Below are 1,153,433 nucleotides of genomic sequence, written 5' to 3' on the forward strand. Positions count from 1 at the left end.
TTCCACCTCGTTACCACTTCTTGCTTCAGATGATGGCAGGGCAGGTTCAGGCGTTTTTGGTGGTGCTCCAGTCTTCTGTACGTGGTGCCTGTATGCCGAAAGTGTCCCGCAATTCTTCTGGCCACCGACAGCATCTCTTGCACGCCCCTCTCGTTTTTTAAAAAATTCTGCACCACCAAATTCAAGGTATGTGCAAAACATGGGACGTGCTGGAATTTGCCCATATTTAATGCACACACAATATTGCTGGCGTTGTCCGATGCCACAAATCCACAGGAGAGTCCAATTGGGGTAAGCCATTCCGCAATGATCTTCCTCAGTTGCCGTAAGAGGTTTTTAGCTGTGTGCGTATTCTGGAAACCGGTGATACAAAGCGTAGCCTGCCTAGGAAAGAGTTGGCGTTTGCGAGATGCTGCTACTGGTGCCGCCGCTGCTGTTCTTGCGGCGGGAGTCCATACATCTACCCAGTGGGCTGTCACAGTCATATAGTCCTGACCCTGCCCTGCTCCACTTGTCCACATGTCCGTGGTTAAGTGGACATTGGGTACAACTGCATTTTTTAGGACACTGGTGTCAAAGTCAGAAAAATATCTCTATGCACACTGCCATATTTGCACCTCATTCAGGTCCGCGCTGCGCATGCGTGCGCTCTCCCGTGAGTGCGCATACCCGCTGTTGCGTGCACCCGCTGGTGCTCGGTATGCGCATTTACGGTAAAGTTTGTGTAGTCGTAGCGTGCGACTCAATCGTTACATATTTTCACTAATAAGGTATTTTATAGATCATGGTCCCTTTGATAGATTCTGAAAGTTTGGTTAACATAGCATGTTCCTGAACGGAGAGATTCCTCTTTGTATTGTACGAAGGGTCTAACAGGGGTCATACTGTAGTGTTTGGTACCCATCGGAAGAGTATTTAAATAGCAATATTCCGGTGTTGGTTTGGAGCGGATTAATCGCTCGTGCGAATAGTTATGGACATAAGAAGTTTATGTCCATTTACTATTATTTGTTCTTACTTAGTCATGCGGCGGGAAACCCAGTATCCCACCCACCTGAACAGTTGGAAACAGTCACAGCCCACCTGTATGAATCAACCTATGACCTTTTGTTATAATGCGAAGCCGAATTCCTGTGTCCAATGGACAATGAGATTGTAGGGACCATTGAATTGTATTGTGTATGGGGCATAAATAGGCGAGCCGACCATATCCAACTTCACTCTCATCAACGGTTCTCATTGCTGATAATCGGGAGCTGGATATCGAGGCGCATGCGATCGTTCCCCTTGTGCGTAAGTTTTCTCCGTAATCATATTGTCTTACTGTGAGCCATCTCTCTCTCTCTCTCCCTACTCTTTCTCTCGTATATTCCTTTAATTGTATTGTATTGTATTTCCTGTGTAGTTATCTGGTTAGTTAGTCTATGTTATATTGTAGTGTATCATTTGTACTGTGATTCCTTTTGCAAGTATACTAGTTATAATACATATAATAGGTTTTGGACCCTAAGCCCAGGTATCTGTGTATTCTTTATAGGGTTAAGTATTCTCTGAGCGTCGGTGACGCTCAAGCAGCTTTGTAGTTAATCAGGTTACACCAGGTTGCACTTACACTCTGTCTCTACACTAAGGTATATTGTGTATCTCATTGTTAAAGGTATAGATATAAAGGTTTTAACGTTGTAAGCGTCTGCACCGCTGGTGATCTCCTCGTGGTCCCGAGCGTACGCTACGCTATAGCGAATCATTACGTTAGTCGGCAGCCAATAGCGTGCCTGCCTGTGATCACTGGGCCGTAAGCGAACGTGACGCTTGAGCGTCTCGACTACGGTTGAGCGATCGCTACACAACTTGCGTACCCTTACGGTACTTCTTACGTAGATAGCGTACAGTGTTCTTAGACCTCTTAAAGTGTTTTATATACGATAAATATTTAGCTTTATCAATTGGCGGCTCGCCCGTCCTTCACATATCTGCACTAGGTAGATCAGCAGACATTATCCCTCAGCAAAGGGCGGGAGGTTGTATCCCTCGTAGTGCTGACAGGATAAGCGTCTGCTTCGCTTAGGTAAAGAGTGCTGAAGGAATCCGGGAACCGGAGGTAAGAACAAAACGCTAGTGTCTTTTAAAACTGTTTATTTTTCTGTCTTGCGTACACACGCACGCACACATATATATATCTGCATTTCTTTTTCATTTGTGTATTTTCGTATATCACTCTCCTGTCTGCCAGTTTTATAGTTGATAAAAGTGCTAAAAGAGAGTTGCCGTTATTTCATAGTTTAAGAATAGATAACATAGTTAAAGGATAGACAAACACACAGTTTTGCCTGGGAGATAAGGCGAAGTCAGTGTGTTGTGTGGTAGATGATCAAGGATCATCTACATTGATAAAAGTATAAATTGTGTTACGGTGGATCTTTGCTTTGCGTATACGTGTCTCTAACAAAGACTTGCGTACGCAATCCAAAGGCCGACGCACGCAGCGTACGTTACGCAACGGAGCGTCCGGTTACGCCCACGTAGCTCAAGTCACGATAAGTTGATTTTTAATGCAAAGCGATAAATAACGCAAAGCGATAAATAACGCGAGGCGAGAAATAACGCAAGTCTATTTTTGGGTGTCCGAAATTTAATTAACAGATCCTGCTCCTAATTGATAACACACCTGATCTAAAGAAAAATTTCTGCGCAGAAATAGAAACAAAAGTGTACATGTGATGAGTGAGTGTTTTTACAATTTTTAAAGGCTGAACCACAAGAAAAGTCGAGTACTCGTGAGGTACATGCGTGTAAGTGACGTGCACGGTGGCTAGGGAGGCATCCCTGGTTAAATATACAATTTTGAGCATTAGAGTATAGCAGACCAGGAGGTCATACTGTAACAAGACCAGGAGGTCATAGCAGACCAGGAGGTCCAGGTACAGCCGACAAGGAAGTCCGCTATACAGTTCACAGGCACAACACCGAAAAGGGTTGGTGCAACACCCATATAGGCCATATAAGCTCTGGCTGAAGGAATTCGCAGCCGTAATTTTCGATTCCATTGGTCTTTCCGTACATAAGCTTAGTTGTTTGTGTACTGAACGATTGGACCGCACGTAATTGTGTACATTAGTTAGTAATCTGACCTAATACCATTAGAGTAAAGGGGTCACAAACGCTATTTGTACACTCTAACGTGATTTGTGTAATTTTTTTATTTTAAGGGAAGTTTGCTGCTCACTCAGGAACTATCCAGCAACCAATAGTTACTGGAAAGAGTAAGTGTTCTTCGGATAACCCTCGCAGGTTCCAGTAAATAAAGGTTCAGGTCGCAGGGGCCCTAGGTCGAGTACGCCAGCACCATATCGGTGTGATCAGGTCGTATTGGTCGGCGTGGGCGAGTGAGTGGGGTACTCGGTAAACCGCCACCGTCAGCCTATTGTGGACATTTGGTTTTGCGTAAGGGTTGGCTAAATAAAGCAACACTTTCGAACTATGGGGGCCACTTGTTCAGGTAGGGGGCGATCAACCTCGGTTCGGGTTGATTCAGTGGTCCGACCAATTGGGTCGGCCAGGTATATAATGTGTGAGAAATATGGAAGTCACACAGAAACTTTATGTGATGAATGGGAGAGAATGACTGTACATGACGGGGAGAAATTCCCAAGAGTAGGTAGCTTCAGCTCAGAAGTGTTACAAAATTTAAGGAGGAGGATATGTCTCATAAAATCAACAAAGAGACGAATCCAGCATTATGATTATTTACAGTTGTGGCAACAGGAAGGTGAGATACAGAGAGGTTTGGCTCAGGCGGCGGGATCTGGCTCTAACAGAAAACTGATTGCCACGGCCCCACCGCCACCATACATATCAGGAGAGAAGTTGATTGCGGAGAAAGACGCACTAAGGTGTAACACAAAATCACTTAGTAACTGTGTAAATGTTAATGATAATGTTAACCCATTAACCCATGCAAGTATTAACCCGTGCAAGTTGTACCCTGTTTTGAACTTTCCTCAGGAGTGTGATCAAGAGGACGAATCGGCAACGATTTCAGCGCTCTCTCTAGCAGCCACCATAGCAGAGACCACAGTAGGCACAGCTCCACCCACGAGATTAGTAAAGGCCCCTAGCGGAGGGATAGGTGAGGTCGTATCAACTGGTAAGTACGGCACCATGCATTATGCTGAGACTATTTCACCACAGCCTGTAGAATCTACACAGAATGAGGTTGTTAGAATTACACCTGTTAGAGTAATAGCAGTGCCAAATGGGAAAACAGACACATCAGGAGCCACTCCCATTAGGAACATTGCCATGTACACCCCATTTTCCCGAATGGAATTAAGGACCATAGTGTCTGAATTTCCTGACCCTAGAAAAGACTTAGTTGCCAGTCAAAAATACATCAGAGACTTAGGTAACACTGTAGAGCCCAACAATAAAGACTGGCAGATATTGCTGAGAGCATGTTTACCCTCAAATGTCGACGCAACTCAATTTTTAGCTGATTGCGGACTAGATCATGATGTACCTCTTACAGATGTGTACAACCAAGATAATGTGAAAAGAATAAACTTGCAGTTAAAAGAGTATTTCCCAGCAGTAGCTAAATGGAATAAGATATTCTCCATTAAACAGAAGGAGTCAGAGACAGCTGCAGAGTATTTTCACAGAGCATTATTAGAAATGGCAAAATACACAGGCATAGAGGACATTAAAACAGACACAAACCATCGGGAAGTAGCAGTATCGGTACTGATGGATGGTTTAAAAGAGTCATTGAAGACTAGGGTACAGACCACACAACCATGTTGGCGAGGTCTGTCTGTGGCTACTTTGAGAGAGGCTGCTATTGATCACGATAGAAACATCACCAGACACAGGGAACAACAAGGTGATAAATTAATGTCAGTAAGTATACAGGCTCTGACCACAAGGCAGCCTTTGTTTGTATCACCAAATCCTGTGGGTAAGTCAAGTATGGTTACTTGTTATTCTTGTCACAAACAGGGACACATGGCACGAGATTGTAGAGTAAAGAATCCACGAAACTCATACCAACCCCCTAGACAACGACACGACACACGACATTGGGATCGGGGTCCACAGAAACGGAGTTATGAGCCACATACAGGGGAAACAAAAAGATATCCCCCGAACAGAGACTGGCATGCCTCTGGTAGTTCCCAGCTAACTCCCTCACAAGTAGTTGCTGCCAGCGGGATTCAGGAAGGTCACCATACCCAATAGGGGTGTGGCCATACCTGTAATCTGCAGCCAGTAAAATTAATTGCCAACCTTGGAAGTGAACCCGAGATCGCAATTAATGTAGCTGGTAAAACTTTAAACTTTCTTGTAGACACAGGGGCGGCCAAGTCAGTGATAAATTCGACAGTGGGCATGAGAACCACTGGTAGGACAATTCCAGCCATGGGAGTAACAGGAGTAGTCCAGCACTACCCTGTTAGTAAACCAGCCGAGATTACAATAGGGCCTTTGCATACCAAGCATTCCTTTTTGCTGGCTGCATCGGCACCAACCAATCTCCTGGGAAGAGACTTACTGTGTAAAATGGGGTGCGTCATTTATTGTACTCCTGAAGGTGTATTCTTGGACATACCTGAGAAACACGCTCAGGAAGTGCGAGACATGTTAGACTCCCCATCAAAATTAATGTCACATACCATTATGACAAATAGGAATCCATCCCAAATAGAAGAGATGACATCTCAGATACCAGAGTCACTTTGGACAAAAGACGGACAAGACACTGGATTAATGGCAAACGTAGCTCCAGTAGTTGTACAAGTAAAAGATGGTAGGATAGCTCCAAAAATCCCACAGTACCCTCTGAAGCCAGAGGTGGAGTTAGGAGTTTACCCAGTAATAGAGCGCTTGCTACAACAGGGCATTCTGGTAAGAACGTCCAGCACTGCCAATAGTCCCATCTTCCCTGTTAAAAAGAGTGGGGGGAGGGGTTACAGACTAGTGCAGGATCTAAGGGGGATTAACAAAATAGTTGAGAGTCAGTTCCCCGTAGTGCCAAATCCAGCTGTCATCCTAATGCAAATCCCTCCCACTGCCAAATTTTTCACTGTTATTGACCTCTGCTCCGCTTTCTTTTCGGTACCTCTGCACCCTGACAGCCAATATTTGTTTGCATTTACATACAGAGGAGTCCAATACACGTGGACTCGATTACCCCAAGGTTTCATAGATAGTCCAAGTATATTTTCTCAGGCTTTGCATGATTGTTTACAGTCTTTCCAACCAGACAGTGGATCAGTATTGATACAGTATGTGGACGATTTACTGCTGTGTTCAGATTCACTGGAAGCATCTCTGAAGGATACGAAACAGCTCCTGTTTCATCTTTCAGACACCGGACACAAGGTGTCCAAAGACAAGTTACAATTATGCCAAACTAAGGTAAAATATTTGGGACACTGTCTAACACAAGGACTGAGACACCTGACCGCTGATAGAATCCAAGCAATTAGAGACATGACTCTGCCACAAACCCAGCAACAGATCAGAACGTTTTTAGGAATGTGTGGGTATTGCCGTAATTGGATCCCAGGGTTTTCCATTTTGGCGTTACCTTTGCAGGAAATGGTCTCCTCAAACAAACCTGATAGGATTTCGCATACAGACGAGTCCGAAACAGCATTTGAGAGACTTAAACAGTGCCTAACACAGGCACCAGCACTAGGTATGCCAGACTATGGAAAACCCTTTGAACTATACGGAACAGAAAGTGCTGGTTGCGCGGCAGGTGTACTAACCCAAAAACACGGTGATGCCAGTAGGCCAGTTGCATACTACAGCGCTCAGCTAGACACGGTAGCGCGATCCCTCCCCACATGCTTGCGAAGCGTTGCTGCGATAGCATTGCTAGTGACAAAAAGCGAAGATGTCGTGCTAGGCCACAACCTCACAATCCATACGCCACATGCAGTATCAGCCTTATTGAATTCTGCCCAAACCAGACACGTCTCATCAGCGAGGTTTACAAGATGGGAATTGGCACTAATGGCCCCCGTAAACATCACCATAAGGAGATGCAGTGCATTAAATCCTGCAACGTATCTCCCAGGTGTGCCTGGTCAGGCACAAAGGGTGGAAGGTGAGAGTGATGGGGAAGGAGGATTTAATACAAAGGAAGATACACATGATTGTATGGAATATTTGACCCAAAATTTTACCGCAAGGCCTGACATCAGTGACAACCCACTGGAAGATGCAGAACTCACGTTCTACACGGACGGTAGTTGTCATAGACAGTCAGACTCGGGAGACTTGTGTACTGGATACGCAGTCGTAGATGACCAAGACACCATAGAAGCGGAACCGCTAGGCCCACCTCACTCAGCCCAGGTTGCTGAACTGGTCGCCCTAACCAGAGCATGTGAATTGGCTAAGGGTAAGTCAGCCAATATCTACACCGATTCTAGATACGCATTCGGGGTAGTCCATGATTTCGGAGCCCTATGGCGCCTCAGAAATTTCATGACGGCAGCTGGTACACCGGTAGCGCATGCAACTCACATAAAAAGGCTTCTAACAGCGATACAGGAACCCGACAGAGTGGCTGTTATCAAATGTAAAGCACACACATATAGCCAAGACCCGGTATCACTTGGTAACAGCCGAGCAGACGAAGCTGCTAAGTTAGCAGCTGCTACCCCCATACAGACAGACACCACACAATTGATGGTATTTAATACCATTAACACACAGAAGTTGTGTGAAATGCAAAATTTGTGTTCCACACAGGAAAAGGCAGTCTGGAAGGCAAAGGGATATGGCCAGGAGTCCTCAGGACTCTGGACGGATGGACATGGTAAACCAGTGGCCCCCAGAGCATATCTTCCATGTCTGGCTGAAGCAGCTCACGGGCTGACTCATCTAGGCAAGGAAGGGATGTGCAAATTGGTGAGAGCATATTGGTGCGCCCCAGGATTCTCCTCTCATGCGAGTAAAAGAGCAATGTCATGCCTTACTTGTTTGAGAAAGAATGTTGGAAAGGCAATACCTACAGAACCATCCCATATCCCACCTGCCGGCGGCCCTTTCCAGGTAATACAAATTGACTTTATACAATTACCCCCTTGTCGGAATTTGAAATATGTACTTGTTTGTATAGATGTTTTCTCAAATTGGGTCGAAGCATTTCCTGCGGCTACAAATACCGCTATGTTTACTGCTAAGAAAATTGTGCAGGAATTTGTATGTAGATATGGTATCCCTAGAATAATCTAAAGTGATAGGGGTACCCATTTTACAGGTGATGTCTTTCAAGGAATGTGTAAGTTGATGGGAATTGATAGCAAGCTGCACACTCCGTACCGTCCACAGGCGAGTGCGAAGGTCGAAAGAGTGAACAGCACTATTAAAAATAAATTGAGTAAAGTGATGGCAGAGACAGGATTGACATGGCCAGAAGCTTTACCCATTGTATTGTACAGTATCAGAACCACTCCCAGGTCCCCCCTTAATCTGTCTCCCTTTGAAATCTTGTTTGGTCGACAACCGCATGTCATGATTAACCCTCAGGATGATTTGAAATGTAACAATGAAGTAACTATAAAGTACTTGATTAACATGAGTAAACAGTTAAGGAATCAAAATGATAATCTGAAGTTGGTGATTCCTGATCTACCTGATAGTAATTGTCATGACATTGAACCTGGGGATTATGTAATGATACGGAATTTTCTACGCTCAGGTTGCCTTATTGACAGATGGGAAGGACCATACCAGGTCTTATTGACTAGCACTACAGCATTGAAGGTTGCTGAGAGAGAGACTTGGGTCCATTCATCCCACTGCAAGAAGGTTGCTGATCCAGAGAAGTCCCGTGATAAGGAACAGACGGTAGAGGTTGTATCACTGGAGTGTCTGTTCCAGGAGGACTGAGGCGGCACCTGAGCCTTGAAGACCGAGAGCTGTTGTCGACTCCCCACTCCCTTTTATTGTTTTCCTCCACTTCCCATCCCCTCTCCCTCAAATTTCTTTTTCCTCCTTCTCATTCTTCTCCGTTTCCTCCTATAAGATGGACTTGCCCCAAGAGACTGTGATCCGGATTTTCCTGTTGACCATGATGTTGACCAGAGCAGTCTGTTCCGGCGAGAGTACCATGGAGGTCGATAGAGGTTCTGGAATGGGTTCTGATGATAAAGATGGAGGCGTAGTTTTCCAAGATCAACCTAACCAACAAGCAAAGGCGAGTATCAGAAAACGATCCGATAGCATTGACCATAGAAGGAATTGTGACGGATTGTTAGCTGAGGAAAACTGTATCTGTAGGCTCTGTAACAATGTCATTGAAGATGGGTGCATTAAGAAATGCCAATCCAGTTTTAATATCCATATGGACCGGCATCCATTGAGTGACTATCACTCCTTAGTGGGTAATGTGTTAAACAAAACAGATTGTTGGGTATGCTCTCAAGTACCTCAAGGTCATAGCAAATCAGGGCTAGTACCATTTCCTTTAACGATAGGGGAGGTACTTGAGTTAAATGGTGGGAGACCGGTGGACAGGAGGTTTAATATCTCCAGCCCTCCTAGTTTGAAGCTCCACCAATACCATGTGGATAGGTCCCTATTATGTTTCAACATCTCCAATCCCAGAAAGCCGGGAAATTGGGAAGTGTCATGGAGTAACCACACCATGACCTTTTCGCATAGAGCAGATAGAATGCCTACAGATACAGAGCTTGTACGCCACATAGCTAGTAGAGGAAAATCTTTCCGGTATAGGTACACCTTAGGAAATAGGATTACGAGAGTTGGAGAAGTATCACCAGGATACTGTGCACATATCGTACAACCTGATACGTGTATTAAGCAGATGGAAGAATTAGGGTTAGGAGATTTCACCTGGAAGGTGTGTAATATGGTTATGTCCTTCTCCGTCCCATATGTTCTCCCCGATGATGCATATTTCATATGCGGGAGAAAGGCGTACAAGTGGCTTGCCCCAAACTCTGAAGGATTGTGTTACATTGGAAAAGTATTGCCTGAAGTAATGACTGTAACACATGATAAAATGAAAGACATACATCGTGGTGCCCAAGCTCCTTATACTCACACCCACTACGAGCACGTTGTTAAAAGGCACCTGATAGAGAAGACAGAGCATCCGGCCTCTGATCTGATAAGTGAATCCACCGGGATTCAATTCTTAATCGCGTTAGATTTCACCCGCACCGCTAGAGGAGTGCTAAATTATAAATACATATCGGCGCTCGCAAATTTGTTAGATAATATCACTGAAATGTATGATGACACGTTTAGATATACTGGAAGGGAACTTCAAGCTTATAAAACAGAACTGGTGCAGCATAGAATGGTTCTTAATTACCTCACAGCAGTGACAGGCGGATATTGTGTTACATTGGCAACACAGTACGGCGTGAAGTGTTGCACGTATATCACAAATAGCACCGAGGATCCGGTCGAGGTCATAGACCAAAAGATGGACGATATTCTCCAATTGAAGTGGGAATTTCGCCGAAAACACAATCTCACTCTTGCTGCTGTAGGTAATGAGCTGACTGGTTGGGTGTCATGGTTGAACCCGCGAAATTGGTTCTCCGGTTTGGGAGACTGGGCTCAAGGAGTCATAATGGATGTTGGGAAGTTTCTCCTATGTATCTTAGGTGTTGTCATATCAATTGGCTTGATATTTAGATGCGGGCAGGCTTTAATGAAGTGCAAACATCGTACCAGGGTAATGAGTTTGAGGAGTGAGGAAACTGTAATTAACCTGGATTTGATTTATGACCCAATGATAGAAATAATGATGTAATGAAAATGCGATTATACGGTCCGTTTCTTTCACCTGTTTTTCTGGTTTTTCTCCAAGATAAAAAGACCCACTTGGACGAGGAAGTTGACGAGACGCTATACAGACAACGGATAGACCAAAGAAGAAGTTTTGACCACTTGAGATACGGACATTTGATGAACTTTGCCATGGATCCCCAGTTTCCCTAGAATTCTTAAACTTACGCTAGCCCAACATTTTTTGTAAATCTAATGGCATTGACAAAGCTTTTTGCTCACACCTAGTGGGCAACACAGCGCAAAGAAGACGACTTTCAACTGATACCGAACAAAACTTCAACCGACAGATGTACATTAACCTGACATAGAATACTACTGCATTTTCCTTAAGTGTTCTTTATCTTCATCTCTACAACCCTCAGGTAATGACACACATAGTCGATAGGGAATACAGGTACAAATATCAGCAACCACATACCTCCCCTAATCATGTATCATCAACTAAAATGTGCTTCCCCATTTTGTTACAACCACAGCCGAAAAGAGCTCGGTAGAGTTTGACAGCCCATCCACAGACCCGTACCACGGGATAAGAAGGAATTCAAATGTATACTTCGCAATACCTCGAAGCTTAACTTACAACACGTACGGCACGATGATACATGACCCCCCAAACACGGATTCATACACACATGCTTCTGCTATCTCACTAGGTCATACCCTCTTCACACCTACTCCTCTCTCCTCCCTTACCCAACCATGGAAATGAATTAACCCCTAACATATATTTTTCTCCTTTTGAAATGTTTTCAGGAAGTGGCAGTTATTATTGACTGCCAAAGGGTGGACTGTCAAAGTCAGAAAAATATCTCTATGCACACTGCCATATTTGCACCTCATTCAGGTCCGCGCTGCGCATGCGTGCGCTCTCCCGTGAGTGCGCATACCCGCTGTTGCGTGCACCCGCTGGTGCTCGGTATGCGCATTTACGGTAAAGTTTGTGTAGTCGTAGCGTGCGACTCAATCGTTACATATTTTCACTAATAAGGTATTTTATAGATCATGGTCCCTTTGATAGATTCTGAAAGTTTGGTTAACATAGCATGTTCCTGAACGGAGAGATTCCTCTTTGTATTGTACGAAGGGTCTAACAGGGGTCATACTGTAGTGTTTGGTACCCATCGGAAGAGTATTTAAATAGCAATATTCCGGTGTTGGTTTGGAGCGGATTAATCGCTCGTGCGAATAGTTATGGACATAAGAAGTTTATGTCCATTTACTATTATTTGTTCTTACTTAGTCATGCGGCGGGAAACCCAGTATCCCACCCACCTGAACAGTTGGAAACAGTCACAGCCCACCTGCATGAATCAACCTATGACCTTTTGTTATAATGCGAAGCCGAATTCCTGTGTCCAATGGACAATGAGATTGTAGGGACCATTGAATTGTATTGTGTATGGGGCATAAATAGGCGAGCCGACCATATCCAACTTCACTCTCATCAACGGTTCTCATTGCTGATAATCGGGAGCTGGATATCGAGGCGCATGCGATCGTTCCCCTTGTGCGTAAGTTTTCTCCGTAATCATATTGTCTTACTGTGAGCCATCTCTCTCTCTCTCTCCCTACTCTTTCTCTCGTATATTCCTTTAATTGTATTGTATTGTATTTCCTGTGTAGTTATCTGGTTAGTTAGTCTATGTTATATTGTAGTGTATCATTTGTACTGTGATTCCTTTTGCAAGTATACTAGTTATAATACATATAATAGGTTTTGGACCCTAAGCCCAGGTATCTGTGTATTCTTTATAGGGTTAAGTATTCTCTGAGCGTCGGTGACGCTCAAGCAGCTTTGTAGTTAATCAGGTTACACCAGGTTGCACTTACACTCTGTCTCTACACTAAGGTATATTGTGTATCTCATTGTTAAAGGTATAGATATAAAGGTTTTAACGTTGTAAGCGTCTGCACCGCTGGTGATCTCCTCGTGGTCCCGAGCGTACGCTACGCTATAGCGAATCATTACGTTAGTCGGCAGCCAATAGCGTGCCTGCCTGTGATCACTGGGCCGTAAGCGAACGTGACGCTTGAGCGTCTCGACTACGGTTGAGCGATCGCTACACAACTTGCGTACCCTTACGGTACTTCTTACGTAGATAGCGTACAGTGTTCTTAGACCTCTTAAAGTGTTTTATATACGATAAATATTTAGCTTTATCAATTGGCGGCTCGCCCGTCCTTCACATATCTGCACTAGGTAGATCAGCAGACATTATCCCTCAGCAAAGGGCGGGAGGTTGTATCCCTCGTAGTGCTGACAGGATAAGCGTCTGCTTCGCTTAGGTAAAGAGTGCTGAAGGAATCCGGGAACCGGAGGTAAGAACAAAACGCTAGTGTCTTTTAAAACTGTTTATTTTTCTGTCTTGCGTACACACGCACGCACACATATATATATCTGCATTTCTTTTTCATTTGTGTATTTTCGTATATCACTCTCCTGTCTGCCAGTTTTATAGTTGATAAAAGTGCTAAAAGAGAGTTGCCGTTATTTCATAGTTTAAGAATAGATAACATAGTTAAAGGATAGACAAACACACAGTTTTGCCTGGGAGATAAGGCGAAGTCAGTGTGTTGTGTGGTAGATGATCAAGGATCATCTACATTGATAAAAGTATAAATTGTGTTACGGTGGATCTTTGCTTTGCGTATACGTGTCTCTAACAAAGACTTGCGTACGCAATCCAAAGGCCGACGCACGCAGCGTACGTTACGCAACGGAGCGTCCGGTTACGCCCACGTAGCTCAAGTCACGATAAGTTGATTTTTAATGCAAAGCGATAAATAACGCAAAGCGATAAATAACGCGAGGCGAGAAATAACGCAAGTCTATTTTTGGGTGTCCGAAATTTAATTAACAGATCCTGCTCCTAATTGATAACACACCTGATCTAAAGAAAAATTTCTGCGCAGAAATAGAAACAAAAGTGTACATGTGATGAGTGAGTGTTTTTACAATTTTTAAAGGCTGAACCACAAGAAAAGTCGAGTACTCGTGAGGTACATGCGTGTAAGTGACGTGCACGGTGGCTAGGGAGGCATCCCTGGTTAAATATACAATTTTGAGCATTAGAGTATAGCAGACCAGGAGGTCATACTGTAACAAGACCAGGAGGTCATAGCAGACCAGGAGGTCCAGGTACAGCCGACAAGGAAGTCCGCTATACAGTTCACAGGCACAACACCGAAAAGGGTTGGTGCAACACCCATATAGGCCATATAAGCTCTGGCTGAAGGAATTCGCAGCCGTAATTTTCGATTCCATTGGTCTTTCCGTACATAAGCTTAGTTGTTTGTGTACTGAACGATTGGACCGCACGTAATTGTGTACATTAGTTAGTAATCTGACCTAATACCATTAGAGTAAAGGGGTCACAAACGCTATTTGTACACTCTAACGTGATTTGTGTAATTTTTTTATTTTAAGGGAAGTTTGCTGCTCACTCAGGAACTATCCAGCAACCAATAGTTACTGGAAAGAGTAAGTGTTCTTCGGATAACCCTCGCAGGTTCCAGTAAATAAAGGTTCAGGTCGCAGGGGCCCTAGGTCGAGTACGCCAGCACCATATCGGTGTGATCAGGTCGTATTGGTCGGCGTGGGCGAGTGAGTGGGGTACTCGGTAAACCGCCACCGTCAGCCTATTGTGGACATTTGGTTTTGCGTAAGGGTTGGCTAAATAAAGCAACACTTTCGAACTATGGGGGCCACTTGTTCAGGTAGGGGGCGATCAACCTCGGTTCGGGTTGATTCAGTGGTCCGACCAATTGGGTCGGCCAGGTATATAATGTGTGAGAAATATGGAAGTCACACAGAAACTTTATGTGATGAATGGGAGAGAATGACTGTACATGACGGGGAGAAATTCCCAAGAGTAGGTAGCTTCAGCTCAGAAGTGTTACAAAATTTAAGGAGGAGGATATGTCTCATAAAATCAACAAAGAGACGAATCCAGCATTATGATTATTTACAGTTGTGGCAACAGGAAGGTGAGATACAGAGAGGTTTGGCTCAGGCGGCGGGATCTGGCTCTAACAGAAAACTGATTGCCACGGCCCCACCGCCACCATACATATCAGGAGAGAAGTTGATTGCGGAGAAAGACGCACTAAGGTGTAACACAAAATCACTTAGTAACTGTGTAAATGTTAATGATAATGTTAACCCATTAACCCATGCAAGTATTAACCCGTGCAAGTTGTACCCTGTTTTGAACTTTCCTCAGGAGTGTGATCAAGAGGACGAATCGGCAACGATTTCAGCGCTCTCTCTAGCAGCCACCATAGCAGAGACCACAGTAGGCACAGCTCCACCCACGAGATTAGTAAAGGCCCCTAGCGGAGGGATAGGTGAGGTCGTATCAACTGGTAAGTACGGCACCATGCATTATGCTGAGACTATTTCACCACAGCCTGTAGAATCTACACAGAATGAGGTTGTTAGAATTACACCTGTTAGAGTAATAGCAGTGCCAAATGGGAAAACAGACACATCAGGAGCCACTCCCATTAGGAACATTGCCATGTACACCCCATTTTCCCGAATGGAATTAAGGACCATAGTGTCTGAATTTCCTGACCCTAGAAAAGACTTAGTTGCCAGTCAAAAATACATCAGAGACTTAGGTAACACTGTAGAGCCCAACAATAAAGACTGGCAGATATTGCTGAGAGCATGTTTACCCTCAAATGTCGACGCAACTCAATTTTTAGCTGATTGCGGACTAGATCATGATGTACCTCTTACAGATGTGTACAACCAAGATAATGTGAAAAGAATAAACTTGCAGTTAAAAGAGTATTTCCCAGCAGTAGCTAAATGGAATAAGATATTCTCCATTAAACAGAAGGAGTCAGAGACAGCTGCAGAGTATTTTCACAGAGCATTATTAGAAATGGCAAAATACACAGGCATAGAGGACATTAAAACAGACACAAACCATCGGGAAGTAGCAGTATCGGTACTGATGGATGGTTTAAAAGAGTCATTGAAGACTAGGGTACAGACCACACAACCATGTTGGCGAGGTCTGTCTGTGGCTACTTTGAGAGAGGCTGCTATTGATCACGATAGAAACATCACCAGACACAGGGAACAACAAGGTGATAAATTAATGTCAGTAAGTATACAGGCTCTGACCACAAGGCAGCCTTTGTTTGTATCACCAAATCCTGTGGGTAAGTCAAGTATGGTTACTTGTTATTCTTGTCACAAACAGGGACACATGGCACGAGATTGTAGAGTAAAGAATCCACGAAACTCATACCAACCCCCTAGACAACGACACGACACACGACATTGGGATCGGGGTCCACAGAAACGGAGTTATGAGCCACATACAGGGGAAACAAAAAGATATCCCCCGAACAGAGACTGGCATGCCTCTGGTAGTTCCCAGCTAACTCCCTCACAAGTAGTTGCTGCCAGCGGGATTCAGGAAGGTCACCATACCCAATAGGGGTGTGGCCATACCTGTAATCTGCAGCCAGTAAAATTAATTGCCAACCTTGGAAGTGAACCCGAGATCGCAATTAATGTAGCTGGTAAAACTTTAAACTTTCTTGTAGACACAGGGGCGGCCAAGTCAGTGATAAATTCGACAGTGGGCATGAGAACCACTGGTAGGACAATTCCAGCCATGGGAGTAACAGGAGTAGTCCAGCACTACCCTGTTAGTAAACCAGCCGAGATTACAATAGGGCCTTTGCATACCAAGCATTCCTTTTTGCTGGCTGCATCGGCACCAACCAATCTCCTGGGAAGAGACTTACTGTGTAAAATGGGGTGCGTCATTTATTGTACTCCTGAAGGTGTATTCTTGGACATACCTGAGAAACACGCTCAGGAAGTGCGAGACATGTTAGACTCCCCATCAAAATTAATGTCACATACCATTATGACAAATAGGAATCCATCCCAAATAGAAGAGATGACATCTCAGATACCAGAGTCACTTTGGACAAAAGACGGACAAGACACTGGATTAATGGCAAACGTAGCTCCAGTAGTTGTACAAGTAAAAGATGGTAGGATAGCTCCAAAAATCCCACAGTACCCTCTGAAGCCAGAGGTGGAGTTAGGAGTTTACCCAGTAATAGAGCGCTTGCTACAACAGGGCATTCTGGTAAGAACGTCCAGCACTGCCAATAGTCCCATCTTCCCTGTTAAAAAGAGTGGGGGGAGGGGTTACAGACTAGTGCAGGATCTAAGGGGGATTAACAAAATAGTTGAGAGTCAGTTCCCCGTAGTGCCAAATCCAGCTGTCATCCTAATGCAAATCCCTCCCACTGCCAAATTTTTCACTGTTATTGACCTCTGCTCCGCTTTCTTTTCGGTACCTCTGCACCCTGACAGCCAATATTTGTTTGCATTTACATACAGAGGAGTCCAATACACGTGGACTCGATTACCCCAAGGTTTCATAGATAGTCCAAGTATATTTTCTCAGGCTTTGCATGATTGTTTACAGTCTTTCCAACCAGACAGTGGATCAGTATTGATACAGTATGTGGACGATTTACTGCTGTGTTCAGATTCACTGGAAGCATCTCTGAAGGATACGAAACAGCTCCTGTTTCATCTTTCAGACACCGGACACAAGGTGTCCAAAGACAAGTTACAATTATGCCAAACTAAGGTAAAATATTTGGGACACTGTCTAACACAAGGACTGAGACACCTGACCGCTGATAGAATCCAAGAAATTAGAGACATGACTCTGCCACAAACCCAGCAACAGATCAGAACGTTTTTAGGAATGTGTGGGTATTGCCGTAATTGGATCCCAGGGTTTTCCATTTTGGCGTTACCTTTGCAGGAAATGGTCTCCTCAAACAAACCTGATAGGATTTCGCATACAGACGAGTCCGAAACAGCATTTGAGAGACTTAAACAGTGCCTAACACAGGCACCAGCACTAGGTATGCCAGACTATGGAAAACCCTTTGAACTATACGGAACAGAAAGTGCTGGTTGCGCGGCAGGTGTACTAACCCAAAAACACGGTGATGCCAGTAGGCCAGTTGCATACTACAGCGCTCAGCTAGACACGGTAGCGCGATCCCTCCCCACATGCTTGCGAAGCGTTGCTGCGATAGCATTGCTAGTGACAAAAAGCGAAGATGTCGTGCTAGGCCACAACCTCACAATCCATACGCCACATGCAGTATCAGCCTTATTGAATTCTGCCCAAACCAGACACGTCTCATCAGCGAGGTTTACAAGATGGGAATTGGCACTAATGGCCCCCGTAAACATCACCATAAGGAGATGCAGTGCATTAAATCCTGCAACGTATCTCCCAGGTGTGCCTGGTCAGGCACAAAGGGTGGAAGGTGAGAGTGATGGGGAAGGAGGATTTAATACAAAGGAAGATACACATGATTGTATGGAATATTTGACCCAAAATTTTACCGCAAGGCCTGACATCAGTGACAACCCACTGGAAGATGCAGAACTCACGTTCTACACGGACGGTAGTTGTCATAGACAGTCAGACTCGGGAGACTTGTGTACTGGATACGCAGTCGTAGATGACCAAGACACCATAGAAGCGGAACCGCTAGGCCCACCTCACTCAGCCCAGGTTGCTGAACTGGTCGCCCTAACCAGAGCATGTGAATTGGCTAAGGGTAAGTCAGCCAATATCTACACCGATTCTAGATACGCATTCGGGGTAGTCCATGATTTCGGAGCCCTATGGCGCCTCAGAAATTTCATGACGGCAGCTGGTACACCGGTAGCGCATGCAACTCACATAAAAAGGCTTCTAACAGCGATACAGGAACCCGACAGAGTGGCTGTTATCAAATGTAAAGCACACACATATAGCCAAGACCCGGTATCACTTGGTAACAGCCGAGCAGACGAAGCTGCTAAGTTAGCAGCTGCTACCCCCATACAGACAGACACCACACAATTGATGGTATTTAATACCATTAACACACAGAAGTTGTGTGAAATGCAAAATTTGTGTTCCACACAGGAAAAGGCAGTCTGGAAGGCAAAGGGATATGGCCAGGAGTCCTCAGGACTCTGGACGGATGGACATGGTAAACCAGTGGCCCCCAGAGCATATCTTCCATGTCTGGCTGAAGCAGCTCACGGGCTGACTCATCTAGGCAAGGAAGGGATGTGCAAATTGGTGAGAGCATATTGGTGCGCCCCAGGATTCTCCTCTCATGCGAGTAAAAGAGCAATGTCATGCCTTACTTGTTTGAGAAAGAATGTTGGAAAGGCAATACCTACAGAACCATCCCATATCCCACCTGCCGGCGGCCCTTTCCAGGTAATACAAATTGACTTTATACAATTACCCCCTTGTCGGAATTTGAAATATGTACTTGTTTGTATAGATGTTTTCTCAAATTGGGTCGAAGCATTTCCTGCGGCTACAAATACCGCTATGTTTACTGCTAAGAAAATTGTGCAGGAATTTGTATGTAGATATGGTATCCCTAGAATAATCTAAAGTGATAGGGGTACCCATTTTACAGGTGATGTCTTTCAAGGAATGTGTAAGTTGATGGGAATTGATAGCAAGCTGCACACTCCGTACCGTCCACAGGCGAGTGCGAAGGTCGAAAGAGTGAACAGCACTATTAAAAATAAATTGAGTAAAGTGATGGCAGAGACAGGATTGACATGGCCAGAAGCTTTACCCATTGTATTGTACAGTATCAGAACCACTCCCAGGTCCCCCCTTAATCTGTCTCCCTTTGAAATCTTGTTTGGTCGACAACCGCATGTCATGATTAACCCTCAGGATGATTTGAAATGTAACAATGAAGTAACTATAAAGTACTTGATTAACATGAGTAAACAGTTAAGGAATCAAAATGATAATCTGAAGTTGGTGATTCCTGATCTACCTGATAGTAATTGTCATGACATTGAACCTGGGGATTATGTAATGATACGGAATTTTCTACGCTCAGGTTGCCTTATTGACAGATGGGAAGGACCATACCAGGTCTTATTGACTAGCACTACAGCATTGAAGGTTGCTGAGAGAGAGACTTGGGTCCATTCATCCCACTGCAAGAAGGTTGCTGATCCAGAGAAGTCCCGTGATAAGGAACAGACGGTAGAGGTTGTATCACTGGAGTGTCTGTTCCAGGAGGACTGAGGCGGCACCTGAGCCTTGAAGACCGAGAGCTGTTGTCGACTCCCCACTCCCTTTTATTGTTTTCCTCCACTTCCCATCCCCTCTCCCTCAAATTTCTTTTTCCTCCTTCTCATTCTTCTCCGTTTCCTCCTATAAGATGGACTTGCCCCAAGAGACTGTGATCCGGATTTTCCTGTTGACCATGATGTTGACCAGAGCAGTCTGTTCCGGCGAGAGTACCATGGAGGTCGATAGAGGTTCTGGAATGGGTTCTGATGATAAAGATGGAGGCGTAGTTTTCCAAGATCAACCTAACCAACAAGCAAAGGCGAGTATCAGAAAACGATCCGATAGCATTGACCATAGAAGGAATTGTGACGGATTGTTAGCTGAGGAAAACTGTATCTGTAGGCTCTGTAACAATGTCATTGAAGATGGGTGCATTAAGAAATGCCAATCCAGTTTTAATATCCATATGGACCGGCATCCATTGAGTGACTATCACTCCTTAGTGGGTAATGTGTTAAACAAAACAGATTGTTGGGTATGCTCTCAAGTACCTCAAGGTCATAGCAAATCAGGGCTAGTACCATTTCCTTTAACGATAGGGGAGGTACTTGAGTTAAATGGTGGGAGACCGGTGGACAGGAGGTTTAATATCTCCAGCCCTCCTAGTTTGAAGCTCCACCAATACCATGTGGATAGGTCCCTATTATGTTTCAACATCTCCAATCCCAGAAAGCCGGGAAATTGGGAAGTGTCATGGAGTAACCACACCATGACCTTTTCGCATAGAGCAGATAGAATGCCTACAGATACAGAGCTTGTACGCCACATAGCTAGTAGAGGAAAATCTTTCCGGTATAGGTACACCTTAGGAAATAGGATTACGAGAGTTGGAGAAGTATCACCAGGATACTGTGCACATATCGTACAACCTGATACGTGTATTAAGCAGATGGAAGAATTAGGGTTAGGAGATTTCACCTGGAAGGTGTGTAATATGGTTATGTCCTTCTCCGTCCCATATGTTCTCCCCGATGATGCATATTTCATATGCGGGAGAAAGGCGTACAAGTGGCTTGCCCCAAACTCTGAAGGATTGTGTTATATTGGAAAAGTATTGCCTGAAGTAATGACTGTAACACATGATAAAATGAAAGACATACATCGTGGTGCCCAAGCTCCTTATACTCACACCCACTACGAGCACGTTGTTAAAAGGCACCTGATAGAGAAGACAGAGCATCCGGCCTCTGATCTGATAAGTGAATCCACCGGGATTCAGTTCTTAATCGCGTTAGATTTCACCCGCACCGCTAGAGGAGTGCTAAATTATAAATACATATCGGCGCTCGCAAATTTGTTAGATAATATCACTGAAATGTATGATGACACGTTTAGATATACTGGAAGGGAACTTCAAGCTTATAAAACAGAACTGGTGCAGCATAGAATGGTTCTTAATTACCTCACAGCAGTGACAGGCGGATATTGTGTTACATTGGCAACACAGTACGGCGTGAAGTGTTGCACGTATATCACAAATAGCACCGAGGATCCGGTCGAGGTCATAGACCAAAAGATGGACGATATTCTCCAATTGAAGTGGGAATTTCGCCGAAAACACAATCTCACTCTTGCTGCTGTAGGTAATGAGCTGACTGGTTGGGTGTCATGGTTGAACCCGCGAAATTGGTTCTCCGGTTTGGGAGACTGGGCTCAAGGAGTCATAATGGATGTTGGGAAGTTTCTCCTATGTATCTTAGGTGTTGTCATATCAATTGGCTTGATATTTAGATGCGGGCAGGCTTTAATGAAGTGCAAACATCGTACCAGGGTAATGAGTTTGAGGAGTGAGGAAACTGTAATTAACCTGGATTTGATTTATGACCCAATGATAGAAATAATGATGTAATGAAAATGCGATTATACGGTCCGTTTCTTTCACCTGTTTTTCTGGTTTTTCTCCAAGATAAAAAGACCCACTTGGACGAGGAAGTTGACGAGACGCTATACAGACAACGGATAGACCAAAGAAGAAGTTTTGACCACTTGAGATACGGACATTTGATGAACTTTGCCATGGATCCCCAGTTTCCCTAGAATTCTTAAACTTACGCTAGCCCAACATTTTTTGTAAATCTAATGGCATTGACAAAGCTTTTTGCTCACACCTAGTGGGCAACACAGCGCAAAGAAGACGACTTTCAACTGATACCGAACAAAACTTCAACCGACAGATGTACATTAACCTGACATAGAATACTACTGCATTTTCCTTAAGTGTTCTTTATCTTCATCTCTACAACCCTCAGGTAATGACACACATAGTCGATAGGGAATACAGGTACAAATATCAGCAACCACATACCTCCCCTAATCATGTATCATCAACTAAAATGTGCTTCCCCATTTTGTTACAACCACAGCCGAAAAGAGCTCGGTAGAGTTTGACAGCCCATCCACAGACCCGTACCACGGGATAAGAAGGAATTCAAATGTATACTTCGCAATACCTCGAAGCTTAACTTACAACACGTACGGCACGATGATACATGACCCCCCAAACACGGATTCATACACACATGCTTCTGCTATCTCACTAGGTCATACCCTCTTCACACCTACTCCTCTCTCCTCCCTTACCCAACCATGGAAATGAATTAACCCCTAACATATATTTTTCTCCTTTTGAAATGTTTTCAGGAAGTGGCAGTTATTATTGACTGCCAAAGGGTGGACTGTCAAAGTCAGAAAAATATCTCTATGCACACTGCCATATTTGCACCTCATTCAGGTCCGCGCTGCGCATGCGTGCGCTCTCCCGTGAGTGCGCATACCCGCTGTTGCGTGCACCCGCTGGTGCTCGGTATGCGCATTTACGGTAAAGTTTGTGTAGTCGTAGCGTGCGACTCAATCGTTACATATTTTCACTAATAAGGTATTTTATAGATCATGGTCCCTTTGATAGATTCTGAAAGTTTGGTTAACATAGCATGTTCCTGAACGGAGAGATTCCTCTTTGTATTGTACGAAGGGTCTAACAGGGGTCATACTGTAGTGTTTGGTACCCATCGCAAGAGTATTTAAATAGCAATATTCCGGTGTTGGTTTGGAGCGGATTAATCGCTCGTGCGAATAGTTATGGACATAAGAAGTTTATGTCCATTTACTATTATTTGTTCTTACTTAGTCATGCGGCGGGAAACCCAGTATCCCACCCACCTGAACAGTTGGAAACAGTCACAGCCCACCTGTATGAATCAACCTATGACCTTTTGTTATAATGCGAAGCCGAATTCCTGTGTCCAATGGACAATGAGATTGTAGGGACCATTGAATTGTATTGTGTATGGGGCATAAATAGGCGAGCCGACCATATCCAACTTCACTCTCATCAACGGTTCTCATTGCTGATAATCGGGAGCTGGATATCGAGGCGCATGCGATCGTTCCCCTTGTGCGTAAGTTTTCTCCGTAATCATATTGTCTTACTGTGAGCCATCTCTCTCTCTCTCTCCCTACTCTTTCTCTCGTATATTCCTTTAATTGTATTGTATTGTATTTCCTGTGTAGTTATCTGGTTAGTTAGTCTATGTTATATTGTAGTGTATCATTTGTACTGTGATTCCTTTTGCAAGTATACTAGTTATAATACATATAATAGGTTTTGGACCCTAAGCCCAGGTATCTGTGTATTCTTTATAGGGTTAAGTATTCTCTGAGCGTCGGTGACGCTCAAGCAGCTTTGTAGTTAATCAGGTTACACCAGGTTGCACTTACACTCTGTCTCTACACTAAGGTATACTGTGTATCTCATTGTTAAAGGTATAGATATAAAGGTTTTAACGTTGTAAGCGTCTGCACCGCTGGTGATCTCCTCGTGGTCCCGAGCGTACGCTACGCTATAGCGAATCATTACGTTAGTCGGCAGCCAATAGCGTGCCTGCCTGTGATCACTGGGCCGTAAGCGAACGTGACGCTTGAGCGTCTCGACTACGGTTGAGCGATCGCTACACAACTTGCGTACCCTTACGGTACTTCTTACGTAGATAGCGTACAGTGTTCTTAGACCTCTTAAAGTGTTTTATATACGATAAATATTTAGCTTTATCACTGGTGAGTCTTTTTCTGACGTCCGTGTACATTCTCGGTATCGCCTGCCTAGAGAAGTGGAACCTAGATGGTATTTGGTAACGGGGGCACACTACCTCAAGAAATTGTCTAGTTCCCTGTGAACTAACGGCGGATACCGGACGCACGTCTAACACCAACATAGTTGTCAAGGCCTCAGTTATCCGCTTTGCAACAGGATGACTGCTGTGATATTTCATCTTCCTCGCAAAGGACTGTTGGACAGTCAATTGCTTACTGGAAGTAGTACAAGTGGTCTTCCAACTTCCCCTCTGGGATGACCATCGACTCCCAGCAGCAACAACAGCAGCGCCAGCAGCAGTAGGCGTTACACGCAAGGATGCATCGGAGGAATCCCAGGCAGGAGAGGACTCGTCAGTATTGCCAGTGACATGGCCTGCAGGACTATTGGCATTCCTGGGGAAGGAGGAAATTGACACTGAGGGAGTTGGTGGGGTGGTTTGCGTGAGCTTGGTTACAAGAGGAAGGGATTTACTGGTCAGTGGACTGCTTCCGCTGTCGCCCAAAGTTTTTGAACTTGTCACTGACTTATTATGAATGCGCTGCAGGTGACGTATAAGGTAGGATGTTCCGAGGTGGTTAACGTCCTTACCCCTACTTATTACAGCTTGACAAAGGCAACACACGGCTTGACAAATGTTGTCCGCATTTCTGTTGAAATACTTCCACACCGAAGAGCTGATTTTTTTGGTATTTTGACCAGGCATGTCAATGGCCATATTCCTCCCACGGACAACAGGTGTCTCCCCGGGTGCCTGACTTAAACAAACCACCTCACCATCAGAATCCTCCTTGTCAATTTCCTCCCCAGCGCCAGCAACACCCATATCCTCCTCGTCCTGGTGTACTTCAACACTGACATCTTCAATCTGACTATCAGGAACTGGACTGCGGGTGCTCCTTCCAGCACTTGCAGGGGGCGTGCAAATGGTGGAAGGCGCATGCTCTTCACGTCCAGTGTTGGGAAGGTCAGGCATCGCAACCGACACAATTGGACTCTCCTTGTGGATTTGGGATTTCGAAGAACGCACAGTTCTTTGCTGTGCTTTTGCCAGCTTGAGTCTTTTCATTTTTCTAGCGAGAGGCTGAGTGCTTCCATCCTCATGTGAAGCTGAACCACTAGCCATGAACATAGGCCAGGGCCTCAGCCGTTCCTTGCCACTCCGTGTGGTAAATGGCATATTGGCAAGTTTACGCTTCTCCTCCGACGATTTTATTTTAGATTTTTGAGTCCTTTTTTTACTGATATTTGGTGTTTTGGATTTTACATGCTCTGTACTATGACATTGGGCATCGGCCTTGGCAGACGACGTTGCTGGCATTTCATCGTCTCGGCCATGACTAGTGGCAGCAGCTTCAGCACGAGGTGGAAGTGGATCTTGATCTTTCCCTATTTTTGGAACCTCAACATTTTTGTTCTCCATATTTTAATAGGCACAACTAAAAGGCACCTCAGGTAAACAATGGAGATGGATGGATACTAGTATACTTATGGATGACGAGCGACTGCCGACACAGAGGTAGCTACAGCTGTGGACTACCGTACTGTGTCTGCTGCTAATATAGACTGGATGATAATGAGATAAAATTAAAATATATATATATATATCACACTAGTACTGCAGCCGGACAGGTATATATTATGTAATGACGGACCTGCTGGACACTGTCTGTCAGCACTGCAGACTCCTAAAGTAAGCTACTAGTATCAAGACGATAGAAAAAAAAAACCACGGGTAGGTGGTATACAATTATGGATGGACCAGCGACTGCCGACACAGAGGTAGCTACAGCCGTGGACTACCGTACTGTGTCTGCTGCTAATATAGACTGGATGATAATGAGATAAAATTAATATATATATATATATATCACACTAGTACTGCAGCTGGACAGGTATATATTATGTAATGACGGACCTGCTGGACACTGTCTGTCAGCACTGCAGACTCCTAAAGTAAGCTACTAGTATCAAGAAGATAGAAAAAAAAACCACGGGTAGGTGGTATACAATTATGGATGGACCAGCGACTGCCGACACAGAGGTAGCTACAGCCGTGGGCTACCGTACTGTGTCTGCTGCTAATATAGACTGGATGATAATGAGATAAAATTAAAATATATATATATATATCACACTAGTACTGCAGCCGGACAGGTATATATTATGTAATGACGGACCTGCTGGACACTGTCTGTCAGCACTGCAGACTCCTAAAGTAAGCTACTAGTATCAAGAAGATAGAAAAAAAAAATAAACCACGGGTAGGTGGTATACAATTATGGATGGACCAGCGACTGCCGACACAGAGGTAGCTACAGCCGTGGACTACCGTACTGTGTCTGCTACTAATATAGACTGGATGATAATGAGATAAAATTAAAATATATATATATATCACACTAGTACTGCAGCCGGACAGGTATATATTATGTAATGACGGACCTGCTGGACACTGTCTGAAGAATGCGTTTATAAAAACACCACACGAAGAGTGTTTAACTTTTTCAGGCAGACAATCACAATATACTGGTGGTCAGCAGACAATCACAATACTGGTGGTCAGTGGTCACTGGTCAGTCACACTGGCAGTGGCACTCTGGCAGCAAAAGTGTGCACTGTACTTAAATGTACTCCTGCTATAACTGCTCCCCAGTCTCCCCCACAATTAAGCTGTGTGAGCAGTGAGCACTGAGCACTCAGCAGTCAGATAATGATATACAGTATATGATGCAGCACACTGGGCTGAGCACAGATATGGTATGTGTGACTGTGTCACACTGTGTATCGTTTTTTTTCAGGCAGAGAACGGATTAATTAAACTGGTGGCACTGGTCACTGGTCACACTATCAGCAGCAAGTAGTACTCCTCCTATATGCTCCCCAAAATTTGTGTCTCTCTCTAGTACTAGTCACTCTAAACGGAGAGGACGCCAGCCACGTCCTCTCCCTATCAATCTCAATGCACGTGTGAAAATGGCGGCGACGCGCGGCTCCTTATATAGAATCCGAGTCTCGCGATAGAATCCGAGCCTCGCGAGAATCCGACAGCGGGATGATGACGTTCGGGCGCGCTCGGGTTAACCAAGCAAGGCGGGAAGATCCGAGTCGCTCGGACCCGTGTAAAAAAACCTGAAGTTCGGGCGGGTTCGGATTCCGAGGAACCGAACCCGCTCATCTCTAGCAGAAAGCAGGGGACCTGTGCACAACTGAAGCAGGCTGGTTATGGCTTCTAAATAACAGTTACCAGCATCTCTCAATTGCAGATAAGCACATTCATATTGGCTATTAAACTGCTGGGCGGAGCTTGCATGAAAGAACTATAGATACCAGCATAACTCAATTGCAGATAAGCACATTCACATTTACTATTAAACTGCTGGGCGGAGCTTGCATGAAAGAACTATAAATACCAGCATAACTCAATTACAGATAAGCACATTCACATTTACTATTAAACTGCTGGGCGGAGCTTGCATGAAAGAACTATAGATACCAGCATAACTCAATTGCAAATAAGCACATTCACATTGACTATTAAACTGCTGGGCGGAGCTTGCATGAAAGAACTATAGATACCAGCATAACTCAATTGCAAATAAGCACATTCACATTGACTATTAAACTGCTGGGCGGAGCTTGCATGAAAGAACTATAAATACCAGCATAACTCAATTGCAGATAAGCACATTCACATTTACTATTAAACTGCTGGGCGAAGCTTGCATGAAAGAACTATAAATACCAGCATAACTCAATTGCAGATAAGCACATTCACATTGACTATTAAACTGCTGGGCGGAGCTTGCATGAAAGAACTATAAATACCAGCATAACTCAATTGCAGATAAGCACATTCATATTGACTATTAAACTGATGGGTGGAGCTTGCATGAAAGAACTATAGATCTGCCCCTCTCACTAAAACAGGGGGTGCCTACCCTCTGTTTGCACCTAAGCAGGGGCACAGCTACTGTGGGGTGCCCTTCCCCATACTTTACTTAGTTTGTGTGGCACGGAAGTCATGAGGGACGCTCACCCCCTCCACTATACTACACCTGCAGGCACTATGAAGGAGGTCCTACCCCCCATTAAACAATATGTTCCCCAATGCAGAGTTCATGCAGCGGAAGGGAATAAATAACAGGACCCAGGGGATCTTAGGGGTGTCTACCCCCCTTTACAAATACTATGTCCCCTCTTTGCAGAGCTTTTGCAGCGGAGGGCACAACAGGGGCAGAGTATGGCAGCGGAAGGGCGATCAGGGTCTCACCACCTGCTGCGGCGCTTCTGCCACCTCCGATCGGCTCCCGAATCTTCTTCACTACTTCTGCCGGCGATGTCCTCTTCTGCTCCGGTCCCCGCCGTCCTCTCACTGGTCTCCAGCCGCAGGTCGCTCTTCTCCTGTGCAGCAGGCTCTGGTCCGCGCCGTCATCTCCCAGCCACCAGGGGTCCTCGCCACGTCCTTCCTCCGGGGTCGTCCTTCGCGGTGCCTGCGCGTCCTTCACCACCGGGTCCAGCATCTTCTCTGCAGCAGCCTGGGAATTCCTCCTGGGGATCTTCTTCCACCCGCTCCTCTTCGGTAGCGATCCGCGCCGGGCATCTCCAGTCGTCCCCGCGATCCTCTTCACCGGCAGGCTGCGGCGTGGACGGCTCATCCTCACCAGGGGTCCTCACTTCCGACCAGGTCTCCAGCTCTGCTCCTCGGTTCACTGCGGTCACCGGATCTTTCCCTTCGCTTCTCACAGCGCAGACGGACACACGACCCGACAGGCGGCTCCACTCTCCAGGCTGGTCATAGCTCCTGGTCCTGGCGGCGGCTCGGCTGGGCAGCAGTCAGGCTTCAGCGGGGGACTCCGCACTTCAGGCTCCCGGCAGTTACATGCTGACAACTCCTCCAGGTAATCTTCCCATTCCAGGGCCCTCCTCCTGTGCTGTGAGGCTTCTTTTAAGGGTCCTGGTGCTCCTCCACCTCCCCTCTCCTCTATGATGACTGGCTCCCGGGGCCCCAGCAACAGACCACCCCCTGGTCACTCTGCCCTACAACCCAGGGGACCCAATAAGCTGGGGACATGTTTCCCGGACTTTTTATGTTGCTGGGTAAGAGGTGACAGGACCAGAGAATTGGCGGCAAAATCCCTGTCCAAATCTGACAGGGTCACATAAAGTTCAGACCTGTCATACTATAGGGCTGCTGAGGGACAGTATGGAGACTTTTAATATATATAAAAAAAACAGGAGGTCCCTATTTAAAAAAAAAAAAAACTTCAGGGTATTACATTCCTTCAGGGTATTACACTAGCCTACATGCCAACCAGAGGCGTCGGAACGGGGGAAGGGGGGGGGGGGGTAGCAAGGGGGCAGCATGCCTCCCCCAAACATGTCAGAGGCGCAGGCGCTGGGGAGAGGGAGCGCCATACTTGCCTACTTTTGAAAAAGCATTTCAGGGAGATTGTGAAGGTAACACCTATCAGCGCGGACGTGTACTGCTACATCTGAGAGGCCTGTCATAAACATGACTTACATCCAAATGTAAATGAGCCCCACAGTTAGTAATACCCCTTTTACACCACCTGAAATATCCCGGGATTTTGCACGGGAGCGCGCAAAATCCCGGGACTGCATGCGGTGTAAAAGGGTCCTTCTCCTAAACCCCCGGGTCCACTTTCCCGGGAATCCAACACGCCACATACGCAGGGTTGGACACGGGTAAGACCCGGGAAGGAGGCGGTGTAAATGGCTAAGCCAGGTCAGCCGACCCAGCACCCATTTACAGCATGGCAAACATCCCGTACCGCAGTGTCCGGTAGGCAGTCGGGAGGCTGGGGGTCACGGCGCACGCTGTCTATGCAGACAGCGTGCGCCGTGCTGGTTGCCATGCTGCGGCTAGAGACATGGCACATGCTATCTATGCAGACAGCAGCGCCATGTCTGGTGCCTGGAAGCGCCGGAGGCTGGAGGCAGCACAGCAGCTTCCAGATTGCTGTGCTTGCCCCCGGCGAGACGCTCCGGAGTCCCGATCTGCAGTGTGGGCCGGCGCTTGGAGATGACATCATCTCTAAGCGCCGGCCCACAAGACACTGCACCCGGGTGCAGTGTAAACGGTGCCGATCCGGGAATATCCCAGATCGGCACTGCAGTGTAAATGGGGGGAGTCCCGGGTCTGACCCGGCTTGGAAACGTTTTCCAAATCCTGGGTCAGACCCGGGATTTTGGTGTAAAAGGGGTATAAGATCTACTTGTTGAAGAAAAGACACTGATATTTTTCAGGATTTGTTTGTGTATTGTGTTTTACAAGAGGCTCCATATGCTGTAAGTGGCCACAAGAAAGCTTATTTAAAATGCATGAAGCCATAGAGATCATTGTTCCTCATAACCAATGCAGGGAAATGGCACTGATGATCCCATTTGAATGTATGTATCGCTGATTTACTTATTTTTCTCCAAAAATGTAACATCTACATAATGGGGATAAGTTAAAATCAGGGAGATTGATGGACTATTCAGGGAGTCAGGGAGATTGCTACTATTTCAGGGAGTCTCCTGCAGAATGAGGGAGGGTAGGCAAGTGGGATCAGTACGAAATCCCGCCGGACGGGATCCTGGCGGTGGGAATACCGACACCAGGATCCCGACTGGCACAATCCCGACAGGGGGGCGAGCGAAAAGCAGCTACGCTCGGTACACTATTGATTAAAAGATGGTTGGTTGAATGCGATGGCACTGCATGGTCATTTTGTGCAATAGCGGAGACAGCACCCAACACAAATCTATAGGGCTCTTGATTGGGAGTCACTATAAGGCCAAATGTGATGATGAGAGTGCGCAGGACAGAAGTCAAGAGTAAACCAGACCGCTGGTGAGACACAGCTCACATCAGATCACATATAGCGTCATTCAGACATCTGTCCCAAGAACAATCCAGTAAGAATGATCCTCTTAATACCTGATATGTCTGTCTCTGAAAGTAACGCTCTCATCACTATCGCTACAGAAACCTTTTGCTTGGAGTCACATTCCGTTACGCCATGTTTTTTACTGCAGACATTCAGGGGGAGATAAAGCAAAGATTGGAGAGAGACAAAGTAGACAGAGATAAAGTGAAGAAAGATAAAGTACCATCCAATCAGGTCCTATCTGTGCTGTTACAGGCTGTTTGAAAAATGACAGTTAGGAGCTGATTGGCTGGTACTTTATCCCTCTCCGTTTTTGTTATAAATCTCCCCCTCTGTCCATGAGAATTACATGAAACCTTCAATAAAACACATCTCGTGTGTCTGCCTTTCCCTCACTATTGCAACCAATAAAACATGGGGAAATTATTAGATCTCACTCCTGTAAGGGATGATATAAAGTGACTGGTCAGAATGGTGCCTACAGCTGTGAAGACTACTGTATATAGGGGGTCATTCCGAGTTGTTCGCTCGGTAAAAATCTTCGCATCGCAGCGATTTTCCGCTTAATGCGCATGCGCAATGTCCGCACTGCGACTGCGCCAAGTAAATTTGCTATGCAGTTAGGATTTTTACTCACGGCTTTTTCATCGTTCTGGCGATCGTAATGTGATTGACAGGAAATGGGTGTTACTGGGCGGAAACAGGCCGTTTTATGGGCGTGTGGGAAAAAACGCTACCGTTTCCGGAAAAAACGCAGGAGTGGCCGGAGAAACGGGGGAGTGTCTGGGCGAACGCTGGGTGTGTTTGTGACGTCAAACCAGGAACGACAAGCACTGAACTGATCGCAGATGCCGAGTAAGTCTGAAGCTACTCAGAAACTGCTACGAGGTGTGTAATCGCAATATTGCGAATACATCGTTCGCAATTTTAAGATGCTAAGATTCACTCCCAGTAGGCGGCGGCTTAGCGTGTGCAAATCTGCTAAAATCCGCTTGCGAGCGAACAACTCGGAATGACCCCCACAGCTAATACTGTATATTGTGCATGCTGTGGTAAAATGTTTTCTGCTGAGGTACTGTATACTCCTTCTGTACTATAAGAACCAGATAATTGGAAAATAACTGTTTATTTCTTAGCTATCTTTTATCAATCAGGGCCGATGCTGAATTCAACTGAGGGAACTTGAGTAAACGGGGATATTTAGGCACATGCAAAGCTGTACATGTCCCTGTGCTCGGAACGCAACCATCTCTAGGAATGGCTTAAACCCCATTATTATCAGAATGTATTTGCAGCAGCCCAATCCTTGGTGCCAGAGATACATCTGAAAACAGGCAATATCATGCGCATGATCAACTCTGCATAGGGGGAAATTTACTAAGCTCCCGATTTTGACCGAGATGCCGTTTTTTCATCAAAGTGTCATCTCGGTAATTTACTAAACACTAATCACGGCAGAGATGAGGGCATTCGTAATTTTTTGCAAGTCCAAGTAAAAAATTACGAATGAATACACCATCGGTCAAAACGCGGCTGTTTAAGTATGAATCTCGGTCATTTACTAAGAAGTGCAAAGCAAAAAACAAACAAACACTGCCGTGAAAAATTACAACTCGTAAAAAAGTGCTAAAAAAAAACAGACCTTTTTTTTTTATTCGTGATTGGATAGGCATGCACGGATCCATGAGATCCGTGCATGTATATCAGTGGGAAGGGGTGGGAAAGTGCTTATTTTTTCAAAAAAAATTGCGTGGGGTCCCCCCTCCTAAGCATAACCAGCCTCGGGCTCTTTGAGCCGATCCTGGTTGCAGAAATATGGGGGGAAAAATGACAGGGGTTCCCCCATATTTAAGCAACCAGCATCGGGCTCTGCGCCTGGTCCTGGTCCCAAAAATACGGGGGACAAAAAGAGTAGGGGTCCCCCGTATTTTTAAAACCAGCACCGGGCTCCACTAGCTGGACAGATAATGCCACAGCCGGGGGTCACTTTTATATAGTGCCCTGCGGCCGTGGCATCGAAATCCAACTAGTCACTCCTGGCCGGGGTACCCTGGGGGAGTGGGGACCCCTTCAATCAAGGGGTCCCCCCCCCCCAGCCACCCAAGGGCCAGGGGTGAAGCCCGAGGCTGTCCCCCCCCATCCAATGGGCTGCGGATGGGGAGGCTGATAGCCTTTGTTGTAAAAGAAAAGATATTGTTTTTAGTAGCAGTACTACAAGGCCCAGCAAGCCTCCCCCGCATGCTGGTACTTGGAGAACCACAAGTACCAGCATGCGGCGGAAAAACGGGCCCGCTGGTACCTGTAGTACTACTACTAAAAAAATACCCAAAAAAAGACAAGACACACACACCGTGAAAGTATAATTTTATTACATACATACACACATACATACATACTTACCTTAAGTTCCCACGCAGGTCGGTCCTCTTCTCCAGTAGAATCCAAGGGGTACCTGTTGAAGAAATTATACTCACGAGATCCAGGGGTCCAGGCTCCTCGGGAAATCCAGGGGTAATCCACGTACTTGAAAAAAAAAAAAAAAACGGTGTCCCGACCACGAACTGAAAGGGGACCCATGTTTGCACATGGGTCACCTTTCCACGAATGCCAGAAACCCACTTTGACTTCTGTCTAAGTGGGTTTCTTCAGCCAATCAGGGAGCGCCACGTTGTAGCACTCTCCTGATCAGCTGTGTGGTCCTGTCCTCACTGACAGGCAGCACACGGCAGTGTTACAATGTAGCGCCTATGCGCTACATTGTAACCAATGATGGGAACTTTCTGCCCTGCGGTTGACCTAAAGTGACGTCACCGCTGAGCAGAAAGTTCCCATCATTGGTTACAATGTAGCGCATAGGCGCTACATTGTAACACTGCCGTGTGCTGCCTGTCAGTGAGGACAGGACCACACAGCTGATCAGGAGAGTGCTACAACGTGGCGCTCCCTGATTGGCTGAAGAAACCCACTTAGACAGAAGTCAAAGTGGGTTTCTGGCATTCGTGGAAAGGTGACCCATGTGCAAACATGGGTCCCCTTTCAGTTCGTGGTCGGGACACCGTTTTTTTTTTTTTTTTTCAAGTACGTGGATTACCCCTGGATTTCCCGAGGAGCCTGGACCCCTGGATCTCGTGAGTATAATTTCTTCAACAGGTACCCCTTGGATTCTACTGGAGAAGAGGACCGACCTGCGTGGGAACTTAAGGTAAGTATGTATGTATGTGTGTATGTATGTAATAAAATTATACTTTCACGGTGTGTGTGTCTTGTCTTTTTTTGGGTATTTTTTTAGTAGTAGTACTACAGGTACCAGCGGGCCCGTTTTTCCGCCGCATGCTGGTACTTGTGGTTCTCCAAGTACCAGCATGCGGGGGAGGCTTGCTGGGACTTGTAGTACTGCTACTAAAAACAATATCTTTTCTTTTACAACAAAGGCTATCAGCCCCCCCATCCGCAGCCCATTGGATGGGGGGGGACAGCCTCGGGCTTCACCCCTGGCCCTTGGGTGGCTGGGGGGGGGGGACCCCTTGATTGAAGGGGTCCCCACTCCCCCAGGGTACCCCGGCCAGGGGTGACTAGTTGGATTTTTGATGCCACGGCCGCAGGGCACTATATAAAAGTGACCCCCGGCTGTGGCATTATCTGTCCAGCTAGTGGAGCCCGGTGCTGGTTTTAAAAATACGGGGGACCCCTACTCTTTTTGTCCCCCGTATTTTTGGGACCAGGACCAGGCGCAGAGCCCGATGCTGGTTGCTTAAATATGGGGGAACCCCTGTCATTTTTTTCCCCATATTTTTGCAACCAGGATCGGCTCAAAGAGCCCGAGGCTGGTTATGCTTAGGAGGGGGGACCCCACGCATTTTTTTTAATTATTTTACAGTGTTTAATTAAAAATAAAAAATAAAATAAACCCCAGCACGGATCACACAGATCCGGCCGAGATTGATTGTAAAAAAAGTCGGCAGTGTTTTGCTAATCACTGCCGTAAAAATAGAAAAAAAAGCACGAATGACATCGACATCGGAACAAAAGAAAAACCCGAATACGACAGCTTAGTAAATTAGTCGTAATCAATTCAAAAAGTTGCAGTTTTACACTTTCGATGTCATTCGTGATTGAACTTTGACCTGAAACGGGAAAATACGAATCTTAGTAAATTTACCCCATAGTCTGCAATTTCAAAGAAGGTTACACCCTGTTAAACCCCCCCCCACACACACACACTCCCTCCCCCAGCCACATGGGCTGATGCGACTACTGTAAGTTGTGTATGACACAGCATCACCCTTAGTTGCATATGTTCGGCACTGGAACCTGCACAGTGCAAATGCACAAAGTAACAACTCAGATCAGCCCTATTGTGTTGTTTTTGGAACTGTTTAATGACAATGGTATGTTACTCTTTGTCCAGTCATTGAGCTTTGCGATTTATATCCATGTACCTGATAGCCTATGATCATTTTACACATTTGGGAGCTGTGGCAAAACTTTTGACAGGGTACTCGGAGGCATGGTCTCCAGGTGCCATCCCCCACATACGCAGCCACGCATCGGAACTAAGGTTGACCCACATTGCAACTAAGGTTGACCCCTTCAGGCGATCGGACACCATTTTTTTAATCAGAGCAGCTGTGTGTGACGCCATGCAGCCGCCTTGAAAATGGTCCCGGCTTGCCCTGCCAAACGTTGCATCGTCACCCCGTGAGCGCCCGCCGCTGTCAATCACAATGCAGTCGCATCCATCGGGGATGCAACCACAATGTGTGTGCCCATGCACGTGCGATGCGGCTGCTGCACGGGTGCAGTTTGCCGATTTCCCCAAACTGCGCTTTGACTCGCATCATTGGGCAGGACTGAAAAAGGCCCAGTGTCCGGAGAGAGACAGTGTCAGAGAGAGATAGAGAAAGTGTCAGGGAGAGAGAGAGTGGGGGGGGGACAGTATCAGGGAGACAGTGGGAGAGAGTGTCAGGGAGGGAGAGAGAGAGAGGGAGGACGGTATAATGGAGAGAGAGAGATGGGGCAGCAGTATCAGGGAGAGAGAGTATCAGAGAGAAAGATAGAGACAGTCAGGGAGAGAGAGGAATAGAGCGACAGTGTCAGGGAGAGAGAGAGGGACAGTATCAGGGAGACAGTGGGAGAGAGTGTCAGGGAGAGAGAGAGAGGGAGGACGGTATCATGGAGAGAGAGATGGGGCAGCAGTATCAGGGAGAGAGAGTATCAGAGAGAAAGATAGAGACAGTCAGGGAGAGAGAGGAATAGAGCGACAGTGTCAGGGAGAGAGAGAGGGACAGTATCAGGGATAGAGACCATCTCAGAGAGAGAGTGAGAGTGTGTCAGGGAGAGAGAGAGAGAGAGATAGTGGGCCCGATTCAGACCTGATCGCTGTTATGCGAATTCGCACAGCGGGAGATTATCGAATGACTGCGCATGCATATGCACTGCAATGCACAGGCGCAACACCAAACAGCGACAGAATGGTGTGAAAATTTTGATCACTAGGCATGCGCACGGTGATTGACAGGAAGCTGGCATTTGTGGGTGGTAACTGGCTGTTTTCTGGGAGTGTCTGGAAAAACGCAGACGTTCACAAGCGTTTTCAGGGAGTGTGTATGACATCAGCTCCGGCCCTGATCAGCTTGATTCTAGCGCACTGGAGGAGTAAGTCCTGGGCTACACACAGACTGCACAGACTGGTAAAGACATTTGATGATGAGTGAGTTGCAAATGGAGTTGCAGATGTCCACTGCGGGTGAAGTTTTCTCATGGCGTACACATGCAATCGCACACTTGCAAAGAGCAGTGACTATCTGATCGCAGACCTCTGCAAATTTGCAGCATATCGATCAGGTCTGAATCGGGACCAGTGTCAGAGAGAGAGAGAGGGACAGTGTCAGGGAGAGAGAGGGACAGTGTCAGGGAGAGAGAGGGACAGTGTCAGAGAGAGAGTGAGTCAGGGAGAAAGAAAGAAAGAAAGAAAGAAAGAAAGAAAGAAAGAAAGAAAGAAAGAAAGAAAGAAAGAAAGAAAGAAAGAAAGAAAGAAAGAAAGAAAGAAAGAAAGAAAGAAAGAAAGAAAGAAAGAAAGAGGAGAGGAGCAAGGGAGAGACTATCAGAGCGAGAGAGGGGGAAAGAGGGAGGTAGAGTGGGGGAACAAGCAGGAGATACATTACCTGTCCCTCCTGAACACAGCAGAGGTCTCTGATGGGGGCGGGCACTTCACAGAATTAGGCCCCACCCCCTAAATATCCATGAATCGACTCTTACCCCGGGTAGAGACGCACATGCGCTGCACTTCCCGGTATCCAAACCCAAACACCACACAACAGACTCCACTAGCAGAGGCCGGCATAGGGCACAGGAATCCTAGCTAGTGGATCTGCTGCCATATCTCCTATCTGCCTGCGACAGAGCTGGAAGAACGGGTGCACAGTCACTGTGTGTGAGAGACTCCTGTCACTCTGAGGCTGCGCCCACACCGCCTGCAGCTTGCTGTCCTATTCAGACAAGACGGCTCACATCCCTGCCGGTTACTAAACAATGTATCTATGGGGCCCCTCTGATCCTTGGGGCCCGGTACAAGTGTCCCCTTAGACCCCCCCTGTCGTCAGCCCTGCCTCTGGGGCAGCTTCCTCTATACGGTATCTCCTCTACTGTACAATCTGTTGTAACCAGGGATGCACACATTGCTCTCTCCTGAGCCAACAGGCTCACAGTGGAAACCAATTCTCTTTCAGTTTATCAACGTAGTGCACAATACATTATAGAGCTAAACATAGATTTAAAAAAAATATAACCTTGCAATAGGTTTATTTTCATACAGTTACCTGATCGTACAGTATTCCGTACACAGGATGAGTTTTAGGGTTTGTAAACTCTTCTTTCCCCATTTAATTATATAGCTCTCTCTAGATGCAGTTCATATTTGCCAGCAGCTGAAAAGCAGTGAGTCTGTTTAATTATTCATGGACCAAAATTGGATAAATAGTGAAAACAGGAATTATTAACTATGCTATGCCTCCTTTTAATTACGCTGCTCTCTAAGCTATTTCTTTAAGGAATAACTGAAAAGTGCGTGTTTGCGAGTAGAGTATCACCTTACTAAGGGGGTCATTCCGAGTTGTTCGCTCGCTAGCAGATTTTAGCAGCATTGCACAGAATTGCGAATGAAAGATTAGCAGAATTGCGAATAGAAAATTATTAGCAGTTTCTGAGTAGCTCCAGACTTACTCCTACACTGCGATCAGCTCAGCCCAATTCGTTCCTGGTTTGACGTCACATACACGCTCTGCGTTCGGCCAGCCACTCCCCCGTTTCTCCAGACACTCCCGCGTTTTATCCTGGCATGCCTGCGTTTTTCCGCACACTCCCTGAAAACGGCCAGTTTCCGCCCAGAAACACCCACTTCTTGTCAATCATACTCCGATCACTTCAACAATGAAAATTCTTCGTTCGGACGTGAGTACATCTACTAAGTTTTGTGTACCATGCGCATGCGCATTTTCGCCTTAATCGCTCCGTTGCGAAAATCGGCAACGAGCGAACAACTCGGAATGACCCCTTAAATTAGGTTACAGAGGACACTGGAATTCCCTGATCCCAAAAAGAGTGTACAGTTTATATGGTATACTGTAGAATTTCCCACACTACAGTCCAGATTTTAAGTATATCCACGTTTCAGTCCAGATGGTTAAATCAAATTGACTGAGATACTCGGCAGCCGGTGAAACAGCTCCAACCGATGCTGAGGCATGTCCTTAAAACCTGGACTGTAATAGTAAGGTTTGAGAACCTCTTTTATAATGTTAAATTATATGGGTAATTATGAAGATAAGTGCACATGGGGATCACTCAGTGAAATAGGTTTACTGTAGTCCTATTTACGGGACTACCCATTATTTCTGGTTGACCCTACTGATCCACACTGTCTGCAATTTTCTTCCTATTGTTTTTACTTTAATTCCTTACGTCATTCTGGATGGGATTTTATTATTTGTTTATTTTCTATATGATTACCTGGGCTATTCATCAACTGAAGAATTGATGGGGTTGGGGTGACGGGGAAATTGCGGGGCACCAGTGGCACAGCAACTACTAACTTTGACTATAACTAACTTATCTGTTAATTGCATATAATCATAGGCAAATCCAGGGGGAGGACACTCAGGCCCGTGCCCCCCCCCCCCCCACCCCTGTCGTTCCTGACTTCTTCTTTTTTTCAAAAGGAGAACAGCAGCAGCATTACTGCTATTTCCGTCAGTCAGATTTGATAAAACAGCCAACAGGCACTAGGACCCGCCGCGGCTCTAACAGCAAGTCCGTGTGGTAACCAATGGGGAGGCTGGAGCTGCAGCTCCAGCCTCTTCCCTGCTCACACCGCAACCTACCTCCCCCACTGCCAGCCGGCCAGAGTCCAGCCTAGGCGCGGGTTCAAATGCCAGCATCGATTAAGACTGTTACTTATGATGGCGCAGAAGGTTTCATTAGCCCTCACTGCACCGCTCAGTTTCCCAGCACTTCCTCCTCCACTTCCTTTACCACCATGCTAGGTGCAGTCAAACTCAGCCTCAGCTTTGAGAAGGCGGCCTTCTGTGATTGTGACAGGGCTGTACTGCAGATGTCTTATGCTGCTTGTTGGAGATCCAGCTGCTGCTTCTGCTAATCAAAGATGGGCAGTTTGTGTCCTGCAGTCTGAGTCTCAGTGCAGTGCCCAAAACAAGGTATGCTGCACCTGCCACCACCAACTAAAAACTATAATAATTATATTGTGCTGGGGTGCCTTCCAGGCTCCCATAACTAATGGAACAGGTGACCAGCATTTCAAGGCCCAATCAGCCTTTTCATCAGGGTGAAACATTGGCAATAAACCGATATGCGTTCCTACTAGAGATGAGCGGGTTCGGTTCTCAGAGAACCGAACCCTACCGGACTTCACGCTCCAAGCCCGGATCCGAGTCAGGCTCGGGTTTTCCCGCCAGACTCGGAACCCAGAACGAGGCAAAACATCATCATCCCGCTATCGGATTCTCGCAGGGTTTGGATTCCATATAAGGACCCGCTCGTCGCCGCCATTTTCAGTCCGACATTGGAGAGTGTAGAGAGAGGACGTGTCTCCATTCTCTCAGTGTCCTCAGTGTCTGCGTCTTGTGCTGCATCTGTCCAGTCACAGTGATTGTGTCCTCTGCTGCCATATGTCCAGTGCTGCTGTATAGGGTGGTGTGTTGTAGTGATGAGCGGGTTCGGTTCCTCGGAATCCGAACCCCCCCCGAACTTCAGCCTTTTTACACGGATCCGAGGCAGACTCGGATCTTCCCGCCTTGCTCGGCTAACCCGAGCGCGCCCGAACGTCATCATCCCGCTGTCGGATTCTCGCGAGGCTCGTATTCTATCGCGAGACTCGGATTCTATATAAGGAGCCGCTCGTCGCCGCCATTTTCACACGTGCATCGAGATTCATAGGGAGAGGACGTGGCTGGCGTCCTCTCCATTTAGATTAGAAGAGAGAGAGTGAGAGTGAGACACTTGATTTACTGGAGCTTAGGAGTACTCAGAGAGTGCAGAGTTTACTAGTGACTGACCAGTGACCACCAGTGCAGTTTTATTATTATATTATTATTTAATATAATCCGTTCTCTGCCTGAAAAAAAACGATACACAGTGACACAGTAACAGTATACCATATCTGTGCTCAGCCTCAGTGTGCTGCATCATCTATGTATATCTGACTGTGCTGAGTGCTCAGTGCTCACACAGCTTAATTGTGGGGGAGACTGGGGAGCAGTAGCAGGAGTACATATTATTTAACAGTGCACACTTTTGCTGCCAGAGTGCCACTGCCAGTGTGACTGACCAGTGACCACTGTCTGACCACCAGTATATTGTGATTGTCTGCCTGAAAAAGTTAAACACTCGTCGTGTGGTGTTTTTATTCTATAAACGCATTCTGCTGACAGTGTCCAGCAGGTCCGTCATTAATTATATAATATATACCTGTCCGGCTGCAGTAGTGATATATATATATTTTTTATATCATTATCATCCAGTCTATATTAACAGCAGACGCAGTACAGTAGTCCACGGCTGTAGCTACCTCTGTGTCGGCAGTCGCTCGTCCATCCATAATTGTATACCACCTACCTGTGGTGTTTTTTTTTTTTCTATCTTCTTGATACTACTAGTAGCTTACTTTAGGAGTCTGCAGTGCTGCTGACAGTGTCCAGCAGGTCCGTCATTATATAATATATACCTGTCCGGCTGCAGTAGTGATATATATATATTTTTTATATCATTATCATCCAGTCTATATTAGCAGCAGACGCAGTACGGTAGTCCACGGCTGTAGCTACCTCTATGTCGGCAGTCGCTCGTCCATCCATAATTGTATACCACCTACCTGTGGTGTTTTTTTTTTTTTTCTATCTTCTTGATACTACTAGTAGCTTACTTTAGGAGTCTGCAGTGCTGCTGACAGTGTCCAGCAGGTCCGTCATTATATAATATATACCTGTCCGGCTGCAGTAGTGATATATATATATATTTTTTATATCATTATCATCCAGTCTATATTAGCAGCAGACGCAGTATGGTAGTCCACGGCTGTAGCTACCTCTGTGTCGGCAGTCGCTCGTCCATCCATAATTGTATACCACCTACCTGTGGTGTTTTTTTTTTTTTTCTATCTTCTTGATACTACTAGTAGCTTACTTTAGGAGTCTGCAGTGCTGCTGACAGTGTCCAGCAGGTCCGTCATTATATAATATATACCTGTCCGGCTGCAGTAGTGATATATATATATATTTTTTATATCATTATCATCCAGTCTATATTAGCAGCAGACGCAGTACGGTAGTCCACGGCTGTAGCTACCTCTGTGTCGGCAGTCGCTCGTCCATCCATAAGTATACTAGTATCCATCCATCTCCATTGTTTACCTGAGGTGCCTTTTAGTTGTGCCTATTAAAATATGGAGAACAAAAATGTTGAGGTTCCAAAAATAGGGAAAGATCAAGATCGACTTCCACCTCGTGCTGAAGCTGCTGCCACTAGTCATGGCCGAGATGATGAAATGCCAGCAACATCGTCTGCCAAGGCCGATGCCCAATGTCATAGTACAGAGCATGTAAAATCCAAAACACCAAATATCAGTAAAAAAAGGACTCAAAAATCTAAAATAAAATTGTCAGAGGAGAAGCGTAAACTTGCCAATATGCCATTTACCACACGGAGTGGCAAGGAACGGCTGAGGCCCTGGCCTATGTTCATGGCTAGTGGTTCAGCTTCACATGAGGATGGAAGCACTCAGCCTCTCGCTAGAAAAATGAAAAGACTCAAGCTGGCAAAAGCACAGCAAAGAACTGTGCGTTCTTCGAAATTACAAATCCACAAGGAGAGTCCAATTGTGTCGTTTGCGATGCCTGACCTTCCCAACACTGGACGTGAAGAGCATGCGCCTTCCACCATTTGCACGCCCCCTGCAAGTGCTGGAAGGAGCACCCGCAGTCCAGTTCCTGATAGTCAGATTGAAGATGTCAGTGTTGAAGTACACCAGGATGAGGAGGATATGGGTGTTGCTGGCGCTGGGGAGGAAATTGACCAGGAGGATTCTGATGGTGAGGTGGTTTGTTTAAGTCAGGCACCCGGGGAGACACCTGTTGTCCGTGGGAGGAATAGGGCCATTGACATGCCTGGTGAAAATACCAAAAAAATCAGCTCTTCGGTGTGGAAGTATTTCAACAGAAATGCGGACAACATTTGTCAAGCCGTGTGTTGCCTTTGTCAAGCTGTAATAAGTAGGGGTAAGGACGTTAACCACCTCGGAACATCCTCCCTTATACGTCACCTGCAGCGCATTCATCATAAGTCAGTGGCAAGTTCAAAAACTTTGGGCGACAGCGGAAGCAGTCCACTGACCAGTAAATCCCTTCCTCTTGTAACCAAGCTCACGCAAACCACTCCACCAACTCCCTCAGTGTCAATTTCCTCCTTCCCCAGGAATGCCAATAGTCCTGCAGGCCATGTCACTGGCAATTATGACGAGTCCTCTCCTGCCTGGGATTCCTCCGATGCATCCTTGCGTGTAACGCCTACTGCTGCTGGCGCTGCTGTTGTTGCTGCTGGGAGTCGATGGTCATCCCAGAGGGGAAGTCGTACTCGTAAGACCACTTTTACTACTTCCACCAAGCAATTGACTGTCCAACAGTCCTTTGCGAGGAAGATGAAATATCACAGCAGTCATCCTGCTGCAAAGCGGATAACTGAGGCCTTGGCATCCTGGGCGGTGAGAAACGTGGTTCCGGTATCCATCATTACTGCAGAGGCAACTAGAGACTTGTTGGAGGTACTGTGTCCCTGGTACCAAATACCATCTAGGTTCCATTTCTCTAGGCAGGCGATACCGAAAATGTACACAGACCTCAGAAAAAGACTCACCAGTGTCCTAAAAAATGCAGTTGTACCCAATGTCCACTTAACCACGGACATGTGGACAAGTGGAGCAGGGCAGGCTCAGGACTATATGACTGTGACAGCCCACTGGGTAGATGTATGGACTCCCGCCGCAAGAACAGCAGCGGCGGCACCAGTAGCAGCATCTCGCAAACGCCAACTCTTTCCTAGGCAGGCTACGCTTTGTATCACCGCTTTCCAGAATACGCACACAGCTAAAAACCTCTTACGGCAACTGAGGAAGATCATCGCAGAATGGCTTACCCCAATTGGACTCTCCTGTGGATTTGTGGCATCGGACAACGCCAGCAATATTGTGTGTGCATTAAATATGGGCAAATTCCAGCACGTCCCATGTTTTGCACATACCTTGAATTTGGTGGTGCAGAATTATTTAAAAAACGAGAGGGGCGTGCAAGAGATGCTGTCGGTGGCCAGAAGAATTGCGGGACACTTTCGGCGTACAGGCACCACGTACAGAAGACTGGAGCACCACCAAAAACGCCTGAACCTGCCCTGCCATCATCTGAAGCAAGAAGTGGTAACGAGGTGGAATTCAACCCTCTATATGCTTCAGAGGTTGGAGGAGCAGCAAAAGGCCATTCAAGCCTATACAACTGAGCACGATATAGGAGGTGGAATGCACCTGTCTCAAGCGCAGTGGAGAATGATTTCAACATTGTGCAAGGTTCTGCAACCTTTTGAACTTGCCACACGTGAAGTCAGTTCAGACACTGCCAGCCTGAGTCAGGTCATTCCCCTCATCAGGCTTTTGCAGAAGAAGCTGGAGACATTGAAGGAGGAGCTAACACAGAGCGATTCCGCTAGGCATGTGGGACTTGTGGATGGAGCCCTTAATTCGCTTAACAAGGATTCACGGGTGGTCAATCTGTTGAAATCAGAGCACTACATTTTGGCCACCGTGCTCGATCCTGGATTTAAAACCTACCTTGGATCTCTCTTTCCGGCAGACACAAGTCTGCTGGGGTTCAAAGAACTGCTGGTGACAAAATTGTCAAGTCAAGCGGAACGCGACCTGTCAACATCTCCTCCTTCACATTCTCCCGCAACTGTGGGTGCGAGGAAAAGGCTCAGAATTCCGAGCCCACCCGCTGGCGGTGATGCAGGGCAGTCTGGAGCGACTGCTGATGCTGACATCTGGTCCGGACTGAAGGACCTGACAACGATTACGGACATGTCGTCTACTGTCACTGCATATGATTCTCTCCCCATTGAAAGAATGGTGGAGGATTATATGAGTGACCGCATCCAAGTAGGCACGTCAGACAGTCCGTACTTATACTGGCAGGAAAAAGAGGCAATTTGGAGGCCCTTGCACAAACTGGCTTTATTCTACCTAAGTTGCCCTCCCACAAGTGTCTACTCCGAAAGAGTGTTTAGTGCCGCCGCTCACCTTGTCAGCAATCGGCGTACGAGGTTACATCCAGAAAATGTGGAGAAGATGATGTTCATTAAAATGAATTATAATCAATTCCTCCGTGGAGACATTGACCAGCAGCAATTGCCTCCACAAAGTACACAGGGAGCTGAGATGGTGGTTTCCAGTGGGGACGAATTGATAATCTGTGAGGAGGGGGATGTACACGGTGATATATCGGAGGATGATGATGAGGTGGACATCTTGCCTCTGTAGAGCCAGTTTGTGCAAGGAGAGATTGATTGCTTCTTTTTTGGTGGGGGTCCAAACCAACCCGTCATTTCAGTCACAGTCGTGTGGCAGACCCTGTCACTGAAATGATGGGTTGGTTAAAGTGTGCATGTCCTGTTTATACAACATAAGGGTGGGTGGGAGGGCCCAAGGACAATTCCATCTTGCACCTCTTTTTTCTTTCATTTTTCTTTGCGTCATGTGCTGTTTGGGGGGTGTTTTTTGGAAGGGCCATCCTGCGTGACACTGCAGTGCCACTCCTAGATGGGCCAGGTGTTTGTGTCGGCCACTAGGGTCGCTTAGCTTACTCACACAGCTACCTCATTGTGCCTCTTTTTTTCTTTGCGTCATGTGCTGTTTGGGGAGTGTTTTTTGGAAGGGCCATCCTGCGTGACACTGCAGTGCCACTCCTAGATGGGCCAGGTGTTTGTGTCGGCCACTAGGGTCGCTTATCTTACTCACACAGCTACCTCATTGCGCCTCTTTTTTTCTTTGCGTCATGTGCTGTTTGGGGAGTGTTTTTTGGAAGGGCCATCCTGCGTGACACTGCAGTGCCACTCCTAGATGGGCCAGGTGTTTGTGTCGGCCACTTGGGTCGCTTAGCTTAGCCATCCAGCGACCTCGGTGCAAATTTTAGGACTAAAAATAATATTGTGAGGTGTGAGGTGTTCAGAATAGACTGAAAATTAGTGGAAATTATGGTTATTGAGGTTAATAATACTTTGGGATCAAAATGAACCCCAAATTCTATGATTTAAGCTGTTTTTTAGGGTTTTTTGAAAAAAACACCCGAATCCAAAACACACCCGAATCCGACAAAAAAAATTCGGTGAGGTTTTGCCAAAACGCGTTCGAACCCAAAACACGGCCGCGGAACCGAACACAAAACCAAAACACAAAACCCGAAAAATTTCCGGTGCTCATCACTAGTGTGTTGTGCTGCATCAGTCCAGTCACAGTGGTGGTGTCCTCTGCTGCCATATGTCCAGTGCTGCTGTATAATAAGTCCCTTACAGTGTTGCTGTGCTGTCCTGCATCAGACCAGTGGTAGTGTCCTGTGCATCAGTCAGTCCAGTGACCAGTCACAGTGATGGCGTCCTCTGCTGCCATATGTCCAGTGCTGCTGTATAATAAGTCCCTTACAGTGTTGCTGTGCTGTCCTGCATCAGACCAGTGGTAGTGTCCTGTGCATCAGTCAGTCCAGTGACCAGTCACAGTGGTGGTGTCATCTGCTGCCATATGTCCAGTGCTGCTGTATAAATCCAGTCCATTGCAGTGGTGCTGTGTTGTCCTGCATCAGTACAGTGGTGGTGTCCCTGTGCTGCCGTATATGTCCAGTGGTACTGCCGTATATGTCCAGCGGTACTGCCGTATATGTCCAGCGGTACTGCCGTATAAATCCAGTGATTCTGCCGTATAATTCCAGTGATTCTGCCGTGTAATTCCAGTAATCCTGCCGTATAATTCCAGTGATCCTGCCGTATAATTCCAGTAATCCTGCCGTATAATTCCAGTGATCCTGCCGTATAATTACAGTGATCCTGCCGTGTAATTACAGTGATCCTGCTGTATAATTACAGTAATCCTGCCGTATAATTCTAGTAATCCTGCCGTACAATTCCATATAAATCCATATAATTCTGTATAAATCCAGTCCAGTGGTGCTGCCATATAACTTCAGTGGTTCCGTCCTGTGCTGTATATTATTTACTCTAAATAAAGGGGTTATTAATTTTTAATCCAAATAATTTTTACAAGGTTTGCCCTGTGAGGTGTAGGGGTACGCTCTCCTGTGCCGCATATTGTGTTATATAACTCCAGAAAAATAATGGAGAACAAAAATTTGGAGGATAAAATAGGGAAAGATCAAGAACCACTTCCTCCTAGTGCTGAAGCTGCTGCCACTTATCATGACATAGACGATGAAATGCCATCAACGTCGTCTGTCAAGGCTGATGCCCAATGTGATAGTAGAGGGCATGTAAAATCCCAAAAGCCAAAGTTCAGTAAAGAGACCCAAAAAAAGAAATTTAAATGGTCAGAGGAGAAACGTAAACTTGCCAATATGCCATTTACGACACGGAGTGGTAAGGAGCGGCTAAGGCCCTGGCCTATGTTCATGACTAGTGGTTCAGCTTCACATGATGATGGAAGCCCTCATCCTACTACTAGAAAAATGAAAAGAGTTAAGCTGGAAAAAGCACAGAAAAGAACTGTGCGTTCTGAGATGGTATCACAAATCCCCAAGGAGAGTCCACGTGTGTCGGCAGTTGCGATGCCTGAAGAGGTGGCTCCTTCCACCATTTGCACGCCCCCTGCAAGTGCTGGAAGGAGCACCCACAGTCCAGTTTCTAATATTCAAATTGAAGATGTCACTGTTGAAGTACACCAGGATGAGGATATGGGTGTTGCTGGCACTGAGGAGGAAGTTGACGAAGAGGATACTGATGGTGATGTGGTTTGTTTACATGAGGCACCGGGGTAGACACCTGTTGTCTGTGGGATGAAGAAGCCCATTGTGATGCCTGGGCAAAATACCAAAAAAGCCACCTCTTCGGTGTGGAATTATTTCTCTACAAATCCGGACAACAGGTGTCAAGCCGTGTGTTGCCTCTGTCAATCTGTAATAAGTAAAGGTAAGGATGTTAACCACCTAGGAACACCCTCCCTTATATGTCACCTGCAGCACATTTATCAGAAATCAGTGTCAAGTTGTGAAACTTTGGGTAAGAGCGTAAGCAGTCCACTGACACATAAATCCCTTCTTCCTCTTGTACCCAAGCTCCTGCAAGCCACACCACCAACTCCCTCAACGTCAACTTCCTCCTCAGTCAGGAACATCAGTAGTCCTGCAGGCCATGTCACTGGCAAGACTGAGGAGTTCTCTCCGAACTGGGATTCCTCCGGAGGATCCTTGAGTGGTACGCCTGCTGTTGCTGCCGCTGCTGCTGTTGTTGCTGCTGGGAGTCGATCGTCATCCCAGAGGGGAAGTCGGAAGACCACTTGTACTACTTCCAGTAAGCAATTGACTGTCCAACAGTCCTTTGTGAGGAAGATGAAATATGACAGCAGTCATCCTTTTGCAAAGCGGATAACTGAGACTTTGACAGCTATTTTTGGGTTAGACGTGCGTCCGGTATCCGCCATTAGTTCAGTGAGACTTAGAGAATTGTTTGAGGTACTGTGTCCCCGGTATTAAATCCCATCTAGGTTCCACTTCTCTAGGCAGGCTATACCAAGAATGTACAGAGAAGTCAGAAAAAGTGTCCTCAGTGTCCTACAAAATGCAGTTGTACCCATTGTCCACTTAACCACAGAAATGTGGACAAGTGGAACAGGGCAGACTAAGGACTATATGACAGCCCACTGGGTAGATGTATGGCCTCCCGCAGCAACAACAGCAGCGGCACCAGTAGCAGCATCTCGCAAACGCCAACTTGTTCCTAGGCAGGCTACGCTATGTATCACCGCTTTCCGTAAGAGGCACACCGCTGACAACCTCTTACGGAAACTGAGGGACATCATTGCACAATGGCTTACCCCAATTAGACTCTCCTGGGGATTTGTGATATCGGACAACGCCACCAATATTGTGCGTGCATTACATCTGGGCAAATTCCAGCACGTCCCATGTTTTGCACATACGATTAATTTGGTGGTGCCGAATTTTTTAAAAAATGACGGGCGTGCAGGAGATGCTGTCGGTGGCCCGAAAAATTGCGGGCCACTTTCAGTATTCAGCCACCGCGTGCCATAGACTGGAGCGCCATCAAACACGCATGAACCTGCTCCGCCATCAACTGAAGCAAGCAGTGGTAACAAAGTAGAATTCAACACTTTATATGCTTCAGAGGATGGAGGAGCATAAAAAGGCCATTCAAGCCTATACATCCACCTACGATATAGGCAAAGGAGGGGGGCTACACATGACTCAAGCGCAGTGGAGAATGATTTCCGTCTTGTGCAAGGTTCTCCAACCCTTCGAACTTGCCACACATGAAGTCAGTTCAGACACTGCCAGCTTGAGTCAGGTCATTCCCCTCATCAGGCTTTTGCAGTAGCAGTTAGACAAATTTAAGGAGGAGCTAAGACGGAGCGATTCCGCAAAGTATGTGGGACTTGTGGATGGAGCTCTTCATTCGCTTTGCCAGGATTCAAGGGTGGTCAATCTGTTGAAATCAGAGCACTACATTTTGGCCACCGTGCTCGATCCTAGGTTTAAAGCCTACGTTGTATCTCTCTTTCTGGCAGACAAAAGTCTGCAGAGGTTCAAAGACCTGCTGGTGAGAAAATTGTCAACTCAAGCGGAATGTGACCCGTCAACAGCTCCTCCTTCACTTTCTCCCGCAACTGGGGCTGCGAGTTAAAGGATAAGATTTCCGAGCCCACCTGCTGGTGGTGATGCAGGGAAGTCAGGAGCGAGTGCTGACATCTGGTCTGAACTGAAGGACCTGCCAACGATTACTGACATGTCTAGTGTCACTGCATATGATTCTGTCACCATTGAAAGAATGGTGGAGGATTATATGAGTGACAGCATCCAAGTAGGCATTTCAGACAGTCCGTACGTATACCGGCAGGAAAAAGAGGCAATTTGGAGGCCCTTGCACAAACTGGCTTTATTTTACCTGTTTCCCCCCCTCCAGTGTGTACTCCGAAAGAGTGTTTAGTGCAGCCGCTTACCTTGTCAGCGATCGGCATAGGAGGTTACTTCCACAAAACGTGGAGAAGATGATGTTCATCAAAATGAATTATAAATTCCTCCGGGAAGACCTTTACCAGCAATTGCCTCCAGAAAGTACACAGGGACCTGTGATTGTGGATTCCAGTGTGGACAAATTAATACTGTGTGAGGAGGGGGATGTACACAGTGAAAGGGGTGAGGAATCGGAGGATGAGGATGAGGTCGGCATCTTGCCTCTGTAGAGCCAGTTTGTGCAAGGAGAGATTGATTGCTTCTGTTTTGGTGGGGGCCCAAACAAACCAGTCATTTCAGTCACAGTCGTGTGGCAGACCCTGTTGCTGAAATGATTGGTTTGTTAAAGTGTGCATGTCCTGTTTATACAACATATGGGTGGGTGGGAGGGACCAAGGACAATTCCATCTTGCACCTTTTTTTCTTCTTTACATCATGTGCTGTTTGAGACTAGTTTTTTAAAGTGCCATCCTGTCTGACACTGCCGTACATCTCCAGGGGTATAAGTCCAGTCCAGTGGTGCTGTCTTGTGCTGCATCAGTCCAGTGGTGGTGTCTTGTGCTGCCATAAGTCCAGTGGTGGTGTCCTGTGCTGTATATTATTTACTCCAAATAAAAGGGTTATATACATTACTTATATTATTATCCAAATAATTTTTACAGGGTTTTCCCTGTGTGGTGTAGGGGTACGCTCGCCTGTGCTGCATATTATTTAATAGCTTCAAATAAAAGGGTTATTATTATCCAAATTAATTTTACAGGCTTTGCCGTGTGTGTATTTGGTTTAGGAGTATGCTATCCTGTGCCATCAATATTGTGCGTGTATTACATCTGGGAAATTCCAGCACGTCCCATGTTGTTTGTGCCGCACACTTGTGTTGCTTAGCTTAGTAATACAGCTGCCTCATTGCACCTCTTTTTCTTCTTTGCATGATGTGCTGTTTGGGGCCTAATTTTATAAAGTGCCATCCTGTCTGACACGGCAGTGCCACTCCTAGATGGGCCAGATGTTTGTGCCGCACACTTGTGTTGCTTAGCTTAGCCATACAGCTACCTCATTGCACCTCTTTTACTTCTTTGCATGATGTGCTGTTTGGGGCCTATTTTTTAAATCTGTCATCCTGTCAGCCACTGCAGTGCCACCCCTAGATGAACCAGGTGTTTGTGCCACACACTTGTGTCACTTAGCTCAGTCATACAGCCACCTTGGTGCAACTTTTAGGCCTAAAAACAATATTGTGAGGTGTGAGGTGTTCAGAATAGACTGGAAATGAGTGGAAATTAATGTTATTGAGGTTAATAATACCGTAGGATCAAAATTACCCCCAAATTCTGTCATTTTAGCTGTTTTTATGTTTGTTTGTTTTTTAAATCATCCAGATCCAAAACCAAAACCAAAACATGACAGAGTGATTTTGGCAAAACCAAGCCAAAATCAAAACACGAGCGGGGAATTAGAACCAAAACCAAAACACAAAACACGAAAAGTGCCCGCCGCACAAGAGCCAATCATGTGATACCACACCACTTATCTGGGAGCACGCGTTCCTTAGGTGCATGTAAATATAATTATTACCGTTCCCCTATCATGGTGCCCCCCTTTCATTTTCTTCTGGATACGCCCCTGCATATAATATATATGTATTGTACCTTACCACTGTGACATTGTATAATTTTGCAATCTTATGATGAATCATATTTTATGATATTGTATGTTGAATAATCTGAGTTCTGAAAACTTTATTAATGATGTATGGGAATTTGACTCTCTATGCTTCAATAAAAAAAATGTTGTTTTTTTTCAAAATAAAACTAAACAGTTCTTTGTTTTTGTTATTATGAAGTCCACAGGTGATCACACAGAAAATAAATAAACTAGTAATAAAATCTCATCCAGAATGACATAAGGGTTTAAAGTTAAAAAACCCAGCAGTATAATCCCAATGGGTAAACTCGGGCTTTTATCATTTAAATTCAGCTTAAGGGGGTCAGTCCGAGTTGATCGCTCGCTGACATTTTTCGCTGTACAGCGATCAGCTCAAAACTTGGCAAAACTGCACATGTGATTGTGTATACATCGCAATGCGCAGGTGCATCGTACAGGTACAAAGCGGATCAGTGCTGAACGATGGATTTAATGAAGAATCCATCTGCACAGCTGATCGCAAGGTGACTGACAGAAAGAAGGCGTTTATGGGTGTCAACTGATCGTTTTCTGGGCGTGTTTGGAAAAACGCAGGCGTGTCCAAGCGTTTGCAGGGCGGGTGTCTGACGTCAATTCTAGGACCAAATAGACTGAAGTGATCGCAAGGACTGAGTAAGTCCAGACCTACTCAGAAACTGCACAAACTGTTTTTGCAGAGCTCGGCTGCACAGGCGTTCGCACACTTGTAAAGCGAAAATACACACCCCCGTGGGCGGCGACTATGCGTTTTCACGGCTGCTAAAAGTAGCTAGCGAGCGATCAACTCGGAATGAGGGCCCAAATGTCAAGAAAACAACTCTGAAATGTGTTATTTGTTTGCTTTTATTTTTCTAAAGAAATTCTTATATTCTGAGTAGATAAAAGTACAATCTAAAAAATATATATTTTATTTAAGAGCAAGTTAGTGATTAAAGCTGTGTATAATGCAGCAATGAAAGAGCTAGTGGTCTTGATGCAGTGCAGGCTTGATGGATAGAAGATCATTGTGACATCAACAAAATATCAAAAGGACATCATTATACTTCAAAGAGAAGGTACCGCTGTGAGAAACACAACGGGATGCAGAATACACTGGCGGAATATCGCATTCTGTCCGCAAGCAGCATGAATAGGTTTTCCAAATAAATCTCATCAGCGGACAAATTCCATATAATCAAAGTTTAAAGCATAGTGGATGCTCTTTATTACATTGGTCATACTTCTCAACCTCCTACTGTACAGCTTTTAAGAATTGCTCTTAGGAATGATAATGCTTAGACTTAGATAAGCACATCGGTAATAATGCAGACATCCATATGCCTTTACTGTCATTGGGCAAAGAAGGAAAATTACCTGATGCGTCAATGTACAAATATAACATTAAAAAGAGACAACGGGCCTGAGTCACAGCTGCCTGCAATTCGCCTGCTTACGGATCTTGTGATTTCTAGCAACTTGCTCGTGAGGCGGAGCCTGCATACAGAATTTGAGGCGGAGCCTGCATACAGAATTTGAGGCGGAGCCTGCATACAGAATTTGAGGCGGAGCCTGCATACAGAATTTGAGACGGAGCCTGCATACAGAATTTGAGGTGGAGCCCGCAGACAGAATTTAAGGCGGAGCCTGCATACAGAATTTGATACGGAACCTGCATACAGAATTTGAGACGGAGCCTGCATACAGAATTTGTCAATCCAGGTCAGACTGACCAGTGGCATAATTAGACATATTTCTCTTCTCCCCCCCCCCCACCATTGCCAATAGAAAAGTGAAGAATTTGCGTGCCCCAAAAAGAGGTGTGGTCTCACTAAAAGGGGAGTGGCTTTGCTGCAAAGGGCATTGTATTGTAGGAAAAGACTACCTTATACCCCTGTTTTGCAACCAGCAAGCCCATATATTGGCTACCACAGAAAAAAAATAATCCTGATTCATGCCCCTTACATGATTTGTCATTTTTCCTCCTTATAGTAATGGCCCTTACACATTATGCCACATACACTAATGGCCCTTAAACATTATGCCACATACCGTAATGCCCTTTACACAATATGCCACACACTGTAATGCCTGTGGCACATTATGCCACAGACAGCAATGCCCGTTATACATTATGCCACACACCGTAATACCTATGATACATTATGCCACACACCACAATGCCCCTGAGACATTATACTACATACCACAATGCCTGTGATACAGTATATCACACACCGTAATGCCTGTGACACATTATGCCACACACCGTAATGCACATTATACATTACGCCACACACCATAATACCGTGATACATTTATGCCACACACCACAATGCCCCTGAGACATTATACTACATACCACAATGCCTGTGATACAGTATATCACACACCGTAATGCCTGTGACACATTATGCCACACACCGTAATGGCCATTATACATTACGCCACACCGTAATACCGTGATACATTATGCAACACACCACAATGCCCCTGAGCCATTATACTACATGCCCCGCAATGCCCATGATACAGTATACCACACACTGTAATGCCTGTGACACATTATGCTACACACCGCAATGCCCATTATACATTATGCCACACACCACAATTTCCATGATACATTATGCCACACACCGCAATGCCCATTACATATTATGCCTTTTAAATTATCTGCTCATTGCCAGAGGTTTCATGTTCTTGGTTCCATGCTCATTGCCAGGGGTATCATGGACTGAGTGTCATGCTCATTGCCAGGGGTTTATTGTGCTTGTTGTCATGCTCGTTGCCAGGGGGTAATACTTGTTGCCAGGGGTTACATGCGCTTGGTGTCATACCAAGGGGTTTTTATGCTCTGTCAGATGCTAGAGGTCAAGTGCGACCTTTAGCATCTGTCTCCTTCATGGCGGCAGCCATTTTGGCAGGGACATTTAGCAGATTGACATGCAGACGGCTAGTCCACGTGTAAATCTGCACTGAATCAGTGGCGGCGCTTCTGCAGCCCTGCGCCTCCAAGCATCCACAGTGGCTGTGGGGGCTGTAATTACGCCACTGACACTGGCCCACAGGGATCCAGGAGAAGCCCCAGTGAACCCCACCAACCCCTCTAGGGTTCTGGTTACAGACTGAGCACTTGAAGTATACATGCTGTTATTAATCTCATACATTATCATGCATGCACTAGCAGTATTTACTATATATACTTTTTAAGGGGCCTAGACCATGCACTCTCTAATTGTTAGCCAAGATCCTATGATGGCTGGACTCATCCCTAAGCATGAGCCCCTAACACTGCATTCCCCGGTGGGCCCTTTATGTCCCAGTCCAAAACTGGGTCTGTCTGACTTCAGGATGATAAAGCAAATGTGTGCTGCTGATAGCTTTCATCAGTCGATGGATGGAAATAGTGCAGTCACATAAACGTGGATTAATCTGAATACAGATATACATCCGCATTTATTTCCATGTGCAACTCTAAATCCAGAGTACAGTGCAGCATCACATTACTCTTGGGTACTCAGTTTCAGGAGAGACTTTGATCAGTCCTGTATTCATGGGAGAAATGCAATAAACCACACGATTTAATATAAATGTAAAAGAACCCAAGCACTAATCTGTGATTGCCAAAATACCACACACATGCTAAAATGCATTAACAGGTAACATATAATGCCATCAAATAAAGCTTCTCTCTAATGGCTCAGAATAAATTAAATTAGCTCAAATAAATACATATGGGAGGGGGGTGCACACCATACTTCTAAACATAATAAGAGGTGCTTTCATGCTGAGACTTGTAGTGCCACACAGAAAAAAAGAGTAAATGCAGGTGCACACTCTAAGCACTAAGAACACTAGCAATCAGAACAATTATAATAAACTCTGAAATTTAACATGGAGTAAAATTGTGGTACTTAGCATAATTTCAGCCAAAAATATGGCCTATCTATCACGACCAGAAGTAGAGAAAGAGCAATTTAAGTGTTAAAAAGTGTTAAATGAATAAGACAAAGCAGCTATGTGCTAGAAGTCTTACCTGGGCATGGTAGCTGGGCCCATATTTTTGGCCAATATTATGCCAAGAACCTCAAGTTTACTCCATGTACAATGAAAGAGTTTATTATAATTGTTCTGATTATTAGTGTTCCTAGGGGGCTATTCAGGTCGCATCACTAAGCTATGCGACTGCAATAACCCCGGTCCCGGTGGCAATCCTTCCCATCCTGCACGTGCGCGACTAGCCAATGCGATCAGATCGCATTGGCTGTGAATGCCTCTGCCTGACTGACAGGCGGACACGTTTACGGGGCAGTGTGAGAAAAACGGGGGTGGGTCGGCTGCGTTTTTTTCGGTGCAGCCGCACGGATGAGAAAAATTGTGGCTGCCTGCCTGCATATGTAGCCTAGTTGCGGCTGCAGGGGGTTGTCCACAGTTGCTGCGACTGCAATTAAATTGTGGCCGCAGCCGTTGCGCAGGCCATTCTGAATGCTGGGTGGCCTTGCCCTGTGATGGGCGGCCCCCAGCATGCAAATCTGCTTTTAGCATAATATGCAATATACTAATAACCCCATTAGTGCTTAAAGTGTGCACTTTCATTTTCTGTTTTTCTTTCTAAAATAAATGCATAAATGTTCATTTGGCTACATAGTTGATGACATAAAGGAAATAGTGCTTGTAGACACTCAACGATAACTTAAAACATTCACATAGAAACAGACAGCATCAATACGCAAATCTTACTTCTATAATACACACCAAGGGCAATATTTACTAATATTCGTGTTTGAGTCGGTTTGTGTAGTGTTTAAACTCGTTTTGTATCGGGTGCATTTTCATGCAACTTTTTGAATCCATGGGGGTAATTCCAAGTTGATCGCAGCAGGAAATTTTTTAGCAATTGGGCAAAACCATGTGCACTGCAGGGGGGGCAGATATAACATTTGCAGAGAGAGTTAGATTTGGGTGGGGTGAGTTCAATCTGCAATCTAATTTGCAGTGTAAAAATAAAGCAGCCAGTATTGACCCTGCACAGAAATAAAATAACCCACCCAAATCTAACTCTTTCTGCAAATGTTATATCTGCCTCACCTGCAGTGCACATGGTTTTGCCCAATTGCTAACTTTCTTGCTGCTGCGATCAACTCAGAATTACCCCCCATATACGCAAGTTACTAAGCAGTCGACTTTATGGTTGTCGTGTTTTCCGATGTCGATGCCAGTCGTTTTTTTTGGCACATTTACAGCTGTCATTGTCGTTTGCGTACGTGTTTTTGTTGTATTTGCTGTTTTTTTTCCTAAGTTAAACGCGGCAGGGTTTTTTTTTTTCCGCGGCCGCATTTTCACTTTCAGTTTCGATTTTCATCCCCGTTCGTGATTGGTTGTGTTTCAGATGGTAGGAGTGTCTGTGCGCAACCATATAAATACACGCCAAACCGTCCGCACCTCGTGGGTTTAGTTAGTGGTGAGGAGGAGGGAGGTTGTGCTGTGGAGGTAGGTGAATTTGTGGTTTGGTGAGGAGTGTTGGTAGCGATTTCTGAGTGTGGTATTGTGTTTGAAAGTCGTCTTGTCATTCTTGGTGTCTTGTATTTTGTGGTTTTGTCTCATTTTTAGTCCAAGTTATTTTTCTTTATAGTCCCTTGTCAGTGTGTGTGTGTGTGTGTGTGTGTGTGTGTGTGTGTGTGTGTGTGTGTGTGTGTGTGTTGTGTAGTGGTAGTGGAGGAGTGTGTTGTTGTTTTTTTTCTGTGTTAACTGTTTAGACACACAATTATGTGTGACTCAGAGGTCGGAGAGGTGGAGGGTGTGAGTGAGGGGGAGGAGGTCAGTCAGGTGGAGGAGGTGAGTGTTAGTGAGGTTAGTGAGGTGGAGGAGGTGGGTGAGGTTGCTGCAGCAGCCTCAAGTGATAGTGACAGTCAGAGTGCTCCGCAGCCACGCACCACTATTAAGACTGGGCGGAATGTAATGTTTAGTTTTGCTGAAAATGTGGCATTGGTGCGTCAGCTGATGAAGTATCAGAGGCAGCTATTTGGCCCTGAGTCCGCCAAGGTGCCAACACGGAGGAAGACGGTGTTGTGGGCGAAAGTTGTTGCTGCTGTCAATAGTGAGGGGGTGGTCAAGCGGACGGAGGACACGTGCCGCAAACGGTACAATGACATAAAGCGACGTGTCAAGTCCAAAATGGCCAAGGAGGCCAAGTCGGCCCGGAAAACCGGTGGTGGGCAGCCCTATATTGCAAGATATCTGGAGTATGAGGAGCCCATGCGGAGTGTAATATCTCCTGAAGTTGTCTCTGCAACCCATGTCCGGGATTCAGATCGGCCCAGGAAGAATGGTGAGCATGTGTATTTGCATTTACATTCTATGTTTTGTTTTTTGTTTTTTTATTTTAAAATGTGTGTCATGTGACGTTGCATATTACTGCCATCTTCAAGTGTGTGTCAGCCAATACATTGTTTTGGTTAATGTTTTATACAAAAGCCAATGTAACATCTTACTTTATTGTATGTCATGTGTTTTTCAGACAGATATTTTGCATGTGTAGTTTGGACTTGGTGTGTCTCTGAATTGTCCTGCAATAATGTTTTCCTTTTGGGCGTTTTTTAAGTAAAAATTGTGACTATGTTTTATATTTAAGTGATCCATGTGCAATGTTTAAAAAACAGTGGTTGTCATGTTAGAGGCTGGAGTAGTGGAAAGTGCTTTGGAAACCACTTACATGTGTAATGTCATTATTAGATAATGTTTAATTTTTTTTTCAAAATAACACTATTTGTTTGATAATTTTTTGCTTGTATTTGTACCGTGACACCACACTGCAGTGTTATTTTTTTTAAATTGCTACATTTTGTTTTGGCTCATATAGTGGTAATGTGTCTTTGGAGTGCCACATCACAGAGCAATTTATATATTGCATCTGTAATTTTTTTCCTTTCAATACAAAATGAAGATGTGTGTGTTTTTTTGTTTAACTTGTGGCCTATGTCAGTGTCCTGTACATGTTTTCCTGTGTTGATTTTGCCATAGTGCATATGTCTATTGGACAATGTTTATTGTTTTATGTTTTTTTTTCTGTCCTTATGTTTTTATATAAAACAAACCAAGCATTTCTAAAAGAAAAAATGTTTATAAGCATAATGGGTGGATGTATACACAATAGCATGAAATTTTTTTTACATTTTATTTTATACAGTGTTAGAAAAAAGCAGTACTACTCGTCGCGCAGTAACTCCTATCACATCTGATGATGATGATGCTGCGGAAGCAGGTAAAGTGTCCATTGTAGTATAGGGTATGCTTGTAACATGCTTGAACATGCTTGAATGCTTGAATTGCCATAACAAAATTGCACTTTCATTAAAAGGTCCATCAAAAGAAGTATGGAGCAGCAGAAGTGGCACTTCTGTAAGACATCACCACAAAAAACCTGTGGCCGACAAGAAAGCAAGGTCGTATGTGTCGGCCCAAACACAGCAGGCTACCCCGCCACGAAGATTATCGTCCGTATGTTCTGTCCCCCCACTCCAAATTTTGGACACACCTCCAAGACATCATCCACACTCCCCTCATCTTGATTGTGAGTATCAAACTTAAATAAATGTGAAAAATTTCAGAACGTAATCAAAATATTTCATAACTGCATTAAGTCAAAACACATCAAAAACTTAAATACTTACCGCAGTAAGTAAAAGCTGAAATGGAATCCAAGCTAAATGGCCTTATCCACATCCAGTAAAGATATGTAAGTCCACTTGACCCATACAGTATGACATTGTGTGTAAGATGCTGCAACAAAAAAGCATGTTTTTTTTATTGCAAAAAGTAAGGTTGTTTTTCCAAATTTCACATGTGTGTTTGAGGTAACATTGCAAAAGACATATAAAAACATTACTATGTTTTAATAAAGCTAAATATTTATCGTATATAATACCCTTTATGAGGTCTAAGAACACTGTACGCTATTTATGTATGAAGTACCGTAAGGGTACGCTAGTTGCGTAACAATCGCTTTGCCGTGATCGAGACGCTCAAGTGTCACGTTCACTCACGACCAAGAGATCACAGGCAGGCACGTTATTGGCTGTTAACTAAAGTAATGATTCGCTATAGCGTAGCTAACGCTCGGGGCCACGAGGAGATCACTAGCGGAGCTGACGCTCACTATATTAAATCTTTGTATCTAAACCATAAACAGTGTATTGTGCAGTAAAACCTTAGTGTAATGTTAGAGAGTAAATGCAACACAGTATAACCTTATTACCTTAAAAGCTGTTTGAGCGTCACCGACGCTCTGAGAATACTTAATACTATAAGAAACACACAGATACCGTGCTCAGGGTCCAACGCCTAAAATATATATTATGAATGCTATACTTGCAAAAGAGTTAAACACAATACAAGTCATACACTACAATATAACATAGACCACCTAACCAGATAACTACACAGGAAATACAATACAATACAATTTAAGGGAAAATGAGAGAGAAAGAGAAGGAGAGAGAGAGAGAGAAATTGAGAGAGATTGGCCCACAATAACAAGAAGATCAATATAGTTGCGGAGAAACACTTACGCACAAGGGGAAACGATCGCATGCGCCTCGATATCCAGCTCCCGATTATCAGCAATGAGAACCGTTGAAGAGAGTGAACTGGATATGGTCGGCCTGCCTATTTATGCCCCACACACAATACAATTCAATGGTCCCTACAATCTCATTGTTCATTGGACATAGGAATTCGGCTTCGCATTATAACAAAAGGTCATAGGTTGATTCATACAGGTGGGCTGTGACTATTTCCAACTGTTCAGGTGGGAGGGAAACTGGGTTTCCCGCCGCATGGGTAATAAAGTGCAAATAAAGTAAATGTTCATAAACTTCTTATGTCCATAACTATTCGCACGAGCAATTGATCTGCTTCAAACCAACACCGGAATATTTCTAATTAAATATTCTTCCGATGGATACTAAACACCACTGTATTACTCCTGTCTGACCCTTCGTATCAAACAAAGAGGGATTTCTCTGTTCATGAACATTCTATATTAACCAAACTTTCAGAATCTATCAAAGGGACCATGATCTACAAAATACATTATTAGTGAAAATATGTAATGATTGAGTCGCACGCTACGATCGCATAAACTCTACCGTAAATACGCATACCATGCGCCTGCGGGTGCCCGCGACTGTGAGTATGCGCACGTACGGGAGAGCGTACGCATGCGCAGCATGGACCAGTATGAGGTGCAAATATGGCAGTGTGTGTAGAGATATTTTTCTGACTTTGACAGTCCACCCTTTGGCAGTCAATAATAACTGCCACCTTCTAAAACATTTCAAAAGGAGAAAAATATATGTCAGGGGTTAATTCATTTCCATGGTTGGGTAAGGGAGGAGTGAGGAGTAGGTGGGAAGAGTGTATGACCTAGTGAGATAGCAGAAGCATGTATGTATGAGTCCATGTTTGGGGGGTCATGTATCATCGTGCCGTACGTGTTGTAAATCAAGCTTCGAGGTATTGCGAAGTATACATTTGAATTCCTTCTTATCCCGTGGTACGGGTCTGTGGATGGGCTGTCAAACTTTACCGAGCTCTTTTCGGTTTTGGTTGTAACAAAATGGGGAAGCACATTTTAGTTGATGATACATGAATGGGGGAGATATGTGATTGCTGATATCTGTGCCTGTATTCCCTATCGACTATGTGTGTCATTACCTGTGGGTTGTAGAAATGAAGAAAAGACATAATTACGGTAAATGCGGTGGTATTCTATGTCAGGTAAATGTACAGTCGTCGATTGAGGTTTTGTTCGGTATCAGTTGAAAGTCGTCTTCTTTGCGCTGTTTTGCCCATTAGGTGCGAGCAAAAAGCTTTGTCAATGCCAATAGATTTACAAAAATGTTGGGCTAGCGTGAGTTTAAGAATTCTAGGGAAACTGGGGATCCATGGCAAAGTTCATCAAATGTCCGTATCTAAAAGTGGTCAAAACTTCTTCTTTGGTCAATCCGTTGTCTGTATAGTGTCTTGTCAACTTCCTCGTCCAAGGGGGTCTTTTTATCTTGGAGAAAAACAGAAAAACAGGTGAAAGAAACGGACCGTAGAAATCGCATTTTCATCACATCATTGTTTCTACATTTGGGTCATAAATCAAGTCCAGGTTAATTACAGTTTCCTCACTCCTTAAACTCATTACCCTAGTACGATGATTGCACTTCATTAAAGCCTGACCGCATCTAAATATCAATCCAATCGATATGACAACACCTAAGATACATAGGAGAAACTTCCCAACATCCATTATGACTCCTTGAGCCCAGTCTCCTAAACCAGAAAACCAATTTCGCGGGTTCAACCATGACACCCAACCAGTCAGCTCATTACCTACAGCAGCAAGAGTGAGATTGTGTCTCCTGCGAAATTCCCACTTCAATTGGAGAATATCGTCCATCTTTTGGTCTATGACCTCGACCGGATCCTCGGTGCTATTTGTAATATATGTGCAACATTTCACGCCGTATTGTGTTGCCAGTGTGACACAATATCCGCCTGTCACTGCTGTGAGGTAATTGAGAACCATTCTATGCTGTACCAGTTCTGTTTTGTAAGCTTGAAGTTCCCTTCCAGTATACCTAAAAGTGTCATCATACATTTCAGTGATATTATCTAACAAATTTGCGAGCGCCGATATGTATTTATAATTCAGCACTCCTCTAGCGGTGCGGGTGAAATCTAACGCGATTAAGAATTGAATCCCGGTGGATTCACTTATCAGATCAGAGGCCGGATGCTCTGTCTTCTCTATCAGGTGCCTTTTAACAACGTGCTCGTAATGGGTGTGAGTATAAGGAGCTTGGGCACCACGGTGTATGTCTTTCATTTTGTCATGTGATACAGTCATTACTTCAGGCAGTACTTTTCCAATATAACACAATCCTTCAGAGTTTGGGGCAAGCCACTTGTACGCCTTTCTCCCGCATATGAAATATGCATCATCGGGGAGAACATATGGGACGGAGTAGGACATAACCATATTACACACCTTCCATGTGAAATCTCCTAACCCTAATTCTTCCATCTGCTTAGTACACGTATCAGGTTGTACGATATGTGCACAGTATCCTGGTGAATCCTGGTGATACCTCTCCAACTTTAGTAATCCTATTTCCTAAGGTATACCTATACCGGAAAGATTTTCCTCTACTGGCTATGTGGCGTACAAGCTCTGTATCTGTAGGCATTCTATCTGCTCTATGCGAAAAGGTCATGGTGTGGTTACTCCATGACACTTCCCAATTTCCCGGTTTTCGGGGATTGGAGATGTTGAAACATAATAGGGACCTATCCACATGGTATTGGTGGAGCTTCAAACTAGGAGGGCTGGAGATATTAAACCTCCGGTCCACCGGTCTCCCACCATTTAACTCAAGTACCTCCTCTATCGTTAAAGGAAATGGTACTAGCCCTGATTTGCTATGACCCTGAGGTACTTGAGAGCATACCCAACAATCTGTTTTGTTTAACACATTACCCACTAAGGAGTGATAGTCACTCAATGGATGCCGGTCCATATGGATATTAAAACTGGATTGGCATTTCTTAATGCACCCATCCTCAATGACATTGTTACAGAGCCTACAGATACAGTTTTCTTCAGCTAACAATCCTTCACAATTCCTTCTATGGTCAATGCTATCGGATCGTTTTCTGATACTCGCCTTTGCTTGTTGATTATGTTGTTCTCGGAAAACTACGCCTCCATCTTTATCATCAGAACCCATTCCAGAACCTCTCTCGACCTCCATGGTACTCTCGCCGGAACAGACTGCTCTGGTCAACATCATGGTCAACAGGAAAATCCGGATCACAGTCTCTTGGGGCAAGTCCATCTTAGGAGGAGACGAAGAAGAATGAAAAGGGGGGAAAAATAATTTGAGGGAGAGGGGATGGGAAGTGGAGAAAAACAATAAAAGGGAATGGGGAGTTGACAACAGCTCTTGGTCTTGAGATTTTCACGGCTCAGGTGCCGCCTCAGTCCTCCTGGAACAGACACTCCAGTGATACAACCTCTACCGTCTGTTCCTTATCACGGGACTTCTCTGGATCAGCAACCTTCTTGCAGTGGGATGAATGAACCCAAGTCTCTCTCTCAGCAACCTTCAGTGCTGTAGTGCTAGTCAATAAGACCTGGTATGGTCCTTCCCATCTGTCAATAAGGCAACCTGAGCGTAGAAAATTCTGTATCATTACATAATCCCCAGGTTCAATGTCATGACAATTACTATCTGGTAAATCAGGAATCACTAACTTCAGATTATCATTTTGATTCCTCAACTGTTTACTCATGTTAATCAAGTACTTTACAGTCACTTCATTGTTACATTTCAAATCATCCTGAGGGTTAATCATGACATGCGGTTGTCGACCAAACAAGATTTCAAAAGGGGACAGATTAAGAGGGGACCTGGGAGTGGTTCTGATGCTGTACAGTACAATGGGTAAAGCTTCTGGCCATGTCAATCCTGTCTCTGCCATCACTTTACTCAGTTTATTTTTAATAGTGCTGTTCACTCTTTCGACCTTCGCACTCGCCTGTGGACGGTACGGAGTGTGCAGCTTGCTATCAATTCCCATCAATTTACACATTCCTTGAAAGACATCACCTGTAAAATGGGTACCCCTATCACTTTCGATAATTCTAGGGATACCATATCTACATACAAATTCCTGCACAATTTTCTTAGCAGTAAACATAGCGGTATTTGTGGCCGCTGGAAATGCTTCGACCCAATTTGAGAAAACATCTATACAAACAAGTACATATTTCAAATTTCGACAAGGGGGTAATTGAATGAAGTCAATCTGTATTACCTGGAAAGGGCCGCCGGCAGGTGGGATATGGGATGGTTCTGTAGGTATTGCCTTTCCAATATTCTTTCTCAGACAGGTAAGGCACGACATGGCTCTTTTACTCGCATGAGAGGAGAATCCTGGGGCGCACCAATATGCTCTTACCAACTTGCACATCCCTTCCCTGCCTAGATGAGTCAGCCCGTGAGCTGCCTCAGCCAAACATGGAAGGTATGTTCTGGGGGCCACTGGTTTACCTTGTCCATCCGTCCAGAGTCCTGAGGACTCCTGGCCATATCCCTTTGCCTTCCAGACTGCCTTTTCCTGTGTGGAACACAAATTTTGCATCTCACACAACTTCTGTGTGTTGATGGTATTAAATACCATCAGTTGTGTGGTGTCTGTCTGTCTGGGGGTAGCAGCTGCTAACTTAGCTGCTTCGTCTGCTCGGCTGTTACCAAGCGATACTGGGTCTTGGCTATATGTATGTGCTTTACATTTGATAACAGCCACTCTGTCGGGTTCCTGTATCGCTGTTAGAAGCCTTTTTATGTGAGCTGCATGCGCTACCGGTGTACCAGCTGCCGTCATGAAATTTCTGAGGCGCCATAGGGCTCCGAAATCATGGACTACCCCGAATGCGTATCTTGAATCGGTGTAGATATTGGCTGATTTGCCCTTAGCCAATTCACATGCTCTGGTTAGGGCGACCAGTTCAGCAACCTGGGCTGAGTGAGGTGGGCCTAGCGGTTCCGCTTCTATGGTGCCTTGGTCATCTACGACTGCGTATCCAGTACACAAGTCTCCCGAGTCTGACTGTCTATGACAACTACCGTCCGTGTAGAATGTAAGTTCTGCATCTTCCAGTGGGTTGTCACTGATGTCAGGCCTTGCGGTAAAATTTTGGGTCAAATATTCTATACAATCATGAGTGTCTTCCTTTGTATTAAATCCTCCTTCCCCAGTACTCTCATCCTCCACCCTTTGGGTCTGTCCAGACACACTTGGGAGATATGTTGCAGGATTTAATGCACTGCATCTCCTTATGGTGATGTTTACGGGGGCCATTAGTGCCAATTCCCATCTTGTAAACCGCGCTGATGAGACGTGCCTGGTTTGGGCAGAATTTAACAAGGCTGACACTGCATGCGGTGTATGAATTGTGAGGTTGTGACCTAGCACGACGTCTTCGCTTTTCGTTACTAGCAATGCTATCGCAGCAACGCTTCGCAAGCATGTGGGGAGGGATCGCGCTACCGTATCTAGCTGAGCGCTGTAATATGCTACTGGCCTGCTGGCATCACCGTGCTTTTGGGTTAGTACGCCTGCCGCGCAACCAGCACTTTCTGTTCCGTATAGTTCAAAGGGTTTCCCATAGTCCGGCATACCTAATGCTGGTGCCTGCGTTAGGCACTGTTTAAGTCTCTCAAATGCTGCCTCAGACTCGTCTGTATGCGAAATCCGATCAGGTTTGTTTGAGGAGACCATTTCCTGCAAAGGTAACGCTAACATGGAAAACCCTGGGATCCAATTACGGCAATACCCACACATTCCTAAATATGTTCTGATCTGTTGCTGGGTTTGTGGCAGAGTCATGTCTCTAATTGCTTGAATTCTATCAGCGGTCAGGTGTCTCAGTCCTTGTGTTAAACAGTGTCCCAAATATTTTACCTTAGTTTGGCATAATTGCAACTTGTCTTTGGAAACCTTGTGTCCTGTGTCTGAAAGATGAAACAGGAGCTGTTTCGTATCCTTCAGGGATGCCTCCAATGAATCAGAACACAGTAGTAGATCATCCACGTACTGTATTAATACTGATCCACTCACTGGTTGGAAAGACTGTAAGCAATCATGCAAAGCCTGAGAAAATATACTTGGGCTATCTATGAATCCTTGTGGTAATCGAGTCCATGTGTATTGGACTCCTCTGTATGTAAATGCGAACAAATATTGACTGTCAGGGTGCAGAGGTACCGAAAAGAAAGCGGAGCAGAGGTCAATAACAGTGAAAAATTTCGCAGTGGGAGGGATTTGCATTAGGATGACAGCTGGATTTGGCACTACGGGGAACTGACTCTCAACTATTTTGTTAATCCCCCTTAGATCCTGCACTAGCCGGTAACCCCTCCCCCCACTCTTTTTCACAGGGAAGATGGGACTATTAGCAGTGCTGGACGTTCTTACCAGAATGCCCTGTTGTAGCAAGCGCTCTATTACTGGGTAAACTCCTAACTCCACCTCTGGCTTCAGAGGGTACTGTGGGATTTTTGGAGCTATCCTACCATCTTTTACTTGTACAACTACCGGAGCTACGTTTGCCATTAATCCAGTGTCCTGTCCATCTTTAGTCCAAAGTGACTCTGGTATCTGAGATGTCATTTCTTCTACTTGGGAGGGAGTCCTATTTGTCATAGTGGTATGTGACATTAATTTTGACGGGGAGTCTAACATGTCTCGTACTTCCTGAGCGTGATTCTCAGGTATGTCCAAGAATACACCTTCAGGAGTACAATAAATGACGCACCCCATTTTACACAGTAAGTCTCTTCCCAGGAGATTGGTCGGTGCCGATGCAGCCAGCAAAAAGGAATGCTTGGTATGTAAAGGCCCTATTGTAATCTCTGCTGGTTTGCTAACAGGGTAATGCTGGACTACTCCTGTTACTCCCACGGCTGGAATTGTCCTACCAGTGGTCCTCATGCCCACTGTCGAATTTATCACTGATTTGGCCGCCCCTGTGTCTACAAGAAAGTTTAATGATTTACCAGCTACATTGATTGCAATTTCTGGTTCACTTCCAAGACTTGCAATCAATTTTACTGGCTGCAGATTACAGGTATGGCCACACCCCTATTGGGTATGGTGACCTCCCTGAATCCCGCTGGCAGCAACTACTTGTGAGGGAGTTAGCTGGGAACTACCAGAGGTTTGCCAATCTCTGTTTGGGGGGTATCTTTTTGTTTCCCCTGCATGTGGCTCATAACTCCGTTTCTGCGGACCTTGCTCCCAATGTCGTGTGTCGTGTCGTTGTCTAGGGGGTTGGTATGAGTTTCGTACATTCTTTACTCTACAATCTCGTGCCATGTGTCCCTGTTTATGACAAGAATAACAAGTAACCACACTTGACTTACCCACAGGGTTTGGTGATACAAACAAAGGCTGCCTTGTGGTCAGGGCCTGTATACTTACGGCCATTAACTTATCACTTTGTTGTTCCCTGTGTCTGGTGATGTTCCTATCGTGATCAATAGCAGCCTCTCTCAAAGTAGCCACAGACAGACCTCGCCAACATGGTTGTGTGGTCTGTACCCTAGTCTTCAATGACTCTTTTAAACCATCCATCAGTACCGATACTGCTACTTCTCGATGGTTTATGTTTGTTTTGATGTCCTCTATGCCTGTGTATTTTGCCATTTCTGATAATGCTCTGTGAAAATACTCTGCAGCTGTCTCTGACTCCTTCTGTTTAATGGAGAATATCTTGTTCCATCTGACTACCGCTGGGAAATATTCTTTTAACTGTAAGTTTATTCTTTTTACATTGTCTTTGTTGTACACATCTGTAAGAGGTACATCCTGATCTAATCCGCAATCAGCTAAAAATTGAGTTGCGTCAACATTGGAGGGTAAACATGCTCTCAGCAATATCTGCCAGTCTTTATTGTTGGGCTCTACAGTGTTACCTAAGTCTCTGATGTATTTTTGACTGGCAACTAAATCTTTTCTAGGGTCAGGGAATTCAGACACGATGGTCCTTAATTCCATTCTGGAAAATGGGCTATACATGGCAATGTTCCTCACAGGGGTGACCCCTGTTGTGTCAGTTTTCCCATTTGGAACAGCTATTACCCTAACAGGATTAACTCTAACAACATCACTCTGTATGGGTTCTACAGCCTGTATGGGTTCTTCAGCATAGTGTATGGTGCCGTACTTACCTGTAGACACGACCTCACCTATCCCTCCGCTAGGGGCCTTTGTTACTAATCTCGTGGGTGGAGCTGTGCCTACTGTGGTCTCTGCTATGGTGGCTGCTAGAGAGAGCGCTGAAATTGTTGCCGATTCGTCTTCTTGATCACACTCCTGAGGAAAGTTCAAAACAGGGTACAACTTGCACGGGTTAATACTTGTATTGGTTAATTGGTTAACATTATCTTTAACATTTACACAGTTGCTAAGTGTTTGTGTGTTACACCTTAGTGCGTCATTCTCCGCAACCAATTTCTCTCCTGATATGTATGGTGGCGGTGGGGCCGTGGCTATCAGTTTTCTGATTGAGCCAGATCCCGCCGCCTGAGCCAATCCTCTCTGTATGTCACCTTCCTGCTGCCACAACTGCAAATAATCGTAATGTTTGATTCGTCTCTTTGTTGATTTAATGAGACATATCCTTCTCCTTAAATTCGTTAACACCTCTGTGCTGAAGCTACCTACTCTTGGGAATTTCTCCCCGTCATGTACTGTCATTCTCTCCCATTCCATTCATCACATAAAGCTTCTGTGTGACTTCCGTATTTCTCACACATTACATACCTTGCCGACCCAATTGGTCGGTTCACTGAATCAACCCGAACCGAGGTTGATCGCCCCCTACCTGAACAAGTGGCCCCCATAGTTCGAAGGTGTTGCTTTATTTAACCAACCCTTACGCAAACCAAATGTCCAAAATAGGCTGGCGGTGGCGGTTTACCGAGTACCCCACTCACTCGCCCACGCCGACCAATACGACCTGATCACACCGATATGGTGCTGGCGTACTCGACCTAGGGCCCCTGCGACCTGAACCTCTATTTACTGGAACCTGTGAGGGTGCTCCGAAGAACACTTACTCTTTCCAGTAACTATTGGTTGCTGGATAGTTCCTGAGTGAGCAGCGAACTTCCCTTAAAATAAAAAAAAGTTACACAAATCACGTTAGAATGTACAAATAGCGTTTATGACCTTCGTACACAAATAGTACCGGTCAGGTTTACTAATGCACACAATTACGTGCGGTACAATCGTTTAGTACACAAGCAACTAATCTTATGTACTGAGCGACCAGTGGAATCGAAAATTTCGGCTGCGAATTCCTTCAGCCAGAGCTTATATGGCCTATATGGGTGTTGCACCAACCCTTTCTTGGTGTTGTGCCTGTGGACTGTATAGCGGACTTCTTTGTCTGCTGTACCTGAACCTGTTGGTCTGCTATGACCTCCTGGTCTGTTACAGTATGACCTCCTGGTCTGCTACACTCTAATGCTCAAATTGTATATTTAACCAGGGATGCCTCCCTAGCCACCATGTACGTCACTTACACGCATGTACCTCACGAGTACTCGACTTTTCTTGTGGTTCAACCTGTAAAATTGTATACAACACACTCACTCACCACATGTACACTTTTGTTTCTATTTCTATTTCTGCGCAGAAATTTCTCTTTAGACCAGATGTGTTACAAATTAGGAGAAGGATCTATTAATTTAAATTTGGAATTAAAAAAAAAAATTTGTGCGATTTATCGCCTGGCGTTATTTACCGCGTGGCGCTACTTATCGCGTTGAGAGGAGAGAAAAAAAACTTGTGATTTGAGTTACGTGGGCGTACCCGTACGCTCCGTTGCATAATATACGCTGCGTGCGTCGGCCCTTGGATTGCGTACGCAAGTCTCAGTCTTTTGTTAGAGACACGTGTACGCAAAGCAAAGATCCACCGTAACACAATTTATACGTTTATCAACTATAGAACTGGCAAACAGGAGAGTGACATACGAAAATACACCAATGAAAAGGAAATGCAGATATATGTGTGTGCGTGCGTGTGTACGCAAGACAAAAAAATAAACAGTTTTAAAAAGACACTATTGTTTTGTTCTTACCTCCGGTTCCCGGATTCCTTCAGCACCCTTTACTAAGAGAAGCAGACGCTTATCCAAACAGCACTACGAGGAATATGATCTCCCGCCCTTTGCTGCTGGATAATGTCTGCTGAAATTACCTAGTGCAGATATGTGAAGGACAGGACGAGCCGCCAATTGATAAAGCTAAATATTTATCGTATATAATACCCTTTATGAGGTCTAAGAACACTGTACGCTATTTATGTATGAAGTACCGTAAGGGTACGCTAGTTGCGTAACAATCGCTTTGCCGTGATCGAGACGCTCAAGTGTCACGTTCACTCACGGCCAAGAGATCACAGGCAGGCACGTTATTGGCTGTTAACTAAAGTAATGATTCGCTATAGCGTAGCTAACGCTCGGGGCCACGAGGAGATCACTAGCGGAGCTGACGCTCACTATATTAAACCTTTGTATCTAAACCATAAACAGTGTATTGTGCAGTAAAACCTTAGTGTAATGTTAGAGAGTAAATGCAACACAGTATAACCTTATTACCTTAAAAGCTGTTTGAGCGTCACCGACGCTCTGAGAATACTTAATACTATAAGAAACACACAGATACCGTGCTCAGGGTCCAACGCCTAAAATATATATTATGAATGCTATACTTGCAAAAGAGTTAAACACAATACAAGTCATACACTACAATATAACATAGACCACCTAACCAGATAACTACACAGGAAATACAATACAATACAATTTAAGGGAAAATGAGAGAGAAAGAGATGGAGAGAGAGAGAGAGAAATTGAGAGAGATTGGCCCACAATAACAAGAAGATCAATATAGTTGCGGAGAAACACTTACGCACAAGGGGAAACGATCGCATGCGCCTCGATATCCAGCTCCCGATTATCAGCAATGAGAACCCGTTGAAGAGAGTGAACTGGATATGGTCGGCCTGCCTATTTATGCCCCACACACAATACAATTCAATGGTCCCTACAATCTCATTGTTCATTGGACATAGGAATTCGGCTTCGCATTATAACAAAAGGTCATAGGTTGATTCATACAGGTGGGCTGTGACTATTTCCAACTGTTCAGGTGGGAGGGAAACTGGGTTTCCCGCCGCATGGGTAATAAAGTGCAAATAAAGTAAATGTTCATAAACTTCTTATGTCCATAACTATTCGCACGAGCGATTGATCTGCTTCAAACCAACACCGGAATATTTCTAATTAAATATTCTTCCGATGGATACTAAACACCACTGTATTACTCCTGTCTGACCCTTCATATCAAACAAAGAGGGATTTCTCTGTTCATGAACATTCTATATTAACCAAACTTTCAGAATCTATCAAAGGGACCATGATCTACAAAATACATTATTAGTGAAAATATGTAATGATTGAGTCGCACGCTACGATCGCATAAACTCTACCGTAAATACGCATACCATGCGCCTGCGGGTGCCCGCGACTGTGAGTATGCGCACGTACGGGAGAGCGTACGCATGCGCAGCATGGACCAGTATGAGGTGCAAATATGGCAGTGTGTGTAGAGATATTTTTCTGACTTTGACAGTTTGCTTGATCAAAGTTATAAGGTAACACATTATGTATTACAATGTGTTTTTATAGTGGAGTATGTGTGAGCTACAATAAAACTAAAGTGTTTGCTTTCACAATTAAGTAACCAGACACATTTGCCACAAACAGGCATATGTATGTATTTAAGCTATGAGTGATGATGTTGCTAGGCAGAATAGTTGAAAGCAACAGTGAATGACATGTGTTCCATGTGTAGTGATTTGTTTACATTTCTCAAACATATGGATAGCTAATGGAGATTTGTTTAACATTTCAGCTTCTAGTCCTGGGAACAGCATCCCTCCGCAACAACAGCAACACAGTGACATGGAGGAGACAAGCATCTTAGAAATGCAGCCATTAAGGCAAGGAATGAGCCCCCCAGCACCTGTGAGTACACCACCACAGCAAAGCACACCACCACCACAACACAGCCCAACAACACCAGGAACACAAGGCCCTGATCAGGTGTTTTGGTCCATTTGGGCTAGACAGCAGGCCACTAATGAAGATTGCCTGCGTAGGCAGACACAAATGTTTGCAAGCCTACCATCTCACCTCAGAAGAATATCAAGAAATCTGAGTAGACAAAATGAACAAACAACCCGAATAGGCAATACCATGGAACTCATGCGTACAGACACAGGTCATGGGCAACTTACAGCGCATAATGGAAGAACAGCACAGACTAATGGAAGAACAGCACAGACTAATATAAGAACAGCACAGACAACAGCAAAGTTATATGAATATTTTTCAAAACAATCAAAAGATTAATGAAAGTTTATTCAGAATAGTAGACAACCAAAATGCTGCTACACGTGAACTCAATGCCACCCTCACTAACCTGAATGAAACACTCAGATGCATGCACCAACAGCAAACAAGCAGCAGTTCTGGTACGACTACTCCAAATATCACGCCAGTCTCATCACCACCAAGACACTCCACCAGAGCACGCCAACATGACAGTGCTAAAGGCAAAGGGGAGGACAAGCAGCCACCAAAAAAAACGTTAAAAAAAATACAAGTTAGACATTTGTGATAAGTAACTCAAAATAGTTAGTAAGTGTATGTTTGGCAAAAAATATATAACACTTAGCTCCTTGACAATTTTTACAACATCATTAATTATAAGTGGTACAAACAACAACATAACATTTGTACGCACATTTATTCTTTACCATTTTTTTTTGGTATTGGAGGAGGGAAATGTTGATGGAGCCGCACATACATGTTAGCAGGAAGTAAACTGACCACTTGATTTTTTTCTAATCATTACTCTTTCTAGATTCCAATCATTCTCTTTTCCTGCAGACAATCCAAATAACAATGTTATTGATACATATTTTTTTTTTTTTGTAAAACATTTTTTATTAAAACATTGCTTCATGTTACAAAGTTGGTTGCATCGACAATAACAGACACATACAAATAGTGTCACAACATGATGAAATGAGAACATTAAATAACCGTTAGTAAATCTCATATATTTTACGCCATCTCACAGACATCATATAGAGGAAAATGCAAAACAAAAGAATATACTAAAGACCTGCTAGTCTAACCGTAGCAGAGATATGAGGAGGCCGGGGCCCCGCGGCACCCCCAACCCCTAGTCTGCCAGTACTATGGGAGGATCTCCAATTGCCATTCGTATTTCAAACCATTCAGTATTTTTTAGTGAAGTTTGAATTCTAATTCGGAAATCTACCGCAAAGGGTAGCCACATAACTTTCCCAGGATTCAAAAAATTGTCCCACCAGCTTATCTTTTTGCAAAGATGTTTCTATCCAGTGCATTTGAAATACATGATGCAGTTTCCCTTTGAATAAAGATAGAGTAGGAGGATCCTTATGTATCCAGGATTGTAGGATTGCCTTACGTGCAGCTGCACTGATTGCCAGCAGCAACCGTCTACCCCCCTTCGTTATCCTCTGCCTAGCCAGGATTATTCCAAAAATTGCCCACTCTGCTGTAAAGGGGATAAAATTTACCAGATGTTCCATAGCATATTGGCGTACCTGAAGCCAAAAGCGGCGAAGAAGTGGGCATGACCAGAAACAATGGTATAGGTCCGCTTGAGGAGCATGACATTTCAGACATTTGTCCGAATCTGTCATACCTGCCTTATATTGTTTATATGGGCAAAAGTAAGCTCTGTGAACTATATTATAGAACATCTCCTGGTATTGCGCTGAGGGTAGAAGTTTGCAGGAATGTAGCAAACTTTTCAATAATATATCACATGTCAGCTCAGGAAAGTCTGATAGCTATTTTCGTATTCCTGCGTCTGATTGAGAGTGGTCTAGCTGAGTGCTTAAATGTTTGTAATGCAGTGAAAGAGCTTTCTTTGTGGCTGGTGGTGTACGTAATAAGGTATCTAATGCGTTATTCAAGTCTCCCCTCGACAATGTTCCAAGTACTGAATAGGAATAATGTTGCAACTGGAGAAAGGCCAATGGATACCCGCGTAGGAATGGGAATTTTTCCTGCGATTGAGTAAATGTGAGAGGTTTCCCTAATTCTGTATCAACAATTTGTCTTATATCCTGCAGACCCTCACTTTGGAACATCGTAAAGGGGAACCCCGCCTCCCCATGCTGGAAGTCAGGATTACCCAGAAACCACAGAAACAAGGATTTGTGTCCCCCCAAGTTTCCGGATCGTCGCAAGGAATGCCAAAGGCGATAGACCGACCACAGAAGGGGGTTATCTTTCAGGTCCTGGTCACAGTCTGCCTCTACACAGTGGAGGAAGTTTGTCAAATTTTTAGATTTTATGAATTGTGCCTCAAGGTGTGTATTAGCATATGTGTCTGTATCATTTAACCAGTCTCTCAGGAATCTCAATAAAGATGCGTGATTATAAAGTAAAATGTTTGGGAAGTTAATTCCGCCATTAGCTTTTGGTTGTTGTAGTTTATGCATGGCAATACGGGGCCTCTTGCCTTTCCATATAAACTGTCGAAACAGTTTAGTTATGTGGGCCTGATCCGATCTACTGAGTAACACCGGGAGGGATTGTAAAACATATAATAACCTTGGAAACGTACACATTTTTATCAAAGCAGCCCTCCCTAAATACGAGAGCATTAAGTGGTTCCATCCTTCCAGCTCTTTCATTATGAGGGTTATTGCTTCTTTTACATTCAGCCTATATAAATCTGAGGGATATTTCGGGAGTTTAATGCCCAGATATGTTATGTGAGTTTTAGTCCAGTTTATGGGGATCTGTCTCCCCCACCCCGGGCGTTTTACCCCGTGCTTTAAATATAGCCCTATAGATTTTGAAAGATTAATTTGGAAACCCGAAATCTGTCCAAATTTGTCCAATAAAGCTAATATATCCTGCAAGGAATCCTTGGGGTTCCCAATATAAACGAATACGTCATCAGCGAATGCCGACAGTTTTATCTCTCGTTCCCCAATTGGGATACCCTGATAAATCCTCGAGTCCTGTAGTACTCGAAAGAGGGGGTCTATGGATAAGTTAAAGAGAAGGGGCGACAGGGGGCAGCCCTGTCTTGTACCCCTTTGCATAGAAATCCGAGGACCCCGTTTGCCGTTAATCAGCAAAGAGGTCGTCGGAGCAGTGTAGAGATATTTAATAATATCTATAAAACTCTCATTAAACCCTCTGAAGTGTAGTACACTAAACAGGTGATGCCATGACACGGTGTCAAAGGCCTTATGTGTGTCCAGACTTAAGAGCATGTGTTCCGAATTAAGGGTATTTCTGGGCGCCACTGTTGCCGCTATTGCTGTGCGAATGGCCTTGACCGATTGGCGGCCACGTACAAAACCATACTGATGGTCCGTCAGTAAGTCAGGGAGAATTAGCTGCAATCTGTTCGCAATAATTTGCGTAAAAATTGTAAAATCAGAGTTCAAGAGGGAAATGGGCCTATATGAATCCGCCAACAGTGGATCCTTGTCTGGTTTGAGGATAAGAGTAGTGTACGCCTGAGAGAACGTCGGATATGTGGGATGTTCCCGATAGATTTTGTTATAGAGTTCCAATAAAGTCGGTATAAGTTCTTGTTGCAGTAGTTTATAATAAGTCCCAGTAAACCCATCAGGTCCCGGTGACTTATTGGGCTGCAATGATGTTATGACCACTCTAATTTCTTCTTCCCGAATGTCCCCATCTAATGTTTCTTGTTGTTCTGAGCTAAGTGTGGGCAGATTAGCCAGAGATAGAAAATCCCTCTGCAGCTCCTCCTGCGTGGAGATAGGACTATAGAGTTCAGTGTAAAAGTCACTAAGATGTACTAAAATATCGGCAGTTTTAGTGTGGGTTACATTCCGGGCGTTATCCCTCAGGGCCACAATAAAGGAACGCTTCCTCCGAGCTTTGGACATGGTGGCCAACAACTTCCCCGTTCTATTACCCCATTTGTAGTAGTGAAATGTAGTAAAATCTAAACGTTGGTGTGCCTGGGCTGTTAAAAAGGCATCCAGTAATTTCCTATCACGCATATATATCTCTAGAAGGTCCTCAGAAGGGTTAGTTTTGTAAGCATTAAAACTACGGGACATGGCTGCATGTAATACATGATACTGTTTGGAGCTGTCTTTCCTTTTTTTCGCTACGTAACCAATTATGTGACCACGCATCACTGCCTTTGACGTCTCCCAGAACAACACCGAGTTATCCCAATGCTCTATGTTATCGTCCACAAAATTATTCCAAGAGTGCAGTAAAAATTTTCTGAAATCATCCGTAGTGGACAGGTAATCCGGGAAACGCCAAAGGCAGTCCACACCCGCACGAAAGCCAGTATATATCTCCAATCGCACCGGTGCATGGTCCGAGACAATTATGTCATCTAAAGCAGCATTTTTGGTCTGATCCAGAAAGTGGTCCGCCAACAAAATGTAGTCTATCCTTGACAATGAACCATGTACCCTGGAAAGGTGGCTATAAGACCTGTCAGTCTGGTGTAAGAGGCACCACGGGTCGCTCAAGTGTAAAATATCCTTCATTTCCTGTAAATATTTCCAGCATGGGGAGGACGGTCTCTCAACGTGAGAAGATTTATCTAATGCAGGATCGTTCACTGTATTGAAATCCCCACCCACCACCAGGGTGTAGTTAACCCTGCTAGCCAAGACCTGAGTGAGCCAGCGTAAAAACTCTCCAGTTGCCACATTAGGTGCGTATAGGTTTACTAGCGTAAATTTGTTACCCTCAATCAGTGTATCTAGTATTAAATAGCGACCCTCAGGATCCGCTATAGAATGCATGATTTCATATCTGAGTTGTCTGTGGAATATAATCGCCACCCCTCTAGACTTGGAAGAGTGAGAGGCTTGCACACATTCCGCTATCCAGGGGGCACGCAGCATAGGCTCATCACCCAATCTCCAATGAGTTTCCTGTAAAAAGGCTATAGAGGGGCATTTCCTACGCAGGTGGGTGAAAATCTTTTTCCTTTTAATTGGGGTGTTCAGTCCTCCCACGTTCCAGTATAGTATGGAGCAATGGGAGTTATCCCTAACAGTAGGGACGCCAGAGGTATTATCCGCCATCAGTAAAGAAAATGGTAGGGGAATAGCTACGACCCAACCTCCCTCTCACAAACATAAGGAAAAACCTCCTCATACCCAGGAGGGTAATCGGGTGGGCCCTAATACAAGGAGACACGGGCCCCAGCCCCCGCCTCACATCTCTGAGTCCCTGACATATCAACAAGGCAGGCCAGTACAGTTCGGTAATGAAATTGAAGCAATACATTAACTTTTTTTTTATAAACATATGAATCTGGGTCAACCAACAGACCCAAAATAAATAACTGAGGATCCCCAACTCCGTCGGAGGGGATGCTCCGTCCTGTCAAAACCATAACACAAGTAACAAGAACCACATCAATGCTTTGTAAAATTGACAAAGCAACATCAAGTTAGAGTAAAAAAATAAATAAAAACAAATTAGAAGATATAAACATTCAAGGCCATATATTTTGACTTAGCTATATAATAAGACTCAATAACAGGGGCTCAGGATTGATTCGGATACCTCCCAGAGGACCCTTTAGGGAATATAGCAGAACCCGAGCTGGTGGCAATGATAAGGGCACCATTCCCCGAGTAGGAGACCACAGGTCACCCAGACCCCTCAATTAGTAACATTCCCACATGTTGGGGAAAATCCATGAAATTAGTCATCAGTACTAACGTTAGAGCGAGCCGGTGAAGGAGGGCCATTTCGCAGGAAATGTGCTTTCGCCTATTGAGGGTCAGTGAATAGCTGAGTACGGCCATTCTCAACAACCCTCAATTTGGCCGGGTAGAGCAGTGCAAATTTTATTTTTTTGTTTACCAAGAACTTACAGACCTCCGAGAAGGCCTTGCGTTTTTGAGAGACCATGACAGAGAAGTCCTGGAACACTAAGATTTTTTGGCCCTCCACCCTCAGCTCGGGGGCAGCGCGATACGCATGTAATAATTTCTCTTTATCTCTATAGTCGAGAAATTTGTCGATAGTTGGTCTGGGCTGTGCACCCCTGTCCCTGCGTTGCGCACCTAATCTGTGTGCCCTTTCCACCGGCAGCGGAAGATCTGTATCTGGAAACCCCAGCGCCACCGGAATAAGAGTGCTTACGTAAGCCTGCAACTATGTATCTGAAACCGACTCTGGTATGCCTATAAAGCGCAAATTACATCTTCTATTTCTATTTTCTAAGTCATCAAGTTTCTCCATCATAACATGAATAGTTTGAGACTTAGTGGCAAGTTCCTGTTGTAAAACATGTATGGAGTCTTCGGCGTCACTGGTTCTCTGTTCCAGAGTGTCAAGTCTAGCTGTGTTTGCGTCTATCTTAGCCAAAGAAGTATCCAGCCTAGCATGCAAGTCCTCAAATTTCTTATCAATAAGGGGCATTAACATATTAATAACCTCTTTAGCGTTCTCAGCTGGCGATGGATAGGCAATATTGCGAGGATATGACTGGGAAGCAGAGTCCTCCCCTCTGAATAATGGAGAGGGAGGGGTAGGCGGATGGGATGCAGACCCCTTTTGGGCAGTCTGACGCTTATAGGTTGATTTCGCATTAGAGGCAGGCATGTCTGTTGAAGAATTCTGATGTCTTTCTAATAATTTGTCCATAACACTATGGGCCAAAATAAAGAAAAACCTCAGGGCAGGCACACCTGCACGGTCAGGCAGAGGAGCCCAGAAAACGTGTTATAGTCTTACTAAAGTGTGCAGATTAGACCTTGTAGTTTTACTCTAACATCTACATGTCACATAAAATAACGAATTGACAGTGATCGGTACCTTTCAGAATAGCCAAGCAGAAAAAGGGCCGAGCGCCGGTCTCCAGAACACAGTAAAGATAACGGGCTACTCAACACATCAGCTAATGCAGCACATTAAAAAAAATAATAATAATAATAATAATAATAATAATCATTTGAGTTTTGAACACAAACAATACTACTGGTAAGTATGAGGAAATAAATGAAAAGTGGGAAGAAAAATACACAATTTAATCACAAGGTGGCAGCGCGATTAGCAATAAAGGAATCTCTTGATTCCTGAGGAGAGACAGATGAATAATCCAATGCAGACACTCCCAGCTTGACAGTATGATATTGCGGTTTGTAAGGAAATAAACAGTTAGGACGTCTCCCCCCCTATCCCTGATGGGATGGTATGGGTGAGCTATTATATATCGTAACACAATCAAGTAAGGTATTAGAAGTGTCCAACTTGTAAAAAGGTGATACTGAAACTACAGCATCTCACCACTAAATGGCACCACAAGTATAATAAATATGGTACTTGTCTTCCCGATAGGCGTACCCTATACCAAAAAGTATAATTAGCATGTAGTAATGTTAGGTAAATGTCCAAACAATCCTCTCCAATTTAGATCGAGGCAGAAATGCAGAAACACAGGATTACGGAGATAATGTTTCCATAAACTTCACAAAGGAGAGAGTGTTCAACAGCTCATCAACAGAGCAGACAATATGCAGTCTCCTTCAGAATACTGGGTACTTCTCCGCAGTCCCAAAAGTACATAATCATATGCGTATTAGCGGGTTGAGTCGGTGTAGGGGGCCGTCTATTGAACAACCCTATGCAAGTCACCCGGCAGTCCCTTGTAAATATTAGAATAGGAGGTGAGAATCCCCAAATGTGGAGATATCACCACTGTACCGGAGTTAGAGGGAGAGCAGCAGGAAGGGGACACCAGGGGGGATCAAGGAATGGGTAGGAGAGAGAGGTTTGGGGGGCACGAGAGACACACAGGGTGGGAACGGATCAAAGTATAGGGACAATTTAAGGACGTCAGAGAGTGTTAGTGGAAGAGAGAGAGGGGTCCACGAACAATATTAGTACCTGGGAGAGGACAAGACCGGGTGCACAGACTGGAAGCTGTAAGTCCTGGTGATAAGGGTTAAATAAAGCCAGCACCACTGTCTCTGTGCGAGAAGTCCAGGCACCCCACCTCCGCCGAGAACCAGGAACAGCTCCTCCGACACCCGCCAAACTGCAGCTCACCGTCGGGAGGCAATGCTAGCCAGCACCCTCAGGACAGGCAATCGCGGAGGTCCCCCAGGTCGGAGCGGCTCGCAGCAGCCGAGGAGTAAGTGGGGCAGAGTTGGGTAGGCAAGCGGCTGTGTCCCCGCCAAGCGCGTCCCGTAGAGCGTCCTCCACCGTCAGTAAGCGGCATCCGGCTTTCGAGCTCCGTGGCCAGATAGGGCCGCACCCGCAGCGTCAAGGCAGGTCCTATCACCTGGGGCAGATCAGCAGGTCGTCTCGGTGTGGTGCCGTCTCTCCCGCAGCGCCCCCCCCTCTGTTAGACGGGGCGAGACAACAGTTGGAGACTGTCAGCAGTTCCTGAAGTCTTCTGGCTGTGTGCGTCCCGCTCCAGGCTCAGCACTAGTTTCGCGCCATAATGGCGTTCATACAGGCCGTCTCCTCCGACGGCCGGACTCCGGGGCTATTAGTGGTCCTCTCTAGTAATCTTGCTGTCTCCGTGCTCAGCAATACTGGGGCCACAAAGACATGTAACCCCAATGTGGAAATTGCAGGTGAAAGGAGAGGATTACTAAGGAAACATTCCAGCTCAGGGGAGCCGTGTTAAAAAGCAGCCATGCTCGCTGGCTCCGCCCCCGGAAGTCCATTGATATTTTACCTTTCTTCTCTATACAACATTACAAGAAGAACACAATTGAGTTGCATAAAAAGCTTTTAATATGTTGGCTTTGAATTTTTTTAAAAACATTGACAAAATGAATGTCAGTATTGTTGGGACATGTTTGTGTGTGTTAAAAATTAGTAAGAATGCTATTACACATGATGCTGAAACAAACAAATATGTACTTTTTAAACAAACATCAAAGAATGTGTATAATAATGTATATATGTGGCAAACTGTGTCAGCATCAAACATTAGGAAATAAATTATTCCTGATTACAGTAAGTTTGTGTGTCTTAAATATGATGGTGCATCACACATAGGGACACATGTATTCCTCAAGGCTAACATATTATATGTTGAGGAGTGTTTTTTGGGAACACAGGTTCTCAAACTCGGCCCTCAGGAACCCACACAGTGCATGTTTTGCAGGTCTCCTCACAGAATCACAAGTGACATAACTAGCTCCACCTGTGAACCTTTTAACATATGTCTGTGAGTAATTCATACACCTGTGCTTCTACTGGGTTACGTGAAAAACATGCACTGTGTGTGGTCCTGAGGGCCGAGTTTGTGAAATACTAAATGGATTATGTGGGCTTGTAAGAAATTAGCACTCATGTATTGGGGTTATACCGCACTGGAGAGTATTTAGCATATATAGTATAGATAGTATCTTAACCAAGATGCGATAAATGAAAAAAGAAAACCAATGTTTTCTAATAATCTTAAGATTGGTGGTGCACCCTGAGTCAGCAAAAAAGCATACCACAAATAAGGAGAGAAAGGAAGACTCTTTTGTGGGCGCACTCTTGTATATGTATGTATGGCCGTCTCAAAGAAACGAGAATGTTTAAAAGATATGGGCCCTCATTCCGAGTTGATCGGTCGCAAGGCGAATTTAGCAGAGTTACACACGCTAAGCCGCCGCCTACTGGGAGTGAATCTTAGCTTCTTAAAATTGCGACCGATGTATTCGCAATATTGCGATTACTAACTACTTAGCAGTTTCTGAGTAGCTCCAGACTTACTCTGCCTGTGCGATCAGTTCAGTGCTTGTCGTTCCTGGTTGACGTCACAAACACACCCAGCGTTCGCCCAGGCACTCCCACCGTTTCCCCGGCCACTCCTGCGTTTTTTCCGGAAACGGTAGCGTTTTCAGCCACACGCCCCTGAAACGCCGTGTTTCCGCCCAGTAACACCCATTTCCTGTCAATCACATTACGATCGCCGGAGCGAAGAAAAAGCTGTGAGTAAAATTACTTTCTTCATAGTAAAGTTACTTGGCGCAGTCGCAGTGCGAACATTGCGCATGCGTACTAAGCGGATTTTCACTGCGATGCGATGAAAAATACCGAGCGAACAACTCGGAATGAGGGCCATAGTTTTTATTTGCAACAACAATAAAATAGTAGTAGGATATTTTGTCAATCGAAAGAAAGAAAAAATGGGGGAAAGGGTGGGGGAACATAGAACAGATGTTAACAGTATAAATACTGAATGATAGTTCTAGGCTGCCTGGGTTTAAAAATGCCGATTATTATCAATTGTAGGCTTGAAAATGCTATATATTCAAATATAAGCCTGAAAAGCACGCTATATGTCATACATAGGTATGCATGTTAAATACTGCCTAATTAAGGTAGATAATGTATCTCTTGTGAGAAAGACTTGAGAAAGGAATAAGTGACAATAGAGAAGGCTGAATGAGCAAGATGAATCTGCTGTCAGTGTTAGACGCTGAGCATATCCGTCCAAATGCTTCTACTGAACTGAGTATTCCTCAAGAGTCACCCACTTGAGTACTAACCCAGCCCAACACTGCTTAGCTTAGTTAAGCCCAACACTGCTTAGTTGGGCTGGGTTAGTACTCAAGTGGGTGACTCTTGAGGAATACTCAGTTCAGTAGAAGCATTTGGACGGATATGCTCAGCGTCTAACACTGACAGCAGATTCATCTTGCTCATTCAGCCTTCTCTATTGTCACTTATTCCTTTCTCAAGTCTTTCTCACAAGAGATACATTATCTACCTTAATTAGGCAGTATTTAACATGCATACCTATGTATGACATATAGCGTGCTTTTCAGGCTTATATTTGAATATATAGCATTTTCAAGCCTACAATTGATAATAATCGGCATTTTTAAACCCAGGCAGCCTAGAACTATCATTCAGTATTTATACTGTTAACATCTGTTCTATGTTCCCCCACCCTTTCCCCCATTTTTTCTTTCTTTCGATTGACAAAATATCCTACTACTATTTTATTGTTGTTGCAAATAAAAACTATATCTTTTAAACATTCTCGTTTCTTTGAGACGGCCATACATACATATACAAGAGTGCGCCCACAAAAGAGTCTTCCTTTCTCTCCTTATTTGTGGTAAGAAATTAGCACTGCAAGTTTACGATCACTTATCCAAACTTAATGCATGCCGCTCATAATCTGTTATTTTGAGTTTAAAAATACACACAATACACATGCGACATTTGTTTTTCATAAAGCGAGGGTATGTTTGTATGTGTCAAGGAGACAGACACATTTTGAGTAATGGTTTTGGCAATAAAAATGGCAAAACATCTATTTATGATTACACAACAAATGAAATAAGCAAACCAAACTTACCTTAGAAATAGCGAGTGATGATCTCTTGCCTAACCTGCCTCCCTACATCTGTACTCCAAGTATCACCAGATGTCTCTAATTCCTCTGTTTGCTGGCTGCTTTCTTCCTCCTCCTCCTCAACATGTGGCAGATGTTGTTGCAAACACATTTTATGAAGAAAGCAGCAGCAGAACACAATTTGAGTCACCTTGGAGGGACTATACAACAAAAGGCCACCAGACTTATCCAGACACCGAAACCTAGATTTCAGCACACCAAAACATCTTTCTATCACATTCCACGTGGACTTATGTGCATGATTGTAATTGTGTTCAGCAGGGGTATCAGGTTGGGACAATGGAGTTAGAAGCCAAGAGAAACAGCCATATCCTCCATCACCTAAAAGACAGATATAGTAACGTGATTCATGTTAAGATACAGCAACACATAAGTAACACACTGTGGGGCAGATGTACTAACCTGTAGAAGGCATAAGGAAGTGAAAAACCAGTGATATGTGCAAGGTAATAAAGGCAGCAGACAATCTGTTCCTAAATGTTCATTTACATATTGGGGCTGATTGGCTGGTGCCTTTATCACCTTGCACAGATCACTGGTTTCTCACTTCCTTATGCCTTCTACAGGTTAATACATCTGCACCTGTATTTGGACAAAGTATACGCAGGCCTACACATATCAAATTACATACCCAGCAGCCATCCATCTGGCATATGTCCGTCCTCAAACTTATCAAAGAGGGATGACTGACTGAGGATGAAGGAGTCATGGCAGCCCCCAGGGTAACCAGCAACAACACTCATTATTTTGAGATTTGCATCACAAACCACCTGCACATTTGTGGAGTGTTCGAAATGGCGATTCATATATATGTGCTGCCTGCCCCAGGTGGTCTCAGCTGAATGTGTGTGCAATCTATGGCTCCAAGCACATTGGGCATGCCAGCCAGCTCATAGAAATCTACCCTGACGGCATGCCACTGAGACTCCTGGGTAGGGAAGCAGATTGAGGCCTCGATGTGGGGCTGCAAAACAGCCAACACCTGTGTGTATATTTTAAAGAACAATAAACATGAGATTTTAGGACAGAACTGGCCACCGAGAAATTAAAACAAACACAAAACAGAAGAGGTAGTTAGGTATACATCACCTGTGTTAAGATTCTGGAAAATGAGGGCTGTGAGATTCCTATGACATCCCCAGACAAAGCCTGAAAGCTGCCAGTAGCCAGAAAGTGCAACACAGCCAGGAGTTTGTGCAGGCCTGAGACAGAGCGAGAACTTGCTGTCTCAGGGTCTAGGCCCAGTTTGACAAGGTCATACAGACGGAAAATGTTGTTACGATTTAGACGGAACATCTGTATGACCTTATCATCGAACAATGCGTTCAAGTTTAAACGCCCCCTAAAAAAACGAGGCCTGCTCAGCCTCCGCGGAACCTGTACAACCTGCTGACCATGTTCAGTTTCTTGGCCCTGGGTACTTACAGGCTGATGACTGAGTCTGAGGAATCCCACAGCACACAAAAGATCACTGGCCCACAGTCCTGCTGCCATTTCTGAGTGTAGGTGTATTGAAATGGGCCTAACATCCTTTTATAGGCATCCTAATTCAGGTGTGATTGATTTTTGAGTTGCAACACATGTAAACACGATTGAAAAAAGCAGGTCTATTTTTTTGCCGCTTTTTTTACCAATTCGCAAAAAAATACGACCGCAATTGAACACTCAGAAACTAACACCAAAATACGAATGAATAGTGAATTCCCGTATTGTATGAAATAACAGCCGCATTTGACTGATGGTCTATTCATTCGTATTTCGGAACTTTGCAAATCAAACCATTACGAATAGTCCAAACACTGCCGAGATTGGTGCTTAGTGAATTCCCGGATTGGGACTTAGAAAAAAAACACAAAACGGACAAACTCGAATTCTTAGTAAATATTGGCCCAAGTCTTTCACACGAATGGTCATATATATTTCTAGATCGTGTTTTAATTCTGCTCAGCTGGGTTAATACTGTAGATCGCCTTTTCCATCTGATCACAGCCATGCCCTGTGTCACTATATTAGCTTTGCAGTACATTCACAACTCATAATTGTTCCAATGTCAGAGTCATTTTTTAATCAGCCGTCCATATACTAAAATGGCAATCTTCTGCACTCAGACATGAATGAGTAATTGGAGCTAAGTTGTTTATTCCTGCATCTCTTAAGTGGATTTATTTTCCTTTACAAAGGACCAGAAAAGAATGATGAAAGCAAAAACACACAGATTTTTCTTACAATTTTATTATTTGTTTGGTCGCCAGTTGCATCTTCTCCAAGATCTTCAACACCTCACTGGAGACGTGCAAGGTTCCCTCCTGCTTTAAATGTTCAACAATCATTCCTGTTCCAAAGAGCGCAGCTTCAAAAGACCTAAACGACTACAGACCGATTGCACTAACATCTGTGGCGATGAAAGTGTTTGAACGGCTGGTGCTGAACCACCTGAGAGAAGCGACTAACACCCACTTAGACCGCTTGTAGTTCGCATACTGAGCGAACAGGTTTGTCGAGGATGCAGTTAACTTGAGGCTGCACTACATCCTACAGCACCTAGAACGATCTGGCTCTTATGCAAGGGTCCTATTTGTCGACTTCAGTTCGGCATTCAACACAATCGTCCCCAGTATCCTACAAGACAAACTGCTCTCCTTAGGGGTCCCAGAATCAACATGCTTCTGGATCGTCGACTTCCTGACTGCAAGGAAACAGGTGGTGAAAGCCGGGTCATTCACGTCTAGTGGGCGCACGATCAGCACGGGGGCCCCTCAAGGATGTTTCATCTCCCCCCTGCTCTTGTCTCTATATACCAACGATTGCACCTTGGCCGAACAATCAGTAAAAATTATAAAATTCATAGATGACAACACCATCATTGGCTTAATCAAGGATGAAGACGAATCTGCATATAGACACGAAGTGGAACGGCTAACGCAGTGGTGCAGCAGAAACAACCTTGACCTAAATCCCCTAAAAACAGTTGAGATGGTGTTGGACTTCAGAAGGAAATCCAATGCCATGCAACCACTCGTAATAGCTGACAGCGTGGTTTCGTGGGTCGAGTTCTTCAAATTCCCAGGGTCAAAAATTTCCCGAGACCTCAAATTCAAATGGGGACCCAACATAAGCACTGTCGTAAAAAAGGCCCAGCAGGGGATGTTTTTTCTGAGGCAACTCGGGAAATTCAACATCCCGCAGAAGCTGCTGCTCATCTTCTACACAGCGATCGTAGAATCGGTTCTGTGTTCCTCGATCACAGTCTGGTATGGAGCTGCCAATGAGAGCGACAGACGGAGGCTGCAAAGGGTGGTGAGGACAGATGAAAAGATTGTTGGGACTGACTTCCCTCCCGTCCAGGAATTATACCAGTCAAGGTTCAGGAAGCGAGTGGAGAAAATCGTGGCAGATATGCAGCACCCAGGTCACAAACTTTTTGAACTGCTTCCATCAGGCAGATGCTACAGGTCCATTCCCGCGAAGTCGACCCGATCCATTAAAAGCTTCTTCCCACTAGCTATCCACCAGATGAACAATATATAGAGAAGAGACAATAGCCCTCATTCCGAGTTGATCGCTAGCTGCCGTTGTTCGCTGCGTAGCAATCAGTTAAAAAAACAGCAAAACTGCGCATGCGTATGCACCACAATGCGCACGCAGGGCATACGGGTACAAAGAGCATCGTGGTTGTGCACAGGTTCTAGCTACGCTTTCAGTCGCACTGGCGGATGCAAGGAGATTGACAAGAAGTGGGAGTTTCTGGGTGGCAACTGACCGTTTTCTGGGAGTGTTTGGAAAAACGCAGGCGTGGCCAGGCATTTGCTGGGTGGGTATCTGATGTCATTACCGTGTCATTTGTCGCAGCAATCATCGCACAGAATAAGTAACTACAGGGCTGGTCTTGTTTTGCACAAAATGTGTTTGCAGCCGCTCTGCTGCACAGGCGTTCGAACTCCTGCTATGCTAAAATACACTCCCCCGTGGGCGGCAACTATGCGTTTGCACGGCTGCTAAAAGTAGCTAGTGAGCGATCAACTCGGAATGAGGGCCAATGGGCAAGCAGCATGAAGTGGTGGGTTGGGATGAGAGCTGGAAAGCTTTAATAAGAAGTGGGGTTTGAGAGCCCATTTGAAATTTTGTACAGAGGTGGATAGTCTGAGAGGGAGAGTTCCTGTTGTAGGGAAGAGCATGGGCAAAATCTTGGAGGTAGTGATCAGTTGGAAAGAGAGGCGGTGTTCATTTGTGGAGTGATGTGAACAGTGTCACGGTCTCCAGCCACGACTTAAACCCCGTACCCCATCCTTTACCTTCCCGGCCGCTTCGCTGTTTCAGCCGCTGCTTGCGGCTCTCCAGAAGTCACAGGATGGCGTCTTCCGCAGTACCTCCTGCATCTGAGTCGCCACCTCTGTGTCCGAGACGATCCTCTGTGTCTGGAACGGCCGCAGCCTTCAGACGGGAACCTCTTGCAGTTACAGACACCATCTTCTTCCTGCTTCTTCTATGCTGATTCTGGACACTTCCTCTCCAGCAGTGATCACCTGACTCAAGCCTCCAATCACTGACCTCCTCAGGGCATAAAGCCCACAGGACTTTGTTGTTCAAATTGCCAGAACTTTGAATCATTCCTCTGGACTAGTACTCTTAGTGCATGTGCTCCTGCCTGCTCCTGGTTCTCCAGCTCAGTGCATTACACCGGTTCCACCTGGTTCTGCTGCTCCAGTTTCAGCCCGGATTATTACTGTGGTTCCACACGGTTCTGCTCCTGCCGGTTCCAGTCTGGTTCCCATCCAGTTTTCAGTCCAGTTCCCATCCGGTTCCAGTCCGGTTCCCATCTGGTTACAGCCCGGTCGCCATCCGGTTCCAGTCTAGTCACCTGCCAGTTACATAAAGGCGATACTAAATAATTAAAACAAAACAGAGCATATAAATAATTATATATACATCACATGAAATCTCGACGAGCTGGTATCAATATGAATTTCTTTCACTTCCAATGTGTATAATGAATTTTTTTCTTTTCAGTTCAGATAAATCTCCAACGTGAAGTACATAGGAAACAAGAATGGGAAAGGGGCACACAATGTGTAGTAATGTTTGTTATAAAATGATATAGATGACTCCAGTGACTTCTCCAACGGGAAAGAGAACCCTGTGTAGTGGAAATCTTGATAGCTGAGAAAGAGATAGTTCCTCACCACCTTTTCATTCAAGGATAAACGTACCAAAACTCACTTAAAAAAGTGTAACAGCATACATATCAAGGTATCTTTTATCAATTCATGAATAAAGGACAATGAAGTTAAAACGAAATTTGTTCAATTGAACGTACCACACTCACTTTCTTGGAGTGTGGGTATCCTCATGTAGCGGTTTCTTTAAAATGGATATGACTGAAGCCGTCTTTTTCCAAAAAAGCTTGTTTATTGTCACAGTATTTAAAAATTACATAAAAATTTCTCCTTATATATTACCATCACAAGGTATATATACAAAAGGTGGGTCAGATGAAATGAGACTGACATAGGCGAATTCCGGACTTCCACCCAGGTAACACCCTTGTACTATACCTTCAAGATTTGGATGGTAACAGGAGGACGCAATAAAAACACGAATAGATCACTGTCTAGGAGCACCCATTATTGTATGTGGTTTGAGATTGGGCAAATCACAAGAGGAGTGAGATTGGGCTGACACTTTAAACCGCGCCAGAATACACACACCATATTAGTATTCAGTGTACCTGCCAGTTACAGTCCGGCCACCATCCGGTTCCAGTACGGTCACCATCCGGTTCCACTCCGGCCACCTGTCGGTTCCAGTCCGATCACCAACCGGTTCCAGTCCGGTCATCATTCGGCTCCAGTCCGGTCTTCTCATCTCAACATTACTCCTATGAGGAGAAACTACCTGCGACCTCCCTGTTTCCTCCCGACAAACATCAAACCTACACCAGTTTCTGAAGCCTCATTGGATACAGCATAAAGTTCAGCTAGGTCCGTGACAAACAGGACAGGTGGAAGTGTGAAGTGAGATGAAGTCAGGATTGTAATTAGGAGAGGATTGGGTGAGGGCTTTGTGAGTGTGATGAGTTTGAATTGGGTTCTGAAGAGAAAGTGGAGCCGGTGTAGGGATGTAGGAGAGAGGAGGCAGATGTAGTACATTTGGAGAGGAATATGAGCTGGGTAGCAGCATTGAGGACAGATTGGAGTGGAAAGAAGTGGGAGACAGGGATGCCAGATTAGAGGAGGTTACAGAAATCCAGAGATGACCAATGAGTGGATGAGGATCTAAGTTGTCTCCAGGGTCAGAAAAGGTTCTGATCCTGGAGATTTTTCTGAAATGTAAATGGCAGGAATGCAAAGGTACTGGATGTGAAGTTTGAAGAAGAGTGAGAAGTCAAGGATAATTCCAAGACTAGAGAAGATGGTGGTGCTGTCAACAGATAATTAAATTGAGGCAGATGAAGTGATTAAGGAGGGTGGGAAGATTATCAGCTCAGTCTTAGACATGGAAAGTTGAAGAAAGTGCTGGGAAATTCAGGAGGAAATAGCAGAGAGACAGTTGGAGATATGAGTGAGGTGAGAGGGGGAAGGACAGGGGAGGAGAGTTAGATCTGAGTGTTATAAGCATAGAGATTATATTGGAGGCAAAAGGAGCTTATCATCTTCCCTAAAGACGATGTATAAATGAAGAATAGAACAGGTCCAGAGACAAAACCTTGGGATACTCCTGCTGATAGCAGAAGAGGGGGGGTGTAGAGTCATGAGAGGAGACAGAGAAAAAACAGTCAGAGAGGTAAGACAGCCAGGAGAGGAGACTATCACATAGACTGAGGAAGGGAAAGATTTGCAGGTGGAGAGGTTGGCCCATGGTGTCAAAAGCTGCAGAGAGGTCATGAAGAATTAACAGAGATTAGTGAACCCTGGATTTGGTTGCAAGAAAAGGTAATTTCTTTATTTAGTGAGGGCAGTTTCTGTGAAGAAAGCCTGACTGAAATTGATCAAGCGGGGAGTGGGAAAAAGGAAAGGTAGTGTGGTGGTTGTAATCAATCCACTCAAGGAAGTTGGAGGCAAGGAGGAGAGAGATTCAGTTGTAGTTAGCGTGTCAGGATAAAAAGGTGTTTTTTTATGCATGGGAGAGACAAGAGCATGCTTGAATGCAAAGAGGACGGTGCCTGCAGAGAGGAAGAGATTGAAGAGATGATCAAGATTGGAAATGGCAACAAGAAAGAGAGCATAGAGAAGTCCTTAAGGGATAGGGTCAAGCGTGATGACTGGTTAGGGCTATGACTTTATCACCAGAAACTGTGGTGAAGGAGGTCAAAGTTGAAAAATGGATGAAGAAGATGGGGAGAGATAGGCTGTGAAAGAAGGAGGTAGGTTGAATTGGGTCTGGTGGGATGTGATGTCCTGATGTATAGGTTCTATTTTTTAGATGTGAAGTGGGTGGCATGATCAGGGGCAGAGAGTGAGGAGGGGAGAAGAGAGGAGGTGGTAGAGGAAGGAGCTGAATGTGGCAAAGAGATGACAGGTCTTGGAGGGTTGGGAGGAGATGAGGATCTTAAAAATAAGACTGTTTAGAAAGATAAAGGGCAGTACTGTAGATTGAGAGCATACATTTGAAATGGAGGAAGTCTGTATTGGAGCATCATTTCCTCCACTTTTGCTCAGCAGATCATGAACTCCTTTTGCAGGTATCTGGTGCATTTGGAATACCAAGGTTGAGGCCTGGATTTGAAAGGTGAGTAATGACCGCTGGAGCAGAAGTAAGGGAGACATTGCATTGAGACACAGCTTGATAAGGGCATGAGGGAGAGACAATTGGGAGAAAAGTGAGTTGAGTAGGGAGGACAAGGACATAGTGCCATTAGCCTCATGCTTGGCGATGTAAGCTTTTGGGGGGGGTAGGGATTCGAGTTGGAGAAGGAGTAAGGGATAAGTTAAAAGAAGATGCTGGTCAGACACAGGCAGTGGGGTATTGGTAAAGTCTGATATATCACAATGGTGAGTGAAGATCAGGTCAAGTAAGTGTCCACTCACATGGGAGGGTGAGGAGGTCCATTAAGAAAGGCCAAATGATGATGTGAGGGTAAGGAGTTTAAAAGGCAGTGTGGACAGTGATATGGTACTGAAGTCCACTAAGATGAGTCAGGGAAGCTCTGAAGAAAAACAGTTCAAACTTAGACTACAAGTTGGTCAAGATTGCTACTCAAAGCCACTCATGATAAAACATCTGATTGCTTAAGAATGTTGTCCCCTGAACTGACCGTTCACATCCAGACCCCTGTTGAGTAGAGACTATGCAGGGATCTTCTAACAGGCCCAACAGCTATGAGGTACAATTGGTGATTTGTATGAGCGCTACAGGCTCCATCTCTTAGGAGTGTGTAAGCCAACTTAGCCAAGACCTATACATCACATGATACTGACTAAGGACATGGACAATGTGTTCCCTGTAGAAGCACCTATTGGGGTGCAGGATAGTCCCATGCCCTTGCCCAATATTGAATCTATTCAGACACAGGTCACTCTTTTTTTTTTTGTGAGTAGGGTACGCTTTATTCTTCAGGAAATAGATAAATTTGTCACAGTGTTACTTATTCACAAAGACAATATTACACAATGTTCTTTTATTATTATTTTTTTACATGATATATGGACACTTGAAATGAGTGAAAAGAACAATATAAGAAGTACACAGGAAACGAAGATCGACATCGGAGGAACGTATTTATTTATTCTTTTCACATTTTTTACTTTTTGTTCACTTATGATATATATATTTTAAGTGTACAGCGCCCATGATTGTGCCATTTCCTCATACCACATTTTGCACAGTTCTTGTCTGGGGTACGGTGACAGTGACACCTATTTCTGAGGAAGAGGCACGCCACATAGGCTGCTTTGGCGCACATTTCTAGGAATCTACAAAACATTTTTTAACAGCATTAGTCCTTTTGTCACCAAGGTTTGGATAATTGCCAGACCTAATCCAAATTTCTAGGACTATGTTACTTAACTTCCCATTTTTTTCAGTTTATGTTTGTTCTTTGTTGCACTGTCCTTGCATCCAATACTTTTCACACTCTGATACACCCACACACCTGTTTATACTTAAAAATAGGATTTTTGTACTTACCGATAAATCCCTTTCTGATTCCATAGGGGGTACTGGAGCATATACAATGGGGTATAGATGGGTGGATCAGTGGAGCCTGGCCCTTTAATTATTTTCAGGAAGTGTAGCTGGCTCCTCCCCCTCTATACTCCTCTAAGCCCCAATTTACATTAACCGAGCCGGGAGGAGACGGAGGACAGAGACAACAGAGAAAGAGAGAATGAAAGGAGGAACCAACTAAGCAAAATGCTCGAAGACTGAGCAAGAAAAACTGCAACAACCAAGATGCTGCAGACAACCGATAAGCAGCTGCAAGGACCAGGAAATTCAGCCGTAAGGAAGAGCAACGGTAGGGCGTCTAGTGTCCCCTATGAAATCGGAGAAAGGGATTTATTGGTAAGTACCAAAATACTATTTTTTTCCATCATCTACTAGGGGACACTGGAGCATATATACAATGGGGACGTCCCAACGTTAACCGCCCAGGTGGGAAGGCGCTGAGAAATAGCAGAACCCTACGGTCCAAGTGTACAATGGTTGCAAAGGTTTGAAACAGTAGTCACCAAGGAAACCACATGCAAAAAACCTGTAGCAACAAACAGGGAAGTTTCCAATACCCCCAAGAACAAGGCGAGTTGAACCAGAGACCTGCCGTAATCAAGAAGAAAGCAATTTTCTCTGTGATTTTTTGGTCCACGGTTACTTATTGGTCTGTTCTACAAATGGCCAGGATGGTTCATCCTGGGCAACTGTAGAACAGACCAATAAGCGACCGTGGACCAAAAAGTCACAGAGAAAAATTGAGAAGCAGAAACACCCCACCTGGCAGCCCACCAGAGAATACCCAGAACAGGTAGCGACAGAGCAAAGGAAAGCCGACTAGCAAATACACTGACAGAAAAAAGCTATATGGAGCTGTCTAAAAGGGGACCACTTAGGCGCAGACCAGCTTCAGTTGGGGAAATGATAATCACAATAAGATTATTTATGCATGAAACAATACGAGATACGCAAAGACGGCTAACCACATCCAGATACTTCCTGGAAGTACGGCAACATCATGTCAAGGTGTGGAGTGGACAGAGCAAATACTGCTTCCTCCTCCGTGTTCTAAATATCCATTTAGGAAATGGCAACCGGAGAGGGTCGTTTCAGATAGTAAACTGAGAAGTACAGACACCACATCTGATCTTAGCCAGATCTTAGCCACAGGAGCAAGAAACAATGGGCAGTTACCAACTGCATTAGTAAACCTAGTCAAAGACCAGCATATTACTCTCTCCTGGACTGATCTAAATCAAAAGGAAAAGGAGCCACTAGGAGAACATCGAGCATCAGGAACATGGCTCCAACAGGTTTCCTGGAACAAAACATTCCTGCTGTCAAGATAACAGTCACAGGCTGACCTCAAGAAGATACCGCAGGATCTAGTACCAAACTCAGTAAGCCAACCCAGAGCTTGAAGGAGTACTTCAATGGTTTGAGGATATACTGGAAAATCCAGGACTACCAGACCCCGAGGTAAGTCTGCTGCATAGGAGAAACTGTTGTATAAAGGGGATGAACCGCTGTTTTAGTGCGCTCGCTCACAGTAGAAAGAACATGAAGTTTTCACTCTGACCTAAAACCCAGCAGTTGAAGAGGTAATGGAAAAATTTCCTGACTGAGTGACTGTGACATACTGTACAAGTGTGGACTGAGTGGAAAAAAACCTTCTCGAATACTAGCAAAAAGACTAGAAAGAAAAACAAGTGAGAACCTAGGACTAGACGTAGAATCCCTCCCAGGTGATCAGAACCTCCTTATAGGAGAAAATAAGGGGATAGCAAGGAGGAAGGTGATTACAGCCCTCATTCATAACCAGGAAACCCTGTCTTGTGCACCTGTCGTATGAGTGAGGCAAGAGTCAAGGACGAATATAGTAAGACCAACCTCCCACAATGACACGTAGCAAAAGAACATGCCAAGAGCAGCTTGCAGAATTGTAGAACCCACGACCTGCAGATCAAACTCACTGTTGCATAGTAGTCAGACTCATTGGGAACACAAAAGCGCCCTGTCTTTGTTATTGTTTGTCCTGTGATCTACACCTGGTGCGTTATTTCTCAATCTAGTGCAGAATCGTAGTAAACCAATTACTCTTCATCATATTGGAGAATAGAGGAAAACAAGGGAACTGACCACCTGATGTCACGGTTACCATAATCGGCTTCTATAGTGAGTCTGGAGATAATGGCCAGACCACGTATAGAATTCTGCATACAAAAACACCAACAAACCCATAACTATATGTAAACGGCGATGGCCACTATATGAGTCACCAGTATAGTATTGTCCACTTCCCTTAAATAGAATCAGAGACCCTGTGGTAGAGAAACTGCATACAAAATTAAGGAAATCCTTACCTGCAAATGACCAAAAAGCCATGGACACTTTGAAGAGGAACTGACCTGTGGTGAACGCGTCAGACCGTAGAGTCTAAAGTCTTGGCGTAGTTGATCGAGACCCTACTGTGTATGTCCTGATCAGTGGTCTAAAACTATCATAGTAGAAAAGGGCATCCTGTGTAGACAAAACTGACAAAAAATGTTGGTCCACAAAAGTGACAACAAAAAGAGGTATGGTTTTAGAATAGACCACCTTCTATGTTTCCCAGAATAACAACAGCCCACATACAGTAGTTAGAATAATGTCACCTACGCACATGAGAGGAGAAGATAACTCTCCCAGGCTAGACACAACTTGAACAGAGAGCAGACCCCAGGATACAGACCTGTAACTAGAATTACCACCTGTGTATGGTGATTTTGAAATTATATCTAGATACAAAAGACCAGTGTGGCATACAGCCAATGCTAATGGCCTCTCCCTATGGAAGTGCGTTCATAAGGCTATGATTACATGTCGCTATGATATTTATGTAAATGGACCCATATAACAGTGTAGTAAGATAGTGATAGTAAAGAGTGACAGCGACTGAGGGATGTGCAATTTGCAGAGTACAACAGAATAGTAGGATACATAGAACCACACATATAGCCCCAGTAAGTGTGAAAGTGAACATTTGTATTATCTTATGTCACACAATACCTGTGGTGAAGTGTTGCCATACCACACCTCGGATATTATCAGTGACAGAGGATATTGGAGTGGGATGATCACTTATATTCCTCACAGCCCATAGTGTCTCTGAGGATATTCACCAAGATACTGAAGATCCCTGACATACAGTAGGCGATGGCCGGGTCCGGACTCAAGTACTGTAGAAAGTCATAATCATATTTGTAAGTCTGGCCACTCAGTCTGGAGGGTGCGGAGGTAGAGTTAGTATAGCTATAGTGAACAGTAACAGTGTATACACCACTATGGGTAAGAGAATGGACTCCTAGAAGGGAAGAATATCCCTTGTCTGACTGCGGCTACGAATGAACAGTAATACAGATGTTATAATGTTGTACAGTAGGCATAGGTACACACGACGTGAGAAGGTGGATACCCAGATTTCCGACAAAGGTATCACGAGCAGTGTAAGTTTTACTATAATCCTGAACATACCCACCTGTCTAAGGATAATACAGAGTAAGTGACTGCACTGTTGTACAGTCCGCTGGCCATAGTGCCTATAATAGGGTACCTATACAGACAAACAGAGCAAGGTTAACTCCGCTGAGCAGTGGCTTACAGTATTCTGTGAACCTGTTTGTTTATTATAGCCAACACCTTTTGTCTATAAGTGCCTGACTGAAATAGAGTCAAACTTCTGTTAGGAGGCTAGGAGCTAGTATCTTTTACAGTGTGGGAGGAAACCGGAGTACCTCCATTCAAGATCGGGGAGAATATATCAACTCCACATAGTTAGGGCCATGGTGGGAATCGACCATCAGTGCTGTGAGGCAGTAATGCTAACCATTAAACCATCCGTACTGCCCTTTAATGTAGTAGGAGGCTCAGGCCTACAGAATCCAACGTATTCAACGTAGACAATTGTAGGTATTTGAAACAATATAGGCTTAGTATATTTTGTGCTCATTCAGGTTGGATCGCAAATCACAGAATTCATTTACTGCGGTATTTGCAAACGCCTCTGCCCGATTGACAGGCAGAGGCGTTTGCGGGGCATCAACGCTCCGTTTCCAAGGCGGAGATGGAGCTTTGCGGGGGCGGTGGCTTCCGAATGGGGGCGTGGCGGCAGCGTTATTGGTGCGGCTGCGTGACATCACACGCAGCCGCTCCGATCAAAGAGATGGCGGCGGGCCTCCTGCACAGGCAGGCTTCGCTAATTTCTGTGACCGCGCACTAATTGCAGCGCAATCGCAATTAGTGCAGGTTGCAGATGGGGAGGCGGCAGTTAGCATGCTGGGCGGCCTTGCCCTGCGATTGGCGGCCCCCAACATGCGAGGCACAGGATTGCAATCCTTACTGAATAGGGTCCATAATACACATGCAGCAGGTTTCCAACAGTAGTAAACCTGCATCATTTTGTTAGCAACCGGGTGGGATGAATCGGTTGCTACTTCGTATTACTGCTCAAACAATTACGGCCGAAACAATATATGCAACCAGTAACTTATCTCCCACTTAGCATGCAAGAGGGGGGAGAGGGTCAGTGTCGGACTGGGGCATGAAGGGCCCACCGGGGGAATGCTGGTGTAGGGGCCTATGCTTAAAGGTGTAGCCAGGTTCCAGTGGGGGCATGGCCAGCCACCACAGAGGTTTGGCTAACCATTACATGTTCTGTGACCCTTGGTAAATATATAATAAACCAAATTATTGTGAAGTATAATGCCTCTCCTTTGCACCCCACATCCAAGCTCTGGCACAATCCTGTCGTTTCCAGCTACGCAACATTGCTCGTATCAGGCCATATCTCTCCCAGAGTGCAACTAAACTCATCATCCACTCACTGGTCATCTCACGACTTGATTACTGCAATGTCCTCCTCACTGGCCTCGCTTGCTCCCATCTTGCTCCCCTCCAATCTGTCCTGAACTCCGCAGCTAGGCTTATCTTCCTCTCCCGCCGCACCACATCTGCCACTCCCCTTCAACAAAATCTACACTGGCTCCCATTCCCCTACAGAATCCTCTTCAAACTCCTCACCCTCACATACAAGGCCATCTCTAATTTCACTGCTCCCTACATCTCCAACCTCCTTTCCCTTCATACTCCCTCCCGCCCCCTACGGTCGACTGATGACCGTCGCCTCTCCACCGCCCTGGTCACTGCTTCCCATGCACGAGTTCAGGATTTTGCACGTGCTGCACCCCTTCAGTGGAACGCACTCCCCCGCTCCATTAGACTCTCCCCAACCTTGCAAAGCTTCAAACGGGCTCTAAAAACCCACCTATTCATCAAAGCGTACCCTTCTAATGCATAACCCAGAGCTGAAGCCGCGCCTCCACCCCCTGCCTCATGCCGTGAACATCTCAGCTTTGCTTGCATACTGCCATCAGGCTACCTCCCGCTTGCCTGCACCTCTTGTCATCTGTCTGTCGCCCCTCCCCAATAGATTGTTAGCTCATCAGAGCAGGGCCCTCTTTCCTCTTGTTATCTAAGCCCTCGTCTCAACACATTTCACTCACAGCTCTCCCCTACTAAACGACCATTTTTATCCTGCTAGTAAAGGCTCATCTCCATCTATGACCACCAGCCTCTAGTAGTACGATGATCACTCCCTCAATACTTACATCTTAGCTGTACTATGTCTTGAGAATGTGTGGTGCTCTGTTACCTGTACTCTATCTGTCTGTTATTTATTTACTGTAATGCAATGTTTTGTCCCCTGTACTGTCCTTTGTACGGCGCTGCGAAACACATGTGGCGCCTTATAAATAAAATGTAATAATAATAATAATAATAACATATGTATAATGCATAAATCCAGTGCACTAGGATTGGCTGGAACTTGATCCCTAGAGGAGGAGGAGGGCCCACAGGCAGTAGGGCCCACCAGTGGTTTCCCCTGTTCCCCTGTGGTCCAGTCCGACCCTGGAGGGGGAGGAGGGCAGGCCCGGCGCTACCCGCTCAGCGAAGGGATGCAGTGCAGGGAGGCGCTAGGACGGAGAGGCGCTTTCCCTGCTCTGCATCCCTTCCCTGCTGCGCTGTCCTGTCCCCCCTGCTGCTGCTGTGTCTGTCACTGTATGACAGTCACTGGCAGCAGCGCCTGCAGCATTAAAAGCCTCCTCCCTCCCCTCCCCTCACCTGTGTGACAGCGGCTGTGTACAGGACGGAAAGGGGCGGAGCTTCACGGGACGGAAGGGGCAGGGCTAAACAGGACAGAAGGGGCGGAGCTACATGGACCAGGCTGCTGTACAGAGGCAGACTGGCTTAGGTAAGTGGAGGAGTGAGAGAGAAGTGTGTGTTTGTATATATGGTGGGTGGGTATGTGTGTGTGTGTGTGTGTGTGTGTGTGTGTGTATGTGTGTATATGGTGTGTGTGTGTGTGTGTGTGTGTGTGTGTGTGTGTGTGTGTGTGTGGTGGGTGTGTATTAGTGATGAGCACCGGAAATTTTTCGGGTTTTGTGTTTTGGTTTTGGGTTCGGTTCCGCGGCCGTGTTTTGGGTTCGAACGCGTTTTGGCAAAACCTCACCGAATTTTTTTTGTCGGATTCGGGTGTGTTTTGGATTCGGGTGTTTTTTTAAAAAAAACCTAAAAAACAGCTTAAATCATAGAATTTGGGGGTCATTTTGATCCCAAAGTATTATTAACCTCAATAATCATAATTTCCACTCATTTTCAGTCTATTCTGAACACCTCACAATATTATTTTTAGTCCTAAAATTTGCACCGAGGTCGCTGGATGACTAAGCTCAGCGACCCAAGTGGCCGACACAAACACCTGGCCCATCTAGGAGTGGCACTGCAGTGTCACGCAGGATGGCCCTTCAAAAAACTACTCCCCAAACAGCACATGACGCAAAGAAAAATGAAAGAAAAAAGAGGTGCAAGATGGAATTGTCCTTGGGCCCTCCCACCCACCCTTATGTTGTATAAACAGGACATGCACACTTTAACCAACCCATCATTTCAGTGACAGGGTCTGCCACACGACTGTGACTGAAATGACGGGTTGGTTTGGACCCCCACCAAAAAAGAAGCAATTAATCTCTCCTTGCACAAACTGGCTCTACAGAGGCAAGATGTCCACCTCATCATCATCCTCCGATATATCACCGTGTACATCCCCCTCCTCACAGATTATCAATTCGTCCCCACTGGAATCCACCATCTCAGCTCCCTGTGTACTTTGTGGAGGCAATTGCTGCTGGTCAATGTCTCCACGGAGGAATTGATTATAATTCATTTTAATGAACATCATCTTCTCCACATTTTCTGGATGTAACCTCGTACGCCGATTGCTGACAAGGTGAGCGGCGGCACTAAACACTCTTTCGGAGTACACACTTGTGGGAGGGCAACTTAGGTAGAATAAAGCCAGTTTGTGCAAGGGCCTCCAAATTGCCTCTTTTGCTGCCAGTATAAGTACGGACTGTCTGACGTGCCTACTTGGATGCGGTCACTCATATAATCCTCCACCATTCTTTCAATGGGGAGAGAATCATATGCAGTGACAGTAGACGACATGTCCGTAATCGTTGTCAGGTCCTTCAGTCCGGACCAGATGTCAGCATCAGCAGTCGCTCCAGACTGCCCTGCATCACCGCCAGCGGGTAGGCTCGGAATTCTGAGCCTTTTCCTCGCACCCCTAGTTGCGGGAGAATGTGAAGGAGGAGATGTTGACAGGTCGCGTTCTGCTTGACTTGACAATTTTGTCACCAGCAGTTCTTTGAACCCCAGCAGACTTGTGTCTGCCGGAAAGAGAGATCCAAGGTAGGTTTTAAATCTAGGATCGAGCACGGTGGACAAAATGTAGTGCTCTGATTTCAACAGATTGACCACCCGTGAATCCTTGTTAAGCGAATTAAGGGCTCCATCCACAAGTCCCACATGCCTAGCGGAATCGCTCTGTGTTAGCTCCTCCTTCAATGTCTCCAGCTTCTTCTGCAAAAGCCTGATGAGGGGAATGACCTGACTCAGGCTGGCAGTGTCTGAACTGACTTCACGTGTGGCAAGTTCAAAAGGTTGCAGAACCTTGCACAACGTTGAAATCATTCTCCACTGCGCTTGAGACAGGTGCATTCCACCTCCTATATCGTGCTCAGTTGTATAGGCTTGAATGGCCTTTTGCTGCTCCTCCAACCTCTGAAGCATATAGAGGGTTGAATTCCACCTCGTTACCACTTCTTGCTTCAGATGATGGCAGGGCAGGTTCAGGCATTTTTGGTGGTGCTCCAGTCTTCTGTACGTGGTGCCTGTACGCCGAAAGTGTCCCGCAATTCTTCTGGCCACCGACAGCATCTCTTGCACGCCCCTCTCGTTTTTTAAATAATTCTGCACCACCAAATTCAAGGTATGTGCAAAACATGGGACGTGCTGGAATTTGCCCAGATTTAATGCACACACAATATTGCTGGCGTTGTCCGATGCCACAAATCCACAGGAGAGTCCAATTGGGGTAAGCCATTCTGCGATGATCTTCCTCAGTTGCCGTAAGAGGTTTTTAGCTGTATGCGTATTCTGGAAAGCGGTGATACAAAGCGTAGCCTGCCTAGGAAAGAGTTGGCGTTTGCGAGATGCTGCTACTGGTGCCGCCGCTGCTGTTCTTGCGGCGGGAGTCCATACATCTACCCAGTGGGCTGTCACAGTCATATAGTCCTGAGCCTGCCCTGCTCCACTTGTCCACATGTCCGTGGTTAAGTGGACATTGGGTACAACTGCATTTTTTAGGACACTGGTGAGTCTTTTTCTGAGGTCTGTGTACATTTTCGGTATCGCCTGCCTAGAGAAATGGAACCTAGATGGTATTTGGTACCGGGGACACAGTACCTCCAACAAGTCTCTAGTTGGCTCTGCAGTAATGATGGATACCGGAACCACGTTTCTCACCGCCCAGGATGCCAAGGCCTCAGTTATCCGCTTTGCAGCAGGATGACTGCTGTGATATTTCATCTTCCTCGCAAAGGACTGTTGGACAGTCAATTGCTTGGTGGAAGTAGTAAAAGTGGTCTTACGAGTACGACTTCCCCTCTGGGATGACCATCGACTCCCAGCAGCAACAACAGCAGCGCCAGCAGCAGTAGGCGTTACACGCAAGGATGCATCGGAGGAATCCCAGGCAGGAGAGGACTCGTCAGAATTGCCAGTGACATGGCCTGCAGGACTATTGGCATTCCTGGGGAAGGAGGAAATTGACACTGAGGGAGTTGGTGGGGTGGTTTGCGTGAGCTTGGTTACAAGAGGAAGGGATTTACTGGTCAGTGGACTGCTTCCGCTGTCGCCCAAAGTTTTTGAACTTGTCACTGACTTATGATGAATGCGCTGTAGGTGACGTATAAGGGAGGATGTTCCGAGGTGGTTAACGTCCTTACCCCTACTTATTACAGCTTGACAAAGGCAACACACGGCTTGACAAATGTTGTCCGCATTTCTGTTGAAATACTTCCACACCGAAGAGCTGATTTTTTTGGTATTTTCACCAGGCATGTCAATGGCCCTATTCCTGCCACGGACAACAGGTGTCTCCCCGGGTGCCTGACTTAAACAAACCACCTCACCATCAGAATCCTCCTGGTCAATTTCCTCCCCAGCGCCAGCAACACCCATATCCTCCTCATCCTGGTGTACTTCAACACTGACATCTTCAATCTGACTATCAGGAACTGGACTGCGGGTGCTCCTTCCAGCACTTGCAGGGGGCGTGCAAATGATGGAAGGCGCATGCTCTTCACGTCCAGTGTTGGGAAGGTCAGGCATCGCAAACGACACAATTGGACTCTCCTTGTGGATTTGTGATTTCGAAAAACGCACAGTTCTTTGCTGTGCTTTTGCCAGCTTGAGTCTTTTCATTTTTCTAGCGAGAGGCTGAGTGCTTCCATCCTCATGTGAAGCTGAACCACTAGCCATGAACATAGGCCAGGGCCTCAGCCGTTCCTTGCCACTCCGTGTGGTAAATGGCATATTGGCAAGTTTACGCTTCTCCTCCGACAATTTTATTTTAGATATTTGAGTCCTTTTTTTACTGATATTTGGTGTTTTGGATTTTACATGCTCTGTACTATGACATTGGGCATCGGCCTTGGCAGACGACTTTGATGGCATTTCATCGTCTCGGCCATGACTAGTGGCAGCAGCTTCAGCACGAGGTGGAAGTCGATCTTGATCTTTCCCTATTTTTGGAACCTCAACATTTTTGTTCTCCATATTTTAATAGGCACAACTAAAAGGCACCTCAGGTAAACAATGGAGATGGATGGATACTAGTATACTTATGGATGGACGAGCGACTGCCGACACAGAGGTAGCTACAGCCGTGGACTACCATACTGCGTCTGCTGCTAATATAGACTGGATGATAATGATATAAAAAATATATATATATCACTACTGCAGCCGGACAGGTATATATTATATAATGACGGACCTGCTGGACACTGTCAGCACTGCAGACTCCTAAAGTAAGCTACTAGTATCAAGAAGATAGAAAAAAAAAACACCACAGGTAGGTGGTATACAATTATGGATGGACGAGCGACTGCCGACACAGAGGTAGCTACAGCCGTGGACTACCGTACTGCGTCTGCTGCTAATATAGACTGGATGATAATGATATAAAAAATATAAATATATCACTACTGCAGCCGGACAGGTATATATTATATAATGACGGACCTGCTGGACACTGTCAGCACTGCAGACTCCTAAAGTAAGCTACTAGTATCAAGAAGATAGAAAAAAAAAACACCACAGGTAGGTGGTATACAATTATGGATGGACGAGCGACTGCCGACACAGAGGTAGCTACAGCCGTGGACTACCGTACTGCGTCTGCTGCTAATATAGACTGGATGATAATGATATAAAAAATATATATATATCACTACTGCAGCCGGACAGGTATATATTATATAATGACGGACCTGCTGGACACTGTCAGCACTGCAGACTCCTAAAGTAAGCTACTAGTATCAAGAAGATAGAAAAAAAAAACACCACAGGTAGGTGGTATACAATTATGGATGGACGAGCGACTGCCGACACAGAGGTAGCTACAGCCGTGGACTACCGTACTGCGTCTGCTGCTAATATAGACTGGATGATAATGATATAAAAAATATATATAGATCACTACTGCAGCCGGACAGGTATATATTATATAATGACGGACCTGCTGGACACTGTCAGCACTGCAGACTCCTAAAGTAAGCTACTAGTATCAAGAAGATAGAAAAAAAAAACACAACAGGTAGGTGGTATACAATTATGGATGGACGAGCGACTGCCGACACAGAGGTAGCTACAGCCGTGGACTACCGTACTGCGTCTGCTGCTAATATAGACTGGATGATAATGATATAAAATATATATATATATCACTACTGCAGCCAGACAGGTATATATTATATAATGACGGACCTGCTGGACACTGTCAGCACTGCAGACTCCTAAAGTAAGCTACTAGTATCAAGAAGATAGAAAAAAAAAACCACCACAGGTAGGTATACAATTATGGACGAGCGACTGCCGACACAGAGGTAGCTACAGCCGTGGACTACCGTACTGCATCTGCTGCTAGTATAGACTGGATGATAATGATATAAAAAATATATATATATATATATATATATCACTACTGCAGGACAGGTATATATTATATAATGACGGACCTGCTGGACACTGTCAGCAGAATGCGTTTATAGAATAAAAACACCACACGACGAGTGTTTAACTTTTTCAGGCAGACAATCACAATACACTGGTGGTCACTGGTCACTGGTCAGTCACACTGGCAGTGGCACTCTGGCAGCAAAAGTGTGCACTGTTAAATATATGTACTCCTGCTATAACTGCTCCCCAGTCTCCCCCACAATTAAGCTGTGTGAGCAGTGAGCACTCAGCACAGTCAGATATACATAGATGATGCAGCACACTGAGGCTGAGCACAGATATGGTATACTGTGTCACTGTGTATCGTTTTTTTTCAGGTAGAGAACGGATTATATTAAATAATAATAAAACTGCACTGGTGGTCACTGGTCAGTCACTAGTAAACTCTGCACTCTCTGAGTACTCCTAAGCTCCAGTAAATCAAGTGTCTCACTCTCACTATCTATTTCTATTCTAAACGGAGAGGACGCCAGCCACGTCCTCTCCCTATCAATCTCAATGCACGTGTGAAAATGGCGGCGACGCGCGGCTCCTTATATAGAATCCGAGTCTCGCGATAGAATCCGAGCCTCGCGAGAATCCGACAGCGGGATGATGACGTTCGGGCGCGCTCGGGTTAGCCGAGCAAGGCGGGAAGATCCGAGTCTGCCTCGGACCCGTGTAAAAAGCGTGAAGTTCGGGGGGGTTCGGTTTCCGAGAAACCGAACCCACTCATCACTAGTGTGTATGTGTGTGCATATATGTGTGAATTGTGTGTGTGTGTGTGTGTGTGTGTGTGTGTGTGTGTGTGTGTGTGAGGTATGTCTGTGTACGTGCACTTTATGGACGCCAGTACTGGGGGGCATTACGTATAATGACGCTACTACTGGGGGGGCCATTACATGTAAGGACGCTACCACTACTGGGGGGCATTACGTATAAGGACACTACTACTACAGGGGGGGGGGGCATTTTGAGAAACGACGCTACTACTGGGGGGGCCATTACGCATAAGGACGATGCTACTACTAGGGGGGAATTACGTATAAGGACGCTTCTACTACTGGGGGTGCACTACGTATAAGGACGCTACTACTACAGGGGGGGATTACGCGTAACGACGCTACTACTACTGGGGTGCAGTGGCGTAAGTTTGTCCCAGTTGCCCGGAGGCAAGAAAAATATTGGTGCCCCCCCCCCTATATATATATATATATATATAGCAAGCCTGCAGATTCTAACTATATGAAGCTACTACAAAACAGTTGCAACTGGGCAGATCTATGTAGGGGTCCAGCCACACACTACATAGATCTGCTCAGTCACTCACAATGCTGATTATTTCTCTGACAATTAATTTGCAAGTGTCATATCCAGGATTAGAACCCACAACCTATTACACTGGAAGCATGCACCTTACTGATGGAGATATTTGCTCTTGCATAGGAAGTATGAGAATTTTTACTATATGAAGTTACTTGTAATTGTCAGAGAAATAACTTCATATAGTTAGAATTCTCATGCTTCCTTTATAGGAGCAAATAGCTTCATCAGTAAGGTGTCTGCTTCCAGTGTATCTATAATAAAGAGGGTGTGATTTGTAAGGTGCAGTGACTAGTGGGGAAGTCGGCTACGGAAGGGATACCGGCTGCTGTCAATTAACTTAATTGATTAATGTCACTGAACACACGGAACAGGAGGAGAGGTGCCCCCCTTCAAAGCAGGAGCCCGGCGGCAGTTGACTCCGTTGCCTCCCAGAGTTCTGCCTCTGCTGGGGTGGGGCATTACGTATAAGGACGACACTACTACTAGGGGGGAATTACGTATAAGGAGGCTTCTACTACTGGGGGGGGCATTACGTATAAGGACGATACTACTGGGGGGGCCATTACATATAAGGACGCTACCACTACTGGGGGGCATTACGTATAAGAACACTACTACTACAGGGGGGGGGGGCATTTTGAGAAACGATGCTACTACTGGGGGGGCCATTACGTATAAGGACGATACTACTACTAGGGGGGAATTACGTATAAGGACGCTTCTACTACTGGGGGTGCACTACGTATAAGGACGCTACCACTACACGGGGGGCATTACGCGTAATGACGCTACTACTACTGGCGTGGTGCATTACGTATAAGGACGATACTACTACTAGGGGGGAATTACGTATAAGGACGATACTACTACTAGGGGGGAATTACGTATAAGGACGCTACTACTACTGGGGGGCATTACGTATAAGGACGATACTACTACTAGGGGGGAATTACGTATAAGGACGCTACTACAACTGGGGGGCATTACGTATAAGGACGATACTACTACTAGGGGGGAATTACGTATAAGGACGCTACTACTACTGGGGGGCATTACGTATAAGGACGATACTACTACTAGGGGGGAATTACATATAAGGACGCTACTACTACTGGGGGGCATTACGTATAAGGACGCTACTACTACTGGGGGGCATTACGTATAAGGACGATACTACTACTAGGGGGGAATTACGTATAAGGACGCTACTACTACTAGGGGGGAATTACGTATAAGGACGCTACTACTACTGGGGGGCATTACGTATAAGGAGGCTTCTACTGGGGGTGCATTATGTATAAGGACGCTACTACTACTGGGGGGCATTACGTATAAGGACGATACTACTACTAGGGGGGAATTACGTATAAGGACGCTACTACTACTAGGGGGGGAATTACGTATAAGGAGGCTTCTACTGGGGGTGCATTATGTATAAGGACGCTACTACTACAGGGGGGGCATTACGCGTAACAACGCTACTACAACTGGGGTGGGGCATTACTTATAAGGACGATACTACTACTAGGGGGGAATTACGTATAAGGACGCTTCTACTGGGGGTGCATTATGTATAAGGACGCTACTACTACAGGGGGGGCTTTACGCGTAACAACGCTACTACAACTGGGGTGGGGCATTACGTATAAGGACGATACTACTACTAGGGGGGAATTACGTATAAGGACGATACTACTACTAGGGGGGAATTACGTATAAGGATGCTACTACTACTGGGGGGCATTATGTATAAGGACGATACTACTACTAGGGGGGAATTACGTATAAGGACGCTACTACTACTGGGGGGCATTACGTATAAGGACGATACTACTACTAGGGGGGAATTACGTATAAGGACGATACTACTACTAGGGGGGAATTACGTATAAGGATGCTACTACTACTGGGGGGCATTACGTATAAGGACGCTACTACTACAGGGGGGGCATTACGCGTAACAACGCTACTACAACTGGGGTGGGGCATTACGTATAAGGACGATACTACTACTAGGGGGGAATTACGTATAAGGACGATACTACTACTAGGGGGGAATTACGTATAAGGATGCTACTACTACTGGGGGGCATTACGTATAAGGACGCTACTACTACAGGGGGGGCATTACGCGTAACAACGCTACTACTACTGGGGGGGCATTACGTATAAGGACGATACTACTACTAGGGGGGAATTACGTATAAGGACGATACTACTACTAGGGGGGAATTACGTATAAGGACGCTTCTACTACTGGGGATGCACTACATATAAGGACACTACTACTACTGGGTGGGGCATTACGTATATGGACGATACTACTACTGGGGGGGAATTACGCATAAGGACGCTTCTACTACTGGGGGTGCACTACGTATAAGGACGCATCTACTACTGGGGGTGCACTACATATAAGGATGCTACTACTACTGGGGGGCATTATGTATAAGGATGCTACTACTACTGGGGGGGCATTACGTATAAGGACGCATCTACTACTGGGGGTGCACTACATATAAGGATGCTACTACTACTGGGGGGCATTATGTATAAGGACGCTACTACTACTGGGGGGCATTATGTATAAGGAGGCTACTAATACGGGTGGGGCATTACGTATAAGATGAATAAGATTGTGCTACATTGTGGCGTAATTTTAAATGGGGGTACTATTGTGTGGCCATGCCCCTTACTTGTGAGACCACACCCCTTTTCCCGGCGCGTGCCAAAGGAATATGGGAGGGCGCAAATTTATAGTTTGCATGGGGGCGCCGAACACCCTAGCACCGGCCCTGGTGGAGGGCTACATGCAGAGCAAGCAAATCGCAGCACAAGCTGCAGATGCACCCTTTATGAGTGAGCGGTGAAAGGGGGTGGTAGAAATTAGTGATGAGCGGGTTCGGTTTCTCGGAAACCGAACCCCCCCGAACTTCACGCTTTTTACACGGGTCCGAGGCAGACTCGGATCTTCCCGCCTTGCTCGGTTAACCCGAGCGCGCCCGAACGTCATCATCCCGCTGTCGGATTCTCACGAGGCTCGGATTCTATCGCGAGACTCGGATTCTATATAAGGAGCCGCGCGTCGCCGCCATTTTCACACGTGCATTGAGATTGATAGGGAGAGGACGTGGCTGGCGTCCTCTCCGTTTAGAATAGAAATAGATAGTGAGAGTGAGACACATGATTTACTGGAGCTCAGGAGTACTCAGAGAGTGCAGAGTTTACTAGTGACTGACCAGTGACCACCAGTGCAGTTTTATTATTATTTAATATAATCCGTTCTCTGCCTGAAAAAAAACGATACACAGTGACACAGTATACCATATCTGTGCTCAGCCTCAGTGTGCTGCATCATCTATGTATATCTGACTGTGCTGAGTGCTCACTGCTCACACAGCTTAATTGTGGGGGAGACTGGGGAGCAGTTATAGCAGGAGTACATATATTTAACAGTGCACACTTTTGCTGCCAGAGTGCCACTGCCAGTGTGACTGACCAGTGACCAGTGACCACCAGTATATTGTGATTGTCTGCCTGAAAAAGTTAAACACTCGTCGTGTGGTGTTTTTATTCTATAAACGCATTCTGCTGACAGTGTCCAGCAGGTCCGTCATTATATAATATATACCTGTCCTGCAGTAGTGATATATATATATTTTTTATATCATTATCATCCAGTCTATACTAGCAGCAGACGCAGTACGGTAGTCCACGGCTGTAGCTACCTCTGTGTCGGCAGTCGCTCGTCCATAATTGTATACCTACCTGTGGTGGTTTTTTTTTTTTCTATCTTCTTCATACTAGTAGTTAACTTTAGGAGTCTGCAGTGCTGACAGTGTCCAGCAGGTCCGTCATTATATAATATATACCTGTCCGGCTGCAGTAGTGATATATATATATTTTTTATATCATTATTATCCAGTCTATATTAGCAGCAGACGCAGTACGGTAGTCCACGGCTGTAGCTACCTCTGTGTCGGCAGTCGCTCGTCCATCCATAATTGTATACCACCTACCTGTTGTGTTTTTTTTTCTTTCTATCTTCTTGATACTAGTAGCTTACTTTAGGAGTCTGCAGTGCTGACAGTGTCCAGCAGGTCCGTCATTATATAATATATACCTGTCCGGCTGCAGTAGTGATATATATATATTTTTTATATCATTATCATCCAGTCTATATTAGCAGCAGACGCAGTACGGTAGTCCACGGCTGTAGCTACCTCTGTGTCGGCAGTCGCTCGTCCATCCATAAGTATACTAGTATCCATCTCCATTGTTTACCTGAGGTGCCTTTTAGTTGTGCCTATTAAAATATGGAGAACAAAAATGTTGAGGTTCCAAAAATAGTGAAAGATCAAGATCGACTTCCACCTCGTGCTGAAGCTGCTGCCACTAGTCATGGCCGAGACGATGAAATGCCAGCAACGTCGTCTGCCAAGGCCGATGCCCAATGTCATAGTACAGAGCATGTAAAATCCAAAACACCAAATATCAGTAAAAAAAGGACTCAAAAATCTAAAATAAAATTGTCGGAGGAGAAGCGTAAACTTGCCAATATGCCATTTACCACACGGAGTGGCAAGGAACGGCTGAGGCCCTGGCCTATGTTCATGGCTAGTGGTTCAGCTTCACATGAGGATAGAAGCACTCAGCCTCTCGCTAGAAAAATGAAAAGACTCAAGCTGGCAAAAGCACAGCAAAGAACTGTGCGTTCTTCGAAATCACAAATCCACAAGGAGAGTCCAATTGTGTCGTTTGCGATGCCTGACCTTCCCAACACTGGACGTGAAGAGCATGCGCCTTCCACCATTTGCACGCCCCCTGCAAGTGCTGGAAGGAGCACCCGCAGTCCAGTTCCTGATAGTCAGATTGAAGATGTCAGTGTTGAAGTACACCAGGATGAGGAGGATATGGGTGTTGCTGGCGCTGGGGAGGAAATTGACCAGGAGGATTCTGATGGTGAGGTGGTTTGTTTAAGTCAGGCACCCGGGGAGACACCTGTTGTCCGTGGCAGGAATAGGGCCATTGACATGCCTGGTGAAAATACCAAAAAAATCAGCTCTTCGGTGTGGAAGTATTTCAACAGAAATGCGGACAACATTTGTCAAGCCGTGTGTTGCCTTTGTCAAGCTGTAATAAGTAGGGGTAAGGACGTTAACCACCTCGGAACATCCTCCCTTATACGTCACCTGCAGCGCATTCATCATAAGTCAGTGACAAGTTCAAAAACTTTGGGCGACAGCGGAAGCAGTCCACTGACCAGTAAATCCCTTCCTCTTGTAACCAAGCTCACGCAAACCACCCCACCAACTCCCTCAGTGTCAATTTCCTCCTTCCCCAGGAATGCCAATAGTCCTGCAGGCCATGTCACTGGCAATTCTGACGAGTCCTCTCCTGCCTGGGATTCCTCCGATGCATCCTTGCGTGTAACGCCTACTGCTGCTGGCGCTGCTGTTGTTGCTGCTGGGAGTCGATGGTCATCCCAGAGGGGAAGTCGTACTCGTAAGACCACTTTTACTACTTCCACCAAGCAATTGACTGTCCAACAGTCCTTTGCGAGGAAGATGAAATATCACAGCAGTCATCCTGCTGCAAAGCGGATAACTGAGGCCTTGGCATCCTGGGCGGTGAGAAACGTGGTTCCGGTATCCATCATTACTGCAGAGCCAACTAGAGACTTGTTGGAGGTACTGTGTCCCCGGTACCAAATACCATCTAGGTTCCATTTCTCTAGGCAGGCGATACCGAAAATGTACACAGACCTCAGAAAAAGACTCACCAGTGTCCTAAAAAATGCAGTTGTACCCAATGTCCACTTAACCACGGACATGTGGACAAGTGGAGCAGGGCAGGCTCAGGACTATATGACTGTGACAGCCCACTGGGTAGATGTATGGACTCCCGCCGCAAGAACAGCAGCGGCGGCACCAGTAGCAGCATCTCGCAAACGCCAACTCTTTCCTAGGCAGGCTACGCTTTGTATCACCGCTTTCCAGAATACGCACACAGCTAAAAACCTCTTACGGCAACTGAGGAAGATCATCGCAGAATGGCTTACCCCAATTGGACTCTCCTGTGGATTTGTGGCATCGGACAACGCCAGCAATATTGTGTGTGCATTAAATCTGGGCAAATTCCAGCACGTCCCATGTTTTGCACATACCTTGAATTTGGTGGTGCAGAATTATTTAAAAAACGAGAGGGGCGTGCAAGAGATGCTGTCGGTGGCCAGAAGAATTGCGGGACACTTTCGGCGTACAGGCACCACGTACAGAAGACTGGAGCACCACCAAAAATGCCTGAACCTGCCCTGCCATCATCTGAAGCAAGAAGTGGTAACGAGGTGGAATTCAACCCTCTATATGCTTCAGAGGTTGGAGGAGCAGCAAAAGGCCATTCAAGCCTATACAACTGAGCACGATATAGGAGGTGGAATGCACCTGTCTCAAGCGCAGTGGAGAATGATTTCAACGTTGTGCAAGGTTCTGCAACCTTTTGAACTTGCCACATGTGAAGTCAGTTCAGACACTGCCAGCCTGAGTCAGGTCATTCCCCTCATCATAGCAAAAGAAGGGGTGAAAGTGTCCCGTGCGCAAAAGCTGCTAGTAATGTTTTAAACTCCTGTGAGGTTTTCCTCCAACCCCTCACCAAAAAGTGCACAAATATACGTATAAAATGGAGAGTAACTTAACCAGCGCTTGTGACATTCAGGGTCTGACGTATTTCTTATCTATTCGTCCTCATGGTAAAATCATGTAAATGAAAATAGATGTATATCAGGGCCGGTTCAAGGGCGCAGAGCGCCCCGGGCTGGAAAGGGGCGTGGCCTAATACAGGGGGCGTGGTGAGTCACGCCCCCTGTACATTGAAAGCGCCGCTTGAATGCTGAGCGGTGCGCGATGACGTCATCGCGCACCGCACAGCAAAAGGTCCTCTCCACGAAGAGAAACTAGACGCTATGCGTCTAGTTCCCTTCGTGGAGAGGACCTTTGCTGTGCGGTGCGCGATGACGTCATCGCGCACCGCTCAGCAGTTACTCTCCACGAAGGGAAACTAGACGCATAGCGTCTAGTTCCCTTCACAGGAGGCGCCGAGGACGGGGACGGCAGCGGAGGCGGACGGGGGACACAGCGGGCAGCAGTGGCGGATCTTGCCACGGTGCGGCGCCCTCCGGATGGCGCCAGCGCCCTCCGGAAGGCGGCGCCCCGGGCAAAAGTCCTGCTTGCCCGTGGCAAGAACCGCCACTGATGTATATAGCATAACACCCTTTTAATTGACATACATGATAATAAACAGGTAAAAACAACTAAAACAATTGTAGAGAATAGCACAAATCCTGGAGTGTTAATAGGTGCAGTGGGTAATTACCAGATGTTGTAGAACTGCGGTTAAACAGTTCTAAATAGGCATAGAGATTTAACTGCAGGGATTCCGGATTTCCCCCAGTATTCGGTTTCGTGATGTTAAAACCGTGTCTCCACTCCACTGCAAACCCGTATAACGCCTCCCTGGATCTCACCAACGCGTTTCCACCCCGGGCTGGGGTCTTTTTCAAGGTGCAAATAGTGCAATGTCACTCTACTTCTAACTCCAGATATTTAACAGAACCATCCACCAATCATTGTCCAGCAGGTCCAGCTGGACCCTATACATTAATCATCTACAGTTCCGTGGTCCTCTGCTGGACCTGTACGTCACTTCCGCCGCTGTCCTGGTAACCCGTCTGTTCGTATAACTCCTGCGTCTGACCGCGTCCCTGTTGCCGTAGAAACCCGTACTTCCGGTCCGGAAGTATGTCCCAAAGCGGTGTACGTCACCCCGCTCTCATGCGTCGGCCAAACCTCCTGGTTGCCATAGTGATAAAAGTCTTTAGTCTATCAGTATATATCCATGCCGGGCTCGAATATATCTATGGGATTAAGACATCATTTTACAATGCACGTAATTCTAGTGTATATTAGTGTTATCCAGTGCAGTGCCTTATTTGGACATATACATTCCGATTACCCTTATACAGAAATAAATATATAAAAAAATAAATATGAAAAAATGAATATAAAAAAAGGGATTTAAAAGATGTTGATATATAGAAAGTATGTAAAAAGACCAGAGGTATAGGGCCTATAATTAAAACTATAAAAACCACTTAACCTCAAAATCCTGATTTAGGCCCCCCGGCTTCAACGTGCCTAAATTGTAAATGGCTTTCATTTCAGCCTTGGCTAGCTGGGACGCAATATCTTTTCGTCTCCAGTGCCCTTTGACATGTTTGAGACCGCAGAATTGTTTTATACCAGAGATATTACTCTGGTGTTGTACTCTGAAGTGTTCAGATAAAGCATGGGTCGTGAGCCCATTTCTGATATTTCTCAAATGCTCGCTAACACGGATTTTAAGGGGTCTCGAGGTGCGGCCAATGTACCATAGACCGCATATACATTCGATGGCATAAACAACGTTGGAAGTGTTGCAGGTTACAAAATCATCTATTTTGCATTCATGGCCATTAATAGATAATTCTGTCAATTTACTACTCGTGTTTGGTACCCCACGACATCCCAAACATAACCCGCACCGAAAGAAACCCTTCGATTTAATTGTACACATTGCCTTCTTTGGGGGCTGGGCACTTCTTACAAGGCTGGTTTTTAGATTGGGCGCCTTTTTGAAAATACATTTTGGTTTGGGCGGGATCTCTCCTCCAATGATAGGATCCTTTCTTAATATCTCCCAATGTTTTTTTAATGATCTTTCAACATTTCTATATTGACTTGTAAAAGATGTGACGAATGCCCAGTCATAATTCGTTCCTCCTTTCACCTTCTCTTTCGTTGTGAGTAATTGATCCCTTTCTATAAGAGCTACCTTACTCTTCACATTGTCAATCTTCTCCTTCGAGTATCCTGATGCTGTAAATCTAGCTGCCATAACTTCTGCTTGTGTTTCATACGTCTGTATCTCTGTACAGTTACGTTTTAACCGTCGGAACTGGCCTTCTGGGATTGAACCCAGCCAGTCCGGATGGTGGCAGCTCGTGGCTCCTATGTACATACCAGAGTCTGTAGGTTTCCTAAAATTCATGGTTTGTACTTTACCATTCTCTATGAATACAGTAATATCTAGGAAATTAATCCTAGTCTCATTTTTCTCAAATGTGAAGGAAATGTTCAGGCTATTGGCATTCAAATATGTACAGAACTGATCTAAAAGTTCCTCTCCCCCTCTCCAAATAAAAAAGACATCGTCTATATATCTTTTCCAGGTCACCAGGTTCGCCCCAAAGGGACAGTGGGTCCAGATATTATCCTCCTCCCACTGCCCCATAAACAAGTTGGCATAACTTGGGGCGAACCTGGTGCCCATCGCCGTCCCGATGTTTTGCAGATAGAATACATTGTTAAAAGAGAAATAATTATTCTCTAAAATAAATAAAACACCCTTCTGAATAAAATCCTGTAGTCCTTTATCCAGTTCGCTTTTTCCTAAGGCTATTGTCAAGGCTTCCATGCCTGCATGGTGTTCTATAATGGTATAGAGGGACCTCACGTCAGTCGTTACTAACATGAGCCCCTCTTCCCACTGTATTCCTGCAATCACATTTAAAAAGTCTTTAGTATCTTTCAAATGTGCTCTGTTTTTAAAAACCAAGGGCTGTAGATAAAAATCGATAAACTCTGAAAGATTGGAGGTAATGGAGCCTATTCCCGATACAATGGGGCGGCCCGGAGGTTTCACCGGGTCTTTATGAACCTTGGGTAAAATATATAGGACTGGAATAATAGGTTCCTCTATACATAAAAATTTTTGCTCTCTTTCTGTGAGGATACCTTTTGTGGTGGAATCCTCCACCATTTTAAACAATGCTTTCTTTATATTGTTTGTAGGGTCCGACCTCAGTTTCTTATATGTTTGGCCCTCTTCAAGTTGTCTTAAGACTTCTCTTTCGTAATCATCCCTTGTCATTATGACTACACCTCCCCCCTTGTCTGCCGGTTTTATGACGAGATCATCGTTATCCCTCAAAGTCTTTAATGCTTCCCGTTCTTTGAATGTGAGGTTTGGTTTAGAAACCTTCGTTGCCATTTCTTGTATATCGTCAGACACAAGTTTTAAAAAAGTTTCAATAAAATTCCCCCGTACAAAAGTGGGGTTAAAAATTGATTTGGGTTTAAAAGGGGTGTCAAGGGTAGCTGAATTTCCAGCATTTTCATCTCCCTTCATGATAAAAAATTTCTTAATACTAATCTTTCTTATAAATTTGTGCAAATCTACAAAAGTGGTGAATTTGTTAAGGGGAAGTGCTGGTGCATACTTAAGACCCTTCTCCAAGAGGGAAATTTCTTCTTTAGCCAAAATATGGTTGCTTAAATTGAAGATCTTCATTTCTGACTGCCCTGATACTTTAGGCTGAGTGGCCGGCTTGGATGGATTTCTCTTTACCTTTCTCTTCCTCTGTCTACCCTTCCCCTGTCTCTTTCCACCCCGGGTTCCTCTCTTACTCATCTTATGTACCCTCGTCTCCTCCCCCTGCCTAAAAAAGAGGGGGATTGAGTGCATTCCTCCAACGGTCTAAATCTGTTATCTCTCCATCCTTTATTAGGAGAGTGGTCTCTTTCCCATCTTCTATCGTCATACCGTGTATTTCCATGCCTATTCCTAATCGTCTGATCGGTTCTGAATCTGGTTGTTCTCTGGTCCCTAAGGCGCCATTCCCTCTCATCCTCCCTATATTCCCTGGGTCCTGGACTACTTCTAGATTGTGGTGGTCTTGATCTATTCTTAATGTATCTCTGGGCATTGGGTCTATACGGTCTTGTTCCTTGATACATTCTTTTTCCGTTATCAGGATAGGTCAGAATCCTTCTGTTCTTATTTTGTACTGGAGACTTCTCGGGAGAATGAGTACATGTCTCTATTTCCCTACGGTCTAATTCATCCTCTTCAGAATCTTTCTGTTTGCTTGAGGATTCCCATTTTCTATCCCTATTGAACTTCCTCACTTTCTTATCTATCAGGAGTTTCTCATTTTTCTTTAAACTATTTTCTATCCTTTTCTCCAAATCCTGATATTCTTTAAGTTCTTTGAAAGGGTTAACCAGGGTACGATAATTTTCTATATCCTCTTCTAGTTTACTGAGTTCTTGTTTTCTATCATTAATGATCAGATTCATCAAGGATATGGAACACGTTTTCAGTATCCTATTCCATTCTAATGTGAACCCATCGTTTGCTGACGCAAAAGTGGCTTCTTTCTGTATTTGTAACCCTCTCGGGATGATCTGGTGGGAGAGGTACCTCTCAAGGGTTACCACCTCCCACCAAATTCTGTTTTCTCTGAGGAGGACTGTCTCTAGTTTTTTCATCAGTCCTTCCAGATTTTCATCTAGCAGGACTATAGAGTTCCCTTCCTCCCTAAAGACATAGTCAAACATGGATTTTCGATTCTCCCTTATGCTAAACATATTATGCAGCACAGATCACTCCCAACAGAAGAAAGGTACAATATAGCAAAAGAAGGGGTGAAAGTGTCCCGTGCGCAAAAGCTGCTAGTAATGTTTTAAACTCCTGTGAGGTTTTCCTCCAACCCCTCACCAAAAAGTGCACAAATATACGTATAAAATGGAGAGTAACTTAACCAGCGCTTGTGTATAGACGTTCAGGGTCTGACGTATTTCTTATCTATTCGTCCTCATGGTAAAATCATGTAAATGAAAATAGATGTATATAGCATAACACCCTTTTAATTGACATACATGATAATAAACAGGTAAAAACAACTAAAACAATTGTAGAGAATAGCACAAATCCTGGAGTGTTAATAGGTGCAGTGGGTAATTACCAGATGTTGTAGAACTGCGGTTAAACAGTTCTAAATAGGCATAGAGATTTAACTGCAGGGATTCCGGATTTCCCTCAGTATTCGGTTTCGTGATGTTAAAACCGTGTCTCCACTCCACTGCAAACCCGTATAACGCCTCCTTGGATCTCACCAACGCGTTTCCACCCCGGGCTGGGGTCTTTTTCAAGGTGCAAATAGTGCAATGTCACTCTACTTCTAACTCCAGATATTTAACAGAACCATCCACCAATCATTGTCCAGCAGGTCCAGCTGGACCCTATACATTAATCATCTACAGTTCCGTGGTCCTCTGCTGGACCTGTACGTCACTTCCGCCGCTGTCCTGGTAACCCGTCTGTTCGTATAACTCCTGCGTCTGACCGCGTCCCTGTTGCCGTAGAAACCCGTACTTCCGGTCCGGAAGTATGTCCCAAAGCGGTGTACGTCACCCCGCTCTCATGCGTCGGCCAAACCTCCTGGTTGCCATAGTGATAAAAGTCTTTAGTCTATCAGTATATATACATGCCGGGCTCGAATATATCTATGGGATTAAGACATCATTTTACAATGCAAGTAATTCTAGTGTATATTAGTGTTATCCAGTGCAGTGCCTTATTTGGACATATACACTGCAGTGCCACTCCTAGATGGGCCAGGTGTTTGTGTCGGCCACTTGGGTCGCTTATCTTAGTCACACAGCTACCTCATTGCGCCTCTTTTTTTCTTTGCGTCATGTGCTGTTTGGGTGGTGTTTTTTGGAAGGGCCATCCTGCGTGACACTGCAGTGCCACTCCTAGATGGGCCAGGTGTTTGTGTCGGCCACTTGGGTCGCTTATCTTAGTCACACAGCTACCTCATTGCGCCTCTTTTTTTCTTTGCGTCATGTGCTGTTTGGGGGGTGTTTTTTGGAAGGGCCATCCTGCGTGACACTGCAGTGCCACTCCTAGATGGGCCAGGTGTTTGTGTCGGCCACTTGGGTCGCTTATCTTAGTCACACAGCTACCTCATTGCGCCTCTTTTTTTCTTTGCGTCATGTGCTGTTTGGGGGGTGTTTTTTGGAAGGGCCATCCTGCGTGACACTGCAGTGCCACTCCTAGATGGGCCAGGTGTTTGTGTCGGCCACTTGGGTCGCTTATCTTAGTCACACAGCTACCTCATTGCGCCTCTTTTTTTCTTTGCGTCATGTGCTGTTTGGGGGGTGTTTTTTGGAAGGGCCATCCTGCGTGACACTGCAGTGCCACTCCTAGATGGGCCAGGTGTTTGTGTCGGCCACTTGGGTCGCTTATCTTAGTCACACAGCTACCTCATTGCGCCTCTTTTTTTCTTTGCGTCATGTGCTGTTTGGGGGGTGTTTTTTTGGAAGGGCCATCCTGCGTGACACTGCAGTGCCACTCCTAGATGGGCCAGGTGTTTGTGTCGGCCACTTGGGTCGCTTATCTTAGTCACACAGCTACCTCATTGCGCCTCTTTTTTTTTTTTCTTCTTTGCGTCATGTGCTGTTTGGGGAGTAGTTTTTTGAAGGGCCATCCTGCGTGACACTGCAGTGCCACTCCTAGATGGGCCAGGTGTTTGTGTCGGCCACTTGGGTCGCTAAGCTTAGTCATCCAGCGACCTCGGTGCAAATTTTAGGACTAAAAATAATATTGTGAGGTGTGAGGTGTTCAGAATAGACTGAAAATGAGTGGAAATTATGCTTATTGAGGTTAATAATACTTTGGGATCAAAATGACCCCCAAATTCTATGATTTAAGCTGTTTTTTTAGGGTTTTTTGAAAAAAACACCCGAATCCAAAACACACCCGAATCCGACAAAAAAAATTCGGTGAGGTTTTGCCAAAACGCGTTCGAACCCAAAACACGGCCGCGGAACCGAACCCAAAACCAAAACACAAAACCCGAAAAATTTCCGGTGCACATCACTAGTACAAATCTCCTCTGGGCTGACAGCTTGAGAACAGGAGTTCACCCTTTGCAACCAGAAGGAAGTCTAAAACAAACACATAAACTGAGATAGTACATATTACTTCAGGAATAATAATAAAGTCCTGTAAACTACACTGATTTGTAATTCCACAGGCAATCATAAAGGTCCTATAAATTACAATATATTTTGGAATGTGTAACTTAGTGAAGGTCAGTGAGCATACAGTTCTAGGCATGCCAGAGAGCCGGCCCTGCCTGCATGTGCCAGGTGCTTGTACAACTATACAAAATTTGCCTAATCTGTTAAAATAATATTTTGGCTCAACAGCATGCCTGTGATATCACCTCTGACCTTCCAGAAAAGACGCTGCTGTCAAACAGGAGGAAATTTTTGCAGGTAATGTAATTTTTATACCAAGGCTTTCATTATGGCTGACTGTCTCCAGTGTTACAGCCATCTGTGCTGCTATATCATTTAGTTAACCCATTTTCTGATGAGATTTGAATGTTCTATTGAATTAAAATAATGTTCATGATATAAAAATCCCGCTGTCATCATCATCATCGTATGTCTGTCCCAGATCAGTGATGGTAAGTACACTGCCTAAGTTTAGAAATGTACCATTGTAAAAAGTTCTTATCTTAGGGCCAGATTCATTGATTGCATTTCCCCGATGGTCGGGTCCTGCGCAAGTGCAGAACGGGTCCTGCGATCTGAGCGCAGGAATGCGAACGCCTCTGCCTGATTGACTGGCAGACGCGTTCGGAGGGAGGGAAAGGGGCGCCCAGCGTTCGGGAAAACTGGGGCACGTTGCTCAGGCTTTCTCAGATTGCTGTCGCAGGTGAACATCTGTAGATGTTCATCTCATCTGCGATCGCATCCCAAATACAGGGAGAAGGTGATAAGCACCGCTTCCTGCATTAGCATTGCTACGGATCGCAATCTAGTACACACATAGTTTACATAGTACACAGCAGTTGCTATTGCTAACCATCACAAATGTACAGCACAGTTGTTTATCTTTTTCAAATGGCCTCTGGAAGATACCGCAGCGCTGATGGAAGATACCGCAGTGTGTTGTGGTGAGTTTGGCACATTGAATTGTCATCATGGTCCCAGCAGTCCATCCCCCCTTCCTCCCCCATGAATCACTGCATTGGGGCCACAATGGCATCAGTCGTTGCAGACCATGGATGTGATTCCGAGTTGTTCGCTCGCTAGCTGCTTTTAGCAGCATTGCTGACGCTAGGCCGCCGCCCTCTGGGAGTGTATCTTAGCTTAGCAGAAGTGCGAACGAAAGATTAGCAGAATTGCGAATAGAAATTTCTTAGCAATTTCTGAGTAGCTCCAGACTTACTCAGCCATTGCGACCAGCTCAGTCCTTTTAGTTCCTGGTTTGACGTCACAAACACGCCCAGCGTTTGCCCAACCACTCCCCCGTTTCTCCAGCCACTCCTGCGTTTTGCAACTCGAACGCCTGCGTTTTTCCGCACACTCCCATAAAACGGCCAGTTTCCGCCCAGAAACACCCACTTCCTGTCAATCACCCTACGATCAGCACAGCGATGAAAAAGCTTTGTTATGCCGTGAGTAAAATACCTAACTTTTGTGTAAAATAACTAAGCGCATGCGCTCTGCGAAACTTGCGCATGCGCAGTAAGCGACTAATCGCAGTATAGCGAAAAACGTCAACGAGCAAACAACACGGAATGACCCCCCATGTTAGCATGCTTTATTAGCAACTAGACAAGGTCAGTAAAAAGAGCTTTAAGCATTTCTACGTAGATTTAAAATATTGCAGCTCTAAAGAGATCTACAGGCCTAGGGCATAGGTGCCAGCTCAGGACTACTTCCTTTGACCGTGCACTATAATGAATGGGTACCCTGTATCAGATATGCGTCCACTTACCTTTTTCTAATTTAAGCATAAATGCACTATGTATAACAAGGAACTCTATACCACAGCGTCCAGGCATGCCCTCTGTTATACAGTACTTAGAACTCACACATAATGCAGGGGAAGGGGGTCCCATTGCAGTGGCAAATGCAGGATTTAGCGAGGGGGGTTTCCGTGGGTGTGTATGTATATGAGCATGCATGTGTAATATATATATATATATATATATATATATATATATATATACACACACACATACATATATATATGTATGTATATATATATACACACACACACACACACACACACCACATTCAAATATACAAACACAAACAAACACACACATATACACAAGTACACATCCATACATACATACATACTGTACGGGTGGTATTCATGTGACCGGCGGTCGGGAGACCGACAGTCACATGACCTCCTCCACCATCCCGACCCCTCACTATCCCGATGGTCGGCATGCTGACCAACAGGGACTATTTCCACTCGTGGGTGTCCACCGAGCCCACAGCGTGGCAAGCGCAGCGAGCCCGCAAGGGGCTTGCTGCACTCGCCCCTCCCCGTCGGGATCCCGGCGTCGGAATGCTGCCGGGATCCCGGCGTCGGTAAGCTGATCGGCGGTCTCCTGACCGCCGGTCAGCCATACTACACCCTACTGTACATACACCAGTGCACAAACACACAGGCATACTGTACATACAAACATACAAATACACACATAAACACTGGCTGCAAACTTACATGATCCATCAGGGCCTGGGAGCAGAAGGACGGCAGAGTGAAGACGGAGCGGAGGGAGCTGCTGTTGCTGAGCATGCGCAGCCAGCAGCTCCCCCGGCACATTCTGTAAGCAGAGAGCTGCACAGCTCTCTCCTGCTGCTGCAGCTCCGCGATCGCGATCACGGTAGCGGCTTTTGCTGAGACGGAGACAAAGCTGTCTCCGTCTCAAAATAGAAATCTCGGCTGATCAGGGGGGGTTTCCAGGTAATCGGAAACCCCCCCTGCGTGCGCCACTGCGTTGCCAGGAAACACCCCTTTCCCACAGCCTTGCCAGTGGCCACTACATGCAGTATAAAGGGTGGAATGGAGCTGCTGCACATGCCCAGTGGCAACTGATATCCCTACCAAGGGCCTAATTCAAATCTGATCGCAGAAGCAATTTTGTTAGCAAATGGGCAAAACCATGGCCCTCATTCCGAGTTGTTCGCTCGCAAGCTGCTTTTAGCAGCTTTGCACACGCTAAGCCGCCGCCTACTGGGAGTGAATCTTAGCTTATCAAAATTGCAAACGAAAGATTAGCAAAATTGCGAATAGACACTTCTTAGCAGTTTCTGAGTAGCTCCACACTTACTCGGCATCTGCGATCAGTTCAGTCAGTTTCGTTCGTGGTTTGACGTCACAAACACACCCAGCGTTCGCCCAGACACTCCTCCATTTCTCCAGCCACTCCCGCGTTTTTCCCAGAAACGGTAGAGTTTTTTCGCACACACCCATAAAACGGCCAGTTTCCGCCCAGAAACACCCACTTCCTATCAATCACATTACGATCACCAGAACGAAGAAAAAACCTTGTAATGCCGTGAGTAAAATACCTAACTGCATAGCAAATTTACTTGGCGCAGTCGCAGTGCGAACATTGCGCATGCGCATTAGCGACTAATCGCTCCGTTGCGAAAAAAAAATAACGAGCGAACAACTCGGAATGACCCCCCATGTGCACTGCATGGAGGGCAGATATAACATGTGCAGAGAGAGTTAGATTTGGGTGGGTTATTTTGTTTCTGTGCAGGGTGAATATTGGCTGCTTTATTTTTACACTGCAATTTAGATTTCAGTTTGCACACTCCGCCCAAATCTAACTCTCTCTGCACATGTTACATCTGCCCCCCCTGCAGTGCACATGGTTTTGCCCATTAGCTAGCAAATTTGCTGCTGCGATCAACTCTGAATTAGGCCCCAAGTCAGCTGCTGTGTGTGTGGGTCCGTGGATCTGAGGGCTCAATCACCGCAGAAGAGAGAGAATCTGGTAAGTGGCTTACCGTGATCATTGATCCTGCATATGTCTGATGTACTGTATTACATAAACTGCACTTTGTTTGGGGCAGACTATAGATTGTTATGGGATGCAGTCAGAAATTTCGACAGCAGAATCTCGACGGTGAGTACTGGGGTTATGGTTAGGCTGCAGGTGTGAGGGAGGTTAGGGTTAGGCTGCAGCAGAGCCGGATTAAGGGGGGGTCCCGGGGATACGTACCCCGGGCACCCCTTTCCAAAAGGGTCCCCTGTCATACCACAGATCGGATCTCTCTACCGATCCGATCTGTGGTGCTGCGCTCTCGTCCGCACTGCAGCCGTACAGACAGGACAGCTGAGCGACGGCTCAGCTGTCCAATAATGTATGACTGAAGTAGTCTGCCCCAATGGCTGAGCGGCAGGCTGCTTCACTCATACATGATTGGAGAGCTGAGCCGTCGCTCAGCTGTCTGTGCGGTTGCCGGGGACAGGAGCGCAGTGTGATCGTGCGGTGGCTGGTATGTGACACACACACACACACACACACAACCCCCCCCCCTTCCCTTCATGAATAGGGGCCCCTCTGTCTTAAGTGCCCCGGGCCCCCCATGCTCTTAATCCGGCTCTGAGCTGCAGGGGACAGTGGACAGTTAGGGTTAGGCTGCGGAAAGGGGTTAGGATTATGGATAGGGTTAAAATACTACGATCCATTGGGATTTTGACTGTGGTGATGCCTCTGTCAGCATCCTGACCACCGGGATTAGAACTGCCAGGATTTCATATCTCACCCCTTGTTACATGCTAATTATGCATCCTTCATGGGCTAGCAACAATCGCTTTAAAATAAAATATTTGGTAAACTTCATCCAGATATACTGCATTTGTCCCTGTCTCACTTCTCGTCACTTTCACTGTACTTCCGAGAGCAGCGTCTGATGACAAGATTGGAGGATTAGACTGAGAAAAGAACCAATATAGGCCCTCATTCCGAGTTGATCGCTCGCCAGCTACTTTTAGCAGCCGTGCAAACGCATAGTCTCCGCCCACGGGGGAGTGTATTTTCGCTTTGCAAGAGTGCGAACGTCTTTGCAGCCGAGCTTTGCAAAAACATTTTGTGCAGTTTCATAGTAGGTCTGGACTTACTCAGTCCTTGCGATCACGTCAGTGTTTTTGTTCCTGGAATTGACGTCAGACACCCGCCCTGCAAACGCCTGTGTTTTGCCAAACACTCCCAGAAAACGGTCAGTTGACACCCACAAACGCCTTCTTCCTGTTAGTCTCCTTGCGACCGGCTGTGCGAACGGAATCGTCGTAGGAGCCATCGCTGGGTAACAAACCACTGTGTACTCATACGACGCGCCTGCGCATTGCGGTGCATACGCATATGTAGATTAGCTCTGTTCTGCCATGATCGCTGCGCTGCGAAAATCCGTAGCGAGCGATAAACTCAGAATGACCCCCATATTGCCTCTGCATGGCCTCCCTTAAGCAATGAGTAAGGGAGACCTGCTAGACTAAGAAAAGCAAGCAGCCGAATGGCGTAGATAAGAGGATAGGGACCAAATTTAAAAATAAATACATTACAAAATCAAGAAGTACTTAAGGATAGAAAATTGTGCAGTAACGAGCACAAGGTATGAGCAGCTGGAGGAGACATTTGGTGGCAGACAAGAGAAACTGACAGCATAATATAAGAAAGGCAAAAGGCATATAGGACTGGTACATCAGTTGCAGATATGAAGTGGGCAGCAGATTAGATGTCACACTCTGGACTTTTAAAACCACTTTCTTACCTATGCAGTGTCTGTCCTGGCTGGCGCAGAGGTCGTGCACGCTATGTCTACACATCGCTCCCAGAGGTCCGCTGGCGCTGATCCCGCATGAAGTCTCCGGCAGCGGCCACCATCTCTGTGAATAGCACTTCATAGCGCTGTTTTGTCATTGTTTCAGTGTTTATTCTCCATTATAAACGAAATACCAAGGTAATTCGTCCGGCGCTGTCAAGAAAAATTGCTAAACCTTTAAGCTGCTGTATAAAGGGATAGTTAGTCCCTGGTGGAACAAAATAAGGATAAGGGTGTGTAAACAGCGCTAGAAAACTGGATATGGAAAGTTTTCCATATCCAGTTTTCTAGCGCCGTTTATTCTCCATTATGCTTACTTCCTGGTGTTTGGGCCTAGTCATAGTTACCTCCAAGTCTGGACTCCAAGTCGCGGACTAACCCTATTTTGCCTATCGGGGAGAGGGTGGGGATGCATAGGAAACCTTCACCCTGAGCACCACAAGGTCTAGAACTGGCCCTGACTCTAAGGTATAAAGGGAACTTCCTGGGATTACCAAATTGTTCAGTACAACACAACAGTCTCTGCTCAGGAAGTAACAGCTCTGTGCTGAGCACCTTCATTCCAGTGACTTTGTTATGATCCAGTTACAGTCTCATAACTTGCAAGGGCTCTGCATTGCTCTGATCCAGTTCAGGTCTGGTAAATTCTAAATTACTTTGCATCAGTGCCGTTTCTTGCGGCGGGCTAGCCGTGTCGTCGCACGGGGCGCCCGCCGCGACAATTTGAGATGGTCCAGGTGCTCCCCCTCCTCCCTATCATTACTACGCCGCTCGGGGGCAGAGTTTTGCGAAATGACGCCTTTGGGTTGTGACGTCACAACGCAACACGTAATTTCTCCAAACTCCGCCCCCGAGTGGAGTACTAATGACAGGAAGGAAGGGGAGCAGGGACCTATGGGCGGCCCTTTTTACGGGCGCTGTACACACAACTGACAATGAGCACTACATATCCTTGGCATTACACACCACTGGCAACTAGCACACACTCCTGGCAACTAGCACACACTCCTGGCATTACACAACCCCCAGCAACTAGCATTACACAACCCTGAGCCCTGACAATGAGCATTACCCCTGGCAATGAGCATTACACACCCCTGGAAACAATCATGACACCAGTCCCAGAGCATGAAACCCGTGGCATCAAGCATGGATCTCAGAGCATGAAATCCCTGGCAATGAGCATGGCAACGAGCATGACACCCAGTGCGAGAAACCCTTGGCAATGAGCAGGTAATTTTAAAGTAATTAGAAGCTTTACTGTAGGGCATAATGTATCACGGGCATTGCGGTGTGTGGCATAATATGGTGCAGGGGGCATAATATGGTGCATGGGGCATAACTGTGTGGGGCTTAATATGGTGGAATTTATTTTTTTCCCCTGTAGTGGCCGAGGTCTGTTGGTGCAGGGTCAAAAACAGGTGTAAGGTAGTCTTTTCAGAAAAACACTTCACTTTAAAAGTGAATAATAGCTCTGATTTTAACAATGTTGCATATAAAATACACTTCTATAGATAGCTGATCAAGATAGATCAAATAGATCCCAAACTTTCTGGATCAGACGTTGGAAGGAAAACCTTAAAAATTTCTAATTCTCGTTTGTGTTCCAGCATCCTGGGATGCGTATGGCATCCGGCTGAAGTCTAGTACAGTCGGAACACACAGCCCTTGATGTAGGCGCACTGCGCTCCTCCTGAATTCGGCCAGGAAAGACAGGACATAGATGTACGACGCCCATGTGATCTCCGTAGAATGCCGTCTATACTAGACTTCCGCCTGTGTTTTTCCATGCCCCTAGAGAGGGCGGACTACCATCTGAGGGTTTATAAACCAGCTTCTCAGGTTAGCAAACACACCTTGACAAGACATTACGTCGAAACGCGTTGGTTTTAAGAGGAGGGACACTCTACTATTCAGGGACCTGGTTCTGGGAGTGAGGCAGTCCGGACTCACACCACACTCAAGGTTCTGTGTTTGATTTACATCTTCTCTTTTTCAGTTGTAGTCTCCCTTTCTCATTTGTTTTAAACTTGGATTTTATGGATTTTTACTGAATAAATTAATTGTTATATCACTCCTGATAAGCCCTCCTTCATGCTTTTTTCTCACCTGATTCAACACATGATAAATAAAAAATAAGAATTTACTTACCGATAATTCTATTTCTCGTAGTCCGTAGTGGATGCTGGGAACTCCGTCAGGACCATGGGGGATTAGCGGCTCCGCAGGAGACAGGGCACAAAAGTAAAAGCTTTAGGATCAGGTGGTGTGCACTGGCTCCTCCCCCCATGACCCTCCTCCAAGCCTCAGTTAGGATACTGTGCCCGGACGAGCGTACACAATAAGGAAGGATTTTGAATCCCGGGTAAGACTCATACCAGCCACACCAATCACACTGTACAACCTGTGATCTGAACCCAGTTAACAGCATGATAACAGTGGAGCCTCTGAAAAGATGGCTCACAACAATAATAACCCGATTTTTGTAACAATAACTATGTACAAGTATTGCAGACAATCCGCACTTGGGATGGGCGCCCAGCATCCACTACGGACTACGAGAAATAGAATTATCGGTAAGTAAATTCTTATTTTCTCTGACGTCCTAAGTGGATGCTGGGAACTCCGTCAGGACCATGGGGATTATACCAAAGCTCCCAAACGGGCGGGAGAGTGCGGATGACTCTGCAGCACCGAGTGAGAGAACTCCAGGTCCTCCTCAGCCAGGGTGTGCCCCTGACCAAGTAGCAGCTCGGCAAAGTTGTAAAGCCGAGACCCCTCGGGCAGCCGCCCAAGATGAGCCCACCTTCCTTGTGGAATGGGCATTTACATATTTTGGCTGTGGCAGGCCTGCCACAGAATGTGCAAGCTGAATTGTACTACACATCCAACTAGCAATCGTCTGCTTAGAAGCAAGAGCACCCAGTTTGTTGGGTGCATACAGGATAACAGCAAGTCAGTTTTCCTGACTCCAGCCGTCCTGGAAACCTATATTTTCAGGGCCCTGACAACATCTAGCAACTTGTAGTCCTCCAAGTCCCTAGTAGCCGCAGGTACCACAATAAGCTGGTTCAGGTGAAACGCTGACACCACCTTATGGAGAAACTGGGGACGAGTCCGCAGCTCTGCCCTGTCCTAATGGACAATCAGATATGGGCTTTTGTGAGACAAAGCCGCCAATTCTGACACTCGCCTGGCCGAGGCCAGGGCCAACATCATGGTCACTTTCCATGTGAAATATTTCAAATCCACAGATTTGAGCGGTTTAAACCAATGTGATTTGAGGAATCCCAGAACTACGTTGAGATCCCACAGTGCCACTGGAGGCACAAAAGGGGGTTGTATATGCAGTACTCCCTTGACAAACTTCTGGACTTCAGGAACTGAAGCCAATTCTTTCTGGAAGAAAATCGACAGGGCCGAAATTTGAACCTTAATGGACCCCAATTTGAGGCCCATAGACACTCCTGTTTGCAGGAAATGCAGGAATCGACCGAGTTGAAATTTCTTCGTGGGGCCTTCCTGGCCTCACACCACGCAACATATTTTTGCCACATGTGGTGATAATGTTGTGCGGTCACCTCCTTCCTGGCTTTGACCAGGGTAGGAATGACCTCTTCCGGAATGCCTTTTTCCCTTAGGATCCGGCGTTCAACCGCCATGCCGTCAAACGCAGCCGCGGTAAGTCTTGGAACAGACATGGTACTTGCTGAAGCAAGTCCCTTCTTAGCGGCAGAGGCCATGAGTCCTCTGTGAGCATCTCTTGAAGTTCCGGGTACCAAGTCCTTCTTGGCCAATCCGGAGCCACGAGTATAGTTCTTACTCCTCTACGTCTTATAATTCTCAGTACCTTAGGTATGAGAAGCAGAGGAGGGAACACATACACCGACTGGTACACCCACGGTGTTACCAGAACGTCCACAGCTATTGCCTGAGGGTCTCTTGACCTGGCGCAATACCTGTCCAGTTTTTTGTTCAGGCGGGACGCCATCATGTCCACCTTTGGTCTTTCCCAACGGTTCACAATCATGTGGAAGACTTCCCGATGAAGTCCCCACTCTCCCGGGTGGAGGTCGTGCTGAGGAAGTCTGCTTCCCAGTTGTCCACTCCCGGAATGAACACTGCTGACAGTGCTAACACATGATTTTCCGCCCAGCGAAGAATCCTTGCAGTTTCTGCCATTGCCCTCCTGCTTCTTGTGCCGCCCAGTCTGTTTACGTGGGCGACTGCCGTGATGTTGTCCCACTGGATCAATACCGGCTGACCTTGAAGCAGAGGTCTTGCTAAGCTTAGAGCATTGTAAATTGCTCTTAGCTCCAGTATATTTATGTGGAGAGAAGTCTCCAGACTTGATCACACTCCCTGGAAATTTTTTCCTTGTGTGACTGCTCCCCAGCCGTTCAGGCTGGCATCCGTGGTCACCAGGACCCAGTCCTGAATGCCGAATCTGTGGCCCTTTAGTAGATGAGCACTCTGCAGCCACCACAGAAGAGACACCCTTGTCCTTGGAGACAGGGTTATCCGCTGATGCATCTGAAGATGCGATCCGGACCATTTTTCCAGCAGATCCCACTGAAAAGTTCTTGCGTGAAATCTGCCGAATGGAATCGCTTCGTAAGAAGCCACCATTTTTCCCAGGACCCTTGTGCAATGATGCACTGACACTTTTCCTGGTTTTAGGAGGTTCCTGACTAGCTCGGATAACTCCCTGGCTTTCTCCTCCGGGAGAAACACCTTTTTCTGGACTGTGTCCAGAATCATCCCTAGGAACAGCAGACGTGTCGTCGGAGACAGCTGCGATTTTGGAATATTTAGAATCCACCCGTGCTGTCGTAGAACTACTTGAGATAGTGCTACTCCGACCTCCAACTGTTCTCTGGACCTTGCCCTTATCAGGAGATCGTCCAAGTAAGGGATAATTAAGACGCCTTTTCTTTGAAGAAGAATCATCATTTCGGCCATTACCTTGGTAAAGACCCGGGGTGCCGTGGACAATCCAAACGGCAGCGTCTGAAACTGATAGTGACAGTTTTGTACCACGAACCTGAGGTACCCTTGGTGAGAAGGGCAAATTGGGACATGGAGGTAAGCATCCTTGATGTCCAGGGACACCATACAGTCCCCTTCTTCCTGGTTCGCTATCACTGCTCTGAGTGACTCCATCTTGATTTGAACCTTTGTATGTAAGTGTTCAAATATTTCAGATTTAGAATAGGTCTCACCGAGCCGTCTGGCTTCAGTACCACAATATAGTGTGGAATAATACCCCTTTCCTTGTTGTAGGAGGGGTACTTTGATTATCACCTGCTGGGAATACAGCTTGTGAATTGTTTCCAATACTGCCTCCCTGTCGGAGGGAGACGTTGGTAAAGCAGACTTCAGGAACCTGCGAGGGGGAGACGTCTCGAACTTCCAATCTGTACCCCTGGGATACTACTTGTAGGATCCAGGGGTCCACTTGCGAGTGAGCCCACTGCGCGCTGAAACTCTTGAGACGACCCCCCACCGCAGCTGAGTCCGCTTGTACGGCCCCAGCGTCATGCTGAGGACTTGGCAAAAGCGGTGGAGGGCTTCTGTTCCTGGGAATGGGCTGCCTGCTGCAGTCTTCTTCCCTTTCCTCTATCCCTGGGCAGATATGACTGGCCTTTTGCCTGCTTGCCCTTATGGGGACGAAAGGACTGAGGCTGAAAAGACGGTGTCTTTTTCTGCTGAGATGTGACTTGGGGTAAAAAAGGTGGATTTTCCAGCTGTTGCCGTGGTCACCAGGTCCGATGGACCGACCCCAAATAACTCCTCCCCTTTATACGGCAATACTTCCATGTGCCGTTTGGAATCTGCATCACCTGACCACTGTCGTGTCCATAAACATCTTCTGGCAGATATGGACATCGCACTTACTCTTGATGCCAGAGTGCAAATATCCCTCTGTGCATCTCGCATATATAGAAATGCATCCTTTAAATGCTCTATAGTCAATAAAATACTGTCCCTGTCAAGGGTATCAATATTTTCAGTCAGGGAATCCGACCAAGCCACCCCAGCGCTGCACATCCAGGCTGAGGCGATCGCTGGTCGCAGTATAACACCAGTATGTGTGTATATACTTTTTAGGATATTTTCCAGCCTCCTATCAGCTGGCTCCTTGAGGGCGGCCGTATCTGGAGACGGTAACGCCACTTGTTTTGATAAGCGTGTGAGCGCCTTATCCACCCTAAGGGGTGTTTCCCAACTCGCCCTAACTTCTGGCGGGAAAGGGTATAACGCCAATAATTTTCTATCGGGGAAAACCCACGCATCATCACACACTTCATTTAATTTATCTGATTCAGGAAAAACTACAGGTAGTTTTTTCACACCCCACATAATACCCTCTTTTGTGGTACTTGTAGTATCAGAAATATGTAACACCTCCTTCATTGCCCTTAACATGTAACGTGTGGCCCAAATGGAAAATACGTTTGTTTCTTCACCGTCGACACTGGAGTCAGTGTCCGTGTCTGTGTCTGTGTCGACCGACTGAGGTAAATGGGCGTTTTAAAGCCCCTGACGGTGTTTGAGACGCCTGGACAGGTACTAATTGGTTTGCCGGCCGTCTCATGTCGTCAACCGACCTGCAGCGTGTTGACATTATCACGTTATTCCCTAAATAAGCCATCCATTCCGGTGTCGACTCCCTAGAGAGTGACATCACCATTACAGGCAATTGCTCCGCCTCCTCACCAACATCGTCCTCATACATGTCGACACACACGTACCGACACACAGCACACACACAGGGAATGCTCTGATAGAGGACAGGACCCCACTAGCCCTTTGGGGAGACAGAGGGAGAGTTTGCCAGCACACACCAAAACGCTATAATTATACAGGGACAACCTTTATATAAGTGTTTTTCCCTTATAGCATCTTAATATATATAATCATATCGCCAAATAAGTGCCCCCCCTCTCTGTTTTAACCCTGTTTCTGTAGTGCAGTGCAGGGGAGAGCCTGGGAGCCTTCCCACCAGCATTTCTGTGAGGGAAAATGGCGCTGTGTGCTGAGGAGAATAGGCTCCGCCCCCTTTTTGGCGTTTTTCTGAGACCTGGCAGGGGTTAAATACATCCATATAGCCCCAGGGGCTATATGTGATGTATCTTTTAGCCAGTATAGGTATTTCATTGCTGCCCAGGGCGCCCCCCCCAGCGCCCTGCACCCTCAGTGACCGCTGGTGTGAAGTGTGCTGACAACAATGGCGCACAGCTGCAGTGCTGTGCGCTACCTCATGAAGACTGAAAAGTCTTCTGCCGCCGGTTTCTGGACCTCTTCACTCTTCGGCATCTGCAAGGGGGTCGGCGGCGCGGCTCTGGGACCGGACTCCATGGCTGGGCCTGTGTTCGATCCCTCTGGAGCTAATGGTGTCCAGTAGCCTAAGAAGCCAATCCATCCTGCACGCAGGTGAGTTCACTTCTTCTCCCCTAAGTCCCTCGTAGCAGTGAGCCTGTTGCCAGCAGGACTCACTGAAAATAAAAAACCTAACAAAACTTTTACTCTAAAGCAGCTCTTTAGGAGAGCCACCTAGATTGCACCCTTCTCGGCCGGGCACAAAAATCTAACTGAGGCTTGGAGGAGGGTCATGGGGGGAGGAGCCAGTGCACACCACCTGATCCTAAAGCTTTTACTTTTGTGCCCTGTCTCCTGCGGAGCCGCTAATCCCCCATGGTCCTGACGGAGTTCCCAGCATCCACTTAGGACGTCAGAGAAATATGGATTACTGAACACGGCACTAAAAGGAGAAGGAACCTTAAAGAAACCTTTATGAGCACATCTACATTCACCTAAACGTGAGTTGGGGTACGCTTTACCATTTGAAATCATTTTATCATAGAGCTCAGTTATCCCACAAAGATACCTTTATACGAGGACTATGCTCATATCTACGTGAGTACGGTAGGCTAGCCACTACCCCTTAGAGAATGGTTATCACTTTTTCCCCTGTTTAGCCATCTGCTTTATAGCTCCTAAAATACTACACCATTGGTCCTTCTTCTTTTTGCCTTTTATGAGGAACATCCATATACAGTAGGGACAACCCACATCGATGACCAGTGGACAACCCACATGAAAACTGGATTGGAAAAGATACCTTCATAAGCATTTCCAACACGTTTCTCACGTGAGTACGGTGTGTACCTTTGGATAATCAACCATCAACTTCAGAATCCACTTCATGGTGTGACCATTTGTACGAATAGTGATTGATGAATAGGATATCTTTGAAGCTAAATTTTGAGAACTGTGAAACTTTGATCTTCCAAGTTTATTTTTGTGGATTCCATCACTTCATGAGATCGTACTATTGAATGACTTATGAACATTACCCCATCACTTTATACTTCTAATGTAATTTGTTTTTTTTGGGTAGCGCAGAGAAAGGTTGTATTTTCCTTTTCCCCCCGATAACGCACTGGAGATAGAATGACATCTCCCTATACACACCGATTGCAGCTACCTCATTAGCGCAGCAGTTTCTCCTGTCCCATTTTCTCTTCCACTTGATCAACCCGGCTCACTGTGCGGTGTAAACGGGAAGCCGGAGTTGATGCGATCTGTTTCCTGTTCACTCTGTGTGGACAGGCAGCACTTGGAGATCATGTGATCTCTAAGCGCCACAGTTGATGTCAACAACCCGGCAATATGCCAGGTTGGAAACAATGGCGTAGAGGGGCCTGAGGCGGGTCGCAGCCGGTAAGTTGGGTGCGGCCCGCCTCAGGCGGTATAAAAGGGGTATAAGACACAGGAGACTTTAGTCATGATTAAGATGTCTTAAGCTTTTGACTAACTAGTTATATATTGAAGAATGTATTTTGAATTTTATATATCTCTAGAATAGCAATGTCTCACTAAACCGATTAATGGTGGGCGTAATTTTCCCCTAAAGACGCAGGGGTGGAGACATGAAAATAACTTATTTTAGTGTCCCTGTAGACCAACTATGCATCTTCATAATATTGGTTGAATATTGTAGCGTCAGTAAGGAACTAGATGGGCGTAATCCTGTTGCCGGCTAAGGTAGAATGATTAGATCCATACTGTATATATAATCAAAACACAGAACAAATGAAAAGACAACAGCAAGTTAAGAATATAAGAGACACATAGCCTGATTCACAGCCGCATGCAATGCAGATGTTCACATGGTTTAGTTAAGCGTCTTTTTTGCGTTGCAAGAGTTTGAAAAGAGGATCATCATAGGCTGCTCGATCGGAGTGTGAGAATCATTGCGGATGTTAGGAAGGTTCCTAAATCCACTGTGTCTTGTCATTAATGCGTGAAAGAACGGTCATTGCAGGACTGCACCTCGCCCTGGAAGACCCCCAAAACTGCAACCCAAGGACTAGAGAGTGCTAACCAGGAAGCTGCAAAAGAACAGGGGTCATCCCATGCATACCACTGCACACGAGTTCCAAATGGCCACTAATGTTCCGGTTTCTACAAGATCACGCTGTAGGGAGCCCATGCACTTGAATATTATGGGTGAACAGCTGCTCATTAACCTCTACTCACAAAGAAGAATGCAGCCCAACGCTTACGATGGTGTAAAGAGCGCAAAAACTGGACAATGGAACAAAGGTGGTGAGTGTTATGGAGTGACGAATCAGTGTTTACACTTTTTAGATCAGATGGATATGTTTGAGTTTGGCAATTACCAGGAGAACGTCTGATGCCAGAGTGCACAGTTCCTACAAAAAAGCATGGAGGTGATGCAGTTATGCTGTGGGGCTGTTTCAGTTGGTTTTGTATGGGTCCACTAATTGCAATGAATGGTCACATTATCTTAGAAGTATAGAGATGTTCTTGATAACTCTGTGTTTCCTACATTGTGGCAGTTTAATGGAAACAATGAATGCTTTTGTCAGGACGACAACGCCACCTGTCATGTTTCCAGGGTGACATTGGACGGGTACACAGAAAATTTGGTAACTCGGACAGACTGGCCAACTCGGAGTCCAGATCTTAATCCCAATGAGTACCTCTGGGATAAACTGGAGCAACGGGTGCGTTCTAGGCCGACTCAACCTTCTTCAGTGTCACAGACTGTACTTAAGGGGGAATGGCAAAACTTGCCGTCTGCTGTTGTCCAGGAACTTGCGCACAGTTTGCCATGAAGGGTGTCTGCAGTAATCACTGCATGTGTTGGACCTACAAAGTACTAATGTCAATAAAATCTCATTGATCAATTTGCTGTCAGTGTCCAATCACTTGTGTCTACATAGTGTATAACAGAACAAAAATAGGATTTTAATTACCTACCGGTAAATCCTTTTCTCGTAGTCCGTAGAGGATACAGGGAATCCATTTAGTACCATGGGGTATAGATGGGTCCACTAGGAGCCTTGGGCACTTTAAGAATTTGATAGTGTGTGCTGGCTCCTCCCTCTATGCCCCTCCTACCAGACTCAGTCTAGGAATTGTGCCCGAGGAGACGGACATACTTTCAGAGAAGGATAGATAAGGAAAGTGGTGAGCTTACGAACCAGCATAGAGAACAATAGGAAAGCCATGCTAACCAAACTTGAAACATGAACAGCAACAGCTGAACAAACCAGAATACTTAACCAAGTAACAGTGCAGGAAGCACGAAGCACCGGGCGGGCGCCCAGTATCCTCTACGGACTACGAGAAAAGGATTTACCGGTAGGTAATTAAAATCCTATTTTCTCTTACGTCCTAGAGGATACTGGGAATCCATTTAGTACCATGGGGAAGTACCAAAGCTCCCAAACCAGGTGGGAGAGTGCTGAGGTTCCTGCAGAACCAATTGATCAAACTGAAGGTCCTCAGAGGCCAAAGTATCGAACTTGTAAAACTTTGCAAACGTGTTCCAACCTGACCAAGTAGTTGCTCGGCAGAGCTTTAAAGCCGAGACCCTCCATCCCTGCCCCAGGCAGCCGCCCAAGAAGAACCCACTGACCTAGTAGAGTGGGATTGTACAGATTTTGGAACCGTCAATCCTGCCGTCGAATAAACATGCTGGTTAGTGAGCCTGATCCAGCGTGCAATTGACTGCTTTGATTTTATTGGGATCATAGAGAACAAACAGCAAGTCAGATTTTCTGTGACAAGCTGTTCTCTTTACATACACCTTCAAAGCCCTCACAACAGCCAAAGACTTTGAAGTAACAGAGGTGACCGTCACAGCTGGAACCACAATAGGTTGGTTGATGTGAGAAGTGGACACCACTTTAGGAAGAAATTGCTGATGAGTTCTGAGTTCAGCTCTGTCCTCATGGAAAATGAAGTAGGGACTCTTGTGAGACAACGCCCCTAGCTTTACACACGTCTCGCTGAGGCCAAGGCCAACAGTGTGACAGTCTTCCACGTCAGGTACTTTACGTCAACCTCCTGTAACGGTTCAAACCAGTCCGATTGTAGGAACTGCAGTACCAAATTGAGATCCCAAGGTGCCGTGGGAGGCACAAAAAGAGTCTGGATGTGCAAAACCCCTTTCAAGAACATCTGGACCTCAGGAAGAGAAGCCAATTGTTTCTGAAATAAAATAGACAAAGCCAAAATCTAGACTTTAATGGAGCCTAGGCGTAGGACCACATCCACTCCCGACTGCAGAAAAATCAGGAGACGTCCCAGATGAAATTCCACCGCGGAATATTATCTGCTTTCACACCAAGAGACATACTTCTTCCATATACGGTGGTAATGTTCAGACGTTACCCCTTTCCTGGCTTGGATCATAGAACTTGTCAGGAATCCCTCTCCTGGCTAGAATCAGCCGTTTAACCTCCATACCGTTAAACGTAGCCACGGTAAGTCTTGATAGACGAACAGGCCCTGTTGCAGAAGATCCTTGCGAAGAGGCAAAGGCCACGAATCTTCGAGAAGCATCTCCAGAAGGTCCGCATACCAGGCCCTTCTTGGCCAGTCAAGAGCATTAAGTATTGCTTGAACCTTTTCCCTTCTTATTCTTTTTAGAATTATTGGAATCAGAGGAAGTGGAGGAAACACGTACTGTACACCATATGGTAGACCCATGGGCCCTCATTCCGAGTTGTTCGCTTACTAGCTGCTTTTAGCAGCATTGCAAACGCTAGGCCGCCACCCTCTGGGAGTGTATCTTAACATAGCAGATTAGCAAACGAAAGGTTAGCAGAATTGCTACTAAATAATTCCTTGCAGTTTCTGAGTAGCTCCAGACCTACTCCTAGTTTGCGATCACCTCAGTCCGTTTAGTTCCTGCTTTGACGTCACAAACACGCCCTGCGTTCGGCCAGCCACTCCCCCGTTTCTCCAGACACTCCTGCGTTTTTACCTGGCACGCCTGCGTTTTTAGCACACTCCCGGAAAACGCTGTTACCACCCAGAAACGCCCCTTTCCTGTCAATCACTCACTGATCAGCAGTGCGACTGAAAAGCGCCGCACGAACAACAGCAAAACTGCTAAGTTTTTAGTAAAATAACTAAGCGCATGCGCGCTGCGTACCATGCGCATACGCATTTAGCAGCAAATTGCAGCATAGCGAAAATCGGCGAGCGAACAACTCGGAATGACCACCATGGAGTTGTCAGAGCATCTACCGCCACTGCCTGTGTGTCTCTCGACCTGGAACAATACCATTTGAGCTTCTTGTTGAGACAAGATGCCATCATGTCGATTTGTGGATAACCCCACCGACATGTCAAGCACCTGAACACTTCCAGGTGAAGGCTCCATTCCCACGGATGCAGGTCGTGTCTGCTGAGGAATTCTGTTTCCCAGTTGTCTACTCCTGGAATGAAAACCGACGACAACGCCACGGCGTGTTTTTCAACCCAGAGGAGAATTCTTGACACCTCTGACATTGCTGCTCTGCTTTTCGTTCCGCCCTGTCGGTTTATGTACATTACCACCGTTACATGGGCCCTCATTCCGAGTAGTTCGCTCGCTAGCTGCTTTTAGCAGCATTGCAAACGCTAGGCCGCCGCCCTCTGGGAATGTATTTTATCTTAGCAGAATAGCGAACGAAAGATTAGCAGAACTGCTACTAGATAATTCCCTGCAGTTTTTGAGTAGCTTCAGACTTACTCCTAGACTGCGATCACCTCAGTCCGTTTAGTTCCTGGTTTGACGTCACAAACACGCCCTGCGTTCGGCCAGCCACTCCCCCATTTCTCCAGCCACTCCTGCGTTTTTACCTGGCACGCCTGCGTTTTTTAGCACACTCCCTGAAAACGGACAGTTTCCGCCCAGGAAACACCCACTTCCTGTCAATCACTGTATGATCACTCGAGCGATGAAAAAACGTCGCTCGAGCTTGTGTAAATCTACAAAGTTTTTTGTGAAAGTACTTAGCGCATGCGCGCTGCGTACCATGCGCATGTGCATTTTTGCCGTTTTTTCACTTAATCGCTGCACTGCGAAAATCGGCAGTGAGCGAACAACTCGGAATGACCCCCATTGTCCGAATGGACTTGAATGGCCTGATTCCGAAGTAGAGATGAGGCCTGCAGAAGGGCGTTGTAGATTGCCCTGAGTTCCAAGATGTTTATTGGAAGGACGACTTCCCGACTTGACCATCTTCCTTGAAACTGCACCCCCTGGGTGACTGCTCCCCAACCTCTGAGGCTTGCGTCTGTGGTTAGCAGAATCCAATTCTGAATCCCGAATCTCTGACCCTTGACGAGATGAGAAGTCTGAAGCCACCACAGAAGGGAAATTCTGGCTTTTGGCGACAGACAGATCCTCTGGTGTATGTGAAGATGCGATCCGGACCATTTGTCCAACAGATCCAGCTGGAAGGGCCTCACATGAAATCTTCCGTACTGAAGCGCCTCGTAAGAGGCCACCATTTTCCCCATAAGGCGAATGCACAGATGCACCGAGATCCGGGTTGGCTTCAGTACAGCCCGAACCATCGATTGGATTTCCATAGCCTTCTCCAAGGGAAGGAACACTCTTTGAGACTCCGTGTCCAGTATCATTCCCAGGAAGAAAAGCCTCTGCATTGGTTCCAGGTGAGATTCTGGTAAATTCATAATCCACCCGTAATCCAAGAGTAGTCTGGTTGAGAGGCCAATGCTGTCCAACAACCACTCTCTGGACAGCACCTTTATCAGAAGATCATCCAGGTACGGAATTATGTTCACTCCCTGTTTGCGGAGTAGAAAGTGTGCAGAGAGAGTTAGATTTGGGTGGGGTGTGTTCAAACTGAAATCTAAATTGCAGTGTAAAAAAAAAGCAGCCAGTATTTACTCTGCACAGAAACAAAATAACCCACCCAAATCTAACTCTCTCTGCAAATTTTATATATGCCACACCTGCAGTGCACATGGGGGGTCATTCCGAGTTGTTCGCTCGTTGCCGATTTTCGCTATACTGCGATTAGTTGCTTACTGCGCATGCGCATGGTACGCAGAGCGCATGTACTTAGTTATTTTACTAAAAACTTAGCTGTTTTGCTGTAGCGTCTGCGGCGCTTTTCAGTCGCACTGGTGTTCGGTAAATGATTGACAGGAAAGGGGCATTTCTGGGCGGCAACTCAGCGTTTTCCCGGCGTTGGCTAAAAAATGCAGGCGTGTCAGGGAAAAACGCGGGAGTGTCTGGAGAAACGGGGGAGTGGCTGGCTGAACGCAGGGCGTGTTTGTGACGTCAAACCAGGAACGAAACGGGCTGAGGTGATCGTAGTGTAGGAGTAAGTCTCGAGCTACTCAGAAACTGCTAAGAATTATTTATTCGCAATTCTGCTAATCTTTCGTTCGCAATTCTGCTATGCTAAGATACACTCCCAGAGGGCGGCGGCCTAGCGTGTGCAATGCTGCTAAAATCAGCAAATGAGCGAACAACTCGGAATGAGGGCCATGGTTTTGCCCAACTGTTAACAAATTTGCTGCTGCGATCAACTCTGAATTACCCCCCCTATCCCTTGTTTTGCAGATGAGGTGGAACTGGTACAATGACCTGAGTCTGTACCAGTTTTTGAATGGCGCCCTGTAAGGTTATACTTCCTGTGAAACTGGTAAGCTGATTTGAAGAATCTGTGAAGTGGGAGCTCCTGAAACTCCAGTCTGTAGCCCTGAGAAATAAGATCTATGACCCAGGGATCCTGGCATGATGTTGTCCAGATGTGACTGAAAAATCTTAGTCAAGCTCCCACCTGCCAGTCTTCCAAGCATTGCGGTCCACCGTCATGCTGAAGGCTTTGAGGAAGCAGAGCCTGAGCTCTGTTCCTGTGAACCGACAGTTACTGGTTTTCGTGGTTTACCTCTAGCTCCTCTGGTGGCTGTAGAAGAACCTCTGGGTTTGCCCTTAAACTTGGCAGTCCGAAAGGACTGTAGATTAGGTCCTGAGTAGGCCTTCCTGGCTGGGTGAGCTGCAGAAGGAAGATACGTGGACTTACCCGCAGTAGTTTTAGAGATCCATTTGTCTAGTTCATCTCCAAATAAGGCCTCTCCTGTGAAGGGTAGGCCTTCCACGCCTTTCCTGGAGTCCGCGTCAGCAGTCCACTGGCGTAGCCATAAGCCTCTGCGTGCTGACACTGCCATAGCAGTGGTGCATGCATTAAGCAAGCCTATTTCTTTTATGGCTTCCACCATAAAATTTGCAGAGTCGTGTATATGTTGCAGGAGTGCAATAATATCCCAGAGACAAAGTACCAAACCCCTCAATAAGGTTACCCAACCATTTTGCGATGGCCTTAGTAATCCATCCATATGCTATAGTGGGTCTCTGGGCCACCCCAGCAGCTGTATACAAAGATTTGAGTGTAGTCTCAATTCTACGATCAGCCGTGTCTTTTAGGGAGGCTGCACCCAGGACAGGCAATACAGTTTTCCGTGACAGCCTGGACATTGATGCATCCACTATCAGTGGACTTTCAAATTTTTTTCCTATCCTCAGGAGGAAAGGGAAAACATGATATCAACCTTTTAGGTATTTGGAATTTCCTATCAGGATTAACCCACGGTTCCTCAAACAGGGTATTTAGTTCCTTTGACTCAGGAAAAGTTGCTAATGATTTCTTTTTTATATTAAAATAATATTCCTCAGTCTCCTCTGTTACCTTATCAGGGATATGCAGAACTTCTCTGATAGCTTCTATGAGAGCCTCTATTCCCTGTGACAGAGTAGCCTCCCCCACCTCTGCATCCACTTCCCCCTCCTCCATGTGTCCTCATCATCAGAGTCAGACTGCAGAATATTGGCCAAAGGATGTTTTTGCGGACAAATGGAAGGGAAATGAGACGCTGGTTTGGGTACTGAGTCTCTGTTCATAAACTCAGTCATTGATCGTCTTAAGTATTGTGTCTCTTTCTCATTGCGGGACAATTTAGTAGAAATATTGCAAATCATTCCCCTAATGGAATCCAGCCAAGCTGGCTCTGCCCTGCTAGCCTGGGAGGGTGCACTGCACTGAGTATACTGCTGTGAACCCTCTGGAGAAGAGGAACACTGTGCCTTACATGAAACACACTCTTTGTCTGACATAATGTGACAGTGACCGCACACACACACACACACACACACACACACACGAACAGGTTAAATGCACAATTAACCCACAAAGAGCCCTTCAAGAGAGACACAGAGATAGCTTGGAGCCAGCACACAGCGCCCTTAATGCTAATGCCAAGCTTAGCCAGGTCACAGACTAAGTACCCAGAATGAAGACTTAGTACACTATTAAGCGCTATGACCCCCAGGTACCGCTGAGGTAATCTGTAGTCACTCCGGAGGAGCTGCGCGTCCCTGTTAGTCAGCGTCTGTGTCCACTGCAGAGGGAAAATGGCGCTGGTGAGCTGCTTGATCCGCTTATAGTGAAGCCCAGTCCCTTCAATGGCGCGCGGTCTTTCCGCTTTTTTATACTGGCTGATGTAATTTTAGTGCCTAAAATGGAGTCACCCCCCTTTTAAGTCTGTAATGCCAGTCTGGGTACTGTGTACACATGTAGTGTACTTAGACTCAGTTCGCTCCCTCAGAAGCAGTGTGTCTGCACTGTGTACTGAGTCTGGATATTCTCCTCCCCCCCCCCCCCCCGTAGAAGCCGTGCGTCTCCGTACCCTCATGCCGCCATTAGTACTCCCCACTCTTCTATCTTCTGGCTCTGTTAAGGGTAGCGGTGTGCTACGGGAATGTACGCATGCCGTGGTGCGAATAGGTCCCTCAGGAGCTAGTGTCCTGTCAGCGGGGAACGGGACCATTAACCCTTCAAGAGGTTGGGGCCCCCCCTTCCCTCCCTAAGTCCCATGAAGCAGGCAGGCTGGTGCTATCCAGCACTGCCTGAAAATAACAAACATACAAAATGAATGCAGAAAACTCTTCAGGAGCTTCCAGAGACGTGACCGGCTCCTCCGGGCACATTTTCTAAACTGAGTCTGGTAGGAGGGGCATAGAGGGAGGACCCAGCGCACACTATCAAATTCTTAAAGTGCCCAAGGCTCCTAGTGGATCCATCTATACCCCATGGTACTAAATGGATTTCCAGTATCCTCTAGGACGTAAGAGAAATATATATAACAGTTTCATATTATACACCAGGGAGAATTGGTAGCATTATCATTGAGAATAAATGCTTGTGGACAAGTCTTTTGATTGGCGCTCATACCTTCAGCCAAAAAGGAGTCTGGATACAATAGTACCCAGATCTGATTGGCAATGTAATAGTATTGCGCCTCGCACAATAGTTACTTTCTGAATGCGTACACTGTATTTATATTTTATACATGTACATTTTTAATGAGATTTTTCATATTTACATATTAATTTTATATACAAAGACAGTGCCGGAATGCCACAGCTTATAAATAGAATACACTGCATAAATACTAATAAATAAATCATTTTGGTTTATGTTACTGCCATCTCCTTCAATCACATTAGGAAAAAACGGCGTTGGACTTCTTGGAATTGAGAAAGTTTCGCTTCTTGCTGGGCAGCCTTAGAGGGGTGGGAGAGACACTGGGGGCTCGGAAGATGAAGAGTTTCTCTGGAGCATCTGGAAGGTGTAAGGACTCTGTACTTCCAAACTGTTCGGAGCGAATGCTGGTCTGGAGGAGCTTGGAGAGACTGTCCGAGTGTGAAAACGAGACACGCTTCACAGGCCGCAGTCTCTTCTTCTTCAGGATGCTGAAAGCCAAGACAACAAAAGACCTCAATTAAGTGGACTTCATAAAGATTAGATACTAGCAAATAACAGGAACATGGAGAATGCCTGAAATCCAGTCCACCCTCTTTGTTGTCTCACTTCACTAATGCAGAGGTTCTCAAACGTGGCCCTCAAGGCTCCCCATCGGTCCAGGTTTTAAGTATATCCATGGCTCAGCATGGATGGTTAAATCAAATTGACTGAGGTGCTAATTTAGGGGTCAATTTACTAAGCCTTGGATGGAGATAATGTGCACGGAGATAAAGAATCAGCCAATCACCTCCTAACTGCCATGTCAACCTCCTAACTGCCATGTCACAGCCTGGGTTTGAAAAATGACAGGAGCCGATTGGCTGGTACTTTATCTCTGCCCAAGGCTTACTAAATAGACCCCACAGTATCATATCAAGAAGGGTTGAACAATATTAATATTAACAAGATCCAAAGTAATGCACACAATGGTCCATCTACTTTCAACAGCGACACAGTAACTACTTAAACCAGAGGTCCTCAAACTCGGTCCTCGGGGGCCCACACAGTGCATGTTTTGCAGGTCTCCTCACAGAATCGCAAGTGAAATAATTAGCTCCACCTGTGGACCTTTTAAAATGTGTCAGTGAGTAATTAATACACCTGTGCACCTGCTGGGTTACCTGCAAAACATGCACTGTGTGGGCCCCCGAGGACCGAGTTTGAGGACCTCTGACTTAAACAATCAAGAACTCATTTATCCAGTTTAGATTTATTATTTTGAATAGTGATATTTTAATGAGGTTAGGTTGGGAGAGTGCTTCTTTAAGTGAAATACATAATTGCGCTATTAAGTGAACTGAGTGATCAAGATAACATGGAGTAAGACGTTTTTGAAATAAATATAAACGTGCTCCTGATTGTTTATATGGTTAATTTTACATCCTTTATTATAATGTCACAATAGCTATACTGTAAATCAATATAATGATGATGAAGGATCCTCATTTCAACTCTGCCTGTAATTGTTAGGGCTATATATAATATAATGTATATTAATATATACACATACATATATGCATGCATAGATATTTGCATGCAGTGTCTCTGCATCCCCATACTATATACTACTGTAATATACGCTCATATTATAAATATCCTAACCCACAAACCTCAACAGCTCAATGTATCGTCTGAACAAAAAAATACAATTGCAACTTGTTCATTTACACAGAATGAACATTGCATAGCAAAGCACGTTATGTGCAGACTCTTACCAGGTTCTCAAGAGGATTTACTGTAATAAGAAGGTGCTCATAGAATTTTAATGTGATTCGAAGCGGCCCAGGAGGCCGAGATAAGGCAAAATCGCTGCACGGGCCAATTATAGACGAGAGGTACAGAGATTGCAAACCGTGTCATTACGTATTCCTGGAATCCTCTGAAGATAGAACCTTGAGGTACTTACACGTACTACAGTATGTTACAAGCATATCATAGATGTGTCAGCAAACCATGTATTCTAATGGCAAACTAAAGATCCTAAACTAACAAATCTGTTATGCTGCACAAGGGATCTACGGTACTGCAACCATTCTAGAATTCTCCCCACAATATTTTACTTGACCATGGACAAAAGCAAACACTTAGGGCAGGATGCAATGAAGTCCCAGTGTGGAGGCCGTGCGGGATGCGGCCGAACTTGGACTTTTTTTTAAAGGGACAGTCATATACAAGGCATGGCGTTTTTTTAAAGGGGCAAGGCATGGATTAGACTTGTACAGGGTTGCCCCTTTAAAAAAAACATCCGAGTTTGGCCGGCATCCTGCACAGCTGTCGAACTCGGACTTCATTAAATCCCGTCATTCGTTTTCGGCCGACAAATTACCCATTTCCAGCCAAAAACACACATGATATGAGTTCACGAACCCATGTATTTTTGGGGCCGCAATCAAGAAAACCGGTCATTTATTATGGGGGGAAAAATGGGCTAATTGGATAGCCCCTGGGGGAACAATTAGCCAAGTTAATTTACTGCAGCTAATAGAATACTGCCCTTAGAGCAGGGGTGGGGGACCCTTGGTCTTCCAGCTGTTGTTGAACTACACATACCAGCATGCCCTGCTATTTGGCCTTGCTACAACTATTGCCAGGCATGCTGGAATGTGTAGTTCAACACCAGCTGGAGGGCCGAAGGTTCCCCACCCCTGCCTTAGAGGCATATTTATCACAAACTATATTTTTAATGCAGATGTGGTAACTATTTTTCACTTAAATTTGCAAAGGGAAAATGATAAGGGCTTGGCCTGACAAAGAGGTGGAAGGAGTTTGCTAGTGTAACGCTATCACACAGCTTCCTGATTCGAGGTTCCCGGCTGCCAATGCGCATCTAGGGGGTGACAGTAATGGAGTTAGATGTGTACTCTCTGTAAAAGACATAAAAGGAGCGTTGTCCAGGTTACGTAGAAGTTTATATCCAAATGTATTAAAATATACTTATCCTATTGCAATAAAACATTAAAAACGTGTTACAATGGACACTAATGTATTAAAAGCACACAGTCTCATATACTGTAGGTTTCTGAGGAAACAGCAGTCTGTGCCAGGCTGAGAAACGCGTTAGAACATGGCCCCTGGATGACATCTGCAGAAGCAATACTCTCTCACCAGCTGGACTTCCAATTACCATCACAGCTGAACCCACATACGAGTCTACAGACAGCCTTGAATAGCGGATAACACCAGCAGCTGCTCCTGCCCAGTGACCACCGGACAGAGCCATTAGATGGCAGTCAGAACCGGAGTGCTCTCCTCCATCTTCAAAGGAGTGGAGGAGAGCATTCCAGTTCTAATTGCCACCTCACGGCTCTGTCCGGTGGTCACCGGGCAGGAGCAGCTGCTGGTGTTATTACGGCGGCCGTCAATATTACGTATCAGTTGATTTTAAGCGTTTTGCTAATTTGTATCTTTGTATCTGAGAGCGTGTGGTTTTAATACATTAGTGTCATTTGCAACAAGATTTGATTGTTATATTGCAATAGGATAAATATATTTTAATAAATTTGGATACAAACGTCTACGTAATCTGTACAGCGCTCCTTTTATATTTATTTCTGTATATATTTTTGAGGGTCAACTCCTCATATCTGTGGAGCAGCAGTCCTAACAATAGGTTTATATTTATATTCATTATTGTTTAAGGATTGAGACACACACACATTTGTTTTCCATTAAGCACATTCTGTAAACATCTGCAAATTAGTAGTCCCATAGGCTGTTATAGGGTAAAGCCATTGGAGATGGTGTTACCTATCGGGCCAGCTTGGTAAATCTGATTGGGGCGGCGACTGCTGTCAGAAATGGAGGGACTGCAGCAGATATTGGAGATATGTGCTGTGGGCTCTCCATAGTACATTTGGGGGATCTTTAATATTTGCGGATCTCGTGCGATCTCTAGCACCACATATGCTCCATAGCCGAGCAGAGACAACTACAAGCAAATACAGTTCATTCATTGAAGTTCTCTTGTGAGGGACTGATGTGTGATCATCATCTGAGAGCAGAGAACAGCAGGGAAACTGATTGGCTGATTAGTGGGAGGAGTAATGCTACAGGTCTACGGCTATTGGGGTGGAGGAAGACTACAATGGGGGGAATGCCATAGGTGGGGGGGGGGGGGTTAAAGTGGGAAAAGGTGATGCTCCAGTGCATCAAGACTACAATGGGGAGAGTGCTATAAGCAGAGAAAATTCCTACAGGGAGATCTATGGCTAAAAGATAGGAAAATGCTAAATGGACAGTGGATGATTCTATATGGGTCTGTTCTCCACGTCCCTTGAGTGTTTTTTTTTTAATAGATATTAGCCTAATTCATGAAAAAAAAATGTAATAAAAAAGTGGTTAAACATGATGCGTTTCTACTGGAGAAATGCGTCACATTTAAATAAGAAGTGACTGAGACCCTGCAGTATATTATATAATGGACTCCAGGTCTGTGATCCATTTGAGTGGGCAGAATTTGTCCTGAGAGTAGCATACAGTGGTACGAACAGGATTCATGTATTTGAACTTTATGCGCAGTTATCACAAATACCCTGCTAAACGCTCATGGTCTTTATTAATCTGGGCGGCACTTACAAATGAACACGTTTATTAAAGGCTTATCTAAAATGTTACTATGATCTGAATAAATCTCAAATATATTTATAGGGAATTTAACACTGAAGAATATCAATCACCGTTAACTGAAACTGTATAACAAGTTAAGGAGGACATTTACTAAGCAGTGATAAGAGCGGAGAAGTGAGCCAGTGGAGAAGTTGCCCATGACAACCAATCAGCACTGAAGTAACATCTATAATTTGCATACTATAAAATTACACAGAGCTGCTGATTGGTTGATGGGGCAACTTCTCCACTGGCTCACTTCTCCGCTCTTATCACTTCTTAGTACATGTCCCCCTTAGATACACATCATATTCATTTCAATGTCAGTTCACAAGTACGAAATGTCAGTGCGATAGTCTTTCATCTGACTAATTGCAATAGTAACATTAATATCTTCATTTATTCATCTATCTCTGGATCAAGACTGAGACTGTGTAATTTTGAAGGGAACAATTGACACATTGATAAACTACGAATGTACTAATTGCCAGACGGGGCCGCAGGGTATCTTTCTTTTCAGGTGGATTGTAGTTTAATATTGATACTTACTGGGGGTTTTTATGTTGTGAATTTTTGTCATTTATTTTTAAAAGCAAAGTGGTACTATTACATTTATTTGATTTAATGTTACAATATCATAGAAATTGTCATTAGCACGCCTTACTGTTTGTACATTTTGTCTATTGCTTGGGACTTGCTGTTCCCCAATATAAGCAGATCGGACATCTTCTCATTATAGTCAAACTCTAAATCTCTCATTGGTAGATTCATTATTAAAAATTAAGTGTTGTTCAGAGAGTGTCAGCCATAGTAGCATTGACTTAAACAAGGCAGGAAGACTGCAGAATGCAGTAATGTGGAATTCAGTCACTGGGGCACAGATAACAGCTAGAACTACGATTTCCTTCACAGCTAATATTGCTCAGGATTTTCCCAACCTATCAAGATTGTTTGGTTCTTTAGGCTACTCTAGGATACGTAGACTTGCAGGTAGCCTTCAAATTTGATAGAAGGAGAAAGGAACCTGGCTTGTCCGAAGAAGATCAAGTCCTTAAGGTAAAACAAAGCTGACGTTCTCTGACTTTGCTTATATCGTGGTGAAACAGCCGTATTGTCAAGGACTCTCCCAAGAAACTGGATGAATTGGAAAGACCTGACTGTTACTACCATCTGTGGTACAGAGCCTTGTTCTGCCTTCATAGATTGTGGCTCTGCCGACTGCTGTTAGGATATGTGATCTTGATGGGATGCATTCAATTTGCCGATTGTCGGGATCCCGGTGGTCAGGATACAGACGCCATAAAGCCGACAATGCCAACAGCCGGAATCCTGGCGCACAGGAACTATTCCCACTCAAGGGTGTCCACGATACCCATAGAGTGAGAATAGAACCTGTGGCGAAGTCCTCCGCAAGGGGACACTTAGCGCTCACCCCGCTGCTGGCATTCTGGCGGGCGGGATGCTGCTGTCAGGACCTAGAACCAATAAACAGCCATTACACTCACTGCTGAAATCTATAACCATCAATCAGTCCATATACTGTAGTATACGCAGTAATGCAATCTACAGCGATTCACCGGCCCATATACTCACTGCTGCAATCTATAACCAGTCATCAGCAATTATACTGACTTCTGTAATCTAGAACCATCTGTCAGCCTATACACTCACTAACGGGATCTAGAACCATCAGTCAGTCTGTATAATCACTACTGGAATCTATAACCATCTGTCAGCCCATATATTCATAGCTGTAATCTAGAACCATCAGTCAGCCCATATACTCAGTACTGGAACCTAGCATCCTTCAGTCAACACACTTATTATTAGTAGTGATGTGCACCGGAAATTTTTCGGGTTTTGTGTTTTGGTTTTGGATTCGGTTCCGCGGCCGTGTTTTGAATTCGGACGCGTTTTGGCAAAACCTCCCTGAAAATTTTTTGTCGGATTCGGGTGTGTTTTGGATTCGGGTGTTTTTTTACAAAAAACCCTCAAAAACAGCTTAAATCATAGAATTTGGGGGTCATTTTGATCCCATAGTATTATTAACCTCAATAACCATAATTTACACTCATTTCCAGTCTATTCTGAACACCTCACACTATTATTTTTAGTCCTAAAATTTGCACCGAGGTCGCTGGATGACTTAGTTAAGCGACCCAAGTGGCCGACACAAACACCTGGCCCATCTAGGAGTGGCACGGCAGTGTCAGGCAGGATGGCAGATTAAAAAAATTGTCCCCAAACAGCACATGATGCAAAGAAAAAAAGAGGCGCAATGAGGTAGCTGTGTGACTAAGCTAAGCGACCCAAGTGGCCGACACAAACACCTGGCCTATCTAGGAGGGGCACTGCAGTGTCAGACGGGATGGCACTTCAAAAAAATAGTCCCCAAACACCACATGATGCAAAGAAAAAAAGAGGCGCAATGAGGTAGCTGTGTGACTAAGCTAAGCGACCCAAGTGGCCAACACAAACACCTGGCCCATCTAGGAGTGGCACTGCAGTGTCAGACAGGATGGCACTTCAAAAATTAGTCCCCAAACAGCACATGATGCAAAGAAAAATGAAAGAAAAAAGAGGTGCAAGATGGAATTGTCCTTGGGCCCTCCCACCCACCCTTATGTTGTATAAACAGGACATGCACACTTTAACAAACCCATCATTTCAGCGAAAGGGGCAAGGCATGGATTAGACTTGTACAGGGTTGCCCCTTTAAAAAAACATCCGAGTTTGGCCGGCATCCTGCACGGCTGTCGAACTCGGACTTCATTAAATCCCGTCATTCGTTTTCGGCCGACAAATTACCAATTTTCAGCCAAAAACACACATGATATAAGTTCACGGACCCATGTATTTTTGGGGCCGCAATCAAGAAAACCGGTCATTTATTATGGGGGGAAAAATGGGCTAATTGGATAGCCCCTGGGGGAACAATTAGCCAAGTTAAATTACTGCAGCTAATAGAATACTGCCCTTAGAGCAGGGGTGGGGGACCTTTGGTCTTCCAGCTGTTGTTGAACTACACATACCAGCATGCCCTGCTACAGTTTTCTATTTGGCCTTGCTACAACTGTTGCCAGGCATGCTGGAATGTGTAGTTCAACACCAGCTGGAGGGCCGAAGGTTCCCCACCCCTGCCTTAGAGGCATATTTATCACAAACTATATTTTTAATGCAGATGTGGTAACTATTTTTCACTTAAATTTGCAAAGGGAAAATGATAAGGGCTTGGCCTGACAAAGAGGTGGAAGGAGTTTGCTAGTGTAACGCTATCACACAGCTTCCTGATTCGAGGTTCCCGGCTGCCAATGCGCATCTAGGGGGTGACAGTAATGGAGTTAGATGTGTACTCTCTGTAAAAGACATAAAAGGAGCGTTGTCCAGGTTACGTAGAAGTTTATATCCAAATTTATTAAAATATACTTATCCTATTGCAATAAAACATTCAAAACGTGTTGCAAAGGACACTAATGTATTAAAACCACAGTCTCATATAGATTTCTGAGGAAACAGCAGTCTGTGCCAGGCTGAGAAACGCGTTAGAACATGGCCCCTGGATGACATCTGCAGAAGCAATACTCTCTCACCAGCTGGACTTCCAATTACAATCACAGCTGAACCCACATACGAGTCTACAGACAGCCTTGAATAGCGGATAACACCAGCAGCTGCTCCTGCCCAGTGACCACCGGACAGAGCTATTAGATGGCAGTCAGAACCGGAGTGCTCTCCTCCATCTTCAAAGGAGTGGAGGAGAGCATTCCAGTTCTAACTGCCACCTCACGGCTCTGTCCGGTGGTCACCGGGCAGGAGCAGCTGCTGATGTTATTACGGCGGCCGTCAATATTACGTATCAGTTGATTTTAAGCTTTTTGCTTATTTGTATCTTTGTATCTGAGACTGTGTGGTTTTAATACATTAGTGTAATTTGCAACAAGATTTGATTGTTATATTGCAATAGGATAAATATATTTTAATACATTTGGATACAAACGTCTACGTAATCTGTACAGCGCTCCTTTTATATTTATTTCTGTATATATTTTTTAGGGTCAACTCCTCATATCTGTGAAGCAGCAGTCCTAACAATAGGTTTATATTTATATTCATTATTGTTTAAGGATTGAGACACACACACATTTGTTTTCCATTAAGCACACTGTGTAAACATCTGCAAATTAGTAGTCCCATAGGCTGTTATAGGGTAAAGCCATTGGAGATGGTGTTACCTATCGGGCCAGCTTGGTAAATCTGATTGGGGCGGCGACTGCTGTCAGAAATGGAGGGACTGCAGCAGATATTGGAGATATGTGCTGTGGTCTCTCCATAGTACATTTGGGGGATCTTTAATATTTGCGGATCTCATGCGATCTCTAGCACCACATATGCTCCATAGCCGAGCAGAGACAACTACAAGCAAACACAGTTCATTCATTGAAGTTCGCTTGTGAGGGACTGATGTGTGATCATCATCTGAGAGCAGAGAACAGCAGGGAAACTGATTGGCTGATTAGGGGGAGGAGTAATGCTACAGGTCTTTGGCTATTGGGGTGGAGGAAGACTACAATGGGGGGAATGCCATAGGTGTGGGGGGGGGGGGGGGGGGGTTAAAGTGGGAAAAGGTAATGCTCCAGTGCATCAAGACTACAATGGGGAGAGTGCTATAAGCAGAGAAAATTCCTACAGGGAGATCTATGGCTAAAAGATAGGAAAATGCTAAATGGACAGTGGATGATTCTATATGGGTCTGTTCTCCACGTCCATTGAGTGTTTTTTTTTTAATAGATATTAGCCTAATTCATGAAAAAAATTTTTAATAAAAATAAGATTTTACTTACCGATAAATCTATTTCTCGTAGTCCGTAGTGGATGCTGGGACTCCGTCAGGACCAAGGGGATTAGCGGCTCCGCAGGAGACAGGGCACAAAAATAAAAGCTTTAGGACTAGGTGGTGTGCACTGGCTCCTCCCCCTATGACCCTCCTCCAAGCCTCAGTTAGGATACTGTGCCCGGACGAGCGTACACAATAAGGAAGGATTTTGAATCCCGGGTAAGACTCATACCAGCCACACCAATCACACCGTACAACTTGTGATCTGAACCCAGTTAACAGTATGACAAACGTAGGAGCCTCTGAACAGACGGCTCACAACAATAACAACCCGATTTTTTTTTTTTTTTGTAACAATAACTATGTACAAGTATTGCAGACAATCCGCACTTGGGATGGGCGCCCAGCATCCACTACGGACTACGAGAAATAGATTTATCGGTAAGTAAAATCTTATTTTCTCTGACGTCCTAGTGGATGCTGGGACTCCGTCAGGACCAAGGGGATTATACCAAAGCTCCCAAACGGGCGGGAGAGTGCGGATGACTCTGCAGCACCGAATGAGAGAACTCCAGGTCCTCTTTAGCCAGGGTATCAAATTTGTAGAATTTTACAAACGTGTTCTCCCCCGACCACGTAGCTGCTCGGCAGAGTTGTAATGCCGAGACCCCTCGGGCAGCCGCCCAAGATGAGCCCACCTTCCTTGTGGAATGGGCCTTGATAGATTTAGGCTGTGGCAGGCCTGCCACAGAATGTGCAAGTTGAATTGTGCTACAAATCCAACGAGCAATCGTCTGCTTAGAAGCAGGAGCACCCAGCTTGTTGGGTGCATACAGTATAAACAGCGAGTCAGATTTTCTGACTCCAGCCGTCCTTGAAATATATATTTTCAATGCCCTGACAACGTCCAGCAACTTGGAATCCTCCAAATCGCTAGTAGCCGCAGGCACCACAATAGGCTGGTTCAGGTGAAACGCTGAAACCACCTTAGGCAGAAACTGAGGACGCGTCCGCAGTTCTGCCCTGTCCGAATGGAAAATCAGATATGGGCTTTTATACGATAAAGCCGCCAATTCTGACACTCTCCTGGCTGAAGCCAGGGCCAGTAGCATGGTTACTTTCCATGTAAGATATTTCAAATCCACCGATTTGAGTGGCTCAAACCAATGGGATTTGAGAAAATCCAAAACTACATTAAGATCCCACGGAGCCACTGGGGGCACAACCGGGGGCTGTATATGTAGTACTCCTTTTACAAAAGTCTGGACTTCAGGAACTGAAGCCAATTCTTTCTGGAAGAAAATCGACAGGGCCGAAATTTGAACCTTAATGGACCCTAATTTGAGGCCCATAGACAATCCTGTTTGCAGGAAATGTAGGAATCGACCCAGTTGAAATTCCTCCGTCGGGGCCTTCCTGGCCTCACACCACTCAACATATTTTCTCCAAATGCGGTGATAATGTTGTGCAGTCACCTCCTTCCTGGCTTTTACCAGGGTAGGGATGACCTCTTCCGGAATGCCTTTTTCCCTTAGAATTCGGCGTTCAACCGCCATGCCGTCAAACGCAGCCGCGGTAAGTCTTGGAATAGACACGGTCCCTGCTGAAGCAGGTCCCGTCTTAGAGGTAGAGGCCACGGATCTTCCGTGAGCATCTCCTGAAGTTCCGGGTACCAAGTTCTTCTTGGCCAATCCGGAGCCACGAGTATCGTTCTTACTCCCCTTTGCCGTATAATTCTCAGTACTTTTGGTATGAGAGGCAGAGGAGGAAACACATACACTGACTGGAACACCCACGGTGTTACCAGAGCGTCCACAGCTATTGCCTGAGGGTCTCTTGACCTGGCGCAATACCTGTCCAGTTTTTTGTTGAGGCGGGACGCCATCATATCCACCTTTGGTTTTTCCCAACGGTTCACAATCATGTGGAAGACTTCTGGATGAAGTCCCCACTCTCCCGGGTGTAGATCGTGTCTGCTGAGGAAGTCCGCTTCCCAGTTGTCCACTCCCGGAATAAACACTGCTGACAGTGCTATCACATGATATTCCGCCCAGCGAAGAATCCTTGCAGCTTCTGCCATTGCCCTCCTGCTTCTTGTGCCGCCCTGTCTGTTTACGTGGGCGACTGCCGTGATGTTGTCCGACTGGATCAACACCGGCTGACCCTGAAGCAGGGGTTTTGCCAGGCTTAGAGCATTGTAAATCGCTCTTAGCTCCAGTATATTTATGTGAAGAGACATCTCCAGGCTTGACCACACTCCCTGGAAGTTTCTTCCCTGTGTGACCGCTCCCCAGCCTCTCAGACTGGCATCCGTGGTCACCAGGACCCAGTCCTGTATGCCGAATCTGCGGCCCTCTAACAGATGAGCACTCTGCAACCACCACAGAAGAGACACCCTTGTCCGTGGAGACAAAGTTATCCGCTGATGCATCTGCAGATGCGATCCGGACCATTTGTCCAGCAGATCCCACTGAAAAGTTCGTGCGTGGAATCTGCCGAATGGAATCGCTTCGTAAGAAGCCACCATTTTTCCCAGGACTCTTGTGCATTGATGCACAGACACTTTTCCTGGTTTTAGGAGGTTCCTGACAAGTTCGGATAACTCCCTGGCTTTCTCCTCCGGAAGAAACACCTTTTTCTGAACCGTGTCCAGAATCATTCCCAGGAACAGCAGACGTGTCGTCGGGGTCAATTGAGATTTTGGAAAATTCAGAATCCACCCGTGCTGTTGCAGCACTACTTGGGTTAGTGCTACTACGTCCCCCAGCTGTTCTCTGGACCTTGCCCTTATCAGGAGATCGTCCAAGTAAGGGATAATTAATACGCCTTTTCTTCGCAGAAGAAACATCATTTCGGCCATTACCTTGGTAAAGACCCGAGGTGCCGTGGACAATCCAAACGGCAGCGTCTGAAACTGATAATGACAGTTTTGCACCATGAACCTGAGGTACCCTTGATGTGAAGGGCAAATTGGGACATGCAGGTAAGCATCCTTGATGTCCAGGGACACCATAAAGTCCCCTTCTTCCAGATTCGCTATCACTGCTCTGAGTGACTCCATCTTGAACTTGAATTTTTGTATGTACAGGTTCAAAGATTTCAGATTTAGAATAGGTCTTACCGAGCCGTCCGGCTTCGGTACCACAAATAGTGTGGAATAATACCCCTTTCCCTGTTGTAGGAGGGGTACCTTGACTATCACCTGCTGAGAATACAGCTTGTGAATGGCTTCCAATACCGTCGCCCTGTCTGAGGGAGACGTTGGCAGAGCAGACTTTAGGAACCGGCGAGGGGGAGACTTCTCGAATTCCAACCTGTAACCCTGAGATACTACCTGCAGGATCCAGGGGTCCACCTGTGAGTGAGCCCACTGTGCGCTGAAATTCTTGAGTCGACCCCCCACCGCCCCTGAGTCCGCTTGTAAAGCCCCAACGTCATGCTGAGGGCTTTGCAGAAGCCGGGGAGGGCTTCTGCTCCTGGGAGGGAGCTGCTTGGTGCACTCTCTTACCCTTTCCTTTGCCTCGGGGCAGATATGACTGTCCTTTTGCCCGCTTGTTCTTATAGGAACGAAAGGACTGCGGCTGAAAAGACGGTGTCTTTTTCTGTTGGGAGGGGACCTGAGGTAAAAAGGTGGATTTCCCGGCTGTTGCCGTGGCCACCAAATCCGATAGACCGACCCCAAATAATTCCTCCCCTTTATACGGCAATACTTCCATATGCCGTTTGGAATCCGCATCACCTGACCACTGTCGCGTCCATAAACTTCTTCTGGCAGATATGGACATCGCACTTACTCTCGATGCCAGAGTGCAAATATCCCTCTGAGCATCTCGCATATAAAGAAAAGCATCCTTTAATTGCTCTATATTCAATAAAATACTGTCCCTATCCAGGGTATCAATATTTTCAGTCAGGGAATCCGACCAAACCACCCCAGCACTGCACATCCATGCAGAGGCGATGGCTGGTCGCAGTATAACACCAGTATGAGTGTATATACTTTTCAGGGTAGTTTCCAGCCTCCTATCAGCTGAATCCTTGAGGGCGGCCGTTTCAGGAGACGGTAACGCCACTTGTTTTGATAAGCGTGTGAGTGCCTTATCCACCCTAGGGGGTGTTTCCCAGCGCGCCCTAACCTCTGGCGGGAAAGGATATAATGCCAATAACTTCTTTGAAATTAGCAGTTTTCTATCGGGGTTAACCCACGCTTCATCACACACTTCATTCAATTCCTCTGATTCAGGAAAAACTACAGGTAGTTTTTTCAGACCCCACATAATACCCCTTTTTGTGGTACTTGCAGTATCAGAGATATGCAAAGCCTCCTTCATTGCCGTGATCATATAACGTGTGGCCCTACTGGAAAATACGTTTGTTTCTTCACCGTCGACACTAGATTCGGTGTCCGTGTCTGGGTCTGTGTCGACCGACTGAGGTAAAGGGCGTTTTACAGCCCCTGACGGTGTCTGAGACGCCTGGACAGGTACTAACTGGTTTGCCGGCCGTCTCATGTCGTCAACTGATTTTTGTAACGTGCTGACATTATCACGTAATTCCATAAACAAAGCCATCCATTCCGGTGTCGACTCCCTAGGGGGTGACATCACCATTACCGGCAATTGCTCCGCCTCCACACCAACATCGTCCTCATACATGTCGACACACACGTACCGACACACAGCAGACACACAGGGAATGCTCTTATCGAAGACAGGACCCCACTAGCCCTTTGGGGAGACAGAGGGAGAGTTTGCCAGCACACACCCAAGCGCTATAAATATATAGGAACAACCCTACAGAAGTGTTGTTTCCTTTATAGCAGCTTAATATATCAATATCGCCAAAAAAATGCCCCCCCTCTCTGTTTTTTTTTTACCCTGTTTCTGTAGTGCAGTGCAGGGGAGAGTCCTGGGAGCCTTCCTCGCAGCGGAGCTGTGCAGGAAAATGGCGCTGTGTGCTGAGGAGATAGGCCCCGCCCCCTATTTCGGCGGGCTCTTCTCCCGGTGTTTGTGAGACCTGGCAGGGGTTAAATACATCCATATAGCCCCAGGGGCTATATGTGATGTATTTTTAGCCAGAACAAGGTATTATCATTGCTGCCCAGGGCGCCCCCCCCCAGCGCCCTGCACCCTCAGTGACAGCTGGTGTGAAGTGTGCTGACAACAATGGCGCACAGCTGCAGTGCTGTGCGCTACCTCATGAAGACTGAAAAGTCTTCTGCCGCCGGTTTCTGGACTTCTTCACTTTTCGGCATCTGCAAGGGGGTCGGCGGCGCGGCTCCAGGACCGGACTCCATGGCTGGGCCTGTGTTCGATCCCTCTGGAGCTAATGGTGTCCAGTAGCCTAAGAAGCCAATCCATCCTGCACGCAGGTGAGTTCACTTCTTCTCCCCTAAGTCCCTCGTTGCAGTGAGCCTGTTGCCAGCAGGACTCACTGAAAATAAAAAAACCTAATAACTTTTTCTAAGCAGCTCTTTAGGAGAGCCACCTAGATTGCACCCTGCTCGGACGGGCACAAAAACCTAACTGAGGCTTGGAGGAGGGTCATAGGGGGAGGAGCCAGTGCACACCACCTAGTCCTAAAGCTTTTATTTTTGTGCCCTGTCTCCTGCGGAGCCGCTAATCCCCTTGGTCCTGACGGAGTCCCAGCATCCACTAGGACGTCAGAGAAAAAGTGGTTAAACATGATGCGTTTCTACTGGAGAAATGCGTCACGTTTAAATAAGAAGTGACTGAGACCCTGCAGTATATTATATAATGGACTCCAGGGCTGTGAGCCATTTGAGTGGGCAGAATTTGTACTGAGAGTAGTATACAGTGGTACGAACAGGATTCATGTATTTGAACTTTATGCGCAGTTATCACAAATACCCTGCTAAACGCTCATGGTCTTTATTAATCTGGGCGGCACTTACAAATGAACACGTTTATTAAAGGCTTATTTAAAATGTTATTATGATCTGAATAAATCTCAAATATATTTATAGGGAATTTAACACTGAAGAATATCAATCACCGTTAACTGAAACTGTATAACAAGTTAAGAAGGACATTTACTAAGCAGTGATAAGAGCGGAGAAGTGAGCCAGTGGAGAAGTTGCCCATGACAACCAATCAGCACTGAAGTAACATCTATAATTTGCATACTATAAAATTACACAGAGCTGCAGATTGGTTGATGGGGCAACTTCTCCACTGGCTCACTTCTCCACTCTTATCACTTCTTAGTACATGTCCCCCTTAGATACACATCATATTCATTTCAATGTCAGTTCACAAGTATGAAATGTCAGTGCGATAGTCTTTCATCTGACTAATTGCAATAGTATCATTAATATCTTCATTTATTCATCTATCTCTGGATCAAGACTGAGACTGTGTCATTTTGAAGAGAACAATTGACACATTGATAAACTACGAATGTACTAATTGCCAGACGGGGCCGCAGGGTATCTTTCTTTTCAGGTGGATTGTAGTTTAATATTGATACTTACTGGGGGGTTTTATGTTGTGAATTTTTGTCATTTATTTTTAAAAGCAAAGTGGTACTATTACATTTATTTGATTTAATGTTACAATATCATAGGAATTGTCATTAGCACGCCTTACTTTTGTACTTTTTGTCTATTGCTTGGGACTTGCTGTTCCCCAATATAAGCAGATCGGACATCTTCTCATTATAGTCAAACTCTAAATCTCTCATTGGTAGATTCATTATTAAAAATTAAGTGTTGTTCAGAGAGTGTCAGCCATAGTAGCATTGACTTAAACAAGGCAGGAAGACTGCAGAATGCAGTAATGTGGAATTCAGTCACTGGGGCACAGATAACAGCTAGAACTACGATTTCCTTCACAGCTAATATTGCTCAGGATTTTCCCAACCTATCAAGATTGTTTGGTTCTTTAGGCTACTCTAGGATATGTAGACTTGCAGGTAGCCTTCAAATTTGATAGAAGGAGAAAGGAACCTGGTTTGTCCGAAGAAGATCAAGTCCTTAAGGTAAAACAAAGCTGACGTTCTCTGACTTTGCTTATATCGTGGTGAAACAGCCGTATTGTCAAGGACTCTCCCAAGAAACTGGATGAATTGGAAAGACCTGACTGTTACTACCATCTGTGGTACAGAGCCTTGTTCTGCCTTCATAGATTGTGGCTCTGCCGACTGCTGTTAGGATATGTGATCTTGATGGGATGCATTCAATTTGTCGATTGTCGGGATCCCGGTGGTCAGGATACAGACGCCATAAAGCCGACAATGCCAACAGCCGGAATCCTGGCGCACAGGGACTATTCCCACTCATGGGTGTCCACGACACCCATAGAGTGAGAACAGAACCTGTGGCGAAGTCCTCCGCAAGGGGACACTTAGCGCTCACCCCGCTGCTGGCATTCTGGCAGGCGGGATGCTGCTGTCAGGACCTAGAACCAATAAACAGCCATTACACTCACTGCTGAAATCTATAACCATCAATCAGTCCATATACTGTAGTATACGCAGTAATGCAATCTACAGCGATTCACCGGCCCATATACTCACTGCTGCAATCTATAACCAGTCATCAGCAATTATACTGACTTCTGTAATCTAGAACCATCTGTCAGCCTATACACTCACTAACGGGATCTAGAACCATCAGTCAGTCTGTATAATCACTACTGGAATCTATAACCATCTGTCAGCCCATATATTCATAGCTGTAATCTAGAACCATCAGTCAGCCCATATACTCAGTACTGGAACCTAGCATCCTTCAGTCAACACACTTATTATTAGTAGTGATGTGCACCGGAAATTTTTCGGGTTTTGTGCTTTGGTTTTGGATTCGGTTCCGCGGCCGTGTTTTGAATTCGGACGCGTTTTGGCAAAACCACCAGAAAATTTTTTGTCGGATTCGGGTGTGTTCTGGATTCGGGTGTTTTTTTACAAAAAACCCTCAAAAACAGCTTAAATCATAGAATTTGGGGGTCATTTTGATCCCATAGTATTATTAACCTCAATAACCATAATTTACACTCATTTCCAGTCTATTCTGAACACCTCACACCTTGCACCGAGGTCGCTGGATGACTAAGCTAAGCGACCCAAGTGGCCGACACAAACACCTGGCCCATCTAGGAGTGGCACAGCAGTGTCAGACAGGATGGCAGATTAAAAAAATTGTCCCCAAACAGCACATGATGCAAAGAAAAAAAGAGGCGCAATGAGGTAGCTGTGTGACTAAGCTAAGCGACCCAAGTGGCCGACACAAACACCTGGCCCATCTAGGAGTGGCACTGCAGTGTCAGACAGGATGGCACTTCAAAAAAATAGTCCCCAAACAGCACATGATGCAAAGAAAAAAAGAGGCGCAATGAGGTAGCTGTGTGACTAAGCTAAGCGACCGACACAAACACCTGGCCCATCTAGGAGTGGCACTGCAGTGTCAGACAGGATGGCACTTCAAAAAAATAGTCCCCAAACAGCACATGATGCAAAGAGAAAAAGAGGCGCAATGAGGTAGCTGTGTGACTAAGCTAAGCGACCCAAGTGGCCGACACAAACACCTGGCCCATCTAGGAGTGGCACTGCAGTGTCAGACAGGATGGCACTTCAAAAAAATAGTCCCAAAACAGCACATGATGCAAAGAAAAAAAGAGGCGCAATGAGGTAGCTGTGTGACTAAGCTAAGCGACCCAAGTGGCCGACACAAACACCTGGCCCATCTAGGAGTGGCACTGCAGTGTCAGACAGGATGGCACTTCAAAAGAATTGTCCCCAAACAGCACATGATGCAAAGAAAAAAAGAGGCGCAATAAGGTAGCTGTGTGACTAAGCTAAGCGACCCAAGTGGCCGACACAAACACCTGGCCCATCTAGGATTGGCACTGCAGTGTCAGACAGGATGGCACTTCAAAAAATAGTCCCCAAACAGCACATGATGCAAAGAAAAAAAGAGGCGCAATGAGGTAGCTGTGTGACTAAGCTAAGCGACCCAAGTGGCAGACACAAACACCTGGCCCATCTAGGAGTGGCACTGCAGTGTCAGACAGGATGGCACTTAAAAAAATAGTCCCCAAACAGCACATGATGCAAAGAAAAATGAAAGAAAAAAGAGGTGCAAGATGGAATTGTCCTTGGGCCCTCCCACCCACCCTTATGTTGTATAAACAGGACATGCACACTTTAACAAACCCATCATTTCAGCGGCAGGGTCTGCCACACAACTGTGACTGAAATGACTGGTTGGTTTGGGCCCCCACCAAAAAAGAAGCAATCAATCTCTACTTGCACAAACTGGCTCTACAGAGGCAAGATGTCCACCTCCTCCTCATCGTCCGATTCCTCACCCCTTTCATTGTGTACATCCCCCTCCTCACAGATTATTAATTCGTCCCCACTGGAATCCACCATCTCAGGTCCCTGTGTACTTTCTTGAGGCAATTGCTGGTGAATGTCTCCACGGAGGAATTGATTATAATTCATTTTGATGAACATCATCTTCTCCACATTTTGTGGAAGTAACCTCGTACGCCGATTGCTGACAAGGTGAGCGGCTGCACTAAACACTCTTTCGGAGTACACACCGGAGGGGGGGGCAGCTTAGATAAAATAAAGCCAGTTTGTGCAAGGGCCTCCAAATTGCCTCTTTTTCCTGCCAGTATACGTACGGACTGTCTAACGTGCCTACTTGGATGCCGTCACTCATATAATCCTCCACCATTCTTTCAATGGTGACAGAATCATATGCAGTGACAGTAGACGACATGTCAGTAATCGTTGGCAGGTCCTTCAGTCCGGACCAGATGTCAGCACTCGCTCCAGACTGCCCTGCATCACCGCCAGCGGGTGGGCTCGGAATTCTTAGCCTTTTCCTCGCAGCCCCAGTTGCGGGAGAATGTGAAGGAGGAGCTGTTATCGGGTCATGTTCCGCTTGACTTGACAATTTTCTCACCAGCAGGTCTTTGAACCTCTGCAGACTTGTGTCTGCCGGAAAGAGAGATACAACGTAGGTTTTAAATCTAGGATCGAGCACGGTGGCCAAAATGTAGAGCTCTGATTTCAACAGATTGACCACCCATGAATCCTGGTTAAGCGAATTAAGGGCTCCATCCACAAGTCCCACATGCCTAGCGGAATCGCTCTGTTTTAGCTCCTCCTTCAATCTCTCCAGCTTCTTCTGCAAAAGCCTGATGAGGGGAATAACCTGACTCAGGCTGGCAGTGTCTGAACTGACTTCACGTGTGGCAAGTTCAAAGGGTTGCAGAACCTTGCACAACGTTGAAATCATTCTCCACTGCGCTTGAGTCAGGTGCATTCCCCCTCCTTTGCCTATATAGCTGTGTAGCTGTATAGGCTTGAATGGCCTTTTGCTGCTCCTCCATCCTCTGAAGCATATAGAGGGTTGAATTCCACCTCGTTACCACCTCTTGCTTCAGATGATGGCAGGGCAGGTTCAGGAGTGTTTGCTGGTGCTCCAGTCTTCGGCACGCGGTGGCTGAATGCCGAAAGTGGCCCGCAATTCTTCGGGCCACCGACAGCAACTCTTGCACGCCCCTGTCGTTTTTTAAATAATTCTGCACCACCAAATTCAATGTATGTGCAAAACATGGGACGTGCTGGAATTTGCCCACATGTAATGCACGCACAGTATTGGTGGCGTTGTCCGATGTCACAAATCCCCAGGAGAGTCCAATTGGGGTAAGCCATTCTGCGATGATGTTCCTCAGTTTCCGTAAGAGGTTGTCAGCTGTGTGCCTCTTATGGAAAGCGGTGATACAAAGCGTAGCCTGCCTAGGAACGAGTTGGCGTTTGCGAGATGCTGCTACTGGTGCCGCCGCTGCTGTTCTTGCTGCGGGAGGCAATACATCTACCCAGTGGGCTGTCACAGTCATATAGTCCTGAGTCTGCCCTGGTCCACATGTCCGTGGTTAAGTGGACATTGGGTACAACTGCATTTTTTAGGACACTGTGACTCTTTTTCTGACGTCTGTGTACATTTTCGGTATCGCCTGCCTAGAGAAATGGAACCTAGATGGTATTTGGTACCGGGGACACAGTACCTCAATCAATTCTCTAGTTCCCTGTGAATTAACGGTGGATACCGGAAACACGTTTCTCACCACCCAGGCTGCCAAGGCCTGAGTTATCCACTTTGCAGCAGGATGACTGCTGTGATATTTCATCTTCCTCGCAAAGGACTGTTGGACAGTCAATTGCTTTTGGAAGTAGTACAAGTGGTCTTCCGACCTCTGGGATGACGATCGACTCCCAGCAGCAACAACAGCAGCGCCAGCAGCAGTAGGCATTACACTCAAGGATGCATCGGAGGAATCCCAGGCAGGAGAGGACTCGTCAGACTTGACAGTGACATGGCCTGCAGGACTATTGGCTTTCCTGTCTAAGGAGGAAATTGACACTGAGGGAGTTGGTGGTGTGGTTTGCAGGAGCTTGGTTACAAGAGGAAGGGATTTAGTTGGCAGTGGACTGCTTCCGCTGTCACCCAAAGTTTTTGAACTTGTCAATGACTTCTGATGAATGCGCTCCAGGTGACGTATATGGGAGGATGTTCCTAGGTGGTTAACGTCCTTACCCCTACTTATTACAGCTTGACAAAGGCAACACACGGCTTGACACCAGTTGTCCGCATTTCTGTTGAAATAATTCCACACCGAAGAGGTGATTTTTTTTGTATTTTGACCAGGCATGTCAATGGCCATATTTGTCCCACGGACAACAGGTGTCTCCTCGGGTGCCTGACTTAAACAAACCACCTCACCATCAGAATCCTCCTTGTCAATTTCCTCCCCAGCGCCAGCAACACCCATATCCTCATCCTGGTGTACTTCAACAGTGACATCTTCAATTTGACTATCAGGAACTGGACTGCGGGTGCTCCTTCCAGCACTTGCAGGGGACGTGCAAATGGTGGAAGGCGCCACCTCTTCCCGTCCAGTGTTGGGAAGGTCAGGCATCGCAACCGACACAATTGGACTCTCCTTGGGGATTTGTGATTTAGAAGAACGCACAGTTCTTTGCTGTGCTTTTGCCATCTTAACTCTTTTAAGTTTTCTAGCAGGAGGATGAGTGCTTCCATCCTCATGTGAAGCTGAACCACTAGCCATGAACATAGGCCAGGCCCTCAGCCTTACCTTGCCACTCCGTGTCGTAAATGGCACATTGGCAAGTTTACGCTTCTCCTCAGACGATTTTGATTTAGATTTTTGGGTCATTTTACTGAGCTTTATTTTTTGGATTTTACATGCTCTCCACTATGACATTGGGCATCGGCCTTGGCAGACGATGTTGATGGCATTTTTCATCGTCTCGGCCATGACTAGTGGCAGCAGCTTCAGCACGAGGTGGAAGTGGATCTTGATCTTTCCCTATTTTACCCTCCACATTTTTGTTCTCCATTTTTTAATGTGTGGAATTATATGCCAGTAATATATCAATAGCAATGGCCTACTGTAGAGGTAGGTAGAGCAGTGGCCTACTGTACCGTACTACTATATATTACATACTGGTGGTCAGCAAAATTATGCACTGTCCTCCTACTATATATATATACTGTGCAAAACTTAAATGCACCACAGGTATGGATGGGATAGTATACTTGACGACACAGAGGTAGGTAGAGCAGTGGCCTACTGTACCGTACTGCTATATATTATATACTGGTGGTCAGCAAAATTATGCACTGTCCTCCTACTATATATATACTGTGCAAAACTTAAATGCACCACAGGTATGGATGGGATAGTATACTTGACGACACATAGGTAGGTAGAGCAGTGGCCTACTGTACCGTACTGCTATATATTATATACTGGTGGTCAGCAAAATTATGCACTGTCCTCCTACTATATATATACTGTGCAAAACTTAAATGCACCACAGGTATGGATGGGATAGTATACTTGACGACACAGAGGTAGGTAGAGCAGTGGCCTACTGTACCGTACTGCTATATATTATATACTGGTGGTCAGCAAAATTCTGCACTGTCCTCCTACTATATACTACAATGCAGCACAGATATTGAGCGTTTTTCAGGCAGAGAACGTATAATACTAGTGGTCACTGGTCAGAAAAACTCTGCACTGTCCTCCTACTATATAATACTGCTGGTCCCCAGTCCCCACAATAAAGCAATTAGCACACTAAGCACAGATATTTGCAGCACACTGAGCACAGATATGGAGCGTTTTTCAGGCAGAGAACGTAGATATTTGCAGCACACCGAGCACAGATATTTGCAGCACACTGAGCACAGATATTTGCAGCACACTGAGCACAGATATTTGCAGCACACTGAACATAGAAACTGAGAGGACGCCAGCCACGTCCTCTCACGATCATCTCCAATGCACGAGTGAAAAATGGCGGCGATGCGCGGCTACTTATATAGAATATGAATCTCGCGAGAATCCGACCGTGGGATGATGACGTTCAGGCGCGCTCGGGTTAACCGAGCAAGGTGGGAGGATCTGAGTCTGCTCGGACCCGTGCAAAAAAGGGTGAAGTTCGGGGGGGTTCGGATCCCGAGGAACCGAACCCGCTCATCACTAATTATTAGAATCCAGAACCTTCATTCACCTTAAACACCAAAATGAACTAATCTCTGACAGAATAAACTAATTACAGCAAAATGTATGCATATATTTTAGAGCTAAACTTCAGCCAATAAAAACAAAAAGAAATATACAGTACAAAGAGACAAAACATATTACAAACAATATATTTGTGACAATGGGGGTAATTCTGAGTTGATCGCAGCAGGAATTTTGTTAGCAGTTGGGCAAAACCATGTGCACTGCAGGGGGGGCAGATATAACATTTGCAGAGAGAGTTAGATTTGGGTGGGTTATTTTGTTTCTGTGCAGGGTAAATACTGGCTGCTTTATTTTTACACTGCAATTTAGATTGCAGATTGAACACACCCCACCCAAATCTAACTCTCTCTGCACATGTTATATCTGCCTCCCCTGCAGTGTACATGGTTTGCCCAACTGCTAACAAAATTCCTGCTGCGATCAACTCAGAATTACCCCCAATGTTGTACAGCTGCTACACCTGTTATAGGTTCCACATACAGTATGGAAACGTTTCAGGAAATTGCAAATAGATGCTCAAATATGCTAATGCAGCCGGAAGGGTCTGTCAGAAAAAGCAATTTGCAGATTTGAGCGCAGCGTCTTAAGATGCAGCCTTGGATTCCCATCACGACCAGCAGCCATATGAGTAGATCTTAGCTTACTGAGAATCACCTGTTTTGTAGAATGGTCCCAGTCAATGCCCCCATTCCCACACAAACCCCTAAGCATGTCTATCATGGAGGGGGGACTGCAAGTGGTCTCACAGGAGGAGACTGAAGTATGCACTGATCTCTAACAAACAGATATGTACATAACCATCACGTTTAGGTACATCTCTGATCAAGCCCCGGGTACATATTACAATTATACTGAAACAATGATATGGTGGTAATGGATGTTTAGTATACCCCAGCCCCCCTCCTTTCCTTGTAAACTTGTCTGTCTGTATTAGACATGGCCCCATATTAGTGGTTCCCTGTGAAGTCCCCATGGGCCACGTCACACAGCAATCTCAGAGACCTAGTGCACAAATCTGAGCTCCAACTAACTGTGCAGATACACAAAGCCACAGTATATTAGCCAGCGCCTATGGATGCCAGGGAAGCGTCATATGACCTTCAGGTAATCTCCGATACATAATGGAATACATACACCCCATGAAATTATCTGTCTCCACACATTAGGTCTGTTATATTTCATGCCGCACAGAGCAAAAATCGATCCAGGAATTGCCTGCGCTCTGATCCATAATCCATAAGAAACGCCATTTCAAATGTAACCTTTAAAGTATCTATGTACTTAGAAGCTGGGTGTCTTTTAACTCTGTCAATAGGTGTTAACTGTTTAATGGTCTGACCATGTATAAAGAGCAAAGCCGTAAAATGAAAATGCCACTAACAAATAAATGATGGTTATTTTTTAATGGCCTAATAAACATATAGAATAGCTAGAACGACTCTATATAATTCTGTAGTAAACCCAGTGTGACATCAATTACAAGTGATATAATAAATGGCAATGTCTGCCCCTGTATGTCTATGAGCCTGTGTTGCTGTGCTATTACTAGGACAGAGCTACAGTATGTATGTGTAACTGGATTGGTCTCAGCACAAGAGTACACCTGCTCCTGGTAATGTGTGCCAAGTGTGTCTGTTACTATACTACACCTGCTCCTGGTAATGTGTGCCAAGTGTGTCTGTTACTATACTACACCTGCTCCTGGTAATGTGTGCCAAGTGTGTCTGTTACTATACTACACCTGCTCCTGGTAATGTGTGCCAAGTGTGTCTGTTACTATACTACACCTGCTCCTGGTAATGTGTGCCGAGTGTGTCTGTTACTATACTACACCTGCTCCTGGTAATGTGTGCCGAGTGTGTCTGTTACTATACTACGCCTGCTCCTGGTAATGTGTGCCAAGTGTGTCTGTTACTATACTACGCCTGCTCCTGGTAATGTGTGCCAAGTGTGTCTGTTACTATACTACACCTGCTCCTGGTAATGTGTGCCAAGTGTGTCTGTTACTATACTACACCTGCTCCTGGTAATGTGTGCCAAGTGTGTCTGTTACTATACTACACCTGCTCCTGGTAATGTGTGCCAAGTGTGTCTGTTACTATACTACACCTGCTCCTGGTAATGTGTGCCAAGTGTGTCTGTTACTATACTACACCTGCTCCTGGTAATGTGTGCCAAGTGTGTCTGTTACTATACTACACCTGCTCCTGGTAATGTGTGCCAAGTGTGTCTGTTACTATACTACACCTGCTCCTGGTAATGTGTGCCAAGTGTGTCTGTTACTATACTACACCTGCTCCTGGTAATGTGTGCCAAGTGTGTCTGTTACTATACTACACCTGCTCCTGGTAATGTGTGCCAAGTGTGTCTGTTACTATACTACACCTGCTCCTGGTAATGTGTGCCAAGTGTGTCTGTTACTATACTACACCTGCTCCTGGTAATGTGTGCCAAGTGTGTCTGTTACTATACTACGCCTGCTCCTGGTAATGTGTGCCAAGTGTGTCTGTTACTATACTACGCCTGCTCCTGGTAATTTGTGCCAAGTGTGTCTGTTACTATACTACACCTGCTCCTGGTAATGTGTGCCAAGTGTGTCTGTTACTATACTACACCTGCTCCTGGTAATGTGTGCCAAGTGTGTCTGTTACTATACTACACCTGCTCCTGGTAATGTGTGCCAAGTGTGTCTGTTACTATACTACACCTGCTCCTGGTAATGTGTGCCAAGTGTGTCTGTTACTATACTACACCTGCTCCTGGTAATGTGTGCCAAGTGTGTCTGTTACTATACTACACCTGCTCCTGGTAATGTGTGCCAAGTGTGTCTGTTACTATACTACACCTGCTCCTGGTAATGTGTGCCGAGTGTGTCTGTTACTATACTACACCTGCTCCTGGTAATGTGTGCCAAGTGTGTCTGTTACTATACTACACCTGCTCCTGGTAATGTGTGCCAAGTGTGTCTGTTACTATACTACACCTGGCAGTGCTGTAACCCCTCCTTAGCTACTATATTTCCTAGTGGTCTCACTAGAAGATGGTTACTAGGTATTTTGTGCCTCCACCCAAGCTATTCACGTAGGCTTGCCTGGGTAAGCCTCCCCTATCTAATAATGTACAATAGTTATAAGTACATATGTATCCTAAATGTATAAAGGGCACATTTGTTTTCACAATATAATATGGTACCTGTGCTTTGTCTTCTCGCCTCCAGGGTCTCCGGATTGAACACAAAGTTACAATTTACATCGGGTAAGTATAAACATGTATATTTATTTACCCCATAACACTGAAAGTGTGACTGTATACATTAATTATAATTCTGATACTCTAATATAGAATTATCCCATACTACTATTTCCCCTGTCAGGAACCTATACAATATGTTTGCATGCATATACAAAAATTTTTACCTTAAGGCTAGTATGAGAGTGACCCGGGTACTCTTAAAAATAGTAGTGCACTACAACATACTCATGACACTTATCACATAAAGCATTTATATTAAATATGTAACACAAAGTCTTTAGCCAGAATAACATTCCCCTCTCCTTTTTAGTGAAGTGATGATCTCACTGATGAATGTTACTGTAGCAAATGTTGCAATTGTTGTTAAATCTGTTGCTATATGTTTCCCTGGGTATCGGTGTCCTTTCTGAAGTTGTAACAGAGATCAGCTGTCAATTACTATCCAAGCAAACACTTTGGGGAATAATTATGACTCATTGTATACTGAACATCCTCAGTTAGTTTAGAAGTTCAGAGCCCTGTATGCGGTGTGGCTTGAACAACTGCCAGCGGTAGTAGTTCTTGTCAGTACTGTCCTTTCTGTGTATGCAGCCGGATTAACTGCACTACCACTTTAAATCCATGCTGTTGCATTAACTCATCCCTAACTCTCCTCCTCATACCAGCTCACAGTCCTGCGGGATGACTTCAATAAGATATATATCTATTTCACATTTCTCTTAAAATGCTGCAAGTTAAAGCATGAACTGAAATACCATGCTATAATAGTATTGGCTATTCACTTACTATCTAATTCCACATAGTTTATGTGAATATGCACCTGTGTTCTCTTGACATCGTTTCGCTTATAGTTCTATATGTAACCTGGTGATAACGATGCCTATCGCTGGTATTCTTGTGCTTAGGTGAGGTGTGCAAAAGGGTGTAATATACAGGGGTTTGTTCACTCACATTTTAGTTGTCCTGATGAGTTACTGAGCGCTCCCCCGACTCCTCCTTCACTTCTATGACAGAGAGTCAAGTGGGCGGAGATCCCCCTCGTCATTAAACCGACCTTTTCAATTCGCTGTCTTAGCAACCAGAGTGGCTTCTCTGGTTGCCATGGGCCGTCACTTCCCCTCTCGGCAGTCCTCCTCTTCCTCAGTCAGCCACTGCTAGACCGCTATACCTGCCGCCTGGGGCTGGCTGTCGCCGCTGTCATCCGCCTCACACCTTCTCCGCGGTGAATAGCGCCGGACCTCTTCCGCTCGTCGGCCACCGACCTCGCGGCTTCCCCTCTCCGTGGGCGTGCACAGCCACTCCAGCGCAATGGTGAGTAACGTAGTAGTACTCACTATGCCACCCAACAGCGTCTCTCCGTCTGCCCTGCTCCGGTCACATCACCTGGACTCCGCTGTCAGCAGTGAACATACCGCTCTGTCACTTGCCCAGGAGATCCAGGTGTGTACACTCACAGGGGGAACCGCAGTCTGCCGTCTGTCAGCGGGGAGCTCTATTTATCGTCCCCAGACCCTCGGCTCGTGCCTCCTGCTTCCCGCCGGAGTCGCGCGATCCCCCTGCTGCCGCCAATCAACTCCCATCTTTCCATTAGCCTCGCGGTCAGCCCTGCTCTCTGCTCGCGGACCCGCCGTTCCCGCCCGGCAGGTTGTTACTCCTGCAGCACGCGATCACAGCGAGAGACCCTTTTTAGCCGCCTTTACTGCCCTGCAGACTATTGCCAGCCACAATGTCTCGAGCCCACATTGAAGTACATATACTAATATATATTAAAGTATACCTGTCAGCTGACTACATACACAATATATGGCCCAACTACATCAATTAATCATCAATACTATTTACATATATAGACAAATATATCTAGTTCATATATATATATTTATATCACTTATACTTATAATACACTGTATTATAACACAATAGACTGATATATATACCTCAGACCTATTGTATTTTAATTAATAATTGATAGCTATATTAATTGACTGCTAAACAAACAATAAGAACTAACATTCGTGTTACAGTGCTAACATGTTATCTTGTTTACTGCAAGTCTATTGTGGGGTATATAATTGGTGGCAGTGTTTATATACATTCATGCACTGCACAGAATAGTAATATGGGTACAGTGCTATACATGGCAGCGTAGATAAAAATGACTTAGATACAACTGCCTGACATAGTCTATAATATAGTGGGCAACATCGTCAGCTTGTTATATCCAGCAATGTGCAGAATATATCAGCCTGTACCCCAACACTACATTCCAGACTGTGTCCTCACACTGTACACCAGCCTGTGCCATCACACTGTACACCAGCCTGTGCCCTCACACCGTATACCAGCTTGTGCCCTCACACCGTATAAAAGCGTGCCCTCACACCGTATACCAGTCTGTACCCTCACACTGCTCTTCAGACTGTGCCCTCATACTGTATACCAGCCTGTGTCCTCACACCGTATATCAGCCTGTACCCTCACACTGTATACCAGCCTGTGTACTCACACCGTATACGAGCCTGTACTCTCACACTGTATACCAGCCTGTGCCCTCACACTGCTCTCCAGCCTGTGCCCTCATACTGTATACCAGCCTGTACCCTCACACCGTATAAAAGCCTTTGCCATCACACTGTATACCAGCCTGTGTCCTCACACCGTATACCAGCCTGTACCCTCACACTGCTCTCCAGCCTGTGCCCTCACACTGCTCTCTAGCCTGTGCCCTTACTCCGTATACCAGCCTGTGCCCTTACACCGTATACCAGCCTGTGCTCTCACACTGTATACCAGCCTGTGCCCTCACACTGCTCTCTAGCCTGTGCCCTCATACCGTATTCCAGCCTGTGCCCTCACACTGTATACCAGCCTGTACCCTCACACCGTATACCAGCCTGTACCCTCACACCGTATACCAGCCTGTGCCCTCACACCGTATAAAAGCCTGTGCCCTCACACCGCATACCAGCCTGTGTCCTCACACCGTATACCAGCTTGTACCCTCACACTGTATACCAGCTTGTACCTGCACACTGTATACCAGCCTGTGTCATCACACTGCTCTCCAGCCTGTGCCCTCACACTGTATTCCATCCTGTGCCAAGTGTGTCTGTTACTATACTACACCTGGCAGTGCTAACATGTTATCTTGTTTACTGCAAGTCTATTGTGGGGTATATAATTGGTGGCAGTGTTTATATACATTCATGCACTGCACAGAATAGTAATATGGGTACAGTGCTATACATGGCAGCGTAGATAACAATGACTTAGATACAACTGCCTGACATAGTCTATAATATAGTGGGCAACATCGTCAGCTTGTTATATCCAGCAATGTGCAGAATATATCAGCCTGTACCCCAACACTACATTCCAGACTGTGCCCTCACACTGTACACCAGCCTGTGCCATCACACTGTACACCAGCCTGTGCCCTCACACCGTATACCAGCTTGTGCCCTCACACCGTATAAAAGCGTGCCCTCACACCGTATACCAGTCTGTACCCTCACACTGCTCCCTCATACTGTATACCAGCCTGTGTCCTCACACCGTATATCAGCCTGTACCCTCACACTGTATACCAGCCTGTGTACTCACACCGTATACGAGCCTGTACTCTCACACTGTATACCAGCCTGTGCCCTCACACTGCTCTCCAGCCTGTGCCCTCATACTGTATACCAGCCTGTACCCTCACACCGTATAAAAGCCTTTGCCATCACACCGTATACCAGCCTGTGTCCTCACACCGTATACCAGCCTGTACCCTCACACTGCTCTCCAGCCTGTGCCCTGACACTGCTCTCTAGCCTGTGCCCTTACTCCGTATACCAGCCTGTGCCCTTACACCATATACCAGCCTGTGCTCTCACACTGTATACCAGCCTGTGCCCTCACACTGCTCTCTAGCCTGTGCCCTCATACCGTATTCCAGCCTGTGCCCTCACACTGTATACCAGCCTGTACCCTCACACCGTATACCAGCCTGTACCCTCACACCGTATACCAGCCTGTGCCCTCACACCGTATAAAAGCCTGTGCCCTCACACCGCATACCAGCCTGTGTCCTCACACCGTATACCAGCTTGTACCCTCACACTGTATACCAGCTTGTACCTGCACACTGTATACCAGCCTGTGTCATCACACTGCTCTCCAGCCTGTGCCCTCACACTGTATTCCATCCTGTGCCCTTACACTGCATTCCAACCTGTGCCCTTACACTGTATTCCAGCCTGTGCCCTCAAACTGTATACCAGCCTGTGCCGCCATATATATTAATTGTTGTAATTATAATAATAATAATACACTGTATACCAGCCTGTGTTTTCACACTATATACTGTACCACCAGCTCAAACTCTTTATACCCAATATGCCACAGTATATGCCAACAGCTACTGCAGCCACACTCTATGCTTACCTACCCTTCGTCCAGTTGTTCTTCTAAGAACAATTAGAATCAGTCCATGGCATTAAGGCATCTTGGAAACAACAAGGCTTGGGGGCAAGGCTTAACCCTTCTTCCTAGGCTCATTTACAGCTATCATCCACATAAGGATGAAACTGAAGCACCACAACATTGATTTGCAGCTCAGCACAGGTTACTATTCTCAGTCATAGTCCACGTGAATGGTTGTAAAAAAAAATTGAAAATCCCCAAAAACTTGTCTACCATAATTTTGTCAACCATTGCCATGTCGACCTTTTGAACTTGTCTAACTTGTGCCTATCGACCTTTTGACCCTGTCAACCATATGGTGTCGCCCTACTGTCTATCTAGACAGTGTCTATACATAGTCTGGAACCCGTAATGTATAATGCTGGGGGTTCCTAATGCTGAGAACCTAATCTTACATTTTTAGCAGCTATGTTTTTGTTACTGTATGAAAAAGATGGATGAGGAGGAAGCTGGGGACTACAGTAGGGGAACATTGCTTTGATCAGCAGGTGACATTCTTCAGCTGGTTGTTAGTTTTGATGTGTATAACATGATTTAAAAGCAGATCTGCAAACTAACATGATCTAGTGCATGCCACACTGCTTATTGGGAAACTGCCTGTTAAATGTAAAAAGTGCCACCAGCGAGCCATACATAACTTGCCAGGGTCCTGGGAATAGGAGTTTGCAACGGGTCAATAAGGGCCTCCTGTGTCATAACTCCACCCCCTTTAGCCGGCTTATATTGGCCAGTGAGGTGGGTGCAAGCAGTTCGGTGCCAGAGAAGAAGAAGAGCCAGAGCAAGGCCCTGAAGAAAGAAGACGACGGACTCAACAAAGAAGACGATTTTGAAATTGCTATCAACGCAGTCATTAATTACAACTGCAGACGGCATTACACTGGAAGAATATGGTGAATCCTAGAATTTCCTCCAAATAGTTTGGGGGATAGCAAAATACTCTGTAGTCCCCTCCTAAACAAAATGCCCCCCGCTCCAACCAGACTTGAAATCATTATTAAATAATGTCATCCTAGTTACTAGTACATCAAATCTGGACTCAAATCTGCGCACTTCCTCGTGAAAACAGGTGCAGCATTCCTGCAGCTTATTTTTCTTTATAAACAGATAAAATGGTTGTTTTGAGCTAATGTTATGCTGTAAGAAGTGAACAGACACCAGTGCACTATTTTATGTTTTTTTCTTCAAATACATCACGGCAGGATCTGACATAAACTCTGCGTGGGACATGTTACTACCACTAAGGCTGGGTTTCAGTTTGTGAAAGAAAGAATGTGATGTAAGTTCATTATATTCCAATATTCCCCATACAAAGGGGGTTGCGGTAATTGAGCAACAACTGATCAATTCAGATACTATGTCAACGAGATTGCATAAATTCATTGTGGATTCTATATCGTTTATTTTGTCCCATAATTATTTTCTCTTTAATAATATATATTATTTACAGACACTTGGGACGGCCATGGGGACGAGGTTCGCGCCTAGTTTTGCCAACATATATATGGGCGCGTTTGAAAACGCGCATATATGGGGGCGGGACTTGGGCGCGGACCTCGTCTTTTATGGCCGTTATATAGATGATTTATTTTTCATTTTTGATGGGGATTACTCACAGTTTACTCGCTTCACTTCTTAACAATGATTTTCATTTTCAGTTCACGGGCACAGTAAATAATGAGTTTGTTTCTTTTCTCTATATTGCTATCTCCATCTTGGATGACACCATTGTAACTAAGACATTTAGGAAGGAAGTAGATAACTATAACTTCCTTCACTTTGGAAGTATGCATTCTAAACCATGGATGGAGAACATTCCACTAGGACAATTGCGTCGGTTACGGCGCAATTGCAGTAATCAGGATGACTTTAATATGCAAGCACTTGAACTTACTAGTGCTCTTAGGGCTAGAGGTTATCCCTCAGATTTGATTAATTCTGCATTGGAAAAGGCCAGTAAACTTGATCGTGGACAGCTTCTTCAGTACAGGGTTGAGAATGCATCCTTCAAAGAAGATTTACCATATTTCTTTTCTAAGTTTAATAGTGCCTCTGGGAAGATCAAAAAGGTTCTGATCAACAACTTTCCTATATTGTTGACGGATAAGATCCTTAAATCAGAAATTGGCCAGTCTCCTTCAATTATTTTCAAAGAATCTGAGAATTTGACACAACATCTTGCTCCTAGCTTATTTGTTGACAAGAGAACTGTGGGCAATGTGAACCAGAACCCATCAGTCTCTTGGCTTACAACTAAACCAAACGGTTGTTATAGATGTGGTCTGGGGAATTGTATTACATGTTCTCATATCCAGAACAATCTACATGTTTTTGCATCTTCTACGGGAGAGGAACATATAATTAAATCATTCATCAATTGTAATAGTGATTATATTATTTACATGTTAGTGTGTCCTTGTGGTCTCCACTATATAGGGAGAACCACACGTAAGCTCAGAGTTTGCTTTTTAGAACATAGGCGCAACATCATAAAGGGCTTCTTGAATCATGGAGTCTCAAAACATTTTTCTCACTGTCATAATAGAGATCCTAAGGATCTAAAATTAATAGGCATTGAGACAATTAGCTTCACCCAAAGAGGTGGAGACAGATTTAGCAGACTCTGTCGCAGGGAAAACTTCTGTATACACCGGTTGAGGACCCTCATCCCTGAGGGCCTCAATGAGTGTATCGAGATTGATCACTGACACAGTCTGATTAATAGTAGATTACTCTTCCTTCTTCCTTTTTTCATTTACCATCATTTATGTTGTCTTTTCCTTTCACTCCTCTTAAGAACTATAGGGGACACTTGGTTTTCCAATTGGGTCTGTTCCTATGTAGTCTTTCTTAACAATATGGAGAAGAATAACATATTGAGTGATAGTTTAAGTAGAATTTGAATTTAGCCACATGTTTATGATAGAGCAAAAGTGGGGTGGTTTGAATAATCCCTCACGGCTCTATTCTTAGTCCTTAACCTTTAACCTGCAAATTTATAACTATCCTAGAAATCTCATTGAGGGCTTTTTTTTAACATAGGCGCTGCTGGGATCGTTACTTCTATGCTTAATATGTCTATTTATTTAATTTATTCATTTTTATATCTAATTTTTTTCTTTCTTTTCCTTTTTTAAAATGTGTGCAGCGATATCGCATGTATACTGTGGATTGATGACTGAAGTTGGTCGTAGTATTGGAATTTATCCAATCCACTTTCTCTTACTCCACTATTAACCCCTTGTTCGGGACTATTTAGTTTTACTAGTAAGCTCCGCCATTGTTTTATATAGTGTTTTATATAGTGGTTTATAAAGTGTTTTATGTGTGGACAGAAAGTCTCTTGGTCAGCTAATTTGCTTAGCCATTATATTAAGAAACAACCAAGGGTGTCATGGTTAATAATTTTTTAACAATTGGTGCATTATCAATCTCATTAATTAAACATGTGAGTGTTCTATTGTGAGCTCCTTAAATAGAGCACATATGGCTACAGGAGTCATCTTTGAAAAAGTCACGGGTTGCGTGACGAAATGCGTCAGGACTCCTCCCCTTTCTCACTAATTGACCGCACAATTTGGGACACATATACTATTGCCTTACTCCATCCCATACAGCAGTGGGCGATACGAGACAGGACACGGCCGGTGTATGAGCTCCGTGCGGCTGCCTAAACTGTTCATATCAGCCTCTCTCCCTCTAACTACCAACGGACGGCGCATGTCCAGGGAGTATAGGAGGAGATTTACGTGCAGCTGGGTCCTTGCGGCGGCTTCCATTCAATCAGCCACACACCTGCTCTTTCCCCACATTCTGCAGCGGGCGGTGCACGCCCAGGGAAATCGAGCTAACCATCAGCAGCGGGATCCCTGTCAGCACGGACATATAAGCCACGAACCCTCTAGCTTCACAATATATTGGGCACAATTTGGACTCACCCGAGGACGCTCGGGTCTACCAGCCCTATTGGAGAGGTAACATAATATCCTATTGCTGCCTATATACCGGCTTTTTGAACTTTGAGGTGATTCCCATAATGGGCTGATATATATTTTAGAGCCTACATCTGCTATCAGCAATTAATATATACTAAGTAACTGTGTTATACTCAACAGGAAAACACCTTTCTACAGCAGTTTTTGTAACAGTGTTTCATAAACATTGTAACAGTTTGTTACATTTGGACTATCAGCTATTCAGTTAGCTTCATGGTTCTCATTGTTTACTGAAACATTATACATACAATTTATGTGCGTTCCAGATTTCTACATACAGTATGTGGTCTATCAGTGAGGATAAGGATAAAATACTGTATTTTATACATGAGCTTGCTCTAAACAAAGTGTTTTTTATTTATTATTATTTCTGATAAATAAATGTTTATTCTTAAATTTCCATTTGACTCCTTGGTTGTAAAAGAATTCAGGGCATTATAATGTCATAATGAGATGAGCGCCTTTATTATTATTATTTCTTTCTTTCTCTCGGTTCATCTAGCTTATCTAGGAGTATCACACAACTCCTTATAGAGGCGCATGTACATTTGACATTATTAATCCCTGGTTTAGGTTATTAGATCTGTTCACTGAGTAACTGTTAGACACAGGCGCAGCAATTTTTTCGGTTGTACTTCAGTTTGTGAAGCCATTTTTGGGGGCAGATTGCAGGTTACATGCCTGAATAATGGCATTTCAAAGATTTCAAATTCAACTGTACCCAGTAGAAAGAGCCAAGACAAGAATAAGTATGAGAGAGTATATGGAATTAAGTAACCAGAGATAAAGACATGACGTTGTTAAGAGGCTTGGTAGGTCCTGGGTGAGTAATTTGAATTGGATTCTGGGGGAAATGGAGAATCCGTGTCGGGAGGTGCAGAGTTTTGCTGCAGATAGAGTGGTGAAAGAGGACGTTCGATATTGAAAGTGGCAAAAGTTTCTAGGAGGGTGAGGAGCAGTCACCTTCAGGCTTTGCTATAAGCAGACCCGTGATCACTTTTATGAGGACAGTCTCAGTGGAGAAGTCTGAAAGACACAGGCTAGTGGCAGATCAGCAGCTGCTATGTTCTAGACAGCGATACATAATAATAAAGGAGACTGAGGGGGTAATTCAGACCAAACTGCGCATGCGTATACACCGCAATGCACAGGTGCGACAGACAGCTGCAAAGGGGATCGCTGGTCAGCGACGGGTTTGTGCGAAGGATCCATTCGCACGGGCGTTCGCAAGGAGATTGAGGGCATTTGTAGGTGGCAACTGACCGTTTTCTGGGAGTGTTTGGAAAAACGCAGGCGTTTCCATGCGTTTGCAGGGCGGGTGTCTGACTTCAAAGCTGGTCCTGAACAGCCTGATGTGATCGCAGCGGCTGAGTAAGTCCTGGGCTGCGCAGAGACTGCACAAAATCAGTTTGTGCAGCTCTGCTACACATGCGACCGCACACTTGCACAGCAAAAATACACTCCCCCTGTAGGCGGCGACTATCCGATCGCAGGGCTGCAAAAATCGCTACCTATCGATCAGCTCTGAATTACCCCCTCAGAACACTACATCACACATACCATTCTCATTCCCTTTATTTACAAGGATTTTAAAAAACAGTTTTTAACTTTAATTATGGGTGCGGATTATTAGATCTATACTAAAAAGGTCTACAGTCAATAGGTCTACTACTAATGGTAGACAAGCATTAAGTCGACAGGGTCAAAAGCTTGACAGGGTCAAAAGGTTGACATAGAAGAGGCAGACAGTAGGAAAGGTTGATAGGGTCAAAAGGTCGACATGTAAATGGTCGACACAAAAAAGGTCGACAATTCTTTTTTTTTGGGGGGGGGTTGTCACTTTTCTGCCACAAACAAGCCCCATTAGCGTACCACGTCCCATCGCATGGCTTGCCATGCTTCGGGCAAGGTGCCTCGCTCCGCTACCGCTGCACAGGTTACTATTCCCAATCGTAGTCCACGTGGATGGTAAAGTATGAAGATGAAAAAAAATAAGATTTTAAACCTACTGGTAAATCTTTTTCTCCTAGTCCGTAGAGGATGCTGGGGACTCCGTAAGGACCATGGGGTATAGACGGGCTCCACAGGAGCCATGGGCACTCTAAAGACTTTAGGATAGAATGGGTGTGCACTGGCTCCTCCCTCTATGCCCCTCCTCCAGACCTCAGTTAGAGAAACTGTGCCCAGAGGAGACGGACAGTACGAGGAAAGGATTTTTGTTAATCTAAGGGCAAGATTCATACCAGCCCACACCATCCACACCGTATAACCTGGAATATACGCAACCAGTTAACAGTATGATTAAAACAGTATCAGCCAACGACTGATCTTAACTGTAACATAACCCTTATGTAAGCAACAACTAAATACAAGTCATACAGAAATATGTCCGCACTGGGACGGGCACCCAGCATCCTCTACGGACTAGGAGAAAAAGATTTACCGGTAGGTTTAAAATCTTATTTTCTCTTACGTCCTAGAGGATGCTGGGGACTCCGTAAGGACCATGGGGATTATACCAAAGCTCCAGACCGGGCGGGAGAGTGCGGATGACTCTGCAGCACCGATTGAGCAAACATGAGGTCCTCATCAGCCAGGGTATCAAACTTATAGAATTTTGCAAAAGTGTTTGAATCCGACCAAGTAGCCGCTCGGCAAAGCTGTAAAGCCGAGACGCCTCGGGCAGCCGCCCAAGAAGAGCACACCTTCCTAGTGGAATGGGCCTTTACCGAATCTGGTAACGGCAATCCAGCCGTAGAATGAGCCTGCTGAATCGTGTTACAGATCCAGCGAGCAATAGTCTGCTTAGAAGCAGGAGCGCCAACCTTGTTGGCTGCATACAGGACAAACAGTGCCTCTGTTTTCCTAATCCGAGCCTTCCTGGCTACGTAAATTTTTAAGGCCCTGACTACATCAAGGGACTTGGAATCCTCCAAGTCTCCCGTAGCCACAGGCACCACAATAGGTTGGTTCGTATGAAACGATGAAACTACCTTAGGCAAAAATTGAGGACGAGTCCTCAACTCTGCTCTATCCACATGGAAAATGAGGTAGGGGCTCTTATGAGACAAAGCCGCCAATTCGGACACCAGCCTTGCAGATGCCAAGGCCAACAACATGACCACCTTCCAAGTGAGAAATTTTAATTCAACTGTTTGAAGAGGCTCAAACCAGTGAGATTATAGGAACTGTAATACCACGTTAAGGTTCCATGGTGCCACGGGGGGCACAAAAGGAGGCTGGATGTGTAGCACTCCCTTTACAAAAGTCTGGACTTCTGGGAGAGAAGTCAATTCCTTCTGAAAGAATATAGATAGGGCCGAAATCTGTACCTTAATGGAGCCTAACTTTAGGCCCATATCCACTCCTGTCTGTAGAAAGTGGAGAAAACGCCCAGGTGGAAATCTTCCGTAGGAGCATTCTTGGCTTCACACCAGGATACATACTTCCTTCAGATATGGTGATAATGTTTCGCCGTCACCTCCTTCCTAGCCTTTATCAGAGTAGGGATGACTTCCTCCGGAATACCTTTTCCAGCTAGGATTTGGTATTCAACCACCATGCCGTCAAACGTAACCGCGGTAAGTCTTGGAATACGCACGGCCCCTACTGCAACAGGTCCTCCCTGAGAGGAAGAGGCCATGGATCTTCTGTGAGCATCTCCTGAAGATCTGAATACTAGGCCCTTCGAGGCCAATCTGGAACAATGAGTATTGTCTGCACTCTTTTTCGTCTTATGATTCTCAATATTTTTGAGATGAGAGGAAGAGGGAACACATAGACCGACTGAAACACCCACGGTGTCACCAGGGCGTCTACCGCTACTGCCTGAGGGTCCCTTGACCTGGCACAATACCTTCGAAGCTTCTTGTTGAGGCATGACGCCATCATGTCTATTTGAGGAAGTCCCCAAAGACTTGTTATCTCTGCAAAAACTTCTTGATGAAGTCCCCACTCTCCTGGATGGAGATCGTGTCTGCTGAGGAAGTCTGCTTCCCAGTTGTCCACTCCCGGAATGAAGACTGCTGACAGAGCGCTTACGTGATTTTCCGCCCAGCGTAGAATCCTGGTGGCTTCCACCATTGCCACTCTGCTCCTTGTCCCGCCTTGACGGTTTACATGAGCCACGGCTGTGACGTTGTCTGACTGATTCAGAACCTGTAGGTCGCGAAGAAGAGTCTCCGCTTGTCGTAGGCCGTTGTATATGGCCCTTAATTCCAGTATGTTGATGTGTAGACAAGCCTCCTGGCTTGACCATAGTCCCTGAAAATTTCTTCCTTGTGTGACTGCTCCCCATCCTCGGAGGCTCGCGTCCGTGGTAACCAGAACCCAGTCTTGAATGCCGAACCTGCGACCCTCTAGAAGGTGAGCACTCTGCAGCCACCACAGGAGAGACACCCTGGCCCTGGGAGACATGCTTTTTTTCTGATGAATTTGAAGATGGGACCCGGACCACTTGTCCAGAAGGTCCCACTGAAATGTCCTCGCATGAAACCTGCCGAAGGGGATGGCCTCGTAGGTCACCACCATTTTTCCCAGTACTCGAGTGCATTGATGGACTGACACTCTTTTCAGTTTTAACAGGTCTCTGACCATGTTCTGGAGTTCCTGGGCTTTTTCCATCGGGAGAAAAACCCTCTTTTGTTCCGTGTCCAGAATCATGCCTAAGAAAGATAGCCGAGTCGTTGGAACCAACTGTGACTTTGGTAGATTTAGAATCCAGCCATGCTGCTGCAGCACTCTCAGGGAGAGCGACACGCTTTTCTGCAACTGTTCCTTTGATCTCACTTTTATCAGGAGATCGTCCAAGTACGGGATAATTGTGATTTCTTGCCTGCGCAGTAGCACCATCATTTCCGCCATTACCTTGGTGAAAATCCTCGGGGCCGTGGAAAGCCCAAACGGCAACGTCTGAAACTGGTAATGACAGTCCTGTACAGCGAATCTCAGGTATGCCTGATGAGGAGGATATATGGGGACATGAAGGTATGCATCCTTTATGTCTAGTGACACTATAAAATCCCCCCCCCCCCCCCCGCCTCCAGGCTGGAGATAACTGCCCTGAGCGATTCCATCTTGAACTTGAACTTTTTCAAGTACAGGTTTAGGGATTTTAAATTTAGAATGGGTCTGACCGAGCCATCCGGTTTCGGGACCACAAATAGGGTTGAATAGTAGGAAAACTAGGATACTGCTATCAGCGCCTACAAAGAGTGAATTATTATAAATAAAATAAAAGGAACTCTTGAGAGACTGCGCTGCCGTGCACAATTTGTGAACGTGAAAGTGGGAATGGAAAGTTGACAAACGGCTGCGCTGTGTCTCAAGAGAAAAATAAAAAGATGAGAGCCGTTATAAGCAAACTAATTTATTAACCATAAAGGAGGTTAAAAGACACCTGGTTATGAACAAACATACATAAAGCTATAAAAACACCTTAATGGTCTCTTGTAAACGAAGTCTTACTTTTCAGTATAAAGAACAGTCTTTGAAAAAAGATCCGTGGTCACTGAATGCTGGTGATGGGGGTAGTGGTTAGTATGTGATTATAACCGCCCCTAAGATTCCAATTGATCAATTTCACCGGGTTCAATCATGAATGCTTGTCGTTACCTCTCTGTGTGGGCTGGTGTTTAAACCGGGCGTCCCCGGTCTAAGTCCTGCAATGCCCACGGGCGCTCAGCAGCGGGAGGAAAGAAAGGACCAAGCCGCCAGTGTCGATGTCTGGTCGGGAGCGGTGTAAGACACTACCGCAGTCGATGGAAAGGAACCCGTCAGAAGGAAATCAGATGGATCAGTGCTTGTGGATACGGAGAGAGACCTCAACAGGTGTATTGCAGGTGGAGTCCTAACGCGTTTCGTCACGTTCCACGTGACTTTATCAAAGGCATATTCCTACCTCTGGTGTAACCGGTATATAAAGCGACTACACAGGTGTCTATAATCAGTATATAATTAGAAACAATATAATATAGTTAATAGTAAAAACGGCTCTACATCAGTAAAAAAACATAAAATTAACAGGATAAAAGTGGCTGACCATGGCAGAAATAATTAAACATGGGATAAGTACTATATAACATCAGATTAAATATATCATGTAAAAAACATAATCAATGAATACAAATGAAAATTATGTCTATAATCAGAATTATATAAATAAATAAAAAAAGGAGGATATACAAAAATTCATAAGCACAGGGATGATTTCATTATATTATTAGTACCCTAAAGATACCTATAATTTATATCAAACAAATATTGAAGGTTTAAGAAAGTATATAAGAAGTCATAAAATTACTCATGTCCATTGCGGGATTTGAGCACTGGAACCGTATCATTGTCAGTCCGTGGCTCTACCATGTACGCCACTGGACGGACTGAGTGAAGGGAGTGTAATAAATAATGATATATATATATAGCAGCATTAAGGGTATTAGGACAAGGTTATTAAATCAAAATACGTATAAAACTGTATAAATAAAAAAGACAATTCAAAGAGTATGTACCTATTACGAACTAGCAGATAATTGTTATTTAAGGTGTTATTAGAGAGATGTATCATACTAGAAACATAAACTATGTTGGTAAATGTAGTACATTGTTCGATACTGTGTTACTTTTACCCATCACACTATCATGCATCATATTTGTAGTCAGGGTAAGAACTTATTAAAGACACGGTGTATGCTCCGATTGCAGTATCACTATGGAGCTCTGTATTATACTACATCTATTTTGTCATCAAATGGGTCACCTGACTTTATTAAATAAAGGTGCCTTTAGTATCGAGGCACTAAATATGTAGTATTATATAGATATCCTGTTCAATGATTCTAGGATTATAATGACAGATATATAGTTTAGTAATATAATGTATTAGAGTCCGGTTATTTAGAAAATAACAAAAATCAGTAAAAAAGTATGTAAAATATGGATGGATATGAAACAAAGAAAAAATAAGGAAGATAGAAAAAATAAAAAATAATAAATAAATGAACATTATTCGCTGATCATCAGCCTTAATATTAATGCACACATAGTTCAAATGTAAGATGGACAAATACCCCTGTTAATTTAAACAAATTATCATGTCTCTAAATGTATTGCTAGTGTGAGAGAAACACAGTAGTACAAGGACAGAATGAGACTATCTAGATGTGAGATCATTATTTAACAAATTCAGTTGGTTTCTCGCTTATTATCCGTACAGGGTAAATGAATGACATAATGGGGTGTGAGGATCGGCAAAGGGATATCAATCAAATAACAGTTGACAATGTTAAGAGGTCAGCTAACACATGTTTAACAAAGATCAAATTCTATGGATTCATTTAGCCCTTCTGGTGTGAATGTTCTAAGTTTGTGAATCCAATAGTTCTCTCTCAAGCATAATTTTCTATGTCTATCCCCTCCGCGTACTGTCGGCATAACGGTTTTAATGCCGATAAGTTGAATTTCATCTGGATTTTTGTGATGTTTTTCAGAAAAGTGTCTGGAAACACTATGAAAAAGAAAACCTTTTTGTATGTTGCGTCTATGTTCTAAAAATCTAATTCTGAGTTTACGTGTGGTTCTACCCACGTAAATCAGGTTGCAACTGCAGACTAACAGGTAGATCACAAATGAACTATTGCAATTTATAAACGAACGGATCTCAAAATGTATAGAATTAGATGAACAGAAGCTCTTAGAGTTGTTCTGAATATAAGAGCAAGTAATACATTTGCTGGCCCCACACTTGAAACAGCCAGAGGTTTTTGAGAGCCATTGTGGGGTCCTATCAGACCTTAAGGTTACATCAGTGATCCTCCTATCTATAAAGAGACTGGGAGCAAGATGTTGCTGTAGAGTATTTGATTTCTTAAAAATCACAGATGGAGAATCAGTTAATTCAGTCCTGAGTATGTGATCTGTAAGTAAAATAGGGTAATTTCTACGGATGATGTTTCTGACCTTTGAAGCAGAACTATTGTACTGGGATAAGAAATAGGGTTGGTCTGGTTCATAATTATGACAGTGTGTTTTGTGCATTAAGAGTTCCTTTCCTAATATGTCGACCTTATCACGAGCTGATTTAATTAGAGTCCTAGGGTAGCCTCTGTTCTGAAAGGCAAGAGATAATTCATCAGCCTGTAATTGGTAGTCTGACATGTCACTGCAATTGCGTTTAATACGTCTGAATTGTCCGAAAGGAATATTATTTAACCAGGGTTTGTGATGAGAACTATTGTAATGAATGAAGTTTAAGGTATATACCTCTTTCTGAAATGTCTTGGTAGAAATTCTACCATCGATTATGTTTAATGAAATATCAAGAAAGTCAATGGAGAATTTGTGTGAAGTACTAGTGAAACATAAATTAAAACTGTTATTGTTCAACTGGGTAGTGATGTCAGATGTAAGGGAAATATCGCCATCAAAGATAAAAAACATGTCATCTATGTAACGGCAATAGTAGACGAGGTCCGCGCCAAAGTCGCGCCCCCACACATGGAGGTCCTCAAAGGCCCCCATGTACAGGTTGGCGAAACTCGGCGCGAACCTCGTCCCCATGGCCGTCCCAAGTATCTGTAAATAAATTTTTTTTATTAAAAATGAAATAATTATGTGATAATATAAATGAAATTGAGTCAAGTATAAATTGTTGTAATTCAGGTTCTATAGTTTTAGAGTTAGACAGAAAGTCCGCTATAGTAGATATCCCTTTTTGATGTGGGATGTTGGAATAAAGTGATTGTACATCACAGGTCATGAAAAAGAAGGAACTTTTCCAGTTAATATCTGAGATGGCGGTTAGAAAAGCTGTGGTGTCTTTTATGTGTGAACGTAAAGAAGATGCAAGTGGCTGCAAGAAAAAATCAACAAAATGTGAAAGATTAGAGGTGAGGGACCCAACACCAGAAATAATGGGACGACCAGGGGGTGCCGTGAGGGACTTGTGTATTTTTGGAAGATGGTAGTAGGTGGGAGTGACAGGATGAGAGGGAATTAGGTACCTGGATTCATCCTTTGTTATAATGTCTTTATCCAAAGCCTCATTGACTAAGACTGTCAATAATCTTTGGTATTCTTGAGAGGGATTGGTGAGTAGTTTAGCATAGGTGTTACTGTCATTCAGTTGTCTGAATGCTTCTGTCAGATAGTCATCAGTGTTTTGGATTACAATACCCCCCCCCCCCCTTGTCTGCTGGCTTAATGACAAGGGAGGGGTCATGTGCTAATTTCTGTAATGCCAACCTTTCTTGGACGGTAAGATTGTGTTTGTATTTGAATTTCTTTTTCCCTCTCTGACACAAGGTGTTGAATTAATCAAGTGTCTTCTTATAAAAGATATCAATGGGGGGACTCCTATGGTGTAGGGGAAAAAATTTAGATTTGTTCTTGAATTTAAAGGAACGTTCTTCCTTACCAGTAGAGTTATATAACAGAACAGTAGAGTCTGAGGTGTGATTTTCTGATAATAAAGACTCAAGTATGTTTAAACTGGATTGATCCTGTTTGTCTAAAATGATGGGAAAGCCATCCATTTTTTGTTGTGCTAGTTTCTTTGTGGCAAAGTACCTTTTCCTAGCTAAAGTTCGTATGTAGGTGTTTAATTCAACAAATAAATTAAAAAAGGCAGGTGGTTTGGATGGAGCAAATTTGAGACCCTTCACCAGAAGTTGTGTCTCAAATTGGTCAATTTGTTTGGAAGAAAGATTATAAATGTTTGTTTGACTCATGATCTTAGATCTCTCTTTTATTCTTTGTATCCTACGACCTCCTCTGCATCCTCTGAATTTTCTTCTCTCGCTCTTTTTGGGGAGTCTATTCTGAGGGATTCGTATCTGTTGGGCATGTGATATGGAGGTCTGGGTTTTTGGATCCTTTGTTCCTTTTCTAAAAAATGAATAGAATTGTGTGCACTGGTAGCTGATGTTGTGGTTGAACTTGAATAATGACTCTGTGTGGGAACCTTAGGTCTCACTGTTGGGTCTGTCGATAGATTTCTCTGGGGTGAAAAGTGTCTATTTTCATAATTGTTTCTATAGGTAGTATTATAATTACGATATGGTTGAAACTTGTGCTCTGAATTAACAATCTGATTGGGAGGATTAAGGTTTTTATAGACCCTCCGATTGGAAGTGCTCCTTCCTCTATAGTTGGAATCTGATCGCTTATTAAAGCTACGTACTCTGTTTTGATTGTAATCGTCTGTGTCCCTTTTGAATTTTTTGTTCTTACCCTCTATAACTTCTTTCTCATACTGTTCCAATTTATGATTTAGTTTAAGATCATTGTGTTTGAATTGCGGATGATCAGAAAAAGTACTCAGGCTTTTCCTGGTTTCTTCAATTTCACGAGATAATTTAATTGTTTTATCCTTACGGTAATTAACAAGGAGATCCATCAGTGAATACGAGCAATCATCCAACAAAGAATCCCATTTAGCTTTCAATGAGGGATCATCAACAAAAGACAAGGTCTTGAAGATTCTGAGACCTCTTGGTATTTTTCTATTTTTAATATATTTCTGTAAAGTGACCATGTCCCACCAATGGCGGGTTTCAGTTTTCATAAGATCTTCCAATTTATAAAATAGGGTATTAAATTCCCTTTCATGGTCATTTTGAGCTGGTAATAAAACATTGGTCTCAGAATCTTCAATGAAATTGGTCTCATAATGTAGTCGTCTCTTAGCACATTCAGATAAACAAGTTAGATCTGCCATGGTACAGCTTAATTCTAAACAATAAAATAAAGTAGATGTTGTTAAGGCAGCTAGCAGATTTAAACACAAAATACAAAACAAAGGAAAACTAGGATACTGCTATCAGCGCCTACAAAGAGTGAATTATTATAAATAAAATAAAAGGAACTCTTGAGAGACTGCGCTGCCGTGCACAATTTGTGAACGTGAAAGTGGGAATGGAAAGTTGACAAACGGCTGCGCTGTGTCTCAAGAGAAAAATAAAAAGATGAGAGCCGTTATAAGCAAACTAATTTATTAACCATAAAGGAGGTTAAAAGACACCTGGTTATGAACAAACATACATAAAGCTATAAAAACACCTTAATGGTCTCTTGTAAACGAAGTCTTACTTTTCAGTATAAAGAACAGTCTTTGAAAAAAGATCCGTGGTCACTGAATGCTGGTGATGGGGGTAGTGGTTAGTATATGATTATAACCGCCCCTAAGATTCCAATTGATCAATTTCACCGGGTTCAATCATGAATGCTTGTCGTTACCTCTCAGGGTTGAATAGTACCCTTTTCCCTGTTGTTTTAGGGGAACCTTGATAATCACTTGCTGTTGACACAGCTTTTGAATTGCAGCTAAAACTATATCCCTCTCTGGGGGAGAAGCTGCTAAAGCCGATTTGAAGAATTGGCGAGGAGGCACATCTTCGAATTCCAGCTTGTAGCCTTGGGATACAATTTCCATCGCCCAAGGATCCACGTCCGACTGAACCCAGACGTGGCTGAAGAGTCGAAGACGTGCCCCCACCGGCGCGGACTCCCTCAGTGGAGCCCCAGCATCATGCGGTGGATTTAGTAGAAGCCGGGGAGGACTTCTGTTCCTGGGAACTAGCCGTAGCAGGCATTCTTTTCCCTCTACCCTTACCTCTGGCGAGGAAGGAAGAGCCCCGACCTCTTCTGGACTTATGCGACCGAAAGGACTGCATCTGGTACTGTGGTGTTTTCTTTTGCTGTGGGGGAACATAAGGCAAAAAAGTAGATTTACCCGCGGTAGCTGTGGAAACCAGGTCCGCGAGACCTTCCCCAAATAAAACATCACCCTTGTAAGCCAAAACTTCCATATGCCTCTTTGAGTCGGCATCACCCGTCCATTGGCGGGTCCACAGTGCTCGCCTAGCAGAAATCGCCATGGCGTTGGTCCTTGAACCTAGCAGCCCAACGTCTCTCTGAGCATCTCTCATATATAAGACTGCGTCCTTAATGTGACCTAAGGTCAATAAAATGGTATCTCTATCTAGGGTATCAATGTCAGCTGACAAGGTATCTGTCCAAGCTGCTACCGCACTACAAACCCAAGCCGATGCTATTGCCGGTCTGAGCAAAGCACCCGTATGTATTTTGATTGATTTTAAGGTAGTTTCCGGTCTGCGATCGGCAGGATCCTTGAGGGCTGCCGTCTCTGGAGACGGTAGCGCCACCTTCTTGTACAAGCGCGTTAAAGCCTTGTCCACCGTGGGCGTGGATTCCCAACGTACCCTGTCCTGTGCAGGGAAAGGGTACGCCATAAGAATCCTCTTGGGAATCTGCAGCTTTTTGTCTGGAGTTTCCCAAGCTTTTTCAAATAACGCGTTCAGCTCATGAGCTGGGGGAAAGGTTACCTCAGGTTTCTTTTCCTTAAACATGCATACCCTCATGTCAGGGACAGAGGGGTCATCTGTGATATGCAAAACATCTTTTATTGCAATAATCATATAATGAATACTTTTGGCCACCCTTGGGTGTAACCTCGCATCATCGTAGTCGACACTGGAGTCAGAATCCGTGTCGGTATCAGTGTCTGCTACCTGGGACAAGGGACGTTTTTGAGACCCTGAAGGGCCCTGTGACACAGTCAAAGCCATTGATTGACTCCCTGTTTTATCCCTGGACTCAGCTTTGTCCAATCTCTTATGTAATAAAGCCACATTTGCATTTAAAACATTCCACATATCCAACCAATCAGGTGTCGGCGTTGCCGACGGAGACACCACAATCATCTGCTCTACCTCCTCCTTAGATAAGCCTTCCGCTTCAGACATGCCGACAGACACGTACCGACACCCCAACACACTCAGGGATATATCTATATGGAGACAGTCCCCCAATAAGGCCCTTTGGAGAGACAGAGAGAGAGTATGGCAGTACACACCCAGCGCCACTGTACACTGGAATAAAATCCCAGTTAGTACTCAGCGCTTTTATATATATATATCAATACACTCACTGCGCCAATAAATTGTGCCCCCCCCCCCTCTTTTTTGCCTTGTGTAACCTTGTTCAGCAGGGGAGAGTCCGGGGAGCCAGCTTCTCTGCAGTGTGCTGTGGAGAAAATGGCGCTGGTTAGTGCTGGAAGGATCAAGCCCCGCCCCCTCACCGGCGGGCTTCCGTTCCGCTCAAATTATTTATACTGGCGGGGGTTTTGTAATATACTGCCTCCGCAGTACCTATTATCCGTGCCAGTGTCCCTAGAGGTTTTTATTGCTGCCCAGGGCGCCCCCCCCCTGCGCCCTGCACCCTTACAGTGACCGCTGTGTGTGTCTGTGTGGGAGCAATGGCGCGCAGCGTTACCTCAGTGAAGATCTGAAGTCTTCTGCCGCCTTTGAAGTCTTCTTTTCTTCTTAACAGTCACCCGGCTTCTATCTTCCGGCTCTGTGAGGAGGACGGCGGCGCGGCTCCGGGACGAACGGCGAGGGTGAGACCCTCTGGAGCTGATGGTGTCCAGTAGCCTAAGAAGCAGAGCCTATCATTTAAGTAGGTCTGCTTCTCTTCCCTCAGTCCCACGATGCAGGGAGCCTGTTGCCAGCAGTGCTCCTTGAAAATAAAAAACCTAACAAAAGTCTTTTTTACAGAGAAACTCAGGAGAGCGCCCCTGCAGTGCACCCAGTCTCCTCTGGGCACAGGATCTAACTGAGGTCTGGAGGAGGGGCATAGAGGGAGGAGCCAGTGCACACCCATTCTATCCTAAAGTCTTTAGAGTGCCCATGTCTCCTGCGGAGCCCGTCTACTCCTTACGGAGTCCCCAGCATCCTCTAGGACGTAAGAGAAAAATACTTGGGTCTACCATATGTGTGTCGACCAATGTCATGTCGACCTTTTGAACCTGTCTTGCTTTTACATGTCGACTTTATGACCCTGTCGACATAATGCACGTCTATCATTAGTGGTAGACCTATTGATTGTAGATCTTTTTAGTGTAGATCTTTAATTACAACACTCATGGGAAACAGCATTGCTGAGCTACTGTTCCGATGCAGTCTGCTAGGTGTCTGACGCCATTCTATTGCACTATGGGGGTCATTCCGAGTTGATCGTAGCTGTTCTAAATTTAGGAGTTTTCTGGCCGCAGCGGCTCCGTGTGTCGTCACGCAGCCGCTGCGGCCCACCCCCATGCGGTCAGACCACGCCTGCGTTGGCCGGACCACGCCCCCAAAACGGCGGCCAAACGCCGCCGTGCCGCCCCCTCCCACCCAGCGACCGCTTCTGCCTGTCAATCAGGCAGAGGCGATCATTAGGGAACGATGGCCTTCGTCCGTCCTGCATGCGCCGGTGCACTGCGGCACCGATGCATGCGCAGTTCCGACCCGATCGCTGCGCTGCGAACTGCAGCGAGCAATCGGGTCGGAATGACCCCCTATGTACATTACTCTATTCACTGATAAGAATGGAACACAACATATTTGTATAACATTTAAATGTGGATATTGCATGACTATTATGTAACTTTAAGATAAACCAGGGATATGTGGACATAGTGTGTGCAGGTTAATGTTACTGTACACAATTAGTTAGTAAATTGTGCTGCATTTTGTGTATGTTCAGCATTTACATGTGATGTTACCCCCTCTATATGAGGCTGGCGTCTGCGGAGACCCACTTAGTCCCAAGCTAGATATCTTCAGTGACAGTAGCAGCATGCTAATAAACCAGACAGTACCACCCCGCTATCTCAGTGCTCACCTTCTCTTCTTCCTGGCAGAAAATGTACCCTTCTCATCCTCTGTATTTACCAAACCTTCCCTGATTTGCTTCTCAAGGACCACCCACAGCTCCTGTTGTTTCCTGCTGTGGAAAACAGAAAGACATTGTTAATGCTGATGCTGCACCACCCTGATGAGCACAGTTACTCACACTCGCCGAGCACCCAAGCACCTTATGTGGTCCACTCTGAGCAGAGTGAAGTGCACACTGGGTGCCTGATTTTGAGTCACGCGCAGGCCGGAATGTGACCGCATTCGGAATGCCGGTGAGTATTAAATGGAATGATAATGTGATTATCCACTCAGAGCTCTGCAATTCCTCCACTCCAAGTAATCCTGTCTACTAACACTGCCTTCATCATTAGTATCGATACATCTGCCTTATTCTGTGTGCAAGAGATTCATCTGAAATGGGTATGCCCCTTCTGTGTGCAATAGGGTGTACGTCCCGCCCTTGAGACTCACACTAGTTGCCGCCCAGCTGACACCCTGAAATGCCCATTACACGTAAAGATGTGTCCTCTTACATATTTGCTCACTGTGCTACAAATCGTGTTACACATAACGCGTAGGGTGGCCAATCCCGGGCCATTATTTCAATCCCAGAAATTATGACTAAAAAATGATCAATACGATTGGTTCCTTTGCATTGTCCGCCGCTGCTGCCCCGCCCTGCCCAGACCCATAGAATTTACCCTCCTCTGACCAGGTGGGACGGTGAGTCCACCTGCTGCAGAGTTGCGGGTCGGTGCAGGCGCTGAGGGCCGAGTGGTAGGCGGCTGGCTGTGCAGTGTGACCTCTGACTTCATGTCACGCTGTGCAGTGCACACAGCCGGGGGCAGGGGGAACCGGGCAGCATCTGAGCCTTCTGAGGATGCTCAACGCTGCCCGGCATTAAAAAAACAAAGGGGCTTCCTAATCCCGAAATCCCCAGAATTGGAAGACCCAATCCCGAGATTGAATCCCGGCCAATTTTTGGCCCAAATCCCGGGATCTCATCGATCCCGATCCCAGGATTGGTCACCCTAATAACGCATGAGTGCCGTGTGACTTGGTAGCACAGAGCGTCTTTTTTTTGCATTTTTCTCTGTGAACATGTATTTTAGATACACAACCGGAGAATCAAATGGTAGGTGGGCGCTAGTAATCGGCTATAAGACACCAAAAATACCAATACTGTTCTATGACCGCAGCTTCCCAAATTGAGGTGCTGATCCTCAACCAAAAAAATCATAATAATAATGAAAAACCACTCAGAGAAGCGCTGTCGTTAAACAGTATTAATAAAATTTATTATTAAAAATATTTAATATGTGTATATGTCACAATACAATACATAAACCAAGTATCCTGTGATAGCAAATGGCAACAAAATGTAAAATACATTGTAAAAACTCCCTTAGAAATGTAACCTCTTATATTCCGGATAAAGGTACAGCATTTGTGCTTATCAGATGCTCCTTATAATAAGCTCCATGCATGGGCTAATTGATCTCAAGGGCTTATTTGAATATTCCTTTAAATTTAAGAGTCTATCCACAATGAAAATGGTACACTTGAGTTGTCTAACGCTTGATGAAAAGCTTAAATGCTCACACTCTTATCCACCAATGAAGAAAGGCTCTTTATGGGCAGCTTATATGGACTTGATACCATGTATAACACAGTGACTTTTAAGCTGGAACCGCTATTTGAACAGTCTCGTGCAAAGCTTACCCTGGCCTTAGAAGTGGAGGAATTGAATGACGATGTGAGGAAACCCCACAAAATATACCACCACCCCCCTCTACTGGTCCTCTTATTCCAGCTAAGCCATGGGCTCATATTTCTATGGTCTGTTTGTTCATAATCTTCCACCCTTCAACAAATATATCAGATCATTGAAATTATTTGTATGCTCACTTCTGTCATTTAACTGTGTTACTGTTTAGCAAAAGGGGTGGTTAAACCTGCCTCCAGCTAATAAAGTGTACTGATAGAAATCATTCAGCACTATCTCCAGAGCCACAGGTTGTCTGAAACTCATTGTGTGTACATCTGCTGAAACATATGCCGAAGGTCAGTGATCATTCATCACACAGCACTCATCATCATTCCCGTCATCAGATGACAAGAAATGAAGACCTTAGTTGGTAGAAGAGCAAAATGCTGGCAATGATAAATCCACAAAGACAGGATGAAAGTTACACTGTGACTTATAGTCTACCTATTTATTTTGCCACGAAAATCCTAAAAGGTAAGTAATACACAGAGCAGTCCCATATGTAACCTCATCAGTTATAGGGGTAATTTAAACTTAAAATCCAGAGGAAAGAACAGGCGAGCAATTATCGTTTCTCGTTAGGAATTTTAAGTAGTGTTGACATTTTGTTATCAGGCCAAAGGATGGATATACCCCCTGAAACAATACAGTGAAATTGGATTTTCCTTGCAGGAGCTGACATGTGCTTACCTCTTCTTCCAGCTGTCAGCTCCATCCTCATTGCTGTCACTCTCTGTGACGCTGTCTGAATATTTATGACCCACTGAATATAGAAGAGACGATATTTCACTCTCCGGGCTTGCAGGAAGCAGCAGGCTGAGGATTCGGTGCAGCATCCCCTCTGGTACCAGGGATCGCTTTGTCAGATAAGCTGCCAATCGGATATCCTGGGGAAAATGAATGGCATGGAGTCAAGCAGTCACTGACTGGCAGAATTAACCATCACTATGGCAGCGAGTCAGCACCGAATGCCAAACAAATACTAACGACATGATTGCAAATTTGTTCATTGATCACTTTATTTCATCAATTTAGATTGTATGTACCATACATTTTCAATGTCCTATGCCTTACTATACAGGGCACTGATCTGTTACCAACACTGCAAATATGATAATATTTTTGTCTCAGTTTAGTTGATTTGTAGCCAAACTTCTGAATTATTGTATTCTTAAAAGAACCTCGCACTATGCCAATGAGCTGAAAGAGGATATTTAATTTACCTGATTCCAGATGCAACGGAGTGATTTCTGACCACTGCACATGCATTACAGCCGCATTTCACATGGCGGACACAGTGAGGATTTAATCACAAAGCTAGTGACAGGTAGTGACCTTTTTGGGGAAGGTAACGGGAAGTGGCTACAGAACGATAACATGTTGCCATCGTGTTCTGCTTGTGTTCTAGACAGCCACTGCGAATCTGTCCGCAGTTGGACTGGCCCCGTCTTAGTTGGGATGGACATTCTGAAACACTATAGATCCCGATGTTGCGTCTTTTGTACGTACGGTAAGTGGCAGATCTGAGACACTGGCGGTGGACGTTTCTGCACACAACACAGCGGCTGAGTCATTAGATTGTTTTCGTACGTCCGCTACATCCGCAAATGAAGTTGCGAAAGCAACTGGATGAACCTCAAATCAGGTCCAATGTTTTTGAGGTGTAAGAAGGGGCGGTGGTACTGATCAACTTTTAGGTGAGGGGTAGGAATTTTATTTGGACTATGGGGATTGATGCGAAAGATGTGCAGCATTGGGGAAGTAAAGTCAGTCTTGCCGTGATATTTCAGAAAGACTGAAGTGTTCAGAAAGACAGGAATGTCAGAGCAGATGCTGGACAGGAGATCAATGAACTTCTTGGTTGCATCGTGGAGAGGAAAAAATAAGATTTTAAACCTACCGGTAAATCTTTTTCTCCTAGTCCGTAGAGGATGCTGGGGACTCCGTAAGGACCATGGGGGTATAGACGGGCTCCGCAGGAGACATGGGCACTATAAAGAACTTTAAGTATGGGAGTGCACTGGCTCCTCCCTCTATGCCCCTCCTCCAGACCTCAGTTAGAGAAACTGTGCCCAGAGGAGATGGACAATATGAGGAAAGGATTTTGTTAATCTAAGGGCAAGATTCATACCAGCCCACACCAACCACACCGTATAACCTGTAATATACGCAACCAGTTAACAGTATGAACAAAAAACAGTATCAGTCAAAGACCGATCCCAACTGTAACATAACCCTTCCAGATTTAGTCCGAACTGGGACAGGCGGCCAGCATTCTCTACGGACTAGGAGAAAAAGATTTACTGGTAGGCTTAAAATCTTATTTTTTCTTACGTCCTAGAAGATGCTGGGGACTCCGTAAGGACCATGGGGTTTATACCAAAGCTCCAAACCGGGCGGGAGAGTGCGGATGACTCTGCAGCACCGATTGAGCAAACGCGAGGTCCTCATCAGCCAGGGTATCAAACTTGTAGAATTTAGCAAAACTGTTTAAACCCGACCAAGTAGCTGCTCAGCAAAGCTGTAATGCCGAGACGCCTCGGGCAGCCGCCCAAGAAGAGCCCACCTTCCTAGTGGAATGGGCCTTTACCGAATTTGGGAACGGCAATCCAGCCGTAGAATGAGCCTGCTGAATCATGGTACAGATCCAGCGAGCAATAGTCTGCTTAGAAGCAGGAGCGCCAACCTTGTTGGCTGCATACAGGACAAACAGCGCCTCTGTTTTCCTAACCCTAGCCGTCCTGGCTACATACATTTTTAAGGCCCTGACTACATCCTGGGACTTGGAGTCCTCCAAGTCACCCGTAGCCACAGGCACCACAATAGGTTGGTTCATATGAAATGAAGAAACCACCTTAGGCAAAAATTGAGGACGAGTCCTCAACTCTGCTCTATCCACATGGAAAATCAAATAGGGACTCTTGTGAGACAAGGCCGCCAATTCGGACACCCGCCTTGCAGATGCCAAGGCCAATAGCATGACCACCTTCCAAGTGAGAAATTTTAATTCCACCGTTTGAAGAGGTTCAAACCAGTGAGATTTTAGGAACCTTAACACCACGTTAAGGTCCCAAGGTGCCACAGGGGGCACAAAAGGAGGCTGGATGCGCAGCACTCCCTTCACAAAAGTCTTGACTTCTGAAAGAATATAGATAGGGCCGAAATCGGTACCTTAATGGAGCCTAACTTCAGCCCCATATCCACTCCTGTCTGTAAAAAGTGGAGAAAACGGCCCAGGTGGAAATCTTCTGTAGGAGCATTCTTGGCTTCACACCAAGATACATACTTCCTCCAGATACGGTGATAATGTTTCGCCGTCACCTCCTTCCTAGCCTTTATCAGAGTAGGGATGACTTCCTCCGGAATACCTTTCCCAGCTAGAATTCGGTGTTCAACCGCCATGCCGTCAAACGTAGCCGCGGTAAGTCTTGGAATACGCAGGGCCCCTGCTGCAACAGGTCCTCCCTGAGAGGAAGAGGCCACGGATCTTCTGTGATCATTTCCTGAAGATCTGAATACCAGGCCCTTCAAGGCCAATCTGGAACAACGAGTATTGTCTGTACTCTTTTTCGTCTTATGATTCTCAATATTTTTGAGATGAGAGGAAGAGGAGGGAACACATAGACCGACTGAAACACCCATGGTGTCACTAGGGCGTCTACCGCTACCGCCTGAGGGTCCCTTGACCTGGCACAATACCTCCAAAGCTTTTTTGTTAAGGCGTGACGCCATCATGTCTATTTGAGGAAGTCCCCAATGACTTGTTATCTCTGCAAAGACTTCTTGATGAAGTCCCCACTCTCCTGGATGGAGATCGTGTCTGCTGAGGAAGTCTGCTTCCCAGTTGTCCACTCCCGGTATGAAGACCGCTGACAGAACGCTTACGTGATTTTCCGCCCAGCGAAGAATCCTGGTGGCTTCCGCCATTGCCACTCTGCTCCTTGTCCCGCCTTGGCGGTTTACATGAGCCACGGCTGTGACGTTGTCTGATTGAATCAGCACCGGTAGGTCGTGAAGAAGATTCTCTGCTTGTCATAGGCCGTTGTATATGGCCCTCAATTCCAGCACTTTGATGTGTAGACAAGCCTCCTGGCTTGACCATAGTCCCTGAAAATTTCTTCCTTGTATGACTGCTCCCCATCCTCGGAGGCTCGCTTCCGTGGTTAACAGAACCCAGTCCTGAATGCCAACCTGCGACCCTTTAGAAGGTGAGCACTCTGCAGCCACCACAGGAGAGACACCCTGGCCCTGGGGGACAGGCTTATCTTCCGATGTATTTGTAGATGGGACCCTGACCACTTGCCCAGAAGGTCCCACTGAAATGTCCTTGCATGGAACCTGCCGAAGGGGATGGCCTCGTAGGCTGCCACCATTTTCCCCAGAACTCGAGTGCATTGATGAACAGACACTCTTTTTGGTTTTAGCAGGTCTCTAACCATGTTCTGGAGGTCCTGTGCTTTTTCCTTTGGGAGAAAAACCCTTTTCTGTTCCGTGTCCAGAATCATGCCTAGGAATGATAGTAGAGTCGTTGGAACCAATTGTGACTTTGGCAGATTGAGAATCCAACCGTGCTGTTGTAGCACTCTCAGGGAGAGCGACACGCTCTTCAGCAATTGATCTCTCGATCTCGCTTTTATCAGGAGATCGTCCAAGTACGGGATAATTGTGACTCCCTGACTGCGCAGGAGCACCATCATCTCCGCCATCACCTTGGTGAAAATCCTCGGTGCCGTGGAAAGCCCAAACGGCAACGTCTGAAACTGGTAATGACAGTCCTGTACAGCGAATCTCAGGTACTCCTGATGAGGAGGATATATGGGGACATGAAGGTAGGCATCCTTCACGTCCAGTGATACCATAAAATCCCCCCCTTTCAGACTGGATATCACAGCCCGGAGCGATTCCATCTTGAATTTTAACTTTTTCAAGTACAGGTTTAGGGATTTTAGATTAAAAATGGGTCTGACCGAACCATCCGGCTTCGGGACCACGAACAGGGTTGAATAGTACCCTTTCCCCTGTTGGACCAGGGGAACCTTGACAATCACTTGCTGTTGACACAGCTTTTGAATTGCAGCCAATACTACTTCCCTTTCTGGGGGAGAAGCTGGCAAGGACGACTTGAAAAATCGGCGAGGGGGCACCTCTTCGAATTCCAATTTCCATCGCCCAAGGATCCACGTCTGAAAGAACCCAGACCTGGCTGAAGAGTCGAAGACGTGCCCCCACCGGCGCGGACTCCCTCAGTGGAGCCCCATTAGCAGAATCCGGGGTGGACTTCTGCTCCTGGGAACTAGCCGAAGCAGGCGTTCTCTTTCCTCTACCCTTACCTCTGGCGAGGAAGGAGGAGCCCCGACCTCTTCTGGACTTATGTGACCGAAAGGACTGCATCTGATATTGTGGAGTTTTCTTTTGCTGTGGGGGAACAAAAGGCAAAAAAGTAGATTTACCCGCGGTAGCTGTGGAAACCAGGTCCGCGAGACCATCCCCAAATAAAACTTCACCCTTGTAAGGTAAAACCTCCATATGCTTCTTTGAGTCGGCATCACCCGTCCATTGGCGGGTCCACAGGGCTCGTCTAGCAGAAATCGCCATGGCGTTTGCTCTCGAACCTAGCAGCCCAACGTCTCTCTGAGCGTCTCTCATATATAAGACTGCGTCTTTAATGTGACCTAAGATCAATAAAATGGTATCCCTGTCTAGGGTATCAATGTCAGTTGACAAGGTATCTGTCCAAGCCGCAACTGCGCTACATACCCATGCCGATGCAATTGCCGGTCTGAGTAAAGCACCCGTATGCGTATAGATAGATTTTAAAGTAGTTTCCTGTCTGCGATCAGCAGGATCCTTGAGGGCTGCCGTGTCTGGAGACGGCAGCGCCACCTTCTTGGACAGACGCGTTAAAGCCTTGTCCACCCTGGGCGAAGATTCCCACCGTACCCTGTCCTGTGCAGGGAAAGGGTACGCCATAAGAATCCTCTTGGGAATCTGCAGCTTTTTGTCTGGAGTTTCCCAAGCTTTTTCAAATAATTCGTTCAGCTCGTGAGATGGTGGAAAGGTAACCTCAGGTCTCTTTTCCTTATACATGCGCACCCTCGTGTCAGGAACAGAGGGGACATCAGTGATCTGCAAAACATCTTTTATTGCAATAATCATATAATGAATACTTTTGGCCACCCTTGGGTGTAACCTCGCCTCATCGTAGTCGACACTGGAGTCAGAATCCGTGTCGGTATCAGTGTCTGCTATTTGGGATAGGGGACGTTTTTGAGACCCAGAAGGGCCCGGTGACCCAGTCGAAGCCGTGGATTGATTCCCTGCTTTTTCCCTGGACTCTGCTTTGTCCAATCTCTTATGTAATAAGGACACATTTGCATTTAAAACATTCCACGTGTGCATCCAATCATGAGTCGGCGTTGCCGACGGAGACACCACAATCATCTGCTCCACCTCCTCCTTAGATGAGCCTTCCGCTTCACACATGCCGACACACGCGTACCGACACCCCCACACACACAGGGATATATCTATAAGGGGTTAGTTCCCCAACAAGGCACTTTGGAGAGACAGAGAGAGAGTATGCCAGCACACACCCAGCGCCAACTGACACTGGAAACAAATTCCCAGATATAGCGCTTTTATATATAAAAACCGTGTAATACACTCACTGCGCCTTACAAGTGCCCCCCCTCTTTTTCTGCCCTCTGACACCGTGTTCAGCAGGGGAGAGTCCGGGGAGCCAGCTTCTCTGCAGTGCTCTGTGGAGAAAATGGCGATGGTTAGTGCTGAGGGACCAAGCTCCGCCCCCTCCAGCGGCGGGCTTCGGTCCCGCTCTATTTTATAAAAACTGGCGGGGGATTTATATACGAACTGACTCCGCAGCCTATATCAATATAAATGCCAGACTAGAGGTTTATATTGCTGCCCAGGACGCCCCCCTGCGCCCTGCACCCAACAGTGCCTGCCAGTGTGTGTAGTGTGTGGGAGCAATGGCGCGCAGCGATACCGCTGCACGCTTACCTCAGGGAAGATCTGAAGTCTTCTGTCGCCTTGAAGTCTTCTTTTCTTCTTATACTCACCCGGCTTCTATCTTCCGGCTCTGCGAGGAGGACGGCGGCGCGGCTCTGGGACGAACAGCGGGGGGAGACCTGCGTTCTGACTCCCTCTGGAGCTAATGGTGTTCAGTAGCCTAAGAAGCAGAGCCTATCACTTAAGTAGGTCTGCTTCTCTCTCCTCAGTTTCACGACGCAGGGAGCCTGTTGCCAGCAGTGCTCCCTGAAAATAAAAAACCTAACAAAATTCTTTTTCAGAGAAACTCAGGAGAGGTCCCCTGTAGTGCACCCAATCTCCTCTGGGCACAGGATCCAACTGAGGTCTGGAGGAGGGGCATAGAGGGAGGAGCCAGTGCACACCCATACTTAAAGTTCTTTATAGTGTCCATGTCTCCTGCGGAGCCCGTCTATACCCCCATGGTCCTTACGGAGTCCCCAGCATCCTCTAGGACGTAAGAGAAAGGTATATTCTAGCCATGTTTTGATGTTGACAAGACTGTTTACACCAAATCCGCAAAGCTCAGGACAGTGTGCTGCTGATGGTGGTGTGGGAGATTGAAAAGCACGAAGAGAGTAGATAGGTCAGGTAGGAGATGTAAGTTTGGACTGCATTAGAGTAGCGGTGGTAACAGAAGAAGAGTGAGTGAATTCATTCATCCAGTGAAGTGCACAATAAGAAAAGCAGAAAGTTAAAAGAACCTTGGTTTCCAACTAATACTGGAAATTTCTATTGTGCAGTTATGTAAAATGTCTTTGTCATGGCATAAAGATGTCCCTTCCTATCCACAGAACCATGGGTTACCATTCTGTGGGACTTTCCAATACAGATCAGCTGTGTAGGGCGTACCTGATTGTGTAGTCTTAGGGCTGTGTCCATTTGGGCTTTCTCCTCTTGGTCTTCCACCAGCGCATACTCCATTTGTTCCCTCTGCATTCTAAAGCAAGCATAATTAAATTAAGATGATCCTAAAATATACCGGCCACTATTGGCCCATCAGTATAGTCCAATGTTTGATATTTCTAAAAAGATTATTGTGACTGTTTTTCAGTAGAAATAAATGGGTTAATTAAAAAAATAAGAATTTACTCACCGGTAATTCTATTTCTCGTAGTCCGTAGTGGATGCTGGGGACTCCGTAAGGACCATGGGGAATAGACGGCTCCGCAGGAGACTGGGCACATCTAAAGAAAGATTTAGGACTATCTGGTGTGCACTGGCTCCTCCCCCTATGACCCTCCTCCAAGCCTCAGTTAGGAACTGTGCCCGGAAGAGCTGACACAATAAGGAAGGATTTTTGAATCCCGGGTAAGACTCATACCAGCCACACCAATCACACCATATAACACGTGATAGGAACCCCGGTTAACAGTATGATAACAAATGGAGCCTCTGAAGAGATGGCTCACAACAAAACCCGATTTTTGTAACACTAACTATGTACAGGTATTGCAGACAATCCGCACTTGGGATGGGCGCCCAGCATCCACTACGGACTACGAGAAATAGAATTACCGGTGAGTAAATTCTTATTTTCTCTGACGTCCTAGTGGATGCTGGGGACTCCGTAAGGACCATGGGGATTATACCAAAGCTCCCAAACGGGCGGGAGAGTGCGGATGACTCTGCAGCACCGAATGAGAGAATTCCAGGTCCTCCTCAGCCAGGGTATCAAATTTGTAGAATTTTGCAAACGTGTTTGCCCCCGACCAAGTAGCTGCTCGGCAAAGTTGTAAAGCCGAGACCCCTCGGGCAGCCGCCCAAGATGAGCCCACCTTCCGTGTGGAATGAGCTTTTACAGATTTAGGCTGCGGTAAGCCTACCGCAGAATGCGCCAGCTGAATAGTGCTACAAATCCAGCGCGCAATAGACTGCTTAGAAGCAGGAGCACCCAGCTTGGTGGGTGCATACAGGATAAACAGCGAGTCAGTCTTTCTGACTCCAGCCGTCCTGGAAATATAAATTTTTAGGGCCCTGACTACGTCCAGCAACTTGGAATCCTCCAAGTCCCTAGTAGCCGCAGGCACCACAATAGGTTGGTTCAAGTGAAAAGCTGAGACCACCTTTGGGAGAAACTGAGGACGAGTCCTCAATTCCGCCCTATCCATATGGAAAATCAGATAAGGGCTTTTACAAGACAAAGCCGCCAATTCTGAAACCCGCCTGGCCGACGCCAAGGCCAACAGCATGACCACTTTCCACGTGAGATATTTTAAATCCACAGTCTTAAGTGGTTCGAACCAATGTGATTTCAGGAATGCCAAAACCACATTGAGATCCCAAGGTGCCACTGGGGGCACCAAACGAGGCTGAATATGCAGTACTCCTTTGACAAAAGTCTGAACTTCGGGCAGTGAAGCCAGTTCTTTTTGGAAGAAAATCGACAGAGCCGAAATCTGGACCTTTATGGACCCCAATTTGAGGCCCAACGTCACCCCTGCTTGCAGGAAGTGCAGGAATCGACCCAGTTGAAATTCCTCCGTCGGGGCCTTCATGGCCTCACACCAAGCAACATATTTTCGCCAAATGCGGTGATAATGTCTTGCGGTGACATCCTTCCTGGCTTTGATCAGGGTAGGGATGACTTCCTCCGGAATACCCTTTTCCTTCAGGATCCGGTGTTCAACCGCCATGCCGTCAAACGCAGCCGGGGTAAGTCTTGGAACAGACAGGGTCCCTGCTGCAGCAGGTCTTGTCTGAGCGGCAGAGGCCAAGGGTCCTCTGTAAGCATCTCTTGAAGTTCCGGGTACCAAGCTCTTCTTGGCCAATCCGGAACCACGAGTATGGTTTTCACTCCACGCCTTCTTATTATTCTCAGTACCTTGGGTATGAGAGGTAGAGGAGGAAACACATAAACCGACTGGTACACCCATGGTGTCACTAGAGCGTCCACCGCTATCGCCTGAGGGTCTCTTGACCGGGCGCAATATCTTTTCAACTTCTTGTTGAGGCGGGACGCCATCATGTCTACCTGTGGCTTTTCCCACCGGTTGACCAGCATTTGGAAGACTTCTGGATAAAGTCCCCATTCTCCCGGGTGGAGGTCGTGCCTGCTGAGGAAGTCTGCTTCCCAGTTGTCCACTCCCGGAATGAACACTGCCGTCAGTGCTAACACATGATTCTCTGCCCATCTGAGAATCCTTGTGGCTTCTGCCATCGCCATCCTGCTTCTCGTGCCGCCCTGTCTGTTTACATGGGCGACCGCCGTGATGTTGTCTGACTGGATCAGTACCGGCTGGTTTTGAAGCAGGGGTCTTGCCTGGCTTAGGGCATTGTAAATGGCCCTTAGCTCCAGGATATTTATGTGAAGAGAAATCTCCTGATTTGACCACAGTCCTTGGAAATTTCTTCCCTTTGTGACTGCCCCCCCAGCCCCGAAGGCTGGCATCCGTGGTCACCAGGACCCAGTCCTGTATTCCGAATCTGCGGCCCTCTAGTAGATGAGCCCTCTGCAGCCACCACAGCAGCGACACCCTGGTTCTGGCCGATAGGGTTATCCGCTGTTGCATCTGGAGATGGGACCCGGACCATTTGTCCAACAGGTCCCACTGGAACGTCCTTGCGTGGAACCTTCCGAATGGAATTGCTTCGTACGAAGCTACCATTTTTCCCAGGACTCGTGTGCATTGATGTACCGACACTTTTCCTGGTTTTAGGATGTCTCTGACCAGAGATGACAATTCCTCGGCTTTTTCCAGTGGAAGAAACACTCTTTTCTGGTCTGTGTCCAGAATCATTCCCAGGAACAGAAGACGTGTCGTCGGGACCAGCTGTGACTTTGGAATATTGAGAATCCAGCCGTGCTGTTGTAGCACTTCCTGAGAAAGTGCCACCCCCACTATCAACTGTTCTTTGGACCTCGCCTTTATCAGGAGATCGTCCAAGTACGGGATAATTAAAACTCCCTTCTTGCGAAGGAGTATCATCATTTCGGCCATTACCTTGGTAAAGACCCTCGGTGCCGTGGATAACCCAAACGGCAGCGTCTGGAACTGATAGTGACAGTCCTGTACCACAAATCTGAGGTACTCCTGGTGCGGAGGGTAAATGGGGACATGCAGGTACGCATCCTTGATGTCCAGGGATACCATGTAATCCCCATCCTCCAGGCTCGCAATAACCGCCCTGAGCGATTCCATCTTGAACTTGAACCTTTTGATATAAGTGTTCAAGGCTTTTAAATTTAAGATGGGTCTCAACGAACCGTCCGGTTTCGGTACCACAAACATTGTGGAGTAGTAACCCTTTCCTTGCTGAAGGAGGGGTACCTTGACGATCACTTTCTGTGAATACAGTTTTTGAATAGCCACCAACACTGCCTCCCTGGCAGAGGGAGTTGCCGGCAAGGCAGATTTTAGGAAACGGCGGGGGGGGAGACGTCTCGAATTCCAGCCTGTACCCCTGAGAAACTACTTGAAGGACCCAGGGATCCACTTGTGAGAGAGCCCACTGTGTGCTGAAAAACCTGAGACGTGCCCCCACCGTTCCCGATTCCGCCTGAGCAGCCCCAGCGTCATGCTGTGGACTTACCGGACGCAGGGGAGGACTTCTGCTCCTGGGAACTAGCTGTGTGCTGCAGCTTTTTCCCCCTTCCTCTGCCCCTCGGCAGAAAGGATGAGCCTCTAGCCCGCTTATTTTTCTGGGGCCGAAAGGACTGCACCTGATAATACGGTGCTTTCTTTTGCTGTGGGGTAGCCTGTGGCAAAAAAGTCGATTTCCCAGCAGTAGCTGTGGAAACGAGGTCTGAAAGACCTTCCCCAAAAAGTTCCACCCCTTTATAGGGTAAAACTTCCATGTGCCGCTTGGAGTCGGCATCACCTGACCATTGCCTAGTCCATAACCCCCGTCTGGCGGCAATGGACATAGCGCTTATTTTTGATGCCAGCCGGCAAATAGCCCTCTGTGCATCACGCATGTATAAGACCGCGTCTTTTATATGGTCAATCGTTAGCAAAATATTGTCCCTATCCATGGTATCAATGTTTTCCGACAGGGAGTCTGACCACGCAGCAGCAGCACTGCACATCCAAGCTGATGCAATAGCGGGTCTCAATATAATGCCAGTGTGTGTGTATATAGCTTTTAGGGTACTTTCCAGCTTTCTATCAGCAGGTTCTTTTAGGGCGGCCGTATCCGGAGACGGTAGTGCCACCTTCTTTGATAAGCGTGTCAGCGTTTTATCTACCCTAGGGGGTGTTTCCCAGCGTGACCTATCCTCTGGCGGGAAAGGGTACGCAGCCATTAACCGTTTAGAAATGATCAATTTCTTATCTGGGGAAGTCCATGCTTCCTCACACACCTCGTTTAATTCGTCTGATGCAGGAAAAAGTACTGGTAGTTTTTTCTCACCAAACATAATACCCTTTTTTGTGGTACCTGGGGTATCATCAGAAAATAAGAATTTACTTACCGATAATTCTATTTCTCGTAGTCCGTAGTGGATGCTGGGGACTCCGTAAGGACCATGGGGAATAGCGGCTCCGCAGGAGACTGGGCACAAAAGAAAAGCTTTAGAAGTACCTGGTGTGCACTGGCTCCTCCCCCTATGACCCTCCTCCAAGCCTCAGTTAGGATACTGTGCCCGGACGAGCGTACACAATAAGGAAGGATTTTGAATCCCGGGTAAGACTCATACCAGCCACACCAATCACACCATATAACTTGTGATCTAAACCCAGTTAACAGCATGATAACAGAGGAGCCTCTAGAAAAGATGGCTCACTACAGCAATAACCCGATTTTTTGGTAACAATAACTATGTACCCGTATTGCAGACAATCCGCACTTGGGATGGGCGCCCAGCATCCACTACGGACTACGAGAAATAGAATTATCGGTAAGTAAATTCTTATTTTCTCTAACGTCCTAAGTGGATGCTGGGGACTCCGTAAGGACCATGGGGATTATACCAAAGCTCCCAAACGGGCGGGAGAGTGCGGATGACTCTGCAGCACCAAATGAGAGAACTCCAGGTCCTCCTCAGCCAGGGTATCAAATTTGTAGAATTTTACAAACGTATTTGCTCCTGACCAAGTAGCTGCTCGGCAAAGTTGTAAAGCCGAGACCCCTCGGGCAGCCGCCCAAGATGAGCCCACCTTCCTTGTGGAATGGGCTTTTACAGATTTTGGCTGTGGCAGGCCTGCCACAGAATGTGCAAGCTGAATTGTACTACAAATCCAACGAGCAATAGTCTGCTTAGAAGCAGGAGCACCCAGCTTGTTGGGTGCATACAGAATAAACAACGAGTCAGATTTTCTGACTCCAGCCGTCCTGGAAACCTATATTTCCAGGGCTCTGACAACGTCTAGCAACTTGGAGTCCTCCAAGTCCCTAGTAGCCGCAGGCACCACAATAGGTTTATTCAGGTGAAACGCTGAAAACCACCTTAGGGAGAAACTGAGGACAAGTCCTCAATTCCGCCCTGTCCGAATGGAAAATCAGATGAGGGCTTTTACAGGATAAAGCCGCCAATTCTGACACGCACCTGGCCCAGGCCAGGGCCAACAGCATGACCACTTTCCATGTGAGATATTTTAACTCCACATATTTAAGTGGTTCAAACCAATGTGACTTTTGGAACCCAAAAACTACATTTAGATCCCAAGGTGCCACTGGAGGCACAAAAGGAGGCTGTATATACAGTACCCCTTTCACAAACGTCTGAACTTCAGGGACTGAAGCTAGTTCTTTTTGGAAGAAAATTGACAGGGCCGAAATTTGAACCTTAATGGACCCCCATTTCAGGCCCATAGACACTCCTGTTTGCAGGAAATGTAGGAATCGACCTAGTTGAAAAATTCCTCCGTCGGGGCCTTACTGGCCTCGCACCACGCAACATATTTTTGCCAATGCGGTGATAATGTTTTGCGGTTATATCTTTCCTGGCTTTGATCAGGATAGGAATGACTTCATCCGGAATGCCTTTCTCCTTCAGGATCCGGCGTTCAACCGCCATGCCGTCAAACGCAGCCGCGGTAAGTCTTGGAACAGACAGGGTCCTTGCTGGAGCAGGTCCCTTCTTAGAGGTAGAGGCCACGGATCCTCCGTGAGCATCTCTTGAAGTTCCGGTTACCAAGTCCTTCTTGGCCAATCCGGAGCCACGAATATAGTGCTTACTCCTCTCCATCTTATAATTCTCAGTACCTTGGGTATGAGAGGCAGAGGAGGGAACACATACACTGACTGGTACACCCACTGTGTTACCAGAGCGTCCACAGCTATTGCCTGAGGGTCCCTTGACCTGGCGCAATACTTGTCGAGTTTTATAAACATGTGGAAGACTTCTGGGTGAAGTCCCCACTCTCCCGGGTGGAGGTCGTGTCTGCTGAGGAAGTCTGCTTCCCAGTTGTCCACTCCCGGAATGAATACTGCTGACAGTGCTATCACATGATTTTCCGCCCAGCGAAGAATCCTTGCAGCTTCTGCCATTGCCCCCCTGCTTCTTGTGTCACCCTGTCTGTTTACGTGGGTGACTGCCGTGATGTTGTCCGAATGGATCAACTCCGGGTGACCTTGAAGCAGAGGTCTTGCTGAGCTTAGAGCATTGTAAATGGCCCTTAGCTTCAGGATATTTATGTGAAGTGATGTCTCCAGGCTTGACCATAAGCTCTGGAAATTCCTTACCTGTGTGACTGCTCCCCAGCCTCGCAGGCTGGCATCCGTGGTCACCAGGACCCAGTCCTGAATGTGCGGCCCTCTAGAAGATGAGCACTCTGCAACCACCACAGGAGAGACACCCTTGTGCTTGGTGACAGGGTTATCCGCTGATGCATCTGAAGATGCGACCCGGACCATTTGTCCAGCAGGTCCCACTGGAAAGTTCTCGCGTGGAATCTGCCGAATGGGATTGCTTCGTAGGAAGCCACCATTTTTCCCAGAACCATTTCATTGATGTACTGAGACTTGGCTCGGTTATAGGAGGTTCCCGACTAGCTCGGATAACTCCCTGACTTTCTCCTCCGGGAGAAACACCTTTTTCTGGACTGTGTCCAGGATCATCCCTAGGAACAGAAGACGAGTCGTCGGAATCAGCTGCGATTTTGGAATATTGAGAATCCAATCGTGCTGCCGCAACACTACCTGAGATAGTGCTACACCGACCTCCAACTGTTCCCTGGATCTTACCCTTATCAGGGAATCGTCCAAGTAAGGGATAACTAAAATTCCCTTCCTTCGAAGGAGTATCATCATTTCGGCCATTACCTTGGTAAAGACCCGGGGTGCCGTGGACCATCCATACGGCAGCGTCTGAAACTGATAGTGACAGTTCTGTACCATAAACCTGAGGTACCCTTGGTGAGAAGGGTAAATTGGGACATGAAGGTAAGCATCCTTGATGTCCCGAGACATCATGTAGTCCCCTTCTTCCAGGTTCGCAATCACTGCTCTGAGTGACTCAATCTTGAATTTGAACCTCCGTATGTAAGTGTTCAAGATTTTAGATTTAGAATCGGTCTCACCGAGCCGTCCGGCTTCGGTACCACAACAGTGTGGAATAATACCCCGTTCCCTGTTGCAGGAGGGGTACCTTGATTATCACCTGCTGGGAATACAGCTTGTGAATGGCTTCCAAAACTGCCTCCCTGTCAGAAGGAGACATCGGTAAAGCCGACTGTAGGAAACGGCGAGGGGGAGACGTCTCGAATTCCAATTTGTACCCCTGAGATATCACCTGAAGGATCCAGGGGTCTACTTGCGAGTGAGCCCACTGCGCGCTGAAATTCATTGAGACGGGCCCCCACCGTGCCTGATTCTGCTTGTAAAGCCCCAGCGTCATACTGAGGGCTTGGCAGAGGCGGGAGAGGGCTCTGTTCCTGGGAACTGGCTGATTTCTGCAGCCTTTTTCCTCTCCCTCTGTCACGGGGCAGAAATGAGGAACCTTTTGCCCGCTTGCCCACGAAAAGACTGCGCCTGATAATACGGCGTCTTCTTATGTTGAGAGGCGACCTGGGGTACAAACGTGGATTTCCCAGCTGTTGCCGTGGCCACCAGGTCTGAAAGACCGACCCCAAATAACTCCTCCCCTTAATAAGGCAATATTTCCAAATGTCGTTTGGAATCCGCATCACCTGACCACTGTCGTGTCCATAACCCTTTACTGGCAGAAATGGACAACGCACTTAGACTTGATGCCAGTCGGCAAATATTCCGCTGTGCATCACGCATATATAGAAATGCATCTTTTAAATGCTCTATAGGCAATAATATACTGTCCCTATCTAGGGTATCAATATTTTCAGTCAGGGAATCCGACCACGCCAACCCAGCACTGCACATCCAGGCTGAGGCGATTGCTGGTCGCAGTATAACACCAGTATGTGTGTAAATACATTTTAGGATACCCTCCTGCTTTCTATCAGCAGGATCCTTAAGGGCGGCCATCTCAGGAGAGGGTAGAGCCCTTGTTCTTACAAGCGTGTGAGCGCTTTATCCACCCTAGGAGGTGTTTCCCAACGCATCCTAACCTCTGGCGGGAAAGGATATAATGCCAATAACATTTTAGAAATTATCAGTTGTTATCGGGGGAAACCCACGCATCATCACACACCTCATTTAATTTCTCAGATTCAGGAAAACTACAGGTAGTTTTTCCTCACCGAACATAATACCCCTTTTTGGTGGTACTCGTATTATCAGAAATGTGTAAAACATTTTTCATTGCCTCAATCATGTAACGTGTGGCCCTACTGGAAGTCACATTTGTCTCTTCACCGTCGACACTGGAGTCAGTATCCGTGTCGGCGTCTATATCTGCCATCTGAGGTAACGGGCGCTTTAGAGCCCCTGACGGCCTATGAGACGTCTGGACAGGCACAAGCTGAGTAGCCGGCTGTCTCATGTCAACCACTGTCTTTTATACAGAGCTGACACTGTCACGTAATTCCTTCCAACAGTTCATCCACTCAGGTGTCGACCCCCTAGGGGGTGACATCACTATTACAGGCAATCTGCTCCGTCTCCACATCATTTTTCTCCTCATACATGTCGACACAAACGTACCGACACACAGCACACACACAGGGAATGCTCTGATAGAGGACAGGACCCCACTAGCCCTTTGGGGAGACAGAGGGAGAGTTTGCCAGCACACACCAGAGCGCTATATATATACAGGGATAACCTTATATAAGTGTTTTTCCCCTTATAGCTGCTGTATTTTTAATACTGCGCGTAATTAGTGCCCCCCTCTCTTTTTTAACCCTTTCTGTAGTGTAGTGACTGCAGGGGAGAGCCAGGGAGCTTCCCTCCAACGGAGCTGTGAGGGAAAATGGCGCCAGTGTGCTGAGGAGATAGGCTCCGCCCCCTTCTCGGCGGCCTTATCTCCCGTTTTTCTGTGTATCCTGGCAGGGGTTAAATTCATCCATATAGCCCAGGAGCTATATGTGATGCATTTTTTTGCCATCCAAGGTGTTTTTATTGCGTCTCAGGGCGCCCCCCCCCCAGCGCCCTGCACCCTCAGTGACCGGAGTGTGAAGTGTGCTGAGAGCAATGGCGCACAGCTGCAGTGCTGTGCGCTACCTTGTTGAAGACAGGACGTCTTCTGTCGCCGATTTTCCGGACCTCTTCTGTCTTCTGGCTCTGTAAGGGGGCCGGCGGCGCGGCTCTGGGACCTATCCATGTCTGGGCCTGTGATCGGTCCCTCTGGAGCTAATGTCCAGTAGCCTAAGAAGCCCAATCCACTCTGCACGCAGGTGAGTTCGCTTCTTCTCCCCTTAGTCCCTCGATGCAGTGAGCCTGTTGCCAGCAGGTCTCACTGAACATAAAAAACCTAAAACTAAACTTTTCACTAAGCAGCTCAGGAGAGCCACCTAGTGTGCACCCTTCTCGTTCGGGCACAAAAATCTAACTGAGGCTTGGAGGAGGGTCATAGGGGGAGGAGCCAGTGCACACCAGGTAGTTCTAAAGCTTTTCTTTTGTGCCCAGTCTCCTGCGGAGCCGCTATTCCCCATGGTCCTTACGGAGTCCCCAGCATCCACTTAGGACGTTAGAGAAATGTGTAATACATTTTTCATAGCCTCAATCATATAACGGGTGGATTTATTGGAGGGTACACTCGTCTCATCATCTTCGACACTGGAGTCGGTATCCGTGTTGACATCTGTATCTGTCATCTGAGGTAGCGGGCGTTTTATAGCCCCTGATGACATTTGAGACGCTTGGACAGGCACAAGCTGAGTAGCCGGCTGTCCTATGTCGTCAAACCTTTTATGTAAGGAGCTGACACTGTCACGTAATTCCTTCCATAAGTCCATCCACACTGGTGTCGACCCCGCAGGGGGTGACATCACATTCACAGGCATTTGCTCCGCCTCCACATCATTATCCTCATCATACATGTCGACACAGCAGTACCGACACACAGCAGACACACAGGGAATGCTCTTACAGAGGACAGGACCCCACAAAGCCCTTTGGGGAGACAGAGGGAGAGTATGCAGGCACACACCAGGGCGCTATATAACACAGGGATATCACTATACAGAGTGTTTTCCCCTATAGCTGCCTATAATATATATAAACTGCGCCTTAAATTGTGCCCCCCCTCTCTTTTTTACCCTTTCTGTAGTGCAGGACTGCAGGGGAGAGCCAGGGAGCTTCCTTCCAGCGAAGCTGTGAGGGAATAATGGCGCCAGTGTGCTGAGGGAGTTGGCTCCGCCCCTTTTTCGGCGGGCTTTCTCCCGCTATTTTATCGTTTCTGGCAGGGGTTAATATACACCTATATAGCCTCTGGGGCTATATATGGTGTTAGTTTTGCCAGCCAAGGTGTTATTATTGCTGCTCAGGGCGCCCCCCCCCCAGCGCCCTGCACCCATCAATGACCGCAGTGTGTGGTGTGCATGAGGAGCAATGGCGCACAGCTGCAGTGCTGTGCGCTACCTTGGAGAAGACAGAAGTCTTCAGCCGCCGATTTTCCGGACCACCTTCTTGTTTCTGGCTCTGTAAGGGGGACGGCGGCGCGGCTCCGGGAACGGACGACGAGGTCGGGTCCTGTGTTCGATCCCTCTGGAGCTAATGGTGTCCAGTGGCCTAAGAAGCCCAAGCTACCACCACTTAGGTAGGTTCGCTTCTTCTCCCCTTAGTCCCTCGTTGCAGTGAGCCTGTTGCCAGCAGGTCTCACTGAAAATAAAAAACCTAAACTATACTTTCTTCTAGGAGCTCAGGAGAGCCCCTAGTGTGCATCCAGCTCAGCCGGGCACAGAAATCTAACTGAGGCTTGGAGGAGGGTCATAGGGGGAGGAGCCAGTGCACACCAGATAGTCCAAAATCTTTCTTTAGATGTGCCCAGTCTCCTGCGGAGCCGTCTATTCCCCATGGTCCTTACGGAGTCCCCAGCATCCACTAGGACGTCAGAGAAAAACGGATCAAGTATGATCAATTATTGAGTCTTGCTTTTAGTAATCGCAGCCATGAGTGCAGCTGAGTTATTAAACGTATTAATTGGCAGCATTTCATCCATTATCATTTCTATCCTCAAGAGCATAAGTGAAACATATGACTATAGTTCATAGCGCAGGTTCTCAAAGCTGTCCCAAGTCTTCACCAATGGTTTGTGCTTGTGGACCAGCTGATATTGGCCCAGGCGGAAACATCTGAATGTCCCGACAATCTATTATCCACTGGTGTTTCTGTGACGAGAGCCACAAAGAATGGATTATAGGTCTGAGAAACCTTACTTTCATTTATGCCTAGAAAAAGGAATTCGCTAACATGTGTCATATTCACCCTATATATGCTGCACATAGCAACCAATCAAACTCTAGCTATCAGTTATCTAATACATTCTATCAAAGGACAGCTAGAATCTGATTGGTTGCTATGGGCAAAACATCCACTTGTCCTCATTAGAAAATTTGATAAATCCCTTATTTGAAAAATGACAGTTATGAGCTAACTGATCGGTACTTTATCCCTGTCCACTTTATCTCTCCCCAAGGTTTAGTAGATAGACTACTTTGTGTGTTACTAAAATGTAATGCATCTCTCAGTAAAAGGCAAAACATATATATATATATATATATATATATATATATATATACATACATGTGCACAAATAAGGATGCACTCACCAGACTTCTCCAGGGTGAAATTGATAGATTTTAATCCAGACAGCACATACTCACAAACAGAAGGTCAACGTTTCGGCTCACAGCAGAGCCCTTGTCAAGACCAGATTACCAGGTTGCTATCTCCCTAGGGAGATGGCAACCGGGTAATCTGGTCTTGACAAAGGCTCTGCTGTGAGCCGAAACGTTGACCTTCTGTTTGTGAGTATGTGCTGTCTGGATTAAAATCTATCAATTTCACCCTGGAGAAGTCTGGTGAGTGCATCCTTATTTGTGCACATGTATCGTGGAACTTTGTTCTGATAGGACCTGTTCCTGGATTTTGCACCCCAGCAACTGTGATTATTAACGGCATGTGAGTGCGGCTCTTCTACAATGGATATATATATGTATATATATATATATATATATATATATATATATTAATCAATTTACTATTTTCTTTCATTTTCCCTTAGATCTTTTAAAATATGTGAGCATATGTAAATGATTAACATTCACATTTCTATGTAATCACTGCACTGACTGCAATATGGCTTCTGTTTACCTGTCTCTGTAATGACTTATTATGGATTTCCGCCTGTTCAGGGTCTTGCGTAGAGTCGCTGAGACAGGCAAACTCTCCTCTTCACCAGAAACATCCACAGTGACATGAAGTTTATCCTCCTCCTTAATGCTATTGATGGTTGTCTCTTTAAGTATCCAGTTTTCCAATTTTCTATCCATCTCTCTTATTTCCTGTTTGTGAAAAGAGGGGGGGAAAAAAACCAATGTTTTCAAAAACATGTTCTATGTGAAGTAGAACAATGAAATCTCTGCAATTTACAATAACTATATATAAATTATATTCTGTGTGTGTATATATATATATATATATATATATATACACACACACACACACACACACAAACACACACTATTTTAGTGGTTCTCAAACTCGGCCCTAGGTATCCTGGTCAGTTCATGTTCTCCAGGTCACCTAGCAGGTACACAGGTGTAGTCATTACTCACTGACACATTTTAAAAGATCCACAGATAGTGCTAATTCTCTTCTGATTCTGTAAGGAGATCTGGAAAACATGAACTGTTTAGGGTCCTGAGAGCCTACTGTATGCATTTTTTGATATTGTACAGTGTCACATCTACTGGGTAAAAATTCTACTCATAGGGCCTGATTCTGATCTGGTCTGTATTGCACAGCTGCAAGGAAGCAGCTGTGCAATAACGTATAGCCAGTGGCGGCTCAAGTGGCGGGACGGCAGCACAGTCCAAAATTCAAATAGAGGGGCAACAGCAACTGCCACCCCAAACGCTGGCAAACACCGGGACTCGCTGGCAGTTGGTATGGCTCCCCTATTTGGTTTTTGAACTGCGCTGCAGCCTCACCTTTACAGCTGCCACCGCGTGTAACTAAACATTCAAAAGCTATAGGAGGAATCTGTATGATTATTCACTATTTTAATAATGCCGGAGATGATATCAATGAAGTATTTTATTGAAATACTCATTTTGTTCTAAAAATAATTACACATAAATAATAATGTTTTATAGTTTTCTTATTCAGAGTAGGAATAGGAAACCCTGTACAATTAAGCCAGAAGTCTTTTTAACTAAGCAAAAAAAATAGACAGACAATATTGTACCTTAATGACAAAAATAAAACAAAATAGGACTTAAATTGGCCACAGCTCCTCTTCAGCACGATGATAAACTGACTTTTCAGTTGGGAAATGCATTGGTTTAATGGTTTCTGAATCCTTTCACCGAAGAAAAAACGGTTCAGACATATTTTGGTTTGTGAATCTCATTCAAGCTCAGAAATTGGAGAAAGTTGGTGAAAGAGAAAGTAAATGCACACAGCGTATTAGCGGGAATGAGAGAGAGAGAGAGGTGTAAGATGGAAAATCAGTTATGAGGAGAATGAGCTCTCAGTTTTCATTTCTAGGGCAATACACGGCAGATTGACAATGGAATTGAGATGGGAGGCTGACACGGTACAATCTCGGTGACAGACAGAACACAACAGAGGGAGACGGGGCCTGACACGAGCAGATGCGGGAGCCTACAATGCAGACACAAGAAAGGTTCTAGTATAATGCCAATCGCTTTTTATATAATGTGAGGAGACACAAATCTATGGCTCATCGATGCAACAAGCGAGCAAGTTAAACTTTCCATTTCTTTCTGATATTTGGGCATCTGCGGGTTTTGAATGACTGATTTCCAAAAAAATCTGTGTTGAGCTGTAGCTGGTCTATGAAGTCGGACTCATTTACATCCAGAAAAGCCAGACCTACTGTTCCTCTGAAGCAGACTCCCCGCGTTGCTTCCTTTTGCATGCCAAGAATACTAAGTAGTTTTAGGCCTCATTAATCCTGTTACAGTATATTAAGCTTGGGCAACCTGTGGCTCGCCAGGTGCTGCCAAACTACAGTCCCAGCATGCCCTATAAGCCTGGCAGTTCCACACGCTGCCTAATCCTGCTCTCCATAAATCAAGAACATGAATTAACCTACAGCTATCTGTGATGAGGAATTGTGCTTAGTGAGCTTTCAGATTCTTACGGACATATTTCTAGTACAAATTCAAAAATGAAAACATTGCTATAGTACAGGTACGACCTTCGTCGCTAAAGTCCTAAGAAAATAAGGTACAAATCTTACATGCAATAAGGATATCAATGACACATTAGTATGAATTCAGGGCTTAAAGAAGATCCAACTCTATCACTACATCGTTTTTAAATACTAGGGGGGAGATGTATCAAAGCTTGCACAGAGATAAAGTGAAGAAGATAAAGAACCACACAATCTGCTCCTGTCATGTTACAGGCTGTGCTTGAAAAATGACAGTTAGGAGCTGATTGGTTGGTACATTGCAGGGACGTGCAGTCAGGGGAGGCAGTGCCTCCCCTGTCATTAATGATTAAAATAATACAAAGAAGATACTTATGACACAGATTCTGTGTCGTAAGTATCTCCTTTATATTAATCTAATCATTATTACTCTGTAAATGGGGTTGGAAGGCACCGATCGTGATGCCTCCCGTTGTCAATGGGAAAGGCGGGGCCAAGCCATGGGCAGTAAAAGCCCATTGAAAATACATGGAAAGCAGCACCATTAGAAGTGCCGCTTTCATACAGGGACGTGCTTTCAACCATGAAAGCACTCCCCTGTCAGTGAGGCCACAGTGATTGGCATCAGTGTCATCACTGTGTGGTCGCATCGGAGGTGCGGGCGGCGGTGGGACGCGGCGGTGGTGACAGTATTAGCGGCATTCTGCAGAGTTTGGCGGCAGAGCGGTACCAGTTTAAAAAATGGCGCCTCAGCGTCATTTTAGAAAATTCAAGATGGCCACCACGAGCCAATCACGACTTGCTGCGTCATCGCGCCGCCCCCTCCGGCTGACTTATATAAGTCAGCGCGAGGCAGCGGCGTCAGTCTGACAGCGGAGGAGGAGCAGTGAAGAGCAGCTGAAGAAAGAAGACGCCGGAAGCCCTGGGGAGGCGGCGGCCATGCAAAAGAGCTTAGCTGCCAGTGCCACCCCAGCCACTGACCTCACCGCGCGTCACTGGTACATTGGAGTCTATTCATGAAGAAGTGAAAACAGTGGAGAAATGGACCAGTGATTGATAGAAGTTGGTCATGGCAACCAATCGGCATTTGCTTTACTTTTTAAAGAATGTACTGTACTTAGTAAAGGTTTCTTTCAAAGATGATTGTGTTGCTATAGTCAATGTCTCCACTTGTCCTTTTCGCCACTGTTTTCACTGCTTCATGAATAGACCCCATTATCTCTCTCCACTTTATCGTTCTCCAAGCTTTGATACATCTCCCCTTGTAGAACACTTATCATGAAATTGTCCTTAATAAAACACCCCTGCCATCTTACTGAAAGCTTGTTAGAATCAGGTCAGTACACATGTGGGCCTCATGATTATCTAAGTTGTATATAATCTCCTCCGACAGACAAATATATAGGCAAATTGCGGCATTGAGAATCTAACATTTTTTATCGTAAACTAGCTATAGGAAATAAATACTGTACATAAAAAAAGTCAGCCATATTCCACCATTCAGGCTGCCAATCCCAACCCATCTCCTGCTCTTACCTGGTTTAGTGTCTGCAGGAGCTGTTCATACTCTGAGGTGATGGAAGACTTGCTCTTCTCCTCCTTCAGTAACAGAGACTGCAGCTGCAGAAGTGCTGAGTGGCTTTCCAGGGCCCGCAGTTTATTATTAACAACCTGGAACTGTAAAGAAGCAATATATTCTCCCAATGTATACTCTCTGGCCTTCAGCTGATGTACTCGTTGCAGAAGCAGCTCTCCTCGGGCCTATCAGATATGTAATAGATATAATAATAGATTTGTACTTCAAACAATATTTTGATATTTAAGGTCACTGTTACTTTATGAAATAATTTACAGTATATAATTATTCTAATATAACCCCATCAATTTCTAACTCCACCTCATGCTACCTGCAGCCTGTCTGGATAGACCCTAGTTGAACAGAACGGACACCTGCAGAGAAGGTAACACAAAATGAAGTGGGACAGATATCCATGCCATTTTTACCCACTAAAATTAAATTACTCCTTTTGTTGAAAGGGGATGCGGTCAGAATGGCGTCGCACTGGATGCCAGCGGTCAGGTGACCGATGCAGGAATCCCGACACCAGAACCCTGACTGACGGCATCCCAAAGGTAAGTATTGGGGTGAGGGTAAGTGACCAGGTGGGAGAGGGTTTAGGGTAACGCACTGGAGGGGATGGGGTTAGCCGCAGCTGCTACCCCCTGAGTCCTTAGCCCTAGCCATCACCCCCTGGTATTATCCGTAGCCATCACCCCCTGTGTTCTTAGCCCTAGCCGCCATCCCCTGGGATTAGCCGTAGCCATCACCCCCTGTGTCCTTAGCCCTAGACGCCACCCCAGGTGGGTTAGGGTAGGGGGCAGGGAAGGTGTACATTAATTACCCCGTCCCCTGTTGGAATTATAAAAAGTCGGGATGCCGCGGTCAGTCATGTGACCACCAGCATCCTGACTGCCGGGATAGCGCATAACACCCGTTAAAAGTATACACGTCCTTTATTATTAAAAATTTGTACACATTATGAACTAGTTCTTATTAGACTGTTTCTGATTATTTCATAATTTCACAAAGGACCTTAAATCATTAACTGCACAGACAATGCCTGGCTCAGCGCTCTTTTGTTTAGAATATAAAACACGTGCAGTAAATAAAACATTATTTCAGCTATACATCTGGGAAATGCCTATTCTAGCCTAAACTGAATTAAGTGCATCCTCTTTACTCTGTCTTCTCTCATTACTGCCAACCTTGCGTACCACACAATACATTTCCTTAACAAATGTACACTAATATGTAAAAACTTAATTATATGGCTATAGAACACCAATTTGCATTGTAATGAATACACAGCAAAAATTTGGCTAGCTCAAAATGCACAGTTATCCTTGCATTGAAACAGATCAACATACTGTAGCCTTGTAAATGGATTTTCCCAAATTAACAGAGAACAGAATTAAGAACTGAAGGCATCAAGTTACTTACTGAACTGCAGGATACCAAACAGCGCAGGCAGATCTAAACATATATTATTTACAGACAGAACAACAAGATAAAAACATGAGTACCTCTACTTATTGAGGATATGGCCAGTAAAAGCCACTCTCCCGAGAATATTCAATAATTTGAGAAAATGAAAGAAATGATACCAAGCAAAGATTAGAAAATGAAAGTAGCAAAACGCGTGGGTCCTATTGGTTCTGCGTTCCCTCAGCACCTGTCTGTAACATTTACAAGATATTGGCTTCTACTTCTGAAGACGGACATTGGGCAGAAAATTAAGTTATGAGCTGCTGCGTTCACTTTGTGGGATCCTGTCAATCAAGCCTACTCATGTGTGTAGCCATAGACCAATCTGTGTTGCTAAAAGTAAAATGCGTTAAAATTTCAAATGTCACCTAATGATTATCAGTGGCAATGAGATAAAGGAGAGGGACATGTACTAAGTACTGGGCTTGCCAATGGGCACATCGATGGTGTGGACATGCCCCCTTCCTGGGCACGAACATCTATGAATGGTGGCCAGGATTCATAATGTGGCATGGACATACCACCACTAGCCATGGCCGTTCCCTCCTTCATACCAGAGCCCGATATTTCTCATGGCTGCCCTCAGGATTATAAGTTTATAAGTGACACACAAGATATCTCAATTGAAAGATCATAACTGAGATCATTAATCCGAGTTGTGCTTAGGTAACCATACGTGATTAACCTGTAACCTTATAGATTGGTATGGTGCATATACCATTGATGTGTTATAAGTCACAGCAAGCAGATATCACTGCTAATCAGTGTGACATTACAGTACAGTGCTCTGTCAGTCTCATCTACAGCAAGAAAAACCTAAAAAACAAAAGTGCCCCAAAAAATATGAACATCAGTAATGTTAATATGGTTCTCAGACCGCCAGTAAATGGGCCTGACCTACACAGTTAGGAAATAGATCACTGCCAGAGTAATGCATCAAGAACATCAAAATAAATATTTTCCAGATAAGGGATCTGATGTAATGCCGTCTGAGTAGGCCGGAGGTGGGGGTTGCCAAAACCATGCCTTGTAAATGATTGGCGCTTTAAAAAAACGCAGAGATTGGCCGGCAACCCGCACCTCCAGCAATCTCGGACTTCAATACATCGGTCTAAGATGTTTTAGACAAAAAAAAATATTTAAGATTGCTATTTGAAATTAGACAATCATTCGGATGCAGACACAATGCTGATATTAACGCAGTGGAACGATTGCTGACCGACTGACCTTGCATCCCTGTCACACTGCGCACGCGACTAGGTACTTTTCGAGCACGCTCACAGTGAGGAATTCATTGCAAAAGATTGATAGGGTCTTTGTGGGAGGTTACAGAGAGTAGCAGCAAAAACGCGGCACGAGTCGCGGATGTTTGAGGGGCGAGTCTCTGCCTACATCTGCAATCTTATACATAAACAATATGGCACCAGCGTCTCAGTTCCCGCAGCCACCCTGCGTGACCATAGAGTCAGTCAGAGGGTCAATTATTGAAGGATCTGCGAGCACTGCTGCGTGTGTGTGTACTCAGTTGCGGATATTAACAATGCTGCCAGTGGGCATCTTAGGGCCTAATTCAGATCTGATCGCAGCAGCAAATCTGCTAGCTAACGGGCTAAACCATGTGCACTGCAGGTGGGGCAGATATAACATGTGCAGAGAGAGTTAGATTTGGGTGGGTTACATTGTTCCTGTGCAGGGTAAATACTGGCTGCTTTATTTTTACATTTAGATTTCAGTTTGAACACCCCACCCAAATCTAACTCTCTCTGCACATGTTACATCTGCCTCCTCTCTGTAGTGCACATGGTTTTGCCCATCTGCCAACTGCAGTTGCGATTGCATTAGCAGCCACATCTCAATGCCTACAAAACCCCTCATTGTTTCAAGCCCCTGCACCAAACACACACACACACACACACACACACACACACACACACACACACACACACACACACACACACACACACACACACGGTTTGTATCTCTTGGAGCAAGGCTTATTTTCATAAAAACTAGAAAGTGCTAATCAAAAGCAATCATTCATGTAACTGGATAGGTCTTCAATGTCTGATCTGCTCTCTTCTCATTTTTGTTACCTGCTTAATCTTGTCATCTGTAATTTGTGCTTCATAAATCAGTACTTTTTCCTCTACAGATTTCTTCAGGATCTCTGCAGCGCTATCCTGAGGATGTTTCATCGTCTTTGAACTCGACTGGGGGGAAAAAAGCAATTTCACAAGAGATTATTCCACAGGAAGAAAACAGGTTATGTAAATACAACATATTTCTGCTTGATTGGAGAAAGCATCTGGGCTGAAATTACATCCAGGTGCTTTTTTATTTTTTCAGCAGTTGTAGAAAATCACAGGAAGAGTAATCCAAGTAACAGAATCTATTGTAACACTTCTCTTTAAAGGAGAACACCAACCAACATTTAGGGGGAAATGTACTAAGCAGTGACAAAAGTGAATAAGTGGCATAAGTGGCCCATGGCAACCAATCAACTGCTCTGTATACTTTTATAGTATGTAAATTAGTCAATGGTGATTGGTTGCCACGGGTTACTTATTCACTGGCTCACTTCTCAACTTTTATCACTGCTTAGTACATCTCCCCCTAAGTGCTGGTTTTAGATGAAATGGGGCCTGGGCAGACAAGTTGGGTTGCCATGCAGTTACTGGAAAAATTGCAGCTCAGCACCATTTCACACACACAATCCAATATCTTGTCGCACAACACAGTCTAGATGCAAGGTATAATTCAAGAAGAAGCCTAATGAGAAGACCTGCTTAGCAACTGGAACCACTGCCGACTGAAGATTTTATAAGTTCTGCTCTAGTTTGTGGGACAACTTCCGGAGCAGGTTCTCGGAAACAAGTGCAATACTAAGAACCAGTTAACAAATGCATGGCTCAGCCAGATGGCTTCTTTACTCATCACATACACTCTACGAATCCTCTAATGCAGGGATTGAGAACCTTCGCACCTCCAGCTGTTGTTGAACTACACATACCAGCATGCCTTGCTACAGTTTTGCTATTTGGCAATGCTAAAACTGTTGCAGGGCATGCTGGGATGTGTAGTTCCACAGCTGAAGGGCCAAAGGTTCCCCATCCCTGGCTACTTACAGCAGGATGACCGCTATGTTATGTATGCACACGTCCTCCCAAGCTGATTCCATGGGCCGGATTCAAATCTTAACGCGCCCCCCATCTCCCGTCTAAAGTTACTGGAGGTAGAGGGTTGATATTCAAATGTCCCCCGTTACTGCCACTGTTGCACCCAGTACATTGGGGTTTAGGCGCGCAAAGCACGCAAACTGAAATGAACTTGTCGTGCTCGTCGGCAGTAACATTAGTATATCGCCGACGGGCGCGATCACGGCCAGGAGGGGAGGAATAACATTTGAATCTGGCCCTATGAACACAACAGTGAGTTCAGTGCACTCCAATAGCCGCAACAGTTACCAGGTGTCCATACAATAAGGCACCTTTGGGATGTCGCAGAATGGCAGATTCGCAGAATGAATGTGCAGCAGGCAAACCTTTGGGATGTCGCAGAATGGTAGATTCGCAGAATGAATGTGCAGCAGGCAAACCTGCAGCAACTGTGTGATGTTATCATGTCACCATGGGCCAGTTTGTCTATGAAGTGTTTCCAGCACCTTGCTGAATTCATGCAACTGAGGAGTCAGGCTGCTCTGGGGGCAAAGTTCTCTCTTACACAACACTTGAAATGGAATGCAGTCACTTTCTTCAAATATGTAAAGGGTCAATACAAGGAGTTAGCAAGGGATTTGTTTAATAATAGAATTCTGTATAGGACACGTGAGCACTCACTGAGGCTAGAGGAGAGAAAATTCCGTACACAACGTAGGAAAGGGTTCTTCACAGTAAGGGCAATAAGGATTTGGAACTCCCTGCCGGAGAAGATAATAATGGCAGACTCTGTAAATGCATTTAAAAATGGATTGGACAGTTTTCTAGCTGAAAAAAGTATCCAAGGCTATAGCATTTAATATATTGGCATTATGTATATGGGAGTGATACGAAATATAGTTGTCAGTAGGTACAAAAACCATTATTTCGGCTGGTGCTTTATAATATGAACAGCTTAATACAAATACAGGTTAAACCCGATGGGCATTTTGCCTCTTTTCAACCTCACTAACTATGTTACTATGTTACTTTCTCTACATGTAGAATGTCAACAGCATAATGTCGGCAAGTCCTGAATGTCAACATGTACTGATCAATATTCAACATGCTGACATTCACAGTGTCAACATTGTCAGAAAGTCAACACTATCAATGTCAGCAGCCAGAATAACAACATAGCATGTTACAGTTAGGGTAGGGCTTCATTTAGGGATAAGGTTAGGCTTACAGTTAGATTGAACGGAAAATCCCATTGTGAACATGCCGACTGGTAACATTGTGGATGTCGACAAAATTCACCACACCCTTAGAAAGGTGTATCTAATAAAAGGGCCACTGAGTGTGTATGTATGTATGTATGTATGTATGTATGTATGTATGCATGCAGGGGCGTAGCAAGGGTGGCTCCAGTGGAGTGCGAGCTCCAGGCACCGGAAAAGTTAGAGGGCGGGCCGCGGACCACTGTACAAGCAGCCGGAGGAGCAGAGGGGACGCACACTGACTCGGACTCTGAGACTAGCTAGGGAACAGGGCAGAGCAGGAGATACTGAAAGCTGGAACATGCTGGAGCTCCGCCCCTCCTCTTTGAATGGTTCACGGTGTGCTTGTAGCTATGCAGCAGGGTTACTTCTGTCCTGCAGTACCACTCTCTGCCTCCGCTGCTGCAGCACCTCATAGCCCCAGTCGCTGCTGCAGCATCTCACTCTGCCTCTCAGGAAGCTGCAGTACCTCTCTCTGTACCTCAAACAATTCTGGGATTATTAGGTCTGGGACGGCAGTTCTAGGGTATTATTTTCATTAAGGCATTGGGGGAATATCAAGTGTGGGGGGGGGGGAGTTTTGGTGCATTATTTTCATTGAGCGTTTGGGTAAGGGTTCAGGTCTTTGGGGGGAGGTGGGGGTCACGTTTGGGGCATTATTTTCATTAAGGCATTGGGAGAGTAGCAGATCTGGGGGGGGCAGTTTGGGGGCATTATTTTCATTGAGAGACTGGGGGTCTATCAGGTCTGTGGGAGGTCACATTTGGGACATTTTGTATTAAAGGATTGGGGTGTTATGAGGTCAGGTCAGTCGGGGCATACATAGTGTTTTTAATTTATTTGGTTGAAACAAGTAAATAGTTAAATACAGCTATTTCCATAGCGGCTCTACTGTGGTGTAACGTGTATAAGGGGCACCACCATGTCATACCGTTTATAAGGAGCTCTACTGTGGCGTAACGTGTATAAGGGGCTCCACGATGTCATAACGTTTATAAGGAGCTCTACTGTGGCGTAACGTGTATAAGTGGATCTACTGTGGCGTAACGTGTATAAGTGGCTCTACTGTGGCGTAACGTGTATAAGTGACTCTACTGTGGGGTAATGTGTATAAGTGACTCTACTGTGGGGTAACGTATATAAGCAGCTCTAGTTCTGCGGTGTAACATGTATAAAGGGTACTACTATGCAGTGTAATGTGAACTGGTACTAGTCTGTGGCCACGCCCCTTCCCCACAAAGCCATTTTAGTTGTGCACCTTCGGCGCGTACTGTCTATATTTTAAACATGGGGGGCACCCAAAGGAAACTTCAGCCCTGAGCTCCACATGGTCTAGAACCGGCCCTGTCACCAATTTAGGATTTTTTTTTATATTTTTTCTTTTTCAAATGTAACATGCCACCAGATGTTGGTCAGGGCCCCAATTCAGTACAGGGGGGGGCAAAACATACCCTTGCTCCGGGCACCATGGCACCTAGCTAATCCTCTGATTTAAGTATTTAGGATCATTTCCTAATAATGAATAGTCTTTTATACAACAAATAATCATACAATGCAGTTCCTTAATTAATATGTAGTAGCTATGCCAAAGCCCTAGTGACTCCAACAGATAATAAACAGTAATGGATAAAGGGGTCAGGCTCCCAAGCACCGGTAATGTCAGTGCAGCTTAGCGGAACACACAGTAATATGCCGGCAGGTGATATTGATTAGACATTTCAGAATCAGATGCTGAACAATCCGAGAAAAAAAATAAGCAGATCTGAAGTCCAATTAGCACAACAGAAAGAAATGAAATGTCAGTGATTATAATACGGATACAGAGGATTAAATAGCAGACGCTGTCACACATTGCTATGTAATCACATTCTTCTCGCTTCTCCAATATCTCAATAAAAGCGTGAGTGCCGTGGCCTAAGGAACACGGATAAAGGGCAGGAAGTCTGTTTGTCATAGATGGGGAATAAGAAATCTAGAGGCTACAATATTCGGCTACCAATCTAGCAGCTGTAATGTAATTCACTTACAAACCAGAAAACCCAATTACAACAGAATATCTTGTGAGATGTGTTAATGAAAGCTGCATATTTCCATCTGATTAAGAATAGAACATTTTGCATGCAAGAAAGACGGCATCGGATGCACAACATTCATTATTCAATAGACATTCTAGAAACAGGTAAGTCTGTACTTAGATACTGAAACAGTGCTCTAACCTTAGAGGTCTATTTACTAAGCCTGGGATGGAGATAAAGTGGACGGAGATAAAGTACCAGCCAATCAGCTCCTACCTGCCATGTTACAGGCTGGGTTTGAAAAATGACAGTTAGGAGCTGGTTGGTACTTTATCTACGGCCAATTTATCTTCATACAAGGTTTAGGGGTCTATTTACTAAGTTTTGGATGGAGATAAAGTGGACGGAGACATAGCACCAGCCAACCAGCTCCTGTCATTTTTGAAACCCAGCATGTGACATGACAGTTAGGGGCTGATTGGATGGTACTTTATCTCCGTCCACTTTATCTCCATCCAAGGCTTAGTAAATAGACCCCTATACCTCTGAGTGGCAGTTGATACCAGTTTATCTCCTTGCTGGAACATACTGGAGGCTGATCCTGAGTTGGACATACCTGTGTCTGCTACTATTGAATGTCACCCGACTGTGACTTTATTCAAATGCCACTACAAAGCCCTGACCTGGGGTACATTCGCTTGTCCAAATGAGCATGGACTGAGATGTTATAGATGAACCTGCCACTGGATGCTTGGTGTAATGGAGTACAAACAATCTGACAAGACGGCATACAAAATATAACATGCTGAATACATCTGAGGGAACATGGCTGGAGACCACAAATGACACAATGTGAAATATCAATGCACTAATGAAGAGATGACCGTGTCACCGACTCACCTTCTTCTCAACTTCCGATATGTTTTGGTCTATTTTCTGCAGCTCTGCTTTTTCCCAGTCACTTAAGTATTTCTGGAGCAGCATTCTGCCTTGTATTTTGGGGAGAGCCAACGGAATGTCCATCTGGGAAAAGCTAGAGTAGAACTCCTGCTTTATCTTATGTACGTCATCTTCAGACACACAAAGCGGTAAGAGGAGAATCTTCCTGTTAGAAGACAACGTCACAAGCATGAAACATTAGGAGGAGTCTGACGCAAGGGTCTGGCTCATAGATAACATGGAAAGATGCCCATGACTAGGTCATATCACAGGTTAATAAATAAATTTACATCCCCGTGATAGTATTTTACTAGGTCATAGTGGTGGCTATAGTGTAGTTCTATGGCCTATACATGCCACCTGCTCTTCAAAGCCTCCACATTATTTAGGCTGCAAAACATAGTTATGACTTGCTTTTATCACATTTTGTCCCAACTCTGGAGGTAAGTGGATTGATGTTACATACTGTATTTATACTGTATTTTGACTGTATAATAAATGTGTTTCTTTTCCTTTGTGTATTATTGCGGAATATTAATGTTGAACATGTAATCACAACAATTTAATCCCAGAAGAGATTGCTTTCCACCACCCGAGAACCTCTCCTAAGACTATGGATATGCAAATAAACTAATTGGGGGTTATTCAATTGTTTTTCACTGTGGCCACCACTAGATGGGGCCCAAGACAGCAATTCAAATGTTGCTCCGTTTGAGCACATTTAGCTGCAAAGCAGGACACACATACACATTTCAGCTCGAAGCCCCTGGAGGAGGCGAGCTGTAATGTGCAAAAAAGTGACGCATTTGAACACCCATATGGCCCTTTTTGTGCCGCTCCCATTAGATTAGTTGGGTTTGGCCGTTTAAAGCCGGTCTATTTGGGCATGTTAAAAACAACTGTACATCACCCCCCCCCCCCCCCCCTTTATCTCTCGCCACTTTAGATGGGAGATCGGACAGGAAAAAACAATTCACTTGCCCCCATTGTCTGCAATTTTACAGAGACATGTATGCTTTCCTTATGTAGAAGTAACTCCTCCCCCTCCTTGTGATTGTAGGTGGAGTGATTCATGCTCCCAGTGTGAAAGATGGACAGAGGCGGAGTGATACACAAAGCTGTGGTGATTCCTGTCAGTGAGAACAGATGGGGACATCTCAGCCAGGGCCCCAGGAAAGAGTTGCTGGGGTGCAATGGCACCCTGTATTGTTGAAGAAAGGGGGAGTCAGCCCCAATTATGTTGCAAGTGGAAAATACTACACAAACCAGGGGCCCACATCCGAAGAGGGAAGAGTTTCCCATGGAAGGGGGGCATGAGTCCAGTTATGGAGGGTAGTATGACTAATGAGGGGGAAAGTCCCCACATACAGAAGCCCCCGGCAGCCAGTACAGGGCAGGGGTTCACTGCAGAGGCAGCGTGGCTAAACTAAACAGGAAGCTGGAAGCCTCACAGTGAGGGAGGGCTGAGGCGGGAAAAGAGCCAAAAAGTCTGAGGGGAAGTGCTGCAAAAGCAGAGGCGTAACTAGCACGAGGCGAGCAGGGCACGTGCCCTGGGCGCCGTGGCAGCCCCAGCAGAGGGGGACGCCACCGGCACCTGCACGGCCCGCTCGCCCCATGCGACAGAGTTTCGGCACCGCCGGCGCTACCCGCTCTCCCCCAGCTGCTGTGCCTGTCACACTGTACAGGCAGCGGCAGCTAGAAGCCTCTCCCTACTGCAGTGTCCGTATCCTATTCCTGGCTGAAAAGGGGGCGGAGCTAGATGGAACTGGGCGGGGCTGCAGCCTGTTAGAGAGAGTGTGTGTGTGTGGTTGGGGAGGGGGGGGGGGGGGGCTGAGCAGTCAGTGTGTGTGGACTGCGGAGGAGGGATGAGGACTTCGAGCGCCGACGCAGCTCCCGGAGTGCGGCCATTGAGAGAACGGCTCCTTGCACCCTCAACATGTGGGCCATCAGCAGCAGCCGACAAGCTCTCTGAGGTGCAGGTGAGCAGGCCGCAGCTCAGTTTACTGTCTGGAGATTGGGGTTGGTGCGGGACAGTGCGAGTGTGGGTGTGTTAATTTTTGCAGTTCAGTTTGTGTGGGGGAGGGGAAAGCATGAGAATGTGTGTGTAGTCTGAGTGGGTGTGTGTGGGGTTTGCGGGTGGCCAGTCTGCGTGCATGTAATCTACAGTCTGAGTGTGTGTGTGTGTGTGTGTGTGTGTGTGTGTGTGTGTGTGTGTGTGTGTGTGTGTAAGTAAGGGGGTGGGGCAGTCTGTGTGTTTGATATTGGCTTTACACCTATAGGGCGGGATGTACTAATGCTTACCACCATGGTAAGCATTAGAACTATTTACCGCAGAGGGATATGTATTAAACCACGGGCACTTAGATGCCCTTCTCATTCACCATCCAGCTGGGTGGCCAAGCCGGGTGGGTGGAAAGCCAGCAGCAGGGAGGGGCAGCATGCCGGATATCAGCAGCCGAGGGTGCGGGCTGTAAGGCACGTGCGGAGCGGTGTCTAGCCCAAAGCTGGAGATCGGCAGCATGTTGACCGGCAACAAGCAGCTTCTGCTTCCGCATTCAACATGCTGCCGATCTCCGGCTTTGGGCTATGCAGGGTTCGGGGGATGGGTGTCCTCAGCACTGTTGACTATCCAGCTGCCTCAAGTATGTACAGCCCGCACCCTCGGCTGCTGATATCCGGCATGCTGCTGCTGCTGGCTGTCCCCTGCCCGGCTCGGACACACATCTGTATGGTGAGAAGGGCAAGGACCCGCAGAAGACCCCGGCTGGCTTAAAGAACATCGGGATCCTGCAGCAGGAGAGATCCCCCTTCGGAGCGCAGCAGACCACACTGAAAAGGGTGCATCCCCGGTGCGGTGCTCTGCATCCCGGGTGGCGCAGAAGATGTGGAGTGTCGGAGGTGGCAGAAGCGTCGCAGTTTGGGGTGAAAAACCGCTGCAACCCTTCTGCTGCTAAACTCTGCAATTAGTCAATTAAGGGGGTAGGCTCCCCTCACCATAGTGCCCCGCAGGATTAGTTAATTAAGGGGGTAGGCTCCCCTCACTACAGTGCCCCACAGGCCTTGTTAATTAAGGGGGTGAATTTTGGCTCATACTATGTGCTATAGAGTGAATTTCGGCTCATACCGTGTGCTATAATGTGAATTTCGGCTCATACTGTGTGCTATAATGTGAATTTCGGCTCATACCATTAGGGTAATTCCAAGTTGATCGCAGCAGGAATTTTGTTAGCAGTTGGGCAAAACCACGTGCACTGCAGGGGAGGCAGATTTAACATGTGCACAGAGAATTAGATTTGGGTGTGGTGTGTTCAAACTGAAATCTAAATTGCAGTGTAAAAATAAAGCAGCCAGTATTTACCCTGCACAGAAACAAAATAACCCACCCAAATCTAACTGTCTCCGCAAATGTTATATCTGCCCCCCCCCCCCGCAGTGCACATGGTTTTGCCGAATTGCTGAAAAAAATCCTGCTGCGATCAACTTGGAATTACCCCCCATGTGCTATAATGTGAATTTCGGCTCATACTGTGTTCTATAATGTGAATTTCGGCTCATACCGTGTGCTATAATGAGAATTTCAACTCATACCGTGTGCTATAATGTGAATTTCGGCTCATACCATGTGCTATAATATGAAAGGGGCACCAGTACTAGATAGTATAAGGGGTCCTACTACACTTAAGGACACGCCCCTTTTGAGTGACCATGCCCCTTTTCCAGAGCGCGTGCGCCTTCGGCGTGCGCATAATTGCCACCTTCACTTTTTCATTCCCCCTTCAAAAATTCCACTTCTACCACTGCACCTACATCTATACATACACACCCTGACATCTTTATATACAGTGACACCGGTGGCGTGCGCACATACTTTCCTTTTGTAGTTTTTTTTTTTTTGTGGGAGGGGGCGCCATTATTGATCTTGCACTGGGCTCCAAAAACCCTAGTTACGCCTTTGTGCAGAGGTATGAGGCTGAGAGAGAACTGTGATAAAAAATAGATGCAGAGCAAATATAAAGAGATGCAGATCTATGATGCAGAGTTGTTATAAATAAAGCAATGCAGAGCTGTGTTAAAGAGATGTACAGCAGCTATAGAGCGGTGCAGAGCTGTGATAAAGAGACGCAGAGCTGTGATAATGAGATGCACTGCAGATATAGGGGGACGTTTACTAAGCAGTGATAAGAGCGGAGAAGTGAGCAAGTGGAAATGTTGCCCCATCAACCAATCAGAAGCTCTGTATAATTTTATATTATGCAAATTATAGATGTTACTTCAGTGCTGATTGGTTGCCATGGGCACTTCTCCACTGGCTGACTTCTCCGCTCTTATCACTGCTTAGTAAATGTCCCACTTAGAGAGGTGCAGAGCTGTGATAAAGAAACGCAGAGCTGTGATATAGATATAGGAAAGAGAAGCTGAGCTTTAATAAATAAAATTGTCAGCCCTATATAAAATCCTATGAGCAGAGCTGCAGAATAAGTAGCAGAGTAAGGGCCCCCAAACATCTGACCCCCTATTCCCCAGCCTGACCGGAACCACCAATCGGAAGCCATTGATAATCAGCGATCTGTCGGGGAATCAATAAAATTCTTCATTTTAAAAATCCAAGATTTGCCAATCCTATTTTTGGTCGAGATCAAGGAATCGAGATTTTTAAACATGTTTAATGTTCCCGAGGAATCAGAGAATTGCGGCGAGATGTCTGAGATGAATGTGGTCCATAACACTTGTGGAGCCTAGTAACTGTAGAGTATGCCTAGTGCCTGTAAATCAGTGAGGTCTGATAAAAGATAGGGAATATATTTGGAATAACAGCACTACCAAGGAGATGGATATATTTTCATCATAATTGCCATAGTACTGTAGAAGGAGATGTAGATTTTTCTCCTTAATCATTTTGCAACCAAGTAATGTGCTGGAGGGGTCGAGGAGTAAGAAAACAGTCTGGAGTAGAGATGATCTGTCGACCGGTTTATTGTATTGCACAGCCACCACGTAACTTCACCTGTGTCCACACAAGGAAACACTTGGCTGTAATTAATTGCCCACGTCCATAAGATAGCCAGGGTAGAGGAATGCATCAGCCTGTTTACTCATGCACCTCATAACAACTACACAGAGACAGGGGCTGCATACACAATAGCTCATTGAGTGCTTATGTGTACCCACTAGTATAGTAGGGATCACAGCATAGCTGCAAACACTTCTGTACAGCATTTCCATGCCTTTGCCTACATTTCTTATGCCAATTATTTATCACATCAAGTGCAGTGACTTGTAATAGCCTGTGATGGTCACTGTTGCTATTTCGTGCAGTCTTCACAACAGTACTGATTTAGGTAGGACTGTTCCGATCAGAGAGCCCTGCCCCACCTTCCTGACTGGAACTGTTATGGCTTGGCCGTTTGGGGAGGTAATTCCTATTCACAGTTGCACTGCACAGTTTGCATGACATTCAAAGGGAATGTAAGGAAATGGCCAGCAGTCAAGTTTCGCCTGAAATGGTGGTCACGCCCCCATGACATATGACCACTCACTTATCGTGTATGGAAAGTATGTGCATGCAAATGAAGGCTATAAAAATCACTAGGGATCAGTGAATATTGTTTCAGATCACAATAGGGCCGTCTCTGCTGCAAAGGTTCACACGAAATTCAAAAACAGTACTAGTGTATCTTTACAGTGCTATGTGTCAACGGTGTTTAACCCTCAGACAGGCGCAGCTGGTCTGACAGGCACCACAAAGCTGTTCTCGCTCTGACCCTCCTAGTACCTTCCTATCTCTAGGTGCTGTTCGAACCCCCCCCCCCCCCCCCCCCCCCAGTCAGTTTTCCCACCACCTGCGTGGAGTGCAGTAGTGACCCTCCTGGGCTCTCATGCACACTGCGCCCAAACTCCTCCGACTTTTGAAGGTTCGTTTTTCCTTTTATTTTCATCTATTAATTTTTTATTTTACTCATTTTAGGAATGAAAGTTACAATAGTTGTGGATATTTTGTGGAAATATTTAGGTTTGTCCGGGGTGGCCTCTCAGGCCCACTGCGCCCAAACTTATACTCATGTTCGTATTTCTCTTTTTTGCTTCAGATTTTCTGCTGAAATGGCCCGTAAACCTATGATTTTTCTCTTTGTACATCCTAATGAAGGTCACTGATCACTTTAAGAGCGTTAGAATTGAGTTAATTAGGTGGTAATCACTGCGCCTGAACCCGGGAGTCCCTTAGGTGCGCCTGATGGAGGGTTAAAATAAACTTTTTTAAACATTCTTCTTCCTAAATATAGCTGTTGTTTGCATACTAAAAATAAACTACAGAAATAAGCTATAAATTGTGTGACCTTTTTATAGATAGATCGATAAATAAATAAATAGATAGATAAGGTAGATAGATACTGTAGATAGATAGGTCTAGGTCTACTTGCCGGGTGCCCTCCGCAAATAGCAGCAGGGAAGTTGGGGCATGTAGCAGTAAACGGCGGCACTCCGTCCTCAATAACAAACTCGGTACACAGGAAATGTGTTATATCAAAGTTTCAGCTCTTTAATGAGTTTTTTTTCAAGATAAACAAAACATGCTGATGTTTATCTTAAAAAAAAGCTCATTAAAGAGCTTTCAACTTTTATATAACACATTTCCTGTGTTCTGAGCTTGTTATTACCGGGTTGCCGCAGTTTGCTTTGTTGCCAATATTATTATATATATATATATATATATATATATATATGTACACATACACACACACACAATTATCTGTTCCTGAAGCACACAGTGCATACAGTCTATGTATAATCCATGAGGAAGACAGTCTTGCATATATACGTACATAAACAGCAGCTGCTCCCAGTGTCTCAGATTCTTTTGCTCTTTAAGGTTCAGTTTGAATTCGTCATCGAGCTTCCGCACGGTGATTTCCAGAGATGCTCTCGACTCGCCCACCTTGTCACTTTCCTCCTTCTCCAGCTGCTGAGCCAAGAGTGCCGTCTCTCTTTTGTGCTCATCCAGCACTTGTTGCAGATGTAGTCTGGGCACGTTGAGTTTTATCATTTCTTGTATAATTACAGCACTTTGGATGTGTCGGAGATCTTCAATTGCCTTCTCGGTCAGGCTGTATTTAATCTCCTTTAATTCATCTGTGGCATCATTATCATGCTTCTCGTACAGCTCCTCAAGCTCCCGGCAATGATTAGCAAACAGTTTTCTCCAGTGCTCCAAATAGGGCTGCACTTCCTTACCGTTCTTACCGACTTCCTGCGTGCTGCTCAGCTCTTTCTTCTGTTCTTTTAGCTAAATGATAAAGAGCAGAGTAACTAAACATAGCACAGCAGTATGACGTGACCACACACAAACCAGTACGTCTAGTTAAAGAGACATTAAGACAAAAGTAGACCTAAATAAAGGAACCACAAACTTACACAGTAAAGCTGGGTACTCAGTATACAATATAGTAGCCAATCGTACATACGATTTCCCGGCGGATGGGATGCAGTCTGTCATGATCCCACAGTGGGATCCCGTCCGCCAGAATGCCAGCAGCGGGGCAAGTGCTAGAAAGACCCTCGTAGCCTCACTGCCCTCACCACACTATGGGCACGGTGGCTCGCTGCGCTGCCACAGGTTATATTCTCCATGCGTGTAGTAGGGTATGCTGGCGCCCGGGCTCCCGGCGACCAGGATACCGGCGCCGGAATCTCGACCGCCGGCATACCGACAGCTGGACGAGCGCAAATGAGTCCCTTGCGGGCTCGCTGCGCTCGCCATGCTGCAGGCACGGTGGTGCGCGACGCTATCTATTCTCCTTACAGGGGGGTCGTGGACCCCCAAGAGGGAGAAAAAGTGTCGGTATGCTGGCTGTCGGAATTCCGGCACCGGTATACTGTGCGCCGGAATCCCGACAGACGGCAAACTGAAGACCACCCATTCTCCCTCTATGGGTATCGTGGACATCCACAAAGGGAGAATAGCCTGTTGCACCGGTATTCATGCGCCGGCATTTCACCACCTGTTGGGATTCCGATGTCGGTATTGTGACTGGCGGTATTTTAACCGCTTCCCGTATAGCGTGTACCGTGAATTCATCTTTTAAAATTGTCTGGTTGTATCCTGCCATCCGATGTGCGGCATGTCAGATTTCTGGGGATTTTTGATGGGGAAGGGACCACTATGAGTGATAAATATTCTCTGTACAGCACTGCGTAAATTAGTGCTGCCATATAAAAAAAAAAACAATCATAATATTAATCATAATAATAATTACCACCTTTATATTTTCCAACATTTTAAATGGCTATAAATGTAAATATCGGTACTGCGGGGAGTACCAGTAGAAGTTGCCCCAGGGTCTGATGGGAGCTGGTAACATAGCTCACACCCAATGCAGGGGAAGCTTGCTATAAAATAGTCATCTCAGCAGAGTTTTGAACAAAGTTTGGCATGAGAGTTAAGTTACTATGGGCCTGATTCAGAGATTTACGGAAATTCATTATGTACAGAAATCTCCAATGTTTCTTGATCTGCCCATGTGTGGAATCTGCGCTGCGTGTGTGCAGAGCTGGGATGCAATGTCACTCACACTGGCCCTAATGCTGAAGCATGGCAGCATTGGGGGGCGGGGGTGGGCAGCGTTCCAGAAAACTACAATGGTTGGACTCATTGTCTGGGTGTGTCGGAGCCAGTGGCTGCATCCTCGGCTTGCCCCGGCAGTGTGATTTCACCAGACATCCTGAGTAACATCAGGGTTACTCAGATGTCCGATGGTCACACAGTTGATCCGATGCTGGATCTTCAGGCAGTGGGTCAGCGAAGCTGGCAGCGCTTTCGTAAAATATTGCACAGCTGCTGCACTATGTACAGTAGAAACACCCAGATGATCAATAAACATGTGGATAGCATTCAAGGTGGATACTGCTATAAACTTAGTAGCCAAAAAGGCATTTCTGGGAGTACGTAGGGTAGCCTAATCGAATATTTGGGGATATTTTGGAAGGCAAGGAGCACGGTTGGCAGATATGAAATAATATTCTCTACAACCTTACTGACTATAACGTGCTGGCGTTATTATCCTTCGTTTATAATTCGGCATCCCGTGCGGCGGCATATCATGTTAGCATACCGCTTGTCGGGATCCCGGCTATAACAATACCAACGCCAGGATCCCGACGGGGGCACCATACCGCTGCTGGTATATTGGCAAGGTAAGTGACTCCCCCTCTATGGGTGTCCACGACACCCATAGAGGGAGAAAAGAACCTGTGGCGAGCCCGCAAGTGGCTTTGTTGTGCTCAGCATTCTACCGCTCGGGATGCCAATGTCGATATACTGACATTCAGCATCCCGTGCGGCGGGATATCATACCAAACCCGTTTATATAACACCCGCAGGTAATGCAGTATATTCTTCTAAGGGCCCTTTGCATCTGACTGCATATTGATTGACTGAGCTAATTATCAGATTTGGATGCTGCCAGAATAAGATTACCAGGTCAGGCAGCTGTGTGACATTACTGTGTTGTAATGTGGGAGATGTTTTGGGATGGAGCAGTTATTTGTGGGTGGTAAATGTTTGAGGGATTGGCGTCAACCTGGGGGTCTTGTTCTATAGGGCACAATAATCCGCAGTCACTCTCCAACTCTTCTGATAAATCCATTTCCCTGTCACATTTGTATTTATCCTGGAGTAACCTCTCCCTACACTAACAGAATGAAGAACAGACAAATAAAAGACAATTATAGGATCCCTTACAATGACTAGACAGGCCAGGAAAACAATCTGATATCAGTAACAGACTATCACAGCAGCGGTTCTACAATGGGTGCCAAAAACATTACATACAATTAATCAGATAGATTTCATCTTAGAACTTCAAAAATATAATGGCTAATTTTGATTTCTCCAAAGAGAGAGATTAGGATGGAAACACTAAACTAAATTAATAAGTGAATTTTTAGACGTACAGGAAAAAAAAAAAAATAGGCATCCCCGAGCGTTCTCTCTTCCAACACAAATGAGTCACTGTGTGCATACAGTTATTCATTAACAGTGCCAAACTGTTAAAATGCAAATTAGTGTTATTTCTCCCCAGAATGAGTTCCCCAGAGCTGCTAACAGTAGCAACACATTTCATGCAAATTACTAACCACAATGTGTCCTCAGAGGACAAGAGAATGTTATAACGGAGAAACGGCGTTATAGAACTGACAATTTTACAGATGCGCAGGATAAGCCCTAAGTCCAAGGCAGCAGAGAACAGGTTATGAGTATTTAAATGCGCAACTCTCTTCTATACTCTCATAGCCAAACAATTAGGTTTTCTAACGACGCTACCAAAAGCATACCATCAGTAGGAATTATTTTCTGGTTGATTCCCGTTTAAAAGGCATACTGTATACTGTCACCCTCTCGCCTAGTATCCTGAGGCTCTTTCCATTGGAGGAGAGAGAAAGAATCCAGTCCCAAGAGGGAAGCTTCAGCCAACCATAGTGAGAAAGGAGCGACCCCGAGCCTTGCAACGAAAGGGAAGCCCAAAGACCCTCGCCCCCTAAGGGGCCTTTTGGCTCTGGGGTTCGGGGATACAAAGGGTCCCTCCTAGCTTTGGCAAAGGGTGACCTGAAGATTCCCTTTTCCCCTCAATGGGGCCTTTTGGCTCCTGAGGGGATGAGGAGTAACCTGGGCCAAAGTCCCATGCCCCCAGCACGATTTTGCACTGCACTGGGTGCCCGAAGTACACAGCTCAGGCTTTAAGAGAAAATAACTGTACAATGTGGCACTAATTACACCCCACATGACGCATGCAGGGATACAGACGCTGGCAGTCTGTTCTTTAATCACTAGGACAGAGCGGTTTAGGAACCAGGTGGCTTAGGCTGCAGCGATCTTGAAAACGAAACAACTTTTAAAGTGAAGAATTCAAATTAAATAATTGCATCAAAAAGCACAAGTGAGAATAACACTACAAACAAAAGGCATAATTACTATAGTAGTATGGGGGTCCCGTAACGTTTGATACCTACCTACCACTATGGGCCCCACAAATGTCTACGCATTCCCCCGTCTATAAGGACAATAGAAATGGTTTCCAAATAGTTCAACAAAGACAGAAGAGGAGTCAGAAGTACAGATGTGTTTTTTCTTATCAATATAACTCTCACTTTAGGTCTGATACAGACTTGTGCGAAAAGCCGTCTTGTGGGTCAGGGAGATCTCTCGCTGCAGGTACTGTATACAGTTAATCCGGAAAGTATTCACAGCGCTTCACTTTTTCCACATTTTGCTATGTTACAACCTTATTCCAAAATGGAATACATTTATTTTTTCCCTCCAAATTCTACACACAATACCCCATAATGACAACGTGAAAAAAGATTTTTTGCAATTTTTGCAAATTTATTAAAAATAAAAAACTAAGAAATCACATGTACATAAGTATTCACAGCCTTTGCCATAAAGCTCAAAATTGAGCTCAGGTGCATCCTGTTTCCACTGATCATCCTTGAGATGTTCCTACAGCTTAATTGGAGTCCACCTGTGGTAAATTTAGTTGATTGGACATGATTTGGAAAGGCACACACCTGTCTATATAAGGTCCCACACTTGACAGTGCATGTCTGAGCACAAACCAAGCATGAACTCAAAAAAATTGTCTGTAGACCTCCGAGACAGGATTGTCTCGAGGCACAAATCTGGGGAAGGGTACAGAAAAATATCTGCTGCTTTGAAGGTCCCAATGAGCACAGTGGCCTCCATCATCCGTAAATGGAAGAAGTTCGGAACCACCAGGACTCTTCCTAGAGCTGGCCAGCCATCGTACCTGAGCGATCAGGGGAGAAGGGCCCTAGTCAGGGAGGTGACCAAGAACCTGGTGGACACTCTGTCAGAGCTACAGCATTCCTCTGTGGAGAGAGGAGAACCTTCCAGAAGGACAACCATCTCTTCAGCAATCCACCAATCAGGCATGTATGGTAGAGTGGCCAGACAGAAGACACTCCTTAGTGATAAGCACATGGCTGTCTGGAGTTTGCCAAAATGCACCTGAAGGACACTCAGACCATGAGAAACCAAATTCTCTGGTCTGGTGAGACAAAGATTGAACTCTTTGGCGTGAATGCCAGGCGTCATGTTTGGAGGAAACCAGGCACCGCTCATCACCAGACCAATACCATCCCTACAGTGAAGCATGGTGGTGGAAGCATCATGCTGTGGGGATGTTTTTCAGCGGCAGGAACTGGGAGACTAGTCAGGATAGAAGGAAATATGAATGCAGCAATGTACAGAGACATCCTGGATGAAAACCTGCTCCAGAGCGCTCTTGACCTCAGACTGGGGTGACGGTTCATCTTTCAGCAGAACAACGACCCTAAACACACAGCTAAGATATCAAAGGTGTGGCTTCAGGACAACTCTGTGAATGCCCTTGAGTGGCCCAGCCAGAGCCCCGCCTTAAATCCGATTGAACATCTCTGGAGACATCTGAAAATGGCTGTGCACTGATGCTTCCCATCCAACCTGATGGAGCGTGAGAGGTGCTGCAAAGAGGAATGGGCAAAACTGCCCAAAGATAGGTGTGCCACGCTTGTGGCATCATATTCAAAAAGACTTGAGGCTGTACTTGCTGCAAAAGGTGCACCAACAAAGTATTGAGCAATGGCTGTGAATACTTATGTACATGTGATTTCTTAGGTTTTTTTACAATGAATACACCCCTGGAGGGAGAATAAATAGCGTGGCGTGCGAGGGGCTCTTTTGCGCTCGCCCCGCTGCCGGCGCCGGGATCCCAACAGCCGGCATAACGTAGTAGACTCGTTGCCCATAGCAACCAATCAGATTCTATCTATCATCGTCTGGAAGCAGCTAGATAAATGTTAAGTAGAATCTGAATGGTTGCAATGAGCAACATCACCAGTTCTAAAACACTCTCACCTTAGTAAATTAACCCATAAGGGTGTCGTAGACACCCATGAGTGGGAATAGCACGTTAGCCAGGATTCTAGCTGTCGGCATTGTCATCAGTTGGGATCCCGGCGTTGGTATCCTGACCGCCGGGATCCCGAGTGACGGTAACTCAACTGCATACCGTGATAAATAAGCGCAAAAAGAACAAGATAGTTCAAGCCCCAAGGAAAAAAACAGAAGTTTAGTTGACCGCAAATAGAGAATTTCTTGACATTGGCAATCTTCTTGTTTTAGGATATTTTCTGTTTAATGAGCTGTTCCACCACTGGTGACACTCAAAGGACATATAAAGAGACTCATTCATTTGATAGGAAAGAAGTCTTGTCTACACCGATCAGATTCCCAATACCCATACTGTGTCCATTGAATTGTATAGTTACCAGATTAATGATTATAATGTGCTCCTCATCCATTTAAAAGATTCTCTCGAATTACCAATATTTATTTATTTAATTATTACCAGTTATTTATATAGCACACACATATTCCGCAGTGCTTTACAGAGAGTATTTGCCCATTCACATCAGTCCCTACCCCAGTGGAGCTTACAATCTATATTCTCTACCACATGTACACACACATTCACGGTAGAGTTAATTTTTCTATTGTGGTCATGGGTTCAATTCCCATCATGTCCCTAACTGTGTGGAGTTTCTCCCCGTACTTGCGTCGGTTTCCTCCGGGTACTCCGGTTTCCTCCAACAATCCAAAATTATACTGGTCGGTTAATTGGATCCCAACAAAATTAACCCTAGTGTGAATATGTGTGCTTGTACATGTGGTAGGGAAAATAGATTGTAAGCTCCTCTGGAGCAGGGACTGCGGAGAGAGATCCTGCAGGCAGCCGGTTAGGGTCAGGGCCAAGGGTAACGGGGTATGGCCAGGGGGAGGGGCAGCAGTATGACAGACTGGTGGAGGTGGGGGGTTACAGAGACAAATGGGTGGAAGAAGAGTGCTGTCAGAGCAATATGACAGATGGAGGGGTGCTGTTAGAGCAGTATCACAGGCCTGTGGGTAGGGATCACCAGCTACAAAACAGTGTTCTCCCCAGGCTGCATTTTTCTGGTGGTCAGACAAGCAAAAATACCCTGCTGCCTGGCACCGGCACCCACCCCTCCTGGCACAGTGACTCTCCCGTGACAGTGACACGTCCCGTCATGACATGACTTTACTTTTGGACATGTCATGTGTTTCTTACTGGGGGGCATTCTGTGTAGCAGGCAGGTGGAAGCAGTATAGGGATAGTCATGCACACAAGTGAGCGCAGTATCTGGGAGCTGCTAAAAAAAAAATATTTGCATCCACAGAGCAACTGGGCAGTATCTGGAAGCTCTTAAACATTATATATATATATATATATATTTATATATATTTTTATATATATATATATATATATATATATATATATATATACTGTGTCTTGAAGCCCGGCACTCCCTCCGCTGATTGTGTGCCCCGGTGCCCTCAGAGTCGATACTGAATAGATTGAACAAAAGGCTGCGGCACTCAGGGTCTTGAATTCAAAAAGAGCTTGTATTGAAATACAGTTACATAGCGCACCCGCGCCCCACCAACGTTTCGGGGAATTTAACCCCTTTGTCAAGGTGTAGGTGAAAAAAGAAGAAAAGAGAGAGAACAACCTTACTCACCTATAAGTAGACAGAAGCCCGCCACACACCGTGCAGAGCAGCTCCCGCGCCTCCGTCGCCGCCGTCGAGTGGTGCAGGAAGATGACGTGCAGTGACGCCCTCGGCGCGTCACTGTTGTTCCGTTGCTCGGCAACCTGCGGTGCTGCCGGCCCGTTGCCTAGCAACACACTCACCACGCCGTCAGCGCAGAGGCTCAGGAGCTGTAAGAAAAAGAAACACATACACTGACCACCACGAAGCATGTGCAGCTGCATGAGATACAGGAATGAAAACATAATTAACCTGGGTGCTGATAAGCCCATATTACTGGGGGGAGAGAGAAGAAGGAAAGAGCCGACAACATATTAAAGGGGACCCAATCCACCATATTGGTCAGGGAACATAGATCACCCAGGGGTGGAGAGAGCCTAGGTATTCCCAAGACCAATCAGACTGGGGGGCCTGCATCAGAACTGCACCCGTGTTTAGAGCCAAAAGATGGCTCAATCGAGATGACAATATCGCGTGTTGTACTAATAATAAACTGATGAACATTACAATATATTATCTTGGCCTAGGGCGTGCAGTAAGGACAGCACACCCCTGTGCAGGCTAGCCTCATCACTTGATGGACTGGCTGCCCCAGTAGGCCATGAGTCGCAATTCCCTCGCCAGAGGGGTACGGCCTTCAGATGTCAGACCTCCCCACCCAGGGGACTGGGAGATCTTCTTCCCGTTCAGCCAAAGATGCTCCAGGCAATCCTCTCGTTAAGTCCTACTGGGGAGATGGTGTTAAGTTTGAAGATCCACGTTGCCTGCTTACGCAATAGCAGGCCGTCTCGGTCCCCTCCCCGTAAGGTCTTGGGAACGTGGTCAATAATGATGTGTTTAAGATCCTTTAGAGAGTGCTTTGCTTCTTGAAAATGCCGAGCTACTGGCTGGTCAGATGGCGTACCAAGGAGTGCTGCCTTGATGGCAGACCGGTGCAGCGCCATACGTTCCCGTAGAGTCCTGATTGTCTTCCCTATATAACTCAGGCCACAAGGGCAGGTGATGAGATAGATGATGTAGGTAGATGTACAGGACAGGACATGGTGAATGGAGATCTTCCTTCCAGTTGATGGTAAGACGAAAAATGGCCCCGTGATCATATGGCTACACGTAGTGCAGCCCAGGCACCTATAGCAACCCGGCTTCTTTGTCAAAAAGGACCCACCCCCTTGGGTACCAGTAGCTTTGGACAAGCCTGTGATGTCTGCATGGACCACCCAGTCCCTGATGTTACGTCCCCGCCTGAAGCACATCATTGGGGTAGTGTGTTTAAAAGGAAGACTGGAATCCGTGGAGATAATTGGCCATAAAGCTCTGTTGGCCCTAGTCAAGATAGGGCTAGAGGTGTCGAACGTGGTTGTCCAGGTGATTCTGTTGTCAGAAGATCTGGCTGGGGGGCGTAATAGCTTGTCCCTGGGTAACAATAATACCTCTCCTTTAATTCGATCGAGTAGTGTCTTTTCGTAGCCCCTGTCCATAAATTTGGAAACCATAGCGTCCAATTCCTGCTCCAGCGTCTCAGGTCGGCTATTATTACGCGCAAATGATGAGGGTAGCGCGTATTAATAGCCGACCTGAGACGCTGGAGCAGGAATTGGACGCTATGGTTTCCAAATTTATGGACAGGGGCTACGAAAAGACACTACTCGATCGAATTAAAGGAGAGGTATTATTGTTACCCAGGGACAAGCTATTACGCCCCCCAGCCAGATCTTCTGACAACAGAATCACCTGGACAACCACGTTCGACACCTCTAGCCCTATCTTGACTAGGGCCAACAGAGCTTTATGGCCAATTATCTCCACGGATTCCAGTCTTCCTTTTAAACACACTACCCCAATGATGTGCTTCAGGCGGGGACGTAACATCAGGGACTGGGTGGTCCATGCAGACATCACAGGCTTGTCCAAAGCTACTGGTACCCAAGGGGGTGGGTCCTTTTTGACAAAGAAGCCGGGTTGCTATAGGTGCCTGGGCTGCACTACGTGTAGCCATATGATCACGGGGCCATTTTTCGTCTTACCATCAACTGGAAGGAAGATCTCCATTCACCATGTCCTGTCCTGTACATCTACCTACATCATCTATCTCATCACCTGCCCTTGTGGCCTGAGTTATATAGGGAAGACAATCAGGACTCTACGGGAACGTATGGCGCTGCACCGGTCTGCCATCAAGGCAGCACTCCTTGGTACGCCATCTGACCAGCCAGTAGCTCGGCATTTTCAAGAAGCAAAGCACTCTCTAAAGGATCTTAAACACATCATTATTGACCACGTTCCCAAGACCTTACGGGGAGGGGACCGAGACGGCCTGCTATTGCGTAAGCAGGCAACGTGGATCTTCAAACTTAACACCATCTCCCCAGCAGGACTTAACGAGAGGATTGCCTGGAGCATCTTTGGCTGAACGGGAAGAAGATCTCCCAGTCCCCTGGGTTGGGAGGTCTGACATCTGAAGGCCGTACCCCTCTGGCGAGGGAATTGCGACTCATGGCCTACTGGGGCAGCCAGTCCATCAAGTGATGAGGCTAGCCTGCACAGGGGTGTGCTGTCCTTACTGCACGCCCTTGGCCAAGATAATATATTGTAATGTTCATCAGTTTATTATTAGTACAACACACGATATTGTCATCTCGATTGAGCCATCTTTTGGCTCTAAACACGGGTGCAGTTCTGATGCAGGCCCCCCAGTCTGATTGGTCTTGGGAATACCTAGGCTCTCTCCACCCCTGGGTGATCTATGTTCCCTGACCAATATGGTGGATTGGGTCCCCTTTAATATGTTGTCGGCTCTTTCCTTCTTCTCTCTCCCCCCAGTAATATGGGCTTATCAGCACCCAGGTTAATTATGTTTTCATTCCTGTATCTCATGCAGCTGCACATGCTTCATGGTGGTCAGTGTGTTTGTTTCTTTTTCTTACAGCTCCTGAGCCTCTGCGCTGACGGCGTGGTGAGTGTGTTGCTAGGCAACGGGCCGGCAGCACCGCAGGTTGCCGAGCAACGGAACAACAGTGACGCGCCGAGGGCGTCACTGCACGTCATCTTCCTGCACCACTCGACGGCGGCGACGGAGGCGCTGGAGCTGCTCTGCACGGTGTGTGGCGGGCTTCTGTCTACTTATAGGTGTGTAAGGTTGTTCTCTCTCTTTTCTTCTTTTTTCACCTACACCTTGACAAAGGGGTTAAATTTCCCGAAACGTTGGTGGGGCGCGGGTGCGCTATATAACTGTATTTCAGTACAAGCTCTTTTTGAATTCAAGACCCTGAGTGCCGCAGCCTTTTGTTCAATCTATATATATATATATATATCTCCTTAGCCCCCTCCTTTTCCCCTTGCATTGTCCCAACTGATGACCGCCCCCCCCCCCCCCTTCCCCCGTAATATGTCACTGAACCACAAAATAGGACGGTAAGAGTACATACAATATTGTGCGCGGTGACCAAAACGTTTTACAGACAAAGTCATTCAAGACAAGTAAAATTTAAAAAGCCAAGACGGGATGTAGTTATGTTACCTGCGGTCGGGATACTGCCAGTCATTACACCGACCCGGCATCCCGACCAAAACACATCTCGACAGTCGGCATACCGACTAACAGGGACTATTCCCACTCGTGGGTGTCCACGACACCCACAGAGTGGGAATAGAACCTGTGGCGAGCCCACAAGGGGCTTCGCTCCGCTCGCCTTCCCCACCGGCAAACTGACGGCCAGGATCCCAACCGTCGGTAATGCATTACTATCCCGCCAAGGCAATACAGAAATTATCGTGTAAGAATAAAATACAATGAATATAAAGAAAGAAAGAAAACTTAGGGGAGGATAAAAACAAAAAAAGGAAAGGGTGGTGGGGGGGTAATCAGGGAAGATCTCCTACAGCCCAAAAACAGTAGTAACCATATTTCACATAAGACTTGAATGGGAGGGCCTGATAAAAAAGAACCTGGTCTCACGCCAAAACGTAGACCAAAAGATGCTTTAATAAATGTACCCTTTAGTCAGGATGCGGTCAGGATCCCAGCAGTCAGAATACCGACAGTGGGACCCCGAAGGTAAGTACAGGGGTTAGGGAATAGGGTTAAAATATTTACCAAAATCAGTCGGAATTTTGACCGTCAGGATGCTGCTGTCGGCATTCTGACTGACTGAATCCTAACTGCCGGGATTTTGTATCCAACCCTTTAGTCTACAACTAAGGAAATGGTGGTCCAGGCTGTGAACTAGCATGAAATGAACTCAAATCACAAAATGAGATGTTCAGTCGCTATCAGATTCTTGTAACCTTAAATTATCGAATCGCATTCTGTCTTATTACTAACTCCAGTTGATATTATTTCATCATCGCTTAACATTTAAATATTAAAAAGGAGTGATCCGATTAAAGAGAACAAAACCGTAAAATTGTTGTACTAAGTCAAAATAATAAAGGACGGTAAATGTAGAATTACCCTCTGTGCAATGTGACGGCTCCGCTTGGACGTAAGCTTCTGGTGCAATTTCCGCTTTTCCTGCTTCAATACGTTTTCTAACTTCTGTTTCACTTTTAAAACTTCTGTCTGGGATCTTTCCAAAAGCGACTCTGCCTGGCTGTCCGTTATGTGTCCTGCCCTGAAAAATACATTCATTTACATTCAATCACACAACCCACTATATGGAATATACTATTAATAATATATATTCAATCACACAACCCACTATATGGAATATACTATTAATAATATACATTCATTTAAATTCAATCACACAACCCACTATATGGAATATACTATTAATAATATACATTCAATCACACAACCCACTATATGGAATATACTATTAATAATATATATTCATTTACATTCAATCACACAACCCACTATATGGAATATACTATTAATAATATACATTCATTTACATTCAATCACACAACCCACTATATGGAATAAACTATTAATAATATATATTCATTTACATTCAATCGCACAACCCACTATATGGAATATACTATTAATAATATATATTCATTTACATTCAATCACACAACCCACTATATGGAATATACTATTAATAATATACTTTCATTTACATTCAATCACACAACCCACTATATGGAATAAACTATTAATAATATACTTTCATTTACATTCAATCACACAACCCACTATATGGAATATACCATTAATAATATACATTCAATCACACAAACCACTATACGGAGTACACTATTAATAATATACATTCATTTACATTCAATCACACAACCCACTATACGGAATATACTATTAATAATATACATTCATTTACGTTCAATCACACAACCCACTATATGGAATAAACTATTAATAATACATTTTTCCAAGTAAAACAAATACAAAGGTTTATAATAACCTATTGTTTATGGTATCTGGGTGATAGGTCTATAGTGTCTAGGTCCACACCATGTGGTCGACAGGTACAAAAGATCGACTTACATTAAGGTTGCGGTAGCGGAGCGAGACACCTTGCCCGAAGCGAGGAGAGTAAGCCAGCAAAGGGTCTATGCTTCTACTGATGGTAATCACATAGGATAAAAACATACAAACTAACCCCCCCCTTCCCCACAAAAAAAAAAATTATCACCCATTTCTGTGGAGACTACTGCTATGTCGACATTTTGAACCTGTCGACCGTACCCACTATGGGGTCGGCCTAATGACTGTCCACCTAGACACTGATAAAGCTGATTATTTGCCTTAGAACACAAGCTATTTACTAATATCGTGAAGCCGTAATGGCCGCTGTCCCTCGTGCACGTGCTACGCTCTTCGTACGCTATTTGCGTACAAAGACCCCGCACGTGGTACGCAAGTTACGTACACACGCTGCGCTGTGAGTACGGGATACACACAGCGAGCGTACACACAGATAATAACCTTTTAAACCTTACACAGAGTATGCTTATACTGTAATTCTTAGTGTTGAGATACTGCAATGATATAACACTGTTTAACCTTGGTCTGTAAGCTAGCTGTTTGAGCGATTGAGATGCTCAGCAACCCTTAATAACAAATGGTGAAACACACTACTTGGTAAGGTTCCAACACCTTTACTAAACGATGTAGGTAAGTAAAAGGAAAAAGATACAGTAACAGCTTATACACTACAGGCTAACATTAATAACTAAAAGAATAACTAAACAGAAATATACACAACAGCGAACGATCGCAAACACAAATACATAGACTAAGAATGAATGGCTTACATTAAACGGGTAACAAAAGTGGCCACAGAGAAACATACCATACGGGGAACACTCGCTAGCGCAACCGGATCCAGTCCTCCAATTATCAGAGATAAATGTTGATGAGAGAGAGTACTGGCCGGTCTGGGGACAGTGACCCTTATATACACAATATACAGTGCACTACAAGGGGTCCTATAATCTCATTGTTCATTGGACACAGGAATGTCTCCTCGCATCATAACAAAAGGTCATAGGTTAGTTTGAACAGGTGGGCTGTGACTATATCAAACTGCTCAGGTGGGAGGGAATCTCAGAATTCCCGCCGCATGGATAATGAACCGCAAATATAGTAAATGTCCAGAAACTACTAATAGACATAACTATATGCAGGAGCGGTTAATCTTTACCTAACCAGCACCGGATTGTTTCTAATAAAATGTTCTTTAGTTAGGTACCAAACACAACTGCTCAAACCCTGTCTGACCCTTCGTACCATGCAAAGAGGAATTCCTCTGTCCAGGGACCAGTTACATTAAACAAACTTACAGTTATTATTAAGGGGAACATTACCTATATAACATACTATTTGGTTTTATTATTTAACGATTGAGTCGCCCGCTAGACGCACACAAACTCTACCGTAAATGCACATACCATGCGCTCGAGCGCATGGCCGAGGAGGCGCCGTCACGCAACTGCGAATATGCGCACGCACGGGAGAGAATGTGTACGTGCAGCGGGCAAGCGCATTAGGTGAATATATGGCAACGTGTAGCATGATATTTTTCCGACTTTGACAGTCCACCCTTTGGCAGTCATCAATAACTGCCACTTCCTAAAACAGTTCAAAAAAGAAAAATATATGTCATCATGTAAATACCATTTTATGATTGGGTAAAGGGAGGAGAGGAGAAGGTGGGAAAAGTATGACCTTGTGAAATAGTAGAAGCATGTGTGTATGAATTCATGTCTGAGGGGTCATGTATCATCGTGCCGTACGTGTTTTACATCAAGCTTCGAGGTATTGCGAAGTATACATTTGAATCCTTCTTATCCCGTATCAAGGGTCTGTGGATGGGCTGTCAAACTCTACCGAGCTCTTTTCGGCTTTTGGTTGCAACAAATGGGGAGCACATTTAGTTGATGATACATGAAGGGGGGGAAACATGTGAATGCTGATATATGTGTCTATATTCCCTGTGGAATATGTGTGTCATTACCTGGAGGTTGTAGAGATGAAGATAAGAAACAATCGTTATAAATGCAGTCGTAAACTATGTGAGTTTAACAGTCGCCGATTGAGGTCTTGTCTGATGTCTTGTCTTGATGTACATGTTGTCTGATGTCTCTCGGTGCTTTTGCTATAAATAGCGAGCAAAAGTTGTTCCATTGTCCATAAAATTACAGTCTCTAAAGTATTGGGCTATCGTAAAAGTTAAAGTCACTAGGGATATTGGGGGCTTGTAGCATAGTTCATCGATGGTCTGTATAAAAGAGGTTGTCAAATTCTTCTTCCAAGCGGGTGTCTTTGTACCTTGGAGGAAAACAAAGGAGAAACGGGTGAAAGAAACGGACCGTGGAATCACATTTTCATCACAACATTGTCTCTATCGTTGGGTCATAAATCAAATTAGTTGTTGTTATTACAGTGTCCTCGCTCCTCAGACTCATCACTCTGGTACTACCTTTACACTTCGTTAAAGTCCGAACGCATCTAAATATCAGTCCGACCAATATGACGACTCCCAGAATACACAAAAGAAATTTCCCTACATCCATAATAATACCTTGGGCCCATTCTCCTAAGCCCGAGAACCAATTTCGTGGGTTCAACCATGACACCCAACTGGTCAGCTCATTACCCACAGCAGCGAGTGTGAGATTGTGTTTCCTTCTAAACTCCCACTTCAATTGCAAAATGTCATCCATCTTTTGGTCTATGACCTCGGCCGGGTCCTCAGTGCTGTTTGTAATATACGTGCAGCACTTTACACCATATTGAGTCGCTAGGGTAACACAATACCCGCCTGTCACTGCTGTGAGATAATTGAGAATCATCCTATGCTGAACCAGCTCTGTTTTGTAGGCTTGTAACTCTTTCCCAGTGTACCTGAACGTGTCGTCATACATTTCGGTGATATTGTCTAACAAGTTCGCTAGCGCAGATATATATTTATAATTTATCACTCCTCTGGCGGTAGGAGTGATATCTAACGCGAGTAGGAATTGAGTCCCGGTGGATTCATGGATCAGATCAGAGGCCGAGTGCTCTGTCCTCTCTATCAGGTGCCTTTTAACGATGTGCTCGTAATGAGTGTGAGTATAAGGAGCTTGGGCACCGCGGTGAATATCTTTCATTTTGTTATGGGTTACAGTCATTACTTCAGGCAGTACTTTTCCAATGTAACACAATCCCTCTGAGTTTGGGGCAAGCCACTTATACGCCTTTCTCCCGCATATGAAATATGCATCATCGGGGAGAACATATGGGACGGAGTATGACATAACCATGTTACAAATTTTCCATGTGAAATCTCCTAACCCTAATTCTCCCATCTGTTTAGTACACGTATCTGTTTGTACGATATGTGCACAGTATCCTGGTGATACTTCTCCAACTCGCATGGTCCTACTTCCTAGAGTGTACCTATACCGGAAAAATCTTCCATGGTCGGCTATCTGGCGTATAAGTTCTGTGTCTATGGGCATTCTGTCGGCTCTGTATGAAAAGGTCATGGTTTGATTACTCCATGACACTTCCCAATTTCCCGGCTTTCGGGGATTGGAAATGTTAAAGCATACTAAAGACCTATCCACATGATATTGGTGGAGCTTCAAACTAGGAGGACTAGAGATATTAAACCTCTTGTCCACCGGCCTCCCACCGCTTAACTCAAGTACCTCTCCTACAGTTAAAGGGAATGGTACTAGTCCTGATTTGCTATGACCTTGAGGTACTTGAGAGCATACCCAACAGTCTGTCTGATTTAACACTTTACCCACTAAGGAGTGATAGTCACTCAATGGATGCCGGTCCATGTGGACATTAAAACTGGACTGACATTTCTTGATGCACCCATCCTCAACTATATTGTCACAATGCCTACAGATGCAGTTCTCTTCAGCTAACAATCCTTCACAATTCCTTCTATTGTCAATGCTACCAGATCGTTTTCTGATACTCGCCTTTACTCGGAGATTATGTTGTTCTTGGAAATTTACGCCTCCATCCTGGTCAGCAGAACCCATTCCAGATCCTTTCTCGACCTCCATGGTACTCTCACCGAAACAGACTGCTCTGGTCAACATCATGGTCAACAGGAAAATCCGGATCACAGTCTCTTGGGGCAAGTCCATCTTATAGGAGGAAAAGGAGAAAAATAAGAAGGGGGGGAGGAGAATAGGAGGGAGATGGGAACTGGAGAAAATAACAAAAAGGGAAAAAGAAATCCAGCTCGACAAACGCCTCTGGTCTTATTATTCTCAGCGCTCAGGTGTCGTCTCAATCCTCCCTGAACAGACACTCTAGTGATACAACCTCTACCGTCTGTTCTTTATCACGGGACCTCTCTGGGTCAGCAACCTTTTTACAATGAGACGAATGGACCCAAGTCTCCCTCTCGGCAACCTTCAATGCAGTTGTGCTGGTCAATAAGACTTGATATGGTCCTTCCCATCTGTCAATAAGGCAACCTGAGCGTGGAAAATTCCGTATCATTACATAATCCCCAGGTTCAATGTCATGACAATTATTGTCTGGCAAATCAGGAATCACCAACTTTAGATTATCATTCTGATTCCTCAATTGCTTACTCATCTTAACCAAGTACTTTACGGTTACTTCATTGTTACATTTCAAATCATCCTGGGGGTTAATCATAACATGGGGTTGTCGACCAAACAGAATTTCAAAAGGAGACAGATTAAGAGGGGACCTGGGAGTGGTTCTGATGCTGTATAATACGATTGGCAAAGCTTCAGGCCATAACAGTCCTGTTTCAGTCATTACCTTGCTCAATTTATTTTTAATAGTGCTGTTTACTCTTTCCACCTTCGCACTCGCCTGGGGGCGGTACGGAGTGTGCAGCTTACTATTAATTCCCATCAACTTACACATTGTTTGAAAGACTTCACCTGTAAAATGGGTACCCCTATCGCTTTCAATTATTCTAGGGATACCGTACCTACACACAAATTCCTGCGCAATTTTCTTTGCAGTAAACACAGCGGTATTTGTGGCCGCGGGAAATGCTTCAACCCAATTTGAGAACACGTCAATACAGACCAATACATACTTTAAATTTCTACAAGGTGGCAATTGTATGAAATCAATTTGTATTACCTGAAAAGGGCCATCTGTCGGAGGGATATGGGATGGCTCTGTTGGTATTGCCTTTCTGATATTCTTCCTCAAGCAGGTGAGACATGTCATCGCTCTTTTACCCGCATGGGAAGAAAATCCTGGGGCGCACCAATAAGCTCTTACCAACTTACACATTCCTTCTTTGCCTAGATGAGTCAGCCCATGTGCCGCTTCCGCTAGACTTGGAAGGTATGCTCTGGGTGCCCCTGGCTTACCCTGTCCATCTGTCCAGAGTCCTGAGGACTCCTGGCCATATCCTTTTGACCTCCAAACTGCCTTTTCCTGTGGGGAACACAAGTTTTGCATTTCACACAATTTCTGTGTGTTTACAGTATTAAATACCATCAGTTGTGTGGTGTCTGTCTGTATGGCGGTACTTGCTGCTGATTTAGCAGCTTCGTCTGCTCGGCTGTTACCAAGTGATACCGGGTCTTGGCTATATGTGTGAGCTTTACACTTGATAACAGACACTCTGTCGGGTTCCTGTATCGCTGTTAGAAGTCTTTTGATGTGGGCTGCATGCGCTACGGATGTGCCAGCTGCCGTCATGAAATTTCTGAGGCGCCATAGGGCCCCGAAATCATAGACTACTCCGAAGGCGTACCTAGAATCCGTGTAAATATTGGCTGACTTGCCCTTAGCCAATTAGCATGCTCTGGTTAGGGCAACCAGTTCAGCAACTTGTGCTGAGTGTGGTGGGCCTAGCGGTTCTGCTTCTATGGTACTTTGGTCATCTACGACTGCATATCCAGTACACAATTCTCCCGAGTCCGTCTGTCTGTGACAACTACCGTCAGTGTAGAAAGTAAAATCTACATCTTCCAGTGGGTTGTCACTGATGTCAGGCCTTGCCGTGAAATTTTGGGTCAAATATTCCATACAATCATGCGTGTCATCCCCTGTATTAAATCCTCCTTCACCATCACTCTCATCCTCCACCCTTTGTGCCTGTCCAGGCACACCTGGGAGATACGTTGCATGATTTAATGCGCTGCATCTCCTTATGGTGATGTTTACGGGGGCCATCAATGCCAATTCCCATCTTGTAAACCGCGCTGATGAGACGTGTCTGGTTTGGGTCGAATTCAGTAAGGCTGACACTGCATGTGGTGTATGAATTGTGAGGTTGTGTCCTAGCACTACATCTTCGCTTTTTGTGACTAGCAATGCTATTGCTGCAACACTTTGCAAGCATGTGGGGAGGGATCGCGCTACCATATCTAGCTGAGCGCTATAGTAGGCTACCGGCCTGCTGGCATCACCATGCTTCTGGGTTAAGACACCTGCCGCGCACCCAGCACTCTCTGTTCCGTACAGCTCAAAGGGTTTCCCATATTCTGGCATACCTAATGCTGGTGCCTGCGTTAGGCACTGTTTAAGTCTCTCAAATGCCATCTCAGATTCGTCTGTGTGCGAAATCCGATCAGGTTTGTTTGATGAGACCATCTCCTGCAAAGGTAGGGCCAGTATGGAAAAACCTGGGATCCAGTTACGGCAATACCCACACATTCCTAAAAACTTTCTAATCTGTTGCTGGGTTTGTGGCAGGGTCATGTCACGAATTGCTTGAATTCTATCAGCGGTGAGGTGTCTCAGTCCTTGTGTCAGACAGTGTCCCAAATACTTCACACGGGTCTGGCATAATTGTAACTTGTCCTTGGAAACCTTGTGTCCTGTGTCTGAAAGATGAAACAGGAGTTGTTTCATATCTCTCAGGGACGCTTCCAGTGAATCTGAACACAGCAGTAAATCATCCACATACTGTATCAATATTGATCCACTCTCTGGTTGGAAAGACTGTAAACAATCATGCAGGGTCTGTGAGAAGATACTTGGACTATCTATGAAACCTTGTGGTAAGCGAGTCCAGGTGTACTGAACTCCTCTGTATGTAAATGCGAATAAGTATTGACTGTCAGGGTGCAGAGGTACCGAGAAGAAAGCGGAGCAGAGGTCAATCACAGTGAAAAACTTGGCAGTGGGAGGGATTTGCATAAGGATAACAGCTGGATTGGCACTACAGGGAATTGACTCTCAACTATTTTGTTGATCCCCCTTAGATCCTGCACTAATCTGTAACCCCTCCCCCCACTCTTTTTAACAGGGAAGATGGGACTATTGGCAGTGCTGGACGTCCTTACCAGAATGCCCTGTTGTAGCAAGCGCTCTATTACAGGGTAAACTCCTAACTCCACCTCTGGCTTCAGAGGGTATTGTGGGATTTTTGGAGTTATCCTACCATCTTTTACTTGCACAACTACTGGGGCTACGTTTGCCATTAATCCAGTGTCTTGTCCGTCCTTGGTCCAAAGTGACTCCGGTATCTGGGAAGTCATTTCTTCTACCTTGGACGGACACCTATTTACAATAACAGAGTGTGACATTAATCTTGTTGGGGAGTCTAGCATATCCTGCGCTTCCTGAGCGTGGTTTTCGGGTATGTCCAAGAACACACCTTCAGGAGTACAGTATATGACGCATCCCATTTTGCACAGTAAATCTCTCCCTAGGAGATTAGTCGGAGCCGATGCAGCCAGCAGAAAAGAATGCTTGGGGTGCAAAGGCCCTATCGTAATCTCTGCTGGTTTGCTCAAAGGGTATTGTCGCACTACTCCTGTTACTCCCATGGCTGGAATTGTTTTACCAGTGGTTCTCATGCCCACGGTCGAATTTATCACTGACTTGGCCGCCCCCGTATCTACAAGGAAATTTAGAGATTTACCAGCTACATCAATTGTAACCTCGGGTTCACTTCCAAGGCTCGCAATTAATTTCACTGGCTGCAGATTACAGGTATGGCCCCGCCCCTATGGTGCGTGGTGACCTCCCTGCATCGCACTGGCAGCTATTACCTGTGAAGGGGGTAAATGGGAACTATCAGAGACTTGCCAGTCTCTTCTTGGGGGATACCTTCTTGTTTCCCCTGCGTGTGGCTCATAACTCCGTCTCTGCGGTCCTTGATCCCAATCTCGTATGTCATGTCGTTGTCTAGGGTTTTTATATGTATTGTGTGGGTTACTGGTGCAGTTACGTGCAAAATGACCTTCCCTGTTACAATTGTAACATTTTACCATATGCGGCTTACCACCAGGGGTCTGAGATTTAGACTGAGGCGGCCTTGTTGTAAGGGCTTGGATACTTATCGCCATCAGTTTATCACCCTGTGACTCCCTGCGTCTTGTGATGTTCCTGTCGTGCCCAACAGCAGTCTCTCTTAAGGCGGCCACCGACATACCTCTCCAGTTAGGTTGAGTGGTTTGTACCCTATTCCTTAATACCTCCTTTAAACCGTCCATCAAGACAGACACCGCTACCTCTCTATGGTGTATATTTGCCTCAATGTCCACGATCCCAGTATATTTAGCCATTTCCGCCTGTGCCCGGTGGAAATAGTCAGAGGCTGTTTCTCCTTCCGTTTGTTTGATGGAGAAAATTTTGTTCCATTTTACCACAGCTGGGAAGTATACTCCCAGCTGCAGATTGATCCTGGTTACATTATCTTGATTATACTCATCCGTAAGGGGTACCTCTTCATCTAATTTACAGTCAGCTATACATTTCACAGGGTCAATACTAGAGGGCAGGCATGCCCTCAGTAGTGTCCGCCAATCTTTGTTGTTAGGTTCCGTGGAGTTACCCAGGTCCTTAATGAACCTCTGACATGCGGCTAAATCTTTTCTGGGATCAGGAAATTCAGACAAAATTGTTCTTAATTCTGCTCGGGACCAGGGACAGTGCATTGCAATATTCCTGATGGGTGTGACCCCATTTGTGTCGGTCTTCCCATTGGGGACCGCTATCACTCTAACAGGATTAAGATTAATTACTTCACTCTGGGTTGATTCTACAGTGTGTGGTGCAACAGTTTCAGCATATTGTACAGTGCCGTACTTACCTCTAGATACAACCTCACCTGTCCCTGAACTATGGGCCTTTGATACCACTCTTACTGGTTGGGCGGTGCCCACTGAAGTATCGTTTATGGTGGCCGCTAGAGAGAGAGCTGAAATCGTAGTAGGCTCATCTTCCTGGTCGTATTCCTGGGGGAAGTTTAAAATGGGATACGACTTGCATGGGTTAGCGTTAGTATCAACATTTGCATTAACTTCCATTTTATTTTTATCACTACTACACTGGTTAAGTGCACCCTTATCGTACACCCGCATGTCATTCTCTGCAGCCACTTTTTCCCCTACTATATACGGTGGTGGTGCCGTTGCTATCAGACTCCTACCAGGATTTGAATTTGCTTTCTGAGCTAATTCCTGTTGTATTTCACTTTCCTGTTGCCATACCTGTAAACAATCATAATGTCTAATCCTCTGCTTTGCAGATTTTATTAGACCTATCCTTTTTCTTAGATTCTGCAATACCTCAGGGTTCAAACTGCCTACCCGGGGAAACTGCTCCCCATCATCCTCTGTCATTCGTTCCCATTCTTGGCAAAATACCTGTGTGTGTGATACGTATTTTTCACACATTATATACCGTGCTGACCCTTTGGGCCAACAAATACCAACGTGAACCCTTGTTGGACGTCCCTTCTTTGAACAACTGGCCCCCATCGTTTGCAGATATTGCTGTCTCAGCGAATTCTTACAAACAAACCAAGTTGCCCGCGGTAAGGCGATGGTGAAAGTTCAACTAGTGCCTTCACTCACTTTACGCCCCAATTGGCCAATACGAGTTCCAGCAATGTGCCCACCACTGGACGTACCCAATTCGCGGGATCTTTTTGTAACCTCTATTTACTGGGGCGTGTGGGAGTATGCTACCCTCCCCAGTAAGTATTGGTTGTTGGAGATTTCCTGAGTGAACAGCGAAACTCCCTTAAAATAACAAAAACCTACACAAATCACGTTAGAATGTACAAATAGCGTTTATGATCCCACAGTAAATTTTAATGGGTATCAAGGTAACAAACTAATGCACACAATTACGTGCGGTCCAGTCGCACTGCGCATAAGTAACTTAATATTTATACGCTGTATGACCAATGGAATCGGTTGTTTAGGCTGCGAAACCTTCAGCCGGAGCTCAACTTGTCTATATGGGTACTACGCAAAACCCCCCGGGCTGCGCTTAAACCTTCGCAGTCCTTTTGTCTGTGGATACTACTTGCTCCTTTTACCTTGTATAATGTTAACGCAGGCAAGCCAGTCCCACGCCACCAAGTGTCCACTCACCTGATGTGGTCTCCGACGGGATCCCGATTTCTGGGTTCACAAAATAATACCTTTATTTCCACACTCACTCCTATTCACTCATATGCACACTGATTTTTCTGTACAGAAATTCCTTTCATACAGGCAGTAGTCCAATCCCTGGGTTTTGCAATAGAAAAAGGTTCTCTTTTAACTAAGCTTTTTGGAAACTGAACAAACCTGTGCTATTATCAGGTGGCTATACTATACCGCCCCCACTAAAACAATGTTATCGTGTGATTTGAGTCTCGGTGGGCGTATCCGTACGCTCCGTTGCGTAAACACGCCACGTGCGTATGCCTTTGTGTTGCGTACGTAATCTCGCACGTTGCCCGAGACACGTATGCACAAAGTCCAGATATGCCCACAGCAACGCAACTAACACGCTTCTATAAATGTAAACGATGTTCAACTGTAATCGCTTACCGTACACCACACAGTATTTGCTATGCTGTGTGCGTGTCCTTTACAATTATTCCCTTAAAAATTATCCTTTATAATCTCAACTAAATAGCACCAGATTTCCTCAGCACGTCTCTAATAATCGATTCTAATGGCAACAAGAGAGTGAGCCGCAACACTGCAGGTGTGTGCGTGCGTGCGTGTGTGCGTACGCAAAACAGAAATAAACAGTTATAAAAGATAATAGCGCATTGTTCTTACCTTCCGGTTTCGGATTCCACCCCAGCACTCCTACAGCGTAGCGTAACAGACGCTTATCTAGTCAGCACCACTGTATCCATCACCACCAACACGGATACGAAAGGATACTGCTTTTTCGCCCTTTGCTGACAGATAAAGTCTGTGTTCACCAGTGTGGATATGTGGAGGACGGACGAGGCCCCAATTGATAAAGCTGATTATTTACCTTAGAACACAAGCTATTTACTAATATCGTGAAGCCGTAATGGCCGCTGTCCCTCGTGCACGTGCTACGCTCTTCGTACGCTATTTGCGTACAAAGACCCCGCACGTGGTACGCAAGTTACGTACACACGCTGCGCTGTGAGTACGGGATACACACAGCGAGCGTACACACAGATAATAACCTTTTAAACCTTACACAGAGTATGCTTATACTGTAATTCTTAGTGTTGAGATACTGCAATGATATAACACTGTTTAACCTTGGTCTGTAAGCTAGCTGTTTGAGCGATTGAGATGCTCAGCAACCCTTAATAACAAATGGTGAAACATACTCCTTGCTAAGGTTCCAACACCTTTACTAAACGATGTAGGTAAGTAAAAGGAAAAAGATACAGTAACAGCTTATACACTACAGGCTAACATTAATAACTAAAAGAATAACTAAACAGAAATATACACAACAGCGAACGATCGCAAACACAAATACATAGACTAAGAATGAATGACTTACATTAAACGGGTAACAAAAGTGGCCACAGAGAAACATACCATACGGGGAACACTCGCTAGCGCAACCGGATCCAGTCCTCCAATTATCAGAGATAAATGTTGATGAGAGAGAGTACTGGCCGGTCTGGGGACAGTGACCCTTATATACACAATATACAGTGCACTACAAGGGGTCCTATAATCTCATTGTTCATTGGACACAGGAATGTCTCCTCGCATCATAACAAAAGGTCATAGGTTAGTTTGAACAGGTGGGCTGTGACTATATCAAACTGCTCAGGTGGGAGGGAATCTCAGAATTCCCGCCGCATGGATAATGAACCGCAAATATAGTAAATGTCCAGAAACTACTAATAGACATAACTATACGCAGGAGCGATTAATCTTTACCTAACCAGCACCGGATTGTTTCTAATAAAATGTTCTTTAGTTAGGTACCAAACACAACTGCTCAAACCCTGTCTGACCCTTCGTACCATGCAAAGAGGAATTCCTCTGTCCAGGGACCAGTTACATTAAACAAACTTACAGTTATTATTAAGGGGAACATTACCTATAAAACATACTATTTGGTTTTATTATTTAACGATTGAGTCGCCCGCTAGACGCACACAAACTCTACCGTAAATGCACATACCATGCGCTCGAGCGCATGGCGGAGGAGGCGCCGTCACGCAACTGCGAATATGCGCACGCACGGGAGAGAATGTGTACGTGCAGCGGGCAAGCGCATGAGGTGAATATATGGCAACGTGTAGCATGATATTTTTCCGACTTTGACAACACTGTAGATCTCCTATTCCACACGCTTGTTTATGGCTATGTCTGTCACACAGGAGGGGAAGCATTTTGCAGGTCTTTAACTCTTGAGGACCCTCTTCAGACTTTTGGGGGAGATTCATCAAACATTGTAAATATGTACGGGTGGCTAAACATCCCTGGGGTGTGACAATGAAGTCCCCATCTCATCTACATATACGCATTTTAAGATCAACAAAATCATAACGAAAATGTCCAGAAAACACTGACAAAAGACAGGTAGGAACGATTTACTAGATCTTCCAATGTTTGATTTTTAATTTAACACTGCTTTTGTTCCCAAGGATTAGTTCTGTATTCAGCAGACCAAGATTAAATTGTTTATTTTCGGTTTGAGGACAAGTTAATTCCCACAGCTGTGCTTTTTGTGACAGACTGAATATAGCATTTTAAACGGTTCAGTTCCCGCAAAGTCACGTGAACTAAACAATTCCGTGGGGTGTGCATAGATAAGACAGATAATGTTCTTTATGCAGACTGTCAGGCCGAAAAATGTATGTCACCTTGCATCCAGTGAAATAAATGAGGGAGAGTTTAATGTAGCTACTGAAACTATGTCTATAAACAGAACATCATTTTTGACTGTGACAAAAGTGTAGCAAAGTCATTTTGTTTTCTTATTACAATATGCCCATACAAATAATATTCAGAAACATTGTTTTACACGTTTGAGTCACAGTATTATGACCACCAGTTAATAGCCAGATAACCGTCGTGTGCAGCACGGACAGCAGCTAGACGGGCTGAACTGTCATTTTAAACACGTCTGGTAGCCCCCAGGTTCATGTTGATGGTGAGCTGCTCCACCGTAGTGTGTCGGTCGGCCCTAACGCGCCATCGTAGTCGATGTTCACCTCTCACATCAGTGGCACGTGGTGCTACGCAGTTTCCACGTCGGTTATTCACAATAGTGCCATTTGCCCAGTCACGATACACCGTCATCACAGCAGCACGCGAACAGTTCACAAACTGCGCTTGTCACGATCCGGGTATCTGGACGCCATTACTTGCCTTTCAGATGTCTCTTGAGGCTGGCTCAGCGTTCCAGGGCCGGATTTCATCTGTGATACTGATGTCCACATTCTGCTTCCCTCTCCTGTCACCCTGAGACACTGTCACAGCGGCGCCATGTTTACTTCCTGAATGGCGTCTCCCGTCCTCCGCGGCCTCCGCCGCCGTTCCTGTGTTTCAGTATACAGGATATCAGAGTGGCGCCTCATGTCAGCCGCGGCCTCCGCTGTCGTCCACGTGGTTCTAGTGTGCAGTCATCAGTCTGGCGTCTCCTGTCTGCTGTGGCTGGCGCCGCCATTGCTGCTAAGTTTCCACATGGATTACCAAACCAACTTTCCCTCCAAGTGACTACATGGGCGCAGCCATGTTGGATTCTGTCACCTGCTCAATTTCCACCAATCCGTTGCTCCACTGAAATCTGCATAATTGCCTAGCCAATCCCTTCCTTGCTGCAGGTATAAGTATTCTGTGCCTGAGCAAGGAAGGCGTCAGTGCTTTGGTTGTCAAACCTAGTTCCAGTCTGTCTCTCTCCTGTGGTTATTTTCCAGGTTCCAGTTCCTGTCTCCAAGCTTCCACTAAAGAGACCCGCTCCAGTCTACCACCTGCGGTGCAGCCTGACTCTCCAGTCCTCTGGGACTCATCTGTTTCCAGCTACAGATTCACCTGCTTCCAGCATTTAGCTTCCAGCAGAGATCAGCTCTTCTTAAAGTGCCGGTATCATTTCTGTAGATTTCCATTTACCACCGGTACTAATATTTCACCGTTCTCAAGCTTCATTTATCATTTGTATTTCATCGCTCTCAAGCTTCATTTATTATTTGGCTGGTTCCATCCAGTATCCACTCCGTGTCTACATCTGTCTGGTTCCAACCAGTACCCACAGCAGCCACTTTATCTACAGCAGCCCAGCTTCCCATGGAACATCAGCTGGTATGATCCTGGGCTATCTCCATTACTACAGCCGGGCCTGGTAAGGACTTTCCATCTAGAGGTCAATAAGAACTGTACCCATACTACCAGAGCCCTGTGTTCATTGCCATCCAATACTACCCAGGAACTGTGTTATGTTACTGCTGATTTTACGTTTCTCTTTTATTACTGCCGTGTTGCATGGAGTTTGTCAAATAAACATCATTGACTTTTATCTTGGTTGTCGTGGTCACGCCTTCGGGCAATCTCTCTACGTGTAACTAACATGTCCAGGGGTCTGATACAACCTCCCAGGTTTCTCTACACCTCAGCCCCTACAACTGAGGCTGCCTCCCGTCAGCGCAGGCCCTCAGTTGTGACAGTAAGCACTGACCATATGAATCCAGCCGGAGAACAGGATCAAGCGGCCAGGCCGATGCAAGAACTGGCAGCCAGACTCGAACATCAGGAGGCTGCACAGGGCCACATCATCCGCTGTCTCCAGGATCTCTCTACTCGGCTGGATGGGATTCAGACAACCCTCCGTGGATCAGGCGCGTCCGGTGCGTCACCCACAGTGACTCCAGCTGTAACCCCACCCACCTTACCCATTTCTGCTCCACGTCTTCATCTTCCAACTCCAGCAAAATTTGACGGATCTCCAAGATTCTGCAGGGGATTTCTCAACCAGTGTGAGATCCATTTTGAGCTACAACCTGGCAATTTCCCCAGTGATCGTACTAAAATTGCCTACATTATTTCTCTTCTCAGTGGCTCAGCCCTTGACTGGGCATCACCGTTATGGGAGAAGTCTGATACCCTGCTGTCCTCCTATACTGATTTTGTAACAACATTCAGGCGTATCTTCGACGAACCAGGCCGGGTAACTTCAGCTTCATCTGAGATTCTCAGTTTACGCCAGGGATCGCGTACTGTAGGACAGTATCTTATACAGTTCAAGATCCTGGCATCCGAACTGGCATGGAACGATGAGGCCCTGTATGCTGCATTCTGGCATGGCTTATCAGAGCGCATCAAGGATGAGTTAGCTACCAGAGACTTGCCCTCTAAGTTAGATGAGCTAATCTCACTATGCACGAAAGTTGATCTACGGTTCAGAGAAAGAGCAACTGAGCGTGGAAGATCATCTGCTCCAAAATCTTCTGCTCCTCCTCCTCGTCAACCGTCTCCATCCAAAGATGAGCCCATGCAAATTGGTCGTTCCCGTCTATCTCCAGCTGAGCGCCGAAGACGTCTTTCTGAGTCTCTCTGTCTTTACTGTGCAGCTCCGTCTCACACCATCAATGCCTGTCCCAAACTTCAAATCCTAGCTCGACAGGGAGAGGGCCGGCTAGGAGTAATGATCTCCTCTCCATCTCCTCATGATTGTAACCTCCCAGTCTCGCTTCAAATTGCTCAACGTTACAGGAACGTCATTGCCCTCCTAGATTCTGGAGCAGCTGGGAATTTCATGACTGAAGCATATGTTAAACGGTGGTCCCTACCCACCAAGAGACTTCCCTCGTCCATTTCCTTGACTGCCGTGGATGGCAGTAAGATTTTTGACGCAGTTATTTCTCTAAGGACTCTACCAGTTCGTCTGAGAGTGGGAGTTCTTCATTCAGAATTTATTTCTTTTCTAGTGATTCCAAGAGCCACACATCCAGTGGTTTTGGGCCTTCCATGGCTCCGTCTCCACAATCCATCGATTGACTGGACGACTACGCAAATACTGGCATGGGGTCCCTCCTGTGCTGAGACATGTTTGTTTAAAGTACTTCCTGTTTGTTCTTCCTCCTCCAGGTCGTCTGATGTTCCACCTCCTCCATATCAAGACTACACGGATGTGTTCAGTAAAGCTTCCGCTGATGTCCTTCCTCCTCATAGGGAATGGGACTGTCCAATTGATCTCATCACAGGGAAGGTTCCACCTCGAGGCCGAACTTATCCATTGTCCTTACCAGAGACGCATTCCATGGAGGAGTACATCAAAGAGAATCTGGCGAAGGGTTTTATTCGACATTCCTCTTCTCCAGCTGGCGCAGGCTTCTTTTTCGTAAAGAAGAAAGACGGTGGCCTGCGGCCGTGCATCGACTACAGAGGTTTGAATGACATTACCATCAAAAACCGATATCCTTTACCCCTGATTACAGAGCTCTTCGATAGAGTTAGCGGAGCAACCATCTTTACAAAGTTGGATTTGAGGGGTGCCTACAATCTCATCCGGATCCGTGAGGGTGACGAGTGGAAGACCGCCTTTAACACCCGTGATGGACATTATGAGTACATCGTCATGCCCTTCGGATTGAGCAACGCTCCAGCTGTCTTCCAGCATTTCGTGAATGAGATCTTCAGAGACATCTTATACCGCCATGTCGTGGCTTATCTAGATGATATCCTTATCTTTGCCAATAATCTAGAGGAACATCGTTTCTGGGTAAAGGAGGTTCTGTCCCGTCTCCGTGTCAATCATCTCTATTGCAAATTAGAGAAATGTGTCTTTGAAGTCAAATCCATTCCGTTTCTAGGTTACATTGTGTCCGGTTCCGGACTAGAGATGGATCCTGAGAAACTACAAGCAATCCAGAATTGGCCGATACCCTTAACCCTCAAAGGGGTCCAGAGGTTCTTAGGGTTCGCCAATTACTACAGAAAGTTTATACGAGACTTTTCCACCATTGTGGCGCCTATCACTGCGATGACTGAGAAGGGTGCTAACCCGTCCAAGTGGTCTGAAGAAGCTACGCAAGCTTTTCATCTATTAAAACAACGGTTCATCTCTGCACCAGTTCTGAAACAGCCCGACATCGACTCTCCTTTCATCTTAGAGGTGGATGCCTCCTCCGTTGGAGTAGGAGCGGTGTTATCCCAGAGGGCTAAAGATGGCAATCTACATCCTTGCAGTTTCTTCTCCCGGAAGTTCTCCCCAGCTGAGCGCAACTATGCCATTGGCGACCAGGAGTTGCTAGCCATCAAGCTCGCTCTAGAGGAGTGGAGATATCTGTTGGAGGGAGCTTCTCATTCAATCACTATACTTACCGACCACAAGAATCTTTTATATCTGAAAAGCGCACAATGTCTTAACCCTCGTCAGGCTAGATGGGCACTTTTCTTTTCCAGGTTTGATTTTAAACTCCAGTTCTGTCCGGGCTCTCAGAATCGCAAGGCCGATGCCCTTTCCCGCTCATGGGAGCAAGAAAATGAGTCAGAGTCTTCAGACAAGCATCCTATTATTAATCCATTGGCATTCTCCACGGTAGGGATGGACTCTACGCCCCCACCAGGGAAAAGTTTTGTGAAGCCGGTGTTAAGGAAGAAGCTCATGCATTGGGCTCATGTTTCCCGTTTTGCCGGACATACAGGCATTCAAAAGACTCTTGAGTTTATCTCTAGGTCCTATTGGTGGCCAACTCTGAAGAAGGACGTCATGGAGTTTATTGCATCTTGCCCAAAGTGTGCCCAACACAAAGTATCCCGCCAGTCTCCTGCGGGGCAACTGGTTCCATTATCTGTTCCCCGTCGACCGTGGACCCATTTGTCGATGGACTTTGTTACAGACCTGCCTATGTGCAACAAGTTCAATACCATCTGGGTGGTAGTTGACCGGTTCACCAAGATGGCACATTTCATTCCTCTCACCGGTCTTCCGTCAGCTTCCAAGTTGGCTCAAGTGTTCATACAAGAGATCTTCCGACTCCACGGTCTTCCTGAAGAGATCATCTCAGATCGAGGAGTACAATTCGTAGCCAAATTCTGGCGAAGTTTGTGTCAAGTTCTCCAAGTCAAACTAAAGTTTTCCACAGCTTACCATCCTCAGACCAATGGTCAAACTGAGAGGGTGAATCAGGACTTGGAGGCCTTCCTCCGCATCTATGTGTCTTCCTCTCAAGATTATTGGGTTCAACTACTTCCCTGGGCCGAGTTCTGTCATAACAACCAATATCATTCCTCATCTTCTTCAACACCATTCTTCACTAACTATGGATTCCACCCTAAAGTTCCAGAATTTCAACCGCTTCCAGCAACTTCTGTTCCAGCAGTGGATATCACCTTGCGACAGTTTGCAAACAACTGGAAGAATGTACGAGCGGCTCTGCTCAAAGCATCGTTCAGGTACAAGAAGTTTGCTGATAAGAAGCGTAGAGCAGTTCCTGCTCTCAAGGTGGGTGTTCGTGTGTGGTTGTCCACGAAGAATTTGAGGTTAAGAGTTCCCAGCATGAAGTTTGCACCTCGTTACATCGGTCCTTTCAAAATTGAACAAGTCATCAATCCTGTTGCTTACAGACTCCAGTTACCTCCCTCCTGTTGAAACCGCTGATCCTGAATCGGTTTCATTCTACACTTCCTCCGGCTCCGAAAGTCCAAACTCAACGGGGAGTTGAGTATGAAGTTGCCAAGATTCTGGACTCACGTCACCGTTACGGTCAATTACAGTATCTTATTGACTGGAAGGGCTATGGTCCTGAGGAACGCTCTTGGACCAATACTTCAGATGTCCATGCTCCTGCCTTGGTCCGGAATTTCCACTCCAAGTTTCCTCAGAAGCCGAAGAAGTGTCCTGGGGCCACTCCTAAAGGGGGGGGGTGCTGTCACGATCCGGGTATCTGGACGCCATTACTTGCCTTTCAGATGTCTCTTGAGGCTGGCTCAGCGTTCCAGGGCCGGATTTAATCTGTGATACTGATGTCCACATTCTGCTTCCCTCTCCTGTCACCCTGAGACGCTGTCACAGCGGCGCCATGTTTACTTCCTGAATGGCGTCTCCCGTCCTCCACCGCCGTTCCTGTGTTTCAGTATACAGGATATCAGAGTGGTGCCTCATGTCAGCAGCGTCTTCCGCTGTCGTCTATGTGGTTCTAGTGTGCAGTCATCAGTCTGGCGTCTCCTGTCTGCTGTGGCCGGCGCCGCCATTGCTGCTAAGTTTCCACATGGATTACCAAACCAACTTTCCCTCCAAGTGACTACATGGGCGCAGCCATGTTGGATTCTGTCACCTGCTCAATTTCCACCAATCCGTTGCTCCACTGAAATCTGCATAATTGCCTAGCCAATCCCTTCCTTGCTGCAGGTATAAGTATTCTGTGCCTGAGCAAAGAAGGCGTCAGCGCTTTGGTTGTCAAACCTAGTTCCAGTCTGTCTCTCTCCTGTGGTTGTTTTCCAGGTTCCAGTTCCTGTCTCCAAGCTTCCACTAAAGAGACCCGCTCCAGTCTACCACCTGCGGTGCAGCCTGACTCTCCAGTCCTCTGGGACTCATCTGTTTCCAGCTACAGATTCACCTGCTTCCAGCATTTAGCTTCCAGCAGAGATCAGCTCTTCTTAAAGTGCCGGTACCATTTCTGCAGATTTCCATTTACCACCGGTACTAATATTTCACCGTTCTCAAGCTTCATTTATCATTTGTATTTCATCGCTCTCAAGCTTCATTTATTATTTGGCTGGTTCCATCCAGTATCCACTCCGTGTCTACATCTGTCTGGTTCCAACCAGTACCCACAGCAGCCACTTTATCTACAGCAGCCCAGCTTCCCATGGAACATCAGCTGGTATGATCCTGGGCTATCTCCATTACTACAGTCGGGCCTGGTAATGACTTTCCATCTAGAGGTCAATAAGAACTGTACCCATACTACCAGAGCCCTGTGGCCATTGCCATCCTGTAGTACCCAGGAACTGTGTTATATTACTGCTGATTTTACGTTTCTCTTTTATTACTGCTGTGTTGCATGGAGTTTGTCAAATAAACATCATTGACTTTTATCTTGGTTGTCGTGGTCACGCCTTCGGGCAATCTCTCTACGTGTAACTTACATGTCCAGGGGTCTGATACAACCTCCCAGGTTTCACTACACCTCAGCCCCTACAACTGAGGCTGCCTCCCGTCAGCTCAGGCCCTCAGTTGTGACAGCGCTGTTTCAATAATACTGCCACCCTTGGCCCGAAAGCCGATAATCATCCCTTTTTGCAACCCGGATAAATTACCCCTTTTACCCATAACAGCAATGAGTGATATGTGTGCAGATGGCATATTGCACACCATATATACCTACCAAGCCAGCGCACGACACGTGACGTACTTCATAGGCTACAGGCTGCCGATGTAGGAGGTGGTCATAATAAAGTGATCGACAGTGTACATGTCAGTTATTACTAGATACTGATATTTTTTAAAGGTAAAGTGGTGCCATTACAAATGTGTCCACATACACTTCGGCTCAAATTAGGGTTATTTGGAGTGCAATGGACTTTGCGATGAAGTCACAAGCGTTACGCCAGACTCTTTTTCAGAAAATATGCATCTTGTTGGGTGATTTAGAACTGATTGCTGCTGTGCGTTTTCACACAGGGGGCGATCAGGTAGTAACTGTGCATGCGTATGCACCGCAATGCGCACGCGCATCGTACAACAACAAAGGGCATCGCCGCTCAGCGACGGGATGGTGCAAAAAATCCGTTCGCACGGGCGTTCGCAAGGTGATTGACAGGAAGAAGCCGTTTGTGAGTGGTAACTGACTGTTTATTGGGAGTGTCCGGAAAAATGCAGGCGTATCCAAGCGTTTTCAGGGAGGGTGTCTGACGTCAGCTCCAGCCCTGATCAGCCTGATCTCATCGCACTGTAGGAGTAAGTCATGGGCTGCATAGAGACTGCACACAGTGGATTTTAGCAGCTCGGCGTACACATAGGATCGCACACTTGCATGGCGAATTTACACTTCCCTGGAGGCGGCGACTGTCTGAACGCAGGACAGCAAAGTTTGCAGCCCAGTGATCAGGTCTGAATGACCCCCTTAGTCTCATTGCTAATGGGACTAAATTGCAATGCAAGAGTACAGCGACTACCAGTGCCGGCATTTTAAGTACTTATATGTGCGGCAAAGTCACTAATCTGGGTACAAAAGGGAAAAGACAGAGGAGGAGATTCATGAAAGTTTGGAAAGAGATAAAGAGGAGAGAGATCAAGTACAAACCAATCAGCTCCTGTCAGTTTACAGGCTGTGTTTGAAAAATGACAATGAAGAAGCTGATTGGTTGGTACATAAGGGACCTCTCATTTTGTCACAACTTTGTCTCCAGATACAGGGGAGAAAGAAGTCAGAGCTGGTAAGATAGATGGGGAGCGGTGGACAGGGAAAGGAGGGTGTGGGTCTGGTGGGATGTGATGTCCTAACATATGGAGTCAATTCTGGATGTGAAGTAGATGGCAAAGTCATGGGCAGAGAACAAATATAGAACGCTTCACGAATGTGCGAGTCATTCTTGGTTGTGGCCATGCTAAAAATTCATTCATAATGAATGTTGGCCAAGCGGCTGGGCCCCATAACACAAATACTAGAATAGAGGCAATGTGAGGACGACAGCAGTGAGCATGTCTACAGGTTTATCCTTGTGGCACTGGCACACTCCCTGCTACATGGTGAGACATAGAACTGTGCTTGCTTGCTGGCCTCTGAACTGATATAGATATTAATGAGATTGGTAATACCCTGGCATGTTATTTTATGTATTGCATTGTGCAGTGCTTAAAGAGATTACTGTACTGCACTTGTTGCTTTTTGTGCAATAAAATTTCTGCTGTACATTTCTCTACTCCTTACTCGTGTGATCGCTGAACCTAGGATCCAGGCCCAGGTAGCGAACTACTGTTCTAACACAGATCATACTGGGTGCCCTCCCCTTGACTAGTGATTTACACTGTGATATATGCTTCTTGCTACTTTGAATACAGTGATGTTACCTTTCTGTCCTGTTAATAAGATTCGCTATTTGTGTTGCTGCAGAATTCAAAAGACATCTAGCTCGACTGTCACCTAGTTGGATGTTGTATAACAAGTTCTTCTGAGCTGCAAGTCTTTTATTCATGTGATATTTTTTTGTAGCTTGCAAAAAATCCAGAAGGTCTTCTGCCTCCACCTGTAACAACACACAGGAATGGAGTAATTAGAAAGAGAGGACGCGTGCTTCATCTTCAGCATACAGCCCTCTTATGTAAGTCTGCATAACCCTTTCTATTGTTTCTTCACCATTGCCACTCAGTATACTGTAGAACATTTGTTCATTAAATAAAAACAAAAAAAAATAATTACAGCACTGAACGAACTGTAAAAAATGGTCAATTAAAATCAATGTATCTGTATCAAATTATAAAGCCGAGATAGAATACATTCATTTTCTGTGTGCAGTCTATGATTTGACTGAGGACGATAGTAAGGAGTCTTCAAATTAGCAGAGAGATTTTAAAACCAATGTAAAGAGGGGTTACTTTAGCCATTAATAGCTTTCAAGTGATCCGGTCACCAAATTCAACATTTGATATATATTTTCCTACATGCATTACGTCATAACCAGTGACGGCTCCAGAGGTGGGGATGCAGCGCAGTCGAAATTTCAAATAGGGGAGCCACACCAACTGCCACCGTCATTCCAAACTGACTCACTGGCAGTTGGTGTAACTCCCCTATTTGAAATTTGGACTGCGCTGCAAACCCCACCTCTGGAACTGCCACAGGGACTCATAACCATTCCTCTTACCTGGACTTTCAAATAGTCTTCAATTACATCCTTTTGCACTTCTGGTTTATTTTTCACTGAATGGGTCACTTGGTCAAAGAAGATCTTATGAAGTTCAGTTCTGTGAGTGATAGTCAGCTCTCTGTAGCCCCTGGCAAACTGCTCCTCTTGTTTATACAAAAGTATTCTCTTCATCTCAGTTTGTTCGAGGCCATGGAACTTGTCAAGGAGAGATCTGTATTCTGTGAAAGACTAAGAGAGATGAGACATGAGGAGAAGTTCCTTGCACCATTGATTCCTCCGCACGTTGTCCATTCCCACAACACTTGTACCAAAAAGGGACTTGGCTGCATGACATGGACTCACACTGGCCGCAGCATTCAAGCATAATATTTGACGGCAGATAAGAACCATATGGCCCATCCAGTCTGCCCTTTAGGGTTAGTTTAGTGGATGGATTAGGTTATTTGGGATACAGACACAGCCTTGGTTTATTGGGTTTTGTTTACGGTATTAGGGTTAGTTTAGGGGATTTGGTTAGGGTATTAGGCATAGGATTTTAGGGTTGGTTTAACGGTTTGGGTTAAGATATTCGGTATAAGGGTTATGGCTAGGGAGAGGTTTGGGGTTAGGGTTAGGGGAGGTAGAGTTGTTAGAGTATTAGGGATAGGGTATTAGGATTAAGGTTTAGGTCAGGGGGTAAGGATGCTCTATATCACAGATTTACCAGGATTATATCGGATTCAGGGTATTTGCCTGCAGGGTGCAGGGAATAGATCCCAAATAATCATAAAGAAGCAGTTTCGTTAACACCAAACATTTTATGCCTACTATAGTCTACTTCTTAAATAACTACCCAAAAAACCCTTTACGCCCACGTAGATGCTTAAACAGGCAGCGGCCGTGGAAGCCATTGAGCAGCATCTGCCTTCTGCCTGTAAGCCAACAGATGCTTAGCTCTCGACTCGAGAGACCCGTATTCTCATCAGCGATTCTACAGCTCATTCCATGAGAGGTATTTCCAAGATCAGTGACTAAATTTAGATTTAATTAGGGGATTGGCCAAAGGCTCAGATGCAGGCGTATGGGGAACTGAAATCAAATCCCCATGATTGATGAACAGAATGTCCAAAACAGGATGTAATAAGTGTTTGCCCATAAAGGAAATATACTAAAACAAATGTTTTCTATAAAAAAAGAAGGAAAACTAGAACCACAACTGTACATCTTACAAGGAAACCCTATATATAATAAAGACATTTTCATTGTTTCTTATTTACACGTATATACATTCATATGGTTAGCCATATTAGCATAGAGACAGAATAGGGTGTATTTGTTTGTGGGTCAGAGTTGGGTGTATGTGTGTGCATGCCAACTTCTAACTAGGGAATTTCGGCAGGTACAGGGCAGGAGGCTGATGTAATATGATGGACATTTAGGCTGTACAAGCTAATGTTCTCAGCCGCACTCCATATTGTCAGTATGCGGTTCAAACATTTTGCATTAGTAACTAACTAGACTAGATTGCAACAGTATTAGTGTGTTTGCCCATGGCCCACACAGGTCCTGGATTTCTGCCAGCAGGTTCTGATGGTCCACTAGTGATTATTGACCAATGCAAGTAAAAGGGCTATCCGTGTACGTGGCGTCTTCACATGATGCAGGCTGAATCCAAACCCAAACAATGTCACCACCTGGACACACTTGTAATGCGGTTTCCTATACGGATCAATGATCACTATCCCTATCAAATAGAACTACACAATACAGCACAAGCAGAACACTTGGCCAAATTCTATACACACACACACCTATATTTATTCAGACTTTTTTATGGTCTAATGATGCATTCAATAATATAAAAATATAGTTAATTATTATTCTATAAAGTCTTCTCAAAAACCCAATACGCAATTTTATTGACCATTTTTATCTTTTACGTTTTTTTTTTAACTTTGCGGTCTGATTACAAAGATGCATTTAACAAAGGTCACAAGGCAGTATGTTCATATGCTCCTGCCTAGGATGCCATCATATGGATGGGAATAGAACGATTAGTGGTAATTCACAGCAGGACCATTCCTTGAAAATCAGTAAAAATGCCCCATATGTGACACTGTAAAAAAACAAAAAACTGTAGCTGTATTTTTTGAGTTTCAACATAGGTTGGCAAGTAAAATCACAACTTATTCTCATGGATTTTCATAAAAAAAACAAAACCCATAGGCCTTTAATTTGGAGTTGAGGGGAATTATCAAGTAGAGGTTTCCTTTATAAAACGGTGGTGACCTTGGCTTGTCCTGTACGTGACAACTAACTTTTGTGATATTGACCCAGATTTATCAAGCTTTGGAGAGTGTTAAATAGGACGGTGATAAAGTACCAACCAATCAGCTCCTAACTGTCATTTTTCATACACAGCCTGTAACATGGAAGTTAAGAGCTGATTGGCTGGTACATTATCACCGTGCTGTTTATCACTCTCCAAAGCTTGATAAATTGGGGCCTTTGTGGGAAATATAATGTACATTTTTCTCTACCTAAAAAACAAGTCTAGCTAGGCACTTTGATATTACATCCATATTTGTTAAAAAAAACTTCCTTGTGTTCAGTTTTAATGAAAATTGATATGTTAAAACTTTTACACATTTTCTGTATGTGACGGTGGAATGGCCCGGAAGCAAAACATCAGGATCTTGAGGGAGGCAGTGACCTGGCCACTTCTGTAAATTATGGTCATCCAAACGGCACCGGTCCCAGTCGGAGGCACCTGCCTCCACAGTGAGCGGAAGTTCATCACCTCCCAGCCTCCCAAATCAAGATGAAAGTCATAAGTACATGATGGTGGGACAGTATTCCAAAAGCACAATGCTGGGGTGGTTTGGACAAAGCTGCAGATGGGTGGACCGAATCATGATATGAGGAAGGGAATGGAGGCTTACAGGAAGCTATGGACTGAGAGTCACATAGTGGAAGGAGCAGGGTCCTCCTGAATACAGAGCAGCGGTGCGAGTCTCCGGAGATGATTACACTACTTGCTATAAGGCCTGATTCATAGTTGTACACAAACCAGATGATTGTGAAGATGACCCTGCATCTTCAGACTCAGCGCTCGGATCTGCGATGCCGGAAGGAGGCATCTTCTTTCTTCAGACACCTCCTGCCTCATGATCATATTAGTTGTATGGTACTGCACAGCCGCTTCCCTGCAGCTGTGCAATACTGTACAACTCTGAGTCAGGCCTACGAGTTAACTAAAACATCTAATAGAAAAGTGTTTTTTAATTATCATATGCATATGTAAATCCCTGCTGCAGAAAACAAGCCTGACTTACAAATAACTGGTATTTCTTTCAGTAACACAGAATCCTGTGAATTAAAATTACAATCTTATCCTCACCTTGAAAACAATAACAGCAAGAAAATAGGAAGCTTAAAAGATTAGACATTCATGGTATGTGTCATATTTAATAACACAGTAGCTTACAAAATCTATTAGTATATCCATTATTCTGCCAGCCCGTGTCTCGGTATATGTCTTCTCTATTAACAAAACTGATTTGTGCATAAAGTGTTACCAGGCCATTCTCTTGCAGCATTTTCTGGTGTTTACAGCGACCTTTCAAAGTTGAGAAGCCTCCAGGGTCTGCTAGACATTTACTCTTCTTGTAATATGACAATAAAGAATGATTCATTGCCGAGGTTTTAGATTAGTGTTGCAAGAAGGTTCTACAGTATGTTATAAAAATATACGCTCAACGTTTGTTCAGCTGTGAATAGGATCCCAACGATCTGCCTGAGCCAATGGAGAAGTTGCCCATGGCAACCAATCAGTGCTGAGGTAACATTTACAAAGTGCATTCTATAAAATTGTAAGTACAGTAGCAGCTGATTGGTTGCCATGGGCAACTTCTCCACTGGCTCACTTCTCCATACTTATCACTGCTTCATGAGTAGACCCCCAAGAGAGGCCGTTCCCCATGAATGTATTGGGGGACCCCAAATACAGACTCTGGGACCAATCAGGTGAAAAAAAAACAATATTGTGAGGACTTTGAAGCACACAATTCATGAAACCAATGCATTTTGAGTTTACGTGAAACATGGCTGATGTTTGGCATTTGACCTAGTTGAAGTACCTTTTCCTCAGCATGCTTCATGATCCCCTCCGCCTCTTCGCTAGCCTCTTTCTGCCTGCGCAACTGAATGTCCATTTGTTTTCTGGTGTCCAGGTTACATTCTGCCGTCAGAGCCACCATTTTCCTCTGATGTTCTTCTCGTATTCTCTTCTCAAGGTGGCTCCAGTGCCCGCTCAGGGCAGCGTACATCTTCCTCTCCTCCAGAGGTGAGAGGCTCCCGGTGCTGGCCATCTGCCTCAGCAGTATCCCAGTGACATCTTTGCAGACTTGAATTCGACACACTTCCAAATATGCATCTGCCTGGGTTATACTGCTGATCTCTGAGCTGGTGAGACACAGAGGTAGCAGTTATGAAACATTTTACCTTACATGTCACAATATTAAAAGATAAAATGATAACATTTTACATCAATCTGTTATCAAATGCTCCATCTGTTTTTCTAAGTAATTCATATTATCAGCACATTTTAATTTCTATGTCTTATCACTTATTTGCCTCACAGCAGCGGGGTCCTGGGGTCAATATTATCTGTGCTATGTTTTATGTTTTCTCATGTTTGCTGGGTTTCCTGCAACAATCCCTGATCCTCAAAACATACTGGAATTTGAATTGGCTTGTGACAAAAAATAGCTTTAATGTGCATGTGGTACGGATGGCATGGTATCGGGATCCAGGCGCTTGGTATGCCGGCAGTCATAATACCGACAGAGGAATCCTGACGCTCAGGATCCCAACATGTACTAGGTGAGTATACTGTCTGTAATCCCAAACCCCTTAACCCTGTCTTTTTCTGCAGCCTGACCCTACCCCCCCCGCACTGCAGCCCAACCCTAACCACCCATTTCTGCAGCCTAAACCTAACCCTCCCCCGCAGCCTAATCCTAATCAGGGGTGCCTAACCCTAAGTGCCCCTCCCCACAACCTGAGCCTAACCCTACCAGGTGGTGCCTAACCCTAAGCACCTGGCCTCACAGCCTAAACCTAACCCTCCCTCCCCCCGCAGCCTAACCCTAATCAGGGGTGCCTAACCCTAAGTGCCCCTCCCCACAGCCTGAGTCTAACCCTACCAGGTGGTGCCTAACCCTAAGCACCTGGCCTCGCAGCTTAAACCTAACCCTCCTTCCCACGCAGCCAAACCCTAACCCTCCCCTCAGGTGCCTAACTCTAAGTCCCCCTCCGTGCAGGCTATCCCTAAATACACCCCCACCCCCCACCCCTCGGCCCAGCAAATCCTCATTTGGGATTCCGGTGTCTGTATTTCGCCTGCAGAGATCCCAACCACCAGGATCCTGACCCTTGTCTAATGGTAAGAAAATGACAGGAATGAATAAAATAAAATCTTGCAAGTGACTACAAAATGTTCTACAATATAGCTAAAAAAATGCAAGATTCTGAAGACAGATGATAAAATACGTGTATTACCCACCTTGTTTTACTGCTAAAATATTAATACATAATTACTCACTACCTACATAATTTACATTCCAAACACCAATATGTATTAGAAAGTATGCTATTACACATGAGTAAATATATAAAAATGGCCACCATGTCCCCACCTTATTGTATAATCTGTTTGTAAAAGTTCCAGAAACAAGCCGTGCCCTAACCCTTTCTTTTTTTTCTGCACCTCCTTCCCAATACATCCTTTATTTTACACATATATATACACAGCAACCAGTTTACAGCATGTGCGCATAAACATCTGTAATAGAGATGGCCATTGTGTATTGATTGTTAACCACCGATGGTAGATGGTTTTGCCATCGGAGAACAATAGTTCTCCGCCATCGATGGCACACATCCCCTTGATTGTTTTTTTTTTTTTTTATTATTTCTCCTTGACTCCGGAACAGGGACCCTTATGCGACCCGCAAAGCTTTGCTCCTACCTCTGATTGACTTACTGCCCGGTGAGTAATAGAACAGGGATGTTACATCAATGTTAGCCCACCGATGACCATACCTAATCTGTAATATGTGGCTGACATAAATCAGACTCGTATGCTACTGGTAATGACCATAATCCATCTTCAGTTCTGCATACGGGTTGATGTGCTGCTTTTGTATGTGTTTTTTTAAATTGTAAATCCCACTTTGCAGCCACATCTACATCAACGTCAGTGAATCAGCGGTCGCTATTCTCATTAAGATGGAGCTTTGCCATCCTACTGCAACTAACTATGAGGTAGACTCTATAGATATCGGAGGTCGTTGTGGGAAGCACATCCAGCAGGCTCCCCATGGTCTTTTTACACCTAGTAGAAAACTGCTGTCATCAATCAAAACTAGTTGCAGAATAGTATTTATGTCTTATCGTACTTTTTCTCTTTATTAATAGATAACCTTCAGAAAACCGGACCTCTTTGTGCTGTGAGACAGATTGCCATCTCCAGCACAACATATCAATCTTGTCATCTGACACAGAACATATTAACACACAACATGATAAACAGACGGGAGAGTCAGCAGCAGCAGCAAAACACTGTTGTGAACACTGAGGTAAGAAAGGTCACTTTGATGAAGTTAGCTGATGTGCCCATCACCACTGTAATGCATGGAGCTGGTCCCTGCAGGAATAGCATCTAGCAGCATCATAATGTATTATTCTTTACTATAAGGACACTTCTTCTTTACTATAAGGACACTTCTTCTTCAGTATAAGGACACTTCTTCACTGTAAAGATACTGTTAAGGTGTGCTACTATTACGCAAAGGGGGTCATTCCGAGTTGATCGCTCGCTAGCTAGTTTTAGCAGCTGTGCAAACGCTATGCCGCTGCCCACTTGGGGAGTATATTTTAGCTTAGCAAAAGTGCGAACGCTTGTGCAGCCGAGCTCTGCAAAGACAGTTTGTGCAGTTTCAGAGTAGCTCTGAACCTACTCAGAGCTTGCGATGACTTCAGCCTATTCGTGTCCGGCTTTAACGTCATACACCCGCCCAGCGAACACCCAGCCACGCCTGGCTTTTTTCAGACACGCCTGTGTTTTTGCAAACATTCCGTGAAAACGGTCAGTTGACACCCAGAAACGCCCCCTTCCTGTCAATCTTCTTGCGGCCGCCAGTGCGAAGGAAAACTTTGCTAGAACCTGAGCACAACCACATACAGCTTTGTACCCGTACGTTGCGTGTGCGCATTGCGAGCCATACGCATGCGCAGATATGCCGTTTTTTCACCTGATCGCTGCGCTGCGAAAATCGCCAGCGAGCGATCAACTCGGAATGACCCCCAAAGTGCTAAGTTAAATTGTGTACCACATGCTAATAATTAAAATCAATAATTTCTATGAGCAAAACTGAGAGCATGATACATAAGCACTTTAATCACTCTAGTGTCTTTTAAAATGACAACAGAAGCATTTTGGATAAGTGACAAATGTCCTAAGCGCTTATTAAATACAATGTCTAAACAAACTTTAATTGAAACAAATAAAATTGATGAAACTTTGGCACACAGAGCATTGTAAGCTCTCAGTATCTGCTGCGAGACCAGTACGACTTGACAGGTGTACTGCCCCAGTCAAACATCGCACCTGCCACTGTGTGTGTGTATATATATATATATATATATATATATATATGTGTATGTATGTATGTATGTATGTATGTATGTATGTATGTATGTATGTATGTATATATATATATATATATATATATATATATATATAGAGAGAGAAATTCCAAGGTCCGGCATTCCCCGCATAATGGAAAACTTGAGCCGGTGCCCTCACAAATGGGAAGTATACAACGAGCGCAGGTGCGGCACTCAGGCAAATTCAGCAGCAGAAATGACAGGCGGAGACTGTGTTAATCAATCAACGTTTCAATATCTGAAAATATTGTCATCAGGATTACAACATGAACTAAACATATACCTTTATAGTGCCCACCAAACAAGAAAGTAGCGGTTCCCGGGCTGGGACTGATCACCCGCCCCGTCGCCGCACACACACTGACGTCACCCGTGAGGTGCATTCTACTACGTGCACCGCTTTGTATCTTTATTAGCAATAGTGTGCTATTGTTGTTTTTTATGAATATATAATCTGTCATTATTAGATTTGAAAGTGTTTACTTTGTTCACCATATTGCATTCTATTACAGCCTGTTTCCGTTTTCGGGTTGCCATGGTAGCGGTGCACGTAGTAGAATGCGCTTCCCGGGTGACGTCAGTGTGTGTGCGGCGACGGGGCGGGTGATCAGTCCCAGCCCGGGAACCGCTACTTTCCTGTTTGGTGGGCACTATAAAGGTATGTGTTTTAGTTCATGTTGTAATCCTGATGACAATATTTTCAGATATTGAAACGTTGATTAATTAACACAGTCTCCGCCTGTCAGTTCTGCTGCTGAATTTGCCTGAGTGCCGCACCTGCGCTTGTTGTATATATATATATATATATATATATATATATATATATATATATATAGTCCAAGTCAGTTGGCACTCAAATAAATGGATAATGGCTCCAGGTGCACTTCCAATCGTAACATACAAATTTCCAAATAAAGGCACTCAGAAGACTTCACAAATAAATCAGCAACAGCTTGTATTGCCAAAAATCGTCAAACGTTTTCGGGGTCTCTGCTCCTTCCTCAGGACAACACCAACCTAAAGCATAAAACACATATCCCACTTATATACCCCACGGGTAATCACACTCACCTGGGCCCGCTACAAACAGCGCGCTCTCTACCCACGTTGCAGCGCTCTGTCCTACTTCCGGTGGACAGAGTCGATCACCATGGGAACCGCTATGCGTTCCACACGGCTCCACTTCCGCGTTCCACCCGGACGAACCCTCACTACCGCACACACAGGGGAGACCCGATGTCAGCTGCGCACAGGGAGAGCGATTTCACCCTAACCACATCTAACATAGTGTGCAATATTACGGGCCTCATGCTATACCCGACCGTAGTCAGATTTACAGACAGCACAGAGGGGTAACCCTGGAAGCGACCCCAGGTTGCATTCAATACAGCCCCACACGTGTGCTCCCTTAAAAAACATGACTGACACTCAGGCAGAATGAGTATCCCAATAATCAACCTAAATCATAAATCACAAAACATATATAACATCTAATGTACATAAACTAAATAATCACATTGGAAGAGAAAAAAGCATACAATAATACACAGCAAAGAAGAACTACAGTTTATAACATATTCCAGTTAAATTTTCTCATTGAGACCATTGGGAGAAATGGTCCCTAATCTCATAATCCATCTTGACTCCTTAATAAGTAACATTTTGGCTCTATCCCCACCCCTAATAGGTGGAGGGTCATGATCGATCATAAAATGTCTAAGTGATGACAGTGGATGATTACACTCTTTAAAATGCTTTGCCACATGTTGATTAATATTACGACCTAATGAAGTCAAATGTATGGTAGATCTCTGTGCTGCCATACTTTCACTAAATTTACGTGTGGTCCGACCTACATAGTATAACCCACAAGGACAGACCACAACGTAAACCACAAAAGAAGAACTACATGACAACACAAACCGTATGTCATAGGTCCTGTCAACATGAGGGTGTCGAAAGGATTTACAAGTGATCATGTGACTACATGTGGTGCACTGAGTACACTTATAGCAACCAGGTGCCTTAAAATAAACATTACTAGGATTAGGCATATTTCTACCTGTAATGTCTGTCTTCACCAACCTGTCACATAAATTGCGCCCCCTACTAAAAGCAGTAACTGGTTTCACATCTCTAAAGCACTGTAAATCAGGGTCAGATTTCACTATAGGCCATAAAGCCCTAGTCGCTCTTTTGCGACTAGGGCTTTATGGCCTATAGTGAAATCTGACTATATAAATCATACATTTCTAATACTGCAGCTTTCCTTTCTTGCTGTTTATATATGAATGCTTCCCAGACATTAGTAAAATTTTTTACAGCTAAAGTTAAGTTTTTTGGTTTGGCCGTAAAATCAACAGTAGAATAAAAGTATGATTGCATTGTAATGAATTATGTAGTGCCCAGTGCATTCAGAAAAGAAACTGTGCCTCAAAGTCCCTCCGTTCACCCAGAGGCAGCCTGTACAGTAAGTGCAGCTGTCAAGTCAAGATAAAGACTCAAATTGGAAGCAGCTCGTTATAAGGTTGCATATAGTGAGTGTGACCAAGCTATGCATGCGCATGACAGGAATTTATGCATTTTTGCATATGTCTAGCCAATTCTAAGTCGGACAGATCTTGGCCACATATGTGTGTGTGAAATGCCCATTTCTGGGTGGCAACTTGGCATCAAAGCTGCAGACACATGCAAGAGATACTGATTTTGTGGGAGTATCAATAATAACGAGATCAATATTTTTTGTATTTACCTCACACAAACAATCTATCCAAATATTGGAGGTCATCAGCACATTTGTATAAGGGTTGGGAACCCTGTGAATGTATACCAGTAGATCTAGTTATGCAGTACTGTTAAGAATAATCTATTTTCCGTAGCACATATACTCTATTGCATGTGTGTTTGCAAATCCCAATGAAATGTTGACTTTAACGGCAAACAATAAAATTACATGATTTTCAAAATGCAACAATAAAACTTCTGGTTGCCATTTACATACTATGGGGGACATTTACTAAGCAGTGATAAAAGTGGAGAAGTGAGCCAGTGGAGAAGTTGCACATGTCATCCAATCAGCTACTCTGTAAATTTTCAAAGTATGCAAATTATAAATGTTATGTCAATGCTGATTGGTTGCCATGGGCAACTTCTCCACTGGCTCATTCTCTACTTTTATCACTGCTTAGTACATGTCCCCATATACCCCTAATGATTTCACTCATCCAATGAGGTCAGACCTCTCCCTACCCCCTGGACACCTGGAGCTGTCAGTAATCCATAAGAGTGACAGAAGCGCTTAGGGAAAATGTGAGGGAATTATAGGTTAGAGACAAGAACTATGGTTATAAGGTTGAATATCACTTTTCTGAAGCCAGTAATTCTGCAGCATAAAAACCATTATATTTTCATCTCTAAAAGCTGCAAATGAGAAAAAGCATCACTGTTAAAAGTGCCTTTTAAAATAAACATAATGTTTCCAGTAATCTGAAGTAGCATCTGTTGGCAGAATCTTTTACGCGCTTCAAATAACATCAAGCACACATGCTTCTGTACTGCTCTGCGGGAAAAAAAAGTTGCAGAACTCAAGCCGTGATTACTAAAGATCCTCAAATGTATTCCTATTATGCTTCAGCACAACAGTAAGATGCATTTCCTCTCTGAAGACAATAAACAGATGCAGACATTTCGGTGCTGTTTTAGTACTTGTCGCCATGGGTCTAGCAAAGTCCAGACTATATGCAAATCAGGGATCCTGCGAGGATTAGCGAAGTACAGGAAGCCGCAGGTTCCGATCTCACATCTCTGAATATTCATTTACTGACAGCAGTGTTTATTTGATGAAATGACGTTTCACTATTGATAAAAGCATCAACAAAAAGCTGTCTCCTGAGGGCTAATTATATTTGTGAAATCTGTATTCTTTGTTGCTGATTGCAGATGCGAGTCAAAAAGCAGTAATAATACAACAAACACTCACTCATCCAACGCTTGAAGCATGTTCTCTGGCTCTTCCAGGGCCAGGATGTCAATCAAACGATTAATCGCAGCAGAGTCTTCGGTGACTGCATCGGTGGGTTTGGCTTGTGGTTTATGTTTTTGCTCATCAATTCGATGTGATTGTCCCTGGGGATGCAGGATACAGTAATATATTAATGCTGTCCATGTATGCAGCTGGTGGGTTTATATTTAGAAACAAAGCAGTTATGTGTTTTGTCACCGTAACAAATCAAAAATAAGAATTTACTTACCGATAATTCTATTTCTCATAGTCCGTAGTGGATGCTGGGACTCCGTAAGGACCATGGGGAATAGCGGCTCCGCAGGAGACTGGGCACAAAAGTAAAAGCTTGAACTAGCTGGTGTGCACTGGCTCCTCCCCCTATGACCATCCTCCAAGCCTCAGTTAGGATACTGTGCCCGGACGAGCGTACATAATAAGGAAGGATATTGAATCCCGGGTAAGACTCATACCAGCCACACCAATCACACCGTACAACCTGTGATCTGAACCCAGTTAACAGTATGATAAACGAAGGAGCCTCTGAAAAGATGGCTCACAACAATAATAACCCGAATTTTGTAACAATAACTATATACAAGTATTGCAGACAATCCGCACTTGGGATGGGCGCCCAGCATCCACTACGGACTATGAGAAATAGAATTATCGGTAAGTAAATTCTTATTTTCTCTAACGTCCTAAGTGGATGCTGGGACTCCGTAAGGACCATGGGGATAATACCAAAGCTCCCAAACGGGCGGGAGAGTGCGGATGACTCTGCAGCACCGAATGAGAGAACTCCAGGTCCTCCTCAGCCAGGGTATCAAATTTGTAGAATTTAGCAAACGTGTTTGCCCCTGACCAAGTAGCTGCTCGGCAAAGTTGTAAAGCCGAGACCCCTCGGGCAGCCGCCCAAGATGAGCCCACCTTCCTTGTGGAATGGGCTTTTACAGATTTTGGCTGTGGCAGGCCTGCCACAGAATGCGCAAGCTGAATTGTACTACAAATCCAACGAGCAATCGTCTGCTTAGAAGCAGGAGCACCCAGCTTGTTGGGTGCATACAGGATAAACAGCGAGTCAGATTTCCTGACTCCAGCCGTCCTGGAAATATATATTTTGAGGGCCCTGACTACGTCCAGTAACTTGGAGTCCTCCAAATCCCTAGTAGCCGCAGGCACCACAATAGGCTGGTTCACGTGAAACGCTGAAACCACCTTTGGGAGAAATTGAGGACGAGTCCTCAATTCTGCCCTATCCGTGTGAAAAATCAGGTAAGGGCTTTTATAAGATAAAGCCGCCAATTCTGAGACACGCCTGGCTGAAGCCAGGGCTAACAGCATTACCACCTTCCATGTGAGATATTTTAATTCCACAGTGGTGAGTGGTTCAAACCAATGTGATTTTAGGAACCCCAAGACCACATTGAGATCCCAAGGTGCCACCGGGGGCACAAAAGGAGGCTGTATATGCAGTACCCCTTTGACAAACGTCTGGACTTCAGGCACTGAAGCCAGTTCTTTTTGGAAGAAAATCGACAGGGCCGAAATTTGAACCTTAATGGACCCTAATTTTAGGCCCATAGACAGTCCTGTTTGCAGGAAATGTAGGAAGCGACCCAGTTGAAATTCCTCTGTAGGGGCCTCTTTGGCCTCACACCACGCAACATATTTTCGCCAAATGCGGTGATAATGTTTTGCGGTTACATCCTTCCTGGCCTTTATCAGGATAGGGATGACTTCTTCTGGAATGCCTTTTTCCTTCAGGATCCGGCGTTCAACCGCCATGCCGTCAAACGCAGCCGCGGTAAGTCTTGGAACAGACAAGGTCCCTGCTGGAGCAGGTCCTTTCTTAGAGGTAGAGGCCACGGGTCCTCCGTGAGCATCTCTTGAAGTTCCGGGTACCAAGTCCTTCTTGGCCAATCCGGAACCACGAGTATAGTTCTTACTCCTCTCCTTTTTATGATTCTCAGTACTTTTGGTATGAGAGGCAGAGGAGGGAACACATACACTGACTGGTACACCCATGGTGTTACCAGAGCGTCCACCGCTATTGCCTGAGGGTCCCTTGACCTGGCGCAATATCTTTCTAGTTTTTTGTTGAGACGGGACGCCATCATGTCCACCTTTGGTTTTTCCCAACGGTTTACCATCTCTTGGAAGACTTCTGGATGAAGTCCCCACTCCCCCGGGTGAAGGTCGTGTCTGCTGAGGAAGTCCGCTTCCCAGTTGTCCACTCCCGGAATGAACACTGCTGACAGTGCTATCACATGATTCTCCGCCCAGCGAAGAATCCTTGCAGCTTCTGCCATCGCCCTCCTGCTTCTCGTGCCGCCCTGTCTGTTTACGTGGGCGACTGACGTGATGTTGTCCGATTGGATCAATACCGCCTGACCCTGAAGCAGGGGTTTGCTTGACTTAGGGCATTGTAAATGGCCCTTAGTTCCAGAATGTTTATATGAAGAGATGTTTCCATGCTTGACCACAAGCCCTGGAAATTTTGTCCCTGTGTGACTGCTCCCCAGCCTATCAGGCTGGCATCTGTGGTCACCAGGATCCAATCCTGAATGCCGAATCTGCGGCCCTCTAGTAGATGAGCACTCTGCAGCCACCACAGAAGAGACACCCTTGTCCTTGGCGACAGGGTTATCCGCTGATGCATCTGAAGATGCGATCCGGACCATTTGTCCAGAAGATCCCACTGAAACGTTCTTGCATGGAATCTTCCAAATGGAATCGCTTCGTAAGAAGCCACCATTTTTCCCAGGACCCTCGTGCACTGATGCACTGACACCTGGCCTGGTTTTAGGAGATTCCTGACTAGCTCGGATAACTCCCTGGCCTTCTCCTCTGGGAGAAACACCTTTTTCTGGACTGTGTCCAGAATCATTCCTAGGAACAGGAGACGTGTCGTTGGAATCAGCTGCGATTTTGGAATATTTAGGATCCACCCGTGCTGACGTAACACTAACTGAGATAGTGCTACTCCGACTTCTAACTGTTCCCTGGACCTTGCCCTTATCAGGAGATCGTCCAAGTAAGGGATAATTAAAACGCCTTTTCTTCGAAGAAGAATCATCATTTCGGCCATTACCTTGGTAAAGACCCGAGGTGCCGTGGACAACCCAAACGGCAGCGTCTGAAACTGATAATGACAGTTTTGTACTACAAACCTGAGGTACCCTTGGTGAGAAGGGTAGATTGGGACGTGGAGATAAGCATCTTTGATGTCCAGAGACACCATATAGTCCCCTTCTTCCAGGTTTGCTATCACTGCTCTGAGTGACTCCATCTTGAATTTGAACCTCTTTATGTAAGTGTTCAAGGATTTTAGATTTAAAATTGGTCTCACCGAGCCGTCCGGCTTCGGTACCACAAACAGCGTGGAATAATACCCCTTTCCCTGTTGTAGGAGAGGTACCTTGATTATCACCTGCTGGGAATACAGCTTGTGAATGGCTTCCAAAACTGCCTCCCTGTCGGAGGGAGACTTTGGTAGAGCAGACTTCAGGAACCGGCGAGGGGGAGACGTCTCGAATTCCAGTTTGTACCCCTGTGATACTACCTGCAGAATCCAGGGGTCCACTTGCGAGTGAGCCCACTGCGCGTTGAAATTTTTGAGACGGGCCCCCACCGTGTCCGAGTCCGCTTGTAAAGCCCCAGCGTCATGCTGAAGACTTGGCAGAAGCAGAGGAGGGCTTCTGCTCCTGGGAAGAGGCTGCCTGGTGCAGTCTTTTTCCTCTTCCTCTGCCCCGGGGCAGAAATGAGTGGCCTTTTGCCCGCCTGTACTTATGGGAACGAAAGGACTGAGTTTGAAAAGACGGTGTCTTTTTCTGCTGAGAGGTGACCTGGGGTAAAAAGGTGGACTTTCCGGCCGTTGCCGTGGCCACCAGGTCCGATAGACCGGCCCCAAATAACTCCTCTCCTTTAAACGGCAATACTTCCATATGTCGTTTGGAATCCGCATCCCCTGACCACTGTCGCGTCCATAACGCTCTTCTGGCAGAAATGGACATAGCACTCACTCTTGATGCCAGGGTGCAAATATCCCTCTGTGCATCACGCATATATAGTAATGCATCCTTCAAATGCTCTATAGTTAGTAATATACTGTCCCTATCCAGGGTATCAATATTTTCAGTCAGGGAATCCGACCACGCCACTACAGCACTGCACATCCAGGCTGATGCGATTGCTGGTCGCAGTATAACACCAGTATGTGTGTATATACCCTTCAGGATATTTTCCAGCCTTCTATCCGCTGGTTCTTTGAGGGCGGCCGTATCAGGAGACGGTAACGCTACTTGTTTAGATAAACGTGTGAGCGCTTTATCTACTTTAGGGGGTGTTTCCCAACGCGCCCTAACCTCTGGCGGGAAAGGGTATAGTGCCAATAATTTATTAGAAATTAGCACTTTTTTATCGGGGGAAAACCACGCTTTATCACACACCTCATTTAATTCATCTGACTCAGGAAAAGCTACTGGTAGTTTTTTCACTCCCCACATAATACCCTTCTTTGTGGTACTTGTAGTGTCAGAAATGTTCAATGCCTCCTTCATTGCCGTGATCATGTAACGTGTGGCCCTACTGGACATTACGTTTGTCTCCTCACCGTCGACACTGGACTCAGTATGTCTGGGTCTGTGTCGACCCACTGAGGTAACGGGCGTTTTATCGCCCCTGACGGTGTCTGAGACGCCTGGACAGGCACTAATTGATTTGTCGGCTGTCTCATGTCGTCAACAGTTTTTTGTAAAGTGCTGACATTGTCACGTAGTTCTTTAAATACAACCATCCAGTCAGGTGTCGACTCCCTAGGGGGTGACATCACTAATACAGGCAATTGCTCTGCTTCCACATCATTTTCCTCCTCATACATGTCGACACAATCGTACCGACACCCAGCACACACACAGGGAATGCTCTGATAGAGGACAGGACCCCACTAGCCCTTTGGGGAGACAGAGGGAGAGTTTGCCAGCACACACCAGAGCGCTATATATTTATATAGGGATAACCTTATATAAGTGTTACTCCCTTTTATAGCTGCTGTTTATAATTTAGCTGCCAATAGTGCCCCCCCTCTCTCGTTTTTACCCTGATTCTGTAGGGACTGCAGGGGAGAGTCAGGGAGCCGTCCTTCCAGCGGAACTGTGAGGGAAAATGGCGCTTGTGTGCTGAGGAGATAGGCTCCGCCCCTTCACGACGGCCTTATCTCCCGCTTTTTTCTGGAAAACTGGCAGGGGTTAAATACATCCATATAGTCCAGGAGCTATATGTGATGTATTTCTTTTGCCATCCTAAGGTATTTCTGTTTTTATTGCGTCTCAGGGCGCTCCCCCCCAGCGCCCTGCACCCTCAGTGACCGGAGTGTGAAGTGTGCTGAGAGCAATGGCGCACAGCTGCAGTGCTGTGCGCTACCTTAGTTGAAGACAGGAACGTCTTCTGCCGCCGATTTCACCGGACCTCTTCGTTCTTCTGGCTCTGTAAGGGGGCCGGCGGCGCGGCTCCGGAACCCATCCAGGCTGAACCTGTGATCGTCCCTCTGGAGCTAATGTCCAGTAGCCTAAGAAACCCAATCCACTCTGCACGCAGGTGAGTTTGTTTCTTCTCCCCTTAGTCCCACGATGCAGTGAGCCTGTTGCCAGCAGGACTCACTGAAAATAAAAAACCTAAAATAAACTTTTACTCTAAGCAGCTCAGGAGAGCCACCTAGCATGCACCCTTCTCGTTCGGGCACAAAAATCTAACTGGGGCTTGGAGGAGGGTCATAGGGGGAGGAGCCAGTGCACACCAGCTAGTTCAAGCTTTTACTTTTGTGCCCAGTCTCCTGCGGAGCCGCTATTCCCCATGGTCCTTACGGAGTCCCAGCATCCACTTAGGACGTTAGAGAAATAGCCATTATTGGATCAGTCTCAAATCAGCTAGATGTAAAGGCAACCCAGCAGCACGGACACAGCGCAGTACGGGTTGGGTATGTTATGCCGGCTGCCAGGATCCCACCGGTCAGCATACAGACACCGGGATCGGATGTAGTATGGTTTGCCGGCGGTCGGGGTCCCGGCGACCAGCATACCGGCGCTGGAGTCCCGACCACCGGCATACCGACAGCTGGGCGAGCGCAAATAAGCCCCTTGCGGGCACGGTGATGCGCTACGCGCGTCACGCTATCTATTCTCCCTCCAGAGGGGTCGTGGACCCCCAAGAGGGAGAAAAGATGTTGGTATGCCGGCGGTTGGGATTCCGGCGCCGGTATGGTGGTCGTCGGGAGGCCTGCCGCCGGCAACATGAAGACCACCCCCGGGATCCTAGCAGCAGAATGCCAGCAGGGGGGCAAGCGCAACAAAGCCCCTTGTGGGCTCGCTGAGCTCACTACACAGCGGGCTTGGTGGCTCGCTGCGATGGCCACAGGTTCTATTCCAACACTATGGGTGTTGTGGACACCCATGAGTTGGTAAAGACCCTGTGGGCCGGCATTTTGAGCATTCAGGATCCCGGCGTCGGCATGCTGAGAGCCCCGGTCCTGAACACCAGTAACATAACCACATCTCTGCAGTACATACTATATAATAAACGGTTAAGGCTGCTCCTCATCTCTATGGAGGGAATTCAAGTGTTTTGTGCGCCGGTGGCCACTAGATGGCTCCCAAAGGAGCAATTCAAGTGTTACACTGTTTGGGCATGCACAGTCGTCTGTGCTGACATTACGGTTATGTTGTTCCGACATGCTGGTAACTAGTATTATACAGTATGTTGCCTCTGAGCAGTAAGTGATGGGTGGAGCAGCCACAGGCTTGTGTATGAGAGATGTCATGTCTGTGGTTCAGGCTGGTTAGTTATTGGATATTGTTCTGATGGCATAATTCATGTTTGTACACAAATGCCATTGCAATTCTCTAGGCTATGGAAGTGCTGATGTTAGCAAGTTAAAATACCACCCAGGAATGCAGGAATGAAAATAGACACCCCCCAGACTCAACGCAAACTCAGTCACAATTGCGTACACATTTGTGGACTATACGCGGTTACGGAGAACATAGGGTTGGCCTATGGCTATGCAGACTAGCCACAGCAGTAGCGCCATGTATCTGCATGTATGATCACGCAGCCATCAGAAGATACACGCCCCCAAAATGGCCGTGCACGACCCAATTTTCCCAACCACTCCCCTTAAACTTCCCGTTAACACCTCCAAAAGGCCATTTCCTGTCAATCGTTCTGCGACAAAGATCTCAGTGCGGGAGGCACAGTGGCTCCTTCGCATATGTGCCAATAATTGTTCCATTGCATGAACATCGGTCATTGTATACAAACATGAATTAGACCCTGAGATTTATTTGTCAAGGGATAAGGGGTAGCCGTTTCCCAAAAAGGAACAGCGTCACCTCCATTTTGGGGAAGTGCAGAGGCCAGGATCTCCATTGGAAGACAGAGATTTCCTGGCTTCTTGGTAGAGGCCGCAGCGGCCAGCTTGCGTGACCCCATGGTTGGCACATTCGGGCGATGATGTCGAAGGTGATCTGACGCTTTGTCCTGGGATACAGCATTGGATCATAAATGCATTGCAGGAGATGTCTGCTTATATCAGACGTGTCCTGCTGCTTTACCATATCTGTGCATTGCTGCTGATTCCAAGTAAGCAGCATCAATGCACAATCAAACCACGTTTGAATTAAGGGGTACATTTACTAATCAGTGATAAGAGCGGAGAAGTGTGCCAGTGGAGAAATTTCCCAATCAACCAATCAGCAGCTCTGTATCATTTTATAGTATGCAAATTATAGATGTTACTTCAGTGCTGATTGGTTGCCATGGGCAACTTCTCCACTGGCTCACTTCTCTGCTCTTATCACTGCTTAGTAAATGTACCCCTAAGCCCCAGGAGTGTAACACTACATCGCTGGGCATGGCGAAACAACTTATAATCCTGCTACCTCCACTCTGCTCGCCTGAAGATCAGTTTGGTGGGACAACAGACATAGCATGGTGCGCAACGTCTGCAAACCACCACTCATATCCAATCCTTTAGCCTCTACATTTACTGCAATGGCATTCGTTTCACAAAAAGGGGCAGAAACTAGTGTAAATTACTTAGTAAATGTGCTGTGTAGCATTCAAGCACTATTTACATAAATAATAAGAATCTAGTCTGAGGCAATGGAAGTGGGGTAAAAATAAAGAAAATGAGTTTAGTGATGGAATTTGGAACATCAGCCATGCAGAGTTTAAAAAGCAGCACATAGAGGGTCATTCAGATGCTAGATTTTTTTGCTGCGCTGTGATCAGGTCAGAACTGCGCTTGCATCGCAATGCGCAGGCGCGTCGTACAGGTGCAAAGCGGATCGTTGCTGTGCGATGGGTAAACGAAGAATCCATTTGCACAGCCAAACGCAAGGAGATTGACAGGATGAGGGTGTTTGTGGGTGTCAGTTTTCTGGGAGTGGTTGGAGAAACACAGGCGTGTCCAAGCGTTTGCAGGGCGGGTGTCCGACGTCAATTCCAGTACCGGACAGGCTGAAGTGATCGCAGCGGCTGAGTAAGTTCTGGGCAACTTAGAAACTGCACAAAACTTTTTTGTAGTGCTCGGCTGCACATGCGATCGCACGCTTGCAAAGCAAAAATACACTCCCCTATAGGCAGCGACTATCTGATCGCAGCACTGCAAAAAATAGCTAGCGAGCGATCAGGTCTGAATGAGGCCCATAGAGTATAAACATACGTTAGTCAGGCAAATAATACCCCAGACAACATCACGTATAAAAATGCTGGACTCTCCTGGTTGTCTATAATCAAAAAGTAGCGATTGTTATGATGAATTTGGCAAGAGATTCGGTGACCAAGACAGATTACTTGGTAATGGGGGTAATTCAGAGTTCATCGCAACAGCAAATTTGTTAGCAGTTGGGCAAAACCATGGGGGTAATTCCAAGTTGATCGCAGCAGGAATTTTGTTAGCAGTTGGGCAAAACCATGTGCACTGCAGGGGAGGCAGATATAACATGTGCAGAGAGAGAGAGATTTGGGTGTGGTGTGTTCAATCTGCAATCTAATTTGCAGTGTAAAAATAAAGCAGCCAGTATTTACCCTGCACAGAAACAAAATAACCCACCCAAATCTAACTCTTTCTGCACATGTTATATCTGCTCCCCTGCAGTGCACATGGTTTTGCCCAACTGCTAACAAAATTCCTGCTGCGATCAACTTGGAATTACCCCCCATGTGCAGTGCAGGGGGCGGCAAATCTAACGTGCAGAGAGAGTTAGATTTGGGTGGGGGGTGTTCAAACTGAAATCTAAATTGCAATGTAAAAATAAAGCAGCCGGTATTTACCCTGCACAGAAACAATATAACCCGCCCAAATCTAACTCTCTCTGCAAATGTTATATCTGCCCCCCTGCAGTGCACATGGGCCCTCATTCTGAGTTGATCGCTCGCTGCCGTTTTTCGCAGCATAGCGATCAGGCTAAAAACCGGATGTTCTGCGCATGCGTATGGGCCGCAGGGCGCACGCGCCAAGTACTTTCACACAAAACTAAGCAGGCAAGCAACGCTTTTCAGACGCTCTGCTGATCGGTGTGTGATTGACAGGAAGTGGGTGTTTCTGGGCGGAAACAGACCGTTTTCCAGGAGTGTGCTAAAAAACGCAGGCGTGTCAGGCTAAACCGCAGGAGTGGCTGGGGAAACGCAGGGTGTGTTTGTGACGTCAAATCAGGAACCAAACAGTCTGCAGTGATCGCAATCTAGGAGTAGGTCTGGAGCTACTCAGAAACTGCAGGAAAAGATTTCAGAGCAATTCTGCTAAACTAAGATACACTCCCAGAGGGCGGCGGCCTAGCGTTTGCAATCCTGCTAAAAGCAGCTAGCGAGTGATCAACTCGGAATGAGGGCCATGGTTTTGCCCATTAGCTAACAAATTTTGCTGCTGCGATCAACTCTGAATTACCCCCAATATTTCTTGATTAATGATGTCAGCATGGGACTCTAATGACAAAAACATTGTTAGCCTGGGGCAACAGTGAACACGTCAAGCATCGGATATCTACGTCAAAGCCTAGCACAATACATGCAATCATCTGACTGCAAATTCCAACTTGTAACGAGATCACAATTTAATAAAATAATATTAATAATAATAATAATAATAATAAAAAAGCAGTCCAGTGGGAGCTCCATGCAGCAGTGATTCATACAAATGACACAGAAAATGTGCACCGCTCAGTACTATTAATGTGAAAAAAAGGAATCCTAAAATGTGGAAATGTGCGCCTTCTGTACTCCGAGTGTAAGAGATTTGTCCCACTTCACGGTGTTCCTTATAGAAGCATTGGGAATTCACTTGTGTGGTTACTTATATTCATCTGTGTTTTGTGTTCTGTATTCTTCCTGCTATAGCACCATTGTGGTGCACCATTTTCTGTTTAATTTGTATGTTTATTGGGAGATTGGTAAAAAATAAGATTTTACTCACCGGTAAATCTATTTCTCGTAGTCCGTAGTGGATGCTGGGAACTCCGTAAGGACCATGGGGAATAGCGGCTCCGCAGGAGACTGGGCACAACTAAAAGAAAGCTTTTAGACTACCTGGTGTGCACTGGCTCCTCCCACTATGACCCTCCTCCAAGCCTCAGTTAGGATACTGTGCCCGGAAGAGCTGACACAATAAGGAAGGATTTTGAATCCCGGGTAAGACTCATACCAGCCACACCAATCACACCGTATAACTTGTGATACTATACCCAGTTAACAGTATGAAATATAACTGAGCCTCTCAACAGATGGCTCAACAAAAACCCTTAGTTAGGCAATAACTACATACAAGTATTGCAGACAATCCGCACTTGGGATGGGCGCCCAGCATCCACTACGGACTACGAGAAATAGATTTACTGGTGAGTAAAATGTTATTTTCTCTGACGTCCTAGTGGATGCTGGGAACTCCGTAAGGACCATGGGGATTATACCAAAGCTCCCAAACGGGCGGGAGAGTGCGGATGACTCTGCAGCACCGAATGAGAGAACTCAAGGTCCTCCTCAGCCAGGGTATCAAATTTGTAGAATTTTGCAAACGTGTTTGCCCCTGACCAAGTTGCAGCTCGGCAAAGTTGTAAAGCCGAGACCCCTCGGGCAGCCGCCCAAGATGAGCCCACTTTCCTCGTGGAATGGGCTTTTACTGATTTAGGATGCGGCAATCCAGCCGCAGAATGCTCCAGCTGAATTGTGCTACAAATTCAGCGAGCAATAGTCTGCTTAGAAGCAGGAGCACCTATTTTGTTGGGTGCCTACAGGATAAAAAGCGAGTCAGTTTTCCTGACTCCAGCCGTCCTGGAAATATAAATTTTTAAGGCCCTGACTACGTCCAGTAACTTGGAATCTTCCAAGTCCCTAGTAGCCGCAGGCACTACAATAGGTTGGTTCAAGTGAAAAGCTGATACCACCTTAGGGAGAAACTGGGGACGAGTCCTCAATTCTGCCCTATCCATATGGAAAATCAGATAAGGGCTTTTACATGACAAAGCCGCCAATTCTGACACACGCCTGGCCGAAGCCAAGGCCAATAACATGACCACTTTCCACGTGAGATATTTCAAATCCACAGTTTTAAGTGGCTCAAACCAATGTGATTTTAGGAAACTCAACACCACGTTGAGATCCCAAGGTGCCACAGGAGGCACAAAAGGGGGCTGAATATGTAGCACTCCCTTTACAAATGTCTGAACTCCAGGCAGTGAAGCCAGTTCTTTCTGGAAGAAAATCGACAGAGCCGAAATCTGGACCTTAATGGAACCCAAGTTTAGGCCCATAGTAACTCCTGACTGTAGGAAGTGCAGAAAACGATCCAGCTGAAATTCCTCCATTGGGGCCTTCATGGCCTCACACCACGCAACATATTTTCGCCAAATACGGTGATAATGGTTTGCGGTTACTACTTTCCAGGCTTTTATCAGCGTAGGAATGACTTCCTCCGGAATGCCCTTTTCCTTTAGGATCCGGAATTCAACCGCCATGCCGTCAAACGCAGCCGCGGTAAGTCTTAGAACAGACAGGGCCCCTGCTGTAGCAGATCCTGTCTGAGCGGTAGAGGCCATGGGTCCTCAGATATCATTTCTTGAAGTTCTGGGTACCAAGCTCTTCTTGGCCCATCCTGAACCACGAGTATCGTTCTTACTCCTCGTTTTCTTATTATTCTCAGTACCTTTGGTATGAGAGGCGGAGGAGGGAATACATAAACCGAATGGTACACCCACGGTGTCACTAGAGCGTCCACAGCTATTGCCTGAGGGTCCCTTGACCTGGCGCAATATCTAGTTTTTTGTTTAGGCGGGACGCCATCATGTCCACCTGTGGCCTTTCCCAACGGTTTACCAACAGTTGGAAGACTTCTGGATGAAGTCCCCACTCTCCCGGGTGTAGGTCGTGTCTGCTGAGGAAGTCTGCTTCCCAGTTGTCCACTCCCGGAATGAACACTGCTGACAGTGCTAACACGTGATTTTCCGCCCATCAGAGAATCCTTGTGGCTTCTGCCATCGCCATCCTGCTTCTTGTGCCGCCCTGTCGGTTTACATGGGCGACCGCCGTGATGTTGTCTGATCGGATCAGTACCGGCTGGTTTTGAAGCAGAGGCCTTGCCAGACTTAGGGCATTGTAAATGGCCCTCAGTTCCAGAACATTTATGTGTAGGGACGACTCCTGACTTGACCAAAGTCCTTGGAAATTTCTTCCCTGTGTGACTGCCCCCCAGCCTCGAAGGCTGGCATCCGTGGTTACCAGGACCCAGTCCTGTATGCCGAATCTGCGGCCCTCTTGAAGATGAGCACTCTGCAGCCACCACAGTAGAGATACCCTGGTCCTTGGAGACAGGGTTATCAGCCGATGCATCTGAAGATGCGATCCCGACCACTTGTCCAAGAGGTCCCACTGAAAGGTTCTTGCATGGAACCTGCCGAATGGAATTCTGCTTCGTAAGAAGCTATCATTTTTCCCAGGACTCGTGTGCAGTGATGCACCGATACCTGTTTTGGTTTCAGGAGGTCTCTGACTAGAGATGACAGCTCCTTGGCTTTCTCCTGCGGGAGAAATACTTTTTTCTGTTCTGTGTCCAGAACCATCCCCAGGAACAGTAGGCGTGTGGTAGGAACCAGCTGTGACTTTGGAATGTATAGAATCCATCCGTGCTGTTGTAGCACTTCCCGAGATAGTGCTACTCCGACCAACAACTGCTCCTTGGACCTCGCCTTTATAAGGAGATCGTCCAAGTACGGGATAATTAAAACTCCCTTTTTTCGAAGGAGTATCATCATTTCTGCCATTACCTTGGTAAAGACCCTCGGTGCCGTGGACAGTCCAAACGCAAGTGTTTGGAATTGGTAATGGCAATCCTGTACCACAAATCTGAGGTACTCCTGGTGAGGATGGTAAATGGGGACATGTAGGTAAGCATCCTTGATGTCCAGGGATACCATGTAATCCCCCTCGTCCAGGCTTGCAATAACCGCCCTGAGCGATTCCATCTTGAACTTGAATTTTTTTATGTATGTGTTCAAGGATTTCAAATTTAACATGGGTCTCACCGAACCGTCCGGTTTCGGTACCACAAACAGTGTGGAATAGTAACCCCGTCCTTGTTGAAGTAGGGGCACCTTGACTATCATCTGCTGGGAATACAGCTTGTGATTTGCCTCTAGCACAGCCTCCCTGCCTGAGGGAGTTGTCGGCAAGGCAGATTTGAGGAAACGGTGGGGGGGAGACGCCTCGAATTCCAGCTTGTACCCCTGAGATACTACTTGAAGGATCCAGGGATCCACCTGTGAGCGAGCCCACTGATCGCTGAAATTTTTGAGGCGGCCCCCCACCGTAACTGGCTACGCCTGTGGAGCCCCCGCGTCATGCGGTGGACTCAGAGGAAACGGGGGAAGAATTTTGATTCTGGAACTGGCTGACTGGTGCAGCTTTTTCCCTCTTCCCTCGTCTCTGTGCAGAAAGGAAACGCCTTTGACCCGCTTGCTTTTCTGAAGCCGAAAGGACTGTACCTGATAATACAGTGCTTTCTTAGGCTGTGAGGAAACCTGAGGTAAAAAATTTTCTTCCCAGCTGTTGCTGTGGATACGAGGTCCCAGAGACCATCCCCAAACAATTCCTCACCCTTATAAGGCTCTATGTGCCTTTTAAAGTCAGCATCATCTGTCCAGTGTCGGGTCTCTAATACCCTCCTGACAGAATGGACATTGCATTAATTCTGGATGCCAGCCGGCAAAATATCCCTCTGTGCATCCCTCATATATAAGACGACGTCTTTAATATGCTCTTATGTTCGCAAAATAGTATCCCTGTTTGACAGGGTCACAGACCACGCTGCAGCAGCACTATCTGCAGGTCTCAGTCTAGTACCTGAGTGTGTAAATACAGACTTCAGGATAGCCTCCTGCTTTTTATCAGCAGGTACCTTCAAAGTGGCCGTATCCTAAGACGGCAGTGCCACCTTTTTTGACAAACGTGTGAGCGCCTTATCCACCTTAGGGGATATATCCCAGCGTAACTTATCCTCTGGTGGGAAAGGGTACGCCATCAGTAACTTTTTAGAAATTACCAGTTTCTTATCGGGGGAACCCACGCTTTTTCACACTTCATTCACTCATTTGATGGGGGAACAAAACACTGCCTGCTTTTTCTCCCCACACATAAAACCCATTTTTAGTGGTACTTGGGTTAATGTCAGAAATGTGTAACACATTTTTTATTGCCGGGATCATGTAACGGATGTTCCTAGTGGATTGTGTATATGTCTCAACCTCGTCGACACTGGAGTCAGACTCCGTGTCGACATCTGTGTCTGCCATCTGAGGGAGCGGGCGTTTTTGAGCCCCTGATGGCCTTTGAGACGCCTGGGCAGGCGCGGCTGAGAAGCCGGCAGTCCCACAGCTGTTACGTCATCCAGCCTTTTATGTAAGGAGTTGACACTGTCGGTTTATACCTTCCACCTATCCATCCACTCTGGTGTCGGCCCACAGGGGGCGACATCACATTTATCGGCATCTGCTCTGCCACCACATAAGCCTCCTCATCAAACGTGTCGACACAGCCGTACCGACACACCGCACACACACAGGGAATGCTCTGACTGAGGACAGGACCCCACACAGCCCTTTGGGGAGACAGAGAGAGAGTATGCCAGCACACACTAGAGCGCTATATAATTTAGGGATTAACACTATATTGAGTGAATTTTTCCCAATAGCTGCTTGTATATACAATATTGCGCCTAAATTTAGTGCCCCCCCTCTCTTTTTAACCCTTTGAGCCTGCAAACTACAGGGGAGAGCCTGGGGAGCTGTCTTCCAGCTGCACTGTGAAGAGAAAATGGCGCCAGTGTGCTGAGGGAGATAGCTCCGCCCCTTTTTCGTGGACTTTTCTCCTGCTTTTTTATGGATTCTGGCAGGGGTATTTATCACATATATAGCCTCTGGGGCTATATATTGTGATATATTTGCCAGCCAAGGTGTTTTTATTGCTGCTCAGGGCGCCCCCCCCCCCAGCGCCCTGCACCCTCAGTGACCGGAGTGTGAAGTGTGTATGAGGAGCAATGGCGCACAGCTGCAGTGCTGTGCGCTACCTTGGTGAAGACTGATGTCTTCTGCCGCCGATTTTCCGGACCTCTTCTTGCTTCTGGCTCTGTAAGGGGGACGGCGGCGCGGCTCCGGGAACGAACACCAAGGCCAGTTCCATGCGGTCGATCCCTCTGGAGCTAATGGTGTCCAGTAGCCTAAGAAGCCCAAGCTAGCTGCAAGCAGGTAGGTTCGCTTCTTCTCCCCTTAGTCCTCGATGCAGTGAGCCTGTTGCCAGCAGGTCTCACTGTAAAATAAAAAACCTAAAATAAACTTTCTTTCTAGGAGCTCAGGAGAGCCCCTAGTGTGCATCCAGCTCGGCCGGGCACAGACATCCAACTGAGGCTTGGAGGAGGGTCATAGTGGGAGGAGCCAGTGCACACCAGGTAGTCTAAAAGCTTTCTTTTAGTTGTGCCCAGTCTCCTGCGGAGCCGCTATTCCCCATGGTCCTTACGGAGTTCCCAGCATCCACTAGGACGTCATCCACAGGCTGCCACCCCAGGTGTTTTTGTGGGATGCGGTTATGTGACCGCCAGTCACTATACAGACGCCGGAATCCCGCCCAGTGGAAAGCCCGACAGGCGGCATGCCGACTGAAGGGGACTATTTCTACTTGTGGTTAACTACAGAGCAGTGAAGAAAGATGATCAGCCTTCACTAGGTTCTCGAATATGGACATGTGCAAATGTGGTGCCAACCTAAAGAGCTCTACAGCACTGAGTGTTCTCTCCAACAATAAAAGATCCCATAATGCATTTTTCCTGGCATGGCTTGGGTGCAAGGTCAAAGCTAATCAATACTTCACGGTTCTTGCGGATCATCTTCGCACAATGCTGCAGCATTTCTGTCCTGACGGGAAGGTGGATTTACAGGATGACAAGTCCCCATCCATGGAGCTCTTAGGGTTGTCCAAAGTTTGACATTACTGTTTTAATCGGACTCATATGTACAATGGTGCTACCTTCTAACTATAACACATGAATTCTTCCTTAACAGACAATGACATACACTTTATATGTATTTCCTTCTCATTTCAACTAGATATGATCAAAGCCAATCGATCATGTGTATTCATGAATGATTTACATGTCTGCAGTATTCTAAAATGAATTCACTCCCGTAGAGAGGAAAATAGTTCAATAGTGAAATGTCAAAAGCAGTGAGAATGAATATGAAATCCTTTTCGGAGAGCGGCCGAATGAATGACAGCTTTCATACTGTATAACTTCTCTTGACCCCTCCAAAACCAGTGATAGCTACAGCTCACGAGTAGGATTCCTAGACAACTATAAAAGTGTGGGCTTATGAATTCTTAATAAATCAATGTATATTAAAAATCATGTACCATCTCCTGGGGTTCTGCAAGTATTCTGTCCCAGCAAAGCAGGAAAGTGATATTGCAACACAAAATGAGAATTTTCCTGGGATAAATGCACTGTTTGCTTTTGTATCACAATAGGAGCCTTCAGCACCTCGGTCAGTGCCACTGACATATGTAATACCCCTTTTTTTTTCCAAAATACTTTATTGGACAACTGTATAACAATTACATACATTAGTATATGGTATAAGGACACAGTGGCACCCCGGTCAGCAATCTGCCAATATAAACAGTGTGGTACAGAAAGGAAAAGAAAACGAAAGGATAAATCATGCAAACAGGGTCATGGAGTATCCTGTGAGACTCCTTTTAAAAGGGTGGATGTCCCTGATCTAGCACTTCAAGATTATACCATGTAGTGTGCATCACTGCTTGTCGCAAGGGGATCTTAACAGGGCCATCTAGCATCTGGACGTAGGGGAGCCATATATCAAAGAATCTCTTTATTTTGTTTTCTTTGTCAAGTATCATTTCCAACCACTCCATGTGAAATAAATATGATAGTCGTGGTAAGAATAGAGCTAGGGATAGGGAGTCTGTAGCTATCCATTGCGATAGTATTGTTTTCTTACCAGCTGCTGCTATTTTGGTTAGTAATAGGCGTTGGCCATTCGACATCTTAGAAGCAGAAGGTGTCGGGTGTATGTCCCAGATGACCCACTCCGGGGAAATGTCTAAAGTGAGGTGTCCGGGGAAATGTCTAAAGTGAGGTGTAGTCTGTCTTTAATAAAGGTTTGTATTATGTCCCAAAATTTACGTACCTCTAGGCATCTCCACAAACAGTGGTATATGTCAGCTTCTACCATGCCGCATTTAAAACATTTAGAATCAGATGCCGCCCCCATTTGAAGCCTTAGTTTTGGCGTGATGTAGGATCGATGTAAGATTTGATAATTCATTTCAGCATAAGACGCTGAAATTAGAGTTTTATTGATCTTGTTAAACGCAATAAGCATAGTGGAGATAGTAATGGATGGGAAGTCTGGTCTCCACTTTACTAATCCCGTCTGGGTGGTTTCCCAATCAATGGGTTTTTTAATAAATGTGTAAAGTAATGCCGTGGAGGGGTGTATCCTAGGCATTGATTGTAAAGTGATGTCTAAGGCATTGGTCCTGTCTTCTGTGGACATTGCGGCTATGGATTTGTTGATATAACTACGAATTTGGAAATATATAAATAATGGGACCTTGAAATGTGGTAAACTTTCGCAGAGATTTGAATATGTGCAGGTCTGATGGGTGTCTTTACATATCAGCTGGTAGAGCAACCTGGTACCTTGGTCCGACAGGGCGGTCAAGGTGGTGCGTGCAGCAGTTCCCCGAAGGTCTGGGTTATGGGCCAAAGGAAGAAAAGGCGTGATATAGCTGGAGATACCCATTCTAGAGCGTGTCTGCCTCCAAGCCGCGCACGTCGAGGTCAATAGTATGTTGTTTTGGACCAGTTGGGGAAAGGTCGATGGGCGCATATGCAGTAAGCTAACCAAAGAAAGCTCAGGAGAGAAGGCCTGTTCCAGGCCAGTATTAGCGAAAGTTTCGGTCTCATGTATCCAATCGACAGCATAGCGGTAGTTCGCAGCCAGCATATAGCTTCTAATACAAGGTAGGTTGACACCCCCCAATTTCTGTGATTGGCTCAGTTTAAATAGTGAGATCCTAGGTTTTTTATGTGCCCATATGAATTCACTAAAAGCCTTATTTATAGTCTTTATATCTGTGTCTGATATCAATAAAGGTAGCATTTGGATGGGATACAGCAATCTCGGGAAGGAGATCGTAATACCCCTTTTTACACCAAAATCCCGGGTCTGACCCAGGATTTGGAACACGGTTCCAAGCCGGGTCAGACTCGGGACTCCCCCATTTTACACCGCAGATATCCCGGATCGGCACCGTTTACACTGCACCCGGGTGCAGTGTCTTGTGAATCGGTGCTTAGAGATGACGTCATCTCCAAGCGCCGGGAAACTTTGCAGATCGGTACTGCAGAGCATCACGCTGGGGACAAGCCCAACAATCTGGAAGCTGCTGTGCTGCCCCCAGCCTCCGGCACTTCCAGGCACCCGACACGACGCTGCTGTCTGCATAGACAGCATGTGCCATGTCCCCAGCCGCTGCATGGCAACCAGCATGGCACCGCTGTCTGCATAGACAGCGTGCACTGTGATCCCCAGCCTCCTGACCGCCCGCCTGACACTGCGGTTTGGGAGGTCTGCTATGCTGTAAATGGGTGCCAGGTCGGATGACCCAGCTTACCCATTTACACCGCCACCTACCCCAGGTCTTACCCGTGTGTATAACCATGCTTGCAAGCCGGTTTGGATTCCCGGAAAAATGGACCTGGGGTTTTGGAGAAGGACCCTTTTACACCGCCTGCAGTCCTGGGATTTTGCACGCTCCCGTGCAAAATTCTGGGATATTTCAGGCGGTGTAAAAGGGGTATAAATTACACAATTTAGCCATAGAGCAGGGTGTAAAAATTAGTGAAAGACTTATCAATAACCTCAGTTGGGATGCAGTCAATATACTGGCTGTCGGGATCATGGCGTTCAGGAGACTGACGCCGGAATCCAGACAGCCAGTGAAATACCGACACACGGAATTACCACTCGGTTGGTGGGTCCATGCCACCAACCGAGTGGGAACAGAACCTGTGTCGATGCGTGGCGAGCGCAGCGAGGGAACTCGCTGCCGGGATGCCGCTGTTGTTATAGTGACGGCTGTCATCCCATCTGCCAGCATATCATATGTATTCCCCACAGTTATGCTGATGATACCATATTGCTAGTGGAAAATAAAGAATATTTGAAACAGCTACTAATTAAGATCAACAAATGTAGTCTGAAAATGAGCTTGCATCTTAATGTGAGGAATACCGAGATTATAACAACTGGAAACCTTAGTCATTTTCACCTAAGTGGAGAAGAAACTGAAACAGTAGATAGTTTTGGCCTACTGGGATCACTAATCAACACTACAACGGCAAGCAGATCAGAAATCCGAAGATGACTAGCACTTAGGAAAACAGCCATGAGGGATACTGATCAGATATTCAAGTGCAAAGATGTGTTTTTGCATACAAAGACATGACTCTTTCAAGCTATAACATTGCATGGGTGTGAAAGCTGGACAGTCAAGAAGCAAGATGAGAAGATTATTGATAGTTTTGGTCCTGGAGACAAATATTACGTATATCATGGACTGCCCGAGGAACTAATAAACCGGTATTAAACAAGATAAAACTTAAGCTCTTCCTAGAAGCTCAAATGACAGGACTGCACCTTTCCTCGGTTGGATACATCATTCGAAGAGTAGGATCCATAGAGAAAGACATTATGCTTGGAAAAGTTGAAGGCCAACGTAGGGGGAAGACCAGCAGCGAGATGGCTTCATACTATCATAACAACTATGGATACCACACTGTCAACACTGAACTGCTTGACGAAATTTATTCAGGGCAGCTATCCATAGAATCGCCATAAGTCGGCATCGGTTTGACGCATATAACAACGACTTAGGTATTTGGTGATCTATGATATCAGGTTCAACTAATCCGTTGCAAATACGGACACTGATTTATTCATGGTGTACTCTTCAGTGTGGGAAAGAGAGCACCTTGCTTTTGATTTTCCTCCATTGATGATGTTTACAGTTAGGTAAATATATATTGGGATACGATTTTCATAATTGTCTCTGTAAACCAACTCGGATTTCAGGTTAAACACTGGAGATGCAATATACTGTAAGTACAGATTTTCAGCTTTAGTTAAAGGGGTTGAAAAATATATCATATGAAACATTTAGGAATTGTAGCCATTTTTCTACACAGTCCTATTTTCAGGGGCTCGAATGTAATTGGACAAATTAACATAATCTTAAACGAAAGTTAATTGTTAATACTTTGCAGAGGATCCTTTGCAGGCAATGACTGCCTGAAGTCTGGAACCCATGGACATAGCCAAATATTGGTTTCCTCCTTAGTTATGATTTGCCAGGTCTTAAATGACTTTGCCATTGCAGAATATTCCACTCTTTGCCTTAAAAACATCCTGGGCTGCTTTCACGGTATGTTTTGGGTCAAACAGTATATCTCTGTACACTTTGTACACTTAAGAATGGCTCCTTCTGTCACATCATCAATAAATATACTAGTGAACCAGTGCCACTGGAAGCCATGCATGCCCATGCATTCACACTGCCACAGTGTTTTTCATAAGATGTGTCATGCTTTGGATCATGAGCCATTCCAAGCAGTCTCCATATGTTTTTTATACCCATCATTCTGGTACCGGTTGATCTTAATTTCATCTGTCCAAAGAATACAGTTCCAGAACTTGGCTGGCTTTTTTAGATTATTTTTGTCAAAGTCTAATTTCTATTCTTGAGCCTTATGAATGGTTTGCACATTGTGGTGAACCTTCTGTATTTGCTCTCGTGAACTTTTCTCTTTATGGTAGGCTCCAGAGACCGGATTACCCTCCAGTTCGGATGTGAATATCCTCAAATTAAAGCGGACAGTCTGCACTTTAAACCCATATATTCATTGTATAACTGTAAACAGCTAAAATACCAAAAATTGTGTAAGTGTCCAAATAATAGGATTTTAGTACCTACCGGTAAATCCTTTTCTCTTAGTCCGTAGAGGATGCTGGGGACTCCAAAAGAACCATGGGGTATAGACGGATCTGCAGGAGCTTGGGCACACTATAAAGACTTAAACTGGGTGTGAACTGGCTCCTCCCTCTATGCCCCTCCTCCAGACCTCAGTTAGAAAACTGTGCCCAGGAGAGATGGACATTTCGAGGAAAGAATTTATTGTGATAAACACGGTGAGTGTCCCACCAGCTCATACCTCAAACACACCGTAGAACGTGGTATTCAGTAGAATACCAGCCAACGGCATGAACAAAACACAGCCACATGCTGAGAGAATATGGAACACAAACCGTGTGTCCACATAAGCAAAAATAAGACCCCGTATGCCATGGCATGAACAACGGTAGCAACCGCCTGACAGAGATACACATCACCAGGGTGTAACCAAAAGCAATAACTGCAGACACCGTACGCACTGGGATGGGCGCCCAGCATCCTCTACGGACTAAGAGAAAAAGATTTACCGGTAGGTACTAAAATCCTATTTTCTCATACGTCCTAGAGGATGCTGGGGACTCCAAAAGGACCATGGGGTTTATACCAAAGCTCCAAAACGGGCGGGAGAGTGCGGACTACTCTGCAGCACCGAATGAGCAAACAAAAGGTCCCCAAAAATCAGGGTATCAAACTTGTAGAGCATAGCAAAAGCATTTGATCCCGACCAATAATCCGCTCGGCAAAGTTGAACCGCCGAGACTCCTCGGGCATCCGCCCAAGAAAAGCCCATCCTCCCAAAGAATGGACCTCCACCGACTTCGGTGACGGCAATCCAGCCGTATAACGAACATGCCAAACCGCATCACAGATTCAGCGTGTAACAGACTGCATAACGCAGTCTCCCAAACCATGTTGGGAACATACCAGACAAACAGAGCCGCTGTTTCTCCAAACTGAGCCAAATTGGCGACCTACATACTCAAACCCCTGGCCAGAGCGAGGGAATTTGAATCAGCTAATGCCTAAGTAACCACCGGCATCAAAATAGCCGGTTTCTGCGAAACCCAGAAACCACTCTTGGTAGACCTACCAACCGAGTACTCAATTCCTCTCTATCCACCTGAAAGATCAAACAAGGCTCTTGTGAGACAAAACCACCACTTCCGACACCCGCCTTGCGGACGTCAAAGCCTATAGCATGACCACTTTCCAAGAGAGAAATTTTGTAAAGAAACTTATTAGGCTTGCATCCACACCGGCTTGTAAAGTATGGATAAGCACGACCTAGCTGAAAGTCTTCCATAGGATCCTTCCTGGATACACACCGAGACACATAGTTATGCCAACTACGGTGGTAACGCTTTGCCGTTAGTTCTTTCCTAGCCTGAAGAATTGAGGAAACGACTTCACTGGGAACACCCGTTCGGCTTAGGATATAGCATTTAACCGCCCCGCCGTCAGGCGCAGTCGCGGGAAGACTTGATACACGCCCTGATCTTGTTGTAACAGTTCCTCACGTAGAGGAAGAGGGCAGAAATCTTCTATGAGTAAACCATGAAAAAATTGGATAGCCAACCCTCCTTGGCTAGCCCGGATCCAAGAGGATCACCGGAACTAAAAACACCCACGGTGTCACGAGGGTGTCCACTGCTATAGCTTGAGTGTCCCTTGACCTGGAACAATATCCCTGAGGCCTCTCGTTGAGGCGAGACGTCCACCTGACCAATTGCGACATTCTTTAAAAACTTGTCACGTCTGTGAAAACTTCTTGACGCTGACTGAATTTCTCCCGGATGGAGAACGCGCCAGCAGAGGAAATCTATTTTTCAGTCGTTCACCCCCGGAACGAAGACCGCTAATATAGCGATTACCAGACTTTCCACCCAACTGCAAAACTGTGCATCTACTGCCATTGCCGCTTTTCTCCTTGTTCCGCCATAGCGGCTTACTTACGCCACTGCCAAGTCGTCTGGCTGAACGAACACGGGCAGACCACGAAGAATACGTTCGTCGGAAGTAACCCTTAATTCAAGAAAGGCTATTGCAGACAAGCTATCCAACTTGACCTCATCCCCTGGAAATACGTCCCTTACAAGGACTGCTCCCCAGCCTCAGAGATCTGTATGCACGGACACCAGGATCTACACCTGGAACCCGAACCTTCATCCCTCTAGAAGAAGAGAACCGAGCAGACACCACAGGAGCGACGTCCTGGCCGTAAGGATTATATTCTGGTGCATGTGCAGGTGAGACCTGGACCACAATCCCAACTGGTCTCTTGAAAGCCACTCTGGCATTAGACCTGCTCACCAAAAAAAAAACCTCTCAGGCCGCACCCAACTGTTTTAGTAACGGAACACAGTGATGAAGTGTCACAGCAAAGTGCACACTGGAGTGCACACCGGAGTGGGGACCAGCCCGATAGACTCAGCGACAAGTGGTGGATGTGTAGGAAACAGAAAACGACATCCACTTCTGCGAACCTAACAAGGCTGCAGAACTCTTACCTTTTCACCTACCACTGTCTGCACAGAAAAGGAAAAAAGAACGGCATCGAACCGGATAAAACGACTGCATCCCACAAAAGAATGCATCACCAACCGCTGTGAAGGAGGCTAACTCACGAAGTTAGACTTACCAGTGGTATCCACCGAAGTTGACTGAACAGAGGCCTCACCAAACAGCTGAATACCTCCCCCCAGTATCTCTCGGAGATCCTGCTGTCACGTGGCAGCCTGCTGCAATGTTAAAAGGTAGAATCAACATAGGCAAGCTTACCCACTCTGGGTAGGGTAATTCTATCGGATGTCTACCCGAATACAACACTCCCTCAAGTGCATACAGTGCAAATAAGGTCAAAGTATAGAAATAAAATATCACTTAGCTTCCTGTGTATGATACTTTTCGATCAGGCTCTGCGTCGACCAGGAGTTGACTGTCATAATGTTCCCTCCACGTCGGGAAGAGAATAATATTCGGACTCCTTGAGAGGATCGAAACCCAACTCGCCACGGCCAATCTAGAGCTTAATCAACAGAGCGACCAGCACATGATAAGAATACCATTACTTCAGCATTCCTGGATATACATCATATAATACACAATAGAACACATATACCCTAACCCTGCATATATAAACCTATATCTACATATATATATACATATAGATATAACCTATACGCAAGTGGATTGTCCAGACCTGTCAGGTCCCTAGAGACAGTAATGTGTTGTGAATGTGTACGACCATGTACTGACATGCCCCCGAAGTGGATCTACCAGGAACGTTATGGTCGACAGAAACTAAGTAAATGTCGACAGCCAGGAACAGTAATCGGGTAAAAAATAATAATAATCTTGGAACCCCGAGGGGTCTGAGGGAAGCATACAAATACAATTTCGATAACACTCCCACCACATATACCTAGAAATATATATATACAGGTACAAGGCAATAACAGCCTGTTAATGTTTTTACCCAGGAGGTTACCGTTGATGCCGACAGGGCATCCACCACAACTGTGTCTCCCCTAGCGTGTATACTGTTTTAAGCACACAAACACCAACTTGCTAATACTTAATTTTCCGAATCAAGTACCGCCATGCGCCGGCGAAGCCGACAGTTATCCCCACAGCAGCTTGTGACAAAGCCCTCACACCTGTCGACTAACCGATAGTGGGTAAACAAACCGGGAAACAGTGAATTTATGTATTACAACAAGGATTATGTGTCCATTATCAATCATAATGCTATATGACACCCATATAGCATTAAAAACACTGTGCCCCCCCTCCTTCTTACTACACAGCAGGTCCTGGTGGGGATCTGAGGAAAATGGCGCGGACTCCTCTGTGAGGGCTAAGCTCCGCCCCTTCCCGGCGCGCTTAAGCCCGCTCAAATATAAAATAAGATTTTACTTACCGATAAATCTATTTCTCGTAGTCCGTAGTGGATGCTGGGACTCCGTAAGGACCATGGGGAATAGCGGCTCCGCAGGAGACAGGGCACAAGAATAAAAGCTTTAGGATCAGGTGGTGTGCACTGGCTCCTCCCCCTATGACCCTCCTCCAAGCCTCAGTTAGGATACTGTGCCCGGACGAGCGTACATAATAAGGAAGGATATTGAATCCCGGGTAAGACTCATACCAGCCACACCAATCACACCGTACAACTTGTGATCTGAACCCAGTTAACAGTATGATAAAACGAAAAGGAGCCTCTGAAAAGATGGCTCACAACAATAATAACCCGAATTTTTGTAACAATAACTATATACAAGTATTGCAGACAATCCGCACTTGGGATGGGCGCCCAGCATCCACTACGGACTACGAGAAATAGATTTATCGGTAAGTAAAATCTTATTTTCTCTGACGTCCTAGTGGATGCTGGGACTCCGTAAGGACCATGGGGATTATACCAAAGCTCCCAAACGGGCGGGAGAGTGCGGATGACTCTGCAGCACCGAATGAGAGAACTCCAGGTCCTCCTCAGCCAGGGTATCAAATTTGTAGAATTTCGCAAACGTGTTTGCCCCTGACCAAGTAGCTGCTCGGCAAAGTTGTAAAGCCGAGACCCCTCGGGCAGCCGCCCAAGATGAGCCCACTTTCCTTGTGGAATGGGCTTTTACCGATTTTGGCTGTGGCAGGCCTGCCACAGAATGTGCAAGCTGAATTGTACTACAAATCCAACGAGCAATCGTCTGCTTAGAAGCAGGAGCACCCAGCTTGTTGGGTGCATACAGGATAAACAGCGAGTCAGATTTTCTGACTCCAGCCGTCCTGGAAACATATATTTTCAGGGCCCTGACAACGTCAAGCAACTTGGAGTCCTCCAAGTCCCTAGTAGCCGCAGGTACCACAATAGGTTGGTTCATGTGAAATGCAGAAACCACCTTAGGTAGAAATTGAGGACGAGTCCTCAATTCTGCCCTGTCAGAATGAAAAATTAAGTAAGGACTTTTATATGATAAAGCCGCCAATTCTGACACACGCCTGGCTGAAGCCAGGGCTAACAGCATCGTCACCTTCCATGTGAGATATTTGAAGTCCACAGTGGTGAGTGGTTCAAACCAATGTGACTTTAGAAAACTCAACACAACATTGAGATCCCAAGGTGCCACTGGAGGCACAAAAGGAGGCTGTATATGCAGTACCCCTTTTACAAATGTCTGAACTTCAGGCATTGAAGCCAGTTCTTTCTGGAAGAAAATCGACAGGGCCGAAATTTGAACCTTAATGGACCCTAATTTTAGGCCCATAGATAGTCCTGTTTGCAGGAAATGGAGGAAACGACCCAGTTGAAATTCCTCTGTAGGGGCCTTCTTGGCCTCACACCACGCAACATATTTTCGCCAAATGCGGTGATAATGTTTTGCAGTTACGTCCTTCCTGGCCTTGACCAGGGTAGGGATGACTTCATCTGGAATGCCTTTTTCCCTCAGGATCCGGCGTTCAACCGCCATGCCGTCAAACGCAGCCACGGTAAGTCTTGGAACAGACAAGGCCCCTGCTGGAGCAGGTCCTTGCTCAGAGGTAGAGGCCACGGATCGTCCGTGAGCATCTCTTGAAGTTCCGGGTACCAAGTCCTTCTTGGCCAATCCGGAACCACGAGTATAGTTCTTACTCCTCTCCTTCTTATGATTCTCAGTACCCTTGGTATGAGAGGCAGAGGAGGGAACACATACACTGACTGGTACACCCACGGCGTTACCAGGGCGTCCACCGCTATTGCCTGAGGGTCCCTTGACCTGGCGCAATATCTGTCTAGTTTTTTGTTTAGACGGGACGCCATCATGTCCACCTTTGGTTCTTCCCAACGGTTTACTATCAGGTGGAAGACTTCTGGGTGAAGTCCCCACTCTCCCGGGTGGAGGTCGTGTCTGCTGAGGAAGTCTGCTTCCCAGTTGTCCACTCCCGGAATGAACACTGCTGACAGTGCTATCACATGATTTTCCGCCCAGCGAAGAATCCTTGCAGCTTCTGCCATTGCCCTCCTGCTTCTTGTGCCGCCCTGTCTGTTTACGTGGGCGACTGACGTGATGTTGTCCGATTGGATCAATACCGCCTGACCCTGAAGCAGGGGTTTCGCTTGACTTAGGGCATTGTAAATGGCCCTTAGTTCCAGAATGTTTATATGAAGAGATGCTTCCATGCTTGACCACAAGCCCTGGAAATTTCTTCCCTGTGTGACTGCTCCCCAGCCTCTCAGGCTTGCATCCGTGGTCACCAGGATCCAATCCTGAATGCCAAATCTGCGGCCCTCTAGTAGATGAGCACTCTGCAGCCACCACAGAAGAGACACCCTTGTCCTTGGCGACAGGGTTATCCGCTGATGCATCTGAAGATGCGATCCGGACCATTTGTCCAGTAGATCCCACTGAAAAGTTCTTGCATGGAATCTTCCGAATGGAATCGCTTCGTAAGAAGCCACCATTTTTCCCAGGACCCTCGTGCACTGATGCACTGACACCTGGCCTGGTTTTAGGAGGTTCCTGACTAGCTCGGATAACTCCCTGGCCTTCTCCTCCGGGAGAAACACCTTTTTCTGGACTGTGTCCAGAATCATTCCTAGGAACAGTAGACGTGTCGTTGGAATCAGCTGCGATTTTGGAATATTTAGGATCCACCCGTGCTGACGTAACACTACCTGAGATAGTGCTACTCCGACTTCTAACTGTTCCCTGGACCTTGCCCTTATCAGGAGATCGTCCAAGTAAGGGATAATTAAGATGCCTTTTCTTCGAAGAAGAATCATCATTTCGGCCATTACCTTGGTAAAGACCCGAGGTGCCGTGGACAACCCAAACGGCAGCGTCTGAAACTGATAATGACAGTCTTGTACTACAAACCTGAGGTACCCTTGGTGAGACGGGTAGATTGGGACGTGGAGATAAGCATCCTTGATGTCCAGAGACACCATATAGTCCCCTTCTTCCAGGTTTGCTATCACCGCTCTGAGTGATTCCATCTTGAATTTGAACCTCTTTATGTAAGTGTTCAAGGATTTCAGATTTAAAATTGGTCTCACCGAGCCGTCCGGCTTCGGTACCACAAACAGCGTGGAATAATACCCCTTTCCCTGTTGTAGGAGGGGTACCTTGATTATCACCTGCTGGGAATACAGCTTGTGAATGGCTTCCAAAACTGCCTCCCTGTCGGAGGGAGACTTTGGTAGAGCAGACTTCAGGAACCGGCGAGGGGGAAACGCCTCGAATTCCAGTTTGTACCCCTGCGATACTACCTGTAGAATCCAGGGGTCCACTTGCGAGTGAGCCCACTGCGCGTTGAAATTCTTGAGACGGGCCCCCACCATGTCTGAGTCTGCTTGTAAAGCCCCAGCGTCATGCTGAAGACTTGGCAGAAGCAGGGGAGGGCTTCTGCTCCTGGGAAGCGGCTGCATGGTGCAGTCTTTTTCCCCTTCCTCTGCCCCGGGGCAGGAAGGAATGGCCTTTAGCTCGCTTGTACTTATGGGAACGAAAGGACTGAGTTTGAAAAGACGGTGTCTTTTTCTGCTGATGTGAAGTGACCTGGGGTAAAAAGGTGGATTTTCCAGCCGTTGCCGTGGCCACCAGGTCCGATAGACCAGCCCCAAATAACTCCTCCCCTTTATACGGCAATACTTCCATATGTCGTTTGGAATCCGCATCGCCTGACCACTGTCGCGTCCATAACGCTCTTCTGGCAGAAATGGACATAGCACTTACTCTTGATGCCAGGGTGCAAATATCCCTCTGTGCATCACGCATATATAGTAATGCATCCTTCAAATGCTCTATAGTTAACAGTATATTGTCCCTATCCAGGGTATCAATATTTTCAGTCAGGGAATCCGACCACGCGACTCCAGCACTGCACATCCAGGCTGAAGCAATTGCTGGTCGCAGTATAACACCAGTATGTGTGTATATACTTTTAAGAATATTTTCCAGCCTTCTATCTGCTGGTTCTTTGAGGGTGGCCGTATCAGGAGACGGTAACGCTACTTGTTTAGATAAACGTGTGAGCGCCTTATCTACCCTAGGGGGTGTTTCCCAACGCGTCCTAACCTCTGACGGGAAAGGATATAGTGCCAATAATTTTTTAGAAATTAGCAGTTTTTTGTCGGGGGAAACCCACGCTTTTTCACACACCTCATTTAACTCATCTGACTCAGGGAAAACTATTGGTAGTTTTTTCACACCCCACATAATACCCTTCTTTGTGGTACTTGTAGTGTCAGAAATGTTCAATGCCTCCTTCATTGCCGTGATCATGTAACGTGTGGCCCTACTGGACATTACGTTTGTCTCCTCACCGTCGACACTAGACTCAGTATCTGTGTCTGGGTCTGTGTCGACCCACTGAGGTAACGGGCGTTTTAGGGCCCCTGACGGTGTCTGAGACGCCTGGACAGGCACTAATTGATTTGCCGGCTGTCTCATGTCATCAACCGTTCTTTGCAAAGTGCTGACATTATCACTTAATTCTTTAAATACGATCATCCAGTCAGGTGTCGACTCCCTAGGGGGTGACATCACTAACCCAGGCAATTGCTCCGCCTCCACATCATTTTCCTCCTCATACATGTCGACACACACGTACCGACACACAGCACACACACCGGGAATGCTCTGATAGAGGACAGGACCCCACAAGCCCTTTGGAGAGACAGAGGGAGAGTCTGCCAGCACACACCAAGCGCTATATATATATACAGGAATAACCTTATATAAGTGTTATTCCCTTATAGCTGCTGTTTATATAATTTTTAGCTGCCAATAGTGCCCCCCCTTCTCTTTTTTTACCCTGATTCTGGAGCCGTCCTTCCAGCGGAGCTGTGAGGGAAAATGGCGCTTGTGTGCTGAGGAGATAGGCTCCGCCCCTTCACGACGTCCTTATCTCCCGCTCTTTTCTGTAAAAATGGCAGGGGTTAAAATACATCCATATAGCCCAAGAGCTATATGTGATGTATTCTTTTGCCAACCTAAGGTATCATCTGTTATATTGCGTCTCAGGGCGCTCCCCCCCAGCGCCCTGCACCCTCAGTGACCGGAGTGTGAAGTGTGCTGAGAGCAATGGCGCACAGCTGCGGTGCTGTGCGCTACCTTAGTCTGAAGACAGGATCGTCTTCTGCCGCCGATTTCACCGGACCTCTTCGCTCTTCTGGCTCTGTAAGGGGGCCGGCGGCGCGGCTCCGGGACCCATCCAGGCTGAACCTGTGATCGTCCCTCTGGAGCTAATGTCCAGTAGCCTAAGAAACCCAATCCACTCTGCACGCAGGTGAGTCCGTTTCTTCTCCCCTTAGTCCCACGATGCAGTGAGCCTGTTGCCAGCAGGACTCACTGAAAATAAAAAACCTAAAATACACTTTTATTCTAAGCAGCTCAGGAGAGCCACCTAGCCTGCACCCTTCTCGTTCGGGCACAAAAATCTAACTGAGGCTTGGAGGAGGGTCATAGGGGGAGGAGCCAGTGCACACCACCTGATCCTAAAGCTTTTATTCTTGTGCCCTGTCTCCTGCGGAGCCGCTATTCCCCATGGTCCTTACGGAGTCCCAGCATCCACTAGGACGTCAGAGAAATATATATAACCCTATATTGAGCCGGGGGACCCTATATACAGGGAGTTTTACATCTGAGAGGGGCAACATAACACCCAAACACTATGCCCCCGCCCCTTTGTTTGTGCTTTACAAACTTCTTGGCGGGGACAGCAGGGGAAATGGCGCTGACTCTATGTGTGAGGCTAAGCCCCGCCCCTCTCGGCGCGCTATAGCCCCCCTGTATTCTAAAAAACAAGCAGGTCGAGCACCATATATTGTGTAAAAACACTATACCCACACAGACCCAATGCTGCTCAGCCCCCCCCCCCCCCCCGCGTGCCCTGCACCCCAGGCAACCGACGGCATGCAGGAGCCCTGGCGCGCCGCGCACCCGCAGCTCTAATGGCGGGTTATCGTATGCGGCGCCCGGGACCCCCAAAACACCTATGCTGTCCAGGGCGCCCCCCCCCCGGCGCCCTGCACCCATGGAGGCCGACGGGGGAGAATGGCGCGTAGTGCACTATAACACGCCGGCGGGGGTCTGTATACGGAACCCCGGCAGCGCAAGCAGTCAGCTGAAAAACGAACTAACTCGCTGCCCAGGGTGCTCCCCCCCCCCGCCCTGCACCCGTATAAGCGGCGGCGGGGAAACAAAGCCGCGTAGCGCTAAACCATGCTGGCGGGGGATGAACCACGGTGCCTCAGCACCGAAATGCTTTTATATGCCAGATCACATTAAGAAGACTAGTAACTTGCTGCCAGGGCGCTCCCCCCCCAGCGCCCTGCACCCTGTGAGTGCGTTGGTGTGTGGGAGCATGGAGCGCAGCGCTACCGCTGTGCTGTACCTCCGTTACTGAAGTCTTCTGCCGTCTGAAGTCTTCTTTTCTTCCAATACTCACCCGGCTTCTTTCTTCTGGCTTCTGTGAGGGGGGTGACGGCGTGGCTCCGGGAACAAGCAGCTAGGCGCACCAAGTGATCGAACCCTCTGGAGCTAATGGTGTCCAGTAGCCGAGAAGCAGAGCCTTTAAACTAAGAAGAAGTAGGTCTGCTTCTCTCTCCTCACTCCCACGATGCAGGGAGCCTGTAGCCAGCAGGTCTGCCTGAAAATAAAAAACCTAACATAAAGTCTTTCAGAGAAACTCAGCAGAGCTCCCCTAGTGTGTGACCCATCACTCCAGGGCACAAAGTCTAACTGAGGTCTGGAGGAGGGGCATAGAGGGAGGAGCCAGTTCACACCCAGTTTAAGTCTTTATAGTGTGCCCAAGCTCCTGCGGATCCGTCTATACCACACGGTCCTTTTGGAGTCCCCAGCATCCTCTAGGACGTATGAGAAATATATGGACCTAACTGTATGTTAGTCACAAGATCAGAACACAATCAGGCGTATGATCTTGAACTCAAGGTAGGGCCAGAAGTACCTATGGCCTGTTGTGCCAATCCGGCTGCCTGAGCCTGGCCGAGTCGCACCTGTATGTCATTCTCCGTGAACCACTGTTTGCATATCCGTGCGGGTGGGCTTCATTAGGTCGACATGCATTAGGTCGACATACATTGGCCACCTCCTGTCTATCTGTTCGGCCATCATGCTGACATGAGACATGCTGTATGTCCACATCAGGGACAATTCTTGGCCCAGTCTATCCCTGATATTCTGAAACATCACAAGTGTAGTTTTCCACCCAGCATCAATTGCACAACGTCAAAAACGGACAGACTAAAAGGTCATGGCGCATACAGGCTGTACGGGCCATAGGTGGCGGCACAACGTCCTATTAAGTTACTGTATATGGACATTATCACTATCTGTGACACAAGTACTACATGTAATCTAGTCATAAAGTGGTAAATAAGAAGCTCTGGCTATGACTATACTAATGATCATCATATTGTTATGGGATTAGCCTGGTACAGAACCATCAGATAGCGGAAAAACGCGTCAAAGAATATAATAGTTTGACTGCAACTCTGATACAGCTTTACTATTGGAAATGACTGTACATAGAACCTGCCGGAAATGCAGACTTGGCATTCAGCACTGCTCAGACAGACACAACATCTGGATAAAGATTCTCTGGTGAGACTAATAATTACTGGGACTCTCAGTGGCTGTCATCACTTGGTCCCATAAAACTGTCTGCACCATTTCCACTACTTCATGGCTGCGAGAGCTGCTTATTGTATCCATTCACTGTTAATATTACACAGATTGGTTAAACAAATAAAAGTTTTATAACTATAAGATCACTGGATACAATTATATATGCATTTTATTTTATAGAATGGATTCAATATATTGTGAAACTGGTTACCAGTTTCTGTTTTATTATTACACAGACAGAGCTATCCTAGTGTTCTTTTCTTCTTGCAATTATTTATCAAACCCGGCAGCTATTATAAAATCAGTCAGTGAGTATATAAAATGATTCTCTAGTGTTCATATGTGTCTACCTGACAACAGCAGGTTTATAGTATACAGTAGAACAGGGGTGGGGAACCTTTGGCCCTCCAGCTGTTGTTGAACTACGCATACCAGCATGCCTTGCTACAGTTTTGCTATTTGGCCACGCTAAAACTGTTGCAGGGTCATGCTGGGATATGTAGTTAAACAACAGCTGGAGGGCCGAAGGTTCCCCATCCCTGCAGTAGAATCAAGGCGTGTAATATCAGATACCAGATCAGCTGTAGTTTATTCAATGCTTCTTTATAGTTTAGGTGGGATGTAGTTACGTGACCGTTGGTCACGATACCGGCACCTACATCCCGCCCACCCACAATCCCGACAGTCGGCATGCCGACTAACAGGGACTATTTCCACTTCTGGGTGTCCACGACACCCACAGCGTGGGACCAGAACCTGTGGTGAGCAAGGGGTTCTGGCGTCAGTATGGTAACCAGCAGTCTCCAGACCGCCGGTCACGCAATACACCACCCCTGTGGTAAGCAAGGGGTGCTGGCGTCGGTATGGTAACCAGCAGTCTCCAGACCGCCGGTCACGCAATACACCACCCCCGTCATTTCCTAGTGTAACACATGCACATGGAAAGACTTATAAACTTGCTTCCTATGCGTTTTCTGTGCACATCATACACAATACTTCAGCTGGGATCCACACCGGATCCCCTTCCAGGTACCCAACTAATTCAGAGGTCACTAGTCATAACAGCGTGCAGAAATGTCACTACGCTTTCTACGAGTCATATACCAACCCGAGGAATCCAACAAAATACATACAATTATGTGAATTCTCATGGTAACAATACAAAGCAGATAGCGGAGGGAGAATGGGAATGGTAGGAATTTAAGACTATTCCAATTGGTGATGGAGATAGAAAATCATTGCAGATGCATAATGTTATCTAAAAAAAAAAAAAATGTGCAAAAATACTATAAAATGGTCGAACAAAATATACTCTAATCTGCATTTACATATGCTGATTTATTTGCTCTGAAATAGTTGGGCCGGATGTAATCAAGTCTGAGTTGGCTGGAGGTGCAGGTTCCTGCTCGAACTCTGATGTTTTTTTATCATGCCTTGTAAATGATTGGCGCTTTAAAAAAACGTTGAGTTCGGCCGGGAACCCGCACCTCCGGCCTACTTGGGCTTCAATACATCCGGCCTGTTGTTTTTCTTAGGGGGAGACATATCAAACTGTCTCAAAAGAACCAGTGGAGTTGTGGTCCATAGCATCCAATCAGATTCTAGCTATCACTTTATAGAATGTACTAAACAAATCTGATTGGCTGGTATGGGCAATATCACTAAGTTTGATAAATGTAACAGTGAGAAATGAGCCATTACTTACTGATAATCTACTTTTGAACCACTTGGAGTAGTAGAGAAGAAGAAAAACTGCGCACGTCAACAAAAACGAGACAACGAAGGCGATAATGAATCCAGCAAAATGTAGAGCATGGTCAGGCAGCACCTGGTGGGATAAAGGACAACATGTGAAGCGTCACATTAGAGTCTCCATGGAGCATTAGCAGTATCACTGGTGACCACACATATAATACAAGTATACATTGGAGGGGTCTGCGATCTTATGCTGAATTGTGTCTGACAGGAATAATCTGCCCATCACCTCAGGGAATTCGGTATTCATCCTCTGCTCACAGTATCCATAGTGATGCAAAAAGCATAGTGTATTGTGAGTTCCTAGACCCAGGTTAAATGAGGAATAACCAGGCAAAGTGTCCTTTCACGATGGAGTATGGATACAGCCAGGGGCGGATTGGGAACAAAAAGTGGCCCTGGAAAAAAATGTGTACTAGTGGCCCCACATGGGCAGCACCAGAGGTGTAAGGTCTAGCCATGGGGCAGTGCAGCAGCACCCTCCCCCCGAGACTTTCCAGATAGTGGGCATGTCCAGCATCAAGGGGGAAGTTAAAAAGAAATAAAATTAAATATTATGAGCACATTATATGATACACCTTCAGAATTTAGAAAACTATATCATTCTTTAGAAAGATATTTTCTTGCTTATTACACCAACCGTATCCCAATCACTATTCACTCAATCCTATATGTCAGCCAAGCAGGCAGACAGAGCATACACTAGATCAATCACAGGCTAAGTGGAAAAGTAATTTTCATATATGCAAATTATTTTGCATCTTATTCATTATGTCTAGAAAAAGGACCACATGTCCTCAAACAAAACAGGCCCCATAGGTGCGTCGGCCCACCGGAGATCTTCCCTGTGAACCCTATGGCCAATTCACCTCTGGATACAGCGCTGTGACTGGTGCTGTTAGAGGGGGAAATGTATAAAATCTTGGAGAGAGAAAGTAAAGTAGAGATAAAGGTCTATTTACTAAGCTTTAGATGGAGATAAAGTGCACGGAGATAAAGTCCCAACCAATCAGCGTTCGCTGGGTGGGCCGGTGGTATTGGGCCGGCGTTTTGGGGGCGCGGTCCAGGCAACACAGGCTTGCGACACGGAGAGTGACAGGTAGCTCCCTGCCAGCGTGCCTAAGCTACTCCTCAGGTACAAAAGCATCACCGCCGTGCAACGCTTTTGTACCTGTGCGGGTGGGGGAAGAGCCAGACATGCGGGGCGGACTAGCCCTGTGCTGGGCGTCCCCCGCATGTCAGGGTGGCTGATCGTAGCATGCAAAATTTTGCATGGCTACGATCAGGTCATAATTAGGCCCCTGTTCAGAATGGGTTTTGCGAGATCGCCTTCAGCATGATTGGGGGAAGCGGAGCGGGGGGTGTCACCCAGTACAGTTTTGATCTCGCAAATGCAAACAGGAGGTGTCTATCTCCTAGACGCCTCCTGCTGCATGTTAATTTTTTTTAATACGTAGAATTGCACAGCCACTTCCTTGCGGCCCAAAGTACCAACCAATCAGTTCCTAACTATCATTTTACAGGCTGTGTTTGAAGTTAGGAGTTAATTGGTTGGTACTTTATCTCTTTCCAAACTTTGATACATCTCCCCTGAATGATATTGGATACATTGGCCACAATGCTTTTTCAAATTGTATTTTTTTGTTGTTCATCAGCATAATGTAGAGAAAGAGGCGGATGTACAGCTGGATGTATTTTCTCCCACCTGTATGCAATAAGAATAGCAGATAAGTGCAAAGAATCAGCCAAGCACTTCCCAAGTGTCCAGCTATACAACACTAGTAATAGCTCCAGGTATGTCAGGGGTAACAAGTGTCTATACGGGATGCGGCCATGTGACTGGCTCACGGGATCCCGGCGGTCAACATGCTGACTCTGGGATCCCAAGCGTTTAAAATGCAGGCAGACAAAATGACGACCCACAGGGCCTATTCCCACCAGCATTCTGTTGCGGTGTCGATATGCTGACCGCCGGTCTCCCAACCACAACCCGTCTTCAGGGGGTCATTCCGAGGTGATCGTATCTGTGCTAAATTTAGCACAGCTACGATCATGTTCCCTGACATGCGGGGGCTAGTCCGCCCCGCATGTCAGTGCCTGCCCCCCCCCCCCCGCAGAAGTGCAAAGGCATCGCACAGTGGCGATGCCTTTGCACTTCAAGAGTAGCTCCCGACCAGCACAGCTTTAGCGTGCTGGCCGGGAGCTACTCATCGCTCCCAGGCCCGCAGCGGCTGCGTGTGACGTCACGCAGCCGCTGCGGCCCGCCCCCCGTTCGGTCTGGCCACGCCTGCGTTGGCCGGACCGCTCCCACGAAACGGCAGCCAAACGCCGCCGTTCCGCCCCCCTCCCGCCCAGCGATCGCCTCTGCCTGTCAATCAGGCAGAGGCGATCGCATCCTTGCTACGGCCTTCAGCCGTCTGGCATGCGCTGGCGCATGCGCAGTAGAGACCCGTTCGCTTGGCTGCGATAAACAGCAGCGAGCGAACGGGTCAGAATGACCCCCCATACTCCCTATGAAACTGTCAGCAGTAAATGCAAAAGTGTCAGTCAGTAATGGATACACCTGTGCACCAGGTGGGTGGTCTGGAAATGCAAACTGTTAGTGGTACTGAGGACCGAGCTTTTGATAAACTCTGATCTACTGTCTAAAGTTGGAAAATCGCATTGCTATTATGCATATCTTAGGTTACAAAAGAACAAGAGAGAAACATCCTCAAAGAACAAATTGACCTTTAAGAAGGCAGGAGATGAACTGGCGATGTGGATGCTAAAGAGCTGTGCGGAGGGGTTTGTGTGACCTACAGTAAGGAGCTCAGATGTTAGGAGGGATTTAACAGCCCAACATGACTGTAAAGCTAGCCAACTTTCGGATGATTTCCTCTGCGGAATAGGCTGCTTTTGCTCTGTGTACACAATACAGTGCAGCGTTACCACCAGACAGCAACATAAAGACTACAAATGATGTCTCTGTAAACATCAGCTCTGGGAAGAACTTCAAAACCAAGCACCTTGTGAGGAGTACTGCAGAGCGCAGCGCGACGGAGCGCGCACACCGCGTGTGGCTGATCTGAATAAATCTACCATAAATGTTTCATGGCAAATATAAAAATCTGGACTTGTCTGGCATCTCCCACACCTGGGTGCTGCATAATTGATACAACCGCATGAATAAATCCTCATACAATAACTCTCTAACCAGGAAAGAATCACCTGTTTTTATAATCATCTGTAACATGACAACATGTAAATAAATACTGAAGGGTAATGTCCAGGCCTCTATAGGTGACATTAACAGCTATTGTGTGGGATGTATCGAGAGAGAAATAAACCAATCAGCGTCTGTCATTTCATAGACTGTGCTAGATAAATGACAGGTACAGTAAAATTGTTCAACTTCTCCATTTATTTCTCTCCAAGGCTTGACACATCTCCCACATTGTGTGTACGGGGAGGGGGGATGCTGATGTAGAGATGAAGCGATGCCTGGGGGCAGAGCATATCTTGCAAGTCGTCACTCTGCAAAGTCTAAACCGGAGGCACGGCAATGTGCAGCCCTTTCCAAAGATTAAATGGCTATGCATGCAGTCCTTAAAAGAGTGCATGTCACTGGTACCAATAAACGTTGACATCTTTCATGCTAGACAAATAAAAACATGATATTCCAATTCTAACACATCAGTGGTAGCCAATTACACATAATGTGACTTCCTCTCCTGGCCGACACGTTGGGACCGCATGGGACAGCCAATCAGGTTACAATCTGGTTCTGTGCTACAGAACAGAGGGGACCAGAAGCTGGGGCGCTGGAGAACGGATCCGGTGCACCTGTCACAGGAGGAGAGGGGTTCCAGGCCTAGTGTCAGCACGAAGCCCAGTGAGTAGCAGAAGCTCAGGGGGTGGTAGTAATCACTGGATCAGGGGATAATAGCACTTTGCTGAGGCCCAGGACTTGCTCCTACTGTGGGGCCCTTGATGGATGTGGCAGGGGAGGCCTCTGTATCCCTGCCCAGCCACTGTATGCAGTTTCCTGGGTGTATAGACCCATCAGCCAGGGAAGGGAGCAGGGGGTTTCCCCAGAGAATGGCAGCCCCACAGTCACCTGTTTAGCATGCATGGCTCTGGTGGTAATCTGAAGCGGGTGGTATTTGCTCCTCAGAGAGTCCCCACTGGCCCATTCTTACTTGTATTGGCCCTCCTGGGAATACCCACTGGCCCATCAGATAGTGCACATCCAAATAAAATATGCTGCGCATGCCTATGGGAACCTGGTAACTATGGTATCATAGCTCACCAACTTTGGGTATCAAGAATATAGCTGGATCAGGGCAACCTCTGTCCATCTCTCCCCACTCCAGAGGTGGGGCTGCAGCACAGTCCACAATTCAAATAGGGGAGTCGCATCAACTGCCAGTGAGTCACTGCTGGAGATGTATGGCAGTGTTTGGGGTGGCAGTGGGCGTGGCTCTCCTATTTGAATTTTGGACTGTACTGCAGCCCTGCCTCTGGAACCGCCACTGACTCCAAACCCTACACATCAGAAAACACAAACAACCTTATATTTGAGAACATCACATTCACCTGTACCTTATATTCATCTGAAAACAGAACAAAGATATTGACAATGTCAACTTCAATTATAAAAAACACAGAGACCATGGAGCACATTACAGAACAGGGCCATGTGGATACAAATAACAATCAGTTGGCTGTTAATTTACATCATGGCATTATATAAAAAAAAAAAAAAAAAATCTGCAGGCCATGGAGATGACAATGGAGGGGGAATTCTCTATACCAGGTTATTTATATTTTATGTGTGTGTGTGTGTGTGTGTGTGTGTGTGTGTGTGTGTGTGTGTGTGTGTATATATATATATATATATATATGCAGTGATAGATCGGCACTCACATTACTGTCCCATGAAAATGGTCTGGTGCCCTCCTTAAGTCAAAAGGACTCCAACATTACCCACACGAAGGCGGCACTCACAAGGCTTTCAATAGACGAATAATGAGACGAACAGCGTCAATAGCTCAACGTTTCAGTCTTAATGGACTTTTTTCAAGAACAGAAAAAAGTCCATTAAGACTGAAACGTTGAACTATTGACGCTGTTCGTCTCATTATTCATCTATTGGAAGCCTTGTGAGTGACGCCTTCTTGTGGGTTATATATATATATATTAAAACCCACAATACTTAAGGTGCAATATTTCCTAATTATAAAGTAAGTCAGACAATTATATAACTGGGCTTACCTGGGAGACTTCCACTGCGGTGATGGAAAATGGGACCACAACATTAAATGTTGCTGCAGACACCTAAAGCGATAAACATACAGGTTTCAGTAATACATTCCATAATGTGTAACCTCGCTGAAATATAGTCCGTGGACCAATATTAGTTTTCTGGCCTGATAAGAGTTTTACTTTTTCAATCCTTTTTTTGCACCAAGTTTAGAAAGACAGTGCTGGTACCTCCACTGTACCGTCAGCTGCAATGGACGGAGGATGCGTTTCACTGCGTCGAGCTTCCCAATCAGCAGTCACACTCAGACACACCTCCCCTTTATAGCAGCTGAGCGTTTCTACTAAAGTAAGGATGGCTATTCCTAAGTGATACCTATAGAGTTCACGTCTCAGTATCATTAAATCAAGAATAATCCAAGAGCAGCACTCATCCCAAAGAGATAACTTGTTTTCCACAAAGGTGACCTGTGGACCTGATTAACGGAGATTTGCATGATAGGCCGACAGTGATTAGCAGACACCATGTGGTCGACATTAACAAAAGGTCAACATGACAATGATCGACACAGAGACAGGTTGACATGAGTTTTTGGGATTTTTTTTCATACCTTGCCATCCACGTGGACGCCAATTGGGAATGGCAACCTTGCCAGAAGCCTGTTGAGCAAAGCGAGGCATGTGGTACACCTATTGGGGTTCCACGTGCTAATCGGGTGAAAATGACACCACAATTATCTTTAAAAACCATATCGACCTTTTCATGTGTCGACCTTTTGCAAGTTGACCTTTTGGGGTCGACCTAACAACTGGCGACCTTGTGTACCACACCCGGATTAACGCATCCATACATAAAATCTACCTTAATATCATACAAATGACTTACTGCAGAAATCTTTCATCAACCAAAATGCAGAAGTCATATTCGTCTGGCTGGCTATCTGTTTAAAGATAAAATCAGCGCTCGCTCTACAGAGAAATAATTTCCATGACAAAATATAATTTGCTCTATAAAGACACCAATATCAAGGTCAAATAAGAAGTATTTGTATGGAATATTTGATAATACCCGATGGAGCGCTGTCTGCTAAATCCTGTAGTGTTTGTATGAGCTTTACTTTCAATGTGTGGATTGAGTAAAACGTACCTCTGTAGAATTTTGAAAGGTTAACACAGCGGGAAGTGAAAACTTCAGTCCGTTCTGGGCATTCATTGTGTTTATCGACGCAGCATATGATACTATAAAGGAGTCTCCAGCTGCAACAGAAACAGAGGATCAGAAGCCACTCAAAAGACAGATCTCATAGGCGATATCTGAAACCACAGGAGACAGCTTATTAATTAAATACTTGCAAAAACTCACTTCTTTCTCACACCTAATATTAAAATCACAGTCAGATTTAAATTACCAGTGGAAATTACTTTAAACTAAGGGATTAAAGATATTATACCGCCAAAAATGACAAGCAGCCAAGTTTTCTACACATATTATCAAATAAATCTATGTTCGTCACAACTTCTGCCAGTGTCGTTATTATTGTACTTGATAGCTTGTATGGCTTTTCTTAAATAAGGAAATCCCACGTTTTCTCTCTTTCTTTCTTTATCTTTCTTTCTTAATACGGTATATCAGTCAACAAACAGCAAGCCGCTATTGCAGGATCCCAGGGCAGTGACCTTTTGGTATTTCCCGGTGTTGGAATAGGCCCTTTTGATGACTTACAATGCCAGTTAACCCCTAGTAAATGCCCCATTAAAGGTAGCTTAGAGTGAGCTTGAACTGATACTGCATGTACTGTTTATGTGATGGTCATTCGCATTTGTGAATGTACTCTACTGCAAAGACTTAGGGTAGTGCATGACACATTGTTACTTCGTTTTTAGTTGGGCATCTCCTTTTTGGCAGTGCCCCGTTTTTTGCATTCAGGAAGGTGCTGAGGCTGGGGTTCCTTCCTGAACTGGGCCTGTTCCATCCTGCCAGAACATAGCGCTTCCGTTAACAGTCTGTTCCTGGTCGCAATCACTGGGCCCATTATGGTTTGTTGTAGTCATCAGGACCAAGACTGTAGGTTCAAGACAGCAGGATGACGATGACCACTGCAAAGAATGCCAGTTACACTTCCTCCTGGCCTGTTACAATGCCTGTGTGGATGGTGTTGTCCTTCCTCCCCAATTTTTCACTTAGAAAATTAGCTTATCCAATTGATGGTTCGTTTGTACCATTTTTGAAGACTGCATGCAGGCTTAGATTGCACTGCAAGGTGTGGCTGAGGCCAGTGGAAGACTGGGTTACTGTAGAGAAAATCTTAGAAATTCCTGAAGACCTTTGTGAGAACCTACCTGACACAGTGCTGAAGAAGAGATTCAAGAAGAGTAGTGCAAAGACAAAGAGCGACAAAATCATTATTTTGAGTGATGAAGTCACTCGACTGTTGCAAAGAGTCATGCAGCACAGTAGAAAGGGAAGTGAAAGAGTTGTCCATCTGCATGATCCAGATGGCCCTCAGTGATGGAGATACCAAAGGCCGAGACATTTATCTATGACTGTCTGCAAGAGGAAGAGGATGTGTTGTGCCCTGTGGGATTCTGAATCACAGGTGATCCTCCAGTCTGACCCCAGTAACGATATCTCAATGGGCAGGAGGCTGGAGGTGGTGTTATAGTTGGAGGACTCTTTCCTTAGAACACAATAGTCCCCTTAACGCCAAATGAGTACTGTTTAAATGCCACAACCTACCTCAGTCTTGTTTTTGACAATGAACATTCCATTATGGCCACAGTCTACTCATATTCTAATGGCTACTTCCAGCAAGATATGGCACAAAGCACCGGTCATCTGAAGGTGGTTCCATGAGTTTAGTGTTCTCCAATGGCCTCCACAGTCAACAAAAAGCACCTCTGGTATGTGCTGTAACAGGAGTTTTGCAGAAAGAAGATGCAAATCTGCATCAACTGCTAACATCTCACCATGGCCAGTGATCTCTAAGGAATGTTTCCAGCAGCTTGTTGTATACAGGATATTCGAGAGGTAAATGGCCGATGAGTGTGTGTAATATTTATATACATATATAACTTAACCATTCCACATAGCATCTTCAAAAGGGCACCCATATTCACAACAGGACCATGCTTGGCCATGGCCTCTCTCAATGTCTTGGTGGCCCTCTCATTACCTTATGCTCAGTGTATACTCTACACGGGGCCAGATTAAGGACATATGATCTGGGTCTAAAAATGATGAAGAGCCTATTGTGAGAAGGGGAAGAGCTGTGACCATTTATGTGTAGGTGTGGCCAGTGCTGTATGGGTGTGGCCAGTGTCATGCGGGCATGTACACCCCTACGCTATCAGCCCCAATGTCTCTCTAAACAGATATAAAAATTGCAGATTTTTTTTTAAGGAAATAGAAATACAATTTTAATCAATGATTTATGTTCCAACCATGTGGACAACTGGTCATCATCATGCTGTCATGATTGGGCCTATATTTAAGTGCAGGCCTGGCGCAGTAGTCCCATCCGCCCCATTGTTTATCTGGCCTTACTTCTACAGTTCTCCTGCCTCTGTACTATGGGGCCGATTCAGAGATGGATTCTATTGTCGCTGCTGCTACGTCCTTGTACGCAGCGGCTGTGTGGCAATAAGCAAATGCCGCAGGAGGCGTACTGTGTAAGCAGGCGCATCCTGACGGCTTCTCTGATCAGATGCTGCATCCAAAAACGCAGCACTGAATTAACTGCGAGAACATCAGACATCTCAGTGACCCTCAGGTTTCTCAGGATGTCCGGGAAAATCATGCTGCTGGTGCCGTTGAGCCAATGGCTTCAGCACACCCAGAAAATGGGGCTGACATGCCGCGACATTTGAGGCACTGCGAGTGACATCACAGATTAAAACATCGATGTTTACATTGAAACAGTCACCTGTGAATGAGCTCCTATGTAAATAGCGGACGTTTGTTCATTATGTAAAGTACTTTGTATTGTGTACTCCCATGTGTAGCGCTGTGGACCTTTTGTGTCACCTTATAATGAAAAGATATATACTGTATATTCCCGACACACTACATTTACGTTGCCATAACATGTGCAGTCTGTTCTGACACCCAGTATACGTTTATCGCACGAATGGCAATCACGTTATGAATACATCGAGAACAAAGTACGGTGATTATGTTGGTCTCCCGCATACACTTTGCCTTTCTATAAATTGCTGCCTTTTTACATCATTGATATAGATGCAAGTATTCATGGAAAGCTTCTGTTAGGCCTGCTATGACTATGTATGAATGAAATCATTCACTTTGTACAAGGCTGCTCCCCAGGCGGAGCGTCAGCGGCTGTCGCACACAGCACTGACGTCTGGCAGCTTTATTCTAAACATCAAACACAAATGACGCTTCACCTGTTAGAGATTCTTTCCTGAAGCTCTGCATGCCAGTTCCCGAGGTGCTGCTGTTGTAACTGACTTCTCCAATGATGAGGCCGGTAATGTTGTCAGAGATAGTAACATTAGACAACTTTATTGCTGAGGCGGAGTTGTTTGCAACCAGTTGGACGGAGGTGGTTTGCTGCCCTCCCTGGTCATTTAACTGAAACACAAATTAAATTATTCTTGAATATATTGTGAAGCTGTTTCAGAAAGTTTAATCATAGAGTGAATTCTACAATTTAAACATATAGCACAGTGGAAGCATCTAATATGGGGGCTGAATTATTAATCATTACCTATGGACTAGTGACATCCAGGGCAGTAGAGAGCCTGGCTCGGCCCAGGTACATTTCAAGGGGTGTGGCGGCTGCGGACTAATCACAGGAGGCAAGGTCATGCACCCTTAGAAAAAAATACTGAAAAAAAAATTGTATTTTAAGAATCTCCATGGCCACACTGCAGCTCAGCACACAGCAGTGTTTGCTGGGCTGAGGAAAAGAGCTGCTGCTGCCAGGTACCCCTCTGGACCCTCACTGGGCCCCTCCGTCAGACCTGGGCTCAGGTAATTTGCACCCTCTCCCCCCTCTCTCTGCACCACTGGTGACATTACTAAGGAATGAGGCACCATGGAACTAAAATACAATGCGAAAGCATCTCCGGCTACCCAACTGTTTGACGGGATGGGAATGGACGGCCAGTGGTGCTGGGAGGAGGGGGGAGTGGCTACAAATTACACGGGCCGGGGCTGCTGAAGGGGCGCGGGAAGGTGGTGTGAGTCTGCTAAATTCCCCTCTCCCCCCCAATATATCTGTGCTGTGGCCAGCCATCAGCGGCGCTATCTTCCCAGTGATATCTTCAGGAAGATGGCGCCACTCATAGAAAGCAAAGACTCAGGCTGACCCTAACTCTCTCTGCACATGTTACATCTTCCCCACAGGCAGTGCAGCATGGTTTTGCCCAGTTGCTAACTTTTTTGGTTTGCTAACCAACCTGAATAAGGCCCAAAATCTTCACCTTAATATGCCAGGTAGGTCATATACTGGATAATACAATAACATTTTGGCACATACCAATTTATCAGCCCTCCGATACATAGACAAAGATAGATTCAATCAGCTAATTCATGGGGACAAAATCATGTGTGACATTAAGCCTGACAACCGCATGTTTGAGTGAGAAGAATAGAATAGTGATACTGAAATTGTTATACATAACTGTTCTGTTCTAATAAAACATGTGCAGTACAGCATATACCGTACTGTAATACTACCACGGTGGGATTAAACATTTTATTGGATTTGTTTTAGCAATCTAAACAGTGGTTGAAATAGGCTGGTATATGGCGGTATACCATACAGCCACGTCTCCTACTGCCCTCATTGTAATACTATCAAAGTAAATTAATTAGCATTTTCCATTAGGCCACTTCTAGACTGCCTCATTAATCACTGGCTCTAAGTATACACACATTCAAGTCTACTACTTACGGCGAGTCTAAATGTAAAGGGAATTTGTGTGGGTGTGTCTTGCATTGTGCAAATGTAACAAATCACATCGCATTCTCCAAAGCAATTTGAGAAAAGAAGACTTTGCAGCTGGAATTCTGCATCAGTTCAACACGTTGTAAAGCTAATTGGCACAATACATGTTTGAGCAGCCAGCGATGGATTCATTACTAAAGGGAAAGGAAGACGGGTTCCATTTGATACTGCACCAGAAACAGAATAATAAGCCACTAATGTTTGATATAACATCACCTCTAGATGCAGATACAAATGGTCACTTGCATAGCAAAGCCTTAAATCAACTAAACGTACTCAGCTGCCTAAAGAACAACAAACAAAACTGTCACATTATCAGTGAAATGTAATAAGTGTAACACGGTTACAGACGGTGTATAGGTAACAAGTGACGCGGAGGCAGAATCTGGGAGATGAGCTGATGAGAATGCATCATGAAATCTATATGATGCAAAACATACAGAGGGTTTTCATGTTAACTCTTTAATCTTCAGCACTTTTTGTAACCATTTACTGTAAAAGCATTTAGGCAACCTGTGTTATTTGCGTTGCTGCTGTGCTATCAAGTTAAACTAAAACACACTGAAATGTTCCAAAACACGTGGCCATTTGGAAAGCCAGATGTAGAGGGAACCGTACAAAAAAAAAGGTACAGTAACCCATAGCAACCAAAGAAATGTTTCTCTAACGTCCTAGTGGATGCTGGGGACTCCGTAAGGACCATGGCGATAGACTGGCTCCGCAGGAGACATGGGCACTTTAAGAAAGAATTTAGGTTCTGGTGTACACTGGCTCCTCCCTCTATGCCCCTTCTCCAGACCCCAGCCAGTCCGATACTGTGCCCAGACGAGCTGGGTGCTATTCAGTGAGCTCTCCTGAGTTCGCTGAGAGAAAGTATTTTGTTAGGTTTTTTATTTTCAGGGAGCTCTGCTGGCAACAGACTCCCTGCATCGTGGGACAGAGGGGAGAGAAGCAGCCCTACTCTCTGAAGCTAGGTCCTGCTTCTTAGGCTACTGGACACCATTAGCTCCAGAGGGATCGTACACAGGATCTCACCCTCGTCGTCCGATCCCAGAGCGGCGCCGCCGTCCCCCTCGCAGAGCCGGAAGACAGAAGCCGGGTGAGTATGAGAAGCCAGAAGACTTCAAATCGGCGGCAGAAGACTCCGTTCTTCACTAAGGTAACGCACAGCACTGCAGCTGTGCGCCATTGCTCCCACACACTTCACATACTCCGGTCACTGTAAGGGTGCAGGGCGCAGGGGGGGGGGGGCGCCCTGGGCAGCATTTGGAACCTCTTTTTGGCAAAAGTAAACATATATACAGTTGGGCACTGTATATATGTATGAGCCCCCGCCAAGAAAATGCATATTTAAGCGGGACAGAAGCCCGCCGTCGAGGGGGCGGGGCTTCTTCCTCAGCACTCACCAGCGCCATTTTTTCTCCACAGCTCCGCTGAGAGGAAGCTCCCCAGGCTCTCCCCTGCAGATTCACGGTAGAAGAGGGTAAAAAGAGAAGGGGGGGGGGGCACATAAATTAGGCGCAAAAACACAATATAAACAGCAGCTACTGGGTTAACATTAAGTTACTGTGTTATTCCTGGGTTATAGCGCTGGGGTGTGTGCTGGCATACTCTCTCTCTGTCTCTCCAAAGGGCCTTGTGGGGGAACGGTCTTCAAATAGGGCATTCCCTGTGTGTGTGGTGTGTCGGTACGCTTGTGTCGACATGTCTGATGAGGAAGGCTATGTGGAAGCGGGAGCAAATTAATGTGGTGTCTCCGCCGACGGCGCCGACACCTGATTGGATGGATATGTGGAAGGTTTTAAATGATAATGTTAATTCCTTACATAAAAGGTTAGAAAAAGCTGAAGCCTCAGGACAGTCAGGGTCCCAACCCATGCCTGATCCTATGTCGCAGAGGCCAACAGGGTCTCAGAAGCGCCCACTATCCCAAATTGTTGACACGGATACCGACATGGATTCTGACTCCAGTGTCGATTACGATGATGCAAAATTACAGCCAAAATTGGCTAAATCCATCCGTTATATGATTTCAGCAATTAAGGATGTGTTGCACATCACAGAGGAAACCCCAGTCCCTGACAAGAGGGTGCATATGTATAGGGAAAAGAAGCCACATGTAACCTTTCCCCCCTCACACGAGCTAAATGAGTTATGTGAAAAGGCTTGGGAATCTCCAGATAAAAAACTGCAGATTTCCAAAAGCATTCTTATGGCGTATCCTTTCCCGCCAACGGACAGGTTACGCTTGGAATCCTCCCCTATGGTGGACAAAGCTTTAACAAGCTTATCCAAGAAGGTAGCCCTGCCGTCACAGGATACGGCTACCCTCAAAGATGCTGCGGATAGAAAACAGGAGGGTACCCTGAAGTCCATTTATACACATTCAGGTACCTTACTGAGGCCGGCGATCGCGTCGGCCTGGGTGTGTAGTGCTGTAGCAGCGTGGACGGACACCCTGTCTAAGGAACTTGATACCTTAGACAAGGATACTATATTATTGACCCTGGGGCATATTAAAGACGCTGTCCTATATATGAGAGATGCTCAAAGAGACATTAGTCTACTGGGTTCTAGAATCAATGCTATGTCGATTTCTGCCAGAAGGGTTCTGTGGACTCGGCAATGGACAGGTGATGCCGACTCAAAAAGGCATATGGAGGTTTTACCTTACAAGGGTGAGGAATTGTTTGGGGAGGGTCTCTCGGACCTGGTCTCCACAGCTACTGCTGGAAAGTCAAATTTTTTGCCATATATTTCCTCACAGCCTAAGAAAGCACCGTATTATCAAATGCAGTCCTTTCGATCTCAGAAAAACAAGAAAGTCCGAGGTGCGTCCTTTCTTGCCAGAGGCAGGGGCAGAGGAAAGAAGCTGCACAACACAGCTAGTTCCCAAGAACAGAAGTCCTCCCCGGCCTCTACAAAATCCACCGCATGACGCTGGGGCTCCACAGGCGGAGCTAGGCCCGGTGGGGGGGCGTCTTCGAAATTTCAGCCACAAGTGGGTTCACTCCCAGTTGGATCCCTGGGCAATAGATATTGTGTCTCAGGGATACAAGCTGGAATTCGAAGGGATGCCCCCTCACCGATACCTCAAATCGGCCCTGCCAGCTTCCCCCCACGAGAGGGAAGTAGTGTTAACTGCAATTCACAAATTGTATCTTCAACAGGTGGTGGTGAAGGTTCCCATCCTTCAACAAGGAAGGGGTCATTATTCGACCATGTTTGTAGTCCCGAAACCGGACGGTTCGGTCAGACCCATATTGAATTTAAAATCCCTGAACATGTACCTGAAAAGGTTCCATTTCAAGATGGAATCGCTGAGAGCGGTCATCGCAAGCCTGGAAGGGGGGGGATTTTATGGTGTCTCTGGACATAAAGGATGCATACCTGCATGTCCCCATTTATCCACCTCATCAGGCGTACCTCAGATTTGTGGTACAGGATTGTCATTACCAATTTCAGACGTTGCCGTTTGGTCTCTCCACGGCACCGAGAATATTTACCAAGGTAATGGCGGAAATGATGGTACTCCTGCGGAAGCAAGGGGTCACAATTATCCCATACTTGGACGATCTCCTCATAAAAGCGAGATCAAGAGAGCAGTTGCTGATCAGCGTAGCACTTTCTCTGAAGGTGTTACGGCAACACGGCTGGATTCTAAATATTCCAAAGTCGCAGTTGGTTCCTACGACTCGTCTGCCTTTCCTGGGCATGATTCTAGATACAGACCAGAAAAGGGTTTATCTCCCGATAGAGAAAGCTTAGGAACTCATGACACTGGTCAGGAACCTATTACCAAAACAGGTGTCTGTGCATCACTGCACTCGAGTCCTGGGAAAGATGGTGGCATCATACGAGGCCATTCCCTTCGGCAGGTTCCATGCGAGGACCTTTCAATGGGACTTACTGGACAAGTGGTCCGGATCACATCTTCAGATGCATCGGTTAATCACCCTATCCCCCAGGGCCAGGGTGTCGCTCCTGTGGTGACTGCAGAGTGCTCACCTTCTCGAGGGCCGCAGATTCGGCATTCAGGACTGGGTCCTGGTGACCACGGATGCAAGCCTCCGAGGTTGGGGCGCAGTCACACAGGGAAGAAATTTCCAAGGTCTGTGGTCAAGTCAGGAGACTTGCCTTCACATCAACATCCTGGAACTAAGGGCCATATACAACGCCCTACGTCAAGCGGAAACCCTGCTTCGCGACCAACCGGTTCTGATTCAGTCAGACAACATCACCGCAGTGGCTCATGTAAACCGACAAGGCGGCACAAGGAGCAGGGTGGCGATGGCGGAAGCCACCAGAATTCTTCGCTGGGCGGAAATTCATGTAAGCGCACTGTCAGCAGTGTTCATCCCGGGAGTGGACAACTGGGAAGCAGACTTCCTCAGCAGACACGACCTCCACCCGGAAGAGTGGGGACTTCATCAGGAAGTCTTTGCACAGATTACAAGTCGGTGGGAACTGCCACAGGTGGACATGATGGCATCCCGCCTCAACAAAAAGCTACAGAGGTATTGCGCCAGGTCAAGAGACCCTCAGGCGGTAGCTGTGGACGCCCTGGTGACACCATGGGTGTTCCAGTCGGTCTATGTGTTTCCTCCTCTTCCTCTCATACCCAAGGTACTGAGGATAATAAGAAAAAGAGGAGTGAGAACAATCCTCATTGTTCCAGATTGGCCACGAAGGACTTGGTATCCAGATCTGCAAGAAATGCTCACAGAGGACCCGTGGCCTCTTCCTCTAAGACAGGACCTGTTGCAACAGGGGCCCTGTCTGTTCCAAGACTTACCGCGGCTGCGTTTGACGGCATGGCGGTTGAACGCCGGATCCTAGCAGAGAAAGGCATTCCGGATGAGGTCATTCCTACGCTGATAAAGGCTAGGAAGGACGTGACAGCTCAACATTATCACCGTATATGGCGAAATATGTTTCTTGGTGTGAGGCCAGAAATGCTCCTACGGAGGAATTCCAGCTGGGCCATTTCCTTCACTTCCTACAGTCCGGAGTGAATTTGGGCCTAAAATTGGGTTCCATTAAGGTCCAGATTTCGGCCCTATCCATTTTCTTTCAAAAAGAGCTGGCTTCTCTAGCTGAAGTTCAGACGTTTGTAAAGGGAGTGCTGCATATTCAGCCTCCTTTTGTGCCTCCAGTGGCACCTTGGGATCTTAACGTGGTGTTAAGTTTCCTGAAATCCCACTGGTTTGAACCACTTAAAACGGTGGAGTTGAAATATCTCACCTGGAAGGTGTCACGATCCGGGTATCTGGACGCCATTTCTTACCTATCAGATGACTCCTAAGGCTGGCTCAGCGCTCCAGGACCGGATCCCATCTGTTATCCTGATGTGCACATTCCCGCATCCTCTCCTGTCTCTCTGGACGCAGTCACAGTAACGCCTTATACATCTGGCATGGCGTCTCCCGCGGCCTCCACCGCCGTCCCTGAGCTTCTGCATTCAGAGTGGCGATTACGTCAGCCGCGGCCTCCGCTGTGTCCGCGTGGTCGGATGTGCATCTGTCAGCCTGGCGTCTCCTGTCTCCGGTGGCCGGCGCCGCCATTACTGTTTTCCAGACCACATGGATTACAATCCAAACTTTCCTCCAAGTGTCTGCATGGGCGCAGCCATCTTGGATTCTGTCAGCTGATCTTTCCTACCAATCCGTTGTCAGTATTATTAATTTGCATAATTGCCTAGCCAATGCCTTCCTTGCTGCAGGTATAAATAGGTTGTGCCTGAGCAAGGAAGGCGTCAGTGCTTTGGTTGTCAAACCTAGTTCCAGTTTGTCTCTCTCCTGTGATTGTCTTCCAGGTTCCAGCTCCTGTCTCCAGACTTCTGCTATAGAGACCCGCACCAGCATTCCATCTGCGGTGTAGCCTGACTCTCCGATCCATTCTGGACTCACCTGTTTCCAGCTACAACATCACCTGCTTCCAGCTCAGCTTCCAGCAGTGTACAGCTTCTCTTAAAGGGCCGGTGTCCTTTCTGCAGTTTACCACTCTCCACCGGTATTATTATTTCTCCGCTCTCAAATTCTACATTTCATCTATATTGCATCGCTCTCAAGCTTTATTTATTATTTAACTGGTTCCAGCCAGTATCCACTCCGTGCCAACACCTGTCTGGTTCTAACCAGTACCCACAGCAGCATTTTATCTACAGCAGTCCAGCTTTCCCTGGAACACCAGCTGGTACGACCCTGGGCTTTCCTCATTGCTACAGTTGAGCCTGGTAAGGACTTTCCAACTTGCAGATAATAAGAACTGTCTCATACCACCAGAGCTCTGTGGCCCCTGCCACCCTGTAGTACCCAGGAACTGTATTATTATTTCTCTGCTGATTTTTATGTTTCTTTTTACTGCTACTGTGATGCATGGAGTTTGTCATAAATAAATATCATTGACTTTTACTCAAGTTGTCGTGGTCACGCCTTCGGGCGGTTTCTCTTCATGTTACTTACATGTCCAGGGGTCTGATACATCCTCCCAGGTTCCGGTACATCTCAGCCCCTACAACTGAGGCTGCCTTCCGTCAGCTCAGGCCCTCAGTTGTGACAGTAAGCACTGACCAAATGAATCCAGCCGGAGACCAGGATCAAGCGGCCAGGCCGATGCAAGAACTGGCAGCCCGACTTGAACATCAGGAGGCTGCACAGGGCCACATCATCCGCTGTCTCCAGGATCTCTCTACTCGGCTGGATGGGATTCAGACAACTCTCCGTGGATCAGGCGCATCTGGGGCGTCAACCACAGTGACTCCAACTATAACCCCACCCACGTTACCCGTTTCTGCTCCACATCTTCATCTTCCAACGCCAGCAAAATTTGACGGATCTCTAAGATTCTGCAGGGGATTTCTCAACCAGTGTGAGATTCAGTTTGAGCTACAACCTGGCAATTTTCCCAGTGACCGTACAAAAATTGCCTACATCATCTCTCTTCTCAGTGGCTCAGCCCTCGACTGGGCATCACCGTTATGGGAGAGGTCCGACACCCTGCTATCTTCTTACACTGCATTCGTGTCAACATTCAGGCGCATCTTCGACGAGCCAGGCCGGGTAACTTCAGCTTCGTCTGAGATTCTCCGTTTACGCCAGGGATCACGTACTGTAGGACAATATCTTATACAGTTCCAGATTCTGGCATCTGAACTGGCATGGAACGACGAGGCCCTGTATGCTGCATTCTGGCATGGTTTATCCGAGCGTATTAAAGATGAGTTAGCTACCAGAGACTTACCCTCCAAGTTAGATGAGCTAATCTCACTTTGTACGAAAGTTGACTTACGTTTCAGAGAGAGAGCAACTGAGCGTGGAAGATCATCTGCTCCAAAATCTTCTGCTCCTCCTCCTCGCCAACTGTCACCAACTAAAGATGAACCCATGCAAATTGGCCGTTCCCGTTTAACTCCTGCTGAGCGCCGAAGACGTCTCTCTGAGTCTCTCTGTCTGTATTGTGCAGCTCCGTCTCACACTATTAATGCCTGTCCCAAACGTCCGGGAAACTCCAAATCCTAGCTCGCCAAGGAGAGGGCCGGCTAGGAGTAATGATCTCCTCTCCATCTCCTCAAGATTGTAATCTCCCAGTCTCGCTTCAAGTTGCTCAACATTATCAGAACGTCATTGCCCTCCTGGATTCCGGAGCAGCTGGGAACTTTATTACCGAAGCCTATGTTAAACGGTGGTCCCTACCCACCGAGAGACTTCCTTCCTCCTTTTCCTTAACTGCCGTGGATGGCAGTAAAATTTTTGATACAGTTATTGCTCTAAGGACTCTACCAGTTCGTCTGAGAGTGGGAGTTCTTCATTCCGAACTTATTTCACTTTTAGTGATTCCAAGAGCCACACATCCTGTGGTCCTGGGCCTTCCATGGCTCCGTCTTCATAATCCTACAATTGATTGGACGACTTCGCAAATTCTGGCATGGGGTCCCTCCTGTGCTGAGACATGTTTGTTTAAAGTGTTGCCTGTCTGTTCTTCCTCCCCCAGGTCGTCTGATGTTCCACCTCCTCCATATCAAGATTTCACGGATGTGTTCAGTAAAGCTTCTGCTGATATCCTTCCTCCTCATAGAGAATGGGACTGCCCGATTGATCTCGTTCCAGGGAAGGTTCCACCTCGAGGCCGAACTTATCCGTTGTCTCTGCCTGAGACGCATTCTATGGAGGAATACATTAAAGAGAACCTAGCAAAGGGGTTCATTCGACCTTCTTCTTCTCCAGCCGGCGCAGGCTTCTTTTTTGTAAAAAAGAAAGATGGTGGTCTGCGGCCGTGCATCGACTACAGAGGTTTGAATGACATTACCATCAAGAACCGCTATCCTTTACCCCTGATTACTGAGCTCTTTGACAGAGTTAGCGGAGCTACCATCTTTACAAAGCTGGACTTGAGAGGTGCATACAATCTCATCCGGATCCGTGAGGGTGACGAGTGGAAGACCGCATTTAACACCCGTGACGGACATTATGAGTACCTCGTCATGCCCTTCGGATTGAGCAATGCTACAGCTGTCTTCCAGCATTTCGTCAATGAGATTTTCAGAGACATTCTATACCGTCATGTCGTGGTCTATCTAGATGATATCCTCATTTTTTCCAACAATTTAGAGGAACATCGTTTTTGGGTAAAGGAGGTTCTGTCCCGTCTCTGTGTCAATCATCTCTATTGCAAATTAGAGAAATGCGTCTTTGAAGTCAAGTCCATTCCGTTTCTAGGGTACATTGTGTCCGGTTCCGGACTAGAGATGGATCCTGAGAAACTACAAGCAATCCAGAATTGGCCGGTACCCTTAACCCTCAAAGGGGTCCAGAGGTTCTTAGGGTTCGCCAATTATTACCGAAAGTTTATACGAGACTTTTCCACCATTGTGGCGCCTATTACTGCTTTCACCAAGAAGGGTGCTAACCCGTCCAAGTGGTCTGAAGAAGCCATGCAAGCTTTTCATCTTTTAAAACAGAGGTTCATCTCTGCGCCTGTCCTGAAACAGCCTGACATCGACTCTCCTTTCATCTTAGAGGTGGATGCCTCCTCCGTTGGAGTAGGAGCGGTGTTATCTCAGAGGGCTAAAGATGGCCATTTACATCCTTGCAGTTTCTTCTCACGGAAGTTCTCCCCAGCGGAGAGCAACTATGCCATTGGCGACCAGGAGTTGCTAGCCATCAAGCTCGCTCTAGAGGAGTGGAGATATCTGTTGGAGGGAGCTTCTCATTCAATCACCATCCTTACAGACCACAAGAACCTTCTATATCTGAAAGGCGCACAATGTCTCAACCCTCGTCAGGCCAGATGGGCACTTTTCTTTTCCAGGTTCGACTTTAAACTCCAGTTCTGTCCGGGCTCTCAGAATCGCAAGGCCGATGCCCTTTCCCGCTCATGGGAGCAAGAAAATGAGTCAGAGTCTTCAGACAAGCATCCTATTATAAATCCGTTGGCATTCTCCACGGTAGGGATGGACTCTACGCCCCCATCAGGGAAAAGTTTTGTGAAGCCGACACTAAGGAAGAAGCTCATGCATTGGGCCCATGCTTCCCGCTTTGCCGGACATACAGGTATCCAAAAAACCCTGGAGTTTATCTCTAGGTCCTATTGGTGGCCAACTCTGAAAAAGGACGTTTTGGAGTTTATTGCATCTTGCCCAAAGTGTGCTCAACATAAAGTATCCCGCCAGTCGCCTGCGGGGCAACTGGTTCCACTATCTATTCCCCGTCGACCATGGACCCATTTGTCGATGGATTTTATTACAGATTTGCCCATGTGCAACAAGTTTAATACCATCTGGGTGGTAGTTGACCGGTTCACCAAGATGGCACACTTCATTCCTCTTACCGGTCTTCCGTCAGCTTCCAAGTTGGCTCAAGTATTCATACAAGAGATCTTTCGACTCCACGGTCTTCCAGAAGAAATTATCTCAGATCGAGGAGTTCAATTCACAGCCAAATTCTGGCGAAGTTTATGTCAAGTCCTCCAAGTCAAGCTAAAGTTTTCCACGGCTTACCATCCTCAGACCAATGGTCAAACTGAGAGGGTGAATCAGGACTTGGAGTCCTTCCTCCGCATCTATGTGTCCTCCTCTCAAGATGACTGGGTTCAATTACTTCCCTGGGCCGAGTTCTGTCATAACAACCAGTATCATTCTTCATCTTCTTCAACACCATTCTTCACCAACTTTGGATTCCACCCTAAAGTCCCTGAGTTCCAACCGCTTCCAGCAACTTCTGTTCCCGCAGTGGATATCACCTTGCATCAGTTTGCCAATATCTGGAAGAGCGTACGATCAGCTCTGCTCAAGGCATCGTTCAGGTACAAGAAGTTTGCGGATAAGAAGCGTCGAGCAGTTCCTGCTCTCAAGGTGGGTGATCGGGTATGGTTATCCACGAAGAATTTGAGGTTAAGAGTTCCCAGTATGAAGTTTGCACCTCGCTACATCGGTCCTTTTAAAATTGATCAAGTCATCAATCCTGTTGCTTACAGACTCCAGTTGCCTCCCTTCTTAAAAATACCCAGGACATTCCATGTTTCCCTGTTGAAACCGCTAATCTTGAATCGGTTTCATTCCTCACTTCCTCCAACTCCGAAAGTCCAAACTCAACGAGGCGTTGAGTATGAAGTAGCCAAGATCCTGGACTCACGTCACCGTTACGGTCAACTTTAGTATCTTATTGACTGGAAGGGTTATGGCCCTGAGGAACGTTCATGGACCAATGCTTCTGATGTCCATGCTCCTGCCTTGGTTCGGAGATTCCATTCCAAGTTTCCTCAAAAGCCAAAGAAGTGTCCTGGGGCCACTCCTAAAGGGGGGGGTGCTGTCACGATCCGGGTATCTGGACGCCATTTCTTACCTATCAGATGCCTCCTAAGGCTGGCTCAGCGCTCCAGGACCAGATCCCATCTGTTATCCTGATGTGCACATTCCCGCATCCTCTCCTGTCTCTCTGGACGCAGTCACAGTAACGCCTTATACATCTGGCATGGCGTCTCCCGCGGCCTCCGCCGCCGTCCCTGAGCTTCTGCATTCAGAGTGGCGATTACGTCAGCCGCGGCCTCCGCTGTGTCCGCGTGGTCGGATGTGCATCTGTCAGCCTGGCGTCTCCTGTCTCCGGTGGCCGGCGCCGCCATTACTGTTTTCCAGACCACATGGATTACAATCCAAACTTCCCTCCAAGTGTCTGCATGGGCGCAGCCATCTTGGATTCTGTCAGCTGATCTTTCCTACCAATCCGTTGTCAGTATTATTAATTTGCATAATTGCCTAGCCAATGCCTTCCTTGCTGCAGGTATAAATAGGTTGTGCCTGAGCAAGGAAGGCGTCAGTGCTTTGGTTGTCAAACCTAGTTCCAGTTTGTCTCTCTCCTGTGATTGTCTTCCAGGTTCCAGCTCCTGTCTCCAGACTTCTGCTATAGAGACCCGCACCAGCATTCCATCTGCGGTGTAGCCTGACTCTCCGATCCATTCTGGACTCACCTGTTTCCAGCTACAACATCACCTGCTTCCAGCTCAGCTTCCAGCAGTGTACAGCTTCTCTTAAAGGGCCGGTGTCCTTTCTGCAGTTTACCACTCTCCACCGGTATTATTATTTCTCCGCTCTCAAATTCTACATTTCATCTATATTGCATCGCTCTCAAGCTTTATTTATTATTTAACTGGTTTCAGCCAGTATCCACTCCGTGCCAACACCTGTCTGGTTCTAACCAGTACCCACAGCAGCATTTTATCTACAGCAGTCCAGCTTTCCCTGGAACACCAGCTGGTACGACCCTGGGCTTTCCTCATTGCTACAGTTGAGCCTGGTAAGGACTTTCCAACTTGCAGATAATAAGAACTGTCTCATACCACCAGAGCTCTGTGGCCCCTGCCACCCTGTAGTACCCAGGAACTGTATTATTATTTCTCTGCTGATTTTTATGTTTCTTTTTACTGCTACTGTGATGCATGGAGTTTGTCATAAATAAATATCATTGACTTTTACTCAAGTTGTCGTGGTCACGCCTTCGGGCGGTTTCTCTTCATGTTACTTACATGTCCAGGGGTCTGATACAACCTCCCAGGTTCCGGTATATCTCAGCCCCTACAACTGAGGCTGCCTTCCGTCAGCTCAGGCCCTCAGTTGTGACAGAAGGTGGTCATGCTATTAGCCTTGGCTTCGGCTAGGCGTGTGTCAGAGTTGGCGGCTTTGTCACATAAAAGCCCCTATCTGGTTTTCCATGTGGATAGAGCAGAATTGCGAACCCGTCCACAATTTCTGCCGAAAGTGGTTTCATCTTTTCATATAAACCAACCTATTGTGGTGCCTGGGGCTACTCGTGACTTGGAGGATTCCGAATTGCTTGATGTGGTCAGGGCTTTGAAGGTTTATGTAGCCAGAACGGCCAGGGTCAGGAAAACAGAGTCGTTGTTTATCCTGTATGCATCCAACAAGCTGGGTGCTCCTGCTTCAAAGCAAACTATTGCTCGCTGGATCTCTAACACGATTCAGCAGGCTCATTCTGCGGCGGGATTGCCGCTGCCAAAATCTGTTAAGGCCCATTCCACTAGAAAGGTGGGCTCTTCTTGGGCGGCTGCCCGAGGGGTCTCGGCATTACATCTTTGCCGAGCGGCTACTTGGTCAGGTTCAAACACTTTTGCAAAGTTCTACAAGTTTGATACCCTGGCTGAGGAGGACCTTGTCTTTGCTCAATCGGTGTTGCAGAGTCATCCGCACTCTCCAGCCCGTTTGGGAGCTTTGGTATAATCCCCATGGTCCTTACGGAGTCCCCAGCATCCACTAGGACGTTAGAGAAAATAAGATTTTACTTACCGGTAAATCTATTTCTCGTAGTCCGTAGTGGATGCTGGGCGCCCGTCCCAAGTGCGGACTTCTTCTGCAATGCTTGTATATAGTTATTGCTTCAATAAGGGTTATGTTATGGTTGCATCAGGGGTTGACCTGATGTTCTGTTATTTGTCATACTGTTGACTGGTTGTTATAAACTCATGTTATACGGTGTGATTGGTGTGACTGGTATGAGTCTTGCCCTGGATTACCAAAATCCTTTCCTTGTACTGTCAGCTCTTCTGGGCACAGTTTCTCTGGCTGGGGTCTGGAGGAGGGGCATAGAGGGAGGAGCCAGTGTACACCAGAACCTAAATTCTTTCTTAAAGTGCCCATGTCTCCTGCGGAGCCCGTCTATCCCCATGGTCCTTACGGAGTCCCCAGCATCCACTACGGAATACGAGAAATAGATTTACCGGTAAGTAAAATATTATTTTTTATTTTGTAAATTGTACAACAAAAACATTGCAACTTACAATCTGATTGCTGGATAGGTTATGGTAGTTTTTGCATAGTTTGGTGTTGGGACTAATTATGAATTGAGCATATGGTATATCTCGAGAAACTGATAAAAAAAAAATAAAGCTTGATATGGACAAAAAAATATGTAAGCAGGGCGAAGACTATATAATATATTTTATATATATATATATATATATATATATATATATCTATCTATATACACACACATACACATATACATACACACACACACTAGCTGAATACCCGTGCAAGAATAATGCCAATCTTTGTCAGGCCGCACCTCTGGATTTCCCCGGATTGATGCTGACAAAATGCTAGTGCGGAGGAGAATAATCTGCCTCCGTCTCTGCCCCGACCCGCCTCTGATGCTGCCCTGCTCAGTGCTGTAAATGCTGGGACGACAGGCCAAGCTCCGCCCGCTGTATGTTACATATGTAAGGTTTGCAGACTGACTCCACTGTTAAATTCTACTTCACCTCCCGGCGCTGTGTTTCAGTCCCATTGTTTTCCGCATCATGTGATCTTTTCGTTACGTTACCTGCCCCAATAATCTGCCCATTGGTCCTTCGCAGGCCCCGTATGCAATAACGTACGGGACCTGTAACTTCCCCTCATTCAGTATCTGCACTTTTGCCCAGCTCATAACAGCTCCCATCCACAACGGCGAGCCTTTAGTGACCGCAACGCAGGAGCAGCGTGGCATCAGTTAGTTCATACCGGCGACTGCTGCGGAACACAACGGGACAGTATGGCAGCACCGGGAGGGGAGGAGGAATCTAACAGTGGAGATGAGAACAGAGCGGTAAGAGGGCTAATAGTGCAGAGAAACAGCTTGGTACATCCCGCACTTAGCGTGAAGATACATAGCCTATATGTTAACATACAAGGAACATATAAATTTTAAAAATGCGATCAGCTCAGCGACCCCGAAAACTAGGATTTGACACTAATGTCGGTCATTTTGGACATTTTATCTTTCACCCCTTCTCACCCCGCATGCTGATGGGGGCTGAACTTGGACTTACACAGCATCGGGAGTGTCACTATTCATCACGCGACCACAAAAACTATGTATTTTTACATGTCACCCACCCCTAGGGGTGCTAGTGGTGTCTTCCCCCACAGTATTTTTTCTCGGATTGTAGGTCATATGTGTACCAAGTTTGGTGTAAAATGCTCCAGGCATTCCAGAGTTATGCTAGAAAACTAATGATTTTTACATGTCACCCACTTCCCACTCCCACCACTAGGGGTGCTAGGGGTGTCTTACCCCCACGGTATTATACGTCATATGTGTACCAAGTTTAGTGTAAATTGCTCCACTCCATTTCTCTGGTGAACCAGAGATATCCGACTTCAAAGCAGTGGTCCCATCTGTGCCGAAGTGTTCTTCCCAACCTGATATCTGGGATCCTGTATGACTTAGAGGTTTTTCTGAGAGAATACTCCAAAAGCTGGTACTCTCCCCTTTCGGTGGACTTTGGCAGCTTGTCTTTACTATGCCCAGAACTAGATATACTGTATCGGAATTCCAGCAGCTGATCCCTGCTCCAGCTCCACATGCCTAATATGCAGTGTTATATTTTCGTCGGTGGATTGATCTGGCTCCTGAACTGTGATCCCCAGTACTTACTAAAAGGTGGGACTCTCTAGTTTCTTTTTATCCCATTGAAAGCTAAGAAATCTAATTACAGGAACTGGAGATATCTGCAAGCTGCCCTCCCAACGGAAAATGATGAATATTAAGCCACCTCCACTATCCACCCCTCACCTGCGGATTAAACACCCCCTACCACCCTGGAAGTCATGTACTGGGGCTCCTTCATTCAGCCCATTGCCCCCTTCTACAGTTTAGTGTTCTCCCTCCCGCCCCATCTCTCACCATCTGTGCAGTAAAGGAGTAATTATTAGAAATTACTGCTCCAGGTCCTACATGTTGAGCGGAAGATAGAACATCCCCTACCATCCCCGGAACATCAAAGCTGCCACTGATAGCACTCCGAACCCCTACCGCTGGAGGATGGGTAGGGGCCCCAGTGCACTGCTGTGCCCAGGGGCCTACACTACTGTTAAAATGGCCCTGGTGTGGTTAGGACAATGATGCTCTCTGTATTGCTCTCTCACTATTTTCCTCCTTCTCCCTTGCTATCATCGTTCACCTTCCTCAATGTCATGTGCATCCCTCTGCTGTTTATTTTTTAGACTTTATTGTGGAAAAATTGTTATTGATTCTAAAGCGTTCTGAACAAAGAATAAAGCAATGATGTACAATGTCATAAAAATAATATCAGTAAACGACAGAGATCATGAATAACATGCAAAAGCAGAAAATTAACTTTTTAAAACAGTAAAATAGACAAGAAATAAAAGTCACAATGCAGAGTAAAAAAAAAACATAGATTGATAAAAAGTATTGGTACCATGCAGACTATAAGACCCCCCAACACAGATCTAGGAGGATCATTATCTACTAGTCTCAGTGAATACCTTGAGCAGTTGTGTCTGAAATGGGAATATGGCTATATATGGGAGTATGGCTATATATGGGAGTATGGCTATATATGGGGGTATGGCTATATATGGGGGTATGGCTATATATGGGGGTATGGCTACTGTATATATGGGGGTATGGCTATATATGGGGGTATGGCTATATATGGGGTTATGGCTATATATAGTGGTATGGCTATATATGGGAGTATGGCTATATATGGGAGTATGGCTATATATGGGGGTATGGCCATATAAAACTTTCCCAGACATTGTGACTGCTGTCTTGAATACGGAGGGATGGTATATTGACAAGTCATATTTAAAATACTGTTTTCAAACGAAGGTGTAATAATACGGAGAAAGACGGGAAAGTAAATGGATGCTCAGGTGGAGAATCTGTCAACACACATAACTGTCTACACCAGCAATAGGGCCATTAGGAGGGTTGTGCAGCCGCACTGAGTGGGACAGCCTAGGGGCGGTACCAGCCGTACCTGTACTTGGCTGCATGCTGCCCCCTCCGCTGGCCCATGGCTCCCACACTGTGGGGTTCTGGGGGCCCACACCGCACCCTTAGGGTATACTTACCGCTCTGGAGTCCCGCAGCTGCCAATTCTGAGTGATTTTTGCATGCACATGAAAGTGTCCACAGGAATAAGGCGTGGGCGCCATGTTCCCGGAGACCTGTGCAGGCGCAGTAGAATCTTTATGCCAGAGTCTACTAGCTGGCAGAGAGGAAGGGGCCCACAACGGTGGCTGTGCACGGGTCCCCTCCTCTTTTATAACGCCCCTGTGTAAGAGGTTTCCCAATATGCCAACAAGAGGGGGGGAAAATAACTCAGTGTAGGCAGTCTAAGTGTATGACAGAATAGTAACATCTTAAAAATTACCTGTAAATTAAAAAGAACATATTTAGTATAACAATAAATCATAGTATGTTAAAAATATGTTCCAGAGAGTGGAAGGCAGATTATTCCATGTTGTACTTATTATCCAAAAGTATGCTACAACAATGGGAGGTTATTCCGACCCGTTCGCACGCAGCGGTTTTTCGCTGCGGTGAGAACGGGTGTGGAATGCACATGCGCGGCGGGCGCAACGTTGCCCGGCGACAGGGGTCGGCGGGTTACGTCGCAGCTACCGAACAGAGCGGTCACAGCGGCGACCGCTAAGAAGATTGACAGGAAGGAGGCGTGGCAGGGCGGATCCGGACCGTTGGAGAGCGTTTTTGGGGACTGGTGAGTAAAACGCAGGCGTGTCCAGGACAACGGAGGGCGGAGGAGTGACGTCAAAGCCGGGCCCATCATCGCTGGATCCATCGCACAGGGTAAGTAGGTATACGGTTGCTCTACTTCTGCTTGAATTTTTTTTTAGCTTAGCAGGGCTGTACAAGTGATCGCAACCCTGCTAAGCTAAATTACACTCCCCCATAGGCGTGGACTAGTTGATCCCAGCAGCAGCAGAAAAAAGTTGCTGGCTGCGATCAACTCGGAATGACCACCAATATATCCAAAAGTATACTACAAATATATATCCAAAGAAAACCCAAAAACTTGTGTCGACCATTGTCATGTTGATGATTTAAAATAGTCGACCTTAAGCGCTGTCAACCTTTTACATGTCAACCTTTTATACCTGTCGACCATAAGGGGTCAGCCTATCATCCAGAACCCACAGAATTATATATTAATGTGAAAGCCCTCACTATTTTAGGAAGCTGAAATGTAACATAGGTATTCTACAGGTGGGAAATAGGAAAACTACGTAATTAGAATTTTAATAAACCTCTCCTAACGGGATAAAAAAGGGGGTTGACATAATGAAACCATTACCGATGCGTGGCTTGCGTTGCGCGAATGATAATGCCCAAACGGACAATCTGATAAAAATTTGGATTGCACCTCCAATGTGTAGAATTTAATAAACTACAAAAATGGTCCTGTCACTTTTTACCGTATCTGCTACGAGTGCTCCTCGGGTAACGCCAAGAGCCAAGGATTAAATTTATATATATATATATATTGTGACAAGAACACTGGGATAGTGTTTGAGGGCAGGTATATTTGTCCCAGGTTCTTGTCTTACATGTTTTAGAAAATGTTAACTTCTAGGAAAAATGCTTTTTGTTTTGTCTGAACCTTTTCAGTTTGCTGTAAAAGCTGGGTAAAGGCTCTGAGAGAGAGATAAGGCGAGTTCTAGACATTGGGCCCAGTTCGGGTCTTTGGCCTCACAGAGGGCTAATCAGGGTTTCAGCTGTGTAAGAGTGTTATAGTGCTTCTAACCTGATTAGTATGGGCAGACTGCCTGGGAAGGCTGCAGGATCTGTGTGTGAGAGACACGCTTTCTGATGCAAGTAAGCTATACAGTATGTACTGAAGAACTCTGTGTTTTGTTTAGTGACAGTTAGGAATATCTTATGTTTAGTTAGTGCCGGACAGGCAAGGTATTTTTATTTTGGGGTTTGTTTTATTTTCTGTTTCAATAAAACTGGCCGGGGTCAGTTGTACCAGAAACTGGACTTGTGTTGTTCCTCAGCTGCTGCGTGCGGCCATATTCCCCAGGAAAAGGCGCCTTGCACCCCTACAGTGTTACAACTTGGTGGAGAATGCGAGCACACCGTTCTGCGCATAAGTGAAAGCAGCAGCTTTGTGAGGCCTGCAGAAAACGGTGGTTTATGCAGATACAGCCCAGTGTGAAGTTACTGAGACTCACCCCTGAGGGTTTGATATATGTCCTGGGTGAAAGCAGCTACAAAGCCGCCTGAAAAATCTGTCGACATGGAGGATCTGCTTAAAGCCTTGCTGCAAGCTACAGCGGCTCAGCAGGAGGCCAACCGACAGCAGCAGGTGGCAATGGAAGAAAATAGGAGACAACAGCAGGTGGCAATGGAGGAAAATTGGAGACTACAGCAGGAGGCCAACAGACAGCAGCAGGTGGCAATGGAGGAAAATATAAGACAGCAGCAGGTGGCAATGGAGGAAAATAAGAGACAACAGCAGGCAGTTGTTGATGAACTTTACAGGCAACAGCGTCAGGATAGAGAGGCCTTAGCAGAAGTGGTGCAGAGACTTGCAGCTCGGGTTGGAGATGTGGTCGTCAGTGCTCCAACCAGCTCTAGTTCTATACGAGCCAGTCACTTCCTGCAGAAAATGACAGAAGCTGATGATGTGGAGGCCTATCTGACCACGTTTGAAAGGACTGCCGAGCGTGAGAACTGGCCGAAAGCACAGTGGGCCAGTCTGCTGGCACCTTTCCTGTCAGGTGAGCCCCAAAAAGCTTACTTTGATTTAAGCCCTGCTGAGGCTCGGGACTATGATAAACTAAAGACTGAGATCCTGACCCGCCTGGGAGTCACGCTGTCAGTACGAGCACAACGGGTGCACCGTTGGCTGTACGCCATGGAGAAGCCTCCGCGCTCCCAGATGCACGACCTTATTCAGCTAACAAAAAAATGGCTACAGCCAGAGACATTAACTGGTCCCCAGATGGTGGAAAGAGTCGTCATGGACCGCTACTTGAGATCTTTGCCCATGGTCCTGCGCAAGTGGGTGAGCCATGGAAACCCGGGTACTGCTGACCAATTAGTGGACATGGTAGAGAGGTATTTGGCAGCAGAGGAACTACTGATGACCACCCAGCAACCCATAGATCCTCGACAGCGCCCTTCAGTAAAGACTGGTAAGACTGTTCCGTGGGAAAACGTTGCTGGGCGGTTAGGAGAACGCAAGGCTGGAGAGACTGTAAACACTGGCCCTGGAGACAGGCCAATGGGGCTAGAACGGTCTATGCTGCCCAAACGGGTTGATAATCGTGTGGTTAAATGTTTTAGGTGTGGTATGCCAGGTCATGTTATTGCCAATTGCCCAGTCACGCAAGAACCCATGCAATGTGATGCTGCCTTTGAATGTCGCAGAATGTCTTTCTTTGCTAGGTTAGCCTGTACTGTGGTACCTTCACCTGAGCTGGAAAAACAAATGTGTGATGTGTTCTTAGAGGGTAACCGGGTAGAGGCCTTGCTAGATTCAGGAAGTTTAGTTACCCTCGTGAAAGCTGGGTTAGTGAACCCCTTAAAGGTCCAGCAAATACCTATTGGGGTAACTTGCATACATGGGGATACCCAACATTATGCCACTGCTGAGGTGAATATAGAAACTTGTTGTGGGTCAGCAATGGTTAAAGTGGGACTGGTCCCTACCTTGGTGCATGAGGCCATAATAGGGAGGGATTTTCCTCATTTTTGGAAACTGTGGGAATCACGGTTATCAACAGATGTGAGAAGTAAAAAGCCAGTTGATAATACCAGTGATTTTATGGATGTACGTGGGTCTTCGGAACTTTCTGGCCCTTTGCCTTTTGCTAGTTTGGCTGGGGAAGTGACAGATGGGGAGTCCAGTGAGGACCCTCTTGCCGGGAACAGAGACATAGTAGTTAGAACTGAAAGCGTGCCTGACCTGGAGGTAAAAAAGGATCTGTTTGCGTCTGAACAGTTAAAGGATCCTACCTTAATAAAGGCTAGAGAGAATGTTAAGATTGTTAATGGGGAACCTGTGGTACCAGGTGACAGGGTTACGTATCCCCACATGGCCATCTGTAATGAGCTCTTGTACCACATTGTCAAAAGGGGTGAGGATGTGGTGGAACAGCTGGTAGTTCCCCAGCCTTATCGGAGAACGGTACTAGATTTAGCTCATAGTCACGTTACCGCAGGACATTTAGGGGCAGAAAAAACCACTGAAAGAGTTTTACAAAGGTTCTTTTGGCCAGGGGTTTATAAAGAAGTGTCTGAATATTGTTCTTCCTGTCCTGAATGCCAGTATCATGCCCCTAGACCCCATTTCAGGAGCCCACTAGTTCCCATGCCTATTATAGAGGTCCCGTTTGACAGAATAGCCATGGATCTCGTGGGGCCCTTGTTAAAGTCTGCTCGGGGCCATCAGTATATCCTGGTAATTATGGACTATGCCACTCGATATCCTGAGGCTGTCCCTTTACGCACTATCACAACCAAGGCGATAGCTAGGGAGCTGGTGCAGGTATTTAGTAGAGTGGGAATACCAAAAGAAATTTTGACTGACCAAGGTACTCCATTTATGTCAAGGATCATGAAAGAGTTGTGCAAGTTATTTAAGGTCACTCACCTCAGGACGTCCATCTACCATCCCCAAACTGACGGGTTGGTGGAAAGGTTTAATAAAACATTAAAAAGTATGTTAAAAAAGGTTGTTGAGAGAGATGGGAAAAACTGGGATTGTTTGTTGCCCTACTTGTTAATGGCCATCAGAGAAGTTCCTCAGTCCTCTACGGGGTTTTCTCCATTTGATTTGTTGTATTGTAGACACCCCAGAGGGCTGTTGGATATTGCCAAAGAGACGTGGGAAGGACAGCCCACTCCTTATAGAAGCGTTATTGAGCATGTAACACAAATGCAGGATAGGATTGCAGCCGTGGTACCTGTTGTCAGAGAGCACATGGAACAGGCCCAAAGTGCTCAACAGAGGGTCTATAACCGGAGTGCCAAGATACGGGAATTTGCTCCTGGCGATAGAGTTCTTGTTTTGGTACCCACTGTGGAAAGCAAATTCCTAGCTAAATGGCAGGGTCCATTTGAGATTAGGGAAAAAGTGAATGAGGTTAATTACAAAGTATACCAGCCGGGAAAGAGAAAACCCGAACAGATCTACCATGTTAACTTAATCAAACCCTGGAAAGATAGGTTGTCTCTGTCAGCGGAGCCTTGCCCTTCGGTGTCTTCACCCCAGTTGCTTCCCGCAGTGAAGGTGTCAGAGACATTATCAGCTGATCAGAACAATCAGGTTAAAGAATTTCTCATCCAAAATAGGGAGGTATTTTCAGAGCTGCCTGGCCGAACGACCATAATAAAACATGACATTGTCACAGAACCAGGGGTCAGGGTTCATTTAAAGCCATATAGGATTCCTGAAGCTCAGCGAGAAGCTATTTCTAAGGAAGTTAAAACCATGTTAGAACTGGGAGTCATAGAGGAGTCTAACAGTGAGTGGTCCAGTCCCATAGTGCTCATCCCGAAGCCTGACGGTAGCATACGCTTCTGTAATGACTTTCGTAAGTTAAATGAGGTGTCCAAGTTTGACGCATACCCCATGCCCCGTGTGGATGAGCTTGTAGAAAGGCTGGGAACAGCCAGGTTTCTCACCACATTGGACCTGACCAAAGGTTACTGGCAAATACCTTTATCTGATAGCGCCAAAGAAAAAACAGCCTTTTCGGTTCCGGAGGGGCTGTACCAGTATAAGATGTTACCCTTTGGGTTGCATGGGGCTCCAGCAACCTTTCAACGGGCGATGGATAAAATTTTGAGGCCCCATAGAAAATATGCAGCTGCCTATTTGGATGATGTGGTAATTCACAGTACAGACTGGGGGTCCCATTTGGTTAAAGTACAAGCAGTACTGGACTCAATCAGAGAGGCAGGGTTAACTGCTAACCCAAAGAAGTGCTGCCTCGCAATGGAGGAGGTCAAATACTTGGGCTTCACCATAGGCAGAGGTCTGATTAGGCCCCAATTGAATAAAGTTGATGCTATTCAAAACTGGCCTCGTCCAGTGAATAAAAAACAGGTAAGGGCTTTTTTGGGAATTACTGGGTACTATAGACGGTTTATTCCTAATTTTGCGACCACAGCGGTGCCGTTGTCAGACCTTACCAAAGGGAAGCAGTCAAATGTGGTGCAATGGAACCCTGATGCAGAAAAGGCGTTCCAAGCGTTAAAAGTGGCTTTGTGTTCACAACCGGTGTTGATAACACCAGATTTTTCAAAAGAATTTGTGGTACAGACAGATGCCTCAGAGGTAGGGATAGGTGCTGTGCTGTCCCAAACCTGAGATGGGGACGAACACCCTATCATTTATTTGAGTAGGAAACTCAATGAGCATGAAAAAAGGTATGCCATTGTGGAAAAGGAGGCTTTGGCCATTAAGTGGGCACTAGATACCTTGAGATATTACCTCTTGGGTAGACAATTCAGACTAGTGACAGACCATGCCCCTTTAAAATGGATGTATGTAAATAGAGGCAAGAATGCTCGTGTAACTAGATGGTTTCTAGCGTTGCAGGACTTTAAGTTTACTGTCGAACATAGACCGGGAACACAATTGGCCAACGCAGATGCATTGTCTCGCATCTTCTGTTTGGGGGCTACAAGTGTTCCGGCCCCTAGGTCGAAACAGGGGAGGGGGATATGTGACAAGAACACTGGGATAGTGTTTGAGGGCAGGTATATTTGTCCCAGGTTCTTGTCTTACATGTTTTAGAAAATGTTAACTTCTAGGAAAAATGCTTTTTGTTTTGTCTGAACCTTTTCAGTTTGCTGTAAAAGCTGGGTAAAGGCTCTGAGAGAGAGATAAGGCGAGTTCTAGACATTGGGCCCAGTTCGGGTCTTTGGCCTCACAGAGGGCTAATCAGGGTTTCAGCTGTGTAAGAGTGTTATAGTGCTTCTAACCTGATAAGTATGGGCAGACTGCCTGCGAAGGCTGCAGGATCTGTGTGTGAGAGACACGCTTTCTGATGCAAGTAAGCTATACAGTATGTACTGAAGAACTCTGTGTTTTGTTTAGTGACAGTTAGGAATATCTTATGTTTAGTTAGTGCCGGACAGGCAAGGTATTTTTATTTTGGGGTTTGTTTTATTTTCTGTTTCAATAAAACTGGCCGGGGTCAGTTGTACCAGAAACTGGACTTGTGTTGTTCCTCAGCTGCTGCGTGCGGCCATATTCCCCAGGAAAAGGCGCCTTGCACCCCTACAGTGTTACAATATATATATATATATGTGTATATATATATATATATATATATATATATATATATATATATATGGATCCCAAATAGGTCTGGCACTCTCCCAACTGGCTTGAAGTTACCCCGGTGCCCTCTGAAGAAATAATACAGAAGTCCAAAATGACACAGCGGCACTCGAGGATTTTTTCGTGCTGTAAATGAAGTTATATTTCAAAAGGAATTACAAGTAGCCAACGTTTCGGGGCTTACATGCCCCTTTGTCAAGGTGTATAACGTGAGTGTGTGGATGAGCTTACCTTATATCCCCGTGGAGTTAATCGCGGTGCAGGTGTGAGAACGGAGCAATCGTACTTCCGGTCGCGGCTGTGTGACGTCAATCGTGTAGTGCCGGTTTCTATGGTGACCGTGACGCCAGTAGCTACAGCTATCCCTGTGCAGTGAGTGAGTGAAGGGCCGCGTTGCTATGACAACCAAGACGCTTGTGCCTCGGTGTTCAGACCAGTGCCTCATTTGCCCACCGTGCTGTTAGAAAGGAAGAAAAATTATAAGTGCGCATAGTGTACTGTCTGTTTACCTGGGGACCACTGCTCTACCATGGGGCTCGATGGGTATCAGGTGCAGAGGGATAGATAAATCTGTCAGGACCTGGTGGATGCCGGGATGCTCTATATGTGTCAGCCCGTGCAATTATGATTTAATACAGACTGTAGAGAATGGCAACAAATGTCTCCTGTCTGTTGTACTGACCCAAAATACCAATCACAGAAGGGATGTGGGTTTGGATGCCTTAAATAGAAAAATGCTTCCACCAGGTGCTGTCAGCTACAAGTGTGTGGGTGAAATGACCCTAAAACGGAGCTGTCAGTTGATATCCGTAATGTGGGATGAATCCGACCCACTGGGCAGACCTGGGGTCTCGGTCTGAGTTATATGAAAATGTTCCATGAGAATTTTTCATTCAGCCCTCCTGGGCTAATAGTGCCCAGTTCGAAAATCCATTTGGATTCAACGTGCAACAGTCTCCGATCCCTGTCTCCTCCTCTGATGCTTCGGGGTACGTGATCTATGATCAGATGTCTCAAGTCATTCAGGGAGTGGCCCTTTAGGGCGAAGTGCCTTGCGACGGGTTGTTCAGATGGTTTGCCTAATAGGGCCTGCTTGATCGCGGACCTATGGAGGGCCATCCTCTCTCTGAGCGTCCTGATGGATTTGCCCACATACATTAGGTGACACGGGCATGTGAGAATATACACTATATGTGTCGTGGTGCATGTTACCACGTGTCTGATCTGATAGGACTTCTCTTTGTGCGGATGCTTGAACGAAGACCCTGTGATCATATTGTTGCAAGTGGTGCATTTAGGGCACTTATAACACCCTGGGGCCTTTAAGAATAAAGTGGAAGGTCGTTGTAGTTCTCTTTGGAACCCCGTGATGTCTGAATGCACAATGATGTCTCTAATGCTTTTGCCTCTGGTGAAGCATAACATCGGGCGTCTCTCTTTAAACGTGGGGAGTTTCGCATCAGAGGCTACTATGGGCCACAGTGCTCTGGCCGCCCTCTGAATGACTGGGCTGGCAGTGCTGAACTGATTCACGAACGGTATAACAGCCTGATTCTTGCGTTCAGTGGGTTTTAATAATGCTTCCCTCGGTATCGCCATTATCTCGGTCTTCTGTGCCTGGAGCTTTTGATAATTGTAACCCCGTTGGATGAATTTGTCAATCAGGGCATCCAGCTCACGGTCCAAAGTAGAGCGGTCACTAATGATCCTGGAGGCCCTGATCATCTGAGACCTAGGTAACCCCTCCTTCAGTGGTCTAGGATGGTGACTATTGGCCCTTAGTAGAACGTTCTTATCTGTAGGTTTTGTAAACAGGCTGGTGCTTAAAGTACCTTCATCGATTGTTATCCTAACGTCCAGGTAGTTCACCGATTCACTGCTTATATTGTACGTGTATTTGATAGTGGAGGGTCTACTGTTGGTTTCCTCTATCAGTTCTTCGAATCGCGTTCTGTCACCGGTCCAGAGTAGGAACAGGTCGTCAATATATCTGACGAATAACAGGATATTTTTCGCTACGTCCTGGTTATCAAAAAATACATTCTGTTCTTCCTGGAACATGAAGACATTAGCGAATGATGGGGAGACATTGCTCCCCATCGCACAGCCTGTTCGTTGTTGGAAAAAGGTGCCGTTAAACATGAAGTAATTCCTCTTTAGGGTGAAGGTGAGGAGTTGCATAAAGAGCTCTATGTTGAGAGTGTCCATCTTTTCTTTGATCAGAAAATTTTGCATGGCTAACAGGCCTTCCTGGTGGGGAATGCTTGTGTATAAGCTCTTTACGTCTATCACACATAACCATGTCCCTTGGGGGACCCGTCCTATATTATTGATCCGCTCCAGAAAACTGGTGGTGTCCTTAATGTAGTTATGGTGTTTGACGATCAAGGGCTGCAATATTCCATCCAAGAATGTGGAAATGGGTTGAAAGATGGACTCCCTAGCGGCTATTATGGGCCTGCCGGGTGGAGATTTGGCATTCTTGTGGATTTTGGGTACCACAAAGAAGAGGGGAACACGAGGGTGATCCTGTTTGAGAACTTCATGCAATTTATCTGTGAGTAGATTGTCGGACTTCGCCCGGTCTAACAGCTGTGCCAATTCATGTTGGTATTCGGCCGTAGGGTCGAAGGGCAATGCCTCATAAGTCTCAGGATCCGCCAGTTGTCCCTCAATTTCCTTGATGTAGTCCGAGAGGTTGAGGATGACTAGGCCACCACCCTTATCCGCTGGTCGGAAGACCACATCCCTATATGCCCCCAGTTGCTTAAGGGCTATTTGCTCCGCCTTGGACAGATTACGATGCATGACGGGGGTCGCCGCGGTGTATTTGGTGACTGAATCGTCCAAGAGTCTGGTGAATGCTTGTATGGACGGATTGGATGACGGTGGATCGAAGGTTGATTTGTGACGGGTCTGATAGAATCTGTCACAGAAAGAAACACTTGATGGATCTTGTGGATTGGACTGTTGAAAGTATTCTTGCAATCTCAATTTTCTTGAGAAGCGGTGTAGATCAATTTGCCACTGAAACTTGTTGAATGGGTTGGTGGGCACGAAGGAGAGACCCTTCTCCAGAACTCTCAGTTCTATATCCGAGAAGGATCTATTAGATAGGTTGAAGATTAGGGATTCTTTTTGGCTGCTCGCGCTTTTGATTCGCGCGCACTGCTTCCCCCTGCGGGTGGGCGTCCTCTTCTGCCTTGCTCTGCCGGGGTGCCCGCTGATGTCCCTAAAGGGACCGGTTGTGCCCGGGAGGACCCTTCGGAATCAGGGAGGACGCTTTCGCTGTCGCTGTTCGAAGTGCCGGCAGTGAATGATTTTTGTTCCCGCCGTCTCCTCCAACTCTGTCGCCCTCTGGCATTGTAGGTGGTGTTGTGTCCTCCCTCGCCGCCCATCAGCCATCTATATACTTTATTCAAGTCGTAGTCTTCTCGGACTATTTGTTGTTTGTTGCGCTTGAATTTGATTAAGTCCCTCCTATAATCCTCACATTGTTTTTGTAGCTTAGACAGCCACTCTTGGTTATTGTCGGCTTGCAGTACAGGTTTGTGTTCCGTCTCAATCTTAAGGATTTTTTCTCTGGTTAGTCTCAATTCTCGACCCGATTCCTCCACTACCAGCAAGATTAAGTCGAGGCTGCACTTGTTGAGTATGCCAACCCATTTTTTGCAGAACTCGGGGTTGTACCGCCCGATGGTGGGGACGTTCCTTACCCTGAATCCTCGTGGGATCAGTTTCTCTCGGTGATACTCCGACAAAGAAATGCCATGTAATAAATAATCGCATTCACGGCGTTTTAGTTTGAGGAGTTGATGGTAAATATCCTCAATGCCCCCTGTTCGTTCGGATGTGCCTAGTTGTTCTGTAAATCTGAGGCGCTCTGCGTCGTCGTCAGTAAAGCTGAAGGATTCTCCCAGTACGGAAGGTATCCCTCTGCATCCCGGTATGTCCTCATCTTGCCTTGAGGTGAATGTGGACTCCATCGCAGATGTGTGCTGGTCTTACAAGTGAGTGCCTGGTGCTGAGGTGTCCCCCGCTGTGTGAGTGATAGTGGAACTCCACCCGGACAAAAGGCCGCGGTATAGAAAACAAAAAAAGTGAAAAAAGTTATTTAGGGGGGGGGGGAGGTGCCTCGGCCCCGGCTGGCGGACAGTGTAACCTGTGTTCGCCAAAATAGCATATGGATCCCAAATAGGTCTGGCACTCTCCCAACTGGCTTGAAGTTACCCCGGTGCCCTCTGAAGAAATAATACAGAAGTCCAAAATGACACAGCGGCACTCGAGGATTTTTTCGTGCTGTAAATGAAGTTATATTTCAAAAGGAATTACAAGTAGCCAACGTTTCGGGGCTTACATGCCCCTGTGTCAAGGTGTATAACGTGAGTGTGTGGATGAGCTTACCTTATATCCCCGTGGAGTTAATCGCGGTGCAGGTGTGAGAACGGAGTAATCGTACTTCCGGTCGCGGCTGTGTGACGTCAATCGTGTAGTGCCGGTTTCTATGGTGACCGTGACGCCAGTAGCTACAGCTATCCCTGTGCAGTGAGTGAGTGAAGGGGCGCGTTGCTATGACAACCAAGACGCTTGTGCCTCGGTGTTCAGACCAGTGCCTCATTTGCCCACCGTGCTGTTAGAAAGGAAGAAAAATTATATGTGCGCATAGTGTACTGTCTGTTTACCTGGGGACCACTGCTCTACCATGGGGCTCGATGGGTATCAGGTGCAGAGGGATAGATAAATCTGTCAGGACCTGGTGGATGCCGGGATGCTCTATATGTGTCAGCCCGTGCAATTATGATTTAATACAGACTGTAGAGAATGGCAACAAATGTCTCCTGTCTGTTGTACTGACCCAAAATACCAATCACAGAAGGGATGTGGGTTTGGATGCCTTAAATAGAAAAATGCTTCCACCAGGTGCTGTCAGCTACAAGTGTGTGGGTGAAATGACCCTAAAACGGAGCTGTCAGTTGATATCCGTAATGTGGGATGAATCCGACCCACTGGGCAGACCTGGGAGGGCTGAATGAAAAATTCTCATGGAACATTTTCATATAACTCAGACCGAGACCCCAGGTCTGCCCAGTGGGTCGGATTCATCCCACATTACGGATATCAACTGACAGCTCCGTTTTAGGGTCATTTCACCCACACACTTGTAGCTGACAGCACCTGGTGGAAGCATTTTTCTATTTAAGGCATCCAAACCCACATCCCTTCTGTGATTGGTATTTTGGGTCAGTACAACAGACAGGAGACATTTGTTGCCATTCTCTACAGTCTGTATTAAATCATAATTGCACGGGCTGACACATATAGAGCATCCCGGCATCCACCAGGTCCTGACAGATTTATCTATCCCTCTGCACCTGATACCCATCGAGCCCCATGGTAGAGCAGTGGTCCCCAGGTAAACAGACAGTACACTATGCGCACTTATAATTTTTCTTCCTTTCTAACAGCACGGTGGGCAAATGAGGCACTGGTCTGAACACCGAGGAACAAGCGTCTTGGTTGTCATAGCAACGCGGCCCTTCACTCACTCACTGCACAGGGATAGCTGTAGCTACTGGCGTCACGGTCACCATAGAAACCGGCACTACACGATTGACGTCACACAGCCGCGACCGGAAGTACGATTGCTCCGTTCTCACACCTGCACCGCGATTAACTCCACGGGGATATAAGGTAAGCTCATCCACACACTCACGTTATACACCTTGACAAAGGGGCATGTAAGCCCCGAAACGTTGGCTACTTGTAATTCCTTTTGAAATATAACTTCATTTACAGCACGAAAAAATCCTCGAGTGCCGCTGTGTCATTTTGGACTTCTGTATTATTTCTTCAGAGGGCACCGGGGTAACTTCAAGCCAGTTGGGAGAGTGCCAGACCTATTTGGGATCCATATGCTATTTTGGCGAACACAGGTTACACTGTCCGCCAGCCGGGGCCGAGGCACCTCCCCCCCCCCCCTAAATAACTTTTTTCACTTTTTTTGTTTTCTATACCGCGGCCTTTTGTCCGGGTGGAGTTCCACTATCACTCACACAGCGGGGGACACCTCAGCACCAGGCACTCACTTGTAAGACCAGCACACATCTGCGATGGAGTCCACATTCACCTCAAGGCAAGATAAGGACATACCGGGATGCAGAGGGATACCTTCCGTACTGGGAGAATCCTTCAGCTTTACTGACGACGACGCAGAGCGCCTCAGATTTACAGAACAACTAGGCACATCCGAACGAACAGGGGGCATTGAGGATATTTACCATCAACTCCTCAAACTAAAACGCCGTGAATGCGATTATTTATTACATGGCATTTCTTTGTCGGAGTATCACCGAGAGAAACTGATCCCACGAGGATTCAGGGTAAGGAACGTCCCCACCATCGGGCGGTACAACCCCGAGTTCTGCATAAAATGGGTTGGCATACTCAACAAGTGCAGCCTCGACTTAATCTTGCTGGTAGTGGAGGAATCGGGTCGAGAATTGAGACTAACCAGAGAAAAAATCCTTAAGATTGAGACGGAACACAAACCTGTACTGCAAGCCGACAATAACCAAGAGTGGCTGTCTAAGCTACAAAAACAATGTGAGGATTATAGGAGGGACTTAATCAAATTCAAGCGCAACAAACAACAAATAGTCCGAGAAGACTACGACTTGAATAAAGTATATAGATGGCTGATGGGCGGCGAGGGAGGACACAACACCACCTACAATGCCAGAGGGCGACAGAGTTGGAGGAGACGGCGGGAACAAAAATCATTCACTGCCGGCACTTCGAACAGCGACAGCGAAAGCGTCCTCCCTGATTCCGAAGGGTCCTCCCGGGCACAACCGGTCCCTTTAGGGACATCAGCGGGCACCCCGGCAGAGCAAGGCAGAAGAGGACGCCCACCCGCAGGGGGAAGCAGTGCGCGCGAATCAAAAGCGCGAGCAGCCAAAAAGAATCCCTAATCTTCAACCTATCTAATAGATCCTTCTCGGATATAGAACTGAGAGTTCTGGAGAAGGGTCTCTCCTTCGTGCCCACCAACCCATTCAACAAGTTTCAGTGGCAAATTGATCTACACCGCTTCTCAAGAAAATTGAGATTGCAAGAATACTTTCAACAGTCCAATCCACAAGATCCATCAAGTGTTTCTTTCTGTGACAGATTCTATCAGACCCGTCACAAATCAACCTTCGATCCACCGTCATCCAATCCGTCCATACAAGCATTCACCAGACTCTTGGACGATTCAGTCACCAAATACACCGCGGCGACCCCCGTCATGCATCGTAATCTGTCCAAGGCGGAGCAAATAGCCCTTAAGCAACTGGGGGCATATAGGGATGTGGTCTTCCGACCAGCGGATAAGGGTGGTGGCCTAGTCATCCTCAACCTCTCGGACTACATCAAGGAAATTGAGGGACAACTGGCGGATCCTGAGACTTATGAGGCATTGCCCTTCGACCCTACGGCCGAATACCAACATGAATTGGCACAGCTGTTAGACCGGGCGAAGTCCGACAATCTACTCACAGATAAATTGCATGAAGTTCTCAAACAGGATCACCCTCGTGTTCCCCTCTTCTTTGTGGTACCCAAAATCCACAAGAATGCCAAATCTCCACCCGGCAGGCCCATAATAGCCGCTAGGGAGTCCATCTTTCAACCCATTTCCACATTCTTGGATGGAATATTGCAGCCCTTGATCGTCAAACACCATAACTACATTAAGGACACCACCAGTTTTCTGGAGCGGATCAATAATATAGGACGGGTCCCCCAAGGGACATGGTTATGTGTGATAGACGTAAAGAGCTTATACACAAGCATTCCCCACCAGGAAGGCCTGTTAGCCATGCAAAATTTTCTGATCAAAGAAAAGATGGACACTCTCAACATAGAGCTCTTTATGCAACTCCTCACCTTCACCCTAAAGAGGAATTACTTCATGTTTAACGGCACCTTTTTCCAACAACGAACAGGCTGTGCGATGGGGAGCAATGTCTCCCCATCATTCGCTAATGTCTTCATGTTCCAGGAAGAACAGAATGTATTTTTTGATAACCAGGACGTAGCGAAAAATATCCTGTTATTCGTCAGATATATTGACGACCTGTTCCTACTCTGGACCGGTGACAGAACGCGATTCGAACAACTGATAGAGGAAACCAACAGTAGACCCTCCACTATCAAATACACGTACAATATAAGCAGTGAATCGGTGAACTACCTGGACGTTAGGATAACAATCGATGAAGGTACTTTAAGCACCAGCCTGTTTACAAAACCTACAGATAAGAACGTTCTACTAAGGGCCAATAGTCACCATCCTAGACCACTGAAGGAGGGGTTACCTAGGTCTCAGATGATCAGGGCCTCCAGGATCATTAGTGACCGCTCTACTTTGGACCGTGAGCTGGATGCCCTGATTGACAAATTCATCCAACGGGGTTACAATTATCAAAAGCTCCAGGCACAGAAGACCGAGATAATGGCGATACCGAGGGAAGCATTATTAAAACCCACTGAACGCAAGAATCAGGCTGTTATACCGTTCGTGAATCAGTTCAGCACTGCCAGCCCAGTCATTCAGAGGGCGGCCAGAGCACTGTGGCCCATAGTAGCCTCTGATGCGAAACTCCCCACGTTTAAAGAGAGACGCCCGATGTTATGCTTCACCAGAGGCAAAAGCATTAGAGACATCATTGTGCATTCAGACATCACGGGGTTCCAAAGAGAACTACAACGACCTTCCACTTTATTCTTAAAGGCCCCAGGGTGTTATAAGTGCCCTAAATGCACCACTTGCAACAATATGATCACAGGGTCTTCGTTCAAGCATCCGCACAAAGAGAAGTCCTATCAGATCAGACACGTGGTAACATGCACCACGACACATATAGTGTATATTCTCACATGCCCGTGTCACCTAATGTATGTGGGCAAATCCATCAGGACGCTCAGAGAGAGGATGGCCCTCCATAGGTCCGCGATCAAGCAGGCCCTATTAGGCAAACCATCTGAACAACCCGTCGCAAGGCACTTCGCCCTAAAGGGCCACTCCCTGAATGACTTGAGACATCTGATCATAGATCACGTACCCCGAAGCATCAGAGGAGGAGACAGGGATCGGAGACTGTTGCACGTTGAATCCAAATGGATTTTCGAACTGGGCACTATTAGCCCAGGAGGGCTGAATGAAAAATTCTCATGGAACATTTTCATATAACTCAGACCGAGACCCCAGGTCTGCCCAGTGGGTCGGATTCATCCCACATTACGGATATCAACTGACAGCTCCGTTTTAGGGTCATTTCACCCACACACTTGTAGCTGACAGCACCTGGTGGAAGCATTTTTCTATTTAAGGCATCCAAACCCACATCCCTTCTGTGATTGGTATTTTGGGTCAGTACAACAGACAGGAGACATTTGTTGCCATTCTCTACAGTCTGTATTAAATCATAATTGCACGGGCTGACACATATAGAGCATCCCGGCATCCACCAGGTCCTGACAGATTTATCTATCCCTCTGCACCTGATACCCATCGAGCCCCATGGTAGAGCAGTGGTCCCCAGGTAAACAGACAGTACACTATGCGCACTTATAATTTTTCTTCCTTTCTAACAGCACGGTGGGCAAATGAGGCACTGGTCTGAACACCGAGGCACAAGCGTCTTGGTTGTCATAGCAACGCGGCCCTTCACTCACTCACTGCACAGGGATAGCTGTAGCTACTGGCGTCACGGTCACCATAGAAACCGGCACTACACGATTGACGTCACACAGCCGCGACCGGAAGTACGATTGCTCCGTTCTCACACCTGCACCGCGATTAACTCCACGGGGATATAAGGTAAGCTCATCCACACACTCACGTTATACACCTTGACAAAGGGGCATGTAAGCCCCGAAACGTTGGCTACTTGTAATTCCTTTTGAAATATAACTTCATTTACAGCACGAAAAAATCCTCGAGTGCCGCTGTGTCATTTTGGACTTCTATATATATATATATATATATATATATATAATACAGAGTACATCCACCAGAGTGGAAGACAGATAGCACTCTCCAGACTTGCTTAATAAATGCCAAAAAATGTATTCAAAAAATAATGATGGTTCCTTAAGTGTCCATAACAAACAGAAATTGAAAGGGCTCACCAACGTTTCGGTCCCGTGCTGGGACCTTTTTCAAGGTAATAGCAAATTAGAAAATAGTCCAATATAGTCACTGCGTCATCAGAGATGTCAACAAGGAACCAGGAGCACGGGACCGAAACGTTGGTGAGCCCTTTCAATTTCTGTTTGTTATGGACACTGAAGGCAAAGCCCTGGACCAGCCTGTGGCCCGTCATTTCAGGAAGATGGGTCACACCCTGTCTGATCTGAAGCATTTCTTAATTGATCATGTGGCGGAGTCTCCCCGTGGAGGTGATCGTATTAAAGCTCTGTGTTTACTAGAATCCAGATGGATTGTCCGGTTGGGCACTATGTCACCGGACGGGTTAAATGACAAAATTAATTGGAACAGCCTGAGATGATGTGTACCTGAAGGTTAAGTTATGCATACAGCTTTATTACTAAAAGATAGAATTAGATGCATCCGTAGATTACTCAGAGAGCTAATGGGTGAGTGGTTAATATGGTTAACTGACTGTGGTAGGAGAAGCAATAGAGTATGCTAATGTTTAGATAATCCAGGCTTATGCGCTGTCAAGCAAACGTTTTAAACTTTGTTTTTAAACACACTATGTTTATTCTGCCAGGTCTGCCCATACGCTGAACTGCTCGATGACACGGAAGCCGGGCTTACAGGACAGGAGCGCAAGCTAGTGGTTGCTTGGCAACCACGTCTTGCGTAACCCGGAAGTGAGACACCGGGAGTGAATCAGCAGGAGCGGCTGTGGATGCGGACGCCGGCAGCAGGTGAGGTTCGGTATCAGGTATATAAATGTCATTTATATGTATGTCTTGTTAGTGTTGGTGTGTCCTGACGAAGGGGCGAATGCCTCGAAACATGTTGATAATAGCACCTTAAATAAAAGCTTTGTTGGAACGAGTCCCTGGAGTGCCGTGCCTATTGTGTGGATATGCTGTGGAATATTGCACTGGACACCGGGACCAGCTGTTCAGAAGCAAGGAGTGCCGGCTGAATTGTATGCTTGTATCATTTGTGGAAGACAATGGACTTTTCCGCATCAGTTGCATGGCACCACAGCTATTAATGGATTTAGTGGACATTGATATATCCTTGATTATACTGGGATTACACTGAGGAATCATTTTTCCGTTTGCTTGTGACAGCAATTGGATTAGGTATCAACAATAAAGCAATTGTTGACCCGAGGATACAACAACCATGGAACCAACAGCAGAGGTACCTGAGACACATGACCCAATTGGATGCAGGGATTTCAAGGTCCCTCCATGTGAGACCTTCAGTTTCACTGCAGATCAGGTGCAGCAAATTCTCTTTAAAGAGCCAGTGACGACAACTGACCCAGTGCACAATCTAGAGGATCTGCATTTTCAATTATTTAAACTCAAAAGACGCGAAATAGATTATTTAATGCACGGGACATCCTTATCCGACTATGTACGTGAACGCAAAATTCCGCGGGGTTTCAGAGTGGCAAATGTGCCAACGATTGGCAGACAAAACCCTGAGTTTGTGCGTAAATGGATAGGGATCCTTAATAAATGTGCGTTAGACCTAATGGTATTGGTCATAGAAGAAGCAGGACGTGAATTACAGCTGACACGCACGAAGATCAACGCGTTTGAGAGTATACACCAGGATGTGTTGGAAGATGTGGCTAATTCGAGCTGGCTCCACAAACTGCAACAGCAATGTGATCAGTATAAGAAAAATCTAATTAAATTTAAAAAGAATAAAAAACACACAGTCGACGCGGATTATGAGGAGAACAGAGTCTACAGGTGGCTCTCCGGGGGCGCACCGTCGACACGCAACAATGCCCTAGAAAGACGCCGCAGACCATGGCAACCAGGGCGCCCACAGAATCACACTTCAACACCCCAGAATAACAGCGACAGTGAATTCGCAATTTCTGAATCAGATGATGCCTCCACCTCAGAGAGGATCCCTTTAGGCCGAGGAGGGGCCACCCAGAGGGGTGGAGAAAGACCACCCGCAGGGGCGGGCAGAACAAAAGAAATAAGAGAAGTGAGACGAAATCCCTCCCGCAAAAAGACAGCCTGATCTTTAATCTATCAAAGAGGGTTCTACAGCCAGTAGAAACTCAAGTATTACAGAAAGGCCTTGCCTTCGTGCCTACTAATATGCACGATGAATTTACATGGAGACTTGATCATCATAAATTCTCCAGAAATTTACGATTAAAGGAACATTTTCAACACCAAAAGAAGGTTCCAGAGAGTTCATCTCTTGAAACGTTTCTAACGGGCAAGACAAGATCAAAATTCGATCCAGTATCGGTCAATCCATCATTAAAAACATTTGACTGCCTACTGGATGAGTCTGTGACGAGATTCAGAATGGCACCTGGCAAAATACACAAAAATTTATCCAGAGAGGAATCCTCTGCGATAAAACAACTGAGCACATATGAGGACATAATTATCAGGCCAGCCGACAAAGGTGGGGCCATTGTGGTGCAAGACATCACTGATTATCGTCAAGAAATTGAACATCAGCTGGCTGAAGAAGGGGTGTACAGTCGTTTACCTGGGAACCCGACCAGTAAATTCCAGAAGGAATTGCGTGATTTGCTGGGAGTAGCTGTACAACAACAACATATCACTTCCAGGATCTGTAATGCACTAATAGTGGAACATCCGAAGGTCCCGGTGTTATACACCTTGCCGAAGCTACATAAAGATAGCAGGAATCCGCCTGGTCGACCGATTATATCGGCACGAGGTTCCTTATATTACCCTGTGGCACAGCTGCTGGACCATCTGCTTTAACCGCTGTTGAGCAAGAAGGAGACTTTCTTGAAAGACACCACAGAATTCCTGAAGTTGTTAGGTGGTATTTCTGAAGTACCCAAGGGAACATGGCTATGTTGCTTAGACGTTTGTAGTTTATACACATCGATCCCCCATGAGGGTGGACTACAAGCTATGAAAAATTTTTTACAACAATTTCTAGATCCAGCATTGTTTAACCATGATCTTTTTTTGAAATTGTTAGAGTTGACCCTCTACAGAAATTATTTTCTCTATGATGGTCAACACTATTTGCAGCAACGTGGGTGTGCGATGGGGTCCCCTGTGGCCCCGTCGTACGCCAACGTTTATATGTTTGAGCAAGAAGAGAAATTGTTTCTGAATAATGCAGTGATATCCGGGAGTATTAAACTATACACCCGCTATATCGATGATATTTTTGTATTATGGACCGGAAACATAGATGCATTGACTAATGTATTGAATGAGATCAATGGTGGGATATCTGCGGTAAAATTCACTATTCAGTGCAGTGAGGTTCAAGCACATTTTCTAGATGTACAGGTAAATGTCATTAAAGGTAGGATAGCGACAGAGGTGTTTCACAAAGATGTGGATAGAAACACCTTTCTGCTCGCTTCAAGCCACCACCCACCCTCACTGAAGCGGGGGTTGCCCCGCTCTCAAATGATGAGGGTGGCTAGAATCTCTAGTGATCCATCAAAAGCTGCGGCCTCCATTGATAATCTAATAGCCAAGTTTACAGCACGGGGTTATGATCCTAAAATGCTTCAGGATAATAAACACCATGTGTTAAATATTCCAAGAACCCAATTATTACAGTCACGTATCAAAACACCAGCTAAGGTTCTCCCATGGGTGAGCAGTTTTACAACAGCCAGCCCAGTAATTAACCGAGCAACTAAGGCTTTGTGGCCAATTGTAGCCTCTGACAAAGATCTGGCTTGTTTTAAAGAGGTACGCCCTTTAGCAGCGTTTAAAAGGGGTCGTAACCTGAAAGATAGGCTGATGATTACTGACATCACAGGGAGAGGGATCCCCAAAATGCCCAACGTGTATGTGAAACCGGCAGGTTGTTATGGTTGCTTTAATTGCACTACATGTAGATATATGGTGACCTGCAGATCATTCCAGCATCCACACTTACAAACAAAGTATGACATTCGTCATGTGCTCACGTGCACCTCTTCTTTTGTGGTGTACGTGATCACATGTCCTTGTGGATTATATTATGTGGGTCAGACCTCTCGTAAATTTCGGGAGCGTATGGCTCTGCATAGGTCTGCCATCCATTTATCAACTGAAGGCAAAGCCCTGGACCAGCCTGTGGCCCGTCATTTCAGGAAGATGGGTCACACCCTGTCTGATCTGAAGCATTTCTTAATTGATCATGTGGCGGAGTCTCCCCGTGGAGGTGATCGTATTAAAGCTCTGTGTTTACTAGAATCCAGATGGATTGTCCGGTTGGGCACTATGTCACCGGACGGGTTAAATGACAAAATTAATTGGAACAGCCTGAGATGATGTGTACCTGAAGGTTAAGTTATGCATACAGCTTTATTACTAAAAGATAGAATTAGATGCATCCGTAGATTACTCAGAGAGCTAATGGGTGAGTGGTTAATATGGTTAACTGACTGTGGTAGGAGAAGCAATAGAGTATGCTAATGTTTAGATAATCCAGGCTTATGCGCTGTCAAGCAAACGTTTTAAACTTTGTTTTTAAACACACTATGTTTATTCTGCCAGGTCTGCCCATACGCTGAACTGCTCGATGACACGGAAGCCGGGCTTACAGGACAGGAGCGCAAGCTAGTGGTTGCTTGGCAACCACGTCTTGCGTAACCCGGAAGTGAGACACCGGGAGTGAATCAGCAGGAGCGGCTGTGGATGCGGACGCCGGCAGCAGGTGAGGTTCGGTATCAGGTATATAAATGTCATTTATATGTATGTCTTGTTAGTGTTGGTGTGTCCTGACGAAGGGGCGAATGCCTCGAAACATGTTGATAATAGCACCTTAAATAAAAGCTTTGTTGGAACGAGTCCCTGGAGTGCCGTGCCTATTGTGTGGATATATATATATATATAGATATATATATAGATATATATATCTGTGTCCGTGTATATATCTGTAACTCAGCTGCTTGCCTTTTAATTAGGGGCCTCGCTCTCTGAAGTGCCCCGGGCCCCCCAGAGCCTTAATCCGGCTCTGGATACAACAGCTAGTATATAACATACACACACACACACACACACACACACACACACACACACACACACACACAGTACTGTGCAAATGTTTTAGGCAGGGGAGGAAAAAATGCTGCAAAGTAAGAATGCTTTCTAAAATAGAAGTGTTAATAGCTTATTTTTATTAATTAACAAAATGCAAAGTGAAGGAACAGAAGAGAAATATAAATCTAATCAATATTTGGTGTGATCACCCTTTGCCTTCAAAACAGCATCAATTCTTCTAGGTACACTTGCACACAGTTTTTGAATAAACTCAGCAGGGAGGTTGTTCCAAACACCTTAGAGAACTAATCACAGATCTTCGTGGATGTAGGCTTGCTCAAATCCTTTTGTCTCTTCATGTAATCCCAGACAGACTCGATGTTGAGATCAGGGGCGGAATATAATGAAGTCCGAGTTCAGCGGCTGTGTGGGATGCAGACAGAACTCTGATGTTTTTTTTAAAGGGGCAATCATGTCTGCCGAACTATATATCACTTTTCTTTATACCCTGTGAGACAGGTGCTTTCAGGGTTATTCTGAGCAGCAGTTAAATTGCTGACTTTTGTCACATGCCACGCTTGTTTATACAGTTACTGTTGCCGGGTTGTATTCAGTATACCGGCTGTTGGGATCCCGGCGCTCAGTATACCAGTGCCGGAATCCTGACACCTGGCATGCTGACAACTATTCTTCCTCTTGGGGGTCCATGACCCCCCTGGAGGAAGAATAGATAGCATGGCGCGCCGCTGTGCCAGCAAGGGGCTCATTTGCGCTCGCCCAGCTGCTGGCATGCCAGCGGTCGGAATCCCGGCGCCGGTATACTGGGTGCCGGGATCCCGGCCGCCAGCATAACATACTACACCCACTGTTGCCATAACAGTGTGTGAGTGCGACACACAAATTTTGCAGTTATGTCTAACAAGGCAAACGGTCGCAAACAGTCAGAAACCCTATTATTGTTTTCATGTAAAATGTGCTCTGAGGGGTTATCTGCACAGGATGTTGTACAAGATGGGCTATGCGTTAATTGTTACACACCTCCTGGTCAGTCAACAACTCCTGTACCTACGCAGGAACCTCCCTGGGCTTCCTTTACACAATTATTGTGTACTGTGATGTACAGACTTACACTGATGGTATTTGCGTTTGACATGGTAGAATTTGCTCAGTTTCACTTGGCCTTTACAAAGACTGACTCTGGCCAAGTGGAATGGCCAGCCTCATCAGATCAAAGGCAGATAATAACTCTGACTCCGGAGGTTCACCTATCATTAACTTGGTAGCTCCACAGCAATCACCTAGACAGGGGTCGACCCTTCTGGATCCCGAATTGGGTGCTTCTCACTACAGATGCCAGCCTTTACAGTTAGGAAGCTGTAACCGAGCAACACTCATTTCAAGGGAAATTGAGCCTGGCAGAGTCTCAGTTATCAATAAATATACTGGAACTGAGAGCAGTATACAAAGCATTGACACTGGAATGCAGTATTCTCCAAGGCAGGCCTGTGCAAGTTCAATCCGACAACGCCACAACAGTGGCATATATCACTCACTAAGGCGGCACTTGCAGCAAGATGGCAATGCAAGAGGCAGCCAAAATACTAAAATGGGCCTCACATCATCTCTGGCCAGATCAGCAGTGTTCATACCAGGCCTCCTCAACTCGGAAGCAAACTTCCTTAGTCGTCAAAATGTGCACGAGGGCGAATGGGCTCCCCACCCAGAAGTGTGTAGACAGATGGGGCAGGCCAGATGTGGATCTGACGGCCTCACATCACAACCACAAAGTCCCAGTATACAGATCAAGGTCACAGGATCCACAAGCGGCATTTGTGGACGCTCTAGCAGTACAATGGACCTTTCATTTACCATATGTATTTCCCCCAATATCCCTTCTACCAAGAGTAATAAGGAAATTCAATCAAGAAGGAGAAAACCTCGTTCTGATAGCCACAGCGTTGCCTAGAGGCACTGGTTCCCCAGCCTACAGAGTTTCTCAATAGGGCAACCCCTTCAACTTCCTCAGCAATGGGACTTTCTATTTCAAGGGCCATGTCTACATGCAGATTTGAAATGGCTTTCTTTGATGGCATGGCTCTTGAATCATCCATTTTAAGAGCAAAAGTATATTTAACCTCTGTAATTCAAACAATGTTTTAGGCACGCAAGCATGCTTCAGCACGGATACATTATAGAGTATAGCATACTTATTTCACATGGGGTGCTTCTAATCACTACAATGCAACAATGGGGTATATTCAATTGCTATCGAAACTGCCGGCTTGTCGGAAAGACGGCAGTTTCCAACTGATTTAGGTCAGAAGGGTTTCCGACCTATTCAATAGGGGCTGTATTTCCTGACTGGATGGAAAATACGTAGATTTTCGGAATAGCCGTGGATCCACGTGCTTTTGTTGGAAACGCTGCCAAATCCGACGCGTTTTTGCCCCGTTTCTGACAATCTTAAATTGACTTTATAAAAAGTTGGCTTGAGGAGGGGAGATGGGGGAGCGGGGCGGCGGGCTATAGGGGCAGCAGGGCACATAATAGGCAGGGACCTCTATAGATAGATGGGCGTCCCCCCAGCCAGCCTCCTCTCTCCCAGCAGCGATTGGCGTTTCCCCGGGCAGGCTCCTCTCTCCCGGTAGCGAATGACAGCAGCAGCACGGACGGGACACCGGGAACGGCCAATTTCGACAGTCGGATTTGGCCACTCATTGAATAGTGAAAGGATACGACTTGATTTAAATATACCCCTATGTTTAAAGTATAAAGAAAACTTGCTATTCTTCAAAGAGGTTGTGTCACACGACAGAGGCGGCGTTCGCCGCGCTTACCCCTGCGTGCTTGCTGGTCTGTGTTGCGGCCTTCGGTGGTCCACGGGCTCCGGCGTCTGGCTGGCGCTTGCTCCCGGCGGTTCTCCGGGACAGGGGCGCCGCCATGACACCCGGCATCACGTGGGTGGGGAGCAGGTGACGTCATCAGACTGTTCCGCCAATCCAGCGGAGGCGGGAGATTCAAAGTCAGACGCCGGGCAGAGCCTCGGTGCCTGAGTATTGTCTCTTTTCTGAAGTGGATGCCAGAGCTCCCGTACGCAGTGTGTCTCCCAGCAGCTATACTCCTTTGCACCTAGCATTCAGGGTGCCTTCCTGCAGCACAGTCTCCAGTGATCCGAGCAACTAGTGTGTTCCTCTGCAGTGCAGTTGCCAGCGCTCCCTGGATTCAGCAAGGCCTGCGGGCCGAACCAACCTTAGTGCTTCCAGCGTTCAGTGTCCTTAAACACCGCTCACCAATTCTTCAGTGTTATTTACCATCGCTCACAAGTTCTTCATTCATCAGTGTCCTTAAACACCGCTCACCAATTCTTCAGTGTTATTTACCATCGCTCACAAGTTCTTCATTCATCAGTGTCCTTAAACACCGCTCACCAATTCTTCAGTGTTATTTACCATCGCTCACAAGTTCTTCATTCATTAGTGTCTTTAAACACCGCTCACCAATTCTTCAGTGTCATTTACCATCGCTCACAAGTTCCTCATTCGTCAGTGTCTTTAAATACCGCTCACCAATTCGTCATTTACCATCGCTCACAAGTTCTTAATTCATCGGTGTCTTTAAAACATTGTTCACCAATTCTTCAGTGTCATTTACCATCGCTCACAAGTTCTTCATTCTTCAGTGTCTTTAAACATCGCTCACAAATTCTTCAGTGTCCTTCATCATTGCTCATGAATTCTTCAGTAACTTTTTGACATTGCCTACAAGTTCACGTTCTTTCATGTGCCGCTGTATTGCTCCCTTTCTTTAATGAAGTTCCTCAGCATTCTTTTACCAAACCTAACTAATAGAGTCTTGTATGAGGAAATCCTATATCCGACCATCCCTGCTCCGACCCACCTGTGGTTCCTATTCCCGACCATCGGAAGAACCCCCGAGTCCACAAAATCCCCAACCCAGGTCAGTGACAGTATACTCAGGCCCCATGGACCCGGGGGATCGGAACCCAGGGGCAAGCGCCATACAGGATCTGGTTTCCCGAGTTCAAAGTCAGGAGACGGCACAAAGCCAAGTGATGCAGTATCTCCAGGAGTTATCTTGTCGGCTGGATCAAATTCAGGCTTCTCTGGCTTCAGTAGTCCCTGCTCCAGTTCCAGTACCCGCTCCAGTAGTTATCCCTGGTAATGTTCAATCCTTGCCCGGAACCAGGTCACGCCTTCAGCTCCCCACTTCCTCTCGCTATAACGGGAATCCAAAGAATTGCCATGGTTTTCTCAACCAATGCGAGGTACATTTTGAACTTCTCTCACACAACTTCCCCACAGATCGGTCCAAGGTGGCATGCATTATTTCCTTGCTTGAAGGTTCAGCGTTGGATTGGGTGTCTCCGTTATGGGAGCGTTCTGACCCGTTGGTGTCCAGTTACACCAACTTTATCACGTCATTCCGTAGGATCTTCGATGAGCCCGGCAGAACGACCGCTGCTACTTCGGATTTGCTCCGAGTCCGACAAGGCTCCCGTTCAGTGGGACAGTATGTGATTAATTTCCAAACCATAGCTTCGGAACTGCGCTGGAATAATGATGCTCTCCGGGCCGCTTTCTGGAATGGGCTCTCTGACCGTCTAAAGGACGAACTGATCACTAGGGACTTGCCAGATTCCTTAGAAGAGTTGATCTCACTCTGTGTAAAGGTGGATCTTCGTATGCAGGAACGAGGTGGTGAACGTAGTCGGACTGAACGATCCAGAGTCCGGTCTCTCCCGACTAAGCAAACGATCACTCCAAGTCCAGACAAACCTATGCAAATTAATCGATCTCGGCTGTCCCTGGAAGAACGACAGCGCCGTTGTGAGGGTAGACTCTGTCTCAACTGTGGAGCTGCGGATCACTTTCTCAAGTTTTGTAAGTCCCGTACGGGAAACGGGCAGTCCTAGCTTGTTCCGGAGTAGTCGAGTTAGGGGTTACATCTAAACCTTCTCCGACAGTGGACTGTTTACTCTTCGTGTCCTTGTTTTCTGGGTCTTTAGCCAAACCTGTTAAGGCCCTGCTGGACTCCGGGGCTGCAGGGAATTTTATTTTTCTTTCTTGCGTTCAAAAACTGGGTTTACAGTTACAACCCGTCGAACGACCTATTACGTTGACTGCCATCAATGGTACCCAAATTTCTAATGGTCTTATTTCAAGTCGCACAGTGCCAATCAAACTGCAGGTTGGAGTTCTACATCAAGAACATCTGGAGTTCCTAGTGATTCGGAAAATGCCACACGATTTGGTTCTTGGTCTTCCTTGGCTTAAAGTACACAACCCTCACGTCGACTGGAAGTCGTCACAAATAGTATCTTGGAGTTCATTCTGTCATTCTAATTGTCTCACTCCTGTTTATCCACTCCGTGTATCTTCCAAGTCGGATGAGGAGCTCATTCCGGAGGCCTATCGGGAGTTCGCAGACGTGTTTTCGGAACAGGCGGCCAATCAGTTACCACCCCATAGACTGTCCCATTGAGCTCATCCCAGGGAAGATGCCACCCGGGGGCGCATTTATCCTTTGTCATTGCCCGAGACCCAAGCCATGTCGGACTATATCAAGTCTAATCTGCAGAAAGGATTCATTCGCCCCTCTACTTCCCCGGCGGGAGCAGGCTTCTTCTTTGTGAAGAAGAAGGACGGAGGGTTGAGGCCATGCATTGACTACCGCGGCTTAAATGAGATCACCATTAAGAACAAATATCCTTTGCCGCTCATCACGGAACTATTTGATAGGGTTCGCGGAGCCCATGTCTTCACGAAGCTCGACTTAAGGGGAGCTTATAATTTGATTCGTATTCGACAGGGGGACGAATGGAAGACGGCCTTCAATACCAGGGACGGGCATTACGAATATCTGGTAATGCCGTTTGGACTCAGTAATGCCCCTGCCGTCTTCCAAGGTTTTGTGAATGAAATCTTCCGAGATATGTTATACCTAAGTGTAGTGGTATACTTGGATGACATTCTGATATTTTCTAAGAATCTCACGGAACATAGAATTCAGGTCAAGGAGGTACTTCTTCGTCTATGAAGGAATCATCTCTACGGTAAGATCTCCAAATGTACCTTTGAGGTTCCTTCAATTCCATTTCTTGGTTACGTCATCTCAGGTACGGAGCTTCGCATGGATCCGGAAAAACTCACTGCTATTCGGGACTGGACTCAGCCTCTTTCTTTGAAAGCGGTACAAAGGTTTCTGGGTTTTGCGAATTACTACCGGAAATTCATAAAGGGATTCTCTACCATTGTGGCACCTATTACTGCTCTAACCAAAAAGGGGTCTGACCCAAGTCACTGGTCTTCTGAAGCTGTAGCAGCGTTCGCTCAGTTGAAAGCAGCCTTTATGTCCGCTCCGGTACTCCAGCAACCGAATTTTTCAAAACCATTCTTCTTGGAGGTCGATGCTTCCTCGGTCGGCATCGGTGCCATGCTCTCACAGTACTCCTCTGACGGGAAGTTGCATCCATGTGGTTTCCATTCTCGCAAGCTCTCTCCTGCTGAACGAAACTACACCATCGGAGATCAGGAACTCTTGGCAATAAAATCTGCCCTGGAAGAATGGAGATATCTATTGGAAGGTGCTAAACACCTAATTACGATTTATACCGATCACAAGAACTTGCTGTATCTCAAGACAGCCCAGTGCTTGAATCCCCGTCAAGCTAGATGAGCGCTCTTCTTCACTCGATTCTCATTTGTCATTAAGTACCGGTCCGGGATGCTTAACACCAAAGCTGATGCTTTATCTCGATCCTTGACGGCTTCAGATGAGGAGAACCCCATTGGAAAGGCTTTGATTCTCAGTCCAGTTTCTATTTCAGCAGCTCCCACCGCTCTGGGTCCTCCTCCTGGGTGTCAAAGTCGAAAAATATTGTAATGCATACATCATGTACAAACCACCCACACATGCCCGCTGCGCGTGCACTTGTTCCGCCGTGCGTGCACATATCCACAATTTGCGTATGATCGCTCCCGCGATCCTGCGCGTGGTATGGGTATTTACGGCTGAGTTTGTGAGCGCATAGAGGGTTATCAGAACATTACATATTTAACCCAAATAGTGCACATTGTACACATAGCCCCCCTGCACCACATCAGCAAGTATCAACAGTTTAAATGATTTCAGGACTAAGGGATTCACCTTTGCATGATAGGAAGGGACAGACAAAGGTTATAGGGTGATGTCTAGTATCCAGCTGTAGGGTATTTTAAGGGTAACATTCCGGTGTTAGTTAGAGGAAGATCGCAGGTTCCTGCGTATAGTTATGTGCAGAAGTAGAATATAGATATAAACTGTATTTACTGTCTATTATGTATGCGGCGGGAATCCAGAGGAGACCACCCACAAGAGCAGTTGGGAAAGACATCGCCCACCTTTTCAAATCAACCTATGACCTCTCCTGTAATGTAAAGATGCATCTCTGTGTCCAATAGACAAAGGGATTACAGTAACCATTGTATTGTTTATGGAAGTAGTGTATAAAAAGCCTGTTGCTGCCTGGCCGGTCAGAAGACTCTGAACGCTATCTACCTGATGAACGGAGGACTGGTCCAGGTTGCGCAAGCGAATATTCTCACGTATGTACATTGACTGTAGCCATTATTCTGTTGTAGATTTATCTTGTTAGCCTTGTAGTGTATAACTTGTATTGTTATCCCCTTTCAAATAATCCACTGTGGCGTTAGAACCCAGCGGTTAACTACAAATCGGTGTTGTGTCCTCTTTTCCCTGCTAGGGTTTTAAGCGTATTACATTACCTAACTGTATAAGGTTTAAGTGTATTGATAAGGTGTGTATGCACTGCGGGTACTTTATACCGTCAGAGTTGCGTAAGGTTTAAGGTGTAACATCATTACAGTGCTTTGCGGCACAAGGTTTAGAGTGTAAGAATAACATTGCATTACATTACGAATAAGGTTTAAAGTTTATCAGAAGTGTGTGTGAGCGCTGTGTGTACTTTGTACCCCCAGCGCGGCGTTTGTACGCTAAGTACGTACACGGTACGGGACTCTGTACGCAAATAGCATGCGAAGTGCGTAGCGTGTGTATTAAGTCTAGCGGCCACAGCGGCTCCACGGTAAAAGTGTATTTAGAGGTATAGCTTTATGATTTAAGATAATATCGACATTATCATGGGAGAATGTCTGTGCCAGCTAAATTCCGACCAAGGTTGTTGCAGTGGGCTCATATTTCCAAGTTTTCCGGTCATCCTGGAGTTCAAAAGATGTGAGAGTTTCTACGAAGATCTTACTGGTGGGACACTATGAAGAAGGATATTCAAAGTTATGTCAACTCATGTCCTCAGTGTGCTCAGCACAAAATTCTTCGTTTGCCTCCTGCGGGGTCGTTGCATCCACTGTCCATTCCTAAGAGGCCTTGGACCCATATCTCTATGGATTTTGTCACTGAATTGCCCCTCTCCAAGGGTCACAATACCGTCTGGGTAATTATTGACCGTTTCTCTAAGATGGCAGATTTTGTACCTTTGACCGGGTTACCATCAGCTCCCAAGTTGGCTTTGTTATTTATCCGGGAACATTTCCGCCAGCACGGGTTACCTCAGGAAATCGTCTCTGATCGGGGGGTACAGTTCACTGCAAGATTCTGGAGAGCCCTCTGTACAGTCTTACAAATAAAACTCAAGTTTTCATCCACTTACCATCCACAAACCAATGGGCAAACTGAACGCGTCAATCAAGATTTAGATACTTTTCTCCGTGTTTACCTCTCTCCCTCGCAAGATGATTGGGTGGAACTGTTGCCATGGGCCGAGTTTGCCCATAATCATCTGTACCACTCTTCGACCCCATTTTTCATTAATTATGGTTTTCATCCCCAAGTTCCAGAATTACCCATTTGTCCTCCGGAGGATGTTCCTGCTGCAGCCTCTACTCTCCGGCACTTCAGTAAAATTTGTAGTCGAGGTCCATGCTAACCTCAAGAGAGTCTCCAGCCGTTATAAGTTCTTTGCGGATAGGAAGCGACGAGCAGCTCCCCAATATAAGGTTGGTGACAGGGAATGGCTCTCTACCCGCAATCTTCAGTTAAGGGTGCCCACTATGAAGTTCGCTGCAAGGTTTATTGGTCCTTATCCCGTGTTACAAGTCCTGAACCCGGTTGTCTGTAAATTGGGATTGCCTTCCCACCTCCGGATACCAAATTCCTTCCATGTGTCTCTCCTTCGCCCCCTTATTTTAAACCGGTTCCATTCAAAATCCCCGAGGCCAACCTCTGCAGAGACTGAAGCTGGAACGGACTTTGAAATCAAAGCTATTCTTGAATCTCGTTATCTTCACAAGAATCTACAGTATTTGGTGGAGTGGAAAGGTTTTGGCCCCGAGGAGAGGAGCTGGGTCAAGGCTACGGAAGTTATGGCTCCCCGACTGGTGCGGATCTTCCATTCCAGACATCCAACAAAACCTGGGAAGTGTCCGGGGGCCACTCCTGGAGGAGGGGGTACTGTCACACGCCAGAGGCGGCGTTCGCCGCGCTTACCCCTGCGTGCTTGCTGGTCTGTGTTGCGGCCTCCGCCTTCGGTGGTCCACGGGCTCCGGTGTCTGGCTGGCACGGCTCCCGGCGGTTCTCCGGGGCAGGGGCGCCGCCATGACACCCGGCATCACGTGGGTGGGGAGCAGGTGACGTCATCAGACTGTTCCGCCAATCCAGCGGAGGCGGGAGATTCAAAGTCAGACGCCGGGCAGAGCCTCGGTGCCTGAGTATCGTCTCTTTTCTGAAGTGGATGCCAGAGCTCCCGTACGCAGTGTGTCTCCCAGCAGCTATACTCCTTTGCACCTAGCATTCAGGGTGCCTTCCTGCAGCACAGTCTCCAGTGATCCGAGCAACTAGTGTGTTCCTCTGCAGTGCAGTTGCCAGCGCTCCCTGGATTCAGCAAGGCATGCGGGCCGAACCAACCTTAGTGCTTCCAGCGTTCAGTGTCCTTAAACACCGCTCACCAATTCTTCAGTGTTATTTACCATCGCTCACAAGTTCTTCATTCATCAGTGTCCTTAAACACCGCTCACCAATTCTTCAGTGTTATTTACCATCGCTCACAAGTTTTTCATTCATCAGTGTCCTTAAACACCGCTCACCAATTCTTCAGTGTTATTTACCATCGCTCACAAGTTTTTCATTCATCAGTGTCCTTAAACACCGCTCACCAATTCTTCAGTGTTATTTACCATCGCTCACAAGTTCTTCATTCATCAGTGTCCTTAAACACCGCTCACCAATTCTTCAGTGTTATTTACCATCGCTCACAAGTTCTTCATTCATCAGTGTCCTTAAACACCGCTCACCAATTCTTCAGTGTTATTTACCATCGCTCACAAGTTCTTCATTCATCAGTGTCCTTAAACACCGCTCACCAATTCTTCAGTGTTATTTACCATCGCTCACAAGTTCTTCATTCTTCAGTGTCTTTAAACACTGCTCACCAATTCTTCAGTGTCATTTACCATCGCTCACAAGTTCCTCATTCGTCAGTGTCTTTAAATACCGCTCACCAATTCTTCAATGTCATTTACCATCGCTCACAAGTTCTTCATTCATCGGTGTCTTTAAAACATCGTTCACCAATTCTTCAGTGTCATTTACCATCGCTCACAAGTTCTTCATTCTTCAGTGTCTTTAAACATCGCTCACAAATTCTTCAGTGTCCTTCATCATTGCTCATGAATTCTTCAGTAACTTTTTGACATTGCCTACAAGTTCACGTTCTTTCATGTGCCGCTGTATTGCTCCCTTTCTTTAATAAAGTTCCTCAGCATTCTTTTACCAAACCTAACTAATAGAGTCTTGTATGAGGAAATCCTATATCCGACCATCCCTGCTCCGACCCACCTGTGGTTCCTATTCCCGACCATCGGAAGAACCCCCGAGTCCACAACATCCCCAACCCAGGTCAGTGACAGGTTGAATATAGGATTATGCCTTGCTTCTGTTAAAGTACATATTTTTGCTTAATCAATATAATTTCAGCAAAAATTTGTTACACTACCAGATAAACATAACTTTTTTTCAAGGTGTCATACATGTACAACCTCCATATGTATCCCCGGTAGCTACATGGGATCTCTCTGTAATATTGGATGCACTTCAAGAGACCCCTTTTGAACCTTTATAATCAGTGGACTTCAAATAGTTAACGGTTAAGGCATTATTTTTGTTAGCTATTGCCTCTGCCAGGAGGGTGTCGGACTTTGGATTTCTCTCCTGCCGTCCACCTTTCCAGATTTTTCATCATGACTGGGCAGGTCTACGGACTAGGCCTGGTTACCTTCCTGAAGTGGTCTCCAGGTACCACTTAAATCAAGAAATTGTAGCCCCGGCTTTTATTTCACAATATCTTTCAACAAAAGAATGGCCCTTGGATGTAGTACCTGCCTTACGTATCCACGTAGACCGAACCAGTTCTATCAGAAGATCTCTATTCATACTTTATAGATTTCACAAGCATGGCTGGCCAGCTATCAAACAGACGCAGGCCAGATGAATTAGAATGGTTTTTGCACAAGCATACAATCAAGTTGATTTGCCTTTCCCAATGTCAGTTTCTGCCCATGCTTCTGGATCTGTAGGACCCTCATAAGCAGTACACCATCTCCTGAGCAAATATGTAAGGCTACTATGTGGTCTTGCATTCACACGTTTCTAACATTCTACTCATTTGATAGCTTTGCATACCAGGATGCTTCCTTTAGACACAGGATTCTGTTATCCTCTCAGGCGCGTCCCCTCCCTTAAAAATACTGCTTTAGGACATCCCCGATGTTCTCCCTGTGGAGCCCTATGAAACCTGAAGAAGAAAACAAGAGTTATGGTTGATTTGCCTTTGTTAACTCTCTTTCTTCGAGGTTCATAGGGTCCACAGGGCGCACACCCTGATGCACATGGCCTCTCTAGGTTTTTGTGGCATTAGTCACTATTTCCTTTCCCCTGTCTGCGAGAATGAGTTCTTATGTGTACAATATCTTTCTTCTCTCCTATCCGCTTTCTGCTTTGGGCTTGTTAGCAAAACTGACCTGCCTGAGCATGGAGGCGGGGTTATATGGGAGAGGAGTCGAGCATTCTGGCTAGCCTGAAAGCTTAACTGTTGGTGGACCCTCTGAACCTCGAAGAAAGAGCGTCAACAAAGGTAAGTCTACCATAACGCTCATTATTTTGAAGGCAAAGGGTGGTCACACCAAATACTGATTAGATTTACATTTCTCTTCTGTTCACTTCTATTATTGAAAGCATTCTTTCTTTGCAGCATTTTTTCCACACCTGCATAAAACTTTTGCACAATATTGTATATGGCAGTGGTTCTCAAATAGTGTGCCATGGCAACCTGGGATGTCTTGGGGTACTTGCAAGGGGTGGCCTGGGTTTGTGGTCCAGGACAAATTCAAATTATTTATGGTCAATCAATGTAATAGACAAAACCAGTGCTTGTGGCTGTCAATCATAAAATATGGACAAACACAAGTGAATCCTGTCCCTCACCATATACCTGAGCCAAAGGATAACATATACACACAATTTACTTAATTTATTTATTTTTTCTCTGAATTTCTCAATAAGAAGCTTTTGGCGTAGGGGTGCCGCGAGAAGAATTCTGATACTCTAGGATGCCGTGACTCAAATAAATTTGGGAACCACAGGTACAGACGGAGCCACGCTCATCTTGGCTTCTCTACTGCGCCTAGGTGCACCATGGTTTATTAGCATAAACCTTTCATCTATTGTCCTCAGCTGCAATACAATACAGAGAGAACAATACAGCAGGGGATTAAGTCATTACAGCATGGGGATTAAGTCCGACTGCCTTGTTTTAATTAATCCTATTAAAGGCAAAATGAGCAGGGCTCCATCTGTATATGGTTTTTTTTTTTGTTCTATATTGGGGAACAATGATGTAGTCAGTATAGGTAAGACTAAAAATGAGCAGAACATGCTGGGAAATGTGGATGACCAACAGATGCCGAGCCACCTAAACTACTAATAATCTTAAATGAAATCTTTACCGCAAAAAATAAATCTAAAATGTATTACGCATTTATATATCTATATATAACCTTCCATCAATTTTAACATGGTCAGCGCCATGCCCTCTGGCAGAGAGAGGGGATTAGACACAACTGAATCACAGCACACAATTTAAACATAAACCCTCACTAAATATATAAAGCCTATAACTAACTAATTCTGCCTACGAATTAAAATCTGTATTGTGCTATTCTCCGAGTCAATCTGGGGAAACAATCCGGCTTAACAGATTTGAGAAAGCTTTGCAATATTACAGTAAATCCCGCTTCTTATGGGTGTCACAGGACTGGGAGTAAAGTGGTGGTTCTGCAAAGCAAGTTCATTGTATATTCATAGATTGTCTGTACATAGGTTTGAAAATAAGTGTCTTATGCCACAAGCTTCTATTTAAAATCCGCAGAAGCAGCCTTTGTTATCAAGAATAATTTATGGCATACACAAGTGCTTGCTGACTTAAAATGTAGATTTGTTAAAGAGCAAGTAAAGTCACTATTTCACATACAGTATATCAATGCATGTGTATTACCAACCATAGAAAAACAGATGTAATAAGCGTAAAGTCTCTACATAACTAAATAGGTCAACCACGGTTGCTTTCACCCTCTGCAGCAGGTGGCTTTATTAGGGGAAGGAACTTTGACAAAGCAGTGTGTAATGGTGAATTTATACACAGGGGGGGTAATTCCAAGTTGATCGCAGCAGGATTTTTGATAGCAATTGGGCAAAACCATGTGCACTGCAGGGGAGGCAGATATAACATGTGCAGAGAGAGTAAGATTTGGGTGGGTTATTTTGTTTCTGTGCAAGGTAAATACTGGCTGCTTTATTTGTACACTGCAAATTAGATTGCAGATTGAACACACCCCACCCAAATCTAACTCTCTCTGCACATGTTATATCTGCCTCCCCTGCAGTGCACATGGTTTTGCCCAATTGCTAACAAAAATCCTGCTGCGATCAACTTGGAATTACCCCCAGGGTCTTTTATGACCCAGCAGCTTAAATGTCTGCAGTCTCATTTATTTATTTGGGGGGGGGTTACATGTACCAAGTGGTGCTAGTAGAAATATTTTCTTAGTGGTAATGAGTGCCGAGAAATGGGTGTGGTCATGTGCTGTGAGGGGGCGTGGCCACATGCTGCTAGTGGGACTGGCTACATGACTAGCAGCGTGGCCACACAACAGACCCTTTTTTTTTGGGGGGGGGGGGATCTGGACTCTGAAGGCAAGGCTACAAATATATAGTAATGGCTCCAGTATAATAGAAATATATAGTGATATTTCCAGTATAATAGTAATATATAGTGATACCTCCAGTATAATAGAAATATACAGTAATGCCCCTAATTTAATAACAATATATAGTAATGCCTCCATTATAACAGGAAAATACAGCCACTGTCACACTCCCAGTAACCCTGACAAAGTGGGAGGAGCCGTCATGTTGCCTAGCACCATGGTCTTGTTGCTTTGAGGCACATTATAATTGTGGTAATCGCAAAATGTGTGGCAGGTGGTACTGCGTACCCGCTGCCAAATTATTAAGGGTACTCCGTACCCGAGCGTACCCGCATACTTGCACCGCTGCCTGTACCCAGACACTGATATTGAAATGGTGAGGTGATTTTTTTATTTTAATAGGGCTGCACTGGAAAAAAAAAGCCGTAGTGGTTGACGATCGTCAACCCAATGCAATTATCACGGGTTTAATTCAAAACATGCCTTAAAATGAGGTGGCAATAGTTGTTCTATAACCAATGTAACTATCATATGCACTGGGGGAGGAATTCACATGGGAGTGAAACAATAGCCCACCCATGAAGGAGAACCGGGCTTCCAGCTCTCCTTCATTTCATTCTGATGGATATTGATCCGGTTGGGTGATACAGCTGATCTTGCGATGGGTGGTATGACCCATGCCATTTCTGGAAGAAAGTGGGCTCAAGTAATGTGTAACTACCACAACAGGTGGGCAACACTTACCTGCCTAATTATAGCCAGTGGCTACAAAACATAAAAGGGAGGGTGGGAAGATCAATTGCAACCAGGCTGATCTGCTGCAGAAATGAGAATATAAAACCTCAACCCTGACCCCTCCCAACTGCACTACTATTGGCTTACCCTTTTCCCATAATCACCCTGACCATAACGGGATACGGTCATTAGGTCAACAGTCATTCGGTCGACAACTATTGGTCGACATGCTTAGGGCGACATGGTCACTAGGTTGACATGGTCATTAGGTTGTCATGAACAAGGTCGACATGTAAAAAGGTGACCTTTGGGTAAATGTATGAAGCAGTGAAAAGTGTGGAGAAGTGAGCCAGTGGAGAAGTTGCCCATGGCAACCAATCAGCTGCTCCGTACAATTGTATAGTATGCAAATTATAAATGTTACTTCAATGCTGATTGGTTTCCATGGGCAACTTCTCCACTGGCTCACTTCTCCACTCTTATCACTGCTTCATACATTTACCCCCTTATCCTTAAATAATTGAGCTGCACTGGTTTTATAGACATCCTGGGTGCAGACTATATCCCACAATTCTTTAACTTACCACCCAAATCATATCTCTTTTAGGGGGAGATGTACCAAATCTTGGAGAGAGATAAAGCACCAACCAATCAGCTCCTGTAATTTTTTCACACACGGCCTGTAAAATGGCAGTTAGAAGTGGACTGGTGTGTACTTTATCTATCTTCACTTTATCTCTCTCCAAGGTTTTAAACATCTCCTCCTGTGTCTGTTCTGGGTATTGTCCTTACCTCTCTGCAAGGGTGGGGTACATTTAAGGTGCATACACACTGAGCGCTTTTTACCCCTGCCCAGCAATGTCAGCGGGGGTGAACTGCTTTCCGTAGCGGGACACTATGGAAAGCCGTTCACCCCGCCGTTCATCTGCTGGTGATACAAGCAGATGAACGGCTGCCGCCAGCGATTAAGCGGGAGCGCGCATCAGCGCTCATCTCTGGGGCATACACACTGGGCGGCTTTGAGCTGAAAGCAGCTCAACACACCAAAGGTGACCTGCTGTCAGCTCAAAATCGCCCAGTGTGTATGAGCCTTAAGAGAGTATCTCAGGTGAGAAGATAACCAAGAACCAGGTATTTCCCAGCTGTACTCAATGCACCCATTACACCCACACCACGCCAGGGTGTCACCTCATACAGCAAGCATAAGACACTGAAAGGAGACTTAAATACTTACAGTTGCACATTTGTGGAATGTTACGCCACTGGAAGAAGATGGGACATCTCGGGGCTGTGAAAAGCAAAACATGGAAGAAAAATGACTACCTCTTTTACATAGAATAGGAAAAAGTGTCCCACTGTAGAATGATGCAGCATGGGATTTATCTATTTATTCACAGTTACTTATATAGCCCCTGCATATTCCTCAGCACTTATATAGTCAATCACACCACTCCTGCCCCAGTAGAGAATACAATCTATATTCCCTATCAGATGGATACACACAATCTAGGGTAAAGTAAGTAACCTACCAGTATGTTTTTGGAATGTGGGAGAAAACCGGAGCACCTAGAAGAAAACCCACTATGAGAACATACAAACTCTACACAGATTGTACATGGCCTAAGTGCTGTGAGGCAGTAATGCTAACTACTACGCTAGCCATGCTCATAAAAGTCTGTGGACTGATGCAGAATTTAACTGTCTCTCATTTGCAGATGGTGGTAAAACTTGGAAAGAGATGAGGAAAGAAGACAATCAATGTCTGAACAGTGCTGTGTAATATGTTAGCGCTATCTAAATGGAGGAAGATAATAAAGAGCAGAGACAAGATTTTGATGTTCTCAGTCGTGAGTAAAAAAAAAATTAGCTGTGCGGGGCTATTAAATACCAATCAACTTCTCAAATATAGACACTAGAACTAGTCTGGGTTTCACAATGTAAATATTCAAGGTTTTACAGCAGCTCTGTTCAACTACCCATGAAAGAAAGCAGTAGAAAATTAGTTATTGATTTTCACGGACGAGAACACAAATGATTTGCTTTGACAAGCGCACACATTATTTTAACCATGGATAAAAGGAAAAAAATGACTGCAGGTCTCTCTCAACCTGTTTTTCAAAGAGAAGCGGAGCAACTCTGTGGCAGAAAATGGAAGAAGGGTCGTCTATAGGCCTGCCTGTATACAATGATAATCAGACAGAAGAGACATACATTATCAGCTGGGACAGAAATAGACAACTGCGACAGTGTAGCTCACAGCACTTGGATTGTACACGTGTCGGGTACTTGTTTTTCCAGAGTGCCACTCTACGCACTTCATCAATTGTCGGTGTCGCAGTCTCATTACACTTCAGAGGTCATTTCTGAGTTTAAGTCAACTGAAGCATCTAGAACTAAACAATTCTCAAGAGCAGCCGCTACAAGGCTTTTCATGAATCCGCAACAAAGCCTCCAGTACCAACACTGCTATGCGGAGAGCAGTGACTGGAGATGAAGTTGGCTTCCTGTCCGTGGCCATTCAGCATGAATGCTCCCAAACCGCCGCAGGCAACTTCAATTCAGGGAAGGATAAGGCTCATCAGAAACGGAGTGAGCATTTGCCTACCCATTGGTGGTCATTCCGAGTTGATCGCTAGCTGCTTTCGTTCGCAGCGCACCGATCAGGCAAAAAACGGCACTTCTGCGCACGCGTGACGTACTATCACAACAGCCACAAGGTCTAGCGACGCTTTTCGGTCGCACTGCTGGCCGCAGAGTGATTGACAGGAAGTGGGTGTTTCTGGGAGGTAACTGACCGTTTTCGGGGAGTGTGTGGAAAAACGCAGGCGTGTCAGATACAAACGCAGGCGTGGCTGGCCGAACGCAGGGCGTGTTCGTGACGTCAAAATAGGAACTAAATAGTCTGTAGTGATCGCAAGCTAGGAGTAAGTCTGGAGCTACTCTGAAGCTGCACAAAATTATTTTGTAGCCGCTCTGCGATCCTTTCGTTCGCACTTCTGCTAAGCTAAGATACACTCCCAGAGGGCGGCAGCTTAGCGTTTGCACGGCTGCTAAAAGCAGCTAGCAAGCGAACAACTCGGAATGAGGGCCATTGTGCGTACAAGTTCATTTGCAGACACCATATTTTGAACTACAAGCAACAAAGCACAATTACAAGGTTTTAAGAATAAGAGTTTACATGTGAATAGGCCAGGTGCAGAGAGGGCTGCAACAATGCAAAGTGAATGTAGACATAACGGATAAGTGTGAAGGGGGAGGATATATACGACGTCAGCATCAACAATTTTAGTCATAAAAATTAGTAATGGGGCTGATTTATCAATGAGATTTATCATCCAAAACGAGTTTTAAAACTTGTTGCGTTTGATGAATGGTACTTCAGCCAATCAGCTCCATGCTGTCATTTATCAAACACATGACAGGAGCTGATTGGCTGGAGCACCATTCATCATATGCAACGAGTTTAAAAACTCATTGTGTATGATGAAGCTTATCAATAAATCAGCCCCACTGTCATCATTAGCTCCTATTTTTGTCACAACCGCTACTGCGAATGTATGCTGCCGGTTTCTGCAGTCATCTGCCTCAGGTTACACAGGATTGGCCGATGTTTTCACGATGCCAGGAAATCTGTGTCGGAAGATGCAGACCCTAGCTTCGGCTCATATACACTCACCGTTGCGGCTCCCACCTCACCCCCAAATGATCGCAGCATGCCTGGGGACACTGTGCTCGATCCCGCACACAGATCTGCACAGCGCAGCATCAACATATACACAGATCTCCCTACAGACCTAAATCAGAGTCCATGCCTTAAATACAGGCACAAGGAACTTCTCCCAAGGAAAAGCAGTCATTACGTCTGCATTTACAATGTCCACAATCATAATATTGACACTAAAATGTTGTTGAACTGTCAACATGGAACATGCCGACATACTCAGAATGCCGAAAGGTTTAGGCTGTAGGACGCGAGTGTTAAGGGCCCCATACACTAGAACGATATGTCTAGAGGCTGAAGTCAGGGCGATTTCCCTTGAACTCTCCCGGGAGCTTCCCGAGAGTGGTTCCAGACGATTCTAACCGATTTGGTAAATTTTGCATGCGATATATCGTACGCGATGCCAGCCATACCTGCGGGAACCGACATATCACGAGTGCAGCACTAGCGATCTGGAGGATCCGATGCTTACGGGGGCCGCACTTCGGATCGGATACACAGCGAAAATGCCAGATTTCACCCAATATATCGGCCCAAATTGGGCTGAAATTGGGCATAATCGCTCTAGTGCATGGGGCTCTTAAGGCTGCATAAAGGGAGGGTATGGGTTAGGTACTAAAGAAACAGCAAGGGTTAAGGGTGAGCAATACTACCACCAGAACCACCTCAGCAACAGCTGGAAGTCACCAGCAGCTTCACATGACAAATGTCAGCAATATATACCAAACCCCTACCAATAGACACAACTGATAACAGGACAAGCTTAAGTTGCTTGCTTCACTTACATGTGCATACCCTTACATACTACCGACGTGTATGGCCACCAGTCACCCCTCAATGCAGTAGGGTCCACAAGTTCAAGTTACTTTCAAATCAAAACATGGCGGAATGTTCTACGTTTCAGAAATAAGGTAAAACGCATTTTTATGCAGAACTTGGATTCCTACTCAACTCTATATAGCAGTTCCTTACTGCCCAAATGGGTGCTGCCTTCCATACTGGTCAAATGTACTGTAGTATGGTAGAAATATGGCAAATCGGATCCCCCTCAGGGCAAGAATGTCGTCAAAACTCTGAAAATGGCATGGTCTGCAATCGGGACGCATTTGCACCTTTCGTACAAAGCCACGGATCTTCTGTGAGCATTTCCTGAAGATCTGAATACCAGGCCCTTCGAGGCCAATCTGGAACAATGAGTATTGTCTGCACTCTTTTTCGTCTTATGATTCTCAATATTTTTGAGATGAGCGGAAGAGGAGGGAACACATAGACCGGCTGAAACACCCATGGTGTCACCAGGGTGTCCACCGCTACTGCCTGAGGGTCCCTTGACCTGGCACAATACCTCCGAAGCTTCTTGTTGAGGCGAGACGCCCTCATGTCTATTTGAGGAAGTCCCCAATGACTTGTTATCTCTGCAAAAACTTCTTGATGAAGTCCCCACTCTCCTGGATGGAGATCGTGTCTGCTTAGGAAGTCTGCTTCCCAGTTGTCCACTCCCGGAATGAAGACAGCTGACAGAGCGCTTAAGTGATTTTCCGCCCAGCGAAGAATCCTGGTGGCTTCCGCCATTGCCACTCTGCTCCTTGTCCCGCCTTGGCGGTTTACATGAGCCACGGCTGTGACGTTGTCTGATTGAATCAGAACCGGTAGGTCGCGAAGAAGATTCTCCGCTTGTCGTAGGCCGTTGTATATGGCCCTCAACTCCAGTACGTTGATGTGTAGACAAGCCTCCTGGCTTGACCAGAGTCCCTGAAAATGTCTTCCTTGTGTGACTGCTCCCCATCCTCAGAGGCTCGCATCCGTGGTCATCAGAACCCAGTCTTGAATACCGAACCTGCGACCCTCGAGAAGGTGAGCACTCTGCAGCCACCACAGGAGAGAGACCCTGGCCCTGGGGGACAAGCTTATTTTCTGATGCATTTGTAGATGGGACCCCGACCACTTGTCCAGAAGGTCCCACTGAAATGTCCTCGCATGGAACCTGCCGAAGGGGATGGCCTCGTAGGCCGCCACCATTTTTCCCAGTACTCGAGTGCATTGATGGACTGACACTCTTTTTGGTTTTAGCAGGTCCCTGACCATGTTCTGGAGTTCCTGGGCTTTTTCCACTGGGAGAAAAACCCTCTTCTGTTCCGTGTCCAGAATCATGCCTAAGAAAGATAGCCGAGTCGTTGGAATCAACTGTGACTTTGGTAGATTTAGAATCCAGCCGTGCTGCTGCAGCACTCTCAAGGAGAGCGACACGCTTTTCAGCAATTGATCGCTCGATCTCGCTTTTATCAGGAGATCGTCCAAGTACGGGATAATTGTGACTCCCTGCCTGCGCAGGAGCACCATCATCTCCGCCATTACCTTGGTGAAAATCGGGGCCGTGGAAAGCCCAAACGGCAACGTCTGAAACTGGTAATGACAGTCCTGTACAGCGAATCTCAGGTACGCCTGATGAGGAGGATATATGGGGACATGAAGGTATGTATCCTTTATGTCTAGTGACACCATAAAATCCCCCCCTTCCAGGCTGGAGATAACTGCCCGGAGCGATTCCATCTTGAATTTGAACTTTTTTAAGTACAGGTTTAGGGATTTTAGATTCAGAATGGGTCTGACCGAGCCATCCGGTTTCGGGACCACAAACAGGGTTGAATAGTACCCTTTCACCTGTTGGACCAGGGGAACCTTGATAATCACTTGCTGTTGATACAACTTATGAACTGCAGCTAAACTATTTCCCTCTCTGGGGGAGAAGCTGGCAAAGCCGACTTGAAAAATCGGCGAGGAGGCACCTCTTCGAATTCCAGTTTGTAGCCTTGGGATATAATTTCCATCGCCCAAGGATCCACGTCTGACAGAACCCAGACCTGGCTGAAGAGTCGAAGACGTGCCCCCACCGGCGCGGACTCCCTCAGTGGAGCCCCAGCGTCATGCGGTGGATTTAGTAGAAGCCAGGGAGGACTTCTGCTCCTGGGAACTAGCCGTAGCAGGCATTCTTTTCCCTCTACCCTTACCTCTGGCGAGGAAGGAAGAGCCCCGACCTCTTCTGGACTTATGCGACCGAAAGGATTGCATCTGATATTGTGGTGTTTTCTTTTGCTGTGGGGGAACATAAGGCAAAAAAATAAGATTTTACTTACCGGTAAATCTATTTCTCGTAGTCCGTAGTGGATGCTGGGGACTCCGTAAGGACCATGGGGAATAGACTGGCTCCGCAGGAGACAGGGCACTTTAAGAAAGAATCTGGATACTGGTGTGCTCTGGCTCCTCCCTCTATGTCCCTCCTCCAGACCTCAGTTAGAGAAACTGTGCCCGGAAGAGCTGACAGTACAAGGAAAGGATTTTAGAATCCAGGGTAAGACTCATACCAGTCACACCAATCACACCGTATAACTTGTGATAAACTTAGCCAGTTAACAGTATAAACAACAACGGAGCATCAGATCAACCCTGATGCAACCACAACATAACCCTTATTTAAGCAATAACTATATACAAGTATTGCAGAAGAAGTCCGCAATTGGGACGGGCGCCCAGCATCCACTACGGACTACGGACTTCCTTGTGGAGTGGGCTTTTACTGATTTTGGAAGCGGCAATCCAGCCGCAGAATGAGCCTGCTGAATCGTGTTACAGATCCAGCGAGCAATAGTTTGCTTTGAAGCAGGAGCACCCAGCTTGTTGGATGCATACAGGATAAACAGCGACTCAGTTTTCCTGACTCTAGCCGTTCTGGCTACATAAACCTTCAAAGCCCTGACCACATCTAGTAACTCGGAATCCTCCAAGTCACGAGTAGCCACAGGCACCACAATAGGTTGGTTCATATGAAAAGATGACACCACTTTTGGCAGAAATTGTGGACGGGTCCGCAATTCTGCCCTGTCCATATGGAAAACCAGATAGGGGCTTTTATGTGACAAAGCCGCTAATTCTGACACACGCCTAGCTGTAGCCAAGGCTAATAGCATGACCACCTTCCACGTGAGGAATTTTAACTCCACGGTTTTGAGTGGCTCAAACCAGTGAGACTTCAGGAAACTCAACACCACGTTAAGATCCCAAGGTGCCACTGGAGGCACAAAAGGGGGCTGAATATGCAGCACTCCCTTTACAAACGTCTGAACTTCAGGTAGAGAAGCCAGTTCTTTTTTAAAGAAAATGGATAGGGCCGAAATCTGGACTTTAATGGAACCCAATTTCAGGCCCAAGGTCACTCCCGACTGTAGGAAGTGAAGGAAACGGCCCAGCTGGAATTCCTCCGTAGCGGCATTCCTGGCCTCACACCAAGCAACATATTTTCGCCATATACGGTGATAATGTTTAGCCGTCACGTCCTTCCTAGCCTTTATCAGCGTAGGAATAACCTCAACCGGAATGCCTTTTTTTGCTAGGATCCGGCGTTCAACCGCCATGCCGTCAAACGCCGCCACGGTAAGTCTTGGAACAGACAGGGCCCCTGTTGCAACAAGTCCTGTCTTAGAGGCAGTGGCCATGGGTCCTCTGTGAGCATTTCTTGCAGATCTGGATACCAAGTCCTTCTTGGCCAATCCAGAACAATGAGTATTGTTCTCACTCCTCTTTTTCTTATGATTCTCAGCACCTTGGTTATGAGAGGAAGAGGAGGAAATACATAAACCGGCTGGAACACCCACGGTGTCACTAGTGCGTCTACAGCTATCGCCTGAGGGTCTCTTGACCTGGCGCAATACCTCTGTAGCTTTTTGTTGAGGCGGGATGCCATCATGTCCACCTGTGGCAGTTCCCACCGACTTGCAATCTGCGTGAAGACTTCTTGATGAAGTCCCCACTCTCCCGGGTGGAGGTCGTGCCTGCTGAGGAAGTCTGCTTCCCAGTTGTCCACTCCCGGAATGAACACTGCTGACAGTGCTCTTACGTGATTCTCCGCCCAGCGAAGAATTCTGGTAGCTTCCGCCATGGCCACCCTGCTCCTTGTGCCGCCTTGGCGGTTTACATGAGCCACTGCGGTGATGTTGTCTGACTGAATCAGCACCGATTGGTCGCGAAGCAGGGTCTCCTCTGCAGCCACCACAGGAGAGACACCCTGCCCCTGGGGATAGGGTGATCAGCCGATGCATCTGTAGATGTGATCCGGACCACTTGTCCAACAGATCCCATTGAAAGGTCCTTGCATGGAACCTGCCAAAGGGAATGGCCTCGTATGATGCCACCATCTTTCCCAGGACTCGCGTGCAGTGATGCACCGACACCAGTTTTGGTTTTAATAGGTCTCTGACCAGTGTCATAAGCTCCTGAGCTTTCTCCATCGGGAGATAAACCCTCTTCTGGTCTGTGTCGAGAATCATGCCCAGGAAGGGCAGACGAGTCGTAGGAATCAACTGCGACTTTGGAATATTTAGAATCCAGCCGTGCTGTTGTCCCGAGAGCGTGCTACGCTGATCAGCAACTGCTCTCTGGACCTCGCCTTTATGAGGAGATCGTCCAAGTATGGGATAATTGTGACCCCTTGCTTTCGCAGGAGCACCATTATTTCCGCCATTACCTTGGTAAATATTCTCGGTGCCGTGGAGAGACCAAACGGCAATGTCTGGAATTGGTAATGACAATCCTGTACCACAAATCTGAGGTACGCCTGATGAGGTGGATAAATGGGGACATGAAGGTATGCATCCTTTATGTCCAGAGACACCATAAAATCCCCCCCTTCCAGGCTTGCGATGACCGCTCTGAGCGATTCCATCTTGAACTTGAACCTTTTCAGGTATATGTTCAGGGATTTTAAATTCAATATGGGTCTGACCGAACCGTCCGGTTTCGGTACCACAAACATGGTCGAATAATAACCCTTTCCTCGTTGAAGGAGGGGAACCTTGACCACCACCTGTTGAAGATACAATTTGTGAATTGCAGCTAACACTATTTCCCTCTCTAAGGGGGAAGCTGGCAGGGCCGATTTGAGGTATCGGTGAGGGGGCATCTCTTCGAATTCCAGCTTGTATCCCTGAGACACAATCTCTAGTGCCCAGGGATCCACCTGGGAGTGAACCCACTTGTGGCTGAAATTTCGGAGACGCGCTCCCACCGGGCCTAGCTCCGCCTGTGAAGCCCCAGCGTCATGTGGTGGATTTAGTGGAAGCCGGGGAGGACTTCTGTTCCTTGGAACTAGCTGTGTTGTGCAGCTTCTTTCCTCTGCCCCTGCCTCTGGCAAGAAAGGACGCACCTCGGACTTTCTTGCCTTTTTGTGATCGAAAGGACTGCATTTGGTAATACGGTGTTTTCTTAGGTTGTGAGGGAACATATGGCAAAAAATTTGACTTTCCAGCAGTAGCTGTGGAGACCAGGTCCGAGAGACCCTCCCCAAACAACTCCTCACCCTTGTAAGGTAAAACCTCCATGTGCCTTTTTGAGTCGGCATCGCCTGTCCATTGCCGAGTCCACAGGACCCTTCTGGCAGAAATCGACATTGCATTTATTCTAGAGCCCAGAAGGCTAATGTCTCTTTGAGCATCTCTCATATATAGGACAGCGTCTTTTATATGCCCCAGGGTCATTAATATAGTATCCTTGTCCAAGGTATCAAGTTCCTCAGATAAGGTATCCGTCCATGCTGCTACAGCACTACACACCCAGGTCGACGCAATTGCCGGCCTTAGTAAGGTACCTGAATGTATATAAATGGACTTCAGGGTACCCTCTTGCTTCCTATCCGCAGCATCTTTTAGGGTGGCCGTATCCTGTGACAGCAGGGCTACCCTCTTGGATAAGCGTGTGAGAGCTTTGTCCACCCTAGGGGAGGATTCCCAGCGTAACCTGTCCGCTGGCGGGAAGGGATACGCCATAAGCATCCGTTTGGAAATCTGCAGTTTTTTATCTGGAGATTCCCAAGCCTTTTCACATAACTCATTTAGCTCATGTGAAGGGGGAAAGGTCACCACCTGCCTTTTTTCCCCATACATATGAACCCTCTTGTCAGGGACTGGGATTTCCTCTGTGATGTGCAACACATCCTTTATTGCTATAATCATATAACGGATGGCTTTAGCCAATTTAGGCTGTAACTTTGCATCATCGCCATCGACACTGGAGTCAGAATCCGTGTCGATATCTGTGTCAACAATTTGGGATAGTGGGCGCTTCTGAGACCCTGACGGCCTCTGCGACATAGGATCAGGCATGGGCTGAGACCCCGACTGTCCTAAGGTTTCAGCTTTATCCAACCTTTTATGCAAGGAATTAACATTATCATTTAAAACCTTCCACATATCCATCCAATCAGGTGTCGGCACCGTCGGCGGCGACCCCACATTCATTTGCTCCCGCTCTGCTTCCACATAGCCTTCCTCGTCCAACATGTCGACACAAGCGTACCGACACACCACACACACACACACACACACACACACACACACACACACACACACACACACACAGGGGATGCTCTTTTTGAAGACAGTTCCCCCACAAGGCCTTTTGGAGAGACAGAGAGAGAGTATGCCAGCACACACCCCTGCGCTATATGTCCCAGGAATCACACAGTAACTTAGTGTTAACCCAGTAGCTGCTGTATATAATGTTTTTGCGCCTAATTTATGTGCCCCCCCTCTCTTTTTACCCTCTTCTACCGTGAATCTGCAGGGCAGAGCCTGGGGAGCTTCCTCTCAGCGGAGCTGTGGAGAGAAAATGGCGCTGGTGAGTGCTGAGGAAGAAGCCCCGCCCCCTCAGCGGCGGGCTTCTGTCCCGCGTTTCTGTGTAAAATTATGGCGGGGGCTCATGCATATATACAGTGCCCAACTGTATATATGCCCAACTTTTGCCAAGAGGTCCTAATTGCTGCCCAGGGCGCCCCCCCCCCCCCCCCCCCTGCGCCCTGCACCCTACAGTGACCGGAGTATGTGGGTTTAATGTGGGAGCAATGGCGCACAGCTGCAGTGCTGTGCGCTACCTCAGTTTGAAGACTGGAGTCTTCTGCCACCGATTTTGAAGTCTTCTTGCTTCTTTCACCCGGCTTCTGTCTTCCGGCTCTGCGAGGGGGATGGCGGAGCGGCTCCGGGATCGGACGACAAAGGGTGAGATCCTGTGTACGATCCCTCTGGAGCTAATGGTGTCCAGTAGCCTAAGAAGCAGGACCTATCTTCAGTGAGTAGGGCTGCTTCTCTCCCCTCAGTCCCACGCTGCAGAGAGTCTGTTGCCAGCAGATCTCTCTGAAAATAAAAAAACCTAACAAAATACTTTCTTATAGCAAGCTCAGGAGAGCTCACTAAATAGCACCCAGCTCGTCCGGGCACAGATTCAAACTGAGGTCTGGAGGAGGGACATAGAGGGAGGAGCCAGAGCACACCAGTATCCAAATTCTTTCTTAAAGTGCCCTGTCTCCTGCGGAGCCCGTCTATTCCCCATGGTTCTTACGGAGTCCCCAGGATCCACTAGGACGTTAGAGAAAGAAGATTTACCCGCGGTAGCCGTGGAAACCAGGTCCGCGAGACCCTCCCCAAATAAGACCTCACCCTTGTAAGGTAAAACTTCCATATTTCTCTATGAGTCGGCATCACCCGTCCATTGGCGGGTCCACAGGGCTCGCCTAGCAGAAATAGCCATGGCGTTGGCTCTTAAACCTAACAACCCAACGTCTCTCGTAGCGTCTCTCATATATAAGGCTGCGTCTTTAATGTGACCCAAGGTCAATAAAATGCTCTCCCTATCTAGGGTGTCAATGTCAGATGACAAGTTATCTGCCCATGCTGCTACTGCGCTACATACCCATGCCGACGCTACTGCCGGTCTGAGCAAGGCACCCGTATGTGTATAAATTGATTTTAAGGTAGTTTCCTGTCTGCGATCAGCAGGATCCTTGAGGGCTGCAGTGTCCGGAGATGGTAGCGCCACCTTTTTGGACAAGCGCGTTAAAGCTTTGTCCACCCTGGGCGAGGATTCCCACCATAACCTGTCCTGCGCGGGGAAAGGGTACGCCATAAGAATTCTCTTGGGAATCTGCAGTTTCCTGTCTGGAGTTTCCCAAGCCTTTTCAAATAAAGTGTTCAGCTCATGAGACGAGGGAAAGGTTACCTCAGGTTTCTTTTCCTTAAACATGCATACCCTCGTGTCAGGGACAGAGGGGTCATCTGTGATATGCAAAACATCTTTTATAGCAATAATCATATAATGAATACTTTTGGCTACCCTTGGGTGTAACCTTGCATCATCGTAATCGACACTGGAGTCAGAATCCGTGTCGGTATCAGTGTCTGCTACGTGGGACAGGGGACGTTTCTGAGACCCTGAAGGGCCCTGTGACACAGCCAAAGCCATGGATTGACTCCCTGTTTTATCCCTGGACTCTGCTTTGTCCAATCTCTTATGTAATAAAGACACATTTGCATTTAATACATTCCACATATCCAACCAATCAGGTGTCTGCGTCGCCGACGGAGACACCACAATTATCTGCTCAACCTCCTCCTTAGATGAGCCTTCCGCCTCAGACATGCCGACACACACGTACCGACACCCCCACACACTCAGGGATATATATCTATATGGAGACAGTCCCCCAATAAGGCCCTTAGGAGACACATAGAGAGAGTGTATGCTAGCACACACCCAGCGCCACTGGACCCTGGAATAAAATCCCAGTCAGTACAGCGCTTTTTATATATATATATATATATATATATATATATATTGCACTCACTGCGCCAAATAAATGTGCCCCCCCCCCCCCCTTTGTGCCTTCTGTACTTGTGTTCAGCAGGGGAGAGTCCGGGTAGCCAGCTTCTCTGCAGCGTGCTGTGGATAAAATGGCGCTGGCTAGTGCTGGAGGATCAAGCTCCGCCTCCTCAACGGCGGGCTTCGGTCCCGCTCAAATGTTTATACTGGTGGGGGTTTCTGTAATATACTGCCTCCGCAGTATATATATATCTATGCCAGTGTCCCTAGAAGTTTATGATTGCTGCCCAGGGCGCCCCCCCCCCTGCGCCCTGCACCCATACAGTGCCGTCAGTGTGTGTGAATGTGGGAGCAATGACGCGCACCGTTACCGCTGCGTGGTACCTCAGTGAAGATCAGAAGTCTTCTGCTGCCTTTGAAGTCTTCTTTCTTCTTATACTCACCCGGCTTCTATCTTCCGGCTCTGTGAGGAGGACGGCGGCGCGGCTCCGGGACGAACAACGAGGGTGAGACCTGTGTTCCGACCCTCTGGAGCTAATGGTGTCCAGTAGCCTAAGAAGCAGAGCCTATCACTTAAGTAGGTCTGCTTCTCTCCCCTCAGTCCCACGAAGCAGGGAGCCTGTTGCCAGCAGTGCTCCCTGAAAATAAAAAACCTAACAAAAGTATTTTTCAGAGAAACTCAGGAGAGCTCCCCTGTAATGCACCCAGTCTCCTCTGGGCACAGGATCTAACTGAGGTCTGGAGGAGGGGCATAGAGGGAGGAGCCAGTGCACACCCATTCTAAAGTCTTTAGAGTGCCCATGTCTCCTGCGGAGCCCGTCTATACCCCATGGTCCTTACGGAGTCCCCAGCATCCTCTAGGACGTAAGAGAAAAGAAATAACACATTACAATGATGCACAAATCCTAAATGCTTGCGGTGTAGCGTTGTAATGCTCTAATGGAGGCAAAAATGAAAGCCTGTAAATAAGTGTTAGTAAGTTCATATCTCTCACCCCACTTCTAGAAACATACATACAGTATGTCACATTTGTAGATTCTGAGGGGTCTATTCATGAAGCAGTGAAAAGTGTGGAGAAGTGAGCCAGTGGAGAAGTTGCAACCAATCAGCACTGAAGTAACATTTATAATTTGCATACTATACAATTGTACGGAGCAGCTGATTGGTTACCATGGGCAAATTCTCCACAGGCTCAATTTTCACTGCTTCATGAATAGACCCCTGAATTGGATGTTGTTTACATACTTGTCGTTTCTGTGTCACTGTCGCACGCTTGTACAGCGCCCTTTTCACCCACGAAGGCATCAGGGCATATAGCGAGTGAGTCCACGCGGTTCCGGGGGCTGCTGATGTCACAAACAAGTCTGAAGCCTCATGTGGTTGAGATGTCCGTTTAGGGCACACATCTAAAACAAATAAATACTGACATTATAATCATAAGCTAAAATACTATAATCAATTATAATAACAATTGCCACAAATAATTTCCATTAAACAACTTCCATGGTAATACCTCAATTGTGCATTATAAAGAAATGATTACACTATCAGGGGAAACATACTTGCAGCAGATTCCTGGTGAATGGATCAATATGAAGTTGGACAACAAATAGCCACAGTTATATAAACACAAACAATGTTACATAATGGCCTAGAGCACTTCTCTGGTTGTCAGGCAAAGTTCAATCATAACATACTGTACGTGTGACATATATATATTTACTTTCTGTGAATCCTTCATGTTAAACAAACACAGGATGTGAGACACGTTTCATCTGCTGCAGCAAATGCACACGGCAATGTGTAACTCCAAACAGACGCTATAGAAACAAAGTCATTATTTCATGTTTGCTGACTAAAACATTGTAACGCCTGAGATCTTCATTCATAGTTATATTTGTCCATAACAAGCCACAATTCTTCCATCTTCCAGCAAAATCTGACTTGATTAGTGGAGTCCTATTGCCATCTATGGATACTGCTACAGGCAGGGGCGGATTGGGAACAAAAAGCGGCCCTGGAAAAATTTGTACTAGTGGCCCCACATGGGCAGCACCAGAGGTGTAAGGTCTAGCCATGGGCCGTGGCAGCAGCACCCTCCCCCCAAGACTTTCCAGATAGTGGGCATGTCCAGCATCAAGGGGGAAGTAAAAAATAAATAAAAATAAATATTATGAGCACATTATATGATACACCTTCAGAATTTAGGAAACGATATCATTCTTTAGAAAGATATATTTTCTTGCTTATTACACCAACCATGGGGGTCATTCCGAGTTGTTCGCTCGCAAGCTGCTTTTAGCAGCTTTGCACACGCTAAGCCGCCGCCTACTGGGAGTGAATCTTAGCTTATCAAAATTGCGAACGAAAGATTAGCAGAATTGCGAATAGACACTTCTTAGCAGTTTCTGAGTAGCTCCAGACTTACTCGGCATCTGCGATCAGTTCAGTCAGTGTCGTTCCTGGTTTGACGTCACAAACACACCCAGCGTTCGCCCAGACACTCCTCCATTTCTCCAGCCACTCCCGCGTTTTTCCAAGAAACGGTAGCGTTTTTTCACACACACCCATAAAACGGCCAGTTTCCGCCCAGAAACACCCACTTCCTGTCAATCACACTACGATCACCAGAACGAAGAAAAAACCTTGTAATGCCGTGAGTAAAATACCTAACTGCATAGCAAATTTACTTGGCGCAGTCGCACTACGGACATTGCGCATGAGCGACTAATTGCTCCGTTGCGAGAAAAAAATAACGAGCGAACTACTCGGAATGACCCCCCATATTCCAATCACTATTCACTCAATCTTACATGTCAGCCAAGCAGGCAGACAGAGCTTACACTAGATCATCTGCAATCACAGGCTAAGTGGCAAAGTCATTTTCATATATGCAAATTATTTTGCACCTTATTCATTATGTCTATAAAAAGGACCACATGTCCTCAAACAAAACAGGCCCCGTAGGTGCGTCGGCCCACCGGGAATCTTCCCTGTAAAGCTTATGGCCAATCCGCCTCTGGCTACAGGGCAGCTCTTTGTAGTGTGAATGCATCCCAACGAGTAAGTGGGATGTAGTGGCTTTACCGGCAACCTGGATCCCGACGGTCAGGATACAGACACCAAAATCCCAACCACTTACAATTCCGGCAGCCGGAATGCCGGCAAACAGGGGCTATTTCCACTTGTGGGTGCCCACGACACTCATAGAGTGGGAATAGAACCTGTGGCGAGAGCAGCGAGTCACAGAGCTCGCTGTGTGGCCAGCACAGCTGGCCCACAAGGTGCTCCTTTGCGCTCACCCCGCTGCCGGTGTTCTGGCGGCTGGGATCCCGTGGTCTGATCGCCTTTCCATGCAGGGTATAGCATACTCCTACACGCATGTCAGTTTTCCCATACATGCATTTGGCCCTTGTATGGCTCATCTCCCACAGTGTAACCTTTGTAGAGCGCCCAACATGGCTGCCTTATCTGGTGCGCTTGTGGATGGGATGAAAAATACATGGGCCTGGTGGTTTTGTTGGAACCCTACTCTGAACTTTAGGACTCTGCAATCTCCCCATTTTGTGTTATCTCTTCTAGGGGTGGACTATTCCATCCTGGGGAATCCTACGCAGAGCGCCTAAGATGGCTGCCACACCTAATACCGTGTGAGGGTGGAATACACAACCCTTGGAGGTTATTACCCAAAGTGCCTACACCAATCATGCATTATGCTTTCTGTGTGCTCAAGGTTTTTTTTTTAGTTTTTTTTATGCCAAGCTGCCTTCGTTTTTAGTCTTACTTACATGTATAATATGTCTAATATGTCGAGCCTATCGTACAGTTGCAATGTGCAGTATGAACTCATACGTGTAATGTATGCTACGTTTTCCCCCCTTCTTATGCTATGTATAACCCCTTCTTTTTGCTGCTTGGCGGTGCACAGTACCACTAAAAATTCCTAGTGTACGTGAGTACACCTGGCCAATAAAGCTGATTCTGATTACAGCCCCAACCCGAGTAAGCTGTATAAAAGCCACTTCAGAGTGTTTGTTAACATTACCTTCCCACATCAGTTTGTTAGGAGCCCACATCGCTACTCTGTGCTAATCGGATACCCCAATAAGTGGTAAATTTACTAAAGCTTCTAAAACAGAAAACTGGTGATGTTGCCCATAGCAACCAATTAGATGCAACATTACCAATTCTCTGTTTTAGACGCTTTAGTAAATTTATCCCTAAGACTTCAAAATCCACACACTCATCTCCTGTAATGCTCTGTGCTGCTGTGATCGGCTACAGGTTATTCGACCCCCTTCCCTCTTCAAAACTCTGGGCAAGCTGATAAGCAGTAGATAATAGGTGCTTTGACCACAGTCAACCCCCATTTAATATAAGATACTTGGGGAGGTTAATTGTACAGAATTACTTATGTCCAATTACTCTGCATGCATTATATGGCATGAAAAATAATTATGATACTCTAGGGCGCAGTATTCAAAAAATTTTAGGAACCACTGGTATAGCTATCAGGTGTCTCTGATTTTCACGGTTTAGTTCTATAGGATTATCCATATGCACAGTTCAAATTCACATATTCTGTTCAACTACCTGTATTTATGCTTTACAAATTAAGATACTGAGGATATAACAGCAGCCAAGTCGTATTGTGAAACTTATTGCACAGTTGTCTATATTTTGTCCAAGGTGCAGCAAGGTCATGTGGACACAATTTGCATAATCAGATTCTGCCAACCACTGCGCAATTCTGTAAATCGTTCTCTCACACAGCCAAGGTTGGACCATACCATGCCATAAGGGACCGCCTACTTCACACATAAAGGTTTATAAGGACGACCTACTCTCCAGAAATCCAGAACTCCCTGACATTCCAGAGTCTCTCTGTGCAGACAAGTATGTTTTACTGCGGCGATCAGAGCTCTGCTAATTTATAATCTAGCTAATGCCGCCTTTAGTTCACCATAATGAGTAAATCACAATGGCAGCTGTACCGCATATTGACAATTGGTTCCAACCAATGGGATGTGTGATCTCAATACATGCCTTGTACTGAAGAATCTGGAAGAATGGAAATTAGTGTACACTGTATACAGATGTAGCCATGCTTATCTTACGGCGATGCGGAATGCTTCAACACGGCTGTAACATTGCATGCTAGGCTGCGACTAGCCTGGCACACCATGTAGCATCGCAGTAAGATGAACAATGATTACATCTGTACGAACACAGTATATTAGATTTTGCCCCATATTGTATTAAAAACTGCACTGGATCCCGGAGGCTAGAAAAATAAGATTTTACTCACCGGTAAATCTATTTCTCGTAGTCCGTAGTGGATGCTGGGGACTCCGTAAGGACCATGGGGAATAGACGGGCTCCGCAGGAGACTGGGCACTCTAAAGAAAGATTTAGTACTACCTGGTGTGCACTGGCTCCTCCCTCTATGCCCCTCCTCCAGACCTCAGTTAAGGAAACTGTGCCCGGAAGAGCTGACATTACAAGGAAAGGATTTTGGAATCCAGGGTAAGACTCATACCAGCCACACCAATCACACCGTATAACTCGTGATAAACTTACCCAGTTAACAGTATGAACAACAACCAAGCATCACTCAACTGATGCCACATAACATAACCCTTTAGTAAGCTATAACTATATACACGTATTCATAGGCGTGCGCAGCACATTTTATTAGGGGGTGCACCATTGGAGGGGCGTGTCTAGCACCATCTATTGACGGTCAACGCAATATAAAATATCCACCCTTCTACCAATCCTAATAAAGCAGATACATTGTCAGATGTTATGGTGTGCACCAAACACCCCTGATGGCACTCACTGCAATTACACTGCTCCTCCTCAGCCTGGTCTGGCTCCCCCTCTCTTTCCCCTGCAAGCTGCAGCAGCTTACTTACAAGTCAGTCACTCACTGACACTAACAGTCGCAGACTAGTACTGCTGCTGCTGGAAAAACGAGTGACGTGTCAATGCTGCTGCCGACTGCCTGCCAGGTGTCCGGTCAGTAATGCAGTCCTGACAGGGTGCAGCGCAGAGGACAGTAATCAGCCTGCTCGGTGATCGCTGCATCAGGCATGTGAGATCGGGGTGCCAGACATTAGGGGGTGCCTGTGCGCACCAGGCACCCCCCCTGCGCACACCTATGCACGTATTGCAGAAAGTCCGCACTTGGGACGGGCGCCCAGCATCCACTACGGACTACGAGAAATAGATTTACCGGTGAGTAAAATCTTATTTTCTCTAACGTCCTAGTGGATACTGGGGACTCCGTAAGGACCATGGGGATTATACCAAAGCTCCCAAACGGGCGGGAGAGTGCGGATGACTCTGCAGCACCGAATGGGCAAACTCAAAGTCCTCCTCAGCCAGGGTATCAAACTTGTAGAACTTTGCAAATGTGTTTGAACCCGACCAAGTAGCAGCTCGGCAAAGCTGTAATGCCGAGACCCCTCGGGCAGCCGCCCAAGAATAGCCCACCTTTCTTGTGGAATGGGCTTTCACTGATTTTGGATGCAGCAATCTAGCCGCAGAATGAGCCTGCTGAATCGTGCCACAGATCCAGCGAGCAATAGTTTGCTTTGAAGCAGGAGCACCCAGCTTGTTGGATGCATACAGGACAAACAGCGAGTCAGTCTTCCTGACCCCAGCCGTTCTGGTCACATAAATCTTCAAGGCCCGGACTACGTCAAGCAACTTGGAATCCTCCAAGTCGCAAGTAGCCGCAGGCACCACAATAGGTTGGTTCAAACGAAAGGATGACACCACCTTTGGCAGAAATTGCGGACGAGTCCGCAATTCTGCCCTATCCATATGGAAAACCAGATAGGGGCTTTTACATGACAAAGCCGCCAATTCTGACATACGCCTAGCCGAAGCTAAGGCCAACAGCATGACCACTTTCCACGTGAGATACTTTAGCTCCACGGTCTTAAGTGGCTCACCAGTGGGATTTCAGGAAACTCAACACCACGTTAAGATCCCAAGGTGCCACTGGTGGCACAAAAGGGGGCTGAATATGCAGCACTCCCTTAACAAACGTCTGAACCTCAGGCAGTGAAGCCAGTTCTTTTTGGAAGAAAATGGATAGGGACGAAATCTGGACCTTTATGGACCCTAATTTTAGGCCCATAGTCACTCCTGACTGTAGGAAGTGCAGGAATCGACCCAGCTGGAATTCCTCTGTAGGGGCCTTCCTGGCCTCACACCAAGCAACATATTTTCGCCATATACGGTGATAATGCTTTGCTGTCACGTCCTTCCTAGCCTTTATCAGCGTAGGAATAACTTCATCCGGAATGCCTTTTTCCGCTAGGATCCGGCGTTCAACCGCCATGCCGTTAAACGCAGCCGCAGTAAGTCTTGGAACAGACAGGGCCCTAGTTGTAACAGGTCCTGTCTGAGAGGCAGAGGCCATGGGTCCACTGTGAGCATCTCTTGCAATTCCGGGTTCCAAGTCCTTCTTGGCCAATCCGTAACAATGAGTATTGTTCTCACTCCTCTTTTTCTTACAATTCTCAGCACCTTTGGTATGAGAGGAAGAGGAGGAAACACATAGACCGACTGGAACACCCACGGTGTTACTAGTGCGTCCACAGCTATCGCCTGATGGTCCCTTGACCTGGCGCAAAACCTTTTTAGCTTTTTGTTGAGACGGGACGCCATCATGTCCACCTGTGGCAGTTCCCATCGATTTGCAATCTGCGTGAAGACTTCTTGATGAAGTCCCCACTCTCCCGGGTGGAGGTCGTGCCTGCTGAGGAAGTCTGCTTCCCAGTTGTCCACTCCCGGAATGAACATTGCTGACAGTGCTAGTACGTGATTCTCCGCCCAACGAAGAATCCTGGTGGCTTCTGCCATTGCCACCCTGCTTCTTGTGCCGCCCCGGCGGTTTACATGGGCCACTGCAGTGATGTTGTCTGACTGAATCAGCACTGGTTGGTTTCGAAGCAGAGGCTCCGCTTGACTCAGGGCGTTGTATATGGCCCTTAGTTCCAGGATATTGATGTGCAGACAAGTCTCCTGACTTGACCACAGGCCCTGGAAGTTTCTTCCTTGAGTGACTGCCCCCCACCCTCGGAGGCTTGCATCCGTGGTCACCAGGACCCAGTCCTGTATGTCGAACCTGCGGCCCTCGAGGAGGTGAGCACTTTGCAGCCACCACAGAAGAGACACCTTGGCCCTGGGGGACAGGGTGATCAGCCGATGCATCTGAAGATGCGATCCGGACCACTTGTCCAACAGATCCCACTGAAAGATCCTCGCCATGGAACCTGCCGAAGGGAATGGCTTCGTATGATGCCACCATCTTTCCCAGGACTCGCGTGCAGTGATGCACCGATACCTGTTTTGGTTTTAGGAGGCCTCTGACCAGAGTCACAAGCTCCTGAGCCTTCTCCTCCGGGAGAAACACCTTTTTCTGGTTTGTGTCCAGAATCATGCCCAGGAAGGGCAGACGCGTCGTAGGAATCAGCTGCGACTTTGGAAGAATCCAGCCGTGCTGTTGCAACACTTCCTGAGAGAGTGCTACGCTGATCAGCAACCGCTCCCTGGAACTCGCCTTTATGAGGAGATCGTCCAAGTATGGGATAATTGTAACCCCTTGCTTCCGAAGGAGCACCATCATTTCCGCCATCACCTTGGTAAATATTCTCGGTGCCGTGGACAGGCCAAACGGCAACGTCTGGAATTGGTAATGACAGTCCTGTACCACAAACCTGAGGTACTCCTGATGAGGTGGATAAATGGGGACATGCAAGTACGCATCCTTGATGTCCAGAGACACCATAAAATCCCCTTCCTCCACGCTTGCAATGACCGCCCTGAGCGATTCCATCTTGAACTTGAATTTCTTCAGATAAATATTCAGGGATTTTAAATTCAAAATGGGTCTGACCGAACCGTCCGGTTTCGGTACCACAAACATGGTGGAATAGTAACCCCCTCCCTGTTGAAGGAGAGGAACCTGCACTACCACCTGCTGGAGATATAGCTTGTGAATTGCTGCCAACACTACCTCCCTTTCCCTGGGGGAAGCTGGCAAGGCCGATTTTAGGTAACGGTGAGGGGGCGTCACCTCGAATTCCAGCTTGTATCCCTGAGACACAATGTGTATAGCCCAAGGATCCACCCGTGAGCGAACCCACTGGTGGCTGAAATTTCGGAGACGCGCCCCCACCGCTCCTGGCTCTGCCTGTGGAGCCCCAGCGTCATGCGGTGGATTTAGTGGAAGCCGGGGAGGACTTTTGTTCCTGGGAACTAGCTGCATGGTGCAGCTTTTTTCCTCTACCCCTGCCTCTGGCAAGAAATGATGCACCTCTGACTTTCTTGCTTTTCTGTGAACGAAAGGACTGCATTTGGTAATACAGTGCTTTCTTTGGCTGTGAGGGAATATATGGCAAGAAATTTGACTTCCCAGCCGTAGCCGTGGAAACTAGGTCCGAGAGACCGTCCCCAAACAATTCCTCACCCTTATAAGGCAACACCTCCATGTGTTTTTTAGAGTCGGCATCACCTGTCCATTGCCGAGTCCATAAGACCCTTCTGGCAGAAATCGACATTGCGTTTATTCTAGAGCCCAGCAGGCAAATGTCCCTCTGGGCATCCCGCATATATAGGACAGCGTCTTTGATATGTCCTAGGGTCAGTAAAATAGTCTCCCTGTCCAGGGTATCTAACTCCTCAGACAGAGTATCTGTCCATGCTGCTACAGCATACACATCCAGGCCGCAGCAATTGCTGGCCTCAAAAGAGTACCAGAATGTGTATAAACAGACTTCAGGATACCTTCCTGCTTCCTATACGCAGGATCCTTTAGGGCGGCCGTATCCTGTGACGGCAGGGCCACCTTCTTAGATAAGCGCGTCAACGCTTTGTCTACCCTAGGGGAGGATTCCCAGCGTAAACTATCCGTTGGCGGGAAAGGATACGCCATAAGTAATCTTTTGGAAATCAGTACTTTCCTATCAGGGGAATCCCACGCTTTTTCACATAACTCATTTAATTCATGTGAGGGGGGAAAAGTCACTTCTTGCTTTTTCTCCCCAAACATATAAACCCTCTTGTCAGGGACAGGGTTTTCCTCCGATATGTGCAATACATCCTTCATTGCTATAATCATGTATCGGATGGCTTTAGTCATTTTAGGCTGCAACTTTGCATCATCGTCATCGACACTGGAGTCAGAATCCGTGTCGACATCTGTGTCAACCAACTGGGATAGTGGGCGCTTTTGAGACCCTGACGGTCTCTGAGCTGTAGAATCAGACACGGGTTGAGACCCTGACTGATTATCCAACCTTTTATGCAAGGAGCTTACGTTATCATTTAACACCTTCCACATATCCATCCAATCAGGTGTCGGCGCCGTCGGCGGCGACACCACATTCACTTGCACTTGTTCTGCCTCCACGTAACCGTCCTCGTCAAACATGTCGACACAAACGTACCGACACACCGCACACACACACAGGGAATGCTCTAATTGAGGACAGGACCCCACAAGGCCTTTTGGGGAGACAGAGAGAGAGTATGCCAGCACACACCCCAGCGCTATATAACCCAGGGATTACACAGTAACTTAGTGTTTACCCAGTAGCTGCTGTTTATGATAATTTGCGCCTAAATTTATGTGCCCCCCCTCTCTTTTTACCCTTTTTCTACCTTGATACTGCAGGGGAGAGCCTGGGGAGCTTCCTCTCAGCGGAGCTGTGAAGAGAACATGGCGCTGGTTAGTGCTGAGGAAGAAGGCCCCGCCCCCTCAGTGGCGGGCTTCTGTCCCGGGTCTGTGTAGTAAAATGGCGGGGGCTCGTACATATATACAGTGCCCAGCTGTATATATGTGTCTTTTTGCCAAGTGGTATCCTAATTGCTGCCCAGGGCGCCCCCCCCTGCGCCCTACAGTGACCGGAGTGTGTGGGTAGTGTGGGCGCAATGGCACACAGCTGCAGTGCTGTGCGCTACCTCATGTGAAGACAGTAGTCTTCTGCCGCCGATTTCGATGTCTTCTTGCTTCTGCCGGCTTCTGACTTTTGGCTCTGCGAGGGGGACGGCGGCGCGGCTCCGGGAACGGACGACCAAGGTTAAGATCCTGTGTTCGAACCCTCTGGAGCTAATGGTGTCCAGTAGCCTAAGAAGCGCAACCTAGCCGCAGTTAGTAGGTTTGCTTCTCTCCCCTCAGTCCCACGTAGCAGAGAGTCTGTTGCCAGCAGAAGCTCTCTGAAAATAAAAAAACCTAACTAAAATACTTTCTTATTAGCAAGCTCAGGAGAGCCCACTAGGAGCACCCAGCTCTGGCCGGGCACAGATTCTAACTGAGGTCTGGAGGAGGGACATAGAGGGAGGAGCCAGTGCACACCAGGTAGTACTAAATCTTTCTTTAGAGTGCCCAGTCTCCTGCGGAGACCGTCTATTCCCCATGGTCCTTACAGAGTCCCCAGCATCCACTAGGACGTTAGAGAAATATACATAACACCAGTAATACAATATAAAAAAAAAACACATGGAGCCAAAGAAATTGAGCATATGTCAGTTATACTCTATTATTATCATCTCATCTTTATCTGGCCTCTCGTTCACCAGCACAGAGTCTTACAGAACCGTCAATTACTCTTAACAAAACACAGTTGAGTAATGACTACAACAAATGACGCACCATAGGAACCGGGGAAAAATGGGGTCGCTGCAGTTTAAGAAAGAAGATTAAGAAAATCCAAAAAGCCTTCAAACATTTGTTGGGTTTTTCAAAGTCAATAACTACAGCGTCTACAACACTACGTTTTATGTGTCCACTTGTGTGTTACTAATGTAGGTCAATCCCCAACAGCTCTTGGAATGAAACACACCCTGATACACAAAGCTGGTCTCCAAGATGCCAAGATGGAAAATGACTTGTTTAACCAGTATGAGTAGCAGTCAGTGACTGCTTTCCCTGCTATATGTGCGTACAACCACTCCGACAAGTCATTGAGCATAAAGTGTATTGTTCTCAGCAGTGTATGCCTGCATGCTGCAAACATTGACAAGTGTGTTTAGTAGTACATACTCTAATTCCAGCAGGAGCACGTGGATAAGATGCAGAGTAAATACACTACATTCTGCTCCAACAACCTCAATTCCTGCCGTACTCCCGCTTAACCCCTGCGTGACTGAAGGCAGTGTGCCCCAGCATGACCAGCGGCAATCCACCCCTTAATGACCAGACTCATTTTCATAGATTTGTTCAGTATGTAAAAGCGCAATGACAGCAGCAAAGCAATTCAAGCCGATGTTAAGTTGGACATAAATTGCTAAAAAAAACTTGCACGTGATGTGCACTAGCTTATTACCGTCCACAGGCAGAGCCGGCCACACCTTGAGCTACTTCCGGATCCGCATCTTCAGCATATACGCAGGCTTTTTGCCCCGATCATCAGCGCTTGTAGCAGGTGCAAAGGATACACCTCCTAACAGGTGTGTATGGGCCTGATTCTCAGTCAGAGGCATCGGTGGCCGCCTTTCCATACAGCCTGCTTACTAGCTTATGCTACTGCAAAAATTCACCGTTGTATTACAAAAATCTGTATCACCCACTAATCTTATGTCCGTAGCCGTCACCATTATTATGGGGATTTACAGCAGCCCCATGCTGGGCGTAAAAGATTCAGCTCATACGTCCCACATGCTACGATCGAGCAAGGAAGTCAGCTGACATGCCCACCATCCTCCCATGAGACAGAAGAGACATGGACACCATGCTACGATCGAGCAAGGAAGTCAGCTGACATGCCTACCATCCTCCCACGAGACAGAAGTTCCATACAATGACATGGACACCACCCCGTTACATTTCACGGCAGGTGTTGCGAGACCACAAATGGATCACTCTGTATGCACAGGTTGGAATAGTCCATGTTAGTTGGTACGCTGACTGTCGGGATTTTCATGGGGCGGGATGGAGGAGTAGGTATTACAACCGGCGGTCTCCTGACCACCGGTCACATAACTACATACTGTATGCACTAGCCATATCCGTTTGTGAGTTGATAGCTGATCTGGAGTATGCACGGAAACAGATTTCTTTCTTTTTGGCATGCGCAGTATCCGGAAATCTGGGAGTTCCTTGCGCTCTGTAACTTACAATAGGATTTTGAATACCTACCGGTAAATCCTTTTCTATGAGTCCGTAGAGGATGTTGGGCTGCTCAAAGAACCATGGGGGTATAGACAGGATCCGCAGGAGACATGGACACTTTAAGACTTTCAAAAGGGGCGTGACCTGGCTCCTCCCCCTATATCCCCCACCAGACTCAGTTTGGAACTGTGCCCGGCGAGATGGACATTTCGAGGAAAGGAATTAACAACAAAGGTGAGCACAACACCAGCTCACACCATAAGCATGCCGTACAACATGGCAGATAACTGAACACATGTCAACGGACATGAACCGGATTCAGCAAGAAGCTGAATAAAAAACAACCATAACACCAACTGTGTTTAATCAAAACTACACTGCAGAAACAGTATGCACGGGGACGGGCTCCCAACATCCTCTACGGACTCATAGAAAAGGATTTACCGGTAGGTATTCAAAATCCTATTTTCTATTTCGTCCTAGAGGATGTTGGGCTGCTCAAAGAACCATGAGGATTATACCAAAGCTCTAAAAACGGGCGGGAGAGAGCGGACACCACCCCGTTACATTTCACGGCAGGTGTTGCGAGACCACAAATAGATCACTCTGTATGCACAGGTTGGAATAGTCCATGTTAGTTGGTACGCTGACTGTCGGGATTTTCATGGGGCGGGATGGAGGAGTAGGTATTACAACCGGCGGTCTCCTGACCACCGGTCACATAACTACATACTGTATGCACTAGCCATATCCGTTTGTGAGTTGATAGCTGATCTGGAGTATGCACGGAAACAGATTTCTTTCTTTGTGGCATGCGCAGTATCCGGAAATCTGGGAGTTCCTTGCGCTCTGTAACTTACAATAGGATTTTGAATACCTACCGGTAAATCCTTTTCTATGAGTCCGTAGAGGATGTTGGGCTGCTCAAAGAACCATGGGGGTATAGACAGGATCCGCAGGAGACATGGACACTTTAAGACTTTCAAAAGGGGCGTGACCTGGCTCCTCCCTCTATATCCCCCACCAGACTCAGTTTGGAACTGTGCCCGGCGAGACGGACATTTCGAGGAAAGGAATTAACAACAAAAGGTGAGCACAACACCAGCTCACACCATAAGCATGCCGTACAACATGGCAGATAACTGAACACATGTCAACGGACATGAACCGGATTCAGCAAGAAGCTGAATAAAAAACAACCATAACACCAACTGTGTTTAATCAAAACTACACTGCAGAAACAGTATGCACGGGGACGGGCTCCCAACATCCTCTACGGACTCATAGAAAAGGATTTACCGGTAGGTATTCAAAATCCTATTTTCTATTTCGTCCTAGAGGATGTTGGGCTGCTCAAAGAACCATGAGGATTATACCAAAGCTCTAAAAACGGGCGGGAGAGAGCGGACGACTCTGCAGCACCGATAGACCAAAACTGAGGTCTTCATCGGCCAAGGTATCAAACTTGTAAAACTTAGCAAACGTGTTTGACCCCGACCAAGTAGCAGCTCGAGACACCCCGGGCAGCCGCCCAGGAGGAGCCCACCTTCCTAGTGGAATGGGAATTTACCGATTTCGGTAACGGCAAGCCTGCCGCGGAATGAGCCTGCTGAATTGTTTGACAAATCCAGCGTGCAATGGTCTGCTTGGAAGCAATCTTATTGGGAGCGTATAAAATAAACAGAGACTCTGTTTTCCGCAATGGAGCCATTCTGGCTACATAGATTTTCAAGGCTCTGACCACATCCAGAGACTTATCCACAGCCAAAGCGCCAGTAGCCACTGGCACCACAATAGGTTGTTTAATATGAAAAGAGGAAACCACCTTTGGCAGAAATTGTTGCCGAGTTCTTAACTCAGCACGATCTTCATGGAAGATCAAATAAGGGCTCTTGTGAGACAAGGCCGCCAACTCTGACACCCGCCTAGCGGATGCCAATGCCAATAAAATGACAACCTTCCAAGTGAGGAATTTCAACTCCACTTTACGTAAAGGTTCAAACCAATGTGACTGCAGGAATGATAACACCACGTTAAGGTCCCAAGGCGCCACAGGGGGCACAAAAGGAGGTTGGATTTCACAAAGGTCTGCACCTCAGGAAGTGAGGCTAGTTGTTTCTGAAAGAAAATGGACAAAGCAGAAATCTGTACTTTAATGGAGCCCAATTTAAGGCTTTCATCCACACCATTTTGTAGAAAATGGAGAAAACGCCCAAGGTCAAATTTCTCCACATGAGCTTTCTTGGACTCGCACCAGGAAATATATTTCCTCCAAATACGGTGATAGTGCTTCGACGTCACAACCTTCCTGGCCAGGATAAGAGTAGGTATAACTTCACTGGGAATACCCTTTTGGGCTAAAATCTGGCGTTCAACCGTCATGCCGTCAAACGTAGCCGCTGTAAGTCTTGATAGACGAACGGCCCCTGCTGCAGCAGGTCCTCGCGCAGAGGAAGAGGCCAGGGATCGTCGACCAGTAACGGCAGAAGATCCGGGTACCAAGTTCTCCTTGGCCAGTCCGGGACCACAAGGATCGCCGGAATGCTTGTCCTTTTTAGAAGCCTCAGCACCTTTGGGATGAGAGGAACCGTAGGAAACACATACACTGAGGGGAACACCCAGGGTGTTTTCAGTGCTTCCACCGCGTCCGCCTGAGGGTCCCTGGACCAAGAACAATACCTTGGAAGTTTCTTGTTGAGGTGAGACGCCATCATATCTATATGGGGAACCCCCCATCGCTTTGACAGCAGCGTGAAGACCTCCGGATGGAGGCTCCACTCTCCTGGATTTAGGTCGTGTCTGCTGAGGAAGTCCGCTTCCCAGTTGTCCACTCCCGGAATGAATATTGCCGACAGAGCGCTTGTATGCCTCTCCGCCCAGCGAAGAATCTTTGTGGCTTCTGCCATTGCCGCTCTGCTTCTTGTGCCGCCTTGGCGGTTTATGTAAGCTACTGCCGTGACATTGTCCGATTGAATCAGAACCGGCAGGTCTCGAAGAAGATGTTTCGCTTGTAGAAGGCCGTTGTAAATGGCCCTCAGTTCCAGAACGTTGATGTGAAGATGAGTTTCTGGACTTGACCATCTTCCCTGGAAAGTCACCCCCCGAGTGACTGCCCCCCAACCTCGGAGACTTGCATCCATGGTCACTAAGATCCAGTCCTGGATCCCGAACCGACGTCCTGCAAGGAGGTGAGAGCTGTTGAGCCACCACAGGAGGGAGATCCTGGTGTTGGGAGATAGAATTATCTTACGGTGCATATACAGGTGGGATCCGGACCACTTGTCCAACAGATCCCACTGAAACACTCTGGCATGGAACCTCCCGAATTGGAGGGCCTCGTATGCCGCCACCATCTTTCCCAGCAATTGAATGCATTGATGAATGGAAACCGTTTTCGGTTTCAATAAGAGTTTTACCAAACTCTGAATTTCCAGAGCTTTCTCCACAGGGAAAAAAACCTTCAGCTGGACCGTGTCTAGAATCATGCCCAAAAACGCCAAACGGGTTGTCGGGATCAACTGTGACTTTTGCAAGTTCAGGAGCCAGCCGTGCTGTTGCAGAACTGACATAGACAGTGCAATGTCCTGTAACAACTTGTCTTTGGACTTTGCCTTTATCAGGAGATCGTCCAAGTACGGGATAATTGTAACTCCTTGCCTGCGCAGGAGAACCATAATTTCTACCATTACTTTGGTAAAAATATTCGGAGCCGTGGACAGACCAAATGGCAACGTCTGAAACTGGTAGTGCGTATCCTGGATGGCAAACCTCAGAAATCTTTGGTGAGGAGGATAAATGGGGACATGAAGGTAAGCGTCGTTTATGTCCAAGGAGACCATGAACTCTCCTTCCTCCAGACTGGAGATCACCGCTCTGAGAGACTCCATCTTGAATTTGAATTTCTCTAGGAATAAGTTGAGAGATTTCAGGTTGAGAATAGGTCTCACCGAGCCGTCCGGCTTCGGCACCACGAACAGGCTTGAATAAAAGCCCTGCCCCTGCTGATCTAGGGGTACCGGGACCACAACCTGATTTAGACACAATTTTTGTACTGCACCGTAGACCAGTTCCCTTTCCTGCAGTGAAGCTGGCAAGGCTGATTTGAAAAACCGGCGAGGGGGCACGTCTTGAAACTCCAGTGTGTACCCCTGGGATACAATCTTCAACATCCAAGGGTCTAGACCCGAGCGAACCCAGACCTGACTGAAAAACCTGAGACGTGCCCCCACCTGAGCGGGTCCCTGTAATGGGGATCCGGCGTCATGCGGTGGGTTTAGGAGGAGCCGGGGAGGACCTCTGCTCCTGGACACCCGAGGAGGCGGGTGCCCTTTTCCCTCTACCTCTGATAGCCAGAGAGAAGTTGCCTCGGCCCCTTCTATACTTGTTGGGCCGAAAGGAATGCATTTGATAATTTGGCTGTTTCTTTTGCTGCGTAGGAACCGAGGGTAAGAAGGTAGATTTACCCGCGGTAGCTGCTGATACTAAATCAGCAAGGCCTTCACCGAAAAGTTCTCCTCCCTTGAAGGGAAGGGATTCCATGTTCCTTTTGGAATCAGCGTCAGCATTCCACTGATGAGTCCAAAGCGCACGTCTAGCCGCAATGGACAAAGCATTCGCCTTAGCACTAAGGAGGCCAGCGTCACGTACAGCCTCTTTCAAGTATGCAGCTGCATCTCTCATATAACCCAGCGTCACCTGGATGGAATCTCTATCTAGATTCTCCCAATCAGAAGATAAAGTGTCTGCCCACTTTTCAATAGCACTACTGACCTACGCGGACGCAATAAGAGGCCTGAGCAACGTCCCTGTAGTAGTGAAAATAGCCTTCAGGGTAGCCTCCTGCTTATTGTCCGCCGGCTCCTTAAGAGTCGTCGACTGAGCTGCAGGGAGGGCTACCTGTTTAGACAAACGCGCCAGGGCTTTGTCTACAGTGGGGGGATTCTCCGACGGGTCCCTATCCGACTCGGGAAAAGGGTATGCCACGTTGATTCTTTTAGGAATCTGAAACTTTTTATCAGGGTTTCTTCTAATGCTATCAAAGAGAGCGTTCAGTTCAAAACAAGCAGGAAAAGTAACCGAGCGCTTTTTCTCCTTGTAAATCAGGACCCTGGTTTCAGGTGTAATAGGGTCCTCATTAATATTCAAGATATCTTTAACAGCTACAATCATATACTGAATACTCTTAGCCAATCTTGGATCTAATCTGGAATCAGCATAATCGACATCGGCATCAGAGTCCGTGTCGGTACCTGTGTCAACTAATTGGTCAAAACTACGTTTGTGTGACCCTGCAGGGTCTTGCAACTGTAATAAAGCGTCCTCTACTGTTCTCTTCCACACCTGGGATTGAGACGCAGACTCATCAAACTTTTGATTTAATGATGTGACACTAGCATGCAAAGCATTCAAAGTATTTAACCAATCTGCAGTCGGCGGTGCCGACATGGCCACTCCCAAAACATTTGGTGTCCCCAACAAATCGTCCCCCGGAGAGGAATAATCAGCCTCCGACATGTCGACACCTGAGAGACAGCACACACCAAGCAGTGAGGGAACGCAAAGGGAAAAAGCCAGCTCACACCCCAGCGCCAAATAAGCAGGTCTGTGAACACCAAGGATGTCCCAGAGCTGTCTGCGCTTGTTTTACCTAAATAAATATGCCCCCTCTTATGTCTGTTTAGCCCCCTGGTACTTGCTGCGAAGAGGAAGGCCCAGCGACTTCAGCTTGTGGAGGAGGAAATGGCGCCAGTGAGCCGCGAGGAAGAAGCTCCGCCCCCAACATGGCGCGCTTCTTCCCGCCTTTATTATTTAATTACATACCGGCGGGGGTTAGGGGTCAGTGCCAGGGGGTGGTCTTCAGTATGCCGACTGACGGGATCCCGGCGCACAGTATACCGGCGCCGGGATCCCGACAGCCGGCATACCGACACTTATTCTCCCTCGTGGGGGTCCATAACCCCCCTGGAGGGAGAATAAAATAGTGTGGCGCGCGTAGCGCGCCACCGTGCCCGTAGCGTGGTGAGCATAGCCGCTGTGCGGTACCTCTACAATGCCGTCTTGAAAGATGAAGAGAAGTCTTCTTTCTTCTTATACTCACCTGTCTTCTGACTTCTGGCTTGAAGAGGGGGACGGCAAGCTGTGGGAGGGAGCATCCAGGAGAGCCCGGCGTTCGTCTCCCCTCAGGAGCTGAAGGCATCCTGTCAGCAGCAGCAGAGCCCTGGAACTCATCAGAAGTGGGTCTAGACTGCTCTCCCCTCTAGCCCGCGAAGCAGGGAGTCTGTAGCCAGCAGATCTCCCCAAAATAAAAAACCTAACATTAAGTCTTTCAGAGAAACTCTAGGAGCTCCTCCTAGTGCCCTGTGTCTCGTCCGGGCACATTTCTAAAACTGAGTCTGGTGGGGGATATAGAGGGAGGAGCCAGGTCACGCCCCTTTTGAAAGTCTTAAAGTGCCCATGTCTCCTGCGGATCCAGTCTATACCCCCATGGTTCTTTGAGCAGCCCAACATCCTCTAGGACGAAATAGAAATGTGACTTAGAGGCTCATTCTATGTCTCTCTCTGTAGGCCTGCATGAGACACATTTGCTTGAGCACTGCCTTAATGTCTTTGGGCTGCGATTGTATGCCCCGACCATCCCCATTATACCTCTCCAATTGTAAGGAGAAGCAAATGCCAGACATTGCATGTTTGCATTGACGCAAGCATGTGCATTCTCTTTGTTGGCATAAGTAGTGCAAATTTGCACAATTTTCTTTACACAAACTAGCATATGTTTAGCATTAAGGGGCCTCATCATCACCCGGGGAAATCCGGTCACGTTTGGATCCAAGAGGCCAACTTAGCAATATCGCCAATGCTCCCCAATTAGAGATCGCCATATATAGCAGCACTATAAAATATTTTTAGCTTGTAACTTACCACTGATAAGAGTCCGTCCCAGTGAAGACTAAAAAGTAAAGTGATGTTAGGTTATCAATTTACTGCCGATTCGGACCGGCTTGCCAAATGCAAATGCCATTGAGCATTGCATGTACAGGCATAAACTACAGCATAGAGATTACAAAATGTAAAAATGTAGCCTATAGGTCAGACCTGGGCAAAGTACGGCCCACGGGCCACATACGGCCCTTTGGCAATCCCTGTCTGGCCCGCGCAGACTCTCCGCACTATGGATGCTCGGGTCCTGCAGGACGCGCTGTGAATCACAGTCCTGTGTGTGCCTCAGCCAATACTGAAATGCTATTGGCTGAGGCGCACACAGGATGAGTGACTCACAGCGCATCCTGCAGGACACAATCATTCCCCATTGCCCGCCTCCCCTGTCAGTCACCACCAGCAAGTTCCCAAGGCGCCTCCTGATACGTCCGTTGTCCTTCCTTGCCTGACAGCGCGCCGCTCAGTCAGCATCATGCTGTGTGACAAGATCACTGTCCGGGGGCCGGCATGTACTGTATGTAACCTTGCTGACTAGAGGACCCTTCTCCTACCCCCAATATAGAGATCCTGGGCAGGTACACATTATATCCCCTGTAAAAAAAATATTATAATAATTATGTGTATGTGTGTGTGTACCCTACGTTGTGTACTGCATAGCAGTGATAATATAAAAGCTCCATTCAACGGTACTCTGGAATAATCAACAAACACCGGGTTTATACCATATCAACGTTTCAATGGTATAAGGTCCTGATGATAATGCTTATAGCAGTGAAACGTTGATATGGTATAAAACCGGTGTTTCCTGATTACTCCTGAGTGCCGCCGAATGGAGCCGATAGATAGATAGATAGATAGATAGATAGATAGATAGATAGATAGATAGATAGATAGATACCTCAGTTGGTTATATCATACAATTAAGTATAGACTCACGTACTAACAGCGGCGGTATAAACTACCGCAAGTAACATCAGCATCATTGGTTCGGCCCTCCACCACAGTTCCGATTTTTCATGTGGCCCCTTATAGAAATTAATTGCCCACCCCTGCTATAGGTTACAACAGATAACGCCATATCTAGATGGCATTAGCCACCAGGGATAAATGCAGAATATCTAAATTTTTTGGAGCTTGGTAAATTCAGAACCTGTGCAGTCCCTATAGAAATCAATTTGGACTGATGTTGCCAATGACAACAAAACAACTGGCCACAATACTTAAATAATACATCAATCCTCAGAATAGTAAAATTAATTCTTGTTCAAAAAAAAAAAAAAAAGAGAAAAATAGGATTTTAATTACCTACCGGTAAATCCTTTTCTCGTAGTCCAAAAGGAATATTGGGGTGACTTAGTACGATGGGGTATAGACTGGGTCCAAAGGAGCCGGTGCACTTTAAAAAAATTTTTAACTGGGTGTGCTGGCTTCTCCCCTCTATGCCCCTTCCCACAGGCAGTTATAGGTAAAACCGTGCCCGAGACAAAAAGGACATATATGAGACAAGGAACATAACAACAAAGACTGGTGAGATTTACACACCGGCACACCACGAACATAAAACGACCAGCAACAGCTGGCAACAACACAGCAACAGCTGAACAGGTAACCATATAAAGAGAACCTGCATGAAAGTCAGCGCACTGAGGCGGGCGCCCAATATCCCTTATGGACTACGGTGAAAAGGATTTACCGGTAGGTAATTAAAATCCTATTTTCTCTAGCATCCATAAGGGATATTGGAGAGACTTAGTATGATGGGGACGTCCCAAAGATTCCAGAATGGGCGGGAATGTGCAGAGACTTCTGCAGCACCGCCTTCCCAAACTGGGTATCCAACCTGTAGAACTTCACAAAGGTGTTCAACCCCGATCAGGTAGCAGCTTGGCATAGTCGCAAGGCTGAGACTCCACGGGCAGCCGCCCACGAAGAGCCCACCGATCTGGTATAGTGGGCCTTCAGAGACTGAGGAACAGGTAAGGCTGTCTACACATAGGCCTGTTGGATAGTAAGTCTAAGACAACGAGCAATGGACTGCTTTGAAGCAGGGCAACCCTTTTTCTGCGCATCATAAAGCACGAACAAGGAATCCGTCTTTCTGATCCGAGCTGTTCTCTTGACATAGATCTTCAAGGCTCGCACATCATCCAATGCCTCCGGAGGAGCTGAGCCGCCAGAACATGACGGAACCACAATAGGTTGATTCAAGTGGAACGTAGAGATGACTTTTGGCAGGAACTGCTGCCTAGTCCAGAGCTCCACTCTGTCCTCGTAAAAGACCAAGTAGGGACTTTTACACGATAAGGCCCCCAATTCTGAGACACACGTAGCAGAAGCCAGGGCCAATAACAGCACTGTCTTCCACGTGAGGTACTTGTCTTCTACCGTCATCAAAGGTTCCAACCAGGAGGACTGTAGAAATTCCAAGACTACATTCAAATCCCAGGGTGCCGTGAGCGGCAAAAAACCTTGCAAGAAGGTCTGAACTTCTGGCAAAGCAGTCAATTTTTTTTCTGGAAGAAAATTGAAAGAGCTGAAAACTGGACGTTGATGGAACCCAGACGTAAGCCCTTATCCACACCAGCCTGCAAGAAACAGAGGAAACGTCCCAAATGGAACTCCGCAGATGGGTACGTGCATTCCTCGCACCAAGAGACATATCTCCTCCAGATATGATGATAGTGTTTTGACGTCACAGGTTTCCTAGCCTGAACCATGGTAGCAATAACAGACTTGGAAAGGCCCTTGTGAGCAAGGATGTTCTGCTCAACCTCCATGCCGTCAAATGAAGTCGCTGTAAGTCCGGGTAGACGAATGGTCCTTGTTGAAGATCTCTTCTCAGTGGTAGAGGCCAAGGATCTTCGACGGACATCCGCGTATCATGCCCTTCGGGCCCAATCCGGGGCAAACAGAATTGCCTGGGCCCCTTGGGTCCTGATTCGCTTGAGCACCCTTGGGAGCAATGGAATTGGAGGAAACAGGCAGACCAGCCGGTAAGGCCAAGGCGACGCCAGTGAATCTACTGCCCTCGCCTGGCGGTCCCTGGTTCATGAGCAATACCAACGAAGCTTCTGGTTGAGTCGAGAAGCCATCCTGTCTATTCGTGGGCAGCACCATCGGTCGATGATCTGCTGAAACACCTGATGGTGAAGCCCCCACTCTCCCAGGTGATCGTGACGACTCAGGAAGTCCGCTTCCCAGTTGTCTACTCCCGGAATGAATATTGCGGACATTGCTCTTGCATTTCTTTCTGCCCAGAGGAGTATTTTTGACACCTCTTGCATGCAGGCCATGCTTTTTGTCCCTCCTTGTCGATTGATGAACGCCACTGCTGTGGCGTTGTCCGACTGCACTTGGATCGCGTGATCCCTGTGTAGAGGAGAGGCCTGAATCAGAGCATTGTAGATCACCCGAAGTTCCAGAATGTTGATCGGAAGGAGAACTTTGTGGGCTGACCACCTGCCCTGAAACTGAACCCCCTGGGTGACAGCTCCCCATCCTCTCAAACTCACATCCGTCGTGAGGAGGATCCAATCCTGAATCCAGAAACTGCGAACTGACAGTAGGTTGGTGTTATGATTCCAGTACTCCTGACCGGAGGAGATCTTATGACAATGGCCAGAGTACTGGAAGGGAATGCTGGTTACGGGAGCAGGAAAGACTAGTTGCCCCTGGCGCCCTAACTCTATTGTCTCACCCGTGCTATCGGAAATCCCTTGCGAGACTATGGTTTCTTGAGCCCCTGGCAGCCACGTTTGAAAGGCGGATTATGTCTGCCCAACTCTGGTGCCCCCCGGTCTTAGTGAGAGACAAAGGGAAATCCGAGGCAGGATGATGACAAGAGGACCTCTGACTACAACAGGCCAAGGGCAACAAGCTAACTAACCAAACTTGAAGTATGCGCGGAAAAACCGCCAGATAAAAGGACAACCAAAATCCACTAGTCCATTACTCCTAGCCAGCACCGCTGGATACCAGAGTGGATCTGTGGAAGCGGAATCCTCCGCAAAAGCTCCGAAACACAAATAATAAATAATAAGTAATAAAGCGGCCAAGCCGCAACACACGGCTACGCCGCGACTCGCGAACACCACTGGATGTTTAACGGTGCTCAGTCAGGACTCTAGGAACAGATGACGACTTCCGAGTGCAGGACAACTGAGGACAGGAACGACCGGATACAGCAGGACTGGAAACACTCTCAGCAAACAGATACAGCATACAGGAAGCTATTACTGGCGTCTGTGTGAGGCACTGCAAGAGCATATAAACCGAAGCCCTCCAATCAACTGCTGCCATTGCTGATTGCATGAATGCCGTGCAGCTGCCTTGCTGCACGGCCAGGAAACAGGTGCCCTTACTAATTTAAATGGACCCAGCAACGGGGAACGCGGTCCGCCAGTGGCGTCCCCGTTGCTAGGGTCCGTGCGGCTCCGTGCGCCCGGCGTCTAGCGTTGCCAGGGAGCCGGCGGCTGTACGCGCACGGCGTCCCTGGTTGCTAGGCGCCGGGCCGCACCGACGAGCGGACCCCGGTGCCTAACAGTTGGAGGACTGAAGCCATCACAGGAGGGAAATCCTGGCCTGATGTGACAGCCGTATAATCCGATGCATCTGAAGATGTGATCCAGACCGCTTGCTCAGGATATCCAATTGAAATGTTCTGGCATGGAATCTTCCATACTGGATCGCCTCGTATGAGGCTACCATCTTCCCCAACAATCTTATGCAAATGTGGAAGGATATTCGAGTAGGCCGGAGAACCATACGGACCATCTCCTGAAGTGTTCTCGCTTTGTCCTCGGGGAGAAACACTTTCTGGCCCACATTATCCAGCAACATTCCCAGGAACAGGAGTCGCTTTTAGCAGGAGATCATCCAGATAAGGGACAATATTGACCCCCTGGACCCGGAGTTGGAACATCATCTCTGCCATCACCTTCGTGAACACCCTTGGAGCTGTGGACAGGCCGAAGGGTAGTGCCTGGAACTGGTAGTGATCGTTCAACAGGGCAAACCTCAGGTAACAAAACAAACAGGAGTGGCACTGCGCTATAGATCAGGAATAGGTTAAAACTGTAAGTGCTGCTGCAGGGAGTGGGGCTACTACCAAGCTCCACTAAAATACAAACACAGAAAACACAGAATCTTTCCCCAGCGCACAATACAGTACATATAAGAAAAACTGACAACAATTGTTCCACTTCCCTCAATCTTTTATTAGATATTTGGATAAACCAAAAGCTAAAATTCCACTTCCTTCAATCTTTTATTTCATTTGAATGGTAAAAGAAATGTAATTACCTACTAAAAACGATATGATGATTATAGTGAAGTGACTGCCTATTACCGGTAAACAGAACCACCACAAATACAAACATATAACACATAAAACGGGATATAAAATGAGTGATAATTCACTATGCCCCACAGCCAACCCTCCCTCCAGTCTCCTCACAGCTTGTGAGGACTTTCAACATTCAACATTGTTCATGAAAAAGGGGGGGGGGGCTGCATGTGCATAAATGGTGTTTACCACAACACACAGACACTGTACAAGCAAGCCTGCCCTTGATTGGTATGTGAGTAGGAGACCCGGAGAATATGACCAGCACACCAAGCCTAGCAGACTCAGGGAGACTGCAGGCTGTAACTATACTGTGACTCAGTGGAACACTGATGTTTTGTCCTTATCAGGACTCTATTTACAAGTATAATAGCTGCTCTACCCCTTTCTAACACCCCTATATGTATCTGGAGTGTTGGAAGACTGCAAAATGCAAAGTGGCTGTGTGACCGTAACGGAGAGAACGCAACACATAGCCAAAAACACAGCTTCTTACTCAGGGCCGTTTCTTGGGGCAGGCGAGCAGTGCAACCGCACTGGGCGCCCGCCGCGGCACTAACTGTGGCTCCCTGCTTCCCCCTCCTATTTCTCCCTGAGTAACCCGCTCGGGGGGGGGAGTTTCACGGAAATGACGCGGTTGCGTCGTTACGTCACAACGCGACCCCGTCACTCCGCAAACCCCCCCCCCCCCCCCCCCCGAGCGGAGTACAGAGGGGGATCCAAGTTAAAAAGAGGGAAAGGCCGGCGCGAGGAGCGACTGGTGAGGCAGGCCAAAGAGCGGTAATCGCCTCTGTAAGTATTCTCTCTCTCTCTCTCTCAATGTGTAAAATGGGGACACCTATGCCGTAATGTGTGAAATGGGGACTCTTGCCTGCCGTAGTGTGGGGATTTAATGTATCAAGAGCATTGCGGTGTGTGGCATAATATGGTGCAGGGGGCATTACTGTGTGGGGCTTAATATGGTAGAATTTTTTTTTCCTGTGGTGGTCGTGATCTGTTGCAGCAGGGTCAAAAACTGGATTGTGAGGTAGTCTTTTCAGACGAGGCCATGCCCATTTAAATGAGGCCACACCCATTTAGATGAGACCACGCCCCCTTGCCGGGTGCACGCGCAAGGTTTTTTTTTTCCATCTAGGTGTGTGTGTGTGTGTGGGGGGGGGGGGCACATTTTTTTATGTCATGGGGGGGCACATTTTTAAATCTCGCACTGGGAGCCAAATTGGCTAGAAACAGCCCTGTTCTTACTCAACTTTCCACTCACATCCTTTCTTTCCCATCACAGCTGACACTGCTCCAATCTCAACATGAAAAAGGTGTGCATTTCCACAAGTCAAACAATATTTATCATTAGTATGTGGATGAACTTGCTGGTCTTCAAGCAATAATTGATTTCCGCTTCACTGGTTTTAAAAGTGAATTTCTAAAATTGTGTGCCAAGAGATGAGCATCCTAAGGTGTGAGGGAAACAGAGTAACGAGAACAGACTTGGTAATGAGGATATCCAATCAATGAAACATTTGCCACTACTGAACCTAGGCTAAATATTCAAAACCTGTTGAAGAATATGCAGCCCTAGAGATCCTAACTCATTTATTACTAACGTTTAACTGTAGGAAGTAAGATTATTTCTATCTTGGCTGGAGTGCTGGAAAATAATTTTATAATGTAGATAAAAATAAGATTTTAAACCTACCGGTAAATCTTTTTCTCCTAGTCCGTAGAGGATGCTGGGGACTCTGTAAGGACCATGGGGTATAGACGGGCTCCGCAGGAGACATGGGCACTATAAAGACCTTTAGAGTGGGTGTGCACTGGCTCCTCCCTCTATGCCCCTCCTCCAGACCTCAGTTATGCTGCTTTCACATCGCAAAACCTGCTTTTGAAACGGTTCTTTAAATGGTTCTTAAAACGGGTCTGAGCAGTTAAACCCCCTTCACATCGCATGTTGTAACCAGTATATAACCATTTCATTACCGTTTTGGTACCTTTCACACTGAACCCGTTTCACCCATACAAAACAGTGGTTGTCATTTTAAATGTTTATTTCCTGCTTCTGCCTGGTGAGATCACACATGGAGACAGCCTATCACCTTCTGGGGCTTGCAAATACCGTTTCAGACCCTTTCACACTGCACAATTAAACGGGTCTGAAACGGGTAGGACCCTGCTTTTTTACCGTTTCAAAATACGGTATTTTGTAAACGGTAAATTGAAGGTGACCCTTTCACATCGCAGCTCGAACCGTTTAGGAAGCCAGTAAAAACGGCAAATTACCGGGTACAAGCTGCGGTGTGAAAGGGGTATTAGAGAACTGTGCCCAGAGGAGACGGACCGTACGAGGAAAGGATTTTGGTAATCCAAGGGCAAGATTCATACCAGCCCACACCATCCACACCGTATAACATGGAACATACGCAACCAGTTAACAGTATGCAACAAACAGTATCAGGCAAAGACTAATTTCAACTGTAACATAACCCTTATGTAAGCAACAACTATATACAAGCCTTGCAGAAAATAGTCCGCACTGGGACGGGCGCCCAGAATCCTCTACGGACTACGAGAAAAAGATTTACCAGTAGGTTTAAAATCTTATTTTCTCTTACGTCTTAGAGGATGCTGGGGACTCAGTAAGGACCATGGGGTTTATACCAAAGCTCCAGACCGGGCGGGAGAGTGCGGATGACTCTGCAGCACCGACTGAGCAAACGCAAGGTCCTCATCAGCCAGGGAATCAAACTTATAGAGCTTTGCAAAAGTGTTTGAACCTGACCAGGCAGCTGCTCGGCAAAGCTGTAAAGCCGATACGCCTCGGGCAGCCGCCCAAGAAGAGCCCACCTTTCTAGTGGAATGGGCCTTGACCGAATTTGGTAACGGCAATCCAGCCGTAGAATGAGCCTGCTGAATCGTGTTACAGATCCAGCGAGCAATAGTCTGCTTCGAAGCAGGAGCGCCAACTTTGTTGGCTGCATACAGGACAAACAGTGCTTCTGTTTTTCTAACCCGAGCCGTCCTGGCTACATAGATTTTTAAGGCCCTGACTACATCCAGGGACTTGGAGTCCTCCAAGTCACCCGTAGCCACAGGCACCACAATAGGTTGGTTCATATGAAACGATGAAACCACCTTGGGCAAAAATTGAGGACGAGTCCTCAACTCCGCTGTATCCACATGAAAAATCAGATAGGGGCTCTTGTGAGACAAGGCCGCCAATTCGGAGACCCGCCTCGCAGATGCCAAGGCCAACAACATGACCACCTTCCAAGTGAGAAATTTTAATTCAACCGACTGAAGCGGTTCAAACCAGTGAGATTTTAGGAACCGTAATACCACATTAAGGTCCCATGGTGCCACTGGGGGCACAAAAGCAGGCTGGATGTGCATCACTTCCTTTACAAAAGTCTGGACTTCTGGGAGAGAAGCCAATTCCTTCTGAAAGAAAATAGATAGGGCCGAAATTTGTACCTTAATAGAGCCTAACTTCAGGCCCATATCCACTCCTGTCTGTAGAAAGTGGAGAAAACGTCCCAGATGGAAAACCTCCGTAGGAGCATTCTTGGCTTCACACCAAGAAACATACTTCCTCCAGATACTGTGATAATGTTTCGCCGTCACCTCCTTCCTAGCCTTTATCAGCGTAGGGATGACTTCTTCCGGAATACCTTTCCCAGCTAGGATTCGGTGTTCAACCGCCATGCCGTCAAACATAACCGCGGTAAGTCTTGGAGCACGCAGGGCCCCTGCTGTAACAGGTCCTCCCTAAGAGGAAGAGGCCACGGATCTTCTGTGAGAATTTCCTGAAGATCTGAGTACCAGGCCCTTTGAGGCCAATCTGGGACAATGAGTATTGTCTGCACTCTTTTTTGTCTTATGATTCTCAATATTTTTGAGATGAGAGGAAGAGGAGGGAACACACAGACCGACTGGAACACCCATGGTGTCACCAGGGCGTCCACCGCTACTGCCTGAGGGTCCCTTGACCTGGCACAATACCTCCGAAGTTTCTTGTTGAGGCGTGACGCCCTCATGTCTATTTGAGGAATTCCCCAAAGACTTGTTATCTCTGCAAAAACTTCTTGATGAAGTCCCCACTCTCCTGGATGGAGATCGTGTCTGCTGAGGAAGTCTGCTTCCCAGTTGTCCACTCCCGGAATGAAGACTGCTGACAGAGCGCTTACGTGATTTTCCGCCCAGCGAAGAATCCTGGTGGCTTCCGCCATTGCCACTCTGCTCCTTGTCCCGCCTTGGCGGTTTACATGAGCCATGGCTGTGACATTGTCTGATTGAATCAGAACCGGTGGGTCGCGAAGAAAATTCTCCGCTTGTCGTAGGCCGTTGTATATGGCCCTTAATTCCAGTATGTTGATGTGTAGACAAGCCTCCTGGCTTGACCATAGTCCCTGAAAATGTCTTCCTTGCGTGACTGCTCCCCATCCTCGGAGGCTCGCGTCCGTGGTCACCAGAAACCAGTCCTAAATGCCGAACCTGCGACCCTCTAGAAGGTGAGCACTCTGCAGCCACCACAGGAGAGACACCCTGGTCCTGGGGGACAGGCTTATTTTTTGATGTATTTGTAGATGGGACCCGGACCACTTGTCCAGAAGGTCCCACTGAAATGTCCTCGCATGAAACCTGCCGAATGGGATGGCCTCATAGGCTGCCACCATTTTCCCCAGAACTCGAGTGCATTGATGAACAGACACTCTTTTTGGTTTTAACAGGTCTCTGACCATGTTCTGGAGGTCCTGGGCTTTTTCCATCGGGAGAAAAACCCTCTTCTGTTCCGTGTCCAAAATCATGCCTAGGAATGATAGTCAAGTTGTTGGAATTAATTGTGACTTTGGTAGATTTAGAATCCAACCGTGCTGTTGTAGCACTCTCAGGGAGAGCGACACGCTTTTCAGCAATTGATCTCTCGATCTCGCTTTTATCAGGAGATCGTCCAAGTATGGGATAATTGTGACTCCCTGCCTGCGCAGGAGCACCATCATCTCCGCCATCACCTTGGTGAAAATCTTTGGGGCCGTGGACAGCCCAAACGGCAACGTCTGAAACTGGTAATGACAGTCCTGTACAGCGAATCTCAGGTACTCCTGATGAGGAGGATATATTAGAACATGAAGGTATGCATCCTTTATGTCTAGCGACACCATAAAACCCCCCCCTTCCAGACTGGAGATCACTGCCCGGAGCGATTCCATCTTGAATTTGAACTTTTTCAAGTACTGGTTTAGGGATTTTAGATTTAAAATCGGTCTGACCGAGCCATCCGGCTTCAGGACCACGAACAGCGTTGAATAGTACCCTTTTCCCTGTTGGACTAGGGGAACCTTGATAATCACTTGCTGTTGACACAGCTTTTGAATTGCAGCTAACACTACTGCCCTCTCTGGGGGAGAAGCTGGCAAGGCCGACTTGAAAATTCGGCGAGGGGGCACCTCTTCGAATTCCAGTTTGTAGCCTTGGGATACAATTTCCATCGCCCAAGGATCCACGTCTGATAGACCCCAGACCTGGCTGAAGAGGCGAAGACGTGCCCCCACCGGTGCGGACTCCCCCAGTGGAGCCCCAGCGTCATGAGGAGGATTTTGTAGAAGTCGGGGAGGACTTCTGTTCATGGGAACTAGCCGAAGCAGGCGTTCTTTTCCCTCTACCCTTACCTCTGGCAAGGAAGGATGAGCCCCGACCTCTTCTGGACTTATGCGACCGAAAGGACTGCATCTGATATTGTGGAGTTTTCTTTTGCTGTGGGGGAACAAAAGGCAAAAAATGTAGATTTACCCGCAGTAGCTGTGGCAACCAGGTCCGCGAGACCTTCCCCAAACAAAACTTCACCCTTGTAAGGTAAAACCTCCATATGCTTCTTTGAGTCGGCATCACCCGTCCATTGGTGGGTCCACAGGGCTCGCCTAGCAGAAATCGCCATGGCATTGGCTCTCGAACCTAGCAGCCCAACGTCTCTTTGAGCGTCTCTCATATATAAGACAGCGTCTTTAATGTGACCTAAGGTCAATAAAATGGTATCCCTATCTAGGGTATCCAACTCAGCTGACAAGGTATCTGTCCAAGCTGCAACCGCGCTACATACCCATGCCGATGCTATTGCCGGTCTGAGTAAAGCACCCGTATGCGTATAAATTGATTTTAAGGTAGTTTCCTGTCTGCGATCAGCAGGATCCTTGAGGGTCGCCGTGTCTGGAGATGGTAGCGCCACCTTCTTGGACAAGCGCGTTAAAGCCTTGTCCACCCTGGGCGAGGATTCCCACCGTACCCTGTCCTGTGCAGGGAAAGGATACGCCATAAGGATCCTCTTGGGAATCTGCAGTTTTTTGTCTGGAGTTTCCCAAGCTTTTTCAAATAACTCGTTGAGCTCGTGAGATGGGGGAAAGGTTACCTCAGGTTTCTTTTCCTTAAACATGCGCACCCTCGTGTCAGGGACAGAGGGGTCATCTGTGATATGCAAAACATCTTTTATTGCCATAATCATATACTGAATACTTTTGGCCACCCGTGGGTGTAACCTTGCATCATCGTAGTCGACACTGGAGTCAGAATCCGTGTCGGTATCAGTGTCTGCTATTTGGGATAGAGAACGTTTTTGAGACCCTGAAGGGCCTTGTGATACAGTCAAAGCCATTGATTGACTCACTGCTTTTTCCCTGGACCCCAATAAGGCCCTTTGGAGAGACAGAGGGAGAGTATGCCAGCACACACCCAGCACCAACTGACACTGGAAACAGATTCCCAGATAATATAGCGCTTTTATATATATATATATATATATATATATATATATAATTATCTGTAAAATACACTCACTGCGCCTTACAAATGCCCCCCCCCCTCTTTTCTGCCCTGTGTCACAGTGTTCAGCAGGGGAGAGTCCGGGGAGCCAGCTTCTCTGCAGTGCTCTGTGGAGAAAATGGCGCTGGTCAGTGCTGTGGACTCAAGCTCCGCCCCCTCCAGCGGCGGGCTTCGGTCCCGCTCAATTTTATAATACTGGCGGGGGATTTTTATATCTACTGCCTCCGCAGCCCGTAATACAAGTTTGACACCGCTACCAAGACTCTGAGTGCCGCCTCTTCTTTCATTGTATGCATCTTGGTGTGACCCCCCAGGGGAGGGCACCTGAGCAAGCCGGTCCTACGGGATTGCTGGAGTGCCGGAGCATTTTCTGTTTCTGTTGTTGCCTCCGCAGCCCATATATATGTATTTGCCAGTCCTAGAGGTTTATATTGCTGCCCAGGGCACCCCTCCCCCCCCCCCCCCCACCCTGCGCCCTGCACCCATCAGTGCCTGCCATGTGTGTTGTGTGTGGGAGCAATGGCGTGCAGCGTTACCGCTGCGCGCTTACCTCAGGGAAGATCTGAAGTCTTCTGCCGCCTGTGAAGTATTCTTTCTTCTTATACTCACCCGGCTTCTGTCTTCCGGCTCTGTGAGGAGGACCGCGGCGCGGCTCCGGGACGAACGGCAAGGGGAGACCTGCGTTCCGACTCCCTCTGGAGCTAATGGTGTCCAGTAGCCTAAGAAGCAGAGCCTATCAGTTAAGTAGGTCTGCTTCTCTCTCCTCAGTCCCACGATGCAGGAAGCCTGTTGCCGGCAGTGCTCCCTGAAAATAAAAAACCTAACAAAATTCTTTCTTTCAGAGAAACTCAGGAGAGCTCCCTGTAATGCACCCAGTCTCCTCTGGGCACAGAAACTAACTGAGGTCTGGAGGAGGGGCATAGAGGGAGGAGCCAGTGCACACCCATTCTAAAGTTCTTTATAGTGCCCATGTCTCCTGCGGAGCCCGTCTATACCCCATGGTCCTTACAGAGTCCCCAGCATCCTCTACGGACTAGGAGAAAAAGATTTACCGGTAGGTTTAAAATCTTATTTTTATCTACATTATAAAATTATTTTCCAGCACTCCAGCCAAGATAGAAATAATCTTACTTCCTACAGTTAAACGTTAGTAATAAATGAGTTAGGATCTCTAGGGCTGCATATTCTTCAACAGGTTTTGAATATTTAGCCTAGGTTCAGTAGTGGCAAATGTTTCATTGATTGGATATCCTCATTACCAAGTCTGTTCTCGTTACTTTGTTTCCCTCACACCTTAGGATGCTCATCTCTTGGCACACAATTTTAGAAATTCACTTTTAAAACCAGTGAAGCGGAAATCAATTATTGCTTGAAGACCAGCAAGTTCATCCACATACTAATGATAAATATTGTTTGACTTGTGGAAATGCACACCTTTTTCATGTCCCCAGCATCCTCTAGGACGTAAGAGAAAAAAGGTTTTAGATAATTTAAATGTAAAATCTTATCCTGTTCCACGTACAAGTACTAAAGAGCTATCGTATTGCAGTTTTACTCTGTATCACCGTTATGTCTATGCGCATTACTTAAAAGAGTTCTGCACTTTGGGCCTAATTCAAGGTTGATTGCAAAATAACATGTCCAGAGAGAGTTAGATTTGGGTGGGTTATTTTGTTTATGTGCAGGGTAAATACTGACTGCTTTATTTTTACACTGCAATTTAGATTTCAGTTTGAACATACCCCACCCAAATCTAAAGGTGGGTACACACTGGCCGATACATCGGCCGTTCTATTGAACAGCCGATATATCGCGGGTCCAGTGTGTACGGGCGATATGTCATTGAACTTCGTCGTTTACAGACATATCGCATCGGCCCCGCAGCACAGCCATTGGCCAATATATTGGCGCATCGCTGTGTGTGTACAGGCGACCAGCCGGACGCCCGTACACATGCTACGGCGGCCGGCGGTGATTGACAGCTGAACTGGGCGTGTGTACACGCCCGCCCAGTCCATGACGTCAGTTCCCAACGGATCGGGCAGTGTGTATGCACAGCACACTGCCCGATCCATCCATAGATAGATATATCTGCAGATCAATTGATCTGCAGATATATATATCCATCAGTCTGTACCCACCATTACTCTCTCTGCACATGTTATAGCTGTCCCACCTGCAGTGCACATGGTTTTGCCCATTAGGGGAACATTTTATTTTGTAATTAACCTTGAATTAAGCCCTTTGTTCTATATTTGTGGACGGTCTTTGTTGCTAATTGGGAACAACGCATATGTGCTGAGCAACAGGATAAATTGCTACTAAATAAGTAATTTTAATTTTATTTATTCCTCAGTTTTGGTATTTAGCAAATTTAGGATTGGTTGTTGGCAGAACCAGAGTAGCCTTCAAGTGTGTTTTTTGTGTGCGAGAGGAAACCAGAGCACCTGAAGGAAACTCACCCAAACATGGGAGAACATACAAACTCCACACATATATGGCCTTAACGTGAATTGATCGCAAGATCTCAGTGCTAAGAGACAGCCGTGCTAACCATTTCATCAACTGTGCTTCAGCTAGTTGCTTTGCAATCCAGAACATTCAACATTTCAGGAAAGTTAGCAAAAATGGGTTTGGAAGTTGAGCTAGTGCATTAGAAGTGTTAGGGGTACACTTTCTTCCATGGCACATCCCCCTTTATTAGCCAAAAACATCAGCAATGCACACACTTCTGCTATGCAGGGGGATTATTTTTAACAATGTTGAGAGCTATGGTTAACTGCAAAAGTTTCCCATTTTCCTGAAATAAACTGTATACTATTTCTCTTGATGCATATAAATATCATTGCGATCCCTTCAAACTAGCGCAATCTCTAACTGCAACCGCTGAACCAAAAAAAGAATAGAACCGCTGCATTAGACATTGACCTGAAGTATTTTTAAGATAATCAAAATACTACTTTAGAACTCTTCTTCATCACACACAATCAAGCTCCTGATATCATCAGCAAAAGTTAAAAGGTGCCATTTACTTCCTAATAACCCCCTTCCGTACAGCAAACAGCGGAGCCTAATCCTCCTTCAACACACACCATAAAGCACCTCATTCCCCGTTTCCCTAAAAACTTCCCTAGAAATAAGACAAGAGCTGTATAAGCTTAGGGCTATATAAAAGTCCTTAGTTTTTTGTAATTGGTTTAGAATGTGTCATCTGTTGCTAGGTAGATTAGTCTTGAGGAATTGTGTGGTTGGTCAAGATTGGCCTATGAGGGAACGTTAAGGAGTGGATATGGGCTATACTTACTAAAGTGCAAGTTTATAGAAGTGGAGATGTTGCCCATAGTAACCATATTCTAGCTATTATCTTCTAGAACAGGGGTGGGGAACCTCCGGCCCGCGGGCCGCATAAGGCCCGCAAGCCGTGTGTTCCGGCCCACCTGCTTGTATGTCTGCGAGACACGCTGCCCCTCAGTCCAGCGGCGGCATGTCTCAGCTGTCAGGGCAGGGAGGAGAGCGCAGCTATTTCCGGCAGCAGCGGCGGGTACGATCTCAAACCAGCCGCTGGTCCGTGAGCCAATCAGAGCTCGTGGGCCGGCATGCCAATCAGGAGCCACCGCTGCCGGTCTGCGAGCTCTGATTGGCTCACGAACCAGCGGCTGGTTTGAGGTACTACACGCCGCCACCAACACGACATAGCTGCGCTCTCCTCCCTGCCCTGACCCCTGACACACGCCGCCGCCGGACTGAGCACTAAGCGGCAGGAGAGGCACACGCTGTGCTCTCCTCCACTCCCCTGACGGTAGATGCTAGAATCAAGCAGTGGTGAGCAACACAGTGGGGGTGGGGGGGGGGGGGTATGTGTGGGGCAATGTGTATCTGGCACTGTGGGGGCATTTGTGTATCTGGCACTGTGGGGGCATTTGTGTATCTGGCACTGTGGGGGCATTTGTGTATCTGGCACTGTGGCGGCATATGTGTATCTGGCACTGCACTGGCATATGTGTATCTGGCACTGCACTAAGAGGGCATATGTGTATCATGTCCCATTTTAATTGGCTACACCCATTTTTGGGGGCGCAGTACCGCTAAGGGGCTTAACTACTGGGGGGCAGGCTAGTTTTTAAGTTGATCATTTTTGTATGGCCCCTGAAGGATTTTATAAATATCCAAATGGCCCTTGGTAGAAAAAAGGTTCCCCACCCCTGTTCTAGAAGGTGCTAGATAAAATGGGAATTTAATACCTAGCGGTAATTGCCTTTCGACATTAGAGAAATGACAAGTAGTCTGCAATCAATCTTGCTGGATGGTTTCTGTTTTTACTACCTCTTCATTTTATAAGGTGCTGTTGGGCGGAAAGTTGCTACAAACCAGCGGCCACTTAAGGTGTAAGTAGCCGTTGTGGAGCACATACCCTTTAAAGGGAGGCTGTAACTCTAAACAGAAACTGGCCAGGGCTGTCAATGAACCTTTCCAACCGTTAGATGTAATTCAACCACAAATTCTAAAACAGAGATGCCGGTCCTCCCTTTCTCTATGAAGGTCATTGCTTTAGTTGTTCTTCCCTTACTTGATTTATCTCATGTGTTGACTGAGTATTCGTTACATTGAAATATATTGTTAAGTAACATGTATCAAGCTAACAATAGTGCAATCAATGTTTAACTTTTTAACACTCTTATAAAATTCACACTTCAGGAATATATACAGTTCAATGTATTATGGTGCCCATACACTTATTAGTGATGAATATTAGGTGCTAGCCTTCGATTTCGACCGGATCTGTGAGAGAAATCGAAGGATTGTATGCACATTTAAGGTACCATGAGACGCGATGCGCGGGCACGCCGCTCGAATGTCGCGTCTCATGATAGTATGTGCTGCACATAATATTTCTCGCATCGCAGTGCGATCGCATGGGTTTTTTTAACATGTGCAAAATATCGCACTGCGATGTGCAATGGGCACCCGCCGCCACTCCCACTCAGCGGTGACGTGCCCATCATGTGGCTAACATGCTATCGCATGATCTCATCGTAATCACTTTGGCATTTCAGGTGCGATTTCATCGAACCTGAACTGCCAGTGCAATGCGCACAAGAGTATGGGCACCATTAGAAGGGGAACGCAGTTCCTTTTGGGGTCCAATCACAAGTTTACCCAAGCTTAAGCGGGTGTGGTATGGAATGTAGATCGTAAATAGGTTGACAGTGTCTAGGTCGATCACTATTGGTCGACAGGGTATCTAGGTCGACATGGTCTAGGTCGACAGGTCAAAAGGTCAACATGAGGTTTTTTATGTTTTTTTGGTGTCGTTTTCTTCGTACAGTGACTGGCAACCCCAATTAGTGCACTGTGTTCCCTCGCATGGCTCGCTTCGCTGGCCAAGCTTCGGGCAAGGTGCCTCGCTGCGCTCGGCACAGGTTACCATTCCCAATTGTAGTCCACGTGGATCGTTAAGTATGAAATGGTTCAAAAAAAGAAAAAAATTGTGAAAAACTCATGTTGACCTTTTGACCTGTCGACCTAGTTACTGTCGACCAATAGTGGTCGACCTAGATAGTGTTGACCTAGTTACTGTCGACCTAGAGACCGGATCCCGCTTAAGCATAGGGAAAGTACTCAGATAAGAGTTTCAGTGCACATAAAGCCTTAGGGGTAGATTTACTAAGCAGTGATAAAAGTGGAGAAGAGAGCCAGTGGCTCCGTATACTTTTATAGTATGCAAATTATAAATGTTACGTCAATGCGGATTGGTTGCCATGGGCAACCTCTCCACTGGCTCACTTCTCCAATTTTATCACTGCTTAGTACATCTCCCCCTTAGTGTCTATTTCCAGCAAAGTCTCTACACCTAAGGCCCAAAAATCTAGGGTTTCTATATAAGAGACTCCAATTTTGCTGATCCGCTTGTATTGCAACAGTATATTTATCATTAACAGTTTGAACAGCACGGAGAGGGTTAATATGCTTAGTGAGTGGTAGAGGGGAAGTGGCTGTTATTTATCACATAGTTCTCTGTATTTTAGGTATGGAAGGAGACCAAAAAGGGGAGTGTAGAGTTTGCCGTGCAGGAGAAGAAATAACTGTCTGCAGCGCTGCACTCTCTCACTACAGCTGGACAAGATTATCGCTGATTGTGTTGCAGGATCAAGTCCCGTATTGCTCTTACAGGCTCCTGCATCATTACTAACAGTAGGGCCACCCTCCTGAGGATGTGGTTAATGTTGATTGGCGATGGCGAGTATGCAGCCTTACTTTCCCTTTCTCTTTCCTCTCTCTTATTTTCAGGAGCTGCTGCAGTAGAGTTGGTAGAGCCGGGGTACAGATGATCGAGTTTGGGAAGCTAGCCCCTCAACAGGCTTTGTAGGTATCTCTTAACTTCACGGCCCTCACAAGGTAGGGGGGTGTACAATGGCCCTCCTTCAGATTTTTACAATGTAACCCTCTTGATAAAAGTCTTCAGTCACTATTATAGGACTCACTGAAATACAGTCTTTTTCCGGGAGACCACATTACCCAGTATTACAAGGCTGGTATGGCCTACTTTTGTGGAAGGACTTTGGAGCGCCTGTCACTGCGGACACGCTCATACTTACTATCTATTAGAAGGGGTTGTGTGCCTTGGCAGCTCAGCTTACATTTGCCACAGGGAAGGGGAGGGGGGTATCAGTCGCCTTCTTATTTAATTCCCAGTCATATTGGCTGGAGACGAGAGTTTGTAGCATCCTTCTTTGCCTTCCAAAATTAAGTAAACGCTCAGGGTCATACTTTTAATAAATAAAAAATATGACCTTTTAGCCCAGCTGACTCAACACAGTGGCCGTCTGGATGAAGTTGAACAGAGGGTCTCAACATTAGAGGACGATCTACAAGCCGCACAGTCTACTATAAAGTCCCAGACCACAGAAATTAAAGGCCTTACTGAAAAACTCGATGATTTGGAGAATCTGAGCCGTCGAAATAACCTGAGGGTGGTGGGCATACCAGAGTCGGTAAGGGGCCATGCACTGCTGGACCTTTTATCCAACTGGCTGCCTGATAAATTAGGTATGGACCTTCAGGGCTCATCGTTAGCCATTGAAAGGGCACATAGGATCGGCCCTGAACGCAGAGACTCAGCCGGACGCCCTAGACCTGTTATCCTACGGATTCTAAACTACGCGGATAAAGCCAAGCTCTTAGACCACTACCGCAAGTCAGAGAATCTTCTCTATAAAGGTGAAAGGCTGCTTATCTTCCAGGACTTCTCCACCCATGTCGCCAACAAGCGCAGAGAGTTCGCTCCGATATGCAAGCGACTGTTTGAAGACAACGTCAAGTTCTCACTATTATACCCTGCCCGTCTTCGGGTCTTTGTCAATGGGAAACCATGCTTTTTTGATGATCCGATGGCGGCAAAGGCCCATTTTGCACACCCTGACACTTGACTGTCCACCATTACTTAACGTTTGCATATCTTTATACTTGCCTTGATTAATAGGTCACACAGTGTTCGGGATATGATATAGGCATGCTATTTGCACATGCCGGAGGCTCCACCTCCCATTGTTTCATGTTTGTTAGTTTAATGTTTTTGTCTGTTTGTTTGTTTGCTCGTTCTGCCTGCTGGGATAATGTGTCTCGATCCTCCATAGGTTGGCCCCTCCTTGCTCATTGGGACGGGGGGGGGGGCACCATCTCACCTATACGATTTTGATATTCTACTTTCCATCTACGGGGGTAGGATAGCATGGCTACCCATGCTGCCTCTCAGACCTCAACCCCGGTGACAACCCCACTTTTAGATTTTAATATAGTTTCTTGGAATGTGGAGGGTCTCAACAGCCCCATTAAACGCAAGAAGGTGACTGCCCACCTCTCTCGCTTGTCCCCCCAAGTCGTGTTCCTACAAGAAACACACTGGGTGCATGATTCCCCTGTGTCACTAAAAGCCCCTTGGATTGGGGAATGTATATCTGCTCCTTACACCAATAAAACCAGAGGGGTTGCCATCCTCTTTCATAGGAATCTTCAATTCTCCATCCTTAAAAAATATATCGACCCAGAGGGCAGATTTATCCTCCTAGATGTCTCCATTGACAGTGTGATATATACCTTTTTGAATTTATATGCACCCACTGGATCTAACAATCTCTTCTTTGCAGATATCCTTCAGAGAGTTCTGTCCTGGGGCGGCCAAAATTTAATCCTAGGGGGAGATTTCAACACGGTCGTTGATCCATCCATGGACAGGTCGGGGGTGAGTACCAAAAAACCCGGATCCTCCTCTACTCTGCTTTCCTCTCTTTGCTCTCAACTTACCTTACTAGACCCTTGGCGTACACACCATCCCCTTCAACGGGATTATTCTTTTTACTCACACCCGCACTCTACTCACTCTCGCATTGACTATCTATTTCTATCTAAACACCTTTTCTTTAAAGTCACCCACACCTCAATTAAGGACATCATTATTTCAGACCACGCTCCCATCACCCTGTCCCTACATTTATCCCTGCCCCAGAACATTTCTAAATGTTGGAGATTCCCAGCATATCTCATACACTCAGAGGATTTCTTATTACATCTCAAACATTCCTGGCATAATTATACTACTGACAACTTGGATCAAGTATCTAACACTCCACTCTTTTGGGGGGCCTCTAAGGCAGTCCTTCGAGGCCATATTATTTCCTATGTTAATTCTAAGCGTAAGAAATTCAACACAAAATTGCAGGAACTTAGCGCGGCTCTCACACTCGCATATCGCACTTACAAACAATGCGACAATCCTACTCATAGAGAAACGTACCTCATGGCAAAACAAATTTATGATACCTTTCTCACCGAACAGGCCCAGATCAGCTATGACTACGGCAGGAACAGGTTCCATAGGTGGGGGAACAAGTCTGGCAGACTCTTGGCCAACTTGGTTAGGGGGCCCCGAAACAAAACATGGGTTAACTCGTTGCACAGCTCTGGAGGTGTTCTTTCTGATCCCACTGACATTTGCTCGGCTTTTATGAGGTTCTATAAATCCTTATATACTGCCGACATTGATAACATAACTGATGGTCAATTATTCCTGGTTGAGGCGCAGTTACCAACGCTGGAGGTGGAGGAAAGGGACTCGCTGGATGCTCCCATAACTGACGATGAGGTACGGGCCACCATTAAGTCCTTACCCAATGGAAAGAGCCCTGGCCCTGACGGCTTCAGTGCCGAATTTTATAAGATGCTGGATGCCGATATACTCCCTACATTAACACGATTATATAACCACATCCTAACAACAGGGGAGACTCCCCTTCGTTTTAACGAAGCCAAGCTTATAGTACTCGCAAAACCGGGTAAAGACCCTGCCCAGGTAGGGTCATATCGCCCCATTTCACTCCTCAATCAGGACTTTAAAATATTGACCAAAATCATAGCTAATAGGTTGCAAGCCTACCTACCCCGCCTTATCTCACCCGCGCAGATGGGATTTGTCAAGGGTAGACAATCCACACGAGGAGTGCGGGCGGCCCTGACTGCGATATCTCACACCCGCTTCAATCAGGCCAAAAACAACATCATTTTGAATTTGGACGCAGAGAAGGCGTTTGATAAAATTGCCTGGCCTCACCTATCCCGAGTACTCGCCCACCAGGGATTCGGCGCAGCGTTTTGCAACTTGGTACAGACCTTATACAATAACCCAGTGGCACACGTCTTAGTCAACAATGTGACATCTCCATCCTTCACGTTGGAAAGAGGCACTAGACAAGGATGCCCCTTATCTCCCCTCCTTTTTGATCTAGCATTAGAACCTCTTATACGCCATATTCTGTTACACAAGAACTATAGGGGCATCGAGGTGGGTACACAGGAATTACGGGTGGTGGCATTCGCAGATGACCTCCTCCTTTTTATGTCAGACCCTCACCGTACGATCCCACAGCTGACTGCTGTGATTGATCGTTTCTCCTCTTTTCCAGGGTTTTCCATTAATTACAGTAAGTCGGAGGCACTAGCCATATATGGACAGGCGAGACTGGGTTGGGGGACCACTTTTCCCTTTAAATGGGCGAATACACATATTACCTATCTAGGCGTTGCACTCCCTACCCACCCCTGCCACCTGTATAGGCTCAATATCACCCCAGTCCTCCATAAGATTAGAACCGAACTTGGTCTCTGGCAATCCCTCCCCCTTAACATGCTAGTGAGATGTAACCTATTTAAGATGGCCAGCTTCCCAAAACTCCTCTATGTTTTACAGATGACCCCCCTTCTATTATCCAAGTCGGATCTATCTTCTTTGAATACCTCTATCTCCAGATACATCTGGGCTGGTAAACGTCCAAGGATTAGCATGAAAAAATTGTCCCAGACGGTACCTAGAGGAGGAATCAATCTACCTGATGTTAAACAATACAATCTTGCGTGCCTCCTCCGCATTGCTATGGACTGGCTTGGAGACAATAATTACTACACGGACTCCAGCCTAGACTCTCAACTTTGCGCCCCCTTGTCCCTCAGTTATCTTCTCCATGCCAAACCCTCCAAGTTGGCGCTACATATCACCACTAATTCGTTACTACTCCCCATAATACAGGCGTGGAAAATGGCGAGGAAATCTCTCAAACTTCAACACCTATACTCACTCTCGATGCCCCTTATAGGCAACCTGGAGTTTCAGGAGGGAGAGGCTCTGCAACCCTTCATTGCCTGGCACTCTCTTGGTATCCGCAACCTGCGCAACTTGCTTAATTCCTCCCGCGTCCCGCTGTCTTTCGCAGAGGCACGAGAAAAATATGGCCTGCCTCCTCACCACGAATTTGCCTATTTCCAGGCAATACATTATCTTAAAACTGTACTTTCTAAATTGAAGGGGAACGACTTTCTTAACTCTCTAGATACATTACTCCAATCAACATGTTACTCTATATCAACCATTTATACACGTATTCGTCATGAACTTATCCCTGACACGGACCTTCCAGAGCTGTCCCAATGGTCCTCCCACATTTCAACGGTATCCCCTGACTCCCTCCTAAATCACTTTCAACTAACCCTAAAACTTATCCCTGCAAGCTCCTATCAAGAGATGGCCTATAAAATGCTCCATAGGGCATACATCTCACCTAAACGCCGATCTTTGATGGGCATCTCAGAAGACAGCAAATGCACTAAATGCTCAATGGAGGGGGCCGACCTCTTCCATTGCTTCTGGGACTGCGCTCTGGTGTCACAGTTTTGGCATGAGGTACATCATTATGGAACCACTTCCTTAGGCATATCCTTTAGTTGCACTGTTTCCTGGGCATTGTTTGGGTGTTTGACTGACCAGCCAGACGTCCCCAGATCTAACAAAAAACTACTTATGATATTATCAGCGGCTGGCAGGAAGGCAATCCTACAACAATGGATCCACAACATACCCCCTAATCTTTCGATGGTGACCTCTAGATTATTTTTTCTATTCACCATGGACTGGCTGGAGGCCTCTATCCATAAAGAGAGGCTCACCCCTGCCTTGTTCCAATGTTGGGACACATACATTTTGACACTCCCCTTACACACTAAACAAGCCATTGACAAATGCTTTCAATCTACCTCATGGTACCTCCTCCACACTTTAGCCCAACCTAACCCCTTGAATATCTGACTTGCCCTCTCTCCTTTCCTTTTTCCGGACCCCTCCTCCACTCCATTCTATATTCAATCATCTACCGGGTTGACTAGAAATATGGACCCCCGATATGGGAAGATTGCTCTGTGGATGGATCGACGGCCCGTGTCCCATAGTAGGCATTACAGGTTAGTTTATTTCCTTATGTTTTAGGTATTATATATATGTTTAGGGAATTCGAAATACTTTGTCCATATCGGCGGAGAACTGATGTTTAAACCACCCCTTTTCATCTATAATCTGCTCCGCTTGGGGAACTAAAGCATATCCTCAATTCCCTGATATCCTTAGTTATACATATGTTACCTTTCTTGGAAGGGTATAAAGGTTTTATGTGGAGAAAAGTTTGAAAATATGTTTTGATCTCTACCAAGTTTTATATGAGACTGAATAATCTATAACTTCCTGTCTTTTGTCAAGAGGCTTATATATAGTGCATATTATGTTGTACAATACTAACTATATATTCCATTCGATGTCTCGAAATGCTGTATATCTACTCTGTATGGTGTGAGATTATAATAAAAATAGTTTGAAAAAAAAAAAAAAATATGACCTTTAAACCAAAGCAGTCTGTGTTCGAGTGGTTATTTTTAGAGATAAGATAGTGGAGTAAGTTGCAAATAATTTTGGTTAATTGTAATAAAGTTATGGACACCTAATAGTGGGGTATCCAATTACCTGCAGTCAATAACCGTGGGTAATTGTATCGCCGGGGGCTAAGCAATTAGCCCAATGCAGCGCGTTCCTCCCCCCGATGCCGGCATTGATTGTGGATTAGGCTCCAGGAGCCTCAAACACCCGAAGAATATTCCATGATAACTGCCCCTTGGAGCCGCGATAATACACGGGATCGGGAGCTTATCCTGAATCCCATGTGTTATCACACGATCGTGGGTCTGTTTTGGGGCAATCAAAATGGCCTCTAAATGGATACCGAGATAATGACTAACGGTCATTTTGATCTAACGAAAATGGATCGCATCTAATTGGATACATACCTTAGGACCTTATTCGGTAAGGATTGTAAAAATGTGCGATTCGCAATCTGACCGATTAGCAAACGACTGCACATGCACATCATTCACATTGCACACGCGTGAGCAAAAATAGCAACAGAAATTGAGTATACATCGTGATCGCAATGCAGCCGCTGTTTGACTGACAGGTAGCCAGTGTTTCTGGGGGAAACCTGACGTTTTCTGGGGGTGTCTGAAATAACGCAGGCATGCCCAGGCATTTTTAAGGAGGGCCTCTGACGTCTGCGATGACCACTTCCAGCTTCTTATGTTGCAAGAATTGTGGACGACCTTGCCTGACGCAGATAGCAAAAAATCTTCGATGTTCCAGTAGTTGCATCTGGTTTTGCGATCAGACCGGATATTGCTATGCATTCGCAATTTCTGCAATGGGCGTTTTTTTCTGGGCGGCAACTATCTGATTGCAGCAACTGCTTTTTAGCAGAAATTGCAATCCTTATAGGCCCTACACACTTGGCGATATTCTGAAAGATATGAACGATCTCGTTCATAAATGAACGAGAACTCGTTCATATCTTTCAGTGTGGAGACTTAAGCGATGAACGATGCGCGTCCCCGCGCTCGTTCATCGCTGGTCTCCCGTCGGCTGTGCATGCAGGCCAATATGGACGATCTCGTCCATATTTGCCTGCACTTCAATGCAGCCGGGTGACGGGGGGAGTGAAGAAACTTCACTCCCCCCGTCACTGCCCCCCCGCCGCCGGGTTGCTCGTCGGCCGTATCGGCCGTCGGGCACCTCGGCGGCGCATCGCCGAGTGTGTAGGGCCCATTACTGAATAAAGTCCTTAGTCCACAAGCATCAATAGCCTGTAGGAACCCACCTACATCCTATAGAGAGGCCAAGGTTTGTTTATTTACTTATTTATTTAAAGTCTGTCTGACAATAATGTAAATATTTATTTTTTATTACTTTTTCTCTAATGGCATGTACACACGGTGAGATATTTTCTAACGATTTTGACTATGTAGTCAAAATCGTAAGAAAAGTTAGTGCAGATTGCAAAGTGAAAGTCACCTTGCGATCCCGATTCGATGCGCGGTCCCGCGTGGTCGGCATCGCAAGACTAGATAGACTGTGCAGGCAAGTCAATTTTGACTATCTCTATAGACAGGAGCGGTTCTCGGTGCGGGCAAGCAGTGCCTGCGCCCGGGGCGCTGCGGCCTGGAGGCGCGGCCGCAGGCACCCCGCAGGCACCGACGCCTACCCGCACCCCGCTCCCCGGTAGCAGCAGACGCTGTGGGCGTCCGCTGCAGCAGGCTACAGTGACAGACACTAGAGGTCATTATTGACCTCTAGTGTCTGTGCGGCGCTGCTATGGGAGAGACGTCATGACGTCTCTCCCATAGAGAGGAGCTGCGGGAGGCCAGATGGAGCAGCAGCAGCAGCGGTCGGGAAGCAGGAGCGGGGCAGTGGTAAGTATTGTTTTTTGATTTTTGTGTGTGTTTGTAAGCGGCTACTAAGGGGCACAGCGACAGGGGGCACTACTACTGGAGCAAAGCATCAGGGAACACAGCAACTGGGGGCAAAGCAACAGGAGGCACAACTACTGGAGGCATAGCTACAGGGGGCACAACTACTGGGGGCACAACTACTTGGGGCAAAGCAACAGGGGGCACAGCAACTGGGGGCACAGCAACAGGGGGGACAACTACTGGGGCAAATCTACTGGAGGCATAGCTACAGGGGGCACAACTACTTGGGCAAATCTACTGGGGGCACAACTACTGGGGCAAATCTACTGGGGGCATAGCTATAGGGGGCACAACTACTGGGGCAAATCTACTGGGGGCATAGCTACAGGGGGCACAACTGTGGCCACGCCCCTCCCCTATGAAGCCACACCCCTATTTTTTGCCGCATGCCTCCGGCGCGCACTAACTGTTTTGTCTATAGAAGAGATAGTCAAAATTTACATTTAGCCAAAATCGCACACAGTCAGTATCGCAAGCACATAATGAGTATGCTTGCAATACTGACTATGTGCCGACCTAGCCCCTGTCGCATAGTGAGAATCGGGCATAGCCCGAATCTCACCGTGTGTATGGGCCTTTACGCAGACCATACATCAGCAATTTTCCTCAATTCAATCCAATCCCAGGATTGGCAACCATTGATGATCTTCGATCCAGCTAGGAATTGGAAAATTCTGCATGTTTAATAGCCACAATTTGCTGATCCCAAAAGTTTTTGGTTGGGATCGGCAAACCAGCAAAACACGTTGGATTTTCCAGATTCCTCTTCCCAGGTGTCGAAGATCGGGGAACTGTGGCAATCAATCAGTGATGTATGGGCCCCCTAACAGTATAACCTACAGATCTAAATACCCCCACCCCACAAACTGTAATAATGGAAAGGGAAAAAATAAAAAATAAAAATAAAAAAATAAAAACCTTACCTGTACTGGATTCTGCTACAATTCCACCTCTCAGTTGTCTGTGACCTGGACTCTGTAAGTAGAATAAGTAATAAAAATGTATGATTTTGTTAAAAATAAAAAATAAACTTTTTTAAAGCTGACAAACAGCACTGAAAACATTTTATTTTATGGAGCCAACAAACGGTAAGAGGTTAAAAGCAGGAACTCTGCAAACTACTAATATTCACATAAAATCATTCCTACATTAGTAAATTCCGGCATTTAGGCACAATTGCTTACTTTTCACAGCTCCCACCCAGGAAAAGGGATTTGATTTGTTGGGTTGGGCCTATTTAGGTTGACCACTATTGGTCGACAAGTAGTAGGTCGACACCTGGAAAAGGTCTGCATGGTCTGCATGTCGACATGGAAAAATGACGACATGAGTGGTTGTTGTTTTCTTCATTTTTTGGGAGTTGTTGTCTTCGGAAAGTGACCGGGAACCCCAATTAGTGCACCGTGCCCTCTTGCATGGCTCGCTTCGCTTCCCAATCGTAGTCCACGTGGATCGTAAAGCATGAAAAAGTTTAAAAAAATTGTGAAAAACTCATGTCAACATTTTCATGTGTCGACCTTTACCATTTTGAACTTTTCCAGGTGTCGACCTAAGGCATGTCAACCTATTGAGTGTCGACCCAAGGACCGTATCCCCAGGAAAAGTGGGTAAGAGAATGAAAATAAGAAGTGGCATTACTTGGTGATGGTATTTGCATCATCAAATACAGAATAGACAAATGAATGGACGGACAACTGATTGGAGGTGAGCTGTTCTTTCAGTCATCGTGTAGCGATACTGAAGGACCAGTGCTTGGGGCAGTTAGAACTCCGGTGGAGAACAACTAACAAGAGAGCAGACTCTAGAAGATATAGGAGGCCCCTTTAAAATGTTGCTGTGGAGTTCACCAAATTCTAGCCACGTCTCTGCATAACCCCCTTTTTCAGTAAGGGGGAGATTTATAAAACTTTCTAAAGAGGTCAAGGTAGTTGTTGCCCATAGCAACCAATAAAATGTTAGCTATCATGTATCTAGTACTTCCACTTGTCCCCTTTAGAAGGACTGATAAATCACCAGCTTATTGTCTTAGGTGCTCCTAAAACTTGGCCCCAGGCAACCACCATTAGTGTTACTGGTATCTCAGTGATGTCACTGGTTCAGCCAATAGCATTTCTGCATACATTGTGTACAGACAGCAGCCGCACAACAGCGAGCACAATTCAGCACTGCAAACCAATACCCCATCATTACCCGTATAGCTAAGGCTGCAAATTGCTGGACTTTAATTAATCACTATCTCAAGTTCCTTTCCGGACTAATATTTCATAATTTGCTGCTGAGATTGATACCTCGGCTAGGTCAGGAATCTGAATTGCAATTACTGCAGATACAAATCTCAGCACACATAATAAAGATGGCACTGATTGCTATAAGATTATATCCAGCAAGAAACTCATACATTAGTAAATCCCAAATCAAACGTCATTTCCCTAAGGCCTGAAAACCAATTTTACAAACTATTATGTGCCCAAATTAAATATTAATTTCAAATTTTGGATACGGAATTGTTGGAGTCAGACCAGTCAGGGATTAATGCTATGGAGCAGCAAAAGAGGTCAGTGTGCTAGTCTCAGAAGGGGTGTGCTATAGAAGATCTACAGTGTCTAGGTTGACACTGACAAAAGGTCGACAGGTTTTTGTACCTGTCGACCTTTTGTCAGTGTCAACCTAGACCTTTTCCGTGTTGACACATGAAAAGGTCAACACTGAAAATGGTCGACACAACTTTTTTCTTTTCTTTTTCACCATTAGAGCACAGGGAACACCAGTTACTGTACTGCACCCCTTGCATGGCTTGCTACCGCTGCACTCAGCACAGGTTACTAGTTACCAATCGTAGTCCACATGGACGGTAAAATATGAAAAAGGTGGGGGGAAAAATGCAAAAAAAACCAACAACCAAGAAGCCACCTCGACAATTGCAATGTTGATCATTTAAACCTGTCAACCTTTTGTACCTAGGGAAACTGGCCTCGACTGCACACCCTAATTGCTAGTAATGAGAGGTGCTACCTTGCTGAGACCTGTAGTGCCACACACAAAGAGAACGAGTGCAGGTGCACTATTCAAACATTACTAATTTGAATAAATTTAGCAATATGAGGCTTTTTGCATAATGTTGCCCAAGATTACTGGCTTACCCACCACTTCACCGTAACCTCACCGTAGCCCTAGCAACAAGCAGTACCCCCTGGTTACAAGCACAATACCCAGCTCATGAAATCCCTGGCAACAAGCATTACCCCCTAGCAACGAGCATGACACCCAGTGCATGAAACCCCTGGCAACGAATATTACCACCTGGCAACAAGCTTGAAACCCAGCACATGATACCTCTGGCAACAAGCATAACACCTACCGGATGAAACCCCTGGCAATGAGCATGACACCCTGGGCATGAAAACCCCTGGCACCGTGCATGGAACTAAGAGCATGAAACCCCTGGCAATGAGCAGGTAATTTAAAAGTAATTAGAAGCCTTACTATAGGACTTAATGTGTAATGGGCAATGCGGTGTGTGGCATAATGTATCACTGACATTGCGGTGTGTGGCATAATGTGTCACAGGCATTACAGTGTGTGGCATACTATATCACGGGCATTGTGGTATGTGGTATAATGTCTCAGGCATTGCAGTGTGTGGCATAATGTATAACGGGCATTGCCGTGTGTGGCATAGGGTATAACGGGCATTGCGGTATGTGTCACAGGCATTACGGTGTGTTGTATACTATATCACGGGCATTGTGGTATGTGGTATAATGTCTCAGGGTCATTGAGGTGTGTGTCATAATGTGTCACAGGCATTGTATGTGCTATAATGTATCAGGGGCATTGCGGTGTGTAGCATAATGAATAACGGGCATTGCGATGCGTGTCATAATGTGTCACAGGCTTTACGGTGTGTGGCATGTGTCGGGGGCATTATGGTGTGTGGCATATTGTGTCATGGGCATTATTGTGTGTGGCATAATGTCTAGGCGCCATTGCAGTATGTGGCATAATGTATACTGGGCATTACTATACGGAGGAAAAATGACAAATAATGTAAGGGGCATCAATCAGGATTCTTTTTTTTCCTGTGGTGGCCAACGTCTGGGCGTGCAGGTTGCAAAACTGGGGTATAAGGTAGTCTTTTCCTGCAGTGCCACGCCCATTTATGCAAAGCCACGCTCCTTTTTTTCCGGCGGGCGTGCAGATTCACCACTTCACTAGTGCCAATTATGAAGGGGGCCCAGAGAATTTTTTGGCTTGGGGAGAAAAATTTATAGTTACGCCACTGCCAGGGCATCACACTGGTGAGGAAAGTGAAGAGTGTGAGACAGTTGGATAGATAAGATAATGTATGTGTTAGTGTTACAGAGAGGAGAAATAAATGTGTGAAAATTGTTACATATATAAAAAACAAACAATAAATGTGCTAGAGAGTGCTAAAATAAGTATTATATTGTCATGCCCTAGAGCAACCCAGCCAAAGCAATTCAGGGGGACCCACGCCTCAAAGCTCACCACACAACTGACATATGCCCAATGCTAGCAGAGTTTGACGGGACCTGGTGCGCTGAGGGGGGGGGTGTTTGGTGCAACTACAGCAAGAACACATCTGTACTTTAGATTTTAAGATGGTGATCCTTAAAATGTGTCTTTCACCACGTTTTCCAAAGTCATGTATTCATTTTCCATGGGTATGAAAGGTTTTAAAACATATATATCTAGTGCGACAATGTATGGATATGGTATTTATTTCTTTTTTTTTATTATTGTTATAAAATAGTAATAATGGGATCAGTCTTCCATCCTAGGAGTCAATGGTGGTCATTCAGAGTTGTTCGCTCGCAAGCTGCTTTTAGCAGCTTTGCACATGCTAAGCCGCCGCCTACTGGGAGTGAATCTTAGCTTATCAAAATTGCGAATGAAAGTTTTGCAATATTGCGAAAAGACTTCTCTGTGCAGTTTCTGAGTAGCTCCAGACTTACTCTGCCAGTGCGATCAGTTCAGTGCTTGTCGTTCCCGGTTTGACGTAACAAACACACCCAGCGTTCGCCCAGACACTCCTCCGTTTCTCCAGCCACTCCTGCGTTTTTCCCAGAAACGGCAGCGTTTTTTCGCACACACCCATAAAACGGCCAGTTTCCGCCCAGAAACACCCACTTCCTGTCAATCACATTACGATCACCAGAACGAAGAAAAAACCTCGTAATGCCGTGAGTAAAATACCTAATTGCATAGCAAAATTACTTGGCGCAGACGCACTGCGGACATTGCACATGCGCATTAGCGACTAATCGCTCCGTTGCGAGAAAAAAATAACGAGCGAACAACTCGGAATGACCCCCAATGTCTGAGAAATAAAGTGATTGTGGTCAGCTCAGTGCACAGCCACTGTCACTTCCTGCCTTGCACGGCCATATGTGCACTTGTGTATTTAGAATTGGTGCAGTGTGTGTGGTGCACATGGGTCCCCGGGGTCCAGGAGGCCATCACCGCACACCCTGCACCCATTTTCTTCAATATTGACCCTCCAGAGTTCCGCGTCGGCAGTAGCAGCGCTGCAGAAATCACCAGAATAATGGAGCGCCACCATTTCCCCTGGTGTTTCGCGCGTGCGTTAAAAAAAAATCCCTGGGAAAATGGCCGTTGCATCATTTTCCTAGAGACCTGCGCATGCGCAGTAGTCTCTGGGACAGCACTAGGATTGCCTAACGACCCTAGTGCCCAGAGCTACGGCGCTAGAGAGGAGGCGGGCCCAGTCGAAGCCTGCACACGGGCCTCTTCCTCTCTAGATGTGCCCCTGCATATGGGGCAAGGTACTTGGGGCAACTTAAATGCAGCGTCACAGGCATTTTGGAGTGTTTTCCGCACACAGCCGCATACCAACAGACTTGTAATTTCCTGGAGAGTAAGAATTGGCCATTGTATTTGTGGCAGTATTAATTTGCATGATACGGCGTACCGGGATACATGGCGCAGCTCTGTTATATCAGTGACAGTCCCTGGTCTCTTGTCTTTTTCCACTGATTTTTGTCTTTTTTGCACAGCTATTAATACATGAGCCCTCAGTGATGTACTATGGGTGTGGATCATCAAATCGACAGTGTCTAGGTCGACAATGTTTAGGCCGACCACTATAGGTCGACAGTCACTAGGTCGACAGGGTCTGAAGGTCGATAGGGTTTCTAGGTCGACATGTGCTAGGTTGACAGGTCAAAAGGTCAACATGAGTTTTTCATGTTTTTTGGGTGTCGTTTTCTCCGTACAGTGACCGGGAAGCCCAATTAGTTCATCGTGTCCCCTCGCATGTCTCGCTTCGCTCGGCATGCTTCGGGCAGATTACCGTTCCAATTGTAGTCCACGTGGATCGTTAAGTATGAAAAAGTTCCAAAAAAGAAGAACATTTTTTGAAAAACTCTTGTCGACCTTTTGACCTGTCGACTTAGCACATGTCGATCTAGAAACCCTGTCGACCTTCAGACCCTGTCGACATAGTGACTGTCAACCTATAGTGGTCAACCTAAACATTGTCGACCTAGACAGTGTCGATCTTCAGACCGGATCCCTTCAGTGATGTATGCATCACATTAGCAGTTCAAAAAAGACCCATGTTTTCCAAATATTGTGTACAAAAGTCACATGGTGCATCTTAGCTGCAATCTTTCATGATGCATTAAATGGGGGTATTTTAAGTGATTTGGCAATGGGTGTATGTGGATACATATGTATTATGCAGCGATTGCCAGACAATTTTTCAGTCAGAAGCCAAATAACAAAGTCTGTCCTTGGAGCACCCAAAGAAAACCGCAACACACTTAAACAAATGCAGGGAGAGCATACAAACACCACACCGATTGTGCTTTGGCCAAGAATCGAACTGTTATTCATTAAAAGTAACAACAGTTTTTGCACCCATATACCAATTTCCAAAAAGAAACATACAACATATCATTTAAAACACAGCAGCGGCTCCTACTTGCTTTGATGAGGGGGGCTGCCGGAGAGAAGGAAATAACACCAGGCCTGCAAGGTCCTGGCGCAACGGATCTGGCAGACGCTGGAACTGGCACATGTGTACAAGCAGCAGTGGGACTGCCCATGTGCAAAACGTTGGCTTCTAGGGACTGCACGAGCGGCAGCCCCTAGGAGCTGGGTTGGGTTGACGATAAGTCAGGGAGTGGATTCCTACTGGAAGTGTGCTTTCTGTTAATCACAGCCTGGACTGGCAGTGCCAGAGGGAGATAACACCTCTCCCTGTCCTGTGTGTGATTGGCAGGTAGCACATTCAGTGGGAAGTCACTGGCAGTTACAGTGTAGCCAGTGCGGTCATGGTGGCAGATTGTACTGGGGGCTACAGCCCTGCAGCCCAAAGGTAAAATCCGACACTGCTTAAACACATCCATCCCTTATGTTGCATTTAAAGAAATGCTCCTCTAAAAACGTTTCCCCACTACAGAAGCCAATTACGACGTATTATTAATAGTTACTTATATGTAGCGCCAGCATATCTCATTGCGCTGAGCGGGTGGGGTGAGGATTACTGATTACCCAGTCCAACTACTGAAAGGGACAAATGTCAATACTTGCAGCAGATGCATAGCACTTTTTTTTTTTTGGCAGGACACATGCATGCCTACGTCTACCAGATTTAGCCAAGCACCTAGTACCCAGGCCCCATTCAGCTCTCGGCCCTGTTGAAAGTACATGAGTATGGGAAGCGGTTAATATACCGCTAGTCGGGATCCCGGAGGTCACAATGCTGATGCAGGGATCCTGACTTGCGGTGAAATGCCGCGGCGCAACAGCCTATTCTCCCTCTGTGGGTGTCCACGACACCCATAGAGAGAACCTGTTGAAACATGAGTATGGGAAGCGGTTAATATACCGCTAGTCGGGATCCCGGAGGTCACAATGCTGACGCAGGGATCCTGACTTGCGGTGAAATGCCGCGGCGCAACAGCCTATTCTCCCTCTGTGGGTGTCCACGGCACCCATAGAGAGAATAGAACCTGTTGCGAGTGGGGCGAGCTCACAAGATGCTTTCTAGCGCTCGCCCCACTGCCGGCATTACGGCGGTTGGGATCCCGCTGTCGGGATCATGACGGCCGGGATCCTGCCCGCCGGCATTTCATACTGATCCTATGAGTATAAGTGCTACATATTGCAAATTGTCCAGCCAGATTACCTGTGTGGGATCCTGGAGATGCAGAACCAACAGGTATCAAGGAATAGTGGCCCTCATTCCGAGCTGATCGCTCGCTAGCAGTTTTTAGCAGCCGTGCAAACGCATTGTCGCCGCCCACAGGGGAGTGTATTTTCACTTTGCAGGAGTGCGAACGCCTGTGCAGCAGAGCGGCTGCAAACACATTTTGTGCAAAACAAAACCAGCCCTATAGTTACTTATTCTGTGCGATGATTGCTGCGATGAGTGACACAGTAATGATGACGTCAGATACCCGCCCAGCAAACGCCCGGCCACGCCTGCGTTTTTCCATACACTCCCAGAAAACGGTCAATTGCCACCCAGAAACTCCCACTTTCTGTCAATCTCCTTGCTTTCGGCTGTGCGATTGGAATCGTCGCTAGAACCAGTGCAAAACCACAAAGGACTTTGTACCCGTACGACGCACGTGCGCATTGCGGTGCATACGCAGATTAGCCTTTTTTTCACTGATCGCTACGCAGCGAACAACAGCAGCTAGCGATCAACTCGGAATGACCCCCAGTGTGCAGGGAAAGCAGTGTATAGGACATGATAGGATGGCCTGTAGCTCAGCATCACACTGTCACACTTTATGGAGGAAGCTCCTTTGTAAGTTTAGCTCTTTTTTTTTTTTTTAAAAGATGTTCATAGAAAGGTAAGGTAAATCTTCACTCACACACAGGTAATTTTGCCACCATGTTGTCATAATGTTCTGTTAATAGTATGTATTTTAATGTGTCCTGTGCTCCTGTGCTAGCAATAGAACAATAAGAATAGACAACCAAAACATTTCTTGTAGGAAAAGTAAGTATAAAGCGCTAACATCCACAACTACAAAACAAACAAGCCAGGGCTCCCAGTATTCTGCACACATCATTATAGACCTGTTGTTATCTATGTTTTCCTCTATTTATCCACACAGCACAGATGGAAATGCCAGCGATAACAAGTTACTGGCAGACACTGAGCACATTGGCTGGCACTGCATCAGTGGGCAGTGAATAGCCTCTTACCTGCATCACTATGGTAGGACCCAAGTCCCTGCCCAGGGGCACACGATGAGGGGTGGCATTGGGTGGTCCTGCATCATCCATGAGGCCTCTGCAATCCTCTCTGTATTGCCTATATGAAGAAGCTTGTATCCCATCTACATTTAATAAAGAAGGTCCGCATATCATGTAGGGGGCTCTGGTGGGGTTACTACATGTCAGATATAAAAGCATGAGGAGCAGGGTGGCACCAAATGGGTAAGCCCTGAGCCAGACTGCCATGCACACATAGGGTCCATCTTCCATCCTAGAAGGAGGCAATGTATAAGAAATAAAGTAAATGAGGTCAGCTCAGTGCCCAGCCACTGTCACTGTCCATCGTACATAGCCTGGCACGACTTTCTGTGGGGTCTTCATCAGACAGGGACAGAGCTGTATGTGCACGGAGCCCATTGCACTAGTGCACAAAGTAGCGATCACTTCCACAGGAGGAAGCAGTGGGGACAGTAAACGCAAAAAGAGGGACTGTTTAGGAATGTGTGATCCCACCTCCCAGCTGAGATTGGAGAAAGCAGCAGCACTAATCCGACCCCTCTCCCCCCACTCCTGCCCCTCTACTGTGCATTGTGGGAGTTGTAGGAACTTTTTTTGCAACAAAATAACTTCCTTGGAAACTTTTGTCAAGTAGAGAGAGAGCTGTTCCCTTCCCGTGGGGTAAACGCTGCTGCACCTATTAATAGGTCTGCAGCACATTATCATGGACGTTGTCAGCGTTATACCGAGCGTTTAGGTGGTCGGTGGTCTGCACCGGTGGTCATGGCGAGTGCTGGCTGCGTGTCGGATATCGCGCTGTCCTATACTGTGGACTCGCTCCAGGTGGTCCCCGGGTTACTGGCGACCGCGGTGGTCCTGGGTGCTGTGCTTGGGGTGACTGCAGCCGGACTTCTCTCCTGGTATGTGTTCCTACCCCTTCTCTCCAGGAAGGTAAGTCATAGATGCCTACCCTCCATCATTCTGCAGGAGACTCCCTGAAATAGTAGCAATCTCCCTCACCTCCCTGAATAGTCCCTCAATCTCCCTGAAAACAAGAGAAATCAGAGATACATTCAAATGGGAACATCAGTGCAATTTCCCTGTACTGTTTATAAGGCACAATGATCCCTATGCCTACATGCTTATTAAAGGTTTTCTTGTGGCCACTTACAGTATATGGAACCTCTTGTAAAACACAATACACAAAAAAATCCTGCAAAATATCAGCGTCTTTTCTTAAAAAAGTAGATCTTACTAACTTTGGGGCTCATTTACATTTTGATGTAAGTAATTTTCATGACACTCCTCTCAGATGTAGCAGTACACGTCCGCGCTGATAGGGGTTACTTTCACATCTCCCTGAAATGCTTTTTCAAAAGTAGGCAAGTATGAGGTAAGTGCTCTATAGCTACAAACCCTGTCCATCCATAATAGTGTATCCGAGAGTTTCCCAAATTCCACCATACAGTCCAGGTTTTAAGGATATCTATGCTTGAGTCCAGATAGTTCAATCAAACTGACTGAAGTAATTAAATCGCCTGTTCTCAAGCATGGATAGCCTTAAAACCTGGACCGTACTGGTGGAGTTTGGGAAACTGTGGTTTATCCCTTCTCTGCATACTGTTGGCATTAGATGCTGCTTATTTATTTATTCATGTGATAATTGGGTGAGATATGCTTTACTGGCGTTCAGGATGCCGGCGGTCAGAAGACTGACTGCGGCATCCAGATGGAGAGAATCCTGACAGGGGGTAGGTAAGTATACGGGTTGGGGATGGAATCCTGGTGGACGGGATCCTGGAGGTCAGTATACCGACACCGGGATCCCGGCCGTCAGAATTCCGTCAGCAGGGCGAGTTCTAGAAAGCCCCTTACGGGCTCGCCATGCTGCATGCTCGATGGCTCTATTCCCACTCTATAGGTGTTGTGGACACCCACGAGTGGGAATAGCCCTGGCGCAGCTGTCGGCATTCTCGGCAGTCGGGATCCCAGCGTCCGTATCCCGACCGCTGGGATATTAGCTACAGCCCAAGTATACTTACTCTCCCCCAATAACCCACTAACCCTAACCCTCCTTTCCTGCAGCCTAAACCTAACCCCCCTTCCCTTGCAGCCTTTGTAAGGGCTCAGAAAACTGTGGGACCTGTGATGGCTTTAGTACTGGGTAGCGTCGAGTTGCCCTTCGTGGAGAGGACCTTTCCCATAAGCCCGTGAGTCCATGTCACAAACTATTTGGAATAGTAACCTGTGGCGAGCGAAGCGGAGCGAGACTCCGAGCCCGAAGCGCGGCGAGCGTCCAATGGTACATAGATAAAACAAAATAACCTCAAACGAACGGAGAATGGATAAAACATTTAGGTGCTGTAAAGGCGAAAGTTATCTACTGCCCTCTCGTGCTGTCATTTCCTGGTCCTGATCAGGAAGGGAACATAGACACAACCTTCAGTACTGGTGGCAGGAAGGCTCAGGGTGGTGATCCCCAGTAGACTGCTATTAGTGTGTGTCTTCCTTAGGGGTAAGAATCACTTTTATTTTTGGAGTTCTTTGTTTCAAGTTAATTTGCTTATTTCCCTAGAATTCAGACATTAGATGTACCTGAACTAACGGTAAGTAGGAATCATTTCCTATAGCTGTTTTGGCTTAACTGATACAAAAGGAGGTATCACATTTCTCGTTACATTACAAATCAGTGATTTTGTGAAGATTTGCACTAAATAACCCTGAAGCTACTCAAAGATTGGAATGTTTTAGGCTCTCCGTAATTCCTTCAATACTTAATCTCGCCACTAATTGAAATCCTGTAAATAATTCTGGATGATCTTCAGATAAAGTAGGAGAACCTCAAGCCTTGGTGGCAGCTGTCCAATCTGCCTCTTTGGCCTGGTAACTTTATTCATTCAAAGATGCCGAAGCATGGAACGTAACTATTACCTGCATGAATGGTTGTATGTTTACACTACCCATTGTTGTAACATCATTATGTGGTTTTCTATGTTACATGACACTCATGCTTTGTATGAGTTAATGTTTTCTAGGGATGGACATCAGAAACTGATAGTGAGCAACCATCAATGTTCTCACAGGTTCTTTTCCTATCGAATAACGTGTTTTCAGTGATTGCCATGTATCGAATGCTGCTTTCCGATGCCCATAAAATGGCTTATTGCTTAAATTCAGCTGCGGACACTCAGAAGTGTTGTCCGCAGTTCATCATATGTGTACATGCGGGAAGCTCCAGCTACTGCTGCACATGTGCAAAGTACAACCATCAATGGTTAGATGATCGTGTAATACCAAGTAGCAATCTCATTGCATGATTTAATGTCAGAAAAGGACTTATAGCATATTGATGTATAGCATAATACCTGCTAAGGGTAGAGATGCTCTCAAAGCTGTTCTGCTATTTTGGTGTCATGCCCTTCCGATGGTGTCACCGAGAAGCAGTGACGGATGACACATGTATGCGCGCGTCATCCACTGTGTCGGGAGAGGCTGGGGGCTGCCCAACAGACCCCAGAGCGCTGGGCAAGTCCCCAGTGTGACAAGAACAGAGGGATGCGGGCACATGGCCACTCCCTCAATATGTCAACAAGCAGGGGGCGTGGTTTTGTAAACACAAGGCCATGCCACCCTTTGACACACACAAGGAGTCCACATTTCTGCAGTGGGTGACATCATCCATAGTGACGCAATTGGATAAATCTAATTTTGGCATTATTGCCATAATTTTTTATTGGCGCAAATCTCCGTCATCAGAAGGTCCATTTATGCAAAAATCTCCTGGAGGCACGGCAGCTGTTATAAGGACCCCTCCCAATGAAGAGTGAATAGTAAAGTGATGACGACTTTTTTTCTTATGGGTCTCAACGGGTTGACTACGAAATTCCTGCAGTCAGGATCCTGACAGCGGAAGTATTTTTACCCCACCACTAATACTAACTCACCCCTAGTGATAGGCAGGGGCATTCTCAGGGTGGCTTCGTGACATCACACCCATCTAAAAAATGGCAGTGACCTCCTGCATACGCAGCCTAGCTGCGGCTACAGGGGGTCGTCCACATTGGATGCGACCTCAAGTAAATTGTGGTTGCAGCCGCTGGGTTGGTCATTCAGCATGCTGGGCAGCCTTGCCCTGCAATGGGCGACCGCCAGCATGCAATAGAAAAGATTGTAGATTCTGCTTTTTAGCATTATCTCCAATCCGTACTGCATAACCACCTGTATACCAGGAACGTGCAGTCAGGGGAGGCACTGTCATTAATGATTAAAATAATGCAGAGTAGATACTTATGACATATTCTGTGTCCTAAATATATGCTTTAGGCTTTGTATTATTTTAATAATTTTTACCCTGTAAAAAAACTGTTATAAATTTATTTCGGAGGCACCACTCCCGGTGCCTCCCGCTGTCAGTGTGAATGAGCTGAAAATGGGGGCGGGGCCAAAGCTTTAGTCAGTGAAAGCCAATTAAAAAAAGCCCTGGTGTGCCGCTTTGACAGGGGTGTGCTTTCACTGAGGAAGAAGTGATTGGGCAGGGCCGGCCGTATCATTAACCCTGGACCTCGTATGAGTCTGCGTAAGGCACGGGCACCACATTTAGGAGGGCACCCCTGTGTTCCCCTATCTCCCGTATGTCTCATGGTGTCCCCGCTGCCGGCTCAGCCAGCGCACACAGACCCCTGTTTTCCCCGTTCCCCTTGTGTCTCCTGGTGTACCCGCAGCCGGCGCGCACAGGCCCCTGTGTTCCCACTTTTATCCTTCCACTGTGTGTCTCCTGGTGTCCCCACAGCCGGCCGGGTCAGGTCAGATGGTGTCTGCCAGCACTGTCAGCGTTGGATTACGGAGTTGTTTGCTACTTGTCTATGGGTCCCCAGTGTCCCCGCACCCTACCCGGATCCTCTCTTTACACTGCATCAGCGGCTGGTGTCCAGGTGAGCAGGGAGTGCCATGGAATGGAGTATCATGAATCCATGAGAGGACTTTCTGGCAGGGGGGATCAGTATAGTCACTGGGAGTACCGCGGGGTGAGAGGGATTGCTGCAACTACTTCTAGGTCTGCTTGGTAGCGTGAGAAAGGCCATCTGTGTGGAGGGAGGGGGGCATGTCTGCATCCACAGTGACCCCTGCTGAGTCTGCCCAGCTGACAGGGACCTAGTTGTAAGGCAGCTGCAGACTTCTGCTGGGTCCGCTCAGCGGGGTGAGAAGGGCTCTATGGCAGGAGGATTACTGCAGCAATGGACAGTCACACAGCTGTAAAATGGTGGGGAGACAGCGGGGAGGGATCTGAAAAGACCCCTCACCTGCACAAGCTGCTACATCAGGGACAGTGGCGGAAACTGGCAACTGCTTGGGGGTGGTAGCGGGCATCAGCACGGCGGCGGTATGGGTCATTGGCGGGACTCGGCGAACATTATGGCTACAGTGCCTCACCAGCTACTGACCACACCACGCGCTACTGCTGTATACTGTATGAAGTTCATTTATTGGCTTGTACATGTCCCCTGTACCATTAAATACATTGCCTGGTTGTTCTATCTGTCTGCAGTGCTTTGTAGTATGACCATTGTGTTCTTTAGACGGAGCTGTTTATATTTTGGATATGCTTTGATCTTGCTATAGATAGTTATATCCATAGAGCAATTTTGTGTTCTATTATCCTTAGGCAACCGTAATAAAAAAAAAAGAGAAAAAAAGCAATTATGAAAAGAAATTGGGTTCTGTGCATAATACATACAGCTATATGCTTTCTTGGATATAGAAATAATATTTTGTAATACAAATAATGAGGCGCTCATAGGTGAACCATTTTTGCATAATACCTGCAAATGAAAATAAACTGTGTAGTTTTATCTCATTACGCCTGTAGCCAGCACAACACCGGCACTGTAGCAGAGGCATCTTGCAGATGCTGGACCCTAATGGGGCCATTCAGTTCCAAGTGATGGGCAGCAGAACACATCACTTAGAATTACAGTAGCCCAACATAGCAGGTTTTCTTGTGGTGCAATAATAATGGTTATGTGTTGCCAGCAAAACACTAGCAACTCTTGACCATCATTCCAAATTGAATTGCCGCCTAAGGGGTATATTCAATAACTGTCGGAAGCTGCCGAGTTGTTGGAAAAACGGCAGCTTCCGAAAGTTTTAGGTCGGAAGGGGTTTCCAACCTATTCATTAGTGACCCGTTTATTCCGACAAGTCGGGAAACCCGACTTGTCGGAATGCACGCTGAAGCCGCCGATCAGCGTGCATTGTCGGAAGCGGGGCCAAACCCGACAGGTTTTAGCCCCGTTTCCGACAATCTCAATCCGACTTTCAAAAAGTCGGATTAAGATGAGGTAAACTGAGAGCAGGAGACGGAAGTGGGGGGAGGGACAGCGGGGAAAGCAGGAACCCAGCGGCAGCGTCCACCCGGCTCCAGCAAGCGTGGTCCTGCTTGCTATAACCGGGTGGACGCCGCCGTGAGCCTCCGCTGCTGCTTTCCCCCGTCTCCTCTCCGTCTCAACCTCCTCCGCTGCTCTCCCGCTGCTGCCCTCACAGCCGCAGACATCCCTCCCACGACAGCCGTTGACAGCTCCCTTAACCCTAACCCCCCCCCCCCCCCCCCCCCCGGCGCCGCTGACAGCTACCCCCGCCATAGATAATTCATATGGCGGAAGTTTTAAGGATAATTGACTGACTGTAATTTTAAATTAGGCTTTATTATATTTTCTGACATATATGACAGAAAAATCCATTTTGGGATAATTATTTTACTGATCTCAGCACCAGGTGATCACTGAAGATAAAGTTTGAATATCTCCGGTTGAATCTCTCGGGTCAGAGACTTTCACACTGCACAACGCCCCGAGTCCGACCCGTGTGTAACCCTTCTTTTAAACCGGGTTGAAATGCCGGGTTGCTTGATCTGGGTTATTCACTTTGGCGCTTTCACACTGCCATACCCTCCCAACTTTGCCATACCCGTAAGAGGGACTCCTGTGCGGCGTAGCTGCGTTCCGCCAGGAAAAGGGGGTGTGGCTATAGAAAAGGGGATGGCTTCAAAGAAAGAGCGTGGCTTCACGATAATGCCGAGATCACGAGCCACGCCCTCCTGTTTCCCAGTCCCTCTGCCTCCGTGAATAGAACCGGTGTGCGCATGCACACAGCGTCTATTCACCGCTACTCTACAGCAGAGCAGCGAGTGCAGGAACCTCCCAACTGCCCCCACCGCGGGACACTGCGGCCCGCGGGTGGGACAGTCCCAAAAAACTAAACTGTCCCGCGAAAATCGGGACAGTTGGAAGGTATGCACTGCACCTTGACCCGCGTCGACCTAGCAATAACCCAGGTTATTTTGGTGATGTTAAAGGGGTATTATTGTGTTCTTTCCTTCTGATCCTGGTTAGGGCATCCTGACAACAGGTTTGATGACAGAGATAATACAGAATATATTAATGCCAGGACGGGGGCACTGTGAAACCTGCAATATCGGTTATCCTGTGACGGCAGCCTGTTCGTAACCCAGTATGAAGAGCAGAGTACGGCGGGCTGAGAGGCTGCGACATGCTGTTGAAATATTAGCAAAGCTAAAGGTTTTGTAAGAATGGTCTCCCGAGGCCTCCCACTGTAATATTCATCTGCTAGAGGACAGCAGTGGCTCTGCTGTAATAGTTCTTTCACATTCCCTATCGCCTTGGCAACCATTGTTGTCATTCCTGTCAAGTACAGGTTGAACCTCTGTGGTGGTTTCGGTGCCTGTGAACGGACTGCGTTGCGTTCGCTAAATAAAGCCTGTATTTCTTCTTCTCACTCTAATTACATGGCCTGCTAATGACTTCCTTTTCAGGAACTGGGTCTCCAGACTATTGTGTCTGGATAATGGGCTTTACTAGATTATTTTTTTTTCTTTTTCTTTTCAAGGATGATATGTGAATGATTATTAACATTGTACAGTCTATAAAGATTCACCTCACAAACAAGTATGGGTAAATGAGGTTATACTCCTTGGCACTGTACAATAAATACAATGCTTGCTCTTTATGGCTATGTACTGTGCTCTGTCTATTAGCGAGACTTCGTGTTGCTCATTGAATATAAAATAGAAATTCATAAAACGACCTCCAGTATTTGTTTTACCAGGGGAACTTGGAAAGGTTCAGTGAAAGCGATGGCAGCACCTGATTGAATGGCTGTGGTACCGGGTGTGGTATGGAAGGTAGATAGTAACTAGGTCGACCACTATTGGTCGACAGTAACTAGGTCGACAGGGTCTTTATGTCGACATGGTCTAGGTCGATAGGTCGACATGAGTTTTTTGGGGGGGTTTTGGTGTCGTTTTCTTCGTAGAGTGACCGGGAACCCCAATTAGTGCACCATGTCCCTTCGCATGGCTCGCTTCACTCGCTATGCTTTAGGCAAGGTCCCTCGCTCCGCTGCTGCTTCGCCCGGCACAGATTACCGTTCCAATCGTAGTCCACGTGGATCGTTAAGTATGAAAAGGTTCAAAAAAAGAAAAACTGTGAAAAACTCATGTGGACCTAGAACATGTTGACCTAGAGACCCTGTGAACCTAGTTAATGTCAACCAATAGTGGTTGACTTAGATAAAGTCGACCTAGAGACCGGATCCCGTGGCACCTACCCAGTCACATGCTTGCTCCTATCCTGCTTGCTCCTGGTCGGATAGCGGTCATTAGGTCGACATGAGTTAGGTTGACATACATTGGTTTGACCACGTTTGGTCAACATGGTCATTAGGTCGACATGGAAAAAGGTAGTGATGAGCGGGTTCGGTTCGTCGGAATCCGAACCCCCCCGAACTTCACCCATTTTACACGGTTCCAAGGCAGATTTGAATCTTCCCGCCTTGCTCGGTTAACCCGAGCGCGCCTGAACGTCGTCATCCCGCTGTCTGATTCTCGCGAGATTCGTATTCTATAAAAGGAGCCGCGCGTCGCCGCCATTTTTCACTCGTGCATTGGAAATGATAGTGAGAGGACGTGGCTGGCGTCCTCTCAGTTTTATTCAGGTGGCTGCAAATATCTGTGCTCACTGCTTTATTGTGGGGACTGGGGACCAGCAGTATTATATAGGAGGAGTACAGTGCAGAGTTTTGCTGACCAGTGAAAACCAGTATTATACGTTCTCTGCCTGAAAAACGCTCCATATCTGTGCTCAGTGTGCTGTATATATATCTGTGCTCACACTGCTTTATTGTGGGGACTGGGGACCAGCCGTATTATATAGGAGGAGTACAGTGCAGAGTTTTGCTGACCAGTGACCACCAGTATTATACGTTCTCTGCCTGAAAAACGCTCCATATCTGTGCTCAGTGTGCTGCATATATCTGTACTCACACTGCTTTATTGTGGGGACTGGGGACCAGCAGTATTATATAGGAGGAGTACAGTGCAGAGTTTTGCTGACCAGTGACCACCAGTATTATACGTTCTCTGCCTGAAAAACGCTCCATATCTGTGCTCAGTGTGCTGCATATATATCTGTGCTCACACTGCTTTATTGTGGGGACTGGGGACCACCAGTATTATATAGGAGGAGTACAGTGCAGAGTTTTGCTGACCAGTGACCACCAGTATTATGCGTTCTCTGCCTGAAAAACGCTCCATATCTGTGCTGCATTGCAGTATATAGTAGGAGTACAGTGCATAATTTTGCTGACCACCAGTATATAATATATAGCAGTACGGTACAGTAGGCCACTGCTCTACCTACCTCTGTGTCGTCAAGTATACTATCCATCCATACCTGTGGTGCATTTCAGTTGTGCGCAGTATATATAGTAGTAGGCCATTGCTATTGATACTGGCATATAATTCCACACATTAAACAATGGAGAACACAAATGTGGAGGGTAAAATAGGGAAAGATCAAGATCCACTTCCACCTCGTGCTGAAGCTGCTGCCACTAGTCATGGCCGAGACGATGAAATGCCATCAACGTCGTCTGCCAAGGCCGATGCCCTATGTCATAGTAGAGAGCATGTAAAATCCAAAAAACAAAAGTTCAGTAAAATGACCCAAAAATCAAAATTAAAAGCGTCTGAGGAGAAGCGTAAACTTGCCAATATGCCATTTACGACACGGAGTGGAAAGGAACGGCTGAGGCCCTGGCCTATGTTCATGGCTAGTGGTTCAGCTTCACATGAGGATGGAAACACTCATCCTCTCGCTAGAAAACTGCAGTGCCACTCCTAGATGGGCCAGGTGTTTGTGTCGTCCACTTGGGTCGCTTAGCTTAGTCACACAGCTACCTCATTGCGCCTCTTTTTTCTTTGCATTATGTGCTGTTTGGGGACTATTTTTTTGAAGTGCCATCCTGTCTGACACTGCAGTGCCACTCCTAGATGGGCCAGGTGTTTGTGTCGGCCACTTGGGTCGCTTAGCTTAGTCATCCAGCAACCTCTGTGCAAATTTTAGGACTAAAAATAATATTGTGAGGTGTTCAGAATAGACTGGAAATGAGTGGAAATTATGGTTATTGAGGTTAATAATACTATGGGATCAAAATGACCCCCAAATTCTATGATTTAAGCTGTTTTTGAGGGGGTTTTTGTAAAAAAACACCCAAATCCAAAACACACCCGAATCCGACAAAACATTTTCAGGGAGGTTTTGCCAAAACGCGTCCGAATCCAAAACACGGCCGCGGAACCGAATCCAAAACCCGAAATGTCCGGTGCACATCTCTAGAAAAAGGTCAACATGAATTTTTAACTTTTTTTTTTTTTTTCTTTCCATTTTTTTTTTTACCTTTATCATACTTAACGATCCACGTGGACTACAATTGGGAACGGTAACCTGTGCCGAGCGCAGCGAGGCACTGTGCCCGAAGCATGGCGAGCAAAGCGAGGGATTATGGTGCACTAATTGGGGTTCCCCGTCACTTTTCGAAGAAAACGACACCAAAAAAAGGTTAAAAAAAAACCTCATGTCGACCTAGCACATGTCGACCTAGTGATCATGTCGACCTAATGCATGTCAAGCAAACGTGGTCGACCCAATGTATGTTGACCTAACTCATGTCGACCTAATGAACCACACCCCTCCTTGTCAGTTTGTTCATTTTATGCATAATAATTAAGATAGGCTGACCATAATATCCCTTTAAATTGGGACACTCATAAATTGCACAGGTTCTGGGGCTGAATAAAACCAGGTGACATACAGACTTGAAGTCAGCCAGTCACAGAACTTGTGTAATTCATTAGTGTCCCAGTTTAAAGGGATATTATGGTCAGTCTAAAAGATGACTGTTCCACATGTTACTACAGTTTTTCCTGTGAGCTGTCATTCACAAATACATTCATTTCCACTGTGAAAAATGATTCAGAAATGTGTTTGGTAATAATCTGTGTGGCCATATTGCTATCATACACTGTGGAGTCACATTATTATGACCACCAGCTAATAGCCAGTGTGCAGCATAGACAGCAGCTGGACGGGCTGAACTGTCATTTTAGACACGCGTCTGTTAGCCCCCAGGTTCATTTTGATGGTGAGCTGCTCCACTGTAGCACGTCTGTCGTCCCTTGCGCACCTTCGTAGACAATGTTCACCTCTCACATCAATGGCACGTGGTGCTCCAATGCTTATTCCAAATGGTGCCATTTGCCCAGCCACGATACACCTTCATCACAGCAGCACGTGAACAGTTAACAAACTGCGCTGTGTCAGAAATACTGTCACCCTTGGCCCGAAAGCCGATAATCATCCAATTTTGCAACTCGGATAAATCGCCCCTTTTACCTATGACAGCAACGAGTGATATGTGTGCAGACGACCTTTCTCACACCTTATATACCCACTGATCCAGCGCACGACACATGACGTACTTCATGGACTACGCACTACTGACGTCAAATGTGGGAGGTGGTCATAATAATGTGACTTGACCGTGTATTTATCAGACATTTTTGAGAACAGTTACTTAAAATCTATTTTGCAATCTAAAAATTTTTTTTTGTTTTTTTGTTGTCTTTGGTTAATAGTGCTGCTCTTAAATTCACTACTGTATATAGGTGTGCTGTGTGCTACTCTTAACATAGAAACAGAATTTGACGGCAGATAAGAACCACTTGGCCCATCTAGTCTGCCCCTTTTTTTTTTTTTTTTTTTTTCCTTTAGGTAATCTCAACCCTTTTTGAACCTTTAATTCTTTGTAAGGATATTCATATGCCTATCCCAAGCATGTTTAAATTGCTCTACAGTCTTAGCCTCTACCACCTCTGATGGGAGGCTATTCCACTTGTCCACTACCCTTTCTGTGAAGTAAGTTTTCCTTAAATTTCCTCTGAACCTGCCTCCCTCCAGTTTTAGTGTATGTCCTCGGGTTCTAATACTCCTCTTTCTTTGAAGAATGTTTCCCTCCTGAACTTTGTTAAAACCCTTGGTATATTTGAAAGTTTCTATCATGTCCCCCCTTTCCCTTCTCTCCTCCAAACTATACATGTTAAGATCTTTTAGCCTTTCCGGGTAAGTTTTGGGATGTAGGCCGTGCACCATTTTAGTTGCCCTTCTTTGTACACTCTCTAATGTATTTATATCCTTCTGGAGATATGGTCTCCAGAACTGGACACAGTATTCCAGATGGGGCCTTACCAATGACCTGTGCAGTGGCATTATCTCTTCTCTTTTCCTGCTCCTGATACCTATGCATCCAAGCATCTGACTTGCCTTTCTCATTGCTTTGTTGCATTGCTTTCCTGCCTTCAAATCACTTGAAAAAGTGACTCCTAAATTCCTTTCCTCTTCAGTAGTTTCCATTATAGTACCCTTGATACTATATTTAGCCTTTGGGTTTTTGAGACCCAAGTGCATGCTTTTGCATTTTTTAGCATTAAACTGTAGTTGCCATGTTCTTGACCATTTTTCAAGCCTAGCTAGGTCATCAATCATTTGTTTTACCCCTCCCGGTGTGTCTACCCTGTTGCAAATCTTTGTATCATCTGCAAAAAGGCTTACTTTCCCTTTAATACCATTTGCAATGTCACCAACAAAGATATTAAAGAGAACTAGTCCAAGTACAGATCCCTGGGGTACTCCACTGGTTTCATTTCTTTCCAAAGATTGCACTCCATTTACTACAACTGTCAGTTTCCTATCCTGCAACCAGGTTCTTATCCATTTAACTGTTTTATAATCCACCCCCACACTTTCAAGTTTATTTAGCAGTCTGCGATGTGGGACAGTGTCAAATGCCTTACTAAAGTCTAGGTATGCTACATCTACAGCTCCCCCTTGATCTATTATTTTCATCACAGAGTCAAAAAAGTCAATAAGATTTGTTTGGCATGATCTCCCACCAGTAAATCCATGCTGTTTTGGATCTTGTAAGTTGTTTGATTTAAGATATTCCACAACTCTTTCTTTAATAGTTTTTCCATTACTTTCCTTACTACTGATGTAAGGCTTGCTGGTCTGTAGTTACTTGCTGCTTCCTTATTTCCACTTTTGTACAGTGGAACTACATTTGCTCTTTTCCAGTCCTCTGGAATGGCACCTGTATTTAGTGACTGGTTAAATAATTCTGTTAATGGTGCCACCAGCACATCTTTTAGCTCTTTTAGTATCCTTGGGTGTATCCCATCTGGCCCCATTGATTTTTCCACTTTTAGTTTTGAAAGTTCTGTTAGGACCTTCTCTTCTGTAAATGTAGTTTCATCTACCTTATTTTTATGAATGTCCTTGCAGCTTAACTGTGGCCCTTTCCCTTCTCCTTCTATAGTAAATACTGAGCTAAAATAATGATTTAGGTGATCTGCTTATTGCCTTGTCTCCATCCACCAAATTCTCACTCTCTGTCTTAAGTCTTATTATACCTCCATTTGATTTTCTCCTTTCATTTATATACTTAAAAAAAAGTTTTGCCCCCTTTATCTACTGACTGAGCCATTTTCTCCTCAGCTTCTGCCTTTGCACGTCTGATCACTTTCTTAGCATCCTTCCGTCTGCCCAGATACACCTCTTTGTCATTATTATTTTGAGTCTGTTTGTATTTCCTAAAAGCCATCTTTTTTGCTTTCACACTAGTTGATACTACTTTTGTGAACCACACTGGCTTCCTTTTCTGGTTCTTTTCCTAACCCTTTTGATACAAAGGTCTGTTGCCCTTAGTACTGCCCTTTTCTGGTTTTCCCACTTCTCCTGCACTCCTTCCAAGTCCCTCCAGTCTGTCAATGAATCACTTAAACATCTCCCCATTTTTGCAAAGTCAGCATTCCTAAAATCCAACACCTTTGTTTTTGTGTGACAGGATTTGGATTCTGTCTTTATACTAAACCATACTGCTTGATGATCGCTGGATCCCAGGTGCTCACCCACATGTATGTCTGATATCCTGTCACCATTTGTGAGAATTAAATCTAATATTGAGTCTTTGCGAGTGGGCTCCCTCACCAATTGCTTGAGAGATGCTCCCTGTAAGGAATTCAGAAATTTGCCACTTGTAGCTGAACTTGCAAAAGACCCCTCCCAATTTACATCAGGTTACATGGTGTTATTCTAAGCATTGCCGTATGTCCTGAACGCTGGAACCACCGTAAATAACTTTTTGGAGAAATCCATCCAAATATTATATCAAAAATGAAAGGAAAAAAATATTTTGGTAGTAGGATATTATGCAGCGCCTGTGGTGGTGCCAGTCAGCCATGTTGTAGAGCTTACTGTTTCTGTTGTTACTCGTTGCTGTCTTTTATTCCCCATACTCCCTTTACCTCCTCTTACAGGTCTTCTCTCAGTCCTACTGAAGTCTGATAATCCTATTGCAATTAAAATATTTTGGGGTATGGCCTAGTGGCATAGTTGACTACTTACCCTGAACTCCAGGGAGAGTAGGTCACCCTCCTGCATCTTGCCCACCTCCTAGTGAACTGGCCGGCACAGGAAGGCGGGTGGGTGGGGAGGCACAAATCTTGGAGAATAACTCCATCCCATACCCTTAATTTGAAACCTGACACAAATATCCTAACCAAACCCTTTTACCCTAATAACTGCACCATAAAAGGGCAGACTAGATGGGCCAAATGGGTCTTACTATGTTTCTCTTACGTCCTAGAGGATGCTGGGGACTCCGTAAGAACCATGGGGTATAGACTGCTCCGCAGGAGACATGGGCACTGTTAAGCTTTAGAATGGGTGTGCACTGGCTCCTCCCTCTATGCCCCTCCTCCAGACCTCAGTTAGTTCCTGTGCCCAGTGGAGACTGGATGCACTGCAGGGGAGCTCTCCTGAGTTTCTCTGAAAAAGCTTTTGTTAGGTTTATTATTTTCAGGGAGCACTGCTGGCAACAGGCTCCCTGCTTCGTGGGACTGAGGGGAGAGAAGCAGACCTACTTCTTAAGAGTTCAAGGGCTCTGCTTCTTAGGCTACTGGACACCATTAGCTCCAGAGGGAGTCGGAACACAGGTCTCACCCTGGGGTTCGTCCCAGAGCCGTGCCGCCGTCCTCCTCACAGAGCAGGAAGATAGAAGCCGGGTGAGTATAAGAAGAAAGAAGACATCAAAGGCGGCAGAAGACTTCAGATCTTCACTGAGGTAACGCGCAGTGGTAACGCTGCGCGCCATTGCTCACAGCTCACACACAGGCACCACAGTAAGGGTGCAGGGCGCAGGGGGGGGGGGGGGGCGCCCTGGGCAGCATTAATATACCTCACATAACACTGGCTAAGTACATATATACACTATAAAGTATATATATTTCCGAATCCCCCGCCAGTATAAAGATTTAGAGCGGGAACGAAGCCCGCCGTCGGGGGGCGGAGCTTGTTTCCTCCAGCACTAACCAGCGCCATTTTTTCTCCTACAGAGAAGCGGCCCCAGACTCTCCCCTGCTGTTAGTTAATACAGAGGGACAAAACGAGGAGGGGCACATTTATTTGGCGCAAAATATGTGGTGTTTTACAATTGTAATAAAAATCGCTGACAGACTGGGTTTTTTTCTCTCAGTAAACAGTGGCGCTGGGTGTGTGCTGGCATACTCTCTCTCTGTCTCTCCTAAGGGCCTTATGGTGGGTCAGTCCCCATAATATTAGGTATCCCTGTGTGTGTGTGGGGATGTCAGTACGTCTGTGTCGACATGTCTGAGGTGGAAGGCTCATCTAGGGAGGAGGCAGAGCGGATGATTGTGGTGTCTCCGTCGGCGCCGCCGCCGACACCTGATTGGATGAATATGTGGAATGTTTTAAATGCTAAGGTGACTTTATCACAAAGTTTGGACAAAGCTGAGTCCAAGGATTAAAGCAGGAAACCAATCCATAGCTTTTACTGTGTCACAGAGCCCTTCGGGGGTCGCAGAAACGTCCCTTTTCACAGGTAGTAGACACCGATACCGACACGGATTCTGACTCCTGTGTCGACGGTGGTGATGCTAAGTGGCACCCAAGGGTGGCCAAGTGTATTCAATATATGATTGTAACAATTAAAGATGTTTTGCATATCACTGAGGACCTCTCTCTCTGACACAAGGGTTGGCATGTTTAAGGGAAAGACTGCTGAGGTAACTTTTCCCCCATCTCACGAGCTGATTGCCCTGTTTTGAAAAAGCTTGGGAAACGCCAGATAAGAAACTGCAGATTCTCAAGAAAATATTATGGCGTAACCTTTCCACTCCCAGGACAGGTTACGGTGGGAATCCTCACCCACGGTGGACAAGGCATTTACGCGCTTGTAGAAAAAGGGTGGCGTTACCTTCCCCTGATACGGCAGCCCTTAAGAGTCCTGCTGATCGCAGACAGGAAACTACCTTAAAATCAATTTATACATACGGGTGCCCTACTAAGGCCGGCAGTAGCGTCGGCATGGGTGGGTAGCGCAGTTGCAGCGTGGGCAGATAACTGGTCATCTGTCATTGACACCCTAGATAAAGATACCTTTTTGGTGACCTTGGGTCACATTAAAGAAGCAGCATAATATATGAGAGAAGCTGCAAGTGATATTGGGCGGTTGAGTTCAAGAGCCAATGCCATGGAGTTTTCTGTTAGACGGTCCCTGTGGACCTGCCAAGGGACAGGTATACTGTCTTAAAAAAAAAAAAAAACTTTACCTTACAAAAGTGAAGTTTTATTTGGGGAGGGCCTCGCGGATCGGGTTACACAGCGACCGCGGGTAAATCTACTCTTCTGCCTTATGTTTCCCCACAGGAAAAGAGAACACGACAATATCAGATGCAGTCCCTTCGGTCGCATAAGTTCAGAAATGGGGGCTCCTCCTTCCTCGCCAGAGGTGGAGGTAGAGGGAAAAGAACACCAGCTACGGCTATTTCCCAGGGACAAAAGTCCACCCCGTCCTCCACAAAATCCACTACATGACGCGGGGGCTCCACTGAGGGAGCCAGCGCCGGTAGGGGCACGTCTTCGACTCTTCAGACAAGTCTGGGTTCAGTCGGACTTGGATCCTTGGGTGGTAAAAATTGTATCCCAGGGATGCGAATTAGAATTCGAAGATGTGCCTCCTCACCGATTTTTCAAATCAGAGAGGGAAACAGTGACAACTGCCATACAGAAACTGTATTATCAGTAAGTGATTATCAAGGTTCTCCTTCTACAGGGGAAGGGGTTTTATTCAAGCCTTTTTTGTGGTCCCGAAACCGGATGGCTTGGTCAGGCCCATTTTGAATCTAAAATCCCTGAACCTACGTCTGAAAAGGTTCAAATTCGAGATGGAATCTCTCCGGCCAGTGATCTCCAGCCGGGAAGTGGAGGTTTTTTATGGTGGCACTAGACATGAAGGATGCATACCTTCATGTCCCCATTTATCCTCCTCATCAGGCGTACCTGAGATTCGCTGTACAGGATTGTTATTCTCACGTCCGTCAAGTTAATGGCGGACATGATGATACTCCTGCACAAGCAAGACGTCACATTTATTCCATACTTGGACAATCTCCTGGTAAAGGCGAGTTCAAGGGAAAAATTGTTACAAAGCGTATCTCTCTCCCTGAGAATACTACAACAACACGGCGGAATACTTATTCTACCAACGTCACAGTTGGTTCCAAACTCGACTGCCGTTTTCGGACATGATTCTGGTCACACAAAAACAAAAGGTCTTTCTCCCAGAGGAAAAAGCCCAAGTACTCCAGAACATGGTCAGAGACAAAATGAGTGTCAGTTCATCAATGCACTCATGTATTATGAAAGATGGTGGCAGCCTACAAGGCCATTCCACACGGACTTTTCAGTGGGACCTTCTGGACAAGTTGTCAGGGTCCCACCTGCACATGCATCGGAGCCCTGTCCCTCTCTCTTTCTTTCTCTCTTTTTCTTTCTCTCTTTCTCTCTTTCTCTCTTTCTCTCTTTCTCTCTTTCTTTCTTTCTCTCTTTCTCTCTTTCTTTCTTTCTCTCTTTCTTTCTCTCTTTCTTTCTCTCTTTCTTTCTCTCTTTCTTTCTCTCTCTGTCCTGTGGTGGCTCCAGAGTGCGCACCTTCTAGAGGGTCGCAGGTTTGGTGTTCAAAATTGGGTTCTTGTGACCACAGACGCGAGCCTCCGAGGATGGGGAGCAGTCACACAGAGAACAATGTTCAGAAAATATGGTCAGGCCAAGAGGCTTACCTACACATCAGTGTGCTGAAATTGAGGGCCATTTGCAACAGCCTCAAACTAGCGGAGAGTTTTCTTCACAACCTGCCTGTTCTGATCTAGTCAGACAACGTCACGGCAGTGACGCAGGGGAACCGCCAGGGTGGGACAAAAAGCAGAGCAGAAATGGCAGAAGCCACCAGGATTCTTCGCTGGGCAAAAAATCATGTAAGCGCTCTGTCAGAGGTATTCATTACAGAGGACACAGTCTCCATCTAGGAGAGTGGGGACTTCATCAGGAAGTCTTTACAGTGGTGACAAGTCGTTGAGGACCTACTCATATAGACAAGAGGGCATCACGCCTCAACAGGAAGATTCGGACGTATGGTCCCAGGTCGAGGGATCCTCAGGCAGCGGCGGTGGATGCCCTGGTAACACCGTGGGTGCTCAGTCGGTCTATGTGATCCCTCCACTTCCTCTCATCTCAAAAATATTGAGAATCATAAGACGAACAAGAGTGCAGACGATACTCATTGTTCCAGATTGGCCTCGAAAGGCCGGGTATGCAGATCAGGGACTGCTCTCAGAAGATCCGTGGCCCCTTCCTCACAGGGAGAACCTGCTACTTCAGGGGCCGTACGTGTTCCAAAACTTACCGCGGTTACGTTTGAGGGCATGGCGGTTGAACACAAAATCCTAGGTAAAAAAAGGGTATTCCAGAGGAGGTCATTCCTACTCTTATTAAAGTTAGAAAATATGTTACGGTGAAACACTATCACCGTATCTGGAGAAAATGTGTCTTGGTGTGAAGCCAAGAATGTTCCTACTGGGGATTTCCAACTAGGACGTTTGCTCCATTTTCTACAGACAGTAGTGGATATGGGCCTAAAGTTAGGCTCAATTATGGTACAGATTTCTGCCTTATCCATATTCTTTCAGAAGGAATTGGCTTCTCTCACAGAAGTCCAGACTTTGGTAAAAAGAGCGTTTCACATCCACCCTCTTTTTGTGCCCCAGTGGCACCATGCGACCTTAACGTGGTGTTAAGATTCCGTAATTCACACTGGTTTGAACCGCTTCAAACAGTTGAATTGAAGTTTCTCACTTGGAAAGTGGTCATGTTATTGGCCTTGACATCTGCGAGGCGGGTGTCCGAGTTGGCGGCCTTGTCTTTCAAGAGCAGAGTTGAGGTCTCATCCTCAATTTCGGCCAAAAGTGGTTTCGTCATTTCATATGAATCAACCTATTGTGGTGCCTGTGGCTACGGGATCCTTGGAGAATTCCAAGTCCCTTGAGGTAGTCAGGGCCTTAAAGATTTTATTAGCCAGAACGACTACTGTTAGGAAAACAGATGCACTGTTTGTCCTGTATACAGCCAACAAGGTTGGCACTCATGCATCTAAGCAGACTATTGCTCGCTGGATCTGTAACACGATTCAGCAGGCTCATTCTATGGCTGGTTTGCCGGTACCAAATTCAGTAAAGGCCCATTCCACTAGGAAGGTGGGCTCTTCTTGGGCGGAGGCCAGAGGCGTCTCGGCATTACAACTTTGCCGAGCAGCTACTTGGTCGGGGTCAAACACTTTTGCTAAAGTGCTACAATGATGAGGACCTCGTATTTGCTCAGTCGGTGCTGCAGAGTCATCCGCACTCTCCCGCCCGTTCTGGAGCTTTGGTATAAACCCCATGGTCCTTACGGAGTCCCCAGCATCCTCTAGGACGTAAGAGAAAATAAGATTTGAAACCTACCGGTAAATCTTTTTCTCCTAGTCCGTAGAGGATGCTGGGCGCCCGTCCCAGTGCGGAAACATTCTGCAAGACTTGTATATAGTTATTGCATACGTAAGGGTTAAGTTACAGTTGAGATCGGCCTATGGCTGATGCTGTTTTGTTCATACTGTTAACTGGTTATTGTATACCACGTTGTACGGTGTGTATGGTGTGGGCTGGTGTGTATCTCGCCCTTAGATAACAAAATCCTTTTCCTCGTACTGTCAGTCTCCTCTGAGCACAGTCCTAACTGAGGTCTGGAGGAGGGGCATAGAGGGAGGAGCCAGTGCGCACCCATTCTAAAGCTTTACAGTGCCCATGTCTCCTGCGGAGCTGTCTATACCCCATGGTCCTTACGGAGTCCCCAGCATCCTCTACGGACTAGGAGAAAAAGATTTACCGGTAGGTTTAAAATCTTATTTTTTATATTATTTATTTATTACCAGATATTTATATAGTGCACACATATTCCTCAGTACTTCACAAAGAATATTTAGTCATTCACATGAGTCCCTTTACCAGCGGAGATTACAATCTGTTTTCCCTACTACGTGTACAGTACTACGGTTAAAAAAAATTTTTTGTGGTCAGAATTCAATTAACCTACCAGTATGTTTTTTGATTGTGGAAGAAGGGATGTGGTTAATATACCGCCGGGATTCCGGCGGTCGTAATACCAACAGAGCTTGAATGCCGGCGTCAAAATATAGGAGGCCTCAAATCCCGAACGTTCTTCCGGCGTCCTGCCCATCTGGATATCATACTGAATCCTGGAAGAAAACCTTGGTGGGAATCAAACCCAAGATCTCAGTACTGTGAGGCAGTAATGCTAACCACTTACCAAACTGTGCTGAACTTGCCATTTCTTGGTAACCACACAATATGCATCTGTGCAAATGGGAAAGGAGTACCTAATGACACAAGGCACCCCTCCACAGTGACCATCTTCCCTCCAGGAGCTCTGGAAAAATGTGTCTATTTACTGCGAGATATATAATATATAATTCATGAGTGCTTACATTTACATAAGCACCTGTGAGAAATATTGTAATCCTTGTCTTATGTGAAATGTCATGTGGTGCCCTTACATTTATTTGCTACTACTGTATATCCTGATGCTATATATAGACGTATAATGTCACAGCCAGCAGCTCCTTGATATTCTGCTACTGTACCGTCTTAGCATAATTGTCTCTGGTCTGTCTTCTGTAGCTATTATACCTGATTTATAGCTGTGAAGTACATTGAGCTTGTTGTGAATACTCCTACACTGTGTGGTTTTGTAGTTGCAGGTGAAGGACTCTGGTGCAAGTTTGCAGAGCAAGTCCGATCTTAAAGCAGACGTCCATGATGCATCCTCAAAAGCCAAAAAGAAGATAAGAATAAGGGAGTCTAAACTTTTGCCACTGGATGAAGTAGGCTTTCTATTATACATACTGTAATGCTATGCATAGAAGAATTGCATTATACTGTGCTAACAAATGTAGGCGGTACAGTCACCCTTAACAGTATTATCGTGTGCTCATACCTCCCAACATGACCCTCTCCAGGAGGGACAGAATACTCTGCTCCTGGACTTCCCTCTTAATTTGATTGCCATCACCTGTGCTGAAACACCTTTCTCATCTATTAACCTGTTCAACACAGGTGGTGGCAATCATAGAGAAAGGGAAAAGTCCAGAAGCAGACCATTGTGTCCCTCCTGGAGAGGGTCATGTTGGGAGGTATGGAGGAGACACGGCTGTCTCAGTCTCAAAACAGAAAATTTGGCTCTTCAGGGGGGAGGAGGGGAGAGTGGAACACCCCACCACCACTGTCAGAAATGCAGATCCAGGTAGTATATTAACAGGCAGAAAATGGCAGATATTCAAAATTCCCAGGTGGTTATGTATACAGTACCTCCCAACATGACCCTCTCCAGGAGGGACACAATGCTCTGCTTCTAGACTTCCCTCTTAATCTATGATTGCCAGCACATGTGTTGAACAGGTTAATAGATAAGGAAGGTGTGTCAGCACAGGTGCTGGCAATCATACAGTAAGAGGGAAGTGCAGGAGCAGAGCATTGTGTCCCTCCTGGAGAGGGTCATTTTGGGAGGTATGTGTGCTCAAGGGGTGTAGGCCAGTCCCACTACTCCATATAGCCGCCAATATACCACCAGTAAGGTTTTATGTATAGATACAACAGATATAGAGGCTAAGCTTATATTGAAAAGGCCTAAGCATGAGAAATCAGTAGAAAGCCGTATCTTTGTAGTTTTTTACCATACACAATGGGGTTTAGGTGATATGATAGTTGTATATTGGTATATGTGTATAATATGTTGTAACCCATAGTAACTAGATTGTGACTGCAACCCCATAATGCCAGTTTCTTTTTAGTTGCCTTGGAGTAAGAACCTGTTTTTTAGTTGCCTTGGAGTAAGAACCAGCTTTCATTAGTTATACGTAATAGACCTCAGGGGTCCGCCGCCATTTCTGTATAGGTGGGAATTTTGTTTTAGCCACTGATCAAGTTAGACTGACAGGTGGCAATGCTCTCATGTCTGGTTATAACCCAGGGCCCAATTCAGAGCTGACCGCTGTAATGCGCAGGCGTGTGGCCAAACTGTGACAGGATGGTGCGAAAGCAAGGCGTTCACAAGGTGATGGACAGGGAGAGGATGTTTGTGGGTGGTAACTGCCCGTTTTCAGGGAGTGTCAGGAAAAACGCAGGTGTTCCCAAGTGTTTTCAGGGAGGGTGTGTGACGTCCGCTCTGGCCCCAATCAGCCTGTTTGTATCGCACTGGAGGAGTAAGTCTTGGGCGACGCACAGACTGGAAAAATCATTAGATGGTGAGTTGCAAACGGATTTGCAGCTATCTGGCGTACTTTTCGCACGGCGTACACATGCATTTGCACACTTGCACGGGGCGGGTTTTCACTCTCCCTGGGCGGTGACTATCTGATCGCAGACCTCTGCAAATTTGCAGCACAGCGAGCAGGTCTGAATTAGGCCCTTAGTTAGAACTGTTTTGTAATGTTACTATTTTAACTGTTACTGTATTTACTTTGAACTCATTTTTATGTATTCAAGCTACAGTATTCATGGTTCAGTGAGCCCTCTTCTATACAATAACTAATGCACACATAAGAGCCGTATGGCGAAATTCCCATTTTTCCCATTGGTGTCCCATCTTCTACACTAGCACCTTACATACTACATAGTGAGTATCAACAAATGACCATGGGCACTTAGTTTTACAACTTTTCAAGACATGTAGGCCCCCCATCTATAGTAACTTTATTGGACTCCGAAGGAATCCCGTTTCAGTAGCTGGAAAGGGAAGAGTCCAAAAAGTAGAATTTACTCACAAACTTGCCATGAAAACCTGTGTACAGGTAAGAATCAACCATTTAAAAAAGCAATAAATTGAGTGCTTGCCATATTTTAAGTCTAGGGACTGACCAGATAGGAAAACTTTGGTACGAGTTGTCCGGCGTCAAACGTATTATTTGTTTTTATTTGTTACCACATATTTATATAGCGCACAGCAGCACTTTCCAGAAAATATTTGGCCTTTCACATCAGTCCCTGCCCAGTGGAGCTTACAATCTATATTCCCTACCACATTTACATCTTTTTTTTGGACTGTGGGAGGAAATGGGAGTACCCAGAGGAAACTCACACAAGCACGGAGAGAATATACAAACTCCACACATAGGGCCATGGTGAGAATGTAACCCATGACCTCAGTGCTGTGAGGCAGTAATGCTAACCGTTACACCATCCGTACTACCCCAATTAATGCAATCGATTGCCCAAAGTTTACCTTGTCTCACAGAGTGTATTTTAAAGTAGTTTCATCGGTGCTCTTTAATATATTGCTAAAGGTGAGAGCAGGAACTCGATTATTGTAGTGAGGTAACATCCCCTGTGGCAGATTCAATTATCAGCGGGTTGTGTCTTGCAGGCTTTTCTCTTTGGTAAGGCGCTCAGAGCTATTCAGGGGTCAATTCATGAAGCAGTGAAAACAGTAGAGAAGTGAGCCACTGGAGAAGTTGCCCATAGCAACCAATCGGCTACTCTGTATAATTTTAAAGTATGCAAATTCTAAATGTTACGTCAATGCTGATTGGTTGCCATGGGCAACTTCTCCACTGGTTCACTTCTCCACACTTTTCACTGCTTCATGAATAGACCCCTCTGTCTGGGAAAAGAGTCCGTGTGGTATAATCTGCAGGTAATTGAATCTTCCCCTTAATAGGAATGCACAGTTTTCATGTAATAGTTTAGGTAAGCTTCAAAATACTCCTATTTTTATTACAAGTCTTACAATAAGCAGAGTACATTCCCAGGGTTAGCAGGACTATGTTCATAAGGCTTGCGTAACACCTGCTGACTTATACAACCTTGGGTTACCTATTATATAGTGATCCATCTGCCTTCCTGAAAAACCCAGTGGGACAATCCATTTCTATAAGGGTTTTATAGCAGACCACTAATTGTACATTACATAAAAGGTGTTGTAAAGTACTATAAGATAAAGCCACATAAATCTTACACTAATGGTTGGCAAGGGGGATAATCAGACGCATAATAATTAATTGAGTAACAGCTTTCGTCAGTTTAATAATGTTCCGCTCTGTTAAGCTTTATTTGTGTGAATAATTGGATAATGCTTCATGGTTTATTTATCTCCCAATCCCACTGGAACATTGAGATATTTTCTGCAATCACTAAAAATAACTGCTATTTATATTCTTTTATACTCTTTATTTGCTCTGCTGGGAAATACATTTTAATGGTATAACTGATGGTTTGAATATATTCACCAAAAGACTCTTTCCTGTACCCACCATAGACACTGTAAGCTATAGATCATGTATACTGTTCTTTTTTTCCAGGAAGGTGACCAGCTGCCAAGCAACGGAGTTGCCGCATTTGCATTAAAAGCCAAGGTTGTTTATCCAATAAATCAAAAGTTTAGGGTAAGGATTTTAGACTTGTGCTCAGCCTTTTATCATTGTAGACTGAGATAAGGGTGCTTTCTGAGATAAGGGTGTTTTCATGTGCACTATATATACTTGCCAATAGCAACTTGTTCATGGGCTTTGTTCTTACTTTTTTCTAGAGATCTATTAGATCAATAAATTATTATCTATCATAGATTTGTCACAGCACACATCATCCACGTTCTCCTAAGGGGCCCTATACACGTGAGAGATGTGTGCTGAGCTAACCGCTCAGCACACATCTCTCCCAATCTAGCGATAGCGATGTGCGGGGCTGCGCATAGCTATCGCTGAGGGGGGTACACGCGAGTGATCTATGCTGAAAATCGAAGCAATCTAGTCAGATTGCTTAGATTTTAAGCATGGATCTCTCCGTGAGTACCCCCCTTTAGACATCTGTGTACTGTTTGGTGCAATATATTCTGCTCCACCTGTGTAGCAAAAGAATACACAGAGGTGCGTTTCACCATGAATATGTAAAACTGTATATATCAGTGATGGTTGTAAATGTAAGTAAAAAAATCACCGGGCGCACTCTTATTAAACTTATCACATCTGACAATATGTAAATGCCGCTCCCCAGTAAGTATTTCTGAATACCAAATAAATAAAATATAAATAGTGCAGATGGGGAGAAAACTCACCAATGGAGTACAGAAATTATTAATCAAGCATATAAAAATATTTAAAATAATAATTTTAATACAATCATGAATTCATAAACACCTAAAACAATAAAAGTCTCCTTTGTATAGCAAATAAACGCGACCAATGTGACTAATGACGATGGTGAAAGCACTATAGATTTTTATAGTATCTGATAATAGAAGATTTTAATCTCAGCTTTAATAGTCACGGTCCATAGTGTTTCTCAAATAGGCAGTTGCATTCGCCACATAGTACTAGTGGAATATATATCATCTGTAGGTATATACCTGTCAGTCACTGGCACTGGCCTTTAGGACAGTATTATAATCTCTTTCAATCAGGGGTTGTTTATCCAAGTAGGTGATACATTATGTGAGTGATCAGCTGATTACCATCAATGCAAGATCGGTGCAGAATCTACCAAGTGAGCCAGCAGATCCCGTAAAGGATCCCCAAACTGTCCTTCAGTGTTTAAAAACAGTATGCTGGTCCCAACACTGCTGCTGTAGCACGCTCCAAAGGGCAACCCTCCGCCAGTCACCTGCATGCACTGTGCCCCTAATAACCTGACCCTGCTCCTGTACACAGATCCGCAGTTTTAGATAAGTACTTACAGTAAGCAGTCATCCAAATAATGACAGGTCGGGTAGTGCTATTTCTTACCATGTTTCTCCATCATTCTCATATGACAGTTTCATCAGATGGTGACTTTTACCAAGATTTCCTAGGCTGTATTTGGTATTCATCAGCGTATGCATACTAGGGTGTCCATTAAATTCTGAGCAATGTAAAGTTGTTTGTGCTAGCGTGATGTACGGGCAGTGTGTAGTGTACACAAACCCATACATACAGTAGCCTAATTTTGTACATTTTAATACGCACCCCAATAGGGCTGAAAACTAAAATGCATCTTGTAGAGTGAATTATGGGTGGTGTAGGAGAAATGTAGGCTGCCACTGTCAGCGTACAAATGCCATCACAGTAGCACATTGCCATTGATTCAAGGTGGACTCATTTTGCACTTCAAAAGTGTAAACATGAAATGACTCTGTCTCTAAATGGCAAATGAATGTTGAGTCACGGATCCGCTCGGAAACACAAAAGTGCGTCTATCTCAGGTGTTCACCAGGTGCACAAATGCTTATACTTCAGTCAAGAGATAGCAATTAAATGTGTAGTAACGAAATGTTCTATGAATCACAGGGACAAGAGTAAGATCTATGAAGCTACAATTGTGTGGGATCTACAGAAGTGCTGTAATCTATCTAACGAGGCAGTAATACATGGAAACAGATGGCTGCTATACAGTCACGATTCTAATGAAGGGGAGTGGTCAAACACAAACTGCCAATCAGAAGAGGCTATATAGTGCTGCTGGTGTCAGCATCACCATGTACCTTTTTTTTTTTTTCTCTGATGTCCTAGTGGATGCTGGGAATAGCGGCTCCGCAGGAGACTGGGCACAAAAGTAAAGCTTTAGGACTACCTGGTGTGCACTGGCTCCTCCCCCTATGACCCTCCTCCAAGCCTCAGTTAGATTTTTGTGCCCGGCCGAGAAGGGTGCACACTAGGGGCTCTCCTGAGCTTCTTAGTGAAAGTTTAGTTTTAGGTTTTTTATTTTCAGTGAGACCTGCTGGCAACAGGCTCACTGCATCGAGGGACTAAGGGGAGAAGAAGCGAACCTGCCTGCTTGCAGCCAGCTTGGGCTTCTTAGGCTACTGGACACCATTAGCTCCAGAGGGACCGAACACAGGCCCAGCCTCGGAGTCCGGTCCCAGAGCCGCGCCGCCGGCCCCCTTACAGAGCCAGAAGCAAGAAGAGGTCCGGAAAAATCGGCGGCAGAAGACATCAGTCTTCAACAAGGTAGCGCACAGCACTGCAGCTGTGCGCCATTGTTACTCAGGCACACTTCACACTTCGGTCACTGAGGGTGCAGGGTGCTAGGGGGGGCGCCCTGAGCAGCAATGTAAACACCTTGGCTGGCGAAAATACACCACATATAACCCCCAGGGCTATATGGATGTATTTTAACCCCTGCCAGAACTCACCAAAAAGCGGGAGAAAAGGCCGCCGAGAAGGGGGCGGAGCCTATCTCCTCAGCACACGGGCGCCATTTTCCATCACAGCTCCGCTGGAAGGACGTCTCCCTGACTCTCCCCTGCAGTCCTGCACTACAGAAAAGGGTAAAAAAGAGAGGGGGGCACTAATTTGGCGCAGTTCTAATAACAGCAGCTATAAAGGGAAAAGCACGTTTTATAGTGGTATTCCTGTCTATATATAGCGCTCTGGTGTGTGCTGGCATATTCTCCCTCTGTCTCCCCAAAGGGCTAGTGGGGTCCTGTCCTCTATCAGAGCATTCCCTGTGTGGGTGCGGTGTGTCGGTACGATTGTGTCGACATGTTTGAGGAGGAAAGTGAGATGGAGGCGGAGCAATTGCCTATTATAGAGTTGTCACCCCCTAGGGAGTCGACACCTGAGTGGCTGAGCTTATGGAAGGAATTGCGTGACAGTGTCAGTTCTTTACGAAAGACAGTTGACGACATGAGACAGCCGGCTACTCAGCTTGTGCCTGTCCAGGGGTCTCAAACGCCATCAGGGGCTTTAAAACGCCCGTTACCTCAAATGGCAGACACAGACACGGATACTGACTCCAGTGTCGATGATGAGGAGACAAACGTGACTTCCAGTAGGGCCATACGTTACATGATTGAAGCAATGAAAAATGTATTGCATATCTCTGATAATACAAGTACCACTAAAAAGGGTATTATGTTTGGTGAGAAAAAAAAACTGCCTGTAGTTTTTCCTGTATCCGAGGAATTAAATGAAGTGTGTGATGAGGCGTGGGTTTCCCCCGATAAAAAACTGATAATTCCTAAAAGGTTATTGGCGGGAAAGGGTATGATGCCAGAGGATAGGGCACGTTGAGAAACACCCCCTAGGGTGGATAAAGCGCTCACACGCTTGTCTAAACAGGTAGCACTACCCTCTCCTGATACGGCCGCCCTAAAGGAACCTGCCGATAGAAAGCAGGAGAATATCCTAAAATGTATATACACTCACACGGGTGTTATACTGCGACCAGCAATCGCCTCAGCCTGGATGTGCAGTGCGGGCGTGGCGTGGTCGGATTCCCTGACTGAAAATATTGATACCCTAGATAGGGACAGTATATTACTGACTATAGAGCATTTGAAAGATGCATTTTTATATATGCGTGATGCACAGAGGGATATTTGCCGACTGGCATCAAGAGTTAGCGCGCTGTCCATTTCTGCAAGAAGAGGTTTATGGACGCGGCAGTGGTCAGGTGATGCGGATTCTAAAAGGCACATGGAAGTATTGCCTTATAAGGGGGAGGAGTTATTTGGGGTAGGTCTATCAGACCTGGTAGCCACGGCAACTGCTGGAAAATCCACATTTTTACCCCAGGTAGCTTCTCAACCTAAGAAGACGCCGTATTATCAGGCGCAGTCCTTTCGGCCCCATAAGGGCAAGCGGGCAAAAGGCACCTCATTTCTGCCCCGTGGCAGAGGGAGAGGAAAAAGGCTGCAGCAAACAGCCAGTTCCCAGGAACAAAAGCCCTCTCCCGCCTCCGCAAAGTCCTCAGCATGACGCTGGGGCTTTACAAGCGGACTCAGGCACGGTGGGGGCCCGTCTCAAGAAGTTCAGTGCGCAGTGGGCCCACTCGCAAGTGGACCCCTGGATCCTTCAGGTGGTATCTCAGGGGTACAAATTGGAATTCAAGACGTCTCCCCCTCGCCGTTTCCTAAAGTCTGCTTTACCGACGTCTCCCTCAGACAGGGAGGCAGTATTGCAAGCCATTCACAAGCTGTATTCCCAGCAGGTGATAATCAAGGTACCCCTCCTGCAACAGGGAAAGGGGTACTATTCCACACTATTTGTGGTACCGAAGCCGGACGGCTCGGTGAGACCAATTTTAAATCTAAAATCCTTGAACACTTACATACAAAGGTTCAAATTCAAGATGGAGTCACTCAGAGCAGTGATTGCAAACCTGGAAGAGGGGGACTATATGGTCTCTCTGGACATCAAAGATGCTTACCTACATGTCCCAATTTACCCTTCTCACCAAGGGTACCTCAGGTTTGTGGTACAGAACTGTCACTATCAGTTTCAGACGCTGCCGTTTGGATTGTCCACGGCACCCCGGGTCTTTACCAAGGTAATGGCCGAAATGATGATACTCCTTCGAAAGAAGGGAGTTTTAGTTATCCCTTACTTGGACGATCTCCTGATAAGGGCAAGATCCAGGGAACAGTTGGAAGTCGGGGTAGCACTATCTCAGATAGTGCTGCGGCAGCACGGTTGGATTCTCAATATTCCAAAATCGCAGCTGATCCCGACGACACGCCTTCTATTCCTAGGGATGATCCTGGACACAGTCCAGAAAAAGGTGTTTCTCCCGGAGGAGAAAGCCAGGGAGTTATCCGAGCTAGTCAGAAATCTCCTAAAACCAGGCCAAGTCTCAGTGCATCAATGCACAAGGGTCCTGGGAAAGATGGTGGCTTCTTACGAAGCAATCCCATTCGGCAGATTCCACGCAAGAACCTTCCAGTGGGATCTGCTAGACAAATGGTCCGGGTCGCATCTTCAGATGCATCAGCGGATAATCTTGTCACCAAGGACAAGGGTGTCTCTCCTGTGGTGGTTGCAGAGTGCTCATCTTCTAGAGGGCCGCAGATTCGGCATTCAGGACTGGGTCCTGGTGACCACGGATGCCAGCCTGAGAGGCTGGGGAGCAGTCACACAGGGAAGAAATTTCCAGGGCTTGTGGTCAAGCCTGGAGACATCACTTCACATAAATATCCTGGAGCTAAGGGCCATCTACAATGCTCTAAGCCTAGCAAGACCTCTGCTTCAAGGTCAGCCGGTGCTGATCCAGTCAGACAACATCACGGCAGTCGCCCACGTAAACAGACAGGGCGGCACAAGAAGCAGGAGGGCAATGGCAGAAGCTGCAAGGATTCTTCGCTGGGCGGAAAATCATGTGATAGCACTGTCAGCAGTGTTCATTCCGGGAGTGGACAACTGGGAAGCAGACTTCCTCAGCAGACACGACCTCCACCCGGGAGAGTGGGGACTTCACCCAGAAGTCTTCCACATGATTGTGAACCGTTGAGAAAAACCAAAGGTGGACATGATGGCGTCCCGCCTCAACAAAAAACTAGACGGGTATTGCGCCAGGTCAAGGGACCCTCAGGCAATAGCTGTGGACGCTCTGGTAACACCGTGGGTGTACCAGTCAGTGTATGTGTTCCCTCCTCTGCCTCTCATACCCAAGGTACTGAGAATCATAAGAGGACCCGTGGCCTCTACCTCTAAGAAGGGATCTGCTACAGCAGGGACCCTGTCTGTTCCAAGACTTACCGCGGCTGCGTTTGACGGCATGGCGGTTGAACGCCGGATCCTGAAGGAAAAAGGCATTCCGGATGAAGTCATCCCTACCCTGATCAAAGCCAGGAAGGATGCAACCGCACAACATTATCACCGTATTTGGCGTAAATATGTTGCGTGGTGCGAGGCCAGGAAGGCCCCTACAGAGGAATTTCAACTGGGTCGTTTCCTGCATTTCCTGCAAACAGGACTGTCTATGGGCCTAAAATTAGGGTCCATTAAGGTTCAAATTTCGGCCCTGTCGATTTTCTTCCAGAAAGAACTGGCTTCAGTTCCTGAAGTTCAGACGTTTGTCAAGGGGGTACTGCATATACAGCCTCCTTTTGTGCCTCCAGTGGCACCTTGGGATCTCAATATAGTTTTGGGGTTCCTAAAATCACATTGGTTTGAACCACTCACCACTGTGGACTTAAAATATCTCACATGGAAAGTGGTAATGCTGTTGGCCCTGGCTTCAGCCAGGCGTGTCTCAGAATTGGCGGCTTTATCCTATAAAAGCCCTTACTTAATTTTTCATACGGACAGGGCAGAATTGAGGACTCGACCTCAATTTCTCCCTAAGGTGGTTTCAGCGTTTCACCTGAACCAGCCTATTGTGGTACCTGCGGCTACTAGGGACTTGGAGGACTCCAAGTTGCTGGACGTAGTCAGGGCCCTGAAAATGTTTTCAGGACGGCTGGAGTCAGGAAATCTGACTCGTTTTTTGTCCTGTATGCACCCAACAAGCTGGGTGCTCCTGCTTCTAAGCAGACTATTGCTCGTTGGATTTGTAGTACAATTCAGCTTGCACATTCTGTGGCAGGCCTGCCACAGCCAAAATCTGTAAAAGCCCATTCCACAAGGAAGGTGGGCTCATCTTGGGCGGCTGCCCGAGGGGTCTCGGCGTTACAACTTTGCCGATCAGCTACTTGGTCAGGGGCAAACACGTTTGCTAAATTCTACAAATTTGATACCCTGGCTGAGGAGGACCTGGAGTTCTCTCATTCGGTGCTGCAGAGTCATCCGCACTCTCCCGCCCGTTTGGGAGCTTTGGTATAATCCCCATGGTCCTTACGGAGTTCCCAGCATCCACTAGGACGTCAGAGAAAATAAGAATTTACTTACCGATAATTCTATTTCTCGTAGTCCGTAGTGGATGCTGGGCGCCCATCCCAAATGCGGATTGTCTGCAATACTTGTACATAGTTATTGTTACAAAAATCGGGTTATTATTGTTGTGAGCCATCTTTCCAGAGGCTCCTCTGTTATCATGCTGTTAACTGGGTTCAGATCACAGGTTGTACAGTGTGATTGGTGTGGCTGGTATGAGTCTTACCCGGGATTCAAAATCCTTCCTTGTTGTGTACGCTCGTCCGGGCACAGTATCCTAACTGAGGCTTGGAGGAGGGTCATAGGGGGAGGAGCCAGTGCACACCAGGTAGTCCTAAAGCTTTACTTTTGTGCCCAGTCTCCTGCGGAGCCGCTATTCCCATGGTCCTTACGGAGTTCCCAGCATCCACTACGGACTACGAGAAATAGAATTATCGGTAAGTAATTTCTTATTTTTTTCATCAATAGTTTTTATTGAAAACAAGTTTTCTTTTTGCAAGGGGAAGTGGTACAGAAAGAAAGAAGGAAGGGGCGGGAGGGGGGGGGGATATACAAAGAACCAAGGAAACGGGATGTAAACATGGAAATATCAAAATTGTCAGTAGTTAGATATAACAATCCAATATAGATACAATAGGAAAAATACAAAGTCATCTTGGAAAAAGATACAGATAAAGATAAACACGGGTCAAACATGAAAACATATCAATAAACAGATAATCAATAATAGACACAGGGCTAGTAAGGCACAGCCGGTGCACAGACCGGAAGTATAAGCCGAGTCAGTTAGGGGGAAGGCGAAACACCCCCTCCAGCAGTGACGTAGTCATGCCATGCTCTCCATTTCACCATTGGGGAGGAGGCCGCAGAAGAGTAAGGCATGAACTCAGTTTCCATAGTAAAATGGAATTGAATTTTGTTGGTGACTAGTGATAGAGGAGGGGGAGAAGCTTGTTTCCAACTTTGGGCCAATGCAGCCCTGGCAGCTATACAAATATGCCCCACCAGATGTCTCTGAAGAGGTGGTATCTCAGCAGGAAAAATGTGGAGCAGGGCCATGGCCGGAGAGGGGGTGAAGGACAGGTGTAAGACTGAATTAATCAAAGCAAATATCTCGCTCCAGAAATGTCGAAGGGAAGGACAGGACCAGAAAATATGGAAAATATGGCCTATTTCCCCACAGTTACGCCAGCAATATTTGGAACAAGACTGCCAGAATGAGTGTAGCCTATCCGGTGTTAAATATAGTCTATTAAGGAGTTTTATATGCTCTCCGTGTGATTCAAGCACTTGGACATTCATTAAGAAGAAATAAAAATTTGTTCGCATTGGGCTTCAGATAGGGGAAGATCCAAGTCTTGTTCCCATTTCAGCTGCGCATTAGACTTAGTAGTAGTAAGCAAGCTGATAAGCGTCCTGTACCAAAACGAGATGTCCCCTCTAGAGTCACACAGAGATACACGTGTTAAGACAACCTGGGATAACGGGTTCGGGGGAGCCACCTGTCTAGGCAAACCTTTGTACCAGTGGTGAATTTGGAAATAATGCAATAATTCTCCACTGGGGAGATTATATCGAGACTGGAGTTGAGAAAACAATAGCATAACATTACCATCCATAAGGTCCCCCAAGTCAGTCAAACCACAAACAAACCAGGTAGAGAGATTTAAATTGGGGATTCATTTAGCTATGGCTCGTAGTGAGATAGTAGAATATGGAAATTGATGTCCAGGCAGGCGAGTCACCAATTTATCCCAGATTTGTAAAGATGTTCTAGTGGCGGGGAGGAGGGAAAATAAGCGGGGTCTAGAGTTTGGGTGTATCTTAAAAAGGTCTTCTAAGGGAAGGTCCAAACTCCCAGTACGTTCAAGAGATACCCATCCCACTACAGGCGCCCCACTCAACCAGTATTTAAGCTGGGCCAGCACCCATGCCTCCTGGTAAAGGACCAGGTCGGGCATATCTAGCCCTCCCTTTCTCCGAGGGAGAATCATTTTGGACCGAGCCAATCGGGGTGGCCGTGCCTTCCAGACATAGCGTAGCATTATAGCACGACATCTATCAAGGTACGTTTTAGGGAAAAGAAAAGGTATGGTTTGGTATAAGTACATGAGTTTAGGTAAGAGAGTAATTTTGAAGGCTGCTAGGCGGCCAATCCACGAAATATCATAGGATAGCCAGGACTTAGTCAGGTCTAAAAACTATTAATGAGTGGAGGTAAGTTAACATCAAAAACAGAGGCCGTAGAAGGTGGAATTTGGATCCCTAAATACTGAATTAAAGCCGAACGCCAGTTATATGGATAGTGTGATTGAAGGGTGGACACTATGGGAGCTGGGATATTAATGGGGAGAGCATCTGTCTTTGTTGTATTAATTTTATAAAAGGAAGCTTCACTATACTGTCCCAAGATAGCATGCAAACAAGGAAGGGAGGATAGCGGGTCCGTGACAAACAGAAGGACGTCGTCCGCAAAGAGGCACAACTTGTGAGTAGTAGTGCCAATAGTCACCCCCGGGAAGCCCCCAGACATCCTAATCTTCTCAGCAAGGGGTTCTATGCTCAACGTAAATATTAAGGGTGATAGAGGGCAACCCTGTCGGGTTCCATTCGTAATAGGAAATGTATCGGAGAGGATACCGTTACTAAATTACCCGTGCAGAGGGGGAGCTATATAGAGATAAAACCGAAGAAAGAATATGGCCACTAAAACCAAACTTGTCTAGAACCGAGGACATATATTGCCAGTTCAGTCTATCAAACGCCTTCTCTGCATCTAAAGAGAGCAGGAGAAGGCCAGTGTTAGAGGGAACAATATCAATCAAGTCAAAAACCCTACGGGTATCGGCAGCACTACCACATAATGGAATATACACCCCAAGGGAGATGTAGTAGAAAAAGCTGGAGGAGAGCGCCAGGCAGATATCACTGGTCCTGGTCTAGCTCAGGGTTCAGTTTCAGCCTCAGAAGGGGACAGAGCTGCAGAGATGCACAGACTGAAGAATCCAAAATGGGCGCTGGCTGTGAATGTCTACTTCCCAGCTGGAGACAGGGGTGGATCCCAGGCACACAGGAGTAAAAGCACAAGGGCCCGCGGGTCCTCGGCCTCTGGGAGCCCCCCAGGAGCCTGCAGGGAGAGGTAGGAGCCGTCCGACGGAGCCACGTCCCGTTTTCCCGGGTCCCGGAAGTCCAGCCCCGGTAGGCTTGAAAATTTAGTCCCCGGCTTCAGGGCAGAAGGTAGGCCGCAATCTGCAGGAGCCTCCAGGAGTGCTCCCCGATTCCGCGGACCTCACAAACCGGCCAGCGCACAGCAGCAGGAGTGGGGGAGAGGGCACCAGGCTGAAAGGAGCAGAGATGGATGTGCAGGGAGGGAGAGAAGTGCCAGAAATCCTGGAGCTCTGCTGAAACACTTCCACTCACAGCAGCAACTAGGCCACTCCCCCCACCATGTACCTTTTACACCCGTCCTCCAATACGCACAAACATACGCCATCTAGAACACGTATCTAGGGATGTGTCCATGCCTTGCTGTGTCATGTGTGCTGGGATGTATAGCACATATGTGTACATACTTTACTCCACTAATGGTTGGCCACTCTCTTGCCACCTGGAAGGGGCAGAAAGACAAGGATATGCCCCCATTTAGATAAGTGTATTTTGTACCCTTGCACAGGATGGAAATATGCATATTTATGCCACAAAAATGGACTTGTAGCCAACTCTCCATAAGGCGCACTGTGCAGATGTATTAAGTCTGGAGAGTGATAAAGCAGTGATAAGTGGAAGGTGATAACGCACCAGCCAATCAGCTCCTGTCAATTTACATATTGGAGCTGATTGGCTGGTGCGTTATCACCTTACAATTATCACTGCTTTATCACTTCTCCAGGCTTAATACATTGCCCCATTGTATGTAACACACTGAAATAGGGATTTGCTGCATGTTTATGGAAGTCTTCACAGAAATGGCAATAAGACGCAGTGAGGGGATAGAAGATATATTCACGAGTCTCACGTCCAGCGTTTCTTCCCATTCATATATTGCTATCTGACTATTTGCTGTCAACAGTAACCATGGCTTTCCCTATTTGTGGTTCCAGCCTCTTGCAGATGGAGCATCAAACCCGTCATTGCACGAGAACAGCAAGCGGACACGGTTGCCTAACCAGATGTTTGAGGACTCAGCGGGGAGCAGCATGGAATCCCTGAGCCAGCCGGAGAAGGAGGATGGCAGTTCCTCCACCACCATACATTCTAATACAAGCCTGGATAGATTCTATGAGAGAACGTTTCCCCGGGTCAGCAGCTTCCCAGAGGTCCTAATATGTAATAGGTAACAAAAACAAAAATGATCGTAACATTAAGTGAAGACTTTTAAATTAAATGCTAAAAGCCCAAAATTTTGGATGTGGTCATCACTATCCACAGTAAATATGACAGTGCCTTGATCCCGACTTGTGTGTAATGCTATTTGTAGCATTTGACCCATGCGGGTGTTATAATATTAAACATGCTGCTTACTGCCATGTTTATAACACCCACACCTCTACAATACTGCATCATACACGTGTACATAAATCCTTGTTTATGACAAAAGGCACACTGTCCTAACCTCACCAGTATAATTAACTATTGATTTAAGAACGGGCGAAGCACGCCATTACGGGGGCTTCTTCCTCACTAAGCCAGCACACTAATCAACGCCATTTTCTCCTCACAAGAGAAACGCTGGTCCTCCCTTCATTACTGACATATATCAGGGTGCAAAGAAGGGGTGGTGGGGGGGGGGCGATGTATATGATGTTTGTATTATGTATAAAAGCGCTGCAGGTCTGTTTTCAATGTTAGGTTTTACAGATGGGTGTGCTTGGCGCTGGGGTGTGAGCTGGATTTTCCTTTCTGTGTCCATCTGACAGAGGTCTGGTCCCTATAAGTCCCAGTGTTTCTGGGAGTGTGTGTGGGACATGTCTGAGGCAGGGAGTTCCTCCCTGGAGGAAGCCATTTTAGGGACACAGAGTTGTAAGGTGCGATGCTACCGGTACACCAAGAACCTGCATGGGTGAAGAAATACGTGGTAGTATGCATCATATCAAAGATTAGATAAGGCTATATCTAATGCTGCATGCTGGATATGTAGAAGATGTGTTTTGTCAGCATTCTGTTCTTCCATCTGCAGGCGACCCTCTCTGGGTCACATAAAGTCCATTTACAAATGTTATGACTACTGCTACCGACACGGACTCTGAGTACTGTGTTGCCGATAGGGATTCCAGGGAAATAGATCAAATAAGACTCCCTCCCACGAGCTTAATATTTTCTTTCCCAGCAGTCGCCCCCTGTCTTAGATAGTGCACTGTCTATGGTGACAAAGAAGGTAATTCTTCCTGCACCTGACACGGCTTCACTAAAAGAGCCGGCTATCCGAAATGTAAAAACTATGTTAAAATCCATTTATGTTTTAAAGAGTGCACTGCTCAGGCCCACTATTGCTTGCGCGTGGGTGTCTCGCATTATAAATAAAAAAAATAAAAAAATGGTTAAAGAGTGTGTCATCAGAAATAGACACGATTGATAAAGATGAGATACTCCCTAAGTTAGGAAAGATCAAAGACGCTGCCGCATATATGCTAGGAGTAATGAAAGATATTGGACTTTTGAGTTCACAAGCCGATACCAGGGCAGTATCGGCTCGGGGGCGTTGGGGATTCGCCAGTGGAACGCGGATGCAGATTCCAAGAGAAATATGGAGGATCTCCTATACAAGAAAATAGATATAGAAATATACACTTGGCGCTGTCACCTACAATGTGAACAGCCGCTAGTCTCGGGACACTGATCCCAGTTATCCCAAAAGTTAAAGAAACCAAACAAAGAATGAGACAGCGCTATTCACGTTGTATAAAAAGTAACCTTTACTTTATATTTTATGCAAAGTACATATATAAATCTTACACATATAAATAGCACACTATGATACCGGCCAGTATCAATTTATCTAAAATATACAATGTATTAAGACCAATTCCACATTAAGAAAAATTATCCAATTTTATCCAGCTGAAATAACCGATATCTTGTAACTCTATAGATCTCTTAATGAGACTCTAAGATAAGATAATCTATACTCTTGATATAGCATAATATGCGTGATTAGTAAGCAGGTAAGTCTTTCAGAAGCTCCACATGCAGATGTTAATCAAGCAAATCAGATTTTGAAACAAATAGATATGTCCATTAGTTCAAGCAAACTGTTTGTTAGTGCACTATAATTGTAATTAATGATGCAGCTGTTAGTTAAAATCAGCTGTTATTTCTTTTAGTCAAGTAGATGTATAGATATAAACTTCTGTTAGGTTAAATACCGTCCATAGATCATACCAAGCTCAATATTATGATGTTGAACATTTATCGCTGTTTAAATGCAGTTAGCTGTCATGCTAAAAAGCAAATGAATATAAGAATCTAAAAACTGAAAATCCACACTTCACCACGAGTACAATGTGCTATGTACTCTATTTGATACCTCTCCTCACAGTGCTTGTGGGTGAAGCAGCCTCTCCAGCAATAGGCAATGGTGACTGGGGTCCGTGTCCCCCTCTCCGGTGTGTAGTTTAACTCCTTAGTGCAGCATATCCTGATGCCCACTTCAAACAGCCGCCGCGTGCAGCGTGATAGCGGTCACAGGGAATCCCGGCTCTCCTTAGCACAGCCTGTGCTGATCGTGGCGCTTCCGTCAGCCGCAGCAGCAGCAGCAAAACGTGTTGTGGTTTTATCCACAGAGTGTTCCAAACGCGTTTCTCCGCCTACCCTCCAGCTTCGGCGGCTTCCTCAGTGTTGAATATTTCTCCTTCCTCCTTCTGACCTTAAATACCGGAATTCCGGGTTTGCGCATGCGCAATCGCACATGCGATCCAAGCCTCATTTTTATTAGTATTGAATTCTCTAGTATTTCTTTTTCCAGGCCTCACTTTTAATTAGAATATAGCTAATGATTATGACTCCTTATATATAGATATAGTTCATATATATATGTACACATGTCTATACTAGTACTTAATAATCATTGACCTATTGACTTAATGAGGGACGCAGGTTCGGAGTTCAGGACTGGGTCCTGGTAACCACGGATACAAGTCTCCGAGGCTGAGGAGCTATCACTCAAGGAAAAGCTTCCACGGAAAATGCTAAAGTCAGGAAGCCTGCCTTCGCATGAACATGCTGGAATTGAGAGCCATTTACAAAGGTCTTCAACAAGCGGTACATCTTCTTCAAGATCATCCCGTGCAGATCCAGTTGGATAATGTAACAGCAAGGCGGAACGAAAAGCAGAGCGGAAATGGCAGAGGTGACGAAGGTCCTCCTCTGGGCAGGAAAACATGTAAGGGCTCTGTCGGTAATTTTCATTCCAGGAGTGGACAACTGGGAAGCAGACTCCTCAGCAGACACGATCTCCAGCCGAGAGAGTGGAACTTCCACCAAGAAGGCTTCGCAGAGGTGACAAGTCTTTGCGGAGTTTCTCAAATAGACATGATGACATCTCGTCTCAACGAGAAGCTTCAGAAATGTTGTTCCTGGTCAAAAGACCCTCAGACAATAGCAATAGATGCACTGGTAACCCAGTGGCTATTCCGGTCAGTGTATGTATTCCCTACACTTCCACTGTTCCCAAAAGTTCTCGAGATCATAAGAAGAACGAGGTTTCGGGAAAAATTTCATTGCTCAGACTGGTCAATGAGAGCTGGGTGCCCAGTTTAAAAAAAAAAAAAAAAAAGGATCCTGGGCCTCTTCCTCTTCGCGAGGACCTACTACAGTAGGTGCCGTGCGTATACCTGGACTTACCGCGGCTACGTTTGATGGCATGGCTGTTGAGAGCCGGTTTCTAGCCCGAAAGGGTATTCCCAAGTGAGTCATACCCACTCTTATTCAGGCCAGGAAAGGAGTAACGTCTAAACGTTACCACAGTCTCTGGTGAAAATAGGTGTCTTGGTGTGAATCCAAGAAAGCTTCAACGGAAGAGTTTCAGTTAGGGTGTTTTCTCCATTTCCTACGGGCTGGAGGGAATGCAGCATGAAATTGGACTCCATTAAGGTCCAGTTTTCAGCATTGGCAATTTTCTTTCGAAAACTATTGGCTTCCCTTCCGGGAGTTCAGTTTTACGTGAAAGGCGTGTTGCGCATCTACCTTCCATTTGTGCCTCCAGTGGCACCTTGGGTTCTTAATGTGGTGTTGCAGTTCCTTCAATCACGTGGTTGAACCTTTACAGAAGGTGAAGTTGCTGTTTCTCACTTGAAAAGCGGTCATCCTGTTGGCCTTGGCATCTGCAAGGCGGGTGTCTGAGTTAGGGGCCTTATCTCACAAGAGCCCTTATTTGAGCTGAATTGAGGACACGTCAACGTTTCTGACGAAGGTGTTGTCCTTTTTTCTGTTGGAACCGACCTATGGTGGTGCCTGTGGCTACTGACGCCTTCGCTGAGTCAAAGTCTCTGGCTATGGTTAGAGCTTTGAAAATGATGTCGCCTGGATAGCTCAGATTAGGAAAACAGAGGCTCTGTTTGTTCTGTATGTTCCCAACAACATTGGGTGTCCTGCTTCCAAGCAGACCATTACGCGCTGGATCTGTAGTGAGATTCAGCATGCTCATTCCACGGCTGGATTGCCGTTACCGAAATCGGTGAAGGCCCATTCTACTAGAAGGGTGGGCTCGTCCTGGGCAGCTGTCCGGGCGGTTCTCGGCATTGCAACTTTGCCGAGCAGCGGTTTGGTCGGGTTCAAACACTTTTGAAATGTTTTACAAGTTTGATACCCTGGCCGCTGAGGACCTCATGTTTGGTCAATCGGTGCTGCAGTCATCCCCACTCTCCCGCCCATTCTAGAGCTTTAGTATAACCCCATGGTTCTTGAAGTGACCCCAGCATCCTCTAGGACGTATGAGAAAATAGGATTTTAATACCTACCGGTAAATCCTTTTCTCTTAGTCCGTAGAGGATGCTGCGTACTGTATCTGCAGTTATTGGTTGTGGTTACACACAGGTTGTGTTACGATTTTTGTCAGCATATTGCTGCAAATTCTTCATGCCGTTGGCTTGTGTTCTGTTGAATGCCACGTTCTGCGACATGCTTGAGGTGTGAGCTGGTAAGATGCTCACCGTGGTTTAACAATAAATCCTTTCCTCGAAATGTCCGTCTCCCTGGGCACAGTTCCTTAAACTGGAGTCTGGAGGAGGGGCATAGAGGGAGGAGCCAGGTCACACCATTTGAAAGTCTTAAAGTGCCCATGTCTCCTGCGGATCCCGTCTATACCCCATGGTTCTTGAAGTGACCCCAGGATCCTCTATGGACTAATAGAAAAGGATTTACCGGTAGGTATTAAAATCCTATGTTTTTTCGTCTGTGCCCAGGGGATTGGCAATGAGGACTATCTCAGTAAATGTTCTTCCTTCCCAGTTACCCCTTTAGTCTTAACTATTGGCTCTAATCGAGGAGTAGTTTGTAGACATATGTTTCTGTTTTGCCTTAAACATTAAAGCAAAACAACGGCTAAGAGTGACAAAGATTATCTGCCACCATAGTGACCTAACCAAGAACCAGTAGAGGAGTAACCGCATCTGCCACAATTAAATAACTGACTTGCTGCAGAACTTTGCCGCTAAAATAATTTTTCTGCCAACAGCACCACATTCAGCCTGTTATGGTGTGTACACACGGTGAGATATTTTCTTACGATTTTGACTATATAGTCAAAATTGTAAGAAACGTTAGTGCAGATCGCAAGGTGAAAGTCACCTTGTGATCCCGATTGGATGCCGATGCGCAAGTCAATTTTGACTATCTCTGTAGAAGAGATAGTCAAAATTGACACTTAGCCAAAATCGGACATAGTCCGTATCGCAAGCACATAATGAGTGTACTTGCGATACTGACTATGTGCCGACCTAACCCATGTCGCATAGTGAGAATCGGGCATAGCCCGAATCTCACCGTGTGTATGGGCCTTAAGACTTACAATAAATGTCCTCTGCCTCTGAGGCAATTTGCCAAACTCTGCTTGCAGCTCAGCGCTCTCTTTGGTGTATACCCTTGTGGATTTAGGGGCAGATGTATTAAGCCTGGAGACGGCTTAAGGACGTGATTAAACCAGTGATATGTGCAAGGTGGTAACTCACCAGCCAATCGGCTCCTAACTGTTAATTTACATATTGGAACTGATTGGATGGTGCATTTATCACCTTGCACATATAAATAAAGGATAATAAATAATAATAATCACTGGTTTATCACTTCCTCGTGCCTTCTCTAGGTTAATACATCTGCCCCTCAATCCTTCAATGCAATGGCATTGGCATATGTAAACCACAAGGCGGTACCAGCAGTGCATTGGCAGTTGTGGAGACAGGATTTTTTCATTGAGTAGAGTGGTTTGCACCAGTAATGTCTGCTTTGTACATCCCAGGAGTAGGGTACTGGAAAGCAGGTTACATCATCGGACAAATCCGTTCATGCAAGGGAATATTTTCACCCAGCTAGTGTCATACTGGAGGCTGACGAGGGACGTGAATTTAATGGCTTCTCGGTTAAACCACAAAGTGCAGTGGTATGAGGCTCAGACCAGGGATACTCCTGTCAGGTCTGGTGGGCGTCTTTAACAGCAGCTTGGCGTTTTCAGCTGTCGTATTCTTCCTGCCAGTTCTTCTGATTCCCCGGTTCTCAAGAAAATCAAGCCACAAAAGACTTTCATCATCCTGGAGGTTCCGGATTAGCCATGGAGAGTTTGGCAGCGGAACCTCTGTGGTGAATTCCTACATACCAAGACCTGCTCAGCCAAGGTACTGGTCTGCTTGCAGTCTTAGGGGTACATTTACTAAGCAGTGATAAGAGCAGAGAAGGGATCCAGTGGAGAAGTTGGCCCATCAACCAATCAGCAGCTCTATATCATTTTATAGTATGCAAATTATAGATGTTACTTCAGTGCTGATTGGTTGCCATGGGCAACTTCTCCACTGGCTCACTTCTCCGCTCTTATCACTGCTTAGTAAATGTACCCCTTAGTCTGGTTGACTTTAATGGCATGGCTGTTGAAACAGTGAGTCACAAGGCTAAGGGGTTTCCTGACCAGTTCATCCAAATGACGATTAAAGCCAGATGACTGATCATAGGCTTTGGAAGATATATATCTCTTGGTGCGAAGAGAGGTAGGTTCATACTTCAGCATGTATTATACCATGTCTTTTGTCTTTTTTGCAGGGTGGACTGCACAAAGGCTTAAATTTGGCTTTGTTAAAGGTACAGATTTAATCTCGGTCAGTTTTCTTTCAGATGTTTGTAATTTATTCCAAACTTTTCTTTAGAGGGTATTACATGTTGACCCCCTTATGTTCTGCAGGTGGCGCCTTGGGCCTTAATTTGGTGTTTGCAGTATTGCAAAAACCTCCTTTTTAGCCTCTTGATGCTGTTGAATTTAAGTATTTGACATTAAAGGTGGCTTTCCTGTTTCTTCTGCAAGATGCTGTTTCATGCCGGTCTCCATATTTGATTTTTCACTTCTGAGGCCCTATGCCACCTTTTCAGCCCAAGGTTTTATCTTGCTTTAAATTAAATCAGGAAATTATTATTCCTGCCTTGTCTCCGGATTGGTGAAAATGAAGACTTTTGTTTGCTGGATGTTGTGCGAGTCTTTTCATTCTGTATCAGGTGCACAAGAGAGGTTCGCCTGTGTCCAAGGTGTCTGTAGCAGAATGGATGACAGTGGCCATATGTGAGATGTACATTTTGGAACGTGTTCCTGTTACAGATTACATTGTAGCTCATCAGACAGGATCTGGCCATCAGACAAGGTCATTGAGTGCTTCTTAGGTGGAGCAGCACCCAAATGTTATAAATGCAATATGTTTGTGGCTAAACACGCTAGCTTTGTACTCTATTATGGATATTCATACCCTCTATAGGGGTAATTTTGGCACTTCCGTGTGGTGAGCAATGCCCCCCAAATTGGATATAAGAGAAAATAGGATTTTTGGTATTCCCTGTTGTCTAGTTTCATTATTCTTTTAACACTATTAATACTGCGTGGTGTTAAGTGATGCTTTGGGACAATGTAAAAATGAGTTAAAAGCACACCCTACCTACAGAAAAATGATGAGGACCAAATGGTCTGTATTTGCGTTTATTATAATATCACACACAGGAATGGATACGTACAAGAGACACATATCGACATCTGGTACCATAAAGTAGACTTTAATACTTTGCAAGAATATGCTCTGTCACCTATGGAAACAATTTAAATAATTATAATTTTTGTAGTTGAGAAGTTCTGATTATTTCTTAGAAATATTTAAAATGCCAGCGTTTATATATGCTGCTGACGCAAGGCGCATCTTATTACTATATACGATAAAAGTGCGCTGTACATCGCAAACACTACATCCCTTAAGAGAAAACAAGCAATCGCACACAGTGGCTGAGGTCCAACGCTCAGAGATGTATATATTTGATAATAAAAGGGTATGCATACAATATAACACATGTACAGTGTATGTATGTATGTGTATATGTATGTGTATATATATATATATATATATATATATATATATATATATATATATATATATATATATATATATATATATATAGGGATACAAATCAGCCGGCACTCATTCGTGTATCCAACAGCTAGCCCCGGTGCCGTAGTGCAGTAAATACATGTAAATCCAAATGCGGAAAAAAGGCACTCCAGAGGCGTAATGAAATCAGCAAAGTTGTATTAAAGTGACGTTTCGGGGATAACCCCTTCCTCAAGACATAACCAACAAGAAAACATAGTGAACTTACCAGTATAAGTACCCCTGGACTAGCGGCATCCTCCTCCGTCTCTTCCGCCGCTTCTTCCGTCTCAGGCCGCAATCGTGATGCACTTCCGGGCTGTAGCTCTGCCTAGGTAGGCATAGCAACCCAGGCCGCTTGCGTTTCATCCCGGGAGGCTCGTGTTAGAGTCCGGACTCGAGCGCTGCGGGTGGTTGGAGGCTAGTGATACCGCATAAGTCCTTACAACATCTATAGAAAAAAACATATACATAAAATCAAATGGCAATGGAGCAACATTAATATGGTTTGAGGGCATCTCTGTCCCGACTAAAAACAAGCTGGGACAGTAATAAACTGATCATATCATAATACATTATAAGGATACAGTAATGGCATTCAAACCTCCAGATCAAAAATTAAGGATATAAGCTCGCTACATCAAACTATTCCAGTTGATTTTGTCATTAAGCCCATTGGGCCACATAGTGTTGAGTCTGAATATCCATCTAGATTCCGCCAGAAGTAAAGCTTTCTGGCGATCACCACCTCGAATAGACAGTGGAATATGGTCAATCATGAAATATTTTAACATGGATAATGAATGACCCATGGATTTAAAATGGCGGGCCACTGGCTGATCTAAATTCTTGCCAGCTAAACTTATTGCAGAACGATGTAAAGCCATTCTATCCCTAAATGGCCTTGTGGTCTGTCCAACATAATAAAGCCCGCAAGGGCAACAAATTACATACACCACAAATTCAGTTCTGCAGGTAAGGACATGCCTAATCTCAAAGGATTTCTCACAATGTGGATGGGAGAATTTTTTACAGGGCTGCATGTATTTACAGGTAGTACAGTTGAAACAACTATAGCATCCCGGAGGTTTATAATATACATTAGGTAAAACCTCCTTGTCTAGCCCCGAGATATCAGATCTAACCAGCCTGTCTCGGAGATTGCGACCCCTTTTATATGCTGCCATGGGCCTGGTTTCTCTAAAGCAGGGTAATTCTTTATCTGATTTGACAATTGGCCACAATGCTTGAGTGGCTTTGTTAATAATTGGGCTGGCAGTGGTAAATTGGCTGACCCAGGGGATACGTGTATCGAGCTCTCGTACTTTAGATTGTAACAATTGAGACCTAGGCATATCCAAAACCATAGTTTTTTGCTGACTCAAAATTTTAGGATCATACCCACGCGAGATGAATTTCAAAATAAGATCATCTAAACGCTCAGGAAGAGTAGTATGATCACTCACTATTCTGGCTATTCGCATCATCTGAGACAGGGGTAAACCCCGTTTGAGTGCTGGTGGGTGATGATGGGTCAGCCAATTTACCACTGCCAGCCCAATTATTAACAAAGCCACTCAAGCATTGTGGCCAATTGTCAAATCAGATAAAGAATTACCCTGCTTTAGAGAAACCAGGCCCATGGCAGCATATAAAAGGGGTCGCAATCTCCGAGACAGGCTGGTTAGATCTGATATCTCGGGGCTAGACAAGGAGGTTTTACCTAATGTATATTATAAACCTCCGGGATGCTATAGTTGTTTCAACTGTACTACCTGTAAATACATGCAGCCCTGTAAAAAATTCTCCCATCCACATTGTGAGAAATCCTTTGAGATTAGGCATGTCCTTACCTGCAGAACTGAATTTGTGGTGTATGTAATTTGTTGCCCTTGCGGGCTTTATTATGTTGGACAGACCACAAGGCCATTTAGGGATAGAATGGCTTTACATCGTTCTGCAATAAGTTTAGCTGGCAAGAATTTAGATCAGCCAGTGGCCCGCCATTTTAAATCCATGGGTCATTCATTATCCATGTTAAAATATTTCATGATTGACCATATTCCACTGTCTATTCGAGGTGGTGATCGCCAGAAAGCTTTACTTCTGGCGGAATCTAGATGGATATTCAGACTCAACACTATGTGGCCCAATGGGCTTAATGACAAAATCAACTGGAATAGTTTGATGTAGCGAGCTTATATCCTTAATTTTTGATCTGGAGGTTTGAATGCCATTACTGTATCCTTATAATGTATTATGATATGATCAGTTTATTACTGTCCCAGCTTGTTTTTAGTCGGGACAGAGATGCCCTCAAACCATATTAATGTTGCTCCATTGCCATTTGATTTTATGTATATGTTTTTTTCTATAGATGTTGTAAGGACTTATGCGGTATCACTAGCCTCCAACCACCCGCAGCGCTCTTGAGTCCGGACTGCAACACGAGCCTCCCGGGATGAAACGCAAGCGGCCTGGGTTGCTATGCCTACCTAGGCAGAGCTACAGCCCGGAAGTGCATCACGATTGCGGCCTGAGACGGAAGAAGCGGCGGAAGAGACGGAGGAGGATGCCGCTAGTCCAGGGGTACTTATACTGGTAAGTTCACTATGTTTTCTTGTTGGTTATGTCTTGAGGAAGGGGTTATCCCCGAAACGTCACTTTAATACAACTTTGCTGATTTCATTACGCCTCTGGAGTGCCTTTTTTCCGCATTTGGATTTATATATATATATATATATATATATATATATATATATATATATATATATATATATATATATATATATATATATTTACAGAGTACAATTACACAGGAAGCAGATGTAGTTACTTTAAGGATCAATTACAGCCTCAGCCAGCATACATTACCCTTTCCCTCAATGCACAGTCCTTTCCATCTTTGGATCTGGCTCAGCAGCTAAACAAATGCAAACAGCAAACAGCAGTTCTTGGGTGAGGGGAATCGCCTATATACTGTGTATTGGGGGAGAAGTACATGTCTGGGACTGAGTCTTCTGTTATTGGTCCAGGGGAGTTAAATCTCTCATTCATGATGTGTCATTGGTCAGTTCATGTGCAAGTAACGTCCAGCCTTGAAGATGACATCATAGGGGTTAGCCACTGGTTTCTTGCCCACATGCTTTCTTTCAGGAGATTCTTTTGTTCACTTTAGAATGTGGCTTCATATTCATACATTTAATCATAACCAATATAAAGACATCACTCCTTTCTCCAGAACCATTTCCAGTCCCACACTCGACTCCTCATGAATGTCCTGAAAAAAAATATTTGTCAACAGGAAAAAGAAGATATAACAAATCAAATCTTGCTTATAGCAAATCCATTACTACGACTGGTCTTTCTGTAATCCTTTAGTACACTCAGGTAGTGTTCAACAGTACCGCCTCTCAGTCTTCACGAAACAGACTCTCGTGTGATACTTCTGCGATCTCACTCCATTTACGAGTTCCTTCCGGACTACCGACTTTCCTGGGATGGGAATCATGGACCCAAGTCTCTCGGCTACTTTCACTGGGATCGTGCTGTCAACAAAACTTGGTACGGTCCTTCCCACCTGTCTATTAGGCAACCTGAACGTAAGAACAATCACACAGTCTCTTGGTTCACAATCAAGACAGTTAGTAGTTGGCATATCAGTAATCAACAGTTTCACGTTCTTTTGTCAAGTTCTCAAATGCTGGCTCATCTCGATAAGGTACTGTACTGTCACCTCATTGGTGTATTTCTGATCATTGTGTGGATCAATCATGACATGAGGTTGTCTTCCAAAAAACAAAAACAAAAATTTCAAAGAGGGTGATTCGTTAAGTGGGGATCTGGGAGTGGTTCCGATGCTACATAACACCAGTGGCAGTGTCTATGACCACAATAGTCCAGTTTCAAGCTATCACTTTGCTCCTTCTCCTAAGGATACCATATCTACGCACAAATTTCTCCACAATTTTCTTTACTGTAAACACAGCAGTATTTGTGGCAGCAGGAAATGCCTCTACCCAGTTTGAGAAAACATCAGTGCACACCAATACATAATTCAAATTCCTACAGGCTGTTAACTGTACGAAGTCAATTTGTATTACCTGATAAGGTCCGTCTGCAGGAGGAGTATGGGATGGTTCTGTTGGTACTACCTTACCAAATGTTCTTCCTCATGCAAGTAAGAGAGGTCATTGCTTTCCTGCTTGCCCGAGAAGAGAACCCTGGTGCACGCCAGTAAGCTCTTACCAATTTGCACATACCTTCCTTACCCTAGATGAGTCAGACCATGTGCCGCCTCAGGTAGGCTTGGGAGATACGTCGTGGGGGTCACTGGCTTACCTTGTCCATCTCTCCAGAGTCCTGAGGACTCCTGACCATACCCCTTCGCCTTCCAGACCTCTTTTTCCTGTAGGGAACACAAATTTTGCATCTCAATTTAATTGTTGTGTGTTTGCAAATGTAGAGTACCATGAGAATCACTCAAAAAAAAAAAAAAAACATCTCTAGAGGAAAAAAGAGAAAAAATAAAATAAAATCAGGTCTGCTTTCACCAACGGGCTGTCATTTATGTCTGGTCTCGTACTAAAGGTCTGATTCAGATATTCCATACCATCATGCATATCCGTGTCTATCCAAAAATCATCCTCCCACCCTTTGTGCATGACAAGGCACACTGCAGCAATACTGGTGTCATCATGCTGATGAGACATACCGGGTTCAGGCAGAACTTTGAAGGACCAGTACGGCATGTGGTGTATGAACTGTCAAATCATGTACCAGTATTATGTCCCAGGTATTTGACCCTTGTCCTACACAAATGTAGTTTATCCCTTGAGACCTTGTGTCCTGTCTGGAAGAGACGAAACAGAAACTGTTTCGTATCTGCCAGGGACGACTGAAATGAATCAGCGCACAACAACAAGTCATCACCATATTGTATCAGCACCGACCCATTCTCAGGCTGAAAGGACTGTAAACGGTCATGTAGGGCTGGGGAGACAAAACTCAGGCTGTCACTCGAAACATTGGGAGAGTCGGGTCCATGTATTGTACTCCCTTTGTGAACGCAAAGATGAAGAGGAAACTGTGAAGAAACAGAATAGAGGTCGGTGACAGATAAGTTTGTAGAGGTGGAGAGGATTTTATTAAAATGACAACTGGATTGGGCACTACAGGGAATTGATTAACTGCTTGGTCTACCCCCCTTAAAGCTTGTGCTTGCTGTGTCACTACTGGGACTACCTCAGCCATCAATCCAGTGTCCTGTCCATCCTAAATTCATAGGGAACCCGGTATCTGTGAGATAATTTCCTCTACCTGTGATGGGCATGAATCTAGAACAGTGGAATGCAACATTAGTCTTTGAGGAGTATCTAACATGCCTTGTACTTCCTGAGCGGAAGTACAATATATGTATTTCACATTTCAATTTACATAAAATCTCTGTCGAATAAGTTAGTCAGGGGCCACTGCTGCTAGAAAAAAAAAAAGAAAAGGGTTTAGCATCATAGAGGCCCAACCGTAACTTCAGCAGGTTTTGTCAAAGGGTAAGGTGAATTTAGTGTTTACCAGTTATCTTGTCCTGACGGAGAATTTTCTAGTACTGCAAAAAAAAACAACAAGCTTCTAAGTTATGCGAAGTATTCATTCAATCCTTCTCATCCCATATTAAGGGTCTGTACATGGTCCAACAAACATTTCCGAGCTTATCTAGACTAGGGCATTACTAGAAATGAATACTTCTTATGTGGTAATTAAAAAGAAATACCCGGGGGTTACCCCATCTCTGTCCGCTTTCCTACTAATGTGCGGACAGGATATTCTCCATTTATGACATTACTTTCTTGATTTTTATTTTATTTTTGTGTTTTACTATATATGTACTTGAATGGATCCATACTTACCAGTTCCACTGGTCTCAGCCACTTCCCCTGCAGGCTACAGCTCCTCTTTTATCGGTTGGTTACTACTCCTCTGAGTGCATGAGAAATGGCTGAAACCAGTCAGGTCACCTTCTCCTCCTAAATAAAACTTTGATATTCATTAGTACATATATAGGTTACATTCATATTTTTATTATTTTCTGTAGTTTGTATGCTGGCTGTAACTGCTTCTACATCCACATATGGCGGAGTACTTGTTTTCTCTTTTTTCTTATTTATTGTTGCTACAAGTTCAAACAGTTATTATATTTCCGTTCTTGTCTTATATGACTTTGGTTAAACATACCACCTGCAATACCTCAGGATCACTGTCATTCGTACCCATTCATCACAAAAAGCCTCTGTGTATGGACCATATTTCCTACTCATTATATACCCTGCGGACCCTCTTGGTCTCTTCTCCTCAGCCTGAACCCTGGCTGGCGAACGTTTCTCGGTTGCGTATTTGGCTCCCATTGTGGGCTTTTTTACAATACCAAATGGACAATTCCAAGCAAACGATGCCCAGAAAGGATCCCTACCAGACCCCTCAGCACTGGAAGTATGACGTATTAACAACAATAAATCAATACGCCACCTTTTTCAGTGGAGGTTACAGGCCTGCTCTTGTTTGGTTTCTATCCACAGAAATTTTCTTGACCGAGAAACAACTTATCGATCACCCTATCCAATGAATGTCCACCTAGGAATATTTCCTGAGAGAGTCAGCGAAAATTCCTTCTCTTTACACAAATCACATCTGCGTATGCTAACACAGCGTGTATGATGACACAGTTGCGCGAAATGAAGCAAATGGTATCACGTTGTACCGCGTATAACACACACACACACACACATGCGGTCCAATCGCACGGCTTATAGATACTTGTTATCTTTATGCCCTCCGATCATGGGAGTCGAATTCACAAGCTTCGCTCCACAGCCGGAGCGTAACATCAAATCACGCTCCTCCACACATTTTACAAAACACACACACTACGTGCCTATACACCAATACGTAAGGTCGCTAGCCTTCATGCCACCAAGCCTCTGCTTACTCAGTGTCTCCTCGACGGGGTTCCCGATTTTGTCCTTTGGTTCAATGCACCCACACTTTTTTTTCAACAACTCACACTTTTAGGTTTTCTGTACAGAAAAAAAATCACTCCCTTTGATTGGTAGCTTGTCCCAGAGGTAGTACTCTTTAAACAAATATTATAGTAATCTGCTTTTAAAATCGTATAGCTACTCGTTAATGTATAACTACCGTATATACTCGAGTATAAGCCGACTTTTTTCAGCACTTTTTTTTGTGCTGAAAAAGCCACCTCGGCTTATACTCGAGTCAGTGCCGTGTGAAGGAGGGACATGGAGCGCACAGCGCGCGGCTCTCCTGTGTCCCTCCTGCATCTCCGGCGGCAGCGGAACATCTATGAACATCTGTTGATATGCAAATTAGAGGCTCTGTAGGAACTGCATTCATTAAGTATGTGTATACGAATACATATGCTGTGTGGGGGTTCTATGAGAGTCAAGATATAGATATAGATATATATATCTATATCTATATCTTGACTCTCATAGAACCCCCACACAGCATATGTATTCGTATACACATACTTAATGAATGCAGTTCCTACAGAGCCTCTAATTTGCATATCAACAGATGTTCATAGGGGGGTTGAACAGGATCACTAACATTTCAATGTCTATCTTGTAGCAAAGGGTTAACAAATCCTGGAAAAAAACAAGAACTTTATATCTGTGTGTAATTCTCACATCAAGTAATTCATCTCACTATTAACTCTCACTAGGCCAAATTGAAACACTATTTATATTTGACTATGGCATGGGTTAGTTAAATTCATTGGTAGCTTTTAAATGGTGTTGGATTTGAACATATATATTGTTTATTTGTGACAACGGAAACAGATTGCTTTAAACACACTGAAAGTCAGCTGTTAGCTAAGTAGATAGAGATTGGCCTTCCTAAAATGGCCACTGCTCCTTCCCCTTATTCCCAGCCATGTGCATGGACAAAATGGTTGTCACACCATGTGGCCAGAAATACAAACACTAGCTCCTTTGTCACAAATAAATCCCAATTCATACAAGCACCGGAAGTTGCCCTAATAGACAATTCCCACTGCATGGTAACCACGCTTCCACACACTTTTTCAGCGCGAACAAAGCTTTGCTACTTTAGCCCTATGTTAGTAGTATGCAAATAGGCCTCAGCATGCTAACACAGCTATATCATACCTATGCACCAACTTTTAAATGCTCTTTAAATTTACTTAACAATAAACAATCCAATCTGAATCAAACACAATATGACTTATTGAAACTTCGTTTAGCAACAATAAAAATACGCTGTAGCATTTCAAATATTGTGCGGTTTTTTGTGTCACACTCACGCAACAAAGAAATATATTGTCCCTTGAATTTCATATCGGCACCTTACTGATAACACAAAAAAACAAACTGCATGCGGTTCAGCAGCATCTAGATGCGTCCATCTTTAGCTGGTAGATCACAGTGCGTCTGTACAGTGCATCATTAAGTACGTGATATCGCGGACATAGCCCCCAACTGAGAAGTTCTGATTATTTCTAATAAATATTTAAAATGCCAGCGTTAATATATGCTGCGGACGCAAGGTGCATCTTATTACCATGTACGATAAAAGTGCGCTGTACGTCGCAAACACTACATCACTTAAGAGAAAACAAGCAGTTGCACACAGTGGCTGAGGTCCAACGCTCAGAGATGTATATATTTTATATTAAAAGGGTATGCATACAATATAACACGTGTACAGTATATATATATGGTTACAGAGTACAATTACACAGGAAGAAGATGTAGTTACGTTAAGGATCAATTACAGCCACAGCCAGCATACATTACCCTTTCCCTCAATGCACAGTCCTCTCCATCTTTGGATCTGCCTCAACAGCAGCTAAACAACAGCAAACAGCAGTTCTTGGGTGAGGGGAATCACCTATATACTGTGCATTGGGGGAGAAGTACATGTCTGGGACTGAGTCTTCTGTTATTGGTCCAGGGGAGGTAAATCTCTCATTCATGATGTGTCATTGGTCAGTTCATATGCAAGCAACGTCCAGCCTTGAAGATGACATCATAGGGGTTAGACACTGGTTTCCTGCCCACATGCTTTCTTTCAGGAGATTCTTTTGTTCACTTTAGAATGTGGCTTCATATTCATACATTTAATTATAACCAATTGTTGCAATGTGCTACAATCTAACCACAGCTATCAAATTAACACACTCCTTCCCCTGATCATTTTGACACCAAGCATGACATGTTTATCTTGTTCCGTTCCAATAATACATATATATCTGATGTTAAACTCTGTTATATAAATACATTATAATGTCTGGTGCTTGACATGTTTAATGTATGTGTTGTATGAAATATGTGTTGAATATATGTTCGTGGCTTGTCTGTGTGAATACGTATGCTACCATATATCGCTGTGCATGCTGCGTGTATGCTCACGCACAGCGACCAATCTGTTTGGAGTTTGTATGTGGTATGTATGTAATATTTTTGACTTCGACATAATTTTGTATAATGTTTATAAATTTAGCAGTTTTAGCTGAAATTAACCATATTATAATGAATATGTGAATTAATCTCAAATGAAATGTATTTGTGTTCGAACACAAGACGCAAGACCAGAACCGTGTTGATAAATAATAAAAATTGCAAATAAAACAGCCATAAAACATCCGGTTTGTCCCGTAAGTAAAATACTAAATGATATTGTTCCTCAAATTTTCCCGTGTAGAGGCTAGCAAAGCTTGGGGCGAATCTGGTGCCCATGGCTGTTCCATTGTCTGCAATTATAGGTAGAATTAAACCTAATATAGCTGTGTTTAAAAAGTAAACTGAACAGAGTTAAGAATAAAGGTATAAGGTGTCTCAAAAAAAAATTTGTATTGAAAAGTTCAAATCCAGCCTGTTGTGTTATATGGGCATAGAGAGCTATGACTTTCAGGGTTACAAATCCATATCCTAGATCCAAGTTCACAATTTCACTATAAATGTATAGTGTCTCTATAATGGGGATCTCGAAGAAAGAATGTGACCATGCAAATAAAGTCCATCTGAACATAGTCTAAAATATGTTGCCATATATGCAAGCAGTGTGGCATAAAATAGATTTTAAATCTACGGTAACTTATCAGAAATAACTTTTTGATTGGGAGATGAATCAAAGTGTAACCTTAATCTTGATAGGCTGCCCCACATTTTATTGAAATAGCCTATTGGAGTGGTCACAGTAGGTGCACAGCGGATGTGAAATGGACTGTTTGGCCACACTGAGTCCTTAAACAGGATGCTGGGTTTATTAATCAGCAGTAACAGGATAAGTAGGAACACCGTGGTAATGCAATTGTGAACAGCAGAAACCAGAGATAATGTAGCAGTGGTATCAAGCGGTGGTAAATTCAGGTGTTAAGTGTCTCACCTCAGGAGCCAAGTGCTGTGGATCTGAACGGTACTGTAGCATTCTATACAGTACGAAGAAGATGGCTACACTCTGCACATGTGCAATAGCACATCAGGTCGGAGGCCACACCTCTCTGGAGACTCTAGGTCCTAGTACCCAGCATGTATGCACAGAGAGGAAACCATGTCTGGCAGCACTGCTCTCAAACGTATTTATCACACACATAGTATGTCCAGTAAACAGTTTGGACAAATTTGCTCTGTCAGTGGTTGGATATTTGCCTCCTTTCTTTGTTGCTATAATTCTGTTTTTTGTTTTTTTCTTAGTTGTGACGTTAAATTGTGCCTGTACAGCCTGTGTTTGCAAAGCTTGCCTCATTTTGACACTGAATTAAGACAAGAACAACATAATGTGAGTACAACTGACAAGTGTCTCTCATCAGATATTCAGCATATATGATGTCTTGGATTGTGATTGGTCACTTACAGGTGCTGGGGGTTTAACAGGTGACCAGAATCCTGCCCCCTGCAGACCAGGAATGAGAGAGGTTCGGTCACCATAGGGTGTAGATCCCTGCTTATAGGCGTTTAGGGGGACATTTACCAAGCAGTGATAAGAACGGAGAAGTGAGCCAGTGGAGAAGTGGTCCATGGCAACCCATCAGCTCTGAAGTGACATCTATAATTTGCATACTAGAAAATTATACAGAGCTGCTGATTAGTTGATTGGGCAACTTCTCCACTGGCTCACTTCTCCGCTCTTATCACTGCTTAATAAATGTCCCCCTTAGTTCTGTGCTTGCATTGCTAGAGTAATAAGTCAATTAGTGTTAATCTCTTTATCAGTCCTACTGTACAATGCTTATTATATATGCTATTTAGAATTTAGATACAATTTGTAAACAGTAAATCCTACATTGTCATTTTGAGTGCTCAGTATTGCTAACACTTGATCTCTGCACTCCTCTAATGCGTCTGATTGCCATTACAAATTGGTGAAATAGTTCCCCTGACTGTGAATTTTGTATCCCCACCTCATTGCTATGAATTTTCTTCTGCCTGAGAAATAGAGTCCGGTATTTGCAGAATGGTGCCTCCTGCCACCACAAACCCAGTTTGGCCTAAGGTCAGTCTTGGGATTAATCACATTTTGATCAGGCAGGCTGAAAAACAAAAATCAAATGGCTCCAAAAATGGTCATCTGTCAGCCCCAGTGCAGGAGACGCTTGTGGGATGGCTTGTTCAGTCTTACTGACGAGCAACCAGCCAGTCTGGTTCAACCATGACTTCTAGCATGTAACGATTTGCTCTGCAATACGCATACAGACAGAATCTTGGAGATAAGAGTTTAATTCATAGGAGATATGTTAGTGTATATAACGCATACGTTGTCATCAAGCTGAATGACAGATGACTATTTCACATCTGTTTTTCTCCCAAATTACTTGTAAAGCCTCTGCTGGATATCATAATATTTTTCCATTTTCACAGTAGCTTACCTTTTAAAGGAAAAATATATTTGATTTGCATAACAAGGAACACACTCCAGTCTGGCTTAGTAGAATCGCCGCGTAAAAATGTCACTATAAAGTTGTGTCTATGATCTGCAGAACAGTGCCTCCGAGTGGCCATTGATGGTAGTGTACTTACTCTCTTTTGTAAGCAGTAAGTCATCTCATATACATAGAAGGGTGGTCTTCAGTATGCCGGCGGTCGGGCTCCCGGCGCTCAGTATACCGGCGCCAGGAGCCCGACAGCCGGCATACCGACACTTATTCTCCCTTGTGGGGGTCCACGACCCCCCTGGAGGGAGAATACGCGCCACCGTGCCCGTAGCGTGGCGAGCGCAGCGAGCCCGCAAGGGGCTCATTTGCGCTCGCCACACTGTCGGTAAGCCGGCGGTCGGCCTCCCGGCGCCGGTATGCTGGTCGCCGGGAGCCCGGCCGCCGGCATATCGTAGTGAACCCACATAGAAGTGTTATAATTTTATTCAGGAGCAAGGGATTTACAAAATAAAATAAAAATGTCAGTTTTTAATTAGCTCTGGCCATGCATGCCTTCAGGCAACCTTTAAAGAAATAATGACTTTACCTTTCAGTTATGTCATTATATCATCAGAAAACATTGTTTATCTCATAGCCCTTTAATACTGCCCTAGTTTCTCCTTTGTATGCTGTTCTATCCAGAAACAACGCTGCTGTTTACATAAAGGTGTCGCCAATGAGCAGAAGCTAGAAAAAAAGTTATGTCTGTATTAAATGGGGAGGTGTATCAAACATTGGGGAGAGATGAAGTACCAACCACTCTGTTTTTAACTTGGGGGTCTATGTATTAATCCTTGGAGAGCGATAAAGTGGAGAGAGATAGAGTACTATCCAATCCGCTCCTAACTGCCAGGTTACAGGCTGTGTTAGGAGCGGGCTGGTAGTTTATATCTGTCTACTTTATCTCTCTCCAAGGCTCAGTACATAGGGGGTGATTCAGGTCTGATTGTAGATGTGCTAAATTTATCTATGATCAGTTTCTCTGGCATCCCGGGGGACGCCCAGCACAGGGCTACTCCGCCCAGCATGTCAGGCCTTGCCACCCCGCACGGGTACGAAAGCATCGCTCGGCGGCGATGCTTTTGCACCTGCCGAGTAGCTCCCTGCCTGCGCAGCTCCTGTGCACTGGCAAGGGGCTACCCACCGCGTCCTGGGTCGCATCGGCTGCGTGATGGCTGCTGTGGGCCCCTTCCCCTCCCCCCAAATGGTCTGGACACACCTGCGTTGTCCGGACCGCGCCCCACCAAGGTTGTTCTAACGCCGTTGGCATGCCCCCTTCCGTGACTGCCTCTGCCTGTCAATCAGGCAGAGGCGATCGCAGCCCTGAGATGCTTTTAGCATCTCACTGGGCCTCCTGGGGTGTGCACGCGCAGTGTACCCGCCGTGCGTGCGCACTCCCCAAACTGCTTCAGACTGTGATCACTGCTGCGATCCAGTCTGAATTAGGCCCATTAGACCCTTTTATTTTTCAAACAGCCTGTAAAGTGACAGAACCTGATTGGTTGGTACTGATCTCTCTCCAAGACTTGATGCATCTGCCCCAAAGTTTCCAGAGAGAACGTACAAGCCAAGTAAATAAAAGTTAATAAATTATTCATCCATTAATGGACAAAGAAACCCTTGAAATGCTAACATGAAGAAGTGTCTATTAAGCCATAGTCTGCATTCATTGATAAAGCAAAGTGCCATTGTTCTCATTTATCTGTCATTCTTCCAAGCACATATAATGACCTTGTTGTTTTCTAAGAACTTATGTGCAATCATCTCCGCTTTATGAGATGTCACTATTTTACTATAGCAGTTCATTTTGATCATGACTATAAATTTTACTGTGATGTTTAAAATGGGGCTAAACTATTTTTTTGCGGGCTAAAGGTCACCACACATGTATCCATTAGGTGAGGAAGAAAATTGCTCCGCTGCGACCTCTGTGCCCTGCATTACTACAACATTGATTTTTCCTCTATATAATCCTCCTGTCTAGATGTTTGCTCAGATCCTCCGCATAAACCTGACTGACCTGCTGCTGGAAAAGAAGATTGATAGAGACCTGTACACTCTCATCCTTTCTTCGCAGGAGGCAGTAAGGCTTCAATTTGCTGTTATCTTTTTTCTTCTTCACTTTTATGTTATTCTGGAGCATGTTTAGACAGAGCATGCTGGCAGTTGTAGTTCAACAAAAGCAAACATCCACTGGTTTGTGCCATAATTGTTTTTAGGTAATGTCTAAGGCAGCAGTCTGCTTCCACTAAGCAGCCATTGTTTTCGGTAGGCATGAAGGAACTTGTAGTTCTACAATGAGGCAGACAGGGCGTGCTGGGAAAAACGTTCATTGTTGGATTCCGTCAACAGGAGAAATGCGAGTAATGCAGGAAACTGGGTACATCACCGCTTACAGGTTTCTCATGCTCCGTTATTACATTATGGAGGAAATCTCTCTTCTGCAGTATTTGTGCTAGTACATATGGAGGAGATGTAGAAGAATTTTAAATAGTGGGGACGTTGCCCATATTGGCTTTAAGCTCTCATTTATCTATTGTTTTCTATAAAATGATTGGTAGAATCTGATTGGATGCTGTGGGCAACTTCTTCACCTTTCCTTCTTAGAAGGTTTGATACATATCCTTCTCAAGGGGAGATGTGTCAGAGCTTGGAGAGAGATAAAGTACCAGCCAATCAGCTCCCAACTGTCATTTTACAGGTCAGGTTTGTGCCATATACATGTGACTAGAGACTGTTACAGAACTTGCCGAACAACCCCTAAAAAGGAAAGCAAAACAACATACAGTAAAGGTTCAGTATTCAGATTTAGTAAAAGGAACAGGAGGATATGTAGAAACCAGTAAACCTAATGATCTGAAAGGTTGGGATTGAAATTCCGGCAGGTGGGATGCGGGTGGTCAGAATACCGACCGCAGAATCCCGTTATTGAGAATCCTGATGGGCGGAAGGTAAGTATACCTAGCACCCTAACCCTCCCCCTCCTGCAATCTAACCCTCCCCCTCCTGCAGTCTAAAGGGGGGTACTCACGGGAGAGATGTGTGCTGAGCGATCTTAACACAGACCGCTCAGCACACATCTCTCACCCCGCTCAGCACAGCGCGATGTGCTGAGCGAGGGGGAAAGCCGACGGGGGGCCGCTCACTTCACACAACGGTGAAGTGAGCGACCCGCTAGATTGAGCCTGCATGCAGGCTCAATCTAGCACCGGCGATAGCCCCGCGCATCGCTATCGCTGGGGGGCATACACACGGCAGATCCGTGCTTAAAATCTAAGCAATCTAGCAAGATGGCTTAGATTTTAAGCACGGATCTCTCCGTGTGTACCCCCCTTAACCCTCTACACACAGCCTAAACCTAACCCCCCCCCCCCCCCCCTTCGGTTTACCAGTCCTGCGTCCGTCACATGCTCAATCAGGATTCCAGCGCCAGACGTGTGACCCTAGTCAGTATGCTGGTATTGGCATTCTGAGTGGCATCGAGATTTCGACTGCCTGGATTCCAACCGCCAGGATTCTGACCGGATTCCTGTCTGAAGGCGAAACTCCCTTTAATGTATGGAAAGTAACATTGCTATTATTTTATATGTGTTTCAGGAGCTACAGGAACTTGAGCAGAGATACCGATCCGGAATGACAGCGAGCAAGTTATCACGTGGGCAAGGTTCAGAGTTTCAAACTATGGAGGACATTGAGAGAAGGGAGAGGGAATACTCTGACCATCTCATGCAAAATGTACGTTCCAAACTAACAAAGTAGGCATTTTATTCCATTAGGTGGCTTATTACGTGTTTTATTAAGCTTTGGAAACTTTTTTCATACAGAATATACATTGATACAACATACAATTTGAGCAATACCATATTTTGGGATTAGATAACGTGACTGATCACCACTAGGAAGTAACTGTTGTGAATAGACTGATTCAAGGTTTGAAGAAATATAACATGGGAAAGCTTATTTAGTAACCACAAAGGGTGCAGCCACTCAGAGCATTTCATCCCTCACAGACATACTGGATTGTCTGCCGTGTGCTTGACAAGGAACGCTCACTCTCACATTCCAGATATGGCAGCTGTGATATCACTCTGCAATTAATTTTCTGGCATTATGGATACAGTTGGTAAATACACTATGTATAGTGTAAAAGGGTGTAGTATGGTATGCCGGCGGTCGGGCTTCCGGCGACCAGCATACCGGCGCCGGGAGCCCGACCGCCGGCATACCGACAGTGTGGCGAGCGCAAAAGAGCCCCTTGCGGAGAATATATGGCGGGTGTCGGGATTCCGGCGCCGGTATACTGTGCGCCGGGATCCCGACATTCGGCAAACTGAAGACCACCCGTGTAAAATGCAAACTCCAGCCTAGTCTGATATAAGGATCACATTCTTCAATCAGTTTGATTGTTTGTCTCCTAATATACAGGTGAAACCCAGAAAATTAGAATATCGTTCAAAAGTTCATTTATTTCAGTAATTCAACTTAAAAGGTGAAACTAATATATTATATAGACTCATTAGATGCAAAGTGATATATTTCAAGCCTTTATTTGTTATAATTTTGATGATTGTAGTTTACAGCGTAAAATAACCCCAAATCCAAAATCTCAGAAAATTAGAATATTACATAAAATCAATGAAAAAGGATTTTAAATACAGAAATGGCAGCCCTCTGAAAAGTATAATCATGCATATGTACTTAGTACTTGGTTTGGGCCCCTTTTGCGTGAATTACTGCCTCAATTCTATCAGCCTGTGGCACTGCTGAGGTGTTATGGAAGACCAGGATGTTTCAATAGCGGCCTTCAGCTCTTCTGCATTGTTCGGTCTCGTGGTTCTCAAACTGTGTGCTATGGCACCCTGGGGTGCCGCGAGACACGAGCTAGAGTGCCTCGGGTTGGTGGTCCAGGACCATTTCAAATTATTTATGGTCAACGTAATAGGCAAAACCTATTGTTTTGGCTGTCGATCATAAAATATGTGGACAAACAGAAACAAATCATGTCCCTCACCACATCACGGAACCTAAGGAGGACATATAAACACAATTTACTTAATTTAATATTTTTTTCTAAATTTCTCAATAAGATACTTTTGGCCAAGGTGTGCCGTGACAAAAATTCTGATACTCTAGGGTGCCGTGATTCAAAACAGTTTGGGAACCCCTGCTCTAAGGGGTTCAGGTCAGGCGAGTTTGCTGGCCAATCTAGCACCGTAATCCCATGGTCATTGGGGGTCATTCCAAGTTGATCGCTCGCTAGCAGTTTTTAGCAGCCGTGCAAACACTAAGCCGCCGCCCTCTGGGAGTGTATTTTAGCTTAGCAGAAGTGCGAACGAAAGGATCAAAGAGCGGCAAAAAAAAACAAAAATGTGCAGTTTCAGAGTAGCTCCAGTCCTACTGCTAGCTTGCGATCACTTCAGACTGTTCAGTTCCGGATTTGACGTCACAAACGCCCTGCGTTCGGCCAACCACGCCTGCGTTTTTCCTGGCACGCCTGCGTTTTTTTCAACACTCCCTGAAAACGGTCAGTTGACACCCAGAAACGCCCCTTTCCTGTCAATCACTCTGCGGCTAGCATTGCGACTGAAAAGCTTCGCTAGACCTTGTGTAAAGATACTTCGGCCGTTGTTAAAGTACGTCGCAGATGCGCAGAAGTGCCGCTTTTTCACTTAATCGCTGCAAACATTTTTCACTAACGATCAACTCGGAATGACCCCCATTGAACCAGGTTTTGGTACTTTTGGGAGCGTGGGCAGGTGCCAAGTCCTGCTGGAAAATGAAGTCGGCATCTCCATAAAGCTTGTCTGCTGAAGGGAGCATGAAGTGCTCTAAAATGTCCTGGTAGACGGCTGCGTTGATTCTGGACTTAATAAAGCACGGTGGATCAACACCAGCAGATGACATGGCTCCCCAAATCAACACAGACTGTGGAAACTTCACACTGGACTTCAAGCATCTTGGATTGTGTGCCTCTCCATTCTTCCTTCATACTCTGGGATCTTGATTTCCAAATGAGATGCAAAATTTGCTCTCATCATAAAAGAGGACTTTGGACCACTGAGCAACAGACCAGTCCTTTTTTTTTTTTTCCTTGTCAGGAAAAGGCCATTAAAAAGTGTGGGGTTGCTTCACAAGGAGTGGACTGAGGCTGGAGTTAGTACATCAAGAGCCACCACACACAGACGGATCCTAGACATGGGCTTCAAATGTCATATTCCTCTTGTCAAGCCGTTCCTGAACGACAAACAACATCAGAAGCGTCTTACCGAAAAAAGAGAATCCATGGGGCATTTCTTTGTGTGTGTTGGAGCCGCTGAGCAAATCTTTTTCTGTGTTCAAATTTCTACTTTAATGTAGGGATCATTTTATACAGGACACCAGGGGAACTTTTAGTTGTAAGGCATATTGTCACTGGGTGCCTTCTGTTCCGGTGATTTCATTCTCCGCACTGCCTTATTAATGAATTAAAACAGAACTACTATATTTAATGTGCACTGGCCCGCTTGTCAGGGCTTGCTACATTGTTCAGTATTCCGTAGTGCCATATCCATCCGCTGGTATTCAGCACTATACTGTAATTTTCATTAGTGAAACAATCCCCACCCTGTGGTGAAACGGAGTATTGCATGCTGTGGATCCATTTGTGCCTTATCACGCCATACTTCGCCTACCAGGACTATTTGTATGGTGCGACTAGGCCGCCTGTATGGCGCAGCAGCAGCAACGATGAGCGTGGCTACATCTGTAAATGTGTAGTGTATTGTAGGGTTTGGACGCTTTCCCATTAAAAGTATTGGGCAAAGCCTGGTTTCCACTACCTCCAAAAATACTTATTCTAATGGCATCTGACGTGACTAAACAGGGAACCCCTCCTGAATGTATGCCCTTCATCCCTTAATATATTCGCTAAGTGTGTTCATTGGCCTAGCCTGCACTTGCCCGTTTCTTTATCAGCCAAACTCCTCCAATCAGACAATGCAAAACTGTTTGCTCACAAATCCATGCTCATACCTACCTGGTGCATCTCTGCAGAAACAGTAAATAATAACTCACTTGCGCTGTGACTCCCCTCATTTATATCATTACACTTATGGTTAATAGTGGCCATATAACTGCAGACACGCATGGGATAGTAAGTTACTGTTTGTTGCCATTTTCTTTAATAATTGTGAGCTCGAGATGACCAAATGTAGATTTATAATAGTGTTACTGTTTAATGATGTTGTTTTACCTGTAATCCTATTAATGTTTGTATTTAATTAGAATGAGGTTCATTTTATTTTTAGAGACCGGGATATTGGCGGAGCCTGAAAACACTCCTGTCTGTACTAACTCTAAAATGCTAATTGCCTTATAGTAAAAATTTTCTGGAGCAGTGGTCAGGGAACAGAGGGGTAAATTACCCCAAATGGGGTAAAAATTTAATTCCTGGGGGTAATGGACGGTCGCGCTGCCGAGATACAGCTCCGTCCAGCACCGGCTGGCCCGCGATGTGACGTGCTGACGTCACACCGCGCTCCCTCCTGCCCGCCCTGCGCTGTGCTCCTGGCCGCCCTCTGCTGTGTTCCTGGCCGCGGTGGGACGTGCTGACGTCGAACCGCGCACCCACATGCCCGCCCGTCATGCGCTGTCCTGTCCTCCCGCCCGCAGCCCGCCAACCAACACACAGAACAGTGGGAAATTCCCAGTGACATTACTGAGGTGAGGATGTGACCATATGTCTCCTAAAAGTCGTGTCCCCCGCGTCCCCCCCTTTCACCTCATCCATCTTTCTTACATCATTCATTCTGGTGTTTTGGGGAGAAAGTGGTAATTGGCCCATTGAAAATAGATAATTTTATATATATATATATATATATATATATATATATATATATATATATATATATATATATATATATATATATATATATTGTGTGTGTCATATAAACAGTGGTAACCAGTATATATGCACAATAATGTATGTTTTACTTTCAAATCAAGGGGGTAACGTCGGCATATCTAAGTATATTTTGGGGTAAAAGGAAAAGAAGTTCCCTGACCCCTGTTCTAGAGCCATTGACAATTCTGTATCTAGCAGTCCCCCTGTGTTTACAGAAACTGGGATCTATACATTTGCTTTACAGCTCAGGGTAACCTGTTCACCTTTCATCAGCTGTTTACGACTCAGGTAGTCCGCTGTCTGTGCATTATACCTACTGCCATGTCTGCTATTATGCTCTTTCCCTGCAGTTAGAATGTTTCTGGAAGCAGATAGAGAACGTCCATCAGTTACTCCATGATAGAGGGAAATGTTCTCATGATGATGTTGGAAGGATAATGATGAGCCTGATCTCAAAGATGATTGTTGTGGAAAACATCCTGTGTGATTCCCAGGAGGTGCTGGCAATGGTAATTCCTATCCACCTTTCAGCACAAAGCGTTACCCATATTAGGGACATGTGTAATGTGCTGTTCACATAGAGAGCATTAGGTATTTCATATGTACACTGAAGCACATACTGATATGTCCTCATACATCTTGCTTCAATATGCCGTGCGAGTGAGCCGCAAGGGCCCCTGCAACTCAGCGTTGGGCGTCTTTTTTTGTTTTGTTGCCAAAACGCAATGTGACTACGATGCAGAGGACACTGTGTTGATTAATTCATTTGATATGCGATATATACTGTTCGTGCCTGAGTCTGTATACGGAGCACAATGGAACTTGTGTTGGAAAAAAGCTGCGGCTGCTACATTGTAACACTTTGTATACAGAGTCAGAGACACTGGATACACACCTAAGATATAGCTGCAGACGGTGGTTTTTAATACACACTGAGCAATCACCACTGCTATCTGCAGATATATCTGTTGCTCAGGACATTGGCCAATTAATCTTTCCTCTGTACACACTGGCAGATTGTCATCATGAAATATTCCTGCAATTTACATAATAGGTGGCCTTCCCGAGAGCACACGGGTAAAGGATATAGACCTTTCGGTTTTCTCTCTCGCTGGGGTAAATTTACTAAGGTGGGAGTATTTTTAGAACTGGCAATGTTGCTCATAGCAACCAATCAGATTCAAATTAACATTTATCTAGCTGCTTATAGAAGATACTAGATAGAATCTGATTGGTTGCTATGGGCAACATCACCAGTTCTAAAAAAAACTGTCACCTTAGTTAATTTACCCCACTGTGTCTCTCTCACTCCCTCCAACTCCCACTGTCTCGCTCCCTCCATCTCCCATTGTCTTTGTCACTCCTCCGTCTCCCACTGTGTCTCACTGCTTTCTTCAGTTTCCCACTCTCTCTCCCTCTGTATGTTTAGCCTTTGCTACATAGGGAGGGGAGAGGGTGGAGTAGATCATTATTAGTAATACTGTACTGAAATTAATTGCAGCAATGGGCCGCAGACCACTTTAGCTAGCCGGCCTGGGTACCGGAACAGCTGTGTAAGATAGGCTGCATACACACTATGAGATATTGCATACGATATTGCTGATATTGTGTGATTGCATACAGAATCGCATAGTGCGTACACACAATTTATCATATGATGTGCAGTCCCGTGGGTTGCATTTGACCTGTATGCAGTCTTGATGGTGCAATATCGTGAGGTTTTTTTTTTTTGTAGTGTGTACTTACAACCATACGATTTAGGGCGTTGACATCAGCCTGGACCTTCCTCCTCCTCCTTGTGCTTTCTTCTAAACAACTCCAGCCCCATAAGATATAATTTCATCTTATCTTATTTCATTGTACATGTTCCGGATTTTTCTCAGAGAGGTCATGCATGCGGACGAGCACAGGGGCCGCTATGCATCACATCAGCAAATCTGCTGATGTGATCCAGACGGGCAAGGATCTCTACAGAACAGAGAAACCAGCTGATATTGGTGCTAGCAGAGAGTATTTCTAGTTGGGCTCTGATAACATGAGAAATATGATGGGAAGTATAATGTTGCTGCTTTCTATGCAAGTCGGGATTATTGCTTTATTTTTTTTTAACTCCATGCGAAGAGTCCAGTCATCACCTCTATACCTTCATAGGAAATGCAGGAGAAAATGATCCGCTGGGAGCACATGGCGAAGGTGGTGGATTCCCTGAAGTATCAGATACAGGAGGAAAGTGAATGCCGGCTAAATGCAATCTCCAAAACCCTGGAGCAGTTGACCGTAAAGAAGAAGATAACCGCAAGACAGAAGGAGCGGCACCTTACAGAGCTCTTCAAAGCGTTTTGGGAGGAGGTGTCTCGATATAATAAAGGTAAGCAATGTGTATTAATGGACCATGCGAAAAATTTAATGTTATTATTATAGTAATAATAATAATTGTATTTGGTAGCGCTTTTCTCCAGCAAAACTCAGAGTTGCTTTAAAGGCGTGAAAAAAAAATGTACACATTTTACAATGGCTTTTGTATCACAACAAGTAGAAAACCACACAGCAAAAAAGAAAACTGCCCAGAGAACACAATAGGCATAAAGCAGAGTTGGTGCAGTCACTTTGGTTAATAACTTCTACGGTTTGTATATTCCACCCATGAAAGGTAACAGGCGAGGCAGCCATCTTGGGTGCAGTAAGTAGGATTACCTTGGATGGAAAAGGTCACGCCTAGAGAAGATCAAACAAAATGGGTGGTTGCAGCGCCCTAATGCTCATGGTAGGGGTGTAACATAACATTTAGGCCCATATATTTTTCATCCTATCCACGAGCGTACCAGGTGAGGCGGCCATGTAGGCGCACTGCCAAGGTTATGCTGTGGGAGGTAAGCCATACACGGACCTGAGGCATATATGGGAAAACTGACCTGTGTAATATGATATGCACAGTACGAATAGATGAACGTGTAGAACATCCTGCCCATGGGGGAACCATCTGAGGTGCACTGCATAGGTTGCTGCTGGTAGGGTGTGCAGCTAGTAGAGTTTATAGTATACAGTGGGGTTACAGGGAGAAAATATAAGAGGAAAGCAAAACACAGTGGCATAAAAGGCAGAACTAATAGAGTGCTGAGGTCAATATAAAAGTAATGGAATTAGATTTCACTTGTATTCCCTGTAAAGCAGTGTGTAGTATGTAGGCTAGAGAGCTGAGATGATTGGGGCAGATGGTCCAAATTGCCCTGGCTGTCGTAGGGGCCCTGGAGGGCAGTGGAGCAGTCGTTCCCAAACTGGGTGCTGTATTTATGGTCAATGTGATAGACAAAACCAGTGCTGGTGTCTGCCAATCATAAATTATGTGGACAAACAGAAGTGCAACCAGGGCGCATATATATATATATATATATATTTCATACACACCCTATTACATAATGTCCCCAGTATAGGATCAGATACACACATGCCCCCAATAGTGCCAGATACACATATGCCCCCAATAGTGCCAAATACACATATGCCCCCAGCAGTGCAGTGCCAGATTCACATTCTATGCTTCCAGCAGTGGCAGATTCACATTCTGTGCCCCCAGCAGTGGCATATTCACATTCTGTGCCCCCAGCAGTGGCAGATTCACATTCTGTGCCCCCAGCAATGGCAGATTCACATTCTGTGCCCCCAGCAGTGGCAGATTCACATTCTATGCCCCCCAGCAGTGGCAGATTCACATTCTATGCCCCCCAGCAGTGGCAGATTCACATTCTATGCCCCCAGCAGTGGCAGATTCACATTCTGTGCCCCCAGCAGTGGCAGATTCACATTCTGTGCCCCCAGCAATGGCAGATTCACATTCTATGCCCCCAGCAGTGGCAGATTCACATTCTATGCCCCCAGCAGTGCCAGATTCACATTCTAGGCCCCCACGGTGCCAGATACACATTCTAGGCCCCCACAGTGCCAGATACACATTCTAGGCCCCCACGGTGCCAGATACACATTCTAGGCCCCCAGAAGTGCCAGATACACATTCTAGGCCCCCAGAAGTGCCAGATACACATTATATGCCCCCCAGAAGTGCCAGATACACATACTATGCCCCCAAGCAGTGCCAGATACACATACTATGCCCCCAAGCAGTGCCAGATACACATACTATGCCCCCAAGCAGTGCCAGATACACATACTATGCCCCCAAGCAGTGCCAGATACACATTCTATGCCCCCAAGCAGTGCCAGATACACATACTATGCCCCCAAGCAGTGCCAGATACACATACTATGCCCCCAAGCAGTGCCAGATACACATACTATGCCCCCAAGCAGTGCCAGATACACATACTATGCCCCCAAGCAGTGCCAGATACACATACTATGCCCCCAAGCAGTGCCAGATTCACATTCTATGCCCCCAGCAGTGCCAGATTCACATTCTATGCCCCCAGCAGTGCCAGATTCACATTCTATGCCCCCAGCAGTGCCAGATTCACATTCTATGCCCCCAGCAGTGCCAGATTCACATAATATGCCCCCCAGTGTCAGTTACATACCCCCAGTGCCAGATGCACATATACCCCCAACCCCAGCAGTTCTACTCACTGCTGTTCCCGCTGTGACTGCATCCACTGATGACAGCCCGCCTGGTCTCCAGTCTCCTGTGTCGGTCAATTCAGGTGCCGCTCTGTGAGCCAATCAGGAGCTGCCGCCGGCCCGCCAGCTGATTGACTCATGATCCGGCACAATATTTAAGTTGTGTGACGGCCCGGCTGATGGCCGCCCTTTGGAGGCCGGCGCCTAGCGCAGCCACTCCTAAGGGACGTGCCTTGAGCCGGCCCTGAGTGCAACCCTGTCCATCAACGCGTGACTGACCCTAGGGAAGACCAGTGAGCACAGTTTACTTAATGGAGGCGTTTTTGCTTAGTTTCTTAATAAATAACTTTTTCTTAGGAGTGACTTGAAAAAATGCTGATACTCTTGGAAGTCGAGATGTAAGTAAGTTTGGGAACCACTGTCATAGAGGATATCTGTGCCCAAGGCTAGTGGCAGAGCCTTTTACATAGGTCACAGATACAGTATTAAAGATGACTTTTAATAGCAATTCATTTACAGTACGAGTGTTCTTATTCAGGGGTGGATTTCAGGGTTAGGTGACCCCTAGGCACAACATTATTGCCCCTCCCCCCTCTTTTATAAATGTATTCATGCAGTCACAATTTGTGGGGATGGAGGAGATATAGAGGCTGCCTGGGAGAGGCAGATTTAGATAAGAAAGAGAAAAGCACCATAAGCTTTTTGCTTTCAAATTTACCGCCATATTTAAATGTTTTGAAGTGTGGGGACAGCCCTTGTGGTAAAAGGTTGTTCTGGCTATGAGATTCTTTATATCTTTTGCATAAGCGATGTGCCAATCAGCGTCTGTAACGTCAGACACCAGTGTTCTCCACACACTTTATCTGTCGGGCAGCCCCCGGATAAAAATCCCCTTCCATCCTGCACTATGACGTGTCCGAAAATCGCGCCACACTGACAGCGCAGCACAACTTTTGGTCGCATCACGGTGCCAAGTGGTGTCATGCCAGAGGTTGGAGATCCCTCCCCCTGTATAAAAGGAAGGACGCAGTGTCCTGCGGGAACAATCGCCTGTGAAGACAGTGGTCCTTCTCTGTCTACTCTCTGCGGTTCAGCAGCCACATGTTTGTTACTGTGGGGCATTCTGTGTAGCCAGCAATGGGGGCAGTACCTGGGCTGGCTATCAGTCAAGCCAGCAAGTGGGGGCAGTACCTGGGCTGGCTATCAGTCAAGCCAGCAAGTGGGGGCAGTATCTGGGAGTTGTTATCAAAATTATTTACATCAAAAAGCAATTGGGCTGAATCTGGGAGCTGTTTAAAAAATGATTTCCCAGCAAAAAGCAATTTGTCAGTATCTGGGCACTGCTTAAAAACGTATTTAGTTCCACAAAGCAATTGGGCAGTATGTGGACGCTGTTTAAAATATTATTTGCGGCCAAAAAGCAATTGGGCAGTATCTGGAGCTGTTAAGAATACATCTGTGTCCAGCCAGCTGTTACCCACAATGAGTAAGAATTCAATTAGAAAACAACAATCTTACGTTTCTTTAAGAAAAATGAAAGTAAGAACACAACAACAACAGAGCAAGAGATTTCCAACCAGGACACTGCAGACGAGGCCGCTCCACTTTCTGAGTCACCGTCTATTTCACATTAAAGAACGTTTCTCTAAACATCACATATTAGCATACCTCCCAACATGACCCTCTCCAGGAGGGACACAATGCTCTGCTTCTGGATTTTTCTCTTAATTTATGATTGCCGCTACCTGTGTTTAACAGGTTAGTGGATAAGAAAGATGTTTCACCACAGGTGATAGCAATCATACAGTAAGAAGGAAGGCCAGAAGCAGAGCATTCTGTCCCTCCTGGAGAGGGTCATGTTGGGAGGTATGTATTAGGAGTAAACAGTGACTGGTTTAAAACAATTCAGGGGTTGTTGGTAAAAGGTGATGGAATGATATGTCCCACATGTATGAATATGGAAAGAGACCGGTCACAAATAATGAAGTGATACCATGAGCAAAGTTAATTACACACTCATTTGTGTTCAAATATACTTCTAAAATGTGTTTACATGTTACAGCCTGCTGATGATTAAGTAACAATATTGATCTGACTGTTTCACACTTGTTGATTATAGAGAGAGAGAAAGAGAGAGGGGTTAGGGGTAGGTTTTTGGTGTGGCAGTTGCCATTTATGACAACCTTTCATATTCAAAATTTGGCTGGAATTTCTATAGTTTTGTTTGATTCCCACTTACAGTTAAATTAATCTATATTCTCTGTCGGTGTGTGTGTGTGTGTGTGTGTGTGTGTGTGTGTGTGTGTGTGTGTGTGTGTGTACAATGTGTGTGTGTGTGTGTGTGTGTGTGTGTGTACAATGTGTGTGTGTGTGTGTGTGTATTTATTTATATTTCTCAGACGGTCAAGCTCCTTATCTTGATACAAACCAACTTGTCCACTCTGAAATACAAAAATGGACAAGAGCGTCTCCTGGTACAATAATACATAAACAACACCCGTGTTTACAGTGTAGAAAAGGAGAACCCGTACCAAGTAGAAATAACTTTTACAGCCTATCTCCGTTCTTGTAATGATCCACACAGTCATCAACCATGTGAAGTTTTCAGAGGATTTTAATACAGATCCATAACATATAAAAAATATAAAAAGACATAAACAGTGTAATCCAGGTTACATTTAAAAACACAGGAACATAAGTGAATGCCCGTACATAGTAAAAGAGAAAATACAGCTTATCTGAGCAACAGAATACAGCAAAAATCACTCAACGCGTTTCGTCACAGAAGAACGTTGTCCTATCCTTCTGACTTCCTCAGGGGTACTGAATCATTGTACAGGCATTCACTTATGCTGCAGCGGCCCCCTGGAAGTGAAGTCGACATCATTTCTGAAATCGCGCCCCAGAATACCTTGCGAGCGGCATACCAGGGCGCATGCGCCGGAGCTAAAAGATCTTGGGAGATCATTGTTCCCCTCCCCAGCACAACTATGCTGATCTCAGCATGTGCAGACATCAGCTGCAGCAGGGGGGCTGATGATCAATCCCCCCTGCCCCACGCTCCACTGCTCTGTCTCTACAATAAGGCGAGGGGTGGGGCTGTACCGAGGGAGGGGATGGTCCTGTTAATGAAGGGGGGGGTGCAGTCAGGAATAGGGGGTTTATGCTGCTCCATAAAAAGAGGGGTTGTACTTAATTAGGGACCATTGACACTAGGGGTGAGGGTGGAGGTTCTGCCAGGGGATCTGTTTCCACCAGGGGGTGTGGGGAGGTGACATTACAGGGGATCTTATGCCACTAGGGGAATATTTCTGATGGGGGGAGGGGGGGAGGGGTGGTTTGAAAAACATTTCGTAGATATATATATTCTTTTAAATAAAATATTTAAATAGATCTATAAAATTTCTTCTTAAATGTTATTGCTTAAAAAAAAAATAGAATTTTAATTACCTACCGGCAAATCCTTTACTCGCAGTCCGTAGATATTCCCCCCCCCCCCCCCCCAAAAAAAAATGCTAAGAAATTATAATTTCTCTTACGTCCTAGAGGATACTCGGGTCCACATTAGTTCCATCGGGTATAGACTGGTCCACTAGGAGCCTTGAGCACTTCAAGAAATCGATAGTGTGCACTGGCTCCTCCCTCTATGCCCCTCCTACCAGACTCCGTCTAGGAACTGTGCCCGAGGGAACGGACATATCCTGAGCAACAGCTGAACCAACAACATTACTGAACAAAGTAACAGTGCAGGAAAAACAAAGTACTGGGCGGGCACCCAGTATCCTCTATGGACTACGAGAAAAGGATTTACCGGTAGGTAATTAAAATCCTATTCTCTCTTACGTCCTGGAGGATACTGGGGTCCACATTAGTACCATGGGGATGTACCAAAGCTCCCAAACCGGGTGGGAGAGTGCTGAGGTTCCTGCAGAACTGATTGACCAAACTGAAGGTCCTCCGAGGCCAAAGTATCGAACTTGTAGAACTTCGCAAACGTGTTCGAACCCGACCAAGTAGCTGCTCGGCAGAGTTGTAGAGCCGAGACACCCTGGGCAGCCGCCCAGGAAGAACCCACCGACCGAGTAGAGTGGGCATGAACAGATTTAGGAACCAGCAAACCTGCCGATGAGTAAGCATGCTGGATAGTAAGCCTAATCCAGCGAGCAAGAGACTGCTTTGAAACAGGACACCCAATTTTCTTGGGATCATAGAGAACAAACAGCGAGTCAGATTTCCTGTGAGGAGCAGTCCACTTCACATAGATCTTCAAAGCCCTCACAACATCCGAGGACTTTGAGGTAGAAGAGGTGTCAGTAAGCACCGGAACCACAATAGGTTGGTTGATATGAAATGCAGACACCACCTTAGAAAGAAATTGCTGACGAGTTCTGAGTTCAGCTCTAGCTTCATGAAAAATCAAATAGGGGCTTTTGTGAGACAACGTCCCCAGCTCCGACACACGCCTTGCAGAAGCCAAGGCCAACAGTGTGATGGTCTTCCACATAAGAAATGTTACGTCAATGTCCTGTAAAGGATCAAACCATTCCAATTGTAGGAACTGCAACGTTGAGATCCCAAGGTGCTGTAGGAGGCACAAAGGGCGGTTGGATGTGCAGAACCCCCTTCAAAAATGTCAACCTCTGGGAGAGAAGCCAATTGTTTCTGGAAGGAAATGGATAAGGCCAAAATCTTGACCTTCAAGGAGCCCAAACGTAGGCGCACATCCACACCCGCCTGTAGAAAAAGGAGAAAACATCCCAGTTGAAATTCCACTGCAGCAAATTTCCTGTTTTCACACCACGAGACATATTTTTTCCAAATACAGTGGTAATGTCTAGACGTTACCCCTTTCTTGGCTTGGATCAGGGTTGGAATAACCTTGTTCAGAATGCCTTTCCGGGCTAAAATTTGACGCTCCACTTCCATGCCGTCAAAAGTAGCCGTGGTCAGTCTTGATAAACGAATGCCCCTGTTGTAGAAGATCCTCTCGAAGAGGTAGAGGCCACGGGTCCTCTAGGAGCATCTCCAGTAGATCCGCGTACCAGGCCCTTCTTGGCCAATCTGGAGCAATGAGAATTGCTTGAACCTTTTCCCTTTTTATTCTTTAGAGAATGCTTGGGATCAGTGGAAGAGGTGGAAACACGTAAACCATTTGGTAGACCCATGGAGTCACCAAGCTTTTTTTTCTTGTTGAGACGAGAGGCCATCATGTCTATCTGTGGAATTCCCCACCGATGTGTTAAGGACTCGAACACCTGCGGGTGAAGGCCCCGCTCTCCTGGGTGGAGGTCGAAGTCCGCTTCCCAGTTGTCTAAAATTGCCGACAGCACCACCACGTGTCTTTCTGCCCAGAGGAGAATTCTTGTTACCTCTGACATTGCTGCTCTGCTCTTCTTTCCACCCTGTCGGTTTATGTACGTTACTGCCTTCACATTGTCCGACTGAACCTGAATGGCATGACTTTGAAGACAATGCGATGCAAGTAGCATGGCGTTGTATATGGCCCTTAGTTCCAGAATGTTGATTGGAAGAATGGTTTCCTGACTTGACAATTTTTTTTGGAACTGTTCCCCCTGGGTGACTGCTCCCCAACCTCTGAAGCTTACGTCTGTGGTTAGCAGAACCCAATTTTGAATCCCGAACCTTCAAACCTCGGTCAGGTGAGAAGTCTGAAGCCACCACAGAAGAGAAATCCTGGTTTTTGGTGACAGACGTATCCTCTGGTGCATGTGAAGATGCGTTCCGGACTATTTGTCCAGCAGATGCAGCTGGAAGGGCCTCGCATGAAACCTTCCATACTGCAGAGCCTCGTAAGAGGCGTCCATCTTCCCCAGAAGGCGAATGCATAGATGCACCGATATCCGGGCTGGTTTTAGGACAACGGAAAGAATACCTTCTGTTCTTCCGTATCCAGTATCATCCCCAGAAACGGAAGCCTCCGTGTTGGTTCCAGGTGAGATTTTGGTAGGTTCAGAATCCATCCGTGATCCTGAAGTAGTTGGGTTGAGAGGTCAGTGCTGTCCAACAACCTCTCCCTGGAAGGCGCTTTTATCAGCAGGTCGTATAGGTACGGTATTATGTTCACTCCCTGCTTGCGAAGGAGAAACATCATCTCTGCCATTACCTTGGTGAATACCCTCGGTGCCGTGGAGAGTCCAAATGGCTGGGGCTGAAACTGGTAGTGACAGTCCTGTAGTGCAAACCTTAAATAAGCCTGATGAGGCTGCCTTACCGGAATATGAAGGTACGCATCCTTGATGTCCAGAGACACCAAGAATTCCCCATCTTCCAGTCCTGAGATCACCGCTCTCTGAGACTCTATCTTGAACTTGAACACCCTTAAATACAGGTTCAGTGATTTGAGGTTTAAAATGGGCCTTACCGAATCGTCCTGTTTCGGTACCACAAACAGGTTGGAGTAATAACCATTGTTTTGTAGTTGAAGTGGAACTGGGACAATGACCTGAGTCTGTACCAGTTTTTTAATTGCTGTCTGTAAAGTCATACTTTCTTCAAATCAGGCTTACCAGCTTCTCTGGAAGAATCTATGAGGTGGGAGTTAATGAAACTGCAGTCTGTATCCCTGGGTGATAAGGTCTGTGACCAGAGGCGTAGCTAGGGTTTTCGGAGCCCAGGGCAAGATGGAAAATGCCCCCCCCAAAAAAAAAAACACAAAACACACCAAAAAAAGCATGCGCGCGTGTGAAAAAATGGGCGTGGCCACACACCAGAAGGGGTGTGGCCACTGAAAATGGCCCACATTGCCAGTTACATTGCCCCACAGTGCCGGATACAATGCCCCACAGTGCCAGATACAATGCCCCACAGTGCCAGATACAATGCCCCACAGTGCCAGATACATTGCCCCACAGTGCCAGATACATTGCCCCACAGTACCAGATACATTGCCCCACAGTACCAGATACATTGCCCCACAGTGCCAGTTACATGCCCCACTCAGTGCCAGTTACATGCTCCACTCAGTGCCAGTTACATGCCCCACACAGTGCCAGTTACATGCCCCACTCAGTGCCAGTTACATGCCCCACTCGGTGCCAGTTACATGCCCCATTTAGTGCCAGATACATGCCCCACTGTGCCGCCCCCCCCCCCCCCCCCCCGTCACTCACCGCTTATTGATGATATGTGAGGGGAGGAGCTTCTCATTCCCCTCACCGCTGCAGGTCTCCGGCGGCTGTCTGGCGCCGGTTTGCTAGCCAATCGGAGCTCGCGGACCGGCAGCCAAGCAGGAGCCGGTCCGCAAGCTCTGATTGGCTAACGCCGCCGGAGACCGGACACAGCCGCTAGGGCTTTCAGCGGCGGTGAGGGGAGGGAGAGACGGTGCGCTCTCCTCCCCTCACATTTCGGGTTGACGGGGGCAAGTGGGGCATGATGCCCTGGCCGGCGGCGGCGCCCCCCTCTCCTGGGCCTGCCAAGGCGCCCAGGGCACGTGCCCCACTCACCCTACCCTAGATACGCCTCTGTCTGTGACCCAGGGATCCTGGCAAGATGTTGGACAAACGTGACTGAAATAACATAACCGAGCTCCCACCTGCTGTCTTCCAGGCAGTGCGGACCACCGTCATGCTGAAGGCTTTGAGGAAGCAGACCCGGAGGTCTGTTCCTGAGAACCTGCAGCTGCTGGTTTTCTGGGTTTACCTCTATTACCTTTGAAGGCTGTAGAAGAACCTTTGGATTTGCCTTTGAATTTCACTGTCCGAAAGGACTGCAGAGTTGGATCAGAGTAGGTTTTCCTAGCTGGGGGTGCTGCGGAAGGAAGGCACATAGACTTACCTGCCATAGCCTTGGATATCCACTTATCCAGTTCATCTCCAAAAAGGGCCTCACCTGTGAATGGTAGGTTTTCCACGCCTTTCCTGGAATCCGCATCCGCAGTCCACTGGCGTAGCCACAATCCCCTGCGTGCTGACACTACCATGGCAGTGGTGCGTTCATTGAGCAAACCAATCTCCTTTATGGCCTCCACCATAAAGTTAGCAGAGTTTTGAATATGCTGCAGGAGTAAAACTATCTCCCCCCTGGGTAAAGTATCCAATTCGTCAATTAGGTTACCTGACCACTTTGCAATGGCTTAAGTGATCCATGCACAAGCAATAGTGGGTCTCTGGGCCACCCCAGCAGCAGTGTATAATGATTTGAGAGTGTTCTCAATCTTGCAGTTAGCTGTGTCCTTTAAGGATGTTGCACCAGGAACAGGTAAGACTATCTTACGTGACAACCTAGTTACCGATGCGTCCACAATCAGCGGGTTTTCCCATTTCTTTCTATCTTCCAGAAGAAAAGGAAAGGATGTAATTAATCTTTTAGGGATCTGAAATTTTTTGTCAGGGTTAGCCCAAGTTTCTTCAAACAGGGCATTTAATTCCTTTGATGCAGGAGGATTTCTTTTTTACATTAAAATAAGATTTCTCCTCTACCTCCACCGTCCTGTCAGGAATGTGCAGGACATTTCTGATAGCCTTTATCAGGGCCTGTATTCCTTGTGACAGGACCGCATCCCCCCACTCGCATCCACGTCATCCTCCTCTGGATCTGATGTATCGTCATCAGTATCATACTGCATAAGCTGGGCCAGAGTACGCTTTTGTGGGCAAATGGTGGTGGTTTGAGACGCTGGTAGGGGAACTGAATCCCTATTCATCAGGTCATCCATAGACTGTCTTAAAATCTGTGTCTCTTTCTCATTATGGGATAATTTAGTAGAAATATAATATTTCAAATATTAGATATCATCCCTTTAATGGAAGCTAACCATGGAGGTTCTGCCCCACTAGCTTGAGAATGTGCACTATCCTGAGTACAGGGTAGTGACTCTCCTGGGGAGGAAAGACACTCGGCTGTGCAGGAAACACAGTACCTGGACATGGTAACGTGAAGAGACACACACACACACCCACCCGCAGACAGAAGGTGAAAACACAGTTTAACCCACACAGAGCCTTCAGGGAGACGCAGAAATCGGAGCCAGCCACACAGCACCCCTGAAACCAAGTAAAACTTAGCTGGGTCGCCACACTAAGGGCCTAATTCTGAGTTGATCGCAGCAGCAAATTTGTTAGCAGTTGGGCAAAACCATGTGCACTGCAGGGGGGACAGATATAACATGTGCAGTGAGAGTTAGATTTGGGTGGGGTGTGTTCAAACTGAAATCTAAATTGCAGTGTAAAAATAAAGCAGCCAGTATTTACCCTGCACAGAAACGAAAAACCCAACCAAATCGAACTCTCTCTGCAAATGTTATATCTGCGCCCCCCCCCCCCCCCCCTGCAGTGCACATGGTTTTGCCCAATTGCTAACAAACTTGCTGCTGCGATCAACTCAGAATTACCCCCTAAGTCCCTTAATAGGGCTTAGTATACTACAACACTTCCCCCCCACCCCCCTTCTAAGACCCCCTGGTACCGCTGAGGAGACATGGAGTCTTTGTGGAGGAGCTGCGCTTCCCTGTAATTCCTGTCAGTGTAAGCTGCAGAGGGAAAATGGAGCTGGCGTGCTGCTGGATCCGCTCATAGTGAAGCCCCGCCCCCTTAATGGCGCTCGGCTTCCCGCTTTTTTTATACTGGCCTGAGGTAATTTTTATGCCTAACAGAGGGTTAAAAACCTTGTTAGGTATGATAGCCAGTGTGGCTATTCATTGGTGGCTCAGCGCGCCCCTCACAGCGGGACACACGTCTGTGTTTGTCCTCTGAGCCCCCTGAAGTGCAGCCTGCACTCAGAGCTGCGCTCCTACCCTTGTGCCGCCATTCCCGCCGGCGACCCGCTAACCGGGACGCCAGCGCTGTACTCACTACTCCTCTATCTTCTGGCTCTGTTAGGGGTGGCTGCGTGCTGTGGGAGGGTACGCTCGCCGTGGTGGGGCTTGCGAATGACTCCCTCAGGAGCTCGGTGTCCTGTCAGCGGAGAAAAAGGACCAATAACTCTTTAGGAATTTGGGACGTTCTCCCCCCTAAGTCCCACGAAGCAGGGAGTCTGGTGCCAATCAGACCTGCCTGAAAACAACAAACAGGAAATAAATGCAGAAAACTCTTCAGGAGCTTCCCTAAGTGTGACCGGCTCCTTCGGGCACATTTTCTAAACGGAGTCTGGTAGGAGGGGCATAGAGGGAGGAGCCAGTGCACACTATTGATTTCTTAAAGTGCCAAAGGCTCCTAGTGGACCCATCTATACCCCATGGTACTAATGTGGACCCCAGTATCCTCCAGGACGTAAGAGAAATTACAATTTCTGAGCGGTTTTGAGGGGGGGGGGGGATTGTCAGTTAAGTGGTTAAGAGAATCCTTGGTGGGTATCATTGCTGCACTGGAAGGAGAGGCCACAGAGAGACATGACATCTCAGCGGTAAGGTTTATAATATATGAGAATATCCAATTTAATAGCTTCACTTATGATGCTGTCAGATGTGCTACCTCATTTGTCTGCCTTGTCTAAGGTTTGGTAAAGGCAAGTTGTTAACAACAGATATTGAGGCAGCTGTATTAAGCCTGGAGAAGGCATAAAGAATTGATAAAGCGGCGATAAGTGCAAGGTGATAATGCAGCAGCCAATCAGCTCATTACTGTCAATTTACATATTGGAGCTGATTGGCTTGTGCGTTATCACCTTGCATTTATCACTGCTTTATCACTTCTTTATGTCTTCTTCAGGCTTAATACATCTGCCCGAGTGACCCCATCTTTAAAAGCTACAGTACTATGCATTACAGCTACAGTACTATGCATGGAATTGAAACACACACCTGCTACTCGTTTTAAAAATCTCCAACTGCATCTTGCTGGTGAGAGGTCAGACCTTCATATAAATTGTTGTTCTGCTAATGCTACTGCTGATAAGACAAATGTCTAAGGTAAATACAACAGTTTTCAGTATAGAGAGCCATCAAAATGTGAGATTCTTTTTGAGCATTATTCTAAAAGCGGAAATCCTGCGATCTTAAACCATGAAAACGCAACACTAGAATGGGCAGTTGTTTCAAGTTGTTTGAACTAGATACAACACAAATAGTGCATACATATTATTCACCGACACTGAGCTCAAAGAATCTTTTCTAAATTTAGCAAACTAGCTGCTGGTGGACTGACTATACCTGTAAGCACAGCTGAATGTGAAAGAGGATTTTCTACTCTAAAACTAATTAAAACCTGTTTAAGGGATCGCATGAAGCCAAGCACACTAATAATCTGCTGCTGATTTCACTGGGGGACCAGATCCTACAGACTTTGATTATGTAAAATCTGCAAATGAAGGCATCGCTCAGGAGAAGAAAAGAATTAAAATATAAAATGTTGAGTCTGAATCAATATAAGGTCAGGAACTCATTATTGCGAAGGGCCCCACCCGTGAAACCCAGCTGGAAAAAAATTCTGGGGAGAACACTGGACCCTGTTTGGAGGGTCAGCCAGAACGCAGCGGAGAAGAACAGTAAGAACACCTCCCTCTTCCTGCTTTTCTCCATTTCTACAGGTAAGGGGACACATAACACCATCTAGAGATGGCGTTATGTTTGTCAGAAAAGCTTTGCCGCGCTCATCTATATAAATACCGTTCCTGCCCAGCCCACATTAAGGGGTACATCTACTAAGCAGTGATAAGAGCGGAGAAGTGAGCTAGTGGAGAAATTTCCCTATCAACCAATCAGCAACTCTGTATCATTTTATAGTATGCAAATTATAGATGTTACTTCGGTGCTGATTGGTTGCCATGGGCACTTCTCCACTGGCTCACTTCTCCGCTCTTATCACTGCTTAGTAAATGTACCCCTAAAACGTATGAGGTCTGCAGGATAAGGATGCAGAGATAAAAAGGCTTCTCTGAAATTCTCAAGTAAATAAATACAGAGTAAATAAATGGCTTTCGCCAGTTTTTTTTTTTTTTTTTTTTTTTTTAGAGTTTAACAAATAGACCATGAGGAAAAAGGTGGCACACTGGTATAGAAACAAACTGCACACCAAACAAACAGACCCAGGTGTGTGTGTGTGTGTGTGTAAGTAACATTAATACACTACCACATAACATTACTACAACCCCTAAAAACACAAACTTCAATATAATAATAATAATAATTTTATTTATATAGCGCTCTTTCTCCAACAGGACTCAAGGCGCTTTACAGACATCAAAAACAATGCACATGATACAGAGGATTTGAGTAATACAACAATAGACAAGATTTTTCTTTTATGTCTGTGTTGCTTAAGTCCACAGAAAGCATAACGCAGGATTGGTGAAGGCATTTTGGGTAATAACTTCCAAGGGTTGTGTATTCCACCCTTATAGGTACCAAGTGCAGCAGCCATCTTGGGCGCTAAGCGTAGGATTACCCAGGTGGAATAGTCTACCCCTAGAAGAGATGACACAAAATGGGGGTGATTTCAGAGTCCTACAGTTCAGAGTAGGGTTCCAACAAAACCACAAGGTCCATGTATTTTTTTCATCCCATCCACAAGTGTACCATATGGGGCAGCCATGTTGGGCGCACTTTGAAGGTTACACTGTGGGAGGTGAGCCATGCAAGGGCCAAGTTCATATATGGGAAAACTGATGCTTAAGTAATAGTATGATGTACCCTGCATGTAGGGCACAATGGAAAGGTGTGCAATCAGTGGAGGTTAACATTACAGGAAAACACATGGTGGGTTGGAAGCGAGCAATGGAGAGAAAAAAAAAAAAAAAAAAACTCAATAGCAGGTAACTAGTGGCAGAAGTAGGAGTGGGATAACATTTTGATCAGATCTTAGTTCGGTTGGGTATGAGAATGAGGGGGGCATACTCAGACGCAATGGGGATGTCCCTGCTGATCCCGGTCCTGGTGCTCTTCCCCCACAGTTCCCTGTTCATCTTGATGGTTAGGCCCAGGGACAGACTTGATGTTCTCAGACAGAGAGGTTGTAAGCATGGTCTTGGTGTTCTCAAGTTTGAGGCGAGGAGAGGCCACATAAAGTTCCAGAGTTTTTTGGTTGTAATGCAGGCCTTTTGTTAATTTGTAAGTTTGTTTGACTTCTGTTTTCCTTCGGTTTAACACAGGTATAACACTGCTATTGATATTAGCTGCCACTTAATAACTAGCCACTTCATACACTAGTCACTGCAACGTCCTTATAGGCCTGACGTCCTATACTATATATACCTTCCTTATAAAAAATAAATTACCCATAATATTAATACGCTCCTACCCCTGATAATATCAACATATACCCCACCCCTCAGATAACCTTAATCCATCCACCACTCCACCTACAAGTTGCATTAACACATGCTCAACTGGAAGATAGATCCCTGGTCTGTCACACTGCGGGGCACCGGAGTAGAAGCATGGAGACCAGAGACAGCGGGGTAGAGTAGAGGAAGGGAAAAGGATAGATATAGGGTGTAGGAGAGGAGGAAAGAGATAAGTAAATGTGAAAGTGGCCTGGTCTCAGGAGGAGGCGGAGAGGATGAAATCAGTGCTGTCCAGCATCTCCCTACAACACGTCACAGTTATGAATGTGGCCCGACCCTATGAGAGGAGAGTACATTGTACATTCCCCCTGCACAGTGCAGTTACCACAGTTCTAGAACTTTGCCGTCCCCAGCAGGTAGCGCCCCTGGGCATGTGCCTAGTGAGAAATCTGTCACTGTTCGTATTTGTTATAAAAGACAATGGGGCAGATGTATTAACCTGGAGAAGGGATAAAGCAGTGATAAGTGTAAGGTGTTAACACATCAGCCAATCATTACGGAATTGAAAAATGACAGGAGCTGATTGGCTGGTGCATTATCACCTTCCACTTATCACTGCTTTATCACTTCTTTATCCCTTCTCCAGGCTTAATACATCTGCCTCAAGTTTTCCAAATGAATACTGAAGTGATTACAACAGAACTAATTGTTTATAAGTGATGACATTAAACCTTACTTTTATTTATACAGAAAATGAAGTGAGATTAGCACATGGTGATGCTTGTGTTGTACTTGGAGGGGTTTTCCTCTATCTATTCTCTGTTTAAGAGCTTATGTGATATGTTGCCAGTGTTCCCTGCAACATGTGCTATGTGTTGTATACAGATTGCAAATCGGTGGATTCAGCCCGTACAAAGGGTTACTGATTTGCTACATCAGATCTTTCTTCTCTGCATTAATGTATGACTGTGGGTTAAGGCTTTTATTTAGTGTTGGGGGGGGGGGGGGGGGGGGGGGGTTAAAATGCTTGATCCCTTTTTAAAAAAAATGTTTTATTGTTATTAAAGGCTGCAGGGCTCCAGTGGTAAATCTGAATGAGAAGGAATAATTTAATTTACCTTTTATATGATATACGTAATATGGACATTGTAAAGTTTAATTTTTTATTTTTTTATTTTGCTTAATGGATTACTAAACCTAGGCTCCAAGCCTTGTATTAAACATTTACAAGTAATGTTCAGAAATGTAACTAAATGCACAGTGGTGCTAGGTACATTATGTTATGTTAAGGTATGGAATCCTTTACCAATGCCACAGTGAACGGTGCAAGATGTTAAATTTGGCCCAGGGGCCAAGTTAAACATGCAGATTTGATATGGACATTTGCAAGTTATTTTATATATGTACATATAGTCATTATTAAAGTCACGTATGTAAAAAAACAAACAGACTTAAGATCATGGTTATAGAATGAGATTCCTCAATTTGTTTTGTGGTCTGTGATTTAAAACAAAACAAAACAGGATTTTGTAAGCAGCCCTCTGCCAAACTGCCCTACTTTTTATGCTACCGTAATACCTGCTGAGCCTCTCCCCACCTATTATCCACTTTCTGCGCAAAAGACAAAGATGCTGGTGCAGAGCTGACTGCAAGTCACCGTAATTGCTCCATTACTCCATCTCCATGCACGGAATGAAGATCCTTGTGAAAACAAAAGTGTGCAGGTGTGCACTGGACACTCTTTTCCATCTGGACCTCTCTTCTATTGTAAGCTCTCATGAGCAGGGCCCTCTTCCCTCATTTTGCGTTTCCTTCTCTCCCTTACACCATTATCAGTGGCATTGAACCTTTGAGTGCAGTGGCCACTGCTTTTGTGTATATCATGCCTGCATGTGCAGCAGTGGTTATATAGCATATGCTTTGTCTGCACTGCTTCTGTTATATACCCTTCTTGCACCATATTAATAAAGGATCATAATAGTAGCGTAAATTCCAACGATACACCTTCACTAGACTTTGCCTGCATACAAATGCTCTCTTACCACACTGTGACAGGATGCAGTACAATGCCGACTGTCTGGTTCCCGGCGGTCGGGATACCGACGCCAGAATCTCGACAGCGGACATTTTATCAGCGGTTGGAATACAGACAACCACCCATAATTCCCACTCTGTTGGTGGGTCCACGACACCAACCGAGTGGGAATAGAACCTATGGCGTGCCCAATGGGGACTCGCGGCGGTATTCCAACAGACAGGATGCTGCTGTTGGGATACCGACAGCCGGTATTACATAACGAATCGCCTGTGACAACCCTTCAAGGCATAAGGGGAGATGCAACACCAAAGACTGTTACACAATGTGGCATCTGTCATAGTTGTGTACACTCCGCTCTGGAGAATGTGCAGTCTGAGAACATGAAACAGATAAAGGGTTATTCGTGACAACAAATTCCATTTAAAGACTTTAATTAATGAAGTATATGGTTTACCAGCAGTCAGAAAATGTCAATTATTTATGCAGGAAAATAAATAACACTCCTTTTATTTACATGTAGTACTACATTAGTTTTCTCTAACGTCCTAGAGGATGCTAGGGACTCCGTAAGGACCATGGGATAGACGGGCTCCGCAGGAGACATGGGCACTTTAAGAAAGAATTTAGTCCCTGGTGTGCACTGGCTCCTCCCTCTATGCCCCTCCTCCAGACCTCAGTTTGATACTGTGCCCAGAGGAGCTGGGTGCTTTTCAGTGAGCTCTCCTGAGTTTACTGATAGAAAGTATTTTGTTAGGTTTTTTATTTTCAGGGAGCTCTGCTGGCAACAGACTCCCTGCATCGAGGGACTGAGGGGAGAGAAGCAGCCCTACTCTCTGAAGCTACGTCCTGCTTCTTAGGCTACTGGACACCATTAGCTCCAGAGGGATTGGTACGCAGGATCTCACCCTCGCCGTCCGTCCCAGAGCCGCGCAGCCGTCCCCCTCGCAGAGTCGGAAGACAGAAGCCAGGTGAGTATAAGAAGAAAAGAAGACATCACAGGCGGCAGAAGACTTCATGATCTTTACTAGAGGTAACGCACAGCACTGCAGCTGTGCGCCATTGCTCCACACACCTCACATACTCCGGTCACTGTAAGGGTGCAGGGCGCAGGGGGGGGGGCGTCCTGGGCAGCATTTGGGACCTCATATTGGCAAAAATAACACATATATACAGCTGGGCACTGTATATATGTATGAGCCCCCGCCAAAATTACTGTTTAAGCGGGACAGAAGCCCGCCGCCGAGGGGGCGGGGCTTCTCCCTCATCACTCACCAGCGCCATTTTTTCTCCACCGCACCGCTGAGAGGAAGCTCCCCGGGCTCTCCCCTGCTGATACACGGTAGAAGAGGGTTGAAAAGAGAGGGGGGGCACATAATTAGGCACAAAAACTATAACATACAGCAGCTACCTGGTTAACATTAAGTTACTGTGTTATTCCTGGGATATTATAGCGCTGGGGTGTGTGCTGGCATACTCTCTCTCTGTCTCTCCAAAGGGCCTGGTGGGGGAACTGTCTTCAGAAAGGACATTCCCTGTGTGTGTGGTGTGTCGGTACGCTTGTGTCGACATGTCTGATGAGGAAGGCTATGTGGGAGAGGAGCGGGAGCAAATGAATGTGGTGTCTCCGCCGACGGCGCCGACACGATTGGATGGATATGTGGAAGGTTTTAAATGATAATGCTAATTCCTTGCATAAAATATTTGACAAGGCTGATGCATTGGGGCAGTCAGGGTCTCAACCCATGCCTGACCCTATGTCGCAGGGACCGTCAGGGTCTCATAAGCGCCCAGTATCCCAAATTGTTGACACAGATATCGACATGGATACTAACTCCAGTGTCGATTACGATGATGCAAAGTTACAGCCAAAATTGTCTAAATCCCTTCGATATATGATTATAGCAATAAAGGATGTTTTGCACATCACAGAGGAAACCCCTGTCCCTGACACGAGGGTGTATATGTATAAGGGAAAGAAGCCTGAGGTAACTTTTCCCCCCTCACACGAACTGAATGAGTTATGTGAAAAAGCTTGGGAATCTCCAGATAAAAAACTGCAGATTTCCAAACGGATTCTTGTGGCGTATCCTTTCCCGCTAACGGATAGGTTACGATGGGAATCCTCCCCTAGGGTGGACAAAGCTTTAACACGCTTATCCAAAAAGGTAGCCCTGCCGTCCCAGGATACGGCTACCCTCAAAGATGCTGCTGATCGCAAACAGGAGGTTACCCTGAAGTCCATTTATACACATTCGGGTACCTTACTAAGACCGGCAATTGCGTCGGCCTGGGTGTGTAGTGCTGTAGCGACATGGACGGATACCTTATCTGAGGAGTTGGATACCCTAGATAAGGATACTGTATTATTGACCCTGGGGCATATAAAAGACGCTGTCCTATAAATGAGAGATGCTCAAAGAGACATTAGTCTACTGGGTTCTAGAATAAACGCTATGTCGATTTCTGCCAGAAGGGTCCTGTGGACTCGGCAATGGACAGGTGATGCCGACTCAAAAAGGCATATGGAGGTTTTACCTTACAGGGGGGAGGAATTGTTCGGGGAAGGTCTCTCGGACCTGGTCTCCACAGCTACAGCTGGAAAGTCAAATTTTTTGCCTTATGTTCCCTCACAGCCTAAAAGAGCACCGCATTATCAAATGCAGTCCTTTCGTTCACAAAGAAACAAGAAAGTCCGAGGTGCGTCCTTTCTTGCCAGAGGTAGGGGCAGAGGAAAGAAGCTGCACAACGCAGCTAGTTCCCAGGAACAGAAGTCCTCACCGGCCTCTACAAAATCCACCGCATGACGCTGGGGCTCCACTGGCGGAGCCGGGCCCTGTGGGGGCACGTCTTCGGAATTTCAGCCACATGTGGGTTCACTCCCAGGTGGATCCTTGGGCAATAGAAATTGTGGCTAAGGGTTACAAGCTGGAATTCGAAGAGGTGCCTCCTCGCCGGTATTTCAAATCGGCCCTACCATCTTCCCCCCAAGAGAGGAAAATAGTGTTAATCGCAATACAAAAATTGTATCTTCAGCAGGTGGTGGTCAAGGTTCCCCTCCTTCAACAGGGAAGGGGTTATTATTCGACCATGTTTGTAGTCCCGAAACTGGACGGTTCGGTCAGACCCATATTGAATTTAAAATCTCTGAACCTATACTTGAAAAGGTTCAAGTTCAAGATGGAATCGCTAAGAGCGGTCATCGCAAGCCTGGAAGGGGGGGATTTTATGGTGTCACTGGACATAAAGGATGCGTACCTTCATGTCCACATTTATCCACCTCATCAGGCGTACCTAAGATTTGCGGTACAGGATTGTCATTACCAATTTCAGACGTTGCCGTTTGGTCTCTCAACGGCCCCGAGGATTTTCACCAAGGTAATGGCGGAAATGATGGTGCTCCTGCGGAAGCAAGGTGTCACAATTATCCCGTACTTGGACGATCTCCTCATAAAAGCGAGATCAAGAGAGCAGTTGCTGAACAGCGTATCTCTTTCACTGAAAGTGTTACAGCAACACGGCTGGATTCTCAATATTCCAAAGTCGCAGTTGGTTTCTACGACTCGTCTGCCCTTCTTGGGCATGATTCTGGACACGGACCAGAAGGGGGTTTATCTCCCGATAGAGTAGGCCCAGGAACTCATGACTCTGGTCAAGAACCTATTGAAACCAAAACAGGTGTCAGTGCATCATTGCACTCGAGTCCTGGGAAAGATGGTGGCATCATACGAGGCCATTCCCTTCGGCAGGTTCCATGCGAGGACTTTCCAATGGGACCTACTGGACTCTCAGGTCCGGGTCACATCTTCAGATGCATCGGTTGATCACCCTGTCCCCCAGGGCCAGGGTGTCACTACTGTGGTGGCTGGAGAGTGCTCACCTTCTCGAGGGCCGCAGATTCGGCATTCAGGACTGGATCCTGGTGACCACGGACGCAAGCCTCCGAGGTTGGGGAGCAGTCACACAGGGAAGAAATTTCCAGGGTCTTTGGTCAAGTCAAGAGACTTGTCTTCACATCAACATCCTGGAGCTAAGGGCCATATACAACGCCCTACGTCAAGCGGAGACCTTACTTCGCGACCGACCAGTTCTGATCCAGTCAGACAACATCACTGCAGTGGCTCATGTAAACCGCCAAGGCGGCACAAGGAGCAGAGTGGCAATGGCGGAAGCCACCAGAATTCTTCGCTGGGCGGTAGAATCATGTAAGCATACTGTCAGCAGTGTTCATTCCGGGAGTGGACAACTGGGAAGCAGACTTCCTCAGCAGACACGACCTACACCCGGGAGAGTGGGGACTTCATCCAGAAGTCTTCGCACAGATTGTGAGTCGGTGGGAACTTCCACAGATAGACATGATGGCGTCCCGCCTCAACAAAAAGCTACAGAGGTATTGCGCCAGGTCAAGAGACCCTCAGGCAGTAGCGGTAGACGCCCTAGTGACACCGTGGGTGTTCCGGTCAGTCTATGTATTTCCTCCTCTTCCTCTCATACCAAAGGTGTTGAGGATAATAAGAAGAAAAGGAGTGAGAACAATCCTCATTGTTCCAGATTGGCCAAGATGGACCTGGTATCCAGATCTGCAGGAACTGCTCACAGAAGATCCGTGGCCTCTTCCTCTAAGACAGGACCTGTTGCAACAGGGACCCTGTCTGTTCTAAGACTTACCGCGGCTGCGTTTGACGGCATGGCGGTTGAACGCCGGATCCTAGCAGAAAAAGGCATTCCAGTTGAGGTTATCCCTATGCTGATAAAGGCTAGGAAGGAAGTAACAGCAAAACATTATCACCGTATATGGCGAAAATATGTTTCTTGGTGTGAGACCAAGAATGCTCCTACAGAAGAATTCCATCTGGGTCGTTTCCTTCACTTCCTACAAACTGGAGTGAATTTGGGCCTTAAATTAGGTTCCATTAAGGTCCAGATTTCGGCCCTATCCATTTTCTTTCAAAAAGAATTGGCTTCTCTCCCAGAAGTTCAGACTTTTGTAAAGGGAGTGCTGCATATTCAGCCTCCTTTTGTGCCTCCGGTGGCACCTTGGGATCTTAACGTGGTGTTAAGTTTCCTAAAGTCACACTGGTTTGAACCACTTAAAACGGTCGAGTTGAAATATCTCACATGGAAGGTGGTCATGTTATTAGCCTTGGCTTCGGCTAGGCGAGTGTCTGAATTAGCGGCTTTGTCACATAAAAGCCCCTATTTGGTTTTCCATATGGATAGAGCAGAATTGCGGACCCGTTCGCAATTTCTGCCAAAAGTGGTTTCATCTTTTCATATGAACCAACCTATTGTGGTGCCTGTGGCTACACGTGACTTGGAGGATTCCGAATTACTTGATGTGGTCAGGGCTTTGAAAATTTACGTAGCCAGAACGGCTAGAGTCAGGAAAACTGAAGCGCTGTTTGTCCTGTATGCATCCAACAAGATTGGTGCCCCTGCTTCAAAGCAAACTATTGCACGCTGGATTTGTAACACGATTCAGCAAGCGCATTCTACGGCTGGTTTGCCGTTACCAAAATCGGTCAAGGCCCATTCCACTAGGAAGGTGGGCTCTTCTTGGGCGGCTGCCCGGGTAGTCTCGGCACTACAGCTGTGTCGAGCTGCTACTTGGTCGGGTTCAAACACTTTTGCAAAATTCTACAAGTTTGATACCCTGGCTGAGGAGGACCTCATGTTTGCTCAATCGTTGCTGCAGAGTCATCCGCACTCTCCCGCCCGTTTGGGAGCTTTGGTATAATCCCCATGGTCCTTATGGAGTCCCCAGCATCCTCTAGGACGTTAGAGAAAATAAGATTTTACTTAACGGTAAATCTATTTCTCGTAGTCCGTAGAGGATGCTGGGCGCCCGTCCCAAGTGCGGACTTCTTCTGCAATACTTGTATATAGTTATTGCTTCAATAAGGGTTATGTTATAGTTGCATCGGTCTTGAACTGATGATATGTTGTTTTCATACTGTTAACTGGGTAGTTATCACAAGTTATACGGTGTGATTGGTGTGGCTGGTATGAATCTTGCCCTTGGATTAACAAAATCCTTTCCTCGTACTGTCCATCTCCTCTGGGCACAGTTTCTCTAACTGAGGTCTGGAGGAGGGGCATAGAGGGAGGAGCCAGTGCACACCAGGAACTAAATTCTTTTTTAAAGTGCCCATGTCTCCTGCGGAGCCCGTCTATCCCATGGTCCTTACGGAGTCCCCAGCATCCTCTACGGACTACGAGAAATAGATTTACCGATAAGTAAAATCTTATTTTTTTCCCTTTGGATCTATTCCATAATCTAGTGCAGCTCTTGCATAAAACTCAAGGATGTAGGAATGACACATATTGTATGTATGCTCCCTGCTCTGCCATGCTGGCTAAACAGGCTGAGTGCCAGACAGAGCGCTAGAGGGGCATTCAGTGCACTGACTTCAATTTAACTGGGGTCAATGTCCTTTATACATTATGCAGCTAGAAAACATGTACTGTTAACCCTTGCTAATACAGGTAGTGAATGCACATAACAATGTATTATTGATCAGTGTATAACGGACTATTGATGTCTGCGGATTGATGCAGTAAGGTTGTCTCTCTAGGAGCGCTCATACAGTATATCCAGCTTTCTTTAAGGTTTCTTATAAATCTTCTATAGCTAAATATCCTCTTTAATTACAGAGGCGACGTGCCTTGTTGTTTGTTTACAGTCTTCCACAGGCTAAGTGGAATTGCTAATTTAAACATGCGTAGCTGACTAAGCATGAAGGAGACAGCCCTTAGTCTAATATCAGCCTAGGCAGCATGGAGTCCCATATCATAACTAATTAAAGTATTTAAATTGGATAGGAATGCTGTCAGAAAAATACATAACAAACATTTCTGTGGTCCGGTGCTTGAGAAACAGCCAAATGCATTTTATATTCCGTATCTTGTGCTCCCAGCAATGGAAGAACGTATAATTAGAAAGACCCCCTGGAATGCTTGCTGCGGAACATTAAGCCCGCTGATATCTTGGCTGAAAATCATTTTCTGCTTTGCCTTCTTGTTTGATGAGATATAGTCATTTCTGCACATAAGGCGACCCTAGTGTAATAATAAGGACGTGTGTGAGTAATAAGTATTTCACATCGGATGTTTTACAACTGGGCGGATATTAAATACTTCTGCCCCCCTGGGTTTCCCTATTGTGTCTAGATTTGCTGCACTTCTATATTTCTGTGGCTCCATACTCTATAACTTCAGATGCTCGTTTAAAGAAGCATATCCCCCGGCCCCCTAGAGCAGTTGATGCTTGGGTATCACTTTTGGGATCCTTATCTTGTGCACAAGCCCCTTAAATATAGCTCTAACGACTTTTAATTGTTAATTACCTGTAGTTATGGGTTAACTGCTCGCGGACTGCCATGGCAAACCCCAAGAGCCCTGCTGCGTTTTTTTTTTTTTTTTGTCCAGCTGTGATATCTGCATTAAGTGCAGCATGCGAGCCTCGGGCACCTAACCTGGTGTTTTTATATTATCAGACCAGGTACAGCAACCACAACTGGTACCATCCCAATGGTCACAATCATGGATCCCAGATCTAGTACAGGACTTCTGCGCTTGATGGTGTCTTGCAGTAAAATAAACACTGTATGCATGGCACAAATGAGCTGACCAACTGCACCAAGTCTGCCCAATCTGGCCACTCCCACTCCTAACACTAGGGAAAATTCTGATGTCTTTTGGGTGCCTGTTACGTTCTGGTGCTGGGTGCCCGATACATTTCACACTGATAGCGCCCAAGTAGACTGGGTTTAGCTGCACAAATCGACTAATGTACTGGACGCAATGAGAAAAATGCCGTTGGGGCGCCCAAACTGGACTCCTTGCAGATTTCTGTTTGCCACCTCAGGAGTCTGCAGGCAAAAGTCACGTTGGCTCGACTGTCAGCAGGAACAATTAAATAGCTGCCGTCGGGCATGTGGCAAAAACAATTGAATTGCTCCCTCAGAATGATGAACATGGCTGTTATGATCACATAGATTTTAAACATGAGATATACTTCTGGTTTGAGGCTCACCTGCATTTACAGATAAGACCTCCACCATTCACATCAGCTATTATACATCTGGAGGAATCACCTGACACAAGTTGGGTTCAGTGAGCTAAACTGGGTTGCAGGAGAGAAAATGAACACAAAAATGAATTAAGCTTCAAGCCATAAAACATCTCAAACTCACTGTGTTCGTTTATACAACTCACCAGATGTGCTTTTTACTTAGCCTCTTTTTTTTTTTTCGCCACTTGAAGTTTTTGTTTTTTATTTGTCGCAATTGTTCCCAAGATTCCGGGCTACCAGGCGCTGACATAAGTCTATATTCCATCATCTCTTTACTTTATAGAGTAATTTTATTCCATTAACAGCGAGTCAGAAGAGCTACATCTGGTGCCAGGACTAATTTAGCTCTTTTCCAGTTGGAGGGGTTTATCTAGGTGACATAACATATGACGGCTCAACTTGGTTTGTTGACATCCCAGTGACTGCTAGACGCACGGTTTAATGCACTGCTACTTTCCCTTGGCATCACAGTATCAAGGCGTTCTTCACATCATGCGCTGTTCTCATCGGTACTGGCACATGATGTCAGCAGCTGTGACGGTATGAAGTGGACTGAAAATTAATTTCCTTACAAACAAAATGAGAAGAAAAAAAAATTCAATTTAATTTTCCCCATCGCTATTTCTAGAAAAACTAAGGTTAAAAAAAAAAAATAAGAAAAGAAGAATAAAATTATATATATATATATATATATATATATATATATATATATATATATATATATATATATATATAGAGAGAGAGAGAGATGCACACACTTATAAACACAGTTATTGAAATCCGAAATAGTATGGAACCAGCCACTCCATAGCAATGTTGTTTCTCTGCATGGTGTGAAAAGTTGTTGCCTGCAGTTTCATTGGGATTTTGTTAAGGTTCAGTGCGTTAATCCGATAGCTTTCTCCCTAGAGGTATCTCGGAATCTGTATTTCATCACATAGCTTTAGCAAAATTCTAGAACTGCTTTCCGCTGCGAACAGCAGTGCCTAGTAACAGGGGTCTTAACGGATCAGGAGATCAGGGGAATGGCTATTATGTATTTACGGCACATGTAAAAAAAATTACACTGACCGTGATTGTGGAAGTCGAATATTCTCCCCACCACAACTGTACAGGGATAATTCTTGTTTTGTCCTTTTTACAATTGAGAGAGGGCATAATATAGAGATTTAAAACTACTGGTCAGTACAGTAGAAGCTAGCAAAGTGTAATTGGATATGAAATGAAGTGAGAGTTTGGTAAAATGAAGGAATGTGCTAAAAAAAGGTAAAGGGCAACAAGGTTTTAAAATCAGCAGTTTTCACACTCGTAGGCATCACATAGCAAAGGCCGTTACCTTCTTGTATACTGACATCAAAGCCGGTCAATTTTCAAAATCTATGCAGTATACACTCCTCTCTCCCCAGGTGCTGTGACTTGCTTGTTCGGAGAGGGCTGGGTTTTGTAGCCGCTTGTATATACATTTGTGTCATTGGTAGTTCCTGGGTAACTAGTAGCTGAACCTGCTTTTCTGCAGGCTACTACCTGGATCATATACCAACCTAGCTTGTCTGCTGCCAGCCCTGACCCACTCTGTATACTGACTTGGCTTGTCTGCCACCTGCCTTGACCACAACTTGTGTCTTGAGGAAGTCAAAGCCAGATTCTAGTCTTGGCACTGTTCATCTGTGACATTTACTCTTTTAGTAGCAATGACAGTCTCATCCACTCAAACACCTTCTGGTCTTTCTTAGTTTTCTGTCCATCTCTAAAAAACTCTGGCTGCATCCTAGAGTGATCAGCTTTTACTACCTGGGGGCCTTCAGTACCAGTAAGCATGAAAAGCTTTAAGAGAAAGGCAGCTTGCTAGATATGAAGACCTCCCACTGCAATAATCAGGGTCTTCTCACCTCTCTACAAACATAATGGAGATTTTAAAGTAAAAACAGGTCAATGAAAGAATTAGGAAGCAAGAGAGGTTTGTAAAAGGTACACAGTTAAATGGGACAATAATAGAATAGGAAATAAGGAAAAGATACAACAGAAAGGAAGAGAATAAGAAGCGCATGTAAAGATAACTGAGTGAGGAAGAGGAGATTACAGGATGGAATAGAAACATGAAATGAAAGAATGGGGAGGCAGGTTAAAGAGGAATGAGCAAGCTAAAGAAAAATAGCAAAAAAGAATGTAATGGAAAAGGAAAGAATAAAGGCATTGTCCCCCATAATAATCAATAAGACACACATGATCCACAGTGATGGACAATCTGATATGGTTCATCGGTGGAACAATACTATTTATTGTATCATGAAAAAAAGCAGCATTAAAATTACCTGTGCACCCTGACATCAGCCACCCTTAATTCCAAAATGCACCCATATAATCATTAGACCTTCCACATACCACTCAGACCACACCTTTAACACAAAATGCTCCCAATAACCCGGAAATGCTCCACATGCTCTGAACACCACTCTGTTTTCCCCATATGTCACTCAAACCTCCCTCTATCCCCCACATGCACACACATTCTACTACTCTCTCAAAGTGAGTGTTTGGATGGACGACAGAATGCAGACTGGATCCTCCTGCAATGATCTCATGTGTGTTAGATAACCAATTTATGCTGTGCTGAGAATGTCACATGAGTCAGCTGCTCCAATCACATTCAGTCTTATTCTCTGCTTTTAGAACACTCCATACTTCTTTGGCCCCAGCTCTTAATAAATAATAGCTGGAGCCCCACGTGAAGTTTGAGGGGGAGAGTGCATAAAGCTATGGTTGGGTCGGACTACCTCATCCATAATGGTTCTAAACTCTGCGACCTGAAGAAGAATAAAATCTGATCGGTTGCTATGGGCAACAACTCCTTTACTGTATTTATATAGTTTTGTTTAGACCAGTTTTCATAAAAGATGTTTAATGTGATTCTGTCTAAATTTTCCCTTTTTCTTTAAAGGCTTTATATATATATATATATATATATATATATATATATATATATATATATAATTTTTATTTCCCTTTTCTCTCAAATTATTTTATTTCTGATACATTTTGTTCCATTTTTATTTTTTTATTTTTTTTAGATTGCCTTCAGGAGACCAAATCCCTGGTAAGGGAACACTTAGAGCATCGCAGGAAGCTCACAGACATCCTTCATAAAGCCCATAAAGAGGAGCATCTCCATTTCCTTGAAAGCGCTAAGGGCACCGTGGAGGCCGATCGCTTTATAAAGGTAACGCTTTGAAAGCCGTATACATGATTTGCTTGCTACTTGTATGATCAGTAAATGTAATATATCATGATTACCTACCTAGGAATACCATAAGCTACTGGAGAAACAGAGGGAGCTGTATGGGGAGCTGGACGATGAGGAAGACTGTAAATCCATTGATGCTGTTGCAGATCTCTGTAAGGTAATATCACCATATCATTCCTTATCTCTGGCTTGCGAAGTAACCTAGTCCAAGCTATATACGTCCTTAGACAACAGTATCGGCTAATTAGTCATAAAGCAAGCTGCCCTTTATTTCCAGCAGAGAGAAAATTAGTACAAGTTAAGTGATAACAACTGTAGTGTCACATTGTGTGCATGTATTACAGCTGGTGTCAGGAGGGATGATCTATTGAATGGTGACAGAATATCTTTAGCGTTTGCCCACATATGTGGTTGGCCATATTGGGGCAGATGTACTAAGCCTTGGAGAGGGATAAAGTAGCAACCAATCAGCTCCTAACTGTCATTTTTCAAACCCAGCCTGCAGAGCCGGCCCTAACCAATATGATGCCCTAGGCAAGATTTTGGCTGGTGCCCCCTAGCACCACCACTGGTTCCACCTCTGACCTTGCACCTCTTTCCCAGCACCATCACCCCTCACCCATAGCAGTCCTTGTACCCCCTATATTTTAAATAGGAACAGTTCGCACATTTGACGCACAGCCCAAATAGGGGAAGGGGCATGGCCACACAATAGTAACCCCAATTCCAATTACGCCACACAGTACTGCAACTTTATTCACATTTTATCTTGCGATAGTGTCCATAATTCATATTACATCCCACAGTAGTATCACTTTACCTTATAAACGTTACTCCTCACAGTACAGCCCCTTATTCACATTACATCACACTAAATTGCTACTTATTCACATTACACCACACCTTATTGCTCTTTATTCACATTAGACGACACAGTAGTGCCCTTTCTATATGCAACGCCACATAGTAGAGCACCTTATACACATAATGCCACACATTAGTAATGCATTTATACACAATTCCACACAGTAATGCCCCTTACACATATGAGACACATTAATGTCCTTATAAACAAAATGCACCTTACACATTGACAACCTTTATTAATGCCCTTTTACAGTTAATGTCCCTTACACATATGCCGCACATTATTAATGCCCTTATACACATAATGACACACATAGTGGCCCTTTACACATATGTTGCACATTATTAATGCATTTTTACATGACACACATAATGCTCCTTACACATATTCGGAACACTACTGCACAACCAACCCACCCGCACACAGCACTCACACTTCCACTAACACTGTGACCTCTGCCTCTGCTTGGATACAGATGTGTCCTTACAAATTTTGCATCAATGCGAACGTCGGGCATCTTTTTTTTAAAATGAAAATGCATCTTATTTGCATTGCTATGTGGCTAGGATGCACAAGCAGCTTATGCTGATTAAAATGATATGCAGCATGCCTATATACTGTGTGAGACTGTGGCTGTATCTGCATATGAAATGCTACATACAGAATATAGGCATGCCGCATATCATTTTAATCAGCAGAAGCTGATGATGCCCCTAGGCATATCAAATGCCCTAGGCAATTGCCTAGTTTGCCTATGCCTATGGCCGGCTCTGCCAGCCTGTAACATAGCAGTTAGACTCTAGTACTTTTGTCCTTTATCCCTCTTCACTTTACACTCTCTGAGACTTAGGGGGACATGTACTAAGCAGTGATAAAAGTGGAGAAGTTGCCCATGACAACCAATCGGCTGCCCTGTATAATTTTAAAGTATGCAAATTATGAATGTTACTTCTATGCTGATTGGCTGCCATGGGGAACTTCTCGACTGGCTCACTTCTCCACTTTTATCACTGTTTAGTACATGTCCCCCTTAACCCCTTCAGTGGCGGGTTTTTTACATTTGGTCACACCTCCCAGGGCAGGTTTTTATTTTTTTTTACCCTTTTTACCTGCGCGTTGCCAGGGGTTTCATGCACGATTCCATGGGTTTCATGCGCATTGCCAGAGGTTTCACGTGCTGTGTCATGGTTTTTGCCAGAGGTTTATGCTCTGGAATCCATGCTCATTGCCACGGTGAATGTTCGTTGCCCAGGAGTAGCTAGGGATGGCCATTGACCATCGATGATTCAAAATCATCAATGGTCTATGACTGATGTCGAATACTTTTTACCATTGATGGGGGAGAACCAGATGGTTTCCCGCCATCGATGGTTTAGTGCTACTGAATTAAAAAAAAATGTTTTCCTAAAAGTGTCAGGGCACGGAGCTTAGCTCCGCCCCCTGACACCCACTAAGCCGCACACCCCTGGTCCGTCCGCATGTGTACGATAATTGAGGGATGACCATTGATGGGTAAAACCATCGATGGATCCATTCCAGATGGTTTTACACTATCAAGGTTATCCATTGATGGTGACCATCGATGGATAACCCACCGATGGCCATCCCCGCCAGCACTGATATCACCTCCCCCCTTCTCCCTTGTACTCCGCTCTGGCGGAGTTTTGCGGAATGACGCGAATGCATCATGATGTCCTGATGTGATCATGTCATGACATCACAACGCGATCGCGTCATCCACCGGGCCGTCCGAGCGGAGTGTAGGGAGGGGGAGCAGTGGCATGCCTGGAAAATTTCCGGGGTTGCCAGTCTGCACAGCGCAGCTGGCCCCGGAGAGGTTAATACATCTCCACCCGTAGCGGGAGATGTACTAAGCAGTGAAAAGAGCGGAGAAGTGAGCCAGTGGAGAAGTAGCTCATGGCAACCAACCAGCATTGAAGTAACATCTATCATTTGCATACTTTAAATTATACAGAGAAGCTGCAATGGACAACTTCTCCACTGGCTTATTTCTCCACGCGTATCACTGCTTTGTACATCTCCCCCTATAGTCTATTCAGCACTTGGCTGGATTTGTTCTGCGCTACGTGGGGGCCTGTTAGTTGGACGATGACCACTCACACAAGCTGTTCATCTTCCCGTCTGGAATTTCCCAACATGGCCGATAATGATCTCTTTGTCCTTGATCAGGATATATATTGGTCATTGTGATTGTAGTTGGTGGGAAATACTGTACTTGGCTATATCGGGCTAATGAACTAATATCGGGAGTCATTTTGTGCTAAAAAATTGAGATTTGGTTGAACCTTTTTATTTTAAAATTCTACTTTTTTTATTAAATGAATAGTTTGGAAATCAGAAATAGATAAAAACATAGGGGTAAATTTACAAAGATGGGAGTTGTATTTAAGATGGGATGTTGCCAATAGCAACCAATCAGATTCTACTTCTCATTCATCTAGCACCTTCTAGAAGATAATAGCTGGAATCTGGTTGCTATGGGCAACATCCCATCTTAAATAGAACTCCCATCTTAGTAAATTTACCTCACAGTGTAGACATTGTACACAAAAGTTGGTGGTAGAAAAACCCTGAGAACTGATGCCTATACATAAATCATATAAAATAATACAAGGCCATCTATGGCTGTCTGCTATCAGTTCCATACCAACAGACAGAGCCGTTTCTAAACATTTTGGCTCCCAGTCCGAACAGTAAAAAAATGTGCCCCCCCCCCCCATAGACATTATTATAAAAAGTGTTTTTCGTGCATGCCCCACAGAGAGCGCGTGGCCTCACTAAAGTGAGTGTGGCCTCATTAAGATGAGCGTGGTCTTGCAGGAGAGAAAAAAAATTCCACCAATTTATGCCCCACAGCAGTGCCTCCTGCACCATAATAGGCCCCACATAATAATGCCCCCTGCACCATAATAAGCCACATACAGTGATGCCCCCTTACCATATTATGCCCCACACAGTAATGCCCCCTGCACCAAATATGCCCCACACAATAATGCCCCCGTACCATAATATGCCCCACACAGTAAGGCCCCCTGCACCATAATATGCCCCACACAGTAATGGGGAATAATTATCTGTACACTGCACCATACTTATGTGTACACTGTGGGGCATAATAAGTTGTCCTGGTCAGTACTGTGTGGGGAATAATAAAGTGTCAGGGGCATTACTGTGTATGATGCACAGTAATGCCCCTGACAATTTATTATGCCCTACACAGCACTGCCCAGCGTAACTTATTTTGCCCCAGTTATGCCCTGGCCTGCCCAAAATTGATACATTTTTGATCGTTGTCAAGGGGTTTCACGTTGCGGGCCGCCTCCCGTTTGGCAGCATCTCCTGGCGGTTCCCAGACAGGTGTATGCGGCTCTCTGAACTTCGGCGTCCTCGTCCCTGACAGATGCTAGAGGTCCAGTAGGACCTCTAGCATCTGTCTCCTCTATGGCAGCGGCCATTTTGTGTAGGACATTTTATCCGTATTCTATGCGGTTGGCTAGACTGCATAGAATACTGCTGACAACAGTGTCCGCGGCACCCCGTGTGATTCCACGGCGCGCCCGGCCCAAGAAACAGTCCTGCCAACAGGTTACCAGCCTCTCTGATATACTAAGGACATTTGTTCTGTATTCCCACCGTATCAAGGGAGTACAAAATCTTGTGGGGATAAGATGAAGGGTATCCAGATGACAGGTCAACCTTAATTAGGTCGACAGTCAATAGGTTGACCTTTAATGGTCGACATGCATTAGGTCACATAGACAAAATGTCGACATGGTCATTAGGTCAACATGTAAAAGGTCGACAGTGCTTATGGTTGACAGGTACAAAAGGTCAACACACAAACATGCTTGACAGCTTTTGGGGGATTTTTTTCAACTTTACCATCCACGTGGATTACGATCGGGAATAGTAACCTGTGCCGAGTGCAGTTGGGGCACCTTCCCCGAACCATGGCGAGCAAAACGGTACATTAATTGGGGTTCCCTGTACTCTTAAAAAATGGTTCTGTTGACCTTTTTGTGTTGACCATTTGTCATGTTGACCTTTTCCAGTGTCTTCATTTTCCAGCATCGACCTTTCACATGTCAACCTTTTCCTCATGTCGACATTTCACACAGCAACCTTTTCATCATGTCGACCTTTGCCTTGTCGACCAATAGTGGTCGACTTAATGACTGTCAACCCTGCGATCCATACCCAAGAGGAAGTTACAAGTGTATAAAGCTGAAAACTATCTTGGAGGAACTTACTCGGCGCAGAGGGGAGGAGAACCTCCTTGTATCAGTAAAAGCTGCAGTGACCCAGGTGGAGGGTTAATTGAAATGAAACCATCTCTTGCATCCCTGATATACTATGCTAGTAGCTGTTACGGTTATAGCATACAGTACGTTTATGCAGTTATACAAAGTATGAGTTGTGATTGTATAAAAGCCGTGGCAATCTTGGTAACACGTGTGCGTTTCATTTTTCCAAGGACTTATACACAGGAGCCTCGCAGACATTTGAGAAGTTGGTGAAAAAGCTATTTCTTCAGACCCTCCCGGAAATGACGAACTTGTCTTTAGGAGAGTGTGAAAGCCTCAAGCATGAGCTAAGGCATAATCTCTCCATTGAGCTGGATAAGGCCGAAAATGAAAGAAAGACTAAAATCAAACTCTTCCAGGAGATACTAGTGCAAGAAAAGCAGGTATGTTTTCTGAGCACAGAACAATCAAACTATTGTTTAAAATGTTCAAAGGGAGTTATTTCTGCAAATGTCTAGCGCCATCTGCTGGTGTGTTGTATATAATCTATGTCTAACTAAAAATGGTTTGTTATGGAAAATGGTCAGAGTTATTGGAGCCACTCTGGCTGTATGAGAATAGCATATACCTGATATACTGTCTGGGAACCAAATTGCAACTTTGTAGCCAGTCATGTACAGTTATTCTTAGCTCATGGTTGCATAGGGACTCAAACATTTTTGTAACCATTTTGTGTTCTATTAGAACACTACATATATTGCATCTTTACAGATGGAGAAGCCTTTATTGAAGCATATTATGGAGCCCATTTTAACGGTTTCCTTTCAAAAATTGTAGTGTTTATAGTCTAGGTAGTGATGTGACAAAGGAGGCATAGAACACTGTACTCCTACATTTCCGAGGATGGTGTATAGGAGCTGGCAACCCAATTATAATATTATCATAGTGGCAACGCGGCTGGGGTTACACAATTCCACTAACTTAAAGCCACGTGAGTCTGAATCTGTGTATCTATGGTGACCGGCCCTAGAGTGAAATTTGTACCCAGATTTATCAAGCCTTAGAGAGTGATAAATTGCATGGTGATAAAGTACCAGCCAATCAGCTCCTAACTGCCATGTTACACACTGTGTTTGAAAAATGACAGTTATGAGCTGGTTAGTGGGTACTTATCACTGCTATTTATCACTCTCCAAGGCTTGATAAATCTGGGCCTAAGTGAGAGAAATAGATTAGCTACAGTTATTGAGTTAGGTCACTAGAGAAGTGAATTCCTCCTATGTACTGTACTGTCTAATACAGGGGAGTCCAACCAGTCAGAGACAAAGAGACAAAAATGATGTATAGGTACGTCCAATAGCCAACATCATGCGCATGCCAAAGGTGCACGCGCAAAAATGGGGTTTGGCTTTGTGTCTCCTAGGCCACGTCCCTGGTATAAAATACATTAAATACATTGAAACAGCCACTTAACACATAAAATACATTGAGAAAGCCAAATTCACATAATAAACTTCAGCCCACCCTCATTTGTCATACCAGCACCTGCTTATGTGTCACTCCCGCCCCCTTCACCCCGTGCCATTACAGCAGCTCCTCATTTTGTCACTGCAGTCCTTCATGTGTCACTGTCTTCTTAATTGTAATGAGCTCTGTATGTTCTGTATGTCAGGGGGGTATTAGTGTATCCCCCAAAAGCCTCTTAAAAGAGACAATAGTCGCAGGCGTTCAATAGCAATGAATGGGAGGCGGCTGCATGCCGTGTATCGCTGGCTTTCACGGCTGCTACCTTTATAACACATGGGAGGGGATAAATGAACCACATTGGTGCATTGCGCTGCTGACGCCGGTTTGAGGGCCGCAGGTTGGCCACCGCTGGTCTGATAGGTTTAGCATATTAGAGTAAAGAATGGGTTACTTGTCATTGATGTTTGCAGTTGGTGCCATCACGAGACAGGTTGTCTTAGTAACAGGGAAAGAATAAGCGGATCACTAATGTCTCAGGTCTGCCAGCACAGTGAACCAGAGACCTTTGTTGGCACACAAGACTGACATTTCCTTTGTTAATTTGTTCATCAATTTAAATTTCTCTGGGGTGATTTGTTTCCGTTTCTATCCCTGCTAAGTGGTGGATAATATTAATTCTCAGGTAGTGTTGAGTCTCGCTGCAGTGACAGGTGTAAGTAAGCAGAAAGATCCCCTAGCAGTCCCTAATTAATGTGATTGTCAGGAGTGATGTAATTAATGCTGTCCGTTATACCGCACAATATCACCAGTCACCTGACCTATGACGGAATACGCTTTTTCTGTACAAGCAGTATTTACAGTAATAATATATTTACAGTAAGTCGGGTGCATATACTGTAGCACACATAGGGGTATATGCAATTGCGGTCGAATTCCCGAAAATGTCGAAAAACGGGACCTTTTCGACAAAAAAAAAAAAAATTCGACAATGCAATTCAGTACTTTTCGTCAAAAAAACGGACTTTCCAAATTCGACTTTTTGAAATTCGACATTTATCAAATTCGACATTTCTGCAATGGTACAAATGCGGCAATTCAACAAAAGTATATTCAATTGAAGTTTGGAAATTTCGACAACAGTGCTTTTAGACAGTAAATTCGTCGTTTTCAATCCGCCACACTTTGCTGGCGGAATCTAATAAAAAAATTTAAAAACATGTTTTTTTTTGTGTTTTTTTTATTGGTAATAGCATATCTATTTATATTAGAAGGGATTAGGTACTTGGTTTGTCTATTTTGGAGGCACAAGTATTATTTATATATTTTTAAAAAAAAAATATATATATATATATATATATATATATATATAGAAGAAGAATGGAGTGCGCAGGTATGAGTAAAATATTAAAAATTCATTTATTCAATAATAATGCTCACATACATCTTAGCTTTAGACGATCAGCACAAACAGCTGTAGATTTCCTCACGTCTAACGCTCCACAAGCCACGCCCAACGCGTTTCGTCTACGGACTTCGTCAGGGGGTGTGAGACGTCTAAGAGTCTGGTCCCGGTGTGTCGGACGAGCAGTATTTGACCGCGGTGTGTGGTGTGCCGTCCGGAGTTATTGCAAGGAGACACCCGAGGAAATCTACAGCTGTTTGTGCTGATCGTCTAAAGCTAAGATGTATGTGAGCATTATTATTGAATAAATGAATTTTTAATATTTTACTCATACCTGCGCACTCCATTCTTCTTCTATTTTTATGCATATTGGATCCGGTGGTTCCGGCCCCAAAAAAGGAGGAAGCGGCAGGATACATCTTACAGAAACTGAGAGTTTTACGGACACAGACTGCTATTGACTGATACTTTATTCAAGGTGGATGTGGATGCGCAGCTATTTCTTTGCATTATATATATATATATATATATATATATATATATTTTTTTTTTAAATGGAATGTTAAAAACCCGAAAAAAATTTGCGTGGGGTCCCCCCTCCAAAGCATAACCAGCCTCGGGCTCTTCGAGCCGGTCCTGGTTCTAAAAATCCGGGGGGAAAACTGACAGGGGATCCCCCGTATTTTTAAAACCAGCACCGGGCTCTGCGCCTGGTACTGGTGCAAAAAATACGGGGGACAAAAAGAGTAGGGGTCCCCCGTATTTTTTACACCTGCATCAGGCTCCACTAGCTGGACAGATAATGCCACAGCCGGGGGTCACTTTTACACAGCGCCCTGCGGCCGTGGCATTAAATAGCCAACTAGTCACCCCTGGCCGGGGTACCCTGGGGGAGTGGGGACCCCTTCAATCAAGGGGTCCCCCCCCAGCCACCCAAGGGCCAGGGGTGAAGCCCGAGGCTGTCCCCCCCCCATCCAAGGGCTGCGGATGGGGGGCTGATCGCTTTGAGAAAATTGAAAGAATATTGTTTTTTTCCAGTAGTACTACAAGTCCCAGCAAGCCTCCCCGCAAGCTGGTACTTGGAGAACCACAAGTACCAGCACGCGGGAGAAAAACGGGCCCGCTGGTATGGTACCTGTAGTTCTACTGGAAAAAAAAATACCCAAATAAAAACAGGACACGCACACCGTGACAGTAAAACTTTATTTACACATGGGACCCCTTTCCCCGAATGCAGAGACCTCCCCGTGACTGCTGGGGGGGGACCCCTTGATTGAAGGGGTCCCCACTCCCCCAGGGTACCCCGGCCAGGGGTGACTAGTTGGATATTTAATGCCACGGCCGCAGGGCGCTGTATAAAAGTGACCCCCGGCTGTGGCATTATCTGTCCAGCTAGTGGAGCCCGATGCTGGTGTAAAAAATACGGGGGACCCCTACTCTTTTTGTCCCCCGTATTTTTTGCACCAGCACCAGGCGCAGAGCCCGGTGCTGGTTTTAAAAATACAGGGGATCCCCTGTCAGTTTTTTCCCCGGATTTTTAGAACCAGGACCGGCTCGAAGATCCCGAGGCTGGTTATGCTTTTGATGGGGGACCCCACGCAATTTTTTTTCGGGTTTTTTCCCGTTTTTTCAAAATCTGATCAAAATCCGTCAAATCGCCCGTTTTTCGACAGCGGGACTGTCGAATCCGTTTTTTATTGAATATGTTGAATTCCGGCACCAACTTGCCGAAATTCGCCGGTCGAATTGTGTCGAATTAAAAAACGGGCGAAAAATTGCCGCGATTCGCCGGTAATTGCATATACCCCATAGGCTGTCAGTTAGGTCTTGGTGTATCTTATGTTACGTTGCTACAGGTTTCGGTACATTTACATAGCAAGTGAATAGACTGGTCTTTTTGGATCCTTAGCTCCTCCTTCACCACCCTTCCCCATTTACCACCCTATCAGCAGTGTGGATGGTTATTTTGGAAAGTATCGTTACTTTTATGACTGAATTTTCAGTAAAGAGATGTTTAAAAATTGAACAATTCCATAATGGCAAAGTAATGGTGATTGAGTCTACCAAATATTATAATGATAGTTGGCAATAACCAACAAGTTCTTTCATGAGGTAATAGGATGGTCATCAGGTTGTATTGTAAAGTAATATGATGGTTGGCTGCATTGGCTGTGTCTGACAGGCTGCCACTTGAGGTAAATGATTTGCCTTTGAAGCAAAGGCTTTCTGGCTGTTTTGAATGAATATGATCAGTAACCGTTGAGCAAATGGATGACCAGCTGTTCTCAGGGCCGTCTTAACAGCAGTGTAAGCCCCTGGGCAAAGTAATGCACTGGGGCCCCTACCCATTCTCCAGCAGTAGGGGTGGGGGGTGCTATCAGTGTCCCACTGGCGGTAGGGGGTGTTCTATCTTCTGCTCAGCATGTAGGACCTGGAGCAGTAATTTCTGCTAATTACTCCTTTACTGCACAGATGTTGGGAGATGGAGCGGAAGGGAGAACACTGAACTGTAGGAGCCATTGGGCTGAATGACGGGGCCCCGGTGCATGACTTCCAGGGTGGTATGGGGTGTTTAATACGCAGGGGAGGGGTGGATAGGGAAGTGGGCTTAATATTTGTAATTTTTTGGTGGGAGTGCAGCTTGCTTGAATGCAGATATCTCCAGTTCCTGGAAATAGATTCATTATCTTTCACTGGGATAAAAAAGCTAGTCTCCCCTTTCAGGAGATACTGGGGACTTGGATCAGAGTTCAGGAGAAAGAGCAATCCACCGACAAAAATATAAAACTGCATACCAGGCGTGTGGAGCTGGAGCAGGGACCGGCTGCTGGAAGGCTGATATCTTTGGTTCTGGGCATAGTAGAGACAAGCTGCCAGTGTCCACCGAAAGGGGAGAGTCCCAGCTTTTGGAGTATAACATCAGAAAAACGAAGTCAGATAGAACCCGAGATATCTGGCTGGGAAGAGCAATTAACAGACTCTGATGGGGATCACTGCTTTTGAAATCGGATATCTCCAGTTCCCCAGGGCCGATTTAAAAATAAAAAAAATAAGATTTTACTCACCGGTAAATCTATTTCTCGTAGTCCGTAGTGGATGCTGGGACTCCGTAAGGACCATGGGGATTAGCGGCTCCGCAGGAGACTGGGCACAACTAAAGAAAGCTTTAGGACTACCTGGTGTGCACTGGCTCCTCCCACTAAGACCCTCCTCCAGACCTCAGTTAGGATACTGTGCCCGGAAGAGCTGACACAATAAGGAAGGATTTTGAATCCCGGGTAAGACTCATACCAGCCACACCAATCACACCGTATAACTCGTGATACTATACCCAGTTAACAGTATGAAATATAACTGTGCCTCTCAACAGATGGCTCAACAATAACCCTTTAGTTAGGCAATAACTATAAACAAGTATTGCAGACAATCCGCACTTGGGATGGGCGCCCAGCATCCACTACGGACTACGAGAAATAGATTTACCGGTGAGTAAAATCTTATTTTCTCTGACGTCCTAAGTGGATGCTGGGACTCCGTAAGGACCATGGGGATTATACCAAAGCTCCCAAACGGGCGGGAGAGTGCGGATGACTCTGCAGCACCGAATGAGCAAACTCTAGGTCCTCCTCAGCCAGGGTATCAAACTTGTAGACTCTTACAAAAATGTTTTAACCCGACCAAGTAAAGACGGCAAAGTTGTAAAGCCGAGACCCCTCGGGCAGCCGCCCAAGAAGAGCCCACTTTCCTCGTGGAATGGGCTTTTACAGATTTAGGGTGCGGCAGTCCAGCCGCAGAATGTGCAAGTTGAATCGTGCTACAGATCCAGCGAGCAATTGTCTGCTTAGAAGCAGGAGTACCCAGCTTGTTGGGTGCATACAGGATAAATAGCGAGTCAGTTTTCCTGACTCCAGCTGTCCTGGAAACATATACTTTTCAGGGCCCTGACTACGTCCAGTAACTTGGAATCCTCCAAGTCCCAAGTAGCTGCAGGCACCACAATAGGTTGGTTCACATGAAAACTGATACCACCTTAGGAAGGAATTGGGAACGAGTCCTCAATTCCGCCTTATCCATATAAAATACAGATAAGGCTTTTGTATGACAAAGCCGCCAATTCTGATACACGCCTGGCCGACGCCAAGGCCCACAGAATGACCACTTTCCACGTGAGGTATTATAGCTCCACGGATTTAAGTGGCTCAACCCAATGTGACTTCAGGAAATCCAACACCACGTTGAGATCCCACGGTGCCACTGGAGGCACAAACGGGGGCTGACTATGCAGCACTCCATTAACAAAAGTCTGAACTTCAGGCAGTGAAGCCAGTTCAATTTTGGAAGAAAATCGATAGAGCCGAAATTTGGACCTTAATGGAACCCAATTTTAAGCCCATAGTCACCTCTGACTGTAGGAAGTGCAGAAATCGACCTAACTGAAATTTCTCCTTTGGGGCCTTCCTGGCCTCACAGTACGCAACATATTTCCGCCATATGCGGTGATAATGGTTTGCGTTCACTTCTTTCCTAGCTTTAAATAGCGTAGGGATTTCCTCCGGAATTCCCTTTTCCTTCATGATCCGGCGTTCAACCGCCATGCCGTCAACGCAGCCGCGGTACGTCTTGGAACAGACAGGCCCCCTGCTGCAGCAGGTCCTGTCTGAGCGGCAGAGGCCATGGGTCCTCTGAGATCAGTTCTTGGAGTTCTGGTTACCAAGCTCTTCTTGGCCAACCCGGAACAATGAGTATAGTTCTTACTCCTCTCCTTCTTATTATTCTCATTACCCTGGGTAAGAGAGGCAGAGAAGGGAACACATACACCGACTGGTACACCCACGGTGTTACCAGAGCGTCCACAGCTATCGCCTGAGGGTCCTTGACCTGGCGCAATATCTTTGTAACTTTTAGTTGAGGCGGGACGCCATCATGTCCACCTGTGGCCTTTCCCAACGGTGTACAATCATTTGGAAGACTTCTGGATGAAGTCCCCACTCTCCCGGGTGGAGGTCGTGTCTTCTGAGAAAGTCTGCTTCTCAGTTGTTCACTCCGGGAATGAACGCTGCTGACAGTGCTAACACATGATTTTCCGCCCATCGGAGAATCCTTGTGGCTTCTGCCATCGCCATCCTGCTTCTTGTGCCGCCCTGTCTGTTTACATGAGCGACCGCCGTGATGTTGTCTGACTGGATCAGCACCGGCCGGTGTTGAAGCAGGGGTCTAGCCTGACTTAGGGCATTGTAAATGGCCCTTAGTTCCAGAATATTTATGTGTAGGGAAGTCTCCTGACTTTTCCATAGCCTTGGAAGTTTCTTCCCTGTGTGACTGCCCCCCAGCCTCGAAGGCTGGCATCCGTGGTCACCAGGACCCAGTCCTGTATGCCGAATCTGCGGCCCCCTAGAAGATGAGCACTCTGCAGCCACCACAACAGCGACACCCTGGCCCTTGGAGACAGGGTTATCCGCCGATGCATCTGAAGATGCGACCCGGACCACTTGTCCAACAGATCCCACTGGAAAATCCTTGCATGGGACCTGGCGAATGGAATTTCTTCGTAAGAAGCTACCATCTTTCCCAGGGCTCGCGTGCATTGATGCACCGACACCTGTATACGTATTAGGAGGTCTCTGTCTAGAGACAACAACTCCTTGGACTTCTCCTCCGGGAGAAACCCTTTTTATCCTGTTCTGTGTCCAGAACCATACCCAGGAACAGTAGACGCGTCGTAGGAACCAGCCGCGACTTTGGAATATTCAGAATCCAGCCGTGCTGTTGTAGCACTTCCCGAGATAGTGCTACTCCGACGAACAACTGCTCCCTGGACCTCGCCTTTATAAGGAGATCGTCCAAGTACGGGATAATTATTTCGGCCATTACCTTGGTAAATACCTCGGTGCCAGGGACAGACCAACGGCAACGTCTGGAATTGGTAATGACAATCCTGTACCACAATTTTGAGGTACTCCTGGTGAAGAGGGTAAATAGGGACATGCAGGTAAGCATCCTTGATGTCCAGTGATACCATGAAATTCTCCAGGCTTGCAATAATCGCCCTGAGCGATTCCATTTTGAACTTGAACCTTCGTATATAAGTGTTCAAGGCTTTCAATTTTAGAATGGGTCTCACCGAACCGTCTGGTTTCGGTACCACAACATTTTGGAATAGTAACCCCGGCCTTGTTGAAAGAGGGGTACCTTGATTTCACCTGCTGGAAGTACATCTTGTGAATTGCCGCCAGTACTACCTTTCTCCGAGGGCAGCAGGCAAGGCTGATGTGAGGTAACGGCGAGGGGGAGTCGCCTCGAACTGCAGCCTGTATCCCTGTGATACTATTTGCAGAACCTAGGGATCCACCTGTGGGCAAGCCCACTGATCCCTGAAGTTCCCGAGACGCGCCCCTACCGCACCTGTCTCCACCTGTGGAGCCCCAGCGTCATGCGGTGGACTCAGAGGAAGCGGGGGAAGATTTTTGATCCTGGGAACTGGCTGCTGGTGCAGCTTTTTCCTTCTTCCCTTGTCTCTGTGCAGAAAGGAAGCGCCTTTGACACGCTTGCTTTTCTGAAGCCGGAAGGACTGTACCTGAAAATACGGTGCTTTCTTAGTCTGTGAGGAAACCTGAGGTTAAAAAAATTCTTCCCAGCTGTTGCTGTGGATACGAGGTCCCAGAGACCATCCCCAAACAATTCTTCACCCTTATAAGGCAGAATCTCCATGTGCCTTTTACAGGCAGCATCACCTGTCCACTGCCGGGTTCCTAATACCCTCCTGGCAGAATGGACATTGCATTAATTCTGGATGCCAGCCGGCAAATATCCCTCTGTGCATCCTTTATATATAAGACAACGTCTTTAATATGCTCTATGTTAGCAAAATATTATCCATGTCTTAGTATTAATATTATCTGACAGGGTCTCAGACCACGCTGCAGCAGCACTATTTATGCTGAAGCAATTGCAGGTCTCAGTATATAACCTGAGTGTGTATATACAGACTTCAGGATAGCCTCCTGCTTTTTATCAGCAGGCTCCTTCAAGGTGGCCGTATCCTAAGACGGCAGTGCCACCTTTTTTGACAAAGTGTGAGCGCCTTATCCACCCTAAGGGATATCTCCCAACTTGACCTATCCTCTGGCGGGAAAGGGTACGCCATCAGTAACTTTTTAGAAATTACCAGTTTCTTATCGGGGGAACCCACGCTTCTTTACACACTTCATTCATTCATCTGATGGGGGAACAAAACACTGGCTGCTTTTTCTCCCCAAAAATAAAACCCCTTTTATGTGGTACTTGGGTTCATGTCAGAAATGCGTAACACATTTTTCATTGCCGAGATCATGTAACGGATGTTCCTAGTGGATTGTGTATATGTCTCAACCTCGTCGACACTGGAGTCAGACTCCGTGTCGACATCTGTGCCTGCCATCTGAGGTAACGGGCGGTTTTTTTTGAGCCCCTGATGGCCTTTGAGACGCCTGGGCAGGCGCGGGCTGAGAAGCCGGCTATCCCACAGCTGTTACGTCATCCAGCCTTTTATGTAAGGAGTTGACATTGTCGGTTAATACCTTCCACCTATCCATCCACTCTGGTGTCTGCCCCACAGGGGGCGACATCCCATTTATCGGCCTCTGCTCCGCCTCCACGTAACCTTCCTCATCCAACATGTCGACACAGCCGTACCGACACACCGCACACACACAGGGAATGCTCTGACTGAGGACAGGACCCCACAAAGTCCTTTGGGGAGACAGAGAGAGAGAATGCCAGCACACACCAGAGCGAGCGCTATATAATGCAGGGATTAACACTATAACTGAGTGATTTTTCCCCCAATAGCTGCTTGTATACATATATTGCGCCTAAATTTAGTGCCCCCCCTCTCTTTTTAACCCTTTGAGCCTGAAAACTACAGGGGAGAGCCTGGGGAGCTGTCTTCCAGCTGCACTGTGAAGAAAAAATGGTGCCAGTGTGCTGAGGGAGAAGCCCCGCCCCTTTTTCGGCTGACTTTTCTCCCGCTTTTTTATGGATTCTGGCAGGGGTAATTTATCACATATATAGCCCTGGGACTATATATTGTGATGATTTGCCAGCCAAGGTATCTTATATTGCCCTCAGGGCGCCCCCCCCAGCGCCCTGCACCCATCAGTGACCGGAGTGTGAGGTGTACATGAGGAGCAATGGCGCACAGCTGCAGTGCTGTGCGCTACCTTGGTGAAGACCGAAGTCTTCTGCCGCCGATTTTCCGGACTCTTCATGCTTCTGGCTCTGTAAGGGGGATGGCGGCGCGGCTCCGGGAACGAACACCCAAGGTCGGGTCCTGCGGTCGATCCCTCTGGAACTAATGGTGTCCAGTAGCCTAAGAAGCCCAAACTACCACCTGTTAGGTAGGTTCGCTTCTTCTCCCCTTAGTCCCTCGCTGCAGTGAGTCTGTTGCCAGCAGGTCTCACTGTAAAATAAAAAACCTAAATATACTTTCTTTCTAGGAGCTCAGGAGAGCCCCTAGTGTGCATCCAGCTCAGCCGGGCACAAGAATCTAACTGAGGTCTGGAGGAGGGTCTTAGTGGGAGGAGCCAGTGCACACCAGGTAGTCCTAAAGCTTTCTTTAGTTGTGCCCAGTCTCCTGCGGAGCCGCTAATCCCCATGGTCCTTACGGAGTCCCAGCATCCACTTAGGACGTCAGAGAAATATAAAATCTGGTACCCCTGGAAAAAGGGGACCCTCAGCTATCAGCCTAGGGCTCTTATTTCCTTGTGCCCTTGGGCACCTGCTCATTGAACTCATACGAAAAGACAGCCCTGGCTGTTGTGTGAGGTCACTGCTCCTTATGATTAAGGATAAGAAGTTACCACTCTATGCTCCCTGTTGACCATTATCTGCATTATAGTTTGTCCACATGCATAATGTTGACGTGGTCATAATGTCAATATGATTAGCATGTCTATATTGACCATGTCGGCATTCATCATGTCGAAATCTTAACATGACTAGAATGTTGGCAAAGAATCTCAGCTTGTTGAATGAGGACTTACCTGGAACAGTGGATCTGGTGGTTCCAGCGGTGTCCTCTTTGTCTGGCGGTGATGTCATGGTGACTTCCAGCAGATAATGCAGCACTTCTGGTGGTAAGTATCACTATTCCAACCCCTCCTTCTATTGCCCAACCCTAACCCTCCCCTCCCACAGCCAAAGTCTAACCTTCCACCTCCGGTCCATGCAAAATTCAACATGTTTTAAGTTTCATCAATGTTTACTTCATAACTGCCAACATTGTGACTACATACCCCACCATGAACATGTGTCGATAATTGTTGGCAATTTCCCACAAGAACTTGATTGTGTTTCGCCTGCATAGTGTTGATTGTGTTTCGCCTGCACTGTATAGATGAGGGCTGTCACATAGATATTCTTTTGTGCTCTCTGACGCTATCTCCATCACCAGTCAATTGCCTGTGGTTCTGATAATGTAGCTGATTCACTGATGTTTCTCGTCATGACATTTACCGCTGCAGTGATCATCATCCCAATAATTGTGTGAAGAGTAGAAATTCCCTGGACGATAATAGGGTTAAGAGCTGGGAAGGAGAATGCTATGCATAATCTGGCACAGTGTGAATATACTTTTGCAGTCGTACTATTTGCAGCCACATTGTATCACACACAGATGTATTTTATTCAAGAAATAAATGATGCTTGAGCATGCAGATTAGCTGGTCAGGAACACATTATGCGGTTATATATGTCATTTAAAAAAAATACTACCATGCCATGTATAATTATAACATTCTTTGCAAAAATAGTTTTCACCTGTGTGCAGTAACACACATTGTAAGTAAAGTAAAAAAGCACACAACTGGGCAAAACCATGTTGCACTGCAGTTGGGGCAGATGTAACGTGCAGAGAGATTTAGATTTAAGTGGGTTATATTGTTTCTGTGCAGGGTAAATACTTGCTAGTTTATTTTTACACTGCAGTTTAGATTTCAGTTTGAACACACCCCACCCAAATCTAATCTCTCCAGTGGCGTGCGGTGAGGTCAGTGGCTGGTGAGGCACTGCAGCCATAATGTCCTTCGAGTATCGCCGATGACTCCTACCGCTGCAGAGTCAATGCCCGCTACTGCCGCTGCCCCTGCCAATTCTCGCAGCCTCCCTGCTAATCAAACTTGTGATGAGCTGGAGGCTAATATATTGTCAACTGTTATAAATTTATGGGAAAGAGAGAGGATGAATATGGGGAGATGGGAGAAAGGAGGAATAGGTGGGAGACGGCAGACAGGGTGAGAGGAATAGGGGAAGACAACGCAAAGGGAGAGAGGAGGAATGAGGGAGATGGCAGGCAGAGAGCGAGGAATAGGGGGAGAAGGAAGAGAGAGAATGAATAGAGAGAGGGAGACGGGGGAGAGAGAAGGAATAGGGGGAGAAGGAAGAGAGAGAATGAATAGAGGGAGACGGGAGAGAGAGAAGGAATAGGGGGAGATGGCAGAGAGAAAAGGAATAGGGGGAGTTGCAGAGAGAAAAGGAATAGGGGGAGACGGCAGAGAGAGAGGAGGAATGGGGGGGGAGACAAAGCAGAGGTAGAGAGGAGGAATGGGGGAGACGTCAGACAGCGAGAGAGGAATAGGGGAAGAAGGGAGAGAGAAGGAATAGGGGGAGAAGGGAGAGAGAAGGAATAGGGGGAGAAGGAATAGAGGGAGATGGGAGTGAGAGAGAGAGGAATAGAGGGAGACGGCAGAGAGGTGGAATAGGGGGTGACTGGAGAGATGAGCGAGAGAAGGAGGAGGAATAGGGGGAGACCACTAAATATAGCAATAAGCCAGTATGTACTGTAAATAAAAATCTGAACTAGTTAATGCAGTTACAAATGGGGGAATAGAAAATATATAGTGGAAGGTTTTTAAGAGAATTTGCACACAATTTAAAGGTGCACCTAAAAATCAGTGTCTCTTAGTGCGTATCCCACCGAACCAACATTAACAAATCGTGTTAAAAAAAAAAAAGATACATAGATTTCAAGCGCTCCAATAATTAGCAATTCCACCATTACACACCAATAGGTGAACAATATATTTTATGAAGTACCGTTTTTCAGTTTTTTCACAAGAATACAAACAGGCTCAAATAGATCGTGTTTAAATTCTTTTTCAGTAGGACCTGCAATAAATGGTGTCTCCCTTTCATATATTTGGAAGAGCTCAAATAGCTCATAAAAGGGTACACCAAGACAAAATAAGATTTTACTCACCGGTAAATCTATTTCTCGTAGTCCGTAGTGGATGCTGGGAACTCCGAAAGGACCATGGGGAATAGCGGCTCCGCAGGAGACTGGGCACAACTAAAGAAAGCTTTTAGGTCACCTGGTGTGCACTGGCTCCTCCCACTATGACCCTCCTCCAAGCCTCAGTTAGGACACTGTGCCCGGACGAGCTGACATAATAAGGAAGGATTTTGAATCCCGGGTAAGACTCTTACCAGCCACACCAATCACACCGTATAACTCGTGATACTATACCCAGTTTAACAGTATGAAAACAACTGAGCCTCTCAACAGATGGCTCAACAATAACCCTTTAGTTAACAATAACTATGTACAAGTATTGCAGACAATCCGCACTTGGGACGGGCGCCCAGCATCCACTACGGACTACGAGAAATAGATTTACCGGTGAGTAAAATCTTATTTTCTCTGACGTCCTAGTGGATGCTGGGAACTCCGAAAGGACCATGGGGATTATACCAAAGCTCCCAAACAGGCGGGAGAGTGCGGATGACTCTGCAGCACCGAATGAGAGAACTCAAGGTCCTCCTCAGCCAGGGTATCAAATTTGTAGAATTTTGCAAACGTGTTTGCCCCTGACCAAGTTGCAGCTCGGCAAAGTTGTAAAGCCGAGACCCCTCGGGCAGCTGCCCAAGATGAGCCCACCTTCCTTGTGGAATGGGCTTTTACTGATTTAGGATGCGGCAGTCCAGCCGCAGAATGCGCCAGCTGAATTGTGCTACAAATCCAGCGAGCAATAGTCTGCTTAGAAGCAGGAGCACCCAGCTTGTTGGGTGCATACAGGATAAATAGCGAGTCAGTTTTCCTGACTCCAGCCGTCCTGGAAACATAAATTTTCAAGGCCCTGACTACGTCCAGCAACTTGGAATCCTCCAAGTCCCTAGTAGCCGCAGGCACCACAATAGGTTGGTTCAAGTGAAAAGCTGATACCACCTTAGGGAGAAACTGGGGACGAGTCCTCAATTCCGCCCTATCCATATGGAAAATCAGATAAGGGCTTTTACATGACAAAGCTGCCAATTCTGACACACGCCTGGCTGAAGCCAAGGCCAATAACATGACCACTTTCCACGTGAGATATTTTAGATCCACGGTTTTAAGTGGCTCAAACCAATGTGATTTTAAGAAACTCAACACCACGTTGAGATCCCAAGGTGCCACTGGAGGCACAAACGGGGGCTGAATATGCAGCACTCCTTTCACAAACGTCTGAACTTCAGGTAGTGAAGCTAGTTCTTTCTGGAAGAAAATCGACAGAGCCGAGATCTGTACCTTAATGGAGCCTAATTTCAGGCCCATAGTCACTCCTGCTTGTAGGAAATGCAGAAATCGACCTAGTTGAAATTCCTCTGTTGGGGCCTTTTTGGCCTCACACCAAGCAACATATTTCCGCCATATGCGGTGATAATGCTTTACAGTTGCATCTTTCCTGGCTTTAATCAGCGTAGGAATGACTTCCTCCGAATGCCCTTTTCCTTCAGGATCCGGCGTTCAACCGCCATGCCGTCAAACGCAGCCGCGGTAAGTCTTGGAACAGACAGGGCCCCTGCTGCAGCAGGTCCTGTCTGAGCGGCAGAGGCCATGGGTCCTCTGAGATCATCTCTTGAAGTTCCGGGTACCACGCTCGTCTTGGCCAATCCGGAACCACGAGTATTGTTCTTACTCCTCGTTTTCTTATTATTCTCAGTACCCTTGGTATGAGAGGCAGAGGAGGGAACACATAAACTGACTGGTACACCCACGGTGTCACTAGAGCGTCCACAGCTATCGCCTGAGGGTCCCTTGACCTGGCGCAATATCTCTCTAGTTTTTTGTTTAGGCGGGACGCCATCATGTCCACCTGTGGCCGTTCCCCTTCGATTTACAATCAGCGTGAAGACTTCTGGATGAAGTCCCCACTCTCCCGGGTGGAGGTCGTGCCTGCTGAGAGTCTGCTTCCCAGTTGTCCACTCCCGGAATGAACACTGCTGACAGTGCTAGTACGTGATTTTCCGCCCATCGGAGAATCCTTGTGGCTTCTGCCATTTCCATCCTGCTTCTTGTGCCGCCCTGTCGATTTACATGGGCGACTGCCTTGATGTTGTCTGACTGGATCAGTACGGGCTGGTGTAGAAGCAGGGATTTTGCCTGACTTAGGGCATTGTAAATGGCCCTTAGTTCCAGAATATTTATGTGTAGGGAAGTCTCCTGACTCGACCATAGTCCTTGGAAGTTTCTTCCCTGTGTGACTGCCCCCCAGCCTCGAAGGCTGGCATCCGTGGTCACCAGGACCCAGTCCTGTATGCCGAATCTGCGGCCCTCTAGAAGATGAGCACTCTGCAGCCACCACAGCAGAGACACCCTGGTTCTTGGAGACAGGGTTACTAGGCGATGCATCTGAAGATGCGATCCGGACCATTGGTCCAACAGGTCCCACTGAAAGATTCTGGCATGGAACCTGCCGAAAGGAATTGCTTCGTAAGAAGCCACCATCTTTCCCAGGACCCGCGTGCAGTGATGCACCGATACCTGTTTCGGTTTCAGGAGGTCTCTGACTAGAGATGAGAGCTCCTTGGCTTTCTCCTCCGGGAGAAACACTTTTTTCTGGACTGTGTTCAGGATCATACCCAGGAACAGTAGACGTGTCATTGGAACCAGCTGTGATTTTGGAATATTCAGAATCCAACCGTGCTGGTGTAGCACCTCCTGAGATAGTGCTACCCCGACCAACAACTGCTCCCTGGACCTCGCCTTTATCAGGAGATCGTCCAAGTACGGGATAATTAAAACTCCCTTTCTTCGAAGGAGTATCATCATTTCCGCCATTACTTTGGTAAACACCCTCGGTGCCGTGGAGAGTCCAAACGGCAGCGTCTGGAATTGGTAATGGCAATCCTGTACCACAAATCTGAGGTACTCCTGGTGAGGATAGTAAATGGGGACATGCAGGTAAGCATCCTTGATGTCCAGGGATACCATGTAATCCCCCTCGTCCAGGCTTGCAATAACCGCCCTGAGCGATTCCATCTTGAACTTGAATTTTTTTATGTATGTGTTCAAGGATTTCAAATTTAAAATGGGTCTCACCGAACCGTCCGGTTTCGGTACCACAAACAGTGTGGAATAGTAACCCCGTCCTTGTTGAAGTAGGGGCACCTTGACTATCACCTGCTGGGAATACAGCTTGTGAATTGCCTCTAGCACAGCCTCCCTGCCTGAGGGAGTTGTCGGCAAGGCAGATTTTAGGAACCGGTGGGGTGGAGACGCCTCGAATTCCAGTTTGTACCCTTGAGATACTATTTGCAGGATCCAGGGATCCACCTGTGAGCGAGCCCACTGATCGCTGAAATTTTTGAGGCGGCCCCCCACCGTACCTGGCTCCGCCTGTGGAGCCCCACCGTCATGCGGCGGACTTGGAAGAAGCGGGGGAGGACTTTTGCTCCTGGGAACCTGCTGTTTGGTGCAGCCTTTTTCCCCTACCTCTACCTCTGGACAGAAAGGACCCGCCTTTTCCACGCCTGTTTTTCTGAGTCCAAAAGGACTGTACCTGATAAAACGGCGCCTTTTTAGGCTGTGAGGGAACATGGGGTAAAAATGCTGACTTCCCAGCAGTTGCTGTGGAAACTAGGTCTGAGAGACCATCCCCGAATAACTCCTCACCCTTATAAGGCAAAACTTCCATGTGCCTTTTTGAATCTGCATCCCCTGTCCACTGGCGAGTCCATAAGCCTCTCCTAGCAGAAATGGACAGTGCACTTATTTTAGATGCCAGCCGGCAGATCTCCCTCTGTGCATCTCTCATGTATAAGACTGAGTCTTTTATATGCTCTATGGTTAGCAGAATAGTGTCCCTGTCTAGGGTGTCAATATTTTCTGACAGGGAATCTGACCACGCAGCGGCAGCACTGCACATCCATGCTGACGCAATAGCTGGTCTAAGTATAATGCCTGAGTGTGTATATACAGACTTCAGGATCGCCTCCTGCTTTCTATCAGCAGGTTCCTTGAGGGCGGCCGTATCCGGAGACGGTAGTGCCACCTTTTTAGACAAACGTATGAGCGCTTTATCCACCCTAGGTGGTGTCTCCCAACGTGACCTATCCTCTGGCGGGAAAGGGAACGCCATTAGTAACTTCTTAGAGATTACCAATCTTTTATCAGGGAAAGCCCACGCTTCTTCACACACTTCATTTAATTCTTCTGATGGGGGAAAAACTACGGGTAGTTTTTTCTCCCCAAACATAATACTCTTTTTAGTGGTACCTGGGTTTATATCAGAAATTTGTAACACCTCTTTCATTGCTTTAATCATGCAACGAATGGCCTTAGTGGACATTAGACTAGACTCATCGTCGTCGACACTGGTGTCAGTATCCGTGTCGACATCCGCGTCTGCCATCTGAGGTAGCGGGCGTTTTAGAGCCCCCGATGGCCTTTGAGACGCCTGGACAGGCACGAGCTGAGAAGCCGGCTGTCCCGCATTTGGCATGTCGTCAAATTTTTTGTGTAAGGAGTCGACACGTGCACGCAATTCCTTCCATAAGTCCATCCACTCAGGTGTCTGCCCCGCAGGGGGTGACATCCCTTCTATAGGCATCTGCTCCACCTCCACATCATTATCCTCATCAAACATGTCGACACAGCCGTACCGACACACCGCACACACACAGGGAATGCTCTAACAGAGGACAGGACCCACAAAAGCCCTTTGGGGAGACAGAGTGAGAGTATGCCAGCACACACCAGAGCGCTATATAATGCAGGGACTAACTGAATTATGTCCCCTATAGCTGCTGTTATATATATATACTGCGCCTAAATTTAGTGCCCCCCCTCTCTTTTTTACCCTTTTCTGTAGTGTAGACTGCAGGGGAGAGCCAGGGAGCTTCCTTCCAGCGGAGCTGTGAGGGAGAAATGGCGCCAGTGTGCTGAAGGAGATAGCTCCGCCCCTTTTTCGCTGACTATTCTCCCGCTTTTTTATGGATTCTGGCAGGGGTAATTATCACATATATAGCCTCTGGGGCTATATATTGTGGTATTTTTTGCCAGCCAAGGTGTTTTTATTGCTGCTCAGGGCGCCCCCCCCTAGCGCCCTGCACCCTCAGTGACCGGAGTGTGAATTGTGTATGAGGAGCAATGGCGCACAGCTGCAGTGCTGTGCGCTACCTTGGTGAAGACTGATGTCTTCTGCCGCCGATTTTCCGGACCTCTTCTTACTTCTGGCTCTGTAAGGGGGACGGCGGCGCGGCTCCGGGACCGAACACCAAGGCCAGTTCCATGCGGTCGATCCCTCTGGAGCTAATGGTGTCCAGTAGCCTAAGAAGCCCAAGCTAGCTGCAAGCAGGTAGGTTCGCTTCTTCTCCCCTTAGTCCCTCGCTGCAGTGAGCCTGTTGCCAGCAGGTCTCACTGTAAAATAAAAAACCTAATTATATACTTTCTTTCTAGAAGCTCAGGAGAGCCCCTAGTGTGCATCCAACCTCGGCCGGGCACAAAATCTAACTGAGGCTTGGAGGAGGGTCATAGTGGGAGGAGCCAGTGCACACCAGGTGACCTAAAAGCTTTCTTTAGTTGTGCCCAGTCTCCTGCGGAGCCGCTATTCCCCATGGTCCTTTCGGAGTTCCCAGCATCCACTAGGACGTCAGAGAAATATGCAATAGCGCACATTGGGAATCATTCTGAGTTGATCGCACGTAGCAACATTTTCCTGCTCGTGCGATCAACTAGTCGCCGCCTATGGGGGAGTGTATTTTAGCATAGCAGGGCTGCGATCACTTGTGCAGCCCTGCTATGCTGAAAAAGTTTTGTGTAAAACAAAAGTAGCCCTACAGTTACTTACCCTGTGCAACGGATCCAGCGATGAAGGTCCTGGATTTGACGACAGATATCCGCCCTCCAAACGCCTGGACATGCCTGCGTTCGGATCTCCACGCCCGGAAAAGGTGAGTTGACGCACCGGAACGCCTTCCTCCTGTCAATCTTCTTGCGGTCGCCGCTGCGACCACTTTCATCGTACACGACGTTGCTGCCCGGCGATGGCCGTCGCCAGGCAACAACGCACCTGCACAATGTGTGCGCCGCGCATACGCAGTTCTGACCCATTTGCACTGCTGCAAAGAACCGCAGCGTGCGAACGGGTCAGAATGACCCCCATTATCTTTTAAAAAACACAGGTTTAATAATAAGAATTTACTTACCGATAATTCTATTTCTCATAGTCCGTAGTGGATGCTGGGGACTCCGAAAGGACCATGGGGAATAGCGGCTCCGCAGGAGACTGGGCACAAAGTAAAAGCTTTAGGACTAGCTGGTGTGCACTGGCTCCTCCCCCTATGACCCTCCTCCAAGCCTCAGTTAGGATACTGTGCCCGGACGAGCGTACACAATAAGGAAGGATTTTGAATCCCGGGTAAGACTCATACCAGCCACACCAATCACACCGTACAACTTGTGATCTGAACCCAGTTAACAGCATGATAACAGAAGGAGCCTCTGAAAAGATGGCTCACAACAACAATAACCCGATTTTTGTAACAATAACTAAGTACAAGTAATGCAGACAATCCGTACTTGGGATGGGCGCCCAGCATCCACTACGGACTATGAGAAATAGAATTATCGGTAAGTAAATTCTTATTTTCTCTAACGTCCTAGTGGATGCTGGGGACTCCGAAAGGACCATGGGGATTATACCAAAGCTCCCAAACGGGCGGGAGAGTGCGGATGACTCTGCAGCACCGAATGAGAGAACTCCAGGTCCTCCTCAGCCAGGGTATCAAATTTGTAGAATTTAGCAAACGTGTTTGCCCCTGACCAAGTAGCTGCTCGGCAAAGTTGTAGAGCCGAGACCCCTCGGGCAGCCGCCCAAGATGAGCCCACTTTCCGTGTGGAATGGGCTTTTACAGATTTTAGCTGTGGCAGGCCTGCCACAGAATGTGCAAGCTGAATTGTACTACAAATCCAACGAGCAATCGTCTGCTTAGAAGCAGGAGCACCCAGCTTGCTGGGTGCATACAGGATAAACAGCGAATCAGATTTTCTGACTCCAGCCGTCCTGGAAACATATATTTTCAGGGCCCTGACTACGTCCAGCAACTTGGAATCCTCCAAGTCCCTAGTAGCCGCAGGCACCACAATAGGCTGGTTTAAGTGAAATGCTGAAACCACCTTAGGAAGAAATTGAGGACGAGTCCTCAATTCTGCCCTGTCCGTATGAAAAATTAGGTAAGGGCTTTTATAGGATAAAGCCGCCAATTCTGAGACACGCCTGGCTGAAGCCAGGGCTAACAGCATTACCACTTTCCATGTGAGATATTTTAAGTCCACAGTGGTGAGTGGTTCAAACCAATGTGATTTTAGGAATCCCAAAACTACATTGAGATCCCAAGGTGCCACTGGAGGCACAAAAGGAGGCTGTATATGCAGTACTCCCTTGACAAACGTCTGAACTTCAGGAACAGAAGCCAGTTCTTTTTGGAAGAATATTGACAGGGCCGAAATTTGAACCTTAATGGACCCTAATTTGAGGCCCATAGACAGTCCTGTTTGCAAGAAATGCAGGAAACGACCCAGTTGAAATTCCTCTGTAGGGGCCTTCCTGGCCTCGCACCACGCAACATATTTACGCCAAATACGGTGATAATGTTGTATGGTTACATCCTTCCTGGCTTTGATCAGGGTAGGGATGACTTCATCCGGAATGCCTTTTTCCTTCAGGATCCGGCGTTCAACCGCCATGCCGTCAAACGCAGCCGCGGTAAGTCTTGGAACAGACATGGTCCCTGCTGGAGCAGGTCCTTTCTTAGAGGTAGAGGCCACGGGTCTTCCGTGAGCATCTCTTGAATTTCCGGGTACCAAGTCCTTCTTGGCCAATCCGGAGCCACGAGTATAGTCTTTACTCCTCTCCTTCTTATGATTCTCAGTACTTTTGGTATGAGAGGAAGAGGAGGGAACACATACACTGACTGGTACACCCACGGTGTTACCAGAGCGTCCACAGCTATTGCCTGAGGATCCCTTGACCTGGCGCAATATCTGTCCAGTTTTTTGTTGAGGCGGGACGCCATCATGTCCACCTTTTGGTTTTTCCCAACGGTTCACAATCATGTGGAAGACTTCTGGGTGAAGTCCCCACTCCCCCGGGTGAAGATCGTGTCTGCTGAGGAAGTCTGCTTCCCAGTTGTCCACTCCCGGAATGAACACTGCTGACAGTGCTATCACATGATTCTCCGCCCAGCGAAGAATCCTTGCCACTTCCATCATTGCCCTCCTGCTTCTTGTGCCGCCCTGTCTGTTTACGTGGGCGACTGCCGTGATGTTGTCCGACTGGATCAACACCGGCTGACCCTGAAGCAGAGGTCTTGCCTGACTTAGGGCATTGTAAATGGCCCTTAGTTCCAGGATATTTATGTGAAGTGACGTTTCCATGCTTGACCACAAGCCCTGGAAATTTCTTCCCTGTGTGACTGCTCCCCAGCCTCTCAGGCTGGCATCCGTGGTCACCAGGACCCAATCCTGAATGCCGAATCTGCGGCCCTCTAGGAGATGAGCACTCTGTAACCACCACAGGAGAGACACCCTTGTCCTTGGAGACAGGGTTATCCGCTGATGCATTTGAAGATGCGATCCGGACCATTTGTCCAGCAGATCCCACTGAAAAGTTCTTGCGTGGAATCTGCAGAATGGAATCGCTTCGTAAGAAGCCACCATCTTTCCCAGGACCCTTGTGCATTGATGTACTGACACTTGGCCTGGTCTTAGGAGGTTCCTGACTAGGTCGGATAACTCCTTGGCTTTCTCCTCCGGGAGAAACACCTTTTTCTGTACTGTGTCCAGAATCATCCCTAGGAACAGCAGACGTGTCGTCGGAATCAGCTGTGATTTTGGAATATTTAGAATCCATCCGTGCTGTCGTAGTACTACTTCAGATAGTGCTACTCCGACCTCTAACTGTTCTCTGGACCTTGCCCTTATCAGGAGATCGTCCAAGTAAGGGATAATTAAGACGCCTTTTCTTCGAAGAAGAATCATCATTTCGGCCATTACCTTGGTAAAGACCCGGGGTGCCGTAGACAATCCAAACGGCAGCGTCTGAAACTGATAGTGACAGTTCTGTACCACAAACCTGAGGTACCCTTGATGAGAAGGGCAAATTGGGACATGGAGGTAAGCATCCTTGATGTCCAGAGACACCATATAGTCCCCTTCTTCCAGGTTCGCTATCACTGCTCTGAGTGACTCCATCTTGAACTTGAACCTTTTTATGTAAGTGTTCAAGGATTTCAGATTTAAAATGGGTCTCACCGAGCCGTCCGGCTTCGGTACCACAAACAGCGTGGAATAATACCCCTTTCCCTGTTGTAGGAGGGGTACCTTGATTATCACCTGCTGGGAATACAGCTTGTGAATGGCTTCCAATACCGCCTCCCTGTCGGGGGGAGACGTTGGTAAAGCAGACTTCAGGAACCAGCGAGGGGGAGACGTCTCGAATTCCAATTTGTAACCCTGAGATACTACCTGCAGGATCCAGGGGTCCACTTGCGAGTGTGCCCACTGCGCGCTGAAATTCTTGAGACGGGCCCCCACCGTGCCTGAGTCCGCTTGTAAGGCCCCAGCGTCATGCTGAGGACTTGGCAGAAGCGGGGGAGGGCTTCTGTTCGTGGGAAGAGGCTGTTTGCTGCAGTCTTTTTCCCCTTCCTCTGCCCCGGGGCAGATATGAGTGGCCTTTTGCCCGCTTGCCCTTATGGGGACGAAAGGACTGAGCCTGAAAATAAGAATTTACTTACCGATAATTCTATTTCTCATAGTCCGTAGTGGATGCTGGGGACTCCGTAAGGACCATGGGGAATAGCGGCTCCGCAGGAGACTGGGCACATCTAAAGAAAGCTTTAGGACTAACTGGTGTGCACTGGCTCCTCCCCCTATGACCCTCCTCCAAGCCTCAGTTAGGATACTGTGCCCGGACGAGCGTACACAATAAGGAAGGATTTTGAATCCCGGGTAAGACTCATACCAGCCACACCAATCACACCGTATAACTTGTGATCTGAACCCAGTTAACAGTATGATAACAGAGGAGCCTCTGAAAAGATGGCTCCCAACAATAATAACCCGATTTTTGTAACAATAACTATGTACAAGTATTGCAGACAATCCGCACTTGGGATGGGCGCCCAGCATCCACTACGGACTATGAGAAATAGAATTATCGGTAAGTAAATTCTTATTTTCTCTAACGTCCTAAGTGGATGCTGGGGACTCCGTAAGGACCATGGGGATTATACCAAAGCTCCCAAACGGGCGGGAGAGTGCGGATGACTCTGCAGCACCGAATGAGAGAACTCAAGGTCCTCCTCAGCCAGGGTATCAAATTTGTAGAATTTAGCAAACGTGTTTGCCCCTGACCAAGTAGCTGCTCGGCAAAGTTGTAAAGCCGAGACCCCTCGGGCAGCCGCCCAGGATGAGCCCACTTTCCTTGTGGAACGGGCTTTTACAGATTTTAGCTGTGGCAGGCCTGCCACAGAATGTGCAAGCTGAATTGTACTACAAATCCAACGAGCAATAGTCTGCTTAGAAGCAGGAACACCCAGCTTGTTGGGTGCATACAGGATAAACAGCGAGTCAGATTTCCTGACTCCAGCCGTCCTGGAAACATATTTTCAGGGCCCTGACAACATCCAGCAACTTGGATTCCTCCAAGTCCCTAGTAGCCGCAGGCACCACAATAGGTTGGTTCAGGTGAAAACGCTGGAACCACCTTAGGGAGAAACTGAGGACGAGTCCTCAATTCCGCCCTGTCCGAATGGAAAATCAGATAAGGGCTTTTACAGGATAAAGCCGCCAATTCTGACACGCGCCTGGCCCAGGCCAGGGCCAACAGCATGACCACTTTCCATGTGAGATATTTTAACTCCACAGATTTAAGTGGTTCAAACCAATGTGACTTTTGGAACCCAAACTACATTGAGATCCCAATTTGCCACTGGAGGCACAAAAGGAGGCTGTATATGCAGTACCCCTTTTACAAACGTCTAAACTTCAGGGACTGAAGCTAGTTCTTTTTTGGAAGAAAATTGACAGGGCCGAAATCTGAACCTTAATGGACCCCAATTTCAGGCCCATAGACACTCCTGTTTGCAGGAAATGTAGGAATCGACCCAGTTGAATTTCCTCCGTCGGGCCTTACTGGCCTCGCACTACGCAACATATTTTCGCCAATTGCGGTGATAATGTTTTTGCGGTTACATCCTTCCTGGCTTTAGATCAGGATATGGATGACTTCATCCGGAATGCCTTTTTTTTTTTTTTTTCCTTCAGGATCCGGTGTTCAACCGGCATGCCGTCAAATGCAGCCGCGGTAAGTCTTGGAACAGACAGGGTCCTTGCTGGAGCAGGTCCCTTCTTAGAGGTAGAGGCCACGGATCCTCCGTGAACATCTCTTGAAGTTCCGGTTACCAAGTCCTTCTTGGCCAATCCGGAGCCAGTGCTTTCTCCTCTCCATCTTATCAATCTCAGTACCTTGGGTATGAGAGGCAGAGGAGGGAACACATACACTGACTGGTACACCCACGGTGTTACCAGAGCGTCTACAACTATTGCCTGAGGGTCTCTTGACCTGGCGCAATACCTGTCGAGTTTTTTAATCATGTGGACGACTTCTGTGTGAAGTCCCCACTCTCCCGGGTGGAGGTCGTGCTGAGGAAGTCTGCTTCCCAGTTGTCCACTCCCGGAATGAATACTGTTGACAGTGCTATCACATGATTTTCCGCCCAGCGAAGAATCCCTGCAGCTTCTGCCATTGCCCTCCTGCTTCTTGTGCCACCCTGTCTGTTTACGTGGGTGACTGCCATGATGTTGTCCGACTGGATCAACACCGGCTGACCTTGAAGCAGAGGTCTTGCTAAGCTTAGAGCATTGTAAATGGCCCTTAGCTTCAGGATATTTATGTGAAGTGATGTATCCAGGCTTGACCCTAAGCCCTGGATATTCCTTCCCTGTGTGACTGCTCCCCAGCCTCGCAGGCTGGCATCCGTGGTCACCAGGACCCAGTCCTGAGTGCCGAATCTGCTGCCCTCTAGAAGATGAGCACTCTGCAACCACCACAGGATAGATACCCTTGTCCTTGGTGACAGGGTTATCCGCTGATGCATCTGAAAATGCGACCCGGACCATTTGTCCAGTAGGTTCCACTGGAAAGTTCTTGCGTGGAATCTAACGAATGGGATTGCTTCGTAGGAAGCCACCATTTTTACCCAGAACCCTTGTGCATTGATGCACTGAGACTTGGTTCGGTTTTAGGAGGTTCCTGACTAGCTCGGATAACTCCCTGGCTTTCTCTTCCGGGAGAAACACCTTTTTTTTTTTTTTTTTTTTTTTCTGGACTGTGTCCAGGAACATCCCTAGGAAACAGAAGACAAGTCGTCGGAACCAGCTGCGATTTTGGAATATTGAGAATCCAATCGTGCTGCCGCAACACTACCTGAGATAGTGCTACACCGACTTCCAACTGTTCCCTGGATCTTACCCTTATCAGGGAATCGTCCAAGTAAGGGATAACTAAAATTCCCTTCCTTCGAAGGGATATCATTTCGGCCATTACCTTGGTAAAGACCCGGGGTGCCATGGACCATCCCTACGGCAGCGTCTGAACTGATAGTGACAGTTCTGTACCATAACCTGAGGTACCCTTGGTGAGAAGGGTAAATTTTGACATGAAGGTAAGCATCCTTGATGTCCCGAGACATTACGTAGTCCCCTTCTTCCAGGTTCGCAATCACTGCTCTGAGTGACTCAATCTTGAATTTGAACCTCTGTATGTAAGTGTTCAAAGATTTTAGATTTTAGATTTAGAAATCGGTCTCACCGAGCCGTCTGGCTTCGGTACCACAATAGTGTGGAATAATACCCCGTTCCCTGTTGCAGGAGGGGTACCTTGATTATCACCAGCTTGTGAATGGCTTCCAAAACTGCCTCCCTGTCAGAGGGAGACGTCGGTAAAGCCGGCTTTTGGAAACGGCGAGGGGGAGACGTCTCGAATTCCAATATGTACCCTTGAGAAATTACCTGAAGGATCCAGGGGTCTACTTGCGAGTGAGCCCACTGCGCACTGAAATTCATTGAGAACGGGCCCCCACCGTGCCTGAGCTTGTAAGGCCCTAGCGTCATACTGAGGGCTTTGCAGAGGCGGGAAAGGGTTTCTGTTCCTGGGAACTGGGTAATCTCTTCAGCCTTTTTCCTCTCCCTCTGTCACGAGCAGAAAAGAGGAACCTTTTGTCCGCTTGCCAACAAAGGACTGCGCCTGATAATACGGCGTCTTATTTTGAGAGGCGACCTGGGGTACAAACGTGGATTTCCCAGTTGTTGCCGTGGCCACCAGGTCTAAAAGACCGACCCCAAATGTCCCCTGTCAAAGGCAATACTTCCAAATGCCGTTTGGAATCCGCATCACCTGACCATTTTACTGGTAGAATTGATCAACGCACTTATACTTGATGCCAGTCGGCAAATATTCCGCTGTGCATCATGCATATATAGAAATGCATCTTTTAAATGCTCTATAGGCAATAATATACTATCCTTATCTAGGATATCAATATTTCCAGTCAGGGAATCCGACCATGCCAACCCAGCACTGCACCTCCAGGCTGAGGCGATTGCTGGTCGCAGTATAACACCAGTATGTGTGTGAATACATTTTTGGATACCCTCCTGCTTTCTATCAGCAGGATCCTTAAGGGCGGCCATCTCAGCCCTTGTTCTTACAAGCGTGTGAGCGCCTTATCCCCCCTAGGGGGTGTTTCCCAACGCACCCTAACCTCTGGCGGGAAAGGGTATACAGCCAATACTTTTTAAGAAATTATCAATTGTTATCGGGGGGAAACCCACGCATCATCACACACCTCATTTTATTTCTCAGATTCAGGAAAACTACAGGTAGTTTTTCCCTCACCGAACATAATACCCCTTTTTGGTGGTACTCGTATTATCAGAAATGTATAAAACATTTTCCATTGTCTCAATCATGTAACGTGTGGCCCTACTGGAAATCACGGTTGTCTCTTCACCGTCGACACAGGAGTCAGTATCCGTGTCGGCGTCTGTATCTGCCATCTGAGGTAACGGGCGCTTTAGAGCCCCTGACGGCCTATGAGACGTCTGGACAGGCACAAGCTGAGTAGCCGGCTGTCTCATGTCAACCACTGTTTTTTTATACAGAGCTGACACTGTCACGTAATTTTCAACAGTACATCCACTCAGGTGTCGACCCCCTAGGTGGTGACATCACTGTTACAGACACTCTGCTCCGTCTCCACATCATTTTTCTCCTCATACATGTCGACACAAACGTACCGACACACAGCACACACACAGGGAATGCTCTGATAGAGGACAGGACCCCACTAGCCCTTTGGGGAGACAGAGGGAGAGTATGCCAGCACACACCAGAGCGCTATATATATATATACAGGGATAACCTTATATAAGTGTTTTTCCCCTTATAGCTGCTGTATGTTTTAATACTGCGCCTAATTAGTGCCCCCCTCTCTTTTTTTAACCCTTTCTGTAGTGTAGTGACTGCAGGGAAGAGCCAGGGAGCTTCCCTCCAACTGAGCTGTGAGGGAAAATGGTGCCAGTGTGCTGAGGAGATAAGGCCGCCGAAAAGGTGGCGGAGCCTATCTCCCGTTTTTCTGTATATTCTGGCAGGGGTTAAATGCATCCATATAGCCCAGGAGCTATATGTGATGTATTTTTTGCCATGTAAGGTATTTTTATCATGTTTTATTGCGTCTCAGGGCGCCCCCCCCAGCGCCCTGCACCCTCAGTGACCGGAGTATGAAGTGTGCTGAGAGCAATGGCGCACAGCTGCAGTGCTGTGCGCTACCTTATTGAAGACAGGAACGTCTTCTGCCGCCGATTTTTCCGGACCTCTTCGCTCTTCTGGCTCTGTAAGGGGGCCGGCGGCGCGGCTCCGGGACCCATCCAGGCTGGGCCTGTGATCGTCCCTCTGGAGCTAATGTCCAGTAGCCAAGAAGCCCAATCCACTCTGCACGCAGGTGAGTTCGCTTCTTCTCCCCTTAGTCCCTCGATGCAGTGAGCCTGTTGCCAGCAGGTCTCACTGAAAATAACAAACCTAAACTAAAACTTTCACTAAGAAGCTCTGGTGTGCACCCTTCTCGTCGGGCACAGAAATCTAACTGAGGCTTGGAGGAGGGTCATAGGGGGAGGAGCCAGTGCACACCAGTTAGTCCTAAAGCTTTCTTTAGATGTGCCCAGTCTCCTGCGGAGCCGCTATTCCCCATGGTCCTTACGGAGTCCCCAGCATCCACTTAGGACGTTAGAGAAAAGACGGTATCTTTTTCTGCTGCGAGGTGACTTGGGGTAAAAAGGTGGATTTTCCAGCCGTTGCCGTGGCCACCAGGTCCGATAGACCGACCCCAAATAACTCCTCCCCTTTATACGGCAATACTTCCATATGCCGTTTGGAATCCGCATCCCCTGACCACTGTCGCGTCCATAATCCTCTTCTGGCAGAAATGGACATCGCACTTACTCTTGATGCCAGAGTGCAAATATGCCTCTGTGCATCTCGCATATATAGAAATGCATCCTTTAAATGCTCTATAGTCAATAATATATTGTCCCTGTCCAGGGTATCAATATTTTCAGTCAGGGAATCCGACCAAGCCACCCCAGCACTGCACATCCAGGCTGAGGCGATTGCTGGTCGCAGTATAATACCAGTATGTGTGTATATACTTTTAAGGATATTTTCCAGCTTCCTATCAGCTGATTTCTTGAGGGCGGCCGTATCTGGGGACGGTAACGCCACTTGTTTTGATAAGCGTGTGAGCGCCTTATCTACGCTAGGGGGTGTTTCCCAACGCGCCCTAACCTCTGGTGGGAAAGGGTATAATGCCAATAATTTTTTAGAAATTAGCAGTTTTTTATCGGGGGAAACCCACGCTTCATCACACACCTCATTTAATTCATCTGATTCAGGAAAAACTACGGGTAGTTTTTTCACACCCCACATAATACCCTTTTTTGTGGTACTTGTAGTATCAGAAATGTTCAAAACCTCCTTCATTGCCGTGATCATGTAACGTGTGGCCCTACTGGAAAATACGTTTGTTTCCTCACCGTCGACACTGGAGTCAGTGTCCGTGTCAGTGTCTGTATCGACCTGAGGTAACGGGCGTTTTATAGCCCCTGACGGTGTTTGAGACGCCTGTACAGGTATTAACTGATTTGCCGGCTGTCTCATGTCGTCAACAGTCTTTTGTAAAGTGCCGACACTATCACGTAATTCTTTCCATAAGACCATCCAGTCAGGTGTCGACTCCCTAGGGGGTGACATCACTAACACAGGCAATTGCTCCGCCTCCACACCATTTTCCTCCTCATACATGTCGACACAGCGTACCGACACACAGCACACACACAGGGAATGCTCTGATAGAGGACAGGACCCCACTAGCCCTTTGGGGAGACAGAGGGAGAGTTTGCCAGCACACACCAGAGCGCTATATATATATAGGGATAACCTTATATAAGTGTTTTTCCCTAATATAGCTGCTGTATATATTAATATGCCAATTTAGTGCCCCCCCTCTCTTGTTTTACCCTGTTTCTGTAGTGCAGGACTGCAGGGGAGTCAGGGAGCCTTCCTCCAACGGAGCTGTGAGGAAAAAATGTCGCTTGTGTGCTGAGGAGATAGGCTCCGCCCCTTTTTCGGCGGCCTTTCTCCCGCTTTTTTGTGGAAAACTGGCAGGGGTTAAATACATCCATATAGCCCAGGAGCTATATGTGATGTATTTTTAGCCATTTAAGGTATTTTCATTGCGTCCCAGGGCGCGCCCCCCCAGCGCCCTGCACCCTCAGTGACCGGAGTGTGAAGTGTGCTGAGAGCAATGGCGCACAGCTGCGGTGCTGTGCGCTACCTTATTGAAGACAGGACGTCTTCTGCCGCCGATTTTCCGGACCTCTTCACTCTTCTGGCTCTGTAAGGGGGCCGGCGGCGCGGCTCCGGGACCCATCCATGGCTGGGCCTGTGATCGTCCCTCTGGAGCTAATGTCCAGTAGCCTAAGAAGCCCAATCCACTCTGCACGCAGGTGAGTTCGCTTCTTCTCCCCTTAGTCCCTCGATGCAGTGAGCCTGTTGCCAGCAGGTCTCACTGAAAATAAAAAAAACTATTTAAACTTTTACTCTAAGCAGCTCAGGAGAGCCACCTAGATTGCACCCTTCTCGTTCGGGCACAAAATCTTAACTGAGGCTTGGAGGAGGGTCATAGGGGGAGGAGCCAGTGCACACCAGCTAGTCCTAAAGCTTTTACTTTGTGCCCAGTCTCCTGCGGAGCCGCTATTCCCCATGGTCCTTTCGGAGTCCCCAGCATCCACTAGGACGTTAGAGAAAATACATAAAAAGACCCCCCTGGTGGAGAGGGGGTATGGAGGCTAACTACAGGGGAGCACACTTTGGGGAGGGGGCTGGAGGCTAACTACAGGGGAGCACACTATGGGGAGGGGGCTGGAGGCTGGCTACAGGGGAGCACACTTTGGGGAGGGGGTATGGAGACTGGCTACAGGGGCGCACACTACGGGGAGCGGGTATGGAGGCTGGCTACAAGGGGGGGAACACACTGCGGGGAGGGGGCTGGAGGCTGGCTACAGAGGAGCATACTACGGGGAGCGGGTATGGAGGCTGGCTACAGGGGAGCACACTACCGGGAGGGGGTATGGAGGCTGGCTACAGGGGAGCACACTACGGGGAGCGGGTATGGAGGCTGGCTACAGGGGAGCACACTACGGGGAGCGGGTATGGAGGCTGGCTACAGGGGAGCACACTACGGGGAGCGGGTATGGAGGCTGGCTACAGGGGAGCACACTTTGGGGAGGAGGTATGGAGGCTGGCTACAGGGGAGAACACTACGTGGAGCGGGTATGGAAGCTGGCTACAGGGGAGAACACTACGGGGAGGGGGCTGGAGGCTGGCTACAGGGGAGCACACTACGGGGAGCGGGTATGGAGGCTGGCTACAGGGGAGCACACTACGGGGAGCGGGTATGGAGGCTAGCTACAGGGGAGCACACTACGGGGAGGGGGCTGGAGGCTGGCTACAGGGGAGCACACTATAGGGAGCGGGTATGAAGGCTGGCTACAGGGGAGCACACTACGGGGAGGGGGTATGGAGGCTGGCTACAGGGGGCTACACTGGTTACAGAAGATGGCTGCAGGCTGACTATGGGGGTGGGGACTGGCTACAGGAGTGGTAGGTGGGAGATAGAATACATACTGCAGGCTGTATAGCTTACCTGCGGGCTGTGGCTGTCAGGAGTCGGGTAGAGATGGCTACTGACTCACTGTCTCAGCACAGTGACTGGAATCATCAGGAAGTGTGAATGATTCGAGTCACTCACTGTTTAATGAGTGGAGACAGCTGCAGCAGCAGCCTCTCTCAGCCAGAGGGAGGAAACTCAGTGTATCCTTCAGTCAGTGTGTTCTGCTGAGTGTCTTTAGCTGTGATTGGCCAGAGGCTATACCAGGTGACACCCAGTGGGAGGGGGGAGGGAGCAGTCACGACTCACCAGTCAGTGAGTGCTGTGCTGCTGTGCCTGAGTTATGTCATGAATTCATGAATTCATCCCGAGTCTGCCAGTGAGGTGAGACAGTTGTACACTGTGTAGACTCAGTGACTCAGTGGATGGATCTGATTCATGCAGCATAAGCCTGCAGGAGGTGGACCCTTTGTGGTACAGGGCTCTCAGCTCAGTGCTCACTGATCCTGCTCAATGTGATTGTGGATGGCAAATTCCCTGGAGGCTAGATAGTGGATAATATAATAAATCCAAGCCCACCTAAAATCATCCAATTAGCAAAGTATGCAAAGTTAAAAAAATAAATAAAATTATTTGGTTTAGTTACAGACTGAATGATGTGTTTCATGGCTGTTAAGCTTTCTCTCCTCAGCCAGAAGTAATGTGCATATTCTGTAACTAGTGTGCAATAAGTGGTTATTAGTAATATATCAACATAACAGTGAATCTATGTTAATATATTATTAACAATCAGTGCATAAGCAGCTGCCTCCCCCAGATACACTGCACAGTCACTGCAGCTGAATAACTCCCTCCATGAGTCCAGCACTGATCTGCCAGCACTGGCAACTCACTGATTCATGTGCAGTCTCTGCAACACATTCCAATACAAATGAGTCATGACTCATGTGCCGAGACACTGACTCGAGACACTTCACTGAACTGAGTCATGTGTCTCAACTCAGTTCAGTGAATCACTTTGCCCATGACTAGAGTCGGGGATGAAGGAGGAACACGACTTATCACCTGGCCGGCCAGGAGCTGCCTAAGCCGGGTAAGCCCCATGGAAAGTTCGTGCCTGGGTGGGGGTGGAGATACACGGATGGACTGGAAGCTGCCTGTGGCTGCAATGTATCGGGGGGGGGGGGGGGATCACGGGGAGGTCGGCTGTCACTGGCCACAGGAGATTTCCAGCAGCAGCATCAAGGAAGGGGGGGGGGGGGGGGGTTAGGTTCGGCTGCTGCTGACTGTGGCATCAAGGTAGGAGGTGTGTAGAATGAGGTAGAGAGCCCAGGCCCAAAGGACTCCGCAGGAGTAGGCGGGCAGAGAATAGACAGGCATGGGGGCCTAGACATGGTCGGGCGTGGCCTAATAACGGGCCCGTGGCCACGCCCCCATGAACAATAAAACATCCTCATCATGTAGCCAGTCATGAAAACACCACCAGCAGCCGTCCAGGTAAAGAGAGCAGGGGACAGACACCATTGGCTGCCGCAGGTATCAGCTCGGGGAGTAGTCAGTGTCAGTCAGTGAGCCCTGGGAAGTGAGGTAGCCAGTCCGTCCCTGCCCACTACCCAATCACATCAGCCTTAGTGACAGGGGAGTAGTTTCATTTACGCTGAAAGCACGCCCCTGTCACAGAGGCACTTCTAGAGGTGCCGCTTACAGGGATTTTTTCAATGGGCTTTTACAGCCCGATGTTTGGCCCTGCCCCCTGTTTCCGGCCCTTCCATATTGACAGCAGGAGGCACCGAGAGTGGTGCCTCTGAACACATTTGAAACTTTTTCTCTGACGTCCTAGTGGATGCTGGGAACTCCGTAAGGACCATGGGGAATAGCGGCTCCGCAGGAGACTGGGCACAAAAGTAAAGCTTTAGGACTACCTGGTGTGCACTGGCTCCTCCCCCTATGACCCTCCTCCAAGCCTCAGTTAGATTTTTGTGCCCGGCCGAGAAGGGTGCACACTAGGGGCTCTCCTGAGCTTCTTAGTGAAAGTTTAGTTTTAGGTTTTTTATTTTCAGTGAGACCTGCTGGCAACAGGCTCACTGCATCGAGGGACTAAGGGGAGAAGAAGCGAACCTGCCTGCTTGCAGCCAGCTTGGGCTTCTTAGGCTACTGGACACCATTAGCTCCAAAGGGACCGCATACAGGCCCAGCCTCGGAGCTCGGTCCCAGAGCCGCGCCGCCGGCCCCCTTACAGAGCCAGAAGCAAGAAGAGGTCCGGAAAAATCGGCGGCAGAAGACATCAGTCTTCAACAAGGTAGCGCACAGCACTGCAGCTGTGCGCCATTGTTACTCAGGCACACTTCACACTTTGGTCACTGAGGGTGCAGGGCGCTAGGGGGGGGCGCCCTGAGCAGCAATGTAAACACCTTGGCTGGCATAAATACACCACATATAACCCCCAGGGCTATATGGATGTATTTTCTCTATCGTCCTAAGTGGATGCTGGGGTTCCTGAAAGGACCATGGGGAATAGCGGCTCCGCAGGAGACAGGGCACAAAAAAGTAAAGCTTTACTAGGTCAGGTGGTGTGCACTGGCTCCTCCCCCTATGACCCTCCTCCAGACTCCAGTTAGATTTTGTGCCCGAACGAGAAGGGTGCAATCTAGGTGGCTCTCCTAAAGAGCTGCTTAGAGAAAGTTTAGTTTAGGTTTTTTTTTCTTTACAGTGAGTCCTGCTGGCAACAGGATCACTGCAACGTGGGACTTAGGGGGAAAGTAGTAAACTCACCTGCATGCAGAGTGGATTTGCTGCTTGGCTACTGGACACCATTAGCTCCAGAGGGATCGAACACAGGCCCAGCCGTGGAGTCCGGTCCCGGAGCCGCGCCGCCGACCCCCTTGCAGATGCTGAAGCGTGAAGAGGTCCGGAAACCGGCGGCTGAAGACTCCTCAGTCTTCATAAGGTAGCGCACAGCACTGCAGCTGTGCGCCATTTTCCTCTCAGCACACTTCACTGGGCAGTCACTGAGGGTGCAGAGCGCTGGGGGGGGGCGCTCTGAGAGGCAAATATAAACCTTATACAAGGCTAAAAATACCTCACATATAGCCCATAGGGGCTATATGGAGATATTTAACCCCTGCCTGACTGGAAAAATAGCGGGAGAAGAACCCGCCGAAAAAGGGGCGGGGCCTATCTCCTCAGCACACGGCGCCATTTTCTGTCACAGCTCCGCTGGTCAGAACGGCTCCCAGGTCTCTCCCCTGCACTGCACTACAGAAACAGGGTAAAACAGAGAGGGGGGGCACATTAATGGCTATATATATATATATTAAAGCAGCTATAAGGGAGCACTTAATATAAGGATATCCCTTGTATATATAGCGCTTTGTGGTGTGTGCTGGCAGACTCTCCCTCTGTCTCCCCAAAAGGGCTAGTGGGTCCTGTCTTCATTAGAGCATTCCCTGTGAGTTTGCGGTGTGTGTCGGTACGTGGTGTCGACATGTATGAGGACGATATTGGTGTGGAGGCGGAGCAATTGCCAAATATGCAGATGTCACCCCCCAGGGGGTCGACACCAGAATGGATGCCTTTATTTGTGGAATTACGTGATGGTTTATCTTCCCTTAAACAGTCAGTTGAGGACATGAGGCGGCCGGACAATCAATTAATGCCTGTACAGGCGCCTCAAACACCGTCAGGGGCTGTAAAACGCCCTTTGCCTCAGTCGGTCGACACAGACCCAGACACGGGCACTGATTCCAGTGACGACGGTAGAAATTCAAACGTATTTTCCAGTAGGGCCACACGTTATATGATTTTGGCAATGAAGGAGACGTTACATTTAGCTGATACTACAGATACCGTAAAACAGGGTATTATGTATGGTGTGAAAAAACTACAAACAGTTTTTCCTGAATCAGAAGAATTAAATGACGTGTGTGATGAAGCGTGGGTTGCTCCTGATAAAAAGTTGATAATTTCAAAAAAGTTATTGGCATTATACCCTTTCCCGCCAGAGGTTAGGGCGCGCTGGGAAACACCCCCTAAGGTGGACAAGGCGCTCACACGCTTATCCAAACAAGTGGCGTTACCCTCTCCTGAGACGGCCGCACTTAAGGATCCATCAGATAGAAAGATGGAAGTTATTCAAAAGAATATATACACACATGCAGGTGTTATACTACGACCAGCTATAGCAACTGCCTGGATGTGCAGTGCTGGAGTAGTTTGGTCAGAATCCCTGATTGAAAATATTGATACCCTAGATAGGGACAATGTTTTACTGTCGTTAGAACAAATAAAGGATGCATTTATCTATATGCGTGATGCACAGAGGGATATTTGCACACTGGCATCTCGGATGAGTGCTATGTCCATTTCAGCCAGAAGAGCCTTATGGACACGACAGTGGACAGGCGATGCGGATTCAAAACGTCACATGGAGGTTTTGCCGTATAAAGGGGAGGAGTTATTTGGAGTTGGTCTATCAGACTTGGTGGCCACGGCTACTGCCGGGAAATCCACTTTTTTACCTCAAGTCACTCCCCAACAGAGAAAGGCACCGACCTTTCAACCGCAGCCTTTTCGCTCCTACAAAAATAAGAGAGCAAAGGGCTTGTCGTACCTGCCACGAGGCAGAGGAAGAGGGAAGAGACACCAACAGGCAGCTCCTTCCCAGGAACAGAAGCCCTCCCCGGCTCCTGCAAAAACCTCAGCATGACGCTGGGGCCTCTCAAGCGGACTCGGGGACAGTGGGGGGCCGTCTCAAAAATTACAGCGCGCAGTGGGCTCACTCGCAGGTAGACCCCTGGATCCTGCAGATAATATCTCAGGGGTACAGGTTGGAATTAGAGACGGATCCTCCTCATCGTTTCCTGAAGTCTGCCTTACCAACCGTCTCTTCCGAAAGGGAGAGGGTGTTGGAAGCCATTCACAAGCTGTACGCTCAGCAGGTGATAGTCAAAGTACCCCTATTACAACAAGGAAAGGGGTATTATTCCACTCTATTGTGGTACCGAAGCCGGATGGCTCGGTAAGGCCTATTCTAAATCTGAAGTCCTTGAACCTCTACATAAAAAAGTTCAAGTTCAAGATGGAGTCACTCAGAGCAGTGATAGCGAACCTGGAAGAAGGGGACTTTATGGTATCCTTGGACATCAAGGATGCGTATCTACACGTTCCGATTTACCCCGCACACCAGGGGTACCTCAGGTTCATTGTTCAAAACTGTCACTATCAGTTTCAGACGCTGCCGTTCGGATTGTCCACGGCGCCTCGGGTCTTTACCAAGGTAATGGCCGAGATGATGATTCTTCTTCGAAGAAAAGGCGTATTAGTTATCCCATACTTGGACGATCTCCTAATAAGGGCAAGGTCCAGAGAACAGCTGGAGACAGCTTTAGCACTATCTCAAGAGGTGCTAAGACAACACGGGTGGATTCTGAATATTCCAAAATCCCATTTAATCCCGACAACTCGTCTGCTGTTCCTAGGAATGATTCTGGACACGGTTCAGAAAAAGGTTTTCCTTCCAGAGGAAAAAGCCAAGGAGTTATCCGATCTGGTCAGGAACCTCCTAAAACCAGGAAAAGTGTCAGTACATCAATGCACAAGAGTCCTGGGAAAAATGGTGGCTTCTTACGAAGCAATTCCATTCGGCAGATTCCATGCAAGAATATTCCAAAGGGATCTGTTGGACAAATGGTCAGGGTCGCATCTGCAGATGCACCTGCGAATAACCCTGTCACCAAAGACAAGGGTGTCACTTCTGTGGTGGTTGCAGAAGGCTCACCTATTAGAAGGCCGCAGATTCGGCATTCAGGATTGGATCCTGGTGACCACGGACGCCAGCCTGAGAGGCTGGGGAGCAGTCACACAAGGAAGAAACTTCCAGGGAGTATGGACGAGTCTGGAAAAGTCTCTTCACATAAACATTCTGGAACTAAGAGCAATCTACAATGCTCTAAGCCAGGCGGAACTTCTCCTGCAAGGAAAGCCGGTGTTGATTCAGTCGGACAACATCACGGCGGTCGCCCATGTAAACAGGCAGGGCGGCACAAGAAGCAGGAGTGCAATGGCAGAAGCTGCCAAGATTCTTCGCTGGGCGGAGAATCACGTGATAGCACTGTCAGCAGTGTTCATCCCGGGCGTGGACAACTGGGAAGCAGACTTCCTCAGCAGACACGATCTTCATCCGGGAGAGTGGGGTCTACATCCAGAAGTCTTCAACATGTTAATAGACCGTTGGGAAAGACCAATTGTAGACATGATGGCGTCTCGCCTCAACAAGAAACTGGACAAATATTGCGCCAGGTCAAGAGATCCACAGGCAATAGCTGTGGACGCACTGGTAACTCCTTGGGTGTACCAGTCAGTGTATGTGTTTCCTCCTCTGCCGCTCATACCAAAGGTATTGAAGATCATACGGCAAAGAAGAGTAAGAACAATACTAGTGGTTCCGGATTGGCCGAGAAGGACTTGGTATCCGGAACTTCAAGAGATGCTCACGGACGAACCGTGGCCTCTACCTCTGAGAAGGGACCTGCTACAGCAGGGTCCCTGTCTTTTTCAAGACTTACCGCGGCTGCGTTTGACGGCATGGCGGTTGAACGCCAGATCCTAAAAGGGAAAGGCATTCCAGAAGAAGTCATTCCTACCTTGATTAAGGCACGGAAGGAAGTCACCGTGAAACATTATCACCGCATTGGCGAAAATATGTAGCGTGGTGCGAGGATCGGAGGGTTCCGACGGAGGAATTCCAACTGGGTCGTTTCCTACATTTCCTGAAATCAGGATTATCTATGGGTCTCAAATTGGGATCCATTAAGGTTCAAATTTCGGCCCTGTCAATATTCTTCCAAAAAGAATTGGCCTCTGTCCCTGAGGTCCAGACTTTTGTCAAGGGAGTACTGCATATACAGCCTCCTGTGGTGCCTCCGGTGGCACCGTGGGATCTAAATGTAGTTTTAGATTTCCTCAAATCCCATTGGTTTGAACCATTGAAAAAGGTGGATTTGAAATATCTCACATTGAAAGTGACTATGTTACTAGCCCTGGCCTCTGCCAGGAGAGTATCTGAATTGGCGGCTTTATCTTATAAAAGTCCTTATCTAATCTTCCATTCGGATAGGGCAGAACTGCGGACTCGTCCGCATTTTCTCCCAAAAGTGGTATCAGCATTTCATCTGAACCAACCTATTGTGGTGCCTGCGGCCACTAGCGACTTGGAGGACTCCAAGTTGTTGGACGTTGTCAGAGCCTTAAAAATATACATTGCAAGGACGGCTGGAGTCAGAAAATCTGACTCGCTGTTTATATTGTATGCACCCAACAAGTTGGGCGCACCTGCTTCTAAGCAGTCGATTGCTCGTTGGATTTGTAACACAATTCAACTTGCACATTCTGTGGCAGGCCTGCCACAGCCTAAAACTGTAAAAGCCCACTCCACAAGGAAGGTGGGCTCATCTTGGGCGGCTGCCCGAGGGGTCTCGGCATTACAACTCTGCCGAGCAGCTACGTGGTCGGGGGAGAACACGTTTGTAAAATTTTACAAATTTGATACCCTGGCAAAGGAGGACCTGGAGTTCTCTCATTCGGTGCTGCAGAGTCATCCGCACTCTCCCGCCCGTTTGGGAGCTTTGGTATAATCCCCATGGTCCTTTCAGGAACCCCAGCATCCACTTAGGACGATAGAGAAAATAAGAATTTACTTACCGATAATTCTATTTCTCGGAGTCCGTAGTGGATGCTGGGCGCCCATCCCAAGTGCGGATTATCTGCAATACTTGTACATAGTTATTGTTAACTAATTCGGGTTATTGTTAAGGAGCCATCTTTAAGAGGCCCTTTCTGTTGTCATACTGTTAACTGGGTTTAGATCACAAGTTGTACGGTGTGATTGGTGTGGCTGGTATGAGTCTTACCCGGGATTCAAAATGCCTCCCTTATTGTGTATGCTCGTCCGGGCACAGTACCTAACTGGAGTCTGGAGGAGGGTCATAGGGGGAGGAGCCAGTGCACACCACCTGACCTAGTAAAGCTTTACTTTTTTGTGCCCTGTCTCCTGCGGAGCCGCTATTCCCCATGGTCCTTTCAGGAACCCCAGCATCCACTACGGACTCCGAGAAATAGAATTATCGGTAAGTAAATTCTTATTTTAACCCCTGCCAGAACTCACCAAAAAGCGGGAGAAAAGGCCGCCGAGAAGGGGGCGGAGCCTATCTCCTCAGCACACGGGCGCCATTTTCCATCACAGCTCCGCTGGAAGGACGTCTCCCTGACTCTCCCCTGCAGTCCTGCACTACAGAAAAGGGTAAAAAAAGAGAGGGGGGCACTAATTTGGCGCAGTTTTAATACTAAAAGCAGCTATAAAGGGAAAAGCACATTTTATAGTGGTATTCCTGTCTATATATAGCGCTCTGGTGTGTGCTGGCATACTCTCCCTCTGTCTCCCCAAAGGACTAGTGGGGTCCTGTCCTCTATCAGAGCATTCCCTGTGTGTGTGCGGTGTGTCGGTACGATTGTGTCGACATGTTTGAGGAGGAAAATTAGATGGAGGCGGAGCAATTGCCTATTATAGAGTTGTCACCCCCTAGGGAGTCGACACCTGAGTGGATGAGCTTATGGAAGGAATTGCGTGACCGTGTCAGCTCTTTACGACAGACAGTTGACGACATGAGACAGCCGGCTACTCAGCTTGTGCCTGTCCAGGGGTCTCAAACGCCATCAGGGGCTTTAAAACGCCCGTTACCTCAAATGGCAGACACAGACACGGATACTGACTCCAGTGTCGATGATGAGGAGACAAACGTGACTTCCACTAGGGCCACACGTTACATGATTGAAGCAATGAAAAATGTATTGCATATCTCTGATAATACAAGTACCACTAAAAAGGGTATTATGTTTGGTGAGAAAAAACTGCCTGTAGTTTTTCCTGTATCCGAGGAATTAAATGAAGTGTGTGATGAGGCGTGGGTTTCCCCCGATAAAAAACTGATAATTCCTAAAAGGTTATTGGCATCGTACCCTTTCCCGCCAGAGGATAGGGCACGTTGGGAAACACCCCCTAGGGTGGATAAAGAGCTCACACGCTTGTCTAAACAGGTAGCACTACCCTCTCCTGATACGGCCGCCCTAAAGGAACCTGCCGATAGAAAGCTGGAGAATATCCTAAAATGTATATACACTCACACGGGTGTTATACTGCGACCAGCAATCGCCTCAGCCTGGATGTGCAGTGCGGGCCTGGCGTGGTCGGATTCCCTGACTGAAAATATTGATACCCTAGATAGGGACAGTATATTACTGACTATAGAGCATTTGAAGGATGCATTTCTATATATGCGTGATGCACAGAGGGATATTTGCCGACTGGCATCAAGAGTTAGCGCGCTGTCCATTTCTGCAAGAAGAGGTTTATGGACGCGGCAGTGGTCAGGTGATGCGGATTCTAAAAGGCACATGGAAGTATTGCCTTATAAGGGGGAGGAGTTATTTGGGGTAGGTCTATCAGACCTGGTAGCCACGGCAACTGCTGGAAAATCCACATTTTTACCCCAGGTAGCTTCTCAACCTAAGAAGACGCCGTATTATCAGGCGCAGTCCTTTCGGCCCCATAAGGGCAAGCGGGCAAAAGGCGCCTCATTTCTGCCCCGTGGCAGAGGGAGAGGAAAAAGGCTGCAACAAACAGCCAGTTCCCAGGAACAAAAGCCCTCTCCCGCCTCCGCAAAGTCCTCAGCATGAGGCTGGGGCTTTACAAGCGGACTCAGGCACGGTGGGGGCCCGTCTCAAGAAGTTCAGTGCGCAGTGGGCCCACTCGCAAGTGGACCCCTGGATCCTTCAGGTGGTATCTCAGGGGTACAAATTGGAATTCGAGACGTCTCCCCCTCGCCGTTTTCTAAAGTCTGCTTTACCAACGTCTCCCGCAGACAGGGAGGCAGTATTGGAAGCCATTCACAAGCTATATTCCCAGCAGGTGATAATCAAGGTACCCCTCCTACAACAGGGAAAGGGGTACTATTCCACACTATTTGTGGTACCGAAGCCGGACGGCTCGGTGAGACCAATTTTAAACCTAAAATCCTTGAACACTTACATACAAAGGTTCAAATTCAAGATGGAGTCACTCAGAGCAGTGATTGCAAACCTGGAAGAAGGGGACTATATGGTGTCTCTGGACATCAAAGATGCTTACCTACATGTCCCAATTTACCCTTCTCACCAAGGGTACCTCAGGTTTGTGGTACAGAACTGTCACTATCAGTTTCAGACGCTGCCGTTTGGATTGTCCACGGCACCCCGGGTCTTTACCAAGGTAATGGCCGAAATGATGATACTCCTTCGAAGGAAGGGAGTTTTAGTTATCCCTTACTTGGACGATCTCCTGATAAGGGCAAGATCCAGGGAACAGTTGGAAGTCGGAGTAGCACTATCTCAGATAGTGCTGCGCCAGCACGGTTGGATTCTCAATATTCCAAAATCGCAGCTGATCCCGACGACACGACTTCTATTCCTAGGGATGATCCTGGACACAGTCCAGAAAAAGGTGTTTCTCCCGGAGGAGAAAGCCAGGGAGTTATCCGAACTAGTCAGAAATCTCCTAAAACCAGGCCAAGTCTCAGTGCATCAATGCACAAGGGTCCTGGGAAAGATGGTGGCTTCTTACGAAGCAATCCCATTCGGCAGATTCCACGCAAGAACCTTCCAGTGGGATCTGCTAGACAAATGGTCCGGGTCGCATCTTCAGATGCATCAGCGGATAATCTTGTCACCAAGGACAAGGGTGTCTCTCCTGTGGTGGTTGCAGAGTGCTCATCTTCTAGAGGGCCGCAGATTCGGCATTCAGGACTGGGTCCTGGTGACCACGGATGCCAGCCTGAGAGGCTGGGGAGCAGTCACACAGGGAAGAAATTTCCAGGGCTTGTGGTCAAGCCTGGAGACATCACTTCACATAAATATCCTGGAGCTAAGGGCCATCTACAATGCTCTAAGCCTAGCAATACCTCTGCTTCAAGGTCAGCCGGTGCTGATCCAGTCAGACAACATCACGGCAGTCGCCCACGTAAACAGACAGGGCGGCACAAGAAGCAGGAGGGCAATGGCAGAAGTTGCAAGGATTCTTCGCTGGGCGGAAAATCATGTGATAGCACTGTCAGCAGTGTTCATTCCGGGAGTGGACAACTGGGAAGCAGACTTCCTCAGCAGACACGACCTCCACCCGGGAGAGTGGGGACTTCACCCAGAAGTCTTCCACATGATTGTGAACCGTTGGGAAAAACCAAAGGTGGACATGATGGCGTCCCGCCTCAACAAAAAACTAGACAGGTATTGCGCCAGGTCAAGGGACCCTCAGGCAATAGCTGTGGACGCTCTGGTAACACCGTGGGTGTACCAGTCAGTGTATGTGTTCCCTCCTCTGCCTCTCATACCCAAGGTACTGAGAATCATAAGAAGGAGAGGAGTAAGGACTATACTCGTGGCTCCGGATTGGCCAAGAAGGACTTGGTACCCGGAACTTCAAGAGATGCTCACAGAGGACCCGTGGCCTCTACCTCTAAGAAGGGACCTGCTCCAGCAGGGACCCTGTCTGTTCCAAGACTTACCGCGGCTGCGTTTGACGGCATGGCGGTTGAACGCCGGGTCCTGAAGGAAAAAAGGCATTCCGGATGAAGTCATCCCTACCCTGATCAAAGCCAGGAAGGATGTAACCGTACAGCATTATCACCGTATTTGGCGTAAATATGTTGCGTGGTGCGAGGCCAGGAAGGCCCCTACAGAGGAATTTCAACTGGGTCGTTTCCTGCATTTCCTGCAAACAGGACTGTCTATGGGCCTAAAATTAGGGTCCATTAAGGTTCAAATTTCGGCCCTGTCGATTTTCTTCCAGAAAGAACTGGCTTCAGTTCCTGAAGTTCAGACGTTTGTCAAGGGGGTACTGCATATACAGCCTCCTTTTGTGCCTCCAGTGGCACCTTGGGATCTCAATGTAGTTTTGGGGTTCCTAAAATCACATTGGTTTGAACCACTCACCACTGTGGACTTAAAATATCTCACATGGAAAGTGGTAATGCTGTTGGCCCTGGCTTCAGCCAGGCGTGTCTCAGAATTGGCGGCTTTATCCTATAAAAGCCCTTACCTAATTTTTCATACGGACAGGGCAGAATTGAGGACTCGTCCTCAATTTCTCCCTAAGGTGGTTTCAGCGTTTCACTTGAACCAGCCTATTGTGGTACCTGCGGCTACTAGGGACTTGGAGGACTCCAAGTTGCTGGACGTAGTCAGGGCCCTGAAAATATATGTTTCCAGGACGGCTGGAGTCAGAAAATCTGACTCGCTGTTTATCCTGTATGCACCCAACAAGCTGGGTGCTCCTGCTTCTAAGCAGACTATTGCTCGTTGGATTTGTAGTACAATTCAGCTTGCACATTCTGTAAAAGCCCATTCCACAAGGAAGGTGGGCTCATCTTGGGCGGCTGCCCGAGGGGTCTCGGCTTTACAACTTTGCCGAGCAGCTACTTGGTCAGGGGCAATCACGTTTGCTAATTTCTACAAATTTGATACCCTGGCTGAGGAGGACCTGGAGTTCTCTCATTCGGTGCTGCAGAGTCATCCCGCCCGTTTGGGAGCTTTGGTATAATCCCCATGGTCCTTACGGAGTTCCCAGCATCCACTAGGACGTCAGAGAAAATAAGAATTTACTTACCGATAATTCTATTTCTCGTAGTCCGTAGTGGATGCTGGGCGCCCATCCCAAGTGCGGATTGTCTGCAATACTTGTACATAGTTATTGTTACAAAAATCGGGTTATTATTGTTGTGAGCCATCTTTTCAGAGGCTCCTCTGTTATCATGCTGTTAACTGGGTTCAGATCACAGGTTGTACGGTGTGATTGGTGTGGCTGGTATGAGTCTTACCCGGGATTCAAAATCCTTCCTTATTGTGTACGCTCGTCCGGGCACAGTATCCTAACTGAGGCTTGGAGGAGGGTCATAGGGGGAGGAGCCAGTGCACACCAGGTAGTCCTAAAGCTTTACTTTTGTGCCCAGTCTCCTGCGGAGCCGCTATTCCCCATGGTCCTTACGGAGTTCCCAGCATCCACTACGGACTACGAGAAATAGAATTATCGGTAAGTAAATTCTTATTTTTTTTTTACATGATAAAAATGATTTAAATAATATGAAGGCTAAAGCAGATACTTATAACACAGAATGTGTCATAAGTATCTTCTTTGTATTATTTTAATCATAAATGACAGGGGAGGCCCTGACTGCACGTCCCTGAATCTCTCTGCACATGTTACATCTGGGATCCGGTCGATAGATCGGCACCCGCTAGTTCGACAATGCCAACATCGACCACGCAACATTGACACCACCTACATCGACAGTGATCGAACATCGACAAACCCAAGATCGACACATCAACAACATCGACAAACACTACATCGACAATGACAAAACATCGACAAGACGCATATTCGACAAACAGTACATCGACACAACACATGATCGATCACGCACAACAGAGACACAACGTAAGATCGACAACGCATCGTCGACAAACAAAAAAGTCGACAAACAAATCATCGACAGAAACAAGTTAGACCAAAAACACATTGACATATAATTGTTCGACAAAACTTATAAGGCCCATACACACTTGACGATAAAATGAACGACGTCGTTCATTTCAGCCCTCATCAACGACGTCGCTCATTATATCGTCAAGTGTGTATGCATCCGACGACCACCGATGCGCGGCCCCGCGGGAAGTTAACGACCCTCGCTTATCTGTGGAGCATGTATGCTCAATTTCCACTATGGTCGTTACCGACCAGAGACGTCGTTGAATGTGTATGGTGTGAAAGACCAACGACCAACGACCAAGCCACTGTTCACCAGCCCTGTTCCCAGCTCATTATTTTAATAAACTGTTCAGCTTGAATGCTTCAACGATGAATGGTCTATGGTCTTTGGTCTTTCATCTTTGGTCTTTCGTCTTTGGTCGTTGGTAGTGTGTATGCTCATGTCGTTTGCTCAGCTGTTCAAGGGAAGTTCAAGGGAAGTCGTTAACGACGGTCGTTAACGATGTGTGCATCGACAAGTGTGTATGGGCCTTTAGACCGACAAAACTTAGATCGAAACTTAATAGGGTCAACAGGTAATAGCTCGACCTATACAAGATCGACAAAACTTAGATCGAAAATAAATACGTCGACAGTTAATATATCTACATATATATTTTGAAGATTTAATAGGTCAACTATACAAAAAAGCTCTACACTGCTATCCCTGCTTCCATTCGTGGAACTACAGCTCCCAGCCAGCCCTTACAACTACCACCTACACAAGCTCCTCTGTCCTTCACCTGACCTGCTGCACACCCCTAGTCACTGCAGCGCACCCCTTCTTCTCACCACTATCCCCTCCATGTACTACCCGCGATCATGGGTCGCCTACACCTAGACACCTCAACACCACATCTACTTCAACACGACCCCCGCTAAGAGCGCTACCCCTGTCGCTGATTCCAACTGTGGAAGTACAGCTCCCAGCCAGCCCTTACAGCCACCACCTACACAAGCCCCTCTGTCCTTTACCTGACCTGCTGCTCACCTGCAATGCTGCCCCCCCTCCCCCCACCCGCTATCCACCCCGATACCCGTGCCAACGTAGATGACGCCCCACCCCTTCCCTAGTCACCCCGCTGGCCGTCTACATTTACACACGTAGCTACACACACCAGTGCCTTACGCGCTCTATGTTTCACCGTAGCACTACAAGTAACACAACGCCCGGGCACTGCTCCCCGCTCTAGTAGCACAGTAACCCCCTTCTTACACGCGTAGCTACACACCCCAGTGCCTTTACGCGCTCTGTTTCACCGTGGCACTACAAACTACAATTAACACAACGCCCTGGCACCACTCCCCGCTCTAGTAGCACAATAACCCCCTTCATGAATCACCCCTCCCATGTCTAACAGCACCCCCGGGCACCCTGCTGCACACCTGCAACACTGCTACCCCGCTAGCCACCACGATACCCGTGCAAACTTAGAAGCCGCCGCCATCCCCCCTAGTCACCCCGCTGGCCGTCTACATTTACATGCGTAGCTATACACCCCAGTGCCTTACGCGGTCTATGTTTCACCGTGGCACTACAAGTAACACAACACCCTGGCACTGCTCCCCGCTCTAGTGGCACAGTAACCCCCTTCTTACATGCGTAGCTACACACCCCAGTGCCAGGGCAACATGATCTTGGACGGTTGCTTGCTTTTTTGCTTTACTTGAAATCTGAGTCATGGCCATTATCTGGTGGTTATATAACACTTATTTTGCATTTTTTTCAGTGACAATCTCATTCAGCAAGTCACCAGGCAGCTTTTCTCCATGGTTTCAAAATCATTTTACATTCCAAACTTTGCATATGTTGTACACGGTCATAGTGACAGTACCCTAATCCCATAACAAACCTCACACCAGATGGCACACTGTCAGTGACAGCCTTTACTACTCTGTACTCTATAAGACAAGAAGCAAAAACTCATAGCTAAAAAAAAAATTAAAAGGAATCCCATGTGTGGAAATTGTCGTCTGGAAAAAAGGCGCTGTAATTGGATAGCCCGATAATGACCATTGGGCTAAAATCGTGATATATTAGCCCTTGTCTTTTGGCCGAAAAATTTGTGCTGCTAATAGGATAGCCCCGCTATGTTTCAATTGTGGCCCTTGCACTGACACCCACCTTTCCTGGCTGTTGTGACCTTTGCACTTTCATCACAGTTTCACAGAAAAATACCACTGAGTACAGAACCCTGTACAGCATACCTCCCAACTGTCCCGATTTTCGCTGGACAGTCCCGTTTTTATGGGGCTGTCCCACCCGCGGGCCGCAGTGTCCCGCGGTGAAGGGGGCAGTTGGGAGGCTCTGTCTCTCGCTGCCCTGCTTAGCAGAGCAGCGGTGAATAGACACTGTGCGCATGCGCACAGCGTCTATTCACTGGAGGGAGAGGGGGCATGCCAGCGGCTCACAGAGCGCTGGGCATGCCCCCTCAGTGACGAAAACGGGGGCATGGCTCGCGATCGCGGGCCCTCCTGCGAAGCCACACCCCTTTTATTAGGCCACGCCCGCGTGTGTCCCTCTTTATAGAAATAAAAAGTTGGGAGGTATGGTATAGTGACAAATTACATTACATAGTAACATAGTTAATGAGGCTGAATAGAGGCGAAAATGTCCATCGAGTTCAACCTGTATTCTGAGTTAAGTTGTGCACCTAATAATGTGCCTGCTGAAGTAATGGATTAGTACCAATTAACAACTATGATTCTTACCACTCCCAGATAGTTATTGTCAATATATTAAATGCTATAGCCTTGGATACTTTTTTCAGTTAGAAACTTGTCCAGTCCGTTTTTAAATGCATATACAGAATCCGCCATTATTACCTTCTCCGGCAGGGAGTTCCAAATCCTTATTGCCCTTACTATGAAGAACCCTTTCCTACGTTGTGTGCGGAATTTTCTCTCCTCTAGACTCAGTGAGTGCCCACGTGTCCTATACAGAGTTATTTTGATAAACAAATCCCCTGCTAACTCCTTGTAGTGACCCTTTACATATTTGAAGATATTAATAATGTCTCCTCTTAGATGCCTCTTTTCTAGTGTATGCATATTTAACCTAGTAAGCCTTTCCTCGTACTCCCAGTGCCTCTTTCCCTTTTATCAATTTAGTAGCTCGCCTTTGAACTCTTTCTAGTTCCCCTATATCTTTTTTATAATGTGGTGCCCAATGGGGTACCAATGATTTGTACAGCGGCAGGATTACATCCTCGTCCCTTGTCTCATTACTCCGTTTTATGCACGCAAGCACATTATTTGCCTTCTTTGCAGCATTTTGACATTGTGTACTGTTATTAAGTCTATTTTCTCTTACGTCCTAGAGGATGCAGGGGTCCACATTAGTACCATGGGGTATAGACGGGTCCACTAGGAGCCATGGGCACTTTAAGAGTTTGATAGTTTGGGCTGGCTCCTCCCTCTATGCCCCTCCTACCAGACTCAGTTTAGAAAATGTGCCCGGTGGAGCCGGTCACAGCCAGGGGAGCTCCTAGAGCTTTTCTAGTTTTTTTTTTTTTTTTTAAGAAGTTAGGCACAGGGAGGCTGCTGGCAACAGCCTCCCTGTTTCGTGAGACTTAGAGGGGGGAGTATTGTCCAACCCTCTGAGGTAAATGGCCACTACCTCCGCTGACAAGACACTGAGCTCCTGAGGGTGATGATCGTTAGCCCCCGAGGCGACCGCTCAGTCCCGCAGCATACCGCCAACAGAGCCAGAAGATCGAGATGGTGAGTAAAGCACCGGCGACCCGACAAGCGGGGAACCGGTGAGGATGGCGGCATCAGGGTGGTAGCACAGCGCTGAAACTGCGCTCCGGAAGGCTCAGCGGTACAGATGTGCGGCGCTGTGAGGGGCGCTCTGGGCCAGCGCAATACCCTTACACTGGTCAGATCACTTTCAGGGACTCTGTCTACTGCCAGCACACAATCCTCAGGCCAGTATAAAAAAATTAAATGTACAGGAAGACGCGCCATCTTAGGGGGCGGAGCTTCTCCTCAGAGCGGACCCAGCAGCTCACCAGCGCCATTTTCTCCCTGCAGATCATCATCACAGAGACGCTGCAACGAGTGCTGATCCTCCTCATAACTCCAGCTATCCAGTGCGGTACCAGGAGGTTGTAGAAGGGGTGGTGGAGGGAGTGTTTTATTCACAACTGTGTAGCCTATTAAGGTTGCACAGTCAGCACCAGGCACTTATTATATAACTGCCTACTGGGGCACTGTGTGGGTGCCGGCTCCATTAACTCTGTGTTTCTCTGAAGGTGCTTGGGGGAAACTGTGTCTGACATGTTTGTGTGTGTGTGTGTGTGTGTGTGTGTGTGTGTGTGTGTGTGTGTGTGTGTGTGTGTGTGTGTATGCAAATTTCTCACATTACCATATCCAGGGACTCTGTATCTTGTGCTGCAGAGTATGTATCTTCACCAGAGGAATCCATTCCATGTACTCCGGAATGTAATTTACTGTCTCAGCCTTCTGAACCAGAGCCACAGTGGTGGCTTCCATTAAGGGAATGATATCCCAGATTTCTACTAGGATAACCCATAATGAGACTGAAACACAGGTTTTGAAAAAATCTGTAGAGGTTTTGTCTGGTACTGTTCCCACTTCCTCAAAATCCCCTGGTGTATTCCCAAAGAAACGTGCGCTTGCCCAGATTATGCCAGTCGACACGGATACCGACTCTGACACGGCATACGGTGATGGGGATATGCGGGGGGGTGAGGCTTCCCTTGCAAGAGGGGTGCAGCTCATGATTGAGGCCATTAGGGATGTGTTACACATTACTGACAAACCACCTGAAATAAGAAAGCCTCCCTGACCTCCCCTGCGTCTAAAGATCTAAACGCATTATTTGAAAAATCCTGGGAAAACCCAGAGAAAAAATTCCAGATCCCAAAAAGGGTTCTCGTTGCTTTTCCTTTCCCTGAGGATGATAGAAAAAAGTGGGAAAACCCACCTATAGTTGACTCTTCTGTATCTAGACTGTCAAAAAAGGTGGTTTTACCCATCTCTGGGTCTACCCCTTTGAAAGAGCCGGCAGACTGCAAGATTGAAACTACGCTCAAATCCATATACACTGCTTCAGGTTTGGCATTGAGACCCACTATTGCCTGTATGTATTGCATGGATTTCTAAAGCTATAGTAAAGTGGTCAGGCACATTACTAGAGAAATTAGATTCTAGTGACATTGAATTGTTTTTACGTAACATATAGAATTCTGTGGGTTTCATGGTGGAGGCCATGAAGGACCTGGGTCATCTGAATGCAAGGACGTCTTCCATGGCTGTCTCAGCATGCAGGGGACTCTGGCTGCGCCAATGGTCGGCAGACGCGGAATCCAGGAGAAGTGTGGAGAACCTACCCTTCACAGGTCAGGCTCTATTTGGGGAAGCATTAAATGTGTGGATTTCCACGGCAACCACTGGTAAGTCAACCTTTCTTCCCTCAGCCACTCACACAACGAAGAAACCCTTTTCTACGTCCACAATGCAGTCCTTTCGGACTGCAAAAGCTAAAAAGTCTAAGCCTCCTAGCACTTTCTTCAGAGGTGGTCGGGCTGAATCCAAAAGACCTGCTCCCGCAGGTTCCCAGGAACTGAAGCCTGCCTCTGTTTCCTCAAAATCCTCAGCATGACGGTGGACCTCACAGCCTGGAGAACGAGCAGGTGGGAGCGAGACTCAGACGTTTCAGTCACGTCTGGGTGTCATCCAGTCTATATCCCTGGGTACAGGATATTGTGTCCCAGGGGTACAGACTGGAATTTCAAGAGCTCCCACCTCACAGATTCTTCAAATCAGGCTTACTAGCGTTGCTGACGGAAGGGGCTATACTACAGAAAGCCATTCAAAAATTGGTAAGGTCAGATGTCATTGTTCCAGTTCTACCTCATCTGGAAAACCAGGGTTACTATTCCAACCTATTTGTGGCTCCGAAACTGGATGGTTCAGTCAGGTCGATTTTGAACCTGAAGTCGTTAAACCCTTATCTGAGGGAATTCAAGTCCAAAATGGAGTCTCTGAGAGCAGTGATCTCAGGAATGGAGGAGGGAGAATTTCTAGTATCCCTAAATATCAAGGATGCATACCTCCACATTCCGATTTGGCCGCCACACCAGGCTTATCTCAGATTTGCGCCTTTGGACTGTCACTATCAATTCCAGGCACTGCCGTTCGGCCTCTCTACGGCACCGAGGGTGTTCACCAAGGTAGTGGCAGAGATGATGATTGTCCTCCGCAGGCAAGGAGTGAATATAATTCCATATCTGGACGATCTGCTGATAAAAGCATCCTCCAAGGAGAAGTTGTTGCAGAGCATTTCTCTCACGATTCGATTGCTCAAGGATCATGGATGGATCCTGAATCTTCCAAAGTCACATTTGGAGCCGACAAGGAGGATGTCTTTCCTAGGTATGATCCTCGGCACACAAGTGCAGACGGTGTTTCTACTGATGGCGAAAGCGTTGGTGATACAATCAATGGTCCGGGATGTCTTGAAGCCTGCCTCGGTATCTGTCCATCAGTGCATTCGCCTTCTGGGGAAGATGGTTGCCTCCTCCGAGGCTCTACAGTACGGAATATTTCATGCACGATCCTTCCAACTGGATCTCCTAGACAAGTGGTCGGGATCTCACCTACACATGCACCAGAGGATACATCTGTCGTCGAAAGCCAGGATCTCACTCCTATGGTCGCTACAACTGCCTCAGCTTCTAGAGGGCCGCAGGTTCGGGGTTCAGAACTGGATCCTTCTAACCACGGATGCAAGTCTCAGAGGTTGGGGCTCAGTCACCCAGGGGGAAGGTGGTCAAGTCTGGAATCCATTCTTCCAATAAACATCCTGGAGCTAAGAGCCGTGTACAAAGGTCTTCTACAAGCTGCGCACCTTCTGCAAGATCAGGCCATTCAGGTGCAGTCGGACAATATGACGACGGTGGCCTACATAAACCAACAGGGCGGAACGAAGAGCAGAGCTGCAATGTCAGAGGTGACAAGAATCTTCCTCTGGGCAGAAAAGCATGCGGTGGCGCTGTCAGCAATCTTCATTCCGGGAGTGGACAGCTGGGAAGCGGATTTCCTCAGCAGGCACGATCTCCATCCAGGGGAGTGGGGCCTCCATCCAGAGGTGTTCACAGAGGTGATAAATCTTTGGGGTGTACCTCAAATAGACATGATGGCCTCACGAAGCTTCGGAGGTACTGTTCCAGGTCGAGAGACCCACAAGCAGTGGAGCTGGACTCCCCGGTAACTCCGTGGGTGTTCAGGTCAGTGTACGTGTTCCCTCCACTTCTACTCATTCCAAGGATTCTAAAGCTCATAAAGAGGACAAGAGCTCAGGCTATCCTCATTGTTCCAGACTGGCCAAGAAGGGCTTGGTACATGGATCTTCTGGAATTACTGCTGGAAGATCCGAGGCCTCTTCCTCTTCGAGAGGACCTTCTGCAACAGGGGCCGTTCGCTTATCAAGACTTACCATGGCTACGTTTGACGGCATGGAGGTTGAACGCCAGATCTTACAGTAGCGCGGAAAGGCATTCCGAACAAGGTTATTCCTACCCTGATACAGGCTCGGAAAGGAGTAACGTCTAAACATTACCATCGGATTTGGAAAAAGTATGTGTTTTGGTGTGAATCCAAGAAGTTTCCTATGGTGGAGTTTCAACTTGGACGGTTTCTCCTCTTCCTGCAGGCAGGTGTGGATATGGGCCTGAGTTTGAGATCCTTAAAGGTCCAGATTTCGGCCTTATCCATTTTCTTCCAGAAACAAATGGCTTCGCTCCCTGAGGTTCAGACTTTCTTGAAAGGGGCTCTGCACATCCAGCCTCCCTTTGTGCCTCCTACGGCGCCCTGGGATCTTAACGTGGTGTTGCAGTTCCTGCAATCAGATTGGTTTGAGCCTTTACAGGAGGTGGAGGTCAAGTTTCTCACTTGGAAGGCGGTCACACTGTTGGCATTAGCATCTGCTCAGCGTGTGTCTGAATTGGGGGCTTTGTCCTACAAGAGCCCCTACTTAATTTTCCATGAAGATAGAGCTGAGCTCAGGACGCATCAGCAATTTCTTCCGACGATTGTATAGGCTTTTCATATCAACCAACCTATTGTGGTGCCAGTTGCTACTGACTCCTCAATTCCATCTAAGTCCTTGGATGTTGTAAGGGCTCTGAAGATCTATGTGAAGAGGACTGCTCGTCACAGAAAGTCAGACACTCTGTCCTGTATGATCCCAGAAAAGTTGGGTGTCCTGCTTCTAAGCAGACAATTTCTCGCTGGATTAGATTCACTATCCAGCATGCGTATTTTATGGCAGGATTGCCGTGTCCAAAATCTGTTAAGGCTCACTCTACTCGTAAGGTGAGTTCTTCCTGGGGGGCTGCCCGGGGTGTCTCGGCTTTACAACTTTGCAGAGCGGCTACTTGGTCAGGGTCGAACACGTTTGCTAAGTTCTACAAGTTCGATACTTTGGCCTCTGAGGACCTAAAGTTTGGTCAATCAGTTCTGCAGGAACTTCCGCGCTCTCCCTCCCTTTCTGGGAGCTTTGGTACATCCCCATGGTACTAATGTGGACCATAGCATCCTCTAGGACACAAGAGAAAATAGTATTTTAGTTACCTACCGGTAAATCCTTTTCTCGTAGTCCGTAGATGATGCTGGGCGCCCGCCCAGCGCTTCATTATCCTGCAGTGGTTACTTGGTTCAGTACTGCTTTGTTCCTGGTTAAGTACTGTGTTGTTACTTGGTTAAGTACGTTTGTTCAGCTGTTGCTGAGTATTCAAGCTGGTTAGCTTGCTTTGCCTAGTATGTGTGAGCTGGTGTGAATCTCGCCACTCTCTGTTTAAAATCCTTCTCTCTAAGTTGTCCGTCTCCTCGGGCACAGTTTCTATACTGATTCTGGTAGGAGAGGCATAGAGGGAGGAGCCAGCCCACACTATCAAACTCTTAAAATGCCCATGGCTCCTAGTGGACCCGTCCATACCCCATGGTACTAATGTGGACCCCAGCATCCTCTATGGCAGGCTTTTTCAACCAGTGTGCCGTGGCACACTAGTGTGCCGCGACCAGTTGCAAGGTGTGCCGCGGAACCAGAGCAGCTTCCTGCACCTTCAGAGTGAACTGTTGGCCCGGGCTCTTCTTAGAGGATCAGTCATGCTCTGGTCGTGACCGTTGCCTTGATGATGCGGCGGTGTGATATCATAGGTCACAGCCGCCGCGTCTCACCACCCAGCCAGCCCACCTGCCTGCATACACATCTTCCAGTACCCGCCTGCATCCACTGATTTCCTTGCCCACCCACATCAAACACCTGCCCGACCGACCGCTGCTCTGTAATCTCGGCACTCCACTATGAACAACCCCCGCCACTGAGGGACAGGGAGGAGGACAGCTGACCGGTAGGGGCTAATATTTGTTATGATATTTCTCCTATGTGGAGCATTAGGATTTATGGGGGGAACAATGTGAGTTCATGTGGGGAGCAATGTGATTGGCCTACACACAAAAAAAAAACAATGTATGTGTGGATTTTTTTTTTTACTGTGAGGGCCAATGTGTGTGTGTGGTGGGGGGGGTTCTGTGGAGAACTGATGGTGTGCCTTGGCATTTTTAAAATAGTGTTCAGTCTGCCGCAAGTAAAAAAGGTTGAAAATCACTGCTCTATGGACTACGAGAAAAGGATTTACTGGTAGGTATTAAAATCCTATTATCTATGATCACCCCCAAATCTTTTTCTGCTACTGTTACCCCTATATTTTCCCCATTTAATGTGTAGGATGCAAGTTTGTTTTTTATCCCAAAATGCATAATTTTGCATTTTTCTATATTGAAATTCATTCTCCATTTAGACGCCCAGGTTTCAAGTTTAAACAAGTCATTCTGTAGAGACTCCACATCGATTTCCGAATAAATTACCTCACACAATTTAGTATCCTCTGCAAAGATTGACACTGTGCTTTTCAGGTCAATTCCTAGATCGTTAATAAATATATTAAACAGTAGCGGGCCGAGTACGGACCCTTGTGGTATTCTGCTGACTACTGGGGCCCAGCTGGAGCACATCCCATTGACCACTACTCGTTGTACCCTGTTATCCAGCAAGTTACTTATCCATGTACAAATAGTATTTGCTAGGCCAAGTTCGCTTAGTTTGATGATCAGTCTCCTGTGAGGGTATCCGGACTCCAGGTCGACAGCACAAAGGTCGACACACCTTAGGTCGCCGCCAATTGGTCGACACACCTTATGTCGACATGGACAAAAGGTCGTCGGGAACAAGGTCGACATGGAAAAAGGTCGACATGAGTTTTTCACGATTTTTTTTCTTTTTTTGAACCTTTTCATACTTAACGATCCACGTGGACTACGATTGGAACGGTAAAGTGTGCCAAGCGGTAGCGGAGCGAAGGCACCATGCCCGAAGCATGGCGAGCGAAGCGAGCCATGCGAGGGGATGCGGTGCACTAATTGGGGTTCCCGGTCACTCTACGAAGAAAACGACACCAAAAAAACATAAAAAACTCATGTCAACCTTTTTCCCGTCGACCTTTTGTCCATGTCAACCTTTTGTCCATGTCGACCTAAGGTGTTGCTAATAATCTTAGTAGCCTGCAGATAATTGTCTATGCTATCCCTCAAAATTCCTTCCAATATTTTACACACTATAGAGGTTAAACTAACTGGTCTATAATTACCAGGATGATTTTTAGATCCATTTTTAAACAATGACACTACCTCGGCTATAGCGCCAATGCATTGGTACTATTCCTGATCTAATTGAATTATAGAAAATCATGTATAGGGGTCGTGCTAGCTGTGACCTAAGCTCCATGATAATCCTCGGATGAAAACCATCTGGGCCAGGGGATTTATTAACCTTTATCTTGCTTAGTCTCTCCAGGACTAATTCCTCACTTAAACAAGCCTCTAACCAAGAGTCATTTCCTTCACTGTCGTTATGCACTACTATCGCCGTCTGATCTTCCCTGGTGAACACACTGAAGAGAAAAAATTGTTCAGTTTTTCCGCTTTTATTTTGTCAACGTCTATCCAGGCTCCCAGTTCGTCTTTTAATGGGCCTACTTTCTCCTTTTTTAACCTTTTTACTGTTTATGTATTTATAAAACTTCTTGGGATTGGTTTTACTCTCTATAGCGATTTGCTCTTCGTTAACAATTTTAGCTGCTCTTATTATTTTTTTGCATCTTTTATTGCATTCCTTGTAATGCTGGAATGACTCCACCACTCCATTAGATTTAAATGCTTTAAAAGCGCGCCTCTTTTTAGCCATTGCTTCTTTGACCTCCTTGTTAAGCCAAATTGGTTTAAGTTTAGTACTCCTGCGTTTACTGCCCATGGGTATGAATTTGTGAATATTGCTATCAAGCACCCTTCTAAAGCATCCCACATCTCCGATGTGTCCTTACCATGAAACAAAACTTCCCATTCAATGTCGTTTAGTGCCTGTCTCAGCATATTGAAGTTAGGTTTTCTAAAGTTTAATGTTTTGGTTGATCCCTTATGGCTATGTTTCTTGAAACTGATCCAAGGTCTCCCCAGCTTTAGTGTTTGATATAATGTCCTCATTATTGGTAATACCTAGGTCCAGAATAGCAAGACATGCTCATTACAGCTCTTGTATGCAGTATTTTGAGAAGTGATGCTGTCCTGCATGACAGGGAAATAATGTTTCTCACTATTTGCAGCAACAAAAAATTAGGATTTGACTTTAATGTATTAAAATACACTCGCAGGGACTCTGAAAGGAACCTGTCCCTGCGTTGTTAAGGAGGGAAGAGATAGCATTAGATCATGAGGGCTACGTTAGTGTTTAAAAACGGGAGGGGGAGAATCATTGGACCCAGCCTTGGCATCTGCTAATCTGTGCCCTGGGACGGCTGGTTCTGCTAAACAGCAATGTACATTCAAGTCTACCTGTTTGTGCAGACGTAACATCTGGTAGGAGTCCATGATTATATCCTCTGTTGAATTTGTGTTTTTAATATATTTTTAAATAAAACAGTGTTACACTATTGCAAGTTTTCCCTTCTGTTCTGAGGGTTATGTCCATTATTACTTGGATGGAATATAACCAGGGGAAGTTGGCGTCTGGATTAATAAACGTCCTATATTCCGTATGTGCAGTTGTCTACCAGTATGTGTAGACTCAACGTTTGGGTAGAAGACCTACATTACATTTTTAGTGTCTGTGCACATTGTACACTGCTCAAAAAAATAAAGGGAACACTTAAACAACACAATGTAACCCCAAGTCAATCACACTTCTGTGAAATCAAACTGTCCACTTGGGAAGCAACACTGATTGACAATCAATTTCACATGCTGTTGTGCAAATGGAATAGACAACAGGTGGGAATTATAGGCAATTGGCAAGACACCCCCAATAAAGGAGTTGTTCTGCGGGTGGTGACCACAGACCACTTCTCAGCTCCTATGCTTTCTGGCTGATGTTTTGGTCACTTTTGAAAGCTGGCGGTGCTTTCACTCTAGTGGTAGCATGAGACGGAGTCTACAACCCACACAAGTGGCTCGGGTAGTGCAGCTCATCCAGGATGGCACATCAATGCGAGCTGTGGCAAGAAGGTTTGCCGTGTCTGTCAGCGTAGTGTCCAGAGCATGGAGGCGCTACCAGGAGACAGGCCAGTACATCAGGATATGTAGAGGAGGCCGTAGGGGGGCAACAACCCAGCAGCAGGACCGCTACCTCCGCCTTTGTGCAAGGAGGAACAGGAGGAGCACTGCCAGAGCCCTGCAAAATGACCTCCAGCAAGCCACAAATGTGCATGTGTCTACTCAAACGATCAGAAACAGACTCCATGAGGGTGGTATGAGGGCCCGACGTCCACAGGTGGGTGTTCTGCTTACAGCCCAACGTCCACAGGTGGGGGTTGTGCTTACAGCCCAACACCATGCAGGACGTTTGGGATTTGCCAGAGAACACCAAGATTGGCAAATTAGCCACTGGCGCCCTGTGCTCTTCACAGATGAAAGCAGGTTCTCACTGAGCACATGTGACAGACGTGACAGAGTCTGGAGACGCCAAGGAGAACGTTCTGCTGCCTGCAACATCCTCCAGCATGACCAGTTTGGCAGTGGATCAGTAATGGTGTGGGGTGGAATTTCTTTAGGGGGCCGCACAGCCCTCCATGTGCTCGCCAGAGGTAGCCTGACTGCCATTAGGTACCGAGATGAGATCCTCAGACCCCTTGTGAGACCATATGCTGGACCTCATGTGGCTGGAGTGTGTCAGCAGTTCCTGCAAGACGAAGGCATTGATGCTATGGACTGGCCCGCCCGTTCCCCAGACCTGAATCCAATTGAGCACATCTGGGACATCATGTCTCGCTCCATCCACCAACAGACTGTCCAGGAGTTGGCGGATGCTTTAGTTCAGGTCTGGGAGGAGATCCCTCAGGAGACTATCCGCCACCTCATCAGGAGCATGCCCAGGCGTTGTAGGGAGGTCATACAAGCACGTGGAGGCCACACACACTACTGAGCCTTATTTTGACTTGTTTTAAGGACATTACATCAAAGTTGGATCAGCCTGTAGTGTGTTTTTCCACTTTAATTTTGAGTGTGACTCCAAATCCAGACCTCCATGGGTTAATAAATTTGATTTACATTGATAATTTTTGTGTGATTTTGTTGTCCGCACATTCAACTATGTAAAGAACAAAGAATTTAATAAGAATATTTAATTCATTCAGATCTAGGATGTGTTATTTTAGTGTTCCCTTTATTTTTTTTGAGCAGTGTATATTAGGATTACACTATGTTATCTTGCTTCACTTCCATTTGAGATAGTGGAAGAAGTGGTGTTGGAACTCTTTTAATGTTTGTGGAGGAAGATCTCACCCATTTGAAAAACTTTCCAAGGGAATATCTGACCTCTTCAAGGAACGTAATAATATTGTTTGTATAGGGCTTGTACGTGCTTATTGGTGTTTCTTTTGTATTGTACAAAGTGTGGCAGCAACTATTTTTACAATCCCAAGCCCTACAAATAACTTGTGGTGCATAATTCTCTATAGAATCATGTAGTGATAATAGATAGTAAAGTTAGCTGCATGCCACCTCAGTACTGTAAGAGACTGCAACTCAGCAGGTTACACATCCTCTACTAAATGGGCACTGCACAACCCATCAGTCACTAATGATCTACATAATCCACTTCCAGGTCCACGTGTACGGCCCTGCAGGCTACCAAAGCCCCTCACATTATCCTTCACTTCAGTAATAACAGACAATCCACCCCAAAATGACTTCAGTACCCCAAATCACTGTATTCATTGATATTAATATCTGTGTAATGGAAGAATACGTCAGGCCACCCTGACCTACACCCACTGATGTGCTGAGTCACCTCCCTGCATTGTGCAGAGGAGGTCATGTGACATTAAGCAGAAACTAGGTCCAATCGGGGGATAGAGCTGAGGCCGCAGATGAACCCTCGTCGGGCCGCCTCTCGGCCATCACTGAATAAGGCATACAGACATACAGTGTTATTAGCATACTCTAAATTGTGTGTTTTATTTCTTTTGTATACAGCTGTGGGCAAAGGAACAAGTTTTGTCATCTGCGCTAGAGAAATACATATGTGAGACACAGCAGCAGATCGTCCAAGGGGTCTTAAATCGATTAAGTGGTCTCAGCGAAGAGTAAGTGCAACTTCTCCCTTGTTATATATAGCAGACTGGATTCGGAAAGGAGTTTTCAAATGTTTGAGGGCCCTGCACCTGGGGTAATGGTTAAGTTTTAATTTCTCCTTCATCTAATGGAGGACTCTGGGAACTCAGGGCTATAGATGTGTTCTCTTACATTCTTGCTGCAGTCACGCTAAACAGCCCTTTAAGTCGCGCCATGCTGTGGCAGGAATCCGTAGCAGCAAACGTCTCTTTCTGAGTTTTTTCCTGTAAAAATGCGTCATACTTGCAAAGTAATGCAATAGGACACACAAGCAGCTTCTGTTTAATATGTTATGCAGCATGCCTATATTCTATGTGTAATAGCGGCTCTATCTGCATCTGAAACGCCATGTTGCAGTGTTTTCCAGGAAATACATGAATATCATTTTGTATGCAAATACAGCCACAGTCGCACACAGAAGATAGTTATGCTGCATATAAAAATCAGCAGAAGCTGCTTGCGCGTCCTATTGCATTACTTTGTGGCTAAGCTCTATTTCCGCTGGAAAAAAAATGCTACAAAAGACACTTGGTGCTACCGAATCACATGACACTCACACATTGGCCCTCATTCCGAGTTATTCGCTCGCTAGCTGCTTTTAGCAGCATTGCACACGCTAGGCCTCCGCCCTCTGGGAGTGTATCTTAGCTTAGCAGAATAGCGAACGAAAGATTAGCAGAACTGCTACTAAATAATTTGCTGCAGTTTCTGAGTAGCTCCAGACCTACTCCTAGACTGCGATCACCTCAGTCCGTTTAGTTCCTGGTTTGACGTCACAAAAACGCCCTGCGTTCGGCCAGCCACTCCCCCGTTTCTCCAGCCACTCCTTCGTTTTTACCTGGCACGCCTGCGTTATTTAGCACACTCCCTGAAAACGGACAGTTTCCGCCCAGAAACACCCACTACCTGTCAATCACACTACGATCACTCCAGCGATGAAAAAACGTTGCTCGAGCTTGTGTAAATCTACAACGTTTTGTGTGAAAGTACTTAGCGCATGCGCGCTGCGTACCATGCGCATTTTTGCAGTTTTTTTACTAGATCGCTGCACTACGAAAATCGGCAGCGAGCGATCAACTCGGAATGACCACCATTGTGTATAGCACATCTTTGCTCTGTGCGCTACAAGTTGTAAGAGGATACATCTGTATAGCTAGTAGAGAGAGGAGCCTGGCACATTTTAAAGAAAAAACTTTCTTAAAACCAGGCTGTCCCCCCCTCTTATTAGTGTTTTTCCACATGGCTATCGTTTTTCTTTAACTTTTTTTTTTTTTTTTTTGAGTGGCTTTGTCTGCTGCAGAGGATGCACAAGGGCAAACTCTGGGAGTGCCGCGGTAGGTATGCAGCCAATGATGGTTGCAGGGGGGACCCGCCACAGCTTTTGCAGGCCAGTGTCCATCTGTGTAACACAAATAAGTGTTTTGGATGGGTGTATGGATATTATAGATTAGGGAGGGAAGCATGGCTGCCTCTATACCACGGGTATTGACTATGCAACCCTAGAAGCTGCTGTGGAACTATACATCCCAGCATGCCCTGACAGTTTTGCTATTAGGGCATGCTAAACCTGCGGCAGGGCATGCTGGGATGTGTAGTTCCAGAGCACCTGGCAGGCTGCATGTTGAATACCCCTGTTCTATGGCTCTCATAAGCAGGACACCCTCTCGTGGATCGACACTCTCCCTTCATGCAGGCCCAAGGCACAGATGCTGTAACTGTCTTACTTCTCCTCCTGCTTCTGGTGGTGGCTTTGTAAGATCTGCCAGTCCATTCTCTATTTCCATATTAATTTATCATATATACTCCTTACCACATACAGTACATAGGTGCATGGCTCACATTCTCCCCACATTTCCTTGGATATTACGTCATTCTGCTCTGCATAGGCTGGAGTATTAAGGATTTATATAATAAATGTTCCTGAAGGAAAACTTACATTTCTATCTGTGTAGTTTTTCTCTTTCAGTAGATTTGTTTTCTTGTGCAGCAGAAAATAGGTCTTTGCATGTGCACTAGTCTCGTGACATACGCTAAGCTAGCTGATCTATTACCAGGTGAAACTGTCTGCTGTGCAAGGCTGTTACAGAGCCACGGTTGACCAGCGCGCAGAGCTATCCCAGGGACATAAATCGCAGGAGAAAAAGCTTCCATGTTTCAATATACATTTATATTTGTAATATTGATTAAAGGACGCTGCTGTATCTTGAAAGCAAACCTTTTATAACCTGACACTGTCACAAAGAAGCGTTCATACATTGTCCTACTCTGTCCAGCAGAGGTCCAAGCTGTAGTAAGCACAGGACCCTGTTGCACTGAACAAAGGGGGAGTTAATTGGGTGAGAGGAGCCCATTACCATGTACTAAGAACTGGTTAATGAAAAGTTATGTTAACCTCTTCTGCAATGGTGGAAAATAATGTTAATAGTCTGTTCCTTTAATGCTGTTTTATCCAATACCACCTAATTCTTTTTTTTTCTGTCTCATTCTCTTCCCTTATGTCTATCTATCATCCGCTGTTTCAGCACTCCCTCCTGTTTCTCCTCCTCTCTTTCCACCTCTTACTCCATCTCTCTTCACTATTATCTTTTTCTCTTATAAGCACTCAGTTTTATTATATTATATGTTTATGCTATATTTCTGAAAGAATAGGTTCAGGAACACAGGCCCCGGGGGTGAGGGGATTAAAAGATATATATATATATATATATATATATATAATTTATTAGTGTGTATGTATGTATACTGTATGTGTGTTGTAGTTTATTTTTTTTCATTGACTACATGCAAACATTACATCAATGGTTGGCGTGACCACCCTTTGCATTCAAAACAGCATCAATTCTTCTAGGTACACTTGCACAAAATTTTTGAAGGAACTTGGCAAGGGGGTTGTTCCAGACATCTTGGAGAACTAACCACAGATCTTTGTGGATGTAGGCTTGCTCAAATCCTTCTGTCTCTTCATGTAATCCCAGACAGACTTGATGATGTATTTGAGATCAGGGCTCTGTGGGGACCATATCATCACTTCTAGGACTCCTTGTTCTTTACACTGAAGAAAGTTCTTAATGACATTGGCTGTATGTTTGGGGTCGTTGTCCTGCTGCAGAATACATTTGGAGCCCATCAGACGCCTCCCTGATGTTTTTGCGTGATGGATAAGTACCTGCCTGTATTTCTCAGCTTTGAAGCACAAAGAAACTGGCAACATTGAGCAGTGTGAAGAAGAGAAGGCACTAAAACTGAATTTAAAATACATTGATAAATACAGTTTTGCCCAGGACAGTGGTTCAGGATCACCGTTACTGATCATGTGTTAGTTAAAGAGAGGTTCAGGAACAACGTTCTAGCTTGTTCCTGCTGATTATAGATTAACTTCAGCATTGCATTTTTCGTTTATCTTTACTATTGTACTTTTTGGGTAGTCGTTCCTTCTTCTATACTGTTATACATTCTTGTTACTGAATAATGTTGCAATATTGTTATTGGATGTAGACTGTAGGGGGTACAGTGTGTTGACTAAAGTGCGGGTTTATAGAAGTGGAGAGGTTTCCCATAGCAACCAGTCCCATTCTTGCTATTATCTTCTAGTTGTACACATGCTATCTCTGCATTGTGTGTGACTCTCACCTCTCCCAAGTCCCACACTAGGGATGGCCAATGACCATCGATGATTTGAAATCTAAGTTAACTACGTTTACGATCGATGGGGGAGAACCAGATGGTTTCCTGTCATCGATGGGAAAGAGCTATCAAATATTTTTTATATTTTTTCTCTAAGGTGTCAGGGGGACAGCATAGCTCCGCCCCCAGAAACCTGTGAAGCCACGCCCCGATCTCTGATTGGCCCTCGTCTGTCTCAATGTTAAAGTAATGGGAACCATCGATGGGCAAAACCATCGATGGTTCCCTTACAGATGGTTTCCCACCATTGAGGTTATCCACCGACTGTACCATCGAATGGCAACCATCAATGGATAACCCACCGATGGCCATCCCTATCCCATACGGCTAGCAGCAGATTTTTTTTTTGTAAACCAACTTTATTAACAGCCAGTTAAAGTGACCAAGGCGCAGCACAATATTGTAGCCTGCTATTAGCGCTAGTAAGTGGCAGACAGAGAAAATCCCTTTAGTACAGATGTAGCCACGTTCATCGTGGTTACATCTTGCCACAATCGTGCCTTGTTAGGCGCAACCACATGCACATCTGGGTTTCATGCGTCTTAGGCGCACACGCGGCCATTCATATTAATGGGAGCGGCAAATGCCTGCGCACGGCTAGGCGCGGACCACCTAGCCACGCCAAGAGTCCTCGTTCAGCGCAGAAGTAGCCACGATTAGTGTGGCTACAGCTGTACATACTGAGAAGTGGTATGTACAGGGAGTTTCTCTGCCTTTAGCATTTTCCCCCCCTAAGTAACCTGGATCTGTCATTATATATTCTGTGCTTGCAGATCCAACAAACTAGCTCTTCAAAGACACAAGTTCTTGCTGAGATCCATCCTGCGCACACTCTCCCTGCGGAACATCGCCATGGCAACCTTAACACAGATGAGAATGTCCAGGAAGATCGTCATTGTCCAGGAGCTGAAGGAGCAGCACGCGTTAAAGACATGCAGGTGGCATTTACAGGATGAAGATCAGTGGCAATCCCAAAAGGAGATGGTAATCTTGCACCTTATGCTACGTTAACGGTTTCCATTTGCCCTTTACATTTAAATGTGCCATAGGAAAATGTCCCCAAGATATGAGTAATTTTTGCAGTACTAGGTGTGGAGAGCATCCACCTATTCGCCAGGTTGCTAGTCAGTGTCTCTTTCTCTCAACCGACCAAGGACGGCCCCTGCCACAAAGCCCAGACAGTGGGGGGGATTAAAAAAATTTTAAAAGTCAGTCGGGTGTCTGTTTCCCCCCCCCCCCTGTCTGTTAGATAGGAAAAAACAGACACCCAACTGACTTTTCAAACAATTGGATATCCCCCAGTGAATTCCCTTATTGCGGTTGCTTTCTGCCATATTTTTGAATCTTTCCAGACTTGTACCCCCCCCAGCATTCATTGGCATCTTACCGCTTACCTAAGCTACTGTGAATTGGCAAGTGAGCTACGGCAGAGGAAACAGTTAGGAGTAAGAGAGATCATGTAATGGAACTGTACTTAATTATCAGCTTTGCTAGCAGAATAAAACTAGGTAAAGCCATATAGTCACAATATTTAATACACTTATCTCTTAATATTGTATTAGGCAAAGTGCCTTAAAGGTCAGTCTTGGGCCTGCATAGTTTAGAAGTGTAATAGGCCCTACACACTTAAAGGATCAAAGTGAATGATAGGAACGTTCGTTCATATCATTCAGTGGGCCTAATTCAGACCTGGTCCGCACGCAGGCTATTTTTTGCACTGCTGCGACCAGGTAATCGCTGCCTACAGGGGAGGGGGTAATCGCTGTGCAGGGGTATGATCGGCTGTGCATTGAGCTGCACAAACAAAAGTTTCTGCACAGCCCAGGACTTAGCCGCTGCGACGATCCGGGCCGATGCTGACATCAGGAATCCTCCTCCCGAATGGCTGGGCACGCCTGCGTTTTTCCGGACACTTCCTGAAAACGGTGAGTTGCTGCCCACAAACGCCTTCTTCCTGTCTATCTTCTTGCGATCGCCGATGCGACCGCTTTCTTCGTAAGTTCTGTCGCTGCCCGGCGATCCCCGTTGCCGACGGCTGATGTGCCTGCACATTGCGGTGCATGCGCTGTTGAGACCCGTTCGCACGGCTGCGAAAAAAGGCAGCGTGCTAATGTGTCAGTGACCCTCAATGTGTAGGCATCAACGATGCGCGGACCTGCGCTCCTTCATCGTTGGGGCCGTGTCGCTTAAGCCAATCTCGTCCATATTAGCATGCACTGCTATGGAGCTGGTTGACGGGGGGAGTTAAGAAACATCACTTTCCCCGTCACTCCCCCCCCCTCCTCCCCCCCCTGCCACCGGGTTGGCCGTATCGGCCGTTGGGCACCTTAGCGGCACGTCACCGTGTGTAGGGCCCATTAGAGTCAGAAGGTTGGCATGGTACTGCAAAATCAGTTACTGTACTTGTGTGTACGAGGCCATGTACTATATCATTACATATCTCCGTGTTTAGGGATGCTCTGTATACCGCAATACTGTACCTACGTTCTTACTTACTAGGAAATGCACATCTTAGAAGAGGAGAGTAAGTTGGATGAGGAAACTTGGCAAGCACGCAGGGACTTCCAGCAGCAGCTACTTTTAGACCTGACCGAAGCGAACCACGGAATCCGGCAGCACATGGAACGGGCGATCGGACAGGTGCTGGTACACCACGCACAGCAGGAAGCTGCCAAGGCCATGATGGAAGAGAATGGTGATTTTAAGGTATCAATAGGGTCTGTTTTTTTTTCAATGGGAGCAATTATAGCAATGGAAAGTACTTCACCTGAAAGGGGAAATATATTTACTTCCCTGGAAAATGGGGTCCAGCCAAATCACCAGCCAGTGACTGTGTTTGGGATGCGGTAGTGCAGCAGCTGCTGGAACAGTGGTATTGGGGGTAATAGCCTTGCAGGTCTCAGGAGCTAAGGGGGGAGACTTCTGTCTCCCACTATATCACTCATACACAGCAACAAGATAGCGCCACGCATGCACAGTAATAGTACTGGAATCCATCTTGGTATGGGAATGAAGCATCATCCCCAGAGGAGCCATATTGCATACTGCATAATAGCGCTCTCCACTTCAAAATTACTTTCAAATGCATGGTTGCAGTCTGTATTTATTTTGAGCAATATTATTTAAACGAGTAGCGCATATATATATAATCACCGGTGGCTGGATTATTTGTGTTTTATCATTTTAAAAGACCCATTGCATATAGAGTTGTAATAGGATAATAATATTATTTTATTTTAAAAGACACAACGTTTTAGGTAAGGCATGAAATGGCTTTTACAGGGAACTCTTCAGTTTCTATCAGATATGAAAAGGTGACAGTCCCGATAGGCAGATTAATACACCACTGGTAAAGGTGAACATGAAACGCCTTGACATGTATGTAAGTATCTTATAGATGGTGCTCAGCACACCGAGAGACCTGGCACATTCTATCTCAGCCTCCAAACCTACTCTAGATGTGGGAATAAATAATTGAACACTGTCCAGATCGTGTGTTTTTGGTTTTGTTATTTGTTTTCTTTTGTTTTTTGTACTATGACAAAATGAAATAAAGTTTTGATTTCCATGGACTGAATTTAAACTGAATTTTATGCTTATCTGCTAAAATCTCCGCAAGGTGCAATGTGTGTTTTCAGGGGTCTATTCATTAAGAAGTGAAAACAGTGCAGAAACAGACCAGTGGAGAAGTTGCCCATGGCAACCAATCAGCATCTCCCTTACATTTTATAGAATGTACTTGATAAAGGCTTCCTTCGAAGCCGATTGATTGGTTGCTATGGGCAACTTCTCCACTGGACTGTTTCTCCACTCTTTTTTTCACTGCTTCATGAATAGACCCCCAAAATTACTGTAGATTGTATTTTTTTAGTCTACCTGTATTGAATAATAGGATCGCTTGGTGGAAGCTGCAGTGGAGAGCGTGTATGTGACGAGCAACACTGTTAACAAGTTAGTCCAAAGCTACAATCAAAATATAGAACAGATCCTGAAGGACTGTGAAAAGGAGAAGAGCAAACGTTTGAAGGCAATACGAGGTCATTTCTTACTGTCCTATCATATTGTTTTGATATTAATATTGCTATCATTGTATCTAGTGAGACAGGGAGTCATCAAGAGAACATCCAATAGGCGTCTTCTAAGTATTTTTGAAAACAACCACTACGGAAGTAGAGTGCAGACCCACCCATACGAATTATGGTCTCCCTGGCAAGTTTTCATCCCAAGCCCATGATTTCTTCAGAGAGGAGTTTGAAAAATGTTCTTTCTATTACGTCCTAGAGGATGCTGGGGTCCACATTAGTACCATGGGATATAGACGGGTCCACCAGGAGCCATTGGCACTTTAAGAGTTTGAGAGTGTGAGCTGGCTCCTCCCTCTATGCCCCTCCTACCAGACTCGGTTTAGAAAATGTGCCCGGAGGAGCCGGTCACAGCTATGGGAGCTCTCCTGAGCTTTCCTAAAAGAAGTTTTGTTAGAGTTTATTATTTTACAGGAAGGCTGCTGGCAACAGCCTCCCTGCAGCTTGGGACTAAGGGGGGGAGCAGTGTCCGCCCTGCGGGGTCTGAGCCACTGACTCCGCTGACTGGACACTGAGCTCCGGAGGGGTCTGATCGGTCTCCGCCACAGGGGAACCGCTCGCCCCAGCAGCATGCCGCCGACCCCTTACAGAGCTGAAGCAAGTGGTGAGTTAGTCACCGAACTCCCCCCTAGCAAGCGGGGGGCCAGTGTGAAGATGGCGGCAACAGGGGATGGAGCGCGGTATTAACCGCGCTCCTGGACGTTACCAGAGACACACTGTGCTGCGCTGTTAGGGGCACCCTGGGCCAGCTCTTAACCCTCACACTGGTCAGCAAGCCTGTCGGGATCCAGTTATCTCAGCCAGCACAACTCCTCAGGCCAGTTTAAACTTCAGATGAGCGGGAAGACAGCGCCACGAAGGGGCGGAGCTTCTCCTCAGAGCGGACCCTGCAGCGTTCCAGCACCATTTTCCTGCATGCAGTAGCTGAATGAAGATTCTGGTCCCTCCACAGCAGCTTCAGCTTACTGTATAACGGTACCAGGGGGTTGTAGAAGGGAGGGGAGGCTGATGTACTGACTGTGTGTCCTATTAAGGAGCACAAGTCAGTGCAGATGAGGGGTTTCTCCTTGTGATAAAGCGCTGTGTGTGGGTTGGCTCCAATCTCTGTCTCTCTCTTGCCATTCTTGGGGGGGAAACTCTGTCTGCCCCCACCTGTGTGTGTGTGTGTGTGTGTGTGTGTGTGTGTGTGTGTGTGTGTGTGTGTGTGTGTGTGTGTGTGTGTGTGTGGAGTGTTTGGTGGTCTCATTTAGCAATGTCCAGGGACACTGTGTCATATGCTGCAGAGGATTTATCCTCCCAGGATGATCCCATTCCATGTAATCAGGTTAGCACTGGTTTAGCACAGATTCCTGCAAGGGAACCAGAGTGATTTTCCTCTATCAAAACTTTGGATTTCTCAGAACTCTGACAGGGTTGCTAGTGATGAATCTGCAACCCAGGTATTGCAGACCTCTCTGGCTGCATGGCCCTTGTCTGGTACCTCAGGATACCCCGCTATATAACCCCACAAACCTGCGCTTGTGCAGGTAACACAAGATGACACGGATACCGATACTGACACTACAGATGGTGATGGGGATGTGTTACGGGGGTCTGCATCGCTTGCAAAGGGGGTGCAACTGTTGATAGAGGATATCAGAGATGTGTTAAATATTAATGATACCACACCTGATCAGGTTGAGGAGGCTTTTTTCACAGAGAATAAAAAAATGTCTTGCTGACCTTCCCTGCGTCAAAGGAATTAAACGCTATTTTTGAAAAAGCATGGGTAAATCCTGAAAAGAAATTTCAGATCCCAAAAAGGGTTCTGGTAGCTTTTCCTTTCCCTGATGAGGACAGGAAAAGATGGGAAAACCCTCCTATTGTTGACGCATCTGTGTCCAGACTCTCAAAAAAGGTGGTTTTGCCTGTTCCAGGTTCTACCGCCTTAAAGGAGCCAGCAGATAGAAAAATTGATAACACGCTTAAATCAGTGTACACTGCTTCTGGGGCCATATTACGTCCCACTATTGCTAATGCATGGATTGCAAAAGCAATAATGAAGTGGTCGGCTACCTTGCTTGAGGATTTGGATACAATGGATAGAGATGACGTTGCTTTATTTTTACGCAACATACATGATTTTGCGGGTTTTATGGTTGACTCCATGAAAGACCTGGGTTCCATGGCTGCCGGAATTTCTTCCATGTCTGTTTCAGCTCGTCGGGGACTTTGGCTGCGCCAGTGGTCGGCCGAAGCGGAATCCAGAAGAAGTGTGGAGTTGTTGCCCTATACAGGTCAGGCTCTCTTTGGGCTCTAGATGCATGGATTTCTACCGCCACAGCGGGTAAGTCTCCGTTTCTTCCCTCCGTAGCACCTGCTCGGAAGAAATCATTCTCCTCAGCTGCGCAGCAGTCCTTTCGGCCTAACAAGCCTAGAAAGGCCAGGACTTCCAATACCTTCTTTAGGGGAGGTCGAGTTAAGTCCAAGAAACCTGCCGCTGCAGGTTCCCAGGAACAAAAGCCTGCGTCAAGTACCCCTAAGTCCTCCGCATGATGGTGGACTGCTAACCCCGGTGGTGGGGCCAGTGGGAGCGAGACTCAGACATTTCAGTCATGTCTGGGTGTCGTCCGACCTGGATCCCTGGGTACTAGATATTGTGTCTCAGGGATACAGACTGGAATTTCAAAGTCTCCCTCCGCACCGCTTTTTCAAGTCAGGTTTACCAACTCTGTTGGAAGACAGCACAGTTCTTCAGGACGCTGTCCAAAAGCTGGTGGAGGCACAGGTCATTGTACCAGTACTACCTCACATTCTAACCAAAGGTTACTATTCGAACCTTTTCGTGGTACCGAAACCGGATGGTTCGGTCATGCCCATTCTAAACCTAAAATCATTGAACCCCTTTCTAAAGGAGTTCAAGTTCAAGATGGAGTCTCTCAGGGCAGTGATATCAGGTCTGGAAGAGGGGGAATTCCTGGTATTACTGGATATCAAGGATGCGTACCTTCACATTCCGATCTGGCTGCCGCATCAGGTTTATCTCCGTTTCGCATTGCTGGACTGTCATTATCAGTTCCAGGCCCTGCCATTCGGACTCTCCACAGCACCAAGGGTATTTACCAAGGTGATGGGGGAAATTATGATACTGCTCCGCAAACAGGGTGTGAACATCATTTCATACTTGGTCGATCTCCTGATAAAAGCGTCGTCCAAGGAGAAGCTACTGCAGTCCATTGTTCTCACAACACGACTGCTCCAGAGTCGCGGTTGGATTCTGAACCTTCCAAAGTCACATTTGGAATCAACCCAGAGGTTGTCTTTTCTGGGAATGAGCCTGGACACGGGAGTGCAGAGGGTGTTTCTTCCGCAGGAAAAGGCGTTGGTGATACAAACTATGGTCCGGGATGTCCTGAAGCCACCCCGGGTGTCTGTTTATCAATACATCCACCTATTGGGAAAGATGGTGGCCTCTTACGAGGCTCTCCAGTACGGGAGGTTCCATGCTCGGCCCTTCCAACTGGATCTCCTGGACAAGTGGTCGGGATCTCACCTCCACATGCACCGGCGAATTCGTCTGTCACCAAAGGCGAGGATTTCACTCCTCTGGTGGCTTCAGCCTCCTCACCTCCTGGAAGGCCACCGGCTCGGGATTCAGGACTGGGTCCTGCTAACAACAGATGTGAGCCTCAGGGGCTGGGGAGCAGTCACTCAAGGTGTAACCTTCCAGAGAAGGTGGTCAAGCCTGGAAGCCGACCTGCCTATCAACATTCTGGAACTAAGAGCGGTATACAATGGTCTTCTTCAGGCGGCCCCTCTTCTAAGAAATCGGGCCATTCGGGTGCAGTCGAACAACGTAACAACAGTGGCTTACATAAACCGACAGGGCGGAACGAAGAGCAGAGCGGCAATGTCAGAGGTGTCAAGAATACTCCTCTGGACAGAAAAGCACGCGTTGGTGCGGTCAGCCATCTTCATTCCGGGAGTAGACAACTGGGAAGCAGACTTCCTCAGCAGACACGATCTCCATCCAGGAGAGTGGGGACTCCATCCGGAAGTGTTCAAGGACATAACGGATCTTTGGGGCTTGCCCCAAATAGACATGATGGACTCTCATCTCAACAAGAAGCTTCAGCGTTATTGTTCCAGTTCGAGGGACCCACAGGCAGTGGCGGTGGACGCCCTGGTGTCTCCGTGGGTGTTCCAGTCAGTGTGCGTGTTTCCTCCACTCCCACTCATCCCAAGAATCCTAAAGCTCGTAAGGAGAACAAGGGTTCAAGCGATCCTCATTGCCCCGGACTGGCCAAAAAGGGCTTGGTACGCGGACCTTCTGAATCTCCTGCAAGAAGATCCGAGGCCTCTTCCTCTTCGGGAGGACCTGATAGTACAGCAAGGGCCGTTCGCCTATCAAGACTTACCGCGTCTACGTTTGACGGCATGGAAGTTGAGCACCTGATTCTGGCTCGGAAGGGCATTCCAAAGAAAGTTTATTCCTACCCTCATACAGGCTAGGAAAGGGGTAACGTCTAAACATTACCATCGTATTTGGAAGAAACATGTCTCTTGGTGTGAGTCCAAGAGCTTTCCTGTGGTGGAGTTTCAACTGGGACGTTTCCTCCTCTTCCTGCAAGCAGGAGTGGATATGGGCCTGCGGTTGGGGTCTGTGAAGGTCCAGATTTCGGCTCTATCCATTTTCTTTCAGAAACAATTGGCTGCCCTCCCTGAGGTTCAGACCTTTTTGAAGGATGTTCTGCATATCCAACCTCCCTTTGTACCGCCTACGGCACCCTGGGACCTTAACGTGGTCTTGCAGTTCCTCCAGTCGGATTGGTTTGAGCCTCTACAGGAGGTGGAGGTCAAATTTCTCACGTGGAAGGCGGTCACTTTGTTGGCTTAGCTTCTGCTAGGCGGGTGTCCAAACTGGGGGCTTTATTCTGTAAAAGCCCTTACTTGATCTTCCAGCAGTTTCTTCCAAAAATTGTGTCGGCATTTCATATCAACCAACCTATTGTGGTGCCAGTGGCTACTGACTCTATTACATCAAAGTCCTTGGATGTCGTAAGGGCTCTGAAGATTTATGTGAAGAGAACATCTCGTCACAGGAAGTCGGACTCTCTGTTTGTCCTGTATGATCCCAAGAAGATTGGGTATCCTGCTTCTAAGCAGACGATATCTCGCTGGATCAGGTTCACTATCCAGCATGCTTATTCTACGGCTGGATTGCCGTGTCCAAAATCTGTCAAGGCCCACTCTACTCGTAAGGTGGGGTCTTCCTGGGCGGCTGCCCGGGGTGTCTCGGCATTACAACTTTGCCAAGCTGCAACTTGGTCTGGGTCGAACACGTTTGCAGAGTTTTACAAGTTCTATACTTTGGCCTCTGATGATCTGAAGTTCAGTCAATCAGTTCTGCAGGAGCCTCCGCGCTCTCCCTCCCATTCTGGGAGCTTTGGTACATCCCCATGGTACTAATGTGGACCCCAGCATCCTCTAGGACGTAAGAGAAAATAGGATTTTAATTACCTACCGGTAAATCCTTTTTTCGTAGTCCGTAGAGGATGCTGGGCGCCCGCCCAGCGCTTCGTTTTCCTGCAAATGTTATTTGGTTCAGTACCACTTAGTTTTAGTTGAGTACTGCTTTGTTACTTGGTAAGTAATGTTTCAGCTGTAGCTGAGTAGTTCAAGCTAGTTGTCTTGACGTGCCTTGTATGTGTGAGCTGGTATGAATCTCACCACTATCTGTGTTAAGTCCTTCTCTCGAAGTATGTCGTCTCCTCGGGCACAGTTTCCAGACTGAGTCTGGTAGGAGGGGCATAGAGGGAGGAACCAGCCCACACTCTCAAACTCTTAAAGTGCCAGTGGCTCCTGGTGGACCCGTCTATACCCCATGGTACTAATGTGGACCCCAGCATCCTCTACGGACTACGAGAAAAGGATTTACCGATAGGTAACCAAAATCCTATTTTCTTAGTATATAGTTACTAAAATGAAATGAAATACAATTAGTTATTTGACAATTTGTTTGATAATAGCCCCCTGACATAATATTACTTTTGTGACTCCCATCCACCCCCTGTCTTTCCACTTTATAGGCACCCCTTCTAGTATGTATGTACAGTAACTATGAGTAAAGTCTTGGTAAATGTTAAATTCTTGTATATGATCGTAAAATCATGGAACACATTCCATCATCGGACATAGCTGTGTTTCCATGGGGCCAGATAATTTGTTTTCATCAGGCAATCTCAATACCTCCCAAATGTCCCAATTTAACTTTTCTGAAGTGTGCTTTTGCCCCGATCCCCAGGGCTGTGGTGAGGTGCGTCTTGCCCACGGCGATGTACTGGTGCTACAACACCCAAATGGGCATGGCATGGCCCACCGTGAGACTGTGATGCTATAATTCGCTAGGATCCTCCTTTTCATTGGCACATCACCGATTCTGCCTAGTGGCACAGTTGAGAGCAGTGGTGTTTCACCTGCCATGTACAGCTTGCAGAACAAGTGCAGGGGCAGGGACCAGACAACTAATCCTAAACCAGTAACAGACCCGTAGGTGATAAACGCTTGTGTCCAGGAAGACACAATGAATTTTATTTTCAACTTCTCTTCTGAAACTTAATGTAAAAAATATCTGGTCTTTTCAGCCAACACCGATACAGCAAAATTACAAAGTAACTACAAACTGTCCTTTCCGGTAGTCAAAGAGAAGCTCCTGGGTCCGGCATCCAGCTACGATCTCCATGACAGGTTTGTGATAGATTGCACCTACGGACAATTGACTGTGACTTCTCTGATTCTGTCCGCTCAGTGCATTTTTCATTTGGCTCATGTGTGGACCCAATGGGGGTAATTCCAAGTTGATCGCAGCAGGAAATTTTTTTAGCAGTTGGGCAAAACCATGTGCACTGCAGGGGGGGGCAGATATAACATGTGTAGAGAGAGATAGATTTGGGTGTGGTGAGTTAAATCTGCAATCTAAATTGCAGTGTAAAAGTAAAGCAGCCAGTATTTACCCTGCACAGAAACAAAATAACCCACCCAAATCTAACTCTCTCTGCAAATGTTATATCTGCCCCCCTGCAGTGCACATGGTTTTGCCCAACTGCTAAAAAATTTCCTGCTGCGATCAACTTGGAATTACCCCCAATGATAGAATAATTGGAATGTGTGTGTGTGTGTAGTCCCAAAACAAGTTTGATAATGAATCCAATCGTAATTGTTCTGCTCCCGGTCAATATCGGACATCCTCATATATTGAGACAGAGATTTTGCACCTATCAAGGAACTGGTACAAGTTTTGCTGGTTTGACCAATGGGTGCGTCCAGTGGTGGCTCCAGAGGTGAGCTTGTAGCACAGTCCAAAATTCAAATAGGGAAGCCACATCAACTGCCATGGAAGGTCCGGCTGACAATGTTTGGTAGCATTTGAGGTGGCAGTTGGTGTGACTCATCTGTTTAAATATTAGAATTTTGGACTGTGCTGCAGCCTCACCTCTGGAGCACCTACTGGTTGAACCTAAAGACCCACCAAGCAGTATCAGAGCATCTACAGATGCTCAAAGTGGGCGTCTCAGTCATTGCACACACCGCTGTATGCCAGATAAGGACTTATAGCTGCATTTGCATATAGTCTCAGTACTGGCAAAAGACACGCACGCGGTCACTACATGGTCTGACTCGGATACAGCCCCATGTGTTTCGACATTTTATATGGTCCTGTTTATATAATGTGTCTGCTATACAATTGCAGAATATCAATTTCCAACTTTTATGACTATCGTTTCTTGCCTCCTTTTCCCCATGAAATACTGCTTCTACACAGTATCAAAGTACAGTAATAGCTTTCAAATGACATATCATTTCAGACGCAGCTAGTGCATTGTTCTAGATCATAAATATGGCTCTATATATATGGTCTATTCATAACCTAAGCGAACAATGTGTATAAATTTCCAAATTATCCCATGGGTCTCCCATTGAACAGTGCTATTCTTTCTTAAACACCTTCTTCTGTGTGTTTCATCACTATAGAGAAAGAAGAAAATGTATTAACTCTGTATGGTACCTAGACAAATGTATCTGAGGGAGCAGTGTTCAGTTATAGAGAACCATTACTACTTCCAGTATCTGTTGGTGTGGGAGAAGTAGAGGTGTGCTGTCTTTCCTAAGTGCTATCAGATGTCATTTAAACCAATTTAGCTGTTGTAAGCAAAGAGGCAGGAAAAGCAAGGTGTGCACTTACATCGTCTCTATTGGTGTTTTTGTTAAGTGGTTTGAAATGTTTGTCATCTTTCTCTTTTGTGTGTTTATAGAGCAGATCTATCTGTTATATGTGTATGTACACGCACTGAGATATATGTTCATAACATTTTAGCTGCTATCATGCTTGCTAATACCGCCCAGGGGGCACCTCGTTCTCTGGATGTTCTTCTACAATAACTGTTTAGGGCTGAATATTGCCGATCAGGATGTGAGTGTGTTGCCCTTTTGTCAATTCAGATTTTGGAGCTAGATGAGCCATTTTGCTGGCTATGGTCAACAAAGAAAGGAGTTTGGCCCTCATTTAGCAAGCACTAGTCAGGGTCAGTGAAGTGGTGGTGGAGGAAGGGGCATTGTAGGGCAGGAGCTGAAATACCCCAATGAATATGCCAGTAGGGAAGGCAGTAGGAAAACACTAAAGAGCGCCACTGTTAGGAGGACAAAGGAGAGAACCTGCTGTGGATACCATGGATACTAATGTATCTACTGGGTACGTTTGTTTCTCACTTTATCGAAGATCAATTGTAATCCCTCTATCATACCATGTTTGTGCTTGGAACAAACAAGTTCTTTGGAATATGACTTCTAAACTGGCGTAAGAACATCTTCCAGACAGTTTAAAACAAAACAACCCCTTACAGAAATCCATCGATTGGCGACTGTCTCTACTACTCAGTGCTAGAAAAATAACCCATTGAGCAGGTTCTCTTATCGTTGCTCTCTTTACTTTTAGATTAATTTCCCAACAAAAGCAATTACTGGAGAAGACCCGAGTATATCAGTGGAATCGCTTGGACTCCCTGAGACAGAAGAAGTCCATCCTGCATCTCCTGGAAGGACAGCTCGAAAACAAGCTGAAGGTATTGACATTGGCGAGAGATCTACATGGCTAGTGATAGTGGAATAATAAATCTACTAGAACATAGTATTTGACAGCAGATAAGAACCATTTTGCCCATCTAGTCTGACCCTTTTTTTTTTTCTTTTACCTTTAAGTAACCTCAGCCCTATTTGATCCTTAGTTCTTTGTAAGGATATTTATATGCCTAACCCAAGCATGTTTAAATTGGTCTGCTGACTTTGCTTTAACTACTTCAGGCGGGAGGCTATTCCACTCATCCACTACCCTTTCTGTGAAGTAGTTTTTCCTAACATTTCCCCTGAACCTGCCTCCCTCCAGTTTCAGCACATGTTCTCTTGTTCTAATATGTGTCTTTCTTTGGACCTTGTTAAAGCCCTTGATATGTTAGCCTTTCCAGGTAAGTTTTGTGATGCAGGCCATGCACCATTTTAGTTGCCCTTCTTTGTACGCTCTCTAATGTATTTATATCCTTCTGAAGATATGGCCTCCAGAACTGGACACAGTATTCCAGATGAGACCGTACCAATGACCTATACAGAGGCATTATTACTTCTTTTTTTTTCCTGCTGCTGATTTCTCTCCCTATGCAACCAAGCATCTGACTAGCCTTCCTCGTTGCTTTGTTGCATTGCTTCCCAGCCTTTAAGTCACTTGAAATAGTGACACTTAGATCCCTTTCCTCCTCAGCAGTTTCCATTCTACTACCCTTGATAATATAATTAGCCCTTGGGTTTTTGAGACCCAAGTGCGTTATTTTGCATGTTTTAGCTTCACACTGTAGTTGCCACGTTCTTGACCATTGCTCAAGTCTACTTAGACCCGCAATCATTTATTTTACTCATCCCGGTGTGTCATAGAAACATAAAATTTGACGGCCGATAAGAACCACTTGGCCCATCTAGTCTGCCCCTTTTTTACTGTATTTTTACCTCAAACCTTATTTGAGCCTTATTGCTTTGTAAGGATATCCCTAAGTCTATCCCATGCATGTTTATGGGATAGACTTGGCTTCTTCCACCTCTGATGGAAGGCTATTCCACTTATCCACTGCCCTTTCTGTGAAGTAATTTTTCCTCAAATTTTCCCTGAACCTACCTCCCTCCAGTTTCAGTGCATTTCCTCGTGTTCTAATACTTCTCTTCATTGTTTCCCTCCTGGACTTTGTCGAAAACCCTTGATATATTTGAAAGTTTCTATCATGTCCCCCCTTTCCCTTCTCTGCTCCAAACTATACATACTGTAATGAGATTTATTAGTCTTTCTGGGTATGTTTTGTGATGTAGGCCATGCACCATTTTAGGTGCCCTTCTTTGTACAGTCTCTAATGTATTAATATCCTTCTGAAGATATGGCCCCCAGAATTGAACACCGTATTCTAGATGAGGCCGTACCAGTGACCTACAGTATACAGTGGCATGCATTCCTTCCTTCCTTCCACTCCTTCCTTCCATTCCTTCCTTCCTTCCTTCCTTCCATTCCTTCCTTCCTTCCTTCCTTCCTTCCTTCCATTCCATTCCATTCCATTCCTTCCTTCCTTCCTTCCTTCCTTCCTTCCTTCCTTCCTTCCTTCCTTCCTTCCTTCCTTCCTTCCTTTCATTCCTTTCATTCCTTTCATTCCTTTCATTCCTTTCATTCCTTCCTTTCATTCCTTTCATTCCTTCCTTCCTTTCATTCCTTCCTTCCTTTCATTCCTTCCTTCCTTTCATTCCTTCCTTCCTTCCTTCCATTCCTCCCCCTATGCAACCAAGCATCTGACTAGCCTACCTCATTGCTTTGTTACATTGCTTACCTGCCTTTAAGTCTCCTGAAATAGTGACTCCTAGATTCTTTTCCTCCTCAGTAGTTTCCAGTATGGTGCCATTAGTACTATATTTAGCCTTTAGATTTTTGTGACCCAAGTGCATAATTTTGCATTAACAGTATTTCCGTTACTTTCCCTACTACTGATGTAAGGCTTACTGGTCTGTAGATGCTTGCTTCCTCTTTTGTGCAGTGGTACGACATTCACTCTTTACCAGTCCTCTGAAATTGCAACTGTAGCTAGTGACTGGTTGTATAATTATGTTAATGGTGTTACCAGCATAGAAATCAGGACTAACCCCCCCAATACTCTGGTTTCCTCCCACAATCCAAAAAACTACTGATAGGTGTTGGCTCCCAACAAAAATGAACCTGTTTGTGCATGTGCATGCTGTAGGAAAGTTAGACTGTAAGTTCCACTGGGGCAGGGACTGATGTGAATAGCTAAATATTCTCTGTAAACCGCTACGGAATATGTGCGCACTATATAAATAACTGCTAAGAAATAAAGGTTTGTGCAGAAACCCTGCACCAGCTCCTGCCCCATTTCTTACACTGCTACATCTCTCTTACTATTAGGATGCAGAGCAAGACTTCATTGCCGAGCTGGCCACCATGGCTAGGATACGCCTCACCGACAATTCTCCAGTGAACAGGACCATGCAGTCTGGTCAGTAACAGTGTGTAAGGTCAGAAACCATGTCATAGTGTAGAATGTTACTAGTAATTGGCTGTCTGTGTTCCATTGCTGGTGATGTCAGATTACTCCCTATTGTGGAATATATCTTCTCATTAATCAGAAAATACACAACGCGGTGGGGAGAGGGCCGGGGATTTTGGTAAATTGCTTGTCAGGTTTTCAGGATTTCCTAATAATTTATATTTTATTTTCATTTCTACAAGAATATGTAATAAATTTTGAATTAAAGATATATCTTGTTGTTATCTAAACAAATGTTTTTGTGCACGTGCCTGTTTCGTTTCCTATAGTTTTTTTGTTCTCCTTCACTAGAACCCGGCAGTAAAGTTCTCGCTGTGAAGAAGGTAAAATGACCGTGTAAAGCCCACAGAAAGGGAAGTGATTGAAGCATTTTACACAGTCATACGAATGAACAAGGATCGGAGTACTAAGTGAATGATCCCACAAAGTGCCCCCTTTTCTCCTGCTTATATGCAGTGTGCACTAATGGTCATTGCCGAATGGACTAATTGTGGACTGTGTCTGGAGTCGGACAGGTTCCCGTCTGTCCTGTAACAGATCTAGGGCAATAAATATGGTCACATAAGAAGGTTCTGTAACTTGTACTAATGAGGACTACAACTCCCATCATGCCTTGTTTCCTGGCAGCCATGTTTGTTTTACAGATGTTTTCAGTGCTTATTGTGTGTACATATTATTTAAAAACTCCAAATATTAAGAAGAGACATTCTTATACTCAGCATCTGAGAAACTGCACTGTGCGATTGGGAATTGTTGAAAAATAGGGATACTTTCACACCTGGTTATATTACAGCAATTTATGTACAGATGGCATCTATCACACTGTATTTTATACTTATCAGATCTTTGAGTGGTTTTTGAGCTGAAGTCTATTAGCTGTACTGGGCTCAGGAGAAGCAGATAATAAATCACTGGGAATATGGCGCGGTGGCCATTCTCCAGGTGTTTTGCGCATGCAATGTAGGTAAATTGTTGGGCTAAATTTCCCTTGTAGACCTGCACATTGACAGTAGGCTCTAGCACATTGATAGTCTGCAAGCACAATAGCGCTCACATAGACAAAGCTTCCGGCTAGAGAGGACAGGGCCCAGATGGAGGCTGCTCCACCTCCTCCACTCAGTACTCCCCTGCATCTACCAGTGTGTGTAACAGTGAGTACGGCTGTACCTGCTTTATCTTCAAATAAAAATACTCCACTGATTAAGTACCTGGGCTGTATGTAGTTGTAAGGCATCTGCTGGTGTGTACAGAAACTCTGCTACATCCTCAAGCCTGTACACACACAGTTTCAACAGAAATGACTTCACGCTCCTACTTTTGTTCAAGTACACACATTTTCACTAGTGAGTACCTGGATTTGCCCACTAGATGGCAGTGTCTGCAGTGGGAGAGCATTATCTGATGGGAGGAGTTACAGAAAATGAGTTAGGCCTTCCTGAATGAGGATTAGGCACAGATGTCACTAGTGAAAAAAATAGATTTAGGGGGTATTCAATTGCGGGCATTTTTACCCATTTTTTTATAATTTTTCGCCAATGCGGCTTCATTTTTTGGGGGAGCTCGAATCAGCATGGGCAAAAAATTGCGCCAAAAACATGCGAAAGCACCCGGGAATTCACCAAAACACTTGTATCGGCGACGAATTCGCCGATACACGTGGTTTTCGACAGTGCTGGATTTTTCAACCAGTCGAAAAAACGGCACGGCATTGATCAGGTCGAATTTTAATTCGACCTAAAAATGGGAGAAAAGTGCTGTTTTTTCAACTGGTCGAAAAACGTCACTAATTGAATATCCCCTTAGTGTTGCAGGATGAGATTATATAAATGAGCTGACTGTAGAAACGCATCTTCTAATGTGGGAATGCGCACTACAAACAATGGAATAAAAGTGAAACACGTGCAACAAATACAGCACCGACAGGGGCGTAGCCAGAACTTTGTGGGCCCCATAGGAACATTTTGAAGGGGCCCCGTCCCAATGCTTCTAGAGACACTTCTCTGCAGAAGTTGTTAATTTTATGCCCTATAATAGTGCCCTACTTCATTTTCTGAACTACAGTAGAGCCTTATTTAAAGTTATGCCCCATAGAAGTGCCCTAGTTTATTTTATGAATCGCAGAAGTGCTTAAGTTCACCCTATGTCACATTTCAGAGCTGCCAGTACACATTATGACGCACAGTAACGCCAATTCACATTATGATATGTTCCCCATTCATATTGTGCCTCATTACAGTGCCCCAGTTCATATTATATAACATTAAAATGCCCTACAGTTCATTTTATACCACACTACAATGAGCAGGTCCAGAGGCATACCTAAATATATTGCAGGCCCCAAGGAAAATGGGCCCCTTCGTAGCACTCAATGGCGAAAAATGTATATAACACATGTAACTGTAACTCTCAGCTCTGGGCCCCATAGCAGCTGCACTGCCTGCACCTATGATAGCTACGCCCTTGAGCACCGATATTACTGACACAATTAATTTTAGACATTAGCACAGCAAGATAAGCTAAGTCATATACGTATTAGGAGAGGTTTGAATGAATGAAAGAGGTAGATCAACTTTTTTTGACGCTTGTACGGTTTCCACCAACCAAGAGAATCATAAGTAATCAATCAAAGTGGTTCATATAAGGATGCTCAAGTAGCAGTATAAGTGCTAGCAAAACACCTTTATCGTGGTGCCATATAATACAAAGTAAATTCTATATCGTTTATTTCCTTGCCAGGGCTGGCTGGAGTTATACATGTGTTATATTTTCTTTTAATATCTCTGTATAGTAGTCGGCAACTCTTAGAAATAGATTCTGTTCTGCTTCATAATATCCTTATTCCTGGGTTCAGCAATCTGCGTTGGGAGCTGACTGCAAAGCATCTCACATAATGTAAGTTCTAATCATTTAAATAATTATTTAAATAAGTGTTTTTCCTTATTTAAACAATGGTACATAATTTGCATACTGTGGTTACTTGTATATATAATGTGTGCCCAAAAAGCGTGGTAGATTCCTCTATTTGGGTTTGTTTTACTGGGTTACGGTCGTTAGGTCAACAACACTTAAGTCGATAGACATTAGGTCGACCACTATTGATTGACATGCATTAGGTCGATTTTGGTCACTAGGACGACCTGTGTTTTTCACTTCTTTTTTTCTTTCTTTCTTTTTTTTTACTTTTTCATAGTTTATGATCCACGTGGACTACTATTGGGAATAGTAACCTGTGCAGAGCGCAGCGGTAGCAGAGTGAGGCACCTTACCCGAAGCATGGCGAGCGAATCGAGCCATGTGAGGGGACACGGTGCACTAATTGGGGTTCCCCGTCACTTTACGAAGAAAACGACACCAAAAAAGTAGAAAAACTCATGTCGACCTTTTCCATGTCGACCTTATTGACTGTGTCGACCTATTTCAGGTGCCGACCTAGTCACTGTTGACCAATAGTTGTCTACCTAATGACTGTCGACCTAACGACCCATACCCGTTTTATTTTGTACATATTCTGTTATGGAATGAAAACACCTCCCCCTGGTACTGCCTGTCGTATGTGTGATTGACAGGTAGCACTTCCAATGGGAAGTCAACACCAGTCACAGTGAAGCCAGTGCAGTCACAGACTACAACTTACTCTCTGAGGTGGTGTATTTTACTGGGGGGATTGCAGTGCTGAAGCCCGTAAAATCCATTACAATGCATATTATAAGTTTTTATATATATATATATATATATATATATATATATATATATATATGTATTAAGGGTCTAATAAAGCCTGGATCTCTAATGCGAATAGTTTCACAAAAAATTGCGATTGTTCGTAAAATTGCTACATGGCACTCGCATCCGACTAAAAAAAATGGAGAAGCACCAGCACACGAAAGTGCAAAATAAAGGAGGTCGCTGGGGCCGCCCAAGTGTCATTGATTTGCAAAGCAAATATCAATGCATATGCAAACGCAATATACAAAGCATCAGTACCATCTATATGTGTATTTCCCTCACGTGTCTAACCCACGGTCTACCTACTTATCCCACTCAGACTACTTAAGTAGTTGTAACCGAACATTTAAGCCATCAAACGGAACAAATTAGTTTGTTTTGATGGCATAATTGCTCTATACACAAATATTTTGCTATAGATACATAGATAAACACAAAAATTTCTTTTAAAACACTTTAAACATAAAAGCTAATTTTATAACCTTTTTCAAAAATCTAAAAATGTTGAAAAGGAAGCCATGGCAGCCAGGTGTTGCTGAATCACTAATAAACATACTGTGTTGGCCATTTCTCAAATGATATTTGTGGCTATGGGGGGGTTGGAGGGGGATGGGGGGATGTGGGTTGGAGGGGATGAGTCTGTCGTGTGGCCTAGCCTGTTGCGGACGCCTGCTTAGCGCAGACGTCTTCATATACCTTTTAGTGTTTTAACATGGTTTAAAAAAACACATCAAATAAATTACTGGCTAAGGAGCGGCAATTAAGCAGATGGGGTTTGTAAAAGTTACAGTATTAGTTAACACTTGTAGCAACACTAAATGGTAATTTTATCTAAACCATTTTTCAATTCATAACCTTAATACAGTACTTGACAACACAATCTTATACAGTAAGTCCATTTCCGTGCACATACAGTATATTACAATTTCTTTTATCCTTGATTGGATATCAAGGATATCATCGATGGTTGCAGTGGAAGTAGGAGTTCTGGGACCATAGAGCACAGCCCCACAGCTACTCAGAAAAAGGATTGCTGTTGTCTGCACTCCTTGCTGACATCTGCGTGTAAATATGCAGTTGCTAATATATGTACGCCCACATGAGCACACACTTTCGCTATGGTAATTCAACCACACCCCGAAATGCTTCTTTTGTGGTGGTTTTGTTTCTGACTTTTTTTTTTTTTTTTTTGAATAGAGTATTTTTACTCAACAAGAATGAACTTATTACAGACATTTCAGATTACACTGAGAGCTTCAAAAGTTATTATACAATATAATCATGCACAGATCCGTCTCAAATAATATGTGCATATGCGTGGTGCAACAGGTGGTCACAGATCCACATAATGTCCACCCACAGATACCAGTTCTCTGAAGTCTGCAAGCAAGGTCAAAACACATACTAACATTTCTTGTTTTCTCCCCGAAACACGTCGGTAAACCCCCCCAACTATGGGGCCTAATAAAGCCTGCCCAAGAAAAAAACAAAAAAACAAAACAAAAAAAAACCATAAATAAAACAGACCAAAACAACACCAGCAAGCCTAAATTCCTACCGTTGTGCGAGATGAGGTGCATTATCCCTACAGTGTAGAATACGGGAGAGGAGCCTGGCTCGTGCCCGCGGGTCCCGAGTGGCCGGGCCGCTGTAAAAGGTATACGACAATTCGAGTTAAGTTATAAATCTTTAAATTCTAAGGGCAGGGGAGGAGTATGTAGAGTTGATCCAGAAGGACCATACCTTCTCGTGTTTAGAAAGGGCATTATTTTTCATATAAATGTACCGATCCTTCAATACTGTGTCATTCACAAGGGCTTTAAATGCAGATATCTTAGGGGAGTGTGAGGCCATCCATGTCCGCGCAATGCACACCTTGGCGAGGGCGCATATACTGCGAGCATACAAGTCCTCCCACTTAGTCCCAGAGTCAGTTCCTCCTACTCCCAGAATACAAAATCCTGTAGTCAGCATGCCTCTCAGTATCCCCGTGTGTTCCAGAATTGACCCGACCCCAGCCCAGAACGCCTGCAAGGATGGACACTCCCACACCAGGTGCCAGAATGATCCGCCACCGGTCCCACACTTAGGACAGGCGGCGGCGCCACCGGGCCCAAATCTGGCCAGCCTGTCCGGAGTCATATATGATCTATGCAACATAAAGAGTTGGATTTGTTGGAACCGTAATGATTTGGTGACTTGGCTCGAGTTCCCCAGCGCCACCTCCCAGTCCTCCACATCCATGGGGCCCACGTCACGCTCCCAGCGCTCCCGAAGGTTCGAGAGCGGGTCAGCGTGAATGGTTTTTAGAAGGTACGAGTAGGTGAAGGAGATCACCTTGACCCGACCCAATGAGCATAGAAAGGTCTTTATAGGGAAGGGGAGGAGCACCGGGGGGGGGGGATCCCCGAATTGTGATTGTAAAGCATGCCTGAGCTGTAAAAATCTATAGAAGTAAGAGTTTGGGAGACCAAACTCTTCCTTTAGTTGCTGAAAGGACTTCATTGAGCCATTGTTGTACAACTGGAATATGGAAGTTACTGAGTACGGCCCCCCCCCCCCCCCACCCCCTCCAAAGACCCCAGTTCATGGAGTGATGCGGAGTGCCAAAGGGGAGTATCCGGGTCCATACTATCATACCCAAGCATACGTATCAAAGCCATCCAGATCTTCATGGCTTGAAAAACAACAGGAGGGGACAGCCGAGAGGCGCCCCCCCCCCCCCCCCCCCCACTAGAATCTGTGTTGGAGAGAGGTCCGGGTAGTAACATTGGAGAAACGCCCAGCACAGACCGGCCCCCTCTCCTCCCCGCAACCAGCCGCGTGGGCTTTGATATAGCAATTTGATCCATCGAATAAAATTAGGGCCGAAGCCCATACATGTCATGAACCCCCACAGATATGGCCATTCAACACTGTCGAATGCCTTAGCCGCATCTAAGGAAACCACAACCGCGTCCGAGGGGAAGTCATGAGGAGCCTGCAAAATAGTGTATAGCCTGCGCAAATTAATGGACGTGGATTTCCCCGGCATAAAGCCAGATTGATCCTGGTGTATTATAGATGTAATGACCGAGTTGAGCCGGACCGCAAGGGTTTTTGCCAGGATCTTGGCATCGGTAGGGATAAGGGAGATCGGCCTATAGGACTCTACTAGTTTGGGGTCCTTACCGGGCTTTGGCAGTACTACAATTACGGCCTCGGACATTGAGGGAGGAAGTTGATTAGTGGCAAATATGTCTGTATACATCTCATGCAGCTTGGGACCAAAGAACTGTATGTATTGTTTATACAGCTCGTTGGGGATGCCATTGCTTCCCGGAGACTTGCCACTGGGAGACATACCCACCGCTGCGGTCATCTCCTCCAGAGTTAAGGGCGCTTCTAGAATATCCCTGGCCTCGGGGGAAAGCTTGGAAAGGGGTACATTGGACAGGTACAGGTCTAGGTCCTCCATGGAGCATGTCGACTGAGAGTCTTAGACCTCTTTAAAGTATGAAAAAAACATCTGCGCTATGTCGGGGGTATTATCTACTATGGAGCCATCAGGGTCAGACATCTGCACTATCGTGGACCCAGGATGGTCATAGTGCACCAAATGGGCCAATAAGCTACCTTGCCTGTCCGCCTGCATATATATATATTGGTGGCCCTGAACAAAAGGGAGCGCGCATTTCTATCTGAGAGGTGAGCTAGCCAGGCCTCCTGAGCTAGTATCCATCTTGCCTTTAGCGCAGAGGTTCCCTGAGCTAAGTAGCGGGTCTCTAGACCCCTATATTCAGACTCAAGCCGTCTCTCCGTCGCTCTGTACTCTATCTTGCGGGCAGCTATTTTGCCAATCAGCGTACCACGTAAATAAGCTTTAAATGCATCCCATATAACCGGTGTCGGGGCCGAGCCCATATTATCCGCAAAGAAACCCTACCACCTAGGCGGTAAATCCGGGCACTCTCCCAGCTGAATCAGCCAGGACGGGTGTAACTTCCAATAAGACTGTCCCCTCCGGCACTCCACATCGAGGGACAGCAGCAGGGGCGAATGGTCGGACACCCCCGTGCCTCATAATGAGCATCCGTTATACTAGGTAGGAGCATGGGCGAGACCAGGGCCAGGTCGATTCTGGAGAAGGAGCCATGCTTACCGGAGAAACATGAGTACTGCCTAAGCGTAGGGTAGCGGGCCCTCCAGACATCCACCCACTGCATGCTATCTATAAAATCCGCAAACTTAGATTGAGATATAGATTGGCCGCCCCCCGAATCCCGAGAAGACCTCCATCTATCCAGAGAGGCATCCAGCACGTTGTTAAAATCCCCTACACAAATAACAGGAGTATGTGGAGAAGCAGCAATAAATGAGGCCGCCTTCTGCAGGACATCATACGAGAATGGGGGAGGAACATAAACAGACAAAATAAAAAAATTACGGGAGTTCAGCTTGCATTCCAGAAACACAAAACTACCATATGGATCCGTGTTTACCGTAATTAATTCAAACTGTACAGTTCTCTTTATCATGACTGACACCCCCCTGGAAGAGGAGGAGTGAGAGGAATGATACGCCCAGCCTACCCAAGGCCTGCGGAGCGACAATAGTCTATTTCCCTCCAGATGAGTTTCACTCACACAGATAATATCCGGGCCATATTTCTTAATCATTTGAAATACTAAGGATCGCTTTACTTTATTATTAATGCCCCGGACATTCCATGCCAGAATCTTTAAGGCAGACATGTCATCCTTTGTACCATCTGGGACACAGCGTGCAGAGACCCTACAAGGTGAGAAGGGAGCCCCCCCCATCACCATTATCCAAGTTTCTATCTGCCCGTACACGGTACCATCCCTGGAACCATATCGCCCGCAGGCCCCGGGCCCTGAGCCAAACCCCTCTAAATAGCACAACATCACCTCGCAGTTTGATAAATGGTCATATGAAAAACAAAAAATAAAAATAAAAAGAAATAGGAAAACAACAGAGAAACAAACATCATCCCAACAGCATCCCCCCTCCCCGTATACCTCCCCGAACTGTGGCATACACATAACCCTAACAGCGCTCTAACCTTGGTGATCCGAAAGCCTACGGCAGTGCTATACGTATCGTACAAATTCAAACAAAGAACCCCCAATGCAAAACCCAATGTGTAAAAGTCACTACCCAGCAAAGTCCAGAACAACTAGTACAGAAAAAAGCTCCCCGATACTGTAGGCCCATATAGAACGGAAACTGGATGTCAGTCCGGAGCCATCTGGCGGGCACCCGGAGCATATCTGTCCAGCCAGGCCGCCGCCTCCCTCGGAGAACTGAAGAACTTAGTTTCCCCGTCCGCCACCACACGCAGCCTGGAGGGAAACAGCATCGAATAGGGAAGATTCAGGTCTCGAAGACGCCGCTTGACGGGCAGAAACTGGGCCCGATCCTTCTGGACATCCGCTGCAAAATCTGGAAATGCCGACACCCGAACACCATTTCGAAGCAGGGGGCCCTTCACGCGGTCCAGGCGCAGGACGGAGTCCCGGTCTTTGTAGTGCAGGAACTTGGCTATAAATGTTCGCGGAGGTGCACCCGGAGGCAGAGGCCGGAATGGCACTCGGTGCGCCCGCTCCACCGCAAATTGAGGCGTAAAGGATTCAGCGCCATACGCCTCTTTCAGCCAGGACTCCAGGAAATCCTCGGGATGTGCCCCCTCCTCCTTTTCAGGCAGGCCCACAAATCTCACGTTGTTTCTGCGAAGGCGTCCCTCCATATCCAGGAGTTTAGTTTGCATAGCCGAAACTTGCTGGGAGACAGCCGACACAGACCGCTGCAAGGGAACAGTGAGGTCCTCTAGGTTGGAAACCCGCATCTCTGTTTCGCCCACTCTCTCTCGGACGCGCTGGACATCCTGGCGTAACAGTGATAAATCGCACTGCACCTTCTCCATTTTGTCCGACAGGCGTTGTTCGCTGGCCGCTATGGCCTCCAAGACTTGTTGAATGGAAGGAGCAGACGGCTGCATGTCCGCACCCGTATCGGCCCCAGCCGGGGGAACGGGTCGGGTAGATGGGGAGGTTTTAGGAGAGGATTGCGTCGGCTGGGTGGGAGGCTGACGGGCGAACCTCTCCAATTTAGCCGCCGCCGCGCTTTGACCACCCCTCACCATAATATCAATGTTCAAGCAGCACTCAAAGCCCAGGTATTCAGTGTCAGGAGGTGCAGCAAAGGACAGTAATTGCAGTGTCAGCAAGGCCCCAGGCGTCTTGTAGTGAAACAGAGGGGGGATGAGGGCCAGGGGGACCCAAGAGGAGGTGTTATAATATAATATAAGCTGGGCAATAAAAGAGAAACATGGCAGCATGTCCTGGGTCACTTTATCCAGCCCTGCAGCTCCTGTAAAGTCCCAGAGCAGTGCAGTGCAGAAGGGTTTGTCAAAGTCGAAAAATATCATGCTTCACATTGCCATATACTAACCCCATGCACATGCACTCAGTCCGCCGAACGTGCACACATCCGCAAGTTGCGTAATATTGCTCCAGCGATATTGCGCATAATGTGGGTATTTACGGCGGAGTTTGTGAGCCTGTAGCTGGCGACTCGTTTATAGCATAGTTAACCCATATAGCGTGTTTTGTAGATAGTATTCCCCTTAATGATATCTGCAAGTATGTTTAGTGTAAATGGTTCGGGGACTTGGGAATTCCTCTTTGCATGATATGAAGGGTCAGGCAAAGGCTGAACGGTGGTGTCTAGTATCTAACGGAAGAGTATTTTATTAGAAACATTCCGGTGTTGGTTAGGAAGAGATGAATCGCTCCTGCGTATAGTTATGTCTATAAGAAGTTTATGGACATTTACTGTATTTGCAGTTCATTATCCATGCGGCGAATCCTGTGGATACCTCCCACCTGAGCAGTTTGAAATAGTCACAGCCCACCTGTTCAAATCCACCTATGACCTTTTGTTATAATGCAGAGAGACATTCCTGTGTCCAATGAACAATGAGATTGTAGGGCCCTTTGTAGTGTACTGTATGTTGTGTATATAAAGGCCACTGTCCCCTGACCGGCCAGTACTCTCTCTCATCAACATTTATCTGTCGGATAATTAGAGGACTGGATCCGGTTGCGCTAGCGAGTGTTCCCCCGTATGGTATGTTTCTCTGGCCACTTTGTTACCCGCGTAATGTAAGCCATTCATTCTTATTCTATGTATTTGTGTTTGCGTTCGTTCGCTATTGTGTATCTTACTGTTTAGTTATTCTGTTTAGTTATTAATGTTAGGTCGGTAGTGTATAAGCTGTAAACTGTTTTTCTTGTCCCTTTTACATACTAAAATCATCCAGTAAGGTGTTGGAACCTTAACAAGTGTTTGTGTGTTTCACCATTTATTACTAAGGGTTTCTGAGCATCTCAATCGCTCAAACAGCTGGCTTAAATACTAAGGTTAATCAGTGTTATATCATTACAGTACCTCAATGCTAAGGTTTATAGTATAAGCATACTCTGTGTTTAAGGTTTAAAAAGGATATTGTCTGTGTGTACGCTCGCTGTGTGTATTCCGTACACCCAGCGTAGCGTGTGTACGTAACTTGCGTACCACGTGCGAGGTCTTTGTACGCAAATAGCGTACAAAGTGCGTAGCACGTGCACGAGGTTTAGCGGCCATTACGGCTTCACGGTATTAGTAAATAGCTTGTGTTAAAGGATAAATATTTAGCTTTATCAATTGGGGACTCGTCCGGTCCACCTCATATCTGCAGTCAGGCGAAAACGCGCAGACTTTATTGATCAGCAAAGGGCGGAAAGGTAGTATCCCCTGTATCCGTGTTTGTGGTTGGGGATACAGTAGTGCTGATCGGATAAGCGTCTGCGTCTGCTTTGCTTGGTTTATAGGGATGCTGGTGAGATCCGAGGAAGGTAAGAACATACAGCTATTGTTTTAAATCTGTTTTTTTTTCTCTCTCCCTCTCTCTGTTTGGCGCCAATTGCGCACACAATACACGTACACACACCTGTATTTTTATTTTGTGTATTTTCGCATAGTCACTCTCTTGTTGCCATAAGGATTGATTGATAGACACGTGCTGAGGAAATTTGGTGCTATTCAGTTAATATTATAAGAAATAATATTTTAAGGGAGTAATTATAAAAAGCACGCACACAGCATAACAGATACTGTGTGATGTTCGGTAAGCGATTACAGTTGAACATCGTTTACATTTATAGAAGCGTGTTATTTGTGTTACTGTGAACGTATCTGGACTTTGTGCATACGTGTCTCGGGCAACGTGCGAGATTACGTACGCGACGCAAAGGCGTACACACGTAGCGTATATTACGCAACGTGCGTACGGATACGCCCACTAAACTCAAATCACACGGTAACATTGTTTTAGTGTGGGCGATATAGTAGCTACGCGATAATAGCACAAGTTTGTTCAGTTTCCAAAAGTTTTAGTTTAAAGAGAACCTTTTTCTATTGCAAAACCCGGGGATTGAACTGTTTGCCTGAATGAATGTAATTTCTGTACAGAAAACTCAGTGTGCATATGAGTGAATAGGAGTGAGTGTGCAAATAAAGGTATCCTTTTTGTGAACCCAGAAATCGGGATCCCGTCGGAGACCACACCAGGTGAGTGGACACTTGGTGGCGTGGGATTGGCATGCTCACGTTAACATTGTATAAGGTAAAGGAGCAATTAGTATCCGCAGAAAAGAGGACTGCGAAGGTAAGAAAGCGCAGCTCCGGGGGTTGGCGTAGTACCCATATAGGCCCGTTCTCCGGCTGAAGGTTTCGCAGCCTAAACAACCGATTCCATTGGTCGCACGGCGAATAAGTAATAAGTACTTATACTCAGTGCGACTGGACCGCACGCTACTGTGTACATTAGTTAGTTCACCTTGATACCCACTAAAATTTGCTCTGGGATCATAGACGCTATTTGTACATTTTAACGTGATTTGTGTAGGTTTTTGTTATTTTAAGGGAGTTTCGCTGTTCACTCAGGAAATCTCCAACAACTAATATTTACTGGGAAGGGTAGCATACTCCCACACGCCCCAGTAAATAGAGGTTACAAAAAGATCCCGAGATTGGGTACGACCAGTGGTGGGCACATTGCTGGAATTCGTATTGGCCAATAGGGGCGTGAGTGAGTGAAGGCACTCGTTGAACTTTCACCGTCGCCTTATCTCTGGGAACTTGGTTTGTTTTGTAAGAATTCGCTGAGACAGCAATATCTGCTAACAATGGGGGCCAGTTGCTCAAGTAAGGGACGACCAACAAGGGTTCACGTTGGTAGTTGTTGGCCCAAAGGGTCAGCACGGTATATAATGTGTGAGAAATACGGATCACACACACAGGTATTATGCAAAGAATGGGAACGAATGACAGGATGATGGAGAACAGTTCCCCAGGGTGGGCAGTTTGAATCCTGAGGTATTGCAAAATCTAAGAAAGAGGATATGTTTAATAAAATCTGCAAAACAGAGGATTAGACATTATGATTGTTTACAGTTATGGCAACAGGAGAGTAAAATACAACCGGAATTAGCTCAAAAAGCAAATTCAAATCCTGGTAGAAGTCTGATAGCAACGGCACCACCACCGTATATAGTAGGGGAAAAAGTGGCTGCAGAGAATGGCATACGGGTGTACGAAAAGAGTGCACTTAACAAATATAGTAGTGATAAGAGTAAAATGAATGTTAATGCAAATGTTGATGCTAATGCTAACCCGTGCAAGTTGTATCCCATTTTAAACTTCCCTCAGGAATGCGACCAGGAAGATGAGCCCACTACGATTTCAGCTTTGTCTCTAGCGGCCACCATACACGATACTCCAGTGGGCACGGCCCAACCAGTAAGAGCGGTATCGAAGGCCCATAGTGCAGGGACAGGTGAGGTTGTGTCTACAGGTAAGTACGGTACTGTACAATATGCTGAAACTGTTACACCACACACTGTAGAATCAACCCAGAGTGAGGTAATTGATCTTAATCCTGTTAGAGTGATAGCGGTCCCCAATGGGAAGACCGACGCAAATGGAGTCACACCCATCAGGAATATTGCAATGCATTGTCCCTGGTCCCGGGCAGAATTAAGAACAATTTTGTCTGAATTTCCCGATCCCAGAAAAGATCTAGCTGCATGTCAAAGGTTCATTAAGGACCTAGGTAACTCCGTTGAACCCAACAACAAAGATTGGCGGACACTACTGCGGGCATGTCTGCCCTCTAGTATTGACCCTGTTAAATTCATTACCGATTGTAAATTGGATGCTGAGGTAGCCCTCACTGATGAGTACAATCAGGAAAATGTTAAACAGATCAATCTGCAGTTAGGAGTATATTTCCCAGCCGTTGTAAAATGGAACAAAATTTTCTCCATTAAACAAATGGAAGGAGAAACTGCTACTGATTATTTCCACCGGGCACTGGAGGAAATGGCTAGATATACTGGGATCATGGACATTGAGGCAAATGTACATCATAGAGAGGTAGCGGTGTCCGTATTGATGGACGGTTTAAAGGAAATATTAAGAAATAGGGTACAAACCACTCCACCTAACTGGAGAGGTATGTCGGTGGCCGCCTTAAGAGAGACTGCTGTCGGGCACGACAGGAACATCACAAGACGCAGGGAGTCACAGGGTGATAAGCTGATGGCCATAAGTATCCAAGCCCTTACAACAAGGCCGCTTCAGTTTAAATCTCAGACCCCTGGTGGTAAGCCGTATATGGTAAAATGTTACAATTGTAATAGGGAAGGACATTTTGCACGTAACTGCACCAATAGAAACTCACATAATGTATATCAACCCCCTAGACCAGAGCATGACACACAGTATGGCGCACGTAGATGGGAGCAGGGACCGCAGAGGAGGAGTGATGAGCCACACGCAGGGGAAACTAGGAGGTACCCACCAAAAAGAGACTGGCAGATCTCTGAAAATTCCCAGTTACCTCCCTCACATATTGTAGCAACCAATGCGCTGGGGGAAGGTCACAATTTACAATAGGGGTGGGGCCACACCTGTAGTTTGCAGCCAGTGAAATTAATTGCGAGCCTTGGAAGTGAACCCGAGGTCACAATTGATGTAGCTGGTAGATCTCTACCTTTCCTTGTAGATACGGGGGCGGCCAAGTCAGTGTTAAATTCAATAGTGGGTATGAAGACCACTGGTAAGACAATTCCAGCCATGGGAGAACAGGAGTAGTACAATACTACCCGTTAAGCAAACCAGCAGAGATTACGATAGGGCCTTTACAGACTAAGCATTCCTTTCTGCTGGCTACATCGGCTCCGACTAATCTACTTGGTAGAGATTTACTGTGCAAGATGGGATGTGTCAAATATTGTACTCCTGAAGGTGTATTCTTAGATATACCTGAGAATCACGCTCAGGAAGTGCAGGATATGTTAGACACCCCACAAAAGTTAATGACGCATACTGCTGTTACACATAGATGTCCGTCCAAGGTAGAGGAAATGTTTTCCCAGATACCGGAATCACTTTGGACCAAGGATGGACAAGACACTGGATTGATGGCAAATGTAGCTCCTGTAGTAGTTCAAGTAAAAGATGGTAGGATAGCTCCAAAAATCCCACAGTATCCTCTGAAGCCAGAGGTGGAGTTAGGAGTTTACCCAGTAATAGAGCGTTTGCTACAACAGGGCATCCTGGTTAGAACGTCCAGTACTGCCAATAGTCCCATCTTCCCTGTTAAAAAGAGTGGGGGGAGGGGTTACAGGCTAGTGCAGGATCTAAGGGGGATCAACAAAATAGTTGAGAGCCAATTCCCCGTAGTGCCAAATCCAGCTGTCATCCTTATGCAAATCCCTCCCACTGCGAAATTTTTCACTGTAATTGACCTCTGCTCCGCTTTCTTCTCGGTACCTCTGCACCCTGACAGCCAATATTTGTTTGCATTTACATATAGAGGAGTACAGTACACCTGGACTCGTTTACCACAAGGTTTCATCGACAGCCCAAGTATTTTCTCGCAGGCTTTGCATGATTGTTTACAATCCTTTCAACCTGAGAGTGGATCAATATTAATACAGTATGTAGACGACTTACTGCTGTGTTCTGATTCACTCGAATCGTCCTTGAGAGATACGAAACAGCTTCTGTTTCATCTTTCTGATACAGGACACAAGGTTTCAAAGGACAAGTTGCAATTATGCCAGACCAAGGTAAAATATTTGGGGCATTGTTTGACACAAGGACTGAGACACCTCACCACTGATAGAGTACAGGCAATTCATGACATGACCCTGCCACAGACTCAGCAACAGATTTGCACGTTCCTAGGAATGTGTGGGTACTGTCGTAACTGGATCCCAGGATTTTCCATACTGGCCCTACCTTTGCAGGAGATGGTCTCATCAAACAAACCAGAGCGGATCTCGCACACAGATGAGTCTGAGCTGGCGTTTGAGAGACTCAAGCAGTGCCTAACGCAGGCACCAGCATTAGGTATGCCAGATTATGGGAAACCCTATGAACTGTACGGTACGGAAAATGCTGGATGTGCGGCAGGTGTCTTAACCCAGAAGCACGGTGATGCCAGCAGGCCGGTAGCCTACTACAGCGCTCAGCTAGATACGGTAGCGCGATCCCTCCCCACATGCTTGCGAAGTGTTGCAGCAATAGCATTGCTAGTGAGTAAAAGCGAAGATGTAGTGCTAGGACACAACCTCACAATCCATACACCTCATGCAGTGTCAGCCTTATTGAATTCTGCTCAAACCAAACACGTCTCATCTGCACGGTTTACAAGGTGGGAATTAGCACTAATGGCCCCTGTAAACATCACCATAAAGAGATGCAGTGCACTAAATCCGGCAACGTATCTCCCAGGTGTGCCTGGACAGGCACAAAGGGTGGGGGATGAGAATGATGGTGAAGGAGGATTTAGTACAGACACTGACTCACATGATTGTATGGAATATTTGACCCAAAATTTCACGGCAAGGCCTGACATCAGTGACAACCCACTGGAAGGTGTAGATTTTACTTTCTACACTGACGGTAGTTGTCACAGACAGACGGACTCGGGAGACTTGTGTACTGGATACGCAGTCGTAGATGACAAAGGTACCATAGAAGCGGAACCCCTGGGCCCACCTCACTCAGCATAAGTTGCTGAGCTGGTCGCCCTAACCAGAGTGTGTGAATTGGCTAAAGGTAAATCAGCCAATATCTACACAGATTCTAGGTACGCCTTTGGAGTAGTTCATGATTTCGGGGCTCTATGGCGCCTTAGAAATTTCATGACGGCAGCTGGCACACCCGTGGCACATGCAACCCACATTAAAAGACTTTTAGCAGCAATACAGGAACCTGACAGAGTGGCTGTTATCAAGTGTAAAGCCCACACATACAGCCAAGACCCAGTGTCACTTGGTAACAGCCGAGCAGACGAAGCTGCTAAATCAGCAGCCAGTACCCCCATGCAGACAGACACCACTCAACTGATGGTATTTAATACTGTAAGCACACAGAGATTGTGTGAAATGCAAAATTTGTGTTCACCACAAGAAAAGGCAGTTTGGAGGTCAAAAGGATATGGCCAGGAGTCCTCAGGACTCTGGACAGATGGACAGGGTAAGCCAGTGGCACCCAGAGCATATCTTCCAAGTCTAGCAGAAGCGGCACATGGGCTGACTCATCTAGGCAAAGAAGGAATGTGTAAGTTGGTAAGAGCTTATTGGTGCGCGCCAGGATTTTCTTCCCATGCGGGTAAAAGAGCGATGACATGTCTCACCTGCTTGAGGAAGAATATCGGAAAGACAATACCAACAGAACCATCCCATATCCCTCCTACAAATGGTCCTTTCCAGGTAATACAAATTGATTTCATACAATTACCACCTTGTAGAAATCTTAAGTATGTATTGGTTTGTATTGATGTATTTTCAAATTGGGTAGAAGCATTCCCCGCTGCCACAAATACCGCTACATTTACCGCAAAGAAAATTGTGCAGGAATTTGTGTGCAGGTATGGTATCCCTAGGATAATTGAAAGCGATAGGGGTACCCATTTTACAGGTGAAGTCTTCCAGGTAATGTGTAAATTGATGGGAATTAATAGTAAGCTGCATACTCCGTACCGCCCCCAGGCGAGTGCGAAAGTGGAAAGAGTAAACAGCACTATTAAGAACAAGTTGAGCAAAGTGATGGCTGAAACAGGATTGTTGTGGCCGGAAGCTTTGCCAATTGTATTGTACAGCATCAGAACCACTCCCAGGTCCCCTCTTAATCTGTCTCCCTTTGAGATTCTGTTTGGTCGACAACCTCATGTAATGATTGACCCCCAGGATGATTTGAAATGTAACAATGAAGTAACTGTAAAGTATCTGGTTAAGATGAGTAAGCAGTTAAAGAATCAAAATGACAACCTAAAGCTAGTGATTCCTGATCTGCCAGACAGTAATTGTCATGACATTGAACCTGGGGATTATGTAATGATTCGCAATTTTCTACGCTCAGGTTGCCTTATTGACAGATGGGAAGGACCATATCAAGTCTTATTGACCAGCACGACAGCGTTAAAAGTTGCCGAGAGAGAGACTTGGGTCCATTCGTCTCACTGTAAGAAGGTCACTGACCCAGAGAGGTCCCGTGACAAAGAACAGACGGTAGAGGAAATTGTATCGTTAGAGTCTTTTCCAGGAAGGTTGAGACGGCACCTGAGCGCTGAAAACAATAAGATCGGAGGCAGTTGTCGAGCCAGATTTCTTTTTCCCTTTTGTTATTTTTTCCAGTTCCCATCTCCCTCCTATTCTTCTTCCCCCTTCTTACTCTTCTCCTTTTCCTCCTCTAAGATGGACTTACCCCAAGAGACTGTGTTCCGGATTTTCCTGTTGACCCTGTTGTTGACCAGAGCAGTCTGTTTCGGTGAGAGTACCAGAGAGGCCAAAGAGGGATCTGGAATGGGATCTGATGATCAGGATGGAGGCGTAGAATTTCCAGAGCAACACAATCACCGAGCAAAGGCGAGTATCAGAAAACGATCTGGTAGCCATGACATTAATAGACATTGTGAAGGATTGTTAGCTGAAGAGAACTGCATCTGTAGAAATTGTAAAAATATAGTTGAGGACGATTGCATCAAGGAATGTCAGTCCAGTTTTAATATCAACATGGACCAGCATCCATTGAGTGACTATCACTCATTGGTGGGTAAAGTGTTAAATCAGACAGACTGTTGGGTATGCTCACAAGTACCTCAAGGCCATAGAAAGTCAGGACTAGTGCCATATCCTTTAACGGTAGATGAGGTACTTGAGTTAAAGGGTGGGAGACCGGTGGACAAGAGATTTAATATTTCTAGTCCTCCTAGTTTAAAGCTCCACCAATACCATGTAGATAGGTCCCTAATATGTTTTAACATTTCCAATCCCCGAAAGCCGGGAAATTGGGAAGTGTCATGAAACAACCAAACCATGACATTCTCACACAGAGCCGACAAAATGCCCCTAGACTCAGAACTTATACGCCAAATAGCCGACAGTGGAAAATATTTCCGGTATAGGTACACTCTAGGAAGTAGGATCATGCGAGTTGGAGAAGTATCACCAGGATACTGTGCACATGTCATACAGCCTGATACGTGTACTAGACAAATGAAAGAGTTAGGGATAGGACTGTTTTCATGGAAGGTTTGTAATATGGTTATGTCATTTTCCATCCCATATGTTCTCCCCGATGATGCATATTTCATATGTGGGAGGAAGGCGTATAAGTGGCTTGCCCCAAACTCAGAGGGATTGTGTTACGTTGGAAAAGTACTGCCTGAAGTAATGACCATTGCCCATAACAAAATGAAAGACATTCACCGCAGTGCCCAAGCTCCTTACACTCACACTCATTACGAACACATCGTTAAAAGACACCTTGTAGATAGGACAGAGCATGCGGCCTCTGATTTGATTCATGAATCCACCGGGATTCAATTCCTACTCGCGTTAGATATCACCCGTACCGCCAGAGGAGTTATAAATTATAGGTATATATCTGCGCTAGCGAACCTGTTAGACAATATCACCGAGATGTATGATGACATCTTCAGGTATACTGGGAGAGAGCTGCAAGCCTACAAAACAGAGCTGGTCCAGCATAGAATGGTTCTCAATTACCTCACAGCGGTAACAGGCGGGTATTGTGTCACCCTAGCAACTCAGTATGGCGTGAAATGTTGTACATATATCACTAACAGCACTGAGGACCCAACCGAGGTTATAGATCGAAAAATGGATGATATATTGCAATTAAAGTGGGAGTTTCGAAGGAGGCACAATCTTACACTCGCTGCTGTGGGTAATGAATTGACTGGCTGGATGTCATGGTTGAACCCACAAAATTGGTTTTCAGGTTTAGGAGAATGGGCTCAGAGTGTCATCATGGACGTAGGGAAATTCCTCTTGTGTATCCTGGGAGTTATCATATTGATTGGTCTGGTATTCAGATGTGTTCGGAGTCTAATGAATTGCAAGCGTAGTACCAAGGTGATGAGTCTGAGGAGTGAGGGCATTGTAACAACAACTAATTTAATTTATGACCCGTCAATCGAGACAATGTTGTGATAAAATGTGATTCCATGGTCCGTTTCTTTCACCTGTTTCTCCTTTGATTTTCTCCGAGGTACCAAGAGATCCGCCTGGAAGAAGAATTTGATGACCCCCTATACAGACCAATGATGAACTGTGTCACAGACACTTTTAGAGACTATAATTCTTTTTATGGACACTTGAAGAAGCTTTGTTTGCTGACAAACCGCAGAGCTACAGTAAAGATACGACAATCCGGACAAGACATCAGACAAGACATCAACAAGACCCCAATCGGCGACTGCATACTAAATCTCACATAACATTATATGAATGCATTTATAACGCATGTTTCTTATCTTCATCTCTACAACCTCCAGGTAATACCCCACATAGTCGACAGGTGATTTTCATATATTAGCACTCACATATTCTCCCCCTTCATGTATCATCAACTAATGTGCACCCCATTTGTTGTAACCAAAAGCCGGAAAGAGCTCGGTAAAGTTTGACAGCCCATCCACAGACCCTTGCTAGGGGATAAGAAGGATTCAATGTATACTTCGCAATACCTCGAAGCTTGATTTAGAACACGTACGGCACGATGATACATGACCCCTGAGACATGGATTTCATACACACATACTTTCGCTATCTCATTAGGTCATATCTTTCCCACCTTCTCCTCTCCTCCCTCTAGCCAATCATAAAAAGGTATTCCATGATGACATATATTTTTCTGTTTGAATTGTTTAGAAAGTGGCAGTTATTGGTGACTGCCAAAGGGTGGACTGGCAAAGTCGAAAAATATCATGCTTCACATTGCCATATACTAACCCCATGCACATGCCCGCTGCGTGTGCACTCAGTCCGCCGTACGTGCACACATCCGCAAGTTGCGTAATATCGCTCCAGCGATATTGCGCATAATGTGGGTATTTACGGCGGAGTTTGTGAGCCTGTAGCTGGCGACTCGTTTATAGCATAGTTAACCCATATAGCGTGTTTTGTAGATAGTATTCCCCTTAATGATATCTGCAAGTATGTTTAGTGTAAATGGTTCGGGGACTTGGGAATTCCTCTTTGCATGATATGAAGGGTCAGGCAAAGGCTGAACGGTGGTGTCTAGTATCTAACGGAAGAGTATTTTATTAGAAACATTCCGGTGTTGGTTAGGAAGAGATGAATCGCTCCTGCGTATAGTTATGTCTATAAGAAGTTTATGGACATTTACTGTATTTGCAGTTCATTATCCATGCGGCGGGAATCCTGTGGATACCTCCCACCTGAGCAGTTTGAAATAGTCACAGCCCACCTGTTCAAATCCACCTATGACCTTTTGTTATAATGCAGAGAGACATTCCTGTGTCCAATGAACAATGAGATTGTAGGGCCCTTTGTAGTGTACTGTATGTTGTGTATTTAAAGGCCACTGTCCCCTGACCGGCCAGTACTCTCTCTCATCAACATTTATCTGTCGGATAATTGGAGGACTGGATCCGGTTGCGCTAGCGAGTGTTCCCCCGTATGGTATGTTTCTCTGTGGCCACTTTGTTACCCGTGTAATGTAAGCCATTCATTCTTATTCTATGTATTTGTGTTTGCGTTCGTTCGCTATTGTGTATCTTACTGTTTAGTTATTCTGTTTAGTTATTAATGTTAGGTCGGTAGTGTATAAGCTGTAAACTGTTTTTCTTGTCCCTTTTACATACTAAAATCATCCAGTAAGGTGTTGGAACCTTAACAACTGTTTGTGTGTTTCACCATTTATTACTAAGGGTTTCTGAGCATCTCAATCGCTCAAACAGCTGGCTTAAATACTAAGGTTAATCAGTGTTATATCATTACAGTACCTCAATGCTAAGGTTTATAGTATAAGCATACTCTGTGTTTAAGGTTTATAAAGGATATTGTCTGTGTGTACGCTCGCTGTGTGTATTCCGTACACCCAGCGTAGCGTGTGTACGTAACTTGCGTACCACGTGCGAGGTCTTTGTACGCAAATAGCGTACAAAGTGCGTAGCACGTGCACGAGGTTTAGCGGCCATTACGGCTTCACGGTATTAGTAAATAGCTTGTGTTAAAGGATAAATATTTAGCTTTATCAGGTTAATGCAGGGAGGAACTTCCAAAATGGCCGCCGGGCCCACTGCCTCACCTCCCTCACTCAGGCCCACGGATCTCGGGCTCCAGGGGAAAGGAGCAGCCAGGTATGGGATCCAGGTGGCGTAAGGGGAAGGCGCCGCTCACCCCTCACCGCCGGCAGCGGCAATCTTCAGCGCGGCAGTGTCCCGCAAATCGAGGCCGGGGATGTGCTGGTGGCCTAGGGCCGAGAACCGGGCGGCAGCCGGCGCCGGCCGGAGACGCGGGCAGAAGTCTCACAGCAATGCCCGCCGCCTCCCCAGAGAGACTGTGATAGTTAGGAGCCGGAAAGCAGGTTTAGGGGAGCCCAAGGAGTTAGTCAGGATTAATAATCCGGGGAGCTCCTGTATCCTGCTTCCTACCCGCTTGCCGCCGTGGCCACGTCCCCTTGTTTCCGACTTTTGCTTATTGTATTTTTTTGCGTCTGCTGTAAGTTCGCTTGTGCGTGTGCAGTACGCTCTGCGTGCATGCGCACTGAGCTAACATCGGTGGCTTGCGCCATTATTTGCAATGGCAATCCATGCTGAATGAGGCACTAGGAGCTGCACATTGCAGCAGGGGTATATTCACAATAAATAATGGTGCCGCCTAATGATAACACAGCAGAGATAGCACTGGCATTTAGTGTTCCTGAACCGTTGCTTAAGCTTGGATTTCTTTCTAACCACTAGCATGAGATCAGATAAGTCTGGATGCAACACGTGCGTTATTCAGCTTCATGGTCTTAATTGTACAGTACTATGTTAAACAGTGGTGCTATATAAATAATATTATCAGGAGAATTTGGAATTGAACTATGGGGGTAATTCAGAGTTGATCGCAGCAGCAAATTTGTTAGCAGTTGTGCAAAATCATGTGCACTGCAGGGGAGGCAGATATAAAATTTGCAAAGAGAGTTAGATTTGGGTGGGTTATTTTGTTTCTGTGCAGGGTAAATACTGGCTGCTTTATTTTTATACTGCAATTTAGATTTCAGTTTGAACACACCCCACCCAAATCTAACGCTCTCTGCACATGTTACATCTGCCCCCCCACCCCCAAACCCCTGCAGTGCTCATGGTTTTGCTCAACTGCTAACAAATTTTCTGCTGCGATCAACTCTGAATTAGGCACTATTGGTGTGTATACACGATGAGATATTTTCTTAGCTTTTGGACTATATAGTCAAAATCGTAAGAAAAGTTAGTGCAGATTGCAAGGTGTAAGTCACCTTGCGATCCCGATTCAATGCCGATGCGCAGTCCCGCGCGGTCGGCATCGCACGCCTAGATATTCTGTGCAGGCAAGTCAATTTTTAATATCTATATAGAAGAGCTGCTCAAAATTGACACTTAGCCAAAATCGCACGTAGTCAGTATCGCAAGCACACTCATTATGTGCTTGCGATGTCGACCTAACCCCTGTCGCATAGTGAGAATCGGGCATAGCCCGAATCTCACTGTGTGTATGGGCCTATAGTCTGATGTTCAGCATGTTCCCATATGCAAGAGTTTATATCAGAACTTGGTTTTGGGTACTTAAATAATTGTGAGGTCTATTTGCTAAGCCCCTGGATGGAGGTAAAGTGGACAGAGATAAAGTACCAGCCAATCAGCTCCCAACTGTCATTTTTCAAACCCAGACTGTGACATGGCAGTTAGGAGCTGATTGGCTGGTACTTTTTTCTCCGTCTTCTTTATGTCCATCCAAGGCTTAGTAAATAGACCCCAATGTGCTTTAAAAAAAAGTCTATCATTTTTAATGTGTATAGATATATTTATTGTAGGTTTCAAATGAAGATGTATTTATCTGTATCTGTATCTCAATATTGGTGGAGGGTGTGAAGGGAGGGGGGGGCACATGTATGTCTAAAATGTGCACATTTCCTCTGTAAAAAAAATAAAAAATCCCGGTATGAACGCGGCTGAGCCTGCAGGCCTCTCTTTATAGTTCTGTGTTGGCTCATATTTCATTCTGAAATCAGCATCCGTTCTGCCGTTCCCTTTCACCCCTGGGCTCCTGTCTGCAGGCTCTTTGTTGTCCTTGATACTAAAAGACATCCGACAGTAATGCAGTATACATAATTTAACCAAACATTTCTGGCATACACATAAAAGTATAGTCAAAGGATCCCCTGTATTTTTTTTTTACATGTTCACTATGCAGTATACGGTACATTACATTTTAATTAAAATACTATATAAGAGTGTGTAAAATATTTCCTGTCTTGTACATTTCCATTACGATGTGGTATTGTGGTAAATGCTGATCCTCCTGAGAATGTAAAAGTATATGCACTTGCAGAGTTCTCAGCTTATTATATAATATGATGCACTTAGCTTAGCAGTGCTGGAACCCTTATCAGCCAATCTGATTGAAGTATTGATCAGTCAACTAAAGTAAGAGGGAAGTCCTGGAAAAGGGACATGTTGGGAGGAATGCTAAAAATCCCTTGGGCAAGGTGTTGAAACTAGCCCACTCTGCTGTGTCCATTGTGTTACTACTTGCAGTGATCCCAACTGTCTATTAAGGGGGCGATTTATCAAGCTTTTTAAAGAGAAGTGAAACGGTTACCAATTCCAACCAATCAGCTTCTAGCTATCATTTTGTATAATGTACTAGATAAATGATAGCTACTTGCTGATTGGTTGCTATGGGTAAAAATGCCCTGTCTCCTCTTTAGAAGGTTTGATAATTCTCCCTCTTAGAATGGATGGTCCTAACCTGACAACTGTGCTCTGCAGATCAGAATTTTGGGCAGTATGTCCAGTTCACTGCTGCCTTGTGCATGGTACAGAAGCTGAGTGTTTAGGGAAGGGGAGGGAGACTGGGGCAATACTGTTACTGGTCAGGCAGCACCACACCCACCTCCTCCACACTTGCACCATGGTCCACTCAGCGGGTATTGCAATGCACAATACCAAGCACCCCCTCCCCGCCTTCCTGGGTTCACAGTGGTTCTTCTCAGCTAACCTCTACTCACGTTCTCTCTAGCACTGCCTCTTGGGTTGTACTCACTATATGAAGCCTGGAGCCACATAAGGGGATAGGGCTTCTGAGCAAAGTTATGGGCTGCCATGATGCCCCCTCAACCCTGGGCAAGAGCACAGGTCATTCCACTCTCAATATGGCTCTCGAAAGTGATGGGCACACCCACTGTGACACATGGCCGCAAACCCTCCTTGAGTGCGCCCCTGCCGCTTTGCCTCAATTTGTCCCCAAATAAAAAAAAACTGAGAGGTATGAATACAGGCCACAGCATCCTATCTTGCTATAAAGATGGGGAAAGGCTGTGCCCTAATTAAATGCCATGGTCAGTATATACAGATACTGTACATACATACATACCTTTTTTTCTGCCACCAGTTACTCATTGTTTATCATGGCCGCTGTAAGATACCTTAGGACTTTAGGAGAGGGGTGGTTGCTGGACTCATATGTTCTTGAACCACAATTCAAAACACAGCAGTCTGTGATGTTGGGAGACCCTGCTAGTGCTCTATTTAAACCGCGGTCTGTAACTTGCTGTTGCCTTCCATTGGCACACCTAGGGGGATTTACTGATTACCTCATTAACCCCCTTGACTGACCGATTACTTTTTTCTTTGAAACGGTTGTCTGCATGCCATTGCAAGTTGTTTTTTTCCTGATGTTCTACTGATTGAGAGGCAGAGCAGGCAGGGGGGCTCGTTGGGAGATATGTGCACTTTCCGTTACATTTCCCATAATTCTCAGCATGCCATACACTGGTCTCCACTCCCAACACATACACATTCAGACACCTAACATATGGAGCTCCTGTGTAGGAAATCTGGTCATGCTAACTACATGGAGCTAGTTGTATTTAGGTCAGATTCAACCTTTGTAGGTCAGTAGATGTACAGTATGTAGTATGTGGCTGTACACCACATAGATCTGCTTAGCTGCAATGGTATAAACTGCCCATAACAACTGAATTACTGGATATGAAAGAATGCTGGGACAGATTCTGATGCCACTCAGGACCCAGGACTGTTTTATACAATTGGGCTTCCAGTGTAAACCCCCCCTCCCCCCCCCCCCCAAAAAAAAAAAAAAGACAAAAAAAAAAGTGTGCACTCCCAGCGATTGGGCATGATGGCCTTGCAGGAAAGGACTACCTTACACCCCAGCTTTTGGCCCTTCACCAACAGACCTCAGTTACCACAGGAAAGAAAAAAATTGTACCATATGAAGCCCCACACAGTAATGACCCCTGCACCATATTATGCAACACACTGCAATGCCCGTGATACATTATGCTCCACAGTACGGCTTCTAATTACTTTTAAATTATCTGCTCGTTGCCAGGGGTTTCATGCTCTAGGTTCCATGCTCGTTGGCAGGGGTTTCATGGTTGGGGTGTCATGCTCGTTACACTGCTTTTGCCTGCTCCCCTTCCTCTCGCCCATAGTACCTCTGCATGCTGGGCGGGGTTTTGCGAAATGACATCACGACACAAGAATGTAATTTGTGAAAATCCACCGACCAAGCGGAGTACTATGGGCGGGAGGAGGGGGAGCAGGTAATAGTAACCAGCATGTGTTTTGCCGGGCGCCCCGTGCAATCGTACGGCTCACCCGCCTGTAGAAACGGCACTGTCACGACCAAATGTTGGTGGATGACAAACGGAATGCTAATGTGACGTATTAATGCACATATATTGGCCCTCCCCACTTTTACCATATGTTAGCATAGCCAACATCCCTGGTATCAGTCACACCTGTCTCTCTAGGTCCACGTCACACCCACATTTGTCATATCATGGCATTTTATCTGCTCTAGTATATATGTAGTTCATTTATGAGCTCTTTGTAAAAATAAGATTTTAAACCTACCGGTAAATCTTTTTCTCCTAGTCCGTAGAGGATGCTGGGGACTCCGTAAGGACCATGGGGTATAGACGGGCTCTGCAGGAGACATGGGCACTCTAAAGACTTTAGAATGGGTGTGCACTGGCTCCTCCCTCTATGCCTCTCCTCCAGACCTCAGTTAGAGAAACTGTGCCCAGAGGAGACGGACAGTACGAGGAAAGGATTTTTGTTAATCTAAGGGCAAAATCCATACCAGCCCACACCACACTGCTATAACCTGGAATATACGCAACCAGTTAACCGTATGAACAAAACAGCATCAGCCAACGACTGATCTTAACTGTAACATAGCCCTTATGCAAGCAACAACTATATATAAGTCTTGCAGAAATATGTCCGCACTGGGACGGGCGCCCAGCATCCTCTACGGACTAGGAGAAAAAGATTTACCAGTAGGTTTAAAATCTTATTTTCTCTTACGTCCTAGAGGATGCTGGGGACTCCATAAGGACCATGGGGATTATACCAAAGCTCCAGACCGGGCGGGAGAGTGCGGATGACTCTGCAGCACCGATTGAGCAAACATGAGGTCCTCATCAGCCAGGGTATCAAACTTGTAGAATTTTGCAAAAGTGTTTGAACCTGACCAAGTAGCTGCTCGGCAAAGCTGTAAAGCCAAGACGCCTCAGGCAGCCGCCCAAGAAGGGCCCACCTTCCTAGTGGAATAGGCCTTTACCGAATTTGGTAACGGCAATCCAGCCGTAGAATGAGCCTGCTGAATCGTGTTACAGATCCAGCGAGCAATAGTCTGCTTAGAAGCAGGAGCGCCAACCCGAGCCGTCCTGGCTACGTAAATTTTTAAAGTCCTGACTACATCCAGGGACTTGGAATCCTCCAAGTCTCCCGTAGCCACCAGCACCACAATAGGTTGGTTCATATGAAACGATTAAACCACCTTAGGCAAAAATTGAGGACAAGTCCTCAACTCTGCTCTATCCACATGGAAAATCAGATAGGGGCTTTTGTGAGACAAAGCTGCCAATTCGGACACCCGCCTTGCAGATGCCAAGGCCAACAACATGACCACCTTCCAAGTGAGAAATTTTAATTCAACCGTTTGAAGAGGTTCAAACCAGTGAGATTTTAGGAACCGTAACACCACGTTAAGGTCCCATGGTGCCACTGGGGGCACAAAAGGGGGCTGGATGTGCAGCACTCCCTTTACAAAAGTCTGGACTTCTGGGAGAGATGCCAATTCCTTCTGATAGAATATTGATAGGGCCAAAAATCCTGTACCTTAATGGAGCCTAACTTCAGGCCTATATCCATTCCTAAACAAGTAGCACACACCCAGACGCGCTGTCACAGCTGCCAGTAGGGATTGTCAATCCCAAGAAGAATTGTAAAAAACGAGTAGAAAACTGGCGCTGGATGTTTCCCCAATAATAAATACTATGGATGGAATCTAATAAAATGACATAAATGTATTAATTAATTTAACTAGACATTACTATCTAAAAATAGGAATTATTCCAATAAAAACATGAAATGAAAGGCATTGATGGAGCTCAGAAATAGTTGGAAATAGCTGCTAGCAAGTGTCCACAGTGGATCCCGGACTGTAAGTGTGCAAAGTTCCCTGGGAAAAGGAATTAGAAACAGCTGGTGTTACCCTTTAGCGATGGAGACTTCCAGAGGAATGTAATTGCCAGCCGGCAAGCTGTGCTGTTTTGTGTAAGCACTGGGTCTCTCCAATCGGTGCTGTTTGGTTGAAAATCCCACAGGAAAAGTTCCAAAGTGTTTGGTTCAAAAGTCCATATCTGGATCCGTTTGAAATGCAGGACACTGGTATGAAGGCAGCATGAATCCTTAACGCGTTTCCCTAGGCTCGGTCACCTAGCTTCATCAGAAGTGGAGCTCAGTCTGAGTATGGGATCTATTTAAACCCCATTTGATGACCTGATGCCCAACAGGTGTCATACACATATCTTTCAATTATCCACAGTCTTAATAAAACCTAAAAATTTGTATAATTCATCTATTTATAATATATAAAGGAGTAAATAGGAGGCAAACCCACAAAGATATTAATAATTACATGAAAAATAATCAACCAAAACTTTCCGGATTGGAGGGGTCAAAGGCCGATATGGTCACATGACTCGCCCCCAGTCAACAGATCCATCATCTGGAATTGGATTATACCTATTTAAATCAATGGATGACATTATATTATCCCCTCCCTCCGAGTGCGGGGAATCACTAGCCCTGTAACCCGACTCAATCATACAGTTACCCGCAATCTTAAGGGCAGAGATGGATCCGTAAGGGTGACTCCATGGAGCCCTGGACGTTCCTTCCGGGTCACGTGTCAGGTGAGGGCCAATCACGCACTCACAAGCCGAGGCGCCCTGGCTGCTAGGCAACCTCGGTGCGTGTCAATGCGGTGCGTGATGACATCATTCCGCCGTCACATGACCGGGAACCCGTAGTCACCGTAGTCACATAAGAGTAATATGTTTATTCCCACTCATGGGAAAATACATAGACATGTAAGATAAATATATTATGTTGTTTACTATGGTAAATTCGAAATTAGAGTCACACTGAAACAGTAAGATAATGAAAATCATATAATAAGCAATTCTTGTCAAAGGTGTCTCTAGGACAAAAATTAATATGTTACCAGTCTTAATGGAAATTCAAACTAGGACCCTCCCACACAAGACCTTCACATGCATCCCTGGATCCCCATCAAAAAGTGCCATGATATTTCAACATATTCTCCTCATATGTCACCAGATCTAAACAGGGATAGGATAGTATTTAACTGCTAGGTAACTGTTGTATGATACATATAAACTGAATTAAAATAATAAAAAAAATTTTTGCAATATAATTCTTTTATTATTATATGCTTGTAGTAATTCATGTATCAAGCTCAGCATGCTAAAAGTCGCCTGACCTTAATTCCAACCCCAAAAGGAGGGTGGCAGCGCAGCCGAGGAGGGACTCCAGAAAGCAGGAGTTACCCGAACACTCGGATGAAATCCGGGTGACCGATCGCCTAAGACGTGCTGACAGGGATATCCACTGTCCCGTCACAGGTGAACGTGGAAGCCTCCAAGGCCACGCATGCCACACACAGGTGACACAGAGTTGTCGCCTGTACCATCCAGTTGCGTGGAAAAAGGGCAGTGTTAGACCACAGATTAAATGAAATCAGAATGAATCAGTCAAACGAACAGAAAAATGTAACTAACCCGCTTATTGGTGTCTTTATATCCCTGAGAAAAGTTTCCTATTCTGGAATGACTTCCAATATTCTGTTATTATACCACTACATTCAATTCCATTGTCTCATTAAGACCCGTGGGATGTACTGAATTGAATTGGAGCATCCAGTAAATCTCTTTCTTACATAGTAGCGTGAATCTATCCCCCCCCCCTTATGGTTGGTGCCACATGTTCCAGAGCCAAAACCGAAAAGGCACCCCGGATCCTTTTGATGTTTGAAGAAAAAATGACGGGACACACTATGTTGTAAAAAACCTTTGGTGATATTCCTTTTATGTTCCATAAACCTGGTGCGTAATTTTCTGGTGGTGCGACCCACATAATACAGATGACAACTGCACCAAAGGAGGTAGATGACATATGAGGAGTCGCAATTCATAAATGATTTAATGGAATGGACACCCGATTTATTTGGTAACTCTATTGACACTGTTTTCCTCTGTGTATGTACGCAGACTTGGCAATTGTTCTTGCCACAATGAAAGAAACCCAGTGGCTTTTTGGTCAGCCACTCAGATCCCGGTTTTCCTTTACTGTCAGTGTCTTTATTTTCTACTTTTTTCAGATGACTGGGAGCTAGGAGAGTTTTTAGAGACTTATTTTTCCTATAAATAATTTGTGGGGCATGTGGGAGTGTTTCCACCAAGATACGATCTTGTTTCAAGATTTTGAAATTTCTGTTTAGTATATTACGGATCTGGCCCGCACAACTATTGAATTTACAGACAAAAGCAGAGCTCCTATCCTTATTCTCCGAAAATTTATCTTTTTTGGGATGATAATGTAAGAGGCTATCTCTGTCGTACTCGGAGACCTCCAGCAGAGCCCTTTGTAAAATATTTTCAGGGTACCTGAAGGAGGTGATGAGGGTATCTGCCTGTTCCTTGAAAATGGTGAAGCTAGAGCAGTTTCTCCTGAGACGAATAAGTTGTCCCTTAGGGATATTTTGCTTCCACGGTTTAAAATGTGAACTGGTGAAATGTAAATAGGAATTAGTGTTGGTCTCTTTAGTAAATGTGGACGTAACTATTTTGTTATTCACTATTTCAAGGTTGACATCAAAAAAACTGATTTTAGTGGTGTGAAAAGTTGAAGTGAAAGTGAGATTGTACTCATTATCTGCTAATGATTGAACAAACTGTGTAGCAGAGTGAAAATCCCCATCCCAAATAATAAATAGATCATCAATGTATCGGCCATAGAGGACCAGATTCGCCGCCCAGTCGTCACCCCACACATGGGTTTGTTCAAACTCCCCCATGTAGAGGTTGGCATAACTGGGCGCGAATCTGGTCCCCATGGCCGTACCCATCACCTGTAAATAGAAATCACCGAGAAACAAAAAATAATTGTGTGTCAAAATAAAAGAAATGGAGGTGATGAGAAAAGATTTTTGTTCCTCACTGAGGTCATTGTCAATGTCGAGTCTCCTTTTGATCACTTCACAGCCCAAAGAATGTGGGATGTGTGTGTATAAAGCGGATACATCTAGGGTCAGAAAAGCATATGATTCTTTCCACGTGACTGAGTTAATTAGATTGAGGAAATGTGTAGTATCCTTTATATGAGACCTCAGTGAGGACACTCTAGATTGAAGGAAAGAGTCTACATAAAAAGAAAGATTGGAAGTCAAAGAATCAATACCTGAAATAATAGGTCTCTCAGGAGGTGCAGTGATGGATTTATGAATTTTAGGGAGATAATAAAAAATCGGAATGTGAGGATGTGTAGGGTAGAGAAAATGAAATATGTCTTTAGAGATGGTGCCTAGGTCAAGTGCCCTTTCAAGTAAATTTTTTAGATCAGACTGAAATTTTAGAGTCGGATCACCTTTTAATAAACAGTAATGATCCTGATTGTTTAATTGTCTCAGAGATTCCGCTATATAATCATTACGGTTGAGGATGACTAATCCCCCCCCCCTTATCTGCTTCTTTTATTACGATATTTGGATCCTCTATCAATGATTTTAGGGCTTCTTTCTCCTTCCTAGTTAAATTGGATGGTTGCTTTTTGCAATAATATTTTTGACACATATCCTTGAAATCTTCCAAGGTAATGCGGTAAAAAGTTTCGATGGGGCTGCTTTTGGCACTGATTGGAAAAAATTCTGATTTCTTCTTAAATCTATCAGTATTCTTAATGTCATAAATTTTAATTTCAGTACTGGTGGGATCTTCTTGTTCTGTATTCCCTTCCTGCCAAAGACTTTCCAGAGTATTCAAAAGAGCAGTATCTGTACTGTCCAAGACTATAGGGATAGAGGTATCCTGTAGGTCTTTCAATCGTTTATTTGCAAAATAGCGTTTACGGCAAAGTGTGCGGACGAATTTATTCAAATCCACATAGAGATCAAATAAATTCGGACCACTTGTGGGGGCGAATTTAAGTCCCTTTTCAAGGAGTGCCTTTTCTGGTTCGGTCAATTGTTTCAAAGATAGATTAAATACTTTTTTAGAATTCCCACCCCTATTTGTCTTATAATTTAATCTACTCCTAGAAGGATGTCTCGATCTCAAACGTCCTCCTCTAGTGCCTCTACGCTTGGATTTCTGCCCCTTTTGTTTCTGAAATCTGCTCTCTGTCTCTTCGGTGGTGATTCCCATCTGTTGTGTCTGAATTCCCTGTCTAAAAAATGATCCTCTCTACTCCTAATTCTTCCTCTATAGGAGGCTGTTATGGAATTCTCTGGCTGGTCAGGGTAATGTCCCACAGGGTGGGTAGATTCCTTTCTTCTAGCTCCCAGTGGTTTTGGTGACCTCTTCAGATTATCTGAGTGGCCATGGATTTCGGATCTAGTGTTATAGTCAAGTGTCCCCCGTCTAAACGCCTGTGTCTGGCGTGTATAGTCCCTTTCCCTCCCTTGATTATTTCTGGGGGTGCCAGTTTTATGGGCCTGTTTTGGATTATTCCTGTAAAATCTAATCTGGTCGTTCTTATAGTCAAAAGAATCTCTTTTGAACTTCCTATATTTATTATCCATCAAGTTCTTTTCATAATTAATGACCCTCTCGTTAATACGTCTATCTTTCTCCTTAAATTCAGGTAGAGACATATATTTATCCATGGATTTTTTTAAAGAATCAATTTCTTTCTCTATTTGTTGAACTTTAAATAATCTAAATTTTATGATAATTTTCATAAATGCCAGTGAACAATTATCCAGTGTATTGTCCCATTCCTTTTGAAATTCAGGGTAATCAGAGAGCATAGAATTCTTAAATAATCTGAGACCCCTTGGAACCATACCCTTGTCTAGATAGTTCTGTAAATTAGTACTATCTAGCCAGTTTCTCGATTCACTCTTAAGGAGATCCTCTAAAGCATAAAAATCCTTATTCATATCATGCAATTCAGACCCTGATTGGTCTACCAATGTATCACCCCAATTGGTCATGTAGGTTTGCCTCCTATCACTCCTCTCTTTAAAATTGGAGAAACAACTCATGGCTGCAGCGTCTGGGAAATGACAAAAGAAATCCAAAACAAGTAGCACACACCCAGACGCGCTGTCACAGCTGCCAGTAGGGATTGTCAATCCCAAGAAGAATTGTAAAAAACGAGTAGAAAACTGGCGCTGGATGTTTCCCCAATAATAAATACTATGGATGGAATCTAATAAAATGACATAAATTTATTAATTAATTTAACTAGACATTACTATCTAAAAATAGGAATTATTCCAATAAAAACATGAAATGAAAGGCATTGATGGAGCTCAGAAATAGTTGGAAATAGCTGCTAGCAAGTGTCCACAGTGGATCCCGGACTGTAAGTGTGCAAAGTTCCCTGGGAAAAGGAATTAGAAACAGCTGGTGTTACCCTTTAGCGATGGAGACTTCCAGAGGAATGTAATTGCCAGCCGGCAAGCTGTGCTGTTTTGTGTAAGCACTGGGTCTCTCCAATCGGTGCTGTTTGGTTGAAAATCCCACAGGAAAAGTTCCAAAGTGTTTGGTTCAAAAGTCCATATCTGGATCCGTTTGAAATGCAGGACACTGGTATGAAGGCAGCATGAATCCTTAACGCATTTCCCTAGGCTCGGTCACCTAGCTTCATCAGAAGTGGAGCTCAGTCTGAGTATGGGATCTATTTAAACCCCATTTGATGACCTGATGCCCAACAGGTGTAATACACATATCTTTCAATTATCCACAGTCTTAATAAAACCTGAAAATTAGTATAATTCATCTATTTATAATATATAAAGGAGTAAATAGGAGGCAAACCCACAAATATATTAATAATAATTACATTAAAAATAATCAACCAAAACTTTCCTCTATGCTTTAGAGGATCTCCTTAAGAGTGAATCGAGAAACTGGCTAGATAGTACTAATTTACAGAACTATCTAGACAAGGGTATGGTTCCAAGGGGTCTCAGATTATTTAAGAATTCTATTCTCTCTGATTACCCTGAATTTCAAAAGGAATGGGACAATACACTGGATAATTGTTCACTGGCATTTATGAAAATTATCATACAATTTAGATTATTTAAAGTTCAACAAATAGAGAAATAAATTGATTCTTTAAAAAAATCCATGGATAAATATATGTCTCTACCTGAATTTAAGGAGAAAGATAGACGTATTAACGAGAGGGTCATTAATTATGAAAAGAACTTGATGGATAATAAATATAGGAAGTTCAAAAGAGATTCTTTTGACTATAAGAACGACCAGATTAGATTTTACAGGAATAATCCAAAACAGGCCCATAAAACTGGCACCCCCAGAAATAATCAAGGGAGGGAAAGGGACTATACACGCCAGACACAGGCGTTTAGATGGGGGACACTTGACTATAACACTAGATCCGAAATCCATGGCCACTCAGATAATCTGAAGAGGTCACCAAAACCACTGGGAGCTAGAAGAAAGGAATCTACCCACCCTGTGGGACATTACCCTGACCAGCCAGAGAATTCCATAACAGCCTCCTATAGAGGAAGAATTAGGAGTAGAGAGGATAATTTTTTAGACAGGGAATTCAGACACAACAGATGGGAATCACCACCGAAGAGACAGAGAGCAGATTTCAGAAACAAAAGGGGCAGAAATCCAAGCGCAGAGGCACTAGAGGAGGACGTTTGAGATCGAGACATCCTTCTAGGAGTAGATTAAATTATAAGACAAATAGGGGTGGGAATTCTAAAAAAGTATTTAATCTATCTTTGAAACAATTGACCGAACCAGAAAAGGCACTCCTTGAAAAGGGACTTAAATTCGCCCCCACAAGTGGTCCGAATTTATTTGATCTCTATGTGGATTTGAATAAATTCGTCCGCACACTTTGCCGTAAACGCTATTTTGCAAATAAACGATTGAAAGACCTACAGGATACCTCTATCCCTATAGTCTTGGACAGTACAGATACTGCTCTTTTGAATACTCTGGAAAGTCTTTGGCAGGAAGGGAATACAGAACAAGAAGATCCCACCAGTACTGAAATTAAAATTTATGACATTAAGAATACTGATAGATTTAAGAAGAAATCAGAATTTTTTCCAATCAGTGCCAAAAGCAGCCCCATCGAAACTTTTTACCGCATTACCTTGGAAGATTTCAAGGATATGTGTCAAAAATATTATTGCAAAAAGCAACCATCCAATTTAACTAGGAAGGAGAAAGAAGCCCTAAAATCATTGATAGAGGATCCAAATATCGTAATAAAAGAAGCAGATAAGGGGGGGGGATTAGTCATCCTCAACCGTAATGATTATATAGCGGAATCTCTGAGACAATTAAACAATCAGGATCATTACTGTTTATTAAAAGGTGATCCGACACTAAAATTTCAGTCTGATCTAAAAAATTTACTTGAAAGGGCACTTGACCTAGGCACCATCTCTAAAGACATATTTCATTTTCTCTACCCTACACATCCTCACATTCCGATTTTTTATTATCTCCCTAAAATTCATAAATCCATCACTGCACCTCCTGGGAGACCTATTATTTCAGGTATTGATTCTTTGACTTCCAATCTTTCTTTTTATGTAGACTCTTTCCTTCAATCTAGAGTGTCCTCACTGAGGTCTCATATAAAGGATACTACACATTTCCTCAATCTAATTAACTCAGTCACGTGGAAAGAATCATATGCTTTTCTGACCCTAGATGTATCCGCTTTATACACACACATCCCACATTCTTTGGGCTGTGAAGGGATCAAAAGGAGACTCGACATTGACAATGACCTCAGTGAGGAACAAAAATCTTTTCTCATCACCTCCATTTCTTTTATTTTGACACACAATTATTTTTTGTTTCTCGGTGATTTCTATTTACAGGTGATGGGTACGGCCATGGGGACCAGATTCGCGCCCAGTTATGCCAACCTCTACATGGGGGAGTTTGAACAAACCCATGTGTGGGGTGACGACTGGGCGGCGAATCTGGTCCTCTATGGCCGATACATTGATGATCTATTTATTATTTGGGATGGGGATTTTCACTCTGCTACACAGTTTGTTCAATCATTAGCAGATAATGAGTACAATCTCACTTTCACTTCAACTTTTCACACCACTAAAATCAGTTTTTTGGATGTCAACCTTGAAATAGTGAATAACAAAATAGTTACGTCCACATTTACTAAAGAGACCAACACTAATTCCTATTTACATTTCACCAGTTCACATTTTAAACCGTGGAAGCAAAATATCCCTAAGGGACAACTTATTCGTCTCAGGAGAAACTGCTCTAGCTTCACCATTTTCAAGGAACAGGCAGATACCCTCATCACCTCCTTCAGGGAATGTGGGTACCCTGAAAATATTTTACAAAGGGCTCTGCTGGAGGTCTCCGAGTACGACAGAGATAGCCTCTTACATTATCATCCCAAAAAAGATAAATTTTCGGAGAATAAGGATAGGAGCTCTGCTTTTGTCTGTAAATTCAATAGTTGTGCGGGCCAGATCCGTAATATACTAAACAGAAATTTCAAAATCTTGAAACAAGATCGTATCTTGGTGGAAACACTCCCACATGCCCCACAAATTATTTATAGGAAAAATAAGTCTCTAAAACTCTCCTAGCTCCCAGTCATCTGAAAAAAGTAGAAAATAAAGACACTGACAGTAAAGGAAAACCGGGATCTGAGTGGCTGACCAAAAAGCCACTGGGTTTCTTTCATTGTGGCAAGAACAATTGCCAAGTCTGCGTACATACACAGAGGAAAACAGTGTCAATAGAGTTACCAAATAAATCGGGTGTCCATTCCATTAAATCATTTATGAATTGCGACTCCTCATATGTCATCTACCTCCTTTGGTGCAGTTGTCATCTGTATTATGTGGGTCGCACCACCAGAAAATTACGCACCAGGTTTATGGAACATAAAAGGAATATCACCAAAGGTTTTTTACAACATAGTGTGTCCCGTCATTTTTTCTTCAAACATCAAAAGGATCCGGGGTGCCTTTCGGTTTTGGCTCTGGAACATGTGGCCCCAACCATAATTTATATTATAGATAGATTCACGCTACTATGTAAGAAAGAGATTAACTGGATGCTCCAATTCAATTCAGTACATCCCACGGGTCTTAATGAGACAATGGAATTGAATGTAGTGGTATAATAACAGAATATTGGAAGTCATTCCAGAATAGGCAACTTTTCTCAGGGATATAAAGACACCAATAAGCGGGTTAGTTACATTTTTCTGTTCGTTTGACTGATTCATTCTGATTTCATTTAATCTGTGGTCTAACACTGCCCTTTTTCCACGCAACTGGATGGTACAGGCGACAACTCTGTGTCACCTGTGTGTGGCATGCGTGGCCTTGGAGGCTTCCACGTTCACCTGTGACGGGACAGTGGATATCCCTGTCAGCACGTCTTAGGCGATCGGTCACCCGGATTTCATCCGAGTGTTCGGGTAACTCCTGCTTTCTGGAGTCCCTCCTCGGCTGCGCTGCCACCCTCCTTTTGGGGTTGGAATTAAGGTCAGGCGACTTTTAGCATGCTGAGCTTGATTCATGAATTACTACAAGCATATAATAATAAAAGAATTATATTGAAAAAAAATTTTTTTATTATTTTAATTCAGTTTATATGTATCATACAACAGTTACCTAGCAGTTAAATACTATCCTATCCCTGTTTAGATCTGGTGACATATGAGGAGAATATGTTGAAATATCATGGCACTTTTTGATGGGGATCCAGGGATGCATGTGAAGGTCTTGTGTGGGAGGGTCCTAGTTTGAATTTCCATTAAGACTGGTAACATATTAATTTTTGTCCTAGAGACACCTTTGACAAGAATTGCTAATTATATGATTTTCATTATCTTACTGTTTCAGTGTGACTCTAATTTCGAATTTACCATAGTAAACAACATAATATATTTATCTTACATGTCTATGTATTTTCCCATGAGTGGGAATAAACATATTACTCTTATGTGACTACGGTGACTACGGGTTCCCGGTCATGTGACGGCGGAATGACGTCATCACGCACCGCATTGACACGCACCGAGGTTGCCTAGCAGCCAGGGCGCCTCGGCTTGTGAGTGCGTGATTGGCCCTCACCTGACACGTGACCCGGAAGGAACGTCCAGGGCTCCATGGAGTCACCCTTACGGATCCATCTCTGCCCTTAAGATTGCGGGTAACTGTATGATTGAGTCGGGTTACAGGGCTAGTGATTCCCCGCACTCGGAGGGAGGGGATAATATAATGTCATCCATTGATTTAAATATGTATAATCCAATTCCAGATGATGGATCTGTTGACTGGGGGCGAGTCATGTGACCATATCGGCCTTTGACCCCTCCAATCCGGAAAGTTTTGGTTGATTATTTTTCATGTAATTATTATTAATATCTTTGTGGGTTTGCCTCCTATTTACTCCTTTATATATTATAAATAGATGAATTATACTAATTTTCAGGTTTTATTAAGACTGTGGATAATTGAAAGATATGTGTATTACACCTGTTGGGCATCAGGTCATCAAATGGGGTTTAAATAGATCCCATACTCAGACTGAGCTCCACTTCTGATGAAGCTAGGTGACCGAGCCTAGGGAAACGCGTTAAGGATTCATGCTGCCTTCATACCAGTGTCCTGCATTTCAAACGGATCCAGATATGGACTTTTGAACCAAACACTTTGGTTGAAAATCCCACAGGAAAAGTTCCAAACAGCACCGATTGGAGAGACCCAGTGCTTACACAAAACAGCACAGCTTGCCGGCTGGCAATTACATTCCTCTGGAAGTCTCCATCGCTAAAGGGTAACACCAGCTGTTTCTAATTCCTTTTCCCAGGGAACTTTGCACACTTACAGTCCGGGATCCACTGTGGACACTTGCTAGCAGCTATTTCCAACTATTTCTGAGCTCCATCAATGCCTTTCATTTCATGTTTTTATTGGAATAATTCCTATTTTTAGATAGTAATGTCTAGTTAAATTAATTAATTAATAAATTTATGTCATTTTATTAGATTCCATCCATAGTATTTATTATTGGGGAAACATCCAGCGCCAGTTTTCTACTCGTTTTTTACCATATCCATTCCTGTCTGTAGAAAGTGGAGAAAACGGCCCAGGTGGAAATCTTCCGTAAGAGCATTCTTGGCTTCACACCAAGATACATACTTCCTCCAGATACGGTGATAATGTTTCGCCGTCACCTCCTTCCTAGCCCTTATCAGAGTAGGGATGACTTCCTCCGGAATACCTTTCCCAGCTAGGATTCGGTGTTCAACCGCCATGCCGTCAAATGTAACCGCGGTAAATCTTGGAACACGCAGGGCCCCTGCTGTAACAGGTCCTCCCTGAGAGGAAGAGGCCATGGATCTTCTGTGAGCATCTCCCAAAGATCTGAATACCAGGCCCTTCGAGGCCAATCTGGAACAATGAGTATTGTCTGCACTCTTTTTCGTCTTATGATTCTCAATACTTTTGAGATGAGCGGAAGAGGAGGGAACATATAGACCGACTGAAACACCCATGATGTCACCAGGGCGTCTACTGCTACTGCCTGAGGGTCCCTTGACCTGGCCCAATACCTCCGAAGCTTCTTGTTGAGGCGTGACACCATCATGTCTATTTGAGGAAGTCCCCAAAGACTTGTTATCTCTGCAAAAACTTCCTGATGAAGTCCCCACTCTCCTGGATGGAGATCGTGTCTGCTGAGGAAGACTGCTGACAGAGTGCTTACGTGATTTTCCGCCCAGCGAAGAATCCTGGTGGCTTCCGCCATTGCCACTCTGCTCCTTGTCCCGCCTTGGCGGTTTACATGAGCCACGGCTGTGACGTCTGATTGAATCAGAACCGGTAGGTCGCGAAGAAGATTCTCCGCTTGTCGTAGGCCGTTGTATATGGCCCTTAATTCCAGTATGTTGATATGTAGACAAGCCTCCTGGCTTGACCATAGGCCCTGAAAGTTTCTTCCTAGTGTGACTGCTCCCCATCCTAGGAGGCTCGCGTCCGTGGTCACCAGAACCCAGTCTTGAATGCCGAACCTGCGACCCTCTTGAAGGTGAGTACTCTGCAGCCACCACAGGAGAGACACCCTGGCCCTGGGGGGACAGGCTTATTTTCTGAAGAATTTGAAGATGGTACCCGGACCACTTGTCCAGAAGGTCCCACTGAAATGACCTCGCATGAAACCTGCCGAAGGGGATGGCCTCGTAGGTCGCCACCATTTTTCCCAGTACTCGAGTGCAGTGATGGACTGACACTCTTGTCGGTTTTAACAGGTCTCTGACCATGGGGGTAATTCCAAGTTGATCGCAGCAGGAAATTTTTTAGCAGTTGGCCAAAACTATGTGCACTGCAGGGGGGGCAGATATAACATTTGCAGAGAGAGTTAGATTTGGGTGTGGTGAGTTCAATCTGCAATCTAAATTGCAGTGTAAAAATAAAGCAGCCAGTATTTACCCTGCACAGAAACAAAATAACCCACCCAAATCTAACTCTCTCTGCAAATGTTATATCTGCCCCCCCCTGCAGTGCACATGGTTTTGGCCAACTGCTAAAAAAATTTCCTGCTGCGATCAACTTGGAATTACCCCCCATGTTCTGGAGTTCCTGGGCTTTTTCCATTGGGAGAAAACCCCTCTTTTGTTCCGTGTCCAGAATCATGCCTAAGAAAGATAGCCGAGTCGTTGGAACCAACTGTGACTTTGGTAGATTTAGAATCCAGCCATGTTGCTGCAGCACTCTCAGGGAGAGCGACACGAACTAGGGGAACCTTGACAACTACTTGTTGTTGACACAGTTTTTGAATTGCAGCTAAAACTATCTCCCTTTCTGGGGAAGAAGCTGGTAACGCCGATTTGAAAAACCGGCGAGGAGGCACGTCTTCGAATTCCAGCTTGTATCCCTGGGATACAATTTTCATTGCCCAAGGATCCACTTCTGACTGAACCCAGACGTGGCTGAAGAGTCGAAGACGTGCCCCCATCGGCGCGGACTCCCTCAGTGGAGCCCCAGCGTCATGCGGTGGATTTAGTAGAAGCTGGGGAGGACTTCTGCTCCTGGGAACTAGCCGTAGCAGGCATTCTTTTCCCTCTACCCTTACCTCTGGCGAAGAAGGAAGAGCCCCGACCTCTTCTGGACTTATGTGGCCGAAAGGACTGCATCTGATATTGAGGTGTTTTCTTTTGCTGTGGGGGAACATAAGGTAAAAAAGTAGATTTACCCGCGGTAGCTGTGGAAACCAGGTCCGCGAGACCTTCACCAAATAAAACCTCACCCTTGTAAGGCAAAACTTCCATATGCCTCTTTGAGTCGGCATCACCCGGCCATTGGCGGGTCCACAGGGCACGCCTAGCAGAAATCGCCATGGCGTTGGCTCTCGAACCTAGCAGCCCAACGTCTCTCTGAGCGTCTCTCATATATAAGACTGCGTCTTTAATGTGACCTAAGGTAAATAAAAAGGTATCCCTATCTAGGGTATCAATGTCAGCTGACAAGGTATCTGTCCAAGCTGCTACAGCACTACAAACCCAAGCCGACGCTATTGCCGGTCTGAGCAAAGCACCCGTATGTGTATAAATTGATTTTAAAGTAGTTTCCTGTCTGCGATCAGCAGGATACTTGAGGGCTGCCGTGTCTGGAGACGGTAGCGCCACCTTCTTGGACAAGCGCGTTAAAGCCTTGTCCACCCTGGGCGATGATTCCCACCGTACCCTGTCCTGTGCAGGGAAAGGATACGCCATAAGAATCCTCTTGGGAATCTGCAGTTTTTTGTCTGGAGTTTCCCAAGCTTTTTTAAATAACGCGTTCAGCTCATGAGAAGGGGGAAAGGTTACCTCAGGTTTCTTTTCCCTAAACATGCATACCCTCGTGTCAGGGACAGAGGGGTCATCTGTGATATGCAAAACGTCTTTTATTGCAATAATCATATAATGAATACTTTTAGCCACCCTTGGGTGTAACCTCGCATCATCGTAGTCGACACTGGAGTCAGAATCCGTGTCGGTATCAGTGTCTGCTACTTGGGACAGGGGACGTTTCTGAGACCCTGAAGGGCCCTGTGACACAGTCAAAGCCATGGATTGACTCCCTGTTTTATCCCTGGACTCTGCTTTGTCCAATCTCTTATGTAATAAAGCCACATTTGCATTTAAAACATTCCACATATCGAACCAATCAGGTGTCGGCGTTGTCGACGGAGACACCACAATCATCTGCTCCACCTCCTCTTTAGATGAGCCTTCCACTTCAGACATGCCGACACACACGTACTGACACCCCCACACACTCAGGGATATATCTATATGGAGACAGTCCCCCAATAAGGCCCTTTGGAGAGACGGAGAGAGAGTATGCCAGCACACACACAGCGCCACCTGACACTGGAATAAAATCCCAGCCAGTACAGCGCTTTTATATAAATTCACTGCGCCAATCAAATGTGCCCCCCCCCCCTCTTCTTTGCCCTCTGTAACCGTGTTCAGCAGGGGAGAGTCCAGGGAGCCAGCTTCTCTGCAGTCTGCTGTGGAGAAAATGGCGCTGGTTAGTGCTGGAGGATCAAGCTCTGCCCCCTCAGCGGCGGGCTTCGGTCACGTTCAAAATGTTTATACTGGCGGGGGTTTATTAATATACTGCCTCCGCAGTATCTACTCTAAATGCCAGTGTCCCTTGAGGCTTATATTGCTGCCCAGGGCACCCCCCCCCCCTGCGCCCTGCACCCTTACAGTGCCCGCTGTGTGTGTATGTGTGGAAGCAATGGCGCGCAGCGTTACCTCAGTGAAGATCTGAAGTCTTCTGCCGCCTTTGAAGTCTTCTTTTCTTCTTAATACTCACCCGGCTTCTATCTTCCGGCTCTGTGAGGAGGACGGCGGCGCGGCTCCGGGACGAACGGCGAGGGTGAGACCTGCGTTCCGTCCCTCTGGAGCTAATGGTGTCCAGTAGCCTAAGAAGCAGAGCCTATCATTTAAGTAGGTCTGCTTCTCTCCCCTCAGTCCCACAATGCAGGGAGCCTGTTGCCAGCAGTGCTCCCTGAAAATAAAAAACCTAACAAAAAGTATTTTTCAGAGAAACTCAGGAGAGCTCCCCTGCAGTGCACCCAGTCTCCTCTGGGCACAGGATCTAACTGAGGTCTAGAGGAGGGGCATAGAGGGAGGAGCCAGTGCACACCCATTCTAAAGTCTTTAGAGTGCCCATGTCTCCTGCGGAGCCCGTCTATACCCCATGGTCCTTAGGGAGTCCCCAGCATCCTCTAGGACTTAAGAGAAAGGTTGAAAGCCAGAGGACGTTTTGCCAGGTGGTAAATTACCTCTAGTCTAGCACAACCATGGTCTGCAGACTGCATGGAATAACAAGTTTCTCTTTTCCAGCACTATAGTGCGCTCTAGTGGACACTTACGGAAATATCATGCTGATTTTGCTCCTGTGTTTTGGTTTAGTTAATTGGAAAGTGACGCGAGTAGCCTAAGCAGGACCAAACTGTAAGACTCATTTAGATCTACTCTTGGTAATTATATCAGATGCATGTGCTTATTATCTGTGACAAATTTAATTTGCAAAAATATGTGATTAAAAATCTGAATTCCTTTACAGCTTTGTAATTGAGTGCAGAGTTAATAGCAGCTGACCTACAGTAGTGTAACTGTATCACTTATGATATAAAGGTGAGCGACTGCCAGTGTAAAGTTGTTCATGTCTGCAATTTATTTGTCACATTTAAATCTGTGATCATCCACCTGCTCCTTGGTTACTTAATATCAACCACAGCCAATATATAGGACTACCTTACACCCCAGCTTTTGGCCCTTCACCAACAGACCTCAGCTACCACAGGAAAGAAAAAAATTGTACCATATGAAGCCCCACACAGTAATGACCCCTGCACCATATTATGCAACACACTGCAATGCCCGTGATACATTATGCTCCACAGTACGGCTTCTAGTTACTTTTAAATTATCTGCTCGTTGCCAGGGGTTTCATGCTCTAGGATCCATGCTCGTTGGCAGGGGTTTCATGGTTGGGGTGTCATGCTCGTTACACTGCTTTTACCTGCTCCCCTTCCTCTCGCCCATAGTACCTCTGCATGCTGGGCGGGGTTTTGCGAAATGACATCACGACACAAGAATGTCATTTGTGAAAATCCACCGACCAAGCGGAGTAATATGAGCGGGAGGAGGGGGAGCAGGTAATAGTAACCAGCATGTGTTTTGCCGGGCGCCCCGTGCAATCGTACAGCTCACCCGCCTGTAGAAACGGCACTGTCACGACCAAATGTTGGTGGATGACAAACGGAATGCTAATGTGACGTATTAATGCACATATATTGGCCCACCCCACTTTTACCATATGTTAGCATAGCCAACATCCCTGGTATCAGTCACACCTGTCTCTCTAGGTCCACGTCACAGCCACATTTGTCATATCATGGCATTTTATCTGCTCTAGTATATATGTAGTTCATTTATGAGCTCTTTGTAAAAATAAGATTTTAAACCTACCGGTAAATCTTTCTCTCCTAGTCCGTAGAGGATGCTGGGGACTCCGTAAGGACCATGGGGTATAGACGGGCTCCGCAGGAGACATGGGCACTCTAAAGACTTTAGAATGGGTGTGCACTGGCTCCTCCCTCTATGCCCCTCCTCCAGACCTCAGTTAGAGGAACTGTGCCCAGAGGAGATGGACAGTACGAGGAAAGGATTTTTGTTAATCTAAGGGCAAAATCCATACCAGCCCACACCATCCACACCGTATAACCTGGAATATACGCAACCAGTTAACCGTATGAACAAAACAGCATCAGCCAACGACTGATCTTAACTGTAACATAGCCCTTATGCAAGAAACAACTATATACAAGTCTTGCAGAAATATGTCCGCACTGGGACTGGCGCCCAGCATCCTCTACGGACTAGGAGAAAAAGATTTACCAGTAGGTTTAAAATCTTATTTTCTCTTATGTCCTAGAGGATGCTGGGGACTCCGTAAGGACCATGGGGATTATACCAAAGCTCCAGACCGGGCGGGAGAGTGCGGATGACTCTGCAGCACCGATTGAGCAAACATGAGGTCCTCATCAGCCAGGGTATCAAACTTGTAGAATTTTGCAAAAGCGTTTGAACCCGACCAAGTAGCTGCTCGGCAAAGCTGTAAAGCCGAGATGCCTCAGGCAGCCGCCCAAGAAGGGCCCACCTTCCTAGTGGAATGGGCCTTTACCGAATTTGGTAACGGCAATCCAGCCGTAGAATGAGCCTGCTGAATCGTGTTACAGATCCAGCGAGCAATAGTCTGCTTAGAAGCAGGAGCGCCAACCCGAGCCGTCCTGGCTATGTAAATTTTTAAAGCCCTGACTACATCCAGGGACTTGGAATCCTCCAAGTCTCCCGTAGCCACCGGCACCACAATAGGTTGGTTCATATGAAATTATTAAACCACCTTAGGCAAAAATTGAGGACGAGTCCTCAACTCTGCTCTATCCACATGGAAAATCAGATAGGGGCTTTTGTGAGACAAAGCCGCCAATTCGGACACCCGCCTTGCAGATGCCAAGGCCAACAACATGACCACCTTCCAAGTGAGAAATTTTAATTCAACCGTTTGAAGAGGTTCAAACCAGTGAGATTTTAGGAACCGTAACACCACGTTAAGGTCCCATGGTGCCACTGGGGGCACAAAAGGGGGCTGAATGTGCAGCACTCCCTTTACAAAAGTCTGGACTTCTGGGAGAGAAGCCAATTCCTTCTGAAAGAATATAGATAGGGCCAAAATCTGTACCTTAATGGAGCCTAACTTCAGACCCATATCCATTCCTGTCTGTAGAAAGTGGAGAAAACGGCCCAGGTGGAAATCTTCCGTAGGAGCATTCTTGGCTTCACACCAAGATACATACTTCCTCCAGATATGGTGATAATGTTTCACCGTCACCTCTGATAATGTCGATATTATCTTAAACCATAAAGCTATACCTCTAGATACACTTTTACCGTGGAGCCGCTATGGCCGCTAGACTGAATACACGCGCTACGCACTTTGTACGCTATTTGCATACAGAGTCCCGTACGTGGTGCGTACTTGGCGTACACACGCCGCTCTGAGTGTACAGAGTACTCACAGCGCACGCACACACAATTGATAACCTTTAAACCTTATTCGTAATGTAATGCAATGTTATTCTTACACTCTAAACCATGTGCCGCAAAGCACTGTAATGATGTTATACTTTAAACCTTTAGTAGCGCTGGCGGTATAAAGTACCCTCAGTGCATACACCTTATCAATACTTATAAACCTTATATAGTTAAAATACACTTTAAACCCTTGCAGGGAAGTGAGGACACAACACCGATTTGTAGTTGAAACCACAGGGTTCTAAGGCCACGGTGGATTATTTCAAAAGGTAAAACAGTACAAATCATACACTACAGGCTAACAAGATATATCTAAAACAGAATAATGGCTACAGAGAATGTACATACGTGAGAATGTTCGCAAGCGCAACCCGGCCAGTCCTCCGCTTGTCAGGTAGAAAGCGTTCAGAGTCTTCTAACCGGCCAGGCAACAATGGGCTTTTTATACGCAACTTACATACACAATACAATGGTCATTGTAATCTCATTGTCCATTGGACACAGAGATGTGTCCTTACATTACAGGAGAGGTCATAGGTTGATTTGAAAATGTGGGCGATGTCTTTCTCAACTGCTCTTGTGGGTGGTATCCTCTGGATTCCCGCCGCATACATAATATACAGTAAATACAGTCAATATCTATATTCTACTTCTGCACATAACTATACGCAGGAACATGCGATCTTTCTCTAACCAATACTGGAATGTTACCCTTAAAATACCCTACAGCTGGATACTAGACATCACCTTCCAACCTTTATCTGACCCTTCCTATCATGCAAAGGCGAATCCTTTAGTCCTGGAACTGTTTAAACTGTTGATACTCGCTGATGTGGTGCAAGGGAGCTATGTGTACAAAATGCACTATTTGGGTTAAATATGTAATGTTCTAATAACCCTCTACGCGCTCACAAACTCCGCCGTAAATACCCATACCACGCACATGATTGCAGGAGCGATCCTACGCAAATTGCGGATATGTGCACGCACGGCGGACTGAGTGCACGCGCAGCGGGCATGTGCATGGGGTTAGTACAGGGTATATGCATTACAATATTTTTCGACTTTGACAGTCCACCCTTTGGCAGTCAACAATAACTGCCACTATCTAAACATTAAACAGAAAAATATACAATACATTATCCACAGATGATTGGATAGTAGGAAGAGAGGTGTAGGTGGGAAATGTATGACCTAGTGGGATAGTAAAAGCATGTATGTATGAAGTCCATGTCTGAGGGGCATGTATCATCGTGCCGTACATGTTCTAGATAAGCTTTGAGGTATTGCGAAGTATACATTAAATCCTTCTTATCCCGTATTAAGGGTCTGTAAGTGGGCCAACAAACACTACCGAGCTCTTTTCGGCTTCTTGTTCCAACAAATGGGGTGCACATTTAGTTGATGATACATGGAGGGGGAACACATGTGAATACTAATATGTGGATATCACCTGTCGACTATGTGTGTCACTACCTGGAGGTTGTAGAGATGAAGATAAGACACATATGTACAATACATTCACATAACATTTGCGTAATCATTCTTGGGTGTTGATTGAAGTCTTCTCAGGATGGGTGTATTTTTCGCTGAGGTAAAAACAAAGGAGAAACGGGTGAAAGAAACGGACCGTGGAATCACGTTTTATCACAACATTGTCTCTATTGATGGGTCATAAATTAAATCAGTTGCTGTAACAATGCCCCCGCTCCTCAAACTCATCACTTTGGTACCGTGCTTGCGCCGCGTTAAAATTCGAACACACCTAAATATCAAACCAATCATTATGACAACTCCCAGGATACAAAGGAGAAACTTTCCTACACTCACGATAAAATTTTGAGCCCATTCTCCTAAACCTGAGAACCAATTGCGTGGGTTCAACCATGAGACCCAGCCGGTCAGTTCATTACTCACAGCAGTAAGGGTAAGGTTGTGTCTCCTCCGGAACTCCCACTTCAACTGCAAGATATCGTCCATCTTTTGATCTATGACCTCGGTTGGGTCATCAGTGCTGTTTGTAATATACGTCCAGCACTTCACACCATACTGAGTTGCCAAAGTGACACAGTACCCGCCTGTCACCGCTGTGATATAATTGAGAACCATCCTGTGCTGGATCAGTTCCATTTTGTAAGCTTGCAACTCCCTCCCTGTATACCTGAAGGTGTCATCATACATCTCTGTGATATTATCTATCAGATTTGCTAGCGCATGGATGTACCTATAATTTATAATTCCTCTGGCGGTACGGGTGATGTCCAACGCGAGTAGGAATTGAATCTTGGTGGATTCGTGGATCAAATCAGAGGCTGCGTGCTCTGTCCTATCTATAAGGTGTCTCTTAACGATGTGTTTATAGTGAGTATGAGTGTAAGGAGCTTGAGCATTTCAGTGAACGTCTTTCATCTTATCATGGGTTATGGTCATAACCTCTGGCAACACTCTTCCAATGTAACACAATCCCTCTGAGTTTGGGGCAAGCCACTTATACGCCTTCCTCCCGCATATGAAATATGCATCATCGGGGAGAACATATGGGACAGAATATGACATTACCATATTGCAAACTTTCCAAGTGAAAAACCCAATCCCTAGTTCTCTCATCTGTTCAGTACACGTATCAAGCTGTATGATATGCGCACAGTACCTTGGTGATACTTCTCCAACTCGCATGGCCTTACTTCCTAGAGTATACCTATACCGAAAATACCTTCCATTGTCGGCTATTTGGCGTATAAGTTCAGAGTCTACGGGCATTTTGTCAGCTCTGTGTGAAAATGCCATGGTTTGGTTATTCCATGTCACTTCCCAATCTCCTGGCTTTCGGGAGTTGGAAATGTTGAAACATACTAAGGATCTATCCACATGATATTGGTGGAGCTTCAAACTAGGGGGCCTAGAAATATTAAATTTCTTGTCCACTGGTCTCCCACCCCGTAATTCAAGTACCTCCTCTATTGTTAAAGGATACGGCACTAGTCCTGACTTGCTCTGACATTGAGGTACTTGTGAGCACACCCAGCATTCTGTCTGGTTTAAGACCTTACCCACTAATGAGTGATAATCACTCAATGGATGACGGTCCATGTTGATATTAAGGCTGGACTGACATCTCTGGATGCGCCCGTCCTCAACTATGTTTTCACAGTTTCTACAAATACAATTTTCCTCAGCCAATAACCCTTCACAGTGTCTTCTAGTTTCCTGACTACCAGATCGTTTTCTGATACTCGCCTTTGCTCGGTGGATGTGTTGCTCTTGGAATTCTACAAATCCGTCCTTGCCATCAGAACCGATTCCAGATCCTTTCTCGACCTCTCTGGTACTCTCACCGAAACAGACTGCTCTGGTCAACAACAGGGTCAACCAGAAAACCCGGAATGCAGTCTCTTGGGGTAAGTCCATCTTGTTAAGGGGAGAGAAAAGGGAGCAAGAAGGGGTGGGGGGAAGGAGGGTAATGGGAGATGGAGAAAATAATAAAAAGGAAAAAGAAATTTGGTGCGACAACCGCCTCTGGTCTTGTAGTTCTCCGTGCTCAGGTGCCGTGACAACAGTCCTGCCTCTCAACCTTCCCGGAACAGACACTCCAGTGATACGATTTCCTCTACACTCTGCTCTTTGTCACGGGTTCTCTCTGGGTCAGCGACCTTCTTACAGTGGGACGAGTGGACCCAAGTCTCTCTTTCGGCAACCTTTAATGCTGTCGTGCTGGTTAGTAAGACTTGGTACGGTCCTTCCCACCTGTCAATGAGGCAACCTGAGCGTAGAAAATTTCGAATCATTACATAATCCCCAGGTTCAATGTCATGACAATTACGGTTTGGTAGGTCAGGAATCACCAGCTTTAGATTTCTGTTTTGATTCCTCAACTGCTTGCTCATCTTAACCAAATATTTTACAGTCACCTCATTATTGCCTTTCAAATCATCCTGGGGGTCAATCATTACATGGGGTTGTCGACCAAAAAGAATCTCAAAGGGTGATAGGTTAAGGGGGGACCTGGGAGTGGTTCTGATGCTGTACAATACAAGTGGCAAAGCTTCTGGCCATAACAATCCAGTTTCAGCCATCACTTTGCTCAACTTGTTCTTAATAGTGCTGTTTACTCTTTCCACCTTCGCACTCGCCTGTGGGCGGTACAGAGTATGCAGCTTGCTATTAATCCCCATCAGTTTGCACATAACCTGAAAGACTTCACCTGTAAAATGGGTACCCCTATCGCTTTCAATTATCCTCGGGATACCATATCTGCACACAAATTCCTGCACAATTTTCTTTGCAGTAAACGTAGCAGTATTTGTGGCAGCGGGGAACGCTTCTACCCAATTTGAAAACACATCAATACAAACTAACACATTTTAAATTTCTGCAGGGTGGCAACTGTATGAAATCAATTTGTATTACCTGAAAAGGGCCGTCTGTTGGCGGGATATGGGATGGTTCTGTTGGTATTGATTTTCCAATATTCTTCCTCAAGCAGATAAGACATGTCATTGCTCTCTTACCCGCATGAGAAGAGAATCCTGGCACACACCAGTAGGCTCTCACCAGCTTACACATACCCTCTTTGCCCAGATGAGTAGGACCGTGTGCCGCCTCAGCTAAACTTGGAAGATATGCTCTGGGGGCTACTGGCTTACCTTGTCCATCTGTCCAGAGACCTGAGGACTCCTGGCCATACCCTTTTGACCTCCAGACTGCCTTTTCCTGTGGAGAACACAAATTTTGCATTTCACTTAGTTTTTGTGTATTGACGGTGTTGAATATCATCAGTGATGTGATATCTGTTTGTATGGGGGTGCTGGCTGTTGATTTAGCAGCTTCGTCTGCCCGGCTGTTACCAAGTGACACTGGGTCTTGACTGTAAGTGTGGGCTTTGCACTTGATAACAGCCACTCTATCAGGTTCCTGTATTGCTGTTAGAAGCCTTTTTTTATATGTGATGCATGCGCTACAGGTGTGCCAGCTGCCGTCATGAAATTTCTGAGGCGCCATAGGGCCCCGAAATCATGCACTACTCCAAAGGCATACCTAGAATCTGTATATATATTGGCTGACTTACCCTTAGCCAATTCACACGCTCTGGTTAGGGCGACCAGCTCAGCAACTTGTGCTGAGTGCGGTGGGCCCAGGGGTTCAGCTTCTATGATACCTCTGTCATCTACGACTGCGTATCCAGTACACAAGTCTCCCGAGTCCGTCTGTCTGTGGCAACTACCGTCAGTGTAAAAAGTAAAATCTACGCCTTCCAGTGGGTTGTCACTAATGTCGGGTCTTGCAGTGAAAGTTTGGTTCAGATATTCCATACAATCATGTGTGTCAGTGTCTATAGTAAATCCTCCTTCACCATCATTCTCATCCTCCACCCTTTGTGCCTGTCCAGGCACACCCGGGAGATAAGTTGCAGGATTTAGTGCGCTGCATCTCTTTATGGTGATGTTTACGGGGGCCATTAGTGCTAATTCCCACCTTGTAAACCGTGCTGATGAGACATGTCTGGTTTGGGCAGAGTTCAGTAAGGCTGACATTGCATGAAGTGTATGGATCGTCTTTGCTTTTACTCACTAGCAAAGCTATCACTGCAACACTTCGCAAGCATGTGGGGAGAGACCGTGCTACAGTGTCCAACTGTGCACTGTAGTAAGCTACCGGCCTGCTGGCATCACCATGTCTCTGGGTTAGGACACCTGCCGCACACCCAGCACTTTCCGTACCATACTATTCAAAGGGTTTCCCATAATCTGGCATGCCTAATGCAGGTGCCTGTGATAGGTATTGTTTAAGTCTCTCAAATGCCAGTTCGGACTCATCTGTGTGAGAGATCCGATCTGGTTTGTTCGAGGAGACCATTTCCTGCAAAGGTAAAGCCAGTATGGAGAACCCTGGGATCCAGTTTCGGCAGTACCCACACATTCCAAGGAAAGTGCGGATCTGCTGCTGGGTTTGTGGCAGAGTCATGTCGCGAATCGCCTGTATTCTATCAGCGGTGCGGTGTCTAAGTCCTTGTGTCAAGCAATATCCCAAATATTTTACCTTGGTCTGGCACAACTGTAACTTATCCTTTGAAACCTTGTGTCCCGTATTAGAAAGGTGAAACAGAAGCTGTTTCGTGTCTTTCAAGGACGACTCTAGTGAGTCTGAACACAGCAGTAAGTCATCTACGTACTGTATTAAAACTGATCCGCTCTCAGGTTGAAAGGATTGTAAACAGTCATGCAAAGCCTGGGAGAAAATACTTGGGCTGTCAATGAAACCTTGGGGTAGACGAGTCCAGGTATACTGTACTCCCCTGTATGTAAATGCAAACAAGTATTGGCTGTCAGGGTGCAGAGGGACCGAAAAGAAAGCAGAACAGAGGTCAATGACAGTGGAAAATTTCGCAGTAGGGGAAATTTGCATGAGGATGACAGCTGGATTTGGCACTACGGGGAATTGGCTCTCAACTATCTTGTTTATCCCTCTTAGATCCTGCACTAACCTGTAACCCCTCCCCTCCACTCTTTTTCACAGGGAAGATGGGACTATTGGCAGTGCTGGACGTCCTAACTAGGATGCCCTGTTGCTGTTGTAGCAAGCGCTCTATGACTGGGTATACTCCTAATTCCACCTCTGGCTTCAGAGGATACTGTGGGATTTTTGGAGCTATCCTACCGTCTTTTACTTGCACTACTACAGGAGCTACATTTGCCATCAATCCAGTGTCTTGTCCATCTTTGGTCCAGAGGGATTCCGGTATCTGGGAGATCATTTCCTCTATCTTGGATGGACACTTGTCTATAACAGCAGAGTGTGACATTAGCCTTTGTGGGGTGTCTAACATATCCTGCACTTCCTGAATGTGATTCTCGGGTATATCTAAGAAGACACCCTCAGGAGTACAATATATGACACACCTCATCTTACACAATAAATCTCTCCCAAGTAGATTAGTCGGAGCCGATGCAGCTAGCAAAAAGGAATGCTTGGTCTGCAAAGGCCCTATCGTAATCTCTGCTGGTCTACTTAAAGGGTAGTGTTGCACTATTTCTGTTACCCCCATTGCTGAAATTGTTTTACCCGTGGTTTTCATACCTACCGTTGAATTTAACACTGACCTGGCCGCCCCTGTATCTACAAGGAAAGGTAGTGATCTACCAGCTACATCAACTGTGACCCCAGGTTCACTACCAAGGCTAGCAATCAACTTCACTGGCTGCAGACTACAGGTGTGGCCTAACCCCTATTTTATATTGTGACCCTCCTGCAGCGCACTGGCAGCTACAATATGTGAGGGGGTAGCTGAGAATTTCCAGAGGTCTGCCAGTCCCTCCTAGGTGGGTACCTCCTTGTTTCTTCTGCATGTGGCTCATAACTCCTCCTATGCGATCCCTGATCCCAATTACGTGTGTTATACTGTGGGTCATGTTCTGGTCTAGGGGGTCGATATACCTTATGTGTGCCTTTAAAATTACAGTTCCGTGCGTAATGTCCTTCCCTCTGGCAGTTATAACATTTTACTATATACGACTTACCATCAGTGGTCTGGGGTTTTGGCTGATGTGGCTTCGTTGTTAGGGCTTTTATACTTACTGTCATCAGCTTATCCCCCTGTGACTCCCTGTGCTTAATGATGCTCCGATCGTGCTCGACAGCGGACTCTCTTAATGCAGCCACCGAAATACCTCTCCAGTTAGGTTGAGTGGTTTGTACCCTTGTTCTCAACGTTTCTTTTAAGCCGTCCATTAATACTGACACAGCTACCTCCCTGTGGTGTACATTTTCCTTAAAGGCCTCGACCCCAGTGTATCTAGCCATTTCCTGCAGTGCTCGATGGAAATATTCAGAAGCAGTTTCACCTTTTTGTCTTATGGAAAAGATTTTATTCCATTTGACAACAGTAGGGAAATATACTCCTAATTGTAGATTGATCTGTCGTACATTCTCCTGAGTGTATTCATCAGTGAGAGGTACTTCTACGTCTAATTTACAATCAGCAATGAATTTCACAGGGTCAATATTGGAGGGCAAACATGCCCGTAGCACTGTCCGCCAATCTTTGTTTGTGGGTTCGGTGGCGTTACCTAATTCTCTAATAAACCTCTGACATGCGGCTAGATCCTTTCTGGGATCGGGAAATTCAGACATAATTGTCCTCAATTCTGTCCGGGACCAAGGACAATGCATAGCAATGGCCCTCATTCCGAGTTGATCGGTCGCAAGGCGAATTTAGCAGAGTTACACACGCTAAGCCTACGCCTACTGGGAGTGTATCTTAGCTTCTTAAAATTGCGACCGATGTATTCGCAATATTGCGATTACAAACTACTTAGCAGTTTCTGAGTAACTTCAACCTTACTCTGCCTGTGCGATCAGTTCAGTGCTTGTCGTTCCTGGTTTGACGTCACAAACACACCCAGCGTTCGCCCAGCCACTCCTCTGTTTCTCCAGCCACTCCTGCGTTTTTTCCGGAAACGGTAGCGTTTTCAACCACACGCCCATAAAACGCTGTGTTTCCGCCCAGTAACACCCATTTCCTGTCAATCACATTACGATCGCCGGAGCGATGAAAAAGCCGTGAGTAAAAATACTATCTTCATTGTTAAATTACTTGGCGCAGTCGCAGTGCGAATATTGCGCATGCGTACTAAGCGGATTTTCATTGCGATGCGATGAAAAATACCGACCGATCAACTCGGAATGAGGGCCAATGTTCCTGATAGGAGTGACTCCCTGAGCGTCAGTCTTCCCATTGGGGACTGCGATCACCCTGACAGGATTTAGTTCAATTACATCATTCTGAGTTGCTTCTACAATGTGAGGTGCTATTGTCTCTGCATAATGTACTGTACCGTACTTACCTGTGGACACGACCTCACCTGTCCCTCCGCTAGGGGCCTTTGCTACTGCTCTTACTGGTTGGGCCGTGCCCACTTGTGTGTCTTGTATGGTGGCTGCTAGAGAGAGTGCCGATATCGTGCTGGGCTCATCTTGGTCGCAGTCCTGAGGGAAGTTTAAGATGGGATACAACTTGCACGGGTTAGCATTAATACATTTATCAAGTTCACTCTTATCATATATTAGTATGCCATTGTCTGTAGCCACTTTCTCCCCTGTAATATACGGTGGTGGTGGTGGTGCAGTTGCTATCAGTTTCCTGCTAGGGTTGGAACCGGCTGCGTGAGCTAGTTCCCTCTGCTTATCACCCCCTTGTTGCCATAAATGTAAACAGTTTGCATGTCTGATCCTTTGTTTTCGGGATTTTAACAGACATATCCTAATCCTTAAATTCTGCAACACCTCTGGATTAAAACTGCCTACCTTAGGGAATGGTTCCCTATCTTCCGCAGTCATACGTTCCCATTCATTGCATAAAACCTCTGCGTGTGATCCATATTTCTCACACATTATGTACCTCGCCGACCCCTTGGGCCGCGGAATATCAACCTGAACCCTGGTTGATCGTCCCTTACTTGAGCAACTGGCCCCCATATTTTGCAGGTATTGCCTTCTCAGCTAATTCCTACAAAAAACAAAATACTCAATATAAGGCAACGGTGAAAGTTTAACTAGTGGTCTCACCCACTCACGCCCACGTTGGCCAATACACCTAAACACTGTCGTCAGCGCCGGTACGTACCCAACCTAGGGCCCCTGTGTAACCTCTATTTACTGGAAGTATATGGGAGTGACTTACCCTTCCCAGTAAATATTGGTCGTTGGAGATTTCCTGAGTGACCAGAGAAACTCCCTTAAAATAAAAAAAATGTTACACAAATCACGTTGCGTGTGCTGCACCTAGCGCTTATGATCCCGCGATTTTATGCAAAGCTCGTAAAAGGGTATCACGTTGAGCTAAGTATTGCACCCACGGACGCGCGGTCCAATCGCACAGCGTATAGGTAACTGTTACTTATCCGCCGTACGACCAATGGAATCGTTTTTCAGGCTGCGAAACCTCAGCCGGAGCGTATCTGAACGGGCCTATATGGGTTCTACGCCAACCACCTGGGCTGCGCTCTCTAAACAAAAACCTCGCTGACCTTTGGTCTGCGGTACTCTCAACCTTCGCTGACCTTTGGTCTGCGATATCTACTACTTTGCTCCTTTATACTTTAATCAATGTTAACGTGAGCAAGCCACTCTCACGCCACCAAGTGTCCACTCACCTGGTGTGGTCTCCTACGGGATCCCGAATTCCCTGGGTCCACAAAACCTTTATTGTTTGCACACTCACGCTCGTTCACTCATATACACTTTGGTTTTTCTGTACAGAAAATTAACTTTCATTCAGATAAAACAGCCTTAGTGCCAGAGGTAATACAGTAAAAAAAAGGTTTTTAAACTAATTATTTGGAAACTGATCAATTTGTGCTATTATCGCGTGGCTACCGTCTCGCGCCTAAACTAAAACAATGCTATTGTGTGATTTGTACTCAGCGGTCGTACTTTTACGCACGTTGCGTAAACACGCCACGTGTGTATGCCTTTACGTTGCGTACGCAGTCCCGTACTTTGTCCGAGACACGTGTACAAAGGCCGTACGTCCGCAGTACTACAAATCCCACACTTCTATAAATGTAAGCGATATTTAACTATAATCGCTCACTTAACACAACACACAGTTTCTTCTTTATAAACCTTTACAACTAGGCCAGGCTGCGTGTGCGTCTTACACTTACTTCCTTAAATATTAACTATATTTTAACTAAATAGCAACTAATTTTTCAGTACAGGTCAAAATGAATCTAATAATCGCTACTCATGGCAATAATGCGAGCAGATATGCAAAAGTACAAAATACAGGTGTATGCGTGTGTTGTGTGCGCATTTGGCGCCAAACAGAAATTTACAGACTTTAAAAATAGCTTTTGCGTTCTTACCTTACGGATCCCTGCAGCATCCCTACAAACCATGCAGGGCAGACGCTTATCTAATCAGCACTAGTGTATCCACCAACCAGGAGAAGGCTTATGTGGGATATCTTTCCGCCCTTTGCTGATAGATAAAGTCTGCTTTAACCTGCTAGGCTGTGGGTATGAGGAAAAACCAGACGATGCCCCCAATTGATAATGTCGATATTATCTTAAACCATAAAGCTATACCTCTAGATACACTTTTACCGTGGAGCCGCTATGGCTGCTAGACTGAATATACGTGCTACGCACTTTGTACGCTATTTGCATACAGAGTCCCGTACGTGGTACGTTCTTGGCGTACACACGCCGCGCTGAGTGTACAGAGTACTCACAGCGCACGCACACACAATTGATAACCTTTAAACCTTATTCGTAATGTAATGCAATGTTATTCTTACACTCTAAACCATGTGCCGTAAAGCACTGTAATGATGTTATACTTTAAACCTTAAGTAGCGCTGGCGGTATAAAGTACCCTCAGTGCATACACCTTATCAATACTTATAAACCTTATATAGTTCAAATACACTTTAAACCCTTGCAGGAAAGTGAGGACACAACACCGATTTGTAGTTGAAACCACAGGGTTCTAAGGCCACGGTGGATTATTTCAAAAGGTAAAACAGTACAAATCATACACTACAGGCTAACAAGATATATCTAAAACAGAATAATGGCTACAGAGAATGTACATACGTGAGAATGTTCGCAAGCGCAACTCGGCCGGTCCTCCGCTTGTCAGGTAGAAAGCGTTCAGAGTCTTCTGACCGGCCAGGCAACAATGGGCTTTTTATACGCAACTTACATACACAATACAATGGTCACTGTAATCTCATTGTCCATTGGACACAGAGATGTGTCCTTACATTACAGGAGAGGTCATAGGTTAATTTGAAAATGTGGGCGATGTCTTTCTCAACTGCTCTTGTGGGTGTTATCCTCTGGATTCCTGCCGCATACATAATATACAGTAAATACAGTCAATATCTATATTCTACTTCTGCACATAACTATACGCAGGAACATGCGATCTTTCTCTAACGAATACCGGAATGTTACCCTTAAAATACCCTACAGCTGGATACTAGACATCACCTTCCAACCTTTATCTGACCCTTCCTATCATGCAAAGGCGAATCCCTTAGTCCTGGAACTGTTTAAACTGTTGATACTCGCTGATGTGGTGCAAGGGAGCTATGTGTACAAAATGCACTATTTGGGTTAAATATGTAATGTTCTAATAACCCTCTACGCGCTCACAAACTCCGTCGTAAATACCCATACCACGCGCATGATCGCAGGAGCGATCCTACGCAAATTGCGGATATGTGCACGCACGGCGGACTGAGTGCACGCGCAGCGGGCATGTGCATGGGGTTAGTACAGGGTATATGCATTACAATATTTTTCGACTTTGACACCTCCTTCCTAGCCCTTATCAGAGTAGGGATGACTTCCTCCGGAATACCTTTCCCAGCTAGGATTCGGTGTTCAACCGCCATGCCGTCAAACGTAACCGCGGTAAGTCTTGGAACACGCAGGGCCCCTGCTGTAACAGGTCCTCCCTGAGAGGAAGAGGCCATGGATCTTCTGTGAGCATCTCCCGAAGATCCGAATACCAGGCCCTTCGAGGCCAATCTGGAACAATGAGTATTGTCTGCACTCTTTTTTGTCTTATGATTCTCAATACTTTTAAGATGAGAGGAAGAGGAGGGAACACATAGACCGATTGAAACACCCATGGTGTCACCAGTGCGTCTACTGCTACTGCCTGAGGGTCCCTTGACCTGGCACAATACCTCCAAAGCTTCTTGTTGAGGCGTGACGCCATCATGTCTATTTGAGGAAGTCTCCAAAGACTTGTTATCTCTGCAAAAACTTCCTGATGAAGTCCCCACTCTCCTGGATGGAGATCGTGTCTGCTGAGGAAGACTGCTGACAGAGTGCTTACGTGATTTTCCGCCCAGCGAAGAATCCTGGTGGCTTCCGCCATTGCCACTCTGCTCCTTGTCCCGCCTTGGCGGTTTACATGAGCCACGGCTGTGACGTTGTCTGATTGAATCAGAACCGGTAGGTCGCGAAGAAGATTCTCTGCTTGTCGTAGGCCGTTGTATATGGCCCTTAATTCCAGTATGTTGATATGTAGACAAGCCTCCTGGCTTGACCATAGGCCCTGAAAGTTTCTTCCTAGTGTGACTGCTCCCCATCCTCGGAGGCTCGCGTCCGTGGTCACCAGAACCCAGTCTTGAATGCCGAACCTGCAACCCTCTAGAAGGTGAGTACTCTGCAGCCACCACAGGAGAGACACCCTGGCCCTGGGGGACAGGCTTATTTTCTGATGAATTTGAAGATGGGACCCGGACCACTTGTCCAGAAGGTCCCACTGAAATGTCCTCGCATGAAACCTGCCGAAGGGGATGGCCTCGTAGGTCGCCACCATTTTTCCCAGTACTCGAGTGCATTGATGGACTGACACTCTTGTCGGTTTTAACAGGTCCCTGACCATGTTCTGGAGTTCCTGGGCTTTTTCCATTGGGAGAAAAACCCTCTTTTGTTCCGTGTCCAGAATCATGCCTAAGAAAGATAACCGAGTCGTTGGAACCAACTGTGACTTTGGTAAATTTAGAATCCAGCCATGTTGCTGCAGCACTCTCAGGGAGAGCGACACACTTTTCAGCAACTGATCTCTGGTTCTTGCTTTTATCAGGAGATCGTCCAAGTACGGGATAATTGTGAATCCCTGCCTGCGCAGAAGCACCATCATTTCCGCCATTACCTTGGTGAAAATTCTCGGGGCCATGAAAAGGTCAAACGGCAACGTCTGAAACTGGTAATGACAGCCCTGTACAGCGAATCTCAGGTACGCCTGATGAGGGGGATATATGGGGACATGAAGGTATGCATCCTTTTTGTCCAGTGACACCATAAAATCCCCCCCTTCCAGGCTGGAGATAACTGCCTGGAGCGATTCCATCTTGAATTTAAACTTTTTCAAGTACAGGTTTAGGGATTTTAGATTTAGAATGGGTCTGACCGAGCCATCCGGTTTCGGGACCACAAACAGGGTTGAATAGTACCCCTTCCCCTGTTGAACTAGGGGAACCTCGACAACTACTTGTTGTTGACACAGTTTTTGAATTGCAGCTAAAACTATCTCCCTTTCTGGGGAAGAAGCTGGTAACGCCGGTTTGAAAAACCGGCGAGGAGGCACGTCTTCGAATTTCAGCTTGTATCCCTGGGATACAATTTCCATTGCCCAAGGATCCACTTCTGACTGAACCCAGACGTGGCTGAAGAGTCGAAGACGTGCCCCCATCGGCGCGGACTCCCTCAGTGGAGCCCCAGCGTTATGCGGTGGATTTAGTAGAAGCCGGGGAGGACTTCTGCTCCTGGGAACTAGCCGTAGCAGGCATTCTTTTCCCTCTACCCTTACCTCTGGCAAGGAAGAGCCCCGACCTCTTCTGGACTTATGTGGCCGAAAGGACTGCATCTGATATTGAGGTGTTTTCTTTTGCTGTGGGGGAACATAAGGTAAAAAAGTAGATTTACCCGCGGTAGCTGTGGAAACCAGGTCCGCGAGACCTTCACCAAATAAAACCTCACCCTTGTAAGGCAAAACTTCCATATGCCTCTTTGAGTCGGCATCACCCGGCCATTGGCGGGTCCACATGGCACGCCTAGCAGAAATCGCCATGGCTTTGGCTCTCGAACCTAGCAGCCCAACGTCTCTCTGAGCGTCTCTCATATATAAGACTGCATCTTTAATGTGACCTAAGGTCAATAAAATGGTATCCCTATCTAGGGTATCAGTGTCAGCTGACAAGGTATCTGTCCAAGCTGCTACAGCGCTACAAACCCAAGCCGACGCTATTGCTGGTCTGAGCAAAGCACCCGTATGTGTATAAATTCATTTTAAAGTAGTTTCCTGTCTGCGATCAGCAGGATCCTTGAGCGCTGCCGTGTCTGGAGACGGTAGCGCCACCTTCTTGGACAAGCGCGTTAAAGCCTTGTCCACCCTGGGCGATGATTCCCACCGTACCTTGTCCTGTGCAGGGAAAGGATACGCTATAAGAATCCTCTTGGGAATCTGCAGTTTTTTGTCTGGAGTTTCCCAAGCTTTTTCAAATAACGCGTTCAGCTCATGAGATGGGGGAAAGGTTACCTCAGGTTTCTTTTCCTTAAACATGCATACCCTCGTGTCAGGGACAGAGGGGTCATCTGTGATATGCAAAACGTCTTTTATTGCAATAATCATATAATGAATACTTTTAGCCACCCTTGGGTTTAACCTCGCATCATCGTAGTCGACACTGGAGTCAGAATCCGTGTCGGTATCAGTGTCTGCTACTTGGGACAGGGGACGTTTCTGAGACCCTGAAGGGCCCTGTGACACAGTCAAAGCCATGGATTGACTCCCTGTTTTATCCCTGGACTCTGCTTTGTCCAATCTCTTATGTAATAAAGCCACATTTGCATTTAAAACATTCCACATATCCAACCAATCAGGTGTCGGCGTTGACGACGGAGACACCACAATCGTCTGCTCCACCTCCTCCTTAGATGAGCCTTCCACTTCAGACATGCCGACATACACGTACTGATACCCCCACACACTCAGGGATATATCTATATGGAGACAGTCCCCTAATAAGGCCCTTTGGAGAGACATAGAGAGAGTATGCCAGCACACACCCCAGCGCCACTTGACACTGGAATAAAATCCCAGCCAGTACAGCGCTTTTATCTTCTCCTATATAATAGCCCAGATCTGTGACTTTGTGATTCATTTGCTAACGCTGGGCGGAGTCACAGTCACAGATCTGGGATCTGGGTGGCTGGATGCAGGCCAGGAACAGTCCCCTCCCTCGGTCCGCCCATCCCTGCCCAGTCCCCTCCCAATCTCCGCCCACTCCCCCTCTCTCCGCCCTCCCTGTACACTCCCTGCACCCTGGTGACACTGCAGCCGCTGACTGCTCAGCTGCCGCACAGTCCGGAGGAGAATGCCGTGGACGACCACTGACTGCTGCCCCCGCCCCCCTCCCACCTGCGGCACCCACAGCCTTTACAACATCCGCCACCCACCCGCGGCACACGCCCCGCACCCTCCCACCCGCGGCACCCACACCTGCAGCACCCCACACCCGCGGCACTCACTCCCCCACCATGGCACACACATCTGCAGCACCCCCCGCCCCTCCCCGTCCCGCGGCACACCCGCCCCTCCCCCACCCATGACAGCCACATCTGCAGCACCCCCCCACCCCTTCCCCACCCGCGGCACTTCCGCCCCCTCCCCCACCCAGAGCAGCCTCATCTGCAGCACCCCCCACCCCTCCCCCACCCGCGGCCCTCCGGCCCCCTCCCCCACCCATAGCACCCACATCTGCAGCACCCCCCGCCCCTCCCCCACCCGCGGCACTCATGCCCCCTCACCCGCCCATAGCAGCCACATCTGCAGCACCCCCCCCCCCAGCGGCACTCCCACCCCTCTCCCACCTGCGACACTCCCACCCCCTCCCCCACCCCCACCCATAGCAGCCACATCTGCAGCACCCCCACCCCTCCCCCACACGCGGCACTCCCGCCCTTCCCCCACTAGCAGCAGATGCCCCTCCCCCACCCACGGCACTCCGGCCCCCTCCCCCACCCGTAGCACCCACACCATACCCACCTCTTCCCACCGCTACACCCCCGCACCCTCCACCCCACCTGCCCCTCCCCCACCCGCTGCACCCACAGCATCCACCACATCCCCCCCACCCGCGGCACATGCCCCTCCCCCAACCGTAGCTAACACCACCCCTCCCCCACCCGCGGCACCCCCATACCCACCTCCCCCCATACACCACCGCTCCCTCCACCCTTCCTGCCCCACCCCTCCCCCACACGCGGCAGCCATCACATTCGCCCCCCACCCGCGGTACTCCCGCCCCCTCCCCCACCCATGGCACCCACACCCGCAGCACCCCCTCCCCTGCCCGCAGCGCATCCAGACCCCACCACACCCCTGCAGCTGCACCTCCCCTGCAGCTGCACCTCCCCCACCCCCACTCCCACCTCTCCCCCGCACCCTCCACCCCACCCGCGGCACCCACAGCATTCACCACATCCGCGCCCCACCCGCGGCACACGCCCCTCCCCTGCGCGCTGCACTTCTGCCCTCTCCCCCACCCGCAGCACCTTTGCACCTCCCCCACCCCCATACCCACCTCTCCCCCCCCGCTGCACCCTCCACCCCACCCGCGGCACCTACCACATCCATCCCCCACCCACAGCACATGCCCCTCCCCCACCCGTAGCACCCACAATCCCCTCCCCCACCCGCGGCACTCCCACCACTCCCCCAGCTACACCCCCGCACCATAAAACCCGCCCGCCCCTCCCCCACCCTCGGCACCCACCGTATCCACCACATCCGCCCCCCACCCGCGACATCCGCCTCGCACCCCCTACCCCACCCGTAGCGCCCGCAGCACCCCCCACCCCTCCCACACCCATGGCACTCCCGCCCCCACCCGCAGCACCACATCTGTCCCCCGCACATACCCCTCCACCCCCAGCGGCACTCCAGCCCCCTCCCTCACCCGTATCACCCACAACCCCCTCGCCCCTCCCCCACCTGCAGTACCCCCGCACCTCCCCCACCTCTCCCCCCGCTACACCCCCGCACCCTCCCCTCCCCCAACCCACCCCCATACCCACCCACATCATCTATAGACACCTTCCCCCATTCGTGGACCTACCACACTTTCCCCACCCGCAGCACCTCCGGACCCCATCCACGGCTCCCCTGCAGCCACCCCTCCACCCGCAGCACTTCTAGAACCTATCACCCAACCTCACCCTCCCTGCAACCCCACCTCCCCAAACACCCCCCCACTACATCGCCCCTCCCCCATGCACACCACCTCCAGACCCCCTTCTTCATCCACAGGCCCCCGCACCCACCCCTCCCCCACCAACAGCATCTACACTCCCCTTCCGCACCTGCACCTCCCCCACCCACAGCACCTCTGCACCCTTTCCGCCATCCGTGTCACTGCACCCACCCCTCCACCACCTGCAACACCTCTGGACCCCCTCCCGCACCCACCTCTCCACCACACGTAGCACCTCGGACACCATCCGCAGCCGCTACAAGTGATTCCCTGATTCGGGGTGATCAGCGGCATGGATAGGCACTTCCACCTCACTGAACCCACCCTCTTTCCAAACCCCCCACACACACACTGAACTTCTGTGAGTATAGTTGCTACCAATGGACATTGGATTAATTAAAAAAAAGTAATACTGTGGCCATTATGTGTCTAAGTGACACTGCTACCTGTGGCCATTGTGTATAAGTGGCACAGCTCCCTGTGGCCACTGTGTGTATACGCGGCTCTGGTACCAGTGGCCATTGTGTGTGTATAAGTGACACTGCTACCTGTGGACATTGTGTGTATAAGCGCCACTGCTACCTGTGGCCATTGTGTGTATAAGTGGTGCTGCTACCTGTGGCCATTGTGTGTATAAGTGACACTGCTACCAGTGGCCATTGTGTGTATAAGCGGTGCTGCTGAAAGTGGCCATTGTGTGTACAAGTGGTGCTGCTACCTGTGGCCATTGTGTGTATAAGTGGCTCAGCTACCTGTGGCCACTGTGTGTATAAGTGCCTCTGTTACCTATGGGAATTGTGTGTAGAAGTGGCTCTGCTACCGGGGTCCATTATGTGTATAAGCAACACTGCTACCTGTGGTCATTGTGTGTATAAACTGCTTTGCTACCTGTGGGCACGTTGTGTATCAACGTCTCTGCTACCTGTGGGCACTGTGTGTATCAGCGGCTCTGCTACCTGTGGGCACTGTGTGTATCAGCGGCTCTGCTACCTGTGGGCACTGTGTGTATAAGCGGCTCTGCTACCTGTGGGCACTGTGTGTATAAGCGGCTCTGCTATCTGTGGGTATTGTGTGTATAAGCTGCCCTGCTACCTCTGGCCACTGTGTGGATACGTGGCTCTGATACCTGTGTCCACTGTGTGTATAAGCTGCGCTGCTACCTGTGGGCACTGTGTGCATAAGCGGCTCTGCTACCTGTGGGCACTGTGTGTATAAGCGGCTCTGCTACCTGTGGGTATTGTGTGTATAAGCTGCCCTGCTAATGTGACGTATTAATGCACATATATTGGCCCACCCCACTTTTACCATATGTTAGCATAGCCAACATCCCTGGTATCAGTCACACCTGTCTCTCTAGGTCCACGTCACACCGACATTTGTCATATCATGGCATTTTATCTGCTCTAGTATATATGTAGTTCATTTATGAGCTCTTTGTAAAAATAAGATTTTAAACCTACCGGTAAATCTTTTTCTCCTAGTCCGTAGAGGATGCTGGGGACTCCGTAAGGACCATGGGGTATAGACGGGCTCCGCAGGAGACATGGGCACTCTAAAGACTTTAGAATGGGTGTGCACTGGCTCCTCCCTCTATGCCCCTCCTCCAGACCTCAGTTAGAGAAACTGTGCCCAGAGGAGATGGACAGTACGAGGAAAGGATTTTTGTTAATCAAAGGGCAAAATCCATACCAGCCCACACCATCCACACCGTATAACCTGGAAAATACGCAACCAGTTAACCGTATGAACAAAACAGCATCAGCCAACGACTGATCTTAACTGTAACATAACCCTTATGCAAGCAACAACTATATATAAGTCTTGCAGAAATATGTCCGCACTGGGACGGGCGCCCAGCATCCTCTACGGACTAGGAGAAAAAGATTTACCAGTAGGTTTAAAATTTTCTCTTACGTCCTAGAGGATACTGGGGACTCCATAAGGACCATGGGGATTATACCAAAGCTCCAGACCGGGCGGGAGAGTGCGGATGACTCTGCAGCACCGATTGAGCAAACATGAGGTCCTCATCAGCCAGGGTATCAAACTTGTAGAATTTTGCAAAAGTGTTTGAACCCGACCAAGTAGCTGCTCGGCAAAGCTGTAAAGCCGAGACGCCTCAGGCAGCCGCCCAAGAAGGGCCCATCTTCCTAGTGGAATGGGCCTTTACCGAATTTGGTAACTGCAATCCAGCCGTAGAATGAGCTTGCTGAATCGTGTTACAGATCCAGCGAGCAATAGTCTGCTTAGAAGCAGGAGCGCCAACCTGAGCCGTCCTGGCTACGTAAATTTTTAAAGCCCTGACTACATCCAGGGACTTGGAATCCTCCAAGTCTCCCGTAGCCACCGGCACCACAATAGGTTGGTTCATATGAAACGATTAAACCACTTTAGGCAAAAATTGAGGACGAGTCCTCAACTCTGCTCTATCCACATGGAAAATCAGATAGGGGCTTTTGTGAGACAAAGCCGCCAATTCGGACACCCGCCTTGCAGATGCCAAGGCCAACAACATGACCACCTTCCAAGTGAGAAATTTTAATTCAACCGTTTGAAGAGGTTCAAACCAGTGAGATTTTAGGAACCGTAACACCAGGTTAAGGTCCCATGGTGCCACTGGGGGCACAAAAGGGGGCTGGATGTGCAGCACTCCCTTTACAAAAGTCTGGACTTCTGGGAGAGAAGCCAATTCCTTCTGAAAGAATATAGATAGGGCCAAAAATCCTGTACCTTAATGGAGCCTAACTTCAGGCCCATATCCATTCCTGTCTGTAGAAAGTGGAGAAAACGGCCCAGGTGGAAATCTTCCGTAGGAGCATTCTTGGCTTCACACCAAGATACATACTTCCTCCAGATACAGTGATAATGTTTCGCCGTCACCTCCTTCCTAGCCCTTATCAGAGTAGGGATGACTTCCTCCGGAATACCTTTCCCAGCTAGGATTCGGTGTTCAACCGCCATGCCGTCAAATGTAACCGCGGTAAATCTTGGAACACGCAGGGCCCCTGCTGTAACAGGTCCTCCCTGAGAGGAAGAGGCCATGGATCTTCTGTGAGCATCTCCCGAAGATCTGAATACCAGGCCTTCGAGGCCAATCTGGAACAATGAGTATTGTCTGCACTCTTTTTCGTCTTATGATTCTCAATACTTTTGAGATGAGAGGAAGAGGAGAGAACACATAGACCGACTGAAACACCCATGGTGTCACCAGGGCGTCTACTGCTACTGCCTGAGGGTCCCTTGACCTGGCCCAATACCTCCAAAGCTTCTTGTTGAGGCATGACGCCATCATGTCTATTTGAGGAAGTCCCCAAAGACTTGTTATCTCTGCAAAAACTTCCTGATGAAGTCCCCACTCTCCTGGATGGAGATCGTGTCTGCTGAGGAAGACTGCTGACAGAGCACTTACGTGATTTTCCGCCCAGCAAAGAATCCTGGTGGCTTCCGCCATTGCCACTCTGCTGCTTGTCCCGCCTTGGCGGTTTACATGAGCCACGGCTGTGACGTCTGATTGAATCAGAACCGGTAGGTCGCGAAGAAGATTCTCCGCTTGTCGTAGGCCGTTGTATTGGCCCTTAATTCCAGTATGTTGATATGTAGACAAGCCTCCTGGCTTGACCATAGGCCCTGAAAGTTTCTTCCTAGTGTGACTGCTCCCCATCCTCGGAGGCTCGCGTCCGTGCTCACCAGAACCCAGTCTTGAATGCCGAACCTGCGACCCTCTAGAAGGTGAGTACTCTGCAGCCACCACAGGAGAGACACCCTGGCCCTGGGGGACAGGCTTATTTTCTGATGAAAAGCCAAAAAACACCTGGCGCTGTGATTGACTACAGAAGAATGCAGCAATCCCAAAGGGTCTTTGGTTTTAACCCTTAATATAGAACTACAAAAAAACAAAAAACTACAAAAAAACAGTGTCATCTGACACTGAGGAAGCCGCCGATGCAATAGAAGGCGGGGAAACGTGTCTTTCATTACAGGAGTTGATAGCGGAGACATCAACGGGCCGGCCGGCCGCAGGCATAAGCAACCCCACTGAGGTTGGGAGGAGAAACACGCCGCAGAGAGAACCCGGAGGCTCCAGATAAGGCTCTAACCAGCCGCGAGGGGTTTATCCAAGAACACTGCACAGGCATAGTATTATACCCTGAAAAAGTGGAATGCTATAATTGCTTTATAAGAGGCTTTAATCACGTATGATCTGCCTGGCTAAACGGCAGAAGCCCGAAATGCGGATAATGCGGTTCTAAGTGTACAATTGAGTGTGGATGTCTTTTAATTGAGGAGAGAGACTTTCTGATCTGGACTGAGCTATTATATGAATACATGCTGAGATAAAATATCATTACCTAAAAGGAGAAATACTCTGCATAATTGTATGTCACCAACCAAAAAAGCACTGGACAATCTATTTTGGTTTAAATCTATTGGAAGTGATATAACCAATATTGCAAGAGGAAGATATTAATGGTTCATTTATAGCGTATAAATTCAGGATACAAAGTGCATTAGGCATATATACTGGAATCAAGAAACATATCCTCTATTATTAGACCCATTAGCAATATAATAATTGGTTTTTTATATTATAAAAAAAAATTTATGTGATGCTGGCCGGCATCTAGCATTATATGTGTTTGTATGTATTTATATATGTCTAGAGATTAATTTTATGTGATAATAAACATCCATATCAGAGTGAATTGCGCCGTCCCAGTTTTGTTTTTTTGTTATTTTCTGATGAATTTGAAGATGGGACCCGGACCACTTGTCCAGAAGGTCCCACTGAAATGTCCTCGCATGAAACCTGCCGAAGGGGATGGCCTCGTAGGTCGCCACCATTTTTCCCAGTACTCGAGTGCATTGATGGACTGACACTCTTGTCGGTTTTAACAGGTCTCTGACCATGGGGGTAATTCCAAGTTGATCGCAGCAGGAAATTTTTTAGCAGTTGGACAAAACCATGTGCACTGCAGGGGGGGGGCAGATATAACATTTGCAGAGAGAGTTAGATTTGGGTGTGGTGAGTTCAATCTGCAATCTAAATTGCAGTGTAAAAATAAAGCAGCCAGTATTTACCCTGCACATAAACAAAATAACCCACCCAAATCTAACTCTCTCTGCAAATGTTATATCTGCCCTCCCTGCAGTGCACATGGTTTTGGCCAACTGCTAAAAAATTTCCTGCTGCGATCAACTTGGAATTACCCCCCATGTTCTGGAGTTCCTGGGCTTTTTCCATTGGGAGAAAAACCCTCTTTTGTTCCGTGTCCAGAATCATGCCTAAGAAAGATAGCCGAGTCGTTGGAACCAACTGTGACTTTGGTAGATTTAGAATCCAGCCATGTTGCTGCAGCACTCTCAGGGAGAGCGACACGCCTTTAGCAACTGATCTCTCGATCTCGCTTTTATCAGGAGATCGTCCAAGTACGGGATAATTGTGACTCCCTGCCTGCGCAGGAGCACCATCATTTCCGCCATTACCTTGGTGAAAATCCTCGGGGCCGTGGAAAGGTCAAACGGCAACGTCTGAAACTGATAATGACAGTCCTGTACAGCAAATCTCAGGTACGCCTGATGAGGGGGATATATGGGGACATGAAGGTATGCATCCTTTTTGTCCAGTGACACCATAAAATCCCCCCCTTCCAGGCTGGAGATAACTGCCCGGTGCGATTCCTTCTTGAATTTGAACTTTTTCAAGTACAGGTTTAGGGATTTTAGATTTAAAATGGGTCTGACCGAGCCATCCGGTTTTGGGACCACAAACAGGGTTGAATAGTACCCCTTCCCCTGTTGAACTAGGGCAACCTCGACAACTACTTGTTGTTGACACAGTTTTTGAATTGCAGCTAAAACTATCTCCCTTTCTGGGGAAGAAGCTGGTAACGCCGATTTGAAAAACCGGCAAGGAGGCACGTCTTTGAATTCCAGCTTGTATCCCTGGGATACAATTTCCATTGCCCAAGGATCCACTTCTGACTGAACCCAGACGTGGTTGAAGAGTCGAAGACGTGCCCCCATCGGCGCGGACTCCCTCAGTGGAGCCCCAGCGTCATGCGGTGGATTTAGTAGAAGCTGGGGAGGACATCTGCTCTTGGGAACTAGCCGTAGCAGGCATTCTTTTTCCTCTACCCTTACCTCTGGCGAGGAAGGAAGAGCCCCGACCTCTTCTGGACTTATGTGGCCGAAAGGACTGCATCTGATATTGAGGTGTTTTCTTTTGCTGTGGGGGAACATAAGGTAAAAAAGTAGATTTACCCGCGGTAGCTGTGGAAACCAGGTCCACGAGACCTTCACCAAATAAAACCTCACCCTTGTAAGGCAAAACTTCCATATGCCTCTTTGAGTCGGCATCACCTGGCCATTGGCGGGTCCACAGGGCTCGCCTAGCAGAAATCGCCATGGCGTTGGCTCTCGAACCTAGCAGCCCAACGTCTCTCTGAGCGTCTCTCATATATAAGACTGCGTCTTTAATTTGACCTAAGGTCAATAAAATGGTATCCCTATCTAGGGTATCAATGTCAGCTGACAAGGTATCTGTCCAAGCTGCTACAGCGCTACAAACCCAAGCCGACGCTATTGCCGGTCTGAGCAAAGCACCCGTATGTGTATAAATTGATTTTAAAGTAGTTTCCTGTCTGCGATCAGCAGGATCCTTGAGGGCTGCCGTGTCTGGAGACGGTAGCGCCACCTTCTTGGACAAGCGCGTTAAAGCCTTGTCCACCCTGGGCGATGATTCCCACCGTACCCTGTCCTGTGCAGGGAAAGGATACGCCATAAGAATCCTCTTGGGAATTTGCAGGTTTTTGTCTGGAGTTTCCCAAGCTTTTTTAAATAACGCGTTCAGCTCATGAGATGGGGGAAAGATTACCTCAGGTTTCTTTTCCTTAAACATGCATACCCTCGTGTCAGGGACAGAGGGGTCATCTGTGATATGCAAAACGTCTTTTATTGCAATAATCATATAATGAATATGTAACCCTTCTCTCCGGGTTGTATAAGGGTATATATATATATATATATATATATATTATGCCTAATAATGTGCCTCCACCCAAATCTTTCTCCTATTCATTGCACATGAATTGGGTTCAGGGTAGACTTGGGAAAACCCTGTATTTAAATGTGTATGTATATATATATATATATATATATATATATATATATATATATAACTTGAACAGAGTAAATATCACCTCTTTAAATTATATATCCTTTTTTTTTTTCATTTCAGATTTAACTGAGTATCTCTTCTGGCTTCGGCTCGTCCCCAGGTTAAGGAAAAAGGTAAGTAATTTACTAGACACTGTCCGATATATTGTTTTTGTTTTACTTGCTTACATCGAAAATAAATTACATAAATAGATCAATCTATATTTCATAAACACTCCACCCTATAGTTAACTTAATATGGATAATACATATGGAATGACACAGTTCATAGTCATATCTCCTATACCTACACAGATAAATTATATCAATCTATATATTTAGGTATAAATATAAATAACATTACAATATAGTACAACACTTAAATGATGTCCAAATAGTTAATCGAATCCACCCCTAGGTAAGTTTTGTTGGTCCTCCGAAAACCATCCAGAAATAATTAGTTGTTAATTATATATGCATATATAACACTTTTAGGTTCCGGTTTAGAGTAAAGTATGTAATACTGGTCCGCTGTAGCAGAGCCACCGGAAATGTGGTGTCTCCTGTACTATTAACTGGCTGCAGCTGATGCTCCTCGGAATCAATTTCCTCTATCCTCTTTGTAGATGTTAAATATGTATTAACAGTAGTGACTGGGAGCTGAGCTAGGGTTAATCCACCAGAGATACATTGTTTATATTTCTGTAACATGTATCCATTAAGAACTACACTGAGAGTATAATGCCACAAATAAGCAAATTGTATTCTTTCTGTCTATACTGATACACTGCAGCATTATCATATGAATGTCTTGGCAGTGGCTATGGATAATTCCTCCAGGCTATTTCTTTATGACTGTCACTTGGCACTGTATCTCTAAAGCCAGTCACTTTAATTTGGAGGCTGTAATAAAAGGATATCCAATCTAGTTGTAGCTGTATATACTTATATCTATATCAAGTGTCACTAGCTGCTGTGAGATGGCCCTGAAGTAAAGTATATAGTGAATAAGTGCATATAGAAAAGTATTACAGACCTCTGTCGTCTTCAGTAAAAGGCTCCAGCCAATTACTAATAGAGTTATGTTTGGGCCACACCTCTGCCTCTCAGCTATTGGTGGGCAGTGTAGTCTTTAATCTGGGGCCGTTAGTAGGAAGGATATAGCGCTGATGATCGCGTGGACAGCTGCAGTATCTTTCAATGGAGTACGGCACGTGCAGTCATCCCTCTCTCTTCTCTGGATCTATACAACTGTGGGTTGGTAAGCGGCGGCTCTTACCCTAGCTTAGCTGCACGGCCCCAGCTTCTGCTTCTTTAGCTTGGGTCCCCTCTTCTCCGGCGCTGTGGTCTTCAGAGCAGGTCTCAGCTTCCTCAGCGCTGCAGTCATCACTCGCGCTGAACGCGGCTCTCTCTGCTTACTCGCTCTGTGTCTTGGCCCGCCAGGTCTCAGCTGACGGCGCCGGTCACTGCTCCCCCGGCGCTGTGGTCTTCGGATCTGGTCTCTGCTTTCTCAGCGCTGCATTCACCCGCGCTGACCTCGGCTCCCTCTGCTCACTGGCTCTGTGTCTTGGCCCGCCAGGTCTCAGCTGATGGCGCCGGTCACTGCTCTCCCGGCGCTGTGGTCGTCTGATCCGGTCTCTGCTTTCTCAGCGCTGCATTCACCCACGCTGAACTCTGCTCCCTCTGCTCACTGGCTCTCTGTGACACGGCCAGCCAGGTCTCAGCTGATGGCGCCGGTCACTGCTCCCACGGCGCTGTGGTCTTCGCTGGGGATCGTTGCCTCTTCAGTGTGCTTTCGCTCGCTAGAGAGCCACACCATCTCCACTGCGCCGCCAATGTTTACAGCACAGCTCTTAGCGGCGGGCAGGGAGAGGCAGTGGTGTCTCCCTCAGAGGCGCACACACAAGTCCCTCTCAGCGCTTCAGCTCCCCTTTTTATACAGGAGCCCCAGGGGCCACGAGAGCAGTTTCAGTCCTCGTGAGTCATTTTCTCCCGCCTACAGCACGAGCTATTTCTAACAGTTCCTCGTGCCTGGCTGATTACTGAGGCACTACTATAGTGAGGGGTATCTATAGATTGGCCATACATGCATATAACACCGCCCAGTATAAAGGTAATGATGACGGTGGTTATTCCAGTTAATGGGAATACCTATCTACACAAGGATTAAGAGGCACAATTCTCCGAAAATACCTCAATGCTGTCTCATATTTTACCTCATCAAATGTATAAACATCATATTAACATAGAGAAAACTACTATACCACATACAAATAAAGATATATTTATATAACCCATCTTCCGTTACCGCTACTTTTTGTATACATTATAAATAAAAGGCTACAAATACTTTTAGCCACCCTTGGGTGTAACCTCGCATCATCGTAGTCGACACTGGAGTCAGAATCCGTGTCGGTATCAGTGTCTGCTACTTGGGACAGGGGACGTTTCTGAGACCCTGAAGGGCCCTGTGACACAATCAAAGCCATGGATTGACTCCCTGTTTTATCACTGGACTCTGCTTTGTCCAATCTCTTATGTAATAAAGCCACATTTGCATTTAAAACATTCCACATATCCAACCAATCAGGTGCCGGCGTTGTCGACGGAGACACCACAATCATCTGCTCCACCTCCTCCTTAGATGAGCCTTCCACTTCAGACATGCCGACACACACGTACTGACACCCCCACACACTCAGGGATATATCTATATGGAGACAGTCCCCCAATAAGGCCCTTTGGAGAGACAGAGAGAGAGTATGCCAGCACACACCCAGCGCCACCTGACACTGGATTAAAATCCCAGCCAGTACAGCGCTTTTATATAAATATATATATATATACTAGGTGCTTCATCGCGCCCTACGGGCGCTCTTCACACCGTCGCAAGGGGCTACGCCCCCTTAACCCTTTCATGCCTTTCTGGGGTTCAATATTTGTATTATATAAAGTATTACCTGCATTCCTTTGTTAGTGGTTAAATATTGCACAATGAAAGGGCGTGCGATGGTGAAGGAGGCGCAGCCCCTTGCGACGGCGTGAACAGCACCTGCAGGGCACGATGTACAGAATGTAGCGGGTGCGGGGGGGGACTGCGGATGGTGTCTGTAGATGCTGCAGGTGGAGGGGGGGCAAAAGTGGGGGTGGGGCCCGGATGGGGAAGAGTCGGGAGGTGCTGCGGGTGGGGGAGGGGCAGAGGAGTGGGGGATGCAGATTGGGGAGGGGTCCGGAGGCACTGCAGGTGGGGGAGGGGCAGGGGTGCCATGGGTGGGAGAGGGGCAGGTGTGGGGATGTTGTGGATGGGTGAGGGTTCCGGAGGTGCTGTGGGATGGGAAGGGGCGGGAGTGCCGGGGTGGGGTAGGGGTCCGCAGGCGCCATGGGTAGGGGAGGGGCAGGTACGGGTGGTGCGGCGCATAGGGAAGGAGGTCCGGAGGTGCTGCTGGTGGTGGAGGGGCAGGTGCGGTGGTGCCATTGGTGGGGGAGGGGTGGGGGAGGGGGGGACCGCGGATGGAGGAGGGTGTCTACAGATGCTGCGGGTGAAGGGGGGCAGGTGTGGGGGGAGACATATAAAGGGGGTGGATGGTGGAGGGGGCCTGGAGGTGCTGTGGGTGGTGAAGGGGCGGAGGAGTGGGAGCCGCGGGTGGTGTAGGGGGTCTGGAGGCACAGCGTGTGGGGGAGGGGTGGAGTGCCGCATGTGGTGGAGGGGAAGGTGCGGAGGTGTGGTGCATTGGGGAGAGGTCTGGAGGCGCTGCGGGTACTGTACCTGCCAAAAAGGTAGTTGGAGGGTAAGCAGTAACAGGGCCAGTACAGGGGTGACAGGGTCAGAACAGGGTTGACGGGGCCAGGACAGGGGTGACAGGGTCAGAAAAGGGGTGACGGGGCCAGGACAGGGGCGACGGGGCCAGGACAGAAATGACAGGGACAGGATAGGGGTGACAGGCCAGGGTAGGGGTGGCAGGAACAGGACAGGGGTGACAGGGCCAGTATAGGGTTGACAGGGCAAGCACAGGGGTAACAGGGCCAGGATAGGGGTAACAGGGCCAGCATAAGGGTAACAGGGCCAGCATAAGGGTAACAGGGCCAGCATAAGGGTGAAAGGGCCAGGATAAGGGTGAAAGGGCCAGGATAAGGGTGAAAGGGCCAGGATAAGGGTGGCAGGGCAAGGCCAGGGACATGACAGAACACAGGGCACGGGAGAGATTGCTATTAGGGACAAAACAGTGGTGACAGACAGATGTGTCTTACCGGAGTCACTGCTGCTGGCTGCTGCTGTTCCACTCCAACCTGTTGGGATCTGCTGCTGGTGGAGACTTGGCATGGCTGACTCTCTTAGGCTGGAGTCCTGCTTCCTCTGCCCGTCAGCATCCCTCCCCCCCTCCTCAGTCACACACCGCAGACCTCGCGCAGCTGCTGGGCACTGTGGTAAGGGGAGACTGGGAGTGACTGGTTAGCCCCCAGGAGATGCTGCGGCTGGAGGGAGGAGGGGGTCGGAGCCTGCAAGCAGCTCGGACTTCTGCAGCGTTACCCACCGGCTAAAGTGTGTGGAGGAGCTGGGCGCACCTCACTGTGGGTGGCAGCGCTGCAGCTAGCGGTGGGGTTGCCGGGGCTGGAGATAACAGAGGCAGTACGGAACCTGCACAGCGGCAGGTGCCCCACAAAACTGCAGCTAAGAAGCGTGGAGTGTGCCAGAAAGTGACGCTCCTCCGCGCCAGAGAGGGGGGGGGGTCAAGCACACAGTGACGCGGTGCCCACCTGTCTGTACGGCATACCCCCTCACACACCCCCATACCTCCCAAATATCCCGATTTTCGCGGGACAGTCCCATTTTTTTGGGTCTGTCCCGCTGTCCCACCCGCGGGTCGCAGTGTCCCGTGGTAACGGGGGGGTCAGTTGGAAAGCTCCTGTACTCGCTGTTCTGCCTAGCAGAGCAGCGGTGAATAGTGGAGACAGAGGGAGAGGGGACATCAGGGGGTATGGATTAAGGGGGGGTTCCAGCAGCAGAGCCAGATTAAGGGGGGGGGGGGGGGCAGGGGGTACGTACCATTGGCCCCACAGTTTTAGGGGGCCCCCCGGCTCGAGTAGCTCTGTCCCAGCTCAGAAGCTCCCCCCCATGTCCTGCCAGCAACAACGGCAGCATTGTGCTACTGTCAGCACACGCTGCTGCGTATTGGCAGGTCTGTGGTGTTGCAGGGAGGCAGCAGTCTCCCTGCTTTCTTCTGCCTGTGCGGGTGTGTAGAGGGGAGCGACCACCCCCTCTGGATTTACCCCTAGCTGAGGGGCCAAAATTCCATGTAAAAAAACAAAAAAAAAACACGGATTTTGCGTAAGGGGGCGTGGTCTCGCGTCCCGTGATTAGGCCACGCCCCAACCCACAGCAGGCACAGCAATGAGATAGGGCCCCCCTGTCACAAGTGCCCTGGGCCCCCCAGACTCATAATCAGCCCCTGGGGGCATGCCAGCAGCTCACAGAGCACTGGGCATGCCCCCTCATTGACGAAAACGGGGGCCCTCCCGTGAAGCCACGCCCCCTTTTCGCCGAGTGTGTCCCCCTTCTTCTGCCTGAAGAAAGCTCCTGCAGAAAGCTGGGAGGTATGCACCCCTGCCTGTGCCATGCCCATACTATCTGCTTCTGCTCCTAGTCTCCTATAGATTTGGCCAGATCTGTGACTCATTTGACTAACTCCGCCCAGTGTTGTGACTCCGCCCAGCGTTAGCAAATGAATCACAAAGTCACAGATCTGGGCTATTATATAGGAGATATATATATACACTCACTGCGCCAATCAAATGTGCCCCCCCCTTCCTCTTCTTTGCCCTCTGTAACCATGTTCAGCATAGGAGAGTCCAGGGAGACAGCATCTCTGCAGTGTGCTGTGGAGAAAATGGCGCTGGTTAGTGCTGGAGGATCAAGCTCTGCCCCCTCAGCGGCGGGCTTCGGTCCCGCTCAAAATGTTTATACTGGCGGGGGTTTATTAATATACTGCCTCCGCAGTATCTACTCTAAATGCCAGTGTCCCTTGAGGCTTATATTGCTGCTCAGGGCGCCCCCCCCTGCGCCCTGCACCCTTACAGTGCCCGCTGTGTGTGTATGTGTGTGGAAGCAATGGCGCGCAGCGTTACCTCAGTGAAGATCTGAAGTCTTCTGCCGCCTTTGAAGTCTTCTTTTCTTCTTAATACTCACCCGGATTCTATCTTCCGGCTCTGTGAGGAGGACGGCGGCGCGGCTCCGTGACAAACGGCGAGGGTGAGACCTGCGTTCCGACCCTCTGGAGCTAATGGTGTCCAGTAGCCTAAGAAGCAGAGCCTATCATTTAAGTAGGTCTGCTTCTCTCCCCTCAGTCCCACGATGCAGGGAGCCTGTTGCCAGCAGTGCTCCCTGAAAATAAAAAACCTAACAAAAAGTCTTTTTCAGAGAAACTCAGGAGAGCTAACCTGCAGTGCACCCAGTCTCCTCTGGGCACAGGATCTAACTGAGGTCTGGAGGAGGGGCATAGAGGGAGGAGCCAGTGCACACCCATTCTAAAGTCTTTAGAGTGCCCATGTCTCCTGCGGAGCCCGTCTATACCCCATGGTCCTTACGGAGTCCCCAGCATCCTCTAGGACTTAAGAGAAAGGTTGAAAGCCAGAGGACGTTTTGCCAGGTGGTAAATTACCTCTAGTCTAGCACAACCATGGTCTGCAGACTGCATGGAATAACAAGTTTCTCTTTTCCAGCACTATAGTGCGCTCTAGAGGACACTTACGTAAATATCATGCTGATTTTGCTCCTGTGTTTTGGTTTAGTTAATTGGAAAGTGACGCGAGTAGCCTAAGCAGGACCAAACTGTAAGACTCATTTAGATCTACTCTTGGTAATTATATCAGATGCATGTGCTTATTATCTGTGACAAATTTAATTTGCAAAAATATGTGATTAAAAATCTGAATTCCTTTACAGCATACCTCCCAACATGACCCTCTCCAGGAGGGACACAATGCTCTGCTCCTGGACTTTCCTCTTAATGTATGATTGCCGGCACCTGTGTTGAACAGGATAATGGATAAGAAAGGTGTTTCAGCACAGGTGATGGCAGTCATAAATTAAGAGGGAAGTCCAGGAGCAGAGCATTCTGTCCCTCCTGGAGAGTGTCATGTTGGGAGGTATGCTTTACAGCTTTGTAATTAAGTGCAGAGTTAATAGCAGCTGACCTACAGTAGTGTAACTGTATCACTTATGATATAAAGGTGAGCGACTGCCAGTGTAAAGTTGTTCATGTCTGCAATTTATTTGTCACATTTAAATCTGTGATCATCCACCTGCTCCTTGGTTACTTAATATCAACCACAGCCAATATATAGGACTACCTTACACCCCAGCTTTTGGCCCTTCACCAACAGACCTCAGCTACCACAGGAAAGAAAAAAATTGTACCATATGAAGCCCCACACAGTAATGACCCCTGCACCATATTATGCAACACACTGCAATGCCCGTGATACATTATGCTCCACAGTACGGCTTCTAATTACTTTTAAATTATCTGCTCGTTCCCAGGGGTTTCATGCTCTAGGTTCCATGCTCGTTGGCAGGGGTTTCATGGTCGGGGTGTCATGCTCGTTACACTGCTTTTACCTGCTCCCCTTCCTCTCGCCCATAGTACCTCTGCATGCTGGGCGGGGTTTTGCGAAATGACATCACGACACAAGAATGTAATTTGTGAAAATCCACCGACCAAGCGGAGTAATATGAGCGGGAGGAGGGGGAGCAGGTAATAGTAGCCAGCATGTGTTTTGCCGGGCGCCCCGTGCAATCGTACAGCTCACCCGCCTGTAGAAACGGCACTGTCACGACCAAATGTTGGTGGATGACAAACGGAATGCTAATGTGACGTATTAATGCACATATATTGGCCCACCCCACTTTTACCATATGTTAGCATAGCCAACATCCCTGGTATCAGTCACACCTGTCTCTCTAGGTCCACGTCACACCCACATTTGTCATATCATGGCATTTTATCTGCTCTAGTATATATGTAGTTCATTTATGAGCTCTTTGTAAAAATAAGATTTTAAACCTACCGGTAAATCTTTTTCTCCTAGTCCGTAGAGGATGCTGGGGACTCCGTAAGGACCATAGGGTATAGATGGGCTCCGCAGGAGACATGGGCACTCTAAAGACTTTAGAATGGGTGTGCACTGGCTCCTCCCTCTATGCCCCTCCTTCAGACCTCAGTTAGAGAAACTGTGCCCAGAGGAGACGGACAGTACGAGGAAAGGATTTTTGTTAATCTAAGGGCAAAATCCATACCAGCCCACACCATCCACACCGTATAACCTGGAATATACGCAACCAGTTAACCGTATGAACAAAACAGCATCAGCCAACGACTGATCTTAACTGTAACATAACCCTTATGCAAGCAACAACTATATACAAGTCTTGCAGAAATATGTCCGCACTGGGACGGGCGCCCAGCATCCTCTACGGACTAGGAGAAAAAGATTTACCAGTAGGTTTAAAATCTTATTTTCTCTTACGTCCTAGAGGATGCTGGGGACTCCATAAGGACCATGGGGATTATACCAAAGCTCCAGACCGGGCGGGAGAGTGCGGATGACTCTGCAGCACCGATTGAGCAAACATGAGGTCCTCATCAGCCAGGGTATCAAACTTGTAGAATTTTGCAAAAGTGTTTGAACCCGACCAAGTAGCTGCTCGGCAAAGCTGTAAAGCCGAGGAGCCTCAGGCAGCCGCCCAAGAAGGGCCCACCTTCCTAGTGGAATGGGCCTTTACCGAATTTGGTAACGGCAATCCAGCCGTAGAATGAGCCTGCTGAATCGTGTTACAGATCCAGCGAGCAATAGTCTGCTTAGAAGCAGGAGCGCCAACCCGAGCCGTCCTGGCTACGTAAATTTTTAAAGCCCTGACTACATCCAGGGACTTGGAATCCTCCAAGTCTCCCGTAGCCACCGGCACCACAATAGGTTGGTTCATATGAAACGATTAAACCACTTTAGGCAAAAACTGAGGACGAGTCCTCAACTCTGCTCTATCCACATGGAAAATCAGATAGGGGCTTTTGTGAGACAAAGCTGCCAATTCGGACACCCGCCTTGCAGATGCCAAGGCCAACAACATGACCACCTTCCAAGTGAGCATTTTTAATTCAACCGTTTGAAGAGGTTCAAACCAGTGAGATTTTAGGAACCGTAACACCACGTTAAGGTCCCATGGTGCCACTGGGGGCACAAAAGGGGGCTGGATGTGCAGCACTCCCTTTACGAAAGTCTGGACTTCTGGGAGAGAAGCCAATTCCTTCTGAAAGAATATAGATATGGCCGAAATCTGTACCTTAATGGAGCCTAACTTCAGGCCTATATCCATTCCTGTCTGTAGAAAGTGGAGAAAACGGCCCAGGTGGAAATCTTCCGTAGGAGCATTCTTGGCTTCACACCAAGATACATACTTCCTCCAGATACGGTGATAATGTTTCGCCGTCACCTCCTTCCTAGCCCTTATCAGAGTAGGGATCACTTCCTCCGGAATACCTTTCCCGGCTAGGATTCGGTGTTCAACCGCCATGCCGTCAAACGTAACCGCGGTAAGTCTTGGAACACGCAGGGCCCCTGCTGTAACAGGTCCTCCCTGAGAGGAAGAGGCCATGGATCTTCTGTGAGCATCTCCCGAAGATCCGAATACCAGGCCCTTCGAGGCCAATCTGGAACAATGAGTATTGTCTGCACTCTTTTTCGTCTTATGATTCTCAATACTTTTGAGATGAGAGGAAGAGGAGGGAACACATAGAGCAACTGAAACACCCATGGTGTCACCAGGGCGTCTACTGCTACTGCCTGAGGGTCCCTTGACCTGGCACAATACCTCCGAAGCTTCTTGTTGAGGCGTGACGCCATCATGTCTATTTGAGGAAGTCCCCAAAGACTTGTTATCTTTGCAAAAACTTCCTGATGAAGTCCCCACTCTGCTGGATGGAGATCGTGTCTGCTGAGGAAGTCTGCTTCCCAGTTGTCCACTCCCGGAATGAAGACTGCTGACAGAGCGCTTACGTGATTTTCCGCCCAGCGAAGAATCCTGGTGGCTTCCGCCATTGCCACTCTGATACTTGTCCCGCCTTGGTGGTTTACATGAGCAACGGCTGTGACGTTGTCTGATTGAATCAGAACCGGTAGATCGCGAAGAAGATTCTCCGCTTGTCGTAGGCCGTTGTATTGGCCCTTAATTCCAGTATGTTGATATGTAGACAAGCCTCCTGGCTTGACCATAGGCCCTGAAAGTTTCTTCCTAGTGTGACTGCTCCCCATCCTCGGAGGCTCGCGTCCGTGGTCACCAGAACCCAGTCTTGAATGCCGAACCTGCGACCCTCTAGAAGGTGAGTACTCTGCAGCCACCACAGGAGAGACACCCTGGCCCTGGGGGACAGGCTTATTTTCTGATGAATTTGAAGATGGGACCCGGACCACTTGTCCAGAAGGTCCCACTGAAATGTCCTCGCATGAAACCTGCCGAAGGGGATGGCCTCGTAGGTCGCCACCATTTTTCCCAGTACTCGAGTGCATTGATGGACTGAAACTCTGTCGGTTTTAACAGGTCTCTGACCATGTTCTGGAGTTCCTGGGCTTTTTCCATTGGGAGAAAAACCCTCTTTTGTTCCGTGTCCAGAATCATGCCTAAGAAAGATAGCCGAGTCGTTGGAACCAACTGTGACTTTGGTAGATTTAGAATCCAGCCATGTTGCTGCAGTACTCTCAGGGAGAGCGACACGCTTTTCAGCAACTGATCTCTCGATCTCGCTTTTATCAGGAGATTGTCCAAGTACGGGATAATTATGACTCCCTGCCTTCGCAGGAGCACCATCATTTCCGCCATTACCTTGGTGAAAATCCTCGGGGCCGTGGAAAGGTCAAACGGCAACGTCTGAAACTGGTAATGACAGTCCTGTACAGCGAATCTCAGGTACGCCTGATGAGGGGGATATATGGGGACGTGAAGGTATTTTTGTCCAGTGACACCATAAAATCCACCCCTTCCAGGCTGGAGATAACTGCCCGGAGCGATTCCATCTTGAATTTGAACTTTTTCAAGTACAGGTTTAGGGATTTTAGATTTAGAATGGGTCTGACCGAGCCATCCGTTTTCGGGACCACAAACAGGGTTGAATAGTACCCCTTCCCCTGTTGAACTAGGGGAACCTCGACAACTACTTGTTGTTGACACAGTTTTTGAATTGCAGCTAAAACTATCTCCCTTTCTGGGGAAGAAGCTGGTAACGCCGGTTTGAAAAACCGGCGAGGTGGCACGTCTTCGAATTCCAGCTTGTATCCCTGGGATACAATTTCCATTGCCCAAGGATCCACTTCTGACTGAACCCAGACGTGGCTGAAGAGTCGAAGACGTGCCCCCATCAGCGCGGACTCCCTCAGTGGAGCCCCAGCGTCATGCGGTGGATTTAGTAGAAGCCGGGGAGGACTTCTGCTCCTGGGAACTAGCCGTAGCAGGCATTCTTTTCCATCTACCCTTACCTCTGGCGAGGAAGGAAGAGCCCCGACCTCTTCTGGACTTATGTGGCCGAAAGGACTGCATCTGATATTGAGGTGTTTTCTTTTGCTGTGGGGGAACATAAGGTAAAAAAGTAGATTTACCCGCGGTAGCTGTGGAAACCAGGTCCGCGAGACCTTCACCAAATAAAACCTCACCCTTGTAAGGCAAAACTTCCATATGCCTCTTTGAGTCGACATCACCTGGCCATTGGCGGGTCCACAGGGCACGCCTAGCAGAAATCGCCATGGCGTTGGCTCTCGAACATAGCAGCCCGACGTCTCTCTGAGCGTCTCTCATATATAAGACTGCGTATTTAATGTGACCTAAGGTCAATAAAATGGTATCCCTATCTAGGGTATCCATGTCAGCTGACAAGGTATCTATCCAAGCTGCTACAGCGCTACAAACCCAAGCCGACGCTATTGCCGGTCTGAGCAAAGCACCCGTATGTGTATAAATTGATTTTAAAGTAGTTTCCTGTCTGCGATCAGCAGGATCTTTGAGGGCTGCCGTGTCTGGAGACGGTAGCGCCACCTTCTTGGACAAGCGCGTTAAAGCCTTGTCCACCCTGGGCGATGATTCCCACCGTACCCTGTCCTGTGCAGGTTAGGGATACGCCATAAGAATCCTCTTGGGAATCTGCAGTTTTTTGTCTGGAGTTTCCCAAGCTTTTTTAAATAACGCGTTCAGCTCATGAGATGGGGGAAAGGTTACGTCAGGTTTCTTTTCCTTAAACATGCATACCCTCGTGTCAGGGACAGAGGGGTCATCTGTGATATGCAAAACGTCTTTTATTGCAATAATCATATAATGAATACTTTTAGCCACCCTTGGGTGTAACCTCGCATCATCGTAGTCGACACGAGTCAGAATCCGTGTCGGTATCAGTGTCTGCTACTTGGGACAGGGGACGTTTCTGAGACCCTGAAGGGCCCTGTGACACAGTCAAAGCCATGGATTGACTCCCTGTTTTATCCCTGGACTCTGCTTTGTCCAATCTCTTATGTAATAAAGCCACATTTGCATTTAAAACATTCCACATATCCAACCAATCAGGTGTCGGCGTTGTCGACGGAGACACCACAATCATCTGCTCCACCTCCTCTTTAGATGAGCCTTCCACTTCAGACATGCCGACACACACGTACTGACACCCCCACACACTCAGGGATATATCTATATGGAGACAGTCCCCCAATAAGGCCCTTTGGAGAGACAGAGAGAGAGTATGCCAGCACACACCCAGCGCCACCTGACACTGGAATAAAATCCCAGCCAGTACAGCGCTTTTCCATAAATATATATATATACACTCACTGCGCCAATCAAATGTGCCCGCCCCCCCCCCCCCCTCTTCTTTGCCCTCTGTAACCGTGTTCAGCAGGGGAGAGTCCAGGGAGCCAGCTTCTCTGCAGTCTGCTGTGGAGAAAATGGCGCTGGTTAGTGCTGGAGGATCAAGCTCTGCCCCCTCAGCGGCAGGCTTCGGTCCCGCTCAAAATGTTTATACTGGCGGGGGTTTATTAATATACTGCCTCCGCAGTATCTACTCTAAATGCCAGTGTCCCTTGAGGCTTATATTGCTGCCCAGGGCACCCCCCCCCCCCCTGCGCCCTGCACCCTTACAGTGCCCGCTGTGTGTGTATGTGTGGAAGCAATGGCGCGCAGCGTTACCTCAGTGAAGATCTGAAGTCTTCTGCCGCCTTTGAAGTCTTCTTTTCTTCTTAATACTCACCCGGCTTCTATCTTCCGGCTCTGTGAGGAGGACGGCGGCGCGGCTCCGGGACGAACGGCGAGGGTGAGACCTGCGTTCCGTCCCTCTGGAGCTAATGGTGTCCAGTAGCCTAAGAAGCAGAGCCTATCATTTAAGTAGGTCTGCTTCTCTCCCCTCAGTCCCACAATGCAGGGAGCCTGTTGCCAGCAGTGCTCCCTGAAAATAAAAAACCTAACAAAAAGTATTTTTCAGAGAAACTCAGGAGAGCTCCCCTGCAGTGCACCCAGTCTCCTCTGGGCACAGGATCTAACTGAGGTCTAGAGGAGGGGCATAGAGGGAGGAGCCAGTGCACACCCATTCTAAAGTCTTTAGAGTGCCCATGTCTCCTGCGGAGCCCGTCTATACCCCATGGTCCTTACGGAGTCCCTTGAGGCTTATATTGCTGCCCAGGGCGCCCCCCCCCCCCCCTGCGCCCTGTACCCTTACAGTGCCCGCTGTGTGTGTATGTGTGGGAGCAATGGCGCGCAGCGTTACCTCAGTGAAGATCTGAAGTCTTCTGCCGCCTTTGAAGTCTTCATTTCTTCTTAATACTCACCCGGCTTCTATCTTCCGGCTCTATGAGGAGGACGGCGGCGCGGCTCCGAGACGAACGGCGAGGGTGAGACCTGCGTTCCGTCCCTCTGGAGCTAATGGTGTCCAGTAGCCTAAGAAGCAGAGCCTATCATTTAAGTAGGTCTGCTTCTCTCCCCTCAGTCCCACGATGCAGGGAGCCTGTTGCCAGCAGTGCTCCCTGAAAATAAAAAAACTAACAAAAAAGTATTTTTCAGAGAAACTCAGGAGAGCTCCCCTGCAGTGCACCCAGTCTCCTCTGGGCACAGGATCTAACTGAGGTCTGGAGGAGGGGCATAGAGGGAGGAGCCAGTGCACACCCATTCTAAAGTCTTTAGAGTGCCCATGTCTCCTGCGGAGCCCGTCTATACCCCATGGTCCTTACGGAGTCCCCAGCATCCTCTAGGACTTAAGAGAAAGGTTGAAAGCCAGAGGACGTTTTGCCAGGTGGTAAATTACCTCTAGTCTAGCACAACCATGGTCTGCAGACTGCATGGAATAACAAGTTTCTCTTTTCCAGCACTATGGTGCGCTCTAGTGGACACTTACGGAAATATCATGCTGATTTTGCTCCTGTGTTTTGGTTTAGTTAATTGGAAAGTGACGCGAGTAGCCTAAGCAGGACCAAACTGTGAGACTCATTTAGATCTACTCTTGGTAATTATATCAGATGCATGTGCTTATTATCTGTGACAAATTTAATTTGCAAAAATATGTGATTAAAAATCTGAATTCCTTTACAGCATACCTCCCAACATGACCCTCTCCAGGAGGGACACAATGCTCTGCTCCTGGACTTTCCTCTTAATGTATGATTGCCGGCACCTGTGTTGAACAGGATAATGGATAAGAAAGGTGTTTCAGCACAGGTGATGGCAGTCATAAATTAAGAGGGAAGTCCAGGAGCAGAGCATTCTGTCCCTCCTGGAGAGTGTCATGTTGGGAGGTATGCTTTACAGCTTTGTAATTGAGTGCAGAGTTAATAGCAGCTGACCTACAGTAGTGTAACTGTATCACTTGTGATATAAAGGTGAGCGACTGCCAGTGTAAAGTTGTTCATGTCTGCAATTTATTTGTCACATTTAAATCTGTGATCATCCACCTGCTCCTTGGTTACTTAATATCAACCACAGCCAATATATAGGACTACCTTACACCCCAGCTTTTGGCCCTTCACCAACAGACCTCAGCTACCACAGGAAAGAAAAAAATTGTACCATATGAAGCCCCACACAGTAATGACCCCTGCACCATATTATGCAACACACTGCAATGCCCGTGATACATTATGCTCCACAGTACGGCTTCTAATTACTTTTAAATTATCTGCTCGTTGTCAGGAGTTTCATGCTCTAGGTTCCATGCTCGTTGGCAGGGGTTTCATGGTCGGGGTGACATGCTCATTACACTGCTTTTACCTGCTCCCCTTCCTCTCGCCCATAGTACCTCTGCATGCTGGGCGGGGTTTTGCGAAATGACATCACGACACAAGAATGTAATTTGTGAAAATCCACCGACCAAGCGGAGTAATATGAGCGGGAGGAGGGGGAGCAGGTAATAGTAGCCAGCATGTGTTTTGCCGGGCGCCCCGTGCAATCGTACAGCTCACCCGCCTGTAGAAACGCCACTGTCACGACCAAATGTTGGTGGATGACAAACGGAATGCTAATGTGACATATTAATGCACATATATTGGCCCACCCCACTTTTACCATATGTTAGCATAGCCAACATCCCTGGTATCAGTCACACCTGTCTCTCTAGGTCCACGTCACACCCACATTTGTCATATCATGGCATTTTATCTGCTCTAGTATATATGTAGTTCATTTATGAGCTCTTTGTAAAAATAAGATTTTAAACCTACCGGTAATTCTTTTTCTCCTAGTCCGTAGAGGATGCTGGGGACTCCGTAAGGACCATAGGGTATAGATGGGCTCCGCAGGAGACATGGGCACTCTAAAGACTTTAGAATGGGTGTGCACTGGCTCCTCCCTCTATGCCCCTCCTCCAGACCTCAGTTAGAGAAACTGTGCCCAGAGGAGACGGACAGTACGAGGAAAGGATTTTTGTTAATCTAAGGGCAAAATCCATACCAGCCCACACCATCCACACTGTATAACCTGGAATATACGCAACCAGTTAACCGTATGAACGAAACAGCATCAGCCAACGACTGATCCTAACTGTAACATAACCCTTATGCAAGCAACAACTATATACAAGTCTTGCAGAAATATGTCCGCACTGGGACGGGCGCCCAGCATCCTCTACGGACTAGGAGAAAAAGATTTACCAGTAGGTTTAAAATCTTATTTTCTCTTACGTCCTAGAGGATGCTGGGGACTCTGTAAGGACCATGGGGATTATACCAAAGCTCCAGACCGGGCGGGAGAGTGCGGATGACTCTGCAGCACCGATTGAGCAAACATGAGGTCCTCATAAGCCAGGGTATCAAACTTGTAGAATTTTGCAAAAGTGTTTGAACCCGACCAAGTAGCTGCTCGGCAAAGCTGTAAAGCCGAGACGCCTCAGGCAGCCGCCCAAGAAGGGCCCACCTTCCTAGTGGAACAGGCCTTTACCGAATTTGGTAACTGCAATCCAGCCGTAGAATGAGCCTGCTGAATCGTGTTACAGATCCAGCGAGTAATAGTCTGCTTAGAAGCAGGAGCGCCAACCCAAGCCGTCCTGGCTACATACATTTTTAAAGCCCTGACTACATCCAGGGACTTGGAATCCTCCAAGTCTCCCGTAGCCACCGGCACCACAATAGGTTGGTTCATATGAAACGATTAAACCACCTTAGGCAAAAATTGAGGATGAGTCCTCAACTCTGCTCTATCCACATGGAAAATCAGATAGGGCTTTTGTGAGACAAAGCCGCCAATTCGGACACCCGCCTTGCAGATGCCAAGGCCAACAACATGACCACCTTCCAAGTGAGAATTTTTAATTCAACCGTTTGAAGAGGTTCAAACCAGTGAGATTTTAGGAACCGTAACACCACGTTAAGGTCCCATGGTGCCACTGAGGGCACAAAAGGGGGCTGGATGTGCAGCACTCCCTTTACAAAAGTCTGGACTTCTGGGAGAGAAGCCAATTCCTTCTGAAAGAATATAGATAGGGCCAAAAATCCTGTACCTTAATGGAGCCTAACTTCAGGCCCATATCCATTCCTGTCTGTAGAAAGTGGAGAAAACGGCCCAGGTGGAAATCTTCCGTAGGAGCATTCTTGGCTTCACACCAAGATACATACTTCCTCCAGATACGGTGATAATGTTTCGCCGTCACCTCCTTCCTAGCTGTCAAAGTAAAAAATATTACATAAAGAGAACATACAAACTACACACATGTAAGTCGCTATACTTGCAAATATGCGCAGCGAGCACAGCAATATATGGTAACACACGCATTTACACGGACATGCCACAGAGATGGATTCGACACTTATTTCATACAGTACATAATTATAATAATATCAAGCGCCAGACATCATGATGATTTAAAATTACCTAATGAATTAATGTCATGAATGTGTATTATTTGAACGGAACCAGATAAACCTGTCATGTTTACTATTAAAACAAGCAGATTGGTGTGTAGATTAATTTGATACTTGTTGTGAAGTTGTGGGACATTGCAGCGGATAGTTATGATTATATATATAAAAGCTAAAATCACTTTGTTAGAACAATGAATGATACAGTGAACAGGGAACTCAAGCCAACCCTTTTGGCAGTTTTCAGGGCTGAACCTGATCAGCATATACAGAGAGAATAGTGACTCAATCATGAAGGAGAGAGAGAGACCGCTCCCCCAGGAACTAGTCACACAGGAAAGTAGTTCCTGTCTAGTGTGAGAGAGTTAGTTGCTTTTGGTCTGAGAGGGAGATGGAGGACTTGCTGGCAGATCAGTTCCTGTATTTATTTACAGAGAGAGGGAGACATAAGCTACATTGGAGGAAATGGTAATTGTATCACTGGCATGTAACTGAAATTGTATGTAATTGTATGTAACTATGTATTAACTGCTTACTGTATGAGTTGTAACTATGGGTATACTGTACTTTGTAATATATATTGAATCCATATCCTTTTTAATAACAAATATATATATATATATATCAATGAGCTTTGGAACTCAGATAATGTGTGGGTGTATTGTTTTCTCTTAAGGGATGCAGTGTTGTGCGATGTACAGCACACATTTATGGGATTTGGTAATAAGATGTGCAGGCATTTACAATATATATTAGAGCGGGCATTTTAAATATTTGTGAGAAATCTAAAAATGGCATTCATGTAGCCCTTATCAGAGTAGGAATGACTTCCTCTGGAATACCTTTCCCAGCTAGGATTCTATGTTCAACCGCCATGCCATCAAACGTAACCGCGGTAAGTCTTGGAACACGCAGGGCCCCTGCTGTAACAGGTCCTCCCTGAGAGGAAGAGGCCATGGATCTTCTGTGAGCATCTCCCGAAGATCCGAATACCAGGCCCTTCGAGGCCAATCTGGAACAATGAGTATTGTCTGCACTCTTTTTCGTCTTATGATTCTCAATACTTTTGAGATGAGAGGAAGAGGAGGGAACACATAGACCGACTGAAACACCCATGGTGTCACCAGGGCGTCTACTGCTACTGCCTGAGGGTCCCTTGACCTGGCACAATACCTCCGAAGCTTCTTGTTGAGGCGTGACGCCATCATGTCTATTTGAGGAAGTCCCCAAAGACTTGTTATCTCTGCAAAAACTTCCTGATGAAGTCCCCACTCTGCTGGATGGAGATCGTGTCTGCTGAGGAAGTCTGCTTCCCAGTTGTCCACTCCCGGAATGAAGACTGCTGATAGAGCGCTTATGTGATTTTTCGCCCAGCGAAGAATCCTGGTGGCTTCCGCCATTGCCACTCTGCTCCTTGTCCCGCCTTGGCGGTTTACATGAGCAACGGCTGTGACGTTGTCTGATTGAATCAGAACCGGTAGATCGCGAAGAAGATTCTCCGCTTGTCGTAGGCCATTGTATTGGCCCTTAATTCCAGTATGTTGATATGTAGACAAGCCTCCTGGCTTGACCATAGGCCCTGAAAGTTTCTTCCTAGTGTGACTGCTCCCGATTCTCGGAGGCTCGCGTCCGTGGTCACCAGAACCCAGTCTTGAATGCCGAACCTGCGACCCTCTAGAAGGTGAGTACTCTGCAGCCACCAGAGGAGAGACACCCTGGCCCTGGGGGACAGGCTTATTTTCTGATGAATTTGAAGATGGGACCCGGACCACTTGTCCAGAAGGTCCCACTGAAATGTCCTCGCATGAAACCTGCCGAAGGGGATGGCCTCGTAGGTCGCCACCATTTTTCCCAGTACTCGAGTGCATTGATGGACTGAAACTCTTGTCGGTTTTAACAGGTCTCTGACCATGTTCTGGAGTTCCTGGGCTTTTTCCATTGGGAGAAAAACCCTCTTTTGTTCCGTGTCCAGAATCATGCTTAAGAAAGATAGCCGAGTCGTTGGAACCAACTGTGACTTTGGTAGATTTAGAATCCAGCCATGTTGCTGCAGCACTCTCAGGGAGAGCGACACGCTTTTCAGCAACTGATCTCTCGATCTCGCTTTTATCAGGAGATCGTCCAAGTACGGGATAATTGTGACTCCCTACCTGCGCAGGAGCACCATCATTTCTGCCATTACCTTGGTGAAAATCCTCGGGGCCGTGGAAAGGTCAAACGGCAACGTCTGAAACTGGTAATGACAGTCCTGTACAGCGAATCTCAGGTACGCCTGATAATGGGGATATATGGGGACATGAAGGTATGCATCCTTTTTGTCCAGTGACACCATAAAATCCCCCCCTTCCAGGCTGGAGATAACTGCCCGGCCCGATTCCATCTTGAATTTGAACTTTTTCAAGTACAGGTTTAGGGATTTTAGATTTAGAATGGGTCTGACCGAGCCATCCGTTTTCGGGACCACAAACAGGGTTGAATAGTACCCCTTCCCCTGTTGAACTAGGGGAACCTCGACAACTACTTGTTGTTGACACAGTTTTTGAATTGCAGCTAAAACTATCTCCCTTTCTGGGGAAGAAGCTGGTAACGCCGATTTGAAAAACCGGCAAGGAGGCACGTCTTCGAATTCCAGCTTGTATCCCTGGGATACAATTTCCATTGCCCAAGGATCCACTTCTGACTGAACCCAGACGTGGCTGAAGAGTCGAAGACGTGCCCTCATCGGCGCGGACTCCCTCAGTGGAGCCCCAGCGTCATGCGGTGGATTTAGTAGAAGCCGGGGAGGACTTCTGCTCCTGGGAACTAGCCGTAGCAGGCATTGATTTCCCTCTACCCTTACCTCTGGCGAGGAAGGAAGAGCCCCGACCTCTTCTGGACTTATATGGCCGAAAGGACTGCATCTGATATTGAGGTGTTTTCTTTTGCTGTGGGGGAACATAAGGTAAAAAAGTAGATTTACCCGCGGTAGCTGTGGAAACCAGGTCCGCGAGACCTTCTCCAAATAAAACCTCACCCTTGTAATGCAAAACTTCCATATGCCTCTTTGAGTCGGCATCACCTGGCCATTGGCGGGTCCACAGGGCACGCCTAGCAGAAATCGCCATGGCGTTGGCTCTCGAACCTAGCAGCCCAACGTCTCTCTGAGCGTCTCTCATATATAAGACTGCGTCTTTAATGTGACCTAAGGTCAATAAAATGGTATCCCTATCTAGGGTATCAACGTCAGCTGACAAGGTATCTGTCGAAGCTGCTACAGCGCTACAAACCCAAGCCGACGCTATTGCTGGTCTGAGCAAAGCACCCGTATGTGTATAAATTGATTTTAAAGTAGTTTCCTGTCTGCGATCAGCAGGATCCTTGAGGGCTGCCGTGTCTGGAGACGGTAGCGCCACCTTCTTGGACAAGCGCGTTAAAGCCTTGTCCACCCTGGGCGATGATTCCCACCGTACCCTGTCCTGTGCAGGTTAAGGATATGTCATAAGAATCCTCTTGGGAATCTGCAGTTTTTTGTCTGGAGTTTCCCAAGCTTTTTCAAATAACACGTTCAGCTCATGAGATGGGGGAAAGGTTACCTCAGGTTTCTTTTCCTTAAACATGCATACCCTCGTGTCAGGGACAGAGGGGTTATCTGTGATATGCAAAACGTCTTTTATTGCAATAATCATATAATGAATACTTTTAGCCACCCTTGGGTGTAACCTCGCATCATCGTAGTCGACACTGGAGTCAGAATCCGTGTCGGTATCAGTGTCTGCTACTTGGCACAGGGGACGTTTCTGAGACCCTGAAGGGCCCTGTGACACAATCAAAGCCATGGATTGACTCCCTGTTTCATCCCTGGACTCTGCTTTGTCCAATCTCTTATGTAATAAAGCCACATTTGCATTTAAAACATTCCACATATCCAACCAATCAGGTGTCGGCGTTGCCGACGGAGACACCACAATCATCTGCTCCACCTCCTCCTTAGCCTTCCGCTTCAGACATGCCGACACACACGTACTGACACCCCCACACACTCAGGGATATATCTATATGGAGTCCCCCAATAAGGCCCTTTGGAGAGAGAGAGAGAGTATGCCAGCACACACCTAGCGCCACCTGACACTGGAATAAAATCCCAGCCAGTACAGCGCTTTTATATAAATATATATATATATATATATATATATATACACTCACTGCGCCAATCAAATGTGCCCCCCCCCTCTTCTTTGCCCTCTGTAACCGTGTTCAGCCGGGGAGAGTCCAGGGAGCCAGCTTATCTGCAGTGTGCTGTGGAGAAAATGGCGCTGGTTAGTGCTGGAGGATCAAGCTCTGCCCCCTCAGCGGCGAGCTTCGGTCCCTCTCAAAATTACAATACTGGCTGGGGATTAAAATATATACTGCCTCCGCAGCCTATATACTTGGTAGCCAGTCCCTAGAGGTTTCTATTGCTGCCCAGGGCGCCATCAGGCAGAAGCGATTGCTAGGCAATGACAGCCGTCGGCTGTCAGCCATGCGCAGGCACACTGCGTCACCGGCGCATGCGCACTTCTGACCTCGTCGCTGTGCTGCGATGAACGGCAGCGTGCGATCAGGTTAGAATGACCCCCTGGAACTGGAATATTTAACACTGATAGCATTGAAGAAAGACAAAGTCCATATAATAATGGTAGCCTGAGTGGAATTGGGATGGACTGGATCATACAAAGTCACTGGAATGAAAGAGCTCAGCACAGAGCTGTTACTTCCTGGATAGAGAAGTCCCAAGAAGTTACTTTTATACCTTTCAGTATGGATTAATTGGGTGTTGCAGTCAGCTGACAAAAGGAACTGTAGGATTAGACAGTGGAGAATCAGCTGCTGGAATCCAAGATGGCAGCTCCCATGTCTGGACTTGGAGCAGGGCCGGTGTAAGGTTATTTTGCACCCTAGGCAAAACTTAAGTCTACCTCCCCCCTCCTTATTCACATTACGCTACAGTAGTGCCTCTTACTGATGTTACGTCACACAGTAGTGTCCCTTATTCACGTTACATCACACAGTAGTGCCCCTTATTCACGTTACAACACAGAGCCCATTTAAATTAAACCACACAGTCCATTCACATCCTGCCACACAGTAGTACTCCTTATACACATTATGCCACACAGTTCTAGTGCCCCTTATAACACAATATGTCATACAGTAATGCCCCCTATACATTATGCCACACAGTAATGACCCTTATACATTTAGCCACACAGTAATGCCACTTACACATTATGACACACACAGTATTGCCCCTTACACATTATGACACATTGGCTCGCGGACGACTCCAGATTTAAAATGACGGTGTCGTTGTCTCTGACATGGCTGTGTGCACTGGCCAGTGCACCACCTGTAAACAGTTGGCGCAGAAAACAAAAAATGTGTGCCTGTACTGGAGCAAAAATGCTAATTATATATATATATATATATATATATATATATATATATATACACACACACAACCGTTTTATAATACAGTAAATCCATTTCATGAAAAGTTACTGCCTATTATGTTTCTTTCATTAGCTATAGTTGCAAATGCTAGTTACACCTGTGTGTGTGTTATACATATATATTGATTGTGTGTCACGTTTCCCCTTTCCTATTTCTAGATTTTTTTTTAAAACAATGATAATATATATATATATATAATTATATATATATATATATATATATACTTCCAAATGTGGTCGCACTCTCACCGAACCGATAGATCAGCGACTGGGGTGACTCCCAAGAGGTCCAGTGTAAAGTCCAGACTCCAAAATATAGAAAAACAATATAGAGGGGCACTCACCAGAAATTTGCATTTAAAACAAGCATTGAATTTTAATGCATACTCATCAGAATATTATTTCAAGCGAATAATTCAATTGTAATTCGACGTTTCGATCCCTCAGGATCATCATCAGGAAATTGCAACAGATACAGCATACACATCAGGTTACATCTGTTCATATGCACCAACACCCCTTATAAAGTATATATATATACTTTATAAGGGGTGGGGGTGATTAACAGAAAATATATAAGGGGGTCCACAAAATGATACTATATATATATAAATTATATCTATATATGCTCAAGTTCAGAATCTGGTACTCCCACTACATGTCTATGTGGATAGTGAAACTGGGAGTCCCACATTCTGATCTTGAGTATGTGTGTGTGTGTATATATATATATATATATATATATATATAATTTTTATATATAGCATAATTTTGTGAACCCCTTTATAGATTTTCTGTTAATCATCCCCACCCATTAAATACGGTGCCCTCCCCCTCCCTACCCTCCTGCATATACATTATACCCATTAACTCTTATGTAGTTTAAGATCAAGATGCATACACATATGTTTTTTGCTGACTGTGGCTGGGACTTTCATTGATGTGCGGTTCCATGGCAGCACTGCATTGCTCCTCTCTGTACACTGAGCATGCAGGGTCAGGAGGTGGAGCCGGCCAGGGTCAGGCAAAATACAAGGGAAGGAGCCTGAAGCAGGTTGGCGGCCAGCAGGTGGTGGCAAACGGCGTCGACGGAGGGAGCATGAAAGACTGGGGACAGCGATCGTCCCTCCCTGCCTACGGCTGCAGGGGGAGGAGGGAGAGGACGATGCTGCCTACCCGGACTTTAGGACACAGCAGCATCGCGCAGCTGTTCCTGCTTGTTGCCGGTGTCCGCCAGCAGAGGGGGTGCGGCAGATGCAGTTCACCCTAGCTGGGGTTGAGGGTGACTGATAGCGGTGGCTGCGGCCAGCTAGACCCGCACTGCGGCCGCCGCTAGCCAGCCTGGCACAATATGATTTTTAGGTAAAACTAATTCAGGAGGAGCGTGCCGCCCTCCAATGGCTGGCGCCCATAGGCAGCTGCCTAAAGCTGCCTAGTGGTAGCGCCGGCCCTGACGTGGAGGGAAACTGACTAGGCCCAAACACCAAGAAGTGAGCACAATGAGAAATAAACACTGAAATAATGGAAGACAGCACTGTTAAGAACTATACATAGAAGCAGCAAACGCTGCAGGAGACTTCAAGCTGAATCAGTGCCAGCGGACCTCTGGGAGCGATGTGTGGCTACAGCGCGTACGGACCTCTGCGCCAGCCAGGACAGACATCGCATAGGTAAGAAAGTACTTTTAAAAGTCCGGAGTGTGACATCATGTCTGCTGTATACGCCATGGAATAAACAGGATTATGGCAGTGCAATCTCACTATGTACCACTTGAACTAAAGGTGAGGACTAGCCCTCTACCTTGTAAATTACTGGACAATGGATGGACCCTGACCATCATTTCTGTACTGTGGGTGAGGAGTGGTCATGACCCTGTCTGACATCTGCAGGAAGAGAAGAGGGTGGGAGTAGAAGAGAGAGTCAGGGACAAGAGCAGGAGGGAGAGACATGGGAAAGACAAAGAGAGGGAAAGTGGGGAGATGAGGCTCTCGCAAATGTTTCCTTCTGCCTCACCCCTTTGCTGGAGAAACTGTGGCCTCCGAGGTAATCTTACCCATCTCTGGTGAACCTGCCCGATCGATGCTTTTTGGACTGCAGTCCATACCCTTATAAAAAAATTATTTGAAGCTTCAATACTATGCGATTCGTGGATCATTTATCTTATCGTGCCCCCGATCTCTCCCAAGTTCTCAGTGAAGCTGTTGTCCCACATTCTAGTAGCTGCCAAAAAGTATATAATGATATACAGGAGATTACAATAGTCTAGTCTGGAGATAACCAGTAAGGGTCTTCATAGCATTATGGGTCAGAAAGGGTCTGATCCTGGAAATATTTTTCAGATGAAAACGGCAGGTTTGTGAGAGGTGCTGAATGTGTGGTTTGAAGGAGAGGGAGGAGTCACGGATTACTCCAAGACAGCGCACTTTGGGGCTAGAGGAGATAGTAGTGCCATCTATAGATGAAATTGTGGGAAGTAAGGTTGTGCGGAAGATGATCAGCTCATTCTTAGACATGTTAAGTTTAAGAAAGCACTGTGACATCCAAGAAGACATAGCATAGAGACAGTTGGAGATACGAGTGAGGAGAGCAGGGGAGAGGTCAGGTGAGGAAAGGTAGATTTGAGTATCATCAGCATAGAGATAATGGGGGTCATTCCGAGTTGATCGTAGCTGTGCTAAATTTAGCACAGCTACGATCGTTAAATCAGACACGCATGTCAGTGCCGCCCCCCCCCCCCCCCCCCGCACAAATACAAAAGCATCCCACAGAGGCGATGCCTTTGTATTTGAGGAGTACCTCCCGGCCAGCGCAGCTCCTGCGGCTGGCCGGGAGTTGCTCTCGCTAGCCACAGCGGCTGCGTGGCCCCCCCAACGGTCCGGCCACGCCTGCGTTGGCCGGACCGCTCCATCTAAACGGCGGCTTAACGCCGCCATTCAGCCCCCTCCCGCCTAGCGACCGCCTCTGTCATGGAGGTCACTGCAGACGTGTGTGAGGGCAGTTTCATTGGAGTGGAGAGGACGGAAGCCAGACTGGAATGGATCAAGCAGAGAGTGTGAGAAAAGAAAGGTTATAGACAATACGCTCAAGGAGTTTGGAGGCAAAAGGGTGGAGAGAGATAGGTCGGTAGTTGGAGAGGGTGTTTGGATCGAGGGTAGGTTTTGTTAAGAACAGGAGAGATGAGTACAAGCTTGAAGGCAGAGGGGACAGTGCCTGATGAGAGGGAGAGATTTAGAAGGTGGTCAAGATATGAATAGGCAGAAGGAGAGTGGTAGCGGAGGAGGTGGGAGGGATAGGGTCAACTGGAGGGGGGGGGAGAATAGATGAGGGCCATGACTTCCTCACCAGATACATGGGAGTCAGATACATCGGAGAAAGATATATTGGATTCATCAGTAGATGACTCAGGTGTTTCAGCACATCTAGATGTTATTCCAGTATTGCCAATCAGCTATTCTTGTTTCGCATTAAATGATTTTGATATTTATCACTTCAGTATTCATAAGATTGATTATATTGATATATGTTTTGAAAAAATCTTCTGTTTTTACTGATGTTTGATTAGGAAAAAATCTCTGTCTTAAAGATGAAGAGGAATGTTCCAATATGAATATGATTTAACAGCTGGTCCGCTTTACGTAAATCTGATATTTACATAAATCTCCAATGTTTAATGCTCTGCATATGCCCAGGAGCCACGCTGCACATGTGCAGATCAGGTCCTGCAATGTCACTCGTAGTATTCCGAGAGCTACAGCAAGATTGACATACCGCTGGCATTTGGGGTGGCAATGAGGACTGTTCCAGAAATCGGGAGTGTGTCAGCCCCATTTTCCGGACGTGCTAAAGTTGTGTCCTTGGATGCAGCTTCACTGACCCCGAATGCTGCGTCTTCGGCATTGGGTGTTTTTTTTACTTAAAACGCCTCCTGCGACTTTTGCATAAAACCTGTGAAATGACCAGAACAGGGCTGTATACAGGAGATTGCCTCTCATATTGCTAAACCCTGAACTCTTCTACAGAGAAGGGGGGACAGATTGCAAAGCACATGGGTGCGATATTGTTAAATACTTATTTAAAAAAAAAACGTACTGCTACACCACTAAGAATTTAGGAGAGTGTACACTTATACAGCCAGGGTACTACATGTCTTTTATTTTCACTTGTTCTTCCTAAAAATTTTCTATTTCTTTGTCACATGCATTTTGATGTTCGGTATATTATATTGGGTGTGGTATAAAAGATCTACAGTATTGTCGACAGGCAACAGGTCGCCATCAAATGGTCGAAATGCATTAGGACGACTAGGTACAAAAGGTCAACCGGTACAAAGGGTTGACAGATGAAAGGTCAACAGTGGTTAAGGTCGATTGGGTCAAAAGGTTAACATGACAGAGATCAACACACAAATGGTCAACACAAGTTTTTTCATTTTTTGGGGTTCTTAGGAGTCTATTTACTAAGCCTTGAACAGAGATAAAAAGGATGGAGATAAAGTACCAGCCAATTAGCTCCTAACTGGCATTTTTCAAACCCAGCCTGTGACATGGCAGTTAGGAGCTGATTGGCTGGTACTTTATCTCTGTCCAAGGCTTAGTAAATCGACCCCCAAATCGTGTATGTTTGGTAATATGTGACCACCATCAGTAAATACATATACCCCCGCAGGCTCGCTTTACTTGCCATACTTCGGGCAGGTTACTATTCCCAATCGTAGTCCACATGGATAGTATATCAAGCAAATGTTTTAAAAACATGTAAAAAAACCAAAACAATAAAACGTGTGTCGACCACTGTCATTTGGACAGGAACCTATTGTTGGACATCTCTAAAATGGCTTTTAAGGGAGAAGTCATAATCATGGGAGACTTTAATTTACCTGATGTAAATTGGGAGGGGTCTTTTGCAAGTTCAGCTACAAGTGGCAAATTTCTACATTCCTTACAGGGAGCATCTCTCAAGCAATTGGTGAGGGAGCCCACTCGCAAAGACTCAATATTAGATCTAATTCTTACAAATGGTGATAGGATATCTGATATATATGTGGGTGAGCACCTGGGATCCAGTGATCATCAAGCAGTATGGTTTAGTATAAAGACAGGATCCAACTCCTCTCACACAAAAACAAAGGTGTTGGATTTTAGAAATGCAGACTTTGCAAAAATGGGGAGATGTTTAAGTGATTCATTGGCAGACTGGAGGAACTTGGAAGGAGTGCAGGAGAGGTGGAAAAAAATGAAAAGTGCATTACTAAGTGCAACAGACCTTTGTATCAAAATGGTTAGGAAAAGCACCAGGAAAAGGAAACCAGTGTGGTTCACAAAAGTAGTATCAACTAGTGTGAAAGCAAAAAAGATGGCTTTTAGGAAATACAAACAGACTCAAAATAATAACGACAAAGAGGTGTATCTGGACAGACGGAAGGATGCTATGAAAGTGATCAGACGTGCAAAGGCAGAAGCTGAGGAGAAAATGGCCCAGTCAGTAGATAAAGGGGGCAAAACTTTTTTTAAGTATATAAGTGAAAGGAGAAAATCAAATGGAGGAATAATAAGACTTAAGACAGAGAGTGGGCATTTGGTGGAGGGAGACAAGGCAATAGCAGATCACCTAAATAATTATTTTTGCTCAGTATTTACTACAGAAGAAGGGATGGGGCCACAGTTAAATTGCAAGGACATTCATAAAAATAAGGTAGATGAAAATACATTTACAGAGGAGAAGGTCCTAACAGAACTTTCAAAACTAAAAGTGGATAAATCAATGGGACCAGATGGGATACACCCAAGGATACTCAAAGAGCTAAAAGATGTGCTGGTTACACCTTTAACAGATTTATTTAACCAGTCACTAAATACAGGTGCTATTCCAGAGGACTGGAAAAGAGCAAATGTAGTTCCACTGCACAAAAGTGGAAGCAAGGAAGAAGCAAGTAACTACAGACCAGTAAGCCTTACATCAGTAGTAGGGAAAGTAATGAAAAAACTATTAAAAGAAAGAGTAGTGGAATATCTTAAATCAAACAACTTACAGGATCCAAAACAGCATGGATTTACTGGTGGGAGATCATGCCAAACAAATTTTATTGACTTTTTTGACTCTGTGATGAAAATAATAGATCAAGGGGGAGCTGTAGATGTAGCATATCTAGACTTTAGTAAGGCATTTGACACTGTCCCACATCGCAGACTGCTAAATAAACTTGAAAGCCTGGGGGTGGATTATAAATCAGTTAAATGGATAAGAACCTGGTTGCAGGATAGGAAACAGACAGTCGTAGTTAATGGAGTGCAATCTATGGAGGGAAATGTTACCAGTGGAGTACCCCAGGGATCTGTACTTGGTCCAGTTCTCTTTAATATCTTTGTTGGTGACATTGCAGATGGTATTGAAGGGAAGATATGCCTTTTTGCAGATGATACAAAGATATGCAACAGGGTAGACACACCGGGAGGGGTCAAACAAATGATTAATGACCTAGGTAGGCTTGAGAAATGGTCAAGAACGTGGCAACTACAGTTTAATGCTAAAAAATGCAAAATCATGCACTTGGGTCTCAAAAACCCAAAGGCTAAGTATAGTATCAAGGGTACTATAATGGAAACTACTGAGGAGGAAAGAGATTTAGGAGTCACTATTTCAAGTGACTTGAAGGCAGGAAAGCAATGCAACAAAGCAATGAGAAAGGCAAGTCAGATGCTTGGTTGCATAGGGAGAGGAATCAGTAGCAGGAAAAAAGAAGTGATAATGCCACTGTATAGGTCATTGGTAAGGCCTCACCTGGAATACTGTGTCCAGTTCTGGAGACCCTATCTCCAGAAGGATATAAATACTTTAGAGAGTGTACAAAGAAGGGCAACTAAAATGGTGCATGGCCTACATCACAAAACGTACCCGGAAAGGCTAAAAGATCTTAACATGTATAGTTTGGAGGAGAGAAGGGAAAGGGGAGACATGATAGAAACTTTCAAATATATAAAGGGTCTTAACAAAGTTCAGGAGGGAAACATTCTTCAAAGGAAAAGAAGTATTAGAACTCGAGGGCATACATTGAGACTGGAGGGAGGCAGGTTCAGGGGAAATTTAAGGAAAAATTACTTCACAGAAAGGGTAGTGGATAAGTGGAATAGCCTCCCATCAGAGGTGGTAGAGGCTAAGACTGTAGGGCAATTTAAACATGCTTGGGACAGGCATATAAATATCCTTACAAAGAATCAAGGTTAAAAAAGGGTTGAGATTGCCTAAAGGATAAAATAAAAAAGGGGCAGACTAGATGGGCCAAGTGGTTCTTATCTGCCATCAAATTCTATGTTTCTATGTTTCTATATTGACCTTTTAAACCTGTTGACTTTAATCACTGTCAACCTTTCATCTGTCAACCTTCTGTACCTAACGCATGTCGACCATGGTATCCCGCTATTGACGGTCTACCTAGACACCGCCCATATATCATCTGGATACTGATAACATTAGCACAAACACAAGGGTGTTTAGACTTTTTTGCCTACACTATATATTGGTTCCAAACATTTCTAGTGTCAGAACAAGTGATAAATACAGCGGGATACATATACTATCCCGGCAGACAGGATGCTGGCTGTCACTATACCGACACAGCATCACATCTGCCGGAATCCCGGCAGCAAGTCCCTGGCAGGCCTACTGCGCTCCCCAGAGGTTCTATTCCCTCTCAGTTGGTGGCGTTGATCCACCAACCAAATGGGAATACCGGGCCGTCATCAGGATTCCGGCTGTCGGTTTATGGGCAGGTGTCTGGATTCCAGAATTAGTCTCCTGAATGGCGGGATCCCGACAGCCGGTAAACTGACCGCATCCCAATACAGCAATGCTTTTTTCTGATTTCTTTGTTTCAGTCAAGTTGACTCCTATTTTTTATTACCTACAGCAGGCCTGGCCAACCTGTGGCTCTCCAGCTGTTGTGAAACTACACATCCCAGCATGCCCTGCCACAGTTTTAGCATTTCCTAGTAGCAAAACTGTGGCAGGGCATTCTGGGACTTGTAGTTTCACAACAGCTGGAGAGCAACAGGTTGGCCAGGCCTGACCTACAGTATGAAAAATGTAAGAGCGTAGATTGACAGATGCATCCCAAATAATAGGCCACAAAAAAATAAATCCATTTGCAATTTAATAATGTTCATATTATTTATTTCATACACTTTGAATTCCGAAATAGAATTACATCTAGAATGTCGTACGCAACCCTAAGTAAAAATGCAATGTGAATTACAAACCGAAAAAAGAAACTTTGTACAAAACTGTAAAAATCAGACCGCTAAACTAGACTTACAGTATCAAAAAACCCCATGCAAACAGGCTCATCTCGTTGCATGGCTCAAAGAAAGCTGTATGTGTGAATATTCTCAGGATCCCGCATGGTGAAAACAGACAAGACTGTACAATTAGCCAGATTATCATATTTTTACATGAATGATAACGTCTGCTGTGGTATAGTAACAATAAGAAGATATAAAATAAAGTAAACATAATACATTTCGTAACCTACTGCATACATAAAAGTTGTTCACATATTTTAGTTATCGGTGGCAGAGTTTATGGCATCGTGTCTAGATGATGGCTGGCATGTATTAAAACTCTAATACAGGCTACATCTTATAAATAAATAAATAATATTAATTAAAAAATAACATGCACTACCAACGTAACGTACAGCTAAATGGTGCAAAGGAACAGTTCTTTAGCTACATGACAAAGATGACGTCTCTAGTCTAAAACGGCAATGTGTGATCCATGCTTTAAGGTGACCTATGGACAAGTGTGAGGTAAGTAGATCCAAGCACGTCATCACACTACGACCACCTTTTCCTATACAAAACAAACCATTTTTTTTTCCAATCGGTAGCAAAAAAATTGTGGGCTCAATAACACGGGACACAAACTGGAATTTTATTTCCATGGTGATCGTTCTCCATACTCATCATTCAGCTTCATCAACCAAGGCTTGTTATGTTTGAGCGACCTCCGGGGGGCGCAACGATGCGATGTCCTGTGCGCCGGGGGTTGCTGTCATCTTTCTGTGCACCTGAAAGGTAGTGAAGAGATAACATTACAGAATGAATGAAGTCTGTATCTCGTTAAGCTCTATGGGCCTGATTCAGAGGTGGATGCACTGGCGATATCAGATATAGGGGTCTATTTATTAAGCCTTGGATGGAGATAAGGTGGACGGAGTTAAAGTACCAGCCAATCAGCTCCTAACTGGAGCTGATTGGCTGTCACAGGCTGGGATTGAAAAATGACAGGAGCTGGTTGGCTGGTACTTTATCTCCATCCAAGGCTTATTAAATGAACCGCATAGTGTCTTGTTGTTCCATGCATGCCTCCCCGATTGTTTACGTACAGAGTTGCAGTTGCGGTTTCAGACGCACGCATGGAGAAGTGTATAGAAAACGTAGTGTGCGTTCCTGGCTGGTGACTGGGAGGTGTCTCAGCACATGCACGGAGATGGTCCCTCATACTGGAGTGTTTTGGGCAGGTGCAAGGTTTTGAAGGTGCATCTAGAAATGCACCAATTGCTTTTAGGTAAGATGAAAGTTGGTGCCTCATTCCTTGCACATTGGGATGCATGGATGTACACAAAGGAACGGCTTTGTAGCTGCATTTACATAAAGTCATAGACATGCCGCTGATAGAGGCAGCTGTGGGCGCTTGGATGTCTACCTCTGAGTCAGGCCTTCTGTGTTACATCTAGTGGGTGCGTTTGTGGAACATGCTGAAATGGAGATTTGTGATGAGAATTTGTGAAAATGTTTCATTGGATTTATCGTCAAGACTTACATTTACTGTTTATTCTACATCAGCTTTTGTAATATTAACGTGGATGTGTCAAACATGGCCTGAGCTACTGTCCAAATATAAATCTGTAATGACTAGTCTCCTGTCCACCATCTCCAATAATGTCAGAATTGTTCTGCCTGCTTTTTGTAAGGTGAACGGCGCTGCTTTGAATATATCAGCAAGGACAAGACAAAGGGCTGGATTACCACTAACATTAGCTCGGGGTCACCACCATGGCCCCAAAGTCCACATCCTTTTTCATGTTTGATCAGGCACCAACATTCTTTTCGAACAAATTTTGAGTTCTGTTGTCTACAATACCTACATGCCACAATTCTGCAGTAAACAGCAGAGGATTTATCTCATATCAAAGTCACAATTAGAGATGAACGAAATCTCCAAATCTGTTCTGAGGAACATTCTTGTCGTTATTTGGTTGCAACATTTTGTACGTTTCCCCGGCAGAACTTGGCCTTAAATGTTCCCAGTCCTACCCCAACCACATCACACAGCACAATGAATTGGCCTTTGTCATTCCAGCTCTAGTCACAGACTAGAAATCAGTTAAACACAAGTTTAATGATCCAGTGTTGGATGGTCAAGCCTTTGTAGACCACTGCCGGTAACTGTGCCCATCTGCGAGATGGCCTGTTTGATTTGTGCAACATTTTCTTCCAGCTTTACTCATCTCTAGTCCTGATTTCAATATTTGTCTAGGCCTCCAAAACTGGAAATATACAGGCAGACCTTGACAGTCGCTCCGACCACCAAGCAAAAGAATTACCGTTCAATTGGCCGCACATCTCCATAACCCCATTATATAACCTACAGATACACAGGGAGATAGCATTTATGGGCATAATGGATAATCCAACCGGATTATTACTGACCACTCCTTTACTGCCATGGGTCCCACGGGACTGCCACAGACCCCATTAATATAGTCCACCATTGACAAGGATTTTATTTTTTACAGTTATTAATAATTAAATTAATTTATAGTTTCCATTGTAACAAGAATCACCTTTTGCAGATGTTTGATTATCATAGTGTCTGTCATGTACTCAATGCAGAGGCATGGACAAATATTGTAGGTGCTGGCTGATGGCAGCTACCTTCCTGTCCCGATATAAAATAATCCTACTGTATATTGCTTCTAACAAGGATTGTGAAAGATGAGCTGCGAGTTCCGAATCTCAATGTAATGTGAAGTCAATGCTGATCAAGAGTGGTCAAGAATTACTTTCTGATTAATCACACCCATGTGTCTTCTCTGCCATTATTTTGTAGGATTAAAGATAAAAGTATTTAAAAGAAAGCCATTTATACAGTATCACTCACATCAATGATTAGACTTAGCTCCTTAATGCTTCAAATTGGTTTATAAAAGAGAATGATTGACTAAATAAGGCTACAGCATGTTCCTTAAATACATTTGTGATTTTGTTTTCCAATATCCTTTGTTATATTGTATCTATTTGTATTTTAGCCATATTTCACTTATGTTTTAGCCATATCTGACATTTGCTATAATAGTAAAGACATCCAAACTCTTATAATACTCCTTGGCAGCCCATCAATGAGATAGATGCTTTCCTACCTGGTTCAGATGACGTTAAACCCATAAAGTAGTCAACATTGATTTCTTGGCGAGGTGTAACCAAAAAACACAAAAATGATCCAAACCATGCTGTAACTCCCAGATGTAGCATCATAGCTGACAGCCAATAATGTTTTCCCACATAGTACAGTTTACAGCTATGATTTACCTGATAAACTGAAGTTTGACTGGTGAAGGTTCCTGACGGGTGCAGGCAGGATCTTGGTGGGTGAGCATTTAGCAGAGGGGGCTGGGGTTGCATACTTTGGAATGGCTGGGATGTCATGCACTGGTCCGTCGTACATCCCACGGGACACAGGTTGCAATCCGCTCACCTGGAAATAACCATCTTATTAATATATAAAATATCAGGGGGAAGTAAATTCTGCAATGGGTAGAGTCCTGCACATTTCCATTAAAGCCTACATCCTAATAATACAGTATACAGGGAACTAATCCTATGTCATACTTCCCTTTTTACGCTAATTTCTGTTGATGGGTGAGACAGATTCAGCAGTAATTCTAGAAGGGTAAAAAAAAGTTGCTTGTTTTAAAAGACCTCTCAAAAGGTCTATATGAGCCCACATTAAGAGCACCTTGGACATGGAGTAGAAATATCTCTGATACAATGTAGACACCGCGCTAATCACTACACATGCTAGTAATTAATTCATTCCTTTAACCACAAATAGACTTTGGGTACCAACACTACAGTCTATAAGAAACACTAGAGTCCGTTTAACAATATTGGACCGCTGCTCCTCTCTTGTGAATACCCGGAATCCCTCGGGTGAAGTATCTGTCAATGAAGCATAAAGAGAGGGCGCCTCATAGTGTAAAATCGTAAATTTATTCACAAAGCACAATACAGGGCACAGCACCATATGTTAAATGCTTGTACTGCAATGCAACCACGACAAAGACAGGAACACTGCTACAGTACACCTCGGACACATGGCTCCCACTGCTGAGTCCACCAACAGAGATCCCGCAAGTCGGATCACTTTTCCCCAATGTTCCCCATTTCCATCTTCTACTATCTCCCACCATACTCAGGTGTCCCTCACTTGTCTTCCCACTCCCTACTTATAATGCTTCCTTCCTTATCTGCCAGCTCCCACCATCCTCAGATGCTCCGCACTTCTCTGCCAGCTCCCACCTCCCGTCCTGTTCCTAACCCTAAAGCTAATCTTAACCCTCAAGGAAATGCTGACTTTATGACAATGGGGGGGTAATTCTGAGTTGATCGCAGCAGCAAATTTGCTAGCAGTTGGGCAAAACCATGTGCACTGCAGGTGTGGCTGATACAACATGTGCAGAGAGAGTTAGATGTGGGTGGGTTATGTTTCTGTGCAGGGTAAATACTGGCTGCTTTATTTTTACACTGCAATTTAGATTTCAGTTTGAACACGTCCCACCCAAATCTAACTCTCTCTGCGCATGTTATATCTGCTCCCCCCCCCCACCCCCCCGGAGTGCTCATGGTTTTGCCCAACTGCTAACAAATTTGCTGTTGCAATCAACTCTGAATTACCCCCAATGTCAACATCTCCGATCTGAAGGTGTCCATATTGATGATGTTGACATTTTAATCATCAGTGTTTCTCAGTAGCAAATTCTGCACCAGGCAATGATCAATATTGCTTTTTAGGTATATAATAATCACAAATATTATGGGAGTGAAGATATGAAAACATCCTAATTACAAAACACCACATGAGGAGTGACTGTTTTTCATTGATATCATTGCCTTACAATATGACGCTTGCCCCTGACTTACTAGATAGCAACTGATGACAAAGACTGTGTAATACCTTTGTCAGGTACATAACAAGAAATGACAGTTGTTGTAAGGAAGTAAAGTACCTTCAAAAATATTGTGCAATAACTGTATACTATGTATGACTAAGCAGTCACCATTTTCCTCTTTTGCTTAAGAATAATAGTAATCAGCTACAGTGCTTACATTACATAGCTCTGACGCACAATTGTGCCGACATAACATGGTTCAGGCTGCCAGGTAATCTATCAATGGCGATGCACCAATGTGATCTTACATCAGTCTATAAGGTGATGTTGTTGACATAGTCACATACTGTATATTGAAGTTCAGGGCAAAGTACGGAACAAAGATCTTTCAGGAAGCCGACTAGGGGGAAATTCAATTAATTTCCCCCGGAAAAAAAATATTTTTCAACCAAACACACGCAGGTTCAGCGAAACTTGTGTGTTTGCCGTAGAAACAGCCTCGTTTTCGGGTAAAAATGCAGGTCTGGCAGGTATCTGCCAACTGAGCATGTGCCAGAGAAAGCAAGACTACATGTGCTGTCCCATGGCTGCGCACACAGACGGAGACTGAAAGACAGCCATATAAACCTGCTAATCAGAAACGGCCCCTTAAGTTCCCACCCACCACCTTGGTGCATGTCGTCACTGCCCTGTGTGTAACACCACCTATAAGATATACAGAATACAGTAGGAAGATGAGATATAAGAGTGTGGTAATGAATATGAAGAACAAACCTTGTTTCTCGTCTTGATACGCTGGTAAATGTATTCTGGGAATGGTTTCCGAGGTATAAACCGCCCCATTCCTTGGTTGACGTGAAGGTTGCCGTCTTCATACACAATCTTTCCTTGGCTGATTACCATCAGTGGAGCCCCGTGGCACTCCATCCCTTCAAATATGTTGTATTCCACGGCCTATCAATCACAAAGACCACATGCTGCTGATGAGTAATAGTACATACAGCCTATAGTTGTTTTGGTGTCTGCCTAAATTGGCAATACTAACACTCATACGAATTGTTCACTTTGGTGCTAGCATTGACTAAAATGTACTAACTCCACCAATGTCATAGCCACGGACGGGCCCTAAATACTCTTTAATTAAGGATATCAAACTATAATTGTCCCTCTTTAGTATTTCATTGTGCATTAATATTCCTTAGAGTCGTGGTAAATAAACTAACAAAACATATGAACTTACCGATTTGTGACTTTTGGCAGAAATTGTCTTACTCTTGTCAGGATCCCAAATAAGCACGTCAGCATCTGAGCCGACTGCAATCCGCCCTTTCCTGGGATAGAGGTTAAAAATTTTGGCAGCATTTGTACTAGTCACCGCGACAAACTGGTTCTCATCCATCTTACCAGTAGCCTGTGAGAATATTGTAGAACAAAAATGATGTCTATTAGGAAATAATGAGATAAGAACATCTGACAAGTATTTTATGTGAAATATCTGCGTCATTTTTTGCTGTAAACTACATATGTGTCCTCATACATCCAGCCTCAATACGCCATGTAGTGCGAGTGAGCCACCAGGACCCGTGCAACTCTGCTAACACCGGGTGTCTTTTTTTGCAGAAAATGCGCCTTATTCGCAACACACTGGAGACCGTGCTGATTAATTTGGTAAATGACACTTGTATATTGTGTGTGACGGAGTGTGTATACGGAGCACTATTGAACTTGTATTGGAACAAAGCTTTGGTTTCTACATTGTAGCACCTCGTGTACAGATTCAGAGACTCAGTCGCACATACATATACGAGAGTCATATATTACATTAATCAGCACAGTCTCCTTGTGCATCCTAGTCACATTACATTGCGGATACATTGCAGTTTCGTCAAATAAGACGCCGGATGCTAGAAGGTTCTCACGTGACCTGGCGCGCCAAGAGGGGCTGTTTGACCTGACTGCAGCAACGATATATGAGGACAAATCTATATGAACACATATCAAATTGTAAAGCTTAACCCTAAACACAGGAGCGGTGTAAATACCTGCATAAAAAGCTTGGAAAGATATCTCCATCTTTCTTAAACTCTACCATCTCTAGTTGAGAAAATAAGATTTTACTCACCGGTAAATCTATTTCTCGTAGTCCATAGTGGATGCTGGGAACTCCGAAAGGACCATGGGGAATAGCGGCTCCGCAGGAGACTGGGCACAACTAAAGAAAGCTTTTAGGTCACCTGGTGTGCACTGGCTCCTCCCACTATGACCCTCCTCCAAGCCTCAGTTAGGACACTGTGCCCGGACGAGCTGACATAATAAGGAAGGATTTTTAATCCTGGGTAAGACTCATACCAGCCACACCAATCACACCGTATAACTCGTGATACTATACCCAGTTTAACAGTATGAAAACAACTGAGCCTCTCAACAGATGGCTCAACAATAACCCTTTAGTTAACAATAACTATGTACAAGTATTGCAGACAATCCGCACTTGGGATGGGCGCCCAGCATCCACTACGGACTACGAGAAATAGATTTACCGGTGAGTAAAATCTTATTTTCTCTGACGTCCTAGTGGATGCTGGGAACTCCGAAAGGACCATGGGGATTATACCAAAGCTCCCAAACGGGCGGGAGAGTGCGGATGACTCTGCAGCACCGAATGAGAGAACTCAAGGTCCTCCTCAGCCAGGGTATCAAATTTGTAGAATTTTGCAAACGTGTTTGCCCCTGACCAAGTAGCAGCTCGGCAAAGTTGTAAAGCCGAGACCCCTCGGGCAGCCGCCCAAGATGAGCCCACCTTCCTTGTGGAATGGGCTTTTACTGATTTAGGATGCGGCAGTCCAGCCGCAGAATGCGCCAGCTGAATTGTGCTACAAATCCAGCGAGCAATAGTCTGCTTAGAAGCAGGAGCACCCAGTTTGTTGGGTGCATACAGGATAAATAGCGAGTCAGTTTTCCTGACTCTAGCCGTCCTGGAAACATAAATTTTCAAGGCCCTGACTACGTCCAGTAACTTGGAATCCTCCAAGTCCCTAGTAGCCGCAGGCACCACAATAGGTTGGTTCAAGTGAAAAGCTGATACCACCTTAGGGAGAAACTGGGGACGAGTCCTCAATTCCGCCCTATCCATATGGAAAATCAGATAAGGGCTTTTACATGACAAAGCTGCCAATTCTGACACACGCCTGGCTGAAGCCAAGGCCAATAACATGACCACTTTCCACGTGAGATATTTTAGATCCACGGTTTTAAGTGGCTCAAACCAATGTGATTTTAAGAAACTCAACACCACGTTGAGATCCCAAGGTGCCACTGGAGGCACAAACGGGGGCTGAATATGCAGCACTCCTTTCACAAACGTCTGAACTTCAGGTAGTGAAGCTAGTTCTTTCTGGAAGAAAATCGACAGAGCCGAGATCTGTACCTTAATGGAGCCTAATTTCAGGCCCATAGTCACTCCTGCTTGTAGGAAATGCAGAAATCGACCTAGTTGAAATTCCTCTGTTGGGGCCTTTTTGGCCTCACACCAAGCAACATATTTCCGCCATATGCGGTGATAATGCTTTGCAGTTACATCTTTCCTGGCTTTAATCAGCGTAGGAATGACTTCCTCCGGAATGCCCTTTTCCTTCAGGATCCGGCATTCAACCGCCATGCCGTCAAACGCAGCCGCGGTAAGTCTTGGAACAGACAGGGCCCCTGCTGCAGCAGGTCCTGTCTGAGCGGCAGAGGCCATGGGTCCTCTGAGATCATCTCTTGAAGTTCCGGGTACCACGCTCGTCTTGGCCAATCCGGAACCACGAGTATTGTTCTTACTCCTCGTTTTCTTATTATTCTCAGTACCCTTGGTATGAGAGGCAGAGGAGGGAACACATAAACTGACTGGTACACCCACGGTGTCACTAGAGCGTCCACAGCTATCGCCTAAGGGTCCCTTGACCTGGCGCAATATCTCTCTAGTTTTTTGATTTAGGCGGGACGCCATCATGTCCACCTGTGGCCGTTCCCATCGATTTACAATCAGCGTGAAGACTTCTGGATGAAGTCCCCACTCTCCCGGGTGGAGGTCGTGCCTGCTGAGAAAGTCTGCTTCCCAGTTGTCCACTCCCGGAATGAACACTGCTGACAGTGCTAGTACGTGATTTTCCGCCCATCGGAGAATCCTTGTGGCTTCTGCCATTGCCATCCTGCTTCTTGTGCCGCCCTGTCGATTTACATGGGCGACTGCCGTGATGTTGTCTGACTGGATCAGTACCGGCTGGTGTAGAAGCAGGGATTTTGCCTGACTTAGGGCATTGTAAATGGCCCTTAGTTCCAGAATATTTATGTGTAGGGAAGTCTCCTGACTCGACCATAGTCCTTGGAAGTTTCTTCCCTGTGTGACTGCCCCCCAGCCTCGAAGGCTGGCATCCGTGGTCACCAGGACCCAGTCCTGTATGCCGAATCTGCGGCCCTCTAGAAGATGAGCACTCTGCAGCCACCACAGCAGAGACACCCTGGTTCTTGGAGACAGGGTTATTAGGCGATGCATCTGAAGATGCGATCCGGACCATTGGTCCAACAGGTCCCACTGAAAGATTCTGGCATGGAACCTGCCGAAAGGAATTGCTTCGTAAGAAGCCACCATCTTTCCCAGGACCCGCGTGCAGTGATGCACCGATACCTGTTTTGGTTTCAGGAGGTCTCTGACTAGAGATGACAGCTCCTTGGCTTTCTCCTCCGGGAGAAACACTTTTTTCTGGACTGTATCCAGAATCATACCCAGGAACAGTAGACGTGTCGTCGGAACCAGCTGTGATTTTGGAATATTCAGAATCCAACCGTGCTGGTGTAGCACCTCCTGAGATAGTGCTACTCCCACCAACAACTGCTCCTTGGACCTCGCCTTTATTAGGAGATCGTCCAAGTACGGGATAATTAAAACTCCCTGTCTTCGAAGGAGTATCAACATTTCCGCCATTACCTTGGTAAACACCCTCGGTGCCGTGGAGAGTCCAAACGGCAGCGTCTGGAATTGGTAATGGCAATCCTGTACCACAAATCTGAGGTACTCCTGGTGAGGATAGTAAATGGGGACATGCAGGTAAGCATCCTTGATGTCCAGGGATACCATGTAATCCCCCTCCTCCAGGCTTGCAATAACCGCCCTGAGCGATTCCATCTTGAACTTGAATTTTTTTATGTATGTGTTCAAGGATTTCAAATTTAAAATGGGTCTCACCGAACCGTCCGGTTTCGGTACCACAAACAGTGTGGAATAGTAACCCCGTCCTTGTTGAAGTAGGGGCACCTTGATTATCACCTGCTGGGAATACAGCTTGTGAATTGCCGCTAGCACAGCCTCCCTGTCTGAAGGAGTAATCGGCAAGGCAGATTTTAGGAACCGGTGGGGTGGAGACGCCTCGAATTCCAGTTTGTGCCTTTGAGATACTATTTGCAGGATCCAGGGATCCACCTGTGAGCGAGCCCACTGATCGCTGAAATTTTTGAGGCGGCCCCCCACCGTACCTGGCTCCGCCTGTGGAGCCCCACCGTCATGCGGCGGACTTGGAAGAAGCGGGGAGGACTTTTGCTCCTGGGAACCTGCTGTTTGTTGCAGCCTTTTTCCCCTACCTCTGCCTCTGGACAGAAAGGACCCGCCTTTTCCACGCCTGTTTTTCTGAGTCCGAAAGGACTGTACCTGATAAAACGGCGCCTTTTTAGGTTGTGAGGGAACATGGGGTAAAAATGCTGACTTCCCAGCAGTTGCTGTGGAAACTAGGTCCGAGAGACCATCCCCAAATAACTCCTCACCCTTATAAGGCAAAACTTCCATGTGCCTTTTTGAATCTGCATCCCCTGTCCACTGGCGAGTCCATAAGCCTCTCCAAGCAGAAATGGACAATGCACTTATTTTAGATGCCAGCTGGCAGATCTCCCTCTGTGCATCTCTCATGTATAAGACTGAGTCTTTTATATGCTCTATGGTTAGCAGAATAGTGTCCCTGTCTAGGGTGTCAATATTTTCTGACAGGGAATCTGACCACGCAGCGGCAGCACTGCACATCCATGCTGACGCAATAGCTGGTCTAAGTATAATGCCTGAGTGTGTATATACAGACTTCAGGATCGCCTCCTGCTTTCTATCAGCAGGTTCCTTGAGGGCGGCCGTATCCGGAGACGGTAGTGCCACCTTTTTAGACAAACGTGTGAGCGCTTTATCCACCCTAGGGGGTGTCTCCCAACGTGACCTATCCTCTGGCGGGAAAGGGAACGCCATTAGTAACTTCTTAGAGATTACCAATCTTTTATCAGGGAAAGCCCACGCTTCTTCACACACTTCATTTAATTCTTCTGATGGGGGAAAAACTACGGGTAGTTTTTTCTCCCCAAACATAATACCCTTTTTCGTGGTACCTGGGTTTATATCAGAAATTTGTAACACCTCTTTCATTGCTTCAATCATGCAACGAATGGCCTTAGTGGACATTAGACTAGACTCATCGTCGTCGACACTGGTGTCAGTATCCGTGTTGACATCCGCGTCTGCCATCTGAGGTAGCGGGCGTTTTAGAGCCCCCGATGGCCTTTGAGACGCCTGGACAGGCACGAGCTGAGAAGCCGGCTGTCCCGCATTTGGCATGTCGTCAAATTTTTTGTGTAAGGAGTCGACACGTGCACGCAATTCCTTCCATAAGTCCATCCACTCAGGTGTCTGCCCCGCAGGGGGTGACATCCCTTCTATAGGCATCTGCTCCGCCTCCACATCATTATCCTCATCAAACATGTCGAAACAGCCGTACCGACACACCGCACACACACAGGGAATGCTCTAACAGAGGACAGGACCCACAAAAGCCCTTTGGGGAGACAGAGTGAGAGTATGCCAGCATACACCAGAGCGCTATATAATGCAGGGACTAACTGAATTATGTCCCCTATAGCTGCTGTTATATATACTGCGCCTAAATTTAGTGCCCCCCCTCTCTTTTTTACCCTTTTCTGTAGTGTAGACTGCAGGGGAGAGCCAGGGAGCTTCCCTCCAGCGGAGCTGTGAGGGAGAAATGGCGCCAGTGTGCTGAAGGAGATAGCTCCGCCCCTTTTTCGCAAACTTTTCTCCCGCTTTTTTATGGATTCTGGCAGGGGTAATTATCACATATATAGCCTCTGGGGCTATATATTGTGGTATTTTTGCCAGCCAAGGTGTTTTTATTGCTGCTCAGGGCGCCCCCCCCTAGCGCCCTGCACCCTCAGTGACCGGAGTGTGAAGTGTGTATGAGGAGCAATGGCGCACAGCTGCAGTGCTGTGCGCTACCTTGGTGAAGACTGATGTCTTCTGCCGCCGATTTTCCGGACCTCTTCTTGCTTCTGGCTCTGTAAGGGGGACGGCGGCGCGGCTCCGGGACCGAACACCAAGGCCAGTTCCATGCGGTCGATCCCTCTGGAGCTAATGGTGTCCAGTAGCCTAAGAAGCCCAAGCTAGCTGCAAGCAGGTAGGTTCGCTTCTTCTCCCCTTAGTCCCTCGCTGCAGTGAGCCTGTTGCCAGCAGGTCTCACTGTAAAATAAAAAACCTAATTATATACTTTCTTTTTAGAAGCTCAGGAGAGCCCCTAGTGTGCATCCAACCTCGGCCGGGCACAAAATCTAACTGAGGCTTGGAGGAGGGTCATAGTGGGAGGAGCCAGTGCACACCAGGTGACCTAAAAGCTTTCTTTAGTTGTGCCCAGTCTCCTGCGGAGCCGCTATTCCCCATGGTCCTTTCGGAGTTCCCAGCATCCACTAGGACGTCAGAGAAATATAATAATACAACTATGCACCACTTTACTGTACAACTGCCATTTTCAGAGGTTTGATCACATTCTCCACATGCATCAAGCTCCAGAAAGCAAAACTATCCAGAGTTTATACCGGATAGGCAACACCGTCTAATGATGGTATTGCTTCTAGGAACATATGGTCTTCTCCCACATGAATTCCAGTATTCCCCGTGTCTCAGGCATGCGCAGTAGGACTCCCGGGTAATAAACATGGAAGTCTTCAGATCGCAATGGACAGCTCTTATCAGAAAAGCTGTCCTCTTCCTAAATAATTGCAAATCTTCATGCATATAGCATCAATACCGCTGCTATGCATGCAGTAAGGGGTGGGATGTTTTGCTTTCAAAGGGGGTAATTCTGAGTTGATCGCAGCAGGAACTTTGTTAGCAGTTGGGCAAAACCATGTGCACTGCAGGGCGGGGGCAGATGTAATACGTGCAGAGAGAGTTAGATTTGGGTAGGTTATATTGTTTCTGTGCAGGGTAAATACTGGCTGCTTTATTTTTACACTACAATTTAGATTGCAGAATTGAACACACCACACCCAAATCTAACTCTCTCTGCACATGTTAGATCTGCCCCCCTGCAGTGCACATGGTTCTGCCCAACTGCTAACAAAGTTCCTGCTGCGATCAACTCGGAATTACCCCCAAAATGCGGTGCTTGATACATCCAGCCCGCAGTGTGGTTAGGCTTTGCTGACAGCTATATATTCTTTTGAGATATATTTATTACAACATAAGAATCAGTAGAATGTATAGGGAAGTTGCAAGGAACAAAACAACTTTGGTTAGACACTATGGGGGTAATTCCAAGTTGATCGCAGCAGGAAATTTTTTAGCAGTTGGGCAAAACCATGTGCACTGCAGGGGGGGCAGATATAACATTTGCAGAGACAGTTAGATTTGGGTGGGTTATTTTGTTTCTGTGCAGGGTAAATACTGGCTGCTTTATTTTTCACTGCAATTTAGATTGCAGATTAAACACACCACACCCAAATCTATCTCTCTCTGCACATGTTATATCTGCCCCCCCCCCCCCCCCCCCCTGCAGTGCACATGGTTTTGCCCAACTGCTAAAAAATTTCCTGCTGCGATCAACTTGGAATTACCCCCTATATTTGGTTATACACTAGATCAGGCATGTCCAAACTGCGGCCCTCCAGCTGTTGTGAAACTACATATCCCAGCATGCCCTGACACAGTTTTGCTGTCAGAGAATGCAAAAGTTGTGTCAGGGCATGCTGGGATGTGTAGTTTCTCAACAGCTGGAGGGCCGCAGTTTGGACATGCCTGCACTAGATGATATTATGAGCGATTTGGCCATTTCAGACGGATCTAAGCTACAAATCGTTCATAATAGTGCAGATCTTTCAGTGTCCATGAACGATAATGATCACGATGCGCGGTCCCGCTGGTCACTGGTCGGAGCTTCTGATCTTCCCTGCTGCAGGGAAGATCTGAAGCTATTGTCAACTACAGCATTCTCCTGGATGTAGCCACTCCCAGATCTTTAAAATATATCATGTCTATTGTACTATATAATTTGCCCAGGATTGCCAGGGAGCTGTCGGGGAAGTTCAAGGGAAATCGTTAACGAGAAATCATCATTTACAGGTCATCTAGTGTAAGGGCACCTTAACAGTGGTGGCTCCAGAGATGGGGCTACAGCGCAGTTTAAAAATTCAAACAGGGGAGCCACACCAACTGCCACCCCAAACACTGCCAAACATCCTTGGCTGGGCCTCGCTGGCAGTTGGTGTGGCTCCCATATTGGAATATTTGAATTGCGCTGCAGCCTCACCTCTAGAGCTGCCATTAGACACCTTCTCTATTTTGGAGTGTTCTTCCTCTACCCACAGTGCACTCAGCAGTTACAGCAACAGGAATTAGAACCTATGCCAGCTTGTAACACTTTTAAAATGAGTCATGTGGCACAAGTGGGCAGGGCTTATTCTTATCTACATACATGCAGAACCAGGCAAATGCATTACGTTTATTGTTGCCCTCCACCCCCAATTTGAAACTAATATATTGGGCTGTATTCAATAAGAGTCAGAAACTGCCGTCTTGTCGGAAAGACGGCAGTTTCAGACTGGAATAGGTCGGAAGGAGTTCCGACCTATTCAATAAGGGCACATTTTTTCAGACAAGTCGGGAAACCCGACTTGTCGTAATGCTGTCGGAAAGCAGATGGACCGGCGGAATACCCGCCGATTCACCTGCTGCTGTCAGAAACTGGGCCAAATCCGACAGGCCTTGGCCCCCTTTCCGACAAACTCAATCCGACTTGATTACAAGTCGGATTGAGGTGAGGAGACGGGGAGCGATGCGGTGGGCTACGGGGATGAGAGTAGTACCTGTAGTGCCTCCCCTGCCGTCACACACATCACTCCCGCTGCCAGCTCTGGCCGCCTCACACTGCTCTCCCGCTGGCCGCCGCACACTGCTCCCCTGCCAGCCGCCGCACACTGCTCCCCCGTCGGCCACCTCACGATGCTCCCCCCACCGGCCGCCTCACACTGCTCCCCCGCCGGCCACACACTGCTCCCCCGCCGGCCGCCTTACGGTGCTCCCCCCGCCACTGCTGTCAGCGCACCTGGCAGCCGCTGACAGCAGCGGCAGGACAGGACACAGGGAACGCCCAAATCCGACTGTCGGATTTGGCCGCTCTTTGAAGAGGGGTTGTCGGGTCCATTCTGACAACTGCATGTCAGAATGGACCCGACTCTTATTGAATATACCCCAATTGCCTTGATATATTATTTAAAATATTGTAAAATACAATATTGGTGTTATATGGGATAACGTATTCTGTACTGTTCACATTATAAGGATACTAGGAGTCTCCTTGACTTGTGGCCGCATTCCTTTATATGATGGGAGTTCTGTGGCCGTAAACACGTAATACACAGTACTGATTACTTTTGTTATATAATATGAATCTGCTGCATATATGCACCTGCACTGTTAGTCTCTTACCACAGCTCTGTCCCACACAATTGTCATTCTTTCCTCAATCCCGTTCACTCCTTCTGGAATTAGAGTGAAGTTATCTTTTCCTATGGCTTTCTGGGCTGTGCTGTATGAGCAGTGTCCACTCCCAGTCACCTGAAGGTCGCCGCTGGGAGAAACAGCACAATTAGGTCCAGTATAAGTGCACTCATTCACTCAGTGTTCTCTGCGTGCACCAGATTATTAGGGGCAGATGTACTGAGCCTTGGAGAGAGATAAAGAAAACAGAGGTAAAGGGGGAGATGTACTAAGCAGTAAAAAAGAATGGAGAAGTTTATCCACTCTTTTCACTGCTTAGTACATCTCCCCCTTTAGCCAGCGAGCCAGTGGAGAAGTTGCCCATGGCAACCAATCAGCATTGAAGTAACATTTATAATTTGCATACTATAAAATTATACAGAGCAGCTGATTGGTTGCCATAGGCAACTTCTCCACTGGCTCACTTCTCCACTCTTTTCACTGCATAGTACATCTCCTCCTTAGTACCAGCTCCTAACTGCCATATTACAGGCTTTGTTTGAAAAATGACAGGAGCTGATTGGCTGGTAGTTTATCTCCGTCCACTTTATCTCTCTCCATGGTTTATTACATAGGCCTCAAAGCCACAGTGATGCCGTTAAAATGTGAGGTGCACAAACGGAGCTCCTGGCCAAAATGATTCCTACTCTGTAAGAAAGAGACAAGAAAAGAACTATAGAAAGTTAGATAGTTACAGATAGATTATATTACATAAAATATCCCTTATTATACTTCATACATACAGCTGACATGTAATATAAACATAAACATTGGGTGCTCATATAATAATCCTCTCACAGTAACTCCCGCTACCTGCTTCGTAAGAAGAATAACACACCCTTCCAACAATCAGACTCTGCAATTCCAAAGAACGCGGAAGGTGATATTTCAAGCAGAGTAGAGAGTATAGAAGACCTGTTGAGATGTTGCGTAATGAATCAGCTGCTACAAATCATTTTGTAGTATGTACTTGATAAATGTTACCTGGAATCTGATTGGTTGCTATGGCAACTTCACCACTGGTCCATTTTCTACACTGTTTACACTGCTTGATACATCTCCCCCTATGTGAAAAGCACAGACACTAGGGGATATATTTACTAAAGTTCAGGATTGGTTACTATGGGCAACATCCCCACTTCTAAAAACCACACTGTAGTCAATAGTAAAAAGCCTGCAACTGAACTCCCACTCTCCTTGTAAAACAACAATTCAAGCCTAGCAATTAAAAAGGTGACATTTATTAAACCCAAAATAAAGTAAAAAAAATGAAAACCAATTATAGAATAAAGGCCAAAACAGCTAAACTCTCATATGTGCAGAACTGGGCATTGCTCACATGGAAGTAACCCTTTACCAGCTGTATCACACAGGTAATATCTGACAAATACAGCCACGTTGCCTGCGACTGAGGATCAGCCCCATAATATATATATATATCTATCATATATATATATATATATATATCTATATCTATATCTATATCTATATCTATATCTATATCTATCTATCTATCTATCTATCTATCTATCTATCTATCTATCTATCTATCTATCTATAAAATCATGTTTGGCGATGCATATACATTTAAATAGAATGATTTTATACTGCAGCGCGTAGCTGGTGAGTTGTGTTTAACTACAGAGGGGCTCATACTGAGCTGAACGGAATTTGCTGTAAATTGCGCTGGTTACTCCAGGAGGTGTGGCTTCACGGTAAATGCTAAATATATAGGAGCAGCAGAATTTGCAATCCTTGTGATCGCATGCTGACGCCCAGCATGCTGACTGCCGACCTCCCCACATTCACCGCAATTTCAGCATGATCGTAAAAAATGGGGTAGTCTCCTGCCGGCGCAGCGTGGCTGCACACGCAGGAATCCCGCCGCCATTTTTTGGGATCGCAGCAGCTGCGTGTGACATAACGTAGCTGCCCCGATCACGCCCACCATTTGTCCATCGCTGCTCCCACAATGCTCCGTCTCCGCCTTGGAAAACGTAGTGTTGCCACACCCTTCCCCCCCACCCGCTCTGCGAACGTCTCTACTTGATTGACAGGCAGAGGCGTTCGCATTTTCTGCGGGCGCCCGCAGTAAATGCGGGTACATGCGCCTGCATCCTTTTAGTATTTTTTGCGGTTGGATCGCTTATTGCGATCCAACCTGAATCAGACCCCAGTACACAATTCATACACAATATAGTATATGACTAGACACTGCTATTACTAATAAGGGTGCATTTACTATGTTACATGAAATTAGACCAATATTCTTAGAGAAAATGAAAGACTTAAGGGGTAGATTTATCAAAGCTTGGAGAGAGAGAAAGTGGAGAGAGAGATTATAAAGAAAATGTACCAATCAATTATCTTCTGTCATTTTTCAAACACAGCCTGTAATATGGCTATCTCTCTCCAAAGCTTAGTACATAGACCCCAAAGTTTTGATAATCCCCCCAATAAGTTCAAACCAATACACATATCCAGTGCCTTTATCTTTAAAATATGAATTGGAAATCTGCTTTATACTGCAGACCGATGGCTAATTTCACTGTAATAAAAAGCATCAGTCACACGACCATAATATTAGCATATGTGGGAGGGATTCAGACATATTCATCCAATCAGAAGCAACTGTTGGTCGTCATTATCAGCTCGTATTTGCACCACGGGTTAGGTACCCACACGTGATTCACCTCCCTATAGGTGCACATGCTTCTTTTTTGTGGTCAGCATGGGGGTGCATTTTGTGTGAGCAGGATGAACTTTGACCGTACTTACACACCCCTAACCCCTGTCCCATATCCTTTAGGCTGACCATACTATCCCTTTAAACTGGGACACTCATGTATTACACAGGTTCTGTGGCTGGCTGACTTCAAGCCTGCATTTCACCTGGTTTTACTCTGTCACAGAACCTGTGTAATTCATGAGCGTCCCAGTTTAAAGGGATAGTATGGTCAGCACAAGGGATTGTAAGTGACAACTGTATCTCCGTGGGTAGTGCTGAGGATACATACTGTAAGAATTTATGGTGCACATTCACATATGGTAATTATATGGGAATAAAAGGCACAAACTGTGTTTCCTTCACCTGTCTCTGACAATCATTTCTCAGATAAGCCTCATGTCTGCAGACTCTAACAAAATGGATTCCACAGAAAAGGCAATTGATGTGAGAATGAGATATGGGAACAGAAAGGATGGAGAATGTACACTGCAGTATTCTATCAAGCTCTTACCATGCTAGCATAGTGTTGAGGTAATCAGGTGTGGTGGGGTCCGGGCTGAGAGGTGGGGAAGTGATAAAAGCAGCAGCTTTTGCCCAATTCTTGCTCCAGTAATGAGTGCCATCTGTGCCTAAGCTAGCAGTAATAGGCTCTCCAAACACCAGCGCACCTTAAATTGATAAGAACTAATTAATAAGTTATATCACAAATCAAATGACACATATTTATGCAGTTGGCACCATAAGAGTATGGAAAACAAGACGAACTGAAATACATACAATAATATATAACTCCGGAGACCTTTCTGTGCAATGAAAACAGGTTTCGGTTTATAAACACTGTACAGTACATTTCATTTGTAAAGAGGGGACAACTGATTGCAGCTATTACAGCATGAGGCTGAATGTACCAAATCTATATACAGTGGGGCAAAAAAGTATTTGGACAGCCACCGATTGTGCAAGTTGACCCACTTAAAAAGATGAGAGAGAGGTCTGTAGTTTCCATCATAGGTACACTTCAACTGTGAGAGACAGAATCTGAAAAAAAAAACCTAGGAAATCACATTGTATGATTTTTAAACAATTTATTTGTATATTATTGTAGAAAATAAATATTTAAACACCTACCATGCAGCAAGATTTCTGGCTCTCACAGACCTGTTACTTCTTCTTTAAGAAGCTCTTCTATCCGCCACTCGTTACCTGTATTAATGGCACCTGTTTGAACTGGTTATCTGTATAAAAGACAGCTGTCCACACCCTCAAACAGTCAGACTGCTACCTCTCCACCATGGCCAAGACCAAAGAGCTGTCTAAGGACACCAGGGACAAAATTGTAGAGCTGCACAAGGCTGGGATAAGCTACTCGACAATAGGCAAGCAGCTTGGTGAGAAGAGATCAACTGTTGGCGCAATTATAAAAAAATGGAAGAAATACAAGATCACTGACAATCTCCCTCGACCTGGGGCTCCATGCAGGATCTCACCTCGTGGGGTATCAATGATCTTGAGAACGGTGAGGAATCAGCCCAGAACTACACGGGGGGACCTGGTCAATGACCTCAAGAGAGCTGGGACTACAATCACAAAGGTTACCATTAGTAACACACTACGTCGTCATGGATTGAAATCCTGCACTGCCCGAAAGGTCCCCCCTGCTTAAGCCAGCACATGTCCGGCCCGTCTAAAGTTTGCCAGTGACCATCTGGATGATCCAGAGGAGGATTGGGAGAATGTAATGTGGTCAGATGAGAGCAAAATCAAACTTTTTGGTATAAACTCCACTCGCCGTGTTTGGAGGGAGAAGAATGATGAATGGCATCCCAAGAACACAATACCCACTGTGAAGCATGGGGTGGAAACATCATGCTTTGGGGCTGCTTTTCTGCAAAGGGGACAGGACGACTGATCCATATTAAGGAGAGGATGAATGGGGCCATGTATCGTGAGATTTTGGGCAAAAACCTCCTTCCCTCAGTAAGAGCATTGAAGATGGAACGTGGCTGGGTTATCCAGCATGACAATGACCCCAAACACACCGCCTGGGCAACTAAGGAGTGGCTCCATAAGAAGCATTTCAAGGTCCTGGAGTGGCCTAGCCAGTCTCCAGACCTCAACCCAATAGAAAATCTGTGGAGGGAGTTGAAAGTCCGTGTTGCCCGGCGACAGCCCCAAAACATGACAGATCTAGAGAAGATCTGCATGGAAGAGTGGGCCAAAATACCTGCTACAGTGTGTGCAAACCTGGTCAAGAACTACAGGAAACGTTTGACCTCTGTAATTGCCAACCGAGGTTATATTACAAAGTATTGAGTTAAACTTTTTGATTGTCCAAATATTTATTTTCCGCAAGAATATACAAATAAATTGTTTAAAAATCATACAATGTGATTTCCTGGTTTGTTTGTTTTTTAGATTCTGTCTCTCACAGTTGAAGTGTACCTATGATGGAAATTACAGACCTCTCTCATCTTTTTAAGTGGGTCAACTTGCACAATCGGTGGCTGTCCAAATACTTTTTTGCCCCACTGTATATAAATGTATCCTGTATGCCTACATATAGTAGATGCCGCCATATTGTGGGCCACACTAATATCAATGACATGCATCAGTAATTTAACAAGTTTTGAATTAATTAATCAATTTATTTAAAAAAACTCTATTGTGAGTGGCCAATGGTGACATTGTAATTATTATTATTTATTACTACTTATTTATATAGTGCAGCACTTTACAGAGAGCATTTGGCCATTCACATCGGTCCCTGCCCCAGTGAAGCTTACAATCTGTAGTCCCTACCATATATACACTAGGGATACATTTTTGTCGGGAGCCAATTCACCTACCAGTATATTTTTGGAGTGTGGGAGGAAACCGGAGCACTTGGATGAAGCCCACGCAGACAAGGGGAGAATATACAACTCCACAAAGTGGTGGAAATCAAATCCAGTGAGGCAGTAATGCTAACCATTACGTCATCCGTGCTGCCCTTAGCTTTTACAGAGTCAGCTCTGGAGATAAGTTACATACATGTGCATCCATTAGCTGATTTTTATTTTTTTTGTAAGTCATTAAACAATCGTGGGGCAAATAAGGAACAGTCCAGGGATTACTTTTCCAGAAATACATATTCCTTAGGATGTAAGACAAAGAACGTAAGAAAGCTTTAGGTACTGCTTCTGCTAATGGAAACAGAGGGATCTCTGCAGATCTCTCCAAACCCTAATAATAAATACTGTAGCCCCAAATTTAGATGTTGAGTGAATCCTTCAAATCAGCCGTTTTTGGAAGAAAAATTACAAAGAATTTCATGAATAGGACCATTAATCAGAATGAGATTGCCCTAAGCTACATATATGGGTCTAATTGGGCTACGGTAAATTATAAAAAAAATACGGGATGTGATTAATATCCCAGCTGTCGGGATCCCGGCTGACGAAATACTGAAGCCAGAATCCCGACACCCATCAAAATCCCGACAACGGTATCACGACTCGGTCAAGATACCGACGCCGGAACTCAGACTGCCGGGATCCCGAACACTGTAAGTGTACCCGCATCGCTATCATTAGTGCCACAGGTGGGCTTAGGGCTAGGCGACTACAGGGGGGTAGCGTTAGGCTGCGCTAGAGGGGGTTTGGGGGGGAAGTAAGGAGGAAGTCTGCGGATAGGGGGGGTTTAGGCACCACCGGGGTGTGTGGTGGTGGTGGTGGGGGGCGGTTAGGTTTAAGCACTAAGGGGGGAGGGTTAGGGTAAGGGACAGGGAGGGCTAGGTTTGGGCACCACCGGAGGGAGGTTAGGGTTAGGCACTAAGGGGGGATGGTTAGGGTTAGGCTGCGGGAAGGGCAGGTTAGGGTTAGGTGACAGGGGTTAGATTAGTTAAAACCATCCTGTCAGGATTACATACATCGGGATGTCGCCATCTGTATTTTGACCACCGGCAACCTGTCCGGCGGTCATTCATACCAAACCCAAAAATACAATGTACAGATGTGTCCTCATATATTATTGCTGCAGTTGGGCCAAACATCCTTCTTTTGCACATCTTTTTGTTGTATTTTTCATTTGAATGTGAGTCTTAATCACGATGCAATGTGACAATACCACATCACGAGACTACACTGATTTATTTGACACTCATCACTTGTGTATCTGTGGGCGACTGAGTCTGAATCTGTATACAAAGAGCTACAACGCAGTGGCCGTAGCTTTATTCGCACGACAAGTTCTGCTGTGCTTCATATACAGATTCAGACTCAGTTGCATGCAGATATACAAGTGTTGCACATCAAATTAATCAATGCAGTATCGTTAATTAGTTTTGTTGCATTTGGTCACACCAGGCATCTCGCGCGTACTGAGGCTTGGTGTATGAGTACACATCTGTACTCTGGGACAGATGAATGTTTGGCATTGACATAAATACTGTGACATGTTGCAGAGTAATCAGAACTATAACGAATTACACACAATCCTATTTCATGATTGTCATTTTTTTGATCCTATGTGTTCCCTTTATTGAAATTACATGATTGCTTAGACACCTATTGTGATTCTATTTATTGGTAAGCATAAGTGATTCCCTGTTGTTGCATATTCTGTATTGCTGAGGAGTATAATATACTTAATCACAGATATCTGTCACGCCCCCTAGTGGAAGACAAAGGAAGTGATTCACAGTTACCATTATGACCATTTATCTGCAGCATGGAAGTGTTACAGTTAGTATGACCGGGAAACCCTGACGTACATGAACAGAACAGATTACCTCTCTTCCTGGCTTGCGCAATGATGTCAGCAGCGCTCTTGCTCATGACTTTGGTAATGTACACAGGGGAGTTGATCTGACTGGCGATGGCTATGGCTCGGAACACTGCCTCTGCTTCCAGCTGGAAGAAGAAAATAAGAATTTACTTACCGATAATTCTATTTCTCATAGTCCGTAGTGGATGCTGGGGACTCCGTAAGGACCATGGGGAATAGCGGCTCTGCAGGAGACTGGGCACATCTAAAGAAAGCTTTAGGACTAACTGGTGTGCACTGGCTCCTCCCCCTATGACCCTCCTCCAAGCCTCAGTTAGGATACTGTGCCCGGACGAGCGTACACAATAAGGAAGGATTTTGAATCCCGGGTAAGACTCATACCAGCCACACCAATCACACCGTATAACCTGTGATCTGAACCCAGTTAACAGCATGATAACAGAGGAGCCTCTGAAAGATGGCTCACAACAATAATAACCCGATTTTTGTAACAATAACTATGTACAAGTATTGCAGACAATCCGCACTTGGGATGGGCGCCCAGCATCCACTACGGACTATGAGAAATAGAATTATCGGTAAGTAAATTCTTATTTTCTCTAACGTCCTAAGTGGATGCTGGGGACTCCGTAAGGACCATGGGGATTATACCAAAGCTCCCAAACGGGCGGGAGAGTGCGGATGACTCTGCAGCACCAAATGAGAGAACTCCAGGTCCTCCTCAGCCAGGATATCAATTTTGTAGAATTTTACAAACGTATTTGCTCCTGACCAAGTAGCTGCTCGGCAAAGTTGTAAAGCCGAGACCCCTCGGGCAGCCGCCCAAGATGAGCCCACCTTCCTTGTGGAGTGGGCATTTACAGATTTTTGGCTGTGGCAGGCCTGCCACAGAATGTGCAAGCTGAATTGTACTACAAATCCAACGAGCAATAGTCTGCTTAGAAGCAGGAGCACCCAGCTTGTTGGGTGCACACAGGATAAACAGCGAGTCAGATTTCCTGACTCCAGCCGTCCTGGAAACATATATTTTCAGGGCACTGACAACGTCTAGCAACTTGGAGGCCTCCAAGTCCCTAGTAGCCGCAGGCACCACCAATAGGTTGGTTCAGGTGAGACGCTGAAACCACCTTGGGGAGAAACTGAGGACGAGTCCTCAATTCCGCCCTGTCCGAATGGAACATCAGATAAGGGCTTTTTTAGGATAAAGCCGCCAATTCTGACACGCGCCTGGCCCAGGCCAGGGCCAACAGCATGACCACTTTCCATGTGAGATATTTTAACTCCACAGATTTAAGTGGTTCAAACCAATGTGACTTTTGGAACCCAAAACTACATTGAGATCCCAAAGTGCCACTGGAGGCACAAAAGGAGGCTGTATATGCAGTACCCCTTTTACAAACGTCTGAACTTCAGGGACTGAAGCTAGTTCTTTTTGGAAGAAAATTGACAGGGCCGAAATTTGAACCTTAATGGACCCCAATTTCAGGCCCATAGACACTCCTGTTTGCAGGAAATGTAGGAATCGACCCAGTTGAATTTCCTCCGTCGGGCCTTACTGGCCTCGCACCACGCAACATATTTTCGCCAATTGCGGTGATAATGTTTTTGCGGTTACATCCTTCCTGGCTTTGATCAGGATAGGGATGACTTCATCTGGAATGCCTTTTTTCCTTCAGGATCCGGCGTTCAACCGCCATCCCGTCAAACGCAGCCGCGGTAAGTCTTGGAACAGACAGGGTCCTTGCTGGAGCAGGTCTCTTCTTAGAGGTAGAGGCCACGGATCCTCCGTGAGCATCTCTTGAAGTTCCGGTTACCAAGTCCTTCTTGGCCAATCCGGAGCCACGAATATAGTGCTTTCTCCTCTCCATCTTATCAATCTCAGTACCTTGGGTATGAGAGGCAGAGGAGGGAACACATACACTGACTGGTACACCCACGGTGTTACCAGAGCGTCTACAACTATTGCCTGAGGGTCTCTTGACCTGGCGCAATACCTGTCGAGTTTTTTAATCATGTGGACGACTTCTGGGTGAAGTCCCCACTCTCCCGGGTGGAGGACGTGCTGAGGAAGTCTGCTTCCCAGTTGTCCACTCCCGGAATGAATACTGTTGACAGTGCTATCACATGATTTTCTGCCCAGCGAAGAATCCCTGCAGCTTCTGCCATTGCCCTCCTGCTTCTTGTGCCACCCTGTCTGTTTACGTGGGTGACTGCCATGATGTTGTCCGACTGGATCAACACCGGCTGACCTTGAAGCAGAGGTCTTGCTAAGCTTAGAGCATTGTAAATGGCCCTTAGCTTCAGGATATTTATGTGAAGTGATGTATCCAGGCTTGACCCTAAGCCCTGGATATTCCTTCCCTGTGTGACTGCTCCCCAGCCTCGCAGGCTGGCATCCGTGGTCACCAGGCCCCAGTCCTGAATGCCGAATCTGCGGCCCTCTAGAAGATGAGCACTCTGCAACCACCACATGATGGATACCCTTGTCCTTGGTGACAGGGTTATCCGCTGATGCATCTGAAAATGCGACCCGGACCATTTGTCCAGTAGGTTCCACTGGAAAGTTCTTGCGTGGAATCTAACGAATGGGATTGCTTCGTAGGAAGCCACCATTTTTACCCAGAACCCTTGTGCATTGATGCACTGAGACTTGGTTCGGTTTTAGGAGGTTCCTGACTAGCTCGGATAACTCCCTGGCTTTCTCTTCCGGGAGAAACACCTTTTTTCTGGACTGTGTCCAGGAACATCCCTAGGAAACAGAAGACAAGTCGTCGGAACCAGCTGCGATTTTGGAATATTGAGAATCCAATCGTGCTGCCGCAACACTACCTGAAATAGTGCTACACCGACTTCCAACTGTTCCCTGGATCTTACCCTTATCAGGGAATCGTCCAAGTAAGGGATAACTAAAATTCCCTTCCTTCGAAGGGATATCATTTCGGCCATTACCTTGGTAAAGACCCGGGGTGCCGTGGACCATCCCTACGGCAGCGTCGGAACTGATAGTGACAGTTCTGTACCATAACCTGAGGTACCCTTGGTGAGAAGGGTAAATTTTGACATGAAGGTAAGCATCCTTGATGTCCCGAGACATCATGTAGTCCCCTTCTTCCAGGTTCGCAATCACTGCTCTGAGTGACTCAATCTTGAATTTGAACCTCTGTATGTAAGTGTTCAAAGATTTTAGATTTAGAATCGGTCTCACCAAGCCGTCTGGCTTCGGTACCACAATAGTGTGGAATAATACCCCGTTCCCTGTTGCAGGAGGGGTACCTTGATTTTCACCTGCTGGGAATACAGCTTGTGAATGGCTTCCAAAACTGCCTCCCTGTCAGAGGGAGACGTCGGTAAAGTCGACTTTTGGAAACGGCGAGGGGGAGACGTCTCGAATTTCAATATGTACCCTTGAGATATTACCTGAAGGATCCAGGGGTCTACTTGCGAGTGAGCCCACTGCGCACTGAAATTCATTGAGAACGGGCCCCCACCGTGCCTGAGCTTGTAAGGCCCTAGCGTCATACTGAGGGCTTTGCAGAGGCGGGAAAGGATTTCTGTTCCTGGGAACTGGGTAATCTCTTCAGCCTTTTTCCTCTCCCTCTGTCACGAGCAGAAAAGAGGAACCTTTTGTCCGCTTGCCAACAAAGGACTGCGCCTGATAATACGGCGTCTTATTTTGAGAGGCGACCTGGGGTACAAACGTGGATTTCCCAGTTGTTGCCGTGGCCACCAGGTCTAAAAGACCGACCCCAAATGTCCCCTTTTCAAAGGCAATACTTCCAAATGCCGTTTGGAATCCGCATCACCTGACCATTTTACTGGTAGAATTGGACAACGCACTTATACTTGATGCCAGTCGGCAAATATTCCGCTGTGCATCATGCATATATAGAAATGCATCTTTTAAATGCTCTATAGGCAATAATATACTATCCTTATCTAGGATATCAATATTTCCAGTCAGGGAATCCGACCATGCCAACCCAGCACTGCACCTCCAGGCTGAGGCGATTGCTGGTCGCAGTATAACACCAGTATGTGTGTGAATACATTTTTGGATACCCTCCTGCTTTCTATCAGCAGGATCCTTAAGGGCGGCCATCTCATGAGAGGGTAGAGCCCTTGTTCTTACAAGCGTGTGAGCGCCTTATCCCCCCTAGGGGGTGTTTCCCAACGCACCCTAACCTCTGGCGGGAAAGGGTATACAGCCAATACTTTTTAAGAAATTATCAATTGTTATCGGGGGGAAACCCACGCATCATCACACACCTCATTTTATTTCTCAGATTCAGGAAAACTACAGGTAGTTTTTCCCTCACCGAACATAATACCCCTTTTTGGTGGTACTCGTATTATCAGAAATGTATAAAACATTTTCCATTGTCTCAATCATGTAACGTGTGGCCCTACTGGAAATCACGGTTGTCTCTTCACCGTCGACACAGGAGTCAGTATCCGTGTCGGCGTCTGTATCTGCCATCTGAGGTAACGGGCGCTTTAGAGCCCCTGACGGCCTATGAGACGTCTGGACAGGCACAAGCTGAGTAGCCGGCTGTCTCATGTCAACCATTTTTTTTTTATACAGAGCTGACACTGTCACGTAATTTTCAACAGTACATCCACTCAGGTGTCGACCCCCTAGGTGGTGACATCACTGTTACAGACACTCTGCTCCGTCTCCACATCATTTTTCTCCTCATACATGTCGACACAAACGTACCGACACACAGCACACACACAGGGAATGCTCCGATAGAGGACAGGACCCCACTAGCCCTTTGGGGAGACAGAGGGAGAGTATGCCAGCACACACCAGAGCGCTATATATATATACAGGGATAACCTTATATAAGTGTTTTTCCCCTTATAGCTGCTGTATGTTTTAATACTGCGCCTAATTAGTGCCCCCCTCTCTTTTTTTAACCCTTTCTGTAGTGTAGTGACTGCAGGGAAGAGCCAGGGAGCTTCCCTCCAACTGAGCTGTGAGGGAAAATGGCGCCAGTGTGCTGAGGAGATAGGCTCCGCCCCCTTTTCGGCGGCCTTATCTCCCGTTTTTCTGTATATTCTGGCAGGGGTTAAATGCATCCATATAGCCCAGGAGCTATATGTGATGTATTTTTTGCCATGTAAGGTATTTTTATCATGTTTTATTGCGTCTCAGGGCGCCCCCCCCAGCGCCCTGCACCCTCAGTGACCGGAGTATGAAGTGTGCTGAGAGCAATGGCGCACAGCTGCAGTGCTGTGCGCTACCTTATTGAAGACAGGAACGTCTTCTGCCGCCGATTTTTCCGGACCTCTTCGCTCTTCTGGCTCTGTAAGGGGGCCGGCGGCGCGGCTCCGGGACCCATCCAAGCTGAGCCTGTGATCGTCCCTCTGGAGCTAATGTCCAGTAGCCAAGAAGCCCAATCCACTCTGCACTCAGGTGAGTTCGCTTCTTCTCCCCTTAGTCCCTCGATGCAGTGAGCCTGTTGCCAGCAAGTCTCACTGAAAATAACAAACCTAAACTAAAACTTTCACTAAGAAGCTCAGGAGAGCCCCTAGTGTGCACCCTTCTCGTCGGGCACAGAAATCTAACTGAGGCTTGGAGGAGGGTCATAGGGGGAGGAGCCAGTGCACACCAGTTAGTCCTAAAGCTTTCTTTAGATGTGCCCAGTCTCCTGCAGAGCCGCTATTCCCCATGGTCCTTACGGAGTCCCCAGCATCCACTTAGGACGTTAGAGAAAATAACAATAACTACAGTAGCTCAGGGAGGGATACTTACTGTGAGATGGCACAGAGACACAATGGAGTACACTCCCTACACTGACAGACATAAGCATACTATTGCAATTCTTTATAATTTGTAGCATTAATTTATAGGGTGCCCACAAAGTTCTGCAACACCCACAGTTTCTTCTGGCAGCTAGGAGCACGATCATGCACTGAGCATATAACAGTAGAACGGGATGGAAAGACACAGACATTACATCGTATTAGGAAAGTTGCATTACGTTACTGAGCAGCAGTAGAAACTGTACAGTATGGGTGGGGGGGATTTATTAAACCTTCTAAAGAGTGGAGAAGTGTAGGTGTTGACCATATCAACCAATCACCCTCTACCTATCATTTTATAGATGTACCTCCTAAAAGCTAGGTAGATGCTGATTGGTTACAATGGGCAACTTCTCCACTCTGATACTTTTCCCCTATGCCTAATACCATCATACCTTGCTTTCATGCTATAGCTTCACCTGCGAGTGACTCTGAGGCATCATTAGCCTTGTCAGGTAGGAGGACCCCATACGTCAGCTGTGTTTTCTGTGAGCATCATTACAGTTGCTCATAGGGTAAGTGTTCTGAGGGTGTGTCGCGAGGGTGTAGGAATGGTTGGCTCTGATGAATGTACGCTGATCTATTTTAGATGGATGTCTTGCACCAGGTACAGAACTGTGGCAAATGCACAGTGAAAGGCAAGACGGCTACTTCCACAGGAATCTGATAGGAGCAGTGTAGTTATTGCCGCGAGACTATACATTAGTCATAAAATATCTCCATCCATCCTATATTTATCTCCTCCACTAACTATATATAGCATCTATACATTCTGACAATATAAGTATTCTGCACCTATCTTGTGCTACCACATTTAATATGACTTTATCTCTCCTCATAGCAGATGATAAGTGATTGCAGCATAAATACACCAGCACAGTGCTTATACCTACCTTGGTCCAGGGGTTCGTAGTATGTCAGATTTTGCAAGTGTGTGATAAATAACTTAGGGGAACATGTACTAACCAGTGATAAAAGTGGAGAAGTGAGCCAGTGGAGAAGTTGCCCATGGCAACCAATCAGCTGCTCTGTATATGTTTGTAGTATGCAAATGATAAATGTTACGTCAATGCTGATTGGTTGCCATGGGCAACTTCTCCACTGGCTCACTTCTCCTCTTTTATCACTGCTTAGTACATGTACCCCTTAGGGCCTGATGTACAGAAACCTGATGGTTTGCACACATCTCCGATGTTTGTGGGACTGGCCATGAACAGGATGAGTCCTGTGTGATCGTTTGCAGTGTCTCCAGAGCTGTGGCCATTTGGGGGTGGGTAATGGGCGGAACTAGGCAGTGTTTCCAGAGAATGAGGGGCGTTTCTGCTCCATATTCTGGAAGTGGCGAGGCCAGTGACTGCATCATCCTACTCAGATTTACCTGCCTTGCAGCTGGCAGGAGGCTTAGGCCTACTCAGCCGATGCTGCTACTGACGGATGTGATAATGATCCAATGCTGCGTTTTTGGACATAGCAGTCGGATCTGAGACACCTTGAGAAAGGCTCCCTGTGAGCAGAAACGCGTCGGTGCTGTGGGACAGACTGCGACAGACCAAGTAAGAGTGGAAGTACCCAGGATTACCACAGCTAGAGGAGGAACAGTGCTTAGTTCCCGGGAGGTATCTGTTTACCACCTCACAAACGCTATAGGGTAACCATCACTGGGGACCCCACATATTCTGGTACGCATATTTGCCCCACTATAAGTTGGTGGAATTGTATATTAATATTTTATGTTGTCTACACTTACAATAAAACTGTACTTCACTATATATTCCCTCATTCTTGTTTTTTTGAGGGAACGAAGAGAAACTCTGTTCTGATCTAAAAGGAAGGATTTGAATATCTGACGTTTTTATACAAAATTAACACTCAAATACTTATCCCGTACTACCCCAGGGGTGCGCACATCTGCATTTTGTGAATTGTCTAACGGATCTGAGATGCTGACAGGAGGCTTCTTTTTCCTTCAGACGCCTCCTGCAGGCATTAGCATATTTTCGCGCAGCAGTTGCGTCTTTGTACATCGCCCATCACTGAATCAGGCCCACTATCGCTAGTGTAGTCTCCATCTTGCCTGGCATGGGCAGTCATTTGGCTGAAGGCTAGCACCGCTGTGTAAGGTGAGGTGACAAAGTGATCTTACACAGCTGGCAGTTTTCCTCACGTCTTACGTGTTCAATAACTTAGCAGGGCCCTGCTGAACAATGGAACAATTACTACACATAAAAGGTGGTAATATCTTATGGCAATTGGTTTAGACTTGTATTTGTTTGTTGGTAGTCCATGTAATGGTACACTGACATGTTCTTCTGAATCCTATGTGGGGGAATGACGACAAATTTAGAGCTCATTCATTACATTGCTGAAAGGGGTAACTGAATCAGTCAATGATATAAACCTGAGAGACACACAGACAACAAATCCAGGACACCTGGCAGGATATGAGCGTTACCTCTTCAGGCCGGCTCAGGGCGTGTCCTTCTGGTCCCGTGATGCCCATCTCCAAGATCCGCTTCTGTTCCTGTTCATCACAAATTCAAACGTTGTTTAGCAGGTGGAAACCAGGATATAACAGGCACACATTGCTGACTCTCTTTACTAACTAGCCTACAGCTGTCCTGCGTTCTGCCCTCTTCACATGTACAATAGAGGCACACTGTATTTCAGCAGTTATCTTCATTCAAAAAATCTCTTGCCTAATTGTAATTGTTAAACCGGGGTACTACAAAATGCTGGAATAACTTCTGGTACTTAAAATGCACCTTTTGCCTGAAAGTTCCGGTTGGTAACACGGCAATATGTCATAAAAAAGAATAAACTTTCTAAGTAACCTTGGAAACACCCAGGGTCTGATACATAGATGGTAACAGCTCCGTTGTGTGTTGCTCCCACATTGCACACACAGAAGAAAAGCATAAATTCACCGGTATGCAGAGCTGTACATATCCAGAGATGCACCCGCCACCTGTGTACTCCGGATGTGGTACAAATAGACAACAGCGGTCGACTTGGCCATAATGCCGACATTATGCATTTTGACATTGGCATGTTGACAGAACATTGTTTTTGTTAGAGACTTAAGCGTACCCGAACCCTAACCACAGCCTAACCCTAATTGCAGCCTAAACCTAAATGCAGCCTAACCATAGCCTAACCCTAATTGCAGCCTAAACCTAAATGCAGCCTAACCCTAACCGTAGTCTAACCCTAACTGCAGCCTAACCTAAACCTAACTCTAACTGCAGCCTAGCCCTAGACCTAATTGCAGCATAGCCCTTACTCTAAACCCAACCGTATCACCTTAGCCCTACCTGCAGCCTAACCCTAAACCTGTAATGTCAACATGTTCACTATCCATGTTGACATTTTGGTGCCGACATTCTGAATGTTGACATAGGGGTATATTTCATTGAAGTTGGATCCATTCCGACATTCATTTTTCGGAATGGATCCAACAAGGGCTATTCAATTCCATCTCAATTTGACTTTAAAAAAAGTCGAATTGAGATGCGGGAGCTGAGACGGGGGAGAGCCGCGGGCAGGCGGGGGAGAGCAGCGCTACAGCAGCATAGCCAGAGGATGTGTCACAGCCGCCGCTCACGGCAGCGTCCACCCGGCTCCAGCAGGTCTCGCTTGCTGGAGCTGGGTGGACACTGCCATGAGCGGCGGCTGTGACACATCCTCCAGCTACGCTGCTATAGCCACTGCTGTAGCGCGGCTCTCCCCCGTCTCCCCGCTGGTCTCCCCCCTCTCCTCCTCTCGGCTCTCTCATCTCAATCCGACTGTTTTTAAAGACAGATTGAGATGGTTGAAAAGGGGGCCAAAACCGGATCGGCAGCTATTCCACCGATCCATGTGCTTTAATAATTTTGGGTTATATTGAGTAGGTCGGAACCCCTTCCGACCTAAAAAGTCGAAAACTGCCGTCTTTTCGACAGACGGCAGCTTTCGACTTCAATTGAATATACCCCATAATGACTACACACCATGTATGCCTGGTTTGCTACTAGCACCATCCTTTATTAGGTGCAAAAGATATGCCTCCAAATACGTGTGCTTTCTATTATGTCCAAGTTTGCATAGTCCGCAGCTGCATAACGTTGCCTAGCTGAAAACGCCCCATTACAGTTACGCCTTTTCAGCTGTAAGTGTAGATGCAAAGTGGAATGCATGCAACTCTGCCTCACTCTCGTGTGCAACAGGAAAACACACACATTGTGCTCCAAAAACAGGTGTACATTCAACACTATGGGGGATATCCTATTAGACCTGATAAACCGGCACGAGCGGCGGCTTATCGGGGGTTACCTGTTGCTGCACTGGGTGCCGGCTCCTGACAGCTCCCAGTGCAACGCTGCACCTCCAGTTCCCCCCGGTCACATGACTGCTCCCCGTCATGTGACTGCTGAAGGGGACGGGGGAAGATGGAGGTCAGGGCACCGCCCCAGCTTCACCGCCGGGGGTCACAGTGCTGAGTCCCAGCCTGCTGCGGCGGAAATGGGACACTGCAGGTTGCCGCGGTTATCAGGGATATTGTTTTGCCTGCAAACAACGGGGCTGTTTCTACCGAAAACACACAGGTTTCACTGAACCTGTGTGTTTTCGGGAGATAATGGTGGTCATTGCGAGTTGATCGCAGCCAACAACTTTTAGCTGCTGCTGCAATCAACAGTCCATGCCTATGGGGGAGTGTATTTTAGCTTAGTAGGGCTGCGATCGCTTGTGCAGCCCTGCTAAGCTAAAAAAATTTCAAGCAGAAGTAGACTAGAGCTGGACATACTTACCCTGTGCGATGGATCCAGCGATGATGGGCCCGGCTTTGGCGTCACTCCTCCGCCCTCCGTTGTCCTGGACACGCCTGCGTTCTACTCACCACTCCCCGAAAACGCTCTCCAACGGTCCGGATCCGCCCATCCACGCCTCCTTCCAGTCAATCTTCTTAGCGGTCACCGCTGCAACCGATTCCGTCGATAGCCGCGACGCAACGTCGCACATGCACACTGTGCCCGCCACGCATGCGCATCTTGCACCCGTTCGCACCGCAGCGAAAAAACGCTGTGTGCGAACGGGTTGGAATGACCCCCAATGTCTTTTTTACAGGCGATCTAATAGGATAGCCAGTAAAAAAATATTGGTGAGACACACCTCTAATTGGATTCAAACTAGGTTATTTTGCCATGTAAATGATTGCCACTTTAAAAAAAAAGCAGGAAAACTCTGCCAAAATCTCTCACTTTCTGATTCTCACACCTTATTACATCCCCCCCCCCCCCCCCCCCCCCATATCAGGCACACAGTGACCTTTACTGTCTGTTTCCCTCATAATTATAGACAATGCTAAGAAAGATCGTTAGCGACAGACTGAGAAATAAGATTGTGCACTTTGAGTTTTCAACAGGACGTTTCAGGCGTAACAGGCATAATGCTGCACTGATGTCCTGCCTCCTGTTTCATTTTTGTTTTTCAAACATACTGTATAAAAAGAACACAAGTCAAATGGACCAATAATCAGCACACACAGACGGAAGTAACAAGGGTGTAACTTGTGGGCTGCGTAGTACTCACACCTCTCCTTACTTACCTGTCTGTCTGCTCCCACTCTGTGCTATTACCTGCCCATCAGCAGGGGCACCACACAGTTCCCCTCCGCACTGAGCTTAATTTAATTTAGAAGAGGTAGAACGTCTGGCGAGTGCGGCATTCTGAGACATCAATTCCCTTGTAGCATAAACAATCAAACAGCAGGGAGCACATTAAGCACATGTGGCAGCTCCTGGGGCATAGATAGGTCCCATAGCTGCTGGTACGAACGTAGATATACCCATGGGTACAATGGACGAGATGACAATGAAAATGCTCCCAGTATACGCTGTCCCAGTAGATTCTCATACAATGTATTAGGTTGGGTGATAAACAGTAAGTAAAGCGATTGACACGTAATTGTATGCTATTTATGCAATCAGTGGCAATAACAGATATATACCAGGTGCGTTTAGCGAATATTAAGAAATACAGTAAGCCCCTTACTGCTCTCATCAAGAGCTCATATGTCCCATAATGTGAGCTCAATCGTTTTATCTAAAGAAATCTATAGCTCATGGATTTTGGTTTAGACTAAATGTTACATTGTGGGAGAATACTAATTTTAGTCCAAGTCTTTATTGTTCTTAAACGGTGACATATATAATTATCTCATAAAAATATAAGAATGAATATATTTTTCCTAATCACCAAAAAGTTAAATTATATTTCTGTGTAAGAATGTAACTTAGACTGACGGAGCAAATAGGGGTGGGGACTTACCTGACCTGGCAAAGGGATATCTCAGATATAGGTGAGCCAAGGACTATTTTATTATATTTTAAATAATACCTTTACCAGCTATTCATTACAAAAGATGTCACCTAAGATCAAGAATGCATCTCCCTTGCACCTACGTCTTCCCTGTGTCTCTCCTGCCCCTGTGTATCCCATGCGTCTCCCCTGCCACTACATCTCCCATGCCCCTTCTCCGCTGCCCCTACGTCTCCCCTGCCACTACATCTCCCATGCCCCATCTCCCCTGCCCCTACGACTCCCCTTCCCCTACGTCTCCCCTGCCCCTACATCTCCCCTGCCCTTACGTGTCCCCTGCCACTACATCTCCCCTGCCCCTACGTCTCCCCTGCCCCTACGTCTCCCATGCCCCTACGTCTCCCATGCCCCTACGTCTCCCCTGCCCCATCTCCCTTGTCCCTACGTCTCCCCTGCCACTACATCTCCCATGCCCCTACATCTCCCCTGCGTCTCCCCTGCTGCTACATCTCCCCTGCCCCATCTCCCTTGCCCCTACGTCTCCCCTGCCACTACATTTCCCATGCCCCTACATCTCCCCTGCCCTGTCTCAACTGTTCCTACATCTCCCCTGCCCCTGTGTTTCCCCTGCGTCTCCCCTGCCCCATCTCCCCTGCTCCTGCATCTTCCTTGCACCTACATTTTCCGTGCCCATATGTCTCCCATGCCCCCACGTCTCGCCTGCTCCTACATCTTTCCTGCCCATACATCTCCCTGGTTCCTACGTCTCCCCTGCCACTATGTCTCCCTTGCTCTTACATCTCACCTGCCCTTACATCTACCCTGCCCCATACATATTTCCTGCTCCTACATCTCTCCTGTCCATATATTTCCCTGGCTCTTACGTCTCCCCTGCTCCTACATCTTTCCTGCTCCTACATCTATCCTGCTCCTACATCTCTCCTGCTCCTATATCTATCCTGCTCCTACAGTACATCTCCCCTGCTCCTACATCTCCCCTGCTCCTACAGTACATCTTCCCTGCTCCTACATCTCCCCTGCTTCTACAGTACATCTCCCCTGCTCCTACATCTCTCCTGCTCCTACATCTCCCCTGCTCCTACATCTCCCCTGCTCCTACATCTTTCCTGCTCCTACATCTCCCCTGCTCCTACATCTTTCCTGCTCCTACATCTCTCCTGCTCCTACATCTCTCCTGCTCCTACATCTCCCCTGCTCCTACAGTACATATCCCCTGCTCCTACATCTCCCCTGCTCCTACATCTCCCCTGCTCCTACATCTCCCCTGCTCCTACATCTCTCCTGCTCCTACATCTCTCCTGCTCCTACATCGCTCCTGCTCCTACAGTACATCTCCCCTGCTCCTACATCTCCCCTGCTCCTACAGTACATCTCCCCTGCTCCTACATCTCCCCTGCTCCTACAGTACATCTCCCCTGCGCCTACATCTTTCCTGCTCCTACATCTCTCCTGCTCCTACATCTATCCTGCTCCTACAGTACATCTCCCCTGCTCCTACAGTACATCTCCCCTGCCCTACAGTACATCTCCCCTGCTCCTACATCTCCCCTGCTCCTACAGTACATCTCCCCTGCTCCTACATTTCTCCTGCTCCTATAGTACATCTCCCCTGCTCTTACATCTCTCCTGCTCCTACATCTCCCCTGCGCCTACATCTTTCCTGATCCTACATCTTTCCTGCTCCCACATCTCTCCTGCTCCTACATCTATCCTGCTCCTACAGTACATCTCCCCTGCTCCTACATCTATCCTGCTCCTACATCTTTCCTGCCCATACATCTCCCTGGTTCCTACGTCTCCCCTGCCACTATGTCTCCCTTGCTCTTACATCTCACCTGCCCCATACATATTTCCTGCTCCTACATCTCTCCTGTCCATATATTTCCATGGCTCTTACGTCTCCCCTGCACCTACATCTCCCCTGCTCCTACATCTTTCCTGCTCCTACATCTATCCTGCTCCTACATCTCTCCTGCTCCTATATCTATCCTGCTCCTACAGTACATCTCCCCTGCTCCTACATCTCCCCTGCTCCTACAGTACATCTTCCCTGCTCCTACAGTATATCTCCCCTGCTCCTACATCTCCCCTGCTCCTACATCTCTCCTGCTCCTACATCTCCCCTGCTCCTACATCTCCCCTGCTCCTACATCTCCCCTGCTCCTACATCTCCCCTGCTCCTACATCTTTCCTGCTCCTACATCTCTCCTGCTCCTACATCTCCCCTGCTCCTACAGTACATCTCCCCTGCTCCTACATCTCCCCTGCTCCTACATCTTTCCTGCTCCTACATCTCTCCTGCTCCTACATCTCTCCTGCTCCTACATCTCCCCTGCTCCTACAGTACATATCCCCTGCTCCTACATCTCCCCTGCTCCTACATCTCCCCTGCTCCTACATCTATCCTGCTCCTACAGTACATCTCCCCTGCTCCTACAGTACATCTCCCCTGCTCCTACATCTCTCCTGCTCCTACATCTCTCCTGCTCCTACATCTCTCCTGCTCCTACATCTCCCCTGCTCCTACAGTACATATCCCCTGCTCCTACATCTCCCCTGCTCCTACATCTCCCCTGCTCCTACATCTATCCTGCTCCTACAGTACATCTCCCCTGCTCCTACAGTACATCTCCCCTGCTCCTACATCTCCCCTGCTCCTACAGTACATCTCCCCTGCGCCTACATCTTTCCTGCTCCTACATCTCTCCTGCTCCTACATCTCTCCTGCTCCTATATCTATCCTGCTCCTACAGTACATCTCCCCTGCTCCTACATCTTTCCTGCTCCTACATCTCTCCTGCTCCTACATCTATCCTGCCCCTACAGTACATCTCCCCTGCTCCTACAGTACATCTCCCCTGCCCTACAGTACATCTCCCCTGCTCCTACATCTCCCCTGCTCCTACAGTACATCTCCCCTGCTCCTACATCTCTCCTGCTCCTATAGTACATCTCCCCTGCTCTTACATCTCCCCTGCTCTTACATCTCTCCTGCTCCTACATCTCCCCTGCTCCTACATCTCCCCTGCTCCTACAGTACATCTCCCCTGCTCCTACATCTCCCCTGCGCCTACATCTTTCCTGATCCTACATCTTTCCTGATCCTACATCTTTCCTGATCCTACATCTCTCCTGCTCCTACATCTCTCCTGCTCCTACATCTCTCCTGCTCCTACATCTATCCTGCTCCTACATCTATCCTGCTCCTACAGTACATCTCCCCTGCTCCTACATCTCCCCTGCTACTACAGTATATCTCCCCTGCTCCTATATCTTCCCTGGTCCTACATTTCTCCTGCTACTACAGTACATCTCCCCTGCTCCTACATCTATCCTGCTCCTACATCTTTCCTGCCCATACATCTCCCTGGTTCCTACTGTACGTCTCCCCTGCCACTATGTCTCCCTTGCTCTTACATCTCACCTGCCCTTACATCTACCCTGCCCCATACATATTTCCTGCTCCTACATCTCTCCTGTCCATATATTTCCCTGGCTCTTACGTCTCCCCTGCACCTACATCTTTCCTGCTCCTACATCTATCCTGCTCCTACATCTCTCCTGCTCCTACATCTCTCCTGCTCCTATATCTATCCTGCTCCTACAGTACATCTCCCCTGCTCCTACATCTCCCCTGCTCCTACAGTACATCTTCCCTGCTCCTACAGTATATCTCCCCTGCTCCTACATCTCTCCTGCTCCTACATCTCCCCTGCTCCTACATCTCCCCTGCTCCTACATCTCCCCTGCTCCTACATCTTTCCTGCTCCTACATCTCTCCTGCTCCTACATCTCCCCTGCTCCTACAGTACATCTCCCCTGCTCCTACATCTCCCCTGCTCCTACATCTTTCCTGCTCCTACATCTCTCCTGCTCCTACATCTCTCCTGCTCCTACATCTCCCCTGCTCCTACAGTACATATCCCCTGCTCCTACATCTCCCCTGCTCCTACATCTCCCCTGCTCCTACATCTATCCTGCTCCTACAGTACATCTACCCTGCTCCTACAGTACATCTCCCCTGCTCCTACATCTCCCCTGCTCCTACAGTACATCTCCCCTGCGCCTACATCTTTCCTGCTCCTACATCTCTCCTGCTCCTACATCTCTCCTGCTCCTATATCTATCCTGCTCCTACAGTACATCTCCCCTGCTCCTACATCTCCCCTGCTCCTACATCTTTCCTGCTCCTACATCTCTCCTGCTCCTACATCTATCCTGCCCCTACAGTACATCTCCCCTGCTCCTACAGTACATCTCCCCTGCCCTACAGTACATCTCCCCTGCTCCTACATCTCCCCTGCTCCTACAGTACATCTCCCCTGCTCCTACATCTCTCCTGCTCCTATAGTACATCTCCCCTGCTCTTACATCTCCCCTGCTCTTACATCTCTCCTGCTCCTACATCTCCCCTGCTCCTACATCTCCCCTGCTCCTACAGTACATCTCCCCTGCTCCTACATCTCCCCTGCGCCTACATCTTTCCTGATCCTACATCTTTCCTGATCCTACATCTTTCCTGCTCCTACATCTCTCCTGCTCCTACATCTCTCCTGCTCCTACATCTATCCTGCTCCTACATCTATCCTGCTCCTACAGTACATCTCCCCTGCTCCTACATCTATCCTGCTCCTACATCTATCCTGCTCCTACATCTCCCCTGCTCCTACATCTCCCCTGCTCCTACATCTCCCCTGCTCCTACAGTACATCTCCCCTGCTCCTACATCTCCCCTGCGCCTACATCTTTCCTGATCCTACATCTTTCCTGATCCTACATCTTTCCTGATCCTACATCTTTCCTGCTCCTACATCTCTCCTGCTCCTACATCTATCCTGCTCCTACATCTATCCTGCTCCTACAGTACATCTCCCCTGCTCCTACATCTATCCTGCTCCTACATCTATCCTGCTCCTACATCTCCCCTGCTACTACAGTATATCTCCCCTGCTCCTATATCTTCCCTGGTCCTACATTTCTCCTGCTACTACACTACATCTCCCCTGCTCCTACATCTCCCCTGCTCCTACATCTCCCCTGCTCCTACATCTCTCCTGCTCCTACATCTATCCTGCTCCTACATCTATCCTGCTCCTACATCTCCCCTGCTACTACAGTATATCTCCCCTGCTCCTATATCTTCCCTGGTCCTACATTTCTCCTGCTACTACACTACATCTCCCCTGCTCCTACATCTCCCCTGCTCCTACAGTACATCTCCCCTGCTCCTACATCTATCCTGCTCCTACATCTCCCCTGCTCCTACATCTCCCCTGCTCCTACATCTCCCCTGCTCCTACAGTACATCTCCCCTGCTCCTACATCTCCCCTGCTCCTACAGTACATCTCCCCTGCTCCTACATCTCCCCTGCTCCTACAGTACAACTCCCTTGCTCCTACATTTCTCCTGCTCCTATAGTACATCTCCCCTGCTCTTACATCTCTCCTGCTCCTACATCTCCCCTGCTCCTATATCTCCCCTGCTCCTACAGTACATCTCTCCTGCTCCTACATCTCCCTGGTTCCTATGTCTCCCCTGCCCATACCTCTCCCCTGCTCTTAATTTGTGCAGGCAGAAGAGCAGCTCTAACAGGTACAGAGAAAGGAATTTGAAGACTATACTTATAATGGGACTTTACCTCAAAGCACTAGTATCTTTCTCCCAATACTTTCTATTTCATGAACCGTGCCCTGGACAGTCCCCACCAGCTGTCCAGTCCAGTGGAAAAGGTAATTTATTTTTTTGCTGTCCCAGACCCCCTGTTGAAGTGTATAATGAGTGGTACTCATTGTCCGCAATCTTAATATATATGCAATCTATAATACAGAAGACGAGTCCCACTTGGTTAATTATTAAGTCTTTAACATTTCTTTGGTTCCTTAGAACTAAAACTCATCAGCACAACCGCATTCACACTTTTGTGTTCTTCTGAAAATTGCATCAAAGTAGTCACTTACCTGAGCTATTAAGTCCCCATTTTCCGCATGCACCATAACGACAGCACCGTGGTCCTTGAGAAATGTAAAGATTTCATACATCTGAAGAGTACAAAAAGCAATATATTAGTAATACTGTACAAAGCGCCGGATTCAGAGTCGAGTGAATGTTTCTTACTGCACATGTGTGAAAATCCCTAAAAACTCCTACGGCACATGTGTGACACAGTGTACGCACAGAGGCGCTGTTGTGATGGGTGTGGCATGGCTGACCGATGGTCTCCTGACCGCCGGCACCATACCGACGCCGGGATCCCAGCGGGGAGGGGCGAGTGCAACAAGCCCCTTGCAGGCTCGATGGCGACCGTCGTGGACACCCACAAGTGGAAATAGTCCCTGTGGGTCGGCATGCCGACCGTCGGGATAGTGAGGGGGCAGGATTTTGGGGGAGGTCATGTGGCCGTCTGTCTGCTGACCGCCGGTCACATGAATACCACCCGTTGTGATTGAGGCACATGGTATCAGAAATGTTTTGGAAAAGTGATGGGTGATTGAAAGGTGACTAAACAGATGCACGGGGATGGTCCATGTTATAGGCGTGTTATGGGAGAATCATGTGCGTGTTGCTGATAGTGGCTGCATACACAGATGCTCAATCGTTCACATTGGAGGCCACACTGAGATGGAAAATCTGCATCTGCCATAAGACTGGAGCAAGTTTTGATGGTACGACCGACAGTGGTGTCTAAAGACCAGGCGGTATAACAGCGTCTACGGATGCTGAAAGTGGGCACGGCTGTACAACAGTGAAGGGCATCCATAAAGAGCTTCCATAAAGACTGACGGTGCAGTGGTAGGACAAGCATTTAGGCCAGGCATGTCCAAACTGCGGCCCTCCAGCTGTTGAGAAACTACACATCCCAGCATGCCCTGACACAGCTTTAGCATCCTCTGACAGCAAAACTGTGTCCGTGCATGCTGGGATATGTAGTTTCACAACAGCTGGAGGGCCACAGTTTGGACATGCCTGATTTAGGCCCAGATTTATCAAGCCTTGCAGAGTGATAAAGTACTAACCACCCAGCTCCTAACTGCTATGTCACAGGCTGTCTTTGAAAAATGAGAGTTAGGAGCTGATTGGTTGGTACTTTATCACGTGCTATTTATCACTCTACAAGGCTTGATAAATCTGGGCCTTAATGCTCTTATAGGAGCTATAATACAAAAATATAAAGACGGAAGTACCTGGCTATCTGACATTTGGTATAGATCTTTGTAGGCCATGTACACCTGAAATGAATTCACACCTGTTAAGAAAAAAAATACAAACACTGTTCAGGCTTGTACAATGATGATAATTCATAGTGACATTATGGGCATTATGTAATAACCATGGTACACAAAGTATTGATATGCTGTAACCAGCAACCAATTAGATAATCGTTTCAATTAGTCTGACAACACCAGACTACTGAATGCTGATGTATTATTGGTTGCTGCAGGTCAGCCTACAGTACACAGTTCGTCTTTGCAACGTTTTACTGTATAAGCTCCTGAGGCTCCAACTAAATTACGGAGTTTGAAGGATAACTTGACATAAAAAGAGGAGTCGTCTAAGGTATAAAAGACTGTCTGGGCCATTTATCTGTATTTGTCACACGGCCAATCAGTTTATCGCTGTCATTTTATAGAATGTACTTGATAAAAGCAAGCTAAAAGCTGATTGGGTACTATGGGCAACTTGCCCAGTTCTCCACTCTATAAAGATTGATAAATGTCCCCCAAAGTTTAGGTGTATGAACAGAGTTCAGAATAGTTCAGTGGTTCTCAAACTCGGTCCTCAGGACCCCACACGGTTCATGTTTTCCAGGTCACCCAGCAGCTGCACTATGTATCACCAACTGTCACATTTGAAAAATCTACAGGTGACCTGCAAAACATGAACCGTGTGGGGTCCTGAGGACCGACTTTGAGAACCTGTGGAATAGTTCATCTTTGCCTATCTATTGTGCTACAAAAAACAGACCGGCAGTAGTGTAGGAGTGGGATCATTCATCAACAGCAGAGGGACTGTAAGTAGGTTTTCTTTTACTTTTTAAATAAAAATAATAGCAATGCAATTTTTTTATTTGCTGACTCAGGTCTGTACCCCTGATGTGGCTTCTTTCAGGCCAAGGTCCAGCTTTAGGATGAAATGTGGGATTGATGGTTACTTGTCACGAGAAAGTTATCCATTGCGCCAGAATGTACAGTATCATGGTTCTACACTTAAATAGGTCAGAAAGCTCCCCCGGACATATAGATGATACCTCTCACTTTAAATGTGGGGGAACTGGTTACTACCCTCCAATCCCTATGCCCATTTCCTACATACTAAAATGGATTAATAAGATATTACAGGTTGAGTATCCCATATCCAAATATTCCAAAATACGGAATATTCTGAAATACGGACTTTTTTGAGTGAGAGTGAGATAGTGAAACCTTTGTTTTTTGATGGCTCAATGTACACAAACTTTGTTTAATACACAAAGTTATTAAAAATATTGTATTAAATGACCTTCAGGCTGTGTTTATAAGGTGTATATGAAACATAAATGAATTGTGTGAATGTAGACACACTTTGTTTAATGCACAAAGTTATAAAAAATATTGGCTAAAATGACCTTTAGGCTGTGTGTATAAGGTGTATATGTAACATCAATGCATTCTGTGCTTAGATTTAGGTCCCATCACCATGATATCTCATTATGGTATGCAATTATTCCAAAATACGGAAAAATCCCATATCCAAAATACCTCTGGTCCCAAGCATTTTGGATAAGGGAGACTCAACCTGTATACATTTTTTTGTTTGTTTTAAGGCATGTACTTTACCTGTGACACATACTATATGACAAGTGTTCACGACTAAGGATAGAAGTAGCCTAGTATTAGTGGGTCATCACTATTTCTCCAAGTTAGACCAAGGTAACAAGAAGACTCAGTAATTCTCTAGGGATAACATAACATCTCTTACATCACATAAAACAATAAAAAAAAAAATTAAGTTTCAGAGGGGAAACAAACTCATCAGTTCTGATTTGCTGGATCTTACACTGTAGAAATTCTACATTGATTTACAAAGAGGCATGGGGTGGATTTAGAGGTGAGGACGCCCCTGGGCACAACAGTAAGCCCCACCCTCCCCCCGCCTAATTTTATTATTTTCACTGATTGGTCATAAGCTCTTACTTGATTATAGCCAATTTAAAAGAATAGTAACAAAGCCACTATGACTTTATTTTTTAATTACTATGTGTACATATATTTACTAAGTAGGACAGCTTACAGGGACAGCATAGTCATTTACACTCCAATCAATATGGCATACGGTGCAGTACAGTGGAAATATTTTCCAGTTACTGGTACATTTTGGGGTGACAGTAACAACACAAGCATCCAAGTGCCGCCCCCAAACAAGTGCTGCACCTAGGCACATGCCTCACGTGCCTAATGGGAAATTTGTCACTGAAAGAGGAACCTCTGGTCAAGATTTGCTTGCTGATTGAACTTCTCATCTTATGTCCCCCATCAGAACTTTTCCTTTCAAGGTGGGCCTCTTACCTACAGCAGCTGCCTTGTAAGCTGGGTAATCACTGGAGCCATGTTGGGCATTTTTGCCATTTTGCAACGCCAAATTGCCTATATCGCTCGGTGCGTATGGGTAATATCACGCTCCCGTGGTCGCTAGCAATGGTCACTAGGTTTGCTGTTCTGCACCTCAAACCTAGTGCTAAAGCTAGCAACCTTATTTATGCTCATGATCATTCAGTCCTTCATTAAACTCGTTCTATTGTGTACGGGCAATCCCCGCTCAAGGGAATGTCGGAATGGCCGTCGCTCCAGTGCGTACCCAGCTTTACTCCATACACAGATTTATCTGGCAAATTCAGCCATGCTTATAAGTCTTTTTTTTTTTTTTTCAAAATCTGTTTAATAGATTTTCACAAATTTTCACAAGTAAAACACATAAAGAGAAGGCACGGAGTAATAACAGCTACTCTCCGCGACCATGGTTTACCGGTATTCAAGGTACAATTAAGGAAAAGTACATTCGCCACACGAAAATAAGCAGAACCTTAAAACTCTATTACTGTTTGGGAGTATAAATGGGAATCAAAACCCACAAATTGCCCCAGATACAGAGAAAAAAAAAAGATAAAAACAAGGAAGAGAAAAGAAGGACAGAGGCTAGAGAAAGAAAAAGAAGAATAGATGAGGAGGGGGAGGGGGGAGGGATATAGCGAGGAGACCTGACAGTGCCTCAGAGCATAAGCCAAATCGTTAAGTCCATGAAGGCAGCCATTGACCAACCATAAACATAAATCACAAATCAAGTAATCTGACGATATAAAAAGCAAGAGGTGGTGTTAAAAACCTGTAAAATCTTAGTCTGAGTAAGTTGGTCTAAAGTCTCAATGTAGACGCCCCATTTGTTGTAAAATCGCGTGACTCCAGCCTCCGTAGCTGGGAGAACCGCTTGCCTGTCAAAGTATATAATTTGCAATAGTAGGGCTTTAACAGCTTCTAGGAAAGGGGGGGCCTGGGAAGTCCAGTTGCATAGTATCACCTTTTTTGCCACAGTAACTATCACGGCAAGGAGGGGAAAAAGGCGTGCAGATTCCGGGCCCAAGTCCCATTCTGAAAAATCGGCACATAACATGGCAAGAGGGTCGCTACGCAAGCGAAGATGCAAAATGGAGTTAATAAAACGCATCATCTTCTCCCAGAATTTACGGATTTTAGGGCACCAAAAATTATGAAAAAATGTGGCATTAGGGCGTCTACATTTGAGGCAAGAACCAGATTCCCCAGCAACCATATACCGTCTGCGAGCTTGTGATATGTATACTCGGTGTATACATTTAAAATGGACCTCTTGCAGCCAAGAACAACACAAGTGCTTTACAGTTTTATCATAACGGAGTAGATATTGTGGATTAGAAATTGAAGGGATATCAGATTGCCATGCAGAGACAGAGCGGGACCACAACTTGTCCCTGGACAGCGATAATAATTCAGAGCAGACATACTTAGTTTTGTAGGGATGTAAGAGCAACAGAGACATCAGTTTATGTATAGGGTCCTGGTTAACAGTAGTAGGGATCTGGGCCATGCTGGTACATGCAAAGTGCGCCGCTTGCAAATACATAAAAAACTTAGAGTGGGGTGGTTGGGCCTTACATTGTAGGGCCCGGAAAGTCAGGATAACCTCTCCAGGGTCAAACACGTCCTTGATCTTAGATATGCCTTTTTCATTCCACAGTCTATAAACATCCTAGTGATATTTGGTGGACCCCTTTCTTTGAAAGTAAAGCATTCATAACCTAGAACCAGAAATAACGACACGGAGACTTGAATTTTGGCAGAAAATTGCTAGCTATTTATTTGTCCCTATCCATTAGCAAACCTGTAATAATGAAATTAATTTAATATGCCGCTCCAGCCGGCATATGGTGGCGGCCCAAAAGAACGGCTCAATTAACCTAAATTAACCTTAAATAACTAATCCTATAAATTTACTAAAACTTATCATAAACCGGTAATAGGTGACAACTCAACCCCCACAGTGACTACCCACCGCTCCTGGGTGCCCTGCCGCTGCCTTCCCGGACGGGTGGTCAAGCGGCCATAAGTCGATGGAGGTGAGTGCACCTAAACCACAACAAACTGTAAAACACTACAGTTTTCCCTACAATACAAAACTGCCGTTCTTTTCCGCCAATAAATAGCCAACGATACACCAGCCAACAACTTAACGCCAAAGCACCACGTGCCAGAATCTCTTAGTACCAGGGCGGGAGGGTGGGAAAGCAAATCCACCAAGAGAACTAAGATGGCCTCACCTTCCCTATATATATCAAACCCTCCCCCTAAAAGGCTGTACTTTCCTAACAGCTAGGTCCACCCCTCCCAAGATGTTTAACTCTTTCCTTTCCTATGCAGTCAATTCTCTCTCCTAAACATCCTAGTGATATTTGGTGGACCCCTTTCTTTGAAAGTAAAGCATTCATAACCTAGAACCAGAAATAACGACACGGAGACTTGAATTTTGGCAGAAAATTGCTAGCTATTGTCAAAGTCAGAAAAATATCTCTATGCACACTACCATATTTGCACCTCACACAGGTCCGTGCTGCGCATGCGTGCGCTCTCCCGTACGTGCGCATACTCACAGTCGCGGGCACCCGCAGGCACACGGTATGCGTATTTACGGTAGAGTTTATGTGATCGTAGCGTGCGACTGAATCGTTACATATTTTCACTATATAATGTATTTTGTAGATCATGGTCCCTTTGATAGATTCTGAAAGTTTAGTTAACATAGCATGTTCCTGAACAGAGAGATCCCTCTTTGTATTGTACGAAGGGTCTAACAGGGGTCATACAGTGGTGTTTGGTACCCATCGGAAGAGTATTTAAATAGCAATATTCCGGTGTTGGTTTGGAGCGGATTAATCGCTCGTGCGAATAGTTATGGACATAAGAAGTTTATGTCCATTTACTATTATTTGTTCTTATTTAGTCATGCGGCGGGAAACTCAGTGTCCCACCCACCTGAACAGTTGGAAGCAGTCACAGCCCACCTGTATGAATCAACCTATGACCTTGTGTTATAATGCGAAGCCGAATTCCTGTGTCCAATGAACAATGAGATTGTAGGGACCATTGAATTGCATTGTGTGTGGGGCATAAATAGGCAGGCCGACCATATCCAGTTCACTCTCTTCAACGGTTCTCATTGCTGATAATCGGGAGCTGGATATCGAGGCGCATGCGATCGTTTCCCCTTGTGCGTAAGTGTTTCTCCGCAACTATATTGATCTTCTTGTTATTGTGGGCCAATTTCTCTCTCTCTCTCTCTCCTCCTCTTTTTCTCTTATTTTCCCTTAAATAGTAATTGTATTATATTTCCTGTGTAGTTATCTGGTTAGGTAGTCTATGTTATATTGTAGTGTATGATTTGTATTTGTATTAATTCTTTTGCAAAGTATATCATTCAAAATATATACATATTAGGCGTTGGACCCTAAGCCCAGGTATCTGTGTATTTCTTATAGTGTCTAGTATTCTCAGAGCGTCGGTGACGCTCAAACAGCTTTTAAGTTAATAAGGTTACACTAGGTTGCATCTACACCCTATCTCTACACTAAGGTTTTACAGCATATAACATTGTTTATGGTTTAGATATAAAGGTTTAACATTGTGAGCGTCAGCGCCGCTGGTGATCTCCTCGTGGTCCCGAGCGTCCGCTACGCTATAGCGAATCATTACGTTAGTCAGCAGCCAATAGCGTGCCTGCCAGTGATCTCTTGGCCGTGAGCGAACGTGACGCTTGAGCGTCTCGACTACGGCTAAGCGATTGTTACGCAACGTGCGTACCCTTACGGTACTTCATACGTAGATAGCGTACAGTGTTCTTAGACCTCATAAAGGGTATTATATAAGATAAATATTTAGCTTTATCAATTGGCGGCTCGTCCTGTCCTTCACATATCTGCACTAGGTAATTTCAGCAGACATTATCCAGCAGCAAAGGGCGGGAGATCATATTCCTCGTAGTGCTGTTTGGATAAGCGTCTGCTTCTCTTAGTAAAGGGTGCTGAAGGAATCCGGGAACCGGAGGTAAGAACAACACGCTAGTCTCTTTTAAAACTGTTTATTTTTCTGTCTTGCGTACACACGCACGCACACATATATATCTGCATTTCTTTTTTTCATTTGTGTATTTTCGTATATCACTCTCCTGTTTGCCAGTTTTATAGTTGATAAACGTGCTAAGAGAGATTTGCCGCTATTTCATAGTTTAAGAGTAAAGGTAATATAGTTAAAGTATAGACAAACACAGCTGTGCCTGAGAGACAAGGCGAAGTCAGTGTGGTGCGCGGTAGATGATAAAGGATCATCTACATTGATAAACGTATAAATTGTGTTACGGTGGATCTTTGCTTTGCGTACACGTGTCTCTAACAAAGGACTGAGACTTGCGTACGCAATCCAAGGGCCGACGCACGCAGCGTATATTACGCAACGGAGCGTACGGGTACGCCCACGTAACTCAAATCACAAGTGTTAATTTTTTTCAACGCAATAAATAGCGCAACGCGGTAAATAACGCAAGGCGATAAATCGCGCAAATCTATTTTAACATTCGAAATTTAAATTAACAGATCCTTCTCCTAATTTGTAACACATCTGGTCTAAAGAGAAATTTCTGCGCAGAAATAGAAATAGAAACAAAAGTGTATATGTGGTGAGTGAGTGTTTGTTTTTACAATTTTTGAGGTTGAACCACAAGAAAAGTCGAGTTCTCGTGAGGTACATGCGTGTAAGTGACGTACATGGTGGCTAGGGAGGCATCCCTGGTTAAAACATACAATTTGAGCATTAGAGTGTAGCAGACCAGGAGGTCATACTGTAACAAACCAGGAGGTCATAGCAGACCAGCAGGTTCAGGTACAGCAGACAAGGAAGTCCGCTATACAGTCCACAGGCACAACACCAAGAAAGGGTTGGTGCAACACCCATATAGGCCATACAAGCTCTGGCTGAAGGAATTCGCAGCCGCAATTTTCGATTCCACTGGTCGCTCCGTACATAAGATTAGTTGCTTATGTGCTGAACGATTGTACCGCACGTAATTGTGTGCATTAGTAAACCTGACCGGTACTATTTGTGTACGAAGGTCATAAACGCTATTTGTACATTCTAACGTGATTTGTGTAATTTTTTTTATTTTAAGGGAGGTTCGCTGCTCACTCAGGAACTATCCAACAACCAATAGTTACTGGAAAGAGTAAGTGTTCTTCGGATCACCCTCACAGGTTCCAGTAAATAGAGGTTCAGGTCGCAGGGGCCCTGGGTCGAGTACGCCAGCACCATATCGGTGTGATCAGGTCGTATTGGTCGGCGTGGGCGAGTGAGTGGGGTACTCGGTAAACCGCCACCGTCAGCCTATTTTGAACATTTTGGTTTGCGTAAGGGTTGGTTAAATAAAGCAACACCTTCGAACTATGGGGGCCACTTGTTCAGGTAGGGGGCGATCAACCTCGGTTCGGGTTGATTCAGTGAACCGACCAGTCGGGTCGGCAAGATACGTAATGTGTGAGAAATACGGAAGTCACACAGAAGCTTTATGTGATGAATGGGAGAGAATGACAATACATGACGGGGAGAAATTCCCAAGAGTAGGTAGCTTCAGCACAGAAGTGTTAACGAATTTAAGGAGAAGGATATGTCTCATTAAATCAGCCAAGAGACGAATCAAGCATTATGATTATTTACAGTTGTGGCAACAGGAGGGTGACATACAGAGAGGATTGGCTCAGGCGGCGGGATCTGGCTCGATCAGAAAACTGATAGCCACGGCCCCACCACCACCATATATATCAGGAGAGAAATTGGTTGCGGAGAATGACGCACTAAGGTGTAACACACAAACACTTAGCAACTGTGTAAATGTTAAAGATAATGTTAACCAATTAACCAATGCAAGTATTAACCCGTGCAAGTTGTACCCTGTTTTGAACTTTCCTCAGGAGTGTGATCAAGAGGACGAATCGGCAACAATTTCAGCGCTCTCTCTAGCAGCCACCATAGCAGAGACCACTGTAGGCACAGCTCCACCCCCGAGATTAGTAACAAAGGCCCCTAGCGGAGGGATAGGTGAGGTCGTATCAACGGGTAAGTACGGCACCATACACTATGCTGAAACTATTTCACCACAGCCTGTAGAATCTACACAGAATGAGGTTGTTAGAGTTAATCCTGTTAAGGTAATAGTAGTTCCAAATGGGAAAACAGACACTTCAGGAGTCACTCCTGTTAGGAACATTGCCATGTACAGCCCATTTTCCCGAATGGAATTAAGGACCATAGTGTCTGAATTCCCTGACCCTAGAAAAGACTTAGTTGCCAGCCAAAAATACATCAGAGACCTAGGTAACACTGTAGAGCCCAACAATAAAGACTGGCAGATATTGCTGAGAGCATGTTTACCCTCCAATGTCGACGCAGCTCAATTTCTAGCTGACTGTGGATTAGATCAGGATGTACCTCTTACAGATGTGTACAACAAAGACAATGTAAAAAGAATAAGCTTACAGTTAAAAGAGTATTTCCCAGCCGTAGTTAAATGGAACAAAATATTCTCCATTAAACAGAAGGAGTCAGAAACAGCTGCAGAGTATTTTCACAGAGCATTATCAGAAATGGCAAAATACACAGGCATAGAGGACATTAAAACAAACATAAACCATCGAGAAGTAGCAGTATCGGTACTGATGGATGGTTTAAAAGAGTCATTGAAGACTAGGGTACAGACCACACAGCCATGTTGGCGAGGTCTGTCTGTGGCTACTTTGAGAGAGGCTGCTATTGATCACGATAGGAACATCACCAGACACAGGGAACAACAAGGTGATAAATTAATGGCAGTAAGTATACAGGCCCTGACCACAAGGCAGCCTTTGTTTATATCACCAAACCCTGTGGGTAAGTCAAATGTGGTTACTTGTTATTCTTGTCATAAACAGGGACACATGGCACGAGACTGTAGAGCGAAAAATTCGCAAAGATCATACCAACCCCCTAGACAACGACACGACACACGACATTGGGAGCAGGGTCCGCAGAAACGGAGTTATGAGCCACATGCAGGGGAAACAAAAAGATACCCCCCGAACAGAGACTGGCAAGCCTCTGGTAGCTCCCAATTAACTCCATCACAAGTAGTTGCTGCCAGCGGGATTCAGGGAGGTCACCATACCCAATAGGGGTGTGGCCATACCTGTAATCTGCAGCCAGTAAAATTGATTGCAAGCCTTGGAAGTGAACCAGAAATTGCAATCAATGTAGCTGGTAAATCATTAAACTTTCTTGTAGACACAGGGGCGGCCAAATCAGTGATAAATTCGACAGTGGGCATGAGAACCACTGGTAAGACAATTCCAGCCATAGGGGTAACGGGAGTAGTCCAGCACTACCCTGTTAGCAAACCAGCCGAGATTACAGTAGGGCCTTTACATACCAAGCATTCCTTTTTGCTGGCTGCATCGGCACCGACTAATCTCCTGGGAAGAGACTTACTGTGTAAAATGGGGTGCGTCATTTATTGTACTCCTGAAGGTGTATTCTTGGACATACCTGAGAATCACGCTCAGGAAGTGTGAGACATGTTAGACTCCCCGTCAAAATTAATGTCACATACCATTATGACAAATAGGACTCCCTCCCAAGTAGAAGAAATGACATCCCAGATACCAGAGTCACTTTGGACTAAAGATGGACAGGACACTGGATTAATGGCAAACGTAGCTCCGGTAGTTGTACAAGTAAAAGATGGTAGGATAGCTCCAAAAATCCCACAGTACCCTCTGAAGCCAGAGGTGGAGTTAGGAGTGTATCCCGTAATAGAGCGCTTGCTACAACAGGGCATTCTGGTAAGAACGTCCAGCACTGCCAATAGTCCCATCTTCCCCGTTAAAAAGAGTGGGGGGAGGGGTTACCGGCTAGTGCAGGATCTAAGGGGGATTAACAAAATAGTTGAGAGTCAGTTCCCCGTAGTGCCAAATCCAGCTGTCATCCTAATGCAAATCCCTCCCACTGCGAAATTTTTCACTGTTATTGACCTCTGCTCCGCTTTCTTTTCGGTACCTCTGCACCCTGACAGTCAATATTTGTTTGCATTTACATACAGAGGAGTCCAATACACATGGACTCGATTACCACAAGGATTCATAGATAGCCCAAGTATATTTTCTCAGGCTTTGCATGATTGTTTACAGTCTTTCCAACCAGTGAGTGGATCAGTATTAATACAGTACGTGGATGATCTACTACTGTGTTCTGATTCATTGGAAGCATCCCTGAAGGATACGAAACAGCTCCTGTTTCATCTTTCAGACACAGGACACAAGGTTTCCAAAGACAAGTTGCAATTATGCCAAACTAAGGTAAAATATTTGGGACACTGTTTAACACAAGGACTGAGACACCTGACCGCTGATAGAATTCAAGCAATTAGAGACATGACTCTGCCACAAACCCAGCAACAGATCAGAACATTTTTAGGAATGTGTGGGTATTGCCGTAACTGGATCCCAGGGTTTTCCATCCTAGCGTTACCCTTGCAGGAGATGGTCTCCTCAAACAAACCTGATCGGATTTCGCATACAGACGAGTCTTAGACAGCATTTGAGATACTTAAACAGTGCCTAACGCAGGCACCAGCATTGGGTATGCCGGACTATGGGAAACCCTTTGAACTATACGGAACAGAAAGTGCTGGTTGCGCGGCAGGCGTACTAACCCAAAAGCACGGTGATGCCAGCAGGCCGGTAGCATATTACAGCGCTCAGCTAGATACGGTAGCGCGATCCCTCCCCACATGCTTGCGAAGCGTTGCTGCGATAGCATTGCTAGTAACGAAAAGCGAAGACGTCGTGCTAGGTCACAACCTCACAATTCACACACCACATGCAGTGTCAGCCTTGTTAAATTCTGCACAAACCAGACACGTCTCATCAGCGCGGTTTACAAGATGGGAATTGGCACTAATGGCCCCCGTAAACATCACCATAAGGAGATGCAGTGCATTAAATCCTGCAACATATCTCCCAGGCGTGCCTGGACAGGCACAAAGGGTGGAGGATGAGAGTGGTGGGGAAGGAGAATTTAACACAAAGGAAGACACTCATGATTGTATGGAATATTTGACCCAAAATTTTACCGCAAGGCCTGACATCAGTGACAACCCACTGGAAGATGTAGAACTTACGTTCTACACGGACGGTAGTTGTCATAGACAGTCAGACTCGGGAGACTTGTGTATTGGATACGCAGTCGTAGATGACCAAGGCACCATAGAAGCGGAACCGCTAGGCCCACCTCACTCAGCCCAGGTTGCTGAACTGGTCGCCCTAACCAGAGCATGTGAATTGGCTAAGGGCAAATCAGCCAATATCTACACCGATTCTAGATACGCATTCGGGGTAGTCCATGATTTCGGAGCCCTATGGCGCCTCAGAAATTTCATGACGGCAGCTGGTACACCGGTAGCGCATGCAGCTCACATAAAAAGGCTTCTAACAGCGATACAGGAACCCGACAGAGTGGCTGTTATCAAATGTAAAGCACATACATATAGCCAAGACCCAGTATCACTTGGTAACAGCCGAGCAGACGAAGCTGCTAAATTAGAAGCTGCTACCCCCAGACAGACAGACACCACACAACTGATGGTATTTAATACCATCAACACACAGAAGTTGTGTGAGATGCAAAATTTGTGTTCCACACAGGAAAAGGCAGTCTGGAAGGCAAAGGGATATGGTCAGGAGTCCTCAGGACTCTGGACGGATGGACACGGTAAACCAGTGGCCCCCAAAGCATACCTTCCATGCTTAGCTGAGGCAGCTCACGGGCTGACTCATCTGGGCAAGGAAGGGATGTGCAAGTTGGTAAGAGCATATTGGTGTGCCCCAGGATTTTCATCTCATGCGAGTAAAAGGGCAATGTCATGTCTTACCTGTCTGAGAAAGAACATCGGAAAGGCAATACCTACAGAACCATCTCATATCCCACCTGCCGGCGGCCCTTTCCAGGTAATACAGATTGACTTTATTCAATTACCCCCTTGTCGAAATTTGAAATATGTACTTGTTTGTATAGATGTTTTCTCAAATTGGGTCGAAGCATTTCCAGCGGCCACAAATACCGCTATGTTTACTGCTAAGAAAATTGTGCAGGAATTTGTATGTAGATATGGTATCCCTAGAATTATCGAAAGTGATAGGGGTACCCATTTTACAGGTGATGTCTTTCAAGGAATGTGTAAATTGATGGGAATTGATAGCAAGCTGCACACTCCATACCGTCCACAGGCGAGTGCGAAAGTGGAAAGAGTGAACAGCACTATTAAAAATAAACTGAGTAAAGTGATGGCAGAGACAGGATTGACATGGCCAGAAGCTTTACCCATTGTACTGTACAGCATCAGAACCACTCCCAGGTCCCCTCTTAATCTGTCTCCCTTTGAAATCTTGTTTGGTCGACAACTGCATGTTATGATTAACCCTCAGGATGATTTGAAGTGTAACAATGAAGTGACTGTAAAATACTTGATTAACATGAGTAAACAGTTGAGGAATCAAAATGATAATCTGAAGTTAGTGATTCCTGATTTACCAGATAGTAATTGTCATGACATTGAACCTGGGGATTATGTAATGATACGGAATTTTCTACGCTCAGGTTGCCTTATTGACAGATGGGAAGGACCATACCAGGTCTTATTGACTAGCACTACAGCATTGAAGGTTGCTGAGAGAGAGACTTGGGTTCATTCGTCCCACTGTAAAAAGGTTGCTGATCCAGAGAGGTCCCGTGATAAGGAACAGACGGTAGAGGTTGTATCACTGGAGTGTCTGTTCCAGGAGGACTGAGGCGGCACCTGAGCATTGAAAATCACAAGACCAAAAGCAGTTGTCGATCCCCTGTTCCCTTTTATTGTTTTTCTCCAACTTCCCATCCCCTCTCCCTCAAATTATTGTTTTTCCCCTTCTCATTCTTCTCCGTTTCCTCCTACAAGATGGACTTGCCCCAAGAGACTGTGATCCGGATTTTCCTGTTGACCATGATGTTGACCAGAGCAGTCTGTTCCGGCGAGAGTACCATGGAGGTCGAGAGAGGTTCTGGAATGGGTTCTGATGACAGAGATGGAGGCGTAGTTTTCCAAGAACAACATAATCAACAAGCAAAGGCGAGTATCAGAAAACGATCTGATAGCATTGACCATAGAAGGAATTGTGAAGGATTGTTAGCTGAAGAAAACTGTATCTGTCGGCTCTGTAACAATGTCATTGAGGATGGGTGCATAAAGAAATGCCAATCCAGTTTTAATATCCATATGGACCGGCATCCATTGAGTGACTATCACTCCTTAGTGGGTAGTGTGTTAAATAAAACAGATTGTTGGGTATGCTCTCAAGTACCTCAAGGTCATAGCAAATCAGGGCTAGTACCATTTCCTTTAACGTTAGGGGAGGTACTTGAGTTGAGTGGTGGGAGACCGGTGGACAGGAGGTTTAATATCTCCAGCCCTCCTAGTTTGAAGCTCCACCAATACCATGTGGATAGGTCCCTATTATGCTTTAACATCTCCAATCCCCGAAAGCCGGGAAATTGGGAAGTGTCATGGAGTAATCAGACCATGACCTTTTCGCATAGAGCAGATAGAATGCCTACAGATACAGAGCTTATACGCCACATAGCCAGTAGAGGAAAATCTTTCCGGTATAGGTATACCTTAGGAAATAGGATTACGAGAGTTGGAGAGGTATCACCAGGATACTGTGCACATATCGTACAACCCGATACGTGTACTAAGCAGATGGAAGAATTAGGGTTAGGAGATTTCACATGGAAGGTGTGTAATATGGTTATGTCCTACTCCGTCCCATATGTTCTCCCCGATGATGCATATTTCATATGCGGGAGAAAGGCGTATAAGTGGCTTGCCCCAAACTCTGAAGGATTGTGTTATATTGGAAAAGTATTGCCTGAAGTAATGACTGTATCACATGACAAAATGAAAGACATACACCGTGTTGCCCAAACTCCTTATACTCACACCCATTACGAGCACGTAGTTAAACGGCACCTGATAGAAAGAACAGAGCATCCGGCCTCTGACATGATCCATGAATCCACCGGGATTCAGTTTCTAATCGCGTTAGATATCACTCGCACCGCTAGAGGAGTGTTGAATTATAAATACATATCTGCGCTCGCCAATTTGTTAGATAATATCACTGAAATGTATGATGACACGTTTAGGTATACTGGAAGAGAACTTCAGGCTTATAAAACAGAACTGGTACAGCATAGAATGGTTCTTAATTACCTCACAGCAGTGACAGGCGGATATTGTGTCACACTGGCAACACAATACGGCGTGAAATGTTGCACATATATTACGAATAGCACCGAGGACCCGGTCGAGGTCATAGACCAAAAGATGGACGATATTCTCCAACTGAAGTGGGAATTTCGCAGGAGACACAATCTCACTCTTGCTACTGTAGGTAATGAGCTGACTGGTTGGGTGTCATGGTTGAACCCGCGAAATTGGTTCTCTGGTTTAGGAGACTGGGCTCAAGGAGTCATAATGGATGTTGGGAAGTTTCTCCTATGTATCTTAGGTGTTATCATAACGATTGGTTTGATATTTAGATGCGGTCAGGCTTTAATGAGGTGCAATCGTCGTACTAGGGTAATGAGTTTAAGGAGTGAGGAAACTGTAATTCCAATGGACTTGATTTATGACCCAACGGTAGAAACAATGATGTGATGAAAATGCGATTTCTACGGTCCGTTTCTTTCACCTGTTTTTCCGTTTCCTCCAAGGTAAAAAGACCCACTTGGACGAGGAATTTGATGAGCCGATATACAGACAACAGAGAGATTAAAGAAGAAGTTTTGACAACCTGATACACAGATTTTTGATGAACTATGCCATGGATCCCCAGTTTCCCTAGAAATTTTAAAATTACGCTAGCCCAACACTTTTGTAAATCTATGGACATTGACAGCTTTTGCTCGCACCTTATGGGCAAAAGCACAAAGAAGACTGCATTCAACAGACACCAAACAAGACCTCAATCGACGAATGTACATTTACCTGACATAGAATACCACCGCATTTACCGTAATTATGTCTTTTCTTCATTTCTACAACCCTCAGGTAATGACACACATAGTCGATAGGGAATACAGGCACAGATATCAGCAATCACATATCACCCCCATTCATGTATCATCAACTAAAATGTGCTCCCCCATTTTGTTACAACCAAAGCCGAAAAGAGCTCGGTAAAGTTTGACAGCCCATCCACAGACCCGTACCACGGGATAAGAAGGAATTCAAATGTATACTTCGCAATACCTCGAAGCTTGATTTAAAACACGTACGGCATGATGATACATGACCCCCAAACACGGATTCATACACACATGCTTCTGCTATCTCACTAGGTCATACCCTTTTCCTACCTTCTCCTCTCCTCCCCTACCCAACCATGTAAATGTATTAACCCCTGACATATATTTTTCTCTTTTGAAATGTTTTAGAAGGTGGCAGTTATTATTGACTGCCAAAGGGTGGACTGTCAAAGTCAGAAAAATATCTCTATGCACACTACCATATTTGCACCTCACACAGGTCCGTGCTGCGCATGCGTGCGCTCTCCCGTACGTGCGCATACTCACAGTCGCGGGCACCCGCAGGCGCACGGTATGCGTATTTACGGTAGAGTTTATGTGATCGTAGCGTGCGACTCAATCGTTACATATTTTCACTATATAATGTATTTTGTAGATCATGGTCCCTTTGATAGATTCTGAAAGTTTAGTTAACATAGCATGTTCCTGAACAGAGAGATCCCTCTTTGTATTGTACGAAGGGTCTAACAGGGGTCATACAGTGGTGTTTGGTACCCATCGGAAGAGTATTTAAATAGCAATATTCCGGTGTTGGTTTGGAGCGGATTAATCGCTCGTGCGAATAGTTATGGACATAAGAAGTTTATGTCCATTTACTATTATTTGTTCTTATTTAGTCATGCGGCGGGAAACTCAGTGTCCCACCCACCTGAACAGTTGGAAGCAGTCACAGCCCACCTGTATGAATCAACCTATGACCTTGTGTTATAATGCGAAGCCGAATTCCTGTGTCCAATGAACAATGAGATTGTAGGGACCATTGAATTTCATTGTGTGTGGGGCATAAATAGGCAGGCCGACCATATCCAGTTCACTCTCTTCAACGGTTCTCATTGCTGATAATCGGGAGCTGGATATCGAGGCGCATGCGATCGTTTCCCCTTGTGCGTAAGTGTTTCTCCGCAACTATATTGATCTTCTTGTTATTGTGGGCCAATTTCTCTCTCTCTCTCTCTCTCCTCCTCTTTTTCTCTTATTTTCCCTTAAATAGCAATTGTATTATATTTCCTGTGTAGTTATCTGGTTAGGTAGTCTATGTTATATTGTAGTGTATGATTTGTATTTGTATTAATTCTTTTGCAAAGTATATCATTCAAAATATATACATATTAGGCGTTGGACCCTAAGCCCAGGTATCTGTGTATTTCTTATAGTGTCTAGTATTCTCAGAGCGTCGGTGACGCTCAAACAGCTTTTAAGTTAATAAGGTTACACTAGGTTGCATCTACACCCTATCTCTACACTAAGGTTTTACAGCATATAACATTGTTTATGGTTTAGATATAAAGGTTTAACATTGTGAGCGTCAGCGCCGCTGGTGATCTCCTCGTGGTCCCGAGCGTCCGCTACGCTATAGCGAATCATTACGTTAGTCAGCAGCCAATAGCGTGCCTGCCAGTGATCTCTTGGCCGTGAGCGAACGTGACGCTTGAGCGCCTCGACTACGGCTAAGCGATTGTTACGCAACGTGCGTACCCTTACGGTACTTCATACGTAGATAGCGTACAGTGTTCTTAGACCTCATAAAGGGTATTATATAAGATAAATATTTAGCTTTATCACTATTTATTTGCCCCTATCCATTAGCAAACCTGTAATAAAGAAATTAATTTAATATGCCGCTCCAGCCGGCATATGGTGGCGGCCCAAAAGAACGGCTCAATTAACCTAAATTAACCTTAAATAACTAATCCTATAAATTTACTAAAACTTATCATAAACCGGTAATAGGTGAGAACTCAACCCCCACAGTGACTACCCACCGCTCCTGGGTGCCCTGCCGCTGCCTTCCCGGACGGGTGGTCAAGCGGCCATAAGTCGATGGAGGTGAGTGCACCTAAACCACAACAAACTGTAAAACACTACAGTTTTCCCTACAATACAAAACTGCCGTTCTTTTCCGCCAACAGCGAAAGACTCATCCCCAAAGTCTTTCGCACCGCCACCATAAACCTACCCTAACTCCTGCAAAGCGAAACCTAGATCCTCCAGAAAAAACATCATCCCCTCATTGGATAGATGTACTCCATCATGCCGGAAAAGGTGGCTGTCTCTGAACCGAATCCTCGGGTGGCGAACCACCCTCCCTCCGTGGGACAGCACCCACTTTGCCACCGCCCCGTTCACCTTTTTCCGGGCCTCGTCAATCTGGCGCCCATCCGCCACACCCCTCCAACACAATCTTGGCACCATCATTGAAAAAACCAACACACAATTGGTCCATGTTGCGGCCACACTTGCCAGATCATGTATCATGGCCCACCGCAGATCCAAGGATGTCCTCTTCCCCAGGTCGTTGCCACCTAGATGGACAACCAAGACCCTAGGGACTCCATGCTTGCTGGCCTGACTCACTAACCTACTCCTCAGCTCACCCCACATCATTACTTGCCAGCCAAGCCATCTGACACCCTGTGCTCCAAGCAATGCCTGAGCCCCCTCCGAGGCCACAAACCTGGCCGCCCAGTAAATGTAAGAGTGGCCAACCACCCAAATGGCCAAATTGTCGTCAAACCATCCTGAAGGGGAAAAGAGGGGTAAAATTGATTACTAAGAGGCTTATTAATTGTTTACACTGAAGGATCTGCCAAAAAGAAAAAACTTTAGATCTCGCTATTGCAGCAGTCACGGCCTAGCCGAACTGCACCATGCTTCGTTGCCAATTTAAAGCGCAATTAAAGACACAAAGGGGAAAGATCAAATAAAACAAACAAAATAAAACAGGGAGGGGGGGGGGGGAGGGGGGTATAAAATGGGAAACACATGTAATAACTCAGCTGGAGGTGAAAGCGTAAAGACCTGCTGAGGGACTCTGATTAGACCAGATTAGCCGAATTGTAGATTAGAATTCAGTCCGTCAAGTCAGGCAAAAATCGCAAAATAACTCCAGACCCCCGCTGCCGACTCATGCCAGCAACGGCGAGTAGCTAATCCCTGAGTAGGATAACAAAAGGGGAAAACACCAACAGACGCACAACACCATAACTCACAGAACTGGAACAACATAATACATTGCAAATAAAACAAAGCACTAAGCGCAATCCGACCTCTCATGCAACGGGGCAAATATATCGTCTGTAACTTGACGACTTCCCTCGCCCCACCGCCTGGATTTCAGATCTGGAGAAACCCGCCGCAGCAGCCGACGTCGCCGCGCCTATTCGAAAGGAATGGGTACCGAACGCAGCGGGTGGGAGGCCCAAGCTCACTAAACAACGACTCAGCATCCAACGGAACTGGTATTTCGTCACTGGCAGCCCGTCATAATGCAATAGCCATGACCCCTCCCTAACGGGTCGCACCGCCACATATTGCATCGCCAGACCTACTGGGCAAACGCTCTCCTCTTGCGCTGGAACCATAGTGACCCAGCGACCTCTCCCCACTTGGTCCGTCTTAGAGCGCCTTAATCTGCACAGCAAGGACCTCTCACACACTACTACGTCTCCGACCAGCATGCGCGACTCTGCTCTCTTGGAACGCGCTACCAAGTCCGAAACCCTAAAGGCCCCGTGGTAAGCCAATGAGAACGCCAAACTGCACAAAAGTGTCTCAAACCTGGACGACGCGACTCGCCCCACCGCCGCGATGACGGCCGGCAACAAAGCCGCATCGATGGGCCGCCTCCTATCCGGTGGCGTCGGCGCCACTCGCGTCCACCCTTTCATTGCCTTCCGCAGAACATCGCTTTTTGTCACATCGGGGACGCCCCGCAGCTTGCAGAAAACCAGACCCCAGCCAAGTACCGGGATACCACCGCTCGGGACCTACCCGAAACATACAGCTGCCAAATAAAAGAAAGCATCAGCCGATGCCTGCTCTTACCTTGTTGCTGACGACCTTGGACAAACTCCTCCCACTCATTCCAAGCATGTCCGTAAGCCTTGAGCGTGGCTGGCGCGACTGACCGCAACGCTATACCCTCCAGTCCGGCCCGATCACCTGCCAAACCTAACCGGGACAATGAAAACCTTGCTCGTTGGCCTCAGGTGCCAACAACCAACACCTCTCCCACTGTCCTCGCGACAAAGCGTCGACAATCCCATTCTCCAAACCGGGCACATGTTGCGCGCGGAACCACAGGTTCCTACGCAAGCATGTCAAAAGCAATTGCCCTAGCACCCGCATAACCACCAACGACTTTGCCCTCTGGTTATTAATCGCATGCACCACGCCCAGATAATCGCATCTAAACAAAATGCTGCGATTAGCCAGCCGATCGCCCCAGACCTCCAACGCCACCATAATGGGAAAAACTCCAGAAGCAAAAGGTCCTTCGTGAAACCCCCGCGATGCCATTCTGCCGGCCACGAGGCCGCGCACCAAGATCCCTCCAGATGGCAACCGAATCCAGAGGCGCCCGCTGCGTCGGTGAACAGCTGCAACCTAGCGCTGTCCGCCATTGGGGCCTGCCATATACACACCCCGTTGAAGTCCTCGAGGAACGAGGCCCATATTGCCAACTCCCTCTTAATCTCTGAGGACAAACGCACGAAATGGTGCGTTCTGGCACACCCCGCAGTCGCCCTTCACAGCTTCCGGCAGTACACACCTAAAAGCGAACTCAAATGAGCCGGAAGGCGCCTGGAGCCTTCTTAGGAACCACCCCCACTGGAGAGATGACCAAGTCATCCCCCGAAGGAACACGCCGCGTTGTTAAACGCGAAACATTTTCCTTTTGTGGTGGCACGCCCCCCTGCGCAGCCTGCCGACCTACCTGACTTGGCCAATCTGCCGTCCGCGCCGAACCCCTGGGAGGATGACCCTGCGTGGTGCCCGACCGCCCCCGGCTCCCGGGGCTCCTCCGCCTGTAGTGAAGCCCAGGTGACCTTGAGCCCAACCTCAACGTCCTTGAACCCGAAGTCCATGACCTGCAAACCTTCCTGTTGTTCCCTGAATTCCTGATCGTACCTGCGCCACTCCGATCCCGAAGACGTGCGCTGCATGTCATGTACGAGATGCAGGTACCTAATTATATTCGTGTGCTCTGCCAGCCTGTCCTACAGGTAAGATGCCGCGAAGACCCAGAACCCGGCCAGGCAATTATCGAAGGTACGGAATGCCTCAGCCCCGATGCCCTTCTTTGCGCCGCCACCTTATACTCTTTCTTCGCGACCTTCGTCAATACGAACACGTCCACGAAGTCCCCCCTCCAAATCTTCTTGCGGCGGCTATCTCGCAGCCCCCGCAGTACAGCAGTATAGACGAATCGCACGACACCGGGCAAATTGCGAGCTTCTTGGCCCTACGCGCTTCCTTGCTAAGCCGCTTGCGCCTGTTCCGCTGGCCCGCTGCCCTCTTGGCGAATTTAGTTGCCCGCTTCTTTGCCCTAGTTGTGCTACTGACTTCGGACGCCTGTGACGACATTGAAGATGAAGAGGAGGAAGAGGAAGAACTACGCGAACTAGAGCTCGTGGAGGAACCCGAATACCGACTGCACCACCTTACCTGATGCCGCCGACTGCCCCGACATGGAATCTTCCGGCGCGTCCAAATCGTTGCCTTCCTCCTCGAAATCTGCCATCGCCTCATCCCCGAGCTCCCTTGAAAAAGAGGAAGAAGCGGAGGACCCCTCCAGCACTCGCGGCACATGCCGCGGCCTCCGTGCTGGGGGCATTGCGGCCGTGAGCTCCCCCGCGTCCTGCCCTGGACCCTGTTGTAATTCTGCGGCGACCGTCCCGAGCTCACGGCAGGCGCGTGCCACCCGCTGCGCCGCCATAGCCCGCAGCCCACCGGAACGAACAGCCGTTCTAGGGGAGGCAGCCGCGGCTAGCGGCCCTAACACCTTCACCGCTGTGGCCAGGGCCGAGCCAGCGCTCCGGAGGGGTCGTGACTGCCCCAAAACGCGGTCCTGGGTCCTTCGCCGGGGCCCGCGTGCGACCACGCGCTCGCCGCCCGACATGCGTGTGCCGGGCATCCGACGCACGCTGCCCTTGCGGGAAAGCGGAGGCACCGCTGTCGGAGCCCGCACTGCCCTCGCCTCCGAATTTGTCCCCTCTTCCCGTGTATCGGAACTATCCGATGCCGCAGAGGGGGGGGGGGGGACGACCGCCGCGAGCTCCTGCGGCGCGTGCAGCAGCCCCGCGGCCACTAACCCATTCCCTGTCCCCCCATCTCCCCCGCATGCCGCTAGATTCCGGCCCCGGGGGAGTGATCTGAAAAGACCGGGAACCCCACGGCGCAGCAGAGCGCGCGCGCGCACCGCTCCGCTTGCAGTGGACACGGGCTCGCGCACCTCCCGTGCGCGCACCCCGTGACCTCTTGCTGCCGCACCCCTTCTCCTTGGTATCGCACTGCCCTGCCAGTGATCATAATTGCCCTGTCTCCCCTCTCCCCCCGGCTCCCGCCGGACTCCGGCTGCCTGGGAGATAGCAGGGGAGACAGCAGGGCCGGCGGCGCTGCTGCGCACACACGTGCGCGGCTAGCGGCGCCAGAGGCGAGCGTAGGCGAGCGTGGGCGGGCGCGCGCCCCACTGCTCTCTGTCACCACAAGGCCTCTTGTCTGGGCTCCTGCATTAAGAGCCCCATTAGCTTAACCTGGTTGATCACTGCCTCTCCCCCTCCCTCCCCGCTCCACACCGTGTTCCGGCTGCGGGGGAGAGGGCTGAGGAGACAGCGCGCGTCCCACCGCTTCCGGTCCGTGCTCTCTCAGCCGAAGCGTTTGGGGATGACGCCGTGCGAGGCCCTGCGACAGGCGTCGCTCGGCTGGCCACGTCCCCCGCCCAGTGCCCTCCCCCCGCCTGGAACCACTAGCCGGCCCCGGCAAGGGGGAAGAGCTGGGCATCGAACTCAGTCTCCGGTCCCTGGATGAGCGCCCGGCGCGGCGCGCTCCCGCGGGCACCCGGCACTGGGGCTTCCCCGGCCATGCCCGGAGGCAAGGGCTGCTGCCCGCCCACCTCCGGGCGGCCTGACTCCCTCTCTGATCCTCCTCGTCGGCCGCTCCCGCCAGTCACAGCCGGCCCGGCTTCCGCCAGATCCCTCGAGGAGGACCTAGGGGACGGGACGCCGTCCCCAGGGCCAGCCAGCTCGCCCCCGGAACCAGCCCCCACCGCCAGATGAGCGGTAACGGGCTGGGGTCCCGGCGGACCGTTGTGGGCGAGTGGCAGCCAGAGCACTGATGTGTGACCTAAATGCAGGGAGCTGACAATAGAGATGGCTACTGACTCTCTGTCTCAACACAGTGACTCGAATCATCAGGAAGTGTGAATGATTCGAGTCACTCACTGTTTCATGAGTCGAGACAGCAGCAGCAGCAGCAGCTTCTCTCAGACAGAGGGAGGAAACTCTGTGTCCTGTGTCCTTCAGTCAGTGTGTTCTGCTGTCTTTAGCTGTGATTGGCCAGAGGCTATACCAGGTGACACCCAGTGGGAGGGGGGAGGGAGCAGTCACGACTCACCAGTCAGTGAGTGCTCTGCTGCTGTGCCTGAGTCATGTCATAAATCATGATTCATCCTGAGTCTGCCAGTGAGTGAGACAGTTGTACACTGTGTAGACTCAGTGACTCAGTGAATGAATCTGATTCATGCAGCAGGAGGTGGAGCCCCTGTGGTACAGGGCTCTCGGCTCAGTGCTCACTGATCCTGCCCAGTGTGATTGTGGGGGGCAAACTCCCTGGAGCCTAGATAGTGGATAATATAATAAATCCAAGCCCACCTAAAATCATCCAATTAGCAAAGAATGCAAAATAAAAAAAAAATGTTTTTATTTGGTTTAGTTACAGAATGAATGATGTGTTTCATGGCTGTTAAGCTTTCTCTCCTCAGCCAAAAGTAATGTCATATTCTATAACTAGTATGCAATAAGTGGTTATTAATAATATATCAACATAACAGTAAATCTATGTTAATATATTATTATCAGAGCATAAGCAGCTGCCTCCCCCAGATACACTGTACAATCACTGCAGCTGAATAACTCCATGAGTCCAGCACTGATCCTCCAGCACTGGCAACTCACTGATTCATGTGCAGTCTCTGCAACACATTCCACTACAGATGAGTCATGACTCATGTGCCGAGACACTGACTCGAGACACTTCACTGAACTGAGTCATGTGTCTCAGCTCAGTTCAGTGAATCACTTTGCCCATGACTAGCTGACAAAAATAAGAATTTACTTACCGATAATTCTATTTCTCGGAGTCCGTAGTGGATGCTGGGGTTCCTGAAAGGACCATGGGGAATAGCGGCTCCGCAGGAGACAGGGCACAAAAGTAAAGCTTTTCCGATCAGGTGGTGTGCACTGGCTCCTCCCCCTATGACCCTCCTCCAGACTCCAGTTAGGTACTGTGCCCGGACGAGCGTACACAATAAGGGAGGAATTTTGAATCCCGGGTAAGACTCATACCAGCCACACCAATCACACCGTACAACTTGTGATCTAAACCCAGTTAACAGTATGATAACAAAAGGAGCCTCTGAAAGACGGCTTCCTACAACAATAACCCGATTTTTGTAACAATAACTATGTACAAGTATTGCAGAATAATCCGCACTTGGGATGGGCGCCCAGCATCCACTACGGACTCCGAGAAATAGAATTATCGGTAAGTAAATTCTTATTTTCTCTATCGTCCTAGTGGATGCTGGGGTTCCTGAAAGGACCATGGGGATTTATACCAAAGCTCCCAAACGGGCGGGAGAGTGCGGATGACTCTGCAGCACCGAATGAGAGAACTCCAGGTCCTCTTTTTGCCAGGGTATCAAATTTGTAGAATTTTACAAACGTGTTCTCCCCCGACCACGTAGCTGCTCGGCAGAGTTGTAATGCCGAGACCCCTCGGGCAGCCGCCCAAGATGAGCCCACCTTCCTTGTGGAATGGGCATTTACATATTTTTTGCTGTGGCAAGCCTGCCACAGAATGTGCAAGCTGAATTGTACTACAAATCCAACGAGCAATAGTCTGCTTAGAAGCAGGAGCACCCAGCTTGTTGGGTGCATACAGGATAAACAGCAAGTCAGATTTCCTGACTCCAGCCGACCTGGAAACTATATTTTCAGGGCCCTGACAACATCCAGCAACTTGGAGTCCTCCAAGTCCCTAGTAGCCGCAGGTACCACAATAAGCTGGTTCAGGTGAAACGCTGACACCACCATAGGGAGAAACTGGGGACGAGTCCACAGCTTTGCTCTGTCCGAATGGACAATCAGATATGGCTTTGTGAGATAAAGCCGCCAATTCTGACACTCGCCTGGCCGAGGCCAGGACCAACAGCATGGTCGCTTTCCATGTGAGATATATCAAATCCACAGATTTGAGTTGTTTAAACCAATGTGATTTTAGGAATCCCAAACTACGTTGAGATCGCCCAGTGCCACTGGAGACATCAAAAGGGGGTTGTATATGCAGTACTCCCTTAACAACTTCTGGACTTCAGGAACTGAAGCCAATTTCTTTCTGGAAGAAAATCGACCGGTCGAAATTTGAACCTTAATGGACCCCAATTTGAGACCCATATACACTCCTGTTTGCAGGAAATGTAGGAATTAACCTAGTTGAAATTCTTCCGTGGAGCCTTCCTGGCCTCACACCATGGAACACATTTTCACCTAAGCAGTGATAATGTTGTGCGGTCACCTCCTTCCTGGCTCTGACCAGGGTAGGGATGACCTCTTCCGGAATGCCTTTTTCCCTTAGGATCCGGCGTTCCCCCGTCAACGCGGCTGCGGTAAGTCATGGAACAGACGTGATTCTTGCTGAATCAAGATCCTTTCTAGTATCTCTTGAAGTTCCGGGTACCAAGTTCTTCTTGGCCAAACCGGAGCCACGAGTATAGTTCTTACTCCTCTCCTTCCTATCATTCTCCATACACTGGGTATGAAAGGCAGAGGAGGGAACACATACACCGACTGGTACACCCACGGTGTTACCAGAGCGTCCCAGCTATTGCCTGAGGGTCTCTAGACCTGGCGCTTCATGTGGGACGCCATCATAACCACCTTTGGTCTTTCCCAACGGTTTACAAACATGTGGAAACTTCCAGATGAAGTTCCCACTTTTCCGGGTGGAATTCATTCATGCTGAGGAAATCTTCCTAGTTGTCCACTCCCGGAATGAACACTGCTGACAGTGTTATCACATGATTTTTCGCCCAGCGAAGAATCCTTGCTGTCATTGCCCTCCTGCTTCTTGTGCCGCCCCGTCTGTTTACGTGGGCGACTGCCATGATGATGTCCTACTGGATCAGCACCGGTTGACTTTGAAGCAGAGGTCTTCCTAGGCTCAGAGCATCGTAAATTGCCCTTAGCTCCAGTATATTCATGTGGAGAGAAATCTCCAGACTTGACCACACTTCCTTGGAAATTTCTTCCCTGTGTGACTGTTCCCCAGCCTCTCAGACTGGCATCCGTGGTCACCAGAACACAGTCCTGAATGCTGAATGTGCTGCCCTCTAGAAGATGAGCACTCTGCAGCCCCCACAGAAGAGACACCCTTGTCCTTGGAGACAGGGTTATCCGCTGATGCATCTGAAGATGCGATCCGGACCATTCGTCCCGCAAATCCCCCTGAAAAGTTTTTGCGTGAGATCTGCCGAATGGAATCGCTTCGTAAGAAGCCACCATTTTTCCCAGGACTCCTGTGCATTGATGCACTGATACTTGGCCTGGTTTTAGGAGGTTTCTGACTAGGTCGGATAACTCCCTGGCTTTCCCCTCCAGGAGAAATACCTCTTTCTGGACTATGCCCAGAATCATTCCTAGGAACAGCAGACGTATCATCGGAAAACAGCTGCGATTTTTGGAATATTTAGAATCCACTCGTGCTGTCGTAGAACTACTTTAGATAGTTCTTTTCCGACCTCCAACTGTTCTCTGGAAACTTGCCCCTTTCAGGATATCGTCCAAGTAAGGGATAATTAAGATGCCTTTCTTCTTTTAAGAATCATCTTTTCGGCCATTACCTTGGTAAAGGCCCGGGGTGCCGTGGATAATTCAACGGCAGCGTCTGAAACTGATATTGACAGTTCTGTATCACGAACCAGAGGTACCCTTGTTGAGAAGGGCAAATTTGGACATGGAGGTAATCCTTGATGTCCAGGGACACCATATAGTCCCCTTTTTTCCGGTTCTCTATCACTGCTCTGAGTGACTCCATCTTGATTTGAACCTTTTTATGTAAGTGTTCAAAGATTTCAGATTTAGACTATGTCTCACCAAGCCGTCTGGCTTCAGTACCACAATATAGTGTGGAAGACTAATACCCTTTTCCTTGTTGTAGGAGGGGTACTTTGATTATCACCTGCTGGAAATACAGCTTGTGAATTTTTTCCCAATACTGCCTCCCTGTCGGAGGGAGCCGTTGGTAAAGCAGGCTTCAGGAACCTGCGAGGAAAAAATGTCTCGACTCTCCAATCTGTACCCCTGGGATAATACTTGTACGATCTAGGGGTCAACTTGCGAGTGATCCCACTGCGCGCTGAGACTCTTGAGACTAACCCCCCACCTCACCTGAGTCTGCTTGCACGGCCCCAGCGTCACGCTGAGGACTTGGCAGACGCGGTGGAGGGCTTCTTTTCCTGGGAAGGGGCTGCCTGCTGCAGTCTACTTCCCTTTCCTCTATGTCTGGGCAGATATGACTGGCCTTTTGCCCGCTTGCCCACATGGGAAACGGAAGGATTGAGGCTGAAAAGACAGTGTCTTTTTCTGCTGAGATGTAACTTGGGGTAAAAAGGTTGGATTTCCCAGCTGTAGCCGTGGCCCCCAGGTCCGATGGACCGACCCCAAATAACTCCTTCCCTTTATACGGCAATACTTCCATGTGCCGTATGGGATCTGTATCACCTGACCAACTGTCGTGTCCATGACATCTTCTGGGAGATATGGACAACGCACTTATCTTGATGCCAGAGTGCAAATATCCCTCTGTGCATCTCGCATACATATATATAGAATGCATCCTATTAAATGCTCTATATCAATAAAATATTTTTAGTCAGGGAATTCGACCAAGCCAACCCAGCACTGCATCTCCAGGCTGATGGCGATCGCTGGTCGCAGTATAACCACCGTATGTGTGTATATACTTTTTAGGATATTTTTCCAGCTGCCTATCAGCTGGCTCCTTGAGGGCGGCCGTATCTGGAGACGGTAACGCCACTTGATAAGCGTGTGAGCGCCTTATCCACCCTAAGGGGTGTTTCCCAACGCGCCCTAACTTCTGGCGGGAAAGGGTATAACGCCAATATTTGCTATCGGGGTAAACCCACGCATCATCACACACTTCATTTTATTTTATCTGATTCAGGAAAAACTACAGGTAGTTTTTTCACTCCCACATAATACCCTTTTTTGTGGTACTTGTAGTATCAGAAATATGTAACACCTCCTTCATTGCCCTTAACGTGTGGCCCTAATGAGGAATACGTTTGTTTATTCACCGTCGACACTGGATTCAGTGTCCGTGTCTGTGTCTGTGTCGACCGACTGAGGTAAATGGGCGTTTTTTTAAAAACCCCTGACGGTGTTTCTGAGACGCCTGGACCGGTACTAATTGTTTGTCGGCCGTCTCATGTCGTCAACCGACCTTGCAGCGTGTTGACATTTTCACGTAATTCCCTAAATAAGCCATCCATTCCGGTGTCGACTCCCTAGAGAGTGACATCACCATTACAGGCAATTTCTCCGCCTCCTCCAACATCGTCCTCATACATGTCGACACACACGTACCGACACACAGCACACACACCTGGAATGCTCTGACAGAGGACAGGACCCCACTAGCCCTTTGGAGAGACAGAGGGAGAGTTTGCCAGCACACACCAAAAAACGCTATAATTACATAGGGACAACCTTATATAAGTGTTTCTCCCTAATAGCATCTTTATATATATATTTATATCGCCAATTAGTGCCCCCCTCTCTGTTTAAACCCTGTTTCTGTAGTGCAGTGCAGGGGAGAGCCTGGGAGCCTTCTCTCCAGCCTTTCTGTGAGAGAAAAAATGGCGCTGTGTGCTGAGGAGATAGGCCCCGCCCCTTTTCCGGCGGGCTCGTCTCCCGCTCTTTAGTGAAGTTTGGCAGGGGTTAAATATCTCCATATAGCCTCTGGGGGCTATATGTGAGGTATTTTTAGCCAGTATATAGGTTTACATTTGCCTCCCAGGGCGCCCCCCCCCCAGCGCCCTGCACCCTCAGTGACAGCGTGTGAAGTGTGCTGAGAGGAAAATGGCGCCCAGCTGCAGTGCTGTGCGCTACCTTTAGAAGACTGTCAGAGTCTTCAGCCGCCGATTCTGGACCTCTTCTAACTTCAGCATCTGCAAGGGGGCCGGCGGCGCGGCTCCGGTGACCATCCAGGCTGTACCTGTGATTGTCCCTCTGGAGCTGATGTCCAGTAGCCAAGAAGCCAATCCATCCTGCACGCAGGTGAGTTCACTTCTTCTCCCCTCAGTCCCTCGTTGCAGTGATCCTGTTGCCAGCAGGACTCACTGTAAAATAAAAAACCTAAGCTAAACTTTCTCTAAGCAGCTCTTTAGGAGAGCCACCTAGAATTGCACCCTTCTCAGCCGGGCACAAAAATCTAACTGGAGTCTGGAGGAGGGTCATAGGGGGAGGAGCCAGTGCACACCACCTGATCGGAAAAGCTTTACTTTTGTGCCCTGTCTCCTGCGGAGCCGCTATTCCCCATGGTCCTTTCAGGAACCCCAGCATCCACTAGGACGATAGAGAAACACTGAAATGTATAAATCCAAAAAAGAAAATGGAGAGATTCTGCAAAGCAGCACTCACCCCAAAGCAAATCCACCAAGAGAACTAAGATGGCCTCACCTTCCCTATATATATCAAACCCTCCCCCTAAAAGGCTGTACTTTCCTAACAGCTAGGTCCACCCCTCCCAAGATGTTTAACTCTTTCCTTTCCTATGCAGTCAATTCTCTCTCCAAAAGTGAGTTATTCATTCCTGGAGGGAAAGATGGATTACCACAAAAAGGGGGCGTAATGGGAAGCCGAAGAAGGTCTCGACAGTTTAGAGCAAATGGAACACCAGGCCAAATAAATATCATGGAAAAGTATGTTATGAAAAATATGGGGGGAATAGCTCCCCTAGGGCATGAAGAAGGGCCGCCGGCAAGTATGGAAAAAACATGGCCAGTTCAGAAGGGGAGTGGGTATAAGTCTCCTGTGTCAGAAGCCAATCACTAATGTATCGGAAAAATACAGCTCTAGTAAATATCCCAATATCAGGAAGGCCTGCACCACCCTCACACCTGGGGAGTTGTAATTTAGAGGCCGCAATCCGAGAACGTCCCCCACGCCACACAAATTTGGTAAATAAACGGGTACACATCGCAATATCAGATTTGGAGAGGGAGATGGGCAGCATTTGTGTAGGATAAGAGAGTTTAGGAAAAATCACACTTTTATTCAAAACTATGCGTCCAAACAGAGAAAGCGGCAGAAGCATCCAGGTGGTCAGTAAACGTGAAATCTGGGAGATAACTGGGGCAAAGTTCAATTCATATAACCTAAAAAGGGAGGAAGGGATCTGGATACCTAGATATTTAAACTGACAGGGTGATATACGGAACTGTGAATATATGTCTTGATGAGAAATGGAGGAGTCGGAAATGCCTAGGGGCATAAGTTCCGATTTCTGAACATTTATTTTGTACCCAGCAAACGAGCCAAAAATGGTTAGCAAGCGCAAGATTGCCGGGAGGGAAGTGCAGGGATCGGAGACGAACAACAACAGGTCGTCCGCAAACAGGGAAAGCTTGAGTTCAACCGCACCAATATGAATCCCCCTGAAGCTCTGCAAACCCCTCAGGGCTATGGCCAAAGGCTCCAAAGCCAATGCAAACAAGAGGGGCGACATGGGACAACCCTGTCTTGTACCACGTTGCACAGTAAAGGGAGATGAAAGAAAACCATTGCTGGATACTTGAGTTAGCGGGGAAGCATACAGAGCCTGCAGGGTGGACACAAACCGGGAGGGGAAGCTAAACTTCTCCAGGGTATGGTACAGGTGGTCCCAAGTGACCAAGTCGAACGCCTTCTCAGCATCCAATGACACAATGGCCTGAGAACAGGAGTCGGGATTGGAGGCGAACGACTGAATCACTGAGAGAACCTTGCGAATATTAATCACAGAGTGGCGACCCTATATAAAACCAGTCTGGCCTGGGGCAATAAGGGAGGGCAAAATAACTTTCAATCTTTCTGAAATGATTTTCATAAAAAGCTTATAGTCGACATCTAATAGGGAAATAGGCCTATAAGAGGCTGGATCCTCGGGGTCACGACCAGGTTTGGGCAAAACTTTAATAATAGCTGAATTAAAATAACGAGGGACAGAATTGTCCAATAAAAGAACATTATACACCGAGAGTAATGATTCAAGAAGCTTATAAAACTCGCCGGAGAAGCCGTCAGGACAAGGGGATTTAAGGGGCTTCAATTTTTTAATAGCTTGACGGAGTTCCTCAGCAGAGATCGGGGCTATAAGGGAGGCCTGTTGGTCGGGGGAAAGAGAGGGACGGGCAGTTGTCGACCAGAACTACTCCTTAAGGGAGGGGTCAATAGATGGGTGAGAATAAAGCGCTTCATAGTAAGAACCCAACAGGGCAACAATGTCCCCACCCTTCTTAAGCTGGACCCCATCTCTGTTTTTCAGGGAGGGAATAGAAGAGGGAGAATCATAAGTGCGGAGCAGATTAGATAGGAGTCTCCCTGATCAAAGATTTTTTCCTAAAATCATGTCTTGCCGCCAACTGATCTATGACCCCCTCAAAGTGACATTTAGCTTTCTGATAATTGCCTCTAGTCAGGACCGAGAGGTGAGACTTAAAAGTTTGAAAGGCTTAAGTGAGATCAGACTGAGCCTGTTGATATAATTGAGCGGTATCTTTTCTGTGTTTGGAAACATATGCGATGATAGTACCGATTTAGCTGTTTGCCAGAAGAGCTGCGGCGAGTTAATATGTGTCACATTATTGTCTGCAAAGTGACGCCACCCCGCTATCAACATATCACGGAAGGCAACAGAATTGGGCAGGCAGGACGGAAAACGCCATGGTTTGTAGGAGCCGCAGTCAACTGGAGAAGCAATTGTGACCAAAATCAGAGCATGATCTGACAGACCAATGGGTTCTATAGCTGAGTCAACCACCTTAGATAAAGCGTCAGTAGACAACAGCAAATAATCTATACGAGACAGGGTGGCGTGAGCCGCAGACAAACATGTATATTCCTTGTCCGTGGGGTGGAAAGTTCTCCAAACAAATGGAGTGAGGACGCCAATTGCGGGACCCCTAAGGAGGGGAGAGGGCGGGAGACGGTCCATGGTAAGGGAAGCTACCAAATTAAAATCACCCCCAATTAAAACAGTGGAGTTGCTGAAAGAAGCAAGTTTGGCCACAATGCATTGCATAAAATGTTTGAAGTAAGTGTTCGGGGCATAAAGGTTGCAAAGGACAAACTTAGTCTTAGCTAGGGTAACCTCAGATATCACATAGTGGCCCAAAGAGTCGCTAATAGAGGAATGGAGGGTAGGGATAAGCTGTTTCCGAACCAATGTGACCACTCCACGTTTTTTAGACGTGAAGGAGGCTACTGACAAAACAGAATACCCCATGAAATTTAATTTTAAAATTTCCGGCGGCATTAAATGTGTTTCCTTGAGCATAATTGCATCAATACCTTTCTTGCGTACATATGTGAAAAGCTTGGTCCTCTTAACAGAGAGTGAATTCTACCTACATTCCACGAACCAAAAGTTAAAGGGGCCATCCTACAACAGTGGAAAAGGAAAAAACGAAAAAGCGGGAGCGACGCTGCTCACATGGATGCTCCAGCATGACCCAGGGGTGGAGAGAGGGTGGGGTGGGGGTGGGGGTAGAGATTAGGCAGGAAACATGAAACCTGGCCAGGGGTCCTCGCAAAGAAGAAAAAGGGAGAGGTAAGGGGAGAAGAGTGAGAAGGAACCACAGAAGAAGTAGAGAAGAAGAAAAAAAAAAAGATAGGAACCAAAAGTAAAGAAGGGAGGAGAAGCCTCCCAAAAGGTCTCATAAACGAGAAACCAGACTTCCTAAACATAGAAATCACAGAAGAACAATAACAAGGAAACATATCGGAACTAATGCCCCATAGGGCCACAGCTATCAAGAAAGCAGCGTCTTCATTAATCAGATTGTAGCCTAAAGAGAGAACAAAAGTAAATGGTGAAGACGGCTTGCGGTAAATCTAAATCAGCGGACCGCCACACACCGCCAGCGAGGGCAAGGGGAGGTGGGAGGGGGGGGAGGTAAGGGTTAACATAGGCTAGGACATCTCAAGACATTACTAGAATGGCAGTAAAATCGACTCTAAGAGAACAAAAAAAAAGAAAAGAAAAAAATACATACAAATAAACAAGGCTATAATACAACATCAACATATGAAAGCCAGGGAGTGCTTCCCGGCAACATCATATAAATAGCAGGATGCATATAGCACAAAACGGCAGGGTGTCACCAAACTGGGGATCAGTCGCAGGAGAATCAGAAGGTCCCTTCGCGGAAGCCTCCTCACGTAAATACTTCGTAGCATCATCAGGAGTAGAGAAGTCCACAGTGGAATCTCCAACGAAGAGCCGCAGGCGAGCAGGAAATATAACGGCAAAGCGACGGCCAGATTTGACCAGATCCGCGCATACCGCTGAAAACGCCTTACGGGCCCTTGTGACTTCGGCCGAATAGTCCTGGAATATCAGAAGCTTATGGGAGTCCCACATCAAAGGTCGATGTTTTCTAGAGGCCTGCCAGATGATCTCACGGTGCAGGAAGTTAAGGCAGCGAAAGATGGTGACCCGCGGGCGCGAGTCCGTGTCGGCACGGGTTGGGCCGAGGCGGTGCACCCGTTCCACAACCAAATCAGAGCAGGATTCGGCCACATCAAGCAGGTCCAGCAGAGTAGTGGTTAACAATTGGGTGAGCCTTTAAGAGTCTCAGGCAGACCCACAATGTGGAGGTTATTTCTCCTAGACCTGTTTTCCAAACTGTCCACTTTATCCAGGATTTGGAGGTGCTGTTTATGCAAAACCTCATAACGCTTGTAAGAGTGAAAACGTCCTGAAAAGTCTCTCCCAAGGTAACCCCAGTAGTGTGCACTCTGTGAGTGAGCTGCAGGATATTAGCATTTGTTTCCTGCAATACTTGTCTAAAGGATGCAGCCTGCTCCTGCATAAGGGGAGCCATGTTGGACTTTATAGCCCTCACAATATCCGTGTAACTGGCCAGAGGAGGGTCAGAAGGGGCTTCAGTGACTGCAGGGGGACAAGCATCTGCAGCCAGAGGAGACGGAGGGCTGGAGGCAGTGCTGTAAGCGCAGTGGGACGCTGAGGAGGAAGCCACGGCCGTCATTTTGGATCCGCGACTCCGTCTGACTCGTTGGCGGTGCTGCTGGTTGTGGGGCATGGAGAAAGTGAGAAACCTCTCCATGCACAGCGGGAAGCATCCCCTTGGTGGCAGTGGAGGCGGGCGAGAGCGTGTGGATAAGCTGCGGTCTCAGAGGAGCCGCTCTAACATGCAGCCATCTCCGCCAGAGCCGGAACCGGAAGTCTCGCCATGCTTATAAGTCTTAAGCTATTTACATGGAACATTGATGTGGAACATGCAATTCCTGATTACACATTGTGGAGCTTGTGACTCCCTGAGCATTTATTAAATATTACCAAGAGATTCCCATTATTTGGCATAATGTAATGAAGTCCGAGTTCAGCGGCCGTGCGGGATACCGGATGGAATTGGATGATTTTTTTTTTAAAGGGGCAATCATTTACAGCGCTAAACCATGCCTTGTAAATGACGGCCCCCTTAAAAAAAATGTCCGAGTTCGGCCAGCATCCCGCACAGCCGCTGAACTCGGACTCCATTACATCCCGGCCAATGCATTTTTTAGATTAGGCATGTGATAGCTAGCACGTTTTTATGATATGTTTTTAAAGTGGATTAATCTGCATTGTTTTTATAGGAGGATTTTTTTTTTTATATCTGTGTACCTATATATTACATTTCCTTTGATAACTGACTTATACTTGGTGTTGTTACTCCTGCCCAGTTTGAGCACACTAATAAAAGTGCAGTTGCAGTCCATTTTTTTACTGTTGGATGTTTTGTTTCTTTTTGAAACTTAAACACACCCTGTAGGATACCGCAGCTTATTTTCATTTTTTATTTTGTCATTTAATTATAGATGTTCCCCTAATTATCATCTGAGTAAATGTATGCACTGTAATCATCGTCTTACATACCTTTATCTTGGATAAGGATTTCTAGTTCCTCTCGGATCCCATCGTACCAGCTGGTAATGTCCACATGGAGAGAGTAGTCACAGCAGGACTTAGTATCAGCCACCTCGTGCCATTTCTCAAATGAGGCCAAAATATTTGATCCAGAGTCAGGAACAACATGGTCAACTGAAAAACCAAGGTACAGCCACAGTCTGAAACTAGCATACACAATGAATGAATCATTTATACTACAATACGGTATATTCTATTTTATTACAGTGGTCACTGAAATTGTTATAAATGACAGTTCTCTAGTTGACATAACGGAATTTAGGTGCACCTCAAAGACAAACACCAATGGGATTATCCAATTTCCGATAACACCATTAATTAAGTGCCTTCGGGAAATACCCCTCTGTACACAGGTATTGGTAGGGTCAGAGCGGTGTCAGTGGGTTTACCAGAACTGAGCTGTACTCTTACCTGGCATGGGCCGCACAACTAATAAGTTATTCTAGCTACATGGTGATTACATTAATAACTGCACTAGTGCTAGCATTATGGGTGTTGAGTGTCTGCATTATTCTCAACAGCCAGCTAGAACATATTCATGCAGGTCCTGCTGGGAACACACATACAGTATCATGAAAGTAAAATCATCTCAGTTCTCCTTGTTAACATTGACACATGGGGCCAAATGTAATAGAGTGAGTGTTTCAGAAAGTGAGAGATGTGGTAAGGTTTTTCAGTTTATTTTAAAGTGGCAATCATTTACACTGCAAAACCAGGTTGATCTTGCTGTGTAAATGATTGCCACTTTAAAAAAAAACTGCAAAACCTTACCAAATCTCTCACTTTCTGAAACTCTCACTCTATTACATTTGGCCCTGGGACTGTCTTCCTTTTACCTAAGTATATTTGTATATTTCTTTATTTTTTCCCACTTGTATTATTTTGCTTCTCATTTTAAATGTGCATGGTCTTTGCAAAAGGATTTCCATGAAAACAATAGGCCAATACGGAATACAGGCACCCGAGAGGACCTACTGTATATATATAGCAGATTGATTTGCAGGCAGGCAAGAATGTGAACTTCCTGCAATATAAGGGCCTAATTCAGACCTGGTTGCTGCAGCGGCAGCGATCGCAGGCTGAAGCCCTGTGCCGTATGCGCACTCGCAGCAGCCGCAACTGAGCACGCACTGTGAGGTGAGAAGGCGTGTCGGCTGTGTAGAGGTGGCATTGTGGCGGCGTTGGGAGGGGGAGCGTGGTCCGGACAATGCAGACGTGTCCGGACTGTTTGCAGGGCGGCCCGCTGCGTGATGTCACAAGCAGACGCTGCAGCCAAAAACATGCTGCTAGGCTGCGTAGGCAGGGAGCTACTGTACTCGGCAGGTGCACTGCTTTTGCACCTCTGCGGGGGTGGCAGGACCCGGCATGCGGGGCGGACTTGTCCTGTGCTGGGCGTCCCCCCGCATGCCTAAGATTTTGATTGTTGCGGGTTTTTTTGAGGCTCTACTGCTCCAAGCCTACTTTTAGTTTGGAATATCCTAGTCATCCTCCCCACCTACCATCACTGATGTGCTGATTACATGCTTCCTATGGGATCGGCATGTTTAACTGCTGCACAGGATGCCAAAAGCCAGTACCCCGACATCGGCATCCCGCGCGGTAGAATTCTGGCAGGGGGGCGAGCGCAAAGAATCCCCTTGTGAGCATGCTGCGCTCGCCACGCTCCGGGCTCGGTGACGAGTGTTCTATTCTCCCTCTATGGGTGTCATGGACACCCATAGAGGGGGAATCACCTACCTCGCCGTATACCGGCGGCGGTATGGTGCCCACATCGGGATCCTGGCATCGATATTGTGACATCTAGTATCCCGAGGAGCGGTATGCTAACCGCATACCCTTCCTATAAACAGGTGCAAGTGTGCAAACATATGCGCATCCCATAAGAATTTACACTGCATGTGTGCTTTTCAGAAACTTGCAAAATGGGAACGGTTTGTACAGTGGTTAGCACTACTGCCTTACAGCACTGAAGTCTTTAGTCCAATTACCACCAAGGCCTTATATGTGTAGAGTTTGTATGTTCTCTTTGTCTTTATGTGTTTCCTTCTACAACCCAAAAAATCCTCACACTTGTAGGTTAATTGGATTCTGACGCAAAAATAAACCAAGTACAGATGTGTCCTCATACATCCAGCCTCAATACGCCATGCAGTGCGAGACTCCTGGGGTGAGTGAGCCGCCAGGTCCCATGTAACTCTGCTAACGTCGGGCGTCATTTCTTGCCAAAAATGCATCTTATTGGCAAAGCTACTAGGACATACAATGAGACTGCTGATTAATTTGATATATGACACTTGTATACTGAGCAGAACAGAACTTGCATTGGAAAATGTAGCACTTCGTGTCAAATTCAGAGACTCAGACACACACAGATATATAAGTGTCATATATCACATTAATAAGCGTTGCAAATAAGACGCTTTTTGGAAAAGAAAGAAGAAAATAATACCCGGCGCTATAAGATTCTCACACGACCTGGCGTGCCAAGGGCTTCTGTTTGGCGTGAGGACACATCTGTATGGGAATATAGGGCTTAATTCAGACCTTGACGCTGCTGCGGCAGCGTTTGCAGGCTGAAGTCCTCTGAAGTGTGCGCACGTGCAGCAGCCGCACTGGGTGTGTGCACACAGTGAGATGCGACGGCATCTCACTTGTGCGATCGCTCTGCCTGATCGCACCTCCCCCTTCCCCCCAACTCGGCATTGGGGGGACTCCGTCCGGACAACGCAGGCGGGCTGTTCGCGGCCGCTGCGTTTGCAGCTGATGTGACCCGAAACTTGGCGGGTAGCCGCCTGCCTTCACAGCTAGGCTGCGTAGACAGAGGGCTATTCAAAATATGCGAAAGCATCATGGCCGTGCAATGCTTTTGCATGTCTGCGGGGAGTGGGGGAGGGGGGGGGGATCAGGCATGCGTGTCGGACATGCCCCGTGCTAGGCGTTCCCCCGCATGTCTAAGAATTTTTGCACATCTGCGATCAGGTCTAAATTAGCAACATAGATTCTAAGCTCCACTGAGGCATAGACTGATGAAAATGATGAAATATTCATGGTGGGTGAATTTACTGTAAGCTCTGGGTTACAGTGGATCTATTAATGGTAATCTAGGTCTCTCCCGGCCCATTGTATTATACCTGGTTAGCAGTTTGAATGCTGTGTACAGAAATGTGGTAAAGAATGTTTAGTACTGGAACCATGAGCTGCCACTGAAAGTGGAATGTACGAGCCCATGTGCTACTCCGAGGAAATGTATTATACACCCCATGTCTGCAGAAAGCGCACATCTGATGTATACATAGGGGGGGGGGGGGTGATTCAGATGTAAAGTTGCTGCTTTACTGCAAAGTATAAATAATATATATTAGGCGCTAAGTTTGTACTATCAAATTTAAATAGTAATTGCAGCTCACACAAGGAGGATCTGGAAGTCCTCCTGAACAAAGGGAACTGTCCCTATACACAAATTTAAAACGTATGAGCGCACAAATATTCAAAAGTGGTTAATTAGGCTGCTGGTTTGGTAAATAAAATATATTTTTATTAAAAGAACAGCAAACTAAATAAACATTCATGGATATAAAAACATCATGCTGGAAATCGCAGAATAATTAGTATCATACTTATAATCACTGCATGAAATTCAATAGATACCCCCGCATTAGCCAATTGGACTTATAATTAATTTAAAGCATGCATGCTTAATTGGTTAGCTGGTTAGTTAGTTGGACCAGTAATCAGTCCCAGTATACAGTCCTGGTTGTTAGTAACTGTTAATCCCTCCAGGGATTTTGTTATATTGATGTTAATAATTAGTTTGGTTAGATAGACAGAAATGTCCCTGGGTATATATGTCAACACAGTCCTTTTAAGATAGTGAAACTTTCTTCTGGTGATATTTCTGTGCCAGTTTATTCCATATAATGTAATATTGAGAGATTTACATAACCACTTAGTAACCCGTCGTGGCACTCATAGGGGCACTGCTTACCCTCCACTCTGCGGCGGTATTGGTGTCCACGATTGGGTTGAGGCACTGTATAGCTGGAAAGTTTCCTATCTGGCTGAGGCGGTGACACGCTGCCTGCGTGTAGCTGGGAGCGCTTGGCCGCGTGTCGCGGCTTCCGGGTTGTGCAAAGCTTCCGGCTTACGATGCGCTCCAGCTGCGTTCCACTTGACGTCGTTAGGGTCACCTGACGCGTTTCTCCGCCTTTTTTTACTGCAAAGTACCATTTATCGGTACTTTATGCATATCAGGACCCGATCTATGCACATGCATGAACGGGTCCTGCAGCGTCGGAAGCAGTCCGGCAGCAGTTTCTCAGTGATTGACCGTCTGACGCCGTTTGCGGGCAGGGAGGGGGCAACGTCGGCTACCGTTTATTAAAACGGGGGCTTGTCGCCGCCGTTTAGGGGGAGGGAAGAGGCCTGGATCTCCGATTTTGGAGATTTCCTGGCCTCTTACAAGCATCAGCAACAGGTTGGCTTGTGCAACCCCATGATCCTATCCCTGCGTCCTAGGACGCAGCTCTGATCTCTACTGCTCAGGACGCGTCTGCTGGTAATAGATGCTTCTTGCTGCATTACCACACAGCGCTATTCCAAGGAAGCAGCAGCGATAGCTACTCCATCCACATCTGAATCAGACCCCATGGACAGTTGGCGGCAAAAAGAAAACTGGCTCATGCTTATTAGAATGTTTGCTATAATATTTCTGTAACTAGTTGATGTACTTACTGATCATGGTGGTGCCTCCTGCTATTGCTGCCTTAGTGCCTTGGTAGAAGTCATCGAGTGTGGTCATGCCTAGGTAAGGCTTCTGAAGGTACGTGTTAACATCGATCCCACCAGGAATAACCATTCGTCCATTGGCTTCAACAGTCTTCACTCCACCAGGAACTATCAAATTCTCTCCAATTTGTCTAGACACACAAAACCCAAAATTGTCATCTGTTCCATGTGGCTGTTATGTATTACAGAACATACTGTATGTTCTGCTGTGATTGCAGTTATTATGTGCTGCAGATATACTGGGGTAAATTTACTAAGATGGGAGTTCCATTTAAGATGGGATGTTGCCCATAGCAACCAATCAGATACCAGGTATTATCTTCTAGAAGGTGCTAGATAAATGAGAAGTAGAATCTGATTGGTTGATATGAGCAACATCCCATCTTAAATAGAACTCCCATCTTGGTAAATTTACCCCACTGTATAAGAAGAAAGCCATGTTGCGATTAATAGCATGAAACGCGTTTAGTACTAGCCTTTACATAGTCCACCCTTCTGCACAATCAGGAAGACATGTAAACACTTAAGGGGAGATGTTTTAAGAGAGTGACAATCAGCTTCTGGCTATCATTTATCGAGCACAGTCTATGAAATGGCAGTTACCTGATCGGTTGCTATGGGCAACTTGTCTATGTTATCTCTCTGTAAGGTTTGATATATATCCCCTATTGTAAACAAAACATCTCACAAATGGTCCTATATATTTGGAACAGTAACAATTTGTCCTGCTGTTCCACCCATGATATGTGTGTCCTGCGCTGGAACAGTTAGGAGGTATCTCCAATCCATCAATGCTCTACATACTGTACCAGTATATGCAGCAATGATAGGTTGTTTGGAGAGGAAATGAGGTGGCTAAGGAGCAACTTAGTGCTTCATAAGCGCTGGACTGCCACCCGGGCGACATGACACAGCCACACCCCCTGTCCCCAGTCCTGAATATGAAGGGGTACATTTACTAAGATGGGAGTTTTTCTTTAGAACTGGTGATGTTGCTCATAGCAACCAATCAGATTCTACTTAACATTTGTCTAGATGCTTCTAGACGATAATAGATAGAATCTGATTGATTCTAGGGGCAACATCACCAGTTCTATAAATGTTTGGAGTATCTATACATGTAATAAAACTGTAAGGGTTGTGTCCGTACTAAGCATTTTTTGTCCTGAGAAATACACTTCTAGGGACTGTTTATGAACTATGGAGACAAAAAAATAAAACATCAGAATATTTGTGTCTGTGTACGTTCCGGCATCACAAACAAACTACTGGATGAATTTGGATGGCGTTATCACTATAGCTAGGTGACCTAGAAAGAAACTGAGGTATGTATGATCTTGATGTGACATCAGGGAGAGGAGCAATAAAGGAAAACCAGACACTTTACACTCGGCGCGTGCAGTGTGCAGGCTCCTCAAGTCCAAAATGATTATATGTACATAAATATATACACAATATCTACATATAATGCACACCCCGAAAAACGCCTAGGGCTGCAGGCGTAGATCTCAGGAGCAGCTTCTAAAGCAGTGGTAGACAAAAAGGTGACCCAGGAATCCTTCATCAGCAGCCTTCAGACAGACACTTCGTCGGAGATTTATCAAAGCTTGCAGGAAGATAAACTGAAGAGAGATAAAGTACTCAACCAATCATCTCCTGTCATTTCTTTAGCACAGTCTGTAACATGGCCGTTAGGAGATAATTGGCTGGTACTTTATCTCTCTCCAAAGCTTGATACATCTCCCCCTTATTCTCTGCTTTGATATAAAGCAGTGAATTACTGTAGACTCACCAAGATCATCCAAGTTCTGCATCATGTGACCTCCTCTGGCTAATGGCGGAAGCTCACACAGCACCAGCAGAGGAGGACGGAGGGCACTGAGCTCTCCTCTCTTACACAAGAGAGTGTGGCAAGGTCTGCGGAACATGTGGGGAGGTTTGATGTCCAGTTGAGGGGCAAGTGAGGAATCAAGCTTAAGTAATAATTTAAAAACAAATGTCTTTACAAACCATAGACTAAAATACAAACCTATGGTAATATTGCAATATACATGTAGGGGCAGATTTACTAGACTTAGGGGGTCTATGTACTAAGCCTTGGAGAGAGATAAAGTAGACAGAGATAAAGTACCAGCGAATCAGCTCCTAACTACCATGTTCCCATACCTATGTGTTTTTGCAGCCACAATTGCGAAAACGGGTCATTTATCAGGGATTTTTTTTTCTGCCTAAGGCAGGTGAAAAAAAATTCTCCATAACTGCTGGCTTACGGGGCTAATTGGATAGCCCACGGGGATCAATTAGCCGCGATAATTCAGCATAACTAATTGGATATCGCCATCTGTTTGAAAAATGAGTTAGGAGCTGATTGGTTGCTACTTTATCTCTGCCACTTTATCTCTCGCCAAGGTTTAGTACACAGGAGTCTACAGGGGTGTAGTATGGTATGCTGGCAGCCGGGCTCCCGGCGACCAGCATACCGGCACCGGGAGCCCGACCGCCGGCATACCGACAGCGTGGCGAGCGCAAAAGAGCCCCTTGCGGGCTCGCTGCGCTCGCCACGCTGCGGGCACATTACGCTATTTATTCTCCCTCCAGGGGGGTCGTGGACCTCCACTAGGGAGAATATGTCGGTATACCAGGTGTCGGGATTCCGGCGCCGGTATACGGTGCGCCGGGATCCCGACATTCGGCATACTGAAGACCACCCGTCTACAGATGTGTCCTCATACATCTAGCATTAATACGCAAGATGCCTGGCATGAGTGAGCCTGCAGTTCCCGTGCAAATCTGCAAACGTTCTGCAGAAAATAATATGCGGCATGTCTATATTCTGTGTGTGACTGCGGCTGTATAGCTGTAGGTTTGTAGGTTGGAGTATGGATAGATGGTGGAGCATGGATAAATCTAGGATGGAATTTAGAGGGGTGGAGCATGGATAAATCTAGGACAGAGTATGGATAGATCTGGGGTGGAGCATGGCTAGATCTAGGACAGAGTATGGATTGATCTGGGGTGGAGCACTGATAGATCTAGGTCTAGTATTGATATATCTGATGTGGGGCATGTATAGATGAATATGTAGGTTGGAGTATGGATAGATGGTGGATCATGGATAAACCTAGGACAGAGCATGGATTGATCTGCGGTGGAGCATGTATAGATCTAGGATGGAGTATTGATATATCTGAGGTGGGGCATGTATAGATGTAGGTTGGAGTATGGATAGATGGTGGATCATGGATAAATCTAGTATGGAATATAGATATATCCGGGGTGGAGCATGGATAAATCTAGGATGGAGTATGGATAGATCTAGGACGGTGTATGGATAGATTTGGGGTGGAGCATGTATAGATCTAGGATGGAGTATGGATAGATCTGGGTTCGAGCATGGATAAATCTGGGATGGAGTATGGATAGATTTGGGGTGGAGCATGTATAGATCTAGGACAGAGTATGGATAGATCTGGGGCGTAGCATGGATAAATCTAGGATGGAGTATGGATAGATCTGGGTGGAGCAAGGATAAATCTAGGAAGGAATATGGATAGATCTGAGATGGATAGATCTGGGATGGAGTATGGATAGATCAGGGGTGGAATATGGACAGAAGTAAGGCTTAGTGGTTGTCATATACTAATATCACAGAAATGTTACATTACAATTTGAGATGCAATTACGCTGAGCACAAATGGCTTTAGTATTGACGTAAAATTAAATTTCCGCTTGTAACCTCAACCGCCACCATCTGACACAGGTCACCTACTTTATAAGGCCATCTTCAATGTAAATATCAGCGTAGAAAGACTGGTCATCGTTGATGATTCGCCCTCCTTTTACAAGAAGTCGATCACTCTGAAAACAAAGCACAGAAACATTATGAAGCAGATATGAAGACCTGATCCAGTAAGTGATGTACTGTATGTATTATACAGGTTGAGTCTCCCTTATCCAAAATGCTTGGGACCAGAGGTATTTTGGATAACGGATTTTTCCGTATTTTGGAATAATTGCATACCATAGTGAGATATCATGGTGATGGGACCTAAATCTAAGCACAGAATGCATTTATATTACATATACACCTTATACACACACAGCCTGAAGGTCATTTTAGCCAATACTTTTTATAACTTTGTACATTAAACAAAGTGTGTGTACATTCACACAATTCATTCATGTTTCATATACACCTTATAAACACAGCCTGAAGGTCATTTAATACAATATTTTTAATTGCTTTGTGTATTAAACAAAGTTTGTGTACATTGAGTTATCAAAAAACAAAGGTTTCACTATCTCACTCTCACTCAAAAAAGTCCGTATTTCGGAATATTCCGTATTTTGGAATATTTGGATACGGGATACTCGACCTGTATTATGGGGTCATTACTGTTATCCTCAAATTTACTACAATGCAAAACCTGGGCACCATGGAAGCTACATTTTAACACCAGATTACTATTCTTGCAATGAATACTCCAACTGTATCAAGATTAGCAACAACAGACACATACAGACGTGTTCCTTTACATCACCAAACAGCCCCTCATGTCACGCCAGGTCCCGTAAGACTCTGCTAGCGCCGGGCATCTTTTTACATCATGTGGCTAGGACGCAACATGAGACTGTGCTGTGTAATATGACGCTTGTACGTCTGTGCGACTGAGACAATATACAAGTGTTACATATCAAATTAATCAGCACAGTCTCCTGGTGCGACCTAGTCAGGGGTGGTTTGGGATGGAAAATCAGCCCGGGAAATTTATGGAAGCAGCCCTAATGGGTGTGCGGTCTGATGAGCGCGGATCCCTCCTCATAGGGCCTGAGTGTACACAATTGCGGCCTTCATTGCATCTTTTGCAGCAATTGTGTCTGAGACCAGGGATTGGGAACTAAAAGTGTCCTGTAACATTTTGTAGAAGTGGTGAGCCCTATGGCCAGTCTGCCCCTGGACCTAGTTACATTGTGTTGAGAATAAGACGCACAATAAAAATTCCTGACGCTAGCGGGGTTACACTAGACCTGACGGCAGACTCACACCAGGCATGTCACGCTGCGTGGCATATTGCAGCGAGATATATGAGGACATATATGTATCAGTGTTTTCCTGCCCTGACAATGCACTGTGTATAGATTACATGTAGGCATTGGTGCCACTGCAAGCATTCCCCGTGTCGCTCCCAGATGTTTCCAGTCCTTGCTCTGGCTGCTCTTGAATATATCGGAGCTGGGAACCCGGGTGTAGCTCAGTGTCTCATACAGTGCATAGGGATAATCTTTTAATATTTATATATAAATATATATAGAAAGAGAGAGAGAGAATATCAATATTTAGGGTTCGATCTTGGTCCGATTTGCAATCAATACTGGAAATTCAAAATATCCACCAGATAAATAATTGCATTGTTAGAAAAGATTTCTGCTGTGTTCTGTATACAGAGAATGTCTCGTTTGAGCATGCGCTAATTGCTAGATTTTCCCCCCTGAAAACTAGATCTTTTCCTGATGATAATTGCACAATATCAGCGTGCAAGTAACTATCCCATATTTTCCAAAACATAGATCCGGACCCTTTGTCCATCTCTACTCATACAGCATGATCGGCACAGTCGCTTCCACGTCACATGACCACCGGACATCTAAGGGGGAGATGTATCAAACCTTAGAGATAAAGTGGGGAGAGATAAAGGTCCTTATTCAGGTTTGTTAGCATCCAAAAAGCAAGCAACTGGCCAAAACCATGTTGCACTGCCTGCTTCACTTCTACATTGCAATTTAGATTTCAGTTTGAACACACCCCACCCAAATCTAAATCTCTCTGCACATGTTACATCTGCCCCCCCTGCAGTGCAACATAGTTTTGCCCAATTGCTAACTTTATTGGTTTGCTAACAAACCTGAATAACCCACAAAGTACCAACACATCAGCTTCTGTCATTTTAAAGGTTATGGAGACTATGCACTAACCTTTAGAGAGATAAAGTACCAGCCAAACAGCTCCAAACTGCCATGTTACAGGCTGTGGGGTAGATGTAGTAAGCAGTGAAAAGCGTGGAGAAGTGAGCCAGTGAAGAAGTTGCCCATGGCAACCAATCAGATGTTCTGTATAATTTTACAGTATGCAAATATAAAAGTTACTTCAATGCTGATTGGTTGCCATGGGCAACTTCTCCACTCTTCCACTCTGGCTCACTTCTCCACTCTCTTCACAGCTCAGTATATCTCCCCGTAGCTTGCAAAATGACAGTTAGGAGCTGATTGGTTGGTGCTTTATCTCTCTCCACAAGCTTTGATACATTTCCACCTGAATGAAATCAGAGGACGAGGAAGAAGTGCAGTACAATCATGTGATCGCCCTCCTGCAGTGATTCTTGGCTGACTGACTAAGCACATGCTGGTATTAATTAGTGGAAATAAATTAATAATGAATGGTCATTAGTTGTTAATTAGTAGTTTGTGGTCAAAGGATCTCTCAGTGATCAGTGGGTGGTGATGTCAGGAAATCTGAAGGGAATTTGGAGTACTGTACATGTGAGTTCTGAGGCCGTGCGGGACTATTTTTTGGCATCTATTTCTATAATAATATGCATCAATTTAGCTTATTACCGATAATAAGGGTAATGTGCACCGGACTACGGACCTGGTTCGGTAGCGGGTTCTGGGGTCTATTCATGAAGCAGTGCAAAGAGTGGAGAAGTGAGCCAGTGGAGAAGTTGCCCATGGAAACCAATAAGTGTTGAGGTAACATTTTAAAGTGCATTCTATAAAATTATACGTAACAGCTGATTGGTTGTAATGGGCAACTTCTCCACTGGCTCACTTCTCCGCTCTTTTCACTGCTTCATGAATAGACCTCTCGTACTGCTTTCTATCGCATGATGGGGGGCAACCAGCAAAGGGCAAGGCATGCAAAGTGCCGCTCAGCAATGCGATCGCTATTTAACTGAGATTGCCGAATCGCAGGTTTGTGGAAGCCCCCCTACATACTCAGGCAGGCTGCGTATGCTGGCGGACCGCCATCTTTTCAAACTAAATGGCCGCGTGTGCCCCTAAAACGGTCCGGACACGACTCACTTGTCCGGACCACTCACCCCTAATGCCATGTCACCGCCCCTCTGACGCCCGCTGCTGTCAATCCGGGATTTTCAGAGTACTGTGTCCCTTACTGAATGAGGCCCTACATATCACTGGTTTAGATCTATTTCTTCTGCAAAATGTATGTAAAGTGTCAGCATTATACTACCCCTAACATTGGGGAACAGCACAAACAGATGTGTCCACTCACATCTAGTGTCGCTGCACATTAAACAGCACTTCTAGTCATGCCATGCCGTGACCATGGCTGTAGACAGCGTTGACGGGCTGCCACTTTATCTCTCGCCAAGGTTTAGTACACAGGAGTCTACAGGGGCTCAGGTAATGGAGGCGTAGCCTAATGTAAATGGGGCATGACCACGCCTCCTTACAATTTTTTTTATTAAAAACAGTATTTATTGTGGAACGAATAAAGCCTCGCTACACTCACTGCAGCCCAGGTCGCGGTCACGGAAAAGGTAACGTGGGGGGAAGGGTGAGCGGGTAATTAGTAAACTCCCCTTAGCCCCACTGGCGTGTCTTGGTAGCGTCGACCATCTTTTTGTGCTACATTTTCCATTAAAATATGTCTTATATGTGTTTGCTGATTAAAATAATATGCGGCATGCCTATAATCTGTGTGCGACAGCGGCTGTATCTGCATACGAAATGCTATGGTACAGTATTTTTCCTAGAAAACGCTGTACAGTAGCATTTTTGGGCTGAAGGCGTATCCACCAGGTATCCAGAATGCTGTAGAATGTTCCAAGGAGACTGGCAAAGTCCAATGGAGTAACAGGAGTCCAGATAAAAGCTCAACGCATTTCCCTGGGCTATGGGACCCAGCTTCCTCAGGAGCATGTGGTAGAAGAGCCAATTCTTCTGGAGAAAATCATTATTGTGCGGGAACAGCTGCTCCACAAAGCACCACGAAGCCCTAACACTACCACTGTCTCTGATAATATTAGCAGCCCCAGGTTTCAGAGCAGAGTCACTGTGCATGCGCAACCTTAAGCCACACATGTGCACTGGTAGGGCCGGAGGAGGCGGAAGGATCCGAATGCACCCAACATACAGTAGCAATCAGGATCTCCTTCCAACAAGAAGCAGGTGGCCTCAGCAGCTACGCCATTTGGAGATGGCTTCAGTTCCCGTAGTTAAGCATCAGTCAGATTTCGGAGACTGATGCATGCTACATTGGGTCTTCACTGCAAGCAGGAGAGCGTTACTACATTTATTACTGTGTGGGTCAGTTACTTAAATATGCGAAAAACATGGGGAAACTACTGTTTCCATAAGTTTATCAGACCTAAAGTTTACGTTGATGAATAGGCCCCTTAGAGAAAGTGACATATAGTATTTGTGTCCATGTTGGCTAGTGACATTTTTCAAGGAGGGAAAAAATATATATTGTGATGCTTAGAGTTACAGAGCAAATTACAATGTAGATTATGCATCATGAAAACAAATTATAATTTATATATCACAGTAGATGCAGTATGGGAAAAATAGACATAAAGAGAAGGGTGGGAGGATACTCTCCCGAAACACCAGGAGGCTCCTGAATCGGATGGCGCTCCCGTCCACACGGAATGGTGGGCAAGTCCAGCCTCCACCTGATGATGCGGTTCAGGCCACACACCCTGCTTTTACAATTCCAGTAATCTTGGCAGTGTACAGTGGGGGCGTGGCCACGACAATGTGATCATGCAGCCACGCTCCCGCAATCTCCTTAGCCACGCCCCCACCCCGCCCCCTATATCAAGCATTTTAACTTGATTATGAGGGGAATTGGGAGCCTATGAAGCTTGTTGCAGAAGGGTTAAGGCCAACACTATATGGTGGGATCGGACAATGAGATAAGCAGAATGGTTATACCCCAAGGATGCGTTACTGCCCATCCTCTCTTCTCCCTCTGCTTCTGCTCCCTTGGAATAAGCTTGTTTGGCCTCATTTGCTATCTGTAACATGAGGTCACTCAAATCCATCCTGTCTCGTCTCTGTAACTTCCTTATTTACTGAGTGGTTCATTGCTTAATCGGCTCGGGTATAATATGCCTGTGTTCAGGATCCCAGCGGTCAGAAAACCGACTGCTGCATCCCGATGGTGAGAATTCCGACAGGGGCTAGGTAAGTATACTTACTTTCCCCCAATGCCCCCCTAACCCTCCCTTTCCGCAGCCTAAACCTAACCTTCCCACCCACCTGCAGCCTAAGCCTAACCCTCTCCGGTGGTGCATAAACCTAACCCCCTTTTCCCACAACCTAAACCTAACCATCCCTCCCCCGTAGCCTAAGCCTAACCCTCCCCGGGGGAGCCTACACTTAAACCGCAGCCTAATCTTAGCCTCCCGCCACAGCCTAAACCTAACCTCCTGCCACCCTCCCCCGAAGTGCTTACCTGTCCGTAGCACCGGCAAACCCTCGTTCGGGATCTCGGCGGGCCAGATTCTTGCGCAGCATTGTGATCCTTGTCGGGATGCATTCTGAGCAGTGTCGGGATTCCGGTGTTGGTATTTCGACTGGTGGGATCCTGAGCACCAGGATCCTTACCGGATCCCGCTTAATCCAATAAGCATTTAGGAAAATTAAATTCCATGTAATTACTGCTTTTACGAACTATAAAATGGAACGCTAATTTTTTTTTTTTATTCGTCCATCCTACCAGAGCATTTACAATTTTTTGTTATTACTTACAGACCATTTAGAAACACAATTATTTCATCCTACAGTTGATAACTAAATATGTGCAAAATGTACAGATGTTATTTTGTAAATGTTACAATACAATAAACAGATTTCTCACATCCTGCCCTCACTCACTCAGCGTTAGTAAAGAATAACGAGGCCGATGTAAAGATGGGTTTGGGTAGGGCTAGGCAAGTGCTATGATATGCCAGATGTTGGCACAACAGAGCTATCCTATACGATGCCACCTGACACCTAACATTTACCGTGTTAAACTTAGCGCCCACATGTGTGTTTTGTCAATTTTAATTACAGCTAACTTGAAATAAAACACCCAGGAAAGTGATAATGTATTTAAATATGTGCAGAGTGTCTCAAAGCCCCGAGCGCTGCTAGTTATAGTATGTAGTACACATACTTGCTTACTTTTGAAAAAGCATTTCAGGGAGATTGTGAAAGTAACACCTATCAGCGCGGACGTGTACTGAGAGGCGTGTCATGAAAATGACTTACATCCAAATGTAAATGAACCTCAAAGTTAGTAAGATCTACTTGTTGAAGAAAAGACACTGATATTTTTCAGAATTTGTTCATGTATTGTGTTTTACAAGAGGTTCCATATATTGTAAGTGGCTACAAGAAACTTTATTTAAAATGCATGTAGCCATAGGGATCATTGTGCCTCGTAACCAATGCAGGGAAATGGCACTGATATGCCCATTTAATGTACAGTGTGTACCTCTGATTTCTTCTCCCCCCAGCCCCCCATAAGAATGTAACAGCTACACAATGGGGGTAAGAGGCAATCAGGGAGATTGTTGCTCTGTTCAGGGAGTCAGGGAGATTGCTGCTATTTCAGGGAATGCGGGAGGGTAGGCGACTACATACTTGCATACTTTCTCAGAAAGGCCGGGAAGCTCCCAAAAATCGGGTGGCACTCCCAGCCCCCCCGGGGAAGTGGGCAAGCCTCCCGCATCCTGCACCCCCCACACACCCCCTTCCTCCCCGCCGCATCCCCCACTCACCACCATCCGCACTCCCGACTCACACAGGACAGGTGGGTGGGGCGATGACACGATTCGTGCTAAATCGCATCATTGTAGTCCCGCTCCCGCTTTACAATGCCGGTAATGTGAGTATTGTAAAGTGGGGGGCGGGGCTACAATGATGAAATTGTGTCACCACGCCCTCCTACTGTGTGACCTGGCTGCTCCCTCCCTGAGGGAGAAGCCAGAAAGTAGGCAACTAAGGGCAACTATGATGTAATATAACACGGCAGAGTGTAGCGTGAACCTCAATTAGAGATACTATATGTCTTGATGCATAACAATGAGAAGGATCAATATGAAATGATCTTCTAGTAGAGTTTCTAAACCACATTTACTCACAGGGACGGTAAACACCAGAATGCAGCTATCACATCTTATATCACATTACTATGTGGTGTGACTGCGGCTGTCTGAGCTGCATTGAAATCTTAACTTTTAATATTTCGGGGAAGAATTATCAAAGCTAGTACCCCTTTTCCACTAGCTCAAAAAACACGGGTAAATGCACGGGGCGCGGAAAAGGGTCCCTCTGTGGAAAAGGGTCCCTCTGCAAAAACCCGGATCAAGTGATCCGGGAATCCTACCAGGGTAGCTTACCGGGTTGAACACGAGTTCAACCCGGTAAGCTGTGCAGTGTAAACGGAAGCCGGGTCGATGCGAAACGGCTCCCGTTCACAGTGTATGGAAGGGCAGCGCTGGGAGATCATGTGAGCAGTGTCACCAACCCGGCAATATGCTGGGTTGGTGAGTGTAGTGGGAAAGGGGGCTGAGCACGGGCCGCAGCCAGGTAGCACCCGTGTCAGGCTCCCAGCTGTGACCCATGCTTCTAGGTGGAAAAGGGTTATTAGAGAGAGATAAAGTACAAACCAACCAGCTCCTAAGCAGCTGTCCCACAATACCAGCACTGACACTTCTGCTGCTTATTAGTAGTGAAAGCTTACAATGCCTACTTCCTCCCAGCAGTGTTACTGCGCACGGCAAGCGTCGGAGGAGGCAGCGAATGGGGGATCATGGAGTCTAACGCATGTTTCACTGACCTTTCCAGAGTGATGAATAAGCCTCACAGTCCCCTTAGTTACTTTTTTTCTTTCTATTTTTTATACACCAGAAGCAATCATAATTAAGGTTTAATATCATCATTCCTCCATGCAATCCCTCAGTATGTTAGCACCTGTCTGGAATATAGGAGGAAGGTGATATTCCCTAGTGCAGCAGCAGAGGAAGCAGAAGCTACAGAATAAGTCGGGGGTAGGCAACATGTGGCACTCACACTGCTGTGGAACTACACATACCAGCATGCCCCGCTACAGTCTTACTGTTAGTGCATGCTAAAACTGAGGAAGGGCATGCTGGAATGTGTAGTAACACAACCGCTGCAGTGCTGGACATTGCCTACCTCTAAAATACACAATGGGCCTTTTTCAGATGGGTGTAGTACTGGTGACCGGCGGTCTCCTGACCGCCGGTCACCTTACCGACGCCGGGATCCCGGCAGCATACCGACGCCGGGATCCCGGCGGGGAGGGGCGAGTGCAGCAAGGCCCTTGCGGGCTCGCTGCGCTCGCCACGCTGCGGGCTCGGTGGCGGGTTCTATTCCCACTCTATGGGTGTCGTGGACACCCACGAGTGGAAATAGTCCCTGTTGGTCGGCATGCCGACCATAGGGGATAGTGAGCCGTCGGGCTCGTGGAGGAGGTCATGTGACTGTCGGTCAGCTGACTGGCGGTCACATGAATACCACCCTTTCAGATGTGGTTGCAATGCTGACAAGGCAGCAATCTTTTTCAGCGACGGAACTGCAAGGCATCGCAAGTGTAGCAGCCGCCCACAAGTGAGCAGAGATGCCCACCGAAGCCATCGCAACATGCTCAGCAACTGCACCTGAGCCTCTGACACATTCTGCATTGCTAACAATGCTGGAGCCGGTCCTAACTAACATCTACCCCTAACTCCCGGAACCATAAAGATCCCTGTCTTCTATTGTAACTGTAGTGAGGATAAGGAAAGTAATGCATTAATAATTATATAGCGCACACATATTCTGCAGTGCTTTACAGAGAATATCTGTCCATTCACATAAGTCCCTGCCCCAGGGGAGCTTACAATCTATATTCCCTATCACATGTACACGCACAGACATTCACGCTAGGGTTAATTTTGTTGGGAGCCAATTAACCTACCAGTATAATTTTGGATTGTGGGAGGAAACCGGAGTACCTGGGGGAAACCCACGCAAGTACGGGGAGAATATACAAACTCCACACAGTTAGTGCCATGGTGGGAATTGAACCCATGACCTCAGTGCTGTGAGGCAGTAATGCTAACCATCTTAGTAAAGATTAGTGGTGGCACTATACACTTATACATAATGATTCTATGGGGTATATTTACTAAGGTGTGGGTTCTTTAGAAGCAGAGATGTTGCCCATAGCAACCAATCAGATTCTAGCTATTATCTTCTAGAAGCAGCTAGATGACTGTTAAGTGGAATCTGATTGGTTGCTATGGGCAACATCTCTAATTCTAAAAAAACTCCCACCTTAGTGAATATACCCCTAAGTCAGCAAGAAGATTACAGTGTTGACATATTACTAGAATTATTATTAATACAAGTCCCATGAGTTTCATAGTTTTCTGTGCATCTACTATTTGATTTGGGAGGGCACCTGGGCCAATTAAGCCTTGATGTGGAGGAGTGCCTTTCTTAGAGATGATATATCAGCCACTTGTCTTATATTGTGTAGAACCCCCATGTGCCACCAAAACAGATGTGTCCCATCAGGCATGGACTCCACAAGACCTCTGAAGGTGCCCTGTGGTATCTGGTACCAAGACGTTATTTATTTATTTATTTATTTATTATTTATTTATTACCAGTTATTTATATAGCGCACACATATTCAGCAGCGCTTTATAGACAATATTTGCCCATTCACACCAGTCCCTGCCCCAGTTGAGCTTACAATCTATATTCCCTACCACATGTACACACACATTCACAATAGGGTTAATTTTTGTTGTGAGCCAATTAACCTACCAGCATATATTTAGAGTGTGGGAGGAAACCCACGCAAGTACAGGGAGAATATACAAACTCCACACAGTTAAGTCCAGGTTCCAGTCTATAGATAGACAGTTAAAAGATAGACAGTCATTAATTAGACACCATATGGTCGGCAGTCAAAAGATAGACAGGGTCAAAAGTCAGACATGGTCACAAGTCAGACCGGGTCAAAAGTCCGAACGTCAAAAGTCAGACAGGGACATACTGTAAGTCAGACACTAAAAAAAATGTTTTGGGTTTTTTCTGTGTTTTTTACAACTTTTGCCTCATTTACTATCCATGTCACAAACTATTACCTTTTAGAAAAGTTGTGGCGAGCAAAGCAGAGCCGAGCGAGACACAGAGCCCGAAGCGTGGTGAGCATAGCGAGCCCGTGAGGGGCCGAATTTCACCAAATCTGGGTTCAAAATTTTTAAAAACACAAAAAAAAATATATATTTTTTTTTGTGTCTTACTTATGACCGTTTGACTTTTGACTGTCAACCATATGGTGTCGACCTAATGACTGTCTATCTTTTAACTGTCTAGGTCCATGGTGGGAATCAAACCCATGACCTCAGTGCTGTAAAGCAGCAATGCTAACCATTACATCATCTGTACTGCCCAGCAGATTAAGGGGTCTATTTACTAAGCCTTGGATGGAGATAATGTTGATGGAGATAAAGTACCAACCAATCAGCTTCTAACTGCCATGTTACAGGCTGGGTTTGAAAAAATAAGAATTTACTTACCGATAATTCTATTTCTCATAGTCCGTAGTGGATGCTGGGGACTCCGAAAGGACCATGGGGAATAGCGGCTCCGCAGGAGACAGGGCACAAAAGTAAAAGCTTTAGGATCAGGTGGTGTGCACTGGCTCCTCCCCCTATGACCCTCCTCCAAGTCTCAGTTAGGATACTGTGCCCGGACGAGCGTACACAATAAGGAAGGATTTTGAATCCCGGGTAAGACTCATACCAGCCACACCAATCACACCGTACAACCTGTGATCTGAACCCAGTTACCAGCATGATAACAGAGGAGCCTCTGGATAGATGGCTCACAACAACAATAACCCGATTTAGTTAACAATAACTATGTACAAGTATTGCAGACAATCCGCACTTGGGATGGGCGCCCAGCATCCACTACGGACTATGAGAAATAGAATTATCGGTAAGTAAATTCTTATTTTCTCTGACGTCCTAGTGGATGCTGGGGACTCCGAAAGGACCATGGGGATTATACCAAAGCTCCCAAACGGGCGGGAGAGTGCGGATGACTCTGCAGCACCGAATGAGAGAACTCCAGGTCCTCCTCAGCCAGGGTATCAAATTTGTAGAATTTAGCAAACGTGTTTGCCCCTGACCAAGTAGCTGCTCGGCAAAGTTGTAAAGCCGAGACCCCTCGGGCAGCCGCCCAAGATGAGCCCACTTTCCGCGTGGAATGGGCTTTTACAGATTTTGGCTGTGGCAGGCCTGCCACAGAATGTGCAAGCTGAATTGTACTACAAATCCAACGAGCAATAGTCTGCTTAGAAGCAGGATAAACAGCGAGTCAGATTTTCTGTCTCCAGCCGTCCTGGAAACATATATTTTCAGGGCCCTGACTACGTCCATCAACTTGGAATCCTCCAAGTCCCTAGTAGCCGCTGGCACCACAATAGGCTGGTTTAAGTGAAATGCTGAAACCACCTTAGGGAGAAATTGAGGACGAGTCCTCAATTCTGCCCTGTCCGTATGAAAAATTAGGTAAGGGCTTTTATAGGATAAAGCCGCCAATTCTGAGACACGCCTGGCTGAGGCCAGGGCTAACAGCATTACCACTTTCCATGTGAGATATTTTAAGTCCACAGTGGTGAGTGGTTCAAACCAATGTGATTTTAGGAACCCCAAAACTACATTGAGATCCCAAGGTGCCACTGGAGGCACAAAAGGAGGCTGTATATGCAGTACCCCCTTGACAAACGTCTGAACTTCAGGAACTGAAGCTAGTTCTTTTTGGAAGAATATTGACAGGGCCGAAATTTGAACCTTAATGGACCCTAATTTTAGGCCCATAGACAGTCCTGTTTGCAGGAAATGCAGGAAACGACCCAGTTGAAATTCCCCTGTAGGGGCCTTCCTGGCTTCACACCACGCAACATATTTACGCCAAATACGGTGATAATGTTGCACAGTTACACCCTTCCTGGCTTTGATCAGGGTAGGGATGACTTCATCCGGAATGCCTTTTTCCTTCAGGATCCGGCGTTCAACCGCCATGCCGTCAAACGCAGCCGCGGTAAGTCTTGGAACAGACATGGTCCCTGCTGGAGCAGGTCTTTTCTTAGAGGTAGAGGCCACGGGTCTTCCGTGAGCATCTCTTGAAGTTCCGGGTACCAAGTCCTTCTTGGCCAATCCGGAGCCACGAGTATAGTCCTTACTCCTCTCCTTCTTATGATTCTCAGTACCTTGGGTATGAGAGGCAGAGGAGGGAACACATACACTGACTGGTACACCCACGGTGTTACCAGAGCGTCCACAGCTATTGCCTGAGGGTCCCTTGACCTGGCGCAATATCTGTCCAGTTTTTTGTTGAGGCGGGACGCCATCATGTCCACCTTTGGTTTTTCCCAACGGTTCACAATCATGTGGAAGACTTCTGGGTGAAGTCCCCACTCCCCCGGGTGGAGATCGTGTCTGCTGAGGAAGTCTGCTTCCCAGTTGTCCACTCCCGGAATGAACACTGCTGACAGTGCTATCACATGATTTTCCGCCCAGCGAAGAATCCTTGCCACTTCCGTCATTGCCCTCCTGCTTCTTGTGCCGCCCTGTCTGTTTACGTGGGCGACTGCCGTGATGTTGTCCGACTGGATCAGCACCGGCTGACCCTGAAGCAGAGGCCTTGCCTGACTTAGGGCATTGTAAATGGCCCTTAGTTCCAGGATATTTATGTGAAGTGACGTTTCCATGCTTGACCACAAGCCCTGGAAATTTCTTCCCTGTGTGACTGCTCCCCAGCCTCTCAGGCTGGCATCCGTGGTCACCAGGACCCAGTCCTGAATGCCGAATCTGCGGCCCTCTAGAAGATGAGCACTCTGCAACCACCACAGGAGAGACACCCTTGTCCTTGGAGACAGGGTTATCCGCTGATGCATTTGAAGATGCGATCCGGACCATTTGTCCAGCAGATCCCACTGAAAAGTTCTTGCGTGGAATCTGCCGAATGGAATCGCTTCGTAAGAAGCCACCCTTTTTCCCAGGACCCTTGTGCATTGATGCACTGACACTTGGCCTGGTTTTAGGAGGTTCCTGACTAGGTCGGATAACTCCCTGGCTTTCTCCTCCGGGAGAAACACCTTTTTCTGTACTGTGTCCAGAATCATCCCTAGGAACAGCAGACGTGTCGTCGGAATCAGCTGCGATTTTGGAATATTTAGAATCCATCCGTGCTGTCGTAGTACTACTTGAGATAGTGCTACTCCGACCTCTAACTGTTCTCTGGACCTTGCCCTTATCAGGAGATCGTCCAAGTAAGGGATAATTAAGACGCCTTTTCTTCGAAGAAGAATCATCATTTCGGCCATTACCTTGGTAAAGACCCGGGGAGCCGTGGACAATCCAAACGGCAGCGTCTGAAACTGATAGTGACAGTTCTGTACCACAAACCTGAGGTACCCTTGGTGAGAAGGGTAAATTGGGACATGGAGGTAAGCATCCTTGATGTCCAGAGACACCATATAGTCCCCTTCTTCCAGGTTCGCTATCACTGCTCTGAGTGATTCCATCTTGAATTTGAACCTTTGTATGTAAGTGTTCAAGGATTTCAGATTTAAAATAGGTCTCACGAGCCGTCCGGCTTCGGTACCACAAACAGCGTGGAATAATACCCCTTTCCCTGTTGTAGGAGGGGTACCTTGATTATCACCTGCTGGGAATACAGCTTGTGAATGGCTTCCAATACCGCCTCCCTGTCGGGGGGAGACGTTGGTAAAGCAGACTTCAGGAACCGGCGAGGGGGAGACGTCTCGAATTCCAATTTGTACCCCTGAGATACTACCTGCAGGATCCAGGGGTCCACTTGCGAGTGAGCCCACTGCGCGCTGAAATTCTTGAGACGGGCCCCCACCATGCCTGAGTCCGCTTGTAAGGCCCCAGCGTCATGCTGAGGACTTGGCAGAAGCGGGGGAGGGCTTCTGTTCCTGGGAAGAGGCTGTCTGCTGCAGTCTTTTTCCCCTTCCTCTGCCCCGGGGCAGATACGAGTGGCCTTTTGCCCGCTTGCCCTTATGGGGACGAAAGGACTGAGCCTGAAAAGACGGTGTCTTTTTCTGCTGAGAGGTGACCTGGGGTAAAAAGGTGGATTTCCCAGCCGTTGCCGTGGCCACCAGGTCCGATAGACCGACCCCAAATAACTCCTCCCCTTTATACGGCAATACTTCCATATGCCGTTTGGAATCCGCATCACCTGACCACTGTCGCGTCCATAACCCTCTTCTGGCAGAAATGGACAGCGCACTTACTCTTGATGCCAGAGTGCAAATATCCCTCTGTGCATCTCTCATATATAGAAATGCATCCTTTAAATGCTCTATAGTCAATAATATATTGTCCCTGTCCAGGGTATCAATATTTTCAGTCAGGGAATCCGACCAAGCCACCCCAGCACTGCACATCCAGGCTGAGGCGATTGCTGGTCGCAGTATAATACCAGTATGTGTGTATATACTTTTTAGGATATTTTCCAGCTTCCTATCAGCTGGTTCCTTGAGGGCGGCCGTATCAGGAGACGGTAACGCCACTTGTTTTGATAAGCGTGTGAGCGCCTTATCTACCCTAGGGGGTGTTTCCCAACGCGCCCTAACCTCTGGCGGGAAAGGGTATAATGCCAATAATTTTTTAGAAATTAGCAGTTTTTTATCGGGGGAAACCCACGCTTCATCACACACCTCATTTAATTCATCTGATTCAGGAAAAACTACGGGTAGTTTTTTCACACCCCACATAATACCCTTTTTTGTGGTACTTGTAGTATCAGAAATGTTCAAAACCTCCTTCATTGCCGTGATCATGTAACGTGTGGCCCTACTGGAAAATACGTTTGTTTCCTCACCGTCGACACTGGAGTCAGTGTCCGTGTCTGGGTCTGTGTCGACCACCTGAGGTAACGGGCGCTTTAGAGCCCCTGACGGTGTTTGAGACGCCTGTACAGGTATTAACTGATTTGCCGGCTGTCTCATGTCGTCAACAGTCTTTTGTAAAGTGCTGACACTATCACGTAATTCCTTCCATAAGACCATCCAGTCAGGTGTCGACTCCCTAGGGGGTGACATCACTAATACAGGCAATTGCTCCGCCTCCATACCATTTTCCTCCTCATACATGTCGACACAACGTACCGACACACAGCACACACACAGGGAATGCTCTGATAGAGGACAGGACCCCACTAGCCCTTTGGGGAGACAGAGGGAGAGTTTGCCAGCACACACCAGAGCGCTATATATATATACAGGGATAACCTTATATAAGTGTTTTTCCCTTATATAGCTTTATCTGCCAAATTAGTGCCCCCCCTCTCTTTGTTTTACCCTGTTTCTGTAGTGCAGGACTGCAGGGGAGAGTCAGGGAGCTTCCCTCCAACGGAGCTGTGAGGAAAAATGGCGCCAGTGTGCTGAGGAGATAGGCTCCGCCCCCTTCTCGGCGGCCGTTCTCCCGCTTTTTTATGGAAAAACAGGCATGAGTTAAATGCATCCATATAGCCCAGGAGCTATATGTGATGCATTTTTTGCCCCCTAAGGTGTTTATATTGCGTCTCAGGGCGCCCCCACCCAGCGCCCTGCACCCTCAGTGACCGGAGTGTGAAGTGTGCTGAGAGCAATGGCGCACAGCTGCGGTGCTGTGCGCTACCTTATTGAAGACAGGACGTCTTCTGCCGCCGATTTTTCCGGACCTCTTCTGCTCTTCTGGCTCTGTAAGGGGGACGGCGGCGCGGCTCTGGGACCCATCCATGGCTGGGCCTGTGATCGTCCCTCTGGAGCTAATGTCCAGTAGCCTAAGAAGCCCAATCCACTCTGCACGCAGGTGAGTTCGCTTCTTCTCCCCTTAGTCCCTCGATGCAGTGAGCCTGTTGCCAGCAGGTCTCGCTGAAAATAAAAAACCTAAAACTAAACTTTTTTCTAAGCAGCTCAGGAGAGCCACCTAGACTGCACCCTTCTCGTTCGGGCACAAAAATCTAACTGAGGCTTGGAGGAGGGTCATAGGGGGAGGAGCCAGTGCACACCAGGTAGTCTTAAAGCTTTTACTTTTGTGCCCAGTCTCCTGCGGAGCCGCTATTCCCCATGGTCCTTTCGGAGTCCCCAGCATCCACTAGGACGTCAGAGAAATGACAGTTAGGAGCCGATTGGCTGTTACTTTATCTCCGTCCACTTTATCTCCATCCAACGCTTAGTAAAGAGACCTCTAAGTCCTATAAATTGCGAGGTGGGGCCACCATGGCTTGGACTTGTTTTTCCACCATATCCCTCAGATGCTTGATCGGATTGAGATCTGGGGAATTTAGAAGCCAAGTCAACACCTAGAACCCTTTGTCATGCTCCTCAAACCATTCCTGAAAAACTTTTGCAGTGTGGCAGGGCGCGTTATCCTGCTGAAAAATACACCACCATAAGGGAATACCACTGCCATGAAGGGGAGTAGTTGTCAATGTAACATCCATATGAATGTCAGGACCCAAGGTTACCCAGGAGAACATTGCCCAGATCATCACACTACCACACTGGCTTGCCTTCTTCCCATAGTGCATCCTGGTGCCATCTCTTCCCCAGGTAAATGAGACACACACACCCAGCCGTACACATGATGTAAAAGAAAACCTGATTCATCAGACCAGACCACCTTCTCCCATTGTTCCATGGTCCAGTTCTGATGCTCCACTGGCCAATGTAGGCAATGCAGTGCCGCATGGGTGCTCTGACCGGTCTGAATCTATGCAGCCTCATACGCAGCAACCTGCGATACAATGTTTGTTTTGACACCTTTGTATCATAGCCAACATTAACTTTTTCAGTAATCTGTGCTACAGCAGCTCTTCTGTGGGATTGGACCAGATAGGATATCGTTCAATGCCCATATACAGCAATGTACTTCCTTGGATCACTTTTGATAGATACTAACCACTGCATGCTGGGAACACCTCACAAGACCTGTTGTTTTGGAGATGCTCTGACACAGTCGTCTAGCCATCACAGTTTAGCCCTTGTCAGTCACTTAGAACCTTACGCTTGCCCATTTCTCCTGCTTCCAACACATTGGCTTCAAGAACTGAGTGTTCACTTGCTGCCTAATATATTCCACCCTTGACATGTGACAATATAACAAGCAATGTTTTACACCTTGCCTGTCACAGTGGTTTTAATGTTATGGCTGATCGATAGATAGATAGATAGATAGATAGATAGATAGATAGATAGATAGATAGATAGATAGATAGATAGATAGACAGACATTTATGTATATGGCACATCACTGGTCCCACAGCACCTTACAAAGTACATAAACAATATGAACAAAACAAGAAAAAAAATTAGTAACAGTACAGAACACTGCAGTCGTAGTAGACAAATAAGCAGTAGGGAGGCAGAACCCAGGTTTTAGGTGTCACTGTAGGCAGGAGATGATAAGTGAGGGAACAGAAAACACATGAAGGAAGAGGGCCCTGATTGTGAAAGCTTGCCGTATATAGTATGATATATATTTGTATATATGTTTATATACAAGGGCGTAACCAGAACTTTGTGGATCCCATAGCAATATTTTGAAGGGGACCCTGTCCCAATGCTTCTAGAGAGACGCCTGTCCACAGCAGTTGTTAATGTTATGCCCCATAACAGTGCCCTAGTACATTTTCTGAACCATAGTAGTGCCCAAGTATTATGTCACATTGTAGGGCTGCCGGGAGACATACGATATCCCGGCGGATGAGGTGCTGGCGGTCAGTATCCTGGCAGCGTCATCTCGCCGGCTGGAATACCGGCAGTGAGTCCCCTCGTGGGCTCACTGCGCTCAGCTCGCTTCAGGCCCGGTGGCAAGCTTTGCTCGCAGCAGGTTCCATTCCAACTCGGTTTGTGGCGTGGACCCACCAATGAGTGGGAAGTACGGGCGAGTGTCAGTTTATCAGTGGGTGTCGGAATTCCTGCGTCGGTCTCTGAACACCAGGATCCTGCCAGCTGGTAAACTAACTGCATCCCTGGCTGCCAGTACACTTTATGCAACACAGTGCCCCCAAGTCACATTACAGTGCATCCAGTTCATATTATGTCACGTTACAGTGCCCCCAGTTCATGTTACGTCACGTTACAGTGCCTCCAGTTCATATTATGCCATGTTACAGTACCTCCAGTCATATTATGTCACATTACAGTGCCCCCAGTTCATATTATGTCACGTTACAGTGCCTCAAGTTCATATTACGTCACGTTACAGTGCCTCCAGTTCCTAATATGTCACGTTACAGTGCCTCCAGTTCATGTTATGCCACGTTATATTACAGTACCCCAAGTTCCTATTATGTCACATTACAGTGCCTCAAGTTCATATTATATCACGTTACAGTGCCTCAAGTTCATATTACGTCACGTTACAGTGCCTCGAGTTCATATTACGTCATGTTAAAGTGACTCCAGTTCATGTTATGCCACGTTACATTACATTACCCCAAGTTCATATTATGTCACATTACAATGACCCAAGTTCACATTATGTCATACAGTGTTCTCAGTTCATATTACATCACTTTACCGTGCCCCCAGTTCATATTATGTAACATTATACTGCCCTCCAGTTAATTTTAAAACACATTACAATAAGCAGGTCCACAGACATGCCTAATATACTGCAGGTCTGAAGCAAAAGTTTGTAAAGGCCCTTATATATCATGCAATGGTGAAAAATGGATGTAACATGTAACTGTGACAGGGAATGTGGGCCCTCTCAGCTCTGGGCCCTATAGCAGCTGCACTCCCTGCACCTATGGTAGCTACGCCCTTCTATATAACTGTGACAGGGAAGATGGGCCCCTCTCAGCTCTGGGCCTCATAGCAGCTGCACTCTCTGCACCTACAGTATGGTAGCTACACCCTTGTATATAACACATGTAGCTGTGATAAGGACGGTGGGCCCTCTCAGCTCCGGGCCCTATAGCAGCTGCACTCCCTGCACCTATGGTAGCTACACCCTTGTACATAGCACATATAACTGTGACAGGGAAGGTGGCCCCTCTCAGCTCTGGGCCCTATAGCAGCTGCACTCCCTGCACCTATGGTAGCTGCGTCCTTGTATATTTAGTAACATTGAGAGGTACTTTGACAGATAACTGATCTCATTATAAAATAGACTCTAGTACTGCATCTCTTGCGGTCCCATTTTAAACTGCACTGCAAGCGTTCTAGAAACACCCCCCCCCCCAGACAAAAAAGCAAATTATATATTTTATATATGTTTTCAACCCATCTGATTTATGCACACTATGAGGAATTACAGTATGAAATGCACAAAGCACTGACATGACCCATAAATGAACAATATTAGTTCTTTCAGCTGGAAGCCATTCACAAACCTTCTCATTTCTGATGGCATGTTCTGTGTCTTATTAATACCCCTGCAGGGAGCGGAGATGCTCTGCTATGTATTCACAATGACAGGCACTGAAGGCATATAGCCTTTTATATCCAGGAGGCCACTGGCCCCACTCCCACTGATCCCCACTTCAATGTCTCTGGGTGAGGTGGTGCCAGGAATAGATCTGGGGGTGTCCTCTCTCCTATGGCGCCTGGTGTTCAGCCTCTGTCATATGAGCCAGTATTTATATAACACTACCATTAATAACAAGGCAGAGGGAGACTGAGTCCTGGATACAATGTATCAGATCTACTCCATTGTTTACTTATTTTTTATACCCAACGTTCTAAAATTCTAAACATGCATTTCCAATCTGGGGGGACCCAGGACCATGAATAATATACTTCTTCTAATAGAAATGTCCTGTAGACAGAAACAAATCACTGATCTCTCCATACACAGCCTTTGTTTACAGAGTAGTCACATTATTTCCAGCCGAGTGATCACAGCTTTGTTGTGGATGCCATTGTGCAGCCCTGCTAGGAGAAAGACAAAAGGGGGGCTGCACAGATCTGGGGGTGCTGTATAACCTGATTGCACATGGAGAAGACACAAGCATCATAGTAGACAGCACTCTCCACCCCCAGCCTATAGATCCCCCATGCTGACACATTTATTGCCCCCCAGGTACCCCAGGCATGCAGTGACCCACCGTGTGCTTGAGCACAGAGCAGAAATGTGTGCAACAAAGGACGGCGCCTGGTGCTGAAACCCACCCCAGCCCCAGCTTACCGTGATGTGGGGTATGCTCTTCTTCCCTTGGTAAGACATGATTTATCTCTTGCACCGGTGATGAAAACAGAAGTAACAAAAATATTTATATAAAAAAATAAAAATAAAATAATACATAAATCCCGGACAGGGGGAAAAAAATTTAAAATAAATAAATAGGTGATGCAAATCGTATTTATCTACTGAGAGCCTCGTCTCCGGCTGCAGCCAAGCAGGAGAGCCTCCCCTAGAGATGGCGCACAGCTCCACCTACAGGCGGCAAGGCAGCGCTGGACTTGGCTTCCTATGCTAGACTCTGCACAGGAAGCGCTCACTGACGGATCATCTCCCCCTCCCCATGATCATCACCATCATCAGACAAGCTGCTGCCAATACCAGGGCAGTATTCAGCATCATGCACAGCATCGTGTCACTGATGGAGCTGCCTTACATGCATTACAGTAATAAGTATACTGTACCTAGTGTGGAGACAGCTCAGCCTCTGCCCTGACTGGGTGACTAGTATATTAATCTGCAGTCTCATCTTCCACATTGTATGCATAGCACTAAGTGACATATAATTGACATCAGTGTACATAGATTATGCAACAGTCCATAAAATAACTTGTGTCTGTGCTGCAAATATCTGGCCACATTCTTTTAGCGTTTTTGCGTCATATAGATTTAGACGCCGCTCTATGGATTATTTTCGTCTTTCTGGCGCTGCTATGCATGCCAGTCCACTACTGATATACTGGGTACCACTAGTGATGTACTGCCCAGTGTCGGACCAGGGTATGAAGGGCCCACCGGGGGGACGCAGTGGTAAGGGCCCATGTTTAGAGGCTTAGCTAACCATTGGCAAGTGCATAATATACAGTATAGTAAATACTGCTAGTGCATGCATGATAATGTACCAGATTGATAACAGCAATGCACTGTAGGAATTACACCATAGTCCTGTGCAGTATAATGTAACACATGTATAATATATAGTTCAAGTGCACAATCTGGAACCTGATCCCTAAGGAAGGGGTGGGCCCACAAGCAGTGGGGCCCACCAGTGGTTTCCCCTGTGGGCCAGTCCGAACCTGTTACTGGCTACCACTAGTGATATATTAGGTACCACTAGTCGTATACTGGGTACCACTAGTGATGTTCTGGCTACCAATAGTGATGTATCGGGTACCACTAGTCATATACTGGGTGCCACAAATGATGTATTGGGTACCACTAGTGATGTACTGGGTACCACTAGTGATGTATTGGATACCACTAATGATGTACTGGCTGCCACTAGTGATGTATTGGGTACCACTAGTGATATACTGGGTGCCACTAGTGATGTATTGGGTACCACTAGTGATGTACTAGGTACCACTGGTGATGTACTGGGTATCACTGGTGATATACTGGGCACCACTAGTGATGTACTGGGTACCACTAGTGATGTACCGGGTGCCACTAATGATGTACCAGGTACCACAAGTGATGTACTGGCTGCCACTAGTCATGTACTGGCTGCCACTAGTGATGTACTGGTTGCCACTAGTGATGTACAGGGTAAAACTGGTGATGTACTGGGTACCACTGGTGATGCACTGGGTACCACTAGTGATGTACTGGCTACCACTGGTGATGTCCTGGGTACCACTGGTGATGTCCTGGGTACCACTGGTGATGTCCTGGGTACCACTGGTGATGTACTGGCTACCACTAGTGATGTACTGGGTACCACTGGTGATGTACTGGGTACCACTGGTGATGTACTGGCTACCACTGGTGATGTACTGGGTACCACTGGTGATGTACTGGCTACCACTGGTGATGTCCTGGGTACCACTGGTGATGTCCTGGGTACCACTGGTGATGTCCTGGGTACCACTGGTGATGTACTGGCTACCACTGGTGATGTACTGGGTACCACTGGTGATGTACTGGGTACCACTGGTGATGTACTGGCTACCACTGGTGATGTCCTGGGTACCACTGGTGATGTCCTGGGTACCACTGGTGATGTACTGGCTACCACTAGTGATGTACTGGGTACCACTGGTGATGTACTGGGTACCACTGGTGATGTACTGGCTACCACTGGTGATGTACTGGCTGCCACTAGTGATGTACTGGGTACCACTGGTGATGTACTGGGTACCACTGGTGATGTACTGGCTGCCACTAGTGATGTACTGGGTACCACTGGTGATGTACTGGCTACCACTGGTGATGTACTGGCTACCACTGGTGATGTACTGGGTACCACTAGTGTTGTACTGGGTATGAAAAAGACAGATATTTGTGAAACATTTAGCGAAAAAGGCACAAGTGCGGCATAGTTGCATGTTTCATGGCGCGCCAGACAGGGCTATATGGTGTGATTTGAGGGTAGGTGTATGAGTACATGTCTGTATACTGTACATCGGGGCTGTTATTAGGGTGTGCAAGCAGTGCCGTTGCACAAAGCCCACAGCTCTTACTCCTAGCCAGCAAGGTGCCTGGAATGGCCCCCTGAGGTCAGTATTGCTTCTGCATTGGCTCTGGCATGCACCCTGCAGTCTGTACTGCCACTCGGAGTCATTTTTCCTAGGATTTCTGTTGTTACTGCAGCACCACAGCGGGACTCTAGAGATGAGAGTATAATCGTATGTGTGCAGTGTGCGCCCCCCTGTACACAGCGCCCCATGTGCACCGCACAGCCAGCACCCATTATATACTGTATACACGATGCACACTAGTGGTGAACGTGTCCGCTTGTCATGATGTGTCCAGGTTTGAGGTGGTGCGTTAAGGGGAATGGAGCGAGTGGGTTGTCCAGCATGGCAGAAGCAGAGGTCACTCGGCCATGATCTGTGACCACCTCCCTGTGAGGAGCCCCATTCTCACCACCGCTCATTTGTCCCAGTGAGAAAAGCTGAGCGGTATGAAAGTGCTGAGGCCAGGATACTACCTATGCTGATATTGAATGTTCTCCCTGTGTTCGGGTTTTTCCCAGGCTCCCCAGTTCCCTCCCACATTTTAAAAATGTTTACGGAACTATGCAAAATGCTGTGTAATATGCTGACACAATGGGGGTAATTCCAAGTTGATCGCAGCAGGAACTTTGTTAGCAGTTGGGCAAAACCATGTGCACTGCAGGTGTGGCAGATATAACATGTGCAGAGAGAGTTAGATTTGGGTGTGGTGTGTTCAATCTGCAATCTAAAGCAGTCAGTATTTACCCTGCACAGAAACAAAATAACCCACCCGAATCTATCTCTCTCTGCACGTTATATCTGCCTCCCCTGCAGTGCACATGGTTTTGCCCAACTGCTAACAAATTTCCTGCTGCGATCAACTTGGAATTACCCCCAATATATATAAATGTGAGCGCATAAATAAATGTGTGCCGCAATCTTGGGTAGGTAAAGGAAGATGAAAAAGTACTGAATAAGGATTCAGAAAGGCCCCATAACTACCTTGGAAGCTGCCAATTGAGTAGGAAAAGAATGAGAGCACGAGAGAAGAGAGAGAGAGAGCGCAGGTAACTTTTCAACTAGACAAACCATGTTGCATTGCAAAGGTGCAAATATATTTATCGTTTTGCATGCATGTAAATCAGTGATGGGGAACCTTTGGCACTCCAGCTGTTGTTGAACTGCACATCCCAGCATGCCCTGCTAAAGTTTTAGCATGGCCAAATAGCAAAACTGTAGCAGGGCATGCTGGGATGTGTAGTTCGACAACAGCCGGAGTGCCAAAGGTTCCCCATCACTGATGTAAATACTGTACTACCGGCTACTTTTGCATGTAACCCACAAATACTGGACAGCTTTAGGGTATAACGTTACTACCTTTTTTTTTTTTGCTTTGCTCCTAATTTAGAATTAGCTCCTATATGTGATAATAATGAAACCTATATGAATAGTAAAGGACAAGAGAATGGAACACGAGTATGTCCCAGGAAGGGGAAAAAGATGAGAAGACATAAAAAAAGAAGGTGCTGGAGCAGATAAAAGGAGAATGAAATAGTTATTTTACAGCACAAGATGACTTGCCAGCGGAGACAGTGAGCATTTTAGAAGACTGGCTTTGTACTTCTTCTAATGATTCCTTTTCATGACCTGTTTGTACTTTCATTGCTGTTAGCTGCATAGTTTGTTCCTAATGACTGAATATCATAGAGACTCAAACTCTGCTCATTACTAAGAACCACATAGGAGACCGACTGATGTATTATTCGCACAGCATTATTGATGTCATTGGGAGAGATGTATCAAGCCTTGGAGAGAGATAAAGTGGAGAGATTGCACAAAGCAATCAGTTTCTACTGTAACTGTCATTTATCTGGTACAGTCTCTTAAATGACAGTTTAAATGCTGAGCGGTCACTTTGGGCAATAACTTCACTTTGGGGGAGATGTACTAAGCAGTGAAAATACTGGAGAAGTGAGCCAGTGGAGAAGTTGCCCATTGCAACCAATCAGCTGCTCTTTATAATTTTATAGTATGCAAATTATAAATGTTACTTCAATGCTTATTGGTTGCCATGGGCAACTTCTCCACTGGCTCACTTCTCCACTCTTTTCACTGCTTAGTACATCTCCCCCTTTATCTCTCTCCAAGGCTTGATACACGCCCTTATTATGTTATATTGTACATTAACATACTACAGTATTGTATAAGACAAATAAGAAATAGGGATGAGCACACCACTAATTATTTTGCTCCCACACATCAATATTCCCATATCAGTATGACAGTGTTCTCTCCTTCACTAAATATAGATGAAGCAAGTGTTCAACTAACATTTAAGAAGTCACAACTTCATTCATGAAATGCACATTGCTACCATAAAGAAACATCACACATCACGTTGTGTCCCCAAGGCACTGCATAGTGTCTAGTTAAAATGATCACTTTTCCAACATGCATTACCCTTTTTCTACCACCTGATGACACTATTGAGCAAATTGAATTGCGCATGTGTCATTAAATTTTCACATATTCATGGCCCCCATTTATCAAGCCTTGGAGAGTAATAAATAGCACAGTGATAAAGTACCAACCAATCAGCTCCTAACTTCCATGTCACAGGTTGTGTTTGAAAAATGACAGGAGCTGGTTGGCTGGTACTTTATCACCGTGCAATTTATCACTCTCCAAGACTTGATAAATCAGGGCCATAGTGCTTCATAATTTATCGATTAATTGAAATGAGAGTCAATAAAAACTGAAGAATTGCCACAATTTACTAAACAGCGTGAAACACATACAAAGCCAGATTCTGAATAAAGGTACTTTTAAAAAAAAACAAAAAAAAAAACAGAGAAATTAAAGAAACCATTCCAGCCTTCAGCGATATTGCTGCTAATGGGTATAAAGTTACATTTTTAGCACATGTCACTTGGCAGCAGAAAATCAAGTGTGCTATTATTCCATTTCATTACATTTTTTATTATTTAGCTACTCCCACTGTCTGCAGCTCTTATAGTCTTGATAAAATAACAATTTAAGGGGGTATCTAATTAGCTCAGATGGTGTTTCGGACGTTAAAAATGCCCGGCTATCCAATTATCGGCCAAAGTTGGATCAGCGATTGTGCGATAACACGGGAATGGGGGAATACATCGCGGATAATGCTTTGGGTGCCCGATAAGTGCCGGCACCGGGGGAGGAGTGCGCCGCATAGGGGCTAGTTCGATATTCCCCGATGATATAATTTCCTGTAATTGGATACCTCACTTAGTATCACAACATTTAACAATCGCACTAAATAAATAATAATAATCATTTATGCACCCCGATACTACACTGGAAAGAAGTGACGTTTTCATTTAGTAGAAAATACAGTTGACCTAAGTTAAACTTACAATGGTTCAAAGTTCACTGACACAAGAGTCGTATAATGCTGAAGAGGAACAAAAATGTGATGTTTAAAGAAACCTATAGATGTGCACACTGAGCACACTCCAGAGCCGAGTGCACACATCTACAGGCATGCTAAGTCGTACGCCACACAGCTGAAGGGGCGCGACTGAGAGATAACAGAGTATTTGCATGTTTGCAAAGTTTGGTGAGGGTGTATCGAGGGCTTGGCCTCTGAACTGTGGGTTATGCACAGCTGTGTACATGGTAGAGGTGCTGTCAGATAGAATCAGTATGAGATCCCGGCGCCTGGGATCCCAGCGGTCGAATACCGATGCCGGGATCTGGCTGCAGAAAAGTCTGACAGGGGTGATTAAGGGGTGTTCTCCCCTCTCCCCACTTCCCTAACCTTCCCTTTCCGCAGCCTGACCCTAACCTCCCCCCTTTGTGCCTAAACTAACCCCCACTCACCCCCAACGGAGGTGCCTAATCCTAACCCCCTTCACCCGCAGCCTAACCCCCCCACCCCCCCTGGGGTGCCTAACACTCCCTTCCCGCAGCCTTACACTAACCTCCCCCAACCCCTACAGTCTAACCCTACAGTTAGGCATATGAGGGGAGGGTTAGTGTTAGACACCCAGCAGAGGTTTAGGGTTAGGCTGCTTGAGGGGAGGTTAGGGTTAGGCACTAGAGGCAGGGTTAGCAGTCAGCAATACTCAACGCCAGAAGCACCACAGGATCCATTAGAAGTCATCATAACGTCACTACCAGCCCAGAAGACGTCACTGGAGCGGCCTATGATTTTGCAATTATTAATTTGACCATGGAAACTTTTGCTGCTGCCATCAATACTTCCACAGACTCGTAGCTCTATAGCTGCTCAGCCTGCATTGTTGTTGCGATTGCAATTTCTGTAATCCGTCTCACATATATTGCGATTGAAACGCGCACGACACACCCCGCATAGTAGATGTTTTACACTCCCAAAGCAAATCAGATCCAAATTCTCACAGGATTTTTAGACCAGCGTCCGACTTTTTCAGACCAACCGGAAAGCGTCTTTTGGTGTAACAGTTGCACAGTGTGGGAGAATGTCACTCATTGGCACCCAAAAGTCCCAAATTGAAGCAACACACAACTTATGTAAACCGCATTTCTCCAGGACATACAGGCAACTCCTACTGATTACAATGATATGCAGCATGCCTATGGGGGTAATTCTGAGTTGATCGCAGCAGGAACTTTTTTAGCAGTTGGGCAAAACCATGTGCACTGCAGGGGGGGCAGATATAACATGTGCAGAGAGAGTTAGATTTGGGTGTGGTGTGTTCAATGCGAAATCTAAATTGCAGTGTAAAAATAAAGCAGCCAGTATTTACCCTGCACAGAAACAAAATAACCCACCCAAATCTAACTCTCTCTGCACATGTTACATCTGTCTCCCCTGCAGTGCACATGGTTTTGCCCAACTGCTAACAAAGTTCTTGCTGCGATCAACTCAGAATTACCCCCTATATTCTGTGTGTAATTGCGGCTGTACCGGTATCGACATGGTTCAAAGGTCAAAATTGCAGACAGACCGACGTGACAAAGATCGACACAGGAATAGGTCGACATGAGTTTTGTTGAACGTTTTCACACTTTACAATCCACGTGGACTACAATTGGGAATAGTAACCACGAAGCATTGCAAACCAAATTATGTTACAGTGTTTGGCAGGTAAAACACTGTAGCATAACATTTCATATGCAGATACAGCCACAATTACACACAGAATATAGGCATGTCACATATTATTGTAAGCAGCAGGAGCTGCTTGTGCGTCCTATTGCTTACCATGGTGAAAGACGCAAATGTCCAAAAATGACATCTACAGTACACAGACTATTTTGAGAGATCAAAGTATTTTTGTTTGATTTTAAGGATACAAATAATTTTAAAAATCTGTTGTAAATGTGCTGTAATTGTATTTTTTTAATTTATTTTCAGCTTTGACAAATACAAGTCACTAAAAAAAAAAAGCCGCCTCTATTTATGAAGGAGTTTGTAGAGCTGTTTCGTGTGAGATTTTCAAACCCAGACTTCATTACATCAGCCGAGTTGTATGTTTAACATGGGGAAAACACCTTGGTCCGAATTTTTACCAGACTTTCATGTTCATAGTAGAAAACATCCGACTTTGCCTGTACTCGGACGTTATTACGTTGGCCGAGTATGCAAAATGTCCGACTTTTGCTGAAAAATCTGACATTTTACAAACTCAACTCCCATTACTTCCAGGCCAATAAGTCTCATTCAGTCAGTTTGAAATACACTGTTTCATTCTGAGATGTGATTTAGTTTTCGCAATGCACATGGGCACCTTTTTGCAAACCGCATCTTTTTTTAAAATTATCTCAAGACTGACTTGAGACTTCTCTGAGACTAGGGGCTGAGACCAGGGCTTGAATGAGCGTGGAAGTCAATGAATCTACAGTAAGAGCGTGGTATGGGCATGTATTCGCAAACTAACATGGTCACCAAAAAGTCTCAAACGCATTCTCCTGAAGGGGTCTGACCTGCGTCAGCTCTGGCCCTGGTGTAAGTGTGAAGTTGATAGTGAAGTGATGACTGCGAAAATGCTAATGATGACACTGGCAGCTTGGTCGTAAATGTGGTTGTAAATGTGAAAAGCATACCCCTTTATTCAAGACAAGTACATAAAATCAGAATTTTCGTATTTGCGTCTGCTTCACTATCTGGAAACTATTTTCTGTACTGTCTATAAAATCGCACAACCTGTCTAATCTCAGTCAGGTACAAATAGGGGAGGGGTTTCCAGCCAAAGGGAGGGAGTCCCAGCCAAGGGGAGGGAGTCACTAGCAAGGGGAGAGAGTCCCAGCCAATGAGAGGGGTTCTAGCAAAGGGCAGGGGGCCCTAGCCAAGGGGAGGGAGTCGCAGCCAAGAAGACGGAGTCGCTGCCAAAAGGAGGAAGTCGCAGCCAAGGGGAGGGAGTCACAGCCAAAGTTAGGGAGTCCCAGCAAAAGGAAGGGAGTCACAGTGAAGAGGAGGGAGTCACAGCCAAGGGGAGGAAGTCATAGCCAAGAGGTGGGAGTCACAACCAAGTGGAGTCAGTCACAACCAAGAGGAGAGAGTTGCAGCCATGGGGAAGGAGTCATTGCCAAGAGGAGGTAGTCATAGCCAAGGGGAGGGAGACGCAGCCAAGAGGAGGGAGTCACAACCAAGGGGAGTCAGTCACAACCAAGAGGAGGGATTTGCAGCCAAGGGGAAGGAGTCATAGCCAAGAGGAGGTAGTCATAGCCAAGGGGAGGGAGACGCAGCCAAGAGGAGGGAGTCACAACCAAGGGGAGTCAGTCACAACCAAGAGGAGGGATTTGCAGCCAAGGGGAAGGAGTCATAGCCAAGAGGAGGTAGTCATAGCCAAGGGGAAGGAGACACAGCCAAGAGGAGGGAGTCACAACCCAGGGGGGTCAGTCACAACCAAGAGGAGGGAGTTGCAGTCAAGGTGAGGAAGTCGCAGCTGATAGAAGGGAGTTGTAGCCAAGGGGAGGGAGATGCAGCCAAGAGGAGTCAGTCACAACCAAGAGGAGGGAGTCGCAGCCAAGAGGAGGGAGTCACAGTCAAGGGGAGGGAGTCACAGTCAAGGGGAGGGAGTTGCAGCCAAGGGGAGGGAGTCACAACCAAGGAGAGTCAGTCACAACCAAGAGGAGGGAGTCGAAGAAAAGGGGAGGGAGTCACAGCCAAGAGAAGGGAGTCACAGCTTGAATTCAACATATGCGATTTACGACGAATAGTTTACAGAAAATCTATTTTGTTTTAAATATAAAAATATAAATTGCAAATGCACTTGTGTCTGACTCTGAATAAGGCTCAATGTTCTGCCATTTCTGTCATTGAGGTACGTTTTTATGCCTGCATTGTAACTGTAATAATGCAGCAAGATAGCACCACATACTATAGCTCCAAATCTGACGATGTTTCATTCGTGCATCACTCCACTGAACTGTTCCCTATTGTCAATCAAAGAACAAGACTGGGGTGGGGAAATATAATAGGGTGTGAGAATCAGAAAGTGAGAGATTTTGGGAGATTTTTCCTGTTTTTTTAAAGTGGCAATCAATTACATGGCAAAACCAGGTTGATTCTGCCATGTAAATGATTGCCACTTTAAAAAAAAGTGGAGAAATCTCCCAAAATCTCTCACTTTCTGATTCTCAAACCCTATTACAGTCTCCCCTCTGTATAATTTTTCTTCCTATATACGCATACCTCCCAACCTCTGTCTTTCTCAAAACGGGACCTGAAAAGGGTGTGTGACCTTCAGTGGGGGGCGTGACCTCTGTCAAGTAGGCGTGGCCTCACAGCATGACCCAGTATTAATCACTCCCAGAGAAGCTGGGCAGCCCCCCGGCTCACCTCCCTGCACGGCATCTATTCACTGATCACCCACTACCTTGCAGGGCAGAGCAGCAGCGATCAAAGGTTCCACCAAATCAAAGGTTCCACACACACCCCACCAACATCACGGCGGCTCCCAGGACACTACGGCCCACGTGTGTGACAGCGGAACAGTGTCCGAATAGAGGGACTGTCCCAGTGGAATCGGGACAGTTGGGAAAATAATAGGAAAACTTACAGACGTAGAGAAGTTTGTTGGTACCTTTACAGCTTATTGAAACAATGGTGGTCATTCCGACCCGATTGCTCGCTGCAGTTTCTCGCAGCGATCGGGTCGGAACTGCACATGCGCTGGCGCATGGCAGCCGTCGTTGCCTAGCGATTGCCTCTGAGGCAGAGGCAGTCGCTGGGTGGGAGGGGCTGGACGGGCGGCGTTAAGCTGCCATTTAGGGGGCGCGGTCCAGCCAACGCAGGCGTGGCCGGACCGTTGGGGGCGGGCAGCGGCTCCGGCGTGATGTCACACGCAGCCGCTGTGGGCTGGGGAGCGACGAGTAGCTCCCGGCCAGCACGCTAAAGCTGCGCTGGTCGGGAGCTACCCTTGAAGTGCAAAGGCATCACCGCTGACATGCGGGGCGGACTAGCCCTGTGCTGGGCGTCCCCCCGCATGTTAGTGTGAATGATCGAAGCTTTGCTCGGAATGACCCCCAATGCTTTATTCCTTCTGAAAGTGATGAAATGAAAACAATTGCCTCATGTATACCTGCATAGTATAAAGACAAGAAACCGTGAAAAGAGATAAATAATTGCTTATTCTCCAAAGATATTCTAAAGTGGCCTGGACAAAATTGTTGATATCCATTAGAAAGGATAATAAATAATTGTATTTAAGCAATATTTTAAAGTACCGTAATTGCTTTTTTGAAATAGCATCACACACGTCTTCAATGTTCTAATCAGACATTCAGCCTATTTAAATGGACAGAAGTAGCTATTCTGCTGTTAGGTATCATTGTGTGCACCACACTGAACATGGAGCCTAATTCAGACCTGATCGCTAGGGTGCGTTTTTTGCATCCTTGCAATCAGGTAATCGCCGCCTACAGGGGGAGGGGGTAGTCGCTGTGCAGGGGTGTGATCGTTTGTGCAGTCTCTGCACAGCTCAGGACTTACTCTTCCACTGTGATGATCCGGCCCGGAGCTGATGTCAGGAACCCTCCCTTCAAACGCCTGGACACAGCTGCGTTTTCACGGACACTCCCTGGAAACGGTCAGTTGACTCCCACAAATGGCCTCCTCCTGTCAATCTTCTTGCGATCGCCGGTGCGATCGCTTTCGTCGTCCATCCCGTCGCAGAATGGCCCTCCCCATCGCTGGCGGGGCCTCGCGCATGCGCATTGCAGCGCCAGCACATGTGCAGGTCAGACCAGATCGCTGCTGTGCGAAAACGCACAGCAGCGATCGGGTCTGAATGACCCCCCTGGACCAGAGAAAACAAAGGAGAGTGTTGTCTGAGGAGATCATAAAGCAAATTATAGACATTTTAAAGGTAAAGGCTATAAGACCATATGCAAGAAACTTGATGTTCCTGTGACTTCAGTTGCAAATATTATTTAGAAAATGAAAGTCCATGAAACTGTAGCTATCCTTCAGGACAGGGCCGCAAGAGGAAAATACAAACCAGGGTAAACAGAAGGATATCGAGAATCATAACGAAAGAGCAGAGGAAAACTTCCAAAGAGATACACACTGATCTCCAAGGTGAAGGTATCTCAGTTACTGATCGCACCATCCAATGCTTTTTGAGCGCTAGAGGGATCTATAATAGAAAGCCCAGGAGGACTCCACTAAACCAACATAAAAACAATTTTTTTCTAAAATACATATTGACTAGCTACAAGTCTTCTGGGAGAATGTTCGTAGAACAAATGAGTCAAAACTAGAAATTTGAAACAGCGTTCGCATGCTGAAGCCGCACTGCGTATCCGCACACAGAGAGATGTGACGGCATCTCACATATGCAAATGCCTCTGCCTGACTTGACAGACAGAGGGGTTCGCGGGGCGGGAGGGGCGTTGCAGCAGCGTTTTAGGAGCACGGTCCAGACAACACAGGCGTGTCTGGACCATTTGTGGGACGGGCACGGCGACTGCGTGACATCACATGCAGCCGCTGCGACCCAAGACATGTCGGGTTGCTGTGTGCCTCAGCAGCTAGGCTGTGTAGGCAAAGGGCAGCCCTAGACATGCAAAAGCATCGCCTTCGTGTGATGCGCTCACATGTTTGCGGGGGGGCGCAGGCTTGCCCTGTGCTGGGCGTCCCCCTGCATGTCAGTGTAATGGGTTGTAGATGTGCAATTTGTAGATATACAACCCATGCTGAATTAGGCCCTATGTTCACAGAACAAGAATTTAAGCTTTCAAAGACAAGAACACCATACAGTACCTACTGTGAAACATGGCGGGTCGGCTATGTTTTGGGGTTGCTTTGGTGCATCTGGCACACAGGGCTTTGAATCTGTGAAGGGGAACATGAAATCTCAAGGCTATCAAGGCATTTTGGAGAGACACATACTGCCCGCTGTCAGAAAGCTCTGTTTTAGTCACAGGTCATGGGTCCTCCACCGGATAATGACACAAAACACATTTAAAAACACCCAAGAATGGATAAGAAGAGAACATTGGAAAGTTATGAAGTGGCCTTATATAATCCCTGATCTGAATGCTATAGAACATCTATGGAGAAGGCGGCCATCAAACCTGAGACAGCTGGAGTAAAGAAGAGTGGGCAAAACTACCTGTTGACAGCTGTAGAAGTCTCATTGAGAACTAAAGGAATCACTTGATTGCTGTGACTGCCAGGTGCGTTTTAACAAAGGAGGTGGCCCATGTGCAGACTCCGAGTGGGCCCCCCTCCACGCTGCAGTCGGATTCGGCAATGTGCCAGAATCTACTGCGTATGCGCAGGTCTCCGGAAACATGGTGCCTGCCATGTTCCGGAGACTAATTTCACTACTGTACATGCGTTGTGCCCATTTTGGCTGTGATTGTTGCTGCAACTGCAGCGCCCAATGCAGGACTCCAGAAAGGTAAGCATTAAACTATGGATGCTTATTGCACACATTATAGAAACACCAATGGTGACTGATTTTACCCACACCATTGCATTTGTTTAATTATTTAAAAATATTCTGCTGAATCAGAAATCAAATGTAAAGTCTGATTTCTACTAAATATGGAGTAAACAATGATAGATGCCAATTACTTTTGTCAATTTCAAGTTATTTCAACGAAAAATATGGGTTCTTATTTGTGGAATGGTGCAGACAAATTTGTCCACATTTATATGTGTGAAAAACATACAGTAGGAAAATTGTTAACAAAATGGGATTTGTTTTTGTGTAAACATTTCTGGTGTTCTTATGCCGGGTACACACTGCAGCGACCAGCAATCGGGACGATTTCCCTTGAGACTGATTGCCGGTACACACTACACAATTTAATGACCGCCGGAACAATATATCGTTCCATTCTTCATTAGCATACGCCGTGCAGTACGCCCAACCGGACGACGTTGCATGCAACCGTGGTAACGTGCAAATCCGTACACACTAGGCAATGTAGACGATTTGTCTTTACAAAAAGGCAAATCGTCCCGACATTGCTCCAGTGTATATCTGGCTTTACGCAATTCAGACTGTTAGGGGTCTATTTACTAAGCTCTGGATGGAGATAAAGTCCCCTTGAGATAAAGTACCAGCCAATCAGCTCCTCACTGTCATTTTTCAAACACAGCCTGTGGCATAGCAGTTAGGATCCGATTGGCTGGTACTTTATCTCCAGCGACTTTATCTCCATCAAAGGCTTAGTAAATAGACCCCTTAATCACTGGAATGTACTAGCATGCACCGTGTATACTGATGCCATCCCACGTCACATAACTGATAACACTGGTGGGTGTAATCCTGGCAATCATCATGCAATCAAGATCAATATCATAATGAAATGAATGACCAGGATCCCCAGCGGCACGTACTGGTTATAGAACAACTGTACAGCATACAGAATAGTAAATGATGTTCTTGCTCATTGATTTGTTTCCCTAGTGTAAAATAAGTACATTATTCATTCATTATTGTACATGTAATATAAAAACACTGATGGCTACAGTATATTGGGGCAGATGTATTAACCTGGAGAAGGCATAAGGAAGTGATAAACCAGTGATATGTGCAAGGTGATAACGGCACCAGCCAATCAGCTCCAATATGTAAATTAACAGTTAGGATCTGATTGGCTGGTGTGTTTATCACCTTGCACATATCACTGGTTTATCACTTCCTTATGCCTTCTCCAGGTTAATACATCTGCCCCTTAATTTATACTTGTATGCAAATTTGCGTTTTTTTTAGGCTATGGAGCTGCTATTAGGAAGTGAAGCTGCCACCCAGAAATTAAAAGAGACGCCCAGCGAAGCCATCGCAAACTAATTTGCAATTGCGCACACATTCACAGCCTACATGCAAAAACAAGGAACATCAAGGCTAAAGGTGGGCCTATGGCCAGGGCAGTCTTAAAAGCAGTGTAGGCAAAGTAATGCACTGGGGCACCTACCCATCCTCCAGTGGTAGGGGTGGGTGCTACCAGCTTTGATGACCCGCGGGCGGTAGGGGGTGGTCTATCTTCCGCTCAGCATGTAGGACCTTGGGGTAAATGTATTATAGCTGACTATAACACATTACCGATGTGAAGCAGGAAGGGGCATTGATAAGATACCTGGCAATGTCCCCCTGAGCACACAGCATATTAGCTCAGTGCTGATGCGCTGTGTCTCCCTCTCCGGCCGGCTCCACATGGCATGCGCAAGATTTTGCTACTCACGAGCGATCCCTTACACGGTACGGAGCCGTCACCCACCACAGCCAGGTACATCTCTGTCCCCGCTGTGGAAATACGGCATCAGCACATGCACATGCAGCTGTCGGAACGGTCAGCAACGCTGACAGTTCATACATTACCCCCTCATGGACAGGGGCACGTGTGCCAGCACCGCAGCTCTGTTACATGGGGAAGAAGCGGTATCAGTGCACATAACGTGTGCTGATACTGCTTCTCCCCCATAACGGAGTGTAATACATTTACCCCCTGGAGCAGTCATTTCTGATAATTGCTCCTTTACTGCACAGATGGTGGGAGATGGGGTGGGAGGGAGAACACTAAACTGTAGAAGGGTGCATTGGGCTGAGTGAAGGGGCCCCGCCCGGTACATGACTTCCAGGGTGGTAGGGGGTGTTTAATACGCAGGGGAGGGGTGGATAGTGGAGTGGGCTTAATATTCATAATTTTTCGGTGGGAGGGCAGCCTGCTTGACTTCAGATATCACCAGTTCCTGGAAATAGATTTCTTAGCTTTTCAGGAGCTACCGGGGACTTGGGGATCAGAGTTCAGGAGCCAGAGCAATCCACTGACGAAAATATAAAACTGCATACTAGGCGTATGGAGCTGGAGCACGGTCCAGCTGCTTGGAAGGCTGATATCTCTGGTTCTGGGCATAGTAGAGACAAGCTGCCAATGTCCACCAAAAGGGGAGAGTCGCAGCTTTTGGAGAATACCCTCAAAAAAACTAAGTCAGACAGAGGGCTAGATGCATCATCGCTTGGAGAGTGATAAAATGGAGAGTGAAAAACTACCAGCCAATCAGCTCCTAACTGCCATCTTTCAAACACAGCCTGTTTGTTACATGGCAGTTAGGAGCTGATTGGCTGGCACTTTTTCACTCTTCATTTTATCACTCTCCAAGCGATAATGCATCTAGCCCAGAACCTGAGCTATCTGGCTGGGAAGAGCAATTAACAGGCTTGGATAGGGACCACTGCTTTGAAGTCAGATATCTGTAGTTCCCCAGGGCCGATTTTCAAAAATCTGATACCCCTAGAAAAAGGGGACCTTCAGCTATCAGCCTATGGCCCTTATACTCCTTGGACAACTGCCCATTGAGCCCATACAGAAAATGTCCCTGCCTATGGCTACGCAGACTGAAGTCATAGCAGTACAGACGCCATATTTTAGCACATACGAGCTGACAGTAAATACACGCCCCAAAAATGACCATGACACGCCTGCATTTTTCTAACCACTCACCATAAACTCCCCGTTAACACCTCCAAACGGTCACTTCCAGTCAATCACTTTGCCATGAAATCCTCATTGTGAGCATGCGCATTACGATCGCAGTACATGCTTGGTCTGCAAATAATCGCTCCGTTGCACGAACATCGCCCATTGTGTACAAAACATGAATTAGGCCCAATATACAGTATTTATGAGTTTTTGCTTTTATTTGGGTAAACATATAATTTTGTAAAGTACAGTAGACGTACATTTCTTTACTTCTACGGTATTTTCCGGAGGTAATTCAATCCTCAGTAATGAGCAGTTGCTATGGACTACTGTGCACATTGCCTCTCTGTGGTGTACGGGGGAAAATGTGCGATGTCAGTGGCCAGAACGGTGCTGGTGTTTCTGACCGTTCTCTGGCACATCGCGCTCATTGCCATTAATGAAATTGCCCCCTATGACTGTAGTTATACTATTGAGCTCCAACATTGTACAGCTGTACCAAGGTCCAGATGCAGTACAACACTATACATCATACAGCTGACACACAGAGGGGAGATGGGACACATGTGAGGGTGTGGCTGGGAAAGATTTCAGTTTTAATGAACAATTCCTTGTCTGCTGTTATTCAGACTCCGTTCTCAGTTTTCACAATAACTCCACTTGTCCTTTTTGAAAACGTTTGATGTGCAGTACTGTGCAAAAGTTTTCGGTGTGGAAACAATGCTGCAAAGTAAGAATGCTTCAAAAATAGGAATGTTAATAGTTTGCATTTTGTTAATTGATAAAAATAAAGTTAATAAACAGAAGAGAAATCTAAATCAAATTAATATTTGGTGTGACCATCCTTTGCCTTCAAAATAGCATCAATTCTTCTAGGTACACTTGCGCACAGTTTTTGAAGGAACTTGGCAGGGAGGTTGTTCCAAACATCTTGGAGAACTAACCACAGATCTTCTGTGACTGTAGGCTTGCTCAAATCCTTCTTTTTCTTCATGTAATCCCAGCCAGACTCGATGATGATGATGATGAGATCAGGGTTCTGTAGGGGCCATATCATCACTTCCAGGACTCCTTGTTCCTCTTTACCCTGAAGATAGTTCTTGATGACATTAATAGCTGTATGTTTGGGGTCATTGTCCTGCTGCAGAATACATTCAAAGCCAATCAGACGCCTCCCTGATGTTACTGCATGATGGATAAGTACCTGCCTGTATTTCTCAGCATTGAAGTACAAAGAAACTAGCAACGTTAAGGACCATAGATGCAGAGGTCGGCCAAGGAAACTTGATAAATTCAAAACACAATATACTTACTTCCCTACAAAATCGTAAGATGTCCAGCAGTGCCATCAGCTCAGAACTGGCAGAAACCAGTGGGACCCGGATACACCCATCTACTGTTCGGAGTTGTCTGGCCAGAAGTAGTCCTCATGGAAGAATTGCATCCAAAAAGTCATAGCTTTGACTTAGAAACAAGGCCAAGCGACTCCACTATGCACAAAAACATAGGAACTGCGGTGCAGAAAAATGGCAGCAAGTGCTCTGGACTGATGAGTCAAAATGTGAAATATTTGGCTGTAACAGAAGGCAGTTTGTTCACCGAAGGGCTGGAGAGCGATACAATAATGAGTGCAGGCAATATTGAAGCATGGTGAAGATTCCTTGCAAGTTTGGGGCTGCATTTCAGTAAATAGAGTTGGGGATTTTGTCAGGATTAATGTGGTCCTCTATGCTGAGAAAAACAGGCAGGTACTTATCCATCATAATATACCATCAGAGAGGCATCTGATTAGCTCCAAATTTATCCTGCTGCAGGACAATGGCCCCAAACATACAGCCAATGTATTGTCTTCCACGTAAAGAAGAACAAGGAGTCCTGGAAGTGATGATCTCAACATCATCGAGTCTGTCTGGGGTTTCTCTTTTGTTCATTCACTTTGCATTTTGCTAATTGATGAAAATAAACTATTAACACTTCTATTTTTGAAATCATTCTTACTGTGCAGCTTTTTTTCCCACACCTGCCTAAAACCTTTGCACAGTACTGTATCTCCCCCACTGAAGATGTACTTATATTTAAAAAGAGGTTCAGCAGCAGCTGTGCTCACGTTTGCCTCCGGTGGCCTTGTGACAGTAGCAGACGGTTATTAATATTCTATATTTCTATTGAGCCAAATTATACAGAACAACAAATATTCAGCGCTAAAATGGTCACAGATGAGATGAGATGATCCGTGCAATACACATAATTTATTAAAACACTTTAAAAAAACAGGTTTAGCAACCTTTAAAAATAATATATATATATAAACTGATACGTTAAAAAACTAAAAATTAATAAGCAAGCGTCTATGGCTTAAATATTGCTCCTATGTGAATGTATGGACACAGAATAAACTGGTCGAGTCTTATGACCTGTTCCAACATTGACAGTCCCTTTAATCCTCCTTGGACTTCGACATTCAGATTATATTATTTTGGATCTTATTTATATTCAGATTAATCAGAATACTAGTGTAAAACAGAAGATAGAAAAAACATAAAGGAAAGGATTAGTCAATCAGAAGAGCAAGGTTGCCCAGATTTACAGCAACATGCAGATATCCGTCTGCTCCTCTGAAATAATTCCTTATTATGCTGTACATGGCTGAGATCTCAGGGGGTAATTCCAAGTTGATCGCAGCAGGAATTTTTTTAGCAGTTGGGCAAAACTATGTGCACTGCAGGGGAGGCAGATATAACATGTGCAGAGAGAGTTAGATTTGGGTGGGTTAATTCAGACCTGATCGCAACAGCAAACTTTTTCTCTAATGGGCAAAACCATGGGGGTCATTCCGACCCGATCGCTCGCTGCAGTTTATCGCAGTGCAGCGATCAGGTCGGAACTGCGCATGCGCCGGCGCCGCAGTGTGCCGGCGCATGCCTTCCGTCGTTGCCTAGCGAACGCCTCTGAGGCAGAGGCGGTCGCTGGGCGGGGGGGGGGGGTAATGGACGGCGGCGTTAAGCCGCCGTTTAGGGAGCGCGGTCTGGCCAATGCAGGCATGGCTGGACCGTTGGGCAGGGGCGGGCCACGGCGGCCGCTGCGACCCGGGGTAGCGAAGAGGTTCTCCCGCCCAGCCGCAGGAGCTGCGCTGGCCGGGAGTAACTCCTGAGAAGCAAAAGCATCGCCGCTGTGCGATGCTTTTGCATTTCTGTGGGGGAGGGGGGGGGGGGTCAGGCACTGACATGCGGGGCGGCCCCCCGCATGTCTGAGTGCCTGATCGTAGCTGTGCTAAATTTAGCACAGCTACGATCAATTTGGAATGTTACTGCAGGGGGGGCAGATGTCACATGTGCAGAGAGAGTTAGATTTGGGTGTGGTGTGTTCAAACTGAAACCTAAATTGCAGTGTAAAAATAAAGCAGACAGTATTTACCCTGCACAGAAACAATATAACCCACCCAAATCTAACGCTCTCTGCACATGTTATATCTTCCCCACCTGCAGTGTACATGCCCATTAGAGAAAGATTTTGCTTTTGTGATCAACCCTGAATAAGGCCCAATGACAGACTAATGGCTCTTCTTAGGCGCACTGGATGACAATGATTAAAATGATGTAAAGATATGTAAAGAATTCAAAATAAGCACTATATTACAATCAGAATGAAGCAAACAGTAAAACAGTGAAAAAAAATAGATAGAATGCAGTAAACAGTAAAAAATATATATATATATATTTTCTTTCACTTGTGGTATAATGAATTAATAGCTATTATATTGCTGCAATTTTAATAATGGCATAAAAAAACAAAATCATAACAGTATCATCCAGTCAGATTCACTGTTTTTCTTTTTGTGAATTAACACTATTCAGATATAGGACCCATACTGTAGCATTGATACTGTATATAGCCAAAGCCCGTGATGCGTACGCTTACCGCAGTCTGGAGGAGAGATCCGATTCAGTGGCTGCGAATAAGCCCTGAAAAACGCCTTAGAATTACTTGCTGAAAGCTACATTCATAATAAGTAACATAGAATGGGATGTGTTCGGTGTCGGAATCTTTAGTGTCGGGATGTCGCTGGCGGTCATGTGACCGACGGCATCCCGACCGACGGTATTACATACAGAACCCCATAGAACTACTATGCCTTAGCAGGGAAAACAATTGTATACGCAAGGTATACAACGACTGTATTCTAAATCATATTACTGACCACAAGCCAGTATAGTCTGCATGAAGAATCAGTTGATCACACGTGATCCACGTTGTTCAATACACACAGGGTCCGATTCAGATGAACGCAAGTTGTCCGTAAAAGCCCCCGCATTCTGGGGGTAATTCAGACCTGATCGCTAGGGTGCATTTTTTGCATCCCTGCGATCAGGTAGTTGCCGCCTACAGGAGGAGGGAGATTTCGCGTTGCGATCGCATGTGCAGGAGAGCTGCACAGACAGAAGTTTGTGCAGTCTCTGCACAGCCCAGGACTTTCTCAGCCGCTGCGATGATCAGGGCCGGAGCGGACATCAGAAACCCTCCTTCCAAACGCCTGGATCCTCCTGCGTTTTTCTAGACACTCCTCTAAAACAGTCAGTTGCCACCCACAAACAGCCTCTTCCTGTCAGTCACCTTGCGATCGCTTGTGCGATCGCTTTGTTTGCACTATCCCTTCGCTCCCCAGCACTGCGGACCGACATGCGCAGTTCAGACCTGATTGCCCGCTGTGTGAAAAAGCACAGCAGCGATCGGGTCTGAATTACCCCCTCTGTGCACTGACCTAGCTGCGAGAAACCGCTGTATGCAGAGATGTGCTCGGCCCTGCACCCACACAACCCAAATCTGACTGACTGCTTTCAAACCAATCATTATTATTAGTGTGCACTTGCTCCAGACCTAACCCTGGCGATAAAGACCCATCTGACAATGGGCATTCCCATACATAGAGCTGGGTTAAGGTTTGTGGGGGCACCAGGGTAACAAACTAGTGATGGCCACTAGCAATTGCCAATAAGATGTGCTGGCGATGGTATTACACAGCATCATGTGTAAATACTCCCAGCACCACAAATATGTGAACTGTGAACACACTACAGTGCCCCTAGTTCACATTATCCCACAGTGCAGTCTTCATTGGTGAAGTTACTATGTGCGTGGGCTCTTTCATGTGTGGAGGCTCCTTCATGTGTGGGGGCCCCTGAGTGACTATATATGTGCACTGCTCAAAACAATAAAGGGAACACTAAAATAACACATCCTAGATCTGAATGAATGAAATATTCTTATTAAATACTTTGTTCTTTACATAGTTGAATGTGCTGACAACAGTGGCGTAACTAGAAATTTTTCTTCCCCAAGCCAAAAAATTATTTGGCGCCCCCCCACCCCCCCCCCACCCCCACCCGCCGCATAATTGGGAGCAAGAAAGGGATAAATATGCAAAAAAAGGGGCGTGTTTTTTTTGGAATGGGCGTGGTTTCTCATAAAGGGGCGTGGTATTGCAGGAAAAGACTACCTTATACCCCAGTTTTGCAACCTGCACGCCCAGACGTTAGCCACCACAGGAAAGAAAAATAATCCTGATTCATGCCCCTTACATTATTTGTCATTTTTCCTCCTTATAGTAATGCCCAGTATACATTATGCCACATACTGCAATGGCCCTTAGACATTATTCCACACACAATAATGCACATGACACATTATGCCACACACCATAATGCCCCCGACACATTATGCCACACACCGTAATGCCTGTGACACATTATGCCACACACCGTAATGCCTGTGACACATTATGCCACACACCGTAATGCCCCCGACACATTATGACAGGAATCGCAATGCCCGTTATACGTTATGCTATACACTGCAATGCCCCTGATACATTATAGCACATACAATGCCTGTGACACATTATGACACACACCGCAATGACCTTGAGACATTATACCACAATGCCCGTGATATAGTATACCATACACCGTAATGCCTGTGACACATACCGCAATGCCCTGCCCGTTATACCCTATGCCACACACCGCAATGCCCGTTATGTATTATGCCACACTGCAATGACCCTGAGACATTATACCACATACCACAATGCCCGTGATATAGTATACCACACACCGTAATGCCTGACACATTATGACACACACCGCAATGTCCGTGATACATTATGCCACACACTGCAATGACCCTGAGACATTATACCACATATCACAATGCCCGCGATATAGTATACCATACACCGTAATGCCTGTGACACATTATGACACACACCGCAATGTCCGTGATACATTATGCCACACACCATAATGCCCATTACACATTAAGTCCTACAGTAAGGCTTCTAATTACTTTTCAATTACCTTCTCGTTGTCAGGGGTTTCATGCACTGGGTGTCATGCTCGTTGCCAGGTGTTTCATGCACTGGGTGTCATGCTCGTTGTCAGGTGTTTCATGCACTGGGTGTCATGGTCGTTGTCAGGTGTTTCATGCACTGGGTGTCATGCTCGTTGCTAGGAGGTAGTCCTGCTGTGCTCCCAGTGCCACATATGACCCCAGTGCCAGATATTCCCCCACGGTGCCAGGTACTCACATGCCCCCGGTGCCAAATATAGCCCCCCCCATGTGCCAGGTACACATATACCCCCCCCCAGTGCCACATATGCCCCCAATGCCAGACATCCCCCCCCCAGTGCCAGATATCCCCCCCAGTGCCAGACATCCCCCCCCCCCAGTGCCATATATGCCACAGTGCCAGATATCCCCCCTAGTGCCAGACATCTCCCCCCCCAGTGCCATATATGCCCCAGTGCCAGACATCCCCCCCCCAGTGCCAGATATTCCTCCCAGTGCCGCCGTCGCCGCCGCCGCTTATTGGAGGGACACGGAGGGCACAGATCGCCTCTCCTGTGTCCCTCCTGCTGCATCATCTCCGGCGGCCGCGGGTCTAATAGGGGGAAGTGCCGTCCGTGAGCCAATTAGAGCTCACGGACGGCACTTCCCCCTATTAGACCCGCGGCCGCCGGAGATGATGCAGGAGGGACACAGGAGAGGCACACGCTGTGCCGTCCGTGTCCCTCCAACAAGCGGCGGCGGGAAGGAGAAAGCAGTCTGACATGCGGGCGCTCGTCCGCATGTCAGTCTGCTGTAATCAGTGGCGCCCCCGCAGCCCCTCGCCCCCAAGCCACCGCGAGGACTGCGGGGGCAGTAGTTACGCCACTGGCAGACAACAAAATCACACAAAAATTATCAATGGAAATCAAATTTATTAACCCATGGAGGTCTGGATTTGGAGTCACCCTCAAAATGAAAGTGAAAAAACACACTACAGGCTGATCCAACTATGATGTAATGTCCTTAAAACAAGTCAAAATGAGGCTCAGTAGTGCGTCTGGCCTTCACGTGCCTGTATGACCTCCCTAAAACCCACACAAGTGGCTCAGGTAGTGCAGCTCATCCAGGATGGCACATCAATGCGAGCTGTGGCAAGAAGGTTTGCTGTGTCTGTCAGCGTAGTGTCCAGAGCATGGAGGCACTACCAGGAGACAGGCCAGTACATCAGGAGACGTGGAGGAGGCCGTAGGATGGCAACAACCCAGCAGCAGGACCGCTACCTCCGCCTTTGTGCAAGGAGGAACAAGAGGAGCACTGCCAGAGCCCTGCAAAATGACCTCCAGCAAGCCACAAATGTGCATGTGTCTACTCAAACGATCAGAAACAGACTCCATGAGGGTGGTATGAGGGACCGACGTTCACAGGTGGGGGTTGTGCTTACAGCCCAACACCGTGCAGGACGTTTGGCATTTGCCAGAGAACACCAAGATTGGCAGGTTCTCACTGAGCACATGTGACAGACGTGACAGAGTCTGGAGACGCCAAGGAGAACGTTCTGCTGCCTGCAACATCCTCCAGCATGACCGGTTTGGCAGTGGATCAGTAATGGTGTGGGGTGGCATTTCTTTGCGGGGCCGCACAGCCCTCCATGTGCTCGCCAGAGGTAGCCTGACGGCCATTAGGTACCGAGATGAGATCCTCAGATCCCTTGTGAGACCATATGCTGGTGCGGTTGGCCCTGAGTTCCTCCTAATGCAAGACAATGCTAGACCTTATGTGGCTGGAGTGTGTCAGCAGTTCCTGCAAGACGAAGGCATTGATGCTATGGACTGGCCCACCCTTTCCCCAGACCTGAATCCAATTGAGCACATCTGGGACATCATGTCTCGCTCCATCCAACGCCACGTTGCACCACAGACTGTCTAGGAGTTGGCGGATGCTTTAGTCCAGGTCTGGGAGGAGATCCCTCAGGAGACCATCCGCCACCTCATCAGGAGCATGCCCAGGCATTGTAGGGAGGTCATACAGGCACGTGGAGGCAACACACTACTGAGCCTCATTTTGACTTGTTTTCTCTGACGTCCTAAGTGGATGCTGGGACTCCGTAAGGACCATGGGGATTAGCGGCTCCGCAGGAGACTGGGCACAACTAAAGAAAGCTTTAGGACTACCTGGTGTGCACTGGCTCCTCCCACTAAGACCCTCCTCCAGACCTCAGTTAGATTCTTGTGCCCAGCTGAGCTGGATGCACACTAGGGGCTCTCCTGAGCTCCTAGAAAGAAAGTATATTTTAGGTTTTTTATTTTACAGTGAGATCTGCTGGCAACAGACTCACTGCAGCGAGGGACTAAGGGGAGAAGAAGCGAACCTACCTAACTGGTGGTAGCTTGGGCTTCTTAGGCTACTGGACACCATTAGCTCCAGAGGGATCGACCGCATGGAACCGGCCATTGATGTTCGGTCCCGGAGCCGCGCCGCCGGCCCCCTTACAGAGCCAGAAGCAAGAAGTGTTCCGGAAAATCGGCGGCAGAAGACTTCAGTCTTCACCAAGGTAGCGCACAGCACTGCAGCTGTGCGCCATTGCTCCTCATGCACACCTCACACTCCGGTCACTGATGGGTGCAGGGCGCTGGGGGGGGGGGGCGCCCTGAGCAGCAATATAAACACCTTGCCTGGCAAAATCATCACAATATATAGCCCCAGAGGCTATATATGTGATAAATACCCCTGCCAGAATCCATAAAAAAGCGGGAGAAAAGTCAGCGAAAAAGGGGCGGAGCTATCTCCCTCAGCACACTGGCGCCATTTTCTCTTCACAGTGCAGCTGGAAGACAGCTCCCCAGGCTCTCCCCTGTAGTTTTCAGGCTCAAAGGGTTAAAAAGAGAGGGGGGGGCACTAAATTTAGGTGCAATATTGTTTATACAAGCAGCTATTGGGGGAAAAATCACTCAGTTATAGTGTTAATCCCTGCATTATATAGCGCTCTGGTGTGTGCTGGCATACTCTCTCTCTGTCTCCCCAAAGTACTTTGTGGGGTCCTGTCCTCAGTCAGAGCATTCCCTGTGTGTGTGCTGTGTGTCGGTACGGCTGTGTCGACATGTGGGATGAGGAAGGTTACGTGGAGGTGGAGCAGAGGCCGATAAATGGGATGTCGCCCCCTGTGGGGCCGACACCAGAGTGGATGGATAGGTGGAAGGTATTAACCGACAATGTCAACTCCTTACATAGAAGGCTGGATGACGTAAAACAGCTGTGGGACAGCCGGCTTCTCAGCCCGCGCCTGCCCAGGCGTCTCAAAGGCCATCAGGGGCTCAAAAAAAAGCGCCCGTTACCTCAGATGGCAGACACAGATGTCGACACGGAGTCTGACTCCAGTGTCGACGAGGTTGAGACATATACACAATCCACTAGGAACATCCGTTACATGATCTCGGCAATGAAACATGTGTTACGCATTTCTGACATGAACCCAAGTACCACATAAAAGGGGTTTTATTTTTGGGGAGAAAAAGCAGCCAGTGTTTTGTTCCCCCATCAGATGAATGAATGAAGTGTGTAAAGTAGCGTGGGTTCCCCCGATAAGAAACTGGTAATTTCTAAAAAGTTACTGATGGCGTACCCTTTCCCGCCAGAGGATAGGTCACGTTGGGAGATATCCCTTAGGGTGGATAAGGCGCTCACACGTTTGTCAAAAAAGGTGGCACTGCCGTCTTAGGATACGGCCACCTTGAAGGAGCCTGCTGATAAAAAGCAGGAGGCTATCCTGAAGTCTGTATATACACACTCAGGTTATATACGGAGACCTGCAATTGCCTCAGCATAAATAGTGCTGCTGCAGCGTGGTCTGATACCCAGTCAGATAATATTAATACTCTAAGACAGGGATAATAGTTTGCTAACATAGAGCATATTAAAGACGTCATCTTAGATATAAAGGATGCACAGAGGGATATTTGCCGGCTGGCATCCAGAATTAATGCAATGTCCATTCTGCCAGGAGGGTATTAGAAACCCGGCAGTGGACAGGTGATGCTGCCTATAAAAGGCACATGGAGATTCTGCCTTATAAGGGTGAGGAATTGTTTGGGGATGGTCTCTGGGACCTCGTATCCACAGCAACAGCTGGGAAGAATTTTTTTTACCTCAGGTTTCCTCACAGCCTAAGAAAGCACTGTATTTTCAGGTACAGTCCTTTCGGCTTCAGAAAAGCAAGCGGGTCAAAGGCGCTTTATTTCTGCACAGAGACAAGGGAAGAAGGAAAAAGCTGCACCAGCAGCCAGTTCCCAGGATCAAAAATCTTCCCCCGCTTCCTCTGAGTCCACCGCATGACGTTGGGGCTCCACAGGTGGAGACAGGTGCGGTAGGGGCGCGTCTCGGGAACTTCAGGGACCAGTGGGCTTGCCCACAGGTGGATCCCTAGGTTCTGCAAATAGTATCACAGGGATACAGGCTGGAGTTCGAGGCGACTCCCCCTCGCCGTTACCTCACATCAGCCTTGCCTGCTGCCCTCGGAGAAAGGTAGTACTGGCGGCAATTCACAAGCTGTACTTCCAGCAGGTGAAATCAAGGTACCCCTCCTTCAACAAGGCCGGGGTTACTATTCCAAAATGTTGTGGTACCGAAACCAGACGGTTCGGTGAGACCCATTCTAAAATTGAAAGCCTTGAACACTTATATACGAAGCTTCAAGTTCAAAATGGAATCGCTCAGGGCGATTATTGCAAGCCTGGAGAATTTCATGGTATCACTGGACATCAAGGATGCTTACCTGCATGTCCCTATTTACCCTCTTCACCAGGAGTACCTCAAAATTGTGGTACAGGATTGTCATTACCAATTCCAGACGTTGCCGTTGGTCTGTCCCCGGCACCGAGGTATTTACCAAGGTAATGGCCGAAATAATTATCCCGTACTTGGACGATCTCCTTATAAAGGCGAGGTCCAGGGAGCAGTTGTTCGGCGGAGTAGCACTATCTCGGGAAGTGCTACAACAGCACGGCTGGATTCTGAATATTCCAAAGTCGCAGCTGGTTCCTACGACGCGTCTACTGTTCCTGGGTATGGTTCTGGACACAGAACAGGATAAAAAGGGTTTCTCCCGGAGGAGAAGTCCAAGGAGTTGTCGTCTCTAGACAGAGACCTCCTAATACGTATACAGGTGTCGGTGCATCAATGCACGCGAGCCCTGGGAAGGATGGTAGCTTCTTACGAAGAAATTCCATTCGCCAGGTCCCATGCAAGGATTTTCCAGTGGGATCTGTTGGACAAGTGGTCCGGGTCGCATCTTCAGATGCATCGGCGGATAGCCCTGTCTCCAAGGGCCAGGGTGTCGCTGTTGTGGTGGCTGCAGAGTGCTCATCTTCTAGGGGGCCGCAGATTCGGCATACAGGACTGGGTCCTGGTGACCACGGATGCCAGCCTTCGAGGCTGGGGGGCAGTCACACAGGGAAGAAACTTCCAAGGCTATGGAAAAGTCAGGAGACTTCCCTACACATAAATATTCTGTAACTAAGGGCCATTTACAATGGCCTAAGTCAGGCTAGACCCCTGCTTCAACACCGGCCGGTGCTGATCCAGTCAGACAACATCACGGCGGTCGCTCAAGTAAACCGACAGGGCGGCACAAGAAGCAGGATGGCGATGGCAGAAGCCACAAGGATTCTCCGATGGGCGGAAAATCATGTGTTAGCACTGTCAGCAGTGTTCATTCCCGGAGTGGACAACTGAGAAGCAGACTTTCTCAGAAGACACGACCTCCACCCGGGAGAGTGGGGACTTCATCCAGAAGTTTTCCAAATAATTGTACACCGTTGGGAAAGGCCACAGGTGGACATGATGGCGTCCCGCCTCAACAAAAAGCTACAAAGATATTGCGCCAGGTCAAGGGACCCTCAGGCGATAGCTGTGGCCGCTCTGGTAACACCGTGGGTGTACCAGTCGGTGTATGTGTTCCCTTCTCTGCCTCTCTTACCCAGGGTAATGAGAATAATAAGAAGGAGAGGAGTAAGAACTATACTCATTGTTCCGGGTTGGCCAAGAAGAGCTTGGTAACCAGAACTCCAAGAAATGATCTCAGAGGACCCATGGCCTCTGCCGCTCAGACAGGACCTGCTGCAGCAGGGGGCCTGTCTGTTCCAAGACGTACCGCGGCTGCGTTTGACGGCATGGCGGTTGAACGCCGGATCCTGAAGGAAAAGGGCATTCCGGAGGAAGTTATCCCTACGCTATTTAAAGCTAGGAAAGAAGTGAACGCAAACCATTATCACCGCATATGGCGGAAATATGTTGCGTGCTGTGAGGCCAGGAAGGCCCCAAAGGAGAAATTTCAGCTAGGTCGATTTCTGCACTTCCTACAGTCAGAGGTGACTATGGGCCTAAAATTGGGTTCCATGAAGGTCCAGATTTCGGCTCTATCGATTTTCTTCCAAAATAGAACTGGCTTCACTGCCTGAAGTTCGGACTTTTGTTAAGGGAGTGCTGCATAGTCAGCCCCGTTTGTGCCTCAAGTGGCACCGTGGGATCTCAACGTGGTGTTGGATTTCCTGAAGTCGCATTGGGTTGAGCCACTTAAATCCGTGGAGCTACAATACCTCACGTGGAAAGTGGTCATGCTGTGGGCCGTGGCGTCGGCCAGGCGTGTATCAGAATTGGCGGCTTTGTCATACAAAAGCCCTTATCTGTATTTTATATGGATAAGGCGGAATTGAGGACTCGTTCCCAATTCCTTCCTAAGGTGGTATCAGTTTTTCATGTGAACCAACCTATTGTGGTGCCTGCGGCAACTTGGGACTTGGAGGATTCCAAGTTACTGGATGGACGTAGTCAGGGCCCTGAAAAGTATATGTTTCCAGGACGGCTGGAGTCAGGAAAACTGACTCGCTATTTATCCTGTATGCACCCAACAAGCTGGGTGCTCCTGCTTCTAAGCAGACTATTGCTCACTGGATCTGTAGCACGATTCAACTTGCACATGCTGCGGCTGGACTGCCGCACCCTAAATCTGTAAAGGCCCATTCCACGAGGAAAGTGGGCTCTTCTTGGGCGGCTGCCCGAGGGGTCTCGGCTTTACAACTTTGCCGAGCTGTTACTTGGTCGGGTTCAAACATTTTTGCAACAGTCTACAAGTTTGATACCCTGGCTGAGGAGGACCTAGAGTTTGCTCATTCGGTGCTGCAGAGTCATCCGCACTCTCCCGCCCGTTTGGGAGCTTTGGTATAATCCCCATGGTCCTTACGGAGTCCCAGCATCCACTTTGGACGTCAGAGAAAATAAGATTTTACTCACCGGTAAATCTATTTCTCGTAGTCCGTAGTGGATGCTGGGCGTCCATCCCAAGTGCGGATTGTCTGCAATACTTGTTTATAGTTATTGCCTAACTAAAGGGTTATTGTTGAGCCATCTGTTGAGAGGCTCAGTTATGTTTCATACTGTTAACTGGGTATAGTATCACGAGTTATACGGTGTGATTGGTGTGGCTGGTATGAGTCTTACCCGGGATTCAAAATCCTTCCTATTTGTGTCAGCTCCTCCGGGCACAGTATCCTAACTGAGGTCTGGAGGAGGGTCTTAGTGGGAGGAGCCAGTGCACACCAGGTAGTCCTAAAGCTTTCTTTAGTTGTGCCCAGTCTCCTGCGGAGCCGCTAATCCCCATGGTCCTTACGGAGTCCCAGCATCCACTACGGACTACGAGAAAAAGATTTACCGGTGAGTAAAATCTTATTTTAAGGACATTACATCAAAGTTGGATCAGCCTGTAGTGTGTTTTTCCACTTTAATGTTGAGTGTGACTCCAAATCCAGACCTCCATGGGTTAATAAATTTGATTTCCATTGATAATTTTTGTGTGATTTTGTTGTCAGCACATTCAACTATGTAAAGAACAAAGTATTTAATAAGAATATTTCATTCACTCAGATCTAGGATGTGTTATTTTAGTGTTCCCTTTATTGTTTTGAGCAGTGTATATATGTATATATATATATATATATATATATATATATACACACACACACACACACACATTTCTGCACGCTAAACTTTGGCTATGTTCAAACGGGTTGAGTATGCGTGACTGGCGGTCAGGAGACCTCTGGTCACTATTCCGAGTGGAACGAAGCCCCTTGTGGGCTCGGTGGCGAACTGTGCTCACCATAGTTTATATTCCCACACTATGGGTGTCGTGGACACCCACGAATGGAAATAATCCCTGTTAGTTGGCATGCTGACTGTCGGGACTGTAGGGGGCCGGGATTCCGGTGTTGGTATTGTGACTGGCGGTCAAACACCCAATAATGCCACTTCAGCGGCAGGTGGAGGTGGGACTGAGTTGTGTGTGACTCAGCGTTTGCAGCTGTTGCATACTGTCATTACCAGGTAATGCGCAGGGCAAATACCCGCAAGGTACAGATGTGTCCTCATTCACTATTGTCACAGTCATGCCATAGAGCCCTTCTCAGTGCACCAGGTCCTGTGCAAATCAGCTTGTGACGAGCGTCTTTTTCACTCAAATGTGCGTCCTAGTCGCAAAAACTAAACAATCAGATGCGACAAAACTGCTCAATGACACTGCACTGATTAATTTGATATGTGACACTTGTATATCTGTGTGCAACTGAGTCTGAATCTGTACACGAAGTCTTATTATGCAGCGACCAAAGCTTTTTTCTGTTGTATTTCATTTGTGACTTTGTACTATACATATTTAAAACAAATTCCTGTGCAGTAAAAGTCGCAGCTCACGTTTCCGGCACAGACTGAGTGGTGTTTCGCTGCATCTGCAGTATGACTCTTATAGGCCCTACACACATGCCGATTTTCTGAAAGATATGAACGATCTCGTTCATAAATGAACGAGAACTCGTTCATATCTTTCAGTGTGGAGACTCCAGCGATGAACGATGCGCGTCCCCGCGCTCGTTCATCGCTGGTCTCCCGTCGGCTGTGCATGCAGGCCAATATGGACGATCTCGTCCATATTTGCCTGCACTTCAATGCAGCCGCGTGACGGGGGGGAGTGAAGAAACTTCACTCCCCCCGTCACTGCCCCCCCGCCGCCGGGTCGCCCGTTCTCTGTAAAGCGCTGCGGAATATGTGTGCGCTATATAAATAATTGGTAATAAATAATTCAATCTCCGCAATAGCCCGAAGTTTGTTACAATAGGCACAACACATTATTTTCACTATCAACATTATTTTATTCAAGAAACATTTCACAATTGTTACAGAAGTTTTGTTAGTCATATGAAAGCCCAATTTGTGTGAAGTTTGTATGTTCCTATTTTTTTTACGTGGATTTCCTCCGAGTTTAATCCCACACTACAAAACATGCTGGTGGTGATGCTGGTGGTGGTGGTGGTGGTGGTGGTGGTGGCTGGTGGTGGTGGTGGTGGTGGTGGTGGTGGGTGGGTGGGTGGCTGGGTGTGTCTCTTAAGGATTGGCTTCATAAATAACACTGAAACTCAAAAACATGTCTTAAACATGCAGAAACAGGTAGCGACACATGTTTTAGGGATCAAATTAGTTTGACAATTAGACTTCTGTATGGTAAGTTGAATTATATAAGTGGTTCACCATAAGTTACATCAATAGATGGTGACTGGGCTTCTGCTTCCCTAGTAGAAAGTACTTTTTTTAAATATATAAACAAACATAGAAAATTATTATTTCTACCTTAGTTATTCTAAAATGGATATTTATCAGCCACAATTCTTCCTTTTACATACTACAGTACATCTTACCACAAATGTGCAAACAAACTGAAAAGTTTATGACAAACCGACAAAATAGGAACATGAAACAATGTATAATACAGGAGAAATGTAATATATGCACAGGCGGGTGATAAATTCCCACACACTGAGCTACTGTGCAGTAGGCAAACAGCATACTAGATAAGAAGTGGATAAAACTAACCAAAAATGGATTCCTCCCAAAGCAAGCTTGGCTTCTCTGCCAAAGTCAGAAGAACCTGAAGCCCTGTCAGCTAGTCCTAAATTGACAGCCTCAAGCACATTAAAATGCAAAGTGAATGTGTTGGGACAGAAGGCAGAGGCACTGGCAGAGGAGAACTGGAGGCCTCCCACATTCAGCACCACTGCCCTTTGTTACACAAGTATTGCAGCATCCTTTACTCTCCAGGAAAGCAGTGACTGGCTCTGAGGCGCAGGAAGGACAGGGTTAATTCTCTCAACCATTGCAAATTATTATTAATTGTTAACTCTCCATCATATCAATTAGCATATAACCCTAATGCTGTAACCTTTGCTGGAATATTAAAATACCACTCAGCTCACTCATCCATCCTCCTCACCAATGGGATTAAAGGATGCCAGATTCTGCAAATGCAATGACGTCACATTTCTCTAATAATTTAACCTGGTGCAGTTATTGTTGGGGGGGGGGGGGGGGAGCAGCATGCCAGTTCATTTTCCTGCAATACATTTCCAGATGAGCCCTATGCACACATGAGACTAAAATATCATTGCTACATTATATCTCTAGGTATTACATTACAAAAGTAAAATTTACCATGCTCAACAGGGAGCTCATTACGACCTTGAAGAAAAAAAGAGGATAAAAAGGACCAATAGATTTACAATAACCAGGCATGGGCTATTAGATTGCAAGCTCTTGGGCAAGGAAAGCTCTGCATCTGCAAATACACCATCACTCATCTAGCTATCATTACAGCAATGCCACCGAGTATAAAGCATCATAACCCGGCTTTGCTCTCATCAGGAGGGCCTGCAGTACCTATAGGGTTAATCATAATATCATGTAATTAACCTGAACAAATGTAACAGCACCCCCATGGTCAATGTGTCTCCATACGGTGCTGGTCCCCCTTGCAGCCCCCACAGCTGCTGCATACCACCCCCAGCCTCTCCCTATGTACTGTACCTTGCCATTGTCCTGCCCCTGCAGTAGCTCCTTCCCACCGGAGTACTTGATCTCAATGCCGAGGGTCCTGTCGTCCCTTTCTCCGGGGGAGCTAATGACAGAGCCGGAGATCTCACTGACATCGCTGGCTGTCTCACTGAAATTATCCCCATCCAGCTCCTGCCTGCTGCTGCTCCTTGGGGTGCGGGTCCCCTTCTTGCCCACACTGTAGGCATCAAAATCAATGGTCTTGTTCTCATAAGCCCCCTCCACATTGGCAAACATGCCCCCATACTTCACCCTGGGGGTCTGGGCAGTGGTCCCTGGTCTGGCCAGGTAGACTGGGAGATCATCCTCCTTATTCCAGTTTCTCTTCCTCTCTGCTGCCATTACTGCTGCTCCCCCTTATCCTCCTCTCTCACTAGATGGATGAGCAGGTTCTGCCGCTGCTGCTGCTGATCATATAAAATGCAGCAGTGCGGTGTCTGTGCTGGAAGCCTGGAGACACAAGGACACTATTGTTACCAGCAAGAGGAAATGTGCAATCAAGGGTCCAGCTGGAAGGGATCCTGGAGGTAGATGTCTGCTTGCTCAGGGTCTGCAGCACATGGAGAGACCAGATACAGTGTAGCACTTGCTGCTGGGCTCCCTCTCTGGTTAACAGGGGCTGCGCTGGTAACTGGTGCTCTGGAGAGACAAGACCCACAGACAGCCACCCACTCAAGGCACTGCTATGGCTCTAGGGGGACACCTCTAGGAGAAAAACCTCAATGTGGCTTCTTTTTCACCTCCCACTAATGGGAGACAGAGCTGGCCCTCCTCTTCCTGACTCCCAGCTAGAGAACAGGACAGCTCCTTGGCTGACCCTGCTAGACTGGGTACAGTCACACTGACAGGCACTACATCATTATCTCATTACATAAAATAGGTTCTCACAGTGACCTGCAATGGTGCAGGTGTAGCTATATGTCTATTCAATCACCAGCACCACAGTAACTACAGTGCATGACATCAGCAACCCCTTTGCAACTTTGTACTGGTGTTTGGGAAAGGTCTGGGGTCCTGTAGTTTAAATAAACCTTGGAGACAATCCACAGAGCTAAACTTCTGCGCTGTACTATATGTGTCCAAAGATCCCTTGATTGTGCATTTATAAAGATGCACATTTCAACAGTGAGTGTTGTGCTGAGGAAGAGATTAGGGATGACTTCTGCTTCCTCTGCAGCAATCAGCTTCGGCATGTCAGGGGTTAGCTGCAGAAGGATGCGTTGTTCTCACCTGGTAGTTTATGGGTGAAGTGTTGTTTTAGTGCTGTCTCAGTCTGCAGTGTGGTGCAGTGCTGTGTTACCCAGTCACTGGTTGTCTTCTGACACCTCACATCTGCAGGCTGAACTTAGAACCAATCAGATGAGGGTAAAAGAAAACTTCTGTTTCTTCATGTAAACCCACCCCCCCCCCCCACCCCACCTCACCCCACCTCATCCAACATTTTTTAGCTGCAGGTCAAAGCCACTGGCATGTTCCTCCTGAGAATCGGTGGCGAAATTGTGTACCTCAGTGTCGGCGTATAAAAAAAGCACTTGGACATAGGATGTGTTGGTTTAGGTAATAAACTAAAGGACTAGGGGGAGACGTATCAAAGTGTGGAGAGAAATAAAGTGGAGAGAGATAAATAATCAACCAGTCAGCCTCTAACTGTTATATTTCAAACACAACCTGCAAAATGAGTTAGAAGCTGATTGGTTGGTACTTCATTTCTCTCCACTGTAATCTCTCTCCAAGGTTTGATACATCTCACCACTAGAGGAGATGGGGCATAATGGTAAATTGATAATGACCGTTCCCAGACAGTTTTTCTGTTGGACTGACAAATCTACTCAAATGATTCCTTTTAGTTCTGGAGGACGTGTTGGGTACGCTGAGCGCTATACTCTTTATTAAAGTTTGCAGCATTGCCCTGAAAATGAACGTCCTTTATTACTGCTATTCACGGCTATTTGGGTACTGGTATCGGTGCTATATATTGTTACAGTGATAAGTAACTGACCCAGCGAATGTTAGAGGCTTTCTTTCATGGTTATTGGTGGTGGTGAAGGTTTACACAGCCAGGTTCTGCCCTAGTAGTCGGCAGGGCACAGAGTCGGACTTGAGCATGAAGGGCCCACAGGGGGAATGCAATGGTGGGGACCCACTGAAGACAGCACTGAGGTTGTGGGTTCGATTCCCACCACGGCCCTAACTGTGTTGAGATTGTATATTGGGGGTCATTCCGACCCGTTCGCACGCGGCGGTTCTTCGCTGTGGTGCGAACGGGTTGGAACTGCGCATGCACGGCGGGCACAACACGCACGCGCGTCGTTGCCCGGCGACAGCCGTTGCCGGGCAGCGGCTAGAACAAAGAAGAAAGTGATCGCTGGCGCGATCGCAAGAAGGTTGACAGCGAGGAGGCATTCCGGGGCGTCTACTCAGCGTTTTCCGACCGTGGAGATCCGAACGCAGGCTTGTCCAGGCATTTGGAGGGCGGATGTCTGACGTCAATCCCGGGACCTTCGTCGCTGGATCCGTCGCACAGGGTAAGTAGGTCTGACCTTGGTCTTGTTTTTCAAGACACTTTTTAGCATTGCAAGGCTACACAAGCGATCGCAGCCCTGCTATGCTAACATACACTCCCCCATAGGCGGCGTCTAGTTGATCGCACGAGCAGCAAAAAGTTGCTACGTGCGATCAACTCGAAATGACCACCATTATCCCTGTACTTGCGTGGGATTCCATACTCAGGTTTCCTCCCACACTCCAAAAAATATAATTGGCTCCCAACAAAAATTAACCCTAGTGTGTAAAGTGTGAGTGTGTACATGGGCAGACAAGATGGGCCAAGGTTATCTGCTATCAAATTTTATGTTTCTATGAGGTGTCACCAGCCGATTGAAGGGCTGTGTCAGATTGCATTGCAATGCCTGTCATATTATATAGGGAGCAACACAGTGACCTCCATATAATGCAAAGAGAGTCACAGGGACTACCATATCATACAGAGAGCATCGCAGTGTGTCGCAGTGAGTGCCATATTATACAGAGAGTGTCGCAGTGACTGCCATATAATGCAGGGAGCATCACAGTGACCACCATATTATACAGAGAGTGTCGCAGTGATGCACATAATATTGGCAGATGTCTACAAGTTGGTAGATGTGTAGCTGATGTGAGCAAGAAGGTTAGGCCAAACCTGAGTAGGTTTAATTGAAGATAACAGGATACAGGTGATAGACGATAAACAGCAGTCAATATGATAAGGTATCAATCTCTCCTTGGCTAAGTATTGTACAACTGTACGACACTGTGACACTCCAAAAACACAGTGACAGGCTTGGGCACATGCAGACCTTTCATTGAGGCAAGTAAACAACATGTACCGGCTATCTAGACAGTTTGACCTTTAAGTTAGTGAATAATATTTACTCAGATAATAGGATTTTGAAAACCTACCGGTAAATCCTTTTCTATGAGTCCGTAGAGGATGTTGGGCCGCTCAAAGAACCATGGGGTATAGACGGGATCCGCAGGAGACATGGGCACTTTAAGACTTTCAAAGGGGCGTGACCTGGCTCCTCCCTCTATATCCCCCCACCAGACTCAGTTTGGAACTGTGCCCGGCGAGACGGACATTTCGAGGAAAGGATTTAACAACAAAGGTGAGCATAACACCAGCTCACGCCATAAGCATGCCGTACAACATGGCAGATAACTGAACACATGTCAACGGATATGAACAAAATTCAGCAAGAAGCTGAAGAAACCATAACACCAACTGTGTTTAACCAGAACTACGCTGCAGATACAGTACGCACTGGGACGGGCGCCCAACATCCTCTACGGACTCATAGAAAAGGATTTATCGGTAGGTTTTCAAAATCCTATTTTCTATTTCGTCCTAGAGGATGTTGGGCCGCTCAAAGAACCATGGGGATTATACCAAAGCTCTAAAAACGGGCGGGAGAGTGCGGATGACTCTGCAGCACCGATAGACCAAAACTAAGGTCTTCATCGGCCAAGGTATCAAACTTGTAAAACTTAGCAAACGTGTTTGACCCCGACCAAGTAGCAGCTCGGCAAAGTTGCAATGCCGAGACACCCCGGGCAGCCGCCCAGGAGGAGCCCACCTTCCTAGTGGAATGGGCATTCACCGATTTCGGTAACGGCAAGCCTGCCGTGGAATGAGCCTGCTGAATTATTTGACAAATCCAGCGGGCAATGGTCTGCTTGGAAGCAGGACACCCAATCTTATTGGGAGCGTATAAAATAAACAGAGACTCTGTTTTCCGCAATGGAGCCATTCTGGCTACATACATTTTCAAAGCTCTGACCACATCCAGAGACTTATCCTCAGCCAAAGCGCCAGTAGCCACTGGCACCACAATAGGTTGGTTAATATGAAAAGAGGAAACCACCTTTGGCAGAAAATGTTGCCGAGTTCTTAACTCAGCACGATCTTCATGGAAGATCAAATAAGGGCTCTTGTGAGACAAGGCCGCCAACTTGGACACCCGCCTTGCGGATGCCAATGCCAATAAAATGACAACTTTCCAAGTGAGGAATTTCAACTCCACTTTACGTAAAGGTTCAAACCAATGTGACTGAAGGAACGATAACACCACGTTAAGGTCCCAAGGTGCCACAGGGGGCACAAAAGGAGGTTGGATATGCAACACCCCTTTCACAAAGGTCTGCACCTCAGGAAGTGAGGCCAATTGTTTCTGAAAGAAAATGGACAAGGCAGAAATCTGCACTTTAATGGAGCCCAATTTAAGGCTCGCATCCACACCATTTTGTAGAAAATGGAGAAAACGTCCAAGGTCAAATTTCTCCACAGGAGCATTCTTGGACTCGCACCAGGAAATATATTTCCTCCAAATACGGTGATAGTGCTTCGACGTCACACCCTTCCTGGCAAGGATAAGAGTAGGTATGACTTCACTGGGAATACCCGTTTGGGCTAAAATCTGGCGTTCAACCGCCATGCCGTCAAACGTAGTCGCTGTAAGTCTTGATAGACGAACGGCCCCTGCTGCAGCAGGTCCTCGCGCAGAGGAAGAGGCCAGGGATCGTCGACCAGTAACGTCAGAAGATCCGGGTACCAAGTTCTCCTTGGCCAGTCCGGGACCACAAGGATCACCGGTATGCTTGTTCTTTTTAGAAGCCTCAGCACCTTTGGGATGATAGGAACCGGAGGGAACACATACACTGAGGGGAACACCCAGGGTGTAGTCAGTGCATCCACCGCGTCCGCCTGAGGGTCCCTGGACCAGGAACAATACCTCGGAAGTTTCTTGTTGAGGCGAGACGCCATCATGTCTATATGGGGAACCCCCCATCGATTTGTTAGCAGCGTGAAGACATCCTGATGGAGGCTCCACTCTCCTGGATTCAGGTCATGTCTGCTGAGGAAGTCTGCTTCCCAGATGTCCACTCCCGGAATGAATATTGCCGACAGAGCGCTTGTATGCCTCTCTGCCCAGCGAAGAATCTTTGTGGCTTCCGCCATTGCCGCTCTGCTTCTTGTGCCGCCTTGGCGGTTTATGTAAGCTACTGCCGTGACATTGTCCGATTGGATCAGAACCGTCAGGTTTCGAAGAAGATGTTCCGCTTGTAGAAGGCCGTTGTAAATGGCCCTCAGTTCCAGAACGTTGATGTGAAGATGAGTTTCTGGACTTGACCATCTTCCCTGGAAGGTCACCCCCAGAATGACTGCCCCCCAACCTCGGAGACTTGCATCCATGGTCACTAAGATCCAGTCCTGGATCCCGAACCGACGTCCTGCAAGGAGGTGAGAGCTGTTGAGCCACCACAGGAGGGAGATCCTGGTGTTGGGAGATAGAATTATCTTACGGTGCATATGCAGGTGGGATCCGGACCACTTGTCCAACAGATCCCACTGAAACACTCTGGCATGGAACCTCCCAAATTGGAGGGCCTCGTATGCCGCCACCATCTTTCCCAGCAATTGAATGCATTGATGAATGGAAACCGTTTTCGGTTTCAATAAGAGTTTTACCAAACTCTGAATTTCCAGAGCTTTCTCCACAGGGAGAAAAACCTTCAGCTGGACCGTGTCCAGAATCATGCCCAAAACCGCCAATCGGGTTGTCGGGGTCAACTCTGAGTTTGGCAAGTTCAGGAGCCAGCCGTGCTGTTGCAGCACTGACATGGACAGTGCAATGTCCTGTAACAACTTGTCTTTGGACTTCGCCTTTATCAGGAGATCATCCAAGTATGGGATAATTGTAACTCCCTGCCTGCGCAGGAGAACCATCATTTCTACCATAACTTTGGTAAAAATCCTCGGAGCCGTGGACAGACCAAACGGCAACGTCTGAAATTGGTAGTGCGTATCCTGGATAGCAAACCTCAGGAAACTTTGGTGAGGAGGATAAATGGGGACATGAAGGTAAGCGTCCTTTATGTCCGAGGAAACCATGAATTCTCCTTCCTCCAGACTGGAGTTCACCGCTCTGAGAGACTCCATCTTGAATTTGAATTTCTCTAGGAATAAGTTGAGAGATTTCAGGTTGAGAATAGGTCTCACCGAGCCGTCCGGCTTCGGCACCACGAACAGGCTTGAATAAAAGCCCTGCCCCTGCTGATCTAGGGGTACCGGGACCACAACCTGATTTAGACACAATTTTTGTACTGCACCGCAGATTAGTTCCCTTTCCTGCAGTAAAGCTGGCAAGGCTGATCTGAAAAACCGGCGAGGGGGCACGTCTTGAAACTCCAGTGTGTACCCCTGGGATACAATCTTCAACACCCAAGGGTCTAGACCCGAGCGAACCCAGACCTGACTGAAAAGCCTGAGACGTGCCCCCACCGGAGCGGGTCCCTGTAAGGGGGACCCGGCGTCATGCGGTGGGTTTAGCAGAAGCCGGGGAGGACTTCTGCTCCTGGACACCCGAGGAGGCGGGTGCCCTTTTTCCTCTACCTCTACCTCTGGTAGCCAGAAAGAAGTTGCCTCGGCCCCTTCTATACTTGTTGGGCCGAAAGGAATGCATTTGATAATTTGGCTGTTTCTTTTGCTGCGTAGGAACCGAGGGCAAGAAGGTAGATTTACCCGCGGTAGCCGCTGATACTAAATCAGTAAGGCCTTCACCGAAAAGTTCTCCTCCCTTAAAGGGAAGGGATTCCATATTCCTTTTGGAATCAGCGTCAGCATTCCACTGATGAGTCCAAAGCGCACACCTAGCCGCAATGGACATAGCATTCGCCTTAGCACTAAGGAGGCCAGCGTCACGTACAGCCTCTTTCAAGTATGCAGCTGCATCTCTAATATAACCCAGCGTCACCTGGATGGAATCTCTATCTAGATTCTCCCAATCAGAAGATAAAGTGTCTGCCCACTTTTCAATAGCACTACTGACCCACGCGGACGCAATAAGAGGCCTGAGCAACGTCCCTGTAGTAGTGAAAATAGCCTTCAGGGTAGCCTCCTGCTTACGGTCTGCCGGCTCCTTAAGGGCCGTCGACTGAGCTGCAGGGAGGGCTACCTGTTTAGACAAATGCTCCAGGGCTTTGTCTACAGTGGGGGGATTCTCCCACGGGTCCCTATCCGACTAGGGAAAAGGGTATGCCACGTTGATTCTTTTAGGAATCTGAGACTTTTTATCAGGGTTATTCCTAATGCTATCAAAGAGAGCGTTCAGTTCAAAACAAGGAGGAAAAGTAACCGAGCGCTTTTTCTCCTTGTAAATCAGGACCCTGGTTTCAGGTGTAATAGGGTCCTCATTAATATTCAAGATATCTTTAACAGCTACAATCATATACTGAATACTCTTAGCCAATCTTGGATCTAATCTGGAATCAGCATAATCGACATCGGCATCAGAGTCCGTGTCGGTACCTGTGTCAACTAATTGGTCAAAACTACGTTTGTGTGACCCTGCAGGGTCTTGCAACTGTAATAAAGCGTCCTCTACTGTTCTCTTCCACACCTGGGATTGAGACGCAGACTCATCAAACGTTTGATTTAATGATGTGACACTAGCATGCAAAGCATTCAAAGTAGTTAACCAATCTGCAGTCGGCGGTGCTGACAGGGCCACCCCCAAAACATTTGGTTTCCCCATCAAATTGTCCCCCGGAGAGGAATAATCAGCCTCCGACATGTCGACACCTGAGAAACAGCACACACACCAAGCAGTGAGGGAACACAAAGGGAAATAGCCAGCTCACATCCCAGCGCCAAATAAGCAGGTCTGTGAACACCAAAGATGTCCCAGAGCTGTCTGCGCTTGTTTTACATAAATAAATATGCCCCATCCTGTCTTTTTAGCCCCCTGGTACTTGCTGCGGAGAGGAAGGACCAGCGACTTCAGCTTGTGGAGGAGGAAATGGCGCCAGTGAGCAGTGAGGAAGAAGCTCCGCCCCCAACATGGCGCGCTTCTTCACGCTTTTATTAGTTAATTATATGCCGGCGGGGGTTAGCGGGCATTGCAATGTTTCCTGCATTATATGGCAGTCACTGCAATATTCTCTGTATAATATGGAGGTCACTCCAATACTCTCTCCCACACCCCTTCAATCATTTGGCCTCACCTCTACAGCTTTGCGTCACCTCCCTTCAACGGGCCACTGCCATTGCATTCACCCGGTGTTCTCTTAATGCCCCATGTCTGACACTGTGACTGTGTGATTTCATATGTTCAGGGTCATGGGCATCACAAAGCAGAAAATCACCCTGCTATGGAGCTGAGCACGGGTATAACCATGCCAGTATTGCACGTTCCCTAGAGACATGGACTACTTATACATGGATGTATCGCCAGAAATGCCTCAGGATCTTTAGATGTGAGTCATTGTGAGTCACTGAGGCTATTGGGGGTCATTCCGAGTTGATCGCTCGCTAGCAGTTTTTAGCAGCCATGCAAACGCTATGCCGCCGCCCACTGGAGAGTGTATTGTAGCTTAGCAGAAGTGCAAACGCATGTGCAGCCGCGCTCTGCAAAAACAGTTTGTGCAGTTTCTGAGTAGCTCTGAACCTACTCAGCGCTTGCGATCACTTCAGCCTATTCGTGTCCGGATTTGACGTCATACAACCGCCCAGCAAACGCCCAGTCACACCTGCGTTTTTTCAGACACGTCTGCGTTTTTGCAAACACTCCCTGAAAACGGTCAGTTAACCCCCAGAAACGCCCCCTTCCTGTCAATCTTCTTGCGGCAGTCAGTGCGACTGAAAACTTCGCTAGAACCTGTGCACAACCACAACGGGCTCTGTACCCGTACGACGCGTGTGTGCATTGCGGCCCATACGCATGCGCAGAAACGCAGATTTTTAGCCTGATTGCTGCGCTGCGAACAACGGCAGCTAGCGATCAACTCAGAATGACCCCCATTGTACAATACAAGACTCAAATGAATAACCGGCACCTGTTCTGTAGCCTGGGCTGCTTATCATTACCACCATGATAAATTACAGCCCCCCCCCACCACCAGCACATTGAGAATTTCAGGTAAGATCTGTAAATTCTGCACGACAGTGACACTGAAGGGGGCGTAGCCACACAATTTGGGGTGCATGGTCTCATCTCTGTGGTAGGACTATGACTTTGTACCCCCCTTGCCCTTAATACCCATGCTAGAGTACGGGGTCAATACATGCCCACCCAATGGTTTTCCCACACTCCAGGCAATATGCTGAGAGCCACACTGATTGGCTGAGGGTGTATTGACACCATCATTAATGCTCATTTCGGCTCCTTTTTCTAAAACTTGTAATTCCACTAAAGCAGAAGAGCCACTGGTTGCTAACTGTTTATGCTAAGGGGGAGATGTATCGAACCTAAAGAGGACAGGTGGAGAATTGCCTATAGCAACAACTTAGCTTCTAGCGATCACTTATAGAAAATACTTTATAAATGCAGCTGACTGTTTACTATTGGCAACTTTTTCACTTGTCTTCTTTAGAATGTTTGATACATCTTCTCCTAGGTCGCCTGGCCTCCTCCAGCGTTTTTTCCTCCAATGTTTTCTACAGAGCTATAGCACAGTGGTCAGGGAACAGGGGTAAATTACTCCAAATGGGGTAAAAATGAAATTCCTGGGGGTAATGGACGGTCGCGCTGCCGAGACACAGCCCCATCCAGCACCGGCCGGCTCACGATGTGACGAGCTGAGGTCACACCGCGCTCCCTCCTGCCCGCCCTGCACTGTGCTCCTGGCCGCCCTGTGCTGTGTTCCTGGCCGCAGTGTGACGTGCCGACATCACACTGCGCTCCCTCCTGCCCGCCCTGCACTGTGCTCCTGGCCGCCCTGTGCTGTGTTCCTGGCCGCAGTGTGACGTGCCGACATCACACTGCGCTCCCTCCTGCCCGCCCTGCACTGTGCTCCTGGCCGCCCTGTGCTGTGTTCCTGGCCGCAGTGTGACGTGCCGACATCACACTGCGCTCCCTCCTGCCCGCCCTGCGCTGTGCTCCTGGCCACCCTGTGCTGTGTTCCTGGCTGCGGTGTGACGCGCTGACGTCACACCGTGCTCCCTCACGCCTGCCCGTCCTGCGCTGTCCTGTCCTCCCGCCCGCGACCCGCCAACCCACACACAGAACTTGAAGTGTTCTGTGGCTGACCGCTGACGGAGTTCTGCAGGATCAGACAGTGGCCCACATAACAGTGGGAAATTCCCACTGACATTACTGAGGTGAGGATGTGACCAACTGTCTCCTAAAAGTCGTGCCCCCCCCCCCCTCCCCCCTTATATGCACAATAATGTATGATTTCCTTCCTTTCAAATCAAGGGGGTAATGTCGGCGTATCTAAATATATTTTAGGGTAAAAGGTAAAAAAGTTCCCTGACCCCTGCTCTAGCAGATCAGAAACAGAAGAGGCCAGAAGGCAGTTACAAGAAATAAAACCTACAGATTATTTTGGTTCTGGGAAGTGAATGTGTATTGTTGCATTAAAGTGGAGAGACGCGGATGTGAACTTGCTCATCATGGTATAAACGGGCAGATGTCTTATAGCATAGTGGACACTGGAAATCCTAGTTATATAACTCCCATTATTAAATGTGATATTTTAATCTGGATGTGCAGGAGCTCATGTCTGCATTGAAATCCCAGTGTTCAGCACTTAAAAAATGAAACAATGCAACCTGGCCACAAATTTACGTAATGGCTGGTTCTTTGTTTGTTTGAAAGAACACAAATACATGTATGCTTGGGTTCCCCCTTTTTTTCATTACACAACCTTTTGCTTCCTCTGTCACTGGGTAGAGTTGAGTTGCATTCTTGCAGCTTTGTGCCCCCACTCTCTCTCCAAAGGAGAGCACTCTCCCTCCCATCTCAGACAGCTTGGCTTCAATGCATGCTTGTATCTATAATGCACCCATACATTATATTTACCCCTCTGGAGTCCAGGTTTGGCACTGTACAAATCACCGGGAAAATGGTACTGCCACAATTTTCCCAAAGATTTGTGCAAGCGCTGTACAGAAATCACAGAGACCTGCAAATGCGCTGTAGACCAGGGCCGTCTTAAAAGCAGTGTAGGCCCCTGGGCAAAGCAATGCACTAGGGCCCCTACCCACCCTCAGCGGTAGGGGTGTGGGGCAGTATCAGCGGCAGGTTTGATGTCTCGCAGGCGCTAGGGGGTGCTCTATCTTCTGCTCAGCATGTAGGACCTGGAGCAATAATTTCTGCTAATTACTCCTTTACCGCACAGATGGTGGGAGATGGGGCGGGAGGGAGAACACTAAACTGTAGAAGGGGGCATTGGGCTGAATTAAGGGGCCCCAGTACATGACTTGCAGGGTGGTAGGGGGTGTTTAATATGCAGGGGAGGGGTGTATAGTGGAGTGGGCTTAATATTCATAATTTTCCGGTGGGAGGGCAGCTCGCCTGCAGATTTCTTCAGTTCCTAGAAATAGATTTCTTAGCTTTCAATTAGATTTTTAAAAAACCTAGAGAGTCCCTCCTTTCAGCCGATGCTGGGGACTTGGGGATCAGAGTTCAGGAACCAGTGCAATCCACTGACAAAAATATAAAACTGCATACCAGGTGTGTGGAGCTGGAGCAGGGACCAGCTGCTGTAAGGCTGATATCTCTGATTCTGGGCATAGTTGTGACAAACTGCCAGTGTCCACCAAAAGTCCAATCTTTTGGAGTATATCCTCAGAAAAACTCTAAGTCAGACAGAACCCAAGATATCTGGCTGGGAAGAGCAATTAATAGGCTTGGGTGGGGACCACTGCTTTGAAGTTGGATATCTCAGGTTCCCCAGGGCCGATTTAAAAAAATCTGATACCCCTATAAAAAGGGGACCCTCAACTATCAGCATAGGGTCCTTATGCTCCTGGTCCCTTGGGAAAGTGCTCATTAAGCACATACGAAAGGACGGCCCTGCTGTAGACTCTGACACAGTGCCAAGCCTACAATGCAACTGCTCCAGTGAGATAAGGGGGGGGGGGGGCGGCTTGGAGACTGCACATGGCTCCCTCATCTCTTAAGCCATCTATGTCTCTTAGCTTTATCAAGATTCAGCACTGTGTCAGCGGTCACAGATCACTACTGCACAGCCGGAGGCCGAACAAGCTGGACTCAATGCAGAACAAATTAAAATGCTGATTAAACATGGACATCATAGTTATATGGGATGCAACCATCTCAGTGAAAGACCATCTGGTTGCGGTCACATCCCATGCAACCACACCAGTTAAGTGGTTAATGTTGGGGAACTTGCTTCCTTTTTTCCTTCCTTCGTGGTTGTTTTTGGTACAATATACAATAAGGACTCTGTGCTCCTCAGACGATGCACTGCTCACCACTCTGCTTGCCTGTCTGACAGACAGACATACTGGAGAAAGGGATGAGTGCACTGCATTCTACCTGGTACATAGGTGACACAGTAGTGCATGTATCATCACATGCAAACAGCAACATGTGTGTCTGATAATGGGGGTAATTCCAAGTTGATCGCAGCAGGAATTTTTTTAGCAGTTGGGCAAAACCATGTGCACTGCAGGGGAGGCAGATATAACATGTGCAGAGAGAGTTAGATTTGGGTGTTTTATTTTGTTTCTGTGCAGGGTAAATACTGGCTGCTTTATTTTTACACTGCAAATTAGATTGCAGATTGAACACACCACACCCAAATCTAACTCTCTCTGCACATTTTATATCTGCCTCCCCTGCAGTGCACATGGTTTTGCCCAATTGCTAACAAACTTGAGGCTGCGATCAAGTCAGAATTACCCCCAATGTTCTGACCCCGGAACATATCTGGATGGAAGCGTGAAACCGTGCAGGAATGGTAATTTAAACCTCTGCACTTCCATTCAAACCCATCAGATGAAGAAAACTTTACAAATTACCTTTTATAAAAACATTGCTATAGAGAGGGAGGATTCATTTGGCAGATGATGTATTTACTGTAAACTGTTACAAAGCAAATTACATGTTTTATTCATAATGATTGTATTGGGCTTCCAGGCAGAGCTAATCTGCAGCCTACAGTAGCTGTCACTAGGAGCTGTCCCTTCAGCACCACATCAGCTGGCTTCTGCATACAGTACAGTACATAGGAGGTAATTCAGATTTTATCGCTGTTCCATGCGCACGCAGGTAGCGTTCGCAAGCGTTCGAATGGAACACGAGCGCGCAAAAGGATAGAAAAACACGCCTCCCACACACGAGCGCACAAAAACGTGAAGCAGTGCACAAAAGAGGTGTTCCCTATTTTGCTTCACAAGGTTGCTAAGCGCATCGCCTGCAACATGGAGTTTGTCGTACATGTGCGTTGCATTCGCTAGCTTGCAACTAATCGCACAATGTTTCTCTGATGTCCTAGTGGATGCTGGGTACTCCGTAAGGACCATGGGGTATAGACGGGCTCCGCAGGAGACTGGGCACTCTTAAAAGAAAGATTAGGTACTATATCTGGTGTGCACTGGCTCCTCCCTCTATGCCCCTCCTCCAGACCTCAGTTAGTATCTGTGCCCGGCCAGAGCTGGATGCACCCTAGGGGCTCTCCTGAGCTTCCTAGAAAAGAAAGTATTTGTTAGGTTTTTTATTTTCAGTGAGATCTGCTGGCAACAGACTCACTGCTACGTGGGACTGAGGGGAGAGAAGCGAACCTACCTGCTTGCAGCTAGCTTGGGCTTCTAAGGCTACTGGACACCATTAGCTCCAGAGGGATCGAACACAGGCCCAGTCCTCGGTCGTCCTGTCCCGGAGCCGCGCCGCCGTCCCCCTTGCAGAGCCAGAAGAACGAAGAGAAGTTGAAAATCGGCGGCTGAAGACTCCGGTCTTCATTAAGGTAGCGCACAGCACTGCAGCTGTGCGCCATTGCTCCCTTAGCACACCACACACTCCGGTCACTGATGGGTGCAGGGCGCTGGGGGGGGGGGCGCCCTGGGCAGCAATTAGATTACCTTACTTGGCGAAAAGCACATAATACAGTCTGATAAACTGTATATGTGCATTAACCCCCGCCATTAAAGTACATAAAAGGACAGAAGCCTGCCGCTGAGGGGGCCGGGCCTTCTTCCTCAGCACACCGGCGCCATTTTCTCTTCACAGCTCAGCTGGAAGGAAGCTCCCCAGGCTCTCCCCTGCAGTATCCTGGTACACAAAGGGTAAAAAAGACAGGGGGGCACATAAATTTAGGCGCAAAACTGTGTATATAAGCTGCTGTAGGGGAAAAATCACTCAGTATAGTGTACATCCCTGTATTATATAGCGCTGTGGTGTGTGCTGGCATACTCTCTCTCTGTCTCTCCAAAGGGCCTGGTGGGGGAACTGTCTTCAAATAGAGCATCCCCTGTGTGTGTGGTGTGTCGGTACGCGTGTGTCGACATGTCTGAGGTAACAGGCTCCTCTAAGGAGGTGATAGAGCGGATATGTGTGTGGGAGGGTGTCTCCGTCGACAACGCCGACACCCGTTTGGATAAAATTATTGCACAAAAGGTTAGGGAACAGAAGGGAAATCTACCCATGTCTGTCCCTATGTCACAGAGTCCTTCAAAGTCTCTCTATGTTCACTATCCAAAATAACAAAGTATCGACACAGAGTTTAACTCCACTGTCGACTACGATAATGCAAAGTTACAGCCAAGAGAGCTAAAAGATATTCAATATATGATTATTGGAATAAAAGATAATTTGCATATCACTGATGACTCATCTGTCCCTGACACGAGAATACACATGTTAAGGGGAAGAATGCTGAGGTAAATTTCCCTCCTCTCATGAGGAAAAAGAGCGGGAATCTCCAGACAAGAGACGGCAGCTTCCCACAAGAGAATTCTCAGGCTGTATCCTTTCCCCACTAGGGCCAGGATGTGTTGAGAATCTTCCCCTTGGGTGTCCTGTTTGCACTAGCTATTCTCAGGGATCCTGCAGATAGTGTGCACATTCTAGTATACTACCCAGACCGGCGATTGTGTCGGCATGGGTTTATAGCGCTGTGGCAGCGTGGACAGGTACCTTATCAGCAGAGATTGAGACCCTAGTATGCATATAAATATTTAAGATGCTGTCTTAAGTGATAGATATATAATTATAAAGCATGCGCAAAGGGACATGAGTATACTGGGTCCTAGAGACAAAAGCTATGTCGATTTCTGCTTGACGTGTCCTGTAGAATATACATTGGACAGATGATGCCGACTTAAGAGGCATATGGAAGGCTGAGGATTGTGTGGAGAAAGGTTCTCAGGCCTGGTCTCCACAGCTATAGCTGGTAATTCTGATATTTTGCCTTATATTCCTGCACAGCCTAGGAAAGCACGACATTATTAAATGCAGCTTTTCGAATAAAGAAACAAGAAAGTCTGAGGTGCGTCCTTTCTTGTCAGAGCCGGGGGCAGAGGAAAGAAGCTGTACAACACAGCTAGTCCCCAGGAACAGAAGTCCTCCCCGGCCTCTACAAAAATCCACCGCATGTCGCTGGGGCTCCACAGGCGGAGCTAGGCCCGGTGGGGACACGCCTTCGTAAGTTCAGCCACAAGTGGGTTCACTCCCTGTTAGATCCCTGGGCAATAGAAATTGTATCGCAGGGATACAGGCTGGACTGTGAGAAGATGCCCCCTCACTGAGGACCCAGCGGGCTTCCCCCCAAGAGAGGGAGCCAGTGTTAACTGCAATTCGTAAATTGTATCTTCAACAGGTGGTGGTCAAGGGTCCCCTCCTTCAACAAGAGGGTGTTATTATTCGACCATGTTATAATCCCGAAACCAGACGGTTCGGTTAGACCCATATTGTATTAAAATCCCTGAACATATACCTGAAAAGGTTCAGGTTCAAGATGGAATCGCTAAGAGCGGTCATTGCAAGCCTGAAATGAATCGGGACATAAGGGATGCATACCTTCGTGTCCCCATTTATCCACCTCATCAGGCGTACCTCAGAATTGCGGTACGGGATTGTCATTAGCAATTTCACCAAGGTAATGGCGGATATGATGGTGCTCCTGCGGAAGCAAGGTGTCACTATTATCACATACTTGGATGATCTCCTCATAAAAGCGAGATCAAGAGAGCAGTTGCTGGACAGCGTATCACCTTCTCTGGAAGTGAAACGGCAACACGACTGGATTCTATATATTCCGAAGTCGCAGTTGGTTCCTACAGCTCATCTGCCTCGCCTAGGCATGATCCTAGACACAGACCAGAAGAGGGTTTATCTCCCGATAGAGAGAGCTCAGGAGCTCATGACACTGGTCAGGAATCCATTGAAAACCAAAACAGGTGTCAGTGCATCACTGCACTCGAGTCCTGGGAAGGATGATGGCATCATACGAGGCCATTCCCTTCGGCTAGTTCCATGCAAGGACAATGGAACTTACTGGACAAGTGGTCCGGATCACATCTTCAGATGCATCGGTTAATCACCCTATCCCCCAGGGAAGAAAATTACACAGGGAAGAAAATTCCAAGGTTTGTGGTCAAGCCAACAGACTTGCCTTCACATCAATATCCTGGAACTAAGGGCCATATACAACGCCCTAAGTCAAGCGGAGTTCCTGCTTCGCGACCAACCGGTTCTGATCCAGTCAGACCGCAGGGGCTCATGTAAACCACCAGGGCGGCACAAGGAGCAGGGTGGCAAGGGTAGAAGCCACCAGAATTCTTCGCTGGGCGGAGAATCAAGTAAGCGCACTGTCAGCAGTGTTCATTCCGGGAGTGGACACGACCTCTACCCGGGAAAGTGGTGACTTCATCAGGAAGTCTTCACGCAGTTTTGCAAATTGATGGAAACTGCCTCAGGTGGACTACATGGCGTCCCACCTCAATAAAAAGATAAAAAAGGTTTTACGCTGGGTCAAGGGACTCTCAGGCGATAGCTGTGGTCGCACTAGTAACACCGTGGGTGTTCCAGTCGGTCTATATATTCCCTCCTCTTCCTCTCAGACCAAAGGGCTGAGAATTGTAATAAACGGAGGAGTATGAACAATATTCTTTGCTCCGGATTGGCCAAGAAGGACTCTGTACCCGGAACTGCAAGAAAAGCTCTCAGAGGACCCATGGCCTCTGCCTCTCAGTCAGGACATGTTGCAACAGGGACCCTGTCTGATCCAAGACTTACCGCGGCTGCGTTGGACGGCATGGCGGTTGAACGCCGGATCCTAGCGGAAAAGGGCATTCCGGATGCAGTTATTCCTACGCTGATAAAGGCTAGGAAAGACGTGACAGCAAGACTTTTTCACTGTATATGGCGAAAATAGGTTGCTTGGTGTGTGGCCGGGAAGGCCCTACAGAGGAATTCCAGGGGGGTCGATTCCTGCACTTCCTACAGTCAGGAGTGACTATGGGCCTAAAATTAGGACCCATAAAGGCCAAGATTTCGGTCCTATCCCTTTTTCTCTCAAAAAGAACTGGCTTCACTGCCTGAAGTTCGGACGTTGTTACAGGGGTGCTGCATATTCAGCCCCTTTTGTGCCTCCAGTGGCACCTTGGGATCTTAACGTGTGTTGGATTCCTAAAATCCCACTGGTTTGAGCCACTTAAGACCATGGAGCTAAAATATCTCACGTGGAAAGTGGTCATGCTTTCGGCCTTAGCTTGGACTAGGCGTGTGTCAGAATTGGCGGCTTTGTCATGTAAAAGCCCATATCTGATCTTCCATATGGAAAGGGCAGAATGGAGGACTCGTCCCCAATTTCTCCCTAAGGTGGTATCATTGTTTCATTTGAACCAACCTATTGTGATGCCTGCGGCTACTAGGGACTTGGAGGATTCCAAGTTGCTGGACGTAGTCCGGGCCCTGAAACTTTATGTTTCCAGGACGGCTAGAGTCAGAAAAACTGACTCGCTATTTATCCTGCATGCACCCAACAAGCTGGGTGCTCCTGCTTCAAAGCAGACTATTGCTCGCTGGATCTGTAGCACGATTCAGCTTGCACATTCTGCGGCTGGACTGCCGCATCCTAAATCAGTCAAAGCCCATTCCACGAGGAAGGTGGGCTCTTCTTGGGCGGCTGCCCGAGGGGTCTCGGCTTTACAACTTTGCCGAGCTGCTACTTGGTCGGGTTCAAACACTTTTGCAAAATTCTACAAGTTTGATACCCTGGCTGAGGAGGACCTTGAGTTTGCTCATTCAGTGCTGAAGAGTCATCCGCACTCTCCCGCCCGTTTGGGAGCTTTGGTATAATCCCCATGGAGTACCCAGCATCCACTAGGACGTCAGAGAAAATAAGAATTTACTCACCGGTAATTCTATTTCTCGTAGTCCGTAGTGGATGCTGGGAGCCCGTCCCAAGTGCGGACTCTCTGCAATACATGTATATAGTTATTGCTTAACTAAAGGGTTATTGTATGAGCCATCTGTTGAGAGAGGCTCAGTTATTGTTCATACTGTTAACTGGGTATAGTTATCACGAGTTGTACGGTGTGATTGGTGTGGCTGGTATGAGTCTTACCCTGGATTCCAAATCCTTTCCTAGTAATGTCAGCTCTTCCGGGCACAGTTTCCCTAACTGAGGTCTGGAGGAGGGGCATAGAGGGAGGAGCCAGTGCACACCAGATATAGTACCTAATCTTTCTTTTAAGAGTGCCCAGTCTCCTGCGGAGCCCGTCTATACCCCATGGTCCTTACGGAGTACCCAGCATCCACTACAGACTACGAGAAATAGAATTACCGGTGAGTAAATTCTTATTTTTTTTGTGTTTGTTTTTTTACAAATTAAACAATCACCCTAAGGAATTGTAATGTGATTGATCAATAAGGGATCAAACACTGCAAAATTAAGAGTTTGACAACCTAGTTGATCAATAACATTCTGCAATTAAGGCAACATACAAACTGCACAAAATATGTTTCTTCTCCTATTTACACAATACACTTAATACTATTTAAAAAATAAACTATATTTTCAAGTATGTCGTTTTTTAAAATAGTGATGTGGTAAACCCAAAATTAAAAAAAAAAAGGTGGAAAGACACATAAATGAGATGTAGTTTAAAAAAATAAAAAACAAATATTGAAAAAACAGAGGATAGATGATATAGTATAAAAGACATAAAAAGGAATAAGATTAAAAAGGCAACACAATAGCATAGTTTTGTACGTTTACGGTGTCTTAAATCAATAAAAAAAGAAATATTTAACAAAATATTAAGTAATAATAATAAATTCGACACATTGCCCAGCAGGGCCTGGATATTGGCCTGCATGGCCAGGAGCTCCCTCCTGATGGCCTGGTCCATGATCTCCAACCTCACGATCTGTAATAAGTGGGGAAGAATGTGAAAAATAAAAATGACAAACAACAAAACATATTATGTAAATCATCATCACTACAATCCACTAGAATGCCACGGCAAAGCGGATTATGCTCTTTACATCTGCTACTGATTAATAACATATAACAATTATCATTCACATCTAAAAACTATTTTTAGCATACATATTTGTCTACAAAAATATATCACTCCCCTTATATAGTCAAAACACCAAAATACCATCTACACTATGTATCTGTCATGTTAACGGCTCATTAGTTCACAAACACAATTTCTGGAGTTTGTTGGGCCACTACCCATTATAAGATGGTCCAGTAAAATTAGCCATTCAGACAAGCCTTATAGACGCACCTACCACACACATGACTTTCCAAATTCTTAAAATTTTATTCCAATTTTATTCCATGACATAATGGATGTGTTTGCATTGTTTTTGATGCACTATGATGGTCCTAGAATTACTTCCTACCATTGTTTTGAATTCTGAAATCCATATACTTTGATATTTTGGAAACAGGGACTTCCTACCTGTATGTCTGTTATGACCAAGTGTTTTTTTTTTAAAGAACGTTTTGCTGTAATCTGTTGCAGTACATCTTTCTTCAACCTGTGTCCCTCCAGCTGCTGTGGAACTACACATCCAAGCATGGCCTGCCTCAGTGATAGCATGCCTTAATACCCAAACTGTGGCAGGGAATGCTGGAATGTGTTTTTCCACAGCAGCTGCAGGGACACAGGTTGAAGGCATATGTTGTATATACATTTAACAAAACTTAAAAAAAAAAAAAAAAGGACAAACTACTGATATGCTTACTCTCCGCCAACGCCAGCCACTCATCCTCTTCTACATCTGGGGCCACAGCTGCCCACGCAGCCTCCTCATCAGAAGAGGGGGTGGGAGGTTGGAAGGGGGTGGGAGGTTGGATGGGGGAAGGAGGATCAGATTGGGTGGGGGATGGAGCATGAGGGTTAGAGGGAGGTTCAAAGGGGGTGGAAGCTTGAGGGGGGAAGGAGGCCCAGAGGGGGTGGAAACTTGAGGGGGGAAGGAGGTTCAGAGGGGGAGGAAGCTTGAGGGGGATGGAGGTTCAGAGGGGGAGGAAGATTGAGGGGGGAAGGAGGCTTAGAGGGGGCAGAAGATTGATTTAGGGAAGGAGGTTCAGAGGGGAGGAAGAATGAGGGGGAAAGGAGGTTCAGAGGGGGAGGAAGATTGAGGGGGGAAGGAGGTTCAGAGGGGGTGGAAGCATGAGGGGGGAGGGAGTTTGATGGGGGGATGGTTCTCGAGGGGGTGGGGTGGGGGCTTTGCTAAGGGGAGTGTTGCCTTTGCTGCCGCCTCCTTCATGCTCTGCCTAAGGAGAGAGGAACAAAGTTTTAGTTTTTTTGATACCTTAAATTAATTTTTTTTTAAATTAGCTACTCAATAATAAACAGTTAGAAATGTGATTTAGTAGGTATTTGTTCATTGTGAAATAAATAATTGTAAAGACCACATTTACAAAAATAACTTTTTTACATGTTAAAATATAGGAGGATCATATGTCATATCCACTGTTCAGTATGTGTGTGGGTTGTATGTGTACTAATTTTAAATTAGTGGATATGACATACATACAAACATACAACCCACACACATACTGTATACCTGCATACAAACAACTATGCCTACATAAATTAATTATCACTATCTACAAGAAAAACAACATACACACATGTATGGTTGCAAATATTACTATGCAATTAACTTTAAACAAACACACTCATGCAAACACAAATGATACCGTATGCATTACTGTCTATTATCTGCTGGCGCAGCTGCACCAGCAAACGTGGCTGACGGTGGCGGAGGTCTGACAACCATTGCTCCAGTTGGACAATGGTCCACCGGGTGCGGACCCTCACCCACAGCTTTCTGCGGACCTCCGTGTAGGCCACACACTTACGGCGTTAGAGATGTAACGGTCCATGCAGTGGTCCATAATTGCAGTGAGGAGCCGCAGCTCCCTCACAGTGAAGGGGGCAGCTCGCATGGTGCCATTCATCATACATGCTAATATTGATACTATCTGGCTACTGTTGATTGGTCGTCAGCTGTGATGCTCATAAATACCAATAAACTTTATTGCTATTAATGCACATTGACAGTCTGGTCCATGTTCTCAGTTGCAAACGCAACTGTAAGTGTATGCTACTGTAAGTGGAGAATTTGCTAAAAACTTACCAAACATTTCTGCTCCTCACTCAACTAAACATTGCAGGATTGTTGTGTTTGTTTGTTTATTTTGCTTAAAACAAAATAGTCCTGGATTTGGCTACAGCAGCATACCTCCTAATTGTCCCTCTCTCACACACTGCAGAGCAGCAGTGTATAGACTACTCACCTGGAGGGAGTGACACGGGGCATGCCAGCAGCTCACAGAGCGCTCTGCATGCACCCAACTGTGGTAAAAATGGGGGCATGGCCTACATTTGTTGCACTTCCCGCAAGGCCCTGCCCCTACCTGTGAGGACATGCCCCCTAATTCTGGGTATCATGAAGTGGCCAAGGTGGCCAGCACGGTGCAGGCAGTGGGCAGGCATGGGGTGACTGCGGCCTCGCCTTCATGCAGCAGTGTTGCGGGCGGCCACCCTGCTAGCCCGCATCTAAAACCGTCACTGTCTGCAGCTTGAGTTGTCACTCCCAACAAAGTTCAAAAAAATACTTAAAATATTTGTTTTTGTTCAACTTGTGTATGCTGTACCCCACTGTGTTTGTTCAAATATAAGTACTGTGATTCCATAGGCCGTGTCCCACTGTCTTCATATAATATAAGCACTATGACTACACAGGCCATATCCCACTGCGTTCACATAAACATACTGTAAGTACTGTGACTCCAAAGGCCCTTCCCCACTGCGTTCACATAATATAAGCACTGTCAGTCTGCAATGTGAGTTATAATTTGCAAAAATGTTCAAATAAAAAATGAATACTTTAAATAGTTGTTTTTTTGGTACAAGTTGTGTATGCTGTAGGTGCTGTACCCCACTGCATTCACTTAAATATAGGCACTGAGTCGATATGGATCACGATTAATCAATAAAAGAGTAGGAGCAACAACCAAGTACCAGTGCCATGGCTGCTACTAGTTATGATAGCACTACAACATCTAGTAAAGGTGGTCCAGGGGGGGCAGAAAGTTTAGGAAAGGGCATCTGAAATCAGAATCTTTCACACTGTTAAAAAAAAAGGTAGAGGTGTCACATAAAAACCCAACAAATCAGTGCCCAAAGAACAGAACACTAAGACACAAATTCCTGAGGAGAGTCTAGGGGTGTCCACGTTACCTATGTCTGAATCTGACATCTCTCAGACTATACTCATAGAGAAGCCTCCTTCCACCATTTCTGCACCATCTGCACATGTTCCCTTTTTTATTTTTGTAAGGGAGTTGCCATCAAAGTCCTTTTCCTTTTTTTTTTTTAAAGGGGGTGTGGAGGGGGCACCAACTCCAACTATGGCCCTCATTCCGAGTTGTTCGCTCGTTGCCGATTTTCTCTATATTGCGCTTAGTCGCTTACTGCGCATGTGCAATGTTCGCAGAGCGCATGCGCTTAGTTATTTTACTCAACAGTTAGGTATTTTACTCACGGCATTACGAGGATTTTTCTTCATTCTGGTGATCGGAGTGTGATTGACAGGAAGTGGGTGTTTCTGGGCGGAAACTGACCGTTTTATGGGTGTGTGTGAAAAATGCTACTGTTTCTGGGAAAAACGCGGGAGTGTCTGAAGAAACAGGGGAGTGTCTGGGCGAACGCTGGGTGTGTTTGTGATGTCAAACCAGGAACGAAACTGACTGAACTGATCGCAGTGGCAGAGTAAGTGTCGAGCTACTCAGAAACTGCTAAGAAATTTCTATTTGCAATTTTGAGAATCTTTCGTTCGCAATTCTGCTAAGCTAAGATTCACTCCCAGTAGGCGGCGGCTTAGCGTGTGCAATGCTGCTAAAAGCAGCTAGCGAGCGAACAACTCGGAATGAGGGCCTATGCTGGTAAAGGACCCTGGAACAATCTGTGCTACAGTATCTTGTGATGTATGTCAGATTAGTTTAGTTGTGAATCATCTGCAATATGTGGGTTTGCAGAAAGATTTCCTACCATAGCATGTCCTTTATTGTAACAAACTCTACTCCATCTGTATAGTTACACCACAAAATCTCCAAAACTTCTTAAATATGGTCGTGTATTTACTCTTTGTCCCAAATTTGATTATCTTCTCTTCTGTAGTGTGATACATTGCCAGTAGTGACAGCTATCACACTGAGGAGGGAGAGAGAAGATGCTCATTGTCTCTCAGCAGTTTCCTGGTGCACAGTGTGCAGCAGGAGGAGCAGCCTCAAGCACAGGATGAATGCTGTATAAATCTCCGACATGCCCAGTGGTTAAAGTGGGGGAACGAGGTGGAACTGAGTTCCACCAACTGTAATTGTAGGGGGAACTAGTTCCACCACCTCCATTTCCCTGCACAGTAATTCCAACAGAAAAACCTGCCCCATCACCTACATCAATAGATGATACATAGTAACATAGTATCTAAGGTTGAAAAAAGACAATTGTCCATCGAGTTTAACCTATCTGTAGTCTCCTATGCAGAACTGATGGGTCTAAAATTTTGACTGATGCTGATGTCTGCCGTTGCGTTCTATCCCTCTTTTTATAGTAACTATAGTGCTTGACTGTGCACCATGACCCTGGATATCCTTATCCATTAGGAATTTATCTAACCCATTCTTAAAGGTGTTGACTGAGTCCGCCATTACAACTCCCTCAGGCAGGGAATTCCAAACACGTATTGTCCTTACCGTGAAAAAGCCTTTACACCGTATTGTGCAGATTCTCCTCTCCTCTAACCTGAGCGAGTGTACACGAGTCCTCTGTGTTGATCTAACCAAAAACAGGTCTCGCGCAAGCTCTGTGTATTGTCTCCCAATACTTTCCCCACTATAGATGTAAGACTAACTGGTCTATAATTACCTGGTTCAGCTTTACTTCCCTTTTTGAATATAGGCACTACTTCCGCTATACGCCAGTCTTTGGGAACCATACCTGATATTACTGAATCCTTAAAGATCAAAAATAGCGGTTTTGCAAGTTCAGAGTGAAGCTCCATTAGAACCCTTGGGTGAATTCCATCGGGACACGGTGATTTATTAATCTTTAAATGTTTTAATCGGTCACATACTATCTCCTCACTTAAATAAGTACCTATCAGTGGAATATTCTCATTATTGAGATTGTGTGTTAGTCCCTGAATTGGGTGCGCTCTAGTAAAAACTGTTGAAAAAAACTCATTTAGTGTGTCCGCTATGTCATTATCATTTTTGCTTAAGACTCCCAACTTGTCTTTTAAAGGGCCTATACTCTCCTTCTTTAATCTCTTGCTATTAATGTATTTAAATAATTTTTTTGGGATTCGCTTTGCTTTCCTTTGCTACTAGTTTTTCAGTTTCTACTTTAGCCGCTCTTATTTCCTTTTTGCATATTTTGTTACAGTCCTTATAGTGCTGAAATGACTCTGCTTCCCCGTCAGATTTGTATTTTTTAAATGCTCGCCTTTTCTTGCCCATAAATTCCTTTATCTTTTTGTTAAGCCACATCGGTTTATGATTTTTAATCCTTTTTTTGCTGCTCGTAGGAATACATTTTAGAGTATCTTTAGCTAGCAGGGATTTTAGTACATCCCATTTCTCCGTAGTATTTTTTCCTAGAAACAAACCTTCCCATTCAATATCCCTGAAAAATACCCTCATCATTTCAAAGTTGGCTTTGCTAAAGTTTAGAGTCCTAGTCGAGCCAGTATAGGGCTGTTTATGGAAACTGATATTGAATGTGACCATATTGTGGTCGCTGTTTTCTATGGGTTCCCCTACTGTAATACCTGATACCAATTCCCCATTGTTTGTTAATACCATGTCTAAGATTCCATTGTACCTGGTAGGTTCCTCAATTAGTTGAACTAAGTAGTTATCATTTAGTGTGTTTAAAAACATATTACCCCTAGCAGTATCACATGAATCGTTTTTCCGGTTTATCTCTGGATAAAAATCTCCCATCACTGCTATGTCTCCTACTCCTGCTGCTCTTTCAATTTGCTTCAGTAACAACTCCTCATCAGATACATTAATCCCAGGCGGCCTGTAGCATACACCCAATACTAACTTTTTTATTCCTTTATCCCCGCATGCAATTTCTACCCATATCGTCTCGACAGTGTCTACTGTCCCCTCCTGAATATCTTCCCGTATATCAGGTTTTAAAAACGGCTTTACGTAAAGACACACCGCTCCACCCTTTTATTTCGTCTGTCTCTCCTAAACAGTGTATAGCCCTCTAGATTGACTGTCCAATCATGAGATTCGTCCCACCAAGTTTCAGTAATGCCTATAATATCATACTGTTTGCTTGCTGCAAGTATTTCTAGTTCGCCCTTTTTACCAGTAATGCTTCTAGCGTTTACATACATACAACTAAGATAAGTATTTTCCCTTGAGTTAGGGACATCTTTCACCTTATGTAGCAACGATGACCCGTAATCGTTATTAGTTAGTGCTTTGGTAAAACCTCTTTTAGTACCCATGTTAGTAACCTTACCGGCTGCTCTTACCCTCCCCCCAACTTCTCCCCCATTTCTTTTACTACCGCCATCCCCACTATTCTCACTGCATGACCCATAGTTTCTAGCTAAACCCTCCCCCCAGGCTCCTAGTTTAAAATCTCCTCCAACCTTCTAACCATCCTTCCCCCACAGCACCGCTGCCCCCTCCTCATTCAGGTGCAATCCATCACGACAAAAGAGATGGCGCCTGACTGAGAAGTCCGCCCAGTGTTCTAGGAACACAAACCCCTCTTTCCTGCACCAATCCCTAAGCCACACATTTACCTCCCTAATCCCCTCTGCCTCCCTGGACTAACGCGTGGCACGGGTAATATTTCGGAGAATATTACTTTAGATGTCGTTGCCTTGAGTTTCTTGCCTAAGTCCCTATAGTCTTTCTTAAGGACATCCCACCTTCCGCTAACTTTGTCATTGGTCCCAACATGCACCAAGACCGCCGGGTCTTTCCCAGCCCATCCCAACAATCTATCTACCCGGTCCACGATGTGCCGTATCCTACCACCACAATCTGACTAGGTACCTCACTATCTTTTATCCCAACTGCGCCAGAGGGACCGCTCCTCTGGATGCTAGAGGGAACAGTCTCCTCCGGCACCGTCATTTCCTCATTATCATCCTCCGATTCCTCGTCCAGTCGTGCAAATTTGTTCGGGTTTGATAGTTCGGAGATGTCGAGCCTCCCCGTCTTTTTCTTCCTTCTAACTGTGACCCAGCTAGCTACCTGATCATCCTCTTCTACCAGTGACCCCTCCCGCAACTCCTCCAATGTTCTATCTAAACTTCGCTCGAGATTGTGAATATCCCTCAGTCGCGTAACGGTTTGCTCTAGATCAGTTACCTGGGCTTCCAGGGCAACCGTTTGCACACACCTCGTGCAGATGTAATCACACTGGGCCGGTAGCTCCAGGTGTGCATACATCTTGCACGACATGCACTGAGTGAGGTTCCCAATCACAGCCCCCCCATATTGTTTGTAAGGTCTAACTCCCTGTTACTCTCAAAGAAAAAGAAGACGCAAAAAAGAAAAAGTAGAAGCAAAACAATGTGGGCAAAAACACTCACTTATACAATAATTAAGTTGTGCTTATACTTATCTATCTTTGTGCGGTCCTTGATCCTTCGCTTTTATGCAGCCATAGTCCCCGGTACCTCCAGTGGCAGCAGCTGTAATGGCAGCAGTCTCCGTCCCCTTCTGTCCTCTCCTCTGATGACTGCAGTAGCCGACTTCCTCGTCCCCTTATGCAGCTCAGTGGAGGGTTCTGATCCCACAGGCTGGTTGTGGTGAAAACAATATGCAGCAGCATCCCTGGAGGTTCCCAGTACACACACAAAAAATACACACACAGAAACAAAAACAAAACTCCAAAACAAAACAGGCACCCTGCACACCCAAAAACTCAGCCCCTTGCTCACAGACTAGTCCCCCCCCCACACACACACACACACAGTAATCTCAGCCCATCTCTCACACACACAATTATCATCCCCTCTCTCACACACTACTTTCTGCCACTCACTCACTCACTCACTCACTCACTCACTCACTCACTCAAGATTAAAGCCTTTAATACCTTTTTTTTTTTACTCCTTATTACTCCTTATTACACTCTTTTTTTTACACTGAGAGCGGCAGCAGCTCTTACACTTGCTGCGCTCCACTCTGACCCCCCTCTCTGTCTCCGATCTGACCCCCCTCTCTGTCTCCGCTCTGACCCCCCTCTGTCTCCGCTCTCACCGGCTCACCAGCTCCCAAAAACCTCCTACCCGATCTGGCACCCGATCCGGCACTCCCCTCTCGCGGCAGCTCCGCTCACTCTGCTCACACGCGCGCTCTCACACGCGCACACTCACGCATGCGCCTGACCCCCGCTCTGTCACTTCCGGTTCCGGTTCATGTCCTGCACAGTGCCTCCGCCTCCAATGCACAGCGTATATACTGGCGGCGCTAGTGTTACTGATGAGCTGCAGCCACCCCCTCCTTCCTCGGGTTCTGTTGGCTCCATGGTCCTCCTCCATCTACAGCCCACCCCTCCTGGTACTCACAAATGCTGTGTCTGTTGGACAGCATTCATCTCCTCTTCAAAGCCCAGTGGCTTCCTTTTTGCATCATGGCGTATGTGATGTCATGCTGCCACTGCTGCTGAAGTGAAGAGGAGCCATGAAGAGGAGCAAGCTCTATGCATCTTGAAGACAAGATTAGAAGGGGCTAGACGCTAGAGGGACACGAGAGGTGGAGAAACTGCTGGAGGGATACAGGGCATGAAGCTGCTGGAGGAACACAGCCAGTGAGCTGCTAGAGTGACAGAGGCAGAGATGTGTATGAGGGGCACACTGTGGGCATTATGTGTATAAGCAGCACTACTGTGGTCATTATGTGTATAAGTGGCACTAATGTGGTCATTATGTGTAAGGGGCACTACTTACTACTGTGGGAATTGTGCATAAGGGGCACTACTGTGGGTACTGTATATCAGAGGTACTACTGTGTGGTATAACATGTATAGAGGGTACCATTGTTTAGTGCAATGTTCATAAAGGGCACTATTGAGTGATGAATGAGGGCAACATGAATAAGGGGCATTACTGTGTAATGTAATGTGAATAAGATTGTGTTACTGTGTTGTGCAATTTGAATTGAGGGTACTATTATGTGACCATGTTGCTTCTTTGTGAGATCAATGTCCCTATATAATGTAAGTATGGGAAGTAGGGCACTAATTTATTGTTTGCATAGGGGTGCCGAAAACACTGCCACTGGCCCTGGCTCCGCTTAATGTGGGGGGGGGGGGGGGGGGGGTGAGTTCCACCACCTCTCCAGGACCACTTTAAGCCGTGCACATACCAACCAAGACGAGCACTGGATCCTGCATGTCCTTCCTTCCACCTATCCCCCTGCTGCTGTACAGCTCTGGAAAACTGTCACATCCTATAGTTAAAGAAGACGGCTGAGTAGGCAGAACATCAGATGTATGTAGGTTATAGGTCACATGAGGTCATCCCATATGCAGCACTAGATAGATGTGCCTGCCTTACACAGCGTAGACTGATCCTTATTTGCTATAAGAAAGGACGGTGATTGCCAGCTTCAAAATAAAACAAACAACTTAGGGAAATATAATTGGCTAAAATTACAAATGAAAAAAAAAATGGCAAAAAAAAGTCTCTTTTTCTATTCTTTAGAAATTTATTTGCCTTATATTATGATTTACAACTTGCAGACTTTATCATCTAAAAACGTTATATACTGTAGCTGTGTTTTTTTGTTAATTGTGGTGTTTTGAGGCGTTAACAATAATAATAATAATAATCATTATTATTGTTAGTATTATTACATTGTAATGCGATGTGTTATGAAAGGCCTCTGCCTACACTAATCTCCTGGGCCACACTGGCCATCTGACGCTTCTGGCAAATACCAGAAGGGCCGATGGTCTGATAGGACGGTCCAGTCTAAAAGCCTGATCTGCTTGACCACGCAGAGTTTCAGGGGCTGGCCAAGCAGCTCCGCCTCCCAGTTTAGAGACTAATCCAGGCTACAACAAGGTAATGTTGGTGTCTCATGCAAGACTTTAAAACCAGGAAGGGTACAAGAGAAAGACCAGAGCAGCAGGAGCAATGAAATGCCTGTGAATGCTATAGCCACGAGGTATGCCTCTAACAGTTAGCTGATCAGGTTAGGACTGGCCCACAGGAGTTGAGCAGGGTTGGACTGGCCCACAGGGTTCTAAGGAAAAGCCCCGGTGGGCCCCATTGCCTGAGAGCCCCACCCGTTCCTCTCATGTGCTGTACCAGACAGCGCAGTCCAATTATAATTTGTTCCACTATTAGAGGGTCAGATACAAGGACTCTAATGGCTGTCCAAGCCTCTGTGTGTGCTGTCTCTGCTTGTGGTAACTGGCCATACCCCTTAAGCACTGCATTCCCCCAGTGGGCCCTTCATGCCCCCAGTCTGGCACTGCCATTGAGAACCATTTCCATATACTATATATGCATACCCCCATCTCTCTCTACACCCTCTTGTTTCTCTCTATATAGTTGGCTGGCAATTCACTCAGTCACTGCTCGCCCTCTCCTCTGTTCTGCCATACCCGTGTTAGATCTGCCCCACCTGCTCACACTTTGGTTCCTGAATTTATCACTGATACTTGTCTCTGTGTCTATGGTACTTCTTCCCATAAAGCGAGCTGCATCTTCTGTGCTTTTTTCAACATTTCCAACATCAAACTCTAAATAGCAGCCATTGGGTGTTTTTACTCTGTCTTTCCTCCTGTCTCTTATTTTCATCCTTTGTCTTCATCCTTTGGCTTCATCTCTTCTCCTTACTCCCCCTCTTACTCTGTCTCTTCCAGCTCTGTCCTTTCCTTCAGACCCCATAGTTGTATAATTACTCTTTGCGGCAATAAGGCATATTGGGGGACATTTAATAAGCAGTGATAAGAGCGGAGAAGTAAGCCAGTGGAGAAATTGCCCCATCAACCAATCAGCAGCTCTGTATCATTTTATAGTATGCAAATTATAGATGTTACTTCAGTGCTGAGTGGGCAACTTCTCCACTGGCTGACTTCTCCGCACTTATCACTGCTTAGTAAATGTCCCCCATAGAGATGTACAGTACTAAGCAGTGAAAAGTGTGGAGAAGTGAGCCAGTGGAGTATTGACCCATGGCAATCAATCAGCATTGAAGTAACATTTATAAGTTGCATACTATAAAATTATACAGAGCAGCTGATTGGTTGCCCTTAGTAACTTCTCCACTGGCTCACTTCTCCACTCTTTTCACTGCTTAGTACTGTACATCTCCCCTCAGTGGCATAAGTTCGCCCAAGTCGCCCGGAGGCATGAAATGTTGCTGCCACCTGTACCCCTACATATAAGTTATCTCAATGAAATAGACACCAGCATACCTTTATAGCACATCTCCAGTGCTCCCTCACCTACACACATGCCTCTTTTGCTTAAGCACATGCATGCCTCTTTCGCTTAAATACACACACACACACGCCTCTTTCGCTTACACACACACACACACACACACACACACACACACACACACACACACACACAACCTCTTTCACGTACACACACACACGTCTCTTAATACACACATGCATCTTTCGCTTACTCACACACACACACACGCCTCTCACTTACACACACCTCTTTCACCTACACACTTGCCTTTTAACACAGATGCTTCTTTCACTTAAACAAACACATAAACACAGTGCTGCCAGCATTTATTAAAGTCACCCCCAGCACCAACCACTCCCTACATGCACCCCCCCCCCCCCCCCCCCCACACACACACACACACACATACACAGTGCACCTTGAGGCAGGTGTTGCCAGTGCCTACCTGTACTATCAGCCTGGACTGAGGCAGAGTTAGGGAGTGCTTTACGCGGCCAGCTCGAAGGGCCTGGGAGGGGCTGCATGCTGGAGCTCCCCCTAGCTGCAGCCAGAGACGGCTCCCTGGAGATACGAGGAGGCAGCTGCGGGGTTACCGAGACACAGCTCTGCTCATCGTCCTGAAAAAAAAAATACAGCAGCGGCGATGGATCAGAGAGCAGTGGGGGGACAGTGGAGGAGAGGTGCCTCCTTCAGGTCAGGAGCCCGGTGGCAGCAGACTCCATTGACGCCGACAGTTCCGCCCCTGTCTCCCCCTTATTACCATCCAGATGCATCAATGATCACATGCAAGGACAGGGGCTCAGAAAAATCCCATTCTGAAGATGTGTCAGGAGAGAAGTGATTGCAGCACCTCCTCTATCGGGACTCTTATGCACACTGTACTGACCACACATGTGCACTGGCCACTGGTGGGGAAGCTTTGCGTAATTTAAGTAACCCATAGACTACAGCATCTAACTGCATCTTCAGATATGGTTAGTGGTGGGGGCAGACTCTGGTATGCTATGGGGGTTGCTATCGGAAATGGATGGGCTACAGCAGATATTGGAGATCTCTTCTGAGGTCCCTCCATGGTACATTAGGGTGCTCCTCTATAAATGTCAGTATCCCACTCCAAAAAAAAGGTGTTTTCGGGTGAAATGCCGCAAATATTTAATGATAATAGGCCTCTATGGGCCTAATTCAAGGTTGATTGCAAACAACATTTTCCTCTAATGTGCAAAACCATGTGCAGTGCAGGTGTGGCAGATATAACATGTTCAGAGAGAGTTAGATTTGGGTGGGTTATTTTGTTTCTGTGCAGGGTAAATACTGGCTGCTTTATTTTTACACTGCAATTTAGATTTCAGTTTGAACACACCACATCCAAATCTAACTCTCTCTGCATATGTTACATCTGCCCCCCATGCAGTGCACATGGTTTTGCCCATTAGAGGAAAATGTTGATTTGCAATCAACCTTTAATTAGGCCCTATGGGGGTCATTCCAAGTTGGTCGCAGCTGTGCTAAATTTAGCACAGCTACGATCAGGAACACAGACCTGCGGGGGGGACGCCCAGCACAGGGCTAGCCCACCCCGCATGTCAGTCTCTGCCCCATCGCTGAAGTACAAAAGCATTGCACAGTGGCGATGCTTTTGTACTTCAGGAGTACCTCCCGGCCAGCACAGCTTTTGCGTGCTGGCCGAGCTACTCGTCATTGCCTGGCTTGCAGCGGCTGCGTGTGACGTCACGCAGCCGCTGCTGCCCGCTCCCCGCACGGTCCGGCCATGCCCGCGTTGGCCGGATCGCGCCCACAAAACGGCAGCCAAACGCCACTATGCCGCCCCCTCCCACCCAGCGACCACCTCTGCCCGTCAATCAGGCAGAGGCGATCGCTAGGCAACGACAGCCGTTCTGACCTGATCGCTGCGCTGCGATAAACTGCAGCGAGCGATCAGGTCAGAATGACCCCCTTTATCTCTATCTCCCTCTGACAATCCTTCCCTTCTTTCAATCCCCTTTATCTACTGTACTTTTCTATCCCCCCCTGTGCCTCCTTTTGTAGCAATAGTAAATAATGATTCCTTCATATTACAACACTTAAGTTTCCTTCAGCTGTCAGTAGGGGGAGCTATTTGTCTCGTGGAATCATTCCTACTAGTGTACTTTTCTCCTTGTTACCCAGTTCTCAGGTAGTAACCGAGAGTGAAGCTTTAGAAGAAGTGATATACAGAGGGAACACAGGGGGTCATTCAGACATATGTAGCAGAGCTGTACAAACAGATTATGTGCAGTCTCTGAGTAGCCCAGGACTTACTCATCCGCTGCAATCATATCAGCCTGTCCGAAGCCGGAATCGACGTCAGGAACTCTCCCTGCAAACGCATGGACACGCCTGTGTTTTTCCAACCACTCCCAGAAAATAGTCAGTTGCCACCCACAAACGCCTTCTTCCTGTCAATCTCTTTGCGATCGCCCGTGCGATCGATTTCTTTGCACCATCCCCTCGCTGCTCGGCGATCCCTGTTGCTGCAGTCTGACGCGCCTGCATACGCAGTTCAGATCTGATCGCAGGCTGTGAGAAAACGCAGCCTAGCGATCAGGTGTGAATTGGGCCCGCAGCACTCTACACTCTCCCTGTTAGTAAAGGACAAGCTTCTCACTTGTTTGCGGTAGCATTAGTATTGGCCCTTCTTTTCCTGGGTAATCATCAAAGTAACATTGAGCTGTCAATCGGCCCTCTATTAACACATCAGAAAGCTGCTGCGCCGATGTCATAGGTGGGCCGACTCACACATACATCTCAGTGTAACTGCAGGCAGTGTATACATGTAGGCCAGGCCTGGCCAACCTGTGGCTTTCCAGATGTTGTGAAACTACAAGTCCCAGCATGCCCTTCTACACTTTTGCTATTAGGAAATGCTAAAACTGTGGCAGTGCATGCTGGGATGTGTAGTTTCACAACAGCTGGAGAGCCACAGGTTGGCCAGGCCTGATGTAGGCTAACTGGTGATGTCTAACTGATATCAATGACTATTCTCTATAAAGCACAATGGAATACGTGAGCACTATATAAATTAGAGATGTGTGGGTTCGTATTTATCCGAATTACCTTGAATTACCCAGATCCCAAGATGGCATCTTATTGGGTCTCGGATGTCACGTGTTTTGGATAGCCAATATTATAAATCCGAACTCGCGTTAATTTTTACGTTAAGAACTGAGTAAATCTGAACCCGCACATCGCTAATATAAATAACTGTTAATATATAAACTGAAGCACCTATAACTAATTATCTGATTCATAGAACGTATCTCACAGCTGAGAGCTAAGCAGGGGCAAAGAAGGAAGCAGAAAGCTGCATGGGAATTATTAATAAAGCAGTCACACTCTGCAAAATAGGCCCTACGTGCTCACAAGCACCCCAGACACTGGGCCTAATTCACATCTGATCGCAGCAGCAATTTTTTTTAGCTAATGGATAATGGGGGATCATTCCGAGTTGATCGCTAGCTGCCGATGTTCACAGTGCAGTGATCAGGCTAAAAAAACGGCATTTCTGCGCATGCGTATGCCCCTCAATGCGCATGTGCGACGTACGGGTACAAAGCCCGTTGTGGTTGTGCACAGGTTCTAGCAAAGTTTTCAGTCGCACTGACGGCCGCAAGAAGATTGACAGAAAGGGGGCGTTTCTGGGTGTCAACTGACCGTTTTCAGGGAGGGTTTGCAAAAACGCAGGCATGTCTGAAAAAACGCAGGCGTGGCTGGGCGTTCGCTGGGCGGGTGTATGAGGTCAAATCCGGACATGAATAGGCTGAAGTGATCGCAAGCGCTGAGTAGGTTCAGAGCTACTCAGAAACTGCACAAACTGTTTTTGCAGAGCTCGGCTGCACATGCGTTCACACTTCTGCTAAGATAAAATACACTCCCCAGTGGGCGGCGGCAAAGCGTTTGCACGGCTGCTAAAACTAGCTAGCGAGCGATCAACTCGGAATGACCCCCAAAACCATGTGCACTGCAGGGGGGGGGCAGATATAACATGTGCAGAGAGAGTTACAGTAGATTTGGGTGGATTATATTGTTTCTGTGCAGGGTAAATACTGGCTGCTTTATTTTTACACTGCAATTTAGATTTCAGTTTGAACACACCCCACCCAAATCTAACTCTCTCTGCACATGTTATATCTGCCCCCCCCCCCCTGCAGTGCACATGGTTTTGTCCATTAGCTGACAAATTTGCTGCTGCGATCAGTTCTGAATTAGGCCCATTGTTTCTATCATGACTTACATACAGATATATTTACACATGCCCCAATGACAGAGGTTCAGAAAAAAATCCACCTTGATGCGGAAACTCTCTCTCCACTCACCAAGTACACTACTGATGTTCCAATCTGTTCACTATATTAAAATAGTCAGGGGCGGATCCAGAAGAAAATGATAGGGGGGGGGGGGGGGGCACCATGGAAGGGGCAAGTACATTTGCGTGCGGCTTCGGTGCATGTGAGGTGGCGCTTCTTATACAATGCCCACAGTTGTAGCGCTCGTTATGCAATGTCCACTGTACTGGTAGTGCCCCTTATATAGACCCCATAGTAGTGGTGCCCCTTATGCAATGCCCGTATTGCCCCCAGTAGTAATGTTGCCTGTAGTAATGCCCCCAGTCATTATGCCCCAGTGGTAATGCCCCTGCAGTTATGACCCCAGTAGTTTACCCCCCCTTTAGTTTAGCCTCCCAGTGGTGATGCCCCCAGTAGTTTAGCCACCAGTAGTAATGCCCCCCTGTAGTTTGCCCCATTGTAGTTTAGCCCCTGTAGTTATGCCCCCCTTGTAGTTTAGCCTCCAGTAGTAATGTCCCCAGTAGTTTGGCCCCTGTAGTTATCCCCCAGTAGTTTGGCCCCGGTAGTTATGCCCCCAGTAGTTTGGCCCCCCTGTAGTTTAGCCCCTAAGTAGTAATGCCCCTGTAGTTAAGCCACCAGTAGTAATGCCCCTGTAGTTACGCCGCCAGTAGTTAGCACCTTTGTAGTTGGCCCCCAGTAATAATGTCCCCCAGTAGTTAGCCCCCAGTAGATGCCACCCAGTAATAATGTCCCCCAGCAGTTTGCCCCCAGTAGATGCCCCCCAGTAATAATGTCCCCCAGTAGTTTGCCCCCAGTAGATGCCCCCAAGTAATAATGTCCCCCAGCAGTTTGCCCCAGTAGATGCCCCCCAGTAATAATGTCCTCCAGTAGTTTGCCCCCAGTAGTAATGCCCCCTAGGAGTTTGCCCCCAATAGATGACCCCCAGTAGTAATGCCCCCAGTAGATGCCCCCCAGTAATAATGCCCCCAGTAAAAATGTCCCCCAGTAGCTGCCCCCAATAGATGACCCCCCAGTAGTAATGCCCCCAGTAGATGCCCCCCAGTAATAATGCCCCCAGTAGATGGCCCCCAGTAGCTGCCCCCAATAGATGACCCCCCAGTAATAATGCCCCCTACGAGTTTACCCCAATAGATGACCCCCCAGTAGTAATGCCCCCCAGTAAAAATGTCCCCCAGTAGCTGCCCCAATAGATGACCCCTCAGTAGTGATGCCCCCAGTAGATGCCCCCCAGTTATAATGCCCCCAGTAGTAATGCCCCCCCCCCAGTAGTAATGCCCCTTGTTGATGCCCCCAGTAGTAATGTCCTCCCCGTAGTTTGCCCCCAGTAGATGCCCCCGCTGCATTAAGGAAGAAAAAAACATCATACTTACTGAGCCCCATTCCCGCTTCCAGGCCGCTGCAGTACTCCTCCTCCCTGGGTGTCCGCTCCTCAGTCAGCACTATGAGAGAGACGTCATGACTGACGTCTCTCCCATAGCGCACGGCGCACAGTGACAGCGCCGGAAGCCGGAGCTCAGTACTGAGCTCCTGCCTCCGGCTGCCGCTGTGCAGGGAGACGGGCGCCCGCTGGTAACACAATCTCAGCGGGCGCCCGTCATCTCCCTGTGCGGCGCCGGGGGGGGGGGGGACGGACAGAAGGCCACAAATGACAGGGGGGGCACGGGCCCGAGTGCCCCCCCCCCTGGATCCGCCACTGAAAATAGTACAGTATTGTCAGTCCTGCCCTAGAAATCACTCAGCAATGTAAACTTGATAATAGCTTTGCCTGTTTCCCTTATAACTAAGATTTTTTAACATGATAATTGCTATGCTTTGTATTTGAATCAAGGCCTTCATGCACACTACCTAAACAGTAGGACCTTCCCAAAGCAATAGAAGATACTGTATTAGACACCTAAGGAATCACTTGACACAAGTTACAATGAATTTCAGGGCTGTAACTTGGGGTTTGCGAGCAGTGTCGTAAACACAGAGCCCAGGGCAATGTGGGCGCCAATATTGTTGCGCACCGGCCCTTGCTCCTGGCTAGCAGGCTGCCAGTAATGCTGCAGCAGTGCTGCCTGGAGCATCCTTTGAACAGAGATAGATTAAGATCCAATCGTGGCCCCAGAGGTGGGGCTGCAGCACAGTCCAAAATTCAAATGGGGAGCCCACCAACTGCCAGTGAGTCCCAGACAGCGATGTTTGGTAGTGTTTATGGGTGGCAGTAGGTGTGGCTCCCCTATTTGATTTTAGGACTGCGCAGCCCCACCTCTGGAGCCACCAACTGTTAAGATCCCATGGGGTCACAGGCAAGAAACCAGTTTGGGTCCCCCTCCTCTAGTCTATTCATACCCTACTATTTACTACATATTTTAGTGCTATACATACAATAAACACAAGATACAAACACCAAGCTATATACATGCCGAGGATTGCAGAGGATTCTGTGTGGCATATTCAATTTCCAACCAAGCTTTCCGCGGGAGAATAGCCTCAAGCTTTAACGTCCAGAGCTATTCAATTTGAAACAATTTAATCCCGCAGTAAACCTATGGTTAACATGTGTTACCCCATAGGTTCCAGGAGGTTGCTAACAAAAACCCATGATAAATGCAGCATGCAGGCATACTGCTGACGTTAATTGAATAGCTCCGGGCACTGCAACCAGTGCGCGGTGAGCCCAGCTGCTAATTAGTTATGCCCCTGTATCTTTTATAAACTAGAGAGGAAAAAGAAGACATCGAGTGAGTTAGAAAATGCCCCTTAAACCATATGTTAAATATAAAGTCAATAAAAATGAAATCAAGTACAGAAACCAGATATGGTCTACAAATATATTGATTATAATAAAAATATCAGGCTAATGTAAAGGAAATTCATATCAGAGAAATATCAAGTGTAGCACTATTTTACATATGTAAGGAAGAATAAAAGAAAGAGTTATGGTAAAACTTACTATAGTTAACTCTTTTTCTTTGAGGTCCATGGGATCCGTTGGGTATGGCTGGTGGAGACTAGGATTGGCACAAACAGCAAAGCTTGTGAGCCTCCCAAGATGCACTGAGCTTCTCTCCCCTCATACCCCGCCCCCATGCTCAGGGACTTCAGTTTTAGATAACACACTCTCACATAGAGTAGAAGTGAACTGGTGACCGGAAAAGTAACCCATTGAAGCTAGGTGCGTCAGGGGGTGCCCTGTGGATCCCATGGACATCGAAGAAAAAGAGTTACCGAAGGGAAGTTTTACAAATAACTCTTTCTTTTCTTCTTCGGGGTCCATGGTCTCCACAGGGTTAACCTTGGGATGTCCCAAAGCAGTTGTAATAGGGAGGGAACGCTCCTAAGCTGAAAGGAGGGCATTGCGGCCAATGGTTGCATCCTGAGAGGCAAACGTATCAAAGGCATAGAACCTAAGAAACGTGTGGGCAGTAGACCACGTAGCAGCCTTGCAGAGTTCTTCAGCAAAAGCGCCATGAAGGACCCACAGAGTAGAGTGAGCAGAGACTGTACTAGGCACAGGATGATCAGCCTGCGTGTAAGCCTGTGAGATGGTCATGCAGAGTGTGTCAACGTTTGTTTAGTGGTTTTCCAGCACCACTTGTGGAAACCATAGAGGATGAATAAGAAATACATTTTCCTAACAGAACTGTAAATGCTGATTTACTTACAGGACTAAAAGCAATACTTTAATACACTCAATACACTTTAAAATCAAGCCGCTGCGGCCGCTGTATTCAATCCTTAACCTACGTACTTTTTACTCAGTTAGCGTACAAAGCCCTGTACCGTGTACGCACTTTGCGTACACACGCCGCGACGGACGTACAAAGTACATGCGGTGCATACACATACACCGACACGCCATGAGCACTATACAGCTACACGTGTGCCTGAAATACACTTATAACCTTAGCAGGAAAAGAGACACGACACCAATTGTAATTAAGCTGTTGGGATCCGACCCGCCAACATATAATTGATAAAAGGGGGTTACAACAAATATACAATTACAATAACAGAAAAGAGTCTACAATACAATGGTACATACGTTTGGTTTCGCCAGCGCCACACGGTCCGGTGCTCAGATCAATCAGGCAAGATGAACTTCAGAGAGAGAGTAACCGGCTAGGCAGCTTTGGCTTTTATACAGTTGGTAAAAACACAATACAATGGAAACTGTAACCTCTCCATCCATAGGTCAAAGGGCTGGTCATTTACAGTACAGGAGGGGTCATAGGTTGGTTTGAATAGGTGGGCGATGTCTGTTCCAGGTGTACTTGCAGTTGGTCTCCACTGGGTTCCCGCCGAATATCAAAGTACAGTAAACACAGTATAATATTAATATCCTATTCCTGCGCATAACTATGCACAGGAGTGTGCTATCTTCTGCAAACTGCTACCGGAATGTTGCTCTTAAAATACCCTACAGTTGGATACCAAACACCACCTTATAACCTAATGCTGTCCCCTCATATCCTGTAAAGGTGAATCCCTTTGTTGTTGTACCTTTTAAACAAGTATAACTTGCTGGTGTGTGTGTGGGCTATGTGTACATTGTGCACTATGTGGATTAAATATGAGATATGTCTTTGTGGCTTTTCCATGCGAGTACCAATGCTACCGTAATTACTCATACCATGCGCTAATACGCAGGACCGCGTGAGCGGTCATACGCAACTTGCGAATATGCGCACGCACGGCAGAACAAGTACGCGCATGGAGGCCATCTGTGTGGAGTTTGTCCGTGATGTGTGTACTGTAATATTTTCCGACTTTGACAGTCCACCCTTTGGCAGTCATCAATAACTGCCACTCTTAACTAATAAACTAAAAATATTACCTATACAATATATACACAGCTTGGATGATCGGGGGAGAGTTGTAGGTGGGAAATGTATAGCCTAGTGGGATAGTAAAAGCATGTATGTATGAATCAATGTCTGAGGGGCATGTGTCATCATGCCGTATATGTTCTAAGTAAGCTTCGAGGTATTGCAAAGTATACAATAAATCCTTCTCATCCCATATTAAGGGTCTGTAAATGGGCAAACAAACACTACCGAGCTCTTTTCGGCTTCTTATTCCAACAAACGGGGAGCACATTTAGTTGATGATACATGGAGGGGGAACATATGTGAATGCTACTATATGTGTATAACACCTGTCGACTATGTGTGCCATTAACTGAGGGTTGCAGAGATGAAGATAAGACACATATATATAAAAATACATTCACATAAACATTGGGTAGGGTTGATGTCTTTTCCGGTTGGATGTTTTCTGGGTAAAGGGGAAAAAATGGTGAAAGAAACAGGCCATGAAATTCATTTGCAATCCTTATCATAACACTGTTTCTATTGATGGGTCATAAACCAAATCTGCTGCTGTGACAACACCCTCGCTCCTTAGACTCATCAAATTTGTGCCATGTTTGCACCGCATTAGAATTCAAACACACCTGAATATCAGACCAATAATTATGATGACTCCCAGGATACAATGGAGAAACTTCCCCACACTCATAAGAACTTTCTGTGCCCACTCGCCTAACGCTGAGAACCATTTGCGTGGGTTCAACCATGAGACCCAGCCAGTCCCTTCATTACCCACGGCCGACAAGGTAAGGCTGGGCTTCCTCCTGAACTCCCACTTCAACTGTAAGATCTCATCCATCTTTTGATCGAGGATCTCCATGGGGTCGTCAGTGCTATTCGTGATATACGTACAACACTTCACGCCATATTGAATTGCCAGGGTAACACAGTACCCACCCGTCACAGCTGTAACGTAATTAAGGACCATTCTGTGCTGGATCAGCTCTTTCTTGTAAGCTTGTAACTCCCTTCCTGTATACCTGAAGGTGTCATCATACATCTCAGTGTTTCTATCTATCAAGTTTGCTAGCGCATGGATGTACCTATAATTTATAGTTCCTCTGGCAGTACGGGTGATATCGAATGCGAGAAGGAACTGAATCCCGGTGGATTCATGGATCAAATCAGAGGATGCGTGCTCTGCCCTATCTTTGAGGTGTCTCTTGATGATGTGTTCATAGTGGGTATGAGTATAAGGAGTCTGAGCGCTGCGGTGAACGTCTTTCATTTTATCATGGGTTATGGTCATGACCTCTGGTAGTACTCTCCCAATATAACACAATCCCTCAGAGCTCGGAGTAAGCCACTTGTATGCTTTCTTCCCACATATGAAATAGGCATCATCTGGGAGAACATAGGGGACAAAATGTAACATCACCATATTGCAAATTTTCCAGGTGAAGAAACCAATCCCTAATTCTCTCATTTGCTCAGTACAAGTATCGGGCTGGATGATATGGGCACAATACCCCTGCGATACCTTTCCAACCCACATGGTTTTGCTTCCACGTGTATACCGGTACCGAAAATACTTTCAACTGTTGGTTATCTTGCGTACAAGTTCAGAGTCGATAGGAATCCTATCAGCTCTGTGTGAAAAGGTCATTGTCTGGTTATTCCAAGTCACTTCCCAATTTCCTGGTTTTCGGAAATTGGAAATATTAAAACACAAAAGGGACCTATCTACGTTGTACTGGTGGAGCTTCAAGCTAGGGGGCCTAGATATATTGAATTTCTTGTCCACCGGTCTCCCACCCCGTAATTTGAGTACCTCATCTATTGCTAAAGGGTATGGTACTAATCCTGACTTACTCTGTCCTTGAGGTACCTGTGAGCACACCCAACATTCTGTCTGGTTTAAGACCTTTCCCACTAATGAGTGGTAATCACTCAACGGATGTCGGTCCATGTCAATATTAATATTGGACTGACATCTCTGGATGCAACCATCTTCGACTATGTTCTCGCAATATCTACAAATACAATATTCGTCAGACAATAACCCCTCACATTGCCTCCGAGCTCCATGACTACCAGAGCGCTTACTGATACCAGCCTTTACTCGAGTGATGTGCTGCTCCTGAGATCCTACAAATCCGTACTTGCCATCAGAACCCATTCCAGATCCTTGCTCGACTTCTCTGGGACCCTCACCAAAACAAATTGTCCTGAGCTAATACAGAATTACTAGCAGAACCCGAAACGCAGTCTCTTGGGGTAGATCCATTTCATTAAGGGAAGAAGAAGGGAGATAAGAAGGGGGAGAAAGAGAAAAAGACAGTGGGAGGTGAAAAAAGAAAACTGGTACGACAACCGCCTTTGATCTTGTTGCTCTCCGCACTCATGTGCCATTTCAACAGTCCTGCATCTCAACTTTCCCGGAACAAACACTCTAGTGATACGAGGTTCTCTTCGCCTTGCTCTTTGTCACAAGTTTTCTCCAGGTCAGCAACCTTCTTGCAGTGGGACGAGTGGACCCAAGTCTCTCTTTCGGCGACTTTTAGTGCTGTTGTGCTGGTTAACAAGACTTGGTACGGTCCTTCCCACCTGTCAATGAGGCAACCTGAGCGTAGAAAATTTTGTATCATCACATAATCCCCAGGCTCAATGTCATGACAATTACTGTTCGGTAGGTGAGGAATCATCAGCTTTAGATTTCTTTGTTGATTTCTCAGCTGCCGGCTCATCCTAACCAAATATTAAACAGTTATTTCGTTATTGCATTTCAAATCATCCTGGGGGTCTATCATTACATAGGGTTGTCGACCAAAAAGAATTTCAAAGGGTGATAAGTTAAGCGGTGACATGGGAGTGGTACTGATGCTGTACAACACTAGTGGCAAAGCTTCTGGCCACAGCAATCCAGTTTCAGCCATCACTTTGCTCAGCTTATTCTTAATAGTGCTGTTCATTCTCTCCACCTTCGTACTCACCTGTGGTCGGTACGGAGTATGCAGCTTGCTATTAATTCCCATCAGTTTGCACATGACCTGAAAGACTTCACCTGTAAAATGGGTACCCCTATCACTTTCAATCATTCTATGGATACCATATCTACACACAAATTCCTGCACGATTTTCTTTGCAGTGAACACAGCAGTATTTGTGGCAGCGGGGAATGCTTCTACCCAGTTGGAAAACACATCAGTACATACTAACACATATTTCAAATTCCTACAGGGTGGTAACTGTATGAAGTCGATTTGTATTACCTGAAAAGGTCCGTCTGTAGGAGGGATATGGGATGGCTTACCAATATTCTTCCTCAAGCAAGTAAGACATGTCATTGCTTTCTTACCTGCATGAGAAGAGAATCCTGGTGCACTCCAGGCTCTTACCAGCTTGCACATACCCTCCTTGCCCAGATGAGTCAGACCGTGTGCCGCCTCAGCTAGACTTGGAAGATATGTTCTGGGGGCCACTGGTTTACCGTGTCCATCTGTCCAAAGTCCTGAGGACTCCTGACCATATCCCTTCGCCTTCCAGACTGCCTTTTCCTGTAGGGAACACAAATTTTGCATTTCAATTAACTGTTGCATGTTAACTGTTTCAAATGTAATCAGTGATGTGATGTTAATTTTTATGGTTGTGCTTGCTGCTGATTTAGCAGCTTCGTCTGCCTGGCTGTTACCAAGTGAGATTGGGTCTTGGTTGCAAGTGTGTGCTTTACACTTGATAACAGCCACTCTGTCTGGTTCCTGTATTGCTGTCAGAAGCCTTTTGATGTGGGACGCATGCGCTACAGGTGTGCCAGCTGCCGTCATGAAATTTCTGAGGCGCCACAGGGCCCCAAAATCATGCACCATTCCAAAGGCGTACCTAGAGTCTGTGTATATATTAGCTGACTTACCTTTGGCCAACTCACATGCTCTGGTCAGGGTGACCAGCTCAGCGACTTGTGCTGAGTGTGGTGAGCCAAGGGGTTCAGCTTCTATGATACCTTTGACATCTACAACTGCATATCCGGTGCACAAGTCTCCCGATTCTGTCTGTCTGTGGCAACTACCGTCAGTGTAGAAGGTAAAGTCTACTCCTTCCAGTGGGTTGTCACTGACGTCAGGTCTCGCTGTAAAAGTTTGGTTCAGGTATTACATACAATCATGCGTATCAGTATCTGCACTAAATCCTCCTTCACCATCATTCTCATCCTCCACCCTTTGTGCCTGTCCAGGCACACTTGGCAAGTAAGTTGCAGGATTTAGTGAGCTGCATCTCTTAATGGTGATGTTTACAGGGGCCATCAGTGATAATTCCCACTTTGTAAACTGAGCAGATGAGACATGTCTGGTTTGGGCGGAGTTCAGCAAGGCTGATACTGCATGAGGTGAATGGATGGTCAAGTCATGTCCTAACACTACGTCCTCGCTTTTACTTACCAGCAAATCTATCGCTGCAACACTTCGCAAGCAAGTGGGGAGAGACCACGCTACAGTGTCCAACTGTGCACTGTAGTAAGCTACCGGTCTGCTGGCATCACCATGTCTCTGTGTTAAGACTCCTGCCGCACACCCAGAACTTTCAGTACCATACAATTCAAAGGGCTTCTCATAATCTGGCATACCCAATGCAGGTGCTTGAGATAAACACTGTTTTAGTCTCTCAAACGCCAGTTCGGACTCATCTGTGTGAGAGACCCGTTCTGGTTTGTTCGAAGAGACCATCTCCTGTAAGGGTAGGGCTAGTATGGAGAACCCTGGAATCCAGTTCCGACAGTACCCACACATCCCGAGGAAAGTGCGGACCTGTTGCTGAGTTTGCGGAAATTTCAGGTTGCGTATTGCCTGTATCCGATCAGCGGTCAGGTGCCTAAGTCCTTGCGTCAAGCAGTGTCCCAAGTATTTAACCCTGGTCCGGCACAACTGCAACTTATCCTTTGAAACCTTGTGTCCTGTCTGGGAAAGATGAAACAGAAGCTGTTTAGTATCTTTCAAGGATGACTCGAGTGAGTCAGAACACAACAACAAGTCATCAACATACTGTATTAGCACTGATCCACTCTCAGGTTGAAAGGATTGTAAACAGTCATGCAAGGCCTGGGAGAAAATACTCGGGCTGTCAATGAAACCTTGGGGGAGACGAGTCCAGGTGTACTGTACTCCTCTGTATGTAAAGGCAAAGAGGTATTAGCTGTCAGGGTGAAGAGGGACAGAAAAGAAAGCAGAACAGAGGTCAATGACAGTGAAGAATTTTGCGGTAGAGGGAATTTGCATGAGGATGACAGCTGGATTGGGCACTACGGGGAATTGGCTTTCAACTATTTTGTTTATCCCCCTTAGATCCTGCAATAGCCTGTAACCCCTCCCCCCATTTTTTTTTCACAGGGAAGATGGAGCTATTGGCTGTGCTGGATGTCCTGACTAGGATGCCCTGCTGTAGCAGCCGCTCTATGACAGGGTACACTCCTAACTCTACCTCTGGCTTCAGAGGATATTGAGGGATTTTTGGAGCTATCCTGCCATCTTTTACTTGTACTGCTACTGGAGCTACATTCGCCATCAATCCTTTGGTCCAAAGGGAACCCGGTATTTGTGAGATCATTTCCTCTACCTTTAATGGACACTTGTCTATAACAGTAGAATGCGACATTAGCCTTTGAGGGGTGTCTAGTATATCTTGCACTTCTTGTGCGTGGTTCTCAGGTATATCCAAGAAGACACCCTCAGGAGTACAATATATGACACACATCATTTTACACAATAAATCTCTGCCGAGTAGATTAGTCGGAGCCGATGCAGCCAGCAGAAAGGAATGTTTTGTCTGCAAGGGCCCTATCGTAATCTCTGCAGGTCTACTCAAAGGGTATTGTTGCACCGTTCCTGTTACTCCCATTGCCGAAATCGTTTTACCCATGGTAAAGAAAAGGTAATGGTACACCAGCTACATCAACCATGACCTCAGGTTCACTACTAAGGCTAGCAATCAACTTCACTGGCTGCAGACTACAGGTGTGGCCCAACTCCTATTGTGTAGTGGCACCCTCCCGCAGCACATTGGCAGCTACAATATGTGAGGGGGTTAGCTGTGAGTTTTCAGAGGCCTGCCAGTCTCTCCTGGGTGGGTACCTCCTTGTTTCCCCTCTATGTAGCTCGTATTCTCTTCTATATGGTCCCTGACCCCAATTATGTGAATTGTAGTGTGGCTCGTATTCAGGTCTAGGGGGTCTGTATACGTTATGTGTCCCTTTATTCCTACAGTCCCTTGCAAAATGTCCTTCCTTCTTACAATAGAAACATACTATTGACCGAGACTTACCATCAGGGGTCTGGGGTTTTGGCTGATAGGACTTTCCTGTAAGTGCCTGTATACTCACCATCATCAGCTTATCCCCTTGCGACTCCCTGTGTTTGCTGATGTGACGATCATGCTCGATAGCGGACTCTCTTAACGCAGCCACCGAGATACCTCTCCAGTTAGGTAGAGAGGTTTGCACCCTTGTCCTCAGTGCCTCCTTTAAACCGTCCATTAACACAGAGACAGCTACCTCCCTGTGGTGTGCATTATCCTTAATATCCTCGATCCCAGTGTATCTAGCTATTTCCTGCAGTGTTCGATGGAAATATTCAGATGCCATTTCACCTTCCTTTTGTCTTATGGAGAAGATTTTATTCCATTTAACAACAGTAGGGAAATATACTCCTAATTGCAGATTGATTTGCTTTACGTTCTCCTGATTGTACTCATCAGTGAGAGGTACCTCTGCATCTAACTTACAATCCGTTATGAATTTCGTGATGTCAATATTTAAGGTTAAACACACCCATAGCACTATTCGCCAATCTTTATTTTTGGGTTCATGGGCGTTACCTAACACTGGCATCCGACTAGATCTTTTCTGGGATCGGGGAATTCTGACATAATTGACATTAACTCTGCTCGGGAACAAGGACAATGCATGGCAATGTTCCTGTCCTGATGGGAGTTACTCCCTGACTATCAGTTCTCCCATTGGGAACTGCAATCACTCTGACAGGATTTAGTTAAACTATATCACTTTTGTTTGATTCTATAATGCGGGGAGCTATCGTCTCTGCATAGTGTATGGTACCGTACTTACCAGTGGACACAACCTCACCCAGGTGGGCCGTGCCCACTTGGGTGTCCCTTATGGTGGCTGCTAGAGAGAGTGCCGATATCGTGCTGGGCTCATCTTCCTGTTCACAATCCTGGGGAAAATTTAAGATGGGATACAACTGGCAAGGGTTAGGGTTAACACATTGATCAATCACTTTCCTATCCTTTACCAATGTACCATTGCTTGTAGCCAATTTCTCCCCATCAACATATGGTAGTGGTGGTGCGCTCGCAATCGCTTTCCCGCTAGGTTTGGAACCTGCTGTGCGAGCTAGTTCCTTCTGCACCTCCCCCTCTTGCTGCCATAGGTTTAAACAATTGGGATGTCTGACCCTTTGTTTTCTAGATTTAATCAGACATATTTTAATCCTTATGTTCTACAGTACCTCTGATTCAAAGCTACCCACCCCAGGGAATGCTGCCCTATCTTTAGCAGTCATACGTACCCATTCATTGCAAAATGCCTCTGTGTGTGAACCATATTTCTCATACATAATAAACCTTGCTGACCCCCTAGGCCGCAATTCTCCAGCCTGAACCCTAGCTACCAAACGTCCACTGCTTGTGCAATTGGATCCCATCGCTGACTTTTTGCCTGTAAACACAATCCCCAAATGCACAACACAATAGACGGTGAAAGACACCTAACGCTTTCACTCGCTCCTTCTCCGTTGATGTACCACGACTCACTCCAATAGTGACCACCGCGTATCCAGTGAGGCCCTAACTGGCTTCTATTCACTGGAAGTTTTAGGAGTAACTTACCTTTTCCAGGGAATATCTACCGTTGAAGATTTTCCTGAGAGAGACCAGCGAAAACTTCCCTTTTGACGTACACAAATCACGCCTGCGTATGCTCTACACAGCGCTAATGATACCGCGATTTTACGCAAAGCTCGTAAAGGGGTATCAAGTTGTGCTACGTATCGCACCCACAAACATGTGGTCCAATCGCACAGCGTATAGGTACTTGTTACCTATCCGCCCTACAATCACTGGAGGCGAATATACAAGCTGCGCTCCTCAGCCGGAGCGTAATACAAAACCTTTAAATTTCAATTCACAATTTCTAAACTTCACAATACACAATTCTATATCACGCTCCTCTGCAAATCTCCTCACGATTTGCGTATTATCCCTATCTGTATTAACGTAAGTCAGCCGCCTCTCGCCACAAAGCCTCCACTTACTTGGTGTACCACGGGACCCGAATTTCCGGGGTTCAACTCCACTCACTCCACTTTCACTCACTCATATACACCTTGTTTTTCTTTTCTGTACAGAAAATTTTCACTCCCCTAGGTTGGTTACTTTACCCCAGAGGTACTTACAGATTTAAACTAAATTTTTAAGGTAACCTGTTTTTGAAATCGGATAGTTATGTGCTATTGTATTAAATGTATACTTCCCGCCTTTTAATTGAACAAACTATCGTGTGATTTGTACTTAGCGTCCGTACTCCTACTCAACCTTGCGTACACACGCTACCGTGCGTGCCTTTTATGCCGCGTGTGTGATACTTTACTTTGTCCGGACCACGTGTACAAACGTGCGTCCGCAATAAAAACAAACCACACAATCTCTATAAATGTGAGCAATACAACCTATAATCGCTCACAAACACAACCCACACTTGTTCTGTGTAAACCTTTACAACCAAGCCAGAACTGCATTTTGTGTCTTTAGAATTACTCCCTTAAAACACTTATTTCAAATTTATCTATATAGCAAACAAATGTATCCGATTTCACACAGGTCTAAAATGACTAATAACCTATGGTAACACTATGTGGGGGGAGTATGCAAAATATTGGTATGCTTTGTTACGCTTTTGGCGCCCAAAAAAATTACACAGATTTTTAAATAGCTTTTTTCCTCTTTACCTCCGGGTTCTTTCAGCTCCTCTGCAGACCAGACAGAGCAGACGCAATCTAACAGCACACAAATAGGGTTTTAAAACATCCAAGCAACCAGAAAAAGGTTTAACTTAAAGATGTATTTCCACCCTTTGCTGATAGATTAAAGTCTGCTATGAACTGCTAGTCTATGAGCGTGTGAAAAACCGGATCGAGCTCCCAATTGTAAATACTGATTTACTTACAGGACTAAAAGCAATACTTTAATACACTCAATACACTTTAAAATCGAGCCGCTGCGGCCGCTGTATTCAATCCTTAACCTACGTAATTTTTACTCAGTTAGCGTACAAAGCCCCGTACCGTGCACGCACTTTGCGTACACACGCCGTGACGGACGTACAAAGTACACGCGGTGCATACACACACACCGACACGCCGTGAGCACTATGCAGCTACACGTGTGCCTGAAATACACTTATAACCTTAGCAAGGAAAGAGACACAACACCAATTGTAATTAAGCTGTTGGGATCCGACCCGCCAACATATAATTGATAAAAGGGGGTTACAACAAATATACAATTACAATAACAGAAAAGAGGCTACAATACAATGGTACATACGTTTGGTTTCGCCAGCGCCACACGGTCCGGTGCTCAGATCAATCAGGCAAGATGACCTTCAGAGAGAAGGTGACTGGCTAGGCAGCTTTGGCTTTTATACAGTTGGTAAAAACACAATACAATGGAAACTGTAACCTCTTCATCCATAGGTCAAAGGGCTGGTCATGTACAGCACAGGAGGGGTCATAGGTTGGTTTGAATAGGTGGGCGATGTCTGTTCCAGGTGTACTTGCAGTTGGTCTCCACTGGGTTCCCGCCGAATATCAAAGTACAGTAAACACAGTATAATATTAATATCCTATTCCTGCGCATAACTATGCACAGGAGCGTGCTATCTTCTGCAAACTGCTACCGGAATGTTGCCCTTAAAATACCCTACAGTTGGATACCAAACACCACTTTATAACCTAATGCTGTCCCCTCATATCCTGTAAAGGTGAATCCCTTTGTTGTTGTACCTTTTAAATAAGTATAACTTGCTGGTGTGGTGTGTGTGGGCTATGTGTACATTGTGCACTATGTGGATTAAATATGAGATATGTCTTTGTGGCTTTTCCATGCAAGTTCCAATGCTACCGTAATTACTCATACCACACGCTAATACGCAGGACCGCGTGAGCGGTCATACGCAACTTGCGAATATGCGCATGCACGGCAGAACAAGTAAGCGCACGGAGGCCATCTGTGTGGAGTTTGTCCGTGATGTGTGTACTGTAATATTTTCCGACTTCGACAGAACTAATATGGTCCACATAGATTCTGAGAGCACAGACCACATCCAACGAGGCTTCCTCTTGTAAAAGATCCGGCTCATGGAAGCCCAGTACCACAATGGGTTTGTTGATATGGAATTTAGACACTAGTCACGTAGGTATCCACATTTAGTCCAAAGGACCGCTCGTTCCTGGTGAAATACCAAAAAGGGGGAGCGACAAAAGAGAGCAGCCAAGTCAGAGATTCTTTGGGCTGAAGCGATGGCCAGAATCTTCTTGTTTAACCATTTGAAGTCCACCATTTCCAATGGTTCAAAAGAAGTCAGTTGTAAGGCCCAAAGAACCAAGGACAAATCCCATGGAGCAACCGGAGGGACAAATGGAGGCTGTATCCAGAGTACCCCCTGGAAGAAGGTATGCACATCTAATCCTGAGAAGCTTAGGATCGCAGTTCCGGTGAGCAAACCCCTGAAAGTAGGAGTGACAGATCATGTAATATATGTGGGCTGAGCCTGGTTTCCGAGAAGCATAGTTTGAACCACCGCACTGGAGAAGCTTTTACTCCTTAGGAGGGATGTCTCAAGTTCCACGCCATCAATGACAGGCAAGGTAGGTTCGGATGGAGGCAGGTCTGGATGAAGAGGCAGAAGGAAGGGCTCATCTATGGAGAGATCTTGCAGATCCGAGAACCAATAGCGTCTGGGCCATGCTGGAGCCACCATTATAAGCGTGTTGCCATCCTCCTTGACTTGCGTAGTACTTAGGAAAGCAGAGACACAGGAGGGAAGAGATAGGCCAGACGCTCGCCGCCGGATCTCTTGTTCTGGCCCCGTACACTGGTACCCTGTGGTTGCATCTGGAGGCCATGAGATCCAAGTCTGGAAGACCCCATTTGTGCATCAAAATCTGAAAGATGTCTGGATGTAGAGACCACTCCCTGGAGTGAAAATCCTGTCGACTGAGAAAGTCTGCTTCCCAGTTGTGGACTCCCGGAATGAATATTGCGAAGATGGCTGGAAGATGGAGTTCTGCACAGGTGAGAATCCGAGTTACTTCCAGCATCACTGACACACTGCAGTGCCTCCCTGTAGATTTGTATAAGCCATTGCAGTGGCGTTGTCTGACTAGATTTGTACCGGGAAACCCTGTAGAAGATCCTGAGCCATTTGAAGAGCATGGTACATTACCCAAATTCCCAGGACTTTGATCAGGAGATCCCTTTCCATCAGAGACAAGTGGCCCTGAAAGGCTGGCGTCCATGGTGAGAAGCGTTCAGTGTGGAATCCTAAATGGACGCCCCTTGTCCAGGTTGGACGCGTGTACCCACCATGAGCAGGACGCCCGAACATCCCACGGCAGTATCATAGTCTGAGAACTGATCTGCTGTGGTACTATTATAATACATAGTAATAATAGTAGTAATAATACATCATATTATTTGGTGAGAATCAGGTGTTTTAGAGGCCTTGAGAAAAATTGGGCATATTCCACCATGTCGAAGACTGACATCATGGAGCCCAGGGTCTGCATTGCCGAATGGACTGAGACCTGGTGACTGTGAAGTAGGTTGCGGATGCGCAACTACAATGCTGCAATCTTTTCCTGAGGAAGGAGGATGTGTTGTACGCTGGCATCCACTAGTGCTCCAAGGTGGAGCATCCTCTGAGACAGGATGAGCGAGGATTTGGCCCAGTTGATTATCCATCCGTGGCTTTGAAGAAATTACATTGTCACCTGTAAGTGACGGTTCAGCACCTCTGGAGACTGCGCCAGAAGGAGGAGCTCATCCAAGAAAGGGACTATTCGAATTCCCTGCCATCGGAGATGGGCCGCCATCACTGCCATTAGCTTGTCACACTACATAACTCCCAACCTTTCTGACCTGAACCACGCCGTTCTCAAAATTAGGGGGCATGGCTTAGCAGCAAGGGGACTATCCCCAGCACTCCTGGAGCTGCTGGACAGCCCCAGTCTCTTCCAGAGATGGCAGTGCCTGTGTATGAAAGGTGCATGCACCTGGCATCCATTCTCTGCTGCTCTGCATGCAAAGCAGCAGTGCTATAGTGTCCCCCTACCTCCCCCGCCCCCACCCACGGGACAGGGCCAGGGGGTACAGCGGAAAAGTCCAGGAAAAATTGCCTCTGCGAGTTCCTGAGTTCCGGGTAGTGCTGCACATACTAGTGCTGGTGGCTATACCCTGAGCTGGATTGACCATTGAGTAAAATTAGGGCATCAAGCGGAGGGGGCACCACAGAAAGTTTCCATTGCCAGATTTACCATGGATTTATCTTGGACCACATGGTACAAAATTGCAAATGGCACAGCTGAACCAGGTTCCACAAAAAGGGAATCCAACTCAGGACCGGTGCAAAGTCTCTCTGCACCCTAGGCAAAACTTCAGCCTAGCGCCCCCTAACCTACAATCCCCACCACCACCGCTTCTCAGGAGGGAGATGCAGGTGGTCACTAGGTGGGATGGGGTGAATTGCATCATTATACATATACAGAGAAAAGGGACAGCACTCAAGGACTTTTAAAAGGAAAAGGTATATTGTAAACAAATCCTTGAGTGATGACCATTCTTTCGCCTATGTACAGTATACAGCTAGCTGGCATCAGGGCTGGTGCAAGATCTCTCTGCACCCTAGGTAAAGCTTCAGCTTAGCGCCCCCTAACCTGCAACACCACCCTCCCCTTCCCCCCCACTTCCTCCTCCCAGAGGGGAGACACAGGTGGCCACTAGGTGGGCTGGGGTGAATTGCATAATCATACAAATGCAGAGAAAAAGGACAACACTCTATCACTTTAAAAGTCCTTAAGAATATTGTAAACAAAGTCACAACTTTTTGTGACTTTGCTCACAATATACTTTCACTTTAAAAGTCCTTTAGTGCCATCTATACTTTATGTATACACGCTAGCTGGTGTGTTAGGAATCATATAGGACACTAAGGCCAATTTCACTTTATTTTTTATATATGCTGTATATGGGGTCTGGTGGGAATATTTAATTGGGGTTGGTATGGGATGCCAGCTGTCATAATACCGACAGCGTCATCCCGGCCACCATAATCCCAACATTTTTAATTAAATGAATTAACCCTACCTCCCCGCAGCCCAACGCTAACCCTCCCTAACATACTAACATTCAGCATGCCGGCTGTCGGGATTCCGACAGGTGTTGGGATTCCGGTGTCGGTATTCTGAACGACTGCATTCCGTCCACTGGCATGCCAACTACATATATTAGTATGCTCCTTATTGTGTCCCATCCCCCCATCTGTAAATTCATTACTGACCCGCCCCCCCCCCCCTCCTCCATTTGTACTGTATTATGCACCAGTGCCTGTGTTTTCCTTATTATGCTGTTTACAAGTGCACCATCAGGCTGTAAGATCTGTACTGTCTGTACCATCTGTGTTCCCCTAACACAATGCCCATTTCTAGTGCCTCTTACACAATGCCCCGCTCCAGCACCGACCGCCTTCTGAACTACGGAGCTCCTCGCGCTTGTTGCTATGGGAGAGACGTCATAACGTTGTTACGTCTCTCCCTTCACACACTGCGGGAGCCGGAAAGCGGAGCTCAGGAGTGGGCTCCAGCAGCGGCTGCAGTGCGCGGAGTGGCGGATGTGGAGAAGCTGGAGTAAGGGAATTGGCACGCTGAGTATCACTGCGTGTGTGCGGGGGGTGCCTGACATTAGGGGGTGCCTGTGCGCACGCCTATGGTCATAGTTACATTTGCCTCCTATGTAGAAAAAGGAGAGGACTGATTGTACAGCTAAGCAGCTGCTGAGGAGTGTGTAAGGCACCTTAGAAATAGAATAAATATAAAATTAACAGTAGCGCTAGAGTTTTAAGAAAAGAAACAGTGTACTGCGGTTTAAGAAAATAAAAATACACTGCTCAAAAAATAAAGGGAACACTCAGGGCCGGAGCTTCCACTAGGCAGCTTTAGGCAGCTGCCTAGGGGCGCCGGGACCTGAGGGGGCGACCTGCTGCAGCTGCCTAAAAAAGGTAGCATAGTCCTACCTTTCACAGCAACTGCAATCCCCCAGAATGCGTATCTTACAGTAGCCGTGGCTGCTAAGCTCCCGTATTGCAGCCTCCAGCTCCACCTCCACCCGGCACAGGCAGTAACTTTGACAGCTCCTGGAGTCCTGGCTGGGGGTGACATGGAGCACTGCTCTTCATTCCAGGCTCTTTCACAGACTACTCAGTTGCAACTCTGCACTGCAGCCTGCAGGTAAGGTGGCTGCACAGTGCATTCTCTGCATTGATAAGGAAAGAGAGCGAGAGCAGCGGTGTGGTGAGGGGGTGGGGAGGGGAGGAGATAAGGAGCAGCATGCACACAGTCTGGAGGGATGAGCAGCAGCATGCACACAGATGGTGGGGGGGATAGAACAGCAGACATTTAACAGAGTAGGGGGGAGGGGATGAGAGCAGCATGCCTTTCATCTGAAGGGTGGGTAGGGGGAAGGGGCAGAAGGCAGAAGTTTTGCCTAGGGTGCCGAGAAACCTTGCACCGGCCCTGGGAACACTTAAACAACACAATGTAACTCCAAGTCAATCACACTTCTGTGAAATCAAACTGTCCACTTAGGAAGCAACACTGATTGACAATCAATTTCACATGCTGTTGTGCAAATGGAATAGACAACAGGTGGAAATTATAGGCAATTAGCAAGACACCACCAATAAAGGAGTTGTTCTGCAGGTGGTGACCACAGACCACTTCTCAGCTCCTATGCTTTCTGGCTGATGTTTTGGTCACTTTTGAAAGCTGGCGTTGCTTTCACTCTAGTGGTAGCATGAGACGGAGTCTACAACCCACACAAGTGGTTTAGGTAGTGCAGCTCATCCAGGATGGCACATCAATGCGAGCTGTGGCAATAAGGTTTGCTATGTCTGTCAGCGTAGTGTCCAGAGCATGGAGGCGCTACCAGGAGACAGGCCAGTACATCAGGAGACTTGGAGGAGGCCGTAGGAGGGCAACAACCCAGCAGCAGGACTGCTACCTCCGCCTTTGTGCAAGGAGGAACAGGAGGAGCACTGCCAGAGCCCTGCAAAATGACCTCCAGCAAGCCACAAATGTGCATGTGTCTACTCAAACGATCAGAAACAGACTCTATGAGGGTGGTATGAGGGCCCGACGTCCACAGGTGGGGGTTGTGCTTACAGCCCAACACCGTGCAGGACGTTTGGCATTTGCCAGAGAACACCAAGATTGGCAAATTCGCCACTGGCGCCCTGTGCTCTTCACAGATGAAAGCAGGTTCTCACTGAGCACATGTGACAGACGTGAAAGAGTCTGGAGACGCCAAGGAGAACGTTCTGCTGCCTGCAACATCCTCCAGCATGACCGGTTTGGCAGTGGGTCAGTAATGGTGTGGGGTGGCATTTCTTTGGGGGGCCGCACAGCCGTCCATGTGCTCGCCAGAAGTAGCATGACTGCCATTAGGTACCGAGATGAGATCCTCAGACCCCTTGTGAGACCATATGCTGGTGCGGTTGGCCCTGGGTTCCTCCTAATGCAAGACAATGCTAGACCTCATGTGGCTGGAGTGTGTCAGCAGTTCCTGCAAGACGAAGGCATTGATGCTATGGACTGGCCCGCCCGTTCCCCAGACCTGAATCCAATTGAGCACATCTGCGACATCATGTCTCGCTCCATCCACCAACGCTATGTTGCACCACAGACTGTCCAGGAGTTGGCGGATGCTTTAGTCCAGGTCTGGGAGGCGATCCCTCAGGAGACCATCCACCACCTCATCAGGAGCATGTCCAGGCGTTGTAGGGAGGTCATACAGGCACATGGAGGCCACACACAGTACTGAGCCTCATTTTGACTTGTTTTAAGGACATTACATCAAAGTTGGATCAGCCTGTAGTGTGTTTTTCCACTTTAATTTTGAGTGTGACTCCAAATCCAGACCTCCATGGGTTAATAAATTTGATTTCCATTGATAATTTTTGTGTGATTTTGTTGTCAGCACATTCATCTAGGATGTGTTATTTTAGTGTTCTCTTTATTTTTTTGAGCAGTATACATTTATTTATACAATCAATACCATATAAAAAATTCATGCATGTAGAATAGATTAAAGTTTATTAAAATCCTAGCGCTACTATTAATTTTATATTTGCCTCCTATGTGCCTTAGTATGACTTGATGTTACACGTGTCAGCACGGAGGAAGCGCTGAGGCACTATGTCATATAGTCTGACAGTGGTGACTGCACCTGATCAGATCCGCAGCAGCAGCCAGCGCAGTGTAAAAGGAGGAGGTCACATACAGAGACAACTTTCAGATTTTTGCTAGATGAATTCAGTGGCGCCCTCCAGGGGCCGGAGCCCCTAGGCAGCTACCAAAAACTTGCCTAATGGTAGAGCTAACTTTAACTGTAGGTATGGAGCAGTTACAGTATTTAATAGAGAATAGAAACACAACCAAATAATTTTGCGCTCACTATTACACATAAATTTATATAATATCTATAAGAAGTCTCTGTAAAAAATACTTAGAGAAATATAGGGAGCTTGCACTTCTCTCCGGAATGGTCAAACGTTCTTTGATTTTCTACACAAAAGTTCCTGCATAGCATATAACCAAAAAACAGGAAAAAAAAAGCAATATAGGCCCTCATTCCGAGTTGTTCGCTCGCAAGCTGCTTTTAGCAGCATTGCACACGCTAAGCCGCCGCCTACTGGGAGTGAATCTTAGCTTAGCAGAATTGCGAACGAAAGATTCTCAAAATTGCGAATAGAAATTTCTAAGCAGTTTCTGAGTAGCTCGACACTTACTCTGCCACTGCGATCAGTTCAGTCAGTTTCGTTCCTGGTTTGACGTCGCAAACACACCCAGCGTTCGCCCAGACACTCCTCCGTTTCTCCAGCCACTCCCACGTTTTTCCCAGAAACGGCAGCATTTTTTCACACACTCCCATAAAACGGCCAGTTTCCACCCAGAAACACCCACTTCCTGTCAATCATACTACGATCACCAGAACGAAGAAAAAACCTCATTATGCCGTGAGTAAAATACCAAACTTCTTAGCAAATTTACTTGACGCAGCCGCAGTGCGAACATTGCGCATGCGCAGTTTGCGGAAAATCGCTGCGATACGATGAAAAATAACGAGCGAACAACTCGGAATGAGGGCCATAGTGTGGTATGTTTAAAAACAAAGAAAATCAAAAGAAGGTAAAGGTAACTCAAGGAAGGCTTTTCCTCCACTGGTAAACATATGGGTAAATTATCGTACCATGGCCCTCATTCCGAGTTGTTCGCTCGCTAGCTACTTTTAGCAGCATTGCACACGCTAGGCCACCGCCCTCTGGGAGTGTATCTTAGCATAGCCGAATTGCTAACGAAAGATTAGCAAATGCTAACGAAAGATTAGCAATTGCTAACGAAAGATTAGCAATTCTGCTATAAGTATTTCCTTGCAGTTTCTGAGTAGCTCCAGACCTATTCCTAGATTGCGATCACCTCAGTCCGTTTAGTTCCTGGTTTGACGTCATAAACACGCCCAGCGTCCGACCAGCCACTCCTCCGTTTCTCCAGCCACTCCTGCATTTTTACCTGGCACGCCTGCATTTATTAGCACACTCCCTGAAAACGGCCAGTTTCCGCCCAGAAACACCCACTTCCTGTCAATCACACTACGATCAGCAGAGCGATTGAAAAGCTTTGTTCGCCCGTGAGTAAAATAGCATAGTTTTGTGTAAAATTGCTTAGCGCATGCGCCCTGCTGTGCATACGCATGCGCAGAACTGCCGGATTTTAGCCTATTAGCAAGTCTGCTAAAATTAGCAGCGAGCAAACAACTCGGAAAGACCACCCATGGGGGTAATTCTGAGTTGATCGCAGCAGCAAGTTTGTTAGCAATTGGGCAAAACCATGTGCACTGCAGGGTGGGCAGATATAACATTTGCAGAGAGAGTTAGATTTGGGTGGGTTATATTGTTTCTGTGCAGGGTAAATACTGGCTGCTTTATTTTTACACTGCAATTTAGATTTCAGTTTGAACACACCCCACCCAAATCTAACTCTCTCTGCACATGGTATATCTGTTTGCCCCCCCCCCCCCCCCCCCCGTCCCCCCCCCGCAGTGCACATGGTTTTGCCGAACTGCTAACAAAATTGCTGCTGCGTTCAACTCAGAATTAGGCCCCTTACTCACACCCAAGTGAAGTAAGGCCCTGCTCATAAAGGTTTCTTTTACAGTCCACAGCAACGAGTGGTCCTTATATACTATATTCCCAAAAGGTATCCAACAAGTGATGATGACACAAAGAGATAGATAATGTACCAAACTTACAGTTTAGTAAACTTTAACTTGCACATAAAGGTTTCTTTTCCTATGGCGTAGTATTTTCTCGTATATTCATTCCATAAACTCTTTACCGCTCATCATACCAATTTTGGGATATATTGGCATAAATGAGAATCTATTCAATTTACTCCAAAACGGTTGAATTTATTGTAAACCAATGAATTAAAATCACTATTTAAAATAGTATATTCACAAATGCTTCAAAAATATTCCTGGGTACTGCACATTCTACAGTCACACCTAGGTGTCCAAATAATTGATGGTGTAATAAAGTCTTTAGACACCTGACCTGCTGGGGTATGAAGTCCGGACTGAGCCCCAAAGATGGTGAATATCAGGTCCTTAATGGATGTAAAATAGATGTACAGCCCTCTCTCCACCAACGCGTTTCGACAATATGTCTTCCTCAGGGTGTCTGTTTGTAGTTGGACCTCTATGGGTCTCTGTAGAGTCTGTCAGCTGGTGAAGGATCCAGGTATTAAACAATTTTCAGATTCAACAATAATGGGATATCTCACATTCTGATTTTTGGAAGTTCCTACTAGTTCGACATTTTCTAAGTTCAGCAGATAGAAGAGACCTTGCCAAGAGGGACCTTACCTCTTTTGAGAAACTATGAATCTCGCTCCAATCTCCCTCCCACACGTTATCTACTCTCTACCAGTTACTATTGGTTAACCAGACTACCCCCATTCTGACCTATGCTAAGGCCTGGGAAAAAGACTTGGGGGTAATTCAGACCTGATCGCTCCTCTGCGAATTTGTAGATGTTTGCGATCAGATAGCCGCCGCCCAGAGTGAAAACCCGCCCTGCGCAAGTGTGCATATGCCTTGCAAAAATCCCTGCGAATGGCGGTCAGCTGCATATCAGTTTGCAACTCACTCACCATCAAATGATTTTTCCAGTCTGCATAACCCAGGACCTAATCCTACAGTGCAATAGAATCAGGCTGATCAGATCCGCAGCTGACGTCACAAACCCTCACTGAAAACGCTTGGGCATGTCTGCATTTTTCCTGACACTCCCAGAAAACAGCCAGTTACCACCGCCAAATGCCAGCTTGCGGTCAATCAATTTGCTTACGCCTAGCGATCAAAAAAAGACGGTGGATTTTTTCTCAGTTTGGCCTCGCCCATGCGCAGTATGATCTGTATGCATGCACAGTTGATTGATAATCGACCTCCTTGAGAATTCGCACAACAGCGATAAGGTCTGAATTAGGCCTTAAGGTCCATACACACGGAGCGATATAGCGGAGCGATTTTGACTATATAGTTAAAATCGCTAAGAAAGTTAGTGCATATCGCTCCGTGTGTACACAGGCAGCGATAGCGATGCGCGTTCCCGCTAGGTCGCTATCGCTGGGAAAAATAGACTGTGCAGGCAAGTCAATTTTGATTAGGTAGCTGCACAAGTTAGTTAAAATCGCTCATGTGTTTCCTCCCCAGCGATTTTTTACAGCGATAGCGATCTTCAGCCACTCCCCGCAGCCCATTTTGGTACCTCAGTGCACGGAGACTGAAGTAGAGGGAAGTGACGTGCCTGAACTGAAGTAAAAAAGTGAGTGCCTGCTGTTCTCCTCACACTGTAGTGTCGTGTCCAGTCGGGGGGAGGGGGGGGAGGAGGAGGAGGAGGCTGCAATGTCATGTCCGGGGGTGGGGGGAGGCTGCAGTGTCGTATCCAGTTTGGGGGGGCAGAGGCTGCAGTGTCGTGTCGTGTCCGGGGAGGAGAGAGGAATGGCCGCTCTGTACTGTCTGTCCCCTGGCCGATCTGTAGTGTCCGCGGTCCAGGGGGACGGAGAGGAGGAATGGGCGCTTCATAGTGTACGGCCCGGGGAGGGGGGGGGGGGGCGGAGAAATGCCCGCACATAGTGTCACAGTGGGCCGGAGCTCAGGGGAGCAGCTCCTCTGGCTGATGCCCTGTGAGGGGGCGAGGAGAGGTGGTGATGGTGCTATGTTGCCAGGGAGGCGGGGGGGGGGGAGGGGTGCTGCTTGCTGCCTGCCAGTCTATGGGAGAGCATGATCAAGGGGGGGGGGGGAGGAGAGAAGGTGCTGTTCTGTCTGTCATTGGGGGGGGAGAGAGAAGGTGCTGTTCTGTCTATCAGGGGGGGGAGAGAAGGTGCTGTTCTGTCTGTCAATGGGGGGGATAGAGAAGGTGCTGTTCTGTCTGTCAGTGAGGGGGGGGAGAGAAGGTGTTGTTCTGTCTGTCAGTGGGGGGGGAGAGAGAGAATGTGCTGTTCTGTTTGTCAATGGGGGGGGGGAAGGTGCTGTCCTGTCTGTCAATGGGGGGGGGAGGTGCTGTCCTGTCTGTCAATGGGGGGGGGGGGGGGAGAAGGTGCTGTCCTGTCTGTCAATGGTGGGGGGAGTAGGTGCTGTCCTGTCTGTCAATGGGGGGGGGGAGAGAGAGAGAAGGTGCTGTTCTGTCTGTCTGTGAGGGTGAGGGGTGATGGTACTGTCATGTTTGTCTATTAGGGGGGGTGCCGGCGCAGTCTGTGTGTGGAGGGAGGATTGGGTTGCCGGCGCTGTCTGTGTGTCGAGGGAGGGCGGGGGTGCCGGCGCTGTCTGTGTGTGGAGGGAGGGTGAAGGAGGCGCTGTCTGTGTGTGGAGGGAGGGTGAAGGAGGCTCTGTCTGTTTGTGAAGGGAGGGTGAAGGTACGTACATGCGCTGTCTAGGTGTGGAGGTGCATGCACTGTCTTGTACGGAGGGAAAGGGGGCTGACCAGGGTGCCTGCGCTGTGTATGGAGGATGCAATATTAAACACTACGTGCGCTGCCTGGCTACAGGGACACACTCAGCGCCATCCCACTGTGCAGCCCCCCCCCAGACCTGATAATGTCGATATTATCTTAAACCATAAAGCTATACCTCTAGATACACTTTTACCTGAATACACGCGCTACGCACTTTGTACGCTATTTGCGTACAGAGTCCCTTACGTGGTACGTACTTGGCGTACACACGCCGTGCTGAGTGTACAGAGTACGCACAGCGCGCGCACACACAATTGATAACCTTTAAACCTTATTAGTAATACAATGCAATAATATGGTTACACTTTAAACCTTTATGCAGCAAAGCACTGCAATGATGTTATACCTTAAACCTTAAGTAGCGCTGACGGCATAAAGTACCCGCAGTGCGTACACCTTATCAATACTTATAAACCTTATACATTTAAATACGCTTTAAACCCTAGCAGGGAAATGAGGACACAACACCGATATGTAGTTGAACCACAGGGTTCTAAGGCCACAGTGGATTATTTCAAAAGGTAAAACAGTACAAATTATACACTACAGGCTAACAAGATAAATCTACAACAGAATAATGGCTACAGTCACTGTACATACGTGAGAATGTTCGCAAGCGCTTCCCGGTCCCGGTCCTCCGCTCATCAGGTTGAAAGCGTTAAGAGTCTGTGATAGTGACCTGGCCTGCAGCTTGCTCTTTATTCAGTAGATCAAAACATAATACAATAGACACTGTGTGCTCTTCTTCCATTGGTTCGGGGGTGGGACATATCCTGTGCACCGGGGACCATTGGTCAGTTCAAGAAGTGGGCGATGGCTAGGACTTGAGATGTGGTTTCTGTTGTTTACATCTGAGTTCCCGCCCCATGATCAGTTAAACCCATCACATTAATCATAAATCTGGTATTATTAATAACTTAATGAGGTAATATTTAATAATGTTCTTATCCCCACCAGATTAAGGTTTACGTGACTTTGAACAATATGATCCCACACATGATATGATTATCTATTTCAATCTTCAAGATATACATATATCCACATATTCATATATATCTATACATATATATATATATATATATATATATACACACATACACACATACTCCTGCTATTACAATTTGTTAGGAATTATATATTTATTCATTTATATATATATATATATATATATATATATATATATAATATATATTATATATATACTTATGAACACCTTTATCTCCATGGGTTTTAGACTAGGAATGTTAATATCTTCAATTTCTATCTGTCTGGTCTTGTGTTGTGGTTAGCTATTGTTTCTGATTTTCTAAACAGCTTCGGTTTCTGGGTATTGTCACTTTGTTTTTGCTTTCAGGTGAGACAATGACAATTCAGTACTCATTGTTTTAAATAGAAACTTGGCTATTTTAGTAAACAAAGGTGTTTGCCTTCTTCATAGAATTTCAAAGCTTAGTGTAAATATGGCCATTGTGTTTTAGTCTCTGGGAGTTTTAATTTATGTGTGACTGATTTTCATGCTATTTAAAGGTTAAAGCAGACAGTGTGGGATTTATACAATATATATATATTAGATTTATGATATATCTTTGTGGCTTTTCCATGAGAGTACAAACTCCACTGTAATTACTCATACCACGCTCAAACCGTGCAGGACCGCGGGTGCGACCATACGCAATTTGCGGATATGTGCACGCATGGCGGACATGTGTGTGTGGTTTGTACGTGATGTGTGTACTGCAATATTTTTCGACTTTGACAGTCTACCCTTTGGCAGTCAACAATAACTGCCACTATCTAATCACTAAACAGAAAAATATCAATACAATATCTACAGAAGTTTGGGTAATCGGGAGAGAGGGGTAGGTAGGAAATGTATGACCTAGTGGGATGGTAAAAAGCATGTATGTATGAATCCGTGTCTGAGGGGCATGTATCATTGTGCCGTATATGTTCTAAATAAGCTTCGAGGTATTGCGAAGTATACATTACATCAGGCATTCCCAACCGCGGTCCTCAAGGCACACCAACAGGGCAGGTTTTAGTGATATCCAGGCTGCAGCACAGATGGTTACATCAAAATAACTGAGGTACTAATTAAGTCACCTGTGTTCAAGCCTGGATATCACTAAAACCAGGACTGTTAGTGTGCCTTGAGGACCGTGGTTGGGAAACACTGCATTACATCCTTCTTATCCCGTATTAAGGGTCTGTAAGTGGGCCAACAAACACTACCAAGCTCTTTTCGGCTTCTTGTTCCAACAAATGGGGTGCACATTTAGTTGATGATACATGGAGGGGGAACACATGTGAATGCTAATATGTGGATATCACCTGTCGACTATGTGTGTCACTACCTGAAGGTTGTAGAGATGAAGATAAGACACATATCAAAAATACATTCACATAACATTTGCGTACTCATTCTTGGGTGTTGATCGAAGTCTTTTCCGGAAGGGGTGTATTTTTGCTGAGGGAAAACAAAGGAAAAACGGGTGAAAGAAACGGGCCGTGGAATCACGTCACAACATTGTCTCTATCGATGGGTCAGAAATTAAATCAGTTGCTGTAACAATGCCCCCGCTCCTTAAACTCATCACTTTGGTACCGTGCTTGCGCCGCGTTAAAACTCGAACACACCTAAATATCAAGCCAATAATTATGACAACTCCCAGGATACAAAGGAGAAACTTTCCCACACTCATGATAACAATTTGGGCCCACTCTCCTAAACCTGAGAACCAATTTCGTGGGTTCAACCATGAGACCCAGCCGGTCAGTTCATTACTCACAGCAGTCAGGGTAAGGTTGTGTCTCCTTCGGAACTCCCACTTCAACTGTAAGATATCGTCCATCTTTTGATCGATGACTTCGGTTGGGTCATCAGTGCTGTTTGTAATATACGTGCAGCACTTCACACCATACTGAGTTTTTAACGTGACACAGTACCCGCCTGTCACCGCTGTGATATAATTGAGGACCATCCTGTGCTGGATCAGTTCCATTTTGTAGGCTTGCAACTCCCTTCCCGTATACCTGAAGGTGTCGTCATACATCTCAGTGATATTATCTATCAGGTTCGCTAGCGCATGGATGTACCTATAATTTATAATTCCTCTGGCAGTACGGGTGATATCTAATGCGAGAAGGAATTGAATCCCGGTGGATTCGTGTATCAAATCAGAGGCTACGTGCTCTGTCCTATCTATAATGTGTCTCTTAACGATGTGTTCATAATGAGTATGAGTATAAGGAGCTTGAGCACTGCGGTGAACGTCTTTCATCTTATCATGGGTTATGGTCATGACCTCTGGCAACACTCTTCCAATGTAACACAATCCCTCTGAGTTTGGGGCAAGCCACTTATACGCCTTCCTCCCACATATGAAATAAGCATCATCGGGGAAAACATATGGGACAGAATATGACATTACCATATTGCAAACTTTCGAAGTGAAAAACCCAATCCCTAGTTCTCTCATCTGCTCAGTACAAGTATCAGGCTGGATGATATGCACACAGTACCCTGGTGATATTTCTCCAACCCGCATGGCCTTACTTCCTAGAGTATACCTATACCGAAAATACCTTCCACTGTCGGCTATTTGGCGTATAAGTTCAGAGTCTACGGGTATCCTATCAGCTCTGTGTGAAAATGCCATGGTTTGGTTATCCCATATCACCTCCCAATTTCCCGGCTTTCGGGAATTGGAAATGTTGAAACACACTAAGGATCTATCTACATGATACTAGTGGAGCTTCAAACTAGGGGGCCTAGAAATATTGAATTTCTTGTCCACCGGTCTCCCACCCCGTAATTCGAGTACCTCATCTATTGCTAAAGGGTACGGCACTAATCCTGACTTTCTCTGACCTTGAGGTACTTGTGAACACACCCAGCATTCTGTCTGGTTTAAGACCTTACCCACTAGTGAGTGGTAATCACTCAATGGATGACGGTCCATGTTGATATTAAGGCTGGACTAACATCTCTGGATGCACCCATCCTCAACTATATTCTCACAACTCCTACAAATACAATTTTCCTCAGCCAATAACCCTTCACAGTGCCTCCTAGTTTCCTGACTACCAGATCGTTTTCTGATACTCGCCTTTGCTCGATGGATGTGTTGCTCTTGGAATTCTACAAATCCGTCCTTGCCATCAGAACCCATTCCAGATCCTTTCTCGACCTCTCTGGTACTCTCACCGAAACAGACTGCTCTGGTCAACAACAGGGTTAACAGGAAAACCCGGAACGCAGTCTCTTGGGGTAAGTCCATCTTGTTAAGGGAAGAGAAAAGGGAACAAGAAGGGGGAGGAAAGGAGGGTAATGGGAGATGGAGAAAATAATAAAGAGGAAAAAGGAAAACTGGTGCGACAACCGCCTCTGGTCTTGTTGTTCTCCATACTCAGGTGCCGTGACAACAGTCCTGCCTCTCAACCTTCCCGGAACAGACACTCCAGTGATACGATGTTCTCTCCGAGTCAGCGACCTTTCTGTAGGGAACATAAATCTTGCATTACAATGTGTTTAACTGTTGTGTATTATCAGTTGTGTGAAGTAAACCATCCGTGGAAAGTGAAAAAGAGAGAGAAAATAATAAAAAGAAAATTTGTCAGATTTGCGTTCACCATCAGGCTGTCACACCATCATGTCTATCGGTAACTATGCACAGTCTCCCTTCACCAGTATTTCCACTCTCCACCCTTTGTGCATGGCCAGGCACAGTGATGCTGGTGAGATATACTGGGTTTGGGCAGACCTCTGAAAAGACCGAGTAGACATGTGACGTTTGAGCTGTAAATCTGTCGATGAACGTCAGAGATGAAGAGGAAACTTTGAAGACAAATCACAGAGTTTAGTAACAAAGAAGATTTTACAAAGTTTGACATCTGGATTGGGCGTAGTGCCCTAATCAGGCTGTTCCCTTAAAAAAAATTCTATGTGTGTTATATCTCTACTGGGACTATCCCAGCCATCAATCCAGTGTCTTGTCCATTCTAAGTTCATAGGGAACCCGGTATCTTTGAGATAATTTCCTCTACCTGTGATGGACATGCTTCTAAAACAGTGAAATGCAATATTAGTCTTCGTGGGTATTTTAACATATTTTGTGCATCCTGGGTGGGAGCACTCTATATGTATACCATCTCTAACAAAACTCCTGTTAAGTTACTTAGAGGTCACTTCTGCTAGAGGGAGAGAAGCAGAAGTTTAGAAGCCTCCTCCTAATCTCCGTAAATTCTGTCAAAAGGGTAAAGTTGCATTTATTCTGTTCTTCCCATTAACCGAATCTGTGTTTTTCTATACTGCTCGTGATTCCTTACTATATGTCCCTTGATCCCGTCTATGTGTTTACTAACGTGGCTTATTTATTCTGTCTAGGGGTCTATATTGGCTATGTGCTCTACTGCTCCTACAATTTCTAGCAAAATGTCCTTTATTTTTACAAATGTAACATATTATCGGTCTTTTGTTACTACTAGGGTTTTGGGGTTTAGGCTGATGAGACTTTGGTGTAAGATCCTGCATACTTTCAATCCTCAGCCTCTCCTCTCGCAGTTTTCTACGCCTAGCAATATTCCTATGATGTTCAATTGTGCACTCTCTAAGGCAAGCTACTGTGACCCCTCTCCAACCAGGCAAAGATGTTTGTACTTTGTCCCTCACTGTCTGATCGAGTCCGTCCATTAGCACAGACACAGCTACCTTTCTGTAATTTTCATCGTTCCCTGCATCTAATACCCCCATGTATCTATCCATTTCCTGCAGTGCTCGGTGGAAATAATCAGATGTCATTTAATTTTTCCTCTGTTTTATGGAGAAAATTCTTCTCCACTCAGTGGGAAAACACAACTCTAGTTGCTTATTAATTCGTTCTATATTTTCCTGATTGTTTCTGTCAGTCATAGGAATATTTGACTCTAATCTACAATCAGTGATAAAAAAATTTGGGTGTCAATATTAGGGGGTAGGCATGCTTTCAAAAATGTCCGCCAATGTTGGTTTGTTGGTTCATACACATTACCCAGATCTCTTATAAATTTCTGACATCTGGCTAAATGCTTCCGAGGGTTGGGGAATTCTGAAATGATTGATCACAGCTCATCTCTGGGCCATGGGCAATACATTGCATTATTCTCGGTGAGGACTACTCCCTGACTATCGGTTCCCCCATTGGGAGTTACTATTTCCAAGACAGGGTGTAATCCTACCATTCCGTTCCTAATCTGTTTACTGTGTGGTGTTGTTTCTGTGCAATGAACTGTCTCATACTTACCGGTAGCTGTGACCTCATCCGTTCTTTCATTGGGGAATACTGTTACTGCACTACCTGGTTGGACAGGTCCCATCTGAGTTTCCTGCAACATGACTGCTTGGAGGAGAGCTGCAATTTGGCTGACTCCTTCATCTTCCTGTGACCTAAAACCTTGGAGAGACTTCAAAACAGGATACATTTTGCAAAAGTTAGGGTTAATACATTGCTCTTTCATATTACTATAATTTACGGATGTATCATTGACTGTAGCCTTCTGTTCCCCTTCGACCTGTGTCGACAATGGTGTGTTTGTGTTCTCATTCCCGCTAGATTTGGAACCGATTGCATATGTTAATTTCTCTTGCATATTGCCCTCTTGCTGCCATAAATTTAAACAGTTTGTGTGTCTGACCCTTTTCTTTTGGGACTTTATCAGACATATCCTAACCCTTAAATTCTGCAACACCTCTGGTTCAAAACTACCTATCCCAGGAAACGATGCTTTATCCCCCACAGTCATTCGTGTCCATTCATCACAAAAGGTCTCAGTGTGGGGACCATACTTCCCCCACATTACTAACCGAGCTGACCCCCTGGGTCTGAACTCTGCTGTCTGAACCCTGACTGAGGAACGTCCCTGTGTTGTGCAATTGGCTACCATTGTGGACCTTTTTAACACGGGAAAACTTCCTAAAATGCACCAAACACAGTAGTCTACCGGTGGAAGTCCTCAAAGTTCTTCCACTAACAACTTCTGCTCCGAGTATCACGGATCCGCCTTTTTTTTTTAGCAGACACGTGTAGCCGTTGCAGGCCCTACTTCGGCCTATATCCCCTGGGCCTTTAGGTACCCAGTGAATATCTGCCTCTGGAGGGACCAGCGAAAACTCCCTAAACCTTTACTTTACACAAATCACACTTGCATGTGCTTTACATAACGCGTATGATGATGATATTTACACACGAATATGCAAAACTTCGTATCACGTTGCGCCACGTATTGCCCACACAACCGTGCGGTCCAATCGTACCGCTCATAGACACTTGCTATCTATAAGTGGTAGGATCACTGGAGTCTTCACACTGTGCTCCAAAACAGCCGAAGTGTAATACCACGAAAACTTTATCACACTCCGTTGCACGTATTCACCTAGACCGTGCTCACCACGTATTCACCTAGACCGTGTTCACAAGTTCACCGAGTTCACCAAGTTCACTAAGCGGGGTTCAATACATTCACACCTTATTCAGCCCACACTAACACTCTATAGTTTTCTGATCAGAAAAATATATTTTCCTGTTAACTGATAGCTTTCCCCAGAGGTAATACAGTAGAGAAGGTTTTATTTAAACTAAATCTTGGACACTGAACAATTTGTGCTATTGGCTGCCTGTAAGGGTGGTTTTTTTCACTGCTAGGAAAAAGCAGTTACACAGATTAATTTGCATTTCAATAGCTATCTTATAGCAAGCAGAGTTAACTGAATCTTAGAGAGAAAAAAAACTTTTTTTTTAATATCTGTGTGTACTTCTTACATCAAGTATTCATCTTACTATTAACTTTCATTAAGCCCCATCTGAAACTATTTGTAATTGACTATGGCATGGGTTAAATAAATGCATTGGTAACTCATAAATGGTGATTTCTTTTTGACCAAGGAGGGATGATTATTCCGGGCAGTGAAAATCAGCCATTTAGAAAAATGACCTTCCCAACATGGCCACTGCTCCTCCCCCTTCCACATCCACGAGGGTTACACAAAATGGTGGACAAGCCATGTGGTTAGTCCAAAATGGAGGACAGACCATGCGGCTTCCTTTGTCACAAAGAAATCACACACCATGCAAGCCCCTGAAGTTATTTTAGGCCTGAGCTAAAAAAACACTATATCAAGGCTTTTGCAGCAACTTTTAAATGTACTTTTACCCTACTTAACAGATAAGCAATCCAATCTGAATCAAACACAATATGACTCATTTGAACCTTGTTTTGCAACAATATGATCAGATATGCAGAGTACAGGTGTATGCTTGTATTGTGTGCGCATTTGGCACCAAACAGAAATTCACAGACTTTTTAAATAGCTTTGCTTATTCACTTTACGGGTCCCACCAGCATCCCTACAAACCATGCAGAGCAGACGCCATCTAATCAGCATACAAATAGAGTTTCCAGTGTATCCTGCGACCAGGAAAGGGTTCACGCAGGGTACCTGTCCGCCCTTTTGCTGATAAAGTCTGTTGTAACCTGCTAGGCTGTGGGTATGAGGAAAAACTGGTCGATGCCCCCAATTGATAATGTCGATATTATCTTAAACCATAAAGCTATATCTCTAGATACACTTTTACCTGAATACACGCGCTACGCACTTTGTACGCTATTTGCGTACAGAGTCCCGTACGTGGTACGTACTTGGCGTACACACGCCATGCTGAGTGTACAGAGTACGCACAGCGCGCGCACACACAATTGATAACCTTTAAACCTTATTAGTAATACAATGTAATAATATGGTTACACTTTAAACCTTTATGCAGCAAAGCACTGCAATGATGTTATACCTTAAACCTTAAGTAGCGCTGACGGTATAAAGTACCTGCAGTGCGTACACCTTATCAATACTTATAAACCTTATACAGTTAAATATGCTTTAAACCCTAGCAGGGAAATGAGGACACAACACCGATATGTAGTTGAACCACAGGGTTCTAATGCCACAATGGATTATTTCAAAAGGTAAAACAGTACAAATTATACACTACAGGCTAACAAGATAAATCTACAACAGAATAATGGCTACAGTCACTGTACATACGTGAGAATGTTCGCAAGCGCTTCCCGGTCCCGGTCCTCCGCTAATCAGGTTGAAAGCGTTAAGAGTCTGTGATAGTGACCTGGCCTGCAGCTCGCTCTTTATTCAGTAGATCAAAACATAATACAATAGACACTGTGTGCTCTTCTTCCATTGGTTCGGGGGTGGGACATATCCTGTGCACCGGGGACCATTGGTCAGTTCAAGAAGTGGGCGATGGCTAGGACTTGAGATGTGGTTTCTGTTGTTTACATCTAAGTTCCCACCCCATGATCCGTAAAACCCATCACATTAATCATAAATCTGGTATTATTAATAACTTAATGAGGTAATATTTAATAATGTTCTTATTCCCACCAGATTAATGTTTACGTGACTCTGAACAATATGATCCCACACATGATATGATTATCTATTTCAATCTTCAAGATATACATATATCCACATATTCATATATATATATATATATATACATATATACATATACATATATACACATTAGCCGCTGTATCAATGTTTATTTCTCTAATAATTAAGGCAGTATACATTATTTTTATACAATGTCATGAATGTTTGTTTAAATGTTCTACATATTCCACTGACTATGTTCCAGCTTTGTTTATACACAGCCTCGCCACTGGACCTCCGCGAACGGGAAGCCACAGAATGCCGGGTAACCATGACTACAGCTTCCCTGGTTGCCTAGGCACTGTCGGAATCCCGTGACGCGCCGGAACCACGTGACTGAGGCGGCCGCACGTCACACGCACAGGACGGAAGCTCCACGCTTCCCCGATCACCGCTGTCACTCCCGCCTTCTGGGTCTTCTTCACCATAAAGGTAACACCTAATTACATTGTACACTCACTCTGTTTGTTCACCTTGACAAAGGGGCGTTTGCGCCCCGAAACGTTGGACCACCCCTCTTTTGCCGTTATGGATTAAAAGCATTTGCACTTTATCTTTGGCTTCTGCAGTCTCTGAGTGCCGCTGATTACCCTATTGGAAAAATGTTTGCATACTTCTTCCAGATGGCACCGGAGCACCATTAAATGTGCAGGGTGAGTGCCGATCCGAGTACACATTCTATTACCAGGAAACAGTTGCCCCGCACAGGCACAGTATTCCAGTTGGGATGAGGCACCCCAAACTTTGCTTATCATATTAGCCATTTACAGGCCCCTCTTGGCCTCTTGTGGAGGAAACAGACCCGTCGGAGTCACTCACAGCACGCACAAGGCACCTTCTGTATTCACTGTTAATGCACTTCACATAAAGTCTGGACTATCACAGTTTATTTGCGGCATATAAGCATTCTGCACTGTTCTCATTGTAGCAAGTGCCACATATCTTCATGGCCATGTCACAACATACAGAAAGTACGGCCACCCAGGCTAACCTCTACAGCTTCACCGACGCTGATGCGGACCGCCTATTATTCACAGAAGACCTCACTGAAGCAGATGAACAGCTCAATATGGATGACATCTATCATCAACTCGTCAAATTGAAAAAAAGAGAATTAGATTTTCTCATGCACGGCATATCTTTGTCCAATTACCATCGTGACAAAATTATCCCTAGAGGCTTCCGCATCCGCAATGTCCCCACCATAGGCCGGTTCAATACAGATTTTTGTAACCGGTGGATTGGCATCTTAAACAAGTGTAGTATGGACTTGATGCTACTAGTTGTGGAGGAAGACGGGAAAGAATTGAAGAATACACGAGACAAAATCAAGGCCGTCGAACACGAGCATCGCGTGTTACTTACCAAAGAAGAAAATCAGACCATTATACAGAAAATCCAGACAATATGTGATAACCATAAAAAAGAGCTCATCAAATTCAAGCGGACCAAATTACACATAGTCCAAGACGATTATGAAACCAACCGCGTCTATCGGTGGCTCTCTGGCGGTGAACCTGGTAATCACAAACCGTATAATTATCGCTCTAAACACACTTGGCGCAATCGCAGAGAAGAAAGAGCTAGGGATAATGTCACATCCAACAGTGACAGTGATTTTATGCTGGCGGACTCAGAGGGCCCAACTGAAGCTAATGACCCCTCTTTAGGGGCTACGCCTGCCGCTGGGGCAGGCTCAAAAACAAAAGGACGCCCACCCGCAGGGGCCAACAGAACTCGCGACTCCAGAAACACAACTTCAAGGAAGAAACTGTAATATACAACCTCTCCGACCGCCATCTTAACAATCTAGAAACCAAGGTGCTTAACTACGGTTTATCTTTCGTCCCAACCAGCCAGTTCGATGAATTCACTTGGCAAATCGAATTAAACAAATTTGCTCGCAAGCTTCGCCTACAAGAATTTTTCCATGATCACCCTCCCACAGCCAGGCCGGAGACACATCAGATGTTTATCAACTCCACACGTAAGTCAAAATTTGATCCCATTTCATCTAACTCGTCCATAAAAACATTCACCCGATTGTTGGACCAGTCCATTACCAAATATACAGCAGCCAAGCACAACGTACACCATAATCTTTCACGTTCTGAATTCCAAGCCCTCAAGAACTTGGGGTCCTACAAGGACATCATTATACGCCCCGCCGACAAGGGGGGGGCATTGTAATAATGAATTTATCCAACTACAGGACGGAGGCATATCGCCAATTGGCAGACGATACGGTATACGAAGTGCTGGCTGGCGATCCCACCAAACAGTACAAAGCGGAAGTAGACAACATACTGGAAACAGCCAGTACTACCGGTTTGATTTCCACCAAGCTATGCAGCTCCTTAAAACAAGATTTTCCCACAGTACCGTTGCTGTTTCTAGTACCCAAAATCCACAAGAGCATGGACTGTCCACCCGGCAGACCTATCATTTCTGCACACAATTCACTGTTTCAGCCCATCTCTATATTTCTGGACAGCATTCTACAGCCTTTAATTAGCCAACAACCCAATTATACGAAGGACACCACCAGTTTCCTCAATCAACTCAATACCATCGACACTGTACCGGCTGGGACCATCATTTGTACAGTAGACATTTGCAGCCTTTTCACAAGCATTCCACATGATCAAGGCCTAAAAGCCATGCAAGCGTTTCTAACCGACACACAGATGTCCAGTTTGGATCATAAATTATTTCTCCAACTATTAGAATTAACGCTAACCCGCAACTATTTCCTATTCGATGGGAAATTTTATCGCCAGGCCAGTGGGTGCTCCATGGGGAGTAATGTGTCCCCTTCTTTCGCAAATGTCTATATGTTCTTTGAAGAATGCGCCATGTTCTTCAACAATGAAGAGTTCAAACAACACATTGCGTTTTATTCCAGATATATAGATGACGTCTTTATATTATGGACTGGAGGCAAGGCAGCATTTGACACTCTGATTGCCACCATCAACAACAGGAGTTCACCCATCAAAGTTACAGCACAATGGGACTCAAACAAACTGAATTACTTGGACGTGAACGTCATCATTAAAAATCAGATGATATATACAGAAGTTTATCACAAGCCTACCGATAAAAACACCCTACTTCGCTACAACAGTCACCACCCAGCAGCCCTTAAAACAGGCCTACCAAGTCACAAAACATCAGGGCAGCAAGAATTACTAGCGACCCGAATCAACTCAAGGGTGCACTAAACAAAGTAACAAAGCGTTTTCAGAGCAGAGGATATAAGAATGGATCCCTCCAACAACAGGAACGACTAGTGGCCAATATGAACAGAAGTGATCTTCTTAAACAGAAAACCAAGAGTGACCAACAGATTATACCGTTCGTGTCTCGGTATAACACCTCCAGCCCAGTCGTCCCACGAGCACTCAATGCACTTTGGCCTATCATAACTACGGACGACAAACTTAGCACATTGCGGAACAAACGGCCCATGATGTGCCACACAAGGGGCAAGAGCATAAAAAATTACGTTGTCTGCACCGATATTACAGGCTTCGATCAGATGCCGGCCACCAACTTTTTGACTAAAACAGCCGGATGCTATAAATGCCTGGGCTGTGAGACATGCAAATATATGAATCCAGGATCCACCTTTACCTCTAGCTCCACTGGCAAATCCTACAAGATAAGGCATGTGCTGAATTGCACAACTACCCACATCATTTACCTAATAACTTGCCCGTGTAAATATCAATATGTAGGCAAAACCATACGTAATGCCAGAGAACGCTTTGCCTTACATAGATCTGCCGTCAAGGCTGCTCTGACCCAAAAGAAATCAGAACAGCCGGTGGCCAGACATTACGCTGAAAAGCAGCACTCTCTCAACGATCTCCGTTTTCAAATTATTGACCATATTCCTAATAGCCTGCGAGGAAGGGACAGGGCAGGCACTCTGCTCCAAAGAGAGGCGAGCTGGATGTTTAAATTAAACACCGTGCGACCCAACGGTCTTAACGAAAGAATACAATGGAGCATCTTTTAATTGCACCATCTGGCTATGAGACAAGACTTCCATCAGTATTAAGCACCGCCCCCCTATGAGGAATTATGTACATTCCATGCAAAGGTATCCCTGCCAACCAGCCGTTAGTCCACATGGCATCAACTGGACTTTAGGGTACTGACAAGGACAGTAGCATTATATATTAGCCGCTGTATCAATGTTTATTTCTCTAATAATTAAGGCAGTATACATTATTTTTATACAATGTCATGAATGTTTGTTTAAATGTTCTACATATTCCACTGACTATGTTCCAGCTTTGTTTATACACAGCCTCGCCACTGGACCTCCGCGAACGGGAAGCCACAGAATGCCGGGTAACCATGACTACAGCTTCCCTGGTTGCCTAGGCACTGTCGGAATCCTGTGACGCGCCGGAACCACGTGACTGAGGCGGCCGCACGTCACACGCACAGGACGGAAGCTCCACGCTTCCCCGATCACCGCTGTCACTCCCGCCTTCTGGGTCTTCTTCACCATAAAGGTAACACCTAATTACATTGTACACTCACTCTGTTTGTTCACCTTGACAAAGGGGCGTTTGCGCCCCGAAACGATGGACCACCCCTCTTTTGCTGTTATGGATTAAAAGCATTTGCACTTTATCTTTGGCTTCTGCAGTTTCTGAGTGCCGCTGATTGCCCTATTGGAAAAATGTTTATATACATATATATATATATATACACACGTACACACATACTCCTGCTATTACAATTTGTTAGGAATTATATATTTATTCATTCATATATATATATATATATATATAATATATACTGCTCCAACTCAGCCGGCACTCCACGCTGCAGTTACAACTGATCCAGGTGCCTAGTGCAGCAATCTACATATCCATACAAAAAAGCACGGCACTCCCAGGACTCTTCTGCAAAAACGCCTTTATTGGCGGTGTTCTATCAACATGTTTCAGGGCATCTGCCCTTTCGTCAGGATACACCAATATACATAGACAAACACACACAAAACACTTAAATACCTGTAACCGAGTCCTGTCTCCCGCCGGCGTCCACGTCCACAGCTGCAGCCGCTGATGCTCCGCCGGAATCTCACTTCCGGGTTCACGCAGGGCGCGGTTGCCTAGCAACCGCTGGCTTGCGTTCCAGTGCAGTAAGTCCGGACAAGTGTTCACAATCAGCGTCATCCGTGGGGGACTGCCGGGGACAAAACTGAAACACAAACAGTGACATTTAAAAACATATGTATACACACAGCAGCCCTTGAATGTAAATGTACTCCAACTCACTCCTTACTGTTAGTCTGCTCAGAAACAACAATAAATATTTCTTCTTCTCAACGTCAGACTAACGGACAGTAGATTACTTGTTATACTATAATGGTTGGTTCCTAGCACATATCTGTAATCTACGGATTATTAACGTAAGCTGTTCCAATTGATTTTGTCATTCAATCCGTCAGGTACCATAGTGCCCAGACGGATGATCCATCTTGCTTCCAGCACACATAGTGCTTTGATCCGATCTCCCCCCCGGGGCGACTCTCGGACATGATCAATCATAAAGTACTTCAAATCCGATAGTGTATGGCCTGTCGTCTTAAAGTGACGGGCCACCGGCTGATCAATAACTCTGCCCTCAATAGACAAATGTATAGCCGATCTATGTAAGGCCATACGTTCCCGAAACTTACGAGAAGTCTGGCCCACATAATATAGCCCACAAGGGCACGTGACCACGTACACCACAAATGATGAGGTACACGTGAGCACGTGTCGGATGTCATATTTAATTTGAAGATGAGGGTGTTGAAAAGATTTACAAGCCGTCATAAATCTGCAGGTGGTACAGCCGTGACAACTGTAACATCCTGCAGGTTTGACATATACATTAGGTAATCTGGGGATACCTCTGCCTGTGATGTCTGTAATCATCAGTCTATCCTTAAGGTTACGGCCACTCTTAAATGCTGCTAATGGGCGTGTGGACTTAAAACATGGCAAGTCCTTGTCCGAGGTTACAATGGGCCATAAGGCCTTAGTTGCCCGGTTAATCACTGGGCTGGCTGTAGTGAAGCTGCTAACCCATGGGAAAACCTTCTCTGGTGCTTTAGTGTGTGATTGCATTAATTGCACTCTAGGCATATTCAACACTTGCACTTTGTTTTCCTCCAACATCTTAGGATCATATCCCCGTGTAATGAATTTAGTGATTAATGCATCTATGGACTCAGCAGCTTTTGCAGAATTGCTGGAGATTCTAGCCACCCTCATCATCTGTGAACGGGGTAAGCCCCGCTTCAGAGATGTCGGGTGATGGCTTGAAGCCAGCAAGAAGGTGTTTCTGTCCACATCTTTCTGAAAAACTTCAGTGGTGACTTTACCCTCACAGACATTTACTTGTAAGTCTAAGAAATGCACTTGAGTTTCACTACAAGAAAACGTAAATTTAATGGCCGACCTACTGCTATTGATCTCTTCTAGTATGGTAGTTAAAGGTTCTATCATTCCTACCCATAGCACAAAAATATCATCTATGTATCTGGTATACAATTTAATGCACCCAGATACAACTGGATGATTTAACAATAGCTTCTCTTCCTGCTCAAACATATACACGTTGGCGTACGACGGGGCCACAGGGGACCCCATCGCACACCCCCGTTGTTGCAAATAATAATGACCATCATATAAAAAATAATTTCTATGGAGAATTAACTCCAATAACTTCAAAAAGAGGTCATGGTTAAATACTGTTGCATCTAGATGTTGTGCTAAGAAGTTCTTCATGGCAGCTAATCCGCCATCATGAGGAATCGATGTATACAGACTACAGACGTCCAGACAACACAGCCAGGTTCCCCTGGGTACTTCAACCACTCGATCCAGTAGCTTCAAAAACTCCGTTGTGTCCTTAAGAAAGGTCTCCTTCTTCTTCAAAAGAGGTTGTAGAAGATGATCCAGTAGCTGTGCAACAGGATAATATATAGAATCACGGGCCGATATAATCGGGCGACCTGGAGGATTATTACTGTCCTTGTGTATTTTCGGGAGAGTGTACAGTACCGGTACCTTTGGGTATTCTACTATCAATGCCTTGTAAACTTTTGACGTAATCTGTTGTTGTTGCATTGCTGTATTCAACACCTCAACTAGTTCCTTCTTGAACCTGTCAGTAGGGTTACACGGTAGCCGTTTGTACACTCCCTCTTCAGCTAATTGACGTATGATCTCCTGGCGGTATTCCATAATGTCCTGTATCACGATGGCCCCACCCTTATCGGCAGGCCTAATAATGATGTCATCATAGGAGCCGAGTTGTTTAAGGGCTGTAGACTCCTAGCGTTCTAAGATCCTAGCGTTCTAAGATAGACTAAGATCCTAGCGTTCGAACATGATCATCAGGAGGTGTTGAAAGACGAAGCCAATACCAGCTGGCTGAATAAACTCCAACAGCAATGTGAGCAGTACAAAAGCAACTTAATTAAATTCAAAAGGAACAAAAAATATACGGTTGATGCAGACTACGAAGAAAATCGGGTCTATAGATGGCTATCGGGGGGTGCGCCTGTATCTCGTAATAGTGCCCTGGAAAGACGCCGTAGACCATGGCAAGCACGACGCCCACAGAACCAGAAGCGGAACCCGGTTCCCCTAAATACGAGTGACAGTGAATTTGCAGTGTCCGAATCAGACGATGCCTCCACATCTGAGGGAGTCCCTTTAGACCAACGAGGGGCCACCCAGAGAGGTGGACAAAAACCACCCGCAGGGGTGGGCAAAACCAAAGAATCGCAAGAAGTCAGGAGAAATCCTTCTCGCAAAAAGATAGTTTGATTCTTAATCTCTCTAAGAGAGACTTGTCACCAGTGGAGATCCAAGTATTGCAGAAGGGTCTTTCGTTTGTACCCACGAACATGCATGATGAGTACACATGGAGATTGGACCATCACCATTTCTCCAGAAATCTTCGCCTTAAAGAATATTTTCAATCTCATAAGATGACAACTGAGTGCTCACCTCTAGAATCATTTGCAATGGGGAAAACGAAATCTAAATTTGACCCTGTTTCCGGTAATCCGTCATTAAAAACTTTTGATCGCCTACTGCATGAGTCTGTCACCAAATTTAGGTTGGCTCCGGGTAAAATCCACAAGAACCTCTCTAGGGAGGAGTCTACAGCCCTTAAACAACTCGGCTCCTATGATGACATCATTATTAGGCCTGCCGATAAGGGTGGGGCCATCGTGATACAGGACATTATGGAATACCGCCAGGAGATCATACGTCAATTAGCTGAAGAGGGAGTGTACAAACGGCTACCGTGTAACCCTACTGACAGGTTCAAGAAGGAACTAGTTGAGGTGTTGAATACAGCAATGCAACAACAACAGATTACGTCAAAAGTTTACAAGGCATTGATAGTAGAATACCCAAAGGTACCGGTACTGTACACTCTCCCGAAAATACACAAGGACAGTAATAATCCTCCAGGTCGCCCGATTATATCGGCCCGTGATTCTATATATTATCCTGTTGCACAGCTACTGGATCATCTTCTACAACCTCTTTTGAAGAAGAAGGAGACCTTTCTTAAGGACACAACGGAGTTTTTGAAGCTACTGGATCGAGTGGTTGAAGTACCCAGGGGAACCTGGCTGTGTTGTCTGGACGTCTGTAGTCTGTATACATCGATTCCTCATGATGGCGGATTAGCTGCCATGAAGAACTTCTTAGCACAACATCTAGATGCAACAGTATTTAACCATGACCTCTTTTTGAAGTTATTGGAGTTAATTCTCCATAGAAATTATTTTTTATATGATGGTCATTATTATTTGCAACAACGGGGGTGTGCGATGGGGTCCCCTGTGGCCCCGTCGTACGCCAACGTGTATATGTTTGAGCAGGAAGAGAAGCTATTGTTAAATCATCCAGTTGTATCTGGGTGCATTAAATTGTATACCAGATACATAGATGATATTTTTGTGCTATGGGTAGGAATGATAGAACCTTTAACTACCATACTAGAAGAGATCAATAGCAGTAGGTCGGCCATTAAATTTACGTTTTCTTGTAGTGAAACTCAAGTGCATTTCTTAGACTTACAAGTAAATGTCTGTGAGGGTAAAGTCACCACTGAAGTTTTTCAGAAAGATGTGGACAGAAACACCTTCTTGCTGGCTTCAAGCCATCACCCGACATCTCTGAAGCGGGGCTTACCCCGTTCACAGATGATGAGGGTGGCTAGAATCTCCAGCAATTCTGCAAAAGCTGCTGAGTCCATAGATGCATTAATCACTAAATTCATTACACGGGGATATGATCCTAAGATGTTGGAGGAAAACAAAGTGCAAGTGTTGAATATGCCTAGAGTGCAATTAATGCAATCACACACTAAAGCACCAGAGAAGGTTTTCCCATGGGTTAGCAGCTTCACTACAGCCAGCCCAGTGATTAACCGGGCAACTAAGGCCTTATGGCCCATTGTAACCTCGGACAAGGACTTGCCATGTTTTAAGTCCACACGCCCATTAGCAGCATTTAAGAGAGGCCGTAACCTTAAGGATAGACTGATGATTACAGACATCACAGGCAGAGGTATCCCCAGATTACCTAATGTATATGTCAAACCTGCAGGATGTTACAGTTGTCACGGCTGTACCACCTGCAGATTTATGACGGCTTGTAAATCTTTTCAACACCCTCATCTTCAAATTAAATATGACATCCGACACGTGCTCACGTGTACCTCATCATTTGTGGTGTACGTGGTCACGTGCCCTTGTGGGCTATATTATGTGGGCCAGACTTCTCGTAAGTTTCGGGAACGTATGGCCTTACATAGATCGGCTATACATTTGTCTATTGAGGGCAGAGTTATTGATCAGCCGGTGGCCCGTCACTTTAAGACGACAGGCCATACACTATCGGATTTGAAGTACTTTATGATTGATCATGTCCGAGAGTCGCCCCGGGGGGGAGATCGGATCAAAGCACTATGTGTGCTGGAAGCAAGATGGATCATCCGTCTGGGCACTATGGTACCTGACGGATTGAATGACAAAATCAATTGGAACAGCTTACGTTAATAATCCGTAGATTACAGATATGTGCTAGGAACCAACCATTATAGTATAACAAGTAATCTACTGTCCGTTAGTCTGACGTTGAGAAGAAGAAATATTTATTGTTGTTTCTGAGCAGACTAACAGTAAGGAGTGAGTTGGAGTACATTTACATTCAAGGGCTGCTGTGTGTATACATATGTTTTTAAATGTCACTGTTTGTGTTTCAGTTTTGTCCCCGGCTGTCCCCCACGGATGACGCTGATTGTGAACACTTGTCCGGACTTACTGCACTGGAACGCAAGCCAGCGGTTGCTAGGCAACCGCGCCCTGCGTGAACCCGGAAGTGAGATTCCGGCGGAGCATCAGCGGCTGCAGCTGTGGACGTGGACGCCGGCGGGAGACAGGACTCGGTTACAGGTATTTAAGTGTTTTGTGTGTGTTTGTCTATGTATATTGGTGTATCCTGACGAAAGGGCAGATGCCCTGAAACATGTTGATAGAACACCGCCAATAAAGGCGTTTTTGCAGAAGAGTCCTGGGAGTGCCGTGCTTTTTTGTATGGATATATATAATATATATATATATTATATATATATATGAACACCTTTATCTCCATGGGTTTTAGACTAGGAATGTTAATATCTTAAATTTCTATCTGTCTGGTCTTGTGTTGTGGTTAGCTATTGTTTCTGATTTTCTAAACAGCTTCGGTTCCTGGGTATTGTCACGTTGTTTGTTTGTTTTTGCTTTCAGGTGAGACAATGACAATTCAGTACTCATTGTTTTAAATAGAAACTTGGCTATTTTAGCAAACAAAGGTGTTTGCCTTCTTCATAGAATTTCAAAGCTTAGTGTAAATAAGGCCATTGAGTTTTAGTCTCTGGGAGTTTTAATTTATGTGTGACTAATTTTCATGCTATTTAAAGGTTAAAGCAGACAGTGTGGGATTTATACAATATATATATATATTAGATTTATGATATGTCTTTGTGGCTTTTCCATGAGAGTACAAACTCCACTGTAATTACTCATACCACGCTCAAAGCGCACAGGACCGCGGGTGCGACCATACGCAATTTGCGGATATGTGCACGCATGGCGGACATGTGTGTGTGGTTTGTACGTGATGTGTGTACTGCAATATTTTTCGACTTTGACAGACCTGACACTACTGGTAAGTATGTGTGAGTGTGTGTGTTTAAATAAATTTTTACTTTCACGGTGTGTGAATTGTGTTTTTATTTCGGTATTTCTTTTGTTGTGGAACTGCAGGCCTGTTATTTCCCTGCATGCTGGTACTTGTGGTTCTCCAAGTACCAGCATGCGGGGAGGCTTGCTGGGACTTGTAGTTCCACAGCAAAAGACAATATTCTTTTTATGTAATTTTGAAAGGCTATAAGCCTCCCATCCAACACCCACGGATGGGGGGTACAGCCTCGGGCTTCACCCCTGGCCCTTGGGTGGCTGGAGGGGGGACCCTTTGATTTAAGGGGTCCCCACTCCACCAGTGTACCCCGGCCAGGGGTGACTAGTTGGGGGGGTAATGGCACGGCCACAGGGACCAATATAAAAGTGTCCCCCGGCTGTGGCATTATCTCCCTGGCTAGTGGAGCCCGGTGCTGGTTTTAAAAATATGGGGGACCCCTATGTCTTTTGTCCCCCATATTTTTTAAACCAGGACTGGATGCAGAGCCCGGTGCTGGTTGTCTAAATAAGGGGGAACCCTACGCATTTTTTCCTCTGTATTTTAACAACCAGGACCAGCTCAAAGAGCCCGAGGCTGGTTATACATAGGATGGGGGACCCCACGCAATTTAAAAAAAAAAACTTTTAGCTATTTAAATACCAGCCACCCTGTAAAATCATCCTATATATGACACTCCCCCACTCATCCCCTTATTTAAAAGAGATAGTCAAAATCTCCCATAGCCAAAATCTCTTGCATAGTTAGACAAAATTGCTGGAAAAGTCAAAATCTCCGACTGCCAGTTCAAGGGAAATCCCTCAGTCAAAATCTCTCATAGCCAAAATCTCCCCATGTGTATGCACCTTTACCTTATCTGACTGGGCATGGAAAACTGTTTATCTTAAGGCCTTCTTGAGCTCTATTTTTATTACTGTAAAAGAGACACAGTACAAGGTCTTGATGAGATGGTACAGATACCACTCTTTGCTTCATGCTATCTATCTCTCCACCCCTGGTTCCTGTTGGAGATGTTCCTCAGCTTTGGGTTCTCTGTGTCTGGTGGGATTGCCCTCGTTTATCAAATTTCTGGGTTGATGTTATTGCCACCTTGCAGCAAATTTTAGGTACTGAAGTACCTAAAGACCCCGTATTTGGTTACTCAGCCACTCTTCGATACCCGTGCATAAATATAAAAAATCATTACTGCGGCATCTTGGTAATGCAGCTCACTCTGTTATCCTGGTATTGTGGAACTCTCCCAAACCTCCCACACCCAAGGAATTGTTCTAAAAGATTTATTTCAATGGAGGTCATCTTGGTCGCACCAATAGACAAATATTCTGATTTTGCTAGCACCTGGTTCCCTTGGCTGGAAGAAAAGTCCTCAGCTGATTATAAACCTTACATTACCACGGTCCCACAAGATGTGATCTGAGCTCCTAAGTTTTTTGATTCAATCCATTCTGCCCCTGTAAATTCATGGACTGCAGACTTTTTTTTTTACTTGTTTTTTTTTTTAAATTAATGGCAGCTTATCTCTCCCTTATCCCTATTTTTCCATTCTACTCTCCTTCCATGTCTACTTCCTGCCTTGTATTTCTTCTTTTTCCTCTTCTTATTTACTGTTATTCTTTATAATATTAACAATAAAAAATTATAAGTTACTAGCTGAAATACCCGGCGTTGCCTGGGACTAAGTCATAAAGTTATCAATGAGTAGGATGTAACTGTCCACAGTTTAAAAATAAGTAGCAGTTTAGCAGCTATTCCAGCACACCCATGAGGTGGCTGCCCAGTGTCGTTTTTTTTTTTTCCGGGGGGGGGGGGGGGGGGGGGGGTTGCCAGTAGCCCTAATCCCCAGCTTCTTTCTGATCATTTTTTAAAATCACAAAAAAATTCACATACAAAAGAAAAAAAGAAAAGAAAAGAGAAACAGTAAGTGTAAAGATTATTATTGATTATTGGAGGGTGTAGCCAAGACTGGGGGAACCCTCATGTCAGTCAGATACCTGGCCAGAAAGCCAGCAGACCAGTCTGGGTTGGGACAACATCACACACAAAGAACGAGACAGACAGCTGAAGAGAAAATGAAAGAAATAAACATAAAAAAGGAGAAAGACCAAGAGGGGATAGACATAACAGGACTCAAAGAAGAGACTGAAGTGGGTAGAGAAGGAATTAAAATAAATAGAAGGCAAACCAACAGTATTCAAATGATGCAGTAAAAAAACACTGTACTTCCCTGTCCAACGATCTCAGAAGAAAGAGACTGCCCAGTTCCAGGAACGGAGTTACTGTATGAATCACCTAAAAGAGATATACCGGTCTCGTCTCTCCTTGATGCCAGTCACGTTGTTTTCATGCTGCCTTAGCCTGTAGAGTAGTAGCTGCTTGTATTGTTGTTTTATCTCTATCCTAGAGACTGTTAGATTGTGTTGAAGTTGTAGCACTGTGCACGGCACAGGGGCAATTGGTATTAGATTCAAGCCATTGAATCAAGCATGGTAAATTGAAGACATGGTGGCAGGATGTCACTGCTATTTCCTCTCCCATCTCAAACTGTGAGTGACAGGTGGTACAAGTCTCTATGGCTTCTCCTTCTCCGACAGTGCATCTTCTAATGGTGGGAGGATGTGGAAGGTAGATGTTCATGGCGATTTCCATTTCGACGGTAAGTACTCTCTGTCCAGTGAGTTCATATAGGCTGGCATTTGGTCCACTTCCTGCTGTTCTTGGGATTGGTCCTCCTGATGGTGCCCTTCCTGAGGTTGGTCTTCCTAAGGTGGGTCTTCGTGAAGTTGCCCTTGTTGATGGCCTGAGACGTCCTGATCTCAGCCACGTCCCAATGATGTTCTGGATTGGACCCAGTACAATCAGCTAATTCCCTCTGGCTCATTGCTGCTGCTGATGTAGTTCACAGTAAACAGTTGGTGCACAAAAGTTGGAAAAAAAAAATCACACACACAGCACAGATCTGATTGTGCGCTCTGATCCGGTCACTGGCGGGAAGTAGTCACTAGGTACAGAGTACAGACTAGTTCGCTCTTCCAGAGGCTTTTCTCATGCATCAGCAGCAGCTTCAGCTGAGTAAATGCCAGTGATATTGCCGTGCGCTGGGGTTTTATGCCATGGAGAATTCAAATGTGGCATGCGGGCGGCAGTTGGTGGTGGCAGTTGGTGATGGCTGTGCATCAGCTCTCTGCCCTATACCCCGTGCCATCATCTCCCCACTGATATTACACAGTGACACATGTGGGAAATTACATGTTAGTGCTGAGGAGTTATTACACCAAGTGTTTTGGGGCATTTACGGCAACCATCTCAGTTCTATATGTACACATATTACAGGGCAGGTATTGCATACTATTTGTCATCCTAAACTGATGACTATTATACAATTGTATTGTACTTAACTGTTGTTCAGGGTTGAACGCGGCCATTTCTGAGTGATTTGCATATGCGCACTGGATATGTCCCGCGGGCGCCATGTTCCCGGAGACCTGCCCATGTGCAGCAGACTCTGGCATTATGCCAGAGTCTTTTTGCTGTCGGAAAGGAGGGGGCCCGCGACGGAGGCTGCACACGGGTCTCCTTCTCTCTTAAAACGCCCCTGCCCGGGGTGGTCTTCAGTATGCCGAATGTTGGGATCCCGGCGCACATTATACCGGCGCCAGAATCCCGACACCCGGCATACCGACAGCTATTCTCCCTCGTGGGGTTCCACGACCCCCCTGGAGGGAGAATAAAATAGTGTGGCCACCGTGCCTGCAGCATGGCGAGCGCAGCGAGCCCGCAAGGGGCTCCTTAGCGCTCGCCACGCTGACGGTATACCGGCGGTCGGGCTCCCGGCGCCAGTATGCTGGTCGCCGGGAGCCCGAGCGCCGGCATACCGTACTACACCCCCCTGCCTGAACTGATCGTTAATATACAATTGTATCAGTTATAAATCAGTGGTACTTAAGGTGTGTACTGTACACACGGTGAGATTCGGGCTAACCCCGATTCACACTGTGCGATAGGGACTAGGTCAGTATTGCAAGCACATAATGAGTGTCAAAATTCGAATACTAAGCAGATGTGTTATGTAAGATTAGTTTTGAGGATCAAAGTGAAAATTAGAAAAGGTAGGAGAAAAATTTTCAACTATAAATTAAGTGGAAGTATACAAAAAGAAATTTTTTTTTACATACTGTAAGTCTTGTTAAAAATAATAGGATTGTAATACCTACCGGAAAATCCTTTTCTCCTAGTCCGTAGAGGATACTGGGGTCCACTTCAGTACCATGGGGTATAGACGGTTCCGCAGGAGCCACGGGCACTTTAAGACTTTTCAAGGGTGTGAACTGGCTCCTCCCTCTATGCCCCTCCTCCAGACCTCAGTATAGGAACTGTGCCCAGGGAGATGGACATTTCGAGGAAAGGATTTACTTTTAATTTAACGGTGAGATTCATACCAGCTCACACCTCAACCATGCCGCACAACATGGCATTCAACATAACACACGCCAACAGGCATGAACAATTGCAGCAACATGCTGAAAATAATTGTAACACAACACTTGTGTAACTACAACAAAGTAACTACTCCAGGTAAAGTAGGCACTGGGTCGGGTGCCCAGCATCCTCTACGGACTAGGAGAAAAGGATTTACCGGTAGGTATTAAAATCCTATTTTCTCATACGTCCTAGAGGATGCTGGGGTCCACTTCAGTACCATGAGGTTATACCAAAGCTCCAGTACGGGCGGGAGAGTGCGGATGACCCTGCAGCACCGATTGACCAAACTTGAGGTCCTCATCGGCCAAGTTGTCCAACTTGTAGAACTTTGCAAACGTGTTTGACCCTGACCAAGTAGCTGCTCGGCAAAGTTGTAATGCCGAGACCCCCCTTTCTAGTAGAATGGGCATTTACCGACTTCGGTATCGGCAATCCTGCCATGGAATGAGCATGCTGAATCGTCCCTCTGATCCAGCGTGCAATAATCTGCTTAGAAGCATGACACCCAATCTTGTTGGGAGCATACAGGACAAACAGAGCCTCTTTTTCCCTTATCCGAGCTGCTCTTGCGACATAAATTTTCAAAGCTCTGACCACATCAAGAGACTTTGACTCAGTGAAAGTGTCAGTAGCCACCACAATAGGTTGGTTCATATGGAAAGACGAAACCACCTTTGGAAGAAATTGTTGGCGAGTTCTCAACTCTGCCCTATCTTCATGGAAGATCACGTAAGGGCTCTTGTGAGACAAGGCCCCCAAGTCAGACACCCGCCTTGCGGATGCCAAGGCGAAAAGCATCACCACTTTCCAAGTGAGAAACTTCAATTCTATCTCCTGTAGAGGTTCAAACAAATCCGATTGAAGGAACTGCAACACCATATTAAGGTCCCATGGTGCCACCAGAGGCACAAATGGAGGCTGGATGTGCAGCACCCCTTTCACGAACGTCTGAACTTCTGGAAGGGCGGCCAATTGTCTTTGAAAGAAAACTGACAAGGCCGAAATCTGGACCTTGATTGAACCCAATCTTAGGCCCGCATCCACACCAGCCTGCAGAAAATGGAGAAAACGTCCCAACTGAAACTCCTCCATAGGAGCCTTCTTGGATTCACACCAAGACACATATTTTCTCCAAATACGGTGGTAATGTTTAGATGTTACTCCTTTCCTAGCCTGAATAAGAGTGGGGATGACTTCTTTAGGAATACCCTTTCGGGCTAGGATCCGGCGCTCCACAGCCATGCCGTCAAACGTAGCCGCAGTAAGTCCTGATACACCCGCGGCCCCTGCTGCAGCAGGTCCTCGCGAGGAGGAAGAGGCCGAGGATCTTCTATAAGCAACTCCTGAAGTTCTGGATACCAAGCCCTCCTTGGCCAGTCTGGGGCAATGAGGATTGCTCGAACCCTTGTTCTTCTTATGATTTTTAGAACTTTCGGTATCAGTGGAAGTGGAGGGAAGACATATACCGATCGAAACACCCACTGGGTCACCAGTGCGTCCACTGCTATTGCTTGAGGGTCTCTCGACCTGGAAAAATATCTCTGAAGCTTCTTGTTGAGACGAGATGCCATCATGTCTACTTGAGGAACTCCCCAAAGACTTGTCAACTCTGTGAAGACTTCTTGGTGGAGGCCCCATTCTCCTGATGGAGATCGTGTCTGCTTAGGAAGTCTGCTCCCCAGTTGTACACTCCCGGAATGAAAATTGCTGACAGAGCTCTTGCATGCCTTTCTGCCCAGAGGAGGATCTTTGTCACCTCTGCCATTGCCACTCTGCTTTTCGTTCCGCCTTGACGGTTTATGTACGCGACTGCTGTTACATTGTCCGACTGGATCTGCATGGGTTGATCCTGAAGAAGATGTACCACTTGTAGAAGGCCGTTGTAAATGGCTCTCAATTCCAGAACGTTTATGTGAAGGCAGGTTTCCTGACTTGACCATTTTCCTTGGAAGCTTTCCCCCTGTGTGACTGCTCCCCAGCCTCGGAGACTTGCAACTGTGGTTACTAGGACCCAGTTCTGAATCCCGAACCTGCATCCCTCTAGTAGGTGAGAACTGTGTAGCCACCACAGGAGCGAAATCCTGGCTTTGGAGGACAGGATTATCTTCCGGTGCATGTGTAGGTGGGATCCGGACCACTTGTCCAACAGGTCCCACTGGAATATTCTGGCATGGAATCGGCCAAACTGTATGGCCTCGTAGGCCGCCACCATTTTCTCCAACAACCGAAAGCATTGATGTATTGACACTCTTGTTGGTTTCAAATTTTGTTTGACCATTCTCTGGATTTCCAGAGCCTTTTCTACTGGAAGAAATTCTCTGTACTTCTGTGTCCAGTATCATCCCCAGAAAGAACAATCTTGTCTTCGGTTCCAATTGTGACTTCGGAAAATTCATGATCCAACCGTGTTGTTGGAGTACTGACAGGGAGAGTGCAATGTTCTGCACCAACCGTTCCCTGGATCTTGCTTTTATCAGGAGATCGTCCAGGTATGGCATTATATTGACTCCTTGTTGTCGAAGGAGGACCATCATCTCTGCCAAAACCTTGGTGAATACCCTCGGTGCCGTGGAGAGCCCGAACGGCAATGTCTGGAACTGGTAATGGCAATCATGTACTGCGAATCTCAGATAAGCTTGGTGAGGAGGATACATGGGAACATGCAAGTAAGCATCTTTTATGTCTACTGACACCATGAATTCCCCTTCCTCCAGACTGGAAATCATTGCCCTCAGAGATTCCATCTTGAACTTGAACCTTTTGAGGTAGAGATTCAGATTTTACAGGTTTAAAATTGGTCCGACCAAGCCGTCCGGCTTCGGAACTACGAAAAGGCTTGAATAAAAACCTTCCCCTTGCTGTGACAAGGGTACCAGGACAATGACTTGATCCTGACACAATTTTTGAATTGCAGCTGTTACGACTTCTCTGTCTGGAAGAGAAGCTGGCAAGGTCGATTTGAAAAATTGGGATGGGGGGACGTCTTGAAACTCCAGTTTGTATCCATGGGACACTATTTGTAAGACCCATGGGTCCAGGCCAGATTGAAGCCAGATCTGACTGAAAGGTTTCAGACGTGCTCCCACCCGAGCGGACTCCTGCAAGGAAGCCCCAGCGTCATGCTGCAGATTTGGCAGAAGCAGGGTTTGATTTCTGCTCCTGCGATCCTGGAGACGCTGCGGATTTCTTTCCTCTTCCCCTTCCTCTACCTGCAAAGAAGGGGGAACCTTTGGCCTTTTTGTATTTGTTGGGCCGAAAGGACTGCATGTGAGAGTGCTGTGTCTTTTTTGCCGGTGCAGGAGCATAAGGTAAGAATGTCGACTTACCTGCGGTAGCCGCAGAGACTAACGCATCCAGCCCATCTCCAAACAAGGCCTCACCTTTATATGGGAGAGCCTCAATATTTCTTTTGGAATTTACATCAGCATTCCACTGGCGAATCCACAACGCCCTCCGAGCTGATACTGCCATGGTAGCAGCTTTTGAACCCAAGAGTCCAATATCTTTCATGGCTTCTTCTAGCATGTATGCAGATATGACCTAACGTTAGGGGTATCTCGTCTCTATCTATCAAGTCAATTTCTGATGACAAGTTATCTGACCATTTTTCGATAGCCCTACTCACCCACGCGCAAGCGATGGTGGGCCTGAGCAACATACCATTGGCCACATGAATAGATTTTAACGTAGTCTCCAACTTGCGGTCTGCCGGCTCCTTCAGTGAAGCCGTCCCAGGTGCAGGGAGAATCACCTTTTTAGTTAACCTTGACAGGGCACTGTCTAATACGGGGGGTGACTCCCATCTTTTCCTGTTCTCTGCCGGGAAAGGATAAGCAACCTGAATCCTTTTGGGAATCTGACATTTCTTTTCAGGGTTTACCCAAACTCCCTCAAGTAGAGTATTAAGCTCATGAGAAGGAGGGAACGTTACATTAATTTTTCTTTCTTTATAAAAATATGCCTTCTCCTGAGGTACAGGAGGGGCTTCCGTAACTTCCAAAACTTCCTGTATAGCAACAATCATATATTGAATGCTTTTTGCCAATTTAGGATCTATCCCCCTGGAATCACTATCGTCGATACAGGAATCAGAGTCCGTGTCGGTATCAGTATGTACTATTCGTGCAAATGGTCTCTTATGTGACCCAGAGGGGTCGCCTGCGGATGAAAAGGCAGAACTATGAAAAATCACATCTTCCACTGATTTTCTCCAGCTCTCTGCATGAGACTCAGACTTATCTAATCTCTTACTGATATGATTCACACTATCACGTAATTCTTTCACCCATTCAGGCTTGTGGTGTGCCGGCAGCGCCACCACATTACAACTCTGTGTCCCTAAAATAGCTCCCTCAGGGGAAGAGCTCCCTGCCTCAGACATGTCACACACGTGCACAAACACACCACAGACACTCCGGGGCTTATAGGGGACAGACCCACAGTAAAATCTGTCAGAAGGACACAGATAGGATTTGCCAGTTCACAACCCAGCGCCAGTAATAAATTGTCTGTGAAATGCCCACTGACATGCAGCGCTTTTATAATGGTAATCACACAATATATAGCACAAAATTTCACTGTGCGCCCCCTGTTTTGCACCCTGATACTTGGTTCAGCAGTGGAGGAGGACCAGCGTTCTTCTCTACAGCCTGGAAGGAGAGAAAATGGCGCTGAGCAGTGTGCTGGCTGACTGAGGAGGAAGCCCCGCCCCCGTAATGGCGCGTTTCTGCTCAGCATTTATGAGGTAATTTTTTATACTGGTGGGGGTAGGACTGTGCCTCAGCATCTTATGCCCCTTTATTTGCCAGTTTTACTAGGTTTCATGCTGCCCAGGGCACCCCCCCCCCTGCGCCCTGCACCCTGCAGTGCCAGTGTATGTGTGGGTTGCATGGCACGCAGCGCTCCCGCCCGCTGCGCGGTACCTTTTAGCTGTCATGATGTCTGAAGAATTCTTCTTACACTCACCTGTCTTCTGACTTCTGGCTCTGTAAGGGGGTGACGGCAGGCTGTGGGGGTGAGCACATAGCCGCAGCTAGCGTTCAGTTCCCTTCAGGAGCTAATGGTGTCCTGTCAGCCAGAAGCAGAGCCATGAAACTATTCAGGAAGTTGGTTCCTACTTCTGCCCCCTAAGTCCCACAAAGCAGATAGACTGTTGCCAGCAGTTCTCCGTGAAAATAAAAAACCTAACATAAGTATTTTCAGAGAAACTCAGTAGAGCTCCCCTGGAGTGCATCCAGTCTGCCTGGGCACATTTTCTAAACTGAGGTCTGGAGGAGGGGCATAGAGGGAGGAGCCAGTTCACACCCTTGAAAAGTCTTAAAGTGCCCATGGCTCCTGCGGAACCGTCTATACCCTATGGTACTGAAGTGGACCCCAGCATCCTCTGGGCCTTATGAGAAAAAATTATATTTTTCTGTTATTATTGTCTATATTTTGAATTAGATATATGGGGGCATCAAAATCTTTAAAGTGCTTAGGGCCGCTAAAGGTCTTAATCCGGTCCTATTCCACCCACTCTGCATGAAGTCATGGCATCGTGCACTCAGGAGGCAGGGTTGGTGCAGGGTGCACTGCCACCCTGTTACACCGCTGATGAGTTTAAATGGTGTGCAAGAGATTTGTGTTTGTATTAATACTGCTTTCTCCAGCATACCATTCCCGTCATTATTCAGGATGGAAAAGAGTCAATGGAAACACACTGCAGGGATCAATAGTTCACCAAGAGACTCGTGCAGTAATATAACATGTACACACACACATACACACATATATATATATATACACATAATTACAAACGCATACACATGCTATCTGGTAATTTGTACAGTGACTATTTTTGTATTTAGGTGCGTGGATCAGCCAACCATGTAAGTGACAACTTCATGTGATAAAAGTCTAATAAGATTACTGCAATTAAATGACACAGCTCAGTGCCTCTGGCACATTAATAAGGTGCTTCCCAAAAGAATCAACACCAGAGGCGTATCTAGGGTAGGGCAAGTGGGGCACGTGCCCTGGGCGCCTTGGCAGGCCCAGGAGAGGGTGGCGCCGCCGGCGGCCAGGGCATCATGCCCCACTCGCCCCCGTCAACCCTAAATGTGAGGGGAGGAGAGCGCAGCGTCTCTCCCTCCCCTCACCGCCACTGCCAGCACTAGCAGCGCTGCCAGCAGCGCTGCTGTGTCCGGTCTCCGGCGTTAGCCAATCAGAGCTTGCGGACCGGCTTCTGATTGGCTGCCGGTCCGCGAGCTCTGATTGGCTAGCGAACCGGCGCCATACACAGCCGCCGGAGACGAGACGGGAGACCTGGACGGAGCGGTGAGGGGAAGGAGAGGCGGTGAGGGGAAGGAGAGGCGCTGCGCTCTCCTCCCCTCACATAAGCGGCCGGTGAGTGAACGGGGGGGGTGGCACGGGCACAGGCACAGTGGGGCATGTAACTGGCACCGAGTGGGGCCTGGCACTGTGGGGCATGTATCTGGCAATGTGGGGCATGTAACTGGCACTGTGGGGCATGTAACTGGCACAGTGGGGCAATGTAACTGGCACAGTGGGGCATGTATCTGACACAGTGGGGCAATGTAACTGGCACTGTGGGGCATGTATCTGGCACAGTGGGGCAATGTAACTGGCACTGTGGGGCATGTATCTGGCACAGTGGGGCAATGTAACTGGCACTGTGGGGCATGTATCTGGCACAGTGGGGCAATGTAACTGGCACTGTGGGGCATGTATCCAGCACTGTGGGGCATTGTATCTGGCACTGTGGGGCAATGTAATTGGCACTGTGGGGCAGTGTAACTGGCACTGTGGGGCAATGTAACTGGCACTGTGGGGCATGTATCCGGCACTGCGGGGCATGTAACCGGCACTGTGGGGCATTGTATCTGGCACTGTGGGGCAATGTAACTGGCACTGTGGGCCATTTTCAGTGGCCACACCCCTTCTGGAGTGTAGCCACACCCATTTTTTCGGCCTATTTTTGTGTGCTTTTTTTTTGAGGGGGGGCCATTTTACATCTTGCCCTGGGCTCCAAAAACCCTAGTTACGCCTCTGATCAACACCTACATTTCTGTCATATTCATTACTTTCAACCTTATTTGTTTTGGAACTGGACGATATTTTTAATAGCAAGGTCTAGTCAAAGAGTCACTAAAACCTGAAAGGCGTTAATGATAACAGTATATTATCTAAAGTGATATTATGATCTAAATATTCTATTAGATAATGTGCTACAAAGTCAGGGTTTTGATAAATGATTATTGCTGAAGTATATGAATTAACATATACCGAGCTTTATTTAGCACTAGAAACTTTGAGTTATATGGTCATATAAAAGTAAATGGCTGTAAGTGCTGTTATACAGGCCAAAGAAATCCAAAGCATTCATCACAACATTAGTAGCAGCTGGAGTGAAAATGCTGGAGAACTCTACATGGCCATCCATCATGGGGTAGAGTCCAGGGGTACAGTCATTTACTAAGATGGGAGTTCTATTTAAGATGGGATGTTGCCCATAGCAACCAATCAGATTCTTCTTCTCATTTATCTAGCACATTCTAGAAGATAATACCTGGAATCTGATTGGTTGCTATGGGCAACATCCCATCTTAAATAGAACTTCCATCTTAGTATCACGTTAACTGGACAGCTCCCACATTCTGTTTCAAAGCCCATTCACCTCTGCTTTGCTATTGAGAGCAGCTGTTAATGAGGGAGGCGATCACGAGACCGCCTGTCGGGATCCCAGCGGTCACAATACCGACGCCGGAATCCCGACAGACGGTGAAATGCCGCTGCCGGAATACCAGCGCAGCAGGCTTTTCTCCCTCTATGGGTGTCCACGATACCCATAGAGGGAGAATAGATCCTGTGGCGAGCACAGCGAGCCACCGCACCAGCCACAGGCTTTCTAGCGCTCACCCCGCTCCTGGCATACTGGTTGCGGGATCCCGCTGTCGGGATCATGACAGCCGGGATCCCGGCCATCGGTAAAACATATGTATTCCGTGAATGATACTTACCTCCCTAAATTCCTGTACTCTATCTATCTATCTATCTATCTATCTATCTATCTATCTATCTATCTATCTATCTATCTATCTATCTATCTATCCATCTATCGCTTCCTCTATCCATGTGGATATTCTCTGAATACATTGGGTTATAAACAGTACTTCTGTTGTCATACATATTTTGCTTGCTTTTGTTTGGCTACTTAACCTTTTGCTCCTTCTGTTGTTTCCCTGCTCTTTCTGTTGCTGGCTTCATTTTTTTGGCTCCGTAGGAATATTACCTCAGAAGATATTAATTTACTTTAGTGGAATATATTTGCATCAGATATCAGACAAATATAATTTATCAAAGGAATTTATTTGCCTCAGATTAATGTGTTTTACATCAGGGGAATATAAAGTACCTCAGAATAATATACTTTACCACAGAGTGATATAATTTACCTCAGATTAATATACTTTTACTATACTTTACTTTAGAACAATATAAATTACATCAGATTAATATACTTTTCCTTGTTGGAATATATATTTTATCTCAAAGGAATATAATTTACCCCAGAGAAATATAATTTTTCCTTTAAATTGTTAATTTTGTGCATAAAGCAAGCATAAACAGTATACAGATAGAAATAGAACAAAATAAGGGGAGAGTACAAACAGTAGCGGATCTTGCCACGGGCAAGCAGGACTTTTGCATGGGGCGCCGCCTTCCGGAGGGCGCCGCACCAGGGCAAGATCCGCTGCTGCTGTGCCCCCCGCTGCCGCTGTGAAGGGAAACTAGACGCGTACACGTCTAGTTTCCCTTCGTGGAGAGGACCTTTACTGTGCGGTGCGCGATGACGTCATCGCGCACCGCACATCATTTCAGTCTGTACAGGGAGCGTAAATGACCACGACCCCTGTACGAAGCCACGCCCCCTAATGCCGCCCGGGGCGCACAGAGCCCCAGAACCGGCCCTGAGTACAAAATATATGTTGCTCAAATTTGTGCATATACAGTATGTTTACTGTATATTGGTATCAGTGATGTCTGTGGACCAGACAGGTGATGTTTTGAAAGAGGGTTTTCATGGAAACCCAATTGGCTGGTGGTCTCTCAGAGGTGTTTTACCTTCATATTACTTACCCATTCCTCTTTCATTTGCTTCAGGTTTAAGAGAGGAAGGAGCATTGTGTGCCAAAGTCTACTCACCATGTGCAGTTCTCCGAGAACATGGCACCTGAGTCCCAGATGACTTACAGGACACCTGCTCTACCGGGTTTACATCCTGAATCGTTGTTGTAAGGGGTTTGGAGCTCATGGTCTTTGGGTTTGAATCTAGTGCAGTGTTCTGGTGGAGGATTGCTATCCATATAGGAGACAATGACCTGGGTATGGGAAAGAGCATTAGCCTCATAGTCTGCATTAAAGCCGAAATGATGGAGGTCGTGAGTGGGTGGGATCTTGTTCAGGTGATGGACGATTATCATCCTGTGTAGGGTGTGGCAATGTCCCTGCTGTGGGGTGGTTATTGATCAGATGCAGAGAAAACTTAATGGCACTGTGGCCAAGTTTGTAGTTCAGTACTATAGAAGTGTGGTTCCTCTGCCCCTGATCTACAGGTGGCATGTCTAAATGTGGGTGGTTTGTCCCTTTCCTTGGTAAGTTTTCTATCCAGTCTGTAAGTGGTGTTGTGATTTGCTTGGGTTTAGGCTACTGCTCCATTAGAGTCAAGCTGTTATTAAGAATACATTGTGCTACGGCAGGCACTTGGGTACAATAGGTACAGAAGTTGAGGGGCACCTGCATTTTATGTGACAAGTTATTTGGACACCTTCTTAATGCTTGGTATCATTAGCACTATGCCAATTATGTGGAGGGTGGCCTTCACAACATGGGGAGGGTGGCCTTCACAACATAGGTTGCGTCTGCCCCAATATTTTTTAGTAGTGTTTATGGCTGAGCGGGGAGTTGCAGTAGTTTCTTGAAGTAATTAATCAATAAAGCTATGACCTTAGAATGCCACTTATGGGTGCTGTGTCTTATTTTACGCCAGTGAGAGTGTAGGATGTATAAATTATGGTTGTGCTCTATCACATGCTGGAACCTGCAGGGGACATAGAATTGTGGACTGCTGGAATACTCTGGAGAGCTGCAATGTGCTATTTATAAATGCCACATACTGTATAAGTCCAGTCACACAGGACCAATCCTTTCATTGAATTAAACTTTCCAGTAAACACTGGTTAATTTACCCTAATATGTATTCCTAGTTAATCACCGGAGTGATGGGACATCAGAACTGTATTAAATAATTACCTTTTCAGGTGTTTGAAGCTTTCAGTTTTTAATTAGATGTGGCAGTGTGCCCGGGAAAGTGCCACTCCATTGCGGCTGTAAGGTATAAAGGAGTTGGTTCTGAGATAGGGGCAATGCAAAATAGAACATGTACAGTAACTGTGCATCTTGGTAAAACCTTGTAGCACTGCAGCTGCAGGTGGGGCAGATGTAACATGTGCAGAGAGATTTAGATGTGGCAGGGGCGTGTCCAAACTCCAAACTAAATTGCAGTGTACAAATAAAGCTGCCCAGTGTCTGTGGGTGACAGGCAAAAGCATCTGGTAATAATTACACAGCATGTAACATAAAAAAATGTATTTGTACCTCTCGTATTGTAGCATGGTTTGTCCAGGTGCAAAGTCACTTGTTTTCTCCCAAACTCAGATTCAGCCCCAAAATGTGTTCCACGAGTAGTATAGGACATATTTCCGTGGTAAATGAAGAACGGGAGGCTTTCTACCGCTTTGATAAATCCTCCCTTTCTCCACTTGTCTGTGCACCCTTACCTCTTCAGCTGGTATCGGACTGGGGCATGAAGGGACCACCAGGGGAATGCAGTGATAGAGGCCCATGTGACCAGCCACTATAGAGGCTTGGCTAACCATTTGAGAATGCATTGTCTGGGTCCCTTCATTAATATATATATAAATACTGCTACCAAATTAATAGGACTCTGGCACTGTAGATAATACGCCATAGTCCTGTGCAGTATAAAGTAACATATGTATAATCAAATGCACAATGCAAGTGCACAGTCAGGAACCTGATCCTTAGAGGAGGGGATGAGACTTCAGGCAGAGGGGCCCACCATGGCTTCCTCCTGTACCTCTGTGGGCCAGTCCGACCCTGTCTTTAGCAAACTCTGTCATCTAGCCAGAGGATTAACTGTGGGAGGCAACGGAGTCGGCTCTGCCGCCGGGCTCCTGCTCTGTAGGGGGGGGGGGGGGGGCCTTTCCTCCCGTTCCGTGTGTTTAACAACATCATTCAATTAAGTTAATTGATAGCCACTGGTATCTCTTCCTCTCCGCACCATACAAGTCACACCCTCTTTATTACAGATACACATTAAACAAGTGTCATACCCAGGATTAGAACCCATGACCGAACTTCTCTGACAATTACAAGTAACTTCATATTGTTAGAATTGTGATGCTTCCTGTACAGGAGCAAATAGCTCCATCAGTAAGGTGCCTGTTTCCTGTGTAATAGCTCGTGGGTTCTGATCCTGGGTATGATACTTGTAAAATAATTGTCAGAGAAGTAATCAGCATTGTGAGTTACTGAGCATAGAAACATAGAAACATAGAATTTGTCGGCAGATAAGAACCACTTGGCCCATCTAGTCTGCCCCCTTTTTTTTTTTACATTATTTTTATCTCTAACCTTATTTGATCCTTATTTCTTTGTAAGGATATCCTTATGTCTATCCCATGCATGTTTAAATTGCTCTACTGTCTTAGCCTCTACCACCTCTGATGGGAGGCTATTCCACTTGTCCACTACCCTTTCTGTGAAATAATTTTTCCGCAAATTTCCCCTGAACCTCCCCCCCTCCAGCCTCAGTGCATGTCCTCGTGTCCTATTGCTTCTCTTCATTTGGAGAATGTTTCCCTCCTGGACTTTGTTAAAACCCTTGATATATTTGAAAGTTTCTATCATGTCCCCCCTTTCCCTTCTCTGCTCCAAACTATACATATTGAGATTTCTTAGTCTTTCTGGGTATGTTTTGTGATGTAGGCCATGCACCATTTTAGTTGCCCTCCTTTGTACAGTTTCTAATGTATTAATACCCTTTGGAAGACATGGCCTCCTGAACTGAATACAGTATTCTAGATGGGGCTGTACCAATGACCTATACAGTGGCATTATTACTTCTTTCTTTCTGCTGCTGATTCCTCTCCCAATGCAGACAAGCATCTGACTAGCCTTCCTCATTGCCTTGTTACATTGCTTACCTGCCTTTAAGTCATCTGAAATAGTGACTCCTAGATCCCTTTCCTCCTCAGTAGTTTCCAGTATAGTGCCATTAATACTATATTTAGCTTTAGGATTTTTGAGACCCAAGTGCATGATTTTGCATTTTTTGGCATTAAACTGTAATTGCCAGACTCTTGACCATTCCTCTAGTCTACCTAGATCCTCAATCATTTGTTTTACCCCACCTGGTGTGTCTACCCTGTTGCATACCTTTGTGTCATCTGCAAAAAGGCATGCTTTCCCTTTAATGCCATTTGCAATGTCACCAATAAAGATATTAAAAAGCACTGGTCCAAGTACAGATCCCTGGGGTACTCCACTGGTAACATTTCCCTCCTGTGAATGCACTCCATTTACCACAACTCTCTGTTTTCTATCCTTCAACCAAGATCTTATCCATTCAATAATCCTAATATCCAATCCCAAACTTTCAAGTTTATTTAGCAGTCTGCGATGTGGAACAGTGTCAAAAGCCTTACTAAAGTCTAGATAAGCTATATCCATGGCTCCACCTTTATCCATCACTTTAGTCACACAATCAAAAAAGTCAATAAGATTTGTTTGACATGATCTCCCCCCAATTAATCCATGCTGTTTGGGATACTGTAAATTGCCGGATTTGAGATAATCTACAACTCTTTCTTTTAAGAGAGTTTCCATCAATTTCCCTACTACTGATGTAAGACTCACTGGTCTGTAGTTGTTTGCCTCTTCCTTGCTTCTTGCTTCCACTTTTGTGCAGTGGGACTACGTTTGCTCTTTTCCAGTCCTCTGGAATTACTCCTGTAGCTAACGACTGGTTGAATAATTCTGTCAATGGTGCTACCAGCACCTCTTTAAGTTCTTTTAGTATCCTTGGATGTATCCCATCTGGCCCCATAGATTTGTCCACTTTCAGCTTTGAGAGTTCTGTTAGGACCTTCTCTGTAAATGTACTTGTTTCATTTTCCTGAATATCCCTGCAACTTAACTGTGGCCCCTTCCCCTCTCTTTCAGTAGTAAATACTGAGCAAAAATAATCATTAAGATGATCTGCTATTAAATTGTCTCCTTCAACAAAACTCCCAGTGTCCGTCTTTAGTTTTATAATTCCGCCTTTTGTTTTTCTCCTTTCGCTTATATACCTAAAAAAAGTTTTGCCTCCTTTACCCACTGACTGGGCCATTTTCTCCTCAGCTTGTGCCTTTGCACATCTGATTACCTTCTTAGTCTCCTTCTGTCTAACAAGATATATCTCTTCGTCTTCATTATTTTGTGTCTGCTTATATTTCCTAAAAGCCATCTTTTTTGCTCTCACAATATTTGCTACTTCTTTTGCAAACCACACTGGCTTCCTTTTCCTTGTGTTTTTCCTAACAGTTTTGATACAAAGGTCTGTTGCCTTCAATATTGCACATTTTAATGTTTCCCACCTCTCCTGCACTGCTTCCAAGTTCCTCCACTCTGCCAAAAAATCGCTTACACATTTTCCCATCCCTACAAAATCAGCCTTCCTAAAATCCAAACCTTTGTTTTTGTATGGGACGAGTCAGTCTCTGTCTTAATGCTGAACCATACTGCTTGATGATCACTGGATCCCAGGTTTTCACCCACTTTTACGACCGATAATCTGTCTCCATTTGTAAGTATTAAGTCTAATATTGCGTCTTTCCGAGTGGGCTCCCTCACCAATTGGTGGAGGGATGCTCCCTGAAGGGAATTTAAAATGTTCCTACTTCTAGTGGAACTAGCAACAGACTCCTCCCAGTTTACATCAGGAAGATTAAAGTCTCCCATGATTATTAACTCTCCTTTTAATGCCATTTTAGTTATGTCCTGCAATAGGTTCTTGTCGAGTTCCTCTTCCTGACCTGGTGGCCTGTATATCACGCCAATACGAATAATCAACTTTTACCCTGTTTCTATGGTCACCCAAAGGGCCTCAGTTTTTTCTTCAATACTTTGTATTAATGTAGTATTTATGGCATTTTTTACATACATTGCTACCCCTCCTCCGATTTTTCCAATTCTGTCCTTCCTAAATAAAGTATATCCCGGTATAGCTATGTCCCAGTCATGATTTTCATTGTACCATGACTCTGTAATTGCCACAATGTCTAGATCATCCCTTGTCATTATTGCAGTTAGTTCTTGGATTTTATTTCCTAAGCTCCTAGCATTTGCACACATAGCTTTTAGAGTTTTGTTTGTGCTTTTTCTGTTCCTAGCTATGTTCTTCTCTCTGCCTATTTTTATTTGGTTTTGATCTGAATTATCTTCTGTTGCTGTGGATATGCTTCCTACATAGATCTGCCTAATTGCAATGGTTTTGAACTGACAATTCTCAGTAGCTTAACTTCATATAGTTAGAATCTGCAGCCTTGCTATGTAGGAGAAAAAAGCTCTATCAGTAGGGTGTCTGCCTTCATTGTAACAGGTCTTGGGTTCTAATCCTGGGTAAGACTGCTGTTATGCATGAAATATATATATATATATATATATATACACTGCTCAAAAAAATAAAGGGAACACTAAAATAACACATCCTAGATCTGAATGAATGAAATATTCTTATTAAATACTTTGTTCTTTACATAGTTGAATGCGCTGACAACAAAATCACACAAAAATTATCAATGGAAATCAAATTTATTAACCCATGGAGGTCTGGTTTTGGAGTCACCCTCAAAATTAAAGTGGAAAAACACACTACAGGCTGATCCAACTTTGATGTAATGTCCTTAAAACAAGTTAAAATGAGGCTCAGTAGTGTGTTTGGCCTCTACGTGCCTGTATGACCTCCCTACAACCCACACAAGTGGTTCAGGTAGTGCAGCTCATCCAGGATGGCACATCAATGCGAGCTGTGGCAAGAAGGTTTGCTGTGTCTGTCAGCATAGTGTCCAGAGCATGGAGGCGCTACCAGGAGACAGGCCAGTATATCAGGAGACGTGGAGGAGGCCGTAAGAGGGCAACAACCCAGCAGCAGGACCGCTACCTCCGCCTTTGTGCAAGGAGGAACAGGATGAGCACTGCCAGAGTCCTGCAAAATGACCTCCAGCAAGCCACAAATGTGCATGTGTCTACTCAAACGATCAGAAACAGACTCCATGAGGGTGGTATGAGGGCCCGATGCCCACAGGGGCTGGTTGTGCTTACAGCCCAACACCGTGCAGGACGTTTGGCATTTGCCAGAGAACACCAAGATTGGCAAATTCGCCACTGGCGCCCTGTGCTCTTCACAGATGAAAGCAGGTTCTCACTGAGCACATGTGACAGAGTCTGGAGATGCCAAGGAGAACGTTCTGCTGCCTGCAACATCCTCCAGCATGACTGGTTTGGCAGTGGGCCAGTAATGGTGTGGGGTGGCATTTCTTTGGGGGGCCACACAGCCCTCCATGTGCTCGCCAGAGGTAGCCTGACTGCCATTAGGTACCAAGATGAGATCCTCAGACCCCTTGTGAGACCATATGCTGGTGCGGTTGGCCCTGGGTTCTTCCTAATGCAAGACAATGCTAGACCTCATGTGGCTGGAGTGTGTCAGCAGTTCCTGCAAGACGAAGGCATTGATGCTATGGACTGGCCCGCCCGTTCCCCAGACCTGAATCCAATTGAGCACATCTGGGACATCATGTCTCGCTCCATTCACCAATGCCACGTTGCACCACAGACTGTCCAGGAGTTGGCGGATGCTTTAGTCTAGGTCTGGGAGGAGATCCCTTAGGAGACCATCCGCCACCTCATCAGGAGCTTGCCAAGGTGTTGTAGGGAGGTCATACAAGCACGTGGAGGCCACACACACTACTGAGCCTCATTTTGACTTGTTTTAAGGACATTACATCAAAGTTGGATCAGCCTGTAGTGTGTTTTTCCACTTTAATTTTGAGGGTGACTCCAAATCCAGACCTCCATGGGTTAATACATTTGATTTCCATTGATAATTTTTGTGTGATTTTGTTGTCAGCACATTCGACTATGTAAAGAACAAAGTATTTAATAAGAATATTTCATTAATTCAGATCTAGGATGTGTTATTTTAGCGTTCCCTTTATTTTTTTGAACAGTGTATGTATACACACACACACACACACAAACACACACACACACACACACACACACACACACACACACACACACACACTATAATGTCCATAGATCCGACACTCTGCTGCAATACAGCCATTAACATTTTGTGTATATGGGGCCCCGTAATGGGCACAATAAGGTGACCTGCCGTAGGATGGGCAAGTGAGACTGCCCTGGACACCCACTTACCTGGAGCTGGAGGACGGTGTGGCTCTTCCTCAGGTGAGCTGGGGGTGACTGCTGCGCACACTCCTGCTGTCTGGCTCCGCATCCTCCAGTACTCCTCCACGTCTGTAGGCTTGGCCGGGGAAGAGGGGGTGGGGGCGGGTGTTGATGGAGAAGGTGATGTGAGAGCTGGCCGGTTCCCGGTCAGATCCGTCTCGTTGTCCAGTACACAACCGGCAGTAGTGCTCCTCCTTGGGCATCCTCAGAGCCTTGTGGACAGCTGGCTCAGTAAGTCATGCGGCAGACCAGGAAGTGCGAAGCGCACAACGACAATGCCGCACGCTACAGGCTCAGCATCACTGCAAAGGGGGACAATGTCCCTCTCAGCAGCAACAAACCTGGGTCTCTTCCTGGCGCTGGGCCCCCTGAGATCCGCCGGGCCCTAAGCAACTGCCGTGGTTGCATAGTGGTAAATCCACTCCTGCAGAGAGGCATGGCTGGGGATATAGGGCAGAGAGGTACGGCTGGGGATATAGGGGAGAGAGGTACAGCTGGAGATATAGGGCAGAGAGGCACAGCTGGGAATATAGGGCAGAGAGGCACAGCTGGGGATATAGGGGAGAGAGGCACAGCTGGGGATATAGGGGAGAGAGGCACAGCTGGGGATATAGGGCAGACAGGCACAGCTGGAGATATAGGGCAGAGAGGCACAGCTGGGAATATAGGGCAGAGAGGCACAGCTGGGGATATAGGGGAGAGAGGTACAGCTGGGGATATAGGGGAGAGAGGCACAGCTGGGGATATAGGGCAGAGAGGCACGGCTGGGGATATAGGGGAGAGAGGCACAGCTGGAGATATAGGGCAGAGAGGCACAGCTGGGAATATAGGGCAGAGAGGCACAGCTGGGGATATAGGAGAGAGAGGCACAGCTGGGGATATAGGGGAGAGAGGCACAGCTGGGGATATAGGGCAGACAGGCACAGCTGGGGATATAGGGCAGAGAGGCACAGCTGGAGAATTTCTGATAGCCTGTCTAGGTCAGCTACAGGAAGCAGGGGGAGAACGGAGGAGCGGCAGGAAAGATACCTGAGGGCAGGGCAACATGCAGAGAGAGGAGTGAAGAGAGGAAGCTGAGCTGCTGGGAGATTTAGGTGAGGCTTTGACTGGAGAGTGGGGGAGGGGTGTCACGATCCGGGTTATTGGACACGATTATTTACCTTCCAAGTGTCTCCTGTGACTGGCCCAGCATTCCAAAATGGGATTCCATCTGCGCTGTCTGCGTGCAGTGCGCTGTTTATCTTCACCTCAAGTCTCTTCCCTGTGATCCCACAGCGCTGTCATGGCAGCCTTACAGTTTAGTTGCACTGTTTTAAAGTATGGCGTCTCCTGCCCTCCGCGGCCTCCGCCGCCATTACTGCTGTTTACCACATGGAATATACAAACAGACTTTCCCTCCAAATGCAAACATGGGCGCAGCCATGTTTTTCCTCATCACATGTCATTTCACAACTTATCCGCTGCACTCTGGACTCTGCCTAATTATCCAGCCAATGCCTGCTTCCCAGCTGGTATAAATATCCTGCTCCTGGGCTGATAATCGTCAGTGCTTTGGTTGTCTAACCTATACACATATCTCTCCTGCTTGTGGTTCTACTGCTTGTTTCTCCAGGTATTCCAGCTCCTGTGATTCAGCTCCACTAAGAGACCCACACCTGTTTCTATCCTGCGGTGCAGCCTGACTTCTGCAGTGTTCCTGCATTACTCCTGATTACTCTCCACGATCAGACACCGGCTTCCTGCGTCCAGCGTTGGTCCTGCTTCGCTTCCAGCCTCCAGCGGTGTCCTGGTATAATTTTTAACTCCTCCCTTCTGCAGCACCGCTCTCCATACTCCACAGCGTACTTACCACGGCCTACCAGCTTTCCACAGTGCTCCTGCATCGCTGGTATTCTGCTAGCGGTGCTCAACAGTGTCTTCAGTTTATTTCAACGTCATCAGTGGTATTCCTATATCGCCTGCATCAGTGACCATTCTACCATTGAACCATAGCATCCATCGATGCTCCCCATCGGACTCTAAATATACAGTGGTGAGTTCTGCACACCTTTCATTCATACCGGTTCCATCTGGCACTCTCTGCAATTACCAAGTACCATCTACTTCTGTGCATCTGTGTTGCTCCAGCCTCTGTGCACCATCTGCTGGGCAGTACCAGTTCATACCTCTCCTCAGCGGTTAGCTGTGGCATATGGACTTACCATCTCCAGTTCTGGCAAGGACACTGTAATATTCTGTTCTGCAAGCCACAGCACTAATTACCTTACGTTTCTGGGAACTGTACTGTAATTTACCATTGCACATCTCCTGTGATGTTTTGCATATCTAAGGTGTCTTAAGCTGTGTGTTCAATAAAACTGACTTTACCTTTTACAACTTCGTTGTCATGGTCACGCCTTCGGGCAACTGGTACTAGAGCTCCTGTATATCAAGGAAACCAATACTACCTCCCCGGTTCACCTACACGTCAGCTCCTACATCTGAGGCTTCCCCAGGTCAGCCTCAGCCCTCAGTTGTGACAAGGGGAACACACAACCCCCATGCCGGTAACTAATAATGATAATATCTAATGATAAATGCTGCCAGAGGAGTCCGCTGGCACTGATGATCCCAGCCTCGAGCTGCTGCTTTATATACATGCAGCTGCGATCTCAGCACCAGCGGGGCCCCTGCAGTGTACTTCCTGTAATATCCCCCTGTCAGCTGTATTTGTCGCCTGCCTTTGCAATGCCCGTCCCATCAGCTGGTGCTGACTTAGTAGTTAGCTGCCCTCCTCCGTGCCCCACATAGAGCTGTCCGCCTCTGAGGGGAGGGGAGAGAAGACTTGGCTAGTGGGATCCCTCCTGCACTGTTTCACCTTGCCGCTGCCTGTCAGCTGTTTGACAGGTGCAGCAAGGAGCAGAGCGGAGAGAGTGCCTCTGGCATAGGGGTGTTGATACAGGCAGCGGAGGGGAGGATCCTCTGAATGCCCAGTGTGCGCGGGCAGGCTGGTTGACACTGGCAGGCGGCACTACCTGGGGTGAGCACTGCAGTAGAATTGGGGATTTACAGCAGGCAATCTGGCCATGGCCAGGCCCCTGGACCCTGCTGGGCCTTAGGCGGCTGCCTTTGTTGCCTAGCGGTAAATCCGCCACTGGCCACAGGGGGCTGTACTTGGACCACTATTGTTCAATAAATTCGGTGGAGGATGCTGAGTCTCTTCAGAACGACTTATTTAAACTGGAAACATGGGCTTCAAAATGGAGAATGAGAATGAGGTTCAATATAGACAAATCTAAGGTAATGCACTTCGGTATCAAGAACAAGAACACTACCTACATACTAAATGGGGAGAATCTAGGGGATTCTGTACTGGAAAAAGATTTAGGTGTTCACATAGATAACAAACGTAACAGTAGTACCCAAAGTAGGAATGCAGCAAAAAAGGCAAACAAGGTATTAGCATGCATTAAGAGGGGAATTGATGCAAGGGATGAGAGTGTTATACTCCCATTATAGCTTGGCCACATCTCGAATACTGTGCACAATTATGGGCACCATACTACAAAAAGGATATCCTGGAACTAGAAAAGGTTCAGAGACAGGCAACCAAATTGATAAAGGGGACAGAGACTCTAGAATAGGAGGAAAGGCTTGCTAGGCTAGGCATGTTTACACTGGAAAAAAGTAGATTAAGAGGGGACATGATTAACATTTACAAATATATAAGGGGTCAATACACAGAGCTAGCGGGGGATTTGTTTTTGGTAAGATCAAAAAGGACCCGTGGACACCCGCTTAGGTTGGAGGAGAGGAGATTTCACACACAGAGACGGAAAGGTTTCTTCACAGTAAGGACAATACGTATATGGAATTCCCTGCCTGAGAGAGTATTGATGTCAGACTCGGTCATTACTTTTAAGAATGGGCTAGATAAATTCCTAATGGATAAGGATGTACAGGGTTATGGTGGGTAAATCATGTACTATAGTAATAAAAACGGAGTATTTTAGTTTACGGCTAAACATTCACCACAGTTAAAATTAGTCTTAAAAATATTTCAGTGTTTGAGATCACTAACAGGTTGAACTCGATGGACAAACTGTCTTTTTTCGACCTCAGAAACTATGTTTTTACCAAATCAAGTTAAGTGAATTTGCCCGGCATGCAGCCCTTTAACATTACCCAATCAAGTTAAGTGAATTTGCCCGGCATGCAGCCCTTTAACATTGTCCCTAATGGACAGTGGGGAGTGTGTGAAACCATCTAGTATGATAATCAATGCCCAGATGCCGACACATCTAGAGTGGGAAAAAGTGCCCTCCACAAATTACTTCCTGGTTGCTGCTAAGTGACCAAGCCTGCCACTTCAAGCCTGATTCCAAAGTTAGGAAACAAGGTCTCCGGCAGGGTGTCCTGGCCACAGAAGGGAAGCTATTTGAAGCTCCCTAAAACCAATTAGCTGGCAGTGTTATGCAGATTTCCCTCTACCTTCTCATTCCACTTGCAGGGATGAGGCTGCTAGAGAAGGCATTCCGTTTTCATAGGAGGGGGCTGGGGCACCCAACAGTCCACAGTGAGCTCTAGATTCATTCTAGACCACAAGGGAAGACGGCAATTGCATTCTACTTTAAATACATGCAGGCACATTTTAATTATAAATCCATTTAAAATACACACAGCAGTTTGTGCTTTAAACAACGCAGCTCCGCAGTTTAGGACCTGCTGTCTGAGTTCAGTGCTGCACATACATTTCAAAGCATTTATACATTTTTATACACATATTTATGTGTTATACACTGTCCCCCAGCATGGGGGCGCTCAGCACTGCCTGGTACTGTGTCCTAGCTGTAATGCCTGTTTACTCTTCCCTAGTGCAGTGCCAGTGGCGGAACTAGCGAGCAGTGGGCCCAGGTGCGAAAAAATGCTTTCCCCCCCCCCCCACCCATCCCGTCCAAGTCCACCCCCTCACCCCTGGAGAGGATCTGGTGAGGGGGACCTGCTCAGGGCCAGAGAAATGGATACCTAGCAACAGTGCCGTAACTAGACATTTTAGTGCTGTGTGCAAGAAACGGCATCGGACCCCCGCCCCATGTAAAACAGGGGCAGTGCGCGCCGTAGGTGCGCGCAAAAAATATAGCGTCGTGGCTTCATGGGGAAGGGATGTGGCCACAAAATAATACCAATTCATATAACGGTGCACAGTAGTCTCCATTATTCCTTTTTACACATTACGGCAGACAGCATCCCGTTTTTACACATTACGGCAGACAACGTCCCATTTTTACACATTACGGCAGAAAGCGTCCCGTTTTTACACATTACGGCAGACAGCGTCCCCCTTTTCACACATTACAGCAGACAGCATCCCCTTTTTACACATTACGGCAAACAGCGTCCCCCTTTTTACACATTACGGCAGACAGCGTCCCCCTTTTTACACATTACGGCAGACAGCGTCCCCCTTTCTACACATTACGGCAGATAGCGTCCCCTTTTTACACATTACGGCAGACAGCGTTCTCTTTTTACACATTACGGCAGACAGCGTCCCGTTTTTACACATTACGGCAGACAGCGTCCCGTTTTTACACATTACGGCAGACAGCGTCCACCTTTTTACACATTACGCCAGACAGCGACCCCTTTTTACACATTATGACAGACAGCGTCCTGCTTTTGTGCACATCACATAACCCAACACCCCTTATGCATTTTATATCTATCACCCCTAGACTCTCCCTATGCCTTTATGCCTATAACTCCCACACCCCAAATATACGCCTATCATCCCAAGCATTCACACACCCCTTGTATAAATAATGCCTATCATCCCTCCCCCCACACCCCTTATATACTGTACCTATTACTCCCCTTATTTACATAATGCATATCACCTATACTTTATGCCTATCAACCAGTGGCGTAACTAGAAATTTTTCTCCCCCAAGCCAAAAAATTCTTCAGCGTCCCCCCCCCCCCCCATACCCCCCATAATTGGCACTAGTAAAGGGACAAATATGCGCGCGCCGGCAAAAAGGGTGTGTGGCTTCGCGTAAAGGGGCATGGCTTCGCGTAAAGGGGCGTGGCATTGCAGGAAAAGACTACCTTATACCCCAGTTTTGCAACCTGCACGCCCAGACGTTAGCCACCACAGGAAAGAAAAATAATCCTGATTCATGCCCCTTACATTATTTGTCATTTTTCCTCCTTATAGTAATGCCCAGTATACATTATGCCACATACTGCAATGGCCTTAGCCATTATGCCACACACAATAATGCACATGACACAATATGCACACACTGTAATGCCCCCGACACATTACGCCACACCGTAATGCCTGTGACACATTATGACAGGAATCGCAATGCCCGGTATACATTATGCTACACACTGCAATGCCCCTGATACATTATAGCACATACAATGTCTGTGACACAGTATGACACACACCGCAATGATCCTGAGACATTATACCACATACCACAATGCCCGTGATATAGTATACAACACACCGTAATGCCCAGGGCCGGATTAACAATGGGGCGGATGGAGCTGCAGCTCCAGGTCCCCCATCAAATAAGGCCCATAGCTTCAGCTGTGCTGCTGCTGCAGACAGGAAAAAATGTTTTCCTGCTACAGCAGCCTGCTACTGCCCGTCCGCGGTCCCCCTACACCCAGGTTGTGATCCCCCCTCCAGTAGCACCGTCAAACTAAACACGGCCGCCGGCGTAATCTTGACACATATGGTGCCGCAGCGGAAAGGCTTCACTAGCCCCCCTCCCAGCACCCCATACGCTTACAGGAGGCGCAGCCGCTCAGGGAGGGAGGAAGTGATGGGAAACGAGTGACGGCGCAAATGGGCTGCCCATCCCGACCAGTGACCACTACCTTCCGTGACCTGCCCTGAAAGAAACAGTAACAGCAGACAGGAAACAAGTACTTGAAATCAGCCGGAGCCTGGGAAACTGACTGATCCCTCTGGGTTGACGGCCCGCCGCAGCAGCAAGCTGACCACAGAGCTACTATTTCAAATCTGCCGCGGAGCCGTGGACCGGCAGCCAATCAGGAGCGGCCGCGGCAGATTTGAAATAGTACAGTGTCCGGCTCCCTTCCCTGGGCCCTGTCAAACGTGCGGCTACAAGGTTCGGCTCTCCGCATGCGGCCTGATTACGCCAGGGCTCCGGATCCCGCCCCCCTGACAGCTCCGCTGCCCATCTCTGGCTTTCGCCTGATGACAACCCAAGTGGCCAGCTCACGCTGCACAGCTGCCTGGCTCCTGCATGCTGATACCCCAGCTACCCGGCAACTGGTGAGCAGTGGGGAACTCATGGAGCATCAGGGTGGGGACAGTGTGTGTATGTATATGTGACTTTGTATGTAAATGTATATACAGTGTGTGTGTGTGTATATATGTGTATGTGTGTGTGTATATATATATATATATATATATATATAGCTGACTGTGTGTGTATATGTATATATGTGTGTGTGTGTGTGTGTGTGTGTGTGTGTGTGTGTGTGACGTGTGTGTGTGTATCTACTGTATGTGGCTGTGAGTATGTAGATATGTGTCATAATGTGAATTTCGGCTCCTACCGAGTGCTCTAATGTGAATTTTGGCTTCTACTGAGTGCTCTAATGTGAATTGTGGCTTCTACTTAGAGATGAGCGGGTTCGGTTTCTCTGAATCCGAACCCGCCCGAACTTCATGTTTTTTTACACGGGTCCGAGCGACTCGGATCTTCCCGCCTTGCTCGGTTAACCCGAGCGCGCCCGAACGTCATCATCACGCTGTCGGATTCTCGCGAGGCTCGGATTCTATCGCGAGACTCGGATTCTATATAAGGAGCCGCGCGTCGCGGCCATTTTCACACGTGCATTGAGATTGATAGGGAGAGGACGTGGCTGGCGTCCTCTCCGTTTAGAAATTAAAATAGATAGGAGAGTGAGAGTGAGACACTTCATTTACTTACTGGAGCTTAGGAGGAGTTATACTAGTGACTGATGACCAGTGACCTGACCACCAGTGCAGTTTTATAATTTATTATTATTTAATAATCCGTTCTGTTCTTGTTCTCTGCCTGAAAAAAACGATACACAGTGACTCAGTCACACTCACATACCATATCTGTGCTCAGCCCAGTGTGCTGCATCATCTATGTATAATATCTGACTGTGCTCACACAGCTTAATTGTGGGGGAGACTGGGGAGCAGTTATAGGTTATAGCAGGAGCCAGGAGTACATATTAAACAGTGCACACTTTTGCTGCCAGAGTGCCACTGCCAGTGTGACTGACCACTGACCACTGTGACCAGTGACCTGACCACACTGACCACCAGTATAGTATATTGTGATTGAATGTCTGCCTGAAAAAGTACACTCGTCGTGTGACTTGTGTGGTGTTTTTTTATTCTATAAAAATTAAAAAACTCATTCTGCTGACAGACAGTGTCCACTCCAGCAGGTCCGTCATTATATAATATATACCTGTCCGGCTGCAGTAGTGATATATATATATTTTTATATCATTATTTATCATCCAGTCTACTAGCAGCAGACACAGTACGGTAGTTCACGGCTGTAGCTACCTCTGTGTCGGCACTCGGCAGTCCATCCATAATTGTATACCACCTACCCGTGTTTTTTTTTTTCTTTCTTCTTTATACATACTACATCTCATTATCATCCAGTCTATATTAGCAGCAGACACAGTACAGTACGGTAGTCCACGGCTGTAGCTACCTCTGTGTCGGCACTCGGCAGTCCATCCATAATTGTATACCACCTACCCGTGGTTTTTTTTTTCTTTCTTCTTTATACATACTACATCTCATTATCATCCAGTCTATATTAGCAGCAGACACAGTACAGTACGGTAGTCCACGGCTGTAGCTACCTCTGTGTCGGCACTCGGCAGTCCATCCATAATTGTATACCACCTACCCGTGGTTTTTTTTTTCTTTCTTCTTTATACATACTACATCTCATTATCAACCAGTCTATATTAGCAGCAGACACAGTACGGTAGTTCACGGCTGTAGCTACCTCTGTGTCGGCACTCGGCAGTCCATCCATAATTGTATACCACCTACCCGTGGTTTTTTTTTTCTTTCTTCTTTATACATACATACTACATCTCATTATCATCCAGTCTATATTAGCAGCAGACACAGTACAGTACGGTAGTCAACGGCTGTAGCTACCTCTGTGTCGGCACTCGGCAGTCCATCCATAAGTATACTAGTATCCATCCATCTCCATTGTTTACCTGAGGTGCCTTTTAGTTGTGCCTATTAAAATATGGAGAACAAAAATGTTGAGGTTCCAAAATTAGGGAAAGATCAAGATCCACTTCCACCTCGTGCTGAAGCTGCTGCCACTAGTCATGGCCGAGACGATGAAATGCCAGCAACGTCGTCTGCCAAGGCCGATGCCCAATGTCATAGTACAGAGCATGTCAAATCCAAAACACCAAATATCAGTAAAAAAAGGACTCCAAAACCTAAAATAAAATTGTCGGAGGAGAAGCGTAAACTTGCCAATATGCCATTTACCACACGGAGTGGCAAGGAACGGCTGAGGCCCTGGCCTATGTTCATGGCTAGTGGTTCAGCTTCACATGAGGATGGAAGCACTCAGCCTCTCGCTAGAAAACTGAAAAGACTTAAGCTGGCAAAAGCACCGCAAAGAACTGTGCGTTCTTCGAAATCCCAAATCCACAAGGAGAGTCCAATTGTGTCGGTTGCGATGCCTGACCTTCACTGGACGTGAAGAGCATGCGCCTTCCACCATTTGCACGCCCCCTGCAAGTGCTGGAAGGAGCACCCGCAGTCCAGTTCCTGATAGTCAGATTGAAGATGTCAGTGTTGAAGTACACCAGGATGAGGAGGATATGGGTGTTGCTGGCGCTGGGGAGGAAATTGACCAGGAGGATTCTGATGGTGAGGTGGTTTGTTTAAGTCAGGCACCCGGGGAGACACCTGTTGTCCGTGGGAGGAATATGGCCGTTGACATGCCTGGTGAAAATACCAAAAAAATCAGCTCTTCAGTGTGGAGGTATTTCAACAGAAAAGCGGACAACAGGTGTCAAGCCGTGTGTTGCCTTTGTCAAGCTGTAATAAGTAGGGGTAAGGACGTTAACCACCTCGGAACATCCTCCCTTATACGTCACCTGCAGCGCATTCATAATAAGTCAGTGACAAGTTCAAAAACTTTGGGCGACAGCGGAAGCAGTCCACTGACCAGTAAATCCCTTCCTCTTGTAACCAAGCTCACGCAAACCACCCCACCAACTCCCTCAGTGTCAATTTCCTCCTTCCCCAGGAATGCCAATAGTCCTGCAGGCCATGTCACTGGCAATTCTGACGAGTCCTCTCCTGCCTGGGATTCCTCCGATGCATCCTTGCGTGTAACGCCTACTGCTGCTGGCGCTGCTGTTGTTGCTGCTGGGAGTCGATGGTCATCCCAGAGGGGAAGTCGTAAGCCCACTTGTACTACTTCCAGTAAGCAATTGACTGTCCAACAGTCCTTTGCGAGGAAGATGAAATATCACAGCAGTCATCCTGCTGCAAAGCGGATAACTGAGGCCTTGACAACTATGTTGGTGTTAGACGTGCGTCCGGTATCCGCCGTTAGTTCACAGGGAACTAGACAATTTATTGAGGCAGTGTGCCCCCGTTACCAAATACCATCTAGGTTCCACTTCTCTAGGCAGGCGATACCGAGAATGTACACGGACGTCAGAAAAAGACTCACCAGTGTCCTAAAAAATGCAATTGTACCCAATGTCCACTTAACCACGGACATGTGGACAAGTGGAGCAGGGCAGGGTCAGGACTATATGACTGTGACAGCCCACTGGGTAGATGTATGGACTCCCGCCGCAAGAACAGCAGCGGCGGCACCAGTAGCAGCATCTCGCAAACGCCAACTCTTTCCTAGGCAGGCTACGCTTTGTATCACCGCTTTCCAGAATACGCACACAGTTGAAAACCTCTTACGGCAACTGAGGAAGATCATCGCGGAATGGCTTACCCCAATTGGACTCTCCTGTGGATTTGTGGCATCGGACAACGCCAGCAATATTGTGTGTGCATTAAATATGGGCAAATTCCAGCACGTCCCATGTTTTGCACATACCTTGAATTTGGTGGTGCAGAATTTTTTTTTTTTTTTCAAAGTGTTTTTATTGACCGGTGAATTACCAGTGAAACAGGTTTAACAGTGTGCATTATATGAACAGTATAATACATTACATTATGAACAGATAGTACAAGAAATACAATTCTACTCCGAGTAAGCCCTAGGTAGTAATAGTATGGTAACTGTAGAGGGTGTGTAGTAGCCTTTGGAGTGTTGGGAAGTTAAGCGATATACATGTGTGGTATAGAGTCGGTGGTTCAAAAGGGGGGAGGTGTAGAGTCCAATGTCTCCTGCAAATACCATTTGGTGTCTTTGAAGCATTTCCGTAAAGCTTCCTTTGTAACCTGGGGGAGGGTCTGGATATAGGGTAGCCAAATGTGAAAAAATTTCTCAGTCAATTTGTCTTTCTGTAGGGCGGTATTGGTCCAGTCTAGGTGGAATAGGTGAGAGATCCTAGGATGTAGTAATGTGATGGGGATTGAGTCGGTGGATATCCATTGTGATAGGATTGTTTTTTTTGTGGCTGCTGCCAGTTTAATTAAGAGGATGCGTTGTCCTTTGGCTAGCCCGGGGGGGTGTTGTTTTGGGAATATGCCCCAGAATGCCCATGTCTTTGTGATGATAAATTGTAGCTGTAATTCTGTTGTAATATATGACTGGAGTGTCTGCCAGAGTGTGTGTACCTTAGGACACGACCATAGGCAGTGTACAAGATCTGCTTCTGGAGCAGTGCATTTGAAGCAGTGAGATGATGGAGCTGCTCCAATCAGGTGTCGCAGTTTGGGAGTGATATATGCTCTATGTAAAATTTTTTGGTGCATTTCTGAGTATGTGACTGAGCCTAGTGTTTTGTCCAAGTATGTGTTGGCTTCCAGAATTAGTTTCATTGTGAGGTCTGGGAATTCTAGCTTCCACTTTAGGAGGCCTGTTGAGCCAGTTTCTACATCCAATAGGGTGCGGGAATGTGTATATATGAGTGCTGTGGGAAATCTACCATCTTGGGTGCGTCGTAATGTGTTGTCCAGGGTGTGGGAGTTATCCTGTGCAATTAGTGTGGATGTAACCTTTTGTACGTAACTACATGCTTGAAGGAATGGAAAAATTGGGATTGGTAAGGATGGAAAGCGTGTTATGAGTTGAGATTGTGTAAGTAAGGTTAGAGTTTCGGCATGTAAGAAATGATGAATGTATTTTAGTCCACCATTGTACCAAGTCTGAAATATGGGGGAGGTGGTGTGAGGCTTGAAGTCAGGGTTGTTCCAAAGAGGTAAAAATAATGATGTGTATCGTGATATCTTCAGTCGAGCTCGGGTTTGTCTCCATGCAGCGCAGGTGGAGGAGATGAGTATGTTATCTGACATGCAGTGTGGTATGGAGGTGGGTGTGGTGTGTAATAAGGATACCAGGGCCTGGGATGGGGCAAAAGACTGCTCCAACTGTGTGTTGGCGTATACATCATATCCGCCAATCCAGTCCAAAGCGATTCTGTAGTTAGCTGCCAAGGCATAGGAATAAAGGCATGGTAAATTAAGGCCTCCGAGGGAGCGAGGTTGGCGTAATTTGAATAACGAGAATCTAGGGTGTTTATCCGCCCAAATAAATTTGGACAGTGCTTTGTCTAGTTGAGCTAGTATGTGTTTGGGTGGGATCAGTGGGAGCATCTGTAGTACATAAAGTAGGCGGGGAAAACTTATAATTTTGTACAAGTGGCTCCTGCCTGTGTATGTAAGGGGGAGGTGAGACCATTTGGCGAAGTCTGCATATGTCTTGGCCAATATTGGGGGGAAATTAAGTGAGTATAGTTTAGAGGGGTGGTCAGGGAATTTAATCCCTAGGTAGGTAATGCAATTGTTTGTGGCCCAGTGAAATGGGAAAGTTTCTCCCCAGCCTGTCCTCATAGAAGGAAAGAAGGCTAATGCTTCCGTTTTGGATGGATTAATTTTGAAGCCAGAGACTAGTTCGAATGAGTCCAGGATGTCAAGTAGGTATGGCATGGCTTGTCGGGGATTGCTAAAATAAAGTAGAATGTCATCAGCAAATGCTGAGAATTTGATTTCGTGATTAGCTAGTTTTATGCCGCTCCATCTATTTTCTCTGCAGAAATGGCGAAGGAGGGGATCTAAGGCTAAGTTAAATAATAGAGGGGATAGGGGGCAACCCTGTCTGGTGCCGCGATGTAAGGAGAATAGTCTTGAATTGTGACCGTTCACCGTCAGGAAGGCTTGTGGTGTTTGATAGATGATGTGAAATACCTTGACAAAAGCAGTACCAAAATTTTGAAGTCTAAGTAATCTATCTATGTGGGCCCAGGACACTCGGTCAAAGGCTTTATCTGCGTCACAGCTCAGTACCATATTGTCTAATTCCTGTGAATCATGGGTTTTATACATAGCTGCTAGTAGTGAGCGAATATTGTGTACTGAGTGTTTATTACGCATGAAGCCTGTCTGGGCAGGATGTAGTAATTTTGGTAGGACTGCTTGTAGGCGGGTGGCAAGGATCTTTGTGAATATTTTAAAGTCTTGGTTCAACAGTGAAATTGGGCGGTAGGATGATACTAATGTGTGATCCTTGTTGGGTTTGGGGAGGACTATGATTCGGGCAGTGTTAAAATCTGTTGGGGCGGGATGTCCCTCCAGGAGGGAATTGTATAACCGCCTGAGGTGTTCGTTTAGGTGTGGGAGAAGTAATTTGTAATAAGATGCTGACATACCGTCGGGTCCTGGGGATTTCCCATTTGGGAGAGATTTGATGGTTAGTTCCAATTCTGCTGCAGTTACGGGACTGGTAAGTAGGTCTCTATCGCTTTCAGAGAGTGTGGGGAGATTCGCCTGTGTCAGGAAATCTATTCCTGCCGTGGGGTTGTCATGTGGTGCAGTGTATAATTTCTCAAAGAAAGTTAAGAAGGTGTCGCTAATCTGTTCCTGTGTTGTTGAGGGGGGTCTGTCTATGTCTCTAATTGAGGTGATGTACTTAGGTGTTGCATGGGTTTTTACCATGTTTGCTAATAGTTTCCCTGGGCGATTACCCCAGCGAAAGTATTTATTAGATTGGAAGGATAGGAATAATTTGGCCTGTTCGGCACAAAGAGTGTCATAGATTGATTTGGTGTCTTTGTATAGTTTTCTGTTGGTTTCAGATGGGTCGGCTAGTAATTGGGAATAGGTCGAGGCTACCTGAAGGGACGCCTCTGCCATCCTCTCCCTGAGTTGCCTTTTCCTGGTGGCAACATAAGAGATGATCTGTCCTCTAAGGACGGGTTTGGAAGCCTGCCAGAAGAGGTTTGTGTCGTTAACATGTGCTGCGTTATCCTGTGTATAGTTAAGGTATGTTTGTGTCAAGAAGAGTTTGAAGTCTTCTGAGTTGGCAGCAGAATTTTTTAAAAAAACGACAGGGGCGTGCAAGAGATGCTGTCGGTGGCCAGAAGAATTGCGGGACACTTTCGGCGTACAGGCACCACGTACAGAAGACTGGAGCACCACCAAAAACTACTGAACCTGCCCTGCCATCATCTGAAGCAAGAAGTGGTAACGAGGTGGAATTCAACCCTCTATATGCTTCAGAGGTTGGAGGAGCAGCAAAAGGCCATTCAAGCCTATACAATTGAGCACGATATAGGAGGTGGAATGCACCTGTCTCAAGCGCAGTGGAGAATGATTTCAACGTTGTGCAAGGTTCTGATGCCCTTTGAACTTGCCACACGTGAAGTCAGTTCAGACACTGCCAGCCTGAGTCAGGTCATTCCCCTCATCAGGCTTTTGCAGAAGAAGCTGGAGACATTGAAGGAGGAGCTAACACGGAGCGATTCCGCTAGGCATGTGGGACTTGTGGATGGAGCCCTTAATTCGCTTAACAAGGATTCACGGGTGGTCAATCTGTTGAAATCAGAGCACTACATTTTGGCCACCGTGCTCGATCCTAGATTTAAAGCCTACCTTGGATCTCTCTTTCCGGCAGACACAAGTCTGCTGGGGTTGAAAGACCTGCTGGTGAGAAAATTGTCAAGTCAAGCGGAACGCGACCTGTCAACATCTCCTCCTTCACATTCTCCCGCAACTGGGGGTGCGAGGAAAAGGCTCAGAATTCCGAGCCCACCCGCTGGCGGTGATGCAGGGCAGTCTGGAGCGACTGCTGATGCTGACACCTGGTCCGGACTGAAGGACCTGACAACGATTACGGACATGTCGTCTACTGTCACTGCATATGATTCTCTCACCATTGAAAGAATGGTGGAGGATTATATGAGTGACCGCATCCAAGTAGGCACGTCACACAGTCCGTACTTATACTGGCAGGAAAAAGAGGCAATTTGGAGGCCCTTGCACAAACTGGCTTTATTCTACCTAAGTTGCCCTCCCACAAGTGTGTACTCCGAAAGAGTGTTTAGTGCCGCCGCTCACCTTGTCAGCAATCGGCGTACGAGGTTACATCCAGAAAATGTGGAGAAGATGATGTTCATTAAAATGAATTATAATCAATTCCTCCGTGGAGACATTGACCAGCAGCAATTGCCTCCACAAAGTACACAGGGAGCTGAGATGGTGGATTCCAGTGGGGACGAATTGATAATCTGTGAGGAGGGGGATGTACACGGTGATATATCGGAGGATGATGATGAGGTGGACATCTTGCCTCTGTAGAGCCAGTTTGTGCAAGGAGAGATTAATTGCTTCTTTTTCGGTGGGGGTCCAAACCAACCCGTCATTTCAGTCACAGTCGTGTGGCAGACCCTGTCACTGAAATGATGGGTTGGTTAAAGTGTGCATGTCCTGTTTATACAACATAAGGGTGGGTGGGAGGGCCCAAGGACAATTCCATCTTGCACCTCTTTTTTCTTTAATTTTTCTTTGCGTCATGTGCTGTTTGGGGAGGGTTTTTTGGAAGGGACATCCTGCGTGACACTGCAGTGCCACTCCTAGATGGGCCCGGTGTTTGTGTCGGCCACTAGGGTCGCTTAGCTTAGTCATCCAGCGACCTAGGTGCAAATTTTAGGACTAAAAATAATATTGTGAGGTGTGAGGTATTCAGAATAGACTGAAAATGAGTGTAAATTATGGTTTTTGAGGTTAATAATACTTTGGGATCAAAATGACCCCCAAATTCTATGATTTAAGCTGTTTTTTAGTGTTTTTTAAAAAAAACACCCGAATCCAAAACACACCCGAATCCGACAAAAAAAATTCGGTGAGGTTTTGCCAAAACGCGGTCGAACCCAAAACACGGCCGCGGAACCGAACCCAAAACCAAAACACAAAACCCGAAAAATTTCCGGCGCTCATCTCTAGGTTCTACTGCGTGCTCTAATGTGAATTTTGGCTTCTACTGCGTGCTCTAATGTGAATTTCAGCTCATACTGCGTGCTCTAATGTGAATTTTGGCTTCTACTGCGTGCTCTAATGTGAATTTTGGCTCATACTGTGAGCTATAATGTGAATTTCGGCTCATTCTGTGTGCTATAATGTGAAATTCGTCTCATACTGTGTGGTATAATGTGAAAGGGGCACCAGTACTAGATAGTATAAGGGGTCCTACTATTGTTGTGCAAAATGTGTATAACAGTATTTTGGATGAGACGCACTGTGTCCTTGAACATAGTTGGGGAAATCCAAATGGTCCTTGGGTGCCCTACAGCTATTCAACTGTAATGGAAGCGAGTATCGCGGACGCCCATTACTTATCACACCCAAAAGCACTGGGGTTAGCTACGTAAATCGCTAAACCCATATAAACTATTCGGCATGCTGATGAAATGGCAATTTTTTGCAGAAGCTGTGAGCAGAAATCATGCAGTCATGCCCTATCGGCAAAACAATTTATTAGTTCTGTTGGGCGCTCAAAAAAATTGCATTCCCCCCCCCCAGTGACACTCTTCTGTCTGTCTTCTCTATATCTACCTTTCATGATAAATAGATACATCTTTATACTTTTCAAACTTGCCTACACACACACATATATTAAATACACAACTGGTGACATACCTGTATCAGTAGCCTCCCACTACCCTCCCCACGCCATGCTGGTTACACACCGCTTTGCGCTCCTGGGGACGACTTTATTGTGCATACATGAATCACCGGAAAATGGCCACGGCTGCCACTTTCTGAGTGATATTTGAAGCTCTGCAGCTGGAGTCGGACCGACGGAGCGGTGAGTATAATCAAATGGGTGCAGTGTGTGGGTCCCCATGGACCCAGTGTCCCATATGCACCGCACACCTTGTACCCATTATAGATACACCAGCGCCCCCGCCCCTGCAACAGCACACAATAGGCCCTTCATAAATTTCAGCTCCAGGCCCATGAGCACCTTAATCTGGCACTGGTAATGCCTGACACATTATGACACACACCGCAATGTCCGTGATACATTATGCCACACACCGTAATGCCCATTACACATTAAGTTCTACAGTATGGCTTCTAATTACTTTTAAATTACCTGCTCGTTGCCAGGGTTTTCATGCTCTTGGTTCCATGCACGGTGCCAGGGGTTTTCATGCTCAGGGTGTCATGCTCGTTGCCAGGGGTTTCATGCACTGGGTGTCATGCTCGTTACTAGGGGGTAGTGCTTGTTGCTAGGGCCGTGCTCCCAGTGCCACATATGCCCCCAGTGCCAGATATTCCCCCACAGTGCCAGGCATATGCCCCCAGTGCCAGATAGTCCCCCACAGTGCCAGGTTCATGCCCCCAGTGCCAAATATACCCCCCCACCCAGTGCCACATATGCCCCCAGTGCCAGATATTCCCCCACAGTGCCAGGTATATGCCCCCAGTGCCAGATATTCCCCCACAGTGCCAGGTACATGCCCCTAGTGCCAAATATACCCCCCAAGTGCCACATATGCCCCCAGTGCCAGATATTCCCCCACAGTGCCAGGTACATGCCCCCAGTGCCAAATATACCCCCCCCCCACCCAGTGCCACATATGCCCCCAGTGCCAGATATTCCCCCACAGTGCCAGGTACATGCCCCCAGTGCCAAATATACCCCCCAAGTGCCACATATGCCTTCAGTGCCAGATATTCCCCCACAGTGCCAGGTACATGCCCCCAGTGCCAAATATACCCCCCCCCCAGTGCCACATATGCCCCCAGTGCCAGATATTCCCCCACAGTGCCAGGTATATGCCCCTAGTGCCAGATATTCCCCCACAGTGCCACATATGCCCCCTCAGTGCCTGCTCCCCCCAGTGCCAGATATTCCCCCACAGTGCCAGGTATATGCCCCCAGTGCCAGATATTCCCCCACAGTGCCACATATGCCCCCTCAGTGCCTGCTCCCCCCAGTGCCAAATATTCCCCCACAGTGCCAGGTATATGCCCCCAGTGCCAGATATTCCCCCACAGTGCCAGGTATATGCCCCCAGTGCCAGATATTCCCCCACAGTGCCTGCTCCCCTCCTCCCTCCTCCTTTGTGTTGGAAGGACACGGAGGACACAGCGTGCGCCTCTCCCGTGTCCCTCCTGGCTCTCCGGACGGTCTAATAAAGGAAGTGCCGGTTCGTGAGCCAATCAGAGCTCACGAACGGCACTTCCTTTATTAGACCGGCCGGAGAGCCAGAAGGGACACGGGAGAGGCGCGCGCTGTGTCCTCCGTGTCCTTCCAACACAGCAGCGGAGGGAGGAGACCGCAGATTGACATGCGGACGCTCGTCCGCATGTCAATCTGTGCTAAGTCAGTGGCGCCCCCGCAGCCCCTCGCCCCCAAGCCACCGCGAGGGCTGCGGGGGCAGTAGTTACGCCACTGCTATCAACCCCCCCTTCACATACCGAATATCTAAAGATCACCATGACAGGCAGTTTTTACCTGTTTGGATGATTGTGGCTGTTCCTCCCAGGATGTGAGGTTCCAAGGCAGGTATCAGCTCTGCTCTCCTTTGTGCATGCTAAGATTCTGCCTTTCTGGAGCAGGAATCGGAAGAACTAGCCGGGGTCAAGCACGTGTAACGGAGCCAGGGACAGCGCGGGCTGGTGAGCAGCTATGGTAGCATTTCATGGCAGTGGCCGCCAGCTCAGCAATATTTCTTGATGCAGCAGGCTGGGGGCAGCGATCACATCTCCTTGCCCGCGTCTCTGAGAGGGGCTGCGGAGCCCAGTCATCCTGGCTGCAGCCGCTGCCTGATTGTAAAGGGAGGAGGAGCCTTTCCCTTGCTGCCGTTGCAGCGGCCCCAAAACCTCTAAAGTGTACCAGCGGGGGGGGAATATGTCACCCTACCCAGCCAGCCACTGCTGATGGTCGGGAAACAGCGGAGGAGTCAGTTGCCCTCTTCAGGGCTGGAGCCTGGAGGCAACAGGCTCCAGTGTGGCCGGAAGTGCTGTGCCGCTGCTCAGCAGCTCAGCTCCTCTGAGTCAGCGGCAGCAGCAGGGACGGGCTGGCGTGGGGTCATGCGTAGTGACGCCGCGACGCTGGCAATACAGCACGGTGGACCAGCTCAGAAGATCAAACAGACCAAGTGACGGGGTAAGCGAGAGGAGAGGCTTTCGCCGGACAGCGGCATGTAATGGTCAGTTTGACTCATTACATGCCGCGTTGGCTTTGGGCCCCTTGACAGTGGCGGGCCCCAGTGCAAGGCACTGCCTGCACTGGCGGTAGTTCCGCCAGTGCAGTGCACTGGAGGTTAAATGCAAGTTACCACTCTGGGACTGGGACACTGTGCACATTCCGCACACTCCGCTGCCTAGCTGCAGCAACTAGCTGGCATGGAGCGGTAAAGCTTTAACTCTTAGTGGGCCAAGCTCCCAGTCCCAGCATCGTGCAACTCACAGCCCTGAATCACCGTAGCAGCTGGACTCTGGCTGCAGGCACACAGTACTGTCTCCTCAGTTGTGGGGTATTGGGAGCCGGTGCTCCCACTCCCCTTAATGTGTGGCCACTCACATCATTGCAGCCTCCGGACTAAGTCCCGGCTGCAGCAGCGCCTTTGAACCTAGTCTCCCCGTGCAGCAGTGGTCATTTTCTTCACCTGGGTCGGGTTTTCCGGCCATAGTCATCGGAACTTAGACAGATTCTGAGTTGTGTGTATCTGCTGCCGCTTTCCTGTTTGGCCGCCTGCTTACTACCTAATTCTAATGAACGTATCTGCCCATGTATGCCAATTATATGTCCATCAGAAGCTTTGGTTGCACACTGCTTTTTGGTCCATAATATCATCATCAGTGGTCGAAGTGGAAATTTTGAAGTGGGGGTATGGAAAAGTGAAGGTTGCAATTATGCGCGCGCCTTCGGAAAGAGGGGCGTGGCCACTCAAAAGGGGACGTGTTCATCAGTGTAGTAGGACCCCTTATACTATCTAGTATTGGTGCCACTTTCACCTTATACCACACAGTATGAGCCAAATTCACATTACAGCACACAGTATGAGCCGAAATTCACATTATAGCAAACTGTATGAGCCGAAATTCACATTATAGCACACAGTATGAGCCGAAATTCACATTATAGCACATGGTATGAGCCTAAATTCACATTATAGCATAATGTATGAGCCGAAATTCACATTATAGCATACTGTATGAGCCGAAATACACATTATAGCACATAGTATGAGCCGAAATTCACATCATAGCACACGGTATGAGCCGAAATTCACATTATAGCACATGGTATGAGTCAAAATTCACATTATAGCACACGGTATGAGCCAAAATTCACATTATAGCACATGGTATGAGCCGAAATCTAAATTATAGCGCATGGTATGAGCCGAAATTCACATTATAGCACACGGTATGAGCTGAAATTCACATTATAGCACACAGAATTAACCAAAATTCACATTATGCCATACTGAATGAGCCAAAATTCCCACAGAATGAGCCAAAATTCACATTATGCCACACAGAATGAGACAAAATTCATTATATGCCAAACGGAATGAGCCAAAATTCACAATATGCCACACAGTATGAACCAAAATTCACAATATGCCACACAGTGTGATCCACAATTCAGGGACAGGGAGAGAAAGTGACAGCAGTGACAGAGAGAGTGACAGCAGGGACAGGGAGAGTGACAGCAGGGACAGTGACAGCAGGGACAGGGAGAGTAACAGAGGGACATAGGGAAGCAGGGGAACATTACCTGAGATGAGCCGTGGAAGGGACTGTGGTCGGTGGCGGCGGAGGAGCCCATGGGCATCGACGGTGGCGGCGGTGAGAAGGAGGCCTTCAGTGCGGCGGCTGTGAGGTCCCTCTGACCGCCGCCATTTCTGGTCTGCGGTGGGCAGCGGTCAACGGCGGGCAGCTGTGAGCAGCGGGCAGCTGTGAGCCTAGAGCCTCATAGGTCCGGCGCTCTACACAGCCGCCTAGTCGGCGTGGGCGCCGGGCAGAGAGGGACGGGAGCAGCATCCTTAGTGCAGCAGGCTGGCCACTTCCCTCGCCTCCTGCTGCAAACACTTTAATTTAATTTAAAAAAAAGACTTCCGGGTCAGTGGAAGAAGTGCCAGAATGCTATACCGCCACATACCGGCCCACTTCTTCCACTGATCATCAACATTAGCAACAGGACTTACACTCACCCCGTGTTGGGTGCAAGTGATCTGTCCTGAAACAAACATTCCATCTGTTTTCATTCACATGCCATAAAAGAGCTCCAAAGTCTGCCTACATACCCATAATGCTCCCATGACCCCCCAACATATGGATCAGTTCTGTGCGATCGCATGGTCGTACCCATTTCACCATCAACAGATAAATCAATCCATCCGCTTTTTCAATCTTAGGGGCTTATGTATCAAAACGTACAGAGAGATAAAGTGGAGAGAAATAAAATACCAACCAATCAGCTCCTAACTACCATGTTACAGGCTGTGCTTGAAAAATAACAGTTATGAGCTGATTGGTTGAAAATTCATCTCTCTCTTCAGTCTTGGTGCATACGCATGTTATGGAGCATGCACAGTCAGGGATTGCTTTCTCTGGCACATGCACAATTTGCAGATATAGTATTTGCGGGATCCATCCTCATTTTCTGTTTCATTATCTTTATTCAGGCATACGTAACATTACAGTATATAAAAGCAGTATACAACAACTCAAACAGAGAAAACACGTTGAAGCAATCAGAGCCGGCCATAGGCATAGGCAAACTAGGCAATTGCCTAGGGCATTTGATATGCCTAGGGGCATCAGCAGCTTCTGCTGATTAAAATGATATGTGGCATGCCTATATTCTGTGTATAGCATTTCATATGCAGATACAGCCACAGTCTCACACAGCATATCATTTTAATCAGCAGAAGCTGCTTGTGCATCCTAGCCACATACCAATGCAAATAAGATGCATTTTCATAAAAAAAAGGTGCCCGACGTTAGCATTGAGGCAAGATTTATGAGGACACAACTGTATCCAAGCAGAGGCAGAGGTCACAATGTTAGTGGCAGTGTGAGTGATGTGTGCATATGAGTGGGTTGGTTGGGCAGTAGTGTTCGGAATATGTGTAAGGAGCATTATGTGTGTCATGTAAAAATGCATTAGTAATGTGCAACATATGTGTAAGGGGCACTATATGTGTCATTATGTGTATAAGGGCATTAATAATGTGTGACATATGTGTAACAGGGTACTACTGTATGTGTGTCATTATGTGTATAGGGACACTAATAATGTGCAGCAAATGTGTAGGGGGCACTATGCATGTCATTATGTGTATAAGGGCATTAATAATATGCGGCATATGTGTAAGGGACATTATGTGTAAAAGGGCATTAATAAAGGTTGTCATAATGTGTAAGGTGCATTATGTTTATAAGGACATTAATAATGTATCTCAAATGTATAAGGGGCATTACTGTGTGGAATTATGTGTATAAATGCATTACTAATGTGTGGCATTATGTGTATAAGGTGCTCTACTATGTGGCATTGCGTATAGAAAGGGCACTACTGTGTTGTCTAATGTGAATAAAGAGCGATAGGGTGTGGTGCAATGTGAATAAGGAGCAATTCAGTGTGATGTAATGTGAATAAGGGGCTCTACTGTGAGGAGTAACGTTTATAAGAAAGTGATACTACTGTGGGATGTAATATAAATTATGGACACTATTGCATGATCAAATGTGAATAAAGTTGCAGTACTGTGTGGCATAATTGGAATTGGGGTTACTATTGTGTGTCCATGCCCCTTGCCAGCAAAAACACACTCCTTTTTGGGCTGTGCGCCAAAGTGCGAACTGTTCCTATTTAAAATATAGGGGGTACAAACCCCAAAATAAGGACTGGTATGGATGAGGGGTGATGGTGCTGGGAAAGAGGTGCAAGGTCAGAGGCGGAACCAGCGGTGGTGCTAGGGGGCACCAGCCAAAATCTTGCCTAGGGCATCATATTGGTTAGGGCCGGCTCTGGAAGCAATATACCCAAAGCATAGAATGCAGAGTGCTTGTTCAAACATGGCACAGTGTTCTAGGACCATAATATTCCCAAAGGCAGGGCTGTCATCAGAAATTGTAGGGCCCGGGACTGACAAACTAGGCATCCCCCCCCCCCCACCCAAAAAAAAAAGATTAAAATTTTAAAATAAATGTTTATTAAAAAATAACATAAAATTCCTATTCACATACAGAGTAACACCATATTATGCTTCTTACACCATATTAAGTCCCCACAGTAATGCCCCTGACACCGTATTATGACCTTACAGTAATGCCTCTGTCACCATATTATACCCCACACAGTAATGCCCCTGACACTATGTTATGCCCCCGTCTCCATATTATGCCCCCCATAGAAATGCCTCTGACACCATATCATGCCCCCACATTAATGCCCTTGTCATCATAGTATGCCCCACAGAGTAATTATGTCAGTACCTGCTCGTTGTCAGGGTTTCTGCTCGTTGTCATGGGTTCTGCTCGTTGTCAGGGGATTCCCCTCTCTCCCTGGGCCACTGCTGCTGCTGAGGGTCTGCTCATGCCACCGTCTGTCCTCGTACATCCGCCGCCATCCGTATCTCTCTATTGAAAATGTCCCTCCCAAAATGGCCACCGCCTCATAGGAGACATATTGAAGGTACTAGAGGTGCTTCCTCTAGTATCTTTAAAAACTGTCTTCTCTAAGGTGGAGGCCATCTTAGAAGGTGCATTTTCAACAAAGCGATGCAGATGGCGGCGGATGTACGGGGACGGACGGTGGCATGAGCAGCCCAGGCCCTCTCTTCTTTGTCAGAAAGGCTGGGCCTGGAACAGCAGTGCCCCCAGCACCCCCTGATGGCGGCCCTGCCCAAAGGAGCAATAAATCAATGACATAGGAGAATAAGCTACTACCAAGGTACAGAGACAAAAAAAAAACTGTCAAGAACTTATAGCAAGGAGCCATCCCAAATGGCAGAACATATCACCCAGACCTTTCTTTGTATTAAACCAATTTGCTACCTATCACTTTTATCATGTTTCATGTAAATAAAATGAAGATAAAAAATCTTTAACCTAGAAAACTGTATTTGTTTCGTATGCGTGTGAAAATCAGGATTTCCAGTTACAGATAGTCACAGATATTTGCAGATTCTCCATAAAGTATGCCCTTTGTATACTACAAGTTACTTTTCTATCCAAATATATTTCTAATGTGATATATGTTATATCTCAGCAAATGGGGTATATAAATATACAAGCACATGTCTAACCATGAAAATATCCCAGTGAACTGTCTCTGAACTAAGGTGTGAATGGGTCTCAGATGAGCCGGCGCTTCTCACTGTACACGCATTAATCAGCCCCTGCGTCAGAGGCCATTATTTAAAAAACACATCCTGTTCTCTGCTGCAAAATTGTGTTACTATGGTAACCTTCATGTGACCCCAACAGATGGGAAGAGCTGGTGGCTCAGTCAATAACATATTTAGGGCTGCAGATCGTAAGGCAGGGGATTAATGCATGTAGACATTGCACAGCAAACCTTCCCCGTATGACAGCATTCTTTCATATTTGGCCCAATTTTTCACCGAGTGAGCTAATGGGGCTGAGGTAAATGTGTGGAATACGATGCACTACACAGCTGACCTCTTAATCTTTCAGCATTCAGAGGACGTTTTAAAAAACGCAATTTTATGTTGTATTAAATTTACTGCACTGTTATCTCAAAGTCATTGAGCCCTGAGGCAGCCAAATGAATTACCCTTATTTTTACCAGTGTATCTTTTTTTAATGTCAGTAAATGCATTAAAACAGTTTTGGTTCCAATGACCCCCATACCCACTTATACTAGATCTGGTCGGGAACAGTTGTGGCACAGTGGCATTTTTCCGTTCACCACTAGCAGTGCCGTAACTAGACATTTTGGTGCCTTGTGCCAGAAAAAGAATTGGTGCCCCCTCCCACTGTATTTAAAATAGAGACAAATCGTGCCACAAAAATAGGGGTGTGGCTTTATGGGGAAGAGGCGTGGCCACATAATAGTACCAATTCACATTACATGGCACAGTAGTGTCTGTTATTCACATTACACCACACAGTAGTACCCCTTACACACATTACACCACAGTAGAGGCCCTTATACACATTACACCACAGTAGAGCCCCTAATACACATTATGCCAGGCAGAGCCCCTGATACACATCGTGCCAGGTTGAGCCCCTGCCAGGTAGAAGGGGCTTCCCCCTCCCCGGAGCACACAACTTCACCTTATACAGGTTGAGTATCCCTTATCCAAAATGCTTGGGACCAGGGGTATTTTGGATATCGGATTTTTCCGTATTTTTGAATAATTGCATACCATAATGATATATCATGGCGATGGGACCTAAATCTAAGCACAGAATGCATTTATGGTTCATATACACCTTATACACACAGCCTGAAGATAATTTTATCCAATATTTTTTATAACTTTGTGCATTAAACAAAGTGTATCTACATTCACACAATTCATTTATGTTTCATATACACCTTATACACACAGCCTGAAGGTCATTTAATACAATATTTTTAATAACTGTGTGTATTAAACAAAGTTTGTGTACATTGAGCCATCAAAAAACAAAAGTTTCACTATCTCATTCTCACTCAAAAAGTCTGTATTTCGGAATATTCCGTATTTCGGATATTTGGATATGGGATACGGGATACTCAACCTGTAGTAGATGCTGCAACCACAGAGCGGGAAGCCAGGAGGGGCAGAGCGTGCGGACACAAGCTGCAGCGCTGTCTGGCTACCGTTCTATTTAACACTGTAATAATTAGCCAGGTGCTGCAACTAGGTAGCACAGACACACATTGTGGCGCGGACCTGCGGGTGTTGCCGACTGGCACACACCTAGTTATGGCCACACTTTCTTCTCCTCCATCTCACATAGGCAGAAATCAAACCAGACTCTAGCTATAATTTTATAGAATATACTAGATAAATTATAGCTAGAAGGGGGTAATGTAGATGTGGTTGGAGTTGCTTTGTGAGCCGCAAAGTACCGAATATAGTACTTTGAGCATGTGCAGGACCCGTTTTGTGCATGCGCGAATTGGTCCTGCGACCTCGGAAGCAGTCCAGCATCAGACTATCAGTTAGTGACAGTCTGATGCTGTTTGGGGGCGGCGATGGCCTCTGTTTCTCCATATAGAGGTGTGTTGCTGACGTTTTTTTTTTTTGGGGGGGGGGAATGCCAGGATCTCTGTCAGAAGACGGAGATTTCCTAGCCACTTGGTAGGTATTGTGGCAGCCAGCTTGCGTGCCCCATGGTGCTGGGGAAGATACGATACAGTGTCCTAGGATGCGTGACGGCCCCTGCTGCATTACCCTATTAGTGCTATCACTGCTTCTATGTGAGCAGCAATAGCAACTCCACCCACATCTCAATTAGCCCTAAGATTTGCAAAAACACCTGAGAGATGTGGTATGAGACAAGATTTTACAAACTACATTAAAAATGTCTTAGTGCATGTAATCATTCAGAACTGCTTCAGAAATGCTAATCCTCCTGTTAAACGCCACACAACATGACAATGGTTCTCAAGCTGGGTGCCTAGGCACCCTGGCCTAGGGGTGCCGTGCAAAAACATTCTGATACTCTAGGGCACATTGACTCGAAAAATTTTGGAAACCACTGCAATATTGGGTGATGGAGGAATTATGGAAAGGAGGGCAGTTTAATTCATGAACATTGGAGTACTTCTTCACTACCCACGCAGCAGATATCTGATACCTTATTGCTAGCAGATCATCCCTAGCCCAGTACTGGAAGTGATAAGTTCCCCCCGTGCCGCTCTAAGATTATCTCTTCTTTGGAGAAGGTACAACATGGAGACCCCAGAATATAAATGCTAGACTTCAGATTCATCACCTCTGCTCAAATAGCGACCGACAGTGATGTGATTGTCACACTAAACATCCTGCTTCAACAATTCCTAAGTCAAATGAGCATTTGTTTCACATCATTCCGTCAACCTATCTTAGGGGCCCTACACACTAGCCGATCCGCCGCCGAGCTGCCCGACGGCGGATACGGCCAACGGGCGACCCGGCGGCGGGGGGGGCAGTGACGGGGGGAGTGAAGTTTCTTCACTCCCCCCGTCACGCGGCTGCATTGAAGTGCAGGCAAATATGGACGAGATCGTCCATATTGGTCTGCATGTACAGCCGACGGGGGACCAGCGATGAACGAGCGCGGGGACGCGCATCGTTCATCGCTGGAGCCTCCACACTGAAAGATATGAACGAGTTTAACGAGATCATTCATATCTTTCAAAAAATCGGCCAGTGTGTAGGGCCTATTACAGTATACAATGGGCCGGATTCAAATGTGCTCTCCCCCTCCCGGCAGCGGTATTCTAATGTTACAGCCGACGGGCGCGACAAGATCATTTCAGCTTGCTGCCCATGGAGGTAGCAGGCTGAAATGTGTGAAAGAGACCCGTTTGGGCGCCCAAACGGGTCTTTTCACGATCGCGCCCATTAGTTTAGTCGGGTTTAGGTGTTTTGCGTGCCTAAACCCGACTGGGCACGATAGGGACGAAAACGGAGAACATTTGAATATCGCCCCTCTGTCTCACGTCAATTTAGACAGGAGATAGGGGGCGCGTGAACATTTGAATCCGGACCAGTATGTCTCATGTTCCCGTATATGCCATATTTGCTGTTATGCTCCTAACTGCTATAGTTAAATGATATATATAATAGAGTATTCCTCCTCCTCCCCTCCTCTCTCAGCTGTTTGGTGCCCCTAGTTCCCTCTTCGCTACTTCTCATGATTGTTGTAATGTTTATTGTAAAATTCTTTGATAAAAATTGAAAGTGTCACAACTGATATCTGTGTGTGGAGTGCACACATAGGGGGCGAGTCAGATCTGATCGTAGATGTGCTAATTTTCCCTGACATGCGGGGGGATGCCCAGCGCAGGGCTAGTCCGCCCCGTATGTCAGGCACCCCCCCCCCCCGTACGGGTGCAAAAGCATCGCCGCCATGAGGTCGCAGTGGCTGCGTGTGACGGCATGCAGCTGCCACGGCCCGCCCCCACAAAACGGTCCGGACACACCTGCGTTGTCCGGACCACACTCCTGCGTTGTTTGGCACGCCCCCTCCCACCCCGCGACCTCCTCTGCCTGTCAATCAGGCAGATGCGGTCGCAGCCCTGAGATGCTTTCGCATCTCACTGGGTTTTACGGAGTGCGGGAGCAAACTCCCCAAAGGGCCGCTGCAGCATTCCAGTCTGAATGACCCCCCTAGTTCACAGTATTTGTCTGACTACTGTATTACTGCTTTAACCCAGATACAATAACAGCAGATGCTAGCTCTCCTTCTTTGTGTGAAATTGACATTCTAAACATTAAGAGCAGTCACATATAGTAAAATGCAAATCATGACATCTAGTGGGCCATACAGAACTATGGGCCTAATTCAGCATGGGTTGTAGATGTGGGAAAAATCGCACACCTACAACTCATTTCTCTAACATGTGGGGGGACACCAAGCACATGGCAAGTCCGCCCACATGCCGGGTCCCGCCCCCCCCTCGCAAACATGTGAACGTATCGCAAGACAGCGATGCTCCCGCATGTTTAGGGTTGCCTCCTGTCGATGCCCACAAAATGCGTCTTCCCCCTCGAGGCTCTAATAATGACGTTGCGTGTGATCGCCGTTTAAGACCTGGCGCATGCTTGCAGAAGTGCGGAAATTGGCAAATAGGAATTTCCGCATTTCTGCGGCTGATGCCGAATCATCGCCTATCAGTGCAATTCAACTGGTTACCTCATATTGGATTGCATGATGCTGGGCTCATGAAACATTTTTGAATCACAGTGCTGGGCTGCCGTCAGTCTGTTCATATCAAACCTTCGTCCTCCCAGCATCCTCTGCGTGGCTCCCTGCTGGGAGGAGGTGCATCTCCGGCCTACGCTGTATGGTGTACAGACACTGTGCTGCTGCAGGAGTCGAAGAGGGGAGGGGCGAAGCACACAGTGAGACTGAGATAGACTGCCATCACTGCCAGCTATAAAGTATATATCAGCAGCGATGCGTCCGGCATAGAAGGAGCCGGGCCCAACGCTACTATGATATATTATAACAGGAGGCGCTGCAGCTGGCGGCAACCAATTGGGGTGGCTGTGGATGGTGCGCCCACAGCGCAAATGCACAGTGTGCTAAGCACCAGCCGCCCAAACCTAGTTACGGCCCTGACCACTAGTGTCAATGCGGTAACTATGTATACTGCAAGACATATACTCTCAGCAAGAAAAAAAGAGAGACATTGTTTCCCCCAGCACCCTGAACGATAACAGTAACCATATATAGATCCCACATATTAGAATTCAGAGATCTTGGTTACACATATTTGCTGATTGAGCATCTACCAATATATATGTTTGTTGTGAGAGGCAGAGAGGTTCCTGCATTAGGAGGAGGTGCAGGCCCTGACATGCCACATGGAGCATTATGGGGTTGCTCCAAGGTAGGTAGCTCTTAGCTTAGACATATTGTAGTAAGGAGCCATTATCATGTGGCTCCTTGCTAGTTAATCATAGACCCAGATTGGGGTAATGGAGGTGTGGGGTGTGGTACCTCTGCACTGGCTGAGCTGGATGGCTTTAGTGTGGCATACCTTTACATTCTATTAACACTTTTCACTTTCACTTTTTACATTATATTAACACTTCACATTTTTTTAACACTATTTCTCTATTTTAATTACATTTCATTTTTGTATCACCTTCTTTATAGCTTCGGCTTCCTAAATACTAATTTATTAACACTATAGTTTTTTCACTGGTATGCTGTCCTGGGCTTTCTGGCTTATGCTGGTGTTTTGGGGTGCCACACCCTGCACCTAGATATAGTGCTAGGGACCCCAAATATACAGAGACGCCTTGATGTGGCTTTGGGGCTTATTCACACATTTGCACAAATATGTGTAACCAAGATCTCTGAATTCTAATATTATGTGGGATTTATATTTGGTTACTGTTATCATTCAGGGTACTGGGGGAAACAATGTCTCTTTTTTTTTCTTGCTTAGAAATAGCCCTCCCTTTCGAGCACCTGAATTAGATCATTAAGCTGATTGAGCATCTACCATTATATACTGTAAGACATATACTCTCCCCAGATGTCTGCTAGACTCCAAAATCTACCCAGAAAATTGGGCAAAGGTCAATGCTTGCTCGGTTTTGACTTTAGTAAATGGCGATGGAAAAATTACCAAAACCATCCTTTAGTAAATTTCCCCATAATGTCTTTTTGATGGCAGCATATTAAATAAGCAATAATTTGGAGTCAATTTATAAATATGTATTCAAGAATCTTCCCTTAAAATTATTTTTTCGTATATTGTAAATCTCTTGAACACTTGCCAACTTTAGCCCAATCACACGCACCGCAGTCCTGGCCACCTTCTCCGAGCATCTTCACTTGGCAGCTGTGCAATTTCCATACCACACAACTATACCATAGGTTAGGACATTCTCTACAATAAAGCCATAACAATCAATAACACAGCTTGCCTTAGCCTACTGCTCGTTATCATTTCCTTTTGTTTATATTTAATTTGCATTAAATATATTCTCCATTCTTGAGGCAGGTTGCACTATATTTCAAATAGGATGTAGTAAAAATGTAGGCTACGGGAGCGGATGGGCGGGATTAAGGTTAGGCACTAGGGGGAGGAGTGTTCAAGGTTTAGGGATTAGGAATAGGGTAATAATATTTACTGGAATGTCGGAGGATCGTAGGTCTGACCTGGAAGTAACGATCACTTGACCACCGGGACTCGGAAGACGCCGCTGGAGCCACTGCAGCCGTCGGGAGCAGGTAAGTCACCGTTGGGCCACCAAGGATATGTCGTCATTCAAACATGTCAACATTTCATCACTGTCTACATGCTGAATGTTGACAAGGTCAACATCAAAATTATGACCACGTTGACATTCTCATTTGGACGTGATGAATGTTGACATTATGACTGTCGACATATCAAACCATACCCATTTCAAATACCCACACTGTATTATATGCGTCAGGGGCATAACTTCCAGAGGCAATGGAGACGCTTGCCTCTGGGCTCTAGGCTCTGAAGGGGCACCTGCATGGGTGGTTCACAGCAGGATCCAAGTGTGACCGCTGCTCTTCCAATGGAGCTCTGCGGCACACCCACTGCAGAGTTGATCAGCTCTGTACCAGGAACCCTGCTAACACCTGCAATAAGAGACAGGACAGCTCCCACCTGGTACCATAGATGCCGATTTATGTTTTTGCTGCTGGGTGCTCGGTGGGAGCGGAAATGAACTGGCGGCTGCGGCAGTGACTAATGCCCATTACACATTATGCAACACACAGTAATGCCCATTGCACATTATGCAACACACAGTAATGCCCATTACACATTATGCCACACATGGTAATGCCCATTACGCAATATGCCAAGCACTGTAACGTCAATTACATATTATGCCACACACAGTTATGGCCCTGACACCATTTTATGGCCCACACACAATAATGCCCCTTACAAATGATGCTTCTAATTACTTTTAAATTACCTGCCTGTTGTCAGGGGTTTCATGCTCTGAGCTCCATGCTCGCTGGGGGCTCCTGCGCGTTGCTAGGGGTCTCCAGCACGTTGCCAGGGATTTCATGCACATTGTCAGGGGTCTCCTGGGCATTGGCAGGGGATTCATGTGCGTTGCCAGGGGCTTAATGTGTGTTTCCAGGGTCTCCTGCATATTGCCCGCAAAGTATGGGAGGGTGGGTGCAGGTGGGCATCACTAAGTATACTGTGCTGATAGCCCTGGGGTAAATGCAGGATTTTCCTTGGGGGTTTGTGTACATGATTGTTAGGAGTAAATGCAGGTTTTGTAGGGGAGGGGTGGTGTGTGGGTTTCATACACGTTACAAACTCACACATACATGTACACACACATAGAACACATACAAACACACACAAAGACAAACATATACAGTGGGGCAAAAAAGTATTTGGACAGCCACAGATTGTGCAAGTTGACCCACTTAAAAAGATGAGAGAGGTCTGTAATTTCCATCATAGGTACACTTCAACTGTGAGAGACAGAATCTGAAAAAAAAAAAACCTAGGAAATCACATTGTATGATTTTTAAACAATTTACTTGTATATTCTTGCGGAAAATAAATATTTGGACAATCAAAAAGTTTAACTCAATACTTTGTAATTTCTCATACGTCCTAGAGGATGCTGGGGATGCTTCAAGAACCATGGGGTATAGACGGGATCCGCAGGAGACATGGGCACTTTAAGACTTTAAAAGGGGTGTGAACTGGCTCCTCCCTCTATGCCCCTCCTCCAGACTCCAGTTAGTTAGATTCTGTGCCCAGTGAGACTGGAGTTTCTCAGAAAAAGACTTTATGTTAGGTTTATTATTTTCAGGGAGACCTGCTGGCAACAGGCTCCCTGCATCGTGGGACTGAGGGGAGAGAAGCAGACCTACTTCTGTGAGTTTCAAGGCTCTGCTTCTTAGGCTACTGGACACCATTAGCTCCAGAGGGCCTGATCGCTAGGTACGCCTAGATGCTCGTTCCCGGAGCCGCGCCGTCACCCCGCTTGCAGAGCCGGAAGTCAGAAGACGGGTGAGTAGAAGAAGATCAGAAGACTTCAGTGACGGCAGCGGTGCAAGTATGCGGGTACGCTCGGGTACGGAGTACCCTTAAGAATTTGGCAGCAGGTACGCAGTACCACCTGCCACACACTTTGCCATTACCACAATTATAATGGGACACAAAGCAACAAGACCATGGTGCTTGGCATCATGACGGCTCCTCCCACTTTGTCAGGGTTACTGGGAGTGAGACAGTGGCTGTATTTTCCTTTTATAATGGAGGCATTACTATATATTGTTATTAAATTGGGGGCATTACTATATATTTCTATTATACTGGAGGTATTACTATATATATCTATTATACTGGAGGCATTACTATATATATCTATTATACTGGAGCCATTACTATATATGTCTATTATACTGGAGGCATTACTATATATTTTTAGCCTTGCCTCCAGAATCCCCCCCAAAAAGGGGCTGTGTCATGTAGCCACTCCCTCTAGCAGCATGTGTCCACGCCCCATCACAACACATGACCACGCCCATTTTCGTCACTCAGTACCACTATGAAAATATTTCTACTTGCACCACTGAGTGACGGCTTTGAGGTACCGCGCTGCGCGCCATGCTCCCACACACACAGCGGCACTACAGGGTGCAGGGCGCAGGGGGGGCACCCTGGGCAGCATGAAACCTCAATAAATAGTCTGGCAAAAGAGGCTTACAGTGCCTGGGCACTAAAACCAGACCCCCCGCCAGTATAAAGATTTGAAAAATAGCGGGGCTGAAGCGCGCCATTAAGGGGGCATGGCTTAGCCCTCACAGCTCTAATCAGCGCCATTTTCTCTTCACAGAGCTGCAGAGATCCTGGTCCTGACCTCCTACACTGCTGTATAAGTAACAGGGTGCAAAATGGGGGGGCACAGTAATTTGGTGCTGTTTTATTAGTATAAAAGCGCTAAGAGGTCTGAGGCATTGTTTTAATCGTTTCAGTACCGGGATAGGCGCTGGGTTGTGAGCTGGCAAAACTCCCTCTGTGTTTCTCTAACAGACTTTGCTGTGGGTCTGTCCCCTATAGCCCCAGTGTGGTTGTGGGTGTCGGTACGCGTGTGTCGACATGTCTGAGGCTGAGTGCTCTTCCCAGGAGGAGACTGGAGTGGGGACAGAAAAGACTGGGGGAGTGACCGTGTCGGCACCACCGACGGCTGATTGGGTAAATGTTTTGAGTGTTTTGAATGCAAATGTGGCTTGGTTGAATAAGAGATTAGATAAATCTGAGTCTCAGAACCAGACAAGGAGAAAATCCATGGAGAATGCATTATCGCAAGTTCAGACCCCCTCGGGGTCACAGAAGCGTTCATTTACCCAGATAGCGGATACAGATACCGACACGGACTCTGATTCCAATGTCGACTATAGTGATGCCAGATTGAATCCTAAACTGGCTAAGAGCATTCAGTACATGATTGTGGCGATAAAAGACGTATTACATATCACAGAAGACCCTGCTGTTCCTGATACTAGGGTCTGCATGTTTAAGGGAAAGAAACCTGAGGTGACGTTTCCTCCCTCTCATGAACTGAACACTCTTTTTGAAAAAGCTTGGGAAAATCCTGACCAGAAGTTACAGGTTCCCAAGAGAATTCCGGTGGCATATCCGTTCCGCTCTGGGGACAGGGAAAAGTGGGAGTCAACCCCCACGGTGGACAAAGCTCTATCGCGTCTGTCCAAAAAGGTGGCGCTTCCGTCTCCTGACACGGCAGCCCTAAAGCAGGAAAATACACTAAAATCCATTTATGTCACTACAGGTGCGCTGCTCAGGCCTGCCGTTGCATTGGCATGGGTGAGTAGCGCTATTGAAAAGTGGGCAGATAACTTGTCATCTGAAATAGATTCCCTGGACAGGGATTGCGTGCTTTTGACACTGGGTCATATCAGGGACGCTGCAGCCTATCTAAAGGAGGCTGCGAGGGATATTGGCCTTTTGGGATCAAGGGCCAATGCCATGGCAGTCTCGGCTAGGAGGGCATTGTGGATTCATCAATTGAATGCTGATGCTGACTCTAAGAAGGCTATGGAGTTTCTGCCGTTTAACGGTAGTGTCTTGTTTGGTGACGGCCTCACTGACCTGGTATCAACGGCTACCGCGGGTAATTCATCGTTCCTACCTTATGTTCCTGCACAACAAAAGAAAACGCCCCACTATCAGATGCAGTCCTTTCAGCCCAATAAATACAAAAAAGGACGAGGGTCTTCCTTCCTTGCTGCGAGAGGAAGAAGAGGGGAAAAAGGTCACAGGCTGTGGCAAGTTCCCAAGAGCAGATTTCCTCCCCGGCTTCTACCAAATCCACTGCATGACGCTGGGGCTCCTCCGCGGGAGTCCGCACCGGTGGGGGCACGTCTCCAACTCTTCAGTCAGGTCTGGGTTCGCGAGATCCAAGGATCAATTACTGAAAAACGTTACGCTCTCCCTGACAATTCTCCAGCAACATGGTTGGCTCCTAAACTTGCCAAAACCACAGTTGGTTCCTACAACACGGCTGTCGTTCTTGGGTATGATTCTGGATACAGAATTACAGAGAGTGTTTCTTCCAGTGGAAAAGGCTCTGGAAATACAGAACATGGTAAAACGGATTCTGAAACCGGCAAGAGTGTCAATTCTTCAGTGCACTCGGTTGCTGGGGAAGATGGTGGCGGCCTACGAGTCCATTCAGTTTGGCAGGTTTCATGCCAGAGTGTTTCAGTGGGACCTGTTGGACAAGTGGTCCGGGTCTCACCTGTACATGCACCGGACAATAATCCTACCTTCCAGAACCAGAATCTCTCTCCTGTGGTGGCTGCACAGTTCTCACCTCCTAGAGGGACGCAGGTTCGGGATTCAGGATTGGATCCTGGTGACCACAGATGCAAGTCTCCGAAGCTGGGGAGCAGTCACACAGGGGAAAAATTTCCAGGGAAAATGGTCAAGCCAGGAAGCTTGTCTGCACATAAACATTCTGGAATTAAGGGCCATTTACAACGGCCTTCTGCAAGCGGAACATCTTCTTCGCGGTCTGCCCGTCTTGATTCAGTCAGACAACGTAACAGCAGTGGCGTACATAAACCGCCAGGGCGGAACAAAGAGCAGAGCGGTTATGTCGGAGGCCACAAAAGTTCTTCGCTGGGCGGAGAAATATGCAAGCGCTCTGTCAGCAGTCTTCATTCCAGGAGTGGACAACTGGGAAGCAGACTTCCTCAGCAGACACGATCTCCATCCAGGAGAGCGGGGTCTTCATCAAGAGGTCTTTGCAGAAGTGACAAGTCGTTGGGGAATTCCTCAAATAGACATGATGGCGTCTCGCCTCAACAAGAAACTTCAGAGATATTGTTCCAGGTCGAGGGACCCTCAAGCAATAGCGGTGGACGCCCTGGTGAACCCGTGGGTGTTTCAGTCGGTCTATGTGTTCCCTCCACTTCCACTCATTCCAAAGGTGATAAAGATCATAAGAAGAACAAGGGTTCAGGCGATTCTCATTGTTCCAGACTGGCCAAGGAGGGCCTGGTATCCAGATCTTCAAGAATTACTCATAGAAGATCCCTGGCCTCTTCCTCTACGAGAGAACCTGTTACAGCAAGGACCGTGCGTGTATCAAAACTTACCATGGCTGCGTTTGACGGCATGGCGGTTGAACGCCAAATCCTAGCCGAAACGGTATTCCCAGTGAAGTCATTCCCACACTAGGCTAGAAAGCAGTAACGGCGAAGCATTACCACCGTATTTGGAGGAAATATGTGTCTTGGTGTGAATCTAAGACGGCGCCTACGGAAGAATTTCAGCTGGGGCGTTTGCTCCATATTTTGCAAGCAGGTGTGGATGCGGGCCTAAAGTTAGGCTCCATTAAAGTACAAATTTCGGCCTTATCAATTTTCTTTCAGAAAGAATTGGCCTCCCTGTCAGAAGTTCAGACCTTGTGAAAGGCGTGCAGCACATCCAACCTCCTTTTATGCCCCCAGTGGCACCATGGGATCTTAATGTGGTGTTGCAGTTCCTGCAATCTCATTGGTTTGAACCTTTACGTAAGGTTGAGTTGAAATTCCTTACTTGGAAGGTAGTCATGTTGTTGGCCTTGGCATCCGCAAGGCGGGTATCTCACAAAAGCCCCTATTTAATCTTCCATGCTGATAGAGCGGAGTTGAGAACTCGTCAGCAATTTCTGCCAAAAGTGGTTTCATCGTTTCACGTAAACCAGCCTATTGTGGTGCCAGTGGCTACTGACGCCTTAGCTGAATCGAAGTCTCTCGATGTGGTCAGAGCTTTGAAAATCTATGTCACCAGAACGGCTCAGATTAGGAAAACAGAGGCTCTGTTTGTCCTGTGGGCTCCCAACAAGATTGGGGCTCCTGCTTCCAAGCAGACTATTGCACGCTGCAAGCTCATTCTACGGCGGGATTGCCGTTACCGAAATCGGTGAAGGCCCATTCTACCAGAAAGGTGGGCTCATCCTGGGCGGCTGCCCGAGGGGTCTCGGCATTACAGCTTTGCCGAGCGGCTACTTGGTCGGGATCAAACACCTTTGCGAAGTTTTACAAGTTTGATACCCTGGCTGAGGAGGACCTCTTGTTTGGTCAATCAGTGCTGCAGAGGCACTCTCCCGCCCGTTCTAGAGCTTTGGTATAAACAAAGAAATATAAGTAGGCGCTAGTGTACTGGCTATGAGACAATGATGATATTAATACTGACTGCAGCTTCACTTATTCGAGGTGCTGAGCCTCAAAAAACACCAAAATGATAATAAAAACCACAAAGAGAAGCGCTGTCACTAGAAGTATTAATAAATATATTTTATTAAAATAACCTTAATCACATTATTAAGATTTATAAGAAAACCTAGACATCCTGTGACTTTAAAAAATACTTTGGCAGCAAAACATCAATCATTTAAAAATGTAGCAATTCGTATTCCTCACTGAGGACCTCCTTTGGAACAGTGGGGTATATTTACTAAAATTCGTATTTTTCCGAATGAGGTTAAAGTTCAATCACGAATGACATCGAAAGTGTAAAATTGCAACTTTTTGAATTTATTACGACTAATTTACTAAGCTGTCGTATTCTGCTTTTTCGTATTTACCGATGTCGATGTAATTCGTATTTTTTGGCAGTGTTTTACGTGAGTGAATTGTAAAACACTGCCGACTTTAACACAATGAATCTCGGCCGGATCTGTGAGATCCGTGCTGGGCTTCATTGTGCACCTTTCGTAAAAAATAAAACGGTGAGGTTGACCGAAAGTAACCTCACCGCTGACCACAAAGTTCCCACCATTGGTTACAATGGAGCGCATAGGCGCTACATTGTATCACTGCCGTGTGCTGCCTGACATACACTACAGGAGCACACAGCCAATCAGGAGGGTGCCACGACGTGGCGCTCCCTGATTGGCTGAAGGAACCCTCTTAGACAGAAGTCAGGGGGGGTTCCTGGCAGTCGGGGAAAGGGGTCCCATGTGAAAACATGGGGCCCCTTTCAGTGCGTGGTCGGGTGTCCGTTTTTTTATTTTGCAAAGTACGTGGATTACACATAGAACAGAAAAGGACCGATCTACACTGGATTATGTGAGTATAATTTTTCCAACAGGTACCCCATGGATTCTACATGGAGAAGAGGACCGACCCTCGTGTGAACATAGGTATGTATGTTTGGAGGTGTGGATGTATGAATTAAACTCTTACTTTCAAGGTGTGTGTCTTCTGTTTTTATTGGGGTATTTTTTTAGTAGTAGTACTACAGGTACCAGCGGGCCCGGTTTTCCACCGCATGCTGGTACTTGTGGTTCTCCAAGTACCAGCTTGCGGGGGAGGCTTGCTGGGACTTGTAGTACTGCTACTAAAAACAATATTCAAATTTTGACAAAAAGGCTATCAGCCCCCCATCCGCCGCCCTTGGATGGGGGGGACAGCCTCGGGCTTCACCCCTGGCCCTTGGGTGGCTGGAGGGGGGACCCCTTGATTGAAGGGGTCCCCACTCCTCCAGGGTACCCCGGCCAGGGGTGACTAGTTGGGTATGTAATGCCAGGGCCGCAGGGACCAATATAAAAGTGTCCCCCGGCTGTGGCATTATGTATCTGGCTAGTGGAGCCCGGTGCTGGTTTCAGAAATACGGGGGACCCCTACGCTTTTTGTCCCTCATATTTTTGGAACCAGGACCAGGCGCAGAGCCCGGTGCTGGTTGATTAAATATGGGGGAACCCCGGTCAATTTTCCCCCCATATTTGTTCAACCAGGACCGGCTCAAAGAGCCCGAGGCTGGTTTTGCTTAGGAGGGGGGACCCTACGCATTTTTTTTTTGGCAAATTTAACACTTTCCCACCCCTTCCCACTGATAAACATGCACGGATCTCATGGATCCGTGCATGCCTATCAGAACACGGTAAAAAAAAGCAGGTCTGTTTTATTTTAGCACTTTTTCACGATTGGTATTTTTTCACAGCAGTGTTTGGCTATTGTCGGCAGTGTTTGTGAATTACACTTTTTAGAAATGACCGAGTTCTACCAAATTACAGGCGTATTTGACCGATGGTGTATTCATTCGTATTTTTTTACTTGGACTTCCAAAAAAATACGAATGCCCTCATCACTGCCGTGATTTGAGTTTAGTAAATTCCCGAGATGACACTTTGAAGAAAAAACACCATCTCGGTCAAAATCGGGACCTTAGTAAATATACCCCAATGTATCAATCTACCCTCTAAATGATATGTAGTAACTCTTGTAGTTAAAAGGAATTCCTTGAGATAAGCTCCACGCATGGGCTAATTGAAACACTTGAGACCATATACTGGTTAAGGGTTTGAGAGTTCATCCGTGGTGCGTATAGGAATTATTCACATTGATATTATCCGCTCAATTATTTGTGAGATCCCTATTAACCCTTAATTCCCAATGATGCCGTCCAGAATTGACAAGCTTTTCTTAAGGAAGCTTATAATAGCACAATAACAGATTAAGCATACACCGCTATTTGGAAGTCTGTTATTATGCTTAACCCAGCTTATGCAGTATGACAACAATTACTTTATGTCCGTGGGGCGCTGGCTGCCCACTCTTGGATACTGCAATAAGATGAACAGGGCTTGTAGGTGATAATAGATGGAGCGCTCACAATCTCATTCAGAGCGGCATGAACATTCAAACACTATAACGCTCTCTCACCACATTCCATAAGGCTTCGTCAAGAACGTGCTGTTGGCTGTCATGAGCTGAATCTCCGTTTGGTGCGGTCAGCCAAATGCCGAGCAAGTGCTGGGTGAGACGCTGAGCGGCGGAGGCCGTCAGGGACGTGCTGCTGGAATCAGTCTCTGTTTGTAATGGTCAGCAGGATGCCGGGCAGAATGTCGGGCAGTGTAACCGGACGGGATCGCTTGACGCGTTTCTCAACCTCAATCCTGGGGCTGTTTCCTTCTGAGGAAACAGCCCCAGGATTGAGGCTGAGAAACGCGTCAAGCATCCCGTCCGGTTACACTGCCCGACATTCTGCCCGGCATCCTGCTGACCATTACAAACAGAGACTGATTCCAGCAGCACGTCCCTGACGGCCTCCGCCGCTCAGCGTCTCACCCAGCACTTGCTCGGCACTTGGCTGACCGCACCAAACGGAGATTCAGCTCATGACAGCCAACAGCACGTTCTTGACGAAGCCTTATGGAATGTGGTGAGAGAGCGTTTTAGTGTTTGAATGTTCATGCCGCTCTGAATGAGATTGTGAGCGCTCCATCTATTATCACCTACAAGCCCTGTTCATCTTATTGCAGTATCCAAGAGTGGGCAGCCGGCGCCCCACGGACATAAAGTAATTGTTGTCATACTGCATAAGCTGGGTTAAGCATAACAACAGACTTCCAAATAGCGGTGTATGCTTAATCTGTTATTGTGCTATTATAACGTTTGGTATAAACCCCATGGTTCTTGAAGCATCCCCAGCATCCTCTAGGACGTATGAGAAAATCGGATTTTAATACCTACCGGTAAATCCTTTTCTCTTGGGGGGTAATTCTGAGTTGATCGCAGCAGCAAGTTTGTTAGCAATTGGGCAAAACCATGGCCCTCATTCCGAGTTGATCGCTCGGTAATTTTCATCGCATCGCAGTGAAATTCCGCTTAGTACGCATGCGCAATATTCGCACTGCGACTGTGCCAAGTAATTTAACAATGAAGATAGTATTTTTACTCACGGCTTTTTCTTCGCTCCGGCGATCGTAGTGTGATTGACAGGAAATGGGTGTTACTGGGCGGAAACACAGCGTTTTATGGGCGTGTGGATCAAAACGCTACCGTTTCCGGGAAAAACGCAGGAGTGGCCGGAGAAACGAGGGAGTGTCTGGGCGAACGCTGGGTGTGTTTGTGACGTCAAACCAGGAACGACAAGCACTGAACTGATCGCAGATGCCGAGTAAGTCTGAAGCTACTCTGAAACTGCTAAGTAGTTTGTAATCGCAATATTGCGAATACATCGTTCGCAATTTTAAGAAGCTAAGATTCACTCCCAGTAGGCGGCGGCTTAGCGTGTGTAACTCTGCTAAAATCGCCTTGCGAGCGATCAACTCGGAATGAGGGCCCATGTGCACTGCAGGGGGGCAGATATAACATGTGCAGAGAGAGTTAGATTTGGGTGGGTTATTTTGTTTCTGTGCAGGATAAATACTAGCTGCTTTATTTTTACACTGCAATTTAGATTTCAGTTTGAACACACCCCACCCAAATCTAACTCTCTCTGCACATGTTATATCTGTCCCCACTGCAGTGCACATGATTTTGTCCAACTGCTAACAAATTTGCTGCTGCGATCAACTCAGAATTAGGCCCTTAGTCCGTAGAGGATGCTGGGCGCCCATCCCAGTACGTACTGTATCTGCAGTTATTAGTTATGGTTACACACATGTTGTGTTGCGTTAAGTCAGACTGTTGCTGACGTTATTCATGCCGTTGCATGCATTGTGTTGAATGCCATGGTGTACGGCAGGTTTGTGGTGTAGCTGGAATGTATCTCACCTTAGTTTAAATTAAATAAATCCTTTTCCTCAAAATGTCCGTCTCCCTGGGCACAGTTCCTATAACTGGAGTCTGGAGGAGGGGCATAGAGGGAGGAGCCAGTTCACACCCCTTTTAAAGTCTTAAAGTGCCCATGTCTCCTGCGGATCCCGTCTATACCCCATGGTTCTTGAAGCATCCCCAGCATCCTCTACGGACTAAGAGAAAAGGATTTACCGGTAGGTATTAAAATCCTATTATAACCTCGGTTGGAAATTACAGAGGTCAAATGTTTCCTGTACTTCTTGACCAGGTTTGCACACACTGTAGCACAGCGGTGGCCAACCCGCGGCTCTCGAGCCGCATGCGGCTCTTTCATCCTCCGCATGCGGCTCGATCCGCTCCCGGCCACCGCTACCCGACACACAGCAACTTCTAAGGCTTAGAGGTTGCTGTGTGTTAATCTAAGGTCTCTCCGGCGTGTGAGGAGAGGGGAGGAGAGCGCAGCGCGCGCCTCTCCTGCCCCTCTGACTCCTGCGGCGGTGTCTCTCTTCAATTCGGTGCCTGCCCATGAACCAATCAGAGCTCGCGGTCCAGCAGCTAAGCTCCTGATTGGCTGCCGGACCGCGAGCTCTGATTGGCTCACGGCCGGCGCTGAATTGAAGATAGACACCGCTGCCGGAGTCAGAGGAACAGGAGAGGCGCGCGCTGTGCTCTCCTCCCCTCCCCTCACGACAGCAGCACGGTGAGCAGCACCTGGGGGGGCATGTGGATCTGCACTGGGGCATAGCTGGCACTGTGGGGGCATGTGGATCTGCACTGGGGGCATAGCTGGCACTGTGGGGCATGTGTATCTGGTACTGTGGGGGCATGTGTATCTGGCACTTGGGGCATATATATATTTATCTGGTGCTGTGTGGACATGTGTATCTGGCACTGTGGAGGGGGGTATATGTATCTGGCAGTGTGGAGGCACCCATTTTTTGGCATTTTTATATGTATGTGGCACTGTACTGGGGCATTATATGTATGTGGCACTGTACAACATGACTAAAAACGGGGTTATGACACAAGGTCATACTCCTACAAATGTCATACCGAAAGGTGTGCGCACAAAAAATGGGGTGTGGCTTTGTGAAAACTAGCATGATAGTGGCTCTTGCCCTTTACTACAGATCTTTTCTGGCTCTTTGCCTCTGACTGGTTGGCCACCACTGCTGTAGCAGGTATTTTGGCCTGCTCTTCCATGCAGATCTTCTCTAGATCTGTCATGTTTTGAGGATGTTGCCGGGCAACACAGACTTTCAACTCCCTCTACAGATTTTCTATTGGGTTGAGGTCTGGAGACTGTCTAGGCCATTCCAGGACCTTGAAATGCTTCTTACGGAGCCACTCCTTAGTTGCCCGGGCGGTGTGTTTGGGGTCATTGTCATGCTGGAAGACCCAGCCACGTTCCATCTTCAATGTTCTTACTGAGGGAAGGAGGTTTTTGCCCAAAATCTCACGATACATGGCCCCATTCATCCTCTCCTTAATACGGATCAGTCGTCCTGTCCCCTTTGCAGAAAAGCAGCCCCAAAGCATGATGTTTCCACCCCCATGCTTCACAGTGGGTATGGTGTTCTTGGGATGCCATTCATCATTCTCTCTCTCCAAACACGGCAAGTGGAGTTTATACCAAAAAGTTCGATTTTGCTCATCTGACCACATTACATTCTCCCAATACTCCTCTGGATCATCCAGATGGTCACTGGAAAACTTAAGACGGGCCTGGACATGTGCTGGCTTAATCAGGGTGACCTTTCAGGCAGTGCAGGATTTCAATCCATGACGACATAGTGTGTTACTAATGGTAACCTTTGTGACTGTGGTCCCAGCTCTCTTGAGGTCATTGACCAGGTCCCCCCGTGTAGTTTTGGGCTGATTCCTTACCGTTCTCAAGATCATTGATACCGCACGAGGTGAGATCTTGCATGAAGCCCCAGGTCGAGGGAGATTGTCAGTGATCTTGTATTTCTTCCATTGTTTAATAATTGCGCCAACAGTTGATCTCTTCTCACCAAGCTGCTTGCCTATTGTCGAGTAGCTCACCCAGCCTTGTGCAGCTCTTACAATTTTGTCCCTGGTGTGATTTCCTGTTTATTTTTTTCAGATCCTGTCTCTCACAGTTGAAGTGTACCTATGATGGAAATTACAGACCTCTCTCATCTTTTTAAGTGGGTCAACTTGCACAATTGGTGGCTGTCCAAACACTTTTTTGCCCCACTGTGACACACATAAACACATAGAACACACACACACACAAAGACACACATATAACACATACACACAAACACATACATAGAACACACACACATAGAGCACAAACACACCTACATATACAGTATACAGTACCCGTCTCCCCCCCCCCCCCTATTGCGCTCAGCCCCCGCAGTGATTGAGATGCACTGGGGTCTGCGGAAGGGCTTCCGTACATTGCATCTAAAAAAAAACTTAAAATGGCCGCCGCCGCCGGGGAGACAATCGCTAGAGGTCAAATGTGACCTCTAGCATTTGTCTCCTCCTTGGCGGCGGACATTTTTCGTAGGTTTTTTTTACACTGTAATGTATGGAAGCCCTTCCACAGCCCCCAGCGTGTCTCAATCCACTGCGGGGGTTGCGGCGGGAGCTAGCTTTAGTGGGTGGCTGGTTCCGTCGATGCTCCTCAATGTCCATGGGTACTCGGGCCCGGGAGCACCCACGGAATCGGTGCCTATGCCTGGTACCACTCAGTCTGCACTGCAGCAAGCAATGGTGCACCTGCCGCTGCTGCTAGACTGTGAGATGGAACCCGTCGGTGATCACTGAACGCTGAGAGCGCTATCTATATAATTCTGTAAGTTGTGTGCGTTATATATGGGTGTGATACAGAAGATAGACATTTAAAATGATAGACAGTCATTAGGTCGACAGTCAAAAGGACAACAGGGTCAAGGTCAACAGTCAAAAGGTCGACAGGGTCAAAAGGTCGATAGTCAAAAGGTCGAAAGGGACAAAAGATCGATAGACAAAAGGTTGTTTCACTTTTTGTTGGCTTTTTGACTGTTGACCTTATGGGGTCGACCTTTTGACTATCAACCACCTCTCGTTATATATCTAGGGGGTCATTCCGAGTTGATCGCTCGCTGCCGATTTTCGCAGCGCAGCGATCAGGTGGAAAAATGGCATTTCTGCGCATGTGTATGCCCCGCAATGCGCACGCGCAATGTATGGGTACAAAGCTCTTTGTGGTTGTGCTCAGGTTCTAGCAAAGTTTTTCTTTGCACTGGCGGCCGCAAGAAGATTACAGGAAGGGGGCGTTACTGGGTGTCAACTGACCGCTTTCAGGAAGTGTTTGCAAAAACGCAGGCATGTCTGAAAAAACGCAGGCGTGGCTGGGCGTTCGCTGGGCGGGTGTATGACGTCAAATCCGGACACGAATAGGCTGAAGTGATCGCAAGAGCTGAGTAGGTTCAGAGCTACTCTGAAACTGCACAAACTGTTTTTGCAGAGCTCGGCTGCACATGCGTTCACACTTCTGCTAAGCTAAAATACACTCCCCAGTGGGCGGCGGCATAGCGTTTGCACAGCTGCTAAAACTAGCTAGCGAGTGATCAACTCGGAATGACCCCCATAGAGCGATCTGTACAACTCAGAACCAGCCCCAAAGCCTGTATGGGTCAGACAAGCTTTAACTCTTTAGAAAACAAACATACTCCTTTATAGCGTTTAATAAGCTGATGTAATGGTACTCATGGGAAGCGCAGAGCTTTTGGAACTGTAAAGTTTGATTTCTGCGAGTGTTCTCAGCAGTAGCGGCTCTTGCAGGACTTTTGCCCGGGGCGCCGCTGTCCTGGGGGCGTCGCCGCCGTGGCAAGAGCCGCTACTAACTAGGATTGCGGTGGTTATGAAAAGTTCCTCTCCGCGAAGGGAATCTAGACACGCAGCGAGGTATGGAACTGATACAGCAATCAATACTTTATTCAGGGTAATTTATAGGAGAACTCTTAGTCCTCGCAGACTTCTGTAGTTCTCAGCTGTTTGCTGTAAATCCCCACACTCAGAACAATTACACAGCCATTTATGTGTTGTTGCCATTTCATTGTACAGCAGTGTAAGCACATTTGCAATGGAAAGCAAGTGATGGTGCGTGACATTTCCCCTGAATTTATAGTCTACAATTAATTTATTAGTCTGGTAATAGAATCACTAATACATTTGGCTAAAGAACATACACACGTAGCGATTTGTGGTAAGCAAAAACAAACAAGGTTATTTTTAATAGTGGTTCGGGTGACGTAGATCGCGATTGCTATCGCTCATTCTATACACACAGGGCCTAATTCAGACCTGGTTGCACGCAGGCTATTTTTTGCACTGCTGCGACCAGGTAATCGCAGCCTACAGGGGAGGGGGTAATCGCTGTGCAGGGGTGCGATCGGCTGTGCAGCCCAGGACTTACTCAGCCGCTGCAACAATCCGGGATGTTGCTGTTGTCAGGAACCCTCCCTGGAAACAGCTGGGCACGCCTGCGTTTTTCCGGACACTCCCAGAAAACGGTGAGTTGACGCCCACGAACGCCTTCTTCCTGTCAATCTTCTTGCGATCGCCGGTGCGATCATTTTCTTCGTTCATTTCGTCGCTGCCCATCGTCGGCCGTCGCCGGCGGCCAACGCGCCTGTGCATTGCGGGTCACACACAGACCCAATCGCACGACTGAGAAAAAATACAGCGTGCGATCGGGTCTGAATGATCCCCACAGGGCGATTTGAAGTCACTTGCTAAGTGATCTCACTAGATTTTGACTGCATGCACACAAGATCTGAGCCTGCGATGGCGACATGCGGGACCGCACATCGCCATCGCTATGGGATGTACATACGCAGTGATTTGTGCTTAATTATTAAGCGATCTAGATAGATCGATTAGAAAAGAGGAAAAAATTGCCCTGTGTGTTTGCCCCATTACACTCATTAAGAATCTTAATTGTCAACTTGTGGTTTTCACTCCACCAGATTCCACTGAGACTTTTGCCCCGACTTCTGTTCCACTGTAATGTGCGGTCAGGTGAAAGACCGCACATTACATCCTCCGCTCTGTGTAGTGAACGTCCCGCGCCCAGTGCGGACCCCTCCCCCGTCATTTTCAGGCATTTTTTTTGTTTGTTATTGCTGCTGCTTCGCTGCTAGTGACTAGCAGCAGCAGCAGCATCCCTGCAACCAGAGGAGCTCCGCCTCCTTGAGCTCTGCTCTGCGAGGTGCGAGCATCCCGGCCGTCAGCTTGAGGGAGGAGGGGATCTATCCGCGGGCGATGGATGCAGCCGACGGCGAACCTACTGAGCCTGGAGTCGGACAGGTGAGCGGGAACGGAGAAGGTGAGGAGGCTGGCTGTGTACTGTGCGGCTGGAGCAGAGCCGGCCTTAGGCATAGGCAAACTAGGCAAATGCCTAGGGCATTTGGTATGCTTAGGGGCACCAGCAGCTCCTGCTGATTAAAATGATATGCGGCATGCCTATATTCTGTGTGTGACTGCGGCTGTATCTGCATAAGAAATGCTACGTTGCGTGTATTCCTGGAAATCACTGTAATGTAGCATTTCGTATGCAGATACAGCTGCAGTTGCACAGGCATGCTGCATATCATTTTAATCAGCAGAAGCTGCTTGTGCATCCTAGCCATATGGTAATGCAAATAAGATGCATTTTCATAAACAAAAGGTGCCCGACATTAGCAGAGCTGACAGCTGACTCATGCAGGCATCTCCTGCAGAACTAGCGGCGGTGCTAGGGGGCACCAGCCAAAAACTTGCCTAGGGCATCATATTGGTTAGGGCCGGCTCTGGGCTGGAGGCATCCCCGGGGACAGAGTGGGGGAGAGAGGTAAGAGGCGGCTGGAGGCATCATCGCCTGTGACAGCGGGGGAGGAAGCTGCCTTAGACGCCGCTGGAAGCATCCCCTGTGACTAGGGGTAGATGAGGCTGGCTGTGCCACTGGAGGCATCCTCTGTGCTCTGTGAAGGGGGGGTGGGGGAGGAGGCTGTCAGTGCTGCTGGGATGCATCTCCTGCCCCTGTCACCGTGGGGGGGGGGGGGGAGGGAAGGTTAGGAGGCTGGCTGTGCCCTATCATCCACTATCCCCCTGTCACCCTCACTATGTCACCCACTATCACCCCATCACCCTCACCATGTCACCCACTATCCCCCCATCACCCTCATGTCACCCACTATCCCCCCCGTCACCCTTCACCATTTCACCCACTATCCCCCCGTCACCCTCACCATGTCACCCACTATCCCTCCCCTGTCACCTTCACCATATCACCCACTATTCAGTTCACCTCTCACCCTCACCATGCCACCCACTGTTTCCCTGTCACCCTCAGCACGTCACCCACTATCCACCTCTCACCCTCACCATTTCACCCACTATCCCCCTGTCACCCACTATCCCCCTGTCACCCTCACCATATCACCCACTATCCACCTGTCACCCTCACCATGTCACCCACTATCCCCCTGTCACCCTCACCATGTCACCCACTATCCCCCTGTCACCCTCACCATGTCACCCACTATCCCCCTGTCATCCTCACCATGTCACCCACTATCCCCCTGTCATCCTCACCATATCACCCTCACCATGTCACCCACTATCCCCCTGTCACCCTCACCATGTCACCCACTATCCCCCTGTCACCCTCACTATGTCACCCACTATCCACCTGTCACCCTCACCATGTCACCCACTATCCCCTGTCACCCTCACCATGTCACCCACTATCCCCCTGTCATCCTCACCATGTCACCCACTATCCCCCTGTCACCCTCAGCATGTCTCCCACTATCCACCTCTCACCCTCACCATGTCACCCACTATCCCCCTGTCACCCACTATCCACCTTGCATCCTCTCTGTCACCCAGTATCCACCTGTCACCCTCACCATGTCACCCACTCTATCCCCCTGCCCTCACCCGCCATGTAACTCCCCATCAGTGTCCCTGCCTCATCCGCCATGTAACGCCCCGTCAGCGTCTCTGCCCTCACCCTCCCTGTAACTCCCCCCTCAGTGCTCCTCACGCTCCTTCTAACTCCCTGTCAGCGCCCAAGCCCTCACCCTCCCTGTTACTCCCCGCCTGTGTCCCTGCCCTCACCCGCCATGTAACTCCCCATCAGTGTCCCTGCCTCACCCACCATGTAACGCCCCGTCAGCGTCTCTGCCTTCACCCTTCCTGTAACTCCCCCCTCAGTGCTCCTCATGCTCCTTCTAACTCCGTCAGCGCCCATGCCCTCACCCTCCCTGTAACTCCCCGTCTGTGTCCCTGCCCTCACCCGCCATGTAACTCCCCATCCGTGTCCCTGCCTCACCCGCCATGTAACGCCCCCTCAGCATCCCTGCCCTCACCCTCCCTGTAACTCCACCTCAGCATCCCTGCCCTCACCCTCCCTGTAACTCCACCTCAGCATCCCTGCCCTCACCCTCCCTGTAACTCCCCCTGAGCATCCCTGCCCTCACCCTCCCTGTAACTCCACCTCAGCATCCCTGCCCTCACCCTCCCTGTAACTCCACCTCAGCATCCCTGCCCTCACCCTCCCTGTAACTCCCCCTGAGCATCCCTGCCCTCACCCTCCCTGTAACTCCACCTCAGCATCCCTGCCCTCACCCTCCCTGTAACTGCACCTCAGCATCCCTGCCCTCACCCTCCCTGTAACTCCACTTCAGCATCCCTGCCCTCACCCTCCCTGTAACTCCACCTCAGCATCCCTGCCCTCACCCTCCCTGTAACTCCCCCTGAGCATCCCTGCCCTCACCCTCCCTGTAACTCCACCTCAGCATCCCTGCCCTCACCCTCGCTGTAACTCCACCTCAGCATCCCTGCCCTCACCCTCCCTGTAACTCCACCTCAGCATCCCTGCCCTCACCCTCCCTGTAACTCCACTTCAGCATCCCTGCCCTCACCCTCCCTGTAACTCCACCTCAGCATCCCTGCCCTCACCCTCCCTGTAACTCCCCCTGAGCATCCCTGCCCTCACCCTCCCTGTAACTCCACCTCAGCATCCCTGCCCTCACCCTCCCTGTAACTCCACCTCAGCATCCCTGCCCTCACCCTCCCTGTAACTCCACCTCAGCATCCCTGCCCTCACCCTCCCTGTAACTCCACCTCAGCATCCCTGCCCTCACCCTCCCTGTAACTCCACCTCAGCATCCCTGCCCTCACCCTCCCTGTAATTCCCACGGCCACTACTATCAGTCACCATGACGCCAGCACTGCACTGGTCACTGCTAGTGCTTGACCTACTCTCCCTGCTACATGGAGCACGTGGTGGGAAACTAGAGTGACATGGGAGAGCTGAAGTGCTTATTTTGCTGTTCTGTGTTCGAATAGTCGCCACCTCCAAGGGGAGTGTATATTTGCCGTGCAAGTGTGCGATTGCCTGTGTACGCCGAGCTGCTAAAATCCACTAAAATCAACTTTGTGCAGTCTCTGCGCAGCTCAGGACTTACTCCCACAGTGCGATCACATCAGGCTGATCGGGGCCGGAGCTGATGTCAGACACCTTCCCTGAAAACGCTTGGGCACACCTGCAATTTTCCAGACACTCCCAGTAAACGGTCAGTTTCCATCCACAAATGGCCACTTCCTGTCAATCACCTTGCGAACGCCCATGCCAACGGATTTTTCGCATCATCCCCTCGCTGACCAACGACACCCTTTGTTGCTGTCCAACGCGCGTGCACCGTTAATACCTGATTGCCCACTGTGCAAAAACATACAGCAGCGATTAGATCTGAATGACCCCCTTAGTGTGGATCTGGCCTTCTCAATGTATTTCAGGTGGATCTGGCCTTTAGCGATTCAGCAATTTAGGGGCGCCAAAATGAGACTATATCTTGCCCCCCCCAACCTAAAAACGTTCTGACGCCCCTGGTTGACAGTGAATCCTCTGGCTAATAAATGAGTCAGCCAATAATAAGACAGAACCACCGGACAAACATGAAACAGGCACAAATACTGCTCAGGACCAGTGTTGCCGAGATGAGGGGGAGTGGGTACTAATTACCCAGGCCCGGGCTTGTTGGAAGGACCAGGTGTGGGACTCGGGGCACATGCCCTCTGATACCTGTCAGCTGGAAGCAGACTCTCTTCGAAGCCCAACATACACTGGGCTGCACTGGGCCCAGGGAGACTGGTGCTACATCTCTGCCTGCAGGGGAGAGGGTTAGCGATCAGGGGGGGTGCAGAGCCGGCCCTAACCAATATGATGCCCTAGACAACATTTTGGCTGGTGCCCTCTAGCACCACCGCTATTTCTACCTCTTTCCCAGCACCATCACCCCTCACCCACATTGGTGCTACAACCGTATATTTTAAATAGGAACAGTGCGCACACAAGGGGTGTGTTCTTGCTGGGAAGGAGCATGGACACACAACAGTTTTCCCAATTCATTACATCACACAGTAGTGCAACTTTATTCACATTATATTATGCGATAGTGTCCCTTATTCACGTTACATCACACTGTAGTACCACTTTACCTTATGTTCATTACTCCTCACAGTAATGTCCCTTATTCACATTACATCACACCATATTGCTCTTCACATTAGACCACACAGGAATGCCCTTTCTATACATTACGCCATACAGTAGTGCACCTTATACACATAATGCCACACATTAGTAATGCGCTTATACACCTAATATAACACAGTAATGCCCCTTATATATATGACACACATTATTAATGTCCTTATAAACAATGCGCCTTACACATTTGCCAAACTTTATTAATGCCCTTACACGCATAATGTCCCTTACACATATGCTGCATGTCACAACTGAGGGCTGGTGCTGACTATGGGAAGCCTCAGTTGTAGGGGCTGAGGAGTACTTAAACCTGGGAGGTAAGATAGGACTCCTGGACATGCGTGTGGACCTGCAGTACCAGTGCCCGAAGGCGTGACCACGACAACTGAAGATATGTTCAACGGGTTTTATTAAGAACACAGCACAACAGGTGTATTGGCAGTTTGCAGTATGGTATTCATCAGATAACAAGTCATAGTTCCTAGAAGTGCATTAGGAAGTCTCTAGGTGTGGTACAATCAGGAAACAGTCTTAAAGGACCTGGAGGTGGTATGTCCTTTACCAACACCTATGCGCTTAGAAGCAGATTGGAAACAGGAACTGGACAGCTGAGGTAATGCAGAAGCTGGTGACTGTGTTGTAGACTGCCGGGTTTTACCAGATGGGACTGGTCCACCTGAATAGCTGTAGTGGATGTGCTGGAGTGCACTAATGTAGCTAGGGAGCGAAGAAATATCACAGGTGATGCTTGGGATCGCAGATTACTGGAGAACGATGGCAGGGCATCGATGTAGAACAGAGACAGGGCACCGCTGGAAGCTGAAATGCTGGAAACCGGTGTTTAGTAATCTGCCAGACGCAGGGTGCAATGATGAGACACTGCAGAGTCAGGCTGCACCATGAGGAGTAGGACTGGTGCGAGTCTCTAGTGGAGTATTGAAGACAGGAACAACCACAATGAGGAGAGACTAGTATCACTGGGATGACAACTGAAGCACTGACAATCCTCCAGTTCTGAAACAGGATATTTATACCAGCTGGGATGCAGGCATTGGCTAAACAATTAAGCAGAGTTCTGTAGCGTAGTGGATTGGAGGAAACACTAGCATGTGACCAGAACCAACATGGCTGCGCCCATGTAATCACTTTGAGGGAAAGTCAGCTTGGGGAAAACCATGTGGAAAACAACAGCAATGGCGGCGGAGGCCGCGGCAGGCAGGAGACGCCACACTATCCATTTGCACAGCCAGACCATAGGGACAGCGGCAGAGACCGCAGTGGGCAGAAGACATCATACCCAGCTCTCTGCACACTGAAGGCACAGGACCGGCGGCAACGGAGATCGCAGCGGACAGGAGACGCCACACTTGTTCACCCGCGCAGCAAGGCCACAGGGACAGTGACAGAGACTGCAGTGAGCATGAGACGTCACACCCAGCTCTCTGCACACTGAAAGCACAGGCACGACTGCGGCGGTCGCGGCGTGATGAGAACGCCATTCTGGGACCTGACAAGTATACTGAGAAGGGCACTGTAACAGCACTGCGGGCCAACAGTGAAGAGATGCAGAATATATACATCAGCAACACAGCTGGGACCCGACCCTGGAATGCAGAGCCAGCCTCAGAAGACACTTGACTGGTAAGAAATGACGACCAGTTACCCGAACCGTGACACTGCACATTATCATTGCCCTTATACACATAATGACACACATAGTGCCCCTGTTAAATGTATGATTGTATGTTTTGTTAGTTTTGATGATGTCGCCTGCTACTTGATGCTATGTACTATTGTAATTTCGTCTGTCAAATTTGTTTGGCTGATGACAATAAATTTAATTTGAACTTACACACTTGCCGCACATTATTAATGCATTTATACACATGACACACATAATGCCCCTTAAACATATGTCGAACACTATTGCACAATCAACCCACTCGCACACAGCACTCACACAGCCGCCAACACTGTGACCTCTGCCTCTGCTTGGATACACGTGTCCTCATACATCTTGCCTCAATACGCCATGCAGCAGGAGATACCTGTCGTGAGTCAGCTGGCAGCTCCCGGCCGGCCTTGCTAATGTTGGGAGCCTTTTTTTGCTTTAAGTGCACCTTATTAGTGTTGCTATATATACCTAGGATGCACAAGCAGCTTCTGCTGATTAAAATGATATGCGGCATGCCTTTATTCTGTGTGCGACTGTGGCTGTATCTGCATACGAAATGCTATTTCCAGGAATACACTGTAACATAGCATTAGGAAGCTTACGTATGGCTGTTTGGCCATAGAAACCCAATCTGTGAGGCTCCCGAGTACCAGATCTTGTACCGATACTGCCTCCAGGGGATGTATGGAACTTGGTTGTGAATGATTGTTGCAACCAGTGGGGCAGAGAGGTGGGAGGGGGGAAGAGGGTACAAATTACCTAGGCCCAGGTCTGATGGCCCCCTTACCTGACAGCAGCAGTTGCAGCTCTTCTCCTCAGTCCAGCACAAGCTGCTGTGTGCTGGACTGCAGTGTGGCCATGGGGGCGCTTAAAACACCATTTTATTCAGTATTTTTTCTGAGGGTGCATAACCACGCCTTCTGTGATTAGGCAACAACCCCCCTGAAAAAGTACCTGGGCTCTCTACTGCCCTGGTTGCAACTGGGAACAAATTATCTTTATGCCCTACTGTCTGTGCTTCAGCACGACAATGCCATTATGTGAGCTTGTTTGGCGTACCGTCTTGCAGTTGAGCTGTTGATGACGCTAGACCAGTGGTTCCCAAACTTTCTTGAATCACGGCACCCTAGAGTATCAGCACTTTTTCAAGGCACCCCTATTCCAAAAGTTTCTTAATGATAAATTTAAAAATATATATTAAATTAAGTAAATTGTGCTTATCTGTCATACTTAGGTTCTGTTATGTGGTGGTATACATAGTTGTGGTTCTAATTGTCTACATATTTTATGATAGGCAAAACAAGGGCTGGTGGCAGCCAATCACTTTGATCATAATTAATTTCTTTTGGACCTGGACCACCAACCCAAGTCACCCCTGCAAGTGTCTCGGGGCACCCCAGGGTGCCTAGGCACACATGTGAGAAGCACTGTGCTAGACACTTCCACATCACAATAACAGCACTTGTTATTGATTTGGCAGCTCCAGCAAGGCATTTTATGAATTAACTTACTTAAAAAGTGGCATCCTATGACAGGTGCCATGTTGAAAGTCACTTCAGTACCACCTATTGTACTGCTAAAGTTTGACTATGGAGATTGCATGGCCATATGCTTTATTTTATGCATCTGTTAGCAAAGGGTAGATAAAATGGACAAAAACATGCATTAAAAAGGGATATCCACAAACATCTGGATATGTAGAAGAAAAGTGTAACAGTTGTTTCAGGCAGAAATGTGGCAGATAACACCATGTAACAAAATGTTTGTCCTTGGGTAGTAAGTGCTGTTTCTTAATTATCTCTCAAAAATACGGAAAATGGTATTTATTCCCCTCAAACTTTGCTTTTGTGACCAGGGCATTGAAATTCACCTATTTCAGATGAGAAAAGGGTGAATTTGCATTTTCTTTTACACAATGTGAGAAAAAAAATCAGCGTATATGTGAAAATTAACATATAAAGTTGTACAAACATGCCCACAATACAATTAGAAGTGAGTAGCTTTTCAAGTTTTACGATTATACAGTACATCACTTTCACAAATCAGCCCCCAGATGTCTCCTATCATGTTCTCATTATATTATATCCAGTATCCAGTGCTCCAGTATATCCTGGTGGAAGCGCTCGCCTTGCTCCTCTGAGTATGCACTCATGTTCTCCATGAATTTCTCAAGATAAGCATCAAGAATATGGATTTTGAGGGACATCCTGCACTCCAGGGGGTATATTTACAAAGATTCGTGTTTTGGCCGTTTTGAAGGGTGTTTGAACTCGAATGGTATCGGGTGCATTTTACTGCAACTTTTTGAATCCTGATACGATCATTCACTAAGCTGCCGAGTTTTGCACAATCATTTTTTGCGATGTCGATGTGATTCGTAATATCAGGCAGTGTTTTACGGGAGTGATGAGTAAAACACTGCCTGACAAAACACAAGGAATCCCGGCCGGATCTGTGAGATCCATGCAGGGCTTCATTGTGTACCTTAAAAAGTTGATTAAAGTCTTAAAAAATCTGAAAAAAATTGCGTGGGGTCCCCCCTCCTAAACACAACCAGCCTCGGGCTCTTTGAGCCGGTCCTGGTTGAAAAAATATGGGGGGAAAAATGACAGGGGTTCCCCCATATTTAATCAACCAGCACCGGGCTCTGCGCCTGGTCCTGGTTCCAAAAATACGGGGGACAAAAAGTGTAGTGGTCCCCCGTATTTTTTAAACCAGCACCGGGCTCCACTAGCCAGGTACATAATGCCACAGCCGGGGGACACTTTTATACTGGTCCCTGCGGCTCTGGCATTACATACCCAACTAGTCACCCCTGGCCAGGGTACCCTGGAGGAGTGGGAACCCCTTAAATCAAGGGGTCCCCCCCTCCAGCCACCCAAGGGCCAGGGGTGAAGCCCGAGGCTGTCCCCCCCATCCAAGGGCGGCGGATGGGGGGCTGATAGCATTTTGAAAAAATATGAATATTGTTTTTAGTAGCAGTACTACAAGTCCCAGCATGCCTCCCCCGCAAGCTGGTACTTGGAGAACCACAAGTACAGCACGCGGTGGAAAACCGGGCCCGCTGGTACCTGTAGTACTACTACTGAAAAAATACCCAAAAAGAACAGGACACACACACTGTGAAAGTATAAGTTTATTACATACATGCACACCTCCATACACACATACTTACCTATGTTCCCACAAGGCTCGGTCCACTTCTCCATGTAGAATCCTTGGGGTACCTGTGAAAAAAATTATACTCACATAATCCAGTGTAGAATCAGACCTTTGTATAATCCACGTACTTGGCAAAATAATAAAACGGAAACCCGACCACGCACTGAAAGGGGCCCCATGTTTACACATGGGACCCCTTTCCCCGACTGCCAGGACCCCCCCTGACTCCTGTCAAAGAGGGTCCCTTCAGCCAATCAGGGAGCGCCACGTCGTGGCACTCTCCTGATTGGCTGTGTGCTCCTGTAGTGTCTGTCAGGCAGCACACGGCAGTGATACAATGTAGCGCCTATGCGCTCCATTGTAGCCAATGGTGGGAACTTTGCGGTCAGCGGTTGACCGAAAGTAACCTCACCGCTGACCGCAAAGTTCCCACCATTGGCTACAATGGAGCGCATAGGCGCTACATTGTATCTGTGCCGTGTGCCTCGTGGGAACATAGGTAAGTATGTGTGTATGGAGGTGTGCATGTATGTAATAAACTTATACTTTCACGGTGTGTGTGTGTCCTGTTTTTCTCTAACATCCTAGTGGATGCTGGGGACTCCGTAAGGACCATGGGGAATAGCGGCTCCGCAGGAGACTGGGCACAGCTAAGAAAGAATTAGGACTACCTGGTGTGCACTGGCTCCTCCCACTATGACCCTCCTCCAGACTTCAGTTAGAATCCTGTGCCCGGCCGAGCTGGATGCACACTAGGGGCTCTCCTGAGCTCCTAGAAAGAAAGTATATGTTAGGTTTTTTATTTTACAGTGAGATCTGCTGGCAACAGACTCACTGCAGAGAGGGACTAAGGGGAGAAGAAGCGAACCTACCTAACTGGTGGTAGCTTGGGCTTCTTAGGCTACTGGACACCATTAGCTCCAGAGGGATCGACCGCATGGAACCGGCCATTGGTGTTCGGTCCCGGAGCCGCGCCGCCGGCCCCCTTACAGAGCCAGAAGCAAGAAGAAATCCAGAAAATCGGCGGCAGAAGACATCAGTCTTCACCAAGGTAGCGCACAGCACTGCAGCTGTGCGCCATTGCTCCTCATACACACTTCACACTCCGGTCACTGAGGGTGCAGGGCGCTGGGGGGGGGCGCCCTGAGAAGCAATAAATACACCTTGGCTGGCAAATATATCACAATATATAGCCCCAGAGGCTATATATGTGATAAATACCCCTGCCAGAATCCATAAAAAAATGGGAGAAAAGTCAGCGGAAAAGGGGCGGAGCTATTTCCCTCAGCACAATGGCGCCATTTTCTCTTCACAGTGCAACTGGAAGACAGCTCCCCAGGCTCTCCCCTGTAGTTTTCAGGCTCAAAGGGTTAAAAAGAGAGGGGGGGCACTAAATTTAGGTGCAATCTTGTTTATACAAGCAGCTATTGGGGGAAAAATCACTCAGTTATAGTGTTAATCCCTACATTATATAGCGCTCTGGTGTGTGCTGGCATACTCTCTCTCTGTCTCCCCAAAGGACTTTGTGGGGTCCTGTCCTCAGTCAGAGCATTCCCTGTGTGTGTGCTGTGTGTCGGTACGGCTGTGTCGACATGTGGGATGAGGAAGGTTACGTGGAGGTGGAGCAGAGGCCGATAAATGGGATGTCATCCCCTGTGGGGCCGACACCAGAGTGGATGGATAGGTGGAAGGTATTAAACGACAATGTCAACTCCTTACAAGGCTGGATGATGTAAAACAGCTGTGGGACAGCCGGCTTCTCAGCCCGCGCCTGCCCAGGCGTCTCAAAGGCCATCAGGGGCTCAAGAAAGCGCCCGTTACCTCAGATGGCAGACACAGATGTCGACACGGAGTCTGACTCCAGTGTCGACGAGATTGAGACATATACACAATCCACTAGGAACTTCCGTTACATGATCTCGGCAATAAAAAATGTGTTACGCATTTCTGACATGAACCCAAGTACCACATAAAAGGGGTTTTATTTTTGGGGAGAAAAAGCAGCCAGTGTTTTGTTCCCCCATCAGATGAATGAATGAAGTGTGTAAAGTAGCGTGGGTTCCCCCAATAAGAAACTGGTAATTTCTAAAAAGTTACTGATGGCGTACCCTTTCCCGCCAGAGGATAGGTCACGTTGGGAGATATCCCTTAGGGTGGATAAGGCGCTCACACGTTTGACAAAAAAGGTGGCACTGCCGTCTTAGGATACGGCCACCTTTAAGGAGCCTGCTGATAAAAAGCAGGAGACTATCCTGAAGTCTGTATATACACACTCAGGTTATATACTGAGACCTGCAATCGCCCCAGCATAAATAGTGCTGCTGCAGCATGGTCTGATACCCTGTCAGATAATATTAATACTCTAAGACAGGGAAAATAGTTTGCTAACATAGAGCATATTAAAGACGTCGTCTTATATATAAAGGATGCACAGAGGGATATTTGCCGGCTGGCATCCAGAATTAATGCAATGTCCATTCTGCCAGGAGGGTATTAGAAACCCGGCAGTGGACAGGTGATGCTGCCTATAAAAGGCACATGGAGATTCTGCCTTATAAAGGTGAGGAATTGTTGGGGATGGTCTCTGGGACCTCGTATCCACAGCAACAGCTGGGAAGAATTTTTTTTTTTTTAACCTCAGGTTTCCTCACAACCTAAGAAGGCACCATATTTTCAGATACAGTCCTTTCGGCTTCAGAAAAGCAAGCGGGTCAAAGGCGCTTCCTTTCTGCACAGAGACAAGGGAAGAAGGAAAAAGCTGCACCAGCAGCCAGTTCCCAGGATCAAAAATCTTCCCCCGCTTCCTCTGAGTCCACCGCTTGACGTTGGGGCTCCACAGGTGGAGACAGGTGCGGTAGGGGCGTGTCTCGGGAACTTCAGAGACCAGTGGGTTTGCCCACAGGTGGATCCCTACGTTCTGCAAATAGTATCACAGGGATACAGGCTGGAGTTCGAGGCGACTCCCCCTCGCCGTTACCTCACCTCAGCCTTGCCTGCTGCCCTCGGAGAAAGGTAGTACTGGCGGCAATTCACAAGCTGCACTTCCAGCAGGTGAAATCTAGGTACCCCTCCTTCAACAAGGCCGGGGTTACTATTCAAAAATGTTGTGGTACCGAAACTAGACGGTTCGGTGAGACCCATTCTAAAATTGAAAGCCTTGAACACTTATATACGAAGGTTCAAGTTCGAAATGGAATCGCTCAGGGCGATTATTGCAAGCCTGGATGGTATCACTGGACATCAAGGATGATTACCTGCATGTCCCTATTTACCCTTTTCACCAGGAGTACCTCAAAATTGTGGTACAGGATTGTCATTACCAATTCCAGACGTTGCCGTTGGTCTGTCCCCGGCACCGAGGTATTTACCAAGGTAATGGCCGAAATAATTATCCCGTACTTGGACGATCTCCTTATAAAGGCGAGGTCCAGGGAGCAGTTGTTCGGCGGAGTAGCACTATCTCGGGAAGTGCTACAACAGCACGGCTGAATTCTGAATATTCCAAAGTCGCAGCTGGTTCCTACGACGCGTCTACTGTTCCTGAGTATGGTTCTGGACACAGAACAGGATAAAAAGGGTTTCTCCCGGAGGAGAAGTCCAAGGAGTTGTCGTCTCTAGACAGAGACCTCCTAATACGTATACAGGTGTCGGTGCATCAATGCACGCGAGCCCTGGGAAAGATAGTAGCTTCTTACGAAGAAATTCCATTCGCCAGGTCCCATTCAAGGATTTTCCAGAGGGATCTGTTGGACAGGTGGTCCGGGTCGCATCTTCAGATGCATCGGCGGATAACCCTGTCTCCAAGGGCCAGGGTGTCGTTGTTGTGGTGGCTGCAGAGTGCTCATCTTCTAGGGGGCCGCAGATTCGGCATACAGGACTGGGTCCTGGTGACCACGGATGCCAGCCTTCGAGGCTGGGGGGCAGTCAATCAGGGAAGAAACTTCCAAGGCTATGGAAAAGTCAGGAGACTTCCCTACACATAAATATTCTGGAACTAAGGGCCATTTACAATGCCCTAAGTCAGGCTAGACCCCTGCTTCAACACCGGCCGGTGCTGATCCAGTCAGACAACATCACGGCGGTCGCTCATGTACACGACAGGGCGGCACAAGAAGCAGGATGGCGATGGCAGAAGTCACAAAGATTCTCCGATGGGCGGAAAATCATGTGTTAGCACTGTCAGCAGTGTTCATTCCCGGAGTGGACAACTGAGAAGCAGACTTTCTCAGAAGACAAAGATATTGCGCCAGGTCAAGGACCCTCAGGCAATAGCTGTGGACGCTCTGGTAACACCGTGGGTGTACCAGTCGGTGTATGTGTTCCCTTCTCTGCCTCTCTTACCCAGGGTAATGAGAATAATAAGAAGGAGAGGAGTAAGAACTATACTCATTGCTCCGGGTTGGCCAAGAAGAGCTTGGTAACCAGAACTCCAAGAAATGATCTCAGAGGACCTATGGCCTCTGCCGCTCAGACAGGACCTGCTGCAGCAGGGGGCCTGTCTGTTTCAAGACGTACCGCGGCTGCGTTGACGGCATGGCGGTTGAACGCCGGATCCTGAAGGAAAAGGGTATTCCGGAGGAAGTTATCCCTACGCTATTTAAAGCTAGGAAAGAAGTGAACGCTAACCATTATCACCGCATATGGCGGAAATATGTTGCGTACTGTGAGGCCAGGAAGGCCCCAAAGGAGAAATTTCAGCTGGGTCGATTTCTGCACTTCCTACAGTCAGAGGTGACTATGGGCCTACAATTGGGTTCCATTAAGGTCCAGTTTTCGGCTCTATCGATTTTCTTCCAAAATGGAACTGGCGTCACTGCCTGAAGTTCAGACATTGTCAAGGGAGTACTGCATATTCAGCCTCCTTTTGTGCCTCTAGGGGCATCGTGGGACCTCAATGTGGTGTTGGGTTTCCTAAAGTCACATTGGTTTGAGCCACTCAAAACCGTGGATTTAAAAGTTTCTTCCTAAGGTGGTATCAGCTTTTCACTTGAACCAACCTATCGTGGTGCCTGCGGCTACTAGGGACTTGGAGGACTCCAAGTTACTGGACGTAGTCAGGGCCTTGAAAATTTATGTTTCCAGGACGGCTGGAGTCAGGAAGACTGACTCGCTATTTATCCTGTATGCACCAAACAAGATGGGTGCTCCTGCTTCAAAGCAGAGTATTGCTCGCTGGATTTGTAGCACAATTCAGCTTGCGCATTCTGTGGCTGGCCTGCCGCAGCCTAAATCTGTAAAAGCCCATTCCACGAGGAAAGTGGGCTCTTCTTGGGCGGCTGCCCGAGGGGTCTCGGCTTTACAACTTTGCCGAGCTGCTACTTGGTCAGGGGCAAACACGTTTGCAAAATTCTACAAATTTGATACCCTGGCTGAGGAGGACCTTGAGTTCTCTCATTCGGTGCTGCAGAGTCATCCGCACTCTCCCGCCCGTTTGGGAGCTTTGGTATAATCCCCATGGTCCTTACGGAGTCCCCAGCATCCACTAGGACGTTAGAGAAAATAAGATTTTACTCACCGGTAAATCTATTTCTCGTAGTCCGTAGTGGATGCTGGGCGCCCGTCCCAAGTGCGGACTGTCTGCAATACTTGTATATAGTTATTGTTAACTAAAAGGGTTATGGTTGAGCCATCTGTTGAGAGGCTCTGTTATGTTCATACTGTTAACTGGGTATAATATCACGAGTTATACGGTGTGATTGGTGTGGCTGGTATGAGTCTTACCCGGGATTCAAAATCCTTTCCTTATTGTGTCAGCTCTTCCGGGCACAGTATCCTTACTGAAGTCTGGAGGAGGGTCATAGTGGGAGGAGCCAGTGCACACCAGGTAGTCCTAATTCTTTCTTAGCTGTGCCCAGTCTCCTGCGGAGCCGCTATTCCCCATGGTCCTTACGGAGTCCCCAGCATCCACTACGGACTACGAGAAATAGATTTACCGGTGAGTAAAATCTTATTTTTTTGGGGTATTTTTTTAGTAGTAGTACTACAGGTACCAGCGGGCCCGGTTTTCCACCGCATGCTGGTACTTGTGGTTCTCCAAGTACCAGCTTGTGGGGACTTGTAGTACTGCTACTAAACACAATATTCACATTTTTCAAAAGGCTATCAGCCCCCCATCCGCCGCCCTTGGATGGGGGGGACAGCCTCGGGCTTCACCCCTGGCCCTTGGGTGGCTGGAGGGGGGGTACCCCTTGATTTAAGGGGTTCCCACTCCTCCAGGGTACCCCGGCCAGGGGTGACTAGTTGGGTATGTAATGCCAGGGCCGCAGGGACCAGTATAAAAGTGTCCCCCGGCTGTGGCATTATGTACCTGGCTAGTGGAGCCCGGTGCTGGTTTAAAAAATACGGGGGACCCCTACGCTTTTTGTCCCCCGTATTTTTGGAACCAGGACCAGGCGCAGAGCCCGGTGCTGGTTGATTAAATATGGGGGAACCCCTGTCATTTTTTTACCCATATTTTTTCAACCAGGACCGGCTCAAAGAGCCCGAGGCTGGTTATGCTTAGGAGGGGGGACCCCACGCAATTTTTTTTTCAGTTTTTACACTAAACAGACCCTTTCCCATAGATAACCATGCACAGATCTCACTGATCCGTGCATGGTTATCCAAACTCGCCTGGAAAAAGCAGGTCTATTTTTTTTGCTGCTTTTTTTAACGAATCGAAAAAAAACAGACCCGCACTTGAGCACTCAGAAACTAACACCCAAATACGAATGAATAGTGAATGCCCGTATTGTATGAAATAACAGCCGTGTTTGACCGATGGTCTATTCATTCGTATTTCGGAACTTTGCAAATAAAACCATTACGAATAGTCCAAACACTGCCGAGATTGGTGCTTAGTGAATTCCCGGATTGGGACTTAGAAAAATAAACACAAATCGGACAAACTCGAATTCTTAGTAAATATTGGCCCAGGTTGGGATCGATATGCTGGCTTTCGGGATGCAGGTGGTCAGAATACTGACCGCGACATCCCGATGCTCAGAATCCCGACATGGAAAGGTAAATATACTTACTTTCCCCCAATGCCCCCCGGGATTCCGGTGCTTGGCTGGTGACTCTATTTGGATGCTGTACTGTACCTCGACTGCTGGGTTCCCAACCGCCACGATCCTGACCGGATCCCTGCACTCCAGTGTGCCAAAGTTTTTCACCAAAGTCTCAACCAACTGCACATAGGTTTTGGCTTTGTGATTGCCCAGTAAGCTCTGAACCACTGCAATAAATCTGGTCCAAGCAGCTTCATCCTTCTGAGTGAGCATCTTTGGGAATTTCTTGCACTGCAGGATCTTCCTAATCTGTGGTCCCACAAAAACACTGGTTTTGACCTTTGCCTCAGACAGCTTAGGGAAGAGTCTTAAAGGTACCTAGAGGCTGCCGAATCCATATCTAGAGCTCTAACTGATTGTTTCATAAGGCCTAACTTGATGTTTAGTGGATGCATCAGCACCTTCCTGGAGTCCACCAGTGGCTCCCACTTGATGTTATTCATCCCCACACAGAACTCTGCCTGCTGTGGTCAGTGTTGTCTGTTGTAGAGCTCCTTGGTGTCCCTGCTGTCTCAAAGCGAAAGAAAGCAGAGAAATCTGGTAAAACCGCCTTGGAGACCCATTAGAAATCCCACCATCTTTGCGGTACAATGAATGAGTTAAAGGAAGAGACGGGTACTTGTTCTCATTATGGAGCAGCACATGTCCTGGAAATTAAGAACATATCAAAATATCTCTGTCCAGGTCACAAAAGCAGTGTATGGAGAATTACTGCCACTTTCTATACTTGGGGCATAGACAATTAGGAAATAACACTTCAAACAGAAGGACAAACCAAAAAATTAAATTTGTTACATAGTGTAATAAACCCTATTTGTGTTACAGTTCCAAATTTCATGATATTTGGCAGATCAGGGTAACTTTTTGGTGAATGTGGGTATGGCTTCATTTGTCCAAAAGATGTGAGGCATGCCTGTCACCAACACAAAGTAGGAGTAGCCTCTCTGCAGGCTAAGCCATTATTGGTTAAAAAAAAAAAAATCTAATTACTTGGAACTTCAACTTCACTTCATGCCTCCACAAGGTCACTAAATTTCCATAAACTAATAGGCTTAATTTTCGTTCAACCTAAAAATGCCTCTTGTACTGTATGTCTTGAAGCTGACAGCTGCCCTTATAGTGTGTGTCACAATCTGCTCCTCTGGATCAGCTCATTTCCTTCATATGGCTCTCTGTGGTTCTCTGCAAATGCCATGTCTCCTGAATCACCCTGTCATGATGTTCCCTGCATTGCCTCTGTTTCCAGTTTGACAGTGTGACTAGGCCCAGCATAGCATGGGCACAGCCATATTGACTCATCATGTGATCACTTCTGCACCTATCCGATTCCTGCATTGCTCCACATGATCATTGTAGCCTATCCGCTCTCAGACAGTCTATTTAAACTAGTGATGAGCGGATTCGGTTTCTCGGAAACCGAACCCCCCCGAACTTCACCCTTTTTACACGGGTCCGAGCCATACTCGGATTCTCCCGTATGGCTCGGTTAACCCGAGTGCGCCCGAACGTCATCATCCCGCTGTCGGATTCTCGCGAGATTCGGATTCTATATAAGCAGCCACGCGTCACCGCCATTTTCACTCGTGCATTGAAAATGTTAGGGAGAGGACGTGGCTGGCGTCCTCTCCGTTTATGTTGATGCATTGCAAATATTTTGTGCTTGCTTATTACTTAATTGTGGGGACTGGGGAGCAGCTGTATATAGGAGGAGTACAGTGCAGAGTTTTGCTGACAGTGACCACCAGTAATACGTTGTCTGCCTGAAAAACACTCCATATCTGTGCTCAGTGTGCTGCATATATCTGTGCTCACACTGCTTAATTGTGGGGACTGGGGAGCAGCTGTATTATATAGCAGGAGTACAGTGCAGAGTTTTGCTGACAGTGACCACCAGTATACGTTGTCTGCCTGAAAAACACTCCATATCTGTGCTCAGTGTGCTGCTTTATTGTGGGGACTGGGGACCACCAGTATAATATTATATAGGAGGAGTACAGTGCAGAGTTTTGCTGACCAGTGACCACTAGTATATAATATATAGCATTATGGTACAGTAGGCCACTGCTGTACCTACCTCTGTGTCGTCATTAAGTATACTATCCATCTAGATTCTATACCTGTGGTGCATTTCAGTTGTGCAGTTTGCTGACACAGTGACCACCAGTATATAGCAGTACGGTACGGAAGGCCACTGCTGTACCTACCTCTGTGTCGTCATTAAGTATACTATCCATCTACATTCTATACCTGTGGTGCATTTTAGTTTTGCAGTTTGCTGACACAGTGACCACCAGTATACTATATATAGCAGTACGGTACGGAAGGCCACTGCTGTACCTACCTCTGTGTCGTCATTAAGTATACTATCCATCTACATTCTATACCTGTGGTGCATTTTAGTTTTGCAGTTTGCTGACACAGTGACCACCAGTATACTATATATAGCAGTACGGTACGGAAGGCCACTGCTGTACCTACCTCTGTGTCGTCATTAAGTATACTATCCATCTACATTCTATACCTGTGGTGCATTTTAGTTTTGCAGTTTGCTGACACAGTGACCACCAGTATACTATATATAGCAGTACGGTACGGAAGGCCACTGCTGTACCTACCTCTGTGTCGTCATTAAGTATACTATCAATCTACATTCTATACCTGTGGTGCATTTTAGTTTTGCAGTTTGCTGACACAGTGACCACCAGTATACTATATATAGCAGTACGGTACGGAAGGCCACTGCTGTACCTACCTCTGTGTCGTCATTAAGTATACTATCCATCTACATTCTATACCTGTGGTGCATTTTAGTTTTGCAGTTTGCTGACACAGTGACCACCAGTATACTATATATAGCAGTACGGTACGGAAGGCCACTGCTGTACCTACCTCCTACCTCTGTGTCGTCATTAAGTATACTATCCATCTACATTCTATACCTGTGGTGCATTTTAGTTTTGCAGTTTGCTGACACAGTGACCACCAGTATACTATATATAGCAGTACGGTACGGAAGGCCACTGCTCTACCTACCTCTGTGTCGTCAAGTGTACTATCCATCTAGATTCTATACCTGTGGTGCATTTTAGTTTTGCAGTTTGCTGACAGTGACCACCAGTATATATAGCAGTACGGTACGGAAGGCCACTGCTCTACCTACCTCTGTGTCGTCAAGTACACTATCCATCCATACCTGTGGTGCATTTCAGTTGTGGGCGGTATATATAGTAGTAGGCCATTGCTATTGATACTGGCATATAATTCCACACATTAAAAAAATGGAGAACAAAAATGTGGAGGTTAAAATAGGGAAAGATCAAGATCCACTTCCACCTCGTGCTGAAGCTGCTGCCACTAGTCATGGCCGAGACGATGAAATGCCATCAACGTCGTCTGCCAAGGCCGATGCCCAATGTCATAGTAGAGAGCATGTAAAATCCAAAAAACAAAAGTTCAGTAAAATGACCCAAAAATCAAAATTGAAAGCATCTGATGAGAAGCGTAAACTTGCCAATATGCCATTTACGACACGGAGTGGCAAGGAACGGCTGAGGCCCTGGCCTATGTTCGTGGCTAGTGGTTCAGATTCACATGAGGATGGAAGCACTCATCCTCTCGCTAGAAAAATGAAAAGACTTAAGCTGGCAAAAGCACAGCAAAGAACTGTGCGTTCTTCTAAATCACAAGTCCCCAAGGAGAGTCCAATTGTGTCGGTTGCGATGCCTAACCTTCCCAACACTGGACGGGAAGAGCTTGCGCCTTCCACCATTTGCACGTCCCCTGCAAGTGCTGGAAGGAGCACCCGCAGTCCAGTTCCTGATAGTCAAATTGAAGATGTCACTGTTGAAGTACACCAGGATGAGGATATGGGTGTTGCTGGCGCTGGGGAGTAAATTGACAAGGAGGATTCTGTTGGTGAGGTGGTTAGTTTAAGTCAGGCACCCGGGGAGACACCTGTTGTCCGTGGGACGAATATGGCCATTGACATGCCTGGTCAAAATACAAAAAAAATCAGCTCTTCGGTGTGGAATTATTTCAACACAAATGCGGACAACAGGTGTCAAGCCGTGTGTTGCCTTTGTCAAGCTGTAATAAGTAGGGGTAAGAACGTTAACCACCTCGGAACATCCTCCCTTATACGTCACCTGCAGCGCATTCATCATAAGTCAGTGACAAGTTCAAAAACTTTGGGTGACAGCGGAAGCAGTCCACTGACCACTAAATCCCTTCCTCTTGTAACCAAGCTCCTGCAAACCACACCACCAACTCCCTCAGTGTCAATTTCCTCCTTACCCAGGAAAGCCAATAGTCCTGCAGGCCATGTCACTGGCAAGTCTGACGAGTACTCTCCTGCCTGGGATTCCTCCGATGCATCCTTGAGTGTAACACCTACTGCTGCTGGCGCTGCTGTTGTAGCTGCTGGGAGTCGATCGTCATCCCAGAGGGGAAGTTGGAAGACCACTTGTACTACTTCCAGTAAGCAATTGACTGTCCAACAGTCCTTTGCGAGGAAGATGAAATATCACAGCAGTCATCCTGCTGCAAAGCAGATAACTCAGGCCTTGGCAGCCTGGGCGGTGAGAAACGTGGTTCCGGTATCCACCGTTAATTCAGAGGCAACTAGAGACTTGATTGAGGTACTGTGTCCCGGTACCAAATACCATCTAGGTTCCATTTCTCTAGGCAGGCGATACCGAAAATGTACACAGACCTCAGAAAAAGAGTCACCAGTGTCCTAAAAAATGCAGTTGTACCCAATGTCCACTTAACCACGGACATGTGGACAAGTGGAGCAGGGCAGACTCAGGACTATATCACTGTGACAGCCCACTGGGTAGATGTATTGCCTCCCGCAGCAAGAACAGCAGCGGCGGCACCAGTAGCAGCATCTCGCAAACGCCAACTCGTTCCTAGGCAGGCTACGCTTTGTATCACCGCTTTCCAGAAGAGGCACACAGCTGACAACCTCTTACAGAAACTGAGGAAGATCATCGCAGAATGGCTTACCCCAATTGGACTCTCCTGGGGATTTGTGACATCGGACAACGCCAGCAATATTGTGCGTGCATTAAATATGGGCAAATTCCAGCACGTCCCATGTTTTGCACATACATTGAATTTGGTGGTGCAGAATTATTTAAAAAACGACAGGGGCGTGCAAGAGATGCTGTCGGTGGCCCGAAGAATTGCGGGCCACTTTCGGCATTCAGCCACCGCGTACAGAAGACTGGAGCACCACCAAACACCTGGACCTGCCCTGCCATCATCTGAAGCAAGAGGTGGTAACGAGGTGTAATTCAACCCTCTATATGCTTCAGAGTATGGAGGAGCAGCAAAAGGCCATTCAAGCCTATACATCTGCCCACGATATAGGCAAAGGAGGGGGAATGCACCTGACTCAAGCGCAGTGGAGAATGATTTCAACGTTGTGCAAGGTTCTGCAACCCTTTGAACTTGCCACATGTGAAGTCAGTTCAGACACTGCCAGCCTGAGTCAGGTCATTCCCCTCATCAGGCTTTTGCAGAAGAAGCTGGAGACATTGAAGGAGGAGCTAAAACAGAGAGATTCCGCTAGGCATGTGGGACTTGTGGATGGAGCCCTTAATTCGCTACACCAGGATTCACGGGTGGTCAATCTGTTGAAATCAGAGCACTACATTTTGGCCACCGTGCTCGATCCTACATTTAAAACCTACGTTGGATCTCTCTTTCCGGCAGACACAAGTCTGCAGAGGTTCAAAGACCTGCTGGTGAGAAAATTGTCAAGTCAAGCGGAACGTGACCCGTCAACATCTCCTCCTTCACATTCTCCCGCAACTGGGGGTGCGAGGAAAAGGCTAAGAATTCTGAGCCCACCCGCTGGCGGTGATGCAGGGCAGTCTGGAGCGAGTGCTGACATCTGGTCCGGACTGAAGGACCTGCCAACGATTACTGACATGTCGTCTACTGTCACTGCATATGATTCTCTCACCATTGAAAGAATGGTGGAGGATTATATGAGTGACCGCATCCAAGTAGGCACGTCAGACAGTCCGTACGTATACTGGCAGGAAAAAGAGGCGATTTGGAGGCCCTTGCACAAACTGGCTTTATTCTACCTAAGTTGCCCTCCCTCCAGTGTGTACTCCGAAAGAGTGTTTAGTGCAGCCGCTCACCTTGTCAGCAATCGGCGTACGAGGTTACTTCCAGAAAATGTGGAGAAGATGATGTTCATCAAAATGAATTATAATCAATTCCTCCGTGGAGACATTCACCAGCAATTGCCTCCAGAAAGTACACAGGGATCTGAGATGGTGGATTCCAGTGAGGACGAATTAATAATCTGTGAGGAGGGGGATGTACACAGTGAAAGGGGTGAGGAATCGGAGGATGATGATGAGGAGGACATCTTGCCTCTGTAGAGCCAGTTTGTGCAAGGAGAGATTGTTTGCTTCTTTTTTGGTGGGGGCCCAAACCAACCAGTCATTTCAGTCACAGTCGTGTGGCAGACCCTGTCGCTGAAATGATGGGTTCATTAAAGTGTGCATGTCCTGTTTATACAACATAAGGGTGGGTGGGAGGGCCCAAGGACAATTCCATCTTGCACCTCTTTTTTCTTTCATTTTTCTTTGCATCATGTGCTGTTTGGGGACAATTTTTTTGAAGTGCCATCCTGTCTGACACTGCAGTGCCACTCCTAGATGGGCCAGGTGTTTGTGTCGGCCACTTGTGTCGCTTAGCTTAGTCACACAGCGACCTTGGTGCGCCTCTTTTTTTCTTTGCATCATGTGCTGTTTGGGGACAATTTTTTTGAAGTGCCATCCTGTCTGACACTGCAGTGCCACTCCTAGATGGGCCAGGTGTTTGTGTCGGCCACTTGTGTCGCTTAGCTTAGTCACAGCGACCTTGGTGTGCCTCTTTTTTTCTTTGCATCATGTGCTGTTTGGGGACTATTTTTTTGAAGTGCCATCCTGTCTGACACTGCAGTGCCACTCCTAGATGGGCCAGGTGTTTGTGTCGGCCACTTGTGTCGCTTAGCTTAGTCACACAGCGACCTTGGTGCGCCTCTTTTTTTCTTTGCATCATGTGCTGTTTGGGGACTATTTTTTTGAAGTGCCATCCTGCCTGACACTGCAGTGCCACTCCTAGATGGGCCAGGTGTTTGTGCCGGCCACTTGTGTCGCTTAGCTTAGCCATCCAGCGACCTCGGTGCAAATTTTAGGACTAAAAATAATATTGTGAGGTGTTCAGAATAGACTGGAAATGAGTGGAAATTATGGTTATTGAGGTTAATTGTTAGGCGCCGCGGTCCGGGGCTTCCTCCTCGCCCGGCGCCTAGCAACTAGGGACGCCGTACGCGCTGAGCCGCCGGGTCCCTAGCAACGCTAGAACGCCGTGCGTGCTGAGCCGCCGGGTCCCTAGCAACACTAGGACGCCGGGCGCGCCGAGCCGCCAGGACCTTAGCAATGGGGACGCCACAGGCGGACCGTGTTCCCCGTTGCAGGGTTGATTATTGAAGTGTTCACACATGTTTCTCTGGTCGTGCAGCAAGGCAGCTGCACGACATTTATTGTAATTAGGCTCTGTACTCTGATTGGAGGGTTCCCTGTTAAATGCCTCCTCAGTGCCTCACACAGACGCCGGTGATAGCTTCCTGCATGCTGCTCATGTTTGGTGAACGTCTGTTCCTGGTTAGCTGTGTCCGGTCCCTCCAGTTCTCTGAGTTCCTGAATCTTGGAGTTAGTCACCTGGTCCCAAGGAGTTCTTCTGGTCCAAAGTTACCTGTGGCAGTCGACTGAGGTTCTCTCTTGGTTTCGTGAGTGGCAGCCTGCCGCATGTTGCGGCCTAGGCCAATTTAGTATTGTTTCATTGTACTGGTGCATTTGCGGAGGTTTCCGCTTCCATAGTCCTCTCCGGTACTCGGCGGTGCCGTGTAGGAGAGTGGACAAGTGGAATATTTTGGTTGTTCTTTTCCCTGGCGGTAATCCGCGCATACTTTTAGTTTCAGGTTTGCCAGTAGCCCCTGGCCTTGTTGTTTAGTTAGAGGGCCCCTTGTTATCACCCTGTCTCAGTTCACTCTTTGTCTCTCATTAAGACCTGAGGGGGCATCGGAGTTGGGCAGACGTAATCCGCCCTTCAAATGCGGCTGCCATGGGCCCAAGAAACCATAGTCTCGCAAGAGTGTACTGACAGCACGGGTGAGACAACGGAGATAGGGTGCCAGGGGCTATTCCCATTCCATTTCCCTTTCCCAGCATTACGTCCTGGTACTCAGGTCCCACCGTATAAGATCTCCCCTGACCTGAGTATCAGGATCATAACATTAATAATACTATGGGATCAAAATGACCCCCAAATTCTATGATTTAAGCTGTTTTTTAGGGTTTTTTGAAAAAAACACCCGAATCCGACAAAAAAATTTCGGCGAGGTTTTGCCAAAACGCGTCCGAATCCAAAACACGGCCGCGGAACCGAATCCAAAACCAAAACACAAAACCAGAAAAATGTCCGGTGCACATCACTAATTTAAACCTTTCCAATTCACCATTTTATGGCCAGATCAAAAAGTCACTTTGTTGGGAATCCTCTCTGCATTGCAGCTACATCTATGCTTCCTAGTCTCAGCTTTGCTGAGAGCTTCTGCTCCCACCATCAGGTTTCCTGTGAACCCTGTACCCTACACTACTGGAATTACATTCACCTTGCAGCATCACATATGCCTCAAGCCCTGCACTATTGAGAGCTTCCCTCCTACCTACATACTTTGTTTTGGGTGTGGTATGCATAACCGGCGGTCAGGAGACCGCCGGTAAGCATACCGACGCCAGGATCTCGGCAGCGGAATCCCGGCGGGGGGTGTCATGAATACACACGAGTGGGAATAGTCCCTCTTGATCGGCATGCCGACCGTCGGGATTGTGAGGGGGCGGGATGTAGGGGGAGGTTATGTGACCGTCGGTCTCCTGACCACCGGTCACATAACTACATCCCCTTTGTTTTAACACCGATGCTGCTACATGCCTCCCACCTAGTTGTGCAGCTTCCTTCCCTGAAGTGATATACAGCACTACTAACCTCAGCAGTTATTTTTCCAGCCTCTTCTATTCAGACTCCAAGTCAGTTCTGCTTTGCTGTTGCTACCAGTTATACCACTTCCAGTTCAGTCAGCTCATGGGGGGTCATTCCGAGTTGATCGCTAGCTGAAAATGTTCGCTGCGCAGCGATTATGCAAAAAAATGGCACTTCGCATGCGTATGTGGCACAATGCGCACGCGTGACGTACTTTCACAACGGCCGATGTAGTTTCACACAAGGTCTAGAAAAGTCTTTTCAATCGCACTGCTAGTCGCAGAGTGATTGACAGGAAGTGGGCGTTTCTGGGTGTCAACTGACCGTTTTCAGGGAGTGTTCAGAAAAACGCAGGCGTGGCAGAAAAAACGCAGGCGTGACTGGGCGAACGCAGGGCGTGTTTGTGATGTCAAATCAGGAACTAAACAGTCTGAAGTGATCGCAAGCGCTGAGTAGGTCTGGAGCTACTCTGAAACTGCACAAAATGATTTTGCAGGCGCTCTGCGATCCTTTCGTTCGCACTTCTGCTAAGCTAAAATACACTCCCAGAGGGCGGCGGCTTAGCGTTTGCACGGCTGCTAAAAACTGCTAGCGAGCAATCAACTCGGAATGACCCCCATGGTACTCTCTTCTACTCTACAGTGTGTCTTTTACTGATCAGTTTAATAGCGATAGCAGATTTGCATTTTATATTGTACAAAATGTAAACTCAAAATATGTTAATATGTTAGTGAGCAAAATACTGTATGTTAGTGAGCAGATATATGTATATAGGCCCTCATTCCGAGTTGTTCGCTCGGTATTTTTCATCGCATCGCAGTGAAAATCCGCTTAGTACGCATGCGCAATGTTCGCACTGCGACTGCGCCAAGTAACTTTACTATGAAGAAAGTATTTTTACTCACGGCTTTTTCTTCGCTCCGGCGATCGTAATGTGATTGACAGGAAATGGGTGTTACTGGGCGGATACACGGCGTTTCAGGGGCGTGTGGCTGAAAACGCTACCGTTTCCGGAAAAAACGCAGGAGTGGCCGGGGAAACGGTGGGAGTGCCTGGGCGAACGCTGGGTGTGTTTGTGACGTCAACCAGGAACGACAAGCACTGAAATGATCGCACAGGCAGAGTAAGTCTGGAGCTACTCTGAAACTGCTAACTCGTTTGTAATCGCAATATTGCGCGTACGTCGGTCGCAATTTTAAGAAGCTAAGATTCACTCCCAGTAGGCGGCGGCTTAGCGTGTGTAACTCTGCTACATTCGCCTTGCGAGCGAACAACTCGGAATGAGGGCCATAGTAGACAAACTTCTCCCAGCAAATAGGCCAGTATAAAGACATTTCCATCTTATACACACACCATTTATTCTACATCACACAAGCCTGCATAGTGTTATAGAAAGTAATTGCCCAGTTCATTTCACATGATCCTTCTGTAAATCCCATTGTGGCCTAGAAACACAAAGCAATGCCACTGACAGTTTCACCTTCACCATGTAATATCAATATTCAACACCCTTCAAGGAAGATTTATTTAATCCTGCAATACACAATTATATGGTTGCACCATTTGTCACATTAAATGATACAGCTGATGAAAGGCAGCGAAAAGCAAGATTCTTAAAGACATCCAAAGCGAGAGCGTTATTTTATACAGCATGTAAGGATGATTTATATGATCAATTTTAATAAGTACATTGTTTAATTGTACAAATTGAGAGGCTGATTGCTATTTCTGGGTGTCTTTGGTGTCAGGGTTCCATTACAGTAGAAGAAAATGGAAAAAGATTTTCAGATCTTACCTTATTAAACCATCAATGCTTCAAGACTAAAAACGATATTTATTGATGAATATGGTGAACATTGTCAACGGACATTAAACATTGGTAAATTGGTAAATATTGTTGGCAGAGTGTACTGGGCTATTTGGTGCAGTGACGTCAGTCCACACACTTAGGGGGACATTTACTAAGCACTGATAAGAGCGGAGAAGTGAGCCAGTGGAGAAGTTGCCCATGGCAACCAGTCAGCACTGAAGTAACATCTATAATTTGCATACTATAAAACTATACAGAGCTGCTGATTGGTTGATGGGGCAACTTCTCCACTGGCTCACTTCTCCGCTCTTTTCACTGCTTAGTAAATGTACCCCTTAGTGACTTAAACAGTAAAGGTTATTACACATGCTCCGGGCAGCGCCGGCCGGCAAAATACCGAACGGCTTTTTGCAGCGGCCGTGCTGCTGAGACACATGCAGAGCAATGTGTCAATTCACACGGCACGGCTGCCGGATTGCAGCCGGAAATATCCACTGAAAGGTCTGGCTGCCGTGCCGGGGCCGTGCTGTCCTTACAGGCAGTGAGTTAAGTGTGAGAATGGGCGCTTTCACACACAACAGATTTTTTGTGTCGTGCTGCTGCACAAAACCATTGTGTGTATAAGGCACTGACGGATGGCAAAAAGCCGGACAAAGTTTGTCTGGCTTTTTGCCATCCGGTGAAAACCGGGTAGTGTGAAACAGCCCTTATGCAGGTTTATTTAGTGTACACAGGTGACTCAGATGTAACACTGATAGCAGTAATCAGGAGCCCATATATCACACAAGGTAACAGCATTAGGTAGCGGTACTTATCAGGAGATGTCTGTGGTGGTGAAGCATTGTGGACTGCACAGCCGTGCAGTCTGACTCCTACGGTAGAGAAGATGATGCATGCACTGGATACACTTGTACACCAGGACTCTGTATCTCAGTCTCTGTGTGTCACACTCTCCTCACTCTCCCTGAGATGGAGGAACAGGAAACTAGAGATGAGCGGGTTCGGTTTCTCTGAATCCGAACCCGCACGAACTTCATGTTTTTTTCACGGGTCCGAGCAGACTCGGATCTTCCCGCCTTGCTCGGTTAACCCGAGCGCGCCCGAACGTCATCATGACGCTGTCGGATTCTCGCGAGACTCGGATTCTATATAAGGAGCCGCGCGTCGCCGCCATTTTCACACGTGCATTGAGATTGATAGGGAGAGGACGTGGCTGGCGTCCTCTCCATTTAGATTAGGGTTGAGAGAGAGAGAGAGAGAGAGAGATTGACCTGAGGCTGTGATACTGTAAAGAGAGTGCAGAGTTTAGTGACTGACGACCACAGTGACCACCAGACAGTGCAGTTGTTTGTTTTATTTAATATATCCGTTCTCTGCCTGAAAAAAACGATACACACAGTGACTCAGTCACATACCATATCTGTGTGCACTGCTCAGCCCAGTGTGCTGCATCAATGTATATATATATCTGACTGTGCTCAGCTCACACAGCTTATAATTGTGGGGGAGACTGGGGAGCACTGCAGTGCCAGTTATAGGTTATAGCAGGAGCCAGGAGTACATAATATTATATTAAAATTAAACAGTGCACACTTTTGCTGCAGGAGTGCCACTGCCAGTGTGACTAGTGACCAGTGACCTGACCACCAGTATATATAATATTAGTAGTATACTATCTCTTTATCAACCAGTCTATATTAGCAGCAGACACAGTACAGTGCGGTAGTTCACGGCTGTGGCTACCTCTGTGTCGGCACTCGGCAGCCCGTCCATAATTGTATATACCACCTAACCGTGGTTTTTTTTTCTTTCTTTATAGTCATACTAGTTACGAGTATACTATCTCTTTATCAACCAGTCTATATTAGCAGCAGACACAGTACAGTGCGGTAGTTCACGGCTGTGGCTACCTCTGTGTCGGCACTCGGCAGCCCGTCCATAATTGTATATACCACCTAACCGTGGTTTTTTTTTCTTTCTTTATACATACATACTAGTTACGAGTATACTATCTCTTTATCAACCAGTCTATATTAGCAGCAGACACAGTACAGTGCGGTAGTTCACGGCTGTGGCTACCTCTGTGTCGGCACTCGGCAGCCCGTCCATAATTGTATATACCACCTAACCGTGGTTTTTTTTTCTTTCTTTATACATACATACTAGTTACGAGTATACTATCTCTTTATCAACCAGTCTATATATTAGCAGCAGACACAGTACAGTGCAGTAGTTCACGGCTGTGGCTACCTCTGTGTCGGCACTCGGCAGCCCGTCCATAATTGTATATACCACCTAACCGTGGTTTTTTTTTCTTTCTTTATAGTCATACTAGTTACGAGTATACTATCTCTTTATCAACCAGTCTATATATTAGCAGCAGACACAGTACAGTGCGGTAGTTCGCGGCTGTGGCTACCTCTGTGTCGGCACTCGGCAGCCCGTCCATAATTGTATATACCACCTAACCGTGGTTTTTTTTTCTTTCTTTATACATACATACTAGTTACGAGTATACTATCTCTTTATCAACCAGTCTATATATTAGCAGCAGACACAGTACAGTGCGGTAGTTCACGGCTGTGGCTACCTCTGTGTCGGCACTCGGCAGCCCGTCCATAATTGTATATACCACCTAACCGTGGTTTTTTTTTCTTTCTTTATAGTCATACTAGTTAGGAGTATACTATCTCTTTATCAACCAGTCTATATATTAGCAGCAGACACAGTACAGTGCGGTAGTTCACGGCTGTGGCTACCTCTGTGTCGGCACTCGGCAGCCCGTCCATAATTGTATATACCACCTAACCGTGGTTTTTTTTTCTTTCTTTATACATACATACTAGTTACGAGTATACTATCTCTTTATCAACCAGTCTATATATTAGCAGCAGACACAGTACAGTGCGGTAGTTCGCGGCTGTGGCTACCTCTGTGTCGGCACTCGGCAGCCCGTCCATAATTGTATATACCACCTAACCGTGGTTTTTTTTTCTTTCTTTATACATACATACTAGTTACGAGTATACTATCTCTTTATCAACCAGTCTATATATTAGCAGCAGACACAGTACAGTGCGGTAGTTCACGGCTGTGGCTACCTCTGTGTCGGCACTCGGCAGCCCGTCCATAATTGTATACTAGTATCCAATCCATCCATCTCCATTGTTTACCTGAGGTGCCTTTTAGTTGTGCCTATTAAAATATGGAGAACAAAAATGTTGAGGTTCCAAAATTAGGGAAAGATCAAGATCCACTTCCACCTCGTGCTGAAGCTGCTGCCACTAGTCATGGCCGAGACGATGAAATGCCAGCAACGTCGTCTGCCAAGGCCGATGCCCAATGTCATAGTACAGAGCATGTCAAATCCAAAACACCAAATATCAGTAAAAAAAGGACTCCAAAACCTAAAATAAAATTGTCGGAGGAGAAGCGTAAACTTGCCAATATGCCATTTACCACACGGAGTGGCAAGGAACGGCTGAGGCCCTGGCCTATGTTCATGGCTAGTGGTTCAGCTTCACATGAGGATGGAAGCACTCAGCCTCTCGCTAGAAAAATGAAAAGACTAAAGCTGGCAAAAGCAGTAGCACCGCAAAGAACTGTGCGTTCTTCGAAATCCCAAATCCACAAGGAGAGTCCGACTCCAATTGTGTCGGTTGCGATGCCTGACCTTCCCAACACTGGACGTGAAGAGCATGCGCCTTCCACCATTTGCACGCCCCCTGCAAGTGATGGAAGGAGCACCCGCAGTCCAGTTCCTGATAGTCAGATTGAAGATGTCAGTGTTGAAGTACACCAGGATGAGGAGGATATGGGTGTTGCTGGCGCTGGGGAGGAAATTGACCAGGAGGATTCTGATGGTGAGGTGGTTTGTTTAAGTCAGGCACCCGGGGAGACACCTGTTGTCCGTGGGAGGAATATGGCCGTTGACATGCCTGGTGAAAATACCAAAAAAATCAGCTCTTCGGTGTGGAAGTATTTCACCAGAAATGCGGACAACAGGTGTCAAGCCGTGTGTTCCCTTTGTCAAGCTGTAATAAGTAGAGGTAAGGACGTTAACCACCTCGGAACATCCTCCCTTATACGTCACCTGCAGCGCATTCATAATAAGTCAGTGACAAGTTCAAAAACTTTGGGTGACAGCGGAAGCAGTCCACTGACCAGTAAATCCCTTCCTCTTGTAACCAAGCTCACGCAAACCACCCCACCAACTCCCTCAGTGTCAATTTCCTCCTTCCCCAGGAATGCCAATAGTCCTGCAGGCAATGTCACTGGCAATTCTGACGAGTCCTCTCCTGCCTGGGATTCCTCCGATGCATCCTTGCGTGTAACGCCTACTGCTGCTGGCGCTGCTGTTGTTGCTGCTGGGAGTCGATGGTCATCCCAGAGGGGAAGTCGTAAGCCCACTTGTACTACTTCCAGTAAGCAATTGACTGTTCAACAGTCCTTTGCGAGGAAGATGAAATATCACAGCAGTCATCCTGCTGCAAAGCGGATAACTGAGGCCTTGACAACTATGTTGGTGTTAGACGTGCGTCCGGTATCCGCCGTTAGTTCACAGGGAACTAGACAATTTATTGAGGCAGTGTGCCCCCGTTACCAAATACCATCTAGGTTCCACTTCTCTAGGCAGGCGATACCGAGAATGTACACGGACGTCAGAAAAAGACTCACCAGTGTCCTAAAAAATGCAGTTGTACCCAATGTCCACTTAACCACGGACATGTGGACAAGTGGAGCAGGGCAGGGTCAGGACTATATGACTGTGACAGCCCACTGGGTAGATGTATGGACTCCCGCCGCAAGAACAGCAGCGGCGGCACCAGTAGCAGCATCTCGCAAACGCCAACTCTTTCCTAGGCAGGCTACGCTTTGTATCACCGCTTTCCAGAATACGCACACAGCTGAAAACCTCTTACGGCAACTGAGGAAGATCATCGCGGAATGGCTTACCCCAATTGGACTCTCCTGTGGATTTGTGGCATCGGACAACGCCAGCAATATTGTGTGTGCATTAAATATGGGCAAATTCCAGCACGTCCCATGTTTTGCACATACCTTGAATTTGGTGGTGCAGAATTTTTTAAAAAACGACAGGGGCGTGCAAGAGATGCTGTCGGTGGCCAGAAGAATTGCGGGACACTTTCGGCGTACAGGCACCACGTACAGAAGACTGGAGCACCACCAAAAACTACTGAACCTGCCCTGCCATCATCTGAAGCAAGAAGTGGTAACGAGGTGGAATTCAACCCTCTATATGCTTCAGAGGTTGGAGGAGCAGCAAAAGGCCATTCAAGCCTATACAATTGAGCACGATATAGTAGGTGGAATGCACCTGTCTCAAGCGCAGTGGAGAATGATTTCAACGTTGTGCAAGGTTCTGATGCCCTTTGAACTTGCCACACGTGAAGTCAGTTCAGACACTGCCAGCCTGAGTCAGGTCATTCCCCTCATCAGGCTTTTGCAGAAGAAGCTGGAGACATTGAAGGAGGAGCTAACACGGAGCGATTCCGCTAGGCATGTGGGACTTGTGGATGGAGCCCTTAATTCGCTTAACAAGGATTCACGGGTGGTCAATCTGTTGAAATCAGAGCACTACATTTTGGCCACCGTGCTCGATCCTAGATTTAAAGCCTACCTTGGATCTCTCTTTCCGGCAGACACAAGTCTGCTGGGGTTGAAAGACCTGCTGGTGACAAAATTGTCAAGTCAAGCGGAACGCGACCTGTCAACATCTCCTCCTTCACATTCTCCCGCAACTGGGGGTGCGAGGAAAAGGCTCAGAATTCCGAGCCCACCCGCTGGCGGTGATGCAGGGCAGTCTGGAGCGACTGCTGATGCTGACATCTGGTCCGGACTGAAGGACCTGACAACGATTACGGACATGTCGTCTACTGTCACTGCATATGATTCTCTCAACATTGATAGAATGGTGGAGGATTATATGAGTGACCGCATCCAAGTAGGCACGTCACACAGTCCGTACTTATACTGGCAGGAAAAAGAGGCAATTTGGAGGCCCTTGCACAAACTGGCTTTATTCTACCTAAGTTGCCCTCCCACAAGTGTGTACTCCGAAAGAGTGTTTAGTGCCGCCGCTCACCTTGTCAGCAATCGGCGTACGAGGTTACATCCAGAAAATGTGGAGAAGATGATGTTCATTAAAATGAATTATAATCAATTCCTCCGCGGAGACATTGACCAGCAGCAATTGCCTCCACAAAGTACACAGGGAGCTGAGATGGTGGATTCCAGTGGGGACGAATTGATAATCTGTGAGGAGGGGGATGTACACGGTGATATATCGGAGGGTGAAGATGAGGTGGACATCTTGCCTCTGTAGAGCCAGTTTGTGCAAGGAGAGATTAATTGCTTCTTTTTTGGGGGGGGTCCAAACCAACCCGTCATATCAGTCACAGTCGTGTGGCAGACCCTGTCACTGAAATGATGGGTTGGTTAAAGTGTGCATGTCCTGTTTATACAACATAAGGGTGGGTGGGAGGGCCCAAGGACAATTCCATCTTGCACCTCTTTTTTCTTTTCTTTTTCTTTGCATCATGTGCTGATTGGGGAGGGTTTTTTGGAAGGGACATCCTGCGTGACACTGCAGTGCCACTCCTAAATGGGCCCGGTGTTTGTGTCGGCCACTAGGGTCGCTAATCTTACTCACACAGTCAGCTACCTCATTGCGCCTCTTTTTTTCTTTGCGTCATGTGCTGTTTGGGGAGGGTTTTTTGGAAGGGACATCCTGCGTGACACTGCAGTGCCACTCCTAGATGGGCCCGGTGTTTGTGTCGGCCACTAGGGTCGCTAATCTTACTCACACAGCTACCTCATTGCGCCTCTTTTTTTCTTTGCGTCATGTGCTGTTTGGGGAGGGTTTTTTGGAAGGGCCATCCTGCGTGACACTGCAGTGCCACTCCTAGATGGGCCCGGTGTTTGTGTCGGCCACTAGGGTCGCTTATCTTACTCACACAGCGACCTCGGTGCAAATTTTAGGACTAAAAATAATATTGTGAGGTGTGAGGTATTCAGAATAGACTGAAAATGAGTGTAAATTATGGTTTTTGAGGTTAATAATACTTTGGGATCAAAATGACCCCCAAATTCTATGATTTAAGCTGTTTTTTAGTGTTTTTTGAAAAAAACACCCGAATCCAAAACACACCCGAATCCGACAAAAAAAATTCGGTGAGGTTTTGCCAAAACGCGTTCGAACCCAAAACACGGCCGCGGAACCGAACCCAAAACCAAAACACAAAACCCGAAAAATTTCAGGCGCTCATCTCTACAGGAAACTGCATCATATAACTCCGCCTCCCAGTGACTCCTGGCACTAGAGGTCTAACACTAGGGGATGCACCCATAGACTGGTACACAGAAGGAGACAGGTACAGAGCGCACCATATCCTAACAAATATTGTGACAGTATACTTTATGATTTGCTGGCAGACGGGATGCCGGCTGTCATGATCCTGACAACGGAATCCTGAATGCCGGCAGCAGGGTGAGCACTAGAAAGACCCTTGTAGGCTCACTGTGCTCGGATACCCACAGAGGGAGAATAGCCTGTGTCACCGGTATTTCTCCCCCTGTCGGGATTCTGGCGTCAGTATTGTGACCGCTGGGTATTTTAACCACTTCAGATTGTGAGAATTCTGGGGTAATTAGCTGGTAGATGGTTCAGTGTCTAGGTGCTTAATAAGTGTTCACACACAGCTTTTCAGGTAAATAAATGAAATAATGCTTAAATGGCTGCATAAATGAAACAGAAAATAACAGCCTGGACCCTGTGCAGGGAACTGTGTCACTTCTTTGCTCCTCACTATAATTGGGAAGTTAGTCTGCATTACAAAGTCTATCTTAAAAGTCTCAGTCCTGTCTCTCACAGGTACAGTAAGGCACCTACTGGCCTACCACACTCAAGGCACACTGGCCTGGCTTCTTTTCAGCAACATAAGCACAGTCACAAAGATTGGTGTACTTTCCTGTCTCTTGCAGGTTCAGACACTGGCCCTCACTGGCTTCCTAGGACACTGAGCCCTTAGAATGCCATATACAGAGGGGTATTGGTGTGCATTATGTGTATAGGCGCAGTATATGCGGGGGGGGGGGGGGGTGCAGAATATGGAAGATAATAGGGGTGCAGTGTATATATGAGCAGTCTATGGTGGGGGGTTCAGTGTACATAGGGTGTGTGTGTCCCCATCCATCCACAGAATGGCGCTCTATCTGATGCCCTCCAGTGGCCAGCAGTGGGGCTATGGTGGGGATGGGGAGGGGGGAACACTGTTTGCCTTAGATAGATAGATAGATAGATAGATAGATAGATAGATAGATAGATAGATAGATAGATAGATAGATAGATAGGTAGATAGATAAATTATTTAATACTATATTTAAAGAATCTGCATCTCTTTCTCCACTGTCCCTATCTGCCTCTACCACTCCGCTCTGTCTCCAGTCCCTATCTACCCCAACCCCTCCCTCCTCACCCCCCAGTCCATATCTGATCCCTACCCCCCACTCCCTATCTCCCCAGCCCCCTCTATCCGTATGCAGCAAGTGTGAAACAGTCAGATCAGTATTATTAATATTACCAGCAGCAGGTTAGGAGGCTGTAGCATCTCCCTGCAGTATCACTTTTACCTGTGACAGCTTGTCACAAAGGAGTAATCTGGTCTGTTGGGCACCCTCTAGTCCAGCCCTTGCCAACCTGTGGCTCTCCAACTATACATCCCATCATGTCCTGCCACAGTTTTAGATTTCCCTAATAGCAAAACTGTGGCAAGACATGATGGGACTTGTAGTTTTACAACAGCTGGAGAGCCACTGGTTGGCCATGCCTGCTGTAGTGCCCACTGGTGCACATAACAGAGGTGAGGAGCAGTATTAGCCTTTTATTATATAGGATTTAGACAAGTTACATGATATCCTGCCCGACGCCCATTTCAATAATAAGAGTGTGGTTTTATTTATTTTTAATTTTACAGGGACACAAGAGGAGGCAGAGAGAGAGGCAGAAGCAATCAGTCAGTCCTCTCTTCCCTCTTCCTCTGCTGCTGCTGCCGCTGCTTCCTCCTCTTCCACTGCAGCCACTGCCGCCCACCACCCACTGCCAACCGCATTGGGCACTGCTGCCCCCCTGTGCAGCTTGCATGCCCGCTTTGTGGGCACACATACATTCCCTTGGGTTCTCGCCACACATCCCCCCATTAGACACGCCCCATCCCATTACTGGGGCCCGGCAAGGTTGTTGGACCCCCTGCCTGAGGCCACGCCCCCATTCAGGTGATGCCACGTTCCTTTCCAGCTGTGCACAACGCCAGCACGCAGGAGTCACGATTTTGACTGCTGAATTATTGGGAGATATGTTACTGTATCCAGCGTGTGGAAGGCACTATAAATCTTTATGAACTTGGAACTTTAGGTGAGTACTCGGTCCTTTATGTCTGAGCAGGGCAGTCGAGAGCCGAGCTGGGCCCAGGTACTTTTCAGTGGGCATGGCCTAATCACAGGAGGTGTGGTCATGGACCTTTAGAAAAAAAATACAGAAAAAATAGTATTTTAAGCACCTTCATGGCCACACTGCAGCCCAGTACACAGCAGAGTGTGCTGGGCTGAGGAGAAGAGCTGCAGCTGCTGCTGACAGGTAAGGGGGAAGGGGCCTGAGCCCCTACTGGACCCTCACTCGGCCCCTCCATCACACTTGGGCCGGGTAATTTGTACCCTCTCCCCCCTCTCTCGGCACCACTGAGTCTGAGTACCGGCTATAACCAGCAAATAAACTCAGTTATGTATGCGTCAGATGAAAAGAGATTTTTGGGCCACGATATCCTCCAAAAGGGGTATAAGTTAAATAACCGTCATACTGCACGCTTCCTTTACCATTACATATAAAATATCCCTTTTATAGATTGCACACCATTTTTCTGTTAGCATTGTTGTGCTTGTTAATGATCAACAATAATCAGGAATATGCATCAGCTACTCAGCTCCGTGCTTGTTTATTGCAGTGTATTACTGTCCACTCTGCATGACGTACTGTTACTGTAGTGTTCTCATTATAAGCCGCCTTTATCTATTCATCAATCCACCAGTGATAAGGTTCTCAGCTAACACAGGAGTATTGACCACACTACAAGGTTGAAGCTTGTACAATTAAGAATATTGCAAACGCAAGACTGATCCCATCCAGCAGATGAATGGCCGGTCGTATGTGTACATGAACGTTCTGCAGTATTTGATCATTAGCAGTGTATGTTAGATAAACCAGGGAATGACAAGCCCGGTGACGCTGTGACGCAGTTTGTGTGGATATCAGCGTTCCCGGTGATGCTTTCTTATAACCTTGTCTAATTTATAAAGAACATCTAAAAACTTCGTAATTATCTTCAGATCACAGAAAATGCTTCAAAGACAGAGTGAAAGTGTTTGGCGAGCAGCAAGTTGTGGGAGCGCCGAGTGCCTCAAAGGGAGTTTTCTATTGTAGCCATTTGTGTGCAAAGGGTCATTCAATGTTGTTTGGATAAAGCCAGGGCCGGTTCTTGCCCTTTTGGCACCCCAGGCGGGAAATATGGGCTTGGATTCATACAGGGGGCGTGGTCAGTTACGCCCCCTGTACAGTAGAGTAGCGCCGCTGAAAAAAAATAATAATACTTACTATCCCCGCTCCCGACTGCTGCAGACCTCCGCCGGCGCCGCTCCTCTCCTTGGATCTGGCATAGACAGACACTAGAGGTCAATTATGACCCCTAGCGTCTGTGTCAGTCCCACAATGCTGTGCGGTGCGCAATGACGTAATTGCGCACCGCACAGCAAAGGTCCTCTCCACGAAGGGAAACTAGATGCGTAGTGTCTAGTTCCCTTCACAGCGGGAAACCAGCGGGGCAGCGGGGGACGCAGCGGGGGGCACAGCAGTAGCAGATCTTGCCATGGAGCGGCACCCTCCGGATGGCGCCGGCGCCCTCCGGAAGGTGGCGCCCCAGGCAAAAGTCCTGCTTACCCGTGGCAAGATCCGCTACTGGATAAAGCATAAAGCTGCCCGATTCCCCAGTTTTGTAGACTGGAAAAACACTGGCATATATGCTTTTGGCCTAAATATCAAGTAATATGGATATTAGATATTCTGGAACAAGGCAAACTGGAATGGGCGTCAGCAGCCTGGAGGAGCACTCAACGTTGAGTCCCTGGGTTGCGTCTGGTGTCAAGGTACCTGGCTGTTCCTGACCCACCTCCCTCCTTGTGATGTCATGATGTTTTATCTTCTGTCGCTGGGGGGTTAGGGACTTCAATGGTCTTGCCTATATGCCCAATTAGATGGGTCAAGAATGTACAGTAGATAGTTGTCGCTCAGTACAAGAAGATCCCCTGGGGGCTGGGTCCAAATTATTTGTGCAGCAACAAATGAGAGCACTCACTGGCATCATGAGAACCAGCCAGCTAGTTACCATGCCTGTATCTACTGTAGAATGTGCTTTTCTACGTATTTCCATCTATGGCTACCAAATTGAACAGTTACATTTTCAATGACCAGATCCTTGGAGACCAGCAACATAAATCATATAAAGTTACACAAAATAATTCCAGGCGCAATCGATATAATCAGTATATAAACCGTTAAAAACTATTGTATACTTGCAGCGCCCCAACGGTTAATGCTGAGTAACACAGGGGTGTGGATCATTGGGGAGACCAGTATTAGGTCAACAGTCAATAGGTCAACCCCATATGGTCGACATGCAATCGGTGGACGTTAGACGCAGTAATAGGCCAACACAAATTAAAAAAAAAAATTGGGAGTGTCATATCCAACATGAAATGTCACCCCAATTAGCATAACACCTCGCTCATGACACTTTGGGCAAGGTGTCTCCCTCTGCTTGGCACAGGTCACTATTCCCAATCGTAGCCCATGCGGATGGTAAATGAGGAAAAAGTAGGAAAAACACAACAACAAAAACTTGTATAGACAATATGTGTGTCAACCATTTGAACCTGTCGACCTTAAGCACTGTTGTCCTTTTACATGTTGACCTTTTGACCTGTCGACCTAATGCATGTCGATCATATTAGGTCAACCTATTGACTATCGTTCTAATACTGGTCGACCTATCATCCTGATACCGTTACCCAGTGTATACCAAACAAAGAAACAGATGATGACGCTATCACCAATGAGGGTGCAAATATCATTACAAATCACATATTGGACATGAATAATATAAATTTATTAAAAATATAAAATATATATAAAATAACTCAAGTGGGAAAAAACCTTGAATGTATAGTTCAGTCATTATACACCATCCATTATGTTCAGTTCCCAAGGCCGGTACAAGGTTTCTCAGCACACAAGGCAAATTTTCTGTCTACTGCCCCCACCACCACCAGCACCACCACCACCATCACCGCCAATACCCACTTCCAGCCTCTTGGGTGAAAGTGTGAAGACGGCATTTTGTAAGTGCCACAACTGCCTCCTGCATTAAGTATTTTTCATACTTAATGCAGAAGGCAGTTGTGGAACTTATAAAAGTTCTCTCTAAGAGACATCCTTAACTTTACAATAGGCAGCCTCAGTGGTGCCCCCTAGATTCTGGCACCCTAGGCAGCTGCCTAAAGATGTCTAGTGACAGAGCCGGCCCTGTCAGTTCCATTAGTAAGTGATGCCCATTATATCATGCTGATTTAAATATACCACTGAGTAAAGTAATTATAACCAGAAGTCAGTGACTCAGAGGCAATATAAGGGGTTATTCAGACCTGATCACTGGGCAGCGATTTTTGCTGTCTTGTGATCAGATAGTTGCCACTTACTGGGGGAGGGTATATGAGCTGTGCAAGTGTGTGATCGCATGTGTAGCAGTGATCTGACTGATTTTGTGCAGTCTCTGCGCAGTCCAGGATTCACTCAGCCGCTGCAATAACTTCAGCCAGTCCAGGACCAGATTTGTCGTCAGACACCCTCCCTTCCAACACTTGGACAGGCCTGCGTTTTTCCGGACACTCTCTGAAAATGGTCAGTTGCAACCCACAAACGCCATCTTCCTGTCAATCTCCTTGTGATCCCCCCTGCGATCGCTTTTTTCACACCATCTCGCCGCTATGCACCGATGCCCGGTGCAGTCGACCGACGCGCCTGCGCATTGCGGTGCATACGCATGTGCAGTTCGGACCTGATCGCAGGCTGTGAGAAAACGCAGCCTAGTGATTAGGTCTGAATTAGGCCCATAGTGTGCCGTTTCCAAGCCCATTTACAATATAGTTGGCTGTGTTTAGGTGTGTCTGTCATAATGACTGTTAGGACTACATGATTAGCTGTTAATGCAGTGGAGGGCGCAGGTAGAATTCCAATTCATCAGTAGTGTGCCTTGCTCAACACTGTCAGTTCCAGTTACTCCCCCAATATGCACCAGTGATTCAGTGTCGGCAGAGGGAGGTAGAGCCCTACCCATAGCTGCTGGTTGGGCAATGCTCAACCCCCGTTCTTGCTGTTTGTCCCTTTTTTAGCACAGGCAGTGTATGGGTAAAAGTAGATATTTATTACCCCAGCTGCAATCCACAGTGCGCATAGTCACATCAGTTTCTACTGCATGTATGGGTTCCTCATGAGAGTTCTGCCTGAATTCCACCATGCTTCAGTAGGGAATGTGTGGCCTTTGCAGTCAGGAAGATTTACTGTACATATATTACTATATAGTATAGATTGATAGTGAGTGCCTAACATGGGTACTAACTACACTAAAGGATTATCGACAATAGAGACACTTTAATTAAGGTAAGACAAGCTAACAATTCCAATAAGTAATTAAGGGCAGTAATTGCGTACAGTTTATAAAGCAAGAAAAGCACCTGATGTGCAGTCATTTTAATTAAGCTAATTTAAATACCTCATGTCACAGTGGTTAATTGCTAAATGCATATGGGTTCATGCAAATGTCTATTTGGGATTTTTTGTTTTTAAGTCTGAAAGAGCAAAAAAAATTATTATTATTTATACTTATGTATATGCATCAATGGCAAAAATGCGGTCAAACCTCTGAAAATGCCTTTTTTGGAGGTTCAACCGCATTCCCCACATGTACCAAGCGCTGGAGAGCAATACATTCCGGAACTTAACCCGATAGACACTGGCATATATAGATGGCATTCAGGAGCGGTTCTAGACCTTGTGGCGCCCAGGGTGAAAGTTTGCCTGTCATGAACTGTCCATCCATATAATGGGACATGGTCATTTTCAATTTGCAGCTGGCACATATTATATTATATTATATTATATTATATTATTGATAAATTCCTTATCTTTTAGCTTGTTACTTTTTAGCCCTATTGTATGACAATTTATTGTCTTTTTAATTCATTAAATTGTGTTTTTAACTGACATTCTTAGTGCTGTTACCTATTCTATATTCATCCCATTTCAGGGGAGACTGACTATCTCCCATTATACAGCAGCTAGAGAAACACCCATTACGGCACCTGAATCTATATACTTGGTATATACTTTCTTGCATCCTCTGAATGTATGTATGGGGGACTGCATCAGATATCACAGCTTGGCCCTGGTAGCTGCAATTTGCATGGTCCCTCCATGCTTGAGTGGGTTTCCACTGGTGTTCTCCCATACGCCACAAACACACTGGTAGGTCAATTTTTTCCCGACAAATTTTAACCCTAGTGTTTATTACAGTTTGTGTGTATCCATGTTGGATTATAAACTCCACTGGGGGCAGGGACTGCTGTGAATGACCAAATATTCTTATACAGCGCTGCGGAATATGTGTGTGCTATATAAATAACTCTTAACAAAATCATATCTAGTGTTCTCTTACGTCCTAGAGGATGCTGGGGACTCCAAAAGGACCATGGGGTATAGACGGGATCCGCAGGAGCTTGGGCACATTAAAAAGACTTTGGGTGTGAACTGGCTCCTCCCTCTACGCCCCTCCCCCAGACCTCAGTTAGACTTTGTGCCCAGGAGTGACTGGACACACACTAGGGGAGCTCTACTGAGGTTCTCTAGAAAGACTTTTGTTAGGTTTTTTATTTTCAGGGAGACCTGCTGGCTACAGGCTCCCTGCATCGTGGGACTGAGGGGAGAGAAGTCAGACCTACTTCTTCTTAGTTAAGGGCTCTGTTTCTTAGGCTACTGGACACCATTAGCTCCAGAGGGTTCGATCACTTGGTTCGCCTAGCTGCTTGTTCCCGGAGCCGCGCCGTCACTCCCCTCACAGAAGACAGAAGCCGGGTGAGTATTAGAAGATCCGAAGACTTCAGTGACGGCAGAAGACTTCAGTAACGAGGTACAGTGCAGCAGTAGCACTGTGCTCCATGCTCCCACACATACCACTAATGGCACTCACAGGGTGCAGGGGGGGGGGGGCGCCCTTGGCAGCAGTTACTGAGGTGTTTTTGAACTGGTAAATGACATATTCGGTGCCCAGGCACCGTATATTGGACCCCCGCCAGTATAAAGAATTCAAATTCAGGCGGGACTGAAGTGCACCAGGAAGGGGCGGGGCTTAGCCGCACAGCTCACCATCGCCATTTTCTTCTCTCCACAGACGCTGCAGAGAATGCTGGCCCGGACCTCCAAGCTCCTCACACGTAAAGGGAGCAAAATGGGGGGGGGGGGGGGGGGCACAAATGTTTTGATGCTTTTATTATTATTAGTACAGCGCTGGACACATATATTGTTGTGGTGTAATATATGGGCACTGGGGTGTGAGCTGGCATACTTTCTCTGTGTTTCTCTCTCTGGGCTTCCCTGTAGGCTGTCCCCTTTATTGGCCAGTGTGTGTGTTGGGTGTCGGTACTTCGTGTTGGCATGTCTGAGGCTGAGTGTTCCTCCCCGGAGGAAGTTACTGGGGGCGCAGAAAAGGAGCTGGAAATGGCTCTGTCAACACAGTCGACTACTGATTGGGTTGCTATGTTGAGTACACTTAATGCTAATGTTGCTTTGTTGTCTAAGAGGTTGGATAAATCTGATTCTCAAACACAGACATGGAGAAAATCCATGGAGGATGCTTTGGCTCAAGTGCAGACCGCCTCAGGGTCACAAAAACGTTCATTTACCCAGATGGTAGACACAGATGCCGACACGGACATGTCGATTTTAATGAGGCTACTTTACACCCAAGGGTAGTTAAGAGTATTCAGTACATGATTGTGGCTATTAAAGATGTTTTGCGTATCTCTGACGAACCTGCTGTTCAGGAGACAAGGATTTGCCTATTTAAAGGGAAAAAACCTGAGGTGAAGTTTCCCCCCTCTCATGAAATGAATGCTCTTTGTGAAAAAGCTTGGGAGTCGCCGGACAAGAGGTGGCAGATTCCCAAGAGAATTTTTATGGCGTATCCTTTCCCCTCTGATGACAGGGAAAAATGGGAGTCGTCTCTGAATGTCGACAAGGCTCTCTCCCGTTTGTCCAAGAAGGTGGCGCTTGCGTCCCCTGACACGGCTGTTCTCAGGGATCCGGCGGATCGCAAGCTGGAGATGTCTTTGAAGGCCATTTTCGTTAATACTAATGCATTGCTCAGACCTGCTGTGGCGTCGGTATGGGTGAGTAGTGCTATTGCTAAATGGGCTGATAATTTAGCTTCTGATATGGATACCCTTGATAAAGATAACATTCTTTTGACTCTTAGTTATATCAAGGACGCTGCTGATTACATAAATGATGCGGCGAGAGATGCTGGCCTCTTGGGATCAAGAGCCAATGCCATGGCGGTCTCGGCTAGGAGGGCGCTGTGGATCCATCAATGGAATGCTGATGGCGACTCCAAGAAAAATATGGAAGCTCTCCCCTTCAAAGGTAGTGTCTTGTTTGGTGACGGCCTGGCTGACCTGGTGTCTACCGCTACTGCGGGTAAGTCATCTTTTCTTCCTTATGTTCCCACACAACAGAAAAAGGCACCCCATCAACAGATGCAGTCCTTTCAACCTAATAAATACAAATGAGGTAAAGGCTCGTCCTTCCTCGCTTCAAAGGGTAGAGGAAGGGGAAAGAAGTCGCCTGCAGGATCAGGCACCCAGGACCAAAAGTCCTCTCCCGCCTCTACCAAGTCCACTGCATGACGCTGGGGCTCCCCTGCGGGAGTCCGTGCCGGTGGGGGGGCCGTCTCCGGATCTTCAGTCAGGTCTGGGTTCAATCAGCCCTGGATCCTTGGGTTTTAGATATAGTGTCCCAAGGGTACAAGCTGGAGTTTCAGGAGATGCCCCCCCGCCGCTTTTTCATATCGGCCTTGCCAGTTTCTCTTCCAGAAAGAGAAGTGGTAAATGCTGCGATACAAAAGTTGTGTCAACAAAGGGTCATTGTTCCCGTTCCCCCGTCCCAATGGGCGGAAGGGTTCTTTTCGAGCCTCTTTGTCGTACCGAAGCCGGACGGTTCGGTCAGACCGTGCCGCGGTCTTCATATGCGGTTTAGCTAACTCTAAACCGCTCCGGAAAAGAGGAACAGCTTTTCTGAAAAGACTTCGAAAAATACCGCCTAAACCGCATCCGTACATGTACGCGCTGCCGTGAAAACCTGGTAATCCATTACCGGCCTGCGTTTTATAATATTGCGCGTAGAGATCTGGATTGACATAATTTTTAACAGCGACCATCCTGTTTAGTTAATAAATATCGTGTTTGCGACGTCTAAAGTGTAGTTTCACGATCACTTTACCAAACTTAAATGAGATGTTCTTGTTCTGGTCGTTCTTTATCTCTATGGCTACAGTGTAAAAATGCGCTTTGCACAATGGTACGTAATCGGGTTTCTCATATCGTATTGTGATCACCTCGTTGTTATATCCCTTAATTTCAACTGTGCGTAGTAATGGTACGTAGCTATCACCGACCCTCTGGTGCTCGATAATGTCAGTATACACATACAGCGTATACTGGCCGCCTTTGATGTCGGCGCATGGTTTAGAAATCTTAGTTTTATGTTGTAAACCAAGGATCGTCGTCAGTTTATCACCGGCTGTAAGATGATACAGCCGCTTACTATCGCATGTTACAACGCGTTCAAGCGGATCGTACACTAGTCTTAATCCGCCATCCAGTTTATGTCGCCCTATTTCCGCGTTGATAACGTCCAGTAGCGCGTCAATTGTTTTATAAAATCCGGGTTTAACGCACACAGCTGCAAATTCCACAACTGGATTGGAAAACATAACATCCTGTGTTATTTGTAATTTACAATCTTGTATATCCAAGGTATTCCACGTGTGTGGATATTGTATTTCTGTAAGAGCGGCTTCCCACTCACCGCTTAAGTGTATCGACTTTGCAAGTTTTGTTGTATAGTTAGAAATCTTATTTTGCCGAAAAGTATCTGCTGAGGCATTGCTGGGTAAGGTTATGTAAAACGATTTGTCATCCATCGTTCATCTTGTTTAGAGCACGGCACGTTTTATATATCTTTTATCTCTGATGCGTCAACCCAACTGTTACATTTTGCGGGGTAACCGCGCCACTTGACTAACGCGTATTTCCGACGGGTGACCGTCTTATGTTTTAAAATCTTTTCCACTTTGTATATTCTATTATAGTTTTTTGGCACGCTTTGTAACCCATCGGGGTAAAAACGGACGGTAATTTCTTCGCCGTAGAGATCCGTCAACTTATAAAGCGGCTTAACACCTTTAGTGTTCACATTCTGTATGACAAATATTTCCTCAGAAAAATTCTGTTCATACCCTTTCTGAAATATATCCTTATATTTGGATATGCGTACATGTTCACCGATGTAAAAACGTGGTGTAATTTTCTTAGTTCTAAAGTAATCGCCATACGTTGTCTCGAAAATTCTCAAAGCGTTAGAGGGCCCCACATCGCACGGTGTACACTTAATCGTTCTATGGTATGTGTTATTATAGCTGTTTATGAAATCTTGTAAGACCTCTATATATCTGTACGTGTTCCGCGCTATGAAATAACGCCACATCCTTGTTTTTAAAGTCCTATTGAAGCGTTCTATAATGGCCGCTTTCACTTCATTATTGGTTGTGAAATGATGTATGCCGTATTTTTCTAACACTTTTTTAAAGATTTTGTTTAGAAACTCTTTACCATTATCGGTTTGCAACTTCTTTGGCACGCAACCCTGTTGGAATATTTTTTCAAAAGCATTGGCGACGGTTGTCGCATTCTTGGATGCTAGACCAGCCGCCCACGCTTTCTTACTGAATATATCGATGATGGTTAATATATATTTAAAACCATCATTGTACTTTGCAATGTCTATGAGCGAAACCAGATCACATTGCCATTGCTGATTTATATCCGATACGCAAATCATGTTCCTTTTATAGGTTTTTCGTGCACGCTTATGTAATGTGTAAGCGTCTTGTACTTGAAACCATTTTTTAATTTCCGCTCTATTGAACTTGCCTTTATTAGCCTTATAATATTTATCGACACCGCAATAACTGCCCGGCTTTAATACCGTATAATACGCCTTTTTCATAAGCTTTTTTTGGTTAGCCATTTAATATAAATGCGGCTTGTCTAAGGGTCAGATTCTGTTCTTAATAGCCAATCAATAATCATTTGATATCAGTTTTATATCATTTGATATCAGTTTTATATCAAACACAATTAAAAGGGGGCGGGGCTTTAAAGGGGGGCGGGGCACCTGTCAAAGGTTTGATGAAAAGCGGTTCACTATACTACTCAAAGGTGCTGAGGATCATAAGACGAACAAGGGTCCAGGCAATACTCGTCGTTCCAGATTGGTCGCGGAGGGCCTGGTATCCGGATCTTCAGGAATTACTAGTGGAAGATCCCTGGCCGCTTCCTCTAAGAGAGGACCTGTTACTGCAGGGGCCCTGCCTCTTTCCGGACTTAACCGCGGCTGCGTTTGACGGCGTGGAAGTTGAACGCCAGATTTTAGCTCGGAAGGGTATTCCCGGGGAAGTCATCCCCACTTTCCTTAAGGCTAGGAAGGAGGTCACGGCGAAACATTATCACCGTATTTGGAGAAAATATGTGTCGTGGTGTGAAACCAAAGCAGCTCCTGCGGAGGAGTTTCACTTGGGTCGGTTCCTCCATTTTTTGCAGGCAGGCATGGATGCGGGCCTGAAATTGGGTTCCATCAAAGTGCAGATTTTGGCTTTATCTATTTTCTTTCAAAAGGAATTGGCCGTCCTTCCTGAGGTTCAGACTTTCGTGAAGGGAATACTGCATATCCATCCTCCATTTGTGCCATCCGTGGCGCCGTGGGATCTTGAAGTGGTGTTGCAGTTTCTTATGTCTCACTGGTTTGAGCCTTTGCGTAAGGTTGAGTTGAAGTTTCTCACTTGGAAAGTGGTCATGCTTTTGGCCTTGGCGTCTGCCAGACGAGTGTCCGAGTTTGCGGCCTTGTCTCACAAGAGCCCATATTTGATCTTTCATTCGTATAGAGCGGAATTGAGGACTCGTCAACAATTTCTGCCAAAGGTGGTTTCTTCGTTTCACATAAACCAGCCTATTGTGGTACCTGTGGCTACAGATGCTGTAGCGGTCCCAAAATCTCTTGACGTTGTAAGAGCTTTGAAAATTGATGTCGCTAGAACGGCTCTTACTAGGAAGACAGAGGCTCTGTTTGTCCTGTATGCTTCCAACAAGATTGGAAATCCTGCCTCTAAGCAAACTATTGCACGCTGGATTTGTACTACGATTTAGCAAGCTCATTCTTCGGCTGGGCTACCGGTACCGAAGTCAGTAAAGGCCCATTCTACCAGGAAGGTGGGCTCATCTTGGGCGGCTGCCCGAGGGGTCTCGGCACTTCAACTTTGCCGAGCAGCTACGTGGTCGGGTTCAAACACTTTTGCTAAGTTCTACAAGTTTGATACCCTGGCCGATGAGGACCTCATGTTTGCTCAATCGGTGCTGCAGAGTCGTCCGCACTCTCCCACCCGGTCTGGAGCTTTGGTATAGACCCCGTGGTCCTTTTGGAGTCCCCAGCATCCTCTAGGACGTAAGAGAAAATAGGATTTTAATACCTACCGGTAAATCCTTTTCTCCTAGTCCGTAGAGGATGCTGGGCGCCCATCCCAGTGCGGACTGTTCCTTGCAGTTGTATTGACACTGGTTACTTATGGTTACACGTGGTTTGTGTATCAGTTATGTTCAGCTTGTTGCTGTTGTTAGTTCATACTGTTATCTGGTTTCATGCTACTCCGGTTATACGGTATGTTTGTGGTGTGGGCTGGTATGTTTATCGCCCTTAGTTAACAAAAATCCTTTCGTCGAAATGTTCGTCTCTCCTGGGCACAGTTCCTATAACTGAGGTCTGGGGGAGGGGCATAGAGGGAGGAGCCAGTTCACACCCAGTCAAAGTCTTTTTAGTGTGCCCAAGCTCCTGCGGATCCCGTCTATACCCCATGGTCCTTTTGGAGTCCCCAGCATCCTCTACGGACTAGGAGAAAAGGATTTACCGGTAGGTATTAAAATCCTATTATAGCCCTGCCTTTATTTTCTGATTAACTGTATTCTGCTAAGGCAATGCTGCCCATAATTACTTATTGTTACATAGAAAAATAATAATGGCACACAAATATAAGATGACAATAATAATAATAATAACAATATCATTATTATTATTATTATTATTATTATTATTGTTATTATTATTATTTTCCCACCAATAATTTTTAGTGAAATTTTTGTTCCGCTAAGCACAGAAAAGGAGGGGGGGAAGGGAGGGGGAGGAGTCATTTGACACAGGCATGTATAATATTGCACAAATAAACATGAAACCGTAAATCTATGTAAGACAATGTAAATATTAAACATGAATATAGCCAACTGTATTTAGACTGCAAATATCAAATCAAGATTCTGTTTCAAGCAAGGTATTAGCTCCCTCTCCCGTGGTAGAGTATTCATGCCAGCAGAACCATTTAACTAAGGGGGATTTGGCGGTAAATGAATTTCAAAGGCATGATGAGTCTTGCAAATAATTTTAAGAAGAGACGGAGGGGAGGGTTTCCTCCAGTTTAGAGCTATCGCTGCTCTGGTGGCTATTAAAATATGACCTAGCACATAACATTCTGCATTATTATTATTATATTGTATAATAATAATAATAATAATAATAATGTATTATATATTTTATATAATAATAATAATAATAATAATAATAATAATAATATTAATCTGCCAATCAAAAGCAGCAGTGGAATTTTTTTCAAGTAAAATAATTTTTTTCTGCAAAGTTTCTGCACATCTTAAACACAATCAATAATATAAATATATACGGAGCATGTCATCCATTGTAAGGCATTTTATTTCCAGCAGACCAGTAATTGTGAAGGGTTTTTATTAAACCACATCCTCTGACCTTTTCGTTGCTTTACTGACATCTTACTTGACAAATTGCTCTTTATGCCAATAGGCCAGTTAAGGCTGTTCCTTTGGCAATCCAGTTTCGATTCATCACCCTAATAGATGGCGGACTGATTGTGTGACCCCAAGAGATTCGCTCGAAGACCAAGCAGAACCACACTTTCCTTTAATTAAAAAGTATTGCCTGTGGTTGTATGACATCGTAAGGTGAGGACGAGCATTCTAAAGCGGTTGATGAAGAATAGATAATATGTGTAAAATCGCTTATACAGAGAAATAATGCACTGAGTACCTGCCACACAATTCTCAAGGCACTTTATACATCATGACTATGGAAAAGTGTACTCTAAGCTTTCCTGACAAACCTATGGCAGTGACCAAATTCATCTGCCTTTGAACTTTTTTTCACTGATCTGTATCTGATCACTTTGGGTTTAAAGAATTCCATAATATAATAAATATATAATGTAATATGTTATAATTTACGGAAAGATGCTCCAACAAGCAGATAAAAGTCAACAAATAGAATATATGAAAAAACCCTGAGTATGGGTAACAGTACTGTTTTTATTTTCCTATCATGTTAAAATAGTTCTGGTTAATCAACAAATTAGCCATAAGGCGCTTGATGCATGCTGACATATTTCTGTAAATGTCCACCTCAGACTTATGGTCAATCCTATTGACTCAAACTGATGAAAGTATGACACAACAACATACATTTTCGCCTATTATATATCTTTCACTAGACAGATTAAAACGAATTGCTTTAGTACAATTTAGCACATACATTTTATTATGCAAGATTTCATGAGTTGTAACAGTGTTTTCCTTATTTGCATCTAACACCGCTAAACCAAATATTAATTAAACCCAGCAGGGAATAGTTCTAGAAATAAATAATTACTTGGAGATCGAGCGCTGTATTTTTAAAGCCGCATTGACTGCACCTTTTGCTCCAGTTTTGACCAACCATAGAACAAGCTTCTTCAATGATACTGTAGTTGAATTATTGTTTAATTAAGTGGCAGGGGGAAATAGATTGTGAAAACTCTCATTATTGTAAATAGAGATATCAGGCCCCATATGATCTAGAACAGTTCAACCTGACAGAAATCACCATTGTAGCCTATTGGCTACTTTCCCCTCAAAAAAGTACCGGGAGAGGGATGTTTAGGATCCTTACCACTCGCACATGTGTGGTCAGCAGAACCACATGCACAGAATGCTTCCTGGACTCACAGTCTGTGTCCCTGCAGGTGTAACTTAATACATACCGGCAATGATTAATTTCTTATTGCCGTAAGTAGCAGCAATAAGAAATGACGATTATCTAGGATCCAATGATAAATAAATATGGCAATAGACTGACATTGAAAAAAAGGTTGCGTTCTACAATGTCAAGCCCCCCACACACCAAAAAGACTATCGGGCCGACACTAGATATCAATATATCAGACCGATATATTGTTAGTGAAAGTGCAAATCATTTGAATTTCACTAATGATGCCAATCCGATGCGTGGTCCCGTGGGTCGTATGCTTGATCCTCTGATCTTATGTACTGCACATAAGATCAGGCGATCTGGGTAGCAGTGATTCACAGGAGGTCGTATTTTTCCTGACCTAACGATCTATCGTAATTCTGGAGCTGCCTGGAAGGTGTCGGGAGAGCTGCGGAGGAAATCGTAAGGACGCTAGTCGTCCATATGTCTGTCCACCTTTACTATTTTGTTTGCTGCTAAATTGTGTGTGTACTTCTGTATTGACTGTAACAGACTCCGCTGCCCTCTAGTGGCTGTCAAAATGAAAGGCATGTTTTGTTTTTTTCTGCAAGTGGTCACTGTGACGAGTGTTGGCTTATCTTCACTTTGGGGGCCTAATTCAGACCTGAGCACATGCTAGGTTTTTTTGCTGCGCTACGATCAGGCCCGAACTGCGCATGCGTATGCACCGCAATGCGCAGGCACGTCGTACGGGTACAAAGCGGATCGTTGCTGAGCGATGGATTTAACGAAGAATCCATTCGCACAGCCGATCGCAAGGAGATTGACAGGAAGAAGACGTCTGTGGGTGGAAACTGACCGTTTTCTGGGAGTGTTTGGAAAAATGCAGGCGTGTTCAAGCGTTTGCAGGAAGGGTGACTGACGTCAACTCCGGGCACGAACAGGCTGAAGTGTTCGCAGCGGCTGAGTAAGTTCTGGGTAACGCAGAAATTGCACAAACTTTTTTGTACCGCTCGGCTGCTCATGCGTTCGCAAACTTGCAAGGCAAACATACACTCCCCTATAGGCGGCGACTATCTGATCGCAGCACTGCAAAAAAGAGCTAGCGAGCGATCAGGTCTGAATTAGGCCCTGTGTTCATTATAAAATTGCATGCAGTAGTTGAATGTATCAATATAAAACAATATACAGTAATGCGCTCATGAGGCTTTGACAAGACAGAGAAGGGACTAAATCAGAGTCAGTCTTAAATTGATTGTGACTTTTTTCTGTCTTAACTTTTGATCTTTTCCGCAATTAGACCTTTTTTTTAATTCAAGTCAGACTCGAGGCTTAAACAAACAGAAAACCTGGCGCTGAAGTCCAATTAGTAATCATCTAAAATAACCACACACCAGTGGAAGTTCTTGGGGTTTGCAAGCAATTGTGTCACCTGTCACTTGTCATGATCCTTAGTATTCTGAGGATTAGTATATCCTTATCATTATACCTGGCCAGCAAATGATTACTCAGTATACTGGAACTTTGTATGTAGGCAGCAATAGCTTTTTTATGCTCCTTATATGGTATCCACTCATATATGTTGGGCAGCAGGTCCCCTCCTGGCTACTGGTGCAATCCAAAAGCTATAGCCTTATCAGGAGTGTCCAATCTGTCAGCTCTGTATCCCAAACAGGTATTGGCAGTGCCAGCCGGAGTAATTCAAATGTTCAGGTTCTTAGTGCAAATAAATAGATGCATTACGCATTTCCCCGCCTGTATGAAAGATCGGAGGCTTCATCAGAAGGTTTTGCAGCTGTCCAGTCTCTACTCAGTGTGATGTTAGTGTATTATAATGCTTAATATTTGTAGACACTCCCTTAGTAATATGTGTAAGCCTGAATCTTCAGTGATGGTCCCTGGGACCAGGGGGATGCTGGGAAGTGGGTGGTCCAGTGTGCAGTGTGCCTGGAGTTGGTGATGGAATAAAAACAGCACAGCAGTGAACTCACATGTCTCTGTGTCCTGATGACTGGATTTACAAACATATGAACAAAACATGGTGTCAGAAGAAGTTCAACTTGGACTGCTAGTGCTCTCAGAGTGTGAAAGAATCTTGCAGAAGTCTGTAAGGCTGTGATACTCAGTGTCTGCAAAGCCTGCCGTGTGCTCCTCAGTGTCTGCAAAGCCTGCCGTGTGCTCCTCTCTTCAAACAGTGAGTAACCATGGATAAACTGGCTCCTCCAACTGGCATGCTGATGTCTGGTAACTTGTTTGAAAACTGGAAAAGATTTAAGCAAAGGTTTAATATATATCTTGCTGCATGTGGAGCTGATACAGAGGCTGACAAAACTAAGGCATCCATTTTCCTCTATGTGATAGGAGAGGATGTGCTGGACATTTATAATAGTTTTCAGTTTGATGAGGGGCAGAATATGGTGCTATCTTCTACAATTCAAAAGTTTGAAGATTACTTTGTGCCAAGGAAAAATGTGACATATGAAAGATATAAGTTTTTCACATGTGATCAGAAGTCTGTAGATGGATTTGATCAGTATGTTACAGAGCTGCAATCACTCAGTAAAACCTGTGAGTTTGGTGATTTAAAGGATTCACTGATTAGAGATCGTATTGTCTGTGGATCTGCAGAAATAACTAGATTTCAAGCCAAAACGTTACACAAGGAAGCTGATGTACATGTAGTGCAGAAAACAGAGCCAAGCAAACATGTAGTGCAGGTAGTGCAGAAAACAGAGCCAAGCAAACCTCCATTCTCAAGAATGAAGCAGTCTAAGCCACAGTCTAACAAGGAAATGTGTAGTAGATGTGGAAATGCTCACAATCCTAAAATGTGCCCTGCTAATGGTAAAACCTGCATGAAATGGGGGCGTGGCCTGGAGGCTGAACTGATAAGCAGCAAGTGCTGTGAGCTCCTCAGAACCTTGGGGAAAAACTGCATTTCCACCCCTAAAAAACCCCTCTATACTTGTTTCCTGGTCTGAGGCTGCTGTGCTGAACGGTGGGGTAGCGCTGCGGAATCGGGGAGCCGGTCTGCTGGCTCCTGCGGGTTGCGGCCTACCCTCCACTACGAAGCCGGGGCCTAAATTTCAGCTACTCGCCCACGGTGGGCCGTCCGGAGCTCCGGACCCCCTCCTGCCGTACCTGCTGCAACTGGTCTCGCTGCCCACCCAGTGGCCTGCCTCCCAGCCTACCTCCGCTGCCTGGACACCATCCACCGTCCGTCCACTGAGCGGGTAAGAAGATACGGCCGGGACGCGGACGCCACCACCCCGGCGCCTCAGGGACGGCGGACATCTTTTGCCCCTAGGCCTACGGAGGGACTGCGGCTGCGGGACCCGGCGGAACGCCACACTCCTGCTCTCCCCCACCAACGCTTACCTACTCCCACTCCTACTCCCGCTCCGGCCACATCCAGCTACAACCAGCGAGTGACCGCAAACGCCTCCTCCACGGCCGTCCGTCAGGTGGCGTGCGGCCCCGCAACGGCTCCGACTGGGGTCCTCTCTGGGGGCTGCCTCCTGTCTTCCGGGGTTGACGGCTCTCAGCCCTGCGCCCTGCACCCGGCGAGGTGTAGATGATCCGGCCCGGCGGGACGTGCGACCCGATGTGACAAGCTCCAGGGCTCTTTATAAACGTGCTCCACCTGACTGCTATGCCCTGCTCCCCTTCCCTCCTGGATCCACAGCACTGAGCTCTGAGCTTGCAAGGTGCACCTGGGGGTCCTGAGCTGAGGTTAGCCCCACACATGCTGGCATCCCATCCCTCTCTCCAGCATCTGATCTAAGCCTGTACACGGGGGGTGCCCCCTGGCCCTTTTTGTGAGGCCTCCATTCATTAGGCCCACTCTCACTCACTCTCCCCCTAAGTGCCACCTATACCCATATATAAGTGGGGCTACCGGTTTCTATCACAAGGCACTGGACTCTTCCTATACTACAACCTACTGCCCGGGGGTGCTACCCCCCCTGCCCAATACCGGTGATTCTCTCTATACGATACCCCAGTCCCCCATGATCCCTTCAAGCGGAGGAATGTCCTGCTGAATTCCCTGTGGGTGCGACCCGGGGGGTCGTCTCATGTTCTATCTCTATGCAGCCTACATGATGGATCGCTAATTACTTACGTTATACCTCAGCTCTGACCTATGACCTTCGCCATCTTCGGGACTGTCCTACACCATGCCTAAATCTAAATCCAAGTCTAAGAAAGCCACAGCTTCGGCGGAAATCTCGACCTTTATTTCCAAGATGAAGTCTAGTGCGGCCAAACCCCCAGTTGCCCCTCCCTCTGACCTGGTTTCGGAATCTGAGGAAGATTCGTCAACCTTTGATCCCTCCATGAAAGATTGCTTCTCCTCAATTTTAACGGAAATGAAGTCACTGAAGCAGGCCTTCCACTCGGAGATCCACAAAGCCATCTCCGGCCTTAAGGTTGAGATAGCTGATCTTGGGGCCCGCACTAATGAGACGGAACAGAAAATCGATGAAGTCATCACCTTCCAACAGGAGCTGGAGCGCTCGGTTCAAGTCATGCAGGAGGATATTTACCTACTCCAGGATCAACAAGAGGACGCTGATAACCGCGCACGACGTAACAACCTGCGCATTAAATATATTCCAGAGTCAGTAGAACCAGCCCAACTGGAGGATTTTCTCCTCAGGTTCTTCCAGCACCTCCTACCGGACATTTCTTGTGAGCAGTTCCTCTTGGACAGAGCCCATCGCTCACTACGTCAAAAGCCCTCAACCTCGTCTCCCCCACGAGACGTAGTTTTACGCTGTCACTATTTCAAAACTAAAGAGAGAATTTTGTCGGCTGCCCGGAATAAAGATGTGTGCCTATTCGAATCACATAAGCTATTGGTGTTTCAGGACTTATCCCCTACTACTCTCAAGAGGCGCTTCGATTTGAGGGAGTACACCCAAATCCTCAGAAATAACCAAATTCGCTACAGATGGGGCTTCCCTTTTGCTTTACTTGTACAGCTGGATGGGAAGAAACTGTCGGCACGATCCAAAGAAGAGGCTCACAGGCTCCTGTTGAGACTGAACTTGCCTCCCCCGGAGGCTAACAAACCTTCCTCCCCACGAGATGCTCCAGACCTTCGACATTCTCCAAACTCACCCCTCCCTCAGCGAGCGCCTAGACGTCTTTGGTCGACAGTTCCGGAGAAAACCTCTACAAGCCATGACCCGCCGTGAAAGTCTCTGCACAGATGTGCTACTGGGTCACTATACGTTAAATGTTACTGTTTTACAAACTAGTTTAGTGGTTTAAGAATCTCTCCTTGAGCTGAGAATATTTATTTTCTTATATCATTTCAATAATGGTCCATTGTGGCGGGTTGTTGCAGCGACCCCCTTGGTCGCCCCCCATATGTTCAATTGGTGGGCGTCCCGGTGGCCGGGGCCACGCCCTCCACCGAGCCTCCATAGTCAGTTTTGAGCATGAGGGAGTTCTCTTCTCCCTTAAATTCCCCATACGGGTGCTCAAACATACGGACCCGTACGCAGCGTACAATGGGTCATTGGCTCGGTCAATTCTATTTGTTTATTTTACAGTTTCTTAAATGTCTTTTTATGACTTTTTTGATTTTTCTTTTTTTTCTCCTTTTTCTTCTCCTTCTTTCTCTTCCCCCACTTCCCGCTCTTCCTCTTCCCCTCGTTCCCCTTGTTCCCCAGGGAGACTACTTAAGGCCCATTAAGATCACTCATGCTATACTTACACTTGTAACATTATGTCTGTTAACGTAATATCCTACAATGTGAAGGGCCTCAACAGTCCTCAAAAGAGGACCAAGTTATTTCTTTTTCTGAAACAGGTGAGGGGAGATCTGGTATTCCTTCAGGAGACGCATTTCAAAGGGACTTCCCACCCCGAACTACGTTCTAGACGCCACCCTGTTGCCATACTCGCCTGTGATCGCACTCAAAAGAAAAGAGGGGTTGCCATTCTGATCCCCGCTCATTTACATTTGGAATCAGACCGAATCATTAAGGATAAGCGCGGTAGGTTTCTCATTATTGTAGGTAAACTTAATAATGTCCCTATCACCATGGTCAATGTCTACGCTCCCAATATTAACCAGGCCTCATTCTTTGCTTCCTTAGACTCCAAAATCGCCCAGTGTAGGAAAGGTGACCTCTTAATAGCAGGAGACTTTAACACCATACTACACCATAGTCTGGATCGCTCCCATCCCCTCCCACGGTCCCAGTCCCATATCAGCACCCGCAACTCTAGAGCCCTACAGTCGCTGCTTAAAAATCACCTTCTATTTGACTCCTGGAGGGTTGTCGATCCCCTAATTAAGGATTACACGTTCTATTCCCCAGTCCACAATCTATATACTAGAATCGATATGATTATGGTCGGAAGGGATCTAACATCTAGAATCCAGAACTGCTGTATTTATCCAATCACGTGGTCTGATCACGCCCCGATTTCTCTAACTCTGACTGGGCTAGCTCGCACTCCTTCCCCCCCCTCCTGGTCGCTTAACGATGCCCTCCTCCAACAACCTGACGTGTTACAGCAAACTACTCAGGTATTAACTGATTACTTCAATGAGAACCAAACCCCCGGCATATCCGATATGACCCTGTGGGAGGCACACAAGGCGGTCCTCCGGGGCCACTTCATCCAGACTGCGGCCAGGATTACCAAACAGCGCTCCCAAAAGATTCTAGAGTTATCTAATCAGCTCCACCAAATGGAGGAAGTGCATAAGTCCTCTCTAGACCCTGCTGATTTTGAGACGGTACTTAAAATCAGAGGCGAACTGAATTTATTGTTGTCTCATAAGACTGAAATGTGCCTTAGACGTCTTAACCAGATTTACTACGAAAAAGGGGATAAGGCGGATAAACTATTAGCCAGAAAGTTGAGGGCTCGGATTTCTTCCAAAAATATCTTATCCATTCGCACCAAACAAGGGGCTCTGATCCATGATCCTGACCGCATTCTGGGTGAATTCGAGGAATTTTATAAATTGCTGTACAATTCGGAAATTACCCCCCCCTCATCACCGAGACTTGAAAAGGGAATTGACTCCCTCCTAGACAAATGTAACCTACCGTCACTGAGTGGCGCGACAGTGTCCCAATTAGGCTCTGAGATTACTATTGAAGAAATAGAGAACGCACTTAAAACTCAGAAACCGGGTAAGGCCCCTGGCCCCGATGGGATGTCAATTACGTATTATAAGAAATTTAAGGGGAAGCTTCTGCCCCACCTTTGCCGACTCTTCAATGGTTTCCTAAGTGGTAATCCTTTATCACCCCGTCCCTTAGAGGCACGAATAGTCTTAATCCATAAACCTGGGAAAGATCCCAACTCCTGTGCCAGCTACCGCCCCATTTCCTTATTAAATAACGATATTAAGTTATTCGCCAAAATTATAGCCTTAAGATTAAACCCTGTCCTCCCGCGCTTAATACATGCTGACCAGGTGGGCTTCATCCCAGGCCGACAAGCCAGAGACAATACACGAAGAACTATTAATCTGGTCCATCTTATTAACAAAACTAAAATGCCCTCCGTCCTTCTCTCACTAGACGCAGAGAAGGCTTTTGACAAAATACTATGGCCTTTCATGTTTGCCACTCTACGCAGATTCGGTCTGGGGGGAAGCCTACTTCAAGGCATTCAGGCACTTTACTCTAACCCCTCCGCTAGAGTTCGGGTCAACGGCAAGGACTCTCAACTCTTTCACATTAGCAACGGTACACGTCAGGGGTGTCCCTTGTCTCCACTAATTTTTGCCATGACGATCGAACCTCTGGCGTGTATGGTTAGGGCCAACCCCAATATCAAAGGCATCCATGTTGGTGAGGAGGAATTCAAATTGTCATTATTTGCAGATGATGTCCTCTTGACTATCTCCTCTCCCAATATATCCATCCCTAATCTATTTAAAACCCTCTCATTATACTCTCATTATTCTGGATATCGTATTAATTACTCCAAATCGGAAGCCCTACCACTGCATCTTGATGAGAGGGCCAGATCTCTCCTAGCTGCTAACTATAACTTCTCTTGGCGCTCCAAGAAAATTAAGTACCTTGGCGTGTACATCACAAACTCCTACGACTCTCTATACTCTGAAAACTTCCCTGCCCTCTTTAAGTGTATAGAGTCTGACCTCAGAGCTTGGGACAAACAGATTATAGCCTGGTTCGGACGGATAGTTTCAATTAAAATGAACGTCCTTCCGAGGATCCTTTATCTGATCCAAACAATCCCCGTGAGCATCCCCGCTGAGGCCTTATGTCGAATGCAGAAACTATTTGTAAACTTTATATGGTCTGGTAAGCCCCCTAGAATTAGAACCTCCACTCTGATACGCGACCCGTTGGCGGGGGGTAGGGGATTGCCGGACATTCGTAAATATTATCATGCAACCCACCTGAGTCAGGCTTTGGCATGGTTCTCCCCTGCCCCCCACCTGCCTTGGATCCGAATCGAGCTTCTGGCGGCCGGGGTTTCCTCTTTGGTCTCCCTCCTCTCACCGACCAAGCCACTACGGTCATCACAAACCTGTGTCCCTTCGACAAAACTCACTTGCGCCTTGTGGTTTTCCTGCATTCGATATTATGGCCTGTCCACTTTCCCATCTCCTATCACGCCCATCTGGGATAACAGGGACTTCCCCCCAGGCTCCACTCTGCAATCTCACTCGTGGCTTCATCTGAACCCACGCCCGGGCCTCGTATTTGATTTTATAGAAGGATCCTCATGGCGTTCCCTACAATCTTTATGTGACAGATACGATATTTCCCAACCCGTATTTTACGAATATTTACAGCTCCGCTCCTTTTTAAGCTCCCTTCCCAAATCCCAGGTTATCCGCCAACTCACCCCCTTGGAACGTCTATGTATTTACTCTCCTATGCGGCAGGGTATTATCTCTATACTCTACGGATTGCTACGTTCCCTGAAGGCAACAAGCATCCTCCCCCATGAACGTAAGTGGGAGCGGGACCTAGGCCCTCCACCTGATGAAGACTCATGGGAAACCATTAGACAAAAAGTAGCCCAATCGTCAATTTCCTCTCTTGTGAAGGAAAATTCTTATAAAGTCTACACTAGATGGTATCGGGTCCCAGCAACTATACATAAGATCTTTCCCGGGTCCTCCCCACTGTGCTGGCGTGGATGTGGCCAGATTGGAGATTTTAAACACATCTGGTGGTCATGCCCCAAAATACACACGTTCTGGTCTCAGGTGGAGGCTCTCTTAGGCTCTGTCTTCTGTTCACGGATAACTCTGGGTCCCTGGTCAGCCTTGCTGGGCCTACCCTTACCCAACCTAGATAGCCAAGCTAATAGCTTGGTTCTCCAAATCTTACATGCAGCTCGCTGTGTAGTAGCAAAAACTTGGGAAAACACCAATACTCCCCATAGGAGCATGCTGATAGCAAAAATTTGGCATATCTCCACGATGGAGAAAATCACAGCTTCCTTGCATGACAGATCGGACAAATATAGGAGGATATGGGAACCATGGTTCACCTATACTACGCCCCCCGCTACCGGGATTTGATGGGATATGTTACATTGTGAGGCAGTTCTCTACACCACACAGGTTCCAATAAACATAAGAGGTGTAAGGCAGACCCCGGTTGTACAGATGGTATGATCTGTAGCTGGGAAGGATTACTCTCCCATCTCATATGTATTCACTGAGTCCGCTTCTCTGTCGAACCACCACTCTCCCATCCCCCCCCCCCCTTTCCTCTCTCTCCCCCACTCTTTTTCTCTCTCCCCTTCTCAGAACCTTTCTTATTATTTTCTTTTTTGCTTGTTTGATGTTTAAACATAAAAAATTGTGTTGGTCGAGACATGCTTATACTTGGTATTGTCACAATATACCCTTGTTTCTGTAATATTTGGTTGTTCCCTAGGGGACAACTTGTATATGATTAAGCATTTACTTGGAGCCGTCACCTCCTGTTTGTTCTGTATTTGCATACTCGACTTTTCTTTAATAAAAATATTAATTAAAAAAAAAAAAAAAAAACTGCATGAAATGTGGTAGACTTAATCACTTTGCCAAATGCTGTAAAATGAAAAGTGAAACCAAAGTGCATGCTATTAAACAGAGGAATTCTTTGTGGATTGCATTGAACTTTGCAGTGCAGATAAGAAAGAATGGATTGTCCCTTTAACTGTGAACGAGATTGTCATTCCCTTTAAGCTTGATACTGGCGCGCAGGTGAATTTAATATCGTTTCAAGACTATAACACTTTTAGAGTAAAACCTAAAATTCATCCAGCCAAAGTGAAAGTTACAGGGTACACTGGGGAGGAAATTCCTGTGAAAGGTACATGCTTAGTGACACTGAAATATAAGGGACAACAGTTTAAAACATCTCTACTGATTGTGGATAAAAATGTGCAACCGATTCTAGGATTAAGTTCCTGTGAGAAACTAAGCTTGCTAAAGAAAAAATTTATGGTGACATCACAAGTAGAAGATGACTGCAAATCGATGTTTACAGAATACAGAGACTTGTTTGAAGGTCTAGGTTGTTTGCCTGGAGAGCATAAAATAAATATAGACACGCAAGTTTCTTCAGTGATACACCCCAGTAGAAAAGTGCTGTTTGCGCTGAGAGAAAAACTGAAACAAGAGTTAAATCGCATGGAAGCCTTGGGTGTGATACAGAAAGTTGATGAGCCTACTGAATGGCTAAGCTCCTTAGTAATTGTTGAATAGAAAATTGGACAACTCAGAATATGTCTAGACCCCAGAGATTTAAACAAAGCTATTAAACGAGAACATTTCAAACTACCAACCAGAGATGAAATCATGTCGCAATTTGCGGGAGCAAAATGGTTCAGTAAATTGGACGCATCTTCAGGTTTCTGGCAAATGAAGCTAGATGAGGCCAGCTCAAAGCTTTGTACATTTAATACACGAGAAGGTCGATACAGATTTCTTCGACTACCATATGTAATATCGTCTGCTCCAGAAGTATATCACAAAAAGATACACATGATTTTTGAACATATTCCAGGTGTTGAAACAATGATGGATGACATTATTGTCTGGGGATCTACAAAGGAAGAACATGATTCTAGATTGAGACAAGTAATGGAATTTGTCAAGAAAGTGAATCTAAAGCTAAACAAATGTGAATTTGGCGTGAATACACTTACCTTTATGGGCGACGTGGTCTCGGATCAAGGTGTAAAACCAGATCCAAGGAAAAGTCTGATGGATGAAGAGATAGAAGCCTATTTTAATTTGATCGTAGCTTCTCTACCAGTGTCTCTTGCAAGACAAGAACAGATTAGGATAGAAACTGAGAAACAATGAAAGTGTTGAAAGATATCATTCTGAAAGGTTGGCCAGCAGAAAAACATGCGTGCCCGCTGTCTATCCATGATTATTGGATGTACCGCAGTGACCTTTCAGTTGTCGATGGTATTATTTACAAAGGTAATAGGTTTGTCATACCTGCACGACTAAGAAAAACTATGCTGTGCAAGATACACGAAGGCTACTTAGGAGAAGAAAAATGTAAGCGGAGAGCGCGTGAAGTTATGTATTGGCCAAGAATGAACCAAGACATAGCACAGACTACAGCTACATGTGAATTATGTCTTACGTATAGACCGAAACAGCAAGTCGAGCCACTGAGTCCTCACGCAGTGCCAGAGAGACCGTACCAGAAAGTTGGCGCAGATTTGTTTGATTGTAATGGGAAAACGTACATTGTCGTAACTGATTATTACTCTAACTACCCTGAGGTGAAGACACTACATACAACTACTAGTATAGCCGTAATCAATTGCATGAAGTCAATCTTTGCAAGGCATGGTGTTCCTATGGAAGTGTTCACTGACAATGGTCCTCAGTTTTCCAGTGCTGAATTTAGATAATTTGCTGATGAGTGGGAATTTGTCCATACTACGTCAAGTCCCCACTATCCACGCTCAAATGGGTTGGTGGAAAGTTCAGTAAAAACTGTAAAGAGTCTCATGAAAAAAGCTCAAGAAGGTAAAGAAGATTTCTACAAAAGTATTTTAATCTACCGCAGTACACCTTTACAGAATGGACTTTCTCCTGCACAAATGCTGATGGGAAGGAGGATTAGAGCAAATCTCCCGATACATGATGAACTGCTTAATACACGTAACTCAGCGTTGGTCAGACTGAGTAAGGAACGTCAACAGGCGAAACAGAAACTGTTCCATGACAGGCGAGCAAAAAGCTTATCTGATCTAAAATCGGGTGACCAAGTCTGTCTCAGAGATCACGAGAAAGGTATTTGGGTGCAGAAAGGTATTGTGCAAGCACAAGTAGCACCAAGATCTTATACTATACGTACAGAGCGTGGAACGGAAGTAAGAAGAAATCGTGTGGATTTAAGATCTCAACCTAACCATAATGAAGACAACATGACTGAAGAATACCCTTCATCTGACATGTATAATGATCCTCATAATGGTGAACAAACCACGATTCTAGAAAGGTCCAACATGGTCGATGAAACACAGACTGTGTATGAAAGACCCAAAAGGGAAATACGCAGACCTGAGAGACTCATTGAAACGTGTTAGATGATGATCTTAATATGACGTTGTTAATTGTTGCATTGACGCGTATAGGGCTTATCTTTAAAGAAAAGAGGATGTGATGTTAGTGTATTAGAATGCTTAATATTTGTAGACACTCCCTTAGTAATATGTGTAAGCCTGAATCTTCAGTGATGGTCCCTGGGACCAGGGGGATGCTGGGAAGTGGGTGGTCCAGTGTGCAGTGTGCCTGGAGTTAGTGATGGAATAAAAACAGCACAGCAGTGAATTCACATGTCTCTGTGTCCTGACGACTGGATTTACAAACATGAACAAAACACTCAGTGGCATTGTATAGAGGTTATTTGGTTTACTTTTAACATTGTGTTCTGATATTGTTGATAAATACCAGCTGGTGTATAGGTTGCTATATATGGACTGTTTTTAATGTGTTTTTTTTATATACACTTTATTTGAAAAATATAGACTTGAGACTTGCTGTGACTAGGGGGCTGAGACCGGGGCTGGATTGGGCGTAGACTTGCATCAATTTGAATCATTGTGACTACAGTGGGCATTTAATCAAAACAGAATACTGTAAGAGTCTGGTCTGGGCTGTAGACTCAGGTTATGTCAAATATAGATGGCGATAATATAGAGCCTCCTGCATGGGTCTGAGCAGTGTCTGCTCAGGTCCCTATGCTAGCCTCTCTGCCTTTCCCCTGTCAATGCCAGCTTCTCTGTCCTATCAAAGTCTGTGCAAACATCTACAGTATGTCCTTCTCTTATCTGTGCCAGCATTTCTGCCCTTCTTTTCCTGTCAGTGCCAGCCTCTCTGTCCTTCCCTTGTCTGTGCCATCTTCGCTGTCCTTCCCTTGTCTGTGCCAGCCTTCCATAGTCTGTACCATCCTCTTGCTTTTCCTGTTTGTGCCTCAACCCTAAGCAAAGCTCACAAGTTGAACCAAAATGCCAACATTGGTGGAAGGTAAATCCTTGCAGTCCATCCACGTGAATTACGGTAAGTGACACAAACTGACTCATTTTCTTACACACCTCTCTGGGTTGAGAGGGAAAACTGGAGTTATTGTTGAGTTGCTGGTACTCTAACTGTCCTGACAGCACTTCAAAGATATCACCTAGACTTTAATTTTCTCCTGTGGCAAAGTGAAAGGCTGCTGCATTTGAGGAAGGTGTTACCCAGGGTCGGTGCTAGGGTGTTCGGCGCCCCCCTACAAACTATAAATTTGCGTCCTCCCATACTTTACAAAGGGACAGCGCACATAATGCCCCCTGGAGTAGTGACGCTTACACACGTAATGCCCCCTGTACCAGTGCCGCTTACATACATAACGCCTCCTGTACCAGTGACGCTTACACACGTAACACTCCCTGTACCAGAGACGCTTACACACGTAACGCCCCCTGTACCAGTGACGCTTACACACGTAACACTCCCTGCACCAGAGACGCTAACACACGTAACGCCTTCTGTAGTAGTGACGCTTCCCTGCACTGCATCCCTTTGCTGATCGACTAGCCCCGGGCCTGGTGTTACCCTCCTAGGATTCAGGTGCTCACCCAACTCCTTCCTCACACTGGCTTAATTATGGCAAACTTAAGGCCTGGTAATTGAGGAAGGACGTACACATGTAAACCAATTTGTGGCTGTTATTATATGGTTATGCTACCCTAATTTTGCTGTGATCCTGCAATGGTATTGCTGTAAAACTGCTATGTTACTGCTGGAACACTCTTGCACTGCTGCGACCATCTAATAAAGTGTCAGAGCAAAAAGAAAAATGCAGGTGCACACATCAATCACTAAGAATACTGATAATCAGAACAATTATAATAATCTCTGCAACTTCACATGGAGTAATAATAGGTTTCTTAGCACATGTTGTGCCAAAAAAGCATGTCCACCTACCACAGCAAGGTGAACCTTCATCAGGTGGGTCCCTACACCCCTAACACTGACACATTATTTAAATGTATCCAGGACTTACCTATCATAGTGCCATTTCTAACGTGTAGACTGCTACCATACTAAAAGCTACAAGTTTGAGTGGAATCAAGTAACACTTTTTTCCTAATGCCCATACAGCCAAAATGGAGGCAGTCATGCAGCAGATTCTGGTACACATACTGTAAAGACCAATCAGTGGGTTTTCTTACATTCTTTCAAGAAGAGAGCGAGAGAGTGGCACATCAGGAAGAGGTCATGCCTTGCTTGTTGGAGTGGAAGTGGCAGTTGATAACCGGCCTGTTGCTCCCATAATACTGTGCTTAAAATGAGATTGGGTGTAGCCTCAGATGCCTTTATGAAAATGTGTAGCAGTTAGACACAATTGGCTTAAGGATTCCTGGGCAATGTGAGTATCTTGGTTGCAGGCAGATGAGACTCATCAGGTGCAGATGTATTAACCTGGAGAAGGCATAAGGAAGTGATAAACCAGGGATAAGTGAAAGGTGACAAACGCACCAGCCAAACAGCTCCAATATGTAAATTCACAGGAGCTGATTGGCTGGTGCGTTTATCACCTTGCACTTATCACTGGTTTATCACTTCCTTATACCTTCTCCAGGTTAATAATACACCTGTCACTGGTCTATGATAAAGTATGTAATCTTGGCTTTGAATCTTATCAACAGTGCATTCGCTCTGAGCATCATGATGATTGTACTGTCAGGCCATGGGTTTTGGGGCTAAGATTGATGGACTACTGTAGTGATTGTGCTGGAGCAGCTTTTTTTTACCTTCTTCCACCTCATTTGGTGTAGAATGCTCAGGCAGCAGATAAGAAAGCTGGTCCATCATCATCAATGGAAGATTCTAGGTTTGGGTCCCAACAGGTGGCTCAGCAAAGGTTGTCAGCTGTGGCTGGGAAGCAGTCCCATGTTTTGGTGGCAGATTCGGGTGCATCGCAGCTTGATGTTTCTGGGTCATCTCCAAGCTGGGATTTCTATTGATCATGTGCCAGGCAGCATAGATCCTGTTAATGCTTGAGTCTTGTGCCAGCTATTGCTGAGCTGTCTGAGACTGTTTATGTGTCCAGCCGGGAAAAGGGACATACTGAAGCTAGCTGCCTTCTTTTGAGAAGTCTTTATTACTGTGACCATGGGCTCACTGACGATGCAGGTACAGGCCCAGATTGAACATAAGGTGGTCAGGGGCATGGTGGATTTGGGTTCTGCCAATTCTTTACTTTTGCAGGGTCTGCTTCCAGATGAAACATTTCTTATGACAAACCTATTGGCTGTACACACGGAGATGTGCAAGCATAATCCAAATGACCTAGTCACTTTAGCCAATAAAGTAGAAGCCGCTCTGCTACTGCACCTACCCAGCACAGTGGCTGGTAAGCAAGGGCCCTTACCTACCCAGCACAGTGGCTGGCAAGCAAGGGCCCTTACCTACCCAACACAGGGGCTGGCAAGTAAGGGCATACCACGTGTTGCTTGGTCAGAACTGACCAGAATTCTTCCTATGTAAATAAAACCTTGGAGAGACATTTAACCCTTTCTTCTTATGGAGACATACTGACTCTCTACATTGCGCCATCTACTAAACAGTATAGTCTAAAGGAAATCAAATATCTATGTTTATTTTAAGGAATGGTATTTTGTATAGAAAAGATTAACATAGACAAACAGGTCAAAATCCAGGGAAATTAATAAGCATTTGGTAGTCTCTTTCCATTAGCACATGCTAGTAGCCTATACTATTCCTTAGCTTGGCACAGGTTACTATTCCCTATTGTAGTCCACATGGATGGCAAAGTATGAAAATGGTAAAAAAAAAAAAAAGGGAAAAATTTTTTGTGTTGACCATGTGTGTGTCGACCATTGGAACCTGTCAACCTAATGCCCATGTCGACATTTTGACCATGTCGATCATTAGGGGTCGACTTATTGACAGTCGACCTAGAGCCTGGATACCATTCTCAAAGGGTGTCAGTTTATATTGGCAACTAGGTGATTCGGGCGCTCTTCACACCGTCGTAAAGGGCTATGCCCCCTTAACCCTTGCCCTTGTGGCATACAAAATTTCTATTATATGGAGTATTACCTCCAATCATAATTGTGTGAGTGGTTAAATATTGCATGGACAAAGGGCGTGCGATGGTTAAGGGGTCGAAGCCCCTTGCAACGGCGTGAACAGCGCACGCAGGGCCTGATGAATCACCGAGTAGGTGCCGTGGTTGGGGGAGTGACGTGGGTGGGGGTCCGGAGCCACCGCGGGTGGGGGAGGAGCGGTTGCAGGGGCCGCGGGTGGCGGAGGGGCTGGTGCGGCGTGTGGGGGAGGAGGTGTGTGGGGGTGCCGCGGATGGATCTCAGAGGTACTGCGAGTGGTGAAGGGGGGGGGGGGGGGGGGGTAATGCTTCTCCTCCTGGAAGCAGCTAAGCTGCTATCCTCTCTTTGGCAGTGGCTCTCCCGGAGACTTGCACAGCAGCCAAGCAGCCAGTCACTATTGTTAGCGCCGGTGTCCCAATGCGCCGCATTACAGGGAAGAAGATGCACTCAATAAACTACAGCTCCCAGCAGCCCTAAGGGCCGGAATGCTCCTGCGCTAAGGGCTGCTGGGAGCTGTAGTGTAGTGCATCTACTTCCCTGTAATGAGGTGCATTGGGACACCGGCGCTAACAATAGTGACTGGCTGGCAGAACTGACTGACTGGCTGAATCAATGTAAAAGGTGAGAGTTGTGCAGTGTCAGTGACACTGCACACCCACTGCACTGCACAGAACTGTCACCTTTTACACTGATTGAGCGTCCAGACATTACCCTCCGTGATATCACCCATTCTATCCGTTACATTAGCCATTTCGGGGCTTCTAGGCCGGCAGCCCAGGTGCTGAGTTGCGGAGTTAGGGCCTCTGGGGATCTGGGCGTGGCTGTGGCTGGGAGGCACTTCTGTGACATCACGTGCAGAGGATACTCTGGGGCTCAGAGAGTATGCGACACAGGGACGGCTATGAAAGCCTTCCGCAGCGCCGCTTTCATACACATGTATGTCGGTGGCCGCAGCAACTTTTGCTCCACCTGCGCCGCGGCTAGGGAGTGGAGATTGTTAAAAGCCAGTGGGGGAAGGTGGACTGGCAGCAGGACATAGGATGCTGCAGTAAAAGGATTCCCCCCCCCCCCCCCCCCCCCCCCCCCTCCCTATCTACAGTGCAGAGACTTGCTGCAGATGCAATGGCATACCCTCCAGGTACAGTCCTTTTTTTATGGTCTGTACTGATTTCTGGCTCTCCAAACTTCTATTGAAAGTATAGGAAAGGGGGCGTGGACACGACACCGTGGCCATGCCCCCTTTTCAAATTTGTATCGATTTTTATGTTTAAGTTGTTGGAGGGTATGTTGCTGCAGATGCAGTGGGCCTATTTTGGGGTGTGGACCTGGAGCTTCAGCTCCATCAGCCCCAATGTTAATCCTGCTCTGGGAACACAAAGCAGCCAAAGAGCAGAGCCTTCCATTGGATGTAACCTGTGTGGGAGGGCGTTTCTCGCCCAATCAGCTGTGGACTGGGTGTTATAGACCTGCTGCTAACCCAGTGAGAGCTCCTAGCCACGCCCAGCGTTATACACACAGTCACAGAGTGACAGATCTGGGCTATTATATAGAGAGTGACAGATCTGGGCTATTATATAGGAGATTACCTCCAATCATAGGGGGTTATTCCGAGTTGTTCGCTCGCATTGCACACGCTAGGCCGCCGCCCTCTGGGAGTGTATCTTAGCTTAGCAGAATAGCGAACGAAAGATTAGCAGAATTGCTACTAAATATTTTTTAGCAGTTTCTGAGTAGCTCCGGACCTACTCACAGATTGCGATCAGCTCAGTCCGTTTAGTTCCTGGTTTGACGTCACAAACACGCCCTGCGTTCGGCCAGCCACTCCCCCGTTTCTCCAGACACTCCCGCGTTTTTCCCTGACACCTGCGTTTTTTTAGCAAACGCCGGGAAAATGCTGAGTTGACGCCCAGAAACACCCACTTCCTGTCAATCACTCACCGATCAGCAGTGTGACTGAAAAGCGTCGCTCGAGCAACAGCAAAATTACTAAGTTTTTAGTAAAATAACTAAGCGCGTGCGCGCTGCGTACCATGCGCATGCGCATTTAACAGCAAATCGCAGCATAACGAAAATCGGCAACGAGCGAACAACTCGGAATGACCCCCATAATTGTGTGAGCAGGTTAAATATTGCACGGACAAAGGGCGTGCGATGGTCGTAGCCCCTTGCAACGGCATGAACAGCGCACGCAGGGCCTGATGAATCACCTAGTAGGTGCTGTGGTTGGGGGAGTGGCGGGTGTGGGGGAGACGTGGATTGGGGAGGGGTCCGGGGGTGCCACGGGTGGGGGAGGGGTGGTGGTGGGGGTTGAGCTGGTGGGGGAGGGGCGGGTGCAGCGGGTGCGGGCCAGAAGCCACCGCGGGTGCAGGGGTGCCACAGGTGGGGGAGGGGCAGGTGGTGCTGTGGGTGGTGGAGGGACGGCTGCAGGGGTGCTGCGGGTGGGGTAGGGGGTCCAGAGCCACCGCGGGTGGTGGAAGGTGTGTGTGCGGGTGCCGTGGATGGGGCCCGGAGGTACTGCAAGTGGGGGAGGGGCGGGTAATGCTTTTTCTGCTTCTCCTCCTGGAAGCAGCTAGGCTGCTGTCCTCACTTTGGCAGTGGCTCTCCCGGAGACTCGCAGGGCAGCCAAACACTATTTTTAGCGCCGGTGTCCCAACGCACCACATTACAGGGAAGAAGATGCACTCAATAAACTACAGCTCCCAGCAGCCCTTCGTGCCTGAATGCTTTGGCGCAAAGGGTTGCTGGGAGCTGTAGTTTATTTAGTGCGTCTACTTCCCTGCAATGCGGCGCGTTGGGACACCGGCGCTAATAATAGTGACTGGCTAGCAGAACTGACTGACTCGCTGAATCAATGTAAAAGGTGAGAGGCCAAATGCTGCTGTGCCGGCCCCTCCCGCCCAGCGACCGCCTGTCAATCAGGCAGAGGTGATCGCTAGACAACGACAGCCGTTGGCTGTCATCCATGGCACCGGCGCATGTGCAGTTCTGACCTGATCGCTGCGCTGAACTGCAGTGAGCGATCAGGTCAGAATGACCCCCATAGGACGCTGCGGTAAAAGGTGTTTTTTTTCTTCCTATCTACAGCACAGAGACTTGCTGCAGATGCAGTGGCATACCCTCCAAGTGTACCTTTTTTGTAATATCTGTACTAATTTTTGGCTCTCCAAACTCCCATTGAAAGTATAAGAAAAGGGGCGTGGCCACGCCACTGTACCCGTGGTCACGCCCCCTTTTCGAATTTGTAGCGATTTTTGTGTGTAAATTGTTGGCGGGTATGTTGCTGCAGATGCAGTGGGCCTATTTTGGGGTGTGGAGCTGGAGCTCCATCAGCCCCACTGTTAATCCTGCTCTCGGCACACACAGCAGCCAAAGGACAGAGCCTCCCATTGGATGTAACCTGTGTGGGAGGGCGTTTCTCACCCAATCAGCTGTGGACTGGGTGTGGTAGACCTGCTGCAGTGCTAACCCAGTGAGAGCTCCTAGGCACGCCCAGCGTTATCCACACAGTTACAGAGTGACAGATTTGGGCAGTTATATAGGAGATAGTAGATTGTTCCCCTCGTTATCTGGAGGCATTTCCTATACAGCACATACTGGAACCAATTTTATGTCTCATGTAATTAAGGGTGTATAAAATGTTTCTGGCTCTGAAATTGTTACCCTGCTAGAAAACAGATAAGAAGAAAGGGGAAAATGTGTCTCCAAGGAGCTTTTTTATATAGAAGGAATTTTGTCCAGTTTTGGCCAAGCAACACAGGGGCCGGGAAGTAAGGGCATATCCATACGGATAAGTTAATAGCACATTAAAATCTATGTTGAGATGCTATATTGAGACAGAGAAACAATGGGGTAAACTTCTGCTCTACTTGTTATTTTCTGTCTGAGTACCCAAAATGGTTATGCTCCGGGTGTCCTACAGGAGACTTGGGAGGAACAGCCAGCAGACACAGAATGTCCTGGAGTATGTCATGGACATGCAAAATTATTTAGATCTGGTTGGTCGATTAGCCAAAGAGAAATTATTAAACTCCTAACAGGAACAAGAACTGTGATATAATCCTAAAGCTCAGACCCAGGTTTTTTTGCACCAGGAGTGAAGAGTCCATCTTTATAGACTACTCCACATAGCTAATTACTAGCTAAATAAAAGGGGCCTTTTGTAGTAAAATGTAGAGAAGAAGTAAACTATGAAAGTTCCCAACCAGATGCTCGAAGGGGAAAACCAGAATTTATTGAATGCTTGTAAGGAACCGGACATGTTGATTGCTCATCCTAGTGAGGGAGGAAGTGACCTGTGTCCTCAAGTATCTATGCATGTGTTGCCAAGAACTCTAGGGAGTAAATGTACTAAAGCCTCTAAAACAGAGAATTGGTGATCAGATTCTGTCTATCATTTTCTAAAAGCAATAGAGAAATGATATACATCATCTGATTGGTTAATATGGCCAACATCACAAATTCTCTGTTTTAGAAGCTTCAGTAAATTTACCCCTAGAACTCCTGGTGGTTGGCTTTCCGGATGTATTTTTAGACAATCCGCCATAACTATCTAGATACAACATAATATGTGACCCTTCCTGGGGTGGTTGTTCTCCAAAGTTGAAGACATTTCGTTATTAGTTAGTAAGAGTGTGTCTGATGTAGTGGATCATGCTCCCTTAAAGTGGATGGGGTAAATTTACTAACATTCGTAATTTTCGGAAAAAGGTCAAAGTTCAGTCACGAATGACATCGAAAGTGTAAAACTGCAACTTTTTGAATTTATTACGCCTAATTTACTAAGCTGTCGTATTCGGATTTTTCATTTGTTCCGATGTCGATGTCATTCGTGTTTTTTTCCCGTTTTTTACGGCAGTGATTAGCAAAACACTGCCGACTTTATCACAATGAATCTCGGCCGGATCTGTGTGATCCGTGCTGGGGTTCATTTTTTTTTTTTTTAAATAAACACTGTAAAACTTAAAAAAAAATTGCGTGGGGTCCCCCCTCCTAAGCATAACCAGCCTCGGGCTCTTTGAGCCGATCCTGGTTGCAGAAATATGGGGGGGAAAATGACATGGGTTCCCCCATATTTAAGCAACCAGCATCGGGCTCTGCGCCTGGTCCTGGTTCCAAAAATACGGGGGACAAAAAGAGTAGGGGTCCCCCGTATTTTTAAAACCAGCACCGGGCTCCACTAGCTGGACAGATAATGCCACAGCCGGGGGTCACTTTTATATAGTGCCCTGCGGCCGTGGCATCAAAAATCCAACTAGTCACCCCTGGCCGGGGTACCCTGGGGGAGTGGGGACCCCTTCAATCAAGGGGTCCCCCCCCCCAGCCACCCAAGGGCCAGGGGTGAAGCCCAAGGCTGTCCCCCCCCCCCATCCAATTGGCTGCGGATGGGGGGCTGATAGCCTTTTGTGAAAATGAAAATATATTGTTTTTAGTAGCAGTACTACAAGGCCCAGCAAGCCTCCCCCGCATGCTGGTACTTGGAGAACCAAAGTACCAGCATGCGACGGAAAAACGGGCCCGCTGGTACCTGTAGTACTACTACTAAAAAAATACCCAAAAAAAGACAATACACACACACCTTGAAAGTAAAGTTTTATTACATGCATCCACACAAACATACATACATACTTACCTTATGTTCACACGAGGGTCTGTCCTCTTCTCCAGTAGAATCCATGGGGTACCTGTTGAATAAATTCTACTCACCAGATCCAGGGTCCCAGGCTCCTCGTAGCATCCATTTGTAATCCACATACTTGAATAAAATAAAAAAAACGGAGAGCCAAGCCACGCACTGAAAGGGGACCCATGTTTGCACATGGGCCCCCTTTCCCCGAATGCCAGAAACCCACTCTGACTGATGTCTAAGTGGGTTTCTTCAGCCAATCAGGGAGCGCCACGTTGTAGCACCCTCCTGATCGGCTGTGTGCTCCTGTACTGAGTGACAGGCGGCACACGGCAGTGTTACAATGTAGCGCCTATGCGCTCCATTGTAACCAATGGTGGGAACTTTCTGCTCAGCGGTGACGTCACTTTAGGTCAACCGCAGGGCAGAAAGTTCCCACCATTGGTTACAATGGAGCGCATAGGCGCTACATTGTAACACTGCCGTGTGCCGCCTGTCACTCAGTACAGGAGCACACAGCCGATCAGGAGAGTGCTACAACGTGGCGCTCCCTGATTGGCTGAAGAAACCCACTTAGACAGAAGTCAGAGTGGGTTTCTGGCATTCGGGGAAAGGAGTCCCATGGAAAAAAAAAACATGGGGCCCCTTTCAGTTCGTGGCTCGGGTATCCGTTTTGTTATTTTATTCAAGTACCTGGATTACAAATGGTTGCCCCGAGGACCCTGGGACCCTGGATCTGGTGAGTAGAATTTATTCAACAGGTACCCCTTGGATTCTACTGGAGAAGAGGACCGACCTGCGTGTGAACATAAGGTAAGTATGTATGTATGTTTGTGTGGATGCATGTAATAAATCTTTACTTTCACGGTGTGTGTGTCTTGTCTTTTTTTGGGTATTTTTTTAGTAATAGTACTACAGGCACCAGCGGGCCCGTTTTTCAGCCGCATGCTGGTACTTGTGGTTCTCCAAGTACCAGCATGCGGGGGAGGCTTGCTGGGCCTTGTAGTACTGCTACTAAAAACAATGGCCCTCATTCCGAGTTGTTCGCTCGGTATTTTTCATCGCATCGCAGTGAAAATCCGCTTAGTACGCATGCGCAATGTTCGCACTGCGACTGCGCCAAGTAACTTTACTATGAAGAAAGTATTTTTACTCACGGCTTTTTCTTCGCTCCGGCGATCGTAATGTGATTGACAGGAAATGGGTGTTACTGGGCGGATACACGGCGTTTCAGGGGCGTGTGGCTGAAAACGCTACCGTTTCCGGAAAAAACGCAGGAGTGGCCGGGGAAACGGTGGGAGTGCCTGGGCGAACGCTGGGTGTGTTTGTGACGTCAACCAGGAACGACAAGCACTGAAATGATCGCACAGGCAGAGTAAGTCTGGAGCTACTCTGAAACTGCTAACTCGTTTGTAATCGCAATATTGCGCGTACGTCGGTCGCAATTTTAAGAAGCTAAGATTCACTCCCAGTAGGCGGCGGCTTAGCGTGTGTAACTCTGCTACATTCGCCTTGCGAGCGAACAACTCGGAATGAGGGCCAATATCTTTTCATTTTCAAAAAAGGCTATCAGCCCCCCATCCGCAGCCAATTGGATGGGGGGGGGGACAGCCTCGGGCTTCACCCCTGGCCCTTGGGTGGCTGGGGGGGGGGACCCCTTGATTGAAGGGGTCCCCACTCCCCCAGGGTACCCCGGCCAGGGGTGACTAGTTGGATTTTTGATGCCACGGCCGCAGGGCACTATATAAAAGTAACCCCCGGCTGTGGCATTATCTGTCCAGCTAGTGGAGCCCGGTGCTGGTTTTAAAAATACGGGGGACCCCTACTCTTTTTGTCCCCCGTATTTTTGGAACCAGGACCAGGCGCAGAGCCCGATGCTGGTTGCTTAAATATGGGGGAACCCCTGTCATTTTTTCCCCCATATTTCTGCAACCAGGATCGGCTCAAAGAGCCCGAGGCTGGTTATGCTTAGGAGGGGGGACCCCACGCAATTTTTTTTGAGAAAATAATCACTTTCCCACCCCTTCCCACTGATATACATGCACGGATATCATGGATCCGTGCATGCCTATCCAATCACGAATAAAAAAAGCAGGTCTGTTTTTTTAAAGCACTTTTTTACGAGTTGTAATTTTTCACGGCAGTGTTTTGTTTTTTTTTGCTTTGCACTTCTTAGTAAATGACCGAGATTCATACTTAAACAGCCGCGTTTTGACCGATGGTGGGGTAAATTTACTAAGATTCGTGTTTTCCCGTTTGAGGTCAAAGTTCAATCACGAATGACATCGAAAGTGTAAATATGCAACTTTTTGAATTTATTACGACTAATTTACTAAGCTGCCGTATTTTGCCTTTTCGGGTTTTCCGATGTCGATGTCATTCGTTTTTTTTTTCAGTTTTTTACGGCAGTGATTAGCAAAACACTGCCGACTTTTTCAAAATGAATCTCGGCCGGATCTGTGTGATCCGTGCTGGGGTTCTTTTTTTTTTTTTTTTTTTTAAATAAACACTGTAAAACTTAAAAAAAAATTGCGTGGGGTCCCCCCTCCTAAGCATAACCAGCCTCGGGCTCTTTGAGCCGATCCTGGTTGCAGAAATATGGGGGAAAAAATGACAGGGGTTCCCCCATATTTAAGCAACCAGCATCGGGCTCTGCGTCTGGTCCTGGTTCCAAAAATACGGGGGACAAAAAGAGTAGGGGTCCCCCGTATTTTTAAAACCAGCACCGGGCTCCACTAGCTGGACAGATAATGCCACAGCCGGGGGTCACTTTTATATAGTGCCCTGCGGCCGTGGCATCAAAAATCCAACTAGTCACCCCTGGCCGGGGTACCCTGGGGGAGTGGGGACCCCTTCAATCAAGGGGTCCCCAGCCACCCAAGGGCCAGGGGTGAATCCCGAGTCTGTCCCCCCCATCCAATTGGCTGCGGATGGGGGGCTGATAGCCTTTTTTGAAAATGAAAAGATATTGTTTTTAGTAGCAGTACTACAAGGCCCAGCAAGCCTCCCCCGCATGCTGGTACTTGGAGAACCACAATTACCAGCATGCGGCGGAAAAACGGGCCCGCTGGTACCTGTAGTACTATTACTAAAAAAATACCCAAAAAAAGACAAGACACACACACCGTGAAAGTAAAGATTTATTACATGCATCCACACAAACATACATACATACTTACCTTATGTTCACACGAGGGTCCGTCCTCTTCTCCAGTAGAATCCATGGGTACCTGTTGAATAAATTCTACTCACCAGATCCAGGGTCCCAGGGTCCTCGGGGCAACCATTTGTAATCCAGGTACTTGAATAAAATAACAAAACGGATACCCGAGCCACGAACTGAAAGGGGCCCCATGTTTTCACATGGGACTCCTTTCCCCGAATGCCAGAAACCCACTCTGACTTCTGTCTAAGTGGGTTTCTTCAGCCAATCAGGGAGCGCCACGTTGTAGCACCCTCCTGATCGGCTGTGTGCTCCTGTACTGTCTGACAGGCGGCACACGGCAGTGTTACAATGTAGCGCCTATGCGCTCCATTGTAACCAATGGTGGGAACTTTCTGCTCAGCGGTGACGTCACTTTAGGTCAACCGCAGGGCAGAAAGTTCCCACCATTGGTTACAATGGAGCGCATAGGCGCTACATTGTAACACTGCCGTGTGCCGCCTGTCAGACAGTACAGGAGTACACAGCCGATCAGGAGGGTGCTACAACGTGGCGCTCCCTGATTGGCTGAAGAAACCCACTTAGACAGAAGTCAGAGTGGGTTTCTGGCATTCGGGGAAAGGAGTCCCATGTGAAAACATGGGGCCCCTTTCAGTTCGTGGCTCGGGTATCCGTTTTGTTATTTTATTCAAGTACCTGGATTACAAATGGTTGCCCCGAGGACCCTGGGACCCTGGATCTGGTGAGTAGAATTTATTCAACAGGTACCCATGGATTCTACTGGAGAAGAGGACGGACCCTCGTGTGAACATAAGGTAAGTATGTATGTATGTTTGTGTGGATGCATGTAATAAATCTTTACTTTCACGGTGTGTGTGTCTTGTCTTTTTTTGGGTATTTTTTTAGTAATAGTACTACAGGTACCAGCGGGCCCGTTTTTCCGCCGCATGCTGGTACTTGTGGTTCTCCAAGTACCAGCATGCGGGGGAGGCTTGCTGGGCCTTGTAGTACTGCTACTAAAAACAATATCTTTTCATTTTCAAAAAAGGCTATCAGCCCCCCATCCGCAGCCAATTGGATGGGGGGGACAGCCTCGGGCTTCACCCCTGGCCCTTTGGTGGCTGGGGGGGGGGGGGGGACCCCTTGATTGAAGGGGTCCCCACCACTCCCCCAGGGTACCCCGGCCAGGGGTGACTAGTTGGATTTTTGATGCCACGGCCGCAGGGCACTATATAAAAGTGACCCCCGGCTGTGGCATTATCTGTCCAGCTAGTGGAGCCCGGTGCTGGTTTTAAAAATACGGGGGACCCCTACTCTTTTTGTCCCCCGTATTTTTGGAACCAGGACCAGGCGCAGAGCCCGATGCTGGTTGCTTAAATATGGGGGAACCCCTGTCATTTTTTCCCCCATATTTCTGCAACCAGGATCGGCTCAAAGAGCCCGAGGCTGGTTATGCTTAGGAGGGGGGACCCCACGCAATTTTTTTTTGAGAAAATAATCACTTTCCCACCCCTTCCCACTGATATACATGCACGGATCTCATGAATCCGTGCATGCCTATCCAATCACGGATAAAAAAAGCAGGTCTGTTTTTTTTAAGCACTTTATTACGAGTTGTAATTTTTCACGGCAGTGTTTTGTTTTTTTTTGCTTTGCACTTCTTAGTAAATGACCGAGATTCATACTTAAACAGCCGCATTTTGACCGATGGTGTATTCATTCGTGATTTTTTCCTAGGACTTCCAAATATTACGAATGCCCTCATCACTACCGTGATTTGAGTTTAGTAAATTACCGAGATTACACTTTGATGAAAAAACGGCATCTCGGTCAAAATCGGGACCTTAGTAAATTTACCCCGGTGTATTCATTCGTGATTTTTTCCTAGGACTTCCAAATATTACGAATGCCCTCATCACTGCCGTGATTTGAGTTTAGTAAATTACCGAGATGACACTTTGATGAAAAAACGGCATCTCGGTCAAAATCGGGACCTTAGTAAATTTACCCCGATGTGTTCCATAACAGATGGGATCCAAGTAGGGTTACCACCTCATGCATCATCGATTCCTGGAGATTCACCCCCCCCCAATCCCAACCCCCCTTTTCCCTCCCAACACCAAGCAATGTTCATGTAAATAAAATGATGTACCATATTTATAAAATAGTAAATATGTATTTTATTAGAAAAACACCTAATTTTGAAAAAACTACTTTCATATAGACAAAAAGTCCAGAACAGTTTGGTACGCACCTTGGAATTTTCTATGGTCTTTCTACATGGGTGTTTGACTAATGGAGACATACTATACTATCATTTTCTATTTTTGTTTACGATTCTCCGCCACACAATGGAGTGATACTCTGCATTTTTAAGGAGACATTGCACAGCGTATGAGGAACTAGACCTATACTTATGGCTATGACATAATGACACAGGAGGATGCCACACATAAATCAGAGGTGCACATGAAATTGGAAGAGAAGAGAAAATAGCTGAAAATGGAGCACAACTTGCACAATTGTGTGACAAACTGGTGTGATAACTTACAAGCAGGAGCGGTATATAAGACACATCAAATAAATTAGGGAAGGTGGGGGGGGGTGGAGGAGTGAAGCGGGACAATGTAATTAACTTTACAAAAAATGCCGGCGCCCTGCGGTGTGGATGCCGCCTATGCCAGGATGTGCTCAGCAGCTACAGAGAGGCTGTAACGTGCAGTCGTGCAGTGCAGTGAGTGAATGGCACCACGCAGTCTCAGAGCGTGCCTGCAGTGCACATTCTGGGGGCTGATGTGACGTCCATCCCCTATGTGCGCACCGGCGCCACCCCCAGCAGTCCCTCCGCAAGCACTAGTTTGTGGGCTGGAGGTGGAGGCAGAGCTCTCTGCGCCAGGGCTGGATTTACCTTGGGGGTGCCCGGGGCACTTAAGACAGGGAGCCCTGGTGGAAAGAGGGGTGTATATTAGATTGTGCATATTTCTCAATATGACTTATTCCAGTAGGGACAAAATTCTCTCTACCTGGACTTCCCTCTTAATATATGATTGGTGTGACCTGTGTTGAACTATTTAATTGATAAGAAAGGTGTTTCAACACAGGTGATTGCAATCATAAATTAAGATGGTAGTCCAGGTAGAGAGCATTTGTCCCACCTGGAATGGGTCATGTTGGGAGGCACTGTTGGTGTCCTCAAGGAACACCAACAGTGCAGGTTTTAGTGATATCCAGGCTTCAGCAAAGATGGTTAAATCAAAATAATTAAGTCACCTGTGTTCAAGCCTGGATATCTCTAAAACCAGGACTGTGAGTGTGCCTTGAGGACCGAGGTTGGGAAACACTGCTTTAGGGATTCAGGTGGACGCCCAACCCCTTCCTCACACCTGGCAAGGTCTTGGCCTACTTAAGGCCTGGTAAATGAGTTGTAGTTGTCTGTCATGGTGAAAGGACCTATCTATGTCATACTTGCCTACCTGACCCTCTCCATGAGGGAGAAAATGCTCTGTTCCTGGACTCTCCTGGTAATGTATGATTGCCATCACCTGTGGTGAGCTAGTTAATTGATAAGAAAGGTGTTTCACCACAGGTGATGGCAATCATACAATACCAGGAAAGTCCAGGAACAGAGCATTTTCTCCTCATGGAGAGGGTCAGGTAGGCAAGTATGATCTATGTGTACCTCCATGTGGCTGTTATAATACTGTTATGCTACTTTAGTGTTGTTGTAACATTGTTCTGTTACTGCTGAAAGACCGCTGTGCTGCTATGACCATCTAATAATGTTCCAGAGTGCATTATTTCTTATACATCCTGACTCAACAATTATAATCAACGGGATCAGAATTACTGTCAGTGGCGGCACGGGGTTGGCGACACATGGTGAAGCAAAAAGCCTTTGGCACGCACATCTGAAAAGAGTGTTGAGCGTTGCAGGTAGGGTGTGTGGCCTTGCAGAAGTCCCTGTTGACATCACTAAAGAGGGCATACCCTCATGGGAATCCCCCAATGACCTCCCCTCGGGTGCATGACCAGCATCCCCGGAGATGCTTGGCTGCTCCTGGAAACTAGCGTCTGTTCTGCCGGCTCCTTCTCAATGACAGGAGCTGAGTGCTGCAGGATAATGTCACACTGCAGCATCCTGCCACTCCGGAGGAGCCGGCGTTTTGGTGTCACCCCCTGGAATGGTGACACCCGGGTCGACCCACACCCTCCTTGTGATGCCTCTGATTACTGTTTATACAGATATTGTTTTCAGGAGTTTATAGCTGTATTAATATCACTAGTGTACTAGAAAGAAATGGTTTCCTACAAAAGTACAAATTAAGACAGTAATGGATATACAAGAAATGGAGGCAGAGCCAGTCCTAGTTAATTGGGTGGCCATTGAAAACAGATGGTTAGCAACTATCGGTGGTTTGACACCGATGGCTAATGGTTTGCCATTGATGGTTGAGTTCAGATGATTTTACGCAACCAATGGCTGACAAAGCGGCAATGGTGTTATTTTCTACCATGGATCAGGGGTACAGCGCTTCACCCTTATATGCCCCACTCTCTTCCCCAATTGGCCCGCTTCCCACTGTTTCACAGCTGCTGGCTGCACAGTGATGGGGTCAATGGATAAAACCATCGATGTAGAACACACTGGTGACCATTAATGGCATTGGCGTATCTACAAAGGCTGCACAGTCACCCTGTACCCATATAATTATACTTACAGCCCCCTGTGGAGCTCGACGCTGGTGACATAAATCATGGGAAAATGGCACAGCGGCCATTACATGGTGATTCGCACATGTGCAGTAATATGTCCTGGGCAGGCACCATTTTCCCGGAGACCTGCGCACAAATCCAGAGTCTACAGCACTGCGGCCACTTACAGAGATGAGGGGTCCTGCAAGGAGCCTGCACATGAATCCCCTCCTCTTTTAATCTGCCCCTGATTAATTGTGGACTCCTTGACGGCCATTGCTATATTTGTTGGAATTTAAATGAGGGCGGATGTATCTCTACTGTACATCAGGAACAGGCCTGGGTTTGCACACCATTATTTTAAACTTTTCATTATATACAGTATATATTAATCATTAATGAGCAGTACGGATGGTGTAATGGTTAGCATTACTTCCTCACAGCGCTGAGGTCATGGGTTCGATTTCCACCATGGCCCTAACTGTGTGGAGTTTGTATATTCTCCCCGTACTTGCGTCGGTTTCCTCCGGGTACTCCGGTTTCCTCCCACAATCCAAAAATATACTGGTAGGTCAATAGGCTCCCAAAAAAAAATTAACCCTAGTGTGAATGTGTATACATGTGATAGGGAATATAGATTGTAAGCGTCACTGGGGCAGGGACTGATGTGAATGGGCAAATATTCTCTGTACAGCGCTGCGGAATATGTGTGCGCTATATAAATAACTGGTAATAAACTGGTAATATTAATAAAAAGTTATAAGCATTAGTTCAATACAGGCTTAATCCTTCCTATATATATTTGGCGGTTGTGAATATTATACACAGATATCTGTAGTTCTACTATTGGGAGAAAAGTGCTATATAAATAACATTATTATTTTACATTGGTTTCTAGTTTCTACTTCTACATACTGTAAGTACAGTGTCACATTGTGGAAAATTACTGCCTTTCCCTGGACTTACAGCAGGGGGCAGCATATTACTCCATATCTCTACAACTGAGCATCATAAATCAATACCTTCATTCACTACAGACAAACTGTGAAAGAAAAATCAATGAGTCTGCTACACATTAACACTTTTCTTTACAGTAGTTGATCAATTAATCTATTTACCTCCAGTATAGAGCATTACCATATAGCATACTGCAGCCCTTCCCAGTAAAGATTAAGACATAGGACCCATTCAATTATATCTTTAGTCATAATTTAGTCCGAGTCAAAAAACACATTTTGCCTAACCTGTCATTCACACATACTGCGACATCAGCCACTAGTACATTTGATGCCATTATTGATGAGGATTACTGAAGTTGGGTACTGACTCTGCGGAGGGCAATATTGCACCATTTTACAGCTGATGGTCTTCCAGTTTCTATACTTTAACTGATCCCAACTTGGTAACAGTTATTTATATAGCACCTACGTATTGCAGAGAATATTCCATCATTCACATCAGTCCCTGCCCCCAATGGAAATATTCAGACTAGCAGTGGCGGCACATGCTCAAAAAGGGGCTATAGCCTAACGGGAAACCGCGTTTACAGGAGTCGGGCGCTGCAAGATAATGTTACTGTGCAGCCCCGGGACTCAGTCACTGACACTGGCATTTGGGTAGGTGACTTTTGGAAGGGTGACACCTGTGGTACGGTCCGCACCCCACCTAGTAACGCCTCTGCAAAGCTACTGCTACATACCTCCCAACTATCTCATACAATGTTGCGGGACTTCTTGTCCGCTAGGCCACGCCGCCACGTGCATGATGTTTTTGGGACATAACTGCATATCACATCATTCTGGAGGTGAGACCAGCACTCCAGCCTTTCCCAGACAGTGCCGAAAAGCAGGACTCTACTGCCAAAATTGGGATGGGTATGAAACTATGGGGTCTATTTACTAAGCCTTGGAGAAAGATAAAGTGGATGGAGATAAAGTACCAGCCAATCAGCTCCTAACTGCCATGTTACAGGCTGTGTTTAAAAAATGACAGTTAGTAGCTGGTTGGTTGGTACTTTATCTCTCTCCAAGTCTTAGTAAATAGACCTCTGTGTCTTCAGAGTGTGGGAGGACACTGCAGCACCTGTAGAAAACACGCAAAGAGCGCACAAACTCCTGGTCGGAATTGGACATATGAGGGAGCAATGCTAGCCACTGTGCCAGCGTTGAATTATATAGGAGGCCCATACTTTCCTCTTCCAGGATCAAGAGACACCACAATGATGACCACTGCAGCCCCCAGATCACCAGCTTCTATTTAGATCCCTTGCAAAGGCTGATTGCATAATACAGTATGTGGGTCTGTCCCATTTTATCACATGATTTGTGTAACCCACCATGACATTTGCTCTGTAGAGATTCCGTAGAAATGAAAATAACAAAACATGTCCACGCCTTTTCATATCAGTGACGCAGAATCCACCATACTGCCCTCCCAGTACAATTTCATACCATTATAATGCAAGGACACACAGGGCTCAGACACATACTGTATATTAGAATTTTTTATTTACTGTCATTTTTTAATTCATTTTATTAGAGTCTCTGAATAGCAGGACTATTGCTGTACAAGAAAGTTAGTCCATTTAAAATCTAAATAGTTACAAAACGGATAATTGAAGGAGATAGCTGGCATTCCTAGCCAGTCCCGTGGTTAAAAAATAAGATGGAATCAGTGTGTCTGTTTTGGCAGTTGCAGAAGAATCAGCTGTGTATCCCATGTGCTCTTCTCAAATCCTGGAAAAGAAAAAACAGCAAGGTTTAAAGGGAAATGGTCACATGATCATTTCTACAAGATGTTAATTGACTCTTTAGAACCCAGTGTGCGTATTGCTATATTTTATTCTGCTGCACCTAAATAGACATATTTATAATAAATCATTTGTGGGAAATGTAAGATGTTACTAGTGAGCTAGGACGGTGTGTTGCCTACAGTATACCAGGATCTCTGTACATTATGTGACATGGCTTTGTTATGGTCGGTGCATGGCTGCACACAGTGGACAACAGGCTACAGTATGTACCAGGAGAACTATATACAATATACTTGACTGTTGTATACATACAGTAACATATGTTTCAGTTATACAGTATGAAGCAAATTACATTAGTACACATAAAAACCATGCCCACTGTGTAACTGAGGGGTGGTCTTCAGTTTGCCAGCTGTCGGGATCCCGGCGCAGAGTATACCGACGCCGGAATCCCGACAGCCGGCATACCGACACCTTTTTGCCCTCTTGGGGGTCCACGACCCCCTGGAGGGAGAATAGATTGCGCCACCGTGCCCGCAGCGTGGCGAGTGCAGCGAGCCCGCAAGGGGTTTATTTGCACTCACCCAGCTGTTGGTATGCCGGCGGTCGGGACTCCGGCACCGGTATGCTGGCCGCCGGGAGCCCGGCGGCCGGCATACCCTACTACACCCGTAACTGGGGGTAGCCTTAGCAGTCCTAATACAGAGAGCATGAATGAAAAGACACGTGACTTCTTCTCCAGGTTATATAAGTGCAGCCACGCATTTCTCCAAGTAGCCCTTCCGCCATAACACTTCTTCCACCTGCCCCAGCTTAGAAACAGGCTTTAAATTACTGTACACAAACATAGCTGCAAACATTTTAAAATAAGTGACAGAGAACCTTGGTTACTGAGCCAGTCTACGCGTTTCGCTTCTCACGCTGTCACTGATGACTATGAGAACTACAATACGCATGATGTTTATTAATGCTACATTTGATAATACATCTGTGTCTTCATATACCTAGTGTTTTTGCACCATATAATGTAGGGCATCCGGTGCGATTGAGACGCTCAGAGATAAGTAGCATACAGACTTTTTCAAACTTTTTGCATCTTAGTCGCATTGCAGACGCAGAGTAGACTTTGTGCACACAGCAACTGGTATAACACACATACAAAGTGGCAGATGAAGCTCAATGGAATTTGGCAGGAGAGAAAGCCACAGATACCCTCATCGGAAACCTTTTAACACAGTTTTAAGCTCAGTTGCACACATATGTACACGTAGCAAAAGTCCCAGTGGTCAGTATATGCTAGCAATATAGTTTTGTTGCATGTGATTGTTTTATTTATGCGAATAAGAGGCCCATTTTTGAGCAAAAAAGATGCTTGGCGCAGCTAGGTCGCGCAGGGCGTGCGTGCCGAGAGGGACTATTTGGGACAACAAGAGCAAGAGTGTAGGAGGACACATCAGTAATGTCTATTTGCATCTAATATACATATCTTCCATAAGTATTAGGTTATAAAGCTTGGAATATAATCACAGTGAAAGAATCACATCACGCATACTGGACATAAGATCATTGTGCAGTTTCCAATACTGAAAAAATCCCAGGGACTGTCCATGTACTGTAAATGAGGGACAGCTGGCGTCTTCTACAGATCTCACTTACCAGAACCTTTAAATTACAGTAGATGAATAATATAACTGATGCTTTTCTCTTGAAAGTAGTGGCAGAGCCTGTGGCATACACTATATGTGGCCTGTTCTTGATCCACTATGCCAGTGACCACTTTGATCTACATTTTCAAGAGCCCAAGGTTGGCTTCACTGATCCACAAATGCACCAGCCTCTGCACATGCTCACAAATAGAAGTAGCTGGGGTCAAGGTATGGAACAGAGAATCATTGTCTCACCCCAAGGGTCTAACTGATAAAACTGCTTATTAATGAGCCAAAGGTGGCACCACCCATCTAATTATTGACCTCCATTGGCATAAATTTTTCCAGGCACTGAAATCCAGGGGTCTCTATAATGGTTTTGAAGCTTAAGACGTGTTGTTAAGTCCATTGCGGATAAAAACACATCCTTAAATCCAAAGGTTTAAACTTCAATAAATTATTCATTAATTAAAAATAGAGAGGCTAATAAATACCAACCATTTTTGTTCGCTGGAATAGATCGTCAAGGCCACAAAATGAATGCTAGTGAGAAAAACAAAAAAAGGAACAAAAACTATAAAATAAGATCAAAACAAAACAGAAAAAAGAAAAGAAAAATGCTGTGAGAGGTGAAGAATAGAATTGCAATATAATAAGAATAATGCATAATATAGAATTACAAGATAATACTAATAATAATAATAATAATAATGCATAATATAGAATTGAATAATAATACTACTAATACTAATAATAATAATGCATATATAATTGCATAATAATAATAACAACAAAAATGCATAATATATAATTGCATAATAATAATAATCATCACAATAATAATAATACATAATATATAATTGAATAATAATAATAATAATATTGCATAATATATAATTGCATAATAATAATAATAATACATACTATAGAATTTATTAATAATAATAAAAATATAGAATTGCATAATAATAATAACAATAATTTAATAATACTACTACTACTAATAATAATAATAATAAAACACTGTAGAATTGCATAATAATAATAATAATAATAATAATAATAATAATAATAATAATAATAATGCATGACATTTCTACACAGAATAGCTATTGCTTTAACCATCTGACATGTATATAAGGACATTCCCAATGTCACCTTGGCACTCATTACTTTATATGTATTTATATCAAAATGATTTATCAATTGTCATTTGCATGTACATTGCCCAGTCATGCTCTATTACTGTAACTGTTGGTAACGCTCACTGATTACACTGTGGATCTGCTCAGTTAATGTGTTGGATTATTCAGTGCATCCTAATGGCCCCATTTACTGTATTACACACTAACAGCTGCTGCACAGAGCTATCAGCCCACCACAATCTGCCTCCGAATGCATGAAACGTAGGGATTAACGAGCTAGAAGTGAGACATATTTACCTTTTCCTCTATTTCTTTGAGTTGCTGTTTTTGAAGTTCTATCCTGTCTTCAAGTTCACGGATTCTCTAAGGAAGAAGTGGTCAAATATCAACATAGCGCCCCTGTGTCATATAGTAACTGCACAGTCATTGGCAAAAACAATGAATCTTTTAGATGCTTTAGAAATAACTGAACAACAACTGTTGTGATCATTCAGCAACAGAGGGGACATGTAGACCGCACCGAAGATATTGACGCAAGTTGCAGCCGTTACTGGTCACCACTTGCACTTTGGGGGTAATTCATATCTGATCGCTGGGCCTGGGCTGCTAATTTTGCTGTCCTGCGATCAGATAGTCACCGCCTCCAGGGCTGCAAAAATCCAGTGTGTGCAGTCTCTGCGGAGCCCAGGACTTACTCCTACAGTGCGATGAGAACAGGCTGATCGGGGCCAGAGCTGACATCGGACACCCTCCCTGAAAACGCTTGGCAACGCCTGCATTTTTCCGGACACTACCTTTAAACGCTCAGTTGCCACCCACAAACAGCCTCTTTCTGTCTATTACCTTGCGAACTCCTGTGCGATCGGATTTTTCGCACCGTCCCATTGTTGACCGGCGATGCTTGTTTTTGTCTGACACGCTTGCGCATTGCGGTGCACGTGCAGTTAGGATCTGATCGCCCGCTGCATGCAGCTGCGTCTTTTCGCAATGCGCCTGTTTTCCTGACAAGGTGCACGTGCAGCGCTCGATCAGGACAGGGTTTCAGGGAGAGTGTATTTACAGCCAAAAGTACTAAAGGGTGTGCTGAACTGAAGTGTAGGCAAGATAGCTGACGAAAAGCCGAATATGGCCAAACCCTGGTGCAAGTTGCAAGTTCATGATGATGATGATGATGATGATGATGATGATGATGATGATGATGGGCGCAGGACAAATCTGGGAGGATGGGGGAAGGGGTTCCACTAAAACATTTTCTAATTCACTAAACTGCAAAAGGTATTTTATATATAAGCTTCACTTATTGCCTTACTGTCCCGATAATAGAATATTGGTGGATTCCCAAACCTGGCAGCCACATTTATCACCGGTCTATTGCAGGAGAGGTGTCAGATCACAGAGGCTCTGAGAGTCGCAGTTACAGAAGTCCACTATTAAGGGAGCTGAGAAATGTTTAATGTGATGAGTAGTGATTCCAGGTATGTGTAAGTGCAGACAATGAGGGCGGGGGTCCCACAGTAGGGGGACACCATGTAAGTTATATTATGAGGAAGGCTTTAGTACAAATAATGGGGGTTATTCAGTATGGCTCAGCGCAGTTTCCCAATAAACGAGTCCTGCGAGCACATTGCAGTACTGCGAATGCCTCTGCCTGATTGACAGGCAGAGGTGTTGAGAGGGAGGGATGGGGCGGGCACCTGTGCCTGCCCCGTCTCCCATTTTGCGGGAGTGGCAAGGCAACTTGCAAAAAAAAACAAAAAACACTTTCGCAGCAGCACGGAGCATTTCAGTTCCCGTCAGATTGTGTGTGCTGACACGGTTGGAATGCGGCAATACATGAGGTTACCAAAAGCACAGAGCAGTCATGTAATGTTCCTTGTACACTAATGCATGCAGATTGTGATATAATATACAATGCTACCATTAAAAGAAATTATATTTAAGAAATGAATTAAAATAAATATATTAAAATTAAATAAATGTATTCTCACATGAATCTTGACCCCTTCGTCCTCCTCGGTTTCCCTCCCTCTCCCGCTGGATAAAAGGCATTAGGTGGGGTAATGCTATTTGAGAGCTGTCTCTTAAATCATAATCCAATAACATTCCTACTGTAAGCTGTGCGGCGCGCCCGGACTACATGCAATCTGTGTTAAACAGAGCATGGTTCTAGACAGACAGTGATATTACGGAATTATTATAGCAGGGGTTCCGCACAGTGCACTCGCTGGGTCTGTACCTGGAAGCAAGGTGATAACAGTATCTATAGACCTGGAAGCAAGGTGATAACAGTAGCTATACACCTGGAAGCAAGGTGAAAACAGTAGCTATACACCTGGAAGCAAGGTGATAACAGTAGCTATACACCTGGAAGCAAGGTGATAACAGTAGCTATACACCTGGAATCAAGGTGATAACAGTAGCTATAGACCTGGAAGCAAGGTGAAAACAGTAGCTATAGACCTGGAAGCAAGGTGATAACAGTAGCTATACACCTGGAAGCAAGGTCTATACAGCTATACACCTGGAAGCAAGGTGATAACAGTAGCTATACACCTGGAATCAAGGTGATAACAGTATCTATAGACCTGGAAGCAAGGTGATAACAGTAGCTAGAGACCTGGAAGCAAGGTGATAACAGTAGCTATAGACCTGGAAGCAAGGTGATAACAGTAGCTTTACACCTGGAAGCAAGGTGATAACAGTAGCTATACACCTGGAAGCAAGGTGAAAACAGTAGCTATACACCTGGAAGCAAGGTGATAACAGTAGCTATACACCTGGAAGCAAGGTGATAACAGTAGCTATACACCTGGAATCAAGGTGATAACAGTAGCTATAGACCTGGAAGCAAGGTGAAAACAGTAGCTATAGACCTGGAAGCAAGGTGATAACAGTAGCTATACACCTGGAAGCAAGGTCTATACAGCTATACACCTGGAAGCAAGGTGATAACAGTAGCTATACACCTGGAATCAAGGTGATAACAGTATCTATAGACCTGGAAGCAAGGTGATAACAGTAGCTAGAGACCTGGAAGCAAGGTGATAACAGTAGCTATAGACCTGGAAGCAAGGTGATAACAGTAGCTTTACACCTGGAAGCAAGGTGATAACAGTAGCTATACACCTGGAAGCAAGGTGATAACAGTAGCTATAGACCTGGAAGCAAGGTGATAACAGTAGCTATACACCTGGAAGCAAGGTGATAACAGTAGCTATACACCTGGAAGCAAGGTGATAACAGTAGCTATACACCTGGAAGCAAGGTGATAACAGTAGCTATACACCTGGAAGCAAGGTCTATACAGCTATACACCTGGAAGCAAGGTGATAACAGTAGCTATACACCTGGAATCAAGGTGATAACAGTGGCTATAGACCTGGCAGCAAGGTGATAACAGTAGCTATACACCTGGAAGCAAGGTGATAACAGTAGCTATACACCTGGAAGCAAGGTTATAACAGTAGCTATACACCTGGAAGCAAGGTGATAACAGTAGCTATACACCTGGAAGCAAGGTCTATACAGCTATACACCTGGAAGCAAGGTGATAACAGTAGCTATACACCTGGAATCAAGGTGATAACAGTAGCTATAGACCTGGAAGCAAGGTGATAACAGTAGCTATACACCTGGAAGCAAGGTGATAACAGTATCTATAGACCTGGAAGCAAGGTGATAACAGTAGCTATAGACCTGGAAGCAAGGTGATAACAGTAGCTATAGACCTGGAAGCAAGGTGATAACAGTAGCTATAGACCTGGAAGCAAGGTGATAACAGTAGCTATAGACCTGGAAGCAAGGTGATAACAGTAGCTATACACCTGGGAGCAAGGTCTATACAGCTATACACCTGGAAGCAAGGTGATAACAGTAGCTATACACCTGGAATCAAGGTGATAACAGTAGCTATAGACCTGGCAGCAAGGTGATAACAGTAGCTATAGACCTGGAAGCAAGGTGATAACAGTAGCTATACACCTGGAAGCAAGGTGATAACAGTAGCTATACACCTGGAAGCAAGGTTATAACAGTAGCTATACACCTGGAAGCAAGGTGATAACAGTAGCTATACACCTGGAAGCAAGGTCTATACAGCTATACACCTGGAAGCAAGGTGATAACAGTAGCTATACACCTGGAATCAAGGTGATAACAGTAGCTATAGACCTGGAAGCAAGGTGATAACAGTAGCTATACACCTGGAAGCAAGGTGATAACAGTATCTATAGACCTGGAAGCAAGGTGATAACAGTAGCTATAGACCTGGAAGCAAGGTGATAACAGTAGCTATAGACCTGGAAGCAAGGTGATAACAGTAGCTATAGACCTGGAAGCAAGGTGATAACAGTAGCTATAGACCTGGAAGCAAGGTGATAACAGTAGCTATACACCTGGGAGCAAGGTCTATACAGCTATACACCTGGAAGCAAGGTGATAACAGTAGCTATACACCTGGAATCAAGGTGATAACAGTAGCTATAGACCTGGCAGCAAGGTGATAACAGTAGCTATAGACCTGGAAGCAAGGTGATAACAGTAGCTATACACCTGGAAGCAAGGTGATAACAGTAGCTATACACCTGGAAGCAAGGTCTATACAGCTATACACCTGGAAGCAAGGTGATAACAGTAGCTATACACCTGGAATCAAGGTGATAACAGTAGCTATACACCTGGAAGCAAGGTGATAACAGTAGCTATAGACCTGGAAGCAAGGTGATAACAGTAGCTATACACCTGGAAGCAAGGTCTATACAGCTATACACCTGGAAGCAAGGTGATAACAGTAGCTATACACCTGGAATCAAGGTGATAACAGTAGCTATAGACCTGGAAGCAAGGTGATAACAGTAGCTATACACCTGGAAGCAAGGTGATAACAGTATCTATAGACCTGGAAGCAAGGTGATAACAGTAGCTATAGACCTGGAAGCAAGGTGATAACAGTAGCTATAGACCTGGAAGCAAGGTGATAACAGTAGCTATAGACCTGGAAGCAAGGTGATAACAGTAGCTATAGACCTGGAAGCAAGGTGATAACAGTAGCTATACACCTGGGAGCAAGGTCTATACAGCTATACACCTGGAAGCAAGGTGATAACAGTAGCTATACACCTGGAATCAAGGTGATAACAGTAGCTATAGACCTGGCAGCAAGGTGATAACAGTAGCTATAGACCTGGAAGCAAGGTGATAACAGTAGCTATACACCTGGAAGCAAGGTCTATACAGCTATACACCTGGAAGCAAGGTGATAACAGTAGCTATACACCTGGAATCAAGGTGATAACAGTAGCTATACACCTGGAAGCAAGGTGATAACAGTAGCTATAGACCTGGAAGCAAGGTGATAACAGTAGCTATACACCTGGAAGCAAGGTGATAACAGTATCTATAGACCTGGAAGCAAGGTGATAACAGTAGCTATAGACCTGGAAGCAAGGTGATAACAGTAGCTATAGACCTGGAATCAAGGTGAAAACAGTAGCTATACACCTGGAAGCAAGGTGAAAACAGTAGCTATAGACCTGGAAGCAAGGTGATAACAGTAGCTATACACCTGGAAGCAAGGTCTATACAGCTATACACCTGGAAGCAAGGTGATAACAGTAGCTATACACCTGGAATCAAGGTGATAACAGTATCTATAGACCTGGAAGCAAGGTGATAACAGTAGCTAGAGACCTGGAAGCAAGGTGATAACAGTAGCTATAGACCTGGAAGCAAGGTGATAACAGTAGCTTTACACCTGGAAGCAAGGTGATAACAGTAGCTATACACCTGAAATCAAGGTGATAACAGTAGCTATAGACCTGGAAGCAAGGTGATAACAGTAGCTATACACCTGGAAGCAAGGTGATAACAGTAGCTATAGACCTGGAAGCAAGGTGATAACAGTAGCTATACACCTGGAAGCAAGGTGATAACAGTAGCTATAGACCTGGAAGCAAGGTGATAACAGTAGCTATACACCTGGAAGCAAGGTGATAACAGTAGCTATAGACCTGGAAGCAAGGTGATAACAGTAGCTATACACCTGGAAGCAAGGTGATAACAGTAGCTATACACCTGGAAGCAAGGTGATAACAATAGCTATACACCTGGAAGCAAGGTGATAACAGTAGCTATACACCTGGAAGCAAGGTCTATACAGCTATACACCTGAAAGCAAGGTGATAACAGTAGCTATACACCTGGAAGCAAGGTGATAACAGTAGCTATACACCTGGAAGCAAGGTGATAACAGTAGCTATAGACCTGGAAGCAAGGTGATAACAGTAGCTATACACCTGGAAGCAAGGTGATAACAGTAGCTATACACCTGGAAGCAAGGTGATAACAATAGCTATACACCTGGAAGCAAGGTGATAACAGTAGCTATACACCTGGAAGCAAGGTGATAACAGTAGCTATACACCTGGAAGCAAGGTGATAACAGTAGCTATACACCTGGAAGCAAGGTGATAACAGTAGCTATACACCTGGAAGCAAGGTGATAACAGTAGCTATACACCTGGAATCAAGGTGATAACAGTAGCTATACACCTGGAAGCAAGGTGATAACAGTAGCTATAGACCTGGAAGCAAGGTGAAAACAGTAGCTATAGACCTGGAAGCAAGGTGAAAACAGTAGCTATAGACCTGGAAGCAAGGTGATAACAGTAGCTATAGACCTGGAAGCAAGGTGATAACAGTAGCTATAGACCTGGAAGCAAGGTGAAAACAGTAGCTATAGACCTGGAAGCAAGGTGATAACAGTAGCTATGGACCTGGAAGCAAAGTGATAACAGTAGCTATAGACCTGGAAGCAAAGTGATAACAGTAGCTACACCTTGGCTTCTAACCTTGCGCCGGAAGTTCTATCCCAGTTCCATTCCATCCCATCTGCACCTAGCATGCAGCTTCTGATGGCTGCAACTGCAGACGCTCAAAGTGGACGTCTCAGCCCATTAGCAGTCAGACGTACGGCTGAACGCCAGTGGAAGGGATGGTACTATTATCCGCATAAATTCACAGACATGACTGACAAAACATGCTAACGTGGACAAAGCGATGATGGAGCTGTTTTGAATTGTGCAGGTTTATAAATTGATGTATCATGAATAAACTATCAAACATACTATGTCATTTTCAGAATCAGTATCACTGTCCAACACACATAATGACTTTGGAGGAGATTTTTCAAAGCTTGGAGAGAGAGAAAGTGGAGAGATATATGGGGTAATTCAGACCTGATCGCTCCTCTGAGAATTTGCAGAGGTTTGTGATTGGATAGTCGCTGCCCAGACGGGTGTAGTATGAGTGGCCGGCAGCCGGGATTCCGGGGGCCAGAATACCGGTGCCGGGATCCGGACCGCCGGCATACCGACAGCTGGGCGAGCGCTAATGAGCCCCTTGCGGGCTCGCTGAGGGCACGGTGGCGTTCTACACACGCCACGCTATTTATTCTCCCTCCAGGGGGGTCATGGACCCCAAAGAGGGAGAATAAGTGTCGGCATGCCGGCGGTTGGGATCCCTGCATCAGTATGAAGACCACCTGCCCAGACAGAGTGAAATAACGCCCCTTGCAAGTCTGCGTACACCGTGCAAAAAGCTTTGCAAGCGCCAGTCAGCTGCAAATCCGCTCGCAACTCACTCACCATTAAATGTTTTTTTCCAGTCTGTGCGTAGCCCAGGACTTACTCCTACAGTGTGAAAGACACAGGCTGATCGGGGCCGGAGCGGACGTCACACACCCGCCCTGAAAACGCTTGGGAACGCCTGCGTTTTTCCTAACACTCCCACAAAACAGCCAGTTACCACCCCCAAACATCCGCGTCCTGTCAATCAACCTGCATTCGCCTAGCTATCAAAAAAGACGCTGATTTATTTTGCAGTTTGGCCTCGCTGGTGCGCATTGCAATCCATACGCATGCGCAGTCATTCGCTAATCGCCCACCTTGCGAATTCACGCAACAGCGATCAGATCTGAATTACCCCCATAGTACCAACCTGTCATTTTTCAAACACAGCCTGTAACATGACAGTGAGAAGCTGATTGGTTCTCCACTTTCTCTCTCTCTCTCCAAGCTTTGCTAAATCTCGCCCTTTATTAATGAATATGCCCGCTGATTGTATTTCCTCCCGTCAGGCTAACTTTAAAACAATTACTGTGACTGCAGAATGAGGACAGACCTGCTAAGCTGATTACCATGTCTGCATTACCATACGGAAGTGTAGGTATATAATCTGCCAGGTAGAACCCGGTCTCATTTTTTAGCTGCCGCAACTGATGTGAGGAACGGGGTAAGAAACAGAAATATTCATCAGTGATGTTATAGTTCCCATACAGTAGAACTTTAGTTTTTATACCTGTAGTCAAATGCTATTAACCAGTTTCTTCTAATAGAAGTGGGTAATAATATTATTATCACAGATGTATTATATTTGCCTGATTTTAGATTTATCTAGAGCAGAAATTCTGTTTATAGAGTGGAAATAAGCTACAGTAACAGTGCTTGGTGATCTGCCAGGAGAGCAATTTGTGGGTAACAGATCTACACGTTAATGTCAGAGATTGTGCTGTAATGATGTTACTGAGATCTATCAGCAGGAATATCACATCCCGTTCTAATCAGCAGCAGGTCTTGTACTTCCTAAATAGATTACCTGTACATTCAGTCTCTGCTGGCGTATACGGAAATATAATGACTCATTGACAAATAGAATGTTGTTGTTGTTTTTTTATTACTATTTACCTACTTTGCTTTTTAAAGGGATTGTGCACCTGGACTCTGATTACTGTCAACGTTAGGTGGAGTAGAGACACTGGGCCTAATTCAGACCCAATCGCTGCAGCGGCAGCGATCGCAGTCTGAAGCCCTTTGGAGAGTGCGCTCGCACCACGTGAGGCATAATGAGATGCGAAAGCATCTCAGGGCTGCGATCGCCTCTGCCTGCATGACAGGCAGAGGCGTTTGCGGGGCGATAGAACGCCATTGGTGGGGTGCGGTCCGGACAACGCAGGCGTGTCTGGACCATTGCGGGGGCGGCCAGCGGCAGCTGCGTGATGTCATACGCAGCCGCTGCGACCCAGAACGCAGCGGGTAGACGCCAGCCAGAGCAGCTAAGCTGCGCAGCTAGGGAGCTACTTGGTGGGTGCGAAAGCTTTGCTGGCGTGCGATTCTTTTGCACCCGTGTGGGGGAGTAGGGCCTAACATGCGGGGCGGACTAGTCCTGTGCTGGGCATCCCCCTCTATTCAATCAGCAACCTAGGCTCCCATAGATGCCAGATTTACCAAGCCCGGGTGCCTTATAGGTATACGTTCAAGATACCGGCTGTTAGGATCCCAACAGCCAAAATATAAACGTTGGGATCCTGACACCTGTTGGAATATCGACACCAGAATCCAGAACAGCTCAGAATCCTGAAGGTAAATACTGTATAGCAGGGAGGGTTAGAGTTTAGATGCAGGGGGATGGGGGTTAGGTTTAGGTGCCACCCGGGAGGGTTAGATCTAGGCTGTACAGGGGGGGTGGGGGAGGGGTTAGGGTTGGCAACCACCGGGGACGTTAGACTCTAAGGGGAGAGGTTAGGGTTAGGCACTAAGGGGGGAGGTTGGGGTTAGGCGGAGGTTTGGGAGGGTTAGGCGGGGGTTTTACCTCAGCCCTGTGACCGCCGGCATTGCATACCGATCCCACTTTATATTTACTAGAGAATAATATTATGCGGCACTGTGCAGTATGGGAAAATGTTGGCAGCAAACAGTGGCACAAGAGATATAAATGCCCCCGCATATATATGCTTAGATGATAGATTCTTAAAGAAATTAATTTAAAATACTTTTGATGACGATAACCACATTTATAAAAATAAAAAAAAGTTTGTAAAACTGTAATTTTTGGGTTATATTAGTAATAAGGGTGCAAGCTGTTCTAAAACCAAGCTCCACATAGTGATGGGACATTGATGGCTTAACATCGATTTTGTATCAGAAAACAGGCTACTAAATATCAATGAAACATCACCTTTACTTATCAAGTGGATATCAATGAATGATGAGAAAAGCTATGTATTTGGTGGAAGAGCTTGCCTTTGCTGCTGGTTGCCGTTCTCAGAGCTACAGAGAGGCGAGCAGGGAAAGTGCAATATCTACCCACTCCCTATCCGGCTGCCACCATGTGTGCTATGTGACAATAAATTATTGTATTACGTAATTAGAGCATTTAGTAAATGGGGAAAATATATTTCTAAATCTTCTATACTTTTTTTTTTTTTTAATTTAAGACAGTATTAAAACTGAGGGTTGACAAAAAACTACAATGCCAGAAAACACTGAAGGCAGGGAAACATGGACCTATCACGATCACCAACACTGTACATCAACCTATGACCATCGATGTTTGTCAACCATCCGTGGTTGATGGATATCTCTAGCACCCACTGCAGGTTTGTCCAGGCGCCATTAGGGGAGGTTGGTTGTCATATGGGCAATGCAGTCTACATAACAGCTGCAGTGCATATGTATAATAAATTAATAATGACCATTTGTCCTTGTTTTTAGCTGTCTGTACTTAAGATGGAAAACGTGGCAATTTATATCACATAACTGTGCATCCCATTTTGATGTACACCACCAGAATCACCTCATCTAACCTGCTTATTGCTGCAGGTGGCGATATATCAAGCCTTGGAGAGATAAAGAATCAACTAATCAGCTCCTACCTGACATGTTACAGACTGTGTTTGAAAAATGAGTTCGGAGCGGACTGCTTGGTACTTTATCTCTATCCAAGCTTTGAAACATCCCCCTTCCCCCCAGTGCTGGTCTCTGACCAGGAACCTGGCTCATGTACTATATAAAGTACACCTGCTTCACCGTGTGTGTAGGTGACCGCAGTAACTCAAGGTTGTGTTGATTATTATAGCCCTTTAGTGCATGTAGACTATTTCACCAGAAGGGGGCAGTTATCACAATGTTGTGGAGCCATCCGTTGGTTGTTTTGGAATTCACACTTGCGGTAGCAGTAATATGTACAATAAATGACTAACACAGGTCAATGCATGTTCTAACTTCAGGAAATTATAACCACAACCTCTACTTGAGTAGCATTATAATTGTTCTGATTATAGTTTTCTGTACCTGTTGTGCCTGATGCAAGAGTTCCATACGCTCATGCAGGATCTGGCTGTCAAACTCCCGGCTCTGACGCAAGATCTGCCGTCTTAGTTTTTCCACCGCCGCCCGCAAGTCTTCCCTCTGCGCCTCATTCAGGCATTCGCTGACTCTCCTCCCGGGCTCATGCTGTAAAGCGTTATAGAGCGTGGCCTCCAGATCCTGGATTTTCTAGCACAAGTCATGCCATTCACCAGCAGTTGCGTGTTCAAGAGATAAAATAAAATGTATAGGAGCAAATAAGGACCCAGCAATATAGCAGTAATCCACACGTCAACAAACCACACAACCTGCAAGATCAAGAGGCACCTAAAGTATTTCCAAGCCCTGTATTTTCTATCTCCCGTTACATGGGCTTCCGAGGATTTTCTGTGACATCATCAGGGTCAGATTAGCAATGGCCCAGATGGGCTTACAGCTCCAGGCCACCACATAAAATAGGCCCATCATCATGACAGCATTATAATCACCAACCACCCAGCTGGCCACACAGTCGGCCATAAATCATAACTATTAAAATTGTATCTCTATGGTCTTCAACAAGTGATGCAATTCTTCTACTTTTATGTTTTTGGGGAGATAGTGTAGGGGGTATAGACACCCAACATGGCCGTACTGGCCACACCCTCATAATGCTGGCCACACCCCTCCACTTCTCACAAAAGGCCCTTGTTATATTCAGCCCTAGGACCATGTGGCCCTTAATCTGGTCCAGAAAATCTTAATGATGCTGAAAATCCTCAATGTAGCCTCCTGCTTTACACAAGACAGCCCACAGCAAAGCCAATATAAGCATCGCCCAAGGTGTTATAAAAGGCAGTACGAGACATAGACGGAGGGACTTGGTTATACCCAGTAGCTGGTTTCCTCAAGAATGGTATATGTCAGGTATTCCCAACCACGGTCCTCAAGGCACACTAACAGTGCAGGTTTTAGTGATATCCAGGCTTGAACACAGGTGACTTAATTAGCACCTCAGTTATTTTGATTTAACCATCTGTGCTGCAGCCTGGATATCACTAAAACCTGCACTGTTAGTAGTGTGCCTTGAGGACCGTGGTTGGGAATGCCTGGTATATGTGATAAACCCTGTCCAATTATGCTCTTACTCAGGTTACATTAAGTGTTAGATTCGGCAACATATTTTTGACAGGTACACTTACAGGAGCAGATTTCTCAATGAGGAATAGTGTTATTACTCGTTTCGAATGATAAATGGTGCTCCAGCCAATCAACTCTTGTCATGTGTTTGAAAAATGACAGGAGCTGATTGGCTGGAGCACTATTTATCATTTGAGTGATAACAAGAATAAAACTCGTTGATAAATCTGCCCCTAAATCTGGTAAGGATGTATTTTGAGATAACAGAGGTCAATGTATATACAGTATCTACTCAATGACAATATATTTGTTATCAGGTAGCCTAAAAAAATTATTTGCCTTAACTGCCTAATTTTACTTATTTTGATGTGAATAATAAGATTTTACTTACCGATAAATCTATTTCTCGTAGTCCGTAGTGGATGCTGGGGACTCCGTCAGGACCATGGGGATTAGCGGCTCCGCAGGAGACAGGGCACAAAAATAAAGCTTTAGGATCAGGTGGTGTGCACTGGCTCCTCCCCCTATGACCCTCCTCCAAGCCTCAGTTAGGATACTGTGCCCGGACGAGCGTACACAATAAGGAAGGATTTTGAATCCCGGGTAAGACTCATACCAGCCACACCAATCACACCGTACAACTTGTGATCTGAACCCAGTTAACAGTATGACAACGTAGGAGCCTCTGAACAGACGGCTCACAACAATAACAACCCGATTTTTTTGTAACAATAACTATGTACAAGTATTGCAGACAATCCGCACTTGGGATGGGCGCCCAGCATCCACTACGGACTACGAGAAATAGATTTATCGGTAAGTAAAATCTTATTTTCTCTAACGTCCTAGTGGATGCTGGGGACTCCGTCAGGACCATGGGGATTATACCAAAGCTCCCAAACGGGCGGGAGAGTGCGGATGACTCTGCAGCACCGAATGAGAGAACTCTAGGTCCTCTTTAGCCAGGGTATCAAATTTGTAGAATTTTACAAACGTGTTCTCCCCCGACCACGTAGCTGCTCGGCAGAGTTGTAATGCCGAGACCCCTCGGGCAGCCGCCCAGGATGAGCCCACCTTCCTTGTGGAATGGGCCTTGACAGATTTAGGCTGTGGCAGGCCTGCCACAGAATGTGCAAGTTGAATTGTGCTACAGATCCAACGAGCAATCGTCTGCTTAGAAGCAGGAGCACCCAGCTTGTTGGGTGCATACAGTATAAACAGCGAGTCAGATTTTCTGACTCCAGCCGTCCTTGAAATATATATTTTCAATGCCCTGACAACGTCCAGCAACTTGGAATCCTCCAAATCGCTAGTAGCCGCAGGCACCACAATAGGCTGGTTCAGGTGAAACGCTGACACCACCTTAGGCAGAAAATGAGGACGCGTCCGCAGTTCTGCCCTGTCCGAATGGAAAATCAGATATGGGCTTTTATACGATAAAGCCGCCAATTCTGACACTCTCCTGGCTGAAGCCAGGGCTAGTAGCATGGTTACTTTCCATGTAAGATATTTCAAATCCGCCGATTTGAGTGGCTCAAACCAATGGGATTTGAGAAAATCCAAAACTACATTAAGGTCCCACGGAGCCACTGGGGGCACAACCGGGGGCTGTATATGTAGTACTCCTTTTACAAAAGTCTGGACTTCAGGAACTGAAGCCAATTCTTTCTGGAAGAAAATCGACAGGGCCGAAATTTGAACCTTAATGGACCCCAACTTGAGGCCCATAGACAATCCTGTTTGCAGGAAATGTAGGAATCGACCCAATTGAAATTCCTCCGTGGGGCCTTCCTGGCCTCACACCACGCAACATATTTTCTCCAAATGCGGTGATAATGTTGTGCAGTCACCTCCTTCCTGGCTTTTACCAGTGTAGGAATGACCTCTTCCGGAATGCCTTTTTCCCTTAGAATTCGGCGTTCAACCGCCATGCCGTCAAACGCAGCCGCGGTAAGTCTTGGAATAGACACGGTCCCTGCTGAAGCAGGTCCCGTCTTAGAGGTAGAGGCCACGGATCTTCCGTGAGCATCTCCTGAAGTTCCGGGTACCAAGTTCTTCTTGGCCAATCCGGAGCCACGAGTATCGTTCTTACTCCCCTTTGCCGTATAATTCTCAGTACTTTTGGTATGAGAGGCAGAGGAGGAAACACATACACTGACTGGAACACCCACGGCGTTACCAGAGCATCCACAGCTATTGCCTGAGGGTCTCTTGACCTGGCGCAATACCTGTCCAGTTTTTTGTTGAGGCGAGACGCCATCATGTCCACCTTTGGTTTTTCCCAACGGTTCACAATCATGTGGAAGACTTCTGGATGAAGTCCCCACTCTCCCGGGTGTAGATCGTGTCTGCTGAGGAAGTCTGCTTCCCAGTTGTCCACTCCCGAAATGAACACTGCTGACAGTGCTATCACATGATCTTCCGCCCAGCGAAGAATCCTTGCAGCTTCTGCCATTGCTCTCCTGCTTCTTGTGCCGCCCTGTCTGTTTACGTGGGCGACTGCCGTGATGTTGTCCGACTGGATCAACACCGGCTGACCCTGAAGCAAGGGTTTTGCCAGGCTTAGAGCATTGTAAATCGCTCTTAGCTCCAGTATATTTATGTGAAGAGACATCTCCAGGTTTGACCATACTCCCTGGAAGTTTCTTCCCTGTGTGACCGCTCCCCAGCCTCTCAGACTGGCATCCGTGGTCACCAGGACCCAGTCCTGTATGCCGAATCTGCGGCCCTCTAACAGATGAGCACTCTGCAACCACCACAGAAGAGACACCCTTGTCCGTGCCGACAAGGTTATCCGCTGATGCATCTGCAGATGCGATCCGGACCATTTGTCCAGCAGATCCCACTGAAAAGTTCGTGCGTGGAATCTGCCGAATGGAATCGCTTCGTAAGAAGCCACCATCTTTCCCAGGACTCTTGTGCATTGATGCACAGACACTTTCCCTGGTTTTAGGAGGTTCCTGACAAGTTCGGATAACTCCTTGGCTTTCTCCTCCGGAAGAAACACCTTTTTCTGAACCGTGTCCAGAATCATTCCCAGGAACAGCAGACGTGTCGTCGGGGTCAATTGAGATTTTGGAAAATTCAGAATCCACCCGTGCTGTTGCAGCACTATTTGGGTTAGTGCTACTACGTCCCCCAGCTGTTCCCTGGACCTTGCCCTTATCAGGAGATCGTCCAAGTAAGGGATAATTAATACGCCTTTTCTTCGTAGAAGAAACATCATTTCGGCCATTACCTTGGTAAAGACCCGAGGTGCCGTGGACAATCCAAACGGCAGCGTCTGAAACTGATAATGACAGTTTTGCACCACGAACCTGAGGTACCCTTGATGTGAAGGGCAAATTGGGACATGCAGGTAAGCATCCTTGATGTCCAGGGACACCATAAAGTCCCCTTCTTCCAGATTCGCTATCACTGCTCTGAGTGACTCCATCTTGAACTTGAATTTTTGTATGTACAGGTTCAAAGATTTCAGATTTAGAATAGGTCTTACCGAGCCGTCCGGCTTCGGTACCACAAATAGTGTGGAATAATACCCCTTTCCCTGTTGTAGGAGGGGTACCTTGACTATCACCTGCTGAGAATACAGCTTGTGAATGGCTTCCAATACCGTCGCCCTGTCTGAGGGAGACGTTGGCAGAGCAGACTTTAGGAACCGGCGAGGGGGAGACTTCTCGAATTCCAACCTGTAACCCTGAGATATTATCTGCAGGATCCAGGGGTCCACCTGTGAGCAAGCCCACTGCGCGCTGAAATTCTTGAGTCGACCCCCCACCGTTTCTGAGTCCGCTTGTAAAGCCCCAGCGTCATGCTGAGGGCTTTGCAGAACCCGCGGAGGGCTTCTGTTCTTGGGAAGGAGCTGCTTGCTGCCCTCTCTTACCCTTTCCTCTGCCTCGGGGCAGATATGACTGTCCTTTTGCCCGCTTGTTCTTATAGGACCGAAAGGACTGCGGCTGAAAAGACGGTGTCTTTTTCTGTTGGGAGGGGGTCTGAGGTAAAAAGGTGGATTTCCCGGCCGTTGCCGTGGCCACCAGATCCGATAGACCTACGCCAAATAATTCCTCCCCTTTATACGGCAATACTTCCATATGTCGTTTGGAATCCGCATCACCTGACCACTGTCGTGTCCATAAACTTCTTCTGGCAGATATGGACATCGCACTTACTCTCGATGCCAGAGTGCAAATATCCCTCTGAGCATCTCGCATATAAAGAAAAGCATCCTTTAATTGCTCTAAAGTCTGTAAAATACTGTCCCTATCCAGGGTATCAATATTTTCAGTCAGGGAATCCGACCAGACCACCCCAGCACTGCACATCCAGGCTGAGGCGATGGCCGGTCGCAGTATAACACCAGTATGTGTGTATATACTTTTTAGGGTAGTTTCCAGCCTCCTATCAGCTGGATCCTTGAGGGCGGCCGTATCAGGAGACGGTAACGCCACTTGTTTTGATAAGCGTGTGAGCGCCTTATCCACCTTAGGGGGTGTTTCCCAGCGCGCCCTAACCTCTGGCGGGAAAGGGTATAATGCCAATAACTTTTTTGAAATTAGCCCTTTTCTATCTGGGTTAACCCACGCTTCATCACATACATCATTCAATTCCTCTGATTCAGGAAAAACTACAGGTAGTTTTTTCACCCCCCACATAATACCCCTTTTTGTGGTACTTGTAGTATCAGAGATATGCAAAGCCTCCTTCATTGCCGTGATCATATAACGTGTGGCCCTACTGGAAAATACGTTTGTTTTTTCTTCACCGTCGACACTAGATTCAGTGTCCGTGTCTGGGTCTGTATCGACCGACTGAGGTAAAGGGCGTTTTACAGCCCCTGACGGTGTCTGAGACGCCTGGGCAGGTACTAACTGGTTTGACGGCCGTCTCATGTCGTCAACTGATTTTTGTAATGTGCTGACATTATCACGTAATTCCATAAACAAAGCCATCCATTCCGGTGTCGACTCCCTAGGGGGTGACATCACCATTATCGGCAATTGCTCTGCCTCCACACCAACATCGTCCTCATACATGTCGACACACACGTACCGACACACAGCAGACACACAGGGAATGCTCTATTGAAGACAGGACCCCACTAGCCCTTTGGGGAGACAGAGGGAGAGTTTGCCAGCACACACCCAAGCGCTATAATATATATGGGAACAACCCTATATAAGTGTTGTATCCTTATAGCAGCTTAAATATAGTAATATCGCCAAAAAAAGTGCCCCCCCTCTCTGTTTTACCCTGTTTCTGTAGTGCAGTGCAGGGGAGAGTCCTGGGAGCCTTCCTCACAGCGGAGCTGAGCAGGAAAATGGCGCTGTGTGCTGAGGAGAATAAGCCCCGCCCCCTATTTCGGCGGGCTCTTCTCCGGAGATTGTGAGATCTGGCAGGGGTTAAATACATCCATATAGCCTCAAGGACTATATGTGATGTATTTTTAGCCATAAACAAGGTATTATACATTGCTGCCCAGGGCGCCCCCCCCCGCGCCCTGCACCCTCCGTGACCGCTGTGTGAAGTGTGCTGACAACAATGGCGCACAGCTGCAGTGCTGTGCGCTACCTCAGGAAGACTGAAAGTCTTCTGCCGCCTGCTTCTGGACCTCTTCCATCTTCGGCATCTGCAAGGGGGGTCGGCGGCGCGGCTCCGGGACGAACCCCAGGGTGAGACCTGTGTTCCGACTCCCTCTGGAGCTAATGGTGTCCAGTAGCCTAAGAAGCCAATCCATCCTGCACGCAGGTGAGTTCACTTCTCTCCCCTAAGTCCCTCGATGCAGTGAGCCTGTTGCCAGCAGGACTCACTGAAAATAAAAAACCTAAAAACTTTTTCTAAGCAGCTCTTTAGGAGAGCCACCTAGATTGCACCCTGCTCGGACGGGCACAAAAACCTAACTGAGGCTTGGAGGAGGGTCATAGGGGGAGGAGCCAGTGCACACCACCTGATCCTAAAGCTTTATTTTTGTGCCCTGTCTCCTGCGGAGCCGCTAATCCCCATGGTCCTGACGGAGTCCCCAGCATCCACTAGGACGTTAGAGAAAATAGGATTTTGCAACATTTATTACATTTTTAGGAGTTTTCCCCAAAAATACAATATAATTACGGGGGAAATGTATCAAGCCTTGAACAGTGATAAAGCAGACAGAGATAAAATACCAAGCAATCAACTTCTGAATTTTTTTCAAACACAGCCTGTAACATAGCAGTTAGAAGCTCATTGATTGGTACTTTGGCCCCCATTTATCAAGCCTTGGAGAGTTATAAATAGCACGGTGATAAAGTACCAACCAACCAGCTCCTAACTGCCATGTTACAGGCTGTGTTTGAAAAATGACAACTGGGAGCTGATTGGTTGGTACTTTATCATGTGCTATTTATCACTCTCCAAGGCTTGATAAATCTGGGCTATAATCTCTCCTAAAGGCTTGAAACATCACCCCCCAAGTCATCTGCTTAGTTTAATGTTAATAGACATTTGCTTTTAGGGGTCTATTCATGAAGCAGTGAAACATGTGGAGAAGTGAGCCAGTGGAGAAGGTGCTCATGGCAACCAATCAGCTGCTACGTATAATTTTATAGAATGACCTCAACACTTATTGGTTGCCATGGGCAACTTCTCCACTGGCTCACTTCTCCACTCTCTTCACTGCTTCATGAATAGACCCCTCAGAATTTAGATACTCAGAGTAACTACTTAAAATCCAACTGATCGTTGTCATCAGAGTATGCCCGACACAACTAATGCTAATCTACTATTAATTGTGAATGACCACTAAATGTAATTGTGTCCATACTAAGTGCTTACCATATGTGCTTGATCAAGAGCTTGCTTCCGGTAGTCAAGTTCTTCTTCTAAGTAGCCTTTCTGCTTGCTGAACAGTTCCTAACAATGACAAATAATTGTGATGGTAGTTAGTTAGTCAGTCAGTCAGTCAGTCAGTCAGTTAGTTAGTGAAAACATAGTTCACGGTGCATTGCATAAAGACTGAACCTCTGCCCCCTGTGGGTAATGGAACATGCAGAAGATATTGTCCTATTGAGCATTTAATTAGTGTAAACATTGATGTGTTGGGTAGATGCAGAACAGGTACACAGGGCCTGTTAGTGTAGTATATCTCGCTGTAAGCATGCCCATATATAGGCACCAATGCAGATTTATGTGAATGTGCAGCTTATGCCAGCCTGTGCTTGGCATTCTAACACAGGCCAAGTACAGTAAGAGCATGTTGACACAATTGCGAATACATGTAGACCGTGCCTCAGAAAGCCTTATGTTTTGCAGATGGCCAAGAGCATGTGCAAACAGCAGAGGACAGCGGTCACTAGCATGCGTGGGCATATATTATCCCTTTATATGTGTGATTAAACAAATGCTTTCATTTGTTTTTCTGAAGTATTAGATTACTATTGGAGGTTTTATTGACGCCTAACAGCAAACATGTATTTTGCAAAATAAATAAAATAGCTATATCCATGGATGTACTAAAACGGTGGGGACGGAGCCATGACAAAGCAGTCTGTCAGAACAGCAGAGATGGGGTGGGACCTGACAGAGTGGAGGGCAGAGACTGAGGTGACCCAGCATGGGATGTAGTTATGTGACCGGCAGTCAGGAGATCGACGGGCAAATTACCTCCCCCTACATCCCGCCCCCTCACAATCCCGACGGTCGCCCAGCATATGCCAGGTACAATACACCAGCACTGCATATATACATTAAAAAACATATATATTTATTTTTAGGTCAAGTATATTAATATTAGGGCAGACGATAAGGTATACTGATTGATAAATGTCAGTCAGATGACCAGTGAAATGGTGAGAAGAATACACAGTGAATGGAGAACGTTTGGCAGGAGTGGAAAAAGTTTACAAAAACTCCACTTACTGGCAGTCTTACCTTCTCATTTTCCACATCAATCATCTTCTGTGTCAGGGCGGCTTCCGTCACTTCAATCTGCTTTAACCACTGCAATCAGGCACAAACATTACCAGCAGCTATTAATTCAATTTGGAGCTTTGTTTTCTTGATTATTATTTCTTAACATATACAAATGAGCTTGTTGGTGATATTTTGTACATATCTGCTCTTAGTTACAATACATAATTACAGGCTAAATATCCATCCCTATTACTGCTGTTATGGCTTCTCTGTATGAACCAGGACTGCATTCGCTTTCCAAATATTCTATAATAATGGCCAAGCCAAGAGTGCAGATGAGGAAAACACACAGTGACCGGTGATGGCGGTATAATCACAGTATGATGGTGACAGTACAAGCACAAGATTGTGGCTTAATATTAAGAACTGTAATTACCCTTTAGCTGAGCATTATGGGAAGGCAGGCCCAAGTCATCCCATTGTCTGAAGCAACTGAATCAGCATCTTATTCATCTCTTATGCATACTTAAAAGAAAAGTAGGATAGAACCTGCTGTTGGCGCAAAGTTAGGATGATGATGGTGTTTCGCCGTGGGATCAATGTCCAAAAGTATTGGTGAGGGAGTCCGTTGCTGCTCCTAAGAACGTGTTCCTCGTATGAAATATTTTCAATTGATGTTACATGTGGAGAAAACACAAATGTATACAAGGGTTCAACAGGGATTTCTCCCAAAACAGTTAGTTCAAATGAAGGTGACTTCTCCCCGGACTCTCTGGACTATGGTGAAACAGGGAAGTGTGAAGGTATCCGTAAGGGTTCACCCTGGTGCTTCAAGATAGACGTGGCTCCTCACATGTGTGCTTACTTTCATATATATGGAAAAAACCCATAAAGGTTTCTTTTATGGCCTCTTAAGCGATACCCCTGGTGTAACAAAAGGGTGTACCCCAAACATTCACAAGTTGATACTTCTAAAAGATGCTCACATCTATGCTTACTTCAACCGGCGACGTACTTTCATATAACGGTATCTTTATCTCAGCAGGCTGGATAATCGTCCTCGTTCACTCCCTTGCTTCGTATTTAAGCTCGGTATGAAGCACAAAAACGAAGGGGTGTGTGAGGTTTCAAACGCATTTATTGTAAGAAAATAAGTATGAATCAATAAAACAAAAACAAATTCTGGATTGTGTACCACAACTGGCAATCTCGTGGATGTTTTTTCAGCAAAGTCCAACAGTGAGAAAAAAAGTGATGTTAACCCGGGATATCTCACCGTTTTCCTGCTGATAGAGATGATTGTAGTGGTACCTCAAGTCCTCACATGCTCCAACGCGTTTCGACTCTTAAGTCTTTTTCAAGACTTGAAAAAGACTTAAGAGTCGAAACGCGTTGGAGCATGTGAGGACTTGAGGTACCACTACAATCATCTCTATCAGCAGGAAAACGGTGAGATATCCCGGGTTAACATCACTTTTTTTCTCACTGTTGGACTTTGCTGAAAAAACATCCACGAGATTGCCAGTTGTGGTACACAATCCAGAATTTGTTTTTGTTTTTATTGATTCATACTTATTTTCTTACAATAAATGCGTTTGAAACCTCACACACCCCTTCGTTTTTGTGCTTCATACCGAGCTTAAATACGAAGCAAGGGAGTGAACGAGGACGATTATCCAGCCTGCTGAGATAAAGATACCGTTATATGAAAGTACGTCGCCGGTTGAAGTAAGCATAGATGTGAGCATCTTTTAGAAGTATCAACTTGTGAATGTTTGGGGTACACCCTTTTGTTACACCAGGGGTATCGCTTAAGAGGCCATAAAAGAAACCTTTATTGGTTTTTTCCATATATATGAAAGTAAGCACACATGTGAGGAGCCACGTCTATCTTGAAGCACCAGGGTGAACCCTTACGGATACCTTCACACTTCCCTGTTTCACCATAGTCCAGAAAGTCCGGGGAGAAGTCACCTTCATTTGAACTAACTGTTTTGGGAGAAATCCCTGTTGAACCCTTGTATACATTTGTGTTTTCTCCACATGTAACATCAATTGAAAATATTTCATACGAGGAACACGTTCTTAGGAGCAGCAACGGACTCCCTCACCAATACTTTTGGACATTGATCCCACGGCGAAACACCATCATCATCCTAACTTTGCGCCAACAGCAGGTTCTATCCTACTTTTCTTTTGTGTATTTAGTCTTCTACAGGTGTGTGGTGACACATCAGGATAGGACCTTACACTGGGCGGCAAAGAGAGTGCGCAGGAACATACCTCACCCTCCCATCTTCATCTTATGCATACTTACCTACTCTCCCGGAAGCTGCGGGAGGCTTCGGTTTTTTGGGGTAGCCCCCCGCACCCCCGGAAGAGTGGGCAGGTCTCCCGCATCCTGCTCGCACCCTAGTGATGCGAGCAGGATGGAGAGATAACCTCCCGCGGGTCCGTCGGGTGGAGAAGGGGTTAAAATGATGCAAATCGCGTCATTTTAGCCCCGCCCCTTCCCGCGGACCCGCGAATCGCGGCATTTCCCGATGTGGGGCGGGGCTTAGTGATGTCACAGTCCAGCCCCGCCCCCCGAAGACACCTGCAGCGTCTCCTCTCCGGGCTTTTCCCGGAGAGGAGAAAAACAATATAGGTAAGTATGCTCTTATACAAAGTAACAAATGTCACTATAAGATACAAGTACTGACACTTAGGGGGACATGTACTAAGCAGTGATAAAAGTGAAGTGAGCCAGTGGAGAACTTGCCCATGGCCACCAATCAGCATTGATGTAACTTTTATTTCTGTTACGTCCTAGAGGATGCTGGGGACTCTGTAAGGACCATGGGGTATAGACGGGCTCCGCAGTAGATAGGGCACCTAAAAAGAACTTTGACTATGAGTGTGCACTGGCTCCTCCCTCTATGCCCCTCCTCCAGACCTCAGTTAGATCTTGTGCCCAGAGGAGAATGGGTGCACTGCAGAGAGCTCTCCAGAGTTTTCTGTTGAAGAAGAATTTTGTTAGGTTTTTTATTTTCAGGGAGTCCTGTTGGCAACAGGCTCCCTGCATCGTGGGACCGAGGAGAGAGAAGCAGAGCTGGCTTGTCAAGTTGGGCACTGATTCTAAGGCTACTGGACACCATTAGCTCCAGAGGGAGTCGGAACACAGGTCTCACCTGGGGTTCGTCCCGGAGACGCGCCGCCGTCCTCCTCACAGATGCCGAAGATAGAAGCTGGATGAGAAGACAGAAGACATCTTAGGCAGCAGAAGACATCAGATCTTCATGAGGTAAGGCCGCTGCGCGCCATTGCTCCCAGTCACACACACACAGAGCAGCACGGAAGGGTGCAGGGCGCAGGGGGGGGCGCCCTGGGCAGCAATAAACCTCACATTTCGGCAAATGCAGATTGATTAGGCCGCGGAGGCAGAAAATCTATGATCCCCCGCCATTTTAATTGAAAAATCACTGGGACCGAAGCCCGCCGTCGGGTGGGCGGGGCTTGATCCTCAGCACAAACCAGCGCCATTTTCTCCACAGAAGCTGCATGAGGAAAACGCTGGCTCCCTGGTCTCTCCCCTGCTGAACTTCACAGGCTGGAAAAAAGAGGAGGTGGGCACATTAGCGACGCAGTGAGTGTGAATTGGTATATTATATATAGAAAAGCGCTATCTGGTCATATTTTTTCCAGTGTTTTTAAGCGCTGGTGTGTGCTGGCATACTCTCTCTCTGTCTCTCCTTAGGGCCTGGTTGGGGTTTTGTCCCCTTATAGGTTAATCCCTGTGTGTGTGGGGTGTCGGTACGTGTGTGTCGACATGTCTGAGGCGGAAGGCTTCTCCAAGGAGGTGGTGGAGCAAATGAGTGGTGTATCCCTGTCGGCTGTGCCGACTCCGGATTGGATGGACATGTGGCATATGTTGAATGCAAGTGTGGCATCTTTACATAAAAGGCTTGATAAGGCTGTATTAGGGGGGACATCAGGGGGTCAATCCTCGGATTGGACCGACTCACAGGGCCCATCGGGGTCTCAAAAGCGTCCCTTAACACAAGACACTACTACCGACACGGATTCTGATTCCAGTGTCGACTACGACGAAGTAAAATTGCACCCTAGGGTGACTAAAACCATTCAGTGTATGATTGTGGCAATAAGGGATGTGTTGCATATTGTGGATGAACGATCGGTCCCCGACACAAGGGTACACATGTTTAAGGAAAAGAAACAGATTATTAATTTTCCCACATCTCATTAATTAAATTAATTCTTTGGAAAAGCTTGGGAGACTCCGGAAAAGAGACCGCAGATCCCCAAAAGAATTTATATGGCATACCCCTTCCCTAAGCAGGACAGGGAGATTTGGGAATCACCCCCCACTGTGGACAAGGCCCCGACGCGCCTGTCCAAGAAAGTGGCGCTACCGTCTCCTGACACAGCGGCCCTTAAGGACCCTGCAGATCGCAGGCAAGAAACTACCTTAAAGTGTATTTATTCTCATACGGGTGCTGTGCTAAAGCAGACAATTGCGTCGGCATGGGTGTGTAGCGCAATTGCAGCTTGGACAGATGAGCTGACAGATCAATTTGATAATATGGATAAGGATACTATGGGGGTCATCCCGAGTTGTTCGCTCGCAAGCTGCTTTTAGCAGCTTTGCACACGCTAAGCCGCCGCCTACTGGGAGTGAATCTTAGCTTCTTAAAATTGCGAACGAAAGATTCGCAATATTGCGATAAGACATCTCTGTGCAGTTTCTGAGTAACTCAAGACTTACTCGGCATCTGCGATCAGTTCAGTGCTTGTCGTTCCTGGTTTGACGTCACAAACACACCCAGCGTTCGCCCAGACACTCCTCCGTTTCTCCAGCCACTCCCGCGTTTTTCCCAGAAACGGTAGCGTTTTTTCACACATTCCCATAAAACGGCCTGTTTCCGCCCAGAAACACCCACTTCCTGTCAATCACATTACGATCACCAGAACGAGGAAAAAACCGTGAGTAAAATTCCTAACTGCATAGCAAATTTACTTGGCGCAGTCGCAGTGCGGACATTGCGCATGCGCACTAAGCGGAAAATCACTGCGATGCGAAGAAATTTACCGAGCGAACAACTCGGAATGACCACCTATATTCTTAACTCTAGCCCATATAAAAGACGCAGTCTTATTTATGAGGGATGCTCAAAGGGACATTGGATTGCTAGCTTCTAGGGCCAATGCCATGTCTATCTCAGCGAGAAGATCCTTATGGACTCGCCAATGGACGGGTGATGCGGATTCCAAAAAACATATGGAAGTACTACCCTATAAGGGTGATGTATTGTTTGGGGATGGGCTGACGGACATGGTTTCCACAGCTACAGCAGGTAAATCAAATTTTTTACCATATATTCCCCAACAGCAAAAGAAAGTAACACCCTATCAGATGCAGTCCTTTCGGTCGCACAAGTCCAGAAGAGGTCGGGGATCCTCTTTCCTCGCCAGAGGTAAGGGCAGAGGCAAAAGAGCACCTGCTTCGGCAGGTGCCCAGGAACAAAAGTCCTCCCCGGCTGCTCCAAAACCCACAGCATGACACTGGGGCTCCCCTGAGGGAGTCCGCACCGGTGGGGGCACGTCTTCGACTTTTCAGTCAGGCCTGGGTCAGTTCGGACCTGAATCCCTGGGTGTTGGAAATAGTTTCCCAGGGTTACAAATTGGAATTCGAGGAGGTGCCCCCGCGCCGATTTTTCAAATCGGCCCTACCAGCTTCCACATCGGAAAGGGATATAGTGTTAGCTGCAATTCAGACGCTGTGTATACAGCAAGTAATAATCAAGGTTCCCCTACACCAGCAGGGTAGAGGTTACTACTCAACCCTATTTGTGGTCCCGAAACCGGACGGTTCGGTCAGACCTATTTTGAATCTGAAATCCCTAAACCTGTACATAAAAAGATTCAAATTCAAAATGGAATCTCTCAGAGCGATAATAGCCAACATGGAGGAGGGGGAGTTTATGGTGTCTCTGGACATAAAGGATGCGTACCTTCATGTCCCCATATATGCCCCCCATCAGTAATACCTGAGATTCGCTGTACAGGATTGTCATTACCAATTTCAGACGTTGCCATTTGGACTCTCCAAGGCCCCGAGGATTTTCACCAAGATAATGGCGGAAATTATGGTGGTCCTGCGCAAGCATGGAGTCACAATTATCCCATACTTGGACGATCTCCTGATAAAAGCGAGATCAAGGGAGAAATTGCTGAGCAGTGTGGCGCTCTCTCTGAGAGTGCTCCAGCAACAATCTTCTAAATCTACCGAAGTCACAGTTGATTCCGACAACTCGACTACCGTTCCTAGGTATGATATTGGATACGGAACAAATGAAGGTCTTCCTCCCAATAGAGAAAGCCCAGGACATCCAGAACATGGTCAGAGACCTGCTAAAACCGAAAAGGGTGTCAGTTCACCAATGCACTCGAGTTCTGCGAAAAATGGTGGCGGCCTACGAGGCCATTCCCTTCGGAAGGTTCCATGCAAGGACTTTTCAATGGGACCTTCTGGACAAGTGGTCCGGGTCCCATCTGCACTTACATCGGAAAATAACTGTCCCCAGGGGCCAGAGTGTCCCTCCTGTGGTGGTTGCAAAGTGCTCACCTCCTGAAGGGTCGCAGGTTCGGAATTCAGGATTGGATCCTGGTTACCACGGACGCGAGCCTCCGAGGATGGGGAGCGGTCACACAGGGAAAAAAAAAATTTCAGGGTCTTTGGTCAGACCAGGAGTCCTGTCTACACATCAATGTGTTGGAACTCAGGGCCATTTACAACGGCCTTCGACAAGCGGAGAGTCTTCTTCGAAACCTACCGGTTCTGATTCAATCAGACAATGTCACAGCAGTGGCTCATGTGAACCGTCAAGGCGGGACAAGAAGCAGAGTCGCGAAAATCATGTAAGCGCTCTGTCGGCTGTCTTCATTCCGGGAGTGGACAACTGAGAAGCAGACTTCCTCAGCAGACACAATCTCCATCCAGGAGAGTGGGGACTTCATCAAGAAGTCTTTGCAGACGTAACGCGTCTTTGGGGAACTCCTCAAATAGACATGATGGCGTCACGCCTCAACAAAAAGCTTCGGAGGTATTGTACCAGGTCTCGGGACCCTCAGGCAGTAGCAGTAGACGCTCTGGTAACACCGTGGGTGTTCAAATCGGTCTACGTGTTTCCTCCTCTTCCTCTCATCACAAAAGTGTTGAGGATCATAAGACGTAGAAGAGTACAGACGATACTCGTTGTCCCAGACTGGCCTCGAAGGGCCTGGTACTCGGATCTACAAGAGATGCTCACAGGAGATCCCTGGCCTCTTCCTCTCAGGGAAGACCTGTTGCAACAGGGGCCCTGTGTATTTCAAGACTTACCGCGGTTACGTTTGACGGCATGGCAGTTGAACGCCAAATCCTAGCGAAAAAGGGGATTCCGGAAGAGGTCATTCCTACTTTAATAAAGGCTAGGAAGGAGGTGACGGTAAAACATTATCACTGTATCTGGCGAAAGTATGTGTCTTGGTGAGTCCAAGAATGCGCCTGCGGAAGATTTTTATCTGGGTCGTTTTCTCCACTTCCTACAGACAGGAGTGGATATGGGCCTGAAATTAGGCTCTGTTAAGGTACAGATTTCGGCCCTCTCGATTTTCTTTCAGAAGGAATTGGCTTCTCTTCCAGAAGTCCAGACGTTTGTAAAGGGAGTGCTGCACATCCAGCCCCCTTTTGTGCCTCCAGTGGCACCATGGGACCTGAACGAGGTGTTGCAGTTTTTAAAATCACACTGGTTTGAACCGCTTACCAAGGTTGAGTTGAAATTTCTTACCTGGAAGGTGGTCATGCTGTTGGCCTTGGCATCAGCAAGGCGAGTGTCTGAATTGGCGGCTTCGTCACACAAAAGCCCCTACTTGATTTTTCATGTGGATCGAGCTGAATTGAGGACACGTCCGCAATTTTTGCCTAAAGTGGTTTCTTCTTTCCATATGAATCAACCGATTGTGGTGCCTGTGGCTACAAGTGACCTGGAGGATTCCAAATACCTGGATGTAGTCAGGGCCTTAAAAATTTATGTAGCCAGAACAGCTAAAATTAGGAAAACAGAGGCTCTGTTTGTCCTGTATGCTGCTAATAAGATTGGCGCACCTGCTTCGAAGCAGACTATTGCTCGCTGGATCTGTAATACGATTCAGCAGGCTCATTCTACGGCTGGATTGCCGGTACCAAATTCGGTTAAAGCCCATTCCACTAGGAAGGTGGGCTCTTCTTGGGCGGCTGCCCGAGGCGTCTCGGCATTACAGCTTTGCCGAGCGGCGACTTGGTCGGGGTCAAACACTTTTGCTAAATTCTACAAGTATGATACCATGGCTGATGAGGACCTAGCGTTTGCTCAGTCGGTGCAGCAGAGTCATACGCACTCTCCCGCCCGATTGGATGCTTTGGTATAAACCCCATGGTCCTTATGGAGTGCTCAGCATCCTCTAGGACGTAAGAGAAAATAAGATTTTAAACCTACCGGTAAATCTATTTCTCCTAGTCCGTAGAGGATGCTGGGCGCCCGTCCCAGTGCGGAAACTCTGCAAGACTTGTATATAGTTGTTGCTTACGTAAGGGTTATGTTACAGTTGGAATAGGTCTTGGACCGTTACGGTTGTTTGTTCATACTGTTAACTGGTTATGTATGTTCCAGGTTACATGGTATGATTGGTGTGGGCTGGTATGAATCTTGCCCTTGGATTGCTAAATCGTGCCTTGTATTGTCCATCTCCTCTGGGCACAGTTCTCTAACTGAGGTCTGGAGGAGGGGCATAGAGGGAGGAGCCAGTGCACACCCATAGTCAAAGTTCTTTTTAGGTGCCCTATCTCCTGCGGAGCCCGTCTATACCCCATGGTCCTTACGGAGTCCCCAGCATCCTCTACGGACTAGGAGAAATAGATTTACCGGTAGGTTTAAAATCTTATTTATTTGCATACTTTAAAATTATACAGAGCAGCTGATTGGTTGGTAAGGGCAACTTCTCCACTGTACACAGGGTAAGGGCACATGGGGGTGCATTGTGTCAGTGGTCACAGGTGGGATGCATAGTACCAGTGTACACAGGGTGAGGGCACAGGGGGATGCATGCTGTCAGTGGGCACAGATGGGCTGCACTGCACTGCACAGTACCAGTGTACACAGAGTGGGGGCACAGGAGGGTGTATACAAAGTGGAGGAACAGTTGGGACTGCGCAGTGTTACTGTACATGGGGGTAGAACTTTACAGTGGCAGTGTCTACAATGTGGGGGCAGAGGTGGAGCTGTACAGTACATTACCAGTGTACTAGTTTTCATCTGCTTTAGTTTGCAGACAGCTGCTGACTCCCAATACAATCTCTCCAGAGGTGAAGCTGGTCCAGAAGTTCACTCTTTATGCCGGGAGTTCACATAGCACTATTCTAGACTGCTCCTAACTAGTGATGAGCGGGTTCAGATCCTCGGAATCCGAACCCCCCCGAACTTCACCCATTTTACACGGGTCCGAGGCAGACTCGGATCCTCCCGCCTTGCTCGGTTAACCCGAGCGCGCCCGAACGTCATCATCCCGCGGTCGGATTCTCGCGAGATTCGTATTCTATATAAGGAGCCGCGCGTCGCCGCCATTTTTTACTCGTGCATTGGAGATGACCGTGAGAGGACGTGGCTGGCGTCATCTCAGTTTCTATGTTCAGTGGGCTGCAAATATCTGTGCTCAGTGTGCTAATTTCTTTATTGTGGGGACTGGGGACCAGCAGTATTATATAGTAGGAGGACAGTGCAGAGTTTTGCTGACCAGTGACCAGTGACCACCAGTATTATACGTTATCTGCCTGAAAAACGCTCCATATCTGTGCTGCATTGTAGTATATAGTAGGAGGACAGTGCAGAATTTTGCTGACCACCAGTATATAATATATAGCAGTACGGTACAGTAGTCCACTGCGCTACCTCTGTGTCGTCAAGTATACTATCCATCCATACCTGTGGTGCATTTCAGTTTTGCACAGTTTGCTGACCACCAGTATATATAATATATAGCAGTACGGTACAGTAGGCCACTGCTCTACCTACCTCTGTGTCGTCAAGTATACTATCCATCCATACCTGTGGTGCATTTCAGTTTTGCACAGTTTGCTGACCACCAGTATATATAATATATAGCAGTACGGTACAGTAGGCCACTGCTCTACCTACCTCTGTGTCGTCAAGTATACTATCCATCCATACCTGTGGTGCATTTCAGTTTTGCACAGTTTGCTGACCACCAGTATATATAATATATAGCAGTACGGTACAGTAGGCCACTGCTCTACCTACCTCTGTGTCGTCAAGTATACTATCCATCCATACCTGTGGTGCATTTTAGTTTTGCACAGTTTGCGGACCACCAGTATATATAATATATAGCAGTACGGTACAGTAGGCCACTGCTCTACCTACCTCTGTGTCGTCAAGTATACTATCCCTCCATACCTGTGGTACATTTCAGTTTTGCACAGTTTGCTGACCACCAGTATATATAATATATAGCAGTACGGTACAGTAGGCCACTGCTCTATCTACCTCTGTGTCGTCAAGTATACTATCCATCCATACCTGTGGTGCATTTCAGTTGTGCGCAGTATATATAGTAGTAGGCCATTGCTATTGATATATTACTGGCATATAATTCCACACATTAAAAAATGGAGAACAATAATGTGGAGGGTAAAATAGGGAAAGATCAAGATCCACTTCCACCTCGTGCTGAAACTGCTGCCACTAGTCATGGCCGAGACGTTGAAATGCCATCAACGTCGTTTCCAAGGCCGATGCCCAATGTCATAGTAGAGAGCATGTAAAATCCAAAAAACAAAAGTTCAGTAAAATTACCCAAAAATCAAAATTAAAAGCGTCTGATGAGAAGCGTAAACTTGCCAATGTGCCATTTACGACACGGAGTGGCAAGGAACGGCTGAGGCCCTGGCCTATATTCATGAATAGTGGTTCAGATTCACATGAGGATGGAAGCACTCATCCTCTCGTTAGAAAAATGCAGTGCCACTCCTAGATGGGCCAGGTGTTTGTGTCGGCCACTTGAGTCGCTTAGCTTAGTCACACAGCTACCTCATTGCGCCTCTTTTTTTCTTTGCATCATGTGCTGTTTGGGGACTATTTTTTAAAACTGCCATCCTGTCTGACACTGCAGTGCCACTCCTAGATGGGCCAGGTGTTTGTGTCGGCCACTTGGGTCGCTTAGCTTAGTCATCCAGCGACCTTGGTGCAAATTTTAGGACTAAAAATAATATTGTGAGGTGTTCGGTGTTCAGAATAGACTGAAAATGAGTGGAAATAATGGTTATTGAGGTTAATAATACTATGGGATCAAAATGACCCCCAAATTCTATGATTTAAGCTGTGTTTGAGGGTTTGTTGTAAAAAAACACCCAAATCCAAAACACACCCGAATCCGACAAAAAAATTTCAGGGAGGTTTTGCCAAAACACGGCCGCGGAACCGAATCCAAAACCCGAAAAATTTACGGTGCACATCACTACTCCTAACTGTACTGGCATCTGCTGCCCCCTCCCTGTACATACTCCAGCAGAAGGAAGAGCAGCCCAACTCTTTCAATAAGCCCTGACCCCTTTACCCACCCTCCAGCCCCTAGGGTCCGGGAAAGGACACCTGGCTCCCCATTGGTCAGCGGTGGCCATTTTCTTATAACCTGTTATGGAGGCAGCCATTTTCTGCTAGCCCCTGCTATTCAGCAGACAGACAGGAGGGTTAAATGTTATAACTCAGAACAGTCGGAAGCAGTCGGACCATTGTTTGCCTCCTGCAGCCAGGCGGCCCTGGATAACTTACATTTTACTGGCCCAGGGGGTACATGGCACCATGCCCCCCTTGCCAGCCAACCTCTGTATACACCAATAGTTAAGACCTTTGAATACTGAAGGTAATCAATGGCGTATCTATAATGGGTGCACCCATTTCCTCAACACTTACCTCTGTTGACAGGGAGGATGTTTGGTAGTATTATTTTACCCTAACAGCAGCCGAAGCCTACCCCTAACCACAGCCTAACTCTAAATGATTATATGTTCATAATGTACACGACTAATGTTGACATTTTGAACAAGTCAACCAAATATATGGACATTCTGAACCTTATGACAGTGTCAACATTCTGTAGGTTGACATACTGTAGTAACAGCATATCATTAGCTTTACTGTAACAATAAAAAACCCAGTAAAACGGGCGTTAAAAATAAAAAAGATTATCTGGTGAATGCTTCATTCAATTCAAGTTCCAGCTCATCATATAAGCTCCACTGCCAGGACAGCACAGACATGAGAGGCTACAGTGCAATATACAGTAGCGACACTTCTGTGGTGGCACTCGGATACAGTATAGGCACTTGTAAAATTTTAAATTCTTATAACTAGAATAGTTCCAGAATCAGGGAGAAATCAGTGAAGTAATTTCAGAAATGGATACCATTAGTACCTGCACACATATCCAGGACCGCCGGGAACGAATGGGACACGCGTGTGTCGTAGAGACGCGCCAAATTAATTTTGAATGGGGGTGTCTCTGTACACTCGGCGGCGGGCAGAGGCACAGGCGCGCCTAGGCACGCCGCTCACCCCCTCCTGCGATGCAGCCACGCTCAATGAGTGTGGCTCCAGCTGTACTAATAGGATCGATTCATGAAGCAGTGAAAAGAGTGGAGAAGTGAGCCTGTGGAGAAGTTGACCATGGCAACCAATCAGCTGCTCCGTACAACTGTATAGAATGCAAATTATAAATGTTACTTCAATGCTGATTGGTTTCCATGGGCAATTTCTCCACTGGCTCACTTCTCCACTGCTTCATGAATAGACCCCATAAATCTTATATCAACTAGTAACTTAAAGGGAGTGGCAGCACCTTTTTTTATTTAAAACAAAAAAACAAACAAACGACAATCTCTCTATAAATATATATTAGTCAGGGCCATTTCTTGGGGCGGGCGAGCCGTACAACCGCACGGGGCGCCCACCGCGGCACTGACTGTGGCTCCCTGCTTCCCCCTCCTCCCGAGTACCCAACTCGGGGGGCGGAGTTCCGCGGAATGACGTGGTTGCATCGTGACATCACAACGCAACCGCGTCATTCCACAAAACTACCCCCCCTCTAAGCGAGCGGAGTACTGAGGAGGAGGGTGAGCCAAGTTACGAAGAGGGAGAGGCGGCCGGCGCGAGGAGCGACTGGGGAGGCAGGCCGAAGAGCGGGAATCACCTCTCTCTCTCTCAATCTCTCACTCTGACTGCCATTATGTGTAAAACGGTGACACTTGCTTGCCATAATGTGTAAAATGGGGACACCTGCCATAATGTGTAAAATGGGGACTCTTGCCTGCCGTAATGTGGAAAATGGGGACACTTGCCTGCCGTAATGTGGAAAATGGGGACACTTGCCTGCCGTAATGTGGAAAATGGGGACACTTGCCTGCCTGTAATGTGGAAAATGGGGACACTTGCCTGACTGTAATGTGGAAAATGGGGACACTTGCCTGCTGTAACGTGGAAAATGGGGACTCTTGCCTGCCGTAATGTGGAAAATGGGGACTCTGCCTGCCGTAATGTGGGGATTTAATGTATCAAGGGCATTGTGGTGTGTGGCATAATATGGTGCAGGGGGCATTACTGTGTGGGGCTTAATATGGTAGAATTTTTTTTCCTATGGTGGCCGTGACCTGTTGGAGCAGGGTCAAAAACTGGGGTGTGAGGTAGTCTTTGCAGACGAGGCCACGCCCATTTAAATGAGGCCACACCCCTTTTGGGGGCGGCACATTTTTTTATGTCATGGGGGGGCACGTTTTTAGATCTGGCACTGGGAGCCAAATTGGGTAGAAACAGCCCTGATATTAGTTACCCATCAAAATGCACAACACTTGAATTCCCCCAATGGAGGTGAGGAGCAACGTTAGCCTTTTTTTTTTAATAAAGGGTATATATATATATATATATATATATATATATATATATATATATATATATTTTATTTTTATTTTTTCAATCTGATTGCAGGACTGAAACCTAAGCAGGACAGATCAGAGGAAAATGACTCTTTATTAAAGGTATTAGAAGAGCAGTGTGAATAATTGGGCTTCAGAAGAGTAATTTAACTTTTTTGGAATCAATTGGGATCATTGATCCTTATAATCAGTCCATGAAAATGATTCGTTTCTGAAGGAACTCCATTTTGGGTAGAACTTTAACTCATTATTGGATAAGAGAAGAAAATATATATACCACCAAGTACCAGGCAAAGGCTTTGTTATGCTACTGACACCAATTTAAATAAAAGTTAACCAAGAAGGCTACAGAATTAGTAGAGAACACAACTACACTAATATTTTGTATTGTGGCATCCCTGATGAAGTCATAGATGACGAAACGCGTTGGGCAATTTATTCTCTGGAGTCACAAAAGAAAGATGTCTACTAAACACTTGTTGAAAAACTGAATTGTACAATAATTGTCTTGGTACAAGGTTCCATTATTTTTATTAAATATTTTATGAAGTAGTTTAAGAAAGCATTTTAATAAATATATGTGTATTGCAAGAGCATCATACAGTATGTGGTTGTACGCACTAAATAGCTTGTTAAAAGGGATAAAATTGTTTGTACTACAAATCCAAATCCAAAGGGCACTGATCCCCAGAATTTTATTATTATTAGGCGCCCCCTAAATAAATAATTCCAATATATATTTATTTATATACACACACACGCACTCACATATTCAGATCATAAAACATCATATAATGAAATGTGGCCTATTTTACAGTCTTCCTTCCGCAGAAATGAATAATACGTAGGATTCGTAAATCCCAGGAGAATCTGGCTACACTGGCTACGTGCCCTGTACTCGTCTCAGAGGGAGGCAGCTTACTGCAGGGTGCTAAGCAACCCACTGACACAACACTATTCTCTTTAAAAGAGATGAAGCCTCACAAAATGTCACACCAGTTCTTTCAATACTAATCTCCAATTAGCAAGTAAATCAGATTAATAGTCCCATTAAATAATGAGAAAAGCTTTCTGGCTACAGAGTCGGATTACGATAAATAGGCTGTGATTCTTTGGCTTCATTTTATCACCTGTTTCACCCTAAATCCCCCCTTCCCCCATACCCTTACCACAACAGCGCTGGATTATATCATTGCTCCATTTACATAATTACACAGAACGCTCTAACTGGGTCCACACTGAAATACAGTAAGAGTGGGGTGCACACTACTAAATAAAGTCACCAGCATGAGTACAATAATTCTGTATTGTATGGAATATGCTGGGTTTCAGTCATTTTGTTCATGAGAGATTTGATTTTTGGGTGTAATTGAGATATATATATATAACATTTTTATTTTTTGAAGTGACCGTTTTATTTTAAAAATGTCTTTTTGAAATAACATTTTCAATTTGAACCAGATAATAGGCATTGTTCATTCACCTGCAGAAAACATCAAATGGTACTGTAACATCGGGACAGACACACACTGTGTTAATCACTGACAACAGCCAGAAAAGAGAAGCGCCCCAAGATATCTTCCAGGTAAGTACTTTGGGATGTTCCAGGTAATAGGGGTCTATTTACTAAACCTTGGATAGAGATAAAGTTGATGGAGATAAAATACCAATCAACCAGCTCCTAACTGTCATTTTTCAAAAACAGCCTGTAACATGGCAGTTAGGAGCTGATTGGCTGGTACTTTATCTCTATCCAAGGCTTAGTAAATTGACCCCTTCATTTGGATTTAAAAAAAATATCTTTAAATAGACAGGATTTGCTTTGGGTTTACCCAGATTTCCTTTCAGCTAAATGGTTATAATCTCAGTATACACATTGTATAACTGTAAGCATGGACAGTGACACTCCACATTAGCCTTTCCTGGCCAGCAATTCTCCCATCTTCTTCTTACTGAACATGTAAAGTTACTATGGCATACTGAGAAATAGAAGGGTGTAGTATGGTTTGCCGGCGGTCGGGGTCCCAGCGACCAGCATACCGGCGCCGGAATCCCGATCGCCGGCATACCGACAGCTGGGCGAGCGCAATTGAGCCCAATGCGGGCTCGTTGCACTCGCCACGCTAAGGGCACGGTGGCACGCTACGCTATTTACTATTTATTCTCTCTCCAGGGGGTCGTGGACCCCCAAGAGGGAGAAAAGATGTCGGTATACCGGCGGTCGGGATTCCGGCACCGGTATGATGGTCGCCGGGAGCCTGGCCGCCGGCAACCTGAAGATTACCCAAATAGAAGTCATGGGGAAATTACTTTACCATTGCCATATTCTCCCGGTCAGGTAATTCCTTATATGTCACAGTAAGCACATTACTTGTTATAATGCATGAGTAGTATGTTTTATAGCAAATGATTTCAAAATTGTAGTATTTTAATTACTGCTGATTTAAATTATGTATTTTTGCATATTTGATTGATTCAGTTATAATTTCAGTATAGGGGAAGCTGTCAGCCTATCACACAGCTATGTCCTGTGAGTGGATGGTGGCTACCTGTGGGGAAGGGGTGGGGTTTGGGGCTGAAATCTGCTATGGAGAATGTATGAGAATCATTTGGTGGCAGAATATATGACTGAAGCAGAGACGCTGGAAGTACTGCTCAAAGCAATGTTCGGACAAATGTTAAACAATATTGGGGGACATGCATCAAGCGTTGGAGAGAAAAAAGTGGAGAAGTTGCCATTGCAACCAATCAGCTTTGAGGTTCCATTTATTAATGACATTCTATAAAAAGATATAAGCTGGTTACTATGGGCAACTTCTCCACTCTTTTGACTGCATGATACATCACCCCCATATTAGAACATCCCTTTGAGTTTTAGGACCTCATCACTGAAACATGGCTTCATGTTACAAAAAGGAACAAAACATTTTATAAAATAATCCAAAATAAAAAAAAACATCCATAAACAATTTACCACTTTATCTCTGCCCAAGGCTTGATACATCTCCCCTTATAATCTTTATCACTCTCGGAGGCCAACATGGTGAAGAATAATTAATTATGACGATTAGGGAGGGAAGATGTTGATAAACATTATGACATTTTTGTAACCGTATATATCAATGTTTATATCACTCGTATTATAATTATGGAAAGAATATATATATATCCCTTTGCAAAATAAGTGTCTGTAAAGAATAATGTGATGGGGCACATTCACATAAAGCTTCTTCTGCTGACCGCCATAGGGTCACTAGTAATAGGTAGTGAGGGGTTCCTTTTAAATCAGTATAAAAAAAAGCGCTAGTTCTGTACCTTCTCACAGAGTGACAGCACAGTTCCCGCCTGGATTACTGCCACCTGCTCTTCATTCCGCAAATTCTGAAAGACAAGACCATATACATTACACAGGTTCTACTGTTCCCATGCCTGAGAGGGAGGCCTCCTAAGTACAGTACTCTCTTCCCAAAATACCAACTACACACCCCACCCTTTCCCCCTATACTGCATGTTCTAATAATGCCGTGAGTAATCCCAGGTGATAGGCTGTATTCTTAAGATACATAGGGGTCAACTCACTTAAGGGCGATTGCATGTTATGCCCGCAATCAGGGTTGGACTGGCCCACAGTGGTACAGGGGAAACCACCGGTGGGCCCTACTGCCTGGGGCCCCACCCCCTCCTCTTGGAATCGGGTTCCAGACTGTGCTGTTACTAATCTAATCTAGTACATTATCATGCATGCACTACAGTGTTTATTGTATATATTTATCTAGGGGACCAACCTATGCAAAATTGTTAGGCAAACCAATGTGGTGGCTGGACACCCCCCCTCTAGAGGCTGGCCACACCCCCACTGTATTTCCCCAGTGGGCCCTACATGCCCCAGTCCGACATGGCCCGCAATGTGTCATTGTTACAGCAGTGGTACCCATATACAGGTATACTCTGGTTCTGTGTAACGACTCTACCTGGCTAGTAATGTCACTTCTTACCCAGACACTGCAACATGGGTGATAACCTGAGGGTGCTCTATCCTTACAAGGTGACCTCCAGTATATTGGGAATCTTACAAGAGATCAGAAGCTACAACTGAGATATTAAACAGAATGAGCCCCGGACAAATATCATGACTTTGGCTCATGGATTTACTTCACTCCAATGACTCGTGGAAGGCTGAGGAGCGCTGACTCATGATCAGTTACTGTTATATTGTATATGTTTTTTCATTAGAGCTATTGGGAAGATTAAATAGATTATATCAGTAAAATCTTTTGGATACACCCTGATAGTTTTTCCCCCCCTGGAAATGGCTTCCATGTTCAATGGGCAGGGAGGTGTGGTGCCACAAACGCATCATTATGCCTCCCCTAGCCGCTGTTTACAGCCACAATTTGCAGCATTTTTATCACTGCTTAGTACATCTCCCCCTTAGTCACTAAAATGCTCGCTTTATTGAATTCATTATGTTAGTCTCTAGAACTAATTCTTTATTGGTCGGATAGGGAAAAGCTATATGTGATTTATAGCATTCTAAAAAAAAACATAAACATTTCACTTGACTGATAAAATCGGACAAGCCCCTAGCCATTCCTCTATAGAACAAGGCTCTTATATGTTCTTGGGGGTGGGGAGATATTAAGGTGCAAGCCCAAGAAAATAAGTTTACCTAATTTATATAATGGTGACAGATTTACACATTATAATACATAAGGTGTATTATCAGTTTACTTACCTCACCAAACACAGTCCATCCAATGCACAAGGAGGTCACATGACATAGGACCAGGGCCTTTTCAATGTGTGAGCGAAATGGGCTTTTGCTACTCGCCTCTACAGGGGTTCTACCCTAGGCCATCGTAATGTAAAGGCACCACGGGCAGCTGCTCAGGGCTCCACAATTCTATGGCCTTCGAGCAGAGGTGGATGGTGGTCACACAATCATTCTTTACCTGCCTCCCAGCCTGCAGCCAGAAAGTGAATGGCTGGAGCTATCCGCTAATTAGAGTGTTGACAGCCATTCACTGTATAGAAGCATATGGAGAAATGGGGTGTTATGAATTTTTTTAAACTGGTTTCCGTTATGAGTGTGTAATATACTTACCTACTTTTGACTGCTCTTTCCGGGAGGGAGCAACCGAGTCACAGAGGAGGGGGGCATGAATTAGATGGTAGGGGGGCGTGGCGGAGGCGGTATGGGGCGTGATGACGTGATCACATCATCGTAGCCCGCCCACCTCTTCACAATGTCCACATTACTGGCATTGTGAAGTGGGGGGCGGGACTATGATGACACATTTTAATGCTAATTGCATCATCGCTACCGCTCCCTTCTCCAACGAATGGATGCCGGCGGTCAGCGGGTGGTGGGGAGCGGGTGGTGCAGTTGGGGGGTGGAATGTGGGAGGCTTGCCCACTTCCCCGTGGAGCCAGGCTTGCCACCCGATTTTTGGGAGCCTCCCGGCCTTTCCGGGAGAGTAGGCAATTATGATGTGTAGGGGGCCCTAGTGCATTGCATTGCACAGAGCGTAAAATGCTGTTAAGATGGCACTGGTAGTATCAGTAAACTTCTTAGTGATGGAATAGATTGTAAAATAGTGTGGGTCTCCATATTAATTAAACATGGTGGTATACATCTTCCTGTCAAACTCAGCCCCTAACCCCCACCTGATTGAAATCTCCTTAGCCTTTGGCGATAACAGAACAGAGGCGTCTGCTCATTTTAACAGCAAATATAAATAATAGTCAAACCACTTAGGTTCTGCCAACAGATGGCGATTATTGCAAATGTATATCTTTGTGATTGCCATTGGTAGCACGTTAGGAATTCAGCGAAGAGAGATTGTGAAATTACCCCATTATCTCCAAGTATATCCAGCTTCTTCATAAGCTCTGAGATATCCACATCCTGGAAGAGAGTGACAACATCATGACTAAACAAGACCCAAACAGCCCATGTCCCAGCGGACCGTAACACTCCAGATATACAGCACACAGAGCAGCATGAAGCAAGTGCACAGACAGTAGCAATGCAACTAGAAGCTGGAGATGGTTTGGAGAAATACATACCATGCAGCTATATTCTGAAGGCTCTCTATGCCCCTCTGAGGTCTGCAACAGATTGTAGAGCAATCAGCCGCAGGTCTCCCTGTCTCTAGAGCTTGATTAACTACTCAAGCATCAATATGCAAGGATGTTCTACCTCAAAGCAAGGGTTTGAGCAGTACAATGACATACCAGACTGCACTAAGACAGAGTTATAATAAAGTTTTGTTTTGTCAGCTAAACAGGAATGCACAGACTATGCGTAAACTGTTAATGTAGATTTTTATTATATATTTTTTTATTACTATATTTGTTTGCTACTATGGGCAGATATACTGTATGAAGCCTGGAGAAGTTATAAGTGCAAGGTGATAACGCACCAGCCAATCCGCTCCTGTCAATTTACATATTGGCGCTGATTGGCTGGTGCGTTATCAGCTTGTACTTATCACCGCTTTTTCACTTCTTTATGCCTTCTCCAGGCTTAATACATCTGCCCCAATATCCGGCCCTAACCAATATGATGCCCTAGGCAAGATTTTGGCTGGTGCCCCCTAGCCCT

General features: G+C 46.4%; 4 protein-coding genes and 1 non-coding gene across 20 annotated transcripts in view; 1 reads left to right on the top strand and 4 right to left on the bottom strand.

Annotated features, from left to right (window-relative positions):
- Nucleotides 1-93,696: 93,696 nt before the first annotated feature.
- LOC134960956 (U2 spliceosomal RNA) lies at nucleotides 93,697-93,893 on the bottom strand. The gene has a single exon (XR_010187834.1). It is a non-coding gene; the product is annotated as a U2 spliceosomal RNA (small nuclear RNA).
- A 49,018-nt stretch (nucleotides 93,894-142,911) lies between these two features.
- On the bottom strand, nucleotides 142,912-471,956 carry EVC2 (EvC ciliary complex subunit 2). 3 transcript variants are annotated; one of them, XM_063923401.1, is made up of 22 exons: nucleotides 471,798-471,956; nucleotides 442,617-442,668; nucleotides 396,560-396,720; nucleotides 383,189-383,242; nucleotides 326,529-326,715; nucleotides 323,272-323,381; nucleotides 322,137-322,199; nucleotides 316,831-316,953; nucleotides 281,914-282,059; nucleotides 274,343-274,667; nucleotides 270,222-270,452; nucleotides 269,428-269,603; nucleotides 246,259-246,418; nucleotides 234,008-234,468; nucleotides 227,148-227,352; nucleotides 221,912-222,028; nucleotides 218,309-218,533; nucleotides 214,744-214,934; nucleotides 201,982-202,069; nucleotides 194,773-194,969; nucleotides 192,301-192,405; nucleotides 142,912-143,328 (listed from the first exon to the last, which is right to left on the bottom strand). In XM_063923401.1, the coding sequence occupies exons 1-22, from the start codon at nucleotides 471,939-471,941 to the stop codon at nucleotides 143,079-143,081; spliced, it is 3,771 nt and encodes a 1,256-aa protein (XP_063779471.1). In that variant the 5' UTR covers nucleotides 471,942-471,956; the 3' UTR covers nucleotides 142,912-143,078. The 3 variants fall into 3 exon arrangements, with proteins under 3 accessions (XP_063779471.1, XP_063779463.1, XP_063779455.1); XM_063923393.1 differs by lacking the exon at nucleotides 471,798-471,956 and adding an exon at nucleotides 450,901-451,446 and having other exon boundaries at nucleotides 192,301-192,402; XM_063923385.1 differs by lacking the exon at nucleotides 471,798-471,956 and adding an exon at nucleotides 450,901-451,446.
- EVC (EvC ciliary complex subunit 1) lies at nucleotides 451,533-633,275 on the top strand. Of its 2 annotated transcripts, none has more exons than XM_063923425.1 (20): nucleotides 451,533-451,860; nucleotides 472,477-472,605; nucleotides 476,077-476,160; nucleotides 487,440-487,672; nucleotides 506,672-506,756; nucleotides 509,873-509,971; nucleotides 511,486-511,623; nucleotides 516,121-516,279; nucleotides 517,922-518,138; nucleotides 546,693-546,841; nucleotides 546,924-547,022; nucleotides 552,229-552,441; nucleotides 612,547-612,656; nucleotides 617,142-617,352; nucleotides 618,868-619,074; nucleotides 620,261-620,405; nucleotides 627,074-627,176; nucleotides 629,422-629,548; nucleotides 631,930-632,039; nucleotides 632,363-633,275. In XM_063923425.1, exons 1-19 carry the CDS (start codon nucleotides 451,693-451,695, stop codon nucleotides 632,026-632,028), a joined length of 2,775 nt encoding a protein of 924 aa, XP_063779495.1. In that variant the 5' UTR covers nucleotides 451,533-451,692; the 3' UTR covers nucleotides 632,029-632,039; nucleotides 632,363-633,275. The 2 variants fall into 2 exon arrangements, with proteins under 2 accessions (XP_063779495.1, XP_063779486.1); XM_063923416.1 differs by having other exon boundaries at nucleotides 451,534-451,860; nucleotides 631,930-632,020.
- Nucleotides 633,276-735,034: 101,759 nt separating this feature from the next.
- On the bottom strand, nucleotides 735,035-876,123 carry CRMP1 (collapsin response mediator protein 1). 3 transcript variants are annotated; one of them, XM_063923438.1, is made up of 14 exons: nucleotides 875,362-876,117; nucleotides 821,323-821,411; nucleotides 817,500-817,684; nucleotides 812,718-812,882; nucleotides 777,699-777,760; nucleotides 776,475-776,555; nucleotides 766,654-766,722; nucleotides 758,398-758,518; nucleotides 754,141-754,297; nucleotides 750,851-750,992; nucleotides 741,311-741,481; nucleotides 740,845-741,024; nucleotides 738,491-738,656; nucleotides 735,035-735,966 (listed from the first exon to the last, which is right to left on the bottom strand). In XM_063923438.1, exons 1-14 carry the CDS (start codon nucleotides 875,728-875,730, stop codon nucleotides 735,875-735,877), a joined length of 2,049 nt encoding a protein of 682 aa, XP_063779508.1. In that variant the 5' UTR covers nucleotides 875,731-876,117; the 3' UTR covers nucleotides 735,035-735,874. The 3 variants fall into 3 exon arrangements, with proteins under 3 accessions (XP_063779508.1, XP_063779527.1, XP_063779517.1); XM_063923457.1 differs by lacking the exon at nucleotides 875,362-876,117 and adding an exon at nucleotides 841,802-842,047; XM_063923447.1 differs by lacking the exons at nucleotides 735,035-735,966; nucleotides 738,491-738,656 and adding an exon at nucleotides 738,663-739,120 and having other exon boundaries at nucleotides 875,362-876,123.
- A 233,484-nt stretch (nucleotides 876,124-1,109,607) lies between these two features.
- The window catches only part of JAKMIP1 (janus kinase and microtubule interacting protein 1), a 342,118-nt gene continuing 298,292 nt past the window's right edge, over nucleotides 1,109,608-1,153,433 (bottom strand). For 8 of the 11 annotated variants that reach the window (XM_063923480.1, XM_063923560.1, XM_063923470.1 and 5 more), the window contains 8 exons: nucleotides 1,152,681-1,152,734; nucleotides 1,150,142-1,150,207; nucleotides 1,132,813-1,132,893; nucleotides 1,131,730-1,131,807; nucleotides 1,123,789-1,123,992; nucleotides 1,112,960-1,113,025; nucleotides 1,112,016-1,112,060; nucleotides 1,109,608-1,109,854 (listed from right to left, as the gene is read on the bottom strand). In XM_063923480.1, the coding sequence (XP_063779550.1) occupies nucleotides 1,109,822-1,109,854; nucleotides 1,112,016-1,112,060; nucleotides 1,112,960-1,113,025; nucleotides 1,123,789-1,123,992; nucleotides 1,131,730-1,131,807; nucleotides 1,132,813-1,132,893; nucleotides 1,150,142-1,150,207; nucleotides 1,152,681-1,152,734 (627 nt within the window). In that variant the 3' untranslated portion in view covers nucleotides 1,109,608-1,109,821. Of the gene's footprint in view, nucleotides 1,109,855-1,112,015; nucleotides 1,112,092-1,112,959; nucleotides 1,113,026-1,123,788; nucleotides 1,123,993-1,131,729; nucleotides 1,131,808-1,132,812; nucleotides 1,132,894-1,150,141; nucleotides 1,150,208-1,152,680; nucleotides 1,152,735-1,153,433 lie in introns of all 11 variants that reach the window. The other 3 variants (XM_063923546.1, XM_063923536.1, XM_063923552.1) reach the window with 3 other exon arrangements.

The sequence above is a fragment of the Pseudophryne corroboree genome, chromosome 1, assembly GCF_028390025.1.
Source record: "Pseudophryne corroboree isolate aPseCor3 chromosome 1, aPseCor3.hap2, whole genome shotgun sequence".
Lineage (NCBI taxonomy): Eukaryota > Metazoa > Chordata > Amphibia > Anura > Myobatrachidae > Pseudophryne > Pseudophryne corroboree.

Coding starts and splice junctions, on each gene's coding strand:
- CRMP1 (XM_063923438.1), bottom strand. CDS start 875,730: ATGGCAGCAGAGAGGAAGAGAAACTGGAATAAGGAGGATGATCTCCCA. Junction 821,412..875,361: donor AGGGGCAGGACAATGGCAAG/GTACAGTACATA, acceptor CTTTGTTTTCAG/AGTGATCGACTTCTTGTAAA. Junction 777,761..812,717: donor AATCCTTATCCAAGATAAAG/GTATGTAAGACG, acceptor TTTTCTTAACAG/GTGTGAATTCATTTCAGGTG.
- EVC (XM_063923416.1), top strand. CDS start 451,693: ATGGCGAGTGCTGGCTGCGTGTCGGATATCGCGCTGTCCTATACTGTG. Junction 516,280..517,921: donor CCCAGGAGGTGCTGGCAATG/GTAATTCCTATC, acceptor ATACCTTCATAG/GAAATGCAGGAGAAAATGAT. Junction 632,021..632,362: donor GAACAGGACCATGCAGTCTG/GTCAGTAACAGT, acceptor CTCCTTCACTAG/AACCCGGCAGTAAAGTTCTC.
- EVC2 (XM_063923385.1), bottom strand. CDS start 451,182: ATGGAAGATGGACCCTATGTGTGCATGGCAGTCTGGCTCAGGGCTTAC. Junction 222,029..227,147: donor TATCGGAAGTTGAGAAGAAG/GTGAGTCGGTGA, acceptor TTTTCCCCCCAG/TCGAGTTCAAAGACGATGAA. Junction 143,329..192,300: donor TCTGCCAGGAAGAAGAGAAG/GTGAGCACTGAG, acceptor CTTGGCTTTCAG/CATCCTGAAGAAGAAGAGAC.